The following is a 1,056,185-nucleotide window of genomic DNA, read 5'->3' as shown; positions in this document are numbered from 1 at the left end:
CTAATCCTGAGGCGCCTTTGGGATCATTTGACGAATGCTGTGCAGTGGCCCATATGGGCACTACCGAAGCAGTGATTACGGGAAGGTGTTTACCACTGACCACACACAGCACGTGATCCAAGGGGCACTCGCAGGTGCCACTCCCCAAAGAACATTCTAGAAGTGCTGAAGTTCCCTGGGATAAAGCAGGAAAGAGAAATGGAAAGCTAAGTGTTATTTATTTATTCTCCCCCCCCCCCAATCAACTGTACTCCTCATGCTTTGGGGGGGGAACCATATGGCATTTGGAAAGTATAAAAAGCATACATTTTCCTTCCACTAAACACGGCATTTTGAATTTTTTAAAAATTGTGTCAAGATGACATGGATAGACCAAGACAAGAACAAAGCCTCATTCACAGGAAAGTGTGAACCCAATGCAATATTGTTTATAAGCAACTGTTCGGTGCATCTGTAACGAAGTTATAGCTGGGGGGTGGGGTTTCTTTTGATTTTGCCAATTCTATTTTAACAACACAATGTTTCATATGATTTTAGGCTATTTCCTCAATAGAATACCATGCTTTATTCCACTTGAATCTTATCATCTTTATTACCCCAATGTAAACCCATCATATATCATATCTTACAGGCTTTCCCCCCAAATCTAAATGATCTCTCTGGTCCACTGGGATACTGCGTGTCAGTGAGTGATCACAGCTTTATCCCCGATCTCCCTGATTCTGACTTTGACACTAGCATTCTCTTCATTTTATTCCCCAAATTTTAGTAATCTTTAACTCATTCTACTCTATAGTTTCATCCAATGAAAGGAAATTTCGTTAAGTTTCCCTCCTTGCTGGTCCAGAATGCTTACCCATTACCTGGATAATAAAATGCTAATAACTTGGCGTCTGGGACTCAAGCCTCCCCACATTCAACTCCCCTGTTGCCAGACAGGTTTTCCTGTCGTGTAGAGTCATGTTCCTTCTGTATTCAAATTCTTCTTTTTATAAAATCTAAATTACAGACTTTCAGGATCCTTCATAATCTGGCCCCTCCCTTTCTACTCAGCTTCTGTGACACTCTTTTCCTAAGCGAACTTTTTGATGGAGTCATGCATATTTCTCCAGGCTCCGGTTCTTCCAGTCCATCCCAGACCAGACTCTGAAGAGTTTTGCGTAACAAAATCTTACCCAACCTTTAGATCTCAGCATGCATCCTCTTTCTTCTGGTGTGGCTTTCTTGTTGGCATTGTCTTCCCTGAGGTTCTTCTCCTTTGAAAGCCTTCTGAACTGCTCTTTTACCAGACTATTATAGCCCACATGATGGGCCGATCTCCCTATCTCCAAAGGTCAAGTTTGTGTAGTATATTAACATAATACACGTAAAACTTCTATGCTGTGGCTGGCCATGGTAAATGATCACGAAATGATGGCTATTGTTCATTGCATTTAGCAAAACGCCATGCATAAACTTGTTGCTTTCATGATTCCTATCTCAAGAATCGGTATCATATCCATCTAATTGCACAAGCCCAAAACTTGGCAGTCATTCTTGACCCTCCCCCTGAAACCATCACAGGAAATCCATTATCAAAGCCTGTCATATTTAGCACCTAAATATTTTTAAATGTTTTACTTTGCTCCAATTCCACCAGTGCAGCTTTGTCTAAGCTACCAGGGTCTTTCACTGTGACTACTGAAATAGCTTCTTCATTGGTCTCCTGTGTATCTCCTCGACCCCTTCAATGCTTTTTCTATGTCAATCAGAATAAATATTCAAAAGCAGAATTCCGATTATTCCACAATCCTTTTCTTAAAACCTTTGCTGTGTGCTGAACTGTGTCTCTGAAAATTCATATGTCAAAGCCACTGAGCCCCCACCTGATGATATTTGGAGATGGGGACTTTGGGACATAATTAGGTCATGAGGTTGGGGCCCCCTGAGGGGATTAGTGCCCTTATAAGAAAAGACATCAGGCAGAGAAATGTTTCTTTCTCTTTTAATCAAGTGAGGACACAGCAAGAAGGCAGGCATCTACAAGCCAGGAAGAGAGCCTTCGCCAGAACCCAGCCACGGTAGCCTGCTGATTGCAGACTTCTAGCCTCCAGAACTGTGAGCAAATAAATTTCTGCTGTTGAAGACATTGGCATTTCATTATGACAGCTTGACTGACTAAGCTAACCTTTAAACATGTTTGGGTTGCTCTTTTGGGAAAGAGATAAAAGTTTTCAATATGGCCTGCGAGGTGTCGTGCTACCCAGCCCCTGCCTACCTTGGTAGCTTCATCAGAGGCCATTGCTTTGGGGGACTCTTCCCTGACCCCCAAGAGAAATTCAAGAGAAGACCTGTTGTTTCCTCTCACAGCCCTTTGCACTCTGGAGCAGTGCTTCCCACATTTAATGTGCATGCAACTCTCGCAGGGATCTTGTTAAAATGCATATTCTATCTCAGTAGTCCTTGGGTGGATACTGAGAGTCTGCTTTGCTAACAAGCTCCCAGGTGATGCTGCCGCTGCTGGTCTGTGGACTACTCTTTGGTAGCAAGATTTTGTAAATGTTGTTTACTTTAGAGCCCTTTTTACAGGGTATGGCCGTTCATTCCTTTGATTAGTCACTTAAGATCTATCTTCTCAACCAGATTGTCAGCATCAGAAGTCACTGTTGTCTCTCCAGAATTTAAAGCGGTATGGGCCTGGCACAGGAGAGGAAAGGCTCAATAATAAATGTGAACCGAATTAATGAATTGATCAATACAACATACTGCAGATCCAAGCTGAATTTTAGATTTTTTTTCTTTTTTCTTTTTATCTTTCTCCTCCTCCTCCTTCTCTTTCCTCTTCCCTCCTCCTCTCCCCCCACCCTTCTTTTTTTCTTTTTTCCTGTATTTCAACATTGAAGTCTTGAAACTCTGGAAAGAAAGTTAATGTTTATTGAAGCTATGATATACTGATATACTAAATAGGAAGAGAATGGTTGAGAGACCAGACATAGAACAAATGTCAAGAAGAGGATGAATTATGTTAAAGTAAAGGATGTGGCCAGAAGAATTTGTAAAAACAAAACAAAACCAAAAAAACAAAAATCCCTCCAAAGCAACAACTCTTGTTTTGTCCAATAGAAGTTGTCAATTATCTTGTACAGGAGGGTGAATTCAAGGTCTATAACTTCATCCTTTTCTCTTGATCTCTGGGCTTAATTCTTAACTGACATGTACCAGAGATAACTCATTTTTACCTCACCCCAAACTAAAATTATTTTTTATTCCATTAAATTACATTTTTCTTATGTTTCCAATTTCTGTGAATGGAAACTACCATCTTTGATGCCCACCTCTCTCTCACCTCCAAAATTCAAATACTCCCAAGTTTTATAGATTTCTATGTCTCAAATCCATCTAATTCACTCCATCTTCACTGCTGTGTCCCCAGTTGAAGTCCCCACCACTCTTGTCTCACTTCTCCACCTTCAGTCTTGCCCCTAACTTTTCACTCTATCCACTACACCGCAGCCAAACCACTCTTTTAAAAAGACAAATCTTATAATGCCATTATCTGCATACTATGTCTTTCCATTATCTTCAGGATAAATCCCTTCACTAATTGTCAAATATATTTCCTCACCCACTCCTCTTGAACTCACTTCCACGCTACTTCACCTCAAGTATTAAAACGAACTTTAATCCCACCCCTTGCAGGAAGTCTCCTTGGCCACCATGACTTCCCTGGCACCTTGACCTCTTCCTCATCACGGCAATGATCACGTTCTATTGTAAATATGTCTCACTTGTTTATGCACCTCACTAGTCTCCGTGGGAGAAGTGACCATGTCTTTCTGGCTCATCAGCTTATCCCTGGTACCTAGAACATGCAGTAATATAATAGCAGATGCTTACTAAATAGTTGTTGAATGGTTAAATTGGTAAACATGAAAATAGCACTAGTAATAAAGTGGCAAAGACAAATGCAGGGCTCAGGCAAAAAAAGTGAGAGTAAGCCATAGAGACAATGGATTTTATAGACACACACACACAAGTGTGCATGCACACACAGACTACGGAAAGGAAAGGAGAAATAATATAAAAGCCAGAAGGCACACTGCAGTTATGAGATCATCTCCTTTATTGGATATACCGATAAGCTCACAAGTTCATAGGCAAGAGGCAAACTAATCTCTGATGATGTTTACAATGGAGGTGATTTACATAGAAACAAAGTTTTCCTTCAAGTGGAAAATGGTAGGTATCCTGGAATAGATAGAAGTGTTGACTTTCCACAAGAGAGGGCTAGAAAGTAAGAGAAGGTTGTTTCCAGTAAGAGAGAATGAGACAGGAAGACAAATTGCAGGTGGCCATGGCCTGTGCCAGTTCAGTATTAGGGTGCATTTCTCTCTCGATGTAATATTTCTAGCCTATACTTACTCACTTAGTCCTTTATTATATACTGTTTTTTATTCTCCCCTGGTTGTTTTATATATAAATCCTACTGAAAGTCCCTTGAAGGCAGAGACCCTGCACCAAGCCTTTCTGAATCCACAATGCCTAGCATGGAGCAGTGCTGAATGAATTTTGGTTGATGGATGATTATTACTATTCAGGATTCTTGAGAAAATATGCATCCTAAAAGAGACTGGAAAATTTTTAAAGATCTGTAGTTGTTGAAAATGCAGCAGGGAATAGAAAATGGGTTTTATAATTGTCAGAGAAAAAGTTACAGTGTTTTCAATTGAATTTATCACAAGAAAGGTCAACTAATTTTTAAATTTTCTCCATAGGTCCAAAGACAGAAGACTCTGGGGAAAATTAAGAGCAATGTTTCTGGGTTAGGGAATATGGAGTGAAATGAATTGCATAAAGCATGTAAATGAAATAACATCTGAGAAATTGTTCACATAGAATATGGCACGTAAGAGCTCAGTATAGGTTAGCTACGACTGTGGATACTAGTGTTATTACTATCATCACCCACCACATCACCATTGTGAGGTTCTAGAATTCTAGTGAGATTTCACTGAAGAGTGGTTATTACTATGTCGAAACAGTGAGAACAGACCAAAGTAGAGATTTCCACACTTTCTTGGTTTGTGGTGTTCTTGATGTTTAGTATTTTTTTTCCCACTATGCTCTTAGGCCAAAAGAAATAATTGCTCTAGTTATGAAATAATTATGTTCTGACAACTTAGTATTTGTGTTTTAACAACTTAGTCGCTGTTTGAAAAGTTAATAAAATGTTTGAAAGAAAAACAACATTTTTATTTCATTCCAAATAAGCCTCATTTGTTATTAGTGGATTGTGAATGCTTATTGGGCACCGCATGTAATTCCCAAAGCTGGGTCTCAGATGGGAACCGCTACTCTCATTTCCGGCTCCACATTGGCTTTTGTGAAGTACTTGCTTTTCATCTCAGCAACTGCTGAAAGTCCAACTTTGCACAGATAAATAGTATTATCGAAAGGGACGTCATGTGATTCTAATTCTGAAACTGAATTACTTCAAATTAGGAGTTTGCACAGTGTCTCACAAATGTTGAACATGGCTGTGTTTCCCCTGGAAACAGAAAATGTCAATGGAAACCCTGTGAGTTCCTTGCAGTTCCCCAGGATGACTCACAACAGTTTGGAAATGATGGCCCTAGAGCAAGGGTCCCAACAGGTTGGTCAACCTCAGTGGCCTCAGTCCCATTGTCCTTTCTTGTGTAACAGTTGCCATCAGGCCTTCTGTCCTGAGGCTAAAAGGCATTTGAAATTGCAGAGAGATCAGGTCAGATATGCCCAGCCCTGAAACTGAGGTCCTGTGAAAAGAAGAATCTTAGATATGAGTTAAGTTTATGGTCCCTAAGAATTTCTGATGTTTGTGGGCCAAGAGAGAAGAGCGTGAAGAGATGAAGATTGTTGGGCTGCCGGCTGTTCACAGGAGGGGAACTGCCAGTGGCCATTTGCCTATCAAAACGGTGAATTCTGAAAATGGGTGCAAAGGGGAAGGAAGGCGTCTTTTTCCCATTATTCCTCTCATTAGGACCCCACATACCCTTTGCAGCTCATCCCCTCTGTTCTCATAGGCTGGTGTGGAGATGATCACACTGTCCTCATATTCACTTCCATATTCACTATAATTCAATACTTTTAGCTATAACAAAGGATGAGCATCCTTTGACCCTGTGTCCATCTGCTCATATTCCTGTTTCCGACAGAGAAGCGAACGCTCCAAACCTGAAACGCTGGAGGTAGCTGGCATGCTCTGCCTCCTGTTGGGTTAAGTGAAGGGCTTTTCCATCTATTACCTCCTGCCCGTCTTCTGAAGGAGAGGCCAAGCTGGACAGGGGTCCAGTAGCAACTGGATGGAAGGAGGATCATTCACCTTGCTCTACTTTTCCTTTCTTTTCTGGAACGCCTACAGCCTGACACATAATCTACCTGTGATCACCATTTGTTTTCTGTCATGTCTTCTGGGATGGGAGCACCCCGTAGTCAGGCGGCTCTTTCTGTCTTACTCTTGGTATATTCCAAGGGCTTGTTAGAGTCCCTGACACATGGGGCTGATGATAAATATTAGACAGATGAGTAAAACATGGGGAGACAAATATGGTGCAGGATGGGGAGGAAACTGTGTTTGAGACACAAGGGCAAGCTCAGAGCTGGGGTGGCGCTTCCTAAGGGGCTTCCGAGGGCCATTAGAGCCACATGTGTGAAAAGTGGGAAAGAGTCAAAAACACCAGCTGAGAGTGCAACATTGGTGCCACCTGACTGTATGTCAATGAGCAGCCTGGGTCCCTAGAAGGGTCTTTAATGGAATGGGAATGGCTTCTTTTTCAAGAGGTTCAGAAGTGCGTGGCTTTGAGGGAAAGGTGGTTCTTGGTGAGATCATGGGTGAGCTCATTGCCTGGAAAAGACACTGTCATCTCCGCGGGAAAGCATGAACTGGCTGTGGGAAGTACAACATGGCCAGTGCTTATGGTAAGTGCAGCTTTGGTGACAAGCTTGCCTTGAAACAGTAAATGCAACTGGGTTTGATTTACATAATAGAAGCCTCCTCAATATAAATACTTTTCAATGCTCTCATGCCCATCTCCATCTTTCTTTGTTTCTCCTGGGATTACCACCCTGCCTACATCCACTCTGTCACTCATCTGATTAGAATGTATCAGATGCTTGCTGTGTATGGGTCCCAGCTCAGGCATGGAAGGTATAATGATCAGTGAGACGCCCACCTGAGCCAGAGGAGCTTGGAGAATTACACAGTGAGCCCAAAAGTGAGATCTATGGACATTGGTCTCAAAATGTTTTTGAGGAAAAAGAGCCACAGAAAAGTAAGTTCAGGAAATGTTGGAATAACCAATTAAACATGTGCTTCCACCAAAGGACTTCTTAGAGCTTTTATTCTGGGAATGTGCTTTGTGAATCTCCAAAAAGAAAAAAAAAAAGCACGTAGTTTACTATGTTGGAGGATTTATGCTACCCTAGATCTTTTCATCTAAAAACATCTAATTAGTGTGGTGTTCTAGGGGATGCATTTGGGGAAACATTCGCCCAGATAAGTCTGGGGTTTTGTTTTCTTTCTTTCCTGTTCTTTGGAGTATGTTCCTATCTGTTTACCTCATTCAACTTATATCTGATGCTTTAGCTTCCTCCTTTATGAAGGTCCTCCTCTTTGCCAAAACTTCTGAGGCATCTACCATGTTTCAATGCTACTTTTGTTCATTTCTGGGAAGCACAGTTACCTGGACGTCCTTGTGATATCTTGGCTGGACCAGGCCTTCCCTGCCTGCCTTCTCAGTCAAATTTGAGAGACCACTTGCCCAGGTTGTTCTGGCCAGCAGAGCACCCCTCGTGGTTGCATAGTGATCTGTGGGCATTACTACCTTCCAAACCTTAACCCTGTCTAAATTCTAATACAGTCCAATGAAAACACCGAAGTTTCAAAAAATGTGTCACTCCTCCCTTTCCTGTACCACATGCCACCCGGGAGAGACAACAGCTTCTCAGGAGTTCCCATAGCCCTGGGGGTGCAGGGGGGAGACAATTTATTTATTCCATGTTTACATAGCAAATAATATGTGTCGAGTACAGCACGCCCTTACTATCCCAATCTTACAGATGAGAAAGTTACCTGAGTGACTAAGTAACCTTTCTGGGGTCTCACACTAGCCACTGGGGGAGCCTGTTTGCCCCAGCGGGCTGGTTACAGAGTCGGTATTCTTTAACCACCACACCATGTTGGCGCTACATATAACAGAAAGATTAGTGGATAAATTAGGAGGTGTTAAGTGTGAAGGAAAAAAGAAAAAAGGAAGGTAGGACACAGTAAGGGGGATGGGACGATCCGAGGTGGAGTTGGGAGGGGGTCCCTGTGTCTTACACTGTGTACGTCGCCCAGGGCTCCTTGAGAAAGGTGCTGAGCAGAGACTTGCAGAGAGGAGGATGTTTGTCATGGGTTCCCCGAAGACATATGTCCCCAGCAGAGGATGCGAACCCCAGGGAGCACTCTGGAAAGTGTTCATGTGGGAGGGACTTCGGTGTCCGGCTGCACTGGCCTCCAATTTGTCCCTGAGTCCCACCCCTTGTTTCTTTATTAGTATTCCTTGGCGATGCCCTGTTCTCCCTATAGTAATGGCATAATCCATTATTCAGTCAACAGCCATAAAAAGGATGCTTCTGTCTTCAGATCCAGCACTGCTCTTGCTGCCTTCCCTCTGCCAACAATCATAAGGTGACAGATTTTTCTTTTTGCATCTAGATGTTTCCCTGTCTCCCTTTCCACTAAATTCAAAATACTCCTCTTTTCAGGCTGACTCATCATACTATCTCCTTCTGACATCCAGTTACATCTCAGTATATATTCTTGATACATTAAAATTTCAGACTTATATAAAACGTTCTGAGTTTTCTTCCAAGAACATGTGTTATGTTTTATAATAAAACTTTAATCTTTATTTTAAAAATAATTTGTGCAAAGAGAAAGCATCTGGCTTTGTTTTATCTGCTACAGAAAACAGCTCATGTCATAGATATATGGCTTGCCGAAATGGGCGATTATTTAGCCTTCCATCCGGGTTAGAGAGAGAAGCAGGCGCACCTTAGCAACAGCATTCTGGTGCTCATGCCATCACCTTGCATCCTGTTGCTCTCAGGCCGCTGTGTTCTTTCTCTAAAATCTCAAACCTTTACAGATCTCTGCATTTAAAAGGCTTTAAAAAAAGAAAGAAAGAACTATATTTAAATATTCACTGAGTCATTATAATCTTGAACTTTGTTAGCAGGTCTCTCTTCCCCAGCAAGACAAAATGAGAATTGTTCTTTTTCCATGCATTCCCGTTTTTGCCAGCACTTTGCCCTACCCTTGGATCTCCCAGGCTGGTGCGCAGAAGCCCCTTCTCTGAGCCCAGAACCCTTCAGATCACCAGCTTCCTCAACAAGTCTGAACACTCACACACGCAATTATTTTATTTAGCAAAGCAGGCCAGCCCTGGGGCGATTACCGGGAGATTACGGTCCGTATCCTGGGGCTGGAAGAAATCCTTCCTATTTATCTAGATTCTAGTCCCTTATTTGAAGCCCAAAAAGCAGACAGGAGCACAACGCTTGCCTTTTATTAAAGACAGAAAAGATTTTAACCCTCTGGAAGTTTGTGGCTCCTCCAAATTTCAGCGAGGATTTTCACACAGTGTCAGATCATGCGTCAGATGTCCCATTCCCTCCCAACCCCTGTCACCCTCCCTTGGCCCCTCCCCTGCTCTCTTCATACACAACACTTCCACACACCGAGCTGCTGAACCCCAGCAGCCAGAAACCCTTCCTGCACCAGAAATGGGGCTCGGTTGCCTCCCCTTGGAAGTTTAAACACTGGCTTGGGTCTCACTTAACAGTTAAAAATTCAGTTGTGTAGAATCATTGAAGTTATATTTACTTATAGCAATAAAGATTGGTATATGTTGACAGGGAAAATTTGCTATCAATGAATAGAAAAGGATCCACATACATATGGTGAGAGCTGGCTCGCAACTTTCAGAACCGCAAGCTGCGCCCGAGACAAAGGCGCCCTTCATGAGCTTCCAGGCACGGGAGCTGTCGTGTTCCAAAAGGAACTTTCAAAATTCTTAATTTGCTGGATCCCTGACTAAGGAGCACAGATGATATTTTTAATCTACTTTAATCTTAAAGTTATTTTTAACATAATTAAGCATTTATAACTCTGCCTTATTATATAGTTTGAGTTACATAACATCGCTGAGCTAATAATTTGGCCACACTTTTCAAAATTCTCAATTTTCAAGATTTCCCATCTAAGTATAATGAGAAATTGTCTTTTGGTTAGAAAAATCAATATCTTCTTTTTAAAGGATTTTTCAAATATTGAAAATAACAAAACAAGAAATTCCCAAACTTCCAGAAAAATGCAAATATTACCAAATGGGCAATTAGAACACAATTTTCATATGGAATCAACTAATAAGTACTTATTGTCCCAATTACGCTGACACCCAAATACGAAATGCTAGCATTGTTCCCTGAGGAGACAAGCGGGTTGGCTTCGTGTGTTCGATACCAGAAAGATTACTGCCGAGCATTCACCGCCCGCTCTCTTCTGGAAAGCACTTTATAGGAACTTGTCTCTCCCTACGCATAACCTGGGAGGCCCCTTTGTTTTCATTTCACAATAGAGGAACTGAGGCACAGAAGGTTCATCCTGGGTCTCTGAAGAACCTAGTGGCCCAGAGGTGAGTGAGAGATTCTGTGTAAAATTTTGTCTCCTCGGTGGCACAAATATTCAGACAATCTAATCTTGAAAGCTGAGTAAGGCTTCATATTCAATTGTCACGGTTTAGCAGGGAGTTGGCAAGTGAAGTGTTGGTGGGTTTTCCTGTTCACCTAGAAGAAAATAACAAGGGAAGAGATTGTCTTAGGAACATGGAAATATAGAGGACTTCCTAAAATGTTCTAAAGAAAATAGAGAGGTTTCATTAAAAAATTCATAACTACCCCAAAATCATATCTTTAAAGTATTTTTAAAATTTACTTCCTGTGTGATTTTAGCTGCTTGGGTGGCCTGTTTGATTTTTTTTTTTTCTTTTTCCTCTCCATTTAAGAGCTCTGCTTAATGGACAAACCAGCTACAGCCTGACAGAACAAAATAAGACTTCGCAAGAGCACAATTCAGTGAGTTTACTTAGTCACCGAGGTTAGTGTCCAGGGCCTCTCTGTAGGACCGGGAGGTTATGGCAAGTCTCCAGGGCATTATTCAGGCCGTAGTCATCATTCTTGAAATATGTGCACCCCTGGGGATATGCTATACTGAACCTGTTCAACCAGGCCTGTCTCCCCAGTTAACAGCCCCAGATTAAGATTGAGGTGGGCGTATACAAAGAGGAGCTGGCCACAGTATTACCACATTTAGGTAATCTTCCTGCTTCTCCTCTGTCTCTTTTCTAGTCTTTCGTAAATCTTGTCATTATTTCCGTAAATCTTTCTCAAGCCCCTGACCCATATACATCATCTACCCCTGAGACTTCTCCACATGCCTCTAACAGCCTAAGGACTAGTAGCAATGGTTTCTGTATCCCGGGAGATTGATAAGATAAAGCCGTGGATCACCTTTTCCTTCTAGAGTTCTAGGAACAATCTAGTTCTGTTGCACAATCTGGGCCAGGCGGCAGCTTCCTCAAAAGGCTCGAGTTCCAGCTCTACAAAGGGATCGGAGGTACGGGGCTGGTCTCATCACCCCCTCCGCATGTTGCAGGAACAATCCTGAGCATTGAGTCCTACCAGTGCCTCTGGTGTCCCAAACTCTCCCCACTTTTTTCCTACTGAATTACGGGTCCTGCAAAATGATCTGGGAAAATTTTTACAAAGTTCCCTTGTAGATGTGTTTAGGAAACTGTGTTTACTACCTTGTTCACTTGGAGGCTCAGAGAGTGTGTTATAAAAGTTCTGCAAAAAATAAATCTGTTTAATTTTGTTTACCCCTGACTCTCATTTATTTTTGGTAACTGATTCATACCAATAATGCACTTCGGAAAATGCAAATCCACAGAAAAACAAGTTTTACAAACAATGCTTCTCTATATGATTTAAGGTCTCCCCTGATCTCACCCACCTTGGTTAGCTAGTTTGTAGCATCCATAAGATCAAGCACAACCTTGACAATTTACAGGTTTCCCTGAGCATTTCCGAGGGTTTCACTGTGTAAAGAGTTGAGTTTCTCAGTGGCCTGCTTGGCAACAGAGGTGAGCTGAGGAAAAGGAGGCCCTGAAGGATGACAAAGAGAACTCAGGAAGGTAAGCCTGTTACCTGGCCTTGTTTTATGAAATCTACCTTACATTTGGGCAAACTGAGACTTAGGGATGTTAAATGACTTGCTTTAGTTCATGCTACCAGTTTGGCGCCCAGATTTAACCTGAACCCACACTGCTAACTCCAAATTCCACTCTCTCATCTCATTGCTTTTGGCACAATATACACTATTATTTAAACTGCCGCTATGGAAAGGCTTCATGGTATAGTGGCTGAGTGCAGGCTTCAACCAGTCCTCAAGTTCAAGTCCCATCTCTCCCACTGACCGGAATGTCTGTGAATTTGCCTGATGTCCCCTGTACCTAGGATTCTTCGTCTGTGTAATGGGAACTAGTAGTCGCATAAAATTTTTGAGAGGATTAAAGGTATTGGTGTTCAGAAAATATTTTGAATACTTCCTGTCAACATTCAAATAAATACTCAATAGATGTTGCCAGTTGTTTTCATTATTACTATTCATAGTGTAATTCTCACAGTGTACAAATTCCGCAGCCAAGGCCTAGTTATCACCTGTCAGGAACTAATGGAATCAAACGTAAAATAGAACCCCCTTCCCTTCCTCTCTGTAAAACTGGAGGAAAAGCAAGGGATCCTAATATGTGAAAAATCACATTCTTGTCAGGTAGACTGTGTGGTACCCTCAGTCACCACGCGGTGAGTGAAGAATGACAGAATTGAATGCGGAAGTGCTCCAACGCTCAGCATTGTATGAATCACGATTCAGACCGAGGGGGGAGCTTTGCTGGGTCAAAAGCTTTCTTGCTGACTCATGACTGTGGGGATAGCTGATAGAGACCGAGGATGTTTACTGCGAGCTAAAGCCCTGCTCTAACTACCCACTGGCTTTTGTGCTGATTGATGTAATAGCCCTAGTCTATAATTTCAAAAATAACTCAGTGTCTGTTTTTTTTCATCACCGTGGAAAGGCTGTTAATACCAAAGGTGGGCTGAGCACTTTACATGGGTTAGGAACAAAGGAAAATAATTAGAAGCTGCTTTCCAGTATTTCCAATATTTCTCCCTTTTTGTTGTCTTTTGTCTTAAACTTGATTAAACTTAGAATCAAACGTAACATTGGCAGTACATTTAATACATCAATATATTTTGATGCCATGTTACTGAAGCAGAGAGATAAATTTCGTGTTGTATTTGGGTCAGCTATGCAAATCAGCCACATTAATGAGCTTTATTAAATCATCTTAGTAAAAGCTCCACTGTCTTCACTCTTTACTTAAATCCACATGCAACAAAAAACAGCTGTCACCTCCTGACAAGTCTCATTCTGAGTGAGAGTTTTCTACTTATAAGAGGAAAACCGATATGCTGCGATCCAACAGAAATGTCATATTTAGAGTCTTTTAGTAGGGTACTGTTATAAAATGCAGGACTTACATAATCTAACTCACTGTGAGAAGGAGCACCGGTGATGGGAAGGGTTTAAGGGAAACGCTGTGCTTTTCTCATCACTGTACGTGTAGAACCTCACTCTGTGGAAACACTGAAGTGTTTTACAGACAACTGCACTGACTTGGGGGCTGTGCATCGGGAAGTTTGGGGGGAGCAGCCTCAAGTGGGCTGAGCTCCAACCCCCTTCCTACTCCTTCAGAAGAAAAGATTTCCTACGTAAGCTGATAAATCATTCAACTGCTACATACATTTTAAAAATTATTCAACTTTCCTGAGTGTATTTTTTGCTTCCTTAAACAGTAAATTTAAGCAGTTTATGTAAATAAATGTTTCTGCTTATTGATAGTTTAAGAGGTTGAGTTGTTTCCATGTACATTGATGGCTTATTTTGAATATGTTTTGTAAAATATTAAAAATGGAAATTTTATTACTTCAGATAAGCCTTTTCCTAAGGCATGTAATAACTAATCAAGGCGCTCAATTCAAGGACAGACCTCAAAACTCTCTACAGACAAGCTCTGGGACCCCATACCACACTGCAGCCCTCACGGCACCCACGAGTCTCTCATGAGAAAGCGGGGCTTACTGAACTGAAGAGATGATCTCATGTTGTGAGCTGTGGAGGAAGGTCACATGGCAGTTATCCCAGAAAGGGGACATTCGTCACTGCTGTGAATGTCTGGGGCAAATCAGATCCTGATGCAGATAGCTGGGACTCAGGAGACAGATCCTATAGGTAAGCAGGCGAGGGAACAGGCCTTTGCCAGTAAAAAATGAAGGAGCCACGCTTTGTACTGACAAGTTCTACATTTCTTTCAGTATTTATTTTCCCTGGTCATTCATTCATGACCATTTATTCCATTAAACAGATATTCATCTAATACTGACTGTGCCAGGCACTGGGGATCTATTAAAGAAGAAAGTAAATACAAATCCATGTCTTCATGGGGCAGGGATAGATTCATAATTTAAATTTGTACATAGTGTTTTAAAAGGAGACAAACGCTATGTAGAATAGTGAATCAGAGAAATGGGATAATGAATGAAGGTTCAGGCGGTTGTTTACAGTATTAATCGGCTGTCTGGGGAGACCAAACCTAGAAGGATGTATTTGTCAAACACTAAGGGAAGCAAGCCACAGAGATACTTGGGAGTCTATTTTTGAGGGGGAGGGAAAACAAGCACAAAGACCTTGAAATGAGGGCGTGCGTAAGCAGGGGTAGTGATGGAAGCGGTAGGAGGAAATGTCAGACCAGTTACAATGTGGGGGTGCGGGTGATAGTTGGTGATGCTCCAGACAGTGTATGGACACGCCTAACATTCTGAAGACTTTGGGCTCTATTCATAGGGCTATTGATCTGTTTTGTACTTATCAATGTATATGTGAATTAACAACACCCAGTTTTTGTTTCCATGTCTAAACCTTAACAGTGTTGAAAATGGGCACTGGCACAATTATGCCGACACCCAAAAAGTCTTTTGCAAAACAGTGGGTTTTGACCTTTTTATTGAATTATGTGCTGGTTCCTTAGTTCTGGTTAAAAGTATCCATTCTTTCCTATAGTTTCTTCACATCCAGTAGAGCCCTTGCGGACAAGTCCTTCTGGTCTACCCATCCTTCTAACCATGGACTTCTCCATAAAGAAAGACCAAAAGATCAGTGGTGGAAGGAGAACTGAGGGAGAAAGACAAGCACAGAAGGAAAAGAATAGCCAAGGGGCGTCAACAGTGAACAATTCCTTTGGCAGTGAATAAAACCTGTTGGCCGAGACAGCCAGTACAACATCAGGTCCCAGGCCAAAGCCACCTGGGTGCCTACTTCTCAGCTGAGTGTAGGGTACCAGATTGCTTCCTTGTTGTTAGGTTCATCTTTACAATCAAGACACCTCATTTCTTTTACTTTCTGCATTCTGCAACCTAACCTTTCGATTTCCTTGCTGTTTCTCATCTAAAACCTTGGGTTTTTTTTAGTTTTTTTATATCACAAATAGGATTTAAAAAATATTTTTCACCATTAAAAGTCTGAAGTGTAAACAGATTCTTGGGCTGTGGGCTCATATCCCGCAGCTTGTTCAGCTTCAGTACCTGTCTCAGCCCCAGTAGTTTTTCCAGGACTGCTGCCTTCCCCCAGAAGCTCCATGAGTTCTCCCAGTTCAAACTGGGGCTTCTTCAGCGTTTTGACTTTTCTAACAGACATCATGGAGCAGATAAATATATTGGCCGCCCTTCTCTGTGTCTTTTCCAATGCCATCTGGAATCAATTCATTGCTCACTTCTTTCAAGTCATTTGTCTGTACCTCTTGGGTCACGATTTCCATCGTCTTCCGGGTTTGGTGGACCTGTTGATGCTGAGCAAACAGGTCTTCTGAATCTGACTGTTGCATTTAGTAAAACCAACACAGAACAGACGAAGCAAATGACTGTTGGTAGTCTGGACATCAACATGAGCTTCAGTCGTGGTCTCCATGACTGTGACCATGAAGCATGTTTTGTCACAAGTAAGATCCATTCCAGGGAAATGAGTCAGGTGGTTTTTGCCCTGAACATCCTCAGGAATTTGCTTGAATTTTTCTAACTGCAACTTCCTCATTCTGCAGATCAGCGAGGCTTACTTCGAAAGCACGACCCTGAGAGCCTCAGATGCGATTCTGAGCTCTCGTGCGTGCCTGGCGTTTCTCTGTGTTTCCTGTATTGAATACAGCTGGTGCCTTCACCTCTATCGGCCTTCCTTAGAACACGGGTCAGCCCCTTTCCTCCCGGCCCCCTTCACTGCCTTTCGTAAGGCGCCTGTTCTCACCGTGATGCTGCTCAGAGAGCCTAAAGGTGTCATTTGAAAACTTTAGTGAGCACTTTTTATGTCTCAAAACCTAGGATAATGCTATTCGTGTCTTTTATTTAATGTGTATTTTAATAATGACAGTAGGCATGGAGCAGAAGGGAAAGCCGTGGAGCTGAGGTATCTGCAGTAACAATAACACATTAGGTAAACTTTGAGTAATTACAAAAGTGCTGGGAGTGGTTGTTTTAGGAGTTATAGATGTGTGATCTCATTTAATTTTACAACCCTAGGAGGAGCTACTTTATGCCATCCTGTAGATGGAGGGCTCGGAAGTGGCAGATCTGGAAGGAAAATCTCCTTCGTTTTTGACTTCCGAGCTTATGCTCACCACCTGAATGTTCCAGCGGCAGTAGTTTGTTTTTTTTTTAAAGTTGACTTTCTGTTGTGAAAAAATTCAAACATTAACAGAAGTAGAGGTAAGAACATAATAAGCACTTATGTGTGAATCCCTCAGTTTCAATAACTACCACCTAAGACTAGTCTTATTTTATCTATTTTCTCCCCACACTATTTTATTTTGAAGCAATCCAAGACATCAGATCATTTTATCTATAAAAATCTCAGTTTGTGTTTTTAAAAGAGAACTTTAAAAATATAAGCATAATACCATTTTCACATCTAAAAATATTAACCATAATTCATCAAAAACCTTAAGTATGTAGTTTCAAGCTGTGATTTAATGACAAGGCCATAAGCTTATAGGTGTAATATGATTTGGTACAGATGAAGAAATAAATCTACCAACCCTCTAATCATATCATTTGTATTCCAGCATTAACACTTAAATGGGGCTTGATCAAATGAGACTGTTTTACATGCAAGTTGCTTAGGCCATATATTTCTCCAAGTGGCAGAGTAGAAAGCATAGGATTTAGAAAATCCAGGTTCAAGTTTTGGCTTCTATGCTGAAGTGTATTACTTATACTCTTATACTCTCTTTCCTGTATATAAAATGAGGGGCTGGAACTATCGGTGAGTTATAATTCAGAATTCTCAAGTTCTAGAATATTCTGACACTTATTATATATGTATATGTATATGTGTGTGTGTATGTGTGTGTGTGTGTGTGTGTGTGTATATATATATATATCCCCAAACAATTTGATTTTATACATAAGATTTACTTAGTGAACAAATCTTTCTGACTGGAAAGTGGAATTACTGGTATTATAAAGAAAGAATGATAATAGGTAAATGACTTTATATAGCTGCTTCCTCTTTGACCCACAGTGTATTTATCGATTTATCCTCTCCATCCACCTACCTCTCTACCTGTCCACCAATCCATCTCCCCATCCATCAATTTATGTGCTTAATTAGATATCAAGCAAGACATAATCTAAAAGTAGTTTTTGTATAATATGTACTTGAAAAGAAACTCTTCTTGTTCACAAAACACAATATAGTCAAGCGTGTGAACTACAACATTGCAAGTATGATTGCTTTGTTATGTAATAAGAGGAAAAAAGAAAGAATTGCAAACTCAGATGGGAAGCAGACAGGGGGGCTTATGTGTTTCTTAAGATAAGAGGGTCTTTGAAGTTCCACTTTCCTTCTTATGGGCAAGTGACTCTGACCCCCAGCCTCATTTTACCAAGAAGAAAGGAATAGATCATTAAAAGCATATCACTCAAGGGCTTAAAGGAAGAAGTGGTTTTCTAAGAACTGTTGTGTTTTTTCTCCTTTTGGGTTATTAGCTTAATGAGCAAGAGAGAGGAAGTAATCTCAGGGAGAGAGGAGAGTCTGAAGTCAAAACAGGGACAAAGAACAAGGATGGGTGATGAATAATGAACTTTCATAAAGCAAAATAAAATTTAAAAGAACATGAGTAAGAGCATAGTACTGCTGCAGGTCCTTGGGCAGAACATCAGGCCGTAGATTTTCTGAGGAGCCATTCAGCTTCTCTCCCCAAAGCTTATGCAACCTGTCCCCTCCAGGAATAGAGAGCAGTGTGTTTCCTCAGCCTGCAGTGATTCAATAAGTCTAAAGTCAATACGTTCAAAATGCTCCACAGTTGTTTCATTCATCTCAGTGCTGTTTGTAGGTGCTAGACTTTCAAATAAAATATTCAAATACAAGTAATATTTGAGGGATTAAGTAAATTGCAAATTTTAAAGAGGTAGGGCCCAGATATATTTTAAAATGTTTGCAGTTAATATCATGAGAACCATAATCCAAAAGAAGTTTTTGTTGTCCAATGTTTATTAATATTCTATACAGAAATAACTTATAAAATGCAAATATTAGGAGTAGAAATTCTTAAAACTGTGGTGTGTCAATGTAGCTAAGCAGGAGCTGTGTCTCCCCAGATTCCTTTCCTTATACGGTTCTGGGTTAGCGCTGGCCACAAGAGACATTTGATGGGAGATGTGGAAGTGAAACAAGAGCCGTAGTTCCTTCCAGAGTTGAAGGTCAGGCCAAGGCTGCAGGCACAGTGGCAGATTGTGCATGTCGTGGCTGATCCTCTAGCCGGCCTGGTTGGTGTGGCGCAGCACCCCAACTCATCCTATCTCCAGCTCCCCCAGATCTGTCCCGTCAGCCTTTCCAGGCATAGAGCAGGAACATGTGCACCTTGACACTGAAAGCCACCAGCTTCGCCACAACCCCTTGCCCCCACCCATGGCATTGGGGTTGGAGGTGGTGAGAGACAGACGCAAGCTCCAATCTGTTCCACAGGCTCCAGTGGATATCTTGGGGCTCCAGTCCAACAGTGTGGGCTCCCATTTGTACTGGCTCTCAACCAAACCCGGCTTCCCTCTCCATTTGCCCGTCTGGCTGATTCCCAAACTCCACACTTCAGGCTCAACATTAGGTGCAGAACCAACTTCCTGCAGAGACTGTACCACCAGCTACTACACTTGCACACAGGTCTCACCCTATAGTGGATCTCTTATGTTTTAGTGTGCATAGCAATTCTGCTTCTTAATCAAACCTTGACTGATTCAACAACACTATGAAGCCAGAAAACTATTCAGAACACAAATTCATTCAGTACCTGAAGTAAAAAATGTCCTCCAAAGTTTATGTAAAGACCCCCCAACTGGCAAACAATTTGAATATTAAACACAAAATTGTATCTGATCTTTTTTGATGTATCAAGATATTTATTCATCCATATTCTGTTTAAGACTGAAAGAGCAAAAATCAAATAATTCCAAATGATTAAATAATCCCAATGATTATTGTTTAATAATTAAATAATTAATTTAATAAAAATATGTCAATTCTGAAAAGTAAATAACAATTCTAGATTAAATTATTTAATCAAGCATCAAATAATTCTAATTTTAAAATAAAATAATTCATTAAATGATGGTCAAATATTTATTCGACCACTAAATAATTATTTGATTATTAGGCAACTCACAGGAAGATAAATCTATCACTTAACAAAGTTAAACATCATAGATTTTTGAGTATCGTGTATTTTTACTTTACCAACTACAAATAAATTCTCAAAACTAAAAAAAGCAAAATCCAGGAGAAATGTCCAAAAACAACACATTAAGAGTTTAGCAAACAATTTCATGTTCTTATACTGCTTCAGCAATCTCTACTTCTGTATGACCATCTCCATAATTCCATTCTTCACCCCAAATCCACATCCAAATGTCTGCTAGATGTGTTATGTTGAATATTCCACTGGAATCTCAGCCCAAAATTCAACTTTTGCATCTTTTAAATTCATTTCTTTCCTGGCCTTCCTTGAAGCTCTGGCGAAGGTGTTGGACGCAGGCTGCCCGCATCAGCAGTGGCCAGACACGACTCCTACTCCAAAGAGACGAATGGGATAGAGGAGGCACTGTTTCAACCACTTCTAGCAATGGTTGCAGTTGGACGCTTTTGGCTTTCCAGGACAGCAGGCACAGATGTTCTGGCTTCCCTTGCCTATTTCTAGGCTGTAAATTGTGGTGTCTGCTCCCCAAGGCAACAGTAGGGTCTTTGCAGTATGCTTTCTGCACTGATCATGTTAAATAGTGTCCAAGCCCATTCTTTGGACATTCTAAAGATTGTGTGAGCTAGGTAGGCAGGATTACATGCATAATCCAATTAAGACAGATTTGCTTATGTACTTACAATTCAGAAACCTCGCTGATACAGACACAAAAGGGCAAAACATCAGAATCCTCTTCAATTCTAACTAAGCTGTTGTGAGATGTAAGTCCTTTTACATCTGCCAGCATGAGGCCTTTAGAATTTGTCTTTTTGTCTTTTCCCAATCTCTCTATGGAATAAGTCTCTGAAAGTAGCTAACAGCCTGCCTTCCATATGTCAGCACAGGCCAAACTTTTTAGATATATTAACTCATTTAATTTTCATATCGACTCTGTTGAGGTAGACACCAGTACTGCCTCCAGGAAGCTGTTGAGGAGACTGAGGTCTTAGAGAGACTAAGTAAGTTGCTAGAACATCGCAGAGCCGGAAGCCAGGTTTTTCTCGTTCTAAATTCCATGCTGTGTTAGCAACTTGAACATGGAGATCTCAATCTGTCCTTCACATGGACTAGAATCAGTTTATTCCACCCATGTCATCCCAGCCGTGCCCAGGTGCCACACCTTCAAGACTCCACGGCACCTTTGGATGAAGTTCACATTCGTGCTGCCATCCGTGGTCCTCAATGGTCTGGTCGCAATCACCTCCTCTTTCTCTTTATCTTTGCTCCCTGGGTGCTCCCCATCTTCAGGAAGATCAGCCCATTCTGCTTTTCAGAGGCTGCCTCCTGTGCTTCCCTGACTCTTCGGTCTGCTTTCCCCGGTCTCAGCATCCAGGATGCCGCCTCCAGTTCTTGTTTGTCTAAAAACCTAGAGCAACTGTGCATGAAGGCATGCTTCTTGCACCAGGCCCCAGCTAAACATGACATGTATTAACCTGTTCAGTCTCACATTAACCTTGGGGAACAGGCATTACTCACATTTACAGTTAAGAAAATGGAGGGTCAGAAAGGTGAAGTGCCAAAGGTCACCTAACCTATAAGTGGCGAGGTCTGGATTTGAATCCAGGTATATCTGACAGGAAGCCTGAACTTCCAACCCCTGTGCTATCAGCCTGCCATTCCATCAGAAAAGTGGAGCTGCCTTTGGTCCTCTAGCCGGAAGTAATTGTTCATCTACACACAGAACTTGTCTCATAGGTCTGTATAGCAATTACACACTTGACATTCAACAGTGGTCATTGATGCACATGTTTATTCATTCATTCAACAAATATTTACTAAGAACTTATTTGGGATACAGCAGGCAGGGAGCATAACAGGCAAACTCCTTGTCCCCGTGGAGTTCACATTTTAGTGGGAGACATCAAATTAAAGACTGCATACATAACACATGAGGTGGCTACAGCCGCCACACAGAAACATAAGATTGATGGTAATTGTCAAGAGGAAAGGGTTGCTCTGTCAGTAGGATGGGGAGGGAAGGGTTTTCCTACAAGGTGATACTTGAGTAAAGATGTGAAAGAAGGGAGCCAGCCAGTAGAACTCTGGAGGACAAGTATTGTCGGAAGAATAGCAGCACATGCAAAGGCCTGAAGTGAAAGAGGCTCAGCATGTTCTGGGAACGAGGGGACCAGTGTGACCAGGACAGGTGAGCAAGGTGGAGGATGAACATAGATAAGGCCAGAGAGGCAGCAAGGGCAAATCACGGTGGACCTTCTGCAAGCGATCTGTAAGGTCTTTTGCCTTTACATGGAGTCATATGGGAAAGCCACCGGCAGGTTTGAGCAGAGGAGGGACATGATCTGGGCCACTTTTAGGATGGATAATGGGGGCCCAGAGTGGGACAAGAGAGGCGAATTAGGAAGCTATTGATTGTTGCAGTAGACAAGAGGCTATGGTGGCTTGGATCAGGATGGAAGGCTTGTATATATTTTGAAGATGGAACAAAGGGTCTTTCTGAAGGACTATTGGGAAATGGGATAGAAAATGAGAAGCTCAGAATGTCTCCAAGGCCTTTGGCCTGAGTACCTGGAAGGGTGGAGTTGCCATTTACTGAGAAAGGGCAGAGTCTGGGAGACATAGATGAGTGGAAGGAAGTCAAGGGCTGGGCTCCGTCAACGCTCCGTCAGAGGTGCTATTAGACACTGAAGGGAAGGCAGCTGAATGGGAGTGTGAGGCTCAGCGCAGAGGGATGGGCAGGATGTATGATTTTGGAAGGCTTATTTACACTAAAATCTTCCTGATAGCAGGGTCGCTGCTCGCTTAACCTTAGTACGCAGCGTAGAAGTAGGGACTCAATACATAACCACAATAGGGAAAATACGACAACTAAGGATAAAAATCAGGCATATGTTTGAGTTAACAACCTTAACTAGTTTAATTAGATACCAATATAATCAAAATACCCATTAATATCATTCTCTACAGAAATATTACATTACTGAAATCAAAATTAAGGAAAGTATAAGTCCTTCGAATAAAGTAGTAATGCATTTGTAGATCAAAGAACACAAATATATGGTTCATGTGATTCTCTTCAAGAGTTAAATATGGGAAAACATTGGGTTGAGCGCAACTGTCTGAAAAAAAAAGGCTAATTAAAAAAAATGCCTGAACAAATGAAATACTACCTCTAGGGCAAATGAAAATAAAACCGATTATAGCAGAAAACATTTGAGAGATTATCAATATCATTCCAGGAAAATGAATAAACACAAAGCTGAGTTTGACACACTAATGGAATAAACGTAGAAATTCAGTAACTAGAAATACAAAGAATTGCCATCCTAACCAAGGATGGGTGATAGATAATTTCACTTGTAAAAATATGAAGAAATTGCATAGATTATGAATTCATTCTTTGAATTTCTTCTGATTTGGCAAATGTGTAAGATATAAGTCAGAATGTGCACGCAGAGAACAGTAATTTTTAATGAAGGTAGAAGTACAATATCAAGACAATTTATCTACATAAGAAATAAAGTGTATTTGTTACTGAAGCTGGGGAAAATCCTTTTGCTAATTTTACAGATGGGACAGTTAATTTTGGGGGGAGGGTGTGTGTATCTGACCTCCCCAGTAAAGTAGCAGGCTGGATAATGGACGTCTTTTGAGGTTCTGTGACTCTTCTTTTTAATTTGCAGTATCACGGAAAGCAATTTCCTGGCATCCCACAATCTAGCTCCAGGGGCAAAGTAATCGGTGACCCTTGGTCTATGTAAACAATCTGAATAACAAAGATCACAAAACGGACATTAGAGGAAGATTCAGTTTAAATTGCGTGTTTCTAGGTTGCTGGTTCTCAATGACCAATCTTCAGAAACATGGCGACAAGGAATATCTTGGAAATGGGTCAGAAGAAAGTGTGTGCATGTGGGGGGCGGTCATGGTAATTAGAATTGGGGAATTTAGCTAGCTATTTATTCTCCTTTGTCTCTACCTCCTGCTCACTTTTCTGTGCCCTGGTGTTGATTCTCTATGGACTGCATCACCAGGACGCCCAGGAGAAGGAATTTCCCTTCCTCGTTTTGAGTGGCATTTCTGGAAGGGACTGCAACCCTACATAACTCCTGCTAGTGTCATAGGCCCCGCCCCCATGGCCCCAGGAACACTTCCCCCTCCCCTCTCCTTCATACCGGAAGGTGATCAGGGCTCCCCCTGGTGCTAATCTCCTGTATGTTGCTCTTACCCCACTTCCACCTTTGCAGACAGTCCCTTGTTTGGTTTTTTTGGAACCGTTTAAATTGGATTCTGCTTCCCTGAAGGACACAAGCATGCTAAGTAATTCTTCAGTGACCAACAAAAAAATGGAATAGAGGCTATATATTCTTATACTTCCCAAAACACCTTCTATGGCACTTCAAATGTGGTGTGATTTTAATATTTCTGTGCAGAAATCAGTGAATTATAGGCTCTGTGAAAAGCTGTTTGCTTCCTATAGCAACCGGGTCCACCCCCCCGCCCCTCAACACAGTCATTTCTCAGTCTTTGAGGTTTTCTAGCATGCCCAGCGGATGCTGGAGGGACAGACCATCAGCCTTGTAAGACACAAACAGGTGGATATTCGCTATTGTTTCGTAGAATTGACATAGGGCACAGAGAGGGAAAGAATAAGGTCAAAATTATTTGAAAACTAGTGTTCTCTAGGCTGAAACAAATGCAGCCACTCATACACATAGTCTTGCTGGGAGCACGGAAGTCCTCAGAGATCGTCCTCCACTTACCTTTGACTGTCCAGCGGAACTGATGTGTATTTCCTGTACCAGTAGAGAGAACACACGCTGCCGAAGATGAGGCTCTCACAACTAAAACAGCTCGTTACCAAGTAACATGTCAATTGGTAACACTAAAAATGCCCAAGATTACCAGGAATTAACCATTAGTGAAATGAACCTAAAACCTTTTAAAGTCACTTATTGTGTTGAATTACCTGATACCAGGTATAATTAAGCTATTATATATAATTTTAGGACTATGGCTTCCATCATGCTAATTCACTCTACATGCCATATTGAATTTCTAGTCTAAAATCATCAACATACTAACTAATAAATGAGTAGTCGAATACAGTTATTCTAAGAACCATCCAGAGAGGAATATTTATTCATTCATTCATTTATTTATTTGAAAAAATTTTCTGAGGACCAATTATGTGCTATATAAGGTGTTAGATTCTGATGATACAGTGACAAATAATATGTCCTTGAGGCACACACAGTCCAAAGGAGATCAGGCCCAGGGAGAGATAAATTGTTCCAAACAGGGCCCATGCATAGTGGAATAAATATGAGGGGGTAGGAGGGAGTAGGGAATCTTTGCAGTGGGCTGGGGGGTGGTTGAAATCGTAGAGGAGATAAGGCGTGAGCTCTCTAGGAGGATGAGGACCCAGGCAAAATAGTCCCAGGAGCAGTACTCTCCTGAGGGAGGATGTTCCAAGCAGAAGTTGCCTATGGCTTGCCTCGGCTGCCACATTGAGTGAATACAGAGACGCTAGGAGGAGGGCCTGGGTGGGCAGGCAGGGCCCTTGTGTGCTGTGTAATCTCTGGAGACCACTGAAGTTTGTGATTAATTTAATTCTCTGGTCATTTAATAAGGATTTAAGGAGCCTACTTCTATATGGAGTACTGGGCTAGGCATTGGGGATACAAAGGCAAGGGTCCCTATCCTATGGAGCTTAGTTAGATAAGGGAGGTGTGGTGGGTGGATATTGAAAGAAAAACAATTTTATTGAGTAAAGTAGTACAAATGATTATCAATGGTACAATGGAAATAGGTGCTGGTGTTGAGAATGTGGGGCCAGAGAGATGGACTTTGGGGGTTTGTTCAGAGATGATCTCTCTAAGGAGCTGCCATGGAAGAAAAGACCCAAAAGCTGAGTAAGACGCAGGCATTCTCAGATCAGGGTGAGGAATGTTCCAGGCAGAAGAATGCTTCGGAAGGGTATTTCAGGTAATGTTATGCTCTGGGATTGGTGGGGAGCTAGACCTACTCCAGAAATTAAAAGCCCAGTGAGGCTGGAGCATAGCAAGAGAGAGGAGAGTGAACCAAGATGATGCTGGAGGGACCTTTGGGGAGTCAGATCATGGGAGACTGTGGCTTCCAGGGCAAATGTTTTGAAGTGCATTGAAGATACTCTAAAATGCATTTAAAGGCAATGAGAAGTGAGGTGACATGACATGACCTTGACTACTAGGTAGAGAACAGACTTCAGACAGGCAGGAATGGAAGCTAGAAGACCGAGCATGTGGCAGTTGTCCAGGAAGGAAGTCATGGTGGCTGGGACTTGTATGGTTGCCAGAGAGATAGCAAGAGGTGGCTATCCTTTGGAGGTGGCACTGTTCTGTCTCCTTTCAACATTGCTCTAAGATTTAGGGGAAAGCATTTCATTACAGATGATTTCTCGCTTTATGGTCTGGTCAACCACATCAGTGATGAAGCCATTTATTGAAGACAATGGTGGGTGGGGTGGGACAGGAGACAGGATACCTTCACTTGTGATTTGGTGGATTTAGTAAGCTTTGTGGGGCCTGTGGGAAGTTGGGGCAGGGAGGGATGCTGCTAGATACTAGAAGGTTTTGCATCCTGAGGTTCAGAAGGTTGCCAGAACACACTGGGGAAATGACTACAATGTGGACAAGTGCTGGTGAGAAATGAGGGACAGCAGGTGACAGCAACAGAAGGGTGGAATGGAGGAGGAATGGCTACAAGGCATTGAGGGGGTGACAGGCTCACCTGGAGAAACAGGTGAGTCTGGTAGGGTAGCCAGGAAGGAGGGAGAGATTCTCAGGAGGGGTGAGTAGACAGGGGCCAGTGGTGACAAAGTGTCCTGGAGAGGTGACCTTTGGAGAGGCGCCTCTAGGTTTGGCAATTACGTCATCAGAGACCCTGGCAAGAGCAGCTGAAGGGGGATGGGCACAGTGAACGGGTGGTGAGGAAATGGCAAACAGCTCATTTTAAAGCAAGTATGGATTGAGTGTTAAAATATGCATCAGTGAGCTGGTGGTCAGGGAGCACTTGAAAAGAAGGGGGGTTGATTGATGGAGAAAGGCCTGAGAAGACAAAGAACTTAATGTAATAATATCCATCATAGATAGAATCTACCTAGTAATTTCCAGTCACTTTACCTTGATTATCCCATTTAATCCCTGCAAGAACCCAAGAGGTATTTTAGAAACTATAATTATCTACATTTTACTGATAAAATAGTTGTGATTTAAGTATTTGCCCAAGTTTTTTGAGCCAAAAAGCAGTAACGCCACGGATGCAAACTGTTCAGCTGCAGAACCTGACACCTGACCCTATGCTCCCCTCCCCCCTCGGTCAGCTTTTGTCCCAGTAGAAGCCAGCAAGCCCACGAGTCCATGAAACATGTCTTTCAGTGTGCTGACTTGCCACATCCTGCCCTCAGTCAATCTTAGGTCCCTCAGGGTGTGGCCACCAAGATGGCAGAACCAAATCCAGTTGGTTGAGGGAATCTTTCCCCAGGGCTGGTTTGCCTAAGGAAGAAAGTACTTAAGAGGGACAGTGTTGCTGCTCGGGCTTTCTCATTCGATGGGCCTTCTCTCCTCCCTCTGGCCTCTTCCTGACAAGCTGCCTCTGGTCCAGTTCTCCATACCAGGTTCCTGCCTGTAACCTTTTCTCGAAGTTCTTCCTGCCCTCTGTGTAACCACACAGCTAAAGACATGTCAGGACTCTTCACACTCGGGTGGGAAATGGGCAAAGCCTGGAGCAGAGTTATGACATGAAAATATTCACTGAGCCCCTCTTGATTAAATTGTCTTGGAACAAAGCTCAGAATGGTTCTGGGTTTTTTTCTTCATCTGCTGGCTTCCTTGGCCTGTTTCAACATTCAAGTGAAGCTGCTGATTGATACTGAGCATCTGTACTCGCTTCGATTTCACTTCCTCTTTATCTTAACTTACTCCCTTATTGGGGTCACAGCTGACCTACTTGTTTGGGGGTGAAATGTAATACTATCCCTTAGTACAGTGTTTTTCAAAGTGAGACCCACAGGTTCCTGGGCTTGCCACAGATTAATGGAATTGGAATTTCTGCAGGTAGAGTCATTCTGATCACTGGGCAATTCCTACCTCCGGTATATAAAGGCTCTTCCTGGCTGCTTTTCCAGATCCTGGTTTCCTGGTTGCCAAACCATGGACAGGAAATTGGTGCTTGCGTGGGCATCTATGAGCCTGTTCAGAGTCAACAACTCTTGGACACCCTTGTTTACACTGAGGGGCTCAATTCCCTCTGCTTTCCAACTGGCCTAACTCTTCGAATATTAATTATATTGATTCAACTCTGGTATTATTAGCCCAGCCTTTAATTTCAAATTATCTAGTTTTACTTCTAATTCTGATTGCTTGTACTTCACACCTGCCAGATGGGCCATGTTCTGATCTTAGAAATTCCTAGTGATGGTTCAGATCCAGCCCAGAACCACATCCATCCTAAAAGCAAAAATAATGCTGGAAAGACAGGGGTGAGGTCAGATCAAAGCGGAATTAAACTGATACATTTTTGTGAAAGCATGAACAATGAAGATTTTTCTCTTTTTTTTCCTGATTAAATATCCTTTAATGTCACGTCTGCCTCAATTTCTGAAGATGTCAGTCTCTCATACTGTTTACTTCCGTTTGAGGATTTGAATGTTAAGCTGGAAAAGGCCAACCAGGCTGCCATAGTAACAAGGCTGACCACCCTGGGGCCAGGTTATTTCTGCTTTTTTTGAAATCTTTTAAAGACTGCCTGTTTTATATGCCTACGGCAGGGGATAAAAATTAGGAAATGCATCATAGTCACTCCCTGACCTATAAACACCTAAATTATGAATGTCCTATATATAGGACCGTCCGGTACTGAGCCCCAAATCGTAGGTGGAACATTTTCTTCCTTCCCTGCGAGAGGCTACGGCAGCTTCAGGGTAGAAGATCCCTTCTCATCCTGTGCCAAGCGCCCAGTGCAGCTGCAGAGGAAGTGCCCTTCCGCAGGGGCGTCTACTCATTGGTGGGGGCGTGGCATCTGCTGCAACTATTCTGAACATGCACGTGTGCACTCGAAGCATCCTGAGTGACCATTCATGGGTTCATTTTCTCCTAAGAATGGTGAATAGATAAGCGTGCCAGCCCACTAAATTCCTTCTCATCCAAAACACAGCAGAATTATTACTCTTCCTTTTTGCCCAGTCTGTGATTAAATAGGCCTTGGGGGGCTGGCCTGACACAGATAACATGTTGTTCTGTGGGACTTGAGTTATAAATTTCAAACAACCAACTTGTAAGTGAACTTGGGGAACATAAGCTATGCCCATTGAAAAATGCTTCTATGGAGGGTTCAGGTGACAACTTCTTTATCAGAGCTTGTCATTTTTTTTTTTTTTTACACAATAGCATGACTTCATTAATCGGCATTGATTTTCAAGTAAATGAAATTGTTTTCAATTTTGTTTTACTTATTTTTAATGAAAGTGCTCATTTCTCATGAAAGCTTTAAGTGTGGTTATCCATAATCAGAGCAACAGGAGCTATTTTAGCCAACAGATAAGCAGCAATAAAAAATTACACCAGCCTGGGACTTCGGAATGTGTAACCAGTTGTCTCTTGCACGGGGCTGCCGGGAGTGGATGTGTCCCAGGAGTAACATAAGTCAGCCTTAGGCGTCAGACCCTGTCAGGCTGGCCTCCGAAGAAGGGCAGTCAGAGCAGATGACAACCGTTCCGCAGGGCGGCAGTCGGCCCTGAGGAGAGCGAGCCCTTCGGGACTGACCACGTGCTTTCAGGAGCATACCAGTCCCGGAGCAGGCCAACGACTTGCCCAAGTGCTACAGGTGCCTGTGGAGACCCTGTCCCTCTCAGCCCACCGTTTTCTCCCACACTGCAGCTTTGTTTGGGAGTAAATGTCTGAGCCAAAATAAACGTGACTTTTCAAGGCTTATCTTGAGTAATTTTGGGAAATCAACTTTACCTGTCTATTCTCATTTTCTTCATTCATTTTCTTAAAACCACATTCTGTCCTCCTTCCTTTGTCGTTACAGGGCAACGATTTTCAACCTTTTTCATCTCATGGCACACATAAACTAATTACTAAAATTCTGTGACACACCAAAAAATATATTACACTTCTTTACTGATTTGACAAAAAATTAGGTATAATTTTGTTTCATTCCCACCACATAGCTATTGTTTGTTATGTTGGCTGTTGTCATTTTTTTAATTTGACAGTCTAAGGGAAAAGAGGTCAGTGTCCCTGAGTAAACAGTCAGGTGTTGGATGTTTAAAAAATTTTGTGGCGCACCTGCTGAAAGTCGCTGTTACAAAGAGCGCACAAAATGACATACATGAACCACCGAACAAACTGTGAAGTGCCGTCCAAAGGAAACGAGGGATAATTGTGTTGGTCCCCACAAAGTGTTTTTCTATCACCACTGATTATTTCTTTTGTAACACTTACACACACAGGACAAGGGAACTGGAAAATTTACTCAGAACACTGTCCGCATCAGTGCGGCCGCGGGTAGGTTTCAGGAAGGGCTGAGCTTCAGCTCGGTCACCTACTGTGGACAGGTGGGTTTGCTTCCTGTCGTGCGATCAGAGCACATGGAGACCAAGCAAGGGGTCTGCTGTGGCAGGTGGCCAGAGCCCCAGGCCACCTTCCACACCGCTGACAGGCTTGGTTTGAACTCCTTTGCCCAACACAGACTAAGTGATAAAATACATATCAGCTTGGGCTCTCTGGTATTTTTCTCCTCATCCTTGTAATCAAACCTGATTGAAGGAGCACGGGGTGGCAGGTGGCCCACACAGCATCACCAGCTGCACATGCTGTGCCTGTGGCTCAAAAGTAAACATCAATAACCATTTGCTGAAAATTGGTTAAAAGTCCTTATCAGTCCCTTTAAGTTATGATCGTATTAATTTTATTTGCGCATCCTGTGGGTTGTGCAGATATGCTGCTAGATGGTCCAGGAGGACTGGAATAAGTCTGTATGTATTCTCTCGTGCACACATGTGTGTATCTGTACGCACACACACACATAGACACAATCTATGCATATGCACACACATATATGCCTATGCACATATGTGTATGTATGTGCACACCTAATGTGTGTATGTGTGCTTTCTCATAGAAACAAGAAATTATTTTGGTTTTTCTCCTACCAAAATACTCAGTTTCATCTTAACAAAGCCAAAATGTACTATTTCTACCTAGAACTAACTTTCTTCTTTCCTTCCTTGCTTCCTTCCTTCTTTCCTTCCTTCCCTCTTCTCTACAATAGGTATTTGCTGAGTTGCACCATGTACCAAGTACTTGTACAACAAAGCTAGGAAGCAAGCCCCCTGTTCTAGCAGTGAGACTCTGGCAACTAAATTGACCCCTCGAATGCAGCAGATGGGGCTTTGGTAGGATCGGTACAAGGAGCACGGAGCCTGTCTCTCACTTGTGGTGATGGATGTGGCTTCCCAGGTCAAGGCACACACAAGCTCTTTCAAGGATACGCTGGTGTTAGCAGATGGAGATAGAAGAGCCCCAGAGGGAAAGATGAATGTGCGTGGGCAACGGAGTAGTAGCCCGAGAGGGCATGGCCTCTTCAGAAGTTTCAGCTAGTGTTGGCCGAGCGTAAAGAAGATGGTGAGGTCAGGGTTGGGGTGAGGGGTGGACAGTGAAAGACAAGCCAGAACAGACTGACAGGAATTGTGTCCTGGAGAACACTGGGTATCCCAATAAGGAGATTAGGATGCACGCTCCAGGAAGCTCTGGCCCACAGCCCAAAGGGAATCAGGGTGAGTTTAGTGAAAAATCAGGCTTCAAAGATGTGTATTGTCCTTGGCTTGCTTTCCTTTTTTTTCTAAAAAAACTTTTGGCTTGGTTTTCACGTGTATCCGTGTTCTGGGGAAATTACGCGTGCGTCGGCTGCATACGGATGTTTGGTGTTCGCAGCCAGTTGGTTCGGGAAGATCCGAGAAGCTGTAGATCAGAGTCAGGAGAAGACATTGTGTATTTCGATGTGTGTGTGACAGGTGTAGATCTCTCTTTCTAAACAAATGCAGGAGGAGAGGCATTTAATAATAAGTGTGGGTCCCCAGCAACATCCACCACTCTGGGCTGAGGGGTATGATTATGGCCCCAGGCCTGACGATAATTCCTGAGATTTGTGTCTGATGGTAGTTATCCTTGAGCACCCTCACAGGCACTCACAGGGTGTTATTTGGGGAAGCCCCCTGCAGGGTGGCTTGAACATGGATTTCTAGCTCCACTCTGCCAGGAAAGAGCCAGGGTCTGGAGAGGGGTTGGAATCACCCCGTTTCTCTGGTGATGGCTTCCGCGGAGCCCTTTGTCAGTGCAAGTGCCTCCTCAGGACCCTCTCACCTCTTGTAGCTTCATCTTAAGGACGATTACTCTGTGGGTGAATTCAGAGAAAATAGTCCCCCTGTAACCTAAAGCAGCCTTGCTCCAAGCATGAATCTGTCAGTGGTGGTGATGAGAAACCAAACTGTGCCCCAGCAGATTTTTCTAGTAAATCAAGAGCGCTATCAATTCTCCATGGGTTAGGGACTAACATTTCAATCCTCAGTACATTTAAGGAAAGATATCGTATCACTTTCACTTTATTTTTTTAGCTGCATACTGCATAGTCTGAGGGTTCCCAGTGGCAGAAGGAAAGATAGGTTTGGCTCCCTAATTGCATTAGGGAGTATTATGCGAGGCACCAGGGCTCTGGTTCCTTGTGTTTGCTGCCACAGCACAAACGGGAAATTGCTTCTCCTAGTTTTGAACGTTTTTAGCTTCTCTGTTTCACTTTTCTCCCTCTGGCACAGACAGAAGTCTGAGTTACTTGCTCCTTAGACAAAATCCTAGAAGAATATGAATCAAACATAAACAGTGATTAAACCTTAGTGGTGGGTTTAAGATGGTATTTATTTTACACCTCTTAGTTTATACTCATCTTCATTTCTTTGTAATGATAATATATATATATTTCTAAACAGAAAAACTGATAAGGTTGGATCTCATTTAGAAAAAGAAAAATTGCATTCTCTCTAATCTATACTCCGCAAAGTACATGGTTTGAACATCTCATATCGCCTGTACTTTCTCAGTTCTCAGCAGTCATCTGTTAGGAAAAATTAGGTAGGGTCTTTAATGATCTCATCCTCAGTAGGACAAAATGCACAGGACAGAGAAGCCTTTGAAAAGAGACTTCTTACTATTCTAACAGAGGCTGAAAATAAGGCAGCGGAAGCCAATGAGTCCATGCAAAACTAAATCATTGAGTGATCCTTTGGGGAGTCCCTGGGATCCAGTTTCAATATATCTATATCATCTTAACCCGGTAACACTTCTTTTTGATCATGGGAGGTGGCAAGTGTGGAATGCCTCCCCTTCCTTTTCTGTGTATGATCAAATGTCAATGCCTATGATTTACAGTAATCGCTTTCAATGCTATCATCAGGGTAACCTGAAAACAAGAATAACCCCTTTCTATAATATAAAACGTAAAATGACGATTTGCTGTGACTTCCTGATGAATCAGAAAGTAGCCTCAGTTAGAGAGGAAAGAACCTATTGTTAGACTGGTAAAAGCCTAGTGCAGGTTTCCAGTTAGTAAGGGGAACAGCCTTGTGTAGCTAAGAACCTGTGCATTGAATATGGTTAGATATTCACTCTGGCTTGTTTTATTGATTGACAAACCCATGTTCACACTGTATTTATTTATATATAAATATTATATGTAATTTTTATTAACAGCTAATGATAGTTAAATTGTACTAAAATAATAGCTAAAGTCTACTATACTACTGAGCAGTTCTGCACACTGGGGTGTGGGCAGGGCATGCACTCCACAGGAAGGTAGAGGGATCTAAACAGCTCCAAAGTTGGAGAGTAGATGACTGGGTGTTGGCAATGATCAGGGTTGAGAATATAATAGAAGGGGCAGGATTGGGAGACACTGTTAATTCAGTTTTCAACACCATGAGTTTCTGCATCTGTGGGCCAGTCCAGGTAGACGTGTCCAATATGTTATCACACAAATGTGTCTAGAGCTCTGGACAGCTCTGGGATAATGATAAATTGCCCATGGCTCTTGGATCTGGAAACCCTTGTCTGATCTCCTATTTTGGACAAGAGCTGAGCTCAGAGTGCTATCTGGCCTAGAATCCCAAAAGGCCAGATATCAATGAGACAAAGGCTAAGTTCCCAAAAGAGAGAATCCAGGTAAAAGTTACCATGGTTTACTAATCCTAATCCAAAGTGGCTGGGTACAGAATAGAAAAAAAACAAGACATCAGGAAAAGGACAAAGGAGGACAAGCAGTGAAAGGACAGGCAGGAGGTAGAGTTTGGAACGAGACCCCGCAGAACCAGAGCAAAGCCATAGTGGTTTTGGAGGAAGCTCCTAGAGTTTGGGCTTTGGGGGTGGAAGAGCATTGTGTTGGTTTTCTGTGATTGCTATCACATACTATCATAAATGTAATGGCTTAAAACAACACAAATTCACCACCTTAAGATTCTGGAGGTCAGAAGCCCAAAATGGGTTTCACGCACTAAAGCCAGGGTATTGACAGACCAGCATTTCTCCTGGAGGTTCCAAGGGAGAAACTCTTCCCTTGCTGTTCCAGCTTCTCTAGACTGCCCACATTCTTGGCTTATGGTCCCTCCTGTCTTCAGAGTGCATCACCCCAACCTCTGCTTTCTCGGCCAAAGTACCTTCTCTTGTTCCTTACCTCTCTCTTACAAGGACCCTTGTGATGACATTGAGTCCATTGTAGATTATCCTGATCTCAAGGTCATACACTCACATCTACAAATCCCTTTGGTACATGAGGTGGTGACACAGTCAAGGTACCAGGGATTAGATCGTGAGCATCTTTGGAGGAATAATTATTCAGTCTGCTCTAGCAATGCAGAGGGAGTCTGGAAAAACCTGATTCCTATTCAGAGGCATTTAGATTATAGAAATCTTTCTTCTATAAAATTAAGTTATTATTTATTCTGTGAACAATATTGCATATCAACTGCAGATTCTATCCTTTGTACTTAGCTCCCATTTTGGAAATTTTCTTAAGAGTAATTCAGGATATCATGGATATGAATTTTGTTCTTTATTATGGATATCAAATATCATCCATTACATTATGAATTGAATTGAATCCTGTGCAACAATTCAAAGCAAGAAAAATATGCAGGAACACACAAAAATAATTGAGATAACATATGAAATGTGAAAATAGACCAAAAGGAACTATCTCAATGAATAATTGTTTCATTAGAAACATGGGAATATAAATCATACTTAGGTCCTTTTCTCTAATTCTCAAATCACTCTGCAATTAAAAAAATAATTTAAAACAGTTTTTAAAAAGTCATGTGCCAAAGAAGTTGTAAGTGTCTGACTCGGGGAAGAGATAAAGGAGTGCGGAAAGGAGGTGCAGTGGTGGAAATGGAGGAGGAGCAGAATTTGGGAGGATGGTCAGTGATGACAGCTGGTGGAGGAGCAGTTTCAGGGGCGAGGCGGGAATGCGGGCGAGCCAGGGAGAAATCATGTCGGCCACCACAGGCACAGCGGGTGAGATCACTGGTGAGGGAGGGGAAAGATGGGAGCAACACAACATGGAAGCTGGAGAGCAGGAGAGCAAGTAAAGTGAGGTTTTTGGGTTTGTTTTGGTGGGCTTGTTTTAAGAGAAGAGAGGTGATTCTCAATTCTTTCCGAAGCATCAGACAGAGCTAGGCTACACTGGATATGCACTTTACGTTTTCCCAAGATGATCGCCTCCCTATTTTGCTGGAAAGAGAAGCAGTGCCTGGCAGTGGTGCGAATGTGAGGTTAGTCTTTCCTCTCCTGAACCGTGGGAAAGTACTTCCATTTGAGGAGCCCGAGTTTCCTCATTTTTAACATGCGTGCTTGGATCAGATGGTCTCTAATGATCATTTAAGCTGAAATATTTTATATCCGTCTCTAAATCTCTAGCTCCCATAAAAAGCCCTTAGTTTCATCTTCTTATCAGAATGCTTAGCGCGAACACAGTGGTGAAGAAAAAAGCCTGGGGATTGGGTTTCATATCCCATTGTCTGAGCCCTATTGGGCCAAATAATTAGTTCACTCACCTGGAAGCACTTTTATGTAAGCAATCCAACCACTAAAAAAAATTAGTAATGCCAGAGGAGGTAAGACAATCCCTCCCTCGGTCTTGTCATCAGAGGTAAGTAAACACCACCCACCTAGGCAAGGATCAGAAATTACCATTAAGATTCCAATCCCTTTTCTTTCATGTCCTTAAAAAAAAAAAAGAAATCAGCATTCAGAGAAAAATTAAAGGGGAAGCGTGAAGGCATGCAGTGAAGGATGCATATTTTATCTTCCAGTTAAAGTGGGCCAAGATTTTTTCTGAGGTGTACCCACCTGAGGGCATGAAATTGGCAAACAGCAGGTGTCTGCTACTATGTATTCAGGAGAAACACAAATGGGTATGTGGGCAGAGAGGGCCTCCCATGGGGTATTTGGCAGAGTATGATGGCAGATGAGGGAGGGGTCAGATAAAGGTAGAGAGAGAGATCAGAGGGGTGAAGGTATTTGCCAAGATCTTTCTCCCAAATAGAAAATTCTAGTGTCACACAAATAAAGGGAAGGAATTTGATGGGTGCACTGGAAATAGAGGGAATCTTAAGTTCTGTGTAAGCACAAACAGAGGTAACTAGAGTTCAAGAAATAGCTGCTAAATTTTGAGTAATTAGAGAGAGAGAGAGAGAGAGAGAGAATTTGCTGAAATTTCTATTAAATATTGGAAGAGAAGGAAGGAGCAGTTGGGACATACAGACACACAGAGATGTCATTGGTCCTGAACTAACAAAGCAGAAGACAAAAACCAAACTGGGGATATATACGTACATCTACGTTAAACCATTTCCAGTTCCTGTTGACAAGAGATTAGAGTTGATGTGAGAGCCCTGTTGTCTAACATTTGAATGTACTGTAACTGTATTCATGCTTGACGTAACTGTGTAGTAACGGGATAGTAAACTGTATATACTTTCACTCTATAGTGGTCAAAAGTCAGATATTTATACTGACATTATGAAAGTCTTGAGTTAATCATTCTCTGAATACGCAAATAGACATATCTATACTTGGTGGAACATTTGTCCATTTTTTTGTTTTGCCAGCATGACCAGATGAAATGCACAAAGGAGGGAAACAATTCCCCAGAACAAGTTCAAAGGTGCTGTGCAACCAAAAAAAAGAAACAAGGAGAAGACATGTGCCGAATGTAGACAACTATGTTAGGTGGGTTGCCTAAAATCCACCACATCTAAGGGCCCAAACTGGCTAACATAAGCTCACTCTCCTGACACATGAAAAGTGCACTAAGTTCCTCTCTTACAAGGAAGATAACCCAAAGTCTTGCCAGTTACTCCGTCCATTCCCAGGCCTAGATTGTCTGCGTGATCCTCACTCCTCTTGTTCAATTGTGTCCCATTATTTTCACCAAGAGTCTTCCACCTATGAACTAAATGATATATGTGTCACTAACGAGTACTGTCTTAGGTAAGGGGGACAGGGAGAGGAAAGAGAAGAGAACTTAGGTAAAACATCTAATGTATGCATAGCAAAGAAGGAAAAATGAGATAATTATAATTATTATTTTAGTAACTTGTCGTTGGGTGGTGACTGATCATTCATGACTTCCTTTTCTGCCCTGTACTTCAGCTTCCCTTTGACTGGAGCCCCTGGCCATGCATATATTTCTGGGTGGATCTCTCTCTTTGGGTTGATGAGTCATCCAATGGACGCTACAAGGGCTATTACAAGGCATCTATGGGATTCCCTGGTTCCATTTATCCCTCTTCCACTTTTGTGAGGCAGCACCCTATTGTTTGTTGACAGTCAGGGGGAAACACACCAGCCTAAATGTTAACCCTTCTGCTGTTTGTTTGTCAAGTGGCATGATGGAATAATGGGGTTACAAAGAAACTGCTACTCCTTTGGAACCATGCTGTGGGTCCTGATGGATGCTTAACTCTGCTGGATGCTAAAACATCTCAGAGTTACAGGAGCAAGAAACAAAAACTTTTGTGAGTATCTCATTGGATATAACCATGAGCTCTCTCACCTTCATAGTGGCTGTGCACTCTTTGTATTGAGGTCATGCCAAAGAATATCAAGATACTAGCACCCAGAGTGAGAAGACCAGGAGAAGCATCCCCTTACAGAATGGCGACTTAACAGAACTTGATATGCCATATATTGCAACTCACCAAAGTCATGGTTAGAATGCCTCCATAAAAACTGCGGAACAAATTCCCAAGATGCCAGGTTTCAGGAATAATTTCTCTTTTCTATAAATGTTCAAAAAGGACAATTTCTTTAGGGGTAAAAATATCTTTAACTTTCGGGGGCAAAAACAATGTGGGTTTCAACGGTACTGTAAATTCCATTATTTCCCTTGATGCATTGATTATACTTCCCTATCTTTCTGATTTGATTCTCTCAAGTGAGAAGAAAACAGCATCTCCTTTAAAAGACCTTATTCGTTTTTAAAAATCACCTATGCAATAAAATTTTAGAGTTGTGTCTCTGTACCTGTGGTAGACAGCATGATGGTCCCCCAGACACATCTACATCCTATTTCAGGAAAGTGGGAATGTGTTACCTTACATGACAAAAGAGATTTTGCTGATATGACCAAGTTAAGAATCTTGAAAGGATGTATTACCCTGGATTATCCGGATGGGTTCAACGTAACCACAAGGGTTCTTGTAAGTGGGGGACCAGAGGGGGATGATAATAGAAGGAGAAATGACAATAGAAACAGAGGTCAAAGGGAAAGAGAGAGGGGGTTGGGGGAGAGAGAGAACAGCGATAGAGGCAAGGACAGAGACAAACAGACACACACACACACACACACACACAGGCAGAGGCAGAGATTTGAAGGTGCTACTCTGCTGGATTTCAAGATTGAGGAAGGAGCCACAAGCCAAGGAATGCAGAATGCAGATGACCTCTGAAAGTTGGGCAGGTGAAAGAACCGATTCTCCCTGAAAGCCAGCATCTCAATTTTAGTCAACGCCTTGATTTTAGCCAAGTGAAACCCATTTTGGACTTCTGACTTCTGGAACTGACATATACTAGATCGTTGTGGTTTTAAACCACTAAGAGATTGTGACAATGTGTTATAGCAGTGACAGGAAATGGGTACACCTGTAACTACACCAGTTTTATCTACCAACTCAGGCACTTCTTCTAGGATCCATAACTGCCTATCCAGCCAACTTCTTAAAAATCTTCACTTAGAGGTCTCAAACACATTTCAAGCTCAACCATTTATCATCTTCTTTCCCCAACTCGGTCTTCCTGCAGTCTTCTTTATCTTTGATTGCTACCATCAGCTATTCAACTGTTCAAGCCAGAAACCTGGGGGTCATCTTTGTTTCCCTCATCACCCCTAACCAAGTCATTGTGGAGTCTTGTTAGTCTTACCTCCTAAATCTCCCCGGGTTTCAGTTGCATCTCGTCACCTCTCCCATCCCACCCAAATCCAATTACTGTTATCTTGCATCTGCGCCATTCTTTACTGGTTTTCTCTCCTCCACATCTTATACATCCTCTGCATTCATCCAAGCTAATTTTTTTTAAATGAAAATCTGATCACATCTATTCCACACTCCAAATGATTCAATAGTCTTCTACTGGTCTTAAAGACCAAAATCCTCAGGCTGAATAAAAGACCTTGGGTCGTGTAGCCCCAGCCCACCTCTCCAACCTCATCTTTAGTCACGATTTCCTTTGATCTCTTTTCTTTAGTCCCTTTGGATTTCTTTTTCTGTCCCTCTGATATGCCATATCCCTTCCTTCAGTAGGGCTGATAGGAATGCTTTTTGCCCAGATGAGCAGGAAGTGGGTTCTGGGGCTGAGAGAGCATTCTCAGGAGATTGGGGGGTGCGGTGAGGGCAGAAGAGAGTGCAGAAGGTCCAGAGATTCAGGGCACATTCAAGGGAACCTGACGACCTCCTCTTAGCTGAGAGCGAGTGAGGAAGCCAGAAATGCTGGGACCGAAGTCCGAAGTCCGAGGAAGCAGGAAGACCGCCTGCTGGAGGGTCAGCCCCAGAACCCAGTGCAGAGAGGGGCCTGGGAAACGACCTGGCAATTCAGACACAGGGGCTGAGGGAGCTTCTCTGAGCACAGTTGCCTATCAAATAGAAAAACAATGAATAAACAAAAGAATCTTTGGAGAGAAGAGTACATGAGGAGTGACCGGAGCGCCACAAAGAGTAGGACAAAGTGTGGTAGGTCAGCCCAAGAGGAGTCTGCAGGCATTGTCAAACAAGGAAAGCATTCGTGGGACTGAACTACAAAGAGGTCAGGAAGAATGGCAGGCGCACCTTCCTGACCCTCCAGCTCTCCCCTGCACCACCCCCTACCTCTCTGAGTCTGTGCAGGTTCCCAGGGACCTGGAGGCACCAGGTAAGGCCAGACCTCAGAATAAGTTGTGCTCCCCACCTGAGAGGCCCCAGAGCATCCCTGGACACCTAGCCCCCTACTACTCACCCTTCCCACTGTATGGATCCTGTGGGAACAGCCTGACTGAGAAGGGTGAGGATTTCCGACCTTTCCCTGTCCCCACCATGTCTGTGTCCCAGGCCTTGGCCCACTTCACCTTCCTGACCATGCCTCCCTCACTGAGCCCGGGGCCTGTCCCTACAAAGGTCCTATTTGTGAGCTACAAGACAGTTCTTCTGGCTCTCACATTTAGCCATGAACTGTGTTTATTGCCCTCAGTTTATCAACATCCCTCCACAAAGTGTCAATATAAATAAGTAATTATTAGCTAACTTTCCTGTGGTTGTGGGCATTGTTCCATTCTTCCCTTCTTACTTTTTTTTTTTCTAAATTAGAGAGAGAGGGGGGATTTATTGCTGTATTTATTGACACATTCATTGGTTGATTCTTGTACATGCCCTGACCAGGGGTCAAACCTGCAACCTTGCTGTGTTAGGATGACGCTGTAAGTAACTGAGCTACCCAGCCAGGGTGTTCGCCTCTTGGCCTTTAAATACCTGATTATCTGCAATCATTGCTCCAGCAGATTCCAGGGACTAACTGTGCTCCATGTTCCAATTAGAATTGGATCCTCCATGCCAGCCAGGTGGTGAATGAGCTAGTCTTCACACTCCACCTTAGCATTTTTCTTGGACCACTTTAGCACCCCTTTGTCAGGTCCTCTGAGAAGAAGACCCCAAGACAGGGTTAGGTCTGTAAGACATTTTCTGGGGGAGATGCCCATGAAGAAGAAAGGAGGAGGGGCCGGCGTAAGTAAGAAGAGCTTCAGACTACAATGCAGTCTGGCACGTGAGAGAGGAGAGGGGGAAGGGAAGAGTGGTTGGGGAGAGCCCAGGACTGCGGTGCAGTTTGAGAATGTCTTGGCCAGGCTGTCAGCAGTCTCCGAGCAAAGGTTGCCCATTGGAAATGTCTCCTGTTGGGCTGGTACCCTTGAAATGTTCATTCATGGGCTGGATGCAGGCCAGGGACAGGTAGCCTCAGTGTGACTATGTTTCCTGCAGGACGTTCTCTTGAAGGAAGCATTTCCACAGCGGCCACAGGTAGTCACTTTCTCAACAGAAAAATTCTATAGTGTCCTCTCTAGGGATCCCAGGCAGGTTGGCAGCCATCTGTGAGCAGAGTAGAAGGGACTGAGGATATCATCACCAGCGTGTAGACTTTCACTGAGTCTCTGTGTTTTCAGGGGACCGACTTCCACCTCTTTCCACTGGTTGTAGCATTTCTGAGTCTGAAGATTCCTCACTACAATTTGGCCAGAAAACAGACCTAACATTGAGCTAAGGGAGGGTGGTAAATTGGCTGCAAAGTGCGAGGGTGAGATTTAGGAGTCTGCTCCTTATATAAACAGTCTGGTTTTTAACCATACTTGACAAACCCACCTTCCAAGGTACCTAATGTCTCCCATCCCTCAGTCTGTGTTCGGGTTTGCAGCACAAATCGATATGCTTCTTGTTAGCATTTCCCTATGTAGACACATAGCTCTCAGCTATTTTTTCCTTTGCTAAGTCAACGGCCATTTATCCGTCCTGTTTACATCTTCCCAACTTGGTTGACATTTCCCCTCCACTGTAGACTTCTGCCCTGTTTTTCTTTGTCTTAAGGAGTCTGTACCATTTGTGTTCCTTTATGCTTATGGGTTTGGAGGAGGAAGTACAGGTAAAGGATATACCTAACCTACCTTTTTAAACTAGAAGCTCCAAGATTGGAGCACATTTCAGTTGTGATGGGAAGCCTCAGTCAGTGGAGAACACAGGAGCTAAGGGAAATAATCAACAGGATGAAGCCTTTTTGGAAGAAAGAGGGAATAGGATCTAGAGATGAAGTGATAAACCCTCATCAAGAGAAGGGCTAACTCTTCCGTGTGCCCAGGAGAAAGGCAGAAAGAATTGGGTTCACAGAGCCATGAACATGTGGCCGTAGAGTTGGGACTTGAAGCCACTCCCTCCTGAATGGCCTCCTGTCTGTTGTAAGCAGGTCTCCTCTCATCCCCTGGGCCCCCCACCAACGTCACTTCAGAAGCAGTTCCTACTGATGATGATGCTGCTGCTCTGAGAAAACCCTCCACTTTGTGTGTGTCTTACACAGAACGGAGAAAATGGAATAAAAACACATTATTACAGGCACTGCCAACAAAGTCCCACATGTACAAAAGCATGTAGCATTCAGCCTTTGCCTTTAAAATATTTAAAACTAGTGAAATTTATTTCTGTTCCTTATTTATTTTCGTTGACACTATTACAGATGTTCCTATTATCACTCCTTTTCCCACTGCCCCCCCCACCCCTTGCCCTCTGGCCAGCACCACACTGCTGTGTCTACAGGTCGTGAATACAAGTTCTTGGGCTCACCCTTTCACCTCCTTTCACCCAGTTTCCCCTCCCTTCTCCCCTCCAATGGCTGTCAGTCTCTACCATGCATCCCTGCCTCTATTTTGTTCGTAAGTTTTAGTTCACTAATTCTAAATATGATATAAAAAGCCTATTTTAACATAATGTGCTACATTTTTCTGGCAGAGGGATTTAGAGGGTGCCATAGAAATAGAGGAGGACCCCCAATCAACCTGGGGGTCAGGCAAGATTCCTGGAGAAATAGGGGTCTCTGCTAAGTGTTAGCTATTTCCAAGTCAGCCGGGCAACGGTGGGAGGGGCAAACGTTCCAGAAATAGGTGACAGAATAGCTCACATGTGGTGACAAACATCCAGCTAAGTGTGGTGAACTGTAAGGCCCAGGACACAAGTGGGAAGTAGGGGCGTGGTCTTAAAGGAGGCTGCAAAGTGTAAGGTCTAGTTCGTAGAGTCCTCTGATGCCACTTTAAGGAATTAAAGAAGACTGACATGGTCTGATTGGGATGGTAGAATCACCAATTGCGCCGCAAGGACTAAAGAGAGGGCAAGGCAGATTGGCAGACCGGCAGGTGGCAGAGCTGCCTAGAAGCCGTAGTTCTTTCCCGTTCCTCACTCCATGTCTTTAGGTGACTTCCAGTTTTCCCTACTGTCTTTTCTTTGGTGGTTATTTTTAGGGCAATTGAAATGACAGGTAAATGTGCTCAGTGGACCTTCTTGCTTTAGATCTGTATGTCCCACAGCCCATCCACCCGTTGCTACATTGCTTTTTGGACAAGTGCACACACACACAGAACACACACAACATACAACCCTTTCCTCCCTCATTTTCTACCACATTCTCCATCTCCCATTACTCTCATCCTTCATTTGTTGAGCCAAGAATCTCAAAGAGTTTTGAGGACACCCAGAAATTCAAGATGTATCAAAGATTTTAATGAAATGTATGCATTCAGTCAACTTAACTTTTTGCGTGCCTACTCTACGACATCAAAAGAGAAGACCCCTGGCCCTCCTAGAGCTTTGGAAGAGCTGGAAGAGTTGGATGGCCTCTTGTTACAGGTTAGAACGGTCTTGTTGACCGTTCTAATCATTTGGAGACATCTTCTAGGCCCTTCACTGATGGCAGTGAGGTAACTAAGTGAGGTGTTGTTTTATTTTGCCAATGGAATACTATGATGATTTCTCAGTGTTACTGCAGGAACAATTGACAACAAATTCTCATTTAACTATGCTGCCTTTATATGTATGTAAGCTTCCCTGGTACCTGAAGGGCAAGAGCTCTTCAGCCAAGTCTGATGGAAAACTGGCTACCTCTTCCAGGAGTAGATGCAGATGCAAGAACCGTCTTCCTCCAGTGGGACAAGATCTGTCACAAAGAGCTTGGATTTATAGGTGCTCTTCTGCAGCAGAAATCGTTCACCTTTTGAGGTAACCTTTACAGAATCATAAAATCAATCAGTTTTATTTGACATCCAAATCAGAGCTCTGCCCTAAATAGATTGCTAGCACTTTTCGTGGAGAACGAAACAGAGGAGAGGAATGTCCCCAGGGCTCAGTGGAAAAGGACCTGGGACAAGGGCAGGACTATTTCGAGTCTACACAGTTGGCTGTGTGTCTGGCAGTGGTCTGGTCTGAGCGCTCTGCACCTGGGGTCACTGTCTGCGATCCTGGAGGCCACAAAAATAAGCTTTCAGGCCTCATCCTGGAGCAGACCAATGAAAATGGAGAGGGAGGCTGATACTGAGCTGCAGATAGGTTGAGTCTCCTTTCTCTTCTGTCTGGTTTGGTGTCCACAGGAATCTGTGTAAACTGTCTGGAGGGAAAAAGGGGGCCTTTCTAGACGTATTCTCTGTAGACAGATGGCCTATATTTGGCTTCGTAAGTTTCAGACTCTAAATGATTCATACGGTGATGACGTCAAGAACGGGGTGTGAAGTATGCAAATTGTGTGTGTGTGGTGCGTGTCGTGTAGTGTACTGTTGGTACACATGAATACATTTAGGTAATTTCAAAGGAAATGTTGCAGTTCTAGTGGTTTTGCAAAATTAGCTTTAAGGGTATTGGCTACGCTGAGAAGGCAACAGAACAGTGGTGATCAGCAAGGCTTCTGTCAGTAGGCTGTCTGGTTTCAAATCCAACTCTTTGGCTTAAAAGCTGTGTGACGTTTTGCAAAACCCATAACAACTCTGTGCTCCAGTTTCCTCAATTGTAATAATGGCATCTACCTTATTTGTGAGTATTAAATGAGGTGAGATATGAGCATTAATGGTGTCTGACTTAAGATGAGTGCTAAGTGTTTATGTATCAACTATTATTATAGTTAAATGGGCGCGCTTGAACTGTGGAGGAAATCTTTCCAGCATCTCCACTGCACAACCTTGGACAACTCATTTGGGACATAATTATGCCCCATAATTATCACTGGGAGTTTTAAATGAGATAACACATGCAAAGCACCTCGCATAATGGCTAGTTCATAGCTGATACACAGTACATGTGAGTGATAATAATTAGCATCATTCACACACACACATTTCCAATATTACTATAAACCTGTATGTAACTCGTAACTGTCCTCTAGCACCCAGATGTCAGGATGGGCTCAGGTAAGTAAGGAAACTGATGTCCTAATCACAGAATGGTGTCTGTTCCTCATGAAAGGGGCCAGGAGGATGCTGTGCATAGTGTTGGAATGACCAGAACAGCCACCATCAAGATGATGAGAACTTCAGCCTTGGAGTTCAATGATTTAGGCGGTTGTTAGGACGTGGTAGCAATGTAAGGAAAGAACCATCAGATGCTTCTTTATTAGCAATTGAATTTCTCTCCAATGTGCTAAATTCAAGCCATCTCATTGGGATGAGGTCATTAAATTGTATGAACCACATGAGTCCCCTATTGAATGGCTGCAATGTGGTGGCGTTGTGGAGAAATAACCTCCAGCACACCACTCACGGGACATGCAGTAAAACAGGGAAGCTCGTTCCTTGTAAGCAAGTACTAGACATGGTCGCAAAGGGTGGTCCCAGTCAAACACGGGAGGGAGGCCAGGCTGCAGCATCGGTGTGAAAGGAAGACGGATGGTCCTGTTATTAGACTTTCTAACCTGACCTTTTCACATACAAACCATAAATCCCAGGAAAGATGGAGATCTTTAAATGCAAAAGACAATTGCATGGTCATTTTGCATTTGTGAAGCCACTTAGCAACAGAAAAAGCTTTCAAAATACAGTAAAACATTGGGCATCGGCCAGCTTGAGTTTTCTCAGAATACTGTGAGAACAGAGGACTCTTACTTTTGCAAAATTTCTAACGTAATTTATGTCTGGTTGAGGACATTTGGGGAAATGCCCCAACATGAGCAGGTAGAATTGAAAGAATCATATGGTGTGTGTGTGTGTGTGTATTTATTAAGACTGTTTTTCTAGAGCAGTATTAGGTTCATAGCAAAAGCAAAGGGACGGTACAGAGATTTCCCATACACTCCCTACCCACACACATATACAGCCTCCCCCATTATCAGCATCCTCCCCTAGCGGGGTACATTTGTACAGTTGATGAGCTTACACTGACACATCTGAGTCCCCTGAGTCCACAGTCACACAGTCTATGCTCTTGGACAAATGTGTAATGGCATGTGACCACCATAGTAGTATCACACCGAGTCGTTGCACTGCCCTAGAAAGCCCTTTGTGTTCTACCCTATTATCTCTGCCCCTTCTCCACCAACCTCTGACAGCTACTGATCGTTTTCTTCCTGTCTCCATAGCTCTTCCTTTTCCAAACATCCCTGTGCAGATTTCTGGGTGGCTCTAAGGTTTCGACTCCTTTGGGTAAATACCAAGGAGAGTGATGGCTGGATTCCACGGTAAGAGCGTATTTAGGTTTGTCACCAAACTGCCATCTGAAGTGTCTGTACCACTTTTTACTCCCACACGTCATGGGCAAGAGTTCCGATTGCCCCACATTCTCATCAGCGTGTGGTTTTGCCAGTGCTCTGGACTTTGGCCATACTGATAGGTGTGTGGTTGTACCTCATTGTTGTTTTAGTCAACATTTCCCTTATGACACACGATGTAGAGCATCCTTTCATATGCTTATTTCCCATCTCTGTCTCTTTGGTGAGATGTCAGCTGAAGCCGTTAGCTCATTTTTAAATTGGGCTGCTTGTTCTCTTATTTTGGGGCTTTAATCATTTTTTTGCATATTTCGGGTGATGGTCCTTTATCAGATGTCTTTTGCAAATATTTTCTCCCACTCCTTTGCTTGTCTGCTCACTGCCCTGACAGTCTCTCTCAGAGAAGTTTTTTTAGTATTAATGAAGCTCAACCATCAACGATTTCTTTCATGGGTTGTGTCTTTGGGATGGTATCTAAAAAGGCATCGCCACACTCAGGGCACCTAGATTTTCTCCTATGTTATTTTCTAGGGGTTTTATCATTTTGCACTTTACATCCAGGCCTGTGATCTGTTTTGAGTTAATTTTTAGGAAGGGTATAAAGTTTGTGTCTGCATTCATTTTGTTTTGCATGTGTATGTCCAGTCTTTGCTCCATTATATTGTCTTTTCTTCTTTTTCCAAGATCAGTTGACTGCGTTTATGGGCATCTATTTCTGGGGTCTCTATTCTCTTCCATTAATCTATTTGTATATATTTTTGCCAATACCTCACTGTCCTATTTATTGATTATGCTATCACAGTTGTCCCAATTTTCCCCCTCTGTCCCCTTCCACCCAGCACCCCCAACTCCCCCTGGCAATCCCCCTGCCTTTGTTCATGTCCATGGGTCATGCATGTAAGTTCTTTGGCTACTCTATTTCCTATACTTGCTCTTAACACCCCCTGTCTGCTCTGCAACTACCAATTTGTACTTACTTCACTTTCCCCCCAGGCCCCGCCTCCCCTCTGGCCACCCTGCCAATGTTCTCCATAGCTGTGATTCTGCTTTTGTTCTGCTTGTTGGCTTAGTTTGTTTTTTAGATTCAGTTGTTGATAGTTATGTATTTATTGCCATTTTAATGTTTTGATCTTCTTTTTCTTAAATAACTCCCTTTACCATTTCATATAATAACGATGAACTCCTTTAGCTTTCCCTAGTTTGGGGCGCACTTTATCTGCCCTTGGATTCTAACTGATAGCTTTGCTGGGTAGAGCACTGTCTTGGTTTTTGCAGCTTCATTGGAAGTTTTGAAGTCACGCAGTGTTCTTCCTCCAACTTTGTCCTTCTCCTTCAGTATTTCCTTGGTGGCTTTGGGTTTTTTTGCCTCTTCATACAAACTTTAGAATTGGTTTGTTGATATTCACAAAATAACTTGCTGAGATTTTGATGGGATAGCATTGAATCTATAGATCAAATTCCAAAGCACTGACATCTTAATAGTACTGAGTCTTCCTACCTATAAACACAAAGTATCTCATAAGTTGCTTAGTTCTTTGATTTTACTTAGTGAGTTTTGTAGTTCTGTCCATATAAATCTTGCACATATTTTGTTAGATTTATAGCTAAGTATTTCATTTTGGGGGGTGCTAATTTAAATGGTGTTGTGTTTTAGGTTCAGATTTCACTTGTTTGCTACTGGTCCATAGGAAAGTAATTGACCTTTACATATTAACTTTGTTTTTTGCAACCTTGCTACAATCACTCATTAGTTCCAAGGGTTTGTTTTTATTAACTCTTTCGGGTTTTCTACATAGACAATCATGTCACCTGTGAACAGAGACAGTCTCTTGTCTCCCTTCCCAATCGGTATACCTTTTATTCCTTTTTCTTGTGTTACTGTATCCACTAGAACTTCCTGTACAGTGTTGAACAGGAGTGATGAGAGGGGCACATTGTTGCCTTGTAACTTATTTTAGTGGGAAAGGTTCTAGTTTCTCATCTTATGTATGATATTAGCTGTAGAGTTTTTTTGTAGTTATTCTTTCTCAACTTGAAAAAGGTTCCTCTCTAGTTTACCGGGAAGGTTTTTTTTAAAAAAAATCATGGAAACCATCATTTTTTAAAGCATCTCTGGTTTACCACTGTACCTAATTGTTGCATTACTATGTGACCGACTACTTGGGATTATTAATGAAAGGAAATAACAGCACCTGAGAAAATTGCCCTCTCTACTTCATTTGGTGAAGTAGTGTCCAGCAAGAACTAGAGCAACATGGTTGTCAAGTAAGAATTATTTGCAGTTATTAAGCATTCGACAAGCTGACCTAGGTCCATGTATGGTCAAAAGTCACTGGTCACTGAAATGGCCATAGGAAGGGATGTTGCACAGAGGGCAGCTTGGGTGCAGCCTGTACAAACCTGAGAGGAATCCAGTAATGAGAGGTCGTGTGGCTGAGGGCAGAGAAAATAAACTTTGCCCTCAAAGGGCACAGCTTCACATCTGGGCTACAGCATTTGCTGGCCTTTGTGTTTGGGAACAGATCCTTTAATCTGTCTGAGATTCAATAACCTCCTTTGTGACAGAGAGAGAATAGAGAAAAGCTCCCCAAGAGGCTGCTGGGAGATCAAATGAGACAATGCCCAGAAAAGCACTTTGTAAATTGCTTAAGTGCCATAGAAATGCTATTTAGTTTATTGTTTCTGTAAAGCATGGCTTAGTACTCCTCAAGAGAACACCCCACCACATTCTCTTCTAAATAAACGCTGATAGGAAATTGGGGCTCTGAGCTGTTTTATGTTGGCACGATACCTGAGGTCCTTCATTAGGGTTATTCAATTTATCCAACATTTACAATGTGCCTACTATGTGCCAGGCATGGTTTAAGCACTTGAGGAGGCATCAGAAAATAAAACATTAAAAAAAATCTATGCCTTCATGGAGTTTCCTTTCTAGCAGGGGCACAGGATGATAAATAAAGTTAAAAATTATGTAACTATGAGAAGATGGCAAGTTTATTGGGGAAGTAACGTAGGAAAGGGAGGTGCAGAGATGGGGAGCACAACGCTGCTAGAATATTTCTAGTCTCTTTTGTTTACTTTGTATCTGTTCTTTTTTTCTTCATTTTTCATTTGCTGACAATTCTGGGGAGCCACAAGGGAAATACAAGTTAATTTGGGGATTGTGTTTGATGAGTGCTGAAGTTGACTTTTTTTAAACTTCTAAAACACTTATTTTTTAAATGAAAGCATATGCCAACACAAAGTTTGGAGTTTCTCTCTTTCTCTCCCTGGCATGTTGCATGCTAACGTGGCAAGAAATTAGTGAGCCTTCAATAAGACACTTTCTGAGACATTACAGAATGCACTCATTCCTCCAAACCTCGTTTCCTATTTTCAAAAAGGTCTCTGCTCCTTGGGACATAAAGAACTCTGGGAGGAGAGAAAAACGTTACTTCTCAGCCCATGTCTGTGATCCACATAAGAATGAACCCTTTTATTAAACACCCAGTTTCGTGATTAGTTATGAATTGCAGCTGTAACCTGTCTAAATATGTAAAAGGAGCTGGCTTATAAAAACATAAAATATAATACGTGAGTCCAGTTTGAGGTTGATTCTACTTTTTGAAAATAATACAATACAGACTTTTATAAATGAAAAGTAATTTATTCCCTATAGCGTTCTTGAGTATGGTTTTTTGTTTGTCTGTTTTTGCTTCATTCCCTTTACCTTTTAGATTTCCCTATAAGAATGTCTACTTTCTGGTTTTCATGTCTCATGTCCACCCTTTGAAAAAAAAATAACTGATCAATAACGGGAACCCTGTGGAGCAGGTAGGTGGATGCAGCAGCAAAGGGCAGTTCTGGTCAGGGTTCAGTTTACTTTAAATAAAGGTCCTCTCGCACATATGTTCTCTTTGATTTATTTTGTTATTTTGGTTATTGTTGTAATTCCTGTGATTTCAGATGGAATGATTCTTTGCTATTTTATTCTATTAATTACTACCCTTAAGAAAGGCAGGTATTTGCATATTAATTTATTAAGCATATCTAATACTATAAAAATATATTAATAATATTTCAATATTAGTTTATTCATTAACCAAACAAATATTACTGGGAACCTACTCTGTGTTGGGTAAAATTGAAGGCATTCTTGTATCTCAGCTTTATAACTTTGTACCTGGTAGCAGAGCCCAAGAAGGAGAATCTGGGTAGAACAAGACCCTCAGGTCAGTGCATCCTTCAGGTGGTTGGGGTCCCCTTGCCCTGCCTGCTGCAATCAGAATTACCCAGAAGGAGAAAACGAATTGAGGCAGCATGCGGTTGTCTAATGCCTTATCTACCTGTTTGGTCCACACCTGAAACTAAGGTGGAGATGAAAAGCACCCACTACTGTAAGAACATGAACATGTTAATCGACTCTCTAAAAGGATTTCCGAATTCATATGACTCATGGGCTGCCTGATAATTTATTTAATTAGGGAGGAAACATCCTAACTGATACATCTCCTAAGTTAAAAAATCACCATGTCTGCCCCTAATATGAATACGTATTGTCTTTAACCAATGAGAACTACTATTTTCGTATTCCAAAGAGACTCGTGCAATGCTTTCCCCATTCTTGTTAGATCTTTAACAAACTGCTACTTCGTGTTTACATAGCAGGTATCCCCTGTGATTAGACAGGGTTTCTAGTTGCTTGTTACTCTGTCAACCTACTTGTCTAGTTACATGCTACTGTTGATAAACAGTAGCCATGGGCAGAGGGGCAAGCACAGTTCCATCAACGCAGAAGTCTGCCCAAAGTAGTAGATTACAGTTCCCCAGCTGGGGGACAGACTGCGAGGCTGTTGATACCCAAAGGAATCAAATGTCTCATTCATTATACACATGGAGTATATATAGAGAAAATAATATTAGACATGGTGGTATATTTTTAAAGCCCATGTCTCTTTTCAATAAGCATAAATGCATGTAGGACATGGTGTTCAGGTTCCGGATGCTGATAAATGGCATCCCTCCTGGGGAAATGCCCTGGTGCTGGTGAGCGGCTGGTACTCAGATGTGTATGTTTTCTGTGTCCCTACTGGTGAGGCGTTGTCACTCTTTGCTTTTAAAACCTTGTATTATTAAAATATTTAAATTTTTTCTAGGAACACATCTCTGCTCCAATTTTAAATATGCTTTTCAAAGTACTCACGCTCCCAAACCTTCCAACTGAAATTCGGATTCACTCTCTCTTCCTCTGAATAATTAATTCAGAACGAAAGGACTTACAAAAGACATTGGAAAAATGATGTCAGGAAGATTTTTTTTTTGAGAAAAAGTAGCTCATCTTGGGTCAGTGCTTTAGATAATAGAGTTTAACTGTGGCACAGATAAAGAAGAAATGTAACAGCAACGCCCCAATTAAATTAAGGTGACATTTCTCCTTTTTAAGGAATTATGATAAAAACATTCATTCTTCCTCTCCCCCAGGCTCTGTTTTGGCCTGGCCCCTGAGAGTGTGTTTTGGAAATGGAGCTAGTTTTCCTTGCCTAGGTGTGGCAGGTAATGAGAACTGCCGGATTCTGCCCCCAGGAGGCTCAGACCAAACAGAGGAGACCTGGCCACTGAATGCACCCCTGGGGGGAGGGACATGAGAATTGGGGCTCCCTGGAACTAAGAAGCACTCTTCTCTTTGCGATTATTTAGAAACAGGGGAAATTCATGACCTGCTTTTTAACTGTGAAAAGTTGTCTCAATTTGGCTCTCTGTAAAAGAGGGAGAATCTAAAAATTAATGCAATACTGTAAAAAAAATCCCCGTTAGGCTGCAGCGGAAGAGGAGTATTTGCAGTGTTATTCCCCCACCTCCCTTTTCACTGTGGCTCTCTGCCTCACCCAGATTGTAAGCAAGGATTCAAATTTTGTTTCCTCTTGCACGAACCTCATCAATTGCTCATTCTGTGTTTATCAAGCACCTCCGTGTGCCAGGCACTGTGCTGAGTGCTAATTAATATTGGCCCTTGAGAATCCCTCCTTAGTTAGTTTTACAGACAGGCATGTAAATCCTAACCATCCCGCTGTGACTAGGGCCCCAGTAAAGTGCTCTGTTCCAGTTGAGGAAGCACCAGCAAACTGCTGGAATATCGTGAGAATGGTCACTGTATGACTTTCTTCGGGTTGTCATAACAACCACCACAAACTGAGTGGCTTAAAACAATGCAATTTATTCTCTCACAGTTCTGTAGGCTGGAAGTCCAAGGTCAAGGTATTAGATCTAGGAGGATGCTCTTTCTAAAGGCTTAAGGGGAGACTCTGTCCCATCCCTTTCTCTTAGCGTCTGGTGTGGTCAGCAGTCCCCGGCATTCCTTGGCGGGTAGAGGCATGCCCCTCATCTCTACCTCCGTGGTCACACGGCCGTCTTCCTTCTGAGCACCTATGTCTCCCCAAGGACTCTCTTCTTTGCATGTCTGTTTGTGTCTCCGCTTATGATATGGATGCCAGTCATGTTCGATAAGGTGCCCACTCTGCTGCACCATGACCTCCTCTTAACTAATTACGTCTGCGATGACCCTGTTTCCAAATGAGATCCCATTCTGCGATACTGGAGGTCAGGGCTTCAGTAGTCAGTTGATTCCTTCACGGAGAGCATGAATTCAGACCTGGGTCCCGAGGGAGGAGTGGCAATTGTCAAGAAAGAAGAAATGGGGTGTATGTGTGTGCATGTGCATGCGTGTGTGTGCATGTGTGCACGTGTGTGTGCGTGATGATAGGCGTTGCAGGCAAAGGCAGTGCCACCAGCAGGAATAATCTGTTCATGGCAACAGCATCAGAGGAGCCCAGAGCGCCCCTCAGCCCTGGGCAGGAACGAGGGGCACTGGCTCCCACACTTCTGAACCACTGCATCACCAAGCATTTTCCCCCTCCTTCTAAAAGAAGTTTATTTTTGCAAAAGATATGAATTACCTGAGTAGGATGCAGAAAGCCACCTGAACCCACAGGCCAGTGGGGGGATGGTGTGGTCACTGGGGGGGGTGTGTGAGGGGAGGGGACTGTGGGAACCAGAGGAAGAAGGGGCACTTTGATTTAAAGTTGGCCACACAAATCACCCAGGGGGCTGTTTAGGCAAACAGGTCCCTCTTATAACCACAATACTAAACCCACACCCTGCCCAAGGGGTAAAGTTCAGAGAGGTTTTTAGAACCGCCTGATTTGGAGTCCAGAGGTGGCAGCGTGAGGTGTACAGAAGGAGCGCCTGCCTGGCCTGGCCCCACCCCGCAGCGCCACAGGGCAGGTCGGCAGCCCCATACCTGGGTTGGCGAGTCTTCCACATCTGAGGAGTCCTATGCCTGTGGATGCGCTCCTTGTCCCTCTCCAGCACCCACAGGACAGGCTGCCTCAGGGCAGACGCAGCTCCCTTGGTCAATGCTTTGTCTGGTCCTCCCTCTGTCCTCTGGTCTCCGCTCCCAAACATTACAGGTGGAGGTGAAAAGGGGAAGGCGGTGCAGGTCACCAAAGGTGCAGACCAGTGCTTGCCCTTGCGTGGGGCTGTGTCCACACACTGCTCCATTCTCCCCACACACCGTGAGGCACAGACAACGGTCTTCGCCCTGGTTGCATCGTCAGTGCGGTTGCTGGAGGTGGAAGCCCACGAATTTGATCAGTCTGCAGCTGCAGGTGGGTGCCTGCTCTGGTGGGCAAAGGAAGTGCTCTTCTGGGGCATCCCTTCCTCTGCCCCAGAACGTGCAACCCCCCAGGAGGAAGCCCAGGCTTCTCACAATCCTGTTTCTCACAGTTTCCCCAAATGCCCTGACCCTCCAATCTCGCCCACCCAATCTAAAGTCTTCTCTGGCCCCCCAGATCTCAGCTAAGTATTAAGAATACTCTTTACGTTAGACCTTAAAAATAAAGCACTAACTTTGCCTGGGTTCACACGCCTGCGAACAATACCCAAAGACGAGGGTATTCACTCCACACAGTCTGAGCCAGCAAGGAGAGGCGAGGCTATGCAATGTGCTTTTCCTTCCTTAATGGCTGGCCTGACTTTCCGCCGAGGACGGGGAAGGACCAGCGAGGAGCCTGACACTCATCTGTCGCAGGGTTTTAGCACCTGCCCTTGACAGTTTCATAATTGTCTGAAGTCGTAAGCGGTGGAAACTGCAGCCATAAGACAAAGAAACCTATGTGTACGGCACGTATCAAAAGTAACAGGATTAAGTGGGAAATACGCTCATCTTGCACAGTGGAGTGCTGTCTTTGCTCGAATCCACACAGGAGCCACTGCTTACGCACCAAACACTCTCACCTAACTGAGGGTGGAGCCCAGTGAGGAGTCTGTCTGCTGTTCCCGCGCCCTACTTTTTATTCTGGGATTTGGTCTGACACATAGATCTCGGCTGTAGGTACGCCTCAGACCTTGTGTCCCTGGGTTAAAATATAGGGCTTTTATCTTTTAAACAATTACTCATTATATGAAAAACTGGATCCCAAACACCATGCAAATGCGTCTACCAATTCCAACGAATTTTACAGCTTGGGGCAGCTGAAGACATGGCAGGCACTCATTTGTCAGCTGCTAATAGGTTCCCAGCTCTGTGAGGAATGTTTACATCCTATCGGTATAATGAGTGTAACGACCGCATTCACGGTCACCAGAGTATGCTATTCCATTATAAATGCCTACGTAGGCACTGTCAAGGTGATGCTTATGTGTACTTGTTCATTCATAAAAATACTACCTTTATAATGTTAATTATAATAAAAACTCATAATTATTTGTACAAGCTTTGCCCTAAACTATTGGAGTCCAGGATGTCACGTAAGTAAAATTAGTAGAAGTCACGATGGTTGCTGAACGTTCCAACATGCTCCAGGAATTTCAGACCTGAAAATGCAACACCGTCCCGGGACCCACCCAACCACCACCTTCACCCCTGTGGTGAGGTACCACTTAGCTGCAGAAGCAGTTGCAGTGATGATTATAATGAACAAGAAATGAGAACTGAGCCGAGGACCTAGAAGTCTCCATAGAGGTGGATGGGCAAAGGAATGTGGGTTCTTAAAAACCAGAGCTTGAAGTCCAGCTGGATTTTCCTTTCAGTGACGATGCCATTGGAGCTAATCGGCATTGGCTTGAGTGGGAGACATCATTCTAACCACCTTCCCTCCAACTTGACTGCCTCCGAATCACCCAGGGATTTTGTCAAAAAGAAGATGGCAGACTTGAGATTCCCTGTTTCTGAAATCTTCCAGGTGATGCTGATGCTGTTAACCATAGACCACAATTCGAGTAATAAGGACCAACACACATTTCCAACAAACCACGGAAAATTCTATCTTCAATCTCAGACACAACTTTGCATGACATTCTCCATCTCCATTGAAAAATTAGGTGTGAATTGCCTCTTTTCACTTTAGCCTAAATTATGATGTCAGGGGGAAAAATAGATTTTAAAAAGAGGTTTAAAAAGTAGCTTTAAAAGAAATAAACAATGGTTGAGCAAAATTGAACAAATCCCTCGTCACAGGATGTAAGGCCAATTGCTGACTGCATCCATGCTAATAAGAGGAAGTTTGGAAAGCAGAGATCCCCAATTCCCATTCCAAGGTTATTGAAAGCCAGTGCCAATCAATATAGTGAGCTCAGCTCTAAGGAGCAGAGAGGCAGCCCCCTGGGCCGTGGAGAGAGACGTAGTGCCTCAGGCAGGTGGACGCTGGCCAGCCTGGGTTGCATGGCTCACCAACACCGGTCTAATGGTGCCCTCGGAGCAAGTGGGAAGGCACATCCACGCTCAGAGAATAAATGGGGGCTGAGAACCAGCTTAAGTGGATTGTTATTGCCTCATAAATTATATTCCATAAATACAACGGTCCAAACGCTGCCTAGAGTTACTCACCTACAAAGCCAAGGGAGTTAGTGCAGGAATCCAAAACAGAATTGATGGATCCAATATTTTTCATTTTCAAAAGATGCCTTTATATTGGCCATATCCCTTTGGAGCATATTTATGGGCTCACCTGCCTAATTTTGTCTGTTTCTGTGTGTGTGTGTGTGTGTGTGTGTGTGTGTGTGCAGGTGCCTCACGATCGAGCTACCGAAGTTAGCGCTGCCTCATTTTCCACACTGATTTCAGAGTTATTAAGTGCAAACTAAATGCGATGTGAAAACAAAGAAACGTCTGCTCTTTATTTTTAGTAAGCAGAAGTCATCCTGTTTGGGAAGGCCTACATTTTTCCTCACCTTCAGGGACTCCATTTATTCTTCAGTGGAGGTAATCTGAGATTTATTGGTGGGGAGTGGGCTAGAGGGGTGCTGTTCTTCTCGCCTTCTGCAGTGAGTGTGGACGCAGCCAGCTCAGCAAGGTGAGCTAAACGTGGTTTGGAATTTTCCCTTACAAGGCAGCTTAAATCACACAACTAACTTTAGAGACAACTGTTTAATTCCAGAGGACCCTTTCATGCCAGAGTTGATGTTATAACCGATATCTGTCCCTTAGCAGCGACACTGCCTTGTAGACATTAAAAAAAAATAACTTCCTTCCCAGCAAAAACAATGACTTTGGATTTAGACAGGGTGAGAATGAGTAGAACAGAACTTGATTTGAGACAGAAAGTTCTTTAAAACCTGGATCAAAATATATATGTATATGTGTAATCGGTAAAGAGAACAACCTGGAATGAGAGCACAGAAAATGTGTTTCTAACTCAAATAAAAATAGCTAAAAACTATCCTGAAGTACATGTGTGTAATTAGTCCCACGGTTCCCTGAAATCTAAACCAAGGAAACAGAGAGCTCTAAAAATGAGCTCCTTTAAAAAAGTGTGCCCCCTGGGAGTCTAGGCTCATCTCAAAATTGTATTTATGGAAGCTGGAAGAGCTGAAATAACTATGGCTGTACAGAAGCCGTAGAAACAGATGTGTCCAAAGATTTCTTTTTTTGGAATCAACACAACCTAATTACACAGTCTCCAGTGGATGGTCCCCTTGCTCTTGGAACCGCCTTCTTAATAAGCCAAGGTGAATTTCAGATGCATCAGCTCATCCATCTATCCATCCATCCACCCATCCATCCATCCATCCACCCACCCTTCCACCATTGATTTATTTGAGAAACACTTACATGGTACCAATCACGTGCCAAATACTCTGTTAGAAATTAGGGATAAAAGCACAACAAGACACCCTTCTCTTGAATGTTGCCTTCCTCGCTACTTCCAGACAGATTTAATCACTCCCTCTTCAGCACTGCTAATGCTAGTCCATATGCTTAAAAACTCAGCCGGGTAAAAAATAGGGCGAATATCCCGTCATGAAAACTAAAAGCCTTATCCAAAGGTTCTGGTGAGAATTAGAAGGTCCATCTACAATCTAATGTTTTACCCTTTTACTTCCCTTTTATGACGGTGGGTTTGCCCGTTTCACTGCCATGTTTCCCCAGTTTCCAGGCGTATTAGACACAAGTACTGAATGAGGGACGGGAGGAATGCCTTTGACTCCTGAGCATACGGCACAGTCTGGCACACAGTATTCATCCTCCAGGAGTTTCTACTACGTGAACCTGAATTCACAGCGTCAGCATCTAGTGAATGGAGCAGACACGGCCATTGATTGTTAGAGTGTGGTTAAGCCTCTTCTGCAGACGACTCCTTCTATATCAAAAGTCGTCATAGCATACAGGAGAAATTTATGGGTAAAATTTATGTGGGAGCCAGAACATTGGCATGTTTTCTACATATGTATTAGGAAATCTCATGGTAAGGTGGTCACGGTCAAGTTGTTGGCCACTTTGCTGCCACCCCGTTACACATGGCCACCAGACATCTCGGGTTGGGCATGATACCTTGGTGTGTTCCTGCCAGGAATACATACTATCCTTTGTTCCAATCACAAAATAGACTGGTTTTCACAAATAGTTCTGGTTTTATTAAAGGTTTTCTGTTTTCTCTAAAGATAATCATTTTCTTTCTTGTTTTATGTTTACGTCTCAATCAAAGTTACATCTTGGTGTGTTGGTATGATGCTCTAACCAACTGTACTACCAGGCCAGGGCCAAAGTTATATCCTTATAGTATTGAAATAAATTTTTTTTCCACATGGCTCATTAAAAAAAAAAATCCTTGTAATCTCTCCTCACTTGTCTCTTAACTATTTTTATTGATTATTTCTTTTGTTTATGGTTACATTTACCCAAATGATTTGCTCATAGTGTTTCTGTTAGTTTTTCAGTTATCTATAGAAGCCCAGAATGAATGTTTTCAGTCCTCCCCCTCGCACACACATGCACACACATTCCCCTCCCCATATGCTTCCCGTGCAACCACATCACAATGTTGGATCAACATATGGTCTTCTACGTTGCTACGAGGTTGGAGGACACTGTTTGCAGCTGAGCCAGGTAGTGAACTGTCATTAAACTTCCTTTCCTGTACTTACGTCTCCAGCGTGAGTAATGATTTCCTTTTCTCACCCCTCAGTACATGGAGTTGCTTAGTTTCCTATTCACCAATTACTAATTACTCCCCAAACTCTTTAGCACAAATACAAATTTCCTCTCAACAGCCACACACATTCAGTACATGATTGGGTCTTGTTTTCTGAGACATCCCTCCAGAGCCCCCTGCCTTCCTGCTCCAGTCTGGAGTTCATGTGCTTTGATCTACTGCTGGGATGTTCTCCTGGGGTCTCTCTTCGCCATCACCCTGTGGGGCGTCACCCTTGGCGGCTCTTTGAGTTTGGTTACTTGTTTCCAGGACCCGATATCTTCTTTACTGATGTGCTGCCTTGTTTTAGAGGGCTTCCTCCTCCAGTGGCTTTCTGAGAAAAGGTGCAAGAAAGAAAGATTTTTGGACCTTGAATGTCTGACAGTGTCCTTATTTTATCCTCTCATTGATGGTGTAGCTGGGTATAGAATATTAGGTTGGAAGCCATATCCCCTCAGAATTTTGAAGGCATGCATCGATCATTTATCTCTGCACTCCAGTATGGCATAGAGAAGTCCAATGTTATTCTGCATCTTAATCATTGGTTTTTACTCCCTGAAAGCTTTATGAAATTTTGTTTTGTCTGTAGTGTTCTGAAATTTAACAATGATGTACGTGGGCTTGGGCCTTTTCTATCCATTTTGCTCACTTTTGGTGATCCCTTCAAGGTGGCGACTCACGTAGTACTTTATTCTGGAAATTTTATTTGTAGCATTACTTGGATAATTTTCTCCTATTTTCTCTTTTTTTTCTCCTATTTGAAACTCCTATTATTTGATTTTGGATCTCTTGGATTAATAATCTATTTAAACATATTTTTCACTCCTTGTGCATTTATTTGCCTTTTCTTCTTTCTAGGTTTCCTGAACTCTTCATCTTTCAACTCATCGATTGAGACTTTTCTATTTTTCTGTCATACTTTTTTAGTTGTTAAGATTCCATTCTGCTTTCTGAATGTTTCTTTATAAAAAAATTCCCTTTCCTAGCTCCTGAATACAATTTCTGAAGTGCTCTTCTCTCTACATTGTCTTTTTTTTTAATTCCAAATTCTTTTATTTTTCTGTGTGTGTGTGTGTGTGTGTGTGTTTTGCCTCTGACTTTCCAGGTGGCATGTTTCCTAAAATAACTGGTCCTACTTGGATATCTGCTTACATGCAAGCAGGTCGGTAATGTGCCTGTGGAAGCTCTTTGTAGGTGGGCTTGTTGTCGGGTGACACGCATTCCAGAGCGGTCTGGTTGCTACTTTCACGGGGGCCCTGACGATATCAGAATTTCCGGGTACCTCTTAACCACCAGTCAGATTCTCCGAGGGGAAAACCTTCCCACCTACTGCCTATAAGGTGCTGGTATCATCCCGGCTGCCGGAATAGAGGCATCAGATAGAGAAAGGGATGAAAGTGGAGGTTATCCCACAGTTTTGTGTGCAATATTCCACTTAATTTCTCTATTGTTAGCATTCAGGTGGCGCTGGATCCAGCTCACCCCAGTTCAAAAAGGGCTGATATTGTGCCTCTCTTCCCGACTCCACGATCAGAGCTGTGTTGTTCGTTTGGAATTTGTAGTAATTGGCAATGGCTACACACCGTCTGCCCTCCCGCAGCACGAGCTGATTGCTACAGGGCTCTCTATGGAGCACGCCACGTCGACATCCAGCTGTGTCAGGTCTTCCCCATGCTAGAACTGCTCCGGTTTGCCCCTCCAAAAAATGCCCTGGTGCTTTCCTGCCGGGACTGCGGGAGGGGAACATGCTCGTGGGACTGTATAGAGAGGGAGGAGGAGAGGGAATCTGTTGTCTAACTGCCTGTAGACTTTCGGACGGCTCCCCTGTTCCCGCCCTCTCTTCACCTCACTTTGAAAAGTGCCTGGCAATCACCCCTGGTTTTCTGAGGCACCATCAGGTCGCGTCTTGTCTTTACCTGCTGCTGTCTCAGGTCTCAGCTTTGTGGGATCTGCCAAGTCAGCGGCCACCCATCTATCTGTTTTTCCTACCTGCAAACTGAGGTTTCTTTTATCTCCTCTTTCTTGAGGGCTTATACCTGTTTTGTTTTGTTTTTAAACCCTTTCCAGTCCTTTTAGCGGTTTCAAGGAACAAAATAAATATGAGCTCAATTTGCCTTTAAAAAAACATCTGAGAGTCGAACTGAAGCGGTTATGTTGTGTGAGAGGCAGGCCATGAGTCCGAGGGGTTTGGAAACACTCTTCCTACCCTGGGCTCCCCCAGAAGTGCCTCTCAGGCCTAGGCAGCCCCACAGCCAAGGGGCCCTTCCTTGGGCTGCAGTTAATAAGCTGCAGGTCAGGATTGCCTTGGGGACAGGGTCAGAACCACATTAAGTGAGAAGGGAGTTACCAATATTTGTTAAGTATTTGATGCTATTCAGGGCTTGGCCAACTGATACAAAGTCGGTAACTCTGACTTCCTGAAAACTCCCTCTAACTGGGCCTTTGTAAAAGCACATGCATATTTTCCCTTGGAAAAGTTTCCAGGTATCAGGGCAACCTGCAAAGATCCTATGGATTTGAGCCATTACCTGTCAGTCTCTAAATTGGTTAAAACTTAGCTGGCAATTGAGAAATAACTAATCTTGTGCCCGTTCCATGCAACCTCAAGATCCACACCATTCATCTCCCTCAATTCAGATTTTCAGCTCCAAGACGTAAGGCAGCGCCTCAGCATGGGTAACTCTGAAGAATAAATGGCATTGCTGGGCAGATCACTTAACACAAACGTCTGCTGTGCAGGGAAAATGCCTTGTTGATCCCTTTCGTTCTGTGTCCAGTGGGCCTACGGCGGCAAGTGTAGGATGGCTGATTATTGTGGACTGGAAAACTTTTCCACTTTTGGCTACAAAATTGGCAATGATTTCCAGACAAAAACCACTCCTGCCACCACAGGCCGCCATGCAGCGCCAAACTGCCCTGGTAACCGTGCTGTAGGTTGCTGGCCCAGACCCTCAGGCGACCTGTTCACAGTGCGCCCGTGTGTGATGTGGTGGGCCACTTCAGGCTGGTCTTTTCAATGCACTTCCTGAGTTCACTTGTGCTGGATCAAGAGGGAAAGACATCCATCCCTTTAACGGGCAATGATTCTGTGAACCCTGAGGTGGGGGTTTAGGGGAGACACCTACTAGGAAGGGCCCCTGGTGGATAACTGGGCTCAACTTTTAAAAATAGAGCCTAGCATCTCCATGTTTCCATATTTCTACATAGCGGTCTCTCCTGCAAACTGCACTTCATAGAGAAGCCTGTGCTGAACTGAACTACAGGCCTCTGCACTGAACTGCCTGCCTGCCTTGAATGGAGCCGCCCTCATAAAGGAGTTCCTGGGATCCTATTTCAACCAACACGACTGAGGCTTTCCCCATCCAACCAGACCTGTGCAGTTCTGATCACTCAGAGGCAGCTCTATTCTGATCAGTCAGGGCAGTGCTTTTTGGACCAATCAAACTGTGAGGATTTGGAGTCCTCATTTGCATGAGGATGGACCAATCAGGGACCAGGGCTGGGGACTCTTGTCAATATAAGCCAGGTCCCCTCTGGCTCACAGTGTACAGTTTTTGTTTTCACAGAAGGCTGAAGGCTGTGTCTCCCTGGCTGAGCTGGAACGCTGACGATGTCTCGCCAGAGCAGAGGAGAGCTGACCAGTGCAGCGCCAAGCAGACTGGCTCAGAGCAGAGCAGGCCCTCAAGGAGTCAAGCAGAGCTACCCAGCCTGAGAGAGCCCTGGCCCCAGGACTCCTTGGCCCTGGGACAGCCTGGCCCCAGAGCTATTCTGCAGCCACGCTATTTCCACAGCTGTGCAGTATCACGGTTGAGCTGTCCCACAGATGTTGCTGTTCTCACAGCCATTCTGTATCACAACTGGGCTGTTTTGCACTGAGTAAAGTTTCCTTCTTCACTGCACCCTGAATTGGACATTCCTGTTGGCACTGAATGGGCAATGACAGCCATCCGTTGACAATTGCACCTGGAAGAGGTGATGCCGTATCGGGATAGAAGAGTAAGCTGTCCACTCTCTAAGCACACCAGGTTCTAGCCGTTTGTCTTCGGCCAGCTGGCCTTCTCTAAACCTCTTTATTGTACAAAATAGAGTAATAAGAACTATCTAGGGAAGCTGCTGGAAGGAGTAGGTGAGGAAGCAGATAGCTCAGAGGCTGGCTTATAAGATTCCTCAGTGAGTTATTATGAGCTGCTACGGTGGGTAGCTTGTCTGTCCCCAGTCAGCTCAGAGTCATTCCATGATGGCTGCCTTTGAAGGCATGGATCAAGGAGCAGTGTCTGCTCTCCACAGGCCTGCCAGGGTTGCTCCCTGAGAAGGTAGAGAATGACTTAGGGACCCTGAGGAAGATGCAGAGTTGACATTAAATATTTACGAAGCATCCAGAGCAGACACGAAAGCAGATGGATTTATCTCCAGGAACATTTCACTTAACCTAAGGCATCGAACATCCATCCGAAGTACGAACATGTCTTAATTTAATCACCAAATGAGAAGGTACCGTAGGAAGCACAACATTACATTCTCTCAATGCCTGCCAGGGCTGAGCCTTGCCCTACCACTTTCTCTCCCCTCTGTTTTACACCCACACAGTTCACTGGCAAAGCCCTGCCTCTCCAAGATAAACAGCACAGCGACAGTGTTTCTTGGCTGGAGTACAGGCATGTTTCATCAAATCCTTGCACTCAGCAAACACATTGTGTGGAAAGTGCCCAAGTTCAAAGCTGGGTTTGAGCCTGTGTTCCCCTCTAGGCATTTCTCATTTGTTCCGAGTGGTGAAACTTCTTATGTGTGTGTGTACAAGCATGTGTGTGCTGGTGCACATATGATTGCACATGGATTCACACTGAGAACGCATGGACCTAATTAGCCCACTTTCCCCTCTAATAACTGTAATTACTTCTACAGAAAATCACTTTGGATTCTATCCCACTCTATGGAAATATCAGTTATAAGGCATCTTTGCATCAAAATCTTAACATTTTCTTTGGAAGATGCAATGAAATAACATTGATCCATATATGATGCATCCTCTTTGTGTGATCATGGATTATTATTTTTTATTCTTTCTTTTTTAAAAATAGACTTGACTTGAGAACTGTTTAAGGTTCACAGCAAAATTGAGCCAAAGATACAGAGGTTTCCCTTGTACCCCTGGCCCCACACAGGCATGGACTCACCATTATCAACATCCATGATCGGAATGGCACACCTGTTATAACTGATGAACCTACAATGACACACCAGCGTCACCCCAAATCTCTAGCCTCCCTTAGCATTCACTCTTCGTGTTGTGTGTTCTAGAGATTTTGACAAATGGATAGTATGAGTCCATGGGTTATTTTAATAGTTCTGGGGGCCCTACTGAATTGAAATGATAGGACAGCAATATAGAGATTTTCCTGTTCAGATTCCACCGGCACAACTGTCTCAGCTACAAAACACAGAGCTTCCTCTGTACTCAGCACATTTTCTAATGATACAGCAAGGCTCCAATTAAAAAAAAAATTATTTCTTTGCAGAAGTCTCAAAAGTACATTGTCGATAAATCAGAGACTGAGCCTGCATTGTTATTCTTTGTCCTATAACCTGTTCAGTGTCCCTGTTTTTCCACCATGCCGACTCCAATTCTCTCCAAGGTCCAGCGCACACACTGGCGATTTGGGCTGAAAGGAGCCTTGACCCATGGCTACATGAAGTCATCGCTTACTTTTTTTCTAGTTCCCTCCTGCCACTGCCAGAGCTGGGGGTCCTCGGCGTTCCTTGTCGGCTTCCTCTGCTACTCCTCGCACTACGCGTCTTTGGTTACTACCCCTCAATTCTGGAGTGGCTCAGTCACCTCCCTGCTCACTCTCAGGCACCTCTCTTCTCTTCAGACTATGAACTTCTTCAAGTGGATGCTGGTTTAATGTTCTTTCTTTCCTCTTTAGATAGTAAGAGCAGAGAGAGCTCTAGTTTTAATTGGCTCCATTATACTTTACTGTGCAAAACATCTCCTAAGCTGTAATTGACGGGAGAAGTGGACTATTTCATTTGCAAGCCAAAGAACCAGGTACATATGAGCATTTCTTTTTTTAGTTAGTGAGGAGAAAATCCTTCTCGATTGTCCATGTGGAACCATTCCGAGCCACTGGTGGGCTATGGCTTTACACGCAGCCAACGTTACAGAGCTGGGCGGAGAGGCATGATTATGGAGATGGAGTTAGGGACAACCGCCAACAGGAACATGTATTATATAAACACAGCTCAAATTCCCTTCATACAGTTTGAATTTAGAAATCTCACCAATCCACAGATGAAAAACATCCCTGCAAGTCTTTAAACCTGGGATAACATAAAGTGAGCAGGGAGTGTATTCAGCAGTAGAAGTACTGGTATGCACCGTTCACGCTTCGTGCAACTTACCTACCTCGCAAGCAACCAAAAACAGCAGGAGAACCGACCCCAGCGGTTCAAACTCCCAGATGCTATTCTTGTGTCTGCTCCTGTTTGTAACCGGCATTGCGTTCCTTTTCCAATGCTATAATCTAGTGTCTGATGCTCTCCTCGTGATGTTGCTGCCTTCTACCTCATTCCTACCCAATTATCCAGAATGAATAGTGGTCTGCTGTGCTCACAGTACAACAGGACCCCCTGGGTCCTCCTGCCAACCCAGGAGTTGCCTTTTTAACTGGTATGTCTGATCTAGCTTTCCTTGAGCAAAAGCTATCCAAAGCAGAAGTAGGCTGTAATACCTTGTTTAGGTCTCACCCACCTCATCCCCAGAAGTTAATGCCCACTGTGACTATTGGGTGACTGGCTATGGTCCCCCGGGAACAAAAGATGTCCTGAACATCCTGGGCAACTGTTCCTGGCTCTGAGCTGGAGGGGAGAATGTCCACGCATTCTAGTGAAAATGCTGGAATGTGGCTTTGGATTCTGAACAGGGAATAGGCTTTCTCTAAAGCTGGAGCTTCAGGCAATTGCCTGTTTTTGTCATCTTCAAAACATAAGGGGTCTTTCTTCTGTAAGTCCCTCTCTGTAGGTCTGTCATTCCCTGTTGTCCATTCTGAAGGCCTCCTGATCAGGTGAGATCCCTGGCCAACAGCAATTGTCCATAAATAAGCCATATTTTAAAGCTGCAAGCCTCATTTTATTCTGAATGAATAGTTCATTTCCTCCATGATGCTGGGATGGAACATTAGAGAAGTATGTGGTATCCTGTCCGGAATGGACTGGAACTGTCGTTAGAAGACTTTGTTTCTTTTAAAAAGAGAACGCTTTCTTTCAATAAAATCTTATGTGGAGGAGGCCTGTGATACCCATCACGTAAAAATGCAATTGCTCAGGTGGAAACCGAGAGAGATCAATTGCTAGTTGCACCTTGCCGCTCCGAGCTGTGTGAGAGCCTTAGGGCACCTGTGGGCATGGTCTGAAGAGCTCAGAACCTGATGATGTGTCAGGCTGTCTTCCTCGGCAATGTGTGTTTTCATTATGAAGCTGAACTGTCCGGTTTCAAATGCCATCCCATGGCCAAGTGGTTTAATTTGTTTCCGTGTAAAAATAATGTTGGTTTCAATATACAAGTTGAGGCACATTGAAGAAAATGTTAGTTAATAACTATTTATGAAATAAAGGAAAATACCCAGCTAATATCAAGGCCCATACACTTACTTTATATGGCGAGTTACCACTCCAGGTATTCTGGGCAAGCACGGCCTCAGTTATCTTGGTTCTTTCTTTCTTTCTCTTTTTTCTTTTCTTTTCTTTTCTTTTTTTTTTTTTTTGTCATTTTCCTCTTTCTCTGTCTTCTCATCCTTCCCTGTTCTTTCTCTTCCCTTTTAAACTCCCTTCTCTCCCTCCTTTTCTCTATATCTTCTTTGATCTCCTTTTTTTCTTCATCTTTAGTTCTTCAGTTTCTTAATGTATTTGTGGTTGGCATTTTTCTCAGCCTCTGTTTCTTCAGTATGTGTTAAGCCAACCAGGTTAGACTGCAATAACAAACATTCTACAAATCTCAGACACTTAAAACAAAGAAGTTTATTTCTCTATCCTTCTGCATGTTCTGATAAACCAGAAGCAGTATGTCTATTATACCTGCTCCTACTCCCCAACCTGCTGAAGATTCATGTCAAGTTTTGCATTTTAGACTTCCTTTCTCAGGAGCGTTGAATGGCGTAGGGCCTCTGAGAAAGTTCGGAAGTGTCAACAGCAGAACTTCAACAAATTTATTGTGTTACCTGGAGTGCGCGGACTCAAATCAGCTAAAGGCCCTGTGGGATGATCATACAGAAGTTGGTCTAACATTCTTTGGAGATTTGCATGCAAATCAGTGCTGCCTGAGATGATAAAAGACACTGTGAAATCTTCTCAAATGTATCCCCCAATGCTCACTATGTTGACAAAATTTTACAACTAGAGAATTATTTCTTTGGAAACAAAGTTTTTTTTGTTTTTGTTTTTTTTAGTTTTCAGAAGAACCAATAAGAAGGCAATTAATGGGGAGGTGGAAAGCTAATTTTTAAACCATTATTGACTAACAACATATCACAAAGTTGATTGACAGCATGAATCTAGAGCAGGTAGCTACATGGGCAGCGACAGGTCCTTGGTCCTCAGAGGAGGTACTGGGTGCTTCTCAGGAAACCAGAAGGAACAAAGACAAAATCGACCACCTTCTCATTTTGGGGAGGAACAGCTCTGATTTTTCTGGAGTCAAGCAAAATTTTCTATGGTACAGGAACAAAACCAAGCTGCATGCTAGTTCTAGTCCTTGGGCCACTATACATACCCCAGGTTTCCCCCTGGGGTAAGTAAACATGCTATGATTTGCTGGGGAATGATCCTTCAAGGGGTTGCTTCCAAGATGAAGAACAGGATGTCAGGCTGGGAGGAGATGCTCCCAGGAAGTCTGGGGCACCGAGTTCTGCAGGGCTGGGTTCCTGTGTGACCCAGGCTGAGCCAAGGCCACCGGGGCTAGGGAGGGGGCTGTGTCTGGCTCTGTCTACTCTAGGTTTTGAGGAACCCAGACCTGAGAGCTGCTGAGTTTTTGTAGCAGTTCTAAACACTTTCAAATTCCTAGCTGGAGTGGGAATTGCTTTTAAGGGGCCAAGAGACAAGGCGCTGGCATTCAGCATTTGATGGTTCTGTTGACAACTGAGAAATCTGAGGTGGATGTATTCCTCCAATAAGATCAGCCAAGCCCCATTCTTTGTAGGAAATGTCATAAATACTACTGATTACCAAATTTAAAAACCATAGAATTATTAATACCTAACTTCTAACAAACCTCATTAAATCACCACTTTTTAACGTTTTATATATAATTAACAATAAATAATACAGTAATTAAGTGCACTGATTCCCATTAAGTAAGAAAGCTAATAAGTTAATATCCCTTGGGCTTTTAGCTTTTTTGTGTTGCTTTCTTTCTCCCCACTCCCACATCAATGTTTTCCCTAGAGTCATTGTTACTTAATTTTTTTATTTTATGTTTGGTAAATTAACCATCTCTCTGGCTCAGTTCTTTGGGTGAAAAATACTGGCTACATCTTATTTTAGGGGACCAAATACTCTGAGATATATGCATAAAACCCAAGAAGAAAATAGGTCCAAGCTCTGGGGTCGCCTCTGTTGGGTGCCCATGTCTCCTTGGTCACCACCACCTGCCTCCAGAACAAACCACCACTGGCCACATAGTATCTGACAACTCCAGTTTTGCGTGGGAGTGACTCAGGTCACATAGACTGTGAATCATTCTGCACTCCTAGGGAGTTTACACTCACTAACAGCTTAACATGGTCATTGTTTCCCTGTCTCCCCCCACTCTACAAACTCTTTGAGGACTTTGAACTATATTCAGTGATCTATTACATATAAGGGAGAAGAGTCACAGTGTATGTGAATTGTAGTGGGCACAGATGTTGCAAACAAATTGTAGGCATAATATATTTATTAACACATTTCAAAGCAGGAGAAAAAAATACGTGTGCTATTTTTAAATGAAGAACATTCAGCATAGAAAGCAGTTGAAAGAATTCTAACATGTATTATTGCTTCTAAATAAATACCACTGCCTTACAGGAGCTGACACACGGGTTTGGAGGCATTTTTCTGCACTTATAAAGATAGTTCAAAATTGATTTGCATTTCAGATTTTTAAAAAATCACTAAACATACATCATACCATCAGATCCTTCCTATTAAATGCCATCCTAGAAACAAGCTCACGAGACGCTGCCGCTAGAGTCTGCACATAAATGTCAGATGTAAGACAGGTATAAAGGATGATTTTGATCACAACTCGGGGTCAAAATGGTTACCTTTGGGTTCTTTTCCTATAATAGTCTTTTTCAGAGAGCTTATGGTATATTTGCTTGTTCTAAGCAAAGCATATTATCTTTCATAAGAGAAAACACTGAGGTTTTATGGTCTAAAAATGGTAAAGTGTAACAATATATTAGAGGCAAATCTATTATCTTTATAAAAGGCAATGCAAAAACATTTCTAGATATTATTTTTATCAGCATTTGCCAAAGACAGAGGGAAGATGAGTTGGGCACTGGGACTGTTGTTCAGGAGCCAAACCAAAAAGAAAAATCTTAAGAGAGATAAACATTATGTCATGTTTCTGAAACTTCCTGATCATCCTCAAAGTCGACCATCTGTCCTTGATAAAGGAACTCACTGGATGAGACCCCAAGGAATGGAACTTTCTGTAAAATTTCTGAAACATTGAATGTGTACCTCAGCACTCCAGCTTTGTAGCAAATCTGTTACCCAGATGTAAATTTAGAAGCGTCAGAGCCCTTGGCTCCCTGAAGGAAGAATTTCAATTTAGAAACTCCATTACAGGCTCTATCCAATAAGAAAAGAATGCTCAAAAGCTAAATTACCCCAAACAAGCCTCCCCAACGCGACACTAGGGAAATGAATGGAGAATCAGGCAGTAGGGGAAGGTGAGTTCCAGCCGCTCTCCCCAGGGAGAGGAAAATACTGCCATAGTGGAGAAAATGAAACTTGTCCACATGACCCAAACACTAAACATCCGGTCATGTGGTCCGGTTTGGAAGAACAATTCACCTTTTGCCAAGCATTCTCCTAAGCCTCATTTAGCACGTGAACGATCTCATAGTCGACCTTCACCAAAGGCGGGGTGTGGGGAGTCTGCCTGTGTGCCACGGGCTCTCTACAAAGAGGCAGATGGGACGAGGGGAAGAAAGTTGTCAAACAGAGAACCGCGGCATAAATCACAATCGAATCCTTACACAGACTAGAAATGGGACAAGTCATAAAATTTCAACACGAAAAGCTTCAAGGAAGGATGGGTGAAGTGGGGGAAGACGGCAAGGGGCGCTGACTTGGACAAATTAAGTGGGGGAAATGCAAAGCAGCAGACTCCTTGTGACCCTGAGGAGCCACAGAACAGGTCGGCTTCAGCATGAGCAGGTAGATGAAGGTAACAGCCCCAGGTGAAAACAGACCAGGGAGGAGGGCCCGAGGAGCACACACTGGAAGGGCAAGGTGGGAAACAGCATCTTCCCTCCTGATGGAGGAGCTGCCACTCCTTTCTCCAAGGGGCTGCCCCTGGGTGTCTAATGCGCAGGGTGGCTCACCCCCCAAAACCTGTCCGGGGGAGGTCCCCAGAGCCTCAGACAAGCTCCCCTCTGTGTGCTTCTTAGGCTGGACCACACCACACGGGAAGGTTCTTTCCTCTCTGCGGACAGCGGCCATCCGAGTGCACTTGAGCAGAGAGGTTTGGACATCAAAAAGACTCACCAAAATAAATCTGACACATCCACACTATGCCTCGTAGCCATCGTGCACCTGGCCATTGCCTCGCAAATCGGTCTTATAAATCACTACGTTGTTTTCCCACTGCTGAACCAAGGTGGTCATTTTCCATTTCATTAGATTTAGCAGAGTCACCATAGTATAGTATAATGAACAGCACATACCCATCACCAAGAATAAACAATAACTAGCATTTGCCACAGGTACTTTACTCTTTTTTTGATGCAGAATTTTAGACATCATGACATTTTACTGCTGAAGACTTCCGCAGTGCCTCTAAAAACTAAGGACCTTGTCCTATATAATCACCATCCCTGCACTGCACCTACCAAAATAACAGTAATAACCTGCATAGCATAGAGTCCTTGCTTCATATTCAGATTTTTCCCATTCTTCCCCAAGTGTGTTTCATGACTCATTGAGTTAAAGCCGGATCCGACCAAAGTCCACTAATTGTGTTTGTTGGTTACACTTCTTCATTTTCCTTGACTCTTGCAGAGCCCCTCCACACCTCTTACCTCCGCATCTTTATTGCCATGTTAGTGACCAGCAGAAGTGACTAGCAGGGGTTCGTGGAGTGCCCTGCCTTCTGAAACTGTCTACTTGTTCCTTGGATCATTTACCTTGGTTCCTAATCCCTAAATTTCCTGTACCTTGCAAGTTAAATAGAAACCAGCTGAAACATTTTTTTAGCAAAACGACTTCACTGATGGTGCTGTGTGCTTCAGAGCAAACCCAAGCAGGATCCACACGTTGGCCCACTTTTCCTGATATGATGGTGCATCGTTAGGTTGAGGTGTGGTAATCTGAGCTCCATAGCTTTGGCAAAACCCCACTCCTCAACACCCGTGATCTTTTTTGGTGCTTGTACCCTTCCCTTTCTTGGGCTAGACTGGTTATTTTTAACCAATGTATGACAAGAATTTTTAAAACATGCCCTACCTGATTATTTAGTCAGGGGCACTGACCTCTCTTCCCTTAGAGCACAGGTGGCAAACACAAGGCCCGTGGACGGAATCCGTCCCTCCATCTTGTTCTATCTGGCCCGGCACCTTGTTTCTACCTGGTGGCAGCCCCCAGCTCCTTTCCCCTAGTCAAGGAGGAGTTACATTTATACAGTCCTAAAACTACATTCGGCCCTTTGAAGGTGACCGTGAGGCTGATGTGGCCCCTGGTGAAAATGAGTTTGACACCCCTGCCTTGGACTGTCAAATAAAAACATGACAACAGCTAGTACAACAATAGCTGTCCAATGTGAATGAATCAAAATTATACCTTATTGTCAGATAGACAAAAAATATATTTGTGTGTGTGTGCCATGGAATTTTAGTAATTAGTTTATGTGTATGCTGAGATAAACAAGGTTGAAAATTGCTGGGCTGGACCGTGAGACTATTATTCCCCATTTCCTGTCCTGGTCACCTGACTGGCCAGAATAGGTGATAGCTGCAATTATTTGTACACTTCCAGCACCTCATGTGCCAAGACATAGTTATATTTAAAAATAAACTACTTCTGGCCAAGATGGAGGCATAGGTAGACACACTGTGCTTCCTTGCACAACCAAAAGAAGGACAACAACAAATTTAAACACAAAAGCATCCAGAACTGACAGAAAATCAAACTGCATGGAAGTCTGACAACCAAGGAGTTAAAGAAGAAACACTCACCCAGACCGGCAGGAGGGGCAGAGATAGGTGGCCGGGTGGAGAGGACCTGGCAAGGCGGTGGCTGGTGGACCGGGGGGTCCCACATTCGCATGTGGATAAACTGGGAGGAACAACTAGGGAGCGAGACAGACCTACAACCCAGGCCTTCAGTAGTGAAATAAAGCCTCAAACTTCTGACTGCAAACACCTGTGGGGGTTGAGGGAGCAGGAGAAACTCCCAGCCTCACAGAGGAGTCCATTGGAGAGACCCTCAGGGTCCTAGAACATACACAAACCCATCCACCCGGGAACCAGCACCAGAGGGGCCCATTTTGCTTGTGGGTAGCAGGGGAAGTGACTGAAAGCCGGCAGAGAGACAAGCAAGAGGCACTGTTTCCTCTCTGACCCTCCCCACAGACAGCATCACAATGCAGTAAGGTGGGTTGCCCCACCCTGGTGACTCCACCCCTTACTACATAACAGGTGTGCTGAGAAAAAAAAAAATGGCCCAAATGAAAGAACAGATCAAAGCTCCAGAAAAAATATAACTAAGTGACAAAGACATAGCCAATCTCTCAGATGCACAGTTCAAAACACTGGTGATCAGGATGCTCACAGAAATGGTTGAGTATGGTTGCAAAATAGATGAAAAAGTGAAGGCTATGAAAAGTGAAATAAATGAAAATATATAGGGAACCAACAGTCATGGGAAAGAAACTTGGACTCAAATCAATGGTTTGGACCAGAAGGAAGAAATAAGCATTCAACCACAACAGAATAAAGAAACAAGAATTCAGAAAAATGAGGAGAGGCTTAGGAACCTCCAGGACAACTTTAAACATTCCAATATCTGAATCATAGGGGTGCCAGAAGGATAAGGGGAAGAGCAAGAAATTGAAAACTTATTTGAAAAAATAATGAAGGAGAGCTTCCCCAATCTGGCAAAGGAAATAGACTTCCAGGAAGTCCAGGACAAGGAAGCACACACCAAGGCACATCATAATGACATTAGCCAAGATGAAAGATAAGGAGAAAATCTTAAAAGCAGCAAGAGAACAGAAGACAGTTACCTATAAAGGAGTTCCCATAAGACTATCAGCCGATTTCTCAGAAGAACCCTTACAGGCAAGAGGGGCTGGAAAGAAGTGTTCAAAGTCATGAAAGGCAAGGACCTATGTTAAAGATGATTCTATCCACCAAAGCGATCATTCAGAATGGAAGGGCAGAAAAAGTGCTTCCAAGATAAGGTCAAGTTAAAGGAGTTCATCATCACCAAGCCCTTACTGTATGAAATGATAAAAGGACTTATTTAAGAAAAAGAAGAAGACCAAAAATAAGAACAGTAAAATGACAACAAACTCACAACTATCAACAACCAAACCTAAAAAGCAAAAACAAAAACAAAAATGAACTAAGCAAACAACTAGAACAGGAACAGATACACAGAAATGGAGATCACATGGAGGGTTATCAGCGCGGGGGCGATAATGAGGGAAAAGGTACAGAGAATAAGAAGCATAAATGGTTCTAGATAGAGGGATGTTAAGAAGAGTATAGGAAATGGAGAAGCCAAAGAACTTATATGTACGACCCATGGACATGAACTAAGGTGGGGGATACGGGTGGGTGGGGATGTGCAGGGTGGAGGGGAATAAAGGGGGGGAATGGGATAACTCTAATGGCGTAATCAATAAAATATATTAAAAAATAAACTAATATCAGCTAATCTTCGGCTTGATGAGAAGATGGAGGGGAAGGAGAACAAAAGAGTGGAAATGGTATGTGACATGAAAAGATGAAGAGACAAAATAAAAATAGAAATTTGGGGAGACTTTTTCTTTAAACTCCTAGAGCAATGTAGCATGATACCTGAGGGTTTTGACTCTAAACTCTGGAGACTGGGATTTACCCTCCAGCTCTCCTACTGCCTGGCTCTGTGCTCTTGGGCACCTAATTTGACATCAATAGGCCCTGTTTCCTCATCAGCCCCTACGGGTAATAAGGGTACTTCCTAGTAGGGCTTCTGGGCAAATCAGTGTGTGAAGAATGCCTGGCACAGCGTCAGGCACACAATAAGAGATCAGTCCACAGAGGCTGCCATGATTGTTAAATCTTGCAGTGAGTTCAGAAGCCATTTGCTTGTTCTGTATTATTTTTTTTTTAATTTTTTTGAAAGAGAGAGGAAGGGGGAGAGAGAGACAAAGAGGGAGAAGGAGGAAAACATTGATCAGTTTTTGCATTTATTTATGCATTCATTGGTTGCTTCCTATATGTGCCCTGATCAAACACTGAAACCACAGCCTTGGCAAATTGGGAGGACACTCTTACCAATTGAGCTACCTGGCCAGGGCAATGCGTCCTTTATTTTTCTACTGAACTCTAACAGGAGACTCCTTGAGAAATCCAGTGTGAGGAAAAGCCATCAGAAAGTGGAACATTGGTCTAGAAGTCCCCAAGCCCAACCTGACCCGAGGATGGGCCAGAGGTGCGTGGGGAGAGCTGCTGAAATGCAAACTGTCTTTCCCCTCAATGCCATGGGGCTGGGGTCTTCTCAGATGCAGAATTCCCTCCACCTCTTCTTCACTGTATGGCCACAGCGTTGATGGGATTCAGGGGGCATGGAGCTCTCTGACCATCTCCAAGTTCTTACCAAGCTCTGAAGGGCAGGTTGAAGCACTCTAAGGTTTAATGGATGACTTATGACCTGAACTGATAGCCATGGACCTAGGAATCAGCCAGGACAACATCACCAAATGCCAAGGAGAAAGGCCGCGCATCCACCGTGGGCTGCTCAGTGGATCCACCACACGCTGGAAGGCTTTCCCTTCCCTCTGCAGCCTTTGCTTTCTCCTTGTTACAATGGGCTCAGCGAGTGCCCCTCAAAGAAGTCCCACGTGCCTTTGGGGCTTTTGTGATGTGGTGTTTCATTTCAACAACGAAGGCCCACTGCTGTCTGTAAAAGGGATGACCAGTGAGTTCTACCCTTGTAATTTTACTGTGGCAGGAATTAATGTGGAAAGCTAGCCATTTTATTGAGCTCCCCACAAAAGGAAGAAGAGAAAGTCCTGTATTTCTCTAAAAGCTCAGGATCGGGCAAAGAAGCCCAGATAAACATTTTACACTTTGGCTTTATTCTCCCAAATTCCATTTTTAAGTTGTAGGGCAGCAGAATCTTGTCAGGCTGGCTGATCATCTTCAGTTGGACCAGGTTCTATAGGGTTTAGGCATCGGCCACCAGAAGAAGGAGACACTCAATTCAGCTGACATTCATTAGGTCCCTTGTTCATTCCTGACCTTAGTAACCATTCTTACATGAAGTTCCCCCCCCCCCCCAGAAATTGAGAAGCCACTCTATCATGAGCCCTTTCTCCATCCCTCTGACAAGCATGAGGAGCCTCTGAGAGGACGGGGATGAACCTGGAGGAGAGGGCACACTGCAGGGGACCAGCCCCTCTCCACCTTCCCCGCCCCATCCCCAGCATCACGGGCAGACATCCATCTTCCCTCCCATCTAACAGCTCATCAAACCAGTGCCGTCTGCTCACCTCTTCTTCCGAGGCGGCCCCCATTTCCATTGCGGGAGAAAATGGCGAAGAACCCGTATCTGGGAGCCTTATGCCCCCTCCTCAGGAATCCTAATGGGTGTCTACCCTGAAAGGGCTTTTCATAATGAAGTCATCGTGAGGGGAGTCTTGTCCATCTTTAAGAACAATCACTATCTACATTGGTCTCTTTAAGGGCTTTGGGTAACGGTCTACAGAATCCTGGAAGCCTGAAGAGCATTTACAGGGCACAAGAGCATCATCATTGGCTTTTGGACATCCCTCCATAAGCACAGTACCTGCTCACAGAAGTTCCTCAAGTATTTCTTGCTGGATTAAACAGAAACAGTCATGTATAATCGAAGATTCTATAATATCTTTTATTAGTTGAATACTTACTATGTGCTGGGCACATATATGTGTATTAATTCCTTCCCATGTGTTATTTCACTGGTCCTCCCAACAACCATAGGAGGTCATTATTATCCTCATTTAAACACCACAAAAATGACTATCACAGGGTTTCGGCAGAAAGTGGTGGAACAGAGATTTAAATCTAGGTCCATCCAGCTTTATGACCCAAATTTTAAGCACCGTGAAAAGAAAGAGAGGGAGGATGAGAGGGAGGAAGAGAGACAGAAACACACAGTGGGAAAGCAGTCACCCCAGAGCCCTCGCAGGTCCGGCTCCCCCCAAAGCAGTACAATGTGTTGGGCTGTGATGCGGGGGGCTGAGGGCCAGCCAGACTGTGCTCTATAACACTCTCACAGCGAAACCTGCATGGTATCTGCAGAGGGTAGAACTCTAAGAGGACCCCATGATCTCTGACCCTGGTATCACGCCCTGGGTAACCCCCTGCCCTAAAGTGTGAGTGGGACCTGAACTTGTTCTAACCAGTGGCATACAGCAAAGTGACGAGACATTACTTCAGTCCTTATGCCCCATGTCAATTTATATGTGACTTGCTGCCAGACAGGTAGAGACTTTGTCCTGTTGGCTTTGAGGAAGTTAAGATGCTTTGTTGTGAGAGCATCTGTGGGAGGCCCAGTTGGCATCGACCTTGAGTGGCTCCTGGCTCCTGCGAGCAGTCCCCAGCCAATAGCCAGTGAAAAAGTGGATGCCTCAGTCTCACAGTAATAAGGAGATGAATTCTGTCAGCAACCCAAGTGAACTTGCAAGCAATTCTCCCGTGTCTGAGCCTTCATATGAGATCACAGCCTTTGTCGTAGCCTTGTGAGACCCTGAGCAGAGGTCTCAGCCAAGCTGCTCCAGGACCTCTGACTTGCAGAAATGGTAAGACGTGCATTGTCTTAGGCCGCTAAGTTTGTGGTGATGTGTTATGCAGCAATATATGGTCCATACAGACTTCATCTTCCTGTCTCGCCACAGGAAGCCCAGTGGGGCCATGGTTCCATATGGGGAGCCAGAGACCCTTCCGAAACAAACTGGAAGGAAGGAGCATGGTATAGAGTTAGACATGACCTCACAAAGCCCAGAGATTGCCACTAACTGGCTATGTAAAATGACTCCGTCAAGTCATTTTCATTTGCCGGTTCTCTCATCTTTAATTTGATGGAATTAAGTGAGAGAGTCTTGAGGTTTTCTACCAACATTAATAGATTCTTACTTGCAAAATTGATAGACGAACAAATTTAATGTTTATTGAGCACCTATTGATATGGCAGGCTAAACACTTCATCTCATTTAAATTTCAAAAAAGAATGTGCTCCGGTTACTACTAGAGTCACTTGCAAAGATTAGTAAACCACAATTCAGAGAAGTTTAATAATTTGCACAAGACCACGTGGCTTGACGGTGGTGGAGCAGGGAATCAGACTCATGGTCTGATTACCCTGGGTATCACTGGACCAGACTCATGATCTTTTCACTGGATTATGCTGTACCACAGCCCAGGAGAAAAGTCTACCCAACTATTTAACGAGAAGCCATTGGGAAAACAGAAGAGCAGAGGAACCTTAGGAAGGGACTTAGAGTTGTAACAATCAATTGGAGGCCATGCAAGTGGTAATTCAGTCTGACAGCTAAGACAGACTAGATTCCAAATGATGACTTTGAAAAACTTAAATCATCGGAAAATTTCACCAGAGGTCATTTTAGGGTAGAGAGAAGGGAGAAATTAGGAAGTTAGAGGGATATCTTCCAACATACTCTAAACACTGATAGCTCTAAATTCCTTTTTGTGGCCCACTCATCTCCCCTCAACTCGTCTTATCTCTGCAGCCCTCATACATTGGTGGTTCCAATTTCCAACTCAACATGACTCAAACCAGTCTTTCTGTACCCAAAGCTCCCTTCATTCTGGCTCCTCTACTCTGGTTAAATGATCTATGATTCACCCATGTGGTTTTCATCCCCAGCAACAACCTTTACCTGTTAATGGTCACCTAGACCTATGGATTTTACCTCCCAAATATCTTGAATCATTGTTCTCCTCACCACCTGAACTCAAATTTTCATCACTTCTCTGCTGGGCTATTTCAATAGGCTTCTAAATTATCTTTCTGTTCGCCAAGCCACCCCTCTACTCTTTCCCTACCCAAATCCATCTCCCACATTACCTTCAAGGTGAACTTTCAAAAATGCAAGTCACTGACATATTGACAGCCTTTTCAAGACTCTCCAGCACTAATTGAATGCATTTCAAATTCCTTGTATGTCAGGTAAGACACTTCCTTTCTGGCTTCTGCCTCCTTTTACAACCTCATTTTCTACCACACCTTCTCTTGCCTACTAAACTTGAGTCTTACCATATTCACATTGTGCCCCTCTGCCTGGGTCATTCCCTGCAATGTCCTTCCATGTTTTGTCTACCTCCTCATCATTTCAAGGCTCAAGTCAAGTGTCTCATTCCCTAAGAAGCCTTTTTGTGACTCCTCCCACAACAGCCATGTCATACAGCTCCTGGGTATCACTCACGTTGTACTCTCCGGGTTGCCATTCACAAAGAAAATCTTGTACAGGATCCCTGGAGGTGTGCAAGAGAGTAGAACCCCATGCCATCCTATGTGGTCTTAATCGTTCTCCCACTGGGGGTAGGCTAGTACCATTTGCTTCCTCTTCCAGACTTCAAGGTGAGCTCTTTGAATGTAAGGGCCGTGCCTTTCTCATATTTAAATTCCTGATGCCCAACACAGTGCCCATCTATTGTAAGCTCGCAGTCTTTGCTGAATAACTGACTGAGTAAACAGTCCAGTGAGATCTTCCAGTGCCAGCCCAGGAGAAAGGGAAAGGACAAGAACCTAAACTGTACATTCGACTTTAGAATCCAGATTACTGGAATACCATTAGTCTGATGGTATTGGTGCAGAGAAATATAGCCAGTTCTTTTCAACTGTTTTTGATATTGTGAAAAATCAGTTGCTCTTTGTGAAAAATCTCAGTGGGCCTGATTCCAGCCACATGAAATGAATTTTGTTTTTGTCAACTTAGGAGAAACTTGGACATTTCAACACAATCTAAAAACATGTCTAAAAGAAGTGTGGTGAGAAGTAAATCAGTATCTTAGTAGTTTTCCAGGGAAACATAGGTAAATAGTTGTAGCTAAAATATTGAAGGCTAGGACTGTAAGGAGACTTCATTTCATTTGTGTAATTAAGAAATTAGGGCTCCCGTCTCACTCAGTTTCTTCCACCCGAAGAGCCAAGCACATGTTTTATATTGCAATCAAGTCTGAGACTCCCCAGAGTGTCCAGGGAATTGTAAATGCTACTGCCGTGTGCTCTGGTTTGGAGGAGACCACTGTCTGGAAGGAGATTTATAATTGCACAGTATACGCTTCTCCTCAGTTTCAGAACCTGACACTACACTTCTTCAGGGTCTCAATTGCCAGAACAGGAACCATTCATTGAACTACTTGCCTCTGGGACATGAAGACTAAAAAGAAAATTAAGACATAGCCTTTATTCTCAAGGAGTTTACCTTAAAAATTGTTCAACTCTTTTCCCCACTATATTCTGACATAGCTCCCCAGCCACCACCTCTCTGGGAGAGAGCAAGAATCTGCAGAACTATGGCGTAGTGGGCGAGTTCCAGCCTCACAGGCCACAGTGCACCTGAGAAGTGCACACTAGGATGAGGGTTCCTGGAGCTCCGAGTTTACAGGTCAGAAGTATCTCCATTAGGGACAGTATTACGTTACATACTGGGCATGCCCCTTGCCCAGTGATTCACAAGTCAGGATTAATTCTCAGAAATCTCCAAGTCCCCTTGTATCTCTGTGTAAAAGCTGACAATGCCAATCCAAACACAGTTGACAGATCATAGTGACATGGCCATTTAATCTAATGTATTTGGGTCTTCTGGGAGACATCACACTAATTATGCAATTGAATACAAGCTCAACTAATGTACAGATGTGGCCAGTGGCTTTGGATATGTGGTAGAGAGCACTGTACGTTGAAACATCGTTCCAGCTTTTGAGACCCATCAGACTGCTAATTGGACAAAATTACACCTGATGGATAATATTACCTAAGGTAAGATTGACAGTTTGGGGGCGTATAGCCTGTTGAATGCAAGGAGACTCTAAGGTGGATAGAAAGACAATAGCTCAGAGAGGCATCAAAATTTCCCAATGTAGCGATCATGCCCACATGTCCTGTGGGTATAATGGCCAATGCTGACTGTTATCCAGGTCCAATATGGAAGTTTAGGACTGGAAGATGGAAAGAGCAGGATTTTAACTTGGTCCTGTTACTAATCAGCTGGAGGATTTTGAGCAAGTCATTTCAGTTCTCTGGGCCTCAGGTTTTCTTATCTACAGACAAAGGCTTTTGTGCAGATGGCCTTCAAGACCCCCCTCAGCTTTCCCTCTGCACCTTTATTCATTATCTTCACATCAATAGAGACAAACCAAAGGGCTGGATCTTATTGTTCCAGGCCCACAACAAAAAGCAGCATGGAAAGGTTAATAGCTTACCAGTATTTAAGGTAAGCCCCACGAGGGTGAGGACCATATCTTCATCATCTTTTTATTCCACATGTGCAGTACAGCGTGTCAAACCTTCCAGAAGTCTGCAAAAGTCAGCACCTGGAAGGACAGTCTCTGGTTAGAATTGTGGCTGGGAAGTGGCTGCACAGGCTGGGAGGACTACACTTCCCAGGCTCCCTTGCATCTAGGTGGGGCCATAGGACAGCTTTTTCCCAACTGAATATGACCTCTAATGATACATGTCCCTCCTGAGGCAAGTGGATGTACCTTCTTCACTCTCCCTTAGAAACTTTGTGCTAAAGACGTCAGAGTTCCTGGGTTCCTGAATGCCCATGGGCCAGAACACCCCATTCCTAGCTTGCATCAAATTGTCCCAAAAGTGAGACACAAACTTCTGTCACATTAAGCCACTGAAAGTTAGGAGTTGATTGGTTATGGCAGTCGTATTGACTTTAATGACTACACAATGAGTAATAACTGCTTGGAGGCCAAAGCACGTTGGATTTGCAGGAGATAGGTGAGGGGAGGAGGGAGGGGAGAAGGGAGGGGAGGAGGGAGGGAAGGAGGGAGGGAGGAGGGAGGGAAGGAGGGAGGGAGGAGGGGAGAAGGAAAGACGGGGAGGAGAAAGGGAAAGAAAAAGAAAGAGCTGATTTTGCTCTGAAAAGATTTTTGTTTGGAGGACTGAAAGGTCAAGCTTGTGTGACTCAGACCAGAGAATTTTTGCAGTAAGTCTAGAACAATGGAGTTCTCAGGACATTGTATAAGCACAGTATAAGCAGTTTCCTCTGCATCGCAATGCCTGGGGTTTGAACCAAGGGAAGTGTGGCACAGAAGAGCCTCAGAATGGGGCCGATGTCCCTGAGGAGCTTTGATCCAGCCCAACTCCACAGTCAAAACTGTGTTGGGGGAGGAGTGGATGAGAGGCTAGAAACACCGAACAGGCTAAGAGAAAATCCGTAACTCTCAGGGCTTACGCCCGCCTTCTGAGTGGAAGGCTGGGAGACTTGGAACACTTTGCGTTAATTCTTGTGCCAACATGGTGGCCTGCATATGGAGGTGAAGAGGGCCCAGATATACTCAATGATACTTCTCCAGTAAGTGTAAGGAAGGACAGTCGAGATAGTGAGGGGGCGTTGGGCTGCGGAAGTCTGGGGTCAGTCTAGGAAGGAACCCACAGACCCTGTGTTTGGGGTTGCAGCAGGTCTATGGGCATCGGCAGCACACACAAGTGCAGGGCACCAAGGACCAGCCACCCCCAATGTGTGCGGCCACTTTCACACAGAGCCCCAGCTGTACGGGCCACTCCAGAATGAGCTAGAACGGAGGGCTCTGAGGGGACATCCCTTCCAGAGGCCCCTGATTTCCTAGGGGAGAAGGAAACTCAGAGCACTGGAAGGTGGTCTCAATACAGTCAATTTAAATGAAGAGCCCACCTGGAAAAGTCTAGTATTAAGCTGCACATTCCTCAAGAAGCAAGATTTTCTCCTCCATCGGTGAAAAGGAGGGCTCATGAGGAGATTTAATTCAGTTACAGAAAAACAAATTTACATCCCCACACATCCTAATTACAGCGCATAAATTTTATGCCCACTAAATGTGCGTAATATCCTTTTAGAAATAACACAAAGCTAGTCAAAAAGATGAAGTTACTGCCTTATTCTAAATCTGGGAGAAGTAAATTGGAATTTGATTACCTTTTCATAAGGAAAATACTGTCCAGAGTTTGAAAGAGTCATGTGTGTCTAGGAGGCCGAGGCTGACAGGGCTCAATAACGTGCCCCAGAAACAGAATGAATAAATGGCATGGCTAATATTTGAACCCAGTTGGGCTCCAAAGCCCATGTTGTCCTCCCTGCTCCCCGGGCTCCCCCCCACCACACACACACAGTGATGCCTGGCTTCCATCTTACTGCAGTACAATAGAATTAGAAGCCTTTGCCTGTGGGGCCAAAGCCTCCCTCAGCACGGGGGTCTCTTAACACTTGTCCATGGCTCCACATGGAGGGGGTGCTGTCCCCCACACAGGACCACAGCAGACCTCTCCATGGAACCTGGAGCTGTCAAGACCAGTGCTAATGTCCACACACTCATTACCTGAGGCCAGAAAAGCCGGATCTGTTAGGGTGACCAGCTGTCCCAAGTTTGCCTGGGACTAAGTGGGGGTTGGGTGGGGGAGAGTCCCTGGAACACAGGACTTTCAGTCAAAAGCAGGAAACTCCCAGGCAAACACAGTCACTCTGCTTTCTTCCCACTGAAAAGCCAGGCCAGGGGGAAAGAAGAGCAGAGGCCCTGCCGCTGGGTGGAACGTAGGCAGGTAGGGGCCTCTTCCGCAGAGCAGAGCCTTGGAGCGCTTGAGAGTGTGGAGTTACATAATACAGAGAAGCTGGGTATGATTCAGCATCGCCACAACGGGAGGAACATACACATACCTAAATATAATTTACAAGTGGCTCCTCTGGATGGTATGGCACAACCAAATTAGCTCCTCAAAAAAAAAAAAAAAGAAAAAGAAAAGAAAAAGAAAAAAAAACACCCACTTTAAAGCACAACAGATGATCTGTACTTCTGCTCCAAAACATAGAGGTTCGCTAGGGTGGCAGAAGCGGCTGAGACCCAGAGGACAGAATTGGGATTTAGGTCTGTACTTGTTACTGTCCATCACCCTATGTCCTGGGCAGCTTCCAGGATTCGAGTCCTGACCCCATGGCTGGTGGCCGATGCTGGGCCTTCACGTGAGCGCGCGTGCTTGGGCACACAAGTGCACCTAACTCCCTCCCCCTCCAGGCGAGGATTGATTATGACTCACACAGGAGGGGGAGTGTGCACGGTTCGTGAAAGAGAGCTTGCATCTGGAGTGGCAGAAGTCTCGACTGCACTTCGGAATGATTGATTCCTCCCCGGGGAAGCAGGCTCACAGAGGGAGGATTGTAACCGTCCACTACGTACTGAAGTTTCAAACACCTAAAGCTGGCGGGCGGGGGTGGGGGATGGGGGGTGATGGCGAGGGGGCCGGCCTCGCACGGTGAGTCTGAGTCCACGAAGGCTGCTGTGCTGAGTTGATTTTGGAAGTCCGTTTTGAATTTCCAGCACTGCCTCTTTAGGACGGCATTTTAAGACACTCTGCCAGTCCACAAGAGCTCCGAGTAGCTTTTGTTTCTGTATTCACACAAATTGAGAGAGTGACCCAAATTTGGGAGTATCACAAGTGGCCTGAATTCTTGCACCCTCTGCGTGTATCTGTATTCATGTCCATTTGGAAGTCCCTCTTGGAACCCTTGCAAACGTTTCCTCACCTGCATATCATCAATAAATAAATTATCAGTTCCCACACCTAAGTGGTAATTTCCCAAGGTCCAGGGGAGAAGCATTTCAAGGGCTAAACTCTTTCCGAGGCTTTTGTAAATATGAACACAGCGTAGCGAAAACAATGGTTGTTTTCTCTCTTTGTTCAATAATGGCACGGTGCAGCTTGTACTCAGATGTCTTCCTGTAATTGAAGTCGTTCAGGTGTCCTAGCACTGATCTACCCAAGGTTGTGAGGATAGGAGATTTGCCTGGTAACCTTGGAATGTTTTCACTTTTACTCCTTCGAGTACAGTTTTCTAGCCAAGAACACTTCAAATCGCCGTCAGAATTCACTGAAGAAAATAAAAGGGGAAAAGTCCTCCCACCCGTTTGTCTTCAGCTCCCCGATAAACACACGTGAAGGAAAGGGGAGGAGGCATTTCAGGTTACGGACAGGAATGCAGGTCCCACCAAGGCGGGTATAAGAGGCACTTCATTTCACGTGGGCATTAGTTTCTGTCTCTTTCTCCCTTTCCTCATTTCCAGCTTTCAATCTCCTTAATGATTAATAGAGCCACCAGAAAGCTTCTTATTCTCTCTTTGGGAATTTTGCTTATAACAAAGAGTAATTTGTGCACAAAAAGGAACTTGCTGAGTGAGGGCGGGCCAGCTCAGGCGCCCGTAAAAAGGCGAGCAAAAGGCGTGTGGGTGGTCTGCCAGGCGCAGCAGTTGGTAGGGACAGAAGGCTTCAGATGGACACAACCAGGCCTGGGCTGCCGAAACATGCTCACCTGCACCGCATCAGGCTTTGGGCCGCCAAGCAAGAGTTTGTCCTGAGTCCTGTCTCCAGGTTGACTCACCTGTTGACCAAACCCAAACCCAAAGTTCTTCACCCAGACCCTCAATGTGTTTTTGGGGGGCACAATCCCATAGGGAGGTTGGGAATGGAATGTTGTTATATAGCACTGGGGGCAGAGAAAGAGAAACTCAATCAACAGCTGAAGAGAAGCTTGGAGAGAAAAGTGAGAAGAAAAATAAATATTGAACTTTCTAGAAACTTCCTTGTCAAAGTGTGGTCCATTGACCAGCAGCACGTCCATCTGCTGGGAGCTTATTAGAAATGCATTACCTCAAGCCTCCAAAGCCCAGAGCCACTGCAAAGGGATCTGCATCTTAACGAGACTCTTAGTGATTCATATGCACAAGAAAATTCGAGAAGTGCTGACCTAGGGCAGAACCTGGGAGCTTTCAAAAATTACCAACAGCTATGCCATTCTCCGTGCTTCTGGTTTAACCGGTCTGGGCTAAAGCACAAGCCTTGGTGTTTTGTTTTGTTTTTTAACCCTCCAAAGATTTGAATGGGCATTCAGAGCTGAGAACCAATAGTATGCACAACAGAGCAACGGTTCTCCACTGTGGTCTCCCAGGGTGGTCTCCAGCATCACACCGGAGGTTTGTTAGAAACGTGGATTCTGGGGTCCCGCCCAGATGTACTGAACCAGACACTTGGGCATGGGGGCCAGCGATCAATGTTTTAATAAGCTCTCCAAGTGTTTACCCAGAAGCACTGCCACGGAAGGATCCAAAAACTGGAATGAGAGCTGCAAACACACCCAATTCTATCCAAAGCCTCCAGAAGCCTCCGTTACCTGTGGGACGTGCAGCCTTTTTAAATGACAGGTTCTCCATGAACTGATCCAACATGCCTTTCTAAACATACGTCCTGTAAATCCTCTTAACACATGCTGCTAAAATAAGTGGATTGGATTCTAGGATCCTTTCTGGCTATAAAATTCAGCGATTCTACACTTCCAGAGCTATAATTTTAGCCAAGTTCACTGTCTCCTTAAAGATGACAACTTAGATGCTCAACCTTCTTTGTCTACACAGGTCTCTCTTCCCATCTTGCTAGGTCAGAGCCTGCTCATTCTTTAAGGTCATGTATGCATGCTACCTCATCCACTAATTGGTTCCCCCTGCCAGAATGGACCTCTCTCTCCACATTTCTCGTATCATTTGCTCATTGCATTCACTTCATTGCTTTCTATTAGCCATTGGCTGACGCTTTGGCTCTCAGCCATATTTACTATTCCTTGAAACTGAACAGTGTTTTATTCTTCCTTAACTACTCCCAGCTTCTAGCGTTGCCCTCTGCACATGGAAAGTAGCACATAAACACTGATTGCATTGAAACAAATGGGTTGAGGGCTCTCAAGAGAATTTGAACTATAAGATGAATCATGACTGGTTTCTCAAATACAGTAGGCAAGCATAGAATTCCAAAGCAGCCAACAAGAGCACAGCTACCATGAGTCTAATAAAGCTGACTCTGTTCCAAAGATTTAGTTTCAAAATAAGTCTAAGGCACATCCTCAATGAAATCCATAAAAAGAAATTATATCAAATTTTACACTACTTGGCATGTATCATTCAGTAATTAGTCTATTGGATGAATTTTTGGATGAATGTTGATAGAAAATTTTCTAGACAAAGGCTCTAGAAAACGAAAAATATGTTCAATTCCACCCCCTCCCTGTATACATTAAAGACACCCTTTATTAAAATTTAATTTGGTTTAAGCATCTTCCAGACACAGTACAAACTCTCTCTCATAATCTTCATAATATTAAGAGGGAGGTATTTTTAGTTCCCCTCCTCTGGGTAAAACTCAGGCTCCATGAGGTTAGATGATTTACTCAAGGGCATCTGGCTAGCTAGGAGGTAGGATGAGGACCACACTCAGACCTCACTAAGTCTGGAATTGTTCTTCTCTCCAGTATATAAAGATGCTTGATGTTTCAAAGATTTCAAAAGATGCATTCAACCTATGTGTAGGTTGTGTGGTAGACTGTGTGCCTATTTCTCCTTTTATGTTTGCCATTAACTGTTTACATCTGCAGGGTAAGGTGGCCAACAGAACTTCAAGGGATGGAACCTAATGAGTTCTTTTTACAAAGAGATTAAAGTGGAGAGGAATAAGGAGGATGAGGGTGAGGAAGGAGCAGAGTCCGTGCTCTAAGTCGGGCATCATAAAGCTGCATTTCGGTGTCTGCCAGTCCTCCAAGAGTACAGAACGAGGACTTAAATCGCATCTGATGAAATCCCTCACCCCACATAGGCATCAGCAACCTAGCACCACCTGCCAAGGGCACAGGGTGGAATGCTTCACAGTGGCCAGTGGCAGGTGCTGCCATTGATGTGCTAAAGAAATCTTCAAAATATGTGACTTTGCCCTCTTACCTCCCATTATCCACAGCAACCCCACATCATGCAAAGCGCTGTTGCATTTCCTCAGGCTCTAGAATCTTCGTTTTGGAACATCTCCCTACAGAATGACCTCCCTTTTTGCTTCTCAGTAGTCTACATTTAAAAATGACGCCCCTTCTCCTCTATCTCTCACGTCTATACAGGACTGCCAATTTGTCACTGACTGATAACGTCACTTTATGCTAAGGAGTGAATGGCAGACAGACAATCCCTATTAGAGAAAGGCATCTGAAAATAAAAAAGACTTATGATCTTAAATGAGTTTTCAAGTGGTTAAACATGCAGAATTATTTTGAAAGGTGACTTTGTATATGTTCTTTTTTGTGGGGAGAGGAGGAAAGAATGGAGTTCCCTAGATTCTTTCTTGCCTAATTATTGTTTTCCAGGGCAGGAAATTAATGGCCTCCACTTCTACAAGGCAGGAGACTCTGCATCTGACCTAGTTCTCTGTGATGGGGTAGATTTAAAACTATGACTTTAATTCTGATTCTCTTGGGTTTATCTGAGAACAAAACTCATCAAGATGTGCATTGAACTCAGAGAGACTAGGGTCAAAGTCAAACGCAGTGTAAGAACAGAGAGGAACCAGGGTGGTTTAGGAAAGAAGAGCTCAGTGTCACAAAGGAGAGATGAAATGGGAGTGCTGGAGTCAACACCACCACAAACAGAAGTTGTCATGGAAACCCCTGTTAGAAAGCAGGCAGTTGGATTTGGGAAAGTGGATGAAGCAAGACTTGATGGCAAGAAAGAAGGGAAAGGCTGAAGCCCCGGAATGAAATCAGCCACTAAAGAAGAATGGAATCATCATTCCACCACTGTGCCTACGGAAGTCCACATCATTGTTACGGGACTGGAGCATGCCAATCTGAAAGGCCGGTCTGTCCAGCCAGGGGGTCTATGAGCCAATGTGTTAGAATATTCCTTCCCTGGCACTGCGGTGCTCATGACTCATCCTACAGAACAACGTGACAGGTGGGTGGAATCTCTTAAAAGATTTCCAAGAAGATTAAGCAGTGTGTCCATATCTAATATTAAGCAGAAATTAATTCTCTACTCACATATTAAGAGTAGAAGCAGCTAAAACAATTGCTTCCATGATTTTTTGCACTAAGTATTCCCTTTTGAATATGGATATGAGGATTTTGCAGGCATGCCAAGGATTGATTTCCCCATTTTCTAGCTGAAACAAATTCTGCAATTGTATGATTACATGGACTTATTACATTGGCACTTGTAAGGCACATGGATTGGTTTTCCATAAATTACCTCTTAAAGAAGAGTCTGTAGTACTAAATGTACCTATGTGGTTACAAAAATTTTCCAGAGAGGAAAAGCAGAGAACATGCCAGAGAAAAGAAAGAACTCTTTCAGCAACACATAGCAACTACAGAAGGCTGATTCAAAAGCAGAGTATATGTGTCTGTTCTGATACCTGAATCTGGAATAAGAGATTCTCCAGGAAAGTAAATAGTATATGTGAGAAGAAAGGAAAACAAATTGCCATGCTATAATATGTAGGGAAAAAAGGGCAGGTGACTTCAGAAATTTGAAGGTCTGTTATGAGGACTTCTGACCAGACTAATTGGTCTATGCTTCTATGTTAAATAATATCGTGTCTGCTCATTCTCACCCTAGCAACTTCCTTTGTCTTTAGGAGTTATACCCTAACTTAAATTTGGTACAACAAGGACTTGAAGGAAAATGATGAGGAGAAAAAATTCTGTGCTTCTAGGCAGTTGGTATGTTATTAGCTTAATACTATAACCATGACAAGCTCAACTAAGTCAACTGAGGGACGTTCTGGCACTTCAAGAGCAGACTAGCAGTAGAAGGGAAAAATCTAAGGCAGAATGAGGATGAGGTAGGACCCAGGCCATGGGAACAAACTTGGTTGTATGATTTGTCACCTGGAAATGTAAGAATTTAATGATGAACCACCATTGACTGGAGACTAAAAGCAGATTGGAGCCAAACAGCAAATAAGAATGAGAGCAGAAATTTGCAGGCAAGGACGAATGCCAAAGTTGAGTGGTGATAGCCCTTTAGTTCCAGATAGAGTGTCTACTTTGGAGCACAAGTTCAAGAGGTAGAGCAGATAAAGGCACAGAGTTCAGTTCCCTCTTGTGATAGCCACTAAAGTTTAGGGGGGTACCAGAGTCTTAGCCAAGTGGGATGGGATTCACCACAAAGCTGTAATTCTTGCAGACGATTCAGCCTATGCTCCAGGAACTGAAGCAGCTGTGGAATCCTGCAGATTCACGCAACCACAGAGAGGACAGAAAGATGGTATTTTGGTGCACTCAGAGTTGAGGTTTGGCTTAACCTCATTTGCAAATCATTGGTTACCTAATCTATGTTAGTCAAGCTTTGATCAGGAACATAGAAACTACTCCAGATATTTCCAGAAGAAAAGACTTAATGCAGGGAGGCAAAGGCTTACCACAACCTTTGGGAGGCTAGGGAACAAAAAACAGTGAAAGTACTATAAGAATTTAGGAAATAGGAAAGTGCAGGCATTGCAAGAAACATTAACCAATGACGTCAGGTGCCTGAGACTTCACTAGACGTGTTCCGCGGAAGGACTCATGGAGGCCACGGTCAATGCCTCACCTAGGTCCTCAGTGTGAAAGCCACAAGCATGCCTATTGTGGCTACAGGAACAGTGTTGAAGCCAACTTCTCTTCTATCTTTCGGTCACACTGGAGATTTTCTGTTTGGCACCATAGAAGTGGGAAACCTTTGGCAAGACTTCTGAGAAATGTAGTTTCCAGATTTTGCAGCTAATGTGATTCAGGAAGAACATACAAGTGGGGGGAAGAGATGCTTGGGCACAAGGCCTAAGTGAGAAACACCAGTAATATCCTGCTTGCTTATGGGGATGTGATCCTAAAATGATTCCTTGCAGTGGGTCATATTGACCCAGGCTCTTGGGACAGCCGTGTCTGGGAGGGATTAATGCTGGAAAGCCAAGTCCAGAATACTCTGCAGAAACAGTCAAGTACTGTGAAAGAGCTTAAAGGATGGCTTGATGTGTGCCTGGGGCCACATGGGGACAGACAAGCCCAGGAGGAGAGCGGTGGCAAGTACAATGTCATGACCTTCAGGAGAGACACGGCCCACACAATGTGTTAGGACTCTCACTGGAATATGGAGTATAAATAGGAGTGAGAAATTACAATTGACTGGGGGCAGGCAAGTTTGGAGAAAGATTCTATAGTAACCCAGGTATTCAACTCAGAGTTATTGAAAGTGTTTTATGAATAAAACATCATTTCAGACGAGGCCAAAAAATGAAATAACCTGAATTAGGACAATGGTGTTGAAACTGGAAAGAAAGAAGTGGAAATCTGAGACCTTAAAAAAGAAGTTGATAAGACTTGACAAGTTGTAGAGAGAAGGAGAGGAAAGAGGCCATACTGGACCACCTGGTTCATGTCTGGGTAACCTTGTGAGTGGTTTTACTAACTGAGATATGGAGTACAGACAAAAACTGGACTTGAGCAGTTCTTTTTGGGAACTGTTCTGTTGGATGTCTAGCAACTCACTGAGATGGGGATAGAGACCAGATTGGTGTCTCCCATTCCTAGTGGACCAAGAATGTAGGCCTTACATGCAGATGGAAGTAACACTAACCTACATATACGATTTGGGATGTTCCTGGTCCTATTCCCTAACCTAGTTAGATGTCCAAAATACAAAATTAGCACATCATACCTTTGGCTTAAAATGAATGCCCTGTAAGCGTGTGCACCTGTGTGTCTCCAGCAGCTGGAAGCTGAGATTGCCGGTTCCATTGCCATTAGCCTGAGATACACCTGAGCATTTAAATGTCCTGGTGACTGCTGCCCTCAGATCTAAGAGTATGGCCAAGAAGGATCAAAAATAGAATAACCTTTCAATCTTATACAATGCAGTGAGAGTCAGACAGACTTGTAGAACTCAAAGACCACTTCTGCAATTTCTAGTGTCTTCCCAGGTCCCTTTCTTGCTTTAGAAGTTTTATTTCTTTATTAATAACTCAATTGTTGAAGTCTCAGGAAATTCCAAGCCTATTTGTCCCATCAAAATGAAAGGAACTCATTAGATGGAATCCTGAGTCCGTTAAGATTGAATGGTACATCTTCATCAAACTATGATTTACATTGTAGAACAGATAAATAAAAATGGAAGCACACTGTTGGAAGTGAAATATATAAAAAAATCTTTTAAGGCTATCTAAATCATATAAAAGAAGAGCATGAGAAAACCTATAGAGAGAAAAAAATAAGAGAGTGAGAAAGGTACTGACTGAGAAAAAAGCAGGACTATACACCTGCAAGGCAGTTAAGTGGCCTGACTCAGTTTTCGGTAGACAGCTGAGAACATTCAGCGCTGCGGACAAACAGTGAATTTGGGCATCGTGGTAGAGATGCACTGCACTGCACTGGCCTGACCTACAGCTCATATGAGGTCATTGCTGGGATGCTGATTCATAGAGCCCCTGAGAGCCCCTCCTGGCTGAAAGTAATGGGCTTTCCAAATGGTTCCAAGTGAACCAACACATTGCTCATTTCAATCTGTTCCAAAAAGTTCAAGAAAACCATCATATGTCAAGAATCATATCATATTTTCCATATAATTCTGTTTAAAATCATCAGAAAGTGGGATCCTTAGTGTTCTCCATAGTTATAGGGTAGAGTGGTGCCTAAAATCTTCCCCAGTCTCTCGACCAGGCTGGCTTTTATGTAGTTAATTTACTTATATAAACGTAAAGAAGGGCCAAGAAAGAGTTTGAAATCACTGGCCTAAAGGACTGGTCTGTCTGAAGGATGAGATGTTCGATAGAAACAGTGCACCGAAAGGGACATGAACAAAGATCAGTGGTCCTGTTCCCCTGAAGAAGGGATCATCAGCAATGTGCTAGAGTCAGCACATTCAGACCAGCTCACAAGACGCAGCTCTTCCCATCTCTTCCCAAGTCTTCATTCAGTGAGTGCAGTGGCTGACTTCATGTTAGTGGCTTGAAATGGGCCATGGTAGGGGTATTTGCCCCATAGAAATTGGTGAATGCACAAATCAGGGTCTTTTCTTTCTTTTCTTTTCCCCAGAGAGCCAGGTAAAATATTTCTCAGCATACCACTGGAACTTAATCCAAAGATAATTGGGCCAGCAAAACAGCCAAAGCCCTGTGAAGCTCTGGTCACTGGCCTTCTGGGCACGGTCTTGTTAGGGGCTATGTGGAAGTTTATAGAATCTGGAAAGAGCTTTCTTCTTGAAAAACAGCCCTTTGTTATGTAGTCACAGATGAGGCCGTGACGAGGGATCTGAGAGTTGCTGTGGGGAGGGTCATGGAGCAGGCCCTGCTCAGGCATGGAGAACCTTTCTCATTTCACCAAGGGCTCCAGATACGGACAAAAGTTGAAAGATTCAGAAATCTGGGACTCCAAAGGACTAGTTCATAGGGCATTCTAACAGCTAACCCCTGCTTCTGCTGGAATCCAAACAAAGAGAAATAAACTTCAATCACACATTCCTTAGGCATCACAGATTACTTTTCTAGAGCAAGGATCAAGAAGCTCTGGGTTGAAGGGGTGAGTGATGTGGCAGAAACTCTTTCTGAGAGGCGCTGGATGGATACCGTCTGTCTGAGATGCCTTCAGCTTCTGTCTGGCTAAAGCAAAGTCTGGGAAACCTCTTCTGCTCCCTTCCTGGGTCCTCAGACTTCTCTGGAGAGACATATTATTAACCCTGAAGCGGCTTCCAGTAGGTGGAGGAAGAGTAAAAGCTGTCGAACACGGAAGATGCCCTGGGAGAGCAACGGAAGGACATTTCACTCCACGCTGAGGAAGAAGGTGATTTGTTTGAATGAGTCTGGGACGCACCTGCCTGTGTCCAAAAAGCCCTCTGAGCCACGTGTGTTTGACATAGGGGTCAGCTCAGGCGGCCGACATAACGGTGCTGGGGAGTCCCAGAATGTGCTTCCTATAGGAACCAGTTGCCTGGCAATTGTGTGCCATTGTCATTGGGCCACCAAGTACGAGAGTGCAGGCAACAGCGTTTGCCCATCTCGGCCCTGCGACCCAAGTTCACAGGCATTGTCTTCCCCAGGAAGACTGGGCACAGGCACATTTTTTTTTCCTGGAAGGCAGTACACTTCCCTAATGGCTTAATCTGAAAGGGTCAAATTTGCCTCCTCCAGAAAACACTGACTTAATTATTGAGGAAACTGTCTGGAGTGTGGGAAGGCGGTTGCAGGAGCTGATACTCAAACCTTTTCACCAGTACGCTGTGGACATTGAGCCATCAGCACAGGTACTGGCCTCCCTGCTGGGCTCCTGGACACTTTGTGCCAGCCTTAACCACTTCAATGCTGGATCGTGGGCGGGACTAGAGGGTCCTGGAACTGAAGTGTGGATGACTAGGCAGCAAGAGAGCCTTCTGGGAGCTAAGGCAAACTACCAGCCCCTCTAGAAATATCGCGATGCACTAACCACCAGTCAAGCTGCACCTGTGCATCCTGGCTGGGGAGAGCTGGCCATGGAGGGTTACCTGGGCTGGGGGTGGGGGGGAACACTTCTGGCTGTGTTTCCATTTATGTTGTTGGTAAGCCAGGGCCCGGCCTTGTGAGCTTTGAGTTGAAGAACAGGAGCCTAGGATTTATATTTCTTAAACATATGTTAGATTTCAAGAAGGTTCTTTATTTTTATATCTGTCTTCATCGATTCCATTTTTGAGGGCACCTTGATGTCCCTTTGATGACGTTTATTTGTGTTCCCCAAACTTGCTACGACAGGAGTACCTTTAGTCATAATACGGATTCACGCTCAACATTCTATGTTTAGCAACTATCTGAGAAGGCTCTGAGTCTGCGTTTAGCCCTAAATAACTACAAATAGGGGAAGAGCAGCAGCAGCCCTCAGAAGCCTTTGTGGAAGTCGGAGCCAGGGATGCTGAGACGTTCGGGAAGCTCTAGGTGTGCAGAACCACCGCTCTAAGTGAGCAGGAAACCCAGAGAGTAGCTGATTAAAGAAACAGAGTTGTGTACTCCAGAGCACTTTCCCCTTCCTCCGGGTGGCTTGTAAGGAAACAACGCAGTGTATTTATCTGTCTGCCCAACCCCATTTAGCGAAAAATGATTGCTCTTTGCTTCTTGTTACCCTGCTCAGATGGTACTATGGCAACCAGGCTGCATAAAAGGAAAGGGGGGGAGGTGGACGCTGCTTAGCAACTTGAAGATGTTTAAAAGGCAAGTACTCATTTTAACAGCAACAGTTTTAAAAATGTCAGTTTTCAGGAGAGAAAAGAGAAGAACATTAGAGAAAGCAAATGAAATGCCACAGTACAGGAATGAGAAAGAGGGAGAGAGAGAGAAACACATCTGCGTGACACGTTTTCAAAGCTCTTTCATGTATATCCTCACAGAAATCATGGGAGCTTGGCAGGGTCTCTATTCACTGATGGGGAAACTGAGGCTCACAGGGGGCCAGTGGCATCTGCAGGGTCAGCCAGCTAGTCAGGGGCAAGGCTGGACCCAATTCCAATTCCGCATTCTTTATGGCATCATGCTTAAAAACAAAATAATCAGAAAATCGAGGGTGGGGCGGAGGGGCAGGGAGGGCAGGGGAGGGGAGGGGAAATGGGCAGGCTTGCTCTGACTCAGGAAGGAACTGTCTGAGTGGGAAAAGCAGGCCCCAAAATAGATGACCATGTTGCTCTTACCAGAACATGTAACCGAAGATGGTTCAAGCCCCTATCCCCTTCCTCACGAACAAATACCACATTTCCCAGCTCCCCAGCTACCCCAGCCATCCACCCCTAGAAACAAAATACTAGACGGCTTAAAACCCAGAGGTCAGACATGGAGTGAGGTGGTGGTCAGCTTCATCCAGCGTCCAATACCGGACAATGAGCAGATGCCGGATGTCAGGCTAACGAGCATTCTCTGAGGCAGAGTGGGTTTCTGTAGATTGCACCCTTGCCTTAACTATCCCAGTGTCTGAGAGATGTCACTCAAGTCAGATTGAAGGACCAAGGTGTGACCCACCCGTGCCAAGCTAGAGGAAGTTCTGGCTTTGTTTTGGGTGCTCTGTGCGGTATGTGGTGGGAGGAGTGATGGATGAAAACAAGTTGTTGGCTGTTTCCTGATCTTCATTCTTTCACTCATTCAGCACCAGCATTTATGCAGCGCCTGCTGTGTACAAAGCAACCTGCACAGGCCCTGTGCTCTGCCACCTGCAAGGGGAAGGCCCACAGTGCCCAGTGCCTCATTCTTCCTAGGCCTGCCCGCTGCCCAGAGGAGGCCACCGTTTCCTTCCCGCTTAATTACCCAGTGCTGGCAAGACAAGTGCAGCTTTGGGTCCCAGCGGTCACCACCAAGTTGCGTGCTTGCTCTTCCCCACAGTGTTCACCCTTGCTCCTAATCGCCTGGAGGCAGAGGCAGCGAGAAACAGTAAACAGACTGCTTTCCCCTGCACCCACAGTTAACTCCAGGGCTCTCGGTTGCCGGTGAGGCTCCTAACCAATCGGACGCCCCCTGGTGTTAGTGCTAAAGAGCCATGAGTTTGAAGGGCAAGGAATTGAGGGTGGGTGGGGATGGGGGGGGCTGGTCGTACTCGTGAAGCAATGAACACGAAATGAGTAAACTTTGGGTTCCAGTCCTCATTTTGCCATTGGCTCCCCCAGCCGGCCTTTCATCACCCCTGTCCCCACTTATACCCCATGCTCCAGCCATAATGGATTCCTCCAAAGCCTTAAACGCGCGCCTCCACACTGTCTGTCAATTCACGAAGAGGGGCTCACTTCATGGGGCAGTTCCTTCCATCTTGGCCCACCCTGGCGATAGTTCTGACATTTGTACGGTGTTTTCAAATGTACGAACCATTTAAAAAAATTTATTGTATTTTTTTATTACCATTTAGTCCCCTTATACCTCCTCCCTCCCCCACAATCACCACACTGTTGTCCACGAATCATTTTCGATGATCTCACTGAATTAAAGCAATTTTAGTTGTTCCAATGGCAGCACCCTCATTTTATTGACCATGAGAATCAGGGAGTAGTTTAGCGAGGTTCCTTCAACTCCTACCACCAGATGACTAGTGGGGAGCTGGTAAGGTTTGGGATAAAGTCCAACTCCAAATCCCCGCCTCTTTAAGGATTTGGAACCCTCCTTCCCCTGCGCCTTACAATAATTAAACCTAAATCTGGCTTTTAGAGCAAAGCAAAACAAATACACGCTCCCTTTCAAACCACTGGCCTTCCAAATATTTGCAGGCAGCCCCTGGCCGCCCTCCAGGACTTTGCTTCTCACACTCCAAAGTGCGCAGAGTCCGCCTGGGGGGTTTGTGAAGCGGCAGCTTCCAGTCCAGCAGTTCTGGGTGGAGGCCTGGGATTCCAACTCCGAACAAGCCCTGCCTCCTCCCAAATCAGTTGCTCGAAGGAGAAGAAAAAAACCAAACTATCACTTTGAAAATCAAAATAAAGACTTGCCATATTCTTTTTTTTTCCTGATCCCCTGCATTTATAAAAGTGCCTCACTTAATATTATGCATTTACTAAATATATTTGGGCAGAGGGACTTCATCCCAGGCCCATCCTTGGTTTAGAAAGAGCCTTCGCTTCTTACACAGTCCCAAACTTACGTGAATAACAGTCATCGCCTCTAAACTGGGAGTGACTGTGATACTGCACATTAGGTGCCCAGCGCCAAGCCTGGTGCAGGGGAGGTAGCAGGGGAGGTCAGACGCTTAATCAATGTAATGATTACTCCCTCCAACCAAACCGAGCCAAAGAAAGGAAAAAAAAATCTGGGTACAATCAGTTGCGCGAACACTATTTACACACTGAAATGAAACAGGAGAATGCTTCCACTGAAAAGACTACGCTGCAAGGAACTGCTTAAGCCCTTCCCGCAGGGGGACCTAAAGGCTCCCTGTTAGGAACCGCGCTGCGGAGGAGCCCGTGCTTTGCTGCCCCCTGCTGGACGGAACGCCCACCCCGCGCCAGCCTGTCTGGCCCCTGGGCTACAGCTCCCAGGGGACCCTTGTCCTCGCCCAGCAGGTTATGCAACACCAGTCTGCAACCAGAGCTCCTTTGAGAAAAGGAAATCACTGAACTGACTTCGTGGCAGTTGGGTGAAACCTGTGCTAAGGGCAAGAAAGTAGTGAAAATGGCTTCCTAACGTAGAAGACATGGAACAAAGTGCATGAACCCTAAACAGCGGAGGGGATCATTCCTGCTCTGTAGACCAGGAACTGAAGCTCAGGGAGATTGGGGGAGGGGAGCATAACTACGGAGACACGTAGCCGGGTTTTGAACTGGGGCTTTTCTGACTTCAAGATCCCAGGTTTTCACACCTGGCTCTGCAGTGAATGAGCTTGGGAGCTGGACCGAAGAGTCGTGTTGGGTCTTGATGCTCTTTGCTTTTTTTAAAAAAGATTTTATGGTGGGGGTAAAGTAGAGACAACTGTACTTGAACAACAATTAAAAAATGAAAAAAATTAAGATTTTTTTTTAGGGAGGGGAAGGCAGAGAAAGAGGGAGAGAAACATTGATGTGAAAGAGACGTTGCCTCTCGAACCCTCAACCCAGGCATGTGTCCTGACCAGGAATCAAACCAGCGACCTTGCGCTTTGTGGAAAGACACTCAACCAACTGAGCCACACTGGCCAGGGTGGTGTTATTTTCAGGATGAGGGGTTGGCTGAGGTGAACTTTGAGTTCCCTTTCTGCTCTCACATTGAGTACAAGCCTTCGTTACTAATTTGCTCTTGTTGCAAAGAAACGGAAGGTGGGGTCATCTCCTGCTGGAGGACCATCAAGCAAAGCTGCTGGGAGAAAACTGCACACCCACCCTGCAGCGCCCAGCACGCCAGGCCCCGCCCTAGTCTGCCAAAGACGCCCATGTTCTCTAAGCCAGCCTTCGAGCTTTTAAAATCCATGGGTGACATGTACCAAAGAGCCAGCCTTGCCCACCCAAGGTACACAGTTTATGTGGCAGAGAAGGAATATCACAAACTGAGCAGGTCCATCCCAAGCCCCTAAGAGCCCAGAGGCGAAGAACATTTTTGTATTCCATGGGAGGGTTTTGGCGGTCCCACCAAAATGGGTTAGGAAAAGTGCTTTATTGACATGTGATCAACATACAAAAAGCTGCACATATTTAATGTCTACAACTTGATGTCTTTGGAGGTAAGTGTACGCCTGTGAAGCCATCGTCACAATCAATGCCGTAAATGTACCTATCACCTCCAAAAATGTCCTCCCGCCCTGTGTTTGTTTGTTTTGTTTTGTTTTACCATTTGCTATTCGCCATTTACTTCAGGCTTCCTTGCTGTCTGTCTGACTCAATCTTCAGGCGGTCTCAGTCTGGTTCTTTGCTGGTGTGAGGGGGGTGGACATTGCCGTCTTGTCTAGTTTAGATATTGACTTGTAACATTCTTCTAGTTCATTGCAATCCTCAGCTCATAAAATACCTCATAGGATCTCTTTTTCCACATGGGTTTATGAAGCATCTCTCTCCCTCTCAGCCAGTGTAATGGGAATTTTCAAAATCCCAAAACACACAAACAGGAAGACACCTTAGAGATTCTACAATCCCATTATTTCATTTTATGGATGACAATCTGAGCTCTCTATCCAGATGAGGATAGTCCTCTGGAAACACTAAACAAACAGAGGTGGGCCTAGTATGTTTTCTCAGACTCGGATGGTATCTCTCATACATTTGCAGGAAAGCGTTAGGAACGCTGAGTCAATGCAGGATCAGGGCAGGTACCGGAGAGTTAACATTCAGCCTGATTATGATATTGGCCAGCTAAGAAAGTCAGGGTCAGTGTCAAAAATAGTTTAGGGCCTTTTCCAGAGCTCTCCCTCTGAACTTGGAGCCTGGAGGGCTACTTGGGTCTCATGAAGACCTTAAACCTCACATTATCTAAGAAGGTTCACTTCTGAACTGATGACAAAATGCCAGTCAGACACCGATCAAACCTCCTTGGTCACAGGCAGCCAAGTTCAGTCTGAGACGGTATCTGGCAGCGCTTCCAGACTGAGAGCACATGCCAGGCATAACTGAATGTGAGTGTGATAAACAGTGATGGACCACTGACAGGCAGCGAGGCTGTCAGGACCAGGTTCCCAGCCGTTCTGGAATCCGGGGGAGATCCTGGGAGGTCCAGCTGCATGTCCCGAACGTTGTCATCCCAGCTGGGAGAAAACTCTTACTCCCACAGTCTCTGAAAAAGCAAAAAAAAATCCAGCATTTCATTCTAGCTGTTTGTGTGTTGGTTCGTGTTTTTTTCGTTCCACTTGCTAATTTCCTTATTAACATGGCACTTGTGTGGCTTGTCTATTTCATGCATCCTGAGCCATAAAGGACCTGCTTAGGAATTCACAGCACGCCAGCATGTTTGGAAATGAGCGGGTGGGGCAGGGGATTCTGGAAGCCCCAAGATGAACTTAGCCATATTCCAGGAACATATTTATAACTTGTAGTTTTTACTTTGGTGGGGAGGGAGGAAGGGGTGATACTGATATATAATGGAGTAGTAAGTAAACTTGCATGGATCTTTAAGATAAAGCCCAAGATTTTTAAGGAAATTCCTTGTTTGCAGCTGATTGCTTCCAGCCATTGACCGCTGACCCCTGGGGGGCCACATATGAAAAATATAAGATTAGACATTTCATCTGAAATTTTTTCTGAAGAAATATGATTACTCCTACCACTGCCATTGCTGCTTCGACTCCCTGTACTTACTGCAATTACAGTCACTGCCACTGCCACTTTCACTATTAACACTAATAATAGGCGATCCCTCTTTCTTTCTTTATGTTTTTTCAAGTTGGAGACACCCCAGGACTCTGGGGAGCTAGGATTGCTGCTAAGCTGTGCAGAGCTTTGAAAATATGGTGCTTCCTCCGACTTTCCACCTCAAAACTCATCTAGGTCAGAACGAATAATGGCTAAAAATCATTAATAATACAGGCCGATCTGCCCACATAGTGGCCATCAGCACGTCCCAGGCTGTTGTTACTCTGACACACTGATGAGGCTGCTGGTGGCCAGCGGTGTGGGCAGGGTTCTGCTACCTCACGCCTGCTCATGCCAAACCGAAGGGACTGCTGCCACACCTGGAACCCATCTGGGACACGCCATAGTGAGATCGACTTAGGGCAGCAAGCAATTGTAGCAGTTTTTCAGTTATGAAAATAAAAGACTTCTCTTTGGGCTGATGAATCGCAGATGTGAAAGAGCTTTTATTGCTAGATGGTGATCACATGGAAGGAAATCTGTTGTTTTCTCCTCTGGGTTCTGAGATGCCACTTGCTGGTGTTTCCAAAAGGTTTGAGACTCGGTCTGCTCTTAACTGGAAAAGAATGTTATTCATTCATTCATTCATTCATTCACTCATTCATTCAACAAATATTTACCCCTCGCTGCACACTCTGCTCAGCACTGAGCATACAACGATAAACAACTACAGGCATGTCCCCACAACCCTCACCACGGCACTTTCCATCTAGACAGGGACACAGACAAGCAAGCAGTATGACAAAAGGAATAGAGAGTGACACAGGGCACCCGAATGCAGATTCTGGGCCTGACTTTGGGAATCAGAAAAGGCTTCCAGCAAGTGCAGTGCCTATGCCAAGAGCTGATGGAATAAGACAAGTCAGGTGAGGGTGGTGGAGGGAAGGCTGCAGACCAAGGTGGCAGGAACTGGAGACCTTTGGGAGACGCCGGAGGGCGGAAGATTAGGAAGACGGCTGAAGGACAGGCGACTGAAGTTCTGGTTCAGGGCTGGGACTGAAATCTGCATCACCACTGACACCCCAGCCCAGAGGAGCAAGGCCACCCCCACATTAGGGTCCATCCTCCTCATCGTTTTTGGCCGGATAGATTGGGCCTTCTCAAATATCACTTAATTGAATTCAGGACTCTCCCACAGATTCACTCTCTGGGGTAGGAGACTGTGTGTGAATGGACAGAAGGCTGGTGGGGGCCGGATTCCTGTGGCCACTTTCGACCCTGCTGAGATGAGGCCTTGGCCTGGAGGTCCTCATCCAGGATAGACCAAGGAGAGGAGAGGATGCCGGTGAGCCACGCTCAGGAAAAGCAAAGTACATGAACAGGGCTATGTGGCTCCCTTTTTGGCTTTCTCAAATGCATTTCTAGGTCTTTGTAATCTCGGAAACTTTTATCACAATGTGTAGAAGCAGAAAGCCGAAACAATTCAATTATCCAGAAGTTCTTTAAAATGTTATCAAAGGCTTCCCTTCCAAAACAGTTTGGGCCTAAATATTTTTAGGTAAATTCTCTCAAATCCTTAATGATGCAATTTATATTTTTCATAAACTTCTCTTGGAGAAAGAAAATACTACCTAGTTCATTTTATGAAGCCAGAACAATCTCTTAAAATCCCCTGAAACATTCTCTCTCTCAAAGTCCCCATCCTCCCCTTCCTCTGTTCTGACAAAATAAAGATCATTAAGGAAAAAGTTATGAAAATGGAATTGAAGCCTGGGGTAAGTCAATTCAACATTAAAAAGATTTCAATTCCTTCCATTTTAGTCTATGAATTCAATGCCATTCCAAGCAAATCACAAACAGGATTTAAAAAAAAATTGAACTTGATAATATGATTCAAAAATTTACGTGGAAATAAGAGTTGAGAAAAGCCAAGACAACTGAAGAAAAAAAAAGGGGAGGTTTGCCCTCTCAAGTGCAGGGCTTGTTACGAAGCTGGAATATGAAGATAACTCGGAGTTCGTGTGCAGGCACAAGCACCAGCAGAGCAGGGCACTTGCCAAGAGGGCCTCCGGCCCCAGTGGACCTGAAACCAGCCCAAAGGGAACGGGCCACAGGCCTGCTAAAGCAGCCACTTCTGGGAGGAAGGGGCATCTTTTCCCAACAGACATACTTAGAGGAATGATTAAAAAAAATTTTTTTTTCGTAATCGGCTCATATAAACAGGATGCCTTTTGCAATTCGACTGAGGGAGGGCACGCTTCTCCAATTTGCCCAAAGCTGTCACTTTGAAAATTGACCCGTGGAGAAAGAATGGACATTCCAATAAATGACACTGGGCAGCTGGTCATCCATCTGAGAAAATGGAACTGGTTTCCATATCACATGCCATTCATTGAAATCACTGCAAGGTGGTTTAATGATTTATAAGTAAAAGGCAAAACTTTAAACTTTCTAGAAGAAAATATAGGTTACTTAGCACTTCAGGAGAGAGTACCATTTCTTAAAATGGGCAATAAAAGCACAAAATAGAACCAAAACATGAGTAAAATTGATTACATTAGAATTAAGAGATATTATTTATAAAAAATTCTACACAGTAGAAAGATAAATCACTAACTGGTATACACATATACACACACACACACACACATATATGTATACACACACACACATATAACTGGAGAAAGAATCTGTATCCAGAATATACAGAAAACACACATGACTCAATAAGAAAAACCATAAAATGGACAAAAGATTTTGATCAAAGGGGAACCATAAATATCCAATTATGATATGAAAAGATTTCAAGCTTTCTAATAATCATGGAAATGTAAATTAAAACCACAATGAACTCCTTTTTCATATTATCCAATGGGAAAGTAATAAAATGACTATAATTTCAAGTGTTGGTGAGGATGGTGAGCTGGCAGAAGTTCATGGTACAAACAGCCTGGGAAAGGATTTGGCTTATCTAGACATTTGGAGACGCATATCTCCTAAAATCCAGGATTCCCACTTCCCACGTGAGAGGTAAGAAATTCTCTCGGACACTTAACATCAAGGGACACATAGAAACAGCTAGAGATGCCTTATCTGTACCAGGTGGCACTGGCAACAACCACAGGCAACAGTAGAATGAATCAATAAATGTAACATATTCTTACAGTAGAGCAGTAAACAGCAATAAAAATGAATTACACTTACAAACATAGATGAATCTTAAAACTTAGTGTTGACTTAACATACCAAATTGTAAAAAAATATACATATACAATTTGATTCCATTGATATATAGTCAAACAAAATTAGGCAAACCTAAAGAATTATACTACTTAGATGATAATACTAGACAGAAAAGCAAAATAATTTGGATTTCCTCTTTAATCTTTTTTTTTTTAATCACTGGAGGTCTTAGGTGAGCATTTATGAACTGTATAGAAAAAAGTGTTTTGCTGGGTATTCCTCAGGAGGGTTCTCAGTGAGAGGCCTTGGTACTTGCATGCTTCTATTCCTGAGGGGCCCCTCTCCTGCCCCTCACCCTGGAATCCATACCAAGACCTCTTTAGTCTTCCTAGACGTTATTTCTCTGGACACCGCCTGAGGCTTTGGGACGTAGGGACATCAGGTTTACTTAACTGAGAGGGCATGAGACGTGGCAAGGAGTGAAGTCACTCATTGCACTGACTTGGGGAATGGAGTGGGAATGGGCAAGGAGATCTTTTGGGGCACAGACATGCTGACATATGCAGAGGTTAAGTTCAGGATGACCCAAAATGCTTTCTGAGATCCACACATTCACATGACAAGTGAATACATTTAAAATGGGGAGACTGCAGGTTCTTCCAACAGTCCTTTCCATCCTTCTGATTATGCAGAGTCTATTTTGCATATTGAAAGTTGATCATGTTGCTTTAGAGGCAGGAAGTCTAGGATGCTTAAACTAATCTCGTTCTGCATCTTAACAATTTGAGCCTTCACTCACCTCTGATATAAAACTGCATCATCACATAATGAAGCTTTCATTATATACAAACTGGAACGCTTTACTCTTCTCCTACATCGTTAATCTTCATACAGTTTTTTGAGTGTTTTTCAAGTATTTAGATATGCTTACTTTTAGTTATTTTAAGCACATCTTAAGGAATTTCTTCAATTAAAATTTTTTTTTATTATTACAGAAGTTAGAATTAAAGAAATTAGTGCATGGAGATTAATGGTTCTCAAGTGGACACGATTTTGCTCCCCAAGGGATACTTGGCAGACACTGCCAAGATACTGGAGACAATTTCAGGGTCCCAACTAGGGACGGGGTGCTACCAGCATTTAGTGGGTGGAGGCTTGGGGTGTTGCTAAACATCCTACAACGCACAAACCAGCTTCTCACAGCAAAGAGTGTTCCAGCCCCGAATGTCAGGAGGGCCGAGGTCGAGAATCCTCTGGTGGAGGTGAAGATAAAGCCGATTGGTCTCCATGTCTTTTTCTTTGCTGTGAAAAGTAAAGTCTTTGAGCCGCATGATGCATGGCCGCTTCCTGGGCAGCAGTCATTTTGCCCCTTGTTGTTGGAGTCGTCAAATGGGTCAAGGCTATTTATGCTTCTCGATGGTCAAAATGTCTCAGTAGTTACCTAATAGAATCCTCTGCTTGGGAACATTTCCCCTGCAGTACTTCACAAGTTGGCTTGGTTTGGTGGCCACATTTAGCTGCATCAAGTCTCCCCGAGCCACAGTGCTAAATGTTTCATGTTCCGTCACTGATGCCATCTTCTGCCAAGATGGAGTGAGTATCACCAAAGTGATGAGAAGTTCACTTTCTCCTTCAAAGTGTAAACGGTTTTGTTTCCTGAAGAATCTAGTAATGTTAATTTTGGAGGATGAATGAAAAAATTTCTAATTGAAAATAACCCCAAGCCCATGTTAATGTCAGTTCTCAAAACTGACTGAACTACCGTATTTTTCAGACTATATGACGCACTGGATCCTGCTCCTGCCTCCTGTGACCCCGCTCCACTGCCCCTCATCCCAGTGAGCCAGGTAAGCTACATTCGGACTATAAGACGCGCCCCCATTTTCCTCCCAAATTTGGTGGTGGGAGGGTGCATCTTATAGTCTGAAAAGTATGGTAATCAGAGATCACGGCAGCTTCAGGAAGACAGGTGCACGGTAAGTGTCCCAAAATCAACTCTTACATTTTCACGAACTCTTTCAGAGGGCCTGGTGGAGCAGTCACCCGAGTCTCAGTGGGGCGAAGCCCGCGGATCATGGAAAACAGCGCCAGAAGGACGTCAAGGCATTGTTTCGCTCAGCGGCTCCACCCTAAGACTCTGGGTGGGCAATCATAACAAAATATATTATATGAGCGAGTCACCGGGCAGCTTTAGAACGCAAGGCAGATTTCCAGGCTTTGCTTTCAGAACTCAGATGAGTAAATCCAGGATGGGAGCCCAGAACATCTGACAGGCGCGCCCAGGCGGCCTGTGAAGCAGACTGGGGAGCCCTGGTCTAGGACAGCATGCCTGTATTGGACTCCCTCGCTTGCCCCTCTGCAAGTTATTAAAGGCATTTCTCTTCCATGCCTGTCCTTTAGAGCAGCGATTTTCAACTTTTTGCATCTCATGACACACGCAAACTACTTACTAAAATTCTGCGGCAAGCCCAAAAATATATTGTTTGTTGATCTGACAAGTAGGTAGGATTTTGATTGGTTTACAAAATAATAATAATAATAATAATTGTTATTATTATTATTATAGTAACTACCTATGGTTTATGCCCCAAAGTGACTTTTTAAAAAATCAGGTGCCTATAGTTACATACTAGGATTTCTGGTATCAAAAATTAACCAATCAGATGCAAACTTATTGTACGACGTGACCAAGAAGATACAACTACCGTATTTTTCTGACCATAAGACACGCCCAGGTTTTAGGGGAGGAAAATAGGCAAAAAAATTTTGAAGCAAAGAACATGGTAAAATATTTAGTAACATAAATAACATAATATTTCACCAATGTAAATGTAAGCTACATTCGGACTATAAGACGCACCCCCATTTCCTCCCAAGTTTGGGGGGAAAGTGTGTCTTATAGTCCAAAAAATACAGTATATTATATGACCTATATATTTATGGTTTAAGATAGGGTATTCACACTGGATGGCTATTGTTGTGTTGGCTGTTGTCATTTTTTATCTGACAATCTATGGGAAAAGAGGTGAGTGCCCCTGACTGAATAGTCAGGTATTGTATGTTTTAAAAATTCTCGTGGCGCACCAGTTGAAAATCACTGCCGTAAAGAAGAGATAACGATTGATTTAAAAGAAGCAACCTTGATTAGCCGCTGCTGTGGAAATGTTTGGCCTCAGTGTGGTCTACTTTGCCAAGGCAAAATAAAATTAGATGTTATGTGTGAAAATGCTTTATAAATTGTCGAGGAAAAAAGCCTATTTTCATGCCCTCAGTAAATGTTGCCTCTCACATAACAAGGTGCTCGAGTGGCGTGACAAAGCAGAGAAAAGCAGCCAGATATCAGGAGGTGACTGCATTGTTCTCTCTTTCAGAGCTTAGAAAACAAGGAAGGGTCACTAGACACACTGATAATGTTCGACAGGCCGACAGGAGCCCGCAGACCTGGCGGTCCATCACAGCGGGTCTTCGTGTTGAAGGTGACTCAGCAGAAATGTATCACTCTGCTAAGGGTACATCAGCAGACTTTTTCAGGAAGACTCACCCATTTGGATTTAGAACCTTCTAGAAGGCTTGGGTGCCTGGCCTGGCCCCTTACCATTTTCCATTCCACTCGAAACTTTGCTATGTGCCCACCTTCTACCAAAATCCTTAAAGTCTCCAGGATTACCTCCCTGTTTTGTGGAAACGAAGACAACTGTATTTACCTCATACGGTCACTGTGAGGATTAAAAGAAATAATGTGTGATAAGAAACATTAACACAATAAAGCACTTTCTTCCCTCTGCTTTTTTTCTTTTTCAGCATCCAAAATATTTTTAATAACAAGGTAGCATCTGGGGTTACTTCGTGTAGACAGAAGGACGCGCACTTGCACTTCAGCCCTTGGATTGCACACAGGGCTTGGCGCACCAGTGGGAGGTTCCTGGGGCCTTGCTGAAATGCCTGTACCCCTCTGCACCCTCGTGAGGACCAGAGAGCAAGATGGTGTCACAGCCGTTGGGGGAGTCCAGGGCCAGCTGGTCCAAAGAGAGGGTTTGGTCTCCAGCCTTGAGGATGCAGCTCCCAGTGGGGCTGCTCACACAAAGTGTACACACCTTCAGTTTGGGCACCTTCTGGACATGCACATCTGCAGTTATAGTCCCTACAGCGGGACTTCCCTCCTGGCCAGGAAGCTTCATCTTCTGCATCATCCCAGAAAGGGATGGAGGCGGCCTTTGGGTGCGACTCATGAACAACCTCTCCAGTTGCTTGACGGTGGAGTTGGCTCATCTGGTCAGGAACCTGTGCAGCTTCACCAACAGCCTTAGTCGGTGTCCTGGCCCTCGGGCTCCTTGGCGCTGAACCTTTTGGTCTAAGTCGTGTGCCTACTCTCATGTTGGCACCTTCTCTCTCTCCCCTCTGATTGACACCTATGCCCCATAAGATAGCACAGTGCCCCAAAAAAGACTGGGATGCCAAGAGGATACCTAAAATTCAGTTTGTTATTATATACCAAAGCAGCCAACTGTGATGGGAGTTGGACCGATGGGTGCTGAATCTACATAGTGATAAAAGTCTAAATGTTGGCATTATTGTATTCAGTTTATCTGGCCCATGTCTGTGAATCTTTCTGCTCTATCCTCTAACACACACACACACACACACACACTCACACACTCACAGAGACTGACCGAGTGACTGACTCAGTCTCATTTTTCCCAGCAAAGGGAGCTCCCCTTTTACAGCAGCACTTACCCTCCTTCTGAAGTCTTGCTTGATTGCCATCTACTACTGTCTTCCAGCTTCGCTGAGAGGTCGCTGCACCCTAAAGCTCGTCAATGGAAACCTGAACAGGGCTGCAGCCGTCCACCACCACCCAGTCAGTGGGTGCCTGTGGCTGCCCTGGAGGCAGCGGGGCTCTAAGGAGTTGTAAGTCCCGTTTTTCTCACCTAAGTGTGTCCTTCGTTGGTGAAGGGAAGTTGGCGTAAAGAGTAGCACAAAGCGGCAAACAGGGTGGACAAAGGTTGCCACACAAGTCTTTTTGCCCGTGATGCTGGTGAGTCCCACTGGGAATCAGAACTCCAGCATTTGTTTGTAACTACCTACAGACACAGGTCAACATCGACAGGAGAAGTGAGTCTCCGGCTTCTGCACACACCTCTTTTTTACACCAGTTGTGGAACTACCCAGCTTCACTCAACGTAATCCTCTGACATGGCTCTAAATGCCACTTAAAAAGCCAAGTTCACCTGCACAGAATTAATGCTGATACTCTTTGAATACATTAAAGGAATGTGCCACAGGCTCTCAAAGAAATTCTTAAAATGGAGGACTAGAAAAGTCTGAAAATTAGAATATGTGTGTAGTCAATTGCTTTGAAGTGCGACATTTATACGGAAGGTATACTTGATCTGCGTGTATAAAAGAAGCAGTCACATACATAGAAATATTTCTCCAAAGGCACATTGACGACTGTGTTTTTTGAGTAGGACGTAGGCACTGAATCTCTGCTGAGGACTGTTTTAGGTGAATTCGGGAACTGAAAAGACACTGCGACGTGGCTTCTTTCTTCCGCGAGAGTAAAAACATTTAGTGTTGGATAGTGTGGGTTATGAAGGCAATTTCCAGAGAACAAGCTTGTTCAGTGTTGGACAGTGTCTATTCTGAGTGAAAGGAATTAAAAGAAGGGAAAGATTGGGCCCTAGAGGGGCAAGGAAAGCTTCAAGGAGAAGACTGAGAGGGACCCGGAGAGAAGGCTCGAGTTGATGCTGACAAAGGAATGGAAAACACTGGTCCAAAAGCCGTGGAGGCGGGCGCTAGGGAACGGGCGCTTGGCTGGCGTGGGGTTTGCAGCGCGGGGAGAGGGAACTAAAGGCAGAGTTGGGTCAAACGTTAGAATGCCTTTGAAGGTGGGGAGAGGAGCTGAGCGTTTAATACCTTAAGGAAGAAGAAATCATTACAGACTTCAGATCGGAGCAGGAGATAGGTCACAATACAAGACATGTTTTGGGAAAATTAAATGGAAAATTACATTAGGGGTTTAGAGCAGAGAGTAGAGGATACTATTTTAATAATCAAGCAATGGGAAGCCTAGATTAGACATATTTTCCTCAGAATTTCAATAATGTTTATCTGTATTATTTATTTGCCGCTATGTACAACCTGTGTGACGGTCATCTTTTTTCAGCATTTCAAGAGATCACACACCTCTTCCACCAGATTACATATTGGGATTCTATTGTATATTCATACTTTTTAATGCACTTATATGCTCCTAAAATTGTTTACCCACAGTTGGGAAACAAGAAAAGTAAGCAAAATTATTTGTGTGACTAAATTAGAATTTTTAAAAATCTTGGTAAGAGATGGAAAAGCCAGGGGAGATAGTCAAAGGTATCTCCCAACTTTCTAACCAAGTAGGTTAAAATAACAATAGCACGCTTAGAAAAGAAGAGTTTGCTGTAGGGAACTTGGATGAGTTACGTTTTAGCTGTGTTGATATCCAGGTAGAAATATCATGTCAGCTTTTGCAAACGAAGAGTATAGTTGAGAAACTGTCCATACTTGTACTTCTGCTTACCACAGTATCCTATTATGACATTATCGATTGCCTACCTACTCCCTTCAAACTAATGCTTTATCTTTGTAAATACGGCGAATGCAGGATCCATGTCTACTTTATCTTTGTAGATAGAGTACTTCTTGATTTTCTACAACACTCTTCAGCATCATCCACACACAGGTAGGATATCAATAAACATTTGTCATATCAATGAGCAGACTGACAAATGTTCATCCGGGTTTCTCAGCCTCAGAGGCATTACCATTTCAGGTTGGACAGTTCTTTGTTGGGGGGCTGTCCTGGAAACTGTAAGATGTTTAGCATCATCTCTGGTCTCTACAGACTAGATGTTAGTAATATCCTCCCTACCCAAGTTGTGACAACTAAAAGTGTCTCCAGACATTGCCAAATGTTGTCCTCTCGGGGATGACATCAGCCCTGGTTGGAGAGCCACTGGGTTTGATAGATGTTGGATTGGAGATATCAATTCAAGAGTCATTTGATGCTCAAGTCTCAATAAGAAGTGGAACCTAGAAAAGAAATAGCTGGTGGCCAAGAACAAAGCGCTGGGCAATGAGAATGAAATTAGGGTGGAGAGGGGGCAGCTAGCAAGGGAGTATCCAGACAAATTGCTAATTCCAGGACAACCCTGCTTATTTCCAGTGCACAGTGCCTGCCAACACTCTCCAATGGAAACATGCAAGCCACGGATGTAACTTTAAATTTCCTAGTAGTCCTATTTAAAACAGTTAAAATAAACTAATGAAATTAATCCTAATAGTATATTTAATTTAATTATCTGTATCCAAAATTTTACCATCTCAACATGCAATCAATTTATACAAATATTAATGACCTATTTTACTGCTTTTGAATGAAGTCTTGGAGGTCTCATGTGTACTCTACACTTAAAGCCTGACATGGTTTGATTATTGATTTCAAGTCTCTATAGCCGTGTGAGACCAGGGCTACCCTGTTGGATGGGATCGGACAATTCAGTCAAGTTAAATAGACATTTTCTTGTCCCTTTAATTGGCATTATTATCTTTTTCATAAAGGGAGCTACAAGGGCTAGTAACATGTTGGGAAGCTTTACAAATGGACCATACACTTTGTAAAGAGCAGGTGTCGCTTTCTTTGGTGTAGAGCTCCACGAATTCCGATAAATACATCGAGTTACGTAACCATCACAGCCAGATACAGAACAGCTCTCACCCCTAAAATTCTCTTGTGCTGCTTTTTTGTAGTCAAATTCTCCCACATCCCTACTTCCAATTTTCTTCTTTCCTTAGGAGTAGGATTCTCTGCTTTTACCAAAAAATAAATACAAGGGAAAGAAGACATGAGAAACAGAAGCACAGTAGGGAAGATACAGCCCTTGGCATGGGAGTGCACCTTTTTCCAAAGCTCATGTGCCAGGAGGCCCGCTTCACTTGAAGTCACACGAGCCCACTCAGAGAGGGGGCCCTGGGTTTTCTCTTCCCCCACGCTCATCTGTCATCCCTCTGCAGGTTACAGGAATAGGAAGGCCTCTCCCAGAATACTCCATGTGACAGATGGCAGAACTACACCAGGAGAGACCCAGAAGAGGAATGCAGGCAAGCACTCCACAGGTGAGGCCCTTCCCCTGGCTAAGAAACAGGGGACTAAACCAGGGACCTAATGCCTGCTAGAGAGGACCTACACTCCAGTTTCTGGGTTCTCAACGGTCTCTCTCTTTTCATGGCCTCTTTGTTCTACTCAGGAGAGACCCTTAGGAAAAAATAGCCCTTCAGCGCATGTGCAACTCTTGGAGTGGGCAGGCCCAGACTCCTGCCCTCGTCAGAGTGTGGACGACCTGGTTTGTGCCAAGCACCATGCGGGCGGGTGTCCTTGGGCCAACTGACAGCGGTGGCTCTGGCTTTGCCGTGCTTCTCAGCACTTCCATTCTGTTCAAAGCCGGGGGAGCAGATGGGAGAGGCACGTGGAAGCACCTCCCGCACATACATGTCACTGTTGGCTCCCAGGTGGGGAAGGGAAAGGTGGCCTGTGTGCTTGACGTCGTTCCAGGAGCACACACCTCCTGTGCTCTCCTTAGAATCACGCTCCAGAAGTAGAGTTCTGCAAGTCATTTGCATCCCCACAGACACACACAGACACCGAATACACAGAGGCAAGCACAGTGCCCTTGGTCCCCACTACTGCACGTTTGTCTGTGCCATTGGCCATTGTAATGATGCAGTTCTGGTCACCAGGGTGTCTATTCTTGGCCATCACCTTCATATTGTCCACACTTTATACATTTCTCCTAATACTTCTTTTTATCATCCACTCCCCCTCACCTAAATATGAAGTTCTGAAAACAAATCAAGAGACGGCAATATCCTAAAGGACGGCACTGACCTAAATGCATTGATCGGCCGAGTACTCTGAGTAAAATTATGTTGTAAAATGAAAGTCTAAAGCAATTCTATCAGAACCAGAAAATCCCTTTCAGCTCGTATGTTAACCTTGTACTGCACACCTCCCATCGTTTCTCAGCCACACGCAGACACTGGAAAACCCGGGGACCGTCTAAAAGGTTGCGTGTCTGCAATGGGTGTCTCTCAACTAGGTTAGCCAAGTCATTTCAAGTTTACCATGTCATTCAACAAAATCAAGTATCCCCATCAGCATGCACATTGAAAGGGGTGCTGTCCTGTGTACACTGGGACTTTCTAGGTGAAGGAGAAAAAAGGGGGTAGTGACAGAGGCACTACCATGTGTTCACAAATTCCCCACTCGTCTTCCTCTTGGGCATGTGGGAAGGCAACCTGTTCCCAGTCTCCCCTGCCAACTGGATCCTGGCTAAGGAGATGTGGCCTGGAAGTGTTCCACGCCCCTTCCAGGCCTAACCCCTAAAACCACCTATTGAAACCACAGTACATACTCTCCTAATGGGCAACCAAACACAAGACTCCCCATGAGATTGTGAAGCCACTTGATGGAAAGAACCCAGGCAGAGCCTCTACCTCCAATCCTCAACTGCAATGGGCCGTGAGGTGAGTAAGAAATAAGACCGTGAGTCACGGAGCTTCTGGAGTTGTTTGTAACAGCATTTTTTATTTTTAATCGACACAGGTACCAGCCACCTGACTCCAGACTTTCCTTGCCTCTGGTCTCAGGTGGGTTAATCACACCAGAGACTCCTTCAGTTGGATGCATCTGAGAAGGATATGATGTTTATGACTCTTTGGGGGTCAGGGCTTGTCTGCGACCCTGTCCAGAGTTGCTACTGTTCAATTTACTTCTGTCTATTGTCCGATTTTCATTGCCTGGTTGGCTCTACAGGGGGCAGTCGTTAGCAACAGCTTAGGTCTCCAATGTCACTGGGGCAACACAACAGTTATATGCTTGTCAGAGAGTGATGGGTGGTGGGCTGGCAAATGTTTAACATGTTATCATATGCATATATATGTAAATATGTAACTCTATTACTAATTTTACTAATATTAAGAATATATAGCACTTAATTTACAAATAATAAAATGTATAATAGCCAATTGATTCTCACAGAATGCTTTCGTAGATTTTTGCCAAATTCTTATATCCATAGGCAACCTGTTATTGCAATTCAATCATGATTTGACCAAGTTGCGTCTTGATCTGCTAATTCTTTTCCTAATACATTTATTGTCATTAAATCGGATATCAAGCCTATTGTTAAACTCTTTCTCAGCCTCAAACAAATTATATTCATCAAATGAAAATTTTTTCAATTTCAGTATTACATATATGGAAAGCTCACTCACTTGTCAATCACATGAACAATTTTTGCTGAACTAGATAATAGTTTTTGAATCCCGGAAAAATATTTTTACAAGTTTTCATGCTAGTCTCATGTAATGGCTACATACATGACTCCTTTTTATGTTTAAGCTGTATTATTAATAGTTTATCTGGTTTTTCAGTCCAGATCAGGGGTTGGCAAACATTTTCCATTAAGGGCCAGATAGGAAATATTTTAGGATCTGTGAGTCAGATGGCTGTTCTCATCCCATCCCAACTCTGCCACTGTAGCAGCTATAGACACCCAAGCAAATGGGCGTGACAGTTTTCCAGTAAAGTTTTACAGAAATGGACCACTGGCTGAATTTGGCCCACTGGCTGTGTTTGCCAAACCCTGTCTCTGTAAGCAATAAAACAATGAATCAAGCCTTGATATGTCCAATTTGCTAATTTGTTTGGTGTAAATACTCCCACCACGGCCAATTTCAGACTGTTAGGTGATGTCACTGAATGCAGAGTTGGGAGGAGATGGGCGTTAGCAGAGCATCATGCGATGCTTGAATCACAAAGACAGGACAGAAAGGCCCTGGCCGGTGTGGTTTGCCTGACTGGAGCGTTGTCGGCTAACCAAGGGCTTGTGAGTTTAATTCCCTGTTGGGGCACTTCCCTGGGTTGTGGGTTCAATCCCCAGTCTGGGTGCATGTGATCTCCAGTCTTGGTGTGTGTGATCCCTTGTCTGGGCACGTGCAAGAGGGAGGCAACTGATTGATGTTTCTCTCTCACATGGATGTTTTTCTCTGTCTCTTCCTTCCTTTCTTCCTAAAAGCAGTGGAAAGATGTCCTTGGATGAAGATAAAAAACTACGACAGAAGTAACTGCAGACTGTAGATAATACTAAGGTATAGTAAGTAATTAGGAATACAGAAGTGACACCTTTGTTTTTAATGTAATGGCACTGTAAGATTATATAATTTAATTTTAATAATGGCTGCACTTAACAGCTTGCTCACAAAATTCCCGAAAATGTGTTACACGACACCTAACCCTGCAGCTTCCCTTCTCCGTGGCTGTTGTGTTAGAGTAGGGGCATCTCTCTCACGGATTTCTTTTCTCCTGAGGCCCCATTAGAGGCGTCGGAAGGTAAATATTATTGAATCAGTGATCTCGCTCAAAAGATGCCTGTCAACACTCAAGACTCAAAGCACTCATCGGTGCTTACACGTTCATAATTATGACAGCTTCACTGTACACCAAAAACATGTTCCACGTTTTCCTTAAACATAGCCTGACTTCAAGTGATCTTTACTTAAGGCTGGGTATCATAGATTGTGATATTATGTGAGAAACCCTATGCCCAGCCTTTCACCCTTTTAAAACATCTACCTCGAGATGAGAAAGTAAAAAACTCAAACATACACATACTACAGTGAAAGAGATCCTTACATAGAATGTGTATCCATGAAGCAACGTGATTTCATTGAAAAGGACTCCGACTTTAGGAAAATGTGGGTTCCAATCCCTGCTTTGATATATGCTCATTATATGATGTAAGGTAAGTCTTCTAACCTTTTAAGTCTCGGTCTCTCATTTTGTAAAATGAGTCAAGAGGTTGTTATGAAGCTCAAATGTGAGAAAAATATGTGAAGTACCACAATGCTCAGCTTTTATAAAGCATTCAGTAAATAGCAATTATTATTGTTATTTACTGAAACTTTTCTATTACCCCATTAAGTTTTCTGATCATAAAGTTGATAATTAAAAATACTTATGTAAATGCCAATGGTTATTCACACTTTTAATGGCTAAGTACTTGGATTGGGGGTGTGTACTTCACATATGGAAAATAATACAATAATTAATAAATTATAGTACGAGAATAAGTCTGTTATGTACTCACAACTGTAAACCTACTTTTGCCCTATCCTGTATACACACACACATTCAATGCATCCTCTTCATTTTCATGATGCATTGGAAACCAGCAATCGTGCTGAATAATCAAAAATGTTCAGATCTACAAGATTGAATTGGCAGTTACCAGTTACCCACGTTGTAAACTGAACTTCTTTTGCTTTTCAACTAGATATAAGAAACCAAAAAATGGCACGCTTCCACTTGAAATTAAACTAGGGGCCTACCATCTCAACCATTTGTCCATCGTACGTGGTAAAGCCGTCTACGATGGCTTGGCCCAGCTGAACCAAGGTACTCCGTTCAAGTTAGCGCCCCCCCTTCTGATCTGTCTCTCAGATGGGTAATATCAAGTTTGGCCGTGGTATTCAAATTAGAGCATCTATTGCCTCTGACCCTTCCACAGGAGCATCCTAAGCTATCTATACAAACGTTTGAATAATTTTTAGGAAGATTTCTCAGCCTGGCAGTACTGAAGGAACATGCAGACATCTTGGTCATATCAAGCACATTGTCCTTCCCAATAATCTCCCCCGGCCCCGCCCCCAAAGATCTCTTTATCTCCGGCAGCTTCTGTGCTGATGGTGGGCCACATTAAGATTCTGATTCGCTGTTGAGCTTTTAATCTTCCCAGTTTCCCATTGAAACGTCCAAAAATAGAGAAATGATCCCTAACTTTTAATACAATTGTCTGATTTTATTATTTCATAACTTAGATACCTACCCTGTGAGCAAAACTCATTTTTTGACTAAAGAGTTTCTGAATTTTGGGGTTTTTTTTAAAACTTCAGAAAGTAGTTATTTATTTCCTAAAATATTTAAAGAAAGCTCTCAAGTGCACATAAAATGGGACCTGATATGTAAAAATTCTAAACATTTTATTTGTAAGGACTATGCCTATTTTACAAAGTTCAATGTCATCATAATAATAGATAAACTTGATACATTTTGTGAAACTATTTTCTTCATCATACTTAGCATACAGAGTTGAAGAATAACTACGTGCTTATTTGCTATGATTTCTTCTCACAGGCTAAATAAAAAGTCATCAGACCTAATATTGGTCAAAGAGATTCCCGAAGAAAATAAGTGACTATTTTTCATTATGTTCCATTTTTTATTTCCTTTTTTGTTGCAAACAGTATGTACTTAAACATGATGTCTATTTGCTATATTTTGGTAATCAGATACCTTTTGACAAGGTATTTTTCTTGAACTATTAGCTGTATTTTGTTTCCTGTATATTTTAATTCCAAGCACACAGCAAAGCCTTTGTATTTTCTTGCCTAGGGAGAGTTTGAAGAACTGAAAACAAAAATCCTTACCTCTTCCTGCTTTTTGTGAGAGGATAAACACAGGGCAGACTGCCTTGGGCTTCCCAGAAGGCACCAGCAGGAGGAGCCCCATTTTGGAGAAAATATGTGTGAGGTGAACAGGGGAAATAGTCCTTAGCAGTGGGCTTTGTGATACCTTATCAAAAACATTCAGTGTGAGCAAAAACTGGTTTGGTGGTTTGGAGGAAGAAACAATTTTGTTTTAAAGATTTTATTTATTTATTTTTAGAGAGAGAGGAAGGGAGGGAGAAAGAGAGAGAGATAGAGAAACATCAATGTGTGGTTGCCCCTCATACACACCCTACTGGGGAGCTGCCACAACCCAGGCCTATGCCCTGACTTGGAATTGAACCGGAGACCCTTTGGTTGGCAGGCCTGAGCTCAATCCATTGAGCTACACCAGCCAGGGCAAGAAACAGTATTTGTAACCCCAGAGATCATGAGGATGGAGCAAGTGATCTTGGGGTTGCAGGGGCTGCTCATGACAGCAGCGCAGTGGCAGACACAGACAGGGGACTCCTCACAAGCAGTGTTCTCTCTGGGGACAGCTCTCCTAACCGGAGGATGAAACTCTACCAAGGTGGAAAAGTAGGTACAGAGATAGACAGACAGACAGACAGACTTTCCCCCTCCCTCATTAAAGATTAAAATATTTGAGTGTATTACTATACGTTCAGTATATACATTTCAAAAACAACTTATTTGAGCTGCACAACGGGACACACGTAAGCATCCGAAAGGGTAAGAAACAAAGAAGACAGTACGTAGGAAAAATCCTGTAGTTCAAAAGAAGGGCAGCATCCAAATTATCAGAGGAAACATTCTCTGGTGAAACATTATGCACCCAGCCAAGTCCAGGAGAAAACTTGTTTTTAAAATCTAATTTGTATCTCCAATATGATTTCCTAAGATCTTATATAAATAAAAAATGAAAAAAGTGCAAGCAGGGAAGATGACTTTCAGAGGGAAATTGTTATACTAAAAATGACAAATGCAGTGGAGGCCCTGAAGAACAGAATGAATAGTAAATCAGGAAATTAGATAAACAGCTTGAGAAATCCTCCTAGAGCAAAAAACAAAAAACCAAAACCCACAATTAAGGACTATAAGTGAACCATAAAAGGCAAGGAAAATAAATCCAAGTGATATTTTATATATATATACACACACACATAATAGAACAGGGCTTTTCTTACATTTTCCTACAGAAAAACAGTAACAGAAGATAAATATATTCATTTGCATCTCTCTACATGCAGGGGGGCGTGGAGGGGTTGGCGGAAAACGAGGAAGGAGGAAGGAGGGTTCTGACCAGGGGTAAACCCTCAGGGGATCCACAAAAGTCCATCCTGTCTATTCTCCTGCTACCAGTCCAAGATGGATGCAGACTCCTCACACACATTTCAGGTCTAACAGTGGAGAAAAAGGGTCTCCGACTAAATAAAGTAAGATAAGTCAGGGACAGCCTGTCCAACTTCCGTCCTACGAATGAATGCCCCTCATTGTCCCAGCTGGCTACTTTGGGACCGAGAATAGAAAGTTGGAGACATGGGATGGAGGGATAGATGCCACGTCTCTTCCCAAATATTTAGGACTCTTCCTTCATTTTATAAGGAACTGCTATTGAGAGTGTCATCGGGGCAATTTAATTGGGAGAGTGAACCAATAAGAATTAAATTACAGACTGTTGGTGATAATTTTAACTAATCCAGAGATTCTGCAACGAAGCAGTTCCCCATGTGGCCTAGAGATTCTCAGAAGCTTCGATAGTCCTTGACCAAGGAAACCCCCACTGCTTCTGAACTGTTGCATGAGCTGCCAAACAAGAAGCTGTGCAGTTCCAAGGGCTGTCACCTCTGATCATGACCTTGATTTGAGGTCCTAACCAAGTTAAGACTGGTTTTGCTCAGCCCCTGACATCCCTACCTACCCTGGCCTAATGGCCTGACTGGCAGTCACCCCACTTGGTTTTGGCCTTTGTAGCAATGGTTCTGGGGAGCAGCTGTAACCGTCTGTGGGGTGCTCCACCCTACCTCCAAACCCTAACAAAGTGAATTTTGAATATATGTCATGACCTATATTTTAAGTTAAATTGTCCCACTGTCATCTTCCAATTTCCACAAAATTTGGTAACAGGTAGAAAAATGTATTTATGGGGATTTTCCCCATTAAACATATTTCTCCACTGAACATTTTGAAAAGACTAAAAAACCCTTAGTACAATAAAATTGTGAATATCTGAGTGATAGAATTACAGATGGTTACTCTCCAGGTCTTATGAAATGTTACTTAGCAATGGTAAGGTTGAATAAATAAGAAAGCAACTTGATTCACAGAAATCTTATAATTGTTAATACATTTTTAGATTATGCTTATATATGCAAACACAAAAATATGTTATACATTTATGTGAATGACTAAGTATATATATTAATATACATGTTTATATATGCAGATACATATACATAATTTCTCCCAGAGCTCAAGAGCCTTACAAAACAGTCTTTCCTCCTTCACAAAATCTAACATAATTTGTTACGGTCTGTGGTCATTTTAAACCTGTTTAGATTCTGATTCTTACATTAATCAGCTGGTTTGCCTGGAATTGCAGAGAGGCAGGGGGTCACTAGGTATTGGAACCAGAGGAAACTTAATGGACCCAATTCAGGTCCCTGTCAGGTAAGTGATGAATTTATAATCATAATAAGAGGTGACTAAGGAATCAAGCCCAATTTTGTTAATAGGTATATCTTGGGAGTAATTATGTCTGGGCTAGAAGCCAATGTCAAGATCACTCTCCTTCTGAGTGTGGCTTCATGTTCAGTCTCTTTGCTGAGTTCAGAATGCTAAAACCAAACTGGCAAGTGAACCATTTTAGTCAAAATGTCAAAAGATCATTCATTTAGTTGGTCAACATGATACCAAACCATCAAATTAGTTATTTTCACCCTAAATTGAACAGATGTTTTGGTATCTACTGGCATAATCTTTCTACGTGTGATGTTTTTGACTTTCACCTTCAAATGTCTTACACTGCAAAGCATTATCCAAGAATAGGCAAAGCCACAAAAAAGCAAACAGCACAAGCTGAAGATAATTCTTTTCAATGACAAAGAACTCATATCCCAAATATATAAACCACCTCCACATGTTAGTAAGAAATGCACAGATAACTCAAACAAAACACTAACAAAAGAGCTGAGCAGGCACCTCACAAAAAGAGGATATCCAAAAGCTAAATAACCATACAAAAAGTTATTCAACATCACTAGCCATCAGGAAAATGCAAGTTAAAACTAAAACAAGATACCACTTCACATCTAGGGGATAGGCAGTAACCACTGAATAACCTGACATCAGCAAGTGTTGGCAAAAAAGTGGAACAATAGTAATTCACGTGTATTTGTGCACAGGGGTATACATTCATACAGTGCTTTCTCGCAGCACTGACCAAAGCGCCTACATAGGCACACCCTATAGCCCAGCCATTCCACTCCCGTATGTGCTAACACGTATAAAAAAAGACACTTACAAAAATCTCTGTAACAACAATATTCGTGATAACCCCAAACCGGAAATAAACCCAACTGTCCAGGAGTAGCAAAGTACAATGACAAATCTAGTTAGACACAAAATAATGTAATGTACAACAGGGCAATAAAGCAAATTTGTGATCATCAGTTCTCCCCGGCTGAAATGGGCTCCAGCCTGCCACTGAAGCACACAGAGTGATCCTTTGTGGGTAGCAGCGCAATGAAGCGTTTGATTGATCATCTTGAAGGACTGAGTGTGTGGAAGGAAGTGGATTGTAAAACTGAACAATAAATATTTAAATACTTGGAACTGCTGTAGGTAGTCAAAAATGAAGTTGAAATTTTGTAAACATTATTTCACATTCCAAATTTTTTACTATTCTTACAGGGCTCTCTGGCCTTATATCTAAAGTAATGATAAACCATTTTAAAAAATTAATGGTACTCGATAAAGGGGTAGGGAAGACTATGAAGTTTTTTGCGTTACTGAGAAATAAATATGAAGAAAGCAGGCTGTGAGGTTGCCGTAGAGACAAGTCCCCGGTACAGTAACTAAAACCCCACAAAGTTCTCTCACTTTTCTGCATCCACCATCATCTCCCTGAGAGGTCTCATAATGTCGTGCCGCTTAAATTTTTTTTCATTTATAAAATTGTAAGTTACGCCTTCAATGTGGTCTCAAGAAGCTAGTAGACACATTGTGTATATATTCTGATAGTAGAGGATGATTTTCTATGGATTGAAAATGAGTGGAAAGGAGGAAGAATATGAATCGGGGAAGATTCTGGGGTTTCCCCTAATATATTAAAAGGATATTAAAAGGATGGTGTTTCCCCCTAAGATATTAAAAGGATATCAACTTACCAAGATGATAAAGAAGGTGGGAAGGTCAGACTTCCAGGGTGAACAAAATTCAAGCTCCAATGTGGGCCTGTTAGTTAAAAATGCTTATTAGACATCCCTCGTGGCTGTGTTGAGCAAGCAGGTACAGATGTGAGCCTCAAATTCAGAAAGAGGTCCAGACTGAAGACAGAGGCATAGGTGGTTTTTACAGCCACAAGAATGGCTGAGATCACCAAGGGGGGTGTGCATGGACAGAAAGAAGAGCTGAGGACAGAACCTCGGGAGCCCCCCAAAGCTCAGAGGTCTGGCTGATGAGAAGAAACAAAGCAAAGGAAATCAACAGAAAGACACCAGGGAGCTAGCCGGAGAACCAAGAGAGCGCAGGTCCTGGAACAGGAGAGGTAGAGTAGTAACTCACAGCTGCAAGCAGGCCGACTGTGCACTCTAGAAAGGTCTCTCCCTCTTGCGTCTAATTTTTACTAGACGAGGAAGAAGGGTAACCTGCCAGGCATGAGGATGGGACAAAGGCAGAGGCGGTTTGGAGGAAGACAAGGCACAAAGCCGTACGTAATCCAGAGAATGTTACTAAAGAGAGTCGTGGTGCTAAGGGAGGTTAAAGGTTAGCATCGCACACAGAGTTGCATAACGTGGCTTTGTGTTTTTCTCCAGCCCCAGCCAGATGCTTGGGGCAGGTGAGGAGAGGGCGGGGAGCTTGATGGACTCAGGGATGGGGCTTTCCCAAGTGACTATGAGAAGGGAGCTAAGGGTATGTACAAAGCAGTGATGGACGACGGGACCTCAGCTGGGAAAGGAGAGCCATGCTAGTGTAAGGGTGTAGAGGGGAGTGAAAAAGTCACAGGCCCGGTGGATTACAAACCCTGTGGGTGGAATAAGTCTTTACATTGAGGTGTATGAGGGAGGGACCTGGTAAATCATTAGGGGTGGTGATCTGAGAGCAGGGTGGCGAAGCTGAGGTCAGGAAGGGCACAGCACTTAGCCACGCAAAGGCCTAGAGAACGCCCAGGGAGCGGAGGGCTAAGGGAGGGTAGAGGACGCCAGAGAGCTGAGACAACAAAGGGCTGGCAAAGTCATTTGTGATGACTTCTCAAGAACTACTGCAGGATTCGACAGATGGGCCAAAAGCTGCCATTTCCTCTGAGAGATGAGGGCGAGGTCCGTGTAGAAGGGAACTCCAACCAGGTGGGGGACTTGGAGGAGGCGTCTGATGTAGAGGCTTTAAAGATGAAGAGGGGGATGGTCTGAAAGGAGCAGTGAGGGGCTGGGACTGTGAGGGCAGAGAGGGAAGAAACCACCAGGGGGGCTGCCTGGGTGCATTATCCTCACGGGAGAGCACATTGCATCTCAGAGCAAGAGACTGAGGTCACAGAACTTTGGCTGCAGAGTGGCCTGTTCAGAGGGCATAGTGGGAGGGTGGGCAGCTCTGATAGGGTCGGGTTGGGGGCGTCATGGGGATGGGGGTCCAGATGTTGAAGACATGGCCATATTTGGTCACCCTGGGGTGCACGGAGTAAACAGTAGGAATGGACTCTGAGGCTCCTGGCCCCAGGGTGTTAGAGGAGTACACCCCTGGCAAAGTCAAGCGCTGATTATCACTACTTCAACCCAGGGGTGAAAATAGGCCTGCTGCGTGTTTGAAGTGAGTGCAGAGAGCTGGGAAGCAGGAAGAACAGGAATCTGCCCCAAACCCTCCTTCATCATTGCACCAGCAGGCCGATGTTTCCAGGTCGGGTGGGAGTCTGATCTGCTCACAGCACCCCAACCCCACGTGGCCCCGGATTAGAATAACCAGCGGGCTGAGACTGGGGATGGGAATTCCAAACCTCCTTTCCGGTTTGTGTGAGAAATCAGGCTGCTGGAAAACTCAGCTGGGCGAAAGGACTCTGGGTCAAGCGGGGTCCACTGGCAAAAGGAAAGCACCTGCTGTGTTTCTGATTCACCAGAAACCATGTGAAGAATTAATATCCTGCTCACCCGGGACGCAAGGGAGTCCTCATGGGTGGCAAAGACAAGAGGCAGTCAAGTTCAGGTGGGCCCCTGGCTGCTGCTGCAGAGAGGAAAGCAGTGTGAAGCATTATGGGAAGTGGGGGGAAATGGCAACGCAGCCAAGAATAGAAAAGCTGTAGTTTAAGTGGATAATGGGTAGTGGAGATCACGACTGTCCTAAGATGCTCTCCTTCAAAAAGAGTCACCTTTTAAGTGATTTAATTTCACCACTGAGCTCTTTGCCCATAAGATAAGGGCTCAATTAAGGCAGAGGGGGCACTGCCTTTGAAAAGATGAGTGTTTCAGGCTTTTAGATCCCCTGCGGGGGGGAAAAAAAAAATCGGGAATCAACCATTTCTTTAACCTACCGGAATGGTGCTTCCTGTCCTCCGTGTAATTGCTCCCCGGAGAGGCCAGTTTCTCAAATTAGTATCTAGCCTGGACCTACAGCTGATGCCATGCGGCCCAAACGCACAGCAGCTTCCGAGAAGGGAATCATGGCTCAGCGTCCACAGGTGGCACGTTTTTGCCCCAGAAAAATCAGAGGGTAATTGGTCAGTGAGATTCCTTTGTTGGCTGGAAATCTTTACTCGGTTTTTAAACCTCAGGTCGTGTTCCCCAGGGTCCTGGTGTGTCACCTCTGGAAAGCAAGGTCAATTTTAATGGTGGAAATTAGCATGACAGAGAGAAGATGAGTTTCAAGGTGAAGGGGAGTGGCTGTTTAAATGCGTGTTTACATTCCTCTGACTGACGTTCGTGCTTATTCTGGGGGCCGCGCTGGAAGAAGTCCCATTGGCCGGGGGAGTCCGAACGCAGTGCTGCGAACCACAGGGCAGACGTTCATCCCACTTAACCACTGGATGCGTCAGTCTCCAAATTGTTCTGTGCACAGCACTCTTGCTCCCCTGCCTAGGGACGCCACGATGTGGGCGGTCCCAAACAGCGTCTCACTGTGGTGGCTTTTCCTGTGCTCATCCTTGCTAATTGTCAAGCTGAAAGGCCAAAAGCAAACTGAACGTTAGTGACGCCATGCACCACCCATCCAGTTTCTGTCACACCAGCAGAGGGCGATTAGGTAGGATGACCACACATTCCCGGAATCGTCAAGATGCTGGGCAAACAGGCAATTTATCGCTGTGGAGAGCCGGTAAGAGATGACTGAAGAGAGCAGGACCCAGAAGACAGTGACTAAATGATTTTCTAATGGTCTGAAAGAGTCGCAGTGCGTCCCTCCTTACCTACTGTGATAGCAGATGAGCAGAGGCCGGCCGCTGGGCCAGGGGGAGGGTCTGGATCATTAATCCTGGCTGAGTGACTTTTAAGATAAGAAGAAAGAGGGGTGAAGGTAAGGGGAACACAGAGAGTGGGAGATTCTTTTTTACTGATCGGGATACATCGTTTATATTTGTAGTTTTTTTGGATCATGAAACGCCTCCTTGGAAAGTATGCCGTGTTGAACACTTATACTCCAGGGCGTGTGTGTCACACATGCCGCCTGCATGTGTGAATACACAGGACAGATTTAGACACAATTGCAGAGACTTCCTGTGCTCCTAAATCTAACCCAGGAAGCCCAGGTTAAGAAGTCTTGCCCTATATAGATTAAAAGGGCAATATTTGATTTAATAACAAAATCCCCTTTCTACAGGTTTGAAAATATTTTATTCAGTGTGGGGATATTCCTCGTCAAAACAAATAAGTATACACTGGTATAGTGTCAGGGTTTTTTTTTTTTTTTTTTTTTTCTGATTGAATGTACATTCCTAAGTTTTTATCTCTAGTTTTTCTCTCAGGCTTTCCTTGTCAATGTGTTGCCTCCATAATTAAATATGGGTCAAACTTAGTGATCTATGAATAAAATATGTATTTAGTACTGCTGATGTATGAGTAAATATGCTAAGAGCCCTGTGAAGCATGCAGAGATGAACAAACTTGCAATAAAAGAGATACTTACAAAAGCAACTCTAATACATACAAAATGTAGCTGCAAAACAGGAGCCCAAGAAGATCAAAGGGAGAATGTTAGTTTCTGGGGAGGTTTCCTGTGTTTGTCTGTTTGCTCCAGCATCACAAACAGAGCTGACTACCATAACAGCAGGCTGTGAGCATTATCTCAGGGCAGGAGAGGGCAGAATGGGGAGGAGTTTTAACTTTTTCTCCATGCATCTTGGATTCTTCACACAAAACATAAAACAAACAAGTTTTACTAATGTGCTTAAAACAAAATAAAAATATGGCTTATAAAATTTACTTTTAAATTATTTACTCCTAAAAAAATAAAAGTTCCAATAAAAGTAATAACCCACTGACTCTCCTTAGCTAGTCACAAGAACATAAAGAAGTTAAACTAAGGAGGAGTTGGTCTCTACGACTATGAAAGAGAAGTTTTACATTATTGAAATTAAATTAGGCCTGAAATAAAAGAATGCTAGCAGGTTACAATGTCTTGATGAAAGTTCAATTTTATAGAAAATATAAGTTATCAAAATAACTTGAGAAAAAATGAGAAAATGTGGAAAAATAATAACTTTTAAAAAATAAAAACATATCAAAGAATTACTTCCAAGGAAACTCAGCCCTGATGATTTTAGCAGACAATGTTTTTAAACAGATGATTTCAATACCATAAAAACAGTTGAGAGGAGCAAAAACCTTTAAAGCCACTTTATTGTATTGAAATGGAAGTATATAAGTATATATTTGTGAGATATATATATATACATATATATCTCTCTCAAACCTACACACATCACACACACGGAAAAAGAATGCATCTATCAACTTCCAGGGGAAAAAACTATGAAACTAGAGAACCAGAGACCTGGAACAATGTTTGGAAGAAAAGCAAGCTGGGTCAGAAAGGCATAGAAACCAGAGGAAAAAATAATGCACACAGAAAAACCATGTGCAGACTAAGACCACACTTTCCCCTGGTGAAGCCCTCAGGCCACGTAAACCAGGAAGGGCTCATGCAATTCATAGAGCAGGAGCTGACTTTGAGCTCTATCTTGAAAAATATAACAATTTTAATCTTGAGTGCATTGAATAACATATAATAATAAAAATGATAGGACAATAAGGAGAAATTGACAAGCCTGCCAATGCAATGGGAAACTTTTCAACTTGAGTAATTGATAGACTAGGCCAACCAAAAAAAAAAAATACGAAGAAAGAAAAAAGTCTGAAAAGATATGCAGGATTTAAAGAACACAACTAGTAACAGCAATCTAATGAATATTGCTCACGTATCTACCCATGATCCACATTTGGGACCCGACCAAGGAAACAAAAACCATGTTAAGTCTTCCAAACAGGAGTGAGGGTACTTAGTGCAAGAAATTGGTTGCACATGTGATGGAAGAGTCGCAGGGACAGATGGGTGTTCTTGAGCCAAGAGATTAGCAGCAGCAGGAAGCCACCACTCCTCCAAAGCAGGGATCAGAAATAACGGGCAGCCTTCTCAAGCAGTTTTCCCATAATTAGTTGAAGAGGGATCTGGGGCCAGGGTGTAGTTTGGTTCTGCTTTTTTTTAAGGGATACGTCTCCTTGTTCCCAGAGGAAGCAGTTCTGGACCTTCCCTTCATTGCTACTGCTGGAAGTTTGAGGTCCAAAGGGACAGCAATTTAACAAAGAGAGAAAGGAGGTCCAGGTCTGCCCTCTTTACTTTCTCAAAAAGAAAAAAGGAACCGCCAAGGTATTTTAGATAAGGATCCTTCTCTGAAACAAATCTGCAGATGGAAGCAGGAGCGTAACTGTGTTCCAAACAACTGCAACACAGAAAGCTTAACAGGCAGCCATATCCTGGCGATGTGGTTGAACTTCAAAGATGCAGGACTTCCTTAGGCATCCGGGCAGCAATACTGTGCCATCTAAGTAGAGGGAGCTGTCAGGCTGGTCCCCAAGTCTCCACAGTGATGTGGGGTGCTGGACAACATGCTTGCTGTGCTGTGGAGCAAAGAGTGACTGAGAACTTAGCTCCCCAAACAACGTGTCTTTCAAGCACAGCCAGATGCATGATTTTGGGGACCCAATGCAAAATGAAAATGTGGGGACCTTATCTAAGAAAATATCGAGACTTTCTAGACGGTGACAGCAGAACAGTGAAGCAAGCTTGGGGTCCTCATCCGTGCGCGGGACCCTGTGCCCTAGCCCACGCTGCGCGCTAACAAAGCTGAACCCTCTTCGGCAAATTAGTTGATGCCAAAAAACCCAGAGACGAAGGAAAACAAAGAACTTCAGAATGAAGACACTGCTCGGGTGGGGTGAGCATTGAGTTTATCTCGATATAAAACAAGTACGAAATGATTTCGGGAATGATGGTTATAAAACACGAGTAGTTGACAATAAGAGAAAGAATGGAATTGCTAATGCGCTTATCTAGCCCTGCAGGTAATTAGTTGATACCATCTAAAGTTACATTATGTATTTAATGAGACTTATTGACTTCACACTCTCAAGGTCTCATTTAGTATAACCCCTTAGTTTTAGAGAGATTTTTTTGTTGGGCAATCTCTCATGGAATAAAGAAAAATTTATGTGAAGGTTAAGGGATCTTATTTTACTTCAGTTTATTTTTCTTCTATAATATTCAGATAAATTATTAAAACATTAACTTTTTTGGAAAAATATGTGACTTTTTATGCAAGCCCAACTGTTCATGATTATTCACAGAGGATAGGACCTGAGTATTTTACTTTCATCTGTACTTCCCCCTGATAACCAGCTAGAAAACCAGACAAAATGAATGAGGCAACTATGCTTGGATGCTGGACCACAGGCCGTGCAGGACTGTAATCCCGGAGATGAGGGAAACAAATGGGGTGAGCCTCAGCTTTCTCCTTTAGAGGGGCTTTCTGAATAACCGTGCAGGGAGGAGGGCCTGACGAGTGGCGCAGTGGACTCCCTGAGGTGAGGCAATGGAGACTGCCCTCGGGGAAAGAGGAAGCGTCTAGGATTTGCGGGGAGAGCAGTGGAGAGGGAAGTTGTACACTGCGACCCAGAAATTTGTCTTCTCTGTGTGTGATCTGGAGCAGGACCTCTCAATCCACGAGTAGGTAAAGAGCTGGCATCTCAGGGCATCACGTCCTCCCTAGACACAGTCTGGTCGTGAAATGTCAAGTGGTCCGAAAAGTGTGTTTGTGACAGCACTGACCTGTCTGGTCGCAGACTCCTTATCTTGCCATGGACTACAATGATTCGAGGGTACAAAGGCAGTTTGAGGAGCACACTCTAAAGAGCACCAGTCTAAAGAAACTTGCCCATATGCACAGAAACATATACAAACAGTTACAGCATGTTACGATGGTGACAAATTAGTCCATCAAGAGTAAATGAGAAGCCCTGGCTGGTGTGGCTCAGTGGATTAAGTGCTGGCCTGCAAACCAACAGGTCGTGGGTTTGATTCCCAGCTGGGGCACATGCCGGGGTGGCAGGCCAGGTGCCCAGTTGGGGGCGTGCGAGAGGCAACCACACATTGATTAGAGAGGTGTGCGACAGGTGATCACACTCTTTCCTCCTCCCTTCCCCTCTCTCTAGAAATAAATAAATAAATAAAATCTTCAAAAAATAAGGGTGAATGAATAAATAAATTGTAGGATATTGATTTAACAGAATACCATATGGTCACTGAAAGTAATATAATGCATATACATACTTGTGGATAGTCTCAAAGTGTATAATTTCAAATATAAAAGATAAGAATACTAATGCATTTACATTAAGTGAAAACATAAAAATCAATGCTCTTCTATGCTCCTGGAAGTAAATATGTGCATGCATACAGTTTTTTAATAGACTAAAAGATATCTACTAAATGGGCTCTCTTTGGGGAAGTTACCACTGGGAAGGAGAAAATTCGGCTGGGAAATAGCAAAGAAACTTCGATTTATTCATAACACTTTATTATACTTACTTTTTAAAAAATGTGTCAAAAATACTAACAACTTTCAATACTGGGTGGTAGGTCCATGGATACTTGATATATGTTATTTACATTTTTCTGTATTTTTAAATTTCTCAAGAAAAACCCCGACGCAATGGAGCGGCTCTACTTTTAGTGAATTATGACTGCATGTTATCCAGACGACTGCTCCAGTGACATGGGAAACTGGAGGCGTGGAACTCCACCATCTGTTAGGGAAACCTCACGTCCGTGGACAGCCCAGGAACATCAAGGACTGCCATCTAAACCAGAGACGGAGCAGAGACACTTGAGGACATTTGATGTCTCTGATCACTCAGGCAATAAATCCTGGAAACAAAAATCGGATTCTATTACAGAGTCAAAGAGGAACAGCTAGATTTTCCAAAGAAATTTTCAACGATCTTGATTAAGGCTTCCTATATGACCTTTCATTAATTTTTCTGCTGGGTGGGAATACAGAGCTTTTTTAGCCAAAAAAAAAAAAAAATCGTTAAAAGTGCAAGCTGTTCTGAAGAATGCTTAGGTATATTCCAGTCTGTAGTATACAGTGTTCAATTTTTAATCCTAAATTACAGGATTAAAGTGTTAAATTTGGGGGGGGTGGGCACAGCAACATTGGAAGAATTGCAGTTTAAGCCCCACCCCCTTCAACTAGAAATGAATTGCGACTCTGACTGTTCATCGTTTGTAGAGAGAGACGCATGCAAAGCACTTGCATGACTGTGAGGTTATTTCCTTGCCGAGCTTTTGCACCAGAGACCTGCTGAGGACTGACTATAGTGAAAATTTCTGAAAGTAGGTGCTTGCTGTGTAAGAACTTCCCTAGGTAAATAATGCCCCAATTAATAAGTAATTGGGCAATAGTGCAGCCATTTTCTTTCCATTGAAACAATCTTTGCTGTACTTGTGTTCCAGTTCCAGCCATCGGTTTGTCCAGCAAGTAAATCTACAAATTATACGTCACGGCATTGATCTCTGTGAGCTTGTAGACACTAGAATTTTTAGATAAAATAAGAGTGGGGCCTTTATTTAGGAATTCAGTTCAACCAATCTCTTTCATTTTTACTAAATTGGAGATACTGTGTGGGGCACTAAAATATGAAAACGGGAATTATATCTCAGACGTTTTAGGTGGTTGTCAAACAGCAAGGAAGACAGATATGTAAACACAAATTTATAGTTCAATAACATGCTACATGATAACATGACCTTGAACAATTTTAAGCCCCACAAGAGCAGAGGGCTGGCCCACAGTTTCCTTTTCCACAGCTATATTTTCAGAACTTAGCCTAGTATTTAAAACACTGGATATGTTGAATAATGTTTAGCTTATTAATGAGTAAAAGTGCTGCAGATTTTGAAGTACTCATAAGAGAAGCATCTTTTCCTAATTACAAACTACCAAGAACAACTGGTTAGTCACAGAGTTTAGTCCAAGTGGGTAGTTAAGAGAATACATACAAACTTGGGCATTTTATTCCAACAACACACTATTTGTTTTGATCCATCCTCTGAGAAAAGCTCAAATGTTTTTGTGCATCTAACGACACAGATTGGAAAACTGAGGCCACATTTACAATGAATCTTTGACAATTTCCTGTTTCAATTTGTTACTGAGCAGTGAACCCCAATAGACTCTTCTCAACCGAGTTTCCTATTCTACATTTTTCATTGTTTTCCCACTCGCACACTTACTTTGCCTATTTAGTTTTCCTTTTAGTTTGCCTACTTAATTTTACTTTTCCTTTTTGCATTTTCGAAGACTTACCTTCATCAAGTCTTCTCAAGAGGGCATTCAAATTAATTTTAAGAGAAATATATCTTTTGCCCATACACATTTTCTTGGTTTGTGTAACCTTTAATTAAACTGTGTGACTGTAATAGTGCACTCCCTGGTGCAAGTGTTTTTGAAGTGACTCTCGGTGAGCAGAGGCCGAGACAATGGGGGAAGCTGGCTGGGCACTGAAGAACACCCCAGGGAAGGCTGCCCTGGGGGTGTGGTGGGCATGTCACAGAGCGAGGGGCATGCTAGTTAATATGGAGAGCTGGGAGAGACCATCTGAAGTCCCGTGAGTTGACGCCACGCCAGGTTTAAGAAGTGCAAGGCAGACTGGGAAGACACTCCCAGATGAGAGAGTTACTCTTGCAAAAATACAAAGGTCTTAAGTGAACTGTTTAGGGGTAATCTGGATTATTGGGAGGAATCCTTATAATGGTTCTTTTGAACAAGAAATTGCTTTTACCTAGAGAGATATAGCAGAATTATCAACCCACTCTCTATTAAGTTGTGAACTCAGATAATGCATGTAGTCGCTATCTTCATGCAGTTATCACTGAACATACCTTTTTACAGAGTTAGTGTGTGGCTCTTTGTGGGATGAAGGAAGGAGGAAGGGGGAAGCCTACCTAAGTTATTAATTCAATGCAAATGCATTCCACAAGATCAATTCTGACTTACATGGTACTGTAATCCTGATACTTTTATCTAGAAGTCTTTCCTGTCATTAAAATTGGAAGAGCAACTTCAGAAATCATTTGGTTTGTTCAGAAAGACTCATATATGCACCCCACCCACCCATGCACATACATGCGTACACATACGTTCAATCCCTTTCCAAAAATATTATTTTATTTTAGATATGACCATAAGATATAATATAAGCTCAGAATTTGAGTATTAGTATATTATGAAAAATATAAATGATCATTATATTCCAAGACCAAACCTAAATCTCCATGAAGAGCTTTTCCCAGGAAAACAGGATTTCAAATGAGGGCTCATAAGATTCACAGAATTATACTGTCAAATTATTTACAAGCTAATGAGAGTGAAGATTGTCCCTTAATTGAAAGTTGTTCTTTAACTGAAAGATTATGATTTTGTATTCCAAAGAAGGAAAGTGCATGAGCTGAACAAAAGGTTATTGTACAGATTGGTAGGTTTTTTAAAAGGTTTTTTTCCAGCAAATTCTTTTCTTAAAACGCTTAAATTGACCTGTCAGAACCCTTTCTCATGTTTTAAAACACCTAGTTTTTGCAGTGGGTTTGAGAAGGCGACTGTGCAGAAATATTTGCTAAAAACCATGGAAACAATCAAATAGAAAACCAGATTACGGGAGCCAGCCTCCATCAAACAGTCGCTTTTGCGTTTAGAGTTCCTTTACTGCAACTACACTAGATCTGTTTTAATGCTTTTCTCATTTTGGGGGGGGAAATATGTATTTTAGTTTAATTTGCATCAAAACAAAACAGGCACATGCTCTTAAGAGTTATATTTTCAGACGAAGGAAAACAGAGATCTTCTGTCTCGTCCTTTTTTTTTACCCTTTGCTTAAAAATCTTGTGGCCATTTTTTTTCAGGAATTTTCCTCATAATGTTATTTTTAAATAACAGTGTCATAATATTATTATTTCTTTCTTTTGAAGATACTATTATTTTTAACATTTTTACATATCTGTGGGTTCTTAACTGCGGTAGATAAGAATTTACTTCTCTACCCCATTTCTCTCCATTTCCTCAAAATACCTGTATCACAGTTCTTCATTTTTAAAGAAATATATGTTCCATATTCTAGAATTGAAGCTTTACCAGGGCAAGAATTTCCATCAATTTTATTTAATAATGTCTCCCAACCACCTGCCATGTAGTGAGAACTCAGTGACTATTTAAACAAATGAATGAGCATATCTGTGCTGAATTATTGCCAGTCAAGCACAAGTTTGCTTTAGTCCTATATTAATATAGATTTGGCTACCATATATATTTAAGTTTATATAAATGTATATATAATGAATACATATACACCTATAATATATCTCTATTTTTAGTTAGCATTTAAGATTTATTTTAAAGATGAATATAATTTTAAGGTGAAATTTATCATGGAGGTTTTTCTTGGTGGAAAAAAGAACAAACGAAAGCTAAGGAATAAGAATACCTGATCAGCTCTGTAGCTGGGAGCCTCGTCAGTGCTTATACTTACTGTGTTCTGGGTGAGGAAGGGTGGAGATGCACAGAGAGGTTGAACTGGAGCAGAGACACGAGCAGATCCACACTTCAGGTACATGTCAGGTGGTCATGTTGGGAAAGTGTCTACAGGGGACCAGAAGCCAGGGGAAGGCCCACTCTGTGGAAGTTTCTATAAGGACAGGAGAAGGTGTGGGACTGAGAAATATTTGGAGAACTATCCCCAAGACTTGGCACTTGACTTTAGGATCAGGGTGAAGGATAGGGAGGTGCCAAGGTCTCTGGGCAACTGGATGGCTTTTAGGACCCCTCACTGAGACAAGAGATACAGGAAGAGACTGGGAGCAATGGTGTAATGAGTTAAATTTTACACATGATGCTCATTCAGGAGGAGACATTGAGCACACAGCTAGATGAATGCAAAGTTTGCTGCAGAAGTTCATCTCTAAACATATGGGGAAAAATTGCCACTCATGTACGTAGGCACCCAAGCTCTCATCCGTAGTGACATGTGTGTATTTATAAGATGCAGTTTATCTTACGTACCTATATATAAATAAATTTATCATTGAGAATCATTTATATAACCTTCTATGAAAATTGAGTCCATGCGGAAATATCAAAGTCATACATATAAAATAGAAATAACTATCTATCCGAAGCTTTTTCTGCGTGTAGATATTTCATAGAGAGAACACCCACATTTTGATAGTCTAACATTTAAAACAATTTGACATCCTATAATGAAATGCTCGAATTTGAGATTCTGAAAAAACTCTGAGATTACATACGAATATGAAGAGGAGAAGCTCATGCAATAGAGGAGGGGACAGACGGGAGGACGACGTGACTGACAGCAGAGGCTCAGTCAGATGACACCAGTGAGTCCTTGCAATCCAATTACTAAGTGCTAACTGCTGGCGGAACTGAAGCTGGGAACCAGTTCCCAGGGACTCCAGGATTCTGCAATCCCCGCCTGGAGTCGACCTAGGAAGCAAGTTTTGGGGGCACCTTTTTGGTACCAGGTAGAGGAGCAACATCACCATTGTGTTCTAAGGGAAGACAGGGAGGAACCTGCTCTGAGGAACTTAGAAACAGAGTTGTTTTTGCTTTAAAACCTGTTTTTTGGGTTTGTTTGGTTTTTTTTGAGTTTTCAACTTGTCAGTGGCACGAGATAAGGAAGATTATGTTGTATCCCCACCTTGTGGCTCTACTATGTAGCATTAGCCATAAAGTGCTAAACCCCACACTGGAAATAGACATTTTTCACTGACTTAACCTTGAATTTGCTATCCAGATCACTCACCTTCTACTGGGACCCTCACCAGGCATACACTACCCCCCCCCACACCAACACTCACACACACACACACACACACAAACAGCCTTACTAATTGCTGATGCCACCCACTACTTGTCTGTGGTGTTCCCAGTTTTCAGTGGGCTCAGATTCATGCTTTCACCTGATTGCAGTTTGAAGTATAAAATCCAAAGAACTCCCTCAAATACTCCCCTCTTCTCCACCGTTTTCTCCCCATTCTCTCTCCCCACCTCCCTACAAAAGTTATCTCCCTTTTTTGAAAGCTTGATATTTAACCAGTTCAGCTTTGGCCTATTTGAAGTTTTCAACCTCAGAAACTGAACCTGTGACTCACATGAAATTCCCCTGTGGGTAGCCATATTCGTGACTACGACTCCTTAACATTTATTTACCAACAATTGTGCAAATCAGGGAACCCTCGGTCTCCGTCCTGCCGTTCCTGAGCTTCACAGCACGGCCAGGGTGGTCATGAAAACAGCCTGGGGGTCAGGCATCATCTGACAGATGGACAGACCAATCATAAAGTCTGTAGTCTCATGTATACCACTGTCGGTGACCGACACACTAAAAAACACATGTAGCATCACCTGTTGTTCTTTGAAACATCGGCGACATTGAGATGCATTTTATTCACGATACTCGAGAACGTGCAGATTATTTTAGTTAGAATTATTCACGGCACCTTCTGAGATCAGCAAGGGCAGATTACTGTAGCTAATAAGACCAGAACTTTAAAGCAATATGAGCGGTAAGCCTTGGGTTGTGTGAGAAGTGAGAAGAGTATGGGATTGGCAAGGCAAAAATCAAATCATTTTGTATTTAAACAAGAAAAAGGAAATTATTGTTCTGTCCCACACACTATGGTGAAAAGGTTAAAGGGAGACTCTTCCTGGATGACAGCAAGTGATCTCCCAGAGACAGCAAAAATGCTGGGACTTTCATGCTTATCAAAATGAAATGAACCAAGGATTAAAATGATCATGAAGCACTAGGCTACAGAATGGGGAACCCTCTGCATAATTCAGACCCCTATTTAAAACCTCCACTACATTAGATATATATTAGAAAGGGGGTGGGCACCTGGTCCAAAGAGAATAATTGGACCATAAGTATGATACTTTATTCATATTTCCAAATTGCACAAGAAATTATTTAATGTTTACATTTTTCCTGTGTTATGACATATGTTACTACTTTCAGCCTTACAGCTTATCTATGAGCAAAGCTGTTATAAAAGTTATTTTTAAAAATATTTTCCATTTTTTTCCTCCAGGAAGGTAAAAAATTCTTATATAAACACATAACAGCACACATTGATGAAGAGAAGAGTGAAGGTCCTTTATGTAGGGTGAAGATGAGGCATGGGTGGAGGGACATGGCTTGGTGATGAAAATGGTCGGGAGCTTCACGTCTGCCAGGGCTGTTTTGTGGCAACTCCAGCGAAAAGCCTGTTTCCAAGTATTTGGGTTCTGAGGGCATCCCTGGACCTGCCACTAGGGGGCAGCCAAGTCTAGTTTTGTGATTGAGCCTTTTGCAAGTTTTTTTGCAGAACAGACAAGGAAGCAAAACAACAGCAAGCCTTGGCAATTTATTAAACTTAAAACAAAGGAAAACTGGGCTATGTAATTTTGCTCAATTCAATTGAAAATACAGACAGCAATACATTTTTATGTGTATGCATATGAGCAAAATACCCTAGTGAAAGAGTGCTTGGGGGTGAAGGTCCCAGGATAAGATGAGCGAGATAGAAGAGCCCAGCAGCAGCAGTTCCCAACCAATCCTTCCTTTTCCCCAGGCTAGACTGACAGGTTTCTTTGGTACAACACCTCCCCCAGCTGCCATCTTGATCTCTATGGTGCAGGTGCCTGCCTTCCCCTGGTTCCAACTCCAATCAGGTACTGGAAGGGGGTAGGAGAGCTCCCCCCATCCAACTGTCTCACTGGCCTTCGCGGTGTTCAGTGTAATGTTTCCTCCTGCCTCCATCTTGCCCCGGGGAGGGGGGATCTACTGTCAGGCAATCGGTTCATTAGGGAGACAGACACTCTTCCTCTTTTGAATAATTATCCTTTTTCATGCCAAAGCAATATTGTTTGTACAGAATGACTTACAGAGATTTTGGTACAAAACTCTCTTGCTCTCCATCACCTTCAGCTGCGGTAGACACTAAATGTCAGTGTAAGAGGCAACACTGACATCTGCTGGTAAAGGGAAACATTTTCATCCACAGCTAACCTCTTTTTTCCCCCTCCCAGAGTTTATGAAACTCCCTGTAGTCAGGTCAAGACAATACTGAGCAATAAGACAGGTCTAATTCCTGATTGGCCAGAATTACCATATTTAGCCATGTATAATGCACACATTTTTGCCCAGAATTTTGAGAGAAAATAAGGATGCATATTATACATGGGGGTGGGGGGGCTCTGCCCGCAGGGTCCCCCACCCCCACCCCCGGCCACCACAGATGAGAATAAGTCTACCAACACATGATCTGCTTGGGGAGGAAAGGTGGCCGATCTCTCAAAGGAGAAGGGCCAAGAGCCTTTTCCTCAATGGGCTTTTATTGTGTTCAGTTTGCACAGGAATACAGGTAAAGTTCATCAATCATAGGCAGTAAGGATCAAATAATAGATAACAAACAAAGAACTCTGAGGGCTTATTCTGAGTTATGGACAATTAGCTAAAGGGCTACAAGACTTTGGGAAACAAACTCATTTCAGGCTTGAACCCTTATCATTTAAATTGAGGGTATTAGCAAAGCAGGTTTCACAGGATTTTATGCATTCTTTCTTAGGCCTGATCACTCCCAGGGAATCTGACTTTTCCAGCACAGGACTGCACCGCCCCCTGTCATTGTTTCAGGCTTAAGTCAGGGAGGGGAAGTAAGTCAGATGAGAGATTAGGAGACTTCTTGCAGACAGAATGAGGATTTAGGCTAAGTCAAAGTCGAGGGGCGAGGGTCCATCACCCCCTTTTTCTATAGCTCCCAAGTCCTTCCCTGTGGGCCTCTTCGTGACCATGCCTGTCTTAGGTCATCCCTCCCTTGAGGAATCTTACCCATCATTGGCTAACTGGTCAGGCTCAGGGCCAAGCAGGGTGAAGTAAAGTGGGCAGAGCTGGCATCCCTGACAGGGAGATAAGCTTTGTCTCCTTAATGGCTTATGGTCCCAAGGTCTCTGACTCAGCCTTAGCCATGGGGGGTTTACAGCTTTTGAAGCCAGGCAGGGCGGTTCCCAACACACGGATATAATGATTACATACCATAGGTATAATAATGGGTATAATAATCACATATGTAATACACACAAAAACATGGGAGTGCATTATACACAGCAAAACACACTTTACTTTAAAGTGCTGTACTGTGGACTTTCGCTGCTGAGTGTGTGATATTTATATTGGAATCACTGTAGGAGATTCTAACCAAAGAGGGTGAGCAGAGCAGGGAATTGCCTAGAGAACCCACATTCCTAGGATTTTTAAAAATTCAAAAATATTACTTCAGCAGTTGTTTGGGTACTGTGTACAGTGAGTGTCAACCTCCAGTTCTCCAAAGGCACAAAACAACCAACCAACCAAGCCGTGTTGCACTCAACCATAGCGAGGTAGCAGTGTAATTAGACGTGTGGACTCGAGCCCTCCAGAGCCCGGTTTGAATCCCAGCTCTGCCACTTAAGAGTTATCACCCTGAATTTCTCTCTGTGTGACTCACTTTTCTTATCTATGACATAGAAATAAAGGTAATAGTACCTACCTCACAGGGTTGTCATGAGTATTAAGTGAGCTCATATGTACAAGAATTTAGCGTGGTTCCTGGAATACGGTAATCATTGTATGAGTTTTAAGCACTATTATTTTATTTAAATAATAAATAGTATTATGAAATGCTTGATATTAATCCTAAATTATTATCTGTGGAAGGGCTGGCATATTTTATGCGTGTGAGTGTATTATGTATATACATCTATGTCACAACTGAATCACCACAACCTTGAAAACCTAGATATAAAATAAATTTCTAGAAAAAATGATCTTTTAAAAAATTGGCCTAAGGAGATATAGAAAATACAAATGGGCTAAAAGCCATTTTAAATATCGATATTGTAAAACGAGCCCAATAACTCTGTGTCGGTACCGCCTACCAAGCTTTCACAGAGCAGACAGTCTTTATTGTTCTCTACAAACCGAAGTTGTAGTTTCTTTTCTGTTCCATGGAACCATCTTCAGATCTTTACCCGTGATGGCAAACAGCATGACTCACACTGAAGGGTTATCCCCACCTTCTCTACAATGGGTCTCTTAGAGTCTGACTATTTCATCCACACCCGAGGGCCGACCTGGTCTGTTTGAAGGAGTGAGTCCATGGCCACACCCTCAGGTAGAGCTCCTGACCAGCCCGATTAAAGCCAATAGATGAGAACACAACTTTCTGCATCTACTAGGTTTTATTCAGATACAGTTATTGATCTGCAAGCAGACATGCTAAGAAGATGCTTAGCAGGAGTGTTTTCCGGAATCCTAATTATTTCAATAAACGGCACTTAGGAATTGTACCAGCTCGGCTTAACTTTCACGAGGCACAGCAGCAAGAATCACCTGCCAGCCGTAGAACTGTGGGCTGAGTTCCTGCTCATTCATAGATGGATCAATGTAGACCATTTTCAAGTGGTCTTTGATATGAAACACATCAGCTAAACCTACTTCCAGCTATGGCCCACAAAAGATGTACGCTAGAATATTGTCTACACCAGGCAATTTTCTTATTATAGCATTGTCCTTGGCCCCACTTCATCTAAGTATGTAGACTAATGCTGTGCTATTACTATCCATTAAAATGCTTTTGAAGTTATAAAAATGAGTTTTTTCATGTATTTCACAATTGTTTATATGGCCAACCATAGACTAGACAGAGTTTGAGATGCCAGGAGAAACTGATTAAAAAGGTAAAGTCCTTGCTCTTATGGAATTTGCATTCTAACAGAAGAAGACAAATAAACAAGTAAAAATAACACAGTTTCATATAATAAATAACATGAAGTAAAGACACAGAGTGATGAGAAAGTGGCTTATAAGCCCAAGAGGAAGGTTAGACAGAGTGAAATGGGAAGACTTCTTTGAGCAGGTAGCATTTGAACCAAAATTAAATGTTAAATAGGTGTGAATCAGGGGAAGATGAGGCAAAACACATTCCAGGCAGATCAGTCAACAAGCCTAAAAGCCCTAAGTGTGAAATGAACTTCCTGTGTTCGGGAAACATCAACAAGTCTAGGGAACTTGGAGACAGTGAATGGAGAAAGGAGTTAAGGGGAAAAATACAGAAGGGCGGGTGAAAGCCCAGTCACATAAGGCCTTGTGAACCCAGGTAAGGACTGCTGTGAGAGTCTAACTTGTTTTCATGGTCATTTATTCAGGCAATGTATGGTTATTTATATATTACTACAAAGAAGAAATGCTTCTTAGATTTATTCCTAGGTTTAAGAGAACTGGTGTAGGTCTTTTCTTTTTTTAATTTTTTAAATTTATTTTTTAGAGAGAGGGGGAGGGCGAAAGAGAGGAAGAGAAACATCAATGTGTGGTTGTCTGTTAGGCGCCCCCTACCAGGGATCTGGCCAGCAACCCAGGCATGTGCCCTGGGAATCGAACCGGTGACTCTTTGGTTCACAGGCCCATGCTCAATCCACTGAGCTACACGAGCTGGGGCATTTTTACTTTTTATTTCTTTGGTCTTTTTTTTTTTAAGTTAACATTTTTATTTATTTTTTATTTTTTTAACTTTTTTTATTGTTGTTCAAGTACAGTTATTTTCATTTCCCCCTACCACTCCCCCCCACCCCAGCCATCCCCACCTCCCACCCCAGATCCCACCAGAGGGGAGGTAGGAGGGGATAATGGAGGGAAAAGGGGAAGGCTTTTCAGGAACATCTATAAAGGACACATGTATAGGTCTTTTATACTGGTTAGCTTTGTTAGAGCTATTGTAGCTGAAGGAGGTCAGAGCGAAATAATTATCACAAGGGTAAAATCCAATGTCCCATGACAAACTTAGTTAACAACTTTAGACGAAAAAACTTTTTTTTTTCACAACACCATCTTCCATATGTGACATCTTAGTCTCAAGGACACACGTCAACAGTCCTGGAAATTTTAAGAACCTCTTCAAGTTCCCAGGAAACGTCTTTGACCTTCATCCATGCAAGCATAAGCAGCGGCAGAGATTTCACCGAAATGTGTGAGACACACATGCACACCACGTTTCCCTAACGACAAGTGATGCTAAGGCACCAGCTGGGGGTTTATCTCCCCAAACACCCACATCCACAGTCTCTCATTCCCTCACGGTTTTTCATTAAAACCCTGAGACAGGGCCTATGGCTTCCAGCCTGTTACATGTCCTGAAAAAACAAATGTGGGGCCCGTGATTTACTCTTTACACAGAGGCTAGATTTTATTCTAAGGTAGCAGAAAGCCATTGGAGGTTTTTGAAGTAGAGAGCGATGGGATATAATTCATATTTTTAAAAGAACACTGGAGTTGCTGTCTGTGAAACGGGCATTCGTGGTCCATGAGAGAAAAGAGAAGGACTGATTCAGGGGTTTTGGCGGTCTGCTTGGTGTCAGACGGATGAGTCTGACTAGGAGGATGGGGGCAAAGAGTTGAGGAGTGATCGGAGTTGGTAACTATTTTGCAATTGGACTCCATAGGACTTCCTGCTGGGTTGGCTGGGGGCCTGAGAGAGGCGGTCACGAGAGTGGAACCATGAGAGACTTCCAGGTTTGAGGTTTGGGCCTTGGGTGGATGCTGGTGAGACTGTGTGGGACAGAGTGGAGTGTGCAGGTGTGGAGCAGAAGCAGAATTTCTGTTAGGGATCTCAAATGTCTAACCGTCAATGAGACCACGACAGGGAGGCGATTACCAGGAAGTTCATTATATGTGTTTGGTAATTAGGACAGATTTCTGGGCAGATCTAAGTTTATTCTGTGAGCCTGAATGAGATTTTCTAGGAAGACAGTGTAGGGAGAAAAGCAAAGAGGACCGGAGATGGAGCCCTGCTGCATTTCGGCATTCACAGAAAGGAATGGCCGAAGGATCCAGCAGAGTTGCAAAAACGGAGGAGCCAATGAGGGTGAGGAAGTACCAGGAAAGCATAGCGAGCCTCCTGGGAGACAAGTGAGAAAACTATAAAAAATGCATGAGCTGGAGAGATTGCCCCTGGATGAGGCTGTCTGTGTGTGCTACTAATCAGGACAGGTTCTGGGAGTTGCAGGAACAAGTGGTCCAATAAGCATCCGTTTCTCACTGGTTCTCCGTGCGCAGCCCAGGTTGGCTGGCTGCGTTGGTCCCTGTAGTCACCCCGGCACAAGGGCTGGTGGAAGTTTTGTTCTGATGTACGCTTCCAGGATTGACGAGGGAGGGGAAGGGCTACAAAAGCAGCATCGCGGTCATGCGTTGGCTCCTAAAACTCTGCGTGATAGTGGCACAGGCTACTTCCTTTCACATTTTACTGGCCACAGGAAAGCAGGGTCACAGTTAATGTCAAAGAGGTGAGCCGGGGCAATGTCCCTATGTTGCCAGAAGGTGATGGAAATAGGGAACCTGCTCACAGTGAGTTGGTGATAAGTGGAAGGAAGTGGGATCACCAAGGTGCCGTCCCCTACTTGAAGGTATTTAGAGACCAGAACAGATTTTAAAGAAGGTTCTAAGATTTATTTGCCTTTTCTCTGGCTTCAAAATTAGCTAGGGTGGGTGACTTTCATTCATTTCATTTTACACTAGACAGTAGAAGATTGAGGACTGATTAAAATTTCCAGAGCTTTCTCCGGAGACACAGCCCAGATCCTTAGGCACACCCCCCCTCCACTCTCTTAGGCATGAGCTCCCGGCCATCGCTCATGTGTCAGGGGCCAGTCTGAAAACAACTATTTTAACAGTGAGAATTTAAGAGAAAGAATTGTCAGCTAAGTAAAAAGTGATCAACTCTAAAAAAGAGTAAAAAAGAAATTTAAGATTTCACAGGAGCAGGAAGTGTAGCGGGCAGTCACAAACTGAACAAGGAAGGAATTTGGAAACTTTGAGGAGTGTCCTGCAGGGCTGAGAGGCAGACCCCTGGGCTGTGGGCGGTGGGTGGAAGAACACATTGCCTGCTCCTGAAAGCAGAAAGTCACTGGAGACGACCTGCTTCCAAACCCTGGGAGCCACCGTTGTGAGCTATGCTGGGACCACCTCTCGCCTTGTGAGTGCATCTGGCAGGGGACAACAAAGCAAAGGAAAAGAACGGTTCCATAGCGGGTTGAATTGTATCCTCCAAAAAGACTTACTGAAGTCTTAACCCTTGTTACCTGTGCTTGTGACCTTATTTGGAAAGAGGGCTTTTGCCGATGCAATTAAAATGTGAGATTCAGCAAGGTCATCCTGGAATGTGGTCCTTAATCCAGTATGACTGGCATCCTTATAAGAAGGGGAGGAGAGACACAAAGTCAGACACACAAAAGAACATCAGGTGAAGGCACACACAGAGAAAGTGGCTATGTGACAATGTGACATTGGGGGGTGCACATTTGTAACCTCTCCAAATCTCCCCAGCCAAGAGATGCACATTTGAAATAACTTACCCAAGCATCTACATTAACATAAATCTCTCATCTTTTCAGCATCCTTACCAACACATTGAACTTGAGAAGAAAAGCAGAACGATGTTTTAGAAAGGAATGTCATATAACAAACACCAGCAACACCAACATCGAAACCGCTGAGCTGCTTTAGCTCTTCCAGAGGGTGCCTTCTGCTGCCTCTCACTTGCCTGGCTTGGAGATTTTTATTGTCCCCTGAACACACAGCACATTTCCCACTAAACTAAAGGTCAATGATGAATCTATTTCACTCTCTGCCATTTATGTCAGGGGCTAAGTTTTAAAATAAAAAAAAATAGTGAAAACAAATTAGGGCTCATTCTTGAAGACAGCAGAAGCAAATTTGCTTAAGGAAAAGAGCTTGAAGGAGGCCACAGAAATATGGGTTTATCTCTGTTTTCCTTAAGCATCTTCATGCTCAGAATTCACAAGAGTTGACCTCAAGCGGAGAGGCAGCAAGAAAACTGGTGGGGTGGGGGGCGGTTCTGTGAAGGTACCGTGTGTACTACAGGGCGATGGCTGGGTTCCAATGATGCCTCACCGGATCAGGTCCTGTAGCTTGGTGCTTAAAGATGCCCACCCCCTACGACAACAGCTCCGGCTCATGGAGTAGTGAGCACGCCCAGACCCCGTGCTAAGCATAGGGAAAACAGTGGGGAACAAGACACCAACCTATAGCCAAGTGGGACAGGTAAACCCAGACCAGTAATAGCATGTGCCACGGTCCTTCTGCATCTCGCTGAGTTGGGAACTTCCAAAAGCTCTGGCATGCAGGTCCTCATGGGACTGCCTGTCATGCCTTGTCAGATCCTGAAAGGCCTGTCTTAGGCCCTGCCGGTTCCTGTGGAGCACAGACATCTAAAACCCGGCACGCATCCTGTGGCTGCTCACTGCAGGGCGGCTGACTTCTGCCGGCTGCCAGGGGCTCTGGTCGCATCCCTGGCTGAATGTCAAACGTCCGCTAGCTCCGTATGGCTTAGAAATTCAGCTGAGAGAGTGCTCTGAGACTGTCTGATTTCAAGTCACTCCTCTGTGATGCTTGGTTTGAGGGTGCAGTCTGCCCGGGCAAAGATGGCTAAGAGGTCTGTAAACAGTCTAACGGTGAATGTTTATCCACAAGGGGCCACCGCAGCGCCAAGTTCAGCAGCACAAGATTTGTGTCCAATGAAGTGTGCTGGAACCCCATTGAAGAGACCACTCCTCCACACTTACACATTAAATGAAAACTCATTAAAAAAAAAAAACCTCATGAGAAAAGCCATTCAGGGAAGAAAGTGCCCTACTGTCTGGTATTAAATGGAGAGCTATGGAATTTTAACATAACTACCCCAAGCCCTTGGAATATGGCCTCTGTGTTTCTGTAGCAGCGTGGGGAGATAGAGCTGGAATGAACACAAGGTCAGCATTAACAGGTCAGAATTAGGGACAGTCATGTCAAGATCCCATTATTTTTGGGAGGCGGCACCAAAAGACATACGTGAAATTTCAGGAACCAGAGAGTTCTCTGAGATGTTTGACCGAGGAGTAGGGGATGACTCGTAGGTTTGTCAGATTCTGCTGCAGAACAGCCTGTTCCTCTTTAAACTGTGCTGCCGTTTAGTGTGTTCAAATTGCTCTTCATCATCTCATATACATTTTTAATCCCCCTCCAAAGCCAGAAATGCTATTACATTCTATTTCATTACGCAGGGGACCCGTATTGTTTCAAAGGAACTATGCCTCACATCAGGACTTTTGAGCAAGGGGGCACAATGAAGGAGTCCTCATGAAATGTGCTCGGAAGTGTGATGGCCACGGGCAGAACCAGCCCCCGTGGGGGCAGGGCTGTTGGCACCTGTGGGACCCGCTTGGAGATTTCCAGGAAGACACCCATTCCACCAGGTGTCAGAGTCTCCAGTCTTGAGTATTCCATAAAGACTCTCATCAGGGCTCTACTTTTAAAGAAACTAACAGACTTCGAGAACTTTCAGAGGGGGAACACGTTAAGAAGGCTTAGTTTTTCCACTTAGGCTATTACTATGGCTTCTCACAAAGCTAACATTAGAGTTCTGAGGGAAAGATACTCCCATTGTGTCTTTGAGAGAATTTCCATATCAATCTATAACTAAGTCCACTTAATTATTGTCTGTGCTAACTATTTAGTCTGACAGCAGATGGCGTGTGTCAAGGTGAAGTCTGGATTCTGAAGTTAGACTGCGCGGGTTTCATTCTCGGGACCTGCCAGTTTCCCATAGCTAAGGGATCGGCACAAGTGATTCAGGACCACTGCACCCCATCACCTCCTGTTTAATGGGACTAACAACAGAACCAGCTCCGTAGGGTGAAGTGTCATTTGTTGTCAACAGTATATAGAGTGCAGATCTAAAATAACATCATTGTTCCCTGTATTTCCTCTCAACCAGACCATGAGCTTATTTCAGGTAGGCAGGGAATCTTAGACACTGTTATTCCCTCTGCCTGGCATGGCGTTAGGCACTGGCTAGTAATGCCTGTCTTTGCCAGCGTCCTTAACTGTTTGCTTTATGGCAGATTGTGACATGTGTTGCTTTAAAACTTGTTCATTTTCCCCACAAACTTTGAGATAGACAAGGAGGTATTTTCATCTCTAATTCACTGTTGAGAAAACAGAAGACTCCAGAATTAAATGACTTGCCTAAGCTCATCCAGTTAAAAATATCCAGAGCCAAACTTTGAATCGTGGTGGGTGTTATTTCCAACGCAGTGGCTGCCTTGTCATGTCACCGGGATAGTTTCTGGCAGGCTCGTGTTTAGAAGGCTCCCCTTTGATATCTGTGACCTATTTGGGTTGATTGATGGGAGTCATAGTCACGGTGGATGCTGGGTGCCTGGGAAGGTTTCCCAAGGAGGATTTGACGAACACTGAGGATACAGGACTTTCCTACAGGGCCTTAGACGCAGCCCTGCCCATTTGACACTCTGCTCCAGGCACAGTGCCTGTGGCATCCTGACGCAGCTGAGGACAGGTCACAGAGAGACCCACAGCAAGGGCAGAGGCAGGTCCAAACTGGCCCCTGTTGGTCCCTGCACACAGGTGTGGCTGAGGTCAGTGTACAAGGACAAAGAGGGGAAGGACGGCTGCTCCTGCTTGGACCTCGGAGCCCAGCACACTTCCCCCCTGAATGCACAGACCAGCTCTCATCCCTGGCTTCTGAGAAAATGGCAGAGGGGGGAGGATTTGTTTCCTGAGCCCGCTACGGTACCCAAAGAGAAAGATGTTGCTGGAAAGCAGCTCACCAGAGAAACCTGGGCACCTGGTTATTGCTAGGAATATGCAGCAAGTTCCTTTTCCAAAATGAAGAAGGAAGGAGCGCTTCGCAACGTGCTGCTACGCCTGAGGAGAACAGACTATTTGCAAAGTCCTACTTGTCTCCACTAACTTAATAAGACAAAAGCTTGAATTGTGCATAGAGACAGCTTTAAAAAAATGTCAGCTGAAAATAGATAACTTGCTATCTCCGCCTTTGAGGAGGGAAATGATCTTATTGCTATCTTCTCCCTCTCCCCACACCTGTGTGTGTGTGGTAGGTCCGTATACAATGTTGCAGAATGACTACATGGCTCCTTTTGGGCAACTTTATGAAGGTCTTCCCAGTTCCCCTTTTGCCTCTCAAAGGCATAATTATCTACATATTGTCCCCTTGCAGATGAAGGGCTCTCCACTGAAAGCCGCTAATAAATGACACGTGTACAAATGGCATGTCTGAAAGATGGCATTTACTGCCATCTTTCACTCAAGGCTCTGAGCTAGAATGACCCAGAACGAATAGGAGGTGGCGTCTCTGCCCTGGAGACTCAGTGAGTTGAGAAGCTTATCGTGCGTGCAGTCATTCAGAAATCAGCCTCACCAGGAGCCGGATGCAATCCAGTTCACTCATGGTTTATAAAATTATTCTGTGCCAAAACAAAACAAAACTGGGATAGCAATCACACCTGTGAACTTAACCAAAAAGAATTTTTGATGTCTCCTGTGGTCTACAAATACAAGAAATAAAAACTTAAATGTTTCTTCTCAATTGGCAGTTCTGAAGTGTTCCTGACTTTGATGACTTTTCCTGAGTCAGTCAAATGAGCAATTTCCTCATTCAAGGCCAGGGCTGACTTCGTGGGTGTGCACTCTATGTAGCAGCCCAGGGCCCGTGCTCAAAAAGATTCCGTCATTTTAGTTTAATGTGCTGCTGTTGCTGTTTGGAAAATCTTAATAATGTTGTCTCTGAACGTGTGTTTTAGACATGAAATACGATGAGACAATGTTCACGTGTATGAGCAGAGGGAGTTCCCTGCAACATGCACGCCCACTGCCGTCCCTTGCAGCCCTTTTTACAAACAGCATTTGCGACCCTCAATAAGCGAAGAACGCTGGTGGACCCACGAGGGGTGGAGGTTTAGTGATTGACAGCCAGCGAAAGGTACGCGTTAGGTCTGTGACTGGTAGGGGCGCACTGACAGCCCCGACAGACCATGCTTTCTGTTCCAACCAGAACTTGCTTCGGACTCAGAGAAAAAAAGCAGTGGAGCACTAATAAATACTCATGAGCGAGAAACCCATCCCTTGTGTTACTTCCACTGAAAATGATGACATAAAAAGGAAGGAGAAGGTAAGGCAACCCACAGTTCCTTTTCCTTTCAGCCTCCATGACTCATCAGTAAGCAGAGGACAGAGAGGGTAGAACGTGTGTGCATGAAAATGTAACACGAAAGTAGGTGAGTTAATTCTGTGCAACGTTTCTGCTGTTGAGGCAAAACCAAAGTACATGTACTGTGTATGAGCTTGGGGATATGGCTTATATAATTTGAGGATGCTTCCCATGACTTCAGTGGTAATCATATTTGCACTTCAAACTGGGATTGCACCATATAAAGATGAATGGTACACTTTATGTTAACAATTTAAAGTGTTCATTTGCCTGTATTTAGAATGACATTAAATAGCCAGTAAGAAAAACCATCATGACAAATCAAGAGAGACACTGAGGATGAAAGGGAAAAGCTTGTATTTTAATACCTTTAAAGGCACTTTCTCCTGCTTTTGAAGCAAGGAGCCCTAGGTTTTCCTCTTGTAAGGGGCCCTACAAATTACAAAGCTGGCTCTGCTCAAGGCCTGACATGTCCAGGTCCATGGTTCCAAAAGCGACTGCAATCAGTGTCCAGTGCAGGGGACAATGTCAGGAGAGAACACTGTGCAAGAGCTGAGCCTTCAAGGGGCGAGCATTTGAAGCCACTGGGTGCGCGTGTGATACGCACAAGGCTTCCCTGACTTGTCCTTGCATTGTAGTTCGTCTGCGCGTTGGCTCTTTTAGGGAGAAAGTCCCCCCCAGCACCCGCTGCTATCTTTATAGCCTCTCACACCCCTGCTCTCTGCCAACATGGGTGTCCCTGTGATGTGACCACAGAGATGGAAGGAAATTAGGTTTGGAAGGCTGTTCAGAAGGGAAGGAGAGGCGCTATTTCTCTTTCAAATAAATGCATAATAAAATAATGAAAGATGGACATGCCTCTTCAAAGAATATCACTCTGGGGTTTGGGCAACCTATTTGGCCCTAGTTAAAAAATAGAATAAAACAGAAAACTTGGATATAAGGACCCCAAAGACGTCTGTCTGAAAGCTACAGGGCCAGTGATCAGTATGTTTGGACATGGACCTTGGACAATGGGAGAGATTAATCACACTGAGGACACCATGTCCCCTCCACTCTCACTGGACAGTTGTAAGAATTTCACAAAAGTCTGGATACAGTTAAACGCACAGTTGGGATTAAAGCAGGATTTACAATGAAACAGGGTTTAATTTTTTTTCAATTTAAAGAAATATCAATCTGCTATAATTAGGAAGGGAGGGACGATAAACACCTTAACCATTTTAACTAACTAGCATACATCAGGCACAAAGCAGAGAAGGGCAGACTCCTGAGGACTGTCTACAAAAAATCCAAGAAAGAAAGAGCAGCTATCACTAAATTACTTGTGGGGTTTTTTTCCTAAACATGAACACTGAGACAGCCACTCAGATTAAACACGATGCTGTCTTCACATCTGAGACGCAGCACATCCCGTTTCAGATCCTCGTTCACACCAACCCATTCACACGCAAAGCCTGTCCTTCTTGGAGAGGAACTTGTCTCAATTATTATTCATGAAGCCCAGGCTAGTTGGAATCTATTTGGGGTTTCATACTCAAATCAGATTTCAACTTTGATTTTTCAGAGGTTAATAGGTTTGTCCAGTGGTCTGTTTTGTCAACAGGGCCCTAGAAAAAATTAATCTCCAAAGCAATCCAAAAGGTCAAAAGGAAGACATTGAAATGCCATAATAAAGAAATTACAGAGCCTGCGATGTGTTCTTCGGAGGCATTTTAATTCAAGCTCAGAAGCATGACAAAGAAAATAAGATGGCGTTGCTCCATGCGGATGCTGAAAGGGGAAAGTGACATAAGAGACTGGCAGGGGAGGCAAACAAATTTCAACGGCTCATCCTGGCCTGAGGTTCTCTAAAGAGTCTAATGAAAGAGGAGAAATTCTAACAGAAGTAGGAAGGAAAAGGACTCTCTGGTAGCAAATTCCTTTTTAATGTTTGGTGAATGTAATTCAATCAACATTGACTGCTACAGAAAATGCGAACAATTGCTACTTCAGCACAGAAAAAGTGGAATCTCTGAACTTCTAAGAGTGATTAATGCTCTGTTCACATGGTGGGTAGAAGAGAGTAGGGTTACAGAAGTTGAGATTAATGCTGGAACAATTTTCGTCTGTTTGCTTCAAACTTAGCCATCCTGTGCTGGTCATTAGAAATACCAGTGGGACTTTCAAGAGTCACAAGTTGCATTATGGGTATCTCAGCAGTGGACAGAGTGTGGATGTAGTTTCATATGGTGAGCATCTGATTTTGTGCATGTGAGGAGTGGGGTCCTTCACGGTCACAAAGGTAAAGACAAAGATAATATTTGTGTGATATGCTGGTGTAGTCAAGTGTCCCTTCAGCTGGTAAGATTTTGGCACTGATCCTTGAATCTATTTGTCTTCCATAAAACAAGAAAATTGCTTAAGGAATCACGTGATTCTAGTCCAGCATTCTTTTTATATTTCCAAGGTCCAAAAAAGAAAATGAGGAAATAAAACCCTAACCGCAAAAGTAAACACCAGGAGAGGAAAACCTGAACAAACAACCAACACATAATATAGTAAATATAACTTGACCTATAAATTATATAAGAAATATGAAAGACTACATCTTTCAGGTAACAACGACAACCTGGTCCCTTCCTTCAAATAGTTTCCTGGGATGTCCTCTTTTCTTAGTAGAAACACGCTGATAAAATATTTAAATGAAATGCCTGCCCAATGGGAAAACTAGTGGACGATATGGAGCTAACACATCTGAGTTAACTTTTATTACACTTTCCTTCTCAGACACTTGTAATGGCTCCCCGTTGCCCGTGTAATTAGATACAGACTTCTCACCAAAATCTGTATTAGTTACCTATTACCGCATAACAAACGACCACATACTTAGTTAAAACAACACACATTTCATACCTTCCTGTTTCTGTGAGTCCAGGGTTGCCAGTCCCAGCATGACTTAGCTGGGCCTGTGCTCAGGGGCCCGCCAGGCTGCCATCAAGCTGTTGGCCATGGTTGGGGTTCCCATCAAAAGCTCAGTGTGGAAGGATCTGCTTCTGATCTCTGCAGGGTGTTGACAGAAATAGTTTCCCTGTAGGCTACGGGATTCCTGGTTCATGGCACCTTGCTTTCTCAGCCAGGATTGCGGAGAGGGAATTGGAGTCTCTTCACAGTATTTTCTCAGGCTACTTTTTCAGACTTACTCATCTCCACTGCACTTCTAGATACACTTACAAAAAAATTTCCAGGAAAACTGGACCTCAACCTATTGCCTGAACACTTCCTTTCGTTCTCATCCTCCTTATTTTTGCATAAACTGGTGCCTTTTCCTGAATTCCTTCTTAAAAACATTTAACTTTCTCTAAATCCTAACCAAGGTCCACCTCAAATGTGTGCTGTGTTCCTTTTGGCAATGTAACATTTGCTGACATTGCCCATGACCATCGTCAATCCTGACCTCTATTTTTGGTTCACTTTAAGAGGCACCAGCTGCTGCCCAGAAGGTACATCCCAAAAGATCACACTGATCCGTGGACTGAACCTGGACCCTAGACCAGTTCCTCCCTTCGTTGCTCCTTTCTTTCCCCTTGATTTTCCAGGCTTCCTTTTTGTTTCTGCATCACAGCTCTGCATCACCTCCTCAATCACATCCAGGTTGTTTGGTTTTTCCAAATGCTTCATCTCTCCCAGTCAGAGCTGCCCTCACCTGCTTTGAATCACTCTCCATTCAATCCTCCTCTCTACATTGAAGTGCTTGTTTCTCATCCTCAGCTGGGTCTCTTCATTTAGGGATTGTTTTAACTTCAGAGTGTGAGAATCACCAAGAAGGCTCATCATTTTGCGGATCCCTGAGCCTCACTCCCAAAGTGTGATTTAGCACATCTGGTGTGGGCCCCAGGCTTAATCATTTTTTTTTTCTTCAGACACCGTAGGGGTCTCTTGGGAAGCTAACCCAGGATCACCCCTGAGAAAAAAGGCTGTGCCTGTTCAACCTCACTTTCTAATTCCAAACCTTGCTCAGATTTCTCAAGGTGGCTTATTCACGCTTGTCTCAGTCTTGGCAGATGATTTAGCTGAATGGTTCTCAAACTTTCCTCCATGAACCACCAGGGGAGCTTGCAAAAATTCTAATTCCTAACCCCTTCCCATACCACTTAAATCAAATCTTCCTTTGGAGTTAATTATTTTTAATCAAAGTATAAATGCATACAGTAAAAGGCACAGCTTTTGAACATACTGTTCAATGCATTTTAACAAATGCACGCACCTCAGTCACCAACACCTTAATCAAGATGTACGATGTTTACATCAACCTAGAGAGTTTCCTCTTGCTCCTTCTGGTCAACCTTTCTCCCCTCCCAGAAAAAAAAACATTAGTCTAAGTTTTATCCTCATTGATTTTTTTTTTTTTTGCCTGATCTCAATGCAATCAAGATGGAATCATACAAAGTGGGATCTTTGTTTCTGACTTCTCTTGTTCCATATAATGTTTTTTGAGATTTATCGATGGTTGGCATGATTAGTCTTTAAAATGAAGTATTTATAATATGTAGTTAAGTTTGAGAATCAAATTTATCCTAATCATTTTCAACTTTGTATAGTGGATTGACCTGGACAGCTGTAAAAATGACACAAACAAACAATATTGATGTCCACCTTCACAGTTTCTAATTTAATTGGTCTTTGCTGAGAACCAAGTGCTGATATTTTTGAAAGCTCCCCAAGGGATTCTAATAACCTGAGAGTGTCGAGAACCGCTGGACCAGCCTCAGAGATCATGGAATTCTGTCTCAAGTTCGTGCAGGTCTTCCCCACATCCTTCTTTCCTCTCTCAGAGGAACTCATGGCCTTTCTTCCTTCCGTTTGTGCTCCTGGCCTAATAGTAGCTACTATTTTGTGAATGTTTACTATGTGTTAACGACTTCCTATATATTATTTCATTTGGGTCTTACAATAGTTCTGTTATCCCAGTTTGACAAATGAACAAAATGATGTTTAAACAGAGAAGTTACAAAGCTTGTCAAGGTAGGAGCCAGGATTCAAACACCTGTTTACTATTTTCTGAGTCATGCCACCCAATTATTATGTCCCTTGTCCATTAAGTATTCCTCAATTTGTTATTGTCCATTGGCATTTTTAAAATTTTCCACTAGTTTATAATGATAGTTAGGTTTTTCTCTGTCATAAAAAAGGAATAAATAAAAATTTTTCTTTAAACATGTCAGCCTTCAAGCTACATTCTTATTTCTTTATTTCCATTACTCCCAAGCCCTTGAACTTTCCATTTTACTCTTCCACCCATCGCACAAAGTGGCCCCATTCACTCTTCCAGCTTACTTTTCATTCTATTAAGTTCTTGGCCACTCCTTCTCCATGTTTCTTTCCATATGTTCAACTGGCTGGACAGAGGCCAGTGGAAGATGGTTTGGTCTCAACTAGAAATGAAAACCTCAAAGAACTTCATATTAATTAAGGTAAAATGAGGAGTTTGATTCCTGATTACAGTAATGATTGCCTAACAACAATAGGTAATTTTTATTGCCTAATATGTGCCCATATACAGTGCTGTGTAATATCCAAAGAGGATCTCTCGTGAGATGTAGACAATCTTGTTGATTAGGCACGACTCAAGTTTATAAAACTGTTATGGTTTGTAAAACTAGTAAACAGCTTTAAAATGAGTAAACGCTGGATCATATGGTACAGACAACAAGACGGCAAGTATTCAGAAGAGAAAGTAATTTCTCTTCTGAATACTGGGCAAAGATATTCATAGAGTAGTTAGCATTTAATTAAGTCTTATAATATCTTCATGAGTACTCATGGAGTAGTTAGCACAGTCAGAAAGACGGGATAGGAAGGATGGTCCAAGCAGGGGATCCTGCACCAGCAGGGACCAAGAGCTTGATAATGGCTTTCTCTATCCTCTGGCATTTTATGTAAATTTCTTTGCCACATTTTCTTTAGTCTCTAATCTCCATTTCTCCCTGCATCCATTGGTTACCAGACTTCTGAAAACTCTGTCTGAGCAGACTGGTAATGCCCTCCTTAGCTGTGGTATTTGTCTGACTCTATTCCCCCTCCCCTTTTTTCTTTTTTTAAATTCTTTTTAAAAACTATTTCAATAAACAATTCATTGTATTTTTTCCATTACCATCTTTCTCACTGCCAGCCGCCACCCTCCCCTCTGCAATCACCACACTGTTGTCTATGAGCCCCTCTTTTCTGTGCCATCCCTCCACCCCCATCCCTCCAGAGCTGTCAGCCTGCTCTCTATCTATGAGTCTGTCTCTATTTTGCTTGTTAATTCAGGTTGTTCATTAGATTCCACTTTTGAGTGAAATCACTTGGTATTTGTCTTTCTCTAACTGGCTTATTTCACTTAGCATTATATTCTCTAGGTCCTTCCATAGTGTTGCAAAGGGTAAAATTTTCTACCTTCTTTTTTTTTTTTACAGCCGAGTAGTATTCCATTGTGTAAATGCCCCATAGTTGTTTTATTCACTCAACACTGATGGATGCTGTAAAAATCCTAGAAGAAAATATAGGTAGTAAAATCTTAGACATTGCTTGTAGCAATACTTCTTCTGCTATATCTCTTCAGACAAGGGAAACAAAAGAAAAAAAAAACAAATGGAACAATGTTAAACAGAAAATTTTTTGCACAGCAAAGGAAAGCATCAACAAAATAAAGAAAAACAACCCACTGAACAGAGGAACATATTTGCCAATATATCTGATAAGGTGTTAATAGCCCAAATGTATTAAGAATGTATAAAACTCAACACCAAGAAAACAAACAAGCCAACTTAAAAATGGACAAAGGACCTAAATAGACACTTCTCCGAAGAGTATATACAGATGGCCAATAGACATAAGAAAAGATGCTCACTAATCATCAGAGCAATGCAAATTAAAACCACAATGAGATGCCACCTCACACCTGTCAGGATGGCTGCCATCAATGAATCAACAAACAACAAGTGCTGGTGAGGCTGTGGAGAAAGGGGAAAACTTTTGCACTCTTGGTGGGAAAACAGACGGGTGCAGCCACTGTGGAGAGCAGCATGGGGTTACCTCAAAAAATTAAAAGTGGAACTGCCTTATGACCCAGTATTCCACTTCTTGGAATTTACCCACCCACCCCCCCAAAAAACCCAAAAAAACTAATTCAAAAGACTATATACACCCTTATGTTCATGGCAGCATTATTTACAATAGGTCTGGCTCTATTCACTGCCTGGGTCATTACCCACTTCTGAAAGACCCTAACCATCTCCCAGATTACCCTGGGCCTGGATCAAAGGATGGACAATCTAATCGATCTCTTCCCAGTAGTTCTCTAAATTCCCCCAGAAAAGCCCGCTTTCCAAGAAGTATCCACAACACCACATGGTTTTGATAACATGTGAAGGTCATCAAATGATGTTTACACAGAAGCATAGCAGGGGCCTCACATGGGCTCAGCAATATCATACAATACATAGTTTTCTAAGAAACTAAACTTCGATTTGCTCTTAAGTTTCCACAACTAAGTTCCCTTCAATCTGGAATAGACTTTGGAGGCCTGGAAATGGAATTTCCTTTCCGAGCTAGTTGACTTGCTTTCCAAACACTGAAATTCAGGCCTCAAACCTCCATGACTCTCTTCACTATGCCAGAATGCCTTCCTCCTCCCTGAAGAAATATTATAGAAATCTGGAAGACATAGCAATAGTTGAATTGGTTGCCTAGTACAGGATAGATTTTAAAAATTTGCTTTATTTAAACGGTACATCTTCACTGAGCAACCAATTTTAGAAAACAAGTGAACTGTTAAAAAAAATCAAGAGAATTCATCTCAGGAGAATACCAAGACATATTATATTGTGGCCCAAGTTACAAGAAGTCTGACAAGGTCATATATAGTATTTCAAAGTATGGCTTTTGTTACGATTCAGGTATGGTGAGGCTAACATAACAGGAGATGATTAGCCTTGGAAAGATAGTTTGAAAGGGAAGGGTCATCAAGGAACATGTATGAAGGACCCATGGACAAGGCCAAAGGGGGGAAGGACTGGGGGTGGGAGGCGGGGGTGGGTAGGGCATGGGAAAGTGGTGGCAGGAAAATGAAGACAACTGTATTTGTTCAACTGTACTTGAATAATAATGAAAAAGGATTAAAACAAAGATAGTTTGTTATACGCACAGATTCTGAGAGGAGGGGCATGCCACGCCACAGGGAGGTCACACACGGGGAGACACTAGGGTTGGCCAACAGGTAGAAGGAGAGGGGCAACTGGGGTGAGCACCTTTATTGTGGCTTCCGTGGGAAGGAACAGGTGAGGCAGGGAAATCAGGCTTAGCACTGGCTAGTTTGAATTAGTTCATGGGCTCTGGAACTCAGGGGCCACTCTCCTCGTTGTATGGTGCTGACCCTGGAGGTGATTAAGGCAGGTGGGTAGCGGCCCAGAGTGTGAGAGCCAGTAACGGAGGGGGTTGGGGGTATGGGCTCTGCACTGGCTGGTTTGCACGTGTAAGTGCACTCTGGTGAGTTTTCTATCTCCCGGAACTGGGTAACCACAGGAATGGCAGTCACCAAGATCCCAGACACCAAAGCCCCGTAATAGAGAACAGAATAGACATGGTATCCCAATACTATAAATGGCGTGGAATGATGAGAAATGACATCCAGGGGAGAGAGAGACAGAATGGCCCACACTGGCACCCATGATTTGTTCCTCTCTTCCTCAGCTCTGAAGAAGGACTAAGGGTATTTTGCTGCTTCCCTCCGCCAACCCCAACTCAGTCACTAATAGTGGTTTGGAGAATGCTGCTTGGTTCAGCCTTCTCTGCAGAGTGTCATAGGGCTTTCCAAAAGAGGAGGCTTTAAGATGTCAGCGCTCCTGAATTAGAGAAATTATGAGTGCCCAGATTATCCTGGAAATAAGCCCCCTTGCCTGCTTCCAAGGAGCAACTGCCGTGCATTGCAGGTGGCATCCATGCTGCTCGGGGGGCTGTGCGTGTCAGGGCTGGAGTTCTGTTCCTTGGTGCAGGTTTGAGAGAAGAGAGTGCCTTTCTGAGTCTGGGCAACAGACCAGTTTGAAATGGGAGTTAAATTTTATCCTTATATAAGTCCGACTTAGGGTTACTAAAAGAGAACTTCAAGGCCCTAAATGCAAAGTGTAAAACATGGTCTAAATTAGTGACATCATTTTCTGATGCAAGTTGTTTTACAGATATATACCCCTATTTTGCTCTGTATAATGTGCACCCATTTTTAGCATAGACTTTCAGGAAAAAAATCTTTCATTTTAGTTTTTAATTCAATTTTTTATTTATTTATATTTAGATACTTATTTTTTGTATTATAAAGGAATGTTAGCATTTATTTTTGAGCCTATTAGGATACAAGAAATTTTATGTAACAAATAACCACAAAACACAGACTAGATACAAGGTACTACCCATGTATAATGCACATCTTTATTTTCCCTGAAAAAATTGGGGAAATAGTAAGCATTACACATGGCAAAACACAGAAAGTTACATTGTTCTCTTTATTCAGAGATGTTTAAGATCTATATTAGCTCTATTTCAGATCTATATCTTATTTTTATGAGCAGATGACTACTTTATAGGTGAGGCTTTCGAGTTGTAGTAAGAAATAACATTTACAGATAAATAATAAAATAGTATAATAAAGACAATTAGCTCATAAAAGTCACCGTGTTGATGGAGCCACCTTAGAGTGTGGGCTTACAGCACAATGTTTCTGTAGGATGAGGAATGGCTTCCATGCAGTGGCCGCACCACCGCCCAGCTCAGAGTAGCAGGAGCAGAGGCTGGTGCATTGTGGTCTCACACAGCCCCCCGCCCCAGGACCCCGACCTCAGGGTTGTCACTTGACCGCCTCCAATTCTCAGTGTCCTCCTTTGTAAAATGAGACTGTAAGACTGGATTTTTAAATAAAATTTTAAAAATTGTGGTAAAATACATGTCACATAAAAGTTACCATCTTAACCCTTTTTAAGGGTGCCCTTGAGAGGCATTCAGTCCGTCCCTATGGTCGTGCTCCACCACCGCCGCCCATCCACAGAACTCCTTCATCTTGTCCAGCTGAAGCTCTGCACCCATTAAACAAATCCTTCCCGTTCCCTTTGCTTCTGGCCCCTAGCAACCACCATGCTACTTTCTGTCCCTTAATCCGACTGCTCTGCATGTGGCATGCAGGTAGGATCACACAGCGGGGGTCCTTTTGGGACTAGCTCATTTCATTTAGCATGGGGTTCATCCATTCTGTAGCATGTGTCAGAATTCCCTTCCTGAGGCTGAAGAATAGTCCATTGTGTGACTCCATCACATTTTGTGTATCCATTCATTCCCCGGTGGACACTGGGGGTGCTCCCGCGTTTGGGCTGCCGTGAATAACGCTGCCATGACCATGGGTGTACAAATAGCTCCTTGAACTCTTGTTTTTGAGGGGTATATACCCAAACGTGGAATTGCTGGATTATATGGAAATTCTGTTTTTAACTTTTTGAGGGATCATCATGCCATGCTACTTTCCCAGGCCTGGATATATTTTTTTTTAAATATATTTATTGATTATGCTATTACAGTTGTCCCATTTCCCCCCCCACTCCACTCCATCCTGCCCACCCCCCTCCCTCCCACATTCCCCCCCCATAGTTCATGTCCATGGGTCATACTTATAAGTTCTTTGGCTTCTACATTTCCTACACTATTTTTACCCTCCCCCTGTCTATTTTCCACCTATCATCTATGCTACTTATTCTCTGTACCTTTACCCCCCTCTCCCCCTCCCACTCCCTTATTGACAACCCTCATGTTCTAGTTGTTTGCCTAGTTTGCTCTCGTTTTTGTTTTATGTGTGGTCGTTAATAACTGTGAGTTTGGTGTCATTTTTACTGTTCCTATTTTTGATCTTTTTCTTAGGTAACTCCCTTTAACATTTCATATAATAAGGGCTTGGTGATGATGAGCCTCTTCAACTTGACCTTATCTGAGAAGCACTTTATCCTCCCTTCCATTCTAAATGATAGCTTTGCTGGATATAGTAATCTTGGACGTAGGTCCTTGCGTTTAATCTTGGGTAATGTAATTATGATGTGCCTTGTTGTGTTCCTCCTTGGGTCCAGCTTCTTTGGGACTCTCTGAGCTTCCTAGACTTCCCGGAAGTCTATTTCCTTTGCCAGATCGGGGAAGTTCTCCATTATTTGTTCAAATAAGTTTTCAATTTTTTGTTCTTCCTCTTCTCCTTCTGGCACCCCTATAATTCGGATGTTGGAACGTTTCAAGGTGTCCTGGAGGTTCCTAAGCCTCTCCTCATTTTTCCAAGTTCTTGTTTCTTCATTCTTTTCTGGTTGAATGTTTGTTTCTTCCTTCTGGTCCACACCATTGATTTGAGTCCCAGTTTCCTTCTCATCACTATTGGTTCCCTGTACATTTTCCTTTGTTTCTGTTAGCATAGGCTTCATTTTTTCATCTGTTTTTCGAATAGATTCAACCAAGTCTGTGAGCATATTGATAACCAGTGCTTTGAACTGTGCATCCGATAGGTTGGCTATCTCTTCGTCGCTTAGTTGTATTTTTTCTGGAGCTTTGAAGTGTTCTGTCATTTGGGCCATTTTTTTTTTTTGTTTGTCTTGGCGCGTCTGTTACTTTAAGGGGCGGAGCCTTAGGTGTTCACCGGGGCGGGGTAATGCTGGTCGCTGCGCTGTGATGCTGTACGTGGGGGCGGGGCCGAGAGGGAGCAATGGCGCCCGCTTCACTCTCCTCCGGATTTCAGTCTTTCACTCCGCTACCCACAATCAAACTGGGCCCCTCTGGTGCTGGTTCCCGAGTAAGTGGGCCTGTGCACACTCTAGGCCCCTGTGGGTCACTCCAACAACCTCTCCTGTGAGGCTGGGAGTCTCTCCTGCCGCCCCAACCCCCAGGGGCGCTTTCAATCAGAGGTTTGAGGCTTTATTTCCCCGAGCTGGAGCCCTGGGTTGCGCAGCGGTCTGCTTCTCTGCCCGCCGTTCGTCCGGTTTATCTGTGGGCGAATGTGGTGCTGCAATGTGCTATCCGCCACTCTGCCTGCCCCACTCTCCGCCACTCTGAGTCCGGCCCTCTGGGTTTATCTGTGCAAATGTGGGACCGCAGGGTCTGCTAGTGCTCGGACTGCCTGCGCCATTTGTCCCACACTCCGCCAGTCTCAGTCCCGCCACAGCCACGCGAGTCCTCTCCACCCCAGTGCCGTCTCCGCCCCTCCTACCAGTCTGGATGAATGATTATTTTCTGTTTCCTTGGTGTTGGTCCCCCTTGCTGTTCGATTCTCTGTCAGTTCTGGTTGTGCGAGGAGGCGCAGTGTGTCTACCTACGCCGCCATCTTGGTTCTCCTAGGCCTGGATATTTTTAAGTGTCCCTTCCACATCTAAAAATCTAGGAACCAATACTTGTTTTTAAAAAATCTCTTGCAGTAATTTCCCCTTCACCTGGAAACCCTGATTACCAAGGGAAATGCTCAAATGCCTTTCTTGCAGGTGGCCTTTTCTGGCCTCTCTTTCTCTTACACTTGGGTTACACAGCACCCTCCCCCCCCTTTTTTTTTTAACCAGGGTCAAATCCTAATCACTTTTTAAATTAAGTTTTTTATTTTTTGTTCAAGGACAACCAGCTCTGTGAAGGCAGAGATCATTTCTTATTCTTCTTTATCTCCTCAATGCCTGACACAGAATAATGAAGCAGCGATGGTCTGTTGAGTGAATGTGTGGATAGGTTGAAACAAAAATAGGGTCAAATAATTCCAAATGACAAATTGAGGAAGTAATTAAAAGAAGTAATTGGAGAATAATTTTTCTCTAAATGCAAAGTACTTCCCAGGATAGGCTGGGACTGAAATAGTAGTAACGATATGTGTGGTAATTAAAATACCTAACACAGCACTATCTCAAGCATCAGCTGGAGAGGATTTTTCTCACTTGGGCCCTGGGAACCCTGGCCAAGCATTCTTGCTCCTGCACGCTGGCGTGCTCGAGGATGCTCTGTTTGTGTCAATGCCCAACAACACGGCAGGGCCTAGAAGGGGCTCTCTCCACGCGTCCCCGTTAGGCAATCCAGAAAACTCATGTTTGATGCTGGAAAGCACCTAAGCGTCCAACTCCCCTGGACGATGCAGCAGAGGTTCAGAGAAGGGAAGAGGCTGTTCCCAAGTCATATGGCAAGAGGGCCGCGTCCTAGATTTGGAGAGGCAGATACATGCTCTTCTCACGCAGTTATGAACTATGTTGAAACCGCCTTGCTGAGTGGTGGAGGGCACACCTGTCCGTGGGCACCTGTTCGCTCAAGGGTGGAAAGACCCTTGAGCGGACGTCTCTCATTTAGAGCGCCAGAATTTCAGTTGCTTCCGTCCTACGCTAAATAAAAGGCCCTGAACTGTGGGCGAGCAGGTGATATCTCTGGACACGGACAACAGGAGTGCAATCCTCCCGGGAGAGAAGCCCTCTTGCCAGTTTGTTTTTGCACCTCTGCAAATGCTCCCTTCCGGCAATTTTGCGCCACAGCGGTAGGAAGGGTGTCCAGAGACCACCGGGAGTGGAAGCTGTGGTCCCTGCATCGGCCTGGAAAGTGAGCAAGGGAGGACACGACGCGGCGCGCGGGTTGCTGGGGCGGGACCAGAGGCTGTGCCTGCTCGCAGGGCTGGGTGGGTGGGAGGGGCAGGGGCGGCGCTCGGGTCTCTGCTGGGACGTCCCGCCGCCAGGGAGCAGTCGCGCTCCTACGGGCCCTCCGGGCGCACCGAGGCAGTGCCCAGGGTGACAGGTGAGCCCCGATGGGGGAGCGGGACCCCGCGGGCCAGAGGGAGCTGGGTGCGGGGGACTTGCCCTGAAGTGGATGTGAGGACGCAGGCGCTCTGAGCCTGGGGGGAGCAGCGCCCCTGGGTATGTATGTCCTTACTGCTGGACAGGGGGCCAGAACAGGGGGCCTCAACTTCTCTTGGAGGCACAGGAGCACTGCACATCCAGGCAGGGGGTGGGCATGTGGGGAAAAGAAAGGCCTTGGATGGAGAGAGATTCGTCCCACCGGGACATGGAGAAGTTCCAGGCTGTCATCTCATCCCGTGCCACTTTTCACGACGGAGCGTGAGGTCTTTGTGGGGGGACTCCGGGGACAAACAGAGTTCATCTGTCACCCCGATGGTTCTGCCCTGAGGATGCGTTCTGAGCTCACTCTGCGTGATTCTGGGTTTTATGGGAGCAAAGCTCAGAGACACTAGCCCACAACACCCCGCCCCCACCCCCACCCCTCAACAAGCAAACTGAGAAAACCTTTCTTGTGTCTTGTCTTGTTTCATTTCGACAGATTAAGTGAACTAGGTTAGGAACGTCTCTGAACCTCCAAAGTGCATGCAACGTTTTTGTGTCTATGCATGCATTTTTAAAGAGAGCTTCCTTAGATTTTACTTGATTCTCCCAAAGATCAAATAGCTAAAATCATAGCTTTGAGCCCCATTAACCTGGCAAGTTTTAGTGGGGTCTTCAGTCTTGTGGTGCCTGGGTTGCAGATTCCTATTTGAAAGCTGGGATTCAGGGAGGACTGGAGGGGAGGGGTTGTGTCAGGGATCAGGCAGGACAACATTCACCCACTCTCACAAATTTGTCTGGCGTAAGAACTGGTCTGTTTTCCACTAGTAGGAAATCAAGTTAGTATACAAACATGCAGATGAGGAAACTAAGACGCATCTCTGTGAACGAAAGGCCTATCCATGTTCCTTCTTGGTACCCAAATGGGACCCCAGCAGTGGAGTTCCCAAGAGCTCTGAGTGGAGGTCTCAGAAGTGCAATGTTCCAAGTTTATAGGTCCCTGGTCCACTGGCAGCTTGGGAGAAGGAGGAGAGAATGGATGTACTCAGCCGCAATGGGCACCAGGAAAACCCAGGGTGTGAACTGGGGGTAGGGTCGGGGGAGCTTCAAGGGGTGGGCATTGCTAGATGAGGAGCTGACTACAGAGTTAACAGATAGCCTTGAAAAATCACAGTTCATCATGAATCCCACTTTACTTGCTCCCACCAAATGGGCGGGAAAGCTCTATAGGTGTAAGGCAGTGAATATCGCTACCACTTGAATAGTTGGCAGCTTTTCTGGTCCTGCCTTCTACTTCCACCGAAGTCTGGAATCCCAGGGTGAGGCTCGTAGACAAGCTGGCATTAGGATGAGGAATCTCAAGCTGTGTGTCCCCAAACCATGGATACCCTGCAGGGAGCCTCCAACGATCACAATCTCTTCCCAACTTCAGAGTAAAAAATACAGGGTAAAACAATCACCATTTTTTTCCCTCTATAAAATTTCCCCAGATCTTTGGGGCTTGCTGTTGTGTGACATCGTGTGTAGTTCAGAATTGCATGTCTGGTTATGTGGATGCATGAGAGATCGTTATTTGCAGTTTGTAAAGAGTCCATGGGTTCGGGTGGTCCCACGGATGTAACAGAATCGGGGTCACACCACGTTCCTCTTTAATGTCCTTTGAATGTAAGCGAGTCCTTTGTGGACCTCAGCTCTCTGGGTGGGAGCGGTGATTCGCACAGGGCCTGGGGCTGTTGAGGAAAGAAGCTGCCTCACTGTACTCGGCTAGCAGCCCAGAACACTTTCTGTCTGTTCTTAACTTCACACGTATTTTGTAAACTCAAACCTTTCTCTCGGTGAGCTCTATGGGACCGGGGTTAAATTTCTTAGTCCCTCCTCCCTTACAATTGGTCAGTCAGTTTTATGAAATCCCAAGCTTAACTGTTGTCTTTTGAATAACAAAGCAGCTGTTTCTACCTACAACCTGTCTTTTCCTGATAGGATTACTGTTTAAAATGGCCCCATAACATGGCAGGGGTTTATTTGGCAATGGCAGAAATTAATTTTGCTCCTTACTTTAAAAGTCGTTAAAGGACCAAACTTTCTTTTTTTGAATAATAGTTGCTGCTTCACTAGCCCTTCAGCACAAGCTCCATTTTGTTAAGGTTACTCTTTGTTCTTTTAGGTGTTCAGCACCTAGTATTTACTGTGGCGGGCCCCTGGGTACAAGGTGACTTCACGTTTCTGCTTTCAAGGAGTTCACAGATAAGCACTGTGCACTGGAGAGCCCGTTTCCCTCGGCTTTGGCCCAGGGGAACGCTACTCACTGTGGTTTCCTGGCCTCGCAGCAGCCCCGCTGCCCAGCGGTGCCTGACTCCTACCATGTCTTTGCTGTGTAGGTGCCAGGTCCGTGAGTAGCATCGCTGCTCCACGTCAGTGAACTTGACGAGGAGAGAAACATTCACTTTCGGTGGGTAACCCCTGCCCCCAGGGAGCACCGGCCTCTCCTGTGAGGGCCCTCGCTGCTGCCCAGGGGCAAGTTTCATATCCTGGGCTACTGGTTTTCCCAATTCATTCAGAAGAAAAGTAATAAGTGTTTGAATGCTTTCTGAGATGCATCCTAAGCGAGAGCTGGAAGGGTATAATCAATACCACACAACAGCGAAGGAATCTACTAATTTCAGACTTGTTAGGTTGGGCCAGTCTGAAATATACGTCTGTAGAACGCTGAGGAAAAGTTTGAGAATGTAGATTTTGGTACCAAGTAACAGTGGCAACGATGGCAGGCACTCATAGGGCACTTGCTATGTGCCAGGCACCCTTCAAAACAGTTAAGGTATATTAACTCATTTTAGTCTTCTCTCTACCCAAGGAGGTAGGTGCCACTATTCATGACATTTGAGCCCTGGATCATACGGTTTAAAGGTTTGATTCCCGGAGCTCTTCTGGGATAAGGTCTACTTCATCTTTGCTATTGTAGAGCGCCTCTTTCCCTCGTGCCTACTCACGGTGAGAGGCCGCCCGGCGCTGCAGACAGACTGCCCCACTCTCTCTTGGTTCGCTGCTAACTAGCAGTGTGACCTTGAGCAAGTCATTGCTTTCTCTGTGCCTAAGTGTCCTCGTCTGTAAAATGGGGGTAATTGGGGTACTCCCTCATTAGGCTGCTGTGAGGATTAGGTGAATTTACATATTAAAACACTTAAGAAGTGCTTTGTACACGGGATGCACTATTATTTTTATTCTTAGCTATTTCTTTCTTTCCGGCCTCATTGGCCAATGTCCCCTACTACAGCAGCTATGCTGAGCTGCTAGAACTCCCCTGGACTCCTCAACTCTCATATTTCAGTGACTTTGAACATGCAGTTTCCTTGACTAGAAAGTCAAGGAAAATTACTTTTCCATCCTGTCGCTCATGTCAGCTCACATGTCCCCTCTTCGGGGACCTACCTTTAGTGCCCTCACCCTCTGTTATTCTCCAGGTAGCTTGTTCCTTCCTTCTTTGTGATCTCAGTAGACTTGTAACAGTCATCTATTAAAGAACTTAGTGATTAACAACTACATAATATTTGTTGAGCACTTACTATGTGTCCAGTAGTGTCCAAGTATTTTTCTTTATATATATATATACATATATATACACACAGAGATACATATATATATACATATATACATATATACATACATATATATACAGAGAGAGAGAGAGAGAGAGAGAGACGGTTCCATGAGGTAGGCTTATATTGTGTTATAATTATTTCCACGTCCACCCCCTGCCCCAGTAGACTGTGACAGTGGCTTGTCCACCTGTGTGTGTTGTTCATCCTGTATCTCTAGGACCTGGCAGAGTGCCCAGGTCACACACAGTGGGTACTCCATAAATGTGTCAGTGGCTGCATTTTACCAACAGCTATTTACATTCAAATAATAAGCTAATTGTAAGTAATTCTTCTTTTGTATAATCTTCATGCTTTCCTCATTGCAGAAATTCACTCTCAATATTTTAGAAAGACATGATAAGCAAGAAGAAGGAAATACAAATTCCACTCTTCCCAGCCCTGGAGAACTAAACAACTTGCTTAGGGATACACAGCTGCCCAGCAGCCACACTGAAAACCAAGGTCAGGCCAGCTGGGGACAGAGCCCAAGCTCTTGGTGCTGCATGATACTGCTGCCCCTCCCCCCCTCTGCTCCCACTGCCTGACACACACACATGAACAAGTTGGAAGCGTTGAAATTTGAAATGAAATCTACCATACATATAATGGCTAAATGCATGAAATCTACATTAAAAAAATTCCCACTATTCAGTCCTTTCATGCCTTTTCACATCCTGTTCAATGTTTTTTTCTTTTTTTAGGATAATCCACACGAAGAGGCAGCACAGTGAGGTAAGGTGGAAGGAGCGCAGCATCTAACTCAGACAAGCATGGGTTGGGGTCCCAGCCATGCCACTGGAGCTGTTACCAGGGACAGGTTGCATAACCTCCTTCCCTCCGTCTTAGTCTTCAGTGAAAGGGGGACAATAAGAAATACTTCTCAGTGTTTTCTCAAGTAAAGAGGTCAAGTGCCTCGAACTTGAATCGTGGTGGGTTTTGCTGTTAAATCTCTCATGGCGATACCCTAGGACTTGACCAAAAGGCGTCCTTGTCAAATTGTTTTCCACAGCTCCACGTGGATTATTTTTCCACTCCTTCATTTTAAGTCTCACTGTAACTTAACCTTTGTGTTATTATTATTAGATGTCTTTAATAACTTGCCTCATAGCCATTTTCTTAGAAATTCAATCTCTTCTCCACAGAACCTGTTTGGAGATGAAAGAGAAAAAAAAATAGCAATTTTCCTTTAAAAGTGGATCATTGTTTCCCTTACACTATCGTTAATGTTTTTTATTTTCTTTTATCAGCGAGTTACTTCTCAGTCAATTCACATTGCCAGACCGAGCTCTCTGGATTTCTTGCAAGATGAAAGGAGACAACCATGAATGAGCCACTAGACAATTTTGCAAATGTGTCTGATTTCCCCAATTATGGCGCTGCTTTTGGAAATTGCACTGATGAGAAAATCCCCTTCAAGAGGCACTACCTCCCTGCTATTTACAGCATCATCTTCCTGGTGGGCTTCCCGGGGAACGCAGTGGCAATTTCCACGTACGTTTTCAAAATGCGGCCCTGGAAGAGCAGCACCGTCATCATGCTGAACCTCGCCTGCACAGACCTGCTCTATCTCACCAGCCTCCCTTTCCTCATCCATTACTATGCCAGTGGCGAAAACTGGATCTTCGGCAAGTTCATGTGCAAGTTCATCCGCTTCGGTTTCCATTTCAACCTGTACAGCAGCATCCTCTTCTTGACCTGCTTCAGTGTCTTCCGTTACTTTGTGATCAGTCACCCAATGAGCTGCTTTTGCGTGCACAAACCTCGATGGGCCGTGGTGGCCTGTGCTGCGGTGTGGGTCATTTCCCTGGTGGCGGTCATTCCCATGACCTTCCTGATCACATCAACCACCAGGACCAATAGCTCCGCCTGCCTTGACCTCACCAGTTCAGACGACCTCACTACTATCAAATGGTACAACCTCATTTTGACTGCAACTGCTTTCTGCCTTCCCCTGGTGATCGTGACTCTTTGCTACACGATGATTATCTACACCCTGACTCGCGGGCCTCGAACTCACAGCAGCTTAAAGCAGAAAGCTCGGAGGCTGGCCATCCTGCTGCTTGTTGTATTTTATGTATGTTTTTTACCCTTCCACATTTTGAGGGTCATTCGGATTGAGTCTCGCCTGCTTTCCATCAGCTGCTCTGTTGAGAATCAGATCCACGAAGCTTACATCGTTTCGAGACCGCTGGCCGCCCTGAACACCTGTGGCAACCTGTTCCTGTACGTGGTGGTCAACGACAACTTTCAGCAGGCCATCTGCTCCATGGTGAGATGCAAAGCAAGTAGGGACCCAGAGCAGGCAAAGAAAATCAGTTACTCAAACAACCCTTGACCAAAGAGAAAGGCCTGCTGATACTTTCCCAGTAGTTTCTAAGAAGTCCAGACTATCTCCCTCAATGGAACTCTCAGGGAATAGTGTGTTTTCAGGTAATTATGTATCAAAGCCAGGGCAGAACTGCCAAGAGTCATTTGCACCCCATTTATCAAAGAGCCTCCCTTGGGTAGGTATATGAATGGGATACATACGTATTAGCCAAGGATTAAAATGTAAAATGGGAACTGTTGGAACTCCGGGCCATGACGGAGAACACACGCCCAGGGCACTTCAGTGAGTGAGCGCCAAGACAGGAGAAAGGCAAGTTTTCACTCCTGGTTTCATACTCCTTCCTGCTGGGGCCTATTTGTATGGAACCGCCTGACTACTCAAGGCATTATTTATATCTTTTTCAATATTCTTTTTTTTTTACATTTTGTATTTTTAAACATTTTTTTTCAAACTTCACTTAGAGGTTATTAAACGATATTTGTCACTAGGTTGCAGCTAGTTTGGCAGATTAAAGCAAATCAGTACCAGACACTTGGGATAATTCAAAGGTGTCAATGTAAACAGCTGAAACGAATAGCTGGAAGACATCTGGGGTTTTATATCTGTATTGTTGTAGATCATTCTCCAAGTTGTAATTGAAGTTGTAAAAATTATCAAGTTGTATTTGTTATTATCAATGAGTCCTGAGGACGGAGGGGGCACTTTTGGGGAATAGAGGTACTTTTAAATATATGTATATTGGGTGTTCAATAAAATCTAACATGTATTTGACTTGTCTCTGTGGGAAAATATCCCAGGAAACACTAATTCTCTTTACATACCTTTCTCTTGTGTGACTATCATGAAAATATGACTTCTATTATAATAGCAAAAGCTATTTTTGAATTGTGTGTGTGCTTAATTATCGCTGTGTAAATATCTGAGAAAATGCCTAGTCTGAACATTTAAAACCCTAGCAAATGTGTTGATATAATTAATAAACTAATTTTAAAATCATTGAATAGGCTGGTAATATTTTTCTGAGAAAATGCAGCTTTGCCATAATTATATTTGCATGAAGCTTATGTTCTCCATGCTTAGAGAACAAAACCAATTCTAAGAATCATTTGCAGAATAGAGCCGAGTAGATGACTGGAGCAGAAGACAGAATATCACAGGAACTCTGGGATTTTCAGGTTCTTCCCGAACAGTTACATCTGGCTTAGACCTGATGAAGGACGTTCTCCAGGACCCTCGGCCAGGGGTGCTGGGGAAGAAGGAGGACATTCGATGGCTCTATACGTGAACTTTTCTGGATGACAACATTCTCTCCACCCATCACCTTCTGAGCCATCTTCTCTTCTGGGCCTTGCCATAGCACATGGAGGGAACCACTTCACCAGAGAGCCAGACATGCCTGTCCGCAGGGCTATGCTGCATGGAGTAGCATTCAAGGGTCCATTTGGACCTGAAAGCTGGGTAGCTCCTCTCCCCTCTCCCTAACACCCAGCCCAGCTCCTGGGCCATCACCAAAGTGGTGCCACATGAGCCTTCATACTGCTGCTGTCGTGGTTCTAGCCCAGGGAGTGACCCCCTCCTCTCTCTCTCTCTCTTCTTACTCCGAAGATTTCACCCACCCAACAAAATTCACTTCAGTCTCTTTCATGTCTATCTCAACTTGTCTCTGCAGCTTCTTTTATCCATTTCCTTCTTTCTACCAGTTTGCAAAAACAATAAATCATCTCTCTTTCTGATACCAACTCTTCCACTCGGTCCTTGGTCCTTGTTCACCTTGCTTAGGGACCTCCCCTGACACTCACTCCCACTCTCTTGACATTTTTAAATTTCCCTTACCCTGGATAACTGACCTTAGCTTGGGAACATGTACAATTTTCCCTTATCCTCAAAATACCTTCTCTCCATTCAGCTGTCGTGTTATGTCTTCTCATCTGGCTTGCTCCCTGCAGTTATGGGTCAGGTTCAGATGACGGTGCGCCCTTCAGGGTTCTGCTGACAGAAGATGATCACATACATCCAAGCTAAATTGGATTCAAAGGGTCAGTTTTATTTTTCAAAGTAAAGAGTTCAGGGCTAATTGTGCTGGAGGATGCAGTTTGGAACTGAGGCCAAAAAAGAGATTGATGATACTTCCAAGGCTAGAATGGGGCCCACACGACCTTGATTCATATACCCAGTTGTAGACGGACCAAGTATAAGAACAAAAGGCAGAGCTCTGACTGTCTGCCAGAGAGGAAGCTGCCTGCGTCGTCTGCTCTCCACATAAGGACTGAAGCTCAAGTTCAAGCTCACTGCATCTGAGTGCAGGGAATCCAGAAAAGCACTTTCTGAACTTTGGAGACACAGTAGCCCCTTCGCTTTGTTTTTAACTTAGTATCATGGAAATTTTCAAAGACTCACAAAATTAGAGAGAGCAGCAAAATGACCTCACGTACCTGTGCCTCAGGTCACCCGTAACCAACACCACAGCTTTGTGTTTTCGTCTTCCCTTCCCATCTTTTCCCCTTTAAAGTGTTTCAAACCAAACCTTAGAAGACATAATGGTTTCACCTATAAATGCTGCAGCATCGATCTCTTTCGAAGCACACAAAACCAAAACAAAATAAATTCTTAATAGTATTTAATACTTAATCTATATTTCTATTCCCTTGGTTACCTCAAAAGTGTCTTTTCACAGTTGGTTTTTTGAAATCAAGGTCCAAATAAAGCCTATACTTTCCATGTCTGTTAAGTTGCTTGTAATCTATCAGAGTTCTGCCTCCCTGTAGTTATTGCCATTTTTTTTAGTGGAGGAATCAAGTTGTATGTCTTGTGTAATTTTCCACATTGTGGGTTTGAATTCCATGTGCTGTTTATTGTGATCCTCCGTACCTTTATTTGCTGTAAATTGGAAGGTAGAGCTAGAAGCTGGTTAGATGCAGATTCCTTCCTTTTTGCCTTCCTTCCTCCCTTCCTCCCTCCTCCTCTCTTTCATTTTTCAGAAGCTCTAAACCACCCGAGGAGTGTGCAGTGTCTGACTACCCTCCATTTAGTGGCTGAGCAGGGGTGCAGGACGCATCAGCCTGATCCTTTGATCAGAGCGTTCTCCAGCCTCCGTTGCCTTCCCCGTTTATCAGTCAGGCTTTTCGTTGTCTCAATCTTCTAGGGCTCTCGCGATGGTGATTTGGACATTCTAACACTCCTCTGCTTTTGTTAGTTATGGCTTTTCTGTACAGATCCGTGACTCATCCACTACCATTCCCCCTTCCACTCTGAAGATGGCTAACACTGATCGGATGGTGATCCTCCTGCTTCCGGAAGGCGCAGGGGAGGGATGGGAAAGACCTGGGAGCTGCTTCTCCACTGCTTCCTCCAGGGGGGTGTAAGTGTTGACAGAATTGCCTTTCCACATGGGCCAAATTTTTGTTCTTGAACTCTCTGGGATTAACAGCTAAGCCTACGTAGGATCCCTGGCATTAGACCCATGCCCCTGGGGCAGAGGCCACCCGCGGAGCTTGTCTGACAGCTGCGTCCTCCAAGCCCACCTCAGGGCCTGGGTGTGTCCTCCTGGACCAGTGCGGGCCTCTTGGTTTCACCCCCAGAGCCTCTGAGAAAGGGTAATGCGAGACTTGAATAACTACACAACCGTGGAGCACTTGCGGCTAAACATCACTTCCTGTTCTAATTTTATTCTTAAATTCTACCCAGCAACACCATTTGATAGTGTCTACCTGACATGATACAAGGAACTCAGGTGATACCAAATGATGCAAGGCCAGCCGTGGAAAAATGCCTGAAGGTTGAGGGCCCTTTCCGCAACTGAGCTCCAGGAAGAAACTAAATTGTAACATGCAGTGATCTGTTTTTTAAATTTTCTTTTCCCTTCAGCACTCAATATTTTCTGTCGAGCTGTTTTTCATTAATCCTGCCATATATGTATATGCAATTTGCTGTAAAACCCACCCACTGTATTCCTAATGTCGGACATATTTTTATCGTTTATAGAATGTACATTGGGTTCTCCTCATCGATTCTACCATTTCAGTGAATTTGTCTTTTCATCTATTTTTGTCTATCTTTCTTCACATTTTTTAGAATTGAATAATCACAGTTCTTTTACAGTCCTTATCTTTCCATGTCAACATCTGGGTTACCTTTGGGTCAGCTTCTATTGCCTGCGATTTTCTTCATGTTTGCTGGTCATGTGATCCTGTCTCCTTGCATGTCCACTAATTTTTTAAAAACATTTTATTTACTTTTAGAGAGAGGGGAAGGGAGGAAGAGAGAGAAACATCAAGGTGTGAGAGATTGCCTCTCTCAGGCTCCCAAGGGAGGTCTGGCCAGCAACCCAGGCATGTGTCCTGACTAGGACTTGAACCGGTGACCTTTCAGTTCACAGGTCAGCACTCAATCCGGTGAGCCACACCAGCCAGGGTGTATGTCTACTAATTTTTGATGCAATGACAGAAATTGTGTATGAAAGAATCAGTAAGGCTTCTCTGAGTTTTTATTTCATTTATTTTAGTTTTCCACTTAATCTCACTTCTCTTCTAAAATTCTCTCATTCACTATATTAATCATATTTTTCTTTAACGCTTTAGAAATATTTACATTGCTGTTTTAACATCTTTGTCTATTAAACCCAGCATCTTGTTTGTATTACTTTTCTCTGGATGCTATCCCAGATTACCACAAATTTAATAGCTTAAAATGCCACAGACTTATTTTCTCTCAGAGGCTAGAAATCTGAAAGCAGTTTCACCACACTGACATCAAGGAGTTGGCAGCCCTCCCTTACTTCTGGAGGCTCGAGAGAAGTAATTTCTTTGTATTTTCCAGCTTCCATGAGCTGCCTTCCATCTTCAAAGCCAGTGCTACAGCATTTTCAAACCTCTGACCTGTGCTTCTAACTAAAGACCTCCTCTCTCTGCCTGATTCTCCTGTCTTCCTTTTATCGAAGCTCTTGCAATTACTTGGGGCCTACCCAGACAATCCAGGATAATTCCCTCATCTCAAAATCCATAATTTAATCACATCTGCAAAGTACCTTTCACTCTGTAATGTAACCTATTCACAGGTTCTCAGGACTGGGAAGAGGGCATTTTTGGACGGCTAGTATGCAGCTTCCAACAGCTGCTTCTCGAAGAACACTGGCTAAAGTAACAATCATAGTGTAAGGTGACCCTGGGGTCATTTTTTAATTGCTTTTCTTTTCTTGGAGGTGGGACACATTTTTCTGGGGTTTTTTTGTTTTTTTGTTTTTTTGTTTTTTACTGAATACTGGATATTGTAAATAAACCGTTGTGGTGACTCTAGATTCTATTATTGTTCTTGAGGATTGTCGCCTTTTTCTCTAGTACACACATCGATTTCTTGCTTACCATGAAATTGCGTTGACATGGTTTTACTATTTACTGTTTCTTAAGAACAGATTTGTGAAAAGCCCAAGGCATTTTCCAAGCTCTTCCAAGGTAGTGTACTCAATCACCAAATTCTGTTTCTCCTGTGGTCTTACCCAGACTCGGTTTTTGGTTTGGTTTGGTTTGGTTTGGTTTTTTCAAAGCGCATCCAGAAGAGACTTTACTCTAGGGCATGCCCTTTACCCCTCAGGCAGCTTTCTGCTGTGTGGACAAGAAGAGGCCCTGGGATGTTAATGAGGTTTTCCTGTCTAGATGCGCTGGAACTCCGAAGTCCCCTAGCACTGCTTGCCCACTGGTATCTCTGATGCCGTGACAGGCCTTTTTGATTAATCTGCAAACTCAGGACTCACAGGGAATCTCCATGTGTTTCTGCCCTTCCCTCCCCACGATTCCTTCATCGTTGGTCCAAGTTTTACACATGTCAGCCACGTCAAACTCTGACCTCTGCCTCCTCAACTCAGGGGGACCCCTATGCTCTGCTGTGACCCCAGTTCTCTGCTCCACGGTCAAGAAACGCCTAGACAGGGAGCTGGGGCCATTGTGGGCCCACAGTGTTGCTCTGCCTCTTGTCTGGAGCCCAAAAACACTGGATTCGTGTATTTTGTCCAGTCTTGTCTTTGTTAACAGCGTGTTCCACTGTGACCTCTCCAGGCTGAGGGAGTAGATCTCATGAGAAATACTCCCTGCCTTTCCCACTAGTGCTTTTGCTATTGGCCCTTCCTTCTAAAATACGGGAGAGACTTCAATGTAACGTGGCAGTTTAACCACTACATCCTTCCCTAAAATGACAATGGGAATATAACTACGAAGACATTGAAAATTTGGCAACCGAAGAAGGCGGACGAATGGTGAAACCGAATGAAACCTCAGCTGGTAGTGGAGGAAATCCAGAGGCAAGGTAATGTATGCTGCTTCGCTGCAAATGCTCGGGAATTAGAATGGCCAGCTACTTCTGAAGAGGGTTATAAGTGGGACTGACGATAGGAGGTTTGATTTAAAGCCTGAATAAGAAACAATCACATTCCTAGACATTCACTTGTGTCCTGTGCAAGCCAAAGACTGCCCCTTTCCCACACCAACAAAATTCTAAGCTTTTCTTTCTGGGGCGTTTGAGCCAGATGGACCCCTGACTTGAGGACAACAGACAGAGTTAAAGGCAGAGTAAAAGTGAGGTCCTAGGTACTGGGTGGGGACATTTGGCTCTGACAACACTGGCAGCTCATGCATACATTTCCTAGCCGAATATTGGCAAACTCTCCTCCAGGCAATGGAAAATATGGCAATAACAGATACAACTTACACAGCACCGTTTTCTTCACAAGCCCAGTCAAACTTCAGGGCCCTCCTGCAGAACCGCGATACTGTGCTGACTTACACGAGAGGAGGGAATATTCTACATACCAACAGTGGACGCCCTCTAGTCGTCCTGCCTTTTCAACTTAGCTTACTAGTGTCTTGCTCTCCAGAATAAGTGGACTGCCACCGAGGACACTGAGGAAAGCCGATGGCAGGAATCCGAGACTCTAAAACAAACAAGTGGGGAAAAAGCACTCTGGGAAACAGAAACACCACAGGGAGCGTAAGAAAAAACTTTTTAAAACCTATAGTTAATAGTCCCAGAGACATCCTGGAAACAGACCAGGAGGTTCTAAAGGAATGACCATTCAAGGAGCAAAAATCGAGCTCTTAGAGGGATTAGGCAGGGGGTTATTAGAGGGTATATTCCAAATGCCCGCCACAAACTGCCTCCAAGTTGAAACGCACTTTGAACTGGGGAATTAAGAGTAGTCTTGGCATCTTCTTTTAATTTATCCTAACTTATATCTAGTAGAACCTCTTTGAGGCTGGTAGTATGATGTGAGAGTTATTCTTGATTTCAGTGTAGATAAGTATCCTCGGGTTTTTGTTTTGCATTTCAGAGGTGTTCGGAAAGTAGGGTTAGGAAAAGAGGGTTTTTTAAAGTTCACCTAAAGCACTGAGTTTTTAGGCGTTGCTCTATTTCCTTATTTTTATTTTATCTCTATGATCACATATTATATGATGTAGGAGTAATTTTATATGCTTCCATAATAGCATATAATTCGTTTTTCATGATTTAGAAACATGTCCATTGCCTGAGCCCGTTGTTTTTCTTCCTGGAAATGTTTGATAAATACCACATTAATGTTTCTCAATGATGTTTTTTGAATTAATAACAATACCTTCCACAAACACTTCAAAAATGAAATATAGATGCATAGAATATTTTGTATTCAATTCAGATCTTTGCTTGTTGAACGTAGGTATTTATGGTATAGAGGGATGTATGGCCTACATATTTAGGGCTACCGTATCAGTTTTAACTTCTATTTTGTAAAATAACACCAGCATCTTTTGAGCCTTTACTATGTGCAAAACACTGTGCTCTACCATAGACACAGAACCCTTAGTAATAAACAAGCAACAAACAAGTCCTCGCAGAGATGCTACAATATTGCACAGCAGCTGCATTATCCACATGTGCCTTTTAGGTTGCGAATTTATGTTATGCTGCATCTACTTACCAAAACTCAGAGGCATGTTGCTTGGTTCTTTTTGCCAGTATAGTTTATCATTACTCCATAGTAGCTATATTCTAAAGAACTCAATCTAAAGGAAGCATTTCGGGAACACACATAATTATCTAAATCCCTCTCACCGAGAACCCTACAATGTATTCCAAATGGCAAACTCACAGAAATACCCTAGGCTCCTAATTGTACTTGGTTAAGTGCCTGCTTACCTGTTTAATCCATTTAGGAGATGAACAATACGCCAGTATTGGGTATTACATACTTAGCATTATCCCATTTTCAAAGGCAACATTACAAACATCTGAATCTTACCCCATGAAAGCCAGGAGAAAAATCTGCCCACATAACCCACACACCATGCTCCCTGTATCAAATAACAAACGTGCTCCTTCTTGCAAAATATTTTCTGAGTCCACCTCAATGTTTAAATTATAATGCTTATTTTTTCCCTTTAAATTTGGGGGCAAACCAGATTATTATTTATATTAAAGAATTGAAACAAGGCCAATGTTAAAGTCCCTGTTCAAATTTTAACCATTTGCAAAAAGACTACTTCATTTCAGCTTTTTCTGCATCTTTCTCCCACTGCCCAGCCCCGGATGGCCTGTCCTACAACTTCCTTTTTGCATCCGTGATCCACGTGGGGCACTTTATCCTGTAGGATTTGGATTACCACTCTTCTTCGTCCATGGGTTCTTTTTCTCCCCGGTGGGGTTATTACCTCCTCTAATACATGGTCCCATTTATTTGTGTTCGGCTCCTGGCAATATGCTATGAGGTGTGCTAGACAGAACAACCACAAAAATGAGCCTCCTTTAGAATGAGATATACTGGCTTTTTAATCCCAATTCTTACTTGACCAATTTCTGCATATGAAAAATGTATGCTTAAATTGAGTCTTTGTATCGCCTTTGAAGATGAGGCAAAAGGCTTCTATATCTGGTAACGGTCTAGATTAAATCTACTGCACAGACTTCCAATCAAAAACAATGAAAATGGATAAATAGAACATTTCATTAAACACCTATGAAAATGCTCATGGAATTGATAAGAAACCAAAGACTCCACAAAAGGGGGGAAAAATACATATGAAGGTGGGCAGCAAAAGCAGCAATTTTCCAAATTGTATCCGCAAAATCCTTGTGCTTTTGAGCCAAAGTTTCGACAGCTATGTGGGCAAGACCAGGATGAACGAATATCTTGGTTTAGCCAGAACGGGACTAGCTAATGCCTGTTGCCCTGGGGGCAATTATTAACAGCACCCACTTGTATTCTTAAAATTGTCTGGAATGACATATGGTCGTCCTAAGGATCAGAGGTAGAACATAACGCATGGGGTTCTGATGGGAGATGTCTGCGAAGCCTGCCTGACAGTGGGCTGTACTCTCCGCGCTGAGGTGAATGATAAATAAGGCTACAGAGCAGAAGGGAACAGAATATAAAACAGCCTGCATTTACTTTGACGTTAGGCTGAAGGAAAATAAATTTGCCCATGAGGAATCATAGTCAGCATCAAGCTCTCATGTAAATTTGTTGTTACCTGAATGTTAAAATTGAAGTTCAAGTGGAGAATTGAATTTAAAGTGATTTCCAGATGGATAGTACCACCAGGCAACTGGCAGAAGCATATGCAAACCCTCTCTGAGGGGACCCACAACTTTAACCTAGGCCTCCAACAATTCCTACTGGCAAAGCTGAGAAAATGAGGAACACTTTTTAAAGGAGATCACAAGAAACGCCAACAAAAGGCACCAAGGGCAAAACATCAGGATTTAAGGACAGAAGAATCAGGCTGTCAAAGGTTTCATACGTGAAAAACAGCAGACACTGATTGTAAAATAGAATTTATATTGTTTACAAAATTACGAGTCTTAAGAAGAGTGATGATAATGAGACAATAAAATGATTAAGTACATGAAAGAAAATGAACAGACTTCTAGAAAAAATATATAATAAATTGAAGTAAAAAATGCTAATGGTTTGGTAAAGCAAGAGATTAGACTCAGCAAATAGAGAATTAATGCACTGGAAGTGAGATAAGAAAACAACTATGCGAAAGCCACCCAAAGAAACGAGAAGATAGAAGAGATGAAAGAGTTAGATATGGAATAGAGGGTGAGAAGGCACAACGTAGACATGAGCCAATTTTCAGAAGGAGATAAAAAAGTAAGAACGAGGGGAAAAAAACAAAAACAGTTGGGTTATTAGGTTACAAGTATTTGTTTTATTAATAACGAAACAAACAAATGGATTATATAAAAGAAAGCCTTCCAGGGAAGAGTGACAAAAATCTGTCATAAATGAAGGTTGACCATTAATCTAATTCTGTTTACTTGGGAGTTATAAAAGATAAATAAATAAATATTAATTAATCCAAATGAAGTCATGAAATAAGAGGGGAAAATGAAACAGAAATTGGAACACAGAGGCCATAAAATAAGATGAAAGAACAAACACAAATATGTCAGTATCACAATAAATGTGAAAAGACTAAATATTCCAGTGTAAAAAAATAAGACTTTCATATATCCTTTAAAGTACTATAACCTGCACGCTCTTTTAAAAAGAAATATCTAAAATGTAAAACAACTTACTAACTTACATGAAAAATAAGAAATGGGACATACCTGTAACAACGAAAGAAATGGAATCAAAAATTGTCCCAGCACAATAGAAGTGTATTACTCCTTTTTAAAAAAAATCAGCCAAACTGTTCCTGGTCAGAAGGTGGCTTTTGTCGAAACAGAGGTTCAGGGACCCAAACGCCTTTCAATTCCCGACTCCTCCAGTGTCTTGGCCCTCCGAGTCTTCTTCTATTTCTTCTTTTTCTGACATCCCTTTTATTTATTATTTTTCTGAGTCTTCTTTTCAACCAACCTCTTCTTCACCGCTTCCCTCACATTCCATGAGTCATCACTGATGGCTGTTCACTGCTCACAGTCTGCATCTTCATTACCTGGTTATCTGGGAACTAAATATGGGTTGGATCTCCAACCACCCCACAGAAAGGCAGAGCCAATTAAAGATAACTTCAATGCAAAGCTCCTTAAGAGAAAAAGAAAGGAAAGAGGACAGTCGTTGCAGGAATTGTGGAATCCTGCCCTGTAGGCTTTGTTTCCTGCCCTTGGTGAACTTGCCTTGATGAGACTCTTCTCTAGAAGAAACTTTTTTCCACCGTTCCCCTCTGTCTGGCAGATTCCTCCTGAATCTTTCTCCTCTAAGGCTGAGGTTTCCAGCTTTAGGATAAAGAATTAGTATCCCCCTGGAGGGCTTGTTACAGCAGATTGCTGGGCACCGTCCCCAGAATTTCCGATTCAGTGAGTGGAATTTCTGCATTTCTCACAGGTTCCTGGGAGATGGTGAGACTGCCGGTTGGGGGACCGCACTGAGGGAGAACCCTTGCCCGAATGCCCCATCTGGAATGGCCTGAAGGCATATGTCTTCCTGGAGGGGGCTCCCTTTTCACTGCCAACTTTCTGCCAGGCAAGTTTGGAAGCCTGAGGGCTACTTGATGATCGCAGACTCTTTAAAGCCAGAGTACAGTTTATTTAGCAAGACGATTCCTACAGATACTTAGTAGGCTTTCCAACTGTTTGCTCGCCGCATTAGATTCCTGGTGTGAAGAACCACGTGATTCCTTCCCTGGACGTAATTCTCACTCTGGTCCTATCTTTGCCTTCCGGTCCCCACCTCCTGCAGTTGCCTCTGTCAGTGTACCTCGTACAGTGACAGGCACCTCGAGGTCATCTCATAAAATAACCCTGGGCTGGAAAGAAGTGGCTTCAATTGGGTCTTTGCTACAGGGCCTAATCCCTTCAAGGAGCTGAGAATTCGTAATGAACCTGCTTTTGTTGCTCAAAGTCCTTCTCATTCTGACGTTTAAATCCTGGGCAGAAACACAGGTTTAAAGTGCAGAAACAGCTGTGCCTCTCCTGGAAACTCCGAATGTCTGGCCCCTCTCCATTCTTTCCCATCTCTTCTCTCAAGCCAGTCATTTGGACTCATCTTTTTCTTTTTGCACCTTGCTATAAGCAGCGAAGAAAAAGCAACACACGTTTCGAGCTCCTTCCGACTCCTTTCGCAGAGCTACCCACCTACTGCCGGCACTTGATCTACTGTCACAAACACAGTAGGCCAACTTTTACGCTACGATATGCTAAAGCTCTCTGTATTTCTGCCTTTCTTTACTTTTTCCCTGCGTTGCCTGCCACTCACCCACTATGCCAATGCCATATTTTAGGATTTGTTAAGACAGGCTTCTGCTTCAAAATACCAGTTTCCATATCGGTTAGGGTAATACTAGCCAATGAAACAAAATAGCTTTCAGATTTAGTGGCTAACACAATAGAAATCCTTTTCTTATTCAAGTGACTGGCCAACACAGGTATTCCTGGTTGGCAGGCTATTTACATACATGCAGCGATCCAAGCATGTACGTTCCTTCCATCTGCAGCATCACTAAACCCTAGCATCCCGGAGTCCTTGCGTCTTTGTGAATGAGGAAAGTGAAGGAAAGCGAGAAGGCACGTACTTCTTATGTAAGTACTACGTCACTCCGACACACATTCCATTGTCAGGAACTAGTCACACCGCCCCACCTGGGTGGTAAGAAGGGCTAACTTGTTGCTGAATGAGCAGCTACCTCTCCAAAAGAACTGAACTCTGAAAAGCGTAAGGGGCACAAGAACTTGCTGGACAGTTAGTTAGCCTTCTTGCTCACAAAAATAAAAAATGATACAGTAATTGGAGCCTATCTTTAAAAATCTGGGAAGAAAAGGATTTTTAAACAAGCCACAAAAATATAAACCATAAATCAATGATCGATGATGTCAACTACATAAAAAATTAAGAGCTTCTATTTATCAAAATACACCATAAAAGGAGCAAAAAGAGAAGTCTCACACTGTCTTGGATGGCTTTCTGTTGAAGATACTTGCTTTATAAACAGCTGACCTGACATATGCAGAATATGCAAAGAACCCTTACAAATGAATAAAAAAGACGATGAAGTAGAAACCGTAAGTAAAATACGTACATGGGCATTTCCCAGAAGCAGCAGCATGAATGGCCTACTCCAATGTGGAAAGCTGCCCCGACACATTAGGATTCAGGGACATGCAAAACTGAACTTCGGCGAGCTGCCATTTCCCACCCATGGACTGGTATGCATTTAAAGGCTGGATGGTAGGAAGCATCCGGAAGGAGGTGAGACAAAGTCAATTCTCTCATATCCCTGTTAGCAAAGGACTCGCCTACTCATTTGTAAAACCAGGGTAGTGGGTGCAAGGGTATTTGTTTTCTTGTTATTTAATAATTAACTCTGTATGATCTATTCCACAATATGAACACTAAAAGCAATAATCTTTTAAAAAATATGGTGTCAGAATTACGGAAAAGATGGTCGTGGTGCTCCCATCTTCCCTGCACGGGACATTGGGTGACATATACTATTTTCCATCCTGTCTCCCTACTGAGAACCGCTTCTCTCTTCCCTCACCTCCTAAGCCGAGGATAAACATTACCTCCTAGACTGACATGAAATGCTAATCTGAACAAATCCACCTCCTCACGTTGCTCCTTGGAGAACCGGTGAGTAAGGGAGCCACGGCGCCGAGCCACGGGATGTTTTTCATCCCGGAACGCAGTCCCTCTGGAGGAAGCTTGCCTTCTGTTTATGTCAGAGGGGTTAATTAAGAAAAGTTGGTGTCATTGCCAGTAATTACCGGGGATCAAAATTTACAGGCGGCACGACGAGGGCCTGGCAGCTACACCGAAATAAATCTGCCTCTGACCACGCAGCCGCAGCTGTTACATCTCAGAACATATTCTTCCGATCACCTTGGCTTTCTGAAAGCTGGAGCAGAAGAGCCTGATTCCCACCAAGTTCACTGGACTTGCAGACAGGGAGACAGGCCCGCAAAATGCCATATGACTCTGCTTAATGGCCTTCAAAGCTGCCACAATCCATTTGCCATCTCTCCGAGGAGTGATTTTTACGCTTCTCTCCAAGATCCAGAATTTAAGGACAGAAAGAGGCTCTTCTCTGTTGACGTTCAAACTGAACGAACCAATTCCTATGCTAAATTAAAACATGCCGCCTAAAGGAAGTGGGCTTTCCGGAGAGTCCTGCCCTGGGAGCCCAGGAAACGAGGCTGGAAAAATGGAGGGGCTGTTTGGACCTGTCTGTGTGTACACGAGGGGAAGGCATGTGGGGAAACCACTTTGCCGAGTGCAATCAGAGTGCACCCTGCAAGCTCGCTTTGGATACCCCTTGGGGGACGTCCTGCTCCCTAATTGTCCATTAGCTTGCCGCAAATGGCAGAAACAAAATAACCACTAGAGGGCACAGAAAACCTTATTAGAAATAAAAGTGCCTCAGAGAAAACTGTCAGGACCTGAAAAATAGGAAAAGCTGGAAATGTGATCGTACCAAATGCAGCTGGGAAAGGCAAACCAACGGCGTGTTTTTACAAATGCAATCTCTCTATAAAATATGCTTCTCCTTTTGGAATAGGAGTAAAATTGGAAAAATTGGTGTTTTTATTTTTCCCATTAATGTGAAGCAATGTGTAAACTCCTTTACAATTTAGATTAGCTCACAGATAGCAGTATTTTGCTTTTTTAAGAAAACGTTGCAGGAGAACCCATGGGGCGCTGTTCATATTGGCATAATTTGCCTAGTACCAAACCTTCCCTGCAAATAAAACATTTGAAAATATGGATTTAAAAATTTAGTCAGATCATATAAATTCAGGGCCTTTGCCCACCAAGCTTATCTGAGCATTGGCCTGCAGTTTTTAATCATCTCTTTCAAGATTATACTTTAGACATCAAGAAGGTTTGAAAAAAAACTATAAACAATGCCACTCTTCTCACAGATATTTTCTACTTTGGTAAATATAGTTATTTTTCATAAATGTACATTATTTGGGTTAACATATGATAGGGATTTTATTTATTATTAATTTTAAAATTAATAATAACTTTAAATTTTTGCAGCTTCAATCTCTAATATGCTACATGTTGGTAGATATTATCCACAGTAGCCAAAGCTCTTTTAAGTCCTCAGTACTTATTTTATCAGCGTCAAGTGGTCCTGAAAGCAAAGAACTTAGAGGTCTCTGCCTCAGGCAGCTGACCTTAATGGCCTTGACCTCCCTGCCAAGGACAGACCTGGGCTGCAAAGAACACAGGGTTGGAGTCTGCAGACCTGAGTTTCCTCCTGACTCACCCACTTACTAGGCCTGTGATGTCAGCTCAGTGGCTTAGCAACCGTGAGCCTGCTCTCCCTTCCCTTGTAAGGCAGAGATAACACCAACTACTGCTCAGAATGTTGGGCAGCTTGTATGAGTTGCCACAGGTAGTGCGCCTAGCCCAGGGTCTGGACTATAGCAGGTAAGAAATGCATAGTAGTTCCCTCTGTTTATCCACATGCCTGTATTTCCCCCTACCATTACATCAGATTGTCTTTATACTCTTTATTTTTCTCCCAGTATTACAATAAAGAACACTTCCTTATTCTTCTCAATTAATACTCTCTCTACATTTCTCCTTGTGACAAAATTATTTAGTCAGAATTATAGTTTATATGTACAGAGTGCTTGCTCTGTGGTCGGCATGGCTCTGCATCACCCGTATCCCCTAGACAAACCCAAGGGTTGGCAGCTATGATTTGTAACTTGGTTTTACACAAGAATAAACCGAAGAGCAGATATCAAGAGCGCGCAACCAGCAAGTGTTGGAGTCAGACTTGAGTCCGGGTGGTTTCCAGAGTCTGTGGGCTTGACTTTTACACAAATATTCTGTAATGGCTCCTAAGGAACTTTCTACAGGACCCCACTGGTTCTGTGTAATGAAGTTAGTATATGACTAATGGCAAACTGACTCAATACATTCAGATCTGTTCACTTTAGAGATTACAGCAGTAACTCCTCTCTCCTTGCCTCAGTCTCTCCATTTCCAAAACAGACTCTCCATCGGTTAAGTAAAGTCGAACCAACCAACCCACACCTGTTTTTCCAAATGATGGTTCTTTATGACTACGGTTACTGACACACCATCAGGTAATTGCCTCTGGAAGAGAGACAGAAACAATTTAATATTTTCCTTCCAAATAATTACATTTTAATCAATTGGTTGGACTAAACCCTTATCTTCTGTTGCTACCTGGCAGCCTAGGTTGACCGTCCTTAAAATGCCAGGTTTGGAGAGAATGGGATGCTGCTATTTTTGCTTATATTGGCGTGTTTTTATCCACAGATTCTGGAACCTTTTTTAAATAACATAATTACATAAATGTCTGACACATATTGTATATACACTCAAATAGTAATTTCAAAACATATTGTAATTTTTAGAACAGACTCTACACAACCTGCAGAAGAATCTGAACAAGCCATTGTATGGCACCATGAGAATACTTCTCTCAATTTGCTTGGTTTTTTCTTTTCTCACCTACATGGTAAATGACTGTCATTACCTGTGTCATCTCCAGTGTCTAATCAAGTTAATTCAAAGCAGCAAATATTTTTCCGCACTAGGACGTAACTTTTATTAGTGTCCCCAGGCTTGGTGAAAAGCTTGGATTCACAGGGTACTAAAGCTAGAAGGGCCCCAGGGCCATCTAGTTTACCTGCCTGATTTTACAGGTGGGGAAATTACTGGTTTATGGTTCACAGTGGGGAAGGGCGGCAGGGGTTTGGAGTGGGGGAAGGATGATCTTTCTATTTCTATGTCTTTCTCTAAATTTTCTTGCCAACTCTGATGACCCAGTTTCTTTGGAATTTTTTTCTTTGTTTTGTATTCTTAGATCTCTGTCCCTTTCTCTCAGTCTTGGTGTCAACTAAAATATGGGTCACAGATCTGTCCCCTTCAAACCCTAAGGTTCCACTCCCATGAGGCCACCAAAGGAGCAGACTTTCACTGGGAATAAATGGGAGCAACGGCTTGGGGTGGGGGTTGTGTCTCACAAGCATATGGTACCTGGATTGAAATTGAATATTAGAGTCCTCTTTTCATAAAAGTCTCTGCCAATTCTGGCAGCCCACATTCCCACCTTCCGCCACATGCTTTTGATCGCTTCAGCCCATGCCCCCAATTCTCTCTCTGTTCTCTCCAAGCTCCACATTGCCTTTTTGGGTCACAGTTCTTTAATCGGTCTGTGTGTTGTTCCTGCTAGCCCATCCTTTTAAGGCCTCATTTTCTGTTAGCTACAGCTTTCCAGTGCATTTTCCTAAACAAAAGCAGTTCTTTCCCTGTTAGAAACTCTGGTGCCAACAACAAAATAATAATTTTTTTAGCCAATTATATTATAACTTAAATATATTTAAAGAGCATTTTGGAAAACAAGGCAAAAGTGTTCAATTCTACTAGAGAAGGGAAGGGAAGGCAACATTTACTCTGTGAAATGCAGGAAGCTGGCTGGGGAAGAAAAGCATGCCAGGCAAACAGAGCCACGTGGAGGTGAAGACAGAACGAGAGGCAAATTGTGAGAGGTGGAGGGAGCCTGAAGTTCACGGTTCCCCCGGGGTGGCAGAAGACGACAGGCAGACAGGTGAATGTAGGAGCCGTCAGCAAAGGGGCTCTTCTATCCTGGTAAAGTATTTCAATGGGAACATTAGGTACCCGGATCTTGTCCTCTGGTTCTTTAACCCCTTTGCTAATCTTACTTCCTCTCTATCCAACCTGCTGCTCCCTCAGTCCAGGCTGCCATTGCTTTTTCTTTCACTACTGCGTTGTTCTGAGGTACAGACACAAGGAGGTGCTGTACCGGGAATAGGAATGGTTCACTCAGGAAGGAGTAAACAATGCATGGAGAAATGATAAGAAATGAGCTGAAGAGACAAGCAGGGGCCAAGGCTCTTTCTGAGGTTGACTTTGCATCCACTCAACTCTCTTAGACCCTAGCTAACTAAGGAGCTATCCAAATCTATTTATTCACCCTATAGGAGGGGACATTCTCACCATCAAAACCTTTTCCCCCACTCCCCTTAAAAAAGTTAATGAGTAAACAATGTACAATTCTAGCAAATTTCCAGTGTAGCATAAAGTTTATTACAAAAATGAATATCAATAATCTTTTATTGATAGAGATCCAAGAAACTAGTAGAGATACTCCACATTCACCAGAACTGGTTGTAATAATGTTTAGTTATTCCAGACCCTCTGTGAGAACATGGAAATAGCCTCATTATATGTAAACCCATAATAATAGTCATTATTAAAATTTGATTCTCTTTGTAATACACTCAAACGAAAGGAGAAGCAGAGAAGCTAAGGTCTGTATTTTATGAATGTGGAACCAAGGAAATAATCAGATATACAAAGAAATTGTAGAGTTTGAAAATTATTTCTGGAATACCCGAATTTTTTTATTAGAAAATCCAAGATGCCCCATAGATTGACCAAGCTATTGGCCTACCTTAGCCCCCCAGAGCGGCCAGCGTCTTGCAGGAGGAAGTCCACGCCATTTACATCAGCAGGGGGCCTTGGGAAGTGCTCTCTGCCACACCTTGCTACGCTGTTGTACTGACTGATCAAGACCATGTCTGTGAAAGTCCCTGACATCTACTAAGTTTGAAAGAAATGGTAGCTTCCTGTCCTTGACTGGGTAGGGAAAGGGCTCTCCTACCTCCACTGGATTTTTATTTCTACAAGTTGCATTTGGATTCTCATTGTGTTGCCAATGGAAGTGGGGCTCTTTCACGGGATCATGAGAAAAGCATTTCACGGACCCAGACACGGAGAAGGTGGTATGGCATGGTCTATTCGGGTGGAAACAGATGGCTGCCCCTGTGTCCCATCTCCACCTGTCCCACCATGGAAAAGGCCCAGTTTTGTCCTTATCAAGACCGAAACAAAAGCCAGTGTCCAGAGTTTCTGTTTTCTATTGAAAGTTGGAGCTGTGGAGCCTGCAGGTAGCTAAGTCAGCGGTCTCAGTCCCCATCCAGGTAGCTTAGCACTGTTTCCAGCTGCGCTGCTGCACCCAGGCTCCTGCCTGGAGGCTGTGTTTGTAGTCCCCACGGCTGCTAGGCACACATGGTTGCTATGAAGAGAACGTGCAAATGAACGGGGAGAGTGTGTGTTTGAGAGAGAGGGAGAGGGCTTCTTTGTTAAGCTGGGTTACACAACCTCGAGCTTGGCATGGACCAGGCACTTTTTCAAGATAACCAATCAACTTCTCAACCTGTCATGGCCTTCTGATGGGTCCACCTCCCAATCAATCTCCTCTTTCCCCAGGCTAGATTGACAGGCCTCTGTGTTTGCCATTTTGGTTCCTATTGCACAGGCCTCATAAAAACAGTCTCCCTTGTGCCATTTTGGCTTGTACTGTGCACATGCTTATGTCCTCTCATAGTCTGGGTGAGTGGACCCAAGAAATTGAAAAGCTGGCCTTTCCTTCCTGTACTGGGGAGGGATGGTTGTTAATTCCCTCTGCAAGGCACCACTGAAATCCCCTGGAGTGTGAGAAGCTATAGCTCCCTGGCTAAGCCAGCAGGCTTACGCTCCCTGGTTGATTATGCTCAACCATGTCTGATTCCCTTTGCTTCCTTCCTCTATTAATAACTAGCTACCTACCTACTGTAACAATGGTGGCTATATAGAATATAGCATCGGAACTTCATAGATGAGGCAAAAGCCTCAGCTATAGAATGGCTCAAGACTGTGGAATAGATGAGTAAGAGAGCTAATGTTTAGTTCAGGTTCTTAGTTCTCCAAAAGCAGCCCTCTTCTTGCACCTTCCCGTTGTCATGCTGTCAGCTTTGTCCTGTGGGACCTGTTAGTTAAAGAACCTTAGAGCCTTTTGCTTGACACATCATTTTCAATCATCTATGTCTGGGTTTCAGAGTTGTGGCACATTTGCTATTCACTCATTAGCTTTTGAAAGGCCTTTGAATACAATTAGTCCTCACTTTGTAGATGCAAGCTGAAACCATATACCATGATTTTAATAATCAATAGGAAAAATTATGATTGTTCCTTGACTGTTAAAATTTTTGGTTGAAATTTGCCCTTTAGAGAATTATTTCCATGATCATGTATCTTCCCAATTCTTGAAGTCAGTAGAAAATTGCTTTCACTAGTATTTACTTACCACTGTTAACATATCTAAATGCTGAATGACAGCTGGCCACCTCTGTCTTTACCGGAGTTTTTAATCTTCTTTTAGAGATGAGCTTGTTTGACGATGTCATCTCAGCCTTTCTTTATAATAAGTCAAGATATTTGCTCATATAAATAGCTCAGGAAGCACACAAAGGGTCTTGGCAAGAATTCTTGAAAAGGAAATAGATTTAAGTCCAGATTCTCTTCTTAGTACACTTAAATTCATTCTTTTTGTTCTTTAAACACAGTTCCAAAAATACTTTATCAGTGCAGTCTCTCCAGATTTGACGTGTCCTTTCGAAAGGGCTTCATACGGGCCCAACCAGGGGCCGCCAGACGAGAGGCCCTGACTTTAGAAAGGGACACGTGACGGGCCATCTCGCTCGCTCTCCTGATTCTGCAGAGCTGTGTTGTGACGGAACGTGGGAGGGAGTATTCAAACAGAGTATCTCGCTGTTTTGAAGAACCTCATTTATGACAAAATTGGTATTTTGACAATTCTCTAACAATGTGGAGGAAGGGAGGCTTTGTGCTCAAATGACTTATTTCCTTGATTATTCTAAAGTCACTCTGTGAGGAGAGGGTCTTCGATCAGAGTGAGTGAGGCCAAGCACTTGGGAATGCAGGGGGAGGGAGGTGGCTTGAGTTCCACAGGACAGATAGACACAGAGGGCGCTTTTAACAAGTAACAATGGGTGTCAAAAGGCATGGTAGTGACTGTGAACTTTATGCTTCCAAATTGTCTCACACTTTGGCATAGATGAAGCTCACAGCCTGCTGTCCCCAGAGCAAATGTTGATGTTTCCAATTGCATCCTCTCTTACAACACTCCTTCAAAGGACTCAGAATAGAAGGAGTCAAATTTCAAATGAAAAGCGCGTGCCCTTTTTTTTTGTAGATTAAGGGGGCACCTTTGTGAGGAGGAGGGGGGCTGGGTGCCTCCCCTAATGAAGTCAGGCTGCGAGCCTCCATTTGTTTGTTTGGAACATGGTAGTGCAGTTATCTTCAGAGAAATGAATTGTTAAAGGATGCTCTAGACACTAAAAAGAAAATTTAAAAAGGAAAAATGTCCCTGGCTGGTGTGGCTCAATGGATTGAGCGCGGGCTGCGAACCAAAGGGTCACCAGTTCAGTCCCCAGTCAGGGCACATGCCTGGGTTGCAGGCCAGGTCCCCAGTATGGGGCACTCAAGAGGCAACCACACATTGATGTTTCTGTCTCTCTTTCTCCGTCTCTTCCCCTCTCTCTAAAAATGAATAAATTAAAAAAAAAAAAACAAAGGAAAAAGGGATCAGCAATAAAGCTATTAGTAAGCAAATGTCCAATCGAGTTTAACTAAATTAATTCAACAGATATGAAGAGGGACCCCAAAAACGGAGTTTACTTATTAAAAATTGAGCATTTATTCTTACATGTTTAGACTTCAATCACCTTCAAAGTACTCTCCATTTGATACAATACACCTATCAGGACATTTTTTCCACAACTCAAAACAGTTTTTGAAGTAGTTAATTTTGATGCCTTTTAGTGCTGCTGCTGTTTTTTGTTTCACCTCTTCCACATCGGCAAAAAGTTTCTCTTAGAGGATTATTTTCATCCCAGGGAACAAAAAAAAGTCAGGGTGAGATTGGGTGAATAGGGAGGGTAGGGCACAGGGTTCATGCCATTTTTTATCAAAAACTGCTGAATGCTCAGCACAGTGTGGGCAGGTGTGCTCACAAATCTCCCATCATGAAATGGGCAAACACATTGAGTCTTCAAAAAAAAAAAATCACTGATGCAGAACGCAGCCTCTCACAACAATGCCAGCTGGTGTGCTAATACAGATGGGTTCCTAGAACACTCACCTAGCAGGGGAAGCCTGGACTATAAAGGGCCTGCTTTCCAGATGATAATCGTGGTGTTTTCTTGGGTCCACCATTGTATTTGATGAGTGAGCACTTGGAGCTAGGCAGGGCTGCCATGTGTGATTGCGTGGTGTGTAGACTGCCAAAAGCTCCCCATTGCTCATAAAAAAACTCCTATGGGACAGTAGAGGCCCTAGAGTTAGAAAAGATTTTCAGCCCTGGAGATAAAACAGGGAAGCAGATAGACACAGTTCCTGTCCTAACAGAGGTTCCATTTCAGTGGCGGATGCAGGTGCATGAGCGGCGCTGGGCGTTCCATCCGCGGAGTGTGATCCAAGGAGAGGCTTGCTGGGGAGGGAAGCTATCAGCCTGAGAGCAGAGGGTGAGGAGACAGACTTGCTGGCAGAATGCAGGCAGTGGGGTGTTTCAAGCAGAGGGAATGAAATAGACAAAAGCTCGGAAGTGCTGCTGAGTCCAGTACTTTCCCGGCTCTGAACGAATTTCGTTTCAGCTGGTGCATCAGGAGTAAGCATGCAGAATGGGGTTGGGGACTTCGGCCAGGGCCCGCCCATGTAGAGCTCAGCCGACCGCTGTAAAAGGGTTGAGGCAGTGAGTAAATGTTTCTAAGCAGGAAGTAGGGGGATAGGACCTGCATTTTGAAAAGACTGTAACGCATGCAAGGTCCAGACTGATTGAAGGGGAACCAGACGAGAGGGAGGATACATGAAAGACTGCTTTGAACAGATCCTACATTGTAGTTTGTACTTTGGAGCAATTTAGATAGTTTATTTCAATAACATTTACATAATTTAAAATGTAATTACTTAGACTTGAAAGTGAAGTGAAATGAATGGTTGAACTATGAATCTAGGTGATGGCAAAAACACACAGAAAAGAGTTATTCCAAGTGACTTTAAAAAACAATAGATTGGTGGCCTGACCTTAGGGGACTATGCCCCAAAGAAAAAAAAAAATCACTGTACAAAAAGTTCTGAAACTGTTTAGAGCAATTGTTTTGTTGGAGAAAACGCGAACATAATTATTCTGAGATTTTTCTGCATGTTTTGTGAACGATATAAAATAAGTAATATGTGAGTTTTGCAGCAGAGTAGAAAGGAGATAGAAATATATGATCGTTGAGGTTAAATGGAAACTTTATAGGCCTGCACCTGAATGGGAATTAGTATTATAAACCTATACTCTGTTTTGTATTCAACAAAAATATATTATTTCCCACTGTGTCCACTGAAAAGTCCAGAAACAATGATGGAGACAGCTACCGTGATACCAAGAGTGCCCAGAACACGGGCAATAACACTGACAGGAGTCAGGAGTCCTGTGAGAAGTAAATTGTCTTAGGTCTGAGGCAGGATATCCACAGAATGACTTGTAATTTCTTTTTGATCCTCACTGAATTAGCTCCTACTGGCCAAAGATGAAGAAACTTGACCATTGATACATACAATGGGATAAAACACACTGTCTTAGTCCATTTGGGGTGCTATACCAGAAACAGCATAGATTGGATAGCTTATGAACAACAGAAATTCTTCACAGCTCTGGAGGCTGGAAGTGTGAAGTCAGGGTGCCAGCATGGCCGAGCGTGGTGAGGGTCCTTTTCTGCTTGTACCCACATATGGCAGGAAACAGAGAGAGCAAGCAAGCTCTCGGGCGATTCTCAGACAGGCACTAACCACATGCGTGAGGCTTTCCACCCTCATGACCTCATCTAAGCCTAATTATCTCCCAAAGGGCCCACTTCCCAGTACCATCCCCTCCAGGGACTGTATTTCAACATATGAATTTGGGCAGAACACGTTCAGTCTGTAAAATAAAGTAAATGTATTTACATCTATGGATTCACAATGATACAAAAACAAACCAATACACAAGTGAAACAAAACCACAACAAAACCCTTGTGGGTCAGCACTACAGGATGAGAGTGTCTGACCTGATGGCCGAGGGTCCTTGAAGACGATAGACAGCTGAAATCTTAGAGCAATACAAGCCAGTCCCCGGAAACAGAGGCAGACCTGAGATCTCAGCAGGGTAGCACACGTCTGTGGGGCTTCTCTTCCGCAATGCTTAAAGATGCCATTACACAAGGGGGCTGAGAGAAAGCCCATTATTACTTAAAGTAATAGGGCTAAGTCACCAAGGCGAGAACCCCTCCCCTGTTATAAATGGAACTGCCGCTCTCTTTGGGTTGCTACCAAAAATTTCTTAAGGAACATCCATCACATAAATGAGATTTTCTAATCATTTAAGTGCAAGGATTCCCCAGCATTCTAAAGAAATTGATTCCTCTCAGTTTAAATAAGAAAATGTGTCTTTCTTTTAGGATATAAACAGTGACAGCTACATACGTCCTGTATCAAACACAAAACAGAATTCCTTCCATTAAGTAAGTTCCAAAGATTGCCATTTCCTTAAAGGCCAATTAAAAAAAAAGACTAATACAGATTTCAGTTGACTTGGAAAATCTCAAATGCTGCTAATTTATGCCTCCATTATCCCCTGCCCCTCCCCCCCGAAACACACAATGGTGGTAAAAATCACTAAAATTGTGCAGCTCTGCAAGGTAAAATGCTATCACAGAGAAAGAGAGTTTCTAATCCTATGCATCTGGTTGCTTCATTAATTGCTTTTGCCGTATTTTTAAATGCAAGGAGAGTATTTCAATGTGGGGATACCATGTGATATCGACTGACTGGTAAACCCATGAAGCGACCCGATTTGCATCCAGAATCCCACTAGACATCTCCCATTAGCCTTTCCTTTTTCTGGTTCGAGATGGTTGCTTAGGACGTAAACAGAAAAAGAATGCCCACTTGCACTCTTAGTGCTCTTAAGTAGTGTTTCTTACAACCCAAAAAGGGAAAAAAAATTTTTTTAAGTGAGAAAAGGGGATTAAAACAGCCATATAATGCCATTTCATACATGCCTAACAGACTAGCCAAAACTTAAATCTAACCAAGATGAGGTGAGGACGTGGAGTAATGGGAACCCCACTCCCTGCTTGTTGGATTAGAAATCAGCACATGTATTTTGAAAAGAAGTATATTGGCATGATCTGGAAACGCAGAGTATTTTTTCTTGTGGGTTATGAAATATTTCAAGTATGTGAAAAGTAGGGAAAATACAGCAAACATCTATGCGTCTACTGCTCAGTGTAAAAGAACGCACACTAAGTGGGCTTTGCTTCTTCTTCTTCATTGTGTTCCTTCTCTTCCCAGATGAAACCACTGTCTCGAATTCGGTGTTTGCCTGTCTAATGCTTATTTCGCCACTTAGGTATGCAATTGTGCACTGAGTCTTTGAAAAAGAAAGTCAGTCTCCCCCTGATTACATGGTTGAGTTATATAAGATTGTAGCTCTCAGCTTGTTTGAGTTTCTTGCTTTATTGTTGGCTTTGAGGAAGTGAACAGCCACGCTCGGGAAACCCATGTGACAAAAACCTGTGGCAGCCTCCAGGACTGAGGGTGACAACGGGGGAGAAAGTGATGCCCTCAGTCCTATAACCACAGGGAAGTGATTTCTGCCAACAACCACGTGGGTCCGAGAGCAGAAACCCTGAGAGGAGAATGCAGTCCTGCCTGTCACCTGATTGTCACCATGGAGAGAACCCAACAAGCCATGCCCTGCCTGACTCCTGACCCACAGAAGCTGCGAGACGATACACGTGCCTGTGCCAATCACTGTTTGTGATCACATTGTTACCCAGCGATAGCAAATTAATAGTGCCCTTCCACAAATGGTGTGCATGTGCAAAAATTTACATATTTTTTTCTCCAATTCTGGGGATTATTCAACATGGTCATAGGTCCATTTACTCTATTAATTTTTAAGGCTGTTGTGTATTTCAGGGACTAGGGCTCCAAATTTTGTTGAACAAGTCCCCATTTAATGAATATTTTGTTTGTTTTGCCAGACCGTCAAAGGACTCCATTCTGTCACCAGGAAATATAGGAAAAACGTGAAAGTAGCTTTAAATGCCTAGGGACAGTAAATTATTTTTTAATAAACTTCTACTTTAGGTTCTGCTTCCCAACCCTTTTTGTCTTTGTGTAGTTTGTTCCAGCTGAGGTTTTAATGAGGGTTACTAACCATTTGGTTTGTTAATGACTGAGGGTTTTCCAGAATGCAGGATTCTCAATGCTAAAACCAGAACAGTCCCTGGAGAAGAAATGGGACAGTTCACCACCCTGCAACCCCTTTAGACAGTCAGCTAAAAGGAAAAGGAGCCCGTCCCAACAATTGCAGGGGACTTCCTGCAGCCAGCAGTGACGGAAGCACCTTCCCAAATCTGGCTCCGCTGGGTGGCCCTCCCTGCTCATCTCCATCCGTCCGGGATTCCCTTTGCAGCCACTGCTAGAAGTAAGTATGCCAGTGCCCTTATCCAATGCAAGAATGAGAAGAAGGCTTTGGATTTTCCCAAACAATAATCTACCTCTTTTTGTCAGCAGGATAAACCACTCAACCTAAAAGAACAGTTATCCACCCAGGGCTTGGATTATCGCCGCATAAAACAGCAGGGCTCTTGTATTTATCACCTAAGTAAAGCCACTGTCAAGCTGGAACAAAGAGGCCAGGAAGAGGGAGTTTCTGAAAAAGTAGACACCGCACATTTTTCAGGCTTCAGAACTGCCATGGAGCGGCTGATGGCGATGTTCGGAGTCAGGCTGGCTGGAGGCCTCTTCGTGCCTCTCAATCTTAGTGTTCTCATCTTCAGGGCCCAGTATATAGTAGGTGTTCAATAAACCCAGGAGCCAGCCCTCTCTCTCTCTCGTAGGAGAGGAAAAAAAGTGGGCCATGCTGGCTGGACAGAGGTGGACAGGCACTTCAAGAGGGGCAGACAAGTGTGTTCTCACTTGACCCTCCCCAAAATAGGACATGCACTTGGGAAGAGGCACCCCAAGAGAGCACGCACCCCTGCCTCTTGGGCTCAGAAAGGTGAAGAGCTAAGTTTACTGAGCACACATTTACTCTCTCAGAGACAGAGGCATGGACACGTGCCCAGTAGTACATTTGAGGGTTTCCACAAGGAGCAATGGTCAACAGATGCTGTCTCGTGCCCGGTGGGAAGCTTTCCTGCCTGAAGTTTAGTACTTCATGTTTCCTTGTCGGCATTCAAAGCTATTGCTCTCCTCAGGGGGAAAAAAAAACAAAAAACAAAACAAGACAAAAAAATCCCCCAAAACCATGTTACATACATACAGAACACTTTAAATTCAAGGATCTTTTAGTCTTTTCTTTCTTGGACTCAGACACCCAGTCCACATACCATTTCCTCAGGAACGGCTCTGGGCCCTCCACCACCACGTCAGGGGGCAGCCACGGCTCTCAGACGGGGAGAAAGCTGCTACCTGCGCTTGGCAGTTCAGGGCGGTGGGCAGGCTAAGTGGGATAAGACGGGCCCCAGGCACTGAGCACCCTCTTTTCACTCACGACACTCCTAAATAGAGACGCAGGTGCCCACGTGTTTGCTATTTTTATCTGTGAGTGTCCTGTCAGCAGATGGGCATTTAAAAACAAAACAGAAAAACCAAACGCATCTGTTAGGGAAGAAAACAAAATAATCAATTGAGAGTAAGGCAAGTTCTTAGGCCCTTAAAGATTTTTAGAATCGATGGAAACCCAGAGTCTCGCCTGTTTCTCATGAGAAAAGGTTATCAAAAGGATAACTATGGTCCAGATGTGGCTGCTGGGCCTTGCAAATGAGGAAAGGAGCCAGAGGATTTGGGAGGAGCCTGAGATGAACTTCCCTGTCTGTGGGGTTTCAGACAGCAAGAAGGAAGGAAGGGAGGTGGCGAGCTATTCCTATTCCTGCTGACATTTTCTCCTCTTACCTCCCTCATTCCCCACCCTCACCCTCTGCCTCAGGGATCTGTTCTCATGGGCTTTCTGACCCTGCAGGCCTAAGCTTCACATAGCCAGCTCAGGAAGAAGCTAGGATTGCATCCCTGAAAATGTCATTCAAGGTTTTTGCAAGAATCATTTTGGTCTCCTTGGTTACTTCAACCCATCCAGATGATGTGTGCATCTTTCCCCAATCCACACTGAGAGGGGGCAGTGGAGAACTTCAAGCTTCAGGCGACAGGGTGTGGGCTACCCATGTTCAATAGCAAAAGCAGCAGAAAGGACAAGCTTATATAGAGCTAGACTTTTACATCTGATTACTAGATAACCTTCGCTTAGCAACACGTCTTCCAGTTTTTCCTATGTCCTAAGTGACCGCTGGAACTGAAAGTCAAAGACAGGATGGAATCCTTTTTGTTTTCTCTTTCACCTTCATTCCAAGTACTTAATCCAGGAGAAGGGTCTGACCACGTTTTCCCCAGGGCACACCCTGAGTCAATCTGCTTCTCTCCACTGCTAATGCTACCAGCTGGATGCAAGCCACCATCCACTTTTCTAGACTATTCTATCAGCCCTTCAGTTGTCTGCCTGCTTCCATGTGGATATTATCTTTATTTCACACACGAGGAAACTAAAGCTCAAAGGGGTCAAATGACTTTACGTATTCTTTCGAAGTATTCCCGAGCACCTCTGTTGTGCCGCCAGATGCTTGCCTGAATGGCACGATCAGTAAATGGCAGCGCCAGTTGTACTTGACTTAATGCCCACTCTCAGTCTCATACACCATGCTGTTATCAGGAATGTTCCAGAACTTTCCCTCTAGTGCAAGAGACAAATACATACAAAATAATCCCAGTTCATTGTATATAAATACACTGATATATACATATATCACATGCTTCCTAAAAGCATAAACAGACTAACTCAGCCTGAGGGCTTTGGGAAGCTTTCTCGAGGGAGCTAAACTGGGAGCTGAACCTAGGGAAATTTCTCCCGCGGAACCAGGCCTCTTTTTCTTTACAAATGTGGTGGCTTCGCTTATGTGAAATGCCTTGCAGGTCACAGGCCGGATTAATAACTACTCAACTCTGCAAAAGATTGACCTTATCTGCGAAGTCTTCCTCGCTCTCTCCATCAATGAAAATCCCTTTCCTCTGTGCTCCTTAGCTGCCTTGGTTCACTTTTATCATGATACCTATTACGGTTTTGCAACCTGGGGTTTTTACCGACAAATAACTTTGTCAACAGCTTTCAAAAATATGCGGTGCAGATGACATATCTAGACGTGGATACTTGGAAAATCCATTGGGGTACCAGTCAGTGTATCGGCGTGGAAGACAAATCGTCACTTCCCTTTGGTTTTTCGAGTGAATCACTTAAGACTCATTTGTACTTAGCAAAATAGGGCAACACATAAATCTGAAACCACTTTTTCCTCTCCTCCAGGAAGTGATTGTGTTGCAAAAGGCTAAGCCATCCCAGCCCTCAGGGACTTGGATGTTCGTGGTAATGGCTGTTGAGACTCTTCACTCAGCGCTCTTCATCTGGAAGGCACCTGTATTCGAGCAAGGTCGAGTTGACAGGTGCTTGCTGCTAGGGCAACCGAGGCTGCACACCGTGGGGGGCTGCGGGCCACCTCAGGGAGGGTGTTAGGCGGGCTTTATTACAGCACTGCGGCTTCTGCAAAGCGCTTCTGGGGAGAGCTCAAGGAAGCAGGGTACACTCTGAATAAGGCACTGTAAGAAAGCAGAGGTGACTCTATGATTGCATATCTTAATGGGTTTTATCTCGAAGCAGAAGAAATGGAGTGAGATTAAAGCTTTAACCGGTAAAGAGGCAATTGTAGCAGAATGGTGCAGCAGAAGCAGGCTGGGCCCACAACCCAGTGGTCGATGGCTCAAAACCATCCTCTGCTAGGTCTATTTATGTTGTTTTCCCTCCCCAATAGATCTGCCTTCATATGAGGCTCCTTGCACAGTTACCATGGGGACCATTGGAACAGGGAACAAAGAGGGGGCTGTTGGCTTTTGTGATGAATCTTGTGAAATGTTTGATTCTTTAAATTACATGTGTTTGATAAGGCTAAAAAAATAAAACCTTAACTTCCTCCCCCAAAAAGAAGAGGCAGTCACTCAGGTTTGCCAGGAGAGGGGGTGTCTGGCCATTTCTGTGGATTGCATACTGACCCTGGTTTTGACTGTGTTCCGACGTGACCCCACGCTGGCCTTACTATTATTTTACTTCATCACCATCCCTGAAGGGGGTGAACTGTTGGAGGGATTATGCTCAACAGGAGAATATTGACATTTGTCTCTGCTCTTAGTGACCAGGCTGTTTGCTCTGTTTCTCCTGGGCTCTTTCTATGACATGGGAAGGGAGGCAAGGGCTTTATTATTGGATGATGAAGAGGAGAAGATGGGGAGCCCACAGTGAGGAGAGATCTGAAACTTTCTCCCCACATGAAGAGGTGGCCCACATTTGGGGCCACTGCCTGGGCGAGGCCCAAAGCATGCGCCTCGGGCCTTGTTCACGTTTCCAGAACCCCTGTTTCCATCCTCGCCATCTCCTTGCCCAGACCCTTCATACTTAGAGAGAACAGGAAGCAGCGGGCAATCAGCTCCCAATGCCACCAGCCTGTAGCCCACCCCAGACCCTGCAACCGGACTGCGGGTGTTTCATGTCGACCCCACCACTCCCCTGCCAGCTCTGCCCATCTACGCTCTGTTTCTGCCTCTAATAATAGTGTCTATTTTGTAGGATTATTGTGAGGTTTGAACGTGTCCGTGCGTGTATGTTTTTAGAGCATTGCCTGACACATAGCTGTCTGTGTTACCCCTCAGCCCACAGCCACGCACACACATTCCCAGAAGGCCTTGGACATCTGCAGGATGGCAGGCAGGAGCGCCTCCCACACCTGACCTTAGAGGTTAGAGACATTCAGTCAGAGCTCCTGGGCGGGTCAGGGTCGTGGGCAGGTCTGTTAGGGGGCAGATGTGGAGCATGCAGGGGGTGGGGTCCCCATCTGGCATGGGGAGTCCAAATTGGTCCTTCTAGTCCCCCAGGCCCTACAGGGGGCTGCCTCAAAGGCAGGGGTCACTGAGCCCCATGCGGATAAATACACCCTTGAGCACTGTGGGCCGGAAGTGCCATTTTCCAGGCCTCTTTCTTTTACATGTGCACTTTCACATACAATAGATCTCAAGGAAGCCAGGAAAATTACCACAATTTTCCCATTTTAACAAGGACTGGCTCCCAATTACAGGGTGGGGCTGTATGGACGTGGTAAATCACAGGATACGCTCCGCGCACAGCAACCCCTTCCTTAGGACCTTTTAATGTCTTCTTTCGTCACCATGGAATATGTTACTTGCTGTCTGCCAGAGCTTGGGCTTCTCCCTTCTCCTGGCCGTGAAAGTAACAGCCAATGTGCACGCACAATGACAGATCAGTCAAGCAACTATTACACCTGTGGAGTACAAATCCACCCGAGCTCCCTTTGATCCCTTATCACAAGGTTACTTGCATGTGTCGTGTAAGAGGATTTGGTTCTTTGTCCTTATCTGTGCAAATCTTACAAGCGAACAGAGCGAATAGGCGAATACAAAGTTTGACTTGAGGGACACAGAGAAGGGCTTCTGTCAAACTCTCCATCGTCCGCAAAACCTATCTCCCCCGCTGGTGTATTGTCTGATTTCAAATGCTGCCCTTTGCGGGTATTTGCATTTCAGGGCATGGTGGAGATTTAAGTTGGAGGAATATGTCTGTTGTTGTATAATTCAACATCAGTGGGTCTGTAGTGGAGGCACCTGTGTTAGCACGGCGGGCCAAGGCCCAGGGAGATGGGGCTACAATTTGCCATGCATGTGGAAGCGGGCTAGGGCCCACTCAAAGCTAACAATATACATCCTTCCTTTTAGACCATGTGTCCCACTGTGGCTGCTACATTCTGCTTTGACTCAGTTTCCTGCTTATGATTCTACATCATGAGCAAAAAGCTGCCAACATGAATCATGATGGAAAGAATTTAATTAGCAGCTTGAGAAAAAGTCAGAAATTCTAACATCCCATTTCTTCAAACCTATGCTAGTTCCTAGCTGCAAATTCCCAATTGGGTAGAGTATCTATCTAGACGCTTGGAGACAGCTCTTCTAGGGCTGTGTTCTAAGGGCTGTGGGCAAAGAAACTACAGACCAAGGTCAACTAGTAATCACAGCTCAACCATCATGGATACAAAAGAATGGAACTAGATACGAACTGGAAGGATGGAGTTGAGGAGGCATGACTCAAGGTCAAGAGATTCTACTTTGTCCTGAAGTCTGAAATGGACTTTAAATTACTTCAATTTAGATAGTGAGAACTTATAAATGTGCCAGTAAAGTACAACTTTCACTCTAGGTGAAATTGATTGCTTTACTCAAGAGTACACAGTCTGCAGGAGGTCAGCCGGCATTATTTTGAAAAATGACACATTGTGGAGGTAGCGACTACATGTATTTCTGGCAGCCAAATCTCAATCAACTCACACTGTGTTCATTTGTATACTGAACGTCAGAAATGGGTTTTTGCTGGTGAAAAATATTGATCTGTTGACTAGTGTGAAGCCTGTTAGAAATGGGATCTTATTGGTAAAATTCAAGGTTTCCAAGCTATGTAGATGCGCTAAAATATTTTAGAGATACCCTTCCACCCCCACCCCCCCCGCCCCGTCCCTCAAATCTTGCATTGCTGGGGTGTAAAACTTAGCAAGGTCTGTAATCTGCTTGTGTAGGCATAGTAACTGAAACCCCTAAGTGGTCTCTGGTGAAACTACCAGTTAGGAGGGTTTCTGGATGTGTGACTCTAGCTTTATGGCCCAGAATACGTTGTGTTTGGCTCAGGAGAATCTTTCATGCAAAGGAAGGCCAGAAGACTTAAAAGGACCGAGTGCTGAACTTCCCTGAGTTTACTGAATATTCTGTGCACATCATTTTTGCCTCATTGCTTAATGCTGATTTTGTCAATATCTGTGTATGGATTAGCATTTACGACGTGTTCTTTCTATAATTTGGTAGTAAGGTTGTGAATGAGTAGTCATTTTTGATAGCCACAGTTCTCTACAAAATAAACAAACAAACAAAACCAAAAAAATACCCCACAAAGAGTTGTGCATGGTCATATTTTTGCCTATTCAAGATGTAGTCTGAAATCATTTTCTAGAAGGATAATTATACTGTGTGACATGTAAATACTTTCTAAATATAATGCTCTGTAGGAACATTTCTCTAGCAATATCGAACAGGTGAAGGATAACAGGTGGCATAAGAAGCAGCTTTGGTCTTGGAAGTGGAGACGGCGTTGGAAGGAAAATAGCACGGGAGAAAGTCGGCGAAAGAGATTTTTTGCCTTGTTTTTATCACCGGTTACCTGTGGTTGGGTTTTCCTCTTGGACCTCATTATTCTCAGCTGTAACATAGGGAAGATAAATGTGAAGCTTCCCTCTGGCTCTCAAGTTCTATGGTTCTCACTTCCAGGAGCCCCAGAGGGCAGAGGCAAGCACACCTCCCTTCTTGGTAAGCCACCAGGAAGGTAATTTCCTCCCAACAGGTGGAGGCCTGAAATTCAGGTAACTGGAGCTGCACTCCCATGAACAATCCTCCTTGTCATGCAGTGTTATTGGAGGAAAATGGGAAATTTCAAATATTCACACTTTCGTGGGAATGAATTTAATTGAATTGCTTTCTTTCTGATAATTGTTATCATTTCACAATAGGAACGTTGGTGGTTTTTCCCTGAGAGCAGGTGACAAGGAAAAGAAGAGAGAGGTCATTTTGACCCAAGGTATAGAACTAAGGATGGGAGTGGTGTGCTTAGGCGAGTAGGTGTGTGGGTGATGGCAGTCAAAGCTGGGACAGACAAACTCCCAGGGTGTCTGGGAGTGAAGAGGAGAAGCTGGGAAAGGAGGGACAGTGAAGCCCCCTGCGCTGCCCTTTACTTTATGAGTTGATTCGAAAGGAAGCTTCAAGTTGGCCCTCACCCAAGTAAGGGGAGGAGGTGAGTGTGTCTTTGGTTGGGTTCAGCAACCCCTGGCTGCATTTGAGAGGGAAACCCTGTCTCTCCTCTGGGCACTACCGCACCCTCTCAATTGCTTGTGATACGACAGCGACATTCCAAACATACTTCACAGATCTCGCTCAGAGAGCATGGGGCTGATGTTGCTTTAGGAGCCCAAGTTGCTGGAGAATCTGAGAGTCCAGAGAGGGCAGCAGCTGTCTGATGACCGCAGTGGCCATCCAGCCTGTTGCTTCTCTCTTTTGCTGCAAACCACTGCCAGCAGCTTCCTAAAAATGGTGGCTTGAGCGAGAAAGGAGAATTTCTCTGCATGTCTGAGCTTCCTTTTATGCCACCTGCTACTTTATTCATCACTCGTTGGGTATAGAATTCTGAATTAGAAGTAATTTTCCACTAGAATTTTGGAGGTAGACTCCAGCACCGGCCAGCTTGGAAAAGTAGTGTGGAGAGTCTAGGCCATTTTGACTCCTTACCCTTTCTTTTTTGTCCCTGGAGCGTTTAGGGATATTTCATTACACTGTGGTGGTTTGAAATTTGGCAAAGATACCGTGGTGGTGGTGTCCTTGCTTTAATTATGTTGGACATTCATTTCCTTAATTTCTCATAAACTTACCATATTTCATTGACAATCTCTCCATTTTCTTGGTTCTTCTCAACTAGAATGCATCTTTACTAGGATGTTGGATGTCCTAATTTTATTACCTAATTTGCTCATATTTTCTCTTTCATTTTCCAACTTTTTTTGTGGTTGTTCTATTTGGTGTTTCACAAAGGTATGTTTTCAATAATTTTTTGTGTTATGCTTTTTCTCCTTAAAACACTTACTTTATAGTTTATTCCTCACTCTTCTATCTCAGTCCATGCATTTTTCTTTTCAGTAGCATCCTTTCAACAAATTATCCTCCAGAATGATAAAGAAACAAATCAAACAGATAAAACCCACAAGAGTACAAAAATGTCTTAAAACTCTTGAAATGAACAAAATACTCTCCTGTTTCAATATCCCCTTTGTGGTCACATGGGTTGAGATATTCTTGTGGCCCTAGTGGCCCATGTTCAAGGCTTTACTCTACCTCTAAATTCTGATTCAACCAGAAGTCCCAGGAAAAAACCGAGTCATCACTGAATCGTTAAATGTAAGATCTATGGCCTTGGCTAATGTGGCTCAGTTGGTTGCAAAAGCTTCCCATAACCAAAAGGTTGCAGGTTCAATCCCTGATCAGGGCACATACCTAGGTTGTGTGTCGGGACCCCGCCTGGGCACATACAGCCCAAGTCTGGGCACATATGGGAGGCAATCTATGGGTGCGTCTCTCTTGCATTGATGTTTTTCTCTCTCCCTTCCTCTCTCTCTAAAAAGCAATGAAAAAAAATGGCCTCATGAGGATTTTTAAAAATGTAAGAAGTATGCAATCATTGTAGCCATATCAGTGGGCAAAACATAAACTAGTGGCTCCTTCAAAACATTGATGCAGACTATAGAAAAACCAGCACTTCAGAGTGCGGAAGCGTAAAGTCACGGTCCTCATGCTCCGTTCCAGATTTACGAGCCAGGATGCTTCACTCTCAGCAACTCCAGAGAATCAGAAGGGCCACTGGAATGGTCATTGCAATTGCAAACTGGCTTCCCGGCAGCCCCGACTTGGAGTTTAATTACACCTACATCCACGTACCTCTACACTCTGTTGAGATTGATTTTCACAAGGAAATATAAATTTCTCCTGGTTTTTGTTTTCCTTTTGGGTTTAAGATCTGAAATTCAATAACTACAAGGCTGACAGTGCTAAAGCTTTTTCAGCTCTAGGCAGTTCCCTATTTTATGGGTATATTCCAACCTGGCATCTCTCTTCAGTTCCAGAGCTGGGGAGCAGGCTGCAGAATGTTTGGTGCCTCCCTGCCAGAACAGAAAGGGCTCCTGGGGTCAAGGAGACCAGGAGACAGCAAGGACAGGAGGTGGCATGTCATCTGAGAATTACAGAGTTTCAAAGATATGCCGCTCTGTCTCTGTAGGTATAATAGCGAAGGAAAAGGGATAGAAAAGGCCTACCCTGAGTATGAAAACCCTTTCTGTCCCATCTGTCTGTGCCCTGGGAAGCCTGGTGGCAGCAGGCACGCCATGTAGGAGGTGGCTGGACGTGCTTTCTCACCCATTCCTTACCTTCACTCCAAAGATGCAAATGTATTTGTTCCACCAAGACCAGATATTTCCACCCGGGTGATAATTCGGATCCTATAACTGGGTTATCACCTTTCTGGGAATTTGTTCTAAGGAAATAGTCTAGGAAAGGCAATATAATTGTACCTGTTCTATGCGGCAAAATTATTTATAATTGTGGAACCAGTGGGCACAATTTTAGCATCACTCAAGGGGAATGGTATGTAAACTGTGCTATTTCCTTGATAAATTATTAATAATAATAGTTATTAAAGCCATGTAACAGTAAGAAAGGGGATTTACAGTTAAATATTAGTGAGGAAACAAGAACACAAAATATCACCTATATTTTGATCACAAGTATTAAAGTATATTCATAGATACCAGAATGAGAAAAATGCAAAAATGCAAAATATTTATCAACACTTCCTGGTGGAAGTTTGGTTGATCTTTCTTCATTTCTATTTGTCTTACTGTGGCTCACTTGGGGTCTAATTCTGAAAGGCCTGCTGTGGAGAGAAGCAGCTGAGAATCCCGGTCCCCGACACCCCTCCCTCGGTGTGTTTCAGGGTACACTACTTAGATCTCGTATGCTAAGGCATTCCATGCAAACAACACAAAGCAAACAAAACAAAAAATGAAAAGATTTTTTACCAAATAAATGTTCAATTCATTGATCTCGAAAATATTACTGCAGGGCTCCTTAGAGCCTTCGCTATGCTAACATAGAACTTGACCCTCCCAGAATAAAAAAAGAAACATGCCATCTTTTCAAGATGCATCAGGCTACAGAACCAGTCCCCCAACCCAACACACACACACTCACACACACACACACACACACACACACACAGAGGCTCTCTGTGTGACCCGCATCCTGAGGAGCCAGCTGTGGGCAATTTCCGGTCTGACTCGGGCGTGCAGTCACTTTGCCCTGGCAGAACTGAGCAAACCGTTTCCCAGTGTTCTGCGGCATCCTCTGTGAGCCCCTTCCTGAACCCTCCAGGCAGAACTAATCCCTGCTTCCACTTTGTTCTCATTCCACTTTGCCTTTTCTTACGGCGCATTGTACTCATTGGCAATTACTTGCGACTGCTCTTCAACTAGAAGAGTGATTTTCAGTCCTTGCTGTGCTTTGGAATCAACTGAGGCCTTTGGCACAGCACCGATGCCCAGGGTTCAGTTCCGTTTGATCTGGGGGAGACCTCAGCAAGGTCTGGTTAGGACCATGGAGAGAGAGAGACAGCTCTTCAAGGCCGGATGAGAGTATTATTTACCTTTTTATTACTAGTGCCCGTCCAATGTTCAATATTAAGGTCTCTGTTTTTCTTCTATGTCACACCTCACTGTTGCTCTCAGGCTTTGAGGAATGAGTACTACAGCATAATTCTCTGGAGTTCAACAACTCAGGGCCCGAGCTAGTCTAGCCCTCAAGTTATTGCTCAAAAGGATGATAGACCAGAGCGTGGATTAGGGGGAGGCAAGTGTGATACCCTCCTTTGCTGCCAAAAAACCTTAGTAATCAAGACAATACTTCAATGCAATATTTTAAAAAATTGAAATGAAAGGAAATAAAATCTACAATCAACAAAATATCATTTTAAATAAAGACAGGGTCAGTCACAGTGGTGTGCCTAATCACACCAGAGCCTGAGGCAAAAGGAAAAATCAGCAACACCAATGCTGTGCTTATTTAAAATTTTGGCATTATGTTCATTATGGAATTTTGCATTAATTTTCATTGTTTAACATGTTGCACTAAATAGTATTTATCAAAAACATGATTTATCTGATCACTGAAAAACTTCAAGTCCCCTCCAATTTTGTGCCGAAGCAAGTACCTCACTTGCTTCACCCTGGTCTCACACCGAAGGTGGACACTTGGAATCTTCTCTGAAACTGGGTTCCAGAACACACAATGCCCAGTTAAACTCCAAGGACAGAAGCTAACCAGCAAATTCCTCCGATGTTATAGTATAACCCAATACCTATAGACACAGAAATTTTTACAGAAGAAAAAAATTCTTGTTTGATAGTATGAGACTGATCTGGAATAGGCTCCCTATTGGACTAGCCACTTGATACCAATTGCACGCAGCCCCAATCTGGGGGTTGTTTTGAGAGTGGCAAAAGTTGAGAAACAGGATATTGTGACATCACAGGAATACACCAATGATCTGCTATGAGATTGGCACAACTCTGAGACAGTGAAGCAAGGAGCCCCTGTGCTGAAATCAATGCCTTGGGCACAGAACTTCAAATGCCTCAATGCAAGGGGACATCTGCCCCATAGCCCACGGATGTTTGTTAGGATGAAACATAACCAGGATTTGCAGGTGCAAATTTTGACTACACGGCCAAAAGTAAGATGGAAAACCACTGGTATAAATCTTATCAGGAGATCATTCCCAGGGGCTGTCAAATATAGAAGGTGATCAAAGGATTTCTGAGACTATTTTATTGTGAAATTCTTTGGAATAAAATGAACTGGGGTGGCCCAAGAGATATACAGGAATTCCTGAAGTATTCTCCCCCAGTGAAGTTATATTAGGATAAGGGAGTTTGGGAGGTAGATTTGGCTGCTTTTAGGAAAAATCCAAAGCAGCTGAGTCAGCCCTGAAAGTCTGAAGTGGACACAGGAAGTGGGAATCGCTGTAGGTGAAATTCAGTGACAGGAGATTATGCCCCTCCTGACTCTGAGGGAAGAGGTGTGATGCCAACCTTGACTTCCCATCAAGGCACTGTCCCCTCTCTGATGGAGCTGTGAGGCCAATAAATAGAATCGCTGTCACTCACTGTGTGGCCCTCTCCTTCTTGGGAACCCAGAGTCTGTATGGAGTAGAAAAAGGTACAGGAGAATGGGGGCAAAGCTACCCAAGGTTTGGGGACTCACTATGACCCCAGAGCTGGCTGATTAGGGCTCTGGGTGTGGAGAGAGCATGCAGGGCTCTGACGGGGGGATTCGGGCCAGACATCCTTCCCCCGGGGGTACCCAGAGGACAAAGAGAATTGTCCTGCTCTCAGAGAGATGGAGCCAGCCGAACTCTGTGTGAGGAGTGCTCTTGGCTCGGGGCTCCACCACCAAGTGAAGGTTGGACACCCAGGCTTCCCTTATAGAAAATCTGCCAGAAGCTCTTGTTGAATATGAAACTAGGACCCCTAAGAAGGAAAACGAGACAAAGAGCTGCAAGAAAAAAGATCTTGTTTGGAGAGTGTGAGGAATTCCTGTAATAGTTATGCTTAAATGGGCTGCTCGTGGCCTACTCAACATGGTTGATGCATGTATGTTGTTTGATGTGCCTAAACCATTTTCTCATAGGGACCAGTGGGAGCAATTATTGAGGTTCCCCAAATAAATGATGTGTTCTGTCCACCATCCCCACATATCACTTGGGGGTAAGAATGTGAAAGGTAGATGCTGGTGCAGGGGGTGCAAAGATTTTTCCAAGAAGAGAATGTAGCAGGAGAGTAAAAACCAAATAACGATTATTGGTATGTCACCAGGTGGCAGAATTCCTCTCTTCTGGGTCAAGGATTTTTTTTTTGTTTTGGTATCAAGATACCTTGATGGGCAGTTTTGGTCAGAATGAGGGAGCACTTGGGCATGGCCTACACCATCAGGGAAAACAGGTCGGCCCCACTGTGCTCTGCCCCAGAAAGGAGGAGATGATGGGAGTTTCTGGGAGTCACGGTGATGGGTGGCGGGCCCTGCTGGAGCAGGGAGGTGAGCAGAGATGTGTTAGGGGAGGCTGAAAGCAGATCGTGCCTTTGGGGCTTGGGGAGCGAGATCTGCCAGGCAGATATCCCGTCTCCAGTAGGGCTACCCTATGCTCTCTTTCAAGGTCTCTGCTGCTCTGGTCTCGGCTTTCACCTACAGCCTCACCCTCGCTCACCCCACCGCCTAGCTCTTCGGTCAAGTCTCCCGGAACCCCAGGTGGCTTTCGCAAGCGCAACAAAATCAAAAAGGGTTAGTATTCTGTACTCGGGTGCACTGTGGGGTGAACGTAAAGAGAAACGAATAGTCAGAGCATGTTAGCTTCAGAGAAAGCTGAGAAGGAAACTGAAATGAAAAATGGATGCAAAATGCGGAGAAGAAACTAAAGCCCTTGAAACTCCTTGGCCCACGGGCGCCAGGTGGGGGATGGGGACTCGGAATGGGGTGCTTCCTCATGGGAGGGTGGGGCTCCAGCCATCTGGTTTCACTACCACAGTAAAAGGTGATCCCGTGAAGCCGGCTGAGGCGAGGACTTGCAGGTGACTGACACAGAAATGAGAGCTTAAATGCTGTCACGTGTCACCTAATGGCATAATAGAGTTTCCTGTCCCAGAATAATAAAAAGGCACTTGACAAAAGGCTTTTACATGAGTAAAAAGAACATAATTTCTGAATAGTTAATGCAAAAGTTGCCATAAAATAAAATGATCATTAAATATGTAAATGCTATTTACACGTGCTTATTACTCCAGTAACTCTTCTTTTACATAATACGAGCGCTGTGCCTTAATTTGCTGCTTGGTCATGGGCTCCACAAATCAAAATCTGGGATAGCTTCCGCAAAGAAGCATGTTGATGAAATGCACAGAGAAAACCTTCTTTCCCTGCGAACAGGAGGTCTCTGCGTTTGGCCTTGTTGCTCTTGATCAGGCGAGGAAAGATGAAAGTGAGCACAGACAAGGATGCCAGGTGGGAAGGGCCATTTGGATCAAAGATGAGCCCAACTACCCAGTCTCAAGTAGAGACCAGTGGTCCCCATAGTCTCTAATGTAGTATTTTTAATTTTTCTCTTTTAAATCCTCACCTGAGGACATGCTTAGAGGGGAAGGGAGAGAAGGAGAGAGTGAGGGAGAGAAACATGGATGAGAGAGAGAAACATGGATCGGTTGTCTTTTATAGGCCGCCCTGACCTGGACTGAACCTGCAACCCAGGCATGTGCCCTGACTGCAATGAAACCCATGACCTTTCGGTTTACGGGCTGACTTTCCAACCAAATGAGCCACACCATCCAGGGCCTAATGCAGTATTAGGCAAAATATTAAGAACTTCTTAGAAAAATTTTCCTTTTATTTTCATCACAAGTGAGCCAAGTTTTTTCTTTCTTCTGAGGGTTGCTTAGATAGCATGAAGGTGCACTGTTTTTTCACTTTCATCAAAAGAATCAAGGCCTGCGACTCCAAGTGCAGTCTGCAGACCCTCAGCACTAGCATTGTGCAGTCTGTTAGAAATGCAGAAGCCCAGGCCCCACCCAAAGCTACCGAATCAGAATCTACATCTTAACCTATTCCGCAAGGTGGACGGTATGCACATCCCTGGGGGTCTACGACATCGTCAATTTGAATAAACTGGAACTGCAGTTCTCCTGCAGGACCACAAATTAGAGTTGGCCGAAAGAGAAATTTGCATGAGATTCACAAGGCGGAAGTGGAGCAGCCTCCCTGCTCTCCCAGGGTCCTCCTAGCTGCATTGAGAAACACTTGCATGCCCAGCCGCTGGGTTCCAGCTCTCTCACACCACGCCAGCTCTTTTTTTCAAACTGCCCTTCTTGCTAATCAAAGGAACTGCAAGTCCACCCCCAGCCGCGGAGGCCTCAGCCTTCCACAGAACCCGCCAGCATTGCTCCTCCTTCCTGCTCACTTCCAAAATATCCTGAAAGCTCCAACTTGTCCACGCACGCCAGCACTTTAGGAAGTTTCCTTAGTGACTTTTCTCTGATTCTCCAACTCCGCCCACCAGACTATCTATCCTTCCCAGCTTACCCCGCAATCATAGTTGCGCCAGTGCCTATAACAAGCTCCTTATTCCATGTTACTCATGGTGGTTTTGCTTTGCCGGTACAGCCCTTACTAATAATACATTATAGTTTTGGAAGCACTGGTCTAGGTCACATACATGATAAACAAGGAAACATTGCAAGTTATCATTTCTAGCAAGCCCACTCGCCCCTTCCTAGGGAGGGTTTTCTACATACAGTATGCACTTTTCAAGAAGCGGTATAGGTAGCTTTGTAGGTTTTAAAATTTTTTGTGAGTGCCCCTTTTTCATATTATTGGAACAAGTTAAATGGAGTAGTCCAGCCTGGGAAACCTTACTAAAGTCCCCACTTTTGAAAGTTTTCCTGGTGCATTTTTGAGTGATTAGCTGTGAGCATTTTTAGCTCCGTGTTGGCTAGGTGTCAAAAGCAGCCTAAGGTGGTGAAAAGTCCTGGGGTTTTTTCTTACTTAACGGAAAAACCAACTCAAAAGCAGCCTAAAGTAGTAAAAGGTTGGAAAGTACTGTTTCTTTTTCTTACTTAACTGAAAAACAATTTTTTTTTGGTTGGGGGAGGAGTCTATTGAGCTTTAGGTTTTATTGGACCCAGGGACTTGCCATATTTTTCAGACCATAAGATGCACTTTTCCCCCAAATTTGGGAGGAAAATGGGAGTGCGTCCTATAGTCTGAATCTAGCTTACCTGGCTTGCTTGGGGGGGCGGATATTATGTTATTTATGTTATTAAATATTTTACCACATTTTTTGCTTCTAAATTTTTTTTCCCTATTTTCCTCCTCTAAAGCCTAAGTGCATGGTCTGAAAAATACGGTAGATGATGTCGTGAGGACTGAGTTTCTCTTCATCCCTCTTCTCTGTGTTCTCCTTTTTGGCACGATTTCTTCCAATGGCTGCTGGAGAGAGTTCACAGCTCTAAGTCCAACAGAGTATGAAACATCTGCTTTCTGGTCACCAAGGCACATGTTCTGGGATCAGCTGGATGGGTCCTGAAGCACTGGCCGACCCAACTGCTCCTTAGGGGATGGGATGCTCTGATGGTCCAGGTCTAGGTCACAGGCCTGAGGCCACCCTAGCAACTGTGGTCGGGACAGTCCCCCTCTGAAGTAGCCTGCTGTCCTGCGGACTGAGTAGGAGTGCGGCAGAAAACAGTTGTACAGGACAGGAAGAAAGCAGCTGTAGGGGCACAAAGAGCCTCTGCCACCCTAACAAAACCCTCACATGGCCACTCAGGTTCGTTCTATCACTCACTTTGATTTTTTCTGTGCTAGGTTTCTAGAAAACAAATATAACAGGACATCATGTTTTCTAAATTTTACATTTATTGTGTTCTCTGTTGACATTTTAGGAAGTGCAGGAAAGCATAAAAAAAGAGGGAAAAATCACATTAATTTTACCACCAAGAAAAAAAATCATCGTAATCATTTAGGTGTGTAATTTTTTCAAGTCATTTACTAGAGAGTATTTTCCATTCAAATGTACTTCTGCACTGTGCTTTCCCACAGTTATTTAGTTTTCTGCTGTACGGTTGACTATACAACCCAGTCCATCCTCAGAGACCTTTCTATTGTTTCTAAATCCTGAACACTGTGTACAAAACACTTCCACACGGCCCTGGCCAGGTAGCTCAGTTGGTTAGAGTGTCCTCCTGATACACCAAGGTGGTGGATTCCATCCTCAGTCAGGGCACAGACAAGCATCAACCAACGGATAGGCAAATGATGGAATGAGTCATGCCTCCCCCTCTCTTTTTCTCTCTCTCTTCCTCCACCCCTTCCTCTCTTTTTCTCTCTCTAAAACAAACAAACAAATAAATACTTATACATAAATCTTTGTGAACATCTGTAACTTCCACAGGTTGAATGCCACGCAGAGAACTTGCTGGGTTAAAAGACGTGAACATTTTCCAAATTTTCAACGTTTTGTTACTCATAACTGCTTGCTGCTTCCTCAACAATGATTATTAGAAGCATACTTCATTCTTACCCATTTGATAAGCAAAAATAACATTGTCATTTCCCTTTGTATTATCTTGTGAAGTTAACATACTTGTTTTATGAACGTCCATGCATTTTTATCTTTTTTGTGAACTGCCTCTTCAGTCACTTGCCCCCTTTAATAATTGAAGTATTTACCTTTTCTGCTTTTTTGTCACTTTTTATACTAGGGACATTAATTTTTTATAATATATGTTATAAATATTTTTTTTCCAATTTAACATGAACTTTTCAATCTTTATTTAAATGGAAATTCAGATGTTTCCATTTTTTGTGAACCAAACAACCTTTCCATTTATATAACTTGCTTTTAATACCTGTCTTAAAACTGTCTCCTTCACTCCACAAAAGAAAAAAAAAAAACAGAAAGAAAAATGGAAATTCCTAAGTCTCTTCCAGGCATCCTGTGCTATTAAGTAGATATTTAGTTAACCACTGATATGACTTACACCAGTCACACGGCTGTCCCTCCCAATGTCCTTACCTGAGAAGGTGGAAGTTATCGACAGCCATTTCTGATGTAAGATACTGTTGTTTCACACCGCGTTACCCACATGAATGTGGGTTTCTTTTCATTTGGACCATTCACTTCCAGTGATACGTGTGTCTGTTCAGCTCCCGGAAATACATTGTGTACTGACAGCTGCTTGGTAGTATATTTCATTTTCTGCAAGCTGCATCTTATTATTTTGATGATGTGAAATTATTTTGACTTATTATTTCGACTACTATTTTACCATTTTTTGTATACAAAGTAGGATAATTTTGTCAAGCTAGACAAGTTCTGCCAAGATTTTTATTGGAATTCTTTAACATCTATTCATTAACTTGGGGAAAAATATTTTGTCCCATGCGGTAGAGTTTTATATCACTTTTCTCTTTCTCAAAGGGCCTCACTTCCCAAAGCAAATTTGTTTCAAGCCCCTTGAAACCAGGACAACCCCTGCACTGCCATCTGGAAACCTCAGGCCTGGGGCTTATGGCAGGGAAAAGACTCCTTCATCTATCTTCTTTCTAGGGAGCCCAGGGACCCCTCTGGCATTGCTAAGGCTTTCCAGAAAGGACCAGGAGCTTGAAACTCTTCACGACCAAGTGAGATCTGACCTTGGGATTCCAGCAGCTGCACCCGAAAGACAGGATCACCATTAATAATAGGCCCCTCCCATGGTCTTTGCTTCTACAGAAAAGAAGACAGTTTGTGGGCGTTCAGCCTAAAACATGCTCCTCAAGGAAAAGTTGCCAGAACCCACAGCGGCAGAACTGGTCATTTTCTTCCACCTCAGAGCAAATTCTTTTAGAGCAGCAGGAAATGAAATGGTATTCACACTATCAATTACCCCAGCTGTTTACCTAATGAACTCAGCTGTAGAGACAGCCATTTTCAAGAGCAAAAAATATAATAAGGCCACAGGCAGCCTGCAGTAACAAGCACCTTGGCAAACTCAAGGTCTGAATTCACGCGATTACAGTCTACCTGCCAGGAAGATGCCATCCCGTTATTGACTTATAATGCTATGTTATTTATTGGAATAATTATGCTTTTCTACCCCTCAGGGACCCAGAATCAGAGAAAGTAAGCAATTTAGTCTTATTCATTCAGCCTGTGAACAAATTTCAAATTAGCATAGATCTCTCCAAGATCTATTATACTGCATGGGGCACCCTGCAGCCCCGGTCCCTCCCCCCAAAGACTACAGGGGCTCAGAGGGCATTGTATGAATCTGTGGGAAGTTGGTTCTTCTAAGTTCAGGGAAATAACTTTCTATTTTGTCAGAACAATTTTGCCCAGAACCCTCACTCACCACCCCCAAATGTTAGCATCTTGTGCCTGCCTGCTCTCTGAACTGCTTTATAATATTGTGTGATAAAATGAACTTTGAAAATATCACACATATTCCACATAACTCTACAAAGGAGTTATGATTGCTCATGAGGAAACAGAAGCTTAACAGAAGCTTAGTTAAATGACTTCTTTGGTGGACACAAGTTAATAATTTTCTTTTTATTGAATGTAATTTACGTAATTACTTATCTAATTTCCCTCCCAGGGTCCCACGTCCTTGAAATCAGACCTCTTCGAGTTAGATCTCGAATGCCCCAGGCTCTGGGAGAGGTTCTGATATATAGAGCGAGTTTAATAATTGTCTGTTGAATAGTAGGACCATATTGGGCTAGACATCAGTAAAATGATGGGATCCAATCTCAGTTCTAGTAATTATTAGCCTTATGAACTTGAGTCTATGACTTTTCTCTGATCTTAATTTCCCACATCTCTGAAATGAAGGCAATGATACTAAACTTCTCTCTCATATAGGTTTTCTTAAAAAATTAAGCGAGGAAAGGGTTTTGAAATAAGTGATGAAGTATAGATAAAACAAAATCCATCTTCGTAAGCGCTTGTTAATAGAAATTGAGTAGAGTAGATCGGAAGAGGCCATTATGAATCATTGCTCTCCTCTCTGTTAATTCGCAGATCAGAGCTGTCTTCCTGACATGAGTGTTTATTGAGTGGATCCCAGTGGGCCCCTCATCCTGGTTGGCTCTGGACCCTTCTGAGTAGCAGAGTAGACAGATCTTAGAACACAGAAGCAAAATATTCAGGCTTAACATTTGTTTTAGCAACACATGGTCAAGTTATTGAAGCCCTGGACTTCAGTTCCTATTTTCTTTTCAATAAAATAATGATGGCATAGTGTTGGTGCTGATGCCTGTGGAGGGAAGGGATTGACTAGATTATCTTTAAACAACACTGCAGCTGCATGAGTCCATGACTCCCTGTGTACCTTTGAGGTCTCACCATTTTCAGGGTCAAAGTAGAGTTTAAAGAGTGGGGAATGAGACGGGGTGCTCAGAGCGGGAGGCTGATGCATAAGCCCACAGGCTCATTGATAACAAACGAGAGTCAGGAATACTGTTTTCTTCCCCTCCCCCTAAAAGGAAGCATTTTGCAGGTGACAGTTGGGAGTAAATCCTGCGCCAGGTTTGGACCCACTGCCACTGGAGTTGGAGTTAGACGCCAAATCCATCACTAAGAGCCTTCTAATCAGACAGCTTTCTGCTCAAGGAACCACTGGAGCCTGGGCAGCTGGGCCCTCCTGTCAGGGCCCGAGTCGCTGAATTCTTCATTGCGGGGATGGTCCTTGTGGGGATTTGTCAGCGGCATCTGATGAAGCCAAACTGCCAGCTGCTTTACTCTGCTCTGATGTAACTTCAATTCTTCCTCCTCCTGGAGGGTTCTTGGCTCCAATCTTCTCCTCCATTTCCCTAATGAATATTGCCCAGAGTTTGCAATTCTCTCTCTCTCTCTCTCTCTCTCTCTCTCTTTGAATTTAGCTGCTGACTCAGAGGATGGAATCTGAAATAAAACTGGTTTAGTTAACAGTGGGAATAGTACGACATTTCCTAAAAATCAAAGTCCCATTTTTTTTTCCGTTGTATTTCACATGAGTTTCATGAAATTCACAAGAGTTTCATGCAATTCACACGAATTGCCACATTTCACCTGAAGAAATGAATGCTCCATGTGGAAACAAAATGAACACTCACAAGGTTTCCCGTGGCAACTTTTCCTCCATCACCTCTGTTCCTGCACTTTCTCTGGACTGGTTAGTCACAGACCCTGCTCAGTCCTGATTCATATTCATGGGAAGAGAAAACAAGCCTCTGAAGACATCCTTGAATTGAAGGGTGACGAAAGAAAAGTGCCTCAGGAGACATTTCCGCTCTGGAGTGCAGCTCAGAGCCACCGCAGCCGTGAGAAAGGTGATGATGAAAGACAAAAACATTTTTTAGTCATGGATTTTATCAGCTAGGCCTTGGGGACTCGTCCTCAGTGGTGGAAGGATGAGAGGGGCACATAGGCAAACAGCCTGCTGATTAATTTTAATGACCTTTCCTATGAATAAAATAGTTTTATTACTTTGTACCTTTGCTAAGGACGAGGGTCCAGGGAAAGGCAGGCAGGGCAGAAAAAGATAGTTAGCTTTGACTTCAGGGATGGAAAATATTTTCTCAAAATGAGCATGCTGGGCCGTGGTGTGGTCAATGGAAAGACTATTAAAAAACACTGTATATTACTGAGATCCAAACTCAACTAGGGTCTCAGCACCACCAGGCAACCTCGTATTGCCTTTTGGAATGCTGACTTCCATCGTCCAGAGTGGCTGGTTCAAGTCTTCTCCACTTCTCTCCAAGCACCCCAGGTTGCCTCCCTGGCGGGGTCCCCAGAGATGACATAGCATCCAGTTCCACAGTACAAGTAACAACCATCAGAACTCCATTGACAGGTTGCCTATCATGTGCAAATTTACTGTCTCGGGCACCCTGTTAGTCAGCTGGGGCTGCCTAACAAAATACCACAGACTGGATGGTGTACACAACAGACACTTCGTGCCTCACGGTGCTGGAGGCCAGAAGCCCAAGTTCAAGGGTGGTTCTTTCTGAAGGCGCTAGTGAAGGACTTGTTGTAGGCTTCCCTCCTAACGATGGCTGGTCTGCTGGCCACCTCTGATGGCTTCTGCTGCGTCGCCTGATCTCTGCGTTTATCTTTGCATGCTGTTCTCCCTGTACATGTGTATCTGTGTCCAAATTTCCACTATTATAAGGACACCACCCACACTAGATTAGAAGCCCACCTTGCTCCAGGATGAACTCACCTTAACTAATTGTATGTGCAATGACCTATTTCCAAATAATGTCACATTCTGATGTACTGGGGACTCGGACTTTAACATATGAACTCAACTCCTGCAGGTACACCTCTCTACCCCATGAATGACCTTCTCAGTAACCTTGTACTTTTCTCCTTCAGTGTGGCTCCTCCCTCCAGAGAAGTGGTGGAGTCCAACCCCTTCTGCCTCCTCAGAAACACGGACTGATCAGGTACCGCCTCTTCAATAGCTGCAATCGCTTCTTCTGTATCAACTCTTTATAATCAGTATTTAAACAAGTTCACTTCTCCCCGTCTCAAGAGACAGCTGCAGCAACAAAGTGCTTCCCATGGACCTCACGTCCCTCTTCAGCCCTGGTCCCGCCCTCTCTTTCCTTCCCAGCCTCCATCAGCTCTGTCCACCTGCTAGATCCTATTCACTCAACTCACTACACTCTGGCTTCCTCCCTCACAGCCAATGACTTCCTTGTTGCCAGATGTCAAGGCTTTGACAGACTCCATGTCACCTGACTCTTCATCTTGGCTTAATACTGGTGACCTATCCTGACTTCTGGAAGTTGTCACCTATATCAGCTTCCATGGCTCCCCATTCTCCTGACACCGTATTGTCTGTTTTCTTCCTACCCCACTGGTTGCTACATCAGAGTCTCCTTTGCTGGCTCGTCTTTCCTTGTCAATTCCTTAAAATGTCAGCATTTCTCAGACTGCCACCTTCAACGCTTTATGAATCCTTCTGAATTTCTCCCAGCCCCAAAGCTCCAATCATCAGCTGTGTGCTATCACTTCCCAATATTATTTCCAGCTAGAATGGCTGTCCTGGGCTCCAGACCTACATATCTAATTATCTATGATGTCTTCAGGAAGACGTCCACAACCATCTCAAATGCAGTTCATCCAAATCTATTTCTCCATCCATACACAATATCTTAATCAATGATGCTCCAATTTTACCCAGTGTATAAGTTTTGCTTTTCCACATTCTACATCCAACCTATTCTTTGGAGTCTCTCATTATTTTTTGGAACTCTCCAGGTCTGCGTCTGGTAGTAGCTCATTTCAGGCTGTTAGCATGATTCTTCCAGACTACTGCAGCAGCCTACAAATAGGTCTCTTTGCCTCTGATCCTGAAGTATTCTGATCCATTCTCCACACCACCGCCAGTGTGACCTTTCAAAGTATAATACCACTCTCCTGCTGGAAGAGATTTTCAATGGCTCCCCTTGCTTTACAATTAAAATGCAAACCCCTTAGCATGGAGTGTCATGGCCTGTCCTGTGCTTAACTCCTCGGCATCATTGCTCAATATTTGAATGGAGAGCTCCAACCACTCTAAAGTATTTGCAGAGATCCCCAATGCGCTGTGATTTCTCTCACACGACAGCCTTTGTGCATGTTGCTACTACGGCACGAAACATCCACTTTTCACTCCTTTGTCCTTGCACTAGTGACCACTCACCTGGTAAACCCACCCCGGAAGCTGGCATACAAAGTCTGCTTAAACTTTCTCACACTAGTACGTTCCTACCAGGTTTTATAACTTCTATCACATTATACGATGGGTGGACTCCCCCCAATCCAGAATTTATTAATAAAAAATTGTGTATTTATTCTTACACATTTAAACTTCAGTCATCTTCAAAGTACTCTCCATCTGATGCAATACACCTATCAAGACTTTTGTCCCACTGCTCTAAACAGTTTTTGAACTCATCGATTTTGATGCCTTTTAGTGCTTCTGCTGTTTTTTGTTTCACCTCTTCCACATCAGCAAAACATTTCCCTTTGAGGACTTTGTTTTCACCTGGGGAAACAACAAAAATTCTCTGGGGGCAAGATCAGGTGAATAGGGAGGGTGGGGCACCAGGGTCATGCTATTTTGGGTCAAAAACTGATGAACACTCATTGCGTTGTGGGTGGGTGCACTCATAAATCACCCATTATAAAATGGGCAAACGTGTTGAAAGAGTCTTCAAAAAACTTCACTGAAGCCAAACGCAGCTTCTCACAACAAAGCCAGCTGGTACATGGACACATGGGTTCCTAGAACACTCACCCTAGTGGGGGAAGCCTGTACTACAAGGGGCCGGCCCTCCAGAAGCTATTTCTGGGTTTTTTGAGTCCCCTTTTGTATATTATACAACATATACATATTAAAATAGTTCTTTAGAACTGGGACTTTGCAGTCTTTGGATTTGAAATAGCTTATCCCTGAGCATATAGCACAGAACCTGGCAGGTAGTAATTAGATAAGTATTTGTTAAATAAAAGAATTGATCAAGCCTTCAGACGTCAAAACAACCATATTGGACTGAGATAGCAAATCAGAGGCAGTACACTCATCATTTTGAAACCCAGTGTTCTCAAATGCAGGTGAATTTAAAAAAAGAATAAGAACACTTCCCAAAAGCTTAAGTACATGAGAACATGGTTTTTAATTTTTATGTTTTTGACAGTTTTAAAAATACCACCTATGTGTTTGTAGTGAATACTCAAGGTCAAATTTGAAAGAAAATATAAGCTCTTCACTTGTACATTGATTTAAAAAAGGTACCCTTACTGTTCCAGGTATTCAAAAGCAGTACTGGTTGTTGGAATCTCTGGGGAATGAGGGTGAGAACAATGATGGGCGGATACTGCTAGGAGAAGCACATTAAAGGCCGCTGTTCCTGTCTCCAAAGGAAGCCTCGAGACTCTCCCAGAGGGGTTTGGCTAGCATAATAAAACAGTATGAAGAGTATGACCTTCTAACTCATCTATTTGTACTATTACAAGGTAATACTGAGCCAAGCCCTGATTGAGGGGTCAAGAGAAGACTGCTTAATTCTATAACCTAACAGTAAAATCTGTCACCTGCACCATCAGAATATATCCCAAGCCCAGCTACTTTCCATGATCTCTTCTGCTTCTCCTTTGGGTCTAATCACCATCATATCTTGCCTGGATTATTTTAAAAGTTTTCTAACATTTTCCCTTGCGCTTTCACTTTCTATTGTTTTAAAATCCTCACCCAAGGATATGTTTACCAATTTAGAGAGAGAGAGGAAGAGGAAAGAGAGAAGGAGAGACTGAGAGAGAGAGAGAGAGAGAGAACACGGATCGGTTGCCTCCCATATGCTCCCCCACCGGGGATTGAAACCACAACCTCATTAAGCTCCGAGCAGGGATCAAACCTGCAACCTTGGGGTGTATTGGATAATGCCCCAAGCAGCTGAGCCTCCTGGCCAGGCCTCACTTTGCATTCTCACTATAATAGTTAGAGGAACCTGCTAAAACAGAAATGGAAACATTTTATTCTGTTGTATAATTCAGAATAAAAGCCAAAGTGCTTGTAAATGAGTTTCAGGATTTTGGTCAGCTTCCCTCACTTCCAGCTACAACCACTCTACCCTCTTCTCCTGCTGCTCTCCCTTCACTCTCTCCTCTCCAGCCAATTAGCCTCCACGGAAAGTCAGTAAGGACCTAAGACCCACAGAACACAACTGACCAACCTGACCTAATGGACATTTAGAGAGGACTACGCCTAGCAGCAGCGGAATAAACAATTTTTTTTTGCAAGTGCACACAGAACCTTTACCAAGTTAGGTTATATCCAGGGCCACAGGAAATTTAAAAGATCCCAATTACATAAAATTATTACCTGACCACAATAGAATTAAATTAAAAATCAGTGACCAAAAATATGTGGAAATTCACCAAATATTTGGATACTAAACAACATACTTCTAAATAATCCATGGATTAAAGAAAAAAACCACATGGAGAATTTGAAATTATTGAGGTATTTTGAACTGGGTAGAAATGAAAACATGGCATTCCAAGCCTGTGGAATGAAGTTTAACCAGTGTTTAGAGAGTAATTTATAGCACTAAACTCTGATGTTAGAAAGGAAGAAAGGTCTCAAATTATGACCTAAGCTTCCACCCTATACTCCAAAAGAAAAGAAACAAATTAAAATCAAGCAAGAGGAAAAAACAAACATAGAAAGATCAACTAATAAAATAGAAACTAACTTTAAAAATTAATGAAACCAAAAGCTAGGTCTTGCAGAAGATACAAAAAGTGATTAACCTCTAGCCAGATTGATCAGAAAATTTTTTTTTTATAAATCCACAAATTACTAGTATCAAGAATTAGAGTAGGAGCATCACCACTGATAATACATTTGCTGAAAGGATAATGGAGAAATAATATAAATAATTTCATGGCAATAAATTTAGCAACTTACATGAAATGAACACATTCCTTGAAAGTCACTACCAAAGTTCATTCAAAAAGGTAACCTAAATTGAATTTGTAATTATCCTTTCTAAGAAATACACACACACACATACACACACATACAACTTAGGGCCAGGCGGCTTCACTGGTGAATTCTACTAGGTATTTAGTGAGGAAATAATAGTAATTCTACAGAAATACCCCAGAAAATTGAAGAGGGAGAGGACACTTCCAAACTCATTCTATGAAGACAGTTACCTTGTAAAACCTGAAAAAGCCATTACAAGAAAACTACAGACTCAAATTTCTCCTGAACACAGATGAAGAATTTATAAATAAAAATTTGGTACATCATGTTCAACATTATAGAAAAGTATAATGAGAACAAACTAGTTGATTTTCTCTTAAGAATGCAAGTTCGATTCAATGTTTGAAAATCAATGTAATTAACCACATTAATATAATGAAAGAGTCAGAACAACATTTGACAAAATTCAACACATTTATACATTTTTAAAAATTCTGAGAAAACTAAGAGAAAATTTCTTCAATATTATAAAGGACAGCTACAAAAACCATACAGCTAACATCATTATTTAAAACCAATGTAAACCTAAACTAGGGGATTGGAATTCCACCACTAAATTTCCATTCAAAAAGAGATGAAATGAGTTTTAGGAATTCTTAATACATTCTTGATCCTAATCCTTTGTAGTACTGGCAACAATCTTCTCTCCCTCTGCGGTTTGCATTTCTGCTCTTAATCTGCATCTTGATCAACAGGAAATCTTCATTTTCAGTAGTGTTATTTTATGTCCCTATGAAAATACAATAGTGCATTTTATGTCCTTAGGAAAACATATCTCCCTAAAACGATACACTAGGCAAAAACCGGAGACAACCCAATGCCTATCAACAATTAATTAGATAAACAAATGGTGGTGTTCTCACATGACTGAAATGCTGATACATATGACAACATAAATTAATTCTCATACACGTTATACTGGGTCAAAGAAACCAGGTAGAAAAGATTCATACTGTAGAATTCTACTCACATGAAATTCTAGAAAAACAAAAACTAACCTATGCTTCTGGAAGTCAGAAGGGTGGCAGGGACTGGGATGAATTGACTAGAAAAGGCTATAAAGGAATGGTCTGGCGTGATGAAGAGGTTCTACATCCTGAGTGGAGTAACGGTTACCCAGATACATGCATTTCTCGAAACGCCTCAGGCTGCATTTAAACTCTATACATTTCATTTATTCCTCTATACTTGAAAAATACTTTTGAGAAATGCCTCCTTCTTCCCATGTATGAGGACATGCAGTAGTTGGACCAAGAACTTCAAACCATGGCATAAAAGGAACACGATGAGTGAGAATCCAGTTCATAGAAATGAGATAGATGAGTACCTCATCTCACTATTTAGGGCACGGGAGCATCGTCCCTCTGGTCCATACAAGGAAACGCGCCCAGCAGTGAAGGTGACTCATTATTGCCCAGCGGAAAACACTGACCTTTTAAAGTTTTGCGAGGCTCTTGTGTACAGGTCCTACATTTGGTATCTAAGATAAAAAGGGCTTGTGACCAGGCAGACACTTGCTCAGCTGAGCACTTGACAAGAAATCACGTGCCAAGCACTAGTTAGATGGGCCGTGTAGTCTTCAGCCCTTGGGCAAACAAGCATCAGCTAAATGAGTCCCCTCCTCTCCCAGGAGAAAGGGTCAGCTATTCCTAAAGTGAAACAGAGCCAAGTAGGATTCAGTGCTCCTTGCAGCTTGCCATGGTTCTATGGTCAGCCTTCCATGTCTCCAGCCTTAAGTGAAAACAACAGCTCTGGTCAGTTTCCATAGTTGTCTGGAGGTTAACGCACTGGCTTTCTGCAAGATTCGGCCCAGCACAGAACAAGGTGCTGTGTTATTAACTACTTGGGAATTACAAATGACTTGTGGTAGAACAGATGCGATTTGCAAAACACGGAAAATGGAATGATCTGTAATTCACATTAAAAACAGAATTAAGAAAAGATGATCATGATGACAGCCTTTGTCCTAAAGGTCAAATTTATTGAACTTGTATTGTTCCAGCTTGACGTCAAAGGCCCTGGGCCTTCTGTAGTCATGGGTCTCCAAAGTTTTACAGTCAGTGAGAGCCAACATGGGAGGGGTAAGAGGGAGAAATGAGCTGAGACTCAGAGCAGAGGGAACCCTTGGGGCCTCCCTGCTGAGAGTAATAGCCTTTCCTGGGGAGACAAGGCAACCAGCCTGCAGGGCCATGCTGCTTCAATGCAGAAATCAGCATCTGAAGCTCCTCCCCTGCTTATGGCCATTACTCTTACTTTGGTTGATGCCCAGCAGCATCCTTGCCATCCAGCGTTCTTAGACACCCACAGAAGACAAGCCCCAAACCACTGCCATGCTTTCAAGTAGAAGAGTTAGCTCCATAGTCCGTAGATAGAAAAAGCGATATGACATACGTACTATTTCTATAATGACATCTTGTGAATCAATGACAAAACAAACAGCCTAGAGCAACTGGGCAAAGAGCATGGAGACTTGAGAGAAGAAACACAAATCTCCACTCTCTATCACATAGGTCCAGGTGTCACTAGTGAGCAACTTAAAGCAAAAACTTGCTAAGTTTTCATGTTTCCGGTTGGTAATGATTTGGGAAATATCCTAATAGTAAGACGAGAATACTTAGGCACTGCTAATGGAATGGAACTGTAAGTGGTAAAACATTTTAGGGAAGCCATTTGGCAATATATGCTAACTGACTTAAACTGTTTTACATCCTTTGAATCAGTAATGATTTCCATGACATGGTCCAAAGGAAGTAATCACACATGTAGACAAGGGTTTATGTGCAGGGATGCTCATCACAGCAAAAATTGGAAACCACTTAAAGGTCTAATAGAAGAGCAACAGGTAAACAATATATGGTACATGTTGGAATATTAAAAATAATGGTCGTGAAAAGTACAAGAAAATATTTGAGATGTAATGTTCACTGCAAAAGTGGGATACATGAACAAAGCTATGAATAGACATTCACAGGAGAGGAAGCCTCCGAGGTACAAGTCTATGAGAAGATGTCGAAACCCCATAGCAATCAGAAAAAGACAGATACAAATAAAAATGACATACTGGTTCACAGGCATCAACATAGCCAAAATTAGAAAAGCACAGGATACAAACCACCGTTAAGGCCGCGGAAAGATGGGAACTCGAGTACCGCCGTGTAGCAATACAAGGGTACTTAGAGAAGTTTACCCCGTGAGAGCCCATGACCCAAAGGTCCACTCACTCCTGGGTGTGTATCACAGAGACACTCTCACACAGGCCCTTTTACAGGAACATGAGAGAGACATTTGTCATAATACTGAGAGTGGCAACAAGAAGCTAGAGTAACACACGTGTTCAACACCGAGGAAAGATTAAGCAAAGTACAGTGAATACGTACTATAAAATGACAAGATGTAGATGATGTGTAAATCAATACATCTATAAAACAGTGTTGAGTGGGAAAACGTCAGTACAGAATGAGATTTTAGTACAAATGAATATTAAAGAACACGCATGAAATGATGCAACATATTTTTCAAGAACAGGAACACATACTGAAATCAGTAAGAAAGTACCTTCATTGGAAAGGAGTAATAAAATATTATCATCATCGTATTCATAATTGCAATAGAAAGGGGCCTTGTCTAGATTAATGTTCAGTGATAAAATGTTTTCTCACCAAAAGGCATGATACATGTAATACCTGAGATTTTATGAAGGACAAGAGATGATATTCCACTCATATACCATAGTCTCGACTTTGTAATGTATGTACAAAAAACACTGGAAGGAAAGAAAAACATGAAAATATTAAAGTTATGATCTTTGAATGATGATTTATTAATTGCCTTCTTTGTATATGTAGCTGGGTGCCAAAGTCCAATCTGGAGTGTGTCTAACTGTTGGGATTTGAAGAAGTTTGAGCATGGTGGGGTGGGGTGGGCTGGGGTGGGCTGGGGTGGGGTGGTACGGCATGGGGTGAACCAGTTGAGATTTGATTTGGATCCGTGTTCTCATAGAAGAAGCCCAGAGCTCAGGCTTGTGGCAGCAAATATCCTCGGAAGACCCAGTCTTTGGACACGGAGCTTAGTTCAGAGAAGAGAGGAGGCTCAGTCAGAAGGGCAGAAGCCCTTCTCTCCTGTGCTGGAGGGTCAGGAAGAAGATCCGGCCGTGGGTGGGGTGGGTGTGCTCTCCACATTTCTGCGAGGAAGCTCTCAGAGCTTCGGGAGCTCGGAGGGTGCTTTGGCCAGTAGAGATAGCAGAACTCCAGTTTCTTAGTGAAGGGACCAGGAGCTTTCCTCTAAGAGCCCAGGGTCCCACCATTCAGTGTTGTTGGCAGCTGACATCTTTGAGAGTGGCTGGATGTGGAAGGGGAATGGGTCAAAGGCCGCAGTGAGAGGGTCAAACTAAATTGTGAGCCTGAATCCGAGCTCCCCTGGTCCATTGCATTTCTAATGCAGTGCAGAAATAAGAGTGGGGAGTGGTGCAGGGAATAACTGAAGGAGGAGAAAGAACCTGTGAAATATGAGTTATTACTATTATTAGGCTTTCAGGTTGCATGAGCTGGAGAACTATGTTACATATATTCCCTATTTCCTGGGCATTCTACATGTAAAGAAAATGTATTACTTTATAATGAAAAATTATGATAAATAAGAAAATGGAAGTCTCAAGTATAAAAAAAAATTACAAAAGCAAGGTATTTCCAAGAAAATTCCTGATAACAAATTGCTCTCCTTGTAGACTTATATTGTCTATATCTGTTTGCTGTGACCTAGGCCTTTTGCCAGCATCTGGGAGGGACAGAAGGGAAACACCGCCCTGCTTTCAACCAGCTCACAGTCTTGTCCCAGCAGAGGGCCTAAAAGGGGTCATTTTGACATAAGATATTTTAATTCTGTAGTTCAAGTTGAAGGACTATTTCTAGGGCTATAGATGCCACATTTCGTGGAAGACTGTTCTCCCACACAGCTGCCCTTACTAGTTAAGAAGTTAGGCTGCATGTTCTTTTTCTTCTGCAGCTGCAAAGAAAGAGGTCAGATTTAGCACAGGGTAACCATTTTCTAAGGAGCTGCTTCTTTCTGGCTAGCTTCGCGAGGCCCATGGTAACTATTTCACAGTCCTTCCCTCACGGGCCTCCTCCCCCCGCCCCAAGTCTAAAATGCCAGGTTCAGACTTCGGTAATGCTCGTTGTCTCTGGTACTTTGCCTCCCTTTTTCTGCCTTGTTTTCATTTCCCTGGTCTTCCTCTTTTCTATCTCCCGGTGGAGTACCTGTCCTCTCTAAATGCCTGACAGCCCCATCTTTATATGCCTCCTTGCCTGCCCAACTTCCCACCATAGAGCCTCACACTCCGATGTTTTTGCTCCTTCAGTGGCCAGGCAGCCATGGGAGTGCCCCACCCTTTGTAAATGCTCAGGCCAGGCTGGCTCTACCATAAAAGAACAAGAGGCTTCACATTGGGAAGAAGAGGAGAGGGCTGACGTTCCTAAGAAAAGTGTGGCTCAAGCTGTAGAGAGCTTCTGCCAATGAGGGGGTGCCCCCCGATCATTCTACAGCAGCAGGGCTGCAGCCTGTGGAGGAGACTATGTAGTCATGTGGGGAGATGAATAGGGCTGTTGTTGCTGGGGTTGACTTGGGGGCTGGGCAGTGGAGGCAGGAGGACTAGTTGAGAGAGCTGCAGTAGTTCCATCATGAGGTGACCCCAGGCATCAACAAGAATGAAGGCGGGGGGAGCAAAGACAGGGATGACAGTAAGTGAAGGCAGGATTGGGTACTTGGCGAATGATTATACTGGGGAGTAGACAGATGGGTGTAGGCAGCATGTCTGCAAGCCTGTACCCCAGAGAGTGATGCCGGCATGGTGGGGATGACACAGGGAACCCGAAGCAGGACCTGCTCACCTGCAACCAGCACCCAGCAAGTTCCCGTCACGTCTCCAAGCCCACACAAGAGAAGGGGTGCCGTGCTGCTTGTAACCAAAGGCTCCCAAAGCTCCTGCCCTCAGCATTTTAGTAGAAAGTGAGAAATCCTACACCAGATGAATGAACCTCTACTTGTGGAACTGGCCATCGAGGAGCAAAATGAAAACATCTCAAAATCTCTCCGACTTGAAGTAAAACCTTCAAATAAGGTGGAGTGGATACCCCCACCTGGATGGCTGTGATATGAAAGATGGAAAATGGCAAGTATTGGTCAGGCTGGGAAGGAATGGAGCCCCTGTCTTTGCTGGTGGGAATGTGAAACTGTGCAGCTGCTGTAGAAATAGAATCACTGTAGGACTCAGCAATTCTACTCTCAGGTTTCTCTACCTGAAACAACTGAATTCAGGGATGCAAACAGATGCTTGTATGCCCATGTTCACTGCAGCATAGTCACGGTACCCAGAGGGCAGAAAGAACCTGTGTCCATCAACAGATGTGTGGATAAACCCAATTCAGTAAGTAAATACAGACGGTGCAATGCTACTCAGCCTTGAAAAGGAATGAAGAGCTCACATGGACTACGGCATGGGTGACTCTTGAAGACGTCATCCTACATCATCCTCAGTGAAATAAGTTAGGCACAAAAGGACAGATATTGTATAATTCCATTTATATGATTCCATTTGCCTAGGATTAGCAATTTTGTAAGACAACAATTAGGCCAGAGGTCACCAGGGGCTGGGCAGAGGGGAGAATCCGGAGGTATTTCTTAATGTATACAAAGTTTTTGTTTGGGAAGGTGAAAAAGTTATAGAAATAGTAATGATGGTTACACACACTGTGAATATAATTAATGCCACTAAATTGTACACTTAAAACAATTAAAATGGCAAATTTTGTGTTACATATCATTAACCACAATAAGATAAATTTTTAAGTATGTAGACAAATTGCATAGGAGATGGTATCGTTATAAGGGTGTATCATGGAGTTAATATAAATGTTATTTTGTTCTGGATGTTTTGATATTTGAGGTAGCATTGAGCTTTTAAATTTTGTAATTTGTTGTGATTTCTTTTACCATTGTGAAGAAATTTTTGTGTTGTATATAAAAAAAAAAAACAGAGCGAATGAGTAGCTGATTTAGTTGTCACCCAAAGGATACACTTGAAAACTTGAAAGAGTAGCTGTTTGAACCTCCTCTCTCGTATTTAATTCTGCAGCATCACTGGCTGTGCATACTGGTCATGCTGTTTCACGACAAGGAAAGTGAGCTCGGAGGTGAAAAGATTTGCCCTCAAGCTTCTAACAGAAGGTGCCTCTGACACAGAAGCCTGTGCACGTGGATGACACCACTACTGGCTTGAAAACTGCTCTTTTAGGCTGTAATTCGGTGGAAGAAAATAAGCACCGTGCACATTCGATAATTCCGTTCTAAGCCAATGTGTGCAAAACACTGAACATTTTAGACAGAAAATAGTGAGCTTTGGGGAAGCTGTTCTGTGGGGAAGAAAGAGCTGCCTCTTGCGCCCACAAGTGAGGGGTGCTGGAAAAGCCGTGCAGCTGCCCTGGGCCGCAGTGGCAGCGTCTGTAACAGCCAAGTCGATAATATTTACCAAGTGGCCACAAGGCACAAGACCCCAAGTGAGGAACTGAAGGACAAGGAGGGACCTCTGAAAGACAAAGATGCCCGGAGCCAGAGGACAGAGCCATCGATTCTGTCTGGGGAAGTCAAGCCTGCTGAAGTGTGAGAAGGGAACTGGGTGGTGTGTGACTGAGTCACCAGCCTTTGTTTCTTGAGGACTCGCAGTGAGAGCTTCCAGAAGCAGTCAGTGAAATCAGGGTTTTGGTTAGCTGGCCTGGTGAACCCCCTGCTTTGCTCTCTTTCATTCTCACTGTCTAGGTGGAATGCTCTCAAGTGCAATACAGGGTGTGGGAGAGGTGCTGATCTGTCCGCCACCCGCTGCTCGGCACATGGGCAGCACACACACACTCCAGAAAAGGGGAAATGCTTTGCTTCCAGTTCTCAGTAGTAGAACGGCACTGCGTGCTGAGCCGGAGAAAGGAAAGAGGCTGGCAGACGTGCACTCTCATGTCTGTGTATGTCCTCCCGCAGCCTCCTACGCCCACCACCCTGGGGCCTCCACCAGCACAGGGACTTTCTCTGGTCCAGTCTCCAGGGAGTCTCCATACTCTTTCTCTGCCCCCTCTCTTGCTCTTCCCCCACCCCCAACTTGCTATCTCTCTTCCTCACCCCGCCACTAAAAACTGCTCTCTGTAACTACCTCCCAACCCTTGGAGTCTTGACCTCCACCATTCTCTGGCCTCCTCACTGTTCCTCACTGTTTCTTATGTGTCTCAGAAATCTTGTCACTCTCTTGCTTTCCCCTTCGTGTTTGCTGTTGGGTTGGTGGAGGTAGGCATGAGGGAACTTTGGATCCTAAGACTGCAGGAGGCTGGAAGGTCATTTCCAATGATAGGAATTCAGAATGACAGCCTGTTTTGTTTTGTTTTGTTTTGCATCTTTCTAACCTTTAATTATATCCCAAGTCTCATTATGTTGACTTAATTTGCCTGTTATTAAATCTTAATTTTTTTCAAATGACCACTCAAGGGACCATAGATGAAAGATCATCTCATCTCAGACGCAAAGGCAAGAAGGTTATTTCTGACAGAAATAACTGAAGGAGCAAAGTTGAACAGCTAAGGATGTATATGACACATCAAAGGTCTGAACATAATCTAGTCTGATCAGTGAGTTAGGGTCCTGGCTGATGGTGGTAGGAAGTGAGTTCCCACAAGTAAAGTACGGACACTGTGTGAAAGGTCTCGAGCGTTTCAATTAGCCATGGTGGTCTTCATTCCACAGCAAATGAGAGGTGGCCATGAAATGGCTCTGGGCAAATGCTGATATGAATGTGCCTTTGTTTTGCTTAATTGTTGATGATTGGGTAGAGTGAATGAAAGGGGAGAGAATCTAGGGATAGAATTTTTTCATTTATTTAAAAAATATTTACAAATTGCCTACAATGAGCCAGGTACTGTGCTAAGTGCTGAAACTAAATGGTGAAGAAAATGGACAAAAATTCCTGCCTTCAGAGAAGGGTTAGAAGACTATAGGGTTGCTGTGGGCTTCCATGGAGCAATGAAATGGGAATAGATAGAAAATATAAGATAATGTTTTAGAAGTACAAGTATCAGGATGTTGAAAATTGGAATATGAGAGAAAGTGGTAATACAGTTAGTTGACTTTTACCCAAGGAAAGATACAGAGTCTATGAAGAAGTTTTTATAGATTTCAGAAAGCTCTGTTGTAGAGCTATTATGCCCAATGATTTTATAGGGCATTCCTGTGCTGTCCAGAAGGCAGATGGAAATGTGCCTGGAGTTTGGGAGACAGGCAAGCACTACAGACCCGGAGAGACAGCAGAATGAATATAGGTTATAATGAAAGCCTTTGGCAGAGATGAACTCATCCACAAAGAACTAGTAGGGTGATGAGAAGAAGTGAAAATTAAACTCTGAACTTCAGAGAAACTATACCTTCAAGGTCAAAAGACAAAAAAAATTAGTGGAAGAATGAGAAAGACCAATCAGAGAAGGGGAGAGGCAGAACAGATTGAGGGTTTGGAATTCAAAGGAGGCAAGGGTTGCAGAAAGGGACAGGTGAAGGTAAGTGTGGGGAAAAGTTCATAATAACTCGAGAGAAGATCAAGTTATTGTGGAAGTCAGGAGAGGAGCAGCTTCATTTGAGCAGAAAGGTATCATGGGGAACCTGCTTTCATTAAAGGAGCAAAATAAAAGGGAGGTGAGGAAGTACCATAAGGCATTTGCCAACTCTGAGTTTCTTACCTTGAGTCTAGATACAGCAGAAATAGTAGTTTGGGTATTCTGTGACTTCCTTGGTGACACTTATTTAACAAATTTCCTTCTTTATAATTTGTCCTGTGCTTTCCAAGGGCTAAATGTAGGGTGTGTAAAAGAATTGAACTTTTTCTCACAGCCAAAGCGATAGTTGAGAGCAATTTTCTTCTCACTCCTCATCAAGCTGGGCGCCTTCGATTCCTTCCCCATTGTTCATGGGAAGGATCTGAGAACCACAATGACTAAGTTCCGCCCTAGCATCTTGGGGCATGGCATGGCCATGCTTCCCTCTTCTGCGGCAATACAAGGAGGTGACTTCAGATAAAAGACCAAATTTCAGCGAAGGCTTCTTTGTGGTTAAGACATCCAGCAGCCTTTGACTGCAAGGCTCTTGAACATCCTATAGAAAACAGGGATGTATGAACATCAGGATTTCTGAAGCATCAGGAATCAATCAATAATCTTCTTAGGATCTGAATAAACTGAGTAAACCTCAGCTGAGAGCTCTTAACTGGCCAAGGCCTACGAGAGATTTAAGGGACTAATAACTCAAGTTTCCTTTCATTCACATGATGGCGCAGCCAGATGTGGCTATAGGAATGCCCAGTGCTCCTCTTTGTTTATGGGAGTTAAATTGCCTCTTCTTTTCTTCCATGGCAGTTTTTGGTTAGTTTTCAGGCCAGCTCACACTAGTTTATTTGTGCAAATCTTCCCCCTTCAGCTTTCCTCAGAAGGTACAAAATTAAAAATTGTCAGTACCTATAACTGCCTGACCTTTTCATTTGGGACCTTTCAGGGACTGGCCCATTGAGGCTAAAAGGTAATTTTGCCAGGAGCAGCTGTGGCCTCAAAGAGTCAATGTAAATATTTCAACAGGTAAATAATCAGTAAGAGAGCTTGGGCCAAAAAAACCCCAACAAAAACCCCCTACAAATGTGGAGCAAGATATAAAGGACATCAGAGGCAGAGTAAATTTAAAAGAAAAAAAAAACCCTACAGAAGTGACATTTCATAAGACTAAAACCTTATCAGAAGAAAAGCTTTGAACTAGAATAAGCTACGTTCCAATAAATAGCTATTTCCAAGGGAACTCAAAGAACAAATGAAAAAGAGTGTGAAGGCCTTCATTCACCCTGGACTTGGCACTTTCAGTGCTGTGTCATCTCATGGCCAGATTTCTTATATAAAAACTACTCAAAAATTATTTTTTTTAGGCGTTAGGATTTCCTGGGCTGTTGGTAACACCAGTAGAAAAGAGGACAAGAAATGGTTTAGTGAGTGAAGAAGTAAACATTTAAAAATCTCTCAAAACCCTGAAAATCCCTGAGAAGTCTAGCAACCAAGAGAAAAGAACAAAACGAAATTTATAGCTGAAATCTTTACTGTGAAAGTTCTATAAAAATAGGTATGCAGAAATAAACATGAACATCCATGGCCACTTGGTTTTTGACAGGAATGGTGCCAAAACAACTCAATGGAGAAAAAAATAGTCTCTTCAACAAATGGTGCTGGGACAACTAAATATCTCCGTGGGAAAGAATGAGGTTGGACACTTACTTTCTGTTATAAACTAAGTTCGCTCTAAATGGATCAACAACCTAGACAGAGGAGCTCAAACTGTAAAACTCTTAGAAGAAAACAGGTATAAATATTCACAACCTTGGATTTAGTAATGGAGTCTTACATATGGCACCAAGAGCACCAAGGAAACAAAAGAAAAATAGATAAATCAGACTTCACTTTTAAATTAAAAACTTTTGCTTATCAGAGGACATCAAGAAAGCAAATAGACAACCTACACAATGGGAGAAAATATTTGCAAATAACAAATTTCATAAGGGACTAGTTGGCAGGATATATGTAAAAAACCCTTATAACTTAACCATAAAAACATAAAGCACCCAAATAAAAATGGGGAAAAGATTTGAATAAACATTTCCCCAAAGAAGTTATCCAAATGGCCAACAAACACCCAAAAAGATGCTCAACATCATTAATCATGAGGGGAATGCAAATGAGACCGCAGTGGGATAGCACTTTCCGTTCACTAGGTAGGTTGTAATCAAAAAACCAGAAACCAGCAAGTGTTGGTGAGGGTTGGAACCCTTGCACATTGTAGTTGGGAATGTGGAATGTTGCCGTTACTATGGAAAGCAGTTCAGTGGCTCCTGGAGAAGTTAAACATAGAATTACCATATGACTCACCTGTAGGTATCTATCCCCAAAATTGGGATACCTGTTTCACTCCTAGGTATCTATCCCCCCCAAATCGAAAACAGGTATTCAAACAAATATATGTACATGTCTGTTCATAGCAGGACTATGCACAACAGCCAAAAGGTGGAAACAACCCAAATGTCTGTCAATGTTTAAATGGACAAGTAAATTGTGGTGTTTCCATATAATGGAATATTATTCAGTCATAGAAAGAATGAAGTACTCAAATAAGTTCCAACCTCAAATATGTCATGCTAAGTGAAAACAGTCAGGCACAATGGGTCACATACTGTATGATTTCATTCATATGAAATACAAGAGATGAACCCATAGAGATAGAAAGCTTGATAGTTGCCCAGGGCTCTGGGGAGGGGAGAATGGGAAGTAACTGTTTAATTTGTACAAAGTTTTCCTTTGGGTACTGAAAATATTTTGGAACTAGATAGAGGTGTTGGTTGCACCATAAATATACTAAATGTTACTGAATTGTTTTAAAAGTTAATTTTGAAAAATTCCAGCCAAGATGGAGGCATAGATAGATACACTCTGCCTCCTCGCACAACCAAAAAGACAACAACAAATTTAAAACAAAAATTACCAGAACTATCAGAAAATCAAACTGTATGGAAATCTGACAACCAAGGGGTTAAAAAAGAAGCATTTATCCAGACTGGTAGGAGGGGTGGAGACAGGCAGCCAGGTGGCGAGGACTTACAGCAAAGTGGTGGGTGGAGGACAGGGGCGAGTGAGGCAGCAGCTGGCAAAGCAAATGATCCTACATTTGCTTGCAGATAAACTGGGAGGAACAACTGGGGAGCAAGACAGACTGCACAATCCAGGGTTCCAGTGTGGGGAAATAAAGCCTCAAAACCTCTGACTGAAAACCTCTGACTGAGGTTTGAGGGGGCAGGAGAAACTCCCAGCCTCACAGGAGAGTTCATTGGAGAGACCCACAGGGTCTTAAAACATACACAAGCCCACCCACCTGGGAATCAGCACCAGAAGGACCCAATTTGCTTGTGGGTAGTGGGGGAAGTGACTGAAAGACAGCCTAGAGCCAAGCAAGTGGCACTGTTCCCTCTCAGACCCCTCCCCCACATACAGCACCACAACACACCCACCTGGGTTGCCCCGCCCTGGTAAATACACTAGACTCCATCCCTTACTATGTAACAGGCGTGCCCAGGCAAAAAAAACGGCCCAAATGAAAGAACAGATCAAAGCTCCAGAAAAAATACAAATAAGTAACAAAGAGATAGCCAGCCTATAAGATGCACAGTTCAAAAACACTGGTAATCAGGATGCTCACAGAAATGGTTGAGTATGTTGGCAAAATAGACGAAAATGTGAAAACTATGAAAAGTGAAATAAAGGAAAATGTACAGGGAACCAACAGTGACAGAAAGGAAACTGGGATGCAAATCAATGGTTTGGACCAGAAGGAAGAAATAAACAGTCAGCCAGAATGTAATGAAGAAACAAGAATTCAAAGAAATGAGGAGAGGCTTAGGAACCTCCAGGACATCTTTAAACATTCCAACATCTCAATTATAGGGGTACCAGAAGGAGAAGAGGAAGAGCAAGAAATTGAAAACTTATTTGAACAAATAATGAGGAACTTCCCCTATCTGGCAAAGGCAATAGACTTCCAGGAAATCCAAGAAGCTCGGAGAGTCCCAAAGAAGTTGGACCCAAGGAAGCACACACCAAGACACATCATCATTACATTAGCCAAGATGAAAGATAAGGAGAGAATCTTAAAAGCAGTAAGAGAAAAGGACACGGTTACCTACAAAGGAGTTTCCATAAGACTTATCAGCTGATTTCTTAAAAGAAACCTTGCAAGCAAGAAGGGCTAGAAAGAAGTATTCGAAGTCATGAAAGGCAAGGACCTACATCCAAGACGACTCTATCCACCAAAGCTACCATTTAGAATGGAAGGGCAGATAAAGTGTTTCCCAGATAAGGTCAAGTTAAAGGAGTTCATCATCACCAAGCCCTTACTGTATGAAATGTTAAAAGGACTTAATTAAGAAAAAGAAGACCAAAAATAAGAACAGTAAAATGACAACAAACTCACAACTCTCAACACCCAAACCTAAAAAAACAAAAACAAAAATGAACTAAGAAAACAATTAGAACAGGAACAGATTCACAGAAATAGAGATCATGTGGAGGATTATCAGTGGGGAGTGGGAGTGGGGAGAGAGGAAGAAAAGGTACAGGGAATAAGAAGCAGAAATGGTAGACATGAAATAGGCAATGGGAGGTTAAGCATAGGATGGGGAATGGAGAAACCCATGAACTAAGGTGGGGGAATGATGGTGGGTGTGGGAGTACAGGGCAGAGGGGACTAAGGGGGAGAATAAAATAGGATAACTATAATAACATAACCAATAAAATATATTAAAAAACAGAAAAAAATAAAATAGTTAACTTAATTACATATAAATTTAACCTAACTTTTTAGTAGAGCTTGGCCTAAGGAAATCTGTGAAGCCTCTTTTGAAATTGCCCCTCCTCCTTCCATCCCCCAGAAGCTGTGATGGATCAGGAGGAAGTCTCCCTCTCACCTGCAAGTCCACTCACTCCCTAGTTGCCCCTTCCCCCAGAAGGGCCCCCTGGCTACCACCCTGAACTCTCAATTTCATCCCCCCAGTAAACCTCCCCTTTTTTGCCTTTCCCTGGGCCCTTCCCAGTGACAACAGATAGTCATGGGCTCATCGAGTAAGCCAGTGAATTCATTCGTGTGCTAGTGAGGCACTTCGCTGAACTGCTACCCTTCGGGAAGCCTTACCATGTCCTTAGATGGAATTCCCCTGCTGTCTAGCTCAGCTTGTTCATGGTCTTCATCTCACTGCTGCAGGCCATCTCTCAAAGCCCGGGGCCCAGCAGAGTGCCTGATATACAGGGCCTATCGATGCTATGCACTTACTTTGAAACACCTCTCCTAGGTAATGTGGGTTGCACTCTGTAAAAGGGTACTGATTTCTTAGCAATAGCTCTGTGTGTGTGGTGTGCATAAGGCTATTCATGAACGTGAGTGAAATCATCTCACCAGATGACCTCCTGTCAGTGCCTATGGCTTTATCTGTCTTTCTGCCATAGAATTTTTGCCCTTCAAAGAATAAACTTACCATCTAGTTGACTTTTCTCAAGAAAGCCATCCAAGAAAAACCTTTAATCAAGTTTGTGATATTGACAAGAAAAGATCCAAAGAAGCTGGAGTCCCTGGTGGCGGGATGCACAGGGCAGTGTCAGCTGCCAGTAGGCAGGCGCATTGTCAATACACAATTTTAAAACAATAGTGAAATCAACATAAAGTCAGTCATTTTATTATCACCACGTAGTTTCAGTTCTAAACCATGTCAGTGTTAAAATACTCCTCCCTGCCCGGGCAAATCAAACCATTGGCTCGAATATATGCTCCTGTTTATTTAGCATGTCCCCGAATTGCTTGTTGTAAACCAGCTTTGAATGTAGAAACACAGAATATTAAGATCAAACGGCAGCTTCGATACCATTTCATAGCATCTCGTTCATGCTGCCTTTATTCCCTCTTTCATTAAACACAAATCTGAGAGGCCATGGCTAGAGATCCTGTTTACTAAGACGTACCCCTGCCCTTGAGAAGCTTGTAGGTCAGAGGAAGAGTGGTTAATGACTTCCTCAAGGTCACATGAACGCTGACAGGCCGGGTCAAAGCAGAGTCTGTGATATTTCTAAATGACCTTCCTTTTTAAGGGGCTTACAGAAGCTCGAGCCCATGAACCACAGAAATGGCAGGGCCTTGGAACACCTCCCAACCTTTGACCAAAAACGAAAGTTTAAAATTCCTGTGATTTCTTTATGAAAAATTTGTCTGGGCTTTGCTCTTTTCCTGAGTATACTGAATTTGCTAGAATTTTGCAAAGGTTTCTCCCACCCTCTGACATTTCGTATAGGATTTTTTTTTTCAAGTAGCACAATTGCATTTTGAAGTGTATGCTTCAAACTTAGGACTAACAGCGGTCTCCCCAGGTGCCTGAGCTGAGGCAACTCCCCCAGCACCACCTCAAACGACTTTTAATTAAATTGAACCCAGTCAGTCATGACTTATGCTTTGTGCTTCTGTTTGCTACATCTAAAGTGCTATTTATAAACCATTTAGTCATATGGGCCACTGGATTTGGAATCTAATTAGAGCTGGGCACTACATACGGTTGCCCCAGACGTTTGCATCGCTCTCGTACGAGGCAGGCTAATTAATTGCTTGTGAAGGGTCAAAGGCACTTTCCACACTAGATTCATTTGTTGATTCCACTTCAGGATGCAGTCCATTCTATTCCAAACCACGCACTAGTCCTTGGCAGTTCTCTTTGCTTAATGGTCGAGGCGTGCGTTGTAACCGAGGTGGGCTAGCGACTCCAGAGACGAGTTTTGTGCACGCTCCAAGTCAAGGTGTCAGGCTACGATATCCTTAGAGTCTGCTGGTGATGTCAGTATTCAAAGGTATGGGACCGTTTCTCCTCCCATTTTGGATGGGAGTCAGGAGTTAAATAAAGAAAAAAAAAGAATAAGAAAAAGAAATCAAATAGAAATTCAGCCACTGGAGTCAAGGGCAAGCAAAATTGATTTTAAAGAGCTGGCTTCCAGCCACAGAAACAAAGACAGTCGAGATGAAAACTGTGCTTGAAGCTCTTGGTTAAATTGCAGCAATGTCTGGGGGAGAAGTATATGATGGGAGAGTGGACGTAAATGCTTCCTTTTTAGCGTGCCCAGTGTTCTGAAGACTGAGACAGTGACACACTCTTTAAAATTAAAGGAAAAAAATGCTCTCAGGATAGTTCTGTCTGCCTGAAATGTAAGCCAGACACACTAAAATCAGGGCAAATGAGAGAGTGGCAGGAAGCAAAGTACAGCTTATATCCTGCAACTCCACGTTGTTCTTTCATTATTTGATTTCTCCAAAGTCACATAATGTCCAAATGCAGACGCTATAACCCCACTTACATAATGGACTGCAAACAATGTATGAATTATTGAGAGGCAGGCAGCCTAGCCTTGTGGTTAGGGAAGTCAGTTCTAAAGCCAGAAATGCCTGCTTCAAATCTTGGCTTCGCCACTTACTAGCTGAGTGACTTGAGACGTATTGCTTGACTTCTCTGGGCCTGTTTCTTAATCTGTAAAATGGGTGACATAATAACAGCATCTAAATCATAGTGCATAAAGTATATGACGTGTAAGATGCACAGGATAGTAATTGCATATAATAAATGGCATCTAAAGTGCTTACTATTTTTGTTGTTACATAGTAGTAATATTTTCAGCTGTCTCACCTATTTCCCTCTTAATTTTCCCCAAATATCATCAATACCAAAGAGTCAAGTGGGGAAAAAGAAATTTTGATGTGGTATATACAAAACTTAATTCCAGGTAAATTGTGGCTATAAATACTAAAGGTTACACAATACATCTTCTAGAAGAAAATAAAGAAAAATCTTCAGGGCTGTGGTAAGGCAAACAATTTAAGTGGGGCATAAAAAAGCACTCACCATAAAAAACCACTGAAAAATTAGACTACTTTAAAATGAACAGTTTCTGTTGAGCAAAAACACATTGAGAGAGAAAAATGTAAGCTTCCGAGTGAGAAAAAATAGTTGCAACACTACAAAAGACTCATATCCAGTCTACGTATAATTCTTACAATTCAGCAAGAAAATATAAGATGATACAATGGAAAATTGGACCAAAGACTTGAAGAGACTTTATAAAAGGAAGACAACAGCCAAATGCCCAACATGCGAAGGTGTTCAACATCATGAGTCACCAGAAAAATGTCAGTGTTAACCACATGGAAATCCCTTATACCCCCCACCATGAGGACTAAGAATAAAAAGATGCTAAACAAAGTGGGGGCGAGGATGTAGAGCAGTGAGAACTCTCCCACACTGGACTGTACACGGGAACAAGTGTTCTGGAAAACTGCTCGTCAACACCTACTAAACCTGAACCTGCATGTACCTATGCCACTGCAATTTTACTCAGATTGTATTCCACAGGCATATGCCCCCAAATGCATGTATGAGTGTTTATACTAGTATAAGTAATATCCCCAAAGTAGAAGCAATACAAATCCAGTAGAATAAATGAATTATACTAAATTATGACAGAGTCCTACAATGAAATACTACACAGCAATGAAAATGAACAAATTAATGTTACATACAACAGACAGAAATCTCAAAAAAAACCACCCCAAAATAAAATAAAATACAACCATAAAAACAGTACTTAGTATATGATTCAATTTCTGTAAGGTCTAAAATTAGACAAACTGATGTTATTAGAAGTTAGGATGGTGGTTATTTTTAGGAAAAAATGGTTAGTCAGTAGAGGGAGGAAAAGAGGGGGTCTCTGGGAGGTTGGTAATGTTTTCTGTATTGATTTGGTTGATGGTTACAACAGTGTACTCTTCTTGTGAAAGTCCATTGAGCTGTATACTCTTATCATTTGTGGGCTTTACAAATATGTTATTCTTCACTAAGGAGATTTTACCTAAATTATTAAGTCTATGGAAGCTAACCAAGGAATGTACTGAATAACAAGTTGAACCCCTTAGGTCTTAACTTTTGGTTATAATCTATTTGCATCTAAACTGAACTGAGCCTGTGTGTGTATTGCTAGAATGTAAGTTTCATGCAGCCAGGAGAGCTGACTACATAATTTGCTGCTCCTCTCTGGCCACTTTAAAGCATCTGATATGTAGTAGACACTCATTAAGTATTTGTTGAATGTATGAATGAATAAATGAATGAATGTATCCTTGGATTGGGTAAATTAAAGGAAAGTTAATTTAACATTGCATTTGTGGCCCAAGAAAATGGAATGCGTGTCTTCCCAGAAAATATAAATATTATGATTGATCTACTTTTATGTTTCCTCCAGCAAGTTTTTCTCAAGCCATGCTCATAATTGGAGAGAGTGATGTACGAGTAACAGTCTGCAGTAGGAACCCGTGTGCGAGGCCATGAAACATCAGGAAAATTAATATCTGAGCACACCAAGAAATCTCAGTATCTATCACTTACCAGAATGCACACACCCCAGTAAAGAAAACACGAAAGCAATTTCTCCAGTACAAAGAAATCTATTTTCCCATGGGAACTCTCAAAAGGAGTTGAATGGGTATCTTCACAGGGAAAAGTATTACAATAAATGAGACTTAAAAAATAGTTCTGTGAGGAAAGGTTCAAGATGATGGTCAACCTCATGATATACTGGGCATTAAAGTACAATAGTCCTCCCTTATCCATGAGGACACTCGGCAGATATCTGAAACCACAGATAGTACTGGATGTCATATATACTGTGTTTTTCCCTATACATACATGCCTATGATAAAGTGTAATTTATAAATTAAGCACAGGAAGAGATTAATGACCATAACTAAGAATGGAACAATAATAAAAATACACGGTAACATGGGTTATGGGAATGGCTTTGAGGCCGTGATTAAGTAAAATAACGGTGACTCGAACGTATGCACTGCAATGCTATGACAGCTGATCTGATTACCGAGCCAGCTACTCAGTGACTTGCAGGTGGGCAGCCTATGCAGCCTGGATATGCCAAACAGGGATGATTCACGTCCTGTGGGAGGGAGTGGAGCTGCATACGCTTTCATCCCCCTACTCGGAATGGCACACATTTAAAACTGAAGAATTGTTTATTTCTGGAATTTTCCCCTTAATATTTTTGGACCCTGGTTGACCATGGGTGACTAAAATCGTGAAAAGTGAAATTGCATATAAGGGGGGACTCCTGTATCGAGAGTACCTGGCATGTGCCTTCGGGTAGTTGTCATTTCTGCCTCGTCATCATGCACTTGCCTGGGGTTCCCAACTTCAGCACTCTCCATATTCAATCAGGGAACACAGTTCTGCGGCATTCTGGCTTCCCTTCCCTCTCTTGGCTGTTTTCTGTACACCAGGAAGCAGGCCTCACCTGTACTAATAACAGTGTCACGCTTCAGCCTGAAGAAAATCCTTCCCGTTTGAAGTCAAAGTTTAAGCCAATTTGTAGTGTGGTAAATTCAAACTTAGGTAAATCAACCTTAGTTTTCCTAATGGATGAATGTGTACAATTGGCACACACAGATTTTAAATCAATTAAGCCTGGGGGCCTCATGGAAACACACAGTCAGCAGTGGGCTTAGCATCTTCAACAAGTGGATGAGTAAGGCCAGAGTCTGAATCTGCTCTTGCTTAGGGAGTGACCGTGGGTCTCAGTTTCCTCATTTATAAAACAGAGATTAAAATTATTTCCTTGCATTTTAATGAGTTAGTGCATGTGCACCTCAGGGTAAAGGCTCAATAGGTAGCATCATCATCATCATCATCATCATCATCACCACCATTTACAACCAGACAGCCAAATGTAGCTAGGTGTTGAGTCCAGTGAATCAGCAGTGACTGCTGGTTATCATCTGGATGGCAGAGAACTTGAATTTAGTGTCTGTCTAGCTGAATTATTTTAGCTGCTTGGCCTGATGCATTCACCAATTGGGGAGACCAGCTATTGTGGCTGCTGTTTCTGGCTCCATCACTGAAAAGCCAACTCATCACCATGCTTCAGCTACAAAATGGAGTTCAACACCCACAGCTACTCACAACAGCAGTCATTTGCACACTGCCTGTATTGGAAACTGGCTGTGGAGTAAGCAGAATTAGCAAGGCAGTGGGGAGGTAGGAAGGCCCCGGTTTGCCGGTTGAAGTTGAGAGCTGGAAATAATTCTCTCTGATCTATTGCCTGGAGAATACCATGAGCCAGCTGGACTGAGAAGATAAGAGAATTGTTCTTCTCCAGGCTGGGTGGTGCCTCTACCTAACAAAAAGTTGGGCAAGATGCTTAACAACCAGTTCTTTTACTGTGTGCCAAAGTCTGCCCGCATTTCATGTGGATTCTACTTCTTATCCTTTGCCACACTTCAGAAATTATTTTAGATCCTCCCTGGAGGAAGTAACCACAATTTCTCCAGCTCTTCTCCGACAATTTGTTCTAAGTATAAAGAATCGGAGGTGGAGGTGGGAACAGACATTTAATTAGCCAAACTTAAGAATGAGGAAAAAATGCTTATATATCATGTGAGCCCTAGCCGGATGGCTCAATTGGTTAGGACATTGTCTCAATACACCAAGGTTGTAGGCTTGGTCCCTGGTCAGGGTACATACAAAAATCACCCAAAGAGTGTATAAATAAGTGGAACAACAAATGGATGTTTCTATTCTCTCTCTCTCCCCCTTCCTCTTTCTGTCTAAAAATCAATCAATAAAAAAAAATTAAAGAGTGACATGGAATCACTTTGGAAATAGCAGTAGGCTTGCATACATGTTATAATGCCCCTCATGCCCTCCTTTGTCTGTTTGTATGCTTGCTCTTGCAGTCACAGTCTGCCTTCATAGAAGCTAAGGCTGGAAAACTAAGAGGAAGAGCAGAAGCAATTGGTATTTAGCCCTGCATGATGGAAGCACTGGGATGAGATTGAGCATTGTGATGGGTAATTTTGTATCAACCCGGCCAGGCTATGGTGGCCAGTTGTTTGGTCCAAGACCAATCTAGATGTTGCTGTGAAGGCATTTTTTAGATGTGATTCACATTTAAATCAATAGATGCAACTCTGACACTAATTCAGGTATGTGCATTTTCCAGTGCCACCCAGCAGTTCTCCAGAACTAGTAGGGTGTCCTACAATATAACTCCATGCCGACACAATCTACCTGGAGATAGCTTCAGAGCCTATAGATATAAGGCCTCAGTCCCACAAAACTGCCCTCCTTCAGATGCCAATTGCAAGTTCAAGTTATCATCTGCACTTATGATTAACCAGTTATAAATGAGAGGGGCCCACAATCCCCTCCTTTAATTAAGTTGCTGGAGTGGTTCACCTAATTCAGAGACACATTGTGCATACTAATTACCAGTTTATTATAAAAGGTATTATTCAGGAACAGCCAGATGGAAGAGATGCACAGGGCAAGGTATAGGAAAAGGGCATGGAAGGTACACATCCTTACAAGCAACTACTCTCCCCATTCTTCACGTGTTCACCAACCCAGAGGTTCCAGGACCCCATTCTTTTGTGTCGGCTTCATTATATAGACATGAGTGATTGAATCAATGGCCGTTAGTGGTTGAACTCAAACTTGGGCCCCCCTCCTCTCCTCAGAGGTCAGGGGGTAGGACTGAAAGTCCCAACCCTCTAATCACATGGTTGGTTCCTCTGGTCACATGCCCCATCCTTAGGTGACTTAGGGGCATCGAAAAGTCATCTTATCAACATTACAAAATATTATTACTCTCATCACTTAAAGCAATCCCGGGGGTTGACTTCTAGCCAAGATGGAGCTATAGGTAAACACACTTTGCCTTCTCGAACAACCAAAAGAAGGACAACAACAAATTTAAATACAAAAAAGCAACCAGAACTGACAGAATATCAAACTATATTGAAGTCTGACAACCAAGGAGTTAAAGAAGAAACATTCATGCAGACTGGTAGGAGGGGTAGAGAGGACTCACCACAAGGAGGCAGCTGGTGGAGCGGGTGATCCCACATTCGTGTGCAGATGAAACTGGAGGAACAACTGGGGAGTGAGATAGACCACGCAACCCAGGGTTCCAGTGCAGGGAAATAAAGCCTCAAACCTCTGACTGAAAACACCTGTGAGGGTTGAGGGGGCAGGAGAAACTCCGAGCCTCACAGGAGAGTATGTTGGAGACACCCACAGGGTCCTAGAACTACACAAACCAATCCACCCGTGAATCAGCACCAGAAGGGCCCAAATTGTTTGTGGGTAATGGAGGAAGTGGTTGAAAGGTGGCCGAGAGTTGAGCAGGCGTCACTGTTCCCTCCTGGACCTCTCCCCCATATACAGGGCCACAATGCAGAGACCTGGGTTGCCCCTCCCTAGTGATTACCTAGGGCTCCACCCCTTACTAACAGGTGTGCTGAGACAAGGAAAAAAAAAAAAAGCCCAATGAAAGGACAGATCAAAGCTCCAGAAAAAATGTAACTAAGCAAACAAAGAGATAGACAACCTATCAGATGCACAGTTCAAAACACTGGTAATCAGGATGCTCACGAATTGGTGGAGTATGGTCACAAAATAGAGGAAAATGTGAAGGCTATGAAAAGTGAAATAAAGGAAAATGTACAGGAAACCAACAGTGATGGGAAGGATAAACAAGAATTCAGAAAAAATGAGAAGAGTCTTAGGAACCTCCAGGACAACTTTAAACATTCCAACATCCAAATCATAGGGGTGCCAGAGGGAGAAAGGGAAGAGCAAGAAATTGAAAGCTTACTTGAAAACATAATGAAGGAGAATTTCCCCAATCTGGCAAAGGAAATAGACTTCCAGGAAGTCCAAGAAGCTCAGAGAATCCCAAAGAAGTTGGACCCAAGGAAGCACACACAAAAGCACATCATCATTACATTACCCAAGATTGAAGATGAGGAGAAAATCTTAAAAGCAATAAGAGAAAAGGAGATAGTTACCTACAAAGGAGTTTCCGTAAGACTATCAGCTGATTTCTCAGAAGAAACTTTACAGGCAAGAAGGGGCTGGAAAGTAGTATTCAAAGTCATGAAAGGCAAGGACCTACATCCAAGATGACTTTACCCAGCAAAGCTATCATTTAGAATGGAAGGGCAGAAAAAGTCCTTTCCAGATAAGGTCAAGTTAAACAAGTTCATCATCACCCAGCCCTTATTATATGAAATGTTAAAGGGACTTACCTAAGAAAAAGAAGAAGATCAAAACCATGAACAGTAAAATGACAGCAAATTCACAACTATCAACAACCAAACCAAAAAACAAACTAAGTAAACATCTGGAACAGGAACAGAATCACAGAAATGGAGATCACATGGAGGGTTATCAGCAGGGGGGAGGGTGGGGGAAAAGGTACAGGGAATAAGCATAAATGGTAGGCAGAAAATAGACGGGGAGGTTAACAGAATAGGAAATGTAGAAGCCAAAAAACGTATATGTATGACCCACAGGCTAGAATGAAAGGAGGGGGTCTCTCACTCTCTTGCCCACATGGTGATGAACTGGCCGGTGTGCTTGTGTGCTCTCCTGGACATATGTGACCCTGTGGCCCTAGCAGCTGCATGGCCCAGGGCTGTGGCCTCCACATGCAGGCTTCAGGAAGGAGCCTGAAGTGGAGGGCAGCCAGGAGCTAGATAAGCTACTTGGATGGGGACTTTGACTGCTTAGCAGATGCCTGCGGGCTGTAAAGGACTGTACTATAAATTGGAGCAGGAGGCTGACTTTTTTGTCTTGGCCCTGCTGAGGACACAGTTGAACTTTATCCACAGCAGGAAGAGGAGATGGCTTTGAGGTGGGAGTCTGCCCTTCTCCCAGGTTGCGCTGCACCCAAATAAAACTTCTTCCTCTTGCACCAGCATCGTCCTCACTGGTTTGGCTTTTGTGGCGGCAGGCAGCTGAGCCTCCTTTTTTTTGTTGTTTTTGTTTTGCTTTGTTTTGTTTCGTCACATTAGCTTGGCAAATTGCTCAGATTAGTTAGCTAGGCACTGGACCCTGAAAAGGAAGGCATGATAGTGACTCCTGGATATGGAATTATGTTGTGATACATGCCCTGAGGGTCACAGGCAAGTAAAGGCAGTTTAAAGGAATGAAAAGGAGTTGAAAGGGATGCTTAGAAGGAAGGTGACAAGACACAAGGATGATCATTTACTATGTTCAGTAATATTATGAATAATCAGCATTATAAATTGATAAACCCCAACCTGGCCATCTTATCGTTAAGAGACAAATCCCAACTCAAGCACCTCACATAAGCATCAGTGGCCAGCGAGCCACTAAAATACTGAGGTGATGCCCCTGCTTCTCACCGCTTTCAGCCACTGCTTATCTAAGCAAAGGGCCAGATAACCCCACACCACCAGCAGCAAGTAGGTACTTTGTTTCCTGATGGGAGATGAGAGACACTTCAGGGTCTTTCAACTAACCCAGTTTCTTCTCCCCCAAATCTCATCCCTGGCAAACCTAGACCCTGTACTGCATTAGGTTCTCTGCTTGGCCGTTAACCTTTTCTTCTCAGGACTCAATCTTTGGTCTCTTAACATTCATTTTCTTTTAAAAAATAATTACCATTGATTTAGTTCCTATGTTCTTGTCCTTACTTTTAGCCCTGTGAGCTCCATATTGTTCCATTTTGCAAATGAGGCAACTGAGTCTGAAACAGCTGGCCCAAAGGTCAGCAGGCAGATGGGAGCCCAGCTTGGCTGAGGGCTGGTGCTTGTGCTGACCCACAAGACATTCCAGAAATGATAGACTGAGAAATGCCACAGCCCAGACACATTGGCCTAAGAGGGACTCGATGCACAATAAGAAGCAAGAGAGGAAAGGAGCTATTTAAAATGAAAACCAAGGCCTTTTATTCTATGAATTTAAATGCAGACATGACATTAACAGCATGATAACGCAGGAATACTAACTCATTGCTCATAATTAGACCTTACACTTCTTTACTCTTTGACAGATGCAAAGAATTTCAAAATATAATTAAACCTTCCAATACCCTTGTGAGGAGGTGGCACCATATTCATTTTACAGATGGATGAACTGAGGCCAACAAAAGGCAAGTCTCCGAAAGTTAACTCATGAATCTGTGAGAGAAAACATTAAAAAACCCTTCTTTGCTCCTCTGTGCTTCAGCTCAACCAGCTCAGAACAGTGGACTAGAATTTTTAAGGGCAGAATCAAGATTGAATGCTGTATCCTGACCAGTGTGGCTCAGTTGGTTGGGTGTCATCCTGCAAACTGAAAGGTCTCTGGTTCGACTCCAGGTCAGGACACATGCCTGCATTGCGGGTTCAGTCCCCGGCGGGGGTGCATGCAACAGGCAACCAATAGATGTTTCTCTCCCCTTCTATCTCCCTCCCTTCCTCTCTCTATAAAAATAAATAAATAAAAATCTTTTAAAAAGATTGAATGCTGTTAGGAAAAGTCTTGCCCCTACTTAACCATCAAAATATCTAAAACATATTTGCGAGACAGTAGAGTAAGAGTCAGCCCATAGATGCTTTAAGCCATTACGTTAGCTGCAGTGGATTTATCCAGGGTTTCTGCTAACTTGCTTTGCCCGAGTATTTGCCAGTGGTATTTGTTAATGAGGTACATTTCCTGGATTCTACCCTGGAGATTCTGACTTGGTAGGTCTGGGGTGGATCCTAGGAATCTGTATTTTGACAGGTTTCTTGGTAGCTTTTTATAACCAGGCAAGTGTGGGAAACACTGGATTAATCATTCTGTAAGTATGTCTGAAGCCTATTATTAATGTGTCTAGCACTGTGTTAGGTTCTGTCAGATACACTTCGAGTATAAGAAACGTCAAAAGTCCCCTTCTCCCCTTTATTCAACATAGTGGAGAATACAATGAATTCTCTTCTGAAAGCCCGAGCTCCTGCTTGGGCTGGGCACCGCAGCAGGCGCAGAGATGAAGCAGCAAGGAGAGACGGACAGTGAAACAATGCGCTGGAACAGCGTGAGCCCATAATGCACTAGAGGTCTGTCGAAGGTATTCTGATGAGGGAGAGAAGGGAGCAAGTAAATCGGCTGAAAGCAAGAGAGGAGAAAACGCACAGCAAGGGGAAGACATGTGAACTGGGTTTTGAAGGAGGAATAGGAGTTTGTACGTTGGGCACACCTTCCAGAGAAAACAGAGTGACCCTTGCAACGGAATACAAGCATATGTGTGTGAGTGCACACCCACACACTCACATACAGTTCCTTGCTCGAATATATTTTATTCACAACCCTTTGGCGGAAGGGCCAGTGACACAGCATGATGGCAGCATGTGTGTAAAAAGGCGTGGAAGAAGTGGTCTGCTGGGGGCTTTTTAATGGCCTTGCATGTCCTGCTCATTCATTCAACAAATAGGTTTTTGTACCTGTTGGGTGCGAGGCAGTGTCTTAGGTTCTGGTGATTTATCAGTTACAAACTAATTTTTCACCAAAATGCCTTTTGTTGTGCTTTTACATTTGAGTGGGAGGAGAAAATCAACAGACAAATAAAACACATGGGATGTTAGAGGATGATAAATGCCGAGGAGAAAGAAAAGACAGAGGCGAGGAATAGAAGGTGCCCGTGGCAGAAGTTGCGCCCAGGTGAGGCTTGGCTGAGAGGTGATATTTCATCCGGGATCTGAAGGAGGTGAGAGAGGGAGTCAAGTGTGGGAAGAATGTTCCAGAGTGCAAACCAAATGGAAAGGCCTTGAGCAAGGAGTTTGCCTGGTGCCTCTTAAATACAGAGAGAGGGTAACGTAGCTGGAGTGGAGGGGACAGGAGAGAGTGATGGGACAGAGAGGAGGGGTCCCTGATAGGAAAGGGCTCTCTAGGCCATCTTATGGAATTCTGAGTGAGAAGCAGCACCCCTGCAGGAGGGACACGACGGGATGTTTGTTTAGAGATGTGCCATCTGATGGCTGAGATGAGGACGGCATGGAGGGGTCAAAAGCAGATGGTGTGAAACTAGCGAGGAGACTGCTGCGATGACTCATGTGCAAGACAACGGGGGCGGGGGCACGGGCGTGGGTGGAAGCAGTTCAGGAGGTACAAACGGCAGAATTCTTGCTGTCTTTTGGGATTTGTTAAAAGGGTGGATCTGGGGCATGAAGGGAAGAAGGACGTTGAGGATCTTGGGCCTCATTCTAGAAACCCTAGAAATGGCATTTTTGATCTAGCATATGTAGCATCCTTCTGGTTTTGACTCGGAGAGCAGGTAGAAGGATAGTATGCTAAGCCAGGAGAGAAATAAGGAAGGTTGACGGAGACTGGGTCTGGGTGCTCCAAAGGGAGAATCACGGTGAGAGAAGTTCTGGAGGAACGAGCTGCAAATCTGGGGAAACGTTCGGTGTGTTTAGCGTGCCTGGTGCACAAAGGACTGGCAGAGTGGGAGTCAGGTTCCCGGTAGGTGAAAGGGTGAATTAGGCATTGGTTTGTTGATCTTGACTGCTGTGTGGTCTCCAGATGAGCAATCATTAAGAGACAACCAGCAATTTAGCTCTGCCACTTAGAAACTTGTGGCTAGAGAGTTTTGAAGACAGCTAGTGATTTTGGATATTACGCACTAATTTGAAAATGAGACTTCTAGGTCTTGACAAGAATAATGATGTCTGCAATATATAGTGCTCAAATTTCTAAATCTAAGCACCAGGGAAGCTTGGTAAATGCAAGGAGGTAAAATAGTCCCGCAGGAATGAGTATGAAACGCTGGGGATGGGTGGAGCGGAATGGTGTGGGCTCTGAGACATTCCCTGGCCTCTTTGAATAGCCATGCGCTGCAAGCCAACTTCATTACTGACGAGTTTTGCCTTTGCATAAGTGTAATAAACACACCCACAATTGGCTTTGCCTTTTTAAAGCATGCCACGTGGATCCTCAGAAAAATCCCCAAGCAGGCCTTCCAGTCCTGATAGGAGCCACAGGGCATTATTTTTCCCCATAGTGCTTCCAGGATCTGTAGTGATTAATATTATTAATGTTCTCTTGATCAAGGTAGGCCAAAATCAATGTCCCTTTTCCTCTAAGATGTCTGTGGGTTTATACTGGAGGCAAATAAATAATATAGTCAAATACTTTTTTTTAGAAGTTCCTTTGTTTGGGATGTTTGTCTTCCTAATGCGTGTACATGCTTCATCCTTTGTTTCCCAAATGAATGAAAAGAAACATCCAGTGGAAATTTGCCATAAGCCTTATAAAATTCAGCATGAAAGAGGTTATTAATAGACTGCAATTTTGTCCCAGGGAAAATTGTGTTAAAAGATCAGGACATCCCCCAGGCTTGGGAGAAGAATCCCTCATTGTCACTCACAACAGGCATCATTATCGGCTGGAGGCAAAAATCCCTTCGTGTCCACCCCTTCACTTAGCTGCATCAGCCCCAGAGTTCAGATCACTTCAAAATATCCAAGAATTTTACCTTTGTTAGAGAACTGAAATCTGGACATTATAGCTAAATATTGAGATGTTCATTGTAGTGTAAAAGCCAAAAAAAAAGCAAAGCCAATCTAGCCGAGAACAAGGAGGCACCCCAATTTTGGCAGCCCTACAACAATCATTACCCCCTTTGGGGGAGTTTTCACATCAACTGAACCATGTGATTGTCCTCAAATAGCCTAAAGCGGGACACACGGGCAGAACTGCAGTGTGCTCTGGTGGTCTGAGGACTCTGAAGACCAAAATAGGAACCTCAGCTTCAGTTCTGACTTTGTCACCACTGTCCTCAAGCAAAAGAATGTCCCCAGAGTCTATAAGCATTAAGAGCCACTCTCTCACTCACAGGATTATGGTAAGGGGGATGTGAGAAAGGAAGTATAAAATCATTTGAAAAGGAACAGACTCCTTTGATGTTTTCTCAAGAGGGAAAAAGAAGATTTTGCTGATAATATTTGGGAGGTGAGGCAGGGAGGAACCAGCTCAAGAAAAAGGGGAAGTTTTGTGCGTGGATAGATTCAAAGAGAGTAGGCTTGCCTAACTGTGGCAGGCATCCTTTTAGAGGGCTTCCACTGGCTCCTGCCTCCTGCCTCCTGGTCTTCCTGCCCTGGTGTAGCAATCTCCTCCCCTGGATTGTTGGCTGGAGAGTGACTTGCTTCTACTACACAGAACGTGGCCCACATGATGGGAGGTTATTTCCGAGATTATGTTAGAAAGGACTATGACCTCCATTTGGCTGGCATTTTCTCATCCAACCTGCTCACCTTGATGAAGCCACCTGGCATTTTGTGAGCTGCTTTATAAAGCGGCTCATAGTCTGAGGAACCAGGGGTGGTGGCCTCTGGCTGATAGCCCAGGAAAAACTGAGGGCCTGAGTCCCAATGCTACAAAAAACTGAAGCGCACCTCCTGCTACTATGTGAGTTGGAAGCAGACTGTGCCCCAGTTGAGACTCAAGAGAAATAAAGCCCCAGGCAACATCTCAACTGCAGCCTAGCGAGAGAACAGGCACAGGCAACCAGACCAGCCACGCCCAGATTCTGGACCCAGACTCCTTAAGAGAGTAAATGGATGTTGTCTTAAGCTGCTGAGATTTGCGATAATTTCGTACACATGAGCTAGCTAATGCACTGATTAACCTAGGACAACAGGGAATGGTTTGGGAGGAAAAGAAATGAAGGGGTTTACATAATAAACAACGGGCATTATTAAACATGGGACCATGACATGGAGAAAAGAAGAAGTGAATTCCACAAAACAATGGGGAGAGAACAGAGAAGGAAGTGGGGAAATAAATGAAGGTTAAAAAAATGAGAATGGGCAGAGGCTGCTTACTCAGGGCCTGCTGTAGCAGGGAGGTGGCTGCCATCCCTTGCACTCAGCAGAGACTCAGGGCAGGCAGAGGAGTGGGAGAGGTTCACAGCAGGAAAGGGAAGGTTCCCGGTGTGCCCTGATTGGAGGCTGCCTGCCTGGGGGAGAAGGAGGCGGCTAACTAGCAGTCGGGTGTCCTATGCCATTGGCTATAGGTCCTAAGTTGGAAGCTGTTAGTTATTTATGGAGGACTGGCCATAGTAAATTCACGGTGAACACCCCAAAGGAAGCTTCAGCTGTACCAGGCTTCAGAAATCATCTGGATCCGTAATAAGTCACTGGTCCAATTCAAACCGCTTGAGATGGTGCTTCAGCCACACCTACTTTTCCTTGCATTGCCTAAATGTGAAGGCAGTTTTGCAAAGCCTTCTCTACAACACACTTTATAAAGCCTTTCATGTCATTTGCATTGCTCTCTGTCACGTTTCTCTCCACAGAGCCAGCATGTAAGTGGACCGTTCACAGCACGGCATTTCTTCTAGAACCAGTCCCGGGAGAGTCATCCCCTCCCTGATCCTCAGTTGGGGTGTAGCTTTTTTTACTGGGCCTCCTTTAATACAGGATTGTTTTTTTCCCAGCCAGACTGTGGAGAGGTTTCCCTTTCTTTTTTCTCTGCCTTTTTACCTGCTGCTTAACTAGAAAATTACCTTCCCTGTAGGAAAGTAAACGCTATGTCATCCTGTTGCTAGAATAAAAAATTATCTTGTCACTTGGCTCTGTCGGGCAAAAAATCTACATCAGACCCACACCCCCTCTTAACCAGCAGTGACTTTCAGAAGGGGGACTGCGACCTGGCTAATGACAGCAGGGCTTGTAATCTTCCCCGTGCTAATGAGGGTCACATCTTACCTGACGCGTGGGCCTTCTGCAGAGAGAGTTAAAGCTTCTCCTGCTCTAATTAACACGGGCTGGTGGAGGGAGAAGCCTGCACCTTTAAAGGTGTCTGTCCTAGTGGTCTGAACAGTGCAGAGCAAAATTACTTGCAGGCCCAGTGGCAAAGATGGTTAATTAAAATAGTGATGATGCCGATGAGAGGGATGACAAACGGGGGTCCCTCATTAATGAGAATGGTCACATTTTCTGCTCCCATGTCCCCTTGCTCATCACGAAACAGCAGAGTGGAGCCCCCAGGAGACTCCTGCTCAATGAGGCCCTACGGGCACTGGAAGCTGCCAACGGCCCTGTGAAGAGAAAATGTAACCACCTAATTTGGGAGCGGAGGCGAGAGGGTGCAGGCTTTAATGGAATATGCCGCCGGCACTTCCAGGTCCGCAGCTGATGGGAGGCACTACTTGAAACAGTTCTGGAAAAGGCCGGAGAGTGGGGTGAGGGAGAGACACGGGCTTTGAAGTCATGGACACCCGTGTTGGGCTCCTGATGCTAGCAGTGTAACTCCATCATTCAGAGCCTGTTTTCTCATTGAAGAACATCAAGAGGAGGACGATGACCTCATGGAGTCTGGGTCTGACCTCACTGAGTCTGTATGAGGGTGTGTGCGTGCCTGCAGGAGAGAGGAGAGGGAGGGCTCCCAGAGCACAGAGCATACTAGTGAAAATCGGCCCTTTCCTTTCCATCCCTTCATGTCCCCATGCACTTGCCCTGGATGACTTCATACCTGTCTGCCATCTTTTCTGGAACCTGCCCCTCAGGGTTGATAGGACCTGTTTACAGTCATCCACACTTTGCCCCACTCACTGTCACACTGAAGGCATCCTGAAGACCTTTCTTGGGCATTTTATGTTATTTCTTCTAGGGGCCAGTCCCGTAAGAAGAGGGCCCATTGCCTCTCTTTCTTTGTCATCTTATCATCAATTTTCAACAGACCTACAGCTGCCTGTTGTAAGTTATACATCACCCTGTCCCCAGTCCTCTTAACAAGGGAGCATCCTGGGAGCAACCAGGGAGCTAGATACAGAACCCTAATTCTTGCCCTTGGGGTTGGCGGGACCCTTCTTGGTGCTCACACCTATCTTTGTGAAGCAGAAGCATCTCACTCTCTGGATTTTGTTCTTCCCAATGAGCCTGTGACATTGACAGGCTGGGCAGAGACTCCCAATGTTTAATTAACTTGGCTAAAATATCACTTTTAAAAAGAGGCAAAATAAAAATCCAGGTATTCCAAGGAAAAGCCAGAGTATACTTTCCATTCTTCTGGAAATAACTAACATTGGGCTCCATATCACTCAGGATAAGTTATGAAAATCTCAGTGGCTTAAAGCAGGAAAGGTTTCTTTTTCCCCCATGCTACATGTCCATCACAGGCCCGTGGGTGCTGTCATCACTAGGTCACCCCTGTAATCATCTGCACTCTGAGACCCAGGCTGACAGAGCAGCCGCTCCTTGGAGCATTGCTAAGTGCGGGGGCAGAGGGAGAATCCAGCATGCTTACGCACACGCTTGCTCCTAAAGCACTGGCCTGGAAGTGACACATTACATTCCACTTACATTTTATTGACCGTGCTTGAGTTCAACAGGGCAGGGGAGCAATACCATCGGAGAAGGAGGGCAAGGACATTGCTGAACAGTTACACAGTCTCCCATCCACCCCGTAGTTCTTTGTCTCAATCCTCGGTGCTGTCGAAATGAGTAGAGTCTCAGAGTGGTCTATCCACCCTAGATAGTGACTGTAGATACAGATAGAGAATTGCTTGACCCTTGTTGGAAGCAGAGTCAAGGGAAAGATATCTCACAACAGTGCTACTTTAGAAGAGACAATTTTAGAAGATGATGTTTGAAATTGGCCATCGATAACATGTTTAAATCCTGGACCCAACGTTAACATATGAGCAACTGCAAAAGAAGCTATATGGGCTGAACTCTTACCACAGACAGCAAATCCCTATTCCAGGTATAAGAGTGTTTCAAAGCCACGTGAAAATGCCTTTGGTCTTCAGCAGGAAGGCACTGAAACGCCCCACTGTTTTTGTTTGTTCACTGAAAAAAAGAGAGAACTAAATATTTGCTAGTTACTTCCACATGTCCCCTCTAAGACCAGCAGAAGTGCCATTCCCAGGGTGTCCAGGACTGACGTGACAGTAGGTGGGCGGGGCCTCCAGTGAAGAACCCCGTGACTGAGTTCTCCCAGGACTGGAGCTACACTAGGACAGACCACATGACTTCTCCATTTATACTTGCAGAACATGCGGCTTCTTCATCCTATAAGACTGTCTTGTTTACAAAAAACCAGACAAGCAAGAACCCATAGCCTCTCCTTCCAGTCCACGCAGCCTGTCCATACAGACCAAACTCAGATGTATTTACTTACCGACTCCAACTTCATGCTTCACCTGCTTCCAGGGGGCTTCAAAGCAAGGTTTGCTTTCAACTTAATGTGAAACAAAACAGCTAGGATTGAAACCAGACCAGTGACTATGTGTAGGAGTAGAGCAGGTGGATGTTTCCATGTCCCTGAAAATAGCTCACAAACTGTTCAGCGCTGACTTGCCTCCATAGCTTCTGGGAGCTTGGGCGTAATGGACCACGTTGGCCTCCTTGGGAGTGTCGTGCATCTGACAGTGAGGTGATTCTGCAGGTGAAGTGCCACTTTGAGGGCTGTCCTCTCTTGCCTTGCTGGTACCCTGTATCTGACGGCTTAGGAAAGGCTGCTTTATTACTAGGGCGGGTGTGCAACAAAAGCATTAGCTTCAGATTACCCACCAATGGTCTACACTGCCCTCTCTCCATTCTGGCCCCACCTTCCTTCCTGGCTAGCTCTTTCAGGGAGAAAATGAGTCTGATCCATCCCTGTGTTTGGATGTCAGCTGAGAAGACCTTAAGACAGCATCTGATCCAGGGATCTTCGTTCAATCACATTTATCTAACATTTATTCACAGACTATATATTTAGAATCTGGAAGGGGAGAGACGGAGAGAGTCTGAGGTAGAATGCTGACTGGCAGACCACCCTTAGACCTAGGCACCCAGAATCCCGTGCTTAGTGGGCCCACTCAGGTCCTCCCCAGTCCAAACCTTTCCTCTGGGGATGAATTCTACAGGGCCAGGAGGGATGTGCCCAGCTGAAGCCTGTGACTTTTCCTCCTTCTGCTCCATGTTTCAGGTACTTGTCACCCTGGAACACCCTGCCCGTGGAACCCACAACAGCATCTGGGGCCTGCACAAACCTCTTCTCAAGATCCAAGCTGGCCTGCTGGGGGTCCGTCCATGGGGTGAGTGTTGAGGGCAGAGTTGGCTACAGCTCAGACTTTTGGCCTGAGGTGTCCACAGATTTCAAACAACCCCCTCCAAGTGTGGGATGGAACAAGGGGTGGGAGTTCGAGCCGGGTGATCAGCCAGCCAAGGCCTCTGTTGGAATTACTACTCCTGGCCCCGAAAATGTGGGGATGGCCCTATAATTTGGGCACCCCAAAAGGTGGAGGTAGAGCTGAGGTTAGTGATGGGCAGGTCCTAAGTCTAGAACAGGGTTTTGTTTTTTTCTTTTTTGGCCAGGAAGGGGTTAATACACCACTGTACTTATTTCTGATTATTTACGAGAAGATTTGATCATGAGAGGCCAATGCGAGTGTTCAAGAGTCTGATTTTTCTTGTGTATCTAAATTACCATCTCAGGAGGGAAAGCAAACCAATTCACCTTGAGGCTTTCGTCAGAGAAATTCGCAGACAGTCCAGGAACTACATGCTAACAAGACAGCGAGACCTAAAGTAAGAATACAAACTAAAAAGCCAAATTTAAACTAAAAGATACTGCTTCACGATAAACTCCCATTTATTCTGGCAAAAGAATCCAAGGACCGAAGTATTGTGCGAAATACAAACATTCTGGTTAACTGAACGCTGGGATTACTTGCCCTTACAGAATTGAATAGGGAAATATTAAAATTATACTAAATGTAGTTATATCTCCTTTTCTTTGTCACTGACCTCAGTGATTTTGTCAGATGGCCTTTATTATTGTTTTAAATTGCCAATACATACTTAGGTCCTCTCCTCCAAAGACTGGCTAAGTAAAAGCAGAAGAAGATGTCCCCAGTGGCCAGCTCCTTGTTATGACCACAGACGGGCACACAGGGACTGTTATTAGGGACAATCAGACATCATCCGGTAGTCATGGCCTCATGCGTTTAACTCGTAGCTTCATTGTTGTGAGAGTTCTTCAATATCAGATTGGACTCTTCTCGGCTACTGTCATACTAGCATGTGGAGCTCACCAAAGAGTTCTCTTTTAGTAGAGAATTTCAGTCTCCTCCGCTCTCCTTCCTGGTTGGGGAGGCAGGTGGGGTAGAATAATAAACAGTTATCCACTGAGTCAAAATGATTATCTTTCTATTTGTGGCCCTCTGCCTAAAGAATGTCCAGGTCCCTGCTATCCTTTCCCTTCTTCCTTTATTTTCTCAGTCAACACCATCCCTACCTACTTGATGATTCACTTAGGCATTTTTTGTTTCCCCCCCAAACCATTTGGGAGAATTCTGCAGGAATGCTGTGTGACTAGAATGGAGGACAGATTACTAAACAGCAAGATGGCATCTGAGTGTGTGTGTGTGTGTGTGTGTGTGAGTGTGTGTGAGAGGCTAGGGAGATGGGGGAGACTTGGTAGGTCCCAAGTGCCATTCTACAGTTACTCAATCTTATGTATCCAATGAACGACCATTAAAACGGAGGAGCAGAGAAGGGATGTGACCAGATCTTTGAAGATGCAGAGTCAGGCCAAGACAAAAGGGTTTTGGAAGTTAGGAGAACAATTATTGCATAATAGAGCTTGGACTTTGGGATGAAGCAAAATGGCCTTCGAGTCCTAGTTCCAATATTTATCCATTATGTATCCATTTACTTTATCTGGTACTCAATTTTCTACTTAGAAGAAAAAATCATAATAGCTCACAGTGTTGCTTTGAAGATTAAAATATGCATAAACAGCTCCTACTGGCAAATGGAATGAGACTGGAGGAAGGTGTAAGCCAGAGTGGTGATTATGGGAAGGAAGAGCATGAGACCGATGTTGGTGACAGCATCTCCAGGATGGGCTAGAGGGATTGAGGGTGACCAGGTGTCCTACCTTGAGTGACCCAATACATTATACAGCTCATGATTGAATGGAGGTCACGGCAGCACAGAGAGAAGCACAGCTATTTTTCAGATGAAAAGGTGCAGATAATGAGTTTCATTTTGGATAAGATGAATTAAGGGCATGAGTGAAAGACAGGTACATGCTCATTAGTTCACTAAAAATAGGGGGTCCAGAGAGCACTGTCTGTTTGGGATTCATCAGAATGTAGGTCATTGTAGACATGGTGGGATCTGCAAGTTTGCCTGAGAGGACAAGGTGGAATCATTCTCTCGTTCGTTCTTTCGCCTGCTGTTTTACTCATCCAAAATACACTATGTGCACGGCCGAGTGTTATTAACAATGATGAACAGGCAGGAGGTGTCCCTGATCTTCAGAATCTTATGTCTAAGGTATAGAGTCACAGAGGGTTATGGAAACCCCTGCCCTTCAATCCTAGGCAGCCAGGAGCCCAGGCCTGTGTGTGGGCTGCATGCTGGATACTGAGCTGAGCATGGATGGAGGTGGGCAGAGCTGGTCTGTGATTGCAGGTCATGGCCTACAAGTAGGAAGGATGACTGTCCAGCCTGAGAGGTCCTGAGAACAGAGCAAAATGCTGATTGGAATCCATTGTGTACCCCCCCACAATGAGAAAGGTAGAGTGTGCCTGTGTAGATGACTGGGAGAGAGTCCTTCAGTGACAGGTGGGGGCAAGACCAGCGTCTTCTCTTGGGTACCTGTCATTTGGCCTATGGGTGCTGAAGAGATTGCTGAAAACATTATAGAAGGACCCTATTCTTCTAACTCCAGCATCTAGCATTGTGCTGGCTCATAGAAAATGCTTAGTGACTGTTTCTCAGTTAGAGAAATAACAAAAAAGAATGGGAAGAAGACATTAAAAAGAGTTAAATTATCGTCATTCTGGGTTATAGATTTAGAAAATGGTACAGATTCTGTGGAATCTCTCCTGACCCTTTCCCGAAAGACAGAAATGATTATGGGCATCAGAAAGTTTGGTAATCTGAGTTGTGGGACTGTTGAAAATCAATGACCCCCGCCCCCATGATTTTCAGTAAAACTGGCTATTAACAATACATACTGTGTCCAGCATCACAGTGTGATGCTAAATGTATTATGCACATTTTTTAAATTTCAGAAGCTCACTGAGGGATGGCTTTCTCTCCTAGAGAGCAGAGAAAATAACAACATGAGCAGAGGATCTGGCTCTTCAGGGGTGACTGAGCTCATACATAGGGCTCTGCTTCTACCTTCACATGGGGTATAGTGGGGGGGGGTGGCAGGGGTTATTAATAGGCCCTGACTTGCACGGTACACATGACTTCTAACCATCAGCAGTGGCTTCTTAGAACAGCAATATGTATGTTTCTGCTTCAAACAACTGGCAGGCTTTCTGGCAAAGCTCTCGGGAGTGATGGGCTGATTTGCAAGGGCTTAATGACTAACACCTGTAGGCACGGAGCGGCCAGGAGGGCGTTGGCACCTGGCTGTGCCCCAGATAAAGCAAGCACCATGAATTCATGAAGACACCATCTTCCCTTTTCAGAAAAGAATTCTTTATATTTATTTTAAAAAACAGTTACCTTGATATTAAGATTGTCAGTGTTCTTACTCAGGAATATTTTAAAATTATATTCTCAAATTTTAAAACACTCTTGGTGGCTGTACAAAAGACCAATTTAATCCCCTTCCTCTGTTTTGAATGTATTATAATGGGTTGAGTTAGTCATAAATTAAACTTGAAAACAATTGAATATCTCGAGTGCTGATAAAATGTTCACTCCTTTAATTGTTTTTTTCTCACTGAACATACATATTATTCACAGGAACTAATAACATCCAGAAAACTAGGTGTCCCCATGGTTTTCAAAAACCAGTTGGAGAGGTCCCAAATTTCTCTTTATCTTCATATCTCCTTATTTCACATGTAACAGCTGCTTGAATAATTTAAATGATCAGATATGTGAGCATCAGCCAGAAGTGTGAGGACTTTGACTTTAAGAGTAATTCAGCACTTCCAGTTTAGGAGGAGAATAAGAGATTTCCTGGTTTTTATTCTCCTGTCTTCTTTTGATGCAGTTACAATGCTAACTATAATAACAGTATAACAAGAGCAATAACTACAGGAATCTAAAGTCCCAGATTCTTCCCAAACCAGGGTTGTCACTTCAGGTAACTGAAACAACAGTAAGAAGTATGGGATAAGGAAATCATATAAATATAAATATCTTCAAATTACACAAAGAAAAATCAAACGAATATGGCTGTATCTTCAACATTGGTTTCTCAGAAATTGTAGCCTATCAAAAGAGAAAATAGAACAGAGGCACAGTAATAAAAATCATAAAGCAAAACAACAGAAGACAGTAATCTGTAAATCATAATAATTCTCAAACTAAAAGACAGACTGCATTAAGAAAATTAAACTACATGTTAATTGCAAATTATGAAAAGTTAATAATAATGTCAAAATGAAAGATGAATTTAAAGGAAAACGTATTAAATGATACAAAAGGAGCCATCTTATATTGAAAATGGCAGTAGCTTCATCAATAAAGAATATGGAAGCCATAAACAGTAAAGAACAAATCACTAAAATACGTAAACTGAAAACTGTGATGAAATGATATAAGCACAGTTATAGTGGCAGATTTTAGCATGTCCTGCCTTTGGTAAATTAAATATTTTATATTAATGCATATATATGCATGTGTACATGTGTATTATAAATTATGTATATCTTTGTATGTGTATTTCACATATATTTATATCAGAGAGATCTCTCATATACAGGAGTAGGCAAAAGTAGGTTTACAATTTTAACACAAATAAATAATGCAATAATTAATAAGTAATAATACAAGAATAAACACTGTTCCATGCACTCACAATGGTAGACCTATTTTTGCCTACCCCTGTATGTAATGTAATAATATAGGACATATATTGTTTTCAGGTATCTATGAAATTTTCACAAAACTGATCACACACAGAGCCCCTAAGGAATCCAAGTGTAGTTTAGAAAGCAGAAATTGTACAGGCAGAATTACCCGAGCACACCATGCTGGTTAAGAATAATAGGAATGAAATTTGTTTCAAAAATAAAAAGAGGTAATTGTAACCAACAGGGACAAACTGAAATGATCTTTGATAGAAAATTGAATATTAAGAGAAACTGTCAATAAAAATGAAAGGTTAAGCATTAAAAGATAGATAAAATCGGTGTTTTAAAAAATAAAAAATTGAGACCAATAAAATCAAAGTTTGAAAAGAATCAATTAAAAAAAGAAAATTAAGAGGAAGAAATCCAAGCATCAATAGAAGATTAGAACTTGAAAATTTAGATGTGAAAAAGTAAAGTAAAATACATAAAATATAACCACAGGTAGGGAAATAAAAATATTACTAAAGGGCATGAACACAAGAGAGACGTTCGGGACAGAGATAAGCAGACAGAGGAAAATTCCCCCCAAAGTAGAACAGGAGTGAAAGTTAATTGTGAAAATCTGGAGTCTCAAGATAAAAAGAATGAGATGATCTGCCAAACAACGAAAAAGCAGCAGAAACACAGAATCAAAGGAGGTTTAAAAATTTGAGAGCAGACTTGTTTCTGGGAACTTGACAGACTGAGCTAACACAGATTCTCCTTTCAGCCATAAACAAGTAGAAATCTTGGACAAAATATGCCAAAATAACTGTTCAGAGCTGAACTCTAAAGACAGGAAGGGAAATCTGCAGGCGCTGCAACAAAGGAGAAACTCGGCAGAAGGCCTTGCCGGCTAGAACATGGGCAAGTCTAGCCCGGGTCTCTGGAAGGCGGAGTCTGGGGTGGAGACGGGTGGGAGGAAAGTTGATTGGGAACAACCTGTTGGGGAGTGAGGACCACGGGAGGGGACACATGCAGAAAGTGAACTGGGGTATTTTGCAGTGAAGTCCTCAGCTGACTCTTCAGGGCACTCTGGAGCGAACGTATCGCCAGTCTAAAGATCTGACCTTTACCTCCACAGCAGAGTCATCTCTATCAGCCTGGCCCCAAGGTGTGGCGTGACCCTGCGGGGAGGGCTAGTCCTTGAGAGAGACAGCCGAGAGCTGTTAGCCAGCAGCCAGTACCCTCAGCATCTTGGCGGAATGAGACCTTCAGTCCAGGGCCAGAAAAATGGTTCTGGATATTTACATACACTTTCCATTGATTATATGGATAACTCCCTCCCTCCCTTCCTCCCTCCCTTCCTCCCTTCCTTCCTTCCCCTACATTGCTTCTTTTATTTTTTAATATATTTTATTTATTATGCTATTGCAGTTGTCCCATTTTTTTCCTCCCCTTTATCCCCCTCTGCCCTATACCATCTGTCCCTCTAGCCTCCCTCCCCCTTAGTTCATGTCCATAGGGTGTAGATATAAGTTCTTTGGCTTCTCCATTTTGATGGGTAACTTTCATTTTACCTTTTTCTCACAATTCATTTAGCTGCATCTATGTAATTTTGACTCTCTGGGATATTTTTTCTTTTGGAGTTGTTAGGAAGATACAATCAAGCGGTCTACTGCCCTCTCTCCAGCAGGTGTACAAACACACTTACATAGATGCTATTTATGTACAAATATACCCACTTCCATGATAATTATATTAGTGGGAAAATTGACAATGACCAGAATGGCCCAAAATATAAGAATGATAAATTATAAATAGCTATTAAAATTATGTTTTCAAAGAATGGGCATTAAGATGTTAACATATGCATTTAAGTTGCACAGATTTATTATTCTAATTTACTAAAACATGTTATTTACAATTTTACTCTTATTGCTAATGCATAAAAATATGACAGGAAATAGATGAAAATAATGTCAGGATTTGGCTGTAAAATGTATGGATTTTTCAGTTTCTTGTGTTTTCCAAATTACCTAAGATCGTGTACTATTTTGTAACTATAAAAACAATGGACATTGTTTATAAAATACAAAATAGGTATGCTGAATTAGACTTAATGTTCAGATTTATATTTGATATGAAAAGACAGTGATAGTGAAACATTACTGTATTGAGGGCAGATTTGCAATATTTTGATATATTTTTCAATCTTATTTGCAATGCTGTTTTCAAGGTGAATGGAGTGAAAAAGTAAACCTTGACTGTTCCTTAGTCCTTCTGTTCATTTAACAGAGGTTTTCCTCGGAAGCTGAAAGCTCCTAAAATCTGTGTGTGCGCGCGCATGCGCTCGCATGCACCTGTGTTAGCATCCCACTTCTGTGGTCCTTTGGAGCCTTTCCTCTGTCTGCCTCAATCGTTCCCAACTCAAGTTCCCTTTGCGTATGATTCCCACTATCAGCCCTACCTAGTTGGAGGGACACAGTCAAACGACATTTTTCTAAGGCTCCCAGTCTCACTAACGCAAACCAGGGAGGCATCCACAGATCTCACTCCTGCAGAATAAAAAGAAAACAATACATTTCATCATTCAAGAAATTTTCTGTACTGGACAATTTAGTTTGACAAAGCTGATCCTGTGGATTCAATTTCCATAAGTCCCTCAAAGTGTTTAAACAACTGTTCTCATTTTGCAATCGTGTCTAACAAAATCGTGGGGGGAAACAACTGTTCTTGACATCACAACAGGTGAGTATGTTGACTCCCTAATTTTTGCTTTCTTTGCTTATGTAATAGGAACTGGTTATATACTTTTAAACATCTGACAAACCATACGCTTTGAAATTGTGAACAGACCCATATTAGTTTACATTATTGTTGGTTTTCTTCTTCCATTTCCTCTCCCCCACTCCTTTCCTCCCTCCCTCTTTTCCTTCCTTTTAGACTGAGTTCCAAATGCCTTTGCCCTAATTCATGGTTTTCTTCCCAGCATTCTTTCTCACATCTCCTCCTCCCTTCATCTCCAGATTGCTTTTCTACATTTCACAGTGAGTGCCAACATGCAGGAGTGTGCAGTGAATGGGGAGGGTTCCTGAGAACCATGATTTTAGAAGCTTATGTGCTTGAGAGCCTGTGAAATCCTCCCTGGCCTCAGAGATTTTAAATTGTTTCAATCTATATTTGCTTTTTCTTTTATGCTTTTAAAGTTCCACATCCAATAAGCACATCAGTATCCAAAGCATGGATTTTTTGAGTTTGACAAAGCTGATCTTGTGGATTCAGTTTCCAGAAATCCCTTAAAGTGTTTAACAAACTTTTCTCATTTTGCAAAAATATCTAACAGACCACAGGGGAAAATTTGTTCTTGACATCACAACAGTTTAATATGTTAACTTATTCATTAAATTGTGCTTCACATCAATGGAAATCCTCAGTTCTACAAACTATCGGTTTTTTTTAAATAGCAATAAGTATTGATAATGTCACAATACAATCTCCTAGTACCCGAGTTCATACATATTGTTGCACAGAAACAAAAGGAAATATCTCTTAGGAGAAATAATTTACTATCTATTGAATAACTATCTTTACATCGAAAATGGGGCACCAGATAAAAGTTCCGATTTTTCTTTCCAACATTTTTCATCTTTGATACATTAAATGAAAAACGATGCAAGCAAAACCCATAAAGTATTTGTGGCGGGGGGATGAAAAAAGCAAGGAAAAAAGAGAAAAGTTGATCACATGATTTAAAAAACTAGCGACAAGTTGGTAGGAGACAAATGTGACAGTGACTAAATCGCACAAACTCTGCTTCCTTGGAACATGGTTTTCCCTGGAGAGAACTGAGGTTGTTCAGCACTGATATCTGGCCCTTTGATGAGTTAGCACAGTGCAGCAGAACATGGGCTCACAGAGATGCCACTTAATGTTTCAAAGGATGACAGCTGTAGTCTTTTCCATAGACCACGTCCAACACAAGCTCAAGAAACATCTGTGCTTCCGCCTTCTCAGATCTGGAGTTCTGTTAGGTTACCTCGAGTCCTCACCCGGAAGTCCAGGGGTGTTTGCCTTGTAGGTGTTGCTGGTGTTCATAGCAAGGCCAGTCCTCTGGAAGTCTCAGCACCTCTGCAAGGTCGGTCGGTTCAGTCAACGTGTTGTGAAGTTGGGTCCATGTGCATTCCATCCATTCGGCTACAAAACACAGAGGTTTCAGAACCCGCCCACTCACCCACAAGGGCTGATTCAAAGTTTTAGGGAATCAGTTCAAACGAGTCCAGGTGAATGTGGTCAGAGAACAACAGGGTTATGTCCAGTAGATATGGAGGAAGGGGATTCAAAAAGAAGAAAGCGGGAAGTGTCTTGGAGAAAGAACCTTTGCAGGTGCCCAGCTGCGCTGAGTCCTCAGACCCAGCCCGCCCTGACAGCCAGCCTGGAGGCTCTGAGTTGGAGTTCCCATGGCCCGTGGGGGTGCAGCAACTACGGGAAAGCAAAAGCCTTGGAGACACAGCTGTGATCAGATCAGGGTATTCTCAAGTCCCACATAGCTTTCTCTTTGAGCCAATTTGTCCTACGCATTCAGCCTTTATTTCAGTCCCCAGAACAGTCCCCATGCTCTTGTCCTGTCTCAGGAGCTGAAAGAATTACAGTCCCCAGCCTGCCCTTGTTCCCAAGGACAGGAGCCGTACATTAGTCCTTCCCTATGTTTCAATATTTTCTGGCACATATTTAATTCCTCCTCTTTCCACCTGGACAAAATCTTCTCCCTTTTTAGGAGCTCTACTTTTTTTTCTGTGGTTATCCCCACGCTCCCTAACATGCGCCGCTGCATGATCCCATTTTATAGGACCTTCCTCTCAGCGAGAGGTGGTGGTTAGAAAGGAATCAGATAAACTCTGTGTGAAGGTGTTAACCCATGACAGCTGAAGGCATTTCCGCTCTCTAGCAAATGTGCAAAGAAACTCATTTAACAAGCCCCCCCCCAAAAAAAACCCCTTTAAGAACTAAAGAAATAAGTAGCTGATAAAGTTCTAGGGACCTGGGGAAGAGGTAGAGAGGCAGGGAAATTGTTAGAGAAGGGGTTCTGATCACCCCTTAAGCTTCACTGTTCAGGCTGCTACTGGTTCTTCATATTTCTAACACTGAGCTTCCCTAAGGAGGTACAAGCACATCCCTCGGCATCCCCTTGAGTGGTTTTCAGATTGGATGGGGTGAACATCCAGCAGGAAGTGCGGGAGTGCCTGTGCTTCGCAGTGGTCCCTGCAAAATTGCCAATGGTTTGGCCACTTGACTCCTGATAACAGGCTCCCTCACTAGAAGCAGGGCCTGAAGGGCCAACTCTGCCAGTCTCCTTGGCATCACCTAAGTCACGGAATTTCCATGAAAAGGTAAGGATAGATATAAATCAATAAGGTTTAGGTCCGTATTTTTTCAATTCCCAAACCTGATACTGAGTCTGAGCAGCGTGAAGTAGAAGGAAAAGCTATGAAGTCAAGAGCCTGGACAGGAGCAGCTTTCTTGTCAGTAAACGAGAATCTTTGGGAAATCTTTCTACATCTCCGAATTTCCATGCCACACTATCTAATGGGTAATGAATAGAAGTTCTATTTGACATATAAGGATGTAGTGAAAAGCAATGAGATACTAAGTGTACACATGTTTTTAAAAATCATTAAATCCTATATGAAGTTATGAATTTTAATCTTATCCATTGTAAAACATATGACAATGTAGGTGACATTGAAAAGCACTTGAAATATTTTTAAATTCCCTTTTGTATCAGAAACTAATAGTTTTATTAGTATTAATTTTTACATTGTTTCTTTAATGATAGGACCTTCATATTTATCAAGGCACATGGCAACCAATAATAAAGACATTTCCTGGTTTTCTTTGCTGCTAAATGGCTAGGTGCTAGCCCATAAAATATGACTAAAAGTGATACGTGCAACTTTCTTCCATTGCCTCTCTGCTGTCTTAAATGACAGATGAGATGAGATGGCAGGAGCTGAAGCAGTCATCTTGGGCCATGAGGTGGAAGCTGCACATTAGGATGAAAAAGCAACAAGAGAGGGCGCTGGCTTCCAGTAATGTCACACACCAGAGTTATCCAATCAGTTTGTCTTTTGAGAGAACAATTCTTCAATTTTACTGACATCACTATCATTTTGAGTTTCTTTGTTAAATCAGCCAAATGGGAATGCTATCCAATACACTTCTATTTATTTATTTTTTTATGATCTATGCTTACCCCCTTGCTGGGTCTAGCTGGTATACCTTCTCTGCCATATTTATACTATCTCTTTAATGACTTTTGAATGAATCCTCGTATTTCAAACCTTTGGCTGAATTATTTATGACAGTTACCTCATTTAGATGATTAAAATACATTTTAATAAATGTGAACAGCACACGATACCCTTAACTGTTGTCTCCAACTAATTGCTAATGTTATTAATTATTAGAGATGGAATCCAAATAATTCTCAGTGTTTTCTTCAGTTACCAAGAGGAGGCTGCCTGTAAATGAGGCAGAATAGACATTATGTATCTCAGTCAATAATAATAATAATAATAATAACTTAAACATACATACACAGGTACAGAGACACCTCATCCCAATCTGGTTCCTGGGCTGTCCTTGTCCGGAGAAGGAAAGGAATGTCTACTTGGGAGTTACAGGAGTCAGTAGGAGTGGAAGTCCCTGGGGAATATTTTTTCTCTGTTCTTGGGCTTTCAACACTAATGTATCTGGAATTGATTTGGTTTGGGATTAAGGCTGATGACTTCCCATGGATCCTTAGGCGCAGATGCCTTCTGTTGGCATTGCTTCCCTGAGCTTCACTCAGCACGTAGGTGTGCAGTCAACTTCCGGAGAACAAACTGCGTCCCTACCTCTTCATTTCTATCAACACAGGACCCCAGGGATATGACAAGTGTGCTGCTTTAGAGTGAAATGATATGAGGAGAAAGCCCTTGTCGGGCTTTTTAATTTGCTTGGCACCAGCCTCGGGCCAACAAGAAGAGGTGGTTTCTCCTCTGAACATCCTGATATCTGGCCTCCAGTGGAGCACCATACATCACGCCCTTAGCAGCAAGGCCAGGGATAGGCTTTTGATGTAAATCCCGAGGTGCCTCAGGAACAGTGTGAAGTTATCAGAAGCTGCCTCCAAGTCTCAGCTATGCACAAATTCCCTGCCAAAAATTTAAAGTGAGTTTAAAAGAAACTGTCTGAATGCTTTGTAACTTGTTTTGATTTCCCGCATGACAAAATACTGGATCATCATTGTGGTGCGTGCATGTGTGGATGTGGGCACACAAGAGTGCGTGTGTGCATGTGTGGGCACACGTGTGTGCGTGTGTGTGTCATCCAGGAGGATAATTTGCAGTCCTTCTGACATCCTAAGCAGAATATTAGATCCTGATATCTAAGTGTGAAGACAGAGAGAGAGAGCTTCTCATTAATCCCAGCTGCAATCTTCCTTCCATCCCTACCTTAGGAACAAATCATTGGAAAAGGAAACGTTAATACTTTGTGAGCCTAATCTCTACCAACAAACAAGCAATAAAGGGTTCGGCAGAAGGAAGGCCTGCTTGAGTGTGGTTGGCAGGGTCATAATATGGGTGTGATAATGTATAGTTTTCATTTGAACATTTCACCTAAACTGTCCTATGGTGTGTTTGAGTGTGATAGTGTTATGTTACAGAGTTACATGCTTATGACTTTGTAATAAAAGACTTTGTAATAACAAGGGGCATTATTTCTGCCAGACCCCGTATGTACTTGGCCCCTTTAACTCACCCTTATGTATAGCTCAAAAGTACAATTGCCTAAAAGTACAATGAGCTCAGTCTCTGAGCTCATTGATGGGTCGGTGATGTGGAAAGGGCTGGACTCACCCAAGGCCGGATGGCTCTGGGTCACTGCCAACTTGGTGCTGTCACAGTTGTGTCATCCATATGGGACAGAGGCATATGTTTCTGGGCAATAACGGCTGGATTCTTGCGTGCTTGGCAGGAAGCTTTTATCCCATGTGGAAACCATGATGGAGTAAAAAGAGCTTGCACTTTGCAGTCAGCCAGACCTAGAGCACGATTCATGAGAAACTACTTATTGCCAGTGGGTTTCCCTTTGCTCATCTATGAAACTGGGACTAGTAAAATATAACTGGTGGTGACTAGATTTAAAGTAGGACAAGGGCCTCCCACAGTTCCTGGCAAAAGGGAGGTCCCCAATAATGCCGTTCCTCACACAGCAGATGATGCCAAGGGTAGTGGGAGAAGTCCCCAAGCAACTTGCCCAGATCTCTCTCTGATGGAGGCGCTAGGCTGTCCTCCGTGTGGGCAGGCACTCCGTGAGTGCCGGTGAGTTGATTTACTGTCAACCCCAGAGAGAGTGTTCTGGAGGCTGAGATGGGGCTTATACAAAGCTGGCTTAAACATCAAACACGTTGGATATCAATGAAATAGGCTTTTCAATCTGATTTAGGAGTTTCACTCATTTTGCCTTCAGCTCCTTAAGGGGATTGATCAGATCAATCTGCTGTGAAACTTCTTTTACTCACTCTGATCTCCTACTGACGGCTGGGCAAGGGCTCTCTATTTCCTCTCCCATTTGTCTCCCATTATTATTAAAAAAAACACTCTGTATTATTGTAGTGGTGACTGGAAAAAGGTGAAAATAAGGAACACTCGGCAATGAAGTGCATTTTTTGTTCGGTTTCATACACTCTACCAGGGATGTCCAAACTTTTGGTGTCTCTGGGCCACACTAGAAGAAGAGTTGCCTTGGGCCACATATTAAATACACAAACACTGAAAAAATGAAAAAAAAATCTCTTACTGTTTTAAGTAAATTTACGATTTTGGGTTGGGCCGCATTCATAGCCATCCTGGGCTGCATGCGGCCCGCAGGCCACAGGTTGGACACTCTTGTGAGTCTAGCCAGGTTCGTCAGCTGAAGCCACAGTCTAGCAACAGGTGAAGTCCATGTCGGGAGCAAAAGGTTATCAGGCTAGAAATATTCAAGACTTTTGGAGATAGAGTCTTTTTAAATGCCTGGGACAACCATCCCCTTGTGTTCCATGTCTCCTGGCCTAAATCAAAATTATTATTTATTTAGGGACCTTTTGTATACCTGCTAGCTTGGCTCCTATCTTCAGACCAAATTCCTTTTAAATGTCTCTTCCTCTGTGACTGCAGAATTCAAACCCAGCAGTACCATATCAAAGAAGATGACAGCTCCAAAAACGTGAAACTCTGAAATATTCTTTAAAAAAAGAATAAAACTAAGTTCTGTAGCCAGTTTGGAAATGGTAGACATATGTTTATCCTCCTGCTCTATTTCCCCTTAGCTTCATTCCTTACATTGAAAATAAAACATGGTAACTTATGATCTCCTTAGACGTTAGTTAATAAGCACATTTTCTCCCAAATGCCCCTATCAATGGGGCCACAGGCACTGCTGTCTTACAGTTCCCTAAAAAGTGGGGAAGAAAATGTGGCTCAGGGCTAGGACGCAGGGCTTTGTAGGATATGAGTCTCCAGTGATGGTCTAGAGTGGGATAATCTTGCTTTAAAAGACTGCAACAAAACACACTACTCTTCTTATGATTTAAACCACATTCAAACAGAGTTCAAAGATGACAGCCAACAGCAAAGTGAGGGTTGGCCGAAAACCTCATCAAAGGGTTGAAAGGGACTTCTTATTCTCTCTCTTGAAACAGACCAATATTTCCATTACAGAGACAGTATGAAACAGACCAGTTTCAGCAGAACATCCAAGCCATCACTCGGCTTTTCATGTCTGCCTCTGTGGGTTCCAGTCACCCAAGCTATATAACCTACGCTGCTGCAGAGGAGATTGCAAGGACTGTTCCCTTGTGGGCGCTTGTCTCCTCGACCTTCCAACGCAGTCTACACTCGATGCATTCTTGCCCTACTTACTATCCCAGATTGGAAAAGGTCAGGAAGAAAAGAATAAGCCTCATCATCTCCTTCTGGGTAATATGAAGACAAAGAGGAAGTATGTGTCCAGCTCAAGCCACTCAGGGCCAGAAGCCTGCAGAAGGGCCCAACAGTCTCCAAGGTGATGCCGCAGAAGGTCCGTGCACCCGATCATCTTCCCGTTCCAGAGGGAGGAGAGGGCAGGGGGTCACCATCTCACCACCTGGCTGTTGTAGTCCTCAGTGACTGCCCCCTCTGTGTTCCCGTCCTCTTTGGGCCACCGGTGGCTCCTGGACTCCCGCTGCAGCCTGCGCTCCTCCCTCCTCTTTTGCCGTTCCCTCTGGTGCTCCAGCTGCTTGGTGTGGTGGTAGCGCTGTTGGAAGAGATCTTTCGCATACTCATAAAGCTGCATGTCCAGGAAGTTCAGCTCCTCAATGCGCTGGCGAGCACCCTCGTTGATCTCCACGTTGGAAGCCCGCGTGATGTTGAACTGTGTGAAGGGGGAGATGAACTTGAGGTTGAATGTCCTCTCAAAGAGAAACTGTGTCTTCCTCTGGAATTCTGTGAGCCCAAAGAAGGCCATGTTCTTCAGGTTGTTCTTCGCACTCTGCAGCAGGATGGTGTTCCTTTCACTCTCGTTCATGAAAGTCAAGTTGTAGCAGCCCACCAGGCTGAGGTCGGCCAGCATACGGACCTGGCGGTTGTTAGCCAGGTTGTAGGTGCAGTCCATGAACTCCCGCAAGCTAACCCCAGACCAGTCATCCCCGGGGTAGCAGGTAGGAAGCTCATCGGGGGTGGGGCTTCTCCCATCACACATGTGGAGGGAGGTTTTCCACGTGGCCCCTCTCTGGACATGTTTCCACTCGCTCAGGTAACGGGACACTGGATCACGCAACATTGTGATGTAATAGAAATTCCTGGAAGAAATTAAAGGAAGAGTGTCAGTCATTCATTGACCACTAATACTCTGGGGCGCTAAACCTCTGTAGGGTTTATGTCATCACTGAGCCAATGGCTCTTCTGCCGAATGTTCACATGAGGGCGTTTGGCTGGATTTGTGCTGATGGGGCAAATGTTCCCATATGTGCATATTTCCATAAACACGTGTGAACCAGTTTTCAACATTAAGGTTTCTGGGCTTTTCCTTCCTGCTCCAGTGTGGGGAGGGAGGAGTGTGGGACTAGATCATTCATCCATTCGGCAGTTATTCTCTGATAAATTACTACCAGCAATTACAATACCTTACATTAAGAACACAAACACATCATGACATTTGAAAGGTATTACCAATCTGCTATTTTATTTGATTGTTGCAACAAACTTTTGTAGCAGACATGAGACTATTTGACAGGGAAGCATGCAAGGAGTCTGTGGGACTAGCAAGGGCAAAGCGGGAAGCGAAGGCTCTTCTTTTTCTGTTTACACTCCTGTTCTGGATTACAAGGGAGGTGGGGTAGGGGAAGGATGTGCTGTGTGTGGACACTAATGTTTACTGAGCAAATATTATATGCTAGGAACTGTGCCAGGTACTTTACGGATACTGGCACAGATGCTCCTCAACACAACTTTGTAAGAAGAGATTTATTTTAAAAACTACTGAGAATACAGAGACTGAGAAGGGTGGAAAATATAGCCCAAGGTCCTAGAGAAAGTTAATGCTTGAACTGCAATAGAATCTACGCTTTTTTTTTATCTAAAAGCTCTTGTGCATTCCTGTGTACCAGATTAATATTTTAAAAATAAAAATGCAACAAATATTCAGTGAATGCTATTAATTGTCAGGTGCTGTGGTTATCATAATTACAGGTCTTATCTCACCCGATGACATCTAATGGAACTTTGCAAAGAAATGTCTTTTATAAATGATCAGCTCCAAAATGATCTGCTAAAGATCAAGGTACCTCTGGCTTAAATGGGTGAGAGTTAGAGAAGTCAGCATGTAAAGACATAACAGTAGGCACTAAAGGAAAACAAATGTGATTCAAAATGAGGAAAACCCCTCTCATAATTTGAGCAGCTGCCAATGGAATGGGCCACACACCCCACCACGTCATCATCAGGAGTAACACCCAGAGTTCTCCTAGGCAGGCAAATGTCCCGAAATATTCTGAAAAAAAAAAAACCCAGCAGGCTTCTCCTGGCCAATCTAAACTGCTTTTTTAAAAAAGTAATACCTATTAAAAGCAATGACAAATATAAGGATGTTAAGGGTACAATGTTTTTTATGCTATTTTTTAAAGAATTGATGAACTATAGTATTTTATACATTTACTGTATTCAGTTATTTTGAATGTCTTGCCAAATAGTTTTGAAATGTGCTAAAGAAACTTCAAAATCTCAAGTAATACTGGCTTCCCTTTAAATCTGGAGGAGCAATTTACTGAAACTGCCCAGACAGGCCAGCCTGAGCCCTTACTTTGGCCAGTTACCATGTTACATTTCTCTGTTGTCTTTCCCTGTGACAGAATGACAGTTCCATCAGAGGAAGAAAATGTCCCAAAAGGTCAGTAGGGAAATCAGAAAATGACCAATGTAACTTATGGGCTCCACAAAGAAATACTGGCGATAAAGTTTTGCTCAGAGATGTTATTATGGTGGAATATTATGACATGTCATTGTTAGTCCTGCTTTTGTCCTATGTTGGGACTTGTTCCCTTTCTAATTCTACAAGCAGAGACTGACTTTTAATTCATAAAACAATTTCATAGTAAATATAGAGACATAATAATGACTATGATGTAACTCAGGAGGAGGTTAAAGATAGCAAACAGAAGAACTTCAATCAGAGAGACCTTTGCGTTGGGTCAAATAAAACCACACATAGAAAACTTACTCTTTCTCTGTTAATTGGGCAAAACAGAAAACACAGAAAAGGATTTAAGTAATGAAGATGATGGCAATCAATTGATAAGTCTCAACCTTGTTGATATGTCTCACATTTGGACACATTCCAGAGGTTTAGGTCATGGAATGACCTGCGGGGTTTCAGGACCGGGGATCACAATGGTTTGTGACCAGGTTTAACTGGAACCTGGTCCTGGAATCTTAGAGGCTTTGTCTCACTTGAGAAAACTGGCCACAGAGTTCCTGATGCCTTCATTTCATTGGAAATCGACATCCTCTCAAAGCTGATTATAGCTGATATAAGCTTAAAATGGTCTTGGTTTCAAATTTAACCTTATTCAGTTTAACATTATATTTAACAATGACTGACCAGAGAGTAGGGCCCCATTTACGTGAGTAATAAGTCCCAAATGTCTTAAGTTCTACTAGCTAAATAGGCAAGAGGCCCATTTGTAACTAAAATTAACTCTGACATCAAGACATAAAAATGTATGAATGGAACATTTATATGGATGAAGTTCAAAGTTGTGCCATCTCATGGGTCTGGAATGGAATGACTAATAGCATTTAGGTTTTGCTTTATCAGATATATTCTCATGTCTGTTTTGTTTGTTTCAATCCTACAAAGCAATCAAAGTGGAAAAATAGAATAATAATAAAAATAAGACAATAGGTTGAAGAACAATCAACTGTTGAAGAAAAATCCCCCCAAAATTCGATTAATTAAATCATATTTCTCATTTCTATTTCCTTCTCCTTGCGGTTGCTTTCCCATTTTCAGACAGAAAACTGCAACGCTCATCGATGAAGCCTCCAGTCCACACACCCAGCCTTTACTGTGCACAAGCTCGGCTCCAGCATCACGAAACCTCCTCCCCTCCCCCAAACAACACAAACCCATTTCCTTCTGTCCCACACCTTCCACTTCAGTTTCTTAGGAAAATACTGAAAGGGTTCAGGACCACAGAAATCTGCAAGTCTCCTTCTTTAGGCCGTACTTGTTCAACAGCACACTGGAAAAGAGAGGAAGCACCAGCAGCTCCCAAGCAAGGCCTGGTATGGTTACAATACAGAGGACTTCAGGGGCTCCAGTTCCAGCCTCCTAAGCTTAGACCGAGCATCATCTGTTCATAGATATGTCTGTGCCGTTAACCAAAACTCTCCCCAAGTTGTAGAAGTACAAATAAGTAAACTCTTATGTTCCCCCTTCCTCTATCCATTCACTCATGTGTTAGCTTTCCAAACATTAACTGAGGGACTCCCCCTCCCCCGCCCGCATTCCCCCAGCCCCGTATTTGCCGAGCACTGGGGCTAGGCATCCGGGACCCAGCAGTGATGAAGACATTGTCCTCGAAGAGATCTCAGGGACCCAATGGTTCTGGTAAAGTAAAAGGAATTCTAACCACCAACTTAAGGAGATGTTCTGCCAATCTCCCTGGACCAGAACTATCCCTAAGATGGGCAACTTCATCCGTGACAGCAGCCTGTCAGCCGGTTTCCCTTTCGCCACCTACTTCGTTGAGAGCTTGGGTGAATTTCTGTGAGAATGTCTGTGACACAATTTCAGCTTTTCAGCATTGTCACTCTTGTGACCTCAGGGTAGTGATGGCAAATACCCATGTACTGGGGAAGGTTAACTTCAATAACCACTTTAGCCAATAATCACCATAGGAAGCACCCCGGCTTCCTAAATTCCCGGGACACAGAATGCACTCTTCTCCGTGGCTGCTTTAGAAATCACTTTCGCACCTTGCACTGCTGCAAGGTCATCATGTGTAAAAACTCTAAAGACTGCACAAGGCCCTCACTGCCTTCTCTCCGGCTTTGCCTTTCCCTTTGCTCATTTGCATCCCAATTATCTTCCCTTGCCCAGTGCCAGCGTCTCCTCCGTCTTGCCTGACTTTTCCAGCCTCTGCGAAGCACTGCGTCACTTACCGCACTTTCGACTTGCATGTGAAAATCTCGCTCACATCTACACTTAAGGCCCTTTTTGATAACTGGACCCTGGGCCTGGGTCCCACAGTACCTCACACAAAGTCCTGCTCACAGCAAATGCTCAATAAATGATGCTTTATAAAAGAAATGATCATCATCTGAAAGAAATGTATTTTAGTGACAAAGGTTAATATTGCCTTCGATAAATATCACTTTTTCCTCTCCCCAAAACTAACCTGATAATATTTTTGAATGTCTAAAATGTGTGGAAAGAATAAAAAGATATATAATCTTCTAATACATCCATCCTTTGCTTATGATGGTTGATATGCAAAGAGAGATAGTCAATATGGACTTTGGGTAAAACGTTGAATATTTCATACAATAGGTAATTAGTAACAAAGAGGTGGGTGCTTTAAACATGTTAAACTTACTAGTTTTTTCCCCCACTGATTCAAGAACCTGCATTTCTCTAAGCAGTTTATCATATAATCGCTGAGTTCTTTAATCATCGAGTCATTTAATTAAGACATGCTTATTGAAGGTTTGTTATGTGTGAGGAGCGTCTCTAGGAAATGTGAAGAACATAAAAAATAAAATAAAATGTCCTCAAGTCTTGTGGGTGCAAGGGTGGTAGATTAGAAAAAGGCATCGATTAGCGAGTTGCGGATAATGGGAGTGGCCACCGAATACTGAAGAACGGACAGAGAGCAGAGTGGCCTAATTAGACCGGGAAGTTCATGTTTGCACTTTCCCCTAAACGTTTGTTTAATAAATGAGTGAATGGAAGGAGAGCATAAACTAGAACAGGATGCTGAGGCCAAATTGTCATGGGTTCTGAAAACAACTGTGAACTGCTAAAAGAGAAAATGTGTTGATTTAGAGAGACTCATTTAGCAACAGTATTTAGGGTGGACAAAACTAGGCCAGGAGAGAGATTCGGCAGCCACGGCGAGAGACCAACAGGGAGGAACCCAGAAGATTAGAAAAATAGACACTCATCTGTCATTGTTCCCTACCCCGTCCTCATTGTCAGTCTCCTCTGAGTTTCCTTCCCCTCCTTGGTATTTTCTTTATTCCTGCCATCTAATCCTTCCCTTTCAATTCTGCAATGGAGAAGAGGCGGAGCTAATGTGCTCATCGAAATGGTGGAATAAGAGATATAAGATGCTGGAATCACTCAGCCTGTGGTGATTTAAAAACAAATCACTTTTCTTTTTTTTGCCGAATAATATTCCATTACATATATATCACATCTCCTTTATTCTTTCGTCTATTGGTAGACACCCAGTTGCTTCCATATCTTGGCTATTGTAAATAATGCTGCAATGAACAAAGGGGTGCATGTATCTTTTCAGATGGGTGTTTTCATTTTCTTTAGATAAATACCCAGAAGTGAAATTCCTGAGTCATATGGTTTTCTATTTTGGATTTTTTTGAGGAACCTGCAGACTGTTTTCCATAGTGGCTGCATTCATTTGCAATCCCACCAATAGTGTATGAACATCCCCTTTTCCCCACATCCTCGCCGATGCCTGTTATTTGAAATCTTATCATTTTCAACAACGTGAATGGGCCTAGAATGTAGTCTGCTAAGTGAGATAACTCAGGTAGAGAAAGACAAGTACATATGATCTTACTTATATGTGGAATCTAAAACACAAAACAAACAAGCAAAACAAAACAAAAATTCATATATACAGAGAAAAAACTGGGGGTTGCCAGAGAGGAGGAGGGGTAGGAGGTGGGTGGAAAGATGAAGGGGAAGTAGAGGCACAAACTTCCAGTTAAAATAAGTAAGTCATGGGGAAGGAATGTACAGCGCATGAAATACAGTCAATAATATCATAACTTTGTACCGTGACAGATGGTTACCAGACGTATCGTGTGATCACATCATAAGGTATATTAGTGCAGAATTACCATCCTGTACAGCTAAAACTAATATAATAGTATATGTCAACTATACTTTAATAAAAAATATTCACTTTGATGAGGCTATGACTTGCCTAGCTAATGAGAACACATCTGAAAGGACCTACAGAATGCTAGGTTTGTGGGAGAGGTTTAATAAACATACAGGGGTGGGCAAGAGTAGGTTAATAATAATAATAATAAGTAATACAATAACTAATAAATAGATAATACAAGACAAATCAATGGTTCATGTACTCACAACTGTAAACGTACTTCTACCCACCCCTGGGTTCCTTCCACCACTAGCTTAACCCTCGTAAAATCAAGCAACAAAATGGCTATCTCCACATTCCACACTTCAATGCCTCCATAAAAAGCAGCTCATGTAGAAACTCCTTGAGCCAATCTTCTGTTACATCCTCAGCGGGAGGGATTTCTGCCCCGCTGAAACCTGTGCCTCTCATGTTTTATCTTTTTTAAAAAAGAATGAACATATTTTGAATTACAGCCGAGAAATTTTATATTTTATAACGTGTTCATCACGATACCTCTAGTAGCCATCTGTCATTAGACATAGTTACCACAATATTATTAACTACATTCCGTAAGCTCTCCTTTACGTCCCCTTGACAGTTTTTATAACTTGCCAATTTGTACTCCTTAAGACCACTTGCACCTGTCTCCCCAACCCCCTCCCCACCTCTATCTGGCAACCATCAATTTGTTCCCTGTAGTTATGAGTTTGCTTCCTTTTTATGGCTGAGTGCTACTCCATTGCGTGTACATACTCTCCTGCTTTATCTTCGTACCAGTAACCAGGAAATGTCTTATCTCTTGACCAGGCTTTAGGCCTTACTCACCTTTCATCCCCCAGAGCCTACGCTACATGCCCTTGTACACCATGGGGTACAAGGCGTTCACTGTTTGTGGAATGAATCAATACAAACACTTTATTAGCCACTGCTTCAGGAACTCAGACGGTGACGCGCCCAGGAAATTGAACTTGCTGGTGCCTTACCCAATGGCAGTGGCCCAGGCTAAGCATTTCTCTTAGCCTAGATCTTGTGAAACGTGGGGGAAATAATCAATGTCTCCTCCTTCCTCTCGCCCCCCAGACTTTGAAAGGAGTGTTCCCTACGTAATCAAGTTTCAACAAAGCTCGGTCGCACAAAGACTGTTGTGAGAGATTGTAAGTTGGGCCTGAGGGCACCGAAGGGAGACCTCTGGTCCCACCACCAAGCACGCACAGACAGACGTGCACAGACAGATGTGCACCTTCAACCGGTTTGGAAACCAGGGCTCATTTCCAAAAAGTGAAACTTAGCTCCCCCTCCCCCTGCTGGACTGTCTGCTGCAGACCCTTTCCAAACGCTCAGAATGGAGTTAATATCTTGCCTCCCAATGGAGCCACATACGACTCACTAAAGTCTGCCCATTATTCATCCTCTCAGTGAAGTATTATCCACAGCATACTGCACTCGATAAGGGGGCTGCGGTGGTTAGAGCTTAGCAACCCCCTTGCCCTTTGACACAGTGACGGACAGCCTTTTATTCAAGCCTTGAAAACAAATGAAGGGATTTAAAAATGACGTTGAAGCAAATGGGAAATCAGGAACTATGATTGTTAAGTATTGTAACAAAGAACTTTAGGAGGGTGACAGCGAAGTACGTCAGAGCAACGTAGCAATCGGTTCCAAAGGTGTCAGACACTGTGGTTAGAAATTGGAGACATCTTACCTCCCACAGCAGCCACTCACCGCCCCCACCAAGCTGCCCTCACCCCCTCCTTCACAGTGACTGACAAAGCAGCCAGACCCTTTGGGCTAAGGCGTTTTTCTTTTTCTTAGGACCCAGAAACCCAGACTCTTTTTTCTTAGGACCAGACCCAGACCCAGGTAAAGAGAGAAGAAAGGAACGCCCACAGCGCTTCCCTCCACAGGACAGAGGCTCTGCATCCCTTTTCTTACCTGTGTGCCTGGTGACTTTAAAGGGAGACTACTTTGGATGTAGCTGGTCTGGCTTTTTGATTTTTTTAAATCATCAATTTCCCCTCCCTTCCCCCATTTAGAAATGCAATACGTTGTCAGTATGGAAAATATGAGAAATGCAGAACAGGAGAAAAAGAAGGAAATAAAATCACCTATAATCACTTCACTCAGGTATAGCCACTGTTAAATACACACACGCACACACACACACACACACACACACACTTCTTTCTTTGACCCATTTGAGATCATAAAGTAGATGATATTTTAACCTGCATATTAAACTCCAAAATACAGGGTGAACATTTTTTCCATTTTATTTAATAATCTCCCATAAAAGCATACTGTTCCAATTACGGATGTGCCATAACTTCTATGACCGATCTCCCAGTCTGGACAGTGAGGCTGATTCTGTTTGCAGGCGCATACTAGAAACAATAATCTGATGCAGATCCCACGCCAGAAATATTTGTGTAGAGAATAAATAGCTGGCAGTAGAGTGTCCGAGTCAAGAGAATGGCCCCCATTTCATTCTCCAAATGCCAAAACATAAGCGACCGGAGTCAACATAGGAGAGGACAGGGCCATTGCATGAGGCCTGACATCATCAAGCACCAGGGGATGGGGCCACCTGGGAGCCCAGGGAGGGCTGTCCAACAGGTACCTGGCTCAGCTCCCTCCTGGCTGGGTGAGGAAAGTGCCCTGCCGAGGACATGAGCCTGTGATGGACGTTCCTGGACAGCAAGAAGGGGGTTTGTGACCTGGCGGTCAGGAAGCATGCTTCTGAAAAGATCTGTTTCTTTGGCACTTTGGAATATCAAATTAATGACTAAACATTTGTGGAATGCAATCCCGCTCAGCAGCTCTGCAGCTGTATTAAAGCCGACACCTGGATCAGGAAGATGGAGGCCCTTTGCCTGATTCCAGGCAGTGCTGGTCCTCAAACCGACAGCCTCTTGAGTGGCTGCAGGTTTCCTACAATGTCCAGGTGTCAGCTAACTCGAATTTGGGGAAGTCGCCCATGATACTAAACCAACATGAACAAAGAGACTTCCGGAGAATACCGGTCATTTCTCAAAGATGCTCAGCCCACCCTCCATTCCCCAGAGGAAGACTTAGTATTTACCAATAAGATAAAGCGTTAAATCCTGTCAGGTTGCCCCTTTAGAGTGCCGTGAAACCCACGAGTCTCAGACTCACCAAAACCCATGCGTTTCGGGGGGGTTGTCACATACGCTTCCAGTTTCCCCCCAGTGGCTGCCGCAAGAATAAATTTCAGGGAATGCATGTTCCAGGGGCTTGTTTTTGCTATCTTGCTGAGTACAGTTCCTCCCAGTACAGTTTCAAATGTGCCAGCAAGGGCCCTGCTCTCATGCATTATTCAGCGACTCCCGTGATTATTTGGTTCAGAGGCGCCCTGCTTGGCGCGGCCTCACTGGGATTTGGGCATGAGGACGATGCGAGGCGCTCTGCTCTGCAATGCTGTGGTTTATGCATGTGGTCATCCAGCTGAAGCCTGGAGCCGCCCCAGAGGGAGATAAGGCCCAATTCAGTCTCGCTGGCAGCTCTAATCCCAGCCTGGCAAAGCGGAACACGAGATAGTACACTCAGATTGTGTTATGTCAGGCCTTTCCCGTGCAGCTGGGCTCTCTCTTTAGCTAATTTCTCAGGAGCTGCTGTAGAGGGTGTGAGAATGACACAAGGTAGAGGCGACGAGGTATCTCCATGGAATTGTTTTTGCACTGGCCAATTGGGAAAGGAAAAGAAGTAAATCAGGATATTTAAGAGCAAGGTATGTGCTTTGACATTTAGGTTTCTATCTGACAGCTTTGATACAGATTTTCCTAAAACATTATAAAAACTGAAAAAAAAAATCCCATCTCTGTCCAGATTTTTCCATTTTCTTCCATAAAGGATTATTCTGTATTAGGATCGTCCTAAGATTCCACTATCAGGACTGGGCGATCATTTTCACGTATTTAATAAAATACCTAAGATCCCTACTGGATTCGTCTCTTGGCAGTTCTTGAAGAAAGAGCACCTTGGAGGTCATCCCACCCCCTGCCCACGATGACTAAGGCACAAGCTAACTTAAAATATGGAACATTTCCTATGAAACAAAAATGGATAGCAAGAGGAATAATAACAGCGGCCAGCATTTGTCGCCCGGACACCATGTCCACCTACAGTTCTGAGCGCTGTCTTGCACTGACCTCTTCAGTCATCCAAACAGCCCTTTGGGTGGGGCAGGCTTTCAGATGGCGTCTGTAACTCCACAAAGTGATGCCAGCTTTGACAGTCTCTTCCATCCTCTGGGAAGTGTCAGCTGCCCAGGCGCATTTTGGGACAATGCTGCCCTGGCCCAGGCTTTCTTGAACTCAGAGCTCTGGAAGCAGAAGCGAGCATGTCTGGGAAAGCGATTGGTGTTTCCCTGAGGGCAGGCAGCAGGGGATGAGAGCGAGGCAGTGCTCTGTGGCGTCAGAGGGACACAGGGCACCTGACCCCTGTCAGCCTCAGGCAGGTGGTCCTCTGGAGATTCACAGTGTAGGAGAAGCCCTAGAAACAATGTCCCTGAGTGCGGCAGGCCCACAACGCTGCCTAACGAATGGACGCTTGAGGAGAGGGTGTTAGAGGCAACGGGGAATTACTGCAGCTCCACCCCTTTTTAACGCTCCCAAGGAATCCAGAACCAAAAGCTGTAGGAACCTCGGGACAGTAAAGGACGGTCAGAAAGAGTGATGCGAGAGAATTCACATGAAGCCAAAGCTCATGCGATGCCATAATTCTCTTTGTGGCTTCAAGAGGTCTTTTTGTGAACATAGGGCTACAAAGCCTTAGAAATGTGTTCAAAGTAGGTTGCTGGATCCTGAAATTGGCTGTTCCCCATGCCTTTATTCAGGAAGAGAAGAGTTAAGGAAAATAAAAGTCAAACTACTCATTTGCACAGAGCACAAGCACGTAATTTCAAACGTGTTGGACACTTCATTTTAAGGTGCAGTGGAAAGAACACAGGTTTGGAAGTTAGAAAGATCTGGGTTTCAGTTTCGGGTCTGTCTTCCATTTGATGTGACCTGGTTAGCTTTTGTGAACCCCAGAAACCTCAGTTTCCTCATCCACACAGCAGGGTGGAGATGCTTACCGCACAGGCTTGTGGGAATTAGCGATGCGACAGTGCCGGTGAAGGGTCCGCGGTGACCGAAGCGCGGCAGACCCTCAGCATAAGTGCACGCTCCCCACTTCTGCAGCTTTCCCTCCTCCCAGAATACCAGAGCCTCGGAAACTCCCCAACTACAGTGCGCTTTTAAATATTAAAACAGCTTTGTTAATAATAGAAAACAGCTGATAGTGCTTTTCTATTTGTGTACCATACTCACAGGGCTCAGAACCCTTTCCTCGTCCATTACCGCACTTTATCCTCACTACAAGACTGTATCAGAGGAGGGATTTTACAGATGAGAGAAGCGGCGCTCAGAGATATAAAAGGATTTTCCCAAGGTCAAACAACTAAAGACTAGTGAGCTGGGACTTTTTTTCCCCTCCTCAGCTACTAACTAGTTTATTTATTTGAAAATATTTGTTGCTTATGTATTTGAAGCCAAATACGATGATAGATTCTTGAGATACGATGATAGACAAGACAGCCTGACTGCATGGAGCGGACGATGCAGTAATGTGTTGACGACCCCACACCGTCTTATTTTGCTCTAATGTAGTTCAGGGTTAGAAGGAAGACACGACATTAGCCCATTATCCTAAGTTTGGAGATTTCACTGATTTGCATATTATTCCCTCGCTTTCTGTTTGAAACCCGCCTGTAAAGGGGCACCTCAAAGAACTAGCCGGAAATGCCAGGATATGAAATACACCTTCAGGTGATATTTACAGTTGGCAGAAAAATCATTCTGAAAGAATAAACACTTGTTTCTTCGTAGGCAGTGTTGCAGCCTTCCGTCTGGAGGCAGGGTGCCTCGTGGTCTCTGTTTTGGTGAACGCCACTGACGATCATTGATTAGAGGGCTGCAGACTGGTGACGTTCCAATTCAATCACTTCTTCTTCATTTTGACTGCCATGCTTTTATCATGAGAAACTTCCCCTTATCAACTATTTGGTACACCGAGGTACAGTTCCTACAGGCAAGGCAGGTGAGTGCTTGACCCATTCTATTTCCTGGGTTGCAAAACAATAGGTTGCTCTCCTAGAATCCTCCAAAGAGGCTATTTGGGGATGTTGTTTGTTTTCATATCATTGTCAGCTCATGACTTTAAACATATTTAATAAATTTCAATACACTGTAGGCATGATCCTTACTGATGCTCAAGTTATCTAATTTAGGGCCAGTAGGAGCTTATTCAGGTGGACAGTAAATCCTTTTGATACAACCCCTGTAGCTGTTCGTGCATATTCTTAAAGGATCTTGCACATTGCAAAAGTTCCATATTGAAAAAGAACAAGAAAGATGGGGTTAGTACTCGAAATATTCTATGGTCCCTAAAGAACAAAGTGGTTGCCACTCAGCGCGTGATCCCGGCCAGTGTTAGCTGGGTACCAGCTTCCTCTCTCCCTCCCTCCCAGGCCCTGGAGCTGCTGTGTGTGCTAATTACACCTGGACACACAAAGGGAAATATACCAGGTACCCCCTTCCACTTTCATCTGTTCTAGATAGGCCTCAACATCAGTTTTCTCCTATTCTTTTTTTAAAGTATATTTTATTGATTATGCTATTATAGTTTTCCGAATTTTCCCCCCTTATCCCCCCTCCACCCTGCACCCCCCAACACTCCAGCATCCCCCCACCTTGTTCATGTCCATGGGTTGTACATAAACGTTCCTTGACTTCTCTGTTTTCTGCCATTCTCATCCTCTCCCTGTCTATTTTATGCCTACCAATTATGCTTCTTATTCCCTGTACCTTCCCCCACCCCATTTTTCCCCTTCTTATTATATGAAATGCTAAAGGGACTTATCTGAGGAGTAGAAGAAGATCAAAAACTATGAACAGTAAAATGACAACAAACTCACAACTATCAACAACTGAATCTCCTATTCGTTTTTTGTTGTTTTTCTTAAGCTCCCACACAGGACGTTTTCCTCTGTGCTAGGAACAATAGGAGGGCTAGGGATTCATTGGTGACTAGCTTCCAGTGTCATACTACAAACTATTTCAGGAGAATGCAAATGATGCCGCAAGTCACACAGAGCCCTAATCAGGGTCTCTGCAAAACCCACTTATTCATGATAACAGCCCGAGTTCCCTCCAGAAGCCCCGCTCCCCACGCGGACCCTCACTCAGCGGGATCGTGCACTGCTGTGGGCTCCGAAGCCCTGCTGCAATTCTGCCTAATTAATAAAGCAGTGACAGAAATTTAGAAAAATATATGCACGGTAATTTAAATCTCTCTGAAAAAAAAAAAAACATAAATCAATTCATTCTGTCTCAACTTGGCCTTGGGCGCTCCCTTCATCAATTCGAGTGTGGAGCACAGTCACTTTCAGTCACAAATATTTTTCTTCTGGCATAATTGAAGCATCAGAGAGGTAATAACTTCCAACATTCATTTCTTAGAGGTTTAAAAACACTCAAATGAGGATGATTGTTTTTCCCCTTTCCTCTGCTGTATGTAAATCTGAGAAAATCATCTTTAACATGTTCAAAATAAATAGAGCTTGGTGCTGCTAGAGGTGGCTTTTGCCTTCATGGGGTCAAAACATAGATTAAAAAGAGGGGGAGCCTCCCTTAAAAAGCAGAATAATGCAACCTTAATTTCCTTGCTTTGTGAACATCCCAAAATGTGCACCTCCAGATTTGTTATTTCTCTTGATGATAAGAATCTGAGTTTAATAATCAGAAAAAAAAAAAACCCAAGTAGCCTGTCCTTTAAAAATTGACACTAGCTACCATCTCTGAGTCCTCCATTGAAATTACATGATATATGCTGATGCTAATATAAAATGAAAAATAATTCAAAAATCATAAAGCAAGCAGCCTAAAAGAGAGAGGGGGAGAAAAAGAGCAGTTAAAAGCTTTTTATCACTTTTCCGTTTGGATTTATTACAGCCACCAGGGGGCTCTCAAATCTTTCCAAACCCTAGGTAAGTGCTGAGAGCTGTTTTTCTAGTAATTAATTTCCGCAAATCAGTATAACCTATATTGCCTATTAATGTACATTACAGAGACAAGCTACAGACATCAGACACTTTACACTCAAGTTAGACAGAGATTTCCTATAAAAATGCTAGGAGCCCTCAGTGATTGTAAGTCAAAATGAAAATAAGTTGCCCCTGTGATTTCCGGAGTCTGCTCTAGCATAAAAAATCCCAACACTGCAAATTTCGGCAAAGGTTAAAGCTGAATTTGAAGCACTGTGCATATAATGGAATACATTGACCTCCGATGGATTTTAAAGGCTATCCGCCTCCTTCTGCCACATCAGGCACCCCCAAACCCGCCTTGGAGGCTGACATGCAAAAGTTGAAACGAGATGACCCTCCCCTGGGGCCTGGGAAGGTGCTAGAGCTATTAGTTCTGGGGGTTTTCAACTCATCCTGAGAGCTTGGTGGCATTTACAGCCTACACCACAAAAGACACTCAGAAGGAAAGAGGGGATTTTCATTCTTTGTTCAAGCCAGGAGACAGGAGGAGAATCTAGTGCAAGGCTTGGGTAGAATGGAAGGTTTCAGCAAAAAATGGACTGGAAATGCATTATTCTCCAAAGTGTTGACTGAAGAGAGAATACCATTTAGCACCCCTAGCACGTAGAAAGTCAGGGAACAGAAGTGCTCCAAAACCACTGTCAGATCAGTGAAAATACCAAAATCGCCTTTGTACACAGTCAGAGAACACCAGGAAGGTAATCTCATGTCTAATAGGGTCTTTGTAGAGAATCAATTTAAGTTGAGGTCATTCCCTAATCCAATAGGACTGGTGTCCTTATGAAGGGAGAAACGTGGACACAGAGACGGACAGTGGGAACAGGGGGGGCAATGTGAAGACACACAGGGGTGATGGCTGTCTACAAGCCGAGGAAGCCTGGCTCTACCAGAGCTAGGAGAGCTGCCTGGAGAAGACGCCCTGAACAACCCTAGGAAGGAACCAAGCTTCTCCACGCCTGGTTTTGGACTTCCAGACTTCAGAACTGCGAGAATGCGTTTCTGTGGTTCAGGCCACCCAGTCTGTGGAACTTTCGCTGCAGCAGCCATGGGAAACTAATAAAAGGGAGATTTTTTTTTTTTATGAAATAGATGAACATAATGGCAGAGAAAACCCACACTGGCTACCAACATCGATAAGCCTAGTTCTTACCTGTCACGATGAATGGACCATCAAGGATTACTAAACATTTGAGAATGACTGAATACACAGAATAACTGCTTGGAAGAAATAGGCTATTTAAGAAACCAAGTCAGCTTTTAGAATATTATTATGAGGATCCTGAGATGTTGTTGCATCTATTAAGCGAGCACAGGATAGTAGGGGAAAGAAAAAGAAGTCCTTAGAAAGTAATTGACACTCACATACAGGTCGCGCCTGAAAAAAATCGATAGGACAAATGACAGAGTCCAGGAAGCCTTGCAGATATGATAGGGAGGGAGAAGATGTTTTTAAAAATGAGAAATTAGATTAAGAGACAAGGAGATGTGTAATCTATAGGTCTAGTAGCTACCTAGGAAAAAATATCATGATAGAGTAAAAAAATACAAAAAAACACCAAAAATAAATAATAAAAGTTAAAATAGAATATTCTCTGAGGCTGAAAACCAGGAATGTTCAAATTGAAAAGGTCTGTGGGATTTAAGAGGTGTGAATGACATTTTAGAACCCCAAAGATAGAGAAGATCTAAAAATCTTCTGGAGGGGAAGGGCCTAAAAAAGAGTTTGCATACACAAAATAAGAGTCACATTGCCAACCATTTTCTTAGCAGTACTCTGAATGCTGGAAACATGGGATCAAACTTCAAAACTTCCGAGGGAAAAGGGTTTTAAACAATTGCATTTTCAACCTAGTCAAATTATTGATCAAATGTAAGAACAAAATAAAACATGTTGATGTGCTCAGAAAATTTACCTCCTCTGCACTCTGGGGAAAAAGACAATTGCATTTGAGAAAACATCCCAGCATCCGTAAAGAGAAATCCATGAAAACAGAGGTGGGAACCGAGACACCGGTATTAACAATCTGCAAGGGAAAGATTTATAAGGAAGAAAACTCACATATCTCCAAGTACGTGTGAGAGAAAGTGGTTTACCTTCAGCAAATACCAGAATTCATAGGTTGGATATTTTAGATAAAAGAGGCATAGAATTCTTTTCTTCATAAGATAAAAGACAAGTAGCAATTCCAAGAAAAACAAAAAGCTAAAAGAGAAAGTCACAAGCGGATGTGAAACAAATTGAGCCTGGGGAATATTTTATGGGCTGTATAATGGGATGTATGAAAGGAGACCCCACTTGACTTTGGTGTGAGTTGGAAGAACCATTGTGCATATCCTTCTCTGTGTGTTTGTTTTTGTGAGTCCAGTCACACCCTTTGAGTATTTACCCGTTCACATGTTGCATGTTGTCTATGGGCTGCTTACTTCTCCATGTTCAGAATCAAACTGGAGCCGAAGTTCAGACGCCTGTGTTACATGGAAGGCCAGAATGCAGACATTCACAAAAGCCTTACAGAACGAAGGGAAGGCCAACAGGTGTAGGGGGTGGGGTGAATTGAGGGGGACAGGGAAAGCACTAAACGTGCATTAATTTCCTCCTTGTCTCCAGCGGAGAGTCGCGGTATCTCTGGGTGTCAGAGAAAGAGACAAAGCTGTCACTCATGAAGCAGAAATCTACGCTGAGCTCCTGCCTAGCAGAGGAAGAAGTAAAAGCAGCACACCAGGCAAGAGGCTGTGGTCCAGGGGTTGTATTTCTTCACGGACAGTGGCAGTATCAGCAACAGAGCATGTGGATGGGGAGACCCTTCTCAAGAAGGACAGGGGCACGTCGATGCCTTTTAGCATCCTTCCATTTGGTCCAAACTACATTACACAGGACGGACTCCCCTGAAGTTGGATATGGAGGTCACGCCATACCCTTTTTCTGTGTCTTTATCATTCTCTTCCCTATTTTTTTCCTCTATTCCTTACTGTCAGATCCTAGGATAGGTGTAGGGTATGTAAACCCGCATTTGTGCTACTTTCTGGAAGTTGATTGCAAAGTTTATCTTGATACCCAACGAGCCTCAGAAGCAAGGGCTTAATATCTCGTTCCTCTGCCAGGCCAGAAATCTGATTAGAGGGCAGGCAGACCTGATCTCCCAGGTACTGTAATCAGACAAGAAGAACAGAAGCAAACAGGCCCCTTGATTGCCTGATTCCTAAGAAACTAATGGCAGGCAGCTGATAACCCCACACAAGACTCCTTCAGGTTCAAATCCACAGGAGTCATGGGAAATATGAAACCTTCCAACAAATCCTACATCAGGTATCAAAGCTGTATGTCAGCACTGTCCAACAGCACCTACAGGTGTGTGTGTTTCACTAAACGCAGAGATAATTCCTCATTTTGAGGAGAAAAGACACCAAGTATGATACGGTGATTTATAAAAGGAAATATATATTAGGTTGTCATCCAATTTCTGGCCCAGAGCTCCTAAAAACTTGGAATTTCCTAAGTGAGGAGAGCCGAAAAGTGTCTTTTGTCATGTTAATGAAGTGAATTTCAGAAAGCCTCTAGTGATTTAAGGATGGGGGCTGGCTGCCAGGAGACCCAACTAGGCATGAGAGGGTTGAAATTTTCAGTTCCTCTGCCCACAGAACCCCAGACCTCTGGAGAGACTGAGGCTGAGTTCAATAGCCAGTGGTTTAATCAATCATGTTTATGTAATGAATGTCCATGAACATCCAGAACGAAGGGGTTTGGAGAGGATGAGGCACGGGAAAGGATGTGGAGCTTCCTTGCTCTCTCTGAGTGGGCCACTGTCCCCACATCACCACGTGTTCACCGACCAAGTGTCTTCCTGTGTTGGCAGGAGGAACAAAAGGTATTTTAAGAGTCAACTTTAGAATTCTTCTCAGGGGAACTGCTTTTGCTCAGTGGCCTCTCTCCACTGGTATGTGTTTTTATACAGAAGCTCTACGCTTAGCATGAAGGCGCAGGGGCCAGATAAAGCGAGACCTCAGATACTTTGTAGAAGCAGCTAACTTGATTCTGGGGGCAGCGGGGGTGGGGGGTGGGGTGGAAGTGTGAAGGAAAAAGAGGTTTCAAGAAAGAGAAAGGGACTGATGGGTCAAGCATTGTGGTGGAGGCATGTGGGACATACTGGCATTTCTAGGGACAAAGTGGTTGAAAGATTTGCAGGACAGAGATGACTAACATTAACTTTTAAATTACTCTCTGTGAGATTCTGTCACGGAAGCCCTCTTTGCAACCCCAAACCATCAGTAAAGTCTGCTTTGCAAACCAATCTCGTGTGGGTGGTAGATTGGGGATATTAAGGGAAAGAGGCTGGATTCGTTAGCAGGGCCAGCATAGGAATGGAACTGTATTCGGGCTGTCTGAGCCAAAGGTGACCTTGAAATGATGTGAAGTCCTCACAATTCATAGAAAATCTGGGGACCATATGTGCTCCTACCCACCAGGCCCTGATTCCATCTCTATCACCTCAGCCCACTCCGTAGACCCCAGCCTCACCAGCCAAAACCAGGCACTGTCAGACCAAGACGCCCCCATTCATTACCTAAGTGTTCTGCACATATTCTTTCTGATCTAACAGAAATTGAATTTGCTAGTTTGGCTGTGACTTGGGCTTGAGACCCAGATATTAATGGTTCTTTCATGCTTCCCTCTTCAATTTCAAGCCTTAACATCCTTCATATTTTAAATAAGGCTTTCTTTTGGTAGCAAAAGACTAAATTAAACTGGTAAGTGCAAATGGTTATTTATCATATGCGTTCAGCTTTCTAATTTGTCTTTAATGAGGTCCTCTATTCATATGTTACTTATTCATCAATTCCTTTGATGCATACTTACACACCTACTATGTTGCAGCCACTGGATATTCTATTCTATGAACTAATTCCATCTTTGTGTACATCAAAATAAACATATTTGCTTCCCAATATAGAAGAGGTTAGATAATATTCAGCTTTTCTTTGACATCTTTTCACAAATAACTATGCTGTTTATATTTGCATAGAGCTAAGACATTCATTGAATATTTTCCAAAGAGTCTTAGATGCTCCAGCCAAGTGGGTAACAAAGAATTGCTATTCTGATTCAAAGATGATTTAGGAACTGGGCCCAATTCATATGAGACGTAGAAAGTCCTTTAAAAATAGGACCATTTCTTCCTGGTCCTCTCTGCCAGAGTAGCTCCTGGGGGGAAGGGGCTTATCCCTTCCCAGCTCACATGCTGAATGGAAATTTCCTTTGCTGCCCTGAGGTAGCTAACAAGAATGGCTTTTCATTTCTGCTGTTGGTTTTCACACCAGTCACAAGGTTCATTTTACTTCATTAGCAAGAAAAAGATTCACACTCTCTAGGGCCCGCTGCTCCTTCATACAGAACACTGTTTCCTTATCACTTGTCCTAAGCAGACCCAGCGCCTTGGGAGGTCCCTAGAGAACTTGTTTTTGGACGGCCCCTATTATTAGTACTTAGTGTATTGTTTGCAGCACAGAGACCTATAATTAAGCTGTAGAAACACTTGAATGGTAATTTCTTATTTTTGACTAACACAAGTAATGCAAAAATTACCTAAGCTCTTCAGCTACATTTTCTGTTGTGGTTTTGTGGTTTGGGGACAGGCAAAGGCAAAGCAAGACTCCCTCACCCCAAAACACACACCCAAGCTCTAAGCTGGAAGCAAACTCCCCAAAGTCAGGGCAAGTCATATTTTCTGTTTCAACTTAACACCTAATCCATTTTTAACATTGTCTTAAGGTTTGCTCATTAGACAGAATCCAGGCTTTGACACCACTTGCCTGAACAAATTATTTAACCTTTCTAAGCTTTACCTTCCTTGTGTCTAAATGGTGATAAAAATAGTAGCAACCTCAAAGGATTTCCTTGTAAGGATTCAATGAGACACGTATGGAAAAATCTTAGCACAGAGCTTATCACACAGAAAGCATTAAATAAAGGTCAGCTACTCTCATCACTCACAAAGTTTGATGATAATAATAATGATAAATAGCAGCCTAAACAAATACCTTTTATGGAGCACTTCTGATGGGCACAGCAAGAGAGGAAATCGGTCTGCTTCCTTTCTTCCACCTTTGTCTCCTTGCCCTCACTGATGGTAGGAGAAGGGATTTCTAATAATATTGGTTAGATTCTGGGACATGACGGAGTCACAACTTCCTGACACACTTTCAAAGAAAGCCCCGTGGTAGATCACCCCGGACTTGCTTCTGTCATGTTGGGGAACTAGGACGCCTCACCTCGGCCGGGTCTACACCACTTTCACCAAGCCGGCTTTCACCCGGGTTCAATCTTGCAGGGTATTGGATGCATTCTCAGCCTCTAGATAAGGGTACCTCTGGCCCTGGCCTGGTGGCTCAGTTGGTCGCGGTGTCATCCCGTACCCGAAAGGCTGTGGGTTTCATTGCTGGGAAGAGCGCAGGCCTGGGTTACAGGTTTGGCCCCTAGTCTGGGCGCCTACAATCCTTGGTCTGGGTGTGTGTAACCCAGTCCCCGCGCGAGTGTTTGAAGGCAGCCAATCGATGCTCTCTCGCATTGATGTTCCTCTCTCTCCCTTCCTCTCTTTCTAAAAAGCAATGAAAAAATGTCCTCAGGTGAGGTGGGGGAAAAAAGAGGAACTTTGACTTGTATTTGGTCATTCTTCCTTGTCAGGAACCCAGGCGGGGCATTCATGTGTGCTTGCCATACACCTAACAGTCCCGAGATCTCACTCCGAGCCCCTGGCCCCAGGAACTCTGCCAAGCTCTATGGAAACATAACCTCAGGTAAGCTCCACAGCCCTCAGGGAGGAAGGTGTCATTATCTTCAACTCTCAGAGGACCAAGCCAGGTCTGGAGAGGTTACGTCCCCACCGTCTCAAAGCTAGTAAGGCTTAGAGCCAGCAGGTTAATCCAGGTCTGTCTGACCGCAAAACCAGTGTCTGTAAGTCTTACACAGCTCTGCCTCCTATGTACTAGGAATCCTAATAAGTACCAGAAATACCCAGATAATTAAAACACAGCCCCTCCTGCACAGAGCTTGCATTTGGGTCCGGGACCTCAGAGTCAGAGCAAAGTCCCCGCAGGTGCAGTCTTCACATGCGCCCTGCCACCTCTTATCGAGGTGCATGTCCCTAGCCACCCTGTTCGTCTGGGCTGCTGTAACAAAAATACCGTAAAAAACAATTTATTTCTTATAGTTCTGGAGGCTGCAAAGCCCAAGATCAAGGTGAAGGCAGATTTGGCATCTGGTGAAGACCACTTTGTGGTTCATAGACAACTGTCTCCTTGCGGTGTCCTCACAGGACAGAAGGAGAGGGAGAGCTCTCTTTTTTTAAGGGCACTAATTCCATTCATGAGGACTCCACCCTGATGGCCCAGTCACCTCCCAAAGGCCCATGTCCTCATACCCTCATGGTGAGGGACAGAATGCCAACCCATGAATCTGGGGGAAGGAGAGAAGCATTTAGTCCATGACACCCCCTCACCCCATACAGGCTGGATCCGAGTCCCTCTGAGACGAACCTGAGGATTCTGCTTTTGAAAATATGGTGCCAGGTGATCCTTAAAGTAATTAAGAATTGAAAACTACTTGTTTTAAATTTAAAAGTAAAAGGCAAGACAATAAGAATAGTGTTTTCTGAAGAGATCCCCCTAAAACTTTAATCCATAAGGGTGTTCCTTTTGCCAAACATACATTTCTAAATTCTTAGCCAGAATATTTTCTGGGGTTGCTTAAATCCACCAAACATAATTCTTAGTTAGGAAGAATCATGTTAGCATTGGATTGCAATAAAACTTTTATTACTAGGCTTCACTTTTAAAAAAAGAGGACATTATTACAGAGCTAACAAGAGCCATTACTCAAACATGATGAATGTGAAATCAGAGGTCCAAGTCTTTTTTCCTTGAGTCTAGAATATTAAACCAATAGCTCAAATAGTTAGAGGTGAATCTATAAATTCTCCCGATTAGCATGTAATTTGTTTGGGGATTTTTGTTATAGTTGTTGTTCTTTTTTAAAAGGAGAGTAAAACTCCTTTTGAAAAAAGGAGAGTTTTACGAAAACTTATCATCCCACATCCTGTCTGTATCCCACCATAGCCCAATTGGGCTCCCTTTTCTAATTCCCATGGACCACTGCTTTCAGATGAATCATCAAATTAAGTTCTCACATCCAGCCTTTACTCAAGACCAGTAATAGGCTCCTGAAAGAAGTTCCGGCTTCTTACTCCGACATGCAAAATTCTCTGCAGTCCACGCTTTCTCATCTTTTCAGACACAACTTCTTTTCAAAAGCAAATTTTTTTCAAGGCGTTGACCTACTTAAGAGTCTGCATTCTCATACCTATGCTTCCTCCTTTGCCTTTCCTCCTTCAGCTGCTGAATCCATAAGAATAGGCTGGGTCGTCTGCAGTCACAAAACCACCCCTAACTCTCAGTGGTCAAAACAACACAGGCTGGCTTTGGGGGCTAGTCCCTCGTCTACAGTGAGTTAGCATGGAGCTGGCCTCATCTTGCACAGGACAGCGTCAGCAGAAGGAGTAGCCATTGTGAATGCTGCTGGTCGCCACACCAGAGGTAAAGAGAGCTGGGCAAGACTCAGATGGGCAATTAAATGCTTTGACCTGGACGTGACACATGTCACTTCAGCTCTCTGCTCATTCATCACAACTAGTCCCATGGTGCCACCCAACCACAATGGAGTCAGGATGCACAAACTCACTAGTGGCTCAAATGGGAAAAAAAAAATACAGACAACAGTGTCCATGACTAGCAGAAGTATTGTTTTAAATCCCAGCGTGACTAAAGGCGGAGCTCAAATATCTCCTTCGTGGCTTTTCCCACAGAGCCTGGCTTGGTGACAGTGGTGTCTTCTCCTTCCCTTAGTTTTGTCCTAGTTATATGGCACTGTTACATCTCAGCATAGTTCACGTTGTTATTTCATGTACATATGGCTTATCTCCCGAGACCAGAAACTGTGTCGTTTGGAAATCATTCACTTGATCTGCCACAATTAAGAACACATAATAGCGTAGGTGTTTAATAGCCTATCTAAGCATTGATTACATTTCTAAATTACATTTAAAATATGGCTTCCATCACACTACACTCTCGTTTTGCACCACTATGCATTGGGGCTTTGAACTCCTTGTTTATCCAATTTAACTCTTCTAACAATCATTTCGTGTATTATTTCCTTCTGTGTTGGCTTTATCCAGCCCTTGCATTTTATCAAACATTTATTGGATATACTTTTAATGTTTTACCTATATCCCAAACACATAGGACAGTGCCTGACCAGTAATAAGAATGCAATAAATATCTGTTAGATAATTCATTCTATGTTCAAAATGACCGTAAAAGAAAGTATCCACATTTTAGGGATGAAAAAATTGATGGAAGCTTAGGGGCATCTGGCAAACAATGCAGTATAATATCCTACACAAAAATAAAACTTCTTTTATTAAAACTGTTAAAAGGATATTGTTTTAATTTAGGGAAGAATTGATAGTTTTAAAACTTTTAAGTTATTATCCTAGCTGGGTTTTTGATGGCAACCAAGAGAAGCCAAGTCCAGGTAACTTAGGCAGACAAGGAGTGGTGTGGGGAAGGAGGAAGAGGAGAGTGTTTAGAAACGGCGAACTGAATAAAGAACAGGTTCGGAAAGGAAGAGCAGGATCTAAGGGAGGCAAGACCCTACTGCAGTCCCAGGGCAGGGTGTGTGCTGAGGAAGCCACCCCTGGTGTCCTTCCCACTGCCCCCTGGCTCCACGGCTGTGGGACTCTACACCCTGACTATAACTCTCCGTCTTCAACTCTTCTTGCAACTACGAGCTACTTCAGCAAGCTTTGACAGGCTGGTACCTGCCCAACAGAGCCTTCTCATATGTCTGTATCATAGATGCCCATTTGTGCAAGCTGGGTTCTGCCTCTACCCCATCTTGGTAACCCCCAAATAAGAAGAGTAGTAAATGGACCAAATAGCAAATTTCCAATACAGTTACCTGCGGCTAATCAGACCCCATAAGCTAGACCGGCATTGCTGATCTCAAACTACAATTAATTAGCACTTGTAGCAGACATGAGAATGCAGAAAGTGCTTCCACACAAATGATCCTTTAGGGTAGGTGTAATTGCTCTTTTCATTTCATACGGAGAAAACCGAGTCTGAGGCAGGCTATTGACCAGAATAGCAACACAGAGGAAGTCAGTGAAGGCAGAGCTTACACTTATGGCCATTTTACCACATAATACATTTCAATCTCTATTGAAATTCAGGGAAGATAAAACATTGATTTAGGAAAGATAGAACCAAGTTTTCTTTAGTTAGAACATGGCTTCACAACTTCTCTCATCTAATTGCACATGTGAAAAATGATCATTACTGTACACATTTCTGGGGCCAATGAACGAGGCTGCTCAGGTAACTCCAACTCCATTTCAGTCCACACCCTATCAGGCCCCACAGCAAGCTGAGGGCATCAATGGTTTAGAGCATCCTATGTGGGAAGCTCTGATTTTAAAAAATAGCTATATGGAAAAAAATTTTTTTGCATATTCCTTCATATTTTATTTATCATAAACATTAACACAGCAAACATGAAGAAAAACTTTTAAACAATTTTTTGATGTAAAGCTTAACACTTAAAATTATGCTTGTTCCCCCTACCCACCCCAATTCAACATGCAGTTATCATTTATTTTCACATATTTTAAAAAGCACTTCCTAACCATTGTTTTGGGGGGAATATTATCAATGGATGCAGCCCATGACCAGGGAAAACTTCCCCTGGAACACTAATGTCATGCCTGCTATGGACCAAACTGGGTCATACAGGCAGAGAGAGGCAGGTCTACACATTTGAAGAGTTCAGGTTCTATAGGAGAGACAAAAAAGTTAACAGAAAACTACTGTGCAGTGTGATGTGGCCACAAGTCAAGGCCTGTTGGCAGCCACCAGGAGCTGGAGGAAGAAAGAACGGACTCTCCCCTAAGGCCTCTGGAGGGCGCTTCTCCCTGCTGACACCTTGATTGAGGCCCAGTGACACTGATGTCACACTCTTGGCCTCCAGATCTGTGAGAGAATACATTTCTGTTGTTTTAAGCTGCCAAGTATGCGTCGCTTGTTGCAGCTTGAGCTATCGTGTTTTATTGTCAGTTTGGGAGTGCTGTTGCTCCGAACCTCTGTCTCTGTACAGCCCCAGGTTAGGATTCTCCAAGGTGACGTTATCGGGAGGAGAAACACAGCAGCAGCTGTTACACCATAAAGGTCATCATCTGATAGAAGCTAAGATATGTGCAGAGGTGTAGATGGTTCTCCTCTGGGCTCCCTCTTGCCCTCTCTGCATCCACATCTCAGTCCCGACTGCTGGCCTTGCTCACTTACCATGCCTCTAGACCCACCCTAGACCCAGCGCCGTGAACTCACAGAGCCAATAAATCACAAGTAGTCAGGAACCCTTCGTAGGCTTCTACACCAATGACCCCATGGCCCCACGGTGGCAGCGGCACACGCCTACGTTCGAGATCTCCGTGTGTTTCAAGTAATTCGTCCATACCAGATCTGATCAGTGATTCTTTTCTTTTCTTTTTTTAAAGATTATATTTATTTTTAGAGAAAGGGGAAGGAAGAGAGCAAGAGAGAGAAACATCGACTGGTTGCCTCTCGTATGTGCCCTGACTAGGGACCAAACCCGCAACCCAGGCCTGTGCCCCAACCAGGCATGGAACCGGCAACCTTTCGGTTTGTGGGATGATGCCCAATCAACTGAGCCACACCAGTCAGGGCGGTGATTTTTTTCCTGATTTTGAAAATCTTCTTTTTAGACCTTTACATTCCGAGTTCCTCCCACAACTGTGGAAGTTCTCATTGTTACAGTAGATTTCTTAATAGGCATAGTGGTTTCACTTTCCTGATTGGATCCTGACTGATCTACGTCTGTGAGCTGATCTAGGCCTCAGCCAGTGAGGCCTTAGCCAAATGCGCCTGGAAGGAGAAGAAGGCCGTGAGCAAAGGCAGGACAGGAGAGAGCTGGGGACGCAGACCGTGGTGACTGCATGCCATGGTTGAGAGAAGAGAGAGAGATGGGATAGGATGACTCCCCAGTTTCTGGCTTGAGGTTGCGGGTGGGTTGGGAGGTACACATTAGTTTCCTATGGGTGCTGTAACAAGGCACCACAGAGGGTCTTAAACGACGGAAATGCATTGTGTCACAACTCTGGAGGTCAGAAGTCTGAGATCGAGATGCCAGCAGCGCCATGCTTCCACTGGAGGGGCTCGGAAATGACCTGTCCCAGGCCTGTGCCCCAGCTTCTGGTGGTTTGCTGGACATCGCTGGGGTTTCTTGACCTGTAGACACATCACTCGAATTTCTGCGTCCAGTTCACATGGCATTTTCCCTGTGTGTGCGTCTTGGCGTGATCTACTGGGCTTTATTTTTAACTGCTTACCTAATTGTCAATATCTATTGATATTAGTAGATCATATGCTCAGTGATGAGAGGGGCTGGCTCTATTTCATTTCTATTATGCCTCTAATACCTGGCCCTTCTCAATCAAACTTCTATAGCTACATAAATATACCAGTTAATCGAACTTTGATGATTCGTTATTCTGGGGCTTGGAAACATTTCGAAATTGTTTTATGAGGAGCAGTTTGGTTCTACCCATGGGCATTCTGTGGAAGAATTTACAGTGACCTGTTTGCGTATGGGTCCTTGTTAGTCTCCACACTGAAGAAGTGGAATCAAGCTGGATTTCACGTGTGATACAGACATCTGCAATGCCAGGTATTTGTCAGGGAGCTTAAACACTTAATGAAATCTCTGAAAGAGAATCTGCGGAGCATTCCTTTGAGGCTAAAACCACACATGCCTCTAGATAAACTAAAATATATCATCAGCTTAAGCCAAAGCATTAGAATCCTGCATACCTGGAACAAGGCTGTAGAGCCCCCTATGGAAGATCGTTAACAAACTTCATTTGGATGAAAATAACATTGTGACAACTCTGTAGAGTTTCTAATGCTGTCTAACTCAGTTAGATTCACCATGACAATTTTTTGAGGATATTTGTCCCTACATTGCATTGTGACCTCTTATTGGTGATCCATGGAACAATATTCTAGTTCTTATGGAAAATGTTTATTTTTATCATACTAAATCTTCATTTCTTAACTTAAAAAATGAGAACAGTAATTGTATCTCCACCACAGAGTTTGAGGTAAGATAAAATGGAATTTTCCCAACAAGATGCTTACTTAGCACAGTGCGACCTCACCTGCATCTTAAGTTTTCACACTCTTACTCTTCCCTTGGACCAGTTTTCCCATTTACATATTTCTGAGCACATTTGTGTTTCTGCCTTGAGATGCTGGCTTCCAGCCTCTGCAGAACAAGGTGAGGTATGAATACCTGTACCCGCACCGGCATTCATTGTCAAAGAGCAAAGACGAATCACAGGGAGGTGGGATGAGATACTCAAAGGGACAAAGCAGGAAAGACGCCGTGTTCTGAATCTTAGCTGGAAGCCTTGTTTTCTCTAGAAGGCCACCGAACCTTCCCTTTCTCCAAATTTCTACGCCCTCCCTTTAAAGAGTTTGGGGCGGGTTTTACCATATTTCATGCTACTTATTGTTGAAATGGAAGCTTATCTTCTTCATTGGCACAAATAACTGCGTGGAGGGAAGGAAGGGCCCTGGGAGAACAGATCACAACAGCTGGAGAGGAGGAAAGGCTGCCTGGGGATGCTGTGGACTACCCTGGTAACCTAAATAGCGCACGGGGAGCTGATAGAAGCAGGGGTTTTAATACTACTTTTCAAGGAAGAGAATGACTATTTCTCTTTATTCCCATAAGTAGCTGTGATGAATCTGTGGGGTTATGAAGAGGGAGCAGCCAGACTCAGAGGCCTTGAGAATGTATGGCTCTGAGTGTACAATTGACACAAGGTCATAAATACATTCATGAGCCTCAGGCTGTACCCTTGAACACTCAAGGCACCCCCTGTCTCCCTTTCTATGCCCTATGGCCTCAGAAGCCACATAAATGACTTTTGGGGCTACCACCTGCCCCCCCATTTCTCTACAGAGACTGGCTTTTCTTTGCTCCAAGCACTGTAGCTGCGTAACTTTCCACCCCCACCATTACCATCCCCACCTCTGGCTTTACACTCACATGGTCCCCTATTTGCATTTGACTCCTAAACCTATGCCTTGGCACAAAAGAAGTGGAAAGCCCACAAGGCATGCTCATGCAAGCAACCACTCCACTGCTCAGCCTTCAGGTGCATGTGCCCCCGTGTTCAGTGCCACCCCTGGAGCCCTGCCCAGGTTCCCAGGATAGCCCAGTAGGGATGTCCGGCCTCCTGATGAACTCCGAGGCGGAGACGCGTCCTAAATACTCTTCCTTCAGATAAGCGGCTGCCTGCTAAGGGGAGGGCTCACTTTCTGCAGGACAGCAGCTGTGCTAGGGATGTCCTTTATGCACACTCTCGCCCCCAACACCCACTCTCCCCATCTAGAGGCATGTCCCACACGGCTTCGTAAGGGCCCAGGAAAGCAGACTGGAGAACAGAAACCGAATCACAATGTTCCTTTCTTGCCGGCAAAGACTCCAGTTGCTAGAATCACCCTTGCCCCCACACAGAAATTCTTGCCTACCCACTACTCTTGGTATTTAGCTTAAAGCTATACACAAATAAACAAATTCTGGCAAGATTTCAAATTTGAATGTAGGCTGTTTGATAGAAAAATATTGAGTTCAATTTTGGCTTTAATTCAGTCTCTTTGTGGTCTTAAAAGAGAAAAACAAAACCCAACACATTTTCTCATCAATTTGTGCAAAGTCATTCTCACCTGCCCCTCCCGGGACAGTGAGGATTAATGGCTTCTATTTCCTAACAATACCCGGTCTCTCCCTGGTAGTGACTTAGGGATATGGACCCATTAGCTGCAAATGTGGCTCCGGTGGCCTTAAAGGATTAATATACCTCCCAAACCCCATAACTGACTGGGACAAATCTGGCTGAATGAGTTACTGGGTTAATTAGTTAATCGTCAACTATGAGAAGTCTTGTTATTTTGTACTTTGTTAAATAATAGAGGATTAACAAGTACAGGGAATAGATGCCAAGAGGGTTTGAAAGAGGTTGGATGATGTTGACACACAATCTTGGCTCTTGTTGACAAACTCTCGTCCAGCCCCTACTAGGGGAGTGAGGGGATGATGCTATTCATTACCACCCAAGGGTACTTCCAGCAACCAGGACCGGTGGAAAGAGATGGAAATCCATCATGTAAAAGTCCTTCCCATGTGAGAACGCCTGTCCTAAAGTAAAACACAGAGTCGGGGTGGTAGAAGGACTGTGAGTTTCTGTGTCATTGAGTAAGAGAGAGACTATATCATGATGTTCGATCTGCTGGATGCGCAGAGTGATGAAGTACTTTATAGTGAGGCTTTATAATGCCACTTGCAAATACGGTTGATGTTAGAGCCAGTGAAAAGAGCGTGGGGAGAGTATTTGAAAATATGAGTATTCTATAAGTAAGAATGAGGTGAGACCAGCACAGGGCATCTAAGTCACGGATACTATTAACAAGGGGGAGGTCATCGGAAGATGTTCAAATTGTTAGTTGTGATCAGAGATCACGCAGCTCAGACATGTTTCTAAGGAGAGAGCTTTAAAACTGCACAAGCCTCTGGAAGATTTGGGAATGTGTTCCATCCCTTAGCCCACCAGTACATTTTGAAAAATTAGAAATCCCACACAGCACAGTCACAGACCAAATGATAGATAATTAAGCATTCCTGGTACCCCAGAAAGTATGTTTTATTTAAGACTCTCCCCAACAAAGTAGATCATTAGAATTTTGGGAAAAAGGATGTATGAAGAACAGCTGAAAAGTTCTTCTTAACAGAGTGAGGTTTTGTTAAAAGGGAAAATGACTTCAAAATGGAACATACACAAACACGAATGTGCAGTCACAGGTGTTGTGCCTAATAAACTCCTTGAAAGATAAAGGAGACCTTCTTGATTGTCTACACAAAAATAGTTATCTTTTTTACATGGGGTCCAAGCCTTGATTTTCTTCTGGCTTCCAACCCTCTCTTTTTCCCCATGAATCAGGTAGATCCTGGTACATCTAAGCCATTAAAGAGGGTCCCTTCGCTGCCAAGGTGGGTAGTTTACAGGTGAGTAGCCAGTTTTGTTCATGAGGGAATGGATGCCTCCTGGAGGGCTTCTGAAAGTTTTCCTTCCTGCTAAGTCTGCTAAGCTGGAAGCGTCTCCTTCAGCAAGGCTGGGCGGTGCAGTACTTTGGTGTGCCTCTAGGCCTACATCAGCTGTCTTGCAATGACAGGGAGAAACAGCTTGAGAGGAAGCCAACACAGGGGACAGCAAAGCAGAGAACGGGAAGGAGCTCGGATCCTTGTGACTTTCTTGAGCTGCTGATCTTACTGTGACAGAACTCTGGAGCTCCTTTACATGGAGACAATACATCTCCTTTTTTCTCAGTTGAATGAAGTTCTCTGTTGCTTGCAGCAAAAGGCACTCTGCAACTCCCCTCCTCCCCAAATGGCCATTTCCAGACCCTGAATTCCAGTTTGCTCTAGAAAGGCTGAATAGAACATTGTACATTTATTAGGCACACCCGCAACAGAGTGAGAGCTGGGGTGGGATCCTGACTCCACCATTGACTGTATGAACTCGGGTAAGTCGCTGAAACTCTCTAAGCTTCAAGTTTCTGTCTATAAAGTGACAATATCCACTCACTTAGAGGGCCCTTATAAGGATCATGTAAGGGAAGCATACAAATTCTACTCAATAAATACTATCTAAAATACAAACACGCACACCCTCTAAAGCAATTCTAACAGATGTTTTCAAATAGGAAACAAATTCATGAGAAAATAAACACTATTCAAGCAGCAGGATAAATACAACTAGAAAGACATATGGTATATTGGACAACATCAGCGTATGAGACTTAAAGTTTACTTTTTTACATCTGATCTAGGATTAAAGGCAAAAATATTGGTATTTTTTCTCAGATCTCTTAAAAACCTAGAATCTGAGGGGAGGGTCCCTTAAGGACCTAGGATCTGAGAGGCACTCAGTTGTAGGGTCCTTGATATTGTCAAGAAGGATCAAAAACAAGGCTGTAATGAAGTAGCTAGTGATATATGTAAGTAGGGCAGGTATAAGTTGAACATGCTGAATGAGAAGCCAAGAGAAGAAAGTGTTCATGACGAATACAGTGAATAACAGTGTTGAATGCTTCTAAGAGACCAGGTATATAAGAACAAAGATGTGAACATATGGATGTCAGTAGAGAAATTTGAAACAATGACTGTATATACCTTTTATATCTTACTAGAGCAAGATAAAAAGAAATACAGCAGTAACTAGAGAGCCACCAAAGGCATTTTTTTTGCTTTCTTTTAACACATCAGCTGCTAGAGCATGTCCATGTACTGATAGGCCGATGCACTAAAGAGGGAGAAATTGATGGAGCAAAGAGAAGGGAGATCGGTGATCACAAGAGGGAAGTTCTTGGGAAGGAGAGATACTGATGAGACATTTTGCCTTAGCAGGAGCTGGGAAACTTTATTCACTACTTTACAGTAAGATAGGCCATATGAAGTGTGCAGACAGAGGCAGGTCCTTCGGTGAATTTGGTGATGGGAATATGAGTGGATTTCTATCTCTTAGCTTCCATCATCCACAACAGACAACATGACATAAAACTCAAAAGACAAAGAGTCCCGCAGAGATGGAAGTCACGGATAGTTAACCTCGTTCTAGTTTCAAAGTTTTGAGCTTGGGATAAAAGCACAGGATTCTGAGAAAGAATAGATTTTACTTCTAATTAGAAAACACTTTATTTGCTCAGACAATGAATTACTTGGATGAACAGCTTCTTTGGAACAGACGCTGTATGACTACTTTGGGTCAGGATACTCAAGAATTTAACAGAAAAATCAATTCTCTAACCAAAACTACCTGGTGGCAGTACAATGTGGCAGAAAGGAAACAATTGGGGGTCCCAAGAAGTGAGGTACACTCCCAGCTTTAAAACTAACACACACCACCCAATATTGGGCTTCAGTTTTCCTACCTACATCTACAATTATTGATCATAATTTGCATCTAACATATTTGATATGAAATTCAAATTACATTATAATACTTAATAATAACATCCCTAATAGTGATAAAGGCCATTATTTATTGGGTGCCTGCTACGGAGCAGTAATCTGTACTATATACACTATTGTGGGCTGCACTATGCCCCTCCCCCCCATTCGTATGTTGAAGACCTAACGCTCAGTATCTCAGCATGTGTCTATATTTGGAGGCAGGGCCTTGATGGAGGTGATTACACTAAAATGAGGTCATCAGGGTGGGCCCTTAGCCAATGTGACTGGTCCTTGTAAGGAGAGACACAAGGGGTGACACACACAGTGAAAACACCATATGAAGACAGAGAGGAGGTGACCATCTGCAAGCCAAGGAGAGAGGCCTCAGAAGAAACTACACCTGCTGACACCTTGAACTGAAAGTTCCAACCTCCAGAAATGTGAGTACCAAGTTTCTGTTGCTGAAGCCACTAAGAAACTGATACATCTTTACCTATATACAGTCTCTTGTCTTTAACTCTACAAGATGGGCATTATTATCCTAATGTTACAGTGAGGACACTGGCACTTAGGATAAGTGACTTCCTCAAGGTCACACATAACAGGTAAGTTCTTAGTGTTAGTTATAGGATCACTCTTCAAGGTAATTGTAAAAAACTGAAGTCATAGAAACACAAACTTAAAAAAAAACCCTTTGATGTGTCCCATAATCACACTCTTGGATTCCTAGCTCACATGTTATGGTTCCATAGCTTTTTGCTGTTATTAATTTCCAGAGTCCCAACACCACTCTCTCTTCAAGGTTTAGTAGAATTTTAAGCATCTTTCTTATTGCACCTTTTATTGGTCCCTCATGGCAATTCGATCATTCAAACTCAATTAACCACATTGTTTATTCCGTCGGCCTTTGTTCCCACGTCAGCTGGGATCCCTGGGAGTGGGGGGTGGGGGCGGGGTTGCGGTGTGCCGGCCCTGCTTAAACCAGGACTCTGAGCAGACCCCATTACCAGGACGGCATTGCAATCAGGTGGCGCCCGTGTCAGTGCAGCCCGGGACCTCGAGGCTTTGTAAACACCTGCGGTCTCTGCTTTCCCCTACAGCATTTCACTTCCATTAAAAGCGGAGCCTCAGGTCTCCCTTGTGCATCCATGCCTGAGCACTGGGTGACTTCCAGTTGAAGGGTCAATAAATATAATTAAATGGCTCATCCAACTGGATCTCATTCTCTAAGCATCTTCCCTGGGAGGGCCAACCCTCTCTATCTCATTAATAGATTTTTTAAAACAGGAGGGCTTTGAAAGGTTGCGATGTCTTCAGCCTATTGATTTGCATAGTTTAATGTTTGGCAAGTTGTACTCAGTGTTCTTAGCCTCATGAGAACACACCCTCACATGCAGAAAGTTAACAGATAATGCGCACTGCATTTTTCACCTGTCCAATGGTCCCCTACCGAAGCAATGGTCATCTGCTCAGCTCTCCTCCTAGGCAGCTAATAACAGCACGACCCATTAGAAAATAAAAGTGAGAGGGAAAATAGTGGTAGCTCATTTCTTGAGCAACTATTCGACGGCAGGCATTTCTTTGTGTATTCTTACATACCGTAGCCCTATTTCTTGCAATAACCTGGTAAGCTGCCAATTATTACTTCTCTCTCATTATCGAGAAAAACCAAAGCTTGGTGAATGGAAGTGGTGTATCCGTGCTCGCAGACTGTCTCTCCATCTCCAACCTTGTGTCTTTCCACTCTATTAAATTTTCTCTCAGTCAATCACCACTGACATCCCCAAAATGTAAGTTTTCGTTAAAAAGTTACCTTTGAAACTTCATTAAGTTGAGTGGCACTTTCTTACACCAACGATCTGAGTCGCCGTCCTGCTTTAGAAATCTGGATGCTCAGTAATCCTTGGGGTTGTTGGTTTATTGCCATATCACTCAAAAGAAATGACAGTATTGTTCATTTTGAAAATTTCTTTTGCGTCTGAGGTTTTGCCAAGATCTGTTTATCGCTGTCTTGTGGGAAAGGAAAATATGATGAGGCTTGAAATGCTCAGATGTGAAGTTCCCCCTTTTCCTATTCAAATAAGGGCCAGCAACACACCAAAAGGCAAGATGACATTTTCAGTGATTGACTTAGACAAACTAAAGGCTGAATAAATGCTGGATACATTAGCTGTAGTGACTGACGCTTAAAATATGTGAATCTCAATGTTTCAGAAAGGAAACAGACAGATTAGAAACAGTTCTTCTCTCCATACTAATGGTAACATCAAGCATTGTGATGATGGTGATTTGGGTGTGTGTTGCCTTTTCCCTTCCCACCTTCTCCAAGCCATCAGTAGATTTATCAGGAAGCAAAGACTAGGGCCAGGCATGTACCGAGGGTCCCATTGTCTGGACCACTATGCCTCTTCCCCACCCAGCAGCAGTTCCTCTGGAAAGTGCAGCTCCTTGCCTCTTGGTGGAGGTCACAAAGGAGAATTCAGTCACATGCTTGTGGCCATGGGGATGAGAGTCAGGAAGAGAGCTGCTCAGCAAAAACTGGCCTCCCAACACAAAACCTTTCCCTGTACTTATGATTCCCTTTGGGCTCTCTGGAGGCCAGGCTGAAAATACATTGCAAAAAAGTCAGAAACTTCAATGAGTAAGAGCATCACCTTTAAACAGTTTTTTATAGCATAATCCCTATTGAAATTTTGCATGAAAATACACAAAGCAGATGTTAATGAATGAGTGACAGAATCATCAAGTTTATACATTTTGGAGAGTTTAACAGTGCAGAGAACGGGATTGGGATTCAAAGAGACCAGTTGCAAATGCTGCTTCTGCCACTTAACCTCTTTTGTCTTTAGTCCCCTCAACTTTATGATGGAAATAATAATGTTTAACTGACAGAGCTTTTGGAAGAATTAAGAGCCAAAATGAATATCAGGCATTTTTCAAGTACTTGGCACAGGGACAACATTAAAACTGGAAGATCTTAATATGAAAGTGGATTATTAATATCATAATATTGTGGTGCCAAGACTGGGAGATGATGTTGTCGATCAGCTGAAGAAGTAGCTTTGTGAGACTATGCACTCCCAGGGACAGTAAACAGGATAGAAAAGGCTGAAGGGTTTGAGATAACAAAAGGGCTGGTGCTAGAATGACTTTGATATAAATAGATTTTTTTGTTTTTTGGGAGGATGGGGTGTTTTAAAAGAGACTAAGCTGAATATTTTTTTAAAACCACGCAGCAGGGGTATTAAGGTGAAAGTCACAGATGCCAATCAATACGCTTTGCCAAAAATATAAATAAGAAAATTCATCAGCTGGAAGAAGCATCGCTACCATGGGCATGTTGCTTCCATCTGGAAGAAAAATGCTAGAAAGAAACTTAATATTCATGACGGACACATTTTCTTTCTACTGTCAGTCAGCTGGAACCAAAATACACAGCTGGTTAGAAAGCCTATCTCTACTTCATGTTTCATCTGATGACATTATACATCAAAGCACGAACTGGGGGCTGAGACAACACTTTTCATCCTAGTTTATTTTTCTAGAGGCTGGTACAGTGACCGCAGGCTGTCACTGTGCGTCCGGTCTCCTTTCTTCACCTTTCAAGTTCTTATCAGAAGTCGACACCAGGATTCAAGAATAGAAGTCCACTTATCAGCCCCCAAAAAGAAGGTAGGGAAAAAAAAGTACACACTTAAGTCAAATATTGGTATCTTATTTGCAGGCAAAGTAATTTGTCAAATGAAAGATTTATTTTTGTTTTCAGAACATTGAAGTTATGTGGCGATATCTTAAAATACATCTTTTGGACACTTGGCTGTAAATATTCAGGATATCTAAATGTTGGGAAGGATCTTTATTATTAAAATAGGGCCATTTTTTTGGAGATTGTAAATTTTTAGAGTCACATCCAATCTTGCCTTATACAGTTTCGTGGAATTGTAATCTGCACGAAGGAGGATTTATCAGACAGTTTCACACACACATAGAACTCACTTGCCTAATTATGAGTTCAGGGCTATACATTTTCACATAGGTGAATGTCTAAAATTTTACTGTTTCATCTGTCATCGGGGATGGAAATAAAAGAACTGACACATGAAGGAAGACACTGAAGTGGCTGGTCTCTTCAGAAAAAGAAGTCCAGTGGCCCCCTGCCACTTGTCAGAGAGAGGAGAACGTGCCGTAGACTAACTCAGTAGAAGCAAAAGTAGTCAGGGAAACGCACGCCTGTATCTTCCTGGAGGACCGCGTCCCTTCTTAGTGTGTCGCTGTAGTCAATCAATAAGAAAATATCTGGGTGACAACAAAACTAAAATGGAATGCCTTATTATCTTTAAACAGTATTTTATGAGGAAGGCAATTCTCAGAACCATAATAATATCTTTAGTCCTTCTCAAGGGATAACTTAAAACTAACATAGAAGTTCCAGAGTATTGTAGTGGAAATAAATCCCTAGCTCTCAGGCCTTCTGAGAAATTGATTGCAGCTTTATATATTTGGCCTGCCGCGGAATGGAGCCGACTGTAAAGATCCCCGGATGATGAAGTGTGGCTGTGACCCTGCGGTACGAGAGATTTAATTAGACATCGAATGCGCAACGCTTAATGATGGTTGTTTAAATTATCGAAGCGCACACTGCAGTTCTCTGGCCCACATGCCGGAAGGAAGCAGGAGGTAGAAATCCCGTAAATTCCCTTTTGACATAATGGGATGCGGGGAAATATCATGGTACTGCTGGCAGGCTCCCAACTCACGAACTCTTCTTCCCTAATGTCTGGGCTGGTTTGCATTTCACAGATGATTGTTGCTTCCTCTCCGTCTCCCATCTACCAGGTCTGTTCACCATCTCCTCGGTCAATTCAATAACTTGGCTAATTCACCCCAGCATAACGCGTCTGTTTATAGGAGTCTAGCTTCTGTGGCGAGCGCCAAACCCCACAGAGTACCCAGGGGAGCAACGATGAGGGGTGCTGGAATGAAGAGGTGAGCCTCTCCAATCACAAACAACCCCCACTCCCGTCTAGTCTGTAGCCTGCGCTCCACCTGCATCTGGGGGGTGGGGGGGAGAGGCGGGAAGTGGTGATTAGAACCCTGCTGTGTGCAGCTGTACTTCTCCCCTGTTGAAGTGGGAGGGTCAGAGAGTGTACCTCATTACCGTGATGGGCGGACTGCAAAGCAAAAAATAATGTGAGATGAATGCTTTCAACTACAGGTTGGAGCTACTAGGGTATGTCAGGGAGACGCAAACTCACTGGCCTCTCAGAGCAAAGCACCTGGCCTCATTTCCCCCCATCCTGCTAATGTACAAGGCATGGGCCTCACGTGACGACAAAGAGAAGTGACTCTTGGTCATCTCAACAAATTGATGTGGTGCCAGGAGGGAAGGAAACCCTGCTGATTAGAGAAGGATTGATGACTACGCACGTTTTCCAGGTATAAACCATCTGGACAGGTGTCTTTTAACTAAGATTAATAAACATATGTTGCCACCAGAGTCTCATTACAAGAGGCATGGTAATGGAAAGTCAAAATTTTCAAGTCAAACTGCCAGCCTGCTATAGGGCAAAATCTCCCCAGATAAGGAGAGCTGCACCAGCTCGGCCAGAAAGAGCTGCTCTTGCTACACCTGAGATGTGTGTGCCCATAGTAAATCGTCCTCTTCTTCCCTGGAAAACTGAGCAGGGACCGAGGTCTCTCTGGCCAGGCTAAACCACAGGCTATAAAGTTTCTTCTTGGAGGGAAGCCTGTGCTCACACAGACCAAAGCAACATCCCCGCCTCTAAGTTAATTCCCGAAGTTGAGCATTTCAGAGGCTTTCATCGGGCGGTTACACAGAAGTTGAAGACCACAGTGACAAATGTAGGGAGTGTTTCGTGGAACACCACGGGACAGCACACACGGCTCATGCAAAATGGGTTTCTCCCGGCACGCACACAGAGGCCAGGGCTGGGGGCTGCCAGGGGGCCGTCTGAGCCATGGTCCATGCTCCACACTCGGGATCCAAGTGTGTTTCCATCCTACAGCTCATGTGTGTGAGCATATCACTAAGCTATCACTGAGAATCAGTTTAAGTCTCACTGTGAAACTGTGGGCAAGCTCTTTTCACAAAGGCTTAGAAAACGGCGTATCACTTGCGTGAACTTGTAGTACAGTCACAGTTCAGTTTTCACTTAGGACGAAGGGTAACGTGTCTATATGCACATATAATATTATACACATGTATATAGACAAAGACCTATTTATGTGCATATATAGTACAATATATGTTAATATGCATATGGTGTAGTTGTATATGTTATTTATGTATAAAAATATATAAAGCCACAGGGAATAGTAACCATATTATTTTGCCTCATAAAACCGCTATGGCCCTTAGTGAGGACTTACGGGAAGGCACCATTAACCTAAAACAGTCATCAGGAATACAACGTCAGAGATCTAAAACCCAGGCTGTTATGAGAAAATGGCATGAACCGTGAAATGAAAGCAGATGAAAGAGAAGGAAAGAGCAAGGAAGGGGTGAGCCGCGTTGTGTTGTCAAGGCAAAGATACTCTTTCTGGCTCCGCCTGGCCGTACACTCAAAGATTTTTCACGTGAGAATGAGAAGGGATGTCATCTTCCCTGATTACACATATTATCATTACTTTTTACAGCCTGGCAACTAAACTTCGCTCCATGCGTCGAGGCTGATTGCTCGGTATGTTTGCCTGGACCTCTGTGTTGAGAAGGATTCTGAAGTTGCATCCAGGCTTGGAGAGAACAGGGATCCTCAACAAACAATATCTGCTGTGGCTATAAGACAGGGAGGGGCTGATTACCCAACGCATTCTTGCCACTTTGTACCTAATAGGCACTTACTAAATATTTATTTACTATGGTAAAGAATGGGATATTAGCATTCAAGGTACCAAAGAGACCGAAGGTCAGAACTAAGAGGATAACAAAAATCAGCACAGCAAGGAGAAGCTTCCCACTGTTGTGATGACTATGTGTGGGGCCAGGTGGGCTTCTGGGGCAGTGGGGGGCCACTCTGTACGGCTCATGAGTTTCTGCCCCCTATGCTGTACCTGTGAAGCCGGTACAAAATAACATGGAATGTAAGCAGTGATTGAAAAATAAAAATATGTAAATATAGAAAAATAGAACTTCAACAAGGTTCAATAACTTGAAGACTTTGGTAACTGCATGAGGAAGTCATTTCTCAACCTAAGACAATCACAAATCACATCACAAAACTTGAGGACCTGGGACCAGAAGGAGCCATTAAGAGCTAAAGAAAAGCTTCCTTACAGCTGCATCTACTATCACTGGCAGTATCAGGGAGGAAAAGACCTCTAAACATAACTGTTTCATGAATAAAATAACAATTTAAGGAATCCAAGTGTGTATGTTCTCTTGTGATACTAAAGAAAAAATTTGTTAAGGCGAAGCAGTGGTAGATTCAAGGGAAAATTAGACGACGGTTTATCTGAATTTCGTGAGGGAATTAATTCATGAGATAGCCAAAGTCTCTCCAAATCAAGGTGGGACACCAGAATTACCTGTGAAAATAGCTATCAAGCCATATTATGAAACCTGCAAAGCACAGAGCCCGGGACTGTGCATTTGATTACATTCTCAAGGGATTCTGGAACATACATAGTGTTACAAAGAAACAATGTGTTATAGAATGTCGTCTGAAATTCAATTTGGACAGGAACTATTTTGTAGTGCATAAATAAAAATCACGTCTGCAGGAATACTTGAAACAGTACTTAGCATGCAGTAGAAGCTAAGCAAATATAGGTGAAATCTGCATCTTAGGTCAGAGTGCCTTGGATTTCCTTATTTCACATTTCCCCTTCCAGAAGTTGTTATAAGTATAGCATAGAGCATGTTACTTACCATGCAGTCAGCACTCAGCAAATACTGGTTGAAGTTGAATACTGAGTTAGTCTTTGAGACTTCCTCATTTTAAGTATCAGCCTCATCGAGTTTGTTCTTGGGACTTTAAGTTTCTACCCCACGTCTAACAGTGACTGTAAGTGGTGCAGACAGTAGAGACGGTGTGCACGTATGTGAGTATGTGTGTGCCAGTGTATGCTCTGTAATCCTCCCAGGGGGTTAGTTTCCAGGTAACAAGGCTATACTAAACCACGCCTTTTAAAAGACAGAAGTACTCCTCCGCGAGTGATTGTTCCCCAGCCAAGAGGGACGTATACTGGCCCCGCCGCTCAGACCGCCAACTCTCTAAGAAAAGATGAGATGCTCCGAACAGGAAAATCTGCCGCTGACAATTCCTAACAAAGCTGATTGTTCGCTTGCATTCCTTTGCTTAGGCCTAGAACCAATATCCATTCTTACTGGTTTCAGAGCTCATTTTAACTTATTGTGACACGTAGGTCATAGTTTTAATCACAGCTGCAAAAACATAACACAACCATGAAAGTCTTCCCTGAGGTTCCCGCACTGATGAAGATGGAGTAAGTGAACCCTGTCCTGTCCTTCCTACTGAATACAATGAAATATTTGACAGAATCCATGGAGCAACTACTTGAGGATTCTGAAAGATAAATGATAGTAGGCAGATTGAGGAAGGCAACAAATATCGATATATCATCAAATCAGAGGGGATTTTCCCCATGCTTTTCATCTCTGCTCCCTCCCAGCTTATACTCAAAACAGCCCAGAATGCCCAGCACTGCACACTGGATACAAACAGAAAAATACACACCAGGAGCCCTCTTTTTAGTCTCTGAGGAGTGGCAAAGAGGGTCCCAGTGGGTCAGAGAGAGTGAGGGGAAATTTCTGTTTTGTTTTGTTTGTTGTTGTTGCTCTCTCCTGCCCAAGATTTCAGGTGAACCTATGGCTTAGGCAAGGGCAGAGAACTCTGAGCTGGGGAGCCTTTCCTTCCTAGCAGGACAACTGTGGCCCTACCAGCTGGGAGGAGGGAACCCCCACTGCTTTTACTTTGCTGCTTGGTGCCAGAGGCAGATGCAGTTACAGGAAGTATACAGCAGAGGAAACAAATTCAGTACTATGTTTCTCCCCAGAATACCACGAAGGGGCGCTCTCAGGAGCAAGAGAGGGTAAGGGAGATCCTAGAAAGGAAGGGACAAAGAAAGTGATCCGGTGAACTTGTGTATAAACTCCTGGTCTCATCAACAAGCTGAGGCAAAAAAACGAGGCATTCTCCATGTTGGAGCTGTGCAGTGCTGATGAACCAGGGCAGCTCTATTCTGACTGATGAGGACAATGCCTTTTGGTCCAACCAAACTGCAAAGATATGGAGCCCTCATTTGCATGAGGATGGACCTAATCAGGGAGCAGGGGCAGGAACTTCTGTCTATATAAGCCAGCTCCCCTCTGGCCCTGAGAGGGTACTTTCCCTTTCCACTGAAGACTGGGTTTCTCCTGCCGACCTGACACACGGAAGATGTGTCACAGGAGCAGAGCAGATGGGCGCAGAACTGAGCAGACCTGTGCAGAGCAGAGCAGAGCTGTCAAGCCTGAGAGCTGCATGGTCCCAGGGCCGCTGCACCCCAGGGCTGCAGCACAGCCGTGGTATATCACAATTGAGTTGTTTTGCACTGAATATAGTTTCCTTCTTCACCACCACACCCCAAACTGGGGATTCTTGTTGGCATTGAACTGACATTGTGACCATTGGTTGACACAATGCAATAAGGGTAAGACAAAGAACTCAGTTTTTAAAGTGGACAAAATCCTTGAACAGACATTTCAGTAACAAAAATATACAGATAAAGAGAAGCATATGAAAGGATTTTCAATATTATGACCCATTAAAAAAATTTAAATTAAATCCAAAGGAGATACCATTACATACCTACTTGAATGGCTAAATTAAGTATGTACATATGTACACACCTGCATTTATACATACATACAAAGATACATACATAAATACATATAAGTGATAATGTCGAGACCTGGTAAGGATGGGGTTCCACTATAATTTTCCTACACTGCTGGTGAGAATGCAAACTGGTACAGCAACTCCAGGAAGTGTTTGCAGTTTCTTAATAAGCTAAATAAATATGCACTTACCGCTCCTGCAGTAAGAATGGCCTGACCTAGCCATCCCACGCCTGGGTATTTACCCCAGAGAAATGGAAACTTATGTTCACACAGAAACCTGTATATAAATGTGTTTAGCTGCTCAATCCATAATTGTCAAATGTTGGAAACGAGCCAAATGTCCATCAATGAGTAAGTAACTGTGGTACACTCATACAACGGAATACCACCCATTAATAACGCAGAACAAACAATCCGTATACACAACAAATTGGATGGATCTCAAGAGAGTCATGCTAAGTGAATAAAAGCCCATTTCAAAGGTTACATATTATATTATTCCATTTATCACATCTGACAAAACAAAACTCCGGGAATGGCGAACAGATCTGTGGGTATCAGAGGCTGGAGTGGAGGAAAGCTTTGGCCTGAAACCAGCAGCATGAAGGACTTTTTCCGTGGCTGTGAAACTGCTCTGGCCTTGGTTGTAGAGACCGTTAGGAGAATTACATGTGTGCTAAAATGCACAGAACTCTACATCTAAAAAAGTCAATTTTATGGTATGGAAATTTAAAAGAACAAACAATCGTCCTCTTTGCTCATGTCAAACTTTCCTAAGCGTATAACGTTTTGCCATGCAGTGTGTGTGCGGTATCGGTGTACGTGTTTTGCCTTTGTGTGACTCTACTCACCTGTGTTACCCCAATGGGAACACACCCTTTGGGGGCAAACCTGAATTTAAATTCTGCAAAAGGTGACGTAATTACTTGTCAATATATATTGAGCACCTACTATATTCCAGGTATGTTCTCCGTTCTAGGAATAGAAGGATAAATAAAACAGGTGTGTTGACGTGAAGGAACTTGCATCCTCGTGAGGAAAACGAGCAGTAAACAGATCCATAGCAGAGTAGAGACACAGATTGATTATAGACAGTGTTACCCAGAAAATAAACAGGGTGACGAGCTGCAGCAGAATGAAGGCAGGCCTGAGGGTCCGTTTGAAAGCTGAAGGATGACAACAAACCAACCACACTAAGCGCTAGGAAAAGAGGCGTTCCCGTTGCAGGAAATAGTGCGTGGAAGGGAGCAGAGCTAAGAAAGTGTCTGGTGCGTTCTGAGAACAAAAAAGACACCCACGTGGCTGAAGTGGCGTGAAGGGCAGAAATGAGAGAGATGAAGCAGCCACACGGCAGAGCCTCCTAGGCCAGGGCATAAAGGCTAGCTGATTTTAAGAGCAATGGGAAGGCACTGTTTGCTGTTCTTGTTGTTTGTTTTTGGAAGTAAGGGAGTGGCCACAATCTGGTTACATTGTCAATGTGCCTTTGGAAAGTACTTTTTTTTTTTTTAAGATTATTTATTTACTTATTTTTAGAGAGAGGGGAAGGGAGGGAGAAAGCCAGGGAGAGAAACCTCAACGTGTGGTTGCCTCTCATGCCTCCTCTACTGGGGACCTGGCCCACAACCCAGGCATGTGCCCTGACTGGGAATTGAACCAGTGACCCCTTAGTTTGCAGGCTGGTGCTCAATCCACTGAGCCACACCAGCCCGGGCTGGAAAGTACTTTTGACTCTGAATCCGTTTCTGCATAATGTTAAGGGCGGGTGATACCTACCAACAATATTTTTGTGAGAATTATGTATGTATTGGTGTCTAGGACTGTTAGGTTACAGCAGACGCTCAACAAAATACGGCTTCCTTGTTTCCGTGTGCCTTGTACTCTGCGTATGCGTGTCTCTTTACCGCGTCTCATCCGTGTGCGCCCTTAAGTTCAGTCTCTGTCTCCTGCCATTCCATCTTTTGCTGACAGTGTCTGACCTTGGAAAGAGAATCTAAGCGAGTCTTCAAGCACAAGTTCAGTCAAAGCCTCTGGTTTCTTTCTTCACTTGTGATACTGGATTGGGAGGCAGGCAGCTCAGACCCTGTTGGGTGGAGCCGTAGGAAAGGGCTATGTTGGTAGCTCACAACTGCTTGAGGGAGGCTGAACCAACCGCCTGGGTTTCAGCTTTGTGGCACACTACGACGTGACCGCCACTGATCCCCGTGGTTTCTTCATCGGCTAGAGATCAGATTCTTTTGGAGAGCTGATTCGGTTCTAAATTCTGTAATTGTACTCAAGCCCACGTTCATCAAAGGCACGCCCTGTCTCACTGGTGCAAGTGAGCCCCGGTCTCTCTTGAGAACTGCCTCGGTCACTGGCCAGTTTCTGGGAGGCTCTTTCCAGACCCACAGCACTACCATGCAAAAGAGCTTTTCCAAATACTGCATGCTCTACCAGGAGCATTCAGTCCTTGTTGTCTTTTTATTAGACAAATTTTACGGTTTCATTGCATGAAACGCTATTTCTATCACTTCCTTGAGGATAGGATGCACGGAAGGTACAATGAAATCAGAGAATAAGTTGGTAAAGTTCCTACTTTTTATGTTCAATTCGAGGCACCTAATTCAGAGCTTCTTTAGGATAATATGTAACGTCTACAAAATGCATTTTGCACAATACTTTTGAGCCTACTAGCGAGTTGTCTGAAATAGAAATCCGTTCTCCACTGATATCCTATGCAAAGCAGAGCTGTTTTATCGATCCACAAGCAAGAATAACATTATCATGCTACATTATCACGCTTTTGCCGAACCCAGTCCTACAACATTGCATGTGCACGTAAGACTATATTTTAGCTTTGCTATGTTATCCAGCTCTTTTCCCCTCCCTTGACAAAAATAAATAGGTTAAACTTTAAAAGTTACTAATCTCAAAAGCTTATTTCCTAAAGAGCAGGCTGTGATTTCTTCCTTGCTCCTTTTCTTTGCTAACTCCACTTCTGGAAGCACCGACTTGCCCCAGACAGGCCGGTTAAGGTGGTCATATTCACTCTGGAAGGGTTTACATGACCAGCATTCATCTTCCCTGGATCCTCATGAGGGGATAAAGCAGATATCGATACAAATAAACATGCAATTTACTCATTTCTATCAAAGTTCCTTTCTTCTCCGCAGGAAGTGTATTTCAGCCTCAGTCTCCCAGTAGTGAGGAATCAAATGGCTACAGCTGAAACATCTGGAAACTGGAAAGACGTAGGGGGCCCGCAGGGCCTGGCTGTCCTCTCCTCTTTCTAATGAGTCTTCAGGGTGCTCTCAGGAAGCTCACTGGTGAGTGCTGGGGTGCAGCATGGGGCGAGTTCCTGAAGATCAATGGCATACCAAATATGATGGTTTTTAGGCTCCTTCTTCTCAGCCCAATCAATAACAGCTTAAAGTGATCTTGCGATGCAAAGTTCTTACCCACATCGCTTCCGGGCTCTGTTTAATCACATCTTGTCTTCCTAGTCAAGAGTCCTCCTTGCTAAGAACTGCACTGTTCACCCCATCGTTAAAAAAAAAAAAAATTGCTTTATATTGTCTCAAATTGCCTGACAAAGATTCATTGGCTCCAACATGTTCATAAACAAGGTTTCAATGCCTAAGCCCCTGAAATACTCTTCCTTGCACAGGAGAGAAGAAATACCTTCATTTTTCCAGCACCCCATAGTTACTGGTGGGGGGGTGGGGGTGAGGGGAATCAGTTGTGGGATCTACAGTTTCTTAATAGAAAAATATAAACTGTTTTGATTTTCAAACCCAGAGACAGAAGGAAGACAAGGCAGAAAGCGTCAGCTTGCTACAGCTGGGGTAACACAAACACACCGGATAAAAAAATGAAGAATTCAGCCAGCCTTCTGGACGGTTCCTGGTAGGGTGTCCATGCCCCAGTGGGACAAGAGCTAAGAAAAGCAGAGCCATGACCCGACATGGGGACAAACTCGCCCAGTTCAGGAGCCCGAGGGCTCGCTACAGCTGCTGATTCCTTGGAAAGAAACGGTCCTAACACAGCCCTTGTGCGCTCAGAGAAGGGCCCATTCCGGGCCGTACATCCTGATTTTTATATTTTTGTGCCATATTCATGAGCCCACCTGAGGTTATTAGTTCCTAGACTCTTTGTTCCTTCAACAAATAATGATCTCCACTTTGCCTTCACTCGATCACATGGTTTGAAATAATTTCCTCTATTTACATGTAAATCATTTGGGGCCTGGTGCTCTCTCCCTGTTCTTACTGATGAGAATTTCTAGCTTCTCAGAGTGTATTTTTCCAGCCATAAACAGCGGCTGCTCACTTTCTCTCTCTCCCTTCATAAAAAGGACCCAGAAAATCCAGCTTGAGGTATTTGGAGGGCTTTTCCTCTCTACTTAAAATGAGTGATTTTTAAGTGAAATTGGACCAGCCTTGCTCAGTAGAGCCTCCCAGAGCCCCAGCCTCCCTTTGGATGTATGTCCACCACGTTAGAGCTGGACAGTGGCCACTGAAGCCCTCGCTGCCACAAGTCCAAGTGCAAGAAAAGACGCTGAAGCTGCCTGAGTAGGAAGAAAAAAACCCCGTTTTCCCTGGCAACAGTGTGACGCGCTCCCGGCAGCCCTTTTGGAGAATATGGATGAAACCCTGCTCTCCGGGATCATTTTACTGCCTTCAGGTTCTTCTGTAATTCTGTGGCCTTGTTTGCTTAAACATTAACATATAGAACCAGAGAAAACCGGGGGCAATGTCAGGGCTAGGTTGGCAAATTGATTACGTTCTCTGAAGAAAAGCATCATATTCTGGAAATGAAACAGTGTAGCTGAGACAAAAAACTCTAAAAGTTCACAATCAATATGGACGCTGATATATCACAAAAAATGCCTTATCAGTTTTACTTATTTTTCTAGCAGTTATCTGAGTTATCTACAGTCATTTGTGTTTCATATGAGAAGTTTGTATTGAGGCTAAGTGGACACTGGAGAGGAGATAATTATTTGGGAACATGTTTACGAAAATAAGATTACTCTTTCAAGGTTTTAGTCCTTGATTTTTCCTTCAGGATTTGACAACTGACTAATAATAATGTCGATATACACCCACAATAACGTATTTGTCATTCTATTATAACAGGTAAGGGGAAGCAACTGCAGCTGAACATGGTCACGTCTTGAAAATATGACTTGGATTTGTGAGAAATAAAAAAAAGGTTCACGTTTTCCCTAATAACGGGAAAGAGATTATTTCTGAGGCCCAAAGACAACATAAGTTGTTCCGAATTGGGCTTCATCTCATTATTGATATATTCATTTGTTGAACGGCAACAGTTATGATCTGCCCTGGTTTCCTGTTGAGAGTTTTATCTTTCCATTTTTATAGTACATGTTTTTCAAAAGAGTAAGCTTCCAGAGCAATTTGTTTAAGAAGATACAGTTCCTGAATATCAAGAACACTGAGAAAATGTCATGAATACACTATACAGACTTTCCTGGGAGCCAGGCTTTGCCCTTGGCTCTTCACCTCTGGTGGTATTTTGGAGAATAGGGATCAAGGCTACTATGTAGAGTTGGGCAGGTGGTTCACTGCACAAGGACATCTGGCCAAGGGGTAAGGAGCTGCAGTCGGGCCCCTGCTTTGCTTGCTCAGCCGTGGACTTGGCATTGGGGTGCAACCACCTGGAAGGAGTGCCTTTTACTAAGTTTCACGGAGGCATTTATGCACTAGTGGTGGCCCTTATTTAACTTGACAGCTAACATGGAATAGGAAAACTCTAAAAGGGTAAGATTAATTTTTGCTCTGCAAAGGGCAGAAAGAAGAGATTGTCTCTATAAGCAAGATGCAGGAACTGGAAATATGGAAGGAGAATTCCTTATGGTCAGACAAACCTAACTATTTGCCTACAGATAAAATGAACTCCTTCTAGACTCAGTTTCCTCATCAGGAAATTAGGTATAATGATATTTATGTAGCAAGGTAAAGTGTATCACATAGTAACTGGTACTTAATAAGCCCACAGTGCTCGATGGTAGTTGTTATTGTCGCTGCTGCTACTGTTTCGTTGTGCTGTGATTAATATCTCTTCCTTTGCCTTACTCCCTAGCAAGACTGTCACTCTGCCAGAATGAGCTCATCCATACATACATGTGCAGCTGGAATATTCAAGAGGTGAGGACACCAGCTCAGCTCACTCTGTCTTCTGCCCGTTATATGCATATAAATAAGAAGGAGGCAGAGCCTTAACTTTCCCCAAGAGAAGCTTGTGGAAGAGCTGACTTATTCTGATCCTATACTGGTGTTCTCAGTCGGCAGGGCTGAGAGAAGTCTGTGAACCCCGATAATTATAGGAAATACTTGAGGGTTCATGAGTCCTTGAAATTCTCTGATGATTGAGTCCCTGGCATTCACTCAGTGCTGAAAATGCCTCCCACCCAAAGGTTAAGAACTGCAATTCTGGACTAAGAATGATTAGTTCTCCCTTCCTCCAGGAAATGGGGTTCTTATCTGGAATGAATGTGTCAAGAACTGCTTTGTCCAGCTTTTGCCTCCTTCTGTCTTTTTCTATAAGACTTGGGCTGTCCAGCTAAGGCTGCTGGTTCTTCCTAATGCAGAACCATCACTCCTCACCTGAGCTGAAGCAAATACTTGGCATACTATCAAGAGTATTTACAATTGCTTTCTACATGTGCTGCCAGCCTCTCTGCGTGGACCCTTAATCCCTGCTACCTACTTTCCCTCCCCAGATTCTTAGTCCTTGGCACTTGCTTACTTTGTCCTTTTGGTGGGCCCATTTCCCCCTTGCTCTAACTGTGCAGGTCCAGATCGGAGCCCGGCCTTAGGAACGGCACCCCATGTGTGCACTCTGCCTACTCTGCTTTCTGACCTCCGTCCCTGGCTCTACTCATACGGATAGGATCACTCACAGACTTATAAAATGAACACGTTCTGTAGCAATCACATTCCAGTAACTGCCCTTCCATTCTGGGAGTGGACAACAATAGGTCATTGGGACCAGCGGTTTATGATTCACTGTGGCTTCTTTCCAGTTCCTCTACCTGAATCACAATCTTGGTGAGCTGGACTAGAAGGATTCAAATGCCCTTGCAAAAAAACCCAACAAAACCAAAAAGTAAGATCGGAAGTTTGGATAAAGCAGACAGGCCTGCTTGATCCTGGGCAAGCCCAAGAGTTATCTCACCTGTGTTCACTGACCTGCACCATGTGTGGAGCACCCCATCCACCTACATTTTTGTCTCTAATCTCTTTTGCATCCTGCATTTTCAACAACTGTCACATTCATCCTTTCATGGATGTTCTGCTGGCTCCTGATACTCAAAATGTCCAAACCCTCAATTCACTGTCTTCCCCCAAGGACCTCCCCACTCTGTTACATTGTCCACACTGGTGTAGTTACGGGCTTTCCTCCAAAACTTCCAATGACATCTCGTTCTCATAGGACAAATTCCCACAGAGCAGACTGTTTCCATTCCTACAGAAGGAATTCTCATAGAACAAATTTCCAGGCTTCTTCCGTTCCTATAGAATAAATTCTAAACTTTTCAAGGTGGCATTCAAGGCCATAATCTTCTCGACAGGGAAGGACCATACTTTTGCCAACATTATAGTAACTTGGAGGGATGCTTTTTATTGAATGTTCATTACATGCCCATTCATAAACACAGAAGTATCAGTATAACTTGAGTGAATTTCTTCACATCCCTTAGCTATTGTTCATATAATGCTTCTGGCAACATGCCTGGTTCTAGAAGATGCTTAGTAACTATTTTATTTCCTCATACCTGTGCCATTAGCACAATTTTTCAATATTTAATCCTGACACGGAATCTTTGATATCTCCCTATTTATATTTATTATAAATGTATTTATAGTACAATAAGCTGAGTATTTGGTGACCATGGCCCAACAACCACATGGCTTTTTTGTTCTGGGTCCATTTTTTTTGCCTCTGTCCTACCTAACATGACTGTCCTTGTTCTCTGGGTTTGCTTTGAGTGCAGAATAGCACTGGAATCTACCATCTGTGTTTCTGATATACACTGGAAATAAGCATATCACAAACCCTATTAAAATGAGGAAAACCATTCACCTCTGGCTGGTGAACCTGCAGATTTGGGATGGACAGGAAGCCACGGGCAGCTAGTTTCATTGATCAGTTCTGATAGGCCTGCCGAGTGTCACTACCCCTCAGGTCTCTGTCCCTTTGACGGTAGGGTCCGCACCACCTTGACTGCCAGACGTGTGCTCCTGTCCGTATAAAACTCCAACCTGCGCATGAACCCAAATATCTTCGCTCACTCTCCTCTAGCAAGGCTAAAACAGCAGAGCAAAAAAGAAAAGAAAAAGACTTCATCAAGTATACGAGAAGAAAAACACAACAACAAAGAAGGACAAGAAGATAAAGTCAGTCACGATATACCTTATACGTTGTTGTGATATTTCACAGCTAATATGTCACAGTCACTGTTCATTGCTCATCCTTGATAGAACTAGACGTCAAGGGGAAGATGCTTCTTTGCAAAACCACACACACACACACACACACACACACAGACTATACTTCCAGTAGTCTTGCTTCAGGTCAACGCCTAATTTATTGAGGGCATTTTTCAGTCAGGCTGTAATTATGAGTATCAAAAGCAGTCATGTTAGTATCCTCTCTTACTGCCTGAAAGAGATGAAATGCCTGCTGTGTCCTCAGACGCGGCACAGAGACAACAGAACAAAGCTGCCAGAATCGTGGAGGGTTTGGCGCATGGAGACAGGAAACAATGGATATCTGTTTATTGCCATATTCCTAAAACGTTCATCTGCTCTAATAATTTGGGGCTGGAAATCAGGAGGTTCCGCCTCCCCTAGCCTCTCGTGCATTTTTGGTCTACTTATTTTGTTCTGCTATGAAGAGTTGAATGATCACATCATTAGAATGCTTTTCTAGGTTTTCTGAACTCTTGAAAAGATGACTCTTGCATTCCATGTATTGTCCAAGTCGTTGATTCAACAAGGGTCATTGAACGAACTACCTAGTCCAGTGCCGACCTTCTTTCGGACAATGATTGATTAAACGTGGGTCACCTCATCAAGACTACTCTTGATGGGGTGACCAGAGCACCCACAGAGAAGGCCCCTAAGGATGACCCCCGTCTTGGATCCCAACTCAAGCATGATGCAAGTGGAGTGCTGTTTTAAACTCTTCCACCGACTTCTGACAGTTGCTATGCATAATTAATCAGCCCTAATTTAATACCAATCTTTTGAGTACTCATTTTGCCATAGACTTTACCAGTTTTTTTCCTGATATCGCCTATGTTATCCCTACCGAGAAAATCAAATGCTCTCGATTTTTTACTGTAGTTTTCTATATATTGTGACAAGCCAATTTTTGCCTCATAAAGCCATTATTCATCTGAAGTAAATGTAATATCCAAGTAAGAATCATTTGGTTCTGTAAGGCAGGCATGTAAGTAAAACATAAAAGTGTTAGGTCTCAAATATATATATATTTGATCATTAAAACAATGAGAACATGCCAACACTAAAATTTTATTCAAGAGAAATTGTTTAAGAATTGCTGAATGGCAAAAAGCACAGTCAGGACCCATTTTCAATTAGTGAGTCCTTCCACTGGAGCTCTGGTCTGGCTTCTGCAAATAAGTGAACTGCACTGGGCAGAGAAGCCAATACTTAGAGCCCATGGCTGTGTGCGCACACAGCTCTGGACAATTTATTATTCTGTACAGTAAGTGGCTGACCCATAATTCACGAGCTGAGAGTTAATGAGGAGATCTGTCCCTAATACCCATAAGAAAGATAAGGACTGGTATAATGTGGTTTACCCAGTACTTCTGAGCCTTTCTTGATCAGGAGTGAAAGCCTCTGACAGAAAAACGCAACGAGAAATACTGCACTGACCTACAGACTTCCTGCTCTCCCAGCAAACCGTCCAGGGGCACAGGCACTAAGGAGCAATTCTCTCTGAATTGCTGCTCCCCAATAACTAGATCCTTTTTAATTGCTGGTGTAATTAACTTAATGATAAAATTGTGCAGCTCCAGATAAGAAAGGGGAAGAGGAAGGATAGAAATTTATTTCTCCCTCATAATTTAGCCAGGAGAACTAGAATACTATATATTCCATTCTAATATATGTATTCTGCTCAAAATTATATGTTTTTATAAAATGTATACACACACACACACATACAGAGCGGGGTGATAAGAGTGAGAAGCAAATTAAACAAGGGGAAAGTGCCCCCAATGACTAATTGTTTATCAATTTATCTGCTTGTATTACCAAACTTCAGAAAGTACGTATATGCTGGGGGTTCCATCAGAGCAGTAATAAATGTTAATAATTACCAGTTCAACAGAGGTTTTCAAGGGTCTTTGTAAAACAATGTGTCAGCGATCCCGTGTTCCTGGTAAGCGCGGAATGGATGTCTGCATTAGCCGCTCCTCCTCTGTTTGGGGTTTTAAAGTCGGGGATGTTCTCAATGGTCCATCCTAATGGCCCTCTAACTCTCTCTGCTATTTCCTTGAAGGCAGCTGAAATGTCTTGTAAAGAAGATGTGTTACCACTCCAGGCTGAAACGAACCTACCAAATCTCCTGCCTTAAATAAAAGCAGATCGTGTGTGTGTGTGCATGTGTGTGTGTTTTGCCTTCAGGTGCCCAACTGTAAGGGGTTCTGGACGTGGGCCCTTCAGCAAGGAGCTGTGCCCCTGCCAGTGCTCTGTGAACCAGCAGCAGCAGCAGCAACATCACCGTGAGACAGGCTAGTAAGCCGGGACAGGCGGAACAGGAACACTGAGACAGACAGTTAAACAGGCAGTTTGCAGCCGTCTAGTAAATCCTATCTTCCCTAAACCAAGGGCACTTCAGAGTAAATGGTGTGTACTTCTCCTCCCCAACCAGAAGGTAAATAGCTTAAATCACCCTACTCAGGGAGATAACAGAAATCCAATTAGTGCCTTTTGTACCCACCACACCCAAGGACAGATGAAGTTAAGGGACCGAATCTCATTTTGGCACATCAGCAGACAGCTGATGAACATTCTCTTGAGACCCTCCCCTAAGCCCTCCCCTCAACACCCAGCCTTTGAAATCCCAGTCCCTGGGGGTGCACTCTCTCTCCCTCCCAGGAGCATGCCTTTCTCTTTCCCCTCTTCCCCCACAAGCGCACATAACCTAAACTCTAAGGGACCCCAAGGCGCTTGCACCCAGGGGAGCAATGGGCAACAACAGCTCGTCCAGAGCTACCCCCTAAACCTGTCCCCTAGGCTGTCTTTCCTCTGACTTCTTAGTGCCCTAAGCAGCCTCACCTAGGCTCTCCCGTTGTTTCTTCTATCCTAGGCCCTTCCTTATTTCACTGTCCCCAGCTTTAATACAGATCTTCCAAATACCACCTGGACTCGTGTTGTGAAATCTTTCCTGCACAAAGTCCAGCACCCACAGGCTACCGACCAGCCCCAGGCAAACCTGCTCCGGGCCAGCTGCCCTTTCTGGTAACAGCCTCAGTTTGTCAGAGCTGCAAATCCTCAGGTCCCTCGTGGCCCATCCACTGAATTTCTGGAGTGGAGCTCAGGAGTCTCTGTTCACAGACTCTGCAGGTGAGGTGTTTGCTCACTAAGGTTTCTGAAGTGTCCGTCTAGAGTTTGTTTTGTTTTGTTTTGTTTTGGACTCAATATTGTGCTGTGAATAAAGTGAGTATAAGCAAGCAGATGTCAGAGACTAAATAATGTGATTGCTTGCATTTCAGATTTTATATCAATGGCTCATAGTATCAGTGGCATTGTTGTAGACTAACCGAGGGGTGTCACACTGCTTTTCATGAAGGGCATTGCTCTTGGGGTCCAAAAAAGTAGTGTCTTTTCCCCCCTCCTGCACTGTGGCTTATGTGGCAGGAAAGAATTCATTTTATTCTGAGTTTAATCACACTTCACAGTCCAAGAAACGAGTTTGAGCATTCACGTTAAATTCTACAGACTCGAACAACTGTGTCTGAGGAGAAATGAAGAAAAAGATAGATAATAAGACAAAAGTGACACAGTTGGAGTTTGTGATCATTTGCTAAGAAAGGCTTATGTATGTACTTGAATGAACTGCCTGCAAAATGCAGGCCCCAGATCCTGGTTGGCAATTACTTTTCTACACAGTCACCGAGCTAAGGGGGTGATGCATTCTCCGTTTTGCATAAACAGTGTTTGTGCCCCTTCCCCTCAATCGGGTGCCTCAGAGGCAGTTAAGAGCAGTGTCTGCTTGCTGAGCAAGGAGACTACCTTCTGAGCATTAGCAAGGTAAGCAAAGAGAGGAGGAAGTTGGAACTAGCAATTATAAGGACAGCATTCTTCTTCGAGGCCCTTGGAAAAGAGGACGAGTCTGCAAGACTCTGCAGTGTCTGCCTGAGTAAGAAGAAACAAAACCAGGAACTACAGTGCGACCTCAGGGCTGTTTCCCTTCCTGGTCCCACCTCACCTTCTTAGCAACAATGGGAGAGTAGAGGTGGTGGCTTCCCCTGGGGACAGAACAACAAAGAAATTGCCTGATTTAAATACTATCTCCTTCCAAGGACGTAACTTCCTAGAAACTTACTATGACCTTTCCTCCTTTCTTTCCTTTTGATTCAAACTGGCCTCATCCAGCACCCTGGCTCACCTGCCTCCTTCTCCCTGACACAACTCCCTAAATCATTAAGCCCTTGGGACAATGGGGTTCTGTCCCCCATCAGATAAGCTTAGGAGCAAACCCTAGAGATCTTCAGGTCAAACTAGAGATAACATCTAGGCCTCAGTTACGTTTCAGCTCCAGGCCCAGAAAAGCAGCAAAACCAGATAAAGTGAGGCAGTGGCTGACATCAGGACCAGATAAACTGATCAGCTCCCACTACCCTGTGCAGACCAATCAGAGATCATGATGCAGACCTAGACCCTTACTCCCTTATTTGCCTTGATTAATGATTTTTGACCGACAAGCCATCCCTGGAAGCCACCTGGGAGCCAGGTCTTTGAGCACTAGCTCACCTGTGTCTCCAGGTGTGGGCCACTTCCTAAAAATAAATCCTCACTCTCTTTGCTGAAAACTCCGGTTTGTGTCTTTTTTAAAAAATATATTTTATTGATTGTGCTATTACAGTTGCCCCAATTTTTCCCCCTTTGCCTACCTCTACCTGGTACTCCCCATTCCCTCTGGCAATCACCATCCCCCCACCTTAGTTCATGTCCATGGGTCATGCACATACGTTCTTTGGCTTCTCCATTTTCTATACTGTTCTTAACACCCCCTTGTCTATTCTGTACCTACCAGTTTGTGCTTCTTACTCCCTGCACCTTTTCCTCCATTCTCCCCCATCCCCTTCCCAACTGATAACCCTCCAAATGATCTCCATCTCCATGAATCTGTTCCTGGTGCTGTTTGGTTTTTTCTTAGTTTGTTTTTTAGATTCAATTGTTGATAGTTGTGAATTTATTGCCATTTTAATATTCATAGTTTTGATCTTCTTTTTCTTAAATAAATCACTTTAATATTTCATATAATAATGGCTTGGTGATGATGAACTCCTTTAACTTGACCTTATCTGGGAAACACTTCATTTGCTTCCAATCTAAATGATAGCTTTGCTGGATAGAGTAATCTTGGTTGTAGGTCCTTGCTTTTAATCATTTTGAATACTTCTTGCCAGTCCCTCCTTGCTTGAAAAGTTTCTTTTAAGAAATAAGCTGATAGTCTTAGGGGAACTCCTTTGTAGGTAACTCTGCTTTTCTCTTGCTGCTTTTAAGTTCTCTCTTCATCTTTAACCTTTGGCATTTTAATTATGATGTGTCTTGGTGTGGTTCTTTTTGGGTCCATCTTGTTGGGACTTTCTGTGCTTCCTGGACTTGTTGTATGTCTATTTCCTTCACCAAATTAGGGAAATTTTCTTTTATTATTTTTTCAAATATGTTTTCAATTTCTTGCTCTTTCTCTTCTTCCAGCACCCGTATGATTCGAATGTTTGTATGTCTGAAGTTGTCCCAGAGGCTCCTTACTCTATCCTCATTTTTTAAGATTCTTTTTTCTTCTCGCTGTTCTGATTAAATGTTCTTTCTTCCTTATGTTCCAAATCATTCATTTGATTCTCAGCTTCATCCACTCTGCTGTTGTTTCCCTATAAATTTTTCTTTATTTCACTTAGTGTAACCATTTCTGCCCGGGTCTTTTTTATGCTGTTGAAGTACCCAATGAGTTCCTTGAGCATCCTTATAACCAGTGTTTTCAACTTTGTATCTAACAGATTGCTTATCTCCATTTTCTTTATTCTTTTTCTGGAGTTTTATTCTGTTCTTTCATTTGGGCCATATTTCTTTGTCACCTCATTTTGGCAGCCTCCCTGTGTTTGTTTCTGTGTATTAGGTAGAGCTGCTTTGAATCCCTGTCTTAGTAGCATGGCCTATTGTAGAAAAGCACACCTGTAAGTTGGATGGGGTAGAGCCTTAGGTAATTGCTAGGGTGGGGCCACCCATATAAATCAGGTTGACGGAGTCTCACATAAGGTGTTACCGCTCTGTGGCTGTGTGGGGGAGGGCTCAGAAAAGGGACAATGGCCACTGCCTGGCCTCTGGAGGCTTGTCCAGGAGGAAGCTGTCCCCAGCAGTTGCCCTGATGCCAGACACTTCAGTTTCTCCCTGTATGCCACTGGTGCCCTTTCAGCTGCTGCCCTGGTGCTGGAGTCCAGAGGGAGTAAGTTTGCATTAAATCCTAAGTCTGTTGATGTCCCTTTAAGAGGAGACGCCTGAGAATCCCAGTTTCTTTTTCTGCCCAAACCCTCACAGGTTTTTACAGCCAGAAGTTATATGGACTTATCTTCCTGGCACTAGATCCCTGGGTTGGGGGGTCTGGTGTGTGGCTGGGATCTCTTGCTCCTGAGGTATCCCTCCCAATTTTTATCGAGCACATGTGAGTGTGGGACCACCCATTCCACATCTCCACGACTCTGGGTCTCCATGTCTCTGCCCCTCCTATCCGTCTGGGTGAATGTGACTTCTTTAATTCCTTGGTTGTCGGACTTCCATACAGCTCAATTTTCTGACAATTCTGGGTGATAGTTGTTGTGTAGTTTAGTTGTAATTGTTGTTGTGGTTGTGTGAGGAGGTGAGCCGTGTTTACCTATGCCTCCACCTTGGCCTGCCACACCTTTCTTTATAGTACGATACCAATTGCTTAATACGTAAGGATGTTTTAGTTAATCCAAGAAACAGATATGAAGAGGAGCATTTGAAGAGGAGCATTTTAAGAGGGGGCATTCATTAAAAAATGGATCAACCTGTTGGACTTGAGATGCTAGATGTTTGGAAGTAAACGTATAGCATGAATCTTTAACGCCTCTTTCCTGAATAAACGTTCAGCCTCCCTGCATCCAGTGCCGGAGTGTCATCACATGCAAGAAATGAGTCTCCTGCGGGCAGTGGTGGGGAGGACACCCACATCTCCACCTGCGCCCAGGCCCACAGCCGCGCAGCTGCAGCTCAGCCCTCACAGCCAGCAGTTCTGCTTGGGTCTTACTGGGCTTTGATGCTTTAGTTCGGTAACTGGGACTCAGGACATTTCTATTCTAAGCCAGGCCCAGGGGATGGGTATCTATTCAATAAGGTTGTATAGACACCTTTCTTTTTCCACTTTTTAGCTCCAGGTACAAAAAATTGTACAGTTTCTTGCCTGCTTAATAGTTCGTTTCTGAGCTGACTGAGATTTGGCGGGACACCCGAGTCTGGCGGGACACCCGAGTCTGGCGGGCTCTGTGCCACAGCTTGCATCTCTCTGTTCCCTGTCAAATTTCTTCGTCCTGACCCATTCCACGTGGCTGCAGGCACCATTTCTCACCAAACACCACCCAGACCTCCGACGGGCAGAACTTTTTGTCAAAATCCTCATTTACCACAACAGGTACACATTCAGCTTTATTTCAGGGTTGCAATTCATGAGTTTATCAGACCAGCATGGAAGCAAGCAGTGTACAAGACAGATAACAGGTTACAACACGGCAATTTTTTTTATGCTTTTGCAGTTCCTACCCCCACTCCCCAACAAAGCCACAGTTTCATAATCTCTCAATACCACACAGTTTTCCAACCCAGTGCTAATGAGAACAAAGCAGATGGAGCTTTTGTCAAATAGACTGAGACGGAGACCTTCCTTATCTTAAACTGTAACGTTGGGGTACATGTATGTGTGTGCGTCCATACATACGCATGGACGTGTATGTGTGTGAGTCACAATGCATCGCCAGCAGGAGGTGCTTGGTATATGTTTGTTGAATGAATTATTGAAAATATTTGTTGAATACATGCCATGTAACTAGTTTTGTCCTATAGTAGATATGAAGCAAGAAGACCAGGGGTGGGGTTTTGACATGGGGTTCAGGGTTCCAGGCATGATAGCATCTCTGTAGTCTCATAGTTAATGGTTGTTTATTAACTATAACTCAGTAACATAGCTCAAAGCCTTTGACAAAAAGATGTCGAAAAATACAAGGTCATAATTACACTCGGCATCCAAACACACTAAAGTTGCAAATGCTTCAGGTAATTTGCTCATAAATCAGCTCAGTGCAAACGCAAGAGATCTGCCATACACCCCTGGGCTTCTAATTAGCAATATTGTATTTTACCCGTAAAAACTTAAGAAGGTAGATCTCATGTCAAGTGTTCTTACAATAATAACTAAGGATAAATACACACACTAAGAAGTGTGTGTTATTCCTAACAATAAAAAAGCTAGTCGCATTGGGAACTGGAGCCCATCACACCTTTTCGGTAAGCATATTAATTTCCTTCAGACCAGCAGGGTTCTAATGGGACAAAGTTAGTATGTAATTTCTTGCATGCACGCAGAAGAGGTCTCAGATAATCTTGCTGAAGGGCAAACATTCCTAGCTGGGGATGGCCTCGAAGCTATAAATTGTCTTTTGGTGACAAAGGAGGGATTATTTTCATCAGCAAATAAAAAGACAGAAGCTGGTGCAAGGTTGCCTCAGAGATATTTCTCTATGACACCCCAAAGGAAGCTTATCCTTAGAGAAAATGGCAATTCTTTTGATGGATTACAAGGGGAAGGATTCTCCTTAAAGATGTCAGATAGTTTCCAAGTCCCGCCAACAATTAGCGGCAATCATGCGATCAGTCATCTCCACACATTACCCCACCTGGGCTCCTACAACGTCTGCTTCCTGATTTAGTCAGGCAACCCCCCTGGAGGGAATTTCTGCCTGAAGAATGTCGGAGCCGGGGAGGGGGTGGATAGACACATGCTAAGAATCTTCCTCTTTAAGAGGCTGAAGTAACCAGCAGAAGAGCACAAGACAATTTGCACACATAATCTGCACCTTGAAAATTTGCCATGTTGAAAGTTGTAAAATCCCCCTTTTTATGATGATTAACACCATACTGTCACATTGACTTTTCAAAGGGATATAAACAGAAATTTTTCATTCTACGGTTTTTTTAAGCATTTGTTTTAGTTTGTAAACTGAGGGTCATAAATGGCTCTTACTGGATAATTAATTCTTATGCCTTTCAGGGAAGAGGTAGGAAAAGAAAGGGAAATTTTAATTTCTATGATGTTTAAGTTCCATTTTTCTTACTCTTTTTTTAAAAAAAAAAACAACCTCAAGATGACAACAACAACAACAAAAAAACGGAGCAGAAGCCAACTTGTCCTTCTGATTGATTGACAATGGGTTCTAGTTTACGTTCAAAATGTGTATGTGGAAATTTGGAAGAATCTGCCTCACACAAATAAAAATCAGCTGCTACCCTGATTTCATTAACTGTAATAGCATTTATTACAGTGTCATTTCTACATCGCAGATGAAACTTTTCTCTCAGAAGAGAGGTGTCCTCGTCTCTTTCTGAGTCTTGTTTCATAGTAAAACAGCTGCCAACACTCATAAAAGAAAAAAAAAAGTAAAGCTCTGAGGCTATATTTAGTACACAAAGCTTTTGTTGAATACATTACCATATTCTTCGCTGGCACTCCATCGGTTCCAACATACAAGGTGAATGGAAGAGAGCTGCATTTTGCTAGATGGAGAAAGAGAGAGATTGAGAGAGAGAGAGAGAGAGAGCGCCACTGCTCACAGAATCCAAGACGGGACTGTCAAACCCTGGAAAAAAGCCCCTGGAAAAAATCACAGAATGCCAGGCCCAGAGGGGCCTTTCGGTCATCCGCTGCAATCCCTCCACTCTAGAGACGAGGAGGCAGACGCTGAGGCTGAGAGAGACCGTGTGTGGTTACTATGTGCTTAAAATATGGCTAGTGTATCTGAGGGGCTGAATTTTAAATGCTGGTTACTTTAAGTCCCAACTTCAATTTCAATAGGCTCACAGGACTAGTGGCTCCCTGTTGGACAGCCCAGAGGACCTCCCTATAGTCTTCTCCTCAAGACTGGGTTTAAAGAAGTGGATAATGGGTCAAAGCTCCAAAGAATTAAAAAGACAAAAGTCGTTCATAAGAAAGAAAATCCCCAAAGCTTCTGAAAGCGACTGCAAACACGACAGACATTCCAGGGGAAAGCGATCGATAAAAGGAAGACCTGCAAAGACCAAGAACACCGGTGAGGACTTGAATTCTTCCCCGGGGGCCTGAAAGCACGAACGTGGGAGAGGTGCAAGAGAACAGCCAGGGAAGGGCTGATCACTCCGGCCTCTCCCCTAGCAAGAGCTCTGCCTGAGCAGAGAGGGTGTGAGGGAAAGCTTGTCCAGATGCAGTCAGTGAAGAGGGAGCCACTGAGATGATGGCAGGGCTGGAAAGACCAGCGTCACCCTGCCCATCTGCTTTCCTCGCCATGCACAAAATCGATAGGAGCGGATAGGGTACAGCAGACACTAATCAAGGATATTGGATTTTTATTGCTATGTTAGCAACTTGGAGTATGACCTTGGAAGGCACACTTAACAGCTATCTCACTTGCTTTCTCTGTTTCGAGAAATGATAATGAGACTCCGTTTCAGGGGCTTTGGGAAGTCTAAAATGAAAGTGTAGGATGTAATCACCACTGGTTCCTTTTACCTTTTCCATTGGGCCATACTTCTCCCTCCAGTTAATAAGACCAATCACTTTCAGACCCCAGTCTAGTTTCTTGTTACGGAATCGTTCTTTGAAAACAGTCAGGCTTGATGCCTTTTTTAAGTTTCTTTGAAAATATAACAATTGGAGCTAAAATTAGTGTTGTTCGTGTCCTCAATAAAAAAGGCTTTGAAATATTTAAAAAAGGAACGTGACTAGGAGAGAAAGTCTGTAGACTCTAACGAAGTGATTGTGAGTAAACGCTGAATTAAGAACACCATGAACTATTCTTAATGGAAGTACACAGTACCGCGATTCTGTAGGTATAATCGCAAGTCATTGCCACTACTTTCATTTCCACTTTTTTTTTTTGCACACCACGTTTTCCTTTGAAAACCTGCTCATCTTCGAACTTCAAGGTTACCCGAGAAAAATTATTTCTGAAAAACATATTGTTGCAATATGGTTTGTATCTTATTTTCTTGCCCAATTCCCCCCCCCCCCCTCCCATTTATCTACTTAGGAAACTATATAGTGCTTGTTATACATCCAACACTATTCTAAGCACTTGGCAAATACGAACTCATTTAATCAACAGCATTAGAAGGCGAGTACCATTATTACCTCCAATTTCCAGAGGAGGAAAGTGATACGAAAGGAGGTTTAGAATCTTGTCCAAGCCGTGGAGCTCCTAACGGTCGAGCTGGGGTTTGAACCCAGTGAGTCTGGGCTTCTTAATAACCATTAGGCTGTGCGGCCTCATTACAGAGATACACTTACATCAAATTGAAAATTAATCTTTGTAAAATTGACTGGCTTGAAAAACTTTTGAGTAGGCCCCCCTTTTCCCCAGTGCCGCTACCCCACACCCTCTGTTCCCATTCATACGTCATGTCCAAAGAATCTAAATGAGCAACACGCTATCATCTCGTGTATACAAATCATTTGTCTCAAAAAGAGTGAAGCCAGCACTTAACAACGGCCATATTTGGTGAGCACATTGGTTCTGAAATTTCAAGGACAGAAATGGAGAGAAGGCCATGAAAAGAAAAGAAAGAAGTAGAGGGGACAGAGGAGAGAGGAGAAAGCTCAGGGGAAGGAATAGGAAAATGTAGGAAAGATGCAGTCAGTACTTGTCAGCTTTGCAAAGCCCTGTAAAATGTTCGGTTCTCACAAGATAAATTTAGTAAGTGCTAATTACTTAGAGTCAGTGACTTGAGTGTTTAAAGAAAAGGCTGGACTTCAAATAAATATACCTTATTCTGCCAAAAAAGAAGTAGTCTTGAATAAGCCCATTGAGACAGTGAATAATGTTTTGTTAATTTTATCCATAAGGGCAAGGACAACCCTGAAGAATAGAGAACAGGGCTCCCTCTGGAGTCTGTACAGACCAGCCTGCGATCGAGGTCAGCCCAGCTGCAACTGTAACCTCCCGTTGCTGAGTAAGCGCAACGTGAAAGGTTTAGAATCTGTGTCCAAAGAACTCTCGATACTTAGAGCATTTTTAAATGACTGCCCCATTCTGACTTGATGATGTATCTCTAAACATCTACATATTTTAATTGTGAGCAATATGACTGTAATCTCATTGGTTTCCATATATGTGTACTCTCTTTATACAAACACTTAATTTTTCCAGTTTTATGGTGATACAATGGACACGCATCACCATATAAGTTGGTTGTATAGCATAATGCTTGACTTCCATATATTGTGAATAATTGCTGCAATAAGTTTAGTTAGTGTCTATCATTTCATATAAATAAAATACAAAAGAGAAAGTAAAAAGAGGAACTAAAAACATTTGTTTCCTTGTTTCCTCTGAACAACTTTTAAATATGCCCTAGAGTCCCCATGTGTATTACATCCCTCGGACTGACTTACCGTGTAAATGGAAGTGGTACCTTTGACAGCTTCCTCCACGTCCCCTCCCCTGACCTGACCTCTGTCTCTAGTAACCAAAGTCTGATGCTCTTTCTATGAAATGTTTGTTAGTTTGGTTGGTTGTTTGTTCCTTTTTTAAAAAAGATTCAATACATAAGTGATAGTGAATCCACAGTATATATAAAGGGACATGTGGTTTGTCAGGGAATTGAAAATCTGTTTACCATTTGAAAATAGACCAATATAACTCGTACTATTTATTGAGTAAAGGAGAAACATTATATAATAATCTCAACAGTAAAAGTAAGAAAACTAACTATATTTAATACCATTCATCATTTTAAAAATTCCCAGAATTACAAAAGCGGTCTGACAACAGAAGGCTTGAAATACAATTTACCACATTAAGAGATAAAAGAAGCAAAGAGTTATGCATCATCTTAATAGGTGAAGAAAAAAATCAATGATAAAACTGATTTACTCCTCTTTCTTCCTTTCTCTCTCTCTAAAATCAATAAATTAAAAAATTGATTTACAAAGAAAAATATCATTAGTAAGCTAGAAATAAAAAGGAGCCTCCTTAACCCAATAAAGAGTAGTTCCAAAAAGCTAGACCAAAAACATCCTTAACGGCACAGTGTCGGAAGTCATCACTTTAGATTAAGAGCAAGAGAAATGTGCCCACTAATCGCGGCTCTGCAAGTTGCACCGGGTCTCTGCTTGCGCACTCACACTTGGAAAGGAAAGATTAAAATACAAGAAATGAAATGGGAAAAACAAAAAATGCCCTTTTTCATGGATGTTATATTTAGCTATGCAGAAAATCCAAAATAATTCCTAGAGATATAAAGTTAATAAGGGAGTGTAGCAATCTTGCTCGAAATAAGATCAATACACTTAATCTATATACCATCAGAAACAATTGAGAAAAGTTTTTTTTTTTTAAAAGATAGCAATTAAAATAGCAACATAAGTAGATAGCATCTAGAAATCTAATAAAAACTGTAGAACTTTATGGATACAATTTTATAACTTTATTAAAAGGCATTAAAGAAGTCATAATTCAATGAAGAGATATGACATGTTCAGGTGTAGGAAGGCTCTCTATCATGAAGGGTACAATTCTCTCCACAATTATCTAAAGATCCAAACCTCACTTAATAAGCATTGTTGTTTTTTTTAAAGGAAATTTACCTGTGATTCTAAAATGTATAGAAAAGCAAAATGGCATATACATAAAATAATTTTTTAAAGAGGAAGGATACAGTATATAATATACACATTATATATCTCTCTATCCTATAGATCAGCTTTTACACTTTTAAAGAAAATCCAATAAAATTATTCTATTAATCATTAGTTATATGACTACTTTTTTGGAACACATTAGAGTTTCAGACTCCCGTTAAAAATGTATACAATTACATCAATTACCATGTGTATATAGGTGTGTTTAGTTTCCTAGGGCTGCCATCACAAATTACCACAAATTTGGTGGCTTAAAACAACAGAAATGTATTGTCTCTCATCCACCTGCAATCCAGGGGGCGATGGGTCTGCACTCCCTCCAGAGACTCCAGGGCAGAGCTTGTCCCTCTCCTCCTCCAGCTTCCGGTGGCTGTCAGCACCAGTGGGCTGGTGGCTACAGCTCTCCAGTCCCTGCCTCCGTCTCCCTCTGCCTTCTCCTTTGAGTCTCTCCACTTTCCCTCGGGCTTTCTTGTTTAAAAACAAAATGGGATACTCGGATAGTCCAGGATAATCTCATCGCAACGTCTTTAACTTAATTACATCTGCAAAGACCCTATTTCCAAATAAAGTTATAGTCCTAGATTCCAAGTGGACATATTTTGGGAGAAGAGACACCATAACTGTAGGTAATCCACATACGTTTTATTTTAAATATTATTTAAGAGTCAGAAATAATATTGGTAACACCGATGAGGGGAAAAACAGTTGTGTGACTCACTTAATGCAAATGTAGATAAAATATACAAAGGTGTCTAAAAAAGATATGAGCCAGATTATGATTCTTTCTGTGTGGGGTGAAATAAGCAACTTTTAACTTTATACTTTTCTTTATTGTTCAATGGCATTTCTATGAACTTACAATATTTTTATCAACAAAATAGTTAAGCTTTTCACTTTGAAGCTAACATGCTACTAACATTTTTTCTTAGTATATTTTAAAATCTTCACCTATATTTCCACTGAGGCTGACAGCATTTTGAAGGCAGCTAATGATATTTCACAGTGTGCGACGTCATGGCTGGTCTGCTGCCTGGTGGGAAAGTTTCCAGTCTCTCGTCTTCATGGCTAATCACTTCCTCTCAGCAGAAGGCATAGGAGGCAGAGGCAGAGCTGAGTCTAATGCCAGTGTAGCAATTCTTCTTTTAAAAATCCCTTTTTGCTTTGGCCAAAGACATACCAAGCATTTCGAAAGCATCATCTCATTAGCCATGACGGTCCTGTTGCTGTTAAAGTGAGCGAAGGTATGCAGCAGGTGCCTCTATCTTCATTTCGCCGCCCGAAACAGGAGCGTCGAAGATGGGAGGTGACTTGTTAAGTCCAGCCAGTGAGGAAGGGGAGGTCTGGCACTGGACGCAAGGTCTGGCCACCAGTTCTGTGTCACTGGAGGCTGCGGCAGTGCGACAGTGCATTTTTAGTAATCTCGGTTTGTCCTGGGGCTTGTGCAGGACCAGGCAGCATGTACAGAAGCACTTTCCCAAAGACATTGGCTGTGGTTGGGCCGTGTAGCCATCACTTTGTGACGGCTTTTTAGCAGCTGCCAGCCTTGTAATGAATGATAACTATTACAAGTTCTCTTTAGTGGTATCAGGGTAATTTAAATATGTAAATTAGAAATTTGGCACTTCTGGTAATTTCAACTGTCTGTTAAAAGTGATGACATGATCAGCACAACGCTTGTGAGAGATTTCTGTAGCTACTAAAAAGTCTTTCCACAAAATACCATCTCCTTCAAGTTAATTATAAAACAGTAAATGAGAACCAATTGATTCATTCTCATGCCCACAGATTAGGGTGACTAATAAATCAGTTTATGAAATCTGGATGATGATATGTAGGAATATTATGAATAAAATAATAAATTAAATGCAGCAAAAGAAAGCTAAAGGGAATCAGGAAGTAAAATTGTTACAGATAAAAGTAGAAATTAACTAGAAAACTAAAAGACAATAGAACTAAGTAAATAAAATTGTGAACTATACAGAGTTTTGGCCAATCTGAGAAAAAGAGGAAAATACAAATATTAGAAAAGTAGCATTACTACAGATACACTGATGATTTTAAAAATTGTAAGAGACTACTATGCACACCTTATGCAAGTACATTTTAGTACATACATGAAAGGTACGGTTTTTAATGAAAATGTAACTTACCAAAGTTGGCTCACGAAGATTTAAAATTCTTCAGCAGACAAATGACCATAAGTAAAATTAAAATGTAGCCAAATCTCTATCGTGAATTCATACTACCAACCCAGATTTTTAAAAGGCAACAAAAAGTACCTATCTTACTTAAGCTATTCCAGACCTTAGAGAAGACGAAACATTTTGACTCATTCTACAATGCTCAAATAATGCAGAGCTCCAAAACCGGACAAGGAGAGCCCTCTGCACACGCACAATCCAAAAATTAATCTCGCTCATGAATTCAATGCAAAAATCCTGGAAAAATTTAACCAAGTAAACCTATCAGTGTATGGCAAATTAATATACATTTGCTTTTATAGTTCTCTATATACACATGTGTATGTGTAATTATATGTGTGGTTATATACGTATATGTAAGGAACAAGATTATAGACGATATTTTGTGCTTTTTTCATTTAAAATGTGAAAAAAATATCTTGACATTTATGCCATTGAAATCACAATTTTAAGTCAAAACAAAGAAATAATTTATCTGTATTGAACACGGAACATATTTGCAGAGATATTAAGGGAAAAAGAAACAAACACCTGACAATTGATCACTTTACACTCATTTTAATAATTCCCCCAGTAACTGTGGAATCAACTGCTAACTTTCTCCTTGAGTGAGAGACGAACACAGCAGAGAGCTCGGTTGGGCAGTGAGAGGTAATTCTAAAAATATGGTGAGCTAAAAGAATTTAAATGCCCAAGGCTTCTTTTGTGCCATATGGAGATATGGAGGGTGTTTGTTTGCAACAGCAGAGGACGAAGGAAACCCAAGAGAGAAAGAGATAAGCTGAAATGAGAGATGGAGCAAGAAAAATGCCCTGTGTCTTGTGGGAAGGGGGATTCCTCTTCAGTCTTCCAACTGAAGTGAGCAACCACTTTGCTTGTGGCTTAGTTAAAATTTCGGATGCTTGCCATTAAGTGCCTCCTGAATATACTGTATCTTTCTACTGTCTACCTTGCTCTTGAGGGACGTCCTTATGAGAATGATGTATGCAGCACTCCGGCATCTCCTTTTTTTTTAATCACACTGTCCCCAGTGGCCCTGAATCTCCGTCTACTTCAAGCGGACCCTTGTCATTACTCAGAAATGCCACACTATGAAATGTTATCCTCTAATAATTATGGAGATACACACATTCATTACTAGCTGGATTATGAAAAATCAGCAGTGACAGATTGCATAATATAATTAGGTGTTATAAAGTTTCCAAAAGATTCGTTCTTATTTGGGGTAGTAATACTGAAAAAAAGCTGAAGTCTAGCTAAGCGTATGGCACATAAAAGAACAGACCTTGTTAATGATGCTCATCGCGCCCACTTTAAAGACACATGATATTCTTATATATTGATCAGTCTTTATCTAAAACAGACAAAAAAGGAAAACCCTATCATCCCATTCCTGCTGAAAGCTAAATATAATTGATCTTTTTTTTCTTCACATTTATTTTAGCCTTATGCTGCATTTTTAGGAAGCATATAGAATTAATTAAATGTAATGAGCAACTGAAATGTTCTCAGATAGCATTGGGATAATAGAGAGGTAAAGAGCTGGACCACTGTTAATCATAACAGCATCCCCCTTAAAAGATGGAACGCATCAGCAATCTGCCGTTGCCATATTGATTTCACTTAGCCCTTCTGGATGGAAAATCAGGGAGATTTTCCAATGTAGAATCAAGACAGATGGTAGGGAGGTTGGGAGAAAAAAATAGTCTCGCAGTATAAATGGAAGTCAAAGCAAAGCTTTTTGAAAAATATTATTATAATTCCTTGACAAACAACTGACATCAAACCAAAAACATCTATTAATACCATGGCGAGGATCATGGCTAGAGAACCTGTTTACTTTTTATGGATGGAATTCGATTTTGCAGGACTATTGGTATGACTCCCTGACAGGTGGGTTCCTAATGTCACTTTATAAATCAAGTGACATAATGCCATTCATTAAGTTAGAGTTTCCTGGCCTGAAAATGGAATTTTCAAAATATCATTTGATTACGGAGCAAGTATTTAAATTATTCTACCCAAAGCATGGGAAATAACTAGTTTAAATTAGTTAATTCTAGATAGTTACTGTACTCTTCCTTCCCTGGGTACGTCTTTTACTCACTATTGTCTTTTGATCTTTTGATTTTGAGAGGAGCTAACGTAATTGCTACTCTATGTAATTTCAATAAGAGATACGGCCTGATGGAAAAAAAAATAGAATTTTGAGGTCAAGGGTTTTAATCCAATTCTATCATGTATTAAGTCTTTAAACTTAGACAGGTTACTTAACCTTTTTAAGCCTTCAATTCCTCAATGCAAATTGGACCTATATCAAATAATGTTAAAAATTATTAAGAAGATTAGATACATAATTATAGAAAAGTGCCTGGATTAGACTTCTTACCTTCCCTTAGTCTTGGGAAGAAAATATACTCTCTCTTTAAAGAGGAAGTGGGGCTGAATGGCTTCCAAGTGGAGTTTTTTGCATCTTGTATCAGTCTAATATGCATTTCTTGGGTCTATACTGGGGGATTGACTACCTACTGTTTTTTTTTCACCAGGGCTGACATTTTATGCCTGTGAGGAAGGACAATTCAACCAGAAACTGCTGCTCCAACACATTGCTTGTGCTTTGTGTTTCTGCAGCGGTGGAAAAGCCTGAAGACAAAAGTGAGGCACCAGGAACAAGGCCAAGCAATAAGCAAGGTCCCAGGGGAGGTTTGCATCTGCACTGTGGGCAGCAGCCAGGTGGAAACAAGAGCAACTCTGGAGCCAGAGTGGAAAGTTTCAGGGGTGCGTATCGACACCACCTCCAGTGCGGGGCCAGCCACAGATCTAAATGAACGCACTGAAAGGAGTCCTGAGAAACTGAATCTGCATGAACGGTAATTGGCTCATGCTGGACACTCTCGGTCCTCCACAAAGAAGTCTGGCCTTGCCCTCTTCCACCACGCTGAAGCCAGTTCACTTTTCAACGTTACTTTCACGACTTTGGTGGTGCGTTTTCAAAACCTAAGTGTCTCCAGCTCAGCCCTGACACGTAGCTCCCTGGGGGATTTGATTCATCTCTTTCAAATGGACGTGAAGTCCTGGCTGTCTAGCAAGACAAGAGGTCATTGTTGTAACAACTTGGTTGGGCACTGCCTTAAATCTTAGAACATTGTGTCCCAACCGCTGTTGTGCGCTTTGTTCTCTTTTTTTGCCTTTTGATCTCCTCCGACTTCCTCCCCTGGAGGTCAGTAAGTAGGTTCATTTTGATCAAGGTCAGGAAGTCAGGTATTTTGCAAAGGTCATATGATTGGTGGTAGAGAGAAGTAGAGCTCAGAGGTCATGAGTGATCCTTTGCACTTAAAAAGCCACCTATCCTTGGTGACAACTTTAATAGCATACACAATAAAATACAATGAAAAAAACCCCAAACAAAACGACCTATCTTCTTAGATGTGAATCACATAATTTTCTGGGTACTTACTACATTTCCAATAATAAATGTTGGGTTAGTAGTTGTTCCACAAGTAATTGCCATGTAAGACATTTGATCAGTAAGAAATTAGATTCTTCTGTGAAGCTGAGGCAACGCAGAAAACAATCTGATTCCTATGTCACCGTTTTCTCCCTGTTTCTTTAGATTTGAGAACCGTGCAGCCCAGCACAAGTGAGTGGAAAGTGGGTAAGTGAAATATGCAGGCAACTCCCCCGGCAGCAGATTTGGTTTTAACAGGCAAATATGGTCACATTTCTCCCTTTCATCTCGGCTACTTGGACACTTGAGAAAGTTCTGCCCTCTAGATTCCAGTGCCTTTGCTTATGCAAAGTTGATATGAAAAATCTGGTTCATCAAAAGAAGTGTTCTCAGAACTGAAGGCAAGCTGCTGCCTTCCGACTGAAAATGCCAAACACTTATTCATACGGCTTTTACCAGACCTGATATATATGAGCAACTGCCAATCCCTGACCTCACCCTCACGCCAGTGCAAGTGGGAAGTCTGCTCATGCGGCCATTAGCATCAGCTAGTTTTGTTTGATATCCCAAATAGAAAACCATTTCTTCTCTCCCTGTGGGAGTTCGGGAATTTACTCCATCTTCCGCTTTAAAATCTCCTGGTTTCCAAATGTCTCTGTTGTTTCCATAATCAAAAATATGATTGTTTTCTTTACAGTTGTCTAGAAGTCTGGCTTTAAAGAAAATAAACAGTGCTTTCCCCCTGACTTGTAACTTGAATTCATATTTTCCAAGTCCCGGGAAAAGTGCACTCTTTACCAAAAGATTGTAAAAAATCAAAATAAGATAAAATTTTATTTGTACTATATTTCTAAGCAATAATGTGGCTTGTATATTGGAATCTATGTATTTTCTTAAGGACTCACTTGTTTTCAGTGTTTACTTCTGGCGTTTTCTAGATGGTGCGTGACTTGTACAGAAGTATTCTTTACATGTGTGTTCCCAGGTAACGAGAGAATTAACGGGAAGATTTGCCACATACACAGTGGGGGCAGATCAAAACAAGGTTTTCGGTGAAAATTTAAAAAAGAGAAAAAGGAAAAGGAGCATGTGTGGCCCTACAGAATGAGGCGCTTAATTCAGAAAGAGAAGAGAGAATCAGAAAGCATGATTTATGGTCCCGCAGTCCAATAACTCTCGTGTCCAGAGAAAGGAGTTGTAAGGTATAAAGCGTTTCCTGTAATATGCCTCTTCAAGCACCAGATTGATACATCTTCAAAAATGAGTCCCTACCCCCACATGGATACTGCAGCAGAGAACTGTCTTGAAATCTCCCGACTCACAACACCCTCATTGTCAAACTAACAAAGACGAGGCTACAAGCTGTGTTTGGGTTTTAGTTCGCAGAGCACAAGGCCTAAGAGCTCCGGAGAAACTGTAAAGAAGCATGCCCCCGTTTTCCCACTTCAAAAAGAATAGAAGGACCAGTTATTCACCAAGCAGGATTTCCACTGTCATTCCAGGATTTGACTCACAGTGAGGAGCACCCTCCTACATGACAGGACGAGGGGAAGTTTAATGGCCGTGCTCTTCGGAGAAAGCTGGGTTACTGCAGACCTGCAAAGACCGCCCAGGAGCCCGGAGCCAGTCAATAGCGGGATCAGGGGCCGTTCAATATCCTTCATATTTTGAAAGTACACATTTTGATCCTCCCAACTTTTCTTCAAACTCACATTTTTGGGGGTGCACATATCATTTTATCCAATTTTCATTATGAACTGGGCAAATTAAGAATTATCTGATGCATTTCTATGGATGAACAAGCAAATGGTCAGGGAAGCCAGGCTCCTTGCGTAGTTAATAAAGGTCAGAGTGAGGTTCAAACCATGGTTTTTCAAACTCCAAAGTTCTTTTTCCTGATATCTAACTACCAATGGATCAACTGACCAATGAATGCCTCATTTCCAAGAGGTATGTGGGTGGGGAGAGAAGGACAGAAATAATAGGAACATTAATTTGGTTGATTATATTTATATCTGCTTATTTTTTAAAATTTTGGTTTAGAACCCTTAAAAAAAGAAATTATGTTATCTACAGAAATCACATGGGTTTTACTTAAAATAATTTAAGCAAAAGTAGTCTTTTTTTCACCTTTTCACTTTTAATGACTTCCTTTGGAGACACTCTGATGAATAATAACTCAGAACAAAGAACAGATTGATTGAGACAGCGCAACCCCACCACTGGTTTTACTATAAGGAAACACACCACCACCTCCGGGATTAATAAAATCAGACCTGACGGGCAATGTAACATGGAAAGGATTGGAGGGTTCTTTGGGGATCTCACGCTCATCACGGCAGCCATGTGAGGAAACGTCACTACCACTTGAAACAGTCACATTTCTCTATACAGCATACAAGATAAGGAAAAAGTCAGAGGGCACACTACATATTTCCTGAGAAGAGGCTCTCTCCACCCAGCCCTGGCCGTCGGAACTGGGTTTTATCAAGGAAGCTGCCAGTCCTCAGCATTTCTCCAATTAACATTTTACTGGGGTTGAGACTGCAGCTTCACGGAGCTCAGCTTCGGGAGCTGCAGGGAAAACAGGATGCAATTTCCTACTGAAAAGTGATTCATATAGAATGTGTCTTCATCTATAGCATTTTTAATAAGAAAATGAAATTAATATTGCCGTCTTAGTAACGTAACTCTATTTCATAAAAATTAACTTAGAAATTGGCATTTTTCTAGAGGGAAAAAAAAGACCTCAGAATTTAACACATGCCTGAATATTCAGCTGAAATATCACGAAGCTAGAATTGTAGTATCTAATTATGGCTTCCGTTAAAATGCACAGAAGCTGGAAATCTTCCAGCTGCGGGTAACAGAATAATGTGACGCTGACGGTCTCAAATGCATCTATTGTTAACAGCCTCCTGGTGCACCTTTCCCCCTCCTTTACTCTCCATATTCCTCTGTCCTAATGTTTCCCTGTGTCATTTTACGTGTGTCTCTTGTAGACAGAATATGCTGAAATTTAGTTTCCTTTTTTGTCCAAACTCATATCTCTGTATTTTAAACAAAGAGAGTTTAATTCCTGTTATACCTTTTGAGATCATCAATATATTTGGCATTCTTACTTTTAAACAAAAAAATATTTTATTCATTTATTTTTAGACAGAGGAGAAAGGTGGGAGAAAGAGAGGGAGAGAAACATCAATGTGTGGTTGTCTCTTGTGCGCCCCCTACCGGGGACCTGGCCTGCAACCCAGGCATGTGGCCTGACTGGGAATTGGACCGGCAACCTTTTGATTTGCAGGCCGGCACTCAATCCACTGAGCCACACCAGCCAGGGCTGGAATTATTTCTAATTGTCTTTTTTATTGTTCCTATTTGTTTTGATGTTTGCTATATTTATTTTTCTTTTTTTCTGCCATGATTGGGATTTAAATTTTTAAATTCCACTTCCCCACCCACTGCCGCTGTTGAGGACATGACACAGTCTATTTCTGTTCTTCAGTAGCTGGGTGTATTAACTACGGTTTGTCCAGAGAGAACGAAGCCCTTTGTACTCTTTAACGTCCTTTTAACTACAGATGCTCCTCAACTTACGGTGGGCTCACATCTCAATAAACCCACCTCAAGTTGAAAACGCATTTAACACACTAATCTACCAAATATCAGAGCTGCCCTCCCTTCAGCGTGCTTGGAACACATACATTAGCCTACAGTTGGGCAAAATCCCCTCACTGCTCAGCATCACCAGAGTATTGTACTGTCCATTGCTAGCCTGGGAAAAGATCAAAAAAAAATTTTTTTTTGAAAAGATCAAAATTTGAAGTACACTTTCTACTGAATGGCTGGTGCTTTCCTACCATCATAAAGTTGAAAAATCATAAGCCAAACCATCTTATGTTAGGGACCCTCTGTACTGGCTTCAGTCATCCTCTTTCTATGGGCTGCTGGTATATCTTCGAAGGTGACATGACCCAGTCTTGCTTACAGAGACATGGGATACTTTGTGAGTCTTGTGAAACCGAAGCCCATGTAGGAGACGCGGGTACATCCCTCGTGCTCTCGTACTGAGTCTGTGCTGGGTTCACCCAGCCAGCCACGTGTTCCACGAGCAGGTCTTTTTGGGGTCCCTCTCATGGGTTAATAGATTTCTTGATAATAAAACCAGATTGCTTTATGTGTGAGGAGTTTGTCTGCATGGGTTATACTGTATATTCAAAAGGAACAAAGATGTCATCTTCTATTTCTTTTCCAACCTCTCACTCAGTTGTTGTCAAACCTTAGTGACACCAGAGTCTCGGTGTAAGTTTGACAGTCGTGCGGGGCCTAGGGATTCCCATTTCCAGCAAGCGCTTTATCAAATGGCGACAAAGCACAATCACAGAGACAGGCTCGGTCTGTGCAGTCAGTTCTGCCTCACTTTGGTGAACCGCAAATATTCACCGCAGTGAGGCAGATAGGTGCCTGAGAATGCGGGGGCGGGGGGTGGGGGGGCGGTAGAAGTCCACATTTCTGTAAACCCGTAGTTCAAGTACTAGTTGACAAGGCCTTGATACTGTGGTGTGCAGAAGAAAAGTTACTCAAGAGTAATAATAACCATGGTTACCTTTGATCTGTATATTTGTCCGACACATTTAATCTTATAAAGTTGTACCCAGCACCTGATTCTTTCAAAATGATGTCTCGCTGAGAAGCTCTCAAAATAGATTAGGACAGGTAAGACAGCAAGAGAATCTCCGAGATTGGGAAAATGTTGCTCACTGGCAAGAAAAATCATGCACATTAAGAGAATTTCAAGATTTTAAAAATGCTGCCTAATGTCAAATGGCAGCCAGTTGTACACTTTTCTAAAAGAAGATGTGTTTCTGGTGGCAAATTGTTTTCCAGACAGAAAGTTGCTTTTAAAAATAATAAAGAATAGATTGTTCTCTTGTGTGGATTTATAGTTCAGTTAAAGGGGACAATGCTTCATGCTAATAAAGTACCTTTGCTTAACAATATCATAACTGCTACTTCTAACTCTCCACAATTATGTGCCAGCTGGTACCTGGCACTTGTTTAATCTAGCATTATTTCTACCCCCATCTTGTTGCCAGATACATTGAGTTGGTCCATTCTGTGAGCAGCTATCCATCTCCTGACCTCAGGCTGGCCGCTGTCTTCCCTTAGAAGAGAAAATGAGATCTTGTGGCTGTTGCTCCAGAGTTAATTTGACTTTGATCTCAAAAGCCCTGTCTGGACACTGCTTTCCCGGAAGTTCTCTTAAACAGCGGGCCAGCGGAGTGAGAAAGAATGACCTAGTGATGGCCAATATCACCAGTGCTCCTCCTACTGACATATTCAATTACCAGATGATTAGTGGACACACGCCCAGGGGCAAAAACTGTTGGGTGACCTTGAAAAGGTATGGAATACAAGGTCTGCCCAGAAGGTATCCAGCCATGTAATATGAAAAATAGAGACATTTATTGAAGATACAAGATACAAAAACATTATACACAGGACAATGATGCCTCAGTCCCCTTCAAAGTAGGCACCTTGGGACTTCACACAGTTCTCCTAATTGCCATCAGCTTCCGTGTCATATTTTCCTGAATCTCATCAATGGTCTGGAATCTCTTCCGTTTCAAAGGTGATTTTAGTTTTGGGAAAAGCCAGCAGTTGCAGGGCATCAAACATGGGCTACAGGGGGGCTGAGTCACCTGGGTGATTTGATGTTTTACTAAAACTCTGCACAAGACATGATAACTGAGCAAGCATGTTGTCATGATGAAGCTGCCCATCACCGGTTGCCTATAGCTGTGGCCTTCTGAATCATCCAAATAGTTTCCCTGGAATGTTCAAGCTTAACACAAAATTTGATGCAGATTTGTTGCTCTAATTGCTCAGTCATTTTGAATGCGATGGCCACACAGTACACATGCTCACTCAAATGGTGTCTACCACCCCCACTGACTAGTACAGTGAAGTCGTCATTGTCCACACATGCGCATTCCAGTCCCCCTCCTTGGCTGCCAGGTGGCATTGATGACATGCAAACTGTTCTCGTTATATTAACAATGGCTGGACTATATTAACAAAGGCCCGGTCAAATTTCACCCTCTCGGTTCAAAGTGTGACTCCACCCCAACTCACAATTGAGATCAAAGCCTTTACCTAATATTTTCGAACTATTTCTAAATGATTTAATGTGATTGTTTTAAATGTGTAACAGCATAAAATTCGAGGATAAAAAAATGTGTAGAATAAAAACATTTTTCCCTTCACCACCTGTTCCCCCAGAAATCCAGTTGCCCTCCGCAGAGAAGCCTTTGTCACCATTCTCTTATGTATCCTTCCAGAATTGTGCTATGTCCATATACAAAATTCATAACCCTTTTCACAAATGTCTATTTAGTACTCTGTATGTACTAGGCATTGAATACAGTGCATATATCAATGAACAGGAGTCAGTTTTCCATGCCTTAAAGGAGTCTGCAGTCTAGTGTGGGGAGACACACAATACATAAGATAGATACGCTAATTTTATAGTCTATCAGAAGATGATAGTTACTTTGGAGAAAATTCAAACGGGGAATGTGGGTTGAGAGTCTTGGGGAGGAACAGAAATGGCTGACAACATTTAAGGGTGGTCAGAACAAGCCTCAGGAACAAAGTAGCAATTGAGCAGACCCGAAGGAGGAGGAATAGCAAGTCCTGTGTCTGTCACAGACAAACATCCAGGAAGAGTAAGTTTGGGAGCAGAGTAAGAAATTAGGTTAAGATCCACAGTGGACCAAATCAGGCTGAAATGTGTCACTGTAATAAACTGAGCATCTATTCTGCAGAAAATAGAGAGCCGTCAGAGGATTTTGAGCAAGGAGTGTGACATGATCTGACATACATTTTGGCAGGATATCCTGGATGTTTCCTTGAGAATAGCCTGAAGAGGAGCAAGGCTTGGGAGAGCAGCAAAGAAGTGTGTTGCAATAATACGGTCAGTGGATGATAACTGTTGGCTTGGACTAGGACAGCAGCCATGCAGGTGGGGAGAATGGGCCCGGTTCTGGGTATGTGTTATCTGAAGGCAAGGTCAACAAGAATATACTACGGCTTACATATGGGCTGTAAGAGGAAGTTGGGTATCAAGAGTGACTCTTAAGGATTTTAGCCACAATCACTGAAAGAATGAAGGGGACATAGGAAGCCTGAAGGAGGAATAGGTTTTTTTTGTGGGGGAGATGAGAAGTTCTTAGATATCCGAGGCTTGAAATGTTTGATAAACATCAAATTGGAGACCTAAACAGACTGTAAGATATACAAGTATAACATCAGGGAACACATCTAGGTGGGAGATGAGAATCTGAGAGTCGAAAGTAAGTAGATGTTGCACGAAGCCGTGAGTTTGGAGGAAACCCTGCATAAGTAAGTGTACATGGAGAAGGAGGGGACAAGGTGGAGCCCCGAGTCTCCCCAACTGTCAGTCACAAAAGAGTCCAGGGAGACAAGGCAAGGAGACTGAGAAGGAGCAGCAATGGGGAGGAGGAAAACCAGGGGGAGGTGTGCTGGAAGCTCAGGGAAGAAAAATATTTCAGGAAGGAGGCATGACAATTGTGTCTAATGCTGCTAAACGATTTATCAAGACCTAGGTCAATAGTGGTATTGATGAGGAGAGTTTTAGTGGGACAAAACCAAATTAAAATGGATCTGGGAGTAAGAAGCAAAGAGGAACTGGAGAAAATGAGTACACTTTTAAGTCTCTTGAAGAGTCTGGCTGTAGAAGAGGGCCAGGAAAATGGGTACTAACTACAGGGAGAATATGTGATCAAAAGGAGACTTGTTTTGTTAATGGGACAAATAAAAATCTTCTTTGAATGCTGTGGTCATGATGTAATAAAGAGGGAAAATGTGTGTGTTTACAAGTACTCATTTTGTTGCACATGATACATAGTTACACACTAATCTGAACTTTTTTTTCCCCCATTTAATGACAGTATTCCATCAAGTTTAAGTTCTCACTGACCAGGAGACACACCGTTATTATTCTACTGCTATGGAGGAAAAAAAATATTCTGCCACTTAAACTATGACAGGCCATTATTTGAAAGACACTCGCTGACTTCAGAGATGTTCAAATGCCAAAAAAAAAAAAATCCTCTTATAAACAATGACATATGATCTGCATCTGGGAAATAGTTACCATCTCAATAGAGAAAAGTATATTTCGTGGAGGCTGCAGCATATTTCACTTTGTCCGTGTGCCATAGCCAATCCAGCCAGTTCTTTTCTGATTATGACTTATTCCCTTTAAATTCTCTGATGTTATGGAAATGCTGCAGTGCGTATCCTTGCGTACACAATCATCTTTACCCTGTCCAGGCAAATCTGTAAGCGACGTTCCCAGAGGCGAAGTTGTAATCTTTTGGATAATCCAATGGCTGTGCATAAAGGTTTTTGCCAACCTCCAACCACCGTCTCCCAACCATGCCCACATCCTAATCCACAAAACCTGTGATGATATCGCTTTACACGGCAAAGGGACTTTGTGATTAATTCAAGGATCTTAACTTAATTATCCTGGATTGTTCACGTGGTACTCGTGTAGTCTCAGGAGTCCGTGTAAGTGAAGGACGGAGGCAGGCGAAGCAAAGAAGGGACGGGAAGAGAAGCCAGAACATGCAGTGGTCAGAGAGACACGCCTGCCGGCTTTGAAGGCGGGAAGGGGGTCAGCAGGCAAAACCAAATCCCTCTAGAAACCAGAAAAGCAAAGAAATAGATATCCCCCTAGAGATAACAGCTTTATTAAATAACAGAGAAACTTTCCTCCATTTTCTATAACCTGAAACAGTTGGAACAGGGTCAGAGTTATTTATTATTTAACATTTCAGTCGAATTATGTTTTGAAATAATCTCTTTTAAAAGTGGATCTGTATAGATTTTCCACATACCATATGATTCCTTATGAGTGATCCCACTCATCCACATTCTTTATTATGTTTGTATAGAGCTCAACAAAATAGTCTCTTTTGATTCTTTTAATTTCTACTGCACTTGCAGCCCTTGCCTTTTTTTTTTTCTTTTTTGTATTTTGCTTTCTCCTCTTTCTCTGTATGGCAGCTAATAATTTATCTATTTTTTTCTGTACCAGTGTTTCAACTTACTTATTAATTCTACAATTTTTTCTCTTTTCCCATTTATTAAAATCTGTTTTTATCCTTCTTAACTATTTTTTGCTTTTCTTAGCAGTTCAAGTTATTTTTTGTTTATTAGTACGTTACTTCATGCTCTGATGATCTTGGCACACGGTTTTGGGTGAGAGCTTTAGGTTCTCACATATCACACTTTCATCCATCTTTTCTGGGTGCATTTCAATTTGGGTTTTGATTTCCTTATTTTCTTAAGGATTAGTTAAGAGACATTTTTGAAATGTCCATATAACTATGTTTTTGTTGATTCAAACACAATGATATTGTGAAATTTCTCCTTTTATTGCATTTGATCAAAGAATGCTTTTGTTCTTATTTTGGCTTTGGTAAAATTGCTGAAATTTTTATATGACCAATATATCGATTTTTGCAGATATATAGATTCCATTTTTAATTATTATTTAGGATTTCTATAAGTTTAACTATTTTTGTCCATTTGGTTTATTGATGACTATAATAACTCAAGGTCTCCAATTTTGCTTATATATCTGGTAGTTTTTAAATGAATCTTGACACTGTTCTATTTAATGATTAGATATTCACATTGTTAGTGCTTCATTGTGAACTGTACTTTATTTCCTTATGATGTGTGACTCTTTGTCTAGATTTGCCCTGGATTCAAATTCATCCAGGAGCAAGGCTGGCCAGAGTCTCACTTCTGTTTGCATCTGTCTGGGATATCTCTGCCTATCCTGTGATTTCCTCCCTTTGTTGGTCCCTTGATTTTAGGAGTTTTCCTTAAATACAGAATGTAGGTAGGTTTTGTGTTGTAGGCCTACATCATCTGATCAAAACTGGTTTTTGTCCTATTTCAGCTTTGGTAAATTCGCTGAAGTTTTATTTTTGCCCAGTAGATTAAATGTTGCAAATATTTCTAGAGTACCTAAAAAGAAAAAAAAAAGAGGTATAAATGCCAATAATGAAGATCTGGGCTCTCTATACCGATTATTCCTCAGAATACAGCACACTGTGCACTGATCCAATACGCTTTCTATGTTCCGAACAAGTTTTCCTGTTTTGTGTTTAATATCCATGCTCATACATGTTGGTGCCTCTTTTATAGTGAATGTTTATAATGTAAGAATGTAATGGGCAGTAGGTACAGATGACTTGTGAGGAAAGGTATAGACGTGTTTTCTTTCTGATGACTTTCCAGTAGGATTCTCAGCGTTTTCTGCACTTGTGTGGTTCCATCCCATGCCCCATCCCACTCCCAACACACAGAACTCATCAGCCTTTTCAGATATTTAAAATAAAAATAATCTGCCTCTGAAGATTCTCTGTGTTCCTCTGTTTTTCGCCACAGGGGATTTTCATCATACATCAACTTAGGCTCTGGGAAAAAAATGTGCAGGTAAATAGCATGTTAGAATTTTTTGGCTACTGTTCCCAGCTGCGCAGTCTGCTGCTTCTCCAAAAGCCTGACAACTTTACTTTTTGTGTCGACTTAATATATTACGTTCTTAGTCTAAATGAGCATAAATGTCAACATGCAGCATCCAGAATAGCCCTGCGGCATCTCAACCTTCAGCTTTTGGGGAGAATGCCAGAGGTTATTCTCTAAGATGCTTCTCGACTGCTAATGATTAGCACCTCAAAGCTTAGAGGCCCTTGGGACTCCTCATCTGAAAAAAATGCCCATTAGCAGAAGCTACACCGGTGTGTGTGAAGGAGGGAAAACAAATTTCTCCAGACACCCTGTCCTGGCGAGAGGATCGAACAGTGGGTGTGCTTGTCACTTGATCGTTCTCTGCGTTAATGTTGCTTCAGGCGCTGCTCATTTTAAGTTTTGCCTTAGCACATAATTGTATTAAAAATATGGCCGTGAGAATGCTGATGGATGGAGAGAAAACATGCCTTGTTTAAAACACTCATAATTTATAATCAACTGGGCTTTAACAATGGAAAAATGTCACTTAAAATGCTGTATGCTTTTAATCTGTTCTGAGGGGGTAATGACATCTATATGAAATTTTATAGATTTGAATGTAATGTTCATCAAAGGGTTCTCCATTTTCATTTCAGTCCCCTCCTCTTTGATAGTTACTTTAATCTATGGAACTGCATTCTCAAGTACTCAATGATTATTAAATGTCAGCATCTGGATAATGGAGGTGAGGCCAATGCAGGAGCAATTAGAGTTTTACCATTTCTCACTGCTAGACATCCTTGAGCAGTCTGGTTTAGAAACAGACCTAGGAACGGAGTCGATGACGGGGTTGGGAGAAAAGCAGGCTTTCCTTTTCCCTTGCAGCAATAGTGCAGAGGGTGACAATTTGTGAGTGCCTACTGTGTGTCGGGCAGTGTGCCAGAGACTGCCGGGAATCAAGGAAATGGCAGATGGGTCCCTGTCTTAGTGGATTTGTGGTCTAAGGGAAGCACCCAGCTCATGAGTAAATAAAGGGGTTAAATTTTATCTCGGATCCGTGAGAAGTCCTTGCAAGGTGTAAGCAATGGAGTGGGGGCATCTGATTTACACGTTGAAAAGGTAAACTCTGGCCGCTCTGCAGGCAGGGAGCTGGCGGAGGGCTGGCTGAAGCAGCTCCGGAAGCAGAAAGTCTACCGCAGTGACTCAGTGGCAAGGCTCGGAGATGGTGGTGGGTGGACGGGAGGCATTCCTGAAAGGGGCGACGGGATTTACTACTGTTTAGATGTGATGGTGCAAGTGGAAACCAATCACAGGTCTCTTCTAAGGGTCGGGCTGGAGCAGTGGGCAGAGGGAACCATTTCCTGTGATTAGGGAGAGGGGCCAGGACTGTGTCCAGGGCCCATCATATGCCTAGAGTATTCCCAGGGATTTACTTCATTACCTATAATATCCACAAAACCTTGTATGTTAAATATTATCCTCATATCACTGATGAAGCAACTGAGACTGAAAGCTTGAGGCCATTTATCTAATGAGTTAATAAAGTCAGAATTCAACCTTATTCTGGCTTCCAAACTCAGTCTCTTTTTTTCTCTTCTACTACTCTTGATATAGTTTAGGGTTTTTAATTTTTTTCATTTTTAATTCTGTGCTTATATCCTATAATAATTGGCATTGGTCTTAATATAAATATGAATTTATTACAAAATATTGCAAGTCCTATTAGGACTTTAGTAGGGTTATAAATACATCTTTAAAACTAATTAATATTGAGGTTGCTGTAAAATATATATGTAGTATTCAAACTAGTTTCTTGCTTATTGTCTATGTCAGCACCTGGATTAAGATGGCATCTAAACTATCAAAACAAAGGTAGCATCCTTAAGTATTTAAAAGGACTAAGAAAAGTGGCTAAAAGCTGTTTCAACAAGTCTGTTACAAAACAGATTTATGTTATCTTTTTGTTATGGCTGGACAGAGCCACACGTAGTAAAGCACGTGGCTGACCTGGTGACTTAATTTAGTTCTACGGATGTTTATCTAGTGCTTATTATGTGCAAGGCAGTCGATTAGATTCTGAAACACTAACCACAAAATTAAAGTGACTAGGTATGAGCAATATCTGCAGGATTGGAAAATAGCTGGCAAATACTTAAACAGGAAATAAAACTGTGATAAAGGGTAACCTGTTGAGCTGCAAGAAGATGACCGGAAGGGAGTAATAGAAATGAATGTCAGGTTCAGTTTGTGCTACAATTTCATTAGCAATCTGGAAGAAGATGTACATTAATGAGAATGTCCACATGATACTAAATAGGGAATTGTCAAGTGTACCAGTGAAAACAGAGAGAATATTATGGCAAAGGCTAATAACAGCAAAAAGTGAAAGTCAGGCATACAGAAAAGATTTAATTGCATGAAGTTCCACATTAAAATCTACTATATTCTACATAAAGAATCAAGATTCAAAAAAGAAAATAAAGCTAATTGGATGAAGCATGTACCAGAGGTGAGAAAAACCAGTAAAATACTCAAATCTAAAGAGCAAATGTTATATATAGATAGAAAAAAAAAGAGAAGGTTGTAAAACTAATTGCTAACCAAATGGACTAAAAATATTTTGTGTTGCTGTGAGTATAGAAAGTCTAAACCATTTTTTAAAGCTTCAAGCAAACAGTGAACCAGAAGTCAAGAATGAAGGAGTTTACTGAATTAAGAATTTTATGCCATGCAAATTCTACTCCATCTTTTCGTTTGTAGTTCGGGGTACAGAATGGCCCATGACTTCTCGCTACTCCTTTGATGGAGTCCCTACCACCTGAAATGATGCAAAAATTGCACTACTTTTCGAAGTCAGTAAAGGTTCTGTACTCATAGCACCGCTGGCGGTTGGGATTCCAGCCCAGTGTGGCATTCTACTTTCTATTCTAGAGGAGAGATGCCCTCCACAACCCCACAACCCCACATGGGCACTGTCGTTAACCACTGAACCTAGAAACCTCCCCCCACCCCCGCCTTTCGTGTGTGCGCACGCGCACTCATTCGCTCTACCATATATTAATTCTATTATCTAAGTTTGTCCTTGGTTTACACAAGGAAAGGAAGCTTCAGACCTTGCTCCGCAACACCCTCTGGGCATGCGCACAACATGGATTCACAGTGATTGGTAAGGCATGGGTTACTCACTTAAAGACGAAAACTCACCATTTGATATTAAGCACATGTCTGGCTCTTTTGCTCACTCTCTCTTCCACCTAATACCAAACGGAGGAGGTAATTTCCATGGCCACTCTGCGTTATAGTTTGGTTGTAAGGTGCATGGTACAATGTACTTATTTTTCTTTAAGCAGAGCTCGCTTTTATTTGACAACAGTGAGAAGCCAGGCCTTTTGCCCATGTTCCCTCTTGCATTCCGCATGACAGAAAGATCAGCACCTCCATTTTCAAAAAGTACTTCTTTCAACAAATTCAGTAGCAGCATCGTGGCTCTCCTTTGAACGTGATTATTTTACATGTATTGGCCCAGAAAAGGTTAATTAAAACCATGAGTGTGGGAAGGTGCCATGGTCACTGGGTTCCTGCCGGATAAAGCTTTTTGATAGCTGAGCCTATCCACCTGTGATAACGGTGGCAAAGAAGAAGGTGGGGTCATTGACTCTAGAATGCTGAGAATTACTCACTATTATATTCATATGTAACCCAGTGCAACATTGAGAAAAATACTCAAGCATTTCAGGAGGAGACAATGTGAAATATTTTTTAAAACATTTTATTTGTAAATATTTAAGGCATTTCCTGTGTAATCTCAGTTCTAGGGTATCTCTGTTTCATCTATATTTTAGGGACATAGAATGATGCCATGGAAAATTCCCCAAACTAGAAGACCTGAACCCTGAATTGCATATGGGTGTGATAAAAATGAGGTAAATGAATATAATATTGGGCTCCTTTAACTCTTTTAATAATATTTATTCTGCACCAACTGGAAGTAATCTCTCTTCTGAATGTACATAATACTGAAAGTGTACCTTGCTTATTTATTTTGTCCTCCTTACTTTATTTTACTCCTTTATTCAGCAAATATTTATTGAGTGGAAACATTTTGCTGGGCTGTGTCCTAACTGGGAACTGTCCTTGCCTTAAAGAAGCTTCACAATTTTATAATAGGTGGAGGAGACAGACAAGAAAATAGACAATTAAAATAGGTAAAACTGGAGTCATGGAGAGGATGATACATGTAAGGAAACTGTTGAATACCAAGGAGGGAACCACCCTAAAAGATTAGTGGGAACATCAGTTGGCTTCTCACTTGGGGCTGGGAATTGTGCCTATTCCCATCAGCCAAACCAGATAATCTCAAAACCATAGACTATTGAATAAAATACTATTTTCTGGTCCCACCTAAAACATTTTAGAGGCAAGACCTAAATAATCTATTTTCAAGTAATGTAACTACATCCAAAATATAAAGCTTAAGAATAATTGCAGGAATACAAAAACATCTAGCACTCAAAAATATTAAAAATTACAATGCCTGGAAGCTACCCCAAAATGATCAGGCATGCAAAGAAGTGGCAAAATACCACTTATATTAAGGAGAAAAAGCAATCAAAACAGATGCAACACTGACCAACATATTAGAATTAACAGACAAGGATACCAAATAGTTACTGTACCTGTATTCAGCGTGTTCAAAAACTTAAGCTGAGACATTAAAATATATGTAAATGATTCAAAATGAACCTTTAGACTTGCAAACAACAATTTACTGGGTGGGATTACCCATAGATGAAAAAATATATGGCATTAATAACAGATTGGAGATTGAAGAAGAAAAGGTTAGTAATTTGGAAGATATAGCAATAGAAACTACCCAAATAAAACATAGAGAGCCTTTGTTATTATTATTCCTTAATGACAAGGTTATAGTAAGCTATGGAGCAACTTCAAGAGGCCTAACATATGTGTGATTGTAGTGCCTTAGGGAGAGATGGAGAAGAGGAAACAGAAAACATATCTGAAAAACCATTGTGTGAAACTTTAAACACAGACCCCAAAAGCGCAAAAAATACCAAACACAACAAAAAACAGAAATGAAGATCCTAGTTCAAAGCATATCATAAATAAGATCCTCAAAAGAAGTGATAAAGAAGAAATCTTAAAAGCAATCAGATTTTTAAAAAACCTGAAAGAAACGTGCAGAGGAGGAAAAAAAGGCAATTACCGTAGACTTCTCTTTGGAAACAATGTAAATAAGAACACAATAGAACAGCAACCTTAACCTACTAAAAGAAAGAAAAATCGGCTGCAATGAAAATACCTTTCAAAAATAAAAGTAAAATATTCTCTCAGTCACACTAAAGGTGAAGTAATTCTTCGCAAGCAGGCCCTCGCTGTAAGAAATGTTAAAGAAAGTCTTGTAGGCGTAAGGAAAACGACGCTGTAGAGCAACATTGATTGACACATAGAAATTAGGAAGGAATGTTATCTTTATTCCCAGGTGACATTATTGTCTCTGCAGAACATCCAATGAGTTTCCCAATGGCTCTAATGGAATCTACATGAAAAGCTATAAAAATAATTGAGTTTGGCAGTGTTTCATGATAAAAGATAATATCCAAAAATTCATTACTATCCATATATTAACAACAATCACTAAGGATTTGAAATTTTAAAACAGTACCATTTATAATAAAATAAAAAATATGAAATACTTGGGCATTAATATGACCAAAGAGGTGTAAGACCAGTACACTGAAAACTGCCAAACATTTATTAGAGAAATTAAGTGGAGAGTTATACCATGTTCATGGATAGAAAAATAAATATTGTTAAGATTTCAATTCCCTCCCAATTGATCTATACATGTAAATAATTCCAATAAAAATCCCAGCAGGCACAGGCACTTTGTCGAAATTTTAAAACTATTCTAAAATTCATATGGAAATTCAATGGACCTAGAATAAGCAAAACAACTTTGGGTTTTAAAAGAAGTTGAAAGACTAACATTACCTGAAGTGAAGTCTTATTACAAAGCGATTATAATGAAGACAGTGAGATATTGTCATAAAGCTAGAAAAATATATTAATAGAACAAAACAAAATGTCCAGAAATCTCTTTATCTCTCATTACATACACACATACCCCCACACACATAAACGGAAAATTCAGTGGAGAAATAACTGTCTTATCAACAGACAACATTAGAACAATTGGATATCACCTCTGCCAAACAGAATAAAAATAAATTTTATTCATACCTTGTACCTGTACAAAAATTAACTTGAAATGGCGCATAATCCTAAATGTAAACCCTTAAACTCAAAAGCTAATAGAAAAAAGCATAGGAGAAAAATCTCTGTTTTTAGTCGTGATTTCACAATTCTAACACCAACATCACAACCCAAGAGAGAAAAAAATGATAAATTTTACTCCAAGTTTTTAAAATCATGCTCTTCAAGATACTGCTGGGAGAATTAAAAGACAAGGCAAATAACAGGAGCAAGTCTTAACAAATCCCGTACCTGACAGGATTTGTATCCAAAATATATAAAGAACTCATAAAACTCAGTCATAAGGAAACAATAAAAAATAGGCAAAAGATCTGAAAAGATGCTTTACTAAGGAAAATATATGAATAACAAATAAGCACATGAAAAGGTACTCAACATCGTTGGTCATGAGGGAAATGCAAATTAAGACCACAGGTACCATTCCACAGCCATTGGCAACTACACATCCCAGTACCCAAAGCTGGGGTCAGTGTGGAGTAGGTGGAGCTCTCCTACACTGCTACTGGGACACCAAGTGGCACCGCTGCTTTAGGAGGATGGTTTGGCAGTTTCTTAAAGTTCCACCTGTGCCCACGATATGATGCAAGCAGGCCATCCCCAGGAATTGACTCAAGAGAAATCAAGACAAATAGTCATTCAGGGCTTGCATAAAAAGGTTTCCAGCAGCTTTACTTATCATTTCCCTAAACCAGAAACAACCAAACTGTCTACCAGTAGGTGAACAGATAAACAATTATGGTTTATTTCTCTGATGAACTACTACTCAGAAATAAGAATGAATAAACTATGGATGCACACAAAATATGGGTGAATCTCAAAATAACAACACACAGCAAAAATAGCCAGACAAAAAAGAGTATATATTTTATAATTTCATCTGTATAACCATTTCCAAAATGAAAGCTCATCTACAGTCGCAGAGTGAAAATCAGTGTGTGCCCGGGGGGAGGCTGGGAGGGTGAGCCAAGGGGAGGGATTCCCAAAGGGCTTTGGGGGATGACGGATATGTTCACCATCTTGATTGCAGTGACGGTTTCATGGTTCATACACATGTCAAAGTTTATCAGATTGTACACTCTGAATATTAATAGTTTATTGTAGAGATATAAGCAAAGATGCCTACCTTACCCTTTCCCCCTTGCTGCCTCCACACGTGTAATCACTATTAAAGCTGATGGGTGTCTACTCACTGCCTTTTTCCTCACCTTTTCTACATTTTTGTGTGCCCAAGTGATATATACTACTGTTTGTGTGTTTTAAGTGTACATAAATGTTAACCTAATGGGCACATTACCTTTTATTGGCTTTAATCTCTCCAGAGTATTGTGAAGGATATATGAGCTTCACTTCTGAAGTGGTACTTACTGCCTTCTAAAAAGATGCCAATATAATCCCAAGAGGGGAATAAAGCAAGAAGAGAAAACTTTTTCTGAAATGGGGAAAAAGAGAAGACTAAAAGAAGAAGAAAGAAAAGAAGTGATGAAGAACCTGGAGGCAAGGAGATAGAAAGACAGCCTAATAAAGTATTTCACAAGGAATCATCAAAAGGGTTCTAGAATTACAAAACAGGAATGAAAGGAATTTAAGATGAGACCATTAAAAAGATTTTTAAGAGGCTGCAGGAAATGAAAGTAGGATGAAACAGAAATGTCAGGGGAAATGACTTCCATAACAAACACCTGGTTAAACCAAGAGCCTGTGGAAGGGTCAAAAGAAGGCACTGCCAAGCAAGGGTGTGGGAGGAACTGCCCACAGCCAGGCTGTGAATGCACCACAGGAACTAACCAGACACCCAAACTGGAAGATACAGAACTGTAAAGAGAGGGTATGGATGGCAATAAAGTGTGGATTCTGAGGACAGCTCAAGAAAACCAACATTTATTAAAAGCTTTATTAGAAACAGGTTCAGCTGTGTCAGAAAATCCAAAGTAACAGTGGCTTCGCAAGATGGATTTTGGCTTCTCTCTTGCATGACAGAAATTCAGAAAGGAGCAGCACAGATCTGGAAGGTCACTCCACAGGTGGCAAGAAGGTGCCACCATCACGTCTGCTTTCATTTCATTGGCCTTGACTTTGTGCCCTGGCCATACCCGACTTTACGGAAGGCTGGGAAACACAGTCATCGTTCCTAGTGGCCATGCACCAGCCAAAAATGCATGGTCTGCCATTGAGCAACAAGAGGGGTGAACAGGAAAATGGGTGAACAATTAGCAGTCCTTGCTCCTAACTCCATTAGGCCAAGATAAGATTTTATATATATATATATATACACTCTCTTCGACCGAGCGCGCAGCTTCGGGAGAGACGCACATGGGTCGGTGAGGGAGGAAGGGGACACCCGCCTAGCCAGCCAGATCAGCCGAATCAACCCTGGCGATCAACGGGGTGACAGATGTCGCAGCCAGATCGCCCTCACATCCTATATATATGCTCTCAAATGTACCCTATGATATAAATATCATTTGCACTTTAGAGGTGAATAAAATGAGGGATCAAAGGTTCAAATGAATTACAGAAAGTCACAGTAAGGTTAAAGTCCAGATATGTCTGGCTGCAAAGCACATACTGTTTCACTGTTATAAATGGGAAATTTAAGAGTTGTGACCCTGGGGAAAGAATCTTGGAAAGAGCATAAATGTGAGTATAAAAAGGAGGCCGAGACCCAAGTAGAATGATTGAAATTGTATAAAAACAAAAACAGGACAGGGTATTAATGATTTTGTGTTGTTTTTTACATAAGAAATTGATGAGCAATGTCCATGGAGCATTTTTGGCTTCTGTTAGTGAAAACCTAGGTTTTTAACATATATTTTGTATAGGTTCACAATCCCTTACGTATATGCCAAATCCCCAATTTCTGAAAACCAATTTCTCTCCTAAATCATTTATTGGCAAAATCTAATTTAAACTGATGTGAGATTTTTTATTTTTATTGTTTAACTTATTCTGTGTGTCTGTTCACAGGTTTCGCTGCAGCAATATTAATGATTTGACTTCAGGGATAACTGTACAAGCCCTGGATGCTCTCTATGATATATGTACAATGTTACCTTTAAAAGTCTGAAACTTTTTATTTAAGAAATAAATCTGGCCCTAAGAGTTCAGATAAGGTAATGTAGACTATAAAACAATCTTTCTACTATTGAAAAATCAAATAAGGTAATATCTGAGAGAGTACACGGGGATGACTTGAAAATTCATAAATGTGGAATATATTATTATTAGTCCACGGACATATTGGCTCATTTGCCTTTAGCTCAGTAAATCAATACCTGAGGTGTGTTTTCTTTCATCAAAAGAATGTGTCTGTAAATTTACCTTGAATATAAATTTCTTAGACATTATTATTAGATAAATATTGTGATTTATGCTAATATTCTAATTAGCTTGGTTCAATTTGGTTGTAGAAAAATCTTCCTCAGACACAACACTTTATGTGTGGTTAATCCCCAAACCTGTGACTGGAACACCCATCACCACCAGCGGCGGCCAATATCAGGCCATTAAATAGATAAAGATATGAAAATGCTGTGTCCTGTTTGAAAATAATACATCTAAGCACCTGGCACTCATGATATGCACCATAAAAACACATAGACACCTCATTCTTCAACAAGAAGAATTATCATTAGCCTCAGTTTATAGGCAGTCAGCATGAGAGGGTTTCGAAGAATGGAAATTTTGCTGCGGAATCTGGTTGCTCATCCACATTGTCTAGGTCTCCACTCCCTGCTCACCCTGTGCCATTTTATAAATCGTATAGTTTCCCTTCGGTTCCTGCAGGAGTTATCATCACATAGTCTTTCATTGAGCTCGTACACACCCATGCAGCGAAGAGAGCACAGGAAGGTGTGCTAATGTGAATTGTTCTTTTCACGACACCCTTGGACACACGCTACGAATGACGCCATACACAATTTCCTAAGTGAGCAGTGAACTTCAAAACACTACAAGGCACATCTATGTCATCATCTTAGAAGCCAAAGGCCTATCCAGATAGGAGGGCTATAAACAAAAGAAGAATATTCTCATGTCTATATGGCTTTTCTTCAATAGAAGAAATTTCCTTTCACAGTATATGTTGCCTTTTGACCATTTCAGGGTGAGCATAACAGCCACGGATGGTGAAACAGCAACAAAAGAGGCTACCCAGGGCTTCTTCCCTGATGTTTACCAGAGCTAGCGAGCTAGGTTAGCTCAACTCGAAATAAATTAGAACACGGAAGACCACGGACATGTCACTGGAAGAGTCCCTCTTGGTTCATTTTTCCCTCTGAGCCCCACAAACTCCAAGAGGCAAAAGAAGTCTAGTGCCAAACCTAAGGATGCTGTGAGGATGGACTCACTCCGCTCTAGGCTTGATCTCCATGGGGCAGCTTCAAGCCAAGCAGAAGCATCCTGTAGGGTTAGTCTCTCCTCATTACCACCCATCATAGGCAAGTTGCTATGAGCAATACAGAAGGGAGGAGAACTGCAGAATTGTGGAGCTTATCATCTCCTGGTCTGAGATAAAAGGAGAACAAACCAGCTTCCACAGGAGGCAGCACACAGGAGGGACTTCTGGGTCTTAGGACCAATACACACTACAGGAGATGACTTAGGGCTCCTCCAGAAGCCCAGCACCTTCTTTTATCACTGTCTCAAGTGTCCAGGTGACCTAAGGAGGAAGGCAGGAAAGAGGAGGAGTGGGGAAGAACCAATCCTTTGGCACCTGGGGCCCCAGAGACACACACCTCCAATTTGTCAGCAAGGGCGAGAGAGGGCTTCTTGGCATCCAGGGGGAAATGGGGTTGTTTGGGAAGGTGTGAGATCTTGAGCAGGTAGGAGAGAAGGAAAAGACGGAGAGGGCAGCACAGAAACTGGGATCTCAAGGCTCTCAAGAGCGTGTGGGTGTCCCTGCACTGGGCTTAACGCAAAGAACCTCTCGGACCACTCCGTGGAAGGCAGATTTGCACTTGGCCATAACACCACAGACGCTAAATTATTCAATTACATTTTCTTTAGTCTTGTAAGCAAGCACACCATAAACCTGTGGAGACTGATTCACAGAAAAAGCCAAGTGCAGATTCCATAATGTAAAACAGTAATTATGCTGGCAATTACTCATTTTAAAGTCTAAGCAAGCTGCCTTTAATAAACCACAAACCACATATCACCAATACTCTCCTTTTTATTACAATAAAATAGCACTTTCCAGCTTGTAATTGCTTTATAGACCTAGAAATAGAATGTTGATGAGATTGTTTCCACAGGGTTCAAATATTTATGAAAATTCTAATAATTTTAAAAGTCAAAACACAAACATTAAAAAAAACCCATAAAAATGAAACAGTTTCTCTGTTGCTTTTCCCATTATCTTTAAAACAAGAATAAACATTGCCCTCACATTTTCTGGCTTCTTATTGGCCATTTCAAAGAAAAGATTTTTATAGACAAATTGGGATGGTATATGTCAGGGCTATTTCTAAAGGAACAGGATTCTTTATAAAAATGCACCTTGACTAAAGCCTTTCCCTAAAAAGCTTCATCATTTCAAGAAAGATATTGTAGCTGGAAGGAGAGAAGGGAATAAAAATGAAACAGAACAGAGATGGCGGCTGAGTAAAGTGGAGATAGTGGCAGCCACGACTCACAAGGGCATTTCCCAAATGTCTCAGTCCGTCTGGGCTGCTGTGACCAAGCACCACAGACTGGAAGGGTTACAAGCAACAGAAATGCATTTCTCACAGATCTGGGTGTTCACAGTCTGAGGTCAGGGTGCCAGAGTGGCCGGCTCTGGGAGGGCTCCTCTTCTGGGTCGCAGACTGACTGCTGAGTTCTCACGGCATCGTCATAGGGAGAATGGAGAGGAGGCAGGCTCTCTAGTGACCCTTGTGAGGACACCAGACCACTCATGGGGGCTCCACCCTCATGACCTCATGGAGCCCTCGTGACCTCCCAAAGATCCCACTTCCTATGACCATCCTGTGGTGGGGGTAGGGTTTCATCATTTAAATTTTGGAAGGGGCACGGTCTGTCCATACCCCAAATATGGCGCTCGTTCATTCTCTCATGTAACACATTTTAGTTAGGGCCTCTCTGTGTCCAGCATTGATTGTTGGAAGTTGTATCAGCAGTTATTCAGTTCTTTTTTCAAATTAAGTCTCTTATTATATCTTTCTATGTAAAAAAAAAGATTAAAGAGGAATTTTATGAAGCTAGGTATATGTCCTAAATTCAAGTTTAAAATTTTTATTTTGTATATTAAATCATCAAACTATACGGCAATTTTGAACCCCCAAATTTACAATTGGTAGTTATAGAAGTCAGCATCCAATTTATTTTTGTTTCCTCCTTTTTTTGTTGTTGGTAACATTATATATATATTTTAAAAACTTGACTCCTGCCAAAGAGGAGTCACAGGAGGTAACAGTTCCTGAACAGCATGAGAGCGCCCTGCACTCTCAAGGTGCTCCTCAGTTAAAGAGGCAGGACAAAAGCTTTGATCTAACGTCTCCACAAAAAGGACTTAACCTGGCCTTTATTTGTAGATTAAAAGAGTCACGGCTTGAGACATAATGGGGAGAGACTAGCTTTGTCGCCCTTGTGGAATTTAAATCTGGCAAGGAAGATAGACATTAGACAAAGTTAATTACACAAATTATTATTTTATAGTCATTGTGATACACGCTATGGAGTGCTATGTGGGTATGGAGCTAGGATGCTGACCAAGATTAGGGGCTTAGGAAACCTCAACATTGGATGACCGGTTGGGTGTAGAAGGCTGGGGAAAGGGAGGTGCCAAAGACTCTTACGTGGAGGCTGAGACAGGGAACCCCAGGTGAAGTAGGTTTGTTAGTCTCACTTTACTTTGCAGAGCAAGGGAGTCACATGTTTTGATCTCATATGTGTTAAAATTTGGATATCACATTTCTGAGTGTATTTTATCATATTTGTAATGCACAGTTAAATGATGTATTAAATCACAAAATTCGCCCCACCTATGTAGAATCTCTAAAGTACTTCTCTGGGATCCTCCTCCTGCTGCCTACCCATCACAGAAGTTCTTGGGGACACATGCCAGGGTTAAGTCCAAGTTCACCAGCAGAGCTCGATGCCAGCAAGTTCTATCTCATTTGAATGTTGATTTCCATACCTGTGAAATGAAAGCAATAAGGCCTACTTCGTGGAGTATTAAGGAACAAATAAAGTGAAATGTGAAAAGTGCTTTGCTCAGTACTTAGTAACTGATAGCCACGCAATATAGTACATTACACACCCATTTCCTCTCTCTTTCCTCTTTTATCAGTCTGTGACAAAGAAATGAGGATACACACTTTCCAGGGTTGGTATGAGAATTAAGTACCATTCTCTATGTGAAAGCATGTAGAAAGTGGCATACTCTCAAGAAGTGTTAGGAAGGAAAAACACCCTGAGGAAAAGCATGAGAAATATGGTAGTTCATTCTTACTCAGGACCAGACTCCCTCTGGGAGATAATCTGTCACTTACAGAAGGGCCACTGCAGTCCCCTTGGCCAACCTCGACACTAGTCCTTGGTGTGCACTGTTGCACATTTGCTTCATGCAAGTGAATAACAGAGTCATATGATCTGCCACACGTGTGTCCCCCTTGCAGGACATTTGGTCCTGTTCAAAACATCCACAGGGATACTTGGTCCATGACAATAGGTCCCTGGTGTTTGGGACTGCCCGAAACATCCATGGAGACATTGGTCCAGGCCAAAACGTCCTTGATCATGTGCCATTACCAGCAGGCTACCAAGGCAGTAGGGTGATTATTGGCAATATAGCCATGATACGATTATTGAATTAATAAAACACGATAGTACTTTTGATGTCTTAGTCCTACAGATCAAAAGTATAAATAAACCTTATGGGCAATTTGAAGCCTGGGACAGTTTCTATGCACAGGCGTTTTGGACAGAGCCAAATATCAAGGACCATTTGGCATGGACTGAATATGCTTTTGGACTTTTCTTTCTGACAGGACCATTTGGCACGAACCAGATATACTCATGGGTGTTTTGGACCTGACCAAATATCAAGGACCATTTGGCACAGATCAATTGTCTTTGTGGATATTTTTGGCCAGGACCAAATGTCTGCCAGCTGAGTGTCTCCACTCCATTAAACTATACTCTCTCTTTCTTGCCTACGTGTTTTTCAGATTTATGGATTCAAAAAGTGAGAGTTGTACATTGCTGACAAATTACTCCTGGATATTGAATGACATCCCAAACACAAAGAACCAGATATTGTCATGTCGCCCAACTTCTGTGTATTTTCCATCCCAAGCTCCACACTTTGGACTTTGGATTTGCTGCTGGACCCAAGAGTCAGGCTCTGTTGGAAGAAGTGACACCAGGCATTCTTCCATTACAGTCTGGTGTTCCGTATCTTTGTGGCTAACATTTATTTACTCTCCTACATGGCCTGCTTACCCACACTGGAGGGGTCAGGAGCACTTGCTTCTTTACCCATATTTTTCTTTTCCTTTTCACTTCATTTTACTGTATGCTGTCTTTGAAAAGCCTGAATCACCTGTATCATTTCTGGAACAAGAAGAGAAATAAAATGGCATAGAGATTGAATATATTTAAATGGATGTCTAGATAGATGCTAGAGAAATAGATAGATTAGGTAAAAAGTAGATTGATGGAAGGAAGGAAGGAAGGAAGGAAGGAAGGAAGGAAGGAAGGAAGGAAGGAAATACAGTTGTGAATAAAATTCTGAAGATGCCCCCACTCCCAAGATTCTCCTACCCTGGTTATTCAATCAAGCTCTAAAGTAGGTGTCAATTTAAGGGATTTTACAGATATAATGAAAGCCCCAGGTGAGCTTGATCTAATCACAGAAGCTCTTCAAAGCAGAGAGCTTTCTTCAGCTGATAGCAGAAAAGCCATACATTTGAAGGTTGAAGATGAAGTGGGTCACGTGAGCAGAAATGCAGGTGGCCACGAGGAGCAGAGAGTAACCCCTAGCTGACAACCAGCAAGAGCCGCATTCCTAAAACCCCTAGGAACAGAATTCTGTTGATCATCTCAGTGAACTTGGAAGCAGATTGTTTCTCAGAGCCTCTAGACAACAGCCCAGCCCACCTGATGCCTTGATTTTGGTCTTGGGAGACCCTCAGTAGAGAACCTAAGTCCACCCAGACTTCTGGTCTACAGAGCTATGAGCTAAATTTGCGATAATTTGTACTGCAGTAACAAAAAACTAATACACGTAGACAGGCAGACAGAAACATATCCCTGCAATCAGTCTGGATTAAATACTATTTGGAAGTGTTCAGTGGCACGTCAGAGGAAGACTATCCGGTGGTGAGTCTAGGTCAACTATAGCCTCTTGGTTATTGCTCGAGACAAAACTTACGTTGCACACTTGGTTGTCATTTCTTCCAAAAATATTTCAACCCCCGTTTAATATAATGTCAAAGATTCAAAAGAAAATCACTTTAACATGTCATTGAATAATGATAGGTTATGCTTTCTGGTAGTTTCTTTCTCCTAGGCTTTTGACTTCAGTGAGGTAATTTAGTTATCTGTCCAGGTTCATTACTAAAATTTTTCCCTAATCACATCAGCTCCTCCAATGGAATGCCTGAAAGCATGGGACCTTTGAACAATTCAAGGAAAGAATAATGGGGGCTAATTCAAGAAATAAAAGCAATTCATATTTCCAGGAAAAGCAAAAAGCAATATGAGAAAAGAAATAAACCCACAATTCACTGCTTGGATCTATTTTAAAGCACATTAAATAATCCCAATAATATAAATATTCCTTACTGATTTTGATCTTTTAGAATTAGCTGAGAGCACAACAGATTGAATTAGGATTATGGAGCAGAATGTAGATGTTATCAATCTGATTAATGTAAAAGCACAAAAGAATGCATCCTAGGGGTGGAAGGGGGAAGTAGTAAGAGAAACTCATCTTAGAAAAAAGAGGAGCAAGAAGCCATCTACAATCAAAGGGACAAGAAATTAAGATTTAAGTATAACATGTTCCTTAAAACTCAATACAAGTCAATAGAGGAATTGAACATTTTGATACAACTGTTTCAAAACTATGGAGGAAAGGTAGGAAGTAGTGTAAGTACATTTACGTTCATCATCGGAGAGAGAAAATGTCTCAGTCAGTAGGACTTTCACCTTAACTAGAGATAGAACAGTAGCTGCTGGAAGGAATAGCTGAAGGTGGTTAATGATGTTCCTGTGGGAAGCGAGACATGGGAATGGAAACGAGTCAGGAAGGAAACTATTCTGAGCTTGTTTAAGTTTTAAAATAGGAGTATTTCAAGAATTAAAAACATAGATAATAACACAATAAACATCCAAGTACTCTCAGCTTTATCAAATTCAGTAGTATACCATATTTGCTCCAGATTTTTTAAAATTAAAAAATGTTAACATTTTTTAATTAAAAAAGTGAAATACAATTGAAGAATCCTATGTACCTCTCCTAACCATTGTCCACCCTCTCTCCACAAGTTAAAGACTAGCTTGGGTTAGTGTTTCATTTCCTTGAATGTTTTGTTTTTTCCCTTCCTATGTATAAATTCATAGCATACATGGTATTATTTTGCATGTTTCCAAACTTTAAATTACAAGTTTTCCATTTTTCCCTCCAACATTATTTGCTTGATACACGTACGTAGCTCTACTCCATTCAGGATGTTTGTTTTGCTATCTAGTCTATTTAGCAAAATGCTATTTGCACCACATGACTATTCTACAGTTTATTAATCCTTCCATTAACGAACAGTTAGCTGTTTCCAAATCTTCTCCATTGTAAACAATTATGACTATCCGCATAAATCTCCTTGTGTATGGATGCACAGAGGTAAGGGTTGCTCTAGGCTATGTGTGTTGCTAGGCAGTATGGAATACACACCTTCAACATTATTCGTCTTGCCAAACTACTACATCAAAGCAGTGATGCCAGTTAAAATTCCTACCGGCAGCACACAAGTGTTGCCGTTGTTTCGCAATCTTTCCCACTGTTGGCATTCTCAAACACTGCAATTTCGCATACTAGAATAGGTAAAGTGGCATTGCTTGGCTTCCTTCCACCTTGGCCTGGTCATCGTGAAGGAAAAGCATCTTTTCACATTTGTCTGACATTTGGGCTTCCTCCTTTGTGATTATTCTACTTGTACCCTGTACTCACTGTTCAATTCTGTTGTTTGGTTTTTCTTGGTAATAGGTAGAAATTATCTGTATACTCAGGATACAAAACCTTTCTTGTGATATGCATAACAAATATCTTTTTCTAGGTTACCCTTCCATTTAGCTTGTGATGTATTTTATACAGAGATTATACATTTCTAATATAGCCCAATTTATCTCTCTTTGCCTTCAATGTTGATGAGGTTTTGTAGCTTAAGAAATCTCTCCCGCCTTGGCTGGCATGGCTCAGTGGATTGAGCACTGGCCTGCAAACCAAAGGGTCACTGGTTCGATTCCCAGTCAGGGCACATGCCTGGGTTTTGGGCCAGGTCCCCAGTAGGGGGTGTGCAAGAGGCAACCACACATCGATATTTCTCTCTCTCTCTTCTTCCCTTTCCCTCTCTCTAAAAATAAATAAATAAAATCTTTTTTTTTTAAAGAAATCTCTCCCCATCCAGAAGTCATAAGATAGTCTCTGACATTTTCCACTAATTTTTTTTAAGCTTTGCATTTTCACATTTAATTCTTTAATCTATGAGGCAGCTATTTGGGGCCCAATGTAAAATAAGAGGCTAATGCTGTCCTTGTGGGTAGCCAACTCTCCTGGCACCACTTACTGACTAGCCCATTCTTCCCTTCACTGGTTTATATGTTACCTCTGTCCTGTCGAGTTTTTCATACATGTGAAGGAGGTGCCCAGGCTATTTGTTCTGCTCCAGGAATCATTATGTTTCATCATTAGGTCTTCTGAAATATTTATTTTACCAATATGTACATGAACTTAAGAATAACAAACATTAATAAAAACAGAAAACCTAATCATTTTTTTTACTTTAAAGATAAAGAATTTCCCTTTTCTTTTGGTTTTAACACTGCTTTCTGTAAAACCGTGGTTGGCTACTTCTGTGAAAGCACCACTCAAGACAAATTATTTTTACAAATAGTCACCACATTGTTGAATGCCCATGGTTCGAAAAATATATTTCACTTCAAGCATTGGGTAAAGTACTCGGTAGCACAATGCCCTCCCTTAGCATAAAATAAAATTCATACATGGGAGGTGTTCAAGTTCTATTTTTGGAGAGGAGTTATAAATGAGTCCTAATGCATCGTTTGGAGCCATTGAGCCTTGCCGGGTAAAAAATGTGTGTTTTAAACATCCCTGAATCTATATTTACAGTCATATGATAAATGGTAATGGCTCCAAAGAGAAACGTTAAGATCTAATGGACATTTAAAACAGCACCTCCATATGTATTTATGCAAGGGGTCCAAGGAGACTCAAAAGTAGTTTAGCTCTAGTTGATCAGTGGCGATCAATGGTTTTGAAAGATGTAGAATATTTAGAGTCTATATTTAAAACTCCTATAACAAGAAGGCCTACAAGCTGCTGGTTATACATGCTTCTTTGTAGCTTGGGACAGATGTGGAATTTTGAAAATATCCCATCAACATCACATCAAAAAGAGGCCAAGAAAATTTAGCACAGAAAAAGATGACATTTCACAATAGTAAAGTCGTGGTACCAAACAGAGAAAGCTGGTACATTCTTTTTATATCCTCAAATGGATTTCCAGGAGTCATTTCGAAGACAGTTTCTTCTGAAAATAAGATTGGAAGCTTTACTGTGTTTAAAAATCTCATTTGATTTCATTTGTACAGACCTTGGTTTCTATTTCTGTTCTTCTCTCCCTTCAGAGTCACTTACATTTTCGTTGTATTGTTTGAATGAAAGAATCGAATCATACCTGCTGAATCCTTTAAAGGCACTGGGTGCGCATGGAGAGAGGGGATGTCACAGACATAGAATTTGCATTGCATTCTTGGAAAGCCTTTACTGGCTAAAGGATGTCAGAAAACTGTGGGGGTTATTTGGAAGCTATCCAAAAATTGCCTATCGACATATGCAATAGTCACTTTGATTGATCTGGATGTAAGTACTTCTTACTCTGGAAATGTGACTATTTGACATTCCCACTATATTCAGAAGTAGTCTCAGTAGGTAGTTTTTTCTTTCACTCACTGGCCACACAACACTGCCTCTCAATCCTCACCCTGGAACAATAGGGCTCTTAATGCTCTTGTTTGGGTGAGCCTGATAACTCATTGAGTTCAGCACATTGAATTCCAATCCAACAGAGTCTATCCCCATGAAATTCAAAATTCCATCACTCCAAATCACCCAGGGCTGCCCAATCCATCTGTTCCTGCTTTATTGATGTTCCAAGTTCTTACAAGGCTATCACATCAAGAAGTATGTATAGAGATACTGGTGTCAAGAAAGACGAATCTGTATCTCTTAGTGTTCATTAGTTTTCCTGCCCTAAAACTGTGTTTGATTCTTACTACCATTTACCTCATTTCAAATCAGTTCAATTGAGCCATTTCTCATGAATCGAGGCAGCTCTTACATAATCCCCAATCTATGGGTCAATGAGTGAAATAAAATCAGGACTGATTCATTCAATAGATAAGAAAGGAAGTCAGACCACTCCTGGCTTATGTTTCTCTGGACAAATATGCCACATTAGAGTAAAGCATCCATTATCTCAGAAAACTGGAGTTCTACACAATCATCTATTTTACATTCTACTGGGGCAGAGAATCATTAGAGATCTTAACTTCACACAGAGGATACTAAATGATCTACTCACTCTATTGCAATTATATTTGATGTCATTCTTTATATAGAACATACCAGAATTTATAAAACAATTCAGATCCATCACAATCTGGATTATAAAATCACAAGGTAGGGATATAAATGAACTTGGAGCCATAAAGAATAACCCACGGAGACAGTGTGTCATAACATATATTTGGAAAAACAAGGAAAGTCTGGAATGAGCCACTCAATGAAACATAAATTCAAAATATGTGGGAAGACAGCCCCTGAAAAAGTCTGATGGTTATGCAGGTGCTTAATTGGTGCTTTGGATGGTGGCTTAATAAGGAGACATCTCTAGAAGTTAGGAGACAAAATGCATGTATAGAAAGCAGAAACCAGGAGGTTCAGAGAAGGACACGAACTGATGAAAGCCAGTGAGAATAAAACCCAGCAAAGATGAGGACCGTATCGTCATAATTTTTCATATTCTATTTTCATACAGAGACTTACGTAATAAATTTATATATTTCCCACATACAAAATGATTCATCTCAATGCTAAAATGTTTCTTTCTCATTATTATTTTATTACCACATATTACTTCATTAATAAATTATAGGTATAGTCAGGGATTTATGCATCACGCATCATTAGAGCGCCGAGTTACTTGACTTTCACCGTATAAGTTTCTGACTGCCGGTGTTCTGGCTGGCCAGGCCCTGAGAAGTTGGGAGAGTGGGTCATTCAGGCTTGGCGGCTAGAAATGGTCTGGCTGAGGCCACTGGCCAGTGCGGGTAAAGGTCTAAGAAGGAAAGTATGGAACCCAGGTCACTCACCTCCCTCTGAACTGGACAGCTGACACACAAGGCAGGTTCAGATGTGGGACAGGCTTCCGACAAAAGGTAAATGTTTGTCAGTGAGGCCAGCCAAAGACCAGTCAAGGGATGAAATCATCAAGCATCTGAGAGCAATCGGTTATTCTGACCCCAGTATGGTTCATCCCAGGTCTGGCTGGCTAAGTCCACTCCTGTTTCACCTTCAGGAAAGGGACTGTTTATTTAGGCATGGTTCCTCAGGGCTAAGGTAGGTTTATTTAGCTTCCATCCAAAGTCCTCCCTGAGGCCCTCACCACCACTAGAAACACATTTCTCCGCACACACAGAATGTCTTGGGCCTCCCTGGGCATCTCTCAGCTTGGATTTGTGAGTGGCTGTGGCTTGGGAGGCAGCACCTGCCAGGAGGTGAAGTGGAATAGGGGTCAGCCTGCTTCTCTTCATGGCAAGAGGAGGCTGGGGTGAAGGTTGTACCTGGTGTTTAGTAGGCATGTAATAGCCATTGGTTGAAAAACATAAGAAAAAGTAAGCTCTCTGCCTGCACTGTGTACTTACTTGCAGAGAAAATCCTGATTGTTATTTGCATTCACCTGAGAAAGGCCAAGGCCAGATAGAGCCCCAGTTTCATCACTCTCATCTCTGGGACCTGAAGCAGCCAGCTCTGGGCGGGGTGTGCTCAGGAATCATGGCTGGTGAGTACCACTTTCAGGGGTGACCCTTCAAGCTGAACTCTGCCGGGTCAGGTCCCCAAACAAGTGTGACCAGTTCAGGCTAGGACCTGCGCTATGTTTTAATATGCATGTTTACTGTTAGCACTGCTTAATACTTTATCTTCCTTTGGCTGGTCTTGTAGCCACTTTCAAAACCCTCACCTGTACATTTAGTAGGCTAATTTAATCTAGCAGGGAAAACTAGAATAAGACTCATACAATAGACATTAATACCACCAAGTGATTGATTACCATGCACTGGAATTGTTTCAGCTACCTTGCCTCTCCACGTGATTGAGAAGCAGCACAGAGCTGCAGCTGTGGACGGGGCCTGTGGACTCAGATACAAAGACAGCTTTGCCACGGACAGCCCTTTGAATGATAAATTATTTTCTTTATATCTTCTCCCAGTTACAAAATGGTAATCAGAATAAGCAACATAAAGCTTTCAATTTCAGTTGACCACTTCACACAGGTATTAAAAAGAGTATCTTAAAATGCTTCACCTTCAGTAATCTATTCGCTGTTTATTGATCGCTTCCCATCTCAGCTCAGGCTGCTACAACAAAGCACCATAGACTGGGTGGCTTAAATGACAAACATTTATTTCTGACATTTCTGTAGGCTGGAAGTGTGAGATGTGGGTGCCAGCATGTCAGGTTCTTTTTTAAAAATTTTATTATATTTTTTAAGATTTTATTTATTTACTTTAAGAGAGGGGAAGGGAGGGAGAAAGAGAGGGAGAGAAACATCAATGTGTGATTGCCTCTCGTGTGCCCCCTACTGGGGAGCTGGCCTGCAACTCAGGCATGTACTCTGACTGGGAATCGAACCAGTGATCCTTTGGTTCGCAGGCCACACCACTGAGCCACACCAGCCAGGGCGGCATGTCAGGCTCTTGATGAGGACCCTTTTCCTATAATACAGATAGCCACCTACCACGTTTTGCCGTGTATAACGTGCTCCCATGGTCAATGTGCACCCACATTTTTGGCCCAAACTTTCAGGGAAAAAATCTCATTTTAATTTTTAAAATTCAATTATTTATTTATTTATATTTAGATACTTGTGTTTTGTATTGTAAAGGAATTTTAGCATTTATTTTTGAACATATTATGGTACAAGAAATTTTACGTAACAAATAATTACAAACCACAAGAACAGATACAAGGTATTTCAGGCACTACCCATGTATGATGTGTACCCTTATTTTTCCCTCAAAAATTTGGGCAAAACAGGGTGCATTATACATGGCAACATATGGTACTTGCTGAATCTTTTTGAATCCTTTCGTGAAATCACCTCATGTCTCTTCTTTTCGGGGCACTGATCGCATTCCTGGCAGCTCCACCCTCAAGACATAATCACCTCCCAAAGGCCCCACCCCCTACACCATCCCGCTGGAAATTAGGGCTTCACCATCATGGGTTTGGGGGGAACATAAACATTTAGTCCATGACACTTACGGGCATCCACGGACACAAAGACGAGTGAGACAAAGTTCCTACACAGAGACACTCTAGTCATGCGCAGTGTGTTAATGGGCACGAGCATGAGAAAACGTAGAAGGGAAACACAGAGAGGGGGTTGGGAGAGAGATTTTTTTCTTCCATCCTTTCTTCCCTCCTATCAACAGCTAAACAGCATCTACTTCGCAACGGTGGCTTCCATATGCAATGTTTCTGCATTTCCCACCAGTACACTGGGAGGCAGCAAACACGGGTTCCGGAGGGATTTCTGGCGGCTGTTTTCTTGAACTCATGACACCAGCACTTAGTGTTTTCTGCAGGAGGACTGCAAGGTTCACAAGTCCAATACCCCAGGGGGTTTTGCATTACATTTTCTAACTTTAAAACCCATCTGGAATGCTCTTATTCCTTTGCAGTTCTTATTGACTGACACTGCCATCGGCAAACCTTGCTAATTCCAGTTCTTCATTTAGATCATTAATGGTCAACAGAGGCCCTGAGAGGGTTCACTATTAGCTTCTTTTCATTCAGAGGACTTGCTTTGAATACGTTTCCTTGGTTTTCACTGTATGCTTAGCTTGGGTCTCTGGGGGGAAAGAGGAGTGTGCAGTAAACAAATCTTGGATCCTTCCTACATTTTTCCTACAGGGTGAGCTCTGGGATTGTCAGGGGATCTCCATATGAGCTGTGCACAGAAAGCAAAGGGGAAAATATTCAGTCTGCCTGGCTCCCAGTGCACTAACGTAAAGAGCCAGGAGGCGTGGCCAGCATGAACCCCTGCTGTCTGAAACTACGTGGGCTCAGCTCTGCAGGGTCTGAGCTTGGGCTCAGGCCTGCCTTGGGCGCATCACAATGTCTTAGGGAGGCTGGAAAATGCAGACCCATGGACCCCACCTACCTCCAGAGAAACTGATGGTGTAGATCTGAAATAGAACTCAGAAGTCATCTTTTTAAAGCTGCACAGGTGATTCTAATGCAAACCCAAGTTTGAAAACTGCTGTTATGGAAAGCTTTCAACATCTTTCCACTGCTCCAAAGTGACAAGATCTGGAGTGAGAAGGGAAAATTATTTGTTGGTATTGTTACCGATGGGGGCCTGGCCTGGAGCAGGTCCGCCAGGGCCAGCTGTAGTGTGTGGGCTCTTGATGTCGTGTAGGAAAGATTTCACAGCACGAGTCCAGGTGACGAGGAGGGTGCGTTTATAAAGCTGGGGGTTTTATAAAGAGGAGTAGACAAGGAAGGGCTTCCCACAGAAGCAGCAACAGGAGAACCCAAGCTGGTCTGCCTCAGCTCACTGGGAAGTCAGAAATAGGGGGCCTTGGGGACAGGTTCAGGGGACAAGCCTGGGACAAGCTGCCAGCTGCCCACTGCCTTACAGTTTAGGAGACACATGCATGTGGGGGAAGAAGAAGGGAAAGGGAAAGGGGCAGGCTGCTCCCCAGAGGGAATCTTAAGGGAGGTCTCAGGGGAAGGATTCAGCAGAACATTCATCAGTTCTCCAGGTGCACCCTTTTGGGGTTGTGGTCTCCACTGATTGGTCAGTGACAGGGCAGGGGGTCTTTAGTCATTGCAGCTGGTCCTGGCATCACCCACCTGGTTTTGCTGCTTTTCTGAGCTTGGAGCTGGAACACCACTGAGGCCTAGATGTCATCTCCAGAGAGGTACCTTCTGTATCTGGCTACAAATTTCTTGGCCACTTTGTTCATCTCTCTGTCTCAGTTTCCCTGTTCCCCTTGCTAAGGAATTTTCCTAGCTTCTTCCTATCCTGTCTCAGGACAGCCAGAACTACTCAGCCATGTGAGCATGCAGAGCGGGCTACCAACTCATCACTCCTGTAAACTAATAGTCATTACATATTGTTCTTTAAAAATCATATATGGGAGAGGCACAATATTACACAGGGGACGGCAGGAGAGGGGTTATTGGCAACAGTGGTCAGCCTTACAACTTTCTTGTCCTGAGATACTCAGTCCTGGTCCCAAAATCACAATCTCCCCCCACCCCCGTACTCCCCAGCAAAACAAAAGCCCTGCAATGAGCTCACCTTCCTGAGAAGAAATTCACTTGACCATTAGTTATTACCGAAGCCTGCCTCTCGGGAGCCCCAATACCAGCCCCTATAAAGTCACCAGCTACACTTATCCTACCAGGTACATTTTCCAGTCAGAATAAAATTTTCCTTGCAGGTACATTTCCAGCGATGTTTTAGCTCCTAGAGATTTTTTTTCTTCCATTCCCTTTTGTTTGGAGACCCAGGCTACGAACAGCTCTGCCTGCTCTTCCGTCCATTTCCAGATGTAACATGTGACCCCAAACACAGCCTCCAGGGCCTGCCCACTCTTGTTCTGGGGGTGGGATTTCCTTTGTGCTCTTTAGGGACAAACACATTTTAAAATGTGAGGCTCCTTATTTGTAAAGAATAAGATAGACAACTTAAGATGACATTTTGCAGAAAGTGGCATGGGGAAAGTCACCAATGGATTACTCCAAAAGCCAAGATTCCTAGGTTAGCCGGGACTTAGCAAACTCTCATACCCAAAGTAGAGAAGTAGCCGGCTCTCTGGGAGGGAGAGAAGAAAAAAGGGTGAGAGACGGTGAGGAGTGTCTGTCCCTGTCACCTACCTCTGGGTGGGACACACAAGAGTTTAACGAGGAGACCTACAGCTGGGCAAGACCACTGTTACCTGTCCAGGTGTTAGATAAAGCCAGGGGTTAGATAAAAGGTTGAGAAATTGCTGGAGCCCAAGAAGCCTGCCTTGCTACCTGCCTTGCTACCTGCCTGTAAGTTTTCCCATGCACTGCAGGTAAGAGCTTGCTTTGGGGGAAATAAAGATGCACAAAGCAGCTCCCTGAGGATCTAAGTCTTGGAGAGGATGACGAGGCGTAAGCTGAAAGCCACCCACACGCCAGTTTCACACGTGGGCCCGTGGAAGGGCCATCAGCATCTGGGTGCGAGGAGGAAACGTTACGAGGCTCAGATGGCCGCATGAGTCCCAGTACCTTTCTGCAGAACGCTTATGTAACTGCTCATTTAAGACACTCCCAGGAGGGGGAATATGCTAAAGTGCACAGTTTCCCATAAAAGATATCACCTGGAACAATTTGAGTAAAAGTCACATTGACAGAAGAGTTCATTTGAATCATTATGTTGACTATTTTTACCCTTCTAAAAGTTATTCTTCTGTTGGTTTAAAAGTCCTAAGAAGTTGGGGCGGGGGAGGAGGGATAAACTGGCAAAGCACAGAAGTTTCTGAGAGCAGTGAAACATTTCTGTGTGAGACAATAATGATGGCCGCATGCCGCTCGTCCAAACTCATGGAATATGCACCATCAAGGGTGAGTCCTAATGTAAACTATGGACTTTGGGTGATAATGTGCCAACGTAGGTTCATCAAGAGTAATGAGGGTATGGCTCTGAGGGGGATGTTGATAGTGGGGGGTGCTGTGTGCATGAGGGCAGAGAGTACAGGGGAAATCTCTATGCTTTTGCTCAATTTTGCTATGCACCTAAAATAGCTCTAAAAAAATAAAGTCTTTTTTTAAATGCTCTAATAGATTTTTTTAAAACAAAATTATTTGCTTAAACCGTTTCTGAAAAGAGGCCAGATAGCACTCCATGGGGTCCTAGGCAACTCGGACCCTTACCTGCCCCCTTCCCATCCCTGCCAGAGATGCCTATGTAGACCAGCTGCACATTCAGACAACTAGGAACTTGGGGGAATTTCTCACTGCCTCAGTCTCCTGCCTCAAATCTCCCTGTGGCCTACCTCGTGGCCCAGTTTTCAGAGTTTTCATCCCGCTTCCTCACACCTGGCTCCTAAGCCCCATGAGACTGACCCCTCAGGTGGCCTGCACCTGGTTCCTTAGCCTGCTTTCCACCCGGGCCTCAAAGTACCCAACCCAAGAGCAACATCTTAATTTCTATATAGAACTTTAGACATATTGCTTCTACATTGATTCAACAATCTCAATTTCTGATCTTTGTTCTTGATCAAATTATAATTTATTAATCTATACTTATCTTGCCACTGGAAGCATCCACAGCAAATTGACTGACGTAACTACTGATGTTTCCTCGGCAAAGTGTTAAGGGCAGGCTGGTTTGGGAATCAGCCTTTAAAATTATCCAGATTAGATCCAGATCTTACATGAAGAACCAAAGGGTTTAAAGGCTGGGATTTATTCTGGAGACCAAGGCCTGACACTGTAGGAATGGAGGTGGAGAATGCCATCTGATCTGTATACGAGATAGGGCTACTGCACGCTGGCATTATAACCCACGGACCTCCGTTTGCTTTGGGGTGCATTGCCTGAGATATTTGGGGCTAATTACAATTGCCTAGTTAGAACTTCTCTGAGGGCAGGAACTAAAACCAACATGTTTAAGCCAAGTTCTCTTTAGAACAGAAGATACCTAGCATCCTTTAAGTGCCCCAGGAGGGAAGTCAATAATTCCAACAAATTCAACAAACAGAACATAACAGAACAACTGTCAACGAGCAGTGGTAACACCGATGACTGCGAATTTGCTGCGTTTTCTTTGTTATCCCCTACTTTAGACATGTGAAAATATTTGCAGCAATTTTATGCTGCACATAAAGCAAGCGTTCAATCAAGCTAAGTACCTCTGATGAGAGCATCACATTATTTTCATTCTCCATTTGTAATTAGGATGCACCAGAAAATTGCAGGTTGGTTACTCTTCTCGCAACCTTAACAGGTGCAGATGAGCAGAGCTGCTTGGCAGATTAACACTAGAAGTTCTCGGCGCCATTTGTTAAATGCAGTTCTTAAGCAAGCCAAGTAAAAGCAGCAATGACGGGCAATGTCAATGTCAATGGATCATTTAGAAAAGTTAGTCTTTAGTGAAAACTATCTCATAGATAGACATGGCCTGTTATGTGGAAGCAGAAACTCTTCCTGGTAACAGAGCGTATACACAGTGTTAGATTTGATTTTAACGTTAATGTAAGCAATACAGAGAGCAAATATTCTAAGACTGGAAGACACTGGACCTTGAAGATTCTGTAGCTGGATCATTTTAGTAGACAAAGAAAGAAGTCTTAAACTCATTGCGTGGGCAGAAAATAACAATAGAACCTTATGCTTTGTTAACTTACATAGTTTAAAAATATTTTCCAGTATATCATCCCTGCTGCGGAAACTGAGGCTCACGGATTTTAAGGGGCTTGCCCACTTCATTTACACCCTTCACCTCTCACTCCCTTTGCTCCATGTCTAGCTAATATGTCTTGTGAACCTGAATACTCATTATAGGAGGATATTTAAAAGCCTCTTTAAGAGATTCAAACCCAATGATCTCTGTTTTATTTCTCTTGGACATTTTCTGAAATTAAAAGATTGAATTCAGTTCCCACCAATTTCTTTTTTTCTGCATATACAAGCAAATGATTTGTTTTGTGGAATTTCAGGAGAGGAATGGACACCAGGCTTGACACAGTTCTGCTGATACCCAAGTTGGCATCAGCACGAAAGAAGTGGGCTATCCTCATTTTACCCTCGTAGGTTCAATGCTGGATTTTAAAGGTAAGGTAGGAATATGTCTTACTGGCTAATATTATTGATGTGGTTTACTTGCACATCCGTTGACAGTATTTTCTTTAAAAAGTACCAACTGAACTACCTGGAAATGTCCCCAAAGGGCCATTCTGAACATGAAACCACCAGAATAGTTTGTCTGAAAGGCCCAAAGACTGTGAATACAGGCAGGAAAATCCTTATAAATACGCCAGATTTCCTTCTGCATTCTCTAGCTGGGATGAGTGCAGACAGCTCTTGACCGGAGTACGTGCACTGAATGGCCTCATCTACGTTTATGATTCTTCGCTGCAGCTAAAATGAAACAAACGACTAGTGTTGTCTCTAATGGACTTCACCTGGACACTTGATTCCATCGCTGTAACAGCCACACGTACTGCTCCTCCCCTCAGCTTCCTCTTCACGCCTTGCTCTGTGCACCCGCCTGTGAAATCCACTGGTCCTCTTGATGCAGCCTCTACTCTCACATCTATTGCCCACACTACCTATTGTTTTCGTCATCTTTCTTTGCTTCTAGGCCATTCTTGCACCTGTCACACATTTCTCACTAAATTAGACATAATTTGGTCATAGGGACTCCTTTATATTTCCAAGTGCCCAGTGTTCAGTAAAGTGCTCTGAGTATTAACTTTTGATTGACTTTCCTTCTGAGCTCTGTGAGTTCTGTAGTATCAGATTTAATCTTTATGCCCACAAAAATACACATAAAGCAAGTTAAATATGTGTATTTAACCACTTCCAATAGTAACTTAAAATCCAGCCTCTTCTAACTTTATTCTTAAATACCGTAATTAGGATTTGTCTATACGTAATGTAGAATGTAGAATCTCAATGAGCTACCACGTTAGTCGATTAGTCATTCTCTACATCTTCAGACCGGTAATTAACATTTCACCTGTCTCAAATTGCGCTTGGTGTCTTAGAGGAAATGAAAACAAAGTGAAAGGCTGGTTTTAATAATACACCATGCCAGTTGTCATGATAGAAATGTTGTGACTTTGTTAAGTATAGTACTTCTTTTGTTAGATGGTAATTTTGATTGATAGATCAACCCAACTGTTTAAAATAGCTGATTATTATCCTACGTGTTTCTTCTCCCAAATTCAGCTAAAGTAAAATTGTTCGCTTATTATGATAATCAAACGACTCTGTAAGTAAACCATCACCCTTAAACTGTGACCATGTCATTCCAGGAAGTGAATTTCCACTTGGTGCCATTGTTTCTTCTAGTGAACCAAATAGGACCCTGATGTTCTGATGCCCTTGTCTTACAAGAGTAAGAAATTTACAGTCATTAAGTCATTATCTAGTCCAAGGCTTAAACCCAACAGAACAAAAGTGAATCATTTGCTCTAGGGGAAATGCATCATCTAATTTTGTCCAAAAGGAAACAATTTTGCAAATGACCTTTTCTGATTCAACAAGCAGTCCCTTTGGAGCCAGAAGGAATTAAGACATCTTCCTTACAGTAAATGATTTTTCTTTCTCTCCTACACAGACCCAGAGATGGCAAGATGACAGGCAAGGGACTCAAGTTGTTTCTCTTTGCATTTAGCACTAACCAATTTATGTGTTTAGGTTTCATGTGTTAAGATAAAAATCAGCATTCCCAGAAATGGTGGTAACGTACACTATGGACTGTTCAAATAAAGAGCTTTGGACACAACTACGAACAAAGGAAAAATGAAGGCTGAGGTCCTGAGCCAGGGGGCTATGCCTCTGGGTCACGCAGATGAAAAATCGTTTCAGGGCCTCGATGGCCAACAAGTTCAGTAAGATTCAACAAAAACTGTCACCAAAAAAGGCTGTGCCATCTTAGTCCACTGCTCAGTACAAATTAAGTATTTAAAGGGAGTCGTGTAATAAACCTGCATGATTCATCACTGATTAGGCTACATTTTGTGTTGCTTCTGTGCATTACACTTAAAAAGCATAAAAACATATCACAACAGTCTCTAGAGAATATCAGCGTATACTATAAAAACACTCCAAAAATAAATAAACAAACCCATCATTTCATCCCCCAAAGGTAACCATCAGCTAGTAGAATTCTGTTATCAAAACAGTTTTCCCTCATAGTTTCAGTAGGCGGAAGGCACTGCACCATTGCCTTCAAGCACGCGTTGTTGCTGATGAGCCCTCTTTCAGAGATTACCTGTATTTTGTTTAAATTCTCTCTATCTGGAAACTTCTGGGATATTTTCTTTATTTTCGGTGTTCTAAAATTTCACACTGATGTGTCGAACTGTGGATGTTATCGCATTCAACCCTGAGTGGAATTTAATTGGAAAGATCTTGTCTCTCCTTAGCTCTAAATATTTCCTCGCACTATCTCTTTTCTAGTTTCTCCTGTTGTGTGTTTTCTTCTGTTTTGGTGGAGCTTTTAATTGTCATTGATGGATTATTTTTAATTTACTACATTTATGGGGGTGACACTGGTTCATAAAACCATACAGGTTTCAAGGGTCCAACTTTACAACACAGCACCTGCACCCTGCATCGTGCACTCCCACCCGAAGCCAAGTCTCCTACCGCCACCATTTGAACCCCCTTTGCCTTCTTCTCCCTCCCGCCTCCTCCTTTCCCTCTGCCAATCACCGTATTGTTGCCTGTGCCTTTTTCTTCTTCTTTTTGCTTAATCCCTTTACCTTTTTTGCCCAGTCCCCAAACCCTTCCCTTCTGACAGCTGCCAGTCTGTTCTCTGTATCTATGAGTCTGTTTCTATTTTGTTTGTTTATTAGATTCTACATATAAGTGAAATCATATATTTGTCCTTATCTGACCAGTTTATTTCTCTTAGCCTAACACTCTCCAGGTCCGTCCTTGCTGTCACAAAAGTAAGATTTCCTTCTTTTTTATGGCCTAGTAGTATTCTAATTGTGTACATGTACCACAGCTGCTTTGCTCACTCATCTACCGCTGGGCGCTCAGGCTGCTTCCACATCTTGGCTGCTGCGGATCATGTTGCAAGAACATTGGGGCGCATATATTCTTTCAAATTAGTGTCTCAGGTTTCTTTGGTCATAAGGCAGTTCCATTTTTAATTTCTTGAGGAAACTTCATACTGTTTTCCACAGATTGATTTTAATGCTGCTAATATTTTTATCTCCTATTTTCTTACTGTTAGACTTTTACTATTTTTATAATATATTTACTTCTTTTTCACCCCCCTCACCCACATACACACATTAATTTCTGAGGGTATTTTGGGGGGCTGGTCTACTTTTCCTACTCACGGCATCTTGTTCTTGTTTTAATAATGTATTATCTTCTAAAATATCCCTGAAAATAATAACTATAGTTATTGTAAGTTTTCTTTTGTTTCTTGAACTTTCTGTTGTTGTTTTTTTTTTTTCTGGTGCAGTTTTTCCATGGCTCTGTCTTTTTTAAAAAATGTTTTATTCTTCCTCAAGTGGTAGAAGATTCTGGTGGACCCAAAATATGACAAGGGAATAGAGGGGCTGCCCGAGCAGCGTGTCTGTGTGTGTGGACTTCACTTGTCCCACATGTTTCGGTTCAGTGCGAGCAGACCTTGGGCTCATGGTCAGGCTAGGAGCGTCTTCTAAATGCCGAGTGAGGTGGGCCTCACTCTCATCAGCCAACATCCATGTTGGCTCTACTAAGTCTTCCCAGATGTTGGAGGAAAAACTCTCATGTATTTTTTTTTCTTTTGCTCCGGTTTGAAGATCAGTTGCATGCTATTGCATAAGAGCACAGGAAGAAAGAAAGATGGGAAGAGAGACCAGCAGATCTCTGGTAAAGACCCACTTCTCTGCCTCCCTCCCCAGTCTCGCCTCAAAGCACCCCTGGGGTTCTGCCAGACTGACCATCAGTGACCATCAGTGCCCTCTCTGCTCTGCAGGTGTTGGGGCTTTCTCCACTCTGATTTATCAGAATGCATTCTTCCCTCCATTTCTGTCTTTTCATGTGATAGTTTTCTGTGTCAGTTTATAGGAACCTAGGCTATAGGTTCCAGTCATTCAATCAAACCTGAATCTAGCTATCAGTTGCGGGGGAGGTATTTGTAGATGAGATTGACAATCCTCAATCAGTTGACTGACTTCCTTCCTTTCTTTTCCTTCCTCCCTCCCTCCCTCCCTCCCTCTCTTTCTTCCTTCCTTCCTTCCTTCCTTCATTCCTTCCTTCCTTCCTTTCTTTTTCTCGTTCTTTCTCTTTCGACACAGGAGATTATCCTATACTCCAGGATCTAGATAACCTGGGAAGACTTGATTCAATGAGTTGGAGGGCCTTAGGGCAGAACTGAGGCTTCACTGAGAAAGAAGATGCTGCTACCTGTTAATAGTAGCACCAGCCTGTGCCTGAGCTCCAGTCTGTGGCCCTTTCTGACCACCTGGCCTGTGGACTCGGGACCTGCCTAACAGTTGTGTAAGCCATTTCCTTTCAAGAAATCTCCCAATATATTTACCTCTGACTGTGTCTCTGGTTGGACCCTGAGAAATTTCTTGAACCCCTCCTGTATAATTCTCTTCACTGTTATGGGTTTATACCAATATATTTTAATAAACTATAGTGAAGAAAAGAGACAGGAGTGTATATTCTCAGTCAACCATTTGGTGCCAGAAGCCCCTGATTATTTAGTTTCCTCATTACTTTTGGTGATTGTTTGCCCAATTTTTGATTATTTAAAAGAATTATTAATGTTATGTTACACGTCAGTGTGTATGAACCTCGAACATCTCAGTATTACTTTATGCTGAGTTTCTATAAGAGAAATTGCTGGGTCAACGAGTAAGCACATTGTCTTAGGTTGCCGAGTTGTCCTCCAGGAATTTCATTCCTATCTCTTGTCCCTGCCTGCAATGTGTAAAAGTTGCTATTGAACTTTCTGAAGGGCCACTGAGCTTAAACACCTTCAAATGAGACCATCCATTACAAAAGATAGTATCAGAAGATGGCCTATTTTCAGAAGAACTGGGAAGATGCCGGGGTGCATGAGAACTGTCTTCAGTTCTCAATTTTGCTTCTTTGGAATAAACTAGTACCAATGAGCATCATCTAACAGAGATGTCAAACTCTTTTTCACCAGGGGCCACATCAGCCTCTCGGTTGCCTTCAAAGGGCCAAGTGTAATTTTAGGACTGTATGAATGTAACTACTCCTTAGCAGTTAAGCAAGAGCTTGGCGCTGCCGCCGGGTAGAAACAAGGTGCCAGGCCGGATAAAACAAGGTGGAGGGCCAGATTCAGCCAGCAGGCCTTATGTTTGCCACCTGTGATTTAAAGGGAGAGAGATTGTTTTCCTGGCCAACATATGAAAGAGTGATGAAATTTAAACAAATTAAAGACAATAATTAAAAAACAACTCAAAAAATATGACAATAGCATCTGTAGATGAAATGGGTTTTCTCATCAGCAGGCCTGTTTAAGCACATAGGTGGTATATGATCGAGCATCAGACAGCTGAGATTTTGAACCAAAAGATTTTTAAGGATAAAGCCCAGAGCTTCTAGGTATCTGTATTTCTGTTCAGACCAGGGTCTGTGTGTGTGTGAGTGTGTGTGTGTATATCCCTTATTTTGATGAAGTTGTTTTCCCCCCTAAGATCTAAAACTATGGACAGGGAAAGAAGCTAGGGCTGCCTGCAGATGGTGTGGGGGACATCATCGCTTAAGTGCGGTTGCTTTTAGAGTTGCTTTTAGGTTATCAGTGGTTGCTGAGGGCCACGGTGAATGTGTATGAAGGGTCAAACCGCAGCCTGTGTGACTTTAATTTAAGGGTGAGTCTCTGTGACAGGGACTCAATTTCCAACTGAAAGGTGCTCCGAGGTTGAGCATGTGAATAGGAAAGCAGTCAGTTCTGGCATCGCCCTCCGTGAGGTCACACGAGCTCTGCTAATTTTCCTTAAGTTCTGCTCACAACCAATCATCATTTTACCTTGAAAATAAACAGCTGAAACAACGTGGAGTGTGCAGGAACTCCAAAGCAACTCTCAAGAATCTAGCTCATGACGAAGTCACAGAAGCTGACATTAGAGAAGGTTGTTCTGTATTCAATGATGAAGCTGGAATCTGTTTTCATCGTTTTATTAAAACCAGGTGAAAGAGAACAATAAGCAGCCTTTCCTACATAAAAGTGAGGTAATGGATGAAGGGTGAATTTCATTTTTGGGAATTAAAGTGAAATTATGAATTCGGATTAGAGATAGACATCAACTCTTGGAAGTCATTGTACCTGAGTACAAAACTTATTTTTTTTAATGTGGATTATCATTTGGCCACAAATGGCCCTGTGAAGCTCAAATTCCAACATGAGCTTGGTAAATATAGATCAGCCCTCAAATAGCACATTTGACAAAGCACCAGTCTAACAACATGTTTCCTCCTACACAGTGAGTTTTGAGAGTGGTAATTAGATTTACATAATGCTGAATACAAGGCATCAGATAAATAAAACACAAAAGAATTAATAAAAGACCAAAATTAGTAAGTGAGGGAATGAAAAAATATACATTTTTTTGTTTACTAATTTTACCAATAATAGCTATGCCAGGAAAGGAAGATATGAAAAATTAACATCTGTTGTTCCATGAAACATGATTAACATTCATGTAGAAATAGTTGTTGCTGAATCACTCAGTATGGAATCGTAATGCAGTTTAATTATTTTCACCTTCAGAATTTGCACAAGCTCTCTGAAAGCAATCTGTGATTAAAGTTCCCAACGTATTCAGGGATCTGTAGCCATCCTAATAGTGGCAAGTATCCTTAAATAAAGAAATTATTTCTTTCCTAGAAATATTCGTTGCTTGAATGAATCTAAAAATTTCAATCAAGCTGATTAGTGGATGATCAGTATTTAGCCTTTTCGATATTAGTCTTTCTGTAAGTCACACTAAACATGCTTTAGCTCAGTTAGGGCAGTTGGAGTAGACATACACTGTTTTTAGGCTTAGACTCAAGTTCAAAGGCTATTTCTCTCACTTGCAAGTTGTATGACCTTGATTAGACACTGTTTCACTTCCACCATCATTGTTTCCTCTATAGAGTCAAAATATTAATATCTACTTAATGGTGATTAATTAGAGTAAGATTTAAATGAGATGACATCAAGGGCAGATCCCCATGTAAGAGGTAATTTATTTAGAGCACATATCACCCACCAAATTTGCTATTTTTCTTTAAAATCTTCTCTCTGCTGAGTTAGCTCAAGTTGTAAGATGAGAATAGAAAAAGAAAAGGAAAGGAAAGAGGAGGAAGGAAAATAGAATAAATGGAGAAAAAAAGAAGGAAAGAGAGGAAAAGAAAGAAAAATAAAACTAAACAGAGTTGCCTGAGCTGGCTAGCAAACTCAAAAGACACAAAGCTAATGTTACCATCTTACAAAGTCAAAACTTAAATGGTATGTTTATTCCAATTCCAACCAATGATCACTTCCTTCTGTCTTCTGTTCATACCTACCAGTAGCAAGATGCAACGGGGCTCCTTCACTGACCAACAGCTTGAGAGACTACAGAGTTCCAAAGAGCCAGGGTAGGGGCATCCTTACCGGTCTTACATTTAACAACCTGCTTTAAATCCCTCGTCTTCAGTAGCCTGTCACCAGAGCAATCATTTACACATGGCCCTCTGACAACTTATCAATCACAAGACAGCTGCAAATTAAATATTTTGGCTGAAAACACCCCTTCCTTATGTCAGGACACATTAATTTGAAATAAACATTTTGCTGAGATGCGAAATGAAGCAGACCCATTAAAGGCTACTAATCATGTGTTTTGATTTATTGCTTTTCTGCTGTAGGATTTGTTATTGTGCTATCACAGGAATAGTTGACCGAGGTGATGAATTCTCCCCTGGGACAGGAAGGGAGCTGAAAATTATAGAGGGCCTGCTGTGTGCCAAGGACTGTGTTGGGCACTTTACTTTTTAATTGCCCTATAATAATCTATCAGGTAGTCATTTATTCCCAATTTAGGAATTGAAAAAGGTGAAACCTATCAGAGCTGAGCAGCAACAATAAGATTAAAAGTCACACTCAGATTATTTGCTCACATCTCTTGTGGGCAATTCATTTCACAGGGGACGAGACCTCCCCACGTGTTTGGAACAGGTTCTCTTATTTTGCTATCCCTGGTAGTTTCCATGTGGAGTAACGATCCCTGCCCAGAGGCACTTTGAAAAGTGATCCAGAAATGCATTTCAACAATTTCTGACGTCCTTGATGGCGTCTGAAGGGTAATCTCTGTTCGGGTAAGTGGAGGCAAACGTTGCATGATGCCAGAAGCGGTAGGCCTTCCTCGGCATTCCCTTCTGGCCCGGAAGATGACTTTCACTTCACACAATCCACGCAGGTGCCCAGGAGCACAGCACAGATGCGTGTGTTGTATTTATAAGATAGTCCATTATCTGGTTTCAAATACCAAGTCGGAAGGGAGTCAGGCAATAGTGTCTTGGAAAGCTTTTGTTATGAAAACTCAAAATACCAATCTATCAAAGATGACTTGATTGCATTTTGAATAATAAATCCTACACAGCGTACTCTGTCTGCATATAAATTATAGCCTGAGTAATGAAACCAAATGCTCTAGCGTTCTTGTCCTTTTGCCTAATGTTTAGAGTACATAGGTTCTTAGTTTCCAGTTTTTATTTAAGGATAAGTTTTATTTGGAAGTTTTCTTTTATTGAATTCAAAGATTCCTTCATGCTTTTAAATCTAGTATTGTAAGATGGGATGGGATGAAGCCCGCTTTGTAAGGGCTGAGTGAACTCTCTCAAGTCCACGACATCGCAATGTTCCGTGCAGAAGAGGGGATTTCTGTCCTTAGCATCCATCACAGGTTCTCTTCACTGCAACTCAAAACACACGGACAAAACCTAGAGTTTTTCTCAAAATGAGCCAATTTTCCCTGTTTGTACTCCCTGGGAATCTTCCACCTAATAGCTGGCCTATAAAATAGCTAAAGTATCGACATGGATAGAAAATCAAAACCAGATGTGGCCTATTATAATAAAAAAGGAGGTGCTTGTGGCCAGCATCATCTGAAGTTAATATATTTCTCAACAAATATCTATTGACAAACAAACTTCAGGATGCCGAATAAAGAGAGAATGATCAGGGAAGTGGCCTTCCTCCTTCTAGGAGGGTGGGCCCCAATTTGTACTTCGTTTTCTTCATACTTACAAAGTAGGGGTACTTACTTCGATATGTCAACCAACCACACAATCACCAAAAAGAAAACAAATAAAACACAATTGATAATTCTGATGACAAAGCAACCAAGTAACCGAAATGTTTTGGAGATCCTTTCACTAAGTACAAGCTATAAAATTGTGCCTGTACTTTTTTTTTGAGGGGAACAAATTTTTTATTGAAAAACAGGTCACAGTGACATAGAGTAATGGTTTGTTGGGGAATAAACACTCCAACAGAATCTTAGTCTCTCCCCACCTAGTCCCTCTCCATCACAAGCTCTTGGCTTCTGCCTTCTTACTGGTCCCTTTGGATGACGAGGCCTCGGTGGGCATGCTAGGCCTTCTTGGGCCTGTGGGAGCCTCTGTCTTCCTGGCCAGTGGTTCTGTCTTGGACCCACTGTCCTTAGGAGGAGCAGCAGCAGCCTTGATTTCTGACCCTTCCCCAGCCCCGTGGGCAGCAGCCTCTTTAGGGATTTTGTTTACAGTCTTCCTTTTGGCTGGGAAAGCTGCCTGCATTCTCGCCCTTGGTGACCGTGGGTTTTGAACTCTGAGTTCAGCTTCAATGTCCCTGTGGGCCTTGGCATCTGCTGGGCTGTTCTTTCTGCCTTTAACTTCCTGCAGGGCCTACTGGCACTAGGAGGGGCCTTTGTGGTCTTGTTTGGCTGTCAGGGGGCCTTCCTGGCCTTGCCCACCTTTCTTAGGGGACTCCTCCTTGATCTCACCAGGTCTCCAGGGGGCTGACATGATAGGCATCTTCCTGAGCTGGATTTGTGTGTGTGTGTGTCTGTGTGTGTGCTTGGGAACTAATGTGAAGCTGCCAGTGGCCCCACTGGCCTTGGCCTTGGTGGGCCCAACGAGGAGGCCATGTTGCATGCCAGCATCCAGGACCACTTCAGCAGGTACTAGAGCTGGATGGCATCTACTGTAGGGTGCTCTCATAGGATGTCAACCCTGACGGACCCTCAAGCTCAGACTCAGGGGAGCATGAAGGCCCTGAGAAATCTGTCCCTGCAGAAAGGTCCCCTTGGGCCATGCTTTGGGCTCTCTCCTCTTTATCTTTTTATTCCGCTCTCTGTTTTTCTGTCCTTCCCTTGCTTTAGACCTAATATCAACCCTGGAGAGTATCCAGGGCAACTACTGGGTCTTGACAGAGCTTTCAGGGAGGAATCAGCTAAATGTTCGACATCCCCATGCCCAGCCCATCTGGTATCATCCTTTAGTTACCCAGGCCAGTAGCTTTGGGTTATCTGCTCTTGTAGCTCCTAACCCAATGCTTGGGGCATTGACAGGGGGTGACACCACTCTCATCTCAAAATTTGCCAACTTATAGGTCTCACTCCTCAGAGGCAGTTTTGTTTTAAAAAAAAAAATCGGCATCCTGGTTGAGTTGATGTCTCCAGACCTGGAGGGATACCATGCCCTCCCTTCTCCCCATGGTGCTCCAGCTGGACTGATGCAACATTTGGTCAGTTGGATCCCCAACAAACTGCTAGGTCCCTTCACCAGAGTCATTGTGTCACATGGGCTTCCTTTAGGAGAGAGGATGATGTGGTTGAATACTGTGTGTGTGTGTGTGTGTGTGTGTGTGTGTGTGTGAGAGAGAGGGAGAGGAAGAGAGAGAGAGAGGAAGAGAGAGAGAGAGAGAGAAAGAGAGAGAGAGAGGAAGAGAGAGAGAGAGAGAGAGAGAGAATAGAGGTGGTGGGTGTGCTTTAGTGGCCCATCTTCCAGTCTCACCTCCTGTCTTCCTCTTCTCCTAAGCCTGAGCACGTCACACCAGGCCTCACAGGGAGATGGCAATCGGAGAGAGGAATGACGCAGGGTGAAGGCACTCAGCCAAACTGCTAAAGTTGGACGCCAATTTTATATCATGTCCCCATTTTAAGCCAGGTGAGCAGGGCTTCAGTTTTCTCCAGCCATGCACACTTTTAATTTATTTGAAAGAACCTCTCATTGTATTTTCACTGCAGTATCTTGTATTTTTTATTTGTGATTTAAGAAATGTGAAGAGCAAATACACAGAAACATAATAGCTAACCATGTTTCCTTCATTCCTTGTTCTAGAGCTCACCACTCTAAAACTGTTTGGTAATATGCCTTAGTGTAATTTATTGTAACATATTCTTTTAAGTAAATTGATTTATTGATGAAACTTAAAGATTGTTAGTGGCAGAAAAACAGCACCAGGCATTAGGGATGAGGTAGGCTGGACCTTGGTTCAGCAACCTCAGTACTTGAGTTCTGGCTAAGAAAGAATTCAGAGCCAAGACTCAAACTCTAAGAGAAAGTTTATTTAGAAAGTCAATGAGGTAGAAGATGTGAGCGGTAGAAGAAATGAGCTCAGGAAGCGAGCTACAAAGGCAAAGGAAGGGCCCTTGGAGCTTAGGAGAGAGAAAGAGAGAGATGCACTTTGAGAGATGAAAGAGTGATGTCTACCTGCTGGGACACCCTATGAGGACAGGGGGTGATAATCACGTGCTTGGTGCTGACTATGCATACCAAGCTCACCCTTACAGATGCCATTTTTATTTAATCCCCAAAACACCCCCGTGAAGGTTGTACCTTGATTATCGCCATTTCCCATAAGATGAAATGAGGACTCAGAGAAGGTAAATAACCTGTCCAGATCCCACAACTGGTAAGTGGCAGAACACATTCATGAATCTCTAAGGCATGGATCAATACCCACAGCCCTGTACTTCCTCATCTCCAGCTTTCTCACAGGAAATACAAGGCCCTAGAACTGGCATGGAAATACTGGGTGGTCTCTAAATGGTGGCTTTTTGGACTGGGGTGGTAGGCAAGGCTTCAAGGAGGGCAGGATTTCAGCTGGACTTTGAAGTATAAGTTGGATTCAATAAGGAGGAAGCAGTAGAGGGATGCACCAATTAGGGGTATTGGGCAAAGCATGCTTGATCCTAAGCTGACCACAGTGGCTGGACAAAGGGTATACGCCAGGGACTAGTGGGGCACTTTGCACAGTGGTGGACAGCCTATTTAGTGAATATTATAAGTATATTTCATCCACTAAATAGGTTGCCTTAGGGGAGAAACAGAGTTCATACACAACTGACAGATTTATAAGTTTAAGAAAAACCCATTAACAAAAACACACTTAAGTTCAGAGACTGTGAATTTGACAGCTGATAGCATTAGAGAATAAATCTCTCTATCAAGTGAGCAATGTCTTCTCTATTATTTTTTCAGCAGTATCTTTCAAGACCTGAAAAGGTGGAGCAGCAATTAAAAATAGAAGAAAGTTCCTTTCATCTACTTCATTTGCGTCTGGACTAAACTCGTCCTGCCACTTTATGTCACCAGCTGGAGGAAGCCACCTAAATCACAAACACCAAAACCCATTACAAAATAAAAAGAAAGTTTATTTACACAGAAAAACACAGCATTCAGCCAAATCCCTACAGCCTAGCTTAGTACCACCAGCCCGAGGTATGAAAGGTTTTGGTTGGCGAAATTGGAGCCCGAGAGTCAATGTCTTTCATAATCCATTAGACAAATGATAAGAGTCAGGATGAAAGCAGGGTTTGGCTATCTCATTCATGTTTCCGTCATTCTTAGTGATAAATTGCACGGTGTCACTCATCATGCCTCACTGCCTTTGGCTTCTTCATTTATTGTCCATGGCCCTTCAAAGACAGAGGGGTCTTCATCTTCAACATCTCCCCTAAACTTTTACCCCTCTAGTTCCAACACCACCAACCAGCACCCCTGCCCTCATCCGGGATAATATTTAAATATATCCAGCCCACTGTGTGAACTGCCTCTTGGACTGACATGCGCACTACCAGGTCATTTTAGAGATGGAAAGAGCTTCAGATTTTTCAGAGATTGGCTGTATATGAGTTGGAAATATATAATCATTTCTGCCCTTCATTTCCTACAAATCTAAAATACCAGAGTGAGCTCAACTGTGAGCATGTTTAGAGACATTCTGCATATTGTAATCATTCTTCAAATCCACCCTGTCTAGATGTGTTACAAACATAAGTTGCCCAAATTCAAAGTAATTGACTTTCAGCCAACTGTGACCAAATCACAAAAAAAGAACACGCCATGTGTTACAGCACAAAAACCCACCCCAAACTCTCACAAAAACTTTTAATAGCCTGTTTCAAAACCACACGCATATTCTACTCTGGATAAAACTATATTCACTGGAGGTGAAGGGTGTAAATTTGTCTCCCTGCACAGATTATTTTTACCAGAATGATTTTGTCTATTTGTTACATTGAAAGTACTCCCAAAATGAACATTTTACCATCATATTTGTAAAAAAATAAATAAAGGTTCTTCTGGCTGCTTCAGAATATACTTAGTATTTGCTCAATGTTTAACAAAAAGGAAAAAAAGAGAGCCTCGAGCAAAGGAAGCAGTAAGCATGCATGAATTAAATTGCACTTTTATCTCTCATCAATATTAAATACCAAAATCCACATTTTAATATATCTGATTATCATGTGCATTGGACTCCACGAAGGGAAATGGCGTAGAAAGTAACTATACACAGTAGAAGTCAAATACAATGTGTCTATAACATATGGCTGTAAATCCCATTTCTCCCCACCAGTGTTACACAGAATTATCTTCTAAGTCTGTTTACACAATAAAACAAAAATTAAGTGCCAGAGCTATAATTTTACATATGGACAACGATTAGAGAATGGGAAAAAACATACGGTGTTTTCACTTTTCTCGACTGTAAGCGTGCTTGCTTTATCAAAGAGCCTTTTCTATTTTATTATTTAGTTGCACAGATCGTGAGCTTCTTGATGGAAGGGGCTGTCTTGTACATTCAATGTCTTAGGAATGGAAGTTATTAGATGTACTAAATTAAAACAACAACAACAGCAATAAAAAAAATGACTATCCATCCTTCTCAGACATGCCTAGCCCAAACACAAAATGGAACATTAAACCCGAATAGGTTCAGTTACCTTGCCTTCAGTACAAAACTACAATAACTCAAGACGTTTTTTTAGATGGCTTTGGTCTCTAAGCAGTAAGGACTAAGCACCATTTCGGCACTATTTACACATGTGATAAGCTGTAATTATTAAAGGGAAATACATGCATTGCTTTGGGCTAAACCACAATCTGAGCTTCACATCAATAAAAATATCTTTTCACTCGTGACAGTTATTTTCCTGATTCAAAAGATCATCATTTACTTGCATAAAGTGGCAAAGAGGAAGCTTTACAAGCTGTGTTTGTAAAGAAAATGAGGCCCCAAATTGGAGGAGATGTGCATGGTGATGAGAAAGTGTGATGATGAGTTGTGTGTAACTGCCGGCAAATGCCTTCCTCCTTGTATGAAAATTTAATGATGGGTTACTTTTCCGATGGGAAAGTAATAACTTAGGAGAGTCGAGTTGTACACTCCAGAAATGAAATTATTTTCAGTTTTAAAAATATAACCCCAATATTATATACCTGCAATTTTGTCTGCCACTCTCATTAACCAAGCACCGTAAATGAACATCGCATTCTCTGAATTATTCTCGGGCCCTCGCAATGTGGCAGGGAGTTAGACAGCCTGACATGGAGGTAGATCATGCTTCTCAGCGCCTCGGAAGTTCTGGGAAATTATTCTGGGTAAATGAGGGAAGACGCGAATAAAATGCACTGGTTGTCATCCTTCCCATGGTGTATCTGTGTTTAAGAGATGATATTTTATCTCCTTGAGGTATAACTCTACTTCTTTTCCCTTTTCACCAAATCATGGAAGAGATACGGTTAGATGGGTGGACATAATTCGACCTGTCAGGTCCTATAGCATGGAAGATCCCAACTGTGCGATGCCTCAAGTATTACTGATACTCAGCTCACGTTAATGAGATTAGCGAATTACTATCATGTTTACTGTGTAGGTGTTATATAACTCAGATACTACATGCTGGTGGTATGAAACACACTACATAAATGAATGATTAGAAACATAAATTCATGCTAATGATGTAAACTTTAGTAAAGCCACAAAATACAATATGGACATCGTATTTTCATATCCCTCCGTCAGATCTTCAAGAACTAACACTCCTTCCGCAAACACAATTAGTCATCCTATTTCCATTTTTTTTACAACAAAAAAGGAAGAATGGAGTAATAAGAGAAATAAATATCCACATATAAATCCTTTTGACTTCAATAAAATAATCCGCCTCTGGTCTACTTAATGTCAAAATGACTGGTTTGACCTGCATTATCAGTTTTCATTGGCTCGTGTTAGAATCGTGGCGGAGAGAATCATAGTTAAACAGTTAATAGAAGACGGTCAGACGTATGGTGCCAGCCCCTGCCCAATGCGTCACTTCTCCGGGCTGTGGACTAAGCACTCATTTAGGTACTGATCCTATTTTTCACCCGTGTTTTTTGCTGGGAGCTAGAGAAGCAAATAAAAAATCCCATACAAATATTTTTGTGTTATGTGTTTACATGTATATATGTATGTATAATATGTACGGGGTGGGCAAAGGAAGGTTTACAGTTGTTCATAAGGGAAGGAACAACAATAATTAGTAAATAATACAAGAATAAACCCTATGTGTCATGTACGCACAAAACACACACAGGCAAGCATTCTCCGACTGTGACTGCCGTGGCAAGCAGCTCATAAATGCATCTAGTACCTTCCTGCTTGGATGGGTCTTCTGCCAGCACCCAGCTGTCTGTCCTACACCACCGTGAAGTGCATTGTAATTAGCTGTACACTTCATGTCACGGAGCTGCACTACCAAGTGACAACAGGTTAGGGCTGTCAGTTCAGGTGTCAAGAGTATGAAAGGATATTAAATGCAGGGATGACAACCCGATGGGAACACTTCAAATCCAGGAGTCATTCAAAATTTCGTCTTCTATCAAGCAACAGGCTACCTTTGCGAGAGAATCTATTTCTAGCATCCACTGGCAGGCCTCTCACACTGACATGTGCATACTGAGAACTTTGTTCTTGGCCTTGAGTTTTAGAGAAGCCTCTAAAATTATACACACAAGTCACCCAGGCCTGATTCCACTTACCTTTCTGACTGCAAGTGAAGACTTCATTTCAAATGTTTTGGAGGATCAAATATTAATGACAACATTTCATTCTGCTCCTTAAAACAGTTCAGAAACTTGACATCTCCTATTGCCCCTGCACACGGTGTCTCTGGATACACAATTTGCAGTTGAAAACACACCACCTTTTGAAGCATCCAGGTAGAAACCAGGGTAAAGGAACATTAGGGAAAAAAATCAAAATACAAAAGTGAGGTGAGGAGAAACACTAACTATTTTATCCTGAGAAATTCTATGTAACAGAAAATATAGACCTTCTTACTCTAGGCAAAGTAGTTTAGTATTGGGACAACGAATGTATGTGTGAAATCTGTATTTAGCCTGTTCTGCCCAAAACTACTTTCTCCAAAGTTACAACTGCTTAATTATTTCTAGGTAAGTCAGCATTAATGTATACGTAGAAAATGGCTTAGCTCTCGATGCAACCTTTCAGAATTCTCAGGACACATAGGTCATTTCAATTAGAGACGCAGGCAGAATAACGCGGCACAGAAATGCCTCCTTCTATGAAAAACAAACACCAGCCTTCCAACCTGTCTGCCCACATATCCGTTGTTTTCAGATTCTCTGTGGTTGGTGATTCTGATACAGCAGAATGTTTATACACCGAAGGTAATAGTAATGGTGCTCTACTGTGCTAAACAACTTAGATGGTTTAGGTTTTGTTGTTGTTACCGTTTCTGAGGGTTTTCTCCCCTACAAAATATATATATATATATGATTCTTTCTTATACCAGCGTTAGTCTAGTAACACCAGCAGAAGTTAAACATAAAGTAAGAGTGTTTCCCTAGGACTGAAGATTGTTTCACAACAATGCAATGACTTAGCCAAATCAACCAAAAATCTGTTGGTACGAACCCTGGCTCGCATGGCCTGGTTGGTTGGAGAATCATCCCATAACCGAAAGGTTTGACCCCCAGTCAGGGCGCTTATGATTCCAGGTCTGTGGGGGCACACGTGCTCCCCAGAGGCAACCAATCGATGCTTCTCTCTCGCATTGATGTTTCTCTCTCTCCCTTCCTCTTTCTCTTTAAAAAGGCAATAAAAAAATGTCCAGGTGGGGATAAAAACAAAAAAAATCTCTCGGTATGAATGGCTACCAATCTTGCTTCCACGGTGCTTCGGCTAGTACTTGCTTGGAACAGAGTGACAACAATAAGTGAATTACGAATGTATTCGACCAATGATGAAACAATACCTGTTAGCACGCATGGTCCTACTATGTCTTAACGAACATGCAATAGCAGAGAGAGTGCTTCAGAAGACTGTCTCCGTGAGTAAAAATTCTGCCAAGGCATGCCAAAGTCTAACCAAAACATCACAATGTGGCAGAGAAACACAGCCTGGCAGATGAATGTGAATATCACGACATTGTCACTGAGATTGTCAAATGAGATTAGAGTCTTTCTGTAATTGGCGTTTCCAAGTGAGGCACAGATTAGACCGATTTAAAGGAGCAGTTATATATAGCTGGGCTCTAGCTGGAAGAACGAGTGTTTGACATTTACATATCATAAACGATATATGACGTGCCCCCCTCACTAAGGTGCTGCCAGTGTTCAAAATGATAAGCAGATGCTTTAAACATGCGAGGCTCAGATAACAGCGCAAGTGGCGCAAATAACCCTCGTGACCACACGGCCTCGTCGAACGAGCCTTCATGAAGCCACTGCCGTTCAGTGCTCACAGTCTTATGTAAGATGGAGAAAAGCCCCATGTAGAATCCCTAAAGGTAATTTAATTTCTTCTTTATAAAAAGAAATGGGAGGACATAAAGTGACTTCTGAGAGCTTGTCAAGGATTTTTTTTTTAAATAATGCTAATAAGGTGTTTTTCTGGAATTTTCATTTAGTACTAACAAAAGACATGGGGGAAATCCATCAAGTAATGCAAAGTTGCATCAAAAAATAAACCCATCACTTATTTTAAAATATCAATACAAGAGCCTCTTTCATTATTGGCCTTTAATGAGGCTTCCACCACGAATTCACCTGGAGCACTTCAGCCTAAGGAACAAAATCTGCTATTATGAAGTCTCTTTTGTATCTGGTCTGAAATCCAGGCATTGTGGCTGCAGGATCTCTGCACCATCCCCTGCATTCAGCTCTCCAAGAGCCAGTCACTGGTGGCCTCTGGAGCCCAGGCGTTCTCCTCCATCTGCCCAGTTTACAGCTGGAGTTCCTCTGGTAATACAGCATGTATCAGAGAATCATTGTGTTCCTGGAAATCTTTACACATAATTACACAGGAACAAAAGAGAGACTAAATATAGGAGAGGAATAAAGCACTCAGCTTCAGGAGGCAAAGTTTTACTGAGCATATAAAAAGAAAATAAACGACGTGAAGTCGTACGCATTATAAAACGTGAGGGTTGCACAAATAGCTAAGTTGATGAGAAAAATAAATAAATGATGAAATGGTTAATGTGGTAATTAGTAGGTACAGTGAATAAGGTAAATCAGATCTGAATCCAAGCAACTCTGTATTAGTGTTGGAGTGGCCAATCTTGCATTTATTTGATTTTAAGTATTAGTCTGAAAGCTATAACAATGTATTATAAATAGAAGTATTATCAGACATCATAGGCCCAAGTCATAAAAATATTTCTCTACATTAAAGAACTCAGGAGAAAACACTAAATAAATGTTTTGATCAAGTGTATTCACTTACATTTGAAATGAGATTTATGTGTCTAGTATGACTCAAGTTCTCAAAGAGCAAAAGAGATGTAACCGAATATTTACAACTCAGTGTCACAAGATGTAAGAGAATTGAGTGCAAAGGGATATGGGCACAGAGTTGCGAATAATATCCTGAAAATAAATCTCTTTTAACAGGAAATACAGCACAGGGCATGAAAATGATAGGTAACCTTCTCTTTCACTTTAATTTCTCTTGAACCAAAAAGTATGACATATACATGTACAATATGTGTAGTGGGGGAGATCAAAAAACCCAGAACTATCTTCTGGAGAGGGGACCCTTTTAGTACGGACTTCTGCCGCCAGATGAGTGTACTAGGAACCCATCTGTATTAGCGTATTAGCTGGCATTCTGAGATGCATTTGGCTGAGATGAAGCTGAGCTGCATTCGGCTTTAGTAAGTTTATTTTTTTTGGAAATTCTTTCAAAGTGTTGGCCCATTCATGATGGGTGATTTATGAGCGCACCAGCCCACACCACACCCTTCGGAGTGTTCAGCAGTTTTGGACCAAAAATGGCATGACCCCCTGTGCCCCTTCCTCCCTAGTCACCTGATCTCACCCTGAGAGGCTTTTTTTTTTTAATTTCCCTAAATGGAAAAAGTCCTCAAAGGGAAAAAGGTTTGCCAACAAGGAAGAGGTGAAACAAAAAATGGTAGAAGCACTAAAAGACCTCAAAATCGATGAGTTCAAAAACTGTTCTGTGCGTGGAAAAATGTCTCAATGGGTGAATTACATCAAATGGAGAGTACCCGGAAGGTGGCTGAAGTTTAAACACGTAAAAATAAATTCACAATTTTTATAAATAAATTCCATTTTTTGGGTTCCCCTCACACACACACACACACACACACACACACCCCTACATGAAATTGAAAATGTTGAGAAGTACTCATGACCCCTAGAGAAAGACAAGCCCATCGCATCTGTTTATTAGAAAAGTTTTCAATTCACTTGGTGCCACGTCTGCTGGCAAAAGGTGGGGAGACAGGAAGTCAGCCAAAGTGCAATCAACAGAATTCTGATTCATTAACTTTCCCTTTTAATGCTATTTCTTGGCTTGCATTTTATTTCATCTTTATTGATGGAGAACTTACATCCTTTCAAGATGCAAATCAACCCCAAACAACCTGCTTTAATACAGAAAAATCTGACTCTCCAAAGACAACATAAATGTTCTTGCACTTTACTTCCATGTAATGTAATTGAGACCTAATTGATGTGGCAAGCAACTTTTGATCTAAGACTTTCCCCAGCCACCCATAGAAATGACCTCAGAGGAGATCTGCTACAGGCTCCACGATGCCGTATGCGACAAAAGGCAAACAGAAAGCCAACTTTTCCCTGCTGACTGTGACCTTGAACCCCCTCCTGTTTCTAGTTCACTCAGAGAGATTTTCTAAGAAAACCTGCTGATCACCACACCCAACCCAAGAAGAGGCACTGAAAGAACCAAAATAACTTTTTGAGGAACAATTTGCAGGCGTCTAAATTATCCTCTGACAAAGGAATGAATCTCACAGATGAAAGGGAGCAGAAGGTGTCACTGATTTATCTTGACTTCACAAGACATCAACTTTCCTTGGCCTTTTCTGAAGAACACAATCACAAATAATTTAGGAAATTATGACTTAGGCCTCAAAAACATTAAGGTTAACGACTACACCCTGGGGGTGGGGACTTAAAAAAATTAGATATCTCTGTTTCTTGGGGGCAGAAGGGGACTCAGAGAGCAATTTATTAGGGAAATGTATTGACCCTTGGACTGCCTACGATTGATATGAAGGATTCATATCTTGGATAATTCAACTTCCTTTCATCAGTAAGTAGACATTTGTTTAATGGAGCTGCAGTGGAGTTGAACATTGCCCTGGGTGGAGCAGTGATGGAGTTCGCACTTCGAGAGTTGGTTTTTGGTTCAATCAGCTCTTCCTCCATCGAGCCTGTGATGGCTTCTCCCACCTGAGTTTATAATTTTAATTTCTACCCCCAGTAGCTTAGACTATCACTGTATTTGGAGAGAGAGTCTTTAAAGAGGTCATTCCATTAAAGTGAGCTGGACTCTGATCCAATATCAGAGACTGGTGTCCTAGGAAATTTGGGTACATAAACACACAGAGTGAAGATGATGTGAAGACACGGGAAGAAAAATTCTCTTGAGAATGGGGGAGGAGACGAAAGCCAAAGAGACATCACCAAAATTCTTGAAAGCAGCGTCGAACAACAAGTCTGTAGTGTGTGGTGGGGAGGAATGGGGATGGGGTGAGGCAGAGAAGAGTGAGGGGTAAGCACTGCTGAACCACAAAAAGGCCCCCAAGTTGGAGGTGCTGTGTGCTTCTAAAACTCTTCCCCATCCTGAGGAAGGCACGTTTAGTTCTGCTGAGACTACACCAGGGTGTGTGAACTCAGTAACAGTGAGTCTGTTTGAGGGCCACGTAGGAGAGGCCAGGTGGAGGAAATCAGTGAAAGTCTGCTCTTGCCCGCTCAACGCCCACACCAGCAACTTGACTCGCACACTCCAGGAGCAAGTCAGAGGGTTTTTCTCTGAGAAAAGTGACCACCTATATTTGAAAAAGAATACACAGAAAGTGACACTTATAGGTCACCCAGCAAAAAAAAAAAGAAAAAGAAAAAAAAGAAGGCTGACTTATTAGTGATCACCTTATGTTTTTATTACCTCACTATTAAGTATGAGTGAGCAAATATTCAGATATTTGAAGAAATCTTCCCACATAAAAGAGGCAAAAATAAACTGAATTTTACCTCTAAAAAACAGACAAGATAATGCAGAAAGTTTTAAAACAACTAATTAAAAAATTCTCAGAGATGAGAAAATATTGTGGTCATGAAACAAGAGTTGGGTGCAATTGAATGGAATAATACTGAATTAGATATAAAATTTTAATATCATTAATGTAAAATATTAATAAAAGGGTTAGAAGATACCAGGTCCATTGAAGAAGTCTTCTAAGAACCGGAACAAAAATTTCAAGAAACAAAAAAATACAAGAGAAAATGTAAGTAAACCAGAGGATTCACCTAGAGGATACTAGAAGAGTCCAAAACCCACGAGTAGGAATTCTTGAAACAGACAGGTAGATTAGAGTAGAAAAAGGCTCAAAGAATCACTAGAAAATATCCTTAAATCAAAGAACATGAGTTTCTAGATAAAATTGCCCACAAAGTGTCTATAAAGCAAAAGACCGACAAAACTAACACCCAAACACATCAGAAATAAAATGCTGTTGTTCAAGCCACGCAGTCTCCGGAACTTTGTTATGGAGCCCTACCAAACCAACACACGCGAGAACTGCACCCTGGCCACGATCCCGTCGAGGACAAGGATCCAGGACATACCTGCAGTGAGGCATAGATTCAGTTGAAGGAAATCGCCACTGTCAATCATCTTGGGAAGAGGGTAAAACCCGGTGCAGGAAATGTGTAGTTCTTGAAATATATCAAGGGAGAAGAGCCTTTCTTCTGATTTGAGTTCTGAAGGATTTGGGGAGAGAGTAGATGATGGTATTCAGGCCTAGACGCTGAGCTCAGAAACACTTGCAGCACTCCCAGGAGTGAGCTGAGCTAGCTTCCCTCAACCCACGTGGAAGCAAGAAGGCAGGTGATTTGCATCAGATTTGGGCAGAGCAGGTCCCTTCCACTCATAGCTATAAGCTACTTTCTACTGGTACTTCTGTTGCTGCTAAGTGTTCGGTAAACTCCTCCTAAAGCACTTAAACCACTCCTGTTGCCCTGGGCTCTGATCCCAGGTCTTAGAAGGCATGACCAAGGAACAGCCAGAGTGGAGCATCAGCGGTGGACACCCCAGGAGACAGAAAGCACTTGTAAAATCTTTGGCTGCACAGAAACACAGCATTTTCCATTTCTGCTAGGTGCTCAACATCTACTTGGCACAATGGGCCCCTTCATCCAAGGACCAACAGATTGCTCAAAGGCCTAAGACAATATTCGATTGCCTGAAACAAAATTTGATTCAAATATATAAAGAGGAGTGTTCAATATTTTATTTAATGAACTACATTTCTAAACCTTTTCCATCTGCTCCCATCTCCCTAACTTGTATCCAATCACCACAGATGAACGCTCCCTGGAAGGTTCCAAACCAATTGTGAACTAGATTCTATCCCTTCCTTGGCACTTCCTTTCTCTCTAGCACCATCCTTTCCTTCTTCTACTGAATTATTCCCACTAGCACACATTGTTGCTTTAAAATCTCATACCTTAAAACATTTTGCTCTTGATCTCACATTCCCCTCTGCTATCACCTTGTTCTCTGTTTCTCTTTATATGAAACTCCCTGAAAAGAATCTCTCTATTCACTAGCTCTGCTTTTCATCTGCCATTGTCTCTTGAATCTACTTAAAAGAACTTCATCCCTATTACACCACGAAAAATGACTCACCCAGCCAATGTCACCCAGCCCTCCTCTTCCTTGACCTCTAAGCAGCATTAAACACAGCGGGACGCGCCCATCTCCTTATAGCATTTCCTTTATTTGGTTTCCAGGACACCACATTCCCCTAATTTTTCTTTTTCATCTCTGTGGCCTTGCCTCTTTTGAGTGTTCTTTGCTGGTTCATCATCCTCTCTTCAAATTTCAAAATGCTCAAGTGCCCAAGGCTTGGTTCGCGCTGTATTAACTTCACTTTCTACATTTACTCCTCAGGTGATCTCATGTTATCCCACGGCTTTGAAAGTAATCTATAAAGTGATGGCTCTCAGATTTAAATCTCCAGCCTCAATTTGTGTCTTCAACTCCGCACCAGTGTATTCTGTGCTATTTATGCCTCAGTTTCCGGCTCCTCCTCCCAGCCGCAGTTCTCTCCCATTCTTCCCTGACTTCCGGAACAGCAGCCCAATTGGCTTAGGAAATCTAACAGCTGTGTTGGCGATATACTACTCCTTTTACCTTAGGACATAAAGTCTTCATTATGCACCTCTCTTATTAGAGAACTTTTAATACTTTGCCTTAAATACTGTCCCTTTCAGAGCAAAATAATGATATAAATGTAAAACAAAAATTTAAGTGATAAAGAGAAGAAAAAAGATGAGCTCTATCCAAATATAAGAAAGTTGAGCAAAGAAATCATGCATGTCCTCTAGTTACCAGCTCTTCGGAAACTGAACGAGAAGATGCAGGTTTAAACCATTTCTGGGGAGACTGACAGAGGCCTGAGGGAGGGTCTCCTCCAAGTGAGTCCAGATGGATCCTGGCTAGACACGGGGCCACTGAGGATGTTACAGGCACATTGTCCCTCCAAGCGTTTACAAGGCTTGAGTAGGCAACAATCTGTTCTGGAAGATTTCGAGACATGTCCTCCCTGGAGGGAGGAGGAAGGATGCCATAACCTCCCAAGGGCCCGTGTTACTCTCAGATTTACCATGCGCCCTTATATCACCCCCACACTCGTAGCTCAGAATGCACCCCGACAACGTTAAACCAGTTACCATCTGGGACCACTCTTGCCTTAGGCAAGCTCAGTACCTGTACAGGGCTTACACCTAAGGAGGCGTTCCCATTTATGTGTGAACCTCCAGTGAATGTATTTATGTCATGTTATGTTACGTTATTATTTTATTTATTTCACAGTGCCCTTCAAGTTTCCTTTTCAGTCTACCCAAATAACAGGTTTTAGTACATCAGGTGATATTTTGCTTCCTGAAGCATTTAAATTAATTTTCTATTACCAATGCAAATGTGTACTTTCCAATTTACCCACTGCACAATAAAACCTAATTTAAAGCAATTAATGTTCATTAATGGCCCCATCTGCATGTTTATCGCTTTATCCTTAAATACTCGAGACATGGTATCCATATTTTACAGCGCACTTCTTATCAGCAAGAATTCTTATCCTCAAGGGTAAATGTACGACTGATGTGCCAGGATCTCACAGCTTCATAAGAAAACTACATTGCTTTTTTTTTTTTTTTTGCAAGAGCTCGTTGAACGAGGTGGATGTGCTTAAAACCAAATGCACCTAACCCAGAAAAAGAGGGTCCTTTTCCCCCAGAACGGGTGCGGCACAGCCGTGGGGGCGTGTGCAAGGTTCTGCAGCCCTCCCACAGGTTTCTACCAGGGACATGAGGGAATGGCCCGAATGCAATGGCACCAGCAGGTTCTCCTACCTTGCCCCCTGAAGTAGGGCAACACCTTGCAGGGAATATGCTACCAGGAAGCATTTCAAGCCTGCACTTCAGCATCAGCCAGGCACTGCTTTGCCACTTACTAGTTGCATTAGTTGTGTGCGCTCAAGGGCACTAACTTATCGAGCATCAGTTTTCTCATGCTGCCTGATTAGGTCTTTCTTAGGACTGAATAAGGTAACACGATAGAAGACGGAAGCATGTCATGAATAAGAGGGTAGGTTCCACCCAGGCTGCCTGGGTTCCAATCCTGGCTTCACCTCTCACCCAGCTGTGGGTGAGGGGGTGTGTGGCCTCTCTGTGCCTGGGCATCTTATGTGTGAAATGGGTATCAATCATAACTGGTATCTATCTCAAAGGGTTCTCGCGAAGATTAAAATGAGTGAATATGTTAAAGAGCTTAAATCAGAGCTTGGCAAATTGTATGGATTTGGTGACTGTTAGCAAAAATAAAAAAAAAACAATAGGGACTTTGGAAATAAAGGCTTTTCCCTTTAATAAAAATCAGTCTCTGCTGCTAAAATGTGGCTTCTGGGCTTGGAGACAAGATTCCTGGCGCAAGGGCACAGGCAGGCGGCTAGTCTCACTGCCCTCCCCCGTCCTAGGAGAAGGTGTGGCAACTACACTCCCGGGGACACTGTGAAGTCTAAAACCCTGACAGCCAGATGCACGTGTAGTCCTTGCAAAGAAGAGAGGTAGGGACAGAGACAGAGAGAGAGAGATAGAGGTAGAGAGAGAGAGAGAGAGAATGAGAGGAAGAGAAGAAAAAAGGGAAAATAGTCAATAATGTGTTTACACCATTGTAACGAGAACAGCAAGTGAGTGTGGAGGGGATACTTTTATAATGTTGCCGATCCAAGATCAACTCATCTGATCTCCCTATTCTATTAAATGTTTCCACATGTGTGATTTCAATGAAATTTACATTTACGACTCATTATCATTTTGGTGAAAGGCAAAAATGTATTCGGCCCGTCACTGGAGGGGCAGATGGGGATGGAGCTGAGAAAGTCGATACTCTGACTGACAGACGTGAGTAAAATTTACGTTCCAACCCACCTAATGGCAAGCAATTATCTCTGGACTAGGATAACAAATGTGCTTTTTATCCTCAAAAGATGACATGTGTTACAAAAGTTTCCAGAAGGCAGATCTTCTGTAAAGAAACAACTGCTTCTGTATCCAACATATAGTAAAAGGGTTTAATTGGATACTGACCCTTTCAGAAGACTGTGTTTCACGTTCAAGTTAGATAGTAAGAGAACAGAAACATCTACCTGAAGTTGTCTGCTACTTTCTGTTATCTATTTCTCTGTTTAAATATTGCCTTCCAATGCACTTTTACTTTATATTCAATACTGTTTATAGATTTTGGCATTAGCAAAGTGTAAATTACTTTTTGCACAATCCATAGTCACACTACCTTATGAGCATCCTCAATAAAGCACATAGACGCAGGAATCTGGAGTTTATCATGGCTTGAAAGACTGTCTTATCACAAGAAAGACATTTTTGACTCTGATTAAATGACATCCTATGTAATAAAAAATTGGCAATATATAGGTATAATTCATCACAGAGGACATTATGTAATTAAATTTTACTAATATAAATGTTTAAGACAATTTAAACCCCTGATAGTATGAATGTCCAATGTTCTAACTCATACGTTTATTCTACATAAAAAAATAACCGTACTAGATGCACTGTCCTACCTAAAAGTTACATAATTTGATATAAGATGAAATACTTACAGCAGTGACTTTCATTTCCTTATTTTCATGAAGGCATAAATATTACTAACACTTGTGAAAGAAGTAAAATTTTGAAAATTAAGTTACACAGAAGTCCAGAAGTATACATCCACGGCCTATTACAGGTAAAAATGACCACAGTTACTATTTAGATCAAATCACTTATGTTAGGAATAAGGAAAGTGAAGTTAAAAAATGTGGCTTTTGCATTCTGGCTGTGGTATCAACTCACAGTAATGGTAAAGAGAAAATGAAAATATCTTCAGCCATTTAAAAATTAACCATAACCTTATTTTAATGAAATGTAATTGAAGAGAAATATTGGAAAGAAAGGTATACCAGAAACAACTCAGCGTGCCTGGGATGTAATGCAATGGATTGATGATGGTGCTGTCAGGCCAGAGAAAGGCCAAAGACAGAAAGGAAAAGAAAGAAAAAATAACATTTTTCACCTGACATAGGGCAAAATCAACAGTAATATAATTTATTCAAAAAGACTTAGTTCAAAATCTGTCTTAACATTTACTGGTCCGTGTCGCTGGATGAGTCGAGCTTTATGAACCTCTGACTCCACCATTCAAAGTGAAGCTAACAATACCGAGAGCTATTGTGAGGAATAGACAAGAGCACTTAATGTGAAGTGTTAAATTACTTGGCGGTCCAGCAAGACGATGCCGTCCTCTTCGCTCTTCGGTGCATTCTATTACATAACGCTCAGGACCGCGCCGAGGCCCAAAGTCGGTGGCAGGGCTGGGCTTCAAATTACACCTGCAGATTGCGAAACCCAAACACTTCTCATATTTTTAGCCTCAAGACATCGATGCACATTGTTGGGCAAAAGTAGGTTTACAGCAGCTGTGAGTACACAAAACACAGTTTATTCCTGTATTATTATTTATTAATTATTGTATCATTTTCCCTATAAACAATGGTAAACCTACTTTTGCCAACCCGGTATTTGGTTTCCTGTTGGGCCTTCTTTCTGCACTCTCCTGCTTTCAATCGCCAAATGCCTGTGAAACGCCATTCATCCTTCTCACTCATTTTAAATACAACTTTTTTTCAGGGAACTGTCCCTGAAGCTTCTAATGTATGTTCTCTTAGTATCCTGCTATTTTTCCTTCAAATATTAAAGAAAAGACTAAAATGAATTAACTTTCTAAATATGTTAAACTACTGTCTTTCTACTAGAGTGTATGCCGCATGAGAGCAAGGGCCATTTCTTTCCTGCTTGCCACGCTGTCTCCAATCCCCAGTAAGGTGTCTGGAAGAACGTAGGCTTCCAATACACATTTGTTGGGCACAGCGATGACTGCGTGAATGCCTGAAGAACAATGAGGAGCTTTGGACTGGCCAATGTTTTTGCTGGTTTTCTGGGTTCATAACAAAAATGTTGAACAGAAAACTAGGAGCACCTATCATATGCCAAAATTACAGGAGCATTTGGAGAAATTTAAGATACAGCAGAGAAATTAAGGGAGATGGAGGAGGGTCCCTGAGGATGTCAAAAGACTTGATCCAAGCCACAGGAGCAAGAACGGCCCAAGAAAAAAAAAGAGGAGCAATTCTGACACTGAGGTAGGAAAGAAGATCAAAAGCTTATGGCAGCTGCAGAAATGTAGAGGGTAGGTGGGGCGTTCACACTCAGAGTCAGCGATGGGAGGGAGATGGCCTCTCGAAGAGACTAGCGAGCACAAAGGGAGCGTGGACTGAGGGAGAGACACAGCACGGCCAGGAAGCTTCGGTCATTCGGATTATGAGTTTTTAATGTTGCCGATTTACCCAGGCTCAGAGAGTATTTTCTGCAGCACAGTTCAGCAGCTAGGGTCTTGGAGACAGATGGTTACATTCAGTGTGAAGATGATGATGATGATGATGATGATGATGATGACGATGACAACAAGGACTGCTACAAATACTGCCTCGTCGTTACTCTATCAAGCACTGCAGGGCTGTGTCTATGAATTTCTCATTGTGCACGCACACACACACACACACACAATGGGCTGTATATTCATCTTTTACAGATGAGAAACGGAGACTCCTCTTTTATACAACTTTCTTAAGGTATGATTTGCATACCATAACATTTACCCATTGCCCACGCACAATTAAATGAGTTTTATGAATTTGCAGAGTTGGCAACCACCCCCACAAGTCAGTTTTGGAGCATTCCAACACCCCCCAAAATTCCCTTGAGTCTGTTTGCACTCCATCCCGTTTCATCCCCAAACCCAGGCAACCACAGTCTGCTGCCTCAATAAATTTGTCTTTTCTGGACATCTCAGACAAATGGAATCAAATAATACAGAGATGTTTGTGTGTGTGTGGCTTCTTTCTTCCACTTAGGATAGTGTTTTTGTGGTTCACGCTGTGGTGTGTATCAATATTTTGTTCCTTTTTATTGCTGAATAGCATTTAATTATATGGCTCCACCACATTTTGAAATTCATAGGCATTTGGGTTGTTTCCAGTTTGGGGCTATTTTGAATAATGCTGCTGCGAACATTAATGTGTAAGTCTTCGTGAACATATAGTTTTACTTCTCTAGTATAAATTCCTAGAAGTGGAATTTGGAATTACAAGGCTGTGTGGTAAGATTATGTTTGACATTTGAAAAATGCCGAAATGTTTTCCAAAGTAGATGCACCATTGCATATCCTGACCAGAAACGTGTACGTCAAATACGTTTTCTGTGTCTATCGAGATGGTCATGTGTTTTCTGTTCTGTATTCTTTTAAGATGGTATTTACACTGGTTGATTTTTTGATATCAAAGCAAGTTTGAATTCCTAAGATAAATCCCACATGCTCACAGTATACAGTCCTCTCTATACACTACTGAATTTCTTTTGCTAATGCTTTGTGAAGGAGTTTGTGTCTCTGGTATGAGGGATGTTGATCCCTAGTTTTGTTTTCTTGTGATCTTTTTGTTGGCTTTGGTATCAGGGTAATCCTGGCCTGAAAAACATGAGGTGAAAAGTGTTCCCTTATTATCTATTTTATGAGTTTATAAAAATTGGTACTGCTTCTTTACATATTTGATAGAATGCACTAATTAAGACATGAAAGGCCAGGCTTTCGTTGTTGAGAAGATTTGAAATTACTAATTAAGTTTTTTTACTTGTTCTGGTCTTTTCTGATTTTCTATTTTTCCTTGAGTGCATGTTGGTAATTTGTAGGCACAAGTTTTCTGCTCTAATCTTTATGTTTTCCTTCCTTCTCTTACTCTGGATTTAGTTTACTTTCTTCGTCTAGTGTTTTGAGGTGGAAGCTCAGGGTGCTAAGATGAGAAGCTTTCTTCTTTTGTGATATAAGCATTTAGAATCATCAGCGCTGCCTCAGCTGCCTTCCATAATTTTCATCTGTTTTGTTTTTAACTCAAAATAGTGTTTGATTTCTGTTTCGGTTTCTTCTTTGACCCAGGGCTTACTTAGAGGTGCATGAGCACTCAAATATTTGACGCAGATTTCATTCTGTTGTGGGTCTCTAATTTGGCAGTGGTCAGAAAACGCACTTTGCATGATTTCAGTTAAAAAAACATATTTTTGATAGTATACTTTGTCCTGGAGAACATTCCATTCCCAGTCATTGAGTGAAATGTGTTAAGTCAGTTAAGTAATATTGGTTGATAATGTTGTTGTCCATCCTACCTTTGATGATTTTCTGTTGTGTGGCTTGTTATATCAATTATTGCCGTGGAGTATTGAAATCTCCAATTATTTTCTAAACTGTCCATCTCTCCTTGCAATTCTGTTAGTTTTTGCTATAAGGATTTGGAGTGTAGGTGCATATACATTTATAGTTGTTATATCTTTCTACATATATTTCTAGTTGTTTACATATAGCTTATATGTACTGACCTTTTAAAATTTATGCAGTGTCTTTCTTTGTTTCTAATGATCCTTGTTATATGAAGGTTTATTTCATTTCCTATTAATATAACTACTCCAGATCCATTAGAGTTACTGTTTCATGGTATATGTTTCTCCAATCTTTTACTCTTATCTGTGATTTTGCACCTAAGTCACATCTCTTTTAGACAGCATACACACATCAAAAACACCAAAGAAAACTTGATTTTTTTTCTCCTTAAGATTTAAATCACAAGGTGTTGGGGAGGGGACAGAGGGATGGAGCAAAATGAGAGAGAGAGAGAGAGAGAGAGAGAGAGAGAGAGAGAGCATGAACTCGTGAACACAGATAACAGGGTGATGACTGTGGGGGGTGGGGAGGCAGAGGAGGATATAGGGGGAAGTGGTGATGGACAGAGACTCGACTTGGGGTGGTGAACACACAGTACCGGGTACAGGTGATGCGTTGTACAGTTGTGTACCTGAAACCTGTAGAATTCTGTGCACCATTGTCACCCCCAAAATTCAATAAGAAGAAGATTTAAATTACAAAGGTAATGAAGATACCAGGTACCCTAAGCAAGCAGTTGTAAGAATAGATAATGAGATACAGAACTTTTAACACTGTATTCTTTGGAAACGTTGGATATCTTTACTTTTAGGTAACTTTAATCCAGAATTAAATGTTTAACTGTTCTGGAAGAACATAGATAAATGGTTTTCATAGTCTACTTTATCTTTCACCGTAGTTTTGATAACTTCATATACCCTATTAGTTCTAAGGATACAAACAAAATTTAAAAACATTTTACTATTTACATTATATTATCCCTTCAGTGAAATTGAGGGAGAATGCACTTTTTTCTGATTGCTCACAATTCCGCCAACCAGGTCAACGGCTGATATACCAACAGAGCAGGTAGTAGACTCTTTACTGTGAACAATCCCATGACTCACACTTTCCCTTCGGCCAGCTCGCATGGACATTTCATCTCCTCCTGGCACACTAATAACACTTCCTCTTCTCCCAAAATCTGCTTTCAAAACACTTGTAAAAAGTCTTGTAATCTCTATGAATCCCAATGCATCTAATTCCAATCAATCAACTTTCAGAAGATGCATGGTTTCCCTGTCACTTAGGTTATTTCCACTGGCTGACATGCGTCAAGCAAGACACTGTGTTGACTAAAATGTCACAGGCCTGGGACTAATGCTCTGAATAAATCCATATATCTCTGGATCTCAGGAACATAGGACTGAGAACTATCCAAGGAGCTGAGTGTGACACCTTGGAATGAGCAAAGACATACACACCTTTCTTGATCTAAATCTGGGCAGGCTAAAGAGGTCAGGGTCATTGTGTCTCCTACAGACCATTCTAAAATATGTAAGAGGGTCATCCTTCTGTAATGTCATTGCTGAAATTGCTAGTGTCTAAGCAATGAATAATTATCTGACTCCAACCACGGTAAATTTATGGAGTGTTTTATTCTCATTATTTTCCCAGGTGATGACAAGGAGCACAGGGGAAGTTCCTCTTGACGCTTCACAATCATTTATTTGATTAACCCAATAATTACAGATTTAGGATGGCTCCAATTTTGGAGATGGGGTTAGTACCTCATATTTAAAAGACTACAACAATTTAAAGTTACTAAAGACGGGTGGTCTATTCTGAATTAGAGTCTTGTCCTAGATAAGGTCCAAACAGACTAAAATAATTTTATGCTTGTCAAATAAGCAAAAATGATGTTATACTTGTCAAACTTTTATTTTTTATAAATAACAAAAAATGTTTTTATAACAACTTACAGTTTTCAAAGCACTCCATAATATATTTATTCTTATTATAATTCTGGGAAGTAGGTGTTATTGTGTCCAAATTACAGCTGAGACCTATTCTGTACGATTAATAAGTGGCAGAATTTTGATTAGAATTTGGTTCTTCTGATGTTATATTAATGCACCTCACATTATATAATTGAGGTTCTCTTCATTAAAAATTTAATTGTTTTGCTATTCTTATAGCATTTGTGTGGAACCAGGGTGCATAATGATTCAGCATATGTAAGAGGAAAATAAATTTAACAATTGCGTTTGCAAGCCATAGAAGATTAAATAAATTTTAGTGCATCTATAAATTAAATCCTGTCTATCCATTAAAATGAAATTACATTGAATATTTATTGTCATAAAAATATAACCATAATATACCAAGTGGAAAAGAAAGTTACAAAAGATTATGTGTAAACAGCATAGAGTCCAGAAATAGATGCACAAATATACAGGCAATTGATTTATAACAAAAATGTCATTAAAATTCAGTAGGAAAAGAATTTAGGTGGTTCTGGAGAAATTAGATATGTATATAAGAAAAAATAAACCTTGTCCCATTATTTCAAACCACATTTTAAAATTAAATGAAATGGTTCCAAACCTAAATGTTAAAAAGTAACACATATTTCTAGAATAAATGGAATATTCTCATAGCATAGGACAGAAAACAATTTCTTAATTAGTAGACACAGCACTATACATAAAGAAAAATGATAAATTATAGCTCATTAAATTTAAGGAATAATTTATCAAAAGAAACCAGGAAGAGAATGAAAAAAGAATCTGAGGAGAGAAGATATATATAATACATATATCCAACAAAAAGCTTATATATAGTATGTCTCAAAAATTTCTACAAAATAATAAGGAAGAAAGAAGTAAACCTAGTGTTTAATTGGAGCAAAGATTTAAACAAGCATTGTACAAAAAAGAATATCCAAATGAAAAATTTGCATAAATCAATATAATTAATCATTAGAAAATGCAAATTAAAATAACCATGCAACACCACTACATCCCCTTTAAAAGAGCTAAATCCAAAAGACTGATAATACCCTTACGGTCAAGGATGTGGAGTAACTGAACATTAATATATTGCGCAGGAAGACTAAACTGGTGCATTAACTTTGGACAGCTGTCCGCATTACCTACTAAAGCAACATATACATTAATACCATGATCCAGCTATCACACTCCTAGGCGCACACCCAGGAGAAACAACTGCACGTAACCCTGCAAAGACATATTCAGGAATGTTCACAGAAGCCTTATTCACAATAGCCAGTGGCTGAAAAGCACCCAAATGCTTATCAAAAGATAAACTGTAACATACAATAGACTAGTAGACAGCATTAAAATTTAACAAGTTGGTAATAGATTAAAAAAAGGGGGAATAAATTTCATAGGCATAGTGTTGAGGAGCCAGACCGAAAACAAAAAAGCCATACAATATGATTCCATCAAGAATATCTAGAATAAGCATAATTAGTCAATGGTAATAGAGGTTAAAAAAATGTACCTCTGGGGTGAAGGGATCCCGTGGAACATTCTAGAATGCCAGAAGTGGTCTTGATCTGATGTGGGTGACAGTTATATGTAACTGTAAACTCAGGTGCTGCTTAAGCTTTAATGTGCTTCCTTATGGCCAATGTCTCTTCATTGTTTTATGAGGCTAAAGTCCGACTTGAGCTACTAGCTATGGTGCGCAGCTTTTCCTTCATCATTTTCTGGAAGGTAATTTCGAATACTGAATTTGTACTGATTAAAACCAAGTTCTAGAACAGACACTCTTCCATTCTTTCCCCTCTTTGTCTCCCTCTACCATCAGGTGAGCCCCTGAAAGATTCCACTGAATCCTTCTGGTGTTAGCAAGACCAGAGCCGGGCAGCTTCTTTCCACAAAGGTCTTTTAGCAAAAATCACCAGATCATCTTTAAACTACCAGCACTCACAGCAAAGCATGCTTCAAACTTCCAAAAACATTTCATTTGAAACAACGACGAGGGAATATACTCTTGGACACACTTGTTCCAGGCTCAGCACCTTAAAAGTAAATGAGTTCTACATAATGTCTTTATTCTTTTGCTTTTAAAAATTATCCTTTCATAATTTTGCTTTTCAATAAATAAAAATAAGAAGTGAATATGTCTCTTTTTGTTTGTGCTGAATAAACATGAGAGCTGGATGCGGGTTACCTTTCCTCACATCTTGCTTCACCATTGGAGGTATGTCCCTGAAACACACTCACACACACACACACACGCACACACACACGAAGTTACTCTCTCCATCGCTGCCTCACGCACATGTACAAACTTGTGCACTCAGGCAATGAAAAGAAGTCAGAATAACCCATGTGGCCATGACACATCTAGATTTTGAAAACCCGCATCTAGTGGAGATGTATCCCAAATATGGCTTTAAAGCAACGTTAAGACTATTTTGTGCATGATATACATAAAATCAGTCAGTTTGAAATTTAAGGTTGAGAGCCCGCCCAAAGTTTGGAGCTCAGGAAAATCAGCCCTAGTTTCTCAGTATAGCCAGCTCGTTTTAGATTCGGAGCAGGATCCCTATGCCATCTTGTCCCTCCTTCTCCTTCCCACATTCCAGTGCAGAGGGCCCAGGGTGAAGCACTGGCCAAGGGAGAAAGCTTTATTGTAGCACTGTCCTTGAGCCTGAGGCCTTGGCCCCAAACACGCCTCTTCCATACTGCCATTCTGCTTTCACTGCCTCTCTACTTTCCTGGCCTTTATTTTTAGTTGTAAAATGAATGTAAGTTTGAAATATGATCAGAATTAGTTTCAACAATGTATTTCTAGTCTATCTTTTTGAAGATGAGCTCACTATCTAATAACTTCTGAACTTGAACTTTTGATTTGTGGTAAGAATAAAATGAGGTTTCCCTTAATAAATGAAAGGGTATGTGACATAATTGGGGTATTGTAAAGCATCCCGAGAAACCATGGCTGGAAAGCATTATTGGAGAATAAATTACTAATTGCATTAATGGTCTGCTCTGCTCAACTCAGCATATAACTTTAAACTATTCCTGGCATCTAGGCCCATTATTGTAATTTATTTTCTTGCATTTTAAAATATCAAATGAGTTATTTTTAATAATGCTTTCTTTAAAGGTAGATCAAAGACAATCTTCATAATTCTCTTAGGTTATGAACAAAGACACAGAAAGATTAGTCTAAATTGGAAGCTCTCGGGGGGATTTTATCTATTGCTATATTTTATACATTATCTAATTTCTTCTTGGCAACCACAGATTCTGAATTATAATTGTGGTAATCATAATAACAATGAAAATGAATGACATCTTTTACTACTACTAACTATGCTCAGCTCAATCCTTTGTTCTTGGGCTGTGGGATCTCCTTTCAGGAGAGGGGGAGCCCCAGGCAGCCTGATAGAAGGTGGCCAGGTAAGCAAGGTTAGGAGACACCTGTATACTCTCTGTCAGCTGCCTCTCCTTTCACAACCCTTTCCACACAACTTCCAGGAATGGATTGTGCATCAGGTCAGTATGGAAGGGACCAGATCAGCAAGTGTTTGGTAGAGTTTCATTTTATTTTTTATCCTCCATGCCTGGTTTTCCCAGAACGAGCAATAGTGCTATATTTCTCAGCACACAATCAGCATGTTCTTGGAGAAGGTCGTTTACACATATATCAGAGGGTCTTCAAACAATATGTAAATGAGAGGAGTAGTTCTTACATGTGTATTTCCAGAGACTAACTTATTTGGGGATAGATACAAATGAAAACTACCTGTGCAAAAATTAGCCGTCCTCCCTTTGACACCCCATTCACTGGTTTTTGAGTAACAATTTAAAATAATGATGTTCCCTGTTGCATTCCCCCTCCTGGAGCTAAGCGGTCATTGTGTGCATTCCAAATGCTTCGGTAATACCGTTCCCCACTGCGCTAGACTTTGAAGCACATACTCTAACACATCTACGATGTCCCCCGATTGAGCCTCCTTAAGGAAAGTTGACGACTCACCCACTGTCAAGGCTTCACAGTTTCTCCACCCCCTGTCACTGTGAGTGTGAGGCTGAGAAATTCAGTGGAACTGAAAAGCATAAAGTAAGAAACGAAGACGCTCACTTTGCTCTCTCCTAATAGATATTGGCAGAGAGAAAATAGAAACTTAACAATGTCCTAAGGGCTCAGGTGATCTTTCCTCCCCATTATAAACACCTTAAAAATCACAGAAATTGCTGGTGAGCCAGCCAAGACAGCCAAGAAGCTCCTTCTCTAACATTTCATAATGTAAACTCTCAAGGGGAAAAATCGGCACTGCCCTTGTCAAATTAACTAATCACTTCAGACATGTTAACTCCAGGCATTTCTTTAATAACGGTGGCGTTAGGATCGGGCACATCTAGGATCTGTAAAAATGATAAAGATGGGATAGGGATTCTTACACTGATGATTAAAAATAAGCCACGAGAGCCTAGTTCTCTCTTTAACTTTTTGTGTGTGTGTCAGTCCGAGTATTTGTTTTTGCAAGGGGTGATTTTAAAAATAAAATTTGCAAAAGATTTTATACATAGCCTACTATTCAGCCTCTGTTTCTTTGGGAGGGAGTGGAAGTTAAAAATCAAACACGCACTGTGGACAGACAGTTGGGTTTTCCAATCCTCTTGGTTCAAGACCAGGATGAATAATAAAGAGCCCCTACCTCAGATAAGATTTTGGGAACACAAGACCCCAAATGGTACTGACATTAATTTGTTTGAAAGAGTTTCTGTTCTGGTGCCGAGCAGCCCACTATCCCAGCCGGGTCATCCACTGATGACTATTTTGACGTGGCTGTGATTTTGTGACAGCCTTAGGACCACAATCACGGATGCTTGTTTTAGTGGCACTTCTAAAAAACAATGAAACGTGAGGTCAAAGATGGCCCAGCAAGGCCTTTTAAAACGCACAATTTTAGAGTAATTATGAGTCCTATTAGTGAGGGCAGCAATCTTTTTGGAGCCCATACCCCTACAAAGATCCTTAATGATTGGAGACATAATTCACATCACAGAATACCAAGCAACTGTTTGGCTAAATTCAAACTTCTTCTCAAAGAAATATATTTAAAAATTTTTTTCTAATGCACTGTACAATCAAGAACAAATAACTGAGATGCTTTCAAACCAAAAGCTTGTGTATCAACAATTCAGTACGAGGTGATGAGGGTTATTTTAACCATCTGTGCCTTTTTGTGTGTGTGTACAAAGTACATAAAAGCAGAGTCATAACTTAAAAAATCAAGAAGGAGAAAGCAAGAGATGGGCAGGTAGACAAAAGGAAGAGGGAAGGGAGAGAGGATGGCAGGAAAAAAGAGAAAAGGCGGCCAGGGAAGGGAGAGAGGATGGGAAGGAAAGGAAACAATGACAAGTGTGTCGCTGCATCTCTTCTTAGATCTAGACCCCAGATGGGCACCGACTGACCTGATGACTAGAGGGAGGGAGGGACCTGTGTCTGAATGAGGGCGAGTACATCTGCACTCAGGGAGCTCTGTCTGTCGCACAAAACAATCGTGTCCCAGCATGCGCCTTTTCCAATGTCCTAGAAGGCCTAACCTCACCTGCGGTGATGGTTGACCCCCGAGATGAAAAGAGAGTTGGAAACTAGTTGGAGGGTTGGCCTGACGGGCACAGTGTCAGAACATCTGTGACAAAGGGACCAGGGCAACGCCTGGAAAAGTGCCATAGGTCCCCATCGGGAGGTCAGTGGGACACTTTCACAGTTCGCAGCATGTTTTCTGTGCCAAGAGGTGTCGAGGGGCCTGTGCCACTCATGTGTAACTGCTGTCGCATGCCTGGCCCATGCCCTGCACTAGACAGCCCTGACGCCATGATGCTTTTGCTTATGCTTCCTGTTAGTTAACTAGAGAGCTTTCTTGATGTATTTAGCTCAAGGGAAGGTAATAGGTAATGTTATTAAGCTTCTATTCTGTACCAGGGACTGCACTCCAAATTACATATATATCAGTTATTTCCACACAAATATATATCTGTGTGTATATATATATATATATACATATATATATATATACACATACATATATATACGCATATATATAGACATACAGAGAGACTACACTGTATGTTTGCATTACATATAATAGTAAAATTTAATTATACATACATACATACATACATACATATATATATGCCCAAGACTATATACCAGATATTAAGCTCCTGCTTATCTGATGTGTCTTGACAGTAACATACAGACCCCAAATGGAGGCATTCATTCCTTCCACAAACATCTACTGAAGACTTTGCTATGAACAAAGAATTAGACCACATACTATGGGGATAGAAAACCAAGGAGACTGTGGTTTCTGTACTCCAAATGAGCTTCAAGCCACATGAGGGAAAAGGCATCTAAATAACTGTGGAGTTAAAAATGCCCTGATAAAGATAAAACCAGATGCTGAGAAGTAAAGGAAGAAAGGATGATTACGACCTCGTCCCAGGATGGAAGGGGGCAGGGAAATGTTTCTTGAAGGAGATGTTCTTGTGCTCATTTTCACAGCTGGAAGAGGAGGAAGAGTTCTGCAAGCCAACAGAGAAACGTAAAATGAGGAGGGTACAACACGCTGGAATAGTGTGTAGCTCCCCTTACCTGAGAGGAGCACACAGCAAGGGAGCCAAGAGGGACGAGACTGTGTGTCGTGCAGATACCATGTCGAGTCTACCTCAGTGTGACTTCTGACGTGGTCAGGGGTGATCATGTGGTAGACAGGGCATGTTAACTAAGTACTGACAGAGAGGGATGATTTCTATAGTTAGACGTGTGATGAAAAAGAACGTTCCAGAAAAAGAGAATGATATCAAGAAGGAAGTAGAGATAAGACCATATAATGTGGACTTAGGGAATGGTGAATGGTACAATTAGGATTAAAGACTTTTGTTCTTTCCTGGCTCATACTAGAAGCTCAAGAAATATTTGTTGAATGAATGAATAATTAGTTAATCATATGGAAGTAAGGGGGAAAGAGTTTCCAAAATATGGCTTGGAGTCAAACCATGAATTCTGGACTAAAAAATCAGGGCTAATCCCAGTAGCCAATGGGGAGACACTAAAGGATTTTAAAAGGAAGAAGTGGCAGGATCAACACTGTGATATGGACGAGGAGTCTGGTCTTGAGACAAAGGAGGAATTAGAGAGGCGGAGGGGTATCAGGAAGAACAGACTATTCTTGTATCACAGGCTCAAGTTAACAGGGACTTAGGTAACAGTAGGAATTTAATGCATAAAATGAGTAGAAGAAACATCGGATAGGCAGACGTATCTACAACTACTATAAAGCATAACCAGACTTACCCTCCCACACAGCGCAGGGCTTTAGATGCTGAGACAGAGGTGGGAACAGAAACAGAGACAGAGAGATAGAGACACTGATCCACAGACACAGATACAGATACGGGTATGTGTGTGCCGCAGACATCCTGGCCTATTTGGGCTATTGTTTGGGTCTTCACACTTGGTGTGCCCTCCCGCATCATCCTTATATTTCCTTCTTCTGACCCTTTGGTGCTATTGCCTATTTCCAAGCAAGTTTCCACCTGTCTCTTGGACTTCAAGTAAGTTCTACTTCCCTGACATGTCAGTAAATACGCACTCTTACACTCTTTCTGTTTCTGCTTGCTTCAGATGGACATATCCCTCATCCTAGCCCTAGCCTCTGGACGAAAACCCTAAGGGTGAGCCACCTGCTCAGAATGTACCCTATTCGCTGAGCCCCTCGGAGGTGAGTCCACCAAAGAAGGACTTGGAAGAGGAAGAACTTCTGTATATAGAGTTTGGATGTGGGAAGAAAATAAAAGTCAAGGATGAATTACTTTTCAAGGCAGGTCACTCATTCATAGATATTTATAGAGTTTTCACTATGGGCCAGTCATAGTTCTTCATGCTTGATATAAATCAGGGAGTAAAAGAGTCAACATTCTTGCTCTCTGCAGCTTGACTTCAGGTGGGAAAGACAAACAATAAATAACAGACATGATAAATGTGGAAATCATGTAGCATGTTTGCAGATGTTCAGTGCTATGGGGAAAGTTCAGCAGGTTATGGGGGAATGGGCACTGAGGGAAGAAACTGGCAGGTGGTTCATTGAACACAGCTGTCGGAGGAGGCCCCGTGAGGAGGGGAGAAATGAACAAAGACTGAAAGAGACAGAGGGACTTAGCCAAGTCAGTATCTGGGTGGGGGGAACATACCAGGTAGAAGGGATAACAGGAACATGTCTAGCAAGGTCAATAAACAGAAAGAAGCCAGGATAGGCACTTCAGAGTAAGCAAGAAGAGGTATAATAGGAAATGAGATCACAGTAAATCTGGGGCAAATCTTATAGGATTTTTCAGGCCATAATAAGAACACTGTCTCTCATTTGAGTGAAATAGGAGCCATTGAGGCGTTGTGGGGTCAAGGAACGATATGACCTGACTTAGGTTTTGAGGGATGACTCTAATTGTGCATTGAGAAAAAGTTACAAAGGAGTAAGGATAGAAACAAGGAGATGCATGAGGAGGCATCTGCATCAATCCAGGTGAGACATGACAAGGGCCACACCAGGGTACAGCAATGGAGGTGGTGAGAAGGGAGCAGAATCAGGATGTAATTTCACAGTAGAACCAATAGGATTTCCTCCTGAAAAAAATTGGACAGGAAGTGTGAAACAGGAAAAGGAGTCAAAGGTTCCCCTCCCACCCTGAACAATCAGAAAGATGGACTTGCTATAAACTGAGATAGAGGGGACTGGGGCTGCAGCAGATTCGTGCAGACAATTAGGAGTGCAGCTCAGCACGTGTCAAGTTCGAGATGTCTATTAGATATCCAAGTGGCGATGTTAAGTAGGCAATTAGATATAAGGGTCTGCAGAGAGGTCTGAGATAGAAATATAAATTAGGAAGTGCTCAGCATATAAACTGTATGTAAAGTCACAAGACAGGATGAGATGATCAAAAAGGCAAGTATGGATGTGACGGTGAAGAAAGAGCCTCAAGGACTCCCTGTGAAGGGACTGAGTGGGATGAACGGTGCAGCACCAAAGGGAGGGAGAAAATCTGAGTGCGGTGAAAGACGGCTGGCTGCATAGATTAGTTCTATTTTGTGCATGGAGTGTCTGAGGAGTGACTAGGAAATTCAGGTGACAGCTAATGGTGTGCTGGGAAATATTTAACAACCTCCTCCAGGGGAAGGAAGTGTAATTTGTGGCATTTACCAATTGCTCTGGTGTAAATACTCCTTTTGTAGCCAATTTGGAAGTCCTTGCCATTAGGGGCAGCTGGAAATAAAGAACTAAAGCCCAGAACAAAGATGTACTACATATATTTTGAGAAGTCATCTCTATGGAGGTGATAATTAAGTCATAGGAAAGGTTGAAACCTTCAGCTACATTGTGATAAAAAGGAGAAAATGAGAGGCAAGATGTGGTTGCATGTTAAGATGTGGGTGGGGCTCAGATTTCCAAGTAAAGAAGACAAGTAAGATGCTAAATTCTGGAATGATTTTCCAAGCTGGGATCATTTTGCTACCGTTGCAAAGTATCTGTTCTTTCCTTTTTTCCTACTTTTTCCCAGCTAAGTGAAAGTATATCAGATTCAGATAAGAATTTTTCTTTTTAGGCTCCCAGATGAACACAAGTTCATCACCACAGTTCGAACTTGATCAAGAATAATTTTACCCACTTTCAGCTTTCCTAAAATAAAATGTCATCAGGCTATCTACATACTCCAGCATATACACCATTTGGATTTTCCACATGGTCAATGTGGTTTCTTAGACATGCTCAAAAAATTTTTTTAAGTCAGTTGACATTTTGTACAAGGCATTGCACTTAGCAGAAAGATATGCTACACTGATTAGTACTAAGAAAAACCATTAGGAAAAGGTGGTACTAGACAACTTGCTTTTTGTGCATATATGCTACCTAACTTTATTGACGAAGAATAGGATCAAATGTGCATGTTTAATTCTTAATTACTTAAATACAAATCATGGTATGGATAACTAGACATATGCTGTAACAATCAGCCACATGATACAACTTTTTAAAGCGGTATTTAGCTTTGAGGTATAGCCTGTTTGCCAAGCACATTTCTAGAAATTTTCAGGACAGTTTCAGTATCCTCATAAACGTATTTGTAATTGTCAAACTCTGTATTCTCATTTTTTCCTATGAACAACAGGAACACTGCTAGCAGATTTGCTTTGGACTGAATTAAATTTAGATTACACCCTTGGTGTCTGCTGGGTGGTGGAGAGAAGCCTACGTGAGTGTAAGAATTCCACATGGGAAATGCACTGAGACCTAACCCCCCTGCTCATCAGGTTTGGGAAGCTCAGCTGTTCAACCTCGCTAGAGTACTAAGTGTTTTCTCAAATCGCCCTAGTTCTTAGTAGTGGCTCTCAAACAAAAGAGTTCTATATTCTCAGGACATTTGAATTATGACTTGAAAAGGGAAAAAAAAGCCAGTGATAGCATTGTTCCCGGATTGAAATTCAGGTAGAAGACAGAGAACCACTTCTGAGAGACAGCGGGCTTCTGGAATCTCCCTCAGGGCCCATACATGAAATGAGGACAATAAGGAGACCTGTGTGTTCACATAATTGATCCGCTTTCATCCGCATAAAGGGAAGAGAAAGTCTCAAATTATTAACAGTTCAGTGCTTCCACAGCTCCCACCCCCCATGCACTCATCTCTCTCAGGTTGCTCCTAACTGAATTACTGAGAGCAGACCGAGTGACCTTAGTTGCCCAAGCACTCTATCACATTTTAGTTTGAATGAATTGCGTCATTACGTGAAAATACTCCTTAATCCAATTTCCATCATATAGCAATTATATCCACGGCGTCCTAATTATTCTGTGACTTTTATTTTCAGGAAACAACTATTAAATTCCAACATAGTCAGTGACCTTGTTTGAATGACTCTGTCCCTTCAGGTGACCTTGAGGCAAAAATTATAGAAGCACCAATTGGCAAGTTCACCAGCATTGAGCAAAGTATGAAAAGGGTAAGAGCTCTTCATTTCCCAGCACTGGTATTCATCATGGAAAGACACATAAAAAGAAAGGGCAGGTTCCAATGGCATGCATCCAATAAATTGGAGGCTCTTGTCACAGTAAACACCAATTCGGCAGTTTATCATCACAGCACATAACATGGCTACATTGCCTACTTTTTAACCCCCTAAACAAGGGCTTTTATTATTGGCCCTTCTGTGTCTTCCTTTTTAACACTAGAAGTCCTAAGTTCTGTGAGCTCATCTTTCTGAGTCTGTTGCATTTCTTCTTGGCTGTTAGTAACAAATCCTTTTTATAACAGCATCCAGTCAAGAGTCACAGATTCTGAAGAAATTGGAAAGGTCAGTTGGTTCCAGGCAGACCATTGTGCAAACTGAACTACAGGTGAAAAAAACTACCAAATAGCTTATAAACTATTTGCGGGTACAACAAACCTCGGACTTCTCTTAGAGGTTTGCGTGGCATTTCATCACCTTTGAGCTGGTAGATGAGGTCCAAATTCTCTTGCCTGACTGGAGTTATGTTGAAACCAACAAACAATATAACCCATCATTCCTGAATATATTCATTTATGAACTGAAAGAATACGGTTCAGTACAGATTGTGTCGTGCCGATAGGGGGTCCACACTGAGGGATTTCTCTATTCAGTGTGCTGGATTTGTACCAGAGAGTATGGATCCTAAGTGCATATAACAAAGTCAAACCCAGTTTATAGAGCTTTCAATCCATGTTCAGGCGCTCCCCTCCCAATGCTATATTTCACCTAAGTGGAATAAGTGAGGTAGAGTAGCAACGTGAAATAAACACTGGGGAAGATGTCATGGCCCGGGGTTAAGGTACAGCTCTCTGACTCAGGAGTTCCACTAGGCAGTCACTCTGACTCCCTGGGCCTCAACTCGTTTTTCAGAAAACTATTTCTGAAATCATAGAATTGTATAGGTTATGTTGCTCAAAGTAAACACTGGCTTTTGTGCCCCTTCTCCTAAAACAAAACAAAGGAAAACACAAAAACCAAAAATGGCAACAATGCCACAACTTGCTTGAGTTTATACCTGAGTGGTACTGAATTTTCCATTTTTGCAGTCCTACTCGCTCAAGCACTGTGAGAGCATTTAGCCTCAGCAAGAGCCACGCCAGTGCTAACCTATGCTGAATCCTCTGACGAGACTAAAGTTCCAGGGGTGTGCGACCTGTGCCCCCCCCCCCACATGCGGCCCAGGATGGCCACAAATGTGGCCCAACTCAAAATCGTAAGTGTGCTTAAAACATTATGAGATTTTTTTTGCGATAACATGTCCCAATATATTTAACATGTGGCCCAAGATAACTCTTCTTCTTCCAGTGTGGCCCAGAGACACCAAAAGGTTGGACACCCCTGCAACCCTATTAAATAATACATTTCTTAAAAAGGAGAAATCTTACTTTTCTGAATATCTTTGTGGCAAATATCTAGTGTCCGCAAAACATAGTAGAATTCGAATAGTGAGTATTTCTGGTATAGTACTGATTCAGATTATAAGGTAGAATATTTCCTCCAACTGAAACAGTGTTCTTTGAGATCATCATTTAAATAATTGCCATTTGTGGAAGTACATTGTTCTGCAGAAAGACCCATAGAGGCAACTATCTGTAGAGATTTCTTTTCTGAAGTATGGTGTGTCTATTTGCTATACCAACAAGTGTACAAAAGGGTTCAAAAGAACAGTTTGGTTTTCTTAAGAAGATGCTCCTATGACATTTCTGGCCTTAAGGTACAGTCATAGGTTTCTGCTATTGATTTTCACAGCCAATTTTGAGTTTGCTGGTCACACGTTAGGACGCCAGTCCTCACGACAGCCCACTGAGAACATCAATCAGTTTTTCCGAGCTCCTTCTACTCCCTGCACCCCACATCCTGCAGCAGCACCCTAATTATCTCACATGAGCCCTGGCAAATCTCCATGCCCGCAGGCAATGGTGGACCCCAAACTAGACCCACTAATAAGACTAAGATCTCCTGCCCATATAATGTTATTTCAAGGATCTTGAGGGCTTTTCTGCTTTAAAAACAAAATTCTAGTTTTCTCAGGATGCTTCAGATTCTTTTAAGAAAATAAAAACATGTTTTGACTCAATACATATTTTCCTATGAGAGGAAACATATGACCTGAAATCTATAAAATTGATTAATATGACATAATTGATTCATATCAAATCTCTTCCTGATAATGGGCTTTGATGAGGAATCCAGTGGCCATTGAAATGGGAAAAATGCAGTAAAGGAGGTGAAAGACACCAAATATTTTGCTTCCTTTTTGCTTCATTATCATTTTTAATATGATAATAGTGTTCACCTAATGAGGTTATTGAGCTAACTGATAATGATAAACAAACACCACTTATTGAGCTGTTCAACAGTGAGAGGTACAGAACCGATAAAGATGCTGATAAAAACAATCAAAAAATGTCTTCTCTATAAAAACAATGAAAACACTGTCAAAATGATCAAAATTGACATATTTAGAACTCTGAATATTAGATATTAGCTAATGGCTGGCAGAAGTTCCTAGACTCTGTTTTAGAGGATAAATCTTGTTGAGAAGAACAAGCTTCACAGTGTTTTCACTTGTCCTGTTCTCACCCCCACCCCTAGATTTGCAGTAATCTTAACCGGCAGCCACGTCACTTGGTCTGTCTGTTAGTCATGGGAAGAGGTAGAACAGGACTGGATTTTTTCAACTCTTTATTCTGGGACAATTGGTCATTATTTGACCACCTTTCTAGTAGTTCCCTGGAAGACCCCACTTTCAAGGTTGTGTCTACATGGCATGAATGGACGCTTAGCCAACGTGAAAATGCTTTTTTCTCAAGGCGGTTTACAAAAAAAAATCAGAGGCAAGTGTTTAACACTGCACAATAGGCTACACAAAAACTTAAAAGAAAAACATGAGTAATGAGGTATCCCCAGGAGTCTTTGAAAATCCCCAACATATTCTTAGAAATCTAGAAGCCTGTGTGAGTTTGGAGAGCTGTGCACATGGCTAGGACTCTGTGCATGATCAGGAAGACGTAGGAAAGTCTAACCTCTTGCTAAACTTGAGGTTCTGTGCAAGCAGAAAACAAAGGCTAATAAAAAGCAGCCCAGCTGGATGTTGAAGCTGTTCCCTAGTACACACACAGAGCCCCTGGCCAAGACTGGAGAACTTATTAGTTCTAGGCACTTAAGGAAATCTTTGTTTAATCATTAGCTGATCATTAAGATAACTAAGCAGATACTTCAGTGGCTGCATGCAAAGAGAAACACAGAATTTGTTCAGAAAAATCACTAAAAAAATACACAGAAACAAACCCAGGCAAGGAGGGAAAATTTGATTTCGAGTTGACACATTATATCAGCTAAAATATTCAGTTTTCAACAAAAGTATGAGACATGCAAAGAAACAAGAAAGTATAGCCCATACACACGCAGGGGAGGGAAAAAAAAGGCAATCAGGAGAAACTGTCCCTGAGGAAGGCCAAATGTTGGGACTTACAACAAAGACCTTAGATATTTTAAATATGGTCAAAGAAATAACTAAAACCATGTCTACAGAATTGAATAAAAATGTGAGAATAATGTTTCAACAAATCGAGAATGTCAATAAAAAGACAGAAATTATAAAAAGGAATCAAGTAAAAAATCTGGAGATTAAAAGAACAATAAATAAAAGAAAATTTCACTACAAGAGCTCAACTGCAGATTTGAGAAGTCAAAATTAAAAACTAGTGAATTTCAAAGCAGATCAATTGAGATTATCTAGTCTAGGGAACAGAAAGAAAAAAAAAATAAAAATCAACAAAGCCCAAGAGCGTCAAGCTACCAACATACATATAATGGGAGTCTTAGAAAGAAGAGTAGAGGGAAGGGAAAAGGGGCAGAAAAAATATTTGAAGAAATAATGGATGAAACTTTCCAAATTTAAAGAAAACCATCAATCTACATATCCAATAAACTCAATGAACTCCAAATTAGATCAACTCAAAAATTTCCTCAGCTAGAGTATAATCAAATGGTTAAAAGCCAAAGACAGAGAATCTTGAATATATTCTAAAGAGAAGCCACTTATCACACTCAAGAGATGCTAAATAAGAGGAACAGCTGATTTTTCATGAGAAACCCTGGAGGCCAGAACGCATTGGAGTAACATAATCAAAGTACTGAAAGAAAAAGACTGTCAACCAAAAATTCTACTTCTGGTAAAACTATCCTCAAAAATGAAGTAGAAATTATGATATTCACAGATCAAAACTGAGAGAAATTATATGTTTGCTGTTCTGCCCTAAAAGAAAAAAAAGGATGCTCGATGGTAATTTGAATCCATGTATCAATATAAAGAACACTGGTAAAAGTAACTATATACATTAATATAAAAGTATAAATTGCTCATAACTCATTTATTTCCCATTTGACTAAAGAAACTGCACAAAGTAGTACTTATAAATATGTGTTGTTGGGCACAATATGGATAAAGATATAATTTCTATCTTGCCCTCTAAGGAGGGCAAGAAATGGAGCTATGTAGGAGCAAAGACCTATATGTTGTTTAAATTACATTGGTATAAATCCAAACTAGATTGTAATAAATTAAGATGTTAATTATTATCCTCAGGGAAACACCTAAGATAATAACTCAGAGAAAATATAATAGAAGAAATAACAGGGGAATTATAATAGCACCCTAGAAAATATCCATGAAAACCAAAAGAAGACTGTAATGAGGAAGACATTGAAGACATAAAGACATACAGAGAACAAATAGCATACTTGTGGCAAGAAATACTTCCGTATCCACAGTGTAAAGCACAAAATATCAGGTGCTTAACAAATGTTCCTCCGATGCCTCCAAAATACTTTATCATACCAATCTTGTAAGCTAAATATTTTTTTTATCTGGCATAAAGGCAGTCTCAGCTGGATCCCTCTGTAATTAATAACATTCAAATTAACGCACAGTTCTGTAATGCTACAGTAGTTGTAATAATAACCTCTGAATTCATCAAGCAGCAGCAAATTTTGAGCCCACGATCATTTAACTTGTCAATGTTTTTTTTTTTTTTTCATCTTCTGATTTCTAGGAGGCAGCCAAGGAAACCCCTTTCATTCCTTTATTTATTTTATTGTATTGTATTGTCCACAACCAACATGCTTCTAAATCCTCCTCCTCTTTGTCTTCTTCTTAACAGACTCCTGAAATGTACACACATATTTAAACTAGACTCCCTAAAGCTGAATACAATTTATCTTCAAATTTCCTTTCTTCAAAGTCGAGAAGAAAGGAGAGCAGAAATCTTCAAATGTATATGAATTCACACCTAGCTCCTACAGAATTCCTGCCTTTGTCAACTTGTTTAGAACACAATTTTCCAAATTCGAATGCTTTCTGGGATTCAGGGGAAGGTAAGAGAGCTCTTTCGTTTCATCAGATTTGTGTCAGTTCCATTCTGAGTTTCTAGCCATAGGAACTCTTGGAAAAAAATATGCTGAGCTCCCCTTCAGGGCTGGGCTGCTACAATTCTGGCATCACAAAGCATAGATAGCAAGTAAAATGGCTCTCACTGTGCTCTGGGCATGAGGGGGAGAAAGGGATAGGACTAGAATTCCATGTGATGTGCCCAGACCCTACCTCCGGTGGCATGCCGCTGTTTTCTCAGTAGCCAAGGCTGCAGCCATGGCCAAATTGCACACTCGGATCCAAACTCCCCCCTCAGCTCACGGCAGGCAACTTCATCCAAAATCAGTAGGTGTGGAGTGTGCATCTGAAAGTGGTATTTGGCAATAGAGTCATTTAGTCCTCTTTTCGGCACATACTTACCATGCAGTAAATGCCCTTCTACCAATTTCTGCACAAACATGAGCCTGTTTGCTATTATCAGATGGCAGTCCTAGCTGTACAATTTTCTCCCTTTTTACGGCTTTTTGTGTTTTGCCAGTCAGGAGCACATGTTGCAAGTCCCTGGCAAACACAAGTGTACTTTCATCTTGGCTTAAACATTCACGGAAGCCAGATGAAAGACGCGGCTCCCAGGGAAAGCCTTGGAATTCATCAACTTGTCAATGAGGTAGCCCTCTGCCTCTGCAGTCAGGTTTTGAAGGAATTGTGTTTCCTTAATTTAAGAAGTAAAAGCGCAGAAAAGGGTAAGTGAAGAAAAGAGCTGAAGGTTCGCCTCATTTGAGGAGTAGGTTCTGATCCTTCCCTCTGCTTTCCTCCCTCAGGCCGAGTTGGTGGTTTCCATATCCCACATGCACCTCATATCCTATGGGGTGGGAGTGGATCTCCCACTGTCCACGGTGGGCTCCCCGCAGCAGGGCCAATATAGTGGTTGTCTCTGTATTTCTGACATGTAGCCAAGGGTTTAGCAACGAGATCAAGAAACATCTGTTGTCTACCTACTCTGTGTTAGGCACCTCACCCCCTCCCAGGAATAGGATGGGGCAGGACACTTCTCCCCTCGAGGAACTGAGAGACTACTCAGGACACAGATGCATCAACATAACACTTAAGTGCAATGTGAATAGAGGTTATGCAGAGTATGACAGGGTGCCAAGGGACACACAGCAGATGGGTATGGAATCCTGGTGGTAGAGCCAAGAAGACTGCTGTGAAAAGACTATGCCAGAACTAGGTCTTGAAAATAAATAGAAATAAAGAGTTAGCAAGGAGGGGAGCAGTTCTAGGCTGGACAGGGGCACGAGCAAGAGGGCATTGGAGCAGCATGGGTGGGCAGAAACTTACAGTGGTTTGCCCTCCAAATGTCAAGAGCCCGGCTGGGAACAGCAGGCCATTAAGACTTGAGAGGTGGGCACTGTCCAGGGAACCAAGGACTTTTTTTAACTTTATCATTTTTGAGAAAGATAGACTTTGAATCATTTCCACCCTAAGAGAAACAGGCTTCTATCTGTGTTTTAGAAAGTTTAAATTGGGATCTTAATGAGGGGTGTGGATTTTATTTGGGCAAGACTGCAAACAGGGAGCCCAACTGGGAAGCAGTTGTAATCATCTTGGTGAAATACCCCAGGAGCACATGTGAGGGCAGCGTTATTGGCACTGGGAGTAAAACTACGTGAGAAACACCGATAAGGCAGAACGAGAAGGACATCGTGCTGGGTTACGGGCGGAAAGGCAGTATCTTGAGTTACTCATCAGGCCTTGGGATGGATGAGCTTTGAAGGAGGAGATCAAAATGAATGATGTGACCCCTAAATTTAGAGCAGTGAAAATAATCCTTGAGAGAAGATGCGATTTCCCATGAGGAACTTGTTAAAAACAGAAGCAGCCGCTGAGAGTCTTTGGGGAGGAAAACCACCGGTTAGGGTTTGGGCTGAGAGCAGGCACTGCTGAAGGTGTTGAGACAAAAGGGGTAGGCATCCTCGAGGCACAGCAGTGAAGATTTTCACAGAAAAGGTAGACAGAAAATGTCCATGCCACATTGGGATAGAATCAACATCGAGTAATACTTGATAGCTTTGGCAAAAAGGAAGTCTTTGAAGACCTTTTCTGTTCAATATTGTTTAACAAACGTGTGAGAGAATGAATGAGGCCGCATCTTCAGAGGCTCTACCACCTTAGGAGGTGAAAAGGGAGGTGGCATATCATTTGTTGGGTGAAGGCTGAATTTCACAGCTGTCCAAAGCTTTAGCCATATAAGCCCTTATTCAGTGTTGGTGACAGAAGACAGATCATTCTGTCTCAAGCCGTTTCTCATTGACCTTTCTTCCCCATACCCCTTGCCATGCATATTAGCGATGATAGATGAGACAGGTACTAAGGTGAAAAGGCAGATGCCAGGGACGGGCTCCCTTCAACACTTGTCACTAGTAGGACCCAATTGCACATTGACTTGCGTATATGGAGGCCCAAGTCAGCAGGCCGTGATGGTGAACATTCAGAACTAGGTGCTGTGAGGTCAAAACTCTAGTACCAGCTCTTCAGTTGCCCAGCTCAGTGCCTTGAGCTAAGTTCTCTACAATATTGCCGGGCCTCCATTTTCTCATTCTTGAACTGCAGAAATAGACTACTGAACTTCTAAATTTTCTACTACTTGAAAGTTTTTCTAGAGTCTTCAGTGTCTCATGCCTTTGGAGCACACTACATTCCCTCAAAAAGAGCTCCACAAAGACTTCAGTCGCTAATTCAGTCCTTTGGGACTGCAGGTTTTACTCTTAAGCGGACAGAAATGTGTGCCGTTCATTCCTGAACCAAGCTGAGATTTATTCTGCTTTCTGCAGTTGCTCTTCACTTCTGCTCTCCCTGTTGGGCATATACATATGCCTGCACTTTATATCCCTGCCTTCCTCTCTGGCAGCCTGAGAAACACCGGTCCCTGCCAATGCGCACGCCCATGCTGACTGATCCACGGAATGGTACCTAAATCCGCTCCTCTGTATTTTGACTCACGGCAGGGAAGAGGCACACCGCCAATCTTGCAGCTTCCAGTGTTAGAAGAGTGACAGGAAAGCAAGATGAAAGGCTCAAAAAAGAAATAGTAGAGGTTCTGATTGCAAGTGTGGTTTGCGGCACAGTGAGAGGAGAAACACCAAACAAATGACCTGGCTGACTTCACTGGAAACACGCACGTCTCATTCACATGTTCCCAAATTTCTGCATCCTCGAATGCCTCGCCTGGTGCACTCAGATGAGGCACCATATGGACACAGGCAATGTTTTCCTTAATCCTTAGTGTAGTGTACAGCCTGAACTATCAAAGTTCCATCGCCGACACTAACAATAAAAAGAAATGGTATTGCTGCTGGAAAACTGATTTGCTTTCAGAATGGAAGCTGCTAAGGGCAGGGATCCTGTTTGTGTTATAAACTGTTCTCAGGGCTCACCAGGCAGTGACTCAATGGCAAAACGAGACAGCCCATTTTTCCCCCCACTGATATCAAACATTAAAGCCCTTAACAGTTGCCTAAATTCCCAGGGTTTCTAAGGGTTGATGTTTGGGAATTGCTTTGCAAAGGTAGTTTAAAAGATTGCACTGTGGAAGTCAAACAATGTTTTGATGCTCAGAAATAAAGTTATGTTAGCTGATATTCTGGGGTCCCCCAAAACAACTGTCTACTTGTTGGTATTCTTGATTTGAAAGAGTTCTCCATTAGGTCCTGTCTATAGAACAGCCCACTCACTCGTATCTCAATGAACCTGAGCTCTTAGGTGTATTTCCAGATCATTTCTACTGGGCTGAACAGCAGCCTCCCCACTCCGCTTTGGCATTCATAGCCCCTTGGTTTTAGTTCAAGGATATTTTCATGAGTCCCATAGCATTGATTCTGAAGCCTATCATTGCAGGAAATGTTGAAGAAATATAGGTTATCTCCATGATATTGAACTGAAATTGTCTTTTCAAGAAATTTGCGATATTATCTGGAGGTATCTAGAGTAAATGTTCAGTTGATGTTTAAGAAACATATAACCAAAGTATACTGAAATTAATTGCATTTTAGAAATTTTGCACCACGTCTGGGATATCAGTAATACCTGGGGGATGTTACAGACTGCGGCTGGGAACCAGTTCCTAATAATAACAGAATCTTCCCACAGAACGGCTGGTGGGAAGGTTAGTGCCAAGAAAAAGAAAAAATGGAATAAGTAGCTATTTCCTTTTCCAAACAAATGACATCATTTACCTTAAGAACTTTGTCATTTACCTCATTACCTTTAATAAAAACATTTATTATTGCTATGTCCTTTGATCTAAACAGAACCATGGGCTGCTAAAACTTCTGTTTTTAAGTAAGAGCGAGGACTTGATGGATGATAGCCAGGCACGAAGGAGAAGAAAGATCCGTAATCCATGTTGGAGTAAAACCATTCTGAAATACTGAGAAATGATCAGGAAAAAGATGAGTGCTTTTGTGTATGTCTGACCCTGCACTTGAAATTAAAGGAGCCTGACTGAAATATTACCACTATCTCCCCAGGTCATTTAATTACCAGCCAGTTTTATAAACCCTTGTTTCCTCATAGGAAATTAGCAACAATCTCTGCCTCGTATGCATTTGAGCTCTCACCATTAGAATATTTCTGCCTAGATTTTACATTTAAGAGCACTGAAAACCATTGATTTCTAATTATAATGGTGAGGTGTGTTTCTAAAAAGTGTAAAACTCAATAAAATAAATTTCATTCCTATCTCTATTTCAGTGGGCACTATATATTTTTTAAAAAGCCCATTATTTACAGAGGAGTTCTGATCTCTTAAAGTATAGCAAGCTAAATTTTCTGTTTCTCTTCAAAAGCTCCCAAACCATCAAATAAAATTGTTTTTAAGACTTATAGAGCTATCTCGGAACTCATGAGGCAAAAGAAAGGGAGAGAGAGAGAGAGAGAGAAGGAGGGAGGGAGGGAGGGAGGGAGAGAGAGAGAGAGAGAGAGAGAGAGAGGAAGGAAGGAAGGAGGGAAGGAAGGAAGGGAGGAAGGGAGGAAGAAAGAAAATCTCAGACGAATTGAATTCCCCAAATGAAGAATAAGCCAGACCCAAGTCTGCATCAAAGTCTCAGCTGTCCTGTAGGTATTGGCTGAATCTTATGTTCTTGACTCTATTTTGATGGCTTGTCAGGGCATAAGAGGTAAGAGATGGGAGCCAAGGTTTATTCAGAGGAAGGAACTTCATGGGACCCTACATGAAGCTGAGATTCCAAAGTAGAAGAGTAAATGAGAAATAATCCTCACCCTCAGCAACGCAGTTTAGGGACCTTACCTGTAATAACTTGGCACTGGGTATGAGGAAAATAAATCTCCCTGAGAATGGGTGATCACAAGGCAATCCCTATAGGGAAAGAGATTCGTGACCCACTTTTATGCTTTCTGTATGCAATGAAAAACTGCAAGAGTAAGAATTAATCAAAGGTACAGTCAGATTGGTAGTAATCCTCTACATCCTCTCTAGAGGAAGTCAACATCAAACAGTTGTCACAGATAATTCCAAGAAAAACAAGGAAATCACAATAAAAATGGGCACAACCCATGCAAGACATAGCTTACCAGGAGTGAGAGACAGCAGAATCAACCATGAAGGACTCAGATATTGAATATACAATAATATTCATAATATAAAATAATTATATTGAATATGCTCTAAATAATAAAAGACTCAAAAACATAAAAAATAAAATATTTTAAAACACTAATTTTTAAAATAATATTTAAAAGTCAGTAGGATAAGTTAGCAAATTCAACACAGCTAAAGAGAGAATTACTGAACTTGAAGGTAAATCTGAAATAATCAACCCAGAGAAATATTGTTTTTTAAGTTGAAAAGAAATGGAGGGAATAGGCTGAGAAAGTTTGAAATACATCTAAATGGGGTTTCAGAGGGAATTAATGAATAAAATTGGGAGAAGAAAATATTGGAAAAGAGAATAACTAATATTTTCAACAATTTTTGAAAGATACTAAACTCATATTCAAGAAGCTCAAAAATTTCAAAGCAAACTACATTTAAAAAAATCCACAACTAGACATATTGAAAGTAAAAGTATGTACAGCCATATAGCACTTAACAATGGGGATACATTCTGAGAAATGTGCTGTTAGGTAACTTCATTGTTGTGCAAATGTCAGAGAAAGCACTTACACAAACCTAGATGGTATAGCCTACTACACAAGTCAGCTGTACGGTACAGCCTACTGCTCCTAGGCTACCACCGGTGTAACACGTTACTGTACTTAATAATATAGGCAATTATAACATAACGGTAAGTATTTATATATCTAGACACGGCTAAACGTAGAAAAGGTACAGTAAAGTATAGTATAAAAGATAAAAACGGTGCACCTGTACAGGCCACAGACCACGGAGGGTGCTTGCAGGACTGGAAGCTGCTCTGGGCGAGTCAGTGAGTGAGAAGGGAGTGAACGTGCAGGCCCAGGACATCACCGCACAGTGCTGTGGACTTTATAGTCTATGCTACCCCGCACGCCCTCCTCCCCCGATCCCTTTCAACATGGTTAAGTAGGTCATTGAAGGTGTCAGTGCTTCTCCAGGAACAGAGATGTGGGCTGGACTGATCGGAACTATTGAGGAGAAACTAAAGGGTGAGACACAGATCACCATAACAGGTACTGTCAGCGGGAGCAAAAGGGGATCTAAGGATCCCCGGGAACAATAAATCAAGACGCGGAGCTAAAGGAGCACAGAGGATCGGCACGGCCGTGTGATCCCGGCCACGCTGGAGCAGCGATTGCTTAAGGAACACTGTGGTATCCGTACAAACAGAGAGTGTTTAACGTGGAGAGGGTGTAAAACTGAGGACTCGATATTTTGACTTTGAACGTTTGTTTTTGGTCCATTGAACCTACCTGGAGGCTTTCTCTAGCATTGAACTGATGGAAGAAATACATTTATCTATACTTGACATCGTTACAACCTGAGAACTTTTCCAAAGCACAGAAATAAGGTGGCCCCACACGAGCACAGAAAGCCTTTACTGAAGTGGCGGGTGGCACTGCATGCTTGCTCAGGTGGCTGCTGTGGACCTGTATTCTTCATACAGAATCTTAGATGCTCAGCAAAGAATTCACAGCCACGCACTTGGAAGACCACGGAGCAAGATCTGGGAGGGCTGCAGCGCCCTCTGCAGGTGTAACCCTGGGGGACAGGCTCCTCTGTGCAGAGACAGGTCAGCAGCAGCTGGGCTGGGATGTAATATGTGCCCTCAAAGTGGAGGTGCTGTGGGTGAGAGGGAATCTATTGCCAAGCCCCACAGATACTGTCCCATCACAGGAGAAAAATTCCTCCAGAACCACATATTCTCCCATTTCTCATGGGCAATTCAGCTCCGTTACACTTGTATGGGACCACTGTCACATAGGCAGTCTGTCATTGATCAAAATATTATATGGCACATATCTGTCACACTGAAAATAAAGAAGAGACACTTAAAGTAAGCAGAGGAAAAAAGGAAAATCACTTACAAGGAAACTATTATCCTGATGGTTGACTTCTAAACACAGCAGTAAACATCAGAAAACAGAGTAATACGGAGACAAAGCAATCGCCACCCTAGAATTTCATACCCAACACAACTAACTTTCCAGAACAAGGACAAAATAAGGCCATTTTCAGAGAATTAAAACCTACGAGTGTTCCTCATACTCAGACTATCCTTAACTAAAACTCTAAAGGATATGCTTCCGGAAGAAAGAAAATTAGTCCAGACAGAAGTCTAAAATACAAGATGGGATTCTGAGCAAAGATATTAATAAACACATGATATGGAGAGAAAGTAAAAACAAGTTAGACTGAGGAAATAAAAAGAAGTACCGAGACATTCAACATCTACAATAATAGACACAGATAAAGCCTGCTGAAAGTTTACAGAAAACAGTATTTCTTCAACGTACACACCAGAGCTGCCAAGTGTCAGAGCAGCACTCTCTTTAGGTAACTACGGATTTGATTTTTACTCACTGAGATGCTTTGCTCTATGAAATCATTAACTATCAAAAATCCTTATTTTTGGAAATCATATCAAAAAAAAAATAAAACATCCCACTATTGCCTAGATGATCTAAGTCACTTTGACCCAGAGACACCCTCAATTTGCAATTCAGGTACAGAGCTTTAAACATGGGGTCACTAGAAACAACATTCTCATCTCTCCTAACTGCCTAACTGTAGCTTTAAAGAAACAGGACCTCAGGTGCACATCATAGTCCAGGCTCGATGCTGAACACTCTACACACAGCTCTGCTTAGCCGGAAGCCTATTGAAACACTACTTTATTTAAGTTTAACCTACACTCCATTATCCCTCGATATCCTACAATAGCCTCTGTCTTTTAGTTTGTTTGATGAGAGGCCCAACAGTTCCTCTGGCCAGTGGTCTTCCCCATGGTACCAATGCAATGAACCTGACTTTGCTGAATAAAAGCTAGTTTCCGGCGACCTCTGGCTGATTAGGCTATCGCAGGAGACAAGGTAAGTCAAACCAAGTAAACCAAAATATGGAAATCTATTTTTAGCATTTGCATAAAAAGAATCAGAGAGAGAGGACTAAAAAAGAGGTAAATGATACAACAAAATTATTCGGTTGGTTAGAAACTAAATAGGGAGGGTTTTCAGAGATGATACCTTTTCGGAGAAGGCTGGTCTTGAAGAGAGGAAGAGGTTCCCCAGTGCTCCATTCAGAACAAGGAGCTAGTGGCCCAAGTGCTTTCAAAAAAGCCTCCTTGCTTCCTGTGCAGCTGCACGTACACTTCCAGACAAAGACAGCTCCTTGTTCAATGTAGGCAGCCCGCGGGGCTCCCAGAAAATTGAGTGCGGCCTAAAACAAGTGCCAAAGCACACTCTGGGATCCAGCCGCTTCCCAGGTCTCGGGCTGAGCTCCTGGGCTATATTTTCCGCAGCAAACTGCAGTCATAAATGTCAAGCCCTGATCAGCATAATGCCCTTCCTTCTCCAGCTCACTTCACAGCCAGCAAAGGTGGCATCAAGAAGGTTTCCTATGTTGGCAAAAGATAAATTTTTGAACTTGGATTAGCATAATAGTAGCAGGATTAACGTTCATTTGGCTTTTATCTCCACCAGGTTCAAGATCAATTAAGCATTTGCGGGAATTAGATTTCTTTGTAATCAAGACAAAACATGGCATTTCGGTGCCTTCCCTGATGGCTAAGAGTGGTTATTCTTCAGGTGGGGGAGCGAATGAGAACGTGTCTGGTGTAATGTCGCAGTAAAAAATAAATTAAAAAGCGATGCATAATGAAGATGTAGCTGATATCCTCAGTTTCAAGAAACCCCTGCTTCCCCTCTTGCCTTCTTCAGTTCCTAGGGCTTTGACCTTGAACAATGAAAGTAATACTCACAAGGCCTGGGGAAGCTATTCAGAGTGTCTAGTGGAAGTAAACACCAAGGAAAATTGCATAAACCAAGCACAACTGCATTTTTAATAGCTTGAAAGTTGTTCTAGTCCTCACTAGTTCATCTTTAGATTACTATACTTTCCTGGGCTCTACTAGCCCATTTTGTAGGCTTTTCTAAGCATTCTTGCAAATACTAAGTATGTTGATTCTCTTGAGGAAACCATACTGAATACAAATATCAAAGAGAGTGTGTATGGTGGGGGGTGATTCTAAATCAAACATGGGGAGAATGAGGATACAACTTCCTTTTACAGCAACAGTTTGGGGTGCTTTAAATAATTCAGATAGGTCATGTGTGGATGCCCCCCATCTGCAATGGATAGTCTCATCACAAAACTCCATCGGCCTCGCAGAAGTTGCAAAGTACAACCTCCCCTGCCAGTCTCTACAGGTGTCGGCTTTGCACGAAGAACACGACAACCAGCTTCTGAGAAAGGGAAGGGACCTGCCAATCCACCTACCTCGTGTATTTCCCAGACAGGAAATTCTGAAAGGCTCCAAGTCCGCAAGTTTGGTTGTTTACACTGATCCTGCCACTAGGGCTGCCACCTGCCAACTGTGTCCAACCCACCCAAAAAGGAAGCTATAGGGGTACATGTGCCATTACCGTGGAATATGGGATATTAAAATAAAAAATATTCCAGCTCTTTGATTTCCTCTGATTTTGTGGGCAATACAATAACCAGAATGAGATAGCTGAAACCAATAAAATCTGATTTATAGCATTAAAGGCAATCTTTACAGCACTTATGGTACATTACATCTAAAATCCAATTTCACAGGCTGCTGTTTGAAACTTTCTGTTCAATCATAAATACACTACATACAATGTACCTCGGTGCCATGGAGTTAGATTATATAAATATCTGTATCCCAAGAAGAGATTAAAATTTGGTTACTGTGGTGACAAGTGAGCTTGACAGTCATTTTCCTAACCAACTCTTCAACCAAAAAGATCCAGGCACTTGATAAATACTGAAAATGCTAGCGCTACCCTCATTCATCATTACCTCTAACCCCATAACCCCCCCCAAAAAAATCACCGCTCAGATAACTCTTCATTCTGGAATGAAGTTAATTGAAAAGAAGACATAGAGAAATGGGATAATTAGTGGGGCCGAATGAAGGACACTTGCATTCCTGTTGTCAGGGACACTTCGAAGGCAAGAGCAAAAGCGCCTCCTTGCACCTTTCCTGACGCCATCAGGACTGAAGAGGAGACACATGGCTCAGCCTGCACAGGCTACTTTGGAAATATCACCTTAAGTGTCTACATTCATACACTTCAGTGGAGAACACTACATTCTGTTCGATTACTGTAATCATTGTCCGAGAGAGGGCAAAGAATACAATCTGACTTTCAGAGAACTGTCATTTGAATCTTAAGCAACTTCACACTGGTTTAAAAGGTTTTTGTCTTAAAAAAAAACCACACACACACACAAAAAGGCAGCTCTCCATACGCTTTGCTTGCCATGTATTAGATGAATGGAAATGGAGAGGCTGGAATCTTTGCCTGACCTGACAAGCAAGTAGATTCTTGCTTTGTGAGAAATTCTGCACTCCTCAGCACTTAAGTTTTGTTTCCTAAATACATTTCCAACTCATCGCCAGCCGGAGATGTGTACCATGAGCTCGTTATCTGGCTTGTGTGCCATCCTGGTAAGTCATTCCAGAATACGATTCAGGATTGAAATGTAAATGGGAAAAAGTGACAGGAATAGTGAACAGACTAAACACCAAGAGAAGTAACACTTACGAAGCCTCTGGCATGTACCAAGCATTGTCCTATATGCCAGGAGTGTGTTGGGATTCTGTGAAGGCCTGCGGCCAATTGGAGGGGCTTCCTTAAGAAAAAAGAATAGAAACTTCAAATCCAAAATTGGGTCGAAACGTTAATATTATGTAGGAGGGACTTGCACAACCGAAGGCCCGACACGTAAGCGTCATTAGCGACATGGGAAAGCATCTCAGGATCTTGTTTTTCATGTCGTCCCCAATCCTCACGACAGTCCAGCGAAGTCAGCATTGCTCTTCAGAGGAGGCCCCTGAGACTCAGACGGGTTATCCTAGACGGCTGAGTTAGGAGTCTGTTCATTGGGAGGCCAGCTCAAGCTTGTCTATATTGAAAACCCACGGATTCCATTGAGTCTCTATTTAACTTAATAGAGGTTTGGGTTGTACTACCTGGGCTTCCCTGATACAGGATGGTATTCTTAGTTGTTTCAGATACCAGAATTCTCCACATCTAAGGGGAGGCCTAACCTGGTAGCTCGGAGACTTGAGCATGAATTAGAATCACTTGGAAGGTTTATGAACCCACAGATTGCGAGGCCCCCACCTCCAAGGTTTCTCATTCAGTACGTCTGAAGGATTCAGTAAAGTCTGAGGATTTCCCAGGTGGTGTGGATGCTGCTGGTTCGGGGCCATACTTTTAGCCACTAGTTTTGACCTAGAGAAATTGAGTTATTTCTGTTATTCTGTCCACCCATGGTCTTCCTCAAGTGAAACAACACCCGCTGTGGTTTGGGTTTACTTTTAACAGCTCGGTGCAAATGGAGCTAAACCCTACCCCTCATGAAAGCCTCGGGCTGGCTTCACAGTGACTGGAATCCAAAGGATGCCAAAAAGGAAAACCATTAGTGAAAGATTATGTTGGAAGCACAAACTGATTCTTAAAATGCAATTCAACCATGATAAATTCAATGTATTTAAGTTAGCCTCACTCTAGCACAGTTTAAAATTGGTGAATAATGGTAGTTAATGTAAACTTATATAAATACTCTAATTTGTCTGTAAACTAATAGAAAAATAGAATTGATGGATGCAATGAGAAGCCAAGGAAAGAGCATCACCAAGTCGGGGGTGTGGGAGGGAACTAAGAAACTAAGGGTATGAAATGTCACTTGAAATTGAGTTAGTAGGGATTAATCAAGGTATTTAAATGCATTCGACAACAGAGTACAGCTTATGTCCTGTGTTTAAGCCTGATTCAATATAATAATGATGGACTTTTATTACAGAACGGCTATTCAGTGATGCCCGTGAAATGATTGTAGACAAATTATCACTATGACATACTCCAAAAGTCACATCCATAAATTAGTTTAAGATGCCAGCACTAAGTATATTACAGTTCAGAAGACTTCAGTTCACTTTGAACTCTTATGTTTCTTGAACGTGTTTACAAAAAGAAGAGATGACCTTTTGCCACTAGTACCTCATGCATTATTCTTTAGTAAGTGTCTTATGTATTTGTCCTTTGGATGGAAGACTATGAAGGTCTTTTTTTATTCAACAAAGAGTTACTGATACCTACTAGGTCCCAAGGATATATACATAATGAGACTGAACTAGCCTTCAAAGAATTAGTCAACTGCCTTATTCTCTCTGCCTACTTTATTTGAGAAAAGGAAATAGAATTAGCCCAATTACCCAATAAGTCGTCTTAGAGATAGAAAAAATAATTTGAGCTTTTGGTGCATGAAGATTTTCTGCTGATAGTTCTGTATAGAAATGGATGGTCAGAGGTTCATAGGTTTCTCACATAGTGATCTTTGTCTTAGAGGACTAATTTCTAATATATATCACAAATATAGGCCTTGGATAGAAATTTTCTGCTTTCAGGAGCACAGGTTCATAAGCATTTGTGTACATTGGCAATTATATTGAAGCACAGGTAGCAAACCCAAGGCCCGCGGGCTGAATCCGGCCCCTCCACCCCGCCCCCACACCTTGTTTCCACCCAGCAGCAGCACCAAGCTCTCCCTTCACTGTTAAGGAGTAGTTACATTTATACAGTCCTAAAATTATATTTGGCCCTTTGAAGGCAACCACAAGGCTGATGTGGTACCTGGTGAAAATGAGTTTGACACCCCTGGTTTAAAGAGTACAGATTAGTGGCTGATAATGAGAAGAAATCAGGAGTTTTTACAAATAGAAATACAGATTTTCAGAAAAGGACCCACTGGTTTTTCTGAGGAACTAGAAATAAAATATAACCTTGATTTGAGATTAAAAAGTTTTGCATTTTTCTAGAAAATGTACCATTAGTGGTAATAAATCTTAGCTCTGACCTCCAGCCAATTATCTAGTTTATAGATCAGTACACAAGAAAACTGAATCCCCCAACAATTATCATGGAAGAGAGGTACCTTTACATACAAAAGATTCCACAAGAAAATAACTATATGCTCTATAATACCCACATTTAATATCATTCTTTATTTCTAAAATAGCTTCTATAAATTTATTTTTTACTATACATTTCAGAGGCAGATGGCTTAAAAAATACTATTTAAGAAAAAAAAAAAAAGAGCCCTGGCTAGTGTAGTTCAGTGGATTGAGCACGGGCCTGCAAACCAAAGGGTTGCTGGTTCGATTCCCAGTCAGGGAACATGCCTGGTTGCGGGCCAGGTCCCCTGTATGGGGCCCATGAGAGGCAACCACACATTGATGTTTCTCTCCCTTTCTTTCTCCCTCCTTTCCCCTGTCTATAAAAATAAATAAAATCTTTAAAAAAAAAGAACAAAAAAGAATTTTAGCCAGTGTCAATTAATCCATAATATCTGGAAATAATTGTTCTGATACACTTTTAAAGTTGCTAGCAGAACACGTTATTTAGTATAATTAAGGAAAATCAAAAATTCCTCATAGAAGCAGATCACTTAAGAGATACAACTGCCTTACCAAAGTAAACTTGAGGTCACATACAATAAAAAGTGCCAAAGTCAATGTGAAAGAAACTAGCTTTTAATACACTTCATACGTACAGGTGGTGTCCACTTGCAGAATGACTGGTGTGACATGTCCAAATGCACTTCACCAGTGTCACAAGGTCTTAAAACCTTTAGGCTTCACCAAAATCTTCTACAAGATTTCTCTAAAGGTTGTGTTTTATCTCTTCATTTACTTTCAAGTTCACATTAAGTCTCAGAGACTTGAACTAGAAGGGACCTTGGAGATGATTTTGTCTCTTCCCTCCCAACTCATTTTCAGATATGAATTATTGAGATCCAGAAAAGTCTAGTGATACGTCCAGTGTCTCCATCCGGGCAATAAAAGGGCCAAGACTGATCAGAACCCTAGTCGCATGACTCACTGTCCATCGGTGTAGCCCTCACCATGCCACGTGATCAATGACCTTGCACGGTGCCCTGACAACTTCCTTGGAATTTCAAGCTCTCAACAGCCATGTGAGTGTATTGCATCTGGACATTTGAAGAGCAGGTACAAAAAGAAGGAAGAACGTATACATAGAACTCTGAACTAGCTATCTTTGTCTAAGCCACAATTTTAAGGATCAACCGATTTAAAGTAGGTAAACTGAAAACAGCAGGTTTTGTAAATTGTAGAGCATGATGCAAATCTAAGAAATTTTCAAGATCATAAAACCTAAAACTTCACTACAGGAAAGTTTCTTAAAGAAAAACCTAGATGTCGTGTCAAAGATACAGGGAATACTACAACATATCTATGCCAAATTTTACCCACAAATAAGCTGATCGAATTCACTTTAAAGATATATTGAATATACATTGTTAAGAGTAATCGTATTACAAAAATATATCTGAGATAGAAATAAAACTGAAATTCATAAAAAATTTAACCACCATTTGTAGACATTTGGATGCTTTCTAAAACTGTTTCAAAATGTCAATTCTACAAGGAGAAAATGAAATAAAACCACAATGCCACATTTTCACTTAATTAAAAGGAAATAACATTTTAAACCTCTCATAAGACAACACATCATTTTATTTACTGTCAACAAATTTTATACATGTGCATTTCTGAGCCTTCAATGGTCTTATATATAGCAGTTTATAGAATTAATAAGAAATTGGATTCTCAAAAATTGATAGACTTTATTCCTGTGAAAGACCAACTTGAACAAGCATTCACAACATGGTACCTTGCCATTATTCATGCTTTTTTTCTTCTCTGGAAAGGCTTCTACCCACCATCACTGCTCACATAGCTGCACATCTGGGTTGCCTCTGCCCTGAGTCGCCCTTGCAAATACTCACTAACCTTTTAAGACATCTGACACCCTCTCCTCCACCAAACCTTCCTTGTCACCTCTCTCCTCTTTACCCAATTCTCCAAACACCCACCTCTGGTCCTGCTGGAGCCTAGTGATAATTTTTGAAGTTACTTCTTCACTAGTCTGTCTCCTGGGCTGTGAACTCTGTAGAAGCAGGAATACCTTCCAGGTCTTTGGACTGAAAGTGCAGTGCTTGGCACTTGCCCTGACCCGTATCGGTTCAGTTTAACAAAGCAAACGTTCCTCATCAAATATTTTTTTACTGACTATTTCCCACCGTGCAATTAAAAGGAGGAAATTTCAGAGACAAGCTTTCTTTGATTAATTTGCTTGACTCAGCACATGATCATAAAAATGCAGTCAAGTATTTAATATTTAGTATTTACTGCTGAGTTTACAATAACAGCATTTTAATAGAAAACGGAGTCATGCGGGCTAATAAAAAAAACAGATTTTAGGAAATCTTGAGTGATATTCTCAAGAGAAATAATATATGATGTTTGAACAAAAACAAACTTTCTGATCTTTTTTTCTTTCTATATTTCCACTGGTGTCTGAACACAGGTAAGAGATACTGTACTGCTACCTCAAATTACTATAGCTGAAGACTATTTATTTGTTCACTCTTGAGCCAGACCACACACATCACAAGTGCCAGAGAAGCAGCCTAACAGTGAATAAGAACGAAGACTCTGCTTTCAGAAGGACAGCAAAACTCAGGGATGGCGAACGGTGCTCCCTGCCGAGTTTGAATCCAATCTCTCCCACATGTGCGTGGTGCGATCTTACGTAATTGACTTCTCTGCTGCATGCTCCTGGTCTCTAAAATGGGAAGAACATTACCTGTGTCGTGAGGTTGTTGTGGGTTAATGTTTCTGAAGTTCTTTAAAGAGTGCCTGGCTCTTTTTAAAAATCCTCACCCAAGGACTTGTTTATTGATTTTAGAGCCACCTGAGCCACCTGGCCAGCGCTGCTTAGCATTTTTGATACAAATGTTGGCCAAAATTTCCAGGAGCTTAAATTCTACCAAAAAGAGACAGACACAAAACAGCCGTGTAATAGGTCACAAGGTGATAACTGCTACGAAGAAAGCAAGAGGAGCAAGAAACTATAGAGGATGGAGTCAGTGTTATTTTATATAAAGTGGCCTACCCCAGAACGATTCCCTGGTCATGCAACTTTTGAGCACCAACCCGAATGAGCGAGGCAGGAGCTCAGCATTTTGGGGGTGAGACTTACAAGACGAAGGACCACCGAGTGAAAGGGCTCTGTGGAGAAAGGCGGCTTGGAGCATTGCAAAAACCACAGGAGACTAACCAGAGCCGATGAAGCAAGGAGAGTGAGGAGGGGGATGGCCGGAGGCTCGCTCACAATAGGACGAAGGGAGCAGGGCTTTGCAGGTCAGAGGAAGGACAGCACCTTCTCCCCAGGGTGGGATGAGAAACCACAGAAGGATTTCAAATGGACAGGTATGTCATTGGAATTTTGTGGAGAGAGGCTACCTGTGGCTGCCCCATAAAGAAGAGGCTCAGAGGGATGGGGTCCAGAGTGAAGACAGGAAGATCAGTGGGGCAACAGCAGTGGGACATGATGGGACTTCGGTGAAGATGGCCACAGAGGAGAACATTGGCAGTGACCGGGCCTGGGTTATTTGTAGGTGGGTCTCTAGGATTTCCTGAATGAGGGATGTAAGGGGAGACAGGGCCATCCCAAGGTCTTTGGGCCAAGCCTCAACAATGACAGGGCTGCTGTCAACGGAGGTGTGCAAACTGAGACAAAGCGTCATTGGACACAGGTCTGATACTCCTCCTCCGAAGTCCTCAGTGGCCCCTGTGTACTCGGTGGGGTAAGTCCAGGCCCCTGGGCATTCTGTCCAAGGTCCTGCCTGCCGACACCACAGTCTTGTCTCTGTCCATTTCTTCCAGGCTCTCTCTTCTCCAGCCAAGCTTGACCCATAGATGGGCCCCAAACCAGAACAGTTGGGTGACACTTCATGATGTGGTCTTTCCTGGAAGCACTTCCTCCTCTTGTGTGCCTAATGAGAAGGTTACCTCCTTCAGGGACTGGCTCAGAACTCCAACTCTCCAAGGAAGCCTTCTCCGATATTTCTTGGCAGAAGGTTTTGGGCTTTGCAATCTAATCACAGGTCACTTCACTTCCCTTTAAAGTATTTTACATAGCTGTCGGTTGTCCTGTGTCGACAAGCAGACCAAAAGCTCTTTGAGGGCAGAGATCACACCTTATTTACACCAGTAGGCCCACAGTTTGTAACACATTGCTTGCATCAACTAAGCATTTGGAGTTTTGTTGAAGTAAAACAAATACTTGTATCTCTTAAAACACCTTTTGATATGAAACCAGATGCTCTCTTTAAATTATGTTACTTTTATAATTTTTTAATTTCATGAACTAAATGCCTATTTTTAAAGTCATCTTCATTTATAAAATGTCGATAGGTAAACTGGAGAAGAAACGAAAGGAAAGGATTAATGAAAGGGAACATTGGTGCGTGTCTGGCTTTTTGCTTTTGTTTGTAAACCTGACAACATCTCTTTGGCTGATCATGTAGGCAATTCCTGTAGGTTAAAAAAAAAATTAATGATATTACAGTACATAGGTCAAGCAATATGTCTTAAGTTTTTCTTTCTTTTTTAAAAATTTCTTTTATTCAGCACAGCTACAAACTTCGCTGGGGAACCAGCTATAATGCAACGATTTGGTTACTATCTGTCTCTTCCTTTTCAGAAAACTACAAATTATGTGCTTGGAGACATGAGGAAGTAAAACATTGATTGTATAGAACATTTCAGTGGAGTGGAAGATACTCTAATTAACATGATAATCAACAAAGGCCTTTTCATGGAACAGATTGCATAATTGAACATTCTTTATGGATTTTGTTAAATATACTTTTCTCTCTGAGGGATTTCAAGCTTCTGGTGCTATTTCTCTTTTCTGAACACTAAGGTATACAATTAAGGCAAAAGGAAGAACCTAACATTAACTTATAAAGTAGCTATCAATTGATTGATTAAACAAGGGAATAACACCAGTCCCTGACTCTTCTGGGTACTGATAGCATAAATCACATTGGGGACACTGTAAGTCAGTAATGGCCTGAGAAATCCTCTAGCATTTTTGTTGTTCGTGTATAAGCCTCACTCTTTATCCCAAATTTTTTCTTAAAAATAAATAAATAATTCTACATGGGGCAGGAAGATCACCAACTTCATTATATGAAATAGTTACCAGTTATTGAGCACAAACTCTTCCAGGCATGGAGCTGGACATTTTATATAGAAGATCTTAATTTTCACAATAACCCAGAGGGTAGTAGTTTTTTTCCCCCTAAATAAACAAATTGAACCTGGAAGAGATTAAGTGATTTCCCCAAGGCTACAGAAGGTATTAACTGTAGGAGCTGGGGTTTGAACCCAGGCCATCTGATGCCAGAATCCATGCCCATACTCATTCCTTCATGTTCCCGCCTATTTCCTGAGGCCCATCTGTCTATGTGCCCAGCACTATGCTGTCACTAGGGAAACACTGGTGAAGATCAGCACAGCCACCACTCACTGCTCGCATGGAGTTTACCTAAGAGCCGTGAGAGAGAAAGGCCAATGACTCCCATCCGGTGTGCTCACTGGAACATGTAAGGGGAAGGCTCTATGGCCCTTCCTAGGTCATTCCCAATCTTCCCATTTTATTAGAAACATGCAAGCATTGTATATTTCCAATTAAAGTATGTTTCGACGGAATTACTTCCATTAAATTCACAGGAAATTTTTCAGAAAACACCATGATTTATTCCTATGTGACATCCCTGCTTTGTAATTGAAAAAAAGAAAATGTTCTGCTGACCTGGAAAATGCCTAACTGGATCCAAGAGGACCTGCTGACGAACCTTAGGGCAGGCGCTGTGCGCCAGCGGCAGCTGAGGTCTGGCCCCGGCGTTGCCCGCGGACGTGCCTCAGTTTGTGAGCACTGCTGTCTACAAACACCCATCTGTTATCTACGCTCCGTGGCTCACGGAAACATTCTGCAGTGGCATCCCTCTAAACGCAGGTTCCCAAAGACGTCCATGGAACCTGTTTGGAAACTCAATTTTACAAGGATGTAAATAATAAAAATGCTCCTAGGAATAACCCACAGAACAAAAAGCCTCTCTTTAGAATTGGGTGCTATCCAAGCAGATATTTTTACATATTCGACCAAATAGTAGTCCTGGACTTCTGATAGCAGACCATTTAAAATATTGATTTGTTTAATGTTTTTGAGTTTCCTTTTGTCTTGGTCTTTAAATTTTAATGGACATTTCTCTGGGAAAAAATGTCATAATATATAATTTACTTTATTCATTGGGATGGAATAGTGCCAACTATACTACCCAGTTAGTAATACAGGGGAAAATTGGGTGTGGGAGATGATGGGAACAACATGTGTAGGGCCCAAGAGCCTCAAAAAATATAGTAATCTTTCATAGACGAGCTCTAAGGAGTAAATAAAAAGCTATGGCTTTAATTTATCCAGTCAAGAAGAAAAAAGATAGCAGTGAAATCTGATGGGATTAAAATATGTGCCTCTAAGATGGTTAATTGACTTTAGACCTGGTGATTAGTGCATTGTCATATTTTTCAGAATTTACTCATTATTTCAAAATAATATTAATGTAGGATAGCTCCTGTATCCATAGGAACATTGTTACCAGTTATTTCCCCTTCCTTCATACCCCTTATCTTTGAAGGGACTAATACATCTCTACTGATAGGTAAGAATACCCTCAGGTTCCAGAACCTATGAGTAATGGAGTGGAGGCTTTTAAAAATCTGTGGGTAAATTATTTAAAACTGACTGAGCCAGCAAACCACCAGGAAAGAAAATACTTGGTAAATGATGTAGAAATCCTTTTGTAAAAATGTTAAAACTCATCAATACTGGAATGTCTTTGAAAGCCCCTTCCCTTTTCTTCTCCACCTCTCACCTCATCCATCAATCCTCCAAATGTCAGCTTGAAGCCTCTGGCCAAATCCTCTTCCAGGGACTCTACTTGTGCGAGTGGCACAGCAGGCATTAAAGATACCATTAAACAGGCATCTGCTCCTGGACACGTGAACCTTAATGGCCTGGCAGCATGTAATGCGCCAGACCCACTTAAGAGAAATAAAAAGAGAGAAGCAAGAAAACAGGAACAAATTTTGAAATGTGCCAGAATGAAATGTTAATGATATGCTCAACTTGTAGACCCATAGCGTGGAGCACAGAACTGGAATGCCATACGCCCCCATTCTGTGAGTGACATATGTTCGGTGTTATTTTTAAGGAACGGATCCTTACACTCTGTTTGCCTAAGTGTTATAATATCATCGATGTAATTTCTATCTCTGCAACCTTTGGTCACACAGAGAAAGCTTCTGGTTTTGTTCTTTTCAAATAAGAGCAGCCCTGCCTATCTTTTACCCACATCACCCACTCTGCAGGGTCATCCCGAAGAACTGAAATCCTTTCCCAGCGCCCTGACCTCGGTATCTCCATCTCTAAAAACACAGTTGAAATTACAGGAAAGTTGCATTATACCCACTGCCTCTATTTTTAAAAATATTTTTACAAAGTAGAAAATTGTTTCCACTCAGTAAAAATGATGGATTATTGTATAGTGTAAAAAAATTAATGAGCAGATGGAATACCAACCCATTCGTCATTAAAATATTGCACTGGGTTCATTCAGCAAATAGAAATGGAGAAGAGAGCAGATGGCCATTTATAGTTCTCTCGATTTCTTAAACTACTTCTTTATAGCCAGAACTGCTCCTATACTTTACTTGAAATGCACAGCTCTTACCATATGCACAGTAAGCAAGCATCCATGTGACCTCATAAACTTTTCATGTGACACCGCCATGATCTTAATGTTTTGGTTAAAGGAACGCTATACACTTACAGAATAAGTTATTCCTCTAGCCCCAATATTCTGGGGATAATTTGAATTTCCTAGACTCAGCAGATCCTGTCCTCATTATCTGGTCTGAAGTAGATTCAAGTAGGCACAGGGGTAAAATTTCAAAAAAGAGAATGATCTGTTTTGTTATAAACAGCGAAGTATGCCAAGGATGAGAAAGTTATTACAGAGTAGGTGGTGTTTCTTTTAAGGCAACACTTTCTTTCATCATATCCTAATTCTGTAAGTGACTGCCTCTTAAAAAAAATTCTATCTTTATGCAACACAAATGGAACTCTCCCCGAAGCAAACTGCATCAAACATGCTGAAACGCTGGCAGTATCTCTCACAGCGGAATGTACACATATCCTATGGCCCAGCAATTCCACTCCTAGGTGTATACCCAACGGAAATACATGTGCTTATCCACAGAAGACATGCCAATGAATATTTTAGGAGCACTATTTGTAAAAGCTCAAACCAGGAAACAACCCAGATAGAATCAATAAATACAATGGTATCATACAGGTCAGCGATTCTCACCCTTTTTCATCTCCTGGCACATACAAACTAATTACTAAAATTCCGTGGCACATCAAAAAAATTACCCATTATGGTTTTTTGTCAATGTGACAAAAAAAATAAGTATAATTTTGATTCATCAACACCAGAAGGCTATTGTTGAGTTGGCTGTTGTCATTTTTTTAATTTGACAACCTAAGGAGAAAGAAGTCAGTGCCCCTGACTCAATACTCGGGTAGTGCATGTTTTAGAAATTTTTGCGGCACCCTGGTCAAAAATCACTGATGTAGGCCATGAAAATCCATGAACTACTTACTGCTACAAAAACAACGTGAGTGGCCCTGGCGGGTGTAGCTCAGTGGACTGAGCACTGGCCTGTGAACCAAAGGGTAGCTGGTTCGATTCCTCATATGCCTGGGTTGCGGTCCAGGTCCCCATAGGGGGCATATGAGAGGCAACTACACACTGATGTTTCTCTTCCTCTCTTAAAACAATGAGTGAATGGCACAAACATAAAGTTGAGCAAAATAAAGCAAACACAAGAGCATATGCTGTATAATTCCATTTATATAAATATCAAAGGCTGACGAAATCTCTCTGCAATGACAAAAGTCAGCATAGTCTTTGTTTGGGGAGAGAAGTGGGGACAGTGACCAGACAGGAAGTGGGCCATGCTCTATTTCCTGATCTGGGTGGCTGTTACCTGGGTAGATTCCTATTGTAAAAATGTACTGAGTTACACGCTTATGATCTGTGAACTTCTTAGTAGGTATAATGGACTTTAATGTTTTCAAAACGTTTATTGAGAGGATAAACACTATGAAAGAAAGGAAAAGTCCTCTTCGAAGTACCAAGAATAGCAAAGAAATCATGCCATGATTATCAGCAAGAACTGTATTTCACCGCAGTTAACACAAGTGATTTAATACAACAAATATTATATATATATATATATTTAAGATTTTATTTATTTTTAGAGAGAGGGGAAGGGAAGGAGAAAGAGAGGGAGAGAAACATCAATGTGTGGTTGCCTCTCACACGGCCCCCACTGGGGACCTGGCCTGCAACCCAGGCATGTGCCCTGACTGGGAATTGAACCAGCGACACTTTGGTTCGCAGCCTGTGCTCAACCCACTGAGCTACACCAGCCAGGGCTATATATATACATACTTTTAATAAAATTCTCCAGCAACCATATTGAAAGAAAGGCTTCAATGACTTCCCACTGACACCTTTACCCTGTTCCAGAAGATGTGCGGTGTTTCACCCAAACATTGGGCCTTGTTCCTTCTGCTGAGTAACCTACCTTTCACTTGTGACATGCTTTTCCCTAATTTTCCTCCATGTAGATTGTGCCCAATGATGGTCTCCCTAGCTCTGCAGATGAGCCCTGGATGCTCAAGCCAGATTTCTCTGTGGGACAATGTTCTCACTGGGGCAGGATTAGTCTTTCTTGTATGGACTGGCCTATGTACTATAACATGGTTAGCTTCCCGGGACCTCACACAGAGATGCCTGTAGCCTGGAGGGCCTTTAATTCTTATTATATATGGACAGGAGTTCATAAGTAGGCTGACCTATAAGAGATCAGAGAGAAGAGACCAGGCATCACGTCTTGTTCATTGTTATTCCACTTAAGCCTATAGTGCCTGGGGAATGTTAGCTTTCTGATAAAGGTCATTTGAATAGATTTGGCATGTGTTCAATAAATGATTACTGAGCACCTTTATGTGCCAGCCATAGTTCTGGACAGTAAGGATACAGCAGTCAACAAAGCAGGCCACATCTCGCACACATTGTTTCTCTTCTAGTGAGAAAAGAGATGACAAGCAAGCAACAAATAAATGCCAATAGAAACACTGTAGATAGTAGTCAGTGCTATGACGTTAGGAAAATGGAATACGTGACAGAAATAGGGTAAAGGGGGCTGACTGCTTCAGTGGTTCTAAGTCACGGGTGATCTGCCCCTGGGGACATTTGATGAGACATTTTTCATTCTTAAAACTGAGGGCATCTAGTAGGTAGAGGCCAACAATGCTGCTAAACATCTTACAATGCACAGGACCACTCCACAAAGAATTATCTAATCCCAAATGATGAGAGAGGGCCAGGTGAGCAAAGTTTTAGAGAAAGGGCATTCTGAGCTTGTGGAAGAGCCAGTGCAAAAGCCTGAAGATGCAAATCAGTTTGGATGGGTTGATGAAAACAAAGAGATAGAGAAGCTGAACTTAGCCAGGGAGAGCAATAATACATTCAGGACGATCTGGGCCGGCAGTAGTACAATTGAGATAAGGCTGGCCAGGGGGCGTGGACTAGATCGCTTAGGTTCTTGCAAGTTGTGGTAAGGAGTTTGAATGTTACCCTAAGACAAAGGGAATTCCCTAAAAATTTTAAGCAAGATGACAATCAGATGTTAAGAAAGAAGTTAAGTCAGTGCTCCGTGGAGAATGGCTTGTAAAAGGGCAAAAATGGAAAGGAGGAAGCGGATAAGAACAATAGCAGTGGTCTGAGAGAAATAGGCTGACGGCCTGGGTGCTTCTGGGCCTACAGCGGCCGAGCAAAGCATAGGATGTCACATCAAATTTGGATTTTAGATAAACCACGAAGAATGTTTACATAACTATGTCCCATGCAATATTTGAGACATACTTATACAAAGAATTTTTTGTTGTTTATCTGAAATTCAAATTTCGCTAGGCATCCTGTATTTTTATTTGCAAAAGCTGGCAACCCTATGCATGCATGAATGGATGAATATCTGCATAGGTAAACACAGAATAATATATATTTGGAAAAGGAGCCAACCTGCTCTATTTCTCAAATGCAAAAATAAAAAAACCATTCTGTGTGAATGGTTTCTGTACGTGAAGAGGTATGTGTTCAAACAGATATTGTTTATATGGGAGATCAATTAAATACCTAATCAATTTTGCCATTTATATCTCCTGCTCATTAGTTTAAAACCTTCAGTAGCTCTGGGTGATCCCTTTTCAGTATCTCGTTAAAAATGAGAAAATATATAATAAATTCGTTCTCAATGTCTCCTAAGCTGTTTTCTCACCCACCAACCAGGAACCCCAAATTCAAAATCTTAGAATAGGCTTCTTGCATGACTTTCATTTTCATAGGTGAACTCATATAATTTCCAAGTTCTGTCCATCTTTTGCAATCTCTTAAATTAGACCCCTCTTTCCAGGTTCCATATATCCATTTTTGCCTAGATCTGGTTCCTGATTATTTTTTGCATGAGTACCAGGACCCTCTTGCTCACTAGCACCATCATGTCACTCTGAGGTTTAAATTTCCAACGTCCCTTATCATTGTGAAGATTGCACAGTAGTCATTCTCAGGCTGTAGCAGACCAGCAGATAGCTTTAATTTGGCTTCCACGGTATAGTTGTACTGCGTGTTTGATCCACTATTTAAAACTAAAAGTGCTTTCTTTAAAATCTGTGTGTCTGGCTGCCTTAGAAAGATTTGAAGATATGGCCACACCAGACCTGCATTTACTCATGGCTGCGACAGCAAGTTGAATAAAAACTTTGTACTCACCTGCTTAGGTGAGTTGGCTGGCATCTGACATGGTGACTGGCAGTGGGTCACCTCAAACGCCTCTCTGAAAGTGCTGCCAACCTCTAAAGGCTCTTTTCCTGTGCCCCACTTTGGTCCCATCTCTCAGGCCAACAGCCCCAATAACCTGGTTTGTCCCCTGCTCCTTCACCTCCAACAGCCAGGATGAGCCAGAATCCACACTTTCTGTTCTTCAATCCAGACTGTGTAACATTTTGATTTGCTATTTAAAATGGTTTCTGATTGAAAGGCAGATACTATATAATCTTCCTTACATGTGGAATCTAATGAACAAAATAAACTGATGAACAAAGAGGAAACAGAGGCATGGATACATGGAACGGACTGACAGCTGGACGGGAGGAAGGAGGGGTGGGTGGATGGAAGAAGGTGAAGGGCTCAGCCAACAAACATACATGCGTGTCCCCGGACACAGACGAGAGTGCGGTGATGGCCAGAGAGAAGTGGGCGGGGGGAGGCATGTGGTGTGGGCTAGGTGGAGCCAGGCAAAGGGGACGAATGGGGACAGCTGTCACATTGTCAACAATGAAAATAAAGAAAAAAAGCCTATTACACCACAAAGAATTGTTTCTGATCAATCTCAACATTGTTCATCACTTTGGTTTTCTTTCTGGAAGTTACCATGCATGTATCCTCCAGGTGCTTCTCAGGCGCTTGTCACACTCACCAGACGACTGTGTCAGCTCCCCCAGGAAGGGAGCCTTCCCTACTGCTTCTCCTAGCAGTTCTGGGCCTCCCAAGGGACCCAAAAAGTAGTTGTTGCATGAAATGAGTATGCTGCAACCTAATCAGCATGTAAAGGGAAAAGTGGGCCTGAATTTATTCCTTTTAGGAGTGGTATACTAGTAGCGTTTGAAACAGATAATTTTTCCGAAATCAATGATATTAAAAAATAGAATGTAAGAAATTGAAACTAAGCCTGCTCTTTTAAAGTTTCTGTTTAAAGTAATAGAATAAAGCCTCTCTATTAAACTATACTATTTCATTTTATTTCACAAATATATTTGATTTTATGACCAATAAAAACCAAAAATTTCACTCATTTTGCTCTTACTTCTTATGAGATTATTAAAACTCAGAGATCCAATTTTCCATCGTTTTAAGAAGGCTGATTATTTATTTAAGTAGTAAAGGCTTGAACTGAGGAAATAAAGCATTTTCTGGTTTTGTCTGTATCTATTATAAACATAAGGGAATAGATGAGAAGCCTGAATGCTAAGAAAAAAATTCTAACTACGTGAGCACATGTTAACTGTTCTGTAAACAGCAGTGAGTTTTAAATCATTTACTTTAGTCATATACCTTAAGAAAAAGAATAATATTTAAAGAGTAGGGTTGCCCAAAACCAATATTTTCTCAATCAAAAAACTCTATCCAGACAATAATTACCTGGAGAAATTTTTTAAAACATTCAAAGTCAAAAAATAATTAGTAAGATATCCACTCACAGTAGGGACTAGCGAACAATCTGCATTTCCCTAAATCAGCTCCTCTTGCTGTGGTGTCAGGAGCAGGAGGCGCGACAAGGTTTAAATGGGCTTTACTGCCGAGAGCTCACCCAGAAGGTACGGCCATTTCTCTCTCACACACACACACGTGCGCACACACACACACACACGCACACACTTCAAAGTAGTGAGCATAGCAGCCAACATGCTTGGCTTGGCTGCTTCCATTATAAAGTCAGTGAGTAAAGATGAAAATAAGTAACATTATAGATAAATCTTTTAGGAAAGGTTCCTATGTTAATATGCTATATGAAATATTGGATTGCATTCTTTATAAACTTACACGTAATATGGCCCAGAAGATACTTATTCATAATCAAATAAGAAAACAGTCAGATTGAATGTTTGGAGGCAGTAAAGAAGAATTTTGGAGAATAGTTTTTATATAAGGACACTAGTTTCCAGTTAGATTAAATCATAAAATGTCATTCAGTGAATAAAAGTCAAAGAAAATGTGAAACATCACTAAGCCGAGAAAATTAATGATCAACAAATATAAGATCGCAGCTCTTAACTTTCCAAGGAAGACTACATTGCTCGTGACCCAGCACAAAACTTAACTGATACCAGAACATTTGCACAGAATCATATCGCATCACACAGCACTTGAAAGGGGTTGGAATGTGTCTAAGACCCGTCACTCTAGAAATCCCACAGGAGAAACCCCATTCAGTGATGCCTAAGTTCACTCAACTTGTCAGGGACAGAGAAAGGACTAAAACATGGGCTTCCTGGTTCAGAAAAAAATATTTCTTGAATTAGCTGAGCTAATTATTTGCCCCAATAAAATCCTGCTTGTTGGATTTGTGGGTTTCTTGTTGAAATAAAAGGCCAAGCCAAATATTCTCTGTTCTAAGAACATTTGAGAGAGACTTAAAAGGCTCTTTGATCAGAAACGTGAAAACACTGTTCCCACCAAGAGTAGACTGGGAGATAGTGAGCAGCGGACGGGATTAAGAAAATGGTGCTAAGAGATGCTCACTTTCAACCCTATCAGTATCGGTGCCCAAAGTGAGGTCCTAAGAGGTAAGAGAACTTGCCTGAGTGATACAGCTAATCAGGGGCAGAAATGAAACTAGAACCCGGTATATGCATCTGGTCTTGGATTCTTTCCTCAGCACCTTGTCCTTGAGTTGCGTCTTCAGAGTGAGGTTCCAATGAAACAGGGAAAAGGAATTTTTCACTATATAAGATAATCATAATAAATACAAATGCAAACACCATACTACACAATTTGATGTAGATTTTTAAAAAAATTATTCAATGTAGTTGTACAATGAGTCTATCATTGCTTTTTGCAAGTGGAATGATAGACAGCCATTACCTTAGCATCCCACTCATATGTCTTTAACGTACTGGTTCATCGTGGGCAAACAGAGGCCCAGGAAGCACCAGTAACTGACAGACTTCGGAATGAAAAGTCGTGTCCAGCACTGGCTGAACGACGCACTGAAACGTTATTGACTCAGACCATTTGGGACTAATGGGGTATAAGGTGGGGACAAGCGGCTGGTAAATAACAATGTCTGCAATTAAATACTTTAGAAAAAATAGAAATTAATTATTTTAAAGTCAGTAGAAGTAACCACTTAAATGCTACCCAATATAAGTACTGTAGGACTTGCTTTTTTTTTCTGTAGGGCTTATTTTAAGAATTGAATAACTCATTTATAATTAGAAGACAAATTATTTATATGCAAATGGCATCAGAAATCTTTCAAAAATACTTTAACACATTAAAAATCTGCTCTTGAATGTTATTTATGCCAAACTTTACATGGGCAACTGCAGAGAGTAGAGAGGTAACAGTTAGTCTAGTTCTAGCTAAATTATCAAAAAGTCTCATTGTCATAATGCTCTTACTACTGTAAGAAGTCATAATGGTAGCAATAATACTTCACTTCATTTCCACTCCTCACAGGAGTCCATTCCTATTTTCTAATTGGCTCCTTTGCAGAGCTCTGTGTGCTGAGGGTACTGGGAGGTGAAGGGACTTGCCCAAGATCTAGCAGAATTATGTTCTGCAGCCTGGACTAGACCCCAGTCCTCTGAGCCCTGCCAAGCACGCTTTTGCTCTCCACGACGGGGCACAATGCTCTGGGTTAGGCCGGATGAGTACTAGTGCCAGTTTTTGCCCCAGGATATATAACTTATGGCTTTGTGCACACTACGCCCCTAAGAGAAAGAAAGGTCCACGCTACACATGTGTGCAATATGGGCCTACGCCCATGGATTTCAGGGATTCTGGATTTCCCTTCAGAGGATTCTTTTCAGTGTTTCATGGATCAGTACCTGGGTTCAATACCCCAAATCCTTGTTGCTATGTGGCTGGCACACATATTCAAACTGCCTTTGGTCTCTGCTTCCTACAACTCTTTTTCCTAAACAGACCATAATCTGCAGTAATTTTCTGATTAGCTACCACACCCATTAGATTGCACATTCCTCATAGCCAGGGGCATTGTGTCAGTCCTTATTAGATTTCAGCTATTCTTTGGTCGCCTGCCCCTTAGACTTTTACCCGTAAGATAAAACATGCTTCCAGTGTCTCGCACACTGTCGGACACAGAGTAGGTGGAGTATAAGGGCTTGTTGCCTGAACCGAAGTGGGAGTAGCTAATGGGTAGGCAGGAGCTAATGGGTAATTAGATTTGTGTGTGTTGAAAACTTCTAAACAATGTGTTGACCCAACTGCCTGACCTTTCATTTAGGCTGCAAACTTGAGTGCATAAATCTTTGTTCATCTTTTTAATATGTTATATGCTTAGATTTCAGCCTTGCATTAATCTGGGATATTAATTCCACCAGCACTTTTGATGGAAGCTATAATTTATATCACTGGAAAACCTTTCTGTGGCTATTATTCAAAAGTGTAAGAATACAAATGGCATTAAACATTAACTAGGCAAAGAGGTATGGGTACAGAAACCGCACTGTGTAAAAACTTAAGGTCGAAATTAAGGCTAAAGGATTTCATAATTAAAAAATGATGAAGCGAACAAGTGTCAGAGGTCATAAACTAATTAGAAAGGATGAAAACCAAACCAGAAACACATTTATTGTTTAAAAATATATTATCTTTGATTTTGAGTGTTTTGGGTTTCTTCCTTTGGGGTTGGTTTCTAGTTTCAGTCCCTTATGGTCAGAGAAAATGCTTGATATGATTTCAATTTTCTTGAATTTGTTGAGGCTTGCTTTGTGTCCTATCATGTGGTCTATCTTTGAAAAAGTTCCATGGACACTTGAAAAGAATGTGTATTTTGCTTCTTTGGGATGAAAAGCTCTGTATATATCAGTTAAGTCCATTTCCTCTAGGGTATTGTTAAGTGACACAATATCTTTGTTGATATTTTGTTTGGAAGACCTGTCCATTTTTGATAGTGGGGTGTTAAAGTCCCCTACTATAATTGTGTTGCTGTCAATATCTTTCTTGAAATCCTCCAAGATTTTCTTTATGTATTTGGGTGCTCCTATGTTGGGTGCATATATATTGACAATGTTTATGTCTTCTTGGTGGATTCTTCCTTTGAGTATTATGAAGTGACCTTCTGGGTCTCTCTTTATGGCCCTTCTTTGGAAGTCTATTTTGTCTGATATGAGTATTGCTACCCCTGCTTTTTTTTTCCTGTCCGTTTGCTTGGAAAATTTGTTTCCAGCCCTTCACTTTCAGTCTGTGTAAGTCTTTTGTCCTGAGATGGGTCTCTTGTAGGCAGCATATGTGTGGGTCATGTTTTCTTATCCATTCAGCTATTCTATGCCTTTTGATTGGAGCATTTAATCCATTTATGTTTAAGGTTATTATCGATAGGTAGTTATTCATTGCCATTTTTTCCTACCTGTGTTCCTCTGTTTTTGTCTTTTCCTTTCCCAATGTTCATAGCAGCACAATTTACAATAGCTAAGTACTGGAAGCGACCGAAGTGCCCATCAGCAAACGAGTGGATCCAAAAACTATGGTATATTTACACAATGGAATTCTACCCAGCAGAGAGAAAGAAGGAGCTTATACCCTTTGCAACAGCATGGATGAAACTGGAGAGCATTATGCTAAGTGAAATAAGCCAGGCCGTGAGGGACAAATACCATATGATCTCACCTTTAACTGGAACATAATCAATAGAAGAAAAAACCAAACAAAATATAACCAGAGACATTGAAGTTAAGAACAATCTAAGAATAGCCAGAGCGGGGGGGGGGGGGGGGCGCGGGGGGCGGGGACAGTGGGAAGAGGGGATTACAGGAACTACTATAGAGGACACATGGACAAAACCAAGGGGGAGGGTGGGGGAGGGAGGTGGGTTCACCTGGGGTGGGGTGGAGGGATGGGGAGAAAAGGCATACATCTGTAATTGAATAACAATAAAAATATATATATATATATTATCTTTAGGCCTTGGCTGGGTAGCTCAGTTGGTTAGAGTATTGTCCTGATATGCCAAGGTTGCAGGTTCAGTCCCCGGCCAGGGCACATATAAGTACCAATCGATGAATGCATAAACAAGCCCTCTCCCTTCCTCTCTCTCTCTACAATCAATAAAAATTATTTCAACTCCATAAAGCATCTATAATGATTAATTAGTTATCATAAAAACACTGGAAGTACTGACATTGTATAGTTTTATAAAGTGAAGGACAAAATAATAATGCTTCAATCTCAGACAATTCCTTCAAGTTAATGATCTTGTTGAAAAAGGACCCTGTGAAGTTTTAGATGGGCAGACATTAGTGACCGCCCAGAAACGGTATTGTTTGTGTTAATACGTCGGTCTCCTCTCTCCTTAAACACTCCCTTTTGCTGGCACCACCATGACACAGAGGTGGTATTAAGTGGTCGATCCAGCCCTAAGATGTAAACTCGTCATGCCACAAACTAGCTCAGCGGCCCTGAACAAGGTTTGCGTTCGTCTGGGCCTAAAATTCCCTGTTTAAGTAAAAAGGCTAGAATAACTTACTTTTATTTCCTTTTGATTTGAATATTCAACCACTTCTATTTCTAGGGTTTATTTGATTAGTTTGCCCTGCTCTTACTCCTCACTCAGAGGACACTGTTGGTGGTCTGATGAAAAAATTTGTGACTTTTAGCATATTTGATAGCTGCAAAGTCAATTTATTTAAAAACCGTATTCATTGGGATGCTTCTAGTCTTGAGTAAGTTTATGCAAAAGCATTATTTCATAGAATAGAATACCCAGAGCGTAGATGGGCTCAGGACTGGGTAAAAGGTACCGAGGACCCAGGTTCTTTCCATCTCTCTGCTCTGCCATTCTGGCTGTCAGTCTCCTGTTCTGACACCCAGCAAGATGGCTGTTCTAGGTCAAGGGTACAATGGAGAATATGAAGGAAGACCAGACTCGTTCAATCAAATCTCCTGGAAAGACATCATCATTTTCCTCCAAGTTAACAGCCAGCAGCTCAGCAAAACATCTCCTTTCTGTAATATTATCAAGGTAGTTTGGCAAGTAGCTATTGAATACCTGGTAGAAGTCCAATAGGAAGCTAGGAACTGTTAGTGATACAATGAAAAGAAGTACAAAGGAAAATCCATTCAGTCTTTCACAGCAGGGTCTTGACTAACTCAGAAAATGCAGTAAACCTGTTTCAGAATCTTGAAGCAGGCAGACATAGGCTTTCTATAAGGCTAACCCAGCCCCGGCTGAATCTCCAGGTATGGTTGGACAGTGTTACCTCATCTTTACTTCTAGAATAGAGCAAATTCCCTACTTCTTTTTTTAAAATTTTTATTGTTATTCAATTACAGTTGTATGCCTTTTCTCCCCATCCCTCCACCCCACCCCAGCCTACTTCTAAACTTCACACTTAAAGATGATTTTTTAAACACATTTATTGTCATAGGCTACATTGACCTTGTCCTTGAGGTGACTAAAGCTCACCCATGCAGACTGATGCATTTCAGGTTGCAGTGAATTGCAACCTATAATCACTTGAGATATATAGAAAATTTTCAACAAGATAAACATAGTAACACCAAACATAATCATAGCTGCTATAGATTAAAATATATGGCATATGGTTTCTATAATCCATTGCCAAATCCATTCAGATATGGCCTGTTTTTGAGATGGTAAATATTGTATTATACTCTAAAAATGAAGTATGCTATGAACTCATTGTAACAGCCAGGCGCTTGAATGTAAACATTCACAAAACCAAATTGTAGTATTTGTTTTAAAAAAACAAGGGAGTGTGAATACATCACAGCATATCTAACAAGGCCTGTGTCTTGCATTTCCAGGGATGTGGCAGTAACACGCAAGTACGTGCCTTCGGGGCACTTGAGTGACAGTGTCTCCGGGCTGCAGACCTGGTAGTGGAACTCCTCCTGGGTCACAGGGTATGCACATTTTTCATTTCCATGGATGCTGCCAAATTACCTCCCAGAACGGTTGTACTACATCCTGCCAGCTGTATATGAGGGGTTTTGTTTCATTACATTCGTGCAAACACACCATATGATAACACATTTTCAGTTTTACCAATCTGGTGGGCAAGAAATGGCATTTCATTTTTGTCTTTATTTGGACTTCCCAGATTCTCAATGACATTAAACTTAAATATTTTCTTGTACGTTCATTAACCGTGATAAGCCTTCCTGAAAAATGCCTATTTGTTCTGTTTGCTCATTTTTCTATCAGGATATTTTAGATGTTCTATTGACTTTATAAGTTTTTCATATGTATATCGGTTTTTGTGGGTTAATACCTCTTTTATTCCTTTACTCTCATTTTCTTTTTTCCAGTTTTATTGAGGTCCAATTAACAAATAAAATTTGTGTATATATTTAAGCTGTGCAACATGATTTTTAAAGGGGTACAATGTGATGATTTAATATATTTACACACTGTGAAATGACAGTCACAATCAAGTTAATTCACATATTCATCACCTCACATTGCTTTACATGGGCGTGCAGACATATCTTTGAGATACTGATTTCAGTTCCTCTGACTTATGCCTAAAAGTAGGATTGCTGAATCACATGGTAGTCTGATTTTTAATAATTTAAGGAACCTCCATACTGTTTTCCATAGCTGCTGTCCGATTTATATCCCTACCAATAGTGTACAAAGGTTGCTTTTTCTCCACATCACTTGTTATCACCTGTCTTTTTGATAATAGCCACCCTAACAAGTATGCAGTGATATCTTTTGTGATATTGTGGTTTTGATTTGTGTTCTACTGATGATCAGTGATGTTGAGCACCTTTTCATTTACCTGTTGGCCACTTGTATGTCTTTTCTGGAAAAATGTTCAGCTCCTTTGCCTCTTTTTTAGTTAGGTTCCTTGTTTTCTGGCCATTGAGCTGTAAAATGTCCTTATGTATTTTGGAAACTGACCCCTTACCAGATACATGGTTTGTAAATATTCTCTCTCACTCTCTAGTTTGCCCTTTCACTCTGTGGACCGTCTCCCGTGCTGTGCAGAAGCTTTCTAGTTTGATGAAGTCCTGCCTATTTATTTTGCTTTTGTTGCCTGTGCTTTTGTTGTCAGATCCAAAGCAAACAAATGAACAAACAACGCCAATGTCGAGAAGCCTTTCCCCTGTTTTCTTCTAGGAGTTTTATAGTTTCAGGTCCTAATCTAACTCTATAATCCATTTTGAGTTAATTTTTGTATACAGTTTAAGATAAGGGTTCAATTTCATTCTTTTGCATGTGGCTTTCTAGTTCTCCCAACTCCATTGTGAAGAGATGATTCTTTCTCCATTGTGTATCTTTCTTTCTATTGTGTATCTATTCTTTCTCTATTGTGCACCATTAACAAAAACCAGTCGACCATATATGGTTGAGTTTATTTCTGGGCCCTCTATTCTCTTTCATTGGTCTATATGTCTGTTTTTATATTGGGGCCCTAGCGTTTTAATTACTATAGCATTGTAACAAAGAAATAAAAGGCATACACATCAGAAATGAAGAAGTTAAATCGACACCATCAATCTTACACATACAAAACCCTAAAGAACCCACTAAAAAACCTGTTAGACCTAATAAACAAATTCCATAAAGTTGAGGATACAAAATCGATATACAAAAATCAACTATATTTCTATACACTAACAATGACCTATCTGAAAAAGAAATTAAGAAAACTGTTCTAATTACGATAGCAACAAAAAGAATTAAATATTTAGGAATAAATTTATCCAAGAAGGTGAAAGATCTATACACTGACAATCATGAGACATGGATGAAAGAAATTGAAGAAGACAAAACTAAATGAAAAGATGTCTCATGATCGTGGACTGCAAAACTTAGTGTTATTAAAATGTCCGTACTGCCAAAGCCATCTACAGCTTCCATACAATCACTATCAAAATTGCAATAGCTTTTTTCAAAGAAACAGAAAAACTAATCCTACATAACTAACCCTGAGTAAACAAAGCATCTTGAAAACAAAGAACAAGGCTGGAGGCATCACACTTCCTGATTTCCTTTATTCTCACTTTACAAGGGTTTGGAAAGGGAGAGAATATAAATGCATGTGGCCAATCGACCACGAGAGGTCCTGAGTTCTCCATGCTTACGGCCCTCTTCACCCATTGCACATTCTGGTTTAGGTACTGTGCAGGCAGCTGGAATGTCACCATGGCCTCTGACCTGTCCCTCTCACCACATCACCCACTAGAGCACTTCTAATTTCTTCTCTCACCCAAGAGTCAGGTAGAGAGAAAGCTTTTATTCTGGAAACGCACATGGAAATGGGTATTTTCCCATGGGCTTAGCAGGATATTTAGTGCCTGTGAGTACTTTAAATAATCTGGGTTTTTTGTTTTTTGTTTGTTCTATTCTTGATAAGTTTGAGCATTATCACAGAGGTTAATTGGGTACTTACGTAGGTTCCTGAGGAATAGCTTGCTTGTTTTAAAACTAGAGGTGGAGATGAGGGAAGATTCAGTATAACGAGAGAGCCTGTCATTTCTGTAAATTTAATTAAGAGCTCTTTTAGACTTGCCCAGATCATTTCACTGGGAAAGCCTCCCCACGTTAATCCGCATGACCTGGTGCTTTCTTCTGCTTTTGTTTTCATGTGCATGTGGATTTCCAAAAGCCACTGCAGGTCAAAGAGGGAATTTCTTCTGCTCTTGTGACTAAAGTATGCTTAAGCGGTGTACCATTACACAAGAGAAATTCATTACACAAGGTGCGAAGGCAAAGCACCCAATGATCTGTGAAGGAAACAGAACTTCATCTTTGGTATTTAAAAGTACTTTCCAAGACAGATTGTAGCAGTTCACCACAAAGGGAAAAAATAGTCTCCAGTAATTTCATAAGACAAAAGAGAAGCAAGTCTGCAGGATCTCCACTTAAAAACATAAGCTGCATGCAGTCTGAATTATTCCCAGAGTCCCTGAATAGGTAGAAGAAAAGTTCTACGAAATGCATTCGCCAGAAGTACTGTACTAAATTGCCCAATTACTCACGCTCTATAGAAACTTTCAAATTGCAGTTTACACCCTTGCTGAACTTGTTGGTTCATTTTCAACTGCAAGGAACAACCGAGTAGCCTCTTTTCCCAATTCTTGGGCCGTGAAAAACAAGCAAGGTCATAACTGGATAGGTATCACCATTTATACCTGAAGAGGCTACAGCCAATTGTACTACCATATTTTGCCATGAATAATGAATACTTTTCACCCAAATTTTTGAGTGAAGAAAAAGGATGTACGTTATACCTGGGTAGTACCTGAAAGACCTTGTATCTGTTCTTGTGTTTGGTTATGATTTGTTACATAAAATTTCTTGTACCATAATATGTTCAAAAATAAATGCTAAAATTTCTTTATAATACAAAAAATGTCTAAATATAAATGAATAAAAATTGAATTAAAAAATTAAAACGAAATTTTTTCTTCCTGAAAGTTTGGGCCAGAAAAGTGGGTGTGGGTTATACGTGGCAAAATATGGTATTTCCTGTAGTACCTGTAGGGCAGCAAACAGATGCAAGAGAAAAGTCAACACGTGTTTGCACACAGGCTGGTCATGCTGATAGGGGACTGACTCAGGCCTGGGGCCCCAGCAGTGGGTGGGGCCTGGTGGAGAGGTGCTGCTAGAGGGCAGTTCTCTTTGAAAAGCCCATGGACCCAAAAGGAGGCTGTGTCCTAAGGGAAGGTGCTGGATGTTGGCTTCAGGGATGCATCCCCAAAACATGGCCATTAGCAAGGCACTTAATCTTATTTTTTTAAGTGTGATTACATGTACTCCACAAGGACTCCATGAAGTTTAAGAGATACAATCCCTGAACATGGGCAGCACAACGTGTTGCACTCAATAGGTGCACAATTAAGTTTCTTGAAATCCCTCCTTTCATCCCACACGAGGGATCCCAATCTTTTAACTCAGTGTCGGTATCCCGCTGGGCCGCTACACTAAAGAGCAGGGCACACTTTCAAAACCTTTGAGCGGCTCCAACCAGGAGAGACCTGCTTCCGTGGGAGGACTGCAGGCGGTCCCGCCCTCACTGGAGTTTCGGCCAATAAGGTCTGTGGATTGCGACCAGCCCTCCCTTGCTGACATACTTCAGATTCTTCATAAATGCAACCAGAAGTGTTTTGTCCCATGGCTCTACATGCTCTTCAAGGACAAAAGTAAATATCTGAAGGTGGGATCGCTTTCTAAAAAAATTTTTTAGGCTAATGAGTGTTCATAAAGAAGTAGGAATCAAAATAATAACTTTCAAGCTAAACAAACACCATTGCTCTGGGGGTTGATTTCTTTTCAACCTTGAAAAGGTTTTTTTTCACTCCTTATAACATACGTAAGTGCAATAAATTCACCATTTCATCAGGAATGGGGTCTCAGCCAATGTGGCAGAAACAACTCGAGCCTTGCCCAAGCCGCCACCATACCTATGGCATGGGATCCTTTTCATTAAAATCTCTACGTAAGATGAATGGGAGTTTAATTTATTAAAAACGTTAAATCAGGATTGAGAGAAAATATTTTATTGCTTGAATTGCTAACTAGCTTCCCTTGCTGAAGCTCTTTTTCTGTTTCTTCTAGTTGGTTCCATAGCTTAGCCCAGCCCTATTGCCAGGGCAGATCCTGGTTCCTCGTTGCATACCCAGGCCTCAGACACCTGACCTGCGAGTTTCTGCCTGGATCCCTGATCTCAGCGTTTGCTGCTTTCTCTCTCTGCTTCCCTACGAACCATTGACAAGGTGCCTCTTGCAGCTTCCAGAGCTCAGAGATCCCTGAAGTTCTCCACCCCAACCAACACCTGCTAGGGGCTCCTGGCTCCTCGCCTCCCAGTGAAAGATGCCGATCCCAGGCCCTCCATCCTCCTCCTGCCGCATACACACAACGAACACAGCTGATTATCCTACTGAAACTAAAGGGCTACGTCGATTTTTTTTTTTCTGTTATGATCCTGAAAGTGGTTCAACTTGCTTGGTCATTGAAAAGTTTTGCTCTACATTTAAAAATTTTGAATTGTCCAGAATGAAATAATAAAGATCATTTAGGAAAGGGTGGTTAAGGAACATGTATAAAGGACCCATGGACAAAGCTAAATGGTTGAGGGTGGGAGGTGGGGGTGGGTGGGGCAGAGGAAAGTGGTGACAGGAAAATGGAGACAACTGTACGTGAACCATAAAAAAAGAAAAAGAAATTATATGGGAAATAAGACTAAAATGACTGATTTAACAAAGATATCTGATGCTCAGCATCTTATTTTTATTTCTCTTTAACGATTTTATTTTTAGAGAGAGGGGAAAGAAGAAAGAGAGGGAGAGAAACATCAATGTGTGGTTACCTCTCGTATGCCCCTGACTGGGGACCTGGCCCACAACCCAGGCATATGCCCTGACTAGGAATCAAACCAACAACCCTTTGGTTTGCAGGTTGGCACTCAATCCACTGAGCCACACCAGCCAGGACAGTATCTTATTTTTAAAAAGCTACCATTTATTGAGCTAAGGGCTTGCTGCTAAGGGTTAACTTAATACAAATAATCTCATTTAATTCTCACAAGGTAATATTCTCAGAGGTGATCAAGTAACATGTCCAACATATGGCCACTAAAAAGTGCAATGCATGTCTTCGAGCCCAAGCGAGGACACCCAGGAGCCCGCACTCACATCCCCACACCAACACTTCTACAAGAATAATGTATCTGTCCTTCATTTACTAGGTTAAATAAGTTTTAGGGTTATTGCTAACTATAAGCCTGTGGAGGGCCTGGGCTGAAATTCTCAGAGATCTCAACTCAGCAATGCGCACAAAGGAATCTTGAATACAAGCTTTTTGATTAGGATGATAATAATTAAAAATAAAATTGTGTGAATGATCATAGGGCATACTGATTAGACCAATTTAATAAAACTTCCATCACCACTCCACTGAAGATACATTTTAGCATCTTGATGATTTAATAGAGGATTGCTATATTGCAATTCCCAGCTGCATAAAACCTATTCTCCAGCATGATCATTATAATCTCGTGCTTTATTAAACATCTGAAAGAAATGGCATAATGGTCCTTCAAGGACAGCTCCATTAGGAAAAAAAATAGAATAAGCTAGAGCATAATGTGTTTAAAATGCTTTTTTAAAATAGTGTTGTCATTAACGTGATCAGCACCTGGGTTATTCTCAGTGAAACAGACTGAGGTCTGCTGATTAAAGAAACAGCTACACCCTCTTTTCCTGGCCCATTAAATGAGCCAAAGATACAATCTACACAAGTCTTCCTGTGGCCTACTTTTCATTAGGATGGAAATTTTCAAAAGCCAGTTAGATATCAGTGCAATAAACTAGGCTGGGAAACAGAGGAATGAAGTGATACATGGCTTTATTGACTAATATACTTTAATTGACTATATATATTCTCACTCACAAATTGGTCGAAATGGCCCCCTAATTCAGTTTGACACTAACGGAGCTGCTTTCTAAAGTTAGAACACAGCTTGTACAAAGTACAAGCCCACCAGACTAAATCTTTGCTTGGCCAAAATTACATCACACATTCAGAATGAATCTTGACCACCAGTCGATTAATATTCCCCAATCCACCTCTAACATTAGAGGTAGGACTCTCAATCGGAAAAATACCTGAAAATTCTATTAAGTCTGAAATATGAACAATAATATCAATCAAACGTACATTTCTCTAGTGACATGAAATTTATAAATAACCCCTGTATCCGTTTCCATTTAAAAAATCCTCACATCAACACTATTCTGATTCCCATTTTTAAAATGAGGACACTGGGGATCAGAAAGATTACACGACTTGCCTGAGGTGACCGAGCCTAAGTGGTTAGACGGGGATTCCCAGCCAGAGCTGCACACTGGCCCCGGGCCTCTCACACTCTGTTCTCTGTTTTAAGCTACAAGTTTCTCCCTACCTGGCGCTGGCCACAGTGCCCAGATCCTCCAGCACATTATTACATGCTTTGTAAATGAGTCTGGAAGTGGTTTGTGAAAAATGAACCCCTTGTGCTCAGCAGGCAGTGATAACCATTATCTACCTGCTGTGAGACTTAAGGCAAGTTAGTAAATCTCTTTGAAACTTAACTTTCTCTTCTTAATATCAAAATAGTAACCGACTTGCCTTTGAGAGAAATCAATGAAACAGCACGCCTGAGAAACTCTCGAGAACTTGGCAAGTGGTGAGTTCTCAAAACTGCCCTGTTTAATGTGCATCTCGGTTTGCGCACGGTCAGAGCAGACGTGACGATTACTGCTGCCACTGTAGTTTGGTTTTTTCTTTTCAAAGAAGGGATTGTTGGAGGTAACAGAAGTGGAACATGGACTTGATGGCATGCTCATTTAGAAAAGAAGAAATAAAAGAGCATTGGGAGGCGACAGAGGTAGGGCAAGAGCAGAAAGGTCAAGGCTGAAGGAAGTCAACAAAGAAGAATTGAAAGAAAAATGGTACCTACAACATATGTGTTTACCAACTTAGGGATGACAGTTGAATGGCCCAAAGCAGACAGAGCATTTATATACTTATTAAATCCTCCTGATAGCCCTATGAGGGAGCTAGTATTATTAGTGTTCCATTTTACAGAAGAGTAAATTGAGAGACAGACGGGTTAATTATCTACCACAAGGTCACACAGCCAGTAGGTGACAGAACTGAGAATCAGACCCTAGCTATAGGACTCAAGAGTCTATGGTCTTATTCCTGCACTCTTCTGCTCCTGGTCTGAGCTGGCAGTCAAAGGCAGCAGAGAGGGAGAGTGGGCACCGAAATATTCAATTACTCAACTAGGGGATATTTGCCTGGAAGACAAAAACCACCTGAGTGTGCTAAGGTTTACACATACCCAGCCCGGTGCAGCAGGTCACCAAAAGCTTGGGGTCATGAGACTACAATTCAGACACTGTTCTTTGTGCCCTGGCCAAGACCGTAGAGAGATCACCCAGGGTGCGTGCTCGCGGCTGAGAGACACCGACTTTTCCCAGAACACCAGCTCAAACGGTGGGCTTGGGGGGCTAGTGCTTCTGCTGAAAGCTCGGGGAGGTCTGTCCGGGAGAGCCGGCTGCAGGCGTTGCCAGGCTCCCGTCTCAGTGTGGCATCATGCAGGGTTTTTCTTAGGCTGTTCTTCGCCCTCCTTCCTCAGAAGCTCTGCCATTTCAATTTCAGCTTATCCTTTAGTAGCTGCATAGAAAGCCCTTTAGTCCTGGCTCTGCCGATGGAGCTGGTTCAGACTGGGTTGAACCACTGTTAGCTGCATGCCCTTTAACCTTCGTGACACTTCCCTGAGTACATCCATGTATAAAAATTGGAATAACAGTATCCACCTCCCAGGGAAGATGCCAAGGTGCCATGGGATTATACCTATGAAAATATCTGGCAGTCAGTCTATAAACATTTATTGAAGCAGGACGTCAGGAGCTAACATTACTCATGAACAGCTGGACTGCCTGTTTCTAGACACTTGCTGCTGGCGAATCTATCTCAACTTTAAAGATGACCTATAAATCACCTGAATTAAGTAGTTCAAAAAATTGGATGTGACATCAGATAGAGGACCATCTCTTTCCAGCATCCCCAACAATGGCACTTTGCTGTAGCCGCTGCTGCCGACAAAAACGAATGCAGCCAAAATATCCTGACCATTATTATATATCATTAATGTCACTTTTAGCATTGGAAAACTGCTTTTCTGTCATTTTTATGACTAATGACTCGCCTGCGCCTGGGACACAGTTACTATTGCTCGTTTTTCTCATAGAAGTGAATGGTTCGGAATACACAAAAGCATTGGTATCAGAATCACAATAAGGCCACCTTACCTGCATTGCCCAACCAAGCCTCAATAACCAGGATTAAAATAAGTCGGTATCTTCAAAACAAATAATTTTCTCAATTACCCCAAATGTATACCCAAGTAGGTGTTATTTTTAATAGCCAAGGGTAATTCCAATTGACAGATTTAGAGATAATGAGTTCTGAGCAAATCTGACAGTGAGTAGGGAAATTTCGATATCCATTTATAGGGATGGATACCAAGAACAGACGTAAAATCTAAATGAAATATTGCTTATGCTAGAAAGGATAAAAGCTTTAGGTTAAAGTTAAAAAAGAAATGGGGACCATAACTCAAATGACCTAGTTACATACCTCGTTAGTCCAAAAACTATCATTAAACCCAAAATCTCCTTCCCCCAAGTCCATCATTGTTGTTTTTAAAGCATTTTAAATATGGAGGCACGAAAACCTATGCAGTCTTAGTGCTTCATGAACAACCAGGCCACTGCTACCCTAACACCAGATAAAGCCTCGCTGTGCCTCTCTCTGCATTTAGGAGCAGCCCAGGAAGGGCACGTGGTCGGTAGTTGGGTGATCGAATACTCATTGTCCTTGGACTAAGAAGGGTCAACGTTGAAGGGGCCGCAGCACCGACCCCCTCGGCCTTCAGACCTCACGGAAATTTCCCCTTCTCCCTCAGTTCACGTGCAGAGGAGACGAAGCTGCCGTGACCGGTGGTGCTGCCTTAAGGTGGCTGAAATTCGGAGCAAGTAAATTATTTAAAGCCATTTTCTCTCTGATATACCTAGGCTTGGTTGTCTCAGCATGTATGGCCTGGCATTTATTGTCACGGACGTCTGTCTGGGAAGATTTTCAGACAAGCGTGTATGGCATCTTTGCTGTCGTTCACTGCGCTGTCGTCCACTCGGGACATTTTTTTTTTTAATTTTAACAACCATCTGTTTAAAATGACTTAATTGCTCTTGGTGTATTTTTGACTTGTACACAAATTACAGATCATAAATTTTCTAATAACGAATCATTCGTAGAGCTTTAGGCAGACCCTAACGTGAGACTCTCAACATAGAAGTGGTGTTTACATAGGTCCCCAAGTAATTCACCCACAGTGGAGGCCACGTTTGCTAACGCCAAGGTCACCAGTCGATGAGCTCTGACTACACAGAATACAAGGCATCTGCAGAGTTTCTGTGAGGTCTCGTGAACTCTGCAGTAAGGCTGCGATTTTCCTCTCATTATACATCTCTATTTTATCTCACTGTTTTCTTAAAAATAATCATCTTTGATTTGAACCTTAATGCATATAGTTTCTGAAAAGTTCTCATTTAGTCCATTATTATTCCTTTGTCAGGAACTACTTGACCACCGGCTCTGTTTCCACTGACGTTCAAGAGAACAGGAGAATGAGTGTGATACTATGTATTTACAAATATCCACACAGTATCTCACTTCATTCTACAGAATACATCTCACTTTTCAACATGCATGCTCCCTGAAATCCCACAGTGCTTTTTCCTGGCTTGGGGTGGGAAGTAGCTGGGGTGGGGGGCAGGGCTACGATGCTGCGCTACGTGCTGGGAGGAGGGCATGGGCAGCTAACAAAACGGGGGGGGGCGGGTCTCCTATGACTAGAAGCTGATGACAATGGGCTTTTCTGGGGAGTCCCTCCTTGACCCCAAGCCCACATATAAGAAGACTGGGCCCAGACTCTTCCCCAGAGAACTCAAATAAAAATATGTTAGTGCAGTGAGCACTGGTTTTATTATAGCAGACAGGGAACTTCTGTCAGCGACTCCTTTTTTAGCTATTTACATTCTGAAAATGAATATTAATGGATGCATGTACTTGTTTGGCTATTCTATTCTTATTCATCCTGCTTATTGACTTTATTGTTTATATATATATATTCCATCATAGTTAATTTACCCAAACATGTTTAAATCACATGCATATGGGTTTTTTTGTTTTGTTTTGTTTTTTAATGGAGAGTGAGATATAATACTTTCTCCATGAAACGCTGATCTCTTGGCTCGGTAACACACTTTCCTGGTCTTTGTCTACTTAGAATGGTCCTTCTCTGTTGCTTTCTATCGTTCCTCATTTTCCTTCTGTCCCTGAAACAAGTATGAACTCCAAGGTCCTGACCTCTCTTCTGTGTTGATCCCTAGTCTATCCCCTGAGCTGCGGCGGCACCACTTTCCAAGTACCGGCCCACGTTCACACCTATTTCCAGCGAACTGCCTCACCAGCCTCTTTGTATTTCAGTCTTTGTGTTCATTCCCTAGCCCAGTGGAGTGCACAGACACACGCACGCACACGCACACTCCAAGCCAACTCCTCCTTCTAACTTCCCCATGCTCCTTATTGTGCCGAGAGTCTTTGAGTCCATCAGATTCAAACCTGTAGCCATTTTTTATTCTTTCCATCCCTTCGCCAAAGCGTCACCATCACAGGCACCTCCTGTCACGACTGCACGTGATTTCTCACACGGCCTTCTCCTCTCCATCTCCATTTAATTCACTCTGCATAAAACTAAGCACCTCTTGATCACATCAATCTTACACACAAAATAATCTGATCAGACCCTGGAACGACCACATAAAGCTTCCACGGAATTTAGTGAAATGAATCGGACACTTAAGACTCTCCCAGGTGTAGCCCTCCCTGTGCGAGGCTACCTTCCGTTCGAACGCTTCACCTCCTCGCTCTCCCAAATATCAACAAGCCGAGAGCATGCCTTCCCATCTGCTCACCTGCTCTTTCCTCAGCCTTACCCGCTTCGTCTGTGTCTGCTGAAATTTTACCCTCCTCCAAGGCGCAGCTCAAACAAGAAATCTTCAGAAAGCCTTCAGTGCCTCCTGCAAAGCCCTTTCTCTGCTAACCAGCTGAGGCACTCAGGACAACTCATACCACATCTCTGACACACAGCCGAGACCTGTCCCATCTGCACTCTTGTCATACCTCAGCTCCACAGTGTCCACATCTTGAGATGGAAACTGTGCCTTCTTGACCACGGTAACTCTCAGGGCATCCAGAACATGGCCTTGTACATAGTAAGGACTCAGTAAGGGGATGTTAAATTTTGAACAATAGGCATTTGAATTCTCAGAAAGCGAGAAGAGGTGCCATAAACCAAGGATGAGAGAGACCCCGAAGAAGAAATGACAGGAGATAAGGAAATAACCTGTGTGTGTAGTTGTCACACGAACCCCTTCAAATACACCTGGAACTCAGTGAAGTGCAGTATTTTCGGTGACCCGATGTCCACACTCCAGGGAGGACCCGCTGACAGGGTCCTCCCCGGCCAGCCCCTAGCTCACTCACCTACAATTGGTCGGCTCGGTGCCCTGCTAGACCTCAAGGGCTTTTGCTTCAACTTCTGTCCTGAATCTTTATGTCGGCCTTGATAACTGGGCTGCTTCTTCTACCACCTAATACCCCAGTTCCGGTAGCTGGATTCCTCTGTTTGATGGCATTGCTATGTCGTACCTGTCCCCTGTCCCCTGAGTTTGGGATTCTAGTCTGTGTTTCCCAACACTGTCCTCACGCCGCCTCCAGCATAAACTTCTACACCTGAACCTCAGCCCAGGCCCCTCTACCTGCAGAAGTGGCTCTTGATACCAAGTGCCTGCCTCCCGTACAGCCCCTGCCAAGCCCCCACCGTGACTTGTCCTGAAGCCCTAGCGGTCCTTTCTGTGAAGTCTCCCTTGTGGGGGCTCTCGCTGGCCTGGATATCTGTTTGGGCAGCACCCCTAGATAAGCTCCCAAAGCAGGCAGCTGGCCGTACATCCACAGTGTGGCTAGAACCCAGGTGAGGGGGTCTGGATTAGGGCCTTGGACCCTTGCTCTCAGACCCTTCCTGCTTCAGTTGACCTGCCTGTGACCACAGATGTGACGAGGTGGCAGGAGGCCAGCTATAGAGAACCTAGACACCTACAGCAAAACACCATGCCCCTTCTAAACAGCTGGGATCAGCAGCGGCCTCTCTCTGGCTGGATCTGCTCTCAGGAGACCTTGTAAGGCTGTGGTCAGAAAAACACAAAGGAACGTACATCAGAAAAGTGGGACGTTTTTAAGAGGAAAGAGTTTAAAAATATCATCATCAGCTGCTATATTTCTGTAGTGGGTGCATAACGTGCGCCTAAGCAGTAAATACGTGCACCCTGAATTGCTCCAGAGCCACTGAAATAAACCAAATTTCACTTTTAATGCACGCAATAAACTGTTCCCCTAGGATTTCAGTTAAAATTGCTCTAACTTAAAAAAAAAAAAAAACAACTAACAACTGACTTGTTCTGTATTCCTATAGCTCAGAATAAATAGATCAACTAACTTTAAAGTTGGCAGGTTTACAGTTCTCACAGAGAAGAGAAATTAAAGCCAAACTGAAGATAAAATATAAGTATTTTTTATTTTTATGAAGTCTTAAAATTACAGAGCTGAACATACAAGGTCAATACAGCGCTGGCAGGGAGCTGAAGTTAGATATTTCTGACATTAGTTTTATTTGGCAAAGTGAGAAAGCGTGATCGAGGGGGTGGAGGTGGGAGCCGCGTGGCGGGGGCGACGGGCTGTGTCCCTGGACTCTGGGCAAAGGGCTCGCTGTGAGTAAACGTTTCCAGGCCGATCCTCAACCCAAGGTTCTGGTAGGTCTCTTCCCAAAGATGTGTCAAAACAGGAATCGTGAGATTTAATGTTTTCTTAAGCCCTTGCGAATCCTCATCATTTTGTAATTGTCTTGTATTTGCTTTCCTATATATTTGCATTTTCTGACTCCACAGCGGTAATGCTCTGCGCGCAGGATAAGATTTCTGCCTTCCTTGTTGACGGCCAGAATCCCAGGGTCCAGACTAATGAATCTTTCCAGGCAAATTTGCTGAATGAGTGAATGCATTTTTTATTCCTACTACAGACCCCCTCAAGGATGCTCATCGACCTTAGCGCCTATTCTGTGCTCAAAAAATTTTTTTGTGTTTGTTCACTAAATATATGAGGGCATCCACGCACTGTAATTTAAGGTGTCGCTTTCAAAGGCAACGTTTTATTTTATCACTTTGAAAGCCTGTCTGTAAAGCATGAGAAAAATATTAATCTTCCTTGTATTTGTCTCTCTGATCACTAGCAACTTATTAACATTTAATTGTCTTGAATTTGCATTCAGTTTCCAGGAAGCTTCAAAGAATTAGTACACTGAGTAAATCCTTGTAAGATAATAGTTTTTTTTTTTTATCTCAAAGGATAGTTAATTTAGCTTGTTTACATGACACACTTGCACAGAGTTAAAGGTTAAACTGTAACTTGAAAGTCTAAATATAAGTGACGGTTGATATTAATAATTTTATAATCACTGAAACTATGATTAGAATTGTCTAAACATCTTGTGCTAGTAAAAGTGTCATATGATCCGACTCATTCTTCTGGGAGATGACCTGACTTTTAAATTTTCATTACCCCTAAAATTATCAGCTTCGAAACAGCACTTATAAAAAGAAATTAGCATAAGCCTTTAAATGAGGTTTTCTTTCTGAGCAGCTACTTGCTCCTATAAAATACAAAGTCAACAATGAAATTACTTAAATTAATCATTCCTTCATTCACTCAAACACAATTATTGTGTGTCTGGTGTGTGTTGTTTACTATGTTAAGTTCTGGGGATGCAAAAGAAAATTCGTAAGATGCTGTCCCTGTTCTTGAGGAGTCTACTAGGGGAGTCAAGTTTTATTGATTGATTTAATCAGCACTGGTATTTACATATATTGGTATAGGCCCAGTCTAGGGTTCACCTGTGCCGCTCCCCACTGGATCTTTTCTGTCAGGAGCATTAATAAGCACGTAGTCATGGGTGATGCTGGTGCTAGTGATGTAGAAAGATAAACGTGGGAACGGAGAGTGACGCACATTGTGATAAATGAGATAATAAAGAAACGCACCCTATGCTTTATTGCCTAGAAGGGATGTCTATGTCCGCCTGCAGAAACCAGAGAAGGCCCCTCCGAGGAGGCCCTGCTGGGCCAGAGCATTATCACGCCGGCCATGAGAGGCTATTCCAGGCAGACGAGAGAACATGCTCTGAACCCACAAACCTTTTGGTACAGCTGGCAAGGAAATGTGAAGAGTGCTGTGAGATAATCAATATTTGTCTTAGATTTTCTAATAAACTGTTACCTTATGTTAGGCATAAGCAAGGCTTCTGCAAGTTATGTAAGTGGAAAATTATTGGGCTGGAGATGATTTTTTAAAAGATTTTACTTATTTACTTTTAGAAAGAGGGGAAGGGAGGCAGAAAGAGAGGGAGAGAAACATCAGTGTGAGAGATAACACTGATCACTTGCCTCTTGCACGCCCCCAACTGGGGACCTGGCCTGCAACCCAGGCATGTGCCCTGACTGGGAATCGAACCAGTGACCTTTTGGTTAGCAGGCCAGCACTCAATCCATTGAGCCACACCAGCACTCAATCCATTGAGCCACACCAGCCAGGGCTGAAGTTGGTTTTTTATAATTACTTACTCAAAGGACAGGGGACCTTTCACTATATAATTCACAAAGTTTAATTACAAGTTTTCTTTTCAAATATTAGTATTTTTGATTGCTTCCAGAAAAAAAGTTAAACAATTTCTCCATAAATCTGGAACCAAATCAGAGCCGCAGCTGTTGCTTGATATAATGAGGACTTAACATTCTGATCTTCTATACTCTGAGAAGGCCAGCCTCAAAGTCTTCAAACATCGTGCCGCCATTTTCCCCAGTCTGATAAACTATCTCAACTGTGGACAATAAACACAAACAGATTAATATATGCATCCAACCAACTGATAAACAGTGGCTCTTGGAGGCTGTAGAGGTTCTTTATTTGGGGTTACATCCAGAAACACGCTCTACTGAGTACCTCAGGGAAGAACAAGCAAAAAGACAAGGGACGCCCGCTCGTCCCTGAGAAATGAAGCAGAGAAAACAGCCCTCTTCCTGTGGACAGAATGGTGGGGCTGAGGGACGGTGGAGAGCAGGCACAGAGCAATTCACAGGAGGGCAGCCAGGATGCTAGCACACCTTAAACTCAGTAGAAGGAATGATGGAAGCTCTGGCATGTTCAGGTTGAAAACTGTGATGCTAGAGCAATAATGGTAACTGTCTTCAAATGTCGGAGGGAAAGTGTGATGGTTAATTTTATGTGTCAACTTGACTGGGCCATGGGGTGCCCACATAGTTGGTCCAACGCTATTCTCTAAGGGTGTTTTGGGATGAGCCTAACATTTAAATCAGTAGACTGAGTAAAGCAGGTTGCCCTGATCCAATCAGCTGAAGGTCTCCTGAGTAAGAGAAGAGCTCTGTTTGACGGCCTGCGGACAGAACCTCAGCTCTGCCTGGATCTGCAGCGGGTCCCAGCCTTCAGACTTGGACTGGGTTATCGGCTCTGCACATTTTGGATTGCCAGACTCCATAATCACGTGAGCCAATTCCTGGTAATAAATCTCTTTTGATGGTTCATAGATAGATAAATAATTTCCTATCAGTTCTGTTCCTCTGAAAAACCCTCACAGAGAAAGTAGTAAGAAAGGCGGCATACCGTGAGAAAATATGAGAAGTTGAGAAAGTATCAGACATTTTGGGGTAACAGTAGGTGGGCCATGAGTAGAGTCCCCATGGGGGCATTGTGGAGAAGGTGAGGGAACAGTTAAACTGGATCCATGGAGTTGAACACATAGGTGTCCACATCCCTGGAGCTCTTTGAGAAAGAAGGGGACGCAATTAGCGTAATGTTTTAGGAAAACGTGTCTGGAGGCAGTTGTATAACTTCTTGGAGGAGGAAGAGTCTAGAGGCCCCAGGTCCAGTCACACTGACACATGTGAACCCAATTCTGAATCAAAAGCATTGGGAAATATTTGGAGTTAAAAGTTAGACTGGCTGGGGTGGGGGCAGGGAGGGAAGCCACACTTGAAGTAAAACAAAATCATTGAAGAAAATGTAAAAAGACTGGATTTGTCCTCCTTTAAACATTACAATGTTGCAATTTTTGCACTTCTCTGCATTTCTCCTAAATAAAGCCCTACAGTGGAATTGTCAGGACGTTCTTGAGTGCTTCTGTGACAGCTTCATCTTTCTAGCAAATCTCTAGGATAAAAAAAAGATTCTCAGGCCTTAAAACACCCACAGCACTCTAAGTCTTTTAAAGCCAAAAGCAAACTACAGGCCAAGCAGCACTAAGACCTACATCTGGAACTTCCCCCATTGCATCAGGTAAACACAGTACCCCAGACACGCCGGCCAAACCCCAAACAACTCAGGTGACCAATGAAGACAAGGCAAAAACAACCAGGGTGGCAGACAAAACATTGAGACTGTATAAAGGGCAGAATTAATTTAAAAGCCTAAGTTGATTCTCTCTCCCTCTCTCTCTTTCTCTGTAGGGTAGGCCTTTCCCTTTTTGCCAATGAGGGAAGCACCAAGGTTAATCTTAAGGAAAACTACTCAATCATGTTTGAGTTTCAAAAGCAATAGAGAAAGTAATAAATATCGTATTAATGTAATACTTCTAATTTGACTCTAATAAAGACATTTACTGAGGGTCAAGCTGTGTTTCCAGTGCCTTTTCAGGAGTAAAGAAATACTGGACTTAGGGAGTGGTTAGGCACACCCCAAAAGGAGGAAAGAGATGCCACAATTGCGGATGGATTTGCTAGGAGCTGACTGCCATACCAAGTGGATGTCCTCTGTGGGGTTAATTTCTTCTAGGAAATATTTATGGTGTATTCACCAAGAGGAGCTCTCCTCGATATCTTCTCACTTCCACTCTGCTCCCAGGGCACTTGTAGTGGCCGCAAGCCTTCACCTAACTTGCTCCCATAAAAAAATCCAGTCTGGCCAGGACAACGGGAACACGAGACTTTACAAGGAAAACCCAGATCGCAGCTGGACCTTTTCACTCAGCCACGTCCTGTTTTCTCCCTGGCATGCGGGTTGGGACCCAGATCATACTCTCCTCCTACGGTTATTTGTGGAGAAAGACACAAGGGCCACGGAGCTAAAACAACTGTGGACATCACTGGCCCTCTGGGAATCTTCCTTACGTGGTCCCCGGCCAGTGCTGAAATATGTGTTCTAAGGTAAATGCCCACTGTGACTGGGGAGCGAATTTTAAATTGAATCGTCAATATGCAAATGGCAGATTCACCTGGGGCATCATAAGAATGAAATCTCTCCTCCACCCTGTCATGCGCTTTTACATTAAAGGGAAGAAGAGTAATTTTTAACACACCCCTACAATGGTTTTATGCAAATTCTTCAAGCGAGGCAAATTATTTTTGCGTTAAAATTTCTCAACCCCGTAAAAACAGGAGTGAATTTATGTGGCATTTTAAAATAATGTTAGGCACATTCTAAAGCAATTTCATCTCATTTATAAAGAGTGAACATAAAAACAGGACATAGTATAATTAATGGTGAAATAATTTATAGCAACCAACTCCTTCTCCATAAAATACTTAATGTATTTTTAGCAATCTGGTACAAATTCTCCCCCACCAGGCCCCAATCCTTGCCGATGCCACCAGAGAGAAAATGGTATCTGGTGAAATTCACAGTAAGGAGCTTAAATTCTCTAACACACATATACACACACGCTTCTCAAACGGGTTGCACGCTAGAATTTCTGGAGAGGCCTAAAAAATTGTGATATCTGGGTTTCCCCCTTCAGAAGGTCTGCTTTCATTGATTGGGGGTGGCAGCCTGGAGCACTGAGACTCTTTCAAAGATCTCAAGTATACCTTATTTTGCCATGTATAACACTCACGTTTTTGCCCAAATTTTTGAGGGAAAAATAAGGATGCACATTATATGTGGGTAGTACTAATTCCATATCTATATAACTGTTTTACTTTTATTTATGCTTATGCATTAAAAGTGTAACTCTAGAAAGCAATAATGATATCCGTATGCAAAATAATACCCTGGAATATGATCATTGGTTTTGTTTCTAAATATAAATGAATTAAAAAGTTAAAATGAAAGATACTTTTTCCTGAAAGTTTGGGCCAAAAACATGGGTGTGCATTATATACAGAAAAATACGGTATATACAGTCCAGATTGTGACCTACTACACCAAAGGTATTTTAAGATTGTTAGGCCAACATGGAATTTAAATCACCCTTGTTAAACAAATTGAAGAGTAAGCTCAGAGGCCATGCTGAGGGGCTATTCCATTTCCAATTCAACCTGCAGTTTATGATTGACAGCACATTCAACCAATTATTTCTTGTGCACCTACTATGTGCCAGGCAGTGTGATACACCCTGGAGACACAAGAATAAATGAGACAGATATGCCCTGCATTCACAGCATATAGAGTTCAGCAGATCTTTGTAGGCAGCTTCTTCTACTTCCTGTGTTCCAGCTCCTGTTCTAGCCGTTCTTCATATTTACTGATTGTATCAGGTGGTTCTTGAAGTAGGTATTGGGAATTTTCTACCCGGAACTTCTGTTTTTAAATTTCTCACCAATGAAAAGTAGTGAGTTCCTATATCTCTATAACAGCAATAAGAACACAGGTAATAAACTGATTTTGAAATGAATTAGCATTTCATAGAATCACCTGAAATATGCACAGCAACATCTGCTGATGATGGTCTGATCTGCTGTTGTGAAGTTTATGAGAGAAGTAAAAGATGAGCACAAACTACTGACCGCTCTTAAGATACTAGTAGGCCGATCTCCATCGGAAGTATTCACTCCCACCATGTTTCTCCTTCCCATGACTACTGAGGTGGGTTTGAATATAATGCGAGGTAAGCCCTACAATACTTCCTACATTTCTCAAAGCAGTAGTTTTGGCTGCAAAGGAAGTACTGGACAGTATTAAATAGGCCAGCATCATTTGTAGGATGCCATTTAATTTCTCTTCACTATGATCCGCTGAGAAGTCTGCTCACAATGGTTTGATGAGGTAAATTGAAATAATTGCTCCATTCTAACATGGGAGAATATGAGCCATGTTATCAAACTCACAATGCAAATAAGCAGTGGAAATCTGAGTCACTATAGATCCCCAATGAAAACACATTTTAGTCCTGCACGGAGCCCACCACAACTTTGTCACGGCTCGCACAGGCTGAATAAATAATACCAGCAAGACCCAGCGGCGTACAGAGATGTTCTCAGACATTTCTATTCTAAATTCACAAGCAAGCAGTGCATTTCCCATTTTTTTAATTAACGAAGATCTGTTTGATTCTCTCTAGAATACCAATGTTGAAAGAAGTTTCTTTATTGCTATAATTTCCAAATATGTCTCCTAGTACAAGCTTTATTTCAAAGGAATACATGTGTGGGTTTCTAACAAGGATCATTTTTAAATAGTACAGTGAGTAAGACTTCCTCGAGAGCCCACAGCATTCTGGGTAGATTGCTGGACCTTCCAGGCCAACAGGGGACCACTTGTCATGTTCCGTCAGACAACCACCAGGGAAGACCGCACCGAGGAAGCTAACACAGACATTATGCAGGCACAACAGGGGAAACAGATGCAGGACTCAACGCTAGAACACATTCACATGTTGGAATTGTCTATGTTGCGGGTTAAAGAGAAAGACTAACAAAGGATTGTCCTGATGATCACAATAATAACTGAAACAATATAAAGATCACTAACAGTTGACATTTTACGGATCCGTTCAAATCGTTACTTAATCATTTCCAGGGACAAAGCAGTCACCACTTTATTAGGTAGGTTGCTCTACTGTTAGACGGTTCTAGTAAAAAATCCCTGCCTGTCCACTGTAAGTTGTCTTGTACAACACAGTTTCTGTCTACTCGATCTTCCACATGCCGGCCATGTAAATATTGAAAGAAACTGATCATATCTATTATGGACATCCTCTTCCTGTGTTAAAATCCTCAGTTGCAAAACCAGTTCATGTTATTGTATCGTTTCAGATGCCTTTTGATTGGGTGCAACCTATTTTGAATGCTCTCTGGTTTATAATTTATATTCTCCCTGTCGGGGAGTTCATCTCCAAATTAGACACAACGTTCCAGATTTGAGCTGACCAGTGCAGATGTCTGTGAGAATACATCTTCCCTTCTTCCAAGCTCGTGACCTTTTGCTGCCACGCCACACTGTGGACACGGCGTAAGTTCATGGTCGACTGAAGCCCTCTGTGGTCTTTATTCACATCAACTGTTGTTAAGTCACATCGGATCTTTCCAACTCTGAACCAGTGCGGATAAGGTTTAGTGTTTAGTACTTCGTATTTATTCCTGTCATATGTTATATCTGTGGTTGAAATACATCATTCTATCCTATTAAGAAAAAATGTTGGTTCTGTCATCTATTCTCGAACTTGCCCTGTTCAACACTTTTTTAACTAACCCGTGTGAAGACATGTTTTAGAATGCATTTGCCATCCTTCATAGTTTGCATCTCACACAAAACTCAGAAGTATATTTTCCATGTGTAACTGAAGGTGGGTTTTAACATAATGCAAGGTAAGCCCTAAAATACTTCCTACACTTCTCAAAGCAGTAGTTTTGGCTGCAAAGGAAGTACTGGACAGTATTAAATGGGCCAGCATCATTTGTAGGATGCCACTTAATTTCTCTTCACTGTGATCCGCTGAGAAGTCTGCTCACAATGGTGTGATGAGGTCAGTGCACAATGCATCCGCACTGTCCTGAAATGGTACTTGGACAGAAGAAGAACAGATCCTGAAACCGATTCCCGTCCTACAAAGACTATAGGAGACGGAATGTCCTGGTCAAGGACATCACACTTCTCTTTCCCACCTGTGTGCTGCCCACGCGAGAACTGTCCTGCGGGCTGAGGGCCTCTTTGGATTCAGAGACTACTCGGTGGGTGATTACCAAGACGTGGAGAGAGCTATTGAGCCACACACTGGCAAGGAGTTCTTGAACCAACAAAATCTGGGAGAGTAGGACGGCTAACGTCTCCCAGGATCTTATACTCGATGGAATAAATCAGGCTTTGAGACGCATTGCTGCAAGAAGCTGGTTGTCTGGGGAAAGAATGGGGGAGAGAGAGGTTTCCTGTCTGTGAGTGGGAGTGGCGCTCCCTACAGGGAGCCAAATGATGGCTGTGTAAAGAGAGGGACATGAATATGTGAGCACTTTGAAAGCTACAGTGTAGGGGTTTTTTTTCATTGCATTAGCCACTATCTGACAGTTTATTTGATTTTCTTTAATTACCCTCTCCTACCATCAAAATGCAAATCCCCATTTGAGCAGGTGTAAACCAATGCAGGTCTGGCTGCCTGCTGCTTCAAAAGCCAATACTCATGAGGCAGGTGCTGATGTAAGGGAAAGTCATTTATTTCAGGTGCCAGGAACCTGAAAGATTTGGGACTCTTGTCTCAAAGCCCATCTCCTGGGAAGATGAGGGATTCACGTCTCAAAGCCCGTGTGCCCCTCTCAGAGGAGGCAGAGGTTCTACAAGGAGGGAGAGGGGACAGAACACAGAGATCAGGGAGGGGGTTGCAAAGTTCTCTACGTGCAGATGAGCACAGTCCATTCCAATAATGCAAGAAGCAGCCCGGTGTGCATCATCCTGGTTTAGTCGTCCTGGATTCACGTCATCCTGGCTCCGTGACTGTAGGTCAGCAAGCCTCTTGAGGCTGGGATGCCCGAGGGTCGGAGTCTGTACCTTTTGAAGTTAGTTTAGAATTCTTAGAGAAGCTTGCTGTTTATCTACAAGTCGGAGTCTGCATTTACAGAAACAATGTCGCAAGAATGGTGGGGTGGGTCAGAATTCCCCGTTACAAAGGGGCCGCCATGATCCATTTTCCTCATGTTTTCTAGCATCTAGAACAGCATATGGAAAGGCTCCAATGACCGCGTGTGGCTATAAGGACATGGCAAAAGGCACGCTGACACAGGGCAGAGCTTGAAGTCGCAGAGCAAGGACCCAGACTACATCCCTGAGAGAAAAATCCCTATTTAAGATTGAAACTCACTAGTCCTTTTCCAGTCATGTGAGCAGGAAAGAGATAGAGAAGTAGAGGTGAATGTAGTCACTTCCACATTTGCCACCCCACTGGCATCCATGAGAAGGAGGACACAGCATGTACAGTGGACCGAGGTCAGGCGTTGTCAGAAAAGTGACAGGAATGAAGTGAACGCTCCTAAGTGCATTAAGCATGTGAGACCAACCTTCGTTTTCCCAGGTATGCCAGACGAGGTTGACCCTTCAAAGAGAGGGAGCTGTTACTTCATTTAATTATGTATTTACAAAATCACGAATAAAAATACCAATCGGGACTATAGATTACCTTTAAGGTAACATGACTCTAACACTTTACCTATAGGCATTCTATCAATGAAGCTATTACCATGCCATCCAATTTCTCCCTGCTCACCACAAGTATATTCATATTGGTAGAAAAGATGCTGGTTATCTTAATGAAATGAGGATATCCTGCATCTATGGTGTATGGTTCTTCCCTTCGTCTGATAGTCCAACAATCCCATCCACAAATATGAGGAAGTAACTTTGTCGTGTCTTGTTCTTCATGAGCCAGGAACCATCTCTTTCATGTGTAATTGTTCAAACAGTTTCTTAAGTATTTGGTCCAGAGGATCTTGTGCCTGGCATCCTTGAATCAAAAAGCTTTCTGATATGCACCCATAATCCACAGGAGGTAATACATATTTTGATCTAATAATACCCGGGGAAAAAGTAAAAACAAAAAAAAACTATAGGGAAATGCACACTATGTCAAATTTTACCTCCACATTCTTAACTTTCAACTGACCTTCAAAGAGCAATTGCTAAATTATGAAACTGCCTTTAAATCAAATGATACAATGAGTTGTAATCTTACCAAGAAAATCATTTCATAAATAATTTAGCAGATGAAGACACTTTACATGTTAGGCCCCTGGGTGACTGTTTTGGGCATCACAATTACAAGCCACGGCATAATGGACAGATATTCCCATAGATTTCGTGTGCTCCCACAGTATCGGTCACCTGGGGGAGGCGCCTCCCCTCTGGCCCTGGGCAGATGTCACATCATCCCATTTTCATAGGCTTCTCCGTAAAGTTAACATTCTCATTACATTTTGCATTTTTTTTGCAGCACCTGTAATCATAGCTCCCAGGCACTATACATTGTTAATTTATTACAGTCATTTCAATTTTGCTAGTTAACTCTCAGGTCCCCTGATGTGTTAAGCCCTAAAATCAGCAAGAAGAACTAAAAACACTCAAGCCAGTGTACATTTTGGGGAATGAGGAGACCTGGGTTCTCATACCGATTTTTCTACTAATTGGATCTTTGACTAGAGAAAGTCATTTCTTATTTCCGGTCCTCAGAATGTTAGATTTGGACTAAATGGCCTCTAATATCCTCTTCAGTTCTAAGATTTTTCTGGTTTTACGTACCAGCGTTCTCAAAATGTGTCTGACACACGGTCAAGCATAGATATGGATTAATCTGTTCCTGAGGTCGCTCTTACTCTCTACTCCCTCAGTGTATCATCCATCCTGGTACTTGCCAGCTGACAGCTCCCTGTGGAGAACTCCATGTCAAATCTAATCCCATAAGGTCCTCAGAAGCAGAAATAAATAGGAATGCCTAGGGCTAATTTAGATGTCCCAAGCTAAGCAAAGAGAAATGGCTCCTTCATAAGATTTATTTTAGAACAAAAATGGTTTGCAGAGTGAAGTGAAGGGAATGGCATTAACTTACAAGAGCATGTTAGTTAGCAATTAATGGCATAGCTTAAAATGTCAATTTAAGAGATTATCCTCAGCAAGGAATCCATTAACCAAATTTAAACAATGCTGACAAGGTGCCTTTGGCTGAGGAGGAAGTGGAGATATTGGGTTAGATAGAGGGGCTCAGAAATCATCCCTAAATGTTTATTGCTCTTCATATACTTAAAATTTAGCAGAAAAAAATGAATCAAACATTTAAGTGAAGGGACAAGTTGGGAAAGAATTGTATGAATAATGATAGCACATGATAAATATTTGGAAAAATTGAGCAAGTTTTATACCCACGTGCTGTAAAGAACTTAGAGTGGGCATCGAGTAAAGGTACAGTTGTAAAAAGTGGCTCAGAAGAAATAAATGCATGCATTGGACATGCATTGGAAAGTATCGGGGAAGAAATGCAATCAGGTTGAACCGGTCAAAGAGCCCACTTGGTATTAAGATTCAGAGCGGCGCTCACCACTGAGCACGAACAAACCTGCTGGAAAACTTCAGAACTCTGCTTGGCCGTCTCAAAAATTAGTTTTAAATGTCATGTCACCATAAGGAATTCTTCATGGAAACTGGGTTTGAGCTGGCAGCCCCTGCCCACTTGTCGAGTTTGTCACTGACCTATACCCACCCCTCTGTTCTTGTCATCCTCCAGAAAGACCCTGAGCGTAAAGGGATACAGTCAGTTCTCATCTGGAGAAGGTCCAGGCCCTGGGCTACAGGAAAATACCCAGCACTTTCCTGGCGGAGGCCACAGGGAGAGGGCTTGAGTGAGTGGAAAGTGGGAAACACCAAATCAGAGCAGTAGTTAAGAATATCATCCAGGAAACTGAGAGAACGAGAGGATGTGGCACAATGCAAAAGGGAGCCAGGGTGGCTTTCTGAACCTAGGAGTGGTTACCTGAGGGAACTCAATACCTGTTATGAACCAGCCAATTATCCTTCAATTCTAGGAATACATTAAAAGAGAAGGAAAACAATGGAGAACCATGTGAAGGTAAATAGACTTTACCATGCACACTCATATTGGGTTGTGCAATCGTCTCTGTTGAGTTGGATTTTGTAGTCACTGTAGTTGTGATAGGTACAAATTTGATCTCAGATTAAAATGTGTAGAGAAAACTAGTAAAACAGTTAGTGCTAGGATGGAACATACACTGGCACAAACATTTTTGTCAACAATTTCCCCCTTTCCCAAACCAATCCATCAAAAAATATAAAGCGTCTACTTTATAACTTTATACTACTCTCTGTCTGTCTGTCTGTCTCTCTCTCTTTTTTTTAGATGGCTTGGGCAGCACATTCTCTTGAAAAACACTCTGCTGAGACATCTCGGGGCCACTCTTATGCCTGTGATGATATGCAGCTCACAGGGTACTGGAGCAGGTAAAAAGGTTGAGATTGTACAAAAGACACACAAAAAAGGGACCTCCCCAAGCAGAACTTGCAGACCAGTTGGAGATGCAGGAGCTCCTTTGATCTGAGTCTTAAATTTAAGTCTTAAACTTTCTATGTACGTTAAATTAAATATCAGTAAAATCAATTTCCACATACTCAAATATTTCACTGCAATATCTCATCACATTTTAAAACAAAAACTATTTTCCTCTCAAATTGTTAATACATCTATAATGCAAAAGATCTCCATAATTAATACATAAGGCAGGAGAGAGGTATGACCATGGTCATTTTTTTCTTCAAAGTGTGATTAGAATTACTTCATAAATTATTCACTTGTTCTGCTAGAATAATAAAACAGTATCTCTTTCTCCATAAATCACATTACTTATTTGGAGCATGTAGTAAAGTTCCTTTAAAATGTTGTTTCGTTAACACATAAGACAAGGCACCCCGAGCTATGACTAGCAGTTGGTTCACCCTATTTTGAACTATATACAGTGTGAGCATCACACTTGCATTAGCATCTGCTTCATCGGTACCTATTACACGTGGAGCATAACCTCCAGGTATGTCGGGCCTTTGGCAGAACTGCGAGGTTGAAGGATAGAGTCTCTTTACCTCACTCCCCCGACTTTTTCCGGTGCTGCTCTTTCCCCTTTGAAGGCACCACCACCCACGCACACACACACCAAGCTGAACCTGTATCTCACCATAAGCCCTTGTCATCAGAAGCAGACTCTCTCCCACTCTCATTTATAAAGCAGATTTCAAACATCCAATCTACCATCAAACATTTACCAGTCCTGGCATAGGTTTATTTATTACTGTCCTTGCTTTTGGATACATATGGCTGATCTAGGGTAAGGGGGGGGGTGGTAATTCTAGGATAATTCTGTTGCATTATCATTAACATTGAACTATGTGACTACTACCCTACTAGTCATTAGATAAGCCAAGGATTCAAGGGTGTATGAAACATGTCTCTGGTCCTGAGAGAAGCTTGTAATTGTATGTTCTATAGGGAAGTAAAATAAATCCATGTACGAGAATGAGTGGTTTGAATAAGGGAGCAGCCCGGAAAAATAAATGCCCCAAATGGGGTGAACATGGAAGTATTAATAGGTGTAACTGAGTATGGGGATCCCTTTCCAACCACGGTCCGTGCTAGAAAGTCTTTCTCAAGTTTTCCAGACAAGAGAGAAGTGCTTTAGGCTAACTACCAGAGTATGAGCTTCTCAATGGCATCTCCCTGTATACACGGAGCCAAGGGCCTGCTGAATGTTTTTTAAAATTATTTATTTATTTATATTTATTTTTTCCTTTTCATTGAATTTACAGAGGTGACACTGGATAAGAAACTTATACAGGTTTCAGGTGCACAACCCTATAGCACATCATCTGTACACTGTGTTGTGTGTTCACCACCCAAGTCAAGTCCCCACCCACCACCATTTCCCCTCGATGCCCTCTTCTACCTCCCCCCTCCCTTCCCCCAGCAATCGCCACACTGTTGTCCACATCCATGAACTTTATTCTTTTTTTCTTTTGTGTTCAATACCCCATCTGCCCTCCAGTCCCCACCCCCAAGACAGCTGTCAGCCTGCTCTCTATCTGTGAGTCTGTCATTATTTTGCTTGTTTGTTCATTTTGTTTATGAGGTTGCACATAGAAGTGAAATCACATGGTACTTGCCTTTCTCTGATTGGCTTATGTCATTTAGCATAATGCTCTCCGAGTACAATTATTCTGTCACAACGGGTAAGATTTCCCTCTTTTTTATGACCAAGTAGTATTCCATTGTGTATGTGTGGCACAGCTTTTTTTATCCCCTCATCTACTGATGGACAATTGGGCTGCTTCTAAATCTTGGCTATTGTAAATAATGCAGCAGTGAACATAGGGGTCCATATATTCTTTCAAATTAGTGTTTTGGATTTCTTCAGATAAATTCATGGGTCATTAAATGCTTAAGGAATAATTGTTTTAAACAAGAAGAGGCTAAAAAGGAGGAGCACCAAGTACAGGTAAATAGAAGATTCTCTCACCCAAAAGAAGGCTATTGGGATCTTTCTGAAACCACGCAACTTAGGTAACCTCCAATGGGGTGGCTGTTTCTAGCATAACCATCGCTAGAGAAAGTATTACTCATCACAGACTCTTTGGGGTCCCCTAGGACTCCATTCTGCCTGGCTGTTTCAGACTGTCCTGAAAAGAGATGGCAAGCACCACCCTGTCCTCACCTTGCTTGGCCAACAGAAGTCGGCATTCCAGGTGTCACTTTGCCTCTCCCGTCCCCAAGCACCAATGGAGAAGAGCCACAATCTCCAGCTGTCTAGAAAGAGAGGGACACCTTTGATTATGAATACCCTTCATATTTGACCATTCGGGGTCTGCACTGAGTTCTTCTCTGAGCATCCCTGTATGTGTTATGCATAAGGGAAGAGAGCATCTTGTTTTTACGTTGTGTGTAATGAATTATAAGTGTAACAGTAGGAGCTTCCCCAGTAATATTTGTAAATGCAGCCAGAGGCTATTAAGTGATTGGTGTATCACGTAAATATAATTAGTAAATAGCAAAATAACATGTTTGTAAACTGCCTTTGGAAACATGTGATTAGACCAAAGACAATGATTTCTGCCAATGCTTCTAAGTGTTTTCCAGAGATACCAGGAAAATGCTTCAACAATTTCATAACAACTTTAAATAATTTCTATATAAATCTGCTAAGAAGGTAGACAGCATATTTATTTAGCACAAACTCCTTTCGAATGTTTCATGTTGAAAATTTCAGTGCAGGGTTATGCTTAAGTTACATCGTAATTTTTTTCAGGGGAATTAAAATGCTCTTGATTATTGACTATAAGTTTTTAAATTGGCATTTGATGAGGTGAAGACGAGTTATAAATATACCTCCACATGCAGAGTGCTCTCAGGGTGTAGAGTTATTCTCAATTACCAACACTTAACAATTATTCCAGCAAGTCAATCAGTTTGGAGCAAGGTGAACTCAGCTTGCCCTTCTCTCATTGGCATTATGAAAGGGAGTTGGCTCCTTCCTCATAACATGCTACTCACTGTCCAGCTACAGAAACTGAAGAGTCACCTACACCCACTGATTCTTCCTCCAAGCAATGTAGGGAGATCTCACTTGTCTCTCACTCACCTTCCCTCTCTCTCACCTGATTGCTGCAAACCCTACCTCACTCACTTCTCACGTCCCAGCCTCTCATACCCAATCCACATTAGTGAGTCAGAAAACTCACTTTTATATGTAACTTCTTGCTAAAGAACCTACAATGGGTCTCTGTGCATACATAGTAAGCTACAAGTTTAAACCCTATATGGCTTTTAAGATTCTCCAGAATTAGTTCCACCCATACCTATATAACTTAATCTTGTATTACGCACCCCCCTCCCCTCAAATCAAACCTTCTGCTCAATTTAGGCTAGTCTCTTGAATATTCCTTGAGGCCCACTCCCAGGCACACCTCCAATGACCATGTCATTCCCGACTCTGCCACAATAGCTTGCCCACTAAGACCTAGATACTTTCCCACTGAGTCAAGTTTCTTCATACCAACTTAAGCAGGCCCACACATGAAATTCTATGCATTTCCCCGGTGTGTTGTTCCTGTATGTGTGTCTTGTGTCTTGCATTCCCAGGCCCTCAGAAATTCCTGCTTTCTTACACTTTTATTTCTCTGGCCTCCTCCACAATGCCAAGACGGTGCTGAGCTAAAAAGCATGCAAATAATGATAACCATGATGTGATGATGACCACGACTATGATGGTAACTATGGTATATCGATTCATTGCCTATGTGGCAAGTCTTATGCTATCCAATGTAAATAAACTATTGCATTTAAATCTCATAACCACCACATGGGATAGCTATGATTCAATGCACCCCTTAAAACATGAGAAAATGGAAGCATGTAAAGGTCAGTTTGCTTAGCTAGTCACTTAAACAAAACCGAACTTCAAAGAGATAGGTATAAACAACTGTTCTTGAGATATTTAATAATACAGCCAGAGTATACATCCAGATTACATTAAAAAAATATGTGGCTCTTCATCCTGTGATCAAAGCATTCAACCTCATTTCATGAAAATTCATGTACTCATTAATCAAGTCGACTTGATGTGTCATATCCTAATTTCTAAGTTCTGGGGATAAAAAATAATAATACAATATGGTCCCTGCCTTCAAACAGTTCACAGTCTTGGCACTTCACAAAATTACATCTATAATCTTATTTCCCATAAGTGGGAGCCTGGGAGAGAATAGCTAAGATGCCCGAGAAGGAGCATTTTAAAAGCGGTCCAGGAGTCACCTGAGGCCTGGATGACCAATGCCTCACGGGGGTAAAGAACAATGAGGAAAGGAAAAAGTATATAAGGAAAAGATGGATTAGGTATGGGATGGGGAGAGCTCTAACAGCACCTTCTGGAAAAGCAAAGACCCAGTAAAGATTTCTAGAAAAATAATCTCAGGACTCCCGGGGCAGCGTGCTGAAGCCCATATGTATCTGTCCACAGCAGAGGTGTGAATGTGTGCAAAGACCTCAAGGCCAGAGCAAATGAGTCTATGTGTCCCTCCAGTTGGGGGCCTTTGGGGATTACTTTAATACTGAGCACTTAGTCATCATGTTTGATGGCTTAGGTGGCCTCATTTATCAAGGATGTATAGTTAAATTTAATTTTCCTGCGAGTGGAGGACAGCCATGGCAGCCAGGCTCCTTGTTGCTGCTCTGTCCCCGTTGATGCCTTCTGAAGTGGAAATGATGGATGCCACATGTTCTGGCTGTGATTAAATTTGCTTTGACAAAGTAGCATGGAAATCTGATTTTCTATAGACTTCTGCATTTCACCTAGTGCTGAGTAAACAGATACAGGACATAATGCTCATATGGCTGTCAGGCCAACAGCTAATTCATTGTGCCCATCTAATCAGGCTGTCCATTAAATTATTATTTGTCAATAACACGCGGGATCATTTTTGAAACTGAGGAATGGGAAGCTTGTTTTTAAGCAAATAAACGTGGAAGGATCGACAACGTCTGGGGATTTTCCTAGGTAGGTCCAAATAACGCATCGGTCTCAGAGTGAGTCCTGACTTCCCTGAAGAATCAAAGCACCATTTAAGAAGTTTTTAGTTTCACTTCGCTTGGCTCCCATTTCAAATGCAAACAACATCATCCAATTACAACAGAGAATGAAGCTCCAAACACTGACACTTCAGCTCCCCAGTTTATCTTTAAGGGAGAATGAAGCAGAAAATCACCTTAAGTCTGCATCCCACATTAGAGCTTTTAGCCTCCTGCCTGGAAGTGCTGTGTGCACCCCACCTTCTGAAAAAGGCTTTCACTTTGGGGAGTTACTGAAGAGACCCCTGTAGTCTAGTCTGTGAGCAAGAGCGGCAGAGAGTGTGACTGTGAATGCTTATTCTCCATCCAGGCAGTGGTGGGTCCTTTAATACTAGGAAAGGTCCTCTCTGTTATGCTAAACCCCACCCCCCCCTCCCCCCCCCCGGACAGCCCTGCTTACACACTCAGAGCTCTGCACTCCCAGTACTTATGTAGATTCTGAAGTTCAGGCCAAGCATTTTCTCCCCCTTCCGTGGGCCCTTCTTGGCACATCTGGGCCTCTATCAACACTCTCCTTTTGAACTGACTCCTTGCCATAGTCTTGAAATATCTTTGCTATCAGAACCTCCAAATCCTCTACTGTCATTATTACTAAGGAGTTCAGAGTGTGCAACACACTTGCATATTCACACTAGCTGAAAGAACTTGAGCACATTTTTTAAGCTCTCTAAGCCTGTACTTCTCACTGGACAAATGGTAGGTATATCAACGTGCAGCTGCAAGAATGAAGTGCAAGAATTAATGAACATATAAAAGAAGCCATTTTTTTCCCTCATTAGTTATCCCTTGTGACCCATCAAATAGGAATTCCCCTCTCAGGAGTACTAGAGTACCAGCTATCAGTCTTTTTGTAAGTCATTCTTGCCTGTCCGCAGAAAAAGGATGGCTAAAAGTGGTCACCTGGCTGTTCTTTGGATCCAGCTGGAGTGGGTCCTACCACTGCTGAGGACAGTGTGGGGCCAGGGTGTCTGGAATGACCCATGGTTACTCGTCTGGCTCATGAGCTTTTGGAGGTAGGAATGTTTTATTCAGGAAAGAAGGAGGGATCACATTTGGAAGAATACAGGGGTATCCTTCCACCCAGCTTTACCTGTAATAAAACTGATATCTGACAGTTGTATTTATTTCTCAAAGGGGAAAGGACTCAGGAGGAGACAGCGTGAATTATTTACTAGATACATCACCCAAACTATGAGAACTGGTGCATAGCAGTATCCTTCCAGGGTGGTTGAAAAAGAAAGGGTTCTACGGAATGGAACCTCATGGGGTGATCGGATAGTAAATTCCTGAACTGGGCAGGAAATGGTGGGGAGTCAGGCCCCAGGCATACAACTTTTTTACAAAAACTCTTAGCTTTGCCTTAAGCAAGCCCTGCTCATTGTTTCTGTTCATCTAGGTTAACACACCTTTGAAATGCCCCCTTTCAGATCCCTCCTTCTAAAACCTGACCGCCTTTTCAGACCCCTCCTCCTAGCCTGCAAGGGAGCACATAATCTTTAACTATCCTATAATCGGATCCCCGCCTTGCTTTCTGCCACCTTCATGTAATCTTTCTTCCGTTCCCTCCTTAATCTTAAATGCATAAAAGTAACTGCAAACTGTTATCCTTGGAAGTATTTATCTCAGTCTGTTGATATCTTGCTTCCAGGTGTATCCTCTGTTTGGTTCAAATAAATTTTTATAAAAATTCTCTGCATCAACATCATTCCCAGTGGCTTTAATAATAAACAAGTAGTTTTATGAGATACAGAATGGCCGTGTTGTTTCTTATCTCATTTAGCCCAGGTAGGCAGGTAGGGCAAATGAAACCTACATTTCCCACAGGAAGAAAGGGAGTTTCTTAGGTGTGTCAGGGGTGGGTGGGCAAGGGGAGGGGGCTGGCGGGATCCCTCCAGCAGTCCCTTGGGTTCTGGAAGTCTGTTGGATTTCTCAGTGTAAGTTTTCTATTCAGCTTCAGAGACATCAGACCATTGTACTATTGGGTTGGCCAAAAAGTTTGTTTTTCCCATATACTGGCTCCAGTAGTGCTTAATTGTCTTTAATGTCGAAACTATTTTGTTAGATTGTATTGGGACAGCTGTCATATCAGCATGCATTTAAAAAAAAAACTTCTTAAAACTGATGAATTTTTGTGCAGCCATTTTAATATTGAAGATAGAAGAAACAACATTTTCAGCATATTATGCTTTACTATTTCAAGAAAGGTAAAAATGCTACTGAAATGCAAAAAAAGATTTGTGCAGTATATGGAGAAGGCGCTGTGACTGACTGAATGTGTCAAAAGTGGTTTGCAAAGTTTCTTGGTCCTGTTGACATTTTGGCCAAATAATTCTTTGCTCTGGGGCTGTCTTATGCATCAGAAGATGTTTAGCAGCAGCCCTGGCCTCTACCCACTAGAGGCCAATGGCGGGAGAATCCTGCCATACTCCAAATATCCAGATCAATAAAGTTATTGGTGAAAATGAAAATGTGTCTTTTATTTTATGGGAAAAACTAAACAGACTTTTTGGCCCACCCAACACTTTCCTTACTCCAAAGCATTTTGTTGCCAAGACCACTGCCCCCTCAGGAAAGCTGGCATTTCCATACTGTTTCCTGTAAAGATGGCCATGGTTTGGCCAATGACCCTGTCAGAGCTGGAAGGACAGTCCTTCGCTGCAATGGCACTAATGGGTCCCAGTCCACCATCAGCCTGGTGGACCGCTGACCTGCTCTGGGGGAGCAATACCCATAAGAAACAGTCCAAGGCTTAATGTCATTAGTGGAAATTGACATGCATGTGGCTGACACCCAGACAACAACGCTGAGATGCTCCCAGGATGCTGCTCTTCTCAAGTCTGAGCTCGCAATGATCCTGCAAGTGGCTGCTTGAGAAAGAATCCAACCTTCCCCGGTATTTCTGAAAGGCAAGGAGGAACACCTGTAAAACATGGTTTAACCCAAGGGAAATCCCGTTTTTCCAAATACCAATTTGCCACCAAGCCGGGAGAATTTGAATCTCTCAGAGCCCGGCTGTATAAACGAGGGGAGGTGGGAGAAAGGGGGTTTGCAAACTTTTAGTTTGTTGCAAATAAAAACTCGGCTTTTATCAGAAGAAAGACTAGAACAATGATGAGGGCTGAGAGATAGGGCTAGAAACAGATTGGATATAGTTTCTGATCGGGATTGAATGCTGCTCTGAAGAGGAGACATTGATAAGCAGGGAGGAAGGATCAATGAACCAGAAGCATAGGAATCATGGGAAACTTGTTAGAAATGCAGAATCATCACATCTACTTAATCGGACTCTGCATTTTAACATGACTCCAGGTAATTCTGGATTACACATTAAGATTTGAGAAGCCCTGGTTGGTTATGGTTTAAAAATAGGGATTGGAAGTATTGCAGCTGTGTTTCAAGCAGGCCTAGTGGGGGTGGGGGGCTGGGGATCAGGAATCAGGAATGTATTGAGGTAAATTATCAATAAGGAAAGACCACAGCCAGGACAGACCATTGTGGTTCTGTTGTAACAGTACAGATGATGATAAAGACCAAACTGTTGTTGGAAATAGAATGAAGGGAATAGATTTGAAAGACATACCGTAAATAAAAGAGTGGATTTGGAGACTGATTAGATAAAGAACATCTGTGTAAAGAAGAACTTAAGATGAAGGTCTAAGGCTTCCATTTTGGGTTATCTCTCAAAGAAGGGTTTGTTCACCTTGTATTCACACCTGGCGCAGAGAGGGAACACATGTCCTCTGCATTACATGACGGCACGCTCCAGCTAGGTCGGAGTGTATTTTGTATATAAATGAGCTCTTGTCACATCCTATGTCTAACTTCTACTGACAACTTATACTTAGAATACAATCCAAATCCTAACTCTGGATCAGCAGTTCTCAGATTGGCCTCAGGAGCTCAAGTCTTATCATTAGCAACAAATAAATCCCTAAAAATTATTGAGGACCACAAAGAGCTTTTTGTATTGGGTTCAATATCGTGATATCTACTGTAGTTTAAATTAAAACTGGGAAATATTAAAAATGTTAATTTACTAATTTTTTATAAGTAGTAATAATAAATCTATTGCAAGTTAACCTAAATGACACATATTTTAAAAAAATCTATACTAACTTCCCAAAAAATCAGTGATAAGAATGACATTGTTTCATATTTTGCAAATCATCTTTAATATCTGTCCAAATAGAAGACAGCTCGATTATCATATCGCTTCTGCATTTGATCCTTTTTAAAAAAAATTTTTTAAATTAATTTTTTTTCAATTACAGTTTGCAGACTCACAGACACAGAGAACAGACTCGTGGCTGCCAGAGGGGAGGAGGTTGGGCAACTGGGTTAAAAAGGTGAAGGGACAGAGAAGCACAGATTGACCGCATTTAATCTGTGTCAATATGCTCCTCTGGTTGAAGGCTATGAGACTATCTGGCTCTCCACAAATATGTAGCTGGAAAGACAGAAATATTTTAATGTCACTTTCAGATAATTGTGGATATTTTTCTTTAGTTTACATGTAAACCTGATGAGCGATAGTGTCCCCATAGTCAGCTACAGTGAGGAATCTGAAGCTTTATCAGTGAATGTTTTGTAAGGTATTATGGTAAAATACATTGGTCTGTTCTGCGTTTTAAATGAATCTTCTAATCAGGCATTATTTTTTTATTATGCATTGGTCATTAGAAGCTACCAATTCATGGAGTTATCCAGAACCTCCAAAGGTTGACATGTTTCATTACATAATATATAAAAAAAATCACATTTGTTAATATAATCCCCAATCTCATCTATAAAGTCTTTTAAGTATTGGGCACCTGTCATGGAGGCCAATTCAAGTGTTCCAGAAATTCTCATTTTCTCTTGAAAGCTCAAATTTTATCATCAGCAACAAAATGTCACTTGTTTCCCTTGAAATGATAGATGCACCTCTGAAGTGATAGGTTCATTTTTGGAAAAAAGATGTCTGCCAAATACCTAGGTCTGAAGAACCATAATTTGGAAGAGATTATTTCAAGTAAAAAAAAATGTTCCATTAAAACACTCAGCTCACTATCATTTGTACCAGTGCTTTTCTTTGGGACAACGATCGTATAGGAGTCTGCTCAGAATTACTGAACATGTACAGTGCCTCTCATTTCATTACAAAGAATGTTAAAAAAGATGTGGACTCACAGCTCAAGATTGAACGCAATTAGTAATTACGCTGCTTTAGCAAGGCCATTCTTAAGTGAACTGGCATGACGGGGACAGGTCCTGAATGGCAATGAAGAGACAGCTTAGTGCTCCTGCCTTGATAGGTACTTGGGCTATGGCACTGCTTTTCCATCAGGAGAGCAAATATTAACACAGTAAAATAGACTTGACCTTGCAGATGTCCATGAACGGCCTTGGGACCCCCAGGGGTCTATGAAGCACACTTTGTGAACAACCCTACCCACTTTTTCAAGGTCTCTCCTGTCACATGCTGCCCCCGCCACCAAGACTTCCGTGACACTTCTTAACACACAGGGCTCGTTCCTGTCTCTGGGCGGCATCCACACTTGAAGTTTCTCCTGCTGGCGATGCTCCAACCTTCGATGGTTACTCAGGATGGTTGCTCCTTGTCACTTAGCTTCTTTTCAAGGGATATCTTCTCCAAGGTGCTTTTCTTGATCTCTCCCAACAGAGACTCAGGACATTTTCTACACCCCGGCCCTGTTCTAGTCGGTCTTCTCACTCACCACTAACCAGAATTCCATTATGCGGAACTCCACTTGCTTGTTCACTGGCTGCCTCCCCCACTAACAGGTAAGCTCCATTCAAGCAAGGACTTCGTTTTATTCACCACTACAGCTCCAATGCCTGGAAAAGTGTTTGACATTTTGTATACTCAATAAAAACTTGCTTTATGAATAAATTAATTTACTTTTTAAATAGAATCCCTTAAATGCTGTTACTCTGTTACTTTTCAGTGAATAAGAGAGAGTCTTCTGAGTCAGTGCAGTTCAATAAAAATATAATGTGAGCCACAGATGTAATTTTAGGTTTCCTAGTAGCTACATTGAAAAGAGTAAAAAGAAACATGTGAAAATAATGTAAAAATCAATTTTATTTAACCCAATATATCCAAAATATCATGATCTCAACATGCAATCAGTATAAGTTATATTATTATATTTTCTTATTCTTTACGAAATTTTTGAAATTGGTGTGCGCTTTACATTTACAGAACATTTCCATTCACATTACTCCTATTTCAAGTGCTCAGCAGTCAGTAAGGACTAGTGGCCACTGTAATGGAGAGTGCAAGCTAAGGAAAGATGGAGGAATTCCTTTCTTTCAGTTGTAATGGAATAAAGAGAAATTTGTAAGCAGTAGTAAAATTCAACATTACCACCTGCTACGAAATAAAGGAAGACTTCAACTTAATACCATCAGTTTTGCAAAATGGTGGCAAAGGAGACAGAAATCGTTGCCATAGTTCCACATTTCTAACCATCCCCATCACAACCCTTAGAAATGGTACTAGACGGAGAGGGAGTTACCGACTGGCTGAGAATTTTCCCAATTTGGGGAGGACTAGAAGGCGGAGGTGAGCAGGCGGGCCAGCCCTTAAGTACGGCTGCTGGATCTCAGCAGACGTGGAGTCAATCCTCCACAGCATCACACTGATGGGGAATAATTCTCAGTCTCCTCACAGCGTGCAGGTGACCTTTCTAAAATGCGATTCTGATCATGGCACTCGCCTGTGTTTAATCCTTCACTCGGGCACCTCGTCCTCAGGAGAAATTCCGAGCTTGTCGGCACACCACACAGGCTCACGAGGGCTGAGCTCCCGTGTCCCTCCTGCTCTTCATCCACCTCCGTCTTCTTCCCCTCTGCATCCCACACTGGCACCACGATCAACAAGCTGCAGTTCTCTAAATCAGGAACCTCAGTACCTTTCGCTGAGCCACTCCCTCTGCACAGAATACGTTCTGTCCTCCCGTTTCCTGGCTAACTCCAAAAATCCATCCAGTTCAACTCAGCAGCTTACCAAAACCTTTCCCATTCCCCCAGTTTATGTAATGATGTGTTCCTGGGTTTGCATAGTGTCCTGGGAAACCTCCAGCTTAGTGAATAGACGTTATGATAATTGAGGCTGTACTTGTACATCTTGCAGACTGAAGTACAAAATCATTGAGCTCAGAAACAACATATTTCATTATTTTGTCACCAGAGCCTCACAAAATTCCTGGTTTATAGTTTACATAACACATAGTTGTAGAACAAGTGAATTAATGTTTAGACTTGTTGTCATTTACTGGTTCTTGTCACACTTACTACTAATAAGTGCATTACAAAGTTGATAATGAGACAAAAACACTCTAACTAGGCAGAATAATAATTCCAATTAAAGTTCTTTCAAAGTCACAGATTACATCTAAAATAATTGATAGCAAAACAGATGGTTAAGGGCCCCGACTTGAGTTCAGTGTGTGTGTGTGTGTGTGTGTGTGTGTGTGTGTGTACTATTGAAACATCAGGAATATGTTCAAAGCTCTTCATCAAAACATTTTCAGTAGCTGGTGTTGGCTCTGGAGGTAAGAGCCAACCGTCTTGGCGAAGCCCCAGAGCAACCACAAAGTACAGAGTCCGCTAGTAAACAGGAGGAATGGGGAGTGAAGTAGAAAATAAGATGCATAATTTAAAAAATACTCCAGTCCCTAATCGCCCATCTCCATCCCAGCAGGCTCCAACAATGAGCAGCTCAGAATTCACCTTGGGACAAACCAAAATAAAGACTTTTTTTTAACAGAAATTAAATAATTTGCCTGTGGAAAATTAGGGTGGATGGAGGGAGGGGTTGAGGGTCAACTTGCTAGCCTATTTCACACCAAAACGCTCCAAATTTAATTGGCTGAAAGAAACATAATTCAGGCAATGAAAGACAACTTTCAAAAAGTGAATTATCATCCTTGTAGATATTTAAGAAGATATTGTCACCATAGAATAAGAATAGAATACTATCTATAAGAATCATATGAAAAAAGTAAAAAAAATAATTATCTTTTAAAATTATAAGTATGCAATTGTCAAGACAAAAATTCAAATAAAGAATTAGAAATTATTTGTGGGAAGTTTTCTAGAATGGAGACGGAAACAAAGGAGATTGAGTTTAGGGGGTAGAAGGATCAAGTGAAAAAATAAAAGGACTTGTGGACATGGACAATGCTGTGGTGTTTGAGGGGGCACAAGGGGGCAAAATGGCAATAGAAAAATGTAATAAAAAAGTGAAAAAAATTTAAGAGAAGGAGATATTCAACTTAGGAAAATCAACATTGAACCAACGGGAGTTCCAAAAAGAGAGAACAAACAAAATGGAGGAAAGAATGTAGTCACATAAATAACAGAAGAAAAATATTGAGACCAGAATGGGAAAAAAAAAATCAGCACCTCAGCACCTCCTTCAGAACAATCAAGATTAGCAAAAAATTCTAGGCATGTCCAGAAGAAAATAAAACATGAATATGATCTACAAAGTAACGAGCAGTGGACTTTTCATCATCAACACAAGATGCTAAAAGGCAATAGAACGGTGCAAAGCACTGAGGGGACATTCCATTACCCTAGAGTGCTGTGCCTGCCTAAATCACAGCTTAAGAATAATAGGAGGATAAAATACGAACACGCTCCAGCATTCAAAGACTCAGGAAAGCTTCCTTCCAGGCACCCTTTTGTAGGAAGTTATGAGAACATGTGCTCCAAAAAAGGAGACCTGCTTTGTTCACCTTATTAAAAATTGCAATCCTCAATAAAAAGAAATGACCTATCAAGCCATGATAAAATGTGGATGAACCTTAAATCTCTAACCGAAAGAAGCGAGTCTAAAAAAACGACATGCTTTATGAGTCCAACAATATCACATTCTAAATAAGGCAAAACTGCAAAGACAGTGAAAAAGATGAATAGTCACCAGGGCCTGGGGACAAGGGAGGGAGGGAGAGACAGGTGGAGCACAGGGGATTTTTTAAGCAGTGAAACTGTTCCGTGGGATGCTGTAATGATGGATACAGGTCATTAAATGTTTATCAAAATCCACAAAATGTTGAACAGGAAGCATGAACCTTATCATAAACTACGGGCTTTAGTTAATAAGGTACAAGGCCTGTCCAGAAAAAGTCCAGCCATTGTTGATATACTGAGCAGTTTGCAGGACATCGACGTAACCTGGCAGCCAAGGAGAGCGGACTGGAATGTGCATGTGTGAACAATGGCGATTTGATTGTACTAGTCAGTGGGGGCGGTAGATGTCTGAGTGACCATGCGTGCTGTGTGGCCGTCGCATTCAAAATGAGCGAGTACAGCAATGAACCTGCATCAAATTTTGTGTGAAGCTCGAACATTCCTCCACAGAAACTATTCAGAGGATCCAGAAGGCCACAGCTATGGGCAGCTGGTGATTGGCAGCTTCATCATGACAATGCGCCTGCTCATACATCACATTTTGTGTCGAGTTTTTTTGGGAAACATCACATCACCCAGGTGACTCAGACCCCCTATAGCCCAGATTTGGCACCCTGCAACTTCTGCCTTTTCCCAAAACTAAAATCACCTTTGAAAGGGATGAGATTTCAGACCATTGATAAGATTCAGGAAAATATGATGGGGCAGCTGATGGTGATTGGGAGAACTGTGTCAGGTCCCAAGGTGTCTGCTTTGAGGAGGACTGAGGTGTCCTTGTCCTGTGTACAATGTTTCTTGTATCTTTACTTGTTTCTTGTTTCTTGTATTTATTGAATGTCTACATTCAATATCTTATATACAATAGAAACAATATATCTCTATTCTTGTAAATAAGATATTGAGTAGAGACATACATTTATTGAATGTATGAATACATTTATTCAACATACAAGATATTGAATAGAGACATTCAGTAAATGTCTCTATTTTTCATATCACAGGGCTGGATACCTTCTGGACAGACCTCATATAAATATTCATTCACCAATTGTAACAAATGTGTCACACTAATGCAAGATAAATAAGGGGGACTGGTGGTAGGGGAGGTGGTACATGGGAACCTTAGGTACTTTTTAATAAACCTGCTACTGCTCTAATGTTAATAATAAGGAAAAGAGTGCAGAGGAAAAAGCATGCCCACAAAATAATAAATAATTTAAAGTTAGTAAAAAATTGTCATAATAAAATAAAATAAAATGTGGCATGCTGTTTGAATGCTTAGCGTTCTTTTCAAATCAAGAATGCATTCGATCTTAAAACCTAAAATATTTTCTCCTAGGTAGTATAAGACTAGAGATACCAGCTTCCATATTTCTAAGAACCATTCACTGTTTGATTCGTCAATGCACCATATTTGCATAATCATAGCAATATAGATGTTCATAACCTTTTATAATTTTAGAACTAACTTATAAAGCAAATGTTTAAATTACAGTTTCAGGAGAGGGGTTACATTTTATAGACCTTGATTATAAGAACAATGGTAAAGCTAACAGAATATGGAATAAGAGGAAGAGGTGGAGCAAAGTCTACAGATGTTATTTCCTTCAGCTTTCTTGGGGAAGAATCATGAAATAGTGCCTGAAGTTGATGCAACAAGGAATGGAGGTTCAAATATATTATTAAAGTTAGCCAACAGAATTTCTAAATATAATAATAAAACAATCAGTTAAGGAAAGTAGAGAGAAGAAAGGCTAGAGGAAATCAAAGAATCTTTCATTTACAAATTGAGGGGTCAAAACATAACATCGGAATTTTCCTAATCAAGATCTAAGTATATATACTTATAACTTATATTGTATAGATAACTACCAGCAGAACCAGGAACTTCGCTTTCAGAACAACTTTATGGAGTAAGTGCTATTATTTTGCCTACTTTGTACGTAAGGAAGTTGAGGCACAGCAAGGTTACGTAGTTTGCTTGAAGTTTCACAGCTAATAACTTAACTAGGTGGGACATAAACTCATTTGGCCTGACTCCAAGGCTTGTGTTTCTATCCATTATACCAGACTGTCTCTTAAGCTGTAAATCGACAAATAAATGTCACCCCAAGTAAGTTTAAACCTCTCAAGGGCAGAATAATTTGTTACTCAAAAAAAAATAGAACTATTTGTTACTTATCATTATATATCCTTTGATGGCCAGCACCCTACCAACTACATCATCAGAATTCAATGACTGGTCAGACCGTGCCCAGAAATATTTATTAATTTGCTCTTCTGTCCCCCAAAGGGAGGCCTATCCAGGTAACAGTTCAGTTTAGACATAGTCATTGAAAGCGTAGAGACAAGACTTATCTCAAATTAGCCAATCTGTGTCCTCTACTTTAGGGAGGGTGTATAGGCCACTGAGTAAAATTATACTCCTTATCTAGAAGACAGACTAGCGGACACTACCGATTTCCTGCCAACCAACCAGGAAAACGTTGCAGTTTATGAGACAGAGACTGCCAGTCATTAACCAAGAGATTCAAATGCAACATTAACCATGTTTTAGACTCAGAAGATTCTCCGAGTTTTTCTCTGCCTAGGAATACATCTTCTGCAAGTCAGGGAGAATGAACTCCATTACCCTGTGCTAAGTAAATAGCCTTTAAACAAGTTTGTTGGTTTTTTTTTTAAATCACTTTAGAGAACTTACCAACAAAAAATGAAATAAAACAGAATGCACATATTTGGATCATAAACTATCTATTCTAAAGTCATTTTCAGCCAAAATGTGAAAATAAATGTTTTCCACAGGCTCCTATATAGAAAGGATAGGGAAAATGTTCCAGAACATAGATGCCCGTCCTTCTGAGAAACAAAGGAAATGAGTTTAGCACGAATGCTGCTTCATAAAACAACCGGAAAACTGTAAAATGACTTTGATTGAAGGGTAGGCACTACAAAATGTGGCCCAATAAATAAGTTCAAAACATCATTAGACATTTCCTCTTCATATGACAGTTGCTTTTAATGGGAGCACAATACAGATGAATAATTTCGTTATTGCTGCCTTCATTCAGCTATTCTAATTTCTACAACGTTAAGTATTTAAGTACTCATTTTACTTATACCAAGCAAGTAATACTAAACAATGTTTGCAGAATTTATTTTCACCACCCAAGGGGGAGGAAGAAGAGGTAGTAGTTATGTATGTATGATAATATTCTTGGGTGATATTTTTATAGATTCACAGTTGCCATATAACACACTAATATACCACATATATTAAATAAATAGCATTGCTTCTCTTAATATCATGCTCTAAGCAACTAAATTAAGTAGGACTATTCCAACTGCTTCTCATAAAGAAGAGACTAAGAATTCATTTGCAGGCTTGCCCACTACCTCATGTGAAACATATTTAATTAATATCTGACTGATCTCAGTTAGAAAGAAACTCAGAATGTTCCAGCTCTCATTGCTTTTCTTTTAATAAAAACCTGTTTAGAAGATGGTATCTTCATTGTGAAAACGGAAGTATTTCAAAAAAAATCCAAAATGATCAAAGAAAAGAGAGGCTTCTGTAAAGGTGCATGGGCCACTACAATTGTCCAAGCATCTATGTCAAGGAAAATTTACAATCTCAGTGAGATATATTTGATTATTATTCCCTTTTGGTCTCCATCTGCTACCCTGGCCTCCAAGGGAGGCACATATTAATATTTCCCTGCCCCACTGTGGAGGTGGCCATAAGACCTGGTCGGGACAATGGAATATAGGGGTAAGCGATGGTACGCCAGTCTGAGCAAGGCCTTGCCCCTCTGGTAGCTTCCAACCGCTGTCATACAGAGAGCACATCCCTGGTAACCCATTTGTCTCAGAAGACTGGTAAGTACGTGGCGCTGATCTGCATCTCACCATGACATCAAAGCGAGAGCTGCTAAACCCAGACCCGAGCACAGAAACTCAGACATCTCCCAGATCCACCTGGGAGGAGAAAAAAAATGCTTCCTGGTGCATGCCACTAGCTTTTGGAGTCATTTGTTACACTGCATTATGGTGGCAACAGCTAAAGTTCACACTTCATAATTCTGAAAACTATTTAGGCCGTTAATCCACCAAGACTAAATAAGTGTAAATATTTTTCGGTGTGTGTGCTGAGATTCTAATGCACATGATACTCTGAACCAGTAAGGGTTCTTTCATTTTTTCCCCTATGCATAGGGAAAAACTCTGAAAATATAAGTTAAATCTTTATTCAAAAAGTAATGCAAATTTAAGAATACTTATATTTCATAAAAATATAGCAGGGATGAAAAAGGCTTTGCTATTTAGTAGATATTTATTGAGCATCTATTAACTGCTCAGTAGATGTAGAAATATAGGGACAAAAAGCAGAGGTTAAGAAAAGAGGGTGGTGTCAGCCACTAAGTATGAGATAAATGTTAATGCTATTGCTGTCTTCCTCCTCATCATCTAGTCCAACAATACGGTATGTTATAATAACAATGCAATGCAATAACTACTAAATGGACCTCTGTACCCAGTTGAAATAGGAGTTTATAGCATAAACAGTCTCTAGCTGCTTTAGGACATCTGGAAAGTCTCTTAAAAGAGGTAGCACTTAAGGTGAAAGCAGGAAGATGCTTAAGACTTTGCAAATACAGGTACAGGGAAAAGGCATTCTAGCACACACAAAGACACAAAACATCATGTGTAGAATGAATAAAGCAGAGGCAACTCTACTAAACGCTAAGCAAGACCATCCCCTCAGACCTACCGTTAGCAAGGAACTCACAAGCTCGATGACCCAAATGCTGGTCCGATCCCTACAATTTGGACTAAGGGCAGTATACTGATTCAATAAACATAATTGTTTTCTTCAATTCTTATAAATGACTTGCAAGAAACTTCACCTATCTTATTTCTATTAGAGCTGCATGTTAGTGATTTATTTAAGTTTACTAACATTTGGTATTCATAAACCAACATTTTATTATTTCTCAGGTTAATGTAAACTCCAGGAAAGGAATTACAGCGAGGAGGAGGCCAGCTGCCACACCAACTGCAAATCATCTTCCTCTGAGGCAAAGGTGCACACAAAGATAGATTGAATTCATACCAATTTCAGGAAAAAAACGCTTTGTTTATAGTGTATAATGTGTGTTGCCTTGAGGTAGCTGAATTTCGATTGCTATTCTAGGTTTTTTATTATAAATTACTGTTAGTTTACCGTTGTCATTGTTAGCACTTTCTCCCAGAATTGCTTGCTACCAGACAACATCACTTGCATGGCCCATAGAATCTTAAATTTAACTGGTCAAAAGTCAAACTTTTTGATTAATATTGCCTCCTGAAAATAACTAAGTAAATAAAAAAGGTATTTCACTCAAGGTTACTATATTAGTCTGCTCAGGCTGCCATAACAAAATACCACAGATGGAGGGGCTTAAGTGACAGACATTTATTTCTCACAACTCTGGAGGCTGGAAGTCCAAAGTCAAGGTGCCGGCGGGGTTGATTTCGTTCTAAAGCTTGAGGCAATGACCAGTAAATGTTGTGTGTCCAAATGACCTCTGCTTTCTGCACATGTGAAGAGAGGTCTCTCTCTCCCTCTTCTTATAAGGTCTCCAATCCTACCAGATTAGGAGCCCACCCTTACAACCTAATTAAATCTTGATTACCTTCTAAAGGCCCTATCTTCAAATATAGTCACACTGAGGGTGAAAGTAGCAATACATGAACTGGAGGTCAGGGTGGGGACACAGTTCAGTCCACAGCAGTTACCTATGATAAATGACATCACCAGACACTCCAATGACCAGGTGAAGAAAAACCCTGAAGATCCTTTCAATGTTTTTATTTCTCACACTGACTCTATCACCAGATCCTGCTGGCTGTACCTTCAGTATAAAGCCCCATTCAGTCAATTCTCCCCTAATCCACACCCATCAACCTAGCTCAGGCAGTGTCATCTGACCTCAGGACTATAATGATTGCTTCCCATTTGCCCACCCACCACCTCCATTCCACCCCTGCCCTCCCCAAATCTATCCTCCACTAAGCGACCAAGGACATCCTTGGCAAAAACAAATTATATCATATTGCTATCCTTCTCAGATCCCCCACTGGCTTTCCACCCACTGAGAATGAAACCCAAATCCTCACCACATCCCACAAGGCTCGGGAGCAGACCCCCGACCACCCTTCCAACCGTATCACCTTCCACCGCCCCCTCAGTCGGCTCCCGAGAATCACCATTCCTGACTCCCCCACACACTTCGAGAATATTCCTCTCGGGACCTCCGCACTCACTCACCCCTCTACTTGGGAATCATTCCCCCAGATGGTCACTCGGCTCCGTTTCTCATTTCTTCTCACTCATTTCAGTTCTCTATTCAGAGATGTCCTCTTGAGAGACATTTCCCTCTTCACGCTATTTGAAATTCCTGCTTACTTTACTCTGTTAACACAGTACTTGACAGACTATATCCATGTGTTTATTTGTTATCTATCTACCCCCATTACAGTGAACGTTTTACAAGGCAGGGAGGTTCCCCTCCTCTCTCCCTCCTCCTCTTCCTCCTATTCCTCTTCTTTCCCATTTTTCTTCTTCCCTCTGTATATCCGCTGCCTAGAATAGTACCTAGACCATGCTATTAATTTATTTATTGGAAAAATGTATAATTTAGGTTTTAGCATTTCTTGGATACTCTTACAATATGTAGGGAAACATTATTTTAATTTTTAATTACTATAATTTTTTTAATAACTAGACTTTAAGATAGCTATGGGCTGTGATGTAAACCATCCAATTCCTCACTCCTAAAGATGCAAACCTGACACTCCATATTTGTTCATACTTTACACTGTACTGTTATTTTTCCACTGGAAAGTAGGACCAGAGAGCATGGACCACAGATAAAGTCTCTTATCCACTTACAAAGTCACTTTATCACTTGTAAAAGTGATAATGAATATTAGAATGTAGTCTGTGTGAAGTATGCAATTACTTTATGAACACATCTCTATAGTTTGAAGCCCAGATCAAGATGAAGGATCATCTGAGAGCAGACAAATACCTCTACAGACCTCCCACAGGACACAGATGTTCTCCAATTTACATACATAGGCTTGCAAGGGACACTCGCAGCTCCTTGGACTGGAGTACTGAGGTTTAAAGTCATGACCATACACATGAAAAGTGGGTGGTGATTGGGCAAATCACAGCTAGGTGCCATGGAAAGTCACGGACAGTTTGCTGAAGGAGAACTCCTGCCACAGACATGTTCCTATTGTTTATCATCCATCTTTGCTTCAGGGAGACCAGGGATATGAAGCAAAGGAAATGAAGCGGATAGACATGCAAGAGCCACATGGCAGCACCAAGATATTGTGACCAAAAGAGTTTGTTCGGTGCCATAGCAACCTTTTCCCAACCAGAGAATATTATCCCTAGTAAGACCAAGTGAGAGGAGACTTTACATTGTTTCATTGTCTACACGTGTTTTCCTTCAGCAATAGCTGTTACTGCATAAGACACCATATAAAAGGATCCAGGAGCATTATGATGCATAAAATCTGGGAGGGGCAGTAAAGGAACATAGCAAAGGCACCTGGAGAATAGACCTTAAAACAGGCAGCATCCAAGGAGGACACAGTGGCAGAGTTCAGAGAGTTCTCTGTTACCTCTAAGATACTATTGGCAATATATTGGCTCTAAAGAAAAGAGCTTAAGAAAGAGATGCAAGAGTTCAAAGAGTATTTAAAACAATTAAGGAAATAAAAAAGAAGCTGGAAGAGCTCAGAGAAGAAGCGAAAGGGAAAGAAACCTTAAAAATTATAAAAATTAGAATTAATAGACATTTTAAAAATGAGGATCATTGTGAAAATCATACAGAAAAAAATAGAAATTAGAAAATATATTTCTATGATTATGGCAGTGAGCATAGACATGAAAACAAGGAAAACTCCAAATGAGGAGTGTTGGTATTCAGAAAGAAGAGAACAGGAGGAAAAATAGGGGGGAAAGCTCAATGATATAATAGAAAAAAAAGTTCCTAAAATAGATGTGAATCTTTAGATCTTGTCCCAGAAAAAAAGTGCACAGAGAGATCAAGGCCGAAATGTACTGTGGGAAGTCACTGAACTTCAAGGTTAAGAAATGATATTATATAGATATCCAATAAAAGCAGGGTGGGGGAAAAGGCATTTAAAAGAGGGAAAATACAGTGTGATCTCAGATTTATCTGAAGCAATGCACACTGCTATGTGATAGGGCAGGAGCCCACAGAATTTCACGGGAAACTAAAGGCTTTGCAATAATTTTAGAATCATCCAATTGGAGGGAAAGAAAGATGTTCTCAAGCGTATGAGAACTAAGGGAAGACAATTACCATGCAGCTTTTCTTAAAACCACTGAGCAGTACCATCACTGCCTTTGAAGTGGAAGGTCGGCCCATACTATAGGAAACAAAGAAACAAGAAACGAGAGGTTAAATATCAGAAAGACGAGAGAATGAAAAAAAATTATCCTTATTATTTATGGATGATGGAATTGCCCACACAGAATAACCAACAGAATCAACAAGCTACTAAAATTAAGAAGAGGGTTCTGTGAGGTTGACAGATACAAGATCCACTCATAAAAACAGTAGCATATTTTTACAATATACACTACTAGAAAATACAGCTAAAATTTAAGATACCATTAACAATAACAATAAAATTATAAAGTATCTGGAAGTTTGAAAAGAATCCACAGGTCCCGTAAATAGAAAATTTTTTAAACCTATTAAAGAACTGAAAGATGGTACAACAGATACACGGTATACTCTTGTTGGAGAACACATAATATTAAGAAAAAAATAATCTTCCCCTAAACAATCTAAAGTTCAATGCAACTAAAATCAGAAGAATTCTAGCCGAATTTTGGGTGGATTTTAGTAAACTCAATCTAAAACTTATTTTAAAATTTCAATAAAAGTTTCAATGACAGCTGGTTCGAAACTGCAGAATAAAGCACAGAGACAGAGGACCCGCAGTAAGGATCAGTAAGGATATTGTTAAAAACAAAGTCAGTAGTAAGTACAGTACGGCACTGGGACAAGGAAAAGAAACTAATAATCATCTATCTTTTTTGTATGATAAAGCTGGTACCTTTAAATCAATTGATAACTATTAATCTGCAGAGTGAATAACGTTAGGAAAATAAACTCACTATATGCTGAAAAAACAAAACTGTATTCCTCTCTATTCGGTGTCTACAAAAAGTGGTTTCAAGCCAAAATGTAAGAATTAAAACAATGAAGTTAAAGTAAATAATGCAGAAAACTGTCATATCTAGGAATGCAGAAGGATGTCTTAAACAGGCCCTGACATAAAGTTACATTCATGGATTTGATGAAAGAAAAATAGGAATTTCTGTTCAACCAAGGACACCATATGCAAAGTTAACAACGACAACAAAATATCCTGAAAGATGCCCGCAGTCTAACACCAATAAGGAAATTACATCTACAATTCCCCCAAATCAAAATCCAACAAAGAAAAGCAATAAATCCCTGTATAGGCAACCCAGTGGAGGAAGAACCTCAAATGCTAGCAAGTTCAAATTCATTATTACTTAGCGAAATTCATATTCAAATAACATTGAGCTTTACTTTAAGCCCTCAGACTGACAAAAACTGGAGTGTCAGCAGTTGGAGGGATGTGGGAATCTGAGTCCCCGTGCAGGACCGATCAAGTTCACACAGCTGAAGTCATTCTGCAGCACCAGCTGGCTAGTTAGACAAATCAATCACATGTCCATCTCTGACTCAGCAACCCTAGGCATAAACTCCTCAGAAACTCTCACGCAGATGCGTCAGGGACCGTACACAAGTGTATCCATCTCTGCGTGGTTAGTAGGACATAACCCAGATTTCCGTGAATAGAGCCCTGAAAATATACAATGTGGAAAAGGTAAGGATAAGGCAACCATGCACTGGGTGGTCTGATTAATCCCAATGTGTGTTGGCTGTCCTGGTACAATTATTAATAGGGCCCTATTTAGCCTCAAAAATGTCTCACTTTGGACAATAAATTACATATACTACTATGCAGAGATAAAAGCACCTAACTAGAGCCCTGCCCTGGTGACTTGGAGCACTGTCCTGTACACCAAAAGGTTGGGGGTCCGATCCCTGGTCAGAGCATATAACTAGGTTTCGGGTTTGATCACTGGTGGGGGTGTGTATGGGAGGCACTAAGGCAACTGATCCCTAGGTCTTGGTCACATCGATGTTTCTCTCTCTCTCTCTCTCTCTCACTTCCTCTCTTTAAGATCAATAAACATATCCTCAGGTGAGGATTAAAAATTGCATTTTCCTAGATGATTCACACAGAAACATGGATCAAACCTAAAAATATCATGTAGGGGGAAGAAGCGACAAAATCATTTAGGTCAATGTCACCTACGCAAAATGCAAGACTACATGTTTTACAAGGAAGCAAACTACTATGCACCAAACACATGAGATGTTCCACAAACACATTAGAATGATTACAATACATGGGGCACTGTGAGGAGGATGAAATTAGGGAGTAAAAAGAATAAATAAAAATAACAATAAAACAATAATAATAATTTTTTTAAAAGAGAGATTCTCTCACGTTAACTAAGAAACAGAATTAACCCATTCTATAAAACTGAGGTCCAAAATGACAGAGGTGGAATGAATCAAAGTAAAACAAAAAAAAAAGGAAAACTGGCAGTAGAAAAGCTTGAATTGAGCATTCTATTAATTTAAATATCCATTACAATTAGGAAACTGTGGGGATTAATATCACCCATCAAAAGGTAAATGTTATAAACCTTATAAAGTAAAATTTAATTATGAAACTAATAAAAATAGTGGTTGGTGGGGTATAAAAGGATAAAAGTGTGATAATTTCCTTCTCTTGCATAGCAGGAAATGAATAAAGTCTAAATTTTAAATAAGTATGTATAATAAGCAATATAATTCCAACTTTAACAAAAATAGATTTACAAAATAAACTTTTTCATTAACTCATCCTTAACTGGATTCTCCCAAGTTCCTATATTTTTTGTGAAGGCCTTGTCTGAATTTCAATTCTTTTACATTATTCAGCTTCTTTTAACTTTACATAAAATTCAATTGAAAAGTTAATATTAAGGTAGTATATATGGTATAATACATTCTAAAGTTATCTTGATTTTATTTTTATCAATCTCTCTCCCTATCTGCCCAGGGCAACATCTAGAATAATAGTAATGATTATATCTGAATGTTTATGTTCATTTTCTTAGCCTTTTTTAATTGTTTAAAGTTTTAGATGCTTGTAACATTTTACAGAAATAATAAAACTATTACTAACAAAACGAGAGAAAAATAGGAAGGGGTGACAATGAGTGGACCCTTCGTCTTAGCTGTTCGTCTAGAAAGTAAGTAGAGATAGGGAAAGAGAATGGAATTCTGTATGTGAAGATTCCCCAGGACCACATATTAATTACCGGAAATTGAAAGAACACTCATTATTCTGAGTGAGATCCCAGTTGTAAAACTCTACCTCCTCTTCCAGAGGTCAGATCTATCCTGTTAACATTTCAGAAAGGCAGAGCCCAGCCAGGGTCTCGCCTTACTCTCCTCTTCATTGCCAGAAAGGCAACGTCACAAGGCAGGATGGGCAGAAACGATGTCAAATTTGTCATTGACAACCAACCACTCTCGATTCTGCTCAGGACACACCTCATTACATTTTACATTAAAAGGTGAGGCTACCCAAAATAGTGCCCATGACTGATGCACCAAATTGCCACACAGAATTCTTCAGCAGAGGCTGCAGTGTGGCGCTCCTTAATGTCCATGGTTATTTGAGTTAAATGAAGTCTGACACGGTCCCACATGGAAATAGTGAGGAGAAACATATTTTTTCAGTCTATTAAATTTAATTCATTGTGTGTGTTTTCCTTCCTTATCAGCAGTTTAAATTAATTTTCTCATTGTCAACAGGCTGGCAGTCTCCCCCATCTTCGAATCCAAGCACACAACATTTGCTAGGACTAGCCCTACCCGCAGGTGTGGAAAGCAACATGTTCATTCATTAGGTCTTAGCAAGGCTCTAACAATTATACAAAATAATTTATCCCTCGGCAATCAGGTACAGCTGTATCCGACTCCTCCTGTCAATTTCCATGTCGGCCGCAGAAATTGTGATGTTCTCAGGAGAGAAGTGATTGGTTTTCAGTTACACAGTTACAGCTGGAAGTCATCTGAAAGCCATCATGCCAGCATATGGATAACCTGAGTGGCAGCGTAATAATATTTGTACGTATCTTACAAGTGCTTACCCAGGACTATGACAATGTAATCAGTTTCACAGGGGACAGAAATAACAGGCCTCTCTCCATTCGCTGATTGTATTGAGCGCTGAAATAATGATCTCTGTCTACATGGACGAGCAGCATTCAGAGGGAAAATAAGCGATAACTGCAAAGAAAGGTTTCTTATCGTGTTTAAGAGATGAATTAATGGCCGCCAGCCTGGGGAGGCGGCCTTCGTGGGAAGTTTCCTCATTCATATAGAGCATGCAGTGTAAACACATTTGCCATTTTTAAATCAGGAACAGCTCCTGGAACCAGAAATTCTGGTTTTGTTTTTGTTTTTGTAAAATTAATATTCATTCCGACATCTCTCTCTGCTTCTTTTTTCCATCTGCAAAATGAGGAAGCTGCTACTTTCAGATTCTTACCCTTTCAGGGTATTTTGAGGACACAGAGGAATAATGTAAAAGTGCTTAGAGCTTTTGCGAGGAAAGTTCCCTGTTAAATCAAACTATTACTATTATTATCACTGCTAACTATGCAGTGGTTTCAAATCTGAAATCTAACAGCTTTTTCAGACATCTGTTATTCAAATGTTATTAAAAAAAAAAACATCATTAGTTAGCTCCCTATTAGAGGTGGGTAAACTGAGACCTAAAAGAATAAGAAACTTCCTCAAGGTCACACAAGGGCAGAGCAGGTAAAGAAAGAAATATCGATTCTGTGTGCCACACCCTACAGGCACAGCAGCAACATGAAACTCCGAGCCATTCACATCAGAAAGAGCCTGAACCAGCAGCTTCAAAGTTTAAAAAAAAAACAGCCAATTACAAGCCCTCGTCCAGTAAATATCTTAGCGAAGCCCTTTGCAGAAAGAATGTGCATGAGCCATTTTTTCCTGCCATTTCCTTAGTTATATTTCTTGTTATGACATATTTTTTTGAGTGTAAATGTGTGAGATATACTTCTCTGTGCTAATGAAAAGGTGTTTTAAAACAGACTCCCAAATTTCCTCATTAAATAACTAGAGGTCCAACCACGGGAAGTTGTCTTGATTCACAATGTATTTTCAGAAGAGACGAAAGCAAGTAACTATCTTCCTGCAAACGAATTTCCCTCGATCCACTGAAATCCACATGTCGTCAGAGTGCTTTGCTGATGTTAGTGCCCGCTGCGTGACAGCGAGGGCTGGAGGGGACTGCGTGGCCAAAAGGCACGTATCGGCAGCAGAGCCTCACGGCAAACTCGACAACACTCAGTTCTAGCCTGTGGAACACTCCTAAGTGAGTTATACTTAGAGAGTTCTTAGAACTCTCTGCCAATCACGGAGCTCCACCCAAAAGGCCTCACTCCTGGAGTGCGGGAACAGCAGTCCCCATCTGGGGCCTGCTTGCTGTTCTTATTAGTGCTTTTTTGTTTCCATGGAAGCCTGCTTCTTCATGCTTTCTTAGATGTTTTTGATAAACTTCAGCCGCAGCCTGCTGATCTTTTGGGGATCCTCCAATGTGATCACACAGGACATAAAGAGGCAGTTACAAAGGAATAAATTTGTTTCACGTTAAAGATATTTTCAGTTGCTCTGGAAGATCATTTAGAAAATTTGGAAACCTGTGCCATCAGGTAGGGCTGGCATTACGTACACCCCGAGGGGAGGCTGGCATCAAACGTTTGTACGCGAGTATACTGCACGGTACAGTGCCTGGGTCAGAGTTCGCTCATCTGGGCCAATAGTTTCCAAAATTAGCCGGCAGAGAAACTGGACTTTGTCATTTATTATTTTGCATTTTACATCTTGCAGTTTCACTTCGAAATTCTAGTGCTATTTTATTACTGTGGCATAAGAATTGTACAACAGAGTTTTATGCATCTCATACATTTTTGTAAGCTATCCGGTGACTACGGAACGTCTTCGATGTTGTGGTCTTACATCACAACATGCTCACAGGAAAGACATCAAAAGCAAACAACATAAAACAAGTCTCGTTACTAAGGGCAAAGGTCACACTTAATTAGGTCAGGTGCCTGGGGTCGAGGCTGATGCAGTGGAGAGCTAAGGTGCCGCCCTGTCAATCTGCACCATAGCCACTTTCCTCCTCGTTCTCTCTCTCTCTCAACATTACCTGTCTGGGCCTCCCTATTTCTAACTCTGTCTCTCTCTGTCACTTGATGTCTCCTTTTCCTGTCTACATCCGAGACCTGCTGAACTCTGGGGGCAACATTCATTGCTAAGCAATTGCTAACACATATTCAGAATCTGCTTCAAATATCTGCAGTTTCCAAGACTCCCCACCATTCATCAGCAACCACAGTCACCAGCCAGCAGAGAGGCGAAATACTGTAGCAGTTACAAGTGGGAGGGGGGCAACGTTTGAAGTCATGCTGCCTGGGTTCAAATCCCACCTCCAGCACTCATCAGCTACATCAACAGTCCCCAGCCTTTTTGGCACCAGGGCCCAGTTTCATGGAAAACAACTTTTCCATGGACCCATGGGTTGTGGGGCGGGGGGTGTGGCTTTATAGCCCGCCACCAGATGCAGCTTAATTGCCACTTGCCACTCACTGAGAGGATTTTGATGTGTGTGAGCAACTGATTTATTATGGCCTCTGTGCAGTCAAAGCTCCCTGCTAATGATAACCTGTACTTTCAGCCTCTCCCCAGTGCTGACATCGCTGCCTCAGCTCCACCTCAGATCATCAGGCAGTAGATTCTCAAACGGAGCTGCAACCTGGACCCCTCGCATGCGCAGTTCACAGTAGGGTCTGTGGTCCTATGAGAGTCTAGTGCTGCTGCCGATCTGACAGGGGATGGAAGCGCAGCCGGTAATGAGAGCGATGGGGAGCGGCTGTAAATGCAGATGAAGCTTCTTTCTCTAGGCTGCTGCACACCTCCTGTTGTGTGGCCCGATTCCTAACGGGCCACAAACTGGTGCCAGTCGTGGCCCCAGGGCTGGGGACCCCTGAGCTATGTGACTCTGGGGCAAGTTACTTAAGTTGGCCGTGTCTTAGCTCATCTTCTGAAAGGGGGGAATTATAGTAGCAGCTCCTTCATAAGGCTTTGGAATCATTAAATGTATTTATAGATATAAGGTATTTAGCACATGGCATGGCAAATAAGCACTCGATGAATGTAAGTTATTGTTATTATCCCAACTGCCCTGGCTCTACTACCCCACTCAAGGTGGTTTCTTCCCTGCTCTAAAGCACACCATGCTCACACAGGTGCTCCCCCAGCACCGATCCCCATCCTACCAGGCCGGGATGTCTTCCCCACGGTCCCAGTTACAAATGCCGCACTTCCTGGTAGGCTCACGTCTGCCAGGAGTTCGTCCTGGGATAGGTCAGGTCATACGATATCCCCCTACTTCTTCTGTGTACCACACACCCTCTTACAGTCTTTCTTTGTTAATTAGATCCTCTGCTATGTGGTCCTCTAATTGTTTTCCATGTATTTATATATGTTATCTTCACGGCTAAACACCAGCACAGGCCCCGCCCTCTGGTAGGACCCAACGAGCAGATGCTGACCAATGGGAGTTTCAAACAGGGGGTGATTCATTCTTTCGTGAACATCCTAAACAGGTGGAGAAGTTGCTGCACATGTAACAAAATAAAAACGAAGCTTTCCAAATTTTCTCTTTCTTTTCATTTCATTTGATCTTAGCATTTAGAAACCAAGCTAGGCCTGCAAGAAGGGTTTCCAATCTTCATACCAAATATACACAAAATGAAGCTCACTAAAGCCCATTTAAGATAAAAAGCTGTTTTGTGAACAATGTAAACAGTAGGTAGAGTTAGTCACGTGCTTTCGCGATTTAGGTCAGTTACGCTCCAATTGCAGTACACTGGCTGAATTAGGAATTCCAGCTCCAGGGAGGCGGTTCTCACTAGTCCCGCCGCTCTGCAGGGGAGGCTCTGGGATCCACGGCTCCGTCAACACCAGAGGCTTTGACAGTTAGCGTAATGCATGTCAGAGTGGCTTTTCCTCGGGGAAATCACGGTTTGTGCGCCCACACTAAGGATGTTAGAACTGGGTTCGCACTGATGTTCGACAAGATGGTTTGGCTAAAAGACTTGAGCAGGATCCCCATCCGCCAATAAACAAGGTGTAGGAACCACGAGGCCTGCACCATGCACCTCATCACCTGCACCATGAGGGCCAGGGCATGTTCCTGTTTCCAGCCATGGTACTTGAAGGCCTCGGGTGGAAAAAGCTACCTGCAGAAACTGCTGTGGAATCCTCCCTGGGGGATGCTGTATGTCTTCTGCCAGTGACTTTCTAGCAAGGTCATAGTTGCGGCCCCTAAAAGAATAGCGATCTGAGACTTCAAATTGACAGGGGCAAGCTGTCTATCTGCTTTCTCCCTGCTTGCTACTAAATAGGTTCTTTAAATAATAATTGTAGCCCTGGCTGGTGTGACTCAGTGGATTGAGTGCTGGCCTGCAAACCAAAGGGTCGCTGGTTCGATTCCCAGTCAGGGCACATGCCTGGGTTGCAGGCCAGGTCCCCAGTAGAGGGTGGCACACACTGATGTGTCTTTCCCTCTCTTTCTCCCTCCCTTCCTCTCTGTCTAAAATAAATAAATAAAATCTTTTTAAAAAGTTACCTTTGCAATAAATAAATAAATAAATAAATGTAAAAATGTTCATTGGTGAGAAAATGTCAGGAGGGATACAGTATTTTGAACCACTTCCCTCTACAGGTTGAAATTTTGTATCTGTTCCCAAGTAGAGTGTGCAAAACTGCTGAGCGAAGGAAAAGAACGTGATAAGAATGTACACACACGTGGACAAGGCAGGATATCCTGGCCCTTTACTAACCAGAAAGCTGTAGAAACAAAATCAATCAATCAATCACCTAGTATTCACTGAGTGCCTGCTAGGTGCCCAGAATTGTTAAGCTACAACACATGAGAAATCAGCATTTCAGCTATCACCTGAAATAAATCTCGAATCTGGTCAGGAGTCATAAGCTAACTGAACACCGCAGTCTACACAGTGAGGTTAGCATACCTGAGGGTTGACAGAACATTGTTATTTATTATTCCAGCTTTTCTTGAGAGGGAAAAGTTAGATATCTGTCATACAGAACCTTAACAAACAGTCACAATTTATGGGCCAAATATTTGTTTGCAGGTCTAAAGAAAGAAGAAAAATGTAGAACACATTTAAGTAAGAGTATAAGGAGCAACATGACTTATGTCTCATTTTCCTTGAAAGTTTGCTTCACCCAACACCACAATTTTATCCTAGGCACAAAAGTTTTGTGGTATGTGTGTGTCAAAGGCCAAGTTCCCAAATTGGATGAAGTCCTAATCCTTTGAATACATTCGACTGAAATCATTTGATGCTTTATAGGACTTTAGGTTCCTACATTCATCAGGATTTCTTAGCATATCAGAAGAACAATAGATAAACTAGAAAAACAATGGACCATGTACTGTATGATGTGTTATTCTTGTATGTATTGGGAAAAGGCGGCATGTCAGGTGGACAGAAAGACCCCGAGCTTTCCCGCAGAGCTGAGTTCATATTGGTTCATGGAGCACTCACTATGGGCCAGGCTTTGCTCAAAATGCTTGGAATATGTTAGTCCTTGCAACTGCCCAATGCAGAAGGTCATCGGTGTTAGCCCCCCTTATAGGTAAAGACACAGAGCACAGCAGTTACATAATGTGACCAAGGACAGCAGCTGATAAGAGGCAGTATGTGGAATTTGGACCCAGAGAGAATTTGGTTCCAGAATCCACTCTCTTAACCATAACACCCACTCAGAAGATGTAATGAAGGTTGACATAAAAAGGCATTATACAGTAGTAAGCACTCAATATATTTTACAATATTTCCCCTTATTCAGAAACCAATGTCATGCCTATGTGTATTCAAAGTACAGACACCCTTCTGTTTCACAAACAGACCACTAGGTTCCAAACAGCAGCAACATAGGCACAAGGCACTAATGACGTAATCAACCACGGGCATCCAAACTTGATGGATGTGGGTTTGGACCTCTCTCTCTTTCTCCTTCCCTTTTTCATCATCCCTGGGAAGACATTTTATAGTCAGAGAATATGTGGGCTCTGCTTTTTCTGTCTCTATCTCCTCTGACAATCCCCCCCCCAACTCAAACTTTCACTCTGCCAAAGAAAAATGGACATCACCTTGACATGTCCTAAGCTATAACACATTTCAGAGGTGGCGGAGCCTACAATTGGTGAAAGCATTTAAATATGGCCTCAAATTTTTCTTTTGCATGCCAACTACAGTTATGTCTTATGGCTCTAATACTATTCGACTGCTGTATTTTAATAGATTTCATATTGATCTAGAAGAATATCATTAAATCTATGAATAGGAACTTTCTACCAGGGGTATCCAACCTTTTGGCATCTCTGGGCCACACTGGAAGAAGAGTTATCTTGGGCCACACATTAAATACACAAACACTAATGAAAACTGATGAGAAAAAAAAAAAGGGTTTTAAGTAAATTTACGATTTTGTTTTGGGTCGCATTCATAGCCATTCTTGGCTGCATGTGGCCCACAGGCCGCAGATTGGAACACCCCTGCTAGACAGCACGCACCACTGAGCACTAGCCTATTAAATACGGGGGCTTCTCATGCCGTTCCAGGACGGCAGGCAACTTGTTGATGTGTTGTGAAGGCACTCACCCTGAGCAGTGGCTGTCACTAGGGGTCCCTGTCCTATAACTTGTGGTTGGTCAAAACAGTGTATCCAGCGGTCACCACCCTCTCTCATCTGGATGACCACAACAGCCTCTACCTGTGACCCCCTCAGTCTACCCTCCGCACAGCAGACACGGGGATACTTCTAAAACAGAATTCTGCTCACAGGAACACACCCAAGAACACGGAAAACATACATCCATACAAAACCCTGTGCACGAATGTTCACAGCAGCATTCTTCATGATCGCCAACAGGTGGACACAGCCCAAGTGTCCACCAAATGATGAGTGGACAAACTACGGTATCTCCATACAAAGACATGTTATTTGGCAATAAAACGGGATGAAGTACTGATATACATTACCACATAGATGAACCTTGAAAACCTACAATGTGGATGCTAAATGAAAGAAGCCAGTAACTAAGGACCACACATTGTATGATTTCATTTACCATATTTTGCCATGTATAAGGTGCACCCACATTTTGGCCCAAACTTTCAGGAAAAACATCTTCTATTACAATTTTTTATTTATATTTAGAAACAAAACCGTGTATCATATTCCAGGGTATTTATTTTGCATACAGATATCATTATTGCTTTCTAGAGTTCACTTTCAACACAGAAACATAAAAGAATTAAAAGCATTTATATAGATACTGAATTAGCACTATCCACGTATCATGCACATCCTTATTTTTCCCTCAAAAATTTAGGCAAAAAGTGCACATTATACACGGCAAAATACAGTACATGGAAGAGTCAACACAGGCAAATCTATAGAGACATTCAACATGAAAAGACATGACAAGGAGCAGAAAATGCGCAAACCAGTTAAGCCCCAGATGGATTTTCATTTTGTCTGGCATCTCATCTGGCTGGCTGGTAAAACTGGAGAGGGTGTGGGAGCAGGCACGTCTCCTTCTGCACAGCCTCTCCACGAGGCTCCTTTGTCAGAAATACTCTCCAGCAGTCAGATCTCTGACATGGCAGCTATCTTCCAAGAGCAAGAAGACCCGAATGTCACATCGGCCACATTTTATTGATCAAAGCCAGGGAGAAGGCCAGTCCATTTAAGGAGAAGAAATAAAGACTCCCCCTCTTGATGGGTAAAACAAAGAAGAAAGCGTTGATGGTTCCCATCTTTGGAAACAGGATCACAGAACTTTATAGAGTAATTTCTAGGAACATCATTCTCTCTCCACAGCCTTCACTCCATTCCCCGGAAAAATGCAATTTGTCCAAAGTCAAATATGAAATGAATAACAGGGATAAAATGTGGCCATTGAAATCAGGGGTAGAGCATTTAGGAATGGGATAGAAAGAATTTTAGGTGTAATCTGATTAGAGCATAGCCCTGTCCTTTACTGTGATGAGTGCTCTCATTGGCTCATTGCCCTTCCTCCTCACCCTCTTCCTCTACTGCGGTCCAAACAGCAAAGCAGTCCTGGGACCACCTCCCACTCGGGAGTCCCTCTGCCTCTGCCCATTGCCCCTGGATGTCCCAGTTAACTAAGAAGGCTCAGCCAAGGACATCTCGACTTGGAGCAGGGTGCTCACTCCTGCTGCGGGTCCAGGCCTCGTGCTGAAGAAGTGAGAGAAACCACTGCCCTGGTCATGAGGATAGCAAGCATTTGAGAATAAGCCTAAATCTTAATGAGTTAAAAAAGAAAGGTCACATGCTTTGCTATGTGTGTATATTTTCACAAATCCATTCTTAGAGGTATGCAAGAGGATGTATTCAAGAATACGAAAATTCAAGTCTTGGCCACACATTTGCACAATACCAATTTGTAGTCCTGTGAAGTCATATCAGTTACCCTACCCCTTCCTCTGGCCAGAATAATATTAGAGTCTTCACTAAAAGTGGCTCTTTAAGTAAAGTGGTGATATGTTCTTTTCATTAAGCTCTTAATAATCTCAGATTGAACGGGACTAAAGAAGTCACTAAGGAAAGCCATCAACAAAACAAAAACAATCCCTCCACTTATTCTGTGGCTATTTTCCTCATCAACTCTTTCCACCTAAGGTGGAAAACCACAGGCTCTCAGTGTTTAAGGTACTGTTAAAATTCTAAGGAGGAAACAGTAAAACAATAGTGTTGTCTCTTAAGAAAGGCTGTTAGAAAATGTTGGCAGTAGGGGAACAGCTAACTAACCAAAATCAATACAAAAATAAAAAACTAAAATAAAATAGGAGGAAAACTTCTTACAAGTGGCAACAGCCCTCATAACAAAAATTCTTATGATAAGCATCCCCTACATCAGCATTGAAAATGAGGGGCTTTCTCATTTCATCAACAAATTCTGCATCAATAAATGCTTGAATTTATTTAATAAGAACTGGGTATGACATGCGGAAAAAACAGTAAAATCTTCCTTCAAGTGATTGTGGAAAGACACAGCATAATATCAGTCAGGAGGAGGGAAAAAGATGTTAACACTGAATGAGAAGAAAAGCAGCCAGGCAGCTGTGCGGGGAGGTGGGGAAGAAGCAGGAATAAGGACATGAGGAATGGGAAGATTGACGTAAAGTAACCAGACACACCACTGCATGCAGCAAACTCGATTTGTCCTTAGGGCAAAAATATTCCCAATTATTCCTTACAATGCTCTATACCTTAAGTGTTAACAGAGGTCTCAAAGAAAGGACTCCCAGCAATACTAGTCATGCTGAAGCAGAGATTATTAGGACCAGAAACAACACAGAGGTCATCCCATTACCTCTATGTAAATACCCCGTACAAATGGGGTTCCGCCAGTGTATGCGCTAGGGTATGTGCTCAAAAGCATACTGTCTACTTTTCCTCATCCTCCCTGTGAATGTGTGTATGCGTTTTTGGTGATTCTGAAGCTTGATGCTGCAGAATTTCCAGGGGTGCTTGATAAAAATGCTAATTCCTACACCCTACCTATCTTTAGAGATTGTCATGTAGTAAATACATAGCAGTTCCAGGAATTTCTAATTGCAATAGGCTCCAGGTTATTCCGACACATTACAAATGGTGAGAATCATTGGCGCAGTGGAAAGGTTTGAACAGAGATTAAGGACAGTGTGTTTGAATCCTGGGTCTGAACGAAAAGTTTTTATGCAATGGCCATGAGATCTTAAGTCACACAGACATTTTGAAAAAAATTATAATAGTACTTACTCCTTATATTTGTCTAAAAATGTGACATGTTGCTATTCATACATTAATAAATCATATTTCTCATAACTTTCTACTGCTGCCTCTCTTTTTATCATTCTACCAATCTGATTTCCAGCACACCATCTGAAGTTAAAAATGCAAGGCAATTTAAAAAAAAAGGCAGAGAGAAAATTTATCCTTTTTTCAGAGCTGTTTGGCAAAGCAAAACCACATTTAATATTTTGGTACAGAGGAAACTTAATTCAGTTCATAAGTTGTAATATTAACTTTTTCCCATCATTATAAAGGTTAAGAGGGTGACATTAATTTTTATTTAAACTGATGAGTGCCAATATGACTCTGAAGAAAAGTCACCCCACACAGCCTGCGCCACATACTGCCAGAGAGAAAGATGGTAACACCGATCTTATTGTGAATAATAAATGCAATCATGAACAACTTTAAACCCTGTAAAACATTCTTAAAAACTAAATGACTACCACTACTTGGTATACAGGGTGGGGCAAAAGTAGTTTTGCAGTTGTTCATGTGGAAAGTAATGCCACAACTAATGAACAATAACAATCTATGCTTCATGTACTCACAACTGTAAACCTACTTTTGCCATACCCTTATATGAAACAAAGTGCTCTACTGAGATTTTTCTGATATAAAGATAGAGGTGCCAGAAAGTTACTTTGGAATCCTTGAGAGAAACATTGAGGAATATGAGTGCAGGAATACCCAGAGTCATCAAGGTAATCTCCCTCAGAATGGTGACCTGCCTGGGAAATCAGTAGAAATAGACCTTCAGTGTTTTAAGAACAGAAACAGAAAAGCGGCCCGATCTCCAGGTACAGATTTCCAGGGAATTAAGAAAACAGGAGATCTTGGGAAGCCCTGACCTTGGGAAGTCAAGTGAATGGCATCATCCTCAGAGCACAGCTCTGAGAAATTAAAGTTGTCTTCACTCACAAGTCAACATTGGTGGAGTGCCATTGGCCAGCGAGGAGAGGGGAATTAACAGCATCTGTCATAGCAGGGAGCATGATTTTGTCCACAGCCACCCAACTTGGCAGCTACAAGCAATGGCACTAGCAAACTGGAGAGGATTCAATCTCTCCTGTCTTATAATGGAAATTGAACTGAACGTTCAGCCCCCGTTTGGACTGGATAAGCCCTTAGGTTTCATGGAAATTTTTAAGAGAAAAAAGGATCCCCAAACGGGAAACTACTGTACTTCCTTTCAATATAGAAGAAGACTCAAATCAATTTTAATTTGTATCTTAAAGTCATGGAGGAGTTCAAACTCATTATATACCCACACATATGTATTAGGTTCTCAGGAAAGGCCATTAGTCAAAGAAAAATTAAATTTCCCTGTTAGGAATGGTGACGATACCTTGGGACTGATCATCTATCTGTAGACATGAGGACTAAAAATTCTGAAGGAAGATGAGAGATGCAGAATGTCCCCAAAGGCTAAGTGCTCAGCTTACTAAGGAGACATTGAAGGCTACGCACCCTAACACAAGACTAGGTCAGGGACAGGGAGAAAGATGCCTCTGGGACAGAGTAGAATCCCATAATAGCCCTAAGCCCAGGCTCTCAACAACTGTTCCTTAACAGAACAAGTTGTAAAATAAAGTAAGATGCTAGGCTCTCCAAAGTGGGCAGGAAGAACTACAATGCTGTCCAGTCACTATAGAAACAGTGCTGCTGCCCAGGGAATGTGAAGACGTAGCAGCAAGAGCAGCCAGAACAAACCAAGTCCCTGGAGAATGTGGACTAGCCAACGCCAAGGCCACCTCCGTGAAACAGGAGTTAAGATGCAGTGGCAGTGCTCGGCGGAGTAACGATAGCCAAAAACAAGCTGACCTACCACAATCCACAGGTAAAGAGAGGAAAAGAGAAAACAGGTTTCATCCTCAAGAACATAAAGGAATCTTTGCGAAGGATAAATGGGGGGACCCCTGGAGTCATTAAGGTAACTTCCCTCACTAGGGCAGCCAGAATTGGAGCCCCAATAGGAAACTTTGGGTTGAAACTAGGTCAGCCCCCCTCATTTCACACAAGCTTTTAATTGTTCTGTTGGGTATAGACTTAGAAAGTAAGAGTTTAATGATATCTCTGTCATACCTGGGAGGTATGATGCCTCCTGAGCTGCTGTAAAGATTAGCGTAAATGACCCAGCAAACAGTAGCCTTCATTCCCAAGGCCACACTTTCACAGTATTAGGCAGCCAGGCTGACACAGGTACATGTTTGCTAAATATGACTAATTTACTGACAACCAACGATCTGGCCTCTGAGGATCACATGCTAGCAACACGGGAAGCAGAAGAGCTACGCAAGAAGGTCCATTTGCGGTTGTCAGAGAGCAGTGAGATTTTCAGCTCTGGACAAAACATGTATAAGAGATTTTCAGTTCAGTTAAACTCAATTAATGTTTATGTGCCACATCCAGCTAACTAGGTTCTGAGTACTCCCAAAGAAGTAAGAGACAAGGAAAGAAAAAGTGAGAATATAACTTGGGTGACTATTGAGTGTTTTATCCAGTTACTGGCTAGAAGTTAGAATGAGGGATGGCTTGAAGAAGATGTAAGATGCATTGTTTGTTTATATTGACTACCTGGGTGAGGAGAAGAGTTGGGGTAGTGCCGTGGAAGGCTTTATTAATAAACATTAACTATGATTCATGTTGTTCTATGAATTAATTCTCTGGGTAGGAGACAATAAGCAAGTGACAAAAAAAAAGTTATCCAGGAGATCCCTGAGACACGCCTACCAGCAAGAGTGGCAGGAGCTGAGGGATCTGGAAAGGACAGCAAAATGAGCTAGGGCACGATGGCCAATCTCATTAAGGGTTTATTTGGCAAATAACCGAGCCTGGAAGAGGTCACGTGTACATGGGTTGGCTAGCAGGAAATACTGCTTGCAGCTAGGGCATAACTTACCGTGAGAACCGGTGGGGCACACATGCCTTTCCGTGTGCAAGCTAGAAATGTAGGCAGGTGCTGGCAGATGACCCATGAATGAAAAATGTCTCATTGAGGGGCAGCAACTGGGAACGCCCCCCTTCCACTGCCTTGCTTCGCTCTGTCTTATAACCATGTGCCATATACCAGGACTGTGCTAAGTATTCATGCGCATTAATAGTGTAATTATAAAGGTACTAATAACCCTGCAACAGGACAATCCCCTTTCTCCCTTTGAGAGTAAACCATCCCTCCACTCTCACCACTATTTTATCAGTGCTAGTCTGAAGTGTGTCCTCCCGCCACATTTCCAACCTGCCACAGAACACTGACGCATTGATCACGGGAAGAAATACCAGATGGCAGGCATAAACGGCTGTGGGGGCAACTTTCAGCAATAGTCATGACTATTCTTTTAGCTTTTCAAGATGGGTTTAGTTAGCAAAAAAAAAAAAAAATGGGTAATTCCCTCAAATAAATGGAATCTCTTTTGAACTTAACTAGCTCTCGAGTACAATATTTGGATTGACCTGGGTCTTCTCCAGAACTGGTCCAAGAAGGTAAATTATGTTAAGAACTTAAGTCCTATATTTCATTAATTATATTATATTATTATTATAGATCATATTATATCACACAATGGTAAGGACTCCGAACGGCTTACAAGCTGTCATGAGCCACGCGCTCACGTCCTAAATACACAGGAGCACTGAGGGTCCTTATGTGGTTCCACATAGATGGCTACTCCAGGCTGCCCAGCTGTCTTTCAGTACTGATGCTAGGACACCAAGCAGCGCAATATGCTCCAAGGTTTCAAGCAGCAGAGCATGACTGCGTTGATACAATAATAGAAACAGCATGAGGTTACCTACACGTTTGCCCATGACCCTGCCAATGGTGTAAGAAGACCTATATTGAATGGATTACCACTCTGTGGATATTCTGGGGAGATCTATTTATAGACCAGAGGATACTGATGGGCCAATAAAACATGTCTCTCAAGTGACATCATAACCCTGAACTGCAATTGTTTGGTCCTTGAAAAGACAGTCTGTCACCATGTCATTTAAATATCCTCAGCATTTCCAGCACTATAACACATGTATTAATATTTTAAGTGCATTCTTAGTCCGGTCAATGCAAAATAGTTGGCTCATAAATCTTTCAGCATTATAATATTGTTTAGAGTTGAGCCATTGTAATACTCTTAAAATTCTGCCCTGCACACTTATTTTTATTTATGACCCTTACAATACATAGAAAATATTTGTTTCCGGTGGACTCTTGGCAACAGTTGCACGTTCAGTCCACTCTCTGAGGTTTGGATCGGTGTGGCCGTGTTCCAGTCTCTTCTTCTGGAGTCCACCACGCACACACAGGCCAGATGCCCTTATTCCGTTGTATACTGTCAACATGTAACGGTTCTAGAATTAAGATTCTGAGTCTGAACTAATTATGGATGTTTTCCTACTGAATTAAGCTCAGCTGCTGCTGAATTCAAATGTTTTAAGGATCTAACTCCATAAGCTGGTACCATTAATTTTAATTATTGCCTTATAGAACTGAGAGACCTAATCCTCAGAAATTTAATATACAGGGGTGAGCAAAAGTAGGTTTACAGTGGTAATACAAATATATAATACAATAATTAATAAATAATAAGAATGAACTGTTTTGCATACACACAACTGTTCATCTACTTTGGCCCCCCCCACATGTGTCCCTATATGAGGCTATTTAATGCATCTCTGGGTGTCTTTTTGAACACACAAAGGAAGGTGCAGAGTTGAGTATGAGTGGAAGGGCTAAATGGAGCCAATTTGCTCTACATAAGAAAATAGAGTGCAATTTATTCTTGCATATAAGAAGGAAGGAGGAGCAAAAGTGAGAAGAGAGAAAAAATATTGGCTGAGTTACATGGAGGAGGGCATATTAATAATCCTATGTGATGGTATAATTCTACAATGTGGTGGTATAAATGTACACTTTCCCCCAAAATCGACAATGCTGCAAACACATAGGAAGAATAGGAGTGTATGTGTGTGTGTGTGTGCACCTGTGTGATTTAGACAAGTTAACACCAGCGCCTGGCACTTGGAAAACTGTTAAAAAATGTTAGCTCTCATCATGGTTCACATTAATATTATTTACCATTCATAAAGCTGCTTAATGATAGAGCCACAATATTACAGTACACAGAAGCGGTGCTATTAAAATGATGGGTTTCTTCTGCAGCCATACCACCCCGAACACGCCCAATCTCATCTGATAAAATGACGGGTTTCTTTTAGAACACAAAGAAAAAATATTGAAAAAAATTTTCACCAGGAAATGCAATGAGCTAGCTACTATAACTAAAAACAAAATTTAATTCTAAGTCTCGTAGTTGGTAATCAAAACTAGAAACACATTATTTTGATTTTTTACTAATTTGAGAAAAATATATGTTTGCATACACAGGAAAAAAAATCCTGGTACAAAAAAATCTCACAAGTTTATTGTGTATCTTGATGAATTAAGAGCCACCTAGTAACACGAAGAGCTATTTACTAACGGTAGTTTGTTCTGTAAGTAGTCATTTTGCTATAAAAAGCCCGGATAAAAGCTGAGATATAACATTAAATCATAACTCCGAAGGCAGTTCTTTGGGGACGAAAGCTAAATAGAGGCTAGAAATGCTATTTCCTTTTACTTCAGTGATATAAAGATGCATCTCAGAGAACCTAAAGCAATGGTTTGGTTAAGATGTCCATCGTTAGATCATTTATTATTTTTCGTGAATATTTCTGCGTGTTACATCCTTTGCTAATGTGCCTCCTCGGTATGTAAGGCACACGCACTCCCAAGACCACACATTCTGTCTTAGACATGGAGCACCACTACGCCTATGTTCTTGAAAATCTTCGTATCTGTTTTCTCCAAGAAGTAAAAATAAAATGCTTTATAAGGATTCCAAAATTTTGTTGTCAAAGATTAAACCTATCTACATGTACTAAAAGTCACATTGATATGGAAACATTAGAAGTAACCAATAATATGGTTGTAATTACATGTGTGCTCTATTTTGTTGAAAACACTTACCATGCAGATCGATGATAGTGATTATTCACATGATAAAAGATGATTTGATCAACAAAGGTTTCGTGGCCCATATTCGTACTTGCCAAGTGCATTTTCCTTACCTTTATAAATAGCAAACCACGTGATGGAGATGAAGATGGAGAAAACAAGAAGCTCAGCTTTGAAAACACAAGGCAGCATTGCCAATGGACATTCAGTCAGAAGTTACAATGGAAGTCAATGGGGAATGATGAACCAATATACAGTCTAATGCTCAGGAATCCATCTCTCTCACTAAAGCATCTTTATGGACAAACACCTACACACACTCTCAATAACATCATATACTGTATGTCATTAATAATTTAAAGATTTCATCATAGAAGCAAGCTAAGAGGCATTAGTTTCCAAGTTCAGGGACATATTCTCAGCATATTAAAGTACAGCAGTGGAACAGACAAATAACTTTTCCCACTAAATATCAGTAAAGCACAGAATATAAGCAGCAGAGTTGCCCTTCCTTACCTGTATGGACAGGAGAGAAGCAGCCGGGTTTACAGGGTCCACCCGCATCCAAAGAGAGGAAGCCGAAGGAGGAGGGAAAAAAAATAGATACAAAGGATCATTTTGGGTAAAACTCAAGTATGGGTGACAATAAAATGAAACTTTTACAAAGGAAACCATTGATTACCTATGCAGAAAGCATCTAAATTATATGGGCTTGTTCAGTTAAGTCATTTTTTCCTGACAACTAAACTTGAGTTCATTTGACTCTAATGCAGTTCATCTCCCACACTGGACACTCTCAGGTGGCACACAGCTGTTTCTACTCACAACGACACAGGTGCAAAACCAGTCTCACATGTGGAACATGATTCAGCAACATAGAAAACCTTAGCAGCCACATGGAACAGGCCTACGATATCGATGAACATACATTCAGCTGCAGAGAATCTGTAGTTATGTTCAAAATCACACGGAAACATGATTAGAAGCGAAATGTGAATAGTGTAGATGTGACCCTGCATCTAAGTATTCGCTCCACTTTTTTAAAATATTGATTTTATCTCTAAAAGATGCTGAAAGCCAATGCTAAGAGCCATGGTGGGTAGACACCAAACACAGTGCTTGCTCACGGCCCTTTGATACCTAATATTCTGCATGAATGTGATGATCCTGTCACATAAATAGGTGGAAATGGAGACCACCCAGTAGTTCTGAACTGAGACGACCAAAAGGCTGCCCGGACACCCACCACCAGGAAGGATTAGTTCCTGTTAAAATTCAACTTTTTTACTTCTCACATTTAGAAATGACATTGAAGCACAGAATCTTTTCTAAGATTAGTTAGCACTCACCGGTCAAGCCTCTAAGGCAACGGTTCACAACTCAAAACCAATGTCACCTGAACCCGTGCTCTAGGAAACTTCAAATACCCCCATGCAGTCTTGCCTTCCTAAGTCATAGAGCTCTGTTACAGTTTTCTGATGTTTTCATTTTCTTAACCGTTTCATTTCATTTTTGGGGGGAGAGCAAAAATACATCCACACAAAAGGACTCAGACTTCTCTTTAAGAACAAAGAAAATTCAATTCTGATGTGTTCGAGTCACTTCACAACAAACTGACCAAAACCGACGAGGGTCCAACCTTACTTACCACCTTATCCCTTATTCAATGTACATGGATCCCTTCCAGGTAACGCCTCAAGTCTTTCCCAGTCACCCCAAATCTTTATCCAACTGTTGCCAGATTTTGCATTCCCTAATCAGGAAATTCTGCCTCTTTGTAGAGTCTGACCCGATGGCATTTTTGCTGCTGAACACCAGCCATCCCAAGGTCCTAGCCTTACAGCTGGGGACATCATAGATCAGACAGAGGCTGATCTATTGAAATCCAGGCTCCCGGCCACGGACGTTCATCACCTTGTGCCTCTAATCCATCTACCCCAAGGTCCTTCCTGCACAGAGGATTAACCAGGAAGTGCGCACATTTCTCAAAGGAGTTTGAGAGCTATAAGGTATCTTAGACAGTATCAGCTGGGTCAGAACGACTCTGTATGTGTTCATAACACTAACGCTAATTCTGCCAAGTCTCTCCTTCATTTTACTAAAAAACATTTTTTACCTTTCCAGCACAATTGATATTCAATACTATATTAGTTTCAGGTGTACAGTATGGTGGTAATTAATCGTCCAGTGTTCCAGGTGCTCTGTCAAGCACTAACGTGTAAAAAAGATACGAGAAGAAAAATCTTCTCTCACGGACGCTCATATCTCGAGTGAGACATATTTATGAGACAATGGCCCACAGAGATACACAGGAATATCATGTGGTGAGTGATCGAACAGTGAGCCAAAGAACTATACACTCCAAATTTCTCAAGTTAAATGTATTTCCTAATTCTGAGAATATAGTTCATCCCTCCTTAACTACGAAGTTGAACATCTCTTTTAAAAATAAAAATCTGGTTGTGCCCCAATCCTTACTGAAAACGCTTCAGCCACTTGAACATGACCCAGCATGGATGGTCTACACAGACCTCCGTGGGCGCCCTGCGTGTACCCACCACTCCCTCCTCGCCCTGAGCCACTGCAGCCTTGTCCTCTGAGCTGCAAAGCGCTGCCCTCCTTTCAGCCCCTCAGAGATGCCAGATGCTTCCATCACTGGGCCTCTGCCCCTGCTGTTTACTTTTCGTGGAATACTCACCTTTACAGCTCCACCTCTCACCTGAGTAATTCCTACTCGCCCTTTCGGATCTCTGGGCTCACTTCTTCTATGAATGCTATACCCTCAAGAGCTGGCCAGTTCTGTGGTGAAATGCATTCATAAAACCATATTCCTGTCCTTCAGAATTTAGGTCTCGGTTTGCTTTTATACTTTCATTAGCATGATTATCTCATTAATGACTAAGTTCCATGAACTGGAGACTACATTTGCCTCTGCTTACTAATGTTATCTTCAGTGCCAAGTGACTGGCGTGTGGTAGGTGCTCAATAAACACCATTTATGATCACATACATCTATTATTGATAGAGTAGCAGCCTCTTCTGGTGTATGGCATGCTAAAAGGTAATGCTACAGAAAAAATAAACATTTGTTGGGGAACATCAAAGAAGTCAGAAAAAAGTAACTCGTATTTAAGGCACAGGCGTAAACATTGTTTTCTATTTAACAATTTTTCCTATGGTCTCCTTTGAATATAATTATATCAACAACCAAAAGGAGCATACCTATGCGGACTAATCTCGCTGTTAAGTTTTATGCTTTGCCATAGATTCCAGTTTTACCTACTTCCTTACATTTAATGATTGATGGAACTGGTTGTGAGGAAAGACCATTACTTGTGGGACTGAAGGAAAGTCATTTTGAAAGCTGCTCAGGATCTAGACAGATTAAGCTGCCTCAGCCCAGGAAATGACCTTAATCAAGTCATTAGATTGTTATGGGCTTCCAGCTGCACAGCCAGCCGAGGAGCCCAAATGAAAAGTTAGTCCCCCTAGGACAGACAGTGCTCTATCCAAGTGGAGTTTCGTGGAAAATAAAAAGAGGAATAATGTGAATCCTAAGTTATTGAAAAATATTGCCCTATGAGCATCACGTACACTGTTTGGTTTCAAGGAGCCAGATTTGAAAGCTAATGACCTCAGTATCCTAACCAGCCTCTCCGTCAGTCTCCACCGGGAGGGACTGTGAAGAAAGCAGATTGACAGACCAGACTAATGAGCCTGCATCTGCCCCCCGAGAAAGGACCCTGAAGATCAGTGGTGGAGGTAACTAGTAAATATCATCACTGGGGTGGGAACAAATAACTCTTGGGTTGTTATTCATCGGAATATTTATACAGCGGCCACACCGCAGGAGAGGCACTGTGAACAGCGTACTGGAAGACAGGAAGGGAGAAAGAGAACATTTTATTGAAACTTTCAGCAGTCGTAAGGGATTCTCCCCCATTTGTATTCTTACATTTTGGGACTTGATGAGCACAGAGGGTGGAGGTCTGAGAGCAAGGAAGTGAGTGGGACACAGAGAGAACAAAGAAAGGAAGAAAGACACCAAGGTGAGCGAGGTGAGAGCACAGCCAGAGAGGGAGAATTTGTTTAAATAACTAGTTTCCCTTCAGAGCTCGTCCCCTAGTGAGTTCCAGTTTCCTGGGCACTGGGCGCACACTACTGTGTCCGGCCCCTGTGACACAGACCAGACCAGGATTGCGCCCAACTGTTCTTTTCTACTCCATCTCCTGAGACTCAGAGAGGATGCAAGTTGCCCGAAGTCCCAGACCCAGCGGCGAGGCAGGGAGTGTCTGCACGGTGTTGCTGACAGCAGAGTGCATCCTGGGAGGGCAGACAAAGCAATTCCACGTTTGCGGGTTGGTAGAGAGTGAGCCTGTGTAACTACTGGTACTCTACCAAGCCTCTGGGGAAAGCAGAGCCGCTTCTGGCCAAGGAGAAACCCTTTGAGTTTTGTTTTTCTACTCCTAACTTATTCTATCAGCAATTACTGTAAGCCTGGTATGAGCCTACCCTAGAGAAAAGCGGGCTCTGAATCCTCTCTAAATAAACATACCCATACCGCTTCCTTCTCTGCTTAAAGGAAAGGCAAGAAGCACAGTTCTTGTTGTGATTATTTTCGGTAATCAACAAACACATTTTGTTCAAAACTCACTGTACATCACAAGCTTTTCTCCACAGCCCTGACAAAAACACCAGGTCGTGGGCTCTAGGATGTCAGAAAGTTCGTCTGACTTTGACTTGATTGGTATATGAGGCATAAGACAGAAATGTCCATGATGTATTTGGCAATTGATTCAGATCCTGAAACTTACTGTGCAGAGGAAAAAAAGAAATTCTCATTCTTTATTAAAACCCCAAGGCCCATGTTAAAAATAGAAAAAAGGGGTTTTAGATGGAGAAGGTATTTTTGCAAGTAATCAATTGCATTCATGGTGCAGAGTAAACCCAAACGAAAGGTGACCGATCACGTTGTTTCTCTTCAGCACGCTGCCACCTCCAAGTAAACACTTCCTAAGCCCCTGGGCACTGTGGACCCCAGAGTACACGCAGGCCATGCTAAGAAGAACCCCCAATCCGGGTCAGTCCACACAAGCACTGAGGGTTGCTGGTGAGTCACTTCCCAGAGCTGCGCGAAACTTCCCCATGAACGATTTTTATAAGGGAAGGCTTGTGCCAGGTTGGCATAAGGTGGGCGGGAGGCAGGGGAGGACACGGTGAGGTGCAAAGGGCCAGCTCCAGAAGTCTAATGGACCCAGCGACACGCAAAGAGACCCTCTAATGAACATCGGTATTGTCTTCAGGACAGGCAGCCCCGTTTGTAAAAGCCACCAAGCCGCCTGCATGCCCTCAGCCATATCATGAATCAGCGCCAACTTGAAAAGCGAATCCACTGCCACCACACCAACTCCCTTCTCTCTACCTGCATGCACGTACCTTCTTAAAGTGCAGAATTTCCTAGTCTTTGTGGTAGAGAATACTAGCACATTCTCGTCCTTGGACGGGCCCCTCTGACTAGTTCCAACCAACGAGAGAGAAGCGGAGTAAAGTGGGTCACTTCTGGGCGAAGGCAGTGAAAATTCTAGCACAACCCCAAGCCTCCTGTCCCGCCACCGTGGTGGTTGCCGAGGAGATCTCGCGTGGAGAGGGGGCTAACACAGGGTCGCAGTACCTGGATCGCTGCGCATGTCGAACACACCTGGAAGAGTTGCCGAAACCTACAATGGAGTTTGTGCAAGAGAGAAATAAGCTTCCATTACAGCACGGAGATTTGGGCGCTGTGTTTTTTAACAGTGTAACTTAGTTTAGCCCAACTAATTCGGCCCACTTGCCCGTGTTACTAGTAATCACCAAGGTCTCTTCATTTCATCTCATCAATGCTTCTCAAATCTGTCTCATTCTAACCATTCAATCCGGTTATCATTCCCTCCTTCCTAATAATGAAACAGGTCTCCCTGTCGCTGGTCTCGATCAGCTCTAATCTGTATTTCCTGTACAGCCAGAGTCATCTTTCTAAAGTGCAAACCAGAGACTCCTGTTCCTTGATCTAAAATTATTCAACGGTTCCCCGTTGCTCTGAGGAAAACACACAAACTCCTTCCCGTGACCTTCAAGGCCCTTCATAATTGGATGTCTGGTTACCTCTCTGTCCTCCCCTCTGGACATTGCATTCTCTGTACTTCAGTCCTATAGAAATCTCATCTCCCTGGCACCACCCAGGTGTGGATTCGAGGTGTTACTTCTCCCCAGAATGCTGTTATCCACCCCTGCGACCTTCTCTAAGCTGACTCCCTAGAAACATTTCCCAACTATGGGAGGCTGGATGGAGTGTCCACAGTCAACCCCAGCTCACCCCTGGTAATGGGCACTTCTTTGGGAAGTGTGATCACCTGTCTCCTTGACACTCCTCTGCTAGAGTGACAGCTCCTTGACACAGGGCCTGCTTTCTGGTCATCCTCCACCCTCAGGACCTAGCACACCACAGACCTGTAACAAAGATTTGTCAGATGAAAAATGAAGGAATAAATCAGTGTTTAAACCCAAGACATCTCTCTCCTCACTTCCCTTCTCAGTTATCTCAGGCATAGAACACAAGAAAAGAAAAAAAAATTAAAGTCTGATCAACCTGGCTTTAAATACCCCCCCCACTTGGCAACTGTGTGACCCCAGGCAAACAGCCTAATCTTTCTCAGCCCCCAAATCTCCATTTGTGAAATGGGAGTAATCACATCTCCATTATGGAGTAGTAAAAAATCGGAGCTGCGAATATAAAACAGCCACAGAGTGAGAGGCACAAAGCAAATGCTAAATATAAACGGTAGGTATGATATTATTCTTGTCGTTATTATTATTGATCATATAAAAACTAGTCTGATGGCACAATGGAAATGCACTTACTTGGAAGTGAGATCAGCTTGCATTTCAAGCAGGAACAAAGAGTAAACAATTAGACTGGAAATGAGTCTAGAGAAGTACACCGGGGATAATGGACTTCTAGTCGGCTCCCCTGCCAGCTTCGTCTGTCCTCCTCATCTTTTATATTTTTCTAAATACATTAATTTTTAAGCTACTCCCAATGTTCCTTTTTTTTTCTTTTTTGGTTCTTAAAACTCCTGCCCTATGCCCCGCATTCTCCACGCTCCCTTGTCTTGTCATCCTTAAAACTCCTCTCTGCGCATTTTCCTTTTCACATCCCTGCCCAAGGAGAAGGCTGCTAATGAACACTAGTAGGACTGAGCAATCTATCTTCACTTAAAATAGTAAGTCTTCATTCCGGGTCTGCAGAAGTGCATGTCTGTCACTCACTCATCACACATTGATTGAGTACCCACCGACCTAGGCCTGCGGCACTGAGCAAGGTGCTATTTTTTCTCTAAACAAACCTCAGTTAGTTATAAACTCTGCCCAAGCCTAATTAGAATAAAATTTCTTGGAGGAAAAGCTAGTCCTCCTTCATGCTCAGGCCTTCCTGGTGCCCAGGCAGAGAGAGGGGTTTTTATTTTGTTGTTATTGTTAATAAACCATGTAGCCAATCAGTAGTACAGTATTTATCGTTTGTAGTACCTAGGAGACTGGCTTTCTAGTGATGACAATGAGCCACTCCTTTTCCTGCGCCGTAAGGACGTGAATGCACAGCTGTCCATCCTGCTGCTCTAGAAACAGAAACTGTCCACATAAGTGTATTTGTCTCTTTAACCTAAAAATCTCACAGGTAGCCAGGGAGCGCCGAGCCCTGTCACATAATAAAGGACACGGTAATTTCTTAATTTTGTTGTTGTTGTTGTTGTTGTTTTGTTTTTGCCTGTTAGTTCAGTTAGTTCCATTTGTTAGTTCAGTTCCACATATGAGTGAGATCATATGGTATTTGTCTTTCTCTGACGGGCCTATTACACTTAGCATAATGTTCTCCAGGTCTGTCCATAGCACTGCGAAGGGTAAAATTTTCTTCTTTTTCTACAGCCAAGTAGAATTCTATTGTGTAAATGTCCCATAGCTGTTTTATCCACTCATGTACTGAGGGACACTTGGGCGGCTTCCATATCTCGGCGATTGTAAATAACGTTGCAATGAACACGGGGTGCGTATGTACTTTTGTATTAGTGTTTGGGGTCCCTTCGGATATATTCACAGAAGTGGGCTTGCTGGGACAAAAGGCAGATCTCCAGGACGATTTTTGGATGAATTTAAGCTCACTATTGTAAGTTCCATTTCAACTTCTGCATTCCTCGTTTTGGAATATGACTGCTAATGCCTTTGCACCTTACCAGGATTACCAGGAGACAAACTTACACTGATTTTGTCTGATTTTTTTTCCTGTGACTACTGTGGATGAGGAAAGTCCCTAAGTAACTAGCACATAGCAGTCCCCAAACAAATCCAGAAGAATGCAGGAGGGCGCTTTCTTTCATCTTTATAATACTGGCTGATGGGTAACACGGCCATTTTCTCAGGCTGCATTCTAGCCAAATAGCTTCTGCTGACGTGTGATGGTTAAGGAGCAGACACACGTTCCCAGGGAAATAAAAGAAAACTTGTAAAAACTAGCTTGAAGGACACATTACATTTGTTATCAAGAAACTAAATTATTATGTTTGTATTCGTGCCCAAGGCCTTAAGGAAAACGTGCGCTCATGGAACCTGTTTTAATAACTGCTATCAACCTCCTGCCATCCCTGTTTCCTGTGCCCAGAGCTACATAAGCCCAAACTGTGCAGTTAAAAGGTTTTGCTTCGACCAGGGAGCAGGCTTTGAAGCCACCTCCCACCTTCTTGGTCCGAAAGTAAAAACGGGGAAGACTGAAGAGTGACAACCACTCAGAGAACTGAACACATCCTAAAACCCCCAAACGCTCTGGAAACGCTGGTATTAGATATCAGAGGAGGGAGTTTTCAAATGAACAATGTAAATTAAAAGACATATTTAGGAACAAAACAATAGTCTCCAAGGCAAGAAGATAGAGCCCATTTTAGCCCTGAACCTTGATTTTTCTGTTTGGCGAAATTCTAACTATTGACTGTATCCCTATAAAGTAATACGTGCCAATAGCTAAATCAACTAACAGAATTTGGGGGGTTTGAGTTCTTATCCAAGAATTGCACTCAGCTCCTATTTGATCTGACACAATTTTAAAAAGATATTCTGTGCCTTAGTGTCTTATCTGAATTAACAATACGAAGAGCAATCCAACGGTTGTTTAAGAGAAATAACTAAAACAAGTTGTAGCTTCAGACAATAATTGTTGTAGGTTACTAACATTTTCTTCTCATCCCTTTCCCATTAACTTGAACAAAAGCCGCCGTGGAGCAAACACTGCAGAGAGGTCATGATTCTGGGTTTCTGATTTCCCTTCTTTATAACCAAATTATGCTTCCACTTAGTGTGGTGACCGAAAACATGCAAAGAACTCCAAGTAATTAGCCTATTACATTAAACTTATGTTACGGTAGACTGAATGCTCTTTTTTTTTTTCTTTGCATCCTCACAAAAACATCGAGGCAGTAACATTGTGTTAAGCCAAAGATAGCTCCTAAATCCTATAATTAGGCCCACACAGATTCGGAGCTACTGTTTTCCCAGAGGCCCATGCTCACTCTTCATCGATGGGACCTGTCTCCAGTCCTTTTATCTTTTAAGCATTTCTTATGCACTTGAACACAATCACTCCAGTCTCTAAGCTACCCTGTGCGTTCCTAGTGCTATTCCCCATTGCCCTCCCCATCTACCCTTTGATCAGACACTCTCTACATCAGGAGCAAGCTCCAGTCTCCCTGCCCCCCGTGCCCCTCTCCAAACCCAACACTGCCATCACTAACAACCTCCAGTGATTAAAGGAACTGGCACTCTCCACACGGTGCTTGATGCAGAGCAGTAACATTAAGATGTGTCCAACAGGGGAAAAAAGGGAAGGAAGGGGGTGCATAAAATGAAGAGGATTCATTGACCAGCAAAAATCAATGAAGCAAAAATGGACCATTTTCCTCTCATTGATTTTCACTGCTCATTGTATGTTGACAGCCATCGCTGTAGCTTTCCACTCTTTGTGTAGCTCCCAGGGAGGCCGTGTGACCACATGGGAATGCTCACAGCACTTGGCCAGGCACCCCCCTTCCGCGGGGTTATCATAGCATACCGGAAAGAAATTCACACAGACGACACAACTCCGGTTTCTCACTTAAGAGTGAAATGCAGCCAACACGTTCTTGAGCGAGGCCGTCCTCCCTGGATCCTGATGAAATCACACCGCAGCCCTCGCTCGGTGGCCTCTTGACTTTGCCTGGCCAAGTTCTCAGTGGCGCTGTCCTGGGGGAACCAAGAACTACCCTCGTCCAGACTCCACTTCTCAGTATTCTAGAGAAATCGCATTTTACAGAAAGTGCCATCCATCATCTGCAGAAGCCAGGAAGTTGAAGCCCCTGCCAAGAGCAGGGGCAGATATTCTGAGTAATTGGATGCTGCCTGGCAACCTAACTGCCGGCTGAGCGGCTGGAGACAAGAGGTGAGGTGACAAGAAACCTTCCTGGAAGAGGATGCCAGGCACTCTGGATTCCATCTCTGAGGAAATCAGGTGTGTGTCAAATGCCCTACCTATTTTTAACCAGTCCATGCATTCTGAAACAAGTCAGCATACACTTTTTTAAGACCTTATTTACCACAGTGCGTCATGCAGTCACTTAGCCTCCAGAGAAGCTCAGATAAAGATAAACTCCTTTTGATACATGCCCGGAATATGGAGGAACTCAGCGCTGGCTGCATTCATCGCCCTTTGTTTCTCCAATAAGAAACAAAGTAACAACTAAGTCCTCATTTCCTGATTAGCATTCCATCAGGGGTACTCAAGGCTCTGCATTTAACTACATCAGTCAATCACAGAGCAAGAGAACTCCTGTGTGATTAAACCTACCCTTGTTCAGACAGACATCATGCGGCAAGGTAGTAGCCACAAAATATTTACAGGGCAGTGGGAACGGCATAGACTTGACTTTGGGGAGGGACTTTGGGTTTGCACATGTGCGTCCAGGACTAAATATCCAGATGCTCTCAATGAAAGAATAATACCTATGAAATTGAGCTAACAAGGGTGTATATACGTTAAGATATACCATCTCTTCATTATAACAATAAAATAGACCTAACGTCAGCTTCCTGGATGAACCCAGGGAATGAGTTGTTCCACAAGTAACCAACCAGCACTTTTCTTTCCTCTCTTTCTCCCTTCCTTCCTTTCACCTCTCTGCCTTTTCGTTCCTCTTCTTTCCTCTCACAAACATTGATCGAATGCCTATAAGTGGCAGGCACTATGCCAGTTCCTTGAGACATAAGTTGGCTAAGGTGTTACCATAGCTCTTGAGGAGCATTTAGTTCTGTCTACAGGAGCTGATAAACCAATGAAATACATCAAAGACGGGTGTAACACAATGACAGAAAAAACAAGATGCTAAGAAGCACAGAGAAGGGGCATTATGAGATGAAATCCTAGAGGGCTTCTACGAGGAGGTATTTCCTTGAACTCAGTTTTAAATGTTAAATAGTAGTTAGCTATATAGAGAAAGCAATGATAGTCGAAAATAACAGCATGAAAGAAAGTCTGAAGTAATATGATGGGTTCAACAGTGATTGAATCTGGCTTGAGCCAAACTGTACATCTATGAGGACAAATGAGAGAGAAATGAGGCTCAAGAGATCATCAGCCAGAGGCAACTACAGACCTTAGCAACCTTATATACTGACTTAAGGAATTTGAACTTTACCTTAAAAATTAAAAATGCATTGACATTGTTTTAGCAATTTAATGTTTTGATAGTTGAACTTGCCCTGTCGCCAAATTTAAACAATGGCATAGGACAGAAGCATCCTATTATTTCTGCTCAGGATTCTGCTTGGGAGAAGAAAGTCACATACATGCCAGGTGGCCCAGGGCAGGGTGCAGGTGGCAGCTGACCTTGTCCTGCACTTCCCGGGAGGCCTCAGAGCCAATGCACCCAGTGGAGAGCTGCAGATCACGTTGAAGCACCACCCCACCACCTCCACAAATGACACACTCAACGGGCAGACTCAGCAGGCACCAGAGCCCTGCTGATATGTCCTGCTCCGTGGAGTCGGGTCCTGCACAGCCAATCCTCCACAGTGGTCACACTCAGTCCTTGCAGCCAGTCAACCTGGGGGTAAATCCCTCCCATTGAGGTGCCAACAGCACTCAAGGATCAACTGCAACAGGAGGGCGCACACAGCCCACACTGGTGGGCACACCTGGAGTGCCCAGTTCAGGTGAAGAGGGAGGCTGTGCCACTGGGCCCTACAGGACATGTGCTACTGAAGGCCACTCTGCTAAAGCTTGGACGACAGACCAGCTCTACCTAATACATAGTAACAAACACAGGGAAGTAGCCAAAATGAAGAGATAAAGAGACAAAGAAGAACCCAGCAATCCCACTTCTGGATATTTATAGAAAAAACAAAACAAAACAAAACAAAACCACTAACTCAAAAAAACCCCCAAACAACCCATATACATCTTTATGTTCATTACAGCATTATTTAAAATAGCCTGGATATAAAAGCAACCTAAGTGTCCATCAATAGATGAATATATAAAGAACAGGTGCATCTCCCATGGAATATGACTCAACCATAAGAAAGAATGACATCTTGCCATCTGCAATAACACGGATGGACCTAGAGGGTATTGTGCTGAGTGAAGTAAGTCAGACAGAGAGAGACAATGCCATATGATTTCACTTATATGTGGAATCTAAAAACCAGATAAATGGCAAGCAAAATAGAAACAGACTCATAGATACAGAGAACAGTTTTGATGGTTGACAGATGGGAAGGAAGCTGAAGGGATGGATGAAAATGGTGAGGGGATTAAGAAGTACAAATCGGTACTTACAGTACAGTCATGGGGATGTAAAGGTTAGCACAGAGAACATAGTCTCTAACACTGTAGTAACAATGTATGCTGTCAGACGGATACAAGATTTATCAGGGAGATCACTTAGTAAGTTATATAATGTCTAATCACTGGGTGTACGCCTGAAACTAATATAATGTTGAATGCCAATTGTAATTGAAAGATTAAAAAATGTTTTAAAAATAGTCACATTAAAGATCATTACTCACAGATCACCATAACAAATATAACAATAACGAAAAAGTGAAATACTGAGAGACGTGTCAACCAACATGTGATACAGACATGAAAAGAGCAAATGCTGTTGGAAAAACGTTGCCAATAGACTTTCTCAAACCAGGGTTGCCACAAACATTCAATCTGAAAAAAAAAAAAATACAGTATCTACGAAAAGCAATAAAGTGAAGCACAATGGAACAAGGTATGGAAATAAGAACAGTGTAGGAAAGTTGAAGCTATCCTGGATAAAAATCACTTTCTTGTCAGTGAGAAACGTAAGCACGTTGAGAATGTAGATTGCCTAAGAAAATGAGGGAAGACCGGGAGAGAGATGTTCCATCCATCACCGGATTTGTAAGTGGGCACTGAAATGGGTGTGTGTTAGCGTGGCTGCCCCTCTCATGATCCCCGTCCTCCATAAGCAGCCCCCAGCACCCTCATAAGCCATGCTCCTAACACTTGTCCCTGTTCCCCCGGCATAAAGGAGAGGGGGTATCAACTCAGAGGAGGGAAAGGGAAGCGAGTAAGCAGCGGAAGCTGGTCTGTAAACGGGGGTGGGGAAGGATGGGACCAAACAGAGAAAGAAGCAGACACTCATAGTGATGATTTGGCCTCAGAGGGCAAAGTGCACCCAGAATAAATCGCCTTGGTTCCTACAACTGTTTCTTCATGTTTTAGGTCCCCACAAGGCCTAGTGACATTTCCTGCTTTTTGACCCAAGATGTAACTCTGACTTATAATAATAAGTCCTCCACTTGCTTAGGCTCTAGAAGAGAGTTGTTACCTGAAACCAGAAGAAACTTGAGGAAAATAGGTATCTCTTATGTTCCCTGATGTGGACGCGCAGGTTTGGGAGCACTTCACCAGACTAGGAGGGGTCCAGAAGGTCTCCTGGCATGACCTGGCATCTAAGCTGAAGATCAGCTGAATAGTTTGCCAGACAGACTGCAAATTCCTTCTAAGTGTCCAGTAAGAATCTAAGGAATGGCTTCTCAGGGTGTAAAAAATAAAGATCACTGGCTAATATTGAGAAGTATTTTGTGGAACGATCAAGCCAGAACCAGACTGCAGGCAGTTGAAGAGAAGAGAGAGGCGGCAGAAACAAGGGAAGACAACATTTAAAAGGCGCTAAGAACCATGACGCTGGGAGGGGCAGGGCTTCAGGCGGAGGGGCACGAGGAGTGAAACGAGAAGCCGTTTGCTGCCTCTGGTGTCTAAGTGGGTAGGCCTCCACGTGCAGGACATGAGCAGTAGGTGTCTCTGGCTGGGATACTGAGAAGACGCTATCTCTTGTGGGAAACAATGAGAAGAAGGAAGAGTACAACATTAATGGCCAATAGCACGTCAAGGAGATAAAGACACTGTACTTGGAGTGGGCAACTTTAGTCAAACTAAAGTGTTCTTATTAAAAACTGCTTGGGGGGGGGAATTATTTTGGGGGGAAAATGCATTGCCATCCTCAAATGGAATGACTGGAAACTAATCACTCACTGTTCCTACCTTACTATCCCCAATGCCTCACCGACACGATCCTTCTATAATAGATTCGCATTTCCAAGTGCAGAATGAAAAAACGTGCCAGGTAGCAGCAACACAGAGACAGTCCTCTCAGGTATAACAGCGACGGGAAAAGTAAATACAGGGAGATTTTTTAACGCTACTGAATTTACCGAGGTGGTTTCCTTTTTGCATCTCTCATTTCCCAAGAACAGGGAATGTGTACCAAATAAAAGAACATTTACTTCACCGGCTCTGAAGTCTCTTCAATGTGTATGTAGCGTATCTGCTAGACCTCCCTCACTGGCACTGTGGTTTTAGACACAGGAAAGTGTTAGCATGAGCAGAACATGGACGTGTGTTGAACCAACCACGACTCCTAGGATCTTAAGTGGAATGCTTTTAAGCTGCTGCCACGACCCATCACCACCACCACTGACCACCCCCCGCAATCCTACCACCACCCCCATCACTACCACCCCACCAGTTCCATCACCACCAGCTGTCTCCTAGCACGGCTTCTGTCTGAACCATGAGTTGCTTTATGAATCGGTAATTTCAGATACGGCTCATTCAATTGCAACAAAGTTCTGTGCCACTTTTTCTCCTGAAACTCCTTTCTCTCTCTGTAAAATAAATATAATAAATACACAAACGCGAGCCAGTGGCTGGGGTAGAAATAGAGAATTAATACTCAGGGCGAGAGGTGGAGGAGCAGGCTACCAAGTTACCACACTGCAACAATAGCCTGCTGCAGGATTGCAGGACGGGGTTTTGATAGAAACTTACAAAAATAGCATGTGCAGCCGGGGCTTTATTTTTAATGTCCCAGCATTGATCAAAAAAAAAGGGGTGGGGGGTGGCCAGGGGATTCAACTAAGCCAATGATGGAGAAAACTAATTTCATGGTAAAATAATTCTAAAATGTATTTAAGGTGCACTGGCAAGGCCATTTTCAAAGAAATCTGCATTACAAAACATGCATGGGAATTGAAGACCCCATTCAGATCACCTCCAGCTGCTAAAGAAAAACTGTTATTCTTTAGCTCTTTCCCACTGTTTCGTGTAAACAATTTTATGAGGGAGAAAAACAGCTTCCTGGCCACATCTGCCCTTGTCAGAAGAAAGGCACAGCATGGTGTAAATATTTTGTTTTGTTTCTTCCATTAGCAAATCTTTCTTTCCTAGTAAAAGACATGAATAAACAAGAGGGAAACAGTGGTGCTGAAATTATGTACTAGCTTCCTTGAAGGAGATCAATATGGAAAAGTAATCGAAAACGGCTTTCTTAGGCCTTGCCGAAGAAAAGAGCTCTGTGAAGGCTTATCTTCCTGTGAACTGTTGTATTTTAAGTTTAATGCCAAAAGATCCAAGATAAATATTTTATTTCTTAAAACCGCCTGAAATGCGAAATTATGGCTTCCCTAGTCTCTGCAAACAGGACCCCATGGCGTAGGTACAGATTTTTCTTGTTGTTTTTGCTGATAACACCTTCTCTGGCATGTGTGTGTTGGGTGGACTGAAACTTACAGGAAACTATCATTCAAACTCAGCCTGATATTAAGTATCTCTTTTACTTTCGGTTTCCTCGTTTTCCTTGCAGAAAATGATGTGATAGATCACACAGTGTGTGTGTGTGTGTGTGTGTGTGTGTGTGTGTGTGTGTGTGTGTGTCCTGTTAAATGAAAATTCAAATGGCCACACAAAAACATTCCATTAAATGGTCACATAACCAAATAAATGTTCCATCTGTTCAATTTCTGTGTTCTTATTCACACTTATTTTATCTTAAAGGCATCCAATTTCTTAGTTTCCGAGCCTTCTCATATTTATGAGAAAAAGTGCCTTTGTAAGATGCCTAACACACGATGCCACAGATCATTCATGTATTTGCTTTGTCGTTTTCTTAAACATAAGGCTGGACGTTCTCATTTAGGATTGTGTGCAGACACTTAACACACAAACCGTTGCTGGTAAGTCCACACTACGGATGTCGACATAAAGAAACACAGACAGGAAAAACACCGTACACACCACCGCCGCAGGAAAGGGGTTTTAATGAAGTGTGTTCCGAACTCCTGAACTTCAGTTGGAACCTGGACACTGAGCGGGGTCGTTGTCCACCCACACTCAGCGCTGCCACCAACCTTGCTCTGTGCTTTACTTCCCAGTGACTTTGAACTCAAGTGGGTACAAACAGTGGGTTGAGAATCGGGTCACCTGTTTTTTAACTTCATTACACCCTTTAGTAGGCGTATGACTTTGGACACACGATCTCAATTGCCTCATTTGCAAAATAGTGCCAAATAGTACACATGGGATATAATTATTACGTAGACTAGGTGAGGTGCACAACAAAAGTTTTGGTGACTGTGCGGTAAGTAAACCTGAAATGTTCCCCCGTAGCTGATTTCCAGGACAACACGCACGTTATTAACCGCAGTCACCCTGCTGTTCATCAGATCTCTAGACTGAGTCATTCTTTGTAACAGAAACTTTGTATCTGCTGACAGACATTGCCCGACTTTCATACCTCCCAGCCCCAGCACCCACCACTGCAGTTTCTGCTTGTACGTATTTTACTGTATTTCACTTTGTTGGAGTCCACTTATCAGTGAGGTCGTGTAGTGTTTTTCTTTCTGTGTCTGGCTTGTTTCTTAGCATGATGTCCTCTGGATTCATCCACGTTGTCCCAAAAGTCTGGATCTTCTTTTTTAAAGCTGAATAATATTCCACTGTATAAACATACCACAGTGTCTTTAGCCATTCCTTTGCTGGTAGACACTTAGTTGTTTCCACACCTTGGTTATTGTGAATAAAGCTACAATGGCAACAATACCCCAGGCAACAAAAGCAAAAATAAGCATATTGCACTACATAAGTCTAAAAAGCTTCTGCACAGCAAAAGAACCAATCAAGAAAATAAAAAGGTAACCTATGGATTAGGATAAAATATTTGCAAACCTTATATCTGGTAACAGGTTAATCTAGAATATGTAAGGAACTCCTATAGCTTGATAGTAAAAGATGAACAACTCAATTTAAAAATGGGCAGGGGATCTGAATAGACATTTTTTCCAAAGAAGTCACACAAATGGCCAACACACATGTTGAAGGTATTCAATATCACTAATTATGAGGGAAATACAAGTCAAAACCACGATGTGGTCTCTCTCACCACATCCCTATTAGGATGGCTATTTTTAAAAAGATAACAGAGAAAGCCCCGGCTCTGGTGAAGAAGTGGAGAAGAGGGAACCCCTGTGCACTGTTGGTGGGAATGTCTGTTAGTACAGCCACTACGGAAAACAGTATGAATGTTCTCCAAAAAACTAAACATAGAATACCACATCACCCAGCTGTCCCACTTCTGTGCACATACCCAAAGGAAATGAAATCAGTACCTCGGAGAAATATCTGCATTCCCCTGTTCATTACAGCATTATTCACAATATTAATTATTATTAAAGGGCCCTCTGTCCCTTTAGACCATATTTTCCTTCAGGAAAAGGAGAAGGCTCTGTATACTGGTGTTGTATGATCAATACCTTGTACATAGTAGCTGTTCAATAAATTAAATCTGTCTAACTTCCGGTTTTTATCAGAGACTTGACTGAGGTAAAAAAAAGATGACCAGGACCAGGAGCACAATTATAACAGAAGTAAGGGAACTCCAGAAGGATCCCATTTTGCAGTGTGATCTTGCTTCTCTTTCTCTGTGAGATGAGAAGCCAAAGGGGACTAAGAGCAGATGGAGGCAGGGGACAGTGCTGACTACTAATTCCTGCAGTTTTTTCCCTCCGCATTACATTAAATAGTGATGCTTGAGTGATAGATACCTTTCCATTCAAAGGCAAATAGACCACAAAGAGAGCTGTAAAGTATAATCAGACTTTGAAACTTATCATAAACAACAAGGATGAGACGTGTGGAGGGGATAGGTCAAATTCAAGCATGCATAGTGATGCAGAAATAGAGGAGAAGTCGATAAATACAGCCATTAACACACGAGAAACGCCCCTGCAGACCACTGAATGTCTACCCAGACTGTGCCCCCTTCTCCACCCCAAGTGAGAAGCAGGGCATGATGCCACGTTAAAAGAGAAACAGCAAATCCCCCAGAGAATCTGTCTCGCTCTGAGCTCCGATAAGCCTGTCTCCCATTTGACTTGCACGTGGGAGTTGGAAAGAACGAACCGAAAACAAACTTGTACAAATCAAACAGCTGAAACCAAGTGCGCTAGTGTCAAGGAACACTGTGTGTATTTCTAACTTGTTTTCCTTAACACTTCCTGCTAAGGAGTATAGAAAATTCAAATTCTACTTGGTGGGGGGGGGCACCACCCCTTTCTGCTACAACCGGGAAGCTTTCATAAATCACACACGTGCCCCTCCCATCACAGGATTTTTTTCCAGTTTAAAAAATGGTAACAGACTGTGTGTCATTTCATTTGAGAGACTTAAGAAATGCAAAATTTAAAAAAAATTTAAATTATCTGTACGGCTAGGGCTCAGAGAGAGTATTATTAATATTTTGGTTTCTGGTTTCATTTTAAAATTTTTATTATTGTCAAATTGACCATAGTGTAGAGAGGCCGTAGGACCATTTGAAAGTGCAACAAGGTAAACACCTACGTGAGCACCGACCACATGCAAAAGCAGGAAATGGTGGCAGAGACCTTGGAAGCTGGCTGTGCTCAGACCCCAGTCCCAGTCACCACGCCTGCCTGAGCACGCCTCTGTCCTCTCTCTGAGCCCAGCGTCTGTTCTCTCACCTGCGGGTTGCTTCCTTCAATCATACAGCCAAAGGGGTTTTTTTTGTTTGTTTTTTAACTTGTAAATGAAACCGTGCACTATGTATTACTGGAGGCTTGCTTCTGTTCATTCATCATTATGTCTATTTAAGATTCATCCATGTTGAAGGCGTAAGTGGTGTTTCAGTTATTCCCAGGGCTGTGCAGATTCCCATAGGATGAGTAAGCCGCTGTGTATTTCTTGATTCGATTGCTGATGGCCATTTGGGTTGTTTCCTTATTTTGCTGCTAAGAGTATTTTTATGTGTATGTCCTGGTACAAGGAGGCAAATGTTCTCTCGGGTTTCCACACAGCGATGAAGCCGGTGGGTTCACAAGTTATGTGCAGGTTCAGACGTGCTTGAGTAGTTATACTGATTTCTACTCCCAACAGAGGTGGACGATAGTCCTTATCTACAACCTAATATTTAATGTTACTCAGCTTATCAACTGCTTCCAATCTGGTGGTTGTGTGTATTTTACTAGTGATAACTATTCAGTTGGAGCATCTTTTTCTATCAGTGTTGTCATTCAAGATTCTCTTCTCTCTCTCTCTCACTCTCGCTCTCGCTCTCTTTCTCTCTCTCTCTTTCTGTCTCTCTCACATCTCTCTCTCTCCCATCTCCCCCTCGTCTCCCTCTCTGGGTGTGCGTGTACACACACGAGTGCAAATTGTCTTGCCAATACCGCAGCAAAGATACCCTGCATGCTGCGGATAACTATGTGTTGTTTCAAATTAACCAAGGGAGATAGGAAGTTTCTCTGGTCATCAACGCCTTTAACATTTAAAATAAATGTGCAATAATTAGAAGTAATATCATGGTTAATGGCACCACTGTTGACATAACTGCCCGAGTGAGAACTAGAAATCATTCTGCTCCGTTCAATTTCCATTACTCCACCTCCCAGGAGGTGACTCTATTCAGGCTACTTCTTAGCTATATCGTTAGGTCTAGAAAACTGGTTTCTTTCCTTCCATGATGAAAGTATGTAACTACATAGTTATATCTTCTACTCTTCGCAGACATCTAGATCATTTCCCCTTTCCTTAACTTTAACGACTATGATGTTATGACCGTTTCTGTACAACAATGCGAGAATTTCTCTAGGATGTATATTGCAACAGTATTTAGAATTGTAGGAGTGGGTGAGTTCAAAGTTCCCAAGAAACGCCAGAGCGAATGAGGATTCCCTGCTGCTAACACTGCACCCTGTACTTTGCTAGCTTCAGTGGGCGGATAGAGGTTAAAGGTTTTTAATTGTCATTTCACAGCCTATCACATGTAAGTCAGTCTTTTAATTTCCTCTTCTTTTTTTTTTCTATTTTCTATTAGATTGTCTTTTCTTTTCTAACTGAATTGAGGAAGTTCTTTTATGTGTTCTGGGTACTAGTTATTTGCCAGTTGTATGTGTTGCAGTTTGAGGCTTATCTTTTCACCCTGTTTACAATGTCTTTTGCTGAACAATATCTTAATTTTAATACAGTCAATTCAAATCCTTAATAGTTTGAATTTTTGTGTCTTGCATTATGTATATCTTTGCTGAAAAAAACCTTTTTCTAGTTTGTGTTCATGGAGGGATGGGGAGAAAAGGCATACAACTGTAAATGAATAACAATAAAAATTTTTTAAAAAGAAAAAAAACCATAATCCTAGCCCTGGCAGGCTGGCTCAACTGGTTAGAGTGCCATCCCATAGACCCAAAGGTTGAGGGTTTGATCCCAGGCCAGGGTACACCCGGGAGGCAACTAACCGATGTTTCTTTCTCTCTCTCTCCCTTCCTCTCTTCCTAAAATCAATAAGCATGCCCAATACTATGCAGCAGAAAGAAAGAAGGAGCTCCTACCCTTTGCAACAGTGTGGGTGGAACTGGAGACCATTGTGCTAAGTGAAATAAGCCAGGCAGTAAAAGACAAATATCATATGATCTCACCTATAAGTGGAACCTAATCAAGAAAACAAGCAAGCAAGCAAAATATAACCAGAGACATTGAAATTAAGAACAATCTGACAGTAACCAGAGGGGAGGTGGGAGGGGATAACAGAGGAAAGGGTTTTCAGGAACTACTATAAAGGACACATGGACAAAACCAAGGGGGGATTGGGAATCAGGGGAGGGAGGTGGGAATGGCTGGGGTAGGGGGGAGTGGTGGGGGATAAATGCAGACAAGTGTACTTGAACAACAATAAAATAATTAAAATAAATGAAGGTTTTCTAAGACTAAAAACAAACAAGAAAACCATAATTCTCTATTTTCTTCTAAACTTTTTATAGTTTTCTCTTTCGAGTCTAAAATTTGAATCACTTTCATTCATTTACTTTTTATAAGGAGATAGGTTTAATTTTATCATATGATTAACTCATCATTTTCCCCTATGATCATTTACATTGACCGCCATTCTGCAATGATAGCTCCGTAAACAGTTTTCTCACACACCGAGTCTGTCGGGTGCTCTCCATTTTACTCTATGGGTCTGCGTAACAACTCTGAACACCATCTACACTGGAACATAAAATTAAATACACCTGATTACTTGAAAGAATTTGCATCACCTTGTTCTTCTTTATGGGTGTCTTGGGCATTTTTTACACCTTCTTTTTCAAATAAGTTCTTTAAAAGTTCATCTAGTTGTACACACACACACAAGCCTGTTGAGGGTTTTATTAAGTTGGTGTTGAATCTATAAATGAACTTGGGGAAAATTAACGTCTTCCTACCTAGTACTATCATAAAGCTCCCCATTTATTTAGATTGTCTTTAATGTTTAGAACATTGTTTCTAAATGTTAGGAACAAAATTTATACTCTTCTACTTTTGTTCCCCAGTTTTATTTTGCTAACCTCATGCATGGTTTAAATGGGAATACAGGTTTACAAAACTTTTATAGATTTATTTCTTATTACTTTCTGAGTTGTTATACTAACTTCTTGGTGTTCTCATACAGAAATGCAATTCACCTTTATATGAGTTATACCCAACAACTTGCCAAACTGTCTTATTCACTATAGTAATTTTTTGAGTATATTTTTGAGGTTTCTACATAGATTAGCTTTGAACAATAACAGTTTTGTTTCTCCCTTCCAATTCTTTTTTTTTTTTTTTTGGCTTATTACATTGGCTAAAACCTCCAATAGAATATTGAATAGAAGTGGAGACAGTGACATTCCTACCTTGCACTTGACCTTTTAAAAGAGTCCTTTCGATATTTCACCATTAGCTGGATGTAGGTTTTCTGTATAGATTCCTTTTGCCAGGTTAATAAAGTTTCATTATGTTATTGCTTTGCCCAAAATTATTTTTTTAAGTCATAGATACTGAAGTTTATCAAAAATTTTCCTGAAATCTATTATTTTAAAAATTCTAGAGTTTAAAAAATTACTTAATGTGCTTTGTGGGATATATTACATTAATCAATTTGCTAATATTAAATAAACATTATGTTCCTGAGATAACACTATACACTATCTTTCTTAGATGTGTCTGGATTAAATGTGCTAAATCTTTAATGAGATATTTGCATCTTTGTTCATGAGAAGATTAGCCTACAATTTTTCTTTCTTGTAATGTCTTTGCTTCTTTGCCCACTTTCTGTAGCAAGGTTATGCTTGCTTCATATAAGTTTGAGATCGTTCCCTCTCCTTTCTTCTCAGAGATCATTTACATACATTGGCGTTACCTGTTGTTCCCCGTCTACCTGACTGAGCCACTGGGCCAAGCTGTGAAAGTTCAAGGGCTCACAGATTTGGCCAAAGCCCTCCGAGTGGAACCAACTTCAGAGCTCATCCACCTTGCAAAATTCAAGCTGGAGCTTTAGTTTTGGCCTCTTCAGTCTTGTTCCTTTTGTGTTGGCTCAGCAATGTGTTTCAGAAGATTTAAAAAATATTTTTCACCAGCCTACGGCTATTTTATTCAGGTGGTCTTTCATTCTGTCCAAAATGATATACCGGTGGCAATCTTCTTCCAATATTTGATCTGTCATTCCTTCTGAGGCCATGTCTACTCAAGCCCACCTACCGTATGCCAGGTCTGATCCAGCATATAGCAGAGACTCAGGTACTATCTATTAAGTGAACAAATGAGCACTATGACTGTGTCCAACACATTTTGTCGTGGTCCTTATCACTCCATGATCATTTTTACTTATGTGCTTGTCACCACTGCTGAACTGTCAGCTTTTGAAGAATGTCAAACTGTTTATATCTGTTTTAATGTCTTCTCATCCCCAATGTCTAGCACATAAATATACTGGATAAATATACAGATAAATCAATCACAGCAGTTAATTTGAATATACGTAGGTTAAATTTTACCCAGATGCTTTTTAATCTGCTACCAAATAGGTAATTAATGCAATGCAAGGAATCAAGATGTAAATTATTGAATTCTGCAGCAAAGTAAATTTACTGTCATTTAATTGGGTGCATCTCCCATTTTGTAGAGTTGCTTATGTAAATCTCAGATAATTAAAAGCCTACAGTGAGTTGTTCAATAGTACTTACGATGCTGTTTTCGTATCTGCCCCAGGCAGCTGGTTTTTGGCAATAGACGTCCAGCTCACATGCGTTATTTGAACACAAGTTTGACTCCTTGACAAGATGCTCTGAACCTCACCATTGCAAAGGGTATTTCCATAGGCCTGTACTAAACAGGCCCCTGCCAGACCCTACTTCCTGAACTGAAAACTGCCTGCAAATAGAATTAGAGTCATAGGAGCTGTTTTAATTCTTAAAGCCACCGTTAGGTGAAGTACAGCCCCCCACCATTTACTATGAAGTAGAGAGACATCAACAATCAAACCCATGCACACATATTTCCCTGAAGAAAAACAAAGGCACCTGCAACACCTGCCAGCACCTAGGCTCACAGTGCGCATGGACAGACTGGGCCAATGGCTGGGTGACGCTGCTGCCTTCACTGTCTGAAAACAGCAAGATGTTTCCCAAACCTTAGAGCTCAGTGAAGATAAACCAGCAAAATACATATTCACAAGCCATCATGGAGTCTCACAGAAAACATACGAGCCCTGAGAAGGAAAGTGTTCCAGAATAAAGCTTAATTACCAATTAAAACAATTTTTCTATCTATGCAACCAGTAGCAATGTAAGTAACATGTAGAAGAATTCCAAACATATAAATTACTTTCACAGTTAAACTCCTTTAATCTGTTCAACTTCCTGGTAAATGTCTGAGAATCTCAAGCCAGACTACCTTGTCCACGGTCGTGTTTTCCTTCTGCTCCCACAGACTGATAATGTCACAGCGGCTGGGTTAAAACCACAGAAGACTGGGTCAATCCAGGCGAAAGCAACAGCCTTTTACAGAAGTGATATTTTGGCTATTGTGTCGTGTATAATATATTGACTCTATCTTGAGCTCCAAGTAAAAGAATCTAATAAAACTCCTGCCTTTATTAATTACAACATAGTGCATGCAGCTACTCAAACGTATTTAAAGCAAACCAATTTGCTCATTAATCATCATCACAGTTACAAAGAGACTCAAGCAAATAACCTTTCAAAATGTTTCTCAGGTCAAACTTCAAACCACTCCTGCAACTTTCAAACACTGAATTTAAAAGGGTGGTTTACAAATATATGCACAGGCTGTAACCAGTTAATTAAAGCAGATCTTAATTACACCATTATTCAATTTATCATTTTTTAAGTTACAAAAGCAAATGTGAGTGCTGATCAATCCCCGCAGCGTGGAGGGCATCCTTCCTGGGAAGGCAGGCGATACGGCCATTTTTGTGCCTACAGCTAGGAAAAGGAACTTACTAGGCAGTCTTCCCAAGAACTGTTGAAAACAAGAGGAAAAGCAAAATCACCCCATTACCCCCCAAAATAGGTAAGGATGAACATATTGCAACACAGCGGCCGTAGAAATCTGAGAGCCCGCCTTTATTCCAAAACTGCGTGCTTCATCTTGATTGCGGAGATATAAACTGACCTGCTTAAGTTGTATTTGCAGATTTTAGGCATTTCTCCTTCTTGCTTTGTACTCTACCCTGAAATCAGTGTGCCTTTCACAGTTTGCCAGGCTTTTCCAACACAGTGACCAGATGATCTTCCCCATCAGCAACTCAATGATGATCTTGACCTCCCTATCCTGAGGTCACTCATGTCTTTTGGGTTCTGAACAAGACAAAATGAACATAGCTTTCGTTCTTTGCTTGATGATGCCTCCAGGAATTTGTGTTTTCCTTCCTTTTTGATGATAAAATTAATAAAAAGCACATGAGTATGAATTGTAATCTCAGACAAACACCTATCACTATGTTGCAGTCTCTCCTGTCAACTGCAATTCCAAACTGTGAAGGCTTCCCCCTTTGCACGTGGCCTCTTTCCCACAAACCCCTCCACCTCCATCCGTGTCCACTGCCGCCGCCCTTCCCGGGTGGTTGTAGTCATGTCCCAGCTCCCTCAGAATATGTAGAGTAGGAAAGGGAAATATGATCTGGGAATTTCAAATCCCAAACTGCAATTCAAATATCTTTTTTTTTTTTTTTTTGTCTTGAGAACCTGACACATGTAACAGATTGAGCAAGCTGGTCTCTTGGAACCTACTCCAAATGCTAGAAAAGAAAGTCAGATCCGAGCCACGGCACCTTGGGTCTGAAACGCAGCTGCTTGCCAAGCCTTTGTCCCCTCTCGATCACTTCCCACTCCTTCGACTGAGTCAGAAATTTATCTTGGCACTCAGAGAAATTTAAAAAAAAAACAGCAGAAAACATCTTTAAAAAACTGCTTTGTGTATTTCGTTAGAAGATGGAAGCATCACAACTCAGATGTCATACAGACAATCTACACCATAAGTATGATTTCGTTACTACAAGTATGATTTTTTTACTACAAGTATGACTATATGAGTAGATGCATAAAATAGAGAGATAAAACTTTGTATTTCTAATATGCAGTGTCATCTTGATTCTAAATTATTGGCCAGTAACCCTTGAGCATAGTAAGGCTCAGTAAATGTTTTTGAATGAATAAAGGTAAAATCATAGTATGAGAATATGTAATACAAAACAGGAGTTGTGTTAACCTGGACAATGAGAAAAGAAAAAAACACTATTATGCTATTAGCCAAAATGACTCTCATTTTATCATTCTATTTCTCTGGTTCCTAAAACCATATACAGTACTGCAGGGGGGAAAAAGTTACCTATCAGAACATAGAATAGTGTGGAATATGGGGTATTGTCCACCAGCTAAGTCCCTCTTAGCAGTTTTATCGAGGAAAAAAACTGAAAATCAAAGAAACATTGGACATATTAAAAAAGAAGAACATAAAGAAAAACAAATTTTACCATGAAGATGAATACATGCAATTTCTATTGTTACTAAAATACTTGACGCCTTCTTACTCCAGAGTATCCAATGATGAGATTTCCAGGCCTAAATTAACAGAGTCACTTCTCCTTAATGCAGAAACAGACTGCTATTGATCAAATTCAGCAGAGGGCAAACGAAGCAGTTTTGTCTGCCCATCTGTATGTGTTTTGCCAGCTCGGAATATCTCTAAAGGAGGAACAGAAGTGCTTGGAATCAATGCTGTCTGATCCAATTTTTTTTCATGGGTATCAAAGAGAGTTTGGTAATTAAGAAGCAACTCCATTAAAATGTCTAGCACCTATATGATAATCAACAGGGACCCAAATGATTCTCTGTGCATGAAATACTATTTATGAGTTCACTTTGTACATCACAGTTATGTAACTGCCACATTGTCACCAAGCAAATAACCGTTTTCTCTACCACCTGCACTGCCAGAAGTTGTAAGCTGAGGGAAATCCACTTTATATTGCTTGAGGTTTGAGATTCTTTTCAAGAGGTCCAGCCTGGGATTATGAAGCTTGTGCTGTTAAGCATTTCTGCAATTTAAGGTAAGTGTTTCCCCTAAGTGTTTTAAAGATAAATGTCAACCTGGCCGTATTCAAATGACCGAAAGTTTCCAATAAAAGGATACATAAGTGTTTCACCATTGAAGAATACTTTACAGCAAGGACAAAATAAGGGGAGGGATTCCAACCAGAATGATTAAGCTAATCGTAATCAACCTTCATGTAGCAAATGAAATTTGAAGTTATATATCTCAGCATACTTGCCCATTACTTTCTACTTTATTAAAATATTGAAAATACAAGTTCTAGAGATTAAAAATTATCTTCATATACTACGGACTTTTATGGTAATAATTCATAAAGATTAACTGATTTCATAGATATGCAATCATTATAAATATGTACACTGTCTATATTTTCCAAAATAAGCTCTTAATTTGAGATTGTAAAAATGTTAAAATCGGGACTGTGCATAATACCCATGACCTATGCCAAAAATTAGATGTAAATAGAAGTGAGGTTTTATAATTTCATATAACTGAAGTTATTGGGAAAAGCAGGTGAGACCAAGAAAACCTTGGTTTAAATACCGCCGTTGCTGGGCAGCAGGGACGGGGAGATAGCTTTGGGAAAGTTCCTAATTATATAAGTCACTTTCTCAGGTGACTTTTGACTACATTAGACAGAAGTAACAGTCCTCTAGAAAGGTAAAATCTAAGACTATTAGAACTAACAAGAGACCTGTATAATAGATACATAACAATAGGCATTTACAGAATGTATAAACCAGATTAAATATTATACAACATCACTGAACATGCACTTGCTTATCACTTAGGAAAACGCATTTACACATCAATGATTTATGTAATTGGGGTAGAAGGCTGCTGGACCTTCAAGTCTGGGGATAGCGGGCAACTTGGCCTCGTCTGAAAACTGATGACAAATGGATAATGCATACTCTAATTAATCTACTGGTCGTTATTTTTACACTGCAGACGTGATTCACAGCAAACGGTCAAAATACTGATTATACAGCTAGCTCAATCTAGCCTTCTCCCGTTTCCTACAACAGTAATTATAACAGAAGGATCAAAACACTGCTTACGCAGTCACTGTACTCACGGCATCCTTACTGTATCACTCCCCTACACCCAGATAATTAGACAGGAAATAAATTTGTTCTTTCCAAAAGTTTACTCAGAAGAGCTCAGTTGTTGTAATTCCATTGAAGTCTCGAAGTCCAACTAAACATACACATGATAAAAAGCATTCAGAGAAACAGACTCACAAAAGATAACACAGCTTCATCACTTGCCAGGAACAATTCAGAGACTACATTTAACTCAGGAGGCCTAGGTTTAGCCATTACCTTTTAAAATTATTTTTCTACAGTAATTCCACCAGCCTGGTTACTTCTGTTTTCACAGAAGTACAGGCTGCCTGTTTCCACTATAAAAACCAGCATTAGAGAATTTTAAACTAACAAAATCCAGGAGATGTGTTGACATTGGGTAAATGTTCATGTTGGTTTACAATAAAGACAAAGTTGTAACGTGATCTAGCCACTAAAATGTTATTTCCAAACTATAGTGAAAGTACTAAAAATAGCCAGCTATTCACATTCAAGCCCTATGTACCTAATTTTTTTAAAGTTGTTTCATCTCTCAAGTGCTGGGGAAACAAATCTGCTGCCTACATAGTAGATATTCAATAAATGTTTGATAGACTGATCGATGATCAATCATTCCCTCGCATGCTGAAAACACGGCTTTATGGAGCTAATACTTTTTCTGGAGACCCTCTTACCCTGTTCAGGGTAACTACGCTACCCTGTTGCGTAGTTAGTTTTACTTCATTCTAACTTCATGCCAGATAAAAGAGTTTCGAAGCCAAGTGATCTTGGTGAAATCAGCGGTCAAACTGGCAGACAAAAATGTAGAGAAGAAGGTTGTGTCCTGACTCAGAAAGCAGAAAAACGACGCAACTACATCACGCATCCTCCCCGACACGATTAAGTCCTTCAACTTCAATTTATTTCAGCATATCGAAGACAAGGTATGCTCCTTTGCTAAGCTGGCAGCAAGACAGCCACCATATTTTTTAGGGTTCAATAATATCGTTCCTTGGAAATAACAGAAGTGGCAGAAATGAAACAAATTAGACGCAAACTAGATAATTAGCTACTCGATGCAAAGTCTTAAAATGCTAGCATTCTTGCTCTTCCTCACCATGGTACTGGAGACACGAGGATTTCACTGTCCTTGTGGACCAACTGGCTGCAGTTATCTTTTCTGATGCAAATGAGTCTTTCCATCTATTGTTTTTTCAAAAGCCCTAAATGTTTTAAGTTATAATCAGAAAGCCCTGCTGCTTTAGTAGAGATGCCCACTCACATGAAGAGCATCATACATAGGCAGATTGTAGTGTTACAATCAATGTAACTTAAAAATATTGATCCGACACTTATTAGGATTATGAATAATCACTGTGCTGTGGTCATTAGGGATACATGCTAAGTCATTCACATAAATGACTAAAATTAATGTTAGGTCTGCACAGCAGAATCACACGTTCACAGCACTACACTTTTTGTTACATCATCCCCCCAAATCAGTGTCTGCTATCATATCCAACGGTTCTCATACCCACATTGAAAAGGCAGAGGTCTCAAAGCCTAGTTCCTCATGGCCGGTGGACACTTCCACGCTGCTTCACCAAACACCCCACTATGCTTTCCTTCACGGCGCCAAGCTGAGGCACCTTCGGTCCCTAACACAAGCCCTAATCGCAAGACCCTTGATCCGTAGGCCCCATGACAGCACGTAGTGTAACACATTCAACCCCCGACAGCATCAGCTGGCCCAGGAGGTGGCGGAAACATGATGCCCAGAAAGCCAAGGGCGAGCTAGTTCAGGGTGGGGGCGAGCAGGGATAACAGGAAGGAAGAGAGTCCTTCCCTTTTTCTACAAAGTTCTCTCAAGATCTTACACAATTCCTTCCAAGCAGACCCAGGGAAAGATAGGGGGAAGAAAATTAAGGGGGAGAAACCCAAGAAGGAAAGCATGGTTACCCTTAGGTAACCACTCTTTTCTGTGTCAATGTTTTGATCAAGCTTGACTCAGCAAGAGCCAACAAGAGATGTCCAAGAATATTTAAATTTTCCTGACAGCTCAGAGGTGGGGGGAAGAAGCAGCTTTGGGTGCTGGAGGTGCTTTGATGCAATCCTAACTTCCGGCCACTGATTTCCAGGTATGTGATGGTGGGTTTTGCTCGTTCAAAAGAGCAAGGTAACCAGTGGTCAGTGAGATGACTTGGGTGTGCACTAAAAGTGTGCTAGAGTCAGTTGTCGTCTACCCGCACGTGCTACTAGAAGGACACTACAGAAACACTACTTGGGGAGAAGTGGACTGAGGCAGGCTTGTCATCTTCACTTGGCAATGTGGAGACGCAATTCTCCAAGGTGTTTCTACACATCTTATATCAGCTTTTCAAGGGTGCTTGTATAGCAAACAGCTCCAGGGCAAAGGCTGGTCAGGTCTACCCAAGGTCCATTAAAAAATATCGAGTTTCATATACTCAGTAGTCCTCAGCTATGCTAAAAACTCAGTCACGTCATGGACCTGTGCCACCTCCCATCGCCCCCATGAAACTTGGGACGGGGCAGTGGGTGCTGGATGGGGATGGGGGGAGAGTAGGGAAGAAAGGAGAACCAAAATGACTATAAAGTTCATGTCACTTGTTGTGCTGTGAGTAACAAAGTCTTTTGTCTCTGACCCAAGGGTCTCACATCTTTCGCCAGCACCCATAAAACTGTGGCTAGCTGACTTGTTAGCTTGTAAGTAGCGAAAATCTCATCCCTATAGGAGTAAAGCCTTACCCCTGGATGATAAGACTATCCTCCTAGACAGCAGGGTAGAGGGTTGTTAGGAATTCTCCAACCACCCTGGGGGAAAGAATGAGAATATGTTTTATCCCATTATAAGTAAATCTGGTGCCAAAAGGAGAATAAATAGCCAGGTAAAAAGACATTTCTCCAAGATGTTGAAGACATCCACATCATTCCAAGTAATCTAACAATTCTCTTTATTGTGCATTAGAAAAATGTATATTATTTTAAAACACAAGACCCCTTTTTTGATTCCTGGTAGAATTACAATAGTTGGTAATTCAAATAAAATTAAGACATTCAGAAAACTGAGACAATCTTCTTGAAAACTGTTTGTTAAAAGATTTTATTTATTTATTTTTAGAGATAGGGGAAGGGAGGGAAAAGAAGAGGGAGAGAAACATCAATGTGAGAGGGAAATATTGATCAGTTGCCTCTCGTAGGTGCTTCAACCCGGGATGGAACCTGCAACCCAGGCATGTGCCCTGACCAAGAATCGAACCAGCATCCTTTTGCTTTGTGGGACAATGGTAAACCAACTGAGCCACATGGGTCAGGGCTTAAAAATAATTTTTAAAAAGAAAACTGTAATAATGTTAAAAGTTAGATGTGTTATTATCCCATATTAATTTTCAGTCTGCCCACAAATTATTAACATTAGGCTCAATGATTTTCCTGCCATTGTTTTTTTTTTGCAAATCTTTGGAAGTGTGAAAGGGGGACTCCTATAATTCCCCGGAGTATAGAAAAATGTCTCCTTCAACACTTGGGTTTCTACTGCCTAGCTGTGTCATTTGTTTGGAGCACAAACTCAGTTGATATTGTTCCAAAAGGTAGTTATTTACCCTGAAGTTCTGAGCCTGTCAGAATTTCATAGGTTTACTATTATAATTCTGCTGCTGCTGATGGTTCTCCTTGGTTAATTAACGCTATGCAACATTTAATTTTTGCATTACATAAATACCAGTAAAGAGTGAAAAATAAAACTAGATGCAAATTTTATGCTCATTGCAATGCGCAAATTAGGCCATAGAAAAATCCCTGGCTGGATTCAGAGTTCTGTGCCAGCTAAAGTCTTGAGAAAAAAAATGTGAAATTATTTTTTACCAACTCAACAGAGGTAGAAACAATCACATGAAAACCACAGCAAACAAAAACAAGTCCATGAGGCTGCTACGCATAAAGCCTTGTACAAATGAAGCACTGTCAAAACATTTCAAAATGTCAGAAATTCACTTAGAAATTTACGTATCTTAAAAAACAAAGTCACACTGGTTTAAATTTGCTTTTCTGTAAATTTAGTTCCGACCTCTCATTATTGCAAAAATTTCCGTCTTCTCAATTTCTAGAACTGTGTCTATGTGAATTTGCAGACTGCGAGCAATCTGCCAGTGTCCTGTCCCAAGGGTGGCTTCCTTGATCAGAATGTTTGCAGAGGATGGCCTACGACAAAGCTGTACAACCCTGCACAAGACCGTGTCTCAGAACCCTTCTGAGACTTGCATGAATCCCAGATGCATTTGTGTTAGCGAATCACTTCTAATAAAGCTGAGCAGAGAATTCAAACTTCAATATTTAGCCAAAAATGGAAAGGCCAATGTCTAAATTAGACTAAGACCATTGCCTGAAAAGCAAAGATAAGGAATTTTTACATTTTCTAAATCTGACACAAACAGCCTGGCTGGATACTATGACTGTGTGCGTTGCCCTTTAGACTAGAGCAAAACTAAAACCCAAAGAGATACCAAACCATCCTTGCTTGTGTTGGAAATTCAAAATAAAAGCTAATTTGTGCTTTTTTTAAAGGATAAATTGTTATCTATGTCAACATCATCAAATGTATTTCTTTAGGTTGTTGGGGAAAGTGGGTAAGGTGACTACCTCTATCCCTTCTCATTTCCCTTTTCGCATTGGGTGGTTTTTAATGTTAAAGGAAATAATGTTCTATGAAACTCAAGAAAACAGCCAGAAATAAAATATCAGAGGTTTAGCTGCAGCCATAGGAACCTAAACCTGCTTCCATAATATTGGTTGGTCGTTTGTCATGGCAAACACTGGCTGTCGGGTCCAGGGAAGGCCTTTCCAGGGGGGGCTGGATGGCACCCTCTTTCTGCCTTCACGAGCTTCCCCAGCTTCAGGCGAGGGTTTCTCTACTGCCCTCAAGCTTGATACCCACCCAGACTCTTCTGCCAATAACATGATTTCGCCTCTTTAGTGGAAATGCCAAATGCCCTACGACAGGCTGCAACTGGACTCTCGGGCACTGCCTGTCCCTCGGCAGAGGAAGCAGGGCTGCAGCATAATTTCTCATTAATCACAGGCACCGTTTCTAAAGCCAAGGTAGCCAGAAACCTCTTGGGCAATTTGTATGCTCCCCACAATCATCTCAGCCTCTTACGGGGCTGGTAAATATTTGTACTGAAGAATGAAAGAGAGATGGCCAGTCTCCAGGGAGTGGAAAAAATATGCAGTGGCGTTCCAATCCAGCCAGGAATAAGGAAGCATAGAGGCAGGCAAGCGGGGTCTCTATTCAACACAAAATGTTTAAAGATATCTTTACCTAAAAATAAGCAGATCTTGTCATAATTCTATAAAAGCCAATTGTAGTGAGATATTTCACAAACATCAATGTTCTGTTGAGATGAATAGACAAGTTTTTAAATAAGTCTCAGAACAAATCATAAAAGTTCCTATGGCAAATACCAGTGGAAAAACAAGAAAATAACAATCCATCAAAAGGCTCATAAAAGTGATAAAAAGCCCATCGAACACACCCCAATAATGATTTTGTTTAAGCCAGCTCAAATTTATTAGAACCACCTCTCAGAGAGTGAGTTTCCAGATGCACTGAACTACCACTGAGCAAAGCATTTGTTTGAGGTCAGAGCGAGGCAAGCACCACATGGAAACACTGGCAGGGTCTGTGGGAGCAGAGAGCACAAACATGGGGAAAGGACAGGAATAAAAATTACTCGCTCACCTGCGGCTGCTCTGTGAGGTGTTTTTTTTAAATCCGGATCTGTACTTGAGCTATGGTTTTCATAAGTCCAGTTAGAGTTTTAACAAGCAATATAATGGCATAGGTAATACCTCTTCTATGTATAGAAATTCTAACTTTCAAATTCCATGAGCTCTTTTTATCTAAGAGAAGAAGAAAAGAAGCACCCTACGTTGTTCAACGACTCTGGACATTTCCTAAAGAACACGTTTATTGTCATAAATAGATAGCCTACATTCTCTCTAATAAGGAAGCTCTAGACTGGTATAGTCTTCTGAAGATTTAAAGATAGGTAGGTAGGTAGGTAAGTAGATAGACACAGAGAGAGAGAGAGAGAGAGAGAGAGAGAGAGAGAGAGAGAGAGAGAGAGAGAGATAGATAGAGATAGAGATAGAGATATATCTATAGATGGATATACACACATACACACACATGGGAATATGGTCTTCTGGAGATTTATTTTTTTACTTATTTATGATGTAACACGGGCCCACCCTACAAAGAGGTTTGTTTGGTAGTATTATTTGGTAACAGTGAAGCCCTTGTCCACCAGGTGGAGTTGAGGCAGGGAGATGGAACACTGAGTCACGAAAAGCACCCTTTCTCATAGGAATGCTGAAAGAACTAGAATCACAGCAGCTGGTCGAGGAGGCCTAATTTTCCTCTCTCCCAGCCTGGCAGGGGAGATGTGATAAGGGGCACTAACCGGGGTGGGAGAGGAGAGAGGATTTTTCACCAACAATACTTCATACTCAGTATGACCATCTCGAAGGTGGGGGTGGATAAAAAAAGACATAAAGTTATTTATGTTCAGCAATTATGCTCTTTCCATGTCGGCTAAGATGGGTCGCATGACATAAAGATGAACAAAACTAATATTCTCAGAGTCTAATGGAGCCAGGCAATTAAATTTAATTGTAATGCAACCTAAGTACTAGAGTAGAGCTAAGGAAATAGAGAAGAAGGGCAGTCTGTTGGGGAAGGCTTGGGGGTTGGGCTGGAAGTCTCCCTAGGGAGCCTTCTGGCATTGGGTTGAGTCTAGACAGTCAAGTGGATGGGGAGGGTAGAAGGCAGCACGAACATTGGATAGAGGGAAAAGATGGGGGGCGGGAGATGGAGGGAAAAGCTACAGGGGCATGATCCATTTGAAACACAAGTGGTTTAGGGTGAGGAAGAATTTTTTAGGTACTACGTGTTGCAGCAAACATTGGAAATATCCAGAAGAACGCTGTGTTGAGGAGCACAGTGAGAAATGAGGACGTCACGTGAGGTCAGAGGCAATCTGAGCCAAGCACAGAGTGCCATTCTGAGGGTGTTGGTCTTTAGTGTAGGTGACTGAAAAGAACCATTGAAGAATTTCCAGCAAGAAGAAAACCTAACTGTATTTGCATTGAAGAGAGTCATTTGGTGGCATAAATGGGGATTGTGACAATGGCTGACTATTTAAAGAATAGATACAATTAAGTGGGTCTATGTAAAAAAAAAAAAACCAAAAAACATACAATTTAAGACTGTAGAACATGTTTAATAGGCTGATTTTTAAAGGTAACCCAGAAGCACTGTATCAGAGACAAAATAAGTTATTTAATCTTCAAGATTTTAGGCCAGAACTAAAGATAAAAGGATGTGGGAAGAGTAAAAGCTCCTATTTCAACAGAGGCCTTTAATGTACCACAGAGAGATAGGTGGACAGTCTGCACAATGATACAACTCACCTGCATCTTCGGGAAGAAGAGCACCGACCCCTCAGGCTGTAACAAGATGCAAGTGAAGAAAACACTGCGGAGATAATAGTTCTCAAAGGCAGGACTGGTAGCTGAGAACTGAGCCAAAAGGGAAGAATTGGGCAGAAAGAAGGGTTGGAGGGAAGCACTGGCTTGGGACAGTAACAAATGGGAAGAACGCAGGAAAGCTGATGGCCCTGTTATGTCAGTGAACTTGGCCTTCAGAAACCCATCAGCTGGTACATTTGTTGAGTAGGATGCTCTCCTGGCTGTCCTTATCTGGGAACCAGGGGAGGCCCAGAATGCAGAATGGGGTGTGAACTACGAAGAGGGGAATGCAAGACTACCAGATCATTGCGAAGAGACCCAGTGAGGGTCACCTACAATCGTCCAGGCATTGAGGTCTAGAGTTAGGACATGGACAAGTTGGAGAGTCAGAGGTAGAAGAAAAGAGAACTTGGGGAATACCTAGAAAAAGAAGTGTACAAAATGAGAGGACTCCCAGGTGTCTGGTTGGATAATAAGATGGATTCCAGTCTCACTAACCAAACTGAGGCCTGCAGGAGAAGGACCACGTTTAACTACTTGCCTTTCTGAACCTCCATGTCCTTTCCACGTCTACAACGTGACCCCATGGGCCCTAACATCCACGCCAGCATTGGCCGTCCTGCAAATAAGAATTCATCAGGAACATCCCACTTTCCACTAATGAATTTCACCCGCACGGCTCTCCCGGACCCACCCACATGGGTACTCTTTTCCATACCCAGAGCTGGGTGGAAATGCAGGAAAAGAGAAACCAGAAACCCCTGGAAGAAGAATGACAAAGCCTAGTTCAAGGGTGTTAGGAGTACCAAGTATTGTTTCTTACGATGGAGGTCACACCACAGATCTTGTCAGTCATCCACTTCTCATTTTGAGAGGAGAAAAAATACTTCCACTCGTAACCGTGCATTACTATTCTCACACACAGAGAATTCTTTTATTATTAAACAGCAGCGATTGTAGAAACGCATACATATTTGAAGGTATTACCGTTGGGTAGGTCAACGTGCAGAGTAAGATACCGCTGATTAAATTTAATCCCCATGCCATGCTCTGAAAAGAAATCCTAAACATAAAAAAATAACTAAATCATTTTGGAACTCATTACTTTATAAAAAGTGTAGATATTATGACTGATAGCTGACTTGTATGAATCCATAAATAAGATATTTTTATTTAAAAAATTAATGTTATAATTTTTAAATTTTTATTTCTACTAAAACGATGTGAAGGAAAATACACAATGCAGGGCACTCTCACGAGGTTTATTTTGAGTGCCTACTAAGTGATCTTTTGATAACAATAGATGTAGTTGCTCTTATAGAAGGCGTTTTAGGTTTAGCAAAGTATAATCTACAAGGTTTCAAACTATTTTTTTAATATAAACATTAAACATAAATGAACAGAACTCTTGGGTTGTCATAGATGTTGGTTCCAACACTGATGGTAAGCATCCCTCTGACACACTTTGTGTCCCACAGATTGTTTTATTTCATAAAAAAAAATAATAGCTTCAGTGTTTTCTCCTTCAGTAAACACTGGGTGATATGTGGTTCAATGCTTTACAGCATAACATTATGCCAAAGGAAGGCCAATGTAATGGGGTTGACCTATTATTTTTACCTATTTCTTTCCAATTCTCACAGCCCATTGCAGCACCAAGCATCTCCAACACAGGGTAATTCCTTTCTGACTCTGCAGTTGACCCCTAAGCACGCGGGGCCCAGCCACTGGGTTTGATGTCCTCCCTTTCTTTAAACAACTTCTCCTGATATTTAGATTACGTCTTTATTTAGACAGGATAGTATGCTTTAAATCTTCTGATCTTGAAGGAATATGTTTTTGAGTTTCAAGTGCAGTTTGAAACAAAAAAAAAAAAATTAAAAATGCTGTTTCAGCAAATGTCATCCTTTCAGCTTATTTATAAGAAACTACCAGATGGTCTCACATCACTGTCCCAAGAGATGATACACACATAAATAGCATAGTAACAATATGTTTCATATGCCATATAATTATACACTTGATCACGTTCAAATCCTTTTATTGCCCATAAAATGGTGAACTCTACTACCTCTACTCCTATATAAGAAACCCCATCATTTAGGTATCATACTGAACCCCAAAAGTGCAGTATAAAGTAACACTATGTAAATACCCATTTGCGTTCTTTATATAAAAATTCAAATGCCATGATTTCATCTTAAGAAATTAAGATTAATTAATTAGTTATTAAGCTGTTCTTGATACTCCTTTTTCTTTTTCAGCTCCTAGAAACAACAGACTTCACTGCTTCAGTCTATTTTTTTTTTTAATTTTTATTGTTATACAATTACAGTTGTATGCCCTTCTCCCCATCCCTCCACCCCACCCCAGCCGAACCCACCTCCCTCCCCCACCTCCACCCTCCCCCTTGGTTTTGTCCATGTGTCCTTAATAGTAGTTCCTGTAATCCCCTCTTCCCACTGTCCCCCCCCCCCCCCCCCCAGGCCCTGGCTATTGTTAGATTGTTCTTAACTTCAATGTCTCCGGTTATATTTGTTTGCTTTAATGCTTCAGTCTATTTTAATTAAGTATATAATATTCATCAGTGAGAAATCATCACTGTAATAAAACTACCTTTGGCTTGTTCCCATATCTGGGCCCTTTCTAGAATAATGGGTGGGTGTTTTGAAATCTACATGCCATGTGACACCAGCTATTGCTCTGGTCACTCCCAAGAAGCCATAAAGCCTCTGTTAAATTATACAGCACTTCCCTTCACACACCCCAACCCCAAGTACCGACTGCCTTAGGTAATTTATTTTTAAATTTTGACCAAAGCACACATGCCTATGATTTAAAAAGCAAGTGGCCCAAAGGATCGCTAAAGAAAAGAAGACGCCCCCATCCTAAACTCAACGCTTTCTGTACCTCTCTCTCCTCAGCGGCTCCCTCCAGCTGTGAGCAGAAATCTGTGATACGGTAACAGTAACAGCGCAGGTCGTCCCCAGTGTGGTGAACATAAGCTTCCACGTGGGAGCCCCGAGAGCGTGTCGGGACCCTAGCACCCACCACGCAAGCGTGGTCTGTGATGACGAGGCAGCCACAGTGTCAGGACGGACGGTATCAGTGCCTACAACAGCTACATTCCGTCCTCTAGCTGGAATGAAGCTGGTTCCCACAGGCTGACTCCAGAAGCTGAACGCTGGTAAAGAGCACTTTTCTATGACTGCGGGTAAACTGTGTACTCCTGCACTGGAGCAGCGTATATTTACTGAGTATCCACTACGGGCGGATCTCCTCTGCAGGCCGGGAACAGAGTGGGGAACTAGACCGCCAATGCGCTTCCGTTCTAGTAAGGCGGAACAACAAACAAGTAAACAAATGAAGAACACATTTTGAAACAGAAATCGGTGTTATGGTTCCCCTGCCACGCCCTATTGACTTTCGAAGGAAAATTGTCAAAGAATTACTTCTTTTTTTTCTTTTGGCAAGCCCATGACTGCTCAAAATTAGCCAGCATTTTTTGGTTTACTTCCTATTTATATGATGCTTTCCTGTATGCTTTTTCTTACTTGGTTCTTATCAGAAATACACTTTTCTCACCTTGTCATTAATACCATTGAATTTAGTCATTCTTTCTGTTGACTGAAACCTTTCCATTTCCTTGAAGCCCAATAATCTCCTCCCATCCGGTCGGTCTCCTTGGGTGTGCAACAGAAATGTCATCTTCCTTTACTATTCCCTTGGATGCGTTCCTTTTTTGAAACACATAACTTTTTTTGAATTCTCACCCTCTTCGTGGTGCTGTGCATTGTAAAGTGACTTCCTAAGCGTGCATGTCTGAAAATGCCTTTGTCCTGGCCTCCTGATTGATAATTTATCAGGATATAGAATTCTTTGCTGAAAATCTTTTCTTTCAGATTTGAAAGTCAATGTTCCCTTGACGGCCAGGATCCAATGTGCTGAGGAACACTCCGAGAAAAATGGGACTTTTTTCTTTTAAGGTCCAAGTTTAATTCTATTAACCTTGATATCATAAAATTTTAAAATGACATTTTTACTCTCCTCAGCTCTCTTTTCAAGGTGAAAATTTGGGACAATTTTTAACTTTGAGAGATTTTCTTTTATTATGTAAGGTTTGTTCCCATGAAATTCTGCGCTCATTAATTCCTGGAATTCCTATTAGTCGAACACTGGAGAGACTGTTCATATTGCCTCCATGACCTTCTCTTTCTCTCATGTTTGCAGTCTCTTGTCTGTTCTATATTCTTGCAGATTTCCTAAATTATAATTTTCAAATCTTCTATTATATTTTGTATATCAGTAATATACACACAATATATATATACATATGTGTATATATATAAATTTTCAGGAGCTCTTTTTTATTCTGTGATTATCTACTTTTACAGAATTTTGTTCCTGTTTTATAGATGTAACACCTCAAATCTCTGAGGACACCAATTATAACTTTCTATTTTCCATGTGTTCTGAACTCTGAATCAAATGCTCCTTTAGGGTCAGGTTGTTTGTGTAGGTCTTTCTCTAGTTGTGAAGACTTTCTTTTGTAATCTTGTGCTTCTTTGCTGTTCATTGATAATAATAACGGGGCCTCTGTGTTCATCGTGGGTGTGCCTTGTCAACTGGAAAATTCTTCCTTAGAATGAGCAAGTGAGAAGCAGCCATTGCGTGAATGGCTCCCCGAAACCCACCATGTGCAAAGCTTCACTCTGTGGCACATTTCTACGAGTTTTCTTGGTTCTCCCCACCCCTCCCCCCAAAAGGTGTGTTCAGTTCTATTCTTTCTCTACCTGGTAATAAGTACTGGAGAAAAGGTGGTGTGTGTGTGCACGAGCAAGGGGGTTAATTAATCTACCCAATGGTCCCATTTTTAGCTGCCTTCCTCATTCCTGACCTCTTCTTCTTGTAGTTCCTCAGGCTACAGTTTTGCTGGAGTTCTTTAGGTCAAACTTTTGCAGCCGATGCTGCCGATGATCTAACCATCTTCCATTCTATATCACCTAGAAACGTGTGGCACTCCATCGGCCACTCGTGGCCTCCTGTGCCTTCTCTTCAGGTGTATGTGGTGACACCATTCTTCCTCCTTCAGGGTTATATTCATAAGGCCTCAGAAACAAGAGAAGGTAAAAGCATGTGCTCGGCCAGCCATCACAAATCAAGAGCCCTCTTCATTTCTACATAAAGGAAAGTGAACTTCACAGTTAGCCTCCAAGACAAAAAGAAGACACAGAGAGCCAACGTCAGCCTGAAGGATGCTTACAGGTATTAAGGGGGGCATGTCAACACACATGCATACCAATACATCAGCCTATCAGCAAACCAGCCCAGGGCTCTTTAAAATTGTCCCCGTTCACCATACCCAGAAGAGAGCTGTCTATTCGGTTTGTCCGGGTTTGTCTACCCATCTAAAGCCAGAGAGGAAGTTGACCATTAACTCCCTAAGATGACCCTGACTGCCTGGAATCCTCTTACTCTTAGAATCATCTAATTGGGTTATTATAACGGCAGATCTAACTCTGGACAACCACCCAAGTCTGCAACCACGAATGTAACTTAGGGCCAATAGTCACACAGCGCCCACTCTCAACCAGACAGCATTCCAAACCTTTACCCTCTTAACCAGTCCTCACACAGCCCGACGACTTTAGAACTATATTATTATTGGTGGAAGGTATTTTACATTTATTTTCATTTTTTATTTAACTTATTGTGGTGACATTGGTTAGTGGAATTATATAGGTTTCGGGTATGGTGAGGACTCTTAAAATTCCCAGTTTACAGTTTTCAGGAAACTGAAGCGCAGACAAGGTGAGTAACTTGCCCATAGCCACAGAGGTGTTAAGGTGAAATAGAAAGGAAATCAAGTTATTATAAAATGAATAAAGTATATTAAGACACAAGAATCAGCTTGAACTGAAAACAGACATCAGTCCCTGGACACAGCGGAGTATATATTAAATGAATGAACAAGTGGCAAGAAATATAGATTCAGAGCAGTGAAACTCTCAAAAGATGAATGTTGCTGACATTTATAAAGAGTAAAAAGTCATGACATCATAACAGAGGGCCCCCCAGTGAGTTCCGCGGTAAAAGTGTTACTCCTCCCTCAGACAGGTCAGAGCTTTCCAATAACATTTGTCTGTGCCGCTTACTGTCAAAGGAATTTATGGCGCATTTACACAAGCACGAAAGAAAAATTAGAAAAGAGACCAACCCTTATACTTTTGAACATGAGACATGTCCCCAGTAGAGTTACTGGGAAAACAAAAATGCTCCTTAAACAATTTAAGCACCTTTTTATCAGATGTATTAAACCATCCATAGCAGTTCTTCCCCTAGCACCTCATGGACTGGCTACAGCAAGAAAGACACCGAATAAGGGAAGGCAAAGGTTTAATCTGGCATAATGAATCTATCTTTGCATTCAAACATTTTCTTCATTTCTGCACATGGATGCCGATCGTTCCACTCAGCCCCATTTCTGGTTGGTGGTTTCCACCCCCCAACAGCGATGAGGAATCAGTCACCAAATCCTCTGAAGTGAATTCAGTGCTCGTGTTCAGAGGTAACCTAGCCCCTCCGGCAGGAGGATATGGCAAAGACGGTGGGAAAGTGTGGGAATGAGGAAGAAGGGATAGCTCTTTCCTAGGCAAAGAAGATAAACACAGAAGAGGTTAAACCATGCATTGGAACGGGTGATATTTGGCACCTAGTAAACAACCTCAGTGAATAACAAACAACGAGGGACTGAGGATGGAGAAGAGGAGATCAGTAGGGACTGGGTAATCAGGGTGGTCTCCAGGGAGGAGGGAAAATCAGTGTCATGCGGGGCACTGGGCCTGGTTTGGAGATGTGTGAAGAAGCAGCGGGGAGCATCTTGGGTTGGTAAACTCAGCATCCAAAGAGCAGGACTAAGAGTAGGTAACTATAGAGAGAAAGAGGGAGTGTCCCGCCCCACGGGATGGCTTAAGTTGTTCGAGGAATACTCGCAACGTGTTCGGTAACTACTGTGGCCTTTGAGACCTAAGGTCTGTACCCGCAATGAATTCGTGAGGATAACAAGAAGAGTTGAAAGAGAAAAACAGAAAACAAAAGGAGGCTCTTTTCCCTCCTTTTCATAGACTATATTTATTTATCAATAAGGATATTTGAGTGTTTGCTTTGGCCACTATATTTATTTATCAGTAAAGATACTTGAGTGTTTACTTTGGGTAGTATTAGTTTGTTCAGGTTGCCAAAGCAAAGTACCACAGACTATGTGGCTTAAATAACAGATGTCTCCTTTCTCACTGTTCTAGAGGTCGGAAGTCCAAGGTCAAGGTATCAGCAGTTTTGTTTTTCCTGAGGCCTCTCTCCTGGGCTTGCGCGTGGCTGCCACCTCATTGCATTCTCCCGTAGTATCTCCTCTGTGTGCACGCAATCCTGGGACGTCTTCATGTGTCCGAATTTCCTTTTTATATAAGGACACCAGTTACATTGAATGAATTACAGGATTCTTGTAAAAAGGCACCAGGCCTTTGTTTAGTCAAAATTTAGTCACAGGCATACTTGTCTAGCTTCGGAAAAATGCGGCAATATTTAGATGATACTCTGTATTGCATGAAGTGCCACCCATGGTCAGTCAAGGAACAAGGACCCTGTGGAGAACTTCGGGATAGACCTTTTCAAAAAAAAAAATCAGAACTGAGAATTTTATTGTCATCCAATTACTTTACCTGAAACAAAAATGTAGAACACAGAATCAGTAAAAATATGTGTGTGTCTTTTTAAGGAACAAACAAATAGTCTGTGGATTTCACTAGTTTGCAGTTGCATTTTTCTTGCTATTTATTCGTCAAATAGGCCTGCTTAGGATTTAAAGTCAGACGGGCAGAAAAATCGCCATGCACTATTCACTTGTGATTTTCAATATTTTAAAAAGAGCTTAAAGCCCTTTTATTTTATACCAATTGCCAGTAATTGTCTTTATAGTTTCATTGGTATTAATTTCATCCAGCTCATTTAGAATGTCAAGCCACATATGCAACATAGTAATAAAGTTATTATTACTGCACAGAGATACAATTATAAGTAATTTTGGTTCTCTCATTTTTGTCCTCACTTTCTTCTCGTGTTGGCCCATTCTCGTTTTATAAGAATTAAGATGAGTTTGCTGACCTTTTGCTAAAGCACATTTAGTCTGAAGAACCTGATGAGTTCCTCCTGATTGAAGCTGGTGAAACTTTTATTGTCTAGCTCCATTAGCTTTTCCAGAGCAAGTCTGATTGCAATGTTACTGCATTACAAACAAACTTCTGAATTCAGAGAATGCACATGCTAACAACAGTAAATAATTCAAATCCTGTGGAGCCCCTTTTAGCCAATGAACCATAATTCAATACAATGGGTTTTTCCCCTTTATTAACAATATACTAGAGAACGTATTTAAATGAAAAGAACAAAGGGATTAGGAAAATAAAATTTCTCATTATTTGTTAAAGATGTGATGATATACATCATTAAATATAATACAATAAGGTTTCTTAGTATTAGGTCAGTCATTTAAAATATGTAATAAATGTACTCTATCCCCACTAAAGCAATTTGCATATTCCTATAAGCCTCATTAGCCTTAATTTTGAAGGACTTTGTGAATCTATTAATTCTTACATGAGAGCAGACTAGCTGGGCCAAGGTGCAGGTAAGGTATCATTTTGGGCAAATATTTGAGTTCCAAATGTAAAGGAGGAAAGAGAAAAATAAACGGAAGGTCCCACATTCCAGCACACGTGCTGCCCCTTGCTGGCATACGCCCCAGAAACAGGACCTTCCATTTCTTTGCCTACACTCCCTTCTACGCGAAGACGGACTAAACCCTGGACTCTTAAGAGGAGGGAGGGAGAGGGGAACAACATTCATTTCAAAGTGGAGAGATGAAGTGGTTTGCGTGCGATGCACCTTTAGTGCTTTTGTTCTGGGAAAGATACAAGTGTAGACCACTGAGTTATGCAAATGAAAAACAAAGAACATGCTGTACAGTGGAAAGTTCGAGAAGATAGGGCTTGGAGGAACAAACTAAGTTGGCCTGGAAGAGATGATATGTCATAGGCAAGAGTTGCACTTCTGAACACAGCCTTCTAATTGGAGAAATTGCCACCATTGTTTGCTCCGGTGCCTGCTTATCCTCACTGTTTGCTCACACGTAAGCAGAGCCTGAGAACATTCAGCTGGTAGAACTTTGACTAGAAGCTGCACTAGTTTTGACAAAGCTCAAACTAGAAGCCTAACACACGGCATTATGTACAAATGAATTTCATAGACGGTGAGAAATGTCTAAATTCACAAAGCTGTCTTTTGCTTTTGTAATTTAGAGAGAGGAGATGTAAGGAGAGGTGTAGTAATGTGGGACTACGGCTTTCTGGAGCACGACCACCTTCGGGGAGGGGAAGGTCCCAACCCCATCTCTGTGAGTAGAAGATGGGCTTTGAAGGGCCGTCGTCTGTCAGTCTCCCTGGAGAGACAGACAGTGAGATTTGGAGAGTGGGACAAAACTGGGAAGAGGAGTCCTCCATCCTTTCTGTTGGCGTTCGTGTCTTAGACCTGGACCTCAAGGTTATCCCTCCGTAGTGGAGGACACAGGCCTGTGTGGCACGGAGACAGGCAGGGGCGGGCACGGAAGTGCCCTGGGGTCAAGCAGGCAGCATTCTGTAGCTGAACAGGGAAGCAGCTTCAGGTGGAATGGCCGAATGGGCCTGTAACCTTTGAGAGGAACCACGGCTAGCGGGCAGTGAGAAGCTCATCAGGATGGTGCCCTTCTCCTGAGCTGTCACTGAGCTTGTGCTGCATGGAATAAGCAGAAGCCCAAGGTGGTAAAGAGAGGGAAGGGCCCTGGGAGACTGGCAGAGAGGCCCTGGTGCAGCAGTAGGAGTCCGGGTGCCCACCTAAGCAGACACCTGAGTGGAAACTCTAGCCATGGCAACGGTGAGGACTGCCGCACCCAGAGAGCTGCGGCCAGCCCGCTGCAGTGAGCCAAGGGGCAGACAGCGTCTAGTCTGGCATTGAGGCTCTTGGAGACACCATGCTGGAGAAACATCAGGTAATCTGAAGAATCCAGAAGGGAGAGAGTTCACCTGCTACAGCTTTCCAGGCAAAGGGAATAGTCTGAATTTCCCCGTTCAGTGTGGCAGCAAGTGTGTTCCCCGCGCTGGTGAGGCCGACCTGAGAGCCGTCTGCACTCCACTTAAAATAAGTAACTCCTATGAAGCCAGGAATTAGGGGGATTCTAATTTCATAGACAGAAAATGTAAAGACTGTGCTTTCCTCAACCTAAAAAAAAAATCATACCCAAAATGCAAGCCCCAGTCGTCTCACATTTGCAGCTCTGCTAAAACGCCAGCTGTGATGTTGTCTCAGAAACCAAATACCCAGCAGGCACACGACTTCAAAACCATGGACGCACAGTGCTCCCCGTCAGCTCAGCTCTGAGTCTGCGAGTTTCCGTGCCTTTCTGTCAAGGGTTAGCTGTTAAGAGGTCTAAATCTACAATAGAAAACTATTTCTGTGAAATCCAGTAACACATAGTGATTAACCATAGCTGAATTTTATAATCTATGATTTGTCTAATACTTCATGCTTTTTCCCAAATGCAAGCCCCTGAATTATGCTGACAGCAAGAAGAGTTTGGCTAGTCCTTATGATTTTCCATTGAATCTATAGCATATTTGCTTTACCTGGATTCTTAGAGGGTTAGGAATTTAAGCCCCCAAACTACTTTGTGATAAAAAAATAATAAAGTCTTAGAGCTGAAAGGATGGGTAATAATAGCATTTCCCTGGACTTCAAATAACACCACACACGTAGCAGCTCAGGTTTAGCAGAGCACACTGAATACACTCTTTAGACACAGCTAAGAAATAAAATTACACAGGTAATGCAGCAACAATCAAAATAACAACTATTAAGCAACAAGACCTCTTCTCAATCTGCAAAATTTACATTAGTAGTCTGTTAAAATTATAGTAGCTCATTTAGTCCCCAAAAATAATGAGGCCAGTAGTGTTATAATAGGGGTCAAGTTCGGGTGGTATTTAAAACAGATGTATCTAGCTCAAAGACCAATGTTCTTTTTATAATTATCATGTTTCTTTCATCTGTAACATTTCTGGTATTGAACCGTTGTTTATAACCAAAAAAAAATTATTCTCTTATAATCTGAATCTTATTCGTTGCCATTTGAGCATATTTACTTAAAATCTGTTCTTGTGAAGTTTCGGAACAGCTGGTCACTGTCCTTGGTTGTAGAATTCCCTCACGTAGAGTACTTGGAGATAATTAAATCCCCCATCAGCAATTTCTTCTTATGGCTGAGTAAGCCTTTTCACTGATTCCTTAAAAAAGATCTCTGGACCTTTAAATACCTTGCAGCATCCCCATATCGTGTTGCTTTTACAGCTGGAATCCTGGCACACGATTTTCTTTTAGTTATTTATAACTCCGAGGACCAACCCTTCCCCCATCCTCATCATGCTCTTTAACCAACTGTCTTCTTTCTAATGCTTAAGCAGCTTGGTTCTCCCACTGAGCATTTTGATATCATTGAGTTTCCTTATGTTTGCTGTGACCGTTTCCTCCAGTTTTCCAAGAAGCCACTCCTCTTTCTAAGGGGACTGCAGAGCATTTACCATCCTGGTAATCCTTGGCCTCTTCTATTTCAGTGTATATCCCTACTGGAGAGGCACCTGTTATGGGCTAAATTCTGTGCCCATCCCCACCAAAAAATATTTGTAATATTGAAGTCCCAACCTCCCTGTTTCTAAGAATGGGACTATGTCTGAAATTAGTGTTTAAAGACAAGCAAAGTTAAATGGCACCTTTGGGGCAGGCGCTAATGCAGGGACTGTGCCCTTACAAGATGAGGGGAGCAGGTCACAGTCACACGTGCACAAATGTGAAGACCTGGGGAGTAGACTGCCACCTGCCAATCAAGGAGAGGGGCCTCTTAGGGTACCGACACCACCAACATCTGGGTCTCAGACTTTTAGCCTCTGGAACTGTGAGAAAATAAGGGTCTGCCGTGTAAGCCACCCAGTGTGTGGCGTTTGCTATGGCCCCTGTAGGAAACGCATACGGCTCCCTATACTATATATCTCATTTCACTAACTACAGTATTAACTATGTAAAGAACCCCACGCACACCAGTACCATGTGCCCTTAATAAAATGAAAAGGCACATCACCCTATAAATGCATCAACTCTATGCATCAGCAGGCGTGAGACGGTCCTTCACTGTGAAGCGTTCTGCAAAATAACTAACCAGTGCTCTTCACAGGGTCAGAGCCCTCCCTGAAAGGAAGGAAAGGCTGACCAATGCCACAGAATGGAGGGGCAACAGGACACCTAGTGCAATGTGGGATCCTGGGCTGGATGTTGGAACTGAGAAAGGACATTACTGGAAAACTGGCTCAATCACCATGAAGTCTTTTCTTTAGGTAATAGCACTGTACCAATAGCCCTGGGCCTCATACAGATATTATTGTGATGCAGAATGGTAGCACTAGGAAAACTAGTGCTACCATTGGCCAATGGGGCAAGGGGAACCCTCAGTCCTATCTGTCCAATATTCTTGCAATCCTAAAATTGTTTCAAAATAAAAAATAAAATAATACTTAAATGACAACAGATCATAATATAAATATATTTTAATTACATTAGAAATGCTTATTATAAAATAACACATGATATAAATAGAATAAGTGGACTAATAAATAACCACATATTCAATCACTGATGTATCCTCGGACATAAACTCTGTATTGAAGGAAGAAGGAGAGAAAGAATTACCCAATATTTGTTAAGATCTCCTAGATGACAGTCTCCTGTACTCAATCCTCATGACACACTGTCATCTGTCAAATGTTCCAACTGATGAAAGACAAGTTCAAAAATATTTAAGTAACTAATCCAGGTCACATCACCAGTGAGAGACCTGAACTTCAGACTTGAGTCCATTTAAATCCAAAACACCATGCTTTTTCTACTGGTAAACAATGTATGTGTCCCCACCAACTAGACATTCATCTAATTACACGTGTTCTAATGCCATGGCTCCCATCCTTGACTGCCCAATGGAATCAATCACCTGGGGAGTTTCAAAAACTCCCGAGGTTCAGGGCCTTTCCCAGGAAAATTCTGGTATAATTATTTTGGAGTTCACCCTGATCTCAGGATTTAAGAAATCTCCCCAGTTGATTCGACATGTGTGGAGAACAACAACTCCACTAGTTTTTCAATACTAAGGTCCTACAGAACAGAACTAAAACCTCCCAAAGACAGGGCTGTCACAACCATCATTTGTCCAGGAGAAAGCTCATCTAATCAAAATCAATTAAATTCGATTTGTGCAACATATTCTTCCTGGGAACAACAAAAGAAGAAATTCTTTCAAAGGCACACAGAGAACAGGCACCAGCTTTGGAAAGGCTGTCGTCAGCCAACTGCATACAGTGCCAAGAATTTAGAGGAAGTTGACTTAGGAAATAAATCTCAAAACTCTTCCAACAGAGAAGAAAGTAGCAATCTTTGGGCTACCAGGAGTCAAATGACTTACTGTCTTTGGTTTTAATTTCCTCTGGTCCTTTGAAAATGGCAAAGGGAAACGATCAAGCTATGTAAAACTCTAATTGAAAATAAACATTTTCCTACTTTTGAGTGGAATTAAAGCTGGCAGAAACTGAATCGCTGCAAGGTGAGGAATGAAACCGAAAGCATATCAAGAAGGTTGCAATGAGGGTATTTGAAAACCATTCTGTTTGCTGAATTGTCAGCCATGCAAGCACTTACGACAATTACAACCCTAGAAAACAAATAAAAAGTGTATAAGTAGGCACTTTGATACTTCTTCCTAATTATAGGGTTTACGAGCTGGATGCTAAAAACACAAATAGAGGCAACTCCAGCAATAGTAACCCTGAAATGAGGTTATGAAGCTTATTAGCTTTACATAATTACACAGCTGTGACAGGTTGAAGAGACCCCTGCCTGGAGCGCGGTTCCTCTCCTTGGCACTATTGGGTGAAGAGAAAGTGTGCCGCCTTTTATTTTAGCTTCAAACAAACAAACAAACAAAACAATGCAATTCAGGTTGAATCATATGGAACTGACAATATTCGACCTACAGAAATGGCGGTTCCATATTTCGAGTCACAAGATGAAGATCTCCCCTCATCTCCCTCGGGTGTCTCAGGGACACAGACTTATTTCAGAGTAAAACATCCACAGCACCAGCCACGGAGCTGTGAATAATAGAAGGTGCTTAGTAGAGGCATACGCAATAAATGAAATCCACTGACCTAAACCCAAAAGCTACATTTCCTAATATCTAACTGATTGGAAAGTTTTGGAAACCCCCATTTGGGATATATATTTCAAATAAAATTGCAGTCTGGTAATTGCCCCAGATACCAAGTTTTACCGGCGCGTCAACTGAATGTCTAGAGTTGAAAAACAATGATTTTTTTATTCTCCCTCCTAATTTGTTTGTACAGAGCTTTGGAAAGCCAGGGTGCTTAGAGATCTCTGACTGTATTTGCGGAAGGAAGGAAGGAATGAAGGAAGGAAGGGAGGAAAGAAGGAAGGAAGGGAGGGAGGGAGGGAGGAAGAAAGGGAAGGAGGGAAAGATGGCTTGTAATTATTATTTTACATATCCATGACTTACAAATAAGAATAATCGATTTTTCTGTTTTTTAGATATGAAAGAAAATCTAGGAAAACAAGAGCAATCCACAAGAAAGGCATGGAATAATGCTCAGTTATCTTTCATTTTATTAATAATGCAAACCTGTGTATCCTCTCCTATGTCACGCATTGTACCTTTGAAAAGCCAAGTATGCACTGGGCAGATTTTTCTCACGTATGCCAAAGAGAGATTTCCCTAGGAAGCTGCATTCAAAAGAAAAACTCCAAAGTTCTTTAAGGCTTCAGGCAGCAAACTGCAGGACATAATAAAAGCTCCCATTTATTTAGTTCTTGCCATGTTTGCCATCCTAGTGCTTTAAACCTATTAGCTATTTAATCCTCAGAACGATCCTAAGAGCTTGGCACAGTATTTACTCCGTTAGTGGAGAAGTGAGAGGCGTCAATAGGTTATTTGCCCAAAGTCACACACTTGGTAAAAGGCTGGTGGCCTCCCCCCAGAGCAGGTGCTCACACTCACAACTCACCTGCCTCACATGGTAGCTCATGCCAGCCAACCTGCTATAATGCATCCACAATAATACTCTAGAATTACCTAACACAACTGTGCGCTATTTTGGTATGTATAATAGGCTACTAGAATCTACCTTAAAGGTTGCTCGCTTGATAAAAAAAAAAAATTAAGAGGCATTAATTTTCCATACAGGCACACATTATAAATTTCTTTTATTAAGTTTATCACTTCAGGGTTTATTGCAAATGAACTGTGCAAAAAATTGCTTATCAAAAAAACCACACAAGAATGTGTTTATTACAAGTATACTGTGTTTGTAAATGAAATACTAGCAAATGACATTGAAGTTTATAATTCTTTTAGTTTATATGATTGTGTTTGGAAACTGATTTAAATCATTTACATGTATAATCATTAAACAAGAACTGGTTAAACCCAAGTTCTATCAAAATAAGATTGACAATGAATTGAGATGTCCTTATTTTCACTGGAACTATTCCACTGTTCTGGAATTCATTTATTGGGTAATGTCCACGGTGGGAAAAAATTATCTCTAATAAGTGTGGTCATTGTCATCAGATTTCCCGATACAGAACCAGCTGGAGAAGAACGATGCTTTACAGGAAACATGCCCTAGTAGCATGAATAGGAATGGTCCCACGGTAGTTCCGAATCCCATCTTCATGAAGTGGAAAATTGGGATAACAGGTTTAGCATATTCAATGCACATAAATAATTTGGATTACTGCAGCTGAGACCCAGTTGCCTGTTTGGGGAAGGGAGTTCGGATCCCCATAGGCCGTGTTATCATGTGGTCACCTGGAGCGCTGCGGCAGGCTCCTGATTGGTCTCCCTAAGTCCATGCTATTCCCCACCTGGAGTCTATTCTGAACACAGCAGCCAGCAAAACATAAGGCAGATTAGTTACTCTCCTGCAGTGGACAACACAGAAAGAATAAAATATGAAATCCTTACCAGTGCCAACAAGATCCAGGCCCCTTTCTGCTCCAACCACTCTAGTCCTGTTGCTAGTCCTCACACCGCCCCCACAGGCCCCTACCACAGAGCCTTCACACCTGCTGTTCCTTCCGCCTGAAATGTTCTTCCCAGAGAATTTCAAATATCACCTCCTCAGAGACCTTGCCTGTCCACCGTGCCTCAAAGTCACTGTCACCCTACCCCAGCATACACCCCAGGCAATTGACCCATTTTATTTCTCACTTATTTTTCACTGCCTGAGAGCATGTACCATTTGTTTGTTTGTTTCCTGTCTCCCCAATAGGAAAATAAATCCACTGAGGGGAAGGACACTTTGGGGGGAGGGAGAGGATCCAGAACAGTGCTAGGGATATATTAGGTATTCTCTAAAAATTTTGGAATGAATGAATGAACCTGAAAAACTGAGTGAAAGTTTATGAATGAATAGCCCTTTTTCACTTACAGTGACGCATCAGGATTAGAATAAAGAAGAAATCCTCATCCTTAAAGAAAAATGTCTGCAGTTTCTTGAGTTCTATCTGAAAAACCACTTTCCATAAACCCAAAAAACCTTGGGAAAAATATACGGGTTCTTGAAAAATAACAAAGGGAAATCTTTGTATGTTTTCTGTTACCCATGGAGGACTTTTGTTTCAATTCCACACTTACTTCATCCTAGTGCTCTTATTTACTGTTAAATGTGTATGTCCCCTTTAATGTCCACAGTAGAAGTGTATTACTTACAATGTTATATAATATTACATAAGCTAGGTGGTAGCGTTAGATGCTTAAGAAAGCAGGTAAAAAAGGAAACATGCTTTAAAAGTAAAAGATGAATGGAAGCATTTAGTTTGTATCATTACCTCTTCCTAGTTTGTTTTGAGTCCTTCCTATCATATGCTACACTGGCTTGCATTTCATTCCAGGAGTATAGGCACACCTCACTCAGAGAATAGAAGTGGGGGACGGCGTGTGCTTGCCTAGACGGGAGCGTTAAGGAAATGAGTGCTAATGCAAGTCCCACAACAGGAAATGTGCCCAGAGATGCACCCAACACAGGCAGTCGCTCCGTCACCTCCTCAAAATCTCCTGGAATCACCTTCCTCCATGGTTTCTCCCAGATATCACTTTTTTTTAAAGAGGGTATTTACTTATTTTTAGAGAGAGGGGAAGGGAGGGAGAAAGAAAGGGAAAGAAACATCGATGTGAGAGAGAAACATCGATTGGTTGCCTCTCATACGGCCCCTGACTAGAGACCCAAGCCGCTGAGCAACACCGGTCAGGGCCTGACCCCACCCTTACCTGTCAAACACACTGCCCACTCTGCAGTAATGCCTACGTGCCCTTCAAAGTGCAGGAGACTCCCACCAATCCCTGATTTCCTGATAAATGTTAACTTCCATATTCAACAACATCACTTAGAGGACTCTTAAGTCACCATAAAACCCACATCTTAACATCCAAAAGGATACTCTGGCTTTGCAAAAAAAAAGTCCACCGAAGTAGACGACACGTGACAAAGAACAGGATGCTGCAGACCACGCTACGTGTTACAGAACCCACTCAATCCAGGAGAGCGCCGTGGGCATATATTAACAGTGTGTTGTGATTTTGTTTTAATTACAAAAACACGTCAAAGATAAATAGTGCTAAAGTGAATCAGTGTTATGCAGGGAAGCATGAAACGTGCAATATATTCAGAAGGAGGTGATAATTATTTCACAAATGAGGAAACAATTTATGTAAAGTTATGAACAACTGAATTGTAGAGAAAATGAGCTAAGGCACGAGAGAGCGGGCATCCATCAATAAACAGGTACTTACATGTGTGCCAGAGGGGGGCGCTTAACCGATACCATAATCCATAAACTAAGCAGATAAAGACGAGAAGACATTGTTTTGACCCCGAAGAGCTTGTAATCCAGCGTGGAAAACAGATATGCAAACAAACAACATGTTGACTGTTTTACTAGAGCTGTTTGCAAAATACTAAGGGAATACGGAGGTAGAAGACATGCAATTCTCCGTGGTGAGTCAGGAAGACCTTTAGGGAAGATTATGAGGACAGAACCTGAAAAGATGAGTGTAGGCGATAGGGTGAATCAGGCCGGGAGGGCTTTCCAGGCTGAAGGAACAGCGTGTGGGGAGGTAAGAAGCGAAGTGGTACTTTCAGGTGAGTGACAGAGGATAGCAGTAGTCAGATTACACAAGGCTTTATCCACCTCCAGCTGTGGCGGAGCACACAGCAGCGCTTCCTGTTTCCCTTCCCTGAGAACCTGGGACAAATACCTTAAAGTTCTCTACAGAGGACAGAGGGAGTGGTCAATGAACAGATAACTTAATATTTTACAAATCTCTCTTCCTTTTATCTGTAGCAATAAAACGATCCTAATTTTAACTGACCTATACGAAGGGTGTTTTTGTGCAACACTCCATATAACTCAATGGTGATTAATATTAACATTTGTTACTAGCTTTCTTATACAACTCTGACTTCTACCCGTAAATAAGCTCCAGCAGAGTCTAGTATTGGTTGGGAACTTTTAATAAAATAATGTCACAGAGAATAAATTCCATGTGGGCCCATCGTCTTAAAGTGGAAGAAAAACAAAGTTTCAATTGCCTGAAAGGCAGTGAAAACAGAGCTTCGGCACTAACTGGGCAAACCTGAGCGCGTGGGGTTCACGCTTCCCATTTCACTCCCTTCAGGCAAAGTGGGAAGAACTGTACTACCCTCTCCCTGTGCAGAATTATTTCCCGAACCACATGAAAAGCATGCTTCTCGGTAAAAGGCACAGAACACCCACCTGCATGGCATCCCCAGTCGTGGTTCTGAGGCCTGCTCGGCGTCAGAGTGCGCAGAACGTAAGGTGGAGTAGAGCAAGCAAACGCGGCACTATTGTCACCAGACGGCCGTAAATCCGACACCAGTGCATATCTGATCATCAGTTATAAGCTGTGCTCAAATATTTAAAATGTGCATTTGTTGGTTCAATGATAGCTCTTCCCCAAATATTTACCAACAGGCAAAATAGATAAAATTTTCAAATAAAATTCCTTGTCCACTAGAGGCCAACCAAGTATACTATGAGAGCGCTTTCAGTAAATCTGTCATAAATCTGATAAAAAGGAAAAAAACCAGGATGGCATAAAGGCTAGGGAGTAAGGAAGAAGAAAATGTGCAAAGATCCCTGGGAAAAGAGATGTAACACGGGAACTGTTCCAAACACAAAAATTGAATTTCCCCCTCCTGCAAGATGTATCTGAAATGCAGGTCCTCCTCATTAATTCCCTGGCTTCTCCCCCAGCCCAGCCAGAATGCAGTTGGGGCGAGGGCGAAGCTGCAGGTCAGGGAGATGCCTGCTGTATGCTGTCTGCCGACGTTGGCTGGGCAGCTTGAAGAAAAGCCCCAGGAGAAGGGGGATGGAGAAGTCGTCCACACACAACTTGGAATTGTGAGGTTGTGCCCCAATGTGCAACACAAGATTTTCATGAGTGACGTAGTGACCCCTCTGTTAAGCGGTTGAATCATGTCGCCCAAAAGATGTGAAGTCCTAACCCCTGGTGCCCGTGAATGTGACCTCATGGGAAACAGAGTCTTTGCGGTGTAATTAAAGTCAGATGAGATCACGGGAGCGGGCCCAATTCGTCACGGCAGCGGTCATAAGAACACATAAGTGCCATGTGGGCAGAAACACGTGAGGCAAAGACGAGGGGATGCCAAGGGTGGTTGGCAAACACCGGAAGCTAAAAGAGGCAAGGAGGGATTCCCCTGCAGATTTCGGAGGAAGCATGGCCCTGCTGAAACCTTGACTTTGGACACCTAGACTCCAGATCTGAGAGGCAATAAACTTCTGTTGTTTTAAGCCATCTTGTTTGTGGTGCTGTGTTAGGATAGGCCTAGAAAACTAAAACACCTCTTATGTAGATTCGTCTACCTACCTATCTCTCTTTATCTACCTATTATCCTGAAAATATCATACCAAGCAGAGCTGGTGCTTTTTGGAAGTACTATACCACAGAATCCAACTATTTTCCATCTAGGCCCAATCCAATGCAAACTGGCCAAATTAACTGTTTTGTTTTTTTTTTTTTTTTTTAATTGGCTGTTCCATTTTTTCCCTATGCATTTATGCAGCTTCGGTATTAAGGTTTCCTCTTGCAACAGACACTTGAAGGATGGCTTCACATCAAAATAAAAAAGGAACTCATAATTAGTAATTTACATTTGTTGACTAATTACATTTTAACTAAAAAGCATTCACACTAAATTGTTGCAAATGAATATCTTTATGATCTTTTTCTTCCCTCTATAATTATGGGATGAAAGGCTTTTCTCCTCAATAAAGGAATTTCAGTCATCCACTTATTCAATTGACACTTGAAGAAGCCTGACTTAAAATACATAAAAAAGCCTCCAGACAATTAATCAATCAAGAAGGCATTGATGGGGCCCTCCCTGCGCTGGCGCTGGGCTGTAGGCTTCCAAAGATGCGGAATGGGTCAGGTCCCCACTGCCCTGAAAGAACTGCCGATCAGCTGGGTGGGGCGTGGTCTACAGGAAGGTGGGGCCAGCAGCGTGCAGTCTGAAGTGTGCTCTCTGTGACTCAGTGATCCCTGGCATCGCAGCAGAGAAACGGGAACCGGACACAAAAACAGAGAGTGCGGCCCCGCTGCGCCTGGTGGAGTTCAGACAGCTGTTTGCTCGTGTTTACACACACTTTGCATCTCTCTTCCAGCTCATTCTTCAGACCCCGAGGACACGGTCTGGACAGGCGGGCTGATGGGCTCACTGAGCCCTTCTCCTCGCTCGTAGTGCCTACCAGGGTATAGGCAGAGAGAGCATCTCTAGATTGCTGAGCCAGCCCTGGGGGAGAAGGGTTTAGCTTCCCTTCCTGCTCTAACCCTGAAACGGCACTCCCGGTTTGGGATTACAACTCATCCAGAGCTAATTCCACAGCTCAGAACTCTCTGAGAAAGACAGAAGATGCCACTTAACACTCATCTGTCTATACAGTCCATCCTCATTTTTGCAGATTCCGTATGTGCAAAATCAACCACTCACTACAACTTATTTGTAATGCCAAAATCAATACGCGTGACGCCTTCGTGATCATCGGCATCACATGCTCGCAGTGGCAAAAATTTTGAGTCCCCCGCCTGGCATGGCCCCCGCTGAGGCTGAACAAGGTAACACTCTGTGTTCTTCTTCTTCAACTGTCGTACTGCAAACAGGCATGTTTTTAGTGCCACGTTTTTTTTAAAAAAAAAAACTTTGTTGTGCTCTTCTTTGGTAAATGCTTCTGCAAACGGCCCCCAAGTGTGGAGCGGAAGGGCTGTGTGGTGCCCCTAAGCACGAGAAGGCTGTGATGTGCCTTACGCAGAAAACGTGTGGGTCCGACAGGCTTCCTCTCGGGCCTGAGTTACAGTGTTTCGTGGGAGGTCAGGGTTAATGAATCAACAATAGATATTAAATAAGGTGTCTTTAAACCAAAACAAACCAGCCTCTGTATCGATCAGTTGGTGAAAATGCTGTGACCAGAGAGGCCTGCAGGAATCGGAACCTGCATTTCCCCTAGGAGCAATTATTATTCACTAATTCAGTGCTCACAGCAACCTTATAAAACACAACTGCCACAAATCACAAGAACAGACTCTCTCTTGCCCCTTCCTTCTCTCTACCTGTACCTGTGTGTGTGTGTGTATAAACACATATATACACAAATATGTATACATGTGAAAAGACTACATGTACATGTATATGTGTGTATATTTATATTGCTATCCATACAGCATGCTATATGATGTTATATTATTTTAACTATGCTGAGCCCCAAATAGATGGTGGTCCACAGAAGAGATATGACTCCACCTCTCATGGACCTGAAAGTCTCGTAAGGGAGTAAACTATTCATCAGCAAGCCCCTTTGAGCTCCTAAATTGAAAGCCACAGTCTCTAATCAGCTTCATCAGTGGTAAAACTTAATGTGTTGATCTTCACTGTTTGATTCCTCTCTCTCTCCCAACTGGCTATGAAATAGGGCGAGGAAGGGAAGTGTTGCAGGAGAAATGTGAGCTCGATGGTGCAGGGATCTTTTTTAATTTTATTCTGAACCTCCAGCTCTGAACACAGGTATCTTACACATAATGAATAAACTTATTGACCCATTACACACACCAGCAGTTGGTACCTGTAAGAAAAGGGAGCAGAAGCAAAGTGCAAAATAAAACTACAAAACAGATACACTTCTCTGATAATAATTCTTCTAATTCCTGTCCCCTTGCTAAGAACTTCTGAATGTGTGCTGGCTGGCGGCAGAACAGTTACCCCACCTCTGCTGAGGAGCAGGCAGGAAGGCCCTCTAAGACTGGGAATTACCAAAATAGCTATTATGCAAAAAAAAAAAAACACCCCAAAAACCCAACCACTTGGCTAGCTGACTTTTCTTTGTGCCTACCAAATACCTTTATGCTCTCCGATCAACCAATTTGGCCTGTATAACCAACAATAAAAATACTTCACGCACTTCAGACATAATCAACACCATGAGTGGAAAACATCATCCATAAGGTATTTTTGTTTTTTAAATTCATAACCCTACAATTACTGACTACAAAATTTATATCATTCCAGCTATTAATCTTAATAGTGGGCTAACTGCGGTATTCCTCCAATCCAACTACACAAATGATTAAAATATTTAAATGGAAAAATACTTTTTTGCAACGGACTGCAAATACATATTAATGCACGCATCCCACGATATTGACGACACCAACTGGATGAAAAGCGGCAGTTTGGCCAAGTGCCATTTTGCCACTAACTAAAAAAGCTAAGGACCGCTCTGCAAATCTCCTAAATAAAAAAGCAATCTAGCTTCTGGCAAGGAGATCAGCAATGGCCATTTCATATAAATGAATCTGTCATGATTTCATTTGTGCACAAGCTCGATCATCCAAACTAGCAGAAACAGCAGGCCGTGGCGCGGCTTTTCTTTATCTGTTTTTGATAGACTGCTTCTCCCTTTCCTGCCCCAAATGATGACTGCCATTGATGAAAAACCGTACTGTGAAATTGCAAGAAAATTGTTCTCGATTTTAATAGTCAACTAACTTCCCAAAGAGAAATTGTACCTTTTATTTTGTTAGTGCTTTACAGATTCCTAACACAAGTTCAAGTACAAATGTGATCTTCCCTTTTATATCTTCATCAAAATAAGGTAAGTGGAGTGTGACAGGCTATAAAGCACATGCCTTGCTTGTTGGTATGCCCACCTGTTCCAGATCATTTGCAGGGCTGCCAGTAACAGAAGGAAGTGGCATAAATGAAACGGCTTTTTTTAAGTAAGATTCTCCTGCAAGATCCACAGAGAACATCAACCATTATTTGCTAAAGCCAATCAAAGGTCTTCTGTGCCAATATGTACATCTCGACAGCTATGCAAGCTGGTCTTATATCCCCCAACTCCGGCTATTCCAGTCATATGGTGCCTAAGCTGCTTCATTAGGTAGAATCAGCCAAGACAGAGTTCCTAAATGGTGTACCCTTCATTCCAAATAAAAGCACAGCATTTTATTTTTTCCTTTCCTTTAAAAGGCAATGAAAATTGCTGTTGCTTAGCAAGAGGATAGTGGAAGTGCATCCCTGGGCTATGAGAGGCTTAAGAGTTGTATTATCCTGTGTCCTTTTCATCAACGAGACTTGGGGTCTCATCACGGATTCCTGAGATTTCCTGGGAAGGGAGTAAGATGACTCTCCCTGCCTCCCTCTCCTCGCCAGCTCCCACCCCATCTGTACTGCACATCATGTTCCCAGACAACTTCCCTCAGGAACTGTAATATTCTGATTAATGATACACTGCGAGAAGATTCAAAATGGTTGAGTGGGTTGTCCTATTCCCTAAAGAACTATCACTGTAAGGTAATATCCTAGCCTGAATTTTTTCAGTTATGTGTAAAATGTCCTATTTTTAAAGCTGTGGGTTTTTTTGACTAGTTAATTATTATGACTGTGGAGGCTAAGTTAAAAAAAATAAAACGTGTTGACTCAAAAAATGTTTGTTTTAAGAAGCGGAGACTTTAATGTCTCACTTAAACATCACAGCATTCCAAGAAAGGCCCCATTACTTCTCGTAAAATACACTATTTTTTGAACACCTAAGAGTCATTTTTGTGTAAAATGACAACTGACCCATATTTATTTGGCAAGAAGTAGCACTGTGTTGAGAAAGAGAACTAGAACATGCATCAAGGAATTTGAGTTGAAGTTGAAATCACAAAACCAGCTAAAACTTGGATGTGAGTAAACATAACTCCTTGGACCCCATATTTTCCATACACAAAACAAAAGGTCACGGTAAATGATGACAAGATCACTTGGAAGTCTAAACTTTCATTATTCTAATCAACTAAGGATCAATATGAATAAAAATAATTTCTTAAATTTTTTTAATACCTAGTAAGCCACAATGAAATATACTCACTCATATTTTTCTCTCTGCAGGAGTGATCTATGTAAAATTTTTATTTTATTTTGTTTGATTAAAGTATAGTTGACACGATAGTACATTAGTTTTATGTATACAACACAGTAATTTGACATTTACCTGTATTTTGCTATGTATAACATGTATTTTTTTGCCCAAATTTTTTAGGGAAAAGTAAGGGTGCACATTATACATGAGTAGTACTAATTCTATATCTATGTGTTTTAATTCTTTTTTAAAAGATTTTATTCATTTATGTTTAGAGAGAGGAAGAGGGAAACATCATTGTGTGGTTGCCTCTAGTGTGCTGACTACTGGGGACCTGGCCCACAACCCAGGCCTGTGCCCTGACTGGGAATTGAACCAGTGAACCTTCAGTGGCCCACGCTCAATCCACTGAAGTACACCAGCCAGGGCTAAATGTTTTCATTTTTTAATTTATGCTTATGCATTAAAAATGTAACTCTAGAAAGCAATAACGATATCTGTATGCAAAATAATGCTCTGGAATACAATAATCAGTTTTGTTTCTAAATATAAATAAATAAATAACTGAATTAAAAAATTAAAATGAAAGATATTTTTTCCTGAACGTTTGGGCCAAAAATGTGGGTGCACAGCATACAAAGCAAAATCCTGTATATACCTTATGCAACGATCACCATAACAGTCTAGTAAACATCTGTCACCATATGTAGTTATTACGATATTATCGATTATCTTCCTATGCTATACTTTACATCCCTTTGACTTACTATATTTACAACTGGAAGTTTACACCTCTTGATATCCTTTTCACACATCCTCTCAACCCACTCCCCTCTGGCAACCATCCATCAGTGTGTTCTCTGTATCTATGAGTCTGTTTATGTTTTGTATTGTTCATCTGTTTTTCTTAAATTCCACATATAAGTGAAATCATATGATATTTATCTTTCACTGTATAGATGTTTCACTTAGGTCTAGGTCCATCTATGTTGTCACAAATGGCAAGATTCCATTCTTCTTCATGGCTGAATAGTATTCCACTGCGTATGTATATATCACATCTTCTTTTCCCATTCATTCATCGATGGACACCTACATGGCTTCCCTGTCTTGGCTATAGTAAATAATGCTTTAGTGAACATGGGGTGTATATGCCTTTTCAAATTATTGCTTTTGTTTTCTTAGGATAAAAATCCAGAAGAAGAACTGCTAAATCATACAGTAGTGCTATTTTCAATTTTTTGAGGACCCTCCATATTTTTCATAGTGGCTGCACCAACTGACCATCCCACCAACAGTGCACAAACATTCCCTTTGCTCTACATTCTCACCAACATTTCTTCTTTGTTGTCTTTTTGATAATGGACATCCTGTCCAGTGTATGGTGATATCTCATTGTGGTTTTGATTTGCCTTTCCCTAATGATTAGTGATAATGAGTATCTCTTCACGTATTTGTTTGCCATCTGTATGTCTTCTTTGTAGAAATGTCAATTCAGGTCCTTTGCCCATTTTTTATTTTGATTTTTTTTATATTGAGCTATATGAGTTTATTATATATTTTAGATATTAACTACTTATTGAATATATCATTTGCAAATATTTTCTCTCATTCAGTAGGTTGCCTTTTTGTCTTGTTGGTGATTTCCTTCACTGTGCAAAAATTATTTAGTTTGATACAATGCCATTTGTTTATTTTTTCTTTTGTTGCCCTTGCCTGAAGAGACATATCCAAAAAGATACTGCTATGACCAGTATTAAAGAGTTTACTGCCTTTGTTTTTCTCTCTGAGTTTTATGGTTTCAGGTCTTACATTCAAATCTTTCATTTGTTTTGAGTTTATTTTTTTATAAGGTGTAAAAAAGTAGTCTGGTTTCTCTTTTCTTTTTTCTTTCTTTTTTTTTTTTTTTTTGTATTTGTCTGTCCCATTTTCCCAGCACAATTTATTAAAGAGATTGTCTTTTCCCATCTGTATATTCTTGCCACCTTTGTGGTAGATTAACTGACCCTATACACATGGGCTTATTTATGGTCTCTGTTCTGTTTCATTGATATGTGTGTCTCTTTTTGTGCCAGCAGCATACTGTTTTGGTTATTATAGCTTTATAGTATAGTTTGAAATCAAGGAGTTTTATACCACCAACTTTGCTCTTCTTTCTCAAGATTGCTTTGGCTCTTAAGGGTCTTTTACGGCCCCATATAAATTTTAGGATTACTGGTTGTAGTTTTGAAAAATGTGATCGGTATTTTAATATAGATTGTACTGAATTTATAGATTGCTTTGAGTAGTGTAGACATCTTAACAATATCAGTTGCTCCAATTTAGGAGCACAGTATATCCTTCCATTTATTTGTGTTTTCTTCCAAGTCTTACATTTTCTTTGTAAAGCTCTTTTATCTCCTTGGTTAAACTTATTCCTAGGTATTTTCCTTTCTTGATGCAATTATAAATGGGATTATTACTTAATTTCTTTTTCTGATATTTCATTATTAGAGTATATAAACACAACAGATTTCTGTGTATTACTTTTATATTCTTTGACTTTACTGAATTTATTTATGAGTTCTAATAGGTTTTATTTTTTGGTGGAATCATTAGGGTTTTCTCTATTTAGTATTATGTCACTTACAAATAGTGACAGTTTTACTTCTTCCTTTCCAATTTGGGTGAATTTTATTTCTTTTTCTTGTCTCACTGCTGTGGCTAGGACTATATTGACTAAAAGTGATGAGAGTGGGCATCCTTTCTTATTTCTGATCTTAGGAAAAAGCTTTCATTTTTCTACCATTGAGTATATCTTTATTATATTGAGGCATGTTCTGTCTTCTATATGTACTTTGTTGAGAGTTTCTTTCATAAATGGATGATGAATTGTCCAATTTTTTTGGCTTCTATTGAGAAGATCATATGATTTTTGTTGTCTTTTTGATAACAGACATTCTGACCAGTGTGATATCTCGTTGTGGTTTTGGTCTGCTTTGTTTTGTTAATGTGGTGTATCACACTGATTGATTTGCCAATATTGAACCATCCTTACATTTCTGGAATAAATATCACCTGTTATTTTACTTTTTAATGACTTCCTAAAGTGCATTAAAATATCTTATTTCTTAAAGGTATGACTAAATGAGCCCTGTAGTCAAGAATTTTAGAACTCTAACACAATCGGCAAAACTCACCATATAGGTTTAAAGAGACACTGAAAGTCCCTTTCTTAGCTTTGACTTTGCCATCCTCTGAAAGAAATTTGGCTATAGCCCCGTTTAATTTATGTAATATTTGGTTGCTTGTGTTTAACATAATTGCAAATGTTGCATGCATTCATAATCAAAACCTAAGCTCTAATAGTCTATTTTTCATCTCCTCAAAAACTAGCCATAGGAAGAAAGAAATCCTACTAGGGATTTTGATTAAGTCAAATGCTAAGACAACAGTAATAATCAAAGTCATTCACAGGACAACTATATGAGGCATTATTGGGTGGTAAGATTCTAAACTGATGATGTTTGAAAATCTTAGGAGATGGTTTTAGGCCCCAAACACAAGTGTTAACAATTATCACATGATATATATATTCACACCTTCCATATCCACCAACTATTATATTATTTGCCCAACTGTCACTTATATAAGCAAACTGAAGAAGGATTTGAGAAGTACAACAAATCCAAACATGTACCAAGTACCTAGATGCTGTTAAAATGATTTAATTTCAGAAAAGGTTTCTTCTGAAAATAACTTTGCTGTAATATCCTCTATAAATTCTCAGACGCAAGACTCAATGGACAGTTTTAAAATTCTTAAGTGATTTTGCATAAAATAGCGCATTGGTTTTTCTATCTCTTTTACCCCCAATTTCTTCTCTCACCACAATTACTAAGACTACCCTTCACACCACAATGGTACTACCTTATTCTCTGCTCATTCTAAAAATAAAATTAGGTGCTTTAATCAATTGAATTTTACATTGTGTACCCTTTCACTTTATTTCCAGATTATTTTATTTTCAGAAGGGTTCAAGGTACTGTGATTCCTAAATTTAAGAAACACTGACTAATCAGTGAATAATATTCATAGAGAGATGAAACAATATTGAGTCTAAGGCTGGAATGCCATTTTTCAATTAAAAACAATGTCAGCTGATAATGAGAATTGAACCAGAAAGCATCATTTCAAAAAGGCCCTTCAAATTAGAGAAGACTCATATAATCTGCTCACGTGTCCATGCATCTACAGCACATCGACGGACGTGTTCTCTGTGCCCAAAACAAAGGCAGTACATTTTCACTCTCAGAAGGAGACAGAAGTAATGGGGAGAGACAGAGAGAGACAGAGAGAGGGAGATATTGGGGAAAACATGGGAAGAGAAAAGACTGCATGAGAGTTCTCTCTATATTTCATTCTTTTTGCTTTCTTTATTCAATTGTTCATTCAACAACTATTGATTAAACACTATGTCTAAGGCTTACATTTATATTTATTTACATGTATATATTACATATGTAAAGACATATTCCACAATAGAAATTTGTGGGTTTTAATGGAACTTATGTCCTATAAACACTGACCGTTTCAAACTGAGCTGGAGATACTTTATTGAATGCCTGTGGATTACTGGATGAAAGAAATCCAATTGCAACCATCCAGTACTTTCCTCACTCACTGTCCCCGTGGCTTTTCACACTCCCCTGTTGTGGAAATTCTCTTATTTATGACTTCTATAATAGATTCTCTTGATTCTCCTCTTAGCTCTCTAGACATCGCACCTGACCATTGATTTCTATTCGAGAATCGTCTTAATCCATCTTGTTCTCTAAATGTCAATGTTTTTCACAAGGACATCAGCCACCCTCTTTTCTTTACAAAAACTCTCCCCAGGAAATGCTGCTCTCATTTCTCATTCCCACCTTTGACTTGGGATTTTTATTTCCAATTTAAGAGTGTTTTCCTGGGCCCCAGAGACATTTCCGTCTGTTGCGGCCCCTCTCTCTTTAGAAATGACTCCTGCCTGCACCCTGTGCCCCACCTCTCCCTGTTTGCTAACCTGTTTCTCCCTCTACGTTTCCTTTCTATATCAAGGGCACCACCCACCCCCTGTGATGTAACCCTGAAACTTCAGGTCATCTTAATCTTTCCTACCACCCACCCGCCCCCTCCTGCGTTTTTCATCTAGTCTAAGTGTTCCTGTCATTTCTTACATTTCTAATTCGTCTGTCCTTCCTACCACCACTTTCTTTGCTCCCATCTTTATTTCTCACTTGAATTTCTGCAATGTCTAACTGTACTGCCTCTAATCAGATTTCCCACCAATTCATCTTCCAGGTTGGTATCGGAGAGGCCTTTCTACAACATAAATCTTAACGTGTCACACTCCTGTTCTGTACGACTTTAATTGGTTCTCATATCTTGCAGATGAAATCTCAGTGCAATACAGGAACCGGATTTTGTTCACTGTGTTTACTCATCTCCCGCTGTTCCCCCCACAATCTCTTTTGGCTTCAGCCCCACCAAAATTCTGACCCTTCCAGAACTTGCCATATTAGCTCCCCATCTGAGCATTTGCAAATATCTTTTTTGCATAGACTGTTCTTCTCCTCATTTCAGCCTATTTAAGTCCTAAAATATTTTCCATGAAAGCTCTGACTCCTGTGTCTGACTTAGAAGCATCCTTGCCTGCCAGCACCTGCTCCCTACCTGGCAGTGCAGCCCTGGGGAAGCAGCTTGCTCACTACTCAGGATAACTACATAATCACCTTCTCTGAATGTTGGGGGGATTTATATTCTATTCTTCTCCAAATAAAATCTGCTGCCTTTTAGTCAGTAAATTTTGAAACTGGTGAATATCTTCAACATGTAGTTCTAAAAAAAAAAACACAACTATTTTTTTCTTGTTCTAGAATAAGTTACTATGCATCTCAGTTTTACCCTTGAACTCTAGTTGTCCCTCACTTAGTTGCTTTTTTTTACCAAAACCCCACCAATGGCGGTTTGTGTATTCTCTGATAGTGAGGTGGAAGAACTTTAATCTGGATACTCAATATCCTCACTCCTAGCTATGAGCAGCATTAAATTGCAAATGGCGTTGCAAAGTATTTCTCATTACTTTATAAAAAAGAATTATTGTTTTATTCTCCTATCATTTCTTAATTACAGCAAATTTGGAGAATATGACCTTTATAATATAACTAAAATTTGACTGCCATGATGAGGATTTCAATGTATTTATTCCTAGACTTTCTATTTATCTTCATTCATTTTAACAAGGTGACATTATTCTCTATGCAGATATTATATATTGAACAGAATGTTACAAACCACTTCTTATATAATTAAATATTATGATAGAATATGACTAATCTTCCATTGGATAAAATAGAATAACCTGGCTAACAGTAATTATAATTATAAACTATAATTTCACACAATTGGAGGTATGTAACAAATACCCCAGCAATATATTAAAGCGCTTTTTCCTTAATTTCTCTTCAGGCCAAAAATTTTTCTTCTTTACATCATCAATTTGACAGACAACGTAAAATAGGAGGTACCTCATTATGGCTTTTTTACTTACGTTATACTTCAATTTTTAATTTTTATTTTATTAAATATTAGTAAGGTTGTACACATTGAAAAATTACTTATTAATCCTTCTGCCCATTTTTAATTGGGAAATTTGGATGTTTCATATTATATTATATCATATTTTCTTATGTTATAATGCCATGGATTTTAACCTACTGATAGATATTTTGTAAGTGTTTTTACAGTTTGCCCTTTGCTTTACAACTTTATGCATGGTATACTTCTGATTTCTAGAATCTAAAATATTTATGTAGATAAATCCATCATTATTTTCATTGTTTCCCTCACTGCTTGTTTACACAGAATGCCTTTCTACTGTGAGTATGAGAACTTATGGCGCTTTTATAATTTCTTATTTTTCATTTTTTACATCTAACTCTGCAACTCATTAGGAATTTACATTGAAATACTGTTTGTGGTAGGAATTGAACTTATTCACCACTAAAATTAACCTCATTTCTACTCATTAATTAAAGCTTTATTTCTGCACTTGTTTTTGAGACCATATCATCACAGACTATTTTCTTTTGTGCAATAGATCCTTTTAGGAGTTTTCTGTTTCCAGACTCATTTTCAGGTCTTACTGATTTCGTGCCCTTGAATAAGTCTGTTCACTTCTTGCTGTCGAATTCCATTATCTGCAAACAGAGTTAGACCTACTTGCAGATCATTTTAAAGATCAGTGATAATCCGTATGAAATGCTTATCACGCGCATGGGAAATGAGAAGCACTCAGTGAATAGAAGTTCCTATTTATTGTTTTTTTTATTGATCTGTATCTCATCTTATGCTAGTAGGACAATGACAAACACGTTCTCAAATTTACCATAAGCTCCAATGCATCAGCCATGGGAAAACTCTGACTTATTTACTTACCACATAAGCTTAATGATCAACGATCTCCACCCGAAAGTCACAAATGTAACAAATACCTGAGCACCCACCATGTGCAAAACCCTGAATCAGTCACTACAGGGATTACGGAGACAAATGAGAAATAAGAGTGCTACTCAGCATTTTCCTAACCCCAGCTCACTTCTGTTATACACAATGTAAATTTATGTATTAAATCAAATATTTATTAACACCTTCTATGATCAGACACAGTGCCAGCAGCTGAATGTAAGCATGGAGTATTCTGTCCCGGACTCCCCATGCAAACCTGATCCTGCCTATGTCAGATGTGAACAAATACCTACCATTTGTGGAATTCATTGAGATGATCTCTCTTCAATGTTCAACTCAAATACCTTCTCCTTCATGAAGTCTTCCATGATTTCCCCATTAGAGTTCATTACTGTTTACTCAGAATTATCTTGTGTTCTTCTTTATTTCTTTTATAGTAGCTCACGTGGCATATTCTTCTGACTTTCCAGAGCATTTGCAAAATATCTGATTAGGGCATTTTTGTCTCAATACTGTATATATTTGTGTGCCTCTGTGTTACTCAACTCTCTTTAGACTCAAGGTCAGAGCCATAACTTCTTCATCTTTCTGTCCCTAGAAACCCACTCCCCATTCACCAACAAGTATGTTCAGTTTCTTCCCTCACATAGGACGTGGTAGTTGGATAAACGAATCACATCACATCTCACGTTGCAGCTACGTGTGCACTTGTGCAATGTGCTGGGACTGCGGAGCTCCCTCCTGGACAAGGACAACTCCTTCTGCTGCTCTGCGTGTCCCACAGCAACTGGCACAGGGTCTTGATCACACTAGGTCATCAAAAATCTTATTTATTGATTTAATTAATTAACACTTTACTTGGGGATATGTTTAACAGAGTGAATCCAACCTAGCCAGCCAGTTGTTTCAAAATCAATTTTGTTTACAGAACCCCAAAGCACCGATTTATTCACTCAATAAGTAATTTTGGACGCATGCAAGATCCTGTGCCAGACATGGGATGTGAAAGACAAGCATTTATTTAGTTCCTCACATGTGCTCAATATTGGGCACGTCACATGTTCTTTCTCGTTTATCACAACTCTAAGAGATAAATAAGTATTGGCGTGATTCCCGTTTCATCAGTTAAAAAACAAAAACAATAACAAAGCTTAAGACACCTGCCTAAATAACAGAGCAAAGGTATGATCTCAATTCATCCAAGGCCAAGCTATACTGCCTATAGGTATACATAAAGATTTATCACTGAAGAGATAAATAGTTTAATTTATAAACTTCATAAAGAAGAAACTTTATAACTAGGCCTCTCCTTTTAAGCATAAAATTTCACAAAGAATATTTTAAGTTTCAATATTAACAAATTATTGCAGTAAGTTTCAATATTAACAAATATATCCATTTCAACATTCCTTGGATTTAAAGTGAAAAACTATGAATAATGTAACTTCTTATAACTCACTACACTGTAGACTGTTAATACAAATATCTAGAAGCTGAAATGGAGAGTAATTATTAGGATGCAGCTTCCATTAAACATAAGAAAACTATATTTCAAAGGTACAGTTATATACATACCTAATCTACAGAAAACATTTAATAAATGTTGACCTAATTAGTCGATATGATAAAAGAACACAGGAGACTTCTTATGACATCCGAGGAAAGAGTACAGACTGTATCAAATCAAAACCCTATTTGAGAGTAAGTTCAGACAACAAAATATTCTAAATACCAGATATGCACATTTACCTAACTCAGACATCTGCATTCCCCCCACCCCAAAGGCAGACAGACATGCTATGCTTAAGTAAAGTGTTAGTAGTGTTGCCCTTGTGCATTTTACAATTCTTTGACCTGAAAAGAACATTCCAAAGAGAACTGAGAATAAATATAGATCCAGTTCCTATCTTACTGTTAGATGTGTCTGCATCCAGCAGCTCCCTGCTTGCGCAATGCGAAGCTAAAACATTCTGTTAATTCCAAAGTTCCAATGCAAAATAGATTCGCACAGCACTTGAGTGTTCCAGCTTATAGCTAATGGATAGCACTGGTATTTTCACAGACACGAAAACAAACTGTTACAGGAGGCAGTTAGTTACAACAAAGGAAGGGAGCAAATGGAATCAGCCATTAAGCCTCATTAACTAGGAAGGGGCAGCTTCACACACACCCCAGGGGACAGCCATATGCTCTGCCAAAGGTATGTTAATCCCCAAGCAGGCAGAAAAAGACCAGTTTTCCAATATCCCCTGGGAAACACCAGCCCACTCACCTGGATTACAGGAGGGGGGGGTGGATAAATAGTAAAGGGGAAAGTCCTTCACTGGGCACGTGCGCATTAGAAGCTACGATGTCACAGGGCGGGTAAGTGCCCGTGCAGCAGGAGCCAAAATGACGACAATAACAGGGAGGAGTCTGGCCCAGGAAAATCTGGGGAAAGGTGGAAGAGGGCCACGGAACTTCGGAAGATCCAGGAAAGGGATTGGATGGAGGGAGGCACCGGCACAGACCTGGGAAGATCCAGGAAACAGATTGGACTGTTTGAAGGAAAACCTCCTCCCTCAACCCAAGGAAAGAGAGGAAAAGCTTAACAAAGACCCATCTCAGCGGCACCGCACTCTCTCTCCCTCGAGCAGCCACACAGGCCCAAGTGCAACGCTGATTGCGGCTGGATAGGAACAGACTAAGTCGACTGCCAAAGCCTCAGATGCCAGGCTCATGGCACCACAGCCCTGGGGCCTGGCCCTCCTCCTGAGCTTGGTGGGGACAAGTGTGGGCTTACAGCCAGACGCTGGACTTGGGCTGCAAGATGGAGCTGACCCACTTGGTTGCGGGTGGGACATTGGGCATGGTGTACTTGGGGGTACACCTTTGCTCATATAAACCTTTTGATTGTGCTTTAAATCCCCCCTATTCATGTATCTCTAATGCTTTTCCTGTGATATCATGGAGGAATCCTATTTTCTCCACCAACAAAACTATTATAATTTCATGAAGCTAAGTAAAAAAAATGTACGGGAATAGGCAATGGTGGTATTCACTAGTATTTGAGAAGTAAGAAATCAGGATCACTGAGCCTAAGAATTAATGGTACAAGGTCTTATATCCTTCAAAGTACTAGTTGAATGTTTTCTTTTTTAGTTTTTCATATTAAAGAGGTCTTAATTATCTATGTGTGATACCAGATTGTCTGAATAAAAATCTAAAACAGATTAGAAAAGGCTGAAATGGTAATTAAATTGGACTAATCCAAAATCAACACAATAGTTTAATACCATTAGTATTCCAGCTCCTTAAATGGCTGTGAAACCTAGCATAAAAGGATTACAGATTTCAAGGAAACTAAATTAATCACATAGCTGAAAAGTGAGCAGGAAAAAGAAATGTTCCCAGTCTTACTGAACAAAGGTGAGAATTGTATTTTCTATTGTTCTCAGTTTCCGAAGTTCAAAGGTTCCCTTGCTTGCTGGAAAAGTAAACTGGTCCAAAGCTGAGCCCTAAGAGCTTATGAATTTGAGTCACTTTAAGAATTAACTAAAGGCCATTCTAAAGGTACTTTAAAAAAAAAAATGGGAACAACCCTCTGAAGTCATACTGTTCTTCCTAACTTGTCTCTCTCTGGATGGTCAGGCCTTTCAACAAGAGTGGGGACAGTCATTCCAAAGATTCTGCCTTGCTAGGTTATATAGGCAATCTTTTTGCATTAAAAAGGCAATTTTCACCAGCAAAGGATGTAGAAAATGTAGCATCCCGGTGGATGTACTTAGTATCATAGAAAGGGGGTTGAAGCATTCTGTCCCTCCCAAAACATGTTATTATTGAGGAGTACTCAAGTCCGGTAGCAAGCTCCTCAATCTGGGTTTATTTCATCAGCAGAGAAACAAGGCATGGTGTCAGACCCAGAAGGCACAAAAAATGAAGAGAGATGGAGCCTTCCCTCCAGGCATTCCCATCAACCGTGGCCAAACATGCTAACAACATATCTCCACATACAGGAATATCTTTGCATCATTCATCCTCCCCCCAAAGAAAGCATTAGCCTGCATTAACATAACAAATACGAATCAAGTAAAAATTTACAGAGCTGTCAGTACGAACTACATTTTCAAAGGCTGGCTCAAATGATGGTGTATATGGATGTAAAATGTAGAAAGAGTCCTAAACTTGGAAAGAAGAAGAAAAATACATAAACAAAATTCAGCTACTCAGATATTTTCTTCCCTTGGGTCTCTCTGAATATGGTATCACATCTGATTACCCAAACTTCATTCCTCCGAGCATTCCACTACCCTCTCATTCACTGTGGCTCTTGGCTGCCTTGCTGCTGTTTTTTCAAGTTTCTGGCCTTTCATGAGTTTCTTGGTTTGTTGACCCGATTTGGCACTGGAGAACTCCCCAACTTTTCTGTCCAACCTTTTCTTCCTATATTGCTCTATAAAATGTCTTCTGTTCCTCTCACGCCACAATTCTCACTTATTCTCAATTTTTTCCCCAATCCTCCATCACGCTGACAGATGAGAGTCTGCAGCAAAGGGTTCAGAAATCTATCAGCCCACTCTTTAAAATGTTAAGTAATTTCTCTGACTGTCAAGGAAAGCAGAATATTGAGCTGGGTCTTTTCAGGACAGGCGCTGCCTCCTGAGAGCACATTAAGGCTCTTTTGGAAACTACCTTAAATTTTTTTAGGTCACACAGTATTAACACTAAATTGTATCCCGGGGGCATATATATAGCACAGAGCAGCTTCCAAAGGAATTCATCTTATTCCTAGGGAATAGTTCCCCCCCTCAAAAAAATAATGTTATTTAAAATGAAATAATTGGAGGATGACTTCACCAGTCCTTTATATGGAATTTGGAAGGAGAGCTGAGTGTTAAAAGGTTAGAAATGTTATCATTGCAACCCCTCTCCTATGAACAACAGATGCTCAAAGAAATCACTATTCTACAGAAACAGTTCATTTTAAAATAAATCAATTAGAAGACATTACGGAAGACAAATAAAAACATCGAGATATTTCTCATTTATATTCAAAGCTAAGGATTAGGAGAACAACCCAATTACTCATCCAATCTGCCCATTTAAGCACCTGTCAACTAAAGGGATTAATATGCCTTATGTTTATGGAATTAGGGCCAGCTCTGTCACAGTCTCTGCCTGGGAGCCATTAACGAACACATTTTCTAAGTATGTATTAACAATTCTTAGCTGTCACCGCTGGAATGACCCTGATAGAAGCTAATGAAAGCATTCAAATTTCACAGCTCCGTGATTGTGCTTAGAAGGTAATGCCCCCCCCGCCAAAGAGAATCACTCCCCCCACCTTAAAAAAAAACAGTTATTGCAAATATGCAATTCATACAAACTAATTATTCCTATATTCTCACAGGAATTTTTTTTCTCCTTGAAGAGACAAATTAAAACAAGTGTAGCAAGGAAATGATTAAGTCACAAAGTGTAAAAATGTAGAGAGCTCCATAATGGAGAGGCTGAGTTCGTAGAGGTGCCATATGTAGCATCTGCAAATGATTAGCACTCTCAGATGGTAGCAACACCTGCCTTGGCTCTGGTTTGGGTGCGAAACCATGGGACAAAGGTATTTGATACTTTACTGAGTCTATCCGAAGATAAGTAAGCCACTTGGGCAGCGATTTCCTTCCTTTGACAAGTGTTATAAATAAATACATAGTAAGTGTGCCATATGTTTACAAGTAATGTAATTCACATCACATAAGAATAATCAATAATAAAAACAAACCAGTTAAAAACTGACAAAATACTTGAATCGACACTTCACAAAGGAAGATGGATGAATGGCCAATAAGCATATGAGCAAAAGCTCCTCATCATTTGTCAACAAGTACATGCAAATGAAAACTAGAATGAGATTGTCTTCACTCCCACTGGCCCGGCTGAAATGGCAGACTGAGGTCCGTGAGGACACGGAGCAACTGGAAATCTCATTCACTGCCGTGAGAAAGAAAAATGGTAAAACCATCTAAGCAACTTACTTTCTTTCAAAGCAAGCATGCACCTAACCTATATCCGGTGATTCCACTCCTAGGTGTTACCAAAGAGGAAGAAACATGTATCCACAAAAAGATCTCTACAAAAAGAGGCATTGCAATTTCATTCATAAGAGCTCCCAAACTAGAAACAGCCCGCATGTTCATCGATAGTAGAAGAGGTCAGAAGCTGCATGTGCCCACTGCAACATCCCTCAGCAATGGAAAGGACTGAATTGCTGACACTCCCAGTGTCATGGGAAATGTCAAAAACATGCACAACAGTGGCAAGACACAAACAAATACCTATTCTATGATTCCATTCGTCTGGAGTTCTGTAACAGGCAAAACTAATCTTTGGTCATGGAAAGAAGAGTATTTTTTCCCTCTAGGAGACAGGGCACAAGGAACTTTCTGCAGGGATATAAATGTTCTGTATCTTAATTGCATTGTAAATACATGAGTGTATATGACTGGCAAAGGCATCCAACTGTGCACTTGTATTGTATTGTATGTAAAATGATGCCTCAAACCAATGCAGACCTAAGAATGACCAGTCACATCAACACTGACTCCTTCAAACCCGCCAATGATAATAACTAAAATTGACACAGTACGCATATAGGCCCGCTGTTCCAAGCAGTTTACATACATTATCTCACTTAAGCCACCTAACAATCTAACGAGGTGAACGCTCGCACGCCCATTGCACCGATGAGCATCTGAGCAGCTGAACAACTGATCCAGGGCCTTACAGCTTACACACCCATCTGTGTGTTACAGAGACAGGTAACAAGTGCAAAGAAATACATATTTATATCAACTTTAAAGAGTCCTAAGTAGTTCAGAGAGTTTGAGGTGATGAGCTCTTTATTACACAAGGTTCCATGGTAAATTAAAACTCATTAAAGGGTGTTTCTGATTCATGAATGGGTATGCTGTGATAATTATAACACTCAACAACAACAACAAAAAGTATGTAACTGAGAAAAGATAGTTTTTACCAAGATTCATTATGAGCATATTCAGGCACTTGCAGCCTGTAGAGGGAGGGCAGATGTGTGTAGCTCTGGGAGAGTTATCAATTTACTAAGGGACATCTAGTGAGGGGAGTTGGGGGCTGATACATTTTGAATGGTGACTTGGGTGGTGAGAAAACAAAGAATGTGTATTAAGTCTGTACTGACATCCAACCTGGAAGCTGAGAGGGTCAGACAGTTTCAAATGACCCCTGCAAGTTGGAGTTAAATATAGCATGATGTTTAACAGTAACAAAGATAGGTCTTTTCAATTAGGGAAAGAAAAACAAACATCGGGGACAAAAGAAAAGGAAATTCTTTTGTTAATAGATTCCTGGTAAAAGGAGGGGATGCAGCCTCTTCTTTACTCCCCCAGTTCCCAAACCATTGTAATTAGTTTGATGTCTTCCCTATACTTGCTTAAAATAACGAAACATTTAACAATCAACATATTTTTAATTAGAGACTCTCAGTTTCATATTCAAAGCATTTCATTACAGATAGTTGTGCTTGAGAAAAATTTTTTTTAGATTTTTAACTCTTTATACTTTTTTAAAACTGTCTTCATTATCTTCTAAATTAACACTCTGGGTCTGAAAACCAAGGGCTCTGTTACTCAGGAGGGGGAAAAGAAAAAGCAGAGAGAAAGAGAGAGAGAGAGAGAGAGAGAAAGAGAGAAAGAGAGAAAGAGAGAGAGAGAGAGAGAGAGAACATTGAGGTGAGAAACATCGACAGGTTGCCTCCCTTACTCACCCTGACTAGGGATCCTGGAGAGCAAACCTGCAACCTAGGTATGTGGTATGTGCCCTGACGGGGGATGGAACCGGCAACCCAGGTGTGTCCCCTGAGCAGGAATCGAAACTGCTACCTTTGGTATAGGCCCCAGCCAACTGACACCTCCCCCACCGCTCCACAGCCAGGGCAAACGCCCTGAAATCTTGATGGAATATAATGCAAGGCCACTTTATACAGACACACACACACAACATAGTTTCCTGCTCCCAAGTTTGTCAGAGGAGAATGATGCTCCTCTCCGAATTCTCAAACCACAAAGCCCTGCCCCACTGGGGGGATTTTCCTTCAGCCCTCCAGCCTCAGTGTCCCTTCTCTTGTCACTTTGTGACTTACTCCCTCTGGCCTTGTCTTCCCATCAGCATCCTCTTCCTGATATGCTCCTGTTACGGGGTCTCTAATTACAGACACTACCAACTCCCCACTTCCCTGTCAACTGTAATAGGTTCCTATTATCAGCCCTCTAATTATATCCATTACCCACTTCCTTCCACACTAACCAATTAATTAATTAATCAGTTAACACATATCAAATTAATACCTATCAAGGTACATTACTAGATGCTGTGGGGGATAAAAATTGGTAGAACACTCTTCTCTACACTTAAGAAATGTGCAGTCTATTTAGGGAGTAAGGGTATGAGTGTGTGACTGCTTGAGTGTGTTTGAGTGTGAATGTGTGAGTGTATGTGTGTGTCTGTGAGATTTTGGCACCACCAAATCAAAGGGAGCAGTTCCGACATGTCGAGATGAGCGGAAGTGCCCCCCACTGAAGAGATGGAGGACTTGAGTCTCCCCACCTGAAGGAAGAACAGAGTTCGAACTTGCAGTGAATTATGTGAGCAAAACCCAGAGGTGGAACCGGTAAGCTCGCTGCCCTTGAAAACCAAGCCTGCGTCTGGAGTGGAGGCTCATGGGGCTGAAGCAGTCAAGTGGGCCAGACCGCTGAGCAAAGACCATAAATAGCAAGCTGTGGAGTTTTCATTTATTCTGTGGACATAAGGAGACCACGGCTCAGCTACATCTAGCACCCCCGACAGTACACACACAGCAAGCTTGTTAAAGTCGGCTCTCCCATTTTGAAGTGAGAAGCCGATCTATCCATAGCCCTTGAGAAGAGGAATGGCGATACTGGTGACGCCAGCCAGGGGCATGGGTGACTCCTGAGCTACCTCCAGGCTGATCGAGTCATATTCTATAATGGGTACAAGTCTGACTCAGGCTAAACACAAAAATATTTCCTTTGTATCAGTACAGTGCAACTTTGGGCACATCCTCACTTCTACAAATCAACAGTGCAAGGAATATTTATATAAACTCAGGCCCTCTTTCAGTGCGATCTTACATAAATCTCAGCGGAAAGCTCACAATGCACAGAGGCAAAGGAATGTAGTGTGAAGGTGACTGCATTGTTCCGTCTGTAAAATAAAAGGGTTAGAGGAGATTAACTCCAACGGCTCTTTGAGTCTAAAGGGCTGGTTTTTTCTCTGTAATCTCACTCATGTTTTTAATTTGTTAATAATTAAAAATTATTAACAGTCTTTCAAACTTTAAGAATAGCTTTTATTTGTCATTACAAATTGAATTTAAGATATACTGTAATCCTAATATGGCAAAATGGGTCAAAGTTAGACAGGTATTCAGAAGCTGGAATAGATGTGTGTATTATTATCTACCACCACGTAACAAATTAGCACAAATATGGTAATAAATGTGGCTTAAAACAACACATTTATTATCCGTCGATTCCTGGGGGCCTGGAGGTCTGGGGACTGGGCACAGCACGCTGGGTCCTGTGCTCAGTGTCCCACAAACGGCGTCAGCCAGGCTGCATTCATTTCTGGAACTCGGAGTCCTCTTCCAGACTCACGTGGTTACCAACACCCAGTTCCTAAGGTACCGATCTACTCACCAGATGCCATCCGCAAGCCCCTCTCAGCACCCAGAGGCCGTCCGCACTTCCATGGTGCGTGGCCTTCTCCACGGCCTTTCAGGACATGTCAGCTCGCTTCTTCAGGGCTAGCCAGAGAATCCAGCACTCCCATCTGCTAAGACAAAGCCCACTGGAGGCACATCTTACCATCTTTGCCAAATTCTACTGGCTGGAAGCAACTTCTACCCACTGCTCAAGGATGGTGGATCAGACAAGGTCAGGATTCAGTGGGGGCGTCACCTTAGGGCAGGGGTGTCAAACTCATTTTCACCTGGGGCCACACCAGCCAGCCTCCAGGTTGCCTTCAAAGGGCCAAAACAGTTTAAGGACTATACAAATGTGACTACTCCTTAGCTGTTAAGGAGTTGCAATTACATTCAGCCCTTTGAGGGCAACCTGGAGGCTGATGGAGCCCCCAGTGAAAATGAGTTGGACACCCTGGCCTTAGGGCGTGTTTCCCAAATGTGAAATGCAAAGCAACTGTGCTACTCCACAAACCTAACTTCCTTCAGTCACAAGTTGTTTTACATTTCAAATGGATGGTTAGGAACTGGAAGGAGAAAGGAAGGATGCTATTGGAAACCTTTCTTATAATAGCAGCTATGGCAACGGCAAGAGTAGAAGGCCCAAGTTCAGCACTTCTCCTTCCTGAGCACTGTGCACGGTACCACACTTACAGTCACAATAGCTCTAGGAGGTTGGATATTGCTCTGATCTCACGGTAAGAAAAGGGAGGCAAAGGCAGGTTCAGCGGCTCACACAAGGTCACACCACTAGAAAGAAGGAGACCCTGCTTAAAACACCTGCATTCAGCTTCCTATACAAATGCAAGCGGCATGCCTCCTAGCTTAGTAACTCTAATAACTAAACCACACAGCAGAGAATGATGGGCTTGAGCATCAGGTGGCTCCTCCGCAAAACAGGGAAGAGAGTGTATCTGGTCTAGAAGTTTCCTAAGGTTGTTGTAAAGATAAAAGGATAATAAAATGCATAAAGCACTTTACCCAAAGCTGACACCTGGTAAGTGCCTAAAAAGTAGCATCCTTGCTGCTCTGTTTAAGCTCTCTGTGAACTCTAAAGTATTATACATATGAAAGTACAGACAAGGATGCTGGGTTTAATAATTTTTTATGTTTTATTTGTTTGTTTTTATTAGCAGGAAATGTTCAGTATTCTTTAGTAATCAGCCCACTACTTTTCTATGATTAAAAGGCCCTCGAGGAATAAAAAGGAATAAATACTCCATCTATCTTTCTGTAAGAGAAGCAATAAAACTCTCTTCTCTGCAAATAACTTGAAAGTAAAAGACTGTTTAACAATTTGTATTGCTGGGGAAAAGAAGTGGCCTGCTCATATGCTTGATAAAAATGTTCAATGTAGCCTTTGTGAAAATGTAAAGTATTGAGATAGACAAAAATGGGTTAGTCAGAAGAATGAGTGGATCAAAGGTAAAAAAGACAAGATATTCAGAAATATTTAATAATATGGTAATAACAGTACAGGACATTATAAAAGGTAAGTCATCCTTAATAAAGCTACAACATGCTTTAAAATTAGATACCTATACTAGAAATCGGGTAGTCTAAAAAGGCAGATATTTCTGAGACCAGCGATGACTGTATATCTCTCCTTGAATTCCTTGACTTTTCCTTTACCATACATTTGTTTTTTCATTTTTAATTGTTCCTAGTCAAGTCACTGTTGACGTACCATAGGGGAAACTCACAAAGGGGACACCCACTGCCCTTGCCCAAGGGACAGAGGCAGGAGGGGCAAAGGCAGTGCTGTGTTGGTAAATGTTTAACAATGGATCTCCGGTGGTGGACACATGCATCAATTTCCATGGTCAGTTTCAAGCTACCGATAGGATGTCACTGACCAGATGACAGGAAAAGGGTGGCTCTGGCACATGACATGTCCCCAGGGGAAAGACCAAAAGGCAGTCTTCAAGAAAACACTAAAATTCAGTTTAATAGAGTATAACCTATTCATCTATATGCTGAGGCCTTGGAATGTCCAAGCTGGGCTGAGCAGAATTAATTTGGGAAGATTTCAAAAGTAAGTATAGGATTTTTCAAAAGGAAGGACTGGAAAGAAAGTACTGTAATTATCCACTATATAGATTTGTTTTCTATAAATGTTCTTTCCTAATTAACCACGAGGTAAGTGTCATTCCCCCCATGCTACCCGTAAGAAATCAGAGGTTCAGAGAAATGTCCTTACAGCTAGCAAGTGGCAAATCCTTCCGTCCTTTCGTCCCTTCCATATCTCTTTCCTACATTTCCTCCTTTCTTTCTCCTTCCCTTCTTCCCCACCCCGCCCCATTCCTATCCCTTATGGCCCTCATTTACTAAATACTTACCTAGTGTTTATTATGCCCAAGGCAGTGTGCCTGAAGTCAAGTCTTAAAGTAAATAAGTAAACATTTTTAAAATGTTGTCACTGAGACAGGGAGAAGGCAGGGGTCAAGACAAAAAAAATATATAGTTTTAATGAGATAAATACAATAATAATGATGTAAACAGGAACACTGGGGTAGAACACATGAGGTGCAGATGACTACCCAAGTCCATGTTCAAAGTCTGGTCCCTGGACGCTTTTTGTTAATACATCACTATGGGTAGTTTGACCCGCTGGGAGGAGAGAATCACACGGGACACAAAAGAGAGAGACAGAAAACATATTCCTATTATAACAACAGACTTGGCCCTAGACCACCTGTTTAGGATTAAGACTAGAGTGCAGTTTGCTATTAAACATAAATCTGACTTAACTAGTTTGTTTTTTAATAGAAACATTTGCTCAACCTCACAGGGAAGCTGTAACACTAATCAACAGCCTCTTTGTTGTTCTCCAGAACTATGCACTATAAAACATTTTACACTAGTGTCATTACAAAAACATAATTTATCTTTTAACTCAGATGCTAAAAAAAAGGAATGAAATCTCTTCAACATGCTCTGGAGCAAACAAAGATCTTCTAAGTACTATACGAACGTTAGCCAAAAGCTTTCCTTTTGAGAAGCCCGCGAAACAGTACGTGAACACATGAAGACTTAATAAAAAGATCCTGGCGTGCATAGGGAAAGGCGGTGATATTTTAATGTTTTGGCCACCTTCACCATGTAATATGTCCTACAGTTAATAAAATAAAATTATAAAATATATCCGTTAGTTTTCACACAGCATATAAAACGGTTTCTTATATTTATATTACCACTTTCTCACCTTTGTGTATATCTTGTATTTAAAAGATCTAAACCTCACTTTGTGCAAAAATGAGTTGAATTTGCAGTATTCTAATACTATCCAGTATCACAGTACCGGAAAATGTACTATAAGGCAGGAAAAATTCAAGTAATAGGATAAAACCCCAAGTCCTCTATTACAAAGATTATTGGCCAAAGCTACATTCATGCCTTGCTTTATGTTCTTCACAATGAGAATTACACCATTTTATACAAACCACTTTCCTACCAGATTTGCAGCTGTCACCTCTACAGTTACCTTATCCAGCTTTCGGTGTAACTTTACAAAAATGACATCACAAGACTTAAAACTGTGACTACAGAAGACAGAAGAGCCCCTACCTTGTCAGGAGGCAAAATGAAAGCAGACAGGAGGAGTTAAAATAGCAAGAGAGTCTTTTTTAAATTTTTTTTAAATTTATTATTGTGCCATTATAGTTGTCCTGCCTTTTCCCCATTGCTCACCCCTACCCTGCCCCACCCCCACACTCCCGCAGTCAATCCTCCACATTGTCTGTGCCCATGAGTCCTCTATGTGTCTTCTTTGGCTTGCCCCTTCCCCTTCTTTCCCCTGTTATCTACCTCCTCCCTCCCCTCTGGTCACTGGCAGTTTGTTCTTTATTTCAATGTCTCTGGCTCTATTTTGCTCATTTGTTTATTCTGCTAATTAGGTTCCACTCACAGGTGAGATCATATGGTATTTGTCTTTCACCATCTGGCTTATTTCACTTAGCATAATGCTCTCCAGTTCCATCCATGCTGTCGTGAAGGGTAGGAGTTCCTTCTTTCTTTCTGCTGCATAGTATTCCATTGTGTAAATGTCTTAATCTCTTGCTAGAGCCTGAAAAAGGAGCTCTACCCATTTACCCCATCACGTGTTAGAGCCCTAAATACTGCTGAACTCCTGATTACCAGTTGTGGCCCTTCCATTCTGGACCAGCAGGAATACTGGTGATTCTATCCCTAACTACAGCACACCTCTCAGTCGGCACTAGGAATACCAGAAGAGCCATGAAGAAGTCCAAACAGTAGAGGAGCCACAGCTGCCATCAGACATCTGGTTTACCCTGTTTCCCCAGTGCAGACAGTAGAAAAGAGGAAGCTAAGATAGCACAGAGGTTACAATCTGCAAAGATAGGTTGAGATTTGGGGGAAAACGTATTTCAGTTTTTCTATATTTACCTAATCATTTAAAATTGATACCTTATAAAAAAATTCACAGGACCTATGACTAAGACCATTCCTTCCCCACAGTTGTGTTCTTCATTGAACAGTTTTCTTTTATCAAAAGCTGGAAATGATTATCAGCATCTGGGATGCCAATCTACTGGCCTTTCCACTAAGAGGAAATCTTGGTCTCTTTAAGCTCTGGCTGGCTCAGTTTCCTCACCCCGCCCCGAAAACTTTATTTTTAACTCAGAGGTTCATGACTAATATTTTATAAGGGATGACAGGAGATTTTATTCTTACCGTCTCTATATAACCTCATCTTCTTGTCACAGGTTCTGCAGGCTGAACTCTTTTTTCCAAAAAAGTAACTTTGCATATTCACTATCAAACTAAAAGTAGCCACACATTTTAAATTCTTAAGTGCTTGGCTTTTCCTTCTTTAAAAAGTGGAATTATCAAGAATTTTACTGGCAAGCAATCAACTTTTTTTAGCCAAAAATGTACTTGTCTATGAGCATTATTTCAAAAGTTATAGCATCAGTATGAAGGTAATAATTATTAAGAAAAAACTCAGCCTCTAAAATTAAAGGGAAGAGATTTAACTTATTTAAACCATTCACTTCTTACATGTTTATAAATTTTATATTAAATCTTCACATACTTAGTAGTTTCTTGGATGATTAGAACAGCCTCCTATCTGGGGTTTCCCTAGGTCAAACCCCTTAGCTACTCCCACCCCTTTACAATCAATTCTCCACACTGGCAGCTGAGCGACCCTTTACAACCCAAATATGCTTAAGTAACTTCCATGCTTAAACCTCTGAATGAGTTCCTTATATATTTTAGATATTAGCCCTCAATTGGAAGTACCATTTGCAAATATCTTCTCCCATTCAGGTTGGGGGAAGGTAAAGTGGGAAAGGGGTTCAAGTATATGGTAACATAAGGAAACTAGACTTCAGGTAGTGAACACACAATACAGTATATATATATAGTTGTCAAATTATAATCTTATACACAAAAACTTGCATAATATTAATAACCAATGTTACCCCCATAAATGTAATAAAAAATAAAAAATATATACCCCCCCTGAGTGTCCTTCTCCTGCTTGTAGGGTGATGAACAACACCATCAACATTGGTTTTGAATCAGGGTTTGCTGCCTCCTGTATCTCCAGCCTCTTTCTCTATCAATCTCCCCTGTACTTACTGCTCTTTGGCCATAGAAGATATTTTAATTTCCTGAAATGTGCCATGTTCCATTCTGCCACAGGACGTTTGTGCAGTCTACACACCCATTTGGTAGATTCAAAATTCTCTCCTACCCCCATTCCAACTTCATGCACCAACTTGGTTTCCACTGACTCTTCGGTTTTCAAATCACGTGTCACTTCTTCAGCATTCCATCACTTCCTTCAAACCCATCCTCTAGGTAGGGGGTCTTTGTTACAGGCTTTCATAGAATTGGATTCTTTTTCTTTGTGTCCTACTTGTTTCATTATCATGGCTAATTATTAAGCGTCCACCCTTGTTACAGATTAGTACAGCATCTTCATCCTCTCCTGGCTCATCATTGCATCTCCATCACTGACCACCATGCCTGGCAGAGAGGAGATGTTCAATAATAATTTATTGAATGGATTAATCCATCAGTCCTTTCTTGTGTGGTTAGACCCAGGTCAAAGTGTAAGATAATAGTAGAGCCACAGTGGAAATTTGTAAGGCAGGCAGCCTATTAAATATGTATTGAAGTAAAGTGTTTATACCACATACAACTGCTTAATAAAGTACTTTTTCTGTGTGGGTAGTACTTCTTCCTAAGTAGAAAGTGTGAATAAAATGTCAGAAAGTGAGTGATGAAGGGAGAGAAATGGACAAAGTTGGAAAAGCAATTGCTGCAACAGACAGTGGGTCTGATCAAGTCGAGCTGTTAGTATATTGGAATGTATCTTCACATTTGTGCAACGTAGTTCAAATTATAGATCCTTTCACTCTTCACAGTTGTGCAACATAGGTCAAATTATAGATCTTTGAACTCTTTCTTTCCTCTTTCCTCTCCACAATCAGGTGAGGTGGGCAGGGTAGGTATTATTAACATGTATTTTATGAATAATTAAATGATTTAAAAAATGATGTCCCCAAGAGAGAAAAAGCTAGGGCTTGAATCAGGTCTTCACTGCCCGATTCTCTTCTCTTCCCATACACTACACTAACTCACATGGGTGCCTTGTTACTGAATCTCAAAAAATGTAAAACAACTCTTATTTTCAAAAAGGAGTTTTACTTTATTTTCTCACTAAGATTGTGGGAATGAAATTCTGTCCTCTCATGAACCATTAAACTGAAGGGGGAAGAGAAGCTATAGATGCAAATCATTTATTCATCTGGCCTTCCACTTAATTTTTAGAATGAATTCTCATTATTCATAGTAGTTATGTTCTGTAAAGTCAGTGCAAACACTTGCATAGCAAGTATTGAATCACTGCTCCTAGGAGACATACAGGGTTAAGTTCCTATGAGTCTCTGGGCACAACATTTTCATCAACTAATCAATATATAACTTTGTTTTATGTGTGCTTCTGTTTAAAGACACTTCATACACATACACACACACACAATCTTGATTCATTTACATTGACTTCACAGCCAACAGCACTCTATAACTGATGGCTGAACAAAGTTTATTTAATGTGCATTTTCTCCATAAATCGCATCACAGCTTCCTTGGACTGAGAGATAGTAGACAGCCATTCAGCATGATGTTTGGGAGCCATTCGTTAAGTTTTTAAACTACAGTTGACATTCAATATTATTTTATATTACTTTAAGGTATACAGCGTAGTGGTTAGACAATCATACACTTTACAAGGTATTCCCCCCAATAAATCTAGTAGTCACTTAGTACCATACATAGTTATTTCAACATTATCGACTATATTTCCTTTGCTATACTTTACATCCCCTTGACTATTTTATAACTATCAATTTGTACTTCTTAATCCCTTCACCTTTTTCACCCAGACCACCCAATCTTCTCTCATCAGGCATCCCTCAGTTTCTTCTCTGTATCTGAGTCTGTTTCTGTTTGTTGGTTCATTTATTTTATTCATTAGATTCCACATAAAAGTGAAATCATTTGGTATCTGTCTTTCTCTGAGTGACTTATTTCACTTAGCACAATGTCCTCTAGGCCCATCCATGCTGTTATTGCAAATGGTAAGATTTTGTTCTTCTTTAAGGTTAAGTAATATTCCATCATACATATGTACTGCATCTTCTTTTTCCATTTGTCTATTGATGGGCACTTGGGTTGCTTTCATATTTTTGCTATGGTAAATAACACTACAATAAACACAGGGGTACAAATATCTCTTTGAATTAGTGTTTTGGATTTCTTCAGATACAAATCCAGCGGTAGAATTGCTGGATCATAAGGTGGTTCTATTTTTAGTGTTTTTGAGGAACCCCCATACTGTTTTCCATAGCAGCTGTGCCATTTTGCAATAGGGAGCTATTTTAAACAAGCAAATCACCAACAAAATGCACAAAACTGTGAAAATATGGCACTAAGTCGACTCCTAAAAGGACATTTGTTTGTAGCTCGGGAGCTGAAACGAGAAGAGAGTCTGTCGCCTTGTTTAACAAGAAGGAAATGTGCACTACAGGAAGGTCAAACTTTTTGCCACTGTGCACGTTGTGAATGACCATGAAAGCACCATGAGCACTTATTTAGAGGTTTCACATAAATTCCAGCAAGTAGGGGAACACAGAATCCACGAATAGTGAAGATCAACTGCATTTGAGCTCCTCAAAGTGCAAGGTGATGGGGATACGTGGGCAAAAAAAAATAGGTGTCTGAATTTATACTATTGAGAGTAAAGAGTAACAAACGATGTCATTCTTCAAGTGAGGACAGAGGAAGAAGTACATCTCGAAGATGAAAGCATTCGTTAGACTCCTTGTAGGAATGAGGAAGCAGGGGGATGGGTAATGGAGAGGAAGTCATAAGGATCCCATGAACAGAGATGCGGTGTGGCTGGGACTTGAGTATGGGGATCAGGTTAGGGGAAAAGATAGAAAATGGGGTCAAAGAAGCAAAGAATATTGTACGTAGGTGTGATGGAGCTAGAACTTGACCTTCTTAGTGAGGGGAACAAACAGATTTCAAGCCGTGCAGTAACTGAAACTTTAGAAAAATAACTTGGTGATATTAAGGAAGCTGACCAGCCTGAGATTATGGGCAGAGGTCAGTTAAGAGGCTGTTGTAAAAGTCAGCCTAGAGCGGATACAGCCTGACTCAGAGCAGCTGCAGGGGAAGGGTAGAGGGGGGGCCATGTTGGCATATAATACTTAAGAGGAGAGAACCAACAGGATTAGGCAACAGATCGAGAGGGTAGGTGAGAGAAAGGGAAGAGTCTGTTGAAGACTGGAAGGGTGATCTAAGCATATTGCCTGGTATCTTTAATGATCTACAAATTTTTATTTATTGATTATTTATTTTTGATAGTGATTTTTATTATATTTTCCCTTTACCATTTATTCTTCTTATAACCTCTTCCACCTCCACCCACTCCTCACACCCCCAACAATCACCACACTGTTGTCCATGTCCATGAGTCCTTTTTCTTTTTTGCTTGATCCCTCTATCCCCTCAATCCTCCCCAGAGCTGTCAGTCAGCCTGCTCTCTATCTATTATTCTGTCTCTATTTTGCTTGTTTGTTCAGTTTGTTCATTAGGTACGACATATGAGTGAAATCATATGGTACTTGTCTCTGACTGGCTTATTTCACTTAGCATAATGTCCTCCAGGTCCATCCATGCTGTAACAGTTTTAGCATATATGAGCACTTATATGCAGATTTTGAGCACATGGAGAAGATGATTCAATTCACGCTTACTGGATGGACTGAAATATCCTATGCGATATTTCACGTGATACTAAAAGTAGGATAATTTAAATAAAAATCCTTATTCTGTATCCCTACTAAAGACATTTTTAAGTTCCACTGAAATTAAAATGGCAAAGAAAAATAAATTGTTTCAGCCCTGAGGAGATCCTGTCATCAATGCTACAAAGAAGAGTAGAAAGCAAGAAATCTCAAGCCAAGTCCAAAGGGACAGTTTGGTATTGGTAGCCTCTTATTTGCCTCCTTCCTAAGTTGGTTCTCAGCAAGTAAAACTATTTAAAATGTCCTGTTTTCTCCTGATATGTGGAAAGAGTAATGGTGTAGAAGATAGAAAATCAGAGTTCATATTTTAATTCCGTCAGTGTTAAAATCTTGGCCAAGTCCCGATAGCTATCTAGTTCTGGTTTTCATCATCTATCAAATAAAGGGTTTCAGCTAGATGGTTTTTAAGATCCCTTCCATTTTTAATGATTTTTGATCCACTGTAATAATTGAAAACTTAAACATTACATACTGATATGATATTCTCATGGCCTCATACATAGTGTTTTTTGTAGAAGAACGGTGAGTTTAAGGGACCTGAATTCACTAATTACCTCACTAGGTAAATGCCTGAATAATTTTTTTTTTGTAATGCTAGGCTTCCATATCAATGTGTTCCATACAGAGAAAAAAAAATCCTATATATTTCCACTGGGGCAGGATTTTAAAATAATGAATAATTATTTATATCAATTTGGTATACAGGTTTATGTCTAACCTATACACTTATTGAATACTTAACAAAGCCCTAAGATTCCCACAAAGCTTTCCCAGCTATGTTGGGTTAAGGATGAGAGCAATGATGAAAAGTTTCAGGAACTTTCCAAAATGTCTAGGATGAATGACATTTTCTCCTTTCCCACTGTCAGAAATTTTAGCTATGATTACATTTTTCGTGAGCTCTAAGCCAATGGGCCATTCTAATTTAAAGGTTTGTTTACACAACCTGTTGTGTTAGCAGAGACTTTTGAAGTCATTTTTAGTTCATTATTCCTCATAACCACCATCTCATTTAATAAATAAATATTGTCCTATCATATGCATGAAGAATATATTTATTAGGCATAAATGTGAGGGCAATCCTTCAGAAACTATGCAACACACCATCCTCGTGAATATTGAACTCATTATAATCCACAGATTCACAGCTCCTAGGCCCATGTCCAACTTATAACTCAACTAACGCAACATGGCTATTTTGATTCATTCTGGATATATATAGAACTATTTCACACTTGCTCTGTGATTAAGCACCCTAAATGCAAATGTAACACACACTAATTTGGATGTGACCAAAAGTGCATAATTATGTATCTAGAGCTTTATTTTTTAGCAAAAAAAAAAGTACACAGAGGAAATGATGGCAGTCAAGACAGACCAGAGGGTAGTTGACAGTTTCAAGGCCATCAGAGTTGGCCAAATGGTTGTTTTATAACAGAATTATTGGTCAATGCACTGCTGGGGGCTCTGGGGCTCTGGGGCTCTGGGACGCAGAGGCTAAGGCTACAGCAGATGTCCAGCAATCTATAGACCTGGCACAATCACCTGCAAATGGCCCCTAATGCACGAAGCTAGAGAAAAGACAGGTTTGACGGACTTCCCTGCTCAAAGCCTCATGTGCAGCTCCTGTGCACTGGTGGACCCAAAATAAATGAATGGCTAAATAAACAAGCAAACGGTGGCACGTGAAAGCTCTACTTTTAGTAATTGATTGACTCTGCATGGAGCAGACAATATTTGGGGCCTTGGGGTAATGGGAATGCTCCAGTTGGCCCATAGCTATAAACATGTTTTCCCCCATATAGAACAATAATGTAAAATGCAAAATTTAAGAAACCTTGATAAAACACCAGCTTCCCCAGTGAATTCTGTTTAACATGGATTTTGGCTCTATTATAATTATCTGCCTTCCAAGTCATCTTTGTGATTTCCAAGAGAAAATGTTTTAACCAACACGCACAGACGGATGATAAATAGCACCATGAGATGAATGATTTCTGTACAGAAAAGCATGATGGTTTGGCCATCTCATCTTATATGTAGAAAAAGGGTTTCCATGATTAATTTTGCAAATGTGGATTATTTGCTTTGGAGTTCATCCATGGTCAATTTAAAAATCTGAATCACAATGCACTCCTGTTGTCTGTGCACAGTGTTCAAGTTCATACTCAGGAAACACAAACTGACCATGGACTTAGACAAACATAATAAGGATGATCTAAAAGGGTGATTTTTCAAAAGTCACATAATTCATTCCAAAGCTATACCTTAGTGTATTATCCATGTCACAGCTTTGTTCAATGCAGAAGACTGTCAACAATTACCTTTGTCAAAAAACAAGTCAAAAGGCTCTAAAATAAAAAAGGCATCACAAAAACTACTCACTCACTGCTTCTTAAGTGCTTGCCTTCAGTCTACCGCGGTGCTTAGTACTATAGCACAAGAGAAAAATGGCGAACATCATACATCTGCCTTAAGGGAACATACGGTCTTATTGGATAAGAAGACTCACATACCCTTAAAAAAAACTGTAGCATCTTACAAAGCTGAACATTAGTAATCAAAACAGGCTTACAGTTTATAGACCACAGTGCTACAGAAATTCAGGAAAGACAGATCACCGTAAGCAGAGTTAATCAGACAAGGTTCCTTGGGGGATGTGGATCATGGGGCTGCCCTAGAAGAAGAATCTTCTACTTCTTTCATGTACCCAGATCACCTGGCACAGAGCAGGGGTCACATGACAATTTTCTGAGTGTGACTGAAGGGAACATAAGGTTTGCAGTAACAAAATGGAAGTGAGAGAACATTTAAGCCAAGAGAACAACTTGAAAAAAGGAAAAAAAGTAATAAATCAATATCATCTATATAGTAATTTTGCTAAAATGCTTAACAGGAACATAACTGTGACGAAACCATCAGATAAATCCAAATAGAGGGACATTTTACAAAATGTTTGATGTGTACTTTTCAAAAGTATCAGTGTCACAGAAGACAAATACCATGCAGAAGTGTTCTAGGTCAAAGGATACAGAAGAGACATAACTACCTAATGCAGTGTGATTCCTCAGTTAGATCCTGGAGAGGGGAAAACAGCTGTACAGGCATTCTCCCCCACCCCACCCCCACGAATTAGAGACATGTAAATATACGCTGCATTTTAGGTAATAATATTGAGTCAGTGCTGAATTCATGGATATGGTAATATTTGGGTAGGAGAACACCCTTAGTTTGAAGACATGCAGCTGAAATATTTAGGGGTGATGCATCATGTCTGCAACTTAGTCTCCCATGGTTCAGAGGAAAATAAATCTATAAATAAACATGCACCCACGAAGGCTGAGATAAAGCAAATGTGGCTTTCGTGAGTCTCAGTGAAATAAAATAGATGTGGGAAGTTAAATAATGAGTCAGATGGGACTAGATTAGGTGGATGGATGAAACAGAGAAGCGATAAGACCGGGGCTAAGATCTGTGAATAGGGAAAGCGTGAACAACTGATGGAGATCTTTGAAATATAAAATGAGGAACTCGGCCTTGACGTGGAAAAATGATAGGGGCATAGAATACACAATAGTCTTTGGCTTTAAAGTAAAACCACGACTTTACACATTAGGCAAATAAACATGACAGCATTTGACAGACAGCACTAGACAAAGGAATGATTTGAAGGCCAATTAAAAGAGTATCTCATAATAACCAAAGAAACACAGGGAAAACTTGGGCTTCACAGAAGCAGAGAAATGAAAAGGCAAGCAGACACCCAAGAATCAGTAGGAAATACAGGTGTGGACGGATCATTCACAAGGTGATGAATTCGTCCTGGATTGTTTCCCTCGCCATCCTCCCCAAACCAAAGGCAGACCTCACTGGTACTCCTGATTGCACTACAGTTCAACCGCAGCACCACCCCACTCTGGCTGGGATCAGGAATCAAAGCCTCAGCCACAAGTTACGTGCAATAAAGAGCAAGTTTCAGGAGAACAAGGACCATGTCTGTCTGGCTCAACATCAATGCCCAGTATCCACACAAGAATCAACAGGAAAGGAACAAACGGGAGTCAAAGGAGAGCAGGAGGCAGGACATGCCTGTGGGATTGCCGGCATGGGGGTTTGCAGAAACGGACACACCCGGGAGGAGAGCTCGCTAGGGGAAGACATGGTCCTCCCTGTCATTTCAAGGGCGAGAGTGCGTCTGCAGCATGGAGAAGTCCCGAGTTGTATCAGGAACTGCCTGCAACCAAAGTTTGCTTCCCAGTTTGTTTTTGGTGTGTCTTTGTTTAAAATACAGTAGCTGTACCCACTTACATAATTAGCTGGCATGATTTCCTGTCAAATCAATGTTTTTTCCCACAAATCAATCATGTTGCCTTGTCCCTGAGGCCTTTGGTCAATTTGTGTCAATATAAAGCAATAATTCAGGGTTTTCTCCTATGAGGCTTTCTTTATCTTTTCTATATAATTTATTCCTGGTCATTTCTTTTCTTATTACCTAATTCATTTTTGTTTAAATTTCAATTCCTTTACAGCCAAATCATGTTAGAACTTTTGGTGTATTTAAAACCACTTTAAAAAGCCCTCTTAGATTCAACAAATCCAAAGCAAGTTCCCAATGTTTTCTCTTTTGATTATTCAAAAGGACTTAAACTCAATGAGAGTCTGAGCTTGAGAGTAAGTAGATGGAATCGCTTTGTCCCTCCCCCAGCAGCCACTGGTTTATAAAGGTTAGAGGTTGTTGGAAGGGGTTGTACACATTGGCATCTTGGGGTGTTCTGGGATGCAAGGTGTTGAGAACTGAAAGCCTCCTCTCTGATGTTCAGCATTACCAAACCCTGACAAGTTAGCCCTCACTCAGGCCAAGTTAGAGAAGCCTGAGATCAAGTTCACCCTAAGGCAGAGGAGCACCTCCAGCTAGGCTTAACACCAGGTTAGGGGAAGGACATCCCCACCAAGGGCCACAGCCATGGCAGCAGACAGGACAGCTGAGCACAAACAAAAGCTCTTGTTGGCAAAGGGAACAAGAGGGGCAACGCTCCCCCTAGCCTGGACTTACAAAAGGAAGAAGTAGCTTTTAGTTTTCAGTAGCCACGCCCTTCAGGTATAACATAGGAGTTCCTGAGGGGGAACAAAATTAAACCTACCACTAAGAAGGTGTGAGCTCAGAGTTATTATCATTCTAATTGAAATGCGTAGAACATTATTTGTAGTCACACGCTGAAAGACTAAGGACATCTCATTGTAATAACCAAATAAGGTTGTGTGAATAGATCCCACTGTGGCTCAGTCAGAGGTCCCTTTGAAAATACAACATCAGGTCTCAAGTAGCCTCCACCTTTCCTGGTTCTCTTGTCCCTCTGGTATCTCAAAGAGTTCTCAAGAGTTGTCTCCCATATGCTGCAAGAGCCCCTGGGAGCTGTCTCGGGGCTGCTTACCTACGGGAATGAGTTACCGTCTTCCCTGTGCTGGCTTCCTCACTTGCGTATCTCTTCTCAGGCCGCTCTGGGCTGTACTGTACCTTAGGAGGCCTGAGGCCCCACCAGGCGTGGCCCTCATCCAGTGATCTCCCTCCAACACCACTGTCCACTAACCTTCATCCCGACGGCAACTGACTGTTCTCAACCACTTTTTGTTCTCCCCTCTCAGCCACTTGGGAACTGCCCATCTTCCTCCAGGTTCTCCCAGAGATCACACCACAAGGCTGTGTGGCCCCCAAGATTTGGCCCTTTTAGGTTTTACAGCAATAGGTGCTCACCCTTTAGGTACCAACTATCAAGGGCCTGACAAAGAGTAGGGTCAGTCAATGACCACACACCTGTCATGGCCGGGGCTCCTCACTGAGCCTCAGCCTCTATTGACAAGTGTGGCTCAGTGTTTCAGAAACTTGTTCTCCCAGGAGAATTCTTATTCTCTTCCTTCTAGTTGGGTTCTCTTGACTCTCAGTGATGGACACTGAGTACTTTTTTTCTAGATTAGGCCCGTTAGCTACTTAAAATTAGTTGGTACAAATATATAAAATATATATCACTCTATGGGGGGGTATTGATTCCTCACATTTAACCTGTAGATTCTGAAATAACATACTATTTTATACACAGTCATACACACAAACACACACAGCAAAAAATTAATATATGAATACTTTTTTACTTTGGCCTGGCTGTTTATTCCCATTAATAAAATGTACCAAAAAGAAAAAAATCTAAATTAATCCTTGATTAAACAAGTGGAAGTAGAGAGAAGAAATGTCCTTAATTATATAGTTCTTCATAACTTCGACCTTATTTGTCAGATGCAAATATTGATCTGAGAAGTAAACCCGCATGATCCATCAGAAACACTAACTGATGTCTGTTATTTATAAGGTAAATTTGATTATATTCCACCTTTACTAGCAGTGTGCGGCCCTTGGGCTTTAATTACTAAAGTGATATGACTAAGTCTGACAGTTACATGGGTTAGATTACCACAAATCTTACTAAAACTCATTACTTTTCTACATTAACACATCGTCCTTCACTTTAAAGTAAAGAAAGAGAATTTCAGTAAGCATTTAAGAGAGACCTTGACTTACGCAATGAGTTTACCAAGGTATTTTTTTTTTCAGAACATTACAGTCAGAAAACAAGCAACACTTCCTAAATCATATTCAGTAATAGTTTATTTAGCAACACTGCATATTTGTGGAGTATCTAGTTAATGAGCCACATTCATTTAAAGTCATGCCTCTTTGGCAGTGGAAGAAACATAGCTGCGATGAGATGGAAGTGAATTTCTCGCTCACAGTGGGTGTGAGACCTAATATGAAGATTCAATAGTATGTGCTGCGTCTTTGGTAAAATTAGGAGGGCCTTGCTAGCCCCCCTGCAGGTTCCGTCCTCCCTTCTGCATCTGCAGAAAAGGTCTTCTAACCAAACAGCCCTGTTTAACAAAGAGACCAAGCCCAGTTCTTGCTTCTCCCTGAGCAGAGAGTTTCAGTTCCCTGCCAGCTTATCCACCCCCCACAATTATTCAAACAAGCCAATCACATCCTCCCACAGAGTGAGGAGATACCCCAACCCTCCTGCCTCCCATAGCCCCTGGCTGCTCATTCTGTCCCTGAGTTCTAGCCCTGAGTGACCCTGCACGGTGCACTGTCCTCCCTGTGTTGTAAGTATACAAAACTAAGAAATCACGCTTCATTTCATCTTTCCGGGGTCAGGTGTCCTGTGGTCAGACATCCCCATAACCCTGGGGAAAGGGGTCCTTTAACTCACCAACAGGGTGAATAGGAGGTGATCAAAACATGGAACAAGCAAAGGGGTCACTCCCAGACAAGTTCTCTGACTCCAGGACCATGGCTGTCCCTTTCCCCATGAGCTATCCGCACCACACAAGGACAGCACTTAAGGAGAAATTTCTATGTGCCACACTCTGGGGGAGCTCTTTTCATGGACACTTTCCTTTTAAGCCTCACAACTATCCTGTCAGGTAGCTATTATTATTTTTCCCATGTTACAAGGGATGAAATTGAAGCACGAAAAAGTTGAGTAATCAGCTAGTGAGTGACAGAACTGGGATCCCATAGCCTGCACCTTGAACCCTATGGTCTACAGAACTATGGGCCTCAGAATGAATGAGTACTCTGGTAAATGGACTTTTCATCAACAGTCACACCGAAGGAAAATAATTGGAAATACAAGTTTATGAATGTAAAGCTGGGGTTTCAAAGGTTACTCTGATTTCAGTTCCACCAACCACCACTCAGTAAACAGCAGTGTCTGTTGAGTGTGCAAACTGAAGACACACTTGCCTCAAGCATGCTTAAGAAAGAGCAGCACACGATCCAGATATCATTATCTTCTGCAGTCATAGTTAATATTCAGGTTTTGAAAATAGCTTAGTGTATTTAGGTCCTCTGCTTTTCTGAACAATACTCATTTTCAGGCAGATGTAATTGTGCACATGCCCAGCTCAAGCTACCTGTGCTCCAATTTCACAAACCGAGGTTCTATACTCACACCTGCCTGCTGAATAAACACCTGATTCATACTGAGCACACTTCACTGTGTCCATTTCTTTCTCCCCAAATTCGACAATGATCTGCTTGTGAGTAGTGACCAGGTCTTACTTATTCTTTTTTCTCTCACCAAACTCTAGCTTAGTTTCTCCATGTTTTTGAAAATGAATAAATAAATAAGTCTAAAACTAATAAAGTCAAGCAAGGAACCATTTCTTTATTAAAATGTCAGGGTGTTAGTAGTGACTTTATTTGGCTTAAAACTAGTTCTTCAATTAGAGGCTAGATTTCTTTTCCTGAAGATTTTGACAAATGCTTTAAACAGAATTTACAGTTTCAGACTGATAAAGTAGTCCTCTAAAAATAATTCTTTTACGAATGTGTCATCTTGAAAAAACTGTGATAATTTGGAACTAATATTTTTTATACAATTCATATGTCTTGTATGAACACACACATGCAAATTCAACCAATGAAACAGTGGATGCCCAACACTACGGCATCTTCTGTGAGGCAGCAAGCTCCTCACTGAAAATAGACTGCTTAATGGCCACACATTCGTGGCCACGGAAAAGAAAATTTCTGCCTAAGGAAAGGTTAAGCCCAATCTCCCTTGAGGCAGTTTTAATTGCAAGGCTATGGTTTTACAGAAATCACAAACATTAGTATTCTTATATAAACTTGATTTAGAATATTTTTCTTCTTTGCCCTTGATTCACTTCTCCGAACAAACAAAAACTTTTTTTTTGTACAAGGCTATGTGCAAAACCCTAGAAATCTTTCTTGCAAGAAACTGTTTGATATAGCACAGACTCATTCTAGGCATTATTTAACCTAGCTCTCAAACATTCAGTTTGTAAGAATCACCTGAGGAGGTTATTAAAGTGTGGACCCTAAATCCCACTACACCACACACCAGAGAGTGTAATTCAGTAGGTCTGGAATGCAGCTAAGAAACCTGTATTTTTATCAGGTGCAGCGTGATTGGGGGAAATGTATTGACTACACTTGGGAAAATATTGCTTCAGAAAATGTGAAGTCAGTTTGAATGGCAAACTTCAAAATACAATTTTTGCAAGGCCATTAGTGGCAGTGTGGGGAATGATGTCAGGAGAAAGTGGCTACAGTCAAGAAAACAGTTCAGATGAAGTTTATGCAGAGTTGAAGAAAAGCCCAGGATGGAAAGAGGATGGTAAGAAAAATATTTGAGAGGTTCAATCACTCAAACTAAATCAGCAAGACATGGGGATTCAGTAGTCAGCAAAGTGAGGTGGACAGAGTGGGAGCAAGAGACCAGGAATCGTGAAACACAACTTACCTTCCAGAATCCAAGCTTTGGAGAAAGGCTAGCTGTGTGTCACTAAATGAGACACTATTTGATTATCAGTCAAGTCTGGGACCCGTGTGAGCCAGCAGGGATACTACTGATGCATACAGTATTGGTGTAAAAATTAGAAAAAAGTCACCACTTTTTAAGTAGATGTACACCCCTGGGAACAGCTTGGCAACTGGAACACTCCTTTAGGCAAATTCAGAGGTGCTCCTGTCTGCTCACAGACATAGCCCTCTGCCAGAGCCCACAGCTGAGGGACCATACGAAGGCTGGATTTAAGCCACCCACCCACACCACAGCTTAAAGATCCTCATGCAAAGCATAATATGCAGTTGGTCCAGAGAGATACTAACAAGATTTGGGACTAACATGGCCTTGGAAGTGGAAGCTAAAGCAGGAGGGAAGTAAAGAAACAGGAAAGAGCAATACCCAGAAATCATGAGATGAATTGTTGGATGGTATGTCTACCACAGGCATGGTACGTTTTTCTAGGACTGTTTCCCTCCGAGCCTCCCTAAAACCTTATGGAAGCCCTCAGCACCACTCCTGAGACTGGGGCAAAGATTACTGAAATAAGGATCCATTTTGTGGGGACCTTTGTGGGGACCGCTTTGTGGGGACTATGAATTCCACACTCCCACAGGATTCATAGTAGCAACCACAGACAACTTAGGCTGCAGGATGGAGGACAACAGGAATGATGTCTCATTGCTGCGTGTTCAGCACCGTGGACAGCACCTGGCACACTGTTACCAGGATGCCTAGAGTCCATTCTTCAGAATACTCTTCACATCATTTGTGGAAACATGATTTGGGGGGTTCCGTGTTCCTGTTCTAACTTTTTCCAATACTGTAAAATGGCGTGAAGAAGACTAACTTTGTAGTGCTGACTCAGGCTATTAATCCCATGAAAACTCAGCATATAAAGTAAAATAGGCTTCCTTTGAAGATTTCCCCATTGTAAAGGAGGAAAAACTCTACCTGACATTTTATTGTATCGCTTTTTCTATTACCCCAAGTTTCATGTAATTTTATAATAGAACATTCCTCTGACTTTGACTACCTCTGGCCCTGTAACACATTGTTTCGTGTGCCTGTTCTGGATTTTCTCTTCCATTTCAATGGTGTCACTTTTCTTCGTCACTTAATTTCCTTATTCTTTTTATAACAATGTTAAATTGTTTTGACTGAAAGTGTGCCCCAAGTCGTCACTGCACAGATGTCAGCTTAAATGCTAAGTCGGTGTCTTCAAGTATCATTTGGTTCATTATTTTAAAGATTTTATATCCATAGTAGGTATTGTTGCATCTTTATTTAGAAAAAATATCTCTTTACTGCATTTCTTCTTTCCATCCCTCCTCCCTCCCTCCTTTCCTTCCTTCTTTCCTTTCCTTATTTATATAAGAATTCCTATCATTTGTCAGTGCTCCTAACTCTGTGCCTAGGAAATTTCATACAGCAAAAAGCACTTGCAAACTACCACCAATAATTACATAGGTGTTTAGTTTTGTATTTTAAAATTAAGCTACATTTTCTCAGAAAGAATGACCCCTTAACTTTCAAAAATCATATGTTCTAGAAGAGGGAATAAATAAGCACATATTGAATACATGCTATTTTTGAGGAACTGACAATTTTTGATGACATCTTCACAATAATTCTGTGGCATTGGTATTGTTCTCCCTGTTGTATAGATGAGGAGCTTCATAAAGGTTAAGGTACCTGCTTAAGATCACAGGTAATGGCATACTCAGTGCTGGTCAAAGGCAGATCAAGGGTTCAATGTCAGGATATCAGGCTCTGGCCATGGCACCAGGCTTGAACATTGTTGAAGAAATGTCATTTTTTTTCCAACAAAACACTGAGAACTTGACACACCTATGTCATGGGAATGTAACACTGAAAAAGGAATTTATCTTCAGAGTGCATCCCTTTGCAATCTGACTGCTTGACACCAAGGAGAACACAATGGCTCCCAAGCATATGTCTACTTACCAAAAGCCTCTGAGAGGAGTTTACAGTAAAAATTAGCATCTGTCATCAATTATCCAAAAGCAATTTTAGATACAATCCATAGAAAGCACAAATGGTACTTGTCATGTATTTGTACTTGGGTTCTATAAATGATAAAATACACGTCACTTAGTTAAGCCACGGAGGCTAGTTCATTTTTTTTCTAGCTTAGTATCTTGAATATTATTAGCCACCCTTTTTAACTCCATCTGCTCTTATGACTCGATTCACACCACCTACTTGGTAGAAGCCTAATTATATTAATCATTCGGGGTTCCATATGCTTCTAGGGGCATGGTTACCACATTGCCTGACTTGCAAAGCTCAGAAAACAGATTATTAAGGAAATAAAATACCAGGGACTCAAAACATTGAGGACAAAATACAGAAATAAATCCAGAGATAAATATTGGCTGAAATGATCATCGAAATATAGCCTTGAAAACATATGCACACAGAGAAGCTTTTATCTTCCTAGGGCCTCCAACACCACTCATTGGATGCTCGTGTCACGAACGGTAATATCCACAAAGAAAATCTTCACCAGTAACAGCCAAGCTGTTTAAGTCCACAAAATATATTTTCCACATCAAGTAAACACCAGCACTCAATTTTTATTCAAGGTCAAGTGTAGTCAGTGTATGACAATTTTCTAGAGTTTAGGTGGCAAAGGTTAATTGGCTTTTATCTCATGGTGGGAGATATTAATAAGTAATAAAAACATATAATTGAAGATCAAAATAAGCACCCTGCTATACCAACTGACTCAGGTCACAGGCTTGAAAGAGAATCTTGGACAGCTGATGATAATTTATTAAATCTGCTTTATTAAAAACAACTTGATCTACTCAAACAGATTATTTCATTTTTTTTGGACATCTATCTATATACTCTTCTAAGCACTATGATTCAGCCGGAATAACCCAAAGAAGATTTCAACCCTCAGAGAACTTATATGCTAGGATGCAGAGTGGAAGTGGACAGTAAAAAGGAAAGAAAGATCAAGGTCATTACAAGGAAACAAGATGATGGCAGATCATGATAAAGACTATAAAGAAAATTTCAAGCAAAGCAATGGGAAGCAACTCAAAGTCAAAGATGAATGATGAAGGGGCAGGTCTTTATGGAGTGGTCAGGTAATGGGGACTGAAAAGGTGGCATTTTTGCCAAGTCTTAAAGAATGAGAACAAAAAGGCAAGGGGAGAGTCAGAAGAATGGTGTGCCACCCAGAGGAAGGAGCAAATACAGAGACCCTGAAGCAAGAAAGAGCTTTCCCTGTTAAAGGACCGGAAAGGGTACCGGCTAGAGTGTTGTGAGCCAGGAGGAGGGTGGCTTGTGGTGAAGTGCAAGAGGTGGGTAGGGGTAGCTCCGCCTTGTGTGACAGGAAATACTTAGAAATGATAAAGATACATATAAGTGCCTTGTAACTTGGTTGATAGATAAAATTAATGCACTCTATCTGGGCCAGCTGGTGAGTTGGAAGGAAAAAATGATACAATTTTAGAATTGGAAGAAAATTTATAGATTCTCTCTTCCACCCCTTGTTTCACAATATTGACCATGAGGCAGTGGCAAAGTGATGGTGGCATCAGTGAGAAGGACCATCAGAACACCAGGTTCTGTGACCTCTAGTGACCGTTTCATGATACCCACAGGCTTAAGGTTTTTATCTCCGCAGACTCTAATGGCTTCATCCTAGTCTTTGTTCTACAGCAAATGTCCAGGGGCTGGAGAAAGCTACACAAGCCCATCTCAGAATGCAGAAATTAAAAAGAACAAGAGAGCACCTACAGGAGGACTGTATTGAAGGGCCTTGTGATTTCTTAGAAAAAACTATAACTTTGAATAGGATCTATAGAAAGAGACAGGGACAAAGATTCAGCAAGTGCCACATGAAGGAAAGACTTTATGAAATTACAAAGAATGTGAAATCCCACCAAGTAAAATAGCATTAAGTAACAGATGTCAATAGCTATAGTTGGCAAAGACATGAAGTTTGCCACAGATATAAAATAAATATAGAAAAAGCACATTAAACATAACCTTAAAAATTCAGTATTAAAAAGCTCCAGTTATTGATTGTCAATTAGAGCAGAGTTTCTTCCTAGTGTATTTTAAAGCCCTTTTCAGTATTTTTTAAAATAATATAAACAAAAATACCACTGAGAGCAAAACAGTAATGTCGCAATTCAAGGACACATGACAGGATACTTGCTGAGGAAAGGACTCATAAGGGTTAAGACAAGACATCTCCTTCTGGAAAGAACCTGGGCTGCGCTGGTCAAAACGTTTTCTTGCCTGGGGGCAAGAAAGTGGACCAAATAACTTTGTGATCAATGCTCCTTCTAACAAAACGAATTCATTTTGTTTTCCATGAATGCACAGCATGATTAACGGGGTCAAAGTTTTACAAGAGAGAAGGAAAGCAGATTTAAACCAACATCGTGGCAAAATAAAATAATTGCAACTTAGTAGTTGTGATAGTGAGACACAGCAGTGTTTTTAGTGTCAATATCAATGTGCCAGGCGATCCGTGATTGGTACGCCCCAGAGATTCCACCGGGAAAAAACCCAGCCACATATTTCAATCAAATTCACGAGAACAGACATGATTGAAATAAGCACAGGATGCTTGAGGAAGATTTTGCTTAACACTCACAGCGTTACATAAAAGAGTCCTCTTAGATCTCCTTAAATCACATATTTGTTAACAACAGGGACACAGATCCACATGGCCCTGTTTTCAAATTGGTGAGGACTGCACCATAATGAAACACAGGAAGTAGGAGGCTGACTCTTCGGAAAGCTTCACAGCAATGTTAGATTTACATATCATTTAAGCAACAATTGTTATTTATACACATTCTTTTAATACAAGGAACACAGAGCCAAAATCCTCTTAAAATGTGTTTTTTAAAAAATGTACATAGAGTGCTGTTCCATTTATATGTGCACTATGCATGGTCCCCAAATAATGGAATGCTTGAAGACCATGTCCTCTAGTTTCAGAAGGGTGGGTGTCTCACGGAGGGTGAATGGCCCTCAGACGATGAGTCCACATCCTAAACATCAGGTGCCCGTAAAATGTGATTTTCTCAGGAAAAAAAAAGACTCTGCAGACATCATCATTAAGAATCTAAAGATCAGATCATCTTGGATTATCCAAGTGGCCCCGAATCTGATGTCAAGTGTTCCTATCAGAGACACGCGGAGGAGAGCTACTGAAGAAGAAGAGAAGGCCGTGTTGAGACTGGAGTCAGAGACTGCGGTGATGCAGCCAAAAGCCAAACAACTCCTGGAGCCACCGGAGCGGGCAGAGGCGAGGACGCGTCTCCACTAGAACATCCAAGAGGGACAGAGCTCTCCTGGCACCTTGGTTCTGACCTGAGCTCCAGGGCTGTGAGAGGATAAGTTTGCCTGTTTCAAGCCACCAAGTTTGAGTTACTTTATTACAGCAACCCTATTAATATAGCCTTGGTAGTATCTTTCAGCTGTTTTTCTTCTTGACTATAAAAGCACTAAGGGAACATTACAGAAAGGTTTGACCAGAAGATCAAGACAAACCCTCTCGTGCTCCACAATCTAATATAATAGGTATTTTCCTTTCAGCAGAGTCCTATTGGCTGCTTGTCTATGTAATTACGTTACTGTACTCACACTGTTCACATGATGTTTCATTGTCCTCTTCTCACTGGACTTTGCATCATAAGCATTTGTGTTGTGTCTATATGGCCTTCCAATAGATTCAAATTTCTGCATAAATTCCACTGAACTGATATGTCACATGTCACTGAAATATTTTGCTTAAATTACTTAAATGTTTATAGATCTAGACTGACTCTTATATTATTAATAAGTGACTATCGACTCTGGTCAAACACAAGTCTTATACCATTTTTGCTGCCATATATGCAGAGAGATCAGCAGTCAATCAACCAAAAAGAATTTCTTGAGCAATTACTAAGTATCAGGCAATGTTCTAGGTCTTTGGAATGCTGTGGTAAAAATGAAGAAAGCGCATGGGCTTTTAGTTCATATAATAGTCAAAAGGTAAACTGATAAAATGTTTCAGAAAGGTGATACACTGATAAAACTGATCAACACAGAAGAAACAGAACCCTTGGCAAACTGGAAAAGGAAATGGACTTCCCTAATTTAACAGGAAGCAGCTCTCAAAGCCCCACATGCTTTGTGGTTGGAATGTTATTTAAGCAAGAAGCATTTCCTTTAAAACCAATGATAAGAAAACAATGATGGTATCACTGCTTCTGCTTAACATTATGCCAGAAGTCCTAAAAGCCCTAAAATACAAGGGTAAGAAAATACAGGATTTTTAAAAAAGAGATAAAGCTAGAATAATCTGCAAAAAATACATGACTACCTATATAGAACATCCCTCCCAAATACCTACAGACAAAGTTTTAGAATTAATAAATTTAGTAAGATGGCTGGATATAAGATACTAGGGGACCAAAAGATTCTATTTATTTACTTTTATAGAGAGGGGAAGGGAGGAAGAAAGAGAGAGAGAGGAACATCATGTGTGGTTGCCTCTCAAGTGCCTCCTACTGGGCACCTGGCCTGCGACCCAGGCATGGGCCCTGCCTGGGAATTGAAGCAGCAATCCTTTGCTTCACAGTCCCAGTCCATCACTCAACCCATTGAACCACACCAGCCAGGGCCCAAACAATTTCTTAAAGGAGGTACAGAAAGCATAGTTATAAAAGAAATATTGATGATTTTGATTATGTTGCACTCATTTCTCAAGACACCATAGAATGATATTTGTAACACACAAAGTGGATATTTCCACATTTATGGCTTATAGGAATTAATACTTAAAATGCATGAAGTATTACATGTTGATAAGGAAATTTAAAGAATCACTAGAAAAATGAGTAAAAACATTGAACTGGCACCTCATGCAAGTAAAATTTCAAATAGCAAATAAACACATTAAAAGATATTTATTAATCAGGGTAATGCCAGTTAAAACCATCATGAAACACCAGTTTAAACAGTAGATTGGCAAAAATTATAAAGGCTTACCATAGTATGTGTTCATGATATGGCGTAGAGTAACATGTAACCCAATATCCATTGCCAGGAGGATGACAAAATCAACCTGTGCTATGGTCACACAAATGGAATACTACATGGCAATGAAAAATGAATGAAATGTAGCTATGCACAGCAGGAATGACTCAGAAACGATTTCCAGTGGAAGAAAAAGCAAATTGCATAAGATAACATGGAGGATAATGCCCCAAATGCAGCAAAAGTAAACAAAATATTGTTTAGTGGTATACAGAGGTAGGCAAAAATAGGTTTACAGTTGTAATACCAATGAATACAATAATTAATAAGTAATAATATAAGTAAATTCTGTGTCTCACATACTCACAATTGTAAACCCTCTTTTGCCCAGTGGTATATGCATAGTATGTAACAATAAATATTTTAAGAACAGAAATGATGAAAACAAAATTATAACAGTGATCACGCTTGAGGGAATCAGGAGACATGAAAATTTAGAGGAACACACGAACAAAGTCAATCCTCATGGTAATACTCTCGGTCTTAAGTTGAAAAATTTGGTCATGGGTTTTCATATTATTGTTATGCTTTGTAACTTACATATGTGCTATATAAATTTCTCACGTGTTGCAAATATTACACAGAAAACCTTTAAAGAAAAACTAAGAATAAACAAAATAACTGACAAAATTTAATTGCTCTAAGGGGGAAAAAAGTTCCAAATAAACAATTGTAAAATATTGCTGCCATAAGAAAATGTAGTTGTCAACCCCCAGCGGTACATTAGGATCACTTGGGATGGTGGAGATTTTTCAAAAGAGCAGTATTTACACCCTACCTGAGACCAAGTAAATCAAAATTTATGGGGCTGGAAACCAGTCCACTCATTCGTTTTTCTTTTGGGTTTGCCTTCTCCATTTACCCAATGATTCTAGTGCCCAGCCAGGGTGACAAATCGCTGATCTAGACCAATCCTCCTATTTCCTCTTGATCAACTAAGGCCAGAGAGAAGCCTCACTATATTAGTGGAAACCCGAGGCTTCAAACCAACCCACTAACTCATCTATGTAATTATACTGCCAAAAAATTTCACCGAACTTCTACTAAAAACAAAGATTTTTTTGTTAAAGAGCTACAAAAAGTACAACATTTTTAAAAAGATCTCATTCTGAGAATAGTTACCAGTGCTCTGGCATCCTAGCTCTCCCTCCACATTTTCTCTAGGGAAGAATTATATAAAGCTTCATCTTTTTTTCACCTTTCTTTTTTGGGTGGGGGGACCCAGCCTGCTTTTTGTCCTTCACTCTACATTGTACTCACTCAAGTGCAGCGAAGCCCTAGAAATCACCCCGAAAGGTGTCTTAACAGCCTCACTCCTGCTCTCATCAGTCTTCTTGAGAGACTGCTGCCCAGATGACAGAGCCAAGTGAGGTGCTGACAAATGTACCCAGCTGGCTTCAAGGAGCACAGATAAAAATACAACTTTTCAGCATCTTCTTTCTCTAGGCTTTGCCTGGACAGGCTTCAGTTGCAGCTCGAACGATGGCTCAAAGGTGGGATGTCACGTTATACTCACACGGACCCATCAGACTGCTGTTAACAATACCTAAGGCAACTGGATATGTTAAAGTGTCTCCTTTCTGCTTCACTGTGCAGAAAAATGGGGAAGGAGAGGGGCATCTTTTGATGCAATAACCAAATATCCTTCCGCCCACTCTCCTGCAGGTGATTGGGGCAGGGGATCAACCAGCCATCCCTCCTTGATTTTGCTTGAAATACTTTCCCGCTGTTTTAATGTGCTGCGAGAGGGCTAGCTCCCCTCCCCACACACACTAAGGGAGGATTTGGTTTTTGTGCAAAAGAAACGGATAATTGTGCTGAAATGCACGAGGTCCACGTCATCTTCCACGCTTATGAATGGAATGCACGCACACCCCATTCCCACATCCCTCCCCCCACACACCAGCTCAAGGAGGCACCATTTTTCTCTTAGGAACTTAATCCTCCTAAGTCCAAACAGTATGTTGTGATGGAGTTCTATGTTTCTCCTAGATCCCGGTGATATTAAGATAAACGTTTCCTTGGGGGCAAAACGGGTTCTTTACATTTTATGCCAAGAAACTGGAATTAGGAAAGGTGTAAAGACTTTCATTGTTAGTCATAATAAACATCAGCACGTGTCAAGGGGTTTGATATGACCCGCTCTTGAACCTTTAGGCAGCCCTTCCAACATAATAACTTACAAGACTTTAGTCTCCTTTGCGTTCCCTTGTAAATCTGGAATGTTTGGTCTGAAGTCAAAAATGAAAGAGAAAGGAAAATGGATGGACTAACCCCCAACACAACTTCTAAATAACTGATAGTTAACTGAGAAGAGAAAATACATAAATATGACAAAAATAGAATTTTTACTCAGTTTTATTATGTGCCTGTTAAAATGAAGAATCATACTGTAGATTGTGAATTATACTGCGTAATTTAAAATAAAGGAGAAAATTATGGCTTTTTAAAAGCTCTGAACATCAGGCTTGCTGGCTCCAGTCGGAATTAATGCTTATGATATGAGAAGTCTCTTTTTCATGGAGCATGTCTACCAGCTGGGCTGGAAACATTTCTTCAAATATATTAAGGCCTAATATAATAGGTATTTATAGACAATATTCTTTGATGCAAGGAAGGCTTCTTTTTATTTCTGAGTTCTAAAAATATTGTTATTTATAAGCAGTGGTCTTCAATCCAAACAGGTTGGCCTTATGACCAGTGATCCCTTTATTTTGGAGTAGGTAATAGGTTCGGGCCTCCATATAGAAGGTGAATGTCACATGATAAAGGAGAGAAAAACTCAGAGTGTATGAATAAAGCGAAAAAGAAGTTCCTGGCAATGCTGGGCACTGTGGGATGAGCGGGGGTGGGGTGAAGTGAGGTGGGAGTGAAGGAACCATAGGAAATGCTGAGTAAAACCACAGAATTGAGTTACAGCACTTACTGGATCTCAAGACCGGCGCAGCCAGGTGAACGAGGTATTACCAGCTACACCTCCTCAGGAACTTCAAGGTAACTGAGATCTAGACCATTCTGAGTTGTTTGCATTACAACAATAATGGGTAACGTGCTTTTGTTCTTAGATTTTGCCAACAGCTTTACTGTAGCTCATTTATCCCCTTCATTTGCATCATTGTTAACATCTAAGAGGCCCAACCAGTCTTAAATAACAGGAAAAAGAGCCGGTAAGAACCGAAAAGCCGGAAATTAGGAGTTTATCTCAGAAAATAAGCATGATAAGGTTGTACCAGCCTCACAGTTAACAAGTGTGGATCAATATTTAATTAAACATATTGAGGACAATGAACAAAACATGCAAACATCATATCTACAAAAATAAATTTGAACCCTGTCATCCTGTATTTATTTTTCCATAAATATTGTTTTTATAATATCACTGTTGTCTGAGAATGTCATCTTAGAGTTATACAAAGTTTTACCATACAGAAGTAAGATATTTGTTTTACTTCAGCTTATCTTTTGCAAAAATATTTTTAAATACTGCTCTTAGTCTATGTTACAAGTACTATCTTTCTTTACGAAACAGGAAAATGCAAATTGTAATTATTCACAGAGCTACAACTTATCCTGTAAAGTCATGTTTTCTTTAAGTAATGGTTCTTGGACTATGCATGCCATAATCATCTGGGGTTCTGATGCCTGGGCTGCACCCCCAGAATTCTGACATAATGGTGCAGCGTACATCCTGAGCATGGGGAATTTTGAAATCTCCCTAGGTGATACTGATGTGCACTCAAGATTGACAACTACTACTCTTGACATTAAAAGAATTTCTGGACATGGGCCCTGGATTCTGTAGCCCCCAGATGATTCTTAAAAACAACAAATTATCTGAATATGAAAAAAATGTTTTTGATTGACGTATATCTGAAAAGGAGTCGAAGATGGTCAAGTGTGTAACAAAATTCAGTATCTTCCATTCCTTTAATTTCCTCCCTAGCATAGGAGCAAAACTAATTCAGTAGTAGCTATGATCATTTTAAGTATCTCTTAAAGGGCCTTAGTGTTTCCAGAGGATTTCTTTGTAATTTGCCTTTTTTAATATGATAACAACTTTGTGAGGTAGTGTTATGATTGTCATTTCCAAGTATTAATTTTAACAAATTTAGGTTCAGGGCTTTACTCACCCAGAGTGAATTAGCTAGTGACTTATGAAACTGGAGCACCAAAATCCCAATTTCTTCCTGAAATATCTGCTCTTTCCTCTATATGCATGACGACCAAATTTTTACAAAGAAAATCTTAATTCCTGGCCTGATAAAAGCGCTAAACTTGAAAATACACTTCATTCTCATGACCTCTCCTTAATCTTTCTATTTTAGACACTTATAAGTCATGGTGTTAGAAACAACAGCATTACATGCTGCGTGCTGCATGTCACAGTTGACAAAGTGCTGTCACAAATAAGACTCACGCAATATAAAAAGAATAGTATAACAAGTATGACTTTGAACTCCTTATTTATAGATCTTCTGCTTATACCCATTACTCCCCAGTGCCCAGCACAGATAAGAAAAGAAGGGACGATCCAATCAATACTCATTCAGTGAGGTTGGACCTAATCCTGGAGTCCTCCCTAACACCATTTGATACCAATGTGCCAGGCTGGCACGGACGATTTGAAAAGAACACTATGGGAATCCTCATGGCCACAAAACACTCCCTTTTAGATTAAACCACCCAGGGTCTACATGTTCAATTTCCCCTGTAGGACAAGAAGGCTATGTTCTGAAATGAGTGTGTTAAGGGGAAATATCTGAGAGTCAAGTAAGGGGGAGTCCACCTCCTAGCCCCCCCAAACTTCATCTAAAATATCTCAACCCACACTTCTGTCATTTGATACAATGACACCCTCATCCAAAAGACGGCCTGCAGGGGTGTCCAACCTGTGGCCCATGGGCCGCACGCAGCCCAGGAAGGCTGTGAATGTGGCCCAACACAAAATCGTCCATTTGCTTAAAACATTATGAGATTTTTTTGTGATTACATTCCACAAGTTATTTCATGTGTGGCCCAAGACAACTCTTCTTCCAGTGTGGCCCAGAGATGACAAAAGGTTGGACACCCCTGGTGGGACCTAGCAAAAGACAGTACCTAGTCCAAGCCAGCTGGATCAATTTGGAGGGAAAGGAGGATTCTGTCTCAAAAAATTTGCAGCATATCCCTTTACATAAGTACTTATAAAATCCTAAAGTATATCAGTCCTTGGAAATTCTGTATTAGACAACGCTGACCACCCAGAAGAGACATGATGAGTGAATTTTAAAATAAATTGAGATCATCTATTCCTTCCTCTTGAGTTTAACGCAATCCTGTGTTATAGCTAGGGTGAGCACAGCCGTTGACTTCAGATATTTTTCTTCCGATATTTTTCCTCCTACTCTTTCTTATTTTAATTAAATATATATAACATAAAATTTACATTTTAACCATTTTTTAAGTTCAGTGGCATTAAGAACATTCACGAAGTTGTATGACCAACACCCTGCCCATTTCCAGAACATATTCATCATCTCCAACAGAAGCTCTGTCTCCATTAAGAATAACCCCCAGCACTTTTTGTTGTGGCAAAGACAGCCTGCTATCTACCAAAATCCTTCCTTCCCTCCCGTGTTTTCCAGCACCCTTGTAGCTACAAGTGGCCACACAACCAATTAAGTCTAAGGGAATGAAGTATGCCACTTCAGGATCAAGTTCCTCTTTTTCAACTTTTAATTTTGAAATAACTATAGATTTATAGAAAGTTCCCAAAATGGTACAAGTGGCTCCATGCCCCCACCACCCAGCCTTTCTTCTGTACTATATTACATAAGCCTAATGCAATATTAAAACTTAGACATCTGTCCAGTCCATAGAATGTTTTCATAGTGAAAAGTGTATATGTGTGTGTACTTCTATGCAATTTTGTCACATGTAGAGCCTCATGTAACGCTAGTGGAACCACCCTAATCAAGTCACAGTACTGCTCTGTCACCCACGCTACACCTTTATAGTTATAACCCCCCTCTCTCATCCCCAGCCCCTGTCAACCACTAATCTGTTTTCACATCTACAATTTTATTCCTCCGAGAATGTCTTATAGTAGAATCGTACAATATGTAATCTTTCAGGGCCAGCTGTTTTCACACAGCGTAATGCCTTTGAGGTTTCTCAAACTTGTTCCATATAGCAATAGTTTAATGCTTTTTATTGCTGAGGAGTATCCCATAGTATGGATATACCTACCACAGTTTAACCATTAACTCATTGAAGGACATGAGGTTGTTTCCAAGCTTTGGCCACTATGAATGATAAAGCTGCTATGAACATTCATGTACAAGTTTGGGTTTTGTTTTGTTTTTCACTTGCTTCCAACTTTTCATGAAATCTTGGCAGTCAGGCCTTAAAGGTTATCAGTTTAGTCTCTTCCCAAAGCCATAAACTCTTCTACATCCCAAATAAGCCAGCAGCCCGTGATCCGTTTCTAGCACTTGCAGAAGTGGGTAACTCATCCTTGCGTTGTTTTCAGATACTTGGGACTGTTCAATGGGAAACGGCTAGTTAGATGTTACTTGAAAATGATGTGAATTAGCATCCAAACGCAGACATGGGAGGATGAAACCATCTTAGCTGTCCCCAATAACTTTTTAAAAGGAATCTTTAATAACTTCCTACATTCTTATTACACATTATTCAGAATAAGAGGAAATTTAAAAAGTCATTTAAAAAGAGCCCAAAGCATGCTTCTTATGGTAGGATCAGCATAGCCTCGTGATAAAGCAAGCCATCAGGAGGCGGGGCTGGAAGCAGCCGTCCACTGAGGAATCCCATCATTTAATTACTGTTGGCTGGGACTTCTTCGTGTGCAATATAAATAAGAGTGTGCCCCTTACTACTCACAGGTGCTCCACATCAAGTAATTATAGTAAAGCACTCTCTAAACTGGGATAATCAACTCCTTAGCTATTAATAGCCTACTTATTCATGTTATCACTATTATTTAACTAATATAGCATTCTTACCTACTGTTCCCAATAATAGTCTCTTGGTTAAAGCAATGCCCTTTTGCCTCCTTTTGCATTTTTTAAAATTATATAAAAACATCATTAATCAGGGACGTCTGTCTCCTGAGAATTTCTAAATAACCATGATGTTCCCCACCTTGCTTAACCTCTCTAAAGCTATTCATAACAATGGCTCCCCCCAACTTCAGCCTACCTTGGTTTCAATAGAATCCTAGCCTGAAAGGATACTAGCAACTCTCTTTCTTGTAGTGAGTAATTGACATTTTTTTCAGTCCCCTCCCCAGCTCCTCCTGCCTGTATGAATATCAGAGGTCTGCCTTGCTTCTCTGCTCCTTGTCCAAGGCTAGCTTGAAGGTCTAATCTTCTCCAATGCCCTAGAGCATAGGTGGCAGACATGGCCCTCCACCTTGTTTTATCCGGCCCGGCACCTTGTTTCTACCCAGCGGCAACGCCGAGCTCCTTGTCCCTAGAGTTAAGGAGTAGTTACATTTATACAGTCCTAAAATTATACTCAGCCCTTTGAAGGCAACCACGTGGCTGATGTGGCCCCTGGTGAAAATGAGTTTGACACCCCCGGCCTAGAGGGATTCAGCATTAGCCCCATTCGGCCTGTACCCCAACAAAGGAGCACTAAGAAGAGTTTTCTCCCTCTTCCCCATTTTTGTTAGTAGGCCTACAAAGCACCCAAAGGGTGCCCACCCTTTAGGCCCAGACATCATTGGTACCCAGGGTCTTTTGGTTCCCTCCCTCCAAAATGCAGTCTATTTTACTCTGAAACATCAGACCTCTTGGAATCTCAAAGTGGAATCTCCTTTGTCCTCCCCAGGAAGGTCCCTAATGGCTTCTCTTCTTGGCTTGTGCTAGCACCCAATCTTTCAACAAAAGATGTAGCTCTTACTCTCCCAGCATCTGCTTAGGAGCAACCCTGAGCTGGCCAAGCATGCTGTTGATTTTATCTGCATCCCATCTTTTTGAAGGGTGTCCTCACTTTTGATCTGGGTGACCTTGACTAAGTCACTTCCTAGACTTTCCCTTGAACCTGAAGTCCGGCCCAGTGGTGGGATGGAGTGGCTCTAGTATGCCACTGTTCCTCCAGCTCATACCCACTCCTGCTGCATGGCTAGCTCCTATTCTGCTGAGTCTTCCCTTGGCCCAGATTGGAGGAACTTTTCCAACCCCTGCTGGGGACTGACAATGTATACAAGTGTTTTGAAACTTATCTTTGGAAGTATAAACCCACTTTCTGATGCTCCGTGTTAATAGGTCAAATCTCCTGAAAATTGTCAGTGCTTTCAGCACATTCAGACCAACGGCATAAAGAATTCCAGAATTCATGTGTCAATGAGGAGACCTGTCAATTTCATTCGCTGAAGGCTTATTAAAGACAGATTGCTGGCCTGGCTGGTGTGGCTCAGTGGATTGAGCCCCAGACTGTAAAGCAAAGGGTCATCGGTTCAATTCCCAGTCAGGGCACATGCCTGGGTTGCAGGCCAGGTCCCCAGTGTAGGGGGGTGGGGCATGTGAGAGGCAACTACACATTGATGTTTCTCTTTCTCCCCCCTTCCCCTCTCTCTAGAAATAAATTAAATATTTAAATTTAAAAAAAGGCAAATTGATGGGCTCCAATCCCTGAGTGTCTGAGGGATTGTCATTTGCATTTCTAACAAGCTTCCCAGGGGATACTGAAGCTGCTGTGCTAAGAACCACATTTGGAGAACCAGTTAATGGTTAAAAGAAAAACTTCCATGAGGAACCAAGGTTTCCTAAAAACATATCGATTGATTAACTGGCCTATATAAGTAAATAGCTTTCCACATGCTTACACAGAAATCAATCCAAAAATGTTAAAAGCAAATGTATCTAAGATAAGCTATCCCACACTCTGACAGTTCGTTCGAGAGCACAAATAATCCCATCAAATGCACAAGTAATATTAGGAGGAAAAAAGTTGCCACGAGTAAAGCTGCCTCAAAAGTGCATTCATTCACATTAGTAAACTCCAAGGCCCATTCATCTTCCTAGTGAAGATGGACCCAACACCCTCCCCGCAAACATGGTAATTCCGCCCCAAAGGTGAAGATGAAGTCATCGCCAAGGACCTACTAAAGCATCTATCAGCAAGAGCACAGGCCACTAATCCATACTTCATATGTTTCATTTTGCAAAATTTCAAACCTAGAGAATATTATATTAAACGCCTATATACCCTTCCCCCGGATTCATCAGTTATTATTTTGCCACATTTGCTTTCTCTCTATATATATTTTTCCCTCTGATTGCATCTTCTAAGAAAATATTTGCCTACGTAATTACAAAACCGTCATTATACCTAAGAAGACTAACATAAATTCAATTTATGCTCCATCATACAGTCTATATTCAAACTGCTCCAACTGATCCCAGGACTCCAAAGTGTCTTTGGCAGTTTTGTCTCTCTCGGTTTTTTGAAAGCCAGCATCCAAATTTCACGCATACCATTTGGGTATTAGGTCTCTCTAAATCTTTTTAGTTCAGATATTCCCTCCGCTTTTTTGTGTGTTTCTTGGTATTAATCTTTTTTTTTTAAGTCCAGGCAGCTGGCTGTCACAATGTCCCACTTTCCGGATTTGTCTGAGTGCTTCCTCACTATTGGATTTGGCAAGAGACTTAACTAGGGGGTGGCACATCAGCAGGAGAGGTACACTACCAGATTGCTCCACTGCTGGTGGTGCTAAGTTGGATCGATCACATGGATAAGGCAACCTCCCCTACAGGTACATTTTTCACTTCCTTTTAGATAATCCACATAATAAGATTAATCTGCATAATTTAGATAATAAGTATCTCAAAGAGGAGATACTTTGAGACCACACACGTATCTTGTTTCCAACCGTTTTTCTACAAAAGGCTGAGTATCCACTGACCTGGTCCTTGAATGATCAACTATTGAATGGGGAGCTGCAGCCCTGGGATTTTCCGTCTTTCCTTCCACAATTACTAGTTAGCATTCTCCTGTAAGGAAAAGGTGGGAATCTCTCCACAAGGACATATATATCACTATAGACTCATGCTTTTACTTTTTATTTAATTTTTATAATCCATTATTATAACTATTCTTTTTTTGATACTCAAACTGTCCAGATTTGGCCAGTTATATCTACTTTATGCCAATTCTTAGAGGTGGACACATTCTCATTTTAATTCATTTTTGTTGTTGTTGTTGAGTTCCTTAAATTTTTCAATGGACTCTCATTTTAAATGGATTTTGGTATGTGCTAAGAGGAAGTAGGTAGGCTTGTAAATTATTGACTTGAAGATAGCTTGAATCAAAATAGTCTGGTAGTACACTTGAAAATATTGACTTATAATATGCTTGTATGTGTGATAGAAAGTTCTTTAATTCCATTTTAATGGGGTTTATTTCAGGGTACTTTATTTAAATAAACTAATACTACTAGTAGGAACTGGTAAAAAAAAATTAAAAATTAACCAGAGCCTCACAACCCCTACATTTTCTTTTCCATTTTAAGTCACTTCTATGCATTTTACATGATTGTAATAATAGATTATTTGTTTTCACCTAATAAATACACATAAACTTGAAGATATATGGACTTTCACATCATATACCATAAAGTCAAACTTTCTCACAGACTAAAGTTTTAATTATTACTTTTTCTTTTAAAAGTAATATAAACACAGACCAAAGACAGGAAGTCGTTAAGTACAGGATGGAATATAATAAAATTACATTTTCCTTCTACTTAAGACCCTGTCTCTCCTTCCTCAAAATCCTCTACATTTCAAAGGTGCTTGAGGAAGAAACTCCAGAAATTTCAAACTCATAAAAATATATGCAGGTGAATCCTTCGTTGTTGTTGTTGCTAAACAAATGGAATTTACAACAACCGGTGCTCTGCACTTGACCGGTCCCCCAAACTGAAGTTGAGAAAATTTTCATATCAGCTAACTCTCTCTAATGGATATATAACCACTTCCATGTTGATTGACAGTTTTCATTTCTTTATTTGCTTTTTTTTTTCTGTTTTCAAACAATGGTGTGGCAAACATAACTGCTCGTATCTCTGGGCACATGTGAGAGTAGGCATTTGGACTCAATATCGAGTACTGAAATTACTAGGTCAAAAGGTCAGAACACACTTTATTGTATGAGATATTGTCAGTAGCACACGAGAATTCCCTTCATACTCCTAGTGATACTATAAAGTACCAAAATTTTCATGTCTGCCATATGCCGATGTGAAGGTGAAAATTAAGTTTAACTTCTTTGATTTGAAACTGAGCATTTTTTTATGTTTATATACTCTATTTTTTTGTCAATATCATCTCTGTGATTTTTCATTGAATTATATGCCTTTCCTTTATGATTTTGTAAGAACTCTGCATAAATGAGGAAATTGGAGCTGTGTGAGTTGTGTCAGGGAGGCGATCTCATTTCCTTATTTCGTTATCTGTTGATTGCTTATGGTATAGTCTCTATATAGAGTTAGCTTGATCACTATATTGCTATCTGACCATTTCATCATTTTTCTAGTATGTACACACTGATCTGGGTTTTTCGGGAGTGAAATCATATCAGTTACAAATAATGATCATTTTGTCTCACATTTTCTCCTTAGCGCTGTTATTTACTTACAGTTATTATTCTGTAGCCATTATTCTATAACTGCATCGGCTGAAGGAATAGCTCTAAATATTTTACTAAATATTTTATGGCAGAAGATATGTGAACCATCGTACTTATCAGCTTGATTCTTCCATTGCTCTGAATATGCTTGTTAAAGACGCCCACCTTAACCCATGGGGCTGAAATGATTAACATTTTTATAATATCTAATGGTAATAGAAACATTAGAAATTAATTTTTTAATTATAGCAAACCAAACATCACTTCCAAGTTCTTAGTAATATGAATAAAAAATCTAAGTGACGACAGCCATTGCCATAGCTCAGCCTCTTTCATTTACTCTCCTCAGTCCTACTCGACCTTTAACCAAAAGACGAAATTATCCCTCTAACCCAAGGAAAGTAGAAATCAGAACTATGGAAATAAATAGAAATGTGCTTCTACGTGAAAAAGGTTAAAATTGAAAGGACGCAGCATCTTGACCTTGCTCAGGAAAATTAAATCTTCCCAAATAAAGTTTTCTTTCAATAAATTTCAAAAACAATGAAACTTCAGAAACACTTAAGGTAAAAAACAATTTCAGGATGACACAGGATAAGGAGAAAGCAGTGGGGAATATTTTTGAGGTCCAAGAAAATAAGAACGCCACAGGGTAACTGATAAATTGGCTTTTAATTGTGTTAGAAGCTGGTACAGCTCCTTTCTTCATTGTGCTGCACTAAGAGAATACACTAAGCAGGTGATAAAACACCCTCCAAAGATTTTCCATTTTATTTTTATATCTATGTGAATAAAAGGAAAGCCAAAATAACATTAAGGTAAGTAAAAGATTCATTATTACCTGGAGTTGAAGTGTCAATTTCCTCCTTGTCTGTGTCTAACAGATGAGCATCTAGCACTTTATATAGAAGGCAGAATGAACATATAAGTTTAGACTTGGAGATCCCAGATTTTACAGATTCTAATTCTAGAAACGTCTTGCATACAAATGACAATTCTGCCTGAGAAGACCCTCTTCTGCACTTTGCAGACAAATGTTATGCCAAGACTGTCCACAGTGACTTATCACAATGCCAGATTTATAAGCAGGTTTAATCAACACTAGCAGATTCATCTCATACCAAACACCACAGGATTTACAAGATTATAGACCGTGACGGTAACGTGTAAGCTGGCTTTTTCTGTGCTTCACTCGGAAGCACAGATGTGATCTGCTTATACCCCTTCAAGACTTAACATCTGTTGTGAGCACCATGAAAAACAATTGACTTGGGAAACTGGACTTATTTCGGTACTAATTTCAGTGGCCTGACTCAGTGAAGCTACAGGATGGATATGAATAATGCAAGAACAGGAGGACTCTTTAATCCAGGCTAGGAGATTTTGATTGTGAGGGGCTACAGATTTGAAGCCTACACTCAGGACACAGCAGACTATTCTTGTCGAATACCCACCTATCCCCTTCAGAAGCACAGTGTAAGATTTATTGCAGCGCCCTAGTCAACTACGAAGGAGACCGGGTTTTATCTTCACTTATTGTACCATCTGAACTGGGATTATATGATATCTATTGAACTACCGACATTGTTAATTTTCTATCCACCCTATCACAACTCCAGTCGACATGTACACCAACATTATTTGGTTCCCATAAGAACAGATTCTCCTTAGTCTTTGCTTGATGGACACATCAACGTCTTGGCATTAACAATTCAATCCTAATTTTTTTGTCAAATTTTCTCTCCCTCCTTTAACTTCTGCTGAACAGAAATGAACACAGTGGTTTAGTATTTTTGCCTTATGGTGCCATAAGGTCCAACAACACATATTTTAAAAATAAACTTGCTTGAAAGAAAGATGACTGGCAAGCGAAAACTTGCACCGAGCTACATCATCAGTACACTTTCAGAGCGGAGTCCATCGTGGCCATCACAGGGTTCAGAGATACCACCTGCGGTTACTTCCGTTCTCAGGAGGTGTTGTAGCATCCTATTTCCATTTCTGAAGGTGCCATGCAACTGTCTTCAGAGAGTTGTTTGGGAAGGAAAACGAGTAAACTTAAGCAAGAACAGTAAGTTTCTATAGCAAACAAAGAAAAAAGCACCACAGTAACTTCCTTGGAAGTGTAATATGGAACACGCAAACACACTTGACCCTTAACTAGCTCATTTCAAATTATGGAACAAGCTGAAAACCTGAGAATGGTGTGTTTTACTTTTAACTTTAACTTAGCAGACCAATCCCCACTAAAAACTCAGAAAATGTTAACTGGAAATTGAACTAATACTTTAAGATTATTGCAAATTCAGAAGAAAATTAAAATCAAACATTGGACTGGACATGAAATCAAAGCTTTCATTAAAGCTTACGAATTTCTGTTTATGGGAAGCATGACATTTAGGGCACAGTAGTTGGTCAAAGACAAAGTGTTCCAGGACGTAAACTGTCATGAAATTTTAATTGTATAAACCCTAGATTTGTTGACTCTCTTTGCCTGTTGGTGGTCTGTATTCCAACATTCCTGACTTTTAGTTATGACATACTCACGAAAAATCTAGCTGCCAAGTGTGACTGAAGACACTTTGATTAGTTATCAGGCTTTTCTTCACTTTTACCCTTCTTTGTGCAAAAAGCAATCTCCAAGAGTGTGGGTGGCCTGAAGAGTCTAGACAGGAAGAGACTAGCTCTTCCGGTAAGCATCCACCACTCTGAAGAGTGCCCTTCAGAAGCTGGGCTGCTCTACCTGTCCTGGATGCCAGCTCTCTGGGTGCCAGATATGTGCCTGCAGTCTGCGAAAAGATAAGTCAGAGACCCTCTGTGAGACAGTCTGTTACAACACAACACTCAGAGATTCTTCATCGAATCCACCAGTACGCAGGCTGTTTTCCGTAACCTTGACAAATAGTTCTTTGGCGGGGAGGGGGATGCTATGAAAGGCATATTGGCCAATTATGTCACAGAGCGCGGTTCCATCTGACATGGCCAGTCACTGATTAGTACAACACTGTTTCACACGCTGAAGTACTCTGAGGCACATTTCCTCAGACCCTCTAAATAGGACGACCCACGGCTCTCAGTGCTATGGGGCCAGCCAGTGTGTCCTGCTGCTGACTAACTGGACCTTCAATAACAGGTCTTCAACCTAACTAACGGATTTTGAATGTTACACCTCCTAGATGGATTTCTCTTTTCCAGAGTCCATATCCAAAGTCTTGAATTTTCCAGTAGAGTGGTTCTTGTAATACTGCAGAAAAGCAAGTGTCAGAGGATTTCCGTGACCTGTAGATTTTCTGGGACAAGAATCTCCTCCTACATTTTTGCTGACTTCATTGGTTAAAATTCTCTGATTGCATGTATTATTGACATTTAAATGTATTTATTTCCCCAACAAATACTTACTGAGTGCTTACTCTATACCGAAGAATGTTCTAGGTGCTAGAGATACAGAAGGAATAAGAGATTTATGCTCCTTGCCTTAATTGGCATAAAGCCTATTGGAATACCAATAATTAAACACTAGCTCTTCAGTATAAGCATCCTGGAATGGAAAACAGATAGTGGGGGTGTCCAGACTCATCATGGCAGAAGGGGAAAAGTAAAGAAGAGAGTCAGGAAAAATATCTGGAGAGAGTTTCGTTCAATTGGAATCTAAAAGATAACTGGGGGAAAAAGATACATAGCAAAGATACGCAGAGAATAGGAGCAGAATTTTTCCTAATCACAAAACACATGAAGTATGTTCTCTTCCATGGAATTTTAAGGCCAGAGACAATGTGGCATCTCAGCCCAGCATCTCTTCCTATTATATCATTAATTTCTGTTCCTGTTCACTGTGGTCCAGTAAGAAGAAAGGAATTGTTTATAGATTCCAAATATCAGTTAATCCTGCGGTATTAAAATTCTAAGATCCCCCCAGATCACTAAGTTGGAATATGTGCACAGGAATGCTTTCATCGGCCACTCGTTTCATTTATGAAATTCAATTTTCTGAACAATGACTAATGAAACGATGATAATTTCACCACACCTAATTCTTAGGTGGAAAAGAGGCAGCAAAAAGCATAATGAGGGATGAAAATGGTTGGGATGAATGGCCAACCATCACATGCTTTTGTTGGGCAAAGTCATCCTATGTTTCATGACAGAATGGAAGCTTGGGCACATGTGTCCATGGGAACGGTTATAAATCCAGAAGACAGCAGTTACCTATTACCGTGTAACAAATTGCCACAAAACTTAGCAGCTTAAATCAATGCATACTTATTATCTCATATGCTCTGTGGACCAGGGATCCAGGCACAACTTATAGGGGCCCCCTGCTTCCAGATCTCTCAGAGGCTATAATGAAAGTGTCAAACTTGGGGTCTCATTTGTAGCCTTGGCTTAAGAAGGATCCACTTCAAGTTTACGTAGCGGTTTGCAGGATCATGTTCCTTGCTGGTTATTGGCTGAAAGCCACCATCAGTTTCTTGACATGAAGAGCTCTCAACATGACAACTTGGCTTCATCAAAGCATAGAAGCAGAGAAGCCAAGAGAGTCCACTGTCAAGACAAAAGTCACAATCACTTGTAACCTAATCATGGACATAACAGTCCTTCCATGTTACCATATCCTATGGGATAGGAGAAAGTTAGTCCAGGGGAGAGGGGAATACATGCCATGAATGCCAGGGGGCTTAACTTACGGGGGGCCATCTAAGAGGTCGTCTGCCTTAAAGACTAATTGCTGGTTCCCTCTTAGTGTGTCACGGGTCAGCGTAAAATGTGCTCAAAGTTTTAGTGCATTTCCAACTCTCTGGCAAGACTGTACAAACATGGAATTACAGTACCTGTTTTTCTGGGATTTATATTTTTAAGGAATATTTAGTATGGTCACAAGCACAGCTGGTGGCAGCAGCGGATTTTATCACAGATAAGAAACCAAATACTGTATACCTCAGTGTCCCCACATAAGATACAAATGAACAATACAACATGGTAAACACTGTCCCCTAGGACACATGAGGGAAGCGGAAGGAAATGTCCATGGCAAAGGAGGGCGAGGCAGACATGGATTCTACTGCCCAAATAAAATTCTTGCACACCTAGTGGTTTTTAAAATCAATTAGCAACATCCTCCTACTGTTTCAATAAATAATACTGGGTACTAAACACACACACACACACACACACACACGCGTGTGAAAATTAATCTAGTCCCTCAGATAAATATGCTTTCGAAAAAAAAGCTGTCTAGCCTGATAACGACAAAGTTCTGAAAGAACAATATGAACAGGAATATTTCAGGTAAATTGCTAGAGGCTATATTTTGTTTTCTAAGTAATTGCATTTTTCAAGGATTGATGATAGCCGTATGAAAAAACAGGCACGATGAGCTCACTTGAAGGAAGATTTCTCTGAAGGGTGCCTGATTCAGTACAAATATACCTCCAAAACAAAAGACACAGCAAAATGTCTTTTAGCACCCCGTTCTCTAGTGTGTTTCTCAAATGCTGCCTTAATCTTACTGCAGGGTGAGGTTATTACTAACCCGAATGTTTCTTCAAGATGAAATCTGAAGATAATTATACTAGAAAATGTGACCATGTTCAATTACTTTTGTTCAAATCTGATCCTCGCCCAATTGAAAAAGAATTTCCTGTTTTGTCCTTATTATTTACATGTGGACAAGCAAATAATGAAAAGAGAAAGCTGAAAAACTAGGTCATCGGTACCCTCACCTATTCATGGGCAAAGCGGGCATTCATATAATATCTCCATCAGCAGGCTCATCACACTGATTCTGAGGATGGTGTTCCAGATTGTTCACAAGCAATGACCTTCATGAAACAGACACAACCGATGCGACAGTAACAGCAAAAGGAGGAAGTGAAACACAGAACCAACACTTCGTTGTGATAGAGGATGGGTCAGGGTCAGCGGGAGCTACTAACCACCACAGGAGAGAACACGAATTCAATAAACATAGACCAAAATGCAATATGATTATGCAGGTGGGCCCAATGTAATCACGAGAGGGGCTGGAGAGGAGCTCCAGAAAGGCCTGGAAGATAGAAGGGGCCCTCAAGCCAAGAAAGGAGGGCAGTTTCTAGAAGCTAGGAAAGGCAAGAAAATGGAGGCTCCCCTTGACCCTTAAAAAAATGTGCAGCCTTACCAACACCTTGGCTGTAGCCCGGCGAGACAAGTGTTGGGCTTCTGACCTGACTTACTTCTGTACTAATCTGTTACAGCAGCCACAGGAATGTAATGCAGGAAGGGTGAGGAGTAGCTAGTTAACACATCTTTCAGGCAGAAAAGGAACAGACTAATGAGTCTGTTTGTCACTGATGATGAAGAGTCAGAAACCCCTTCTATCATTATAGAATTCCCTTAGGATGGGAGAAAAGTTTCCATGACCCTTTGGCTCATTTGACAGGTATGACAAGTCCCTTGAAGAGAAAAGAGAAGCAGTACAACATTGAGGACACTGAATACAGATGTGGAGGCTGAAGACATGACATTTAGCCCTGAATTACTCAGGAATCCTTTCTGAAACATCCCAGTTATCTCTAAATTAGAGCTACAGATGGACGCATCTCTTCTTGAATTACATGAAGCCCTACAAGAGTACGAAGGACAGGAATGTGCCCAGATAAACGATCTGCTCTTGACACAGCATGGCTCCCCTCCAAACAGGCTGAGATTTTCAGCTGATGATTAGGCACTATATTAACCATTTGAAAATTCCAGCACCATGAGCAGAAGAAAATTAAATTAAGTCAGAATTAACATATTAGGTTTGCACTGAGTAGAGGCAGATTATTGCTTTGTCTGTCTTGTTAAGGAGAAGCTATTCTTCAAAACACAATTGATAGGAAGACATTAGCAAGTACACATGATAACTGAATCATTTAAGTTCAAACTAACGGGCAGCAGAATGATCTATTGGTTACAAGGGCAATGTTTCAGGGGGACCCCATGAATGTGTTTATTACTCAGTTCCACTCAACACTAGTGTTGGTCCAGGCCTATTGTTAGATGCTCAGACTTTAAAACTAATAAGAAACAGTCCTTAACCTTTGTGGAACTCATAGTCCAGAGGAAGGAGATGTGGGTGGTAAACAAGTAACTGGCATATAACAAATCACATGCAAAGAAATGCAAGTTGCCTTGGAGTCTCAGTAAGTCCAAATATGGAAAGCAACCATTTGTCCATAGATGCCCCAATCTGTGGATTACAAAATTTTTTAAAAAGGGGGGGAGGGAATAGCCAATAACATTGTGATAACTTGCACAGTGACAGATGGTTACGACACGCAGCGTGGCGATCCCATGGTAAGGTATAGAAATGTTGAATCGCTGTTTTGTCCGTGCGAAACTAATACAACATCGTATTGGATTCCAGTGATACTTAAATTTAAAATGTTTTTAATTTTAAATCAATACGTTCTTAATATTATTGAATCTGATGAAAATCATGGGCCTTTTTTGGGTGGAACACTAATGAGTCTGGCTGTCATTGATGCCGAAGAGTAAAAAACAAACAAACGAACAAATCCTTCTATCAGTATGTAATTCCCTTTGGATAAAAGGAAGTGCAGTAGGGGAGCGAGGACAGTAAATACATACACATGGATGCACTTAATTTCAGAATGTTTGTCTAAACTCCTGCTTTACAGTAACCTGTGTCAACTAAAATATGCAAATTATAAGTCACTTCTACATGTGGTAATTAAAATATATATACTAAATAATTACTTTTAGCAAAGTTTACATAGAAATTTTACACTAGTGGTACAGGAAATGAAAATGCATCCCACAAAGTACAGGAACTTTACTCTTAGTAAGCAAGACATATTCTTAAAGTTTAATTTTTTGTTTTAAAAAGTCCATAAGAATTATTATTCTTAAGTTGTAAGAATCCTAATTCTATAATATATTTACCTTGTTTTTTATAAAATAGTTTTAATACTTACCATTTAAGGAATACTTAACATAAACCGTCAAGTTAAAAAAAAAAAAATTCCAGTAAAGCTGATACCCAAATGGATATCAGCTTTACTGGGATTTTTATCAGCTATACACATATATGTATATATTTTATGTATATATATGTGTACATCCATCCACATATATATTTACTCCAGGTCTTTACACTTCCTGGCACATGACCGTAGAGCTCCAGGGTCAGAGTATCTCAGTTTGAAAAGCATCACAAAGAACTTGTCAGAACGACCTCTTCATGGAAGAGTTTGTACATAAAGTAACTTGCAAAGTATAATAAATTCATATATGGACTGCCTCAGGTTTACTGGCAACTATGTACACATGTGGGCATCTGTTTACAGGCTGCTTCACTTTAAGACACGTGGCACAGAGCTGCCCTCACTGAAGGAAAACTATTCCTACCTAATGAAATGAGGCCTTCCCAAGAGCAGCCAAAATCACTCCTCACGCTTAAAATAAAGTCATTTTAATGGGACTAAATTTTGACAATTACTTGATAATTTTAATCTGTACACTGAAAATGTAGTAATTTAAAAATTAACACCATTAATATTTTAAGCCACATTTTAAGCATAGTGTTTTTTTGAAAGCAATGCATCGGATTTTCTCTTCTCCATTAAAAAGAACATTTTATAGATTATTATATAGAAAATGAATGCCATTTCCCCCCAATACTATAGAAGTCTACTTGGGAATAAATGGCTGATTTTTCTACATATAACCAGAAAAGACTGAATTTCAAAGACTTTATTTATTTGTTAATTTAGTTATTATATCTGAGAATAAAGCATCCAACATATCTAAAAATAAGCTGGAAACTTAAGAAAATCTTAAGAATGAAAATAGTGGTAAGTATATAGTCGTTCAAACATATTTACTGAACATCCTTTACATAAGCACTGTGTTAGGCCACGAGAGTAGGTATAAGATGCATCGTGATGCGCAGACAGAGTACATACAGGGCTTGATATGAGAAGCAGACAGTTGGGTCGGCTTTAGCTCAAGTGGTTACTTTATCATAGTAGACATCAGAGAAACAGATGGAAAGGAAACGACACAGGGGAGAAGAGTTGGCACGCTCAGGAAACCTCAGACAGGTTTCGAAGCGTGCCCACCTAGTTCTGCACATCTCAGCACCTAATACGGCAGTGTGCCTTTCACCAGAATCTGGGCTGACACAGTCAACAGTGCATGCTCCCTCGATGCCGGGCACTCTGCCACCCGCTTCCCATCTCCTACCTCAGGTAATCTTCACATCAACATGGTACGTTGAGGATTATTATCATCCCCACTTTAGATTTGAAAAAAATGCACCTTAGAGAGACTAACTCAGGGTACACAATGTAAATTACAGAGCTTACATTTGCACCCAGCTCCATCTATCTCCAAATCCTCCGCCCTGAGTCAAACACCAACTGACCCCAACAAGTGTCTTTGGGACTGTGTTGTTTTTCTTTGCATACATTGAATTGGTTTCTGCAACCAGCTCCAAGTCCAGGACATCTGGGTGGGGTGCTGTCTACTTCTTAGGTCTGGAGAAGAGTTCTCTATGATTTGGCACCATGTGGCTAAAAGATAAATGATCTATTTCCAACATACCTAACATACAGTAGTCAATAAGGACTCATTACCAGCACTTTTTGCAATTAAAGAAAACTAATTCAGAAAAGGAAAGACTGAAACACACTGCCCAGAGGTCTGTAATGCATATAACACATCACACTTCACTGGACAGAAAGGGCCAAGACTCCTGTCCTGGATACAAGAGTCATCTCTTAATCAGCACACCAGCTGTCCACACCAGCCCTGCTCTTTGGAAAGACTCTGGATCCTCCAGAGTCTGTGCTTACACCCACAAGGAGCACCCTTCCTTTCAGCTGTCCTCCAGATCCTCACCGGACTGTCCAGAAACCCCTTCTCAAGATTTGAATAACACTAGTAATCCATTGTTCACACTGAGGAGGAGTGGCCAGGGAGGGGCTGAGGATTATTTTAGGAAATGAACAGTCATAGACTACAATCCTCTGGTTTGAGTTTCTTTGGCAACTCACTCCTTCAATAACTTAAAAAACTCCTGGTCAATCTGATTCCAGCTATTCTTCGCTTCTAGCAACTGCTGTTCGTCCTGCCAAAGGCTTTCTGGGGAAAGGCCTCTGTGTTGCGGCCGCTAGAGACCAAGGCTTTGGGCAAGAAAGCACCGCCCATAGTGCATTCTTGTCCCTCAGACCTTCTCACCTTGCAGGTCCAAACCCCCTAAGGAGAGGAATTTTGGAGATCCTGAAAGCTCAGGTTCTTTTTTTTCTTCTTTTTTTCTTTGCCCCACTTCCACTCCTGTTAAACATCCATCTTTGCTTGCTCTGGGAAGAGAATTTGACTCCTTAATCAACCGGCACAGATTTCAGGCCCTAGACAAAGACGGTATCTCTTTAAAAAACTAATTATTCTTGTGCCTCTTTTTTTTAAGAGATCACCTTCAGCTCAGTCTTTTCTCTTTCTTCTCGGATTATCACCAAAGGCTTCACATGAGAGCCAGCGTACTCCACATCCTGAATTTTCCCTACTATTTGTCTAGTACCCTACACTCGGTAGGCACAACATCAACAATCCAAGGTAGAGCACATGGCACTTCAACTGTTTTGCAAACACATAACCACAGTCACCAATGTTTGAACCCAGAAACAGAGGGCCACTCACCAGCCTTGATTAGCTAAGACCCCCAAAGAAAGGAGCCTTGTTTTAAAAGAGAATTTCAATGTAATGATGTTCCTTTGGAAATATGATAGATGGAACCCACGTGAGTACCACCACTCCCTCCTGAATCCCACTGTTGTAAGTAATACCTGAGGAAGCTGGCAGGAGTCAGCCACAAAGTATTTATGCCCCCAAATCCCAGGAATTATAGGCACCAGGCATCTCTGAATATAGGGAACCATATAGAGAGCCAACAGGCCACGTGACTGCCCCTCCCAGCAGAAAACTGGTGGGTTACACTGTGGGTAGTGAAAGAGAAGGACTCTGCGCTCAGGTAAGTACTTCCCCCTGACGACCAGGGACGTGTAAACATCTACAGAGAACTCAGAGCAGCCCCACAGCCCTCTTCCCTCACTAACTCCCAAATCACTGTAGGTGTATGTCTGCCTACCCTGTGAATGGGCAACTGAAGAGAAAAAGACCCACACATCCTGAAAGTTAAAACTACCCCCAAGACACGGCTCATCAGTCATATCAAAAGTTTCCAGTTAGCCTTTCAGGTCTCGTCCTTAGAGAGCAATTCCAGCCAAAGACCACCAGACATCTGAGATTGCCTCTGGGGAAACTGAGGTCCAAAGTACTCAGAAGAAAAGAGGAACCTAAAGGTTGTGAAGATAATGGAGAATAAAGCTTTGAAAATCTATGTAAATATCCTTAGAGAGGTTGAAAGGAGTACCACATCTATAAAATAAAAAAAGGAGGTCATAAAAATATCTGGGAACACGTGATCCAGTGGTGTGACATCCACAACTGAAAGGAATTCTTAAAAATTAAAATTGGATAGCACAATTTTAAAAAATTACTTGAAGGGTTAGAAGATAAAGTTGAGGAAATCTTCCAGAAAATAAATCCAGACGGTGGAAGGCAGGGGAGAAATTATAAGGAAATTGGGTAATCAACCCAGGAATTCCTACTTCCCAAAACAGTTTCTCCAGAGAGAAAGAAGAAAATGAAGAGGAGGAAAGCAACAACAACGAAGTTTATTTTTATTGTTCTAGATTCTAGAAGATGAATTCCCAAAATGAGAGAACCCATAAATGGCCAGCTTTTATGAAAGGATGAAAGCATACCTACCCCAAAGCATATAACGAATGTACATCATCCAGTGTAACATCAAAAGCGCACTCATGAAATGTCAGAACGCTGGGCACTACAATGCACCAAGTGGGGAGACACAGATGCATTCATAACATAGGATCAGAGATAAGGATATCCTCAGATATCCTCCATATCAACATTGGAAACCGGAAACAATAAAAACATGTTTTTCAAGCCACAATCAATGGTAAGCGTAGAAGAAAATCATATATCCCATGAACCCCTTCTCAGGATGAGACTAGAGGAGGCGTCCTACCAAAATGAAGAAGCAAACCTAGAAAACTCTAGAAAACAAAGGATTCCAGATAAGTGGTAGGTCATGTGGATTGCGGGCATAATGGGAAAGCAAAATCCAGAAGAAATTTTTTCAAGAGAAAAATAAAACTGATTATTTCATGTGTTTGGATATATTGAGAAGAGATTTGTACTTCTGTCAGAGTTGAGAATAAAATAGTGACTGGTCATAGAAAACTGATTAAATGAGAAATAAGACAATTATTAACTTCAAAAAGAACAAGAGGTTATGTAATTACACTATGCTTCTATACTTCTAAGTTGACTTGTAATAGTTTTTATAATATTACCATCCCAAAGATTGACTCAATATTATAATAATAAAATAACTTCTGTACATGTAAATTCAGGGTAGGAATATAAAGCTAAAATCTTATCTTCTTCTATCCTTTAATATCAGTATATTAATTTGTTAGGGGTATGTAAAATAAGTGTCCGTGTGTATATATATATATATATACACACACACACATATATATAAATAAAAGAAATATATTGGTTCCTGGCAGAGCTCCTAAAACCCTTGTAATTTCCTAAGCAATAAGAGCGCTATGAGTATCTTTTGTTCTAATATTCAGTTTCTGACCTCAGTTCCTGGCACAGGGCTCCTAAATCCCTTGGAGTTTTCTGGCTGATAGGACCGTCTTGTTCTAAGGAGCTTGAGGATGGGGAATGGCCACCAGAAAGATCAAGCCATGATTACAAGCTTGGAACGTCCCATGCCACGCCTCCTGTTTCAGCTAAGAGAGAGGGCCTGGAGCTCCAATTAATATGGGTCGTGCTTATGTGTGGAGAAGCTCCTGTGCCAGGGACCATGCCAGTGTCTCTCCCTACAGAGTGGGGTGTCTCCTTACCCTTGAATTATGTGGATATGCTCACCAACCCAGCTCTCTAAGCTACTTTTGTGATGGTGATGGAGACCGCGAGCCCTCTGCCTTGGATTTTCAGTTTACTGGGAAACTTACACTTACCAGCTTATTCTATAATAAAGGATATGCTAAAAAATACAGGCGAACAACCAGAGGAGGACATACACGGTGTCACAGAGGATGGGGTCACAAGTCTTGGGACTGTGGCAAGAGTGGGAGAGTCATGATGTCCATAAGACATCATGAGCCTGATGTGAAGAGATGATTCTACCACTCACACACAAACACACAGAGAGCATTTTTCTTTGTTTTCTGTATTTTTTTTTGGAAAAAAAAAAGAGTGAATAATGTAAGCCATTAACGTCCTATCAAAGAGGACCCTACCAGAGAGGCTGGGGGAAATAAATCTAAAGAGGAACATTACACAAATCCCCATCTGACTTATGAAACTATGCTCCACAGGCAGCGCTTTAGTCAACTGGGGCGGGTGTACCAGCCGAGCCTCCCCCTTCATAGTTGCCTTATTCCAGAAGTTAGAATCACCATGGAAACATTCACCCCAGCAATAGCTAAAAGAGAGCCAAAGTGGGCGGTACATAGAGTCCTATTTACGGTGGAACTGGAGAACCAAAGACAGGAGGGATTCAAAGGGAAGCTATGCCACTGGGACAAGCTACTGTCCTGCTCAGCTGGCAGAGCCAGCAGTAAGGTGTGTCAAATACATCCCGGGCTGAGAACTGACATCCGTTCAAACTGAATGACAGGTATGGCACTTACAGTAAATGCACCATCACTTGGGACAGCTCCTTGTTCAAGGACAGGCCTGGGTGACTTCAGAAACTTCCCAACTCTTTTTAACCTACCAGTGTCCCTGTAGTACCTTACTCACTCTGAATGTAGTTTTACTATACCTGATGGTTTGGTCCCAAGGATCTCCTACTTGCGGGGATAGCCCTCAATTAGCACACGATACCTCCTGCACAAGATACCCCCCAGATAGCAACAACCAATGCCCTCCCATGTCAACAAGACCTTCTGCTCCCACAGGACAACAAGATGCCCAACAGCCATATATTGACCAATTTACACGAGTTTTAGGTGATGTTGGATGGTGCTTTCTGAGGTCTTGGAGTTCCTTGCATACCTGTCCTCCCCTGCCGCTCATCAACAGAACTGAGAAGCATCAGTTAGGTATTTGAACAACTATAAAGAACATGTACCTACTGTAATATAGGTATTTAATTTTAAATGCTGTTTGATCCAGTTTTGAGGCCCTGCCTAGAGGCCAGTCAGCTTCCCTTCCTGCCCAGGGAATTAAGTCCACACCCCAACCCCTACCCTTACCATGCTCTCATATCCTGGGCGCCAGTGCACTGGCACTAATCACCCCAGGACCAGGTACCAGGCAACTAGTGAGGCTCCAACACCCTGGAGTCTGTAGAACTACTCAAATGATCAAGTCCATAGAGAACCCATAAAACCTAGCTAACCACACCCCATTAGCCATACATAAGCTGCCCCTGCAGCTCCAGCGGGCTGATACCCTGTCCCCAGGAACAGCCCCCTGGGCAGCCCCGCCTGGAAGTTTGCTCTTGTTGGAAGCTGTAAGTAACAGAGTTCTGCCGTCAGCTAGCTGAGCGTCAGTGTGCTGCCACCCGCCACCGAAAGAATCTTTAAACCTTCCAATGCACTTACCCCAAAATCTACTTCTTGTGGAAGTAGCTTATAATGATTCACTGCATCCTTCCACCCTGGCCAATTTCTCCCGCAAACCCCAGAACTCCTGTTACTCTGAAAGTCCGTCAGCGGCTGGGGGTGGGGCAGAGCTAAGGGCTCCCCCCAAAGCCTTCAGTACCCTCCAGCACTGCAGATCTCCAAACACAGAGGAGAGGCCTGGTCCTTCCCCGCGTCACCTTTCCTTTGCTTGTACCTGATCTTTACTGCAAGTCCTCCTTACACAGTAGACAGTTCTGTGGAGGTATCACTTTAGGTTAATGATCTGCCTGGAAAGGACACAAGTACCCTGTGGAAGCCACCTTGAACCCTCTGCCCTGAATTATACACAAGGAATCTGAGCTGAGAGCCTCCTGTGCTTTGGTTCTGAGCTCAGCCATCCTACATTCAGTTGTAGTCCTAAATAGTAGCCTATGACCCAAAATAAGTACCAGCAATGTGCCTGCAGTCTTAGTGCCTTTCCTCAAGTAGATGTTGTCAAATTAACGTTTGCCTCCGTGTTCCTGGCAGAACATGTAAATAGGCACCACATAAGTCAGTGCGTAGTTTACATGTTAAGCAATCCTCTGTGCAAAATGTGAAACGCCTTCGAATTTGTCTCATAGCAAGCTTAAGTCCCAGTGGTATTCTCCAAATTCTCATAAATCAAGCAGTTCTTTCTCAAATGAGGTGTCCAAAGAGGGCCTCTCATACTTGGGAGAAACTGACACAGTTGAAAGGAAGAGAGAACACCCACGGAAACCCAGAGAACACTTCAGACAGCGCCACCCAGAGGCGGACTTCCCGGGAGAGCACAGCACATGCCTGAACTTTGTCAGGCTCCACAAAGACGGTAAGGAGGCAAAATAAACAGATTGTTGGAGTTTTATAGATCATGAAATGAAATAAAAAAGGTGAAGAGACTTCCTCAAGGTCTTCAGTTGGTTGGTAGTAAAACTAGGGCTAGAACTAAGACCCAAAATTTACAAGGCCAACAAGAGCCACATTTGCTGAGACCGTCAGTGTCTTTATGTACGGTCCAAAGCAGGCATGTATCTTAAACTGTAACAAAATTTGAAACTATGATATAAAATTTGGGGAAAAGGAACCTGAAACACGAAAGAAAGTAACAGACATATCAAATATGTTTAAAGTTATGGATCTTCATAAATAGAGTAAATTGGGTGTATTCAATATTATTACTTGAATATAGTTTTGTCTTGTCTATGAATCATTTAGTATACAAGGTTCCCTCCAAGTTCATTATCGTTATGGAATTCGAAGTCCCTGATCTCTTCTTAGATCTCTTCTTTCTTACAATATCTTCAAACTAAATTGAGTAATTTAAAAATACAGCTTTGTGTATATATTACCATATCTTAAGATGTATAATGAATACAGGAAGGAAAAGATTTTAACATACAAACCCACTTCTTACTAACATTACAGTTTTTCAATTTAAATAAATTTCACAATGGCTTTGAAACTTTCTCATCCAATTTAAATGATCAAATTTAGCCCCTCAGAAAAATAACCCTCACTTCCAGACTCCATCCATAGTCTCAATAGTTAATATTAAATGTTTAAGACTATGTAAAAAGATTTCCTTCAGAAAATTCTGGAGTATCATTTATATAAACTGCCATTTGTAAAGTAGTATTTATCAAAAAATATTTCTTAATGTCTAGCGTTAAATAGTTAAACACAACCTGTCCTTTTATTCATAAAGTCAGCCTTCTAAATGATATATTTAAAAAAGCACTAAAAGCATAGTTCTTTCTATTCAATGTCTGAGAATATGACCATACTCACCATTATTTTACTAGTGAATAAGTGGTAGATGGAAATGTTCTCTATATAATTAAAATCTAAAGCTCTGGGATTTAAATAAATTATCAGTCCCAAAGTAATATGCCCAAGCTATACACAGTAATAAAATTTTAAAAATGTATTAGTTTCCTAGGGCTGCCGTAACAAAGCACCGCAAACAAGGTGGCTTAGAAACAGAAATGTATTGTCTCGCAGTTCCAGAGTCTAGAAAAGGAGCGGAAATGGCCTCAGCCGTTCCTTGGCTGGTAGATGTTCTCCCCCTATGTCTTCATGTTGTCTTCCATCTGTATGTTTCCCTGGGTCCAAATGTCCCCTTTCTGCAAGCACAGAATCCCTACTACATTAGGGCTCATCTTAATGACATCATTTTAACCTGTCTGAAGAAACCTTATTTCCAAAGAAGGTCACATTTATAGGTACTGCTGGTGAGGACTTCAACACCTCTTTTGCGGGGGGGGGGGGGGGGGGGGGGGGGACAACATTTCAAGCCATAACATGTACTAACTATGCATCGTGAAATCCCACAGCATCGGCAATCACTTCCCTTAGAATTCTTTAATTTAAGAAAATTAAGGAAAAGGCTATTTTCTGCCCCTTATCTTAAATATATTTATGAGGCCTTCAGCCCTACAGGTGAAGCTGTTAGCCACACAATAAAGCTTTTGATGATGTCTAAAGTAGGAGTTCCTGCAACTTCTATCAGCCTATTCATGCAAGACAGCTGGCTCCCTCAGTCTTCTCTTGGAGTCTAGCTTTTCTGCCCTCTGTGCTGGAAGCCTTTGTTGGCTAGCCTAGAGGCAAAGAGGATTGATAGAGCATCCTTCAGTTTCTCCGTGTGGCTCACTTAAAGGAGACTTGTCACCTCGCATCATTTGTGCAAAGAGCTAAGTTATAAAAGAAAAAGCAGCCTAATTTAAATCCCCACGGTATTCACATGGCAAATATTTATTGAGTTCTTTCTATGCTGGGCTTTGCTCTTGGCTTTGCATGAAATGCACAGAAATCCCTGCCCTGATGAAGCTTATACTCTACTGCAGGGGAGGGAATGAATAATAAGCAAAATAAGATGTAAAGGAGATAGCCTGTTAGGTGGTTATAAACGCTATTCAAAATAAGGAAGGAAAACAGAAAGTGCCAGAAGCAGCAGACAGCAACTTTAAACGGTTCTTCAGGGAAGCTGACACCGAGTCAGGACGGGAAGGAGGCATGGCAGCCACCCCGCTGGAGGAGGGCCTACAAAGAGCAAAGGCCCCGGGAAAGTCTGTGTGTCAGGAACCGCCAGAAGGCCAGACTGACTGAAGGGGCCACTGGCAGATTCAAAGTAGCCATTAAAGAACATCTTTTTCCTTAGTATTCTATTGCAATAAATAAGAAAAACGAAAAGAAGACAACCCTATATTTCCTTTTTTTAAGATGAATTTACTACACAGAGTCAAAAAAAAAAAAAAAGTCCGCTGATTATTCATCACAACCAGAAAGGGATGAAAAGGAGGAAGCCTGGAGAGAATACAGCTTGGACCAAGGAAATAATTCTTGCTGCATCCCTCAGCCCTCAGAAAGCATCAGCAATCTGCATTAGAATAGCTGAAGGTCTGAGGCAAACATTGGTTGGTCTCATCTGGACCAGCATCAGTACCCAGCTGACCTGCCATGATGGGCCTCGGAACAGAGGAAGCAGGCTCACCAAGGCGCCGAAGGGTTTAGACAACAGATGGGCCCAACATGCCGCTCTCTACAGGAAATCGGGAGGCCCGGCATCAGCGTTCCTCCCGGACTCTTGGATGTTTCCCCGAAACCCTCCAACCAGCTGCTGGGCTGGGCTGGGCTGGTGGCTACTGACAGCATGAAAAGCAGCTAAAATGCCACCCTGCACAAAAATGAATAAGACACATCTTAATGTCAGGAAAAATTAAAGTGGGAATCAACATTGTGGTGAATCTCAACCCCATCTCAGAGACAACAAAGCCCACTTTAAACCTCGTGTATCTCTTTGTCACCTTGCCGTACACATTTATGCCTCAGGGCAGACTCCTTCCATAACCACGGCGCTACACACAACTGTGAAGAGTGGGACTTATCAGAATCGAACACTTCTCTCACATCTCAATGAAAACGTAGGGGTAGAAGACAATATAACACGAGGCACTGTGAAGGTTTGAATTCCCTTCCTCCAATAGTTCCATCTGGGGTCAAGAAACACAGTGAAATGTCCTTGGAGCTGTAAATGAGAAGTAAACAATTTCCAAATCCTAAGGGAGAAAAATGTAAGACAAGCATGATGCAAAGCAAACAGTGAGTAAAAGATCCAAGTGTTCGCTCAGGCATGCGAACGGCTTTTTAAGGACAAAGGGAGAGTTCCACACGAAGCTGCATATTAATTCTCCAACACGCAACGCCGACACACTCCGTGACAGAGTTCTCTGATAGAGTTTCTTTTCAAGGGGCCATGTGAGAAGTGACCTGAAATGCCACTGCCACCGAAGCACTCACAGCAAACCCCATCCGAGGCCAAAACCACAGGCTCCTAGCTGATGTCCTGGGAGACAAAGGAAAGCAATCTCCGGGGCAGCAATCTTGCTTTCCCCGTGTTTCGAGAGTTCCCGTGTCGGTGAAGTTCCCACTGCTGGCTAAGAGCTAGGGAGAGACTGCTCTCAAGTGTTTTACACAACCAAGCCCTAAAATGCACAAGGCATAACAAGTTTATAATTCTTGGTTCTGGTGCTGACATTGTAACGTGGGGCCTAACGATAGACTCTTAGTCTGGTGTGGCTCAACAACAAAAACCCAATTAAAAGCTAAGGACAGGTGCAACTGGACCTGTTATAGCCAGCTGCTGGGAATGGGAAGTGGGGCAACGGCTTTGGGGAACAGTCCGGCAGTTTCTCAGAAGGTGAAAACAGAGTTACCATGTGACTCAGCAATCCCATTCCTGTGTACACGCCCAAGAGTGATAAACCACAGACCTAGGCAAACACTGGCACATTAATGTACATGGCAGCATTACTCTCAATTGCCAAAACATGGAAACAAACCAAATGTCCATCCATTGTTGAATGGATAAATAAGCTTTGGTATATCCATGCAGCGGAGTATTATTTGGCATTAAAATGAGGTATCACCCTGACTGGTGTGGCTCAGTTGGTTGAGCATCATCCGACAACACAGAAGGTCACCGATCTGATTCCAGGTCAGGGCACTTGCCTGGGTTGCAGGTTTGGTCCCCAGTTGGGGTGTGTATACAACCAATTGATGTTTCTCTCTTACACTGATGTTCCTCTCCCTTTCCTTCTCTCTCCCTGGACCCTCTCTACACATAAATAAAAACCTTTAATAAAGAAATTAATATACACACACAACATGGCTGAACCTTGAAAACACTGATAAATTTTAAAAGCCACAAAGTTACTATTTTTAATTTTGTTCATATAAAGTGTCCAGAATTGGCAAATCCGTATAGACACAAATTAGTGGTTGCCCGGTCAGTGCTGGGCAAGGGTGGAGGGACGTGGGAATTGACCTCCAGTTGGCACAGGGTTTCTTCTTGGCCTGATGAAAAGGTTCTACAATTCATTGTAGCGATGGCTGTACAACTCTGTGAATAGACTAAAACCCACTGAGTTGTGTACTTTAAATGGATGGAATGTGTGGTATAGGAATTCGATCTCAATTAAGCTATTACTTTAAAAAGCTAAGGACAGATGTTAAGCCATAATTAACATTTTTCTTTGTGAATATCTATATGCCAGAAGTTGTTTTTTCTTTGAATGGCATCATTAGAATTTGGACTTAACAGGTAACCCACATCTAAGGAGTGATTCTTTTTGATTTAAGAACGCCTGTCCATTTTTTTCATGTTGCTTTAATACAATATAGAAAGGTGGGGAAAGAGAAGGGGGGTCGGCCTGTTTGTTCCTATAAAGAGGAGAAATGTCCAGAAGCCAGAAAAGTAGCATCTGCTCCCGTTGGCTGTGTCTAAAATGAATCTCTCATTTAGCTCTCAGCTAAAATTATCATAATTGAAATAAAAGTAACAAACTGGATGTGACTTGCAATTTTCTCATCATTTAGGAGAGAAAAGGACAAGTGGTAACGTCAGAATAGTGGGCTTCTTCCCTGAAGGGAGGTCTTCCCTAAGGTCTTGTATGCACAAAGAATCCCTCTCCATTAATAGAACTACACTTCTTCCCAGGGCCTATACATCCCTGATAAATAAGTTGTATTTGGTGAAAATCCAAGGAGGCAATGGAGCTCAATCCCTTGGAAAAGCTTGGGACTAAGAGAAATTATGTGTTTTTTTTCTTTATTTGACTGTGCTTTTTAAGTTCTTTCTTAAAGAGAGACGGTCACATGTTAGCAATGATACTCAAAAACCCACACCCACTACACACACCCACAGGGTTGTGTGTGTCTGTACGTATACACGTGTGTATATAATCTTGTATCTATAGTGGCCCACAAGCACTGATTTAAGAAAACAAAGCAGCACTTATCACAAATATGAGCTCCGAATATGTGTTCAATACAGACTGTAAATATTAACACGATAATGATCATTTTAAATATACAACCAGAAGTGAGCACTCCGGGGTTCTGGAAGAAAGCCAAGTGCTGAAGTATGTCTGGCTGCCTGCACAATAGTGTCAACTCTTGTTTTACTTACAAAAGGAAAAAGGGAACATGGTCTTGTTATAAAGAAAACCCACTGACTTCATACACGACTTGAAAATAGTCACATTTTTCCTGGGCGTGTGTTCTACCTAGTCAAAGGACTAGCAAGCTTGCTATTGAAAATGCAGAGGAATACAAATATCCTCCGCTGAAAGGTACTGTGCCTGTGAAAATACATGTAATTGTATGATTAACACAAACAGTCCTTTATAAACAAAGTGGCATTTTCATTTGTTATAGGGGTTGACAGAAGAATCAAGTAAAGAGAAAAAAATGAATGCATACAAATAGGGAAATTACATTCTGTGTTACATAAAGCTTTAATTTCATCATATGCTTTGACATATTGTGTATAGAAAGATTTGTTGGATTTTACTTTTCATTTTTAATCTCTGAAAGAGGAGCCTATCTAAAACCCTAAATATAAATGGCGGTGGTTATTGTTCTGAATGTAAATAAAGTGTTTAAAACATATTTTTGCACTTCGAGCAATAGATCCCTACCTATCAGGTTAAATAATGTGTTCTGTTTATTCTCGTTTATGCTGCAACTATTAATAATAATTGACTATATTTAAACTTTTCTATTTCCACAGAAATGATAACGGTCTCTTTCTTTCCATTTCTTTGCAGTGGCTTCGATCATAACCAACCAATATCAGTTGTCAAGATCTTAAGAAATATGCCTGAACCTCCCAAGAATAATTAATCTAAGTCCTTTGTGCAGACGCTGGGTGTAGTATGATATGAGTCACTGATTTTCTCCTCTGCAGCTGATACACTCAGCAAGAAGAAAGACTTTTTGTTTAGTAGCAATTGTACTTTATTTTTTCCCAAGGTCAAATACGTTGAGATAAGATTTGTTCATCAAAAGACAGATCTAATGCCAGACTCTGGAAATTTAAGAGTTTCTGATACATTCTGCTTTGTTGATATTTATCTATTATTGGTGTATTTGTTTTGTTTTGATTTGGTTGTCTAATTTATGTATTTATTATACTTTGAAATATAGCATACACAGAAAAGGGCATATGAAAAATGTATAACTGTAATTATACAGTTTAAAGAAAAGTAATAAAACGAAATACTTGCATCTGACCCTCAGACCAATATGCAGGCCATATATCCCAAAATTATTTTTACTACTTTCATATGTAACTAAAAAGTTAGCATCTGGTTTTATCTAGTTTTATACTTTACTTAAACAGACCAATACTTAATTAGATTGTGTTCTGAGAATTGTTTCTTTCATTCCACAATATGTTTTTGGAATTCGTCCATACTGTTAAGTATAGTGATTTTTCATGATGTTGGTTTATTTTTCACACAAAATCCCTCCTCCAAAGACAAACACACTGATCTGCCTCCTCGGAACAGAATAAGCGTTGGGTGAAGGGGCATCGCAATATTGAGTTATACGACTTCAAAGACATGAAGAATACAGTTCTCCATCTCTTCCTTCCTCTTCCTCTGCAGCCTAGCTTCACATGCCCCTCCCCCCCGAAAAGCCACTCCTTATACAGCTCTTCCAGTTTTCTTATCCGGGAATGCTATGAACAAAAAATGTGCAGCCTAGGATTCAGAATAGAGGTGGAGCCAACTGAGAAAATGCTAAATGTTTGCTGTACCGGCCTTTCTCCTGCTGAATCGTGCCGCCAGAAATAGCTAGCAACAGCTGCATCTTGCCCCCTGGGTTCTTACTTCCTAGTGACCAGAGCGCTAAAGGAGGGCCTGCAAGAAAGCATGAAGCTCGCCTTGAGCTGCTAGGAGAAGGCATGTTCAAGTTAGGGCAGAAGTGAATGAAAGTACTATCCTCTAAAGAACTGCCCCAGAGATCTGGGTGTAGGAAAATACCCGAAAATGTGGATCTGCAGAAATGAATGAGGAATTTTTCTAATACTTAGCATTAGAGATAATGAAAATTTGGGGGGCATTAGGGGAAAAGTTGGGGGAAAGACAGAAGCCAGGAATTTGATATAATGCTAGAGCAACATTTGGGGTAAAGAGAAATTAAAGATAAAGGTAAATTATTCCTGATGATGGAATAGGTGAGTGATTTTTAAAGAACATATATGAAAAATAAAGTTAAATTTCCTTGCATTCTGGGATACAGATCTCTCCAACATCATAGTCAAGTGTAATAGAGATAATCATTACCTTAGGTGAGTGAGTTTCCTCGTGGAAATTAAGAGAATGAATTCCAGATCGGGGTTAATGTGGAGAGAACAAAACAGCCAGCGTGCTCTGTAAATATGACCCGTCAACAGCAGAACTGGTAAAAACAGGAGATTGGAGATAGAGATGAACTTGAGAATCACACCTCTACTCCAGTCCTAAAAAGGTCAAGAAGCTTGGGGAGGGTTTTGTCCCTATGCTCAGCATGCCATGCTGATTCAAGTCAATGTCATCTGCAATTAAAGCGACAAAGGAAACTGCAACCAACATCTGGGTGGAGGAGAACATCCATGCTTTAACCTCTTTTTTGTTTCTGAGACATCGTAAAATTAGAACAAGGCAAGATTATGAAACACGAAGTACTACTGCTGTGATATAAGGTAGGAAAGTAATGGAAGTTCAAAATTGGAATATATCCGTGAGGAGGAGAATATTTGAAACCATCACACGGGATGTAAAATTTTTATCAGACTTAGGAAGAATCTATGACATTTAGGAAGATGGGCAAAAAGAGGTAAGATATTGTTGAGGGAAAGTGGATAAGAATTGCGTGAGATAAGATATATAAATGAAAATTGACTATGACCGAATGAAATCAGTGCTCAATGGAGGTATAAGTAATATGGGAATCCAGAGGAATGGGGGATTAATTTTGTCTGACAGAAGAGCTCTCTAAAGAGGTAGCTTTAGTGCCTTTAAGAATGGTAAGAATTGAAATGGCAGACAATGGAGGAGAATTTCTGTTTCTCATAAAATACCAGATAAAATAAACTTTCTAATGTTGGATAAAATTCTTTTTAAAAAGAAAACCATTCTACTGCATGGCTGAGCTTGCAAGGCAGTAAGTAACAAAAATCCTAAGAAGATAATAGAAAGCAAGAACAAGAATCCGAGGTGTTAAGCAGCTCTTAATCCAGCCACAGCCCTACCCTACCCTAATTCCGTAATGAACCACAAGGAAAAGTGGAAAATATTACACGTCAAAACCTGAGAAGTCCAACTAAATTAGTACTTAGAAAAAAAATTCACAACCTGAAATGTCTGTATTAGAAAAAAAAAAGTTAGATATTATTGGGCTGAGCATCCAATTTAAGAAGTAGAAGCTTAACAGGAAAAAATCCAAAGAAGCTCAAAGGTGAGCCTGGGTCACATGGTGCAGCTCTGTAACAGTGCACTAAGCTCTGTTTCATTCTCCAGTGAAGACCGAGTCTGTGTGCCTTTCAGGAGGGCACAGGTATTATATCAGTTAGGGATCTTTGTAGATGACAAAAAAAAAACACCTCAAAGTAGATTACATGGAACAAACAAACAAACTAGGAACCTACTAGCTGATGAAAATAAGCTAACAGACTTGTTTAGGGCTCCGACAGTGTCCCCAGAAGCCACTCTGTCTCTCTATCTGAAAGCCCACCCTTTTCCACACTAGTTTTATTCTCAAGTTCTTTGTGGCCAGATGGTTGCCGGGAGCTACAGCCCCACATCTTGCCTGGATGTATACAGCCTCAGAAACACCTCCTTGCATCTCCTGTGTCATCTTGGAGTCAATTACTCTGGACAGGACATGGCACCGTGTCCTATTTGGACAGACCTGTATCGTGTGCACCTCCAATACATGGACCTTAAATAGATGACAGGTGCCAAAGACACAGTGTAGTTTCTCAAAGGAAAGCCCGTTTACTTTTAACAAAATGAGGGGTGGAGGCCTTCCAGCCACAAATGGACAACCACGTCGGTCTGCTTTGAACCTTCATTTTCCTGACACCTCTAGAGGCGCTATCAGAGAGTGGGACAAGTGCTGGCCTCTTCGCCTGGGCTCACTTCACCTCCGATCTTACCCTCTTAAGACTTCTGGGAAGTGTCCTCCCAAATGCCAAGGTTTAAATTTCATGTGTTTTCAGGACTTCAGAGAGAGCTGTGTTGCCATTCCACAGTTACAGAGGCTGTAGCAGTTGAGGCCAGAAATTAAAGAACACGTAGGATATCAATATTACCAAGTTTCTTTTTAAAAAATATTTTTTTAAATTTAATTTTAGAGAGAGAGAAAGAGAGGGAGATACACATCAATTGCCTCTCATACGTGCCCTGACCGGGGACTGAACCTGCAACTCGGGCCACCTTTTGCTTTGAGGGACAACACCCAACCAATTGAGCCACGAGGGTCAGGGCCCAAGGTTCTTTATTAAACCTCACAAATCTACTTTCCCTGGCAGTTCCCTAACAATGATTTGGCATTAAATACTTGGATTGCTTTCATAAATATGGTACATAAGGTGGTGGTAGTTTACAACTTAATTTTATATTTAAAAACTAGTTATCAGATTCACTCTTTGGGATGCTTTTTTGTTTTTTTATCCTCTTGGCTTCATCAGTTATCGGGACCTGAGGTAAAACATTTCTATATTTCTACTTATAAATCTGACTACATGATTTAGAGAGGGTTTTTCGTTTTTTGGTGGAGTGTAGTTATAGGGATCCCCTCAGTTCATACTGGGAAGGGTATGTGTAGCACAAAGAACATAATATTTGCTTGGGGCCCTCTAGCTTCCAACAAAACAAAAACATATTTATATGTGAACTGTAGCTATGTAACAGCAAGGGTAAGCCCCTAAGGGGAAAAGACAGGAAGAACTCAAAAAAGTGTCCCACACAACATTGAAGGATATAGAGAGAGAGTGTGTAGAATATGGGCATGTGGGTGTTTGTGTGTGCACACGCATGCGTGTGTGCGTGTGTCTGTAGGGTATGAGAGAGAGCCAGCCACAAAACTCCTTTCGTTGTCTTTGCTAATCGTACAGACGCTATGGGCACGTCCGACCTCTTTCACCACTGGCTGGTAGAGTTTCCTTGTTTTCTCCTGCTCATCTATACTCTGAACCCTTCCGAATTCTTATCTGCACCCAGAACGTGGAGACGTCACTTCAGCTTGCTGCAAGCCATCTGAGCAAGATGACCCACCTGACAACGTGCAAAGATCTTCCAAGAGAAAGACCTTCTGAGCACTAGTCACCTTGTGCGTGTGTGTGTGTGTGTGTGTGTGCTAAACACGGGGGGGGGGGGGAGCAAAAGTACACTTACCGCTGTGGGTACAGGAAAGAGTTTATGGTTATTTATTTATTACCATATTATTTTTCCATACGAACAACCATAAACCTACTTTTGCCCCACCCTGTGTGTATATGAGAAGAGGCTTACAAATAATGGACATTTATGCCTCATGATTCTGGAGGCTGTAAGTCCAAGGTCAGAGTGCCCACAGGGTCGGGTTCTGATGCAGGTGCCCCTTCATGTTGCAGATCGCTTATCCAATATGTCCTTGAATGGTAGGAGGGGCATATTGTTTAATACCAATTTAAAGAGCAGGCTCGAACATACAGACTTTAATAACCAAAAGAAAAAAATAAAGTTTTATAAGATCCACCGCCCAGGAACAATCACGGCAGGTAATTCAAGGATATCCTTCCTGTCTTTACTCTATACACTTAGAAATATTTTATTTATGTGAAGTGTAATTATATACAATATACCTGCTGTACATAAGTTTAGTAACCTACTTTCCCACTTAATATTTTTAGCTATTGATTTCCTCTAATATTTCTCTTGGGTAAAGTCTCTTGTTATACTTTAAAATAAGGGCATTAATGTGTTTTTAAAACACTGAATGCAGTGTTAAATAGGAACATATGTTCTTATTTCACTTTATCAAAATTTAATTTAAATGATAAATCACAGAGCCTGTGATAACTGACAAAAGCTGGACTTTGCACCAAAACAAGTACTCTTTAATTCAGTTTTTTAAGATCTTTCCTAAGTCACAGACCTCTTTGAGAATCCAATAAAAGCTTTGATCCTCTTTCCAGAAAAATGCACATGCATGCGACATTTTGCAAACTATTTCAAAAAGTCTGTATTTCTATGAAACCCACCTCTGGATCCCCAGTGGACTATAAAACTTGATTTAAGTACCCTGGTAAAAAATGTAAAAAGTCTTCTGCTGTTTTTACATTCGGAAGCAGGAATTCAATGAAATACTAATGAACAAGTTAGCACCAGTCTCTGCAATGTTACATTTTTGTCTCTATTGCAGTCTCAAAAGAAGCCCCCAGACATTCTGATCATCAGCGCTGTGGACCACAGAATGCGCTCTTTGGGTGGCATCCTCCAAGCAGACAATGTCTGCTGGGCACTGTCTCCGTGCCAGGCTCAGCACGGAACCAAGCGGTTGCTGAAATAAATGCCCCCTCCCTCAAAAAGGTATAAGTCAGTAAGAAAAACAAACCCTAAAAGCCAGAATGTGATAACCACTAAGTTACAAGTAGACCCAAGTCCTTCAGCATCCCAGTACATAGCTTAGAACAATATTAGAATGAAATTTGAGGAAAATGTTTGCAAAATGTGCCAAGTATATATTTTTTAATTAAAAAAATTTTATTGATACTAGAGAGAGGGAAGAAGGCAAGGAGAGAGGGAAGGAGAAAGAGAGAGAGAGACATTAATTTGTTATTCCTCTTATCTATGCATTCATTGGTTGATTCTTGTAATGTGCCATGAATGGGGATCGAATCTGCAACCTTGGCATATTGGGACAACTGAGTTACCCGTCTGGGGCAATAATATCTATTTTTAAAATGCTTCACCTATAAGGTACCTGACAAAAACATCCTTTCATATCTTGGTTTAATATTTTTTATTCTATGTATATACCATAAAGGTGCATTCATGCCAAGGTGTTGTTCCACTTACTTATACACTTACTGGTTAATTCTTGTAAGTACTCTGACCGGGGATCGAACCCACAACCTCAGTGTATCCAGACCACACTCTAACCACTTGAGCTACCTGGTGGGGGCAAGTGTATATTTCAGCAGAGAATTCACTTAGAAAATATTTTAAATTGGTTTTTCCACAGTTTGATGACTGTGTAAATATTTTGTACACATATAGGAGAAACATGCCAAATATAATTTCTCTTTCTTTCCCTCTAGACAAAGGTTAATTTTTCTAATCTTCCCAGGAAATCCCTTGATTTCCTATCAGTAAACTGTGTTCAGTCAACATGTGTATGCAATTTCTCTGTTGTAACAGACTATATCATGCAAGCTGCAAGACGGCAAATTGTCGTGGACAGAATCTTCCTTCTCAGAATAGCATGCATATTTATAAAGCTGTGAACTTGAAAAGAACAAGCTTATCTTAACCAAACATGGCTGTTGAGAGGGGTTCTTGCTGGATCCCAGACGTAAGAGTTTCCAGGGAGAAAGGAGTGAGATCAGAATGGACAGGGAAACATAAAATGAAAATGGCACTTCAGAAATTACCTTCCCAGAGTTGGTACATCTCGCACTGTCTTTTACGTAAGTCTGACCCCTGATGCAATGCCTACTAATTAATTACTAACTAGAAGAGGAAACAATGTTGGTTATTTTAATGAACTTTATACTAACTTTTAAACTATCTACAATTCAGGTGCCTTATTTTGGATGTTGGGTGGCCCATATATTCTGTTTTCCTAATTTCTCACATCTACGTCATTGTCTTGGTACCAGCAATAAATATTTTCTTTCTAATTATAATTATTTGACTAAGAAAAACTGAAATGAATCTCAATTGCTCATCTAGTAGGCTAATGAATACCAAATTCAAAGATCATTGCAAATGCTTTCAACATAGCAGTATATAAATAATCGATTGTGCTCCTTCTAATGTAACATCTAATGCCGTTGGTTAAGTAAGATGAAAATTATCTAAGGAATCCATCCTCTAAGTATAAGAATAACTGTTTTCTTAAAGATTAAAAAGTATAAAGTATGAGACTAACATTTTAATAAATGCTTTTTCTCATCTTACTGATCACCACATTAAAGTAGTAGTTCAATGTCATTACTTCTTAGTATTAATACCCTCAATTCCTTCATCTTATCTCTTTAAGATAAATTAGTTCTTCATTTCTCAACAACTGATGGAAGTGATGTAAATCCAAAAAGCAGCAATTATGCAAAAACTAAAGTCAAAACAGTTTCTCCTCCCCTCTCTAACAGCTTGTAAGCATAATTAATCAAATCAAGCTTCCCTCTCATCGTGAAGAGCTATAATTTCAAACAGAAAATTACAGCATTCTTTCCATAGTACATATAAAGTAAATTAAGAAAATATGTACATAAAGTAGGAGTCTGTGCTGGCTGACAAATTTTATTTTATTAAATCCCACTCTGTATCATAAATCAATATTCATATTATATATACTGCCCACTGAAAAGCTATCTTCTTAGCAATTTTGAGTAATTCAAAATACAATAAATTAAAATATTTCTTATGTCAATAAGTAAATAAATCAAAAGAACAAAATTAATGGATACCTCATCCTCAGGAGTAACCTCAAATATATCTAAAGTATTATATTAATAGTATGCCTTGGCAGTATTTTTAACAGATTCAACACATGTAAAAGCAAAAACTAGCATTAAAAATAACCGTCTATAGTGTTCCAAATTAGGATATCACCAACTTCTAGTGAGATATGCCTTTATTCAATTTTTCCAGGAAACAAGATTCAGTAATTACTCCCATTGTTTGCAGAAATATGTGGGTTTTGCTCTCTCAGTTTTGAAGATTCACTATGTCTATGCATCTAAATAATTGCCTAATATTATGAATGCAGAGAAAACACTGAAATAGCAATTTGCTACCCAAGATATGATATTAGAGAGAGCACTCTCTTTCACTGAAGCATATCTTAAAATCCCTCCTCTTTCTTAAAGCCTCTGTAGACTAATTGAATATAGGAGACTAACAAATTTCATGGCTTACTACCATCCTTTCCTACATAATTATTCCCCTGGGGGTTAAAAATGCTATTAAATCATCTATTTGACGGATGCATTTTTTTATTTTAACATTGATTGAATTGCCTGCATCTTCCTTGTATTTATTTGAATCAATGTTTCCTGTCTACTTTGCACCCAAACCCAGGACCAGCTCAAGATAAGACACTGCTTGGTATAAATGATGATGATGAAAATTATGTGTTAAAGTCAAGGTTTCTTATCATCTAGAATCCAGTTTTATTGGGAGGTAAATATATTTTCTCTTAAACGTGAAGAGCTTATTTATTTGGGTTAACCAGTTCCACACAGAAATCCTGAACACAAAAATAGCTATCGACTTGCACACTGAAGCAGGCAGGGCCTAGGTGCAGAGCTGGCACACCGCCTTTCTGAACGGGGAGACTGACTCCAAGACAGGAGTCCCGCACCAGCAGTCAGTGGGATTCAGGTGGTGCTCCTGGAGAGGAGAAACTGCTACCTAGCTCTTCTGCTCTTAGAGGGACAGTATGTAACCCACTTTCATGCAGATCATTAGAAGCAAAAGCAATTTGGACTCAATTTCGCAACGCAGTGATAATAAAGCATGAGCTAGATAACAATTCATAACAAAGCCAGTAATAAATCAATCTTGAATCGATTAGGTATGTGCAAGGTACAGTATGTATATTCTTATGGAATTATGCAGATGGCAGTACAAATCATGAAAATTTATTTTCATGTGTAACAATTACTAAGGATATTAGGCTACTACACTAATGATTTACATGGAATTGCTATTAGATTCTACAATTACTTATACATTATTTTATGTAAATATAATGATGTAAAAGAACATACATTATTTTCATTTTCATGTATATTAGAAATTCCATATGCAATATGTATATTTACATGATAAAAGCTATACAGATCCTAAAGCATAAATTATATAATTCCTGAAATATAGAGTTGTGTAAAAATTTGACAAGAATAATGCAAGTTAGAAAACTCTATAAATGATGTGTTTTGTGGTATTTGTATTTGAAAGTATAGTGTCTATAAAATATAAAAATTAAAATATTCATGAAGTACTTAAAATGTTTTCTAAGGAGATAAATATGGACTTTTCAGAAATATTCATAAATATATCAGGCAATATGAATGATAATATTTGACAACTAAATTTACCATTGTCAACACTGTTCCCATATTTTTTTCCAAATAAAGATGCCATTAGGTTTTTCAGCCATAGTTGGATCCAGATTCACAATGAGCATGATCTACAGATGGGAATCAATTTCAGAGTAATTATTATATGCCTCTAATCTCTTGATACATCAACAAACATAGAAGGAAGAAAACATGAAAAACTCAGAGCAGGAAAATCATTAGAAAAACATCCAGTAGCGACACTCACGTGGTTGAGCTTTGAAGCTCTCCAGCCCGTACAGTCTCTGCTCTGTCCTCTCCCCGAGGCCATCAGGGAGTTTACAGTGCACCCCAAAGACTTCCCCAGCTCCAAAATGCTCAACCTTACACACTCGCACCCTCATCATCCCCCTCGACTACGGCAGATCTGCATTATACGGTCACTTGATTAGACCAAGCCACTAATGTATAACAATTAAATGCTGCCTAGGTCTAATCATGTCCCTGGTGCAAGGAGAGGCATTTTAAACCAAATAAATGTCCAAATGGAGAATTAGAGAGAAAACATCTAGAAGCAGGGGAACTTCTAGAGCTCTCTGCTTTTTATTCTGGAGGAGAAGCAAATCCACCCTCAAAATAATCCACTGAGAAATGTAGTTCTGCAATGACTAAACAGTAATATGAGCATCAATCAAAATGGAATCTGCATTAGGTAGAAAACATGGGCCAAAGTTGAATATATTAAAAAGCTGCAAACTAAAGTTTTAAGAAAAGTCTTCCTCATCCTACTCATTAAAATCTCAAGTGAATATGATAAAATCTTTCAAAACAAAGTCAGACAAAAAATCATGGCCAAACTGTGCCAAGCTCTACCTCAGTTCTTCACAGATTTATCATATACTTCACCTTCAATTTTTTTCAAATTTCTACAGACACACCATATTCCCTCAGTTCTCAAATAGCTCCCCACAGCCACATATCCACAGCTCTGTGAATCTCCCCTTACCCAGAATCCATTTCTCTCTCCCTTTTTGTTTCTTCCTCTTCCCAGTGGCAGGGACTCTGCACCCATCCTTCACTGTGGCCACAGAATGCCTTATGCACTAAACACTTGCTATCGAAATGTAGGAAGCATTCCACCTGCAGTTGGAAAGTGGGCTAACCATTTTGCAAAAGAAGCCGCAATGGCCCCTTTTCCTTCCCATGAAACTGTATTGGAAATAACAGGTTCAGGCTATAAGGTCAGGACACAGGGAAGTGAGAGCCGGCCCAGATCTCTCAAGGCACCCTCTTGATCTGAACCTTGATGCCTCTCTGGTTCTTCAATAAAAGGAAGGACCTTGCACTTTTCTGGCCCTGTGAATTTAATATTCACAAAATTATTATAATAAAGTATAGACCTTCATAGAATTTTAAGCATCAAAATTTATCTGAAAAAATTCTCAACTATATTTTAACAGAATTAGTGTGTATTTTCAGTAATGGAAATTTCCAACTCAACCTTCTAGAAGCGAAGTCAGAAAAAAAGTTTTAAGTATCATCAACATACAACATACCAACTTCAGGGGCACAACATAGTGATTCAACATTTATATACAAGTAGTGACCACAACAATTCTAGTAATCCATCTGCTACCTTACAAAGTCATTATTAGGATATTACTGACTCTGTTCCCCACGCTACACATTACATCCCTGTGATTTATCCTATTACTGCAAGTTTGTACCCCTTAAACCGTTTTGCGCATCCCTCTACCTCCCTCCCCTCCAGCAACCATTAGTTTGTTCTCTGTGTCTGTGAGTCTATCCTCCGTTGTGTGTCTGTAAAGGGCCAGATCATGCATATATTAGACTTTGTGGCTCGTGTGGCCGCTATCAAAACTACCCACCTCCACCAGCGTAGCATGAAAACAGCCATAAGTGATCCGTAAATAGATGGGCATGGCTGCACCTCAACAAAACTTTATTTACAAAACTGTGTAGCAGGCCAGACTATCTCGGAGGGCATAGTGTGCAAGCCACTGTTTTAAAACGAGATTATAGAGTTACAGAAACTCAGAACAAGAGCTACCACTACAAACGATGTAGCTTAGCAACTTTTTCATAATCAAATTTATTCTATAGCAATGACTGTCCTCTGTAAAATATATAACATTTAATGAAAGAAAATTTCTAAATAAATAGAGAAGAAAGCAAAAGTCGCCTCTAATCTACACACTGAGACAGCCTCTGTCAACATACCGGTGTTTATCTTTTCAGTCATTACACATAAATCTCATGTGTATAAATTTCATGTGTTTTTTTTCATTTACACATGCACTTTCTTGCAAAGTAAATATCATACTGCATATGCAATTCTGTGGGCCATTTATCTATTTAATGACTTTTTACAAGCATTTGCTCACATCCTTAAATAATCTACATGAGTATAATTTTAAAAGGCTACATAATTTTATCATCAACTGCATAGGCCATAAATGATTTAATCAGTCCCTCAGTATTAGACATTTCTTTCCAGTCACTATGCTATTGTAAATAACTAGACGATGGAATCTCTTTGTGCACAAATCTCTGTGTGACGAATGCCTCCCTATGGTAGCAATCTGATTGCTTCCCTATGGTAAATTCCTGGAAAGTGGATGGTGAAGTCAACAAGTATGACAAACATGTTTTTTTAAACTTTATGGCTTTGGATACGTATTGCCAGATTGCCCTCCTGGGTGGACTTATCAGCATCTGCTTCCATCATCAGTAAAGCGCAGCACCCACAGCCACACAGCGCTACGGTGCTCTTTCCTTTTTATACACTGGCTCATCTGATTAGCTGAAAATGCCGTCATGTCATAATTTAACACTCATTTCTTCCATTAGTGAAAAGACAACCTTTTTCCCAACGTAGGACGATTATTTCTCATTTTGTGAATTTCAGCTCTCACGTGAAAGACAAGGAGGGTACTGACTGAGGTTCTGAGAAGGTGAGTACCGGCTCCTGGCCACACAGTGAAAGAGACAGCTCGATGACTAGAACTCTGGTTTGCGCTGATAGGCTGAAGCTCTTCCCATCGTAGAATGCTGCCCCCACATCACGTAATATAACCCGGACGCTTGGATCGGTCTCATAAGACTCCAGCCTCATTGCTAGCTCACCTTAATAGTTAGGGTTGAAGGTCAAGGTACCATAAACTTTGTTTTTCTTGTGTTCTTTTCTTTAGCCTGGGTGTTTCAGAGTAAGATCTAGTGTAAAGGCAAATTTTATAGTGAGTTGTTTCTGTCTTGTTTTGTTTGTGTATGGGGGAAGAATTAAAACCTAACACTGTGAATTAAAAATATAGTTCCAGTGTTGTGTGGACTGCTCTTAGGAATGACCACCTATTTGGTTTGGCCACACACTACCTGAGTTAACACCTGTTATTCACTGTAATATTCTTTCACTCTCAAAAGTCTTCCCATTAATTAGAGGTGCACTTGAAAATCTCTGCAAAGAAAAAAAAAAACACTGCACAGAAAAAAATAATTGTCTTTTTCTTCTAGAACACTAGACACTAGTGACTTCTTTCTGATGGTGCTTCTGGTATTTTTCAACATCTATGCAAAGTGTGGTCTAATAAATGTTCTAAAAAATATTTTTACTACTAATAAGAATCTTTCAAAGTAATTTAAATAATAAATTTTTATCAGTAATTAATTTTAGTTTTGCAGCCTAATAAAGCAAGCATGATTATTTTGTGAAAATTCTGAAGTATATATGTATTTTTATATAAAACCATAAAGTGACTTAATAAAAAGGCCCTAAATAAATAATCAATAAATATCCATTTTCCCTAAACATTTTTTTCATAAAAGAAAGACTAATCTCCTCTACTGATTTAAAAGTTCTGGAAATTTCATCTCTGTAGGTGAGACATTTTATCACAATTTGGAATATTTTAGTTGTCTGGGTTATGTCTCCACCACTTCCTACAAAATATCAGTGTCACGGTGAAATGTCACTTCGTTCTTCAGTGCAAACCTGAGTGGGCCACTCCGCCAAACACGTCATGGGCTCTTGGTAGCCTTCATATTAAAGTGCCTTTTCTAGCTGATGGCCCCAGTCCTTTCATGATATGAACTTGCCACCTCTACAGCCTAACCCTTTGACATTCTACGTAACACAAGCGTTGCATAGCTTTTTTATGCAAGTGCAGTTTTTCCTACTCTGTTCCATCATCCTGGAATGCCCTTCCCAATCAGTCCCATCTGGTGGCCATTTTCTCCAAGCACGGTGACTCTTACATATCCTTCTAGACTCGGCTCAGGTGGCACCATCCGCCAGAAGCCCTCTGTGAACTCGATCAGGTACCACTCCTTCAAGTTCCTTCTCTACAAAACCCTGGAGAATACCTAACATGCACCAACTCAGCTTCTGCCACGCACTAGGCATTATGCTCGATGCCAAGGAATACAGCAGTGAATAAGACAGGCACACCCCTGCCTATGTGGAGTCCTACATTCTAAATTTACGTTATGTCGCTGTATTTTCAGTGTTTGTTTTACTTGGCTACCTTAGCCAATGCATTGCAAATCCCGTGCAAACAAAGACAGCCTCATTTGTCTTTGTATTTCCCAGGGCCGGGATTAAGGCTTGGAATGTCGTGAAGAGTTTAACCTACCGCGAGAAACAGCCCGAGAAGTACGTGACATCTGGCCTTCTGGTTTCCCCAGGGTAAAAGATTCAGAAACCATTTCTCAAACAGGAGGATGAATCGAATATATTGAAACTTCTAGCTTACCTTAAAAAAATTAAGTATTTCAAAATATTGTTTTCTCTACCACTATGGAGCTTAGAGGTTGAAAAATATTTTGATTTTCCATTGTCTGCAATAGGTATTACTAATCTTCATTTTTCCCCCTGCAATATGAAATTTCTTCCACTTAATTCCAGGTGTTTGGTAGAAATGGAAGCTGCCACCACTATATACACACACACACACACACACACACACACACACTCAGCTTCACTTCTGCTGAGCTGGTAGTTCCTGCCCTAAAATAGGCAGAGGACACCAAGGTCTACCAGGATAACCTCATTTCTTATGACAGGACAACTAATATCTATAAAGTTGAAATGGAGTTCAGTAATAAAAAAAATTGCAATTTCTGTAGAACAATTTGGGTGCTGCTTTATCTTGATTTAGGCAGCAGACTATTAGAGACGGCTCTGGATTCACAGAATATGCACAAGAAGAGGGCAAAGCACTCAGCCTTAAAGGGCCCTCTGTGAAATGAACAAACACAAACCCACGTGCTGGACCCCAGAGCTACTGTGCTTTGTCAATGAGCCTGAGGAGAAAGCACTTTGTAACACTTACCTTTAGCGTCAGCCTTCTAATAACCTAGGACGGTAGGGCTTTCTGTCTCTCCTATTTTCTATTTTTCCACGTCCTCCTCCACACCCTATGTGTTTTACATGTGCACATACAAGCCCATGGTCACATGGGTGCAAACACACTTCTGTTTACCTCGTTGGAAATTTTCCATTTCCCCTCTGCTGAAGATCCTGGCACTTCAGCATTTAAGCATACCAGAGGAGAATCCATAATATAACTGCTATTTTAAAAGGTGTCTCTCTATGTTTAAATCTGACAAACTTGAGCATTTTACTAATCGTCCAAACATATCATATCTAACCAGCAAAAATTATGAAATTAATCACTGCCCCATTAAGGAAACAGCCAAAATAGCTGGTGTCTTTCAATTTTCATTGAAAATTGGGGTAACTTTGTAAATAATGTTTAATGAAGTGTTTAAGCTTGGAAATAAGTGATTCCATTCATGTATTCATTCCAAATACATTTTCTTGAGTGTGCACTGAATACAAGATTATGTGGTGGACATCGTGGGAAATACGAAAAGCTGAATCAGCAATAAATTGTTACCGAGAGTGCCTTCCCTCTGCCCAGGGGAGATTATGAATGCCGGTGGAAGTGAAGACAAAATGTTCCAGGAGCGCAGATGAGGCGTGAGCACTGCACACGGGGGCAATCAGAAATGCCTTCATCTGGAACATGGCCTTTGTCTGGATGCTCAAAAATCATACCGGATGAGCAAGAGGAACATGACATTTAGAAGAAAGAGCATCAGGCAAGGCAGGGAGTAAGCAAAGCAAGACTTAGATAATTAATTCCATTTGCACGGACCACTGAAGGATGGAAAACTGTGAGAACTAACTGGCAAAGCAGATTTGGGCCAAATCGTGGCACCCCATGAACACCAGGCAAAGAGCTTTGTCTATTTTCACCTACACACCCAAGGGGGAAGGATGGGAGTTTTTTGAGTAAGGATTCAGAGTTCAGCATTTGATCAGTTCATTCGACAGCAGAAGAGACATTTCCTCCTCTGAGTAGAAGAAACAGGAAACAGGTAAAATATAAAGAAATTTAGAGGCAGAAAAGTGGAAAGTCAGAAAACAACCTCGATTGTTACAGTCAAATAACATGGCCATTGTAGAGAGCAAGTAGATAGGGATGAGGTTAGGAACCTACGCAGAAAGGGAAATGTGCATTATAAAGACTTTTGAATTTATTGGGAATATGTTAGAGTAAGAGGAAAGGCTTAAAAAAGAGACTTGTAATCACAGTTGGGAAAAGACAGGAGACAGTCTATGATCAGCCATTGAAATTCTCTGACTTGAATGCAGCAAGCCTCGGAAATCCAACAGAAAGCGATGAAATGTGCATTTTAGGAACATGACCTGGTGGCAGCATTGAGGACAGACAGAAGAAAGGGTAAACCAGGGAGAACAAAATCAGTATGTAGACGGATGTGTAAACCGGGTGAGAGATGAGAATATTCAATTAATTGTATTAATAAACCAGAGCATAATCAATTTAGAATATGGACAAGGGTAGATCCAGAAAAATTAGTTCAAGTATTCTTTATAAAACATTTGGAACTACATAATCTGAAGAGATATTTCATATTATGAAAGAGATACAAATTGGAAAATAAGAAAACACCTGAACCCATTCACTCAAAGGAGGAAAAAAGAAGGGATTTCAGGGTAAAGCAAATAGGAACTCATCCATTTGAAGTAATTTTAACAGCTATCTAAATAGCAAATTATTTTATTAATTTACAGCCTGAAAAATGTTGGTATTTTCTAATTACTGGAAATTTTGTGCCAGCTTTTCTCTCCATCGTTCTTCAGCTCACGCAGACATGTAGACCACCATCAGCTTCTCAGGAGTCTCTGCCTAAGGGTTATCCAGGGGTGCAAAACAATTAGCTATTCTACAAACTCCACTCGTAAATCTCTAAGTCTAAACTCTCACCAAAGGGTTCAAACAGTCAGCAAGGGGACATGGTCAATCCTCTAGCAAATGGGCTGATCATTCCTCTAGGGAAAAGCTGATACTTTTGATTTTAATACTATCAATTTAAAAAGGTGTCCCAAGCCCATTGGAGAAATCTTATTCAGAATGTAGAGTATAAGGAGAACTCTGTAGCCTACGGGTTAGTCAGGTATTAAAAGTTCGGAGCAATTCCATCCAATGGGATTGTCTACCATGATGGAAATGAAATGTTCTCTGCTTGCACAATTCAGTACAGTAGCCACTGACCACCTACAGCTACTGAGCACTTGAAATGTGGTTACGGTGATGAAGAAACTGAATTCTGAATTTCATGTAATTTTTATTGAAATTTAAATGACTACATTGGACTAGGGCTCCTGTATGGAGGGGTCAGGTCTGGACCAGAGTAGAAGCATAGCCTTGGAAACCCAATCCCAAGGATTTGATAACAGCAGAAAATTCGACTAACATGTTTCCAGAGCGAGCCAAGTAGGGCCTTTCCTAGCAACTCGTTTATGGGAAATCAGAGCCCGTCCTATTTATGCAACTACGGTCATCTTTCAATGACAGTGGGTAATCACACCATGATGGTCCCCACTGCAAACTCAAGCCGGCAGCTAACGTCAGACAGCCTTGTTAGTGGACGCTAATGCTTCCGTTCTATACTTACTAGGCACCAAAGCCGTCCACAGAACAAAAAGTATGAACACAACGTTCAATAAAGCCTGGCAGGCTTTTAATAAGACACATGGGAAAATACTAATCCAGATTTCTGCAGCCAGTTACTTCATAAAAGGTTAATCAAAGTGCTGGGCAATGTGGGAACATCTGTATCAGGCTCAGCACTATTTTTTTAAAGAGAGCTCAACATCTGCACAGAGGCCTGGGATTGGTCCTTCGGGACAAGCCTGAGCCTTAAAATGGAAAGATTTGCAACTGCATCAACTGTTGTTATGTTAACATGGCCTCTCTTCCGCAACCACTTCTAAATCACACTGACACTTGGGGGGGGGGGGGGGCAGCACGGGGAGAAAACACTTCTATGTTTTGATACGGAACATTTTTCTTTGTAAAAATGAAAAAAACCTTAAGTGAGCATAAACTATGAAATACTAAAAATACATGAAGATACATCTCTGTTAAAAAGCTAAAAAAGATAAATCTTTGAGAAATCAAATGAATAAGGTTTAAATGTAAGTATTTCCATCCTGTAAGTACGAATGTAAGTATTTTATTTATTAAGTCACCTGCTTAAAAGGTACAAAATACCAGGCTATAGCCATCTGGTGAGACAACTGGAGAGTAAAGCCTGGCCATCGGTCACCCTCTGTGATGGCCACCACGACCCTGCTTTTAAGCACATTCCATTTATTTACCAAACAACTGATTGGAAATACCCAACACTTTAAAAAAGTTATTGGGGTGACATTGGTTAATAAAATTATGTAGGTTTCAGGTGTACAATTCTCCAATACATCATGTGCCTCAATAGACACTTCTCCATATGGCCAATAGACATATGAAAAGATGCTCAATGTCACAAATCACCAGAAGGATGCAAATTAAAACCACAATGAGATATCACCTCACACCCATCAGAATGGCTACCATCAATAAATCAACAAACAACAAGTGCCGACAAGGGTGTAGAGAAAAAGGAACCCTCGTGCACTGCTGGTAGGAATGCAGTCTGGTGCAGCCACTGTGGAAAACAGTACGGAGTTATCTAAAAAAAAATTAAATGGACTGCCCTTTGACCCAGCAATTCCACTTATGGGGATATGTCCAAAGAAACGCAAAACACTAATTCTAAAGAATACATGCACCATTATGCTCGTTGCAACATTATTTACAATAGCGAAGATTTGAAAGAAGCCTAAGATGAGTGGATAAAAAAGCTGTGGCACATGGAATCTAATGAACAAAATGAACTACAAACAGAATAGAAACAGACTCATGGAGACAGAGGACAGACTGACAGCTGCCGGAGGACAGGAGGTTGTGGGGCTGGGTGAGAAATGTGAAGTGATTAAGCAAAAACAAAAAGAAAAAGTCACAGACACAGACAACAGCATGGTGATTGCCAGAGGGGAAGGAGGTGGGGGAGGTAGAAGGGGGTAAAGGGGGGGATAAATGGTGATGGGAGGAGACTTGACTTGGGGTGAACACACACAATATAAAATCCAATTGTTTTGTTTCTTCCTGTGACTCCTTTAAAATAACTCTCATTCTATTCATACAACTAACAAAGGATAATTTAAATCACAGAGCACGGCAATCCTATTAAGGGCCAGGCAGAATCTCTATCACATGACTTTATTCTGTATGGTATTTATACAAATACACGTTTCTCATTCAGACAAAAAGTCCACTTTCATTACCAATATCTGCATTTTTATTACCTAAAACATACAGTCCACAACATCAAAGTATTTTTTAAAAATCTGAAAAAGTAAAGTTATCCTACAACTGGTCACAGAATAAAATAACTTTCATTAGGCTATTTTATATAAGTATATAAGCTTATAATTACATTTTCTGCACAAACTCTCTTTTGAATGCTATTGTATATCCACCGATTCCTTCACCTGTCTTTATTGTTCTCTTTAGGTTAACTCCACTGGGATGAGAAAATGCCTGGTTTTGGGGGGTTGGGGTTTTTTTTTGTCTTTTAATTGAAGGTATTGCATGTGAACCAAGAAATAATACTGGAGCCACACTGAATTATTATTTCTACCAGAAATCAGGAATATAATTAGGACATATTTCTGAAACATCAACAGGAGGGGTTCAAGATACCTATGTAGAAACGGTTCTGAAAAACTAAACTAAATGTTGTATTAGTAACAAATAATGATCATAATATCAGTTCCCTATACAGCCATTCACATTAGAAGGATACATATAAATAATATTCTATGTAGAATTCTCCCTGTATAGACCCCTGCCTACAGACAAGAAGGGATAAATGCCAAAACAGCATTACCAAATCAATCCAAGCTTGAAAACCCAAGAAAGGTAATGCCATTCCTACAGACATTAATACTCCCATTACTGGCTCCCTGAGCCACAATAGTTCTCGTATCTTGAGCTATAATTTAAAGATACTGCCACCATCATGCAATCTCAAGACTCTTAAAAATGCCAAGTTAAGAAAAGTGCATGAACAACTAATACCCTCTATCGCCCCTTTTTCCTTAATCTGGGGACTTTCTGTTGGAGAGGCTGTGGTATCAGTTCCCCATGAAAACCTTACATCTCACTGTCCCCCGTTCTGCATCAGGGACACAGTGGCTTCTGAACAATCTCCGGTTTATTTTCTTCGCAATATTCTCCAGAGGTGATACTAAAATTAACCTTCAGCTGTTGAGAGCTGGTTGTGACATAGGTATCTGAGAATCATGTCTCCATAGTACTGTTGAGGAAAAAATGTTTAATATTCATTAAATATTGCACTGATAACAACATAATATAATTCTCGATAAATATCTCCATATAGGTAAACATGTGAGAGGTGTCTGTGTACATAGGTATGTTTGTGTATTATTTGGTGTGAGCTTAGGTACATTATATTTGTACATACATGTAAAAGTGTCTTATGACAGTCACTTAGGCATCATCAGTTCACCTAAGATCACTCTACGAAAATAAGATGCGTTCTCTCTACCTAAAGGAGTCCCTGCAAAGTTAAGTTGCATATTCCTACATCTTCAGTGTTAAAATCTATCAGTGCTTTTTCTTGACTTTGCTCTGGGCTTTAAAAATAGGCGTAAAATCACAGAAAATCTCTAAGGGCACCAATATAGGAGCAGAGGACCATCAGTAGCCCTGACCTTCAGAAACTGTTATTAGATCTGATTTTTTCCTGAAGAAATATCAAATTTTTTTTATTTCAATATTTGCTTTAATCAATTAATTTTTATAGTTGTTTGACTACAGTTATCCCCATTTTCTCCCCACTCTCCCCTGCCCCACTCACCCCCACCTCCCACACTCAATCCTACCTGCCCCTGTTGTCTTTGTCCATGTATCCTTTACACAAGTTCCTTGACACCCCTTCCACTTCTTTCCCCCGTCATCCCTCTCCCCACTCCCCTTACTGTCTGTTCTTTATTTCAATGTCTCTGGTTATATTTTGCTTGTTTGTTTTGTTGATTAGATTCCACTTTTAGGTGATATCATATGGTATTTGTCTCTCACCTCCTAGTTTATTTCACTTAGCATAATGCTCTCCAGTCCCAGCCATACTGTCGAGAAGGGTAGAAAGTCCTTCTTTCTTCCTGCTGCATAGCATTCCATCATGTAAATGTACCACAGTTTTCTGATCCACTCATTTACTGATAGGTACTCAGGCTGCTTCCAGAATTTGGCTATTGTAAATTGCACTGCTATGAACATTGGGGTGCATAGGTTCTTTTGAATTGGTGTTTCAGGGTTCTTAGGCTATTTTAAAATACCAATGACATATTTCACAGATATAGAACAAATATTTCAAAAACTTATGTGGAACCATAAATGACCCCGAACAGCTACAACAATTTTGAGAAAGAAGAACAAAGTAGGAGGGATTACAACACGTGATATCAAACTATATTACAAGGCCACTGTAATCAAAACAGTCCAGTAGTGGAATAAGAACAGACACGTAGACCAATGGAACAGAATAGAGAACCCAGAAATAAACCCATGTCTCTATGGTCAATTAATACCCAAGAAAGGGGACAGAAGCATAAAATGGAGTAAAAATAGCCTCTTCAATAAGTGGTGTTGGGAGATCTGGGCAGCTACATGCAAAAAAAAAAGAAACTTGACCACCAACTTACACCATACACAAAAATAAACTAAAGATGGATAAAAGACTTAAATATAAGTTGCGACACCATAAAAGTCCTAGAGGAGAACATAGGCAAGAAAATCTCAGATATTCCACACAGCAGTATTTTCACTGATATGTCCCCTAGAGCAAAGGACATAAAGGAAAGAATAAACAAATGGGACTTCATCAAATAAAAAAGCTTCTGCATGGCTAAAGAAAACATCAGCAAAATGAAAAGGGAACCAACACAACATGTGGGAAAATATATTTGCCTATGATACCTCGGACAAGGGTTTGATCTCCAAAATATATAAAAAACTCCCATGACTCCACTCCAGGAAGACAAACAATCCAATTAAAAATTGGGTAAAGGACCTCAAAGATACTTCTCCAAGGAGGACATGCAGAGGGCCCAGAGACATATCAAAGGATACTCAGCATCACTAGCTACCAGGGAGATGCAAATTAAAACCACAATGAGATACCACTTCACAGCAGTCAGAATATCCACCATAAACAAATCAACAAACAATAAGTGCTGGGGAGGATGTGGAGAAAAGGGAGCCCTAGTGCACTGTCAGTAGGAATGCAGACTGGTGCAGCCACTGTGGGAAACAGTATGGAATTTCCGCAAAAAACTAAAAATGGAACTGCCTTTTGACCCATCAATTCCACTGCTGGGATTATACCCTAAGAATCCTGAAACACCAATTTAAACAACTTTTAGATAAAATTCTCAAATATATTGAATGGTCAAGCTCCTAATCAAACCTAATTGTTAACAATTTTACAAGTTGTTCTTGCTCTATTGCAAGGCATTATTGCTTTATAAATACATATTTTACTTTTTATTACTAATACAAATCTTGCTTGGGGGGAAGGGTGTCATACCTTCTCAATATCTCTACATTAGGTCTTTCTCAAAGAGAAACAATAGGATTCAGTATCACTGAAGGTCATCCATCATCCATTAATCGTACAATAAAGCTGTGGCTTGAAAATTAGGACATGATAATACAGAACATAACAGCAGCATTTCATTTTAGCATAAATTATTTCATCTAAGAAGCATTATGAGTTATTTAGAATTTTCATTTTAAATTTTGAAATCATTCGAAATGAAAGCAAAGAGAAAAACTGCTTTCCCTTTATAGTTAATAATTAGGAAGCAGATTAAAGTTATTCTAATAATCTTGCTGTTATTCACCACGTTGAATTCTGCATGAGAATGAATTTGCCTTGGGGACAATTACTTCATCTCTCTTGGTTCCAGTCCTACATTGTGCGGGCATATTGGCAAGCTTACCAAATACATGTCAATCCACTGACTAGTTCACTGAAGTACTGTACATAGAGTTTTGTCCTTTTAACGGAAATTTAAATAAAATTAAGAGTTTAAAATACATCCATTTCTTTCTATAGATTTTTAAATTTCCTGAATAATCAAAACCAGCCTGACTTGAATAAAGCACTTCGAATTTAAATGGCTATTTTTAGTAACAAACATTTGAACAGACAGAGTGCCCCCAAATTCATGACTCATTCAATTGCTTGGAAAGGATTAAAGATTCTAAATTACTATCCTTTACCAAAACTTACCTTGTTAAATAAAATAATAAGACTATCCTTTTTTAGGTAGAAATGCTAATGAATATCAAAAAAGTCAAAATTAACTGTCACGTGAAAGTAATGTAAAGAGGAATATTGATTGGTTGCCCCCCATACATGCCCTGCCTGGGGATCGAACCTACAATCTAGTTATGTGTCCTGATGGGGACTTGAACTCCCAACCTGTCAGTGTATGGGATGACACTCGAACCAACTGAGCCACACTGGCCAGGGCCAGGGAAAACATTGTGAGAACCTCTGCTGTCTAGCACTGGAAGCTTTAAAGTTTCTAACTGCTTAAACTTCGAAGGTTCAACTTCAACCTGTAAAAAATGGAGATAACCATTATTCCTCATAGGATTACTGTGAGAATTAAACAGAGTGTATGCAAAGGATTTGAACGGAGCCTAGCACCTAGTAAACATTAAAGAAATGTTATTTTCACTAAGAAAGTACAGAATTAAAGAATAAGAGGGAGAGAGAAGAAGTAAGAGCTAAGAAGAAGAAAAACTAACACAACACCCAATACCTTTGACTATTGCCATTTTATGTTGTCAATATCCAACATCTGAAATTCCGCCAAGAAGAATTAAATTATGAAGAGTATCCTGGCTGGTGTGGTTCAGTGGATTGAGCACCAGCCTGTGACCCAAAGGGTCACCGATTCGATTCCCAGTCAGGGCACATGCCTGGGTTGTGGGCCAAGTCCCCAGTGGGGGGGTGTGAGAGGCAACCACACCTTGATCTTCTCTCCCTCTCTCCTTCCCTTCCCCTCTCTCTAAAAATAAATAAATAAAATCTTTAGTAAAAAAGGAAGGAGTGGGAACACTCATGCTTATATGAAATGGGTATAAAAAATATTATGACTTTCACTCCCAAGTCTTAAATACTCTGAAAAAAAATAAAATAAAGTAAATCCCCAGTGTTACTTTAAATTTCATGTTAGGTATTAATCCATTTTGAAATTTTTGCCGAATTGCTTCCTATATCAGCACAGTTCGATGTTAATAATGACATATTCAGCTCTATGTGGGAAATACTCTTTAAAGATCTTAAAATATCTCTAAAGAGATAATAATCCTTAAGGGTCTTAAAAGAGCCAAATATTAAACTATTTAAAGGTATTATATAAGATTTTCCTGCATACTTTTATGGGTCAGACTACTTGAAATGAGGTGGCAGATTTACTTCATGGGTATTAAACATTGGGAAGTACACCTTAATAAAAAAGATTCATTTAGATTTTTAATTAGGAATTGGACAGGGACTTGTAGGATGGTATATAGAAGCTCATCTGATTTTATGAGAAAACGTTGGGAAGTAGGAAATACGAGTATGACTGTTGGAGTTCATTTCTACTAGGTTGTGCCTTAGCAGCAAGATCTCTTTGTGTTCCCAAGTCCCCCAGAGAGAGGCTCTGCCCTGCCGCTAAGACCATGGAGCTGGGGGGTTCAATTTCTCCCCCAAATCACCTCTTTCCCTGCTTTACATGGCTCAGCCTGGTGACTTCGCCCCACCATACACACACACACTCTCTCTCTCTCTCTTTCTCTCTCTCTCTCTCTCTCTCTCTCTCTCTTTCTCCTTAGGCCTAGTTAAGGGCAGGTGTTTAAATCACCCTGCAATCAAGAGTACTAAGCGGAAGCTGATACACCCAGTGTTGAAACTTCCCATCTTGCTCTCTACTCAGTTCCCCGGGCAATGGAAAGCGTATATATATATACGAGCATATCTCCCATTGGGAGAGCGAAGGGGCCTTCCCTGGGGATTATAAACCACCCAGCAAAAAAGAGTTAAGGATACTAAGTTAAAGTAGTGTTAGTAGCGTTTACTTAGTTATCAGTGTTAACCCTGGAGCATGTTCTACTGGACATCTTTACTGTTGTCTATCTATCATTATGCCTGTAGATGTATTCTACTCCTATGTGTTTTAAAAGGTATCATAGTCTACAGCGATTTGGAGACCTGCCTTTTTACTTCATGCGTTGTGAACATTTTCACCTGACATTCAGTGACGTATAATATCAGTTTAAATGACTACATCAACAAGCCCCACCCATCCTTCCCCCACACACTCTTAGAGATTTCAATCACCATAAAGAAAGATGATAATGAAGGAAAGAAATATGTCATTTCTAAATGACAGCAATTGAAGCGTTAAAGGATTAGCAGTTAAGCAGTTACAGAAGAAGAGAGAGAGGCTAAAATATAGGATAGATAAGGAGAGAACCAACTGCTTAAGCCACCCAGAAGGCGACTCACTCTGCTCCCCAGAATGCCGCTTACCAGCCCATAGCAGCTTCACGCTGTAGCAGGCCAACCGGCCGCTCCCTGGGAAGAGTGAAGCCAACTCCAAAGAAAACAGAACTGAGCTGCAGAGACAGAGAGGGTTAACAACTTGATTAAGCCCTGGATCTACCCATTCCTGAAGCTAGAGTAACAGAAGAATTTGCCAGGCACATGAGCATAGAAATTCTCCTTCTGGTTTACATTGATTTGAGTTTCTGTCACTTGCAATGAAAAGATGCCTTGTCCTGTAATTATATTTCAACTCTTCTCCAATCTAGAAAGACTCACAAATCCACAACACCCCTATCACTATTGAGAGCAATGGTAAATATTGTATCCAGTAATTCATGGCATTCCTCAGAATGCTACTTTCTCTAAGACAGACAACTGTTAGAACTCCAGGGCCCAATTCTCTCCATTCTCCAACGCTTCACTAAAGAACATGTAATATGTGTCATATTTTCCAGTCTCTCAAAGGCGAAATAGCTCTCCTTACAGTGGAAGCTGATCATAGTTTCAAAGTTGAACAATGTGAATTCACAAGTAGGGAAAATAGTACTAAGTAACAAATATTGGGTTGGCCAAAAAGTCCATTTAGTTTTTTTCATAAAATAAAAAACACATTATTTTTCATTTTAACCAGCGTTATTGATTTGGATATTTGGAGTATGTCGGCTCTCTCCCGCTATTAGCTTCTAGTGAGAAGAGGCCAGAGGTGCTGCTAAACATCTTCCAACGCGTAAGACAGCCCCACAGCAAAGAGTTGTTTGGCCAAAGTATCAACAGTACCAAGAAACTTGGCAAATCACTTTTGTCATGTTCGATCAGGCACAGCACTTCTCCATGAAATGTACAAATCTTTTTCTGTGTTTCAGTTGTATTTTTACCTTTCTTGAAATAATAAAGCATAATACACCAAAAATGTTGCATATTTTCTTCCATCTTCAATATTAAAATGGCTGCACAAAAATCCACCAATTGTGATAAGTTTTTTAACACACGATGATATGACAGCTGTCACAATACAATCTAACAAAATTGCCTCAAATGCAGTTAAAGATAACTAAGCAGTGCTAGAGCCAAAAAACACTAAATGAGCTTTTTGACCAGCCCAATACCTATTACTCTCTCTGAAAGTAAAATTGCTGCTAAATAGTATATCTTTACAAGAATCAGAAGTGTCAGCTGCTCCTTGAAATTTATGTGCTGGAGAACACAAGGATGATAAATTATCTACATATCAGGGCTGTAGATCTTTCAGCTGCATCCCATGGAAGATATGCTCCAAGTTCAGCCATGCAGCTTCCTGCTCTTTCCTCACAGGTGGACTGTCTTACGTTATTAGAACCTTACCAAAGCCAAAGGTTCATAAAGCAATAAAGTGCAAGACTAACAAATAAAAACATACATTGAGTCCCATAGCCCAAGATATCAAGATATACATAGCCAACATATATCAACATCACCTGAAAAACCCCAGTTTTCCAAAAAATGATGACCAGTATTGTCTCTAAAAGAATTGTAATAGAAAAACACCCAACGAAGCCTCTACAAGGGGAAACTTGATTTAATATTACCCAAGTGGTTTTTAGACAAGGACATTGCTCTTAGGTCAAAGGGAGCCAGTCCTGTAATTCTTTTCACAAACACCATCTTTCCATTAGGCTTTGGCAGAAGAAGTAAATGTAAAATGTATGTTTTCAGGAAGGCATGCCTGAACTTGGTAAACAAAGCATTGGGTTGGCCAAAAACTCCGTATGGTTTTCTCCATAAAAGACACATTTTTCATTTTTACCAATAACTTAATTGATTTGCATATTTTGAGTATGTCAGCTATCTCCTGCATGGTAGAATATTGATTATTCTCAATTAATGTCTCAATGTGATCACTATCAACTTCAACAGGTCTACCCAACCATGGAGCATCATCCAGAGAGAAATCTCCAGCACAAAACTTCACAAACCACTTTTGACATGTTCAGCCAGTCACAGAACCTTCTCCATACATTGCACAAATGCTTTTTTGCATTTCAGTTGTGTTCCTACCTTTCTTGAAATAATAAAGCATAATATGCTAAAAAGGTTGCTCATTTTCTTCCATCTTCAATGTTAAAATGGCTACACAAAAATTCACCAATTTTGATTTTTTTTCTTAAATGCGTGCTGATATGACAGCTGTCACAATACAATCTAACAACATTGTTTTGAATGAAGTTAAAGACAACTAAGGGCTACTAGAGCCATCTTAGAGAAAAAAAAAACAAATGAACTGTTTGGCCAGCCCAGTATTTATTTTAAAGTAAGGCACCATCTATTAATGGTGAATAATCTGTACCCCGCAACTTTACAAGTGAAAGTGTGACACAGCTCAGCAAGATGAGCAAGGCCTGGGAGGCTGGTAGACATGCAGAGCCACAGGTGCCACTGCGGACGCCCTGCATCAGAACCCAGACTTGAACAAGTCCCCAAGGTGACGTGTGTGCCTGACAAAGTTGAGAAAGCACTGCTCTTATCAGCTGCAAATCACAGAGATCTCCTAGAAACAAAATTTTGCCTGGAAAAAAAGCAAATCATAGAAAATCACATACATCAATAACCATCTTGAGATTACAAAGTAAGTCAAACTTGATCATGTAGCGTTTAGAGATTCAGACGTCTGTGATGACAGAATAAGTTGAACAGCAATGTAGGACACTGAGGTAGAAGAGGCTCGACAATGAAGAAGGAAAGGACAAGAGGCAACAGAGTCATTCTACCTCACAAGTAAAAGAATAGATTCACAGGCACCCCTGTTGTTATTAGGCTACATATATTTTGTATATATGAATGTTACATACACATTCTCAAAAGGGAGGGAACAAAACCTCAACTAGAATAAAAATAAGGTTTTGCAGTCATAAAATAACTGTGTGCACAGGCCAGGTGTATGAAGGACTCAACAGCTTTGTAGGGTATTACTAAGCAAGAAGAACAATGATTTAATCCAGATGAGTAGTAAGGAATGCTTTATTAGTTATGGTTTACAATCTTCCTCAAGAAAAAAAAAACCAACAACTTACCCTGCATCACTAACATCTTTCTGTAACATGAGAAGCAAATGGTGAGTCTGGGACCACAGGTTCTTGGAGCACAGTGGGGAAGAGAGATTTGAGAGATGCTGAGCCAGGCTATCCATCACAGACTTTTGGAACCAGGGACAGCTGAGGAGTGAACAGGCCTTTTCCAGCCAACAGTTATGCCCTCAGGTAGCCAGGCATATGTTGCTTATTTGCAATTTTGTGGTTAAACAATAACACATTTTACAAATTCATGCTCACAACAGCCCTTTGTGCAAATCTGAATCCTAACGCTCTATTTGCAAAGAAAGCAACCCAAGCGAGCAAATAAATATGCAGCCTCAGGTTTCCACCATCCTAACTAGAACACAGTCTCACAAACTTGCATCCAGGTTGGATGCCTTATGAGAATAGCACATCTTCAAGTCATAGGATCTCATGTTTTTCTTAAAAACTTTACATGAAAATTCACATATTCCTTAATATACATAGAGCACCCTAATCTTGGCAATGAGAGGGAGAGACGACACTAAACAGATATTACACTCATAGATGTAGGTTTAATTCCTGGCATCACATTGCATGGGAAGAACAGCCTTCGGTACATGGGTTCATTCCAGTAACCCTCACGCATTTCTCATTAGTTAACTGAGTATATCAAGCTTTTTCCCTGCCCCGGGGTTCAGCAGGCATGAATGCAGCTCCTGTCGAACCTTCACCTACTTCACTATTCCTTGACCTCTTGGATATTGCCCTTCATCTATCATTAGTTGTTAGTTTGTGCTTCTGCCAAAGCATATCCAACTGAACTTCTTCTGGCCACTTGACCTTGACTGGACTTCCTGACCATTGATTGACCTTCCCTGTCTCTGGTGGGATACTGACTCTAGAAGGGTCACCTCCTCCTTCTAAGCCTGTTCAGACCCTCCCATGCCTACGCATGATCAGCCAAGGGTGTGGCCCCAGGACATGCCTTATTCCCAGGCTCATTTTGAAGACCAAAGCAGACACTTAGTATGCATTTTGAAAAGTTTAAAATAGTTACTGAGAAGAATTAGGAGATTAAAGTGCTGGAGAGGTAAACCTATCACAAAATTCATAAAATTTATTAAAATGAATGATTTTCCCAACCATCACAGAATTTTAGAACTTTATATACCTATTAGCACAACTAGAGGGCCTAAGTCCAGCTCTATCACCAAGCGGACCCACTGGGAGATTCTTATTACAAATCTTCTCAAGCTTTCCTACAGTATGATTAGATCTTGAGAATAATGAACTGTTATACAAAATATGATGACCTGATGCTTTATGGGGAAAGTCCAAAAGAACTCGCAGCTCAAAGTAACCTTGAAGAAAACCCAGTATAACTTCCTGATTTTCTATTTCTGGAAATGTGCCGATAACTACTATGGTTATATTAACTACTACCAGAACTGGAACTAGAATCCGGGTCTTAGCCCAAAAATAATTCCAGTAATTTTATGATATCTATTAAATCCTTCACAGTGTAGGCAGTTTAAACACTTCAGACTGGAGATACGATGCTGTTTTTAAAGCCAACAGGACAAAAATATCACAACGACCCTCAGAACTTGGCTGTAGGGCTCCAGTGATGTCACTACTGGTCTTCCTCCTCACGATTCTCTAAGGCACTCCTACTCCAGGTTTCCTCACTTTCTTCTGCTGGTGCCAACAAAAAGAATACACGTTTGCTTTTATCCCTCATCGCTGAAAAGCTCTCAGATTTATGGCAAACTGGCTGGTTTCCTTCACAGAGCTCAAAGCAATAACTACCCTTAAGGATACAAATTCCTGTTGCTACACTGCAGTATATAAATAGAACTGGCCTTAAGAGAAACAGCACTATCAGAAACCAATTCCTGCCACTCAGCGCACCTCTCCGGATTACTTTGGTTTGAAGATTCTATTGCAAACATCATTTGTTGTCTAAGGATATGGTGTCTCTGGAAGGTCAGTCACACAGACTTCTTATTCTGTCTCAATACAGGGGTGGGCAAAAGTAGGTTCACGATAATAAATAATACAATAATTAATAAATAATAAAATGAGAATATACTGTGTTTAACGAACTCACAACTGTAAACTGACTTTTGCCCACCCCTGTAGTAGCTGCTACTTTTGAAAATGACTGTCGCATTGAAGTACCCAAGTGTATATTTTGCCTAGGCAACAAAGCCTCTTGGAAGACAGACTCTAGTGGACCTGTCCTCCAGATTACTCTCCAACCACAAATGCACCCAGCAGGTTTTTTGTGTTGTGTGCTACAAGACAGACAAAAGCATAATTCACTTTATACTGATTACAAAATGCATACTCTCCCACAACTCGGATTGCTCAAACAATTTAGTGAAAATTTCCTTTTTTATTTCCCTGTTGTTGAAGGGAAGACATCCTGCGTTTGTCATCTCTTCTCTCTCTACTCGGAGTCTCTACTGTTCAAAGTAATCAATCCATCGGTTTACAATAGAACGGCTGATAGATGGCAGTTACACATCACTTCCCTGATAGAAATAATAAACCTAGAATGGAGAAATGGTAGGCATTTTTTAAATGGACAGAAGAAAAGAAGGCTTTCATTGGCGATTTGTTGGCAAGTATATCATCAAAGACTGGAATACAGGGCCAAGAAGAAAGGGTTCATTTTTTGCAGGAAAAAAAAATGTTTCATCACAGCCATTAACCACCAGGTAAGAGACATGTCAAAAAGAAGATTTCAGTGGCACGTCACTTTTGCTGAGCCATCCAGGAGCTGGTCCTGTGCACAAACAAGCTTTGCGCTGACGGACAGTGAGAGCCTGCCAGTGTAATATGCTGCCAAGCTGCGTACTGTGGGCACTGGGGCAAGAACTGACCGACCCAGAAGCTCTGTCCACGTAGAACTGAAGCCACAAGAGCAAAAACTCGCAACATCTTAGGGAGTTATGATTCCCTGCCATTTTTTTATACAGGTTGACCAATTTCCAAAATGTATTGTATCTCCTATAACATTAAAATACGAATAACCTTTCCAAAGTCAAATGAAAGTAGCACACAAATATAGTCCTACGAGCTGACACGGAGAAGCTCCACGCAACTGCAGACGCAGGCGGGAACTGCCCACCACCGCCAAACGGTGCCCGACACAGAAGGAAAGAAACATGCGGACTGAACATCTGTTCATGCGATATTCAGAAGACAGAAGAGCAGGTCTGAGGTAAAGAAGGCCAGGCGGGAGGAAGGGGAGCAGAGCAGGGGGAAAGGAGACTGGCCACCGAGGGAAGCAGCCGAATTCACGGGCGCAGTGGCTGAGGCTGGGGCTGAGACTGGATGTGTCCTCCACAGAGTCGAGTCCTCAATTTGGCAATTACTTCCTGAGACACACCCTTTCTGGCCCTTCCAGACGAGATTAAATTCTCCTCGTAACGCTTTCAGGGTATTCTCATGACACCCTGAAACTTACCCTTGGTATCACTTCTGATTTGTACAGTTACTTGTTTTCACGTTTATATTTTCCTGCCCCTCCGTAATTACAAGTCCCATTGTGGTAGTGGCCATATCTGCCTTACTCACTGCAATATCCACAGTACCTACATCGTGCTATACGCTCAACAAATATTAGGGTAAATAAGTGGAATAGAACCCTTAGTGTAATTATTTGGACAGGCAGCAGAGCCTAATAGCTAAAGGCAAAAACTCTGAACCCTGACTGCCTGAATTTGACTTCTGTTTCTGCCATTCGCTCCGTGAACTCTGGCAAGTGTCGTAACCTCTCTGTGACTTTGTTCTCTCCGTGCGAAATGAGGGTAGTAGTGGGACTTCCCTCACAGCGTTGTGGGAATTAAAGACATCGAATTTGTAAAGTGGTGAGAACAGTAAATAGTCCTATCAATCACTATATTACTATTATACATGATTAGTGATTTTATTTGAATGTTAATAAAACTTATGTTGGCTTGTAAGCAATAAGAATTAAATTTTTAGGAGACTAAATGGTAATGGAAAAATATAATAAAGATTAATTTTTTTAAGTTAAATTTTTAAATATGTTAACTGTCAATCCAAATTTGGATTTCCCAAGTACAATAGACTACTACTCCCAACAAGGTAGTATGTTCCAGCCAATATAATTCTAAAGAACAAAAGCAAAATTCCTCCAGAGATTTCAAATAACTAGTTCATATGTATCTCAACGTTCCCAAACAACAACAACTAACATGTAGAAAAGAGAGAGGGAGAGGGATGTCAGCAAAAATGGCAAAGTCCTCTAAAAAAGTGGCACAAACTGTCAAAGACAACATTCTCTAACTTTGAAAATTAACTAAATGCTTGCAAGAACCCGGAGAGCCTTCCTTCAAGAGCGACGTGGCGTTTTAGCTTGCCATCCGCTGCCTCCGGCCCCCATCGGGGGTGACGACCGGCAGCCGGCAGCGGCAGCGGGCCGCCGAGCCCTCCCAAAGCCACGTCCCAGAGAACTGCCCTGACTGCCCGGCCAGCGCCTCCTTGGAAAACCCCATTTAAAGGTGGAGGGATGGGGAGAAAAGGCACACAACTGTAATTGAATAACAATAAAAAATTAAAATAAAAAAAACGAAAACGAACAAAAAAAAGGAAAAAAAAAGTCTGTCTTCTGTATTTGACCTGACTCAAAGCTTCCCCAGCAAAGAAACGAAATAAATGCCTCCAAATCCTTTTCTCTTAGAGGTGTTCGTCAACAGAAATTACAGAATATTGTCCACCTTTGTAACTAATTGTCTGTGGCAATGAACGTTTGGGACAAATAATAGGCTAAAAAGCCTAAAAGGAAAATCTGGGGAACAAGATGTCCACAGGGGCTTTGAGAAACTCCCAGGTATTCCTGGGAAACGAGAAGGCCGTGCTCGCGTGCAGAGCTGGGCAGACGTGTGTGCGTGTGAGTCCACAGACTGTTCCGTGTTGCACTTACTTCTCGGCTTCCACGGTGCCAAGCACAGTGCTGGAAATTCACTGGGTGCTGTGATGTTACTACTTGATGGTTAAAATAAAACAGGCAAAACACCTGAATAACCCAAAATTACATTAACATTTCAATAAGTACATTCGGAAAAGCATTGAAAATGTGATTGATGAAAAAATTGGGACGTCGTAGTTCCTCCCCAATCCTGCTAAAATAATTCAGAAGGCTTTGAATAAGGTTAGATAACCTATTACTTATATCATTGTAGCTATTTTATAAAAAAAAAACAAAGGTTAGAGTTATAGCTGATTCATTTTATTCACAGCTGGTTAATTATAAGACTTGATCAAAATTAAGCAGTTGATGTGAAACTTTAAAAGAAATTATTGATTCTTCTCTTGAGCAACAGCCAATTAAAACAGTATGGTGCAAGACGGCTCTCGTTCTTGGTATTCTAATTTTAGATTTTTTTTCTCTTCATTTTTTTTAAACAAAGAACATTATAAAAAGACTTCAAATTAGCTCTTGGCGTTTCCTATTCAATATCAACCACTTTCTGAGTGCCAATCATTTTGCTGAACTTTCTTTTTAAAAGAGTTTTGCCAGGGGCGCTGCAAGTGAAGGGCGATGATGAGGCAATCGCAGAAAAATCTTCCTCCCTGCACTGCCTTCTCTCCCCTGACAATAACCCCAAAGCACCTTCTTACGTGGGGAAAGGACATGTGGCTTCCAACACCAGAAACTGGTTTTATTGTCACACAAAGAAATACGAGAGCCCCCCCAAAAATGTGAATCTTGAATAAAAGCAGCTGAGGATATTAAGATTGTCACAGGCCTTGAATTCCACATATCCTACTGGCAGTTTCACTTTTGGGGAGAAATTGAAATATGGAGTTTATTATATCAATAGCAGGAATCCAAGATGGATGTCCTAAGATATGGTGACCATGTCTTTAAAAGAGCTTCTATACTAAGTGCGTATTCAATATTATTTAGGATAAAAATTAAAAGCACTGGCTGTCAGAATTAGTTCACGGACTGAAGGCTCTTGAATTCTCCATGTAACTCATTTAATTTTCCATTTTCAGAAACTGAGTACTTTTTTCCACAGCCCACCACAGTCCAAACTTTCACTGTATGTTTCAATTATTGTGAAAATAGTATTCTCGTATTAAAAGATTAATTCACCCATTAATCTGTTTTTATATTTGCCTTCTCTCCCAGCCTTTATTCATGTTTCTCCATAGCTGAAATGGTAGTAAAAATATAATTTTATGGTTTTTTCCTTCACTTAGAATTAAAATAGAATTTGTCTAATATTACCATTATAATTTTAATGAATGCCTATGTTCCATTTAATTAATACAGTATACTTAATCATCTCTATTCCAAGGACATTTGGGAAATCTGTCACCATTTTGAAGACTTCCATTTTTAAAAATTCTCACTGAGTAGTATAAGAGCGCCAATCTTTGCATGGGCATTAAAATATCTGTGAAACAAGAAGACAGTATTTACTGAGCACCTACTAGAGGCTCCATATTATAACGGGAGTGACAAGAAATGCCCAGAAAGATAACATGACCCCTTAAAGACAACACATGATCCATGATCCCAGCCAATTTATAACCCAGGAGAGAAGACAAAAGCAGAGGAGAAAACCCAACCAAGACTCCAGAGGAGAGCTAGTTCCTTTAAGCTGGTCAAAGAAGGCTTCACTGGGCAGGTTAAACTTGTGTGGGGCTGGAAATATGAAGAGAGAGCGTTTGGTTGGGGAGAGACATGCCAGAAAGACATTCCTGAAAGGGGTAAGGGTTATGTAAATATGTTAAAACGGGGGCTTTGGCAACAGCGGTGGAATGTGCCCCGTGCAAGACTGGACCTGGAAGTGGACACTTCGCCCTTTGCAGTAGGGAGGGTTAATAGGATTCAGGGACAGGGGACTGGGTAGGTGAGTAAACCCACTCCCTTCGAAGTGTTTGACCAACAGGTGTGGGTGTGGGAAGGGAAGCAGAGGAAAAACACAATCCTCTACACACTGAAGCATTACACCGCAGTACTCACAAATACTCCTTTTTCATTTTATTGGAAATACGCCTCAAATATGCTTTGCAGCACTAGAGCTAAAATATCATCTCATTATCAATTCCAAATCATAAAGTAATGCTCTCCAAACGGATGCCAGCTGGGAGTAAGGCATTCCTCAGTTTTTTCAGGTATCCTGCAGAACTCTCGCCCCAGGCTCAACTCAGGGATGGAGATAACTTATGTAATGAGAGGGCCCTAGTTGGCTGCCATGGACTCAGATTTTCACACGGGCCATCCATCTATGTGGATCGGGTAAAGACATGATATTTTTGGGAAAGCTCACACATAGATACCGGAGCTGCTGGTTCTGGAATAAACATGGGGCTACAGGAGACATTACCGGACAACTCAGAACTATCTGAGTAGGCTGAGGTTCCCAGTGTGGACTCTGGGTTCAGTGTCTACAGTCACGGCCCCGTTGCGGGGTTGACGATGTGGCCCAGCAGCTCTCTCCGTGTTAACGGGAGTGTTCGTACTGCCTCCCCCAGAGGTACCTGAAGTCATCCCAAGGGTCTCCGCTCACCTACCGTTAGTACCGGGGCCTTCTTCTCCAGCCACCCTGCAGCGCTCCGTACTGCACTCCCAGCTGCCTCTCCCTGATGTAAAGAGAACAGGGCTCCAGGCGCCCACTAGCCTCACATTCTCTCACACTCATCCTGCGGTCTCCAGCCCAGTGTTTCTCAAAATGCAACATGTAACGCAACACACACCCGGATCAGAGTCACTTACGGTATGACGTAGGTTGAACTGTGCCTCTCCCCAATTTAGGCATTGAAGTCCAAATTTCATATGTTGAAGTAACCTTGAAATGTGACACCATTTGTGCAGATAACCCAGCTAAGATGAGGTCATTAGGGTGGACCCTAATCCAATACAATGGTGTCCTTATAAAAAGAGGAAATTTGGAGACATGTACACTTTGGGAGAAAGCAATGTGAACGTGAGGACAGAGATTGGGGTCACATCTACAAGCCAGGGGACACTAGAGACTGCCAGCAGAGCCCCAGAAACTGGGGAGAGGCCTGGAGCAGGTTCTCCTTCCCGGCTCTCAGAAGGAACCAACCCCGTGATCAACCTTGACCTCAGATGCCTAGCCATCACCCTGTGAGACAATAATTTCTGTTGTTTCCATGCTCCCAGTCTGTGGCACCCTGTCAGGGCAGCCCCAGGAAACTAACCCACAGTGCTGGTTAAAGAGCAGGTTCCTGAGCCCCAGAGCAAACCTACAACCTGACATCAGATGTGAAACTCTAACACCAGCATAGAATTTTCTAGCAGAAATTAGCTGATCAAGATGATAGAGATTAATTTTCAACAGAGACCTAAGTGTGTACCTCCAAGGAAATGAAACAACTGACTTCTCTACAGCTACTCACACAAGGTACTTTCATATGCTTTGCTGTACTGAGTCCTCACCACAACAGTGATGGAGGTAAGGTGAATATTTATAATGGTCTCTAAGTATTTTCTAAGTATGGAAACTCAGGTTCAGAACCAATTCCAATTTGCTGGGTATCATTCAGCCAATGGGTACTGAGCTAAACCCCCCAGTGAGGTTTGGGGACATGCTCAATGTTTGCTGGGTGTTGAGGGCCAAAGCTAGTCAGTGGGAAAGACCGGGCCATGGGATCAGAGAGTGGTGCTATGGTGCCACATAACTGGCCTGTTAAGAGCAGGGGATAGGCAGGGTGTGTTCTGGTTCCAGCTCCGTGGAGCAGGAAATGGGACTGGAGGAGGGAACAGGACAGGAGTCCTGCCTCAGTGGGAACAGGGTGGGCTGCTTGGACAACTGGGGCAGCAATTCACTGCCGACCCCTAGTGAAACCACAGAAACAGGCAAAGCTCCCCTTGCCAGCACCTGAGGGCAGGTAGATGCTATGGAGGCATGATGGGAACAGTGGGCGGATCCAAAAAGAGCTAGGCAAACCAACTCCTCCCCGCACTCACAAGGCTATGTTGAGGATGTGCTTAACAGGCACAAAGAGACTTGCACACCCAATCTTATGTATGTGTGGGAATTAATTCAGAACCGCTATCAGCACTGAAAATAACAAAAAGAATGTTAGGGGCATTTATATTCCTTAACTTCGCAGCTACTGACATTTCAGAAAAGCCACGATGGCCACCTTGAGTCCCACATAAAAGTGAGGGAAAACAAAGGAATACAACTCCAGTAAACACAGATGATAACAACAATTTCAAAGCAGCATGCTTTTAGCCAAAATAATAGCTTATGGATGTGTGTTCTGTCCCTTTTAAACACTGAATTTTGGCTCTGAATACATAATCCATTCCTAGCAGCATGTAAATAACTGGAGAAAGTACAATATGATACTTTTACTTTAGACACGTTATTGTATTGATTAGAAATTTCAACAGAATTGGGGTACGGGGGAGAATGAGTTCATGGAAAATCTCTGAAAATGAGAATGAAAATTCACTGTCTGTTGCTGTACGACTCAAATTCCCTAAATAATTATTAGTAGGGCCCATTGCCATCTAGTTGTATAAACATAAATGAGCCCCAGATAACACCCAAAGCTCAGAGAGTAATGACAAAGGTGGAAGAGATGGTCTAGTCAGGCATGAAATTGATTTTATAATAACAAATATCTGTTGCCTTCTATGTGCTAAGTAAATAATTCTGAAGCAGGGGGTAAAGATAATAAAAACAAAATCATTAACTGCTTCCACTAAATCAAATTCAGAAAGGAACCCATTGTCGTGTTGACCCTGAAGTCTGTTTAATGGCTAATTAAAGCAATTATTTTCATCACGACATGGCCCTTAATCATAGGTACCTTCAGAGTTATAGGAGAGTTTGGTTGGTAACCTTGTTGGAACTAGGTTTGCTCCCATACCCCCCAAATCTGCATCAAAAATATGAAACAGGAGAGGAAGACATTAGGCCATGAACTTAGCACTGAGGTGTGTAATCTGACCTTTGAAGGTTCAACATCACAGAATCTAACTCTTCAGGTTTGGGGGGTTTTTATTTTTAAAAGGGTTGAGCCAGCTAATTGCAGAGAGTGGAAGTTTATGGTCAGCTTTAAAAAGTCACTTTGAATGTCATTATGTCATTTATGTTCCCACAGCTCAGTTCGGTTGATTAGAACATAATTCCAGGAAGAGCAGGATTTCCGGTCCAGTGCCCAGGTGGGTCAGTTGCCTTCACTAGGCCCCTTGGCTCCACAACTCATTTTTTTACCCAGATATTGTCAAACATGATATTTTTACACAAAAGGAAATCACACAAAAAAAAGAATATAGGAAACAACATTATACATTTTTCCAATTTCCAGTAATAACTCCAGAAAAAGCACTAAGCAGGTGCATAATAGTGTCTGCCCACATCCATGAACACACATGAAGCGAATGTAACATTTTTTGTCCTGCAAACACCTCATTCTCCTGTTCTTCTCCTTATCCCAACACAGCTCCCAGGGACCCTGCTGTAGACCTAAATGATGCAACCTCCAGGTCTCAGCTGGTTGATTAAGAGGTTGACACCTTTCTAAAACGCAGCCAAACAGATCCTTGCCTGGGATTCAGTCTGTCCTTCATGATGGAAGCAGTCAGACTTACAATTGAGAAGCTGCTGGCGGTTCTGCTTTGCCCCTCGGTGGAGGAAACTGGGCTTTAGAGTGAGGAGGCAGCAAGGGCTCCTCATGGAAAGAAACAGAGACAGAGGCCTGGAGGCGTTCGGTCTGATTCCTAGGCTCTGGATGTCCCTGAGGCTCAGCTCCAGCTTTACCCACCTATGGTTCTATTTTTAACCTTTCTTGAATCCCGAGTGCTGCTATATTCCTTTGTGTCTACCTCAACGACTAAGAGCTGAGATTCTGTCACTTGCAATTCAAGTAATACATACACACTCATTTAAACAAGAGAATGTCGTTTTCAGCTCTGGCCCTGAATCCGCCTGCGGTCCGGAGAGGAGGTTGTGCCTCCAAGTAGCAAGCCACCCCCGACCTCGGCGGTTTAAATAACAAAGGTTCGGTGCTGAGCGACTGTGTGCTCTCCAGTGGTCAGGACAGTTCTGATTTAGGCTCACTGCCTCAGCTTAGTTGTTAACAGAGCCTCCTCTAAGCCTCAGAAGTGGTCTGGTTTGAATGAAAAATGACATGGTCACACTCTATTTCTCACCTATGCTACCTGTCCATCACAGGAGGCCGAGGCTGATAGAATGGTCACCACCTGGAACACTGCCAGCCAAAACAGTACAGGAAAAAGAGTTCTAGTGTCTTAAACGAGCAATTCAATGCTCCAGACTAGAAGCATCATCTGGAAGCATTATGTCTCCTACCTAACAAATCCCCACCCCGAGCGTGGCACAACCCCACCTTCTGTATTGCGAGGGGGCCAGCAGGGCCATCCAGTCCGGAAAACCAAGAACTCAAAATTATTCCGTGAACAGTACTAATGATTTCCAAACTCCAACTCTCTCTTATTGTGTATCAGCTTTCCTATTTGTAAATCGACAATTCTTACTCCTTTTTTCTAATAGGATATTGTACGGGTTAGATTAGGTGATGATTCCTTTTCTAAGTCTGTCTTTCTGACAACCTGCATGATTTCACTTGATATTCGTCGGCTGCCTGATTATTATACATAGTGCTAACTCGTGAAAGATTCACAATGAATAAAACATGATCCCTTCCCCCCAAAACTTAAGGTGCTTTTTAGTATTCTTTAGAGTATCTTTTAGTTCAGTGTACCAGTAATTTACAAAATGATTCCTTTAAGAACTGCCAGAGTTAATATCCCCAAGGTATGGTCCATTCACCTGGAAAGACCTACTAACAAAAATTCCCATGCAAATTTAATGTTATTCTTCTAATTTGATTTTAACTGTCTAACACATATTCTTTTGCAATGAAAACTCTGATTTTACCTAAATAAGCATAATATGGAAAGTCCTAATACTGTACACAACACTTTCAGTATCCCTTACATAGAATTTACTTTTCCATTACAGCTCCTAGAACTGCCCCCATCCCGAATTTTTTATCTAATACTGGAGCACTCCAAACTTAACTTTCCCTGATGTGACTAAGCTGAAACTGCGTCACAAGGTACCTATTCCTGTCCCTCCAAATCCAAACAGGAATTGGGGAGGAGGAATTCATATGTTTTTGCCAGAGATGCAAAAACAGAAAATGTGGACCTAGCACCAGAACGGGAACATGCAGTGCACTTCTTGTAGAATATTTTATAAGGTGGTGAATGGGACACTATTAGTGATGTATATCAGCAACATTATGGGTGAAATGAGCTTTTATGGACCAGCCTACAGAGCTCCCCACTATTTATAGGCAGAAATATCTTCTAAATTCCAAGCACTTAAGCTATACATTAACTTTCCAAATACTAGGTCCAAAGTTGGTTTACCTGAATGCTGTAAGTACTAAGTCAGGATAACTGAGTGAAATGTCCTACTAAATAGTGTTTTAAATTCCGTTTCCCTTTATCATCGCTGTGTTATATACTACAGCACCTGGCCATCCATCATTCGACCAACATGCGTTAAGCACCTCCTATGTACAAGAAAATAGTCTAGGTGCTAGTGACATGTTAGTGAGCACGAGAGATGTGTTTGTTTAGCATCAGCTTGGTATCATCTCTGGTCCCTTATGCAGATGCTCTGCATAGCAGAGGAGGACCCTGTTCTTCAGAATGCCCTTCCCAGCATGGCACTAGGTCAGAGTCATCCAATGAGAAGTGCCCACAGGGATCTGGACCTCTCTGTTGACAGCTGCAGACCAACTCATGGACAAAAGCCTAGTTCTTGTGAATCCCTATGATCAGCAATGGCAGTTCCCATGGAGACTGGAACATTAGCTGTGACAACTTCTGGGTGGGCTCCTAGGAGGTAGCCGCACTCAACCACCTACATCCATGACCTTCCAAGGAGGTATAAGCCTCTAGTTCCTTAGAGGAAAGTCTCCCTATTTGGAATTCCTAAGTGGCTTCTGTTGTTCCAACACAAAGCAACTGGCAGATCAAAGCCAGCAGAGTCCCTGCCTCCACATGCAGCCATCGTAGTGGAGAAGACAGACGCTAAGTACCTGTTTACAAAAGTGATGGTGTCAATGCCAGTGGCATGCTGGAGCCAGCGCTGACCTGCTGTCAGAGCTGTTTGCTAAATCTCAGAATTTTCCAAGCTGGAAATTGCCTATATGTAATTTTTAATATTACATATAGTCAATATGAAAAATTAGCCCTGGCTGGTGTGGCTTAGTGGATTGAGTGCTGGCCTGCTAACCAAAGAGTCACCGGTTCAACTCCCAGGCAGGGCACATGCCTGGGTTGTAGGCCAGTTCCCCGGTCGGGGTGTGCAAGAGGCAACTACACACTGATGTTTCTCTCCCCCTCTTTCTCCCTCTATTCCTCTCTCTAAAAATAAATAAATAAAATTTTTAAAAATTAATTTATGTAAACCTTCAATTACTTATACTAAAACAATAGTAATAAATACTTTAAAGTCATTATTTCCTAATTAATTTACTACTTTCTATGCTTTTGAAGTTAAATACATATTTGCATCTTTATGGTGGACATTCTATACAGTGGTTTGCTGTGCTTCTCCGCTCAATTCTCCGTTCAATGGCGTCCCTTTGGTAGCTGTTATCACAGTGCTGGAAGTGGTCACCACTTTAAAATCAGCAAACACTACAAATCGGGGCATCGCCCACCCAATAGAGCTGGTCGTCAAATGTTCACCAAAGTTCTGGTAATTGTAATAATTACCAGAAACATAAGGAAATATTAGCATAGAACAGGGAGCCTCCACCCTAACCAGGGGTTTCAAGGAAACACCCCAAAGGAAGGGATACCTGAGTGGAGCTCCAGTAATCCGTTAGGGGGAGCGGTGGGGAACAGCATTCCAGGGGAAGGAAAAGCATGTGACTCTGTGAAGAGAGGAAGACCTTGGCCCTGGCAAAGGGCTGGAAATCTGACGGGCTAGAATGCAAAGAGAGGGGTAGGGCATTTAGCTCCATTCTGTTCACATGTCCTTCCTGTTCAGTCACGGTGTGGTTTTTGTACATCTCTCTTTTCTGTCACCTTACAGCATTCTTACTTGCACATTTCTCTTTCCTGTCACTCTTCTCTCTCAACAGATGATTCTGTCGGAGACAGAGCCCATGATGTCCTTGTCTCCCCTCGCCAGGTGCCCACCCCGCTCCTCACATAGCTTGAACATACTTCTCAATGAGCGATTGAATGAATCCTTACAACACGAAGCTCAGTAAACAGCAACAGTCAAATCTCCAGAAATGAGGATAACATTCGTAATTCAACTTTTCAATTAAACTAAACAAAAATAATAGATTTCAGGCACAAAGAGATGGTTTCGTGTGCATAAGCACTAACCATGAGTTAGAAGAATCAAACCTGAAGTAATAACTTGAACATATTCAATATTAAAATATATGTGGATTAATATGTGGATATAATTAATATAGAGGTGCTATAACAAAATACCTTAGATGGGGTGGTGGCAGGTGCTAAACAACAGGAATTTATTTCTCACAGGTCTGGAGGCTGGGAAGTCGAAGAACAGGACTGAAGGTCCCTGCAAGGTAGGGTTCCTTCTGAGGCTCTTCTCTCGGCTTGTAGGCAGCTGCCTCTTCACTTATGTTCACATAGCCTCTGCTCTGTGTGCGCACGAAGAGAGAGACTCTGGCATATTTTCCTCTTTTATAAGGACCCCAGGCCTGTCTGTTGAATCCACACCTCATCCTCAGGACCGTATTTAACCTTAATCCCTTTCTTAAAGTTCCTACCTATTTCCAATCCAGCCACAGGGAAGGTTAGGGCTTCAACATGTGAGTGCTGGCAAGGGCGGGGGGGGGGGGGGGGGCGGGGGGGGGATGCACAATTCAGCCCATGGCAATATGGTTTAATATAAAAACAGAAAACAGATGTTTGGTTCCAGAATACAAAGAAATCCTTTCTAAAATTACATCAATAATTACGACAGCCATTACTGGACATGGATATTAGACACTCTCTATTATACAAAACTGCAATATGCAAATTTGAAAGGATGGAATTTAGTTACACCACTTACATTATAGGTACTACATCTTGCCCATTATATATGACTTAACATGAGAATGTTAAAGTGATGCACCCTACACACACAGACACGTACCCATGGACAAGCATGGCTTGTACATGTGCACATGTGTGCACGCACACTTCAGAGACCATCCACGAACCCCATCGCCTCAAAGCTGGCATTCGAGTGGGCTGACCGCAGCCAGCGTCTGCGCCTCTCTGCAAGGCAGCAGCACCTCTGTCGGTACGAAAATATCAGAAGTGAACGTACACCGTGACCACGTGGGCTTTAGAGCCTGGGAACATTTCCGAGTGATTCTGTGACTATTGTACTACTACTTCAATGTTCAGTGCTATTGTAATTTATAATTGTTATCTCTCATAACAATATCCCAAAATGCACTGAATGGTGATGCTGTTAAATGTGCCCTCAAATGAAGACCCATGGAGTGAAATTAGATGTGACAAAAAGCTATGAAAAGGGTCAAGATTCTACAGTTTACTTATTCATGTGGTATTTTCATGTTATTTGATCTACGTACAAAGTATATTTAAAAGTAAAATCGCACCACAATGGTAGTAGATTTATGAAGTCGAGGAACGCATTCCCTGCATTTCAATGTATTACCATAGGAAAATTGGGTTGAATTATGGGAGTTTTGAAAAACGCAAGGTCTTTATGAACCTATTTCTCACAGAAACTGTGACTGCCTCACACATGCAACCGAGAAACATGGACGTCTTATTACACCACAGACGGGGTAGGGGGGTCCGTCTCTGTGATCATCTATTTACACAATCTATAACAGAAAAATTGTGTCCATCTCCTGGAAGTAGCACCAGCATAGAAGGGACAGAATCATTAACACAGGGAATATGAGGCCCAAGGAAGGCTGTCTAGCTCCAGCTGAGCTCTCCTCCTAAAGTCATTTGATATGGGAGACACACCTCCATCCGGAATCATTAATGTGCAGTTTTGCTGGGAAGCAAGAGGGTAAGAGAGATGATCTGATGTCCTTTGCAGTCTGATAAATGTAGGTAATTGTTGGCAGTTCAGAACTCAGCTATGTTAGATGTTTATCTTTTCCTGGAGCCTCGCTCCTCTGCTCTAACCAGCTACCCCAGGCACTCAGAGAATTATCTGGCAAGCCTTGTTGGGCTCTGGCTCCCTGCTCACAATCCCTTCCTCCCAGCAAGATTTATCAGCACGCAGCCAAGAGCAACCAGACTGTGTCCTGGGGTCAAGGGTGGGAGCCCAGCTGTACCTGGTTATCTATCTCAAAGCCTGATTTTTTTCTCTACTCATACCTCATCCCATTCCTTTGGGCTCTTTCACAGCCTACATACCAAGAATCCATCTCACAACCATTTCTTCCTATCAGGAAGGTTTTCATGTGTTAATTGCAAAAGTAACCCATTCCCCCAGCAGGGACAGTGTGCCCTGCTCTGCACACACTCACACACAGTTTGATATTTCAGTCTCACACAATTTCTCACCCTCACAGGAACCACCTTGCAAATGTTGTAACACAAAAAATCAGTCTCCTACTCTCAATTTTATACAACGGTTTATATCAGCTCGAAGAAAATTAAAAGGTGATACCTAATAGTTGAGTTCATTACAATACTGAAGGCAACCACGTGGTATTATTGCCCATGCGGGGCAGGGACTTGACAGACCCTGGTAGATTTTTAATAACATAAAAGGTATTCACGTAGTCAGAAGAACGGATGTTCTCCTTCCCCACTGAGAAGCAGCAGAGAGGAAAATACTTAAGTCAAACCAGAGGACGTTTACTTAGATTTAAAGATTTGGAAATTGTTATATAGGATTAGGTGAAGAAATCTAAAATAGTCTCTTCTGTTGATGGGTAAGAAGAGAGAATCCTCTCTCTCAGGAATGCTTAGAAAAGGTAAGTCCGGAGAGCCAGCGTGGCAATTCCTGGGCACATAGTTATTTTGTTCACTTCTGATTTATCAGACTCTGCCATGTATGTAGCATCTAGGCATTTACTGAGCGCTCATTCAGTATTTGTTGAATGAATGAATGAATACCTAATCAAAATCTAAAGTCAAATGTATTATTTATAGGGCATTCCTTTTAACCAATTATTATAACTATAGAAAGTGAGAGAGAGAGAGAGAGAGAGAGAAGAAAGAGGGAGAGATCTTAGCAATCTCACATGATATGCCCACAGTTAAATGGGGAGATAGTACCGGACTTGGTTCTCCCAGTCCTACATGCTCTCAGTTAAACAACCATGGAACTCTGCCTAAAGAAGAAGCATTAACAACTTATATTTTCCCCAGAACATCAGATGAATCAGCATACGAGCCCCGATGAGACCCAATAATTGGCAGTAGATTCAGACCAACCAAACTAAACACCTTGTGTCCGCTGCTAGCCAATAATTACAATGGTGGCCTTACATATGTGGTTATGATTTAAACACCTAGACTACTCTGTGAGGTCGAAGTTCTTATCTCCATCCTAAAGCTTCAGAGAAGTTAAGCAAACTGCCTAACATTCCTCTGTCAGTAGACACTTGAAGCTAGATATTTGGATTCTACTTCAGTTCTCCTTCTACTGTATCTTGAGAAACCATGGAATTCATTGAACAATTAAATGAGGCAAACATCCATCTCATCATCCAAATGAGGACACTTTTTGAGAATGAAAAACTGTGACAACAAGCATAAATTGGCTCTGTTCTGGGAAAAATTGGAGGAAGGGCCCCCCTGGTCCAGTCCCTTGTCCACTCGGCTCCACCTACCAGGTCACTGTAACCCTAAATGATGCCACCATAAAGCTGTACCGCTTCTTGGATCAGCCTTTGTGTAGTTCCACCACAAAATTCCTAAGGAGGAATTTTCACTTTGGCTTACTATAAAAAAAAAAAAAGCTGGAGTGTTTCAAGAGATTCTAAGTGAATCAGAGTCAATACTACTGCAGAATGTTAATTAAATTGGGATTAGTTACAGAAAGTCCATTTCTATTCAAAATTTTCAAAGAACTATTCAAAGTTCTTTTCAAAATTTCAAAAGAACTGAATCTTTTTCCTGTTTAGGGTGCTATCCATGGTGCTTTGCAAGGAAACTAAGAGAGGGGTGGAGGTAGGCTAGATATTGAGACCCCAATTTCCTACACAGGACCACAATGTCATTCTACATTTATGTAATGGCTTTAAGTTGGGAATGTGAAAAGAAAGGGTTATTAGCTGGGTAACTTCTCAGTAAATGGTAGAAAATGTCAATTCTTACTTATTATTGCTTAATTAGAACTTTTTACAAGATATTTTCAAATTTCAGCATTTTCAAATGTCAACTTGTAACAATTGCAAATAATATTTTTTTAAAGCTATGAAATTAAGCCTTATACCTTTGCCTTTCAGAAATAACCCGTGGCGACACTGAGTTGCTTTAAAGAACTTCAAACCCTCTCATCTCGCTGGAGCTCACTTGCCTGTACTATCCAATCAAGCTGAAAGGGGGCTTGAATTGGAGGGACACAGATTTGAGCTCAAACGTCTACTTTCTATTTTCAGCCACCCACCATCAGGCTCCACTTTATACACAGGCATCTTTAAGGAGAGACGGGATTGGTCATTATCGTTCTGCACCGCAAACAAAAGTCATCTAATTGGCGGCGATCCATGCACTATGGTAACTGCCCCTCCAGTGTGGACCAGCCAGGACCAGTCAAGACACTTGCATAGAAAGCGGAGGGTTTTCTGCAGCTAGGGAGAAGTTAGCAGCCTCGTACAGCCTTCACAGCACCTTTCAGAGGAAGTCTGTTACAAATGGGTGTGTGAACAAGGAGCACCTTTCTTTCCATACTCTTTATTACGGACACCTCACGTACTACCTCACTTCCACACCTCTTCCCATATCCACACAGTTCATCCGGGAACTACGGTGATATCTGAATGTGAAGGATAGATTCTTTACTAGGAGAAACTGCATTATCTGCGATTAAAACAAATAAAAATTACCATAGGCATACATTTGTGTTCCAGATATGATGCCCAGCTAACTATACCCCATCTGACCATCCAGAAAAAGCCACTAACAACCCGGCACTCTCATACAGCCCGGGGGTGGGGCATGGAAGAGCGTCTCTCACACAGGCTGGCTCCTGTCCCCAAGATTGGGGTCAGGAGTGGCTCTCACTCCTCAGAAGCCCTGGCTCCATCCTAAGCCCAGACATGTGGCTGCCCCCTCAGTGGATTCTTGATGTCAAAGAAGCTGTCCCTGCCCCCGCAACCCAGGAAGTATGTTAATCAGGACAACACTGTAAATCAGAATGAAACATCCAGACCTGGACCTGGGTCAGTGGCTGCTCAGTTCTTGCCCAAATCTGGGTTTTGTAAGCCAACTGTCTGTCTAGGCAATAACTGTCTGAATCTTGGCTCCTGCCATCTATGATCTACACCAATTCTTTTGTGTTTCATTAAATACTTAGAAACTGTACATCACAGGCATTAAAAATCCTCATTTTCTGAAAGTTTGTTTACAGTTTTTAAATAATTTTCCACCTCAAATATAGTCATGGTCTTATATCTTAAGGAGAAAGGGCTGCAAAGGTTTACTCAAGCACATCAACGTCTTCCATCAGGATCTAGCATTTTCTGATTACAATAACTCTTACAGGACCAATTTATTTTCCATTGATTATACTAACATGGGTGTTTATATCCATTTGCCACCCTCTGGGAAAGTCAAGTCAACTATAGGGTGCAGCCCATGAAACCCTTCCAGGTGACTGGTCCTCAATCTGGGGTCCTTGGACTCTCAAAGGGCCTAGGGACAGAACCCAGCGAGTTCCCTAATTGGAATAGAAAAAAATTCATCCTTATTTCCTCTGCCTCCAGGAGAAATTTACTATTTCCTTCAACCTTGAATGCTGGCAACACAGCATCACAGGATTAGTCAATTCTGTTACCAGGTTGCCCACAGAATTAACAGGTATTTTCATATCACATTAGGTTATAACAGCTGTCTTGCTGCAACAATTGTATTCATTTTTACTTTAACATCATGGTACTTGAAACATCTACCCCCCATACCACATTTTTGTTCAATTTTGAAAACAGTATTTTAACATAAATGATTTCTTTCAGCATCCTATGTATTATATTTTATGCACTTAAAAACATTATTCTGAGAAGTCATCCACAGGTTTCTACAGACCAACTAAGAGGTCCAAGGTGCAGAACAGGTTAAAAATCGCTGTTAGGCACTCATATTTAATAACACTAATAACTGCAGGGACAGCACAAAAAAATAACAAGCCTGCTCTACTCAAGTGCTTTAATAAACAATATTTTATATCCTGTGCCCTATTTCAAATTAACTGTGGATTTCAATTCTCATTAGTTCTAGTTCCTGAAGCGGTTGAGAAGAAGGCAGCCTCCCATTCCCCGGTAGATGCAAGGGTACAACTGGAAAGTGGTGAGCCAGGATTAGTCACCACTTTGGCGAACCCAGGATGGGTGGACGGGTGTACCACCGACCGCGCTGCTTACCAAGACAGTTCACAGAGAATCTTTCTCTTGTTAGTTTGTGATGCCTGATTGTTCATTTCATTAAGTAGGGTTAAGAACCAAATCACTTATTGTACAAAGGAACAATTACATTCTAGGTTTGATCGTACGTTCCTTGACTTTTCCCCAAGAAAGCACAGGCTGCCCTCTGACACCGAAGACAGAGGGCAGAAATATCCTGGTTTTGGACTTACCCAGACATGTAAGCACCTCTGTCTGACTGGTTGGTTAGCCAAACGTCCAGACCAGAACAAAAGACAGATGGACAGATGTGAAAACTCTGTCCTAGCAGGGTTTTTTAAACAGAATATGTTGGCTTTCTATTGATCTTATTCTTTTAAATATTTTTCCACCTACTTGTTTTTTGTCCCACCTACATTTCAGGAGAGCCAAATAGTTCGATGGCCCTTCTCAGTGTCCTGAGGATGCAGGTATCTAGTGGTGACATTGTTGACATTGTACACTTAAAGCATTTCTGAAAGACAGTTGTGATTCATCATTCTGATGACCTTCATTCTACTCAGTCAGATAAACCCCACCAGGGATAACTCTTCTCACGGTCATGGTCATGCACGTTTACGTTCGAAAGTGATTCTAGGGCTCCCGTCTACCCTTCTCAGCACAGGTGATCCTCCTCGGCTCCAGTGACCTGTGTACTTACTGTGAATCCCTAACACATTCACCAGACCAGCCAGAAGTGAAATGGTCTAGGATCACAAAGTACCTTTGTTTTTATATTTCAATGTCAAAAACAACACACAGCAGGGACCATCTTCCCTACAGATCCACAGCCTGTATATATTTCTATCTTCACACCTTCACACCACCCTCTAAGCTTTGAAGAGTAACATTTTTAAAGACCCTCAAGTTCAACTGTTTCAATCTCCGGACTTTGTAGATAACAAAGTTAGACCTAAACAGACTGAGTGATTCATGCAAAATTATTCAGCCGCCTGAGCTGAGGAAAACACATTTCCTGTGTTGTTTTTCATTTCACGATGGCATCCTCTCACCCTGAGCTCACAACCACTGTGTTTTCTTGTATCCATGAACACTTAATACTGAAGAAAGAAAACTATTATCAGGGATATTTGCTAACATTTTAAAAACAGCTGCGTACAATCTATTTTCTACTCACAGCTCCACATCCCCTTTTGCAATTGGCACTTTCCTACGTCTTATTCTGGCTCAACAATTTGAAGCCTAACATTACTTACAAATATATACCTTAAAAAGTCCTACTTTAAAATGTTTGTAATTAGCTTTCCAACAACTAAACAAAGAATCCCTGTTAATAGTTCATTAAAACTTATCTGTATTTACTAATGAATTTTTATGAAACTAAATATAAATTTTTCAGGCTAAGACTCAAAGACATTTAAAAGTAATGGATTTGTTAAATTGAATAATCTTTTTAAAAAGCACCCAAACATATGAATTCCTGTTCCTATAAATAAATCCCATTTGTTTTTTTAGTATAAAGCCTAGGGAGTCACCCATTGTAAAGTGGTTTAAAATAAAAGGTAAATAGACTAAACTATGAGAGAATTCACCCCCAATGGGGAAAAAATATTTTAAAAGCCATTCAAGGTAGGATCCTAGCAAAACAGCAACCAAATGATTTCAGCAAGGACATCAGAGAATATTCCCATATGATAGTAGGGATTGAGGGCTTTCCTTTGTTTTCAGTGGCAGTAACAACAGATACAGTAAATGAAAGGCTCAGATTCTTGATTCATTTTGTTTATCTACAGAACTCAGATGGAAACAACAGTCACCACCCAAGCGAGGACACCACCAAGAAAACAGTGTCGTACAGAGAACACTGTCCCCATCCCAATCATGGTCTAATACAGTCATCAGTTTAAACTTCAGATTGTAATACAAATTTTTGGGAACTGAGAAAAATGTTCTCTCTCTTTGCCTATGGCAACCCTCTGACAGGGAAACAAATTGATGGTTACTTTTTCCCCCAATTAAACAACTGCAGGTAGAAAAGGGAGAAGATAGATGGAAAACCCAAAATTAAATGATAACCTTAAATGTTTGTAAAGACACGAGCTAGAAAAACAATTAAGAGGTTGATAATGCTAGAGTAGTGGCTGGCAATGTTAAAACACTATCTTTATAGTTAGAAAATGATAAGGAAATACAAAATATCTTCCATGACTCTGAAAATATAGAAGAATCACTACCTGTACAAGGCAAACCACAACTAGATTTCACATCCAATCTGTCCCTACGTCTTATCATTCTCACAGCCTCAGATCTTCTGAATCTACCCCATTGCTCTTCCCAGAGCCTCTATGCATCCCCATGTCCTCCTCATTCTCACTTGGAAAACCGCAGTAGTCTCGTGGCAGCCTCCATGTGGCAGCCCGAGGGCCCTCTCTAAATCTGGTCCTGTCCGCGGATGGGTAGAATTCGCTGCAGGTTCTCCATCACCTTTAGGATAAAGTTCAGGTGCCTGCCTTGATTTGCCCCCCTGCCTAGCTTTTCACCCCAGATTCTACCAGGCCTTCACTTTCTCCAGACCCTGGAACACATGTACATGTTCACTCTGCTTTCCAGATAAGCAAAGAACTTGCAGTTCACAACTCAAGAGCTCCTCCCTCTGAGTTCTTGTAAGTGCAACTCTCTGTACACAGAGTACCCTCCCCGTTACTATATCTACTTGGTAGACAAAGCTCAAAAAGCTCTTTTGGGAGGCAGTCTCAGACTTCCCCAGTTAGAGGAGGCACTTCCTAATCTGTGTGCTCCTAGCACCTTATCCATACTCTACTACGTACCCATTATAATGTACATTCTCTCCATCAGTTCTGTAAGTCCATATGGGGAGGGGACCATGCCATATTCACCTCTATTTCTCAAAATAGTAACTGACAGAAGAATGGATATTGAATTAATGTATGATGAATGAATGAATTCAGTTGAACCATTATTCATTCAATATTGAATAAATACCTAGTATCTGCTATATGTCAGACACTGTGTTGGGTGCCAAGGATATACTACTAAAAAGGCATGGTCTCTACGATCAAGAAATACTCACGTGAATGTCGGCAAGAGGCAATTGCCTATACCAGGTGCCACTGAGCACAGCCGCTTTGGCATATATGACTTCATTTAATGCTTCCTCTGACTGTATGATGGGCTGTCCATCCAATTTCACAGACGGGCTCTGAGAGCTTACCAAATTATTGAGGTGCATAAACTTGTCCCAGAGGCAGAATTTGAATACAATTGCACATAATTCCAAAGCCTATAACCCTTCTGTAGCTTTGTATTTTTCTAATGTTTCAACTTGGTGTTCCTGTTGTTCATTTTTTTCACATCCCACCTGAGCACTGCAAACTAGACAATAAGACAGCCTCGCGCCGGCCTCGCCGCAGCAGAGACTCTCGGACCGTCCCAGCTGGGTTTCAGGAGCTGCTGGCCGTTGTCAGATGCGGTGCTGTCAGTTCTACGAATGATTTCATTTTCCTGTTTCGTTCTGAGAACTCAACAACAGACGTACTAAAGCCGCTATGGCCTCATCCAGACTTCAGGAAAGACCTCTCATTCCAAAACCTGTAAGTTCTGAGGCTGAACCACTGTGTTTAGCTGACACAGTGAATTGTCAAAATCAAATGAACCTTAATATTGTATGACAATGATTGCAATATCGGTGATAGTGATGACAATACTAACAATGGCGACAGTGATTGTGGCAGCATCTCTGCAAAATTGAATGGCACTCAAAAAATAAAAGAAAGGGAAAAGTGCTCTGGCCTCTTGAGCGCATTATCCCAAAAAAATACTGGCTCTTTTAACACAGATTTCCATCTTTAAGTCTCCTGAGGAATGTATTTCCTACTGTTCTTCTCTCCAAAGCCCCCGTGCTGTCTACAGTCCTGTTTTTTTTGTTCTTCCCTGTATTCCCATGTTCATGCCTGTGAGCATGTTAAGCTTAGTCATCACTGGCAGCTGATTATGCGTAGAAACTTTATGTATGTTTTTTACTTAACAAGCATTTATATAGTTCCTGCTAAGTATCATACAGTGTCATAGGTACTTTACAAGTATTAATTCATTTAATCCCCACAACCTTGCTATGAGGTAAGGTACTATTATTACCCTCATATTATTAATGAAGAAATTGAGGAGAAAAAGATGTAAGTAAATTGCCAAGGTCATAGCAAGGACTCAAACCCAGGCCATCTGGCAGCGAAAGGCCTTGCTCTAACCTCCAGGCCAGGCTGTTTCTCTGACAAACTTGATAATCCATACAGAAACCCTGAAAGGAGTATCGGCATGGGGCATTGGATAATCTTGGACTTTGAACCGTAGAACTTTATATTCCAGGGGCAAATGCAAGACGAATTAAATGCCTCCTATGAAAAGACAGCAGGTAGACAGTCAAAGCTTTTCTGGGGCCAGGAATGACTAAGAGAGGGAATCCTCTGATCTCCTGATAAAGCCATTTATCTCAAGGTACTGGTACCGTAGTTCGATTGAGGGCAGGCAAGGGGTGCTAAACACCTGCCTCCAGAGGCTCTCTAATGCTTCTGAGAAAGGCCGTCCTCAAGAGTAAGTCCACCGATTCAGAATGCGGTTATGACATTAAGTCAGCTTTGAGAAACACGAAGCCCTTTTGAGAAATGCTTCACCTTAAATTAAACCAGATCCCAAATGAAGAACATCAGCCATGAATAGGGTGACCATCTACGCCCGTCTGCCTGGGACAATTCCTGATTTCACCGTCTGGTCCAGGAGTAAATACTCATAGCGTGCTCTTTGCTCTCAGAAGCCTAGTGGTTTGGGTGATAAAGTATGTAGCAACCCTTACCATGGATAAACAAGGGTTGGTTGTAACTCTTAACACATCCAGGAAAGAATTATCTCTACAAATGAGCATGTACGGCTTATCTAAAAATCTCTCAATTTACCACCTCTGTTTCACGACGCTTCCTCTAAAATTCAATTCAATTACTAAATCACCTTAAACATCCTAAGCAGGGAAAAACTAACAAAGAAAAAATACTTTCTTAACTATGTAGCAACCAGTTCAAAGCACTATCAAGGCATGAAAAACGTGATCCCTGCCATCCAGGTGTGCACCCTCCACTGATTCAGAAAAACCACAGGCAGCCAGGCCCTGTGCTAAGCCCTGTAAACAACAGACTTAATCCTCACGACAACACTGTGAGATCAGAATCAGTGCCTTCTTTTTAGAAACAGAAAAACAGGCTCGGAGGTCACCATGGAGAGGGCAAATTTATAATTTGGACACTGTTGAAGGAGCCTGGAATTTTTAACTCCCATCCCTACTGCATGTTTGAGATGACAGAATGTTTTAATATACCCATGACAAGAGTCTTCAAGATTCATGCGGCCTTGACTTTCATTTCTTACCCAGTGAAATGTCAGTCCCTCTCTTGCACCAATTCTGCGTGTGTCTGTCTCCAATGCACCATCAGGCACAGGTATGGCCCGATGGCCCTGGCACTGTCTGTACAGCAGCCTGTGTATAAGTACTTGAATGTTCAGCTGTTTTTCCTCTCTGTTTTTATGTGACAGAGGAAAAATGAAAATGTTGATACTGGTACTAACACAATTTAGGAAATGCATGTTAGCACGAAGCATGCCACAAACAAAACATTAAAAGCTCATGGAATATAAGCTGGTCCATTGTGAGTTTATTTGTGAAGGAAATAGCAATTAGACAATGATATACATAAAATGAAGCCCTGGTTGGTGTGGCTCACTGGATGGAGCACCAGCCTGCAAACCAAAAGGTCACTGGTTCGATTCCCAGTCAGGGCACATGCCTGGGCTGCAAGTCAAATCCCCAGTTGGGGGTATGTGAGAGGCAACCAATTGATGTATCTCTCACACATCAATGTCTCTTCCTCTCTTTCTCCCCCTCTTCTTCTCTCTCTAAAAGTAAATAAATACATAAAAATATGAGCGAATGATAAAAATAAAATGATAGAACTAAGGTCAAACACTGTCTACAATTTGAGGTGCAGGGGTAGAGAAAATGGAGAGATTTGTAGATTTGTGCATTAAGAATCAACATCAGAAAAGTGATTCAGATGCGAAGAGAAACTCAGAAATCACTAAAGCTGTTGAATTGAATGAAGTTTTCTACAAATTTCTTATCAAGAGAAGACAAAGACTAGGTTCAACTATCTCAGAGAAAATTTCATATGTAAGTCCCCATTGAAGTCAGCATCAAAACTGCCTGCTGAATTTCCTGAAAAGTTACAACCACAAAGCCCACCACACTGTCAAAACACATTTCATCTATCTCCTGAAGTCATGCCAAGTCAGCTGAGACACCAAAAACCTTAGGCAGAAAATTATTTTAAAATAAATTCACATTGTATGTGTTTACTGCTTAATATTGTTTTTAGTGTATTAGACAAACATACCTACACTGTCAAATTTAGAAAGAAAAACCTAGGGTCCATAGTCCACACTGGATGTCATCATTAGGGATTTTGTAACATTTTCGCTCCTGTGGGGTGGTCTCTCCTCGACTCCTTACTATTAACCTACCAGTGTGAGTTATTTGTAAAGAACTTCCACCCTGGTTTTCAGAAAGATATTCTATAATAAAATAGGATAACATGAAAACTGTTGGCTCTCATAGTACATCTATGGCCAAGGAGGTCCCATAGCCCTAATTTCGACCATGGTTTCCCTTGGATAGAAATTGGCTTATCTCTGAGTCTTCGGTGCCTCCTCTTGCTCCAGCTAGGCACAAGATATTAAACGCTTGTTGAGCAAAATAAGCCAGGTGGTAAAAGACAAATACCATATGATCTCACCCTTAACAGGAACCTAATCAACAAAACAAAACAAACAAGCAAAATATAACCAAAGACACTGAAATTGAGAACAGGCTGACAGTGACCAGAGGGGAGAAGGAGGGAATTTCAGGGGAATAGGGTAAAGGGTTTGCAGGAACAATTATAAAGGACACATGGACAATTAACTGCGGGGGGGGGGGGGGGGGGGTGTGGAAAAGGAGGGAGGTGGGGAGGGCTGGAGTGTTGGGCTGGGGTGGGGGAAAACTGTACCTGAACAACAACAATCAATCAATAAAGAAACAAACAAATAAATACTTGTTGAATAAATTTTAAGGAATCTTAAAAACTTAAGAATATTTCCAAAAGTGAGAAAAATAGACTGTCTTTTCTAACTGGACTTCCACCGTTGACTTTGACTCGCTGTTTTCGCAACTGATGTTTAAACAGCTGAAACCCACTTAAAATTCTCACTGAATGTTGGCATTCTGTTCACTACTATGTAGGAAGCTGCAAGGTCAGGAAGCAAGGTAGTCAGCTTTTTTCCTTCAGGTGTTCAGCACATACAACCTTCTTTTTTCTGGAACAACTTGAAGTTCCTTCTTTTAAAGCACATTTTTTTCCCTTTGAGGCAGAAAGTCTTCTCTCTGTGGTTCCTCCAAGCTAGACAGTTTCTGAGCTTCTCTCTGGAGTCTGCAGATCCCTTTACGATTCTCCACATCTTCAGACCTTAGAAACTTGAAATGACATCACTTTCTTTGGCTGATTCCAACCGAGCGCTTCTGGCAGGAACTGTGAAGATTAACTAAAATTGACTTTATAAAGGGCCAGGCATTTTGGAAATAAGATCAGTAGGCACAAATCAAGAGGGCTGTCCTCTGTGTATTTGTTAAAAGGAAAAAGTATACTACAGAGCAATATGCCCTGTTGTGGAAAAATTATATTTAAAATCTGTATACATCCAGAAAAATGGAAGGATGCATTCCGAATAATGCAACTAAGGGCAAAAATTGCCCTTTTCATTTTCTATACTTAGGCAATCTTTGAAATTTTAACATTAAGCATACATTTCCTTTGTAATTAAAACAATAAAGAAGAAATGGTTAGGCCCTTTCCGTTTGCAATGCCGTTTTTACGCAAAGCACTGCCTTAGACACCAGAGATGTAAAGATAAATTAAATGTGGCCCCACCGTGACAGAGCTCCTGATCTCTGAGAAATGAGCACATTCACAATCAATAATAATATCATCATTTTGATCTAGAACCAATGAGTCTGTAAATATTAGCTATTTAATACCTAGAAAGAAAATAATTTATTCGCTGGTACCCCTGAATCCTGCAAAGGCATTTGGTGCGAAAAGAAAGATGAAGAGTTAGCTGGGTTTTGGTGGAAAGCATGCATGCTTTCTAGACAAGAGCTGGCTTCAAATCCTCACCTACATCTTTTTCTACCATCAGGCATCAAGTACAGAGCCTGATCTCTACAGCAGTCATTCTTAAACTCTGACATGCCTAAGTATCTCAGAAAGATGATTATAAAAATACAGATTGCTGGAGAATAGCTCTGGAGCATCTAATTCCTTGAGTTTGGGAGAGGACCCAGGAAATCATTTCAACAAATACCATGGGCGATTCTCTGAGCAACACGGGCAGGGAGCCTGAGTTTCGCCATCTGAAATATACATGTGGCCTTTCTTCTTTAGGTTCTGGTGCACATGAACCAAACCAAATAAAGATGGTCCTATTTTTCTAGAAGTTCTAGAAATCAGTAGAGATAAATTCAGATACCGATGAAATCAGCTGGAAGCCAGTCCTCTCTCAGGGGGAGCTCTTGTTGCTGTCCAATGACTACTCAGAGTTTCCAAGGCATGAACAAATCGGAGAGAGTATTAGTTTCCTAGAGCTGCTGTAACAAACCATAAACTTGGATGGCTTAAAACAACAGAAATTTATTCTCCCACATTTCTGGAGGCTAGAAGTTCGAAATCAAGGTGTTTGCTGGGCCCCACTTCTCTGAATGCTCTAGAGCAGCAGTCCCCAACTTTTTTGGCACCAGGGACCAGTTTCGTGGTAGACAATTTTTCCATGGACTCAGGGTGGGAGGGGCAGTGGATGGTTTCGGGATGATTCAAGCACATCACATTCAAGCTCACTCCTGCTGTGTGGCCCAGTTCCTAATAGGCCCGGACCAGTACTGGTCTGTGGCCTGGAGGTTGGGGAACCCTACATCTTTACATGACCTTCTCCTCTGGGTCATTTCTTCTGTGTCTTATAAGGACCCATGTCACTGGATTTAGGGCCCACTTGGGTAATGCAGGGTGATCTCATCTAAGACCCTTAATTTAATTATATCTTCAAAGAATGTTTTTCCAAATAAGGTCACATTTACAAGTTCCAGGTGTCAGAACACAGAAGTATCTTTTGGGAGGCCTTCATTCAACCCCCTGCAGGGGGTTGGCAGTTTTTCTCACTCTCTGGTTCTATACCCCAATGTCCGCTGCAGCTTTTCAGTTTCCAGATCACCTTTCATCCTGCACAAACTGGAGGACCCCAGACATGGCACACAGCCTCTGTCTCCACATTGTAAAACTATATATTCTGATAGTAGAATATTCATAGCATAAAATTTATTATCTTAACCATGTAAGTGTACATTTCAAAGCCATGAGGTATATTTACATTGTTCTGCAATCATCACCACTATCAATCTCCAGAACTTTCCCATCATCCCAAACTGAACCCCTGACACATCTGCACCCATAAACAATAACTCCACATTCACCCTCCCCCTGCTTCCTGGTGACCTCCACCATATTCTGTCTCTGTGAATTTGACTACTTTAGGTACTTTTATGAGTGGAACCATACAATATCTGTCCTTTTGTGTCTGGCTTCTTTCACTTGGCATGATGTCATCAAGAATCATCATGTTACAGCATATGCAAGAATTTCATTTATTTTTATGGTTGAATAATATTCCATGGTATAGATATACCACATTTGTTTATACATTTATGTGTTGATGGACAATTGGGCTGTTTCCACCTTTTGGCTACTGTGAATAATGCTGTTCTAATCTAACTGCCTGTAAATTAGAAAAACTCACCCATAGAAGGCTGTTGTGTATGTAGCAGATGGTACTAGAGAGTTGAAAACATTTATATTGCAAAGAATATAAACAACTTAAATTTAACTATCAAACTAAGCTCTTCCAATTCTGTTTCTACCTCTCTGTAAGTTTTCCACCCACTTTCTCCCTTCTTCTCTTTCCTGTCTCCTCCTACTCCTTTTCCCACCTTCACTTCAAACCTCAAATCTCTGTTCATCATGTGTTCAGGGTGATTCAGCTGTTTTTCACCTTGTCTTCCATCAGGCTTTTTTCTCAGGGTCTCAGTTTGCAACATCAATTAGCTTACGGGGCATCTTCCTCAGCAAAGTCCATTGCCTCCCAAGAGGGACTTACGGGTCCCACTGCTAAGAGAGCATCTTTCTTCTCTGCTATATTACATTTGAATTGGCATTGGCCATTAGAAAAGCAGCTACTTGAAAATGGGAGGCAGAAGAATGAAAAAGAGAACGGGGTTTGAGATGAAGAGTTGAGCAGAGAAATGAGAACAGAGTTGTCTCCAAGGGAGAGAGGAAACAGAAGACCCAAGAACAATGACCCTTTAGAACACAGGAGGAAGAAATGCAGTCAGCATTTGAGAAAATTGTCAAGAGATCCACAAAAGGTTATAAGCATAATGATTGATAAAATAGGTAGCAACATCAATTATACTAGATGGCAATTGTGAAGATTAGTCATATAAAAGATTTCAAGATAATTTTGCTAGTATAGGCTACTACAGAATTTACATGTGTGTGTGCTCAGAGCAGAAATATAGGCATGCCTCATCTAAATTCAACTCCTTTATGAAAACATGTTGCATAGCAGTTTTCAGGTGATGGGAAACTCTTATCCTATTATTTTAATTGGGAAAACTTATATGTTCCCAACCCATCCAAATACCCCTCCATTTTCTCCAAATATCAATAAAATACTCATAAGCATGTCATAGCCATCCAAATTCACCCAGGATTTCTGAACAATACAAATTAAATCATTTGAAAAACCAATTACCTAATTATTTAAGACACAAAAAAGCATTTGGAGGGTATGTTTATATGTAGTACACAAGGAACCCTTTCTTACAATATCAAATAAAATTATATTTTCCTTTTACATAAGCAAGGAATGTATACTGTAATGTAACTGAACAACAACATAACGTGTTAGAGATAGTAAAGACACTATCTGAATTAGACCCTGGTTGGAAGTACTCCCAGCTCCTGGTAGAAGGAAACTGAGACTCAGGAAAGGCCAAGGGCTCAGGAACAAAGGGAAGGAAGAGGATGAGGGACGATGCAAAACTTTAAACAACCCGAGCAAAGGACGTAAGACTGCAGCCCACTCACTCTACATCCTCCTGCCTGATCTCAACAACAACAAAAGGTTTTTATTGCACATACGTGCATATTGATTTCAGTGAGATGCCAATTCAGAGAGTGAGTTTAGGGTCAGTGTCCACAAATCCGTACAGCAAATGTTTAGGTAATGAACACTGACATACACCTGTCTACTTTAAAAGGAAAAGAAACTATAGAGAACTAGGTGATGATCTTACATACTCTCACATTATATTAATTCTGAATTAAATCCAAATTTTCAGTTCTCTCTCTGAGGGCTTAATTTTATAGAGTTACCATAGAGTGAGAATCTAGCTGGAAGGTAAATTGGAATCACAACTAACTCTATTATTATAACCTGAAGAGATTACATAAAATTAAACGTTCCCTCAGTCTCGCTGGGCTTGCTGAAATGCAAAGCTGCAATATGCAGTATGGACTTTAGATTCCCAGATTCCACAAAAGGAGCCACATCAAAAATAGCCTCTGTTACAACTGAATGGATGAAGACAATCGTGGATTATTATTCGGCCATAAAGAAGAAGGAAACCCTGCCAAATCCCGCCATTGTCAACAACATGAATGGCCCCTGAGAGCATTATACTAAGTAAAGTAAGCCTGACAGAGAAAGATAAGTACTGCATGACTTCACTACACACAAAAAAGCTCAATTCATAGAAACAGAGAGTGGACTGGCGATTACCAGGGTCAGGGACATGGGAGAAATGAGGAGACATTGATCAGAGTACACAAACTTTCAGTTCTACGAGGAGTAAGTGTGAGGGATGTAATGTATGGCATGGTGACTAGGGTTAACAAGACTGTATTATATGCTTGACAGTTTCTGAGAGTAAATCTTAAATGTTCTCACCATACACACACTCACACACACACATAATTATAGGAGGTGATGGATGTGTTAACTAACCCTGTTGTTGGTAATCATTGTATAGTACATCCATGAATCAAATCATCACACTGTACACCTTATACTTACACAGTGGTGTAGGTCAATTACATCTCTGTAAAGCTGGGCATAAAAAAGGCTCGGCTGTGCCATCATGTTATTTGATTTTGGCTCGAAGTAGTTCACTATGAAATAGGGAGGGAGGAAGAGAAGCAGGGAGGGGCTGCTCTGACACAAGTGTATCCCCTCCCCAAAATTCTGTTGAATAGATGCATTGCCACCAGAAGAAGAACCAGGGGACTGGAGAGAGATTCTGAGTGCAGTACAGGACAGAAAAGGTCTTCTGGAAAAATATTCTTAAAAGCTCAGATTTGAAATATTACCATAGGAAAAGAAGATGTCTGATTGGCTCCCAAAATGTATCTCTCCCAGCCAGGGACTAATGAAATAACAAAACAATACCTCTCAAAATCTGTCTAAATCTCTACCCATCTCCACACACACACGTACACAAAGCATGTGAATACATGCATAGTTGGCTCTAGCCTTTCCTTTTTCTTAATGCTACACAGTCCTCCAGGTTTGTTTTTAGCAGACACTAAGCAAAATCAATTACCATTCCCAAGAAATAGTCCCACTGAAAAATTAGTTTTGAGGCCCGTCACATCGTTCACACTATCTGGCCCATGAAGTTATAAATCCTCTCCCAACAGAAATCCATTCCATCGCGAGGAGAAGCTAAAGTTCTATGCAGTCCAATCTTCTCTGGGGATCTGAAGACAATTTCACACTTCTGTTTTTAAACATCTTGAAAAATCTTTACATTTGCTTGAAAGGGCAGATTGATGTTACACACACACACACACACTCTAAGGAAATAAACACAGTAAATTCAGAGAAGCTACCGGGGCAGCTTCTCTGGTAAATATATCAATCAAGTCTATATTTGTAAACCTTTTTTGAAATATCTGCCTTAAAATCATGCCATCTAAAAACCAGGGTAAAGAAATCGACTCCAATAAGCTGACTTGTCCCTGATTCCACAGGACTGCCTGCAGGCCAGAGGAAAAAGGTAGCTGCCTGACCATTTTTTAAAAAAATAATCACTGCAAATGTCCTTGATAATGTATTTCAGTGTTCTGGCCAATTAACATCAAAAAGTTCATCCTGACAGCTCACCTAATTTTCTTCAATTGCAAGATAACATCATTCCCCGTCAAGGAGGGAAGAAACTCGGCACAGAAGTCTGAGTCTGCGGACCCGGTTTCACGTCCTATATTTGCTGTGTGACTTCACCCGCGTTATGCACGGGTCTCTATTTCCTAACTGTCAAAAGAATGTACTGAACTAGATGGTCTCTACCGATATGGTTCTGTCCTGACAGAGAGAAACTAAATGAGTAGCACAAGCCAAACAAAACAGTCATCCACACGTGGGTGCGAGACACACATCACTAGGATTTTAGGTGGCCTTCTTTTACTCAGACTGAGCAATGCTAATCTGCTCTCACATTTCTAAAACTCTACTCAGTTTGTTCTTGTGGACAATCATATTTTTCACGTAGTAATTGATGCGATGGTTCCCTCTACATATTTCCTGGTAGCCGGGGACACTCCTCCATTCCTGCACTATTGCAATTTCGGAGACAGGTACACATTTGAACATTTCTGTTTTGGAGAAGAACCAAAGAGGCAAAATCTGGACTTATGCATCTAAAAAGCCAAAGACTTCCCAGGAACAAGAGACTTAATAGATTCTGTTCTCCAAGCCAACGATGAGACGACCCCCATTTGCACAGGGCCTGTAGGCCCCACAAATGAGAACAGGGAGTGCAGGATGGGTGAGGGAGAGGCTCTGAAGGAGAGCTAGACCCTGAAGCCCTGATAACCAAACAAGGCAGGTGTGCACCAAGCTGTAGGGACCAAGACAAGGGTCCAGGGAGAGGACCAGAGTGGACCTTCATGTCTTCGTATCTGCAAGATCCCTCAAAATTAGTTGGCGCCTATGAGAAAGCAGAAATCATGAACAGACTGAGGACACTCTGAATTGACGGCTATTACCTTGAATTGTCACAAGGCTTGAAATGGAAAAAAAATTAAGTTACATCTTTTGGAGTCCCTAAGGCGGTCTTAATGCCACCTACATTCTTCTCTGAGTAATTCAATCCTCTGAATCTTATAAAAGGAATAAGGTCCAAACTAGACATGATGACTGAGGAGCTGGCACTAAGAGGAGTCCAAGAATCACCTTGTTGTTTTCAGTGTCACATGGTGATTCGGAATCAGCCCTGGAAGCCGATCTCATTCATCTAAGTGGGCTATGAAGAAACATTTCACTGCTGCTCAGAGAGAGCAAAAATTAATGTTCAGCACATGCTGTGACTTCCTAGCACAGACAAGTGAATAACATTGAAAGTTAATAGTTACTAGCAGTAGCAAAAATTTTATTTTGAAACACAGGTACACCTGCCTCAGAGAGAAAAATGCAATATACCCAGATTTCCCTTGAGGGAAACTGACAACAGTTCATTATCTATGTGTGGAATGTATCATATTTGGCGGACTTCTATTACGGGCCACCCATAGGCTTCCCTCCCTAGCAGAATGCACATCAATAATTAGCACCAGAGGCTTCGAATTTCAATTCTATTTCTCCTGGTAAAGGTTTAAATCAGGTTTGTATAAACCTCTCCCCATCTGTGAATTACCTGAAACTAGATGAAGAACACAGTTGGGTTTTTCCCCTCTTGATTAATACTGAAATAGATGGACTACATAACAACTCAAACTGCTTTATATTGTGATAGGATTCAGCATTTCTGATGCTCCACAATGATATCTTCTATTCCCCGTGAAGCTGTTAGGAGAGCAATTGCATCAGTTAGAAATAAATTAGCACACCTTCCTGATGTTTTCACATCGTGGTCATAAATTATAGGAAAAAATAACGTTCCCTTTGCATGCAAAAGATCTCCACTCTGCAACTGCTGTGAGGATTTCTACCACAAAGCTGATTTTGATGTAACTTTACTTTAGCATAAAGCCATGAGAACAAAGAGGTCACTCTGTCACAGCCCTCTTGCCTGCTCAGCGCTCCAGAGAGGTTTTCTGACGTCATTGAGCCGAAGCCCCACAGTTTACACCACTAAACTCATACCACTGCATTCACAATGGTAGAGGCTTTAAAAAAATTCCTACCACTTGGAATAATACAGGGTTTTTTCATTGACCCTGCATGTCAGGGTGATGTAATTTCCTCAAAGGAATGGTTAAAATACTGTGCTAACATTCAGACCAACTTTTTAAAACAGCTTTATTATCCTCCTAATTTTAATTTGAACAAATTAAGATACTCAAGGGGCCTTTTTTCACTTTGTTTATCCTAAAGGCCACAGCTCTCGACATAAAGCCTTAGTAGAAGGAGATAATGGCATGTCCAGAATCTAGGCAAACCCCTCTTCTCCGACCCCCTAAAAAAAAAAAAAACTGAAATGTTTCTAAAGGACCCATTGTTAAGCTAAGCCAATTTATTTTCAACCTAGATTCTCAGATGAGTCCAATGTAAGTGTGATGGTATTAACCAAGTTGACAAGCACCCCAGGGAAAACTTAAACTCATAATTTTTTAAAAGAGTGTCTAATACCTTTCTTCTTTGATTTCTACATAAAGATGCTCACACTGAAAATAAAAGCTGTGTGACTGGGTGTAAGTGAAAAGACACCGCAGCCCCAGCCCCAGGAAGCTCACAATTTGAATGAGTGTCTAACTGCACAAGGAGCAGCTGTTAGCAGCCTTGTCAATTATTTAAAACCGACAGCTGTGCTGTTCCAAAAAGTGCGATCCCATTTCCAAAGGGGGCCGGTCAACAGACTAGTATCTTTAAGACGGTTTAACAAAAAGTTTCGTTATCAAAATAACTCAACAAATGTGGTAGACCGAAGTATCTTACTGATGGCTGACCATTCTGCTGGGCCCTTCGAAAGTACCAAAGAAGTTTAAAACATGATTCTTGCTCTTAAGGATGTCATAGTCTGCTAAGAAAACTAAGAACACTCAAGAAACAATAGGCAAATAAGAATGGAATTTTTAGCACTAATATTTGTCATCAGGATTTTTTGCTGTCCAATACCGTAGCGACTAGCTATATATGGCGGCCGTGAGCACTTAAATACGCCCTGTCCAAGTTGAGAGGTACTAGAAGTGTAAAATACACGCTGAATTTTGAAGACTTAGTACGAAAAAGAAAAGGATATAAAATATCTCAATAATTTTCATATTGATCACACATTAAAGTAACAATATTTTGGATATATTAGGTTAAATAAAACATTAAAATTAATTTCAACTTTCTTTTTATTTTTGCAATGTGGCTAGTTGATAAATAAAAATGACCTATCTGACTCCACACTTGTGGTTTGTACTTTTTTCTCATGCACGGGGCTGGTATAAACTATAAGTACAAACGGAGTATAGAAATTTCACCAAGGGGCTAGTCTTTAAATGATCTAAAGGTCTTTGACAGGGGAAATTAGGAGGAAGACAAGTCCCAGGCGGAAGCTGGAATATTAATATTAAAATTTTAGGGCAGAGGGGAGATTGGCTTGGAAATGCAATTGCAGGTTTGGATATTTGGGTTGACACCAAGTTTTGGTCAGGCAGAGGGGCACGCACACACCCTTTTCCTACCTTCTCATCTTACTTCTGGTGCACTTTGTAAGCGAACTCAATATATGATACACCGTAGAGATGGATACGGTAAGTGTATAAAGTCTTCAAAGGTGGGGAAGCAGGAAGTTAAGATTCTATCTGCCATTCCCAAAGGTAATCTTGGGTGAATGATTTATCATCTGTGCCTCCAACTGTCCCCACGGTCCCTTAATACTATGTAATTTCTAGTACTTCTCTTAATGTTTATGTTATCTATTGACTTTAAGAATTTTCTGCCATTGCGGTTTTAATTTGCACCTCTTCGATGGATAATGATGCTGAGCATCTTTTCGTATGTCTACAGGCCATCTGTATGTCTTCCCTTTAGAAGTGTCTATTCAGGTCCTTTGTCCATTTTTTTAGTTGGATTGTTTGTCTTCCTGATGTTGAATCCTATGAGTCCTTTATGGGTCTTGGAGATTAAACCCTTGTCCGAAGTATCATTGGTAAATATGTGCTTCCATATGGTTGATTCCCTTTTCGTTTTGATGATGGTTTCTTTAGCCATGCTGAAGCTTTTTAGTTTAATGTAGTCCCATTTGTTTATTTTTTTCCTTTATTTCCCTTGCCCTAGGAGATCAATCAGCAAAAACATTCCTATGTAGGACATCTGAAATTTTATTGCTTATGTATTCCTCTAGGACTTTTATGGTATCACAACTTATATTTAAGTCTTTTATTCATTTTGAGTTGATTCTGGTGTATGGTGTAAGTTGGTGGTCTTGTTTCATTTTTTTCACATGTAGTTGTCCAGTTCTCCCAACACCATTTATTGAAGAGGCTATTTTACTCCATTTTATGCTCCTGCCCCCTCTGTCAAATATTGAGACATGGGTTTATCTCTGGACTCTCTATTCTGTTCCATTGGTCTATGTATCTGTTCTTAAGCCAGTATCAGGCTGTTTTGATTACAGTGGCCTTGTAGTGTAACTTGGTATCTGGTATTGTGATCCCTCCAACTTTGTTCTTCTTTCTCAAGATTGCTGAGGCTATCTGGGTCTTTTTTGGTTCCATATAAATTTTTGAAATATTTTTTTTAGATCTGTGACATATGCCATTAGTATTTTAATAGGGGTTGCATTGAATCTATAGAGTGCTTTGGGTAGCATGGACATTTTAATGATGTTAATTCTTCCAACTCATGAACAGGGTATATGCTTCCATTTATTTGTATCCCCCTCGATTTCTTTCTTCAGTGTTCTATAGTTTTCAAAGTGCAGGTCTTTTACCTCCAGTTAAATTTATTCCTAGGTATTTTATTTTTTGTTGTTGATGTTGCCATAGTAAACAGGGTTTTCTTCTTAGTTTCTCTTTCTGATAGTTCATAAAACCACAATGAGATATCACCTCACACCGGTCAGAATGACCATCATTAATAAATCAACAAACAATAAGTGCTGGTGAGGATGTGGAGGAAAGGGAACCCTACTGTACTGTTGATGGGAATGCAGATTGGTGCAGCCACTGTGGAAAACAGTATGGAGTTTTCTCAAAAAACTAAAATGAAACTGCCTTTGGAACCAGTGATTCCATTGCTGGGAATATACCCTAAGATTCCAAAATACCAATTCAAAAGAACTTATGCACCCCAATGTTCATAGTAGTGCTATTTACAATAGCCAAGTGTTGGAAACAGCCTAAGTGTCCATCAGGAGATGAATGGATTAAAAAACTGTTGTACATTTACACAATGGAATTCTGTGCAGCAGAGAGAAAGAATCCTACCTTTTGTGACAACATGGATAGAATTGGAGAATATTATGCTCCTCACCTATAAGAGGAATCTACTGAACAAAATTAATTAACAAGCAAAACAGAACCAGACACATGGAAACATGGACAGCTGACAGCTGCCAGAGGGGAGGGGGGAGGGAGGGGATGGTGGGAAGAAGGGGAAGGGAGTAGTCAAAGAACGTGCATGAAGATCCATGGACATCAACAACAGGGTGGGGATTGATTGTGGAAGCAGGGGTGGGGGATAGCTGGTGGAGGAGGGCAAAGGGGGGAAATTGGGACAACTGTAATAGAATAAACAAGAACAAAAATTTTAAAAACATAAAAAAAAGAATTTTCTGCCAATAAAGATTTGGAGAATATCACATACATAACAAATTGACATCACTCTAGGATCATGGTCAGCCAACCCGGAGACTGGCTTCTCACCCATCAGCGGATGCTCTTGTGCTCCATAACAGCTAATTCATATATTATACTCTCACCCTGGCTGGTGTGGCTGAGTGGATTGAGTACCGGCCTGCGAACCAAAGGGTTACCAGTTTGATTCACAGTCAGGGCACATGCCTGGGTTGTGGGCCAGGTCCCCAGTTGGGGGCGTGTAAGAGGAAACCACACACTGATGTTTCTCTCCCTCTCTATCTCCCTCCCTTCCCCTCTGTCTGAAAAATAACTAAATAAAATCTTTAAAAATATATTATACTCTCGACATGCTCCCCAACCCTCCCTGCACTCTCATAAAAGGCCTAACCTCCAGTTCCAGGGAGACAGCCTCCACACTTACATCTAGCCAGCCTTTTCTTGCTTCCTTTCCTTATTACATAGGTGAAGGTGGAAGGATCCTTAAATAAAGATGCTTCAGGGAGCCTAACCTTCACCCTTTTCTCTATCCACCCTATTCCCCTCCCTAGACCAGTGGTCCTCCAACTTCTGTTCTCATACGCCCACTAAAATGATTTTGAAAATCCTCTCCCACATTTTTAAGTTGACATCCAAACATTACCCCGTAATTCCATATAGGATATCACTGGCAGATGATGGAATTGCATCCATCCTGTGAATTTTGTAAGAACATTTAAAAGCATATCTGTGACTTCATTCTTTTAAACATATCCAATGTTTAAACCACATGAAATCACCACAGTGATTTCATTTCCACCTTCATCCAGTTAAAACATATATAGATAAGCTCTCCTTTAACATTAAGAAATGTTGCAGCGTTCCTTTTCCTCTTAGAACTCGTAATTCTGTTCTGCTTCAACAAAATTTCAACCCAATGTAATATATTTTATGCTTGAAAGTCTTTTATTGATCACCTTATCATATCTATTACAAAAAATATGCTGATAAACATAATTTTTTAATCTCCTAGGACCATAAATTTCTAAGTGATAACATTTTTCTTCTGGATTGAGCTCTCATTAAACTACCATTATATAAAATTGATCAATATAATGTAACATATTTTATCCTTTGACAGATATTTATTAATTATATAAAACAGAATGTAGATGGAACTATTAATTAATTAAAATGATTTTTTCAATTATTTCATGAGTTCCTGGATAATATCATTCATTGCTAGAATGAGACAACGCTCTGCATCAAGTTTATTCCTGTTTTTCATTTTTTATGTGAGTGCCTAGAACATTTTTTACATAAGTAGACAGAAATGGAAGGAGTTTTATTATAGCAATGCCACTCAATTCTTTAAACTCCTTCTGAGTTATATGCCAAAAATCAAATAGTGATGTAGCATCCAAAATTATTTTAATGATCTATCTGCTGACAGTACCTTTTTGCATTCCTTCCATTTCATGAAAAAAAAAAAAAGAAACAAAGAAAAACATACCTGAGTACCTGAGTTACAAAGGAATTTATCACCCATGCGGGTCACTCACTGTCTCCAGATAAATACCACTGACTTTGGTGGGGCCCGCAGAGGCACTAGGGCATGTGAGAACCAGTGGCAGCTCTGCCCTTCTTGCATCAATGGTCAAAGAACTCTGTGAGAGGAGATGTGGGGAAGAAGAGCCTACTTGACCACAGAAGGATTCTCAAGAATATTGATGTCAGGAAGACAACATATAGAAGCTGAGGACCTGGCAATTGGATTCCCTTAAAATTGCTGTGTGCCCACATAAACCTCAGAGCTTTTGTGTACGCCCGTGAGTACAGGGACCTCCATTCAGAGACCACTGCCGTAGGCCTTCACTAACACCCGTGACTTCAGTCGCGGTCTGTGTCGGCGCCAACAATTCTGAAACACGTATCAGGTCAATCCACTCGCCTGAGATGCAGAACCATCCACCTACTGGCATGCAGGCCATTCTAACTCCTAAACATATCCTCATCCTATCGACTAGTCTCTCTCCCTGGCTGCCCTTGCCCAAGAAAGTCACCCTGCTTTCTAGCCTGGAATGCCATATGAACATCCTCACTCGCTCGTCTCCCTGCCTCCAGTCTCATTTCCTTCCCACCCATTCCCCGCACTGCAGCTAGAATGGTTAAAAGATAAAATAAGAAGGGATCATGTTCTGACCCCCCTTCAAATCCCTTTAGTGGCATCCCACCGTTAGGATGAAGCACAACCTCCTTCATTATGGCTCACAAGGCGATCCAAATCTGTTCTCCGGAACTCGGTTTTCATTCTTTTTCTGAACTCTCTAAGCTCCAGCCAGTCTGGACTTCTTTCCATTTTTCAAAGGCTCCAGGACCTAAATACACGCTGACCCCCCCCCTTTTTTTTTAACTCCTACTTAAATGAAAGGCTCAGTGTAACTGTTGTTTCCTCCAGGAATACTTCCCCCACCTCTATTTTAGGTAAGAACCTCACAGATGATGCACCTGTGGTCCTATTAATTCCTCTATCACAGCACGTATTGCATGTTGCTGGAGCAACCTGTCCAAGGCTTCACCTTGAGACCATCAACTTTACAGCAAGGCCCACATCTATGTTACGTACCTAATACTAAACCTGAAGTAGTTTCCATATCTAGTACTGAACTTACAATATTGTTAAGTGCTACAGGAATGAATAGCTGGTAAATTAAAAAAATGTTTTCTAATTAACTCATTACCATAATTTTATTATCCATATATTCATCATTCCCTGACCCCAAATTTGTTCAAAAGATGTCATTCTCCATTATCACTTGAAGGCAAGTTCAGAGTTCCTTTCCGATGACTCAGTAAAGCATCAAATATTCCCAAAGTGACTAAATGTAGAGATCTAAGAACCAACAGCCTGCTCGTCTATTGTGTTAATGGTGCTGTTAAGGGAAAAGCCAGCTCTCTTGAGAGGACATTGATTATTGCTTTTACTCCTACTCCATTTCGATAGAATCATGTCAGCCATCCACACGGACCCAGGTAGGCATTTCATTGATTCGAAGGCTTTCCTTCCCCAAATGCTCTGAAACAGCTTAAAATAGAAGTTATTAATTTCTGACAAATTTCCATATACTCTATTAGTGTCTGCCTTGCCTCATATATAAACTCTTCATGTGATAACATTCATTATTGTTATCTGCGTTCTTGCAGGAATTGACTGTTAAGCATTTCCCATTTCTTTTGTACAGTAAAAATTAGCAAAACCAAATGTATTACTGGCTTTAATAAAACAAATAAATGCATTGCAAAAAAGTAAAGTATTTGCTAAGAATACAGTTCCATTGTACTCTCTAACAGAGCGTGCCTCATTAAACCACCCCTCACAGTTGCCTTTATGGATAGCATCTTTCACATAAAGTAGTGCAACATGATAAGCCAACTGCTGTTAAATGATCAACTTCATTTATGTGGCCAGATGAAGGGATGCCTTTCATATCAACCCTCTAAGGCACAAGACAAGCAAGAAGGGAACTCTTTGATAACCAGTAAGCCTCAGTCATAAAAATAATTAACCATTTCCATGGTATTCCTTCCTGTACTTACTGACATATGTGTAGATACTGAGGGCCTGACATCCGCACGAGCCTTCTCATTTTCAATCTCTCTGTCGTTCCTGTTCTTTATTCTATCCTGAGTAGTTTTATGAACTCTATTTTTGAGCCAGTTTGCCTGAAGAGACTTTTTTAAAATATAAGATCTCCTCCAAAAGGTATAGAACACTGAGCTCCCAGTTTTCTTTCCTCAGATCTTACTGCCCTATTTCCCCATCCCTACAAAGAAAAAATCATTTTGTCATTTTTCAAGTTCTAATCTAAACCTTGCTGTTGTATTTTCCATTCCCCGCCCCCCCCCAAAAAAAAAACTGCCTCCAATTAATCCTGATCACTTAGCCTGGATTACCCGGGCATCACAGTGATGACTTCATAATCAGGATCATTTTTGTCTTTTCTCTTCCCATCCGCACCAAATAAAGTCAACACTTGTCGATGCTCATCTATTCATTCATTGTACACATGTCCACTGAAAGCGTACTACCTACTACGCACAGGTGCGGTACTAAGTAATGGGGTAAAACAGCGGTCACGGGACTTTCAACTCCGACCTTGGGGGCTTCCAACCAGGCAGAGGAGATACACAATAAACACATGAATATGCCCAATTTGTGATCATACGTGTTGTACAGGAAATGATACTGGTTCTGTGCTAGAGAATAATGATGGAGAGACCCACTTTACCAGGATGTTGAGGAAAGCCTCTTGGAATGAACTGCACTTAATCTGAGATGGAAATAAGGAGGTCTCAGTAGCAAAGGGCATTAAGATACAATATGAGGTTGGAATGGTAGACCAAAGAGCCTTGTAGGTCCCCGTGAGGAGTCACTAGTTCATCTAGAAGAAAAATGAGATTTAACTTTTAGAAAAAGGCACTTTTGGCTGAAGAATGGGTGAAAGGCAGCAAGATTGGGAGCAGAAGGAATTGGGAGGTTAGGCAGTAGTCCACGTAAGAGACTATGCCATGCAACTGAGGATGTTGCTAGAAATATAAGTAGAAGTTTTCGAGATATGCAGAAAGTGAAAGCGATAGATTTGTGACAAATTAGATGTGAGACGTAAAAAGGGTGGATTAAGGATGACTTCCGGTGTTTTTCTCAAACAACTGGGTAGACGGTGGTGGTCCTTACAGAGATGAAGAGACTAAAAGAGGAACAGACTTGGAGGAGATCAGGAATCCAAGGTTCCATTTTAGACAAGTTAAGCTTAACAAGCCTGTAAGACAATGAACGGGAGATGTCAAGATAGCAGCTGGAGACAATATCAAATTTTGAGATCATGTTTCAAGAAGGGACTGGCCAACTGAATCCAGTGCTGAGTGAAGTTAGAGCACAAAAAAGAGCAAAGATGTGGCCACTGAATTAGGTCATGTGAAGGTCATGCGTGACCTTGACCAGAGCATTGTCAGCTGAGTGTTGGGTTAAAAACAAGATTGGAGGTGAAGCATTAGACAGTATATGCAGACAGTTTTTTAAAGGGGGTGATTACAAAGAAGACCAAAATGGATCCGATGTTTGAGAGGACTATAGGACCAAAGATTTGGGGTTTGTTTTTACTCACTGATTTGGTAGTGAGGAAAGGATCAATGGTAGAGAGAGAAGGGATAAGTTAGCGAAGGAAGTCCTGTAGAAGGAAGAAAATTAGGGATAGAATCAGGTGAAAAGTAAAATAATTGGTGTTGATCAGAGGAGGGATATTTCCCCTCTTGTACTAAGAATGAAGAAAAATGAAAGTGGGTTTATGGGTTTGGTAATGAGAAGACAAGTAAGTGTCCTACTGATGGCTTCTATCTTCTCAGTGACACAAAAAACAAGGTCACCAGCAAGAGGAGAAGAGGTGTGAGAGATTTGAGGAGGGCAAATGATACAAAGTAGCCATTTCAGGAAATGGGGGGAAATGAGTTTACTAGAGAAATATAGCAGGATAGCAGTTCAGTGCTAACTGGCTATTTGATGTGTGTGATCATATGTTTAAATTAAACCAGAGATTCATCTCGTGTGTTCTTCTCTAGGAACATCCAGCTGCTTAGGTGCTGGCATGGAGATGGTAAATGGCAGATTCACAGTGAGAGTTTTTCTGGAAATAAATCACGAGGGAAGAAAGATAAAAGAGGTTGGGGGATTTTTCAAGAGAGTCATTATGGTAGCCAACCATGGAATCCAAGCTGGGTAAGGATAAAAGTGAAGAGAGTAGGGTGGTGAGGAATAGACAGTGAGTGGTATTGGAGACCAGGAGAAGAGATTGTATGGAAGTGGACCAAGTTAGGTGAGTGGATGGGTGTTACAGTCACTGAAAATAGAATAATGCCCGGGTTCAGGGAGGGGAATAAGACTACGAATCAGGAGCTAAAACCTCCAATGAATGAAGAAGGGTGAGGAGGAGATGAGGAGACGACAACACGGATTTGGTGGAGGACGGTGATATACCTACTTGGCATAAAACTCAAAAGATCAGGAGTTTTTAACATAGGGAAGGTGAAAGATCAGTCTGAAAACAGTAAGAGAGAAGAAAAAATATCAACCAATGCCTCTCCATAGATTTTTGAAGATTTCATTGAAAACTTGTTGATTGGCCTTTTGAATAGAAATAGAAATCAATTTGCCATGAAAGATGATCCCTCATCCATCTACTGGAATAGCACATGGCCTCCTCTTTGCTTATTTTGTGCTTAGCCCCAAAACAGCCCGTCTGCATGCGAGGTTCTCAGGCTATGAGTAAAAATACAGTTTCTGCTTGATGAGGCTTTAGAGAATCCCGCTGTCAAACATCAACTGACTGCCTACTCCACATAACACAAATCCTTGGTATCTGCTGGTTCAACCATAGGGCTTCCTGAAAGCCATATTTCCAGATAGTCCTCCAAGACCCATCTTCCTATTAGTAACCATTAATAATGACAAAATGTCCAGTATCCGTGCAACATTCAGACGTTCACATTTTTCCCATAGCGTACAAACTATTTGTGGAACTGCTTCTTTTCCACTTAATAATGTGTCGTAAAGATTTTCTAACAACAGCAAATGTTCTTCTATAACACGATCTTAATAAATGCAATGTATTACATTGGATAAATCCACTGAGATTTATTTAAGCAATATGTTATTGTTATATGTCTAGGTTGTTTCCAAATTGGGGATATTATAAATAATGCTGTAATGAATACCCATAGGCATAAATATTTGAAGACATCTATAATTATTACTATTGATAATAAATCTCTTAAAGTATTGAAGAGTATGATATGGTCACAGAAAATGGATGTTTTTAAGGTTTTTGAGACATATCATCCAATTCTCTTCAAAGCAAGTCTGTATAAGCAGTCTCAGACTTCCCTTGTACCTTGCCAAGCTTAGAAAAAAACCAACGTTTCCTTTATTTATTTCTTTTTAATAGATGAAACACAAGGACCTAAAAAGGGTGTTACTGATAAGTCATCACCTGTTTCAAGACCTGGGCATGTCGGTGTGCCAAGAGCTGTCAGTCCCAACAAGCAGGAGGTAGCCACACTCCCTGCACACACTTCCTTAAGGTGCTTTTTCCAACCTCTTTCTGCACCTGCATCCTCGATACTAATTATCGTCCCTGCTGTCATCGTGGCCATGTGGATCCTTCACACAAAATCCCCCAAAGCTCCCTGGATTAAATTTAAATTCCTTCACAATTCTTATTTCCTGTTCACAGGTTTGCTCGGACCCCATCCCTAACCTCCCAGAACAAAGTCATTACCAGCTTGCTTCCCAAACTCTCCAAATCCTTCACTCCTGTCAAATTTAATCTCAGAATTAAAGCTGCCAGGTAAACACAAACTGCTATCATTTCATCATTTCTATTGTGTTCATTATCTCTTTTGTTATTTGTCCAATTTCCTTCTGCTTCCCCTTTTCCTCCTAACTTGTTTTATTTTGATTTGTCGGGTGTCTTTTTCAGTCTTCACCACTGTCTCTCTTTCCATTTCAAATTTATTCTGCGGGAGCTTTTTAAACTATAGTTTCTTTCTTAGGCATTTCAAACCTCTCATAATAAAATGAATGCCCTGTATTTGTCAAGTTCAAAATTACATTTTCCACTAGATATTGCTTTCCATAGAACAGTAATAGTTACTACACAAAGCTAAAGGAATAAAAAGAACAAAGAACGAATATTGCAACACTGTTAACATCATACCCATTCTGGTAAACATGACAAGACTTTTGTGTGTGGTATGTGATACAGCTTCAAAAGAAAAGGGCCTTTTTCTGGATGAGAATTCTATTCTTGATAGCCTGATGGTGGTCCCAATTAGGACAGAAAGTTAGAACTTCATTCTGTTGTAATTGTCTGTTTTCCTATTTCTAAAAGAAATATTTCCACACCACAATTAGAGGAAAAAACATTATCTAAATAAAATCCAATGCCGAGACCACACACAGTAGGAAAGATACCAGGCCTCAGCACCCCAAAACGTCCATGCTGGGATCAGGTTTGCCGATTCCCTTTCAAACATTCTTTTACCCAACGCTCAGTCTGAATCCCAAGACGAGTCAAGGGCATCTCTGCCCTTTCTCTTTGTTATCATCTTTCAAGACAGCCTCAAGGCTCATCCTCTCTGGGTACCAGTCGCTTCTCCCACTTGCATCCTACTGCTTTGCCCTTTCTCCTGACTCCTTCTGGCTCCTCCCAGCTCCTCTGCCAGTCAGTCCCCCTCCAACCCTTTCCTCAGGGCTTTCTGAAACCACCTCCACTCTCGCCCGTACCCACCCACTGTGTATTGTCAAGCTCATCTCAGAATGCTCAGATCCTTCCCCGCCCTTGGCAGGTCCTGCTTTTCCAAGGACCTGTTTTCCCCTTTTTGCCCTCGTTGGAGGGGAAGGGTCATCCTCTCACACCCCATACATACACAAGCAATCTGTTGTAGCATTTTCTCTGCCATTTTCAACCCATAACTTTTTCACCTACCTGCCTTATCCCATTGTCAGTATCTTCTGCGTCTCATCATCATGGCCCCATGATCACTCTCACAAATGATGAAGACTTTGGAATTTGTGAGACAGCCCAGGTGTTGCCCCTCCCCTCGGTGAATCATTTCCTTGTGCTAGACCCCCAAGTAGAGTAAAACACCACTCCCTGTGCATTCTCCTTGCAAACAATATGCCCCTTTATTGTAGCACGTATCACTCTGTAGTACTAAGAGCCTAAATGGGGTCTCTCCTTGAGACAGCAAGCCCTAGAAGGCTGTCATTATGTTCTGTTCTATTCTTTCTATTCTCAGTTTGCAACTGTTATGGACCGAATTGTGCCCCCACCAAATTTCATATGTTGAAGCCCTAACCCTCGAATGGGTCTTTGGTTTCGGGGGTGGCTATTAGACTTAGATAATAACATCACGAGGGTGGAGCCTTCATGAGGGAATTAGTGAAATTTGAAGAAGAGACACTAGATCTCTCTCTCTCTGCCCCGCGCCCCCACCCCGGCCCACTCCCTGGCCATGTCAGGACACTAAGAAAGTGGCTGTTTGTAAGCCACAAAGAGGTCCTCACCAGAAACCAAATCTGCCAGTACCTTGATTTGGGGCTCTCCAGCCTCCAGGCCAGGCCTGCGAAAAACAAATATCTGTTGCTTAATCCTCTCTGTCTCTGGCATCTCATGATAGCCACTGAAGCCGACTGACACACTAGCCTGGTTTTAATCTCACAGAAGGTGGTATAATAAGTGAGTGTTGAATGCACAGTATGCACAGCAGTGAAGACTAGCACATGCCACTCAACCACCAAGTGACAAGCCTCAAAGGCAGAGGAAAAGAATCAGTGCTTCTCCTGGTTTTCTAGCGTAGAACATGGCACACACACCAAGTGAACGTATAACTCATCTTCATTCTGTGTGTATCTGTGGGTATAGGAAAGCGCAAAAGCAAACCCTGAAGTGGCTCGAATCTTGGTTCACTATCCCCTCGACAAACTCAGGCTAAATTCAGAAAGCATATTCTCCCAGATCTGGTCCGAGTTCCATGTCTCCCGGGACCTCTGCCTTCTCACAATTCCCTCCCAACTCACATCCACACTCCTCTGTGACAATAGCTTCTGCTTACCTCATCCCTCCCTCTCCCTGGCCCCCCTGCCTTCTCTGGGGCTGGCTGGAGCACTCGTATAGTTTGGGTTTTAGCCTTTAATTACATTCGGTTTTATAATATTGATATCCCTTTATGCAGTTGACTTTTTCTCCATCTAAATGACAAGTTCCTTGAAGGTGGGGGCCACCCCAGCACTAAGTACAGCACTAACGCGTGGCACAGAGTTTCATGAAATACATTAGAATGAGGTCAGCAAGCTGGCCCATGGGCTCAAGCACCCTGCTGTCTGGTTTAGTATGGCCCTGGAGCTGAGAATATTTTTTACATTTCTAATCAATTGGAAAAAAACATGAAAAGAAGAATAATATTCATGGCATGTTCAAATTATATGTAATTCATATTTCAATATCCATCAAATGATGTTAGAACCCAGCCATGTTTTTGCATGTACGTATCAGCTATGACTGCTTTCATGTCACAACAGCGACGAGAGAGACCCTATGGCGCACAAACCTTGAAACCTGTAATATTTGATCTTTGCGGGCAAAGTTGGCTGATCTCTGCACTAGAAAGTTGAAGCTATTGAATTAAAGTTATTGAATTGAAGCTACTGAGATTATTGATATATTCCCCCAAAATACCTCCCCCCCCCAAAAAAAAAAACTTTAACATGAGAGATAGAGGGAAAGAAATCCTAAGTCTTCTCTTGGTGTACCCGCATGCAGAACTGCCCACGGCACAGCTGATACTGCGAGCCGCAAAGCAGCGTGACTTCGGGGGAGAAGGTCATGTCCCTGTATCATCTTGCACTAAAGGTCCATCTCAGTGCAAGGCAGCGAGCACTGAAGGTACTCCGCACATCCAGACCAAAATTAATCTAAGAAGACGTAAAAAGAGCTTTGTTTCCGGTAGTTTAAAGCCGTGTTGTGCGGAAGGAATATGAATCATGGATTGGAGACAACGAGGCTTCTTGTCTAATTAATCATTTTTCTGCACTTGTCGCTCACTGCAGGATAGGGATCAGTACAAAAGATGACCCAAAAGCGCTGAAACATCCACAGCAGCCTTTGCCTCCTTCAAAACTGGGAGTAAATGGCAGTGCAAGCCGGTGCTGTCACGGCACAGAGAGACTTGGACCAAATGATGAGAAATGCAAAACTCGAGACTTCGCGGAAGTTAATAAAGTACTGCCTCTCCCCCACTGTAACATCTGTCCTTGTCTGGCCATGGCCAGATAGGTGCTAACACATTAACTCAATCAGCTTCCTACCTGAAATCTCAGCTTAATTAGGACCATTCATCAAAGTGACACGTGCTTTAGCGGCCAGATCAAATTGATTACTGTTGTTCTGCTGGACCTCTACCAATGCGGTTAGTTCCTATTTTTAGAGCAAAAGATGGATAAATATTTTTCCCAAAGATCATAGTAAATACAGTATGTTGACAGGAAAATATATCTGCTATGTGAAGAATATCCACACAAAAGACGAAATTAACATATTCTAACTTTTGCATGGAACCTGCAAAATCAATGTTTTAGGGCTTATTCTTTCAAAGACATTGGCTAAAACCAGTTCTAACTTGTGTCAACATAAAGCGACTGACCCTGACAACCATGATTTAACTGGCCAGAAATTTAAATATAATAAAAATACTTACACAGAACACTAGCTAAAGTCACCATGCAGCACCAAAAAGTTAGTGACTCTCTAAAGGTGAATTTAATGTGGATGATCTCAAGACGAGCTGGCTCCTATCAATAATGTCTATTTTTAATTGGTTTGAGAGAGAAAGAGGAAGGGAGAGAGGGAAGAGAAACATCAATTTGTTGTTCCACTTATTTATGCATTCATTGGTTGATTCTTGTAGGAGCCCTGCCTGGGGATCAAACACGCAACCTTGGAGTACTGGGACAATGGAGCTACCTGGCCAGGACAATAATATCTATTTTTAAAATACTTTGCCTGGCCCTCGCTGGTGTAGCTCAGTGGATTGAGCAAAGGCCTGCGAACCAAAGAGTTGCCAGTTTGATTCTAAGTCAGGGCACACGCCTGGGTTGCGGGCCAGGTCCCCAGTAGGGGGCGCATGAGAGGCAACCACACATTGATGTTTCTCTCCCTCTCTTTCTCCCTTCCTTCCCTTCTCTCTACAAAATAAATAAATAAAATCTTTAAAAATTAAAATAAAACAAAATGCTTTGCCTATAATGTACCTGACAAAATACCCTCTCCTACCCTCGTTTAATATTGCTATTCTATGTATATACCATAAAGGGACATTCACAGCACGGTGTGTAAGCTGGTCAAGGTCTCCAAGGACACAACTGTGCCCCTACGTTTCCTTAAACAGAAAAGTATTACACGGTACATGACAGAATTTGAAACTACAGGGTGTTGTCCCATTCAAATGATACGTTTTAGAAGGGAGTTCCTATTATTTGACAAAAATACAGACAACAACAAAAGATAACATAACGTTCTAATTTTTTCATCTAAGTCCTGAAGCTGCTCAAGGTACTTCTCCTTTGAAAGAGGCATAAATCCAGTTGTCCGTTCTTTTTAAACGCTCTGAATTCTTTAAGTTAGTCCATAAATTCATTCACCTACTTATTTATTTTTAAATTGTAGTTGACATACAACATTATATTGGTTTCAGCTGTACCACAGAGTGATTAGACATTTGTGTACCTTATGCAAGGATGAGCCGGCAAGTGCAGTAACCATCGATCACCATACATAGTAATTATGATAGTATTGACTGCATTCCCTGTGCTGTGCTTTACATCCCCATTACTTGTCTTATAAATGGAAGTTCATACTTCTTAGTCCCCTTCATTTTTTCCACCCACCCTCCCACCTCCCTCCCTTCCAGCAACCATCAGTTTGTTTCTATGTGTTTCTGAGTTCATATTTTATTGAATTTATTGCGGTAACATTGGTTAATAAAATTATATAGGTGTCAGGTATATAATTCTATAATAAATCACCTATGTATTGTATTGTGTGTTCACCACCCCAAGTCAAGTCTCCTTCCACCATTTATCCCCATTTTACCCCCTTCTTCCTCCCTCCACCCCCTTCTCCTCTGGCAATCACCATGCTGTTACCTGTGTCTATGAGTTTGCCCCTTCCAGAAAAAAAGAACGGACACATTCAACAATATAATCGCCTAAAGTAAGCCTATATATACAGTGAGAAAAAGAATGAAAAGCATGATGCTTATTTCCAGGAAAAATGTTCCACCTGCTTGGGGGTGAGGGGTGGGGGGCAGGGAATATGACTTTCAGAACACTGAGGTCTAGTTCTTAATTTGTGGACTTCAGCAATTATTCGATAAAGCATGAAGAGGTTTCCAAGAGGAATAGTCCCAGATAACTTGTTGTTTCCACCTCCTACTGGGTAACTTGCAGCAATGGCATCAGTATTTTCTACATACTCACATCCCCCAGATAATTTAATTAGGCCAAACTATATCTGATGCACAGTTACGTCTCAAATGGCCTTGCATATGGGTGTACCTGTCAGGTATGACCAATTAAGTCTACTGTCTACAAAGGATGTCTGTGATCAAAATTCACATTTTCAGCTCCCAAAATACTTATGATGCTTGGAGGAAATGTTTTATTCTTAGTGACTCCCTCAATTGCCAACTTACAAGCTGATATATTGCTGTGCATAAACCCATGCACGTTCGCCTTCGGAATAATTCAATTACCCTTTGGAAAAATTAAACGCACTCCCAGTAACAATGCAAACATGCTCCACTTAAACAAACATAAAAGTCTGCCCAAATTATTTAAGAATTGCCTAAAAGAAATCTAAGTAATGCAAGACAGAGAAGACATTCATTTTTTTAGAGAGTGTAAGATTCTTCTCAGAAGAACGCTACAGCAAGATGACTGGAAACAGTGAGCTGACCCTGTGACCCTGGGCCAAGCACTAGCTCTCTCTAACCCCCCCATGTCCCTGAATCCTAAAACAAAGATAATTTATGTTCTGCCTAGAACATAGAACCGTGGCAATACATAAAAATGCAAGGGTGTTTTGTTAATTTCTACTCGGTATCAAACAGCTGATGTCAAAGTTCTCCTGTTAGCCTTTGTTGCAAGCTTCAAGATCTCCCTCTTCCCTATCCAAACCAGCAAGGAGTGTTCAGAGGGCTCTAGACTCCCATTTGCAATCATTAGCAGTAAGAAGCACAGGAGAACGGAAAGTGCCGTGGAGGCTGATATTCTGACATAGAAATTGGAACATCTTGAAAACCCGCAGGTAGCACGTGAAGGGAGTTATATGTGTACCATAGGGATGGGCAGCTTGCTGCACCTGGGCTGAGCCATGTCCTTATACATTCCGTTCATTTATACTCTACAAAAAAAGAAGAGGAGAAAGAGGAACGAAAGTGATTGGGATATTTTGCTTGAAAATAAATAAAGAGCTAGCTTCCATCTGAAAGTCACTGCCATGGTTTAGAGCTGGAGATACTAGAGTTCCTCGACTAGATATATAAGGATAGCTTTTTTCTTTCTTTTTACCTTTCTATGATAGTGACTTTCAGGGTCAGTTACATAGTTATTGCCCAAAATTAGAGTGTATATGTTATTGCAACATTGAAGCAATTTCCTTCCTTCTCCTACCACCCCTCCCCAAGTTAGATACAAATAAAGAAATAACCTAAAAAGTGAGAACCATAAAGGGTTTTTTCCTGCATTCACTCCACAAAGAATAGCCCAGGGATTATTTTTGTATGACCACGAAGTATAGGTTTCCTGTTCTGAAAGTGATTGCTCTGGTCCCATCCACGAATGTCAGTACTCGAGATGGGATCGGACCCACACCAGTGCGTCAGAAAGACAGTCTGCACACCTTACCTGCCAACACCAGTGAGGAAATTCGCTGAATGGGCCAGTGGTGGTATTGTAAAGGGCTTTGGAACAGATTGCAACAAGAAAGCCTGTGTGTTGTCACCTCGGCAACAGGTCATTGGCTAATCAGCCACTATCACATTTCCTACAGCAACATAAGGGTGATTCATCACCCCATCCATCTCTGCCTCCCCCCTCCAACTTCACTCACAATTTTCCCCACTCTCAGCCTGATGGGATTACACAACTGACACACTAACACTAAAAATTCCAACCAAAAAATTACTGTTTTGATTTAACAAAATAAAATATTCCAGAACAAGCATGGCTTACTTATGAGGTTACTTAACATACCAATGCATCCTACAAATCATACATGACATGGTTACACGCTATTCTAAACTAAAACACAGAGCACCTTCAATTTTGCGGTTTCAAGGTGTAACAGACACCTTTCACAAAATTCACATCCATCAACCCCACTGAAATTCACATACACAATCCACAAAAAGGGTCATTCCCCCCCAACACACGCACAAGACGAGTCCTGCCATTAAACAGTGGGAGCTAAAGCACGCTTCCACATAAATGAGAAACTAATTTCTGAAAGGGACGGGGTGGAATTCAAGAAATTAATGGCATAGAGGTCCCAAGTTTAAACTACTTAATCATTCATCTAAAAATTTGCTAGCACACACAATAATTCTCTGTAAATAAATGCACTTTAATTATTCCGTTACTGATTCAGCCACCGGGGCAATTACTAGTTGTTAGACCTGCATAATACGCTGCTGTTTAAACGGGAACTGCTCTAGAAGGGAAACCCTCCAGGAATCAGGTAAACGAACGTGTCTGCCCGTCTACCTGGTATGAGTTCAGTGGGCAATTTCCACTCAAGTAAGTTAGAGACTGGTGTGAGCCTTCGCTGATCTCGTTAACTCCTCGCTTGCATATTAACTTTGCTCTAGCTATTTCGCCTCTGGTTTTCTCTGAGCAGTACTACATCCTTTAATTTCCTGTGTTCACACTCTTCGGCCCAGGGAAAATGAAGCTGATGTAATTTCCTAAGAAACGCTGCTCATCACCTTTCCACGCAGACATCGGTAACATCTTCTAAAGCCTGGAAATTATTAAAGTCCATTCAAAGGCCTTTCCTCCCTTGCCTCACGTGGTATATGCCTTGTTAGAAAAGAAATCAATGTATTCCCTGTTACATCATCAAGTGGCTTGGGGGTAAATCATACTTACTTCAGCATCTCAGGACTGTCTTATGAAGTTTTAAATGAACAACTGAGACTGATGTCTTGGAGTTGCCCACAGAAAAATAGCCTTGATTTTACCCAATCGCACTCTCAATTTCCCCATCTGTATTTCAGAATTTGCGTAATTTTAAAGTCAACACGTGACAGTTTGTTGTTTGACCACCTCGAATCAAGTGTAAAATGTAACATAATTTATCATTCTAATAGAAAATGTAATGTTATAACTAAAGTAGGTGGACATCCTTCTATTTCCTGGGGAGACTACAACCATTATTCCAGTAATCCACGCCAAAGAGACAAAAATCTAACGTAAGAGACTGTCTTATTCATCTCTGGACTTCAGCACCCCAGCACCTGTAATCTGCCAGGTTGTTTGCACCTTGCAACCTGCCCACAGACAGCCCAACTGCCTGGAGTTGCAGACGGCCAAGTGTCTACAGTCCCTTTCCCTCTGGGCTGTGAGCTTTGTGGAAGCACCTCCGACCTTGCCGGACCCCAGAGGCCACCAGTTTACCCCTGCCACGCCTTGCCGTCTGCACCGGGTTTTTCCTCTTCTGTTTGCCGCCTGCTGCGTGAACTTTATTTAAGGCATTCACCTGAGTCCACTCCCTCAAGTCCCCCCACCATTCACACGTAGAATTTGTGTGACAAATTCACGGGATAAGCATTTTTGGAAGGTACCGTGAGCATTGTTCTTGGTGCCTGGAACACTATGGTGTTTTAGACAACCATGATCCTAGTGTGAGTTCTACAGATGAGAACCAGCCATAAGCAATGAAACAAATGAGTAAGTGACAACTTCAGGGAGTGTGGATCACTGAGAAGTGAGTAATTGTCATATTTGCCCCACAAGATAGATGACAATTTGATTATTATTTCCCCAAAAGACTTTCCCAGACTCTAGCTGCTTTCCAGTCTATCAAAAGGGAAGGGTGTCATACACAGTTCCCATCAACAAAGAAGCACCTATTTTCCCCTGCAATCGATCAGTCAATCAATCAATCAATAAGTTTTCTGTTGTGTTTTCTGGTGAAGGGAGGGCAGGAGGAGTATCTTAGACACAAGGAAGGTACATTCTCTTCTTCACCATCTATTTCTGTCCGCTCATATCAGCCTAATGCATGATGAAGTTTAAGATGTTCAAATGTTAAAATACTTTAAATTAGGCACATCAGTCAGGATCACAGCAAGGAGTAGAAGGGACGCTCGGATCACTGAGACCAAGTGACATCAGAGATGAGGAAAGGGAGTTCTCACAAAGATGAACCAGGATGCAGGGTGGACAGAGAAAGTGCAAGGACCATGTGGCACCCAGAGACCAGTAACCACAGGGCTGTCACCACTACTGGACCTGAAGGGAAAGAGATGCTGTGGTTACAGGGACCTGCAACAAGTGAGGGAGTGTGCAGAGGCCTGCCTGACAGGCACTGTGAACTTGGGTCAAGGGGCACAGCCAGCCCATGACAACCTTGACTTCACTTTTCTCCTTCCTCCATCTCCTACTGACACTCCCCATGGCCAAACTCAATGGTGGGCCCAAGGCAAGGAGTGCTTGGATGTGGTCTGTACAAATCAGTTTGCTAGGGGTTGTGAACGGAACATTAAAGGGCTAACTGCCCACGGGATGGTAATTTGGACATGGGGCCTTGGAGAGGGTCACATAAGGCCATGAAGGCGGTCCCCCCACTCATAAGAGGAAACACTAAAGAGCTGCTCTCTCTCCACACCCGCTCACCAGGGAAAGGTGATTTGAACCCACAGCGAGAAGGCTGCCCTCTACAAGCCAGGAAAAGAGCCCTCACCAGACACCAAACTCTGCTAGACAGTGATCTTGAACTTTCCTACCTGCTGAACAGTGAGAAAATAAATCTGCTATTTATGCCACCCAGTGCATTTTTGTAATCGCAGGCCGAGCAGACTAATACAAAAGCACACAGAGGAAGTGGAAAAGGGCAGAAAAGGGACCTAAAAGAGGCCAGCAGACAACACTCAGTATGTTCAGTTGTGTTTTATCAATTAAAAGTTATTAACAGTATGGCTCAAAGTATAAAATGGTTGATATTTCAAGTACCAATTCAGCCAGAAAATGTGTTATTACTAAGTACATTGTATAATGACTTTCTTTTAGCCAACTAAGGATAGAAGTTCTCCTCAATTTTTTTTTTCCAGCTTGCAAAAACCATTGACAGCCAAGTAAAAACGTTGAAAGGAGCTGGCAAAACAAATGTTCATTTGTGCTCCAGTATTATTATGGTTTTAAGAATACTTTTTGACACTTAATTTCTTAATGAGATTAATGTTTCATAGTGGATGGCCACGATTTCAGCGTCTACACACTGATCCCAAACAGGACGCTTCAACCCCGAGGCACAGAAATGGAAAACTCGTGACACCGTCTGACCACATTAATTTCAATGATTATAGGATTAAGTTCACAAAGCCAGTGAAACAGCTTAAAATTTTACATCAGATGGCTTAGCTGCCTAGTATGTAAATTTATAGAAACCCTGGGGCAAACCAAATGTCACAGATTTATTAGGGCATATAAAACTATTATCAGGAAAATAAGTTAAAATAAAGTTTCTTTACGGTTTTTTTGAGTGTCCATATGGAGCATATCATCACAAACAACCCAGCCAGCTCTAATAAGCTGATAGTTTCGACAAAAGGAAAATCATCACCATTTCTAATTAAGGCTCTTTCGGTGGCAGGAGAGAGAAAGGTGACCTTATTTGTCTGTAAGATACTGCCCTGCCTCAAACTCTTAAAAAATGTGTCTGTCCTTACAACTTAAAAGCCCAGAAAACAAATCAGAAAATTTAAAGTGTTCATGATGCTTTAAAATTGTCTTCTTAAAAAGGTCTTTCAAAAATATTTTCCCTCCAGATGATCTTTAGCAAAAATCTTTAAAATGTCTCTAATATCATGGTGATTATCTGCAGGGAAAGGATGACAAATACAACTTATTAAGCAGCTACTATATGCCAAATTCTATGTTGGCTGCTTCGCATATATTATCTCCTCTTAACAAAGACTCTGAGAGATGAGACATTACTTACACCCTCTCACAAAGGCATCTGTAATCTTCTTTGTCCATCTCCAATTCCCGCATTTAACAATGTCACCTACCTCAATGAAAGCTTCAGTCTGTCTCCACCATCCATGCTTTTAGCAACATACCATGTTGAAAAAATAGAGTTCAAAATACAGTCATAAGAAATAATCACCCCAAAATACTCATCTTGGAAAAAGCAACCTATCTCAGCTACAACAATGTGTTCATGTTATTTAGATGGTGTTCCATGGTTACAATACCTTTAAAGGTGTTTAAAACTATATTGGAAGAAAAAAATGGACAAGAAAGTAGGGGGGAAATGCCAAGAATTTAACAGGGTAATTTTCTAAGGTGGCAACTTTAGGCAGAAAGTGAAAGAAAACAAGACCATTGGGGAAGCCAAGTGAGCTGTTGGAGTTTGTGTCATTCTGGAAACATATACTGACATATAAAGTTCTTAATTTAGGCCAACTATTCAAAGGGAAGATGTGCAGGAACCTTCAGAAGTCCCAGCTGGTCGCCAGGGAACCTTCATGTGAAGAGATGCAGCTGTGTAAGGGGACAGCAGAAGGAGCCATCGGTGCCTTCCTGGGAAAAAGAAAACAGCACACCAGACTCAGCCATGACCAACAGCTCTAGGTTCTCAACTAGAAGCATCCACTGGGAAGTACCGAGGGCTAGGGACTGGAGGGAGAACAAATGTGGTGACAAAGGAGCAGGCAAAGCTGTGCTGAAGGGAGAATAGTGCTCGTGCAGGCTTGGTTCAGCACCAGGGAAGTCCACCTGTCGAGCAGTGGACAGCAGCAAAGGAGACCAGGTTGCACGGACAAAATGACTCAGAAGCTCCTTAAACCACAGCCCTCTAACACCCTTCCGAATTCAATGGCAGGCTGCATTTCTTCCTCACCGTCTCCACACCCAGCCAGTTCCTGACTCAGGCTTTTAAACATATCCTTGATGCTCGTCTTCTCCCCACAGGATGATAAGTGACTTGGTGTCTGACATTTGGCACCTGGCCTGTGCTCAGAGGTCCTAGAAATAGCCCGATTAGGAGAGAGACAGAAAAGCATTGTACACAGTCATCTTCTGCCACATGGCATCCCTTGGCCCCTCCTCATCTTCCCACCTCTCTGCACTCTGCTCTCCGCCCTGCAGGCGCACCTGGATGGGCTACAGCAAGGGGCCCCTCCCCCTGGCTTCCACATTGGTCTGGCAGGTGGGGAGTCCTAACTGGACACTAGAGGGAGGGAAGAGAGTGGGGTCTGGGTATTTATTCTCCTTGCTCCATCCCTGCAGAGTCCCCTGTAGCTTCTGTGTCCTTTCCCTGACAGTCAATGGTCCCCTCCAGGCCTGCTCTACACTTCCCTCTCAGTTCTGGTTTTGGGAACCTCCCCCTGTCGCCTGTCCTGGCCCCTTATCTCTGTGCAGACAGAGACAGGGAAGAATGTGGCTGCTGCCTGTTCTGAGTCCTTAAATTATCTTGTACTTTCTCACCTGTACCTTTATAATGAGTCATTTCATAAATACAGTCACCTTGAATTATTTTAATGTGAGAGCACCATTATCTTCATATCTTTCATATTGGGATCTTGACTATTATCGATTTACTCATTCTTTCGGCAAATATTTATTAAACTACTATGTACCAGGCATTCTATGCTCTGGAAATATAGCAGTAAATAAGATGTATATATGCAATGAATATATACACACGTATACATACACATATATAGTCATACACAAGCATGCATACATGTTGCTTCTTTTCAGTATAACATATTTGTTAACAGTAGACTCTAGAGTTAAACTCCATGGTTCAAATTCTTGCCCTGCTTTTAACTAGCTGCAAGATTCTGTTAGAATGTGCCTGACTGCACTCTGCCCAGTTTACCCCTTTATCAAATAAAAATCTGATAGAGAATAGGATCTACTTCCTTCGCTTATTGTGCAGATTGAGTGACATAATGCAAATGATATCCTTAGTCATAAGCACCTAGTAAGACATGAGTAAACGTAAAGCATTTTTATTGTCTCCTGGAGCTTCTATCCCAATGGAGGGGGGCAGGTGAGTGAAAATGAGCGTGGTTAAACCATCAAAAGGCAATGGTGGTCTTCAGTGCAGTATTTCAGCTTCCTCACCCATTAAAAGAGGAAAATAAACCCTATCTTGCAGTGTAGGGAAGAACTAAGTTAGGTTGTATATGTCAAACAGCTAGTACAATATGACACTCAAATATTGCTCATTGTCTTCTATCTCTTCATCCCTCCATTTGGAACCCTTCCTTCCTAGAGCAGCTTTCCAAATCAGCTCCTCCGGCCCTGCCCCCAGGAAAGCCGTCGGCTTCAGCCTCGCTCCCTGAGACCGAAGAAATGCACCGAGGCAGGGGAGGGTGAGCCACCGGAGACAAAGATGAGGATGGTTCCAGAAGCACATTCTGGAGGCACGGGGGAAGAATTAGAGAGAAGACAGGGTGGAGACACAGGGGACTCTGTAAGCAGAGGGACCCAGGGGAGTCGGGAAGGCAGGGGAGACAAGGCAAGCGGTGACAGGAAATTGGACTGTTTGTGCTTCTTGTGTTTTCTTTTCCTTCCCCCGTGATTTTCCTTTTATTTTTAGTAAAATTCCTTTTGAAAATTGTAACCTCTCTTCATGTGCGAGGAGAAAATAGGAATTGGCAGACCGCTCATGCTTCTGCTAGGACAATATACGGTAACAGAGGTCACCTCTGCGGAAGGAAGGAGGGGACTCAGATGGAGGCAGCTTCAAGTCTCCCTGACAGGAGTCGTTTGACAGACTGTGTCCCCCGTCATCACCTCTCTCACCCTTTCCCACCCCAAGGTGACAGATCATTTTTTTTACAAAGGAAAGGTAAATATGGTAACACGTTAGCTTGTGTTAATAGTCTCTATCCTTCTTTGTATGCATGAAGTATTGTAAAAACAAATATAAAACTCTGCCTGTGGAAAAGAATCAGCATTTTCAACACATGGAAAGCACAGTAATACTTCTCTGATTATTACTTGTCAATGAGAAAAAAGAAAAGGAAAGGAACGGTGATGACCAATATTGAGACTCAGTGAATTATGTATGGTGCTCCCCTTCAGTGGAATATTATGGAGCGTTTAAAAGTACTACTTACAGTGAAGGTTATAAGAAAAAGTAGAGCAAAAGATTTACATGCAATACAAACAAAACTATGCTAGAATATCAGCATTAATTGACCAATAATTACACAATCCTATAATAGTTGACATACGTGTATAGTAGTAGGGTTTATTTTACATTGTTTGTGTGTGGTAACTCACACAAGTCTCAGAGCACAGGCAGGATTAAAAACTATTATTACCCCATTTTATAAATGAGGAAATTGAGAAGTTAAAAAACATGTCAAAGGTTATAGCTAGCAAGTGGCAGCAACGAGATCCGAGCCGGGCAGTTAGCTCTAGAAGCGTGCACTTAAATACTATGCTACACTACTTCCCATAAAAAGGCTAATAATACCAACAGCTACCAATTATTAAGGGCAATGACCACCTAGGTTAATACTCACAACAACCTTTCGAGTAGCTATTATTAATCCCATTAAAAAGATGGAAGCCTCAGCAGAGAGAGGTCAAAATAATTTACCCAAAAACACAAAGCTAGAAACTCAGCAATCTAATCTCACTCCATATAGGGCATGTCCTAATCATGGTACTCTGCGTTAATTCTTCTTTGCACTATTTTGTTCTTCTGCAACGAGGGTATATTAGTTAGATTTTTAAAAAGGACAAAGAAAAAAGCACAAAAGAAAAGCTACTTATAACAGCAAAAAATAAATTTTAACTACACATTTATAGGACATCTTAGATAAAAAACAAAATTTAAGCTATTTTATAGCTTCCCTTTAAGTCTTTTTAAATATTCATTTGTCACATTATTGTAAAAGAGCACAGGCAATTTTACATCACCAAGAAGTAAATTTAACTGGTAACCCTTGGAAAAGGCATTTCTTCACGAGACTGGTGACCGGTTGGATAAATTCCCTGCCGTGGGCAGTTCACGTCTGGGATTCGGTTTAATGGAATGACCAATGATTTTTCTCTCGGAGCTATCCAACTTGTGTCTCATTACCCATTAACAACCCAGAGTTACTAATCACTGGGTGAGCCGAAAGCCATACACAGGCACGGGGCGCATCACAAAAACAGAGGCCTGCTTCCTCGGAGAAGGTTACTTGCATGCAGCATCGCGCATTGGACCAAACAAGTCCATGATATTTTCAAGCTGCTGTTGTAATGCAGACATGTAGAAAGAGAGGGAAAGGGCCTGAAAGCAAGCTGCTTTTACCACCATCCTTAGCCCATCCTGAAGCCTTGCTCCATGTCGGAACACCCCCCCACCCACACCAGTAAAATGGGGCTCGTGGTGGGAGAGGAGAGGGGTGGGGATCAGAAAGTCATCCAACAAACTACACGTAGGCTGGAGCCAAACAGCCTCCAGTGCTCCGCTCCCATCTATGCGGCACGTCTCTCTTTTCCTCACAACTCAGTTGTATTGCAATGGTCTGAACCTCCAATTCTGCCTTTTGCTCTTAAAGTTATAATGGTCATCTTCATTTACTTTCAAATAATAAACCTGTGTTTGATTTCCTTTTTAATATTTTAGAGTTAGAGGTAGATATCGGTACCGTTCATTTGTCTCCTAACTGTGCTACCTCCAGAGATATTCAGGCCACAACAAGACTTCCTGCCCACCGCTCTGGGCTCAGTTACTCTCGGCTGCCACCCTGAGCCCTCAATAATGCATACCCGCAGTGTTTAATAAACTATGAAATAGCAGTTTGGAGGGGATAGGTGGCCCAACCTTTGAGGCTAATCGAGTTAACACAGACTTTATAAGCAATAAAAGGTCTTTTTTTCATTGTAAGGTGACTGTAAATTTTACTCACCAGAACTCTAGGTCTGTGGGAAACAGAACACTTTGGCAGAACTACTCCGCAAGAAAGAAGAAGTCACAGAGGAGGAGGGATTGTGCTTCCTGAGGGCTAATGGAGTATGGGAGCAACTGTACCTCCGTAATTCCTCCTTACCAGAGCCCCACCCCACCCCACCCCCAAATGAAATCGAGCCAAAGTTACTAGCTCACACACACGCTGAGTGTGAGTAGATTTCTTGTAGAAGTGCTCAGTGGGTAGAATTCTGGATTCTAACCTGACTGGTGGAGACTTAAAAACTGATAACACATGGTTTATAAGATTATAAATGTAGAACATAATCCTCAAAAGACAAACTATGGAAATGAGAGAGCAGAGAGTAAAACTCTAGGAGAGATTCTTAATGACCTTGAGCTAGGGAATAATATCTTCAACAAGAAACTAAAAAAAAAATTGATAAAATAGATTCATCAAATGTAAAAATTACAGTTCAACCAAACAGTTCACCATTGTTTTCTAAGGGAATAGAGAAGCAACAGATGAGGGAAAGATCTTTGCCATACATGTAACAAAGAATTAAAGCCCAAATATATAAAGAATGTTTACAAATCAATGAGAAAGATCACCACTATTATACACTGAATGTTCGCCCCCCACCCCCCAAATTCATGTTGAAATCTTCCTCTCAACGTGTTAACAACCAGAGGTGGAGCCTTTAGGTCAGGAGTGTGAAGCCCTCACGAAAGCAATTGGTGCCCTTGAGAAGGGAGCCCAGAAAGCCCTCTCATTGTCCCTCCCTCATGTGAGAACACTAAGATTTGGCAACTGCAACCTGGAAGGGGACCCTCATTAGAACTCAACTGTGCTGGCACCCTGACCTCAGACTTCCGACCTCCAGAACTGTGAGAAATAAATTGCCTCTGTTTCTAAGCCACTCAAGTCCATGGTATGTTTGTTACAGCATCCTAAAGAAGACAACCACCAAAAAAGGCAAAGGCTATTTAAAAATAATTCATTGAAGAGAAACCTTAAGTGTCCTATAGTCACATGAAAAGATGATTTACCTTATTGTTAGGGAAGAGCAGATTAGAAGAGACAGTGAGATACTACTTATATATGCACCACACTGACAACAACAATGGAAAGGAAAAAGCCGGATGATACCAGAGCTGATGAGGATATGGAACAACTAGAACTCGTATGCACTGCTGACTCAAGCATAAGTTGAAGAGCAATTTGGCGATACCTAGTGAAGCTAAAGGTACGTATGCCCTGTGACCCAGCAATTCCACCCCCAGGTGGATGCCCCAGGGAAAATCTCAGTCATGTGTACATGGAAGTGCAGACCATATCAACTGTCTATATTGGGAAAATTAAAATGCCCATCAACAAGATGACGGATATATAAAGTCTGGTAAATTAATACAATTCAAAAGTACAGTGCAGTAAAAACAACTCTATCTATATGTGTTAATGAGATCCATCTCTAAAACACAATGTGAAGCTGAAGGGCAGACTCTGAGAGCATAGCAGGTGTTGTGATGGCCTTTTTCATCAAGTTTTATAAACATGCAAAGCCATCATCTCATTTTTGTTCAGAAACACACACGCGCACATAGTAAAAAGCATAAAAATATGCAGGAAAGGATCACAGACACAATAGTGATGGCATCTAGGGGAAAGTCATCAGACCTGGGAGGGCCCACAGGGATCTGCCGTGGCATTTGTCAGGTTTTATTCCTTAAACTCACAGGCACGACATATTTCACAATCAAAACAGAGAGTAAAAGAACTCCACTCGCCAAGGCAGGTGTAATGGGTGAAATAAGGACCTAGAGGTCTATGGCACGTACATTCTGTAACATTCCTCCGGTATCAGAATATCCAAACTTCACACTTGGAATCCATTTGCAAAAGTTAATGCATTTTGCTTAGCTCTGAAAATGACTAAATGCATATAACTTAAACGCATATGTGTTCCATCTACCTACAAAAGTGATTCCAGGAACTTTCCTAAGTTTCTCTTCTTTTGAGGGAGACAGACGCCTGCTGCAATTCACTATTCCCTGGCCTCAAAATGCCTGCCCTGAGGCAGGACTCGGTCACAGACCACAGAGTAGGCGACATTAATCCACTTCCCAAGGTCTTCACCTCAACTGGCACGTCACAGGCAGGAAAAGGAGACCCCTTCCCCCACAGCAAGATCATGCAGAATCTTTGGGTTTGGGCAGAACAAACAGTCAAGAATATGTCCCCAGAAAATTCAAAGGAAACAGCAAAGAAACACAGGGATGACAAAAGAGTAATATGTGTGCAACCACAGCAATGTGTCCCAACGCTGAATCCTGCCCTTTTTATAACTATTGGATGGGAAACAGATGAGAAGTACAGGTACAAGGGGGCTAAATTTTAAGGAAAATTTGTGGCTGTCTTATAAAAACCCCAATGGGCCAAATTAGATTTTTTTCCTTTGAAAAGTCAATATGTGGATTTGTGAAGCCTAGGATAAGCCAGTACAAAATACCATGAGAAATCCCTTAACCTGACTCACAGTTTATACATTAAGTCAAACCAAAAATAAGTTATCAGCTGGTCGATCAGTATAGAAAAATCAGTATTTTCCTATCATACCATCTGCTTTAGCAGTGCAAGTTAATAAATTTAGCTGGTGAAATTTTCTTCTCTCTTCAGATTCTGGAGACAGAAAATACATTTTCAATAGTTAACCTAGTCACTTATTATATAGAGCAATGGAAAATGGAATACTATTATTGGAACATGTGAGTTGGCATGTCTAGTAATAGAATTCTTCACCACTGAGTAGCAAACCCATGTTACAGCGATGATTTGGGGTACTTTCCCCCCTGCTCCATTCTCCTGCTTTCCAACAATTTGCCCTTTCTGCACCCTCGAAAGGGTATCAGTCAATCAAGAAAATAAAATAACTTAAACTCTAGACCTGTTTTCAAACCTAAATGTATTTTTTCTCTGAAAATATAAAATCAACTACATTTATATAACTTGAACATAAAGGAACTAGATCTACAAACAGATAAAGAGAATCTATTTTTCTAATTTTCCTAAATTTTGTAGGAGAACATTGCTATTGAAAGAGACAGAAACACACTGAGATACATCATATCCTGATATTACATATCTTTTGAAGAAAATAAGTTAAATATGACTTCAACTTTTCAAGCATAGACAAATAGCATGAATGGACCTGAAGAGCATTATGCTAAGTGAAATAAGCCAGTCAGAGAAAGACAAGTACCATACGATCTCACTCATGTGTGGAACCTAATGAACAAAAAAATCAAACTAGAAACAGACTCATAGATTCAGAGAACAGACTGAACAGCTGTCGGGGGTGTAGGTGTTGTGGGGCTGGGTAAAAAAAGGTGAAGGGATTAAGAAGAAAACTCATAGATATAGACAACAGCATGGTGATTACCAAGGGGAAGGGGTGCAGGGAGTGGTAGAAAAGGGGAAAGGGAATAAATGGTGATGGAAGGAGATTTGACTTGGGGTGGTGAACGCAATACAGTATACAGATGATGTACTGTAGAATTGTGCACCTAAAAACCTACATAATTTTATTAACCATGTCACCCCAATAAATTCAATAAAAACAAAATAAAAATACACCAATAATGCACAACAGAAGCAAGCTTTCAGAGGCATTTTCAAAACAGTGAAATATGTATTGGATGCCTACTATAGGTGTAGCATATAGACTGACTTTATGTTTTCTTATATGTGCTGCATTAGACCTGATGACAGTATTTCAATTATATTCCTCTATTCTAGTATTTCAAAAAGTCTACAAAGAGCTTTCTTTTCATTTTTACTCTAGATGTATTTTCCTGTTAACATGCCTGGCAGCAATTGACCGGTCAGATAAAAGCTCCTTTTGATGTAAATGTTTAAATCAGTAGGGTATTTCCAAATTGGTAGAATCGTCCTAATCAGGAAATAGTTGGATTTGAGAAATTAACAGAACTTTCTTGCTCTTCATATATGTCAAGAAAACTATTCACTCTGTAACTTCCTTTCTAGTTGCCTTTTATCTTGTCCTCTGGGGTTGTTGAGAGTTAACATCTATAAAAGGTTTTGTGTTTTCTTGACAAAAAGAGGGTAAGTGAAGGAAAAGCAGCAGTATATCTCTTCAATGTGTAGACATTTAGGTGAGTTCCATGCAACCTGAATGTAAAATTTTAAGTATCCCAGAACCACACTATAAAGACAGCCAACTGTGGTACCATACTTCCACAAGAAAATAGCATTCTCTTTATTACCTTTCTTTCTTTCCTACAGGAGAAGAAAATAAAGAGTTTTAAAGTAAGACACTATCTAATAAAATAGTAGAAAACAATATATTTAAAGGGACTGGACATTCTCATCATATAAAAAACATCTAGATGATTCATAAGTCTGTTCTCTGAAAATTCGAGCAGCTAATTCAGTCCTGTAAAGCCAAAACCCGGGATTCCACAATCCTGTTGTACATATATTTATGTAAATATAAAAGAGTAGGCTGAGGATCACGGCCATGGTGAAATCACGGGTTGGGGGTGGGGGGCACTGGTAACCCAATTCCGGAGGGACTGTGAACCAGTGTTTGCAGTGGGGTGAGCAGATGAGGCAGGACTGGCTGAGGACTGAGAGTGGTCAGGCTTCCAGAAGCCATGGGGTCAGAAGTTTATCGTACCTGCCAAACAATAACCACAAAAATAATAAAGATAAAAATAATAACAACAATAATGATGATAATGGTATAAACAGGCCATTGAGTCGGTGTCAAAGAAAAAACATAGGAAGACAATAGTTGAGCTCCTTGACTTTTCCTAAGGTTGTGGGGATGTTAGCAGGGGACTGTGGAATTACCCAGGGACCCAAGACCGTACTTCTGGACGTACTAGAGATGGCCAAATTGACTCCACTGTGGCCAGCAGTGAAGTGCACTCCTCAGGAAGCCTACATGGAAATTTCTCTTCTCTTCCTAGTAATCACAAATTGGGTAAAGGATGTATCCCAACCAAAGCAGAAATCCCTGAGGCCTTTTATTCATTCATTCAACAAAAATTGACTGAGCACCCAGTGTATTCCACAGCACTGAACAGAACCAACAAGGACTGTTCTTACAGGGGTACAATCTACTGAGGAGAGACACACGATTCGCAAATACTAGACCTGATGTGTTCAGACAGTGATAATTCAACAAAGGAAATTAAGAAGAACAATGGGATCAAGTCTGGCAGGAGGTGATGCCACTGTTACTGTATATACGGTGTTCACAACTACCTCTCTCAATTAGAGCCACTACCCGAATACTGAGGACAGCAGCCCCTGGGGGCAGAGTATACCCAGGAGTAGTAAACAGCAAGGACAATATCCCGAGGCTGGGTCAGGATGGGAGCATTTGAGGATATAAGAGCCTAGGTTGGTGGGTGGGTGGGTGGGTGGCATGGGAAGAGGTCAGGGAGGCAGCAGAGGCCACACAACCACATTATAGACAAATGTTACTTATTTGCTGCAAATTCTCCCACAAAGAAATCAGCTACTTTTGCTACATCAGACCCACTATTCCTAACGCCATCTATTCGTTCTCATGGCTGCTTGTGCAGAACAGATGATGGGCTTGGGGAATAGTCTAGGGATAAACAATAACCAAATAACTTTTTTCTCCCAGGCAACCAACCAGCAAACGGTTGGAAAGCCCCAAACACATATCACACAATGGTGCCCTCACACAGCACTCATTCAGTGGCCCCAGGCCTTGCCTGCAAAATCCTGCATGGTAGGGAGGCGAGAACACTGGCCCACAAGCCAGAGGCCCGGTCCCAGGATGATCCGCCCCATTGCTAACCCGTGATTTCTATAAGCTGCTTAACGTCTCAATTTCCCAATCCCCCCACCTGTAAAATCTAGGGATTGTATATAGATGATGTCTTTCCGTCTATATTAGTCTATTGACTTCAACATTACATCTCTGTTGCTATAGTCAAATCCATACCCAAAACTTATTTCTCCATAGACGAAAAGTCTATGATAGTACAGTTGACCCTTGAGAAATGGAGGCTTAGGGGCACTGCCCACCCAGGGAGTCAAAAATCCATGTATAACTTTGGACTTCTCCAAAACTTAACTACTGATAGCCTACTCTTAACAGGAAGGCATACCAATAATATAAGCAGTCAATCAACACATATATGTTCCATGTATTATTTGCTGTATTCTTATAATAGTAAGCTAAGAAAAAAGAATGTTTTAAGAAAACCATAAAGAAGAGTAAATACATTTACAGTACTGTACATATTTACTGAAAAAAAAAATCCATGTGTAAGTGGACTCACAGAGTCCAAACCTGTGCCGTTCGGGAGTGAACTGTATTAAACCCCATGGCAAATTAACCTATCGGAAATGATGTGTTATGCAGTTCTGAAGAAGGCATAAACTCATGAGACTAATAAGGGGCTGAGTGAAGCGATAATTTAAAAAATAGTACTTTCACTTCCCCAAGAGGGTTCCTGTTAATTTTCCTACATAGTCCATAGTTCCAAGGAAATGCTTGTCTGCCTTATTATCTGTGGCATTAGCAATTATTGCCAAACTAACAGACGTAAACAAAGAACAATAAGAATTCTCAGTTCAGCTGATGATATCAAAGTACGTTATTTACATAATCACAAAGAAAAGAATTGACTCCACTTAACACTATCATCGTGTGCAAAACATCAAATGGGAACTACACACTATCCTTCTACAGCGGTTCCTCCCAAACTCAATCATGTTAAATGAAAGAAAATACCAACCCACAGGCCTCGACAATAATCAGCCTAGTCATCAAAAGGAGAGAAAAGATTTTATTCTAAAACACTCGATACTACTTAGTCTCTGAAGAATCAGTTGCGTACTTTCAGAAATTAGGCAGGGTATTAAAATGGTAAATTCCTAGCAATCCCATTTCTAATCATTCATCTTACAGAAGTAATTGCTTACACACATGCATACCTAGAGACAACAGTGTTGAGTGTAGCATTGCTAGCAATAGCAAAAATCTGGACATAGCCCAGAAGTCCACCAATAACAAAATGATTCAATAAAGTGTGACATATACATATAACAAAACCTTTGAAGCTACGAAAAGAACGATTTTTCAAATGGGAAAATGTCTGTGATGTAGTGAATGAAAAATGCAAGTTGAAGATCAGTATATTCAGCATGACTGAGTGTTGGAAGGAAATAATAAAGGATATGTGGAGGAGAGTGTTTTAATATTTTATTACTTTAGAATTATTAAAGTAATATATATTTTTGAAATATTCAAAACATAAGGCAACAGATGAAACTATAGCAGTGGTGTGGTATGTGTCATCCATTCTTCATTTTTAATGATTCGCCAATATATGCACATTTTTAACCAAAATTAAATCTCATAGCACATACTAATCTGAAACTTGCTTTTAAGCCTTAATACCACACTTTTTAAATAATCACTTAACAGATTATAGTAAGAACATACCCAAATTTCTTCAACTGGTATTCAACTGGCCTCCTTTTGATGGATATGGATATCTTATTTTTTTCTTTAAAACCATATGTGATGTTTTAAGATATGGGTATGAATATCGACACTGTACAGATAGTAATCTTTGAGGTGTGAGATTACAGGGACGCATAGAGGCTCTGGTTTATTTCATGTCTTTACAGAGTACCAATGAAAGAGTGGTATTTCATATTTTATATATATTTTTTCAAGTACTTTACTTATGAACCCTATTCTGAACGCAGGAAAGTATGAAAGACTAAATATGTTGCCCATGTTTCTCTCTAGGCTTCATCCAAGACACCTGCCATCCAGTATATGGCTTTCAGCATCCAGCATCCAGTATCCAGTATATGGCTTCCAGCAACCCTCCATGTCAACAAGTTCACTCACAAGACAGTAGTCCCAGTTAGAAGGGGGTGAGATGCTCTAATTTGGAAACATAGTAAGCAGATGGTAGAAATAAGTTAATTTTAAAACAGACTAAATTGAGTCTAAGATGGGTTAACAGAATGGGGTTTATAATAAAAGGGAGGATCAAGCCCAAAATGCCTGTATAAAAAGAAATGTGGTGGCCACTCTAAGAGACAGTGAAATGAATGAATGATAAATGAATGAATGAATTGTGTGAATGCAGTGGATGAACGTGAGAAGGGCTTTTATCATTGACCAGTCTCTTGAATCTTCTCCATGATATACCGCAAATTTGCTTCCTAAATTCATCTTGAAGCTTACCACTTGCTGCAAAAGATCTCTGGAAAGTCAGAGACACAGTAAGAAAGAGTAGAACTGAGATTTACCAGAAACTGTTGCAGGCTCTCTGTTCTAAGTAATTCTCACAACAGGCAAGTCAATTCTAAATCCCCAGTAAATCAAGATGGGACTCTCTGACCTTTGAGATTGGTTCCTAAAATTCTGAGAGATGAAAATTCCCTGAGATGGTAGCGACGATGGAAAGAAAGTAACACAGATCAGAGTTGCCTTAGGTGAAGCCTGAAAGGAGCAGCTGCAGCTGGATGGGAGTGGCTGTTCCCTTCAGTGTCTTGGGGTTTTATGGCAGGGGTGCTGATGAGGGAAGTGCCAGAGGAGCATGGGACGGAGGGGATGCCATGCAATATCCCGACAGACGAGACGGGCAGTGGTGTTGGCAGGGGACAGCTGGAGTAGGAGGGAGTACGGACTGAAGCATTTGATGAAATCAGCGCAGTTGCTTAAAGAGGAAGTGAACTGTAGAGGGGACAGGGGCGAGAAAGTATTAAAACCTCCGGTCAAGAGGTTCAAATGAACGTGAGGAGCACCTGAGTAGGGAAAACACACATGACCTTCACCTCCTGTAATCATTTCATGGGGCATCACGAAACTAAAAACAAAAAACAAACACAACAGTCCTCTGGTATGATTCATTATAATATGCTTCATTAGTGCCAGATTGATTCATTTAAAAAAAAAACATTAAAAGGAGAATTTAGGGGATGAGACAGTCTTTCATAGTCACTGCATGTGTCAGGGTGCTCGGCAATGTGCACGCACTTGCCTCAGTTTGTTTGAAAACAGATCTAAATTGAGATGTTTGGCTCTTCAAAGTCATCATAATTTTAATTTTTACTAAATATTTCATTTTATTTCACAATATGCAAATTCTCAATTTCAAGGTCACAATTCCTTTGATACAGCATCCAGTATTTGGCATATATATGTGCGTGTATACATATATATAAATAATTTTTGTGCATTTACAACACTGAAAAAGTTCAGCGAATGTATAGATGAAAATCTATTTTACACTGAAACCTGAAATGAAACTGCTATTCTTAGTACCCAATACATATTACATACGCACCCTCATCAACTTCATGAAAAAGCATCCATAGAGTTTCCACATGGTGCTTGCTAAATGCCATAAAAGCAAGTGAATCAGAGAGTCCTCGGCTCATTATTTACTATCTTCCCATTCATATCTGAAGCTTACACTCTAAGAATAGTGCTAATGCCAACATATTATATGGTTCACAGAGCCATGTACCTTGAGCATTGGAAGGGATCCTTTGCAACGGGAATTAAAAGTTAATGTAGCGTCATTCATGCAATGGCACCAAAACACAACCTCCATAAAAATGATGGATTTTTCACTTTCTGTATCAATTTCTAAACTTTTCTGTTCTGTTAAATTTCTTATGGATTTCACAAGTAAAGACCAATATGAGCCCCAAAAACCCAGGGTGGGAGATGACATTACTCCAGCCAGCCTCATCTAGGATGGCTTCCTTCATGCAAGGGATTTAAAAATTTGAAATGGAAACTAATTGGAAAGCAAACCCGCTCTCCTATGAATTTCTGATGATGCCATTTAGCAGGCCAAGCTTCATTTTAGGCAAGGAATTGTGCCCTTATACCAGATCCCAAGTAAGCTCCATCTATTTCGCTACCATCCTCAGAAATTCTGAGGCACGCCAGAGCTCAGGGTGAAACAGGTGCATCTGTATACAGCCGTCTGAGGAATGCACATCCAGGTCCATGCACAGCTGGGATGTGCTAATAGATGCTTGGCAGGCTTTCATTCATCAACTATGTCTCTAATCTCTGAGATAACCAGGCAGAATACTATGGCCATCTGCCATGAATTCACAGCCATAAGTTTTTTGGCCTGGGCTTTGTCCTGACAGGCTCATGTGTCATGCTAGAACATATACCAGAAGGGAAAGATGAGATCGGGCTAGGGATGAATGAAAGTTACCATCCAAGGCAAAGTTGGGTCACATTTTGAACTTGTGAAGAATTCCAAATAAGAGGCATCCTGGACAGGACATACGGTGTACTCTGCCATCATCCATTCAATAATCACAGCCAGGCACTGTTCTAGGTACTTGAGATACAGCAGTGAGCAAAATAAAGATCTTCACCCTCATGTAGCTTGGGGAAGACATACAAAAGCAAGAGATATAATTAATAAAAAATAACCCAGTTATAAAACAATAAGTAGTAGGGAAAAATGAAATAGCAGTATAAGGAGGATTGGGCATGCTGGGGTTCGGGGAAAGGATGGGAAAAACGGCAAGCTGTAACTTTAGGTAGGACAGTCCAGGTAGCCCTTACTGGACGTCTGTATTTGAGCATCGACTTAGAGAGGACTTAAGAGAATTAGCCACGTAAATATCCAGGTGGAGGGAGCTGCAGTGCAAATTCCTTAGGCAGGAGCATGTCGGGCCCGTTGAAAGAGGCCTGGGTGGCTGAGATCAAGCAGGTAGTGGGAGGCTGGTAGGTAATGAGGTCCCAAAGGTAACTGGAGTCCAACCACGTGGGCTTCGAGAACCACGATATGGTTGTTAGATTTCACCGTGAGGAAATGGGCAGCCGTTACAGAGCTGACTCTATACAGAGTTCCAATGGTTAAGTCCGCATGGTGGCTGCACCCCAAAATACGAAAGACATTTTTGGGACAGTGAGGAATAAAGCCGAAATATCTTTGCATATTCCAGTACTAATTTGTTATCTTAAGGGAAGTGAATGTCTTAAGTGAGAGTATAGAACCAACCACGGTCTATAGTTCCTGAAGATGTTCTGTTTGCAGACTTGAAACTCATGAAGGTAATCCATTATCCGTGTCATTTTTCCACTCCTATAAGGGCATAGAAGTCTGTATTCCGAGATAATGTAATTTTAATCTTATTCTCAGTCGGCCTGCTAGCAAGCTATTCAGATAATCACATGAAAACAGCATCTGCATGACCTTGGACTCTAACACTGGCTAAAAGGCATTCCTAGGCTTGTCTTACCGAACATGACTGAGATTATCAATGGGCCATGTCCTGGCAGGCCTACCCCCTACATTTCAGGTCTAATCTTAAAATAAAGCATATTGTAGTTTACAACAGCCTCACCCTGGTCTTAGGACGATGTACAGTACAGCTTTTAAAATTTTTAAATTAAAAATGAAATGATAATACACAGAAGTGATACAGAAAATTAGAACCCCCCAAAAATCAATATATGTTTAATGGTTCTCATTTCTTTATAGTTAATACTGAGTTATTAAAATAAATTAATGTTGACTAGGTACTTGGCTACGTAACAGCATACTAATTCCCATCCAGTGAGCATATATTTAATTTTAAAGATAACACTTGAGATCCCAAAGAAAACACGTAATTATCGAGAGATCCTGTGTGGTTGTTCCTTTTTTAAGTAAAGCAATGTGTGACCTACATAAAAAACCTCCCCTTCACTTTAATTGTTCAAAAATACTTCAGCCATGTCCACAGAGAATGCAATATCATGTTGGCAAAGTCCTATTTTAACTCAATAAAGCAAATAATTTATGTATTGTTGGTGTCTAGATGTACTTTACCCCTAACAGCCAAAGAAAGTTTCTAATCATCCACTTATAAAATATGTTTAGATCACCTGTCCTATCATGTCAATAAGCCAGCCCTCCGTGAACCATACAGACCCATGTGGAGATCATATTAAGAAAGAGGAAGACAGCCAGCAGCACGAGACCCAGGACGGTGCAGAAACACCGCTCAGGATGTTGCATTTCAGAGCAAGCAAGGCACTTTCTAGCCCTGAGAAGCAAGGGCTGTGAGAGGTATGGCAGCTAACCACTGAGAGGGCTGCAGGAGAGGCCACATCCTTGGGAATAAGCCGAGTTTCAACCGAGTCAAGGAGATGAGAAAATAGTTGGAGATGTAGAAGGAACAGGGAGTGAGAAGAGTGGAGGGTGGGTTCAGGAAGACAACAGTTTGGGCGTGTGGAGTGATCAGAGAGGTTCGGGTTTGTAGCAGTGATCAAAGGAAAACAGGAATGTGAAGCATGAGTAAGTTCAGCCCCCTGGTGCTTGGGAGTAAAGCGCAGCCAGGCTTGAGAGGGCTCCACGTGGCCCACACTGGGTGCTCCGCAGCTATGGTATGCAGCTGGGCTTTCCCAGTGTCCATTGCAGTGGTGGCTGGTAGCAGTGAGCAAATATAAGCCACGGGGCCCTTCACCCAGACGGTAAGTTGTTTGCCCATAGAGTTGGTGCTTTCCAAAGCTGGGCCCGTGGCTCTCACTCTCAATGGCCCCGTGATTGACAGGGGCCAGACAATGAATGAATGAGCTGCTAACCTAGAGGTGATCCCTATGTCCTGTACTGAGTGGTGGCTGATACAGGAAGCCTGCTTGCCTATCGCCTTTATGCCTTGGATTTCTGAGTGCCCTGAGTTCCTCCGTTGGCCCTTCCTGTTTGTACTGTCCTTTTTGTCTTTTCTCTCCTATTTTATATTTTTATAGTTTTCTTCTAGATGCAGTTTTGATTAATGTAGAGTTAACACGGACCTAACTGTGTTTCCTGTATATATATGGTGACAAAAGAAAAAAGACGGAAGTTTCTTTCCTACATAAAAGTAGTCCCGGGAGGCAGTTCAGATCTGGTATGGCAGATTCATGATGTCATCGGGGACCCAGTTCCCCAGCACGTAGCTTCCACCCTCAAGATCAGCAGTTCTGAGCTTCCACCCAGGAGCGGGGAAGTCAAACGGAGGAAGGCGCGCTCCTGAGTCAGAGCCCTTTAAACAACATTCTCAAAAGCTTCACACAACACTTCACTCACGACTCCCCAAAGGGAATTGTTACACGGCGACACCTAGCTGCAAACGAGGCTGAGAAAAGCCACCTGTCTCAGATGGTAATGTGGGTAGCTAAATCTTGAGGTCCTATAACAAAGAAAGGAGGAGAAATGATTACTTGGCAGAAGCCAGCTGTGTCAGCCACATCTGTGGAGCTGGGCTTTCCTCATCACCCTCTTGAGAAAAGTCCTCGGACATTTCCGATGCCCACCCAGGACAGCTCTCTGCCCGTGAGCACTACCATGCAGTAGGGTGGGCGTGTCGTCCTACTGTTCCGAACTGCACAACTACCAAGTCACCGACCAACACCAACGTGGTCCTCAAATGATTCATCAGTCCCGCAGCCATGGGACATTGCCTGTTGTCTCTATGCTGCTTGCATCATACCAGGGGATCACAACTGCCTACCGCAGGAGGCTGTCGTGGGGCTTTCAGTCAACACAGCAAACCTCCCCTTCCCATTTGCTTGACCTCCCAGACAGTAGACAGCCGAGGCGACATTCCGCAGGGAGACATTTGAGGAGATGCCAATCAAATATCCAACTGACAATATACGTGGGTCACAATCAGAATCAACGAGGCCAAAGGGACAGACCAGGTAAGAAACCAACGTGACAAGGACGCAGAGACCTGACCAGAGGAGCGAGATTTGAATAGGAGGGTGGGAGGCAGGCATTCTGTGAGGGGGGCCCTAGCAGGTCTGTGGGCCACCGAGGTGGCTGCCTCAGCCTTTGTAGGGAGTGCGCGGAGGAAGCGTTCACATGCTGACCCAGCGTGACACTTCGAACTACACTGCTCTTCACTTGCACGCACACCTGTGCTCTCGGGGACGTACTGGAAGGGTGCAGAAGTACGCCTTACACTTCAGGAAAAGGCGCACAAGTAAAAGCAGGTCTGAAGGAGAAAGAAATCATTTGGTTCCTCAGATGGATGAACTCAAGCCTACTCTTAAGAGCAAAAAAAATTTTTTTGCTGTAAACTAACACGTATCAAGAACATATTTTACTATGTGCCATGCACTGCTCAAGAGGGCCTGACTGTTTCATTTCATTTAATCTCATGACAACTCTATGTGAGCGATACAAGAGTAAATAATATCTCTGGTTGGCAAACATGGAAACTGGAGTACAGAGGGGTTAAATTTAAGGTGTCTGTGTACTTGGAAGGATTGGGGTGGGAGTGAGCGACAATTCATGGCCATGGACAATTCCGGCGCTGCCTCTACAACAAATGCCTGATAATGCTGACCACCGCGGCCAGGAGTTCGCCTCCGACCTTCTAACCCTAAAACACAAGTACAGAGTGATGGTCCAGGGCCGCACTGTACATCAAGCAACAGAGCCATGCACACAAGTGAGGTGCTGCCGTTACTCAGGACGAAGTGGTAGCCCCTCCCTGACAGAATTTATGCGCTCACTTGAAGCGATGCAGGGCCGTGAGGATGGATTAAGCATGCCACTGGGACTGCACGGACGCACAGGGACACCGAGATGCTCGGGAGAGGATAAACTGTTTCTGCAAAGAGTTTTGGGGTTTTTTTTTAAACCTTCGAAGCTATACAGTAGTTCCTTTTATCAAGCAAAAGCTCAAAGATGGCATTAAAGATTTTCTCTGTTCTTCATTGCTATTTTCAGGAAGCGGAGAAGTCTGCAAAAAAATGTGTTCCATCTTTCAATTTGACATCTTCAAATAATATAATTTCCTACGTGGGTCTGTTAATGTTATTTTGGTTTCCCTTTTTAGTTTTGACATTTCCAAAAGCAAATCCTTGAAACTAGCAGATGAATCTTGAACTAGCAACAGTGAAGGCATCATTTTTTCCCCAAACATATTGCTCTCTTGAAGAAAGTAATCGTATTATATCTGAAATCAATAAAATTACATTTTAAAATAACCATTACAAGTAATATTCACATGAATCCTATGAATAGCACATGACCTCTAGATTGAATCAATAACAAAATGTTAATTAAAGTTTGGAAATGGGATCAATTTATCTAATAGAAATGATAACTTATAAGAAAGGCTAAAGGGAATAAAAAGAAATGAGGAATATAAGATGAATTTTCTGGGTAAAAAGTTGTCTAGAATATAGGGACCTCCATATTTTCCTGAGTTTATAATTGACACAACCCATCAAAGGAAGTATTTTAAAAGTTCAGAGACCAGGATTAAATATCTTCAAATATGTTCTGTCTCATTTACACCTCACTTTTTGGTTTAGTTCCATGGCAGTCAGGCCTAGGCAGACACAATATATTTCCTGGGAGCGTATTTTTGTGTCTCCTTTACTTTGTAATATTGTAGAGAATGAGATGAACATGCCAGGGAAACAGTGGCAAGATGTGAAATGGTGGCAAGTAAGGAGGACCGTTTGGGGACGACTGGGGGAAACTCACCTCATAGGGTTATTGTGCAGATTCATGGAGAATTGTATAGAACCCTGAGCACAGTGCCTACCACATTGCTATTATTACTGAAAAACAACAAAATTATTCCTAAAATGCACATTTGGAAGCTTCATGGGCTCCTCAAGGAGATCCACTTAATGAAGTAGCAGATTACCAAGTGTATTAAGTAGCTCTGTGTCCTGGAAGAGTTTATTCAATTTCCAAAATAATAAGATGGCTACAAAGGGGCTTAGTAGAATCCCATAAGAAACTTCACTACCTCTTTTTCTAAATTCCCTGTACACTTTCACAATGCACACTCAAATATTAACGAAGCAACTACCAACTCCAAGGTACAAGCTAGGTCATTATTGTTTTTAGTCTCTCTGAAGACACTTAAATGCCCTAACTCTTCCAGAAGACCTCAGGAAACTCTTTTACTCAACCTTGCCACGTACGTATTGCCCCATTTTTCACTTTTTCCCAGTCTTATATTCATTCTAACTGAATACATTTCTATAGCAATTTACTCTGCTAACTGTACTGTTTGGTCGACATTATAACCCTTGATGAAAATATTCAGATTTCTATTTTAGTACTAATGATAACAATAGGAATATGTGTCAGGCACTTTTCTAAGCTATTTCATTATCTCGTTTAATCCTCACAGCAATGCTAAGTGAAATAAGCCAAACAGAAAAGATAAATATTACGTGGTATCATTTGTATATGGAATCTTTTTAAAAAGCCAAATGTGTAGAAACGTGGTTGCATGAGGCTGGGGTGGGAGGAATCAGGAGGGGCAGGGGAAAGGGTACACATTTTCAGCTATAAGATGAAAATGTGAAAGTCCTACCAGCAAGTAGAAAATGTCACAGCAAGAACTGAATGCAGGTCTCTGACTCCTGAGCAGGCGCTGGGTAAGGTACTGGACCAAAGTCACACAGTGAGTAGTAAGATTCCAACTCTGCCGTTCTGCCCGAAGGCTCAATATTCTCTGCTGCACTAACCACCTTTGCTCCCTGTCTTGAATGGGTGCTCCTTTTTTTCTATCTGTGAGCTCCCTTTTTCTTTCTATGTGCCTAACCTTACTTGTTTCAACAAACAACTCATATCCCCGGCTTGATATAGCTCAGCTAGGTTTTGTAGAGCATCTTTGATTTACAAACCACTGTCTGACTCACAGAGGCAGCAATACTCTTTCTTCACATCTTTGGCCACTTGAATTATACATATATATTAACTCACTCAATCAACATCTGCTAGTGTTAGGCACTGTGCTAAGCCCTTGGGATACAAAAGTAAGACAGACAGAGCTTATGCTCCGATAGGGAAGACAGATGAGTAAAATACGGAGTGATGCGAAAATGGGAAGGAACAAGCCAAGAGGAAATAAGTGTGTGTGAGAGGTAAGTAACCCCAGCAGAGTTGTCAGGGAAGATTCTACTAGGACTGGAGGGTGAACTGAAGTCATTCGGGTGTAGGAATAGGGAGGGAAGAGGGTGCAGAGGGACTGCATGTGCCTAGTCCTGGAGGTGAGCGGACTGTGATGCCGCAGGGAAGGACAAGTATGTGGCACACTGGGAATTAATGCACGCGCAGGGTGGGGTCGGGGTGGAGCATAAGGCACTTGGAAGCACCGAGGATCTTTGACCATGAGACTGACTTGACCAAAGTCGCATTTTAGAAAGATTACTCTGGCAGTGAGGTGGAAACCAGGCTGGAAGTGGACAAGTCTAGGAGCAGAAAGGCCAGCCAGAAACCACCTGAATGGTGATGGCATGGGCTTGGGGAGGTGGCAGGGAGGTGAGTGAATAAAGCAGCTCTTGCAAAACAGAAAGAGAAAGTCATAGAGAATGACTGGACAGAGGCATGAAGAAGGAAGAGGAATCAAGGATAATGCCCAGGCTTCTAGCTTAATGGTAGGGCCTCATGAATCACTTCTCACCACACCTGGACCACATTTACTACAGCCTTCAAATTCCATCATGTCTAGGTCCTGGCCACCTCTGCAACCCCACCTAGCTTGGTATCACTTGCGAGACTGGCCTTCTGTATGCTCCTGCATACCTCAAGCTTGTTCCCTCCTACAGGTCTTCCCACTGGCTGTTCTCGGTACCTAAGCTGACTTTTCCAGTATCTTCACATCCCTGGTCCCTCCTTGTCATTCAGGTCCCTAATGAAATGCCACCTCCTCCATAGATCTTACTTGACCACCCTGTCTATTATTTTATTTTACTTTTCACTATCTGTACTTCGTGTCTTACTTATTACCTGCTTACTGCTGTTTCTCCACTTCAAAGTGTACACTGTATAAAAGCAAGAAGCTTGTTTTGTTCATTGCTGAATCTCCAACACCTCAAGCAGCACCTGGCATATGGTAAGTACTCACTAAGTATTTGTTGAATAAATGAATGAATAAATTAAAAAGTCCATGTATAAGTGGGGAGCTCACAGGGAGAGTAGGCTTGAGAGACGTGAAGACTTCAATTTGACATGAGGTACTAGAGGGATATAGACCAATAAAATACAGGTATTCAACTGGAAGGTTCATAGCAGTTCCGAACAGACTCTGTGCCTGAGGATAACTTCAGTCACCACCATACATATGGTAACCGAAGCCATGGGACTGGAGGAGGAGACTCAGGCAAAGAACAAGAAAGAAGGCAGGGGAGCCAGCACCTAGAACAGCATTTGGCACACAGTAAATACTTAGTAAGTACGTACTGAACAAATTAACAAACCAATAAGGGGATGTATTATAGTTAGTTGCACACACATACGACCCTGCCTTTCACTTATATAGTGAAAACTATGTAAATTTCACTTGAACATCAAGTTTGGACCATTTACCTTTTGAACAATTACAGTGTACTACGTGGTTCCATAGAGGCCAGGTGAAGGAATTCACAATATGCTATGAGTCTATAGCACCTCACTTATTCCCTAACCTGTAGGTGGGTCCAGAAGATCTGAGTCAATATGGGGTGAGCTGCAGCATTACTCACAGATATTCACTCTCTCATCCTGCCACTGTCCCACCTCCATCCTGTGGGATCATCCATGCTTCTGCCAATGGCCTGTGAGCAGACATGCCCTATGTCACATCATGACGTGGCTTTCAACCCAATTGTGTAGCTGATTCGGCCTCCAGGGTTCACACTCACTACCAGGAGAGGTCCCAGACAGGAGCTGCTCCTTTCAGCCTGTGATCCAAAATGATAGCGCACACGGAACAGGCCCACAGTCCCCGGCAGCCTGGACGAGCCCATCCACAGACACATGTAACATGAGCAAGAAGCCAATTTTGGCTGCTGCCAGCCACTGAGACTCGAGAATTACCACTGCGGCAAAGTCTGACTGATTCTTGAACCCGCACAAGACGATGAAAGCCTCTGGGATGTGGGTAAGGGAGCGCGGGCCTCAAAGGCAAGGGTCTCAGAGACAAAGTCGTCATCGAACACTCTTGCGGGAAATCACCCAACAACCCTGCCTACAAGACGATGTGATTTTCACCTTACCTAGGAAAATGTGTCACACGAAAAATTAATGGATAAATACTCCAGGAACTCATGTTCATTATTAAGTGGGGTTTTATTTGAAATTGCTAGTACCGACTCTATTATGACCCCTCGGTCTATTTCTCTATCTCGTACACAGCCCCCACTCACCACCTGCGTTTTGAATATTTTCATCTTCAAGCCCACAGTTCTTAAGCTCCTCTGAAAAGGAAACGCAATAGAAGTATAAACATACAGGAGTATTAACATTAAAATAATGATAATTAAATGATCAATTCTCATTTCTTTTACAGCCCTATAATTCCTACAGATTTAATCAAGCCATGAAATTTTATTTATAGGAAATTCTAGACGAAGAAAAATGAACTGAAATACATTTTTCATTCTTGCTTAATTAAAATGGCTCCCTTGAATAAAATGATATAAATACCCATATTAAGAAGCTTATTGTTGCTGGCTATAGCTACATAATTTTAATGATGTGACAATATGGATCTTAATATTTGTATCAAAAGTTAAATAAAATATGAAATAGTATATTGGGAGAAAGTTTTTAAATTAGCATACAAGTAATCTAGACTCCTATACCCATATCTTTTAATGAACCCTTATAATTATGGACAATAAATATCCTAAATGCAGGCATCTGATAACAATAACAATTACTTATACATAACTGTAATGATAAAGCAAATATACAAAGAAAATGGGTTAACAATTACTTTGCAATGATTCATTGTATATAGTGGAAGAAATATACCATTTGGAGGAGTAACATGCCAGATACTATACAAGGCACCTTATATATACTCCCTTTCATTAATAATATGTAAGTAAGAAACATGTGTATTATCTGTGATTACTGATGAGGAAATGAAAAAGATTTAGACACTTGACCAAGGTTTTACTTTAATTTTCTAGAAATTTTGCTCCGATTTTTAAACAAGAACAGTGCTATATATAAATAATAATGAATACTGATGTTCCACTTCATCCAAACATTACTGTGAGCGTTGCCCTCGCTGACTACAGCCCAACATACGACACTGTGTCGAATTCTCCACAGTGCAGTCAGTGGGACAGAGTGTGTGGTGGGCGTCACTGGCGATACGATTTAGGTGACCACCCAGGGAGGAGGGCCAGCGCTGCATCCATGACCCGGTGCTATGGAGGGAAAGGGACACGACGGAAAACAGGCACACACCTGCTGCTTCTACCGCACACGCTGTAAGTAATTGTGTGTGTGACCAGCAGCACTCTGTAAGTGAAACGATTTGAATCTAAAGGGCGAAAAGTTGGCGGCGGCCAGAAGAGGATACCAACCTGGGTTTAGAAGAATGTCAATTCATATACAGGTGTTCCTTATCAATGGAGGGAAAGAAATTGTCACTGAATTCTGCTACCCGGGGAGCAAGCTCTTTGACAGCACTTTGACAGATAAAGAAGTAGCCAGCCGAATCAGTAAAGTCAGCATGGCCTTCAGTGGGCTGGTGGATGGAGCAGAACACCAACACGGCATTGATCTACCAATCAAGAAGGGTAGCTCCCAGGGCCACACCCACATCGCAGCATGGCGGTAGAGATCTGCCAAAAATAAAGTCTTGCAAACTGGTCATAGGAATCACACAGGCATCCTTCAATAAGGAGGGTCATGTAGCCAGCAATTGAGTGCCGGGACTTATTATGTGACCCCAATGTGAGGCAAGGGGCACTACGGTCACATCACATAAAACTCGGGCTTAACAGCCAGACAGACCTGGGCCCTGAGCTGCCTATGCCACTTACTAACTGGGCAATCCCGGAGACAGTAACAGTCTGAGGATAAATGAGGGAAATGCTTCACTTTTCTGACAAAGAGGAAATGAGATCGCGAAGGTAAAATGTCTAGCACATGGCAGATGCTCAGTAAAGACAGTCATTTGTGTTATTAACCATTCGATTGCCTCAGAAGTGCGGTTCTCAGCAGTACTGAATATTGAATCTTAACCAGATACAGAATAAAAATGTGATGCTGAAGCAGGGTGCAGCCAAGAGGAGGGCCCCAGGAAGGGATTTGTAATGGGGTCCAGAGCTCAGGGTGTCCAAGAAATATTAGAAAAATATATGTAGGATGTCCTCACCCCCACGAGCCTGAGCCAGGGGGGATGGGACACATGGAACAGGGCCATTCAGAGCTGTTTTGGGTAGCAAGAGCTTTGCAGCTAACCCCTGGCATGGTCATTTAACATATCTATAACCTTTAACTGGTTTCATGGATATGTTAAATAGCTGTGGCCCTGCTTTGAGCCAGGGAGATGGGAGTGACTTCCACCCAAGGTGGGACTGGGAAGCAACTCCCCCTGGTTACAGGGCCTGCGTGAGAGCTTGGAGATGATTGGCTCCATGCCATGGGGCCACACCTGCCCAGACTTACTATGGCAGCTCAGAAAAGCTGGAAGAATACGGGGATGCTGGCAGGTGTAACTGACTGTAGGAGGAGTCGGAAATGAGGCTGCAAAGGAAGATGGGTGCTGGGATTTAAACCTAGGCCCGGCAGCCATAGAAAGGGAAGACCATGTGGTTCTGAAGTAAATAGGGGGCCACACGGTTCTGGAGTGAATAGGAGAGAACCACGAGGTTCTGAGGGGAAAGGAAGAGGACCACATGGTTCTGAAGGAGAGTAGAGAGGACCATGTGGTTTTGGAGTGCTTCTTTTTGCCACGCGGCTTAGGCAGCAGGAGAGACTTTGCTGGGAAGAAAAGGGGAGAAAGGACTCTTGCTGGTGGGCTGTGAGAAGGTGCCTCATGGCTTTGGATTAACTGGAGATTGCAGCAGCCACCCAGCTGATGGTGCCGGGAGCCTGAATCACGGACTTCTACTTCCTTTCCTGAGACACGGTACCCTGCACTGGGCACAGGGAGAGGGAAGGACTGTGCATCTGTGGGTATTCTAAAGGACTTTAGTATCATATTGAAGACATTAAGCCATTACTCTTAAGACTGTGTAACTTTTAAATAAACAATTCCTTTCCTTTTCACCAGTCTCTGGCATTGAGAGACGTCTTTCCTCTGGCGGCGGGCATTGCGAACCTAGCAGGTGGGCGTGGGGGGGAGGAACCTCCAGAGACAGAAAGGGGGAATCCTTTCTGTAATAATTTATTGTGAACCCCCCCCCCTTGCTCTGTAACAGTTTTTGGCAAACACGAAGGGATAATAATTGCCCGTGGCAGACCGACCCCCTCAGGTGTGGGAGAGTGAGACTGGGGAGTTTTCCCAGTCTCTGGGAGTTTCTCTGCACTCCTGAGGGCATCGGCCGCCTAATCACGCCCGGAAAGGTGAAAAGGAAACGAAACGGAGCAGGGAAGTGACTTGTTTCTGAACACTGCTTTGGAATAATGGAGTTGTGGATAATGGTTTGGTTGGTGTGCTGCTCCCAGTTAGTGTGCTGCTTCCAGGTTGCCCCTGGCTGCTCACTCACAGGTTTGGTGAGCCCAGGTGGCACTAAGGGAACTTGTACCCAGGTGTGGGGAGGAAGCAAGCCCCTATGCTCTGTAAGCCAAGCCTGCATGAGTGTTGGGAATTGGATACCAAGTCATGTGGGTGCATCACCATTTTGGGTAAAATGGAGGATGAGCCACGTGAGTGCCCCACCGTGGAGGACGAGTCAACCTTGTGCATCTCCATCTTGGATGATGAGTCACCTGAGAGTTCTGCCACCTTGGAACTGGACAAGGTGGTGGGCTAAGGGTTGTCTTCAGATTATGGGCTGTGTATTGCTGCTGTGTGGGCACTGCACCAGTCAGGTTCTCTGTGCAACTGGCTCTGATAGGAGTAGCTCTGGTTCTGAAGGTCATGGACTGGGGTCCAAGGGTGACCATCTGATTTATAGGGTGTTTGCAAGGTCTAATCTTCAGAAAGCTGCAGGATGTCCCTGCAAATCTAGGGACTTTTAGTGGAAGGTGCCTGCAGTGCTAGGGACTTCTGGCTGCCGGATACTGAGTTTAACTACTGAGTTTAAGTATAGTCCTTCCCAGTGTGGGAAAGGAGCAGGGATTAAAAGGGAATAGTGGTTAAATCTGGATGGGCAAAAATATGTAGAAAGGTTGTGACAGTTTTAAACCTGGAGGAAAGGAAACCTCAACTACTTGTTTTTTGGTTTCATGGGAATGTGGTTTCATTTTGCTTCTGTTTCTGATCAGAAATCCTCTGTACCTGAAGACCTAGTTAACGTCACCTGAAGACCTAGTTAGGGTCACTTGAAGACCTGGTTAAGGTCACCTGAAGACCTGTTTAGGGTCACCTGAAGACCTAATTAGGGTCACCTGAAGACCTGGTTAAGGTCACCTGAAGACCTAGTTAAGGTCATCTGTAACCAGTTGGGGAGAATGCCCTTGCCACTCGGGACCCAGGAAGGGTCATTTGGGCCTGATAAGTGTTTCAGTCTGAGGCAAAGAAGCATGTCTCTGCCAAGAGACCAGACCTGAAGGGCATGTCTGTGCCATTGTTTCTGTTTCTGATCAGAAACCCCCTGTACCTGAAAACCTGTTTAGGGTCACCTGAAGACCTAGTTAAGGTCGCCTGTAACCGGTTGGGGAGCATGCCTTTGCCACTGAGGACCCAGGAAGGGTCATTCAGGCCTGGTAAGTGTTTCAGCCTGAGGCAAAGGAGCATGTCTCTGCCAAGAGACCAGACCTGAAGGGCATGTCTGTGCCATTGGTTGTGTTTCTGATGATAAACCCTCTGTACCTGAAGACCTGGTAAGGTCACCTGAAGACCCATATAGGGTCACCTGAAGACCTAGTTAGGGTCATCTGTAACCGGTTGGGGAGAATGCCCTTGCCACTCGGGACCCAGGAAGGGTCATTTGGGTCTGATGAGTGTTTCAGCCTGAGGCAAAGGAGCATGTCTCTGCCAAGAGACCGGAACTGAAAGGCATGTCTGTGCCACTGGTTGTGTTTCTGATGAGAAACCCCCTGTATCTGAAGACCTGTTAGGGTCACCTGAAGACCTGGTTGAGGTCACCTGAAGACCTAGTTAAGGTCATCTGTAACCGGTTGGGGAGAATGCCTTTGCCACTCGGGACCCAGGAAGGGTCATTCAGGCCTAATGTGTGTTTCAGCCTGAGGCAAAGGAGCAAGTCTCTGCCAAGAGACCGGAACTGAAGGGCATGAAAGTTTTGGAAAGAAATTATGTGGGGTTAGTAATGGAAGGTATAAGGCACAGAAATGCAATCTTGGTGGATATCAGAAGGAAAAGGATTTTCCTTCGCACTTGGTATTTTTCTCCCTACCTGATCCCTCCAGAACTTGGCATTCTGAAGGAGTGAGTGATGACATAAGGTTTCTCTGCATAAATCCACTAAGACCAGTCATTAATGGTGGTTTGTTAACCGGTACTTTGACTGGAATGTCACGCCTGAAGGAGGCATGTCTGGGTTCTGGTCGTCACCAGGAAGCCCTGAGGAACTGGGATTGACTTGTGAAGCTAGCAAAAGCCCACGAGAAGAAGCCTGGTACCTTGGTTGGTTGTGCGGTTCGTAGCAGTCTTTCCAGGGAAGGAACGAAGGTTGCTTTCCTGAAAGATGCTAAAAAGGAACCTGTAGGCACAACAGAAGCCTCAAGGATTTGAGGGAAACGACTGGTACAGGCAAAGCCAGGTGGCGGATGTGTGGCTCTGCTTCTGTGCCCCGAGGGGCAGACTAAAAGTCAGTCTAAAGGTTCCCTGTGTGAGTTCCAGCAAAGCGAACTTAAAGATCATAGGTGATCCAGGCTGCTCTTGGTGTGTTTATGCAAACAAACAGGCAAAATTAAAAGTTGGACTCAAAGTAGTCACTTTAATAACAACGAGGGTGATCTTAAGGAGAAAAATAATGGTCTAAGGAAAATCACAATGCTCAGTATTGGATATCGGAATGGTGCAGCTGACTATCTTGGAAGTTTGTTTTCATTTGAAAGTTGAAACTGGGTTTGTAACATCACCAAAGATGTTCAATTTACAGGCACGAAGGACCTGTCAAATTGCCATTGTTAGATGTCATTGCAGCAAGGGCCTTGCAACTGAATGCCTTCCCAAAAGACAGTCTCGCAGGCACAGAGACTGGTTTGGGGATTGTTGAGTGAATTAACCTGTGTGTTCCTCCTTCTGTTTTCATAGGGCGTATGCCTATGACCTCATTACCTGAGAGAATGGTTGCAATATAGGTCTCACTTAAGGAGCCCACCTTCATCATCACCCCCTGAGACTCAACGGTTTGCTTAAACTAAGAGGTTCGGTTGGTGAAGGGTTCAGGCTGTCTGTGGGCTTCACTTCAGAGCTGATTTTCCCTTTTCTGTCCAAATAGCCCGGACAGAAAGGGCCCAGAAATCTGAAAGGAGGGAAATCCTGATATATTCCCCTCAGCCGAGCGAAGTGTAGTGAGCCACAGGGTTTTGGATAGGTGTAGCATGCTTGTACACCTTCCTCCAGATAAGCCATTCTTTACCTAGGTGCCTGCCTTTGTAATTCAGTGATTATGATTTAATTGTGCCTTCCAACTCTCTTGCCAAATCTGTCACCTCCAGAATACGACGAGGATGCCAACTGTCCAGTAATGCCAGCCTTTGGACACCGAGCCTACAACTTCGCAGTGACAGCCAACTGACTTGGATTCTGTGAGGTCCTTCCCCTTACAGGAAGGACTCCCTCCATGCTGCACCCCCCTTTCAGGGTACCACTGACCCAAGGTTAGGTAGGACGACATCCATGTCCAGCCGGAAGCAGACGAGACCTTCGTCCATTGTCCTTTATATGATTATAAAGTGGTTGTAAATCTGAAAGGAGGGATTGAAGCAGGGTGCAGCCAAGAGGAGGGCCCCAGGAAGGGATTTGTAACGGGGTCCAGAGCTCAGGGTGTCCAGGAAATATTAGAAAAATGTATGTAGGATGTCCTCACCCCCACGAGCCTGAGCCAGGGGGGATGGGACACATGGAACAGGGCCATTCAGAGCTGTTTTGGGTAGCAAGAGCTTTGCAGCTAACCCCTGGCATGGTCATTTAACATATCTATAACCTTTAACTGGTTTCATGGATATGTTAAATAGCTGTGGCCATGCTTTGAGCCAGGGAGATGGGAGTGACTTCCACCCAAGGTGGGACTGGGAAGCAACTCCCCCTGGTTACAGGGCCTGTGGGAGAGCTTGGAGATGATTGGCTCCATGCCATGGGGCCACACCTGCCCAGACTTACTATGGCAGCTCAGAAAAGCTGGAAGAATACGGGGATGCTGGCAGGTGTAACTGACTGTAGGAGGAGGCGGAAATGGGGCTGCAAAGGAAGATGGGCGCTGGGATTTAAACTTAGGCCCGGCAGCCATAGAAAGGGAAGACCATGTGGTTCTGAAGTAAATAGGGGGCCACACGGTTCTGGAGTGAATAGGAGAGAACCACAAGGTTCTGAGGGGAAAGGAAGAGGACCACGCGGTTCTGAAATGGGGAAAAGGACCACACACTTCTGAAGGAGAGTAGAGAGGACCATGTGGTTTTGGAGTGCTTCTTTTTGCCACGCGGCTTAGGCAGCAGGAGAGACTTTGCTGGGAAGAAAAGGGGAGAAAGGACTCTTGCTGGTGGGCTGTGAGAAGGTGCCTCATGGCTTTGGATTAATTGGAGATTGCAGCAGCCACACAGCTGGTGGTGCCGGGAGCCTGAATCATGGACTTCTACTTCCTTTCCTGAGACACGGTACCCTGCACTGGGCACAGGGAGAGGGAAGGACTGTACGTCTGTGGGTATTCTAAAGGACTTTAGTATCTTATTGAAGACATTAAGCCATTACTCTAAGTCTGTGTAACTTTTAAATAAACAATTCCTTTCCTTTTCACCAGTCTCTGGCATTGAGAGACGTCTTTCCTCTGGCAGCGGGCATTGCGAACCTAGCAGGTGGGCGTGGGGGGGAGGAACCTCCAGAGACAGAAAGGGGGAATCCTTTCTGTAATAATTTATTGTGGACCAGACCCCCCTTGCTCTGTAACAATGCCACAAAAGTTGATAAGAGCAGATGGCAGTTCAGTCTAGAGCCATTGTGGCCGGCACCAAACTCAGGCAGGTACGAAAGACAGCAGAAAAGTGTCCTAAAGGCGAACTGAAGCACAACCTCTAAGAGGGAGCTTTTCCCTGCAAAATGCTGACAGGCAGCACCTACCGCTGCCACCGAGCTAGAGAATGTGTTAGGATGGCTCCCTTGTAGCAACAGTCTCGGACAGATGGTGAGAAGAAAGGCTGGACCCCAGTAAATCAGATCTGATCACAGCTAAGACAGCCCTGTGCCACAAATCAGGGAACTGTTCTCAGAGCAAATAACACTGAAGAAACTGTTCATCACAGCGGTCTCTTCTATCACACCTGCCTTTCAGGGATAGCATCATCACAGGCGGCATCACCTTTGAACCCGAAGGACAATAAAATAAAACATGCTCCATCGGTCCACTGTGAATAAAGGAGAAAAACATACACTGAGAGTTATGAGTATTCACACATTGACCTGAAAAAAGGAAGAGACGAATACCAGGGCCTGATTAAAGATATATATTTAAAGGAGCATGCAGGGGGAAACAATGTGGCTTCCCTCAGACAAATGTTTTACACATTTGTCCACAGAGTCAAAAACAATACAAAATAATGACCCTGATGGACACAATTTACTTGGATTTTCAAATATCTTTAGATAATATTTTAACACCTAGGGACTTTTCTACCCACACACAAAGGTCTTGGTGGGAAGGCGTCCCAACATCACTTAGAATCACACCGAACTTCCAAGATCCGTCCACATAACTATGGGGTGTGTAACAATGTAAAGTCAAAGTTCCAACGTGGGTGTGTGTGCCACAAGGCTCAGCAGAAAAAAGGTCACCAGAGACAGGTTGAAGCAGCCTTCAGGCATCGTCTTCCACCACAAGTGCAATCTCTTTCCGACCTCCTGCCTCTCGAAGGAGGAGAGCTGACTGGGCCAAGCCTAAGGAAATGGGGACGGCTCCACCTTCCTCAGCTGTGGCCTGCAGAGGATGGAGCACGCAGTCTTTGTCCTCTGAGCCATCTTAGTTTTCTTCTTTCTTTTCCACTCTGCTCACCACACCCACTGAAGGTGAGACGTCTAGAAAAATACGCAGACTACTTTGCTCATTGACAGGAGGAAAATATTACAAATACACACATATATAGGCATATGTATGTATAAGCACATATATACACACGTATCCATATGTATATATGTACACATACGTGTGTGCCTATACTTATATGCAATTACACATGTGTACATATACTATATATTGCTAAACTTATACATGTAAATGTGCATGTACATATATGTGCATATACACATATATACATGCATACAGTGTATGACTTCATTTAGATCTATTCCACTTTTGTGGGCATCCCTTCCTCATTTGGGATGAGTGAATGGACTCTCACTATATATATATATATATATATACATACATATATATATATATATATTTCCAATCGCAAACATCACATGTAAATACCTCACATGACCACATGTACGTTCAGCAAGAGCAATCATAAAGAGACATGGAGTAATCACAAATGTCTTTATCTTCTCCGTCTCTAAATCCAAAACTGTTTGAACGCCTGCTACTAAAGTATTAGGTGGAATAAATATTTATGTGTTTTTGTGTATTGCCTAGATGCTTAATCAATTTGTAGGCATGTGCAGCAAACTTATACAGGTAAAACTCACCATGATTTAAAATTGTAACAATGAGAATGTATATTGTCATCGCATTTTAGAACGTTCGAACCAGCCCCTGTCCCTCAGCTGTGGTACGGTGAGTAGGCAGCAGTTGTGCCCAAGACAGAACAACAGACATGGAACCAAAGGGCTCCATTTTGGTGGTTGTTTTTCATTGCTGTTTTTGAGTCCCAGCTTCACCACTCACTAGCTCTGGAATATCAGAAAGGACGTTCCTCTTGCTATGACACACAGATAATCACACCTACTTCGCCAGGTTGCTATGAGGCATAATAAAAACACTTTGCAAATGTTAAAGCACTCTACAAATAAGAACTAGGAAAACATAATCTTTATTACTACTTTACAGTGGATGGTACCGGTGTCATTATCCCAGCTTCAGAGTAAACAAACTCAGGGAGGTCACGTGACAAACAGCGTTCTGCTGCCTCCAAGCTGCTGCCTCGCTGGCTGAACCCAGCTCGCCCCTCTGAAAAGTACAGCCCCCCAGTTTTATGATTAGTTATTAAGATCGTATATTTTAAAGTACCTCTGAAGCAAAGGACAAACACGACTTTTTCAAATTCGTGTTTTTATGATAGGATGAGCTACGTAATATATCTAACACACTTGAAGAAATTATTTTTAAAGCATTAAAGTGTGAAAGCTAGGGTGGAAGGCAAGTAATGCATGACCTGTGAGGACAGGTGAGAGCGGCTGTCTGTGAGTTGTGACCTTTGCAGAAGGCAGCGGGATGAAGGTAATGAAGGAAGAACATTTTGTGCAGAGGGAGCACCCAAGAAAGTTGGGGAAAGAGTTAGCTGGAGACCAGTTAGGAGTTGTCACGTAAGCCCAGGGGAGAGAGGACAGAAGTGTAGTCCACAGCCATTATGGCTGGCACCAAAAGCGATGGATGGAGTAGAGATATACTTCAGGAGTAAAATAAACTAGACTTGGGGATGGGAACTTACAAATATTGCATTTGAGCACCTGTGTGAATGTTTTGTAAGTAATAATTAGAAAAAGTGAGACGATCTAGTGAGGAGACTATCAGATATAACAGTATGATAGAAGGTTTTTAAAATGAATTCTCTATCGTGATAAAATACACATAACAGATTTCTCCATCTTAACCATTTTTAAGCGTACAGGCTCGGTGGCATTAAATACACTCACATTGTTGTGTAACTGTCACCACCACCCATCTCCAGAACTCTTCACATCTTGCAAAACTGAAACTCTGCATTCATTAAACCATAACTTCCCGCCCCCACCTCTTCACAGACCCCAGAAAATACCACTCCACTTCCTGTCTCCATGAACTTGACCAGTACACTAGGTACCTCATATAAGCAGAATCATACAGCATTTGTGCCTTGCAACTGGCTTATCTCACTCAGTGTAATGTGCTCGAGGTTCATCCATGCTGTCGCCTGTGTCAGAACTTCCTCTAGAAGAAGAAAATTGTATGATGTGGCCGTGGAAAGAGTGACAGAGTCTGCAGCACACTCTCTCTGGGCCCCAAACTGAAAGGAGCAGGGGACAGCTGGGCTCAGCTCAGCACGCCCCTGGGGTTTTAATTGATGGGCTGGTGTGTATAACCATTGGGACTGAGGGGGAGAACTGAAAAACACCTCCCATTACTCACAGCCATTTATTCCAAGACACACTGAGTAAAATGACGATGACCCAAAGATTTTCCCCCCTGAAGCATCTAAGTTTCTCCAGGTCCCTGGCATTGGGGTGAGACCCTGTGGAAATCAAAATATTTCACTTGAGTCTCTCCCCAAACATGAAGCTGCACCCAGACAATAGCACAAGTGAAGTAATATCAACTGCTATACAAGCCCCCCCCAAGGGCTTTAACATAGCATTCTGTAATTTCCAAGTTTACAATTCCAATTCTGTCAGTTTCCCAGAAAACGGAGGTTACCAAAATGATTGTTATTATCCCCAATATTTGGTAACAGAAAAACAGCAGGGCCGTGTCCCGTATTCGTCCCCACTGCCATCTAGAATCCACTCGCAAACAATTTCTATCACTGCCTAATTCACCCAGGAAGAGCCTACCAACAACAGCCCCCCTCCCCACATACCTACACAAAATGGAAATCTTTAATCTTCCAAATACTGGATGAAGGAAAAATTGCAGAAGACTTTGAAAGGAAGCTAATAATTTAAGTTTGAATGACTGGCTGGCTATTTTTCTGCTATTTTATTTTCTTTGATTCCTAATCTCACGAAGGACTATAGTTCAGATGAGAGGCTTCGAAGATCGGAAGCGAAGACGAGGTCATTACTTTGCCACTCAAGCACTAGTGGGAGGAATTTGGGTGAAGACTCTGCTTGCTCATTCACCACAGCTACATGACATTTGAAGCGATGCCTGCTGCAGACTGCAAAGAACCCTAAGCCTCTATTCACAACAGGTGCTGGACAAGCAGAAAAGGCAAAGTAACGGTATCAAGTTCTTTCCACCCCACAGCAGCTATAACAGCCAGTGTAGTATAATTAACCTAAAATAAAATCAATACACCCCTTCATTAGCATTCTACCTCACAAACTTCGGAATATTGCCCATGAATATGTAACTGCAGTTTCCCTCACGAAGGTCTACTTGGAAACCTCTGTCAAACTGAAATTGAGCTCCCTGTTCCCATCAGCGAGCGGACTTATTCTAGGAGTAAAGGATTCGTGTCTTAAATCACGACGACATTGGCTGTGTGGCCCAGTGGAGTTTTTGCCACTGCTGAAATCACCGCGCCCCAGAAGTCAGACAGAATAGCAGGGTTTGACCTCATTTTAGCACAAGTGAAGGGCTGACACTCCAGCAAAGCCTCAGAAACTCACATTAATTGAAGGAATCATATCATGGCTCCTGTGTGGTTTCAAGGCAGAGGGGGCCAGCAAGAGATTCTGCAAAGTGGATTGTCTGCCGTGCTGCTCGCAAAGGCCTGTGAGGGGCTGGGGGGATGGCTAGGCAACCTGGGAGCTGCTGGCTACTGAGCTCAAACAAGGCAGAAAAAAAAGCCCTTCTTTCCAGAGGGAAATATTTGCAGGGAAGTTTTCCCAGTCATTGCTCACTATGATAATTACATTTGACATTTTAGTAGCATGACGCAATAGCTAAAACATATAAATGTAAATGACTTGCAGAAATATAAATGGGCACACATTCAAAGACCAACTGCCCCTCTTCTGAGGAAATGTGCCTCCAAAGTTTCCCACAGTGGTGAGTTATAAAAAAAAAAAAAAGTTCTGTAATATATCACAGATTTTGAAGAGGAAGGTTTTTTCAAATTTTATAGAAAATAAAATATCTAAATTCAATTATGATGAATAACTTATATAATAAGATAACAACATATTTCTCTACTACGTGCAGAATAAAATTTAACACTGAAATCCAATTAGCCACTACCATTCACTAAGTAATGGGGAGGTGATAATAAAATATTAATATTATTAACTTAAGCAGAAATTCTTTTAACTAAGTATGTCAACATCATGGTAAATGAACTCTTCAGAGGACCATACAGGAAAAAAAGAAGGGCGTGGGGAGAGAAGGAAAGAAGGAAGGAAGGAAAGAAGGAAATATTATATGATACTTTGATACAAGTTGTTATGATGTTTGAACTCAAACATCAGAGTCATCACATGATAAATAAAAACAAACTATTTAATATCTTTAAGCCTCGGGATCTTACTCTGCAGCAAAATCGGGATAGAAAAGGTACCTCCCTCATAGAACTGTTTTGAGAACTAAAAATGTTACCACATGTAAAAGATTAGGGTCAGTACCAGGTACAGGCACCTCTTCAATCATTCTGGTTGTTTACACATCAAATGCTTGTCACAAGGCAATTAACCTTCAAGATTCTCTTGATATCATTAAGAAGAGTTGAAACTTTTCATCAATACTTATTAACATCCTTTTTTTTTAGTACAATGTTCCATTACATCATACATCGGATACCGTGCTTACGTATTTCTGTCTTTCTAGAAGAAACGCCTAACATTTTATGAATACAAGCTACGCTTTCATTTTCAAAGGCAACAGAAGCCATTGTAATTGAGGCGGAAGTATTCTGACAATAAGGCTCAACTGCAAAGAAGCAAGGCCGAGCTAACCCTCACTCTCCTCTTGGAGGAAGCTGACAGCTACGGAGGGAGCCATCAGGCCGCCTGCCGAGGAAGCCACGGTGTGGCACGAGGCCTCGGTCCCCTGCTCTGGAGCTCCTCACTAACACACAAACAGGGTTCTGTCTGCTGGCTTGTTTGAGTGTGTGTGCACATGTGTGTGTAGTGGCATCCTGGAAACAGGAAACATAAAATGTATTAAATACGGGTTTGGAAGGTGGGAGAAAACAATACCTAATAAATGAATTCTATTCCTAACCTAATGGAAGGGACGGACACTTAACTATAGTCTAAGACAGACTGTGCTGAGTACTTCCAGTGACGCCCAGTAAAGGGTGACAATATTGAGAAAGACTGACTTAGTATAATTCCCCTGCACACTGGCCCGAGAAGGGACCATGGCTCATCTCTGCAAGATGCTTCCCTCCACGAAGGCAGAGCCTCTGTTCTCTCATTCACCACCTAGCACCTCCCCAGCACCTAACGCAGAGCCGGGGAGATGCAGGTGCTGATAAATGTGTCATGGGTGAATGATGGGACAAATAATGATTTCAAGATACTGAGCCCGAGGAGTGAAGAGAGCATATCCAGGAACTTCGACGGCAAATACAAAGACAGTGCTAGTTTGCAGCAGGGAGAATGGGGAAGATAAAGAGCTTGGTTACTGATGCAGGGACGTTTTTGCAGACCACAGAGTTAACAGTGACCTTCAACAGCACAGTCTTCTTAGAGCGGTGAAAGTTTAAACGGCATTCAGACCATCACAAGCGCAGTCTGGATTTCTCCTTTAGAAGTTACTTTGCCAGGGCACACACACACTTGACAGAAAGCCCTCACTTTTCTATTGGAGATTTTTAGCCTAATGAACCATCTTATCGTTTTACCTCAGGTCAGTTTGTCATTTTCTGATCTGGAAATTTCTCTGTTCACACCTGTGTCCTTTTTTTTTTTAACTTATTAACTTTATTAATCCACTAACTTCATCTGCTGAAAGATCCATACTACTTCCTTTGTTTAGCCAGTCTCTCCATTTCTTACTATTTGGCTTAAAGCCAACATAATGCAGCTTTTAAAATACTCCTTTATATAATACCTGGCCACCAACTTTTAGAAACATAAATGAAAGGTCCAGCTGTCATTTTAACTTCATCCGACAGGTACCTCATGATGCGGCGATGGGGTCCTTTCTCCAAAGAGAATTCTAACTGCCCACTTCTCTGCTCCTACCTGCAGGATTCTTGGGCTGCATCAGAGCAGGGACAGAGCCATTTCCTGATGGGAATGACGCTTGGACACACGGAGATTCTCTCCCAACAAGGAGAGCTGGAGGGGGATGCCTGCCCCAGGGGGCTGTGTGACCACAGCGGGCTCAGTTACTGAAAGGCTTATTTTCAGAACCCTCCGCACCCTCAGACACACTGCCGGCCAGGACACTTGCGGCCAAAGGAAACCTGAGTTCTGTGCAGGGAAGGGTGTAATTCACCAGGGCAGGCTGCACTTCCAGAGCAGGCGCGGGTGTCCCCAAAGGGAAGCCCTCCCTCTTTTGGCGTGAACTAGTAGGGCGTACCCCCTACACCCACAGGAGGGGTCTGCAGAGGGAAAGTCCTGCCCCGTCTACGTGGAGCATGGGTCAGCCCCCCTTACAAGCAAGAGGTTTTAAGAAAACAAATACAACAAACATGCTGGCTACCTGTTTTTAACCCAAACTGGTTTTTCCTTCTTTACTCTTTTATGCTTTCTTTTCATGCTTGAGCAGAGTTTGATCTTTATTTCTTTTCATTTTTCAATTTTTATTTTCCCAAACAAATCTTTGTATTTCATTTGTCCAGGCATTTCCCAGAGAACTTGTCTCCAGGCATGATTCCTTTTTTTGTGTTTTATTGAATTTATTGGGGTGACATTGGTTAATAAAACCACACAGGTTTCAAGTATGTAACTCAGTAACACATTATCTGCACACTGTATTGTGTGCTCACCATCCAAAGTCAAGTCTCTTCCATCCACATTTATCCCCCATTTGCCCTCTCCCACTGCCCCCCACCCCCCTTTCCCTCTGGCTGTCACCATACTGGTGTCTGTGTCTCTTTGCCATATATATATATATATATATACCTATCTATATAGAGATAGTTACATGTTTTTTAGTAATCCCTCCACCTTTCTCCACCTCGAAACTCCCTCCCCTCTGACAGCTGTCAGTCTGTCCTATGTATCTATGCTTCTGTTTTGTTTGTTAAATTATTTTGTTCATGAGATTCCACAAATAAGTAAGATCATATGTTGTTTGCCTTTCTCTGACTGACTTATTTCATTTAGCATAATAGTCTCCAGGTCCATCCATGCTGTTGCAAAAGGTAAGATGTCCTTCTTTTTTCATGGCTGAGTAGTACTCTATGATGCAAATGTACCACAGCTTTTTTATCCACTCACTTACTGATGGGCACTTGGGCTATTCCCAGATCTTAGTCTTTTATACTTTTAATTATGAAAAATCCAAACATACAAAGGTAGATAATGTAGTACAATGCACCCCCATGTGCCCAACACCCAGCTTCAGAGGTAATTTGTGATGAATCTTGTTCTCTATATGCCTCAACCTGCCTTCCCTATCTATATATTGTTTAGAAATTCCCAGGCATTACAATACTCTCCCAGGAAACACTTAGGTATGCATCTCCGAAAGACAAGGATTCCCCTTTCAGTAAGTACAGCTTCCCCAAATCAGCAATTCCATGATATCACCACCCACGGCTCATATACTTGATTGTCCTACAAAAGATCTTTTTAAAATTACAATTTGCCTATTTGGATCAGTATCCAAACAAGGAACATACGTTATGATTGGTTGATAAGTCTCTTGGTTTCTTATAGCCCACAGATTTCCCTCCTGTCCTTTTTTTCTTTCCTACAGGTTTCACATGGTGAAGAAATCGTGTTATTTGATCTGGAGAGTCTCTCAAAGCCTGGATTTTGCTGACTGCCTCTCCACGACATCACTGAACATACTCCTCCATTATCCGCATTTCTTGTTCATTGACAGGTTTAGTGGAAGCTTGATCTAACACTAGTTGAAAAAAATTTTTTTCTGGTGAGAACTTCTATCAGGAGGTACATAATGTCCAGTTTTCCGTCTCCTTGTAAAGTTAGCGCTCATAAGTAGTCACTGCCGAAATCCAATTGTGCGTTAGGGTTGCATAGAGATGATATTCTCGCTCTGTCACGTCTTCTTCATTAGTCTGGAATCCTTCTGTAAGTCTGAGCTTCCTGTCACTACATATTTGATATCCTGGGATGCTGTTTACATAAGAAATGCAGGATGAATGCGAAATTCTTTTCCTTCACTTACCATTTTCCACAAAAATCGAGTTCTGTGTCGTACAAGAATGATCCCTGAATGTGAGGGAGGGGGCGTTGGTGAAAAGAGCTGTCGGATGACCGACCCGTGATTCAGACGCATGGGATGTGCTCACGCTCAGTGCAGTCATTCTTTCTCACGTGGGAACTGTCCCGGTTTCGTCCAGCGGGAGCCTATGCAGGTTGGCTCCAAACCCTTCTGCCATGACCCCAACAGTCCTTAACAGCTTCCTTGCTTTCTAAAAGACAAGGTACAAGGAGGACCCCCCAAAATGGAATTTATTAAAAATTGTGTATTTATTCTTACGTGTTTAAACTTCAGTCACCTTCAAAGTCCTCTCCATTTGATGCAATACACTCCTCTCCAGGATGTGTTTTCTATGGCTCAGAACAGTTTTTAAACTTGTTGATTTTGATGTCTTTTATTATTATTTTATTATTATTATTATTACCCTACCAACCACACTCAAGCAGGCCTTCCTTCTGCCAGCCCCTGTATATAATGTTACAGATATATAAACGGAGAAATCTGGAAACGATTCCCTCTGGGGAGTACTGAAGTTGGGAGGCCATTTACTTTTCATTTAATACCAATCTGCATGATTACAATTTTTCATATTTTAATTAACAATAAAATATGAGAATGAATGAATGTATGTGCACTATATGCTTTTGTGTACAACACATTTCCCAGAGAGCACTGAGGGACGGAAGACTGTTCTTATCTGACGACAGGCTGCGGAGGGTAGAGCTAACGGGCAGTCCTGTGCTCTGACGGCACAGCACAATGTGACAGGCAGGGCTGCCTACAGCTGCCACACTCCCCTCGGAGCTCCCTCCGCGTCCCGCTCCTGCTCTCTTTTCCAGTGACCTGGTCATAATAATAAAAATTAAAAATACATTACTATTCCTCATATGTTATCTTTATTAAGTGATCCTTTTTCTGTCCTTAAAGTTTGAGTGGACTATTCTACTTTTCTTTCACGGAAAGTGAAATGAAGTTGTTTAATTGGGAATCCTGTTCCCCATTGATTTTTCTCTTCTCCAGTAGCTGCCAGTCAAAATGAAAATGATCTTTTTGCTTGGACTAAATAAACATTACTGTCCTCCAGACCCCATTTTTTTCCAACCGGAGAATTTACCTTTTCAAAGAAGCCAAGACTTTTTTGTCCTCAGAGAAATCATTTCGCTCTATCACTCCAGGCAATGTTTCAGTATTCAGTGATTCCGCCCTGATGTTAATAGGTTTTATCTCCTTGATAAGTATGCAAATAAGATAGTTCTGTAGCTCTCAAGTTCTTTGTAGCAGGAAGTTCCTGTTAGAAAATTTCAGCCACTCAGACATATTAACTCACACACTTTGACAAATGTGTTAATAATGGTATCCTTGAATTAATTAGGACCCTTGATCACATTGCATGTTCCTTGATAAGAGTTCTTTGAATCCCAGCTGTCTTTAAAACTCAGTTTCTCCCTCTGTATAATGGGGATAATACCACCAATTCCACAGAGCACATCCTTGACCAACCTATCTAAAATGACAGCTCCATCAAGCTCTTTCCCCTTTATCTGAGTTATTTTTCTTAACATAGCACTTATCTCTATCTGCTATTACTATTCCTATCTGTTCTTCTTTGTTTATTACCTACTTCCCAAACAAGACCACAAATTTCTTGAGGACAGAGCCCCACCTGCTTTGTTCACACCTATATCTGCAGCCCTTAAAACAATGCTTCGTGCCTATCAGTAAATCCTTCTCGAAGGAATGGCTGAATGAAGAGTGCTGGTGAATGATTACAATGAGATAATGTATGTAAAATGCTTAACACTATTAGAACGTAAGTATTGCCTAAGTTGTCTTAAAAAAAGCAGAACCAGTAAGTGTGTTGGGTTTTTGCCTAGGGGCAACAAGAAAAAAAATTACTGAGAAACTAAGGGCTCCATGAACAAGTAAAGTTTGGAGGCCCCTGCAGTGTGAGTTACAGACAAATCACATTATCACATGGAGACCAGAAAACAAAATTCGTATTTGCCAAGAAGTTCTAACCTATGATGAGATTGGCTGGTGGCCCACTGAGAGAAGACTATTGTCAACGAAAAGATATTCAAACAACCAGAGAGGCCTAAAGAAGCTTCTTGGACGCTGAATCAAAGGGTGGGCAAGCGGAACCTTTGGAGGGTATTCCACCCCGTAAGAACAACCCCGGATTGCAGGCCATGCTCCCCTATGAACGTAGGAAGAAAGAAAAGACCCTTTGGGCAAACCGTGCCAACTCTAAACTCTAAGCTCTAAACTCACGTGGGACAGAAGAGGGAGGAAGTGAGCAGGGACCAGTGGCAGAAGGGGAAGGAGAAGGCTGATAATGTATTTGTGGCACTTAGGGATTTCATGCTTTTTGGTACTTTGCCCTCAATCACCTTCTGTAAGGTTTCACATTAATAAAATAATAGTGGCTTCTGAATTCAAACTTGAGCATTTCCTGTCATAGCCGATCCTGAACCATGTGTGTGATTCAGTGGTCATAACCAAAAGTCTAAGTTTACATTTCTTCATTAAACGATATTCATCTAAACTAAATGTAGATATATTTAAATGTAGATATATATGTATTCTTACAGTCTGGCTCGACAATAAATCTTTCCCAACCTTTTTAAAAAAATAATTTCATTGGCCTATGTGTGCGTGTGTGAGTGTGTGCGTGTGTGAGTGTGTGTGATTGAATGCAGTTCCTCCCAGCAAATGTTACCCCTTCCTGTCCTACCCCTAGGCCTTACTTACTTGCTACCAATTGCCCGATTAGTCATTTTGGGGGTTTCCTTTTTTCAGGCTTCTGGAATACAAAAGCATTGCTACCACTTCCCATGCCTACCAGATACGCAGTCAAATGGGGTCACGATTTCTTCATCCCCCTCCTCCCCCAAAGCACTGGTTTCCCCGCCAGTGCCAGTGAGGCATGTATCAGTCTGTGTCTTAAGTTTTTTCTTACTCATTGGCTTTTCTCCAGTCATTCACTTAAAAAAAAAAAAAAAAAAAAGACCCACTCTCCCACCATTTCTAAACTTCAGGAGATCTGCACACTTAACACAAGCCCTTGGCTTCATCTTTGCTGCAGCAGGAACAGCTCACCACCAGGGCCCCATGAAATGACCTATTTTTAGGCGAGAGGAAGAAAATGTAAGTAGGCTGAAGTGCGCTGATATCAAGTTGCTATCTATTCTCCATTTAAAGTTTCCTCTTCCCTGGGAGGCAGCAGCCAGGTTCAAATCCTAGCATCGCCATTTATTAACCGTGTCACCTTCAGAAGGACCCTGACACTTCCTGATTCCCCGTGTCCTCCTCTGCCCGAGGGCAACAATAACACCTTCTTCACCTGATGGCGAAGACTGAGTATAAGTGAGTGACGGGTGGAACACAGCACACAGCATCATTTCTCTTCTGGTACTGTTTATTCTTGATACTGATAATTATCTGCCCATCAATTAAACCCTTAAGTTTATCAGTATGGATTATCTGATGGTCCTGAAACAGTAACAGTGGAAAGATACAGATCACGGTGGTTGTATTTTTGTCATAAGCAAGGTCTAATTCTTCCTCAGAGCCACGCCCTCCCCCCCCCTTTAACAACTCCACAGTCCATACATCTAACTAGGAAGGCTACGGAAAACCAGCTAAAGGAAAGCGGGCTTGTTTAGACAGATACCCTAGCTCCTGAGCCCGGCCCTTCACACGCTTTGTTCCCACACATTTTGAAAGCTCGCCGTGAGACCAGCGATCATGTGAGGTATTAAAGACACTCCCCGTGCAGCCTGGAGCTGGCATGGATGATGCACTTGGTCAAGGTTCCTTTTCACTTCATGATTGCACAACTCTACCAAGAGAACTTCTCAAAGTCCCACAGTACCGAACAATTTTCCCACAGCAGTGTTACTTAAATAAGGGGTTTGATTTGCCTGGAAAAGCTGAGACCGTTGTCATTATAAACCCGAATGAGAGAAAAACACTGCCCTGGAAATCAGAAACTCAGAATGGAAACCCCATGTCTCGGATCAGCCGTCACCTGATCTGAAAAATGTGGGCTGAGCTCAGCACACTCTTCTGTTTCATTTCAGCTTTGAAATTCCCATCACAGGGCCACGTACAACAGCAGGCCATAAATGAACACGTGAGAAGCGCTGCCTCTTCAGAAGCGGCTTTGCCACTTTCAGCCCTGCTTACCCCTGAGAAAGAGCTGGGGGTGCAGAACAATAATTAAAGAAAAAAATAACAGAGGTGGATTGCAATCAAAAGGTGCTCCCTGCTCTCTCTCTATTCTTTAAGCAACTGGTCAAAATGTGCCTTTGTGCACCAGAAACATTCAGAAAAGGACCTGTGAATGTCTAGAAGATAGTGATTCTCCAAATTAATGATGCTATTTTTGGAGGGGGGGTTGCTCAGAAATTCTCCTGACTGCTGGCAGCCATAGTCACCTTTCCTTCTAGACAGCGCACACATTTCCTTCTCATACACCCTAGAGAGTGGTTAATTAGCATCATCATGGGCCCAAAATAAATAGGAGACTACTCCTCACTGTTTAAAGGCCCAGATTATTTTAATATTCCGAGAGTAACCAAGGCAACCAGAGTTTAAGAAACACAGTATTACTGCCAATAAAACTTCCTAATTTGTTTGATTTTTTTAGGACAGTTATTCTTTGAAACTCAAAAAAAATAGTGTTAAGTTTTAATGACACTTGGAAAAATTTTCAGGATTAACTTCCAGCTTTATAATCTAAGCCCACACCAATAAAATTTCAATCATCATCCAGCATTTAACACACGCACGCACGCGCACACACAGTATATTTATATGCACATATCAGAAATGTCACATCTTTAGCATGCATTTATAAGTAGGCCCAAAGAGAATTTTTCATAGAAATGTTAATAATTTCCATAAAATTCCTCACATACTGCACGTAACATTTAACAGTTTAATTAATTACCTACTCAGGGGACACTTGGGTACTTGCACGACCCAGCATGATGAACACAGCGTTAGTGTGAGGACGCAGTAGAAACTGTCTAATATACCCCTTCCCCAACACGTTTCCTATTTTCACAGCACTGCGGCTCAGCCGCCTGAGAGAGATGCTCCAATCTGTTCTGCACAGGATCTGGCCTCGTCCTGCCCTGTGTGATTTAGGGAAGTCTCTCGGGAGACCCTCTGGCTATGAGGAAAGAAAGCGAGAGCACATGGCACTCTACAGCCGCCAAAAGCTGATTCGAAATTAGACGTGGGTCCTTCCTCCTGAACAAATACTAGAATTACGATTGTTATGGAGAAATAACTCTAGCAGAGGGGAAAGAAGAAGTTAAAGATGGCCCTTTCCTAATAATCCATTTATTTATGCCCACTATGTGCCAGCGCTGTGCACACTACAGACTTTATCTGATACCTTCTCCAAAGGCCCCTGTGAAATATGCATGAAAACTCCATTTACCTGATGGGAAACCTGAAGCTCAGAGGTAAGGCGCAGGGAGTTTTTGCAACTACAAAGTCATGTCACTTCAAAGACCACCCCCACTCCTCTCTTTCAATGGCACTGAGTTGGGACATCTATAATATGTTAATAGAGATTTTCATATTCCTACTTGATAGAGGCAAGAGGTTTGGAGAACCCCACCCGTCCACTTACCACATCTCAGTACAAGGAACTTTGAAGAGAGACATTCCTCCACGTGAGACTGCCCCAGGGAGCCTAGGGGTTAGAGTAAAGATCGGGTGGGCAGAGCAGTCTGGCGGTGCGTTGGCCATCAACGGGGCCACAGAAGAGACAGAAAACAAGTGAGCGGACAGTTGCTACAACTTCCTTCACAACTACTCCATCCTTCAGGTGGTGGTCATCAGTGGTTGCTCATTTCTCCTGGGTTGTGTTTGACTTCGCTTTGTGTTGCTTTGTCTATTCAGCCGTCCCTTTGGGTGGGCGGGTTAACAGGTTAATTCCTCTTGTGTTCAGTCTTGGTGGAACTCATTACCCTACTTGCCATTACCAAGGCCAAAGTTAGAGCTCACCCTGCCCCCTTCACTCTACAAGGTCAGGGCATGTATATGTGAGAGCGCTCACACCTCTCCATTACCCAGGGTGTGTGGCCTTGACCCCGCCCGTCAGATATTCCTGCCCAGACTTTGACTCTGGAGCCAAACTGAAGGAGCGGTCAGCCTTTACTCCCAGCAGCCGCAGTAGTGTCTGGTGGCGACCACATTTCTGCCCAGCAGTCGCCCAGTTCTGACTGTGCTGTCCCTGCCAAAACATGGGGGGCTGCTTTCTCAAGACCTGCTAGGAATGTTTTTATAAATCTGACTCTTCAGCTCCCATCAGGTCTGTGCATCTTCCCAATTAAAGGGGCCAGCATTGATTTCTGTTACTTGCAATCAGGCAAATACACACACACACACACACACACACACACACACCCCCTCACATGGTTGTAGACTGCATCGTCGTTCTTAAATATCGACCGAGATGGTCTTAACATTCCTCTCCACTTGACTAGACTGTAGAGAGCCTTCTTCCTGACACTAGGCCCCTGGCCCCCCATTTCTAGAAGTATTTACTTTAGAAAACTTGTGCATTCCTTCTCTGCCCCTTTTTAAAGGGGACGTAGAGTGGAGATGGAGACCTTTTTCAAAGCCTCATAACTGTGCTTTAACCCTGGAATGTTTTTCTCAAGGACCTGGGAATCACCACTTTGACATGCGATACTCAAGGAAGATGGGCCCCTACCTCCCAGACTCTGTGAAAGGGTAGAGATAGAAACCTAAGGGAGATAGGATCCCTTGCTCCAACTTGTAAAACTACCTCCTGTCATAAAGATATGGAAGTTTACTTTCCCTTTTGGTAAAGCCGATTAGCAAACATCCATGGCCAATGATCCCCACACCCAGGTCCCAGCTCTTAAAAACCCTCCCACCCTTTATTTGGAGCTGAGTGCAGACTGGGGTCAGGTCTCCTTCTTCTATTGTGATAGCCTTGAATAAAACCTTCCTCTTCTGTTTAACTCTGGGCAGTGTAAATTTTGTTTGGACAATATCCACAGCCCCTACTAGAGAGAAGACCATATTTCTCACTGCTAATGATGCTTGCTCTAGTCAGTAAAAAGGGAGCTGAAGGGACACACCACTTCCAGGCAGTAGCTCTGGGACCTCGCCTAGAGTTTGGCCCATCTCCTCTTTCCCAGATAGAGGCTAATCTATCTAAGTTCTCAAGACAACAGACGCACAATCACAGCCGACCTATATATGTGCACATAGCGCATGATCAAGAGATAACATCTTAGCACTGGTAAGCCAGTAAGATGTTGGTATCTTTTGTTACTATAGCACAACTAGCCATCTTAACTAGTCACATGACTTTTCTGGCATTTGCCATCGCAAAAGGGGAAGTTCTAGAATGAACCAATTGTCTCCTGGAAGCTGGCCCTCTGACATTGCCTTCCATAAACTATCCTTGAGCTTCACAAGTTCTGCTGGACAAAATACCCCAGAGGGGATACAGGGTAAACCAGGGGCTTTTAAAAGCAACCTGTGTACTGCACCAAAAGCATTATGCTTGTATGAACGAGGTGCCAGCTGAGGTCTCTGAACAATTGCAGATTATGTTTCAAGGAGGCCTTTTCTCAGTGTATCCAAAATTCTCTGTCATTCAAAGCTCCCCGTGAAATAATTTTGAAAAAATTATGCACTCCCTTTACATATTTTTAAATTGTCACACATTTTTCATCATAAGTTTTTGTTAATAAAAGACAGTACATGTTAAACATTTTGTGAGACAAAATAAGAGGAGGAATGATTTTAACTGAAATCAATGTTTATGACATGCTTTGATAAAATAGGTTTTAACTATCATATTGAAAACTACACTGAACCTCAAAGCCACCACGTGAAGTATGTATTTGTAGTTTTATCCATTGTATCTTTAAAACTTTATTAGTCCTGGAAAACACGGATGTTATTTTTAAAAGAATCAGCACCACTAACCTGCTTTGCAAGGCCCAGCTACATCCTTATCAGAAATATACCTAAGCTACAGAAAGGCAAGAAACCCACCAGGCTTAAGTTTCCTTGATTAATCACTAAAGAGGCCTTCCTCCGAAACTACCATTTCTCATCATCCCCTCCTTTGGTGCCCCAGAGGTCTCTAATGCTGGGCAAATATACTCTATTAATATTTCACATGGATGAAGGAGGGGATTACAGGAACTACTAGAAAAGACACATGGACAAAATCAAGGGGGAGGGTAGAGGTGGAGGTGGGTTCGGCTGGGGTGGGGTGGAGGGATGGGGAGAAAAGGCATACAACTGTAATTGAATAACAATAGAAATTTTTTTAAAAAAAGAAAGTAGGCCTTTATACTGTAAAGTGGGGAAAGAAAGATACGAATGCAGGCACTTTCCCAGGTGACTTTAGAGAAGAGTAAATGAGGAAGTTGAGAATTTTGAAAGCAGCATGTTACTGCAAATTCTTCAAACCATCCATGCATGGGTACCCTCGGACCGTGGGCAAGCCCCTGGTCGAAGGATACGTTTTATATGCACATAAAACACAGTTGGTGTGTTTGCGGCTAAGAAGCAGACGGGCAGGCTAATTCTCATTGGTGCTTTTTGGATGCGCAGGACAAGTTCCAGCAGAAACCTAATCCCACTCGCAGGGACTCTTGCCGGAGGGGAGGGGAGGGGAGGGCCCCACTGCAGTCTCTCCACAGCAGCTACAGCAAAAGGCCAGTGATCGCCCCTGGGGTACCACCGAAGACTGGGGATTGTGCTCCCCAGGACTCAAGTCCTGAATCTCAGGGCACCTGCATGGCCATTAAATGTTTTCCCAGTTTTACACATATTTAAGAACTTATGAGAGATATAGGTAAACTCTTCTTTAAAAAAAAATAAATAAATAAAAGCCCTGCTGGTAACTACACTTTTGAATAAAGAACTGCCAACGAGGGCAGATTCAGAACTTCTGCTGAGGGGAATTTACCACAATAGAATGATCTATGCATACAGTGTCATGCAGTAGTAGCTTAGCGATGACATATTCCCAAGCCAGAAGGAAGAAAGGTTTTTTATTAAGTTATGGACACATTAAATATCGTTACAAATATCATCATAAATTAATCTTATAATTTCAATGACAGTTTCTGAAAAGAACATACCACTTGGGCTGACACCAAGAAAAATACTGTATGTTGACCTGGTTTAAAAAAAAAAAAGACCCTGTCTCAGAAAGACTTAAAGACCAACATTGGTTGAAGTGGCACTGAAACAAATATTGTTTATATGCCCACTGCCAAAGCAGCATGTTACTCCAAACACAAAAAAATAAGTCTATAAAAATCAATAACTCTCCTGCATGAATAACTCTCCTCCATTCTCAGGAACTGGTGACTGTGATGATTCCAAGCCTGTTAGAAGTTTGTGATTTACTATTGAGTTGTTTCCAGGCTACGTGGCCTATCAGCCATGTTTCCATTGTAATAATTTTAAGATTTATTTCCAAGGTCTCTAAGTGACCTTTCCGTAAATGTTTATTCTTATTATGTAAATACTTGTTTTTGTTTTAGTTTTTGTTTTTAAAACTTATTTTTCAACTATTGTTGACATACAATATTGTATTAGTTTCAGGTGTACAATGTAGCGATTAGACACTTGTATACTTTATGACGTGATCACACTAATAAGTCTAGTGCCCCCCCTGACATAGTTATACCATAATACAGACTATATTCCCTGTGCTATAACCAGCACCTGTGTGACTATTTTCATCACTGACTGTTTGTACTCCTTAACTCCTTCACCTTTTTCACCCATCACCCCAACCCCCTCCCATCTGGCCATCATCAATTTGTTCTCTGTATGTATTTCTTTCCGTTTTTTATTTGTTTTTCACATGCTACATATATGTGAAATCATATTGTATTTATCTTTCTCTAACATATGTCTCTTAGCATAGTATCTTCTACATCCACCCATGTTGTCACAAGCGGCAAGACTTCATTCTTTTTTATGGCTGAGTCGTATTCCATGGCTTGTCTGCACCAGGTCTTCTGTATCCACTCATCTATTAATGGGCACTTAGGCTGAGTCCATATCTTGGCTACTGTAAACAATGCTGCAATATACATGGGGGTGCATGTATCTTTTTGAATTAGCATTTTGTTTTATAAATGGAAAGACATTTTTCAACCTGAAGATACTGAATGTTTTCATGTTGAACTCTTTTTCGGAGCATCCTATTATCTCTTAATCTTTGTGTGTAATAAGTAGTCTGGTGATGTGATCTCTTTCAGGATGGCGACCTTCTTGAAGTCTTTGTAACTCTTGACCGACTTCTTTTATGTGCGAGAACTTTCCTTTGTGTTCTCATGTGTTTCTGCAGAATCCCCATCAGCTAACTTCTTTTAGCAGAGAGATACAGCATCCAGCAGAAGACATACCTGCTTGAGTGTGGTTGGCAGGGTAATAATGTGGATGTAACAATGTATAGTTTAACTGGAACATCTCACCTAATATGTCACATGGTGTGCTTGAGTGTGATATGGTTATGTTACAGAATTGCATGCTTACAATTTTTCAATAAAAGAGTGTGTAATAAAAAGGAGCATTATTTTATGCCGGACCCTGTGTATTTGTTGGCTCTGTCCTCTCCCCTTTTACAAATTTATCTGAGTTTTGTGTAGAAGGAAAGACTTCGGTATATGCTCTCTTCATCACTCTCGAACTAAAGGTCTTCTGTCACCTGTCCGGGGGGGGGTTGGCAATAGCCTCCGCGTCTCACCCCCCAGCCTCTCCAGTCACACTGTGATGAGTGCTGTCCTGAAAGACAAGAACCTGACCATTGAATTCGGGGTTATTCTTTTTCCTCCACTCATAAGAGAAAAAGAGAACTCATTGCAGGGATCTTAGCAGACACTACAAAGGGTAAAACCCTTAAATTTTAGCCCTATCTCCTTTTCCAACGTCCTTCTCCACTGCACCTCTTCACAAACACTCCCCGCTAGCCATCCCAAGTATTCAGAGAATCTCTGCAGTCTCATGCTTCCCTGACTTGGCTGAAGTTCACATCACTTTCACGTCCCACTGTCTTGTCGAGATCCAGATAAAATCCAAACATCGCTTCTATGAAGCCTTCCATATGTTATGGGCGCTTCATGACCTGGGCGTCCATAAGATATCGTCCATATCCCTATTAGTGTACTTATCTAATTCTTCCTTAATGCATTAGAGTCCCCAACGAGGCCATAACATCTTGAGGGCAAAGGTTATTTATTTTATTTATTATTTCTTTCCATATTTCAAGCAGCACCTAGTACAATGCTCAGCATGTAACAGATACTCAACAATGTTTTTAAAATGAAAGACGACCCTGTTCCAATGACTAGAAATGCTATTTGGCAAATGTACATTCATAAAATTAAACTCAGGGAGTGGAGCAATTAAGTATAGACTTTCAAACTAGGATGCAGTATCAAAGTTTAGGTTATAGGAAAAAGAAATTTCCTCTTTTTAAAATTCTGAACCCATACCAACCTCAAATACCACCTTCCTTTCTAAAAAGCCCCAAGTGATAGCAGCCCAGGCCTGTGGGTCATACTCCATGTCTGAATCCCTTCCGTGGCATTTGCACCCGACAATGCTGCCGTCTGTGTACCTGTCCATGCTGCCACAGATACAGCCCCTGAGAGCAGAAACCAGACACGGAGACTACAGAAAAGGGATGGAGGACGGGAAGGGGCTGGGACTGGGACAACTGTAACAGAATAAACAAGAATAAAAAAAAGAAAATAATAGGTAAAAAAGTAAAAGGATGTTGACTATATAAATGCTTCAATACCACTTTTTTCCCCTTAGTCGCCCTCAGAATAGCCCCAAGCTCTAAGGAAGCCTGTTATAATTCTTACTTTCCAACAGGTAAACTGGAGTAAGTGAAAGTTAAATGAACTCACGGTCACAGGGAGGAGTAACTTGGTAGCAAAATTAGTGCTTCCTGAAATGAGTCACCACCTTTCCAGACACTGCCCCAGAACAGGAAGCATCCTGAACAGAAGAACGGGAGAACTCGGGTCTCTTTACTAAGGGAAGTAGTCCTCCCAATAACGTAGTGAATAAAACCGACCCTTGAGTAACCCACAGGGCTCTGTGTCACCATTGCACTCAGTTCTAAGAGCTTCCAGAACACAACTAATATTATAAACCAAGTTGCTGTCCACACACTGAGTAGCACAGCATAATCATTTCTAGGTGCCCAGGGCAACCATATGGATGTAACTTGTTCAGAAGGACCTTAAGAAGCTGTAAACATTACCAGAGTTAGTGTATGTTAATTTCTACCATATTCAGCATTTTCATTACACGTAACATCCTCCACTGCAAACAAGATGCTTCTACTAAAACCTCATACAGCTATTTAAGAAGTTGTTATTATTAGTGTTTATTATGTGCCAAGCGTGTTGCTAAGAGCTACATGAATTATTTCATTTATTTCTCATATAACCATGGTCGATTAGGTACCATTACTGCATTTTAAAAGTAAGAATTAAGCCCCAAGATATAAAGTAACATGCCCAAGGTCAGGAAGCTAGTAAGAGATGAAGGTGGGAACGGTCCCTAATGCTTTCAAGTTCCCCAGTCTTGGCTCCGACCCTCTATGCGCACTGCCCTGCATTAGTGTCAACTAAAAGGACATATCTGGTCAAATATCCTCATGAGTTTGACATTATTATCATGCTAAACTGTATGAAATTGCCTTTGTAGACCAAAAATGGTCAAATGGCTCAACCTAATAAAATGAACTTAAGATTCTACTATCTGTGGTTTTTGGCTCCTTGCCCATGTATTGTTTTCTTTTTTATTTTGTGCAGTGAATGTATTTAATGACTCCTGAAATTACTGTTATTACAAATTACAGTATAACCGATAAACATAAGCTCCAGTCAGTCCCTTAAGTAATTCCCCAATGCTGATCACAGATTGATAATAGGAGAAACACGTTGGAAAGATGTGGCCAGGAATCGTCCCCCTAAGAAAGCCAATTCCAAATCAACACATGCTAGCGCTATGGAAAAAAACCAGTTTCTGCCAACCTGCAATGGGTTATTAACATGGTGTCTCCATTTCCTTTAAAATGCAAACAAAATAGACTGAATAATTGCAAGAAGAGAGAATAAAATCAAATAAATTCTGTCAAATGCTCCCTTTGGTAAGAGAGTTTAAAAACTAGGGCATTCATGCAATCCACTCTCCCCCTCTCCACATTCATTGATCCCTGTGTCTTTCCATCCGGTCTCAGAGGAAGAAGTGTCCTCCTCCTTCAATAACTATTCCTCCATCCGTACTCTTCATCCCAGCCTCTGTCACCGCCTCTGGAAAGTCCCTCCATAAATTTTCTCCTCTCTGAACCCTCAACTGCATCCTCCCTGCTCGTGGCTCTAGCTCTCGGATCAAACTCAAATAGGCTCAGGTCTCCTGGATCCACACACACACACACACACACACACACACACACACACACACACACACACACACAAGCCCTTCCCTCAGCCTTCCCTTTCCCTTCTTTCTCTTCTCCTCCCTGCCTTTTAAAAGGCTTAACAAAGTGGTATGTTCTGCCTCTACATCCTCGCCTCCCACTCACTCATCAGCCCAAAGCAACCTGGCTTTTGCTCTCACGTCTCTGGAATCTTTCTCAGGAATGTCACAAGTGACCCCTAATTACTGGTCTCATCTGACTTGATGTTTCCCTAGTTCCTGTTAATGTGGTATGCTCCCTCCTCAAGCGATCTCTCTAAGATTCACTAACATTCAGCTTTCAATAGTCAACTTCCTACCCTTGACCACTCCCCTCCCAGCCTTCCTCCTTTCTCCATCCGATGTGCAGGGTTTCCTCCCCGCTGCTTCCTTCCTTCCAAGAGTTCAAACTTTTCTTCATTTGTCTCTTGCCCTACTCTACCCCTCTCTCGCCGATATACCACAAGATACTCCACTTTAAAATACTCAAAGCCACGTTAGCTTTTCTCTCCTCAAACCCACTCCTTTTCTCCCTAAAAATCCATTCCACCTCCCAAGCGGAAACCACCCAGTCATTCTGAAGTCCTTTCCCAAACTTCCTCTACAGCCTCATCTCTTACCACACACAGCCAAGCAATCATGGGGCACACCGGAGTCTTCATCCTGAACGGCCCACAGAATGTATACCTTTACGCAAATTATCTTCTTCACCTGGTATAGCCCTTAACATTCAGATTTCCGCTCAAGTGCCACATAGGATGTGAAGCTTTCTCTACTCTTGCTAAGAATATTCATTTCTTCCTCGGTGTTCCCAAAGCACTTTGTATATAACAGTAGTTTACATCACCTACAATGTCAGTACCGTGATAACTGTGAGTATTCCTGTACTTCTGCATTGCTCCTTCGCAGAAGGGACTGTGTTATGTCCCCTTCTCTTTGCCATGTGACACTGAGCCAGTGCCTAGCTCCTAGGACGTCTTCGAAGACGTCTGTTTCATGGAGCTAAGCCATCTGCGCGGCTCGGTTTATAGAAACGCCTCATTAGGAAAGGGCCTATATTGAATGATTTTTTGAGTCCCTTTGAACACAAATAATTCACAATGTAAGACACCCAAAATTTCAAGAGGTAATTAATATACATTTTTTTTCTTCCTGAAATAAATGTTAATACAAAATGACCCTTTCCAGTTCGTGTCTACAGAAAATTACCTCCACTGAACGAACAGAACAGCTTCTCTTGAGAACATCAGCCCACTGCTCTCCACTGCCTTCTTAACTCCTACTTTAAAAGTCCAAAATGACAAATTATCTCACAGGTCCCTGCTGAGATACTTCACCACTTTCTGGAATGTCCATGGTGATGCCTATTCCTACTCAGTTTTGCCTCCTTTTAAACCAATAGAAGTATCTCCTCCTGCCAGCTTACATTTCATTTTATAAAATTCTGTGTCTCCTCTCTTATTTTTCAGGAGAAATCTTCTTTGATAAACTTCCTCTGATTTCTAAACCCCGAGTAATGAAAATCTCGATAATTTCATTACCCCATAGAACAGGAGGAAAAGGAACTAAGTTCCAAGTAAGATAGCAATAAAAATGAATCCTGGAAAACTCATAGCTGAAGACTTCTCCAACGATAACATTTTGTAAATGTTATCGAATACTTAAGAAGCAAGAGAGTGGGTTAGCTATTAAAGACATTATTACCCAATTTTAATCCTCATCAAAACCTTGCAAGGTAAATGTCATTATCGCTGCTTAACAGATCAATAACCCTAGATTCAGAGAGGTTCAGTCATCGCTCAAGGTTACCCAGATAATAAATGGTAGCTCCTTGCCATATGCCGGAGTGACCTGAAGTCATTTTCCCAGGAAAAAATGACCTACCTAAAGGTCACACTGCCTCCGCTCACTGACACGCCGTTTCTTGTCAGGCACCATTACTCCCCAACAGCACGTCAGTCTGACACCCTGCCTGCATTTACCCTGCGCACTGTGCTAAGAGCCTTCGTGTGTTTTTTTTTTCATTTAAGTACTGAATGAGTTATGAACGGGGCAGTATTATTTATTTCCTTACAGATAAGGAAACGAAGCTCAGGACCTGAAGTTCAGGAACAAACCCAAAGTCTCCCAACTAGTGGAGCTGATTAATAGCATTCTGAATATGGAGTCTGTTGTCTCCTTTGATATCAACGTGGCAACGCTGCCCTAGATCAGCGGGGTCTTGCCTGAGAATATCACCAGGAACTTGGCATTACCATTTTGAAATTTGGTTTACACAAGTCATTTTCAATTCTACGGGTCTTCTGGGTCTTCTGACACATTTCCTCCTATCACACGACCTAACCAGAGAGCCGTGGGCTTTAACTGTCTGGATTTCTCTCAGCCATACCTGCCCTCACTGATCCACTTTTGGGTTTGCAGCTGTTGTCTGCACTGAGGGTCACTGGAAGAAACAGTAGGGTCCAGTGGTAAAGCGCCTGTGCTACGAAACCAGGCCGTTGGGTTCCAATCCCAGGTCGGCCATTTACTCCGATCAACGCCAGTCACTTAGCCTCCCCGTGTCTCAGTTTACTCATCTGTAAAATGGGGATGATAGCCCTGCCTACCTCAAAGGGCTATTGCAATTATTTGGTGAGTTAATACCCCCAGGGCACTTAGAACAGCACGGACTACATACAAAAGCTCAACAAATATTAACTAGATAGATTACAGATTGTTAGATGACTCCGTGTGATAAGAAGAAGGAAACAGAAGGAAAATATTGGAACATAGTTTCACAGATGCTGAAGAGGAGGCATGTTTAAAGGAGGGAGAAATCACATGCCTGATCCCTTCAAAGGTCACTAGATTAGTTTGCTCAAGGCTGCTATAACAAAATACTGCAGACTAGGTCACTTAAACAACAGAAAGTATTTTCCCTCAGTTCTAGGGGTTGGAAGTCCAAGACAAAGGTACCAGTTGGTGTCTGGGGAGAGCTTTCCTTTTGAGTTGCAGGAAGCCACCTTCACTGTGTGTGCACCCAGGAAGAGAGGGTGGGGCTCTCCTGTCTCCCCTTAGGAGGACACTAATCCCATCAGAGCCGGGCCCCATCCCCAGGACCTCACTTAACCGTATTACTTCTCCATAACAGAGGCCCCATCTCCATAACAGACGCTGGGAGTTGAGCTTCAACTTATGGATTTGGGGGGAACACAAATACTCACTCCATGATAGTCTGAAAAAGCCGCATTTCGGTTTGGCCTAACGGAGGTGCGGTGAGCTTTAAAAAAGTTTTCGTGACTGTATGCCTGAGTCACCAAACAAGGCAGCATGTTCATGATTCCTTTCTATTTATCAAGGAAACACGTTTAGAAGATTAAATGCAATCCTAATTTTCATACAGTTTGACAGAAAAATAGTATAGTAAGTTACAGACCAAGATAAATGAACTGTACTTAATGTTGCTGACCATAGAGAATAGAAGTACTTGGTGTATACACGTAATCTTTTTCTGTTATCAGTTTTTCATTATTACAAGTGACTGCCGTTCCTAGCCTTTAAGTTTTTTTCAAGCTTTTTTAAAAGGAAAACTTGCCAGAATAGCATGGACATGAATTTTCATTGTATAAATTATCACAATCAAAATCTATATTAACCTCTAACATCTTCTTCCTCCCCTAGTGCTGAATCTAGGGCTAATTAATACCTATTTAAGCATTCAGCTTTCACCCTGGAGGCCAAGATAAACTTGTCCAGAAGGCAAGAATATATTTGCCCAAGAGTAAATCTCACTGAGGTGAGAATGTCCTTTTTCAAATTCTGTAAAACATTTTATATGAAATATAACTATAGCAAAGAAAATTTGGAGAATGTAGACAGGGGGAAAAACTTATGATACCATCTCTCTTAGGTAATTACTACTATTATTTGGGTTTTCCTTCAAGTATTTTTCCCATGCATATTTTTATAAAACTTTAATTATGGTATATGAATAATGTCTGTTATTTTTCTCAATTAACACCGCCATAAGCACTTTAAAACTTTATATATGTGCACATATGTCCACATATGTATTGACTGCACAATATAAAGCTGAAAGATTAATTTAACTATTTCTTCCATGGTGGTGGACATTAATGTTGCTTCTCGTCTTCCTAATTTTAGATAACATTGTGATGAACATTTTTCTGCACATACCTTTTTCTATCTTTGAATTCTTTTCTTAGATTTAATTTCCAAATTAAATATTTACATGACAGGTATAATTATTTATAGGACTCTGGATACATATTCTCAAACTGCCTTTAAAAGGATTGCACCATCAATATCACTGCCATCAATAATGTTGGTGAGTAATCAGTGGCAGCAGACCCTGAGTCTCTCAGCAAAAAGTTTTCCTAGGCAAGAAATAAAAGAGATACTTGGCTGTACTAATTTTCACTTCCTTTATTACAGAGGACATTTTTCTTCTCACGGTTATTTTCTAGTTTTACCTTACCTTTGTGAGCCATCTATTCATTATCTTTATCAGGGCATCTATTAGAACCTTCATCTTTGTTCATTGATTTGTATGAGGCCATCTTTGTACTCATAAAATTATTTAGTACTAAAAGTAAGATCCTTGACATTTTACTGATGTTACACTATGGTGAATAGTTATATCAGTCACTAATAAATGAAAATTAAAATATCTTGGGAACACTTCAATTTCTGACAGTGTTTGACGGACAATTTGGAGGCTTTAAAAGTCTTTAGTTTCATTGAAACTTACTTGTCATAATTACACTTATCTTTTGAAATTAAAATAAAGGGTTTTTTCCCCCAAACATGGCACATCATCCAATTAACGCCAAATTGTCTATTCCCCATCCTTCCACTAACCTTTTAATGCATTATTGTAACAAGTCAATGATTGCAAATAAAACTGATGATTCTGCCATCCTGAAACTGAGGCTTACACCAACTCTCAAATTTTCTGACATTATTTAATATTAGCATTATTATTAATCGCCTCTGTTCACTAAGAAATCACTAAGTGCCAGGTAGTATGCTAAGTGTTTCAGATACATTAGATCTCATTTTGTTCTCAAAACAACCCTTCAAAGTGGTATGAGCCACTGCAATTTACAAGTGAGAAATCACGGGTGCAGAACGACTAACCACCTGGCCAAGGGCAGCCAGCTAGCAGGTGATGGACAGGAATGCCAGCCCAAGGGCTGGTCCCTCACAAGTAAGCATCTGGCCTTATATTCATGCAGCCCTTGCCGTAGCAACATTATGCACTAACTAATATTGAGGAAAAGAAACTTACAAAAGGATGTTTTATCACAGGCATTTAGTATATTTATTCTGGTTAGAAACTCCTCAAAGGACACCTCCATTTAACAAAGGTAGCACCACTAATTACATTCTTTAGCGTTTAGCCGATGTAACGTACTAAAATTTAAAACAGAACTTACATACTGGTAGTTTTAATAGCACAAATAACATTTATGTAAATATAACATTCCGAAATTAAAGACTTGCTTGCTCTTGATACATTTCGCATGCAGAACATTGGGTTGAGTCAGACAAACTCTACGTCCTGAAAACTGAACCGACTGCTTCATCTTCTGTCTGCAGAGGAAGTACACCCCACCTGCCACGTAGCAGGGGAAAGCATGGGTACAAGGACCCCAGCGCGGCCGGCAGGGAGAGGCGAAGAGGGGTTTTTCCTGACAGGTTTCAGAGGAAGCACATTCCCACAGACAGGTTCTTCCGGGGCTGCTGGTCTCCAGAACGGAGAGAAGATACGCATCGAATACATCTGTGTTTTAAACCAACTACTTCATGGTACAGTGTTACAGCAGCCCTAGGAAACTAAGACAGTTTTTTCATTATATTTACTGAATTATTTTTCTTATTAATGGACATCCTTAGTGTCTACAAGGCTTCTACTTAGAAATAGGTTTAAGCCATTAAACTTCATGCCAAGGAGATGGTGATAGATTTGCCATCCACATTTCCACATGTCCTTACTCAAGTCTCCCTTTTAAAAAATTATATATATATGTATATATATATATATACATACACACACACACACACATACACCTATATATCCACCCATCCACATTCTGTTTGGTACATTTAGATCTTTTATTTAGATTCTGTATCATAAACTTCTAAAAGAGAATTCAGAAGAGAGCCAGAGTGCCTGAGAGGGTGCTTCATGGGCATGTCTCCCAGAGCCACACGAAGTCAGAAAGCTGGAGTGTCCTCCCAAGTCACAGGGAGGGCCACCCGGACAGAAATCCAGTCTCACATTCAATGTGCTGCATTTATGACACAGGGACTATCTTTAAAACTGGTAAGAACCTTCCTTTTAAGCTTCTAGATAAAGTGTAGAGCTTCACCACAAATCTATTTGTTTTACTAACTCATTGGGAAAAAAAAAACAATACATTCCATCAAAACTCCACCACGAACAGTTTCACTGCTAGTCAAATGAGTTGTCTTCAGACAACTACTCATCTTCGGGTACCATATTTTATCCTCCATGGGACTGACTGAGTCAGTCTCAGACATCTTAAGCGAAAATATATATTCAATGACATGTACAGGCATTATTCAGCTACCAATGAATAATCTTTGCAGCTCTTCATGGAAGTTTGCCAGGTTCTTCAAATCCCTATAATTGTAAAATATAAAGTTGTACATTGTATTCTGTTGTGAACATAATAAAAAGCTGTCTCCTCAGGGGAAGTTTAGATAATTTTTTTAGTATCATGCATTCTATTTTCTTTAATTGATTCAAAAAAGATGTTTATTTTTCAAAAATAAGACTAGGGTACCGGCATAGGTTCCTCTCTTGGTCCCCTCCCCTCTGATGCGCTGGAAGCTTAGGGACACACAGATGGCTTGTGTCCCCTGAAAGACACCAATCATTCTTACCGTGATTACAAATCACCTTAAACGGAGGTGAGCTTGTTTTTCCCCATAGTCTCCTGATGCAAGACAATGGGGAGTCACACTGGAGTCACACTATTGTGATTGTAAAAAAAAAAAAAAAACTATAAAAAGTAAAGGCACTTTTTAAAATGCTCATGAACTACTTTCATAATAAAAATGAACTTTTCATTTTGTGCCCTTGGACATAAAGCATAATGAAGCAGGCGCTAACAGTTCAAGGTGATCTCAGTATCACTGAGAATGGTTTTCCACTGTAACAAAAAGGTGTTATTTTTAGCACATCGGAGCCAGAATCATCAATAATTGGCATTCTAATTTGAACGTCATCAGGATCTGATTGTTTAAGTGATCTTTGATCAATTCCCTGCCAAGACTAGTTTGTTTCCCTGCCCTCCAAGCACCTGGTTTCCTATTCCATTTCCCAAAGTAGACACTATATTTATGATGAACGCTAAAGTTTCTTTAAAAACAGCTGAATTCTGCTTTTGGTCTCAGTGCCGATTTTGTGCATCGAATAAAGAGGCTGTGTCATCTCAGTCTTCCTTTCACTTCACCTGTGTCTGAAGGGTATTTTGTCATCTTTGGTGCATCTCAGCTTCTAGCCATCCTATGTTTCCTGGCTTTATCCTCACATGCATCGGTGACATGCCTTATTTCCGGTTTATACTCCTCTCTAGGACTTACTCTTTGGGGCATTTCAAATCTGCAGTTCAGGGTAGCTTTCACCTTTTCTCTTCTTCCTCTTGCCACCATTCCCAGGGTTGCTTTTAAGAAATAGTCTTGATAGGGGATGGCTGGGGTGGGGGAAATGAAGACAATTGTACTTGAACAACAATAAAAAATAATTTTTTTAATAAAAAAGAAAAAATCTCGTTTGCAGGAATCCTTCCACTTATGTGTTCTTTTTTACAATTTATTTAAGCTTACTAAAGTTGACTTGCCTGAAATCTATTTTCTCTATATTGCTGTTTTCACTTTCTTGAAGTTGACACAGAGACTACCAATCTCAAGGTGCACTGTCTTAATTTATTTAAATGTTCGGTAAAGAAAGAGCAGGTCAAAAGCCAAGAGGAGCTAAAGACCAGCACAACCTCGCCTTTCTCTTTCTCTCTCTCTCGGGAGGCCCTAATCAGAGGTGTTTCTACCTGACGGCGTTCCAGATACACTCTCCAGTCTACTCTGTTAACTGTCCTATAATTTGCTCATTAAATAAATAGTGTTGTCCAATATGCACTTAGGATGATGGTTAGGGGCCTGCTGTCTCATTAATGAAGCTTGAACACAGCTGAAACCAGTGACAGTTAATGAACTGGTCAAAGGTCAGGTCAGCTACCGATAATTCTGTGTCATCTGCCAAACATGGCACAATGGGAAAAACACATGGCCTTCATTTATTAATGAAAATGGATCTCTTATGAATGACACTCCCTACAGTAATTAATAATTAAGTTAGTCCTTTATCACGTGCTCTGTTGAACACTATCAAGAATGGCAAAACACATTTGCCCCTTGTTCAATTAAAATATGTGAAAGTAAGTACAGAAATTTGAGAAAACAAAAGTTTGACTTTTAAATGGTCCCTCATAGATGCAAAGAGCAGACTGATGGTCTCCAGTGGGATGGGGTGCGGTGGGGTGGGGGGGTGGAGTGCAAAGGTGAAGGGATAAAGAAGTACAAATTGCCAGTTATCAAAACAGTCACAGAGCAGGGGGGAGGGGGATATAAAGGGGTTAAAACTAATGGGAAAAATAAAATAAATTTTTAAAAAATAGTCACAGAGATTTAAAGTACAGCATAGGGAACACGGTCAATAATATTTTAATAACTATGAAGGTATCAGATCGGTACTGATAGATTTATTGGGGCAAGCACTTGGCAAGGTATACATAAAAATGTCTAATTACTATATTGTACACCTGAAACTAATACAATGTTGTACATACACTGTAATTGAAAAATTAATTAATTTCTTTATTTATTAAAAGGTCCCTTAACCATACTTAGTTGATTTGTCATCTTCTCTTGGCTTCTCAACTTTTTATCTGGAAAATACAGTGAACTTTTTTTTTTTTTGCTGTTGATAGCTGTTCCACAACCTTTTTAGCAGCTTAATTCTTCCAGTCAAAGCCACTTCCCTCCTGTCTCCTGGTTCACCTCCATTCAACACCTCAATCCTAGCCAACGCAAATGTTTCCTTAGGAAAGGCACTAAGCTCTGTGTCCTCTGAATTTTTTAAAATAACTTTAAATAAACTACAACATACTTGAAAAGCAGTATTTCTAAGATATCTCTGCACAAGGTGACTGCTGCTGGCTATGAATTAGTTTATAAAATTGCTTTTCTCCCCAGCTGGCATAAGACCCCCGGCAAGCACTGCCGGGCAAGGGCGAGAAGAATGATACATAAACGCCATGACATGATTTATAACTGTATCTTACAGAAATCCAAAACTATAGTAGGGAGCATCTCTCAGAAGTTTCTGTCTGATTTCCTCGAACGTTGAAGTTTTCGAATCAATTTAAATTTCTACTTTTTAGAAAGAATTTTATTTACAGGCAATTTCAGGATCACATCTAATCCAAACAGGACATAAATTGAGATCCTTTTACACATAACCTGGGGTCTCTAGAGTTCTCACCTTGAAATTTCTCTCCTGCTTTTGTCTCCTAATTCTAGTGAAAAACTTCTGTGCATTAACTAAAAGCTAAGAGTGATTTTCTATGGTTAGGATCATCAACTTCATAGAATTATATGAAAAATGGATCATCCATTTATGTATAAAAACCCTGGCCACTGGTAGTTCTGTATTGCTATGAACTTCCTGGCCACTGGTAGTTCTGATAACTATTTTTCATAGTATACTTAGTAATCTTAATATAATCAAATAATAGGTCTCTAATATTGAATATTAGAATATACCGAAAGACGCAGGTAAAAGTGAATATGCTATATACTAAATTTTAACATAAATTATTATTAACTCTCATAACAACTGTGTATGACAAACATTTTATCCTCCATGAACTGATAAAGAAATAAAACTTAATAAATTAAACTATCTTGCCCAAGTCATAGTGTTAGTAATGGCCAAGCTTGGATATGCATCACACTCTATCTGATTTCAAAGTTCTTCACTAAATCAAACTCTTCATTTTCAATTAAGTTTAGGATCCTAAGTTAATGAAAGACACATGTACCATAAATTAAAACCAACAGTACATTGAAAACCTGATTTTAGCTAACAGATTTGGTCCAAACATTATCCCAACATTAGCAAGAAAAATACTGACTCATCGAATTTCCGTTTCTTCAGGCGTTGCCTCTACCAGCCAACCCCGTTAGGATGCTGGTAAGCACTAGTGTGAGCAGAAGGTAGACAGAAGAGAAGGATGAGAGACACAGCATGTGAATAACCCACAAAGTGGGCTCCCATCTCCCAAGCAATCAGGGGTAAACTGAATTAAATGGTTTGTTTCCAGTGAGTCTAGAAAGGGAAACAATTCATTTTCAATTACAAACAGAAATCTCTGGGGGGGGGGGGGTTCCAGAAAACTATATTCATTTGAAAAATAAAAAATAATCTCAAATACTTACATCATACTAAGTATTTTTTAGGCATCTCTTAAACTTAAATAATTTAGAGATTCAATTCCAACCACTTGCAGTAAACCACTTACAAGTAGTTAAGGTTATTCTTGAGACTACCCTGTTATATATACATATGGAATCGTTTACCTAGATATGAAGTGGTTGAGGAACACATGTATCACTGTTTCTACTCCAAGATTTTGTTTGGATCTGTGAAAAGTTTTGGGGAGCTGATTACCTTATTGCATAGTGATATTAGTTCCGTTATGCAACAAGAGTAAGGCATTCAATCGCTATCAATAGAATCTGAGCTCATCCACTGAGACATTTCGAAGGACGTGAAAACCATTTGCAGACTACATTATGTTATGATAGTGGATGATTATAAAAGATGTCAAGTTCTGCTTAAGGAGTTTTATGTGAAATAGCATTTACATTACAGGAAGATTTGGGGGAGGTAAAAGATGTAAGTCATCAGAATTTCATTTATTTCTAAATACAATTAAGCTCTCAGAAAGCATCAGCACTTTAACTTTGAAATATCTTTTCTGTAAAGACATTTCTGAAATATCCTGTTATTGTGTCTTCATTTTGTAATGCATCCCTGAGAACGAGTTCACTTTAATTAAGTGGGAGGATTTATGAAGAAAAACAGACCATAAGCACAAAGGAAGGATAAAATATTTAATTGCATCAATTGTACTTTCATAATATGCCATTGTTTCTGACATATGTTTGCCACATTTATAAACTTCCAGAACAACAGTATGATAACATGTGGCCATGGGTATCAGAATTGCCCATAGCTGAAATTGACACATCTCTGCTACAGGTAAATATACACACACACACACACACACACACACACTTACAATATTTACAAAGTGCAATATATACTCTTCTGATTGTGCAAACTACCACCTGTGTGTGGGGGAATATTGTATTGTGTGTAATCTCATCAGTTTACATTTTGGTTCAGTCCTGAAATAACTGCCTTAGGAGTTACTGGCTTGACCCCAGATTCTTATCACTCAGTCCCATTTTACACCTGCACTAATTCTGGAATTTGGATGCAAAATAATGTATTCTTCCTTCTTTGGAAAAAGTGTTTTCCAGAATGACCTATCCAAAAGTGGGAAATAACACTACTAAAAACAAGAGGAGAAATGGGTGATTACTTTCATATATTTTTGGGAGAATACAATCTGTTTAAAATGACTTAAACACTAATCTCCATGCAAATTGACAACTATATTGATCTATGATGTGGCTTTCATGCCCTCCCAGCATACCAATGGGTGAAAATACTCATTTCTTCAGGTTCAAAAGAGACACCTGGTTTAAGCCCCAAGTACCACACCCCCAAAAATGCTCTAAAGTTTATGTGCCTGTTGAACACCTCTTGCTCATTTCTGCATTTTTTATAGCACTGAGCAGAGTCCTGCCAAAACACAGTAGGCAATCACTATTTTGTTAAGGTGACAAGTAAAGATGAACATGAACGTTAATTCTTGTTTACCTTACACATGCTCTAAGTCCTGTGCAAAACTCAAGAAACAACCTTACTCTTTACTATGAACATTATCTATTTAAAAATGATAATTTGCTTATATCTAACAAATTATTTGAATTTATATGTGCATTTTTGGCTGAATCTTTCAGTATTTCAGGAAAAAAAGTTTTTGCTCCCCACTGACAATAGCGAACACCAGCTCATCCTTCATTCATTAAGCGCCATTTTTTCCCCCTCGCATCTGTCAAGCTATAGGATTCATTGTAACAGGGACGTAGGGTTACTGGCTTTAGCTCTTCTTGTTCTAATCCTTTCTTCACGTGTTTGTCTTTTTGATGTGTGACCTTCATTACCATGAGGAGCACTTAATGCTTTCTGCTCGGTTCCAGGAGGATAAGCAGTCATGATACTGCAGGAATTATTCTACATACCAGAGTTATTAACATGATCACTCAGAGAAATTAGATTAGTATCCAAGGCACTCTACTTCCAGGAAAAGGAAAATGCTCCTCACTCAGAATTTTTCCTTTAGCATAGAGAGCGCATCCTTAACAATTTACAGTTAAAAATCCCCAAGGGAAAGTTTCCTGAGCAAAGTAGAAGTTCATTCTAAAGAGTTTGCTGTTGATGTAGATCATATAGTTCACAGATGTCTTATATTTCTTCTTTAGGACTGTGACGTCATGTATTCTGATTACACTAAATTAAAAAAGTAAAAATTTGTAAATGAAGTAAAATCACCCATAATGCCACATATCCAGGAATAACCATATCATTTTAACGTTTCATTCATTTTTTTGTTCTATTCATGTTAAAGGTATTTTGTGAGTATAAATTTAAGATTATTCTGTATTTATAATTTCATGCCATTTTCTCACCTAACATTATACCATAGGCACCTCCTCTGGAATTAAATATTCCTCAAAAGCATTATTTTGATTTTAACAGAATATAAATGTACCATAACTTACTTTAACATCCCTTTACTAAAACTCTACAAAATATGAACTATGGTGACAGAAACCTTATCAGTGGCTGCAGACGGTGGAGGAAAATAGTGCAGGAGAGAAAGATTTTAAAGGGGCAGCAGAAACATTTGAAGAGGACAGATATGTTCATTATCTTGGTTGTAGTGATGGTTTCATGGTAAGAAAATATGTCAGAATTTATCAAATTTTATACACTTTAAATATTTGTAATTATTATGTCAACCTTGCCTCAATAAAGCTGACAAAATAACTATTAAAAATTCTGCCCTGGCTGGTGTGGCTCAGTGGATTGAGCAAAGGCCTGTGAACCAAAGGGTCGCTGGTTCAATTCCCAGTCAGGGCACATGCCTGGGTTGCAGGCCAGGTGTCCAGTAGGGAGCACATAAGAGGTGACCACACATTGATGTTTCCCTCTCTTTCTCTCTCCCTTCCTCTCTCTAAAAATAAATATTTTTTATAAATAAATAAATTATACTGTTGCACAGTGGTTTAGTTTCAATGTTTAGCTATTATAAATAAAGTGGCACCAAATATAATCCACTACTTCATTTCAAAGAAAATAAAACTTTGTACTTTTAAAGCTTATTCACAGATTTGATGAAGAGGCATTTTAATTCTTCTACAATTCCCAACAGATTTTATTAAAATTTCCTAAAACTTGTTTTACTAAAATACTTACCTCTACACAAGTTTAGGACTACAAAGTATTCCAGGCAAAATTAGGTAACCTGTTCATTTGTTATTATTAGTGCTCACACTCACTGGAGACTTTCCATGAGCTAAATGCTGTATTAGCACTTTATATTATACAGAAATTATCTTCTTACTTGTTTCTTCCAGTAAAAAATAGGCAAAATGAAGTAAAAGCACGACAACACTAAGTAATGAGGCTTAGAGGAAGCTTACGTCCAGAGTTCAAAATCTCCAGCTATGTTCAGCGTTGTTCCTGTAAGTTCCGAGAAACAAAGTCTCCAGAAGGGCAAATGGATAACTATGTATTCAAACAATGGAATGCAATACCATGCATGATAAACCTGCAAAGCATTAAGGTTAATGAAGAAAGCCAGGCACAAATGGATAAATGTATGATTCCATTTATATGAAGCCCAAGAATAGGCAAAAGGAATCCATAGCTACAGAAGTCAAGGAGTGGTTAATCTATGGGAAGGTTGGGGGGATGGGGAAGAAATCAATTAAAAGGGGGTATGAAGGAACTTTCAGGAAATGGCTACATGGGTATATATGTCAAAATTCATCAACTAAACATTTAAGACTGCACATTTTATTACACATTCACTTATCTTTAAATAAAACTGGGATAAAGTAATTCCCTGGAAAGCTGAGGATTAGCCCTAAAATGATGCCAATCCAATTCTTGTTTTTTGCCTGGCATGACCCTAACCTACACTCAGTGAGTCCTACTGGATCCCAAAACAACCACCACCACCTAGACAGCACGGAACCAGTGAGAATGCTGAGGGGGAAAGATGTCCTTTTCACTCTGAAAACAATTAAAGTGATATAAGGAAAGTCACGTCACATTCAAATACCATATTTTGAAATAAGCTCATCGGATCATTAAAAATCCACTATAAGGCCAGAGGTAAAAATAAACATAAGACTAAGAAACATAGAACCTTCTAATCTCTCTCTAAAATTAGCCTATCTTTTTGGATGGTGGGGCTCAGTGGACTGAGTGCCGGCCTTCAAACCAAAGGGTCACTGGTTCGAGTCCCAGTCAGGGCAAATGCCTGGGTTGCGGGCCAGGTCCCCAGTAGGGGGTACATGAGAGGCAGCCACACATTGATGTTTCTCTCCCTCTCTTTCTCCCTCCCTTCTCCTCTCTCTGAAAATAAACAAATAAAATTTTTAAAATATATAAATAAATAAAATTAGCCCATCGTGGACCACGCTGAAGCAACACGTTGTGTGTCTGAGCAGTTTTCACATGCGAATTGTTTTTCTTCCCTTAACACAGCCAGCGCGGGCTCCCTGTAAATTCCGCCCCTTGTATCTGGTTCTGCCCTAGTTAGCAGCCCCCTCTCCCGTGGCAGCCCCAGGGATATCTGCCAACAGCAAGCAAATCTCCTTCAAATCCCTATTATAATTAGACAAAACAATTCCCTCAACTGTTCCTCCTGCAACGTGATTCTTAAGTTGGCTCACTTTTCTAGTGTTACAGTCTACTTTTATTGATCCATACTTTCCATTCATCCACACTTCCATTCGATGTTTAAAAAAAAGAAAAGAAAACGAAGCCCATCCGTGAGAACCATAGCTCATGTGGACCCCATAAAGTGGGAACAAAAGAAGGATTCTCACATTCTGGGGTACACTTCCAGTATTCTCCCATAGACCTGGTAGGTCAAAGGTAACATCCAAAGCAGACTGAGACAGAAGCGGTTTCAGAAGCGTGGCTGTTGTCAAGCCTCCTTCCAGAATGGTCTGCTGGGAGTTTCCGTGGCAATGCCAGGCCTCCCCCACTGATCTCTTGTGTGAGTGACATGGTGCGCAAATGAGCAATTTGCTGGTCCCAATGTCTGCATCAGACAGCAAGGACGTGGCAGTCTCCAGCTCCTGGTAAACAATTGGCTGATAGGAGATGCGAGGAGAGAAAAACGTACTGATTCTGGTATAAAGCAGGTCTCTTCTACAAAGAGCCGTGGATAAGAAATGTATCATCTGCAACTCTGTAGGTATCCATGATACTATTTTTCCTGGAGAATCAACACCGAAGGGAAATAAAGAGATGCTCTGTTCTAGAAACCCACAGGAGCAACGGCTGGGGACACTCAGGGGAAAAACATCCAAACTCTGTGATTCCTGGGAATTTCCTTGCAGTTTTCATCCTCAGCTAAAGGCTGATGTGTAAGTAACTTTAAAAAAATAATAATAACAAAAGAAATTAAAGAAATAAAATGTAAATGGGAAACAAAAAATAGACAAATAATATTAAAGGGTTTTGAAGGTCACAATGCAAAGAACTACTAAAATTAAAACCTATAGAATGGCTCGATCAAAACCTCAGAAATAAAAAAATTATCGCATTGCTAAAATATAAATGGATAAAAAAACACTAATCAGACAAAAGAAAAAAATGATCCAAGATAGACAATTAAAGATAAATGAAGGTAAAACTGTGCACCAAAAAAAAAGAGGGTAAAATATAAGACAAGTGAAAAAGAGTAATTACCAGATAGAGTGTTAAAAGAATGAGAAAAAGAAATTCAAACATTAAAAATACAGAAAGCGGTACAACCCCTGGAAGAACACACAGGGGGGAAGCTCCTTGGTATTAGGCTGAAAATGATTTCAAGGATCTGACGCCAAAACCGCAGGCAACCACAGCAAAAAACAAGTGGATTACATCAAACTAAAAAGCTTCTGCACAGAAAAGGAAACAACCCAGCAAGGTGAAAAGCAACCTATGAAATGAGAACATATTTGCAAACCAAATGTCTGATAAGGGGGTAATATCCAAAATATGTATTAAGGAACTCCTATAATGCAGTAGTAAAAAAAAAAAAAAAAACCGATAACCTGATTTTAAAATGGCCTCAGAATAGATATTTCTCCAAAGATGATATACAGGTACAGATGGCCGACAGGTACAGGAAAAAAGTGCTCAAAGTCACTAGTCACCCGAGAAACAGCAAATCAAAACCATGATGGGGTATCACTTTGTAACTGTCAGGATGGTGGCTTGCGCACGGTGGGAACACAACACTGCGTAGCCAATATGGAAAACAGTATGAAGGTTTCTCAAAACACTAAAAATAGAACATATGGTCCAGCAATCCAAGTTCTGGGCATTTGTCCAAAAGAACTGAAATCAGAGAGATTACCTCTCCTATGCTCGCTGCAGCACATCGTGTGGGAACAACTTCAAGGTCCATCTGCAGACAGGTGAATCAGTAAAGAAAGCAGTGTGTCTGAGAGTGTACCATTAGAAAATATCGTACCTTTCACCTTAAAAAAAAGAAGGGAATCCTGCAATATGCAACAGTACGGATAAACCTTAAGGACATTATGCTAACTGAAACAAGACATTCACAGAGAGACAAATATTACCTGATTCCACTTCTGCGAGGTATCTAAAATAGTCAAACTCATAAAATCAAGCGTGGAATGTTGTTTTCAGGAACTGGAGGAGGGGAAAACAGGGAATCACTAATCAACAGGCACAGTTTCAGTCAAACAAAATAAACAAGCTCTAGTACCCTATTGGACACAACATTTTAAGAGGGTAAATCTCATAAGTGTTCTTGCTACAATAAAATAATAAAAGATTAATATGATAAAGGAATAGAAAATAGCCCTGACAGGTGTGGCTCAGTTGGTTGGGCATCGTCTCGCAAAGGTTGCCAGTTTGATTCCCGGTCAGGGCACATGCCTGGGTTGCGGGTTCAGTCCCCAGTCAGGGTGCGTACAAGAGGCAATCAATCGATATTTCTCTCTCCCAGCAGTGTTTCTCTCCCACCCTTCCTCCCTCTCTAAAAATAATAATAATAATAATAATAATAATACTAAAAAATAACAAAAGTAAATGGCAAAAAGATAATTTAAAAGAGGAAACACCCTAAGCATTAAGTGAACTAAAACGATATAAAGGAGAATAAATTGAAACAGTTTAAATATATAGAATATGTCCTTTATATAGTAAAGACACACGTTTCTCTTACATGCTGTTAAGACCTCATTTTGAGTTCAATACAAAGGCAGCAGATGCTTGCAGATCTGACCTTCCAAGACTTGCAGTTCCTGGCAAAGGATATCAAGATGGTTCTGACGGCAAGCTGCGGGCAGTGAGCTGATTAATCCTAGAAGGATCAGCAACAGCACAATATCACCGCAGGTGCTCACCCAAGCCCTGATATCAACTGGCCCTCAAATACCTTGCTTAGGGTTAGGAAGAGGGAAAGGAGGAAATGACCTTAAAAATGCACTAGCTGACATGGATGGAAGGGCATAGGAGGGTGTGTGTGTGGCGAGGGGCGGGTAAATTGGATAAGACTTGGACTTTCTAGTAACTACAAAGAGTGAGGTACCAGAGAGGAGGAAGGTGAAACTCTGAGAGCAGCCATAATTGGAAGAGGAAGTTCCAGACTAGATAGCATAGGATAAAGAGCTCAGAGAAGGCTGCAGAGAAATTCATTAAATGTAAATCCTTTTATAAGCAGTTTTCTAATGCAATACTACAGAGCTCACTGAAAAGCCCCAGGCTTAACCAATAGGGCCAACAATGAATGCAGATTTGGGGATAGAGTTGCTTCTGGCATTTCTTCAAGACAAAGGAATCAGGGAGAGACAAGTTCACAATGAGTGATTAGTTATTTTTCCCCATAGTGCTCACTGCATGTTTTGTAGACCCTAAAACCTTCCCCAAGTAGGGGGTCACCCCTCCCCCATTACAGCATATATAATTAATCATTTTCCCAGAAATTGTAGTTTGCCTATAGGACAATATAACTAGTTTTAATGGTGGCAAATCCTAACCCATGCTAAGGGTCTAATTCACCTTCAGCCAAGGTTCCTTCTGGGTTAATTCAAAGTAGTAACCAAAGGTATCCCTACTACTACCTTTTAAAAGGCCCAGGGTTCTAGGCCATCTGAAAAGGAAAGCAGGATGGAGAAAGGGACAGCAGCCAGCTCCCTCCGTACACATGCACGCCCTTTCAACCAAAGCAAAGTGGTCCTGCAGCCATCACCTTTAAAACTTTAAAAAAAAAAAAAAAAAGAGAAAATTCCCTGCCAAATAAAGTTTAGAAACTCCTAAGATAAGCTATCCTTTGTACCAAAAAGTTACCATTCTTCTCCCCAAAACCACATACTTTTCATTTTGGTGGAAATATGTTTAAAGCTCTCGATTATCCCATCTCAAACTACAGAGCTAGATTAGTCAATCTAACATTCTAGGCAGGAACTGCTGCTATAGACAGACTGTGTTTGTTACGGCTGTCATAACAAAGTAGCACAGACTAGGGGGCTTGCACAACAGCAGTCTATTGTCTCTCAGTTCTGGGGACTAGGAGGCTGAGAGCCAGGAAGTGGCTGAGCTGTTTCCTTCTGAGGCCTCTCTCCTTGGTTTGCAAATGGCCCTCTTCACGCTCACCTGGTGCACTTCCTGTACTTGAGTCCATCTCCAAATACCCCCTTTGTGTAAGGACACCAGTCCTGATGAATCCAGAGCCACCATGAAACGAGCTCAAGGACCCTCTCTTCAAATAAGGTCACACTGAGTCCTAACTGGGGGTTAGGTTAGGACCGCAACACATGGGCACAATTCGACCCATAACACATGGTATGGTGCACATGCCCCTTATGGCTACTTGAGATAATCATTCAGATGAATTTCTTAAAGATCGGACTAAATGCTCAAATTAACTTAGATTCTTAGTTCTCGGTCATGCCGGGTTCCACACAGACTTGTTAGTATCTGTATCTTTGTTAAGATACAGATCCCAGGGATTTGAAATGACTTTATAGTAACATCACCACAAGAATCTGAATATACAATGTTTCAACAAATGAAACTCCAAATTACGTAAAGCCAATTATGCTGCAGTTTCCACCCTCTGTAATGGAGTTATTACATTATCTGGACGCCTCCTCGCCTACCATGGTATCCTCCTTGAGAATTTAGAAACACTTTTCCTGCAGCAACTGAACCGTCAGGGCCTGAATAAACCACTCACAATATTGCCTATAACACCACCAAAATTGTCATTTTTAAGAAACAGCTTTGAAGGAAACATTTCAGAAAGTGAGACAGGGAAATTTCTATTTCCAGAATTATTCTGAGGAAGAGCACCGAAAAAAAATACTTTGATAAATCTCTTAGGATGAAGGGAAAGATCAATCTCAAGCACACTCAAATGAAAAAGTGACTGTTATTGCCTGGCCAGCTGGCTCAGTTGGTTGGAGAGCTGTCCGCTACACCAAAGGAAAAAAAAAAAAGGTTACAGGTTCATTCCCTGGTCAGAGCACAAACCTACGCTGAGGGTTTACAGGAGGTAGTCTCTCTCTCTCTCTCTCTCTGTCTCTCTCTCTCTCTCTCTGTCTCTCTCTCTCTTTCTCACCCTCCCTCCCTCCTTCTTTCCTTCCCTCCCTCTCTCTCTAAAATCAATAAAAACATATCCTTCGGTGAGGATTAAAAAACATGACTGTTATTAAGCTCTCTGCATCAAACAAGGAGGGAAATGTGTATAGCTCTTAACTGAGAGGCAATGGGAATGAAGAGAGGGCCAAGAAGCAGGGAGAGGGGAGAACCTGGGGACATGAGGGTCTGCATAGTAGCAAATGGAATCCCCACATGAACCCCCAAATCGCCTGTAAACTAACAAATGGAAAAGAGGGATGCAGGACCTTGAAAGGAGCTGAGCTTTGCACCCACGAGTGCAGAACCACTCACCACTCACCACTCACCGGAAGGAGTAGGGGAAGAAGGGAGCTCCTCACTGACTCGGAGCTATAGGGATTAACTCCTCCCATGTAGTCATCTCAGGTCGCACTTCAAGGCTAACCAGCCTGGGTGCACCGGTACAGCACTGTGCAAGGTCGACGGCTGTCCGAAAGAGAACATCTCTGAGACAACCCAGAAATCCCTACCTTGCTATATTCTGGGCCACCACATTGCCTCTGCCTCATGAGAGAGAACCTAATACTTAATCAACTCTACTAATTATAAGCACATTCAAAGCTGTTTTTAGAAGAGAGTTCTGATCCTGCCTGTGGGTCCTCCTACAGCCTGAAAGCTCACATGTTAAGTAGAGAATACAGATAGGCTTTTAAATTTCCATAATAAAATGTTGGCTTTCCTAATACAGCACAATGCCTGACATACAGGAAGCACTCAATAAATGAGCATCCGAAGCAATTCAGGAACCTGTTAATAATACAAACTGCCAGGCCCCGCCACAAACATACCCACTCACAAACTCAGGGGTAGGCTTAGGTAAGTATATTTACGTGTTTCTGTTGCAGTAGGTGTCAAATTGTACTTCGAAACTTCCGAGACTATGTTACCTCTCACTTCCTCATGCTTCCCTATGCCCTTACTCAAAAGCTGTCCAAGGAGAGCTTGGCTTCCCAAACAATCATTGAGCACACGGCAGGGGCGCGGGGATGAAGCCGTAAAGATGTGTGGGGTCTTCCAAGGACAGTGTCTAGAGTAAGAGCAGAACTAAGGACATGAATCTAAATAACACCACCATTTGAAAGGTGTCTGCAGGAAGAAGAGAACTTAAGGAAGAGAAAAAAGGGGACTAGTCAGAGAGATAAAAGGAGAATCAGGAAAGCATAACAGGTAGCTTCAACTAGGAATTAATTAATCATGCCCTGGCATGTAGTCCGTGACTCAGAGGCTCAGGAGCAGAAATCCAAGCTAATCCCAAACACCACCCCAGAGAATCAGCCATCCTCATTGACATTAGATGCTTAGAGGCTTTACAGGTCAAAGTTGCTTACTTACACATTCCGTTACTGAAAGGAATAAAACAATATCTACTTTATTTTGGGGGGGGGTAATTTATTTTTTATTTTATTTTTTCTATTACAGGGGACATTTATCCCCTATACCTTCTTCTACCTCCATCCACCCCCACAAAATCACCACACCATTATCCAATGCCCATGAATTCTTTCTCTTTTCTTTATTTTTTTGCTCAATCCCTCCACCCCCAACTCCCCCCCAGAGCTATCAACCTGCTCTCTGACTGTGAGTCTGCCCCTATTTTGCTTGTTACTTCCATTTGTTCATTAGGTTCCACATATGAGTGAAATCATATGGTATTTGTCTTTCTCTGACTGGCTTATTTCATTTAGCATAATGCTCTCCAGGTCCATCTATACTGTCACAAAGGGTAAGATTTCCTTCTTTTTTATGGCTGAGTAGTATTCCATTGTGTAAGTGTACCACAACTTTTTTATCCACTCATCCGCTGATGGACACCTGGGCTGCTTCCACATCTTGGCTATTGTAAATATGGCTGCAGTGAACATAGGGGTCCATATATTCTTTCAAATTAGTGTTCCGAATGTCTTCGGATAAATTCCCAAAAGTGCAATTGCTGGGTCAAAAGGCAGTTCCATTCTTAATATTTTGAGGTATCTCCATACTGCTTTCCACAGTGGCTGCACCAGTCTGCATTCCCACCAATAGTGCACGAGGGTTCCCTTTCTCTACATCCTTGCCAGCACTTGGTGTTTGTTGTTTTATTGATGACGGCCATTCTTATTTCAGTTTCATGTCTACTCAATTAAGCAAGGAATGAGCAGTGCCAAAGCAAGGAAGCAGGTGGGGCCCGTCTGCCAAAGAAGCTTGGCTGAATAATTTTGCCCACAGGGACCTTTAACGCTTGGAATTGTTTCTCCCTTTCAAGTCCCCAGTCGTCGCTTTGTCTGAAAGGATGGTCCTCTAAGTCCTCTTGAGGTGGTTAATAACTGCCCACCTAAAATCACTGTTTCTGGCAATTCAGTGGCATAATGGGCTAGAAAATGCCATCGTGAGAATAATAAACCCCACTTCTAAAAACTGTTAAGGAAAGCTCCTGGACATTTTACCTTTTTTTTTTTTTTTACTATCTGGGATGATTCAGTCCCTATGTGACAAATATGAGAGCTTAAATCCATGATCTTCATGCTTAACCACACACTACCGGCCAAACCTCCTAATCAGCCCATGCTTACAACTGATCTCTCAGAAAGCTCTGCATCTTTAATTTTTTGAAATAAACAGGTGGTCCTTTTCTATAATGTTTCCAAGAGGGAGGCACAATAGAGGATTCTTATCTGCACTACTTTGAATTCTCAGCAAACTAGCTTTTCTGGAATAACCTTCAAAGAACCTTTTCATCATATAAATCTCTTATCTGCATCCTTCACTCATGAAAATTAAGAGATAGTTGGGCATAAAGCCATCATAGCCATAACAGCTTGGCCCTTTTCACAAGACATATCACACCAAAACTCCTTTGACCATAAACCCTAGTTAATTATTCCAGATGCCTTTCAGAGAAGAGAATCTACACATACTATAGTCATACTCAATGCCAGATTTCCTCAGTGATCTTCCTCAATAAGGGAAACGAGTTGAGAAATTTCTTTAGCAGTTTTATAGCTCTTGGTAAAGGGGACAGAGAGTTTTCTTGAGTTGACAGGAAGCGGTTCAAAATAAACTCACCAATGAAGAGCTTGAGCATTGGCTCCAATTCTCCTTTCCCCAAACATGTTCTGATACTTCCACCAAAACAGTCACCCATTCACAAGCCGACTGTGCAATCTGAACACTTTTTACTCGCCAGCTGGTAGTAGGCAAGGAAATCTATTGCACTTGAATAATATGTGTTTGCTCTATTATTTAAGAATACTCAATTTTTCTAGAAGAGACAAGCAAAACAAATAGAATGCGTGGAACTCAAGAAATGTTATGCATAGATAATAAGTAAGCTAATAGCTTAAGAGAAGAGGCAAAATTCATGCATCAAGTACAGATAATGAATAACTTGTGAGACACAGGCATAATATGTTAAATACAGATAGGAAGTTAGTAACTAACCTGTAAGCATGTTGCAGAGGGAGGGGGTGGGTGGAGGTGGAAGAGGGTATGAAGGAGGGGATAAATGGTAGTGGAAAAAAATACAATAAACAAAGATTGAATGAACAGAACACATGATAGAACAGGCAAGAGTATTACTTTTTGACTGGAAGGTTCAGAAAAACCAAGTCTTAAAGTAAAATCACACCACTGTGAGCTGAAAGCTATGTACTTGCCCTTGTGTCTCTCTGATAGAGCACGTGTGCCCCCACACGCCTTCCATCTAACCCCAATTTTCTTCCTTGTAACCACACCACAGGTCTGGAGGCGAATACAGTGCAAACAGAAAAGGGAGAGAGAGAGAGAGAGACAAGACTTACGAACATTGTATAACCCAGAATTCAGGCTGTGGGTCTCCTTTTGCATACTGTCCTAAGTGCAGTAACTTACCCCATTTTTCCCCCAATTCTCATTATGTATTTTTCATTGATTTAATAAACCATGTGATTGAAGTGTCTTAATTTTATCCATGAGTCCTCCTGATTAGTGGTCTCTGGTAGAGGACTGGGAGGATGCTAATGCATTAGTGTCGTTTCCCATTCAACAATGGGGGTGGGGAAATATGTTAGGTGAAGCACAAAATACACAGGGTCTGTCCAGAAAGTATGCAGCTATCTAATAATGAAAGACAGAGACATTTATTGAAGAAGATACAAGATACAAGAAACACTGTGCATAAGACAATGACACCTCAGTCCCCTTCACCTTGGGACCTCACAGAGTTCTCCCAATCGCCATCAGCTGCCCCATCATATTTTCCTGAATCTCATCACCAGTCTGAAATCTCTTCCCCTTCAGAGGTGATTTTAGTTTTGGGAAAAGCCAGAAGTTGCAGGGTACCAAATCTGGGCTGTAGAGGGACTGAGTCACCTGGGTGATTTGATGTTTCTCAAAAAAACTCTGTAGGAGATGTGATGCATGAGTGGGCACGTTGTTGTGATGAAGCTGCCAATCACCAGTTGCCCATAGATGTGGCCTTCTGAATCATCCAAATAGTTTCCGTGGAGAAATGTTCAAGCTTAACACAAAATTTGATGCAGATTGTTGCTCTACTTGCTCAATCCTTTTGAATGCGAGGGCCACACAGTACACATGTGGTCACTCAATGGTGTCTACCACCCTCACTGACTAGGACAGTGAAGTCGTCATTGTTCACACATGTGCATTCCAGTCCACTCTCCTTGGCCACCAGGTTACATCCATGTCACACAAACCATTCTCGTTATATTAACAATGGCTGGGCTTTTTCTGGACAGACCTCATTTGTATATAACGTACTTAGAGGTTTGCAAAAGTACAAGATTATGTTTAGAGAAAAATTATATACTATAATAATAGACTTAGAAGAACATCTCCTTCAATATTGTCTTGTGAGAACTGAAGATAACAGTCGAAGACTGAGTTGGAAAGATGCAAATGCATACAGCCACGTCACTGGGCTTCTGAGATGAAATGCAAATGCACACAGGGCAGTGTACAGGCTCCTGAGATCGAATCCTGGCTTCACCATTTCCTATCTTTTTGACCTTGGGCAAATTTCCTCTTCGTGCCTCAATTTCCCTATCTGCAAAATAGGGATAATACTAGTAATAAAATAAATAATAGTAACCCTGCCTGAAAGGATTATTTTGATAATTAAAGGAATTACCAGCATGTAAGTTTCTTACAATATTCAGATCATAGAAAATAGTTTACCTTTTTTCATTATTGAAAGAGTGAAAGTTATAATAAGACCAAAGGGAGCAAAGCCTTGGGGGCCACGTTTCCACACAGACATTGCTCCTCCTGGCCATGTCAATGAGGCTCTCATCTCATGCTAATGCAGTTATAATGGGTAAAAATCACAGCATATAAAGCAACAGTAATCAATATGAAGTCACACGTAATCTTGTGAATTCCTCTTCAAGGGTGGGATGGATTTTAGGAGGGCCTGCACACCGGACATAGAGTAACTTCACTTGGGGAAGGGCCTGGGAGGTAATGGAAGGTGGTCCAGGGAGTCCAGCCGCTGGGACACTGGGGGGCCCAAGGCCGGCTGTTCCTCCAAAGAGCATGACTGCGGCCAATAAGAAAAACAAAAACAAGTGTTCGTGAATCTGCAATGTCCTACCCATAGCCACTGTCAGCAGGAAGAGATCTTGGACCAGAGGAGAACTGAGCCCACTCTTTAAACGGCCATCATAAACCGGTCTGGGCTATTAGAAATCGTGGCTGTCACTGCCTGGTTTTTTTTTTCTCCAAGAAAAAAGATAGTCAGGAGGTGTCAACGTTCCTTATAAGTTCATGAAAGCATAAAAATATGCCTTTTCTACAGACATCTCCATTTCATACCTCCCAGGGTGGCCCTCACCTCAAATACTCCTAGCCTTGCTCTGCATTTGCTCTGCTCCTTAATGAGCCTCTAATAAACTGCACCAAAAAGCCCACAGACCTCACCTGCTCAGATATATCTCAATTCAGCTACATTAAACATGTCTGAGTTCCAAGTGTTACTAAATCAGTAACTCTCAATGGCATACTTTAAAAATCCCCAAGTGAAATGAAGGCATTTTTAAAACCTTAGGGTGACTGGGAATGTACTTACAAATAACTTAAAATATTCTTTGGATAGGTGTGCAAATGAATTTAAATCCTCTGTGAGCAGTTTTAGCCGTGTCTATTTTAGGAGGTATGAGAATTGGCAAATGAAATTCTTGGTGCCCAACTTTTATTAGTCAGTTTTGCTATCCAGCCCAGGCCAGGTAATTTCATTATAGGCCAATGAATCTCCATTAGCTTCAGAACCTCTTATATTCATCCCAAACCTTGCCAGGTTTCCAGAGGAGACGGACCTGCTATGTCTTCATGCACAACTCTCTAATGCTTTTGTAATACACGTCCTTGAGATATGTCAGCCTCCCATATTTTACACATTCTAACTCATTTGCTCCTGTTAGGCCTCTTGTGTGCCAGAGCTGGTACTGGTTCTGCCAGGCATAGAAATTTAAATTGAAAAAGTAAATGCTTATAATTTCATATTTTTCATGAGGGAGCATAGTTACCTAAATCACAGAAAGATAATACCAAGTAAAATATGCTTTTTAAAAAAAGATTTTATTTATTTATTTATTTATTTATTTATTTATTATTTTTAGAGAGAAGGGAAGGGAGGAGGGAAAGAGGGGAAGAGAAATAGCAATATGAGAGAGAAACATCAATCAGTTGCCTCCTGCACACCCCCCAGCTGGGGACCAAACCCACAACTCAGTCATGTGCCCTGACCGGGATTCGAACTGGCAACCTTTTAACTTTGCAGAATGATGCCCAACCAACTGAGCCACACAGGTCAGGGCTCAAATATACTTTTCTTCCAAAAAAAAAAAAAATTAACATTTATAGATTTTTGTCTCCTTATAAAAATTCAGGAAAATATAATTAAGAAAATAATAATTATTCAAAATGCTGCCAACCAGAAAAAAAAGCTTTAACAATATGATGTATAGGAAATAGACTGAAGAAATATACATATGTTCATTTATGTGGTTTTTTAGATAATAGGAGTCATAGCATACAGGATATTTTTAAAACTGCTTTTTAGTAATTGACATATTGTGAGTATGTTTTCATATCTTTAAGATTCAAGAATACGCTTTAAATGACTACAAAAACCACATTGTCCTTGGGTTCATTTCCTAGGGCTGCCATAACAAAGTACCAAAAACTGGGGTAGCTAAAAACAGCTGAAATCTATTCTCACAGTTCTGGAAGCTAGGAATCTGAAATCTAAAATAGCAGTTATTTCATGCTATTTTACTATTTATAAAGAGATTCATTTTTGCCCTGGCCAATGTGGCTCAGTTCGTTGGAGTGTCATCCCATAAACTGAAAGGTCACAGGTTCGATCCCCAGTCAGGGCACATGCCTGGGTTGTGGGTTCACTCCCCGGTCGGTCAGGGTTGTATACAAGAGGCAACTGATTGATATTTCTTCTCACATCGACGTTTCTCCCCCCCCCCATCTCTCTCCCTCCCTTCCTCTCCCTCTAAATCAATAAGATGTCCTCCAGGGAGTATAAAAAAGAGAGATTATTTTTTCTTATATTTAACAGGTGTATGAAGCCCTAGAGACTATGGATTTATTTTATAATTGTGCTGAACTCTTATTACTATAATAATTTTAGCTGATTTCTGGGGGTTGCCTATATACAGAATCACACATGCATTTAGTATCATAAGTTATTCATGTAGTCCTTCCATTTTCCCACACACGGTCCTGCAGCAAGCGCCTCTAATATCATTAATTAGGAAGTGATGACAGAAGGCATTTCAACATTTCTCCTAAATTCTTATTTCTTCTTTTCCAGTTTAGAAGTAGCCTCTGCTTCCTTCCTGTGGGTTTTCATCATCACTTTTTCTTCTGGTATCTGTATTCCTTTGCTAGGACTTCCATAACAAAGTCCCACAGACTAGGTGAATTAAACAACAGAAATGCATTCCTCCTTCGTAATTCGGGAGGCTAGAAGTCTGAGCCCAAGGTGTTGACAAGGTTGGTATCATTCTTAGGCCTTTCTCTTTAGCTTGTAATCGGTCATCTTCTCCCAATGTCTTCATATGGCCCTCCCTCTGGGTGTGTCTGTGTCCCAATCTCCTGCCCTTATAAGGACAGCCGTCACAGGGGATTATGGTCCACCCCAATGACATCATTTAAACTTAATTTCCTTTTTAAAGGCCCTGTGTCCAAATACAGTCACATTCTGAGGTGCTCCGACAGAGGAATTTGTGGGGGACACAATTCAGGCCATAACACTGTCCCTGTTCTTCACAAATAGATAGATGTACCTCTATCTATTTTCGAGATTCCTGCAGTCCACTGCATTTTTTTTTAATTCAGTCGCCTAGTGTTGCAGTGTACAAATAACGGGCATCTTTAGTCCAGGGCTCCAAGCCTATCCTTTGTAGCCTGTCTTGTTTTTTGGTATTTCTGCAGCGTTTCCATGTGCTGCAGTCATTCATCATCACTGCATATTTTTATAGATATTATGTCTTTTCTATCTTCTCAAGTGGATATCATCAGTCAACCTTATCTCTTTGTGATTCTTGGTGTCTGTTTTCTGTCTCCACCAGTGCAAATGCCTGGTCCTGCAAACGCGTCCTTCCTCTTTGGTGTTAAAATACTTTCACAGGGAGATCTGTTTTTTTTTTTTAAGTTTTCATTTATTGTTTTCAAAGGTTATTTTCCCTTTGTGATACTTACTATAATTTTTGTAATTCTTCTGCTATTATTTTCATATTTTTAAACCACAGGGGGCAGCTTACAGTGTTAATTCTTTTAGCATTTTCTAGGAAGTCCTTGTCTTATGAAATATTCAGGCCAAAACAGTCTCTTTCATGCTACAGAAATCAGGACTCTTGTAACTCCATTCAGAATAACTCTCGAAGCACTTACGGAGGTAAGAGGCAAGGAGAAAGAAGGGGAGGGAATGAAATTACGAATACCTACTACATCGTAGAAACTTCATTTCACAATCTCGTTTAATACTCCATCCTAAATGTTGGATTAAAGTATTTATCTCATTTTACAGATGAGTAAACTGAGGCTCAGAAAATTTAGTGACTTTCTCAAGTTCATATATGGAGTCAACGATAAAGCTCAAGGTCAAAATTAATTTGTAGACTCCAAAATCTATGCTTTTCCCATGACTTCATGTAAACTCTCATTGATCCTTAAATACATGTTTGTGGAACTTCCAGTTCCCCCGAGCCGCCCTGCATAAATGAAATGATGAGAACACAAGTCAGATATCAAGCAACTCTGCCACTGGCACCTCTCTCGCCTTCCCCTTTAATCAACAGTGTAAAACAGTGGTGTGCAGACGGCCACTGGAAAATTTATTACAATTTAGCATTTGCTATGATGAGCAAACCAGCAGATATTTGAAAGTTCAGTTCAATAACCATAGACCGAGCACTTCCTACATGCTAGAAACCCTCGCAACTGCTTAGAGTACATGGATAAATAAGACACGCATCATTCACTGAAAAACTTAGGGTTTGGGAATTAAGTGGGGACGGGAAACAGCTACACATTAAACATGTTCCGGGGAGTTTTCCACATTGTCGCTGTCCCCTTCTCCAAGCACCTGCCCCAGACTACGCCGCTACTAATCAGGAGACAGACGTTTGCATGTTGTCACGCTTCCACCACCTTCACACGCCAGTGGGGACAGGTGTGGTGCGCCAGCAAGATTTCTCAGCCAAAAATGGATAATTAGGTCCATAAAGAACAAGTCAGGCAGTGACCGGGTAGGAGAGGCCAGTGAAGGAAGAGAATGCATGGTCTGTCTACGACGGACAACCTGGGTTCATGCATTGCTGCGGCCCAGCTCCTGAAGTGGACGGGGTTCTTAGGACTCTTCCCTTAGGACCCTTAGGACACCTGCTGTTCTAGTGTCTGACTTCCAGATGTCACTGTGTCCAGCCTGCATCTTAAATAAACACCACTTTTAATGAGAGGCGGTTAGATTGATGCCTGCCACTGAGAAGTAGGTGAGTTCCAACTAAGCAAAAATGTGACTATAATATGATAAATGCTGTAACACATACCAACAGGGTTCCATGTCTTTGCCAAGAAACAGCTCCTAAGCCAGCATAAACAGACGACACCTGTCCTGAGTCTTGAAAAACTAGTAAGCTGAACAAAGGCACTGAAGTGGAGAGGGAGATAAGTCTCAAGGTCCTCTCAAGGTCGAGGGGGAACAATTCCTACAGTTACCTAAATTTTGGCCCACTATTAAGCCAGATCAGCAAAAAGCCACATATCAGGGCAATTCAGTCAAAAACCATTTATTGATTGCCTGCCATGAATTAGAATGTCAGAGAAACGAGTAAAATCAGACTCTTCGTGGTCAGGGTCCAGTACCAATGGCTTTGGTCTCTACACAAAGACTTGTGAGACATTAATGTCTATTTACTCTGTCTTGGGTAATGTTTTGTGTGGAGAACAATGTTTGTTTCTTGGTGGGGGGGGCATTTACTTCCTTTTATATCTTATTAAATTCAACTGACAACTCATACTGACATGATGCTTTACGCACTTTTTAAAGCATTTTACAAATAGTAACTCCTGTAACCCTCACAGCTGTATAATGCAGGCACTATTATTATGCCCATTTCACAATGAAGCACAAATATGGTGAGTAACTCCCCATAGTTACTAAGTAGAAGAACTGGCATACATACCCAACGATTTGAGAACCCACATTTTTAACTACTACTCCATGCTGCTTTTAATAATAATGAAGAAAACAAAAAGTTAAAATGACCCACACTTTCGCTTTTTTCATTTTACTATGTATTCTTATAGAACTTGGCAATATGGACACAAAGCTGATCACTGGGTAGATACTAGGTTGTGTCTAATTGAACAGAGCCTCAAAAACTCCTAACATGCTGCTCTCCATGACGACCATTTTAATGGGGAAACAGTACCCCATCAATTTGTTGTACCATAGCTTAACCATTCACTCCCCCACCATCCAAACTCCTGGGTGTTCCCTGGTTTTCCATTTCTTTGCCATTAAAATAATAGTGGAACATCTCAGAACATACGGTTTTTTGTCTTCTCTTGAATCATTTCCTTAGGATAAATTCCCAAGAGTGAGGCTCCTGGGACAAGTGTCCGTGGGCAGTTTTTTAATTCCTGGCATACAGTCTGCTTCCCGAAAATCAGCGGTGGGAGGTTGCAAACTCACAAATGAAGCCGTTTCGCCACGATTTCATGAGGACCAGGTATTATGCCTGTATTTTGTAATGTTTACTAATTTAGTAGGTGTGTGTTGCCTGTTATTTTTTAATTTATATTTTAGCTGCATTGCTTACAGATGTGGTTAATATTTCCCTAGCTGTTTACTTATTAACTGAGGTTCCTAATGAAAAAAAATTGTCTGTGCTAAGTTTTGCCCAATTATCCACTGAGAATGTAATAGTTTTTCTACCATTTTGCCTTTAAGAAAGTCATTAATCCTTCCCTGTCATACTCTGTATGCTCTTCCTCCATCTGTGTACTGGGGTCCTGGGAAGCAAGGTTCTAGGACACGGCTCGGCAACACCTGGGCTCAGAGTTGGCTTTCTCCCCACAGGTGAAGCTAAGGCCTTGAGAAGGCTGAGCTTGGCTCAAGAAACAGGAGGGCCTGATAGCTGCAGATGCCTCTTTCAATTTTAAGGGAACGCATTTTGTGTAATTTACCCCTGGATATTGATTTAAGCTCTGAGAACAAAAGAGCTGAGGAGCAGCAAGACTTGAGCTTCTCAGACCTAGGGGGACCCCACCCTGTGGGGCAGTACCACCAGCCATGGCCCCAACACACCCACCTTCCTAGAAGCTCCACACACAGAAGAGAGTTGTTGGAATCCGCTGCGTCTGCTCCTGCTCTGTGACCTCATCCCAACAAACCCTGTGTCCTCAGCTAAATCAATCAGGAATTAATCTAGCATGTGGCGGTGGTATTCCTGCCAACCCAGACCCACCGACACTCTGCCCTGCTCCCTCCTTCCCATTCTAATACATCAGATATGTTTGCACTGCACACAGTTCACATTTTTAATACAGATAAAACTTCCAGGCTTTCCCTCGTGCTTTCTCTGATCCCTTCGTATTTGGGAAAGGATCACTCTTTCCAAGGAACTCAAATATGCCCAGTTTGATAGCATCCCCAAGCTTATAAATGACTTTTTATACCAAACTATTGAATTTACGTGGAACGCAGTTTGTCGTACGAGACATGGGTCTAAAAGAGTTTGCTGTGTTTCTAAATGCTGTTGGGAAGCTGGTTATTAAATTAACATTCCTTCCCCTTTTCTGTCATAGCTACGACATCACACATTCAATTCATAGACATAACTGTACCCGTTTCTGGGGCTTTCTATCCTATTTTGTATACTTCTAGCTATGCATCCATCGGTGCAGTTTTAATGATCATTTCTAACACGGTTTCTGTCTGGAACTAACTCCATCTCATCATTTGTCTTCTTTCATAATATTTCTCGTATCCTGTGATTGTTTTTCCAGAATGTTTTGGAATGATTTAGTCAAGTAAAAGACTAGTAGACTTTTTTATTCTCGAATTTAAAAAATAACTTGATAAAAATTTACCATCTTCACAATATTCATTCTTCCATTCAGAAAACATTTCTCTATTTATTCATTATATTGGTATATATATTGATATATATATTGATACATACTGATGTGTGTGTATCTCCAATGAAAGTCTGCAGTTTTGTGTAAACAGGACACGGGGATCCCTAAAGAAGCTAATTCCTAAGTATTTTACATTTTGTCACTATAGAGAATGAAACGCTTTTCATTACATTCTTTAGACACTTCATGCTGATATGCCAATATCTCTTTTATAGAGTGGAGAGAAATAACAGCCTTTTGAAGAATTTTTCTGTATCTTCTGCAAAACTAGTGTGAGAACATTGTTCACGATGTCAACCCCTGTCCCTGAAAGCAATAAATTCCTTCCAGAGGTCAGAAAAAGCTGTTTTGTTTTGTTCCTGAGACAAATTTAACCCAATGACAAAGCTCTCTAAGTATTTTATTTTTCATCTTAGCAGTCAAGATACTGAAAGCTCAAATTCATGTTCAACTGCACAAGTGAACTGAACTTAGATGCTCAGCACACTCATTTTTCTGTTCCTTTTAATCTGTTTTGGTTTTACTCATATTTCTAATTGTCCTATTTTAACTCTGTAATCCTCCTTAAATTGTCTTTGGAGGTAGGCAGTTAGCCTAGGAAGGTTATGTACCTTAATATGCACATTCACAAGTAATTAAGCTGCATGATAATTGAATTGCATTGTTCATCTGTTCCTAATTATATATGCTAAAAATGGTGCAATCAACCTTTTCCCTCCAGGACACACTGTAAATCTCCCCCCTTGGTGTCCCACTGAAGACAGCATTTACAGAATGTGAGGAGTGATCCCCCAGGTCACCTCAAGTCCTCTTTCAAAATAAAGAAAAAGGTAATCATTTTTCACAAACTTCAGGACCGGCAATATTTTTAGTGATCAATCATTTACGGTATAACTGAATCACTGGTCAATGTATAGCAAACAGCATGTCTTCAGCACACATCCAAGACATACACGGGTGAGCAAGGACTTGGAAGAAGTTCCTTGACAAGGTTAAGTCCTGAGCAGTTCCTGAATCATAGCTTCTGAAGTCCTTATCATAATACCCTGTGGGCAAAACTACCAGCCCTTTATTCTGAGTTCTGGTGACCCTTTATAATTACTCCCTCTCCGCCCTGGAGGCGTCTGCTGCCCCTGCAGGCCTTGCCGCACCCCTTTGCTCTCACTGCACGTTCCTGGACTGGCCGGGAGGGTGCATCCCTCCTGACATTCCAATGGTCCGTTTCTTGGTCTCTTTGCTGTAAGTTCTGCCTCATCTCTGCACCACCAGTGCCTAGCACAGTACCTAGCACTTCCAATCTACTCACAATGTATCTTGGTTGTGAAAATTGTTGTCTCCCATCAAGAAATCGACCTTTTTTTTTTAATCATCAGGGCGGGCCTGAGTCACCTCCACATGCCCAAACTTGTTGTATTATCAAACATTAAGTGCAAAGACATTTACACAAACATTAAGTGTATCAAACATTACACTGGTTGCTGTGCACATCCACCATTTGTACGTTCCTATTCTAGCTTGTCAGGCCATTTTCGGACCTTCATTCCTAGGCCCTTCCAAGGCTTCTCGTGACCATGACAATGCTCTCCAGAACAGAACAAGAGGATATCGGATTGTGAATAAATGCAAGTAGCTCTCTCAATGTGGAGAGAGTCAAGCTTTAGACAAAACACAAGCCAATCGACCAATGAACGAGGCCCCTTGCACATATTAGCAATACATAAACTTTTGGAAACCATACTAATTATCCACTAATGCATCCTTCTCCGAGCCCAGCTCATCAAAACCACAAGTGGTCTGAAACAGTCTAATCCTCTCTATGAGTGTGAGTTATCTCCTCAAGAAACCTTTATTTCCCAGAAACCTATCTGCTCACATCTTGACATATGATCTGCTGAGTTTGCTTCCAGATTCTAGGGCCCAACTCACAGCCAATGATCAGATTTTATTTCCTGGGAGGATATCTCTCTCTGCTGAAAAACCTTGTGTTATCCGTCAACATAGGGACACAGCTGTCCCCCACAAGAGAAGCTTTCAGAGAACAGAATCATGGTCCCTTTGTTACCAAGACTTAAGGGTGTCCAACCCACGGCCCATGGGCCACATGCGGCCCAGGAAGGCTGTGAATGCAGCCCAACACAAAATCTTAAATTTACTTAAAACGTTTTTTTGGCTCATCAGTTTTCATTACTGTTCGTGTATTTAATGTGTGGCCCAAGACGACTCTTCTTCCAGTGTGGCCCAGAGACACCAAAAGACTGGACACTCCTGGAATGCTTTCAGACGGGAACTATCTATGTATTATTCACATTTCTGCCTTCAAAGACAGAATGTGAACAAAATGTTTCTTGATAACTGTCATTGAATGATACATAATGGCTAGTGGAAATCACTAGCAACCTTCCGTGGCATGCTGCACTCTGACCTCCTCACACAGGAGTTCCTACGCCCGAACAGGACATTGAAAGACAGGGATAAGACAGGAATCTTTGCCCTTTTCCTCGGAGGCATGTTTGGGTTCGTGCATCTCCCCTTAACTTCCTATTGCTACTTCTTTCTTATTTTTCTTTTTGGCTCTGTTTGTCTCCCCTTTGTCCCTTTCCTTCGTGGTTCATCACAGTTCTGAAAAACTCAACAAACAGCTTAGAAGCCTGAATTGAGAAATTACATTCCCACAGTCTTCTGGAGTACAGGTTATTCTTCATAACCCAAGGTCCTATCACCATGTATCTGCTTGACCTCCGGCACCAGGCTCCTTACTCTCCTTTCCAAGTCCACTTTTACCATCATTCTTGACTTCAAGATTTACATGGGTAATCCATCCAACATGTAGTCCCCACCATTCTTTGATATTCTTAGCTGCAGTCACCACTTCTTCCGCCACTTCAGGCACCCATTCACAACGATCATGTAAGTTTCGGTACCCACTCCAGCATCCCGATTTCAAACACTCTGTTCTCTGAGCATATCATGTCCTACAGTCTAGCACACTTACAACAGCATCTCCTGCAATTCCCCAACCTCAGCAAGACCTCCACGTTCAACCATAACACATACCCTTGACCCCGCCACTTTTCTTATCTGACACCACCCTTGCATCTCGCTTAGCTCCTAACCAGTCTAAATTACATGCCCTGGCACTATAAATGCTCCCTTGCAAACAGCCATAACCCCCTTGCTCCTCCCTTACAAAAACTCCAATCCTAGGAGAATCCAAAGGTGCACTTACTCCATGCCTGCATCAGAGCAGCTTATGTTGCTGAGGAAAATGACAGAGCCACGCTAACTGGACTGGTTTCAAACTTACGATCGAAGGTCTCAAAACGGAACTCAATACGGCCAGACAGCTTATTTGCCTCGGAAATTTGTTTTCCCAACCTCTGAGATAATTATTCACACCTTCTCCACTCGCTTCAAATTTCCAACATTCCTTCCCCTCCTCGCCACACTCAGCTAGTGACCTTGCTTCGTACTTCATAAAGAAGATGCAGTCAAATTAGAGCGACCTCATCTTTCAACAATCAATTCTCCAACCTTCCTGTTTCTGTGTTCGAATATTCTGCCTTCATTTCTGTCAAAGAGGAAAGAAGATAGATGAAATCCTGTGTTCTGTGTTCAGATCATCTCTCATCTTCATAAACACATCACTCCTACAATCACCTCTGTTTGCTTTATCGTTCCTGTTAGCATTCGGATGTAGCTCAGGCTCACAAGGCTCCAGTCTCGAAGGACTAGATGGAGGCTGAAGGATCCCCTGCCAAGCTCACTCGCATTGCTGTTGGCAGGAAGTTTCAAGTTCCTTGTTATGTGGGCCTCTCCATAAGGCTGCTCAGAACACAGCTTCACCCAGAGGAAGGGATCCAGGAGAGAGAAAAGACAACACCAACACAGAAGCCACAAACCTTTTACAACCTAACCTCAGAAGTGGCAGTTCATCCTTTTGATCGAATTCTATTCATTAGAATCAAGTTGCTGAAGTCAATACTAGGGGTGGGGAGAGGAATGAAGCGTCCCCTCTTGAAAAGAAGAGCATCAAAGAATTTATGGACATATTTATAAAGCCATCACTGTTTAAGTTATTCTACATTTGATACTGAATCAAAAATAATTTCCTCAGTCCAGCATAGATACATATATACACACATACATACATATGAATATACATACATATATATGTGTATATATATGTTCAGGGCCCTCTATAAACTTATGTACGCCCATCCCAATATCACCCTATGTCTTTGGCCAGTCCATAGCCTTTATTATGTGCCTTCTTCATTCTTGCAAATATTCACACTCTGCCTTTCTTTTAGCATACCTTCTTCAGAAATTTTACATATAGTTCTGATCACAATACCATGGACTGACTTAACTGTTGTGATGTAAATATTTCCAAGGCATTTTGCCTATGATTTACACAACTATGATTTCACTCCTGAGAGCCAAGACAAGTAAGTCTTCTCCTCAGTCTGTATCCTCCCCAATGCCTGGCGTTGGGCCGCATACAATCATGAATGAATCAATCAATCTAGCCAGTTAGCTAGCAACACAAAGAAATGACTTCCAAATAAAATTAGGTATTTTTATTGTGAACCGGTCAATGTTTTCACAACATTATTTAAATTATAACAAATTGGCTGTCTCAGGTTTTGCTTGCTGTTGCAATTCTAACCCTTCCCGTGTCTCCCTCCTGTTCCTGCATCCACGTCCTTCTCTAGCTTGGAACCAGCTGACTTGGAGACTTAGCCCCACTCCAGTCTCTGGAACCAACCCACAATCCTGACAATGGATGCGAGAGCACTGGTCCTGAACTGAGTCTGTACTGAACCTGACCTTGTACCTGTACTCTAAACACTGGTTTCTGTACTGTTTCAGAACCCACGTTCTGCCACTTTTATGCTCTGACTAGATTCTTAGTCCTATGTTTGACTTCCATTCTCGGTAACAGCTTTAAAGATACCCACGATTTGTTTTAACCATGGGTGTTAAGTCCAGGAGACATGTGAATGACTGTCACAAAGGAAGAAGATTTATTCTCACAGATACCTAGACATAGGATCTGTGCTGCATGGGGAAGCACGGGGCTCATTCAGGAAGCAGAGGATGCCAGTGGGAAATGCGGGCAAGAACCTTTACTGTGGTTTCCAAGGGAAGGAACAAGTGACTCAGGGTGAGTGGTTTTAGGATTGGCCAGTGTGAATAATCACAGTGGGCTCTGGCCTGTCCTAAATTGCCTGGGACCTGGCCGTGGGGTGATTAGGGCACAAGCAATAGAGGCCTGGTGTAAGAGCGTGAGAAAGGAAGTGGCTGCAGTACGGGCTCTGGATAGGTTGGTTTTCATATGAAAAGCATGTTCATTCATTCATTCTCTCTAAAAATTAGCAGAGCCCAGGAGGGCCAATCCCTCCAGGGTCAGCAAGGCCCCAGAGGTCAAAGCACGAAATACAAACACTAGAAAACAAGGTTATTAAAGTAACCCACATAGGTCTGACCTTGGTTCTGTCTGGCTCCTTCCTGCCTGTGCTCTTACTACCAGCTCAAATAGCTTTCAAATACAACATCAGCATAGCCTGGGAATTAAGAGATATGGTTCTGAAATCAGATACACCTGGGTGGAAATACCTAAATGCTCCGCCAAAGAATAGTTCTGCAACCATGAGTAAGTCACTTAACATCCCTGAACTTTACTGAACTTCATTCATTCTCTCTTCCGTATAATGGAGATGAAAATGGCACCTACCTAATGCAGGTACTTAGACACATAAGGCACTTTGCCAAGAGCAGAGTAAACAATCAAAATATATGAGCGGCAATGACTATTTCTTCTCCCTCTGATTTCATTGAAACTGTGATTGACAGATAATACACATTCAAGAAATGTATGTTGAAGTTGACTGAACCAACAAATGAATTTAAAAAATAAATAATCCCAGTTCTTTGACCAATCATAGAAATGCAAGACTTTTAGCAGATATAAATTAGAATCACTGACAGGCTAGAACTTGGAAGTTGAGGCCTGGATTTAAAATCTAGCTTTAAAGAGGCCTCTCTAAAACAGGATGGAGATACTATTGGTAGCCTTTCCAACATACATCCCCCCTTTCCTTTGCTGGGAGAACTTCTAGTTTGTTCTGCTGTCTCCTTGGAACTCAAGAAAAGGTAATCCTATCCCCACCCTGAAGAACAAATCCTGGAGGTCCCATTCCCATTGCCAGTGAACGCATTCTTCTAAATGGATAAATTAACTTGTAAGATCTTCATCACTAATACCAGATTGTTCACTGTTCCCATATTGGGAAACTGAACCTTAAAGAGTTCGTGCCACTTGTGCAAGGTCACACAGGAATGAGTGGCAGAGTCAGGGTTTAAGTCCACAGCTGGGCTTCAGAACTATCCTCTTTGCCTCTCTGCCTCGCTGGATCTGGACAGCACTACAGAGACAGCATCGGCCAATTCTCACTGGGCTAGTTATAGATTTAAAATGTCTTATTATTAAGCCAATTGCATTTGATTTTTTGTTAAATGGAGCTCATGGCATCCTACTTGGATTCTTTGTTGGTAAAATGGGGATACTTCTACATTGCCTCACAGGGTTGCTGTGAAGATAAAGAGTTCAATAAATGATAAACATCCCCCCCTCTTCTGGATCACCTCCTCCTGCCACTCGTCATACCTGTCACTGTTTTCCATCAACTTATGGAATGAACTTCATCCACCCCAGCCCGGGACACAGAGGTCTGCACATGCAAATGTGCAGTGACCGGCCACGTCTCACATAAGAAAACCAGCTCATTAGTAAGCAAATTATTCTCTGGTAGATCTTTATTGAGATGCAGCTCTAGATGCTGGAAGATATTTTTTTCTAAACTAACTTCTTGATTTTTTTTGTAATTAACTGCAACATCAAGTATGTAGTGAATAGCTCAGTGGAGTATCACATCCTAAATCAGGTCAAATAAAGAAGAGTTACGTTCTCAGCTTACTTTCAGGACACATTAACGGAGAGCTATAATATATAGCTGTCATATAAAAATAATGATAACATTCTAAATACAAAACTAAAAATATCAACTTCAGGATAACTTTCTCAAAAAGGTAAAGGAGTGGGAAAACAAACTTTTGTACCTTGATCTATGCCAGACCCCCAGGGGGAAAAGAAAAGGTGTTTTCACAGTCTAAGAAAAAGACATGCATTTTGATAAGGCTTTTATGACATATTACATCCTGGTTTTAAAAGAAACTGCTCATTACCCTAACAAGTTGTTGAGCGGAATGTGTATTTTGCCTATTTTCAACTGCATCTTTGTCATTCCCGAATTTTGAAACTCTCTATAGAATTTATATATTCATTACATTTCCAAAATCCAACTTTCCTTCCACTTCCACTTTATGCCAAAAGGCTGCTCACAGTCAATGTAAATTTATATTTGTGTAGCACTTGATGCTCTCTGGGTGCCCTCACAGCCACTTCCTTAAACCGCACCAACGCGAAAAGAGGAGAGAGGACAAATATTCTTATCCAAATTGCCCAATAAACCAGTATATTTATCTGTGGTTACTTTCTTTCACAGGCAGTAGTCCAGACACTAAAAATGCAGAAGGAAACACACCAGCCACCGTCTTCAGGAAACTTACATCTTGGCAAGAAGTCCACAGCATAAATAAGCAAGCAAGTCAATGAGGAAGCCTGGATTCGAACCCTTGTTTGACCACAAATTTAGAGCTCTTTTCAGGACACTGTTTTGCCTCTCTGGTCCAAATTAGCTGATGCAAAAGTGCTCGCTGCCATGAATTTTGGCAGTGTGACATCTTGGGCTCAGATCTCTTTGGGTTTCCCAAAGGTCTCCGCACTTTCCCCGCTCCTCTGAAGTAGTTCAGTGGACAACTGCCAAAACAGCATTTAATAACAACATATTCGGAGCACTGTCACAGAGAGGTAGGGGTGACCGTCCCCGAGCCCCCCAATAAAAAAGAATCAGGGATTTCAACATCAACTTGAAACAGGAAACATACACAGAGCTATCTGGAAAAATACATACACATACAATTTAAAAATACAAATTGATATCTCCGAGAACCTACTCATTTAGTTGTCAGCGGCTGTCTGGCTGCACAAAGTCTCAATAAAACAGCATTTCAATGACTCCCCTCTGCCTGCTTCCCATCCCACAGCACTCGCTGGGAGGTCCACTGGTTCCACACCTCATTGGTAATTCATGACTTATTTGGGAAAGTGCAGGGACAGCACTACAGCAGACCTAACACAATGAATATCTTATTAGGAAGAAATTAACAAATGAATTGCTGCCAATCAATAGGTGTTGAAAAGAAAATTACAATGATAGCAAAGCCTACATAATTTATACACAATATTGATTTTTTCATTACATTAATTATTCTTTATAGCAGAGATAAGGAACTTGGAGAGTAAAACTTTCAGAGCAAAGAAATTTATCTTTGGTGGTGGTGTAGGTTTACGTCTGAATTTAAAAGGCAAAGAATGGGGCCAAGGTAGTTGACAAACATTTTTAGATTAAAAATGCATCAGAAACAGAGGCAGGGATATATGGAACAGGCTGACAGCTGTTGGAGGGGGTGGGGGGAGGGGGTCGATGAAAGAAGGGGAAGGGATTAGCTAAAGAACATATACGCAGGACCCATGGCAGGGGCAGTGTGGGGATTGCCTGGGGGAGGGAGGCTGAGTAGAGGTGGGCAAAGGCGGAAAATGTAGGGACCACTGTAATAATGTAAACAATAAAATTTTTAAAAATGCATCAGAAAAGAAATTTGACATATCCAGTATACCTAAATTCCTTCATGTTGTCCAATGTTTTATATATACATTTGATATTTATCAATAGAACCATTGCTAGAAATGTTTATTCATAGGAACATTAGAAATAAAACTATCTGCTAATCCACTTGCTTCACTGCATTTACAGAAGGCACAATGACAAGCTCGAAGAGTGAGGTGGGAAAGAAAACCTCCTCTGACACCTGTCCCAGGTCCCTTAAGAGAACTGGACCTAAATCCAGTTGAATGGAATACAGGTTCCCGAGAGCTAATAATTTTCACAACTAGCCGAAAACAATTCCTGGGGCAATGTTATCATGGCTAGTAACTTTCATAGAGGCAAGGGCCTGAAGGCGGTCCTCAGGTTTACAGACCATTGCCGACTCTAGCCACGTCACAACGCGGTGTCCTAGAAAACAAAAGAGAGGACTGTGTGCAAGGGGGAGAGGGGGAGCTGTTAAAAAGAGGAAGGAAGTTGGGGTGTTCTTCATGGGGAATGTTGTTCCCAGCAACTCGAGTCCCATCCGATGGCTGGGAGAAATGAACTCGACACATACGCTCCAATCCCAATAGATGTCCTGGGTACCGATGATGCCCTGAATATCGTTTTACCCTCTACAAATACCCATGCTGAGTTGTGTTTTGCTCACGGCATTCTGACTCTTGGAATTAAACCAGTGAATTGAGAGTCCTGGGTCAAATGCCTTGTGTCACATTTATCAGATAACAACTTTACTGAACTACTTTTCAGTATCTAATGTTAGGAGATTCCAAGTTCACGACGCTTTGCCCAGAGTTGCAAGCGTGCATCCTGTCGGGCCTCTCACGGCTTTCCCAAAATAAATACAGAAATGGTGTTTCAAAAGTCATTGAAAACTAAAGACATTAGAATCATTCCAAGTGTAATACAATTCCTTTTCTTCCTCACCTTTTACCTTCAGAGACTTAAAGCCACATAAATGTTCTTAATGCTCTTGGAAGAAAATAAAGCAACAGAAAGCACCTCGGCTCATAAATAAGCTTTTTTGAAAACTACAGCCAGTTTTGCAAACTATTTTGTCATCCCTTAACTATATAACTTCAAATTCATAAAATACTACACACAGATGTAATATAAAATGTGTGTTGTGTGCTATGCATCATAATACAGCTCTAACTACCCACATTTGTCACTATTACCAGCTGACTCTGGGGTACTAATGTGACAAAACACCCAAATTTACTATTACTTTTATGACTCAGCAAAAAGTCACCTGCCTGTGGTGACTGCTCCTTAGCTGAGCGTCCTTTGCTACGTTCACCATTCTTTAGTTGGACACTAACAGTCCACACGAAAAGCCTGTGGCGCAGGTGCTCAAAGAAAGGTGGTTTGTTCTTGGTGTCGTTTAGAGAATGAAACAGAACATCCATGAAGTGAATGAGAAGAAATTCCAAACTATTTTAAGGCACTGTACTCGTTATTCTCCATGCCCATCCCTTCTACCCTCGCAACCCCAAATCCATTCTCCGTGTTTCTCTGCCTTGCTGAAGGCATGAACTGTAGCAACTAGCTCTCCTGCTCTCTAGCTTCCAGGTGGATCCAGCCAGTGGAAGACAATGGAAGGAGATGGAAAGATGAGAGGAGAAAGTGGTCAAGCTAGTCCCTCCCCCACCCCTTCCTCTGTGCCTCGGCTCCATACCTCTGGCAGTAGCTGCCTTCTACAAACAGCTCCTATGGGGAAGCCCTTCCTACCATCCAGACGGTAGCTCCTATCAAGCTCCAGCAGACAATGGATACTGACATCATGGTTCTCATCCCCTGCCACGGACGCCCAGGGCGGTTCCAGTTTCCCCTAGTTCCTAGTTGCAAGGCACCTCAGTTCCAAGGCACCTTTACCCTATCCATACCTCTGTGACCGGTCCCTTTGCAATACCTTTTTCTGACACAGAAAAAGAACATCAGCAGCATTTAAATACACCAGCACTCCAAGTCACACAGCCTCCTAGATAGCTGATTACTTCCCATAAATGTACTAATGAGACAAACCATGCATACAAGATAAATTTCTGACCTCTGCTTTCATTATTACCTTCTTTCTGATTCAGTTCTTTCAGAATTTCATTCTTCACCTTGACTACTTTTGTCCTTCTTCTCTCCCTCTGTAGCATCCTTCTCGTTTACACTCAGCATTCACTGTCTGTGCTCTCTTCCTTGGCCTGTCACCTTGTTCTTTACTGGATTATACTGATCTCACCTTGGAATTTCCCGGCACAGGGTAAGGTACTGCATATCCATCCTTAAAGTCATGTCTATTCTTCTTTCTAGGTCTATGATTTCACTTGTGAAGTAAGCCTGTAAAATTCTACAGATTCCTAATTAAAGCCTGCAAAATGTAGATGCTATCATCCAGGTTTACAGGGATCCATCCATAACATGGAATTTGCTGGAAGAAATACTCAGTAAAACCTAACACGTAAACACAGAGGGCATCAAGGTGCTCAGCATTTACACCCTCTGATGTTTATAAAGAAACTGGAGGCCAGGAGCAATGATGAACATATGGTGTTAAATGCAAGGTTCTGACAACAAATGACACGATACTTAGCAATAAAAACAAGCTACGATATTAATAATAGCAATGAACTACAAATATTTATGTCCCCACAGGCAACTAATTCAATTTCACTGCAGGATTGCTTCATTTATGAATTTAATTATATGTATTTAAACATTTTTGTTGCTGTTTCATTAATTTCCCATAAAAAAATAAAACGATATGCTGAAGAAAAGAACCACAAGTTTCCCTTCAACAATATTCACCAAGTGCCCATTGAGTGTCCGTGGTATTTTAAGAATGTGCACTCATCATGCACGGCTTTAACAGCCCGCAGATTCATTTTTGCATTATTCAGAATGAAAAGCGCCAGATTCAAAAAGGAGAGTATATAGGTTTACCGATCATTTTGTTTTTACACAAAACAGCATGAATGTGCACAGGTCCAATGAGAAAAGACTAGCTACCTCGTCTCCGAGTCAGGCTGTGTGGCATTGACCATGAGGCAGTACCATTCCTCCCATCCCTTCCTTCCAGAGAAGGAAGCAGAAGTACAACGAAGCAGGTCACTGACGTACTTATTCAGGGTTAAAGGACAGCACGTGGTTGAGCCAGATTAATCTCTACCTCGTTTGACTTCACAGCCCAAATGCTCTTGGACAGCACCCTAATCAAATCCACAAAGTGAGCATCAGCACAATTTTCAGCAAATTTCAGTGAGTGATAACTTTGTCATTGATTTCTTTCAGTTTCTCTTAAGAACTTTTTTTTCCTAACTCGGGGTCTCCTCCCATTGCTCTCCAGGATCCCAGTCTCGAGCCACAGCCACCCCCACCATCCGCGTTTGACTAGTCACCATAATCCAGAATTTACCCTGTTTATCCTTTTTCATCCTCCCATCCTACATCAAAGTGCCCATGCCAGGCATTTAGGCTCTCTTTCCCAAAGTGAAAATGAATGATGACATTAGCCTTCTAATTTCCGATTGTGACATAATGTCTAATAGGAGAAACCTGCTCAAACGGTCCAATAAATAAGCCCTGGCCTCTATACTTTCACTCTTCTTCTAAAGGATAAGGGGAATTGATATCTCGTTATTTACGGAAAGCAGCTATGAACCATTATATTAGAATTAAGAATTTGCACCTGAAATAACAGAGTCATGATACAAAATGTTTGACAATTCCATCTTTTAAAAAACCACTATCTTGTCAAGTTTTGCTGATACTTTTACAAGGTTGTCTAGAACATAAGAATACTGAGCATCTTCTACAGGTCCCTCTCTGTGCTGGGACCATGTGTTTCACTGAGCAACCACATTTGCTACAGGAAGAGGTACATAAATAACATTGTCTAAGTGAAATGTTTAGTAGACTTCCCAACATAGTTAAATTATTGGCTATAATTAAAATAGAGTTACATCAGTCTGTTAAAATCAACAGAAAATATATACATGATATCGATAATTTAACGACCTCAAAAACAAGATGCATGATTACTACAAAACACTAATTTGGGTTCCCCATGTAATTGTTTTCATACTAAACCTATTTCTTGGCCCAATAATTAATTTATTTCATGACTCTTAAGATCACATTAGGATTTGCCAGTCTCAATTAAACCTGTTTAATTCATTATCAAGCATAAATAACTTTCAAATGCCATAAGCCTCTGATTGTCCTCAGTCAAAATGATATGATAATATTTAGCTTTGAGGAATAATAATTTAAGAGTCTAAGATTAAGCAAATCCACATTGTTAGGGACTAAATTTACCTAGCTGCCAATTAGTATGTGAACGTTTATTATTTCCCTAAAAACAACCCCTGCAAAAATCTCAAGATAATCAGGAAGGAAAAGGCAGAAAAATAAATCATCTATCAGCATTTCCTCCAGCCTTATCTTCACAACTGAGGATACTGAAAGGGTTTAACTCAACCTCCTCCTGACGGATCGCAAATACTGGTGGTTTGAACCAGAAGCAATACATGTAACGAACATGTAAGTGAATATGGCAAATAGACAGCACAGTGTCCTATCTCTTAGATCTCCCTGCACACAAACCTGGTAGTGGAAATTAACCTTCCCCACCCTTCAACATTTCTAATTAGAAGAGACCTCAAAAAGCTCCTGCTTCAGAAAGCCGTATGGGCCATCATATTCCAGACCGTCTTTGAAACAGAGCTCTGAGCCTCTCTATATATCCTAGCCTGCTGTCCAAAGAAAAATAATAACTAGATGGTGTTTCAAAGTGGTGATAGGTGTTTGGGGCAAGTTGTCTTACGTTTTCTCATTTCACCTTTTTATACTTCCTATTAGGAAGCAGACATTCAAGTACACAGGGCCGATTTATTGCTCTTGGCCCTGAATGTATAAAACAGTTTGTACCATCAAGGCTGTGCTTGACCGAAAGTTTCCTTGGTAGAAATACTTATAAATAATTAAGAACTGTGTGGTTCATTCATAACCCTTTTTCTTTGGGGGGGTTGTTTTGTTTTCTCAGCATGGGGCAGGAGAGGAAAAGGATATTATTCTGCACTCAGCTTAGATTAGAATGCAGACCTTAAAAGAAAAGGCCATACAGCCTTGGGCTCGTCCCCTGGAAGGATCCCCTTTTGCATCACATTAGTCGGTCATGTCTAGAGTTTTTGCTGCTGTGGAGCATGCCCCTTCGCAAAAGAGTATATTCTTATTTAGACACAGATTGTGTGAAGTTCTTTCTTACTCAGGGTCAAAATCCTTATCCCATCACTTCTCACCTACCCTAGTTCTGTCCTTTGGAGAAACACAGAACAACTCTCCTCCATCTGCCACATCTTTCTCCTTCGAGCATTTGAAGACAACTTTTATGTCTGTCTTTGTTTTTCCCATCTCCTTATTAAATATCACCAGTGCCTTCAATTAGTCCTCATACGACATGGTTCCCAGATACTGCAAAGAAGCTGGAGCTCTAGTTGGACTTAAATTTTTCCCTAAACAGAACGCAAAGAGGAGCCCTGAAGGCTCATTCAGTTCTCAGGTATGCACACCTACAATAGACACAATTGGAAGGGCTCTCTAGAAGTCTAGCACCCAGCGGTCCGCCCAGGAGCCCTGTCTGTGCTAGCTGCCCTTCTTGGGATCCCCCATGGGGTGCATCTGTGATACATGGCCGGTCAGAGGACCCCCACTCCCTGGCCACACAGACTGGCTGAAAGAATAGTCACAAGTGCCAACCTGGCGTCGTGCCCCAAGATTCCAGGCGGGAATTCAGCGAAGACTGGCTTTCCTCTCAGCTTGTGGAGGCACTAGATAAAAACAGCCATTTACCCATGTCACAGAATTAGCCAATTTGACAGAATGAGTTCAACATGCAAAAGAGTGTGGGGGGAAAAGACCCCAAATCTCCTATTCCAGTCATTCTTGAAACCAACTCTACCCCTGCCTTTCCTGTGGTCTGATAGAGCCATTAATTGCCCTCTGACTAAACTGAGTGTGAGTTAGGTTTGCACCATTAGCGGCGCAGAGGGTCCCGTCTAATACAATATTCTTAAGGTCCCCATTCCTCTAACAGGACCAACAGAATGCAGGTCATAAAAGGGAAAAGCGGCCATCCTACCTGCAAGAGGCTTAGATGGAATCTCTTCCCAGCATTAGTTAAGAATGAGAGTGACACTCAGTACCAAAGAAGATTAAGGTCTGTTTCCCCTAAGAACCTAAGCTTATAGGGCTGACACTGTTTGTCCAAAACTGTATTTCTAAAACTATCAGAGTGCCTGGCACATAGTCGGCATGTAAGGCACTTTCCACTATACCTTTCATAGTAAATAGGAGGCAGAACATTGAGTATAACTTACTGAAATGAAGACATAATTGTGCTGGAACAAACATATTATTTAACCCCCCTAAGATTAGATTACCCACTTGCTGTATAGCCACAAAATGTTATGATTCTGTCCATACTCGGCAATGGCAAAGAAGAGTCGTCTTCTAACCACTGAGGTATGCTTAGGGGGATCACACACCATAACAAAGAAATACGTAACTGGAGAACAAAGCAAAAGACAAGTAACGGGAGGCAATCATCAGTGATACGGTAAAAGCAGTCTTAGGATGGGCCATCTTCCTATTAGCTTTCTATCTTATTCTACCCAATTTCTGTGGCCCAAAATGCCCTCTGTGCTGGATCCAAACTGCCAGCTACCAAGCCTTTCTGCTTCCTGGGTCTTCCAATCCATAGGGTGGCTGCTTCGACTCCACCATGCCTCTCCTTTCAGAGTTGGCATCCCACTTCTCACCCCATCTCACTGTTCCAGCAGTGTTTCTCGTCACCAACAGAAGATACACCAACTATATGGCGCACCTCCCACCCTTGTTTCTCATCCTGTCCCCTGCAATGCCTGATGTCCAAACGTTCATAATTTTGTATAACATTTGTTTTAAACTTAGGATTCTGTCTCAACATAAACAATCACAAAATGTCATCTCTATAAATTACTGTGAAGATTTGCACTAAGTGACTCTAAGGAACTGACCTCAGATCCTTCTACGAAAGAAGGCCTTGCTTAGGGAAAATACCATTAGAGTTAACAACGAATGTATTACTATATACCTGCATGTTAAGTATTAAGTACTTTATATCAGCAGCATATTATACCATGAATAGGTACTACGCCGCACATTTCGCATGCATTGTCTCACTTAGTTTCATAATACCCCTGTGAAAGAAGTACCAATAAGTTCCTATGCTTTAAAGATAAAGAATCTAGGGCTCAGAAAGAGTAACTTGCTCCTGGTTATACAGCCAGTAAGCCCAAGAACCATATCCATCTACCCCAACCCAGGCCACGACTCACCAGGGCACTGATCCCTGTGAGAAATGGGGAAGAGAGGCTTGGGGGTTGGGGGCGGTGGGGGGAATACCAAAAGCAAAGAGACCAGAGAACCAACATCAACATGATGTGCTTCTTTATCTTGCTTTGAGGCAGCCCTATTTGAAGAAGAACCTTGTTCCCATTATGTAGCAATAGATTACCTGCCATTTTGCATTGTGGAAATGGACCCTGCATTATCTGGGCTAATCTAGTTGACTGCAGAACGCCCGCATGCAGACACTCCAATGACAGACAACTAATTCAGTCTTCTGGGTGAGGAAGATGCCACTGAACATCTCTTCAAGGTTTTCTCCACACCTTTTGATGCAGGGCACCTCACACAAGCCACAGCCATTCCTTCCTACAACATCTAGAGAAGAAAAGTCATTGAAAATACCAGGAAGGGGAGAAAGGGGTGAGAAAGAGAGATTATAAAAAGTGCTGAACCCCCCCCAAAAAAAATACTTCCACAAAAATTAAGAATAAAGTAAGTGAGCACAGAGTGATTATCTGATAAGTCGTGAATCAGGAAGAAATGAATGTTTATGACCCACTGCCAAACAAAGAACAGCATTTAACTGTGCAATAGAAACCATATGTTCCAATAGCCATCGTGGAATGTTCCTACACCACAGAGCAGGGACATCTTGAGTATTTCCCTGAGAAGGGAAATGTTACTGCTGTAATTGACGCTGGGTCTGTAGCGGCAGCAGCATTTCATCATGAAGCAAAAATCTCATTATTTTTAGATTCCATAATCTCTAATACCTACTGAAGAGTCATTAGCTGTTCCTAAGTGATAATCAAAAACTCTGGTTTTGGTGAAATGGAAGCTGGGAATCAGACTAACGAACTCTTTGGGGTTATTCAGGAGTTAATATATAAAGGTCTAACTCCAGAAAGTACAATTTTGGGTAAAATGTAAAGACATTCCTTACCTCTCACTGAAACAACACTCTTGTTTGTTAAGAAGTATGGCAGTAATAATTAATCAAAACACTGTTTTAAGCTAAAATAGGGAGGCAGAATCTAAAATATTACACAATAAGAAAAACTTAAAAGTAAAGGGGCCTTAAAATATACTAAGGAAGTTTAATGTCTTCATTCCAAGTCTAACCATTTTTTTTTTATTCTAACCAATTTCCATTAAACAGGGAAAGGAGCAGGGAGGAGAGAAAGCATTTGAAAAACTGCCAGAGTAAAAAATCCCATAATGAAATTTTGCTCATTCTTGGAGAAATGAAGTAGAATTAGATGCTTCAGTGGTGGTGAATTCCAGAGTCTGGGTAGCTGCCAGTAAATGAAGCTTTTCCATAACGTCAAATGCAAAAGCTATCTGATATCAACACATTGAGCTTGAGTTTTTAAATTCCTATCTCCATACACCAAATTGTTTGAAACCTTTGAGATAAAAACTTCAATAAACTAGTGGTCCAAGCTTTTAATATTTTAGTCCCTTGAGCAAGCATGTCAGATTAATCTTCAAATTGCAATGGGCAGAAAGAACATTCAACCAAATTCTTAAGCCTATGCCTCTCTCAAAGGATGTTAATAATGTAAGCAGTTTTACCGGCTATTAAGATGTCAAACTTTCCTAATTCTCAGCAGTATTACTATTTAAAAGCGGGGAGAGGGGGGAAGGCCATTCTATGTTGAAAGGAAGAGATGTTACCTACTTGTCATATCTTTGTATCCACTTACCATCTAGCACATTGCCAGGCACACAATAGGCATTTAACAAACACTTTAGTTACCAGTTGAAGGATTGATTGGCCCGGGGGGGGGGGGGGGGGGGGGGAGGAGAAATCTGCTGAGAACAGCAGGTGTCAACCCCCTGGCATTGCTCAGCAGCAAAAACCATCTCCAGCATTAGGGTTATCAAGGTAGCGCAGGAATTTGAACGTGTACCTTCCAAGGGCCATCGAGAGGACTGTTTCCTGAGCTGGTGACCGCCACCCAAAGGCCACTTACAGAGGAATTAGACTCCTCTCCAGCCTCGCCGTGCCTGGGAAACTCCTGCCCTGGCTTTCTACGCCTGGACTCCTCTGCCTTTCCCTTGGTTTGGGTTTCCACTCACAGAACTGAAGTCCAAGATTCTATCTACCTCGCTCATCGCACTCAGGCCCCCTTGCCCTTCCAGGCTTTTCCAAGCCTCTGTTCTGAGGCACACCACACCGTGCTAGGCACAAGCAAGGACACACGGGGCGGCTCTAGACACCTTTGAAGGTGAGAGGGGGTGGCTGGAAGCGATGAGGGAGGGGTAGAAGGGAGTTCAAGACCAGGGCAAGGCCCGGAGGTTCCTATCCCCGCTCCCAAAGCCTCTGCCCCAACCGCTGGAAGACGCAGGGGAACTACCAAGCCCGCCCAGGCAGAGCTGAACAGCTAGGGGTCCGGACTGGGGGGGGGGGGGGGGGCGGGGAGGTGGCAGGAAGCCAGAGGGGGCAGGGGACGGTACCTGGTGTGGCTGTGGTTGCGGGGAAAGTCTCTTTTCTCCATGATGGCCGGCACGCAGTTGGTGAGCTCCGTCCAGTCGGCGTGCAGCCCGCAGCTCCAGCCGGTGGAGAAGCGCGAGAAGAGCCACGTCTCCTTCTTGCCGGGCCGGTGGCAGGTGCACTTCTTCTGGCCCGCTCGGCAGCTACAGGGCTGCTCCAGGCGGATGTTCTTCACCAGATGCCGGCCAAACGTGGTCCCCCCGGTCTTCTGGATGTGCAAGAACACGATCACGTCGCGCCCTTTGATGTTGAAATCCACGAAGCGGGTCAGGTCCTTCAGGGTGAAGTTGAAACGCGGCACGAACCGGGGCAGGGAGCCGTTGTCCGGGGCCTCGGGGTCCGGCTCCTCTTCCTCCTCCGTCTCCCCCTCCTCCTCCGGGTCCCCGGGCTCCTCGTCCTCGTCTTCCGGCGCCTCAGCCCCCCGAGACCCCTCGGGCGGTCCCCCGGGCGGCGGGGGCAGCTGGGGCCGCCGCTCCCGGTCTTCGAGCGGCGCCTGTGCCCGGCGGGCGGGAGCGGGGGCGGCGGGCTGGCCGGCCTCCCCCGCGCGGGGCGGCTCCCCGAAGTTGGCGCAGGAGCTGGTGCAGGAGGGGGACACGTACTGGTACATGATGACCACGAAGAGGAGAGTGAGCACCGGCGTCAGCAGCCACTTGTTGAACCTTTCATCCATGGTCCCGCTCTCAGGCCGGCAGGCGAAGCGGCGGCGGCGGCAGCGGCGCAGACGGGCGCCCGCTCGGAAGTTTCGGGAACTCAGGGGCGCGGCTCCGAGCCCGCCGATCCTCCATGCCCCTGACGCCCAGACGTGCGGCTGGCTGGCGGCCCCGCGGCACTCCGGCACTGGAGACTGGCAGGGCCGGGCCTTGGGAGCGGGCGGGCAGGCGGGCGCCGGCGCGTGGGGTCGAGGCTGCGGCGTGGGGCGCCCTGCGCTCCCGGGAGCTCCCGGCTCTGGCCGCCTCCTGCTCCCGCCGGGGCGCCCGGCGCGCTCTCAGGCCACGAGGGGCATCCCGCCGCCCGCGCTCAGGCGCTGGGTGGAGCGGCTCCGGTCCTGGACCTGCCCCGGGCAGCCGGGCAGCTGCGGCCGCGGGCGCGGGGGCTGCATGAGGCTGGCCAGGGCGCTGGCCAAGGGCGAAGGCACGGCCCGGCCCCGCCGCCCCAGTCGGCGGCGGGCACCGCGCTCCGCACGCGTGCCGACCGCCTTTCCAGCGAGACGGACGGCGCCCGCCGCAAGTTTGCAGAGGATCCCCCGCAGCGGCTGCGGGCGCGGCGCCCGTGCGGAGCGGCCTCTCCCGGCGAGTCGCACCGCCGCTCCGGGTCGGTCCGCCCAGGCGCGGGCACGCAGACACACTCGCACACACTGGCTGGCACCGCCACAACCCGCCAGCCGCTGTGACAGAGCCGTGCTCCCCGCAGCGAAAACCTGCGCTAGGTACGGAGCATGCGCCGCAGCCGCCCCGGCCCCGGGGGAGTTTCCAGGGGAGGAGCCCGCCGCTCCGCCGGGCGCGGGGCGGCAGCTGGCGCTGGGAATCCCTGCTGCCGCGAGCGAGAGCCGGGAGGACGGCGCAGGCGGAGCGCGCAGGGGCCGGGTGAGCAGCCCGAAGCAGAGCGGAGCGCTCGGCGGCAGCTGTCTCGGTCTCCAAGTGGAGAGAAGCCTGCCGGCCCGGGCGCGGAGACAGCACCTGCACGCCGCTGGGCGGATTCGCCCAACAGCGCTCCGCCAGGGGAGACTGGCCCCAGGCTGCTTTGAATTTCTACCCAAGACCTTCTCCCGGGTGCTCAAGTTTTCTTCCAGTCCTTCCTGGACCACAGACGTGGTGTGTCCAACTCTACAACTTTATTCCCCCAGCACCCACTCACGGTGAGACGCCGTTACTCATTAGGCGCCCACGGTGTACCAATCAGGCTCTCTGTTCACCGCGCACTTCGTTTCTCCCGGCAGCAGGCAGTTCCCCATCCCCCGCCCCCCAGCCACGCGGTTCTGCGAGCGTCAGGGGAGGTTAAGGGTCACCATCTGAAATTCATCTCACTAGTCCACAGTGTGCTCCTAAAGGTGCAAGACTCACCCCTCCTCCCCAACCTGGATGATAAGGCTTATCTAGCCGTACTTCTTAAGCTAAATAAGCTCTTGTTGGCGTGCAGCTGTTTTTCAAAAGTTTTTTTTTTTCAACATCTAAATTTTGCATTTGCCCGAGGACCAAGTCCTTATGTAATAACGATTTCTGTTTTTCAGATAATGGGTGGGCGTACCATCAAATCGGGGTCAGTTCTGGTCTTCTTGGACCCCAGGGGAGAAGAGCGGCAGTGTACCAAAGGTCAAGACAACGCGGTGTGACCCCCTGGGCCACACCATCATGTCCCTGCTGGCCATCATGTCCCTGCCAGTGCCAGGCAGCCACCCCCTGCGTTCCATGCCTTCCTGTCAGCCACTCGCCCAGCGGAGCTCCCTGCATTTGTCAGACTGTCCCCGTGGCAAGCACGGTGAAGGAAGATCCAGATCTCTTTGGGGATACTCAGGCTTGCCCATAGGAAGCTGTTTTTCTTTTTCCACGCAGGTGGGAGTCATATCAGCAAAGCTTCCCTCCTCTGCTCCCTCTCCTCTTTTCAACCCTATAAACAACCTCAAACGGTGCCCTTCCTGATACTTGAAGACCCATATCAGTAAGAAAGGTGCTAGGTAAAATGAATCAGCTTCTTTTCATCTTAACTTGGTTCTTTTTTCTGTCAAAGTTTAAAATCCTATTAATGGCATCACACGACTCTCCTAAGCAAGACATTGAAACAGAACCAAAAGCCCAAGAATTATTTTCTGAATGTGTCTAGTTCATGGTGTTCTTATTTTAAAATACACACATTTGCTTGAGCAAAGAAAAAAATTGGCCATATTTTTATATTACTTGATTGGAGAAGTTTCTCGTTTTCTTTAAAATCCCTGGAAATCACGTGGATAACTATAACCTTGCTAGCTGCACAAATGTATATAGCCTGAGTGCCAGTGGCAATTTGTCCAGTGGAAAGCACTTCCCTGGCCATTATCTCATCTGCTCCTCAGAACAACACTCCAAGGAGATAAGAGGAGCATAATGTCCCATTTCAGAGATGAGGAAACTGAACCAAGGAAAGGGAGGTGAGAGCAGAGCCAGGATTAGAAACCCCTAATATCCCTGAAATTCATTCAAATGGCCATTGAAGAAATCCAATGAGCGTCAGCAACAGAGCCCATGATTTCCTCTCTCCCCTCCCGAGACCCTGTGAGTCAAGAGGCAGGGAGAGACAATGGAATTGCAACAGAGCAATAAAATTGCTTTCCTTTTCCCTCCGGCTTTAAGGCAAAGCTGAGCAATCTCTGCAGCCTGCAATATTTTGGACCTAGTCAGTGAGTTTCTGGATTAAAGGGAAAGACGACAACAATTTAACATGATTATGTTATTGTTAGAAGAAATTATTTAGGAGGATTTTAGAAGAGAACATTATCGCAAACAATATAACAGTGACGTTGCTAACAAAATATGTTTCCACAAATAAGTGCACCTATCACTCTCTTCAAAGAACATTATCCCAGGAGATCTCTTTGTGCTTTCAGAAAAACACCTAATGAAGTGCCACCATTTCCTTGAGGTAACCACAGGGAAAACAAGGTGTAGAATCAAGGAGTGACACAGTTAATTAAGGCAGGACCCAACTATTCATTTTTAACAATAGGTAACTTTGGTGATGTAAACAGTGTCCCAGGAGTCGTCTCCTTATTACAGTGGTGGAACTTGGTGTGAAGCTAATCAAAGCTTTTAAATTATGCAATAAACCCAGCCTCCTTATCTACGAGGGCAGACCTCCCATTCAGGTGAAAATAAATAGAAATTTTCTAAAATTGAATGCTCTCCAGGTGAAAAGGGAAACATGTTTGCATTCAGCCTACTCTAGTTACTCCACGATGACACCAGCTGGCGGTTGTTCCTGGCTAACAGATTGCAGCTACTACGTTTCCTACACAAATTATTAAAATAATAAAAGTAATGTTTTCCAAGAGCTTTCTTCCACTTCCTTTGCCAGTCTCGCAATGAGCTTAACACTATCTGTGAAGCAATTTGTTCACCTAATTTTATGCCTTAATAAGCTTTACTACAATTATTTTCTTGCCTGATTCTTTCTCTGACTCAACTTCAGCACTCCTCTTCCCTGCTCTTCTCAAATATGCTCAAACCCGTTAACAACATTGCACTCCCTGAGGATTCAAACTTTTGATTAGAACAGTCCCCATTTAATCAAGTTCAATTGGGAGATAAAATTGCATCTCAACTTCTCCATTTTCCCTTTGGTGCCAGAAACTGCCTCTGAGCATGTTGAGCAAACCCTGGAGAGATTAACAATCCAAACGATCGCAGAGAATAGTTTTGAATTCCCTACATTTGCACACAGGAGTATATAGATATGAATGCCCTTCAACACAGATGAAAAACAAAATAGATTATGTAAGTGATTGGCAGCAAGAATCTCTCCTTGAAGAATACAGATGGCTCTTATACAGGGAAATGACTTTTTTCATTTTTGTAAACAAACCAAAAAAAAAAAAACCCACGGTAAGCAGTTTTGCCCATAACCAACAAAGCAATGGCTTTCTTCTTCCTGAGGAAGTTAAGCACAAGAGTTTGTATAGGCAGGGGAAGCCGCAGAAAGAAGAGTGATATGTGCTGAATGTGTTCCAGCTCACTAGGCGATTGTAACTTTGGGGGAGCCATAACCCTACGCACTGCTTTCCTTGCAGTTCCAATATATGAAGAGTTTATTCTTTGCTTTATTGTATAACACTCTTCATTCACCTTAGATAGCCGCCTATGCATGATGAGTGGGAGCTATGCTACCTGTACGCAGAATGGATTCATTAATATAGTGTAAAGAGATACAAGAATCTTTTCATAGTACATATTCACTTATCTCTTCAACAAGAGCTTGTCAAGCGCTTATTGCATGCCAGGTGCATTACTGAGTGCTTTGTTTACAACATTAAATAAGACCAATTAGGCCCTTGCCCTCCCGTGTCTTGCATTCCCACAGTGGGAAACCACATGATGAATCAGTAAACAGTATTCATTCATTTAATCCAAAGATACATGTACGGAGCCCCTATTATGTTATGAGGTACTTTTAGGTACTTGGAATACGTCAGTGAACTATAAAGACAATATTTTTCCCCTCAGACTTTAAATGCCAGCACTGTGAAGCTGGTGGGCCTGGTGGGCCCATGGTAAGAATTCTACTCTGGGAGAAATGGGTCATCACTAGAGGATTTGAAGAGTTTTAAAAGGATAGTTTTGACTGCTTTGTTGAGAAGGCACTGTAAGGAGGCAACCACAGGAGCAGGAAAGCCAGGTAAGTGGTCATTCTGTAACCAAGTGAGAGATAACAGTGGCGCAGACCAAGACGGGGTGGTGGCAGAGGAGGCAGTGGAAAGAGGTCAGGCACCTGCCTTTTGCGAAGGAGCCATCTGAATGTTTCCTGGTGGGTTGAATGTGGGGAATAAGAGAAGGAGGAGCCAAAGATGATGTCAAGGTGTGAGGCCTATACAACCGGAAATACGGAGTTACCGTCAACGGGGATGTCAACGGAGACCACCCCGAGTGAGATCAGGGTAAATAAAGAGGGTCATGTGAGAAAGAGTCAAGGACAGGGATGGTGAGAAGGAGGCAGTCAGAAAGGACTGGTTGTGGGGTTGGAAGGAACCGGCCACACCACACATCCTGGAGAAGAGCTCTCCGAGCAGCAGAGCAAGTGCTGAGGCCTGCAGCGGAACGGCCTTGGCCGGCTCAAGGTGGAGGGAGGGTGCAAGAGAGGGTGATGGGGGCCAGATCTTTCAGAGCCACGAGAATGGGGCACAATAGCCACTGGGAGTTCTAAGCAAGGGAAAGATATATCTAATGGATATGGAAAACTCACTCAGCTCGTGAGGAATAGATTAGGATTAGGAAGAGAGAAAGCAGAGAAACCAACCAGGAGGCTAGTGCAGTTTTCCAGGCCAGGCATAACGGATGCTTGCAAGGAAAGCATTTATAGCCTTGAGTCCACAACTGCGATATGGACCAATATGACGTCCTTCATTTTCCAATAACAGAATGAAACTTTGCCTCTGAGATTCCATTTCCTGAGAATAAAAGTGAAAAGTACCCAACTTAGTCACTTCTCAGTTGTCCTCTGTCTCTTTGGGGTAGATGCTCAAGTCTGTGCCTCCCCCCTCCCTTTTCTCTTTGTCTTTCTCCAGGGTGATCTTAAGCTAAGGCGGTTTATGTAGCATCTTTGCATTGGCTGAAGGAGATGTGGTCTGTGGGAGTTTCCACTTCTCTGCACAGAGCTTCCACCCCGTCCCCAGCCCCGCCCTGGACTATGTGGTTAGGCTCTGCTGGACTCAGGTGTAGGCTTTGATTTCCGCCAGGTCTTCTCAGGCCCAGTTAGCGCCTCATCCACTTTGTCCACGTGATCTGCCTCTTAGTCAGCTGGTCTCTGCCCTTGTGGTCTGCCAACCCCTTCAGCTCTTCTGAGGCCTTTCCTGAGAGGCAGGTTTGCAACTAAGTCAGTGGCTCAACCCCATCAGACCCCGTACTGGTTTTTGTTGACTATATTTTGAAATATTTTTGAAATAACTCCTTTAATAATCCCAAGTTAAATGGGATAGAAAATAGAACCTACCTACACACATTATTTTGAAAAAATTAACATAACACCCTAATTGTGATGTAAAGAAGATACAAAAAGAAAGCAATTAGTAAGAGTACTGTGGATCTCAACATGGGCATGCTCATACCTGACTACAGTAGTAGACAACACAAAGTAGTGACATCCCTGTCTCTTAAGTATCATTTGAATATAATAGAAGTTCCGAAGCCAACCCTTTCAAGACGAAATTGAAAGGGCAGAGGTGTTAGTGGAATCTAGAATTAAAAATAATGGTAGGAGCACTGGCCAGGTGGCTCAGTTGGTTGGAACATTGTCCCTTACACCAAAAAAAATGTTGTGGGTTTAATACTTGGTCAGGGTACATATGGGAAGTGAACAATTGATGTTTCTCTGTCACTTGTCTCTCTTTCTCTCCCTCTCTCTCCCCCTTCCTCTCTCTCTAAAACCAATAAACATATCCTCAGGTGAGGACTAAAAAATAATAACAATGGAAGGATCAGTAAAAATAGACCTGACTCACAAATATACATATGATAAGAAGAAAAAAAAAAGAGGGGAATGTTCTGAAATGAAGCAGAGATGACAAATACAGATTTTTGGAGGGAAGAAAACAGGAAACATGATTTTCATAAATGAGCCAGGTTTTCTTTTTAAATGTCAGGTCAAAATACTTCTCTATCATGTATCTCAGAAAACTTTCTATCTTGAAATCCTACTACACATCGAGGCTACTCCCATTTATGAAAGTAGTAGAATATTTGAAAGTCACAAGGAGGCAAGACAATTCGACCATTGCAGTCATCAAATCAACGTCAGTCAAGACTCCTCATGTTTGTGAGGAGCCCAAACACCCACTAGGCATTGACATCACCCCATTTGAGAATCTAGCAACTCCCTTCCCCCCGCCCTGTCAGTTTGGGGGAGGAAAAAGGCCAAATCAGTACACATTTTTTTCTTAGTCAGATTTGGGTTCTTGCTAGGTAAAGCCATGTTTTAGAATTATTATTTTTTAAATGATACCTATTTTTGTCTTTAAAGAGGCTGGTTTTGTATTTGAAACCAACACTTGCAGACAGTAGTTGTCCAAGGTCATACAGCAGCTAGTAGGTGACAGTATTTGGAGTTGAACCAGGAGGTCTGATTCACGGATGGAGAAAAGTGGCTGATTCAAGATAGATGTTAGAAGCCAAATCAATAGGACTGACTGAAAGGTTGGATGGGGAGGAGTAAACAAGAGATGAATCAACGATGATTTTGAGGTTTATCATGTGAGCCCCTGGAGGGCCGACAGTTCCATTTACTGAACAAGGGTGACATGAGAGACAAACCAGCTGGGAGGCTGGGAACGCAGAAGGACTGAGTTCTGAGTTCTGCTTTGAATAAGTGAAATGTGAACGACTAATGAGACAGCTAAATAGAGACACCAAATCTGTAGCTGAATATAGGATCTGGAGCTCAGCTATGGACAGGAGATGAAATTGTGCTGGCTTTAATATATAGGTAACACATAGCAGTGAGCACTGTATAAATATTCTGTTGAAAAAAATCTGTGAGACACTAAGTAAACCATTACTAGAGTGCAAGAGAGAAATGAGACAAACAAAAGGACTGGCAGTAGAACCAGAGAGCAGAAATTTGAGATACAGGCCAGAGGTAGAATCGATAGCTTCTAGTGACTGACTACAAAGGGGCAAGAGAGGAGGACATTGCAGATGACCCAGAGCATCCTAGATGGAGAGCAGCCTGCATGGCAATGGCATTGATATGAGAAGAGAAACAGAAAAAGGACTGGAGCAGAAATCAATGCGGATAATTATTAGTCTCTCGGCAAATTAAAATGTTTGCATTTTTCAAATGGGTTTGAGCTTCGGAACATTTAGATTTCATTCGAAGGAAGCAGGCTTTAAAAATGTACTTCCATTTTTCTGCAGCAAGACAGATAGCCTTAGTTTAATTATTAGCTTTGAAAACCAAAGGCTCGGTAGAAGTCTATAATAGTCTATATTTTATAAAGACTATTTTCTCTTTTTTAATGTTTCCTATGATTAATAGTGTTGCAATGCTCCTCTTTCTCTCTCTCCATCTCCCTCTCTCTATATATGTATACATACACATATATATTTATATATATATAAATCACTATCTCTCTAGATGATAGATAGGTGGATAGATAGATATCTTGTGGGTGGCAAAAAATGGGGGTCTCTGTGGAAAGTAACCTCATGGGGTGATCTGATTACAAATTCCTAACTGGGCAGGTCATGGTAGTCCTGCCCCAGGCCTATAACATCTTTACTAAAAGGTTTATCTTTGCCTTAAGCAAGGGCTGTCCAATGTTTCCGTGCATCCAGGTCAGCACACCTTTGAAATGCCTCCTTTCAGAACCCCCAAGAGAGCACATAATCTTAACTATCCGGTGATCCCATCCCTGAGTTGCTTTCTGCCACCTTCACGTAATCTTCCTGCTGTTCCCTCCTTAATTTCAAATGCATGAAAGAAGCTGCAAAACTGTTATTCTTTGGAGCATTTGAGATCTTGCTCCCTGCCGTATGTCATCAGTTTGGCTCAAATAAACTCTTATAAAAAGTCTCGACAAGTTTGGACATTTCTTACTTCCACAATCTCTATCTCTATGTATCCTGGGAAATCAAATTATCTACTGCAGGCTCCAAGAGATAGTGCAGGTGGTAATTCTGTGCTCTATTAGGGTGGCATTTGCCAACAGCGCAGAAACACAGATGATCTGAATGTTCTCTGAGAGCAGACTTTAAGTAGGACTCTTTTTAATACACTTAGCACAGTGCTTTACACTTCATAGACATCTGAATAAATGTTCTTGGAGCAAGTTAAAAAATAACTACGCTTCCCTTGTAGACTGCCAGATGGGTGTTCACAGACTCACTTGCTAACAGGCACCGGGCCTCACACCCCGGGCACTTCCTGCTCACACCTCAGCTAAGGTGAAGTGAGCAGTGACTTCTCTGACAAATCATTCAATTTTGTTGCTAGGACCTGTAACATTCGTTTCAGTCTGACCTTTTGCTACCCTTTCAACTGCAGTTCCTGGGATCTGATGAATTGTACTATACAAAAGCAAAATTCTCCAGAAAGTATCCAGCCACGTACTATGAAAAATAGCGACCTTTATTGAAGAAGATACAAGATACAAGAAACATTGTACATAGGACAATGATGTCCTGGTCCCCTTCAAAGCAGGCACCTTGGGACCTCACACAGTTCTCCCAATTGCCATCAGCTGCCCCGTTGTATTTTCCTGAATCTCATCAGTGTTCTGAAATCTCTTCCCTTTCAAAGGTAATTTAGCTTTGGAAAAAGCCAGAAGTCGCAGGGTGTCAAATCTGGGCTATAGGGGGGCTGAGCCACCTGACTGATCAGAAGTTTCTCAAAAAAAAACTGTGCATGAGACGTGATGCATGTGAGGGTGCATTGTCAGGATGAAGCTGCCAATCACCAGATGCCGCTGCCTGCGGCCTTCTGAATCATCCAAAGAGTTTCCCCAGAGGAATGTTTGAGCTTAATGCAAAATTTGATGCAGATTCATTGCTCTACTTGCTCAGTCATTTTGAATTCGACAACTACACAGTACATGTGCTCAATCAAAGGCATCTACCACCCCCACTGACTAATACAGTGAAGTCATCATTGTTCACACATGTGCATTCCAGTCCATTCTCCTTGGCTGCCAGGTTACACCGATGTCACCCAAACCATTCTTGTTATATTAACAGTGGCTCTCTCTATATATATTTATCAAAAAGACTGGTCACCTTGTCATGGAAGCATATTAGCTATTGGGCAAAATTATGCTTGTTACCTTCTAATTGTTATTACATAGAATCTTATTATTTCAAAGTTTTTGTAACTATTTCTATTTTTCCCTGAAATCAGGCAGTAAATACTTATGCACTCAGAGCATTTTCTTAAAGCTTTGAGTTCTGCTCATTATTGTCCTATTTTTCTTTTTTTTTAAATTTTTATTGTTATTCAATTACAGTTGTATGCCTTTTCTCCCCATCCCTCCACCCCACCCCAGCTGAACTCCCTCCCCCACCTCCACCCTCCCCCTTGGTTTTGTCCATGTGTCCTTTATAGTAGTTCCTGTAATCCCCTCTTCCCACTGCCCCCCCACCCGGCTATTGTTAGATTGTTCTTAACTTCAATGTCTCTGGTTATATTTTGTTTGCTTTTTTCTTCTATTGATTATGTTCCAGTTAAAGGTGAGATCCTATTTTTCTATTTTATCAAGAATGTACATTCTAAACGTTAAAAAAAAATTTAATGTAGCTATAAACTTGCTTACCCAAACCCACGTCAAAGGCCTGTTTATAACCTCAGACATGCATACTCATTTTTATTCAATTAATTAAAGTATTCATTTTTAAAATCATGCTGTAACATAAATTATTTTCACCCTATTAATTCTTCACTGTGCTCCAGACACCCAGATTCAATATACATTTTTGCACAAAAAATTTACTGAAACTGTTGCTCTTTCATTTTGAGTGTAGCTGTCTGCTGATCACTCTTTCCCGTAAATGGCTCTCACCTATGTGATGCTATTCTTCCCAACTATAGTCAGTTACATGTTGTTCTTGTGATTTTATAAGGTAAAGATACATCGTTTAAGTGTCTAACTCCAAGGTGCTGTCCTAACATAGCAAATGCAAAAATACCTCCTTCCCCTGAAAACAAGGAAACAAACATCTGTCTTTCTGAGCCTCCTTGTGAGAAGTTCTCTTTGTTAAAAGCACAAAATGGCAGGGCAAGACAAAAACGATGACATCCTGCCCTTGATAGCTTCTCATCCACGTCAGGCACACCACCCGAGGGAGAGAGGACTGGGGAGGTTTGTCTGCTTGCAGAGAGTTCAAGCCAACACGAGGTCTTTGACAGGAGCTCTTCCTGGGTGTTTTTTACCAGCTCCAGTTCAACAGCTTATCTCTACATGCTATCTGTCTGGACTCAACTGTCAGCTCCATTTTCTCCACTCCACGTCCGTGGCCAAGACCCACACCGCCCCACCACAGACACACTCTCCACTCCCGGCAACCATTTCCATCAGGGACACTCTTCCACACCCTCTCCACCTGACGATCCAGCTTGCCCTTCCACACTCGGCCGAAACATCTCTTCCAGAAAGTGATATTAGTACTCTGGCATCTTTCTGTTGCAGGTAGAGTTAAATATCCCCTCTTCTGTTCCACCTCACTACAGGTAGGTAGCTCTGCTACTACATGGTGGATTTAAATTATGTTTACATACTGACTCATCAGTGAGACTGTGAGCTCCTTGTAGGCGGGCACTATTGGTTATTGGTATCTGTACTTATGTAGCCTGAGGTGGGCAGAATTCCAAGGGGCTCCTGGTGACCCTCACCCATCTACGACCCCATCCGGCTGGGTGGGGGCAGAAGATGTGATTGTGTTGTGTTACATGGCAAAGGGAGGTAACCCGGATTAGACCTGAGTCCTTTAAAAGCAGAACGCTTCCTCCAGCTGATTGCAAGGAAAGAGGTCAGAGAGGTTCATTCCTGTAGATCTGGAAGAAGCGGCAATAATCCTGCCGTGAACTGCCCGTGGGGACCGACCACATGGCAGCAAACAGGCAGCCTCGAGGAGCTGAGAGGTGTCCCTGATCTACAGCCAACAAGACCTCAATCACACAGCCTTGAGGAGCCAAATTCTGCCCAAACCTGAACGAGCTTGGTTCCTCAGTACCCCCTAACAAGCAGTGAGCCCAGCTGATGCCTTGATTTTAGCATTGTAAACCCCTGAGCAGATAACCCAGCTGTGAAATGTCTTGACTGGTAGCCTACAGAGCCATGACCTACAAACTGTGTTGTTTCAGGCTGCGGTGTTTATGTTGTAATAGAAAAATAGCACAGTGGCCCAGTGCCTGGTATAGAATAAAGTATTGCTGGTTAATTGTTTGGGTAGATGCTTTGAATTAATGAATGAGGTTATGGAAGAAAGGAAGGAAGGAAGGAAGGAAGGAAGGAAGGAAGGAAGGAAGGAAGGAAGGAGGGAAGGAAGGGAAAGGGAAAGGAAGGGGAGGGAAATGAAAGACAGAGAGGAGGAAGAAATAAATATACTGTTTAGAAAAAGAATTTGTATTGTGGTCCATTCAAGCACAAACGAATTTTTAGAGAGTGAATAGACAATTTCTTAGAGTGGTTGATGGGCCTTCCTGAGGTGAGCACAGGTGGCAGACATAGTTTGTCAGTTTAGATTAATTTTCTCTGTTCATGTGTCCTAACTTCCACCCCATCCCCATTCCTAGCCTAGTCCTGCCATTTTGTCGTCCCTATTCTGACCCCAACTTGTCTGACGAAGGAAAAACACAGCCCCAAAAGCTGTCAGCTGGAAGCTGGCCTTGAGGCTCACAGCTAGGCCATGGGGTTTCCCTGTGAATATAAACAGCCTCCCATCACTTCAGCATCAGGGGAGGACTCTCCCTGACTATGAGACGAAAACAAGCCTCCCTAACAAAAGTGTCTGACCAAAGAGCCAAACAAAGACACTGAGCTACCACAAAATGACCAAACCTCTCCTTTTGCTAGAAAATATGAATAACAACTGCTACTTTTCCAAGGGCATCTCTAGCTCTGCTCCATTTCTCCTCCCCCGAAATAAAAAGTATTAAAGTACCCATTCATCTAACTGTTCTGCTTTTTGAAAGATCCCAATGATGTTGGCTTCTTTGAATCCTTCTCCAAATCGTTTAACACACACCTAAGTCCTACAATAAGCCCCTCCTGACTCCCTGTTCTCACGACAGTCCGTGCTTCTCCATGGTGTTTTGTCCTCTCAGCTGCTGTGAGCAATAAACTCACCTTTGTTTCACTACACATGTGTTCCTGGTGGTCTCTAGCCTGTGAGCCTATGTAGGGGGCGAGGATATGTCTCTAAGAACTTCTTGGATGCAGTGCCTTGGATGCTTAATGATTCCTTATTAGGGCATGTCAAGGTCAAAATAGCTGGACCTAAAAGTTTGCCTCACTCAAGTACTGGCTTCTTCAAAGCCAAGGGCGCTTGAGACTTACCTATAGATGCAAGCTCTCAAGAACTGCTCTCCCCTGGCCAACAGTGACCAGAGGTGGAAGGCAAGTACCCAGCACAGTGGTAACTGGACATCAAATTAGGCTGATCTGGTCATGAATCACTGTCCAAATCCAGGTCCCTTGTCATTCTCCCTCCCTGAGCTCTCAAAACTCTCAACCCCCCAAAGCCCCCATACAGAAACCGTGCATGACTCTGCCGTGGTCCCTGCTCTCAAATGGTAGGAGGGGCAGAAATTCCCTGAATAAACTTCTGAGTACATAAAGTATGTAGGTTTGGATTGAGACCAAGGGCAGTAGCATAATTGCTGTATTTTTATTTGGGGGAGAAACCTAAATTGTAGCTATGGGCTCCACTAAGAATAAAAACACAATAGAATCAGATGGATAAAAATGTGATAAACAGGACTCAAGAAATGTAGGAGATTGAGGCTTAGCTTTGATGGACAATCAAAGGCCTGTTCCAGGCCTGTTCCAGGCAAACAAGGAAAAAAGCTGGTGGGGGAGGGTGCATTTTTGATTTTTGATTGCCCTAAACTAGAGATTTTCAACCTTGGATAAACAATAGAATCGTGTTGGGAGCTCTAAAAAAAAAAAAAATCCTGATATCCAGGCTGCATCCCAAACCAATTAAGTCAGAATCTGGGCATGTAGAATTTTTTAAACTCCCCATGTGACTCCAAAGTCAAACCAAGGTGGAGGACCACACTTGAAACAAAAGACTTGAAAATTTTTCCCATTTGGCCCTTCTCCAGGCCGGCCCTTCTTGCGTACAAAGGGCCCAGGCTTCTCCAGGTGGGCACTAACTGCCACGCTGACTGTTGGATCCTTAAGTTAGCATCATGGTGTTGATCTCGTACGTGGTGGAAAACGGCACTGTGTTCTGGAAATCCAAAGGCTCGGCAGGAAGGGATGGTTCCCTCCCTGAGAGCGTGGGGTCGATGGGCGTGTGCCTCCCCGCCACCCTGCCTGACCGAGGGCTGGTCAGAGGGCCACTGGCCAGAAGGAATGTGTATTGTTTGGGGAATGGATTGTAGCTCCCTCCTTATCTCCTTTTGGGAGTGGCTTCTTGTCCTGTGACTGCTTCTTAACTTTTTTTTTCTGCATGGACACATTGAGGTAGTGTGGCTTAGAGTCGAGCATAGGACACGTGCCTCTGCCTGCCTGGGACCCCTTTCGACGAGCCTCAGGTTGGAGGAAGTGCGATCTCTCCCCGCCCCGCTGCCATGGGTGCACTCCTCTGTAATGTGAGCCCTAAATGTCATGTCCACATGGCTAGTCCTGCAGGTGGTTTTCTTGGAACATCACACTTAAGCAGCTCCCCGGTTTGGAGCTCCTGCGTTTCAGAGTGGGATGTGGCTTTTGGCATACCCTGCTTTTTTTTTTCATCAAGGTGAGGAACTAGGGCTGGAGAGCTCGATGCCCCCCTGGATTGGGAGCTACTCTGAGGCAGAGTCTCTGCCTTCCTCTTCTTGGATTAGCTCTAGTACCTAGTTCAGTGGCTGCCACTCAGAAGGTACTTCTGAGTAACTGAATAAATAAATGATTTTTAAGTGACTTATTTTTCTGTGCCACACACGTCATTGCAGCTATAGACTCTGGGTGCTGCACAATTGCCACAGGTGATCTGAGGTCTGTGGCTACTCCTTTTCACTCTGCTGTTAGAGCTCCCCAAATCTCCGTCCTAGGCCCTTCTCTCTTCTCACCCTAAACCCCCTCCACCAACAGCATCACCTGGGCCCCAAGCATTACTATGCCCCCAATTCACCAGAGACTCCTAGACCTCTGTCTGTCTCCAATGCTTTCCTCATCTGAGCCTTCAAGTAACCGACTGCCTTCCCGATGTCTCTACTGGCTTGTTTTGCTGCTCTCTCCAACTCAGCATGTCCATAACCAAATTCATGATCTTTCCTTTGTGTGCGCCCCACATCCATGGCAAATCGCTGTGAGCCAGAAACCTGAGTGTCATCCCTGGCACCGTTTTCTTTCTCACCCCTACCATTCAGCCCATTTTCAAGTCATATAGCTTTTACCTTCTAAATACTTCTCAAAACATTTTTCTTCCCCAAAGCAATGATAGACTAAGGTGCCATTATCACTGCTTTGGTTCACAATTCATCCTAACTGGTCTCTCTCTTTCTGCATCTTTCAATTTATCCTATACCTTGAAGTCATGATATTCTTTTCATATATAGAATCATATCATTTCCCAGTATATAAGACTTCACTGGCTTCTGTGTTTCTAAGATAATGACCTCAACCCTGCACACCGCCCTCAAGGCCCTTCTCACGCCCACCTCACTCTCCTCATTCTCTGGGCTGTAGTTACACAGTCTTCTTCTATCTTCTAGAATGTACCATGCACATTGCATCCTGCCTGAGGACCTTTGCATACACTGCTTCTCTCCACAAATCAGGAAGTTAATTTCTTCTCATCCTTCAGATCTCAGTTCCAATGTCACTTCTTCGGAGAAGTTCTGATCCATGCCACCAAAATATCTAATCCTTCTCTTATATAGCTCCTCCCTTCTAGGACCATGTACCTTCATTCGTAGCATTTGAGCTGTTTTCAATGCACAGTCATTCGTATGTCACTTGATTAATTTCCCTTTTCTTTACTAGGCATATTTCACAAAGGGCAGTAATGATGCTTTTACTCATCATTCTAACTCCATTGGCCAGGAAAGTGCCTGGCACATGGTGGACGCTCAGTACATATTTCCTTCGTGAATAAATCTAGACTTTCTGAATACCCTTGCCCTGCTCATCTACAAAGACAACTTTCCCTCTGTCTTGATAATTAGGAAGACTGACATTCCCATTTTTGAAAAAAGACAGCTTGATCTGTATTGGGACAAAGAAGTTAATAAAGTCTTTCTGCATCTTAAGGATGCCTCTGTGTCATGTCCTAAAATCTCCTTTTCCTTTTTGATAGCTTCTTGTGTCTTAGATGTGTTAGTTTCTCTTATAAACTCTCCAAAATCCCTTACCCATTCTTCCAGAATTGGCCTGATACAAACGTCACTGGAGAACCAGACATTAATTTAGTACTATATCTCCAATAACCTCTAGGGGGCACCAAAAATAATAGCTATTTCAGCCAAGACCTCTGAAGAAATTTGCTCAGTATTCACAAAAATAGCAACAAGGAAACAAGCTTGTGTAACACCATATGCTACAGAGCTACATTTATAGATACCTCTTTGCTGTGTTCTGAGATAAGGCGTGAGTCTACTCTCCCTGTTGGCTCAGGCTAAAGGCCTCTCCTCCACTCCTTGAGGCTTCCCCAATTCTCTCCCTGCACCATCCACTACATTACCGTAGAGCAGTGATTTTCAACCTGTTTGCCGCAAGAATGTTTAAAACATGTACTACGTGACTATTTAGTCAGGGACACCGACCTCTTTTCCCTTAGATTGTCAAATGAAAAATGACAGCAGCCAACACAACAACAGCCGTCCTATGTGAATAAATCAAAATTATACCTTTTTTTTTGGTCAGAAATATATTTTTGGTGTGCTGCAGAATTTTTGTAATTAGCTTATGTGTGCCGTGAGATGAAAAAGGTTGAAAATTGCTGCTCTGCGGGACAGTGAGTGAGCTTCCCACGTGCTTTGGGGTCAAACTTAAAACGGCTGACTGCAAACAGCACCTTTCTTGGTAAGACTTGGAGGTTAGCTCTGAAATTTCATGCAAACACTTTGTGTTATTCCATGAAAATTTCCAGTATGCTTTCATTTTAAAATGTTTTGCCCATAACACTTGGATTAAAAAAAGGTTGTTCCCCAACGCTATGTCGATCCCGCAGTTTTGTCCAGCCCTCAGCACAACTCTCTGCAATGCTGCTGTATATGCACCAGTTTTACAACAGGGCTGTGAAGGTACCGTGTGTGTTCATTCTTCAATATTAATTGTACCATATGTGCAAACGTGTATATGATATGTAGGTACACTTTTAAAAATCTACCACCCAAATTAAGAAATAAAATATTACCTGTATTCTTGAAGCCCCCTGTTATTTGCTCCTAAAAAAAATCCCTTCTTTCATCTCTTCAAAGAGGTATAAAGTTCACTTTTTAAAAAATATTTTATTTATTTGTCTCAATAAATAAAATCAGAGGGGAAGGGAGAGGGGAAGGGAGGGAGGGAGAAAGGGAGAAAAACATTAATGTGTGGTTGTCTCTAGTGCGCCCCCTACTGGGGACCTGGCCCACCACCCAGGCATGTGCCCTGACTGGGGATTGAAGGAGTGACCCTCTGGTTTGGAGGCCAGCACTCAATTCACTGAGCCACACCAGCCAGGGCTAAAGCTCACTTATTAAATGTTCCATTAACATTCCCTATTTTCTTTGTTTAGACATGCATATATCTCTCAACAACAGATTGCTGTTTTAAGTGGGGTTTTGTGTTTGGGGTGGGTTTTTTTGCTTTTTGTTTTTGACTTTATGTAAGGGGACACATCCTGTACATTTTCTTTTGTGGCTTGCTTTTTCGCTAATCAATGTGTTTTTGAGACTAATCTATGTTGATGTATACAGCTATTACTTATTCATTTTCTCTGGGATCCCATTATTTCTTCCAAGCAGTGCCTCCAATCAAAATCTCTTCTTACGTCTTGCCAGAGGGCGCAGGGAGGATGTGAAAACTGGGAAATGTGTACAGCCATAAGTATCCATTGTTTCCACAAGGGAAACATGGAAACCACCCCTGATGATTACCTCAGATTACTTGTTTTTCTGATTCTGTAGTAATTTGCATTTTACCACTCTCTTAATTTAAGACAAAGATAGATAGCGCTGTGGTCCCCCCTTCCATTCATGTGAAAATCCTTAGAATGACAGCTTTTCTCTTTCACTTCCACACAATTTTATTGTGTAAATGCATTTCCCAAATGGATGAGCCGCTATTACCATTTAGATATTGAAATACAATAGTATCCTCTAAATGATTTCCTGATTATGTTTTCACCTTGCTTGTTTTAGAACTCTGTTGCCTGCTGTGATTTAGTATCAATGTTACCTTTCAACGCTGGGCTATGGGAAGGAAATTTTACCCGCAAAGGAGCTTAAAAAAAAATAACCCATGAGTTATAACAGAAGATGCAGGTAAAAAAAAAAACCTCTGGTGAGCCAGATGCATGTTCCAGAGACGTTTACTAAGCATCTGCTAAGCGCACTGACCCAGGCTCCAGGTGGGACACGGGGATGTACAGCGCAGGACCCCTTCACAGGAAGGCCTCATACTCAGCAGTGAGGCTGCTCCTGTGGCTGCCACACAAACCAGCGGGCAACAGGGAACCTCAAGGCACGGCACACAAAATACAGGGATAGAATGAAGAGGAAAATCATTTCCAGCTGGGGAACCAGAGCCGGCTTGGGAAAGATGGCATTTAAATGTTGAAAGACCAGTTAGACTGGGATGGTGGAGTGGAACGGAAGTGATAGAGGACATTAAGACGGAGGGAGTGCACGCTCCCAAGTGCGGAGGTGAGAAGGCAAAAAGTGCAGGAAGCACTGAGTAGTTCCATTTGGCTGTAAAAGATCATTTAGAGGGCGGTAAAGGAGGTGATTCCTATTTTTTAAATATTTTTTCACATTATTTCTTCTATGGGTCTTAGAGGGTCTCTCCTAACACCCAGCCACTTGTGTGGACGTAACAAATCTGCACATGTATACACACACATGTGCATGTGCACACCCAACAAATACACATGCAATCTGACCTTTTCAATAGTTGGGTTGTAAGTAAATATGGGGATTACATCCTGCATCTCATAGCAACAAATCTTTCTTACATATTTCCGTCTCTGCATGTACCAAACTGAAGTCCCATGTACCACTGAGCTCCACACTCCTGCAGACCTCCCCACCTCAGCCCACCTTCTTCCCGTAACTAGGTGTTGCTTCTGAATGTTTCCTTTCCATTTCCTCATGCAGCGCCATCTGGGTTTCAGCTTCTCCAGTTTTTCTTCTCACCAGCAGCAAAAAGGCCTAGTAGCTTCAGGAAAAAAAGAACAAAGGAAGATAAGGAGAAGAAGAGAGGGGATGTGGAGATGGAGAAGGAAAAGAGAAGGAAGGAAGGAAGGAAGGAAGGGAGGAAGGGAGGAAAGGAAAAGAGAGAGAAAGAAAAGTAAACAATTTCTTCCCTAGAAAGATGGTAGGGCAAGCATCTAAAAACTTACACTTCAAATATTCTCTGAACAACCACAAAACTTGATTTAATCTCTAGAATTCAGACAAATGTCGATGAAATGGATTCCCCTATCAAACAGCAGATTGCCATTTTGACTTCAGCACTTGGTACCATATCTTCATTTTTTAAAAATCTTCCACTAATTATCTCTACCATCGTTCTATTTTGTTTAAGCTTGATTCCTACCCCTTCGTTTTGCTGTCCATTATTTTCTACCACACACATCGCTTCTTGCTGATTTTCCCCATGGGTGACATAGTCGGGCAGACCATGGTTTGAATATTCACGGCTAAGTTGTGCAACGAAAACATAGAACACGTAAAACAGCTGTCAACAATGCTACAAAATTCTGTTTCTTGGATTACGACCATAGGATGCACCTGCAGGTAAATGTTATCACATCCTTTTTTCCTTGGCGCACACCTATTAAGCAAAGAGATATTGTAGTCATCGATTCCCATAAACTGTGTTAATAACCAACAGCATCAGGTGCGCGCAAGTAGAAGGTGGTTAAGCACAACCTGCTACTGCCAAAAACAGTCCCCGGGAGCCTCTCCCACCTAATCGTTTACTGGTACAAATACACAAGACAAAAGTCAGTGCAGAACTAATGTAAAACCCAGGGGGGCAGACAGCAATAGGAAACTCAACGGCTTAAGCTTTCTGGATCTCTGGAGAACATCACTTCCAAACAGTTACAGTACATTTTGTTAGCATCACCTTCTCAGCCAAAACGCAGAATAGTTTTTGATCAATGAGCAAAAGAGAAAGCAGAAATGGTGAAATTAAGATAGTAAAGTTTGCATTATATTTGTTGATTAAGGAGTGGTCTATTCCTTTTTCTAAGATTAGCTTACCAAGAATTTACATATTCATTTGAAAATGCGGATTTTCCCCAGTTCAAAGATGGTGTTTTACATAATAGGAAATTTTAAGACAGCTTCAATGGAAGCCTTATTATTGGCTATCATCATTGTTTTGAAATATGTATCGTCCAGCTGCTAGGCCTAAAAATGCATTTATTGGCAGAAGTCGATTTATTAAGAATATCAAAGACATCTAGGAAACATGGAAATCACTCATTAGCAGGCTTCTATAGCTTTTGTGACTCTGTGTGTGTATAATCCTAAGTAAAAGGGCCTTAGCTATGGCAGGATCTGAAGAAAACGGGAGGTTTATGAAAATTTTTAAGCAAAACTCACTTTGCCCATGAACAAATATTCTCTTAATATGAGAGCCTGGGTGTCAGAGTAGAAAAGCACCTGGCTGGGAGGCAGCAGCACCAGCTCTGTCACTGGCTGAGGGATGTTGACTGAGCCAATAAACATCTCTCCACAGGGTGGAGAGCACCCTCCCGATGTCACAGCGGGGGGCCAAAGGGTTACCAGAGCTCACCTTCGAACAATGTCTGCTCCCCTCTTCCCTCTCGTGCCTACCCTTGACCAGTTAGCATGTCCCAAACATCTGCATTTTCTTAGTAAAGAAGAAAAACACTCCTCTCTGGAGTGGGACTAATCTCGGCATAATGTTGGAAGATGCTCACAGAAGCACAAGAGCTTTTCATGTGAGAATTTGTGTTTACTTGCTCGCTTGTTTGTTGGGTTGGTTGGAATAGGGACAAAGGAGGAGGTTTATAGATGGGTGGGATTTTTATTCCACCAGAAGAAAGCCAGAGCGTCTTTTATCTCCCCTCCTCATCAAACGTCAGAAGCAAACTTAGCTCCAATATGCGATTGTATTTAATCACTCGGAGAATGACTTAAAGTGTGTGGCAACCCTGGGTTCCTACCTTTGTTCTGAGTCCTCCATTGAAGGCACAGATGGACGCCAGCGGGTCGTTGTCTAGAAAGGGCAGATTCTCCGGAGGAAGATGACTGTGTCTTTGAGGTAAACACTATAGAACTGAATTCTGTGGGTTCTTTTAGGCACAGTGTTAAAAAGCAAATAATGTTTGATCCTTCTCCCCTTACATTTTTTATCATTCCATTTCCCCCATAGATATCATGAATATTTCCCAAGTGTTAGGTTCACTAAGACCTTTCCCATTTTTGAGTCATTCTTTAAATATCGTAAAGATGAGATTATCCTAAATTCTTGTCCCATCCCCTAGTGGGACATTTCAGGAAACGTGCATATTAAACTAATGAAGCTTCAGTAGGGACGAGTCCTTCGTTGGCCCAACAGATCACATTTAGCAGAGAACAGGAAACCTTTGGCACAAATCTTGTTCCAACTTCAGGCTTAAATGTGTATACATATAATCCCCAATCCATCCTTTTGCATTTCAAACAATTAACTTTTTCTTTACTTTTCTTGGTCTGACTCATAATATAGGAAGTCTTTTATTTATTTTTTATTACATTTAATTCCAGTAAAGTGGCCATAACATAAAATTAATGCAACCTTAAACATGTCGCTTAACCTCTCCCACATCTCTGATTTTCTCATTATTTGTATTCCAAACTCCACCAGTTATGCCCTAAATCTTTACATGGAGGTATGGACAAATCAGAAATTCAGCTGATCTTACAATTCGACTTCCCCCTTTGCCTCCCTCCAGCCAGCCCCCCGGCCACTCCCTCAGGCAACACCCCCACCATTGTCTATGTCCATAGGTCATGCATGTATGTTCTTTGGATACTCTATTCCCTATGCTGTATTTCACAGCCCCGTGGCTATTCTGCGACCACCCATTTGCACTTCTCAATCCCTTCACCCTTTCACCCATTGCCCCGCCCCTTCCCATCTGGCAACCTTCAAAATGTTCTCTGTGTCTATGACTCTGTTTGTGTTCTACTTCTTTGTTTGTTTGTTTGTTTTCTAGATTCAGCTGTTGATAGATATGTATTTATTGCCATGTTATTGTTCACATTTTTCTTCTTCTTCTCCTTCTTAAAGAAGACCCTTTAACCTTTCATATAATCCTGGTTTGGTGATGATGACCTCCTTTAGCTTTTTCTTGTCTGGAAAGGTCTTCGTCCTTCAATTCTAAACGATAGCTTTGCTGGGTAGAATAATCTTGGTTGTAGATCAACCTATCTGTTTGAGTGACGCAATTCAACTCCTAACAAACACTGAGCTAGAAGGTTGTTCAGGACCCAAGCTGGTCACTCGTACCCCTTGCTGCCACCTCAGGGAGTGAGGTTTTATGAGTTCTGGCATCACTATTCTTTGATCTTAGGCTTTAGCTTCTTTATTTTCATCTTTTTAAAAATTCAGTTGTATCTACCCATTACTCAGCTTCTCTGACTCTCATATAAATGAAAATGAATGAAAAAATACGTTTATTCTAATAAGTTACCCTTTCTTTTTGGTTGTGCAAAGCACTCCGTCCTAGTCACTACTCAGGTCTCTGACAAATCTATACATTAGCTATCCAAGATACAAAGAGAGCCTTTAGTTGTACAATAAAATTATTAAACTTAGAAATGTCCGCCCGATACTTTACAAGTGTAAAATATGAAACATAAAGAATCCACACATACTCCATAAATCCACCTTGCCAGAGAGATGTATTAGATATAAATTTAACATACAATGAAGTGATTTATAACTATCTGTATGTTAATGTTGCTTAGGGAATCATAATTTTTAATTACTTGAATTTTACACATTTAAATTTGCATATATATTATTACATTAGTTCCCCTTTAAAGACTATATATGTACTATGTGTGTGTGAAACATGGTAATGTGTGTGTGTGTGCAATTATAATTGAACTCTAGGGACCCCCATAATGATTCAATAACAGAGAGAAAAAAATCAAAGCCACAAGCAATAAATCATTTAAATTATATGTGTAATAGCTTGTGGCTGCAGGGTTTTTAATACATATTCATTCATGTGTGCCTTTTCTACTTTGCATTGATTTAAAAGCTGTTTCTTCAATGTTTTATAATTATGACCTCATGTAAATCAACTCAGTTGAAAATTTCACAGATTCAGATTAATGGGGAAAGATATAAGATGTTCATTTAAATTATTGAAAAGTAGGTTTTACACGTGCACCCTAGTTATGCTCCCTACAAGCAATTGCATGGACTCGATGATCAAATGACTGTAACTTAAATGCTCTGTTTAAAATCATGAAGATGATAAGTTCTTACACAGACTCAGTGTTTTTGAGGAGTATTTAATTCAAGAGCAACGTTTTAGTGTACCAATTTGAAATGCTACAATCGGAGTGTGATTTATTGTTTTTCCCAAAGCATGACTCAAATATTTTCATTGTCTGATCATGTTTTGGTTTTCGTTATTTGTATATTTTTAGTTTTTGTTTTATACATTTGAAAAATATGGTAGATGATTTTAATAGGGGTATAAGCCTCAGTCCTCATTTGGTTAAAAGCTGGATACATACTAGAACTTGGGCAGCGTGTTGTTCCCAAGCTCTCTGGAAAGTTGGCACCCAGAGATTGCTGGGGTGCACTGAAGAGCAACAAATGAGAAATAATGTTACTGCTGGGTTTTGCTCAAGTCTTGTTTTTGCTTGAGACTCCATTTATACATGGCATGAGAGAGCCATCTACAGAAAGTTAAGAAAAGAACTATCTTCAACAATAAGAACAGAAAGTCCAAGGATGTCTGTTAAGGGACATTATTCTTCAGTAATACGTTAAGCATTCTCTTCTCACGCATTGTTACACAGGATTGGAGTCTGGAATGGACTCGGACAACGTCAGGCAGCTCTTGGAGGGACTTAAAGCCACATTGTCATAGTAACACAGGCCAACATTCACACTCATCTAAGGTCCAAATGTATCTGATGTCAGCTCACAGAGACCAGGTAGTTACCAAGTGTCTGGGAGAGTGAAATCGGGAAGCTGGCCATATATGCGACACAGGAAGCCCTGGGCCACCTGGGTTCTTTAAAGCGAGGGGATTTTGCATTTGTTGGTTGGTTGGTTGGTTTGGTTTGGCTTGGCTATTTGTTTGTTTGCATGGTTGGTTGGTTGATTGGTTGGTTGGTTAATTTATCATTGAATCCTCATGGGTTAGCACAGGGCATGTAGCCCAGGTTCAATAAATGTTGATTGAATGGACCCTTGTAGCACATAGTAGAGGTGGTTCCCTATTATGCCTAAATCCAGAGTGACCCGAGACCTGGACAATTTGTCAGGGCAGGCATGGCAGCAATGCCAAATAAACTAAAAGCTATATGCAATAATGCTTGCTACAGAACTACAACTTTGAGTGCCACAGTTCCTCTTCCAACCCGACTGTTGTCCCTATGTCTGTTCAGTGAGAGTTAGAAGGGCAGAAATAATCAGAATGATGCAATTTAATATAAACGAGAGTGAACACTTACTAAGGGTTGTGTGCTTGAGGTAGATAGTTGAAACATCTTGCCTGTTCTACAGATTTTTCATTCAAAAAATATTTCTTGATGTAGATAGTGCATTTTTCAATGTTCTTTCCCTGGCTTTGATCCTAGTGCAGTGGTTATGTAAGCTGTTAACGTTTGGAGACAAGGGGCGAAGGGTGAATACAACTCTATTGTTTTGCAACCCGTTTGTAGCCCTGAAAAATGTTCAAAGTAAGAAATTGTATTAAAAGTATTATCTGAACTCTGTGTGAGGGTCAGCCAGTGTGCGAGGCCCTGAATGCACAGAAGTGGAGAGGACAAAGTACGTGTTCACAGAATTTAGAAACACAGCCAAGCGAACTTACTCCAGAGCCCGAGTACATAGTCATTACGCTACTAATGCACTCCTAATATCGTGTAAAGAGCATCGAGTACATCTGCGCAGGGAAATGAGGTTGTGCAAACAGAATTGGGAAATAGCTGGTATGGATAGGGGCTCATTGATAAATATCAGGAGACAGAAATGGCACCACAATAATTTTGTTTGGATCAAATATCATTGTAAGACTTCTCTTAGCTTACATCATATTTTTAACTTTTTAGTTTGAAAATTTTTAATCATGCAAAAGCACTTGCAATATTAGTACAATGAAATCCTATAAATCTTGCATGTAGTTTCAACAATTTTACCGTGTTGCCAAATATGCCTTTTTTGTTGAATCCTTTGAAAAGGCGAAATAGTCATTTTAAACTTCATGTATCTCCTAAGGATACCTGTTCTCCTGTAGAATCATAGCTCCCTCGTCATGTAGAAGAAAATGAACAATTCTACCATAAAACTTAATATCCAGTTTATATTCAAATTGCTTCCCAGTTTCCCCCCAAATGTTAACAGCTACATGCTTTTTGAAAGAGGGATTTAATCAAGGCTCGCACATTGCATTTTGTTGTGTTTCTTGAATCTCTTTTAATGTAAGACGGCCTGCATCATTCTCTCTATCAGACATTAACCTACAGAACTTTGGGCCAGTTTTATTGCAGAATGCCCTCCCATCCTGCATGTGTTTGTTTCTTATAATATTGTTCAACTTCTTCCCCTCTTTCCTGTATTTCTGATACACTGGAAGTTAAGTGGAAAGGTTTGAATAGACTCAGGTTTAGCATTTGGGCCAAAAGTCCTTCAAAAGTGATGTTGTGTGCCTCTGATCACGGCTCAGAAGAAGGCACACGACATCACTCCGTTAAGGCAGTGTTCCCAGGTCGCTCTGTTGTAAACACGCACATTTCCCTTTGTAAGTAACAGGTGAGCTCGGGGGTGATGTTTCACACTATTCAAATGCAGCATTTTCCCAAAGCATTTTACCCATTGGTTTTAGCACCTACTCATGATTCATGTCTCAGTCAAACATTACATTGGGGGTTTCAAATGACGGTTTGCTGATGTTTTATCGTTCCTTTTACATTGATTGGCTTTTCTTCTCCCATCATCTCCACTCCCATCCTTTCTCGCATCTTTCTTTCTTGAGTATCACTATAGATCTGATGATTTTTTTTTTATTCAACATACTATAATTGATTACTGACATCTTTTATTTCAATTATCTTACATTTGGCTGGTAGGATCCTCTTCAAGCTTTCTGTCTATTTGAATTCCCCCTCATCCCTCCTCAACTCCTATATCACACCATTTTATCTGGGAAGTATTTTTTACTGGAAGTATTAAGTGTCCTCTTCCCCTATTCTGTTCCATGTTGCTTATATCTTCAGTATCATAATTAACATGTTTGCATGATAATTATTTATAGGTTTCTTTCTCCCCTAATTTACATGGACCTGAGAGAAGAATCCTATTTATACCTGGTATCCCCAGTACTCAGCATAGTGCCTGGTGAATATATATTATGATTGGTGAAATGAATCAATTATTTCTCTTGTCCAGTTTATTATTCCTCTTTGAGTTCTACTCTTCTATTTTCTTTCACTTCAGTTTTGTCAAGGTTTACTTGACCTATAAAATTATGTTTATTTAAAGTTGTATGTCATGGTAATTTACACATACATTATAAAAAGATTCCCCCATCTCCTAATTTAATTATCACATCTATTACCTCACATACTTATCTTTTGTTTGTTTGCTTCTTTATGGTGAGAACATTTAAGTTGTACTCACTCAGCAAAATTATACAATATAGAAGTATTAAGTATAGTCACCATGTAATAGATTAGATCCTTAGACTTAACTCAATCTTATAGCCGAATGTGTGTACCCTTCTATCAACTTTTTCCTATTTCCTTAACCCCCAGCTCCTGGCGGCCACTTTTCTATTTCTTTGAGTTTGACCTTGGCTGGCTTTCTTTTTCTTTTGTTATTTTCCTTCCTTCCTTCCTTCCTTCCTTCCTTCCTTCCTTCCTTCCTTCCTTCCTTCCTCCCAGATTCCACATATACATGATTCCATGCAGTATTTGTCTTTGCCTTAAAGTCCTTCCCATGTTTTTGCAAATGGAAGGATTCCTTCTTTCTCATAACTGAATAATATTTCTGTGTGTGTCTGTGTATCATCCATCTTCTCTATCCATTCATCTGCTGGTGGACACTTAGCTTGTCCTTCTACCTTATCTTGGTACCAGACTGATGAGAGCTTCAAGGGGCAGAACTCTCTTTCAAGAGGAAGAAGAATCTCTTCAGGAGTTTTAAAGATATGATACTTTCCTAAAACATCCAGCGATGTCCTTACGGAGCTTTTCTGTGTAGTCCAAGAACTTCAAACTCAAGCACTGCACTATTCTCTTACTGGTGCTCCCGTGGCTCCCGGGCGAATTAGCAGGGTCAGAAAATGGAGGTAATAACAATGTCCTATTCCTACTTTTCCGTGACATAGCAGAGAACTTATCTTCATAACAAGGCTTTTTACTCTGGATGATAGAAGAATCCTCAGTTCCAACCAATTACTGAGCCAACTAAAGGCCTTTTTTTCAGTGCTACAATTGATAGTAACCAATTTGGAAGAATACATGAACGTTCCTGTCCTACAGAATTGAATTGCCTCACCGTTAGAATTTAGGTAAATGATTTCTAATGAACACTGGCTGACATGGCCTTTGAAAGTGGCTCAACGCCGTTGTTATCACTGACAAAATGCTGATGTCTTCTCCACCCCCACAAAACCACAAACAGTGTTTCCCTTCCAGCGATCAATCATGGACTGTTATCGCTATCAGCGCCTTTTTAAACTTAGTCAACGAAAAATAATAGTTAATAGTAGTCTGCAGCACTCTTAATTTTCCAGAGTGCATTTAAATACCTTATTTTATTTTAATCTTCTTCTTAAAAAGAAATCCATTTTTGATCCCAGATCCATATATCCAACTAACCATAACTTAATCTCCATTTGGATTCCTCCCAAGTTCATCAAACTCAGTATTCTCCTGGCTCAATGAATGTCAACACTATTTACCGACATGCCCAAGCCAGAGTCCTGAGGCCCATCACTCAAATCAGTATTTCTTTAATGTGTCCTTCCCCCATACATTCAATCAACAAAGATTTTGCATGTGCCTACTTCCTAATATCTTAACTCATCCCCATGTTCCTGCCACATTGGACCTCAGACTAAATATGTCCAACTCTGAATCAATCTCTTCTCTCCTAAAACCTTCTGCATCTTCTCTCTGAACAGACCCATGTCTCTGAAGCTGTCAAATCTAAAACACTGTACGTCCACCGGCATCCCTCACATTCCATACAGAGCAGACATACAAGTGTGTTTCTTCTCTAACCTCACTTTACTGCCTTGTTGGGTCCTCCTCCTCTATTACCTGAACTACTTCAATCATCTTTTTCCTGGTCTCTGGCTCAAGTTTATTCTTCATATTGTTGCAGAATAATCTATCACATGTGTCTGATGATACACTCACAGCTTTACATCACTCTCCAAAGCAGCATAGAATTATTGTTCAAAACCAAATGAAACTCGTTTAGTGCATAAGAATTCAGGTTAGGGTCGCTGTGGGGAGAAAGCTGTGGGTAACGGTTGTTAGGGGACAGGAACAGCACGGCCGGTGTGCCCTATTTTTTGATGCTGGTGAAGGATACATAAGTGTGATTGATGCAGGAACATTTGCTGAGCTGTCACAGGTGCGATGCAGGTGCTTGGTATACATATCTGTCTCTCTTCAGTTAAAAAGTTACTAATCACATAAACACATAATTGATTAGCCAGGTATTTTCATACCAGGATTGAACAATAGCTTCAGTTATTTTAGAAACCTCTTTATCACGTTCAGTGTTGTTCTCAGTCATACTCAGAACCAAAAGTGTTCTGGCCCCAATCTTTAATCATCCGTGACCAGCAGAAAGAAAGTCACGTCTTCCTCTTGTTTATGACGGATAGTCGGGATCTATGGATTTGTTCCCTGTCCACAGTGATAACGCACCACCTCACCGTGACACATTCTCCCTTCCAATGGGCAACGGGTCACCCACCCTAGGGGATGGTTCTGCCAGCTCTCTTTTGTCACCACACTTGTTTAATGCCTTTGTGAGGCAGTTTAGTGAGACAGAGAGACATTTGGGTGTCGCTAGCATCGATATGCTGATGCAGGAACACCAATATGCTGATACAGCCTCAACTCTATGCCAGCTGGTACTCCTATTCAACTCTTCCAGCCTGGCTGAGTGAGAGATAAAAATGAGAGCCAAGTGCTTAAATATACATCCAGACAAAACAGCAGAGAGGCCAGTAGGCGAAGAGACATCTTCTGAGTCGATGGCAGAAATTATTCTGACATTTTGAATTATAGAATCTCAGAACACAAATTTTAGGCACAGATATGACTTAAAGTTCTCAGTAGGAGTTAATAAAAATCCACTCTAATGTTCCTATCAGTTTGGGAAATGTATGAACACAAAACTCTGCTATATGAACATTGAAGTTATAGCAGTGAGAAAGTTAAAGATAATCTCATGCAGTACCTACTAATGATAAACTATGTAGTGCAGTATAATATGAAATATTTACAATATATTATACATATAGAACACAATATTGTAATTAATTATATATTTGCATTTGTAGTGCCTACCAGGTACTAGGTAAGCACAAGCTATTTTATATACATTATTTTATTTAATGTAGCTTCACATACAGTTTTTATGATGCATTACAATGAAATAAAAAATAGTGAGACGTTCACTTAAGTCCATGCCACTGTTCTTAGAGTTTTTATCTTCTCTACTGCTTTTGGAGTATCTATAAAGTACCCACATTGGCAGTTTAATATTCATTATTATAATCACATGTTCAAATATTAACATAATGCACTGAAATACCTAAATCCAGCCCCCCAAGAGCCAACTGTGGGGAAATTTTGCCAAAAATGATTGACTTTCTCCAGCCAAGTGTAATGCACCCTGGCGCCCAGCCCACTTCTAAGCTGTTTCTGAGAAGTGCATTCATATGCACCCACCTCTCTACAGAAGGTTCAGCCCCAGGTGTTCTGGATGCCGAATGATTCAAAATAAAACATCTCTGGAGCATGAGGCCGAAGCGCTAGTCTAGTGGGTGGTTATACAGTTTGGGAAGAGGAAGCAGGGTATCTGAACTAGAGGTATTACTGTGAAGAAAAATGCCTGAAATGCAGGGTAAAAAGGACAGAAGCCAAGGATGGATGAAGCAGGGACCTTGTCCAGCAGAATGCCCTGCGCCTTCTCAGGGTGTGCTCCAGGTCCCTCTGTCTTCCAATGCGGCTGCACCTGGGACAAGTGAATGACCTTTGACTTTTTTAACATTTTTTATTGATTGATTTTAGAGAGAAACATCGATTTGTTGTTCTACTTAGTGATGCATTCATTGGTTGACTTGCTGTATGTGCCCTGATCGGGGAGCAAACCCACAACCTCAGCGTATCCGGACACTTCTGTAACCAACTGAGCTACCCGGCCAGAGCAAGTGAATGACCTGTGAACAGACCAAACAGTTCTTTCAAAAAATACCCTGGCAACTCTAGCTTAGGTTCAGAGATGTGTTCATACTATTAAAATGAATAGTATCAGGTTGACAATGGAAAGGGAGATAAAAAGAGGGAAGAGAAAAAACAAACAGACACTGGGCCCCAAGTGGAATGGAGACGAAAATGAAAATAAATAAAAAGGTTTACCAAGTCCACTAACATGGTAAAACCTCTTACTTTCTCTCCATCTCTCCGCCCCCTTCAATATCTCTCTCTATCTGAAACAATACACAAAAAAACTCATTTTCTATTTGATGTGTTACTTAAACTGCCTCATGTTTCTCTCTTCTTCTCCAGAGTTCCTCCTTCCTAATTTTAGAGCTGCAATATACACTCGGAAGCAGATGAGAAGGTCAGTGGGAAGAAGGAATTACTCTGGTCTTCCTTTAGCTAGGCAAGACTGATCAAATTTGGGGTTTTGAAATGAAACAAATTGTCATTTGATTATATTAAGATCAGTTGCTGGGTCAGGAGAATTTTTAAACCAAAATTACACAAACGATGTAAATTTTCTTGGCTCGTGAGACTTGACACAACTAATTTTAGACAGTGATTTTTAGCACTTGCAGCTGCAAACATAACGGAATCAAGATAATAATCAACAGTAAATTTTAATATTTTGTTACTTTTCAAATATAATAGTTTTAAATAAAGGCTTTAAAAAAAAACCTTACCGCCCTTTGACCTTCAAAAGCGTCTTTAACCAATTAAACACACATTACAGCACTTTTATTAGGGTAGAAGTCTTCTTATGGCAGACAGTCCATTTCCTGATATTGCCTTACAAATTTTCCTCTAGCTGCTAGATCTCGCTCCCTCTGATTTCCAAGCCAATTCATTGCCTCAAAATGCAACACTGAGAGTAGAAAGGATACAAGGGTACAGGGAACACAAACAGTTGTCCCCACAAACCGCATCACTCACGAATTCCTTACTAACAGGCCTCCGTTTTGCTGGGAAAAACAGCGAGAATGTGCCCAGCTATAAAATCACATCGCCCGGGCTCTCATCATGCAAGGGGTGGCCAGGTGGCAGAGAATTAATTAATGAGAGGCAAAGGAAGTGGCTAGGACTTCCAGGAAAGCTTACTAAATATAGCCAACTCGATTTGCACCCCATGCAATAGCGTCTTAGTATAGTGTTCTTTGGTGGCTTGCTTTTTCACTGGCATTGTGATTTTGAGATTCATCCATGTTCATCTAATTGCTATGACTCATTTCTTGTCACCGCCGATTAGTATTTCATTTTATGAATAAACCACAATTTATTTTGTCACTCTATTTCAGTGGACGTTTGAGCTGTGCCCAGTGTTTTGTTATCACCAACGATAATTCTGTAAGCTTTCTTGTATAGGTTTCCTGCAAAATTTCTCTAGAACCAGAGGTTAGCATACTTTGGCCCATGACCCAAATATAGAGAGTTAATGACTTAAAAATGGGTTTTATATCCTTTTAATTTTAAAAAGAGCAAAAGGAGAATGACATTTTACAACACATGAAAACAGGAAATTCAGTGTCTATAAATAAAGTTTTGGCAGATAAACCCATGTCCGTTTGCTTACATATTGTCTGTGGCCTCATGGATGCTAACGATGGCACAGCTGCCATCGATGTCATCTGCACTTCCTTCAAAGTGTAGTCACACCACCTGTTCTGTGAGGCTTTTCTGGAGATGGCCTCCTCCTTCAATTCCTGCCTGTTTATTGTAAAGTGCCAGTCCTTCGAATCTTGTCCATAAAACTCGTGTTAATTTACGCTGTATGTATTCTGCTACCTTCCCAACCACAGGGAACAGTTACTTGGGTTTGAGACCATGTCTCGTGACACAAATGTAAACAGTCTACAAATGCTTATTTTTATTGCTGATAATCATGACATTACTTTTCAGATGCTTCCCTGGGGACAAAAAGAATTTGTGCAGCTTCACAAAGTGTTAGATTTAAACTCAGGAAATAATTTTAACGAGAGAATTCAAGAAAGCTGCTTGTTCATTTGTTTATTTGTTCAGTGAGATTTCATAAAAATGTGTCATCTTCTTCTGGACTTCCATGGAATTTTATTAACTTGTGTCTGTTACAATTTATTGGTATGTGCTCTTCTTTCCTTACTGCACTCTAAACCCTTTGAAGACATTACCCATTTTATTCACTCAGAACTTCCTCAGGATATGCTACAGACAGCTTCCCACAGATGACATGCAACATATTTCTAATGACGCGAAACCTCTACTAGAAGATGCAAACGGGGCATGTTTACTTGTCTCCCACCAACATGTTGCAAGCTTATGTGTTTTGTTAAAGAAACAAAACAAATGCGTGATTATACAATACTGACCACATATGTAAGTATAGCAGATTGTTGCTAAATAGCAGATTTTAAGTCCTTATATCATTCTAAATGATGATTTAAAATTATATATGTCACACACAATTTAATAAAGAGAGCCAAAGAGCAAAAGGCAAAGAGACAAAGGGCAAAGAGAGACCCAAGAAAGAGACAGGCCACGGCTTAATAAATAAACTCAAACGTTTTATCAAATTTACCTGGAGTGAGACATTTGTGAGGCATTAGAAATCTATTTTAAATAAAGTACACAAACTTATTAAAATCAAACTTACTGACCCTAAAGCAAATGAAACTAATCCATTGTTCATTTGGTCATAATTTTAGAATAATTTCGCTTAGGGATTTTTTACATAAGTCTGTAAATTCTACTCAACCGAAATGAAGAAGTGTATTTAAGATATTCGAAGTTAAGAGTTGGAATAGGATCTTTCTTGTTGCAAGGAACACCTTGAAGCCCTGCAGAGTGATAGTTTTAAAAAGTCATTTCAGCTGCGAGACTTTATTTAGGTGGAGAAAATTAAACTTTTATTATATTACATGATAATTTGGCAGTAACTTTATCCTCACATAGCGCCACTGTTTTCATTAAATATAGTGCATGCTGAATCTAAAAAATTTCAAGATGATTTATTCTATTAAATACAATATTCTTATTATAAAGCACTTATTAATCACTTCTTCCACACACAATGAAAGCTGCTATCATCATCAATTTTTATTCATACTACCCCAATATGAATAACTTGGAATAACATTTTGCTAAAAAGCACTACAATACCATTGTGTCCTTGAATTACATTCACTTCATAGCCAATCTGTGCTCAAGGGTTGTTGATAATGAATGTTAGAATGCTTTGCTGCTCCACTAACTTAGATGACCTTTGCCGAGTTACTCAATTTTTGCGTTTTAATTTTTCTGTCAGTATGTAAAAATGACGTATAAAAGAGACCTTAATGTTGGTTCACAACCTCTGAAGTTCCTCTGGTGAAATCTGAAACTGGACCTATACACGGAGGGCAAAGAGAGACCCAAGAAAGAGGCAGGCCACTCCCGATTGGTAGGCGGCAGGTCTAATAAGCAAGAGAACGCATTAGGAGGCTTGCTTTGGGCAGCTAGCTGTAAGATAAGTAAATCTTCGCACCCACCACCAGCATCTTACGAGTTTATACACAGAGGCTTTAATGGGGTTCAGTCACATGTACAGTCCAGATGGTCTCAATAACATCACTCTCTCCTAGTGTGGAAAATATGAGTGGAATGTGCAGTAAATCCCAAGGACAGGAGTGGGGGAAGGAGCCTCTGATTGCCCAGGTCCTGCTCTCAGGTCAACCTGCCGTCACATCCTATCTCAATGACCTCTCTTAAACCTTAAATATCATCTAGTCCAACTCTTCCTTTTGTTCTGCAGATAAGGAAACAAGCCCAGAGATGACCAGCCTTAGAAATATTTCAAACCCGCATAGATTTCAAGGAAAACACTATGTAAGCTGAAATGTCTAAGAGTTATGTAAATAAATGACATGGAATTAATTTAATTCTCTTTAAGAGAGAAATGGAGCATTCCTCATTATTCTGAACTCCAGTATCCCGTAATATGTATTATCATATGTTTTAATAATACCATTTAATAGTGTTTTTGTGTGACTTTTGATAGGGAAATCATTTCTTAAAGATTTGCAACCCATCAGGTAAATGCTGATATTTAAGATACTCACTGTTAGTATTGTATTTCCTTTATCCCTCCGATTTCAGTCAAAAATTCAGCCAAAAAATAAGCGGTAATGAGGAATTAATTAAAGCAAATACTTGTGAAAAATTCATAATATATTTTTCTGTTACGCTCTGTGGATGGAAAAGAAGCTCCTTACTTGTCTTCCTGAGCTTTCTGCCTACCTATCCATAAAACAAGGAATCTTCAATATTTATTGAGCCCCAATAGCATATACTGTGCTAGGTTCTGCAAGGGATGCTAAAAATGAATAAGGTGTGAGCCCTCGGGAATATACTTTCTCTAGTAGGAGAAATAAGAAAGTACTGTATTCAACTTCTAGAGTGAGAATTATAAGTGGTACATGACAATTCAAATAAAGAGCTTACGAGAAATCAAAGGCGGGATAGATCATACAGAGTAGGCGGAGAAGCCAGAAAATGAAGCCTAAACTTACGAAGATCCAAAGCAAGGTCTTCTAAGGAAAGGTATAACTGAGGACATGAGAGGAAATATAAATGAAGTGCAAACATTTTGGCAACTTCAAGATTCAGATTCCCTATACGGCAAAGGAAGTAATGGGAGAGGAAAAAAATGATCAATACAATCCCTAAAGTATTTTTCCTAGCTGCTCCTTCTTTTTACGATGTATTTTAATATTTATAATAAATTTACTCTCTTCTGAATAGGAAGAAAAAAAAATCATTCCTGACTGGGAGCCAGAATCTTGAGCCTTCACCTCTACCTAGTTTTAAAAAAAGAAACCTAAATTCTTTGCTTGTTGAATCATATGTACTGGGAGACCAGTTACCTCTGTCCCAAGGTTTTTTGTCTTTCAGCCTGATGTAGGAAAATGCACGGGCTTTGAGGCCAGCCAGTCCTTGGTTGAAATCAAGACTCAATCACAGTAGCAAGTTATCAGTTTTCTATGTATTTCACCTGTAGTCCTCTGAACCAGCCCTTCTCGTTCTTCTCAAACTGTAATGTGCACAAACATCACCTGGCCGTCCTGTTAATCTGGGGATTCAGATTCAGTAGGTCTGGCCTGGGACCTGAGATTCTGGATTTCTAATGAGGTTTACAGGTGATGTTAACGCGGACCACTTCTGAGTACAAAGGCTAGAAGCATGACCCCCATTATCAATTATCAGCATCACATGGGAGTTTATCAGACGTGAAATGCAAATTATTGGACTCAACCCCACACCCACTGAATCAGAAACGTGGGGTGAGGCCCAGCACCCTGTGTTTCAACAAGCCTCCCAAGTAATGTCACTGGTTTTCCAACACGATTACAACACTCCAATCACGGGAGAGGGGGAACTGGGAGTGTTAAATGCTATTGATGCCCAAATCTCAGTCCCAGAGATTCTCCTGTAACAGGTGTGGTCTTGGCGTCCGGCTTTCTTAAAGCTCTACCAGATGACTCTAATATGGAATAAAATTTGAGAAACCCGTGAGGTCCGTGCTTGAACGTCAATAAGCCTTATTTTCCGCAGGTGTAAATGTGGATAATATCCATGCTGATTCCTGCCTTCGTTTCCAGATTTTGGTCCCTCCAGCCAGCCTTAGTCGGGCACCATCCCATTCGATGTCGGGGAGCCCAACCCGCCCGGTGTCCCACAGCTTCTCCTCCGTCGCCGGAGCATCAGCCCCGTGGCTCTCCATTCCGGCGCCGCCCGCATCTACGCGGCTCGGGTCTCGCCGGAGTCGGCCAGCGGTGGACACTCCGCCGGCGCCAGAGGTGGACGCGCATGCGCCGGGCACCCGCGAGGCCCGGACCGGAGTAACGGACTCGAGCTCCCCCCACCGGAAGTGGGCGACGGCGCGTCGGGAGGAGCCGGCTGTGGCGTGGCGGGTGCGGGCTTAAGGCTCCGGCTCCGTGCGGCTCGCGCTTCCCTGTCCGCGTCATGGCCACGGCCGCCAGCGTGGTGCGGCTGCTCCTGGGCAACACGGTGCTGTGGCTGTCGCTGCTGAGCTCCGGGACGGCCTCCGCGTCCAAGGCGGTGACGGCTCATTTGGTCGCGAAGTGGCCCGAGACCCCGCTGCTGCTGGAAGCCAGGTGGGTGCGGGCTGGACCCTCTGCCGAGTCCGGGGCGGAGGGCAGGCCGGCGGGGCGGAGGGCGCGCTGAGACCTTGGTGGCCCCTGGGGGCCGTCCTTGCACCGCGCTGCTGCTCCCGGTGCCCTCGTGCTGGAGCCTCGGAGCATCACTCCCGCCCTGCTCCCCCGTGCAATTGACTTGTAATTCCTTTTTCCGCCGTGGTTAGTACTTTGCCCCGTCTGCGGTTTTTAAAACTTCTGGACCTTTGTTGAATGCGTTTGGATTTTATTAGCATTTACGAAGGAAAAAAAAAGGAAGAATGGGTGGTGGGCGGAGGGTGGCGTTTAGTGCAAGCACTTCAGTTAATGTAGGCAGTTCTTTTTAGGGAAACCGTTCTCCTAGCATCTAGGTAGGCTGCCTTTGGCCAACACCGCTTCCCACGTTATGAGTTCTTTACGAATCCCCTCCATTGGAATGAGTTTATAAGGTATCATTTACTGAACAGAAACAAAAGTAGTAGCTAATTAAATTTTGCTTAGTAGTCCAGTAAACAGAATTTGAAAGTTCTTCCGCCATCAAGAAGTTTTAATGCCAATTGCTTTTTATCATTTCATCCAAGCAACAGCTTGTCCTGAAAGAGACTATCACCCCATATTACACGGCATTTGTGAGGTACTAAAATAGTTCTTTTTAACTCAGGTGTAATTGACATACAACTTTGTTACTTGCAGGTGTACGACATGATGATTTGTTATTTGTAAGTCTTGTGAGCACCACAATAAGTCTAGTTAACTAACACGTGTTACCATCCGAGTTATTGGGTTTGCCAATAAGTCCGTTATGTTTTTTCCGTAAAATAAGACACATTTTTCATTTTCACCAAAAACTATTGATTTGGATATTTTGAATATGTCAGCTGTCTCCTGCTCTTGGCCTCTAGTGGGGTAGAGGCCAGGGGTGCTGCTAAACATCTTCCGATGCATAAGAGAGCCCCACAGCAAAGAATTATTTGGCCAAAATGTCAGGAATACTAAGAAACTTCACCAACCACTTTTGATACGTTCAATCACAGCACCTTCTCCATATACTGCACAAATCTTTTTTTGCATTTCAGTTGTGTTTTTAAGCTTTTTTGAAATAATAAAGCATAATATGTCAGAAATGTGTTTTCTTCCATCTTCAGTATTACCATGGTTACCCAAAAATTCACCAATTTTGATAAGTTTTTTAAATGCACGCTGATACAACAGCTGACGCAATTCAATTGAACAAAATTGTTTCAAATGAAGTTATAGACATCTAAGCGCTGCTAGAGCCATTGTGCGGAAAAAACTAAATGAACTTTCTGGCCAACCAATTGCAGTTTCCATTTTTTAAGGAAGCTCCATACTCTTCTTTCCATGGTGGTTGCACCAATTTACATTCCCCCCACCCTTGTGCCAGGCCTTTCCCTCCACATCCTCACCAGCATTTATGTCTTGTCTTCTTGACGATCACCGTCGTACAACAGGTGTGAGGTGATGTCGCATTGTGGTTTTGATACGGATTTTCCTGATGCTTAGTTAGTGAAGTTGAGTACCTTTCCATGGCCCTGTTGGCCATCTGAATGTCCTCTTTGGAAGAATGTGTATCAGATCCTCTGTTTTTGAATTGAATTGCTTGTTTTGTTTTGTTTTTTGAAGTTTGAGTTGTATGACTCCTTTATATGTTTTAGCTATTAGTGTCTTATAAGATACATGATTTATAAGTAGTTCCTCCCAGTCAATGGGTTGCTGTTTCATTTTGTTGATGGTTTCCTTTGCTGTGCAGCGTTTTTTTAATTTGATGTGGTCCCACTGGTTTATTTTTGCTTTTGTTGCCTTTTCTTTTAGTGTCAAAGCCAAAAAAAAATCATCACCAAGACCGGTGTTAAGGAGCTTACCGTTAATCTCTGCTACTAAAATGTGAACTTAAGGGGACAAGAGTATTTCTTCTTATTCATGTTTATTTTGCCAAAGCACCATGCGTGAAAGAGGGTGCCCAGTAAATACAGCAGGACCCGAATGTCATTATTTTGTTCAACACTGTTTTGTCATAAAGTTGATGAGAAAAATAACTTCATTCCTGGCTGGGGCCACTGTCTGCATGAAGCTTGCACATTCTCCAGGGACTCTGGTTTCCTTCCCTCTGCGTCCCGAAGGTGTGCGTGTTAGTTGAATTGGTGTTTGTCCATTGTCCCCGTCTGAGGGAGTGTGGGTGGGTGTGGATGTGCCCTGTGACCAAAGGGCCTCCTGCCAGCTGCCAGGCTCGGCTCTGGCCACCTGGGACCTGAACTGGAAGAAACAGATTGGAAAATACCTTATTTTTTACCCATCTTTCTTAAACGTATGTATAGCTCACATTTATTTCAATGTTTAATATTAGAAGTGTTTGGGGTCTTTATTTAGAAGTTTGGTGATGTGTTTGTGACCAGAAAATGTCATTGGAACTTGACTCTCATTTATAGCAGTTAAATTGTTTCGGTTATATGCCATTTCACTAAGAGTTGCAGTTTCCGAGAGCCTTTAGACATCATTAAGTGTGGGCTCACTGTATTAGTTCATTGGATGTGACAAGAGTACTTCTTACACATATTGTTTTCCTCAGTGTTCAGTAAACAGAAGTGGGTGCTCAGTAAAGCTGATTCGGTGGAAGAGACCATAGGTGAGGTAGTGTGTACTTCGAACCGACATCAGAACGACCTCTGCAACATACCTGGCCTGCGGAAACCGGCCTCTGCGTAGATAATTCAGACAGGATGCTCGGTGTTACCACATGCACCTGCTTGTTCTGTTATATATACTTTCTCATATTTTTAATTCATAAATATTTGACTGCCTGTTTTGAACATGGCCCTATGACGGGGGCTGTGTCAGAAATAAGGATGAGTGAGGTATGTCGCCTGCCTAAGGAAATTTATAATTTGGTAGGGATGATTATAGGCTGAAGAGGCTAAATTTTTACAGTGTGTGTACCATAACTTACATGTCTAAACTGCATTTATTCCATTGGTGTTATTCCTGGTGAAATTTTTTTGGGAATTCTACTTATAATCACTGTAAATAGATTCTTAATACAAGGGTGTCCAACCTTTTGGTGCCTCTGGGCCATACGGGAGGAGAGTTCTCTTGGGCCGCACCTTAAATACACTGTGACATGTAATTCCAAAAAAATCTCATGATGTTTTAAGTAAATGTACAGTTTAGTGTTGGGCCGCATTCTTAGCCATGCTGGGCTGCATCCAGCCTGCGGGCCATGGGTTGGACCTTCCTGCTTTAGTTTGTATAAAATGCTCTGTGGTAGAATTATTTGTGGAAACATTTTTATGTGGAACTAAATATTGCATAAGACAAGTAAACAAATTGGAAATGCCAGGTGTTTTTTGTTTTGCTTTGTTTTGGTTTTTCCCTTTTTAAAACTTTGACCTCACTTTCTTTTGGAAAGTGAGGAGCTGATTTAGATGACTCCCAGTGATATTTAGTTCTCTGAGATTAATGATGAGTTACGGGCAAATTGCCCCTGAAAATACTGGGTTTGCCATAAAATTTGTTTGGCTTTTTGCGTAAGATGGCTCTAGTAGCACTTAATTGTCTTCACCGTCATTTGAAACAATTTTGTTAGATTATTGTGACAGCTGTCACATCAGTGTGCATTTAAAAAAAACTTACCAAAATTGGTGAATGTTTGTGTAGCCATTTTAATATTGAAGATGGAAGAAAATAAGCAACATTTTCAGCATGTTATGCTTTTTATTTCAAGAAAGGTAAAAATACAGCTGAAACACACCCACAAAAAAGATGTGTGCCATGTATGGAGAAGGTGCTGTGACTGATCGATCGTGTCAAAGGTGGTTTATGAAGTTTTGTGCTGAGATTTCTCACTGGACGATGCTCCGTAGTCACATAGACCAGTTGAAGTTGATAGCGGTCGAGACGTTAACTGAGAACAATCTACGGTCTCCCACGTGGGAGATAGCTGACATACGCAAGATGTCCAGTAAAGTTATTGCTGAAAATGAAAAATGTGACTTTTAGTTTACGGAAAAAAAACCCATACAGACTTTTTGGCCAACCCAATAATTCCAGAAGAGTTCCGAAAGAGCTCAGAGCAGTGGTATATATTGAGGGAGTAAGCAAAAGTGAGTATTTTCTTAAGGTGGCCGCTTTGAAGGGTCGCAGTTAGACGTAGGGACTGTGGTGTGTGGAAGACGTCTTGTTCCTGCAGTTGCACAGTGCGTGAGGGTGCCTGTGGTTGTTCGGGCAGGTCGGTTAGGTGTTACGTTGCGCCTCCTATACTTCAGGTTTTTGCCATCCCTGCCCTTTTCAGGTCCCATCCTATTCAGTGCTCCAGTTGTTTAATCTGCTTTTAAGGTTTTTTTGTTTGTTCGATTTGTTCTGTTTTTGCCATTGTAGCATGGGCACCATTAATAAGAGTTATTTTGAACTTACTGCTTTAAATTCCTACGCTTGCCGTGTTTATGTTGATGGATTAATCCATTTTTTCCACATCCTTTTCTTCACTTAGTGACCAGCTCAGACTCACAAGAATTAGTTACTCTGCATGTGTCTTTGATGTTGTAAATACTTTCCATTTATATTAAGTATTAGTTTAAGCTTACCAAGGTGGGAGAGAGTGAGAGAAGGTGGGCAACAACAGGGGCTCTGCTCTGTCTGTTTGGTGACTGTCCCCTTTTCTAGTCTGGATAGTTACATCTAGTTGTTTCAGGTGTCCTGTGCTTTGCTCTGTATAGGGCTAATAACCCATCACTCATTTCATTATTTCCAAAAGGTTACATATGGCCTTGGCCACTTTTTCTCACCTGTCCTCTGTACAAAAGTAAAAGTTTCTTAGGGCTTCAAGGTCAAATACCTAATGCAATATACCAACTTCCTATTAATTTTTTTTATTAAGGTATTGTCTTTTAAATAATGAAAAGATTGTGAACATAAATGAGAGCTAATTAAATAGTATTATGTATGACTTTAAAAGTGTTCATAAAGCCAATTTTTGTGCAAAAGTCTTATTTTCATTCTTTTTCCCTAAAAAACACTTTTTTCATTACTTTTAAATTATGCCTCTTAGTGCTATTTCACATGGAGAAAGTAAATTATCCATATTTTAGTTGTAGCTAATAATGAGGAAAAACCAAAAATAATTTCTTCTGCTGTCTGTTCGGGTCGTGATTATGAACTTGCAGTTGAGAATGACATGTCAGGTACGCATCATCAGTTTCTTCTCCTTCTGCATTATGATAAATGGAAATTACTAACCTGACATTAATTTTTGCAGGTTTTTGTTTTTTTACCAGCAGTTATAATTATTTTCTAAAGCACAGTTTATAATATCTAAACCATTTTTTATTTTCATCTATTAACTGAGTACTTTTATTTTTTAATAGTGAATTTTTGGCAGAAGAAAGTAATGAAAAATTTTGGCAGTTTTTGGACACTGTAAAAGAATTAGCAATTTATAAGCAAACAGGTATGTGATGTGCATATTTTAACTGGTAAGATTTGTATTTATGTGTACACATTGGATCTGATTAATAGCAAAGGCTATGTGTAAATGCTTAATGGGATTAATAAATCTGAATATTAAATTTGAAAAGGTGTTTTAATGAAAACTGTTTTGAGCTTTCACTTACAAAAATGTAAGGCTTTAATACTTTATTAGAGGAAAACTCATATAATTAGCAATGTTTGCATATTGCATTATATTGAAAAAGAAATAGAAATTGTTTGATTATGGTTTTTACCTACATTTCTTTGAAATAGTATTAGTTTTGCATCTAGTAATACTGATTATTTTTTTCTTTTTGCCAAAGTATTCTTAAGCTCTCCAAGAGACGTTTAATACTTTCTGTCAAAAATCAGGGAACCTGCCCTGGCTGGTGTGGCTCAGTTGGTTGAAGCATCATCCCATACACTGGAAGGTTGTGGGTTCGATTTCTGGTCAGGGCACAAATCTTAGGTTGCAGGTTCAATCCTTAGGGCGCATATAGAAGGCAACCGATGGATCTCTGTCTCTCACATCCATGTTTCTCTCTCTTCTCCCCCTCCTCCCCCTTCCTTTCTCTCTCAAATCAATATATATATTAAAAAAAGAAATATCAGGGAACATATGTACTTTCGTTTCACTATCTAGAGAATGGAGCTAGGCATTCCTTCTTTCTAAATGTATATGAAAGTGCATGTCTATACATACATACATATATGTGTAGAATGAACAAGTGTTTATTGATGTGTTTCTTAGGGAAGGTCAGTGGATTTAAGACACTGAATTTAGGTTTTAGCAGCAGAGGCTAAAGGTTACTTACTGTTATAAAGAATGGTTATTTTCCTGTCTCTACAAATAGAATAAATGGTATTAACATGGAATCCCTTAGCAGGGGATATTTTTTAGCCTTTTAGACACAGAGAAAGTGTCTTACTGTGGTAACTAGTTTATGATTCTATTCCTGAGTAAGTTGAAGATAAGGAGCAGTTTTGAATGTGGAGTGTTCATTTACTGGAGGCTTACTTGGCTCCTGTGGTGGTGAAGTCCAACAGTTTTGTGATTTCATGAGGTAGGTTTTAAAAAATAAGGCAGTCATGCCTTTAATGATATTTTAGACTGAAATATTTCCCAAAACAAGTAATTTGCTCTTTCAAAAAAACTTTTACTCCAATTCATTGTTTAGTAGTCATTTGAGTTCTAAGAGAAGCTAGGCACTGCTTTAGATGCTGGGCATATAAAGACGAATGCATGTGACGTGTTACTCGGACCTCCGTGATATTACAGTGCAGGAGACAGCAAAGCGGCAAAGTGTACTGCTAGGTGATGAGAGCTTTAACAGGGATACGTGGTAGCACGCAAAAAAAGGTGCCCGGTCCGTATGTCGGAGACAGGGCAGCCTTTGCCACAGCGCATGCAGGAGTTGCGTTGGATGACAGGACTTCGCCGGGTGGTGAAGAGGGGAGGAGAGGAGAAGGAACAGCAGTGGAATGCACAGAGGAACTCTGACCCCTTGAAGTCTATTTCCAAATCATCGGGAGATTGTTGGCTTTGTATTTGTCCTGATAATTTTAGTTTTGCTAATTGAGGTAAAAAATAGGCTAGAATAGTATGTCAAGTTTTCATGATAGTTAGAAGTCCAACACCACTTTTCCTGGCCCTCACCTAAACTCCTCGGTATATCTGTCCCAAATCTCTTGTTCTCACTACATGCTTTTTGCATTATTCAGGGCCATTTTTTCATTAAACAACTGTGAAAATTACTCTTGTAAATTTTGAACTCTCATCTCAAGTGGCTGAGATATATCAGCATGTTTTATCCCTAAGTGAAACGACACACCTGGGCAATCTGGTGGCAGATCATTAAAAAGTTGGAAGATCAGCTCAGGAAGGAATACCCCAGTTCTACTTCCAGCTCATATTGTGGGAGGCGTGTCAGGGTCGAGCCCTAAGTAAGTTGTGTTAAGCAAGAATTGCTGACACTGACCATCTGATTCTGTTGAGCTCGTTTACAGTGCTGAGAGTCCAATGCACGTGTCACGTCATTGCCGGCCGGCCTTGTCAGGTGTGGGAGAGAATGGTAAATATCGGGAATTAAATCTGTTGACAACTATTGGATTTTCCAGAATTTGTTTTCAAGATGCTATCCTAGAGGAAACATTTTAAATTCTCGGTTACTTGTAAATTTTTAGGTTGCTGAATGTTCATGAAACCCTCTAAATATTCTTAAGAATAATTCTGGTGATGTACTTGCTTAAAGAATTTGTAAAAGTTGAACATTTTAACGCTATGAGTTTAGGTGCTAGTTTCATGCTATTAGTGAGAACACTACATTATGTGCCAGCAAATTAAGATCTTTTAGTCGTTGAATTGCCTGTGTTTTTTGAACATTTTATGTAGTTCTGCCACAAGTTTTGTATTTGTTTACACCTCGAGATTCAAGTGGCATGGTCGAGCTCACCTGTGTAGTTTTGTGTGGTGCGTTGGAAATGGCAGTGAAGGTTTACCTAACTCCAGAGTCCCCCTTTTTTTTTTATTTTACTTCTTAATGTGGTCAGCATATAAGAATCCCACTTGCAAAGTCCTTGAAGATTTTAATGGTTTCTACACTAAAGTTACTTTTCTATTTATGGAAAAGATTTTCAGAAAATGTTGTGGCATTTCTAACTCAGTTACTTGTAACTGAGAATCAGGTTTGGAGTAGGAAGATGATTGCAGTTTGGATGTATCACGTTTGAAACGCTTGTGGAATATCCAAGTGAAAATATCCAGTAAGCTGATGCATGAGTAGGAGACTTAGGCTACCTAGCTAAAACTTTGGGCTGAAGAGTGGAATTTGGGAGTTAAGAGGGTGGTTGAAGTTCGAGGGAGACGGTGTAGATAGCATGAGAAAACAATGGGTCCCCAGGGCAGAACCCTGAATAACACCAGTGTTGAGGGAGAAGACACACTAGTCTCAGCACCCACGGAGGCAGATGAAAACCTAGCAGGTGTGATGTCAAGAAAGCCAGGAGATTGTTAAGTGGTACATGATAGATGTTATCAAATGCTGCAAGCAGATCAAGTAATACAAATATGAAGCTTTTAGTAACAGAAATTATTGGTGACATTGATAGAGCCATTTCATGGGTATAATAATCAAAGCTACAGTAGGTTGAGGTGTTAGTAGAGGTTGAGTATGTAGGAATAAATATTGTTAAGTCTTTCAAGATTGACTGTGAAGTGAAGATGATGAAGCCTCCACTGACTGTGGAGGCAGCTGCTGCCTTTTTTTTTTTTTTTCCAATGAGCGTGATGTATGTATATTGCCGGTTAGCAAAATACAAGTAAAAGGTGAAGTTGCAGGTAAAGGAAGGATATTGAAAGGGCAGCATCATTATCAACAGGGTGGTTGGTGAGCATGGATCTAGTTATTTTAAAAAATCCTCTGAAATAGTCCAATGCATCCGTCTCGTAATTGAGATGAACTTGGAGGTGAAACCTAAATTACAGACATTTACTTTCTCTAAACCTCCGAATCCTACATCTGTCACTATATTAGAGACCACCTTAACAGTGACCTTGACCAAGTGTGATGTGTGTTGTCAGGCACTGCTCACATTTCTTTTTGTTGGCGCTCTTCTCTCTTTTCATTGGTGACCAATCTCCTGTTGACTGATGTAGTCTTATTTTAGTTATGTTATTAATTAGTTTCTATTCAATATTTTGTATTCAGGCATATAGCACGGTGGTTAGACAGTCATACACTGTACAAAGTGTTCCCCCTGGTATTTTCGGTACCCACCCGGCACCATACATAGTTACTGCAAGATTAATTGTTAATATATCATCTCTTCTCTGATTTATTTTGTATTGCTTTTACTGTTGAAGGTGAGTCTGAACTTCCATTATTTATTTTTATTTTGGGGTGGAAATGCACCATCAGTTCCAGAGAAATCACTTGCAGTTTGTTCAAAATGGTAGGAGTGAAGGAGCATGCCTGTTCTCACGTGATGACTCTTCAACATCACTGGATTAGGGAGGCTCTCTAGGAGCAGGAGCACGCCCATGCTGTTCCCCGCCCCCTTTCCCACCCCCTTTCCCCAGGCTTGTCATGCTTTCCTCTCTTTCTCTGAGGCTCCAGGGGCCCTTCTTTCTTCTGAAACTCGTTTCCTGGGCATTTCTTCTGTGGCTCACTTCTTCTACCTCTGTGACCTTCTGAATAAAATTTTTCTTTTTTTATTGAATTTATTGGGGTGACATTGGTTAATAAAATTATATAGGTTTCAGGTACATAGTTCTATAATACATCATCTGTATTTTGTATTATGTATTTTCCATTTCTATCACCATTTATCCCCATCTTATTCTCTTCTTTCTCCCCTCCCCCTCCCTCCCCTCTGACAGTTGTCGGTCTGTTCTGAGTCTCTTTCTGTTTTGTTTATTTTGTTGATTAGAGTCCACGGATGAGTGAATTTTTGCTTGTAAAAAAAATAAAATGACTGGATTAGCAAAGTATTATTGCCTGGAATGAGTAGACCTGTTCAATTCTTAAATATTAATGCTGGAAATGTATTGAATGCTTATTTTGCATACCAGGAGTAAAACGTTACAATTGAAAGTCTAGAAAACATTTCTGTTTTCATAGGTTATAGCTTCATGGAAGGACATCATTAAACAAATAACTATACAATTAATTTTCAATTACATTTTTGAAAATGGAACCAAAGATGGTGTAGAGTCCTTTCAGAGCATATAACAGGGTCTAGACCTGGGAAGTCAGGGAAAACTTTTTCCAAAACAAGTGACATTTAAGCTGTGGTTTGCTGAATAGGAGTTATCCAACCACGCACCCTCTGCCCTCCTGCATTCCATGCCAGAGGAGTGATGTGTGAAGCCCTGGAGTTGCCAGCCGCCTCTTTCTTTAGATACTGTCTGTTGGTTCTGTACAGGTAGTAACGAAACGGCGAGTGATCCCTCACCACCATTTGATTTCGTTCACAAATATTCTTTGTCTTTGGATTCTTAAGAATACAGAAGTTCCAACTACTTGATGTGTTGGCTTCAATGATACCCTTTCACTCCCGGCGAACATTGGTGAGGAATCACTGAGCTTGCTTACTTTCCCTCATTTTTCCCTTTGTTGCATCGTTGGTGGGTGGTATGTTGTTCTGCATTGGCAGGGCATGCAGCACTTCCATGGTCTTCTGTAAGTCTTAACTCCTTAATTAGGCTTATTTCCGCGGTTAAGTGCATTCAGAACTCACCATCAAACTTTCTGCGGTCGTTTCTCCAGTTATTTCTTGGTTATATACAGGTTGCTCTCTAGTTGATGCCTCATAAATATCTCTTGGGAATAATGGCCTTGTTCTTTACATACATAATATTTGTGTGAATTTTATACTTATATTTTCAACTTTAGAGTCTCAAAGTTTAACAAAAAATAATGCAATGGTGATTATTGAGTCTTTATTCTTAGATTCACTACTCCTTTTAATTCTGGAGAGTTTTCTTGGATTATAGGGGTTTTTTTTTTTATTCATTAGCTTTTAGTTCCTTGATTTTCTGCTTTAGGGTTATACTTATACGTATTTTAGATATCCTTTGCCTGAGTTCTGTATCTATAATTTACTCTTAATTTTTTTTTCATTTTCTCCTTTTTTAAAAAAATTTCTCTTTGTCTTCCCGTGTCACCTTCTTATTCTGTTTCTCTTACTGTTTTCTGTGACACTTTTTACTCTTTTGTTAATTCTACTTTAGCCTGTTTTCTAGTGTTTTTGTCTTGTTCTTTCCTCAGTTCTTTCAGAACATTTTTACATCCCTCTGTTTCAGTCACTTCATTTCTGAGCTTCTTATCAAGAACTCCGAAGAAGCCAAGATGTTTACCTACTTGCAAGCTAAACTGAGCTTCGCACAGTTTCAGGCACCAGAGAGACATAAGCCTCCTGGATCACAGCTGAAAGACTTTGTAACTTACCGCGGGGAAATCTCCCGCGCAGGCTGTAGGGGCTTTTTATCAGCCAGGACCCATTGCAATAACCCTGGGCTTTTACTGTCACCTTAGAAAGGATCTAAGGTTGGCAGGGTAGTCTGTAGGAGTTGTCGAATCAGAAGGTGGTTGTCATTCTGCATTTTGTACTGCACCCCCATCGTCTCCCAGGCAAACCAAAGTTCTAATGACTTCGAGTCCTTCCGACTACACATCACAAATGTCCTTCCTTCCTCACTCAGTGTACACGTGCATCCTGTGCCTTGTTTGAAGAAGGTGGAACCGTACTCTAACCCGCGATGGCCACCATGCTTGTCAGTGCTGTGTACTGGCAGCTGACAGAACAGTTGGTAGACAAGCCCACTGGTTGGAAGAGCATTAACAAGCAAGACATCATTTGGGCAAATGCCTTTGAATATATTGCTTAGTTTTTGGCCCGTAACCTCCTCCTTATTTTCTTTTAATTAATAGGCAACAAATTGGAGGACGATTTATTGCTTGATGACCATACAATTTTGTCAACATGCCCACTATCATTTACAAGGATTTCCCTCAAATTCTGCTCATTTGCCCCTGGGGCTGGGGCTTTTCTCCTCCAAAATCCATGTGTCTGTCAGCATTCCATCTTTTTTATCAAATCTGTCAAATCCTTAAGGGTGTGAGATTTTACCCTACTCGTAAGCTAACAGATTGGTTTCATGGGTGCTGACAGAAGACTTAAGACCCCTGGGTCAGAGATGAAAGACTTCACTACTTAAAGCAAAATCAGTAGCTACAGTGACCTCATACTGGTGCTGGTTCACTGGCCCCAGTTCTCATGGGGCAGCATAGAGGGCCAGACAACACCTGTCCCGGGGACAAGAGGAGACACCAAGGGTCAAGAGCTGAGCATCTTTGAACAAATAGTAAACGACGAACATTCCAATCTCCCTTTCCTCCCCCAAAGTGTCTCCTTCCCATCAGCATCCTCTTCCCTTCCCAGAAGTAGAGCATCTGGGGTTACACACCCTGTTGTCCCCCGTTTGCACATTAGGGAACTCTGACCTGTGGGCGCCTGCTCTGGGACTGCCTCAACTCCACTCTTCTGTATGAGATGTCTCCGCAAGTGGGTAACCCAGTGCCAAGGAGAACAGGAGAGTAGACGTGCCCAGATACTGTCCGAGGGCAAACCTGTGGATACCTGCACCGGCAGGACTCCAGAATGCCTCTCCTGTACCTTAGCGCCCCTTGCTGGCAGTGGAATGGCACTGCGGTGTCCTAACAATGGCGACAGCACAGACAGTGATTACACCCCGGGCTGTGCAGGGAGAAGGGGTTAAGCAGTTGTCTCCCTCCTTGTCCCTGTGTGCCACCAGCCCTCTTCGAGTGGAGGCTGCCCTTATCTTCTCCCCTCTCCCATTCAGCTATCTCTGTCGCCCCAGGGGTCTGCGAGAGTTGTAAATGAAATTGTAGGACTCTTCCTTCTGTGTCTCTGTGATCTTTGGCGTGGGCTTAGAGGAGGGAATCCGCATTTCAGGTTAGTCTGTCCCAGACACGAAGACATTCCTCTTATTCCTTAAGGACTCGTTCAAAGTCTGTCTCCTAAAGTGTTCTGGAGGCGCCAGTAAGTGTTCTACTAAACGCCAGTAGAATGTATTTATACATGTAATTTAAAATTTACTAACAGTCACATTATTCTTTAATTTTTTTTCTGTGCTACTCTTAATCTCCTCTTACATAGAAATAGGGCCTATGTCTTGTCCCTGTATCATAACCCACAACCTCAGAGTGCCTGGGCCTGATGTATTAGCATCTTCCAAATAGATGTCACTGGCAAGATTGTTTTCCCGGACTTACACTGTGTTCTTGGACTTCGCTGGAAGATCTGTATGAAGTGAACAGAAATCTTGGTTTCCATTTTTCCCTGACACCACCCATGACCAGACTTAAGATATGAATATATGATACTAAGTTAGCATTACAGTTAGAGAGAGTGCTAATGTGTTGAATACAAATATATGATACTAAGTTAGCATTACAGTTAGAGTGTGGGCTAATGTGTTGAATACAAAATACTAACATTCTTTTCTTTTGAATTGTTTTCATAGAGTCAGATTATTCTTATTACAACTTAATCCTGAAGAAAGCCGGACAGTTCTTAGACAATTTACATATCAATCTCTTAAAGTTTGCTTTCTCTATAAGAGCATACTCACCAGCGGTTCAGATGTTTCAACAGGTATGTAAAGCTCCCGAGCCGTGTGCACAAAGAAGCGTGCTGGCATTGCACAGGATCTGTCTTCAGTAAATGAGTATCTTCAGTTCAGAAGGGTCTGTAGAGTTATAATATCTGGTTCCACTGCTTATCATTGTATATTATCATTGGTGTCATTTATTATAACATAATTGATACGTAACTTCACAGTTATTGGGACAAGGACATTATGAGGACAAGTTGCTGTTAAAGTTTACTAGAAGGACAACTTTAATTTGATGAAACTTTTCAACAACTTTGAAGCACGTATTTCTACTATGAAGTTTGGTTTTGTTAAAATATTTTATTCTGCCTGCATAACGATATTTAATTACAGCAATAACTTAATAGTAGTTGATGAGTTATTATAATCAAAGTAATGTGTGAATTTTTTAATCATATTGTAATTATCAACTACTGAAGCTAAATATAATCTTTGAAATCTTAGATTGCAGCTGACGAGCCACCACCAGATGGCTGTGATGCATTTGTGGTTATCCACAAGAAACACACCTGTAAGATCAGCGAGATTAAAAAGCTGCTGAAGAAGGCCACTTCAAGGTAAATTAATGATGGCCTCTGGTGAACGAAGTGGTTAATAAAAAGTGCCGTGGGTCAAAATAGCAGCAGTTTCTCATAATACAGGAGTGTAATATTCTAAGACATATATTTAAGTACATGCTCTATATTCAAAAACTAAATATGTGAGCTGGGAGTCTAAGTCCTTTTCTAAAATACATAAGTACCTTCATTATTTTGTCTTGATTAGTTTTGGATTTTAGAGTGCAAATTACACCAAAATACCATACAATATGAGATATGCTTTATATAAACAATAACCATATAAAAGTATGGATTTAACTGGGCTATATGTCTTCAGATGTAAACTGAATGTGTACCTTGGGAACAAAAAATTAATAAAAACAATAACCTAGTTCCTTTTTTTTTTTACTTCCAAGTATTGCATACAAACGAGTGTGGGAAGTTGCATGTGCCGCGTTCTTGTGGGTCTGCTCTCACCCCCCGTGGGATGTAAGGCCCGCAGGGAACCCATGCGGACATGCTGGTGCTCATGCCACTGTGGGCTGCGAATAGCGGAGCTCTTCCTTTCTGACCCAGAGGTCTCATGTCTTCTGCCAGTGTCTGTGAAACAGGAAATGCAAACTCGTTAGCTTGTAGATTAGGATGCAATCAGTTCCCTAGCCTGACAGAAGCCATGTATGTGTAAAGCATTAGATTTTTTCCCGTGAACCTTAGACCCATAATCCTTATTTTACACTACACTATCAGTCTTGGCCAGTGGTCGTTTTTTCTTACTTGAGCAAATATTTATGAATCTACATATGTATTTATAGTAATATAAATACTTCATTTTTCCCTCTCTGTAGATAGGTTTCTCATTGTTAATTTTTTTTCAGTTTTCTTTTTTTTTCAGTTTTTACAGATTAGATTTTTATGTTTTTTAAAGAAATGGCTGATAGAATTTATTCAACTTTTGTTGCTGTTTTTCTAATCTGTTACCTTTTGTATTCATGTTATTTGCTTCTTTTACCTTTGGTTGGGCTAAACACTTGGCTTGTTTTCCTTTTTTATTTTTTTTTCTAATCATAACACAGGTAAGACATCAAAGTGGTATTCCATTTCCTAAAAGAAGCTCTGCACAGTAGTTGGATTTCCTTGTCGGAGGCAGGGGGAGAAAGTCACTCTAACCAAGGATGGTGCTGGTGGCCGTCACTTTTTCCCAGACACGTAAACCACATGTTAGTAAGTCTGCCAAGTTTGGGGGCAGACTCATACCATGGGTCTTTGACCATGGAGCAGGAAGTAGGGAAGAGGTGAGGAATCACTCTACTTTTCTTTTTGGATAATAGGTTTTGTTTCAAGTGGTAAGGTATTATGTTTTAGTGATAAAGCTGACCATCAGATGTGATTCTAAGTTAAACTGCATAGATTTTATATTAGTGGGGTTTTTTGCTTTCAACGTATGCTATAGGGTTTATGTTAGTTTTCAGCTTCATTGAAGAGTTTTTGTCTTTTTCTGTGCCTTTGAAAATATTACTGGAAATTTGGTAATGGACTGTTAGGGACCACTCTCTGAATGCCACTTCAAATAGCATGCCCTTCTTTCTTTTTTTTTGTGGCTGTAAACTTTTTGTCCAAAATGGAAAGCTATATTTTTAAAGAAATAAATTATATGTGGTTATTATAAAATAATTCAGATACTTGAGAAAAATGCAAAGTAGAAAGGGAAAGTGACCCATAATTCTGTTGACAGTTTGGTATATATATTTTTTTAACCAACATGAGATTGTACTTTAAAGTACAATCCTAGAACCTTCTCTCACTCAACTATACACCCTTACGTGCCTTACACATAAATGGGTATAAATGTTGGTGCTCTCTGTGGTTATGTTTTACACTTCATTTCTAACATTTTTACTACCTTTAATTTGTATTCTTTCCCTTTATAATTTTAGTCAATTCAGTAAATGAGAATTTCTATTTTTTCCCCCTGTAATTTTTTCTTTATTTTTTCCATTACCATTTAGTCCCCTTATATCCTTCCCCCCAGCAATCACCACACTGTTGTCCATGTCCATGAGTCATTTTTAAATGTATCATATTCATCTATTAGGAGTACAGAATTTGTTCCTTTAATTTTTAGATGCATCTTATGTTAACTTACATTGAAAGGATATATTCCCAATGTACTGTTTAAACATAAAATTAGAATAATGTGCCCTGGCCAGGTGGCTCAGTTGAATGGAGCATCGTCCCATACACCAAAAAGGTTGTGGGTTCAATCCCCAGTCAGGGCACAAACCTACATTGCAGGTTTAATTCCTGTTCTGGAGGTATTAGAGAGGCAACCAATTGATGTTTCTCACTTACATCGATGTTTCTCTCTCCCTTATCCCCTCCTCTTTCTAAAAAATCAATAAAAACACACTGGCTGGTGTGGCTCAATGCATTGAGCATCAGCCTGTGATCCAAAAGGTCGCCAGTTCGATTCCCTGTCAGGGCACATGCTGGCATTGTGGGCCAGGTCCCTGGTTGGAGGCATGCAACTAGCAACCAACTGATGTTTCTCTTACACATTGATGTTTCTCTCTGTCTCTTTCTCCCTCCCTTCCCCCTCTCTGAAAATAAATAAAAATAAAATCTTTCAAAAATCAATAAAAACATATCCGTGGGTGAGGATTTAAAAAAATAAAATAATGGAACATGGACTTGAAACAATTATAAAATTCTCTTTACCACAGGCTTCTGTAACTTCTCCCCAGAAAAAAACAGTGCTCTCAAGTTCTTGTACGTCCTCTGGAAATAGGCAAGGTATCGTTAAAGAGCAATTCAAGGATCTGATTGGCTTATTCAGTGATTCATGGGTCTGGCAGCATCCTCTCTAGTAAACAGAAAGGTGCTCCAAGGAGCTGTACAACATGGGTTTGTATAGGCAGAAAGAGGCTGGCACAGAAGTTATTTCCGGCAAGGTTACCTTTTCATAGGGGGATGCCTGGGATCTCATCAGGAAGATTATTCCACTAGTATTAAGCAGGAAATTTGGGACTGATTGATTTAATATTCCATTCTTGGAGAGGCCGAAACTGCCATTAGATTAGTATTAAGTCTTGGCTTAGCAAAAGTGACTCCGTTTTGAGCCCGTTTCTTTTAACGTGTATACAAATCATAACTATGTAGGTATATACCCCTACTTTTATCATTAATGGCGGTATGCCATCCAATATTTGGTTCCTTCCTTTTTCCCCTTGACAGTGTTCTTGATTGATATTTTAGATTAAGTGGAGGTTTGCAAGAGTGAGAGGGAAGCATGATCGTTTCTTGAGCACCAAGCATGTGCTTTATGCTCTGCTAGATGATTTGCAGGCACTTTGGTAAATCCATAGGACATTCCTAGGAAGTGGCTGGAATTCTTCCTCTGGAGCTGGTAAAGAAATAGGCTCAAGAGCAATGAGATCGCCTACTTGCCCCAGGTCACAGAGTTAAGTACATAAAGCTAGAACTTGAAACCAATTGTGCTTGATTTGAAGACCCACGATCTTTTCCCTAGCAACTGCATCATTGTCATTGAGGTCCTCTTTCCCTCTTGCCTTGCCTTGGTATTGCTATTTAAAGGTAGTAGATGACTGAAAGATTGGAGAGATCTGAGTTCATTAAATAAAAGGTTATTTCTTAACACCTTTGTTGTTCATTTTTTTTTTGTTGTTCTTTCTACCTATTATATAGACTGTTATAGGGTGTGGGCTTAGGAATTCCATAGACAGGCGTTGAAATTCTGTCATTCTGTTTGAACTCCTGGATATTTAGAAACCTTAGAAGTTTCAGTGAATGATAGTGACTGTCTAAAAGAATTGTTCCGTATGAAGAATCTAGCACAGCGCCTAACAAATCAGGTGCCAAAGCCTATTTATGATGGCAGAGCCAGACCACAGAACTGTTCTCTTTTCCTCAAATCATACTTGAGGATTTAATGAACTGTCACTTATACAGGGTGGGGTAAAAGTAGGTTTACAATTATTCATATGCAAAATAATACAATAATAAATAATAACACAAGAATAAAATGTTTCGTGTACTCACGATTTTAAACCTGCTTTTGCCCCGCCCTGTATTAAGTAGTGACAATCTTTGTATGATATAGTAGTGCCTTAGTTCTGTTTTTTTAAAATACTTGAGACTCATTTTCAGTTGGAAAGTGAAGTATTTCTAATATTCAGCTTTGGAATATAATAGTTGAAAATGTGAGCTATAATAAATTTTATCATAACTGAAGAAAATACAATTTTTTTCATTGAAAAATATGTTTCCATTATGTTTACTATTTAAAGACAGCGAACCTTGTTGGAAAATAAAGTATTTCTAACATTTAGTTTTGGGTTAACCAAATTTTTTCCCGTCACCTAGAAGTTAGGTGCACGAAGTCACCACAGGACATGTACATTCATGTTCTGTGGTCATACGTGTGTGTGTGTGTGTGTGTAGGTGCGCGCGCTCCTAGAAGTTGTTTGATGAATGTGAATTACAGTGTCATGATATATTGCTCGCATGCGTTTTCTTTCAATTATTTTAAAAGCTTGTGTTTTTTTTGTTTTTTTGTTTTTTTAATTTTAGGCCTAGACCTTATCTTTTTGAAAGGGATCACAAGTTTCCTACAGACAACGAGAACCTACCAGTGATTATTCTCTATGCAGAAATGGGTACCAGGTCCTTTGGTAAATTTCACACAGTATTGTCTGAAAAAGCTCAAAATGGGGAAATTCTGTATGTTCTTCGTCATTACATTCAGGTACTACATGTTTTATTTGTTACTTTGGGTATAAAAATGCATTTTATAGTAGTTTTCTTAGATTTTTACATAGTAATTTTCATCAGGAATGTTATTTAAAGATTTAAAAAAACTGTCAACATAATACTAAAACCTGTAGAAAATTTTTGTGAGTTTACTTGAGCCAAATGGAGGACAATGGCGAGGAAGCAGAACCTCAACAGCTGGAGGAAATGCTCGGGAAAAGGGCAGATGGGTTGTTTTTTATTTCTCAGTTACAGATTTTAAAACATATATTCTGAATGCTAACCTTCTCTTCCATACTTTGTAAACATCTTCTAGTGTATTTCTGCTCGTGTTATATTAAAAAGGTATTTACAGAACAAATGATAATTTGATGCTGTCAGGTTTATCCAGCTTTTCTTTAATGGTTTTCCCTCATGATGTCAGAAAAACATTCTCTTAAATTTTTTTTGAGAGAATTAAAAATGCTATTCTTTGTTTTGATCCTTGATTTCTCGGCAATGTATTTGAATACTGTATTTTGCTGTGTATAATGTGCACTTTTTGGACCAGATTTTTGAGGGGGAAATATGGGTGCACACTATCCATGGGAATTAGTACTGAAGTGTGGGTGCACATTATACACAGTAAAATATGGTATGTTGTGAGGTAGAGAGATTATTTGAGGTTTTCCACATGAAAGTCGTAGGTCCTCCCATAATCAATTGAACAGTTGACTCTTGGTTCTAAGCCATCGTATACCAAGTTTCCATATAGGCATATTTGGTTTTAGACTCTGTTCTGTTTCAGTAATGTATATATGTTTGTTCTGCACAAATATAACATCATTTTAATTGCAGTAGCTTTCAGTCCTAAAGCAATCTGAGACAGAAGGACAAAGCTGAAGACATGATACTTTCTGACTTCAAACTGTATTATAAAGCTGTAGTAATCAAAACAGTATGGTGTCAGCATATCAACAGACACCTTGATCAGTGGAACAGAATAGTGAGCTTAGAAATAACCCATTCATATATGATAAACTAATATTTGAGAAAGGAGCCAGGAATACTCAGTGGGGAAATAGTCTCATCAATAAACAGTGCTGGCAAAACTGGAATGCCACATGCCAAAAATCAAACTGGACCCTATCTTACATCACTCACAAAAATTAACTTGAGATGAATTAAAGACTTATACTTAAAATGTGCACCCATAGGACTCCTTAGAAAAATAGGGAGAGGGCTCCTGACATTGCTATTGGCAATGACTTTCTGTATTTGACACCAAAAGCAAAGGCAGTAAAAGCAAAAATAAACAAGGGGACTCTTATCGAACTAAAAATCCTCTTCAGAGCAAAGGAAACCGACAAAATGGAAAGGCAACCTATGGAATGGGAAAAAATATTTGCAAATCAGATCTCTGGTAAGGGATTAATACCCAAAATATAAAGAACTCATACAACTCAATAACAAAACAAATAAAAGCCCCAATCCAATTAAAAACTGGGCAAAGGACCTGAGTAGACATTTTTCTAAAGTAAATGTTCAGATGGCCACAGGTACATGAAAAAGTGCTCAACATACTAATCATTGGGGAAGTGTAAACCAAAACCACAGTGAGATACCATCAGACAGCTGTTGGAACGGCTGTTGTCAAAAGAATAAAAATAGAAATGTTGGTGCGGATGTGGAGAAAAGGGAACCCTTGTGCACTGTTGCGAATGTAGCTTGGTGTTGCCAGTATGGAACAGAGTATGATGGTTCTTCAAAACATGAAAAATAGAACTGTCATGTGATCCAGCATTTCTATTTGTGCGTGTATTTCACAAGGAAGTGAAATCACTATCTGGAAAGGTATCTGCACCCCTAAGTTCATTGCAGCGTTACTTAGAATAGCCAAGATGTGGGAACAACCTATTTGTCTATCCATGGATGAGTGGATAACAAAATGGGGTGTGCGTGTGTGTGGTGAAGTGGACTATTATTCTTCCTTGAAAAAGAAGGGAATCTTGCCATTTGCAACAACATGAATGGGCCCTCAGGGCATTGTGCTAGGAGACATAAATCAGAGAAAGACAAATACTGTACTCCCGTATATGTGGAATCTAAAACATAACTGAACTCAAGAAATAGATAAAATATTGATGGGGTGGAGGCAGTGGGGTAGCGATGCGGGGTGGAAGTGGTCACAGGTACAGACTTCGGTTATGAGACAAGCAAGTTCTGGGGATGTAATGGACAGCGTGGTGACTGTGGGTAACAGCACTTTTTATATACTGGAAAGTTGAAAGTTGCTAGAGAGTAGATCTTACAAGTTCTCATCACAAGAAAAAATACTGTATGTGAGGTATGGATGTTAACTTACTGTGATTATTTCATAATATATACGTATATCAAATGATTGTTTTATACCTTGTTCATACAGTGTTATGTCAATTATATCAGAATAAGAATGGAAGTTGGATATTGAAGTATATGTTTATGTTTTTAAAAAAATGCCTCCCAGGTGATTCTAATATGGCCCCAGAGCATATGCTCATCTATTGAGAACCAGTCCCTTGATACTCTTTGCACGAGGTGACTATTAAATATACTGGCCAACCCTCTGGGCCCTTTGTAACAGCAAATTACAGCCTTACATTTGTACACTCAAAATATTTACATTGTGAATCCAATCAACATGTAATTCTAATAAAAATAGACTTATGCTACTTTTGAATAGCTACCTTTTTGTGGGGAAAGAAGAAAGCTACAATTCAAATTTTACAGTTAAATTTACAATTTTACAAATGGAGAAAGTAAATATGAATCTAATAAAAATTTATCTTTAACACTGAAGAGCTAATATTTCAGAACTGATCATGGAAATTGGTTATGTGAAATTGCATTTCTGTTATGAACTATAACAAACTAAGTGGGCTTGGAGCTTTGATTTGCTTAGCCACCAACTGATTGTCTTGTGTGAATAGTCAAAATGTATTTTTAAATTGAGCTGTATGAAATTGAAAAGGCTTTAAAAGATTTTCAACTGTGTCAGCTTACTATCATTAAAAACAACCTAGTTTTCTCATGCTATCTTTCATTATAGCATATGCCTGAAAAATTAGCAAATTAAATTGTAGTGTGGGCAGCAATGTTAAATACTTGTCTGCATATTTAGAACTAATTCTTACATCATATTTGGAAATAGAATAGTCCAGGAATAGTCACTTTGGTAACACATTTATTTTTAAGACTGGGGGAAAAGTTTAGGGAGAAAAGAGGAGGATAAAAAGAGTAGTATGTTCTTAAGGGTCTTCTTCCCTCCAGTTTCTGCTTTTTCCTCTGTCGTATTTAGGGTCACAATTTCACCTGTGCAACCTTGAATTAAGCAAAGACACATGGCATTTTCAAGGGAGTTTGCTGAGCACCAGGTCAGACTGATTGCCTCACCTGTGAAAGACTAGGCCCAATTATAGTGATTGTGGCACAGCTGGTAAGAATTTCAGTCTAGGAGCTAGAAAGGAACGTAGACATACTCATGCAGAGTGCTGACCTTTTCACTTGGCATAGTGCTTACCCTCTCCCGGTCCATCCGTGCTGTTGTAACGGGTAAGGTCACTTACCTTTTGAAAAACATGTGGTGACTTCTCTTCCTTGATAGGGTTATCTCTAGAAGTACATTTTATATTTGTTCTTTATAGAAGAGGGAAATGATGTCAAAAGTCTGGTCATAAATACTGCAGACAGTTCCGCTTCAGGCAGTTGTTGCCCTTCATTGCCAGAAGAGATCCTGATTTGTAGCATTTTATGTATTTCACTCATTGAGAAACATGGGGAAAAGTGAAATCAGGTTGGTCAGGCCCTGGGTGGTGATGTCTCCTTTGCCTCTACTTTCCAGTGGTTGCCTTTGGCAACACTCCAGCTGTCCTACATCTAGACAGCTAGCAAACGAACACCCTTTGCTGGGTTAGCAAGTCTTGTGTGGTCCCCAAAAGCAGTGCAGTTTTGTTTGAAACTTAATTGTATTGGATCCTCTGTTAACTCATGGGAGAGATGGGAAAGTTACCAGGGCATGACAGGAAAAGATCAGATGTTTTCAATATAAAAGAGTAATTAACACAGTCATGATGAGGTTTTTAGGAAGTAAACAAGTGGACATCAACCAAATTCTAGTTCCTTGATAGATTGGCAAGAGGGAGTATAAATATCCCCCAAGTAATTTTCAATGATTTCAAAGTTTTATTACTAGTAATTCACCCTAATGCCCTAATACACAGTAATACAGTTACAGTGAATTGAAAAGATGTTTGAGTAAATATTTTCTCTTTTTAAAAAAATCAATGTGTTTGAACAGAAACCATCATCACGGAAAATGTACTTATCTGGCTATGGTGTAGAGCTGGCAATTAAGAGTACAGAATACAAAACTCTGGATGATACCCAACTTAAAAGTAAGTTTTCTCTCTGTATTTGAGTAGAATGAAAATTTGAAGGCTTGTATCATTTGTTTCTTTAAAAATTTCATGCCTAAAATTCTACCTGTGTTAATATGAGTCTGGAGGTGGGGTAAACATGTTTTTCCTGACTTTGGAATTTAATTGTAAACTGAAAGAAATATATTTAATATTACAGTCAAACCTCAGTTCTCAAATGTGTCCCATGTGGAACAATTCGGTTCTCAACCAAGTTGTTCACGGGACAGTGTCTCGGTTGTCAAGCAGAAATTTGGTTCTAGACCTGACAGCCTGTTCATGCTGACACCTGTGTGGTCTGTCACTCGTCTTTCAGGCGACAAAGGAGAGAATGCACAAGTGTATGATTTGGTTTCTGAAGAAACTGCTTCTCGAACAGCCTTCCATAATAAAGTTCGAGAATCAAGGTTCCACTGTATTATGCTCTCATAAGCTTATTTAAAAATTGGAACTAGCGTCTTATTTTGCTTATACCCAATGTCTTACCAACCATCTTTCAGCAACATATTTAAAAATGATACTATAAGTTACACTGAGACAATAGAGGAAGCTGTTCATGGCTCCAGGTGGCTGGCCCTGGCGCTTGGGCTGGCGCGATGAGCCCAGCCCACCCCTCTGGGTGGGGGTGAGGGGTCTAAGGGATCAGTATCTCAGTAAGCCTGAAACTCCTTTGTAACTCACTGCCTTAGGAAGGTTTCTCTAAAGTATTTATTTATAATGAAGTTGGGATGATGGTGGGTTTCTTTTTTTCTTTTTTGAAGTGGGATGAGAGAGGTCTGTGAATTGTTTGTTGAGATGAAGTAGGTTAGGTTTGTGATCTGCAAATCAGTCTGCCTATCATCCGGGTACTAAATGCATGCTCTAGAATAGGTGAAGAACTCTGAGGACCAAAACTAGAGAAGTTTCATAAACTTGTGGAAATCTTTTAGTACCTGGTTTCTCGGAAATGTATTTACATCTGATTCTTGGATAAGAGTTTTGAATTCATTCTTTTATATGCTCTCAGATGTGGATTCTGCTTCAGCTTTATTTTTCCACGCAGGATCTGCTCCTGAAGGCCCTGCCTTGATCGTAGACTTAGCTCTGGCCACTCCCACTGAATGTGGGTCAGATAAAGATCTGTATTACTGTAATTTAAATTCTGCTGAAGAGTTACGGGAGAAGTACAGTAGAAATAAATATTCAGACTTTACATATTTTCTAAGATAGATCACATATTAGGACACAAAACAAGTCTCAGTAAATTTAAGAAGATTAAAATCATCTCAAGCATCTTCTCTGACCATAATTGTGTGAAACTAGAAATTAATTAAAAGAGGAAAAAACTGGAAAACACACAAAGACATGAGGGCTAAATAACATGTTACTAAACAATGAATGGGTTAACAACGTGATTAAGGAAGAAGTCAAAATATACCTTGAGAAAAATGAAAACGAGGACATACCACCCCAGAATCTAGGGAACACAGGGAAAGCATTCCTAAGAGGAAAATTCATAGCATTAGAGGCCCACTTCAAGGAACAAAATTCTCAAATAAACAATCTAACTTTACACATAAAGATACTAGGAAAAAAAACCCAAACTGAGTAAAAGACTAAAGATGTGAGCAGACATAAACGAAAGGGTCTAATAAATACAAAATGTCAGACCAAGAGCAGATTCTTTGACAAGATCGATGAGATTGACAGACCTTTCACCAGACTCATCAAGAAAGAGAGAGAGAGAGAGAGAGAGAGAGAGAGGACCCAAAGAAAATCAGAAACGAAAGGAGGACCCAAAGAAAATCAGAAACGAAAGAGAAGTAACAACTGACACCAGGGAAATACAAAGGATTGCAGAAAGTATTACAACCAACTACATGCCGACAAGTTGTGGACAAAATGGATACATTTCTAGAAACAATGTTCCCAAAACTGAATTAGGAAGAATCAGAAAATCTGCATAGATCGATTACCACTAATAAAATTAAACCAGTAATCAAAAAACTTGCAACAAACAAAAGTCCTGGACTGTATGGCTTCACGGATGAATTTTACCAAACTTTCAAAGAATTTAATACCTTCTCAAAATACTCCAAAAAAATTCAAGAGGAGGGAACACTTTCAAGCTCATTTTACAAGGCCTCCATTATCCTAACTCCAAAACCAAATAAAGACACTACAAAGAAAGGTAATTTGGGCCAATACCCCTGATGAACATAGATGTTAAAATCCTCAACAAAATATTAGCACACCAAATACATCAGTGCATCAAAAAGACCATACATCATGATCAAGTGGGATTATTCTGGGGAAGCAAAGTTGATAGAAAATCCACAAATAAGTGTGATACATCATAAGCAAAATGAAGGATAAAAGTCACATAGTTACATGAATAAATGCAGAAAAAGGATTTGATAAAATGTATCACCCATTTATGATAAAAAAAAGCCTCTCAGCTAAGTGGGAATGAAAGGAATATACCTCAAAGTAATAAAGGCTGTACATGACAAACCCCCAGCCAGCATCATATTCAGAACTCACAGCATTTCTCTTTAAGATCGGGAACAAGACAGGGACGTCTGCTTCCACAACTCTCATTCAACATAGGAAGTCCTATTCCCAGCAATTAGACAGGAAGAAATACAGGCATCCAAATTGGAAAGGAAGAAGTAAAATTGCCATTATTTGCAGATCACATGATACTGTATATAGGGAACCTTAAAGATGCCACCAAAAACTACTAGAACTGATAAATGAATTCAGTAAAGTAGCAGGATATAAAAGAAATATCCAGAAATCAGCTGTATTTTTCTATATCAATAATGAACTCTCAGAAAGGGAAACTTAAATCAATCCTATTTACAAATAGGATTTACATCAGAAATAATAAAATATCTGGGAATAAATTTAACCAAGAATATAAAAGGCCTGTACTTGGAAAATTGTAAGACACTGAAGAAAGAAATTGAAGAAGATACAGATAAGTGGAAGCATGTTTATGGATAGGAAGAATTAACATCATTGAAATGTCCATACTACCCAAAGCAATCTATAGATTCAATGCAATTGCTATCATGATGCCAGTGGCATGTTTCACAGAACTAGAACAGATATTCCAAGAATTTATATGAAACCAAAAAAGACCTGGAATAAACAGTGATCTTGAGAAAGAAGAACAAAGTTGGAGGTATCTCGATGTCTGATACCCGACTATACTATGAGGTGATAGAAATCAAAACAACGTGGTACTGTCATGAAAACAGATGTAGAGATCAATGGAACAGAACAGAGAGGCCAGAGATAAACCCACACTTTTATGGCCAATTAATATTTGACAAAGGAGGCAAGAACATAAAATGGGGTAAAGATAGCATACTCAATCATTGGTATTGGGAAAATTGGACAGATATTTGGGAAAAAAATGAAACTAGATGATCTTTCATCTTACACATGAATAAAGTCAACACGGATTATAGACTTAAATGGAAGACTCAAAAACTAAAAATTCTAGATGAAAACAGTAAAACCTCAGATATTTCTCGTAGTACTATTTTTTCTAAAATGTCTTCACAGGTAGGGGAAACAAAAGGAAAAATAAACAAATGGGACCACATCAAACTAAAAAGTCTGCACAGCAAAGGAAACCAACCAAATGAAAAGACAACCCACTGAATGGGAGAACATATTAGTCAATGATATATCTGATAAGGAGTTAATATCCAAAATTTATGAAGAACTTACACAATTCAACACCAAAAAAAGCAAACAATGCAATTAAAAAGTGGGCCAAGTGCCCTGACCAACCCTGGCTCAGTGGGCTGGGAGTCAGTTGTCTTGCAAAGTGAAAGTTCGTCAATTTGATTCCCAGACAAGCCACATTCCTGGGTTGTGGGTTCGGTCCCTGCAAGAGGCAACCTATCAGTGTTTTTCTCTTTCTCTCTCTGTTCCCCTCTCTCTAAAAATAAGTAAATAAAAGCTTTTAAAAAATAAATAAAAAATAGGCAAAGGACTTGACTAGATACTTCTTAAAAGAGGAAATACAGATGGTCGATAGACATATGAAAAGATGCCCAATGTTACTACTCATCAGGGAAATGCAAATTAAAGCCACAATGAGATATCACCTCCCACCTGTCAGAATGGCTACCATCAATAAGTCAGCAAACAGCGAGTGCTGGCAAGGATGTGGAGAAAAGGGAACCCTTGTGCACTGTGTTGGGAACGCAGACTTGTGCAGCCACTGTGGAAAGCAGTGTGAAGTTACTTCAAAAAGTCAAAAGGCCCCTCCCTGGGTGCCTCGGTGGGAGTGTCCTCCTGTGTGCCAGAAGGTTGCAAATTTGATTCCTAGTCAGGGCAAACAGTACCGAGGCTGCAGGTTCAATCCCTGGTCATATGGCAAGTCAACCAATCGATGATTCTCTCTCACACTGATGTTCCTCTCCCTTCCTCTCTAAAATCAATTTTTAAAAAATGTCCTTAGGTGAGGGTTAAAAACAGTTAAAAATGGAACTGCCTTATGACCCAGCAATTCTACTTCTGGAAATACATCTGAAGAAATCCAAAACACTAATTTGAAAGAATACATGCAGCCTATGCCACTGCAGCACTGCTTCACAATAGCCAAGGTCTGGAAGCAGCCCAGGTGCCCGCCAGTAGATGAGTGGGTGAAAAAGCTGTGGTTCATTTACACGCTGGAATACTACTCAGTCGTAAAAAAGAAGGAGATCTTAACCTTGCGACAGCGTGGATGGACCCGGAGAGTGTTCTGCTAAGTGAAATAAGCCAGTCAGGGAAAGACAAAAACCGTATGATTTCATTTATACGTGAAATCATGAACAAAATAAACCGACGGACAAAGTAGAGACAGAAGCATAGATACTTGGATAGACCGACAGCGGCCATTGGGGAAGGAGGTTGGAGAGCTGTGAAAGGATTAAGCAAACACACACATATACATACACACACGTGCATGTGTGTATAAAACACACAGACACAGACGACAGTGTGGTGATAGCCAGAGGGAAAGGGAAGTGGGCCAAGGTGGGTAAATGGAGACAAAAAGAGACTTTGCTTTGGGTAATAAGTGCTCAGTACAGGGCGCAGATGGGGTTTTGTGGAGTTGTACACTTGAAACCTGTATGCTTTTATAAACCAATGTCACCTCAACAGACTCAGTTCTTAAAGAGAAACCTCATGGACACCACTGTATGGTGATTAATGGAGGGCCAGGGAGTGGGGGAGGTAGGAGAGGATGAGGGGGGAATAAATGCTGATGGAAGGAGACTTGACTTTGGGTGGTGAACACACAGCACAGTATACAGATGATGTGTTATACAATTGTACACTTGAACGTTTTCAAATTTTGTTAACCAATGTCACCCCAACAAATTCAGTAAAAAATAAAATCAAAATTAAAAAGAGTGCACAGTCAGGAATGCAGGCATGTGCTTATACATGTATCATTAAGCTGATCATGAAGAAAAAACAAGGTAAAACAAATGGAATTTAATTCATTTTTATTTCTTCTAATATTTGATCACATATTCTTTTCCCAGTCTGAAAATGTTTTCTTTTTTGTTTGTTTCCCCAAAAATATAGTCGTGGCTAATGCTACTGTTGAAGATGAAATTGAAACGAATGAAGTTCAAGGATTTCTCTTTGGGAAACTAAAGTAAATATGAAATGAAATAAAATTATATTACTATACTGAAGTTTGTTTTTAAAGGAACATGCTGTGTTGGCTTATGTTTCACATTTTAAATAATTATTATATATTAAATACATAATTATTTTTATGTATTACAAAAGTAATGCACAGTTAATGCAAAAACACAAAATTAAAGGGTAATGTGTAACTCAGCCGTGTAAGTATGATGAGAAAATAGGAATTGAAAATGATCAAAGTTGTTTCTGACAAAAAACTAAGTCAAAACTTTGTAGAATCTCTTATAATAGGTTACAAAAATCATGGTAATATTTAGCATGAAAAATATCAAAGTTTTTATGCCTTAGAAGAAGAGAAAATAATTTCCCTAAATGTCTGTGCCACAGATTTTCGTATTAAAAACCTTTAACATCTGGTCTTAATTTCATACCCGTGTGTGACTAAACTTTGAGGAATTAAAGTTGTGCTCCCTTTTCCCCCACCCTGCACCACTAACCGAAGACAAGGAATAGGCTGGTGAGTGCTGTCTGACTACTCGTGCTCGGGGCTTGTTGAAGTTTTCCCTGTGCTTGCTCGTATTCGTAAGAAGGGAGAGTTCATGATTCTATTATAAGGACAAAATTAAAAGGACTGTTTTTCGTTAATGTTTTAGTTCTTGTTTAGTATTGCGAGTGTTTATAAAGGGCACTTCAGATGTGTATGGTGAGTAGACAACCGCGTGGAGCAAGGGCACCGTCTTTGGACACGGCTGGTGCGTACAGATGACTGCGCCACAGTCTACGCTGAGCTGGCCAAGTGGCGCACTATTTTAGCACTAAAAATTAAGATTATGATTAAATATGAAAAACAATATAATAGCTCTCACAAACTTAATATTATCCCATCACTTAAAATGTTGAGAACTGAGGGGCTATGTAACTTGTAGGGAACTCCTCTGAAGTTTCGTTGCTTTTTCATCATGAGCTCAGTCGTAGTCGGCCGTGGCTCTCCTGTGAAGTGTGCCCCACACTATAATCGAATTGCAGATACCGACCCTGTAGTGTGCTTGTCTGTGGTTACCTGTAGCATTAAAGCATTTCTGTAAGTATACTTTTCCACTTTTCAGGATCTTCATTTCTCTTTATTGCTGAAAATATATATTTTATAAGTTGTAATGGTAGCTAACATTTTATTTTTAAGAATTCTATTTAAATCTGAAATGGTACTATGTCTTGATTTCATGAGAGATAGATTATACTTTATACATATAGTAAAATGCCATTCTACTACGTTGTTACTTGGCACTCTCTAAAGGATACCTAGAGGTGCTTAATGTTAGGCAAAATTATCTTAGGCTTTTTATTCATTTCAAACATGGAATTTTTCCAAAATAGAGTAGACTCTAAGATTGTATAGAAAGCATTAGAGTCTTTCCTTATAAAATAGTATTTATTTTAAATTGTAAAAGCAATACTTTTAATTTATAAAATGTTAAAATAAAAACTATATAGCATAAAAGCTAATAATTCTGCCCTCACCCTTCATCTCTTACAGTAATGTTAACATGTTAACAATTGAGGGAGACTACATCTCTCCAGATTTGGTTTTGTTTTGTTTTAGATATTGGAAAAAAAATAGACATATGTCTTCCTCCTTATTTATTTTTAAGTTCTGCATCTATAGTTGCATCATGATTTATTCTCTTAGTGATGAACATTAGTGTGTATCTAATTATTAGGAAGAGTTCATTTCAAAAGCGTACTGCTTATATAATGATTCCTAGTAGGTGATGATAATTAACATAATATTCCGATGCAGAGAAAGGTATTCAGATCTTAGAGTGAATCTGACAGCATTCCAGAGGTACCTGATTGAGAGCAACAAGGAAATGGCGCCTTTGAAAGTCTGGGAGCTCCAGGGTGAGTATTTCGGTCTGCGTTAACACAGCAGTTCGGCAACCGGTCTCTGTTTTATTAAATAAACTTTGATTTAACATGATACAAATTATTTTATAGAATGTAATAATTACTGTAATGTAAACAATATAAATTATTACATTATTTCCTGTGGAAACATTTAATTAAAGCATTCTCCACTGAGCAAATTGTATTTCTCTTTAAGACTTAAAATTCAGGTAAGTGTAATTATTTGATATTATCTAATCATTTTTAAACTATACACTAATTTATCTTGTAGTTCCTCTGAAGTATTAAATGGCATTTCAGGGAATTTGTAACACTGATTAAAAATTCTCACTCGTAGGTCAGGAGAAGTCAGGACTAAATCTAGTTTTGTTTTGTGTAGAGTTTTGATTGCGATGGACTGACCATTGCCTGTTACTCTGTTACCTTAGAGCACCTTCTGGGCCAGCACCCCATACGTGGAACTTTTGTGGCCAGAATTTAGTTTGGATTGAAGTATAAGCCCTTTACAACTTGTAATTTTCCCTTTCATTGTTTGTAAACTTTAATAGGTCATGGGGACATGTTGTTTTTCTGTGTGGTCCATAACTTTTATCACATCTCTCATCAACTTTTAAAAATAAAAGTTTACCGAGACATAACTGATATACTATACAGTTTACCCACTCGAAGTGTTACTGTTCAGTGGGCTTTCGTGTATTTTCAGAGTTCTTTAACTGTCACCACAGTCAATTTCAGAGTATTTTCATCACCCCCAAAAGAAAGGAATGCACACAGGAACAGTGACCCCGTGTCTGCCAACTCCTCCAGCTGTGGGCAAGCGCCAATCTGCTTTCTTATCTTCAGAACGCCCTGCAAGGGTCCCATAGTTCAGAAATTGTGATGGAGTGTTTTTGAAGGCTTGTTAAACAGAGAACACGCATTGTCAGCTTAGTTTTAACTAACCTTCCTAGTGTCTGTGTCAGATGTAGGTGAACGGACTAGAAACAGGAAATCAATTAAGACACTGAAACGGAGAGACCAGGGGTTGGACTAGCACTGTGGTGGCGGCGTAGGAAGGACAGCTGGGTCTGCAAACATGGAGGGAATGGGAGGAGTCACAGGGCTTTCAGACATCAGCTCTAAGCCTGAGAGAACATGGAGCATGCAAGCAGGCTTGGGGCTGGAATAGGGGGCCCAGGAATGATGAGACTGGCATTAAAATGATTGACAGAAAGGGATTGTGACATATCCAGATGACAAGGGCTAGTAGTGGGGTGAATGTGAAATCTTTAAGCTAAAAGATTTAAAAAGCTAAAAATCATAGTGTAAAGCAGGGGTATCCAACCTTTTGGCGTCTCTGGGCCACACTGGAAGAAGAGTTGTCTTGGGCTCCACATTAAATGCACAAACACTAACGAAAACTGATGAGCAGAAAAAAGGTTTTAAGCAAATTTACGATTTTGTGTTGGGCCACATTCATAGCCCTCCTGGGCCGCGTGCGAGGGGTGCTGACTGAAAGGGTAGGGAGACCAAACCGGGGCGCAGGGCGGGGTGTGGTGGTGCTCATCTCCGTGCACAGGACAGGGGCTGTGGTCTCATTGCTGGCTCCGTGCCGACAGACAGCAGTGCCCACACAGAAGACATGGTGGGATGATGAGAGATGGGAGGGTACAGCATAGAAGCCAAAGGAAGCACGTGTCCAAGAAAGGGACAGTGAGCCATACCTTCTCTCTCTCTCTCCTTTTCTCTTCTCTTCTGTTCTCTGTTCTTTCTCCCTCCCTCCCTCCCTCCCTCCCTTCCTTCCTTCCTTTCCTTCCTTATTATGTTGTTTATAAATGCCTTTAGTAGCAGTAGAATGATCAGAAATGTAACATAGAAGGTCTCACTTGTTATTTTACTGTTAATTCACTCATTCATTCACCAGTATTTGTTGAGCTCCTTCTTGTGTATGAGGTACTTTCTTGTGGTGAGAGCATCTAAGCTCTGCTCTGCTTCTAGCATGTTGACTACAGGAAGCCACACACATTTTTCTTTCCCTAGAACTGTGTTTTCAGGTAAAATATTGCTAAGTTTAGGATTTTATTTTTATTGTAGTATAAAAGTAGAACAATACTGAAAGAGAAGGTGAATGTTTCTATTTATCGAGTTACACAGATTAGGTCCTCCTGAATGTTCTTTTCAGAATTGGCTCTTCAAACTCTTTTTCCTTCCTTTGGTTATTCTTCGTATCAAAGCCTTTTCTTGCCTGTTTATTTAACCTAAATATAGACAAAATGGCTTTGCATCAGCATTTCTTTTCATGTATCTTGTTCTGAAGCTGTTGTGCCGTAATTTGGGGAAAACAAGTATTAAGTATTAAATGATAATTACTGATTGATAAAAGTGTAAAGTTTACCTTAATTGGAAATAAATGCTACGTTTCCATTTAAAATTTTTGAAAAATGCTAAATATAAGAGTGGTAACATGTCTATATGAGATTATATAGCCAGAAGGGTTAAAATAATTACAAGGAAATGTTATAAAATTATGACATTATGCTAGATTTTTTAATGATTTTTTTTCCTTCCAGATCTTAGTTTTCAAGCAGCTTCTCAAATAATGGCTACTCCAGTTTATGATGCCTTAAAATTAATGAAAGACATTTCGCAGAACTTCCCCATAAAAGCCAGGTATAATAAAGTTTATTAGTTTGATTATAGCCAGGATTCTTCCCATTAAATACATTTTATGAAAATAGGTGATGTCACTTAACATAATGGTATCACTTAATTCTGGTATACACAGTGCTTATGAAATGAGGGCCTTTCTTCATTATGAATGTTGGGTTTTTACTAGAGTAGAATATTGGCTCGTATACATACTACAAAATAGAACTCTTGAATTAGAGGCAAATGGAAAGGAAAAAATAATTCATTAAAATACATTATTTAAATATAAATAGGGAGGCATGATAATCCAAGGAAAAACTTTCTTAAGCAATAAATAAAAATGTAATTTATTTTCTGTTCAACATGAAGGATGATGAAGAGCATTATTTTAAATAGATCTATACCAAAAGTATAGTGAAGTCTTCTTGTCCTTTTGGATTCCAAATAATTAGTAATTTCTTAATTGTATGGGATATCTTGTGGAATACTTTTTGCCAACAGGATATCTAATTGAACTGCTTCCAGAAATACCAATGTTACATTTAACACATCTCTCAATTCAATAGATAATACATTGGCATCTAAAAGTAACCAATACATACAATTCAGGTTACCATGTATTGTAAGGATTGACAAAAATCACAAGACATTGAAGCCCTTGTATTCGGGTTAGGAATGACGGAATATAAAATTACAGGCAACCAGTAAAATATAAAGTAAGCTGGCTTCCATTGAGTGCAGACAACATGGGGCAAGGGCGGCGGCAGCGTTTCCTTGAGAGGGGTTGGCGAGCACCCTCCTGCTCGCAGCTCCTCTGCCTGAGCCCTGGATGGCCAGTAGGCCTCTGCTTGTCTCAGACCCTATTTTGTGCATTTATCCACGGTGTGATGTACTGGGTTTTACCTAGATGTTCTTTACCTTGGTAAGACGGATAAATAGTGCATAGTTGGCACAAGATACCGAGAACCTTTACATGGCACCCCGAAAGAAGGTTTGTCACCTTATTTACAGATTAAGAGTGAATATATTATATGACTTTAAAGTTAGTTTAAACACTCAAGAATTTGAGAAGTCAGTACATTATGAAACGTGAAATGTGTGCGTGTGTGTATAAATGTTATGTTCAGCCATGCTGCTCTTCATTGCCTTTGAAATTACTTGATCAAATACAAATGAAGTAAAATCATTTTGGTTTTAAGAAGGTAGTTGATTGGCTCCTTGATAGTAAGTCAGACCACATTGAAGGGCTCAGTTGCTACTCTCTGATTTGTGGTTGGTCAGTAAAGAAAACTTGGCAGACTGTGCTGATGCTGCTTCATGGCTAAATCGTGAGCTTGAGCATGGCTCTGAAACACGTGGTGAGCAATCAGTAAATGTTCGTTTAAATGAATTATTTGCTAAATGAATGAAAAACTTGTATACTCTAATTTATCTGAAATTCTGCCAAATTTTGGGCGATAATGTGCATTTACTGTGTGTTTTTTTTTCTTTATCCTCACCCGAGGAAGGGAGGGAAGAGAGAGAGGGTGAGAAACATCAACATGAGAGAGAAACATCAATCGGTTGCCTTCCGAAGGCGCCCTGATCAGGGACTAAACCTGCAACCCAGACACGTGCCCTGACCAGGAATCGAACCTATGACTTTTTGGTCCATGGGACAACGCTCCAACCACCTGAGCCACACCAGCCAGGGCAGCATGGGTTGTTTCCACATACACCTTTCTACCTGAGTTTACAATCTTTTAACCTTTATATCGTTTTCTTCTATGCATAAAATTGACAGATATATAGCTAAGCATTCTTAGGAGTTAAGTCAAATAACAGACTTAATTTAAAAAATTTCTTTCTAAGGCAGTTATAAGCTCTTCAAGGTTGAATATGTGAAGTCAGTATTGTCAGTATCTTGTAACTTACGTTCTCCGGGGAGGACCCCAAGGTTAAAGTTGCCTGTTTGCATGGACACATACGATTGATAATTTTGTGCAAAGTTTCTCTGGGAAAAAGAACATAAAATAGCATTTTTCATCTAGTACTTTTGAAAAATAACTGTCTGGTCGTAAGCAGGGTTTGACAATACTTAAGGCGCACCGTCAGTGCCCAGGGGCTGCTGACAGCCTCCGTGCCCTCAGTGCAATGCCCCCGTCAGGTGATAGCCACGGAGCCCTTCTCACAGGGCCTTGTGGCCGAGTCACGAAGCCTTTGGAGTCGTTGATTTCTTACCCAAACTACTCTATTACCTTGAACTACAGATTAGTCCCGCACATAGAGGAGGAGTGAGTTGTACTCTTATTTGTTTTCCCAGGTCTCTGACCAGAGTGGCTGTAAATCAACATATGAAGAAGGAAATACAGCAAAATCAACAGGTTTGTTCGAACTCCTTTTTAAAACACTTTGCAGTACTCCCATCACTGTCTCAGACTTTGCGCCTTCAGTTTCCATCCGGAAAAGAAAATGTTCATTTGTATTTTTGATTACTAAAGCAGCTCCAGTTTTCCCGTTTCTGTGCTGTCTCCATACCGTGTGTGATTCTAACCAATCTTCCTTCCCTGCGGTGTATTTCATTTACCTCCCGTTCACCTGTGCTCCAGACCTTTTGCTCATGGAGTATGGCTTTCTTCACAGGATAAAGAGTAAAGGCTATGAATTAATTATTGTTTCTCATAATTAGTTTGGCTTAAAAACTTGAGGACCAAGTCAAGTTTAGACCATTGGAACATTACTGGGATCCTGCTGCATGCAGGACACGAGTGACTGGTACTTTGGTGAGATTCTGCCAAATGCTTTCCTGAATTACCTGAAGACCCCAAATGACCCCAACTGCATTAATACTTGTAAGGTGCTTAGAGCATTGCCTCGCTTTGCAGCATGGGCCTCGTTTGGTTTTAAGTAATGCAATACCAGATGCACAGGGCCGCCAAAAGTGGTTTATTTTTCCTCACATAAACAGAAGTCTTAGATGGGTGGCCGCAGACATGGTTTTTTCCTTTGATGGTTGCCAAGTAGCTGCCACCGCTCCAGGCTTCTGACACAAATGCAAAGTAGAAGGAGGCAGGAAGATGGTATCCACCACACGCATCCCAGTAAAACCTTCAGTCCTGGTGGTTTTCCCTGGGAGGGAAATCGTGACTTTAATCAGTAAAGTAAATAGTCACAACCCTATATTGTCATCTCGTCTAGCCTCCTCTTTCAGGGCACCCTGACAAAAGAGAAGGATGATGTTAATGGGTGTCATGTCCTTAGTTTTGGGAAAATGTGTTTGGACTATAAGTTCCTGTTACCTCCTGCCCCATGGGGGATGTGGGTGGCAACTGAACAAACGTGTTCCGCCCTGGAAAAGAGGGCGGTAGGGCTGGAAGGTCAGAAAGGCTTGGGAAGCCCCTTGCAGCCTCACTGAGCCCCGTGTGTAGTGGGCACGTGGACACCCCGAAGGTGTGTCACTATTACATCTCACGTGTGCGCAGCAAGAGTACAGTTTATGCAAAGCATGTACACAAAAGGTAACCACACCAAAAATAATAATGGACTTTGAATATGTAGAAAGATGATCTGTCTCCACTCACAATAAACGAAATACAGATCAAAGTTATACAGAGACACCAGATTTATAATAGTCAAAGTTTGATGGTGAATTCTGTTGGTAAGTTTATCTTGCCTGTGTGTGTGTGTGAGAGAGAGAGAGAGAGAGAGAGAGAGAAAGCAGGCAACTCAAGATACGGATGTGTAGGTATTAGCGTTTGCATAAAGGGGTACCAGAGCTTGAACAAAAACTGGGGGAAGTGTAGAACCTTCCCCCAGTTACCTGTGTGGGCCATGAGAGGGGCTGGAGGACAGGGCAGGAGAAGGGCCTGGAATGAGCATAAGGATTCTTTGTGTGGGGTTTTATATAGTGGTAACCTGTGGCTCATGCAAAGGGTATTCAGAAACTCTGACTATGCTGAAGTTGTGCAAGTGAATTTGGCTCTGGTTACTCGGGAGACCAGAGCATTAACTTCTCAAAGTACAGTAGATTTCCCTTTTAAGTTAACAGTTCTTCTTATTTTGCTCAGAGATTAGCCAGAAGCTGCTTTTGGTGATTTTAAACCAGTGCGTGTGTCTTACTGTTTACTGTTATGTTATGTTCCATGCCATTTTTTTGTTAGGAAGAAAAAAATGGGAATATGGTCAGGTAGTGTGGTAACTTCTTAATTTTGCTTCAGCAGTGTGAAACATTGTTTTAATTGCGTAGTTACATAAAAAACAGGTGAGATACTTAAATGTAAAAGCTAAATAAAGGATTAGACTAATCCAAAAAGAAGTTCACACCTTTCCTAATTATGTCAACTAATTACTTAATTCTCATATGTTAGGGAATATATGAGAATTTCACAGTTTTAGAAAAATTCCCTTCATCAGAATAACCTCCCTAAAAGCTCCCCTGTAACACATTCTTTTAGACTCTTTTTTGTTCACATGCTGGAAAAAAATTTCCCCTATATTTAGATTTATATCTGATTTGACTTCAGATTTTAAATTCAGAATGAATCTAGTTTCAGTTTAGGGACCTCCAGAGCTGTTTACAAACCAAGTTACCATTCTGACCTCAACCAGTCAGCTGAGGAAATGTTTAGCTTCAGGTAGCCGCCCAGTTTGTTGGTTGATAAAGGGATGTTACAACACATTGTTCCTTCCTTTTTTTTTTTTTTTTAATGAAGTCATATGTCTCCATAAGGATTTATATTTGTTTCTGCTCAAAGGCTAAGATTGGTCCCAACTTAATTCCACAGAAAATAAAAGTCTGTGCATGTTTTTTGGACCTTAAAAATAGTGAGAAATCTAGCCTCAAATGCCTATGAAGATAAACCAGAGGCAACGAATTCTTATGGAAGACATGTTGTTGCTCCCAACCAAGGCGAGATGAACAAGTTTCTGTGCCAATTCTTGGGGCATTTTGTTTTCTGGGTCACCTTTCACTGCAAGGGGAGCCATTCTTCGTGCCTTCGCACAAGGCAGTCTCTCACCCTCCTCCCTGCCCAGTGTGAGCCCAAGGCTTTGCTTCCTGTCCTAGGGACCTGCAATTGTTTGTGTCCTTGGACTTGCATTTCTACCACTTCTCTGCCCTTAGGAGAAACCTTTCCTTTTAAAAGCTAACCATTCATTTAGAGAACATTCTTCCCGTTTTAATCTGGCAGTTTTAGTGTTTCCTTTTAGAAGGAGGATTTGGGGATGTCTGGTTCACCACAGGGCTGCAGACCAACTCCTTAACCTCGATTTGAGAAAGGCTGCCTGAGATCACACCCCCAGGGTAGTTTACCAGGGTGTAAGGCCACGTCCCTGGGGGAAGGAGGGCGAATGTGTCAGTATTAATCTCCAGTAGACTGGCAGTGTTTCAGCAGGTGAGTTCAGTTCATTGCCCTTTCCGAGCATCTTCGTTCAAAGCACTGTGCTTGGCTTAAAAGTCCCCAAGGGAGTTAGCACTTTAGGGGACATCGTGTGCGTGAGGTGCGTCCCACTTACGGTTGAGTGGCCTAACCTAATGAAGTGCTGGGAGAGCTTGAGACAGAGCTGAAGACAAACCAAGGTTTTACCTTTGAACCTCTGAATGCTAGGGCCTAAACTCTTGCCAGCGTTCTGTGTAAATCCAGTGGAAGTATTTTCTGTCATGTGACAGATCAAGTTCTCCTTCCCTCCAGCGTGTGTACCTCACCTGTCATGGTGAGCGATGAACACACAGAGACACTTACCTCTGTCAGGTTTTCTCCGGACCTCCTCGAGTTAGTTTCTTCATCTGTCTTTCTGGGAAAACTTACACAAATCTCTATTAGGTCACTTACCGTGCGATCACTTTAAAATGCACTGTTTTAAAATGGTTTTTCCCCTAAACTAATTTGTCTACACTGATAATAGTAATAATAAAGGCTTTATTTGTGAGTACTCTAAGTTTGACTAGACACAGGTATATATTTAAACTTTATAACAAACCAGTGGATAGATATCAGTACTCCATTATACAGATGAGAAAACAGATCTATGGAAGCTAAGTGAGTTTACCCAGCCTTCACCACTAGTAAGTAGCAGGACTAAGATGTAGAGCAGACTGGCTCCCTCTCCACGGTCTTAATGACCGTGCTGTGCTGGGTTATTATTGCTGCCCCAGTGCCTGGAGTTACTTCCAGCACACAGTCGGCACTGGAGCAGTAGTTACCGAATGAGAAGACAGGGAACATCAAAACACTGCTCTGATGGAAACCTTTATGAATTGAGAGTGATCTCCAAGTATTTACACATACACCAAAGTCTTGAGTCCCGGGAGTAAAGAATAGGAATGTGCCAGCTGTCGAATTCTCAGTGTGACCGTGGACACGCACACACACACACAGTATAAAATGTAGGAGGTAGGTCATCATTATAGCATTAGAACTTTAATATCACATATAGCAAAATCACAACATCCAGGTATTTGTGTCTCTAACCTGTCACCAGATGCCCATCACCAGATCAGGGTGGGCAAACTGCTACTCACCCATCAGTCAGACCTGGCCTGCCACCTGTGTTTACAAATGAAAGCCTTACTGGGACGCCATCATGCCGATGTGGTTACATTGTCTTTGGTTGCCTTCGTGCTGCAAGGGCAGAGTCAAGTGGTTGCGTCAGAGATGACGTGGGTGGCAGAACCTGAAATGTTGACCGTCTGACTCTGACAACTCTGCGGACTCCTGACATAGATCGCTATGGTTATGTGACTTGGTCAACTGTCGTTCTGCTCTGTTTCAAGGATCTTCTCAACAGATTTGAAATCCGCCCAGGTGATGCTTGTCTGTACATAAATGGCCTTCGTGTGGACGTGGATGCCCATGATCCTTTTAGGTAAGTGTTGAATTATCGATACAAACTGCTGTGGTCTGTATAAAAGGAAATACTGCCCTGAACTTATATTTGTCAAAATTCAAATAACAGCTTGAAAGGTAAAGCGAACACATTTTTGATTGGAAAGCAGGTTTCTGTCATATTTGTAGAATGCTCTGGTAAGTGTCTCAGAACGTCAGCGCTGGGCTGGGAGAGACCTTGGGGATGTTTTCCAGGTGGGGACGCTGAAGGTTCTGAGCCTTAGATCTGTGCTTATCCCATTGTTTGAAACTGCCCCTCATTGAAGAGGAGGCTTATCCTTCAGCAGGAAAGTTTCCCAGCAGCCAGGGCGCTCTACCCTCTGAAAAGGAACAGAAGGAACATGAGACGATTCTTCAGAAGAAAAAAATTAACTGGAAGAATTTAAAGTACTTGTATCTGTTCAAAAGGAAATCTGAATTACAGAATTCAGGGAGCCATCGTTTTCCTTACGTACTTTTGAAGAATTTTTGAAAAATTTTTTCAAAAATGCTCTAGAGCAGAATTAGATGGTCTTTTATTCATGCCACTGGCTCATAAATCAGTCACGGGCCAGAAGAAGAGAAATCAATCGAATTTATTTTTTTTTAAAAGACAGGCATAAAAGTACTTTAGAAATTAATATTTGTAGTATAAAATGAATTTTGTAACATACTTTATTTCAGACATTGTGAATTCAGTTGAATATATTTTATTGAACTTAAATTGTTTATTGTATTTTCTTACCAGTTTGGAAATATCTAGGAAAATACAGGGAAGACTGAGAACCAGAGTAGGTAGTTTGAATGGGGCTTCTCTCTTTATTTCGTTGATCCTAGGACCTCGGATTGGGAGAATGGCAGCTGTTAGCTTCTGGCTTGTGGACTTCAGAGGGACAGAAGTTACATTTGTGCTCAGGAACAGTGAAATGCAGGCGGGTTGTGGAAAGTTTCTGTGTTGATGTACGGGGAGATTTTCATAGCAGACACATGGCGCTGTGTAATGTAGAAAGGCTGTAGGTTGTTCAAGAAATACAACCCCCTTGGCTCCTCTACCTGGTAATTAGTGCGCTGCAGGGTATGTGGTTCCTGTTCGCTCCTCATCGAAGTGATCACTCGTAGCTGCTATGATTCCCTTAGAGGAAAACAAGATGTGTGAGGGTAGTTATAATTCTGACACTTTTAGTACCAGATGAACAATCAAAGAGGTTCTCAGGAAAAGATCAGAATGTGTAGGTAAAATGTGAAGAGGTTGCTGACTGGAAGAAAATGATACAGGGAAGTGGAGGGGAAGAAAGTGTCGTATTACTGAAGTTCCATCTGGATCTAGACAGAGGTCCGTGTGGGGGAAATAAAGTTGGGAGGTGGAGCACTCTGCACTTCTTCCCTACCTCCTGTCTCTGATTGCGTTTTCTGGTTGCGGGAGCTGGTACTATACCCCATGGCCCAGCCCCTCTTCCTCTGGTCCTGGAAACAGTGGAAGGAGCCAAAGCCTCATGGGTCAGGTCAGTGCTGGTTGGATCAAGGCTGTGCCCAAGCCTTCCTCTCCCCACGGGAGGCTGAGAGGCCTGGCAGTGAACCAGGAGGAGAGCAGCATGGCCGAGTAAAGCTGAGGATTCCCATCGGTGGTGCCTTATCTAGCGGCTTTAGAGCCACGAGCACATCTTTATCTCTGAGCAGTCCACTCAGCCACGTTTGTGACCACACGGAAACTGGTACCGCGGGGGCAGCACCCACCTGGCCAGCCGGCCTGTCCGTGCTTGAGCCGTGTCACTACAGACAACCTACAGAGAGAAAGGACTGGCAAAGGCGGCTTGGCAGCCCCTCTGTGTACATTTGTCTGCATCTGGATGAAGTCGTCTGGCTCCGAATTCTTTTGACCTCTTGGTAAATATGTATTTTTAATGCAAGCAACATTAAATTCAGTATTATAAAATCAACTCAATATTAAAATCCAATTTACTAAGTATTTCAGTGCCTACTAGTCTGTAGAAACCACTTGATATTTGGGGTGTAGTGGTGAACAAGATGGAAGTTGTGCCTGAGTGAAGTTTACAGCTTAGTGGAATAACTGACGTCAAATAATTGCAGTGTGATAAGTTTTATAAAAGGTAAAGTGCGACACTTTGGGAGTTTATGGGTTAGTTCTTGTGACACATGGGAACAGTAGAGTTCGGATTTCTCCGTGGAAGTGACATTTAGGGTAAGCGTTGAAGGATGAATCAGGCAGGTGGAGGAGCGGAGGCTCGGCAAGCGTGGCACATTGGAGAAGAGGAAAAGTGGTGGGGCCAGACGGGGTGTGAAGAGGAGGGGAGGAAACTCAGGCCACTGGGATGGGCGAGGGTCGCATGTCGAACCAGGCTGGAGTCCAGGCCTCGTATTTCAAGGCAGCAGAAGCCAGCAAAGCGCCCCCAGCAAATCTAAAGAAAGTAAATACGTGTTTAAAAGAGAAGTATGAGAATTATTTAGGAGTCCAGAGATAGAAGGAATTTTATTGATAAATCTAGCACATTTAAAGAACCTTTTTTTAAAATCAGTTTGCAAAATTCTTGATTTAGGAAGAGCACGGAAGAAACTAACACTGGCTGAGGGCAACTGTGTACCCAGTAGAAATTAATTTAACACTAATACCCTATGAAGTGATTATAACTGTTCTCTATGCAGACGGGAAACGAGGACCTGGAGAGATCTCGCACAAAAACAGGGACACACAGCCAGTGGCAGCAGGATTGGAAATCTCATGCGTTTTCCAGTGTACCTTGTGACTATCTGATTTTTCCATTAAGGGTTTTCCTTAGAAACTAGTCCGAAATAGCAAAGATGACAGCTCCAAAACCATGGGGAATATTTAAATTCAGTTGCATGAAAAGTGTCTGATCGATGAGCGTCAGAGTTTTTTAAATGGAGAGAACATTGGCAATGCAACCCAAAATTTTTATTTTATAAGTGAAAATTTAGACTAAAGGGGCTAAGAGATCTCTAATTTTTAAATGTGTATATCTATAGTTCTCTCTGAAAATTATATTCTAAAATCTATATATTGCTCTATTCTGATTCCATCCATTTCTGAAAGGGGAAGGCAATGGGGTCATTTATTGTTATTTTTATTAGTAATACTTTCTGTCATGTTTGAGCTAACAAATTGTACATATAATTAGAAATATCAGTATGTATTCTAAACAGATGGGAACTTTCATGCTTTAACAGGGCTTTCTCTGTACTAATTTTATAGTTTACGTCATGTTTATCTTGTTTTTGCAGTAGATTTATCAAAAGAGTGACATATTTTTCCCTTCATTTTTGGCTTGCTCAGGGCTGAGCATGTTCTTGCTTCTTTGGTAAGGAATACAATCAATATACCTGTTTCTTGTTGTCTTATCTTTTAGGTAAGATTTTGTTAATCACTACAAACAACCCTCAGTGTAACTTTAACCTGGAAAACTAATTAGAACTCCTTGCCTTATTTGTTAATGAGTTTAATAATTATATGCTTTCCTGCTATTAATAAAAATACCAGTGAAACTTGTTTCTAATGCTTTGACAAAGTTATAAACTTTAAAGGATGTTTTTAAATGTTGGCAAGTCAAAATAAAACATCTCTTTTCTTTACATGTGAAGTATGTTGGACATGCTGAAGCTAGAAGGAAAGAGGATGAGCGGCCTTCAGAAACTTGGGATCGGCAGAGAAGACATGAGCAAATTTTTAAAATTAAATTCACACATTAGGGACAGTAACTACGTATTAGACATTAGGCATTCTTCAATAATGGTAAGTATTCGTGTAATTCCTTGTTTCAAAACCTTTAGCAGATTTAATACTTAATATAAGACCAAATATTGTCAGGCTTTAGAATAAACTTAAGCAATTTGAAAGAGGTTGTGCAGCGGAACTCAGAAGAAAAAGTACAAATATTGATTATCCCCTCTCTCTCTTGCATCTGCTTTCACCCTCCCTGTATTCTCCGCGTTTCCTCACAGGAGCGCCCACTCACTAGTTCAGTCTCCATCCCAGCTTTAAAGGTAGAAACAGCACAAACGAGGACAACAAAATGACCACATGAACAGCAGCAAGGACAAAACACCAGACAGTTAAAGTCTGAGGACTATAAGATCGCCACCGGAATATAATAAAATCTTGCCTAGACCGATGCCAGCGCCCTCCTAGATTCCGGTCTCTGGGATACAGTCTGAGGAAAGTGTTTGAGTTCGGGTCACATCCCTCTCCCTTGGCTAAAGCTCAGATACCTTCATGTGACCTATGAGGCTGTGAATGGTCCACTCCTTCCTTTCATTTCTCAGACTATGAAACATTCTTTTTACCACTGTCCCTTATCTCATGCTTGGAAAGCAGACCTCCCTCCCTCTATCCAATGAACTCTTTCTTTTTCAGACTTCATCTCCAAGCAGTACTTCCTGAGTGAAGCTTCCTAGATGACGTTTTAACATACACATTGTGTCTGGGAGTCCCCAAGAGCACCATCTAGTCTGGTGATTTGCTAAAAGGATTCAGAAAGCCTAGCAATTGTTACACTCATGGTTATGACTTATTAGAGTAGAAGAGTACAAAGTAGTATCAGCAGAGGGAGGCAGGGCATGGGGAAACCAGGTGCCTGCTTCCAAGAATCTGCTCAGGACATTCTTAATTCAGTGTGTGAAGATACATGCAAAGTGCTACCTGCTAGGGAAGTTTGCTTGAGCCTGGGAGTCCAGGGTTTGGGAAGGGAGTGTGTTACTTAGGCCACACGATGGGTCCCAGTCCTGACGCTCCTGACGCTCCAGCCGCTCAAAGGAAAAGCAAGTGTTGATCACAAATCACGTTGGTTGTACAAACACTTTATACAAACTGCTGTAGCACGTAGCAAGGCCCTAAAGGCAGAAAACTCTCAGTCAGAACATTCCAGAGCTCAGTTCCCGGGAGCCAATCCAGAGAACCTTTATTACAAAAACAGGCCCTTCTTGGGAATGTGCAAGGTGTGAGCAACCCAGGCCTGCTGAATCCTCTCTCTCTCTCTCTCTCTCTCTCTCTCTCTCTCTCTCTCATGCAGGTATGCACACATGCTCAGACTCACATATATATATACACAGATTTTTTTATGCTATAGAACTATAATCTGTAACCCTAGCACAGTTACAGTTTTTCATTTTTCCTGTGGTTCTTTGATGTCTGTTTTTTTCTAGACTATATAAACTTCTCGAAGGTAGGAATTTTATCCATTTTTTTCTCACCAGTAGATCCCTGATTTTAGTAGGTACTCAATAAATGTAAATACCGATATTCTTTGAATGCCTACATAAATATGTCCCAAACAAATATAAAAACATAGCTTTTAATGAAACTCTGGGATCATTCTTACAACACAATATACAAATGTTCATGTCACCATTATAATTTAATGTTATAAAAATAACTATTAGAAATTAGAAAATAAAAGTACTGCATAACATAAGATTAAGTAATTAAAACTCCCCCAAGGAAAGCCTGATAGAATTAATGAGACTTTAATAAAAATGGGTTTGAAGTGACAGTAAGCAGATCAAAAGCTTTTTTTCCAAAAACCATTTGGAAGACAAAATGATTTATAATATAAAATTTTAAATTCCTAATAATATCTTAATAGCTACTGTCTAATAAAACAATCTCAGTAAGTAAGAATGAAAACTGCGCCCTAACTCAGGAGCCAGGAAGGCAGGGTGGCAGAGGTCGTGGTTGTGGGCCGCGCAGCGCCGACTGGCTGAGCTCTGGAAGCGCTCCTGGGCAAACGGTGGGAAATGGGGAGCAGTCCGTACCCAGAGGCGTGGTCGTTGCTGCCAATAGAAACAGGTCACGTGTCAACCAGAGATTTCGGAGATTGTGTATCCACACTATCGAGCACTCCTCAGATGTTAAAATCATGTTTACCAATATGTTTGAATAATCAGCGACCATGACTGTGTCCTCCTGCGAAGTGAAAAGTACGGACGTAGGAGTCACTGTGTGAAAAGGCAGACACGGCATCAGAAACAGATACATCAGAATGTTAAGTATGTGATGTGATCCAGTGGACAGTTGTGTAAAATGGGTGATGGGATCCAGTGGACAGTTGTGTATAATGGGTGATGGGATCCAGTGAACAGTTGTGTATAACGGGTGATGGGATCCAGTGGACAGTTGTAGGTTTTTTCATAATTTTCTGTAAATTGCACATTTTTAGCTGTGCACATGTATTACACGGGTGGGCAGAAGTAGGTTTACAGTTAGAAGTCAAATAGTACAATCATTAATTAATAATACAAAAAGTAAACTTTACTTTGTATACTTAAAACTGTAAACCTACCTTCGCCCACACCTTTATGATCCAGAAAAAAAGGTTTGTAGAGAACAAAATATAACCTCTCAATGGCTTGCTAATTATTTGATATAAAAATTGAGGGTTTCACTCTGAAGTACCTCAGTTATTACAGTTCTTTTCGTCCTACCCGAACTGCCTTCCCGCTGACAGATCGAGCCCACTGTCTCAGACCCATGGAGTGACAGCTGCACCACAAGCACCGAAGTCTTGGGACTCGGGGAAAATCATGTAACTTATTGATTAGTTACCATTCGTATTTTCTAGAACACTAAGTGACTTGTTATCAGTTATGTTTATTGTAGCTGTTTTTACTATTCTTCCTGGGGTGCCCAACCTGTGGCCCACGGGCTGAATGCATCCCAGGATGGCTATGGATGCGTCCCAACATAAGACCGTAAACATACCTAAAACATTATGTGATTTTTTTTGTGATTACGTGTCACAATGTATTTAATGCGTGGCCCAAGACACCTCTTTTAGTGTGGCCCAGAGACACCAAAAGTTTGGACACCCCTGCTAGACCATATTCTTTCATTGGCTAGATTCCACTTTTCCTTGGGTATCTTGAAGCTTGATAATAAATAGTCTTTTCTAAAAATACTTTCTCAGAAAAAGGAATGACCATGTTAGTAGTCTTACTACATTATGCCTTTTATTTTAAGCATGCATGCTTTTTAAGGTTTGTAGAATGCTGAGTGTGGGTCACACTGAGAAAATGAGGGACATAATTTTCAAGGCTATTCTGGACGTAAGAAGTCGGTCGGTAAAGAAACTTTAGAGCCCGTGTGTGAGATAACACGCTGGCCCTCTCCAGCAGGCAGCAGAGGACAGTCACCCCACGAGGGGCGGGGCGGCCCTGACGCTGTTCCGCTGCCCTCCCTCGGCCAAGCCCCGGTTCCCTGGGCCACGGAGCCCTGTGCTGCCACCGCCAAGCCCCCTGCGCTCGGGCCCTTGGACACCTGCAGGAGGCATTCTTTTCTAAGGAACATCTGTCTCAGCGTGTCCCAAAGTAATTGTTGACTGAAGTAAAATATAAAAAAACAGAAGATGGGCTCTTTTACTCATTTTAAGGATGAAATCTGGTGGCATTAAGTGCATTCACAGTGTTGCACGTCAGTCACCACGATCCATTCCCAGAGCCTTTTCATCACTTCGGACAAACCCTGTACTTCCCTCTGGTAAGAATGACCTCGGGCACTTGTTTCAAATAGGGATTCCCAGGCCCTGTCCTGAATTTCTTGTTAGGTCTGAGGTGGAGCCAAAGAATGTACATTTTAAATAAACACCTCCAGTTGTTTTGATTCACATTACCAGTGGCTACCTGCAATCATTATCAAGTTCATTGGGACTGATACTTAAAGCATACGGCCAGTTTCTCACTTAAAAAATGCAATATAACTGATCCCCAAGGGGACCAGGTATTTACATCCGCTATGTGGTGCCTTCTCCTCTGACCTAGGATTCCCGTAGAACAATTAACTGAACTGCTGACTGAGTCTCCAGAGATTTCCAGTTCACAGGCGACTCCTAGCCTGTTCTGAGGATCTTCACAACTCTTCCCAGCCCTGGCTGGTGTGGCTCGGGGTTGAGCATCATCCTGCAAAGCAAAGGTCGCCGGCTGGATTCCCGGTCAGGGCGCACGTCTGGGTTTCGGGCCAGGTCCCCAGTTGGGGCCGAGAGAGAGGCAACCGATCAGATTCTTCTCACATTGATGTTTCTCTCCCTCTCTCTGTCTCTCTTTTCCCCTCTCTCTAAAAGTAAATAAATAAAATAATTTTTGAATAAAGGACTGTTCCCATTACCTTCACATCTTGGCAAGAATTACACCAGAAAAACAAACAAGATGCCCTACTACTGACTTTCCTGGGGAGGCCGAGGTTCTCCCTCCTGTCTCAGTGCCACCAGGACGAGTTTTTGTGGAAGTAAACTAGTCCCAGATCTCCATCATACCTGTTCACCACTAGCCTGGGGTTCGGGCCACTGTCCACTGTTTTTCCTCCTCAGATGCCACGTGCACTCCGAAGTACGTCTCACACCGAGTTAACTCCCTCTCCACGTTCCTGTCCTCTGGCATGGAAAAGTTGCCTCCTCTCAGAGTCTACTCTCTGTGTTGATACAGGGTTCCTTTCTGCAAGCTGTGAATCCCCTGGATTCCTCCCTGTCTCTCACTTCTCTTAGTGTGTGTATTTAATTCTGTCTTCTCTCTAAACCACCGCCTCTTGGTTAAGCCCTCCAAAAACTCACGTCTAGGTTACTCCAGAAGCCGCCTGATTATCTTCAAGTTTTGCGTTGCCCTGTTCTTTCCTTCTCTAGGGCTTTCAGCTGCATGTGCATTACACCTTTGGCCTGTGTTGCTCATCTCTCTTGACACTTTGAGTTTGCCTTATTTTTTTAGGCAAACTGTGTACTTTAGTTAGTATATGTTCTATAACTTTTAAAAGGCATTTAATTTTCTTAAGTCCAAGCCTTTAAATTTGAGAGGGGAGGCAGAGGGCTTTGTTGCCTCCTGTACTCCTGATAAGTATTTATCTTTCTTCAGTGGTTTATGAGGAGTAATTTTAATTTAATTTTATTTTTTAATATAAAAAACATGAGTAAAATGGAGTCAGCAGTTTGGGGGGAAGGCTTCATGTAAAAGGCCATGTTAATACAAAATTGTTGCCAGTGACGTGTTCCTTCATTGAAGAACATTCAGCTGACTCCCTCTATTTAATCTACTACAGAAAATTCCGTGTGTATTTCTGCTTGTCCTTTGACACGGTGAAGTCTACCTTTGAAAATAATTTGGGTATTAATACAGCTTTAACCGATTTCTGTATTCTTTCCTAGTGGATTAACGACTTAGAAACTGATGGTGTGTATGCTGCCTGGCCCGCAAGTTGCCAGGAACTTCTGAAACCAGTGTTCCCTGGAAAAACGCCTTCCATAAGGCGTAATTTTCACAATTTGGTGAGTTTCATATTTTGCATACATTTTCAATAAAGATACCAGTATTCTTTCAGATTACCCTGCTCTTGGTAAGGAGGCACCTGAGGAATAAGGAAGGGGGTACTTGCCTGGTGCGACGCGCTCGAACGGCGTGGCTGAGTTGGCGTCCAGAGCCAGCAGGGTCCCTGACCTGCCTGTGGTCACAGCCCGCCTGCACTTTCGTCACACCGGGTGAAGTCACGAGCTGCTTTCACATCTTCCTTCTTCTGTGTGATCAAGATTTCCTACGTTTCATGGAAAAATACGTGAATACTATTTTACCACCTTGGGATATACGTTCATTACTACAACGTAAACAGCCTTACAGAACTTTAAATTATGGAGAAACACCTAGGACTTTTTTTTTTTTTTTTTGCATAGAAAGTGAATATCTTATTTCCTACATCAACCTAGAGTAATTAGTTACATTAATGCTTTTAGGAGGGGTTCAAAATTCTATTACTATTTCCTGTTTTAAAAAACTTATCACAGAAAATCCACTGAACATTTAGAATGAGATATCTCACTTTTTTTAAATAATTATTTTATGGTGTGCTTCAAAAAGAAAACGAGTCATATGTTATTAAATTCTGTGTTAGTCTGTACGGACGTGCAGCTTTTAGAAACCCTTCCTTAACATCAATCAGTAAAACTAACAGGCACAATATCAGCATGTTTCATGTCTTTGAAATTCTTTAGAATTGCTTGAAATTTCTTTTTAAAGCCTTGAGTCTTATACTTTTAAGTGTAGAAATTAGACTAAACTTGAATTTCATGAAAATTCTAAAGTGTTAAAACAAAATAATGATTATAGACATCTACTTTCTTTTAGGTTCTCTTTATTGATCCTGCTCAAGAATATACCTTGGATTTTATAAAACTTGCCGAAATTTTATATTATCATCAAATTCCTCTTAGGTACGGTAATCGTCAGTTTATAGCAAACTGTCCACTGACGGCAGTCCAGCGATGTTCGTGTAGTATTTCCGAGTGTTAGTGTGGAATTCAAAGCAGTGGTTTCTCTCTCGTGCCCGACGCAGCAGAGCCGTGTGTTGTGAAGTGTCACGTAACTTCATAGACTCGGTTCATCAGAGCTGCGTAGTAAGTAGTAATCTTGTCTATCTGCCCGAGAGAGTCATCCAGTCACTTTGGGAACTTAAAGATGAATCCACTTCCCTGTGGTTGTGTTGGTGGTTGTGTGAAGAGTACCCTTTTCTCCTCCCCCCAGAAAAACACGGTCATTTGATAAAGTCACCACCAGAGAGTATACATTTTGGAGCAATCTATGAGATGAAGATTTTGGTGAATAGGCATTATACATCAAACCTTCTTACTAACCCATTGACTAACACATTCTCTCCATTTAGACGTTACACTCTAGTGATGTTTTTAAATCATGGTTTATAGTGGTTCAAGGAGTAGTTGTGACACTCCTTACTGATCTTCTTTTTCCAGAATTGGTTTTGTGTTCGTTGTTAGCACAGATGATAAAGTTGATGGAACAAGCGATGCTGGAGTCGCTCTTTGGCGGGCTTTCAACTACATCGCAGAGGAGCACGATGTATCACAAGCCTTTCTATCCATCGCACATGTGAGTGTGTGCACTAGGCATCATTCATTGAGAGTGTATCGTGGGTTTCTTGCATTACCATAATTATTATTACATTATTTTTCAAAGTTTATAAAAACTGTCATGGGGATTAGTACAGATGATGGATTTGATTCTTGCAACTCCCAACTGAAGTGCATAATATTGCCCCTAATTTAAAAATTATGCGTCTGAGGCTCTACCAAAATATATGAACTTACTTAGGTTTACCCAGCCAATAAAGGAATTGAAGTTACGTATATAACTTCAGAGAAAATGATGAGTCAGGGAAGAATTCGTGAACAAATTTTGAGTAAAGCCATGAATAGAAAAAAGTAAAATATTCTGAATGACAAGGTAGAACATTCTAAACGTTACAGTCTGCAGACGCCTTCTAGGGGGTTTCAAGGGGGAGGTCACTTTACGGCACTAAGTTGGGGTGGAAATGGTAACAATACTGAAACTGAGTCTGACATAGAAACTGGGGGGGCGGAAGGACTCGGAAATTGGTTCAGAGCCGGATTAAGCAAGAGTGAGAGACAGGAAGATTATTTCATAGTTGAGGTTTTGAAACTATTATAGCCCATCATGAAAAAATATAAATGCATTTAAAAATTATTATTGAGAAAGTCAGGTTATAGCTTAAAAGATAACTTCTATTCGTTTTTAAATTCATTTGTCTTTAGTATGTCAACCATTGTAAACAGGATTGGTTTCTCTCCAAACTGAGAAGGAAATTACCAAAGCACTGTCGATTTTCTACCCTTTTTGGAAGCTCCCTGGAAAGCCACTAACCTCCTCAGTAATCATGGTCCTGGGGCATCGAAACTGCCTACCCTGCAGTGACCGGAGACAGTTCTGTTCTGTAACAGAGCACCCCGGCGTGCTTGTCGATGTTGTGCCCCAGTCTGTTGGTTTTACTGATGGGTGTTAACAGTTTGTAAGGGGCTTAGTCAGATTGACATACCTTTTATCTATAATAAAGTCCAACTACCTTATTATAAAAGGGTCAGTGTGCTATTCAAAACTAAGAAACTTGAAGACCTTTCAAAATTACCTTTACTTATCTTAATTATTTCTGTTGAATCTCTGTTCTGTAAGCGTTTTGTATCAGACGTTAATTTGTGTGATGGCATATTTTTAAACCGCTCACCTTTTGAATTATCTACTATGATGTTAGCACAATACTATAATCTCTTCGAAAACCGAATTACACATGAAACCACAGGGTTCAGTAGAAAGCAGCATAAAAGTAAACATTGAATGTGTTACAACCTATAAGTTGTGCCGAACAACCAGAGGAGGAAGTAGAGGGAAAAATGAGGAAGGACTATCCAGAGAAGGCGCATTAGAATCCCCTGCCTTCCGAAGTGTGACAGTGTGCGCTTACATTACCCTGGGAGTGTATTGTGTCCTTTAGATTTACTAATTTAGAATAATTTGAGCAAAATCTACACTTTTAGTAAAATATATGAATTAATAAAAATTTTAATACTGTTTCATTACTTTCAATGAGCAGATTATTTTATCTAAGTTAAATAATTTGAAAAATACACTATCAGGAGAGGGGGAAATACAATAGAAGGTCAAAATCATAATATAAGTATATGAAAATTAGTGAAATATGATAGAGAAATTCGGTAGACTAAGTACAGTATTTGTAATAAAACAGTATGACTTAATAGCTCAGCTCTCCTGCCCAGTGGCTATGCATACTTAGAAACAATGTAATTTTTTGTCCCTACCTTGCAAGTTTAAGATTAAAAAAAAGAGTTACATACTTAATGAATATTTGATGAAAATGTATATTTGAGAATGTAAAATGTTTCTCCAAGATTTGGCCGTGATGGAGAAACTGTCAGTGGATTAGCCAGCCAATAGTAAGCAGTTATAAAACTGGACGAAATATATGAACTAAGTCTGTTTTCACGCACCCAACAAGAAACAAGAACTATGATACTTGCAAGAAGGTGAAGTAAAGATACTTACAGATAAAGACTGAGGAAATTCCTTGCTGCTTCAGAGAAGTGCTGAAGGAAACCCTTCAGGCCAAAAGGAAATGACGCCAGCTGGTAACCCAGACGCACAGGAAGAAGTGACGCGGTGAAACGCAGGTGCCGGGGCGAACTCGGAGAGCCATGTGACTGTATTTGCCTCTTCTCTTTAAGTCACAGAAGACTGAATAAAGCATAAGTTCTGACGTGTACAGATGTAAAGCATATGATGATAATACATACGTACAAGGAGCAGAGGATGAAATGCATCCATTTTGAAACTAATTCCGTATATTTACAATATTAAGTTAGGATTAATAGAAGTAGATGGTGATAAGTTCCTGTGTATGTTGCAATTCCTAGAGTAACCACAAAGAAAATAAGTTAAAAATATAGTTGAGAAGTCAGAAGAAGAATTGAAATGATGCACTAAGAAATGTCAGTTGAGCACAAAAGAGAGCAAGCAGAAAAGAGCAGTGAGCAAAAGGCACACGTGATAAATAGGAAATGGACAGCAAACTGACACCCGTTAACCCCTTACGCCAGTAACTACAGTAAGTACCAGCGAATTAAATGTAAGGAAGCATATCAGAAGAATGGACATAAAAATGTGGAAACTTGTACACAAGCTAAATATTCAATCTAGAAGAAAATTCTTAGAAACATACAACCTACCAAGACTGAATCAGGAAGAAAGAGAAAATCTGAATATCAGTTACTAGTATGAAGATTAAAGTGGTAATCAAAAATCTCAACAAAGAAAAGTTATAAGGACCAGATGGCTTCACTGGTGAATTCTACCAAACATTTAAGTAAGAATTAATGCCAATTTTCAGACTTTTCCAACAAGTAGGAGGGAACACTTCCAAACTCATTTTACAGGGCCAGCACTACCCTGCTACCAAAGCCAGACAAGGACACTGTAAGACGGAAAGTCACGGGCCAATATCCCTGATGAGCACAGATGAAAAATTCTCAACGTAATAATAGCAAACTGAATTCAAAGTACTTTAAAAGGTCAAGTAGGATTTATCCCTGGGATGCAAGGGTGGTTCAACATATACAAATCCATAAATGTGATAAACCATATTAACAAAATGAAGGGATAAAATCATATAATCATTTCAGTAGATAGAGAAAAAGCAGTTGACAAAATTCAACATCCTTTTATAACTCTCAACAGATTGGGTAGAGAAGGAATGTACTTCAACGTAATAAAAGCCGTATGTGACAAGCCCACAGCTAACATCATACTCAGTGGTACCAAGATGAAAGCTTTCCCTCTGAGATCAGGAATAAGACAATGCTGCCCACTCTCACTATTCTTATTAAAGGAGTGCTTGAAGTCCCAGCCAGAGACTTTGTCAGTAACAGTAAATACAAGGCACCTGTGTCAGAAAGCAAGAAGTAAATTGTCTGTTCCCACGTGACACGATCTTGTATATAGGAAACTCTGAAGACTCCACCAAACAGTCTGTTAGAACTAATAAACAAATTCAGTAATTTAGCAGGGCACAAAAATCAGTTGCACTTCTAGACACTAACCATTGGAAAGAGATATTAAGTATACATTCCCATTTACAGCAACTTCAGAAATACAATAAATACTTAGGCATAAATTTAACCAAGGAGGTGAAAGATCTTTTTACTGAAAATTCTAAAACATTGGTGAAAGAAATTGGAGGCAAATAATTGGAAAGGTATTCCATGTTCATGGGTTGGAGAATTAATTGTTAAATTGTCCATATTACCCAAAGCAATCTATAGATTTAATGAAATCTCTATTAAAATTTCAGTAGCATTTTTCACAGAAATAGATAAAACAATCTAAAATTCATACGGAACCACAAAAGACCATGAATAGCCAAAGCAGTCTTGTGAAAGAAAAATAAAGCTGGAAGCATTACATTGCCTGATTTTAATTAATATTACAAAATTATAGTAATCAAAACAGTACGGAACTGCCGTAAAAACACACACACAGATTACTGGAACAGAAAATCAAGAACCCAGAAATAAACCCATGTGTAGATGGTCACTGAATTTTTGGTGGAGCCATTGTGGTGGAGCCACTATGGAAAGTAGTTCTGTGGTTCCTCAAGAAATTAAGATAGGATTACAGTATGATTCAGTAATCCCACCTCTGGGTGTGTACAAAGAAAACGAGATCAGTATCTCAAGGGGATTACTGCACTCCCGTGTTCATTGCAGCATTATTTACTGTAGCCAAGGTGTGAAAACAGCCTTAGAGTCCATCAGCACATGAACGGATATAGAAAATACATACACGCACACCCCAGGACATCATTCAGCCTCAAAGAAGGAAGCCCTGCCGTTTGCAACAACATGGGTAAACCCGAGGACATTACACTAAGTGAAAGATACTGCAGAGAAAGAGAAATACTCTTCGATACACTTATCTGTGGAATCTAAAGAAGCTGAACTCATGCAAAGGGAGTAGAAAAGTGGCTGCCAAAGGATGAGGGAAATGCGACCTTGGCCAGAGGGTGCAGACTTTCCAGTTGTGAGAGGTGTGTGTTCTGGCCATCTGACCACCGTGTGGCGACTCTGGTTGGTGATGCTGCATCGTGTAGTTGTGCACTAAGAGAGGAATGCGAGTGTTCTTACCGAAAAGGAAAATGAATAAGCTGATGGCTGTGTTAATTAGCCTGACGTTGGGAATCCTTTCACAGGATTTTATCAAGTCATCATGTTGTATTAAATATACTATGATTTCATTTGTCAGTTATACCTCAGTAAAACTAAAAAAAATTAAAATGGTAAAATAAACATAACTTATATGGAAGAGGGAAGACCTGTAATCGCTGTGAGTCTCTGGAGGAAGAGTGAAGTGATGCATCTGGCCGCTCTAGATAGTATCTATAAAGTTATATGAAGACAGTGTAGTATTGGTTCAAGGGAAGGATTTATAGACGGAAGTCGGGAACAGGTGGGGCCTCCAGAACCGAAATACAGAAGTGATGTTACAGTAAGTCAGAATGGACTTTCAGCAGCTGGTGGTGGGACAGTGGATTATCACCATCCAGACTAAGATCTCACACCTTACGTAAAACTCATTTCAGGGAGCTCAAAGGGTTAGGGTGAAAAACAAAGCATTAAAACGTTTAGAAGAGATCAGGACCCAAAGGGAAGTAAGAGTTTCCTGGATAGACTTAAGAAGTTGTGCCCGAAAGAAAATATTAGTAAATTTAGCTACATACAAGTGAAAACCAATGATCAGTGAAAGATATCATAAAGAAGGGAAATAAATTCCAAGCAAAAGAAGTATTTGCAATGTGTATAATCAATAAAAATTTATATCATGATATAAAGATTTCTTACAAATCAAAAAGAAAAATACAAACAATCCCAGAGAAGAAATACATAAAAGATTTATGCAAGAGGATACCTCAGTGGTAAATTAAAATTTATTGAAATTAAAGAGGTAAGTAAATATTTATTACAACTACTGGTAAGTAAGCAAGATAATTATTTCAGAAATAAGAAAAATAGAAAGGAAGACTTCCCTGAAATATTATTTTATACCCTACAATTTGGCTGCAGTTAGGAAAGTTGGCTATTTACGTTGAGAATGTAGACCAGTGGGAATACCTTTACCCTGTTACACTGCCTGAAAAGTTTGAATTGGCGCAGCCACACTGGAAACCACCAGTACTTCAAAATTTGAAGTCAAATTTGCATACTCTTTACACACACCCTCCCCGCAAGAGAATCTCTTGTACCTGCGCCATGTGAGACCGTCCTTAGCAGAATCCAGAATACGACATGCAGGGTAATGTGTGTGTGTGGTCAAATTCGGACTGTTCACATGCGTGGAAAATGATATGCAACAGCACATCTGTAGTAGCATAGTGACATGGAAGGCTAAGGTACGACCATGAACTTTAAAGTTCAGAAACAAACGAAGCTAAATGTCATAGTGCGTGGGAGTACATTCGGGTAAAACGCTAGTACTTAAAAGGTAAGGGGGTGGTACACACACACGATGATGCTGGCATCGGCGAGCAGAGGGAGAGGGGGCCGGGAGGGAAGAGGTGCTGGGCCAGCGTTGGCGATGTCCCGTGTCCCACGCCGGTTCGTGGGGACTCTCCCTTTTATTATTTACGCCTCATGTTCCAGGCATTCATTTTTGCTTACCAAGTTACCTAGCAGTTGTTAAAATTTTAAGAATATAAGAGAAGATTGATTTTTTATGTATCTAAGTAGCTTATGCAAGACATTCTGGCTGCCTTATGAATATCTAATATTTTAAAATAACTGACTAGTAAAATGACTAATCTCAAAGAGTTTTCATATATAATTTTTGTTTCATTCAGAAATCTCATTTTTAATCCCTAATTATGTTTTACTGTGGAGCCTGAACTTTTCACTTTTTTTTTAGTTATTAGAATCATATGTTCCGCTTTGATACAAGGAGAAAACACCCAAATATTGAGAATCTCATAAAACTAAATTGTGATCTAATTACAGACTTGTGTTTCCTAAAGGAATAGGTTACAAAGTTAACAGCGATAAAAGGAAAACAAAGAAAAATGCCACTTTCTCATTATGAGGAATAGCATGGGGATTCTGCCAACCATAATGTGAGGGTTATCTCTGGCAATATTGATTTAAGTGAATTGGGACTAAAAAGAATATTCTCAATTGATTCTATCAAAATGCTACCCAATGGTGTTTGTACTTACTAGTTTCTTCTGCTTGGAAGTTTCTTTCCCCAGAATGCCTTTTTACACAAAAATTTCATTGACTTTATTGAGGGGACGTTGGTTAATAAAACTACAGTTTTCAAGTACAGTTTTACAATGCTCCTACACCGTCTGTGTGTTGCGTTGTGGGTTCCCCGGAATATCTTAATGTTAGCTCAGACCTGCCTTCTCTCTCAATGCAAAGCTGTCCTTTTCCCCTGTGCCTGCAACAGTGCCTGGGTCATAGCAGAGGATCTGTAATGAAGGGAGGCATGAAACAGAAAAGTGATAATGAAGGAGTAACAGCTTACATTACACAAGTGCCTCTGGAACGTTTGAGGCTGTGGGGAGAAGGGAGGTTCAGAGAAAGTCCAGGCAAGGTATTTACTGAAGAGCAATCAGAAATGAAAGTATTTCTGAAGTAGTCATTTAAATGCTTTATACATATCTTTTTAAATAAGGTAGCCATTTTATTAATAAGCAGTGATTAAATTAGAATATAGCAAATTTGTTACGGTATTTTTGAAAGCTGTAGAATTCTACAAAACCATTTTTATTAGACGATATATATTGTATACTCTGATTTAGCTGTATGTGTGGGGGTGTATGTATTCATATGTATCTAGTGTGCTTAGGACTTTTTGTTTTTTATCTCATATACTATTTTATAAATTTATCTGCATGCTAAGGGAAAGAAAATAACTGATGTAAGGTGAAAATTAATTATCTCTTTATTTCCTCAGATGTACCAAAAAGTGAAGAATCAAAATATACTCACTGTGGACAATGTGAAGAGTGTTCTCCAAAATAAATTTCCTCATGCTAATATTTTGGATATTTTAGGAATTTATTCCAGATATGATGATAAAAGGAAGGTAATTTGGAATGCAAATTTTCAAAGATATGATCCAAGACCCTTTTATTATAATCTTATGAATTAATTATCCTGATATAATTAACTCATGATTTGGATTTTAGTCCCTCAAAAAGAAGGGACCCTTTAGCCCTTTGAATGGCACTTTGTGTTTTATGCAGTACTTCCATTTCCACAAGGGACTTTTCGAGAAGTACACAAGGTCGGGAACCCCAAGGACAGTGGTCTCAATGTGATTGAAGAGCCAGTGTGGCTGCAGTGACTGGTTTTTGTTTTCAGTTATGTAAGAGTAGTTTTCCAAATAGTTATTTCTGAAGTGAGAACGGGTTCACTGATATTTTGCCCCATTGCTCTATTTTCATATAATTAAAAACAAACCTAAGAGGCAGCTGGAGTGAGCTTTCTTTAAGGGCCAACTTGCATAGAGGCATCTCTTCTAGTGAAGTCATTCATGGCACTAAGGACAGTTGAGAAAGAAAGTTATTTTTTTGTAAGGACTCTAGTTATTCTGAACTGTGGAGGGGAGAAACAGAGATTTGCTGTAACGACTGTGTCAGCTCATGGAGTTGAAACCCAGTGAAACTTCATCTTGGGGACCTGTGTGCCCAGGTCGAAAGCAGAAGGTTGCGCCAGTCCAGTCTCAGGGTCAGTGCGTTCAGTGGGTTAATTACAGGGGTCCTGCAGTTTTCCGTAAATGCACGTTATGTTTTCGTTTTTCTTTCTTTCTTTTTTTTAATAGACGTGGTTTCTTTACTCCTTGCCGCTAAGTGGTCTGTCCTAATGCTCGTGGCATGAATTCAGTAAATGCTTATTAAACAAATGAACACAGGCATAAATGAACCTCTGATCCTGGTGAATGATATTTTTTAAAAAGTATACGTCACACTTTATGTCAAGGGTCAGCAAGCTATACCCCATAAGCCGACTCTTGCCCTCCCACAGCCTGTTCTCACGGTTTTGGGGGGACATGCCTTGTTCACCCGTTCATGTGTTATATTTATTTCTCTGCTTGTGCACTAGAACGTCGGAGCTGAGTAGCTGTGACCCAGAAATACATGTCATCTGGCTGTAAGCAGAAAGGTCCCTGACTTTGGCTCTGCTTTCCCTTAAATAACGTTTGGGAAGGATGGATAAAATTAGCAAAATTAACATTTTTTTCTCTGGCATAAAAAAGTGTCGCAGTGTTCCTCCTTTTTCATATGTATTTCTTTCTCAGACAACCATGTTCTGTTTAACTCTTGACATTTTTTAACTGAACAGGCAGGAACAAGCTTTTATAAGATGACTGGCCTGGGTCCTTTGCCTCAAGCTCTGTATAATGGTGAACCGTTTAAATATGAGAAGTGGGATATTCAAGAACTAGAGACAGCTCTCCTTCAGAAAATGATGGATGTGACCATATATTTACAAAGGGAAGTTTTTATGGTAGGTAAGGATTTATGAGAAAGTATATGATGAATTGTATTTATAAATGACTTTATATTAAGAAAACTTTTAATAGCAAAAGTTAATTTTATAAAAATATACCTCCTAATCATTTTCAATAGTCAATTTTTAAAGTAATAATTAATCAGCTTTATCTGTGCATAATTACATCTAAAATTGCTTAATTGGAAAGAAAATTCAAAGTTTTACATGAAAATTTACTATGAGAATCCTAAATTACATATTATTTATTGATTTATTTTAGATTAAGTAGTCTTAAAATATCATTTCTGTATAATTTTAAAGTGTATGCATATAAATTACTTGTGTTAACTAAATAGTAATTTTTGTTATTTCAGGGCACATTAAATGATCGAACAAATGCAGTCGATTTCCTTATGGATAAAGATAATGTTGTACCCCGTATAAATCATTTGATTTTGTACACTGAATGGCAGCACCTTAATTTAATATCTACATCAGGTAAAATAATTCTCCCATATACTTTTCTACAAAGGCTTATTGAATTATGAGTTTTTTTTATTAATTCATTATTATTTAATATGGAAATTTTCAGTAACTGCAGATGTTGAAGATTTCTCCACTTTCTCTTTCTTGGATTCACAAGATAAGAGTGCCATAATTGCAGAGAACATGTATTATTTAACCCAAGAAGGTAATAAGCATATTTTATTTTCCTGAATTTATTCCTAAGATAGTAAAAACGTGTAATTTTAGTAAGGTGTTCGCATAGTATACTTTTACATGTTGATATTGGACTGGAGACCTGGTTTTCAGTAGAAGAGCTCGTGATTAGTTAGGGGTGAAGGGCTGTGCTGAGAAGACGGTGACTTCTGTCCTGAACTCTAAATGCAGAGGGGGACTAAGATGGGAACATAACTGGAATAAGAATTTAGCCTAGATTGGGAAGTCTGCAGTGGGGCCACAGAGTTTTTAGGGTACAATGGTTTATTCAGGTAGATGAAGATAATTAGAGTTTGGGGGTTTTTTGTTGTTGTTTTGCTTTGTTCTGTTTAACCTACTTTGCTGTAGGGAGAAAACGAGCCACTGCGTAAAAGAAGGCCGGTTTGTATCTCAGAGCGTGGAGCAGTGACTTTCTAAGAGTGGGAGCGAGCTACCGGTGGAAGGCACTGTGGAGCCGGGGTGGGTTTTTACACCCGAGGGAGATGGAAGCAGAGGCAACACAGGCAGCCTGGAGAACGTGGTGGGGTGAATGGCCCCAGAATTACTTTCTAACTGACCCATGATTTTATGTTCAGAAAGTGGTCTTTTTACACACAATCCAACAAATAATAAAATGTAAAATAAAAGGTCCATTTTTTGGTAGGTTAAAGTCTTGAATATATAAAAGTGAAGGGATGAGGAGACAAACAGGGAATAAAAGATGCGATAAGCATTTATGAGGTTCTGGGCTATATTTCAGAAGTTACTTCTGGGCGTCAGAATAAGTTAGCTTATAATAATGCCCACTGGTAAGTCTCTTGCAGTTTAAAGGAATACTTTATTAACTGAGAAACACCTCAGTTTCTCTTATTTGTATTTGTGTAAATGTGGGAAGAAAGAACTGTGAGAAATGTACTCAGCACTTTTGAAGTACTTCTCAGTTGACTGGCTGTTATGGGGAAAGGGCTGACTGACACTACTAAGGCATCGGGGTCCGTCCCTTTGTTCTTTGGAGAGAACGTGCCGTCTGGGAGAGCAGATTTTTTATAATTGTTTTAAGTGGATCATGTGACCTAACACAATGATTTTTCTATGGGCTTTAGTGATGACCAGACAAGTATTATTTCAGATGTTATATGCTGAGGCTGGAAGAAATAAATGCATTTAACTGTGGTGTCAGAATTAAAAACTCTTCCTTTCTGTGGCTTTCCAATTCTTCGGAAAAAGGGTTGTACGGATGCTGGAGGCATGAGATGATTGAGTGAGACCAACTCAGTAACAGCCAGACATTTTTAATTAAATGAGACATAAGCTATTAAAATACTGCTATTTTTAGTACCCACTAATAAGCTTTATTGTATTTGGTTTTAGATAGATGAGGGTATAAATACCAATTTTTAATTGTTTATTTTTTACAAATGTAGCTAGAAGGCAGCTTTGCTTGCCAACACTGGAACGGTGATAAGCATAATACCATTTTCTCTACCCTGGAAGTAGCCCACAGATGTACGTGTCCCTTAGGGGCTGTCCTCTCTCTTTGGTGACTGAATTTATATGGAGCTTATATCATGAATTACATTTCTAGCCTTCTTATTGGTATGCCCCTGTGTGTATATTTTAGTAATATTTGCTTATTTTCAGAAAGATTAATTTTAATATTTATTTTTTGTTTATATTTTGTTAACTGAAGATGTCCTCTGCTTTTAGTTTGATTAAACTATTTGAAACTTTCAGATGAAAATGTAATTTCCTCAGTTACTGTCTGGATTGTGGCTGATTTTGACAAACCGTCTGGGAGAAAACTGCTTTTAAGTGCATTAAAGTACATGGTGAGTAAGTCAGCCTAGGTAAAAGCACCTAAGAAACATAAGCTAAAACATTTTATGAAATTGTTTTGTATTAGCTAAATGTAAATTGATTGCTGTATAGCAAATTACCCTATAACTTAGTGGCTTAAGACAGTAAACATTTATTTTCTCAGTTTCTGGGGTCTGAGAGTTCCGGAGTGACTTAGCTGAGTGGTAGTGGCTCAGGGTTTCTCTGTGGATGCAGTCAGGTCTGCGCTGCTGGCTTCGGGGGGCTGGACTGGAGCTGGAGGACCAGCTTCTGAGATGGCCCCCTTGTGCGGCTGTTGGCAGGGGCCCCCGTCTCTCACTGGCTGTGCACAGAGTGCTTCGTCCTCATGCCACATAGACCTTTTCAGTGTTGCTGAAGTGTCCTCACGAAATGACAGCAGGCCCTCCCCAGCATGAGTGAGGAAGAGTTACAGACAGAAGCCTCAAACCGCAGTGTCTTTTACGATGCAGCCCCAGAGGTCGCACGCTGTACTTCCACCATATCTGTGTGTTACACAGATCACTCTAAGGTGTGAGCACTAGGAGGTGGGGGTCATTGGGGGCCATCTGGGGGCCCTGCTGCCACATTAAGAATAATGAATACATCTAAAATGAAACATAGTAACATCTACTAGGAGAATTTTCATGTCATGTTAGACAGTCTATATAATGACTTGGCGGTGGTGAACTCCTTTAGCTCCGTCTTGTCCAAGAAGCACTTTACCTGCCCTTCCTTTCTGAATGGTAGCTTTGCTGGGCAGAGTGATCAGGGTTGTAGGTCCTTGCCTTTCATCCCTTTGAATGCTTCTTGCCAGTCCCTTCTTTTTGAGAAATCTACTGATAGTCACTGTACATTTAAAGCACAGAGTGGTGACGGCCAAATCTCTGCTTCGTGAATGTGTGTGGTTTTGTTTCCTTTTTCAAATAGGAATTAAACTCCTCAGGAATATTATGCTTTGTGAATATCCTCTTGCCCACACCTTTTACCTGATGCTTTTTGGATCTGTTGATGAGGCTTGCCTAAATCAGTTACATCTGGTTGCAAAGGAGAGATTATTCTTCATTTATTAGCTGGTCTTCTTCTGAAATAAGCAGATTTTCCCTGCTCAACTGAGGATGATAGATAAAATTATTCCTAAAGTTCCAGGTGAAAGTCTTTATTTTTATATTTAGTTCACTGATTTTTAGAGAAGAGATCTAGTCTAGCAGTCACCTGTTGATGGGAAATACACATTTTTTGTCTTTTATTTCCAGTTATCATTTGGCTCGTGGATTTTTTTAGAGTCTTCTATCGGTAGCATGATTTATTCTTTAAATGCTCACAGTGCCCCATGTTGGCTAGTGACCCTCCGAGCTGGCTTCTGTGTCCTTTTCTAAGCGATGTCCTGCTCACTGACCAGAAAGATGTCTCCTCCTCACCTCATATTCTCTCTGTCCCAGCACTGCCGTCTGCCCGAAGCCCTCCAGCCCTCTCTGTGGGAAGTGATGGTTAGGGAGCCAGTTGTGGGCACCAGAAGCGTGCGTTGTCACGGGGATGGCACTGCTTCCAGGCCCTCTCGTAGCCAGAGCACGGCCTGTGTTGTCTACGGAGTTTCTCTTGTGACAAGCACTTTCAGCGTAGGAACTCCCCTCAGAGGACGTGCTCCAAGTACATGAAGCAGAACACGGCAGATCTTCAGTGAGAAACAGACGAAACCATGTGAAACCATGGCTCGTGGTTTGAAATTTTAACACACCTCTCATAACAAGCAGGACAAGCACACAAAAACTCAGTAGGGATGTACGGAAGATTGAATAGCAAGATCGTCAATCTTGACCTCATGGACCATGATAGAAAAGTGCAAAATGCATAGTATATGCTCTTGGAAAATGTGACATTTAAAAAACATGTGTAAATGCTGGGTTGTAAAGCAGTTCTCATAAAGTTTTCAAGGATCAAGATCATATAAAGTGTATTCTCTGACTACAGTGTAATTAAGTTAGAAATCATTAAAGAATTAGAACATCTATGTATATTTGAAAATTAAGAAATATTTTTCTGTAACCTATTGGTACAAAACTGCATATTTATAAGTATTTCTGAAATGAATGAAAATTTGAATGACATTTAAACTTGAGAGTTAAAACTAAATCTATACATATGTGTTTGAAAAAAGAGTCCTTGTAAAATCAGATATCTAAACAGAAATCTTAAAAGTTAAAAACAGCTACTTACATGTCTATCAAAGAAAGTAAAGGAAAAGTTAAAAACAAAAAGTAATGAAATAGAAGACATATAGTAAAGATCCACAAAGCCAAAAGTTGGTTCTTTGAAAAGATTAATAGAATGGATAAAACACCTGGTAAAGCTGTCCAAGAAAAATGGAGAAGCAGACCCAGTGAGTCAGCGCCATAACTGAAGGAGGTTAGGTCACTCCAGATCCTTTGGGCACAGCAGTGGTAGGAAGGTGATGTTTTCAGTTACTGACGGAACGAAACCTGTCATTGAAAAAAATGTTCAAAATAAAAAAGTCCAGACTCGTATGATCTTACTAGTACCAAGCTAAACACACCAGTCTCACACAAAATTTTTTCCAGAGAATAGTCAAATAAGCAGTACATCCCAACTTGTTTTATAAGATCAGCATTACTTCAAAACCAAATGTCTAAAAGGCATTATAAAGATTGGAAAGCTGTAAGCCAATCTTATTAATGAACATAGATGCAAAATTCCTAAACTCATGAACACAATGAACAGAAACCAAGAAGGAAAAATTTAAATTGTCATGTTTCTAAATTGTTTATATGGAAAATACAAGTAAATTGACACAAATTATTAGAATTCTTTAGTTTAACTAGTTTGCTGAATAAACAGGTCACTATAAGAATTCATTTTAAGACTTGCAACAAACAAGAAATGCATTTTAAGTGAGGATATCACTTAATAGTAGCCAAATTTTCAAGTGCTAGGAATAAAGGTAACAATAAATTTAAGACTTACAAAATACTGAGAGAAACTTCAGAAGTTCTACATGAATGGAGAGATAAACCATAGTTATGAATGGAAAGACTCAATGTTATAAAGATATCAATTCTCCCAAGATAGATGTATAGTTTCAGAGCAATTCCATATGAATTTCATCACTTTTTATGGAAATTGTCAAGTTTATTCTCAAATTTATGTGGTGTGATGCAAAGCACCGAGAATAGCTAATTACTCTTAGAGAAGAGGAAAGCAGGATAATTGTTCTGTGGGATATGAAGATCTTTTATAAACTATAAAATTGAAGACAGTTTCGTAGGATAGAAAAATAGAGCAATGGAAAATGAATACAGATCCCAGACACAAACCCACGCATGGATCATGACTGGTGGAATCACGAAGATTTCTAAAACGGAACACGAAACCCAGTGGCCATAGTAAAAATACCAGGAAACTGAGCTACATTAAAATTAAGGACTGTTTTTTGTTAGAAGGCACTGTCAACAGGATAAAAAGGCAGACCACAGAATGGCAGAAGTTATCTGCATACATACAACAAACAAAACACTCCAGTTAGTAAGAAAAAGATAATTATCCCCAAGAAAACAATGGCAGAGATTGAATCGGCAAACCAGTAAAGGCAGCAGTGAACATGTTAAATGAGGATGTTTAATATCATTGGGGATGAGGAAAGATGAACTAACCTTACATGTTTACCAGCATGAGTTAAAATAGAAAGTCACTGGGGTAATGGTACTTTCCTGTGTTACTGGTGGGAGTGAAAACTAGTCCAGCTATTCTGAAAAGCGTCAGTGTCTTCCGAAGTTGGAGCTATGCATATTCTGTTTGTAGAGCACCAAACAAAAAAGCTCAGATGTCTGCTAGCACCAGTGGACTGGATAAAAGAGGGTAGATTCGTACCATGGAGTTCTGTACAGCACCAGAAATAAACAACTGCACCTGCACAAAACAGCGTTGACGAGTTTCAGCCATTGCGTGCAGTGGAAGGAGAGTACAAAGAATACACCCTGTATGATTGCATTTGTATGAGGTGCGAAATGGGGGAAATGTGTAGCAAGGCAAGCTTCGGTGGTGAATTATGTAGACCGGCAAGGGTGTTGCCCGCTACATGACAGGACAGTGGCTGTCATTAGAGGGGGGGTGTGGCCATTGGCAGGGGGTGAGAGCTGCCTTTGACGGTGCTCTATTTCCTCACCTGGGTGACAGTTTCATGGGTTAATTTGCTAAGCTCTGCATTTTTGTTATGTATTTTGTTATTTCACAGACACACACGCAAGAAGCGGTTAAACAAAGTATTGCATTATAAAATAATCATTATGCAAGGAGGTGAAGCAGTTGGAGTTACTAAAGTGACTGTTTTTAGCCATGTCAGTGATAGGCCACGTCCAGTAGTCAGCGTAGAGTTTGACAGTGAGAGGCGCTGTGTGGCAGAGGGTAAGCTTGAGTGGGAAGGGAACAGCTCAACTATAAAGAGGCGTGTAGGATACAGCTCTTCTTCACCTATAAATGTGTTTTGCAGAAAACAAGTTTTCATAGTCGGTTGGGCGTTATTTATAATCCTACATCAAAAATAAACGAAGAAAGCACAGCTATTTCTAGAGGAATTTTGGCAGCTTTTCTTACACAGAAAAACAGCTTTTTGAGAAACTTTCTCAGGAAACTGGCAAGAGAAGAAACTGCTACAGCCGTTTACTCTGGAGAGAAAATTAAAGCATTCCTTATTGAGGTCAGTAGCTGTTTGTTTGAAATAATCAGTAGGTATTGAATATTTCAAAAGTGTAAGTCCACGTGCTTGGAGATGTCATGTTACTGGAAAATGTGAGTAAGTATAATCATTTGGGGATAATAAATATTCCTGTAAGTGGGAAAAGATAAATGTTAAATGATATGATTTTGCATAGAGGCATTTAACAAATCAGATTTCTTGTATTTCAACCAGTTCATGATCCTTCGAGGTGATGTCATTCTAGTTAGGCTGTGCACTTCAGGGTTGGGAGGTGAAGGATTTCGTAAGTAATCCTCAGGTGTTTCACTGAAGGAGTCCAGTGTGAGGGACATTTCAAACATAGAAATGGTCTTCTGGAAGAAAAGTTTCTCTGATCCTTTCAAGAGATGTCTACTGTCTGCCAGATGATGGGGATGTGCTGTGAACAGACAGCGCTGATGTGGTCGTAGGGGGGGCAGACCAAGTAAGCTGTACTGGAAGAATGGGGGAACGGAAGAGGGTGGAGGGCTCAGAGAGGTGGCGCTTTTAGCTGGAATGGTCGGGAAAGGGGTCTCTAAAGGGCTCCCATCTGGCAGAGCTCTGAGTGCAACGAGAAATCTGGCCACAGGAGGTCTGAGAGAAGGACGCAGCGGGTTCAGGGACGCGGCAACCCTCAAGACCCGACACAGAGACAGTTGCCGGGCTTGAGCTGCGGGCAGAGGGCCATCCCGACCAAGACAGACAGACAGACGGGGCACTGGGGTGTGTGGGACAAACATGGCCCCCAGTGCTTCAGGCACTTGCAGGCCGCAGTAGGGAATTGAAATTTTTTCTGAGTGTAATGGAAGAGGTGAATGATCTTTAAAAAGATGGCTCTGGATACTGTGTGAAGATTTTGTAGTAGGTGGACAAGAATGGAGCTAGGATGAACAATTAGAATGCTATTGCAGTAATCCAGGCAGGAAATAAAGGTGTCTTGGATTAGATAGTAGTGGTGGAGATGGTAAGATGGTGGGTAATTAATATGTTATGGTCAATAGGATTAGGTGATCAATTGTACATAACATGTGAAGATAACAGGCTAGGATTTCGGCTCAAACAGCTAGACTTCAGGGTGGTGTCTTTTTGGGGGGTGGTGGGAAAGTCTAGGGGAAGAGAAGATTTGGACACAAAGGGTCCCAGTACATGTTAAGTTGGAGATGCCTGTTGGAACATTCAGGTGGAGATGTCGAGTTCACAGCTGAGTGAATGAGTGTAGAAATCAGTGAACAGTTGTCATTTTTAGAGTTAATTTGAGGGTCATCAACATTATGTATAATTTCATGCTAAGAAACTGGAGAAGTCTCAGTTAAGTGAGGGTGTGGCGGAGAACAGAGAGGTGACAAGTTAAGCCCTGGAACATTCCAAAATGCAGAGGAGCACAAGAAAAGGATGGTCCTGCAGAGGAGCCAGAGGAGCCGGTGAGTTAGGTGGTAACCGGGAGGGTGTGGCATCCTGGCAGCTAAGTGGAGGGTGTGTTTCACGGAAGGAGTGAACACCTGAAATTCTCGTGGAATAAACAGCAAATTGTTGTACATCTACTTGTAAAGAGATGTCAAAATATTGTAACTGACTTGACAAAGAAAGATTGCTGTTTTAAAAATGTGGTTTCAGAAGAAAATACTACTTTTTTTGTCATAATGTAATATTTAAATTTTATACTAATGTATTAAAGTGGGCTTTATTAATAGAATAATTTAATAGATTCACTGCCCTTTTATTTATTTCATTATTTTCGTGCATTAGGGGATGGATGAGCATTCTTTTGAGAAAAAATATAACACCATTGGAGCGAGTGTTTTTCGGACTCACCAGTTGTTCTGTCAGGATGTACTTCACTTGCGTCCCGGAGAAACGGGGGTTGTCAGCAACGGGAAAGTAAGTAGGAAAAACAGCTGCTCACTCTTCTCGGTGACACCGAGATACAGGGTCACAAGCACTCTTCTGTCACGACACACCCGACAGCAGAGCGGTCTCAGCATGAGTGAGGTGTGCGTGGAGAGGCGTCAGTTACGGCGCTGCGCCTGTTGCTCCGTCCCTGCCCGTGGGTGAGGCACCGCTGCGGGTGAGGAAGGGTGTTCTCGTGGGGCGCCGTTTATTTTGTTCCGATGTGAGTATTAGAGTGCACAACTCGGTGCGCGTGCCGGCATTGTGACAGCCACTGCTCAGCAGGTGTGGAAAGTGCATCGCGACATCTTATTCCTCTTGTACTTTCCCTCCAGCTGGTTAATTACAGTACAGTGCCTTTGTGTGCAGTATAGACTAGCGTTTATTAAATAACCTTTAAAAGTCTATAGGAGAAGTCACTGAACCCCAGCATCCTAGTAAGTTTCATTAAAATTTTATTGTTGTAACTTCTAACCCCTTTTTTAACCTAGTTATTTCTCGTTTTATAAAATAAAAAATGGTAATTATATATATATATATATACACACACACACACACACACATATAGCTATATATCACACTTAGTATATCACAAACATTTTCTGATTACAGAATCTCTATACACAAAATTAGTGGGTAATAGGTATGTATTAATATATTTTGAACATGGTAGTCTGGTTTTATTTATGAGGAGTTAAGTTTTAAATAATTGAATCTGGTGCTTAGATTTGTTAGGAAATAAGCTAATGCAGCGCTTTGACACTCCTCTGCCTGAACTATCAGATTGTATATTCCTGAATCATCTTCACAGCTCTAATATACTCTTGTTTGTCTGTTTTCCACATTTTTATGAGCTCCATTCAGCTGAGTGTTGTACTCACGTGTCACTGTTCCCTTAAAATTTTGCTTATTTATTCTTTCTTATCTGAATCCATAAAGAATATGGTTAGGAAGAGTAAGAGACCCATTTCTCCACGCTTCCACTTACTAAATATACGTGCTACACTGTAATGGTTTTTGAGCTAATTGCATTAGCTCCTAGAGGCAGTTAGACTCAGGTTCATCTGTGCACACCTCTGTTTTACAGTTGGTGACAATGGCTGCCATTTATTAGTACAATAATGTAAAGTACAGGGCGGGGCAAAATAGATTTACAGTTGTGAGTACGCGAAACAGTTTATTCTTATATTATTATTTATTATTGTATTATTTTTAATTCAAACAAGTGTAAACCTGCTTTTGCCCCACCCTGTACTAGTGAATTTTGATAGTGAGTTATGTGGAAGCCCAGAAATGATACTGCTTTTTCTAACAGTTACTTTGGAAGGAAATGGAGCTTTTTAGGAGTTTTAAAGTATATGGCTACCTTTGGTTATGTCAGTCATTTTAAGGAATAAAGAGAAAAAAATTTACCCGCTATATCTAGTACCTTGCCTTTTGATTATTCCTTATGGAACAGTTACCCTGTGTTTCTTTGTCACCATTTAACATGTTTCAAATATCATTATCAATATTAATGATAAATATTAGTTATAATTATATTCAACTTATTTCCCATAGAACTATGATTTCCTCTCTTTTTCTGGAGTTGACGAAATTATGAAAATAGTAATTTCTCACCTGCTGTGAACCAAACATTTTTCTAGGTTCTGAGAGTATAGTAGTGAACAAAGGCATTTTCATTTGGTGGACAGAGGCGATGACAAATAGCATCCTTACTGATAAGGTATCATTTGGACAGAGAACCAAAGGAGGCGATGGAGGAAGACCCGTCTGGACTCGGAATATTCTAGGTAGAGGTAGCAGTAAGAACGAGGTCTTGGAGGTCATGACTGTGTGTTTTAGGAACAGCAGGTAGACCGGGACAAGTCAGGGGAGGAGCTCAGAGAAGTCGCGGGGGACCAGGTCAGTGCGGTTTTGTAGTGTTTAAGGACTTCTCCTTTACTCTGAGTGACTTGTGAAGTTCGTAGGTCTGCCCTGGACTTGACATGACCTGACCTATGTTTACTGTGGGTCTCTAGTGATCATTACATTGAGCGTGAGCTACAGGGGTCAGGAAGCCTGGTGGGAGATGCCACAGTGGTCCAAATGAGGGGTGATGGTGGCTTGCCCCAGAATGGCTGGAGTGGAAGTAGTCAGAAGGGGATGTGGGACATATTTTGGACGAAGGGTGAACGGGAATTGCTGGCAATTTGGTTCACAGCAGGTGAGAAATCACGAGCAGAACGGAGTTGCCGTGTATTCCAGTGAGAAAGGCTGCGGGAGGAGTAGGGGTTCGGGAGGAGTGGAAAGGGAAAGGTGGGGAATTCAGTTCTGGACATACTAGCAGTTCCTGGCTCCTTTCTGGGCCTCCACGTAGGCTTGTTGAGTTTGCACTTGAACATATGACCTGAATTCAGGGGAGAGGTTGGGGCTAAAGATAGTATTACACTAATTGACGTTTTATGTTGATTAATGGAAAATTGTTAATTTTGATTATTCTGTTATTTGTACAACTTTGATTTGAATAGAAAAGTCCAGTATATCCAAAAACGAGTTCAGTGGTTTCTGAACTCAAACGTCATACTTGGCTGTGGCTCCGCCCCAGTCATGTTCTCAAGCCCAGTCAGTAATCACAGCAGTTCTGGCAGGTGGTTATCGTTGTAAATCAAACAGCTTCCTGCACGAAATAGTTCCAACATTTTAGAATTGATCTTCATTCTGAACCTGTCCACACGTTTACATTGGAATTGGAACATATTCAAAGTTAAAATTAGGAATGATCAAAATTGGGACCAATGAGACTTTTGAAAAATTTTAATATTTTTATTTTTCAGTTACAGTTGACGTTCATTTTCTGTTAGCTTCAGGTGTACAGCGTAGTGGTTAGACGTTTATATACCTTATGAAGTGATCTCCACAATTAAGCTGGTACTCCCCTGACTCCGTACATACCATGATATTATTAACAGTATTCCCCGTGCTCTACTTCACGGGCCATGACTCTGCGTCACCGCCAGTTTATACTAAGTAATCTCTTCACCTCTGTCACCCAGCCTCCCAAACCCCTCTCACCTGGCAACCAACGATGATACTTTCTTACTGCATGCTCAAGAATTAAAAACTTGTGTTTTAATATCAACTAACAGCCTAAATAATGCTGCTGCTGTAATAGTAACATTAATTTTTATCAACACTACATATTTACAAATTGCTGAAAGACGGGTAGGAGAGCGTATGGATACAAGCAACCCTTTTTTCCCTGAGCTGAACAAGTCTGCATTCGAAATCCAGTAGCACCATTACCCACACCGCCTCTGTAAGACTCGGTTTCTTCCTTCGTACAACGGGAATCATAATAGCATGATTACAGAGTTGTCAGATTAACTACACTTTTGTACATAAAGTGCATAGAGCAGCCCTAGACACATAGTGAATTTTCAGTAACTGTTAACTCCTGTGTTCTCTTCAAATATTTGAACACTGTCGCGGGGTACAGTGTGTGTGTTTGTAGGTTGACTTGTGTTACACTTGATGGGCGTCAGTGTAAGGTCAAGGCCAGTTAGTCAAACTCCCACAAGTGGAGAGAGATTTTTAGCTCAGTATGTGGATGAACACTCTAACAGAGTTTTCTGAAATTTTAATAAGCTGTCAAAGGAGGTAATGCATTTCTGGTACAGCAGTTACTCTGTGGAAGTGAAAAGTCAAATTTCTAAAATGTTGTAAAGAAGATTTAAGCACCAGATAGGTTTTACTGTGCCAGTATATGATTTTCAAGTTTAATGTTCCTTTTTCCAACATGGATATGATATGACTCGATACTATTCAAGTTACTTTGTTTCACGGATAATACCTTCAACTTGAAATAGAAAGAACTAAGACACAGAAGAATCAAGTTCCTCCCAGCCATTTGACACTGGACTTACATAGCTGAAACATAGTTCTCTGGTGGATTTAATCAGTAACAATAGCCATCTTGTTAGTTCCTTAAGAAAATAATTTGAGGTTTTATTTCCTCATAGCTGCTTGAGTCACTGGAGGTAGTATAAACTTCCAACTCTTTTCCAGGCCTCTCCTTTTCATCGTCCAGAAAATTTAACATTGAAAGTGCTTTCAAAGTTACCTTAAAAATGGTATCAAACCTGAAGGTGATGAAATGTTTATATGTGAACTTTTAGTTTTATAGTGCCCATTTGTTTATTTTTAAGAGTCATGTTTTATGTTTATGGTGAAACATGATACTCCTCTGACATGAGCAAGTAAGGATTCGAGAACTATATTCATCAATTTTTAAAAATCATTAGCTGCAAAAGCACATGAAGGGGAAGTGAGAAAATCTGCTGCAACTGTTGCATTCTGGCCTTGCTACTAAGAAACAATAGGTGCTGCTTGCCATGTTTTCTGGTTGTCATTAGGCGAATCGTGGAATGGGTGAGGCTAGCTCAGACCCGCCCTCTGTGCGCGGCAGGTTTGTGTTCCTGGCGGCTCCGTGATGACCTGTGCGGGCTTCCTCAGGAAATGCGAATGGCAGTGCCGCTGGTAGGAGCTGGGATGGGGTAGCCATCCTGAGAAACTAGGGGTGTGGCGATTTGACAGCTTCCCCGCCGTACTGCTGGTTTAAAGCCCACCGACGTGACCTTGCTGAGCTCTGACCTTTTATGCAGCACATCCAGCATCGGTCAGATAAAGGCTGGTTGGTGTCGTTAAGTAATTATGTGATTTGTCTCATGGATTTTGCTCTTTTACGCTTTGCTTATATGCTCATGTCTACCTCATGTGGACTGCAATTGGTAGATGAATAGAAAATAAAATTGAAATTAAAAGATTGAAGACATGTAGGCAATTGCTTTCTTCATTTACTTGAGAATGAAAAGCCTTAGGTTTTTTGAAGCATTATGTTTCAAAGTAAACCTTTCAAATGGAAATAATTTTGTACTTTCTGTTGCTTTGATTTTGGTATTTATGCAAATGTTATTTGTGATAGGAAAGTGAGAAAATACTTTTTCTCCTTTTTATCCCAGTGGGTTTAGTAGGTGGTGGGCTTAATAGCCACCATCTGTTTATTCTGTAATCGATTTTTGAGAAAATATTTCATGAAAAACAGGTATCTTCTAGACGATATACAATAATTGCTTTTATTTTAAGTTCTTAGGACCTTTAGATGAAAATTTCTGGGCAGAAGATTTCTCCTTGTTGGAAAAGATAACGTTTACTAATTTAGCAGGGAATATTAAAGACATCGTTGAAAATATGGCAATCAACTCAAAGAAGTAAGTACTTAAAATCATAAGAGCAATTCATTTAGGGGGTTGGTATTTTCCGTATCATTTTTTTAAGATTAGAAAATGTATCAGATATGTGCACAAGTTAAGATCTAACAAAAGATAAAGAGAAATTTTAAAGAAATAATAAAATACATGCATTTACTCATTATCAGCAAACCGTAGATGTTAATATTTTGTTTCATTTGCCTTGGATCTTACTGTTTGTTTCCCCCACCCACCCCAACCTCCTCCCTTTTGGAGAGGTAACCATTTCCCTGAAGGTTTTGTACATGACTCCCATATTTGTGTTTTTACTTCTGCTTTATAGGTAAATATGCATTTTCAGTTTTTATTGTGTTGGATGCCTTGACTTTAGAGAAATGCTACTATACTGAAAACTGCTTTTGCTGTCTACTTCCATAGAAACAAAAAATCAATAACATTAAACTATAACAGCACCCTCTCTAATTGTGTTAAATTGTTACATGCACTGAAATAACGCTAAACAAGGTGTGTTTTAATTAGAATAAATTCATGTTCATTTAAATCTGAACATACATTAAAGGTTTGCTTTTTGTTACCATGCTTTCTAAGAGTTGCTTAGTGAGGAAGGTAGAACTCTGCATCCGTGGAGCCGATATCCCGAGGAGCACAGAAGGTCTGTTTCTCTAGCGGGGCGAGGACACCCTGCTCTGTTTGGAGAGCCGTCCCCGGTTGCGCAGCAGCAGGTGCCGAGGTCCTAGTGCCCTTTCTCCTCTTGAGTTTATAGTACTTTCCAAAAAGAAAAATTGACCTGGATAGCAGAAAATTTGGCAGAGAATTTAAGGGAAGGTTGTTGGAGCCTCAAAGATTTTCTGTTCTCGTCTTCCGCTCCTCTCAGAACTTGGGCAGTCAGCCCAGCGTGAGAAGCCCAGGGGGCACGTTGGACCGTTCATATGTCCTCCATTGCGCCTGCACTTCTATGCAGTAGAGATTGTGTGGCCAACAAGTACCTCTGAGAGCGTTCAGGAATATAGACTATGGTTTGGGTTAGTCAATGCACTTAATATATGTTTATTACGTGGCCGTTAAATGCAATGCTCTGTGAAAAATATGGTAGGTGTTATGGAGAGAAACCTACTTTCAACAGAAAATCCTGCATTTTACGAACTTGCGTGCTAGTAAAAGATGATGTAGTAGAGAGAGATTGACAAGACTCTTGACCACTCTATTTTTTTCTCTTTTTTTACTGAAGTCTTCTGTAAATTTCAGTAAGCACATTCTATCCCAACATAAAGGGTATTTCTTTTGTGGAGTCTTAGTTTTCAAACTAATTAAAAAACATAAAAATCTGGGCTTTTTAACTGTATAAAACATTCTTTGACAGTAGATACCTGTTGTTTTTGTTCTTCCTGCCTTTCTCTCTTTGCTGTGTGGGCTCCAGCGCTCGGGCGCACACCAGCACCCCGCAAGTGCGGACTTGAACGGAACGGTGCACCACATTGCCATAAACTCTGTTGAAAACACTGCCCAAGTGCTCAAAGGTCACGTCAATGGTGAGGAAACGTAGGGTGACTTCAAAAGCAAGTCTCTTACAACTGACAAATTCTACTTGGAAGTCTGGAAAGAAAATGATTTATATGAAGTTTGCCCTTTGGAAGTGGTTTGACTTAAATTCGTCCTTCTTGGGACATTAAATGTGACATGAAGTATATACATTTCTCTTCCTGGAACACTCACACATTGTTTATCTTGTTCCTCTAGCAAGAGCGACCTTGTTATGAAAGTAGATGCCCTTGTTTCCTCTTTGCCTCTACGTGCACCTCGTTATGATGTCACATTCTTAACGGAGAACCACAGGTAAGGACGGAATGGGGCTGTGCTTTTTCTGTCCCTGAGTTCTGTACACTCAACTGTGCTTTCCATTAGTATTCACCATAAGGAAAATTAAAGAATTAGACGTTCTATGGTAGAGAATAAATGTATTTGACAAGATGAGGGAAAGACGTTCTTGTTAACTATATATAAGATATATATAGGATTTCAAGTGAGTTATACCAAGTATGATTTGTTTTACCTTTGATGTTCAAGGTCATTTGCAACAGCGTCTTTATATTCTCAGTTACTAAAGAATTCTGATTAATAGAACGTAGACATGTACAACAGCATGTCCCGAGATGTGTTCAGTGGAACACTATGAGATGTTGACAGAGATTTTGTGAGGAAAAATCTGTTCTGTGGTCAAGTAAGCTTAGAGAACACGGGGCGGGGGGCGGTATTTTCAGCGTTCATCAACACATGCATGGTGGTGAGATGTATAGTTAATAAACAAAAGTTCATTCTGGGCTGATTCAGCAGTTGGGTAACTTATTTAACCATGGAACACTTTTTGTTAAAAATTTATTATTTTATAAAAATTAGGTTTTTGAAGATAGCCATCAGAGAAATACTGTTTTAGAATAGTAAACTAGTTTATAATTTCACTTTGAAATTTGAAATGAAGTTTATCAGCACCATTGACATATATAAAGTAATCTGTGTCCCCATAAGGAGACCTTATTCTGTGGTTTTTAATTAAGGACCCCTTAGAATTTGGGAAAAAATCAGTTAGACATTACATAACTAAGCTAGAGAGCTGTGTTATTTTGTGATGTTTTAATCACTGCTCCCGGGAAGCTAAGTCGAGATGTGTTACCCTGTCACGAACATGAAACAGCTGACACCTGTCCGTGTCCTCCTCTCATGGTGGGTGTCATCCATGTGCTTGTACTTCCGCTCTAGAAATCTGTCTGTCAGGTGTCGCCACACACGGATAGTCGTGTTCTCAGGGAAAATTACTTTCTAAAGAGAAATTATCTGGCACTGTTGGGAGCGAAGGCTTATTTTTCAGATAGCTGAGATTCAATACTTTCGGGTATTTTTAACACATCCAGTGGAATTCCTTTTACAGAATTTTTGATTTCTTAAATACTATGTTCTGAAATAATGCAACACAGATTATTAAAACTATCATTGTAAGTGTTAGTCCCTATACTGCTCCCATTAAGTTCCCTTATACTCAGGAATGTTTGTGTGTTTGGAAATACCCACTCCTGTATGAATGACGGAAACATTTGCTCTTTTCCGGTGTGGTGGTGGTGGAGACTTGCTCGCTCTCTCTGGCTTTCTCGTGCCAGCAGTGTCCTGCTGCTCTTAAGTCCACTGCCTTATTTTATGTGGAGGGATGGATATGGGCTGACTTTGTGACAGTGGTCTGCAATTCCCCGGTTTTTTTCTGGGAACTGGGATTCTGACCCATACAGCCTCACAGAATTGGCAGTAATTCGAGGGAAAGAACTTAAAGTAGCAGTAAACAGATACCTATCTTATCCATGATGTTTTATAAAGCATACAGGAAGTGACCAGTAAATCTGTAAAAATTTCACCAAGATAACTACAGGAATTAACCATTATAATGGTCTCTTTACTTTAAAACCTATGATTTGTAGTCCTTAATTTCTAGCAGCAATTATCCAGCAAGATCTGTTGTCTAGCTCTGCCATTCCTATTTTAACATAATTAAATCATATCAACTACATATAAAATAAAATGTCTTTCATTACCCTATGTTGGAAGGACCCGTATTTGAAGTAATTTTTACCTTTTATTTAATTGCTAAGAAATTCAACATTTCACGTACCTCCCATTGGCTTTTTCTGTGCTTTTAATTACTTTCTTCTAACACCTTTAAAGATTGGTTCATATTTTAACTTAGATCAATAAAAGTCAAAATAGAGAAGACAGAGAGGAGAAGATGAGGAGCGCATGTCTGGGGTGAAAATCTAATGTGGGGGTGCCCTGAATTTTTCTGTTGTAACATGCTGAGGTTTTTAAATACTAAATTTAATAAAAGTACCGAACAGTCAATGTTGTCATTCTCAAATCTGAGCGAGTGTGTTCAACTAAGACAAAAGCATCTTGGTTTCATTTTTTATGTCATGTGATCGGGAGAATTTCAAGTGATCGGTTTTCACGATAATAGTATTGTTCTTGGAGTTTTTTAAACTCAGTCATAAAAGCTTGCTTTTATTTTCTCTAAGTCTTTGCAGTTTTCTAATTTATTGAACACAAACATGAGAGTTTTAAATTTGCATTTTCTTCAGTGAAACGACTAGGGAGTCTTTAATCTCGTGAGACAGAAAGCAGTTTATAATCATGTGTACCTCTAAGTACACACTGGTAGTGAAATAAATTTAACTGACCCTCTTCGACCTTACTTTTTGTTTGTTTTCCTAGCGTTATAAAGACGGGCCCTCAGGAAGACGACATGTTCTTCGATGTCGTCGCCATCGTTGACCCGCTGACGAGAGAAGCGCAGCTGATGGCACAGTTACTGACCGTAAGGCCGCGTCCCGCTGTGTTTCCCAGACACGCACACTTTCACGGTGGCTCTATTCCGGTTGTCCGGGTTTTCCCCCTTTGCGCCCCCTGCCCTGCCTGCTCCCCACTCCCCCTTCCCCTTCCTCGGTTAATCCCCACCCTGTTGTTCATGTCCTTGGGTCACTTATACTTGTTCTTTAGCACATAGTGCTTTTTTGAAATTTATAACCAATCTTTTCAAGTCTGTTTTCAAATGTAATTAAATGTTTGTGCTCTTGACTCTAGATTCCATGCAACATTTTAAGTAGATTGTCATATTTAAATGTATAAAGGGAGATGATAGAGCTGTGTGGGGGGTGTTATGACAGCACCAAGGTTAGGTGGTGTTGCTTTGGACTTCATTGTTGACCCCCCAGAAGTTCCTGTGTTGAAGGCCTAGCCCCCAATGTGACTGTATTTTGAAATAGGGCCTTAGGAGGCACTGAGGCTAAATGAGGTCTTAGAAGCTGGGTCCGGATTAATAGGTTTGATAGCCTCATGAGGGGATCTCTCTCCTCGCTGACACGAAGAAGAGGGCCTGCGAGCAGAACACGACGTGGCAGCAGCCTGAAGCCAGGAAGAGAACTCTCTCCATAAACCAGATTGGCCAGCGTCTCGATCTAAAACAAGTATCTGTTGTTGAAGCCAGCTACCAGTCTGCAGTGTCTTGTTATGGCTGCCTGAGCTGCTTCCTGTCTTCAGGTGTGAAGACTGGCTTCCAGAGAAGCTGATGCCTAAGCTTAATCAGTTGAAGCTGAAAGTATAATAAGTACCATTAGCCAAACAGGTGAAGCTGAGGGAAGAGGGAATGCGATGGTTGTATTCAGTAGGTTTGGCCACCCTAACAAAGACCAGCATAACAGTACCTTCAAGACTGAATTCTGTTTCTCGCACTTCACAGCGCAAGTGTAAGCTGCCGGGAGATGCCAAGGCAGTGCCATAGTGTTCAGGGGCTCGGGCACCTCCTGCCCTGTCGTTCTGTCTTCTCCATGGAGTGGCTTCTCTCTGATAGTCTGAGGTCAAGTTCCTAACATCGTCTCTGTGTTTCTGCCAGCAGTCAGGGGAGAGCAGGGGTACTGCCCCAAAGCTGGTCACATTCCACCCTGTCACTTCTCACTGACCAGGGTGTAGTCAGGCTTCTGGATACCCTGCTCGGCAGGCAGGGTGGGGACTCTGTGTACTCCCGAAAATTCCTTCACCAGGGAAGTAGGGGACAAGGAATACTGGGAGACCACTAGCAGAATCTAAAAGGACATGATATGGCTTATCATTTGAACAGTTTCGAGGTTCAAATTGTGAATCAGCTTTCAGAAGTTAAAGTTGAATAAGCTAGTTACATTAGCAGGCTGTATATTTTTTCTAGGGATGTTCAAAATTTGGGGGGACTCTTGTGTGAAATTACTCAATGCTTTTTTTTTTAAAGAAACATTGAAAAAATTCTCAGAAGTAGAAACTCTTTGTCCTTTGACAGTCGGCTTCACTTTTGGAAACAGGCAGAAGTGGTCAGGTACGCAGTCCAGTGAAAGATGTAGGTGGTCAGGCTGGGTCATCCCGGTGTCCCCCGTATCGGAGTTTCAGATGCAGTTTCTCCCAGAAACGAGGTCGCCCTGCCCAGCCTGCACTCGTTCTGCACCCTATATCTGTTTTTTTCTTCTCCTTTACCTTCAGCCTTTGTTTTCTATTACCTTCCAGATTTTCACTGACTTGCTGCCTATATTGAGGTGGGCACTATCAAAATCAGCAATTTTCCTACTTTTTCTAAACATCCCTTTTCTCTCATTAAATTTATTGAGTGACATTGGTTAATAATTCTCCTACTTCTTATGCTTCAGGAGAATGAAAAGAAAATAGAGTATTTCATAATCTGTGTGTAGCCGAGAAATCCCTGCACCCCTGACGATGTAGTTGGAACAACGAAGGCCCAAGGCGCCCCCTCCACTGTTGTGAGGTCACCACTTTGTATTTGCAAGTCAAGATATTGATAATTATTTTACTTATTCTTTTATGCTAAGGAAATTTAGATGCCATGAGAAAGTCACATTAGGCAAAAGGTAGGCAGCGTAACCCCTGGGCAATGAAATCGACGGTTTAGATTCCGATCTGACCTCTACCCTGACTCACGGTGTGGTCCTGGGCCGAGGTCTGTGTATCTCTGTGCTTGGCTCAGGGAGGATTGGATGAGATAACAAATAGGAAGCGATTCCGCAGTGCCTGATACCTAGCACATGCTCAGTAAGTGTTATTAAAGTTACTTAATATCAAACTTCGGAATTTTCTTCTCATAGGTGCTTGGAAAGATGGTCAACATGAAGTTGAAGCTGTTCTTGAACTGCAGGGCTGAGCTCTCAGAGGCGCCTTTAAAGAGGTGAGTCTCGGAGAGCGTGGTTTCCTTTCCAAAGGCTTGCAGACACTGACGTGCAAAAAGGACCTTCATCACTGGACCTGCTTTTCTTCTTCACGAGGTGTGGTTCGCTGAAATAGGTCGGAAGTCAGACGTAATTTATTAACTTTAAATGGTGTAAAATTAAAACAACCTAACCAGCAGAATTTATCCAATCCAACAGCAGAATGCACTAATTGCAGCTTTATGTTTATCTGTGGGTAGTTTTGAAAGTATGATTTAGGAATGCCTATGTCGAAGTAAATAGGAACCAACAAGTGGGAAACAGGTTGAATTATACCATTTTTGGTTTATCTGTACTTTAAATACTTCAGAACTAAATTATCAAAATGATCTTTATTTTATTATATTATTGGGGATATTTAGATCTAATTAGTTTAGAATAATTTTTTAATGATACAAAAAGGTTTATTGTTATATACAAGTATTTCTTATTAATACTGTTGAATAAAAATTCTGTACTCGTGGAGCTAATAGATCTCTGAATTAGTGGCGAAAATAAGATGAAAGCATTTGTTCATATTTAGAAAGACATGATGAAATTTGAAATACAGGAGATAAATGAGAAGTATGAAAACTGAATGAGCTCGTTCACATGAGTACAAATCATCTGCACGGGATCACTATAAAAGCGTTGGATATGTAATGAAGAGTAGGAACGTTGAATATAAGTCAGCACAGTGCATTAGGAGGGGAGGGAAGAACTTGACTTCTCTGAGGCGAAATAACACCTAAGGCACTTGATAGATGCTTTGCATGGTTTATTATGCTACACAGGATAAAAATTGTAAACTGTTTTCAACTGTGAATTAAAGAGAGTCTTAAGCACGCAGCATATATCGAGCAAACTGGTGACATTCGCAGCCCTTTAATTTTAGAATAAATAATGTCTCCTCCTCCTTGGAGGTGATGGAGCTTTTGGGCAGGGATTCCCTTGGCTGCCTCCTCTGCGGCCCGTGCCTCCCCAGCCTCCCAGTGTGGTCGGGGAAGAATGCCGTCTCCCTTGTGTAACAACCCCCCCCACACCCGCACACTCCCGTTTTGACCCCCTGCTTTCCCGTTCATTGGTCCCCCATTCATTCTGGATCCTTGCTTTATCGCATAGTCCCTTTGTTCTGTACCTTTAATCTCCCTACCAGCCTTTTTCAGTCCAAAGAGTTACTGGGTTTTAAAAAGGAAAGGAACGGCTCCCTTAACTTTCTCTCCTGCAGAGCCCTGACTCACCCTTCTCTTCTGCACCCTTTCTCAGGCTCTTGTCTTTGAAGAGGGGTCATAGCCTCCTTACCTCTCACTCACTGGGCCTCCCACTGCAGCTTGGCTTCGACATCTGCTCTGCTGCTGGGCTGTTTGACCTCATAATCACAAAGAAGTTGCTGTTTGCATTATCCATGGGACACTTTTTCCTTGATGCCACCTCACTGCATTTGACAGTGCCAAGGACTTGTTCTGTACCTCTGCTTCATGGCCGCTCTGCCCTGTGTCTCCTCTTAGCCGCCTTCTTTTTTGACTCCACCTTCCTGCAGCAGACAGGTTCGGACACGGCTGCCGGCAGTCACCACCTCCAGGGCTTCCCGCTCTGTACATTCCCTCGAGTGTGGACTGAAACAGACGATTTCCTTCTGATGAGTAGGACATGGCTCCAGCGATGGGACATGTCTTCTGCAGTTAGGTTATCAAAGACTGTGGCTTTTGTCTTGCTGGTGTTCTCTCTCGTTCTTGGGTGCTTCTCTGAGGAAGCATGTAGGGGTGACCTTGGGGCAAGGAATGGAGGGTGGTCCCCAGCCAACCACAAGTGAGGACCTTTGGGAGCCTGGAGTGGTCCTTCCCCCTTCGGGCCTTGAGACCACCGCAGTCTCCAAACAGGAGACGTCGCTGTTCTTAGTGACATAAGTAATGGTTGTTTTTTGCGATGTGATCAGTACGACTAAAATACATTAAAACCCCTGGTCTGTCTATAAGCAGCTGCTTTCCCTTAATCCTGTTTTTAATTGAACTGTTACAATGGTATGAGAGTTTCAGCTTGACTTTTCCTTACTTTCTGGTCATTTCTCTTTATGTTATTAATGGTCCTAAAAGCTAATAAAATGGCTGAAAAATAGACTGTGGTCAAATTTGAAGAATTATCAGTGAGTGAATGCAGATCATAAACTCCTAGAACCTGCACAAGTTGGTATCTTAAAGTTGGTTAATTAGGAAATAACTAACAAGGGGTTGTGTGTGTGTATACGTATAGTCTTAGATAATAATGTAAACAAAACAAAAATCGTCTACCGTTCACAAGCACTATCTCTTCTGCAATGTAGTGTTATTAGTATTTTTAACCTTCAATTAAAAGATTAATCAATTGAAGATTAAAAAAACTAAATATTTAGTTTTTTTTGTCATTTATAGACCATTTTTAGTTTTAAAATTTTTTGGTTGGAAGAATTCTCAGTTTGGGTCAAAGTACTTTTGTTTGTTTGTTTTATCAACAGTTTTTACCGGTTTGTTCTGGAAGCAGAACTGACGACAGCGGCTAATGGCATCGTTGAACCAGCAGCAAAGTTCGTGGACATCCCCGAGTCACCTCTGCTCACCCTCAGCATGATCACTCCCGAAGGCTGGCTGGTTGAAACAGTGCACAGCAACTGTGACCTTGACAACATTCACTTAAAGGACGTAAGTTGTCATGTGAAGTTGTGTAACCTTGTGTAGTGTTGCCTCAGCTACGGTAACCTTAGCCAGTGAGTGTCCACACAGTGGCTGCTCGCCAGACTGCTTTTCTTCCTGCCTCTATGTCCTGACCCAGCCTCTCCTGTCATTTCCGAGTGTCCCTAACTTCCAAATTCAGCTCGTCCAGTTTTCTGGGTTTCTAGATGTCTGCACCTTTTTTGGTGCTTCAGACCCCTCGTTCAGATGCCGTTGAAGACGCACAACGTGGACAATGAGGAGATGGAAGTGTGGCCACTTAGCACAGCACCACTCCGTGTGCACCTGCTGCGCCCTCCAGGGTTTGGTTTAACTCATAAAGGGGCCCTGTCCTCTGGAACCCTTCTTTGCCCTGCAGTTCAGGGCGAGAGGGCAGTGCTAAGGAGGCCTGGGCGGAGAGCAGGGGAGAGAGTCCCCTCACGCCCCACAGGCGGGGGGCGTTGCCGTGCATCGCCTCTAATCCAGTGCGACCCTTGTCCAGGAAGTGACAGACTTCTCTTCCCTTCCTGTTGTCATTTGGTCCCCAGCACAAAAAAGCCAGGGGACTTTGAAAAAACATCTAGTCTTTCAAACATGCCACTCAAAATGGGAAAGGGATGGAGACACCCCACGAATCAGGACCATCTCAGGAGTGCGCACCTACAGAACAGGTATCCAGAAAAGGAGAGAAGGTCCTTCCTTCTCATCAGCCTCCTCTCGCCTGGTTCTGCACAGCCTCCGGCCCACTTCCGGCAGCGCCCTCAGAACACTGCTGCTGCCCTGACCTGGGCACAGACGTTGTACCTTAAATGATTTGCGTACCGTGGCTCGTCAGGTTTATTTCTCATGCTTCTCGTGTGTTACCCTTTGCCTCAAGCTTTTACTTTTAGGCAAGTTTCCTCTGATCCACTCATGAGTAGTTTCTGTGGGATCCTAACTCACTTCCCTGATAGTCTCAGAATATGAGAATGTTGAGAGGTACCCCCAACTTTACCCACCCAGAGAATAACCTAAAACTCAGTCACAGCAGCCAGTCCTTTGAACTTAGGGAAAGAATAGAAAGACAGAAACGTAATAAAATCCACAAGGGAAAATTGAGAAATGAACTTGGCAAGAAGTAAAAAAAAACAAACATATTTTCATGAGTTTTCTCTCTTAAAGGAGTCTTCTTGGATTCTTCATTAAGAGAGTTCAGTAATACACATCAATAAGGTAACTTTTAATATTCTAACCAAATGGGTAAAGAGTTTGTGGTGGGAGAATTAATGCAGCTTAGAAAGGATTTTAAATTGAATTGGCTGGTAAAAAAAAATTCAGCTGCTATTGAACAATTACTGAAGATTAAATATTTTTATCGCGAATAGCAAATATAACAATGTCTTTATAGGACCTCTTTAAGTGAACAGTAGCTTTATTTCAGAAGACTAAAATACAGAAGTAATTTCCTCTATCTCCATAGGTTATATTAATAAACAGAAAGAATTATATATTCTGGCAGCTGTAAAAGGTAATTGCCTCCGAGGCTCTTCCACTGTGTGCTCCCTGCAGCTCCCCTGGAGGAGTGTTAAACACGAATTAGGGGGACTTTGCTAGAGTAGGGAGAAGGAGGTGGAGGTAAAGGACAGAAGTGCACCATCGCAAAGACGAGCTAACGAGTTTTGTCACTGCCCGCACACTCGGTCACACAGGTGCTCCTTGCTACATCTAAATCCCAACATACGTGCCTGAAAAAGGCTTGACCTAGAAAAATTCTTTCTTACCAGGACTTTGGTCAGTCCTATATATTAAATAAAAATATAAAGGAGTTGTAAACATCAAAAAGGATACCTAGCTATCAAATTTGTCAGAATAGGAACTGATTTAACTTGCATCACCTTTATAAAATTATTAGGAAACACAAGATATTCACCAGAAAAACCTCTTTGAAAAACAAATTGGCTATTTTTCGTGTTATGTTTTGAGTAAATCATCAGAATTGATGTCTTGTTATGGACAAGAGAAAACTTCATACTGATATATTATAAAACGAAGATACTATTAGTCACAGACTGATTGAATACATTTGGACTTTACCCTGTCAGGGGTGTCCAACCTTTTGGTGTCCCTGGGCCACACTGGGAGGAGAAGAGTTGTCTTGGGCCACCCATTAAATATACAAACACCAAAGAAAACTGATGAGCAAAAAAAAGGTTTTAAGTAAATTTACAGTTTTGTGTTGGGCCACATTCATAGCCATTCTGGGCCGCATGTGGCCTGTGGGACACAGATTGGACACCCAATTCATGAAAAACAGTTAAGCTTTACTTCATAATCACTTTGGGGTACAGTTTCCTTGTCTGTAAAATGAGTTAAAGTAGGCAATCTCTCTAATATTCTCATGTTCTGAGACTGTCTCGTGAACATCTTTCCAACCAGGCTAAGTGCTCTAAGGACTGGACATAGATTAATGAAGTATGAGGTCTGTCCAGAAGGTATCCAGCCATGTAACATGAAAAATAGAGACATTTACTGAAGAAGGTAGAAGATACAAGCAACATTGTACACAAGACAATGACACCTCAGTCCCCTTTAAAGTAGGCACCTTGGGACCTCACACAGTTCTCCTAGTCACCATCAGCTGCCCCATCGTTTTTTCCTGAATCTCACCAACAGTCTGAAATCTCTTCCCTTTCAAAGGTGATTTTAGTTTTGGGAAAAGCCAGAAGTCATGCAGCTCCAAATCTGGGCTGTAGGGGGTGCTGCATAACCTGGGTGATTTGATGTTTCTCAGAAAAACTCTGCATGAGACGTGATGCATGAGTGGGCACGTTGTTCTGATGAAGCTGCCAATCACCGGGTTTGCCCATGGCTATGGCCTTCTGAGTCATCCAAATAATTTCTGTGGAGGAATGTTCAAGCTTAACGCGAAATTTGATGCAGATTCATTGCTCTACTTGCTCAGTTATTTTGAATGTGATGGCCACACAGTATACATGCTCACTCAGTGGCATCTACCGCCCCCACTGACTAGTACAGTGAAGTCGTCATTGTTCACACATGCTCATTCCAGGCCACTCTCCTTGGCCACCAGGTTACATCCATGTCATGCAAACTGTTCTCATTATATTAACAATGGTTAGATTTTTTCCTGACAGACCATATGAAGGTCATTGCTTAGAATAGTAATAAGTCAACCACTAATTAGAACCCGACTAAAGTTTTTGAAACAAAGAAGTCATTTATTTTCTTTCTTAGAAATAGTAAAATTATAAGAGCTAGTCTCAAGAAAGAAATGTTGTACATAAGAACTATAATGTTTTTCTAAGATAATTATAGTCAAAGGAAAACAAATATGATAGAGAATATTTTCAAATACTCTGTACCCTAAATGCACTGAACAGTACTATTGAAAACCTCATGTAGTGAAATAAAATGAGATTTATCACTGTCTTATCTGCTGAACAAATTTGCTAAACTATGTAAAAATTAGTTGCCATTTGATTTATTGTCATGTTTGGATCTGTTTTTCACTTGAAGTGTAGAAAAAGCTTTAGTCCTAAAATATTTACTGTAGCATTTACAATAAGGAAAATCTGGAAGTATTTGGAATGATCATCACTTAAAAGATGTTTATAGAGACAGTCATGTTCCTAGAAAACTAGATTTAATGAAAAAACAGGTTACACTTTCTTAGGAAAAAGTTTATGGAAAAAAAGAAATACAAATCAATGCATTGATGCGTTGATGCCTATTTAGTCTGCAGGTGATTTCTGTTTTTCCTACTTTCTAATATTTGCTAGATTTCTTTAATGAGCATATGTTATTTTGAGTGCAAAACAATTACATGCTAATGTTTTTAAATTACGAGAAAGGCAGTAGATGGTAAGCTGGCTGTCTTGCTGGGTGTCAAGAGGGAGCTCTCGGACCCAGCAGTGAAGCCCAGTCTCTGAGGAGTGTCCCGTCTGGACCTGTCCTGCAGTGATCTTTGACTGCTACATACAGCTTTGTGACGTCGTTTCTGCTTGAGACACTGGTGCACGTGCCATGAGGTTGGAGTGGAGTAGATGGCGTGGGAAAGGAAAAAAGTGTGTCGTGAGCTTTGGTCTGCAGGAAATTAATCCAGCTCTTCAGTCGGTAAAAGGAGGACTTGAAGGAGCCCCCTCAAATCCATGGGCTAAGATTAAGATAATCTCGTTTAGTTATTACAGTATTTGTACTGTAGGAGTTACTGATGGCACGCGTCCTCCACAGATTGAGAAAACGGTTCTAGCAGAATACGAGCTAGAACATCTGCTACTCGAAGGGCATTGCTTTGACGTGATGACGGAGCAACCTCCTCGGGGTCTGCAGTTCACGCTCGGCACCAAAAGACAACCCGTCGCCATCGACACGATAGTGATGGCCAACCTCGTGAGTGTGATAAATACATAACTGATGGCCTTCCACGTAGACGTTTAATCCGAAATTCTCTAAGTTTTTCTAATAAGATAAAATAAATGTTATCTTGCTCTTGCTGAACAGGTCCTGAAAAACAAAGTTGAAATCTTGAATGAGGTAGTTAATAAAACAGAAATGAAGGGAATCTTACTTTCAGAATGTGCTCTTACAGGTTACTGAAAAATCCTCTTCTTGGGATTCTTTGTAGAATTCATTCATCCCACAGTTAGTAAATACTTCATTGGGTGATTCATGTATAATCCTGCTTAAACAACTGGATGTGTGTTTAGTCATACAACTATGCTCATGTTTTTCTCATCCTAAAAGGGATACTTTCAATTAAAAGCAAACCCCGGTGTTTGGATACTGAAGTTACGCCATGGAAAATCTGAAGATATTTATCAAATAGTTGGGTGAGTTATATGAACCACTTTTAAATTTTTGTGTGTAAATAAATATTTAGTATGATAAATAACCAAGATCATCAAAACAACTAAAATGTTCACAACAAGTACAATCACTATAAAACAAAAACTACATATAAAATGGGGCATCTGTTCCAAAATTATTTTTTGTTTTATTCCAAAAATACAAAAGATATGCCTGATGTATATATCTTGTTTTTTATTGTCTCTTTTACTTAATTGTTTTCTGTACACCCTTTGATGCATTGGCATAATTAATATATTTATAATTTAATGACAATACAATGTGTGTTATATGGCAAAGCCATTATCCATGGATTATATTCAGTCCTTCATTTTTATAGATAAGAATCGCTTTCATTCATAGTAACTCACCTGTTCATCAGTGAGCTTAGTATCCAGCAGGGATTACAGCTGGGATTGTTCCATAGGAGCCAGAAGGCAGTACTTCATGTTTTAGGGCACATATGATTTTTATCAATATTCTTTTTTTCTTAACAACCACTTTAAAACGTGAAAACCATTTTTAGTTCAGGGCCATACAAAACTGGGTTACCAACCTGACTTCACTTGCCAGCTATAGCTTGCTGAACCCTACAGAGACTTTTTATATCCCTTAGTAAAATGTCTGTGCTTTTCATTCATTTAAACAAATACAGGGTTGGGCAAAAGTAGATCTATAGGTGTGAGCATGCAGGGGTTAATGAAGCTGTTGTAGTCATTATAACCTGCATGTCTTTTTCCACACGAACAACTGTAAACCTCCCTCTGCCCACCTGTATTTGTGGAGCACTATTACCATAACAAGAACTGTGCCCAACAAAGCTAATGTGGGGGTAGAGGTTATTGTACGTTTTTACACTTCTCTTCCTTTTTTCCTTACGCTGTGCCTAGCACAGTGTCATTCAACAAATACGCTTACTAATTTATGCACACAAAGCCTACAGTGCTTAATGCTGTGATAGGGAGTAGGGGTGGGGTGAGTGAGTGTTGGCATGAGGAATGGGAGAGCACCACAAGAGAGGTTTGAAGAATCACAGTAACTCACTACAGTGACTCATACCACAGACAAAACAGTCCCGGAACAAGAAGGGGGTGCAGAACTCTCATCTCAGTCTCTGAGGGACATATGCAGTTTAGAAAGAGATTTTTCAGATTTTAGAAAGTTGATACATGACACATTGGGCAGGATCTGAAACAACACCTCATTAAATAAACGTTTCTGTTGGAAAAGGTGTGAATATTTACACTAAAAGGATATGTAATGACTATAAAAGAAAATAAAAACAAGCCACAGACTAGAGAAAAATCTTTGCAAAGCATACATCCAACAAAGAATTTATATAGAGAATATATAAAGAACTATCAAAACTGCACAGTAAGAAAACAACCTGATAAAAAAAATATACAGAAGAGTTGAGCCCACCCTTCACCGAAGGACACACGTGGATGGCAAACCAGCCTGTGAAGAAGATGCTCGGCATCACTGGTTACTGGGACGTGCACGTTAGGCCTGCCGTGAGAGCGAGCGCCACTCATCCGTCAGAATGGCTAACACCAGAAAGACTGGCCTCCCAAGGGTCAGCGAGGGTGTGAGGCCACGGGAACTGCCACCCCTGCTGGCGGGAGCGCGGGTGTGCTGCAATGCAGTACGGCGGTCGGGCAGGACCTGGGAAGTTTAAGTTCACTCTTCACCCGTCTTAACAGATTCAGGCATTTCACTCACAGACACTCACCCCGAACAGAAAATAGATGTTTATACAAAGACTTGCACATTAATGTTCCTAGCTTTATTTGTAATTGCCAGACACTGGAAGTGACCCGGATGTTCACAAGTGAGGGAATAATCGAAATGTGGTATGTCCATAGAATGGACTGCTACCCAGCAACAGAAAGGATAAACTGCTGACAACCGCAGGCCATCTGCCCTTTCTCCGTGCTGACGGCTGGGAACCTCAGACACAAAAATACTCAAAATTATTCTCCCCTAGAAAAAATCTTCACAGTTCTATTAAAATTAGATGCTTCTTAGATTTTCCTAATTAAATTATAGAAAATGTCAGGTACTTCAGACATATACGTATGGCTTTCAGTGTGCTAAATTATTATGCTTGACTTTTCACTTGAAACCTTCAAAAAAACAGAAGGTCAGGTTACTATTTGTACACAGTTTTACTTTGGTACCTTTGGAATTCAGCGACTTCCTCTGTGTTTTCTGTAGGGTGTGGGAGAGCTTTCAGACACTTCCCATTCTTTCAGGCCCTTCAGCTGGCCCGTTGGTAAGGTGGCTTTGTGCACTCTCCAGCCCTGGCCGTGGTCATTGCGGAGTGCTGCTTTGTGCTCTTTGCAGGTCTTTATTGCTGTACCTCACTTCCTTTGATGCTGATCCCCATTGGCATCTCTGTCCCATCTGGCTTCTCTGTCAACCTCCTCAGTCTCGGGCATTTACATTACACCCACAGCCTGTTTTTGCTGATGTCTCTTTATGTCTCCAGGTTGCCATATTGGCAGGATGTGTGACTACCCCATGGTAATAAGTAACAAAACATCTCTGCCCTGCTTGGCAGAGTGAGAGTCTCCATCACTATCACCGCTGCCACTTGGTGGTGAGGCAAGAGGCGGCTCGGACCCCACCCGGGCTGAGCGGTGGTGTTGTGCTTCCTGGCCCTGCCCTGGTCTCGGTGCGTGTGGACTCAGGGCTGAAGTTGCGGGTGCCCTTGAGTAAAGTTTGGGACTGGAAGCTCTTGAAAGTTTTTAAGAAATTTGGCATTTCTGCTACATGAGTTGGAACGCTTCCTATTTTCTAGTGGTAATTTCTGGGTAGGGCTGTGCCTTCTCCTTTGGTTTAGCCACCTCAGCTGGGGAATTGGGAGTAAGAGGGAGTCAAAGGCATGTGTTAGTCAACACAGTGCCAAAATTTCCAGGGTTTTGTTTTGGAAAAAATGTTCAAGAATATAAATCTGACTGAACTTAAAGTATTTACTAACTTGACATCTGATTGCTTTCCCTCTTTGATAAAATTCAATTTTATTGTAAATGTTTCTTACAGTAGCATTTTTAGTACATAGTGAGTATAGTATTCAAAATACAACTTTTGAGCAAAGCTGTCATATTTGATTTGTTGAGTTTTGAAAATTAGACAACGAAATACATCATGTGTAATACAAAATAGAAACATCACGTGATGTAGATGGTATTACAGACATTTCCTGTCTTATGAGTTTAACAGTAGATTTCAAATTTGAGTATTTGAAAATGGCTGGTAGATATTGAAAAGTTATTGGACAGTGTAGAATTCCTGTTATTACGATATTTATAAACAGCTTGAAGTCTAAAAATGTTTTATATTTTCATTACTGTAAATATCACAGAGATATGAAATACTTGAATTTTGTGATAGTCTGGGAATACAACAGAAAAGACAAGCAATAATTTGAGGTTTTTGAGTGATCAGACAATCGCATTCAGAGTTACTTTTGTATAATTTTAATTCGTACTGTTAAAATTGGACAGTCTTGAAAATTGTAGTCTGTTATAGCACATGTTAATTGACTATAGAAATATAAAATATTGAATATGATATATACACAAGTGATATTATACTTACATTTATTGAAAAGTACATTTATTCTTTTATGTTGTATATCTTTTCATGAGCTGAGTGTGGACATTTACACATTTTCTCCTTTCAGGCATGAAGGGACTGACTCTCAGTCAGACCTGGGTGACATCATCGTTGTGTTGAACAGCTTCAGAAGCAAAATACTGGAAATACAAGTATGTGAGGCAGAGCTCTCTGGAGGCCTTGTTGTTAATATTAAAATTTATCTCATTTTTAATTAATTGATTAATTTTTATTTTACAACTGATTTTATAATTTTTCTACCCGAAATGTCATGTTGGAACTCTGGCAGTGAAAGAAAGAAGAGGATTAAGCTCATGAAGGGAAAGCAAAAAGCTTGAAGAAAGAAGAAAAAGAACAATTATTTTTTTAAGTTATGCTTTGTCCACTCTGTCTACTGTATCTGTAGCCAGATAACATTACAAATTGGGAATACAGGTTGAAAAACGAACCCTAAAAAGAAAATTGTTTCTTTCGAGAGAGAGAGAGAAATGTGTTTTCCATGACAGCAGGTTTGGTCCTTTTGGACCAACCCACCTTCTTAACACTAGTAAAACTGTTGAGTAAAATAGATTTTAAAAATCTTGAGAGCAATGAGGAGCTGACAGTAGTAAAATAATGAAGAAAATGGGGAAATACAACACTAAAAGGGAGAGTGACAGCCTTAGTGGAGTGAGCAAGCACAGAGCTGCTCTTGTCCCAAGAAAGCCGCTCTCACCCCAAGAACGTTTGTCCACCCGGTGCACTCGAACTCTCACTTTTTTTTGAAAACCAAAGTAAAGCCAACATTTGAAAACCAAGTAAAGTTGTTTTCTGAAGTGTGAAGATTTAGGGACATTATTTTTTGCCTTTTCTGCTTGAAGTTAGGTGCCTGCCAGCACAGTGAGGATGAAGACTGAGAAAGAGGACAAGTATTTCAGGAGACGGTGGCATTCATGGGAAAGCGATAGAAGCCCAGAAATATACAGGCAGTTAGTTGTTGAGCTCCAAGAAAAATGTCTTCAAAAAGACAGTAATTCTAGACACCTGACATGAATAATAAACTGGAAAATAGTAGGTATGAGGTAAAGCAGAAATACAGCTAGCTCATCACTGGGAAAAATGAATACAGTAAAATTCCTGAAAAAGTACTTCCCTCCTGGTGGAATATAATAAAGCAGAACCCGCTGGAACTAGCCATTCTCCTAGAGAGGCGCAGTGGTCACGTTATTGTAACTCTGTAGAACTGCAGATTACATTGTCGCAATAAGCACATTTACTGACTTTCAAAAGGAAGGTTAAACATACAAAGTGGAACAGATGTTATTTTCTGGACTAAATGAAAATGTTACCTGTTTGTACAGTGATAAAGGTGTTTAGCTTATGTAAGTTGGGAGGTGGAGGGAAGAGATAGGGATACTAGGATACTTACAAAAAGGGTATGAAAGAGGAACTGTTGAAGTTGTTGGAATAGAACAATTGAAAATAGAGATTTAAATATTACTTAAAAAAAAAAGTACTTGGTAGAAGAACTAATGATAAAGGTATTACTACCAAAACTTCCAGACAAAAAGAGGAAGAGGAAGAGCGATATAAGTAAGCTGCTCATCCGTTGTTATGAGGAATGAATAATGTCTAAACTGTTTAAAATTGATAGATCAGTAAGTACACATAAAGCACATTATTTAGCACTATGGAGCTAACCACCAAAGGAACTAAAATCAAGGTGTGAACTGATAGTTGAAACCGGAGTGTCAATAATGTACTAAGCTACTCTCTGGCTTCAGTTACTGCCGCTGTCTCAGACTTGCAGGGGTCACCCTGCCCAGTAATAATTCGCCTTCTAACCGTGCAACATAATATTTAAAGCTTCAACATTCTAAAATGTTTCTTTACCATGCTACCTAGGTGAAAAAAAAGGCAGACAAAATTAAGGAAGATATCCTTACTGATAAAGGTGGAGAAAAAGGAATGTGGGACTCCATTGAAAGGTAATCACTAATGGCTGTTCTAATGCATAACTGAAGATCATCAGGAGTCTAGAGTGTGGAAGCCGTGCAGGTGGTAAACATTTAAGGACTATACAGATCCTCTCTTCTAGAAAGGGTAGTATAGATACGTAAGTTTTAGTAGGAAATCAAGGGAGAAAGGGGCTCCATCCAGTTTGTAGGAAACTCAGAAAAGACTCCTTGGAGAAGATGCCTTCTGAGCAATAGACAGGTTTTTGAAAGCTGGAGATACAGTGCAGGTATCTGGTTACATGAAGATTGTGTGTGTTACTTGAGGAAGAGAAAGTAGCCCGGGTTAGCTGGTACAGCGAGGATAGCAGGGAATCTGTATGTTAGATTGGGACCTGTGTTTTTAGCTAATCAAAAAAGTAATCTGTGGACTCAGATATCTGTAGAGTCCAGGAATAGAGCTGGCTTCTGACATTCAGGTGAGGCGGTATGGAAACTCTCTTCATCTCTTAGTTCTGTTATCTGTGCCCCCTTCACTCTCAGATGGGCTTTTACAGGGAAGGTTTGCCTTCTCCAGGGGAGAGAGATCACCCCGTTCCCAACAGTACCAGTAAAAGCTCCAAGGCCGACTCGTTGGTCCAGCTGTAGCCACGTGTCCCAAACTGAACTGACCACTGAGATTGACCGACCGCACTTGGGTCACATGCCTGTCTCTAGAATCAGTGAGAAGGCCTGTCCCACCTAAACCTCCTAGAATGAGGGCGGAGGAGGGAAGCCTTCCCCTCGCAATACCAGCAGCTTATTGTTACTCAAGTGTGAAGGACGTTGAGCCAGCAAAAGCTGCTGTAGATCCATGTTGTAGAGAATTTTGAAAGTCCTTGTTAGAGATCTGAACCTAATTTGATTGTGCTGGAGAATCATTCATTACATGGTCAAGGCTAAGAAGAAGAAACTTTAGGCCAAATAGACTCAACAGCCTAAGCAGATTTTGTTACACGATCAAAAGCACTCCCATCGTTTTTGGTTCTGTCCAGTTTAGGCTTCTTTTTCCATTAGACTCCTCAACTGATGAGAAGAACCATGGCATTGTAACAGTGTGTATGCACAGAAGGTAGCTACCGATAGAGAAGGGCCCAAGCCCGCTCGTTTGGGAATGAGATGAATTACTATAAGAAAAGATCTGAAAAATGCTTCTGTTGCAACAATTTCTATGTGGCAGAATATATTCTGTGAAAATTATAAACTGTTTAGTTTTCCAAATTTTACAAATTGTGGTCATTTTAAATATCTGTGCTTATAAAAATGAGACTTTTAATTGAATAAACATTTTAAATGGGTAGAAAAAGAAATTATACATAATGAATACCTTACATAAGACATTCAGTCACTTCTGTGTGTGAGGTGGGGCACATAAAAAGTGGGTCTGGGTCCAAACAGTGGTGAAGAGGACAGCTGGGCGCAGAAGCAGCCAGTGAATGGGTGTGGCTCCCAGGTGCCCGAGTGGTCCTCCTGGAGGTGCCCACGGCACAGAGACCCTTGTAGTGTGCTATGAGCGGTGACTGTCGCTGGCCAGAGGAGCTCCACATTGTAGGCCCCTTGTATGATGGATTATCCTGGGGGAGACGTGTCGCCAGCCCTCAAGGGGCTACCCGTTACCACATAGGAAGACGCCCTCCGGGGGGTGGTTACACACTTGTCTGTTCATTTCCTTCCCCCACTACTGGCCTGCGGAAAATCTCAACACGTTGTGTGTGGCCGTGGCATGCTGTCACTCACTCTGTTCTCAAACAACGTTTGTAACACAAAACGATTCAAAGATGTTACTTCATTAACCTAGAGACAATATAATTGCATTCTGTGTTTTAAATGTTTAAAAATAATAAAAACTTAGTTATAGTGTCACGTTTTAGTATTAGTAAGTCATCATTTTTAGAACGTGTTTTAATGTAAAAACTTTACTTTGAAAGATATTCCTATTTTTATTGCTTATCAAATTAGTGTATAAGTATATAAAGTTTGCAGGTGTATATTTAGAAACTGTCAATTTCTACTTTTTTATTCCAAGTTTCACAAGAAGTTTGCATAAAGAAAAAGACAAAAAAGAAACAGACATTCTGAATATTTTCTCAGTTGCTTCTGGCCATTTATATGAACGCTTTTTAAGGTAGGTATATTTTTTATCTAATGTTTTTAAAAGTAAATACATTTACTGGGTTGAAAAAGAATTTTTAAAGTTTAAAAGAATAAAATTATGTACAGTGAAACAAATCTCCCACTTCCCTTTTCCATAGGAAACCAATATTATATAAATATTCATATCTTGCCCAAGATACTTGTAGACAAGCAAATATGTTTTTAACTTTTTTTTACCCAAATAGTAACAATGTACATATTGTTCTACACCTTGCTTTTTTTAAACCTAAAATTATGAGGGAGGTATATTTTTTAAATATAGTGAGATTTCATGGGTTTGATTGATTTGGAATACTCATGTTATTTTAGACTACAAAATGGGCATATTTTGTAACAACATTGATAAAAAGTATATATTGTAAATTTCCCTTTTCCAGTGAAGAAATGCCTTGTTTTATTTTAAGCAAACAAAGGTGTGGCGGTAAGAGGTAGAAAGCACATTTACAAAAGGCTGGTTCTTTTTAACAGCCCGTTACACAGAAGGATTACAGAGAATGGCTCAGAAATGTTGGAGCATGTGTTTAAATTTAAGATGGAGCTTCAGATGTGTCTGTACCTTCTCCAGTCACAAGTCTCGAATAGCAAAGCAAGTGCCCCATCCAGTGACGGGGTCAGTGTAGGCAGGTCATTCGGTCCTTCCGGTGTTCCACACCTGCACTGCTGACCCGACAGAAGAGCCCGTATCAGACTGTGGTTCAGCTCATCAAGACTACTTCAGATGAGCTGCTTTCTTTGCCAGCTGGAATAAGCAGAAGTGACCAGTTTAGTCTACATCAAGTACAGTAGTGCACGTACACAGGTGCTTCTCCTCCTGTGATGGGGTTGCACCTCAGTGAACCCACCGTAAGTGGAATATATCGTAATTCAGAACTGGGTTTAGTAACGTACGGAATGTCATAGCTTAGGCTAGCCTACCTCACACATGCTCAGAATGCCCACATCGGCCTACGTGCAGTTAGACAAAGTCATGTGCCACTGCCCAGCTTCCTGGAGAGTATCAAACCACGTGTCACTAGCCCAAGGGAAGATCAGAATTCAAAATCCGGAGTGCAGTTTCTACTGAACGCTTTGGCACTTCATAATGTTGAAAATTCCTAAGTCGAATCATCACAGGTCAGGAGCCCCCCCATAAATGTAAATTCTTATACATCATGTACTTGATGAGCAGCCATAATATTCGAAGGTCTATTTCTTCATTACACATCATGCACAACTTCTAATAATACCTCTACATGTTTAAAAGCCTTACAGAAAGTAGGGTGAACCATCACTGTTAACCTGGAAGGTTTAATGTTCTCTTACGCAGAATCATGATGCTTTCTGTCTTACGTAACACCCAAACACCGGTGAAGTTCTGGTTCCTAAAAAACTACCTCTCGCCGACATTTAAAGTAAGTGCATCCATCTTTGTATTAGAGAATGGTTGATGTTTGAGTACTAAACTCTTTATATCGTTTTAAGTTCATGTAACTTTTCAGAATGGGCCGAAAAGTATGTTTGCTCACATTACTGTTGTTCCTAATTTTCTTTTTTAACCCTCACCCGAGTATATGCTTGTTGATTTTAGAGAGAGGGAAACAGAAAGGGAGAGAAACATTTGTCGGTCGCCTCTCATATACACCTGGACCAGGGGACCAACCCCACAACCTAGGCGTATGCCCTGACTGGGAATCAAGCCTGCAACCTTTCGTTTACAGGACGACGCTCCAACCAACCGAGTCACACCCCCAGAGCAAATTACTATATTTAATCAATTTTTAAATCTAGCTTAACAAAATTTCTATGCAATTTTTATTTAAGGAAGTATTTAAAAGGACAGCAGGAGATAGCTTATTTTTAAGTAAACTCAAAATTAGAAAGATGAGTGGTTTTTCATGATAGTGAATAATTAAATAAAATTTGGCAATGGAAACTATGTACAGGTTGTCAGTAAAAAGAATTAGATTCTGCCCTGGCTGGTGTGACTCAGTGGATTGAGTGTCAGCCTGTGAACCAAAGGGTCGATTCCCATTCAGGGCACCTGCCTGGGTTGCGGGCCAGGTCCCCAGTAGAGGGTGTGTGAGAGGCAACCACACATTGATGTTTCTCTCCCTCTCTTTCTCCCTCCCTTCCCCTCTCTCTAAAAATAAATAAAATCTTTTAAAAAAATAAAAATAAAATAATTAGATTCTTTTTACAAAGATGGGTAGGAACAGCATCAAGAAAATATGAACACTGTACTGTAGAAAACTGCCACTATGAGGGTGAAGCAGCTCTTTGCTGTGATAGCTTGGGCACGGTACTCAGAAGTCTGAGACACTTTATTTAGGAGTTTTCAGATGGCCAACATCTGTTACACTTTACTCACCCCCACAATTCTGCTGCAAAGTTCTTCCTATTCTCACTGAAAAGTAATCAGATTCCATGAAAGTTAGGGTCTCATTTAACAACAGTTCAAATAAGTCCTCTTTTTCTACACCAAAACCAGTGGTAAAAACAAATAAAAATAGCCAACCATGTTTTTATTCCTTAACACTGCCAGGCACGGTGCTAGCTACCTTCAGTATTCAGTTGTGTTCATAACGTCCCGTTATGAAGAAACTCCCAGCAGTTACACAACTGGCCTACACAGTCAGGAGGTGTCCAAGAGCACCCTCTGTCCTGTAAGTCTCCAATGGGACCCACAGAACCCAGAAAAGCAATTATAGTCACAGGTTCCGTTTACTACGGCAAAAGGAGCCAGAGTAAAGTCAGCGAAGCAAAGAGCCACATAGGACAAGGTCCACGGGAGGCCAGACCCAGAGCTTCCGGTTGTCGTCTCCCCGTGGAGTCAGGTGGACAGAGCTGATTTGTCCCAGCAAAAATGTGCTTGAATACCTGTGGAGAATTGCCACTAGAAGCTCACTCAGACTTTGGTTTCCAGAGTTTTTGTTGGGGTTGACCATGGAGTCCCACCCAGTGGGCACTGGGGCTGACCTCAGCCTCTGGCTCCCCTAGAGGTTGAGCTGATTCCTGGTGGCCTGAGGTCCCCACTGAAAGTCACATCTTTGGACAGATGGTTTGTCATGGACTAAGGTGCCCAAGAAAATAAAGACATTCTTATTTTATTTTTTTTTAATTATTATTTTTTTAATTTTAAAAAAATTTTTATTCAGTTACAATTGTCTGTATTTTCTCCCCATCCCTCCACCCCACCCCAGCCAATCCCACCTCCCTCCCCCGCCTCTACCATCCCCTTTGATTTTGTCCTTGTGTCCTTTATAGTAGCTCCTGTAGACCCCTCTCCCCACTATCCCCTCCCCACTCCCCTCTGGCTATTGTTACATTGTTCTTAATTTCAATGTCTCTGGGAGAGCATTATGCTAAGTGAAATAAGCCAGGCGGTGAGGGACAAATACCATATGATCTCACCTTTAACTGGAACATAATCAACAAAAGAAAAAAAGCAAGCAAAATATAACCAGAGACACTGAAATTAAGGCATTCTTACTAAGCAGAACATTCCAAGGGTAGAAGTTACCTCCCAGGAGCCAGGGGCAAAAGGACCAAGTTTTTTTTTTTAAGAAAGATTTGTCCTTTATGGCCCAGACCCAAGATTGAACAGTTAACCAGGAGCATAGCTGAGATCTGATCTCAAGCATTCCTGCCTCCAAGCCCAGGTCCTTAACCCTTACGGAGCCACCCCTCTGCCCCCACCACTTCCAGGCATGCCGCCTCCTGCAAAAGAGCCGTAAACATAACCAAGCAGCTGTACCAGCTTTTCCCGAACTCTAGTGGGCAAGTGGGGCCCTAGCGCCGCATAAACTGAGGTAACACTATCTAGAGTCTCGTAGTGGGAGTGATGCTGGAAATCCCGTGCTATGTCTGGGTGAGTCTTGTTTCACTACGCAGTCAAAAGTTATTGCGTCTGAATTAATATTTCCTTCTTGTTGTAATGTTATGGCTTTCCCTCAAAATTTTTATCTTTTACAACTTTTCAGTGAATTATAATGTGTACAAATCCTGAGTATGCAGCTTCGATGAATCTTCACAACCTTAAAACACCTGCATCCATATATCTGTGTCCAGCAGCCAGATACAGAAACAAATTACTGATGCCCTAGGTCCTTTCCGTTTAATTAAAAAAAAGTTTCTTCCTTTCCTTTAAGCCTCTGCTAAATTGTGTCTACTTAAGGAATAATCCTTTCCTGGCCACACAACGTAAAATTCTAGTCCCTTTTGATCTGTCACTATTTCCTTTTTCTTTTTATTTTTTTCCATAACACTGTTGTCTATAGATACATTACTGACTTCATTTATTTTCTACCTATAGCTAGCTCTAAAATGAAAGTCTGTGAGGGCTGTTACTTGTATCGGTTTTGTTCACTACGGTATCCCGGCAGCCTAGAACAGTGCCTGGCATATGATGCACGTTCAGTGAATATTTTTAAATATATATTTGCTGAATAAAAATAGGTTTTTTAATTTCTTCTGATGTTTCTCTAAATTTTGAAACCAAAGGAATGATTCCTAGAAGCTGGCCTAGCCATAATTTCACAGTTTAGCTCACTGGTGCTTACCGTAAGGAGCGCAGTTTAAATCTACATTGTTCTTACAAAAGCAGGGAGAAAACGGAACCGAGCGTGTCGTCAGATACTGGCTCCAGATGAGAACCCAGGAGATGCGTGCAAAGTTTAGGGCTTGCTAACCCATCCTTCCCCGCTCCGTTAGCATCCTCCCTCTCCGTTCGTGGGCGCTGAAGCCAAACGTAACCGGCACTGTGTTGCATCAGCTGCTCCGGTTTAAATAGAGTGAGATACCCTAAGCCTGTGAGGCACCGAGTCAAATACATGATATTCACACCACAGTAACTACCTCGTATTTCTAATCATTACATTAACTAGGCATGAATCTCAAACATGAAACTCATGTAGAGAATCTAACTTATCGATTACAACTCATTTAATGTTGTTTGAACATCCTCTGTCTCTGAACAGACCTGTTGGTGTTTACAGGGTGGGGCGAACGTAGGTTCACAGTTGTGAGGACCCTATACACGGTTATTCTTGTGTTAGTGGTTAATTATTCCACTGTTTTCCGTATGAGCCACTGCAAACCTCCTTTTGCCCCTCTGCGTACAGAAGCTGTGTGACGCACAGCCGTTGCGAGGTCCAGAGGCGTAATCCTGCTGTGTGTAGTCAGGTGTCCTCAAGTCTGTCGTCAGCTGGGAGAACACAGGGACGTTTAGCTTAGTTAATGAGCTTGCTAACTAAGATAATATGCCTATTTTTAATGTCATTTAATTATACAGTTTAGTGTGTGCTTGTCTCTTTATATTTGCCAGCATTTTCATGTTTCTCATTAATACACATAGCTTGTAGAAGCAGTATTTAGACATCTACCAATTTGTAACAATTTTATAGTAAACTCTACCTTTTAATATGACAGTGTTTTTCTCTAAAACAAAAACTGCTTTTTCTTCCTTGAATTTATTCTTTAATTTGTGTATGTGTGTTTTTAGGAGGTGATTCCTCACATGGCTCAGGAGTACGGATTCCAATACGAGCTGGTCCAGTATAAGTGGCCCCGCTGGCTCCATCGGCAGACGGAGAAGCAACGGGTTATTTGGGGTTACAAAATTCTTTTCCTCGATGTCCTTTTCCCTCTGGCAGTGGACAAAATCATTTTTGTTGATGCCGACCAGGTAATAAGGTTAACTTTTGTTTTTATTAGCACTTAAACTTTTTTTACACTTCGGAGTATAGGGACTCAATTTATGTTGCTGGTCTTTATCGTCATCTTTTTGCCCCGCTACATAAACATGTGAGACAGGATTGTGATCTGAAAGCAAAGCATCATTTTTAAAAAACTGTCAGAATTCCAGGAAAATCAAAGGCTTTACAGGAAGTACCATTTGTTATTTAGGGCATGGTGGTTTTCTATCTGAAGTAGGAGGGTTTTTTTAAATTTTGGTAATTAAAAATAAAAAATACTTACGTTAATCATAATATATGTTATATGATTTCCTGTGAATATGAGCTAATATTTGCATCAAATGAGCTATTCCTGCTGGAAGAGTTAGCAGTTACACCCTCCCTTCTTCTCATTCTTCCCCCGTCAGCAGCATTCTCTGGTGTTTACTCAGAAACCAAACCCTCGTTATTCTGTCACTGATGGGAAAAAAGCATCCCCGATTTGGCCCAAAAACGATTATGGTGCTCAGCTTTCAAAATTTGTATATTTAGAAATTGTGATGATTTTTCCCCGTTACTCCTTGCATACCTCTGTGATCATTAATGGCAAAAAATGTTTTCATTAACTGCTCTGTTTTAAAATTCTAAAAAAACAAGTATTATGTAAACATCAATGTTATATAAATTAAATGGATGATTAGTATTTCTATTTAGGATGAAAGTATATTTTCAAATTCAGTATTAGATTTTACTTACATTGTAGACGCTGTTTTTGATAAATGTGAGTCATTACAGGTAAAAACTAAGAAAGCAGGCGCCGCGGGTGGTGAACTAAGCATCCCCGCGCACGCTGTCTGACAAGGGTTATTCCCCACCTGCCCGCAGTGTGTATGGTGGTATTTTCCCAGCAGGCTGGCGTCTGCTAAAAAACGAAACTTAAAGACACTATTGCATTAAAGCCATTGAAGATAATCAGGAGATTTTTCTTTTTGATGCAAATTAATATTTGCCAATATATAATAATAGAGATTTGTCATAAAAATGATTGAGTTATTAATCCACACCCAAAGAAACTTAGAGCTGTGCCCTTGTCTAATGTTTAGTTCCTTCCCAAAATACGTTTTGTTTAAAATATCAATACGTTGATGAAAATGATGTAGTAAGTTATTCTTACTAATGAGTGAGACAGCCGTCATGTAGACTAGGTATACAAATGTCAGGCTTTTCATCTGTGAGAACGAGAGAAAGAAACGGAGACTCACGTGGCCTGGAGACCCGTGAGGGCGGCGCGTGCTCTGTGTTTCTGCAGTAGGGCCGGGGTTTGAGGGTCACGTAGAAGGGGCTTGTATTGTTTTGTGGTCCTCATCAGAAAAGCACCACTTTAATTATGCAGGTTGTGAGGCATGACCTGAGGGAACTTCGCGATTTTGACCTGGACGGCGCTCCTTACGGGTATACCCCATTCTGTGACAGCCGCGCTGACATGGATGGGTATCGTTTCTGGAAAAAAGGATATTGGGCATCCCATCTCTTAAGAAGGAAATACCATATCAGGTAAGAAAATGTGTACTCCTGCCTTTTAGTAAATAAGTAACTTACGAATCACTGTAATACTCCGTTCTCTTAGAGATTGTACAATCATGGCAGCCAGTCACATTGTGCCCGCGCTTGCCAGTGGCTCCGGTGAGATCTGACCTGCACTAACTCATCAGACCGCTGTGATGACCTTTTGAGATACTGCTGTTACCCGTTTGTGGATGTGGAAACGGAGGCACACGGCCCTCCCTGGGCTTACGTAACCAAATCGAGCTAAACCCAAGCGATGCGGCTCAAGTGGCGTGCTCCTAGCTACCACAGCAGATTAAATTTGGTTGTGAGGTGACACGATGAAGATGCTGTCCAAATCTGTTGCTGTTTTGTAGGGCCATGGGTTTCGTGAGATCTTGGAAAGATTTGAGGGGACTCTAAAAAGACATGGGTCCCAACAGGATTAACAAACTTTAAACCCCTTGGAAAGGGGTTAGATACTGGGAGCGAATTCATGAAAGGCTCCGTTGTTATCAGCTGCAGGGGTCTCTAAACAAAGGCTGGGGGAAGGGGAGCGCTATGAATAACAGCCCACCAAGGAATGCTCCCTTTTTGCAGCGCCTTGTACGTAGTGGATCTGCAGAGGTTCCGACGGATCGCGGCAGGGGACAGGCTGCGGGGCCAGTACCAGGCCCTCAGTCAGGACCCAGACAGTCTTTCAAACCTAGACCAGGTGAGTGAACCGGTCACGGACAGGTCGCCAGTCTACAGGTGGACACTGCGCCCGACCTCTGCCGGCGAGCTGCACATTTTTATAGTTTCAACCTCCGCTCTTTATGGAGTCCTCTCTCGGATATCTAGACTTAGATATAATTTTTCAACTGCAAGCTCAACATTTTAAAAAATAATAGTCCTTTGTCTTCACTCTTCCACCTGAAGCCTCCCCTCCGCACTCTCTGCCCCACCTCGTGTGCCCTGTCCTTTTCTTACCCACCTCCACTGTCGCTTAAACGTGTCTCTGAGCTTTACGACGACTGGCCCTCCTGTGCCCCATCCGGCTACCGCCTGGCATCTGTCTCACCTAATGGGTACTTTTTTCTTCACGTCCCACTGAGTAAAACCGGGGAATAATTCTACGCCCCCATTAGAATGGTAGCCGTGAACGAGATTGCGCCGAGTGCCAACGAGGACGTGCCATGGCTGGAAGTCACATACATTGCTGGTGAGAATGTAACGTGGCACGGCCATTTTAGCAAATAGTTTGGTGATTTCTTACAAATTTATATTTACACCTATATGTGACCAGTCTTTCCACTTCGAGGTGTTTACCCAAGAGAAATAAAAACACACATCTACAAAAGACTTGTGCGTGAGTAGACACGTGTGTCGTCGTTCCACGGTGTGAAGGTCCCCCTTGGGAGTTGTGCTCCTGAGGTTAAAATGAAAGCCGTTAGCGTGGTGTGTGTGTGTGTGTGTGTGTCCACGTTCTGCAAGACATGTTTAGTTGCGTGGGTGAGTGCAGAGGCTTCAATTCGGCCAGGACTGTAATTTCGCCAGGTGAGTACAGGTCAGTGAGACGAGGGTAAGACAGCCGAGAGGACATTGGAGAGGTTGACTGCAATGATTAACCATGGAAATTGGCTATGTGAGGAGGGGCACCGACGTGAAGGGGTGAGGGACAGTGAAATAGCGGCAGGATCAGTTGGTTGGAGGTTTGAACCGTGGTCAAAGGATATTGCTATCAGAGTACTCGGTGGACTGAGCCGAAAATCAGGAGGTGGTCCGAGTGGGGTCATGAGTCTGAAATCTCAGAGGACTCGACTAGGACACAGCCATGGGAGAAGGCGGCTGAGGTAAGAGGGCACACCAGGTGTTTGAGAAATGGGGTCCAAGGAAAAGAGCTTTGGAAGAAGGGACAGTGAAGCTTCTTTATTATTATATAGTAGACTTTCATTTTTTACAGCAGTGTTAGGTTTAAAGAGAAAAAATAAGCAGTAAGTACAAAGAATTCCCATATTTATGGGCTCTCATTCTATTTCATTGGTCTCTTTGTCTATTCTTTTGCCAATACCACATTTTCTTAATTACTATCAATTTTTATAATAAGATTGTAAATTCAGTAGTGTAAGTTGTGTGTCATCTGACTTTGTTGTTCTTCAAAATTGTGTTGGCTATTCTGGATTTTTTTTTTTTTTGCCTTTCTATATAAGGTTAAAAATCATTTGGTCAATATCCACGAAATAATTTGCTGGGACTTCTATTGCGATTGCACTGAATCTATAGATGAAGTTAGGAAGACACGTTATCAATGTTGAGTCTTCCCATTCAAGAACATGGACTACCTCTCTATTTATTTAGATCTTCCCAGATTTCATTCATTACAATTTTGTAGTTTTATTTTATTTTTAAAAGATATTCATTTATTCTCAGAGATAGTGGAAGGGAGGGAAAAAGAGATAAAGAGAAACATTGATGTGTGGTTGCCTCTCACATGCCCCCTACTGGGGACCTGGCCCCAACCCAGGCAGGTTCCCTGCCTGGGAATCAAACTGGCGACCCTTTAGTTTGCAGGCCAGCGCTCAGTCCACCGAGCCACACCAGCCAGGGCAACAATTGTGTAGTTTTCTTTCTTCCTGTAGAGGAGCATATTTTATTAGATTTTTACCTAGGTTTGTTTGCTTGTTTGTTACTAATGTAAAGGTGTCATGTTTTTAATTTCAAACTCCAGTTGTTTGTTGCTGGTAGCAGTTGACTTCTATATATTAACCTTGTACCCTAAAACCTTGCCGTAATATTTAGTTCCAGGAGTATTTTTTTTGATTCTTGGGACTTTCTGCATAAACAGTCCTGTCATCTATGAACAGTTTTATTGCTTCTTTTCCAACTTGTATACTTTTTATTTCCTTTTCTTATCTTACAGCATTAGCTACTACTTCCAGTATTGATGTTTTAATAGGAGTGTTGAGAGAAGAACCTTAAAATTATGAATCTTGGAGCTTGGGTGGGACGGCTAACACAGGCACCCTTTGTTCCCTGTGGGTGCGGGAGGAAGCCTGCCCTATGCTCTGGAATGTAAACCACCATCCTCTGGGGAGGGCAAGGGGAGGGCTTTACACCCCCTGGCCTGTGAGCAGCAGTCTCTGAAAAAGGCATCTCTGAATCTCTGCAGAGGTCACTGTCTTTAACTTACTGGGCTCATTTGCCATTTAAACACCCTTTAACTCAGATGCCATCGTCTTTGCTTAGAAAGCCCTGAGCGCGCAGCAGTGTGCAGATGTTCACGGCACAGGGTTTTCCAACAGGGAAATGAAGGTCGCCCCTGTGTCTGGAGAGGGAGGTGGTGATGGACGCAGGCAGTGTGAGCAGAGAACCCTGGGTTTCCAGGCAGGTGGAGGTCGTCTGGGGAATGGAAAGTTGTGGTTTTCTAGGCCCCCTCCTTCAGCCCTGATGGCAGGGGTCAAGTCCAGGGTGGTGTGGACTTAGTTCCAGTGAATGGATTCATTTGTGACACAAGATGACTGGGTCAAGGTAAGTATTTTACAAAACACAACACCAAAAAAAAAAAAAAAAAAAAAGCTCAATTAAAAAATAGACAAAGGACCCGAATAGACACTTCTCCAAAGAGGACATACAGATGGCCGATAGACGTGTGAAAAGATGTTCAAGGTCACTAAGTATCAGAGAAATGCAAATTAAAACCACAATGAGATTTCATCTCACACCGGTCAGAATGGCCATCGTAACCAAATCAACAAACAGCAGGTGCTGGCGAGGCTGTGGAGAAAAGGGAACTCTCGGCGCTGTTGGTGACGATGCAGACTGGTGCAGCTGCTGTGGAGAGCAGTATGGAGACCCTTCAACCAAATCAGAAATGGATCTGCCTTTTGGCCCAGCAATTCCACTTTTGGGAGTATATATGAAACTCAAAACACTAATTCGAGAGAACACAAGCACCCCTGTGTTCATTGCAGCGTTATTTACTATCACCAAGATATGGGAGCAGCCCAAGTGTCCATCCATAGATGAGTGGGTAAAACAACTGTGGGACATTTACACAGTAGAATACTACTCAGCCATAAAAAAGAAAACATTTACCCTTTGTGCCAGTATGGATGGACCTGGAGAACATTATGCTAAGTGAAATAAGCCAGTCAGAGAAAGACAAGTACCATATGATCTCACTCATATGTGGAATCTAATGAACAAACTGAACTAACAAGGAAAATAGAGTCTTATAGATAGAGAGTAGGATGACAGCTGAGGGGGTGGAGGGAGGTTAGAGGTGGAGGGATGGAGCAAAAAAGGAAAAAGGACTCATGGACACAGACAACAGTGTGGTGATTGTGGGAATGGGGTTATAAGGGGACTAAATGGTAATGGAAAAAATACAATAAATTAAAAAATTAAAAGTTAACTATTTAAAGCTTCAATATAGATGTATCGGGTTTACATGTTTTGTAGGGTCTGTTTATAATGACATCTTCAAATTCTTTTGCTCTGACTCTAATCTCTACCTCTTTGTTTCAATCATTTTTTTTCTGTAGGATCTTCCCAATAATATGATTTACCAAGTTGCCATTAAGTCTCTGCCTCAAGACTGGCTGTGGTGCGAGACCTGGTGCGATGACGAGTCCAAACAAAGGGCCAAGACCATTGACCTGGTGAGTGTCTGCGGTGGTGTCCGCAGTGGACAAGCAGGTGCGGAAATGGGCGGTGGAAACCTTCCACGTTTCACGGGGGGAACGGTGCGCGCAGGTGCCCTGCTGCTCCGCCTCTCATTCACCGTTGTGTTTACTGAGGGTGGCAAGTATAGGGCTGTGTCCAGGGGTCCCCACGTCCCCAGCTTTGGTGAGCCGCCGAGAAGGACCCCCAGCACTGAGAATACAGTCACACTCGTGGCCGTGATTTATTCCAGTGAAAGGGTACAATGCAGAGGCAGCAAGGGGAAGGGTACCTGGGGTGAAACCAGAGGCAACCAGGTGTGGGCCTCCAGGAACTCCCGCTGTGAAGTCACGCAGGAAAGGCTGGCCTCCTTCAGCTAGGAAAACTCTCACAACGCACATGAGGTGTCGTCTGCCGGGGAAGCTGTGGGAAACCTGGTGCCCAGGATTGTTACTGGGGGCTACTCACCTAACACCCCGTCTGCCAGGCACATTCCACACCTCCCAGCATCCAGAAGGAGGCAGGCGCTCGGCGAGACTTGTATAGCTTGCACAGATTAGACACAGTGAGGGGCTGGCGGGACCACTCCTGATGTTCGAGTTCCTGATGTCCCTGAGGGCCCACCCTATGAGCAGGCCTCTCAGGACAGCAGGACAGCAGGCTCAGGCTGCTGGGGGAGCTCTTTTCCGCACAGGGGTTCTGGAAGAAAGGCCGGGAGCCGGCTGAAATGTTTGAGTTAGCTACCGTCCTCGCGTATCAGCAGTTTAATGCTCCTGCCGAAAGTTTTCCCAGATAAAGACGACCAAAGTAATTGTCTCTACTCAAATTATTCTGCACATGTCTACTTCCTTCTTATTTTTGAGAATATTTTTCTTACATTTTCAGTTTAAGATATTTAACTGTGCTACACAGTTTAACTCTCCTAGACATGAAATATTTCAAACTAATTTATTTACTGTCTAGAACTCATATTCGAATACTATACTGTCTTTAACAGTTACAAGGTAATATCGTTCCTTTTTTGACCATATTGGTTTATGTACTAACTTCAGTATAAAAATAATTGTGTGCAAGACCTTCACTGAAGAATAAACTATCTGAATATTAGAATTCATACAGTTCTGAACAAAATAGGACAGAACAATAAAATATAGAGATGTTTATCCAGCTATGTATAGAAATATATAGGAAAAAAGTAGCATGCCAACATGTTAGAATGCAATTGTGGATGATAGAATGTAGCAGAAACAAATAAGATTTCGTTATTAAGAAAGAAGGGAAATTTTTATTGAGTTTATTAGGGTGACATTGGTTAGCAAAACTCTACGGGTACCAGGTGTACAACGCAAACAAAACCTCACGTGCACACTGCATTGTGCGCGCATCACCCCAGGTCAAGTGTGTTTCCGCCCCCGTTCCCCCCTTTACCCCGCCCCACTTCCCCCCACCCCCCTTTCTCCCTGGCAGTCTCACGCAGTTGTCTGGGTCTATGATGGATGTATGTATGGCTTAGTCCCTTCTCTGCCACCCAGTCCCCTAACACCTTCCCCTCTGACAGCTGCCAGTCTGTTCGGTGTCTGTGAATCTGTTGATTTTGTTTGTTAGATTATTTTGTTCATTAGATTCCAGGTATAAGTGAGATGATACAGTGTTTGTCTTTCTCTGACTGGCTTCGTTCACTTAGCATAATGCTCTCCAGGTCCATCCCTGCTGTCGCAAAGGGTAAGATTTTCTTCTTTTTAAGGCCCAGTAGTACTCCGTTGGGTAAATGTACCGCAGTTGCCCCTCACCTACGGATGGACACTCGGGCTGCTTCCCTAGCTTGGTGATGGTAGATAACGCTGCAGTGAACTTAGGGATGCTTGTGTTCTTTCCGATTGGTGTTTCTGGTTTAGAAGCGAGGGACTTTTCTAAAGAGAGATCGAGAACATGACTGAACATAGCTAAGATGTTGTTTAAGGTTGTGCTGTAACGTAAAAGGTTGTGACTCCCACCTGGGGTCTTCCAGAGGACTGAGGTTAACTTGAGTTCCTGTGACGAACCCCACATGTCCGTGGGTCCACGCTCACACAGGTGCAGGTCTGAGGGGTGTCCTCTCGGTGCGTAGCCCCTGCATCTCAGAACTCGAGGCCAGTCTCCATCCAGCCTGTGGCACGTTCTTCCTCTGGGTCCCTCCATCACGTGTCCGTCTGTCCGGTTCAGCGGCTACGGGCCACATTGGCCACTGAGCACTTAAATGTTGCTAGTCTGAATCGAGAGGAGCTACACGATGCCAAATACACGGATTTGGAAGGCTGCAGTAAAAAGAATGTAAAAGTATGTCATTACTAATTATGTGGATTACATGTTGACTGATAACATTTTGGACATGTTGGGTAAATAAAGGGCAGTATTAAAATTCACTTCACGTGTTCCTTTTACATTTTCACTAGTGGCTACTAGAAAAGTTTAAACCACACGTGCAGTTTCCTAACATTCCTGCTGGGTAGCATGGGGAGTGAGGGAAAGGGAACGTGGAGAGTGCACCCAGACTCCTGAGGCCCGGGCCCCTTTGGGGGCTTGGTCGGGCCGCCCCTGCAGGCGTAGGAGGAACTGAGAAGCGTGGCTCCTGGGCGGGCAGCTACTTCCCAGCAGTAGGTCTGCGTGGGAAAGGGCGGTGGCCTAAATCTTGCTGGACAGCCTAGCCATCTCTTCCACAGAGACACAGTGAGAGAACCTGCTAGTAAGTGAGCTTCTGGGGGGAAGCTCAAGGGAATGCAGAAAACTCCCAAGGAAATGGCATCGGGGGGAGGAAAAAGCGTGACAATGGTAGTGAAGGTGAGACTCTCCATTTCAGTAAGGAGTGCTCAGTCTGGCATTACTGAGGTTTGGGACCTCACAGTTCTGTGCGGAGCCCTGTGCGCTGCTGGATGGGTAGCGCATCCCCCGCCTCTAGCCACTAGATGGCAGTAGCACCCCATCACCCCCAGATCAGACTAAGGTCTCCAGACCTGGCGGAAGCTCCCCAGAGGGGCATGATAGCCCCATTTAGGCAACCCGGATATAGATTGTAGGGGGGGAATGGTAGCTCATACACACACAAACTCACAAAACCATGGTAGTTTTATTATAATCGTTTCTGACACTAAAAGAAGGAAAATAGTGCCAATATCTTTGCTTGGTAGGACATACTGCCTGCAAAGTTAATTTCTGGAAAGCAAACCCTGCTCTCCCTACTTCAGGAACACGTCACTGGAGGAAAAAGGTTCACAACAGAGTGGACTGGAAAGACCCGGTGAGGACAGTATAAAGACAACAGGCTCCTCGGGGCTCAGAATCACTAGCTTTGCCATAAGGCGTGGAGTGGGGGGCGGGGCCTCAAATTTCAGCAGCAGCCACAGGAGAATGTCGCGGACACATGAGCTTCAGGGTGCATTTTTCTGTTAATGCGGTTTGACGAGGGAACGGCTGTGTGACTTCGTGAAGTTTGTGCTCTCTCTCCGTCAAGGGCACCTCCGTTCCTTCCTTCCCTTCCTCCACTCTGGCCGCTGGCCCAGGGTCCTCTCGGACACCTCTCCGTCCTCACGGCTCAGGTTCGGCCCGTCAGCGAGACTGGTCAGCTGCACTGTCACATTCATCCAGCATCAGACCCTCCTCAGCCATCCTCTGCACTTTTGCCTTTGAAACTTCATTTAATTTCCCAAGAAACTCTATAGAGGGCCAATTGCGAAGTAGTTTAAATTGAGCATGTACTAGTGGAGCCTTGGAGGTGATCTTGTTTTAATGCCCCCCCCTCCCCGACACACACGCGGTTACATGACGTGTTAAGGTCTTCCTCTACCTGTCAGGGGGACTGTGAGGACAGGGATGTATGACTATTCGAATGTCATAGCTGTGAGTTGTGACAAGTGTGTTTCAGCTGATTTTTCTAAATATAATCACAATTGCGAATTAGAACAGAGGCATGTGAAAGGGGAATGAATGCCTTTGCTAAAGAAACTGAAGACATTTTGAGAGGCAGATAAATGGGTTTTTGCCTGTAAAGTAAAAGTATACTTTTTACTTTAAACATGTAAAGTATACTAAACCAGATTTTTAGTCCAAAGAAAAGGCAAGAAAATATTTATGAATATAGTCTGCTATGTTCTCTGTCCTAGTGGCCTTGTATTTAGATCTCTCGTCCAACGTTTTACAGGAGTGTTTGACAAACTTCTTATGAACCCCGAGAAGGTCTTTAAACAGTTTTTGTTTAAATTTCTGATTGAGGTATTTGCGTTGAGTATTTCTTGCTTACGTAAACTGTGATTTGTCATTGCATTTGATCTTGTCCCTATTGGGCTGATGCCAGTATTTCAAGTACTTGGGATTTAGGACTCTGCTCTTCACAAGAAAACATGTTTGCTTGCTCGACTGACCCAGTAGGGTCAGACAGGAGGTCCTCAAATACCTCCTCTGTTTCTGGAGCACGGCTTTTCAGTAACAAAACTTCATTTAAACTTTCAGTGCAACAATCCCAAGACAAAAGAACCCAAACTAAAAGCCGCTGCCAGGATCGTCCCCGAGTGGGTGGAGTATGACACTGAGATCCGCAGACTGTTGGACCGCTTGGAAATCCGGAAGAACGCACGTGAGTCCTCGCTCTGTGGGGTGGGGCAGCCGCGCCCGAGCTGCGTTAAATGACATCAGAGCAGATCACAAACTTACTTCGTGGTGAAGCTGTCCGACAAGGAGGTCGGAATTTCACTAAGAATGTCTGAGACAGTAAGAATACTTTCTACGTCTATTGAGATGATCATAGGGTTTTCATCCTTATTTTCTTAATGTGGTGGGCTATGTTCTGCACACGTTGGGCCCTCTTCCCTCCCTGGAGTAAGTCCCACGTGATCGCAGCGTGTGGTCCTTTCAGTGTAGCGGTGAATTCGGTGTGCTAATATTTTGTTGAGGATTTTTGCACCTATGTTCATCAGGGATATTGGCCTATAATTTCCTTTTCTTATGGCATTATGGTCTGGTTTTGGTATCAGGATAATGCTGGCCTTGGAAAGTCTGTTTGGAAGTAGTCCCTTCTCTTCTGTTTTCCGGGAGTGTTTGGAAAGGATTGGTGTTAATTCTTATTTAAAATGTTTGGTAGACTGCACCAGTGAAGCCATCTGTTCTGGACTTTTCTTTGTTGGGAGGTTTTATTACTGACTCAGGCTCCTTACTAGTTCATCCACTCACCCTGACCCGTGTTGTCTGTTGGGGGTTCCCCCACGCCCCCGTCCGGCTCATCCATGCAGCTCCGCTCTGCATTCATGTATTCAGCTGTATTCAGCTGTAGATTCTCTTTTCCATTTTTAGAAATGCATTGGCAGCCCTGCTCCAGTGACATCTCCTAAGCACTCCCCATTCTCATTGCTGTTTCCTTCTGTGTTTCTGTATTATCTTTAAGGTAGAATTTAGTGGAGAGAAACATCGTCTGCCATCTCTAATTGTGGCACAGGATGCATTGTTTTATTTTAATTAATTTCCACCTGAAAATACTATTTTGAATTCTCAGTGTTCTTAAATCGATAGCATGAGACAGATCAGTGATGCAGAAGGGAAAGAACCCACTTTTGTCCCTAAGAGTCTTCACTGTCATGAATCTCCCACTTGTTCGGTACCCTGTCTGTCTGACTGACCCCGCCCACCACAGAACCCCAGGTCCCTGCTGCTCTTCGTCCTTCCCTCACACCAGTGAGAGGGCGCTTTGCGCGGGGTGAGTAGTCCATTAGCATTTTTCAAGGCCTTCGTTGCCAGGCAGGGTGCTGGTCCCAGAGATAACAAAGATAAATGAGGTGTGGTCCTTGTCCTCCTGGACTCAGGGGAGCTCACTTCCAGGAGGGCACCAGGGCGGTAGTTACGATGCAGCACAATAAAGTAGATGCCATGATGTAAAAAGCTGTTCTCATGCTGCAAAAGGAAGAAAGTAGGTACTAAACTAACACCAAAAAGGATCCTCAGTCAGCAGCTGGGCTTTAGCTATATCCCGTACATCAGTAAGACGTGAGCTTATTTGATATGTAAGGTTTCTCAAGACTAAAGAAATTTTCCTCCCCTACAGTTTTGACACATGATGAGCTCTAGCATTGGCCTTTATGACAGAGAAGATAGAAGTATGAGGAGGAATCTGCCACCTGCTGGGAAAGTGTGGAACTACTGCTAAGACTTTTGGAAGTTTCATTAAGGATCAGTGACATTCTTCAATTTATTATTTAAAACTAGATTATTCCTTTTTCCTGACTGCCTAAAACACTGTGTTTCCACAAGTTAAAGTGATGTTTTGCCAGGTAACCAGTGAAACCCTGTCTGGCTCGCGGGGTTTACCGGACCGTCGACATCCTTGTGTGCTCCCGCGCGGTATGCACCTGTGCGTCCTTATTCGCCAGATGCATTTAAAGTTGGAGAAACATTTCAGTTTTTCTTTTGAAAAAGGAAAAGGACTCTTGGCTGTCTCTGAATAATACAAATAAATTAAGCCCATTTACCCGTCAACTGTGGCTGTAAACGGAAGGCACCGTTGCACTGTGATGTCATTTCATCTTAACTCATCTGGTGTTGTATCTCATGCTGAGTTCGTACTTTTTAATATTTCTAATTCCTCTTTTATAAAGTATCTGTGGGCTTATGGGGCATATGTTTGTTTGTTTTTTAAACTGGCTACTTTTATGGAAACTGAATTAAGAAGGTGGACTTTGTCCTCCTGCTGTGTATTGGTAATCGGTGAGTAGGAGTAGTCAGTGTTTAAAAACCATCGGGCTGTTCTGGAACCACAGCACTCGGGGACTGGAAGAGACTTCACTGTCAGGAGGACCCTGTCCCTGGAGGAAGCTGATGCAATAGGGCCTAGGTGAGTGTGAAAGCTCCCCGATGCTGCTGTTGGTAAGCGAGGTTTGGGGAGCATCCAGCAGAGTGTAGCCCCAGCCCCTTAAAAGGCCCTGTCACGTGGGGCCTCGGGCCATCGTGGGCACTCCTGGGCGATGGAGAACTGCCTGCCCGCGGTGACAGACTGGCCTGTCTTTGGACAGCTCCGCAGTCAGGTCCCCTATGAGCCACTGGCAGTTCTACTCTTGCTCCCTGGAGCTCATCTGGACATGTCCACTCCTCCGTGTGGCAGCACAGCCCGGCAGCTTCATTCACAGCTAATGAAGATCACAAGCCCTCCCCATCTCCTGCTCACACGTGCGTTTCTCGTTCGTCTGTCTGATGAAACGGAGTGGTCTGGGTGTGGCCTGCCCTGGTGGAGGGAGGTTGTTGCTGTGGTCCCCAGGGACCCTACGGGATGCTGTCGAAGGCGGCAGTGGTAGCTAGCCCTGAGGTGACCGTCTCCTCCGTGCTGTCTGGCTCACTCCCCTTTGGAGTCAGGTGCAACACCTGGGCTGGGTGAGAGGTCAGACATGCTGGGAGCTCCTGGGCGAGGTCAAAGGCTCGAGCGCTCCTCACCTGAGGGCTACGGTGGTGGTTTGGGCAGAAGCCCCACCTGACTGCAGGACGCTGCTTCACTTTCCTTTATGGTCAGCCTGCGTTCCGCTCTGTGAGACTCCTGTGGGAAGAGGCATCGGCCGGCACAGGCGCCTGACTCCTGTGCTCGTTACTGCCGTGTGCGGCCCACTGGACTCTATTTAATAGCGAAGCTGAAACTGCAGAGAACCATGGATGGCTCCCTTCCCAGCTTCTGCCTTGTGGTTTGAATGGCTGAATTGACGTGTCTCACTTACACTTGGCTGGTAGTTTGTATCTGATAATCTAGATTTATGAGTGTTTTATTGGGAGCCTCCTCTCTCTCTCGTCTAGCAACCAATGTGCCTGTGGCAGGTATTTTCATTGACTTCAGACCAAGGCCAGTTGCTCATACATTGCACAGATCTAAGAATTTGCCAACTTTGAGCTCTGTGGGGAAGGTCTGTATCAACGTTCTAGCCGTCCTCCAGTTTAAGACGTGCGGAGTGTAGACTTGAGAGGGGCGTTACTGTTGGTGGTGGTGAAAAATCTGATTGAGACGGGCAGCTCTCTGTGTTCACCACCCCGCTTTGAAGACTTGAACTAAAATGTGCAAACTACAGTGTAAAGGAACCAAGTCTTCAGACAAGGACAACTTCAGGATTAGAGTTTAACTGTGCTGCAACTGAAGGACTACCCACGGTGGCGCCCAGCCATCCAAGGACTTTCGGGAGGCGAGCGAGGGTCCCTCTCTGCGTTTGGTGCTGGGACCGCCCTTCGGCTCTCATAAAGCAGCCCCACCACCTCAGTTGCAGAGTACATGTCAGATGGCACCAGAAAACAGACCTCCCCGAAAGACTACAAATGAATCGAAAGCAGAAAGGTACTGGTTTTGACCATAAATATTTTTATTAAATGTGAAAATACAAGGGCATAAAAATAGTGCCCATATGTGTAGACATGTCTGAGGCCCATTTTAATTTTCAGTTTCTTTTATTATTAAAACTATAAATTGAGAAGGATTAAGGTACTCAGTCTTGTCTCATTCAAAACCAGCTACACAGCCTTCACGGAGGAGTGGTGTTGGAACTTCGGGAGCGTCTCCGGTGTCGACACTCTCGGCTCTGCTTCCCATGGCCGGCGGGAGGCAGATGACTGCAAGGAAACTGGGCCCCACACAGAGCCACGCAGTGGCTACTTTTACCCTTAAACCATTCAGCAAATGAGATCATCCATAAAAATAATGTCCCCACCTATTAACACTATTTGCAATTAAAGAATAAACTGCTACTTTAAAAGGAATGGTCTTAGACTAAGGATATTATGGGTTGACAAGTTAGCACTGCCTTCTCCCTTTCTTTGTAAACCTGGAGGAGTCCATCACATTCAGCGACGCTGCACGATCTCTGGGTTGCCCTGCTGCGTGCTCGGAGAAACCTGCCGCCAGGCCTGCGCGTTTCCGGGGCGGGGCTAACAGCCGCGACTGAGGCACCGTCTGCTCGGGGTCGCCTCCTGCCTTTGTTTTCACAGTAGACCGACCTCACGTGCCACTTCTGACCAGTTCCATGCCTTTAAAAGCGAAGCCTCTCTCTTTCTACCATGAATAGAAAATGGCGCCCATTTCAGATTGTGAGCTTATTGGCTTTTATCCCTGCTCAGTTATGTTAGGTTTCTCCTTAAAAATCTGTGGGTAGTTTACATTCCATTATCAGAGTCCCCAAAAAGTTTCCATGCTGACCTTTAAAAGAACTTTTAATACTGACTCAAGAGAAAGACATCTTAAAATTATATGTCCAATTCACATCAGTAAAGTGTTAAAGTAGTTTTCAGGTTTTCATTTATCTGTGGTAGGAAAGCACAAACTTTCAGAAGTGGGCAATGGATTAATTGATTCTCCCTTTTTAGAGCTCCCTCCCGTTTACAGGCTGAGGAGTCTAACACTCGCTGCTGCCCACACGTCCACCCTGTGCAGCCCCCAGGTGCTTCCCTTCCGGAGCTCACCAAAGGGACGCCCCGCTGAACTCGCTTTTCCAGAAAGAGCCGGGAAGGTCTCCAAAGAGGGCCTGGAGCGCAGCGAGAGTCGCCCCAGACAAGTCGGAGACTGGCTCAGTCACCTGCTTCCCTCGCACTCCACCTCCTCCTCCGGCAGGTGAGGGCGCCGACTCGCCCTTCACACACGCCCACCCGTTTTTCTCCATCGGTGTTAAGAACACGTGAAGTGGCCATCTTTCCACTCAGGTGATCCCAGAAGATCGCCGATGCCCATCACAGCTAGAACTGAAAGGTGGTGGTTTTCTTCAATAATCAGCAAAACAACAGATTCCAAGGAATTTCAGTGGCGTCGGCACTTGGCCTCAAAGCTTTTACTGTCTCTTCACTGAAAACAGGCAAGTAACCGCTCATTTCAGTTCAGCCCACTGAACTGAACACACGGTAAGACTTTGTGACAGGAGTCATGGCTGTCACCAGCGGGGAGAAAATAACGTAAACGACCCTCGGAGCAGCGGCCGGCAGGCAGCAGGGTGCCCGGGCACGTCTCCCACGCCCCGGCTCCCACTGGCGCCTGTCCCCCCTCTCCTCCGAGTGGACGGGCGAGGGGTCCGATGCTTCCTCTGTTCCGGCTGTGGGTGGGACATCTGTTTTGAAAGAGAGAGTGGCTGGGCTACATTTCAGAGAGGTCACAGTTGACAACATAGACAAAAGCAGCAGATTGAAAAAGAATCTGATATAATTAATGAAGTAATGACATTACTGAGATTAAATAAACACAAATGAATTTCTAGGTTTTCACATTAGCTTGAATTTTGAAACATTAAAATGAAATGAAAGCTGCAAGCTGTTCACTGGTTTTCAAAATGCATTCTTAAGTTTATTGGTAAGATATAGACTTCTAAATAGATGCAAAAGCACTTATGTGTTTACCAACTCAACTATGTGGTTTCTGTCTCAGATTGAAGAGATTTTTCCCCACGTTTCAGGATGACTGTAGAGGAAAATAATTTGTGCTTGGCTGTTGTGGCCATTACTGGTCAGGACGCCTCCTAAGAGTAAAAGTAAAAGCTTGATTTCATAAAAACGTACTGGACTCATACTGCGTCAAATGCTTCAACATGCTCTGAGGCAAACAGAAAAACCTTTCTAGAATAAAGGTACTAATTCTTATCTAAAGTAATTCTCTTAGAATTTAAATGCAGTATCAGTAGTTCCATAAATATTTAATGTTCTTGATTAAAATACTCTTTTTAGGGAAAAAAATTGTTGAATATACAAATAAGGAATAATTTCGTAAAAGGTACGAAGGAAGGTATCCCAAGGAGCGATGCCGTCTTGACAGTGGACAGGCGGTCGGCCGCCCGGGCTGTAAACCTGTGCTGTTTCAGGCAGCAGCGCGCGGGGGCAGCCACGTCCCGTCGGGGCAGCTCCGCCGCGCGTGCCCGCCCGAAACCGGCCCCCGTGGCATTTCCACAGCCCACGAGGCTCGGCCCGGGGGGGGGGGGCCACCCCACGGCAGGCAGAACAGTGAGGAGGGCGTCTGCTGTGCGCACTGAGCAACCTCAGGCTTCCGAGACGGTCCTGTTCTGGGAAGTTCTATTCAATTTCCCTCTGCACTTCGCAGAGTTATTTGAAATGAAACCATTGCGATATTACCTGAACCTTTTTTGTACATAACTTTTAAGTTAATTTGTTGTTTCATATTCAAAGGGTCCATAGGTCTTACAACGAACTCCGTTTCAGTGGAGGTTAGGATTCTTTTGAAAGTTCGCCGGACACCCACCGTCTGACCCTCACTGCCTCCACCGCCGCGTGGCAGCGGCTTTCCCGCCAGGGGCGCGCTGCCCTCCCTCAGCCTTCGTGCCCGGAGGGCGATGCCAGTGCGTGGGGGCTAAAGCGGGTGACTGGACTGACCGAAATCTGAGCAGAATCGTCCCTAAGAACACACCGCTCAGAATGGTAACTCTAAGAACACGGAGACGAGACCGTTCTCGTGACGATACAGCTGCTCTGGCTGCACGTCGCGCTGATGTGCTACACAAGGCGTGAGGAAAACAGCTCCGGCGGGGACGCCCAGGCTGCGCGAGCCCCCGCCCGCCCACGGCCCTGCCTGGTCGCGGCCCTGCGTGGGCGCGGCACGCGCGCAGATAGCTCCTGCCCGGAACGCCCGTCAGCCTCAAGCCTAAAGTGGGTAGGAACTGATTTTTCTTATTCAAACAATTCTTTGGTCATGGACAAACTGAAAGTTTTGAATTTTTTTTTCATTAGGATCCTAGAACAACGTTTCTTTTTTTAATCTTTAAAAAAAGGAAGAAGAGCAAAAAAAACCCAGCTGGCTTAATTGAAGTGGAATTTAAACCGAAAAGGTCCGCCTGAGCTGAAGGGGTTGAAGCCCTGCCACGAGTTCCAGCTCCGGTGGAAAGGGCTGCCGCCGCCGCCCTGCTGACTCTCGGCGTCCAGGGGGTCTTCTCCGTCGTCAAACTTCTTCCTCATCTCTGTGAAAGAAACGGCGGTCAGCCCGGGTGTACGAGAGAAACGCCGGTCACAGAGAAGGGGGTGAGGGCCGGGGCGGGAAATGGCACCACGGGAACTGCGGCCGCCTACATCTTCTCTCCAAAAACAGTGAAAAACTGGGGGCAGAGACCTCTCACAGGCTCACGCTGCTGGCCCGGCAGCCCTGGCACCTTCTCACCCCGGCGTGAAGTCGGCCAGGCTCAGCGCCACCGGGCCTGGGCTTTCTAGTGCCCGCCGCGTCTGGGTGGCCCGAGGACCCTCAGACGGGGGACAGTGGGGCCGCCTCTGGGGCCGGGCCTGTCGGTCGGAGGAAAGGCCCCGATGAGCCGGAGCCCGGCGCCGGCAAGTGTGAGGAGGGAGCCAGCTGACATCCTCAGAGATGAGGAAAACTATTTTCACCCTTCAAACAAGAGCAGGGGCTAAGGAAAAGGAACCGGGAACAAAACAACTCTCAGCAATTAAAAATGCGCCGCTTTTCTCCACGCGGGCCTTTGTAACGGCCGGGCCTGGCCCGCCCCGCAGCCCCCGGCTCGGCTCCAGGGCACCCGGCTGCGCACAGTGCGAGTAAGAGGGCAGGGCCGTTCACGGGATGCTGCCGCCCCTACCGGCTCAGTAAGTGCGCTGCTGTCTCCATTACTGGGCTCCACGTTACGGGAGAGCAAAGGATCATTTCACTTCAACTTCACAGCACAGGTGTTCAAACAAGATTTGTCCAATGGGCACAAACTTGACTTCCTTCTACTTCACTGAATTTGTGCTGCTCCCACTGACGTGGGATGACACAAAAAGCAGTAGGTATTAGCTTAATATTAAATTCTCCCTGGAAATGTCAAAATATTGTTAAATATTCCCTAAATTCTTAGCTGCCTCACTCTTATCTTCCAGGCCACTTTCCTGGGTGGTAAGAGAGCATCTGCGGCACCCAGCGAACGCCTGATGGAGGCAACTCCCCTCCCAGGGCTGCACGTCCCAGCCTGGTGTCTGGTTCCCTAATCAAGACCCTGGAAGCTCGGTGTAAAGGATTCATCCCGGACCTCTGAAGCTGGAAGGGACCTGAGAGATCCCCCTCACTGTTGTGCTTTCACATCGCAGGTAGGAAAAAAAAAAAACCGGGGAGAAATGTCAAACGCAGGCCTTTTGAAGCCACATCTCTGTCTGCCCAGCACACTGCAAACCTGTGGCCCCCGAGTCGGACTGGGGCAGACATGAACTGCGTTTCTGAGACTGCAGGGCCGGGCCGCTCTCCAGCCCCTGCCTACTGTCCACTCTGGCGCCACCTCAACCACGGGCCAAGGGAGAGGGAGGCTCAGTCGCCAGTCACCGACTGGGCCACTTGAAGAGAAGAGAAGGCACTAAAGGGGGGTGATACCTGGATCAGAGAGGACCTCTTTAGCAGCCGCAATGTCAATGAATTTCTTCTCAGCTTTTTTCTTCTCTTCTTCATTCTGGAAATTATCTGGGTGCCACTGCATTGCTAGTTTTCTGTATGCTTTAATGATCTCTTGTTTTTTGGCATTTCTGAGGGGTATTAAAATTAATAATCATTAGTTAAGAATCAATCATCCAACACTTCTGGATTAGCTTACCTAATAGAAACGTAGAAACAAGTCCTTAAAAGGCGGATGTTTGTTCAGGGAAAGGTGGTCTTACATAACAGCACACGTTGAGTATATGCAGTGTCTCCTAGTACCTGCAAGTTGATTCTTGAAATGCCACTGCATTTATAGGCCTAGAGAAGTTTTCTTTTCCCCATCCTCTCCCCACTCTTTACCTTTAGGACCTAGTTATGCTACAGTGTCAGACCTCTGTCACCAACCTGCTTCCCCATTATCGCACTACTATTCTCTGTCAAATTCAGAATAACCTGAAGATGTTAGACTGTTATGGTTAATCTACGACTGACATTATCTAAGGAAAGGAAATGAATCCAAGAGAGAAATGAGGAAGAACGATTAGCTTTAAAACAGTTGATTAAAAATAACAATGCAAATTTTAATTACTCACCTTTTTACTCCCAAGATTTTATAATAATCTCTTTTCTGGGACTGTTTCAACAGCCTTTGTGCTTTCTCCAGACCTTCCCGAATCTGCTGGTCATTTTCATTGTGCTCCTGAGCAGTTTCGTAGTCCTGGATAGCTGTCAAAATATGTTTAAGAAAATTCTGTAAAAAGGAATTACAATTTATAACCTTCACTTATCCTCCAAAGTAACACTGACGTCACTATCCCCAACCCCTTCACTCTTTTGCTGTTACTGCCAAGAGCCTAAGAAGTAACTCCACAATTAAGGCTGAATTTAGCAGCTTATTGCTCCCAGCCAATAAAATTCACTGCTGTTTGTTTACTTACTTACCCTCCCACATTATCTTCCCCATACCTTTTGGCCTTTTAGGTGTTTTAACAGCAGCACTTTATACAAAGCACTCTTACCGTCATGCAGGCTAAAGTGACTATTACACAGGAAAACAGTGACAAAGAAAATCTGCATGGAAGGCTACGGGTCTAGAGCTCAGAAGGACCAGAGGCTTAGAAAGAGGGGCAAGGGGAGCCATCGGCCCTCAGAAGCACTGATTCACCTGCAGGTTTCAGCACACACGGGCTGGCTGGTTTCTTGTGTCAGTCAAACTAGAAAACTACATATGCCTGGTAGGTCTGGGGATTCTGGTAACAGTGCACACTGTGTCCTTTATTTCAGATATGTGGAATCTGGGTGCTTCATGTGATGCAGGGGAGAGGAAGCACAGCAGGCTCTACAGATACCATCACCCTTAAAAAGGTACACTGGCACCTGGGAGGTTGGGTTTCAGTGTAAGGAGGTTGACGAACATTCTCTGGTCAGACAGGCTTACCGCGCCTAAACTATTTTTATAAACAATGTGGTTTATGCTAAAGGCCATCATTCCTCGGGAAGTCTGGAATTTTGCAGTAAGGCAGAAGGCACATCCCTCCCCAGCCCCCAGGAACAGCCCAGGCCCTGGGTCTCTGACAGGTTTCCCTGGTGGAGAACACTTCACACTCGCTTCGGGATCAGCTTGTTCTGTATGATTCCAGAGATCCACACTCAGAATCTTTGCCCTGATGTCCTCTGAATTCTGCCCATGAGCCTTGTCCCTTGGTGCCCAGTCACCGGAGTACACCTCAGCCCTGAGTCCCCTGTGTCCTCCCACTGAGTCACCAAATCTGGGGCTGGGCTCGGGAGGCTCTGACACAAGCTCCTCTCAGTGTTCTCCCTGGGCAGACTCCCCAAACAACAGACCCCTGGTTTCCACTTCTACTTGTTACAGAACGCACGTCAGTGGGGGAACGCTATCTGCCTGGATGGCACACCTGAGCAATGGTCTTAGCAACAGCTAATCCTGGAAGGGGTTAACCCCGCGGCAAGGTTAAAATGAGAAAGATCTAAGAATATGATCAACAAGTTTATAAGCCTGTACCACACAGAAAAAGCAACACTACCTCTGGCCCACAGGGCAGATGCTTTAAGCTTTTATTCTAATCCCTGCCTCAATGCATTGATATTGAGTATTAATATGAAACATTAAATATTACTGTCACCCAGTCCACAGTGACATCCTAAAATGTCTTTCCAATTCAGTATACAAATCCATCATAAGCAGTAGTGAGGTTTAACTGCAATCAATACCCATAGTGTTTGATATCACAACCTAGTAAGGAAATGTCTTTTCAAGGAATTTCATACAAAGGGAAATGTTTCACTCTGTGCTGTTTTGCTACTTATGCAAACTCTACATTAAAACATGTCTGCATTCTTCAATGTTCACAGTATCTCCCCCAAAGTAGTCTTTCATATCCTATCTTTCATTAAAACTTAAGGCAGATACATTTTTGCCAAAACAGGGAAAAAAATAGGTTGTTTCCTAAATTCACATGATTATAGGTAGGCAGGCAATTAATCAAAAACTTAATATGGATGATATAAGACTTCCCATGGATATAAGCTTAGAGATAGATCATTTTAAATTATATGTCAGATTCTACTTGCCAAGAGAATCTTCAAAAAAAAAATGCCACCCAGTTATGTTTACCCCATACCATAATGAGCAGCTGTGAGAAGTAGAACAAGCCAGAAATACTAGAGTCCCAAGTGAATAGCGTATGACAGTACATACTAGCCAATGCACTTTCTAATCTCTAAATCCAAAAACCTCCCTCCCAAGTTGTTCTTCCATATTCTCCTCACTCAGTTCTTAAGGAGCAAAGCAAACCACCAGACCAGGAATGCAGACAGTGAGCACAGGCATCTGCCTGCCCTCCAGCCCACTATCCCACCAAAGTGGCAAAACCAAAAAATAGTAACATAACCATGGCAGCACTGAAACCAGCAGACCAGAAATTTTGGTAAGTTTCTGGAAGAAAGAAAACAAGTGGGATTATATTACTAATGAATAAACCTAAGTAGAAAGAACCGCAATCCAAATGCACATTGAAAGAGGCCCTAGCAAATTTGGAGGCCATTCTGTTCGGCCAAGGACTGTTTTGTGAGCAAGAGTAGCTTTAAGGCACCCATCAGGACGGTCCCTTGGATGAGTAAAGGGTGGCTGGGCAGGCTCTCCCCTTTCATGTGGAGCAGCTATGGCATTAACCCCTCCCAGGCCCGAGAACCAGCCTCAGCAGAGTGGAGGATGTGCATCTAGAGGGCCCCTCATGGCCGCTGGGACCAGGAAGAGATGCAGAATCAGCCCACAGGCCCTCAAGGCAGACCTCCGCAACAGACCTAGAACAAACTGGGGAAGCAGTTCCATCCACAACATAGTACCCTGAAGGGCTGCGGCTGGTAAGTAAAGTAAAACGAGTTCTACCCTACTCACTTGGCAGCTGGACAAGAAGGCAAAGCCCTGTAGAGGAAGCCTTCCTGTGGCTAGACTCAACCCCCCAGTCCAGAGAAGCATTTGGAAGACATCTGCACAGTTATAAATGACCCCTCACTCATTTCACCAATCATTAGCAGATCCCTAGTCAGCTGCTCTTCCAAAAGAATGTAACTACTTCTCACCATTTCCACAGTTACCGGTATAATGGAAGTGCATCATTAACACACCTGAATGGCTGTAATAGCTTCATAGCAGCTCTCCTCAGCTTCCCCCTCACCCGCGCCCCACTCCCCTGAAAGTCTATTCTCAGCACAGGGACTCTGGAGAGCCTCTGAAAGATCAAGTCATACCTCCAGTGTAAATACGCCCCTGGAACACCCACTTTCTCATCCTGGATATCATGTAAAACAAGACAAATGGGTGCAGGGGGAGAGCTGCGCTTTCAGCAAAACAATTCAGAGGAACTGCAGGAAGGCTGCTAATACTAGCTGTGAATCCAAAACGAGAAGCTAACAGTGAGAAAGGCCCAATGGCAAGAGATCACAGAACATGCCAACAAGGTGCGCTTTCTGTGAGTGTGGGTGCACCCTGAAGCGACAGCCTGCACCCTCCGCCCATTACAAGAACCTCGGAATCTAGAGCAGCTGTAGTGGGGAGATGGCAGAGGCCTTACAGGGGGAAGATGGGTAAAGAAGGGACCACGATGAGCAAGAACAGCTGACAGCCCTGGGCAGCACATCTCCGGGAACTCGGCAACTACAGGCTCTCCAAAGGTGAGGGGCTCACCCTGCCGTGCCAAAGAGATACCCCTTTTGTTGTAGCAAAGGAAGTGGGCAGAGGGGCAGCAGGACTGGCAGCAGACGACCTCCTGGACACGGTTTGGTTCAGAGGAGCAGAGAGGGCAGTGCTATACAGAAAGGCCATTCTAGCAGGAAGCAGAATGTCTGTGGAAACAGTGAAGCAGAGAGCATTGCGATGGTTAACTACAGAGGCTGCCGTGTGCCCAGCCGACCCCCCACAAGCCCCCAGAGGACTAGGAAAGGCTACTGCACATCATTCTGTAAGGAGGAGTGTTTTTATATGGTACAGCATCTTTTTAAAGTAGAACAACATGAGCACCAAAACTTACCTGATGAACATGCATCAGAACAGCAGCCAGAGAATACATGAACATCCTGAGCCAACATTATGGTACGCATACTCAAAATTTAATTCAGTCACCCCTATTGAGGGTAATCACTAAGCAGAGTAAGAACTCAGCAAAGAGAAAGTGAGATGAGACAAGGAGGATTTAAAAAGGTGAGTGGTCACAACTCCAGAAGAATAAGTTCAACACAATAAAAACTCTCGTTGCCCTGGTGGTTATGGCTCAGTTGGTTAGAGCATCATCCTATAACCAAAAGGTTACAAGTTCAATTCCCAGTCATAGCACATGCCTAGGGTGCGGGTTCGATCCCTGGTCTGAGCACACACAATCCTGTCTGGGTGTGTTCAGTCCCCGGTCCTGGTGCGTACGATCGCCGCTCTTGGCGTACTTGGGAGGCAACCAATCGATGTTTCTCTCTCGCCCTTCCTCTCTGCCTAAAAGCAATGAAAAGGTATCCTTGGGAGAGGATTAAAAATAAACTCATAGAAATGAAGGTGAAATGAGAAGGTACACAGTGAGAAGAATATGGAAAAAAAAAAAAGGACCCAACAAAATGAAATGGAAATAGTGAGTTTAAAAGGACTAGAGAGAAAAACTGTAGCTACAGATGACACCCAAAGGGAATACAGCCTACACATAACTGGATCATGGAAGCAGAAAACTGATAGAACAGAACAATCCAGACTAAGAGAACTTTGCTAAAATAAAAGATAAATATATTCAAAGGCACACCAGGTGCCTGGGCAAACAGGATGAGAACGACCGACACGGAAACGTGCCCGAGTGTGAGTAACTCACTCGAAAGAAAGGGCTCTTTGGGAGGCCAGCCTAAAACCCAACTCGTGGCTCCGGATTTTCCACAGCAATATTCAGTGCCCACAAAGAATGGAGTACTAAGTAAAATACACAGAACATTTGTGAACCAAGGACTGTATTATCTAGCCAAGCCGTCCTTGAAGAACACAAGGTACAAAGAGCTTTGAACAGAGAAGAAATCAGCGAAAAATTTTCCCAGGAGCCCCTCGAGAGAACTCCTATGGGATGAACCCACCAAGAACAGTGTAGAGAAACCACACTGAGTGTATTTAATGCAGAAGGCAAAACGAAACACTGAAGTTTGGTGCCAATGGAGAATGGATGCCCTGACGAAGCAGAAGGGCTATGCTAACAAAAACTGGGAGATGAGGTAGTTCACCGATTCCCCCAATTACAGCTGAAGCAATCAGGAAGCATCATCACCCACTGAGAAGTCGAAGGCAAGCACTAGACAGAAATTCATGAACACGCACTACGTGGTAGAGGAAAAGTAAGGAAGGAAGGGGCATGCTGGTGTTCTTCACTGTAGGAAACAAATAGATACTGCCCAAAGGAAGAGGGCGAAGTTAATGAAACTATGAAAATAACCAAGAAGAAAAGCATAAACCTTCCTATATATTGAAATAGTGCACAAAACAGGGCAGGCCAAATAGCAAAATTTCTCAGCAAAACAATGCCAGATTTCTGTCACGTCAATAAATGTAAATGTATTTTAAGGATTAACTCACCTATTTAAAATCCTTAAAACTCATGAAGTCAGCCATTTTAGGTAGAATAAGGAGGAGGAGAAAACAGTAATAAATTACAAGAAATGAAAGTGGTAAAAATGTTTTTTGATCACAGTGTTATAACACTAGAAATTAATGTCAGAAAATAAAAGGAGTTTCACACCTAAAAATGTTTTAATTCACCAGCAACTCTTAAAGAAGAAATCTAAATAAAACCTTTATTTCACAGGCTGGCCCTTCATCCAGAAAAAGCACTGTTTGGCTCCTGTCCTCGGAGTTACGGACATTACTTGTAATACTAAAATAACAGCTGCGTCAAACAGCGTTAACGCAGCAGTCCTGGGTTCGCCTAGAAGCCCGGTATCCCATACGATACTGTTTGTATAGAAAAGTTAATGCAAGTTCCAAACTCCTGTCCTGAAAATGAGCATAAAGGAAGCCATTTACTTAAAAATGTCCTCGCAACCCTGTACTAAGCATTTTCTAAGCAACATCTTATTTGTCACAATTCTGAGATACATGCTCTTTTTTATAAATTAGAACTCATTATATTTGTTTTTAAACTACAAAAATATTTTAATGTACTTGACATTGCACTAAGAAGGCTCATAATTTGATTCATGTATAACATTGGATGTGAATCATTCCTATCAAACTGAATCGTTTTACTCAGGGTATGTTTGTGTGGGTGCCTTTTATGAAATAGTTTTTTAAGATCTCTGGGTTTTAATATAAACCTTGTTCACAATGCATTTTATACTTAATTGTTTACATAATATATACTATGGGGAATACATATTTATGCATAAACACAAATATTATATATGACTGCATTTTCTAGAATAATAGCAGTGTCACCAAACTGAAGAAAATTCCATATACGGGTGCTCCTCACTTACAGTGGGGTTACACCCCAATAAACCCACTGTGAATTTAAAATGTCATAAGCAGATATGCATGTCACATCCTAACCTACGGAACACTATGGCCTGGCCTCCCCTGAACATGCTCAGAACACTCACGTCCACTAGCCTGTACTTGGGCAACAGCAACATCTGTTCCTATTCCTGTCTTACAGACAGGGAGAGTAAAGCGTAATGGGCGAAGCTGACTGAGACCACACAGAAGTAACTGGCATACTCCAAGGACAACAGACAAATGGCCAACAAGTATATGAAAAGGTGCCCAATATCAACATGAGGGAAACACAAATCAAAACCACAATGAGGTATCACTTCACACTCTTAAGAATGGCCTGTATGAAAAAAAAAAACAAAAATGGAAAACTCCATGTGTTGGCGAGGATGTGGAAATACTGGAACCCTTGCAATGCTGCCAATGGGAATCATGATAAAAAGTCAGTGTAGAGGCTCCTCAAAAACTACTAAACCAGAAATACAGTAGGGCACAGCAACCCCACTTCCGCATACGAATCCAGGAGAATTTAAAGGAGAGTCTTGCGTAGGTAGGTATTTGTACGCTCGTGTTCAGCGGAGCTCTACTCATGACAGACAAAAGGTGGGAGTGTGTCCATCAACAGATACTCGGCACACACAGACAAATCACACACACACAGTGGGATACTCCTCAGCCTTAAAAAGGAAGGAAATCCCAACACAAACAACAGCATGGATGAACCTTGAGGACATTACGCTGAGTGACATAAGCCAGCCACAAAAAAAACCATTCTGTATCGCTCCACTTCTAAGACCTACGTAGAGTCGTCAGCTTCATAGACACAGAAGACAAAGTGGTGGCTGCCAGGGCCTGGGAGGTGGGAGAAAGGGGGAAAGGCAGAAGTTTCCTGGGTACCGAGTTTGGTAGGCATGGAATTCAGTTTTGCAAGATGAAAGCCCTGGAGATGGGTTGCACAGCAGTGTGAATATACTTAAATACCCTTTATGTATATTTCACCACAATTAAAAATAAATGGCAAAACCAGCCTCAAATCAGGACTAATTCTAAATTCCATACTCTTTTCACTATGCCCTTATTGTCTGACGACATTCGTTCACTCAGCAAATACATGCGTGCCTGCCTACGAGCCAGGCCCGAGTGCCAAAGATGTATCAGTAACACAGACACGGGTCCCCACGTACCATAAGTTCTAGCCAATATAACTGCTTACGTCATAAGGACACTTGAATCACCCTGTGTTCAAAGGAACTCTGCCAACTGTTCAGTATTGCTTCAGTGTCAGTTTGCTCCTCCCAAAAACTATTAAAAGGAATCATAGGGCTGAAGAGCCGCCTCAGCGGCACCCCCGCACAACCATCTCACTCTCTGCTTGCTTCTGGGAGTGGAATCCCCTAGTATCTTCCCGAACAATCCTACTGTATGCCCCAAACCAATAAACCTCCATGTTCCATGATGCACCCTAATCTAAGCATATTTTTCTTTATTCATCACATACCTACTATCACTTTACACTGCCGATTTTTAAAAAGGTAAAAGGAGTAACAATATGGAAAGCCTTTAGAGTTTAACTCAGGATTTCAACATATTATTATTTAGTCTAGTTGAGTATGATTATTACATCATTTACTAAACCTCTGATTCAAATCCAAACAAGTCAAGTCCTACCTCTCAGTTTCAACTACACAGGCTTCCTTCCTCTCTAGCCCCCAAATTTAAAGACCTAGCAACCCATTCTCACTCCAGGACGTTGCTTAATTTCCATACTTGTGACTCAACCAACCATTTTACTCTGTAGAACCATTCATTCAGAAATATTCCCAGTGTATAATCTAAGCCCTCCTCCCAAAGACGAAGAATAAACTCCTATTTAAAAGAAATTTTTAAAGGAAAAAACACTTCAAAGACATCTATTAAATTAGTATTCAGCATCTTTTCTTCAGTTAAGCTGTGAAGTTTTCCTTAAAAAAGTCAATTTGACATTCACAAAGGCATCATTCCAATTATATTCAGCAGCCTACAAGATTTAACCTTTTTTAACAGCTAAGTTTTTTTTTGTTTTGCGGCGTCTCTGATTTCACAGCTAGAGCCGAGGGTTTGCATACAGATGACAGACAACGGCGCCTTCGATGGAGTGCTCCCAAAGCTAAGGGAAGGCCCATGGCGAGCATGTCCATCTCACCGAGCAGGCACAGTAGCTCGAAGGTGAAAAGAACAGGTAATCTGCGGGCTCCTCCATGCAGATTACCTGCTTTATTGAAGCGTTTTCATGAATATTAAAGCTTATCATACTGATTGCATATGTTTCAAGCCTCAATCAGACTTCAAAGACTATACTATAAAAATGCCCCACAAATAGTAATGACCAGAGTTACTGTCACTCCCAGGAAACCACTTAGGGGCAAGATTCTTTCCAAATTGTGAAAAGCAGAAAAAAAGTGAATGATCAGTTTGCCTTAAAAAAAAAGTACCATAAAGTGTACCATAATACACCTTAATTAAAAGTGTAGTTACCTCCTTTTTAAAATAGGTTTTATTATGTTATAGATGCATTCTTACTGCATTTAAAATTTTATCCATGATTACACTTACGCCTATTTTTGCATGACATTAAAATATAATATTTTAATGGCCATACTCTTATTAAATATTCAGTACCTAATTGAAAAAGCAAATAAGAGTACCACAAATTGAGTTTCACCAGAAAAATATGTTTTCAATTTAAAATGATGTACCTGATTTGAAATGAAAACTTTGCAATAAGGGCAATAAGGTTTACTTCTTTGAAAAACTATCCCACTTAAATGTTGATAGCATGTTGTCACATGAAAAAGGTCTAGCTTTCAAAACATGTATATTACTGTATATGCCCTAGCTACCTTGCAAAAACAGGTCACTGCCATTATTCACGGTCCTTACAACATCTAACGGAAAACTCTTTCTGTGACTTCAACTTGAATAGCATAGGATAAGCAACTACCCTAATTGCTTAGGGGTCACAGAACATTTTGTATTTAGGAATATATGACATAAGTATGTATGCAGTATGTATAATGTATACCATATATGCATATGTATATTCTAGTATATAGAATAAAAATAGTATGTATAGAAAAAGTCTGAAAGATATAAATTCAAAATTAACAGTGATTACAACTGGATGATATTATCAATAATTTAAATCTTCTATTTTGTTACTTTTTGAGTTTGTCTAAAAGAAGCACTAAAATTTTTATTTTTAAGTGCCACTGAACTGGTTTCAACAAAATTTTTTCCTTAGATGGTATACCTTTCAAGTTCTACTAAGGAAGAATAACTATGAAGTTCCTGCCATTTTTCTAAAATTATCAACATTTCCTGGTATCTGGTAAACTTGGTCCAAACAACAGGATTTTAAACATGCTAATTTTCGTACACATCAGCTTTCAGACACTGAGGAGCCCACTCCCTGTAGACTTACCTTCGTCGTACATTTCTTCTATTAAATAGGCCTCTGCCCGATCTTTCAGAGCGCTCACATTGTCGGGCTCCACCTGTAGAACTTCAGAACACACTCGAATAGCTTCAACAGGCTTTGCGTCCTAAAAGTAAATGCGAGAAGGTGGTTTCTGGTCTCCATTTCTTATGTTCAGTTTTTACATTTCCAGTAATAATGAAGTGATTTCTGGGAATGGGTCAACTGTTACCTTAGAAAAGCAGTGGCAAATCCTTTCTTTTGAACGAATTGTATATTCTGTAACACCAGGCTCTAATTGCATGACGGACTCATATTTGCTGGTTGCATCTGTGTATCTATCAAATGAGTAAGTCAGGATGAGTAACAAATTCTGTTTCCAAGCCAGAGGAAAAACCCTCTGTTCTTCACTTTATGTTGCTTAATCAGTTTACCTGAATGAGCACGTGCTTCCAACTTACTAAGCTACAGTGGCAAGAAACATACTATCTGCAATTAAGAGTTAGGAGATAAAACACGTGACCACCGAAAATGATAAATCAGAGCATACCTGTGAGTATCCATCAAGCCACCTGATGAATTCCTTTACAGAAAATGCTCATGATTTTGACATTGAGTAAAACTCATTCAAGTCTGACTTCCATGGAGCATGTTCAGCAAAACAGAAATAAAGTTTTATGTTTTGGACACTAAACTTTCATGAAATAATGGAGCCCATCACATACATGCTGTTTTATATAATGAATGTTAGTGTTCACCACTAAGTACACTTCCTCGCAGAAGGAACCTGTTTAAATTCCTATCTATACTAGCTCTTAGGAACAACAACAACAAAAAACCTATTTCAGCATTTTAAAAACTATTGAAAAGTAACAGTCATGTTATACACTAAGTTACTTTCCTCAGTAATACCAAACTAAAAGATATCGTGGCACATTATTCCCCAAGTGCTGCAGTCTTCAATTTTAAATGCTAATGTGTTTTCCACGATAGTAGAACAACTGCAGGAAACTGCACAGAGTATGTGAGACCTCGCTTTACTTCTTACAACCACATGTGAAATGACAATTAGCTCAAATTAGAGTTCAATTAGAAAAATACTAAAAAAAAAAACCTTGCTTCTGGGAAGGTGGGATAAATGTACTTTACCAATTTGTCTAGCTAGGTACAAATAAATATCCTAGACATTAAATATTTTTTAAAATGTGGGAAGACTCAGGAAGGGAAAGAAGGCAGACCAGCCAGAGACCTGGACCTGAGGGCAAACAGTTTGGTAAGCTCCCTACGTTTCTTTTCTGCCTCCTATACCCCAGTCTTAGACCTGAGGGAGCCAGCAACCCAGAAACGCCAATGGGTGCACACACGTACACACACGTGTACACACCCCCCCCCCCCAAAAGCCTTCTGTCCCAAGCCAGAAGACATGGAAAGGGCAGCTTAGCAAGACAGAAACCTTTTATTTTTTTGAATCCTCAACCAAGGACAAGCTTACTGATTTTAGACAGAGGGGATGGGAGAGAGAGAAAGAGGGAAAGAAATATTGAGGTGAGAAACATCGACTGGGTGCCTCCCAACCATCCCAGGATGGAACCCACAACCTTTCAGTTTGTGGGATGACACTCCAACCAAGCCATACAGGCCACAGCAAGGCAGAAGGCTTTAGACAATAATGGCTGGACTCCAGCCAAACTCCAGAGGAAATTACGGCCCCACGCCGACCACGGTGAGCAGGTTACCCGGGAGAGCCTGGACTTCTCTCCTGCTTGGGCTGCAGTGACGGGGGCACCCACATGAGGTGGGGTCTGAGAAGGCCAGGCAGGGAGCCAGGACCTTCTGCCACAGCTGAAAACGAGTCCCCAAACTCTCACCTGCACCAAGCAGTACCAAGGAGCCCCTCGCACCTCGAACACTGATGAAGGCTGAGTAGGAAACTTCTACCTCCACCTGCCCCACACCATTTTGCTGGAGCAATGTCCAAAAACCCCAGCCAAAACAAGATTTATGTATAAAAACATTCTTATAAAATGAAAATGGCCAGGGTTCCATTAAAACCCACTCATCATACCAAGGGACAGATCTCAAACTGAGTAAGACAAACTCCAGCACCAAGAGGGCAGACGTGTCACAAATACCTGACAGCTTGACAGCGGCATGACAAAAGCAGCAAAGACAAACACACTTAAACAAGCAAAAATGCCTCAACAAAGACAGAAACTCTCAACAAAGAAAAAGTAGACATACAAGAATAACCGAACAGAATTTTTAGAACTGAAGAACAGAAAAACCAAAATTAACAAGCTCCCTGAATGTGCTCAATAGCTGGCGGAAGGAGACAGGAAACAATCAGTGAATTGGAACAAGGACCAAACCTTAACAGAGAGAAAATAAACTGACAAAAATGAACAAGCCCAGGAGCCTGTGGGGCTAAAACAAAGAATTAACATTTGTATCAACCAGGGTCTAAGAAGCCAGTACAGAGAGGGAAGGGCTGAAAAAGTACTCTGAAATCTATCAGCTGGAAACTTCCCAAATTTGACAAGATATAAACCTACATATACTAGAAACTAAATAACTCTCAAAAGGATAAACATAAGAAAATGCAGAGACACACATATTTAAACTTACTAAAGATAAGGAAAACAATTCTTGTAAGCAGTCAGAGAAAAATACTTATTTTTAGGAGCAAACAATTAAAACTGACAATGTATTTCTCTGCAGGAATCATGGAGGCCAGAAAGAAGTACAGTATTTCTTAGGGGCTGTAACAAAAGAACTGTTAACTCCGAATCCTACACGGCAGAGGAATCTCTGTATACTCTTACATATCTCCATCGCTCTACAGACCACATTACCTTTTACTAACCAATTTATACGTCTGTCTCCCTCACTACGCTGTAAGCCTCTTAAGACCAAAAACCATAGTCATGCATTTCTGCAACCCCGGTACGCAGTCAGTACCTGACAAAGGAGACACTCAATAAACATCTGGTGAAACAGAAATAAGTCTGGTAAGAAGACTATGCAGCTACTATTATCTATACTGTGGCTTGTTTTTACAATGTGCAGTTGTGGTAGTTATATTAAGTGCTATCTACGATACTCCATCCTCCACTGCTACGAGTAACAGCAAGCAGTTGATGAGGGAATGCTAGCTAGCCTGGACAAGCATATTCTTACCTGCCCTCTCTGATGAGCTCTTCCGCTGACTCGATCAGCTTATTGAGTTTCTTTACTTGTTTGTAGTGTGCGAAACACCTTTTATGATCCTGGTCAAGTTTAAGACATTCACGAACTTCACTGTTCATGTGTTTAAAAAGAGGAAAATATTCCAAGTCAAAAAAATCAATGAGTACTTTTCCAAATTAAATACATATTAAATAAAAAGTATTATTTTTTGTTTGTAATGATGAAAACATACTGGGGTTTAATATTTTACCATATATTTACATTTGGTATTGTACCATGCCCACACTTACTAATTCAAATTAAATGATTTAAATAGAGTTACACATTAAATGCTTCATGTTGCTTCTACAAATATAATATCGATCTTTAATATGCATAACTCATGAAAATTGTATAGAAGTAAAATAACTTAAAATGTATAAATAGACAATAGGATATAAACACAAAATATATAAACAGATAATAAAAAACAAAAGGTCTTAACCACAATTTTATTACTTTAAAATTAAAAATAAAATGGGATTATTATCTTAGTGCCACAATAAAAAGATGAGACGTGTGTCACTAGAACTGACCTGAGGGACAGTTCGTGGTCTCCAAGTTGATAGTACAGTGTGCTGATTTTATAAAAAGCCTCGGTATTGTCATTCTTCAATTTTGATGCAGCTTTTAAGTCACTTATCGCTTTCCTAGGTTCCCCTTCTTTTATAAAACATTCAGCTCGAAGTTCCCGCAGCTCGGCATCCCAAACACAGACCTTGAAAAACAAAAGAACTAGACTTTAAGAAAGAAACAGTAAATTATGCACATGTATACTTGCATCTCACATATTTCACCTACTTATTTATCAACACAAAACATCCTCAGTTAGTGTGGTAACTTCTATATGGTAAATAGCATTTTTTTAATTGTTGTTCAAGTAGTTTTCTGCCTTTTCCCCCCACCCTTCCCCCACCACTCCAGCCCTCCCCACCTCCCTCCCATTTCCACCACCCCCTTGTTATTGTCCATGTGTCCTTTATAATTGTTCCTGCAAACCCTTCTCCCTTTTCCCCTATAACCCCCTCTCCTCTCCCCTCTGGTCACTGTCAGCCTGTTCTCAATTTCAGTATCTCTGGTTCTATTTTGTGTGCTTGTTCATTTTGTTGATTAGGTTCCTGTTAAAGGTGAGATCAGATGGTGTTTGATCATCGCTGCCTGGCTTATTTCACTTAGCATAATGCTCTCCAGTTCCATCCATGCTATCGCAAAGGGTAGGAGCTCCTTCTTTCTGCTGCATAGAATTCCATTGTGTAAATGTACCATAGTTTTTTGATCCACTCATTTGCTGATGGGCACTTAGGTTGCTTCCAGCACTTGGCTATAGTAAATTATGCTGCTATGAACATTGGGGTGCATAGGTTCTTTAGGATTGGTGTTTCAGGGTTCTTAGGATATAATCCTAGCAGTGGAATTACTGGGTCAAAAGGCAGTTCCATTTTTAGTTTTTTGAGGAAATTCCATACTGTTTTTATACGGTAAATAGTATTTAAAAATCTGATAAAATAGATGTGACAAAAATAATTAGATGTAATAAAATAATTCCTCCATGAATACTGTAAATAAATTCTAAAGGGGAAGGGATATATATACCAACAAAACCCTTTCCTACCTCTTTCAATTATATAACTAAAACTTTAAAAATAAGGACACGTGGCATTTACTGTCAGAAGGCTGTTCTCAGTGAAGCATCTTTGAGTTTGAAGAGAATATTAAGTACAATCGGACTTTTGTACTTAACAATTCTAATTTCTAGTATCAAAAAATAAAATCTAGGTTCTCAATTTGCAAAATATTTTTACTCTACTAATAACTAAAGAAATTCTCTTTAGTAAATGTCATCTCCTTGAAATTAAACCTTCGTATCACAAAAAGAAAAAAGGGGAAAACAATGTGAGAAGGTTGAGGCTTCATCATCTCCACTTTATTGAAAAGTTTACAATGTTTAATAAATGCACAGGTATTCCTCAAAACGTAAACCAAAAAGCTCACCAATGAGGCCTGTGGAAGTATGAAAACTCGTTTCTTAGAGTTGTTCTGGATTCATGTCAACTTCTCACATATATATTAAAAGGTCAAAATCAATATTGGACATAAATATAATGGACAATAAGTTAGGTCAAAATGAATAGTCTAAATGCTGCAAGCTAAAAATTGTAACTATTTTTCCTTAACAAAGCATTTACAAAATAATTTAGTAAAATGTGAATTCCACTGGGTCACATCACAATTTCCTCTGAAAATTATCAAAGTGCCCATTCTACACACATCACGAGTTTACTGCCAAGATTAAAGGAAACTATGTATGAAAGTGCTGTGAGAATGATGAATAAAACTGAATGATGATGGCTTTCATTTGAACTGTAGTAGACTTCCTTCTGAAACCACTTGTCACTAAGGCCTTCAAGGCGAGGCAACCGCAGACTGCTTTCCCAACCTAGAACCGCCTGGGTCCCAGCAGCTCTTTACCTGCCTTCCCACGACACCTTCTACTCTAAACAAACACTCCTCTGTTCTCCCAAGACACTGTTTTTCCTTTTTCTTAACCAGCTTTCATCTTCTACCCCATTATTTAATCTCTAGAGTTTTCTACACCCCCCAAAAAATGTAAAATCAAACAGAACTACCAAAGCAAGCAATGTGTAAAAATATGTAACTCCCATTCCACAGCACATATATTACATTTACTGAAAACGTCAGTTCCAAATTTTGTTCTAGATAAACACCATCTTTTCACCTAAGAGCTAAAAGACTAGGACCAGTCTGATTTTATCCTATCTAGGTTTCCTGTGGTACATAACATATCAAAGTGTATAATCATGCCTTATCGTAAAAAAGCAGTATATATTAGGCTTGTCAGTTGCAGTATCTGGTAAACTCACCTCTAAAATCTTATCCAGGAAGGTTATAGCAGCAATATAATCTGAGTTTTCAAAAGCATCAAGGGCATGTGCACGCAAACGCTGCATTTCCTCAGATTTTATAAGTTGGGATTGGGCTTCCTTTTCTTCATTTTCACTTGGATTAGATTTGAGCTATAAGAATAATAAACAGGGTTTTCAGTCTCTTAACACTAATACTCATAATATACACAGTGATCTGACCATTCCCAATAATTAAGTTCATTGGGAGAAAAGGGTGGAGACACAGGCAAAACTGGGCTTGTCCATTGATTTGCTCCTGGTGCTACCACTGTGGGAAACAACAGCAAAGGCACCTTCCGCCATCACGGGCCGCAGGAGGGAGCAGTGCAGCTGCAATCTGAAGACCTGTCCCACGCTTACAGGAAAGCGCACGTGTTTAGGGATGTGAAGGGTAGAGAAGAACGAAGTGAGAAGGACAGCACCTTTCTCAACTTCTTACGTGTAACTCTAAAGAAAATAACTTGGGCTTTATGTACTTTGCCTTCTAGTTATATTTCTAAGTATTTTAAGTATAAAATAATTTTACCAGAATAATGAAAAACACAGGGAAACTGAAAAAGGATTTTTTAGAGGTTATAAGACAGAAAATGATTTGATGTCAGAGGGGCTACAGTATAATAAGGAAGGAAGAATTTACAGGGAAAAATGAGAGTAATACCATTATTTTAAAGGCTTATGATATGGTTTTAAGAGATTTATAGTTTGTCTTTTTAACATTAAGTATAATTTATACACCAAAAATGCACTCATTTTGAGTGTGCGGTTCTATGATTTTTAACAAACTTACACAACCATCATCACAGTTTTCGACAGTTTCTGTCGCCCCAGTGAGACCTGTGCCTACTCATAGCTCGCCCCCACCCCGGCCTGGTTGCGTGCACAGTGACTCAGGCGGTGCCTCCCTCCAGGTGGAAAAAAGTAAGCGCAATGGCTCAGAAAATTGAGTGCCTCTATTAAAAGCTACTGGCTTTTTTTTTTTTGGAACTTTTTCTTTAGGATTACGGTTTATAGATAATAATTCCTGAAATCTAATATTCTTATTAAGATGGGAATTGTAGTTGATAATTTTCAATTTTGGGTGTGGTACAGACAATAGTAGATTATTTCTAGAAATATCTCTTTAAATTGACCGATCGTACTGCTTCCCCTTTAAGTAGATTCATGTTTTTAAAACACCCCATATATCCACCTGGTAGGGGAAAGCACTCCAGATGAAACACCTTAAGATTACCATCACTTGGTAGGGGCTCTGCAGTTCTCCATTTGTTTTTAGGATACCCTGGGTATCCTGTTTGTCTGTACGACCCCTGGCTTTTGAAGGAACAGACAAGTCTAAGTAGTCCCAGGTAGGTAGGAGGGACTTGGTCACCTCAGCTTGCTCACGGGGTGGACTATCCCTGCATGACTGAGTTACCCAGCGAAAGGGAGTTGTGTTAGGGCCATGGAATGCTTGTCTGTGACTGTTTCATCATCTTTGGGCTGGTCTTGGGTACCTCTGGCAGACCGCAGTGGAAGGAGTGCGAATGTGTGTGGGCTGCAGTCTGCTTTCAGTAAAAGTAGAAGTTTACTGACAACTGGTTTTCTGTATGTACACCAGCGCTCCCTTTTGGACAGAGTGTGCTGTAATGAATTAGGGACTGCCTCTTCGGATGGAATGCGCATCTTCTTTGAAACGTGAGCGACCCTTCTCTGCCACACGGTTTTTCTTGTTGGAGGGTGAGGGAGCGGACAGCCCTCGAGGCTGAGGATGGTGGCTAGGCCTCACTCCACGCTCAGACAATGGGAGCAGGAAAGGGGGTGAGTGCAGGTCACCTGGGCCTCTTTGAGACTGGGAGGCAGCTAGGAAGGGAGGGAAGGGATCCTTCTCAGGAGGTAAAGGAATGGGAGAAACAAGATAAAGACTGACTGACAACCTGGAGCGTTTACAAGAGGGTTAAGTGAGATGAAGGTTTTCACTCTCACTACAAGGCTGCGGACTCCTCCCAGCTGCCCTCTTAAGTTCCAGGGCGTTCACATGTAGGGGTTGGACCCTGCTGGTGTTTCCCTCCAGCCTTGTTCCGTGTTCCTTGATGTCTCTGCTCTTCTTTACCGTTTTACATTTCTGACCCTTCCAGCCAAACCTCTAACCATGACAATAGTTTATTTCTTATTTCTTACCATTTACTGTGGTCACTGAGCTTTCAGATCAAAACCCTAATAGCTATGGGATGAGGGCCGGGGGAGAGAGGCAAGCCATTCACTCATCTGCTCTAAATAAACCCCCATTTCTGAGACCTCAAATGAAAACAGTGGATTGGTAGTTGTAGAGGGAAGACTTCTAAGATGGCCCAAATGATCCCCACCTCCTGGAATTCATGCCTTTGTATGATCCCCTCCCCTTGAGTATGGGAAGAAACTGTAACTCCTTTTAACAAACAGAATATGACAAAGGTGAAAGGACATTGCTTCCTTAACTGGGTACAAAACACTGTGACTTCCATCTTGAGAGATTGGTATCTTCCCCCTCCTTCCCCTCCTCTCTGTCAACCTTTACCTCCTCACTTGTCCACTCTACTGACTCAAGCTCCCATGCAGTGAGATGCTTCATGGGGAGGTCCACATAAGAGGGAACCAAAGGGAGACTCTGGCCAACAGTTCAAAAAAATGAGGCCTCAGTCTAACAGCTCGGGAGGAACTAACTCCTGCCAACACCCAAGTGAGTCTGGAAGCAGTTCCTCCCCTGCCGAACCTCCAGATTACACTGCAGCCCTGTCTGACACCTCGACTGTGGCCTGTGGGAGACCCTGGAGCAAAGGGTCCAGCTACACCTGCCCAGGTTCCTGACCCCACAAACTGTAAGATCATAAATGCGTGTTGCTGTAAGCTGCTAACTTTGGGCAATTTGTTACGCAGAAATAGATGACTAAAGAAATAGTTTTACTGTCTCTCAAAAGCCAGGTTGTGAATATTTTGAAAGAGATTTTACATTATTAATGCTTTAAAATAAAGTCTAAATGGAAAAAGGCTAAACCCAAATCCTGCCTTTAACACTTATTATCTATGTATTATCGACATTTTCTTCACCAATCAAAAGGATAATACTACCTACACCCTGAGGACTAGAGACTTGCTCAGCTGACATCTATCTCTAACTTCTCATAAAAGACAAAACAGAGACAGTGCACTATGTAAATTGAGTTAGGATTATATATTTATTCCACAGACTGTACCTACCATCTATTAAAATGGTTCTTTGATGGCAGCCACTAAATATTAATTTAGGAACTGTGATTCTTACATACACAAATGAAGTGATTTTTCCCTTTTAGCTATAAAATTATTATTAAATATCTTCCGCTGTGGCTGGTGTGGCTCAGTGGATTGAGAGCCATCCTGTGAACCGAAAGGTCACTGGTTCGATTCCCAGTCAGGCCACATGCCTGGGTTGCAGGCCAGGTCCCCAGTTGGGGGCGTGCAAGAGGCAATCGATCATGTATCTCTCACACATCGATGTTTCTCTTCCTCCCCTTCTCCCTCCTTTCTCCTCTCTCTAAAACTAAATAAAAAATCTTTTAATAAAATGTCTTCCTATAAAATACAAATCTAATATGTTCACTCAGAACAACATGTTCACAGAACCAAATACAAATTGAACTTACCACTTTTTTAAAATCATCTTCTGCTTCATCAAGTTTTCCTTGTTTCAGTAATAAGTGACCTCTCTGTAATCTCGCCTAGGACAAGAAAAAAAAAAAGGATGTTCTGAGAACAATGCATTTCTAAATTTTTTTAAACACAAAGAATAAAACTAAGCTAATGAAGTATTAAATGAAATCTTTATTTTCCAATGCTTATTTGACTTGGCACTTTAAGAATACTTCCTGGAATCAATGAATATGTATAATTTTTGATAAAGTATACTTCCTTAAAAAGACTTTTTGCTATACCCAAAAAACTTGAAAACGTGTCCACACAAAATCTTGTATGTGAATGTTCAGGGCAAGAGCAAGAAAGCGGAAACAAACAACCCAAACTGCCGTCAACTGATAACTCAATTAGCACACGTGATGTGTCCGCGAAGTGGGATCACTGTCCAGCCATAAAGAGGAATGAAGTGCTGAAACATGGTACAGCAGGAACCTTGAAGAGTGAAAAAAAGACACAAGAGGCCACATATTTTATGACTTCACTTATGTGAAATATATAAAACCCAGAGAAAAATAAGTGGTTGCCAGGGGCTAGAGAAAATATGGGAAGGGCTCTTAATGAGTACAGGGTTTCTTTTTGAGTAAAAAATGTGCTGGAACTAGACAGCAGTGATACTTCCACGACCCTGAGAATATATGGATCGTGACCAACTTATGACGGTTCAACTTACAATTTTTCAACTCTGCAATGGTGCAAAAGTGATACGCATTATTCGAAACTGCACTTTGATTTCTGAATTTTGATCTTTTCCCAGGATAGCAACACGTGGTACAATACTCTCCCGTGATTCGGAGGAGCAGCAATGAGCTGCTGCTCCCAGCTAGCCGACAATCGAGAGGGTAAACCACCAGTACCCTGCAGTGTGCAGTGTTGCTGATGTTTTGGGCACTGTGCTTTGTGTTCTGCATCCCATCATGGCCCCAAAATGCCCGCCTGTGAGCCCGTGTGTTTTCAGCAGGCGCATCAATGGTGAGCAACCATACAACCCTTCTGTCTTCCACGTTCCTTATTCAGTAAAATACATGAGATGGATTTAAGACCCAAAACCATAAAACTCCTACAAGAAAACATAGGCAGTAAACTGACATCGCTCTTAGCAATAATTTTTTGGGTATGTCTCCTCAAGCAAGAGAAAAGAAAACAATAAACAAATGGAACTACATCGAACTTAAAAGCTTCTGCACAGCAAAGGAAACCATCATCAAAATATAAAACAACCTACTGAAGGGGAGATATTCTAAGAGATTTATATCCAAAATACGTAAGGAACTCAAACAACTTCTCCAAAAAGGATATACAGATGGTCAACCATACGAAAAGATGCTCAACATCATTAATCATCAGGAAACACAAATTAAAATCCCAATGAGATAGCACCTCACACCTGTCAGAATGGCCGTCATCCATAAATCAATAAGCAAGTGATAGTGAGGACGTGAAAAGAAGGAAACCCTCGTGCACTGTTGGTGGGATAGTAAAATGGTGCATCCGCTATGGAAAACAGTATAAAGACAACTACCATATGACCCAGCAATTCCACATTTAGTGTTTATCTGAAGAAATCCAAAACACTATTTTGAAAATACATGCACCCCTACATTCATTGCATCATTATTTACAATAGCCAAGATATGGAAGCAGCGTAAGTGTCCACTGATGGATGAATAGACAAAGAAGATTGGTACTTATTTATATATGCATTGGAGTATTACTCCGCCATAAAAAAGAATGAAATACTGCCATCTGTGACAACCTCAGTGGACCTAGAGGGTATCATGTTAAGTGGAAAAAGTCAGAAAAAGACAAATACTATTTGATTTCACTGATAGGGGAATCTAAAAAAACAAAACAAACAAAACAAACGCATAGATACAGAGAACAAATTCATGGCTGCCAGATGGGAGGGTGTTCAGGGGAAGGGTGAAAAGGTGAAAGGGATTAAGAAGTAGAAATTGCCAGTTATAAAATCATGGGGTATAGCATAGGGAATAGAGTAAATAATACTGTAACAACCAAGTAAGGTATCAGATGGGTACCAGACTTATTGGGGTGAACCCTGTGTAAGGAATATAAATGTCCCATGACTATGCTGTGCACCTGAAACTAATATAATACGTAATATAATATTGTACATCAGCTGTAATTGAAAAATTTACAAAGCATTTAAAGAGAGAAACCACATAGATATTCCACTACAACTTATACATTATTTTATAATTCATAAAATTTCCCTAGTCCTCTGTTGAGTGCATCAAGACACATAAAAAGCAATACTAAAGCTACTTCAACCAGCTAATAGCTACTATAATACTAGGATAATGAGCTATTTAACCTTTGTGAAAGGTTGTGCTTAGCTCTGTAAAGTAATAAAGAAAATTAGATACTTGGGAATTCCATCTTGAAATAATAGTAATATTTCAAACCAAACATTCACCCATATCTAATTAGTTATCTCAAATTCTTTTTGGAATATGGCAGGATATAATCAATAAATGAGTTAAATTAATTTTGAAACCATCTAATTGGTCCTGTTATTTTAAGCCGTTACACTGACCTACCAACCCTCCACTTATGAAGCCTACATGTTGGTTTCAGGGGAGAATTCTGTTGAAGCTAGCAGTATCCTCACCACAAACCACTGCTTAGCTGAGTTACCCCCTTTTCTTTCTTGTTTGGGCTACAGACTAATTGTTGTTAGTTACAACTGTTGTTAGTTACTGGACAGCCTCTTAATTTAACAGCCACTTAGTCAACTTATTTATCAGCCTTACTTCTTGCCCTACACTCCAACCTCTACACAGAGGTCTTTCTAAAAGACAAATGAACATCACCATTCACCATTAAGATTCTAAAAATTATCTAATGCACCCACTGTTCCTCCTTCATACAGACCTCTCATGCCAAGGACTTCAGAGGTCACGTGTTGCCCAGTCCACCACACCATGGTGGCTGGCTTTCACATCCTCCAGCTATGTATGCCCAGCGTACCAGTCGTCACCATGAGAAACAAATGACCTCTTCAAAGTTCCCGTAAATTCTCCTTTGAAGAAAGTTTAGATGCACTTACCGCAGTGAAATCCATCTTCAATTCAATCACTTTAGTTAAATCAGGAAGTGCTGCTTTTGATTTGCCCATAGCCAAAAAGACAGTAGCTCTCCGGTAGTAAGCCACATAGTTGTCTGGGTCACCATCTGAAATTAAATAATAAATATTAGCTCTCGGTAGGTTATTTTAAAAACCCAATCACCTGAATAATATTAGAGTGTGCTATTCTATTAAGAAAGGCTAATTAAGAAGTTCTTCCTCAACAGTAAGTCGTGCTGCCTAACAAGATCACTGCAAATAAATCCAGAACAGGGGTCAGCAAACTGGCCTCTGAGCCAAATCCAACCCACAAACTTCAAGTAAAGAATATTTTTTACATTTTTAAAGAGTTGTCAAAAAATAGAAAAATATGAAACAGAGCCTAACCAACAAAAATAGCAGTGAGGAAATAAAGGTGCAAACCTTAGACAAAGAAGATGGCTGGAAATGAGAGTGAGTCTAAAGAGCAAAGACTAGAGAAGTTAAAAATATTTAACAAAGGAAAGCGGATGGATGAGAAAGAGTTTTGAGCTAATTCCACTCTGCTCAGCACCTACAAAGTGGGGAAGGAGTAAACTCAATTAGAAGCAAACCTCATGCTGCTAAACAATCCTTCCAAAGAGCAACTTTGAAATACATAGATATCAAGAATGTTCAAAATGATCTTGACCAAATCTACCCATGCATCTTTAAAAAATGTATCTATGCACATAGATGTCCATCATACAAAAGTTACCATGGAAAGTTCTACCCCTGCAAGTCCTACCATCTGAACAACAGGACAGTATGGAAATACACACGGCAGGACAGTGTACTGACCAAACCAGCGCTCGGCCACGTGACACCTCCACACAGGACCCAGCAATTAGTGGTGAAGGGAACAGGTTTTTATTAACAGGATTCCAACCTGGGGGGCAAGAGCATTCCTGCTTGGAGCCCTGTTCCCCCACAAAACCCAGCACTTCCCTGGCTCTCCAAAACGGCTATAAGCCAAAAAACCATGCCCAGAAGTTCCCCGTTTCCTAATCTCTTCTTAAGCCAGCTGTGCAAACAGGTCTCCATCCCCTCTGGAAGGTGCACTGTGGGTTTCAGAGTCGCTATCCTCCACAGCAGCCCTCTCCTTCAGGATCTGGGGTGTGCTGTTCTCAGCTTCCATGCAGTGGTTCAGGGAAAGACGTGCCGTGTTACACTGGGTATGGTGGAGTCCAGGGAGGCACGTGTCCCGAGAGTGGCTTCTCCGTATGTCCTGTAATTCAGCATTTCCGGTCACAGTTCAGCTCCAAGCATCTCTCATGAATCCGTGCTTGGTTAGGCAGGTCCTGGCACAGCTCCATCAGCTCTGCCACGGTCTTCTCTTTCTTACTCCAGACCTCGTGGCAGGTTCTTACTCCAAACCGCGTGGCTTTCCCTTACACACCACACCTTGTAGCCAGACCTTGCCCTACAACCTTTCTGACCACGTGGCTTCCTCCTCCTCCTCTCTCAGCCTGCCCTTGTTTTAAATGCTTGGCCTGGAACTTCCTCTGTTACCTCACATCCAGCCCCTCCTATTACGTGCCATTTTTGCCAGTTGCCCCATGTCTTTTACCTTCTTTCAGCTGCCATTTTAGTCAGGGCAAGAGTTCCCAGTGACACAGGGGCATCCCCCTCCTCTGGCTCTGTCACAAGTCACACCTTTCACCCTGGCACAGACCTCTCCATTCAAAAAAGGTACAGCTATCAACTTGCCACTGTTATGCAAAGTACTTAAATGCTGAATCATCCACTTCCCCCTTCCCCCAACCAAGGGTGTGGGGGTTTTCTCCTATTTTCAGGGGGCCCCCACTCTGCACCTCATTACAGTAGTATATAATTATTCAAAATTATGGTTTTGAGTTGTTAATGGCATTGAAAATCACCTGAAGTACTGCTGGGCGAAGGCGGAGCAGGAGGAGAGGAAACCATACATACAAGAAGATACATAAATGACCAACAAGCACACGAAAAGATGTTTATCACCACCAATCACTAGATTATGCAAATCGAAGCCACACTGAGACACCAGTTCACATCTATTAGGAGGAAAGAGGAGTTAAGGATGGAATGAAAAGGCAGGAAAGGAGAGGGGGAGGGAGGGAAGGAGGAAATCAGCGCTGGTGAGGATGTGGACAGACTGGAGCCCGTGGGCGCTGCGGGAAGGACTGTAACACGGTGCCCCTGCCGTGGTGAGTTCCTCAAAACTTCCACCCAGAATTAGCACATGAGCCACCACTTCCACTTGTGGGATGCACCCAGAAGAAGTAAAAGTGAAGTTTAAACAGAACTTGTCTACTCATGTTCACAGAAGCATTATTCACAGTGGCCCAAAGATGGAAAACAAACGTGGTATACACCTACAATGAAATGTTATTATTTAGCCTTTCACACGGATGAACCTTGAAGGCATTACCCTAAGTGAAATAAGCCAGACACAGAAGGACAAATATTGTATGATTCCACTTGTGGGAGGTACCTAGAGTAGTCAATTTTATAGAAACAGAAATTAGAGTGGTGGGTGCCAGGGGAACATGTATTTCAAAATGTTTCATAATGAACATGGAATACTTTATATTCATTAATTTAAAAAAGAAAGTTCTCCATGACTTAGTTTACCTGAAGCAAAGAATAAGAAATACTAGGAGTAACATGACTTAAGGCCTGGTGTTTACATCATATACCATCATCATCTTCCCATGTCCAAACCCTACTCAGTCTTGGCGGCATAGCTCAGATAACTGACTGCTCAGATGGAACACCAACCTTGCCTAAGGAAAGAATTGTTTTATTCCGGCTCCCAGCTCACCCAGCTCTACCCCTTCCTCCATTCTGACTTTTAACTGGGCACCTACCAGATATTAAAATAAAAAGTAATGGCAGTAATAGTAAAACAGTACCTATCCTTAAGAAGTTCACAATCTTTCGAACTGGAATGTGACCTTTAGAAGTCCCTAGAGCACTCTTTGTTTCTTTCCTTCCACCTAAATGTGAACATCTCATTTCACAAGGGAGGTTCAGATGTCATGAGAGAACATCACATGTTTAGGTGACATATAAATGTGAACATGGATTCTGTTTTTTGATTTAGCAAAACTACATAAATATGAAACTGGTTCTCTCACCAAGCACATGGAGAAACCTATCGTTTTGGGCATGCCCACTTTAGACATTCATTCACGCAGATACACCTAAGCCATTCTACCAGTTTACTGAAGGAATGATTTCACACCCTACAGTTCACGTCAGACCCACGGAGCACGAGACCACACTGTGGGAATAAGAGGTGGGGCCGTCGGCACGCCCGCACGGCATTTTCTCTAATGATAATCTCTGCTGTCTGACTGCAGCACTTTAAAATGAATGCAACTGTTGCACAAGATGATTTGAAAAGCAATAATCAATACTTCCTTAAATCACAATGTTTCCAACAGATCAAGAATATTTTCGAATCAGTTCTAAATCTTAAAACCCCTGCCAAAAAATATTTGCCAGATACAAAAAAATTTCAAACCAAATCCCTGACAGATCTGTACTACAAGGTAGAAACAATTACTTGTGTTACTATGCAGTTTTAATACATAAGCCATTTACTGTGTAAAAACGTGATCATAAAACACACTATGCCCAGTAACTTTCAAAACACACCAAGTAATTTCTCAAAAACGGAAGAAAGGGTGTCACAACCATAAATAATGTCTGCAACATTATAATAAAAAATGACTCGTCGGTACTATGCTGCCAGCCAAATTCTATTAGAAACTTTGACATCAATTCTAATTGCAGATGAAGTCAGGGAAATAAAGTACATTACAAAATTTAAATGTTGGGAGGTATCAATGTTTTTATGGATGAATAAACAGTTAATAAAGAAGTCAACAAACTTCGTATGTAGTCAGTGCAAAGCAACGTACTAGGACTCGGCCGGTATTTTATCACGAGATCAGGGAGGCAGCTGAGATCAGTGAAGCCCCCGGCTCTGTGACCTGCAGCAATCAGTGCACACCGGTTGGCGAGGGGCTCCCACCAGCTCACTGGGTTACTGAGCAGCCACTGTGGCTGTAGGAAATTTGATGTTTGGGAAACGAGACAACTGAAATGGAGGATCTACTATTCTTTTCTGACAAGTACACATCTCCTAAGAGATTCAGGAGGCCATGACACCCCATCACCTGATCACTAGCTACTTACCACAGACTGCTATCATACACAATTTAGCTTTACTCTCTACAGTCAGTTATGAACAAGCAGTGTTTACGTACACTAAAATGGTGAATGTCTCAAAACACACGTCTCCTGCAGAAATTACGACGTGTGCACTATTTGAGAATCGCTGCTACTCACCAAATTATGAACCAAGTGACACTGCTGTTCTAGTTCTGAATGCGGTTTCACTTCTTCCCTTTACTGAATCTCACAAATATGTTACTTTACTCTAGCTTTATTAGCTGACACCTTTCAGTGAAGACGGTAATATTTTATTGGGCATTTTGGGGAAGAGCCAGCTCAAGAATTTCTGTATGGCAGTGAAGCTAAAGAAAAAATAGGCATTTTAAATTACTTTAACAATATGCCATAGCCCGTAATGTTTCTGCTAAATGTGGGATTAGAGAAAGAAAATAATAAAGTATAAAATAGGTAGAAAGCACATGCGTTTCTGCGAATATTCTTATGGTAGTGGGGAAGAATCAATACTTTTTGTAAGACACGCTTTATCTGAGACAAAAACTGCATCTGTTCAGTCCCCGTGCCGCAGCACTGAAGGCAGTTCACACCACCAGGCAAGTAACTGTCCCACTGATGATCTCAGTCGTCAAGAGAAGTAAACTGTAGTTAGTGAAATCTTGTAAGAGGGCTGAAAATTATGCAATTCATTGAAAAAAGTTTTCTGTCTAAATTATCTTGAATTACTCCTGGTATTTTTAATAGTACGTCTCAGTTACCTGGAAAATTCTCTCATGCTAAATATGCACTCAAGTGTTATGCTTTTATTTTACTAATCTATTTCATTCATAATCCTGCAGATATTTTTAAATGTTTAATTTAAATGTTATTCAAAAAATAGCTATGAATTAGAAGTCACTAAGGTGGCCACTGAGTGTTTTACTTCCAAGATACAAACCTACTGCAGCATGAAACTGTGATAAAGCATCAGCTAGCTGTCCAGCTGCCAGTAATTTCTTGCCCAGTTCAAGATGTTTCTCAACGTCTGCATTTACTCCACATTCAGCACCTGAAAACAAATTTTTTAAAAATTAGTTTTCCATGGACCAAGATTTAATTCTAAAGAATAAAATACCAAAGCTATCATTATCTGTCTCACACATTTATCAGATGGGAAAAGTAGCAGGAGCTGGAAAGCAAACTAAAGAAAGCAGCAGCAGAGCACATTTTATAGAGTATAAGCAACCCCAAAATATACTGTATCAAACTAGTCAATGAAAAGAATGTAACCAGTCTACAAAATATAAGGGAAACCGTGTAACAAACACAGCATTAGTAAAATTATGCTGAACAACAAAATCAGAAGTGCTTTGTTAAACCAGACTCTCACTTTAATGAGTATCATCGAGACCGCCGTAAGAAATACACAAGTCCTTGCCCAACATCCACAACCCCCCGAGCCCTGTTCTAAGCAGTTGCGATACATGCACAAAACAAAAACACACACGTGCCCCTCACAGTGCCTGACGTTATGGGAAATTACCGATCGGGTCGGGGGAAGGACTGTGGAAAGAGTAGAACCATGTGACAGGGGTCAGGAGTGCTGCGGCTTTCAGTATTAAACAAGGTGGTGAAGGGCGGGCTTCATTGAGAAGCTGACATCTGAGCAAAGATTTAATTGAAAGAAGTGAGGAACTCAACATGCTGATACCCAGGAAAAAAGCTTTCCAAGAGGAACCAGCTAGCGTGAGGGCCCTTCGTCAGGAGCACACCAGGTTGTGTTCCACAGACAGCACGGAGGCCAGAGTGGCTACCACAGAGCCAACGGGGGGAGAGTCGTATAACAGGAGGCCAAGGCAGAGGGCCTGGCTAGGGCCAGTGCCAGCTTCACAGGGGTGAATGGGGGGCTACTGAGGAACCGTGAGTAGAACAACGTGATCTGAATGACCCAGCCAACTGCCAATGTGCTGCCCCTCTGCTCTGAAGTGACCCTTCAGTACCTGGCTGTAAAAAACGGACTGGAGGTTTTAAGCATTCCTTCACACAGCACCACGATGTTATGCTTTGTCAGAAAAGGGCACTGAAGGGGCTTGCAAGAAGGATACCTTCTGGCTCCTGCTTCAGGGTACACATGGAGAGGACCTCCAGCGGTACACCACCCTAGCCATATGCCTAGGGTGCAGTCCCTCAGCAACGGGGCAGCTGTGGCTAGACATGCCTCCCAACAAGGACGCCATGCCCTCCAGGCTTCATACCCACCATGCCCATACCTGAGAGGGTTCTTTCCTGCTTCCCCAGCTACTGTGGACCAGCTCTTGCCTTAGCAACTCAGCAGACTTAGGGAGCTATACTTTCTCTGATGAGGTCTGAGCCCCACCCAAGTGTAGGGGTGCTAACATAGACAGCCAGCCAGAGCACAGGCAGGGCAGCCTGAAGCAGGGTGAGCCTGGGCCCAGCTTGCCACTTTGGAGGGATGGACCAAGTAGAAGCTGCTTAGAGATTTAGGGGCACCTGGCAGACTCCAACCAGCTCCCCTGGGTGTGCAGGTGCTGTGTCCCGGGTCAGGAGGAGACTGAGAGCTGCAGCATCTCCAGGCCTCCTGATGATCGGTCCCACAGCCAACCCCCACAATGCCCCTGATCCCACAGACAGGGAGCACTGGGGAGCCTTCCCCACTGGCCAAGATGGTGCAGGGGGAGGTTCTTACAATGAGTGCACCAAAAGCTAGAATGATAATTGGATAGAAAAATAAAACTCCTATCCCTATAAGAACTGGGTGCTTGAGCAGGAAGGGGCGGGGGTCTTTGAGATGGGAGTCCACCATTCTCCCAGGTCCCAGCACCTGAATAAAACCCTTTCCTTTTGCACCAGCTCCCGTCTCTTGCGTCACTTGCGTTGCATCAGGCAGCCAAATCTGCGTTTTGGTTACAGGAAGTCATCCCTCCAGGTTGGCCCTTCCTTGGGAACTCTTTCAGGCTTAGAATATCCTTTAGAGTTCCCTTTACATCTTTACAGTTAGTCTCCTAGCACCACTTGACAATTCTTTATATTAAACTCCCCTCTTTGCAAATTACCATGTAGTCTCTGTCTCCTGAGAAGACCCAGACTCATACACAACTGACACTGGGAGTGGTTCCAGGAGACAGACCCACAAAGATGGACTATGACAACTGATCATGCCCTTGAGCTTGAGTGCAATGCTGAGCTCCCTGACAATGAGAAACAAGATGTTAGTAATCCATGGCAGGTACTGGAATCAAAATTAATCAAGATATCATTTGTGGTTCGCAGTAAGCAAGTGCTAACAGGGACATGCATTGGAAACCCAAGAGGCTTCAAGCTCTACCAGACCATAAAGGACTGTGATGTGGGGTAGATTCTTCTGAGTACACTAGCGCACTTACACAGAAAAAAATAACAAGCTTAGGCCCAACTCCCAGATCAGTTCTGTTGGAGTTTCCATGACAGCTCTAAAACAGTCTCTTATTTTTTTGTGGCCACAGAGCTAATTTAGCTGCAAATAAAACACAAAGTTCACTTTTGAGAGTAGCTAAAACAATAGTTGAATTCACAGTATCACCAAGTTTCTCCTCTGAAATTTAGGACACGCATTAAGTAAACAATGGGGTCCTCCAACTTACAATGCAGACATTTATTTAGACCCAGATGAAACGAACCAACTTAACCCCTCAAGTCCTTCTGAGCCTCCCTTCCCAGTAGAAAGTAGCTTGCCTTCCCATATCAGGGAGACTAGCCTTCCACTGCTTAAAATTCCTAGGACAACCTTACATATGGCAAGTACCACGAAAGGGGACATTCATTTTCATTAAAATGTACCCTGACCATTCCTGATGTCACTAGACAGATTAATACTATGACGAAAGGAAAGAGATTACACACCAAAAAAACTATAAGCCTTTGATGATAAACTAACAGAAACCCATGGAACATGTGTGGAAATGGATTCTAAAGGTGTTAGACCAAGGAAGGTGAAGTTAACACCACATCTGTTCTGATTCATTGACATGTGCCCACTTACTATAGCAGAAGTCAGCAAACTGTACTTTTAAATAAAAGTCTACTGGAACATAGCCATGCCCTTTCATCCCACATTGTCTACGGCTTTCATGCTACAATGGCAAAGTGGAGTGATGTCGACAAAAGTCATATGATCTGCAAAACCTAAAATATTTCCTATCTGAACCTTTAGAGAAAAGGCATCCTATGTACAATGTTTCCTCTATCTTGTATCTTCAATAAATGTCTCTGTGTTTCATATTACATGGCTCAATACCTTCTGGACAGACCTCATATATTAGTGGACCACCTGCAACCTTCTCAAAGCCCTGTGGTCACTCTTCTTTGTAGGACAGGTATGCATATGGCAGATGCCACCACCGAGATGGGCTTTCTGATTTCAGTGGGGATGATGGGATCCTGGAGTAGCTGAAGCTCAAGTAGCAGCACTTCACCACCACAGTCTAGGTGAGCACAGCAACTGTAAATGGCATCAACTACAGAAGAGAATCTTAATAATCAGGTATAAAATGACATTCTTTGAGAACGTCAGTCACCTCCCTTCCCTACAATACCAGTGCCTATGCAATGGACCCATGAACAAAGTGGCCATGGCAGCAGGGACAGAGAATACGAATGGGCATAAAAACAGACTACTCCTTACTGGCCTGGTTCAGCACCTAATCTGACACTACCGAACAAACCTGGTTCTCGATACAGCACCGTAAGGAGGAAGGGGGACCGGGGACAAGTCCTCCACCTGGCAGAAGATCGATTATACTGGTTCTCTCTCCTAATGGATCATTTTCACATATTCAGCATATGGACTTGCCTGTAACGCTTCAGCCAGCACCACCGCTGACAGACTCTCAGAATGCATCATTCACCGTCATGGCATTCCACACAGCTCTGTATCTAATCAAGAAGCACATTCATTTCGCAGCACAGAAAGTGCAGCAATTTGCTCATGCCCACAGAATTAACTGGTCTTACGATACACTCCTCGATCCAAAAGCAGCACGCCCTTTTGAAAAGCAGAATGGCAGCACTAGTTGGGAGACAAAACCCTGCATAACTCCTTTGCAAGCTACAGGTTATGCTTTCAGGGACAAAGCATCAGATGGTGGGCTCAGATCTCCCCCACAGCCAGAGCACGTGGGTCCAGGAATCAGGAAATACCAGTGGGGGTGGCTCCTCTCGTTATTACACCTCATAATCCACTTGCAAAATGTTTGCTTCCGGTCCTGGCAAGTTGAGCTCTGATGTTGCGGAGTTCTTATTCCCAACAGGGTGAACACTTCCACCAGGAAACACATGATGGTTCCAATGAATTGGAAAATGAGAATGCCACCTCACCATGTTGTACTCATTTTGGCACTAAAACCAACAGGCCAAAAATAAAAATTTTTTAACAAGTCAATTACTAAGGGCCCTTCTTGCTGCTACACAGTAGTGGTGGCTACGTCTGGAACCCAGGGGTTTCTGTAGGGTCTTAAGTCCTTCCAATACCAAAGGTTAAAGAAAAACTACAGCAACCAAAATAAATAAATAAATAGAACAGTTGACCATTTAGGAATAAAGGTTTGGGTCGCACCATCAGGTAAAGAAGCCAGAGTAGTTGAGGACAGAAGTATGGAACAGGTGCCTGAGGAAGGAAGCCACATGTATCAACTATGACCTCATTACCAGACACAAAGACTGAAGGAGCTTTGTATATCTTCACTGCTTGTTGTCCTCGTGTTCACTTGTAAATACAGTCAGTCCTCACAATTCACAGATTCTGTATTTATGAATTTTCCCAATAACAAAATGTGTTTGTAACCCCTAAAACTCATATATCACCCCCAAAATAATACTTAGGGTGCCCTGGCAGTCATTCACAGGCATGTGCATGTGCAGAATGGTGAAAAGCTTCAGTCTCTTGAGGTACAAATTCCCAGATGAAGTCAAGCAAGGCAGTGCTTTGCCGCCTTCTTTCAGCTCTCATATTAGAAACAAGTGTCCTTTCCGTGGTATAGTAGAGTCATGTTTTTCACGTTTTTGTGCTTTCTGTTGGTGAGTTCACTGTTTGAAATGGCCCTCAAGTATAGTGCTAAGAGAAAAAGGCTGTGATGTACCCTTTCACAGAAAATATGTGAGTTAGAAAAGCTTCATGCAGACATGAATGAGAAAGCTGCTGGCCATGACGTCAATGTTAATAAATCAGCAATATATATTAAATAAGATACTTTCAAACAGAAACACACATAAAACAAGGTTATGTTTTGATCTGTTGACAAAAATGTAGTAACCTGAGGCTTGCAGGATGCTAACCCTGTGACTCCTTCTAGGAGCAATGGTTCAGTATTTGCTAATGCAGTGTAGCAGTGACTCATGAAACAGAACTCCAACAAATAACTGTAGAGAGTCAACTGCTCTGGCCATATTGTCTCTAATTTGCATTCCTATTTTACATACAATTGTTCAAATTAACTTTATACTTTAGTCTGTATGGAACTGAATACTGAGTGGGACAGTAAGAGTGGTCATTGAAATAGCCAGTAATGGACATACTGACTTAGAACTGGGTCTCCTCTACTGGGGTACAGGTAAGAATTTCTTCACTTACAAGAATAGCTATGTCTTGCTAGGTAGAAAATACTCAGAGTCGTTTTGTTGTTCTGGAGTTCCAATGTGTGTAGAAGGATACACATGGAAATCGGTAGCCAAAGCACTTCTTTTTTACAATCAACATGATGTTAAACTATTTAGGATGCTAAAGGAACATTGTAGGGAAAAGAAATCAGAACAGCAGTCACTTGGGAGAGTGGGAGAACAGACTGGGAAAGGGCAGGAGAGAACCTTCTGGGATTGCTGATGATGTTCTAATCTTTGTAGAGGTATGGGCTGCACAAGTTATGCAGTTATCTAACTCACCAAGTGCATACTTAAAATATGGACATTTATGCCCAGAAGAGTAGTTTATGATATGCATATGTTAAAGTATTTAGAAGCATGTGTACCAATGTTATTTTTAAATGTATTTTTTAGAAAGAATAATGGATGGATAGAGACATACCCAGATGGATATACTCTGAAAATGTTGCTTGTTTTCTTCTATCTTCAATACTAAAATGGCTACACAAAAATTCACCAATTTTGATTCTTTTTAAAGCATGCTGAAATGACAGCTGTCACAATACAATCTAACAAAATTGTTTTGAGTGAAGTTAAAGACAACTAAGCACTATTAGAGCCATCTTACAGGGAAAATCAAACAAATTTCTTGGCCAACCCAATACTATTCTAGGTGCTCCAGCCACAATTCTTCACACTTGCTGGTCCATGAAGAGGCCTTCCCCACTTGCCCGGCTGGAAAATTTCTACTTCATCAGGTTTCTGTCCTCACATACTGACTCCCTTGGAAGCCCTCCCGAACTACTTTGGTGAGATGCTAGGGAAAAGACGGTTCTATGTTCCTACTACTTTTTGCATCCCCATGCTCACAAGTGCATGATTTCACTTTGCAATACCACTGCCTCAATATTCTGACCTTCACAGTTTGCCTGCCTCTCAGAATGCCCAGCCCCTCAACCCCTCAACTCTCAGACCAAAGCCAGTCAAAGAACCTCTTTTCTTCTTTACATCACCTAGTTCGGTATCTTGAACCAAGTGCACTCAATATTTATTGAATGAAACTAGTTTCCTTCTTATTTAAACATTTTATAATTCGTCAGAATTACAGATTCTAAGATACGTAATAATTATCAAATCAAACTGATACACAAAGACACTAATATGCAAAAAAATTATTTGTAAATTGTGGCTCTTTTTGCAATGTCTCAACTCTATTTTGAGCCACGGATAATGTTTATCCCTTTGCCACATCCTGGGAGATGGTGACAATGAGAGCTGTCTCCTATTTTCTGAGAGACAAGGCAACCAAACATCATACCATTTTCTGATCAGCATTAAATAATAGGTTTCTGCTTAGACAAACACAGCCATAGGTCAGTGAAAAAAGATAGAGTAGTTAAGTCTTTCACTGAAGTCAGTATTAGAATCTGTCATTTTTAAAGAGCAAGAAATAAAGAGTTTTAAGGGGTTAAAAGTATGATATGATGAGAGTCACAGCACTGGAAAAATCAGACTGAAAAAGGCAAGAACTTGTGGTCAAAGACAGCAAGCTTCCAGCTAAGGCCAGGTGACAGAGGTGGTGGCGTGCCCAGGGATGTTTGTTCAGGTTGGAGCGCTCAGAATGTGAAGAATGTAAAAGATCAAGCAAGAGGATAAGATGGCAAAAACATACAAAAATAGTGGAATCTGGAAGCTGGCCACAGAAAAACAGAGCAGAAAGGTCATTATATTAGCAATTCCATAGCTAAGTGTGGACCAAAACAGTTGCAATAAAAATACACTAAGCTGGAAGGAAATCCAAGCATCCTTTTCCAATCACCCTGACCTAAAAAGTGGTTTAGTCTACAAAGACATACTGAAGGGAAGAAAACGTCGAGTAGTTAGACACATCTGAATAATGGTGTCTGAATAATACACTGAAATCTTCCTAGGTAAACTAGGAAAATAAAATCTATTGTAACCAGGTCTGCTCAATTTCAGTGGACATTATCTGTCTTTGCTTCAATGAACTGTGAAGGCATAAATGTTGTAGTGGGATTCCTTGCTGAAGGAATTCAACTTGGACAATAAATTTAGAAGAGTCCATGCAAATATAGCTCAAATAGTCAACTTGACTCATCCATTTAAAAATTATTTATTGCCCATCTACTTCATGTCTACAAGTTTAAATTACAAACACAAGAGCTTTTCCATTAAAACTATATTCTAGATCAGGGGTGTCAAACTCATTTTCACTGGGGCCACATCAGCCTTGCGGTTGCCTTCAAAGGGCCAGATGTAATT

General features: G+C 41.7%; 4 protein-coding genes, 1 long non-coding RNA gene and 1 pseudogene across 5 annotated transcripts in view; 3 read left to right on the top strand and 3 right to left on the bottom strand.

Annotated features, from left to right (window-relative positions):
* Positions 1-107,434: 107,434 nt before the first annotated feature.
* Positions 107,435-112,211, bottom strand: LOC112313745 (large ribosomal subunit protein eL18 pseudogene; annotated as a pseudogene).
* Positions 112,212-161,794: 49,583 nt separating this feature from the next.
* OXGR1 (oxoglutarate receptor 1) lies at positions 161,795-168,696 on the top strand. Its single transcript, XM_024567600.3, has 3 exons — positions 161,795-161,863; positions 166,122-166,152; positions 166,668-168,696. Exon 3 carries the CDS (start codon positions 166,742-166,744, stop codon positions 167,753-167,755), a length of 1,014 nt encoding a protein of 337 aa, XP_024423368.1. The 5' UTR covers positions 161,795-161,863; positions 166,122-166,152; positions 166,668-166,741; the 3' UTR covers positions 167,756-168,696.
* A 94,340-nt stretch (positions 168,697-263,036) lies between these two features.
* On the bottom strand, positions 263,037-861,053 carry HS6ST3 (heparan sulfate 6-O-sulfotransferase 3). Its single transcript, XM_053916505.2, has 2 exons — positions 860,347-861,053; positions 263,037-270,554 (listed from the first exon to the last, which is right to left on the bottom strand). Exons 1-2 carry the CDS (start codon positions 861,051-861,053, stop codon positions 269,846-269,848), a joined length of 1,416 nt encoding a protein of 471 aa, XP_053772480.1. The 3' UTR covers positions 263,037-269,845.
* Positions 861,054-897,513: 36,460 nt separating this feature from the next.
* Positions 897,514-1,012,753, top strand: UGGT2 (UDP-glucose glycoprotein glucosyltransferase 2). The gene is made up of 39 exons (XM_024566995.4): positions 897,514-897,744; positions 903,141-903,223; positions 911,291-911,421; positions 911,885-911,997; positions 916,567-916,741; positions 921,062-921,158; positions 926,760-926,832; positions 928,624-928,724; positions 931,280-931,379; positions 933,661-933,721; positions 938,110-938,201; positions 941,816-941,966; positions 947,356-947,475; positions 948,326-948,411; positions 948,949-949,084; positions 956,525-956,656; positions 957,916-958,080; positions 958,440-958,563; positions 958,658-958,756; positions 960,499-960,593; positions 965,102-965,308; positions 967,073-967,204; positions 972,338-972,462; positions 974,200-974,295; positions 976,711-976,813; positions 979,119-979,198; positions 981,709-981,892; positions 986,132-986,290; positions 986,645-986,730; positions 990,435-990,519; positions 992,252-992,334; positions 994,367-994,465; positions 995,801-995,885; positions 999,974-1,000,156; positions 1,001,539-1,001,699; positions 1,002,291-1,002,405; positions 1,006,217-1,006,333; positions 1,010,817-1,010,940; positions 1,012,399-1,012,753. The coding sequence occupies exons 1-39, from the start codon at positions 897,593-897,595 to the stop codon at positions 1,012,419-1,012,421; spliced, it is 4,533 nt and encodes a 1,510-aa protein (XP_024422763.2). The 5' UTR covers positions 897,514-897,592; the 3' UTR covers positions 1,012,422-1,012,753.
* Positions 1,012,754-1,015,775: 3,022 nt separating this feature from the next.
* DNAJC3 (DnaJ heat shock protein family (Hsp40) member C3) overlaps positions 1,015,776-1,056,185 on the bottom strand; it is a 46,245-nt gene continuing 5,835 nt past the window's right edge. The window contains exons 2-12 of the mRNA XM_053916411.1: positions 1,048,228-1,048,338; positions 1,043,076-1,043,200; positions 1,039,960-1,040,034; positions 1,036,280-1,036,432; positions 1,033,934-1,034,115; positions 1,033,350-1,033,469; positions 1,030,405-1,030,510; positions 1,030,179-1,030,299; positions 1,020,285-1,020,417; positions 1,019,650-1,019,798; positions 1,015,776-1,018,261 (exon numbers count right to left, since the gene is read on the bottom strand). Coding sequence (XP_053772386.1) covers positions 1,018,104-1,018,261; positions 1,019,650-1,019,798; positions 1,020,285-1,020,417; positions 1,030,179-1,030,299; positions 1,030,405-1,030,510; positions 1,033,350-1,033,469; positions 1,033,934-1,034,115; positions 1,036,280-1,036,432; positions 1,039,960-1,040,034; positions 1,043,076-1,043,200; positions 1,048,228-1,048,338 — 1,433 coding nt within the window. The 3' untranslated portion in view covers positions 1,015,776-1,018,103. The remainder of the gene's footprint in view (positions 1,018,262-1,019,649; positions 1,019,799-1,020,284; positions 1,020,418-1,030,178; positions 1,030,300-1,030,404; positions 1,030,511-1,033,349; positions 1,033,470-1,033,933; positions 1,034,116-1,036,279; positions 1,036,433-1,039,959; positions 1,040,035-1,043,075; positions 1,043,201-1,048,227; positions 1,048,339-1,056,185) is intronic.
* LOC128779829 (uncharacterized) lies at positions 1,018,258-1,021,056 on the top strand. The gene is made up of 3 exons (XR_008425902.1): positions 1,018,258-1,019,071; positions 1,019,166-1,019,372; positions 1,020,976-1,021,056. It is a non-coding gene; the product is annotated as an uncharacterized lncRNA (long non-coding RNA).

Source organism: Desmodus rotundus, chromosome 13 (assembly GCF_022682495.2).
Source record: "Desmodus rotundus isolate HL8 chromosome 13, HLdesRot8A.1, whole genome shotgun sequence".
Classification (NCBI taxonomy): Eukaryota; Metazoa; Chordata; class Mammalia; order Chiroptera; family Phyllostomidae; genus Desmodus; species Desmodus rotundus.
This window is presented reverse-complemented; position numbering and strand designations above follow the sequence as displayed.

Coding starts and splice junctions, on each gene's coding strand:
- UGGT2 (XM_024566995.4), top strand. CDS start 897,593: ATGGCCACGGCCGCCAGCGTGGTGCGGCTGCTCCTGGGCAACACGGTG. Junction 903,224..911,290: donor AGCAATTTATAAGCAAACAG/GTATGTGATGTG, acceptor TTGTTTTCATAG/AGTCAGATTATTCTTATTAC. Junction 941,967..947,355: donor TTAGGCATTCTTCAATAATG/GTAAGTATTCGT, acceptor ATTCTTTCCTAG/TGGATTAACGACTTAGAAAC.
- OXGR1 (XM_024567600.3), top strand. CDS start 166,742: ATGAATGAGCCACTAGACAATTTTGCAAATGTGTCTGATTTCCCCAAT.
- HS6ST3 (XM_053916505.2), bottom strand. CDS start 861,053: ATGGATGAAAGGTTCAACAAGTGGCTGCTGACGCCGGTGCTCACTCTC. Junction 270,555..860,346: donor CGCAACCACAGCCACACCAG/GTACCGTCCCCT, acceptor AATTTCTTCCAG/GAATTTCTATTACATCACAA.